This window comes from Colletes latitarsis, chromosome 10 (genome assembly GCF_051014445.1).
Source record: "Colletes latitarsis isolate SP2378_abdomen chromosome 10, iyColLati1, whole genome shotgun sequence".
Taxonomy (NCBI): Eukaryota; Metazoa; Arthropoda; class Insecta; order Hymenoptera; family Colletidae; genus Colletes; species Colletes latitarsis.
Genome location: NC_135143.1, coordinates 28,359,901 through 29,513,333, shown reverse-complemented (window position 1 = coordinate 29,513,333; position 1,153,433 = coordinate 28,359,901). Strand labels below are relative to the sequence as shown.

General features: G+C 38.9%; 64 protein-coding genes, 1 long non-coding RNA gene and 1 other non-coding gene across 180 annotated transcripts in view; 28 read left to right on the top strand and 38 right to left on the bottom strand.

Annotated features, from left to right (window-relative positions):
- The window catches only part of LOC143346689 (Y+L amino acid transporter 2), a 38,986-nt gene extending 10,018 nt beyond the window's left edge, over positions 1-28,968 (bottom strand). For 3 of the 5 annotated variants that reach the window (XM_076775034.1, XM_076775033.1, XM_076775032.1), the window contains exons 1-3: positions 19,659-19,802; positions 11,820-12,067; positions 8,232-8,478 (exon numbers count right to left, since the gene is read on the bottom strand). In XM_076775034.1, the coding sequence (XP_076631149.1) occupies positions 8,232-8,478; positions 11,820-12,067; positions 19,659-19,713 (550 nt within the window). In that variant the 5' untranslated portion in view covers positions 19,714-19,802. Of the gene's footprint in view, positions 1-8,231; positions 8,479-11,819; positions 12,068-19,658; positions 19,803-28,663 lie in introns of those variants that run through there. The other 2 variants (XM_076775036.1, XM_076775035.1) reach the window with 2 other exon arrangements.
- Positions 28,969-40,502: 11,534 nt separating this feature from the next.
- Positions 40,503-51,079, bottom strand: LOC143346738 (uncharacterized). Its single transcript, XM_076775153.1, has 6 exons — positions 50,590-51,079; positions 48,020-48,179; positions 45,465-45,771; positions 41,771-45,329; positions 41,335-41,696; positions 40,503-41,242 (listed from the first exon to the last, which is right to left on the bottom strand). Exons 2-6 carry the CDS (start codon positions 48,145-48,147, stop codon positions 40,943-40,945), a joined length of 4,656 nt encoding a protein of 1,551 aa, XP_076631268.1. The 5' UTR covers positions 48,148-48,179; positions 50,590-51,079; the 3' UTR covers positions 40,503-40,942.
- Positions 51,080-56,676: 5,597 nt separating this feature from the next.
- Positions 56,677-61,710, top strand: LOC143347027 (MORN repeat-containing protein 5). The gene is made up of 4 exons (XM_076775842.1): positions 56,677-57,066; positions 59,788-59,974; positions 61,012-61,171; positions 61,382-61,710. Exons 1-4 carry the CDS (start codon positions 56,946-56,948, stop codon positions 61,616-61,618), a joined length of 705 nt encoding a protein of 234 aa, XP_076631957.1. The 5' UTR covers positions 56,677-56,945; the 3' UTR covers positions 61,619-61,710.
- A 92-nt stretch (positions 61,711-61,802) lies between these two features.
- Positions 61,803-67,168, bottom strand: LOC143347019 (NHL repeat-containing protein 2). 4 transcript variants are annotated; one of them, XM_076775833.1, is made up of 11 exons: positions 66,882-66,991; positions 66,688-66,792; positions 66,367-66,495; positions 65,721-65,887; positions 65,494-65,653; positions 64,795-65,213; positions 64,486-64,715; positions 64,177-64,402; positions 63,907-64,104; positions 63,739-63,852; positions 61,803-63,662 (listed from the first exon to the last, which is right to left on the bottom strand). In XM_076775833.1, the coding sequence occupies exons 3-11, from the start codon at positions 66,464-66,466 to the stop codon at positions 63,258-63,260; spliced, it is 2,019 nt and encodes a 672-aa protein (XP_076631948.1). In that variant the 5' UTR covers positions 66,467-66,495; positions 66,688-66,792; positions 66,882-66,991; the 3' UTR covers positions 61,803-63,257. The 4 variants fall into 4 exon arrangements, with proteins under 4 accessions (XP_076631948.1, XP_076631947.1, XP_076631946.1 ...); XM_076775832.1 differs by lacking the exon at positions 66,688-66,792 and having other exon boundaries at positions 66,882-67,021; XM_076775831.1 differs by lacking the exons at positions 66,367-66,495; positions 66,688-66,792 and having other exon boundaries at positions 66,882-67,168.
- Positions 67,169-67,478: 310 nt separating this feature from the next.
- Positions 67,479-69,914, top strand: Nipp1 (nuclear inhibitor of protein phosphatase 1). Its single transcript, XM_076775839.1, has 6 exons — positions 67,479-67,794; positions 67,901-67,961; positions 68,050-68,203; positions 68,303-68,523; positions 68,600-68,803; positions 68,884-69,914. The coding sequence occupies exons 1-6, from the start codon at positions 67,766-67,768 to the stop codon at positions 69,244-69,246; spliced, it is 1,032 nt and encodes a 343-aa protein (XP_076631954.1). The 5' UTR covers positions 67,479-67,765; the 3' UTR covers positions 69,247-69,914.
- LOC143347020 (tubulin alpha-4A chain) lies at positions 69,896-84,139 on the bottom strand. 2 transcript variants are annotated; one of them, XM_076775835.1, is made up of 5 exons: positions 84,041-84,139; positions 74,402-74,621; positions 73,978-74,279; positions 70,588-71,169; positions 69,896-70,354 (listed from the first exon to the last, which is right to left on the bottom strand). In XM_076775835.1, exons 2-5 carry the CDS (start codon positions 74,604-74,606, stop codon positions 70,115-70,117), a joined length of 1,329 nt encoding a protein of 442 aa, XP_076631950.1. In that variant the 5' UTR covers positions 74,607-74,621; positions 84,041-84,139; the 3' UTR covers positions 69,896-70,114. The 2 variants fall into 2 exon arrangements, with proteins under 2 accessions (XP_076631950.1, XP_076631951.1); XM_076775836.1 differs by lacking the exon at positions 84,041-84,139 and having other exon boundaries at positions 74,402-74,641.
- On the top strand, positions 76,403-83,281 carry LOC143347018 (ATP-binding cassette sub-family C member 4). Its single transcript, XM_076775829.1, has 18 exons — positions 76,403-77,453; positions 77,521-77,631; positions 77,739-77,873; positions 77,953-78,157; positions 78,219-78,444; positions 78,517-78,673; positions 78,747-78,996; positions 79,072-79,263; positions 79,341-79,627; positions 79,713-79,896; positions 79,964-80,304; positions 80,388-80,595; positions 80,679-80,898; positions 80,963-81,193; positions 81,263-81,493; positions 81,568-81,869; positions 81,943-82,590; positions 82,682-83,281. Exons 1-18 carry the CDS (start codon positions 77,380-77,382, stop codon positions 82,763-82,765), a joined length of 4,086 nt encoding a protein of 1,361 aa, XP_076631944.1. The 5' UTR covers positions 76,403-77,379; the 3' UTR covers positions 82,766-83,281.
- On the bottom strand, positions 83,503-85,170 carry Sld5 (DNA replication complex GINS protein SLD5). Its single transcript, XM_076775840.1, has one exon. The coding sequence runs from the start codon at positions 84,235-84,237 to the stop codon at positions 83,584-83,586; it is 654 nt and encodes a 217-aa protein (XP_076631955.1). The 5' UTR covers positions 84,238-85,170; the 3' UTR covers positions 83,503-83,583.
- Positions 85,171-85,360: 190 nt separating this feature from the next.
- Lop1 (long wavelength sensitive opsin 1) lies at positions 85,361-87,799 on the top strand. The gene is made up of 6 exons (XM_076775838.1): positions 85,361-85,527; positions 85,717-86,054; positions 86,198-86,445; positions 86,527-86,785; positions 86,859-87,025; positions 87,092-87,799. The coding sequence occupies exons 2-6, from the start codon at positions 85,725-85,727 to the stop codon at positions 87,225-87,227; spliced, it is 1,140 nt and encodes a 379-aa protein (XP_076631953.1). The 5' UTR covers positions 85,361-85,527; positions 85,717-85,724; the 3' UTR covers positions 87,228-87,799.
- On the bottom strand, positions 87,789-89,992 carry Lop2 (long wavelength sensitive opsin 2). Its single transcript, XM_076775837.1, has 8 exons — positions 89,731-89,992; positions 89,418-89,656; positions 89,243-89,349; positions 89,073-89,179; positions 88,845-88,992; positions 88,655-88,765; positions 88,046-88,212; positions 87,789-87,976 (listed from the first exon to the last, which is right to left on the bottom strand). Exons 1-8 carry the CDS (start codon positions 89,919-89,921, stop codon positions 87,862-87,864), a joined length of 1,185 nt encoding a protein of 394 aa, XP_076631952.1. The 5' UTR covers positions 89,922-89,992; the 3' UTR covers positions 87,789-87,861.
- Positions 89,993-90,298: 306 nt separating this feature from the next.
- LOC143347026 (COMM domain-containing protein 2-like) lies at positions 90,299-91,542 on the bottom strand. Its single transcript, XM_076775841.1, has 5 exons — positions 91,215-91,542; positions 91,063-91,140; positions 90,903-90,985; positions 90,658-90,831; positions 90,299-90,576 (listed from the first exon to the last, which is right to left on the bottom strand). Exons 1-5 carry the CDS (start codon positions 91,279-91,281, stop codon positions 90,370-90,372), a joined length of 609 nt encoding a protein of 202 aa, XP_076631956.1. The 5' UTR covers positions 91,282-91,542; the 3' UTR covers positions 90,299-90,369.
- Positions 91,543-91,687: 145 nt separating this feature from the next.
- On the bottom strand, positions 91,688-93,152 carry Pfdn6 (prefoldin 6). 5 transcript variants are annotated; one of them, XM_076774133.1, is made up of 4 exons: positions 92,994-93,152; positions 92,423-92,492; positions 92,123-92,318; positions 91,688-92,054 (listed from the first exon to the last, which is right to left on the bottom strand). In XM_076774133.1, the coding sequence occupies exons 1-4, from the start codon at positions 93,000-93,002 to the stop codon at positions 91,925-91,927; spliced, it is 405 nt and encodes a 134-aa protein (XP_076630248.1). In that variant the 5' UTR covers positions 93,003-93,152; the 3' UTR covers positions 91,688-91,924. The 5 variants fall into 5 exon arrangements, with proteins under 5 accessions (XP_076630248.1, XP_076630250.1, XP_076630249.1 ...); XM_076774135.1 differs by lacking the exon at positions 92,994-93,152 and adding an exon at positions 92,757-92,969; XM_076774134.1 differs by lacking the exon at positions 92,994-93,152 and adding an exon at positions 92,787-92,968.
- A 731-nt stretch (positions 93,153-93,883) lies between these two features.
- Positions 93,884-95,673, top strand: Noi (splicing factor 3a subunit 3 noi). Its single transcript, XM_076774102.1, has 2 exons — positions 93,884-94,204; positions 94,275-95,673. The coding sequence occupies exons 1-2, from the start codon at positions 93,992-93,994 to the stop codon at positions 95,565-95,567; spliced, it is 1,506 nt and encodes a 501-aa protein (XP_076630217.1). The 5' UTR covers positions 93,884-93,991; the 3' UTR covers positions 95,568-95,673.
- A 751-nt stretch (positions 95,674-96,424) lies between these two features.
- Grp (serine/threonine-protein kinase grp) lies at positions 96,425-100,449 on the top strand. The gene is made up of 8 exons (XM_076774511.1): positions 96,425-96,695; positions 96,774-96,901; positions 97,186-97,409; positions 97,489-97,809; positions 98,738-98,941; positions 99,446-99,678; positions 99,971-100,105; positions 100,182-100,449. Exons 2-8 carry the CDS (start codon positions 96,840-96,842, stop codon positions 100,398-100,400), a joined length of 1,398 nt encoding a protein of 465 aa, XP_076630626.1. The 5' UTR covers positions 96,425-96,695; positions 96,774-96,839; the 3' UTR covers positions 100,401-100,449.
- Positions 100,450-100,630: 181 nt separating this feature from the next.
- On the top strand, positions 100,631-103,609 carry LOC143346104 (glucose dehydrogenase [FAD, quinone]). The gene is given in 11 exon segments (XM_076773863.1): positions 100,631-100,784; positions 101,387-101,586; positions 101,656-101,767; positions 101,832-101,966; positions 102,022-102,302; positions 102,384-102,537; positions 102,611-102,771; positions 102,867-103,044; positions 103,128-103,332; positions 103,404-103,527; positions 103,529-103,609. Coding segments are annotated over 11 exon segments (1,785 nt in total).
- Positions 103,366-104,949, bottom strand: LOC143346432 (uncharacterized). Its single transcript, XM_076774512.1, has 2 exons — positions 104,739-104,949; positions 103,366-104,422 (listed from the first exon to the last, which is right to left on the bottom strand). Exons 1-2 carry the CDS (start codon positions 104,820-104,822, stop codon positions 103,913-103,915), a joined length of 594 nt encoding a protein of 197 aa, XP_076630627.1. The 5' UTR covers positions 104,823-104,949; the 3' UTR covers positions 103,366-103,912.
- A 444-nt stretch (positions 104,950-105,393) lies between these two features.
- On the top strand, positions 105,394-106,651 carry Strat (RAB interacting factor STRAT). Its single transcript, XM_076774049.1, has 2 exons — positions 105,394-105,657; positions 105,935-106,651. Exons 1-2 carry the CDS (start codon positions 105,532-105,534, stop codon positions 106,166-106,168), a joined length of 360 nt encoding a protein of 119 aa, XP_076630164.1. The 5' UTR covers positions 105,394-105,531; the 3' UTR covers positions 106,169-106,651.
- Positions 106,652-107,050: 399 nt separating this feature from the next.
- On the bottom strand, positions 107,051-260,812 carry Phcl-1 (pH-sensitive chloride channel 1). Of its 25 annotated transcripts, none has more exons than XM_076774016.1 (16): positions 260,538-260,812; positions 196,803-196,991; positions 166,213-166,383; positions 162,493-162,743; positions 161,879-161,908; positions 150,575-150,730; positions 146,106-146,170; positions 145,038-145,258; positions 142,644-142,726; positions 142,367-142,507; positions 136,361-136,453; positions 132,879-133,031; positions 128,879-129,093; positions 125,818-125,868; positions 119,094-119,210; positions 107,051-116,532 (listed from the first exon to the last, which is right to left on the bottom strand). In XM_076774016.1, the coding sequence occupies exons 3-16, from the start codon at positions 166,371-166,373 to the stop codon at positions 116,386-116,388; spliced, it is 1,884 nt and encodes a 627-aa protein (XP_076630131.1). In that variant the 5' UTR covers positions 166,374-166,383; positions 196,803-196,991; positions 260,538-260,812; the 3' UTR covers positions 107,051-116,385. The 25 variants fall into 25 exon arrangements, with proteins under 25 accessions (XP_076630131.1, XP_076630132.1, XP_076630142.1 ...); XM_076774017.1 differs by having other exon boundaries at positions 107,051-116,517; XM_076774027.1 differs by having other exon boundaries at positions 162,655-162,743.
- LOC143346184 (trypsin-1) lies at positions 237,384-240,593 on the top strand. The gene is made up of 2 exons (XM_076774048.1): positions 237,384-237,486; positions 239,810-240,593. Exons 1-2 carry the CDS (start codon positions 237,441-237,443, stop codon positions 240,553-240,555), a joined length of 792 nt encoding a protein of 263 aa, XP_076630163.1. The 5' UTR covers positions 237,384-237,440; the 3' UTR covers positions 240,556-240,593.
- On the top strand, positions 243,832-245,203 carry LOC143346182 (trypsin-1). The gene is made up of 2 exons (XM_076774046.1): positions 243,832-243,888; positions 244,386-245,203. The coding sequence occupies exons 1-2, from the start codon at positions 243,843-243,845 to the stop codon at positions 245,132-245,134; spliced, it is 795 nt and encodes a 264-aa protein (XP_076630161.1). The 5' UTR covers positions 243,832-243,842; the 3' UTR covers positions 245,135-245,203.
- A 1,387-nt stretch (positions 260,813-262,199) lies between the features above and the next one.
- On the top strand, positions 262,200-263,641 carry LOC143346183 (vitellin-degrading protease). Its single transcript, XM_076774047.1, has 6 exons — positions 262,200-262,327; positions 262,402-262,490; positions 262,638-262,726; positions 262,807-263,065; positions 263,135-263,287; positions 263,373-263,641. Exons 1-6 carry the CDS (start codon positions 262,279-262,281, stop codon positions 263,523-263,525), a joined length of 792 nt encoding a protein of 263 aa, XP_076630162.1. The 5' UTR covers positions 262,200-262,278; the 3' UTR covers positions 263,526-263,641.
- A 111-nt stretch (positions 263,642-263,752) lies between these two features.
- Positions 263,753-266,860, bottom strand: LOC143346181 (uncharacterized). Its single transcript, XM_076774045.1, has 7 exons — positions 266,711-266,860; positions 265,951-266,181; positions 265,738-265,879; positions 265,539-265,672; positions 265,260-265,463; positions 264,909-265,194; positions 263,753-264,830 (listed from the first exon to the last, which is right to left on the bottom strand). Exons 2-7 carry the CDS (start codon positions 266,160-266,162, stop codon positions 264,531-264,533), a joined length of 1,278 nt encoding a protein of 425 aa, XP_076630160.1. The 5' UTR covers positions 266,163-266,181; positions 266,711-266,860; the 3' UTR covers positions 263,753-264,530.
- A 134-nt stretch (positions 266,861-266,994) lies between these two features.
- Slik (Sterile20-like kinase) lies at positions 266,995-285,486 on the bottom strand. 6 transcript variants are annotated; one of them, XM_076774010.1, is made up of 14 exons: positions 284,908-285,486; positions 282,820-283,429; positions 282,582-282,746; positions 282,312-282,510; positions 282,105-282,235; positions 281,675-281,998; positions 281,336-281,378; positions 280,801-280,859; positions 279,773-279,857; positions 279,538-279,698; positions 278,969-279,468; positions 278,358-278,890; positions 275,812-278,027; positions 273,573-275,360 (listed from the first exon to the last, which is right to left on the bottom strand). In XM_076774010.1, the coding sequence occupies exons 2-14, from the start codon at positions 283,006-283,008 to the stop codon at positions 275,058-275,060; spliced, it is 4,908 nt and encodes a 1,635-aa protein (XP_076630125.1). In that variant the 5' UTR covers positions 283,009-283,429; positions 284,908-285,486; the 3' UTR covers positions 273,573-275,057. The 6 variants fall into 6 exon arrangements, with proteins under 6 accessions (XP_076630127.1, XP_076630130.1, XP_076630125.1 ...); XM_076774012.1 differs by lacking the exons at positions 273,573-275,360; positions 284,908-285,486 and adding an exon at positions 266,995-273,429 and having other exon boundaries at positions 282,820-283,431; XM_076774015.1 differs by lacking the exons at positions 273,573-275,360; positions 280,801-280,859; positions 281,336-281,378; positions 284,908-285,486 and adding an exon at positions 266,995-273,429 and having other exon boundaries at positions 282,820-283,431.
- A 761-nt stretch (positions 285,487-286,247) lies between these two features.
- Positions 286,248-288,030, top strand: LOC143346114 (uncharacterized). 3 transcript variants are annotated; one of them, XM_076773886.1, is made up of 2 exons: positions 286,248-286,441; positions 287,462-288,030. In XM_076773886.1, the coding sequence occupies exon 2, from the start codon at positions 287,489-287,491 to the stop codon at positions 287,939-287,941; it is 453 nt and encodes a 150-aa protein (XP_076630001.1). In that variant the 5' UTR covers positions 286,248-286,441; positions 287,462-287,488; the 3' UTR covers positions 287,942-288,030. The 3 variants fall into 3 exon arrangements, with proteins under 3 accessions (XP_076630001.1, XP_076630002.1, XP_076630000.1); XM_076773887.1 differs by having other exon boundaries at positions 286,248-286,447; XM_076773885.1 differs by lacking the exon at positions 286,248-286,441 and adding an exon at positions 286,489-286,694.
- A 24-nt stretch (positions 288,031-288,054) lies between these two features.
- Hfp (Poly(U)-binding-splicing factor hfp) lies at positions 288,055-298,323 on the bottom strand. 9 transcript variants are annotated; one of them, XM_076773876.1, is made up of 13 exons: positions 298,253-298,323; positions 298,143-298,169; positions 297,475-297,529; positions 296,981-297,159; positions 296,350-296,413; positions 295,357-296,238; positions 294,966-295,126; positions 292,821-292,879; positions 290,940-291,153; positions 289,971-290,457; positions 289,290-289,501; positions 288,808-289,201; positions 288,055-288,735 (listed from the first exon to the last, which is right to left on the bottom strand). In XM_076773876.1, exons 6-13 carry the CDS (start codon positions 295,457-295,459, stop codon positions 288,626-288,628), a joined length of 1,740 nt encoding a protein of 579 aa, XP_076629991.1. In that variant the 5' UTR covers positions 295,460-296,238; positions 296,350-296,413; positions 296,981-297,159; positions 297,475-297,529; positions 298,143-298,169; positions 298,253-298,323; the 3' UTR covers positions 288,055-288,625. The 9 variants fall into 9 exon arrangements, with proteins under 9 accessions (XP_076629991.1, XP_076629994.1, XP_076629995.1 ...); XM_076773879.1 differs by having other exon boundaries at positions 297,010-297,159; XM_076773880.1 differs by lacking the exon at positions 296,350-296,413 and having other exon boundaries at positions 295,357-295,422.
- A 175-nt stretch (positions 298,324-298,498) lies between these two features.
- On the top strand, positions 298,499-300,438 carry Smyd5 (SET and MYND domain containing, class 5). Its single transcript, XM_076773882.1, has 5 exons — positions 298,499-298,627; positions 298,800-299,092; positions 299,168-299,483; positions 299,554-299,731; positions 299,802-300,438. Exons 1-5 carry the CDS (start codon positions 298,583-298,585, stop codon positions 300,122-300,124), a joined length of 1,155 nt encoding a protein of 384 aa, XP_076629997.1. The 5' UTR covers positions 298,499-298,582; the 3' UTR covers positions 300,125-300,438.
- A 375-nt stretch (positions 300,439-300,813) lies between these two features.
- Positions 300,814-302,799, bottom strand: LOC143346113 (uncharacterized). Of its 2 annotated transcripts, none has more exons than XM_076773884.1 (6): positions 302,685-302,743; positions 302,240-302,427; positions 302,119-302,170; positions 301,590-302,037; positions 301,326-301,493; positions 300,814-301,268 (listed from the first exon to the last, which is right to left on the bottom strand). In XM_076773884.1, exons 2-6 carry the CDS (start codon positions 302,348-302,350, stop codon positions 301,130-301,132), a joined length of 918 nt encoding a protein of 305 aa, XP_076629999.1. In that variant the 5' UTR covers positions 302,351-302,427; positions 302,685-302,743; the 3' UTR covers positions 300,814-301,129. The 2 variants fall into 2 exon arrangements, with proteins under 2 accessions (XP_076629999.1, XP_076629998.1); XM_076773883.1 differs by having other exon boundaries at positions 300,815-301,268; positions 302,530-302,799.
- Positions 302,800-303,890: 1,091 nt separating this feature from the next.
- Positions 303,891-306,657, top strand: LOC143346466 (uncharacterized). The gene is made up of 4 exons (XM_076774585.1): positions 303,891-304,205; positions 304,425-304,618; positions 305,974-306,064; positions 306,224-306,657. The coding sequence occupies exons 1-4, from the start codon at positions 304,181-304,183 to the stop codon at positions 306,271-306,273; spliced, it is 360 nt and encodes a 119-aa protein (XP_076630700.1). The 5' UTR covers positions 303,891-304,180; the 3' UTR covers positions 306,274-306,657.
- Positions 306,461-314,292, bottom strand: LOC143346465 (uncharacterized). Of its 3 annotated transcripts, XM_076774583.1 has the most exons (14): positions 314,015-314,292; positions 313,589-313,797; positions 312,501-312,630; positions 312,115-312,245; positions 311,907-312,041; positions 310,436-310,600; positions 309,892-309,980; positions 309,641-309,818; positions 308,497-308,719; positions 308,244-308,405; positions 307,908-308,062; positions 307,586-307,821; positions 307,282-307,510; positions 306,461-307,149 (listed from the first exon to the last, which is right to left on the bottom strand). In XM_076774583.1, the coding sequence occupies exons 2-14, from the start codon at positions 313,647-313,649 to the stop codon at positions 306,890-306,892; spliced, it is 2,154 nt and encodes a 717-aa protein (XP_076630698.1). In that variant the 5' UTR covers positions 313,650-313,797; positions 314,015-314,292; the 3' UTR covers positions 306,461-306,889. The 3 variants fall into 3 exon arrangements, with proteins under 3 accessions (XP_076630698.1, XP_076630697.1, XP_076630699.1); XM_076774582.1 differs by having other exon boundaries at positions 313,589-314,292; XM_076774584.1 differs by having other exon boundaries at positions 306,461-307,044; positions 313,589-314,292.
- A 3,455-nt stretch (positions 314,293-317,747) lies between these two features.
- LOC143346759 (uncharacterized) lies at positions 317,748-321,728 on the bottom strand. Of its 2 annotated transcripts, XM_076775199.1 has the most exons (3): positions 321,240-321,728; positions 318,569-320,775; positions 317,748-318,378 (listed from the first exon to the last, which is right to left on the bottom strand). In XM_076775199.1, exons 2-3 carry the CDS (start codon positions 318,663-318,665, stop codon positions 317,852-317,854), a joined length of 624 nt encoding a protein of 207 aa, XP_076631314.1. In that variant the 5' UTR covers positions 318,666-320,775; positions 321,240-321,728; the 3' UTR covers positions 317,748-317,851. The 2 variants fall into 2 exon arrangements, with proteins under 2 accessions (XP_076631314.1, XP_076631315.1); XM_076775200.1 differs by lacking the exon at positions 317,748-318,378 and having other exon boundaries at positions 319,839-320,775; positions 321,240-321,624.
- A 382-nt stretch (positions 321,729-322,110) lies between these two features.
- Positions 322,111-323,618, bottom strand: LOC143346598 (uncharacterized). The gene is made up of 2 exons (XM_076774830.1): positions 323,368-323,618; positions 322,111-322,508 (listed from the first exon to the last, which is right to left on the bottom strand). Exons 1-2 carry the CDS (start codon positions 323,462-323,464, stop codon positions 322,195-322,197), a joined length of 411 nt encoding a protein of 136 aa, XP_076630945.1. The 5' UTR covers positions 323,465-323,618; the 3' UTR covers positions 322,111-322,194.
- Positions 323,619-325,044: 1,426 nt separating this feature from the next.
- Positions 325,045-326,086, bottom strand: LOC143346596 (uncharacterized). The gene is made up of 2 exons (XM_076774827.1): positions 325,908-326,086; positions 325,045-325,737 (listed from the first exon to the last, which is right to left on the bottom strand). The coding sequence occupies exons 1-2, from the start codon at positions 326,005-326,007 to the stop codon at positions 325,160-325,162; spliced, it is 678 nt and encodes a 225-aa protein (XP_076630942.1). The 5' UTR covers positions 326,008-326,086; the 3' UTR covers positions 325,045-325,159.
- A 305-nt stretch (positions 326,087-326,391) lies between these two features.
- LOC143346597 (uncharacterized) lies at positions 326,392-328,217 on the bottom strand. Its single transcript, XM_076774829.1, has 3 exons — positions 327,965-328,217; positions 327,527-327,901; positions 326,392-327,135 (listed from the first exon to the last, which is right to left on the bottom strand). Exons 2-3 carry the CDS (start codon positions 327,621-327,623, stop codon positions 326,732-326,734), a joined length of 501 nt encoding a protein of 166 aa, XP_076630944.1. The 5' UTR covers positions 327,624-327,901; positions 327,965-328,217; the 3' UTR covers positions 326,392-326,731.
- Positions 328,218-329,882: 1,665 nt separating this feature from the next.
- On the top strand, positions 329,883-334,973 carry LOC143346336 (glutamate receptor ionotropic, delta-1). Its single transcript, XM_076774337.1, has 9 exons — positions 329,883-330,372; positions 330,481-330,581; positions 330,639-330,722; positions 330,839-331,144; positions 331,267-331,373; positions 332,387-332,557; positions 332,647-332,888; positions 333,492-333,706; positions 334,479-334,973. Exons 1-9 carry the CDS (start codon positions 330,162-330,164, stop codon positions 334,737-334,739), a joined length of 1,698 nt encoding a protein of 565 aa, XP_076630452.1. The 5' UTR covers positions 329,883-330,161; the 3' UTR covers positions 334,740-334,973.
- A 966-nt stretch (positions 334,974-335,939) lies between these two features.
- LOC143346479 (RRP12-like protein) lies at positions 335,940-343,135 on the top strand. Its single transcript, XM_076774601.1, has 23 exons — positions 335,940-336,310; positions 336,412-336,592; positions 336,827-336,953; positions 337,029-337,211; positions 337,285-337,444; positions 337,565-337,743; positions 337,818-338,053; positions 338,162-338,329; positions 339,049-339,157; positions 339,222-339,386; positions 339,461-339,582; positions 339,645-339,759; positions 339,820-340,056; positions 340,132-340,358; positions 340,440-340,563; positions 340,907-341,192; positions 341,418-341,575; positions 341,643-341,902; positions 341,965-342,125; positions 342,222-342,398; positions 342,459-342,566; positions 342,649-342,808; positions 342,880-343,135. Exons 1-23 carry the CDS (start codon positions 336,175-336,177, stop codon positions 342,971-342,973), a joined length of 3,873 nt encoding a protein of 1,290 aa, XP_076630716.1. The 5' UTR covers positions 335,940-336,174; the 3' UTR covers positions 342,974-343,135.
- A 111-nt stretch (positions 343,136-343,246) lies between these two features.
- On the bottom strand, positions 343,247-345,404 carry Grx3 (Glutaredoxin 3). Of its 2 annotated transcripts, XM_076774603.1 has the most exons (4): positions 345,289-345,404; positions 344,872-345,055; positions 343,885-344,518; positions 343,247-343,394 (listed from the first exon to the last, which is right to left on the bottom strand). In XM_076774603.1, exons 2-3 carry the CDS (start codon positions 344,919-344,921, stop codon positions 343,897-343,899), a joined length of 672 nt encoding a protein of 223 aa, XP_076630718.1. In that variant the 5' UTR covers positions 344,922-345,055; positions 345,289-345,404; the 3' UTR covers positions 343,247-343,394; positions 343,885-343,896. The 2 variants fall into 2 exon arrangements, with proteins under 2 accessions (XP_076630718.1, XP_076630717.1); XM_076774602.1 differs by lacking the exon at positions 343,247-343,394 and having other exon boundaries at positions 343,440-344,518.
- A 2,947-nt stretch (positions 345,405-348,351) lies between these two features.
- Positions 348,352-364,747, top strand: LOC143346836 (uncharacterized). The gene is made up of 9 exons (XM_076775351.1): positions 348,352-348,767; positions 352,112-352,174; positions 352,887-352,945; positions 355,909-356,489; positions 357,461-357,807; positions 357,894-358,035; positions 363,289-363,462; positions 363,552-363,690; positions 363,759-364,747. Exons 1-9 carry the CDS (start codon positions 348,684-348,686, stop codon positions 363,904-363,906), a joined length of 1,737 nt encoding a protein of 578 aa, XP_076631466.1. The 5' UTR covers positions 348,352-348,683; the 3' UTR covers positions 363,907-364,747.
- Positions 364,748-367,123: 2,376 nt separating this feature from the next.
- On the top strand, positions 367,124-372,537 carry Hr96 (Nuclear hormone receptor HR96). Its single transcript, XM_076775348.1, has 5 exons — positions 367,124-367,582; positions 369,107-370,482; positions 370,562-370,778; positions 370,852-371,271; positions 371,362-372,537. The coding sequence occupies exons 1-5, from the start codon at positions 367,445-367,447 to the stop codon at positions 371,557-371,559; spliced, it is 2,349 nt and encodes a 782-aa protein (XP_076631463.1). The 5' UTR covers positions 367,124-367,444; the 3' UTR covers positions 371,560-372,537.
- A 140-nt stretch (positions 372,538-372,677) lies between these two features.
- Positions 372,678-380,970, bottom strand: Nagk (N-acetylglucosamine kinase). 4 transcript variants are annotated; one of them, XM_076775366.1, is made up of 8 exons: positions 380,621-380,749; positions 380,416-380,542; positions 376,603-376,786; positions 374,787-374,871; positions 374,614-374,712; positions 374,065-374,317; positions 373,543-373,841; positions 372,678-373,435 (listed from the first exon to the last, which is right to left on the bottom strand). In XM_076775366.1, the coding sequence occupies exons 3-8, from the start codon at positions 376,677-376,679 to the stop codon at positions 373,127-373,129; spliced, it is 1,122 nt and encodes a 373-aa protein (XP_076631481.1). In that variant the 5' UTR covers positions 376,680-376,786; positions 380,416-380,542; positions 380,621-380,749; the 3' UTR covers positions 372,678-373,126. The 4 variants fall into 4 exon arrangements, with proteins under 4 accessions (XP_076631481.1, XP_076631480.1, XP_076631482.1 ...); XM_076775365.1 differs by having other exon boundaries at positions 380,416-380,970; XM_076775367.1 differs by lacking the exons at positions 380,416-380,542; positions 380,621-380,749 and adding an exon at positions 377,359-379,469.
- Positions 380,415-381,104, bottom strand: LOC143346848 (uncharacterized). The gene is made up of 2 exons (XM_076775386.1): positions 380,965-381,104; positions 380,415-380,757 (listed from the first exon to the last, which is right to left on the bottom strand). The coding sequence occupies exons 1-2, from the start codon at positions 381,000-381,002 to the stop codon at positions 380,418-380,420; spliced, it is 378 nt and encodes a 125-aa protein (XP_076631501.1). The 5' UTR covers positions 381,003-381,104; the 3' UTR covers positions 380,415-380,417.
- An 8,272-nt stretch (positions 381,105-389,376) lies between these two features.
- Positions 389,377-420,134, top strand: LOC143346837 (ABC transporter G family member 20). Its single transcript, XM_076775352.1, has 15 exons — positions 389,377-390,057; positions 412,046-412,175; positions 412,648-412,892; positions 415,630-415,807; positions 415,894-415,987; positions 416,101-416,313; positions 416,528-416,613; positions 416,777-417,008; positions 417,080-417,257; positions 417,378-417,493; positions 417,579-417,649; positions 417,733-417,821; positions 417,910-418,086; positions 418,203-418,289; positions 419,526-420,134. Exons 2-15 carry the CDS (start codon positions 412,072-412,074, stop codon positions 419,738-419,740), a joined length of 2,085 nt encoding a protein of 694 aa, XP_076631467.1. The 5' UTR covers positions 389,377-390,057; positions 412,046-412,071; the 3' UTR covers positions 419,741-420,134.
- LOC143346832 (nicotinamide-nucleotide adenylyltransferase-like) lies at positions 399,249-437,935 on the bottom strand. Of its 7 annotated transcripts, none has more exons than XR_013080512.1 (6): positions 437,614-437,830; positions 436,871-437,277; positions 436,684-436,785; positions 436,442-436,608; positions 400,911-401,116; positions 399,249-400,136 (listed from the first exon to the last, which is right to left on the bottom strand). XR_013080512.1 is itself a non-coding variant. In XM_076775345.1 (6 exons), exons 1-6 carry the CDS (start codon positions 437,687-437,689, stop codon positions 426,141-426,143), a joined length of 1,077 nt encoding a protein of 358 aa, XP_076631460.1. In that variant the 5' UTR covers positions 437,690-437,830; the 3' UTR covers positions 420,741-426,140. The 7 variants fall into 7 exon arrangements, 5 of the variants coding, with proteins under 5 accessions (XP_076631460.1, XP_076631461.1, XP_076631459.1 ...); XR_013080513.1 differs by having other exon boundaries at positions 400,955-401,116; XM_076775345.1 differs by lacking the exons at positions 399,249-400,136; positions 400,911-401,116 and adding exons at positions 420,741-426,424; positions 434,871-434,911.
- A 4,923-nt stretch (positions 437,936-442,858) lies between these two features.
- Mxd (MAX dimerization protein) lies at positions 442,859-747,112 on the bottom strand. 4 transcript variants are annotated; one of them, XM_076775383.1, is made up of 8 exons: positions 746,747-747,112; positions 744,657-745,533; positions 735,622-735,715; positions 730,265-730,294; positions 565,091-565,205; positions 540,910-541,225; positions 454,024-454,160; positions 442,859-452,618 (listed from the first exon to the last, which is right to left on the bottom strand). In XM_076775383.1, the coding sequence occupies exons 2-7, from the start codon at positions 744,709-744,711 to the stop codon at positions 454,024-454,026; spliced, it is 747 nt and encodes a 248-aa protein (XP_076631498.1). In that variant the 5' UTR covers positions 744,712-745,533; positions 746,747-747,112; the 3' UTR covers positions 442,859-452,618. The 4 variants fall into 4 exon arrangements, with proteins under 4 accessions (XP_076631498.1, XP_076631497.1, XP_076631500.1 ...); XM_076775382.1 differs by having other exon boundaries at positions 744,657-745,446; XM_076775385.1 differs by having other exon boundaries at positions 744,657-745,446; positions 746,867-747,112.
- A 1,452-nt stretch (positions 747,113-748,564) lies between these two features.
- On the bottom strand, positions 748,565-750,512 carry LOC143346625 (DALR anticodon-binding domain-containing protein 3). Of its 3 annotated transcripts, XM_076774893.1 has the most exons (6): positions 750,367-750,474; positions 750,158-750,284; positions 749,445-750,078; positions 749,234-749,367; positions 748,993-749,160; positions 748,565-748,919 (listed from the first exon to the last, which is right to left on the bottom strand). In XM_076774893.1, exons 2-6 carry the CDS (start codon positions 750,206-750,208, stop codon positions 748,800-748,802), a joined length of 1,107 nt encoding a protein of 368 aa, XP_076631008.1. In that variant the 5' UTR covers positions 750,209-750,284; positions 750,367-750,474; the 3' UTR covers positions 748,565-748,799. The 3 variants fall into 3 exon arrangements, 2 of the variants coding, with proteins under 2 accessions (XP_076631008.1, XP_076631007.1); XM_076774892.1 differs by having other exon boundaries at positions 750,158-750,512; XR_013080454.1 differs by having other exon boundaries at positions 748,793-748,919; positions 748,993-749,156; positions 750,158-750,512.
- Positions 750,513-750,714: 202 nt separating this feature from the next.
- LOC143346624 (FHF complex subunit HOOK interacting protein 2A) lies at positions 750,715-755,817 on the bottom strand. Of its 3 annotated transcripts, none has more exons than XM_076774888.1 (6): positions 754,438-754,524; positions 753,317-754,363; positions 752,277-752,727; positions 751,830-752,193; positions 751,263-751,763; positions 750,715-750,993 (listed from the first exon to the last, which is right to left on the bottom strand). In XM_076774888.1, exons 1-6 carry the CDS (start codon positions 754,507-754,509, stop codon positions 750,894-750,896), a joined length of 2,535 nt encoding a protein of 844 aa, XP_076631003.1. In that variant the 5' UTR covers positions 754,510-754,524; the 3' UTR covers positions 750,715-750,893. The 3 variants fall into 3 exon arrangements, with proteins under 3 accessions (XP_076631003.1, XP_076631005.1, XP_076631006.1); XM_076774890.1 differs by lacking the exon at positions 754,438-754,524 and adding an exon at positions 755,577-755,817 and having other exon boundaries at positions 750,716-750,993; XM_076774891.1 differs by lacking the exon at positions 754,438-754,524 and adding an exon at positions 754,591-754,743 and having other exon boundaries at positions 750,716-750,993.
- Positions 755,818-757,271: 1,454 nt separating this feature from the next.
- Hex-a (Hexokinase A) lies at positions 757,272-805,175 on the bottom strand. Of its 3 annotated transcripts, none has more exons than XM_076775357.1 (7): positions 804,960-805,175; positions 767,737-767,899; positions 766,010-766,365; positions 764,803-764,902; positions 763,366-763,720; positions 761,345-761,615; positions 757,272-760,978 (listed from the first exon to the last, which is right to left on the bottom strand). In XM_076775357.1, exons 1-7 carry the CDS (start codon positions 805,014-805,016, stop codon positions 760,901-760,903), a joined length of 1,380 nt encoding a protein of 459 aa, XP_076631472.1. In that variant the 5' UTR covers positions 805,017-805,175; the 3' UTR covers positions 757,272-760,900. The 3 variants fall into 3 exon arrangements, with proteins under 3 accessions (XP_076631472.1, XP_076631471.1, XP_076631473.1); XM_076775356.1 differs by lacking the exon at positions 804,960-805,175 and adding an exon at positions 800,065-800,289; XM_076775358.1 differs by lacking the exon at positions 804,960-805,175 and adding an exon at positions 779,364-779,680.
- Positions 773,282-775,472, bottom strand: LOC143346850 (uncharacterized). Its single transcript, XR_013080516.1, has 3 exons — positions 775,362-775,472; positions 774,915-774,951; positions 773,282-773,474 (listed from the first exon to the last, which is right to left on the bottom strand). It is a non-coding gene; the product is annotated as an uncharacterized LOC143346850 (long non-coding RNA).
- Positions 776,857-813,030, top strand: LOC143346841 (BRISC complex subunit FAM175B). 4 transcript variants are annotated; one of them, XM_076775361.1, is made up of 7 exons: positions 776,857-776,899; positions 807,736-807,907; positions 808,073-808,163; positions 808,240-808,552; positions 808,625-808,765; positions 809,134-809,431; positions 809,511-813,030. In XM_076775361.1, the coding sequence occupies exons 2-7, from the start codon at positions 807,821-807,823 to the stop codon at positions 809,913-809,915; spliced, it is 1,335 nt and encodes a 444-aa protein (XP_076631476.1). In that variant the 5' UTR covers positions 776,857-776,899; positions 807,736-807,820; the 3' UTR covers positions 809,916-813,030. The 4 variants fall into 4 exon arrangements, with proteins under 4 accessions (XP_076631476.1, XP_076631475.1, XP_076631474.1 ...); XM_076775360.1 differs by lacking the exon at positions 776,857-776,899 and adding an exon at positions 787,036-787,263; XM_076775362.1 differs by lacking the exon at positions 776,857-776,899 and adding an exon at positions 807,545-807,640.
- Trnal-cag (transfer RNA leucine (anticodon CAG)) lies at positions 806,949-807,031 on the top strand. Its single transcript has one exon. It is a non-coding gene; the product is annotated as a tRNA-Leu (tRNA).
- Positions 810,689-814,901, bottom strand: Hps1 (Hermansky-Pudlak syndrome 1 protein). Of its 2 annotated transcripts, none has more exons than XM_076775355.1 (8): positions 814,009-814,901; positions 813,621-813,886; positions 813,080-813,549; positions 811,575-812,202; positions 811,305-811,425; positions 811,104-811,217; positions 810,947-811,032; positions 810,689-810,866 (listed from the first exon to the last, which is right to left on the bottom strand). In XM_076775355.1, exons 1-8 carry the CDS (start codon positions 814,126-814,128, stop codon positions 810,689-810,691), a joined length of 1,983 nt encoding a protein of 660 aa, XP_076631470.1. In that variant the 5' UTR covers positions 814,129-814,901. The 2 variants fall into 2 exon arrangements, with proteins under 2 accessions (XP_076631470.1, XP_076631468.1); XM_076775353.1 differs by having other exon boundaries at positions 811,305-811,450; positions 811,576-812,202; positions 814,009-814,900.
- A 2,467-nt stretch (positions 814,902-817,368) lies between these two features.
- Positions 817,369-838,041, bottom strand: LOC143346846 (uncharacterized). 7 transcript variants are annotated; one of them, XM_076775380.1, is made up of 6 exons: positions 837,808-838,041; positions 832,263-832,429; positions 830,530-830,747; positions 830,063-830,137; positions 828,258-828,486; positions 817,369-824,010 (listed from the first exon to the last, which is right to left on the bottom strand). In XM_076775380.1, the coding sequence occupies exons 2-6, from the start codon at positions 832,423-832,425 to the stop codon at positions 823,895-823,897; spliced, it is 801 nt and encodes a 266-aa protein (XP_076631495.1). In that variant the 5' UTR covers positions 832,426-832,429; positions 837,808-838,041; the 3' UTR covers positions 817,369-823,894. The 7 variants fall into 7 exon arrangements, with proteins under 7 accessions (XP_076631495.1, XP_076631492.1, XP_076631489.1 ...); XM_076775377.1 differs by lacking the exon at positions 837,808-838,041 and adding an exon at positions 837,297-837,763; XM_076775374.1 differs by lacking the exon at positions 837,808-838,041 and adding an exon at positions 836,027-836,513.
- Positions 838,042-839,512: 1,471 nt separating this feature from the next.
- LOC143346835 (uncharacterized) lies at positions 839,513-893,554 on the bottom strand. 3 transcript variants are annotated; one of them, XR_013080515.1, is made up of 8 exons: positions 893,076-893,554; positions 856,281-856,602; positions 854,966-855,200; positions 852,134-852,818; positions 851,127-851,643; positions 850,912-851,046; positions 850,466-850,696; positions 839,513-840,940 (listed from the first exon to the last, which is right to left on the bottom strand). XR_013080515.1 is itself a non-coding variant. In XM_076775349.1 (7 exons), exons 1-7 carry the CDS (start codon positions 893,228-893,230, stop codon positions 850,550-850,552), a joined length of 2,196 nt encoding a protein of 731 aa, XP_076631464.1. In that variant the 5' UTR covers positions 893,231-893,554; the 3' UTR covers positions 847,457-850,549. The 3 variants fall into 3 exon arrangements, 1 of the variants encoding a protein (XP_076631464.1); XR_013080514.1 differs by lacking the exon at positions 839,513-840,940 and adding an exon at positions 847,457-847,600 and having other exon boundaries at positions 847,660-850,696; XM_076775349.1 differs by lacking the exon at positions 839,513-840,940 and having other exon boundaries at positions 847,457-850,696.
- Positions 893,555-898,656: 5,102 nt separating this feature from the next.
- Positions 898,657-904,514, top strand: Sfxn2 (sideroflexin 2). 5 transcript variants are annotated; one of them, XM_076775369.1, is made up of 9 exons: positions 898,657-898,808; positions 900,209-900,398; positions 901,342-901,512; positions 901,605-901,803; positions 903,273-903,398; positions 903,465-903,531; positions 903,615-903,714; positions 903,924-903,971; positions 904,377-904,514. In XM_076775369.1, the coding sequence occupies exons 2-9, from the start codon at positions 900,244-900,246 to the stop codon at positions 904,489-904,491; spliced, it is 981 nt and encodes a 326-aa protein (XP_076631484.1). In that variant the 5' UTR covers positions 898,657-898,808; positions 900,209-900,243; the 3' UTR covers positions 904,492-904,514. The 5 variants fall into 5 exon arrangements, with proteins under 5 accessions (XP_076631484.1, XP_076631488.1, XP_076631485.1 ...); XM_076775373.1 differs by having other exon boundaries at positions 898,746-898,808; positions 900,212-900,398; XM_076775370.1 differs by having other exon boundaries at positions 898,776-898,808; positions 900,147-900,398.
- Positions 904,515-905,104: 590 nt separating this feature from the next.
- Positions 905,105-906,848, bottom strand: LOC143346849 (anaphase-promoting complex subunit CDC26). Of its 4 annotated transcripts, none has more exons than XM_076775390.1 (2): positions 906,714-906,848; positions 905,105-905,666 (listed from the first exon to the last, which is right to left on the bottom strand). In XM_076775390.1, exon 2 carries the CDS (start codon positions 905,660-905,662, stop codon positions 905,447-905,449), a length of 216 nt encoding a protein of 71 aa, XP_076631505.1. In that variant the 5' UTR covers positions 905,663-905,666; positions 906,714-906,848; the 3' UTR covers positions 905,105-905,446. The 4 variants fall into 4 exon arrangements, with proteins under 4 accessions (XP_076631505.1, XP_076631506.1, XP_076631503.1 ...); XM_076775391.1 differs by lacking the exon at positions 906,714-906,848 and adding an exon at positions 906,689-906,709; XM_076775388.1 differs by lacking the exon at positions 906,714-906,848 and adding an exon at positions 906,383-906,519.
- On the top strand, positions 906,519-909,343 carry Ing3 (inhibitor of growth family, member 3). The gene is made up of 6 exons (XM_076775368.1): positions 906,519-906,658; positions 907,097-907,168; positions 907,269-907,631; positions 907,715-908,132; positions 908,222-908,420; positions 908,486-909,343. Exons 1-6 carry the CDS (start codon positions 906,631-906,633, stop codon positions 908,600-908,602), a joined length of 1,197 nt encoding a protein of 398 aa, XP_076631483.1. The 5' UTR covers positions 906,519-906,630; the 3' UTR covers positions 908,603-909,343.
- A 1,543-nt stretch (positions 909,344-910,886) lies between these two features.
- On the top strand, positions 910,887-914,360 carry LOC143346298 (inactive CLIP domain-containing serine protease A3). Of its 2 annotated transcripts, none has more exons than XM_076774272.1 (6): positions 910,887-911,245; positions 911,342-911,427; positions 912,697-912,935; positions 913,126-913,356; positions 913,751-913,952; positions 914,038-914,360. In XM_076774272.1, the coding sequence occupies exons 1-6, from the start codon at positions 911,134-911,136 to the stop codon at positions 914,194-914,196; spliced, it is 1,029 nt and encodes a 342-aa protein (XP_076630387.1). In that variant the 5' UTR covers positions 910,887-911,133; the 3' UTR covers positions 914,197-914,360. The 2 variants fall into 2 exon arrangements, with proteins under 2 accessions (XP_076630387.1, XP_076630388.1); XM_076774273.1 differs by having other exon boundaries at positions 910,887-911,249; positions 911,349-911,427.
- A 234-nt stretch (positions 914,361-914,594) lies between these two features.
- Ohgt (E3 ubiquitin ligase component cereblon) lies at positions 914,595-918,201 on the top strand. Of its 2 annotated transcripts, XM_076775234.1 has the most exons (7): positions 914,595-914,881; positions 915,188-915,309; positions 915,505-915,837; positions 916,367-916,616; positions 916,827-916,972; positions 917,057-917,253; positions 917,329-918,201. In XM_076775234.1, exons 1-7 carry the CDS (start codon positions 914,830-914,832, stop codon positions 917,462-917,464), a joined length of 1,236 nt encoding a protein of 411 aa, XP_076631349.1. In that variant the 5' UTR covers positions 914,595-914,829; the 3' UTR covers positions 917,465-918,201. The 2 variants fall into 2 exon arrangements, with proteins under 2 accessions (XP_076631349.1, XP_076631350.1); XM_076775235.1 differs by lacking the exon at positions 914,595-914,881 and having other exon boundaries at positions 915,512-915,837.
- Positions 918,202-920,308: 2,107 nt separating this feature from the next.
- On the bottom strand, positions 920,309-931,007 carry Cnot4 (CCR4-NOT transcription complex subunit 4). Of its 7 annotated transcripts, none has more exons than XM_076773994.1 (16): positions 930,906-931,007; positions 929,428-929,507; positions 928,929-929,222; positions 928,700-928,841; positions 928,477-928,596; positions 928,125-928,390; positions 927,920-928,029; positions 927,022-927,690; positions 925,752-925,940; positions 924,759-925,093; positions 924,187-924,480; positions 923,793-924,060; positions 923,440-923,502; positions 923,095-923,354; positions 922,666-922,816; positions 920,309-922,587 (listed from the first exon to the last, which is right to left on the bottom strand). In XM_076773994.1, the coding sequence occupies exons 3-16, from the start codon at positions 929,156-929,158 to the stop codon at positions 922,580-922,582; spliced, it is 3,105 nt and encodes a 1,034-aa protein (XP_076630109.1). In that variant the 5' UTR covers positions 929,159-929,222; positions 929,428-929,507; positions 930,906-931,007; the 3' UTR covers positions 920,309-922,579. The 7 variants fall into 7 exon arrangements, with proteins under 7 accessions (XP_076630109.1, XP_076630115.1, XP_076630114.1 ...); XM_076774000.1 differs by having other exon boundaries at positions 923,877-924,060; XM_076773999.1 differs by having other exon boundaries at positions 925,752-925,928.
- A 410-nt stretch (positions 931,008-931,417) lies between these two features.
- On the bottom strand, positions 931,418-936,088 carry LOC143346174 (uncharacterized). The gene is made up of 5 exons (XM_076774003.1): positions 935,962-936,088; positions 932,469-932,821; positions 932,284-932,397; positions 932,058-932,214; positions 931,418-931,982 (listed from the first exon to the last, which is right to left on the bottom strand). The coding sequence occupies exons 2-5, from the start codon at positions 932,784-932,786 to the stop codon at positions 931,807-931,809; spliced, it is 765 nt and encodes a 254-aa protein (XP_076630118.1). The 5' UTR covers positions 932,787-932,821; positions 935,962-936,088; the 3' UTR covers positions 931,418-931,806.
- Orc2 (origin recognition complex subunit 2) lies at positions 933,747-936,833 on the top strand. The gene is made up of 9 exons (XM_076774002.1): positions 933,747-934,021; positions 934,152-934,268; positions 934,350-934,565; positions 934,776-935,038; positions 935,113-935,327; positions 935,385-935,514; positions 935,590-935,830; positions 935,907-936,140; positions 936,220-936,833. The coding sequence occupies exons 1-9, from the start codon at positions 933,967-933,969 to the stop codon at positions 936,417-936,419; spliced, it is 1,671 nt and encodes a 556-aa protein (XP_076630117.1). The 5' UTR covers positions 933,747-933,966; the 3' UTR covers positions 936,420-936,833.
- A 117-nt stretch (positions 936,834-936,950) lies between these two features.
- Positions 936,951-1,068,794, top strand: Rdx (BTB/POZ and MATH domain-containing protein rdx). 11 transcript variants are annotated; one of them, XM_076775505.1, is made up of 11 exons: positions 936,951-937,098; positions 937,956-938,007; positions 964,629-964,710; positions 1,004,551-1,004,612; positions 1,049,318-1,049,462; positions 1,063,606-1,063,742; positions 1,064,420-1,064,571; positions 1,064,958-1,065,097; positions 1,065,173-1,065,350; positions 1,065,652-1,065,973; positions 1,066,226-1,068,794. In XM_076775505.1, exons 5-11 carry the CDS (start codon positions 1,049,385-1,049,387, stop codon positions 1,066,368-1,066,370), a joined length of 1,152 nt encoding a protein of 383 aa, XP_076631620.1. In that variant the 5' UTR covers positions 936,951-937,098; positions 937,956-938,007; positions 964,629-964,710; positions 1,004,551-1,004,612; positions 1,049,318-1,049,384; the 3' UTR covers positions 1,066,371-1,068,794. The 11 variants fall into 11 exon arrangements, with proteins under 11 accessions (XP_076631620.1, XP_076631622.1, XP_076631624.1 ...); XM_076775506.1 differs by having other exon boundaries at positions 936,986-937,473; XM_076775507.1 differs by lacking the exon at positions 964,629-964,710.
- A 623-nt stretch (positions 1,068,795-1,069,417) lies between these two features.
- LOC143346892 (uncharacterized) lies at positions 1,069,418-1,071,671 on the bottom strand. Its single transcript, XM_076775521.1, has 5 exons — positions 1,071,540-1,071,671; positions 1,071,376-1,071,474; positions 1,071,082-1,071,187; positions 1,070,762-1,070,933; positions 1,069,418-1,069,528 (listed from the first exon to the last, which is right to left on the bottom strand). Exons 1-5 carry the CDS (start codon positions 1,071,568-1,071,570, stop codon positions 1,069,424-1,069,426), a joined length of 513 nt encoding a protein of 170 aa, XP_076631636.1. The 5' UTR covers positions 1,071,571-1,071,671; the 3' UTR covers positions 1,069,418-1,069,423.
- Positions 1,069,560-1,075,161, top strand: Spt3 (Transcription initiation protein Spt3). 3 transcript variants are annotated; one of them, XM_076775516.1, is made up of 5 exons: positions 1,069,560-1,070,008; positions 1,073,890-1,074,120; positions 1,074,204-1,074,518; positions 1,074,597-1,074,784; positions 1,074,854-1,075,161. In XM_076775516.1, exons 2-5 carry the CDS (start codon positions 1,073,901-1,073,903, stop codon positions 1,074,989-1,074,991), a joined length of 861 nt encoding a protein of 286 aa, XP_076631631.1. In that variant the 5' UTR covers positions 1,069,560-1,070,008; positions 1,073,890-1,073,900; the 3' UTR covers positions 1,074,992-1,075,161. The 3 variants fall into 3 exon arrangements, with proteins under 3 accessions (XP_076631631.1, XP_076631632.1, XP_076631630.1); XM_076775517.1 differs by having other exon boundaries at positions 1,069,560-1,070,087; XM_076775515.1 differs by lacking the exon at positions 1,069,560-1,070,008 and adding an exon at positions 1,073,007-1,073,596.
- Positions 1,072,020-1,072,823, bottom strand: LOC143346894 (huntingtin-interacting protein K). Its single transcript, XM_076775524.1, has 3 exons — positions 1,072,668-1,072,823; positions 1,072,308-1,072,415; positions 1,072,020-1,072,189 (listed from the first exon to the last, which is right to left on the bottom strand). Exons 1-3 carry the CDS (start codon positions 1,072,821-1,072,823, stop codon positions 1,072,094-1,072,096), a joined length of 360 nt encoding a protein of 119 aa, XP_076631639.1. The 3' UTR covers positions 1,072,020-1,072,093.
- Positions 1,075,158-1,079,807, bottom strand: LOC143346882 (WD repeat-containing protein 91). The gene is made up of 8 exons (XM_076775484.1): positions 1,079,483-1,079,807; positions 1,079,021-1,079,285; positions 1,078,779-1,078,894; positions 1,078,196-1,078,383; positions 1,077,092-1,077,407; positions 1,076,904-1,077,025; positions 1,075,912-1,076,566; positions 1,075,158-1,075,823 (listed from the first exon to the last, which is right to left on the bottom strand). The coding sequence occupies exons 1-8, from the start codon at positions 1,079,600-1,079,602 to the stop codon at positions 1,075,674-1,075,676; spliced, it is 1,932 nt and encodes a 643-aa protein (XP_076631599.1). The 5' UTR covers positions 1,079,603-1,079,807; the 3' UTR covers positions 1,075,158-1,075,673.
- Positions 1,079,808-1,083,588: 3,781 nt separating this feature from the next.
- Argk1 (Arginine kinase 1) lies at positions 1,083,589-1,115,871 on the bottom strand. 2 transcript variants are annotated; one of them, XM_076775513.1, is made up of 4 exons: positions 1,115,711-1,115,871; positions 1,087,291-1,087,651; positions 1,086,827-1,087,201; positions 1,083,589-1,085,614 (listed from the first exon to the last, which is right to left on the bottom strand). In XM_076775513.1, the coding sequence occupies exons 2-4, from the start codon at positions 1,087,633-1,087,635 to the stop codon at positions 1,085,267-1,085,269; spliced, it is 1,068 nt and encodes a 355-aa protein (XP_076631628.1). In that variant the 5' UTR covers positions 1,087,636-1,087,651; positions 1,115,711-1,115,871; the 3' UTR covers positions 1,083,589-1,085,266. The 2 variants fall into 2 exon arrangements, with proteins under 2 accessions (XP_076631628.1, XP_076631627.1); XM_076775512.1 differs by lacking the exon at positions 1,115,711-1,115,871 and adding an exon at positions 1,098,733-1,098,754.
- Positions 1,115,872-1,153,433: the final 37,562 nt, after the last annotated feature.

The following is a 1,153,433-nucleotide window of genomic DNA, read 5'->3' as shown; positions in this document are numbered from 1 at the left end:
TAACCTCAAATTATGTTCGATTCGAGAGATTTCAAGAGTTTCTTAACCTCAAATTACGTTCGAATCGCTTCGAATCTGTGTTGCGATACAAAATAAAATTCCGAGTCCCCCCACTCGACCCGAAGATCTTGCATTTTGTAAAATATTAATTTTTATAGCGTAATGAATAAAAAAAGACAATCAAAACATCTAGACGATCACATTATCAAGATTTCAAATATGATCGAGACTTTCGAGAGTTCTTTAACGTCAAATTATATTCGAAACGTATAATTTTGAGAGTTTCTTAACCTCAAATTACGTTCGAATCGCTTCGAATCTGTGTTGCGATACAAAATAAAATTCCGAGTCCCCCCACTCGACCCGAAGATCTTGCATTTTGTAAAATATTTATTTTTATAGCGTAATGAATAAAAAAAGGCAATCAAAACATCTAGACGATCACATTATCAAGATTTCAAATATGATCGAGACTTTCGAGAGTTTCTTAACCTCAAATTATGTTCGATTCGAGAGATTTCGAGAGTTTCTTAACCTCAAATTATCTCGAATCGCTTCGAATCTGTGTTGCAGACATAATAGAATTCCGAGTCCCACCACTCGACCCAAAAATCTTGCATTTTGTAAAATATTTATTTTTATAGCGTAATGAATAAAAAAAGGCAATCAAAACATCTAGACGATCACATTATCAAGATTTCAAATATGATCGAGACTTTCGAGAGTTTCTTAACCTCAAATTACGTTCGAATCGCTTCGAATCTGTGTTGCAACACACAATAAAATTCCGAGTCCATTCTGTGCGAAGGTCTTGCACTTTCGTTGTCAGCAAAAACGACTGGTCGCCGGAGTCGATTTCTTTGCCGTTGGAATCCGACGAAAAGTTCATTGATCGTTGCCGACTCACGTGCTCGCACGTATGTACGCAAAAACGATTTCACCTTGCTAATGCGTATCGCGACGCGACGGTTCGGGACAGAGCGTCGTAACCTTGTCGTATTCGTTGGCGATCCCAAAGAAAAGTAAGAAATGCCGACTGACGCAACATCTCGAGAAATGACGCGAGACTCTTTTCGCCCTACCCTTCCGTGTTCCTTCTTTCGTTATCCTCCCGTTTCTCCTTTCCCACAAACTGGAACGTCTCGCGTCGTCCAACGTCTGCCGAGCGCCTTGTCCTCTTCCTTCGTGCCTCCTTCGGCGAATTATGCTGTTGTGCTCGCCAGTTGACACGTTATTAGAAGATTACATTTAATCGCAATTGGACGTGATTGCTACCGCGGTCTTTTCACACGACCACTGCCTGATTCTCGAGACTTCCCGATGTTAAGGCTAATCAGACTTTGGAATCCACTGAGATCCACACATCGATACTGTCGAGGAAAGGGCAAGGCCTTCGGGTCACCGATTTTATTGAAACTTTGCACACTCGTAGGCCTAGTCGTTACGTTCAAGAATATATAGCATCATAGGGGCGAATACTCAAGAACTTTTTAGATATTAACGATTAAAGTTTTAGTATTCTGTAGAAAAACGATTTTAATTGTTCGTCTGTCGAACAGCATTGTAGAGCAATGGTAATGTACCAGAGCCCCACGCGGTAGGTCCGAGTTCGATTCCCCGATAACTATACGTGTTTTTTTCTTTCCTTTCAAAACCGCTAATTAACTAAATATCTTTGTTTGTTAGATATGAATATAGAAATTTCATTCCGCCAGTACATTGTTCGCGAACATTATGGCACACTTACGTAACTTGTTATCACTGTGTAAAATAAGTATCGCCTAACGACTTTTTCGATACACGATACCCACACGTATAATACAGACATGAACACATCTATGAATAACTGTTAGTTTTCTGCAACGATTGGTTTCCCCTTGGAGTTAATCGATGATTTTCATCGTTGAAATCTCATTCTTGGAACTAATTTTCTTTTACGGACACTATACATATACATGTAACGAACGTGCAAACAATAGTAATTATGGACTCGGCAAAAACTCGGACAAACGCACCGGCTATGCGTCGGAATGAAATTTTTGTACAATTAGAAATAATAAGTCTACATTGTAAGAGAGAAAAATTCTCCAAGGATTAACCCATTATGTAAACTCTTTTTTTTTTTGCTGAATTAAAAGTTATATTGAAAGGTCGATAAAAAGAGCTGGATTAAATATTTAAGATCGCTGTTCGCGGAACGTATTCGCATCAGCAATAGAAAGATCAGAGCAGAGAGATAATTTCCATTTCGTTTTCCTCTCAGGAAACTGTCGTCCACTGTTCTTCGAACGATTTATCGGAAATTAAACGGAACGTCCCGGTTCCGCGAAGCGCCCCGTTTCCGTTTTCCTCTTAGCGCGCTCTGTCCGCGGTTTTTGACGTGTTATTACGCCTGCGAACGTGTTTCCCCGCGAAAGTCGTTTCCTGCAAGACGAGAGGAGATTACGCTCTGTTCCTACGACTCTAATTAACATCTGCTTGGTCGAAGATTGGTCCGCGGATTAAACACGCGGTAACAACGAACTAATTTTACATGATCTCCTTAGACGATCGACTGACCGGGTTCCAAGAGGAAAAATGTATTACTTAATAGTGTTAGAATAATAATAATCCTTGCAACATATTGTAAATTAATTTATTTTTTCACTAAGCGATAATGTTTGTAAAAACTATGTAAAATCCACATCTGTAGTTCCTTACATATTACATCACTGTACTGAAGGGTTTGATTTCGTTAATAAATGAATAATAATAGTAATAATAATAATAATATAGGGTGTTCGGCAAGCCCTGGGAAAAATTTTGATGGGAGATTCTAGAGGCCAAAATAAAACGAAAATCAAGAATATCAATTTCTCGACTGAGGCTTCGTTAGAAAGTTATTAACAATTAAATTCGAAAATTTCAAATCGTTCTGGAAAAATTATTTTCGATTGCGGGGGTCAATTACAATCATTTTTGGTGAATAGACACACCCTCGAAATCCTACGCATTTTCGAGAAAAAAATTCGAGAAGGTACTGAAATTTTTCGACAAAATTAAAATATTTCAAATCATTCTGGAAAAATTATTTTCGATTGCGGGGGTCAATTACAATCATTTTTTGTGAATAGACACACCCTTAAAATCCTACGCATTTTCGAGAAAAATATTCGAGAAGGTACTGAAATTTTTCGACAAAATTAAAATATTTCAAATCATTCTGGAAAAATTATTTTCGATTGCGGGGGTCAATTACACTCATTTTTTGTGAATAGACACACCCTTAAAATCCTACGCATTTTCGAGAAAAAAATTCGAGAAGGTACTGAAATTTTTCGACAAAATTAAAATATTTCAAATCATTCTGGAAAAAATATATTCGGATGTGGGGCTTAATTACAATCATTTTTGGTGAATAGACATACCTCGAAAATCCTACGCACTTTCGAGAAAAAAATTCTAGAAGGTACTGAAATTTTTCGACAAAATTAAAATATTTCAAATCATTCTGGAAAAATTATTTTCGATTGCGGGGGTCAATTACACTCATTTTTTGTGAATAGACACACCCTTAAAATCCTACGCATTTTCGAGAAAAAAATTCGAGAAGGTACTGAAATTTTTCGACAAAATTAAAATATTTCAAATCATTCTGGAAAAAATATATTCGGATGAGGGGCTTAATTACAATCATTTTTGGTGAATAGACACACCCTCGAAATCCTACGCATTTTCGAGAAAAAAATTCGAGAAGGTACTGAAATTTTTCGACAAAATTAAAATATTTCAAATCATTCTGGAAAAAATATATTCGGATGTGGGGCTTAATTACAATCATTTTTGGTGAATAGACACACCCTCGAAATCCTACGCATTTTCGAGAAAAAAATTCAAGTATGAAGACAAATTGCAATTCTACAGCCGGAACTTTGAACGTTAATAACTTTTTAACAAAACCTCCATCAACAAATTGGTATTCTTGATTTTCGTCTTATTTTGGCCTCTAGAATCTCCCATTAAAATTTTTCCCTGGGTTGGCCGAACACCCTGTATAATACCTTGAACGAAACAAGTTTCTGTCCACCCTGTATGCTTCTAGGCGTTCGCTGTTCGAAAGCACGTTTCGTAGATAAAAAGTATCGTTGTTTCCGATGTAATAGAGCGCGGATAATTGGACCGCAAAGGTAATTAGACGCACGGCTTTTGGCGAATGAAACGTGGTTGCGTTGTCGCTGAAAAAGAGATATTCGAGGACTTTTCTACGGGGCACGTGTTGGTGGGTAGCATTCACGATCCTGTCATACGATACGCGCGACGTGGTCACGATACCGTGACGGATGGACGGTCGACAACTCGACGCGACAACCGCAGAGGGAACACAATATCTTTTTCTGCGGTGTCTCTTCGCGTAGGAAGGATTTCCCAAAAATAACGCGTTCCCTCTGGTCGACTCTGACGAGAAGTTCATTAGCATCGCTACTTTTTCTTCGTTCCATGCGGAGGAACGTGTTTTAAAATTCTCCTCGCGGATCGGGAATTCCGTGATATTTGGAAATCGTTTCCTCGAGAAACTAGAACGGGAATTCTGGAGACAGGATTCTCGAGCGCAGTCGCTGCTAATGGAGTATCAAGAATCGTGATTCACGACACTTTCTTGGGTTGAATCGGCCGGGGTGACTTGGGGAATTCCAAGTTTCATTCGATTCCCTCGAATCGTACTTTGCTTCGTAACAAACCGAGAAAAACGCGACGTTTATAGAATTCCCGACGCGGTTTCAAAACCATCATTTATTAACTACTCGACGCTCGCTTTTATAAATAATTGAGAATATAATAAAATTATTTAGTTCGTAAGTTTTTGCATGGTTTTCGATAGTTTTTTATATTGAGAATATTTACTAATGCCTAGAATAACTCTGATTATCAGACAAATACAAAACCAGTGTACTCGAGTATACTTCGATTAGACCGTTAAGTGATTACGTGATGCGTAACTACAATACATCAGAATTTCATGCTGGATGATCGATGATTTTCTGGAATCGTTTTGAAAGGGAATTAAATTCCTCTGCGGTAGCACGTTGGTCGTTTAGATGCGAAGAATACTTCGCGCGTCAACGTTTAATGTGATGACCATTAATGAATCACCTCTCGTTGAAAAACGCGCCATTAACTGAGGTAGAACTGCCAACAAAATTATTTTCTATTCTTTTCAAGCAGTTAAATAAACTATAAAAATGTATGATAATATTAGATATCATCCCTGTTACGTTCATTCATAAGAGAAACTATAAAAATGCTGAATTTTTCGAAAATTGCAAAGGAATGAGCCTTTTTAATGTAGAATTGGTATACAGGGTGTTCGGCCACCTTCTCGAATTTTTTTCTTGAAAAATCGTACGATTTCGGGGGTAGGTGTAATGACCAAAAATGATTGCAATCGACTCCTGCAACTGAAAATAATTTTTTTAGAATGATTTAAAAATTTTTTTTTTTTGTCGAAAAATTTCAGACCTTTTCGAATTTTTTTCTGGAAAGTGAGTAGGATTTCGAGAGTATGTGTAGTGACCAAAAATGGCTGTAATTGATCCCCGCAACCGAAAATAATTTTTTTAGAATGATTTAATAATTTTTTTTTTCGTCGAAAAATTTAGGCACTTTATCGAATTTTTTTCTAGAAAGTGAGTAGGATTTCGGGGGTATGTGTAATGACCAAAAATGATTGCAATCGACTCCTGCAATTGAAAATAATTTTTTTAGAATGATTTAATAATTTTTTTTTTCGTCGAAAAATTTAGGCACTTTATCGAATTTTTTTCTAGAAAGTGAGTAGGATTTCGGGGGTATGTGTAATGACCAAAAATGATTGCAATTTACTCCTGCAACTAAATATAATTTTTTCTAGACTATTGGAAAGTTTTTTTTTTCGTTGAAAAATTTAGGCACTTTATCGAATTTTTTTCTAGAAAGTGAGTAGGATTTCGGGGGTATGTGAAATGACCAAAAATGATTGCAATTTACTCCTGCAAATAAATATAATTTTTTCTAGACTATTGGAAAGTTTTTTTTTTCGTTGAAAAATTTAGGCACTTTATCGAATTTTTTTCTAGAAAGTGAGTAGGATTTCGGGGGTAGGTGTAATGACCAAAAATGATTGCAATCGACTCCTGCAACTGAAAATAATTTTTTTAGAATGATTTAATAATTTTTTTTTTCGTCGAAAAATTTCAGACCTTTTCGAATTTTTTTCTGGAAAGTGAGTAGGATTTCGAGGGTATGTGTAATGACCAAAAATGATTGCAATCGACTCCTGCAACTGAAAATAATTTTTTTAGAATGATTTAATAATTTTTTTTTTCGTCGAAAAATTTCAGACCTTTTCGAATTTTTTTCTAGAAAGTGAGTAGGATTTCGAAGGTATGTGTAATGACCAAAAATGATTGAAATCGACTCCTGCAACTGAAAATAATTTTTTTAGAATGATTTAATAATTTTTTTTTTCGTCGAAAAATTTCAGACCTTTTCGAATTTTTTTCTAGAAAGTGAGTAGGATTTCGAAGGTATGTGTAATGACCAAAAATGATTGAAATCGACTCCTGCAACTGAAAATAATTTTTTTAGAATGATTTAATAATTTTTTTTTTCGTCGAAAAAATTAGGCACTTTATCGAACTTTTTTCTAGAAAGTGAGTAGGATTTCGGGGGTATGTGTAATGACCAAAAATGATTGTAATCGACTCCTGCAACTGAAAATAATTTTTCCAGAACGATTTGAAACTTTTTAATTTAATTGTTAATAACTTTTTAACGAAGCCTCCATCAACAAATTAGTATTCTTCATTTTCGTCTTATTTTGGCCTCTAGAATCCTCCATCAAAATTTTTCCCAAGGGTGGCCGAACACCCTGTATAACTCCGTCCGGTGGATTTTAATTGGGGCTTGGAACGGAACTGGGGACTCCCCCGAGAAATCGTCGGACTCTGAAACACGGTGGGACAACATCTCGATTGCCGGGAAAACAGGAAGAACAGGAGAGTTCTCCAAGGCTGGGATTATTATCGAGAGAATTACAAATTGTTCTCGTAACGAGAGACGCAGCATTAGCTCTGAAAGCTTCGCGAAGGACGCTCCGCCTACGTCTCCATCTGCGGGACGAAGAGTGAAGCTTTTGTCTGGGGGAAAGCACGAGAGAAACGGCCAAGGACGAAACCGCCTCGCGATTCCATGGACCCATTACAAACATTGCCAATCTATTTCCCCTGACAAAAGAACCCTTTCACCGCCCTACAAAAGATTTTCACGATTATGCGTCCGATCAAACGAATAAAATACTTCGTTCTAACGTGCATTTATATAATGAAAAATTAATCGAAACCCTAAGGAAATCGCAACTTCGTGGGAAGTACAATAATCGTCTTTACTTTTGACGTTGTTTCTGGCTTTCTGTCGGAATAAAAATTCTTTTATTACCTGATGAATTCAATCAAAGATTAGGACGTAAAGGTCATTGTCCTAAATTAGGGCGCATTAATATGTTGAATAAAGTCGAATGAAGCTGTCAAAGCGGCCCAGGTCTGAATGCACACCAAGATAATAGAAGAAGCTGAATAACGTTAAAGCAGAGAGAAAGTGATTCGATTAGCTGACAATCCGGCCATGAATGATTACGGAACGACCTTTCAATTATAAAGGACGCGGCGACGGAGTTCTCGTAACGGAACGAAAATTCTGAAGGGGGGGCCAATCAGAAGAATTCGAGGGGTTGTACCCCTCATGAAGCGACAGAGACGTTTGATTAAACGCTACGAATAATATTTCATTGCCTCGGGAGCTCAATTTCCGTGAGAATAAACAAACTGGTCGTGATCCTCGGACTCTACATACCACGTGTCAATTGCAAACCGAAATCGAAATCGAAGTCATCAACGGGTTATTCCAGATTTGTAAATATTTTTGTAGTCCGTGTAAGTGAAATCAGATTGCGAAAAAATGAAGAAATCAAGGGCACAATATGTTGTGTAAAAACTTGCTCAATATTTCTGGCAAGCCTGTTCTTTGTTTTGATTTTCACGATCTGATTTCACGACGTAAGAATCAAGGAACGTATATTTTTAGTAATAAAATAAATAACGCAATGTTATTGATTATTCGGGTGACGGTAATGGAGGTTTGTCTTATTTTACAAGGTAAGTCGACGTTTCCAAGTAACATTGCAGGAGAAAGAAGTGAGCGAAAAGTCCTCTACTCACATATGCAGCATGCAGCAAGTATCCTCGTCGCCTCGTCCGGTGGCGTGCAGTCTGGAAACACTGGTTTCAAAACGTAAACGCTGAAAGTCAAGGCCACGATGGCCTGGCTGCAAGGCCGCACTATCATACACTCGACCCAGAGCCTGATGAACGCCATGAAAGGTCCGAAGGTCTCCATGATATACGCGTAATCGGCGCCCGACTTTCTGATCATGCATCCGAGTTCCGCGTAGCAGTATGCGCCTACCTGTTGTGCAACCAGAAATCAATTTATATGTTATGGCTGTCTCATATACGCAAATACGACGGCTTACAGCGTTTAACACTTGTGTTTCACGTTCATTAACATTCCAACGGTTCGAGATCGTACTAAAATAGTACTGCAATCATCATGGTCCGCAAATATAAAAAACGTCCCTTCGAATTCTATTAGAACTGGTCTAGGTTAGGTTTGACTTAAACTGTAGATTGGATTTGGAATGGAAAGGAACTTTATACGGATTGCAGAGGAGTGGAAGAGGTTTAGGGTAAGTCGTCTTTATCTGTAGTCGAAGAAAAAAAAACAGCGAGCGAGAACGAGTGAGAAAAAGGAAGCATTATTTGGTATAGTCCGGGCCAAAATATAGCGAGATCGTAAACTGAACTCTTGAGGGTTGGGACCGACTACTGCTGCGACACTTAGGGCCGTACGACATCTTGCTTGAGGGTGCATTTCGGAATGTTTTTCTGTGTCCGTAACTGCACTACCTTTTTTCATTTTCTAGATGCATATACAGGGTGTTTGGCCAGCCCTGGGGGAAATTTTAATGGGGGATTCTGGAGGCCAAAATAAGACGAAAATCAAGAATATCAATTTCTCGACTGAGGCTTCGTTAGAAAGTTATTAACGTTTAAAATTTCGACTGTAGAATGATAATCTGCGAAAAGCTGCTTGTAAGTGATAGTAATTCTCACCACAAACGAGGCATAGTAGATCTTACATATAATCTACTTTTTCGGCCCATTTTTATGGGGCTCTAGAGCTCATTATCATTAGAATCATTAAAATCTTTCACTCCGTTCAGAAGTTATGATTTTTTAAACGTACGCATTCAGGGTAACATTCCTAACCTCACATTATATTTTTGGAACAGAATTTTTTTCTCGAAAATGCATAGGATTTCGAGGGTATGTCTAATGACCAAAAATGATTATAATTGACCCCTGCAACCGAAAATATTTTTTTTAGAATTATTTGAAATTTTTTTTTTTCGCCGAAAAATTTAGGCATCTAATTCGTTTTTCATTTTTAATAAATTTGTCTGACGCTGTACAGAAAAGTTGTTTAATACTTTGTTGTAGGTATCCATAAGCTCTACTTCAGAAAAAAGTTTCATTGAAATATATTCACTATTATAGGAGTTATGGTTATTTGAAAATTGGACCATTTTTATAGGGTTTCCCTCATTTTAACAGGTCAAAGAATAACTTTTTCAATATTGTTAGAATTTCTACATATTCTCCATTAAAATACGCGTCGTTTGCTTTTTTAAACATTAAAATCGTCCAATCCGATCAGAAGTTATGACGTTTTAAAGATCCGCATGAAAATTCGGGCAGACATTTCTGACCAGAAATTATATTTTCGGAAAACAATTTTTTTCTCGAAAGTGAGTAGGATTTCGGCGGTATGTCTGTTGACCAAAAATGCTTGCAATTTACTCCTGCAACTAAATATAATTTTTTCAAGACTATTGGAAAGTTTTTTTTTTCACCCAAAACTTTCAGCACTTAGTCCAATTTTTTTCTCGAAAATGGTTAGGATTTCGAGGGTATGTCTATTCACCAAAAATGATTATAATTGACCCCCGCAACCGAAAATAATTTTTCCAGAAGGATTTGAAACTTCTCAACTTCGCCGAAAAATTTAGGCATCTACCACCTATCGATTTTTCTTAAATATTCGTTTTTGATTTTTAGTAATTTCGTTTGACGCCCTAGAGAAAAGTTGTCTAATACTTTTTTGTAGGTACCCATGAGCTCTACTTCAGAAAAGTTTCATTGAAATATATTCACTATTGTAGGAGTTATGGCTGTTTGAAAATTGGACCATTTTTATGGGCTTTTTCTCATTTTGCGGGATCAAGGACCAAGTTTTCGATTATTTTTGCGATTTCTACTTATTCTACACTAAAATACGCGTTGTTTGCTTTTTTAAACATTAAAATCGTCCAATTCGTTCAGAAGTTATGACGTTTTAAAGATCCGCATGAAAATTCGGGCAGACATTTCTGACCACAAATTATATTTTCGGAAAACAATTTTTTTCTCGAAAGTGAGTAGGATTTCGGCGGTATGTCTGTTGACCAAAAATGCTTGCAATTTACTCCTGCAACTAAATATAATTTTTTCAAGACTATTGGAAAGTTTTTTTTTTCACCCAAAACTTTCAGCACTTAGTCCAATTTTTTTCTCGAAAATGGTTAGGATTTCGAGGGAATATCTATTCACCAAAAACGATTATAATTGACCCCCGCAACCGAAAATAATTTTTCCAGAACGATTTGAAACTTTTCAATTTAATTGTTAATAACTTTTTAACGAAGCCTCCATCAACAAATTGGTATTCTTGATTTTCGTCTTATTTTGGCCTCTAGAATCCCGCATTAAAATTTTTCCCAGGGGTGGCCGAACACGCTGTATTATAAGCAGGTAAATTAAGATATTAACCCTCTATGGGCCGAATTTGTTTCTTGAATATAAACTTACGAGCCACTTACTTTGATATTTGGTGCTGCCAACCGTCATCAATATTGTTATTAGTAGACTGCGGATCTTTATGCAAATTCGTATTTTTATTAATAGAATTAATGAAATGGGAACTTTATAGAGGGTTGTCTCAACCCCTAAATACAATAATTTGTATCTAACTTGAAACATTTCTTATATTTTGGCATATTAAGTGTATTCTGTAGTTTTTTGAAAATTTAAATTTCCCATAAATGCATAAACATCCGCAGTCTAATTATTAGTTATCTCAGAAACATTAAATAATCTTGTGAGAAAACTAAAATTATTTAGTAAAATGTCGATATATTAACATGTGACCTGAAAGTTACACGGGCCCATAGAGGGTTAAAGACTTGACTAAGACCTTTACCTGTTACGATACCTCTAAAAATGGCGACACTAGATGAAATATTCGTACGGCCCTGACTATGATCTAAGGCCCTTAGCTGCTCGTATTTCTGTCAATTCATTTGTTTCGGGAGCTGAAACGTCTAAACTTTGACACCCACTCGAGTTTACGACCTCGCTATATTGTGGCCCGGATTATACACAAATCGTCGCTGGCACCCCAACTCCAACCGTTTTTTTAGGTGTCATCTTTCACGCTTCACCGGCTCCGAGGGGGACCCCCCCAGTCGGGAGGGATAGAAACGCTGAACCGACGGGTCACGTCTGGGGTTCGTTCTAAAAATATCTGCCGTATACATATATCTGTCTCGGGACAGTTTTTATTTTAAATTTAACCAGAAAACGAATCGAATTCAATTTCTCGTCTGCTCGTTTGACCAAACGCAAATGGAAGACATCGATGGTACATACCGTGGAGAAAATGCCGGATGCTATCCACACCAAAAGACTCGCGTTCACGCTACCCGTGTACTTGAGGACACCGGTAGGACTAACAAATATGCCAGAACCAATAATGGAGCCGACGATCACTGTGACGCCGTTCATCAGGGACATCTTCGCCTCCAGTTTGATCTCGTCGCTAGGTTTGTCGGTGATGGGAACCGCGTCGTACGGCCCCTTCTCGCCATCCTTGATGCTGCCCGACTTCGACATCCTCCCTGAAACAGATCAAACGCAATCGTGTCAATTTGTCATTCGCCTCGGAAATTACCGCGATTTTCGTTCAATTTTCCGCGCGATAAATTGCTATCGCGTTCACTAGCAATTCGCTGACATCTATGCGTTACCAGACATTTACCATTATCTTTGGCTGTTCCCTATTACGCGCGCAATAAATAGCTGAATAAATAACAGTGTCGAGTGAATAAGTAACAGTATCTTATTATTAGGGATCGTAAATAACTCGGTTACAGAATATTCCGTGAAACTGAAAGTCACAGAATACGGTGTGAAAGTGGAACGTTCTAAGAATTTAGAAGCTTATGCAATGGTACACTTAGCTTTCTTTCTAGATACTTTCAAAGATACGATTAATCGAAGTTGCATACAGTGTCACCAGTAAATATCAGGACACTTGGTCGAATCGTTGTCGATCTTTGGACTATCGTAACTCTCGTGAAAAAAAGTCGTACAATTATTTTCTTGGTATTATTTTAAAGGCTGAACCCTTTACTTTCGCATACCTAAGTTGAATTTCCACGAAGATCCATTTACACTAAGAGGCAAGTAATACAGCGAAAAGGGTGTCAGTGACGGATGTATAAGACTTCAAAGGGGGGGAGAGAAATTGTAAACAGAAAGATTGAAGTTTCACAGATTTTTTAACACACAGTTTATAAAGGGTGTTCGACCACCCCTGGGAAAAATTTTAATAGCGGATTCTAGAGGCCAAAATAAGACGAAAATCAAGAATACCAATTTGTCGATGGAGGCTTTGTTAAAAAGTTATTAACGTTCAAAGTTCCGGCTGTAGAACTGCAATTTGTCCTCCTACTTGAATTTTTTTCTCGAAAGTGCGTAGGATTTCGAGGGTACGTGTATTGACCAAAAGTGATTGTAATTGATTCCCGCAACCGAAAATAATTTTTCCAAAACGATTTGAAATTTTTCAATTTTATCAAAAAATTTGTCCACCTATTCGAATTTTTTTCTCGAAAGTGGGTAGGATTTCGAGGATATGACTCATGACCAAAAATGATTGTAATTGAACCCCGCAACCGAAAATAATTTTTCCAGAACAATTTGAAATTTTTTTTTTTCGTCGAAAAATTTAGGCACCTACCCCCTGTCGATTTTTCTTAAAAAATCGATTTTCATTTTTAGTCATTTTGTTTGGCGCTATACGTAGGTACCCATGAGCCCTACTTCAAAAAAAAGTTTCATTGAAATATATTCACAATTGTAGGAGTTACGGTACTTTCAAATTTGGAACATTTTTATGAGGGATTCCCCATTTTATGGAGTCAAGGAACAACTTTTTCAATGTTGTTAGAATTTTTACATATTCTTCACCAAAATACGCGTTGTTTGCCGTTTGAAACATTAAAATCCTCTAATCCGTTCAGAAGTTATGACGTTTTAAAGATACGCGTGAAATTTCGCAGAACCATTTCTGGCCTCATATTAGATTTTCACTAAGGAATTTTTTTCTCGAAAGTGCGTAGGATTTCGAGGGTATGTGTAATGACTAAAAATAATTGTAATTAACCCCCGCAACCGAAAATAATTTTTCCAGAAAGATTTGAAATTTTTGAGTTTAATTGTTAATAACTTTTTAACGAAGCCTCCATCAACAACTTGGTATTCTTGACTTTCGTCTTATTTTGGCCTCTAGAATCTCCCAGAACCTGCTGGAAATGTTATGTTTCTTTATACAGTGTCTTTTGCACTTTTCCTGTCCTTCGAGAGTTGCAAATTATTCAATCGGTAAAAGCAATATTTCGTGTCTTTTTTCATTTTTCTCTAGTCGCCTGGTAAAACCAGTTATTTCGAAAACACCACCTGTTGATCAACCTCGAACGGCATAAAACAACCATTGTACAGAAATAGTAAATTCAGGAGTTCGCTAGCTGTGACTTTTTACACTTCGTTTCTTCGGTTCTTTGGATAAAAGCATTGCACTACCGCGCAACAGGGAAAAGTCTTTTCTTATCGTTGTCCTACTTCTGGACGATCTGAGAAATTCCCCCGTAAGAATTTCCATCGTTCTGAATAATGCATCCCACCTCGCGCGAAACGATCTGTAGTATGTAGTATTCGCTTCCAAGTGCCAATTTTTACGTCGGATTGAAATTACGGACTCGACCAAGAACAATAAGGTGCGTAAGATTTGATTTCATCCTAACGAAAATTAATATTGTTGTAAATGTTATAAATATTACAATTTACATAGTTCTCATTATATCTTCACGAGATTACTATTAACGAAATGGCAACATTCTCCCGATGAAAATGAGTCCAAACACGACCATATTCGAACTATTTTTTATTATACGTTATATTAATCATTTTTGAAAATTCACCAAATTCGAATAACTAAAAGTAGTTCAAAAGAGGTCGTGTTTGGACTCATTTTAATCGGGAGATCGTTGCTAATTTATTAATAATAGACTCGTGAAAAAATAATAACAAATAAAATTTCTTTTTGAATAAGAACAAAGCTCTGCAAGAAACCTAACACATTAAACTTCCGCAAAACAATATAACCAAGGGACGATATCCGAGTCTAAACGACCATGTTCGAACTATTTTTTATTATACGTTATATTAATCATTTTTGAAAATTCACCAAATTCGAATAACTAAAAGTAGTTCAAAAGAGGTCGTGTTTGGACTCATTTTAATCGGGAGATCGTTGCTAATTTATTAATAATAGACTCGTGAAAAAATAATGACAAATAAAATTTCTTTCTGAACAAGAACAAAGCTCCACAAGAAACCTAACACATTAAACTTTCGCAAACCAATATAACCGAGACGATATCCATGCTGCACACTAACCTAACCTAATTTCGTCGACACACTCTTCGATGCAGTATCCAATTTGCACCACCGGAGCTCGTTTAGTATCGTCGATGCATCGACTATCGTTAAACGATCTCGTTTTCCCTAACCAGTGTGTAAACGCTTCCGTTCTGATAAACGAAGATTGTAAATATTTGTATGCACTGACAACATATGGCCTATGTATTTCCAAAGTTTCAGAATTGTTTCAATTTTTAGGATCGAAGATCATCCCTTGTCAGTGTTATAAATCGTTGCATTTGAGATGTAGTTACATTTTTGGTTTAAAAAAAAGCGTTTCAAATTGGAAAAAATTAATTTGATCCACATGACGGTCAGCGGACAGACACGTGATAAGGATAATATATTGCAGTTGTTTGTTATTTATAGCGATGTTATCTGTACATATTATTTTAGCTTCTCGGATTAATTTTTCTCGCGCGTACGTAACACAAATGGAAACATGTGACTTTCGTGGATTTATCGCGCCAGTTGACGCCGTCGCTCTCCCTCTTTCTTGAACGATCGAATCGGACCAATGACGTTCGCGAACGTCGACACACACCTTTCTATCACCTGAGCGAATTTGCATCGCAGGTGACAAACCAGTTTCTTAATCCACCGGCCGCCCCTGCGATCGTTTAAACCAGCATTTAATCGCCGGATTCCGCAAATTCCCTAATTGCTTAATAGCCACGTTGACACACGTTGAACACAAGTTCCTGCCGGTGGGAAAGGCGAGTCACGGTCACGCGTGGAACTAAACAGCGCAACACCCGTTGATTCGATTATCGACCTTTCCTTTCCTTCGTTGCAACACCCGCGACGAAATCGCCCAAAAATGGACACGTATTCTCTTATGAACGACGATCCAATAATTTTTAGGCATTTCCTGTATCACTTCTGACGAATTCATATGGTAATTAAATTGTCAATGAATTAAAATAAGAGGCATTTGTTTCACTGTGCCGAGGTTATTAAAATTCTATTTAAGGCAATATTGAACGATGTTCAAAAGAGAAACGAAAGTATGAAGATGATTGATATAATTATTGAGGCTGAGGATTCGACTGGTGTTTGACTCACGAGAATCGAGGAAAATTTACTTTACATAGAACTATACAAATTTATGCGTGGACTGGTCATTCTTTTCGAGAATTCTTCCTCTGAAAAAAAGTATACAGGGTGTTCGTCCTGGGAAAAATTTTAATGGGAGAGTGGGTAGAATTTCGAGGGTATGTCTATTCACCAAAAATGCTTGTAATTGACCCCTGTAATTAAATATAATTTCTTTAGAATGATTTGAAAATTTATTTCGTCGAAAAAATTTAGGCATCGAATTGGTTTTTGGTGAAGGAATTTTTTTCTCGAAACTGCGTAGGATTTCGGGGGTATGTGTAATGACCAAAAATGCTTGTAATTGACCCCTGTAATTAAATATAATTTTTATAGAATGATTTGAAAATTTTTTTTTCCGTCGAAGGCAACGAATTAGATTTTCAGTAAGGAATTTTTTTCTCGAAAATGCGTAGGATTTTGGGGGTATGTGTAATGACCAAACATGCTTGTAATTGACCCCAGTAATTAAATATAATTTTTTTAGAATGATTTGAAACTTTTTAATTTTGTCGAAGAATTCCATATCTTCTCGAATTCTTTTCTGGAAAGTGCGTAGGATTTCGGGGGTATGTGTAATGACCAAAAATGCTTGTAATTAACCCCTGTAACTAAATATAATTTTTTTAGAACGATTTGAAATTTTACTTTTTCGTCGAAAAATTTAGGCACCGAATTTTCGTTAAGGAATTTTTTTCTCGAAACTGCGTAGGATTTTGAGGGTATGTGTAATGACCAAACATGCTTGTAATTGACCCCAGTAATTAAATATAATTTTTTTAGAATGATTTGAAACTTTTTAATTTTGTCGAAGAATTCCATATCTTCTCGAATTTTTTTCTGGAAAGTGCGTAGGATTTCGGGGGTATGTGTAATGACCAAAAATGCTTGTAATTAACCCCTGTAACTAAATATAATTTTTTTAGAACGATTTGAAATTTTACTTTTTCGTCGAAAAATTTAGGCACCGAAGTTTCGTTAAGGAATTTTTTTCTCGAAACTGCGTAGGATTTTGAGGGTATGTGTAATGACCAAACATGCTTGTAATTGACCCCAGTAATTAAATATAATTTTTTTAGAATGATTTGAAACTTTTTAATTTTGTCGAAGAATTCCATATCTTCTCGAATTTTTTTCTGGAAAGTGCGTATGATTTCGGGGGTATGTGTAATGACCAAAAATGCTTGTAATTAACCCCTGTAACTAAATATAATTTTTTTAGAACGATTTGAAATTTTACTTTTTCGTCGAAAAATTTAGGCACCGAAGTTTCGTTAAGGAATTTTTTTCTCGAAAATGCGTAGGATTTTGGGGGTATGTGTAATGACCAAAAATGCTTGTAATTGATCCCTGTAATTAAATATAATTTTTTTAGAATGATTTGAAAATATTTTTTTCCGTCGAAGGCAACGAATTAGATTTTCAGTAAGGAATTTTTTTCTCGAAAATGCGTAGGATTTCGGGGGTATGTGTAATGACCAAAAATGCTTGTATTTGGCCCCAGTAATTAAATATAATTTTTTTAGAATGATTTGAAACTTTTTAATTTTGTCGAAGAATTCCATATCTTCTCGAATTTTTTTCTGGAAAGTGCGTAGGATTTCGGGGGTACATGTAATGACCAAAAATGCTTGTAGTTAACCCCTGTAACTAAATATAATTTTTTTAGAACGATTTGAAATTTTACTTTTTCGTCGAAAAATTTAGGCACCGAAGTTTTATTAAGGAATTTTTTTCTCGAAACTGCGTAGGATTTCGGGGGTATGTGTAATGACCAAAAATGCTTGTAATTAACCCCTGTAACTAAATATAATTTTTTTAGAACGATTTGAAATTTTACATTTTCGTTGAAAAATTTAGGCACCGAATTTTCGTTAAGGAATTTTTTTCTCGAAACTGCGTAGGATTTCAGGGGTATGTGTAATGACCAAAAATGCTTGTAATTGATCCCTGTAACTAAATATAATTTTTATGGAATGATTTGAAAATTTTTTTTTCCGTTGAAAAATTTCACACCTTCTTGAATTTTTTTCTCGAAAATGCGCAGGATTTCGAGGTTATGTCTATTCACCAAAAATGATTGTAATTGTCCCCCGCAGCCGAAAATAATTTTTCCAGAACGATTTGAAATTTTTGAATTCAATTGTTAATAACTTTTTAACGAAGCCTCCATCAACAAATTGGTATTCTTGATTTTCGTCTTATTGTGGCCTCTAGAATCACCCATTAAAATTTTTCCCCGGGTTAACCGAACACCCTGTATATCCTTAACGAAGGTCGGCTACTTTCCGAGCGAAAGGAGCCAAAAAATTCGACGTTTAAAGGTAAATTAAAAATTGAAGCTAAAAAAGAATAAATACTTTCCACAATACCGGACTAAAAATAGCGATTCGTGCTTTCGAATCCAGTTTGTTTCGCCGTTGCTTCTTTTCACCAGAGTATCGAAAAATTCCAATAGCAATCGAAGGATTCTTTTATAATACGTAATGAAGAGTGGGATTTTAAAAATTCTCGAGATCCTCAAAACACTGAGTTTCGTAGATCCGATGGAAGTCTACGATTTGCTAAAGATACTTTTAGAACAGATAATGTTTCGCAGAAAAAACTATTTTTGGATGGCAAGAATGATTCGACAGACCGTAAAAAAAAATCTAGACGCGTCTCAGGATTCTCTCGAATCAATTTTCTTAACACTAGATTTACAGGCATTGATAACACGTATATTTATTGATACCTCTCACGTTGACGATTACCTTAAAATACGATTTTTCTTTTAATTAGAATATGCATTCATGCCATTGCATCAATCAAATCCAACATAAGTTGTTAAAAAATAATATTTACGTGTTCTGCAATCTTAAATATGGAATCTGACATCCGTCAAATTGACGGCTTCCGCAAATCTAGTGTTAAAAACGAAATGTCTCACGCAGAGATTTTGCGACTGTAAAACTAATTTTATAATTACAGATTATATATTCTCCTCCACTGTACCGGACTTGGAATCGTTTAATAGGAGAAAATCACAAGTTACGACCACTCTAACTTCCGTCTGTTCTGTTAAATCGACGTAACATGCTCGACTAAGTAGAATGTGCAATCGCAATATCCACAAAACCTATAATTTTCTTCGAGAGTAGCGTGTTTAATACAAAGTTTGCTCAATAGAAAGGGAATTATCCTGCTTACCTTTAGGACGTTCTATACCGCGGAAACGAGCCCGATAAAAACCATCGTAAACCGTTCGAATTTTTCCCACGAAGATAAATACGCGTTCTGTGCACGTTCTAATGAAAGTTTTCACCCGTGCGCCGTAAATACTTCACTTTAATTCCCTGACTGACAGCACACGCCCATTCGAGTCGTCAATCGTAACGCACGGAGAAAACAAGCGATAATAATGGTACCTGACAAGGAACATCCGCGAAATGAGCCCCCCCTGATTCTTCATTAATTAGCTAAGTCTTTTGGTAGAGCGAGTAACGAGTGTCGGAGAACAAAGGAGAGATAAAACGAGCTGTGTTTACTATACGGAGTTGTCGAAGGTAACATGACACCCGAGGATTCCCAGAAACTGCTACAGAGGTCTCGTCGTCCCTTAATTTGAGAAACACTGTCACCGTCACATACCGAAAGTCCCGTACGTGTACAGCATCAACCTGGATCTCCGTGTCGTCCACGCCATGTAATCGAGGAGGAAATCTTTGCTTATTGGATACGCGGAAACGATGGAACCGTTGGACGGTTCGTACACGGACGCGCGCGTTATCGTTCCTACGCAGACACTGCAGAGGCCAGCAGCGCATAACCGAACGAAACGATCGACGAAACGACGGAAAAGTATGGCCAACCGGGCAATCGTCGCGAAACGAACGAAAGAACGAAGCTTGGCAAAAGATTGAATTTTATGTACGGCGGATCGAACGAAAGAACGACACGATTAATACTAGTTCTTGTTTTACTGCGGGATTCGCACGGAAGATCGAGCGCAAAAGGGGAGGCAAAGCGATCGATGTAACTGCATCCACGCGACCACGATCGTAACACGAGAACAGGAACCGAGCAACCTCGGACAGGCAACGACGTTTTTCCAACGAATTTTCTGCCAACGAACGCGGGGAAGAGACGTTTTACGAACTTGCTACCGGAACGTTATTGCTCTGTTCGACTGGACTTTGTTTTTCTGCGCGATAAACGAAAATCGCGTGGTCTGCGCGACGAATGATGTAATTAATCGCGAGTGAAAACGTAAGCGACGCGATCGAACAAATTATTCGTCGACGATCGTGAAATATTGCTTTTAGAGTTAATCACGAATTGCGAAACGCGATGAAAGTTTCGAAAGGCACGAAATATTATTTGGAATTACGAGTTTCTCGAGCGTCGGGGGAAGCCTTAGATCGTTTAATAGACTTTATCGGGTTTGTTTAACGTGAAAGTTACCTGGCATCGGTCAACGTCAAGGTACATATATCTCTGTTAGACGAAATTGATAGTTTTATTAGAAACACTTATCGCGGTGCCAGTAAAATCATAGAGTAGAATATATTCTTATCTGTTAAGCTTATTTACAAACACTTAACATCGTCCTGAAATACGCGCTATCGTCTGTACGTATAAATAAATTTGTAAGGGTAGGTATGTTTGTATTGCTCTTCCTTCTTCGAATTCTCGATATCTTTGGGTTTATTTTGTGATATCAATTCGATAAAGTATTAAATACCTGCTTCGACAAAAATAAAAATTATAAGGAAATAATACGAAAATAATTTGAATATTCATATGCATTAATTGTAGAATCGCCATATTAATGCTTGTGTCACCGATTACAGGTTACTTTCTTCCCCCCCGAAAAAATTAAGCATCTATTCGAATTTTTTTCTTGAAAATGCGTAAGATTTCGAGGGTATGTCTACTCACCAAAAGTTATTGTAATTGACCCGCGGAATCGAATATAATTTTTCCAAAACGATTTGGAATTTTTTAGTTTTAACGAAAAATTTGTCCACCTACTCGAATTTTTTTCTTGAAAACGCGTAGGATTTCGAGGGTATGCCTATTGACCGAAAATTATTGTAATCGACTTCTGGAATCGAAAATAATTTTTCTAGAATGATTTGGAATTTTTTAATTTTGTCGAAAAATTTAGCCACCTATTCGAATTTTTTTCTCGAAAGTGGGTAGGAATTCGAGAGTATGTCTAATGACCAAAAATGATTATAATTAACCTCCGCTACCAAATATAATTTTTTCAAAACGATTTGGAATTTTTTAATTTTGTCGAAAAATTTGTCCACATATTCGAATTTTTTTCTTGAAAACGCGTAAGATTTCGAGGGTATGTCTATTGACCGAAAATTATTGTAATCGACTTCTGGAATCGAAAATAATTTTTCTAAAATGATTTGGAATTTTTTAAATTGTCGAAAAATTTAGCCACCTATTCGAATTTTTTTCTCGAAAGTGGGTAGGAATTCGAGGGTATGTCTAATGATCAAAAATGATTATAATTAACCTCCGCTACCAAATATAATTTTTCTAACAAGATTTGGAATTTTTTAGTTTTGTCGAAAAATTTGTCCACCTATTCGAATTTTTTTCTTGAAAACGCGTAGGATTTCGAGGGTATGTCTATTGACCGAAAATTATTGTAATCGACTTCTGGAATCGAATATAATTTTTCCAAAACGATTTGGAATTTTTTAGTTTTGTCGAAAAACTTGTCCACCTACTCGAATATTTTTCTTGAAAACGCGTAGGATTTCGAGGGTATGTCTATTGACCGAAAATTATTGTAATCGATTTCTGGAATCGAAAATAATTTTTCTAGAATGATTTGGAATTTTTTAATTTTGTCGACAAATTTAGCCACCTATTCGAATTTTTTTCTCGAAAGTGGGTAGGAATTCGAGGGTATGTCTAATGACCAAACATGATTATAGTTAACCTCCGCTACCAAATATAATTTTTTCAAAACGATTTGGAATTTTTTAGTTTTGTCGAAAAATTTGTCCACCTATTCGAATTTTTTTCTTGAAAACGCGTAGGATTTCGAGGGTATGCCTATTGACCGAAAATTATTGTAATCGACTTCTGGAATCGAAAATAATTTTTCTAGAATGATTTGGAATTTTTTAATTTTGTCGAAAAATTTAGCCACCTATTCGAATTTTGTTCTCGAATGTGGGTAGGAATTCGTGGGTATGTCTAATGACCAAAAATGATTATAATTAACCTCCGCTACCAAATATAATTTTTCTAACAAGATTTGGAATTTTTTAGTTTTGTCGAAAAACTTGTCCACCTACTCGAATTTTTTTCTTGAAAACGCGTAGGATTTCGAGGGTATGTCTATTGACCGAAAATTGTTGTAATCGACTTCTGGAATCGAAAATAATTTTTCTAAAATGATTTGGAATTTTTTAATTTTGTCGAAAAATTTAGCCACCTATTCGAATTTTTTTCTCGAAAGTGGGTAGGAATTCGAGGGTATGTCTAATGACCAAAAATGATTGTAATCGACTCCTGCAATCGAAAATAATTTTTCCAGAACGATTTCAAATGTTTCTTTTTTGTCGAAAAATTTAGGCTTCTACCTGAATTTTTTTCTTGAAAATGCGTAGGATTTCGAGGTTATATCTATTCACCAAAAATGATTGTAATTGACCCCCACTACCAAAAATAATTTTTCCAGAACAGCTTATTTTGTCCTCTGGAGTCTATCATTAAAATTTTTCCCAGGGGTGGCAGAACAACCTGTATGTATTTGTGTGCACAGTACATCACAGATTGCGATGCTACTTGTTGAGTCGTAACGTAACAGACACCTTTTAAAATCTATAATTGATCATCCAGGTTGAAAGAGTAAATTGCGTCGAACGCAGACACGTGAGTTTCAGTGTCAACGGCCACACGGTGCTATGGTTCGTCTCCACCGTGTCACGATAGAATATCAAATTTCCTCGTGTCTCGTGTTAAAAGATACCATTCTGTCTTTACAATCGAATAATTCTCCGTGTACAGTTTACCTTCAAATAGTAATCACAAACGCCGTGATAACAAGGAAGTGTTTAGATAGCTTAAATATGTTCTATCCGAAATCACGTTTAATAGAAAAAAAAAAGAATATCTATTTGGTAAACGTGACACTACGATCTAAAAGTACATATTACGTAATAATATCAAAACACTTGCATAACGTGTAGTGTAAAATAACAAACAGAAATACTCTAAAGTTTACATATCTTGTTTACAAATTATAATATATTCATTATTCTGGGATGCACAATAAATAGGACGTTCACTTTTCACAAAATTGGAATTAAAATATTTGAAAATAGAGAGTATTTATATTTATGATATATTATTAACAAGAATATCTTCTAAATATGGCATTGATACTTAATAGGTTAAAAGCAGACCATAATAGTAAATTGCAAAGCATATAATTTTGAACGGCTGAAAAATCGTTCGCCACAGACCACACTATCTATGTAATAATTGCATTCGACGTAGTAAATTGACCAATGGAATATTTCCAATATGGTATCCCACATAACATGACAATGGTCGATACTGCAGCCTTCATTTTAATAGAAACGACTAGCCACTTCAACGGAATTTTATAAATCGTCGCTATCGTAGATATGTAAATGGCGTAGGCCTGTCACGATAATCGGTGATAGCGAACGTGTTTAATAAAAAATCTACGAGACTTCTGAATCACAATTTGTAAAATATTATTCGATTTGTGGCGTCGCCTCCTATGCCCGCCGCCAGAGGGATCGCGCTCTCACAAGCGCTCGACCGACCATTCGGTTGCTATACAGGGTGTTCGGGAAAAATTTTAATAGAGGATTCTAGAGGCCAAAATAAGACGAAAATCAAGAATACCAATTTGTTGATGGAGGCTTCCTTAAAAAGTTATTAACAATCAAATTCAAAAATTTCAAATCGTTCTGGAAAAATTATTTTCCGGTGCGGGGGTCAATTACAATCATTTTTGGTGAATAGACATACCCCCGAAATCCTACCCACTTTCGAGAAAAAAATTCGAAAAGGTTGTGAAATTTTTCGACGGAAAAAAAAATTTTCAGATCATTCTAAAAAAATTATATTTAATTATAGAGGTCAATTACAAGCATTTTTGGTTATTACACATACTCCCGAAATCCTACGCACTTTCGAGAAAAAAATTCCTTACCGAAAATCTTATTAGATGCCTAGATTTTATGACGAAAAAAAAAAATTGTCAAATCATTCTAAAAAAATTATATTTAATTACAGAGGTCAATTACAAGCATTTTTGGTGAATAGCCATACCGCCGAAATCCTACCCACTTTCGAGAAAAAAATTCGAAAAGGTTGTGAAATTTTTCGACGGAAAAAAAAATTTTCAGATCATTCTAAAAAAATTATATTTAATTACAGAGGTCAATTACAAGCATTTTTGGTTATTACACATACTCCCGAAATTCTACGCACTTTCGAGAAAAAAATTCCTTACCGAAAATCTTATTAGATGCCTAGATTTTATGACGACAAAAAAAAAAATTTTCAAATCATTCTAAAAAAATTATATTTAATTACAGAGGTCAATTACAAGCATTTTTGGTGAATAGCCATACCCCCGAAATCCTACCCACTTTCGAGAAAAAAATTCGAAAAGGTTGTGAAATTTTTCGACGGAAAAAAAAATTTTCAGATCATTCTAAAAAAATTATATTTAATTACAGAGGTCAATTACAAGCATTTTTGGTTATTACACATACTCCCGAAATTCTACGCACTTTCGAGAAAAAAATTCCTTACCGAAAATCTTATTAGATGCCTAGATTTTATGACGAAAAAAAAAAAATTTTCAAATCATTCTAAAAAAATTATATTTAATTACAGAGGTCAATTACAAGCATTTTTGGTGAATAGCCATACCCCCGAAATCCTACCCACTTTCGAAAAAAAAATTCGAAAAGGTTGTGAAATTTTTCGACGGAAAAAAAAATTTTCAGATCATTCTAAAAAAATTATATTTAATTACAGAGGTCAATTACAAGCATTTTTGGTTATTACACATACTCCCGAAATTCTACGCACTTTCGAGAAAAAAATTCCTTACCGAAAATCTTATTAGATGCCTAGATTTTATGACGAAAAAAAAAAAATTTTCAAATCATTCTAAAAAAATTATATTTAATTACAGAGGTCAATTACAAGCATTTTTGGTTATTACACATACCCCCGAAATCCTACGCACTTTCGAGAAAAAAATTCAAAATGGGCGGAATTTTAAACGTTAATAACTTTTTAACGAAGCCTCCATCAACAAATTGGTATTCTTGATTTTCGTCTTATTTTGGTCTCTAGAATCCTCCATTAAAATTTTTCCCAATGGTATATACATCCCTCGATCGACTTCCTAATATCCATATACAGGGTGTCCCGTAAATAGTGTAAGAACCGGAAATGTGGGGTAGCTGAGACGATTCTGAACAACAATTTCCTTTGCAAAAATGTCGGATGGAGCTTCGTTTTTGAATTATTAACGAAAATGTATGATGAGTCCCACTAGTAGGCCCAGATGAAACGCGCCCCTTCTTTCCTTCTCTGCCCTCCTACGATTCTCACGAGTTTCCACATCGCAGCGACGCAGCGCCACAGATTCGAATCTGGGCCTCGATAATTTTATCCCCGAACTCTCAACGGCTGCTATTCGTGCAAGCAACCCTCTTTAATTCGAACTCCTAATACGACAGTCTAGCACTCGTACAGCTTCGAAGTTCAAGCCTGCTCTTCCAACGTGTTACACACACAATCCTGAATCGTCTACGTGCACGGAATTCGTCGTTCTGTGTGGACGATACAGGAACCCCTTTTTCCACGCGCTAGGTTCTCAACTGAACTTCCCCTCAAGGCCATCGGACGATTTTTTACAAAGTATTTAAAATCTAAACTTGACCTGAATTTGAATATTTCATCAAACTATTGGCGAACGAAACCTCGACGAAAGCTGACGGTTGTTAGAAAAAAAATTCTCCCGAAAGTATCATGGAACATTGCGTCAGTTTACATTGATCTTTCACAAACGACACTCCTGGCAGACTAACGGTAACATGACCTGTACTTAAGCACCCGTCAAAGATAACCACGCGGTAGTATTGGCCCCTTGGTGCAGCAACGTAGATTGACAGACATTATTATTAAAAAATTCTGTCCCCCCTTTTGCATTTCAGTGGCTGCATCCGACATTATTCGCCCTTCGAGCGGGACGCGACTTTCGATTAGGAATTTCTTACGCGAATAAAAATATCGACCAACGAGCGAAAGATAAACTGTGGCGACCATAGAACGCACAATAATTAGCCAGACCAGTGAAACGATACTCAAATATTAACATATCTGTTACCATTATTCTAATATATAATTATTGAGACAAGATACATAATATTAATGAATATTTATCTGTTATTATTCTGCTATGTATAGAAATGTATTCGCTTTCGAGTGCAGTGCGCAGCACCTAAAAACTTTGATTGAAATGATTTCACGAGCGACCAGGGTTCGGATCTGTTTAGAGCCGCTCCTGCGATTTAATGTTGATTCTTTCAAAAATAAATCAATCCCCCAATATTTAATTTTAATTCCAAACGTTTACGAGCGCAATGAAATGTTGCCTCTCATGATTTACATGTTATCTATCTAAAAATGGCACCGATGCATCCGTTAGATTCTTCCGATTAAAATGAGTACAAACACGACATAAATCGGACTAATTTTAATTTCATTAATATATATATGTAATATTATAATGTTAGTTAAAAGTAATTTGATGTATGTGGTGTTTGGACTTGTTTTAATTGGAAGAATTCCAGAAATTCATTGGTATCGTTTTCAAGATGAAAATTGTCAAAAAACTTAGCAACTATATATATTTTCTAAACTTAACCTTATTAATTAGATAAACACAAATGGTACCGATACATCCGTTAGATTCTTCAGGTTTAAATGAGTACAAACACGACATAAATCGGACTAATTTCAATTTAATTAATATATATATGTAATATTACAATGTTAGTTAAAAGTAATCTGATATATGTGGTGTTTGGGCTTGTTTTAATTGGAAGAATTCCAGAAATTCATTGGTATCGTTTTTATAATAAATCAATTTCCCAATATTTAATTTTAATTCCAAACGTTTACGAGCGCTAAATTCGTGTTCCAGTCTGAGCCAATAACGATAGAACGAGTCTCCAGAGTTTAAAAATTCTAAGACAAGAAGTCGTATACATTGAATAATCTATACCGCATCTATGGTTTGATTTATAAACACAACACGGGAATAGATGCACGCTGCAAGCCGTCGACCGCTAACGATGTTTTAAAAATCGAAACATTGCACGAGAGTTTGCTCGGAACTTGCTTAAATATTTATCCACGAAAACGTTACAAATTACAAATCGTACAAGTATACTAAGGCTGCGAACATTTCTGAATTCTTCGCGCGAAACACTGACTCGACTAATTTGCACGCGCCTTTTCATTATCCACCTTTCTCGCAATATTTCAAGCGTATAAAAATAGTTATCGATCGAAGAACTTTCCGTAGGAACGTTGCAAAGTGCAAAACTTTGCCTTCTTTATTTATGGAATCAGAAGGAAATGTACGTTTTATAAATTGTTTGGAAATAACCCACTTGCCTTTGCTTCTAAATCGGTTGATCTCAGTCACGATCGTTCTATTTACCATGTAAACGATGACAATGACCCTACCCACCTGTCAGAAACTGTAACTAAACGTTTAAGGATCATGATAGTATGGCATCGATTAGCTTACTGGAAAACGGTCGATTATCGTGCTAAGGGAGGCAGTATATTTTGTAACACTAGAAAGACGAATAGTCCCGCCAAACCTAACCCAAACATGATAATTCTTTATTTGGGAATATACAGAGTGTGCTTGAATTTGTGGTTCTAATTTTGAGTGTGCATAGCACCGATTAAAATGAGGAAAAGTGTTCTGAGTAAACGCGAGTCCAAAAATCTTACTTCGTAACAGCAGATGCTCGAAGTGTTTTAAAGTTAACCGTGATATTCGGACGGTGCGTTAACCGATGGAGAAAAGGCCAGTTTCCACCGCCGTCAGCCTAGCGGCGTGGAGGGCAAGAAAATCAATAGGCCACGTGGGTCGCCGACCGGGTTTTCCGAACCCAATTCCCGTCCTACGTTCGCGCTAACTCCGCAGGAACACGAATTGACGTCAGACAAAAGATTTCCACGATACAACGCAAAAAACAGTGTCATCGAGAAGACAGCGACATCTCGACCGCGGGAGGGTTGTTTCTAATCGAACTACGAGATCCAATCAACATTGTTACATTACGGCCGACAGCAGCCATTTATCGAAATGTGTAATAAATACGAAGGTTCGTATTGCTATTGTTTACATTCGTCTCGAACTTGTTCCATCGTTCGTCGTATCATCTTTGCACTATTTCCCAACATTCTCTATTGCGATCAATGGTAATCAGGACCTTATAGTCTCGCTGTTAACGATCGTATCTAACGACTTTTCATTCAACGTCTCGTCGAGAAATCTGGCGACAGACGTAAACGAAAAGTCGCGTTGCGTCACTCACCCTGTCTCGATGTGTTTCTCGGTGATGGTTTTCTCTAAAAGTCCGAAAATGTCACTGGTCACGTACACGTGGTCGATCACGGATGAGAGAAGTCCGGCATTGACACAGAAGTCACCCTCGGAGCATGGTTTCTCGTATTGCCGATCTAGCTTCACCGGCGTATGCACGGGCGGAACGTGGACGCCACGCACGAAGACGGGGCGGATTTTGATCGAACGCGACGGAACACGAGGACGCGAGGAGCCACGAAACGTACCGCGTGCGCACTGGTCGAGCTCTGAATGACTGTGTTCGACGCTCGTTCCGTTCGAGGGCTTTGCGCATTGTAACGTGCGACCGACGAGAGTCGGCGCATGTCGTCTGCTCTTTCTCTCTCCCTCTCCCTGCCGCTCTCTATGGGTGTATATGGCACAAGAACGTTATGCATTTTATATACACGAGCATATACAAACCAAGCCATACCACCCTAAGCTCTATCGACCCGTCTATCGGTCGTTTCTTTCCGACAATTATTATATACCTGCAACACTGTCTAAATCTCTTTTTAAAACGATCATTCGAAGTACAGTGATGGTAGTTTCAACTTTTACGGGATTTACACTTCCCTTGGAATGGCAGAGATTCGGCTGTTCGAAAAGATTTCGTTATGATAGAAGGAATGATACAATATACGAAATGTTGCTTCTTATGATTTACATGTTATCTATCTAAAAATGGCGCCGATGCATCCGTTAGATTCTTCTGATTAAAATGAGTACAAACACGACATAAATCGGACTAATTTTAATTTCATTAATATATATATGCAATATTATAATGTTAGTTAAAAGTAATTTGATGTATGTGGTGTTTGGGCTTGTTTTAATTGGAAGAATTCCAGAAATTCATTGGTATCGTTTTCAAGACGAAAATTGTCAAAAAACTTAGCAACTATATATATTTTCTAAACTTAACCTTATTAATTAGATCAACACAAATGGTACCGATACATCCGTTAGATTCTTCAGGTTTAAATGAGTACAAACACGACATAAATCGGACTAATTTCAATTTAATTAATATATATATATGTAATATTACAATGTTAGTTAAAAGTAATTTGATGTATGTGGTGTTTGGGCTTGTTTTAATTGGAAGAATTCCAGAAATTCATTGGTATCGTTTTCAAGACGAAAATTGTCAAAAAACTTAGCAACTATATATATTTTCTAAACTTAACCTTATTAATTAAATAAACACATTTGGGGCAAGCCGTTGGTGTACCGTAACGCTTCTAAATGCTTGCAAACGCGAAGCACAATGAAAATGAAACTTGCTGTAAAACGAACAGCATTAAAGTTTTGTAATACAACTAATTTGTAAGTCAATTTCGGCATTGAATGTAAAAGTTAACTGCAAGAAGTAATTAAGTAAATGCAAATGAACGAACGATGACAGATAACTAGATAACCTACAACTTATTAAGTCATTATTCATAGCTTTGTAATGAACCGTGTAGTATTGCGAGTCGAATCATTTAAACGATATTGATAGGAATGCTCGATACTGTAGTCATTAACATTATGCTGTTTCATTTCGTTACAAATTTTTCGAACAATATTATTATTTATGTGATATAATAACCGTGCAAACGACTGCACTGGTAGACGCATTAAAATCTGGGCAACGTATTTTTGCACATCTTTTTTTAATGTGGTTTAGATATATTAAGTGTAATTAAAAATCATTTTGTATACAGGGTGTTCGACCACCCGTGGGAAAAATTTTAATGCGGGATTCTAGAGGCCAAAATAAGACGAAAATCAAGAATATCAATTTGTTGATGGAAGCTTCGTTAAAAAGTTATTGATGTGTTAAAGTTCTGACAGTACTGAATTTTTTTCTCGAAAGTGCGTAGGATTTCGAGGATATATGTAATGACCAAAAATGATTGCAATTGACCCTCGCACCGGAAAATAATTTTTCCAGAACGATTTGAAATTTCTTTTTTTCGTCGAAAAATTTCAGCATCTAATTAGATTTTCGATAAGGGAATTTTTTTCTCGAAAGTGCGTAGGATTTCGAGGGTATATGTAATGACCAAAAATGATTGTAATTGACCCTCGCACCGGAAAATAATTTTTCCAGAACGATTGGAAGTTTTTTTTTTCCGTCGAAAAATTTGTCCAGCTATTCGAATTTTTTTCTCGAAAGTGGATAGGATTTCGAAGGTACGTGTAATGACCAAAAATGATTGTAATTAACTCCCGCAAGCGAAAATAATTTTTCCAGAACGATTTGAAATTGTTGAACTTAACTGTTAATAACTTTTTAACGAAGCCTCCATCAACAAATTGGTATTCTTGATTTTCGTCTTATTTTGGCCTCCAGAATCTCTCATTAAAATTTTTCCCATGGTTGACCGAACACCCTGTATAGATAGATACACGCGTGGTGCGACGTATGATGCCAGACGAGTCTGTATCGATTGGTCTATCGGCTGTCTACCGCGATGTGGTGCTCGTGTGGTTTCCTGTTCCCGACATCTCGTAAAAGCATCTCATTTTAATGCGACGAGCCGTAATTTATAAGCTAATAATATCGCGACAATAATGAACGCCTATCGATCGATGAAACAAGTCTTATTTAAAATTTGCCTCGGTACTTACTTTTCTAACCTCGAAATAACTACTGACTCTTCGGTGGCTCGATTGCATCGAATAAATTCCGTGTACGTTTCGTGGAAATATTATTTTTCGTGCTCGAGGCGAAAAAATTGAGAATCGAAGAGGTTAAGTCGACGCAACAGCGTATCTACGAACGCAAAATAATCATATTACGCTTGTGCCGCGAATGTGCAGCCTCGTTTCCACTTGTGCGGTCGAATGTCATCGCCAGACACGCGACCAGCTACCACGATCGATAAAATTTGATTAATCGAATCCCTTGAGTTTATTAACCCATTTCTATCGTTTCTCCATTGTCCGCGTTTCGCGTTTCGATAATTCGCTGACATTCGATAAACTCGATATCGTATCAGGAATTTCATGGATAGTTTTACGCGTATCGCGAAGTGGACTAGCGACGATTCATGAATGAATTATATGCATTCCGATGCGTAGAAACAATATCTACGATAACGACTCGGTGAACTTGTAAGGACTGTTCGACGTCGTTAATGATCGATACGTGCCTTTCCCTGGATTCCACCTCGGAATTCTCGTTTGCACGCCATTTTTCTTGGATAGTTGTCGCTGAAAAGTTTTATTCGATCAGAAGATACACGGCGACTCGTTAACCAGAGATGGGCAAAATTTTAATAAAACCAACGCGTAACAATGGAATTTTTATTTCATACGAAATTGTTACGTGGCTAAAAATTTTGTCCATTAGTGGCTTTGACCCTAGAAAGACAGAAGCGTTCGATGTTCGAATATTCTCGAGAGACTCTTTTATTTAGCTTCGACTTCACTTTCGCGAGGAAAACATTACAAAGTTTGATACCGCGAAACTTTCAATATCGGAACTAATAAAGAGACCGAATGACCGCACAAGTGAATTTACGACATATTTTAGATATGCACGGTCGAAGAAAATACGTTTAAAGATTACGATTTATCTCTAATATACATTACACATGATGTTCGGCCACCCCTGGGAAAAATTTTAATGGGAGATTCTACAGGCCAGAATAAGACGAACATCAAGAATACTAATTTGTTGGTAGAGGCTTCGTTAAAAAGTTATTAACGTTTAAAGTTCCGCCAGTTTTGAATTTTTTTCTCGAAAATGCGCAAGATTTCGGGGGTAGGTCTATTCACCAAAACTGATTCTAATTGACCTCCGCACCCGAAAATAATTTTTCCAAAACGATTTGAAATTTTTTCTTTTCGTCGAAAAATTCCACACATTCCCGAATTTTTTTCTAGAAAGTGGGTAGGATTTCGGGGTTATGTCTATTCACCAAAAATGATTATAATCGTATAGTACGGATACACGGGGCATATACAGGGTGTTCGACCACTCCTGGGAAAAATTTTAATGGCGGATTCTAGAAGCCAAAATAAGACGAAAATCAAGAATAGTTCCGCCCGTTCCGAATTTTTTTCTCGAAAATGCGCAGGATTTCGGGGGTATGTCTATTCACCAAAAATGATTGTAGTTGACCCCCGCAACCGAAAATAATTTTTTTAGAATGATTTGAAATTTTTTAATTTTGTCGAAAAATTTGTCCACCTTCTCGAATTTTTTTCACGAAACTGGGTAGAATTTCGAGGGTATATCTGTTCACCAAAAATGATTGTAATTGACCCTCGCAACCGAAAATAATTTTTCCGAAACGATTTGAAATCCTTTTTCTTCGTCGAAAAGATTTAGGCAGATTTTCAGTAATGAATTTTTTTCTCGAAAGTGCGTAGAATTTCGGGGGTATGTCTAATGACCAAAAATGCTTGTAATTGACCCCTGTAATTAAATATAATTTTTTTAGAACGATATGAAAATTTTTTTTCCCGTCGAAAAATTTCACACCTCGAATTTTTTTCTAGAAAGTAGGTAGAATTTCGGGGGTATATCTATTCACCAAAAATGATTATAATCGACTCCCGCAACCGAAAATAATTTTTCCAGAAAGATTTGAAATTTTTGAGTTTAATTGTTAATAACTTTTTAACGAAGCCTCAATTAAGAAATTGATATTCTTGATTTTCTTCTTATTTTGGCCTCTAGAACCCCCCATTGAAATTTTTCCCCGGGTTAACCGAACACCCTGTAATGTTTGCGATATGCTATTTGCAGATTATGTTATCTTGTCTCCCGATCTTATTCTATTGCTCTTATAATTAATGGGACATCGTGTTCCATGAAAATCGTGTCTAACATTTACAATAATCGTATTATATTTCATACGCGACAGCTTAATAGTAATTATAAAAATAAAACATAACCTTCAAAGTCGTGCGTTGTCTCTGCCCGGTCTAAACACAAAGGGACCCGCAGCTGGACCCTGTCTAAGGACTTTACGTAGGTAGACAAAGGAGAGGTGCGTAGTACAAAGGGGCACAAGATCGCAGGACAAAAGAGAAAACCGTCCAATTGGTTTTCATCCTTCGAAAGTTCCTACAGGGTCCCTCGGTCCAGGTGCGAGAGTCCTTTGTGCTCGTGTCGTGGCGTCCCATTGCGGGACGTGAATCAACCTCGTCGAATGATGCAACTTTCGTCCAAAACATTCGACACGAACTCGTGTACACAATTATAGTTTCATTAAAAATATTCGAGATAACAACTGATCAGAGAATAATGATCCTGTAAATAATCGAACACGTTCGAGGCACGTTTAACGAAATATTGGCGATTAAAGACTTTAAAGTTTATCTACGGTCGATATATCGAAACCTGTTACAATGGCGAAATTGTGAAATATTGATTTTTATAAGAGCACAAAGAATCGAAGGGAGCAACGTAATGCTCATTCTTGCGTTACCGTGGTTTTTCTTTGTTCCTTTTTTTGCAACTGTGAAGCAAGTCGAAAGCATTTTTACATTTCCCGTTCGAGAAATTGTTCGTTAGACATGTAAATTCGTCAGTTGAGTCGACCTTCGCATGGTCGAGACTGAAAGCGATACGAGTAATCGTTTCTTGTCTTTCCATTTGTGGGCGATATTACTTGGTATCTTGAAAATTTCCACAATTATGCATATTGAAATTACAGGTAACAGTAGTTAATACACCCGAGGTCACGATGAATAGGATACCGTTTCTTTTGCTATTTCTAAAAATAGTGTTGGATAACGTATTTTCGATTGATTTTTTATTTTAATTACTGCACTCGAATGAAATAATAAATAATTTGGGGGCACTCGTTTCTGGCACGAGACGAATGGGGAGGAATCTCGCGAATTCGGGGTTACGCTTGTTGCGTGGGAAGACTCTCAATGACGTCATAGAATCAATACCAAAGTCTCAGTCGAACTACGTCACCGATGACACGTCCATCCTTGCTGGTTGACTCCAAGTACTGGAAACCAGGGTACCGTGTCAACGTGCACCGTTCGTGGATTAACTAAACGTGCCTCTAATGTAATTTACCGACTCTACGTAGCCGGGAATAAGCTTAGAACAAGCTGAAAGCGTCAAATTACCAAGAAACCGTAATTGCACCTTTCCGCGCCACAAGGGGATTCCTAGCCAAGGTTAATAAATTTTACAAATCGTAATGCAGAGCATAACCAAGAAAACTGAGAAGTGGGGTTATGTTATTGACAACAGAACAGACGTGAATTATTTCTTGAATATTAACACGTTGACTGCCTTATTTTCCATGTCTAAATATTAGTGTGGAAAGCAGAAAATGATTTATTGTAATTAGACTAATAATTACATGGTTAACACCTTATTTTATAAGCTACAGATTTCTATCGAATGTTATACAGTGTGTTCGGCCACCCGTGGGAAAAATTTTAATGGGGGATTCTAGGGACTAGAATAAGACGAAAATAAAGAATACCAATTTGTTGATGGAGGCTCCGTTAAAAAGTTATTAATGTTTAGAGTTCCGACCATACTGAATTTTTTTCTCGAAAGTGAGTAGGATTTCGAGGGTATGTCTATTCACCAAAAATGATTGTAATTGACCCTCGCATCCAAATATAATTTTTCCAGAACGATTTGAAATTTTTTAATTTTGTCGAAAAATTTCACCACCTTCTCGAATTTTTGTCTCAAAAATGGGTAGGATTTCGAGGGTATGTCTAATGACCAAAAATGATTGTAATTGGCCCCTACAACCGAAAATATTTTTTTCAAAACGATTTGAAATTTTTTAATTTTGTCGAAAAATTTCACCACCTTCTCGAATTTTTTTCTCACAAATGGGTAGGAATTCAAGGGTATGTCTATTCACCAAAAATGATTGTAATTGACCCTCGCATCCAAATATAATTTTTCCAGAACGATTTGAAATTTTTTAATTTTCTCGAAAAATTTCACCACCTTCTCGAATTTTTTTCTCGATAGTGGGTAGGATTTCAAGGGTATGTCTAATAACAAAAAATGATTGTAATTGACCCTCGCATCCAAATATAATTTTTCCAGAACGATTTGAAATTTTTTAATTTTGTCGAAAAATTTCACCACCTTCTCGAATTTTTTTCTCAAAAATGGGTTGGAATTCGAGGGTATGTCTAATGACCAAAAATGATTGTAATTGGCCCCTATAACCGAAAATATTTTTTTCAAAACGATTTGAAATTTTTTAATTTTGTCGAAAAATTTCACCACCTTGTCGAATTTTTTTCTCAAAAATGGGTAGGAATTCGAGGGTATGTCTAATGACCAAAAATGATTGTAATTGACCCTCGCATCCAAATATAATTTTTCCAAAACGATTTGAAATTTTTTAATTTTGTCGAAAAATTTCACTACCTTCTCGAATTTTTTTCTCGATAGTGGGTAGGATTTCGAGGGTATGTCTAATGACCAAAAATGATTGTAAATGACCCCCGCATCCAAATATAATTTTTCCAGAACGATTTGAAATTTTTTAATTTAGTTGTTAATAACTTTTTAACAAAGCCTCAGTCAAGAAATTTATATTCTTGATTTTCGTCTTATTTTGGCCTCTAGAATGTTCCATTAAAATTTTTCTCAGGTGTGGCCGAACATCCTGTATAAAGAGTTGGAGATGTGATATAAAAGTTATTTTAAACCACCTCGGACACTATCAAGATACAGATTCGTGATAACATCAATATTAATTATGCATATTCACAGACGACGTATAAGATTGTGTCTCTCATGAAAGTTGGTGTCACAGTATCTGAAATACCGACCTGGTAAAGAACTTGTGAGTTTCGAGCGACCTCTTAAAAAACGGTAATGTTGGGAACTATGGTCAATTGAAGTACTGAAATCGCTAAGGTTAGGAAACGTGGAAAAGTCTTTCTTCTCTTACATGGTGTACAGGCTCAGACGAGGTATACAAATAGACCTTTCGCCTAATGGACTTTCGTGGCTCAATCTCACTGCCATACCGACCTGAAAACTCGGGGGTGATTTTAGCGTCCTCTTCTCACGGATGGTGGTCAGTTGACAAACTATTCCCTGAATTAGTATTGATAGGCAAACAGCTGTAGTTGCGTAAATGCATGTGAGTTGACTATGTATGTATTGAAATTCATTTCTAAACTGTTGGTAACGTTGCAAATGGCACGAAAATGGTAATGGAGTTTCGAGACCCCATAAAAATGGGCTGAAGAAATACATTGGGTGAAAGATCTACTCGTATACCTCGTCTCTGACAATACTCTAGAATCTATGATGAATCAATGAGAATCAAAACTAGCCTAGCTAAGAAGCTCTATATTCATGATGACCTATGCAAGGCGGATCGCAGCCAATTTGCTAATATTATTTAGTTTTTAATTAACAATTGCATTACCCAGCTAAGAGTGATACGATTATTAATTAAACAGTAGATAATATTACCCAGGTCTCACCACGAGGAGGTTGCTGCGAATGGAGACCCACCCTAACCGATTCCCAACCACCCTCCATTAATTAAGATCCTCTGTGACCAACGATCGTTGGTCGAGGAAGCAACAAACGAAGAGAGTTGAAAGAATGTTTAAAAGAATTTTTCTTCAAATAAAAATAACTTGCCTAACATAATTAACCAAACAATCCGTTATATCAAGATACAATTCTAAATTCGCAGCCATTAGCTCGGTGTCACCCACGAAGAATAACTTTCCTATCGTGGGTGACACCGATTACCAGGTCTCACCACGAGGAGGTTGCTGCGAGCGGAGACCCGAAGGGAGATAGATGGAATCAAAGTTCCATCGATCTCCCTTTTACATCCTTAGAAGCTAAATTACTAAACCAGAGAGATAGAAGGAAGCAGTGTTCCTTCGATCTTCCAGTTTAGTTATACCAAGTAATTATTTCGTTTGAAAAGGGATGAAGGTAAATCGAGGGAGACGCGACGCGACGCGAAACGACGCGATGCACCACGCAATAGTGCAAGGAGCGAGATACGCGACACGCGAACCGAGTAACTGGTCAAAAGGGTCAGCTCCGTTGCCTCTCGGCAAGTCCGACCGAAGGGGAAGGGAATCGACGCACCCGACACAGAGGTTCCCCATTTCTCCCACGCATCCTGTTGGGAGCCAACTGGACCCAACTCGGGATGTCTGACAGAGAGAGGGATCTTGAGTCGGGGCTACCGCAGACAGGAACAGTCCCTGATCCCCTCTGCGGCCGAAATACCCTTTCCCTTGGATCGTCTCGCCAGAGGACGGCAACTGACCCTTCGGACGAGCTAAACGGCCGATCACTTGCTTTCTACATCAAAGCAGTGGTGATCGGAACGAGAAACGAGGGAACGGGTGAACGAGAGAAGCTAGTTGGTAAAGAATTACTTGGCATATACGCAGACGCATACATGGGAGTAAATGTACCAAGCAATTATTTTGTTTGAAAAGGGGCGAAGCTAAATTATGGGAGACGCGACGCGATGCTGTACCGTACAGCAGATATTCGGATTGAATCATTGAGAACGAGAAGCTAAGTTAATAATTGCTTGGTATCGCGGCCTTAAAACTAAATTTAGCCTAAGGGCCTTAGAGATAAAAATCCCTCGATGTCCTTGCGTTGTCGTCCCACGATGTCCAACGATGGCCTGTAAGTAAGCTGAAACAAACTAAGAAAGACAGCATTTACGATTAGTTAGACAATTACATATAATAAATTGGCAAATACGAAGCCCTGAAATAAAATAAGTGGATCGATCCATGTCCTTGCGTTGTCCCACGATGTCCCACGATGGCCTGTAAGTAAGCTGAAACTAAAAAGGTTTGCATTTGCGATTAGTTAACACAACATTTAAGCAAGAATGAAATAGAGGAACAAACCCCTTTCACAAACAAGGAGTCAGAAGTAAAATATGTAAGAAGACCAGACAAACGAAAGCGAGGCAAAGCGATAGATTCAAGCCCAGCAGACATTTGAATGTCGAAAAGGAAGTAAGAAATTGGAGATTGAGATACCGCTCGCCACTGTGTCGATAGTGGTCAGCGAAACAGATTTTACATCGGACAAACCAAACGAGTGACCAGTAGTAAAATATGGAACGGGACCAGAGAAGTGAAAGCAAGATGTAACCCCACATTCAAGCCCAACAGACGCTTGAAGGTCGAAAAAGAAATTAGACAGGGGAGATTCGGAACTTGCTCACTGCTGGTCACTACTGGTCACTAATGGTCGGTATTGGTCGCTAGAGTTGAGCAGTGCTCGCCCAGTGGTCAGTGGTGGTCACCTAAGTTGTCCAGTGCTCGGCCAGTGGTCAGTAGTGGCGAGTATAGGTGGAGCGTAGACCCGCGAGGTTCCGTCACGTCCGCTAGCCTAGAGAACAAAGAGAGAGAGAGAGACGTAGCCTCAGGCAGAAGAGTTCAAGGGGTGGGGAAGACCGTCCTTGGCGAGTTCACCAATCAATTAACGGTTAACCGTGCCTTTGACCGAGAAATGAATATTCTATGCAAAATGGTATTAAAAACAATTATTTATACAACCCACGCTATCGAGCATTATTTCAACTATTGCCCGATGTTAATTAATAATTATTGCAAACAATAGGTATGAAAATATGGAGAAATTCGAGGAGACTGAAAGTTTCTTTGAATTTCCGTCGAGAACCAAGGTCGTACATCGCGTATTCGTTTCTTCGACCTTCTGTCCTGTGTACGATACTTTCTTTTGTATAAGTTTTCATCTCTCGTTTCTTATCAGTAAATTATACAGGATTCTAACAACGATACGTAAACTACGTCACTAACAAAACACACATTAATGCACACGAAGAGAAGTTGCGTATTTTGGATCGTAAATTTGGAAAATATTCGAGAATAACTCTCGTGTCGGTCAATTGGAACGTTTTAAAAATATAAAAATGATTATAAATATTGTATTAAAAAATTTCAAATCGTTCTGGAAAAATTATTTTCCTTTACGGGGGTCAATTAGAATCATTTTTGGTAATAGACATGTCCTTGAAATCCTACGTATTTTCGAGAAGAATAATTCTCGTCGAGGTTATCCTAGGTAGGAATCGCGATTGTAAGATAAATACAATAAACATTCCAAGCTACCGTTTTTCTTTTGATGCTGTGTAAAACATACACGAGGTATACGAATAGACCTTCCACCTTATGGACTTTGATGACCCTATCTGACTGCCATACCGAGTTATTTTTTAAATAAATAAGGATTTTCGATGTAGTAGTCAATGAGGTACATCCTAACATATTTTAATAATCTTGAAATCTTCAAATAATCTTAATCGATTGGTTACTCTAATGAAATTAATCGATTGATGTTCAATGATGGACTGTACAGCTTTCATTCCGTTAAAAAATAATAAAATTTCTGTAATTTCATTTTCTAAATCTGTTGGTAATGTTGCAAGTGACACGGAAATGGTAATGGGGTTTCGAGACCCCATAAAAATGGGCCGAAAAAATACATTGGATGTAAGAGCTACTCGTATACCTCATCTGAGCTATTATTAACAATATTGTCCAATATTTAAAGAAACTATTCTAAATTTGTAGCCATTAGCTCGATGTTACCCACGATGTAAAGTTCTTCTTCGAGCCCCCCTCCCCTATTTAGGGGCTTCGGGGTGTGAGGATTTCCCCATGTTAAAAAAAAGAAAAGGTGTTTGGGATTCGGTTAGGGTGGATCTCCATTCGCACTTCCACGTGGCGAGACCTGGGTAATATTATTTAGCGTTCAATCAGACCTAACCCATTCCGTATAATCTTTTATTTTGATTCTTTCGAAAATACAGAAAGATTGCAAGCAAAGTTGTATTCTAACGCGTTTCTCTCGATTCTTGACTTCTGTGTAAATCATTTATTCGAAAATATTCCGAAGTATACATATATCTCTTTTGTCTTTTTTTAAAATAAAAACACATTAATTAAGCTAATCTCGCGTTGCCCCTTAAAACGATCGTCGAGTCGCCGTTCAGAGAGCAGCCTCGACGATCGTTCGTACCGATTCTGCCGATACTAAAGCACAATTAATATGGCAGAAGCGTGTCTCTAATGTAAACGTATTCGCGTACAAATATTATCGATAATAACTTAACGGATAATCGCGTCACGCTGCTCCGTTTCAGAACGCAGACGGAGCGCAACGCGAATGGAAACAATGGCAAAAATATTAATCGATTCGATTGTACGCGAATAAGATATGAAATTAAATAGATAAAAATGAAACGAATGATTCTTCATCGTGAATTTACAACAATCTAGGATTGAAGCGGCCCATGTGAAGTATAAGGCCAGTCGGATTGTGTCGTACGAAATAGAGGAACGGTTGGTCCAATTTCAGTCTGGGTTTGTCTTCTGATCTCTCCGTGTTCCTTATCGCCCCCCTCGTTGGAACAGTGCGATAATTCTTCGACGGAACGTCGAGCATCGAATCGCCGTCTTTCTCCTCGTTTCGAGAATTTCGCAATGAGGGGCTCGCTGGATAAATTTCCACGTGGTGTCGTCCGTTGCCCACGTTTTCATCGCCGCACGTACTGAACAGATTCATCTGAGGAAGGTTCGAGAAATTTTCGCCAAGTTAAGGACAACGATACAAAGGAAAGCGAATGAACATTTTGATAATTCAGGAAGACAAAATACCTGTAAAACATCGGACAAAAACAGTCGATTCCCGATTCCTCCGTTGATACCTTTGAAATCAGCGTCGCTGGAGAACAACCGATCGAGACCCATTCTTTTCAAGGCGGCGGTGGCGTTGACGACCGACCGGTGACTGAACTTCGGTATCTGCAATTCGAGGCCGGGCCTGGGTATAAGAACCTTGAGAAGTTTGTTCCAGGTTCCATCACGGAATGCATCCTTAACGAGCCGTTGCTCGAGGCGATCCAACGTGTCGCCGGGCGCGACGTGGCCTTGTTGACCGGGCAGCAAGAATATCGTCGACACGAGTTTATCAGCGCCGCCGAGAGCCACGGCGGTGGCGTCCAGACTCGGTTCGTAGCCTATAAATGTTCATATTTTAAGAATACGATTGTACAATTTACAACAGCGACCAACGCGTTTAAAAGAAAATGACCTGCAAGCACGTTCGATCGCCAAACGGTAGCCGGGACTGGGATCAGTTTTCTCAATCGATGGGCCGACGAGACCGCGAAGTACAGCTCCCCGTCCCGACCAGTGGTGCTGGCCACGCTGGTGTTGCAATCCGTTTGAAACACGTTCGCCGAAATCGCGGCCAGCGGCGACCTCAACGGAACCGCGTTGCTCTTCACGAAATCCTTTATCCTGCCTCCGGTCTGCTTCCTGATCAGAAGGTTGGTTCGACGTCGCGCCAGGTCGCTGATGGTGGCGAAATTCATCTCTGCCACCAGCCCTTCGTAGAACTGCTGCGCCTGTTCTTTGTAGAACGGCAACAGTTTCCGAACCTTGACCTTGTCGGCGAACAGCTCGCGTACGAACGCCGCGTTCGCGATGCCCTGATGCCTCGCCAAGCTCACAGCGTCCGTCACGTTCTGGAAGATCAGATGGGGATTGAAGGTGGCCACGTTGTCGAGCCCCAGGACTTCGTTCATCTGCTCCGACGTGGATCCCCGCGCGCCCAAGAAGATCATCGCCAACATGCTGATCATACCGAACGGCGAGAGAGCCAGCGACCTCCCGGTGCTCAATCCTTTGTTCGCCGATATCCAAAATTTAAACGCCAGCTCGTTGCAGAGCCTGGAGAAATTCACTATGTCCATGCTCGCGTTTCTCGTGCTGGTGTCCAGTCCATTGGTGCTCTTGGAGGCGTTCAACGACACCGTTGCATCGGCCTCGCTCGACGGGGTAGTCGACGTCGTTTGTAAACGCGTTCCTGTCGTCGATTCCGATGCTTCTGTCGGCTTCTTGGTCGTCGTTGACCACGAAGCCGTCTGGTGTAGAGGTATCCGTTGCCATTTGTCATCCGCGTCGACGTCGGTGGCGTTCAGCTTGCTCGAGCTCGATGGTTTCGAATTTCCAAGCGTCTGATGAGGTGGCGGAAGCTCGGGTTTGCTCGTCGAACCGCTCAATTTTACGGTGCTCTCGTGGGACTCCGCGGGTCTTTTGGCCTCGTCCTTGAGCACATCGAAGCTCCCGTTTCCGTTCGACTCTTTCGTATCGACGGTCGGTAAATTGGTCGTCGTCGCGATCGATTCCTTCGCGCTGGTCGCCGATTCTTCCTCGACGATACCGACGGTTGTCGCGTCGAGTTCCGACTTCTCTTTCGCCGGAACTTCCGTTGTACCTACGCCCATTGGGTTCGAGGTTCCGACATGAACGAGATCCAACGGTTTCTCGACCGTTTGCTTCTCGATGTCTGTCGAGTTTCGAACGTTCGTCGACGGTTTCTCGTGGCCTACAGTCGTGTCGCGTACGATGGTTTCGTTCGCGTTCCCCTCGGATTGCGTCACCGAAGTTGTATCGTCTTTCTTCAACGCTTCCAAGGGAATTCTGTCCGGCCGCGAGACCACTTCCGCCATCTCTGTGCTGGACGCACTCTGTTGGTTCTCCACCGTAACGCCGGACACTTGGGCAGCGTTCGTTGAGTTCTCGATGCTCAATATTTTTATCGTCGTCGTTTCGTAAACGGAGCTCGACGGAGCGTCGTCTTGATCCGTAACGATCCTCGAGGTGGCGTCCATGACGTACGAGTCGGTCGTTGGCATCGAGATCGTGCTTTTCGACACGGTCGACGGTTCGTCTGCTTTCGTTTGAGAATATTCCACGCTCGTAACGGACACGGTTCGGTCAGTTGTTCCCAACGTTACCGTTTCACTTTGTACATTCGGTTCAGACGCTCCCAACAAAGTCTCGTTCGTTGCATTCTTCTCCACCGCGTCGACGGTTGGCAAAACAGACGTCGCGGTTTGCGTCTCGAGTACCAGCGAAGTTGTCGATTTCGAACACGGAGTTACGTCTATGGATCCAACCTTCTCTGGCAACGGAGTCGTGTTCTCCGTTGCATTCGAGACGGTTGTTCCGAAACCAGCGATGAGCGCGCTCGCCAGAGTTTTGGTCGGAAGATTCTCCATCGAAATGTTTGGTAAAACGATGGCTTCCGTGACGGGAACGTTCGCCTCGATGGAAACAGTTCGAAGTATATCTTCGACGATCGCCACCGAGTCGGCGCCAGACTGTTGCCCAGCATCAGACATCATCATGGATGAATTAGAACTCGCGATTGCGAGGTTTGTTTCTGGCGACTCAGGGGGGCTGGACATTGTTATTTTATCCGTAGTTTCCGAGAAAGAGGTAGAAGGACTTGAATCGATCGTTTCCGTCGCGTTTACCGTATCTTGAACATTCGTCGAGACATCGACGTAGCTCGTCGTTTCCTCGAGGGGCGTTGAACTCGTCGAAGCTACAGAGAAAACTGGAGAAACCGTGGGAAGAATTTCATCCTCGACCTCGAGTTTCATCGTTGTACCAAGGGTTGACTCTTGAAGGGGTTCTTTGAACGTCGTATTCTCCACGTTGAGTGGAGGTCTTTCTTCCACTATCGTGGACAATCTCGTCGTCGTATCGACCATCGCGGCCACAGTGGTCGTACTTGCCTCGGAACTGTTCTTGCTTTTCTCTTCCACGATCTGGTGAGGCGATTCCAGGTCGCCAGACATGGTCAAAACGGAAGAGGCGGGCCCCTCCGAGATCTGATTGATCATGCTCGACAGAGAGTTCTCCAACTCCGCGGATAACGGTTTCAAAGGTTGCGTGAACTCCAATTCGCTGGACTTTGTTACCGCGTCATAAGCAATCGACGATTCTGTTTGTAAGCGTGTGGAGGGCTTATCCGTGCTTGAGACAAACGTTGTGAATGATTCGTTGACCGACGTTTCGATTTTCTCGGACTCGGTAACCGATACCGGTTTCGTCGTAAGATCAGTTTCCAACTCCTCGTTGGTCCAAGTGCTAGTTGGCTTTATCTTCGATTCCGTGGTCGATGGATGAACGATTTCTTCAGTGACGGAGACCTTCGAATCGGACGTTGTGCTTGCAACCTGCGTGCTATCGTAATTGTTACTGGTGGATGAGAAAGAAGATGGAGGAGCGTTAGGCGTCGTTGATTCGTAGGTGGTCATAGACATGGGAATCTTATCGCGATCCTGACTCTCCACGAACGCATTTTCCAGAGGTACCATTTCGGTTATCTTCTGGAAAACGAGACTGCTCTGAGTGGTGTGGTACATGGTTTGGGGTTTCTGCTCCGCCGTGATAACGGGCACCGGTATCATCAACTTTTCCGTGTACGAAGCTGCTGGGGATTCCGAAGTGGTCGTTAAAAGAGGTTCTTGCGTTTGGTTTCGCTGGCTAATCGGTTCTTCCTTTTGTTCCACGGATATGGAGTCGCCAGGTGGCTCCAGCGACGAAACCACCGTGGTGTTGAGTTTCGATAAATCTGAGGGGGGATTCCGGACGGTCGTCGCGACTTCTTCGACGCGATGGGGTTCGTCGATCTTGTCCCCGTACTTATCACCGGCCAAAATGGCGGGCAAAATGTTGCTCCACTCGACGTTCACCTTGTCAGGGACAGAATTCGGGATGGAGCCCGTCAACGTCGATGGTTTGTCCATTGCACTCTTCAGGACGCTTTGCACCTTTTCGACAACGTCCATTACCTATAAATATTCACAAACGACATTAGAAACGTGGCAAAAGTTTCCAACATTTACAAACAGCAGTGTGTATTTAGGAACGAAACAAGTTGTATGCAATATTCTCAGAATTTATGCAGCACTTGAAAGTAATTTAACCTTCTTTCCACCAGTAAGGATATCTTCAGCCTTCTGGGGCTCTTGAATCCCTATGTTAGAATGATCCGGTCCTCCGGCCGCGATCAGAGCTTGAATCTCCTGCATAGTCATCTGTTTCGTAATCATCTCGCCTCTCTCGTTGTACGTGTAGAATTGGAATCCATCGGGTTTCAATAAATTAGCCGGCGAAGGAGGCAATCGATAGAAGTTTACGCCTATAGAGGCTGGCGAACTGTTGATACCAGTTGAACGAATCCCGTTCTTCGCATCGTGCTGCTTTGGGACGACCGCCATCGACTGGACCACGCTGAAAATTGCAAAATACTCCCTAGAAAGCTGTCACGATTTTCCCTCTCGATTAAAAATTGTAAATTATGCCTTTGTTAGTCGTTGGCAAAACTACAGGGTGTTCGGGCACCCCTGGGGAAAATTGTAACGGAAGATCCTAGAGACCAAAATAAGACGAAAATCAAGAATATCAATTTCTTGACTGAGGCTTCGTTAGTAAGTTAATAAGTTATTAAAAAATTAAATTAAAAAATTTCAAATCGTACTGGAAAAATTATGCTCGGTTGCAGGAGTCAATTACAATCATTTTTGGTCATTACACATACCCTCGAAATCCTACGCATTTTCAAGAAAAAAATTCGAGTAGGTGGACAAATTTTTCGACAAAACTAAAATATTCCAAATCTTTTTAGAAAAATTATATTTGGTAGCGGAGGTTAATTATAATCATTTTTGGTCATTAGACATACCCCCGAAATCCTACCCACTTCCCAGAAAAAAATTCAGGTAGAAGCCTAAATTTTTCGACAAAAAAGAAACATTTGAAATCGCTCTGGAAAAATTATTTTCGATTGCAGGAGTCGATTACAATCATTTTTGGTCATTAGACATACCCTCGAAATCGTACGCATTTTCAAGAAAAAAATTCAGGTAGAAGCCTAAATTTTTCGACAAAAAAGAAACATTTGAAATCGTTCTGGAAAAATTATTTTCGACTGCAGGAGTCGATTACAATCATTTTTGGTCATTAGACATACCCTCGAAATCCTACCCACTTTCCAGAAAAAAATTCAGGTAGAAGCCTAAATTTTTCGACAAAAAAGAAACATTTGAAATCGTTCTGGAAAAATTATTTTCGATTACAGGAGTCGATTACAATCATTTTTGGTCATTAGACATACCCTCGAAATCCTACGCATTTTCAAGAAAAAAATTCAGGTAGAAGCCTAAATTTTTCGACAAAAAAGAAACATTTGAAATCGTTCTGGAAAAATTATTTTCGATTACAGGAGTCGATTACAATCATTTTTGGTCATTAGACATACCCTCGAATTCCTACCCACTTTTGAGAAAAAAATTCGAATAGGTGGCTAAATTTTTCGACAAAATTAAAAAATTCCAAATCATTCTAGAAAAATTATTTTCGATTCCAGAAGTCGATTACAACAATTTTCGGTCAATAGACATACCCTCGAAATCCTACGCGTTTTCAAGAAAAAAATTCGAGTAGGTGGACAAGTTTTTCGACAAAACTAAAATATTCCAAATCTTTTTAGAAAAATTATATTTGATAGCGGAGGTTAATTATAATCATTTTTGGTCATTAGACATACCCCCGAAATCCTACCCACTTTCCAGAAAAAAATTCAGGTAGAAGCCTAAATTTTTCGACAAAAAAGAAACATTTGAAATCGTTCTGGAAAAATTATTTTCGATTGCAGGAGTCGATTACAATCATTTTTGGTCATTAGACATACCCTCGAAATCCTACGCATTTTCAAGAAAAAAATTCAGGTAGAAGCCTAAATTTTTCGACAAAAAAGAAACATTTGAAATCGTTCTGGAAAAATTATTTTCGATTGCAGGAGTCGATTACAATTATTTTTGGTCATTAGACATACCCTCGAAATCCTACGCATTTTCAAGAAAAAAATTCCTTAAGGAAAATCTAATTTGATGCCTCAATTTTTCAACGAAAAAAAAAAATTTGAAATCGTTCTGGAAAAATTATTTTTGATTTTGGGGGTTACTTACGATCATTTTTGGTGAACAGACTCCGAAATCTTGTGCATTTTCGAGAAAAAAATTTAAAACGGGTGGAACTTTAAACGTTAATAACTTTTTAACAAAGCCTCGATCGACAAATTAGTATCCTTAATTTTCGTCCTATTTTGGCCTCTACAATCTCCCATTAAAATTTCTCCCAGAGTTGGCCGAACACCCTGTATATTTCAGAAAATTTTAATCATGTGAGTCGATACAAATTTGCTTTTTTGAATAAAGTTTAAAATTTCGCATTTCACACGCATCTGTAATAGTCTATTTGTTAATTACTAGCCCGATCTACCCTGCACCGCGGACGAAGTTGAGAAACAGGGAGACAGAGCCGAGTAGTGGGGGGATAAGACCGTGGCTGTTCGAGAGATCAAAATTACGAGAGCCCGATAGACAGTACGGTACATCTCTTCCAGACAGCCTGTTTCCCTCTCTTTTTTTCCGGTTCGAACGGACGCCGCGCGTCCAGGCGCAGGTAACAAAATACTGACCTAGATTTTAAAAATTTCCTAGGCGTTAAAACGGTAGTGCGCTCCAGAAACGGCCATCCCACGCTGGGACCTAAACACGTCCATAGCACGAGTGTCGTCAGTGTCACGTGAAACCGTTTCAAGGACATTCTTCTGGTGCTCCTCCTTACGTCGAGGTGATCTGGAAGCAAGAATCGTTGGAAAGCTTATCGAGAAACGCGTATTTCCATATAAAACCGATAAAAGCTGCGACGCGAGGCGATGCACAAAAAGGGCTACACGACGGCCAATGGCCATGTACGAGCGGAAAAATAGATCGAAAGAAAGACAGAAGCGACAGACGAGTCCGTCTTCTTTTCGGTTAACGACCCTTCGATTCCTTGCTACCCCCTTACGGGCCATCGCCTTAACATGACGACCGGTTTTCCGTCGCGTTGTAAATCGCTTAGTAAATGCGATACGCGCGTTCGACTGCAAATATTGAACAAATACGCGCGTGGCTCGTTTCCAATCGAATACCGGCGAATTTAATCGGTCCAATTGTTAACACACCACGCGTCAATTTTCACGATAGGCCACCACGCATATTAAATCGTCCCATAAGTTCGTACAGTTCGACATTCTTCGACAAGAATAAAAATTTGCACATTAATAGGAAAAAAATAAAAAAAAAAAACCGTTTTCCTGAACTATTTAATAACTAGAGATGAAAAATTAATTTTGTACGGATCCTCGAACTTTTTAATGAGTTAATAATTTGGAAATGTTAGCGTGAAGTTAGTCAAACAGCGTCGAATAATTTTTTAACGATGGACGAAAGATGTTTTTACAGCGCCGAAAAAAAAAGATGAGAGTCGTAAAACGATGAGTAGTTTGGTGACATTCCCGTGTCCTATTACGCGTTAGAATGTTTGTAAACACGAGTGTCTGCGTCCAATATCGATCGGTGTAAAATTAACTTTCCCGCGATACTGAAGGAAACGGACGGGGCAGAATTACAGAAATATCTTATCAGGATCTAAGGAAGGTCCAACGAAGCATGGCTAACACGGAGCGAAATACGATACATCGGGCATGTGCATCTCGTTCCGCGATGAACCCATCAAAGAAACGGATTTACGATTAAAACGAGTCCATCGAGAAACTACACTTTCGTATTTTATATTACCGGGAGAATTGGTTGGTAAACCATTTCCAACTCTGGTGAAGTTTTTGAAAAATATATCGCGAAAGATTACGATAATATCCTGTTAGGATGCCTCGAAGGCCCGACGAGATACGGCTAGCACGGATACACGGGGCATATACAGGGTGTTCGACCACTCCTGGGAAAAATTTTAATGGCGGATTCTAGAAGCCAAAATAAGACGAAAATCAAGAATAGTTCCGCCCGTTCCGAATTTTTTTCTCGAAAATGCGCAGGATTTCAGGGGTATGTCTATTCACCAAAAATGATTGTAGTTGACCCCCGCAACCGAAAATAATTTTTTTAGAATGATTTGAAATTTTTTAATTTTGTCGAAAAATTTGTCCACCTTCTCGAATTTTTTTCACGAAACTGGGTAGAATTTCGAGGGTATATCTGTTCACCAAAAATGATTGTAATTGACCCCCGCAACCAAAAATAATTTTTCCAAAACGATTTGAAATTCTTCTTCTTCGTCGAAAAGATTTAGGCAGATTTTCAGTAATGAATTTTTTTTTCGAAAGTGCGTAGAATTTCGGGGGTATGTCTAATGACCAAAAATGCTTGTAATTGACCCCTGTAATTAAATATAATTTTTTTAGAATGATTTGAAAATTTTTTTCCCCGTCGAAAAATTTCACACCTCAAATTTTTTTCTAGTAAATGGGTAGAATTTCGGGGGTATGTCTATTCACCAAAAATGATTGTAATTGACTCCCGCAACCGAAAATAATTTTTCCAGAACGATTTGAAACTTTTGAATTTAATTGTTAATAACTTTTTCACAAAGCCTCCATCAACAAATTGGTATTCTTGATTTTCGTCTTACTTTGGCCTCTAGAATCTCCCATTAAAATTTTTCCCAGGGGTGGCCGAACACCCTATATAATTGATACAGATAAAATAGTCTCGTAGATTCTTTTCTATTCCGTTACGGTAAATTCCGGATCGAAAATGGGCGTAAAGTGTAGAAATATCTTGTTAGCATATGCGCAGAGTCCGCCTTGGAATTAAATACGATAAGACTGAGTATATGTACCAATATCGAGCGAAAGGTAATTGCAATCGACGATTGTTCGATCAACTGCTGCAACTTTTCGAAAATGTAGTTAATCGATGTCCGATCGAGCATTGGAACTTTGCACTTGGACAAAATTTTAAACGAATATAACGGAAAATGGTAAAAAAAACTATCGTATTACAAGTGGCGCGGAACGTAACGCGATACGTAGGGCATACGTGCCCCTCGTACCGCTTGCGAACGAGCGAAAAGAAACGGACTCCCGGAGTGAAACGGGTTCATCTTAAATCGGTGACCGTGAAAAGTCAAAGACTGAGTTCCGACCGGCGACGGACCGCGGGATCTGTACGTGTACAATTGGGCCAATATTCCGATACTAGATACCTCAATAGTCTCTGACGCGTCGACGGAAAAGGGGCATGTGTTCCTCAACGAGAACCGGCGTGTTTGCGCTCGCACTGTCTTCCGTGTTTTTTCCTTCACTTTTACTATCCGTTTCTTAGGTTATCTCAACGATTATCGCGTTTGGACATCGGTGGTCTGGTGACACGGTGACGAGGATACGAACGATGGTTGTCGTCTGATCCTCGCGATGAGATATGCCGCAGCGATCGACCCGGCTACCCCGATTCGGAAGCAGTGGATCCGATCGATATTTCTTCCGGTGTTGGATGGTGTCCTCGCGAACGTTCGTTGTTCTTTTTCCCACCTTTATTCGTACGACCGTCGGGTCTTTTATACCGTTCTCTTCTTATCCTTTTCGTGTGTTGCGAGAGAGCGTGCGCCGCCCTTCTTCCCGTACCACCTGTCGTCGTTTCCACTGTCTCCTACCTTGGATGAGCGCGTACTGCGTGGCGCTCGAATCCTTCGTTGAGACGAGTGCATCGGACTGAGAAAGAGAAGCGATATCGGGGAGAGGGGGCAACCACGGTCTTCGTTCTTTTCGAACGAAAAGATGGGGAAAGGGTGAACCGGGAGAAGCCGAGAGATGTTGGCCGGAACGGTTCAACCGTGGGGGGACAGACGGACGTCGGAATACATGGGAATATACAGGGTGTTTCAGAAAGTTGGCGCGAAACTTTAGGGGCATGCGACACACGGCTTTTCCGACGACGACGAAACTTTTAATCGAAATAAAATGGAAACCAGAAAATATAATACGGTGCTCGTTTTATTCTTATGTACACGAGTTGTACATTACGCGTGAAATGCAATATCGTTTCAACGACCACCACGATTGTGTTTACTTCGAGATCATTGACAATTTGTGGTTAGGTGGTGTATCTTGGTGGTCGGTTGACGACTGCGTTTCAAGCTCAATGAGATGATAGGTTGGTGCAAGCGTGACACGTGGCACCATCTTGTTGACACACCACATCTCGGACGCGTCAAATTCGCGCCAAAGGAAAGATGAAATCATCGAACGGTAACGCTGACTGGTAACAATTTCTAGTTTTTCTCGTATGCGTTTCCAAGTATTAATGTTAATTTTTTGTTTTTAAATGTATGTATATTGAATAAAAGTATATCTTGATAATTGCAATTGTGTTTATATATTGTTTACCACCATTAATAGTTTCTTCGAAACTTCTAGGTGTCTACCTGCAACTTATCGAGTAAGTCGTCAGGTCAAACAATTTGAACACAATACGCATTAGTACTAAGTAGATGTACCGATGTCATTCAGCTGCAATAACGGAAGAATATACGTTGTCACTTTAGTATTACAGCGTCCGTGACCGTGTACACAGTGGCGGATCTAGAAGAGCTCAATGGATGGAAGGGGAGGGGCTAACAAAGAAACGCGAAAAATATTCGATGTTTCTAGAATCCTACGATTAGAAATTATAAACAAAAGTTGGGTTGTTCGAGTTTTAATTACTGGTCAACATTTGTCAACGGGTAAAGAAATTGCTCGAAGCGATTAAAATTCAGATAATAGATGTTTTTTAATCGTTAGGGGGAGGGAGGTTCAAGTCCCTATAGCCTCCCTTGTATTCGCCACTACTTACACAGTTATTAATTCCTCGATTTACCTTTACATTATTTAATTACGGTTCGTGCTTACATGAATTCTGAAATGACGGACACGTTAAAATTATTGTCGAAACGAATGGAGGTCATATCGGACGTATACTATAGTCCAGTGATTCTCAACCTGTCCAAAACGCGACCCAAATTACACAATGGAACACCGGAATATAACTATTTTAAACTTAATTTAATTTATATTATCGATCGATTTTTTACACGAAAAACGTACAACTTTTTAGATAGATGATAGCTATAGGTTGCGAACCACTGCTGTAAACTAGTGTAAACACATTTAATAATTATACCAAGCAACACTTATCTTGGGGCACCCTCGATAGCTGTTATTTTAAGTTGGTTTTAAGTTTCATCGTGATCCCCTAACCTATTTTTCCATGACACAGACACGACCAAGTATCATTTGTAATTGTTTATTACTTACCCACGTTTACAGTCTATTCTAGACAATGGACAAAATAAAAGTTTCATTGTTTTATTATCGGGTTAAAAAATTAATAATAACGAAAATTAGATTGAAAACGATATTTACAATACTATGTTACACGCTTGTGCACAAACGGAAATGCGAGTTGAGCACAGTCGGAAGCGAGGTGAGCCACCTGTTGGTGATTCAGAATATACACAGTGTTCGGCCACCTCTGGGAAAAATTTTAATGGGGGATTCTAGAGGCCAAAATAAGACGAAAATCAAGAATACCAATTTCTTGATGGAGGCTTCGTTAAAAAGTTATTAACGTTTAAAGTTTTTCTTCTCGATAATGCGCAAGATTTCGGGGGTATGTCTATTCACCAAAAATGATTGCAATTGACCCCCGCAACCGAAAATAATTTTTCCAAAACGATTTGAAATTCTTTTTCTTCATCGAAAAGATTTAGGCAATCTGATTTTCAGTAATGATTTTTTTTCTCGAAACTGCGTAGGATTTCGAGGATATGTCTAATGGCCAAAAATGTTTGCAATTGACCCCTGTAACTAAATATAATTTTTTTTATATGATTTGAAATTTTTTAATTTTGTCGAAAAATTTCACCACCTTCTCGAATTTTTTTCTCGAAACTGGGTAGGATTTCAGGGTTATGTGTAATGACCAAAAATGATTGTAATTGACCCCCGCAACCGAAAATAATTTTTCCAAAACGATTTGAAATTCTTTTTCTTCATCGAAAAGATTTAGGCAATTAGATTTTCAGTAATGATTTTTTTTCTCGAAACTGCGTAGGATTTCGAGGATATGTCTAATGACCAAAAATGTTTGCAATTGACCCCTGTAACTAAATATAATTTTTTTCGTATGATTTGAAATTTTTTAATTTTGTCGAAAAATTTCACCACCTTCTCGAATTTTTTTCTCGAAACTGGGTAGGATTTCGAGGATATGTCTAATGACCAAAAATGTTTGCAATTGACCCCTGTAACTAAATATAATTTTTTTCGTATGATTTGAAATTTTTTAATTTTGTCGAAAAATTTCACCACCTTCTCGAATTTTTTTCTCGAAACTGGGTAGGATTTCAGGTTTATGTGTAATGACCAAAAATGATTGTAATTGACCCCTGCAACCGAAAATAATTTTTTTAGAATGATTTGAAAAATTTTTTCCCCGTCGAAAAATTTCACACCTCGAATTTTTTTCTAGAGAGTGGGTAGGATTTCGAGGGTATATCTATTCACCAAAAATGATTGTAATTGACCCCCATAACCGAAAATAATTTATCCAGAACGATTTGAAATTGTTGAATTTAATTGTTAATAACTTTTTAACGAAGCCTCAGATGAAAAATTGATATTCTTAATTTTCGTCTTATTTTGGCCTCCAGAATCCCCCATTAAAATTTTTCCTAGTATATGTTTCACTCTTCTCTTTCACTCAATGTATAAATATTCTTAAGAAAACGTGTAATTCTTTTCAAATTCCATTCAACGTTACTAATTCGAATTTTAGTACGCGATAAAATGCTCGAGTCGACCAAAACCAACCAACAACGAAAACTTAACCCTTCAAGTCCGATGCCCGTACAATGTACCGATCTAGAAATCTCTGTTCTCGGTCGATAGTTGTTTATTAGACGGAAAGCTGTGCTTTATCATTTGAGATCAAATGTGTCGTACCTATAGGGTTAAAGAAACAGTGGCAGCGACGGTTGGGAAAATACAATCGTGTTTCTGGCCTTATCTGATGAATACGTTTGCACATCCAGTTTATTTGGATTCAAATTCCGTACATATCATTTATATATCTATATTTCTTTTATAGATCTCGTACATACGTATATAGACTTTTCTTACGGCGTTGCCAGCATTAAAACTTGTATCAATCGTAAGTGCAGGTCCGCCGCTGTATATCGACAACGGGGTGGGGGGTAGAGAAAAGGAAGAAGGGATATAGTATGAGGTCGAAGGACCAGCGTGGAGCCCAGCCGAACGAATAAAAGGAGATGAAAACAGAGAACGGAAGGAGAGATTACTCGGTCGGTGCAATAATATTTCGGAACCGTGGAATGCAACGGCGAGAGAGTTTCTCGCGATCGTGCGCTAAAGTTTCGAGCTTCGACAAAGTGATTAACCGGTATCTATTCATTTTTATTTGCTCGATACTTCGACGTTATGTACGGGTCTTCGATTCACGCTTTCCTCGGCCGGACGAGTTTCGAGCTCGATCGGCGACCAGATCTCGGAGAAAAACGTCGAACGGTTCCGATTAATAAATCGCACAGTGGCACAGTGGACCAGATATTCCAGCAGTTCGAATAAATTCTTTCAAACGATCGAACGAAATCGTATAAAATGTATATTCCCTACATTACCAACTATAGTTCAACTGGTATCAAATTCGATAGGTTATGAGGCAACATAACCAAACAAACTCCATTGAAAATTTCACTGACCTTATCCATGCACTTTTGGACATTTTATTAAATTATCTTTAATTTAGTTCCATGAGGATAAATTATTCTAGGTTAGATAATAGTTCTTCTATTAGATCTGAAACGAACGATGCAAATAACCAAAATTTATTGGGTTCATTTGCCTATGATGTAAACAGTTCGTTAGATGAGTTTCTTAGCACATCGCTGAATCGGAATGATGAAGTAGGAAATGATTCTCGCCTAATTATAAAGGGGAAAGTGTGTTGGAAGTATTCTGATTTGTAATAACGCGGAACTATTTCGGTCTCGAGAGATATTGGCGTTAATGCAGGGAGCAAGAAATAAGTTTCTTTTATCTAGTGCTTTTATTACTGTGCGTGTTGTAACTAGTAACTTTCGACGAGCTAGTAACTTTCGAATACGGTCAGAAGCAACACCAAACTTTTTGGTGTACGATTTTACTTGGTCAACAGACACACGACGATTAACGGTACATCGACCGAATAAATTGCTTTCTTGATGGGTATATTCGTAACGTTGCCTGGAATTTCGGGCAAAACGTCGCTTCCGAGAACGTGGTTTTCGTCCGTATTTGAATCAGGGCCTCAGAACGTCTCGTGTAATTCTTTTTCTATGGAATATAATTTATGTACTATTCGTATACTCGACCATTAGAATACTATTGGAATATTTAAATATCAGCTGCATCGAACAAGTAACTGGACGTTCATAGTATTTGAATAATGCGATGTAAAATTTGTAATTGCTTTGCAGAACTGCAAATTAACATTGCAGATATGATAAAAACGGTTACAAAATACTAGATAGAAACGTTTTATATTTTGCACGTTAAGGACTTAATCGATTCGGTTTAACATGTTTCTTGCCAACGAATAAATGATTATTTATCTCGTACAGTTCGAACCCTGAGTATACTTATTTGGTATTCATATATCTAAGACAAGTGGAATATATATGTATACGGTAAAAAAGAAGAAAAGATGACACGATTCGGTAACGCGCGTGTACATTATTCCTATCCACGATTGGGAACATTGCTGAACGATTAACGGTATACGTTTATTCTGTTTCCCTTTCCACTCCATCTTTCGACTGTTTTAAGAAATATTTGGCCGGCGGGTCCCGTTCAAGGATCGCGAAGAGCATCACGGGAGGAAAATACACGGAGGCTCCGTTAGGCAGTTCCTCGAGACCAATCGCTTACGCGAAGTTGTTTTAAGTAACGTTATCTCTCCGACGTCTCGATCGTCTATCGATCGTTAAACAGATACTCGTTCGACCAATGACACGAGACACGAACCGATACCATAAGACTATATTAGCAAATGGGAATTATTTGTTATCAGACCGTGGATGTTTTTACAAACACATATTTTTAAAAACTATGAAAAATGAGACTTTGTCCTAAATAATATTAATATTCCCGTTTCTTTGTGGGAATATCTGCTAGGAAAACGACGTAAAAACGACAATAGCGGTTAGTAGCGGTACGCTGAAAGTGTAACGGTTATAAATACGCTCGAAGAAACCGAGAAAATATGCCTCGTTAATTTTCTCTGTCTAGGTTTATCCTCGACCATTTTTTCCAATTATACAAATAGAAGTATTCGATATTTTCCGAGCTGATAGTTGATTGTCCGAGCGTTGTTCAGATCGTGGAAATTAAATATTGTATTGAGGCTAACGAACCGTGACAGTCGTGTTCGAGAAATTTCGCGTTCGTTGGGCATCGAATCGGGACCAATCGATGAAAACATCCTGAAACCGAAAGGAAACGTTCGTAGAATTAACTGGACAACATGAACGTGCAAATGATAAATCTCGAGGAAGAAGATACGCATTTCATCGATGGCAGCGAGTATAATGGCACCTGGAGCACACTGGGCATGGACGGAGTCGGCAAATTCTGTCTACCCCACAGTTAATACAATTTACAAAAAACTAACCTAAAAGGATGCACATCTTCTACGAAACAGATAGCTTCGTGTCGTCAATTCTTTCGATAACTAGACATTTTGACAATACTTAGTTGGCTACTTGGTAGCTTATAAACCTAACCTCACAGTTAATACGATTTACAAAAAACTAACCTAAAAGGATGCACATCTTCTACGAAACAGATATCTTCGTGTCGTCAATTCTTTCGATAGTTAAGACATTTTAACAATACTTAGTTGGCAAAAATATTAATCATAACTCGACAACTAGACAAATGTTTTTTTAAATGAAATATCTATTTTCCAAATAACACTTATATTATGAACCCTATTAGTCTTGAGAACTTGGCAGCTTGTTAACTTAACCTCACAATTAATACAATTTACAAAAAACTAACCTAAAAAGATGCATATTTTCTACGAAACAGATAGCTTCGTGTCGTCAATACTTTCGATAATTAGATATCTTAACAATACTTAGTTGGCAAAAATATTAATCATAACTCAACAACTAGACAAATTTGTTGTTTAAATGAAACATCTATTTTCCAAATAACACTTATATTATGAACCCTATCAGTCTTCTAATTAAAAATGGCAGAGAACTTGCCAGCTTATAAACCTAACCTCACAATTTATACGATTTACAAAAAACTAACCTAAAAAGATGCACATCTTCTACGAAACAGATAGCTTCATGTCGTCAATTCTTTCGATAATTAGACATTTTGACAATACTTAGTTGGCAAAAATATCAATCATAACTCGACAACTAGACAAATGTTTTTTAAAATGAAATATTTATTTTCCAAATAACACTTATATTATGAACCCTATTAGTCTTGAGAACTTGGCAGCTTGTTAACCTAACCTCACAATTAATACAATTTACAAAAAACTAACCTAAAAAGATGCATATTTTCTACGAAACAGATAGCTTCGTGTCGTCAATACTTTCGATAATTAGATATCTTAACAATACTTAGTTGGCAAAAATATTAATCATAACTCGACAACTAGACAAATTTGTTGTTTAAATGAAACATCTATTTTCCAAATAACACTTATATTATGAACCCTATTAGTCTTGAGAACTTGGCAACTTGTTAACCTAACCTCACAGTTTATACGATTTACAAAAAACTAACCTAAAAATATGCATATTTTCTACAAAACAAACAGATTTGTGTCGTCAAACTTTTCGATAATTAGACATCTTAATAATACTTAGTTGGCAAAAACATCAATCATAACTCGAAAACTAGACAAATTTGTTGTTTAAATGAAACATCTACTTTCCAAATAACACTTATATTATGAACCCTATTAGTCTTGAAAACTTGGCAGCTTGTTAACCTAACCTCACAGTTAATACGATTTACAAAAAACTAACCTAAAAATATGCACATCTTCTACGAAACAGATATCTTCGTGTCGTCAATTCTTTCGATAGTTAAGACATTTTAACAATACTTAGTTGGCAAAAATATTAATCATAACTCGACAACTAGACAAATGTTTTTTTAAATGAAATATCTATTTTACAAATAACACTTATATTATGAACCCTATTAGTCTTGAGAACTTGGCAGCTTATAAACCTAACCTCACAGTTAATAATACAATTTACAAAAAACTAACCTACAAATACGCATATTTTCTACGAAACAGACAGATTAGTGTTGTCAATCCTTTCGATAATTAGACATCTTAACAATACTTAGTTGGCAAAAATATTAATCATAACTCGAAAACTAGACAAATTTGTTGTTTAAATGAAACATCTACTTTCCAAATAACACTTATATTCTAAACCCTATCAGTCTTCTAATTAAAAGTGGCAGAAAACAAGTTGTCAGCATATACCCATTAAACAGAATAGATTTCGATTGGTTTATCCATTCCCAACTTTCGATGAGAAAGTTTTGTAGCTGACTGTATTAGGGGTGACCGAGGTAAAGAAAGGCGGGAACGGGCACGCGTACGAATCGGTAAGACGTCGTCTATGATTTTTCAGACACTTAAGTTTTGTAATGTACCGGTGGACGAAAACGGGGACGACAAGGTGTGCATACACGCTAACGCCAATAATTCTGTCTACGAGCTACGTTATGCACAGGCACACGTACTGGTTTTGAGCACGAGAGACATCGAGCATTTCTCGCGCGTAAGTCGACAGCGTACCGTTACGTGCGACCATTTCGGTTCCTTCGTACTCTACAGTTTGTACGCGTTTTTCATTTACCGATAGTTCGAGAATCTCGCTCTCAAAATACGTACGTAGATACTGTTCGGTACGTGCGAATCTCATTAAGGTTATAAAAGCTCGTGCCACGAATAAATGGAACGAGAGCACATTCTCTCTTCCCCCTCCACTACCTTTCACGATGATTTTTCGCACCTGCGACTCTCGTGCTACCGCTTTGGCGGAGCCTATGTTCCAGCTTAACTACAGTGGCCCTCAAAAGTGTTCCCGTACACGGGAACGAACAATTTTCGAAATGTATTTACAGCAAAGTATCAGTTATACGAATTAACAGGGAGGCAAATTCGATGAGACAATCAGTTAGGAGAAACCAACGTTGCAACTGTGTAATATGGGAGTCTACGATTAGAACTTTCGATCGTCGTAGCCGCCATATTTACTTGCACCGAGTTCGGTATCGAGGTATCGATTTTTACTTTATTCGTTTGCCCGCGATAGGCGCCGTATTTGAAGGGGAGTTCCGCGATGGCACCTTTCACGGCCACGGTAGCATGTATTGGCCTCGAGGGCAAAGAATGGACGGTATTTGGCACCAAGGTGAATGCAAAGAGAAACGATATACCTTTAACGACGGTTTGGTCTTCCGGAAACAAGGTTGGGAGTACTGCAAATTTCCTGATAGACGGTTAGTAAAATCTACACTTTCAGAAATCGGTCTTAATAATTAATTCAGTTTGATAAGAACTATTTGAAAATAATACAACTTTCAATTTTTGAAAATCTAGGGAATTCTCCTTCCACCTGAAAATTCTAAAAAATCTGAATTTTTGTTTAACGAAGAAATATTTCTTTTAAGTATCACTAGTTTTCGAGAAAATCGCGTCGATCGATTAAAATTGAACTTTCAATTTTTGAAAATCTAGGGAATTCTCCTTTTACCTGAAAATTCTAAAAAATCTTAATTTTTGTTTAACGAAGAAATATTTCTTTTAAGTATCACTAATTTTCATGAAAATCGCGTCGATCGATTAAAATTGAATTTTCAATTTTTGAAAATCTAGGGAATTCTCCTTCCACCTGAAAATTCTAAAAACTCTGAATTTTTGTTTAACGAAGAAATATTTCTTTTAAGTATCATTAGTTTTCGAGAAAATCGCGTCGATCGATTAAAATTGAACTTTCAATTTTTGAAAATCTAGGGAATTCTTCCACCTGAAAATTCTAAAAAATCTTAATTTTTGTTTAACGAAGAAATATTTCTTTTAAGTATCACTAGTTTTCGAGAAAATCGCGTCGATCGATTAAAATTGAACACCCTGTATGGATGTTCAAAGATTTGTTAAGGTAACTTGCCTTCTATTGGCTCGTTGAAGTTGAAGAAGTACGAGAAGACTGACATTGAATCTTAAACACAAGCTGGGTTATGTCTGGGTTAAGTTAGGACTTTTCTTCTGAAGATAAGATAAATAAGGAAGAGCGTTAAGCAGTCTCAACGACCACTTTTATTCTACTTTTCGATTCTTCGGTATCGAGTCACCTTCGGAAATCTACAAATATGATAATAAAATTTACAAAATTAATTGTACAAAGCAGTATAATAACATTGTCAACCAAAAGGTTGTAATGCAATTAAAAAATGAAAATCTTTTGGAATACCAAAGTATTATTAAACAACCTGATATAAACCACAGAGTCTTTCGTTGAATAAATAATATCTAATAGGTACCACGTATGCCTGGAACGCGGATTAAGGCCCGCTGGAGCAACATTGCGTACCAACCACGAAGAAGATATTATAATTCCGCCTACGTGTTACGATTCGGGTATTGGAATCTTTAATCCACGTACGCATTGTATCGTGTCTTATCGAGATTCGAAAAAGGTATACCGTACAACAAAATTGGGCAAACATTTCATTTCACATTGTTACGAAACAGTACTTAAATTTAACTAAAAAAATTCTTTTTCTCCAAAAATGGCTAATTTCAAAAAGTCGAAAGCGAAGTTTTTTTTTTATTGGGACTTAAAATACTCAAAAGTTGGCCCAATTTCTGGAAACTTCAAAATAACCAAAAAACCTTGAATCGCGAAGGTTCTGGAAATACCAACCGCGTCGATGGTTCGATGGATAAAAAACAATTGTCGAAAAGGGTGGGACCAACCGACGGGACATCGAGAAGATCTTTACGAAAATTGGTTTTCCAAAAAAATCGACTCAGAAGCACTCTTTCCTGGATTGCTACCGTTTTCGAACGACTCCCCCGAACCCTGGTGGAAAAGGTACGAACCAACGAGCCGTTCTTTACGAAAACTGTGTAAAATCGATTAAAAAAAAGAAAACCAGACTTTTTACAAGCAATGGTTAACCATTTGGGAAAATATAATCTGAATCAACTCGATTTTTCTATAATATGGATATTTCTTTTACCACGAATCAACATGTTCACTGTCCATGGGCCACACAGGGGTCATACGCCTAATGCGTGAAAAATGTTTAGTTCAAAAGCTTTGAATACTTTTACCATTCACTTTTTTTATTTATTATCAATAAATATATGTTTTATATTCAAACTTATTAAATTTATTAACATAATTAATTTAACATCCTGTCCTCTATACACTGCTCAGTTAATTTAACGTTGATACAATAAATCGCTTAAACATACCGAGAAAAGTCATTTGTTCGATGTATACTATGCATTCGACATTCTTTTACTATTTTCACACACGGTACAAAGATCACTTCGTTTCGATAGAAAATATATAATTTCGTGTTTGTAAAAACGTTTATTCTTTCGTAAAACCCTTGGTTGCTCGAAGGAATCCTACTGCTACTCAGAAGGCACAAGTTCCACTCTCGTTTCAATGCTTAGAGTGAACATTTGTGCAAGTCCACACACTTTTGAAATTCGATAATTATACAGGGTGTTCGGCCACCCCTGGGAAAAATTATAATGGGGGATTCTAGGGGCCAAAATAAGACGAAAATCAAGAATATCAATTTGTTGATGGAAGCTTCGTTAAAAAGTTATTAACGTTTAAAGTTCCGACCGTGCTGAATTTTTTTCTCGAAAATGCGCAAGATTTCGGGGGTATGTGTAATGACCAAAAATGATTGTAATTGACCCCCGCAATCGAAAATAATTTTTCCAGAACGATTTGAAATTCTTGATTTTCGTCTCATTTTAGCCTCTAGAATCCCCCATTAAAATTTTTCCCAGGGGTGGCCGAACACCCTGTATAAATGGTGCAAGTCCATTTGTAATCTCGTGAACCATATGTTTCTTCGAACGACGTTTATATTGTTTAAATATCTGATAATATCGTCGATCACCAAAAGCATACAATCAGCCAATTAGCGTTCATCGATATTGTTCTGTTCGCTCTGCACCCCTTTCATAACGAACGGCTCAAATATCGAATAATTTTGTAACTTTATTTGTATCGTTTTCTTCTTACTCTCCATTAAAGATTAACTACTTTTCAACGAGACGATCGTATCAAGAAAGAAGACAAACCGAGAAGTTATTGTCAGTGTGGGAAAACACTCTAATCGTCAACGAAAATCTACGATACTTAAACAAAAAGTTACGTCGCCGCAACTATACTTCTCCGTTTAAAACGAACATTTGTTCTCATTTCTCTGACAATTTTGATCACGATACATAAGTTACGATTCTGTTAGTTCGTAAAATAGAAAGTTAACACATTAACGACGAGGAATTTTTATTAAAACATTACTATAGTATGATTCTAATAACATAGAATTCCTTCAACATATATACACTAAAAATGTGATAAGTGTTTTTGTTAAAATTTTCAGAAGTTATACGTGGATAATAGAATTCTTTTATTGTCGGAGGAACTACTAGAAAAACACACATTTGTCGACAAACGAGAACACTCGTTTCCCGTCGGTAATGTGTTAAAAATGTTAAGAACGTAATAATGGAATTAGATAACATTTATTATTTAATAACGAGACTTTTTCGTTCCGTTACAACGCCCGAGCCATTCGCCTTTTGGTGGACGCGATATATCACGGACAATTTCTTTGGTATACATTCGGTAGTTTTACAAGCTATGATATCCAAAATCACGTGTACCTCGTGTGTTCCGCTTCCTTCGGAAACATTCATCGACACTGGGCTCGAAAGATCGCCGGACCTCGACTTCGCTGTCCATTTGCCCGTCGATGGTAAACTCATGGTCCACGCTTGAGGCGCGTCCGGGTTCAATTTCAAGTCGCTATCGTGAAAAGTTACGACGAACGTAACGTTCAATTCGCCACCCTTTTCGCTGATGGTCGTATCAAAGACATAAACGTTGTTCGTGCTGTCGTCTAATTCGATTACGGGAACCTTTATGGACAACTGAAACACAAATACGAATGACGAGACCATTTGGCGATTTTTCATCTTTGTACGATAGATCAGTATAACAATTTACCGTGGCAATGCTTTCATTCTTCGTATCGACAACCTTGATGGCATGATTATTAGTGTCAGCCACGAACAAGAGATCTCCGTTTGAACTGACGGCGATGCCACTGGGTTCATCGAACTATAAAATATATGAAAGTCAACAGCGGTCAATGACTTTTCTAAAAAAACTTACTGAGAATTTTTTATTAGGTTTTCCATCCCCGTACACGGTTTTACAGTGATCAGTGGTCGCGTCAATTCGTTTGATCTTGTGATTGTACGTGTCGGTTAGATAGAGAACCTTTTCTTTCGGATGCCACGTTAATCCCAACGGATGTTGAAGTTTAGCAGCGAATCGGGCTCCGTCGGAATCCCCGTAATCGTGTAGATCCTGCAATATCAAGATTATCGTTATTATCATGTATGATGGACGAATCCTTTAGCTTGCAACACATGTTATTACCGATGGATTTTTATTTGCGCCACAAACAGCAGAAACTTGTCCGTTCTTTAAGTTTATGCATCTAACAGCGCTGCTTTCGCTGTCTGCAAAAAAGGCAAGCTTGTCGTTCTGAGCGACAACCAAACCAGACGGTTGTGCCAAACCAGCCGTATGAGGATACGAGTTATTGCGATTCTCCTCCTTGCCGCTTCCGACAATTGCGGCACACGTACCAGCTTTGTACGTTCTGCAATGTTTCGAGGACGGAACAATTTACCCCACCATCGATCAACGAAGTCCTACGAATATCGAACAAACTGTCCGCGTTACCTGCTTTTCCACCAAACGGTGTCCTCCAAGAAAAGCGCCCAAATCTGATGCGTACCGGCGATCGCGATTAACAATACGGGTACAGTACTTTTACCATTCTCGTAGTTGTAAATGGCTACATCCCATGGAGAAGACAGGCCCTGATCCTTCCCAAGTTTACCACCGACATAGTCGTTGTCTTGAGAACCCGTACCAGCGACCGTGATTACGCTTTTCTTTATTAAATCTATCTGAAAACGATTTGACGCTAATCCAGAGCGACGTGTCGAAAATACGCATCGGCAAACTATCAACGCGTCGATGCTTTACCTTTCTGATCGCGTGGTTCTCGTTATCGGCAACGTAAATGAAATCACCTAACACGCATACACCCTGGGGTGCATTGAACATGGCATTTTCGAAATCTCCATCTCTGAAACCCGAATTAGAACTGCCTATGATATATTTCACGTTCCCCGTAATATCTGTTACCAAGATTCTATTGTTCCCAGTGTCGGATATCACCAAACTTTCACCTTGTTCGCTCTGAAAAACCTCTACCTTACCAGGAAACAAAAGGTTTTCTTTCCCACCTGTGGGCAATAAATGCCTTGCCAACTGTAAAGGGAGATCTTTCTTTGATATTTGATTTAATGATTTAAAATAAGATAATGCTACATTAGCGTACAGGAGCATTTCTTTTCTATGTCCTTCTCCTACGAAAACAGCCAACGGTTCGCCCATAGGACCTGGAGCATACAAGAGGAGTTTTTCAGCTGATAGTCTTTGGGGGTCCCGTGGATTAGATGGTAAGAAAAGGATAGGAAGAGCATGTTCCATCCCCTTATTTTGGCCTCTAGAATCTCCCATTAAAATTTTTCCCAAAAATGGCCGAATACCCTGCATATGTAAATGGAAAGTCTGTCGAGTGGTTGCGAGAGGAACGGTCCCTCTGGTGGCGAATACGGGAAGCAATGTGGACCCCCATAAGTTTCATAATATACGACATAAATATATCATTCAATTTACCTATCATTATTACTGTTGGCCAACAAGAGATTCCTAAATTGCGCCATGTTGATAATGTTGTATCATTTACAACTGGATGCTCTATATTATACCTTTGTACAGCTGATAATAATCTCTTTGAATCGCGTTCGTTTGTAAACTTTGCACTATGTACACCGATCTAGCAATAAACATTATTACTACATCTAATTATTAGGAGATATCAGGGTATTTAGAAAAGAACTTACAACAACCAGACCATCTGTGACCGGGAACTGCTTTTCAAGAGCATTTAAATCTGGTAAAATGTGCATACAATTGATGCAACAGTAGGTAAAGAAATCCAAAAAGATTATCTTTCCGGCAAGATGTTGATACACAGATAATCCCTCTGTGACGTTGAACCATTCTAATCCTGACATATTCAAAAGAAGGAATTCCTTTGAAAATATTGTTACCATTCAATGTAAGATAACTTCTACATCGAAGAATGAAAGAATAATAACTAACTGAGTGACATTGACGGTATTAAATGAATCGTTCGCTAAGGATAAAAATAAATGAACAAACGGTATGCACGAGGAACAATAGTGAAAATAAAAGAGATGTAAGGAATAAGGACAATATAAATTTAATCTTCTGGGGATAAACCATAACGTAGGTACAAGCTCTTAACTGTAGTTCTATTCGCTACAGCTATTTCCCCCATGACTGCCTGAGTTGCGTCTTTGATATTGTTGTATTTGTGCAATAATTCCATAATTTCTTCGGTGGAACGAAATTCTCTGTCTTGAGTTCTCAAATCGGACAGTTCTCGATCGAGAACTTTCTCGAGTTCTTTGAGCTCGAGATATTCGCGTTTCTCCTCTTCCGTAAGAAAAACAGTTTCTTTACCGATCAAACCCAATGGTCGATTCGATTTCTCTACATTCGCCCCCCCAATATCTTTCATGCTTTGTTCCTTGGATTTCTTAGAGTCTCCGTTGCGCGACATTGGATACTATCACACAAGATATTTTTCACCTAACGAAAACCAGAGAGAACCGTTAAAAACTTTTTTAGGTTAACCTCGATACACAGATTTCACTATGGCTACACGCACTAACCACGGATTTACACGAGACACAAAATGCGATTTAAATTTACGGAAAAATCCGAATCGAAGGCAATATTTACCGGACTATCCTCAAAGGTTAGAAACAACAGATTACTCACTTGCTTGCCAAGAGCATTCGGAACGATTTCGATGGTAATAAACGATCGATATCGATCAATTTATGAGCGTCGAATAAGCACACACGCGTTTCAATGCAACCCTACCTACCGTTCGATATGATTTCTTTTACATACACAACAAAACACTTGCATGACGTGTAATTTATACAGAAGGAAATATTAAAAACAATAACCTGTTTTGAAATCGGCGATACGCAACCCTCTTCCCGCGAATGTTTTGATATGCTTTGATATTAACTTTTCTTGTTCCTTTTTATCAAGCGACGATCTCAGGCTACGGCGGAGCTCTAAACAAATCTGCGTTAATTCGCCCACAGTGTCTCGCACGCTCATATTTCACTTTCTACGTTAGACTGTACGCGATAATGATCGACAATAAACACCAAATTACGACTTAAGACGCGTTCGAACGATACGTCGGAACGAAGGGAAGAAGTGGAATGAAATGTAGAAAGCGAAAAGGTTCGTAGGACGGACCGAGGTGTTTTGCGCATGCGCGTTGATAATCTTGTACAGTCTATTCAGGCACAGTATCCCATTCGTAAAGGGATGACAGGGCTGTCGTAAAATAAGGGGTTTACTTTCTTACGGTGTAATTCGATGTAATGAAAGAATGCTACATTATACGTTAGCTATAAAACATGTACGATTAATTGTTCCAGGGAAAATACTATGCAAAACCATTGATATGCATTCATTCCTTCAAGATTTTCATTTTTAGATATCACAATTTCGTACAGGGTGGAGAACCACTCGACTACAGCTTTGAAGAGTGTATAAATATGTATACGGCATCAAAATAACATTTTACGTTAGATTTTTTACGAAACAATTTTCTATCTGTTGGTGTATATGTATTTATTATTTCTACCGTTGATTCGGTAAACATTAATCGACACATGGAGCGTGGATAGCTACTTCGATGAAAGGTTGCAACTAAATTTTATCAGAATTTGGTTAACATGACGTTCTGGTATCGCTGACATCGAATGTGTTTTCCTTCTGAACTGAATATTTTCATCGTTGGATAGCGCATCAAAATTATTGCAAAGTGCTGATGGCTAATCATTACGAAGTGCCCAATTGGTACGTTTGCAAACTTTCCGTTGGTATTTCAGCGTTTAAACATTTCGGTGTCATCGAATTTTGATGTGCATCAGATATCATAGTTTACATAGGTTATGTTTTTCAGGGCTGGGAAGCCACCAGTGGGATTGCATTTAGACGTACTAAAAAACGATAAATTAATTCAGGTACGGTAATCACGTATTACATGCAATAATTAAAGGATCCTGTATCTCTAGAAAAGGGATATCAAGAACAGCAACTGCTTTGTTACAGAAATTAATGGTGGACGAAAAGAAATGCTATTTGTTTGGCCGTAATCAACAATTAAATGACTTTTGCATAGATCACGCATCTTGTTCTCGTGTTCATGCTGCCCTTGTTTATCATAAACACCTAAATCGTGCATTTCTTGTCGATTTGGGTAGCAGTAAGTATTCAAATAACAATAATAAGTAAACACTGATAACTTGGAAAAATAAACTGTTTCAAAAAAGATATTTACGTTATAACTTTTGGTTTTCTTCAGCACACGGAACTTTTATTGGTAATATGCGATTGGAAGCTCATAAACCTACACAATTACCAATCGACAGTACATTTCATTTTGGAGCTTCTACCCGTTATTATATCATTAGAGAAAGGCCTCAAACAGGCACAAGACCTATTATCGAGGAATTAGAAAAACTGTCCGAAGATATCGATGCTGGCGGTTTATTAGGTTTACCAGAAACAGAGACAGAACTTGATGTACGTTGATATCAAACAATAAACTGCTTTTAAACTATATCGGAACGTGCAGCAATAATTGTACGATTTATTGCAGAATTTAACAGAATTTAATACTGCACATAATAGACGTATATCTATGCTGGGTATAACGGACGATGAAATACACAAACAAACGAGAAAACGAAAGAAAAAAGGGATTACTTTCAACGATGACGAAGAAGTAATAAACCCGGAAGATGTCGACCCGTCGGTCGGAAGATTTCGTAATCTTGTACAAACAACCGTCGTTCCCAGTAAAGTATGAGGTTTATGTTTCCATGAAGCGTAATTCGATTTCTAACGCATATCTAACGCACTTAATATCGACGTATATTTTAGAGAATGCGTATGGAGGGCGGATTGATATCTTTATCAGAGGATCACAACCCTTTGAAGCACCTTCAACCTACATCAACTACACCTCAGTTGTATCAAGATCTACCGCCAGAACAGTTTACTCCATCGTCGTTGTCTCTTAATCCTTTCTCTAGTGCATTGTCTTCGTTAACGTCGCGGCTTGGTATCGCGTTACCAAATCCAGCACCTGAGGTAGAGATGGCACCTAATCAAATACCGACGGAAACGCCGCACGTACCGGAAATACCAGGACCTACCGAAACACGAACTATGGAACCAAAAAAGAAAAAATATGCCAAAGAAGCTTGGCCTGGGAAAAAACCTATACCAACGCTTTTGGTGTAATAGTATTAAGGAACTTATTTTTACTACATAGTTCTATCATACAGGTTTTAGACATTAAGTTATGTAAGGATTTGTGTATAAATTCGTTGTACGAAGTTTCAGAAAAGAATGTTTAGTTAACATCGCATTAACTGAATCTGCTTTGAACAATAATTGTATCGCCGGGTCTGACAAAGCAGGCCTGTCTGATAGGACTAAGCGTTTTGTTACATCTTCGATCGATCATTTAAATTTGATTATCGTTTATACATAGCCTTTTTGTGAAGATTAAAATTGTATAAAATTTGCTGTTACGATACACGAATATAAATAAACAGAGTTTTTATCTTACTTTATACGAATAAATATTAGGATTATAATTAAACGAACTCTGTTTTGTGATAAAATGGTTGCATGGCTGCTTCGTATATTTCGTTTTACCGAACGCAAAAGTTTTGTAACTGAAAAAGAAAAGCTGTGTTATATTCATGTATCAACAGTGTATTCCTTGAAACATTACAGTATACCGTTATTACGCGATTATTTTATATTTACGAACAACCGTTACTCGTGTATGTAGTGCAATTTTAAGTTTAGAAAATTCATCAAGTTCTTAATAAATGCCGCTTTAATACACATGGAAACGATGTATTTTTAGTTACGCATTAATAATAGACAATTCCAAGAAACTGAGTCAAGTGTACATTTGTTTTATCGTCCACAAAATATCGACTATTTTATTAGAAAAATAAACAAATCACAAAATATAAGAATCGAGGTATAAAAATGGATCTTTATACGGTACAATTTATCGTGTCGGTTCATCCATTCGTTCTTTGAGTAGCTGGGCAAGCGAGGGTATATTTTAAGGAACTGTACCGATTTATTTTTAATATTCCATCGAAGCATTCGGTGTGGTCGACGACTCAAGAGCGACCTCCTCGTAATCCCTTTCTAACGCGGCAAGATCATCGCGGGCTTCCGCAAATTCGCCTTCTTCCATACCTTCGCCAACGTACCAATGAACGAACGCCCGTTTATGGTACATAAGATCGAACTTGTAATTCAGTTTCGCCCACGCTTCTTCGATGGCTGTAGTATTCGACAACATCGAGACCGCTCTTTGAACCTAAACGATTTCCCAATTCTTTAAGCTATCGCGGGTTCGTAGTCACTCTAAATAAATTTAAAGAACAAAATTGCAACGTAAGATCGGGGATTTGAAATTACGACGTAACTCGTTCGGTTCCAAGTTGCCAACAATCGGGACCGGACGGTGGAAGAAAATGGCAGATTTGGAAAAGGACGCGACAACTTCGTTCTTTTGATTATTACACGAGACGTTTGCGCAATAATTGATACCTTCGCGAGATCCCCGCCGGGGACAACGGTTGGCGGCTGATAATTGATACCAACTTTAAAGCCGGTCGGGCACCAGTCGACGAATCGTATGCAACTTTTGCCCTTCATCGCGGCGATGGCCGCGTTCACGTCCTTCGGTACGACGTCGCCGCGATACAACAAACAGCAGGCCATGTATTTCCCTTCGCGCGGATCGCACTTGACCATCTGATTGGATGCTTCGAAGCATTCGGACGTGATCTCCGCGACGGACATCCCCTCGTGGAAAGCCTTATCGGCGGACACCACCGGGGCGTAGGTCGCCAGTGGAAAATGGATCCTAGGGTACGGTACTAAGTTCGTTTGGAATTCGGTCAAGTCCACGTTTAAAGCGCCGTCAAATCTCAACGAGGCGGTTATCGACGAAACCACTTGACTGATAAGGCGATTCAAATTCGCGTAAGAAGGGCGCTCGATGCCAAGCTTTCGCCGGCAGATATCATAAATCGCTTCGTTGTCTACCATGAACGCACAGTCCGAGTGGCTGATAGTTGTGTGGGTTGTCAATATGGCGTTGTATGGCTCCACAACCGCGGTGGACACCTAAACGTTTTTTTAGTTTTTAGTGGGAATTGAAAGTTTAGTCCTACAACAGCCCTATGAAATGATTACTAAATGGTAGAAGATTACGGTAATTTGGCGGGAGAAAGGTTGCCAGGGCCATATCTAGGGATTTTTGTCCATTCGACTCGCGACAGACATTTTTATTTAGTATTAGTTCGATCACATGTCGTATGTACGAATGTTGGAAGTATTTACTTGGAAATAAGGGGAAAGAAATGTTACACGAAGTTTATTTGCAAATGCTTTGTTACGAAGTTACAGGCAAATATTGAACATAGCCTGAACATGTAAGTAATGGCGTATTCGAAGTTTCATAATACGAAAAGACTATCGTGCTTACTTTCCTTGACTTTCATAGATATTTTTTCTCCTTTTCTAATGATTTATTGTGACCACATGAATCGTACAGATTGCGTGTAGATTATGCGATGACAGTGCTTAATCTACTGTAGGAAAATACCAGCGCATGCTTCCGACAAGAAGAGTCATCGTTCAGTATTTATCAACGCACAGAATAATATTTGTCTGTAACTTTGCAACAAAGTGTTTACAGACCTCGTGTAACAATTGTTTTTTTTAGATAAGATTATTTCCGTGAACGTATGCAGAGTTTTTACGTGAATTATACGGATAGTAAAGTGTTAGAGTAGCTAATTTTATTCTGTTTCGGCACATGATCTTTCTGTCCCCGTCTTGTCACGATACTGGGCGTAAATATTCGATAATCGCCAATTTTGGATTTGAGAGTTGGCTTAGCTTTGAAGTATTTTCGTTAGCATTATACCGAAACAGACCGCTTGATAAAATGATAAAAAGAGATTAACGAAAGCACTTCAAAAGTAAACTAATTTCAATTAACTCAAAACCGACGATTATCTAGTGATACGCCTCCGATACTAAACCACTAGCAATAAAATAAGATTTACGAAGTAAATGACCTTAGAACTATACGCTAGCTCTACAAAAAACCTAAAAATTTTATCGCGTTCCCGTATATCTCCTATCATCCAGCACGTATTACATATAGGGTGTTCGGCCAACAAAGGGAAAAATTTTAATGGGAGATTCTTGAGGCCAAAATAAGATGAAAATCAAGAATACCAATTTGTTGATGGAGGCTTCGTTAAAAAGTTATTAACAATTATATTCAAAAATTTCAAATCGTTCTGGAAAAATTAATTTTAGTTGAATGGGTCAATTACAATCATTTTTGGTGAATAGACATACCCTCGAAATCCTACGCATTTTCGAGAAAAAAATTCGAGTAGGTAGACAAATTTTTCGACAAAATTAAAAAATTTCAAATCGTTCTGGAAAAATTATTTTCGGGTGCGGGGGTCAATTACAATCATTTTTGGTGAATAGACATACCCTCGAAATCCTACGCATTTTCGAGAAAAAAATTCGAGTAGGTAGACAAATTTTTTGACAAAATTGAAAAGTTTCAAATCGCCCTAAAAAAATTAGTTTTAGTTGAAGGGGTCAATTACAATCATTTTTGGTGAATAGACATACCCTCGAAATCCTACGCATTTTCGAGAAAAAAATTCGAGTAGGTAGACAAATTTTTCGACAAAATTGAAAAGTTTCAAATCGCCCTAAAAAAATTAGTTTTAGTTGAAGGGGTCAATTACAATCATTTTTGGTGAATAGACATACCCTCGAAATCCTACGCATTTTCGAGAAAAAAATTCGAGTAGGTAGACAAATTTTTCGACAAAATTGAAAAGTTTCAAATCGCCCTAAAAAAATTAGTTTTAGTTGAAGGGGTCAATTACAATCATTTTTGGTGAATAGACATACCCTCGAAATCCTACGCATTTTCGAGAAAAAAATTCGAGTAGGTAGACAAATTTTTTGACAAAATTGAAAAGTTTCAAATCGCCCTAAAAAAATTAGTTTTAGTTGAAGGGGTCAATTACAATCATTTTTGGTGAATAGACATACCCTCGAAATCCTACGCATTTTCGAGAAAAAAATTCGAGTAGGTAGACAAATTTTTCGACAAAATTAAAAAATTTCAAATCGTTCTGGAAAAATTATTTTCGGTTGTGGGAGTCAATTACGATCATTTTTGGTGAATAGATATACCCTCGAAATCCTACGCATTTTCGAGAAAAAAATTCGAGTAGGTAGACAAATTTTTCGACAAAATTGAAAAGTTTCAAATCGCCCTAAAAAAATTAGTTTTAGTTGAAGGGGTCAATTACAATCATTTTTGGTGAATAGACATACCCTCGAAATCCTACGCATTTTCGAGAAAAAAATTCGAGTAGGTAGACAAATTTTTCGACAAAATTGAAAAGTTTCAAATCGCCCTAAAAAAATTAGTTTTAGTTGAAGGGGTCAATTACAATCATTTTTGGTGAATAGACATACCCTCGAAATCCTACGCATTTTCGAGAAAAAAATTCGAGTAGGTAGACAAATTTTTCGACAAAATTGAAAAGTTTCAAATCGCCCTAAAAAAATTAGTTTTAGTTGAAGGGGTCAATTACAATCATTTTTGGTGAATAGACATACCCTCGAAATCCTACGCATTTTCGAGAAAAAAATTCAGAACGAGTGGAACTTTAAACGTTAATAACTTTTTAACGAAGCCTCCATCAAGAAATTGGTATTCTATATTTTCGTCCTATTTTGGCCTCTAGAATCCCCCATTAATATTTTTCCCAGTGATAGCCGAACACCCTGTATAAATACGTAATAATTCCATTATAGTAATAACCAACAAAATAATATTAAAAATAAAAAGAAACTTCTATTTGATTCACAAAACTGTCGTACTTGTGGTGCCGGATAAACGGCAAATTCTAGTTTGCTTTTTTTCCCATAATCGTCTGACAGCTTTTGCATAAGCAAGGAGGTAAATCCCGACCCGGTGCCTCCTCCAAACGAGTGGAAGACAAAGAAACCCTGAAGGCCAGTACATTGATCGGTCAACCTTCGGATTCTGTCCATCACAGAGTCGATTACTTCTCTGCCGATGGAATAGTGACCACGTGCATAATTGTTGGCAGCGTCCTCTTTTCCGGTAATCAATTGCTCAGGATGATATAAATGCTTGTAAGGTCCTATTCTCACTTCGTCTACGAAGATTTTTCACTTTAATATACGTGCATTCTATCGAATCGTCTTTCTCGTATTGCGTATTTGTCAGCAAATACAACGCAACGATTCTTTCGTTCATTCGCTAAAATTGATCACTAACCAACGACAGTGGGTTCGAGGTCGACCATCACAGCGCGAGGTACCATCTTGCCAGAGCTCGTTTCGTTGAAAAATGTATTGAAGCAATCATTTGTCCCGGACACTTTGTCGGATGGCATCGTTCCATCTGGCTGGATTCCGTGCTCGAGGCAATACAATTCCCAGCACGCGTTGCCCATTTGAACGCCGGCTTGACCCACGTGCATTGAGATACATTCACGCTGCGTAACGAAATACAATTCTTAACAAGTACATAAGGCTACGCCATTTAAAACTAAATGCTCCTCAAGGACGGGAACGCTTAATCGGTTTCGTTATTATACAATACCATTTGAAAGCAAACAAGGCGAATAAATATTAACCTTAGGACGCCGGACAACGGGCTTTTAGTATTATCGTTAATTATACGAGCTTACTTGATATCATTACTGTTATTTACTAAAAATTAGAATTTCACAACTCTGAAATAAAGTTTTCATGGGTCCAAACGAGCCCGGAGTTCACTGGTCGAGGGTTAAATAATTATTAATCTTAGACATGGAAACATTTTTGCGATAACAATGACTGAATTTCAAATCTTATATATATATATGTCTTACCATTTTGACAATTTTTTAACGGTAGGTCTCTTGAAAGGAATATTATCAAAAATTTTCATGGGTCCCCGAACCAAAAAGAAATTAAAGATATTTATCAATTACAAAGAATTTTGCATGTCGTCCTTCCGCTACCCCAGATCAAAATACTGTTAACAATTTATTACAGTTGCCTGGACAACGTGTGTGAATCACGTAATGAAGTTGAACGAAAGAAAAGTTGAAAACACTCGTTTATTTTTTCATATAGGGTATAAGTGAAAGAATCAGTTTGATTGGTGGAGGTTTCATTGCAACTTTTCATTAAATTTTATCGCCACTCTGTCGTATTACTCGACAAAGTAATTAATGTTACGTGAATACTCAGGCTAAGAAGTGGAAGAATTCCAAAGGAGGCAGATGGCGACAAAGAATTAATTGCAAAATTTAATCACGTATACAGGGTGTTCTGCCACACCTGGGAAAAATTTTAATGGGAGATTCTAGAGGCCAAAATAAGACGAAAATCAAGAATATCAATTTCTTGACTGAGGCTTCGTTAAAAAGTTATTAACAATTAAATTAACAAATTTCGAATCACTCTGAAAAAATTATTTTCGATTGCGGGGGTCAATTACAATCATTTTTGGTCATTACACATACCCCCAAAATCCTGTGCATTTTCTAGAAAAAAATTGGAGAAGATGTGAAATTTTTCGACGGAAAAAAAAAATTTCAAATCGTTTTGGAAAAATTATTTTCGGTTGCAGGGGTCAATTACAATCATTTTTGGTGAATAGACATACCCCCGAAATCTTGCGCATTTTCGAGAAAAAAATTCAATACGTACGGAACTTTAAACGTTAATAACTTTTTAATAAAGCCTCCATCAACAAATTGGTATTCTTGATTTTCGTCTTATTTTGGTCTCTAGAATCCCCCATTAAAATTTTTCCCAGGGTTGACGCCCTGTATAGAATAACGGTTTAAATTATTTTTTTGGAATTATGCCTTATTATTTATTTATGGAGAATAAATCTGAATTTGAAGTCTGTGTCTATTTTATTATCCTTTAATCGATACAATACTCGTTATATTTGTGGAACATTGTTACAGCGTGTAGCATGTATGTGTTGTATGATTTGTATAAATGTATAATAGTAATTGCGAGCGTTATGTACATGACTCATTGTTAAATGCAGTGTTCATTGTGTAGTATGTTGTTCGCGTTAAGTAAATGGTGCGCGATATTTTTTTAAAATGTGTCGTAAAGAAAAAATCATAACCAAAAAATTAGTACAAACTTGGAAATTCGTATATCTCAATCAATAAATGTTTTAAATTTTAATGGATCCCTCTTATTCATAAATAACATCCACTTTATTGTTAGAAAAATCACTGGAATTTCATTCCACTAAATCTTTACGATTGACGGGAAGTCTTACAAATCGATACTTCCACTTGTCGGGAAACATACTTCTTTTATGCCACAAAATGTACATTTAAGTGTATCAGAGAGTCAAACGTGTATGATTCAAATTCTAGTTTCTATTCAACGAGTAATGAATAATAAATGGTTAATGGTTTTATTTGTCATACAAAATGTTTTAATTGAACTTTATCCATTTCTGATGTGTATTTACATACGTATATGCCCGTAATAATCGGTGTAATCTGTTACGTTTAATCAACTTGGTAAATTATCGTTTCGTATCGTGGATATTATCTATAGACTGCAATTTTCGATCGGGCGTAACGAGTCAACACAAATTATTATCCGCGTTCTTTCGCAAAAAGTATAACATTTTAAATTAAAGCACAGAATAAATTATCAATTAATTTTGCAAAGAAGAACAAAAATAAATACGTATATCTACATTTCTTATTGACTTTGTATCCCTTCGCGAGCAGGAGGAAAATATTATGTGACTTTTTAATATTTATTGTTCCCATTGTGCTTGACTCCGATGAACGTAGACTACGTATCTGCTACTTCCAAAAATAGATGGTTAGTAACCCGTTAGTGATTCGGCGGAAGTCAGGGACCTTGACATTTTCAGTACATTGTATCTCGTTGAAAATACTGTATGATGTATCACAATCTCAAGGGACTTATATAATTATATTGAATCGATCATGCGCGTGCTTGCATACGTGTCCCTATCCGTAAAATCATTGCTTAATAGATTTCTTGCTATCTGTTCCCGTGACGAGAAAAATCCTACCAACTGGTCGACAGAGTCCGAGTAATAACTCGTAACTCTTCGACGATGACTCGAAGAATTCCGATGTGTTAACACGATCTTTTTACGCTTCGGGCATACTTGCAACTAATTCGAACTCTTCACGAACGGCATGGTTCGCTCTAGCACGAATAGCTTTAACATAACTAACAAAATCGACAATGGATGCTAGTAAAAAGTACGAAAATCCCAATCCCAAATTAACGGCGAATCCACTTAGTAAATTGATATTTTGGTAAGTGTTTAAGTGCCAATTAGCAATAATTCGTTCCACGTGTGACTGTTTTGTTTCTCAATTTAAGGTGGTTGAAACCTCTGTTTTGGTATGGGAGAACGCACGATCTTGAAATTAAAGATATATACAATGTTATGCCAAAGGATGTAAGTCAACGTCTTGGAGATAAACTTGAAAGGTAAATATCAAAGAAACGTGTATAGGTGGTATTTGACAACAGCGACGTTATTCAAACAAAACTTATGTCATTGATTGTGCAATTGATACTATTATCTTTGTGTTTAGAAACTGGATTAAAGAAGTTAAAACAGCCGAGGAAGCATGTAGAAAACCGAAATTTTTTACTGCCTTAAGAAAAACGTTTGCATGGTCGTTTTCTTATTACGGAGGATGGCAATGTTTCTTGGCAGTTGTTTTAAAGTGAATATTACTTATTACCGCGTATTACATAATTATTACATCATTTTGAATTACGAATAAAATCTTTATGGCGTTCTAGGGTTTTGCAACCGTACATCCTAGGACTTCTCATTTGGCATTTCGATCCTAGGTCAACGTCCACTGTGACTGAAGCTTATTTGTATGCTACGGGTGTTGTACTTTTAACTTTAGTTAGTGCATTCATCATTCACCATTCGAACTTAGGTTTGATGGAAGTTGGAATGAGAATGAGAATAGCATGCTCCTCGGTGATGTACAGAAAGGTAAGAAATTATTTGTGAATTTATATCTATTGATTTTATACCAACTACTTTACTTTGCTAGATTTTACGCTTATCAAAATGTTCCTCGAATGCCACTACACCAGGGCAGATCATAAACTTAATGTCGAACGACGTCGCAAGATTTGAACAGTTATTTATAGCATTACATTATATTTGGATTTTACCGATTCAAGGTGCTCTGATCGCTTATATGATTTGGGAAAGTGTAGGAATTTCTTGTCTAGCCGGTGTTTTTCTTATAAGTATTCAAACAATACCTCTGCAAGGTATGCATCGTTGCTTATTATCGTTGCAATTTTTAATGAAACGGAAATAGCAATAAAGTTGTTTTTTTTAAGGATATATGGGAAAGTTACAATCAAAGTTACGATTGAAAATTGCAATCAGAACGGACGAAAGGGTACGTTTAATGTCGGAAATTATTAACGGGATCCAAGTCATCAAAATGTACACTTGGGAGAAGCCGTTTGAAAAACTTGTTAGCATTGCAAGAAGGTTCTTATCAATGTTTTATTTGCGAATAACAAAAATGGCATCGATTGTGTTTACGTGTATAATGATTTTTCAGCCACGAGGTGGACGTTCTTCTACTCTCGTCGTACATAAGGGGTTTCACTTTAGCTACTTTTGTGTTTACCGAGCGATCTACATTATTTTTTACAATTATGACATATGTACTTCTTGGAAATAATATATCCGCCGATAAAGTATTTTCAATGGCACAGTACTTCAATATTCTTCAGCTCACCATGGCAATATTATATCCTATGGCTGTGGCAGCCCTTGCCGAGGCTTGTGTATCTATTAAGAGACTCCAGGTAACAAATGATTATTCAGATAATTAATGGATTAATTTTCGATTTTACATTGTTCATTGAATTGATTGGTTTCAGAATTTCCTATTGTTGAAAGAAAATAGTTGTATCAATGATACGAAACAAATCAATGGAGATGGCAGTATTAGTATGAAAAGTGTCACAGCGACCTGGAACGAAAATTCAATTGTAAATACGTTACACGATATTAGTATTCATATAGAACCTGGCAAACTTTACGCTGTCGTTGGTGCAGTCGGTGCAGGCAAGGTAAGATTAAAAAAAATAATGTCACGAAAAATAATTTGCAAGATCGTATTCCCACACCTTCTGCGTATTATTTTCAGAGTTCTTTCCTTCAGTTAATTTTAAGAGAATTGCAACAATCGAACGGAGATGTACGAATAAATGGGAGTGTATCGTATGCCAGCCAAGAATCGTGGTTATTTTCGGGTACGGTGCGCAATAATATACTTTTTGGGCAACCCTACGATCAAACGAAGTATAATGAAATTGTCAAAGTGTGCGCTCTCACGAAAGATTTCCAACAATTTAATTACGGCGATAAAACATTAGTTGGGGATAGAGGCGCGGCACTTAGCGGTGGACAACGCGCAAGAATAAATTTGGCTAGGTAAAATGAAACTAACGGAAAATGTGTAGCTTTTTTATCGATATTTAAATTGATACTTAAACGGTATACGTGATTGTTATGACAGGGCTATCTACAGAAGTGCAGATATTTATTTACTAGACGATCCATTATCTGCCGTGGATACTCACGTTGGAAAACATTTGTTTAACGAGTGTTTTAAGAACTATCTTCGTAACAAAACAAGAATTCTTGTAACTCATCAAGTACAACATTTAAAGTATTGCGACTACATCATTGTATTAAATAATGTAAGTCTGACGGTTGAAAACGTTTTGATCGGTTGTTGCATCGGTATTGTTATGGTTTTTATTTCAGGGTAAAATAGAGTATGAAGGTACTTTTATGCAACTTCAAAATAAACACGTAGATTTCTTAAGAATGCTTTCTGTAGACGAGCACGAAAAAGATACAGAAAGCGTAGAAATCGATGAAAATAATTCGCCTGATATATCCATTTATTCCGGTAATAGTAAGAATGACGATGATTCGGAGCCACAAGAAACAGAGGAATTAATGGCTAAAGGAGGAATTTCGAAATCACTTTACTGGAAATATTTCCGAGCCGGAGGTTCGATTCTGATGATCATGACTTTCATGGGCAGTTTAATTTTAGGACAGTTTGGAAGCAGTGGTAGTGATTATTGGGTTGCTTACTGGTTAGCATTTACATGCATATTACTTAGTACTTTACATAAATTACTTTGTATATCATAATTTTATCTACATTCTGTTTCCTCAGGACAAGACAAGAAGAATTACGTGTAAAAGATAGTGATAATCGCACGTTACGAGTATTCAAATCAAATGATACAATAGCTCCTGTGTTTACAGGAGATATAAGCGAAACGATTAATAAAACGGTTATGTCAGCCATAGATAACTTCAATGAGACAGCCTCGGAATTTTTAACAACCACGGACAACAGCAGTTTGGATAATAATAATATTGTTGGTAACTTTGTTTCGCCCGTTTTTATAAAAAAAAAAAAAAAAAAAAAACAGTAATTATTCTTATTTTTTACCATATATAGACATGGAATATTAACAATGGATCGCATGAATCGTATTACCTTGATACCGATACTGCCTTATGGATTTATGGAGGTTTTATCATTGGAAGTATAGTAATGACTACTATCAGAAATCTTGTATTTTATAAAATATGTATGAATGCTAGTAAAAATCTCCACAACCAGATGTTCTCGAATTTACTGAAAGCGCCGATGCAATTTTTCGATACACATCCCTCCGGTAGGTATCAAATAAACATGTTTCAACAGTTCACAGATTTGAACATTATAACGTTAAATTTCAGGTCGTATTCTAAATCGTTTTTCGAAAGACGTTGGAGCAGTAGACGAAAATTTACCAAGAACGATGATAGAGTCTATTCAAATATTCACAGTGATGATTGGAATTTTAGCTCAAGTTTTTATTATTAACTGGTGGACAGTTTTTCCAATGTTTGTCATGGGTTTCTTATATTGGCAGATACGAACCATTTATCTTAAAACTGCACAAGACATGAAACGTTTCGAAGGAGCCAGTAAGCATTTTGTAATTTCTTATCACTTTGTGATTTTGTTATATTATTAACAACCGTTTAAATTTCCAGCAAAAAGTCCCGTTTTCTCCCACGTTAGTTCCTCGTTATCAGGTTTGACTACGATACGTTCGGCATCCGCGCAAGAGATGCTTCGTAAAGAATTCGACGTCCATCAAGATCTCCATACGAGTGCCTATTACTTAACACTAGCGACAAGTACCGCTTTTGGATTTGCATTGGACATCGTGTCCATCTGTTTTATTACTTTTATTACGTATAGCTTTATTTTATTCGACGATGGTAATTTGTTATTTGATAATTTTATCAAAATCTAATTATCGACATGTTAAAAACGCGTACGTTTCTGTTTTCAGGAAATACATTCGCGGGAAACGTAGGTTTAGCCATATCGCAGGTGCTAATTTTATGCGGAATGCTTCAACATGGAATGCGACAAACTGCGGAGACAATAGCACAAATGACCAGCGTAGAACGAATTTTACAATTTACACAGCTAGATAAAGAGGGACCATTCGAAAGTGAACCTAACAAAAAACCGTCCGCGGAGTGGCCTTCCAAAGGAGAACTTAATTTCGATCATCTGTATTTACGCTACGATGAATCAGCGCCCCCTGTTCTCAAGAATTTATCTTTCCTCATAAAATCCGGTGAAAAGGTAATTTTTTTGTATCAATTAAGTACCGACAGTCTGTGTATTAAAAATTGATTATAAAATTGTACGTTTCTAGATAGGAATTGTTGGCCGTACCGGTGCTGGTAAAACTTCTCTTATATCAGCCTTGTTTCGTTTGACTAAACTCGAAGGTAGTATTTACATAGATAATTTGGATACGAAGCAAGTTGGTCTTCACGACTTGAGGAAAAAGATTTCTATCATTCCACAAGAGCCCATATTATTCTCGGCGACACTTCGCGATAATCTCGATCCGTTTCATAATTTCGATGACATCACTCTTTGGGCCGCTCTCGAGGATGTGGAACTGAAAACTAGCGTTTCCTCTTTGGATTATTACGTCGAACAAGGCGGAACTAATTTCAGCGTAGGCCAAAGGCAATTACTTTGCCTGGCACGAGCTATCATAAGGAACAATAAAATCCTTCTCCTCGACGAGGCTACGGCCAACGTAGACCCTACGACGGATGCTTTGATACAAAAAACTATTAGACAAAACTTCAAGGACTGCACTGTGTTGACTATAGCGCATAGATTAAACACAATAATGGATAGTGACAAAGTGTTAGTCATGGATCACGGGCAAGCAGTTGAGTTTGATCATCCGTTCACTTTGCTTCAAAACGAAAAGGGTTACTTTAACAGCATGTTGAAGGAAACCGGGCAAAAAATGTTTGATCAACTCAAGAAAGTTGCAGAAGAGGTACGCTATACATTCTTTTGCCAATAGTTATCGTTTTGTTAAAGCAATGCCTTGTAGTTTCAATAACTTATTACTGTTTCTCTTTTTTTAGGCTTACAACGATAGTTTTAAAGATGAAGAGCCAACATCACAACCGGAAGCTCTTAATGGTAGTACAATTTTAAAGGATAGTTGAAATAACGTCAATGTGTTCATACTTCAAAGGTACTTAGCACTTAGTATATGATCAAATTTTTATACTTTTTTTTTTCATGCATATACCAATATTAATTCATTTCTGCTGTTACAACATTTAGCAGTTTTTGCAAACTAAAGTATGTAATTTTATCATACTTTATGCAAACTCACACGGCATTAAGAACTTAAAATAACGAACGAACTTGTACTTTATATTTTGATACTTACAAATATTGTTCCTACTTAGCAATCATGAAGTACTTCTTTAAGCGACTTAACTACATTTAACTGTAATACGAACCAATATGAATCAATTTTTAGAGGTTTTCCGAATCGGATTATTCGAAAACCGATAAAAATAATTCGTAATTTTTGAAGCTCAACAAAAGCATTCGCAAATAGAGTAACAATATATACATCGTTACTGTATTTTGTACATTCATATTTTCATATTTTTTGAACATTTTTCATCACAAAATATATTCTATATATTCTGCTTAAATGAATATTTATATACAATCTTGTTGTAAAAAGATTTTTATGTATTATGTACACAACAATCGAATCTATGACTGTTTCAAACTCTGTTAATAAACTATGTACACAGATATTTAAAGCTTTCTTTCTGTAACCTTCTACAAGGCACGTAAATGTTTATACGATTAAGCATAAAACAGTGCAATTAATGAAATCATACATATTCATTTTATCTTGTCTTACGCACTGCTATTCGTACAAGTTCATAACTGTCTATAAGAAATTTTGAATTTCTTTATTTCTTATTAAATCTTATAAAAAATTATTCCGTGTAAAGCATTAGATTAACTGAACAGCACCGCTTTTAACTAAATCTGCAACAGCACTATATTGTATAATGTGTTGGGAGCCTGGTTCAAAATCAATTTCCTCGTCCAACGAATCGGGCAGTATGATTCCATTAATTTTCTCGTTAGCCCGTAAAAATACGTACGCCTGCATGTTGGGCTTTACTATCATTTTGTTAACTTCGAATGCCTGGAAACTACCAGGCATGTGCTGCAAGGCGATTGTTCTAAAGAGTGTTTCTATACTAGCAAGAAAGTCTTTAGCGAATTGGAGCTCCGCAGCTGTTAAATAACACTCGTCCCCAGATCTGTTAGCTTCCTGCGAGAGTATATGTATGGTGTATTTCTCGATTTTTTCCAATCGAGCCCTGAGATAGCTAGATATCACGAATTTAATCCTGTCCAATTCCATTCTATGAATCATAAACCTCAGATCCCCTTTTTCTAACCTCTTTATGTTTTCCTCCATGTGCGTGATCTGTTGCAGCATGCAGTCAACCAGGTCGGATTGATGGGGCAGAATCTCGGGGGCAAATTTTTCGTTTAACCAGGCTTCCTCTATTGCCAATAAAGCACTCTGAGCGGTCAGTTCTTCTTCGTGCTCCTCAACCTCGGGCGACACCCGTGCTTCCGAGTCATCTTCCATATTTTACACCTTTGTTCAGAGAACAATTCCTTCGTTTCGAAAACACTAAACACACTTTGGCTCTTTTATATCGTTACGTCGATCTGTTTGTTCAACGTAATCGAACGTTTCTCGACAGGCCATTCAACCGTGCGTTTATCACTTTGAATTGTAGAATCGTAGAGCTGGTCACGTGATAAAGGTCGAACTTATCGATACTTATCGATACTTAAATACGAACCGATGGCGATTTATTTAAATCTTTCCAAGGTATTAAATCGCAATATTTTTCTTGAAAATTCAATTCGTTGCCCCGTTACCGGATGAAATCAAAGAAATGGGAATAATTCTGCCAGGCAATTAATTAGTTTCTTGCAACTCGCTAACGAGATAATTTCGAACGTGGGTTCGTACGAAGTTGTCTCGCCAACTCGATTTCTCACTCTATACGCATTAAATGACCACGTTTGAAACGTATTTTTCACGAATTAAAATAATATTGTATTAATGGTAATTTAAAATCGATTGTTCCTAGTACTGCAACATAGAAGTTTAATGATATTAAGCGAACTTACGGAAGAATTAATTATTTTAAGAAAATCGCAACGAAGATTCCAGCAAAGCTAAATGACAAAAACATACACAAGCTGTTATAATAAGCTCCTTATAGCATGAAACCATATTACAGTTTAAACTTGAACCAAACCTATAGAGACGCCGAAACCACGACATACTACACTCACGTTTCGATATTTCTTTGAGTTGGCGAATATAGGTGAAAAGAAAAGCGAATAAAATACGCTTACGTTACTCGTAATGCATTCGAACGGCTAAACTAAAGAACGAAAATGCAGTTGAAGGTGGTTCCGGCCGATCGAGCGTAAAAGAGCATGGATAGATGTAGGGGGAATCAAAGGATAGGGTAATCCGTTGTGTTCTATTCCTATTTTAGCCTCATAAGGTTTCTGTGTGCGGCACTGAAGATGCACCAAGGTATTCTTAAATCCTCGTTAACTTAATAAAGACCTTCTTAAGACTGTTTGTCGACTTAGATCGCGTCGACATATAGAAATCTAGGCGCAAGGGTACATATAGCAGGGTCAAGCCAAGATATCGGTGCATATTTAAACGGAAGCCGAACGACGTTGACACGAGCCGCATCCAACAGTGGACCCAACAAGAGCAGACCTTCCTACACATCCTTCTGTTAAATTTCAACGACCCATCTGCGTGGCCACTCCGAAATTAACAATCTGAGACGTGTACTTGGACTAGTTCGTTTTAGCACGTTTTTCTCCAAGTAGCCTGAAGGTGAGCCAGAGGAAGAGTGATCGGTGACTACCTTCGAGTGCCTGGAAGTTAATGCAAAACAGTGTTAATTCGTTTGTGCAAACGTTTAACTAGTCACGTTTTCGGGGGGAAAGACATAGCGTTAAATACAAACTGCTTTAAGTAAGTTTAACAGAGGAAGGCGGTCAAAGTGGCATTTAATGTTCACAGATTTAAGAATGACCGTCATTTCGGGACCCAGCTACGAGGCCTACTCATGGGGAGCCCAAGGTTCCAAGTTCGGCAATCAGACTGTAGTGGACAAGGTTCCACCCGAAATGCTACATCTGATCGACGCCCACTGGTACCAGTACCCACCGCTAAATCCGTTATGGCACGCGATTCTCGGCTTCGTGATCGGCGTGCTCGGTTTCGTCTCCGTTAGCGGTAACGGCATGGTCGTCTACATATTCCTCTCGACGAAGAGCCTCCGTACGCCGAGCAACCTGTTCGTTATAAATCTCGCCATCAGCGACTTCTGCATGATGCTCTGCATGTCTCCGCCAATGGTGCGTGCCGCGACAAACCCGGTCTTGTAGTTTTCCCCCTACGGTACAAATTGCAAAGTTAGCTCGAGGCATATCACGTTCGATGTTTGTCGTTCTTTCGTTAATTGGGAAGCTCGAAAATGCGATAATTCCATTCCCGACAGGTGATCAATTGCTATTTCGAGACATGGGTACTTGGACCGCTCTTCTGTGAGATCTATGCGATGACGGGCTCCTTGTTCGGATGTGGCTCCATTTGGACGATGACGATGATTGCGTTCGACAGATACAACGTAATCGTGAAAGGTTTGTCTGGTAAACCGCTGACCATTAACGGAGCTATTCTCCGTATACTGGGTATATGGGTCTTCTCATTGGTTTGGACTGTCGCGCCTGTGTTAGGCTGGAATCGGTAATGTTCCATCGTTTGGTCGACCGTTAACATTTGTCACGTTCGATACCACTAACTGTAAACGTTATTTTCTTTCGTTAGATACGTACCAGAGGGCAACATGACGGCGTGCGGTACCGATTACTTTAGCAGAGACATACTGTCTGTCTCTTACCTGATCTTGTACAGCATTTGGGTATACTTCTTCCCGTTGTTCCTCATCTGTTACAGCTACTGGTTTATCATCAAAGCGGTCGCCGCTCACGAGAAGAATATGCGCGAACAAGCCAAAAAGATGAACGTGGCCTCTCTGCGATCAAGCGAAAATCAAAACACCAGCGCCGAGTGCAAATTGGCAAAGGTACATACACATGTGTATACTCGAACGACGTGAATTTCGTTCACCTACAATGAGGCGTGTCTAACGATTCCAGGTTGCTCTTATGACGATCTCCTTGTGGTTCATGGCGTGGACACCGTACTTGGTCATCAACTTCTCCGGCATATTCAATCTCATGAGCATCAGTCCGCTGTTTAGTATCTGGGGCGCTCTATTCGCCAAAGCTAACGCTGTCTACAATCCAATAGTTTACGGGATCAGGTATACGAAATCTGGTTAAATGAATACTCGATCGTCGACGCTGATTTTTACTGTTTATTTTTTCAGCCATCCGAAGTACCGAGCCGCGCTTTTCCAGAAGTTCCCATCGCTGGCGTGCGCCGCCGAACCAGCACACACGGATGCGACCTCCACTGTTTCCGGCACCACCACCGTCGCCGACAGCGAAAAGGCAAACGCGTAAAATCAACGAAACACACTTTCGATCGAACGATCAAAGAATGATGAACAATAAAAATCAAAATACGACCGACTAGGATAAGGAAGGACGATGCTAGGTTTAATTACAGACACGATTTGTAAATATTAATATCGGTTGTCGTGTTGAGGGATCCTCTTTTTTACAAGCCACGGGAGAGTCACGTTCAACTTTGAAATTCGCATCGAACGTGCTCGGGGTAGGAGAAACATCGTCTGATAAGCGTATCCATTCGATCACAATATGTTCCCAGTGTACGGAATTGTTCTAACATCCGGTATTAAATGAGAAATCTTTTGGTCGCCTATGATTGATGAACGTGTGATTCCCATTTCCACCACAATGCGAATCATTTTAACATCAAGCCATAGGTAAAGATTTTGATTTTGTACATTCTATTGCCCGGCAATATACATGGTCACTTTGGTATAGCAGGTACCAGCTCTGTGTTTACTAGATAGGTAAACATGTATCATATTATCGCAAGGTATGATGAGAGTGTTGTATCTGTACCTTAATTTTATAAATGCAAATAAACTCTGCAAGCAACAAGACAATTGTGTTCGTTTAATTACTGACAGGTGGCGTACAATTGAAAGCACTTTGGGTTACCGGTATTCTAAGAGTTTCCTCCGGCCTCCGCGGACTTTTCTCCGCCGGCGGCCTGTTCCTCGGTATCGCCACATATCAAAAATGGTAACTTCTCCTTCAACGCGGCTCTATACTTTGGATGGCTGCACAGGATACGTTTATAACAACATCAATAACTTACCATAGCATTACTGTATCTCTATAATATTTACCTGATCCCATAAACGATTGGATTGTATATGGCGTTCGCTTTAGCAAAGAGTGATCCCCATATAGTGAAGAGGGGAGTGAGCAGGTTACGATTGAATATTCCGATGTAATTGATCACGAGATACGGAGTCCACGCCATAAACCACAGCGAGATTGTCGTCAATGCAACCTAAAATAAATTTAATTCAAATTAAATTCTACGTTAATCAGATTGATTAGGAAATACAGGGTGATCGGCCACCCCTGGGAAAAATTTTAATAGCGGATTCTAGAGGCCAAAATAAGACAAAAATCAAGAATACCAATTTGTTGATGGAGGCTTTGTTAAAAAGTTATTAACGTTTAAAGTTCCGCCCGTACTGAATTTTTTTCTCGAAAATGCGCAAGATTTCGGGGGTATGTCTTTTCACCAAAAATGATTGTAATTGACCCCCGCAACCGAAAATAATTTTTCCAGAACGATTTGAAATTTTTAAATTTAATTGTTAATAACTTTTTAACGAAGCCTCCATCAACAAATTGGTATTCTTGATTTTTGTCTTATTTTGACCTCTAGAATCCCTCATTAAAATTTTTCCCAGGGGTGGCTGAACACCCTGTATAATCGATACCTTTGCTAGCTTCACTTCGGCACTGGGACCTTGGTTCTCTCCAGATCGTAGAGATGCAACGTTCATTTTCTTCGCTTGCTCTTTCATTGCTTTCTCGTGAGCCGCGACGGTCTGTTTAAATGTTAATAAGTAATATGTAAATGTAAACACGATTAGACGTGTTCGAGTAATGTTAATTTTATGTATCTACCGAGACGATAAAGTAATAACTATAAATAATAGTAAACAACGGCATGTAATAGACGAAAACAGAGTAGACTAATATGTATGCTTTGGAGCCCCAATCTAAAGACAGATAATCCGTTCCACACGCTGTCATATTACCCTCTGGAACATATCTAATCGCCATATTACGCGTTAACAATTACACGTGTTCATTAATGACACGGAAAAGTAATTTTCTTAATTGTAGCATTACCTGTTCCATCCTACTATGGGTAAAATTGTCCATAATAAACCAAACAGCCATATGATTAAGATCTCGAGTATGGCTTTCTTGATAGTGAAGGGTGTTCCAGACATCCCCTAAAAATTGAATAATTTCGTTAGAACGTTAGTTTTATCTATAATTAATTACAGTATATATACCTTCACTATGACATTGTATCTATCCAAGGCAATGGCTGTCATTGTCCATATAGATGCACATCCACACAGTGAACCAACCATTGCATAAATGTCACACATTAGGGGTCCTGAATAAAAGTTATTATTTTTAATATTAAAATTTTGAATATTCTATTTCTAAGGCGATTCTTCTTACCAAGAACCCACGTTTCGTAGAAACAGCAAATTACCATGGGGGGGCACATGAAACCCATCATTATAAAGTCTGAAAAAGCAAGATTTACTACAAGCAGATTACTTGGCGTTCTCAGTGACGGCGTCATTATAAATACATAAACCACTACACCGTTTCCAGACCATCCTATAATTCCTAGTACAATCATAACAAGGCCTAAAATTTTGTACCATAATGGATGCAAGGGAGGGAATTGGTACCTGTGTTTAAAAAAAAAATATTAAAATATCGTAGATGCACGTCAATCGAAATAAATAACGACGAAATAAATTACCAATACGTATCGATCAAATGAAACATATCTTCTGGTGCTGTACTAACAACTGTTTGATTGTTAAAACGCATAAACTGTCTTGCAAACTGTGGACCCATAGTAGTTGTCAAGGTTGAATTTGGTAAAGGTATAACTCCGACAAACGATGGAGTAGACACATTGCAGGAACTGGCAGAGGTGATTATCTCCATATCGTGAAAATATACATTTAATCTTAACACTTTTAAACGAAAAGAAACAACTTTCTTTCTTCACATTACAATAGTCATATTCAACTGCAGCTACAAATGCTCCGCCCTTCTTTTATATGCATTCTGTGAAGTGAGATCCAATAAAGTCATCCAATAAAATATTCAAATGAATCTAACTACAGTTCTATCGAATGCGTTTGCATCACTCTTACAAGTGTTAGTACAGCATGATCTATAAAAAGTACTGTCAATTGGGATGTAGTATAATCTAATTACAGTGAAACATTACATATGCATTTATGAATCAGATTGACAATCGGTCTAAATTTAAATAACGCGTAGTATATTTTATTATTATTACTGTAAAAAATTAAAAATTATTTATATTTGTCAGACATTTCATAATTTATTGTGTTAATGTGATTGTACATTGCAATTGCGATAAATATTATTTTATTGCTCTTGAGAGTCTACAAGTGTGTTGACTATGACCCTCCTTAAGAGCCTCTTCTAATTCGTGTACCATGTGCAACAAATTAACAAGGTCAGTTTGAAGTAATACATGCTCGACATTTTCATTCTCATCTGAATTCTTTATGGACAAATCCAAAGTAAGAAGAGGATCAATTTGTTTCAGTAACGATCTTGATGCAAGCTACAAAGATATATACATCGCATAAAACATTTAAATTTAATACAGTAGCGACACAAGGATAAAAGTATGATAATCAAATACCTGAACTTCAAACCTCCATTCCATATCGTGATATTCTGGGAATTTAAATCCAATAGTTGCAAGTATGTTTGATATTTCATCTTTCTTGGTATTGTATAATTTGCTCAATATTGTTTCCTGGTCTTCCGAGAAACCTAAAGCTATTACAGAATCTCTAAAGTCCTCTGAGCTTAACTGCAAAAATATTATTGTAAAATACATGAAACATGAAATATTGAATATTGAAATTAAAAAGCTTGTATTGCCTTGTATCTACAGCTCTCTAGCAACAAATTAACAAGTCCCTCGACTGAATGTTTAATTACGTCCACTTCCACCTCCAACTTCTCTGAAAAAAAAAAGATAAAGCAAATTAATACAGCGTCGAACTATTGTCAGAATTGACGAATTTTTCGCTTTGCTTACGAGCTGCTGCATTATACAATTTAACGTTTGGTCCTTTCTGCAAATAATCTAATGCCAATTTGCAGAAATCCTGTAAAACTGAAGACGAAATATCGACGAATTAGTTATTATTCTAAATCGATCAAAATTAGAGGGAAAAATAATTTGCGTACCCTGCGGTGTGTAATCCATAAGAAGTAGCACATGTTTTTTATGATCTGGTTTTAACGATAATAACATTATTGTTTTGTTAGAAGTATATATTTGTACAACAGTTAATTACTTTCTATTTCTCAATTCAAAACAAAACGTTCTTCGATTCTATGACTGGGAGGGAACAGATAAACCGCCATATTTATTGTCACGTAAACACGAATAATCTGTCGATTAACAAAATGCTTAATTGTTTAATTAAACTTCCTGGCATAAAAATTGCTAAGATCTCCTTATTTTACTATACACGAAATATTTAATTGAAGTATCGATCTCGGTACTTTTATATTTGTGATCATAATGTTAGGTTAGATGATTATTAATGGTTGCATAGATAAAATTAACGTTCGTTTTGAACATCAAAGTTAATTTTATAACGCAATACGTTAAATGGGGTTTAATTATTACTTATATACGATAATAAAAAGGCAACTTTTATTAGGTCTGTAAATTTATTCTTGACACGTTAAAAGCAATAAAATTTTTAAACTATAAGATACATAGAAATGCAAGAGTTTCCAGGAATAATAAACTTTCGATTTATTTCGTAATTCGTTAATACTTTTTTTTTTCTTCCTTTTTTCTTATTTTCTATCTTAATTGAGGATAGTATGACATTGATGTAACAAAGTGAAACGCTGTTAAGTTCATTGAGATTTCATGTACGAAATTATGCCTTAGGTTGAGAAAGAGATGCTTTCACTTGAGCCTGGTGAAACATCTGTTGATATTTCTCCAGTGTTTCCCGGTGTGTTTCTTGCTTTTTATCTAACGTAACTATCAAATCTTCCACTCTTTTCCTAAATCGACAGAGAAATTGATTTATAATTTCTGAGCTTACACATTGTCCATATGTAAATTAACTCACAATTCAGAAGAGATATATTCCATACGCTTGGCAACATTTTCCTTTGCTTCCTCCAAGTTCTGTTTAATAAGAACCGGCCCTATCAGTTTGAAAACATTGTCATCTGATTTCAAGAGATCCAACTCTTTCTTAACTGCAACATTCTCATTCAATTGCCCGTCCAGTTGTTGCCTTTGACTCAACGCTTTGTGGTAATCTGATACAAACAGAATCTACATGTAACAGGATGCTCAATTAATTACAATGTTATAGTATATTAAAAAGGATATTGTTTGTTAATATAAATAACAGGTAAAATACCTTTCTGAACCTGTTTATATTTATCTATCTCTGTTTTTAAATTCTTTTTAATTTCTTCCGTCATGTTTGTCTAAAAAATGGAAAATATTCACGCGTTAAATAATAAAGAACCAGATATTAATAAAAGAACGATGAGATGCAGTCAGACAATGAGTTTCAAGTAAATATTACGTGACTGAGAGGTTATAATATCACTTCAAACGCAAATATTCGATTACACTTAAACCATTGCTCTACATATACTGTAACTATACTACAAATACATATAATTTTCTTAAAATATGTATATTATAACCGTTATAGATCCTATCGCTTCCTTTTAATATTATCATACCACGTTAGAGGAAAAATGTCTCGTATTAACCTTTTTTACAAACTGTGTGGCAAATAATTTTTACCGGTCGACAACGAATTGGGAAATCTTACATACAGGGTTTTACTTTCTAATCAGATTAGTACTCTCTTTCTTTAGCTGCTTTATTTCGAAGTCTTTCAAACTTTAACTACTGCAACATGTTCTGCTATACATATTACACATTTATACGTATGCATACATATATAAATGTGATACCTGAGCCATAGGGATGCACAAATTAGGAACGAAAAGCAACTGCGTATGTTGATATTAAAGGACTAAGAATTAATATCACGATTACATTACAAATCGATTTAAGCTGAAGAGATATAGTCTGTCGTGTTCAAAACAAGATTATTTTTACAAAATTTAAAGAGATGAAGAAAATTGATGAAAATCAATTGGGTTCCAAAAACCTACAACCTTTCTAGTATTGACTTATCGATCTTACAAAGAATTACTTAAAGAAATTCTAAATTCAATGCTTTTGTTATTTATTTATCATTTTTAATTTTACACATACGCTATTTTTAAAGTTTCGAACATCAAATAGTTTTCTTTTATCATTGGATACGCTAATTTTTGTTAGTGACACAACGTCGTTTTATCATATATTTCATTTTCATTCTTAACATTATTGAATTTGCCGCAAAGTTCATGTTTTTGTAGGCTGTAACCTACGCAATGCGTGCAAAATCACTAACAGTGATTTATCACAGTGATCAGAAAATCACGATCACGCTCGTGATTAAACTCCATTCACGACCGTGATCCGAAAGATGGCGTTTTAGTAGCGATTCACGTTAACTGTGATCCCCTACCAATCAAAAGCGATCACGAAGAATCATGAATCACTGTGAGAAATCACCATGATTAGGAATGAACGTGATCGAATCACGAGTGATTCCAAAGTACCAATTGACGCCATTTCTAACTATCTTGCGAGGACCACGGAGTGCCTAGAGACAAATCCTCTAGAGCACCCTGGCCGCCATCTTAACGGTTGGCATCGGCGCCAACTGCACCATCTGCGGTAGTAACTAGGGAGTTACTTATGCTCCCTACATTTTCTTATGGTCGTTGTAAGATGACGACACTTTTAAAACGTGCAAAATACTCGCACGAATTCGTTTCTATGTTGAAACGTATTATAACCTTCCTATAAATGTCAATTATTTCGTAAATGCAGTTGTGTTTTCATACAAATCGCGAAAATGGAAACGATATTGGAGCAACAACGGCGTTATCACGAGGAGAGGGAAAGGTTGATGGATGCGATGGTCAAGGAAATGCTGTATAAAAAACCGGGGCACAGGGAAAGTATAAATTCAGAGCATCGATTGAAGATGCTACTCGATCAGTATATGGACAGTACGTTACATTTGCAGGATTTGTACGAGGATAAGGATGGGCAAAGGAAAGAGGAAGTGCGTCGATCGTTTCTCTGTTTCGTTGTTAATTCCGTTACAAAAACAATATAAATCGTTTTTTGTACAGGTGCAAGCACTTTCTGGTCCAAATGAATTCTCGGAGTTCTATTCACGATTGAAATCCATAAAAGAGTTTTACCGGCGACACCCTAACGAAATAAGTATCCCAATGTCCGTAGAATTCGAGGAATTGGCCAAAATGAGAGAGAATCCTACAGAGGACCTTTCGAATCTTGTAGAATTTACGGATGAAGAGGGTTATGGAAAGTACTTGGACCTCCACGAGTGTTACGAGAAATACATTAACCTTAAGGGAATAGAAAAAATAGATTATATCACGTATTTATCAACTTTCGACCATTTGTTTGATATTCCAAGGGAGAGGAAAAATGCTGAGTACCAACGATACGTAGAGTCTTTGTTAGAATATTTAAATGACTACTTGAGTAGAGTCAGACCACTGCTCGACATGAATACGGAACTTCAAGAAGCTAACAAAGAGTTTGAAGCACAATGGGAGAACAACTCTTTCCCGGGCTGGCCAAAAGAAACTGGCAGTGCTTTGACTCATGTCGGTGCTCATTTAGAACTGTCCGCCTTTTCTTCCTGGGAGGAACTCGCGTCTCTCGGATTGGACAGGTTAAAATCAGCTCTGATGGCTTTAGGGTTAAAGTGTGGCGGTACTCTGGAGGAGAGAGCTCAGAGACTTTTTAGTACAAAAGGAGAGGCTTCTTTGGATCCAAATTTGTTAGCTAAGAATAATAGAAACAGGAAATCTGGTAAAGGAAGAAATTCGGAAAAGCAGAGGGAAGTAGCATGTTTGGAAGCTCAAGCGTATAGGCTTGCAGAGCTAGTGTCCACGCAACGTGTCGCTACGAAAGAAAATGTTCAAAGGAAACAAGCTAGGACGGAAGGCGAACGCGGGGATTCCGATGCAGAGGCTAGCGCTAGCGAATCTGAGGAAGAAGACGACAATGGAGTACCTTACAATCCGAAAAATCTACCCCTCGGATGGGATGGCAAACCTATACCATATTGGTTGTACAAATTGCATGGCTTGAATATCAGCTACAATTGCGAAATATGCGGGAACTTTACGTACAAAGGACCAAAAGCTTTTCAAAGGCACTTCGCGGAATGGAGGCACGCGCACGGTATGCGTTGCCTCGGCATTCCAAATACTGCACATTTTGCTAACGTAACGCAAATAGAGGATGCTCTAGCCTTGTGGGAGAAACTGAAGGCGCAGAAACAAGCAGAACGCTGGCAACCGGAGCAGGAAGAAGAGTTCGAAGATTCTCTCGGAAACGTAGTTAATCGTAAAACGTACGAGGACTTGAAAAGACAAGGTCTTTTGTAAAATATTGTATTACCGTTTAAGATAACTTTTTTACGCTACAGTATATTACCGACGATATTGTATGTTCTAAAATAATTGTAATAACAAATAAAAACGATAGCTAAAATTACTTGTCCACGATATTTCGAAAGTGAAAGTTCTAGTTACTTTAGAGATCGATAAGATTATGAGTTTACTATATATCTGTTCATTATTATTTATACCCAAAGTATTACCAATTTCATAGAATGTACTTCCTGCACGTAAAATTACTAACCTCGTAAAAACTTCGAGGAAACGTTTAAAGATGTAGAACAACAAACGTAAAAATTCTTGAAATGGCGTTTGTGCTGATTACAATATTATACGTAGTATATACACAGTTAATATCACGCAATGTCTCGAAATTACTAAACAAGTCGATAAGCAGGGATTTCAGAACTCTAAATATCCGTATTCGGCCAATGAGAACGCAACAATTTTACACTTAATTGTCCAGATCATGCGTGGTTCGTCGTTCAGTTCACAGTGACGAATACCTATCTGTGCACTGTTACCAAATGGCAGACCGGTGCCCAGAGGAAACAGCCCCCACCATTCACGCACGCTAGTGCGCAGCCACGTGTACGTGAGGCGCTTGCGCCTCGGTCAGCTTCGGGGATTCGAGAAGGAAGGCGAATGAGAGTCTGTCCTTCTTTGGTCGATGCAAATCGGATCTCAGATACGTCGAGATCGAGAAGGAAAGACTCACATTCGCTTTCTTTCTCGAATCCCCGAAGCTATTAGAGTTCACGTACGCATGACTATGGATTAGTGTGTGTAAGTGGAGGGGCAATTTCCTCTGGGTACCGGTCTGCTGTCTGGTAGCACTGCTCTCGTGTCATCTTGTACTTTCTCTCGTAACAGTAATTTTCGCGATCCTCGGGAAAAGTATTTTAATTTAGAAACATATTTTCGTAGCGATACGTTGTCAATGAGATTAATAGGAACGGAACCGAAGAAATACTACAGAAGTCGAGTAAATTCACGCTTTTAAATGTAATTCATTATCGTTTCACGTTCGGTTCGATCGAAAGCACGATGTTTCGTCGGCATGATTAAAACCACGTGCTTCGGGAGGCCGATCGTTATTATGAAAAATGATCTAACGTGAGCATTGCGCTGAAACGAAATAATTGTCGTTCGTGTTATACGTTGCGAAAAAAAATTTAATTTCTTTTCTTATAGTTGAAAGAGCATCGATCAGAGAACAAAGATCCTCGCCACCATCGCGAAGAGGTATGCTGAAGCAGGATGACGGAATTCGTGGATGGCTGGATATTCGGGCACACTTTAGGAGAAGGTGCTTACGGCGAGTACGTTTACGTATTTTTTATAGCTTTACGTTCTACGATTCGACGTACGTTATCGATTATCTTCAAAATTTCGAATTTAATATTTTCAAAAATTTTTATACTGTATGCTTTCGGGAAAATCAAATTTATCCAAGCTGATTCAACTTCTTTTAGTATTATTTGGTATCACTACAATATTCCATTTTACGTACAATTTAAATATTACTAAAGATAAAATATCTTTTAAATATTCATGCGTTTGATAAGAAGTTTCTGTTAAAAAAATAAGCACTCGTTTCTTTCAGAGTGAAATTACTTCTAAATAAGTCTACAGGCGAGGCTGTTGCTATGAAAATGATAGATTTAGAAAAGCATCCAGATGCTCGGCAAACGGTTCGCAAAGAAACCGCTATCCATCGTATGTTATCTAATCCTAATATTGTACAGTATTTTGGGAAGCGTAGCGAACCAAACATGGAATATATATTCTTGGAGTATGCTTCGGGTGGAGAGCTATTCGATAGAATTGGTAAGCTATAACGTCGTTGCTGGTTTATAAAAGGTACAGAAAAGTTTGATATTTAAAGAAATCTTCTTAATTGAAATAGAACCTGATGTCGGTATGTCTGCATGGGAAGCACAAAAATATTTTAGACAGTTAATTTCCGCTGTCGAGTATCTTCATAGTAAAGGAGTTGCACACAGAGATTTGAAGCCAGAGAACTTACTATTAGATGAAAACGACAATTTGAAAATTTCCGATTTTGGTCTGGCAACAATATATCGTATGCAAGGCAAAGAGCGTTGCCTGGAAAGGAGATGTGGAACATTGCCATATGTTGCTCCAGAAGTATTATTGCGCCCTTATCACGCTGAACCCGCCGATATTTGGTCTTGCGGTATAATTCTCGTGGCTTTGCTGGCTGGAGGTAATCTTGATAAAACCGTACAGATATCGCTTCTTGAAGATTACATTAACACCTTCCCGTGCTATTTAGCTCGACGAAATCCGGGTAGGCGTCAACGCGGGGTAAATAGACCAGACTGATGCTAAACTGCTTTGTAACAGAAATTATAAGAGTCGTGACCAACTCTTGTGGCGTACCGATAGGAACTAAAACTCAATCACGATCGTAGTTTGCTGTTCGCGAGTCTGGCTCGTGATATTTATGTTTGGGTCAAAATCTTCCATCACGAGTCAGATTTGTTAAAGTACAGGAAGGGGTTAATACTACTTTTTATGCAGGGTGTTCGGTTATCCCTGGGAAAAATTTTAATGAGAGATTCTAGAGGCCAAAATAAGACGAAAATCAAGAATGACGATTAGTTGATGGAGGCTTCGTTAAAAAGTTATTAACAATTAAATTCAAAAAATTTCAAATCGTTCTGGAAAAATTATATTTAATTTCAGGGGACAATTACAAGCATTTTTGGTCATTACACGTACCCCCGAAATCCTACCCACTTTCGAGAAAAAAATTCGAGAAGGTGCGGAACTTTAAACGTTAACAACTTTTTAACGAAGCCTCCATCAACAAATTAATATTCTTGATTTTCGTCTTATTTTGGCCTCTAGAATCCCTCATTAAAATTTTTCCCAGGGATGGCCTAACACTCTGTATAATTTCTTGTCGCTCGGAAACGCTTGAATAAATAAAGAAACGAAATCGTAATACAAACTAGCAAATTTATATTATTATTAAACTGTTTAAATATAAAGGCTAATAGATTAAAAATAAATCGATAACAAGTTCGTATACAAAGTGCAGACCTTCGTAATCGTTAGGTCGATGATTTATGTCTCTAATGTGTAACTTACATTTCTTAGTTTTTAACCGGTCCGTATCTGAACTATAGAACTGCCTTGGGACCAGTCCTTGGCAGAGTGTCCAGAATATATGACATGGAGAAACGGAAAATACATGTCTTTCACGCCGTGGAGAAAGTTGGATAATTCTTCGTTATCTCTGATTAAAAATATTCTTACGCACTCTCCATCATCCAGATGTACCATACAGGACATCAAACGGCACAGGTGGTTTGTCAAGAAATTCCAAAAAGGTACGTAACATATCTTATACGCGAAACATTGTTACCTTGTTTATTTGTAACTGTGTTCTCGCAAAATCTTCATGGAAATGGTTAAGCGTTTACTTGGTCAGGTACTGAGTGACTCTGAGTATGCATTAAATTACTCAAAGCAACTTGGTACCTAACTGAGTGGATACTGAAAGCACCCAAGCTTTTCCATATATTTGTAAGTATCTGATACATTATCTTTTATTTTTTTTTTATTATTAAGCATAAAAATCAAAGTTATTCTTCAAGATTATCTAGGCTTTTGCCTTTACTTTGGTAATACAGCTCTATGATTTTAATTAAGGATCATAAAGCTAGATTACCAAAGCAAAGAGCACTGGCATATACATCCAAACTGAATCATTAAAAGTTTCGATTTACGAGTAAATAAAACTTCGGTAGTTACTGTTTCGTTCTTGCTATTCTGCAATATAATTTAATACGTTAAGAGAATATAAAAATATCGTTAACAATTTTGTATCTTAGCTGGAAGCATAGAAGGTTATATTCGACCCGACGAGACAGACTCGAGGCAGGTGTTAGAAGACGAAAACTTGACAAGGTTCTGCTTGTCGCAACCCGAATTACCCGGAATAGAAACTAATACAGTACAAATTAATTTGGAAGAACGAGCAGGATTCTCGTTTTCGCAGCCTGCTCATATAGAAGATTTATTATTATGTACACAAGTACAAAACAAATTTACACAAGCAAGCCAGGTAGTGCAACTCATCTGCAGTGGCTAATATTTAAAAATTAAAACAATTAATCCGTTTATATATACAGGGTGTTCGACCACCCTTGGGAAAAATTTTAATGGGGGATTCTAGAGGCCAAAATAAGACGAAAATCAAGAATACCAATTTCTTGACTGAGACTTCGTTAAAAAGTTATTAACAATTAAATTCAAAAATTTGGCCTCTAGAATCCTCCATTAGAATTTTTCCCAGGGGTGGCCGAACACCCTGTATATGTATATATAATTGTTTGTATTTATTTTCATATTCACAGCAAAATACCTTCCAACGTTTGGTGCGACGAATGACAAGATTTTTCGTTAAAACCGAATTGGAAGAAACCGTGAAAAGACTAATAAATAGCTTAAATAACGAAAATTACACTTGTCGTATCAATGACTGTGGCACGGTAAGTTGTAAAATAATGATTAAAACTAACGTGTTTATAAAAAATTATTAGTAAATCACAGAATTATTTTGTGCAGATCACTATATCAAGCATGGATAGAAGAAAAATGCCCTTGGTTTTTAAAGCAAATATCGTCGAGATGGATGGCAAGATACTGGTCGACTTCCGATTATCTAAAGGCTGTGGTTTAGAATTTAAACGAAGATTTGTTAAAATTAAGTCCTTGTTGGAAGATATAATTTTAAAGGGTCCTGTTACGTGGCCGATTGCCGTTGCTACGGAATGTATGCCTTAAGAATAATGTAGAGAATTGAGATTTAAATAAACGTTTTATATACTTTTGAACATAAATTAATTTTTCACCTTTGCACGTTAATGTATTCTTTGTAAATGTCACGTTAACACGATAGTTTAAATCATTAATCTAAAGACAATACAATACGTATGCTTTTTCGATTCTTGCAACTCTAGATTTCTAGATTTTATCAACCATACCTTAACCTCAATTTCCGATACAACTGCAAAATGCACGTGGTGACACGATTTCTCATATTTACAGTAACTAGTATAATAGTATTTATATTTAACAATTACCTTGCGTTCATGTACCTTTTTGACATTTATAAACATCAATTGTTTGACGACGTTAACAATTTAGAAGCGTACGATTACATCGTTGGTAAGTTACATTTCTCAATTTAACGTACATACAGGGTGTTCGGCCACCCCTGGGAAAAATTTTAATGGCGGCTTCTAGAGGCCAAAATAAGACGAAAATCAAGAATACCAATTTGTTGATGGAGGCTTCGTTAAAAAGTTATTAACAATTAAATTTAAAAATTTCAAATCGTTCTAAAAAAATTATTTTCGATTGCGGGGGTCAATTACAATCATTTTTGGTCATTACACATACCCCCGAAATCCTACGCACTTTCGAGAAAAAAATTCGAGAAGGTGTGAAATTTTTCGACGGAAAACAAAAATTTCAAATCGTTTTGGAAAAATTATATTCGGTTGCGGGGGTCAATTACAATCATTTTTGGTCATTACACATACCCCCAAAATCTTGCGCATTTTCGAGAAAAAAATTCAGTACGAGCGGAACTTTAAACGTTAATAACTTTTTAACGAAGCCTCCATCAACAAATTGGTATCCTTAATTTTTGTCTTATTTTAGCGTCTAGAATCCCCTATTAAAATTTTTCCCGAACACCCTGTATACAATATGAATTGACAAAAATATACTTTCTATAATAATTAAATGACACAATTGTTTCGTAGTTGGAGCTGGTACCGCGGGTGCAACTTTAGCCACCCGGCTAACTGAACACGGACATAAAATTTTGTTGCTCGAGGCCGGCGGAGTTGCGCCGCCATTCCTCGATATTCCACTTTTAGCTCCTCTGATTCAAAACAGTCCGTTTGACTGGCAATATACGACTGTACCGCAACAAAATGCTTGCAAGGGTTTAACTAATAATGTATTACACTTAATGAATTGTAAAGTAACTGTATTCTAGCCAGGTGTATAATCGAAAAATTGTTCTTAGCAAAGTAGATGGCCCATGGGCAAACTTCTTGGCGGAACCAGTCGATTAAATTACATGCTCTACGTTCGAGGACACCCTTACGATTATAATGAATGGTTTCCAGATTTCATTGGTAATTGCATCAATCTGAAGAATTTATTTTATATCTTTTTTTTAATATCGGAATATATTTCTAGAACCTACTACAGAATATAATGGACCAATGCACGTAAACGACTTACAATGGAATACCGATCTTGCTAATATAGTTTTGAAAGGATTAGAAGAGCTGCATCAACATATTGGCGATATTAACAAAGATTCTAAAACTGGTAATTTTGTAAAACATCGAGAAAGTGTTATAGTTTGCTAATTCTGTCGTTTTAGGGTTCATGAAAGCACAAGTATCAATGAAGGATGGAAAACGATGGAGTACGGATAAATTATTATATAAAAATTTTAAAAATATCTCTATCATTACTCATGCTCGTGTTGAAAAAGTACTGATGGAATCAAACAGAGCAACAGGCGTAAAATTCGTTAAGTTTAATAAGATGTTTAAAGCATTTGCCAAAGAGGGTGTAATTTTGAGTGCTGGCGCGATCGGTACTCCGAAAATATTAATGTTATCCGGTATTGGGCCGAAAAAACATTTGGAAGACTTGAAAGTAAATTTTTTTTGCTTCATAATGATTTTCAATGGTTGATTATATTTTTCGTAATAACGTTATGATCTCTTTACTGTTTAGATAAACGTAATTAGCGATTTACCCGTTGGTCAACATTTAGTAGACCACGTGCTTACTGGAATCGATTTAATTACGCTGAACACGAGCATAGGCTTAAGTATGACCGATACTCTGAATCCCACATCAGCAATAAATTACTTTCTCTTTGGAACAGGTAGAAATTTTTAACTTCGATAATTACTAATTAGAATTCGAATTTTATTACGGATGCGTTTCGTGTAATTTAGGTCCTTGGACATCCGCGGGAGTTGAAGTTTTAGGAACGTTTCATAGTTCGTTCGAAAAAAACAAATCAAACGTACCAGACTTACAGATAATGATGATGCCGCTTGGATCATCGAAAGATAATGGTGTTGTTTTAAAAAAGGCCATGGGGATTTCCGACAAGGTGCATTGCAAAAAAAAAACAATTGATCGTATAGATTTTGTAAAGTATCTATTAATATATCGAAATATTAATTTTTCGTATATCATTTTATATAGGTCTATAACGAATATTTTGCTCCCGTTGTATACAAGGATACAATAACAATTGCTCCTGTTCTATTACATCCAAAAAGTAAGGGAGAAGTCAAATTACGCAGTGGCGATCCATCCGATCCGCCGTTAATCGATCCGAAATACTTATCAAATAAAGACGACATTGCGATTCTCGTAGATGGTACCATAATTGACTAAACTTTCAGTTATCAAACGTATAAGGTATCAGTTACGATTAAATTGCACAAATATTAAATTTCACAGGGCTCAGATTCGTGAAGAAACTTGTTGAAACGGATGCAATGAAAACCGTCGGTGCATCGATTTACGAGAAACATTTTCCTGGCTGTGAAAACGAAACATTTGACAGTACAAAGTATTGGGAATGTTACGTGCAACATTTAACTTTAACTTCCTATCATCCTGCCAGTACGTGCCGTATGGGTGATGTCGTCGATCAAACGTTCAGGTAATTCTATAGTTTTAAACACAAGGCTGATGGTCTGTTTTTACAAATGTTATGAGAACTGTTTCTTACAGAGTTCGTGGCGTGACAAATTTATACGCGATCGATGCGTCCGTGTTACCGTCTTTGCCAAGCGGTAATATCAACGCTGCAGTTTTGATGCTTGTCGAAAAAGCCGCGCGTATATTTAAACAAAATAGAAAAGTTCACGAATAATAACGAGGAATGTTACAAGCCACGTGAGTACTACCATAGATCCAGTAGTAGAGACGATACATGAAATGAACAATTCTTTTATTCGATGCAAATTTAAATTCAGCTTAAAACATAAAGAAAGCTATACTCTCGGTGCATTCGATATTTAAAATGAAAAAGTGACGTTGCACTTGGATATTTGTTTTCAAATCAATGATTTTAGAAAGATATACCATAGAATTCTATGAATTAAAATAATATATCTAGACTTTGTAAGCGTGCATTGAACCGAAGAAACAGACAGTATATTGTTAGAAGTATACTAAATTAAAACCTTATAATAATAGAAATTTAGTTTTATACCATCTACTCTGTATATTAAACGATATCAACGATAATCGCGTCTACTGCTCTTGTAATTTTGCCTAGAGAAGTTATTCGATCGATGATTATTATTGTGATTGCTTCTAGATCTGTGATCTTTGTGATGGTTATCCGCCTTACTCTGCTTTCTATCATAAGGATGCGCTCGCCTAGATCTTCTACTGTCTTTGTAAGAATGAACGTCTTCGTGCTTAGAATGAGAACCTGAGCTTGGCAACATATGCGTTCCAAACATATCTACTTTCATATGAGCCGTATTATTCACTATTAACATCTGTTGACCTAATTGGAGCAGACTGTTCACGCTAAGAGAAGGGTCCTGAGAATTTGCTATTTGCTGTGATTCTACGTTGTTCCTTGTGCTTATACTAAGAGGACGATTAAATAGCTTTGTACCATCGAACAGTTCCATAGCATACAATACAGAATTAATATGTTTGTATGTTACAAATCCGTATGCTCTTTGCTTCCCGTCGCGATCTTTAGGAATAGTAACTCTTTGCACGGGCCCGCCCTACAACATTGCAGAAATGTATCTAATATAAAAATAAATTCATTTTAACGGTCAATAAAGAAAAAAAAAAAAAAAATATGATAAAATGTGATATTAAATGTGATGCGTATTAACGAAAGTTATTAGTACATAACCTTAAATTAGATGCTCGGAAATACAAATAAAATATGATTTCAAAGGTCGTTAGTTATGACGTTAGACGTAACTATATTTTGATATCTTTGGAAATATCCAGTTTTTGAAAGAATGACTTTATCGTGTGCAATCATAAAATATTTGTTGCTTCATGTTTACGCATTTACGCGAATGTACGAACCTGTAAGAATAATTCGTATAGAATCTCTTCCGTTACTCTCTCGTTCAAATTTCCACACCAAAGAGTACGCATATCTTCATCCATGATGCTATAGAATGTAACAAACAGTAAATATCCAAATTTGACCAAAATTAGGAAAGTAATTTAATAAACAATCGACTAGAACACACTACAAGAAACGACAATCACATTCCATGCGTAATATTTGTAATCGACACTAGAGGGCACTGTAGTTTGAACAGTGGATTGAAGCAAATTTAAACGAACTTTGTTCTTTTTGAATCTAGATATTTCGAGAAAGATAATTGTGGGTACGTTCGTTAATTCTTGCGATTTAAGGGTGTACATAATCAAAGTATATGGCGTACATTTCGATAATTATTATATATCAGGTTATTTGGTAATGAATTTTTCTTTTCAAAATCTCTAACGTCCACTAACGCGACTTTCACTCGGACTACGAAAGAAATAATTGTTTGCATTTTACTTTTGACAAATTACTTAATAATAGAATTATCATGAAAAAAGATCGAAATCTATTTGGCAGAATTAATTCCCTCATTACGAAGAAAAAAATATGTTCGTTCGCTACGACTTGAAGTTGCCTTCGATAATCGACGTTTGGCTGTTTGATTATCGAATTCTCATTGGGTATATATAGTACTACAGTATGGCTTACAATGCAACCAAATAGTTTAGGTTTAAATGTCAATGTCATTGGTATTGATAGCGGCGTGATTAAAATATATATATGTATATGTAGATAAAGCGTTAAACTTTTATATTGAAAAATATGTCAACGGACAAAGGTAACAGTTCCTTGAAGGATCAGGATGAAAAAAACAAGCTCAGGGTTTACTGTACATTTTGCCCGTCGAAAATGCTGAATGCAGGTGCAGCCCGTCTGGTAAACATCGAGGTGATTAATTATCGATATAACTACGAGAAATTTAAACAAAAACGAAACTGCCAATAACTTGTACAATTGTAAGAATGTTTTCAAGCGTTACACAGTGATTTGGATGTACTCTTTTTTTCATTATTGCGATACTGCAAAACCTAACCTCAATATTTGTTTACTTTTTAATGGTCTGTCGACCGATTTGTTTAACACGAAAATTGAATAAAAGAAAGAGCACAGTATTTAGTTAAGAGACTAGGATTTAAGTAGGCTAAGGTATTTGATAACATTTTAGTTTAATCTACCCTATGTACAACGTAAGGGAGAGGGTGAAGCTAATCAGCAGGAATCGATAACAGACTATTGGTTGGTGGAGGACATGTACACATTTGAAAATATCGGTGTCTCGCATATGGTAGACAACGTAAAGTATTTAGCATGCGCAGATTGTGAAAGGGGCCCCGTGGGTTGGCACGATCTGTCTACAAAGAAGTCGTACATTGCGTTGAGCAGAGTCAAGCACGAATGATTTATAAATAAAGGTATTTTTTTAATTTTTACGAGCTATGGTTTGATTTCTTATTCAAGAAGCTACAAGAGAAACAGAAGAAACGTCTCGGAAAGTCTGGACGAAGAATGCACATTGCTATTTAAGTTGATAGTTTAATATTCAATCACGTACGTTACAAACACAGCCGAATAAATCAGATAATCAATCGTCGTTACGATGTAATAATCAATAAATTACGCTTACGATCAGAAATCATTTATCAATGTACTTAATACGTATGCATTCGTGTGAATCAAGTTTATCTCAATGCATTGAATTTTTATGCGCTGTGCATATCGGTATAATTAATTATTTTATGTAAAGTGTTAGACGCGTGGGTGCCTAAGTGTACGTACTTATATATGTATTTGTATATGCATATAAATCAATGTTTTCTTAAAAAATGATATCGATATTCGAATTTAGCATCTTCGATGTATTTAAAAAAAAAAAAAAAAAACAGAACAAATAAGAAAAGATATTTAATACTTCACTGTTCATTGTACTTGGCTCTCTAGATAGAGGAGATGATCTTTTTTTTTTTTTTTTTTAAAGGCTTTGCTCAAAGATACAGAACTATTTGTATGGCACTGTGCTTTATTAATCAATATTTCGTTCTTTCGACTATCGGATTATTTTATCACGGAGAAAAGAAATTCTTGCATACATACAAAACATATATACGCGCACATGTATACACGTATATGTTTGCAAAGCCTTTTCCAGAAAAGTTAATCGTAATTATTTATCGTGTATTTCCTCTAGACGTTTTTCGGTTTGCCTTAAATATTGCAAAAATAGTCGCGCGTTCGTTCCTAGCCATGTCGCGTCGGCCTTTAATAACATCACAGTGTTTTCATATTTTTTTTTCTTTGTCTCTCTATTCTTTACTCCCTCGCGCGTTGTCTCGAACAATTTCAATACGTAATAGGTAACTGCGAACGAGTAATTTTTAATAATTACAAGTAACAACTGCGACGGTGTACATTAATCGTCAGAATTGCGCGATACGATACGAAATATACGACGATGACAAATGATGATCGATGTGAATAGGAAAATTTCAGCTACGATGAATGAAATTAAATTAATGACGTTAACGATACTATCCATAGTAATTATCCAGCTCGCAATAAATAATAACGTGTCGATAAATTGTAACGGTGAACATCGGATCAACAATGCGAATTCTAATCTAAGAGAACTCTTTCTCTCGTTCTCTCTCACTCATACACATACACGCGGCGCACACAGACGCACACTCGCTCTCTCGAAATTGCGTAATACTCGAAAATGTCGATTTCTAATGAATTAGCGTTTATAAGGCTCATATCTAATACGGTTTACTCGTTTCCATCGGTCATGATCGCTCGTTTAGGAGCTGTGGGACGCAAAGATTTATTCTACAATGAGTCGTAATGCGTTCGAGCCGTGAACGATAGTCGTATAACAGCCTTGTACGACAGTTTGTGCAAACATTGTTCAAACTGGCGTATCGACGATGGTTGTAGAAATAATTGTACGAAAAATCGTTACGCCCGTGGCTCCTATTTGCCTCCCACTATCGTCAGACGCATTTAGAAACGAAGCTTTGCGATAGGCGGCGCTGATATCATACATGTACGTATATTATAATCGCGTAACACAGAATCTGTGCCTTCTACCCTTTGGCAGACGCAGTGAAAAGGTATAAAAATAACCAGAATAAAATCGGATAGACTGGAAAGTATACAGGGTGTGCCAAAAGAGAAGCGACTCCCTTAGGAATATACCGCGTGTTTTGGAGCACCCTGTACGCACGTGGACGTTTACGCTACTCGTAAATGTCCGACAATCATTGTCGCCGATGACGATCGATTGTTGAACATTTTTTCTTTTTTTCCTTTTTCTTTTTTTTGAAATACTCTGAAACTATTGGTACCCTGAACGCTGTTTGGATCAAAGCATCATTCCGAGCAGTAACAAGTAGCAGTAGCAGATTTCGGACATTTAACTCTAACATGTACATAATCATGCACGTACTATCCAGTGATGACTTGTTGGCTAGGCACCTGCAAACTAAACTGGCCAAGAGCAAGGAGAGAAGGTCTTAGCGCCGCCTTATTCCTACTGGAGAGGCTCTACTGGAGGCAGTAGGGTCTCCATAACCACGAGAGATACATTTTTGTTCTATTCATGGCTAGTATTTTGAGCGTTACGCCAATGCCTCTCAGTCTTGTCCTATTCTACTCTGTCCCTATACAGGGTGTTTGGCCACCTCTGGGAAAAATTTTAATGGCGGATTGTAGAGGCCAAAATAAGGCGAAAATCAAGAATACCAATTTGTTGATGAAGGCTTCGTTAAACAATTATTAACGTTTAAAGTTCCGACAGTACTGAATTTTTTTCTCGAAACTGAGTAGGATTTTGGGAGTATGTCTGTTGACCAAAAATGCTTGCAATTGACCCCTGCAACTAAAAATAATTTTGCAAGATGATTCGAGAGTCTTTTTTTTTAGCCAAAATATTCAGCACATACTCGAATTTTTTTCTCGAAAGTGGGTAGGATTTCGGAGGTATGTATAATGACCAAAAATGCTTGCAATTAACCCCTGCAACTAAAAATAATTTTTCCAAGATGATTCGAAAGTCTTTTTTTTTAGCCAAAATATTCAGCATTTACTCGAATTTTTTTCTCGAAAGTGGGTAGGATTTCGGAGGTATGTATAATAACCAAAAATGCTTGCAATTAACCCCTGCAACTAAAAATAATTTTTCCAAGACGATTCGAAAGTCTTTTTTTTTAGCCAAAATATTCAGCATTTACTCGAATTTTTTTCTCGAAAGTGGGTAGGATTTCGGAGGTATGTATAATGACCAAAAATGATTGTAATTGCCCCCCGCAACTAAAAATAATTTTTCCAAGACGATTCGAAAGTCTTTTTTTTTACCCAAAACTTTCAGTACATACTCGAATTTTTTTCTCGTAAGTGGGTAGGATTTCGGAGGTATGTATAATGACCAAAAATGCTTGCAATTAACCCCTGCAACTAAAAATAATTTTTCCAAGACGATTTGAAAGTCTTTTTTTTTACCCAAAACTTTCAGCACATACTCGAATTTTTTTCTCGTAAGTGGGTAGGATTTCGGAGGTATGTATAATGACCAAAAATGCTTGCAATTAACCCCTGCAACTAAAAATAATTTTTCCAAGGCGATTCGAAAGTCTTTTTTTTTACCCAAAACTTTCAGCACATACTCGAATTTTTTTCTCGTAAGTGGGTAGGATTTCGGAGGTATGTATAATGACCAAAAATGCTTGCAATTAACCCCTGCAACTAAAAATAATTTTTCCAAGATGATTCGAAAGTCTTTTTTTTTAGCCAAAATATTCAGCATTTACTCGAATTTTTTTCTCGAAAGTGGGTAGGATTTCGGAGGTATGTATAATGACCAAAAATGCTTGCAATTAACCCCTGCAACTAAAAATAATTTTTCCAAGATGATTCGAAAGTCTTTTTTTTTAGTCAAAATATTCAGCATTTACTCGAATTTTTTTCTCGAAAGTGGGTAGGATTTCGGAGGTATGTATAATGACCAAAAATGATTGTAATTGCCCCCCGCAACCGAAACTAATTTTTCCGTGAATGATTTGAAATTTTTGAATTTAATTGTTAATAACTTTTTAACGAAGCCTCCATCAACAAATTGGTATTCTTGATTTTCGTCTTATTTTGGCCTCTAGAATCCTCTATTAAAATTTTTCCCTGGGGTGGCCGAACACCCTGTATACGTTTTTGTCACGCGATGGAATAGTAGTTGTGAGCAGCCCAAACAATAATGACAATGCGTGTGAGAGTAGGCGTCGCTGTTACGCTACGGCCAATCAGCGTGCCTAGGCATCAAGTCATCACTGGATAGTACTTGTCTCTTCGTTTCTCTCTAACCATCAGCACTCTTCGACCGTACAATGATAAGTTTCTTCGAGAACCTCCCTGTCTCCTTACACTCTGACTAGATTTAAATTATCGCTCGTTTCACCTTGAAATCACCCCTCCACCTCGTCCTAGCTACGTTTGAACGTTCCACGTAATTGCAATGGCACACTAAGTCGTTTTCTTTTTGTTCCTCGTCCAGGGAAAGAATAGGCGTAATCAAACTCGGTCGGATTCGACGGTAAGAATCGCAAAATCGACACAGTTTCATTTAGATTTACCAAAGAGAAACGGATAAAAATGAAATAGACGAATATCGGTTCCTTTTCTCGATTTTGCTTGCACGTAAATAATATCGACCGATCGATTAATCCTAACGCGATTGCTCGGGAGTCGAACCGACGCGACGCCTCGATGGATCGAGCAATTTCGAAACAACGGACGAGACGATCGAAAAAAGGGATGCGTGGGTGTTCTGGTATTCGAGGTTGGTTCGCGTGAAACCGTGCAAAAAATCGCGTGGTAGAAAGTTCGCCGGTGCGAGAAGCCACGTATTGTTGATCACAATCCGATCAACGATTAACCTAAAAACAGTTTCGATGCGGAATGCAGAACGTATTTCTGCTATTTAAAGACCCACTCGACGGGTCGAATTTCCTTTCGCGGTTCATTCGTTCGCTGTAGATTAATCTTCTCTCGCGAGAAACTAGAATCTTTTTCACAATATCTCCTAGGAATGACTTTCGATTTTTCGAGGATCAGCTTCGTCGTACAGAATCTGAAGCACTGAACCCCTCGAACACGACGCACGTTCCATCTATCGATCTACGAACGACTCACACTTTACAACCACGCGGCAGATGTCTACCTATTTCTTCGATGTCTTCTTTCTACTTGGAAAATTTAAACGTCGATCGAGATCGAAAATTGCGTCGTAGTTCGAGGGGTTAACGGAGGGACGCGGATAAAAACCGAACGTAGACTTTTGACGGTAACATTAATTTTAACGGTGGATATCGGCTAGAAACGCATCGATACAAGCCGCTTAAGCTCTCAGAAAAGATCGAACGTTTACGAGCGACGAACTCTCGACATTCGCCGCCTACGCATCGGTGTAAGAAATCAATCGTGAAAAATTCGTTGGCGAGGCTCTCCGGCGACGATTTGCCTTTCGTTTCGCGGTTTCTAACGCTATCGACGCTTTATATAACGCTTAACATCGAAGTACTATTCAGAGATGACTTGCTGGCTACAAACTAAACGGAGCAAGGGGGTCTTATTCCCACTATAGAGGTCTGCTCTGGTGTCACGCTACATAATAGTAGGGTTTCCATGACCACGAGAGATACATTTTTGTTCTATTCACGGCTAGAATTTTGAGCGTTACGCCAATGCCTCTCAGTCTTGTCCTATCCTACTCTGTCTCTATACATTTCGTTTACGTCCTTTGTCACGCGATGGAATTGTAGCTGTGAGCGGCTCAGCCAATAATGACAATGCGCGTGAGGTTGGGCATCGCTACTACGCTACAGCCAATCAGCGTGCGTAGCCATCAAGTCATCATTGGATAGTACTGGATAGCACTATCCAATGATGACTTGTTGACTAGGCACCAACAAACTAAACGGTGCAAGGGCAAGGAGGGAAGGTCTTAGCGCCGCCTTATTCCCACTGGAGAGTCACGCTGCATAGTAGTAGGGTCACCATCTTGTCCTATCCTACTCTGTCCCTATACGTTTCGTTCGTGTTCTTTGTCACGCGATGGAATTGTAGCTGTGAGCGGCTCAGCCAATAACGATAATGCGTGTGGGGTTGCCCAGTTGTGGCGTGCCTAGCCAACAAGTCATCACTGGACAGTACTGTAATTAAAATATTCAATATTCAATTTGTCGAAACGAAAACCGGTCGATAACCATTGGACACGGTCGGTAAAATGGTAAGTTGACCGTCGGTAAGGTCGACGAGTGTCGTTCGATAGATTGCTAGTTGATTCTCGTCTTTCTCTCGGCAATACAATTGGAAAATCATGATGTAATTAAGTGGATGCGAAACGAAGGACGAATCGGTTATTAATTTTCGAGGGGAGCCCCGCCTCGGCTCGCATACGTGCACAGCTAATTAATTATATGACGCTAAAGAGTTAGGATTACGTGTCTTGGTCCGTGGAGTATTAAATGTTAACGACATTAATTAATTTATTTACCAACGCTCCCTATCACCTAAACGACAGCTTGTTCACTCACGGCAGGTGACGCATATAAAACGTAGTAATAAGTTTAGTAGTAATAAGTTTATTCCTTTTTACCATCGACTCTCGTGGCCAGGCTCGGTGCCCTCGAATGTATTTCCCCCCGGGAAGTATTCGAGAAAGTCCACCGAGTTTGGACGAAGAGCGACGCCCTCGTACGATTATGAACGTCCCCGATGAAATATAATTTTCCTCGTCGAGAATCGATCGTTTTTCCTGATCGTCGAACTCGATTCTACGCAATATTCGTTGTGTCGATTACGCGTTATCCTCGGATATACTCGTTTTAAATCGGCGCCATATTTAAGAGAAGCTTATTTTTACGACGCCCGTCGGCATTCGTACGATTATCATCTACGATCCTAATTATAATCGTAATAAATATAGCGGATACAGTATAATTATATTGTCCACAATGACACCATAAAAACGTATCTTCTCGAGGGCTTGTCAAACGAATCTTCGTCTCTTTGCCGAACGAAACGTTCTCAACAATATTTCAAGCGTGTTTACGAACGTTGGATATTTTTCTCTTTTTTTTTTTCATTGCGATCAAGCGACCTCTAATCTCGCCCCACTTTGGCTCGGAACGCTCGCTCGTTTGTATAAAAAGAACCAGAATGAGACGCCCCTGGTCGAGATGGAGTCATTGCCCGCGACCGATATAACTATAAAGTATTTGAATCTGATTACTCTAGACACGTAAGACAATATTTTTTTTGTGTGTGTTGTCGTGTAACGTTATATTGAGCTTGCTGAAATCGTTAAATCCCATTCCTATCGATCCTTCGATCGGACAGCAGAGCCGCTCCGTAAACTTGAAATACTTGGAATAAATTCTTGGAGTTTCTAGTCTCTTTGGTCTGCGATCGATATGGCTGTACAATCCATCCGAAAGTCCGTAATAAGAACTATGGTTTTAGAAGTTAGCGATAATAACGATACAGTAGTACGATAGCAGCGGTATCAAGTAATATAAGTGGTAATAACAGTTATTTTCTCTTACGGGTAACGGTAGTAATAGTAATAATAGTAATAGTGGTAGTAATAGTAATAATAACGACAGCGTCGATAGTATCATAGCGATATAAGATATCTCTAAAGGTACACGGGTCGCTCGGAGAAACGTCGAATGTTGGCTCGCGAGTATACGATCCTAAAAAGTGTTTTTTTTTTTTTTTAACTTTTCTTTTTTAAACTCACCGTTCCAGACAGCGCCATGTTTCGTAATTACTTTCAACGTTACGATCGAACTTCGCTGACATTTTCACGACACATAACCTCTACGGATTCCTCTAAGGTTTTGTAAATCCTGCGCGGGCAAAGCGTACAGCATCTCTCGGCACTTCGTTACACCTAATCGCAAGCTTTACCCGTAATACGTTAAACTTTTTTCCCCCTTGCGTTATCCCGTGGTTTTTGTCTCGCTTCGAACATTCATCGAATAAGAAAAACCAAGGAAAGTACAAACGAAAACCGTTTCGCGAGCTTGCTTTCGAGCTGTCTTTGGTTCGTGCATCGTTTTCTCGTCGTTTATTGCGTCGATCGTATAACTTGGATACGAATCTTTAAAGCTATCAGCCGCGAAAGCTACTCTGAACGATCGAAAGAAGATTCCCACTCGTATTCGTACGTCTATAATGGCGATTCGCTATTAAGCTTGTTACTTATGAATTCTTTCAAATGTTGTTTATTACACCTCTGTTACTTTTAGTTATAAATTAATTCCTGCAACACTGATAGAGATAATATAAACAGTACACAAATAATGCCAATAATACACGTTTTTCCCCCCTAGCGGTCACCCATCCTAACTCGATCGCACCGAATGCAGCTTTACTTCAATGATCAGGCACGAGCCACTGTTACCAACGTGCCACAACCGTCGACAATTTTTATTCCTAATTTATTCAAACATAACCCATAAATATTTCAACATACAAAAACATGGATTCGTACCAAACACAACGGTTCGATTCATAAAAAACAAACTTCCTTTATTTATTGCTAATCATCATTGCAGTGTACGAATACAAGTGGGAGTAACTGTACAGGGTGTTCGGCCACACCTGGGAAAAATTTTAATGGGGGATTCTAGAGGACAAAATAAGACGAAAATCAAGAATACCAATTTGTTGATGGTGGATTTGTTACAAAGTTATTAACGTTTAAAGTTCCGCCCGTACTGAATTTTTTTTCTCGAAAATGCGTGGGATTTCGAGAGTGTGTCTATTCACCAAAAATGATTGTAATTGACCCCCACAGCTAGCAATATTTTTTTCAGAACGATTTGAAATATTTTAATTTCGTCGAAAAATTTCACATCTTCTCGAATTTTTTTCTAGAAAGAGGGTAGGATTTCGGGGGTATGTGTAATGACAAAAAATGATTGCAATTGACCCCCGCATCCAAATATAATTTTTCCAGGACGATTTGAAATTTTTTAATTTTGTCGAAAAATTTGTAAACCTATTCGAATTTTTTTCTCGAAAGTCCGAGGGTTTTCGAGGTTATGTATATTGACCAAAAATGATTGTAATTGACCCCCGCAACCGAAAATAATTTTTCCAGAACGATTTGAAACTTTTGAATTTAATTGTTAATAACTTTTTAACAAAGTCTCAGTCAAGAAATTTATATTCTTGATTTTCGTCTTAATTTGGCCTCTAGTATCTCCCGTTAAAATTCTCCCTGGGGTGGTCGAACACCCTGTATATGTATACACGGCAGTGTACAAAAGTTTTAGTTTTATAATCGAAACAGAGTGGAACAACATTTCCATACAACGTGTGGATTTAATACGAATTTCTCTGCGATCGTGAAAGTTTAGAAACGAAAAAAATTTTCGTTCTTTTTGTGTCAAATATATTTCAATACTGTGAACGTATTTTTACCAAATGCGAGACAAAGCAACGTTTGGGGAACCAAATAAAAATATGTAGCGCGATAGTCTTAGAAGTAATCGCGTAAAACTTCTGTCCACCGTAGTATATACGTGTATATGTACATATATTATTATGTACGTTACGTATACGCAATAATATCTACCGAAAAGCTTCGACGGAACGACGATTGATTAACCAAATTTATATGTATACATGTATATGTATATATACATATAAATCGTATATATATTTGTTTCTTTTTGTACAGCGGAATTGTTGCAGCCCTGCTCCCTTAGTTTAAAAGCGAACGTCTCATTTTTTTTTTCTTTTTTTTTTTCTTTTTTTTTCTCTCAAAAGGTCTACGGAGTACAGAGCTAACCTGCGATCACGTTGAATTTGCCGCGATTGCCGTTTTAAGTCGACGAGATATCGAAAAAAAGAGGTCGATCTTTAAGTAAAAGGCGAATCACGAGTTAGCGATTTCATGGACGACACTTGCATCGACCTTCTCCTATTTTTAGTGACATCGTACGAACAAGTATAACACGTTCCTTAAGCGAGTAGGTTTGATTCGTTCAGCTAATTAGTCAGAAGCATATATCAATGTCGAGAATCAGCGGCGTGACTATCCGACGATAGAAGAGAAATTAAAAGAAACGAAGCGTGTATCTCGCGTTTGGTTGGTTCCTCGCCTGTCTCTCTTTTTTTTCTTCCTCCGTTTTCGCACGTGTGCGCCATCGAGTGTCGCATGTGTGTGTACGCGTGTGTCGTAATCGATCACCCGTTGGATCGACCTTCTATCGGGAAAAAGGGGGTGCTTTTAAGAGTTATCACATGTGAGAAAAGATGAAACCGAGGCAAATCCATCGACTCGACAGTTTTTCTACGCGACCGCCTCGCTTAACCTCTCGAAGCCGAGGAAAAGACGCCCCCTCGCTATTCCGGCGTTCTTCGCGAAACAAATCGTCGAACACTCGTTTTCTTCGATTTCGCGGCTCGAACACTCTCGTGTCTGGGCTTCCCCGACCGTTCGATCCTCCGCCCAGGGCTCTTCTTTCCACGGACCAGCCTCGAAGTATCTTTAACGGACGTGTCTACTCGCGATAGAGTTCGTCTATTCGATGATCGACGGTCGCCTCAGGTGCCAGTCTACGAGGAGCCCTTGTAGTGGATGAAGAAAAAGGTGAGGAACATGAAATAGGCGACCGGGAAGGTGATTCGTGCTATCACGTCGATCGTTTTTGCTACTCGTATCGGATGCGGTGGCTCCTTTTTTCGCAGCTGGAACAGAGACACCTGTGCGTCACTAAAATTTTATATTCTTCCCTCGGCGAGCGGTCCAAACATGGTCGAGTCTTGATAAACTTGGATTGGAAAAGTCGATTAATTGACTAGCGATCGATAAATGCTTGCAACGAGATGTCTGTTAGTCACAGACGAGGCACACGAGTAGACCTTACACATCCAACGTATTTTTCTGGAACTCTAACCTCAAATTATGTTTTCGAAAAAGAATTTTTTTTCTCGAAAACGCGTAGGATTTCGGGGGTATGTCTATTGACCAAAAATGGTTGTAATTGATCCCCGCAACCGATGATATTTTTTCCAAAACGATTTGAAATTTTTTAATTTGTCCACCTATTCGAATTTTTTTCTCGAAAATGGTTAGGATTTCGGGGGTATGTCTATTCACCAAAAATGATTGTAATTGCCTCCCACAACCGATAATATTTTTTTTCAGAACGATTTGAAATTTTTCAATTTGTCCACCTAATCGAATTTTTTTCTCGAAAATGGTTAGGATTTCGGGGGTATGTCTATTGACCAAAAATGATTGCAATTGCCTCCCACAATCGATAACATTTTTTCCAGAATGATTTGAAGCCTTTTAATTTCGACGAAAAATTTGTCCACCTATTCAAATTTTTTTCTCGAAAACGCGTAGGATTTCGGGGGTATGTCTATTGACCCAAAATGATTGCAATTGACCCCCGCAACCGAAAATAATTTTTCCAGAATGATTTGAAACTTTTCAATTTCGACGAAAAATTTGTCCACCTATTCGAATTTTTTTCTCGAAAACGCGTAGGATTTCGGGGGTATGTCTATTGACCCAAAATGATTGCAATTGACCCCCGCAACCGAAAATAATTTTTCCAGAATGTTTTGAAACTTTTCAATTTCGACGAAAAATTTGTCCACCTATTCGAATTTTTTTCTCGAAAGTCCGTGGGTTTTCGAGGGTATGTCTATTGACCAAAAATGATTGTAATTGATCCCCGCAACTGATAATATTTTTTTCAGAACGATTTGAAATTTTTCAATTTGTCCACCTATTCGAATTTTTTTCTCGAAAATGATTAGGATTTCGGGGGTATGTCTATTCACCAAAAATGATTGTAATTGACCCCCACAACCGATAATATTTTTTTCACAACGATTTGAAAATTTCAATTTGTCCACCTATTCGAATTTTTTTTCTCGAAAGTCCGTGGGTTTTCGAGGGTATGTCTATTGACCAAAAATGATTGTAATTGACCCCCGCAACCGATGATATTTTTTTTGGAACGATTTGGAATTTTTTAATTTAGCCAAAAAATTTGTCCACTTACCCCCTGTCGATTTTTCTATAAAATTTGTGTGAGGCTCTACGGAAATGTTTAATACTTTTTAGTGGGTATTCATGAGCTTTGCTTCACAAATAAATTTTGATGGAAGACACTATTGTAGGAGCAGAACTCATATACAAGGTGGCAATGCATTAGTGTGTGTAAGAGGAGGGGTAGTTTCCTGATAATATTGAATTGCCTTTTTCAATCCCTCTCACAGTCAACTTAAATGCATTTACGCAAGTACTACAGCTGTTTGCTCATCAATACTGATTCAGTGAGTAGTTTCTCAGCTGATCGTCATCCATGAGAAGAGGGCGCTGAAATCACCTCCGAATTTTCAGGTCGGTATGGCAGTCAGATTGGACCACGAAAGTCCATAAGGTGTATGGTCTACTCGTAAACCTCGTCTATGGATTATTCGACTTATTGAGTAGTCGATTTATCGAAGAAGATGCATCAAAATTAATAGGTCCCTCGTCACACAGGGGTACACAGTGATTGACGTACTGTTCCCCCTCAAACAGAATAAATTACTTGGAAATACAGTACTTCCCGCCAATTAATCGATAACCACGAGGATTCTAAACGTTTGAAAATATCAATTATCGACAGGGAATGGGAAGGACATCGATCCACAATCTTTGTTACCACAATTCTGTTTTCTCTACGTTTCGTAAGAACTCTTATACGATTGCAAACATTCAAGTAGGATGATTCTCGACAGCAATCGAATTTCTATTAATCAAGTGACTCTTGTGCCACGTTCCAGCAGAATCTACACCAGGCGTTGCACATTTCTTATTATTTTATTTCGACTTAGCTTCACATCAGATTATTCCTCGCATCTAAAAGAAGCAGATTCAACCCTTCGATCTCGAACTATGAATTCTGGAACAATAGCTCAAATACTCCTGCTATAAAAACATATTTTTTTCTTGAACAAAAATCGCCCGGTACTCTTTCATCCGTATTGTTTTCCTTCGACGTTTTATATTTGTGCACGGGTAAGAAATACAAAGAAAGAAAAACTAGTCCACTATGGGGCGGTTCTCCCCTATTTTCTACGGAAGTGTGCATTTGCATAAAGATCGGCGGTCCAGTGATTACGAATAGAGAGGAACGGGAATGGGAACGTAGAGGAAGTGGAGCCTCGGTGACATAACGCGTATCGATCGAGGGGATCACCTGGGGGAGGGGGAGGGGTCGGATGTTTCGGGGTTGATAGGGATAGGTTAATTAACATACCTCGGCGGTGCATCCATTGGTGGCCGTGTGCGTGCAAGGATTAGGTCCACAGTTGGTGCAGGTCACGATCTCGTTCGGTCCTGTCGTACCTCCGGTTGGTGGACCGCCCTCTCGCTTCTTTTTACCCTGCGACAGGGTCTCCGTAGAAGAAACTTATAGTCTCACGATCACTCGTGCAAACAACGATCCATCCTTCGACCAACTTCTCCGTTTCTCTTTCTCGTTACGTCTACTTCCCTTTTTTTGTTTTTTTTTTTTATTTCTTATCGCGTTCGTCGATCGACGGATCTTCGTTGAACGACGAACACGAAACACGAGACACGAGACACGAGACAGGGTCTCGCGTTACGAAAGTTATCGGGAGTACTCGTGTTTCCGTCGAATCGTTTACAGGGATTATTTCGTCGGATGGAAACGGCCAGCTTTGATCTCTATGGTAATCGATCGGGTTCGAGATGACAAGCGTATATAAGTCAAGCGTGAATATGGAGGCTTTGATTGAGGCGGACAAGCTTGCACGTTGTACAGGCGTGAATTTGGAAAATTTGCACGTAGACCGGAATATCGCGACCGGTGGTACGCGCCAGCGCGTTACGAGATACTTTTTCTGACCCAAACGGGTCGAACGGGAAAGTGGCGTGTTATCGTAAGCTCTCTCTTCAACGCTCAACGGGCAAGCGAACGTTATTAACACTTTACCGACCGATAATACACTTTTTCTTGGACTTATAAAAATATTGAATCAAACTCTCTGAAAGAGCTTGCTGTATTATTCAATTTCTATTAATCTAGGATAACTCTATCTAGTAACATTTTTCACTTTCGTGAAAACCGATTAATACCGATGTAAAGCCGATAGGCTACCGGTCGGTAAAGTGTCAAGCGTTAGCCGGTAAAAAGGCGATCGATACCGGTCGGTAAAGTGGCAAGCGTTAGTCGGTAAAAAGGCGATCAGTACCGGTCGGTAAAGTGTTAAGCGCAAGAAATCGTATTAACACGGTCTATGAACTAAGGAAAACAAACCACGTTGTACACTTTCCAACTGTTCGACCCTAAGGGCGAGTACCACCGGGACACGCGTGAAATCGTCTTCTTCGCGAGGTCTCCGTTTCAAGAACTGAAGTTCCACGCAGACTCTGGAAATCGGGTTCGTCGAAAAGTGAATCGTTGTTTTTTCTTTTTTCTTTTTTTTTCCCCTCCCCCTTAACAGTACACACGTTGTATGTATAATATATCGATCAACACTTTCGTGCCTCTGCGTATAACTTACGAATTACATGCCGTATAACATCTACGTTTTTACGCTGTCGCGCGTCGGGCTCGAGCGTCGTAAGCGAGACTCGTCGTTCGAGCGTTCGTTTCACGAAGGAACGAGCCCGTTATCCGTCTTCGTTCGACCCCGACGCGAACATCCACTCTCTCCTATGACAACTGTACATTTCTAAGTCGTCGGTTCGACGATGTTTCTCCTCGAACACAGGTTCACCGCACGATGAATCTTTAGACTTCTCGACCAAGGATCTCTTCCGTGGCTGTCGCGCAGTTTAATGTTTTCTTTGACCTTTAATTCGGATTACCAATGGTTCCAAAACTCGTAACAGTGCACGATTACAGCGCAGCTTAAATTATCCTACGTTTTCGACTCTCGAGTAGGGAACAAATAATATTACTATGCAGTGCAACGATAAAGCATCGTTTCTTCGACGATATTTTCTCGTAATCGCACGTAATTTTAACAAAAATTTTTTTAAACTTCTTTTTCGGTACTGTACCGTACAAATTTCTTCTTGTTCACACTCAAAAATCGAGAATGTAGAAAAATTTGGGCCGTACAATCGACGTACTGAGCAATATTTGATACCAAAGTCCGGAGGTGAGGCGGCCATTAAACTGGGCGAACGTTAAAGCGGATCCCCGTACCGATTTGCGTTTTTAGAAAGGTATTTTATATGTCAAGCTTATGCTACATGTCAAGCTTCAATCGGGGTAAGTTCCATGGCAAAAAAGCGATTGTTGGTATCACAGTCAAGGCATGATATATATATAATACGTTACATACATATATACATACAATATATATACATACATTCGATAGAAATTATATATATTTATATATATGTATATATGTATTACGACTAATTACTGATCAACGTTAATCATGGTTAAGAAGAAAGAAACGTAATTAAACGCAGAATAAATTGCGCAAACGACCAGCCGGCACGGCGCGCGATAATTTTTAATTGTTTTCGTTCAGGCGCGATTAATCGCTTTCTTTACAGCGCGCTGCTCACTTCGATAATGGTTTCGTTTCGATTCACCGGGGAAATATTAAGCGTTCGCGAACGGCCATTCGTAGATCGTGATTTAGTTCGTTTCTTGTCTTGCCCTCTTCTTCAACCCCCGAAAATGCTGCTTCTTCCCGACGTAATTTCGGTACAGAGAAAGGAACAAAAAAAAAAAAACAAACATACACGTTTTACATTCGAAAGGTTACTTTTTCGTTGTCTCCGGAACAGGCGATCAGACTCGACGAAAAACGATTGAAATTCAGACGAAAAGCGCCGCCCGCGAACCAAAGGGTGCAAGCTGACGGTGCTCGAGCTTCCCTGGGAGTCTATTCTGTGCTCCATCGAAGCGTAAACCGTGGAAAATGGTTGTAAATCGACCACGTGGTTCGTTTCGGTACCGTACCCCTCTTCTTGCAACGATATCTGGCGGGACTCGGCGCAACAAGCGAGGCACCGTTCTCGGTACTAGTTCCCCGTCGATCCGCGAGCGGCGCGGGCGAATTGCGACTCGAGTAATCGCTTCTACCGATCTCCATCCGTGTTACGTGTTGCAAACGTGAGCGATCAAGCGACATCGAAACGTAGACAGAAGAAAGACGATTTATATTCGGAAGCCTCGCCTCGAATAAGCGCAACGTTAACAAGCGTTAATGACTTTGCGGAGGAACGGGGACCAACGCTACGTATCGCGACTGTAAAACTATTTGTTGAAAATAATTAGCAATGGGAATTGAAAGAAATTGAAAAGGACGAGTTTAGTAGTTGCAATTGAGCAGGCATTTTATATTTGTCGATTTCAAAGTGTGAAAATAATTTTTAATCATAAAAATAGGAAACATTATTATGTATTTACGTTAATTTGAATAAAAATATTTCTTTTTTTTTATTAAAGCAAAATCATAGATATTTTACTTTTATTTAATTGGCTTTTTTCCAACTTGGGAAACGTAGAAGTCGTGGTACGCGTAAAATTGTGAATTTTTTAATAGTTTTAGAGTTACGACGCTTAGCGTAGCTTTCCAGCGGCTCACAGTGGGGGAACGCCAAGTTTGCGTAAAAGTAGTGCAATTTTTAATAGAGACTAGATAAAAACTCGAATAATCTTAAATTAAAGTTCAAACATACAGGGTGTTCGGCCACCCCTGGGAAAAAATTTTAATGGGGCATTCTAGAGGACAAAATGAGACGAAAATCAAGAATACCAATTTGTTGATGGAGGCTTCGTTAAAAAGTTATTAACAATTACATTCAGAAATTTCAAATCGTTCTGGAAAAATCATTTTTGATTGGAGGGATCAATTATAACCATTTTTTGTCAATAGACATAACCTCGAATTTCTACGGACTTTCGAGAAAAAAATTCGATTAGGTGGACAAATGTTTCGTCGAAATTGAAAAGTTTCAAATCGTTCTAAAAAAATTATTTTTGATTGGAGGGATCAATTATAATCATTTTTGGTCAATAGACATAACCTCGAAATTCTACGGACTTTCGAGAAAAAAATTCAAATAGGTGGACAAATTTTTCGTCGAAATTGAAAAGTTTCAAATCGTTCTAAAAAAATTATTTTTGATTGGAGGGATCAATTATAATCATTTTTGGTCAATAGACATAACCTCGAATTCCTACGGACTTTCGAGAAAAAAATTCAAATAGGTGGACAAATTTTTCGTCGAAATTGAAAAGTTTCAAATCGTTCTAAAAAAATTATTTTTGATTGTAGGGATCAATTATAATCATTTTTGGTCAATAGACATAACCTCGAATTCCTACGGACTTTCGAGAAAAAAATTCAAATAGGTGGACAAATTTTTCATCGAAATTGAAAAGTTTCAAATCGTTCTAAAAAAATTATTTTTGATTGGAGGGATCAATTATAACCATTTTTTGTCAATAGACATAACCTCGAATTCCTACGGACTTTCGAGAAAAAAATTCGATTAGGTGGACAAATTTTTCGTCGAAATTGAAAAGTTTCAAATCATTTTGGAAAAATTATTTTCGGTTGCAGGGGTCAATTACAATCATTTTTGGTGAATAGACATACCCCCGAAATCTTGCGCATTTTCGAGAAAAAAATTCAATACCGTCGGAACTTTAAACGTTAATAACTTTTTAACGAAGCCTTCATCAACAAATTGGTATTCTTGATTTTCGTTTTATTTTAGCCTCTAGAATCCCCCATTAAAATTTTTCCCAGGGGTGGCCGAACACCCTGTAGAGTGAGGGAGAGTTATTCAAAGTGACGCACTTAAATATCTCTAATTAAGGAGGCACAAAAAATATTTTGTATGGTTAGAAAAACTAAAAAATTTTTTTTCAAACTAGTCAAATAGCACACAAAATACTTTTGCAATATTTTGAGATATTCTGGACCACCCTGTAGCATACTTTTTTACTCAGAAAATACGTGTTTGAACACTTCGAGTAAAATCAAAAATTTTTCTATCTCACACGGATTTTGATACGTCCAGCTTGAAGTCGTAAAATTCGCTACAATTTCCACTCGGCCTTAATTTTAAGAAACCAAGTTTTTATCCGTCCTCTATTAAAAGTTGAACGATTTTAACCAGGAAGTTGGTCGTTTTTCTCCCCCCTCCAGAAAACCGCCCTTATTCCACGGCGAGTCTCGCGCAACAAAAACAGTCTGTGGCTCCGGTCGAGGCAACAAGGTACAAGTGTCGGTCGAACAAAAGTGTCGCTCGACGATAAAAAAGAAAAAAAAACCATGCATCGTGTGCTCAACTTACGCTTCGTTCATGCATCCCATGCGTCTCGTGCTTAAATACGGTCTAACGAGCCGTCGTCGTCGGCGCGAAAATGCGTATTCCGTGCACGACGCCATCGCTTGGATTCGCAATAGACCCCGTTCCCTCGTTCCACAGCCCGAAACAACGATTTCGTGAAACATTTCCAACCGATCGAGCATCGTTTCGGAGATTTATCCCTCTAAAAATGGCGACATTAAATAAAATATTTCTACGGCCCTGACTATGATTTAAGGCCCTTAGTTGTCTCGTATTTCTGTCAATTCGTTTGTTTCGGGAGCTGAAACGTCGCCATATTGTGGCCCGGACTATACCGTTGCGAATCCAAGCGAATGGCGCCCCGATCGAAGTAGCAAAACGAGCAGAAGTATCTAGCAGGCGCAGGCATTTTCTTCGCTAATATCGTACCGTCTACCTTTTTTTATTTCTGTGCAGGTTGCTCGCAAAATTCGTCGTCGGGTCTGGAAATTATCGCGAAAATGTACTCGGTGTTCCGGGTGGGACGACAAACGAAATCGGCGGACGGGGGGGTAACTGGCGCGGTGAATTTTGCGGCACCCTGCGAAGCTTTTATGCAGTTGCGTCGCTCGCGAATGCATGCACTTTTGTCCATGCACACCGTCTGGAGGAGTTACGGAAATAGAAACTAACTCTACTCAGAGGGGGGGGGGGCGGAGAGAAAGAGAGAGAGAGAGAAAGTGTGAGAGAGTGACTGAGAGTCGGAGAGAGGAAGAGAAAGAAAAAAAGAAATAAAGAAAAAGACAGAGAGAGAGAAGAAAGAGAGGATAGAAACATAGAGATAGCATGAGCACAGGCGAGGAGTGATACAATTAGGGGGGCGGGGGGGAGGATTTGACAGGGGTCGAGAGGGATGTTCGTTCGTCGTAGCGCGTGAATTTGTTCCGAATCGTAGTCCCGAAAATTCGAAAATTCGTCGGTTGTTATTTTCGTCCCGGCTCGAAAAAAGAGGTGGGAAAAGTAGGGATTGAAACGCGGATCGAGCTGATGCTATAGATATATATTGTGTATATATATATGCATAGATATGTATTCGCTCGCGAACGAAATTTGAAGTTGGAATTCCGTCGGAACATCCCGCTCGACGCGTCCTCGATAAGATGCACAGCAAAGGAGGGCCAGAGAAAGATAAAGGTATACCCGTCCTCTCGAACGACGGCGAGAGAACGACTGTGTCCGTGTGTTACGATATGTATGTGTGTGTATTATGTGTGTGTTTGTGCCTGTGCGTGTGCGTGTGTGTGCGTGTTCTGTGTATGGTCCGTCAGGACGCGGTTATGACCTTGCACGTGCACACCCTTTCTTCGTAAACGTTTTTTTTTTCTCGCGAACATTAAGACGACGGGAGCAACGTACGCGCCTCTCGATATCGTCGAACGTACACAGTGGCGTGGAAACGTCTCTATCCACGAAAAAGAGATTTCATAAAATCGAGTCGTACACGACAGTGGATTCTTTTTTCTCAGATTTATTGGTATAATTTTTTTTTCTGTTATTCCCACCCACCCCCCTCTCCCCTCTCGGTTCGAGAGCGTTTGCAAGCGACTGTACGTGTCGGTAGATAGCGAAAGGAGGATCGAAAGCAATGGGTTACATCTCGTATAACGCGCCAAGTCGTGACCGCGCCCTAATGCTATGGGGGGTCTTACCAAGGGGCTGGCCAATATTATCCCTATCCTGCTGAGCACCGCTGGGAGCCGCTGCAACATCACAGACACCAAACAAAGAGACTTACTCACCAACATTTCCACCAACCAGATTCTTACTAATCGTGTGTGTGTAACAACGTGTTTGTCTTTCCCTCATCATCAGCTCATTTTATTTCCCCTCACTTTTCCGCGTGTTTTTGCATCGTTTCATATATTTTTTCTTTTTTTTTTTCTTTTATTTTCCGTTCCCTCATCGTACCTCTTTTTTCGCACGGCGATACTCTTTCCACCGGCCGGAAACGTCGCGCCAACATCCCGGGACAGAGACGAACGAAACTTCCGGTTCGACTATCCGCCCCGCCATCTTTGATCGAAACTGGCGGGTTTTATTTGAACGAAAATTTCGCCCGCCTTTGCCTCGCGGAGAAAACCTACCCCTCTATGTCTGTCTCGGTCCCTTTGTTTTCCCTTTTTTTTCAACCCCCCCCGAGGATCGTTTTCTCCTCGACGGGACAAAAGATTCGCGAGGAAAGCGACCCCGGAAACGTGGAATGGAATTTGCTCGCGCGTCTCGCGGGTTTCTTTACCGACCGTGAGAAATCCGATTCCGTTGCGGTAAAGCCTCCTGCCCCTCGATGCTTAGGGCTTTCCCTTTTCCTCGTTTCACGACAACTCTCGACAAATTGTACATGCAAGGAACACAAACACAATACAATCTGCCAGCGGAGCAGCAACGGTGGTAATACGCTCGGCAGTATTTCCTTCGTGATCGCGATAGAACCGCAAATAAAGGGATAAAGTAGTTCTACGATCGTTGGCGTCACCGCTAGCTTGCGCGCGTGCGCGTTACGAGCGCGTCGATCGAGATTCGCACGTACCGGCGAAGTCAAATCAGCTGTTTCGCTTGGGAACGAAATCGACTGTGATTCTGCACGTGAAAATAAGTCGAAAATAATTAATAATCCGTTTTTTTCCCGTCTTTTTTTGCGTTCGAGCCCTCGTTGTAGAGATCATTCAATTTGAAGATTGAAAATACGCGTGGAACAGAGCACGATATGTCTGACGCGTCTGGCCATTAATCGCTCTTTCTACTTGTAGTAGAAAACAGTTTTCTTAACACTTTATCGATCATAATTGTTGAAATATCACTCAAAAGTCGATAAATCGACTACCGGTCGGTAACTGCTTCCAACGAAACGTCGATAATCAGCTAGCGGTCGATAACTGCTTGCAACGAAGCGTCGATAATCGACTAGCGGTCGATAAAGTGTTCTTCTCGAATTAGAAATAGTAACAAGGGAAAGCACGTAATTCGAAGGGGTAAAATTTGAAATATTTGAAACACGATTCGATTTGACTTCGCCAAACGGAGGACGTCGATAGGAGTATCGATCGTGTCGCGATCGTAACGCGAGTACACGCGCGAGAAAAGAGAGAATTGATCAGTGAAACGGTAAAGTTTCGGAAACGACGGTGCAACGGTATCCGTGAAAAAGGAACAAGTATATCGCTTTGTTCGGGTTACAAAATTGTAAGGATAAAAAAGAGCAAATAGAGAAGATTGTACAGAGAAAAAGAAGGGGGGCGGGGCAAAGAGAGTGAAACTGTTGGAGACATGCAAATACTGCAGCCTCGGTCGAGTCTGACCAGAGTACGGAAAATTCTCGGGACACTCTGGATTAATTGCTTCGCGTAAAACTCGAGTCGTCGTAGAGAGAAGTATTTCCACTCTTGTTTGATACTCGGTACTATTGGTTCGCCGAGAACATTCGTACTTTTTTAACGTGTTATTGGCACGGAGATATCTCGGCGATCGTATTGTCGAGATCGGATAGAAAAAAAAAATCGTGAGAGTCCTTACGGGAGAAATAGACAATCGAAAGAAACTATATAGACAATAGGCGTAAATCTCGAGAGATGCAGCGATTGTTAAGTAACAAACCATACCGTGTCTGTGCAATGTTCACGCCAACGAGTTCAGATGTGCACGATGCGAACGCGATATAAGAAAATTAATGTCAGCGATTACTCGAAGCGACGCGGAACTTTTAGGTAAACCCATCCGGCGCGTAAGAAAGAAAGAGGCACGGAAGAATCCATGATTGTTCTCGGATCGGAGCGGGACTTTCAAACACGGTTGCTTCGTGCCTCGGTCAAATTCGTTTTCCCTTTGTCTTTTTTCATTTTTCTTTTTACCTGGTTTCCGTGTCTCGTATTTTTCTCGTGCACGACCCTCTTCCCTGGCCGGTCAACGGTTTCTCGATCGATTCTTCCGCGAACGATATCGTGCCTTGTCGAAAACGAGATCGCGCGTTCGGGGGATTACAGGAGCGAAGTAGAAATGCATTAGCGGAGAGATCTCGACAGAAGTGGGCAAACCTTTCTGGCGCGGAACAGTCGTGGGTGAACAAAAAAATAAAAAGCAAAGAAACACGCGTCTCGGAACTGTTTGCTCACCTCTACGTCACGCATGGAGAGTATTAAAAAAAAAATGAAGAAAAGAATTAAACGGAAACTTGAATTTCGCACAAACAGGTGCTCGATCATTCTTAAAGAACGCACACTTGGTGTCAACTGTGTCGTAGAACGGAAGATACTGTGATCAACTATTGTGAGTGTAATGTCGTCTGGCGGGGATATAAAAGTAAAAGCGTCGCGCGTCCCCACGCCGCGCCTCCGAGAATTTCAATTCTTCCGCGTCGCGTCGGAACAATCGACCCGTCTCGAGGCTTCCTTCCGGAGCGGAACAGCGCGCGACGCGCGTCCCTTTTCCTTTTAAACATCTGTCAAAGATGGCTCCTCCCCCATCTCGTCCAAGCAACGCAGAGAAAGATCGTACTCCCCCGTTCCCGTTTTCGAAATCGTTCGCGGTGTTAAACACCGACACAAACGACAGAGCTTTCTTCTCTTTTTGCGTGTTTCTTTTCGCCTGGTACGCGAGCGCGAGAGTACACATCCCGTGCGGTTACTTGGAATGTCGGCAAGCCAGAGTCCTTCTTTATCGGTCGTGAGAATAGGTCAGTCGTCGGGTGTTGTCGTCGGCGTTGTGTCGCAAAAGTACCTGGGTGACGGGATTCTCCCCGGGACGATAGACGACGTTGTGCATCGGCCGCTTGCGACCTACGTAGTTGACGCAAACGAACTCGAGCAGGCTGGCGTAGATGAAGCACATGCACACGCCGTCCCACACGTTCATGGCAGTCAGGTTCGACACGACGGGCAACGTCGACCGGAAGCCGTTCGACGTCGTGAAGAAATTGAGCATCGTCGTCACGCCTGCGAACAATTATTTTCGTTATAGTCGAGCCCACTAACCCCCACCCAACGTTACTAGAATAATATCCCGTACTCGTGTGCATGCTAGAAAACCACACAAGACGCATCGAGAAGCAGCGGCCGGGAGAGATTGCTGTTTCGTTTGCAGCCGTCGTTTTATGCAACTTTAACCCGCCCGACGTTATTTCTCGAGGGGATTTCGTCGAGATTATTTTCTCCCTTCCGACGGCGTTTTATTAAAAGTTAATGAAGGGAGGGCGAGAAAGATTTTCAAGATGGCGCCCCGCCTACTGGCTTCGTTGGCTCGCCACTTCCCTTTCTATTAGCCAGCTGCATGCGACGAAATATAGATATGGCTCCGGGTTTCTGCAGTTTCAATTTCGCGTGGAGATATAAACCAACTCTGAGGCATCGGATTATTATTATTATTTCCACCGATTATAGGGGGGGTCTTAGAGTTCTGAGAGGAGCCTACTACATCGATTCGTCGATACAACAACGTATTAAGGCCTTGTCTTACACGTCAGGACACATTCAATGCTCATTGTCAGTCGAGGATCGTATACATACACAGGGTGTTCGGCCACTCCTGGGAACAATTTTAATATCACGAAAATCAAGAATATCAATTTTTTGATGGAGGCTTCGTTAAAAAGTTATTAACAATTAAATTCAAAAATTTCAAATCACTCTGGAAAAATTATTTTCGGTTGCGGGGGTCAATTACAATCACTTTTGGTCACTACGCCTACCCTCGAAATCCTATCCACTTTCGAGAAAAAAATTCGAGAAGGTGCGAAATTTTTCGAAGGAAAACAAAAATTTCAAATCGTTCTGGAAAAATTATTTTCGGTTGCGGGGGTCAATTACAATCACTTTTAGTCATTACACATACCCCCGAAATCCTATCCACTTTCGAGAAAAAAATTCGAGAAGGTGTGAAATTTTTCGAAGGAAAAAAAAAGTTTCAAATCGTTTTGGAAAAATTATTTTCGGTTGCGGGGGTCAATTACAATCACTTTTGGTCATTACGTATACCCTCGAAATCCTATCCACTTTCGAGAAAAAAATTCGAGAAGGTGTGAAATTTTTCGAAGGAAAAAAAAAGTTTCAAATCGTTTTGGAAAAATTATTTTCGGTTGCGGGGGTTAATTACAATAACTTTTGGTCATTACGCATACCCTCGAAATCCTATCCACTTTCGAGAAAAAAATTCGAGAAGGTGTGAAATTTTTCGAAGGAAAAGAAAAGTTTCAAATCGTTTTGGAAAAATTATTTTCGGTTGCGGGGGTCAATTACAATAATTTTTGGTCATTACACATACCTACGAAATCCTACCCACTTTCTAGAAAAAAATCGAGAAAGTGTGAAATTTTTCGAAGGAAAAAAAAAAGTTTCAAATCGTTTTGGAAAAATTATTTTCGGTTGCGGGGGTCAATTACAATCACTTTTGGTCATTACACATACCCCCGAAATCCTATGCACTTTCTAGAAAAAAATTCGGGAAGGTGCGAAAATTTTCGACGGAAAACAAAAATTTCAAATCGTTTTGGAAAAATTATTTTCGGTTGCGGGGGTCAATTACAATAATTTTTGGTCATTACACATACCTACGAAATCCTACCCACTATCTAGAAAAAAATTCGAGAAGGTGTGAAATTTTTTGAAGAAAAACAAAAATTTCAAATCGTTTTGGAAAAATTATTTTCGGTTGCGGGGGTCAATTACAATCACTTTTGGTCATTACGCATACTCTCGAAATCCTATCCACTTTCGAGAAAAAAATTCGAGAAGGTGTGAAATTTCACGAAGGAAAAAAAAAGTTTCAAATCGTTTTGGAAAAATTATTTTCGGTTGCGGGGGTCAATTACAATAATTTTTGGTCAATAGACATACCCTCGAAAACCTAACCATTTTCGAGAAAAAAATTCGAGAAGGTGTGAAATTTTTCGAAGGAAAAAAAAAGTTTCAAATCGTTTTGGAAAAATTATTTTCGGTTGCGGGGGTCAATTACAATAATTTTTGGTCAATAGACATACCCTCGAAAACCTAACTATTTTCGAGAAAAAAATTTGAGAAGGTGTGAAATTTTTTGTCGAAATTGAAAAGTTTCAAATCGTTCTGAAAAAATTATTTTCGATTGTGGGGGTTAATTGTAACCATTTTTGGTCAATAGACATACCCTCGAAAACCTAACCATTTTCGAGAAAAAAATTCAAGAAGATATGAAATTTTTCATCGAAATTCAAAAATATCAAATCGTTCTGAAAAAATTATTTTTGGTTGCGGGGGTCAATTACAATCACTTTTGGTCATTACACATACCCCCGAAATCCTATGCACTTTCTAGAAAAAAATTCGGGAAGGTGCGAAAATTTTCGACGGAAAACAAAAATTTCAAATCGTTTTGGAAAAATTATTTTCGGTTGCGGGGGTCAATTACAATAATTTTTGGTCATTACACATACCTACGAAATCCTACCCACTATCTAGAAAAAAATTCGAGAAGGTGTGAAATTTTTTGAAGAAAAACAAAAATTTCAAATCGTTTTGGAAAAATTATTTTCGGTTGCGGGGGTCAATTACAATCACTTTTGGTCATTACGCATACTCTCGAAATCCTATCCACTTTCGAGAAAAAAATTCGAGAAGGTGTGAAATTTCACGAAGGAAAAAAAAAGTTTCAAATCGTTTTGGAAAAATTATTTTCGGTTGCGGGGGTCAATTACAATAATTTTTGGTCAATAGACATACCCTCGAAAACCTAACCATTTTCGAGAAAAAAATTCGAGAAGGTGTGAAATTTTTCGAAGGAAAAAAAAAGTTTCAAATCGTTTTGGAAAAATTATTTTCGGTTGCGGGGGTCAATTACAATAATTTTTGGTCAATAGACATACCCTCGAAAACCTAACTATTTTCGAGAAAAAAATTTGAGAAGGTGTGAAATTTTTTGTCGAAATTGAAAAGTTTCAAATCGTTCTGAAAAAATTATTTTCGATTGTGGGGGTTAATTGTAACCATTTTTGGTCAATAGACATACCCTCGAAAACCTAACCATTTTCGAGAAAAAAATTCAAGAAGATATGAAATTTTTCATCGAAATTCAAAAATATCAAATCGTTCTGAAAAAATTATTTTCGATTGTGGGGGTCAATTACAATAATTTTTGGTCAATAGACATACCCTCGAAAACCTAACCATATTCGAGAAAAAAATTTGAGAAGGTGTGAAATTTTTCGTCGAAATTGAAAAGTTTCAAATCGTTCTGAAAAAATTATTTTCGATTGTGGGGGTCAATTACAATAATTTTTGGTCAATAGACATACCCTCGAAAACCTAACCATATTCGAGAAAAAAATTTGAGAAGGTGTGAAATTTTTCGTCGAAATTGAAAAGTTTCAAATCGTTCTGAAAAAATTATTTTCGATTGTGGGGGTTAATTGCAACCATTTTTGGTGATTAGACATATCCCCGAAATCCTGCGTATTTTCGAGAAAAAAATTCAGTACAGGCGGAAGTTTAAACGTTAATAACTTTTTAACGAAGCCTTCATCAACAAATTGGTATCCTTGATTTTCGTCTTATTTTGGCCTATAGCACCTGTGAGAGACACAAGAGCGTAGCCCTCTGGTGGCGAGTGTTGGAGGTACGCCACAAAGCTTCGAAACTTCGTGATTTTTACGATTCGAAACCTAAGTAAATAGCAATTTCAAGCGTGATGCCCTTTCCAAACGTAAATCAGAAAATTCTTGGGGAAACGTTTCACGCAGGAACGAAAGGCTTACCGATCATTACTCGTGCTGGCACGGCGTTCCATTCGAGCCAGAAGGTGATGAAGGAGCTGGTCACCAGAATGATTCCCGGGATGAAGACCGTCGTGAAGTAGAAGGCACGATCTCGCGTGAAAATCAGATCCACCTTCAGGCAGCTGTAGTTACCTACCACGCATTAGATCGATATTACGATTGCGCCAGGCCGTGGATCGCGGCAGGCGAGCGGTAATGTCACCGGGAATTTGAGAAATAAGCGGTTCAGTGGTTAATTCGCGTGACAATAAATCAATCGAGTTAAAGCAGACGCGCGTTCAGCCGGTCGGAGTTTCTGTTATTGATATGCCACAAAAAAAAAGAAAAGTACCGTCGAGCGTCGTTATGAGCGGGACTCGCTTTACCCTCCGTCGGAAAGTATTCCTGGCGCTCCTCGCTCAGCTTATCGGTCGATAAACGGAGATAGTCACCGTCTCGTGGAAATTGCGAGCCGAAAGAGTGCCGTCGTTATCGACGACATTGATCAGTTTTTTTTTTTTTCTATTTTTGCGTGGCTCTCCTCCCGGAGGAAGGATCAGCTTGCGAGAGTAAAATAAAAACGAACGAAATGAAAAAAAAAAGAGAAAAAAAATAGAGTCAAGATCAGAAAAGGAACAAGAGGGCACCAGTCGTGTCGCCAACTTTCCGCAATGAAGCTCCACATTCGCGAAAGCGTTTCAAGCCGAGCTAGATACTATACGACGCGTGAACGTCTAGGGGGGTGGGGTAGAAAGTTTTTGGGGGGTGGGGGGTGGGAGCGTCGTAATTGGAGAATACGGAGGCTGGGGGGTGGGGGGGTCCTACGTTCGGTGAAACGGGATTTCTCGAGATCGATACAAAGTGCAACTTTTCAAACGACCCGCGCTATCGAACTTTGTCTCGATCCTAGAAAAGAAACACGCTCGTCGCTAACGATGGGAGACCGGGCTCGTTCGATGAGGTGGCGCGCTAACACTTAACCGTCCGTTCTCACGTTCGCGTGAGTTCACGGAATCGTTCGAGACTATTCGTCGTGCAAGTTAGTTTTTTTATCGTTTGAATACAGTTTATATTCTATACACAATTCGTTTGGTCCGATATCTCTGAAACTATTAGTCACAGGAAAATTGTTTAAATACAAGCCTTGTGTATTTTTAAACCTTGATAATTGTTCGTCGTGCGTCACTGAAAAATACACAATTCTTTTACCGAAACTTTGTTCCCCAGTCCAAGAGTTTTCGAAAATGGGCGGACGGTTAAATGTTAATAAGAATCGTGAGATTCGATCGTCGATTGAGAGAAAACGGTGAAAGTAGTGGTGACGTGTGCAGCAGAAAAATAAATTCTCGTCGATCGGGATGAACGCCGTACAATTATTTATCATCGTGGTATACAGTATATATTTGTATATTTAAAAAAAAAAAGAAAACGAACAACAACTGGGAATATAATGAAGCAGAAGCGAAGCGTAGGCGAAATGAATGAAACAAACGTTTGCCAAGGTCCAGAACCACGTCCGGTAAATAATAAATTCGTAGACGGGAAGAAACGTGTGTGGTTGGGTTCAACGCTAATACGATTTACATACTGTCGGAATGCTAATCTCTCGTAACGTTCTATGAGGCGATATTCCGTCGAGCGTTTAAACAACCGATTCTTTTCCACCGTCGAAACGTAAATAACGTTTCCGCCGCGAATCACCAACGACCCTGAACGCTTTAATCGCTCGACGGAGTCGCAAACGGCAACGTCGGTACTTCGACCCTCTGCACCGACGATCCACTATTTTTCCGGAACCAGAAATCCTCTGGACGGTTCGCGTAACCCCAAAGGAGACGAAATATTTCGTCTCGATGCCTTCAGGCGAAAAACCACCCTATTGCAGTGTCGCGTAGCGTTTCGATCGTCTAATTTAGTCATTTTTTCATGTACAGGGTGTTCGGCCACCCCTGGAAAAATTTTAATGGGAGATTCTAGAGGCCAAAATAAGACGAAAATCAAGAATACTAATTTGTTGATGGAGGCTTCGTTAAAAAGTTATTAACAATTAAATTCAAAAATTATAAATCGTTCTGGAAAAATTATTTTCGGTTGCGGGGGTCAATTACAGTCATTTTTGGTGAATAGACATACTCTCGAAATCCTACCCACTTTCGAGAAAAAAATTCAATACGGTTGGAACTTTAAACGTTAATAACTTTTTAACGAAGCCTCCATTAATAAATTGGTATTCTTGATTTTCGTCTTATTTTGGCCTCTAAAATCCCCCGTTAAAATTTTTCCCAGGGGTGGCTGTACACCCTGTAGTTGGTGAATTTGCGAACCGGGAAATGGTTATAAACAATAAAATATTGTAACAAATGTTATTGGAAAAATGGTTCTGAACAATATCGATCTCGGTTACGATTTTGGTATCGGTTCTATTTCGGGCGTAGGTGAAGATTTTATACAGATACTTTTATATTCGTATTTGTATATTATAATGGTGATTCACTATGAACACAAAAGAAATACCTATAAAAAAAGAGTCCATTTTTTGGTATATTGAAATATTTAAGGGTTTATGTTTGAGTAAAGTAGGAATAAAATTGTCGACAGTAGTGGCGCGTTGGATACGCTGGCTACCATCCGGTCACCGAAGTGCAGCGTCATTGGGCCGCCGTGCAGTACAGGATGGGTGACCGCTCGGGGAAAAAAAACACTAATTAATTATATATTGTTCATATTATAAGTTTCTATCGGTTAAGTGGTGAAATTGGGTTTAACATTAAATCCTAATATTAAATAAAAAAACAAAAATCATTTCATAAATAGAAATAAAACACGGTTGTGTAACGATACACTTGGTAAAAATAAATGGAAAGAATTCATACAAGGAAATTTGGAAATACCCAAGACCGACCACCACATTGAAAAATAATACCGAATTAAAATTAATAATAACAGTGAAATACACACATAAAGAAACTACGAAAGGCCAAACAAAGCCTGAAGGAAAGAGAAGGGGAATGGGAGGAAGGGGTAGAAACGTTGAAATCTGGCGAAACAAAAATTTCGCTAACAATTATGCTATTTTGATTCTTCGTAATCGAGATCGGTATCGTTCGATAATTCCTTCCGGGTCTGCAATGATCTATCGAGGACGAGTACAAAGGGCGAAAGTACCGCGATTCGTACGGGAATGCGACAATCGGATCAACTCGGTACAATGCTCTCCAAATTCGTTCGTCGCGCGACTAAAAAAAGGATCAATTTTACCACAGATATTCCGGGGAAAAACGGTCTCGCGGTTGCAACAGATCGCGACGACGATTTGGGAAGCACCGACCCAGAACATCTTAGGCCTGTCTCACGAGTTGGTAAGCTTGGTCCTGTCTCTCCCTCCATAATCTACTTTCTAAAACCCTTTTTCTACGCATATTTTTTTTTTTGTTCATCGGGGAGTATGTTCGATCGATTCGCGTCGAAGGGGAGGATTTTACCTTGCTCCTCAAATCTGCGCTGGCACAGCGAGCACTTTGAGTCCCCAAATTCATCGAACTCGTCCTCGTAGTCGACCATGATCTGTCCGTCAGCTGCAACAGAACAGCCCACGATCTTCCATCCTCTCTTCTTTCCATTTATTTATTTTTTTTTTAATATTTTTTTTTTTATTTCGCCTTTTCCTCTGTTTCTCTGTTCGATTTCTCTAACTTAGTTCTCGAGGGGGGTGGTTTGGTGGGGGGGAGTGGGGGGTTGGTGAGGGTGGGGTGGGGGGGACGGATAAATCTTGATCGTGAGAGAGGCCTGAACCCGAACTGTCTCCGGAAACGAGGGGATAAATATCTCTACGGTCGAGAATGCTACGGATAAGGTAGTTTTCGTTTGAAACGCTTTGCGATCAAACTGTGTTAGCGTGTGTAATCAACGCATACAGCGACAAGTGCAACATTCAAAACCGGAACAGTCCGTACACGAAACGAAACAGAGAATCCCTCGGTTCGTTTGCAGCCAACGAGGCTTGTTTTGCGACGCTTTCTATGCGCGTATGTCTCTCTGCTCCGAGCCTACGAGGCACTCGAAACCGTGAACTGCACACATTGCTTCCGTGAACAACGACGGGACGAAACAATTGGAGCAAGCTGTACGTAACAAGTTGTTGATCCACAGAACGTTTACGTGAAGCGATATTCAACACTGGGGCGGCGGCTAGAGAGGGGGTTGAGGGGGTGGAAGGGCACAATCAACGAATAAGACTTAGTGTGTGCTTCCGTTTCCGTTTCCTTTCCTCGTGGCAAGATCTATCCGTCCTCCAAGGCTTACCGTACGAACCGAGCCTCTCTCTCTTCTATTCAGCGTTACACATCCGGTGTTTTTTTTTTTTTCAATCGTTTTCGTACGTTTCCCGTATCGGGCACAGAGGAGATTCAATCGTTGGGCTAACTAGACCAAGCATTACCCGCATACCGCCATGGTTGATCCCTTCAGGGTAAAGAAGAAACGATATTTTTTTTTTTATTTCTTTTTTGTTCCGCGCTATCTATCCAGCGCCGTACTCTCGTCATTAATGCCTTCAATTATTCAAAACTCGAAAAATGTGATTAGTTCTCGTCGTTAATTCTGGTGGGGGGGAAAAGGGGGCGGTTCGAGGGGGGGGTTGCACAACCGTTTCACTCAAAGAAAATTCAGGCGAATGCGTTCCGTGGGGGCGGGGGTGGATGTCACTCGACAAGCTGCAGGTATATTACGCTTTCGACAAAATCGTACAAGCTTCTCACTGGCTGCGTAAGCTGTTAAGAGAGCTTATAAGCGATCAAGGTAACAGTCAGGGCCGGCATTAGCGCGGAGGCGAACGATGCAGGAATCTACGTATTTACAGACTGAACATTCTTATCTTAAATTGCAACGAATTTTGCACTGACACTGTTCGTTCCGATCCTGAACGAAATTTTTTCTGACGATATTTCTTCGACGAAAATGACAAAAATTTAATGGGAGATTCTAGAGGCCAAAATAAGACGAAAATCAAGAATAGTAATTTGTTGATCGAGGCTTCGTTAAAAAGTTATCAACGTTTAAAGTTACGCCTGTGAGACGGTAACCTGCGAACAGTTGCGCGCGCACTATCGCCGTTCCACAGGCGGAACTTTAAACGTTGATAACTTTTTAACGAAGCCTCGAACCGCAAATTAGTATTCTTGATTTTCGTCTTATTTTGGCCTCTAGAATCTCCCTTTAAAATTTAAACGTTAGTAGGAATAATTTTATCAACAGGAAACGTTATTAAGGATCGTTCAAAATGAGATTTGCTCGCGTTTGACAATTACCAAGAACGTACTTATAAATTTGCAACTCGATTTGGAAGCGTTTCGCCGTTGAATCGCCAGCCCCGTTGACAGTTACGAAACAATTAGCTCAAACAACGCGTATCGTAGTTTCGTCCGCGACGGGGGTGCATTTTGTCGCGATTACTTTAGCGAGATGCAAGAAAGTTCCGTTAAATACAGTAAAGAATTTACTAGCAAAGCGAGAAGAGAGGACCGCGACGCGATGGAACCGTTCGGTTAACGAGTTATGGCTGTCGTATGGGGGCGTTTAGGGTCTCGAAATTGGTATAAAACTCAAGGCCTCACCCCAAAAAGCAAACCACGGCGGGCTCGGTTGAAAAGCGAGACAGGAACCAAGGTTGCCAATATGCATTTTCTAGAGGAGCTATGTATTATCTAGTTATTTATATATATATATATATATATACACACATATACATATACATATAAATATATATCAGTGTACATACAGAGTTTATTTAGCCATACATATACATATGTATGTATATATATATGTATATACACACGTAAAGAGCGAGAGATAGAGAGAGATAAAGACATAGGTGTAAGTACAAAACGCATCTACGCCAACTAGTAACAAAGGTGGAAACAAAAACGAAGATTTCGTCGTCAATAGTACCGGCTACGTCGCATGCAGAGTCCCGTTTCGTTAAACGATCCCTCGATTCTTCGATCATTTACCACTGTGTCCCGTGTGTATTTGTGTGTGTGTGTGTGTATATATATATACATACATATATATACGTTCAAAGAAACGACACACGCTCAAACACGCTCAAACACGCGTCTACGCGGGTGCACAGGTTAACATTTCGTGTTCCGATTCGTCTTTTTTTTTTTTTTTTTTTTTTATTTTCGTCACGTTGGCAGGTGGTCGTTGTGCTCTCGGATCTACCCGAACACGTTCGTCGGACTTTTCGCGCGCGATTCTCGAGGAAAACGAAACTTCCAAGTTTTCTCCGTCGAATTGGTAAAAAAAAAAACAAAAAAAAAACTAAATCCAAAAGCGCGATACGCCACTATTTGCAAGGAGAGCATTCCGTAACGGTGGTGCACGGCGAGTTTACCGGCGGTGCAGATAAATTACCAAGCGTCAACACGCCCGAAAAACTGACAAAACAAAAACAGAACTCGCACTAACAACGGCCAGTGGACGTGCATTGCGACTTACCTGACGCTAGACGACGGGCTTCTGGAGTGTTTTCGTTCCGCGTGGTAGCGTCTCGACGCTCCGTGTACGCGTTGGTGACGCGCGCACCACGAGACCCGAGCGTCTAACGGGCTTGGAAAGAAAGTTGGCAACAAAGCGACGAAAGAACAAAATTAAGCAAAGAAACGCACTTTCACTTCGACGTACGTGGGTGGGGGGAGGGGAGAATCGTTCGTGAAAGGCGCAGGGAGTGAGATAAAGTAACCAACGTAAGGCTGAATCGATTCGAAAAAGAAAATGGCGACTCGAGCGCGCGAGGACCAAGGATTCCTCTCTTTCGATATTGCAATTTTTCTTCTTCGTGGATATTGCATCCAACATTGTACATTTTTCGTTCAACTGCTCACAGAGAATGGGAAAATGATTTTTATCTCGATCGTTTCAGTCATATTTTCAGTTTGCATAAATTGAAAATTTTTTAATATTCTCACGATGTTTTAATAAATAAAATGATGTAAAATAACCTGTGAGCCGTGGATACTATTTTTTAGTTTTACCAAAAATTATTTACCATTCTTTTTGAGCGGTTAAATAAATAAGAAAGTGTACCATACCGTTGGATGTAACGTCTGACGAAGAAGAAAGGGTAATAAAAATTGCAGAGGCGAAACAGAGATTTTCCATTGTCGAGTTTGAGAGAGCTCGTTTGGGGACGTTGAGACGCGTTTGGTCCTTGCTCGCCTCGCCCGGGCGCGTCGCCTTTATCATCGAGGCCGCGAAAAACTCTCGACGCGGATGATGTACGGTCGATCGGACAAAGGCGACGTTATCGGGAACGATCGACAAGTTAACAGGGGGGGGGTTCGATAAAGAGGAACACGGAACGTGGCCAAGGCGCGAACGAAATTAGAAATCCTTTTTCGGCAGTGCTAGCCGGATTTATTGATCCGGTGGCGTCGTCCATAGAAACGATGGTGGGGTTTTCCAGGAATGGAGCAAAGGTTCAAGGGATGCAGCGCCTCAGGTGCATCGATCTGCTAACAGGTATTATACGGGGCTGCTTTCTCTTCTTCTTTCATCCGACACCGACCCAAGGAGTCCCAATCGTGGCCTCGAATCGCCATTTTTTAACCTCCATTTTGCTACGCTAATCTCCTTAATCCTTCCAGTACGACACACGTTCCGTACTTACGTGCAATTGTTACGTTTCAACTCAGTATTCCTACACTATAATGGCGATTATAAACGAAGAGAAACTTCCTTATTCTTTGTTTCTCCATTTATTTTTACCCAGACCATTGTGTTATTTGTATTTATTAGTTTTTTTTTTGGGTTTTAATATTAATATGCGGGAGCAGTACCTAATTAGAAACCTGATAGAGATCTATGAATAATTTAAATAAGGTAGAAACAAACGATACGTGGGCTTTTCTCCGGAGCGGTCACCCATCCCAAACTGCTGTACTTGACCGCGCCCAATGCAGCTGCACTTCTGTGATCGGACGGAGACTGGCGCGTCCAACGTGCCACGGCAATCGACAAGTTACACTTCTAATTTACTCGTACATAAACCCTTAAATATTTCAATGTTCAAAAAAATGGACCCACACCAAAAACAAGGGTACAATGCATAAGAAATAAGTTTCTTTTCATTTATATTAAATCACCATTATAGTGCACGAATCCTCGTTAGTTTTCTACGCCCTACAAGTGTACTTCCACGCTCACGAATGAAATTTTAGCACTTAAAGATCACGTAGTAAATATGCACCTACGTTTCCAAAGTGAGAATTTAAAAAATTGATTGACTGGATTAATTCTCCAGATAAAATGGGACTCGTTTCGAACACGAAAAAAATAAACACCACGACGAGCGTTGGATTAAACAGTTTCCAGTCGTTTAAATGGAAAATAACCTCGCGGAGAGTTTAATGGGCTTTCGTCTGGTCAACGTGTTTGCAAACCCCGGTTTCGATGGGACAAATAGTTCGAAGAATAATCCCCGACAAATTAAAAAAATCGCGTAACCTCCATCCGGAGTATTTTTGATTACTTTTTAGTACGAACGGTAATCGAATTAATTCGAGTCACGATACATCGATAAAAATAACATTTTTAATTCTTCGCCAACGTTAATAAATAAATGTTTCGTGTTAATTTTTTTTTTATTCCACGTTTATCGAGGGTTTGGTCACTCGTGGTTGAGAATGCAAATAATACTTGCCAACGATTGCCCGCTTAGGTGGGCGTCGGAGCCGAGTTCAAGAAAACCAGTGGTCGACTCAACGACAATTCGGACAGTTCGACCGGTCGCTTCGAGTGCGTGTACAAGCGACACTAAAACCGTTATCACGTGGGCCAACGTAATTGCCGTGTTCGGTGCATTGCGATAGTACAGAAGCGTGTCACTTAAGGATGCAATAAAAAATTTTTAAATAGAACTGACAACGAACAGAGAGTGGCAAAGTTTCGACGATGATTCTTCGTCTGTGTTTGCTTGCGGTCGCTATTTTCGGTCAGGCTTAACGATACGCCTATCAAACGCTGCACTATCGTCACGGTACAGTTCCGAAACGTTTTCTCGGTAAAACACGTTCATCGTCCACGATTAAACCATGTAAATCGAACCCAAAACGAGTAACTCCATTTTCTGAATTTTACAAACTTCCCACGTCGAAGCTCTCGATATAATTTTACATTTAAAGTATAATTAAGGGCTTTTTTTTTAAATTGTTAACAAAATAATATTAATAATTTCTGTGATTTTAAATTAAAAATCTAGAATAGGCGTTCAAAGCGAATCTAGCGTTAGAAAAATATTATTTTGTGGAGTTGATCGATTTGGTAAACGAGAGTCTCGATCGACCATTAATTATCGAACGCAACGATTTTAAAATTTCAGAACTGTACGGTTGGATAGATCGTTCTGATTCACGACTGGCATACTTTTCTTCGATATTTCTTTTTTCGAAACGTCTCCTCTTACAAAATAGTTGAACTAGGTGACTCACCTCGCCAGCTTACTTTGATCGGACACGTGATTGTCTGGTTTTTAATGAGGTACGCGTTCAGCGACGTCAGGCTCGGACTTTTCCGCAAGGTACCCTCGTCGTTCTTCCACACGTACGTGATCGCCGTTTGCTCGTACGATACTGGAAAAAGAAAAGTGCGCGTCAGGGAAGCTCGTACGATGAGACGAATCAGAGCAACGGGGTTACACGTTTCGTTCATTTCGAAACAAAGGATCAGGCTAACCAGGAATTGCATTAAATTTTTAGATTCACTTACTGCTCTCGATCGCGAATGAACACAGTGGGTCGTCGAAGGGGAAGATATTAAGTCTACCCTGGCAGGATAGGATTAGGTGACGCCTAGAAAATTAAACACAAATTCAATTCCTTCTTGCGGTGAACAATTATTTAATTAACAATCAATTTTTAATATAGACAGTGGGGGCATTTACTCCCATTCAAAAATGGGAGAAAGTCATTTTACAAATGTGTTAGTTCCATTTAGAAACAGTATCGAAACGATGGATTGAAAAGTAGCCCAAAACGAGTATTCTCGTTGTTGGTCCAGAACGTCACTAACGTTTGCAAGCTGCGATAAGGACATATCTAGACAATTAAACAGGAATTCAATTCCTTCTTGAGGATAACTATTATTGAATTAACGATAAATTTTTAATATAGACAGTGGGGGCATTTAGCCCCTTTCCTCCCTCCAGAAATGGGAAAAAATTGGTTTGTAAAATTTTGTATCGTGTGTTTATACAGGGTGTTCGACCACCCCTGGGAAAAATTTTGATAGGGGATTCTAGAGGTCAAAATAAGACGAAAATCAAGAATACCAATTTGTTGATGGAGGCTTCGTTAAAAAGTTATTAACGTTTAAAGTTCCACCAGTTCTGAATTTTTTTCTCGAAAATGCGCAGGATTTCGAGGGTATGTCTAATCACCAAAAATGATTGTAATTGACCCCCGCAACCGAAAATAATTTTTCCAGAACGATGTGAAGTTTTTTAATTTTGTCGAAAAATTTCACACCTTCTCGAATTTTTTTCTAGAAAGTGGGTAGGATTTCGGGGGTATATCTATTGACCAAAAATGATTGTAATTGACCCCCACAGCTAACAGTATTTTTTTCAGAACGATTTGAAATTTTCTTTTTCCGTCGAAAAGTTTCACACCTTCTCGAATTTTTTTCTCGAAAATGCGCAGGATTTCGAGGGTATGTCTAATCACCAAAAATGATTGTAATTGACCCCCGCAACCGAAAATAATTTTTCCAAAACAATGTGAAGTTTTTAAATTTTGTCGAAAAATTTCACACCTTCTCGAATTTTTTTCTAGAAAGTGGGTAGGATTTCAGGGGTATGTCTATTGACCAAAAATGATTGTAATTGATCCCCACAGCTAACAGTATTTTTTTCAGAACAATTTGAAAATTTCTTTTTCCGTCGAAAAGTTTCACACCTTCTCGAATTTTTTTCTCGAAAATGCGCAGGATTTCGAGGGTATGTCTATTCACCAAAAATAATTATAATTGACCCCCGCAACCGAAAATAATTTTTCCAAAACAATTTGAAGTTTTTAAATTTTGTCGAAAAATTTCTCACCTTCTCGAATTTTTTTCTAGAAAGTGGGTAGGATTTCGGGGGTATGTCTATTGACCAAAAATGATTGTAATTGACCCCTCTAACTAAATATAATTTTTTTAGTATGATTTGAAATTTTTTAATTTCGTCTAAAATTTTCAATATCTACTCGAATTTTTTTCTCGAAAGTGGGTAGGAATTCGGGGGTATGTGTAACGACCAAAAATGATTGTAATTGACCCCCGCAATCGAAAATAATTTTTCCAAAACAATTTGAAGTTTTTAAATTTTGTCGAAAAATTTCTCACCTTCTCGAATTTTTTTCTAGAAAGTGGGTGGGATTTCGGGGGTATGTCTATCCACCAAAAATGCTTATAATTGACCTCTGCAACCGAAAATAATTTTTCCAGAACGATTTGAAATTTTTGAATTCAATTGTTAATAACTTTTTAACGAAGGCTCCATCAACAAATTAGTATTCTTGATTTTCGTTTTATTTTGGCCTCTAGAATCCCCCATTAAAATTTTTCCCTGGGGTGGCCGAACACCCTGTATAGGATCAGTTTCGATACGATCAATTAGAAAATAGTCCAAAACGAGTATTGTCGTTATTGGTCGCTAATGTGACGTTTGCAAGCTAGAATAAGATGGAACCTAGAAAATCAGACACAAATTCAACTCCATCTTGCGATGAACAGATATTAAATTAACAATAAATTTCTAGTATAGACAGTTGGGGTATTTGCTCCTCTCCCCTCCCAAAAATGGGAATAAATCATTTTACGAAAGCGTTGGTTCCATTTGGGGACAATTTCGAAAGGATCGATTGAAAAATCAGCCCAAACCGAGAATCCTCGTTGTCGGTCGCGAACGTGTCCAAGCTGGAAATTATTGTCCTCTGTGTGTGTGTTATATCTTGAGCACGCGTCCGCGGTTCGTCGACCACCGGATGGTACGTTTAATTGATCGCGTAAACGCGGCTTACACGGATGGGAAATATCGAGGAACGATAATAGGGACCGTTTGCGGCGCGAGTATCGACGCGATTAGGACATCGTGGATCGATTAACCGAGACGATAAATACCTCATAAGGTAGTTGACCGTGCCGTTGCGGTATATCCGGAGGGCGAAGTGAACGGGTATAAGTGGATCCTTAAAGTCTCCGTGCATTATGAAGTACGTGTCCGGTAACCAGATATCGTCGTAGTGATGGATCGCGTTCAAGAACTCGTACTGCGATCGGTTGCTGTAACGAAGCCGTGGGTCGTACCACTGTTGTTGCAGCAAGAACTCCACCTCGTATTTCTGCCGATAACACCGACAAAACCACACAACCGTTACGAATATTAGTCGCGACGGACCGGGACGGGGGTCGCCCGACGTTACGATATCTTAAAATGGTCAGATTTCACGCTTTTCAATGTGCACACACGCCTCTGGAGGAGTAAGCTTTCTTACAACAATGTAACAAAGTTTTCATTTACATCGGCTGCTTTCGTCGTATACACAGTTACTCCTACTCGTATTCGTATAATGTAATAATGGTAATTCGCTATAAATGGAAATTCACTTTTCAGTTCTTTTTATTCTACAAGGAAATTATTCTATTCTTTTATTTCTTAATCTTTAAATTCTTTCTTAGAATATGAGCCCTAACTACTGATTAATACTTGCCTCAGATTAAATTTTTAATTTTCAATATTTTTACTAAATGCTGTGTATTACAACTGTATTATTACTTCTTCTATTTATACTAAGTAGTTTATTTATGTAGTACACAGGGATATACCCACTGCAGTACAAATAAACACAAATAATACTCAATAATTCACGGTTTTTTTCTCCAGCGGTCACCCATCCCGTATTGCACGCGGCCCAATGATGCTGCACTTCGGTGACCGGGCGAGAACTGGCGATGTCCAACGTGCCACGGTCGTCGACAAGTTTTACTCATAATTTATTCAAATATAAGCCTTCGACGACATTACAAAATTCAGTATATTTTTATTTCAAGAAACAAGTTTCTTTCCATTCACAGTGGATCACCGTTGCAGTATACGGATACGAATACGAGCGACTGGTAAATATATTTCGGTGGAAATTCACGCGCGACGATGAACGAAAGAGAAGCGGAAACAGATATGTGAATTACCAAACTGGACTCGTCGGGGGAAGCCAAACTTAGCAACAGCACGCTCACGTTCACGGTCAAGGTACCTGAAACACAATCGTGCGATTGGAATTGTAGACTCGATTGGAAATCTTCGGTGCAGTCTCGCGAGCGGAGCACGCTAATTTCGTAATAGCGTTCCTTAAAGATGCATCCGTGTATCGACGTTCAAGCCCGTTTAAAAGCTTTCCCGTCCGATGGAATCCGGTTCGAGTTCTCGGAACGTTAACCGGGATCGATTATTTACGCCGATTAGCGTGGCTCCCTCTCGACTGTTGCGAACCGATCGAAGCCGACCTTCGACGAACGAGATCGATCGTAAGGATCAGCCTCCTTCGATACGGTAACCGCGAAACGGCGAACAAACGTTTTTCTTCTTCTTCTACGTTTGCGTAAGCCGATGCCGTTATTGCGTAAGCCTCGTTAGCGCCATGCTGTGCACATGCTGCGACTAATGTCGTGTTCGTATTAAAGTGTCAAGCTCGTGGTCGGGGCTGGGACTCGGGGACCGCTCGTTTCGGCCCATAGATGGCGTCTCAAGCGTCCACTATGGACGAACGCAATTATTCCTCCAAGATACGAGGATGGATCGATTCTCGCTCAAATATCTTCGAAATTAGAAAATTAGAAGTTAAATGGAGTTATATATTTTTTAATGCAATCACGTTATTATTGATTCATTTTTCTGAAAATTATTTCAGTTCGAAATAAATGAAAGGGAACAAAGTTTTACTGTTTCTTGTAACCAATAGAATAGTGTATGTCAATTTTGTGTATTTATAGTTTTTTGGGAAACGAGGATGACCAATTTTTTTAAATACAGGGAGTTCGGCTACTCCTGGGAAAAATTTTAATAGGAGATTCTAGAGACCAAAATAAGACGAAAATCAAGAATATCAATTTGTTGATGGAGGCTTTGTTAAAAAGTTATTAACGTTTAAAGTTCCGCCCGTACTGAATTTTTTTCTCGAAAATGCGCAAGATTTCGGGGTTATGTCCATTCACCAAAAATGATTATAATTGACCCCCACAACCGAAAATAATTTTTCCAGAACGATTTGAAACTTTTTTTTTTCGTCAAAGGCATCTAATAAGATTTTCGGTAAGGAATTTTTTTCTCGAAAATGTGTAAGATTTCGGGGGTATCTGTAATGACCAAAAATGATTATAATTGACCCCCGCAACCGAAAATAATTTTTCCAGAACGATTTGAAATTTTTTTTTTTCATCAAAGGCATCTAATAAGATTTTCGGTAAGGAATTTTTTTCTCGAAAATGTGTAAGATTTCGGGGGTATATGTAATGACCAAAAATGATTATAATTGACCCCCGCAACCGAAAATAATTTTTCCAGAACGATTTGAAACTTTTTTTTTTCGTCAAAGGCATCTAATAAGATTTTCGGTAAGGAATTTTTTTCTCGAAAATGTGTAAGATTTCGGGGGTATGTGTAACGACCAAAAATGATTATAATTGACCCCCATAACCGAAAATAATTTTTCCAGAACGATTTGAAACTTTTTTTTTTTTCGTCAAAGGCATCTAATAAGATTTTCGGTAAGGAATTTTTTTCTCGAAAATGTGTAAGATTTCGGGGGTATGTGTAATGACCAAAAATGATTATAATTGACCCCCGCAACCGAAAATAATTTTTCCAAAACGATTTGAAATATTTTTTTTCCGTTGAAAAGTTTTACATCTTCTAGAATTTTTTTCTAGAAAGTGGGTAGGATTTCGGGGGTATGTCTATTCACCAAAAATTATTGTAATCGAGTCCCGCAACTGAAAATAATTTTTCCAGAACGATTTGAAATTTTTTAATTTTGTCGAAAAATTTCACACCTTCTCGAATTTTTTTCTCGAAAATGGTTAGGATTTCGTGGGTATGTCTATTGACCAAAAATGATTATAATTGATCCCTGCAATCAAAAATACTTTTTCCAGAACGATTTCAGATTTTTTAATTTTGTCGAAAAATTTCACATCATCTCCAATTTTTTTTTAGGAAGTGAGTAGGATTTCGGGGGTATGTCTATCCACCAAAAATGCTTATAATTGACCCCTGCAACCGAAAATAATTTTTCCAGAACGATTTGAAATTTTTGAATTTAATTGTTAATAACTTTTTAACGAAGCCTCCATCAACAAATTGGTATTCTTAATTTTTGTCTTATTTTGACCTCTAGAATCCCTCATTAAAATTTTTCCCAGGGGTGGCCGAGCACCCTGTATATGAAAGTGATGGTCGCCTTCGTTTCTCGAAAATTGATAAAAATATGCAAAATGTTGTACTCTTTCATTTTTTTTTTCTAATTAGGATAGTTTTTGAAAATATCGATGACAATAACGTGAACATTTTGTACATAATTCCACTTCAGAAAACGATTCACATGAAATATATTTTAGTATCAACAATTTTGAAGATATTCGAGGTGATTTCAATCGACCACCCCTTGTATCATTTGAGACGAGTATGGCAGTTGTACGTGTAAAAATGAACGAACAAATATTGTTCTTCGATTTGTTTAAGGCTTCGTTTACGAGGGAATTGAATTTGAAGATTTGTCGTGTCTGACTATTAATCTGTTTTTCCACTTACTCCGACGTCCAAGTCGACGTTCTATCTGTACTTATTTCTACTAATGAAATAAGCAATTATTCGGTGAGAAACGAGTCCCAACCACCGCCACGGTTGCCAACGCATTCGGCTAACACAGAGAGTCACAAGTAAACGAGTGTCTAGTACGCTGGAGTGTACAGAAATGGGTGGAAAAGATGGGACCAGGATGAAAAAGTGATTATACATATGCGTTCCCAGAGAAATCGATGTCGACGAGCGAGGAACGGTCTTCTTCCGGCTCCGAGAAACAGGAGGTCGCGAAAACGACCGGATCGCGCGAAGGTGTCGCGTCTCGGGTGCCTTCGAGGCGAACAAAAATACGAAAACACACGAAATCGAGTCCGCGAATGCGCTTGCTCGCTGCCAGGGCTCTATTAATTATTATCACGTTATTAATTCGTTGTTAACGAGGCACGTACCTCGGAGTCGGCTTCGAAAGAGTGTATCGGACTAAATCCTGCCAATTAAATGGGTGATCCGGAGAGAAAGAACGCTCAACTTCGGTTTAGAGTCGAATCCGGTGTAATTTATAAATAATCAATAAAAAATTCATAAAATACAGACAGCATCGAGTCGTCACGAACCTTCAAAGGCTGACAATCGTCGCGATTCTTCTCGGAATCGATCTCTCTTTCTCCCTACGCTATACACCGATCGAATGTATAGCGCGATTCTCTCAAAAGTAGACTCGAGAGGAATCTGTGTACGTTTACACTCGTAGCTCTGCCCGCTCTTTTCTGGGCATCTATCGAGTCACGACTGTAAATATACGAGGTATTTTCGGTGTTCAGGCGAGTCTTCTAGCTGGAGAATCGCCCTATAGGAGGGCACTCCCATTATTGCAACTTTGTGAAAAAAAGTACAGCAATCCTTGGTTGGACCACAGGATTGCTGACTTCTTTTCACGAAGAATAGTCCAAATATCGACAACGTCTCGGATAAGTGGCCTGGTACTCACAGCTCGTTTACGCGATATAGCTTTGTCATTGATTAAACCATTAAAAGCAGCGTTTATAGAGTTCCGTGTCTCCAAATTCTTATTTCAACGCAATGAGGTTGGAAGAAAAATTGATCCAAAAGTTTGTTTTGCCGCCATATTGCAGTATCGCGTGAATGGGCTGTCGCAGGTCGTGAATGTTGTCACCAGACTGTAATGAACGCGTGGCCAATTGTCCTTGCGTTAATTTGTCGTCGTGTTCGTCCCAATCGATGAAAGCTTAGGTCGAACAACGTTTCCATTCCGTTGACCGACTCGAAAGGGTAATTTTTTTAAAAAACAACGAGCAAAGAGGAGCTCTGCTTCCTCTCTTTCTCCCTCCCCATCTCTCTTCGGCCAGTATATGGAACTATCGGGGGAAGAGTGTGCTTCCGCTCGAAAATCGATCGACCTACAAACCCCCGTAATGGAATGCAAAAATTTCGACGGGCAACCCATTCAGGATTCAATACGTCTGGTTCGACTGCAGTCTCTCGATCGACGTGAGCGAGACTGTTTCGAAATTCAAGCTCGACTGTTTCGAGGGCGGAAAAACATCCGCGAAACGCGGAGCTGCCCTCGCTCCAATCGAGCATGGGGAATCTAGCGCAGCACCGTGAATCGAGTGCCACATTTTAATAAGGTAAATTCATTTTACGGTACTTTGTAATAATCGTGGGTGACGAGCAACGGACGAGCGAGCGAGCGAGCGAACGAAAACGTTAACGAGAGAGTCCGCGACACAGACGAGAACCGCAAACAACTGAATGGGTCGGGTCGGATGAATAATATCGTGATAGCCTTAATTATTTCTCTAGACGAGGTTACAAGAGATGTAAAAACAGAAGAACGGACCGCGAAGGTGGGTGCGGTGAAGGTGTTGGTGCGACGTGTAGTGGTTATTGTTCTGGTTCTTGTACTGGTTCTTGGGGTCGTTAGAGGAGGTCGACGACCGGTTCGACAGGCTGGTGGCGTCACCAGGCCATCGCATTCCGCAGCAGAAATCCGCATCTGTAACACCCAACAACCCTTGCCCACGTCTCATCCTTTTTTTTTTTTTTTCGTCTCGCTACTGGGGATCAACAAACTCTGTTCCATCCTACGTTCGCGATCTACGTGTATACCTCGTCTTTCAAAATAGCTTCTCAATACCCCCGCGCGGCCTGCGCCGGAAACCACACGCCCGCCATTAAAAGGAGAACGATCGCTCCTGGAAAAATCGATCGAAGGATTTTAGATGAATCTACAACGGTCTATTTTTTGAAATTCCTCGCGATGGGACAAAATTTAATTGTGGTTTAACGCAGACTGTAACCCACGCCAAGTTTGCTTAACACTCTGACTCGTACGAATATGGTCATCTCCATATATGTATATGAAATATGGAAATGAGTAGAATTCATAAATTTTAGCGAGAATAAAGTATTGTACGGAGAAGTTTCTGGTTATGTATTGTGGGGTCCTTATTGATGGAGAATGTTTCGTTCAGGGCTTGCTATAGTGGACTCATCCCGTCACTGAGGCAATTCTAGCAGACTATGCCTCGGACACCTGGACATTGGATAGTTGTTCGAGGACCGTATACAGGGTGTTCGACCAGCCCTGTGAAAAATTTTAATGGGGGATACTAATTCAAAAAACAAGAATACTAATTTGTTGATGGAGGCTTCGTTAAGAAGTTATTAACAATTAAATTTCACACCTTCTGGAATTTTTTTCTCGAAAGTGCGTAGGATTTCGGGGGTACGACTATTGACCAAAAATGCTTGTAATTGACTCCTGCAACTAAATATAATTTTTTTAGTATGATTTGAAATTTTTTAATTTCGTCTAAAAATTTCAGTATCTACTCGATTTCGCGGGTATGTCTATTCACCAAAAATGATTCAAATTCGCCGAAAAATTTAGGCACCTACCCCCTGTCGATTTTCCTTAAAAATTCGTTTTTCATTTTTGATAATTTTATTTCACGCCCTACAGAAAAGTTGTTTAATACTTTTTTGTAGGTACCTATGGGCTCTACATCAAGAAAAAGTTTCATTGAAATATATTCACTATTGTAGGAGTTATGGCTGTTTGAAAATTGGAGCATTTTTATGGGGTTTTTCTAACATTACAGGGTCAAGGAATAACTTTTCGAATATTTTTATAACTGCTACATATTCGGCACTAAAATACGCGTCGTTTGCCTTTTTGAACATTAAAATCGTCCAATCCGTTCGGGAGTTATGATGTTTTAAAGATTCGCATGAAATTTAAGTGAAACATGTCAATGCATGGTCAGACATTACCTTTTCGGTGAGGAATTTTTTTCTCGAAAATGGTTAGGATTTCGGGGGTATGTCTATTCACCAAAAATGATTATAATTGATCCCTGCAAACAAAAATAATTTTTTTAGAACAATTTGAAATTTTTTAATTTCGCCGAAAAATTTCACACCTTCTCGAATTTTTTTCTCAAAATTGGGTAGGATTTCGGGGGTATATCGATTCATAAAAAATGATTATAATCGACCCTTGCAATCGAAAATAATTTTTCCAGAACGATTTGAAATTTTTTAATTTAATTTTTCAATAACTTTTTAATGAAGCCTCAGTCAAGAAATTGATATTCCTGATTTTCGTCTTATTTTGGCCTCTAGAATCTCCCATTAAAATTTTTTCCAGGTATGGCCGAACACCCTGTATATACCAATGAAAGGTCGCTGAAACGCTTGCGAGAGAGACAAGAGCGTGGCCCTCTGGCGGCGAATACAGGAGACGATGGACCCCACAGTATCATAGTTTACCATTGTCTAAAATCAGAATTTTGCTCCACCAGTCAACGTGTTAAGATCCTCGATGTAAAGAAATCGAAATAAAAAAAATTTTTAAATTCACTTTTGCACGAACAACCGTCCCCCTTTCCAACATGGCGTCGTATCCGGCGCGTGCTGCGCGGGAACAAAAGTCTACGGTAAAACAGCAACGACAACTACGGTGTATGTGTGTGTTTCTCATCGAACGACATTCCGACACTTTCTTATTCGTTAAATTCTTTCGGTGTACTTATCGTTGTGCGTCAGGACATTGGTCTTCCCTTGCGATCTCGTCGGACGACAATTACCCGGGCGCATTCGTAACTCCACGATTAAAACATCGAAGAGTACATTGGCGAGAGGGAAGTGGGGGTTTTTGTAAATTTTAGAGTCTCGGTTTGTCAGTGTGTAGATTTCTGTGACAGCCAGCAACTCTTGCCCACGTCTCATCCTTATTCTCGTTTCCGTTCTGGCGAGCCCAAATCGACTCGAATTTTACTTCTTCGAGTCGTGTTTTATCTTGGGACGCGACTACGATCGAGAGGACGGGGTCAAGACAATTCTCGTGGTCTTCGAACGTCAAACTGTCGACGACCATTATTGTTCTTCGCATTCTCAGTTCCCATATCGATACAGAAAATTCTAAACGTCGTTCGATCTTGAAAAATATCTTCGACAATAAATTACTTTAATAGTTGCAATAATCGTTCGATGCTTCGACTTCTGACGTGTGAATAAATTTTTTAACCGACGATTAACCCGTCTCTGTGGTCGCTCGAATTGCGAGATCCCGCGAACCGACGCGCGGGAAAAGCAGAGAAGCGATACGCGGCGGTTGTTTTCGCCGCTCCCGAGGCTCGTCGCCATCCTCCTTTTGTCCCGCGGCTCCGCGAAAAGCTCGCTTTCTTTGCCGTACAAACGACGCCGGTGCTCGAGGGCGTCGTGGCAACCTTCCCGTTCCCACCGATAAAAAAGCCAGAACCACCATTTTACTTTTTTCCCCCCGGAATAAAACGCTGTCCGTTACAGCCAGTGGTGGAACTTTAAGGGGTTCCACCACGGAACGTTTCTACGGAAAATGTGTTCCAATTCAGTCGAAACGATCTGTTTGCCATGTATGAATTCTCATTCAAGAGTCAGGTTTGCAATTCATAACTAAATTATAAGTCTATTCCATCTTGTTCCTCGCATATTTCTATATTAGATTTATTTATTTACTTTAATGAAAGTATCGAACAAAATGAAAATAAAATTATACAGAGTGTTCGGCCACTCCTGGGGAAAATTTTAATGGGCCAAATAGAGGTCAAAATAAGACGAAAATCAAGAATACCAATTTCGTTATTAACGTGTAAAGTTCCACTCGTACTGAATTTTTTTTCTCGAAAATGGTTAGGATTTCGGGGGTATGTCTGTTCACCAAAAATAATTGTAATTGACCCCTGCAACCGAAAATAATTTTTCTAAAACGATTTGAAATTCTTTTTTTCTCGTCGGAAGGCACCTAATTAGATTTTCGGTAAGGAATTTTTTTCTCGAAAGTGCGTAGGAATTCAGGGGTACGTGTAATGACAAAAAATATTTATAATTGACCCCCGTAACTGAAAATAATTTTTCCAAAACGATTTGAAATATTTTTCTTCCGTCGAAAAGTTTTACATCTTCTAGAATTTTTTTCTCGAAAGTAGATACGATTTCGAGGGTATGTGTAATTACAAAAAATATTTATAATTGATCCCCGCAACTGAAAATAATTTTTCCAAAACGATTTGAAATATTTTTTTTCCGTCGAAAAGTTTTACATCTTCTAGAATTTTTTTCTCGAAAGTGGATACGATTTCGAAGGTATGTGTAATGACAAAAAATATTTCTAATTGACCCCCGCAACTGAAAATAATTTTTACAAAACGATTTGAAATATTTTTTTTCCGTCGAAAAGTTTTACATCTTCTAGAATTTTTTTCTCAAAAGTGGATACGATTTCGAGAGTATGTGTAATGACAAAAAATATTTACAATTGACCCCCGCAATTGAAAATAATTTTTCCAAAACGATTTGAAATATTTTTTTTCCGTCGAAAAGTTTTACATCTTCTAGAATTTTTTTCTCGAAAGTGGATACGATTTCGAGAGTATGTGTAATGACAAAAAATATTTACAATTGACCCCCGCAACTGAAAATAATTTTTCCAAAACGATTTGAAATATTTTTTTTCCGTCGAAAAATTTCACACCTTCTAGAATTTTTTTCTCGAAAGTGGATACGATTTCGAGGGTATGTGTAATGACAAAAAATATTTATAATTGACCCCCGCAACTGAAAATAATTTTTCCAAAACGATTTGAAATATTTCTTTCCCGTCGAAAAATTTCACACCTTCTAGAATTTTTTTCTCGAAAGTGGGTAGGAATTCAGGGGTTCGTGTAATGACAAAAAATATTTATAATTGACCCCCGCAACTGAAAATAATTTTTCCAAAACGATTTGAAATTTTTCAATTTAATTGTTAATAACTTTTCAACGAAGCCTCCATCAACAAATTGGTATTCTTGATTTTCGTCTTATTTTGGCCTCCAGAATGCCCCATTAAAAATTTTCCCAGGTGTGGCCGTACACCCTGTATATACTATCGTAAAAATGTAATTGTTTTTGTCCTCGTACACTGATGAGTTTACACGCATACAAAAAGTAAATTTTCTGAGCTCTAATTTCTGGTCGTTGGGCGAATGGCGTCGCGCGAGCAGCACACGTGCCAATTTCGAGCACGTGTCGACACTCCAAAACCGCTGACATTACTTTAGACTCGAATCGCGATCGTACTTATATTTTAAAGCTCGAGATCTGGCACCGTCTGTGAGCAAATTCGGCGGCCATCTTGGTCGTTCGATTAAAAAGTCGTACTTGGATATTTACGATTCTCTAGAACGAAACTCGAAAAGTTTGTCCTCTCAATAAATATTTAATATAAAAATAAATATATTTGCAGAGTGACAGAATGATTGAAATTTAAATGTTATTATTTCGTTGTACGGTTAGGTTGCACGATGACTGAATGTAGTAGAGTCGATTTAAATTTTGATACGTTGAAACGCCTGCACCTATCCTGAGGTCGTTTCTGACCGTGGCTGAATATAGATCTGTCAATTTAAATTTTGATACGTTCAAACGTTCGCACCTGTCCGAAGAGGCCCGTCAATTTAAGTTTTGATATATTCAAACGTTTGCATCTAACCGCGTCTAAATATAAGTCCGTCGATTCGAATTCTGATGCGTTCCAAAGCACGCTCTAATCGAAACTTGGTTTCTCGAATTTTACAATTTTATCGTACGCGTGGGAAATGTTCCTTTTTAAATTGGAATATAAATTAATTGGAAGTGACTGTAGCATATTTTACCGGAGAATCAATCGAACGAAATTGTTACGTTTTCGATATTATTACGATCCAGTGGCCGTGTAAAATTGGCGGTAATGATGTATTTCACGATCTATTTGATAATTAATTACGATATTCCGCGAGTGGTGGGCGTTACTATATTTGAGATCCTTCGACTCGTTAATAACGATTTTTCATGCACCATTTGTTCGCATTTAAACGCAGTTTGGGAAACGCTGACGTAGACTTTGCATTCAATTATCTTCCAGTTCCCAATAACTTCGTCAAATTTTTCGAAATTACGTATTCCGTAGGGGAAACTCTTTGTATTCTCCCAATTTAGAGATCTTTGCTATTATTATTGTCATATCTGTTTAGCGATTTTACCGACCTGCGTTATTATTATTATATGTGTTTTGCGATTTTACCGACCTTTGCTATTATCATCATATCTGTTTAGCGATTTTACCGACCGGACTCTGGGTAAAACAGGAAGCCGCCTCGACGGTCCTCGATGTTTTCCAAACGAACGGATCCTCGAGTTCGCGAGCATGCTTTGAGGTTCCTCGTCGGAGGAGGGCGAGCGGGTCCTCCGGGGGTTCCCGTCGAAAAATTCGGCCGAAGGACGCCGAGAAGAGGGCGAAGAGCGCTCGAAACGGAAACGAGGCGTATCGCGAAGCCGCTACTAATTACTTACTTCGATACGAGTATATTTCTACGCGCGATAGCTGCAAAGCTACTAGCTGGCTGTTTATCGCGACATCGCAAACACGTCTCGATGCCTCCAAGAGCTCGATAGAAGCCTCCCTCTGCAAAGCTCGTTCAAGCTTAACAAGTATTCCCGGCGAGCGTGAGTGGCCGACGTTACGGAGATCCGTCCAAAACTTTCGTTCGCCGTCCATTATGTTACTTTCCCTTCGAACTAATCTCCCAAAGTACAATACACCGACGAGCAACTTATTTCGCGTGGTCCCGGACTCTCCAGGACCTATTCCTAAAGCTTACATATTCAGAAAAGACTCGTCGACGATATTATAAATTATACTATTTTTAATTCTCATTGATTTATTATTCTGTACTGTATTATACGTGTGTACTCTAATGGGGTCACAGTAAATTATTGACTTTCCACGTTTCTACGTACAAATCAAAATAGAGTATATATGTCCCAATAAATCCCATTTCTGTATCATAGAATACACATGTGGCTGAAATGGATCTTCTCGATGTATCGCTAGCCACCCTCAAAAGGAATATCCATCGAGTTTTATGAATAGAGGAGCTATAATGTATGTTGGTATTTTAGTATTTTATTATAATAATATTATTATTACTAGATTGCGGATGTTTATGGATTTATGGGAAATTTTAATTGTCAAACCAACTACAGAATGCACCTAATATGTAAAAATATAAGGAATACTTCAAATAAGACACGAATTATTATATTTAGGGGTTGAGACAACCCCTCTACAAAACGGAATTTTTTTCTCGAAAGTCCGTAGGATTTCGAGGTTATGTCTATCGACCAAAAATGATTGTAATTAACCCCCACAATCGAAAATAATTTTTTCCGAACGATTTGAAACTTTTCAATTTCGACGAAAAATTTCACACCTTCTCAAATTTTTTTCTCGAAAATGGTTAGGTTTTCGAGGGTATGTCTATTGACCAAAAATGGTTGCAATTAACCCCCACAATCGAAAATAATTTTTTCAGAACGATTTGAAACTTTTCAATTTCGACGAAAAATTTCACACCTTCTCAAATTTTTTTCTCGAAAATGGTTAGGTTTTCGAGGGTATGTCTATCGACCAAAAATGATTGTAATTAACCCCTGCAGCCGAAAATAATTTTTCCTGAACGATTTGAAATTTTTTAATTTCGACGAAAAATTTCACACCTTCTTGAATTTTTTTCTCGAAAATGGTTAAGTTTTCGAGGGTATATCTATTGACCAAAAATTATTGTAATTGACCCCTGCAACCGAAAATAATTTTTTCAGAACGATTTGAAACTTTTCAATTTCGACGAAAAATTTGTCCACCTATTCGAATTTTTTTCTGGAAAGTTCGTAGGAATTCGAGGTTATGTCTATCGACCAAAAATGATTGTAATTGACCCCCACAATCGAAAATAATTTTTTCAGAACGATTTGATATTTTTGAATTTCGACGAAAAATTTTTTTCTCAAATTTTTTTCTCGAAAATGGTTAGGTTTTCGAGGGTATGTCTATTGACCAAAAATGGTTGCAATTAACCCCCACAATCGAAAATAATTTTTTTAGAACGATTTGAAACTTTCCAATTTCGACGAAAAATTTCACACCTTCTCAAATTTTTTTCTCGAAAATGGTTAGGTTTTCGAGGGTATGTCTATTGACCAAAAATTATTGTAATTGACCCCTGCAACCGAAAATAATTTTTTCAGAACGATTTGAAACTTTTCAATTTCGACGAAAAATTTGTCCACCTATTCGAATTTTTTTCTGGAAAGTTCGTAGGAATTCGAGGTTATGTCTATCGACTAAAAATGATTGTAATTGACGCCTGCAAGCAAAAATAATTTTTCCAGAACGATTAGAAATTTTTTAGTTTAATTTTTCGTCTTAATTTGCCCTCTAGAATCTCCCATTAAATTTTTGCGCTATGGCTGCTAAACACCCTGTATATATTACTACCACTATTAATAATATTACTACTACTTATTGTATAATAATATACGTATAATACAGTACAGAATCTGCAATGTACTTAGTAATAATAATGTGTGAAGAAAGGGCGCGATCGATGGGGAAATTCGACGATCCTCCGGAGGAGCGGATGCGATCCGTTTCCGTTAGAAAGCGTCGCGCTCGATCGCGAGAAGGGACGTCCGTGGGTCGGCGTAGAAAGCCAACGGCTCGAAACACGCCGCTGCACGGCCTTTTGTCGTGCTTTTCGCGTCACAATCCCTGTCCGAGCGTCTCACGATCCACGTAGAAAAAGAAAATTCTGTCCTCGACCCGCTTCCGACCGCCTATAAATATTACCGTTACGCGAACGAATCGAGCGGAGCTAAGTGCACGGAGCGCCGACGGCGGCGACGCGTCGATCGCGGGCTCTCACCCGTTACGATTCTCGAATTTGTTCCGACGACCACAACGTGCGAGAAAAATTTCCGGCCCGTTGTTCGCCCGGAATAATCGACTGTATTTCGTACGAACAGACCCCGCTAATTGCGCGGGGCGCAAACACTGCCAAACCGCCATTATTCCGACTCGAACGTACGTTCCGGTTAATGAAATTTGTCCGGACAATAGGGGAACGCTTATTTTTATTTTTACGTTCGTCGTTCCGTGGACCCGGCGGAGTAAGAAAAATATTTCTGAAGCAAGTGGAAATATTAAATATACCTTTCTCCCGATCGAAATTAATTACGAGATTTTTTTACGAATAGCAATATATAGGGTGGTCCGTTTAAATACTTCTAACTGTGGGGGTACAAAATATATTTAGCATGCTATTCGAGTGGTCTGAGAAAAACTATTCAGAGTAAAAAATATTTTCTTCTAAGGTAATTTCTTTTTTGAATTCACAAGAATATGGATGTGTTTTTTGCAAATTATATTGTACGTGTTATTATAGATTAAAAACTCAGAAAATATTTTTTTCAAATTCTTTTTGTAGCTCGCCAGGTCATCAATGTATTTCCTCCGAATAATTATACAGGGTGTTCGGTCACCCATGGGAAAAATTTTAATGAGAGATTCTAGAGGCCAAAATAAAACGAAAATCAAGAATGCCAATTTGTTGATTGAGGTTTCGTTAAAAAGTTATTAACCAAATTATTGTTAAAAATTATTAATCAAATTTGCCCACCTACAGGAATTTTTTTCTCGCAAGCGCGTAGAATTTCGAGAGTAGCTCTATCCACCAAAAATGATTGTAATTGACCCCCACAACCGATAATATTTTTTTTGGAATGATTTGAAATTTTTTAATTTTGTTGAAAAATTTCATACCTTCTCGAATTTTTTTCTCGAAAGTGCGTAGGATTTCAGGGGTATGTCTATCCACAAAAAATGATTGTAATTGACCCCCGCAATCGAATATAATTTTTTTAGAACGATTTGAAATTTTTTAATTTTGTCGAAAAATTTCATACCTTCTCGAATTTTTTTCTCGAAAGTGCGTAGGATTTCAGGGGTATGTCTATTGACAAAAAATAATTGTAATTGACCCCCGCAATCGAATATAATTTTTTTAGAACGATTTGAAATTTTTCAATTTCGCCGAAAAATTTGTCCACCTACTCGAATTTTTTTCTCGAAAGTGCGTAGGATTTCAGGGGTATGTCTATCCACCAAAAATGATTGTAATTGACCCCCGCAATCGAATATAATTTTTTTAGAACGATTTAAAATTTTTCAATTTCGCCGAAAAATTTGTCCACCTACTCGAATTTTTTTCTCGAAAGTGCGTAGGATTTCAGGGGTATGTCTATCCACCAAAAATGATTGTAATTGACCCCCACAACCGATAATATTTTTTTTTGAATGATTTGAAATTTTTTAATTTTGTCGAAAAATTTCATACCTTCTCGAATTTTTTTCTCGAAAGTGCGTAGGAATTCGAGGGTATGTGTATCCACAAAAAATGATTGTAATTGACCTCTGCAACTAAAAATAATTTTTATAGAACCATTTGAAATTTTTCAATTTTACCAAAAAATTTTTCGATTTGTATGAAACTTTAAACGTTAATAACTTTTTAACGAAGGCTCCATCAACAAATTGGTATTCTTGATTTTCGTCCTATTTTGGTCTCTAGAATCCCCCATTTAAATTCTTCCTAGGGGTGGCCGAACACCCTGTATAATTGTTTCAATTGCATCGTATAACTGATACGTTAGATGACTTTGAAATGACCTTTGAAGAGAAAAATCGGTTTCGGAGAAACGCAGCTCGTTAGATCGAGGACTGATTGGAGAAAAACAAATCCAGAGTAACGTCGTCGAAATTCTCGAAACCGTGACGCAAACATTACCCGAGTGACGTCACCAGCCGCTACGCCGCCCGGAGGATCGATGGCGCATTCGACTTTTTATTTTTGCCCCCGCGTGCCCAGGCGCGAGAGGGTCGACAATTTTCCGCGACGTAATTAGAAAGCTCGTTAGCCCGGCCGGGAAATTGTCGCGGAGCGATCGTTCGCGCAATCGATCGATGGGACGCGGCCGCGATCGATGGGCGGACGCGCTGGCGAAGGAACCGGAAGGAATTCCTTCCGACCGAGCGGCGGCGTTCGAAACTTTCGAGCGTTAATGAATTTTTAAGAGCTGGTTCGTTCGCGTCGCGATGCAAATGCCGGGGAGAAGTTCGTCCCGGGGCGAACTTTCCTCGCGCGAGGAATTTATTACCAGCCATGAAATTGAATTTTCCGACCGGGGTAAACAGCTGTCGGCCAGTCAATGGCCTGGAGCCAGCGATGGAGGACCGGTTACGGTCGGACGGATCTCTCGATTCGGCCAAAGAAGCTCGCGAATTTTATTTCACCTCCCCACCCACTACCTCTTTTCACTCGCGCTCGCATTTTTCTTCGCCCCTCTTATCTTTTTCGCTACCATTCACAGTTATTCGTTGGCATTCACACTCCCCTTTCGCCCCTGTCACACCCATTTTTATTCACACGCTGCAAAATTTTATTAGTCTTTCGTATTTCGTTGATTCTTGAGACTCGAATTGTGGGCTTCGAGAATCGTGTGAGGATAGGTTCTGGACGGAGGGAGGTCCGCGCCAAGTATATTGGCCGTTCAAGGCCACTCAACCACCTCTCCCCCTCTCTCTCTTTCTCCCTTCCCTTTCTTCCCGTTGCTCGCTTACAAGCCAATACGCGAGTAGCGTAGCGTCTAGCTAACGAAACGTAAAACCTGCGATACCAGAAATCAGGGGTAAACTAAATACAGAACGTGAAAGAGAAAGGCAACGATCGGCAGTTTGGAAACTCACCTGTAAATCCAAACTCGGACGCCCGTGTATCTGAAAAAAGCCAAAGGTTCTACCCATGTTCGAACGTTGGTTCGGTGGCCTCGAGCGGCCGAAACATTTGGCGCGAACCCGGCACTCGAAGCGATTCGAAACGCGTCCCGCGCCCCGCCGCCAAATCGATCGGTTTTCGGAATTTTTATCGAATCGAAACATATTTAAACGCGTGAAAACGGTGGCTGTTCGAGTGAGAACAGTCTTTGAAAACTTTCAAGAAAACTACCCTTATTTTCGTGCGACCATATTTCAATTCGAAGGAAATCCCCGGACGTCGCGTCGGAAGAATAATGGATTTGGCGGTGGAACGACCCCGGTTCATCGTCAGGCATCTGCACTTCTTCGTCCTCCATTTTCTCCCCTTAACTTTTTTCACGCCTCCCATTTATTCGGGCAAACAGACGAACACAACCACGAACACGCACGCACGCACGCGCGCAGACACGCACACAGACACGCACACGGGCTCGACGGTCGGAGCAATGGGAGAGAATCGAGCGTTTCTCTCTCATTCGCCGCTCGCTCTCGTTTTCGTTCTCGTGCTGGTTTAGCGTGATCGGGTCGATTTCTATATAGAGTACCCTTTTGACGAGGGGTGAGCAGTGAGCTGTGGTTGTGTGGTGCTGTGTGGTGGTAGCGGTGCCGGTGATGTTCGAGGTGCTCTGGATGGTCAGGGTGATTGGGTACGAGGTAGTCAGGGGTGTAGTCGTCTTGGCGGGTGTGGGGCGGGGGCCTCAGTGTACCTTGGACCGGGGGCAGAAGCCGCTTGTCGTAACGCGTCGACAGCAGCAGGTTGTCCAGGATCTCCTTGTCCGACTTGCCCTCCTCGAAGCTGCAACACAACGCATTGTAGCTAGCCCCGGAACCCATCGGATCGTCAGCGATATTCTTGCCGCTCCGCGTCCAATTTTCCCCCACTCTTTCCTTCCTTTCAACGCGCCGGATATCCGGTCCTCTCGGTACCCCGAAGGTCGCTCGGTGAACAGTATCGTTACAATTACATACCGTTTCTTCGTTAGAAATCGCTGCTTTTTTTAAAAGTTCAACCTTTAACTACAGTTTCAAGGTCACCGTGACACCCTCGTATTTTAAGAAAGAAACTACGAAACGAATAGGACCAAATACCCGCGACGTTTGTTATACCAAATGCAGTAATACGGTAGTTGTGGCGTCGCCTCCCATGCTCGCCACCAGAGGGGTCGCGCTCTCACAAGCGCTCGACTCCTCCGTTGCTAAACAGGGTGTTCGGCCATCCCTGGGAAAAATTTTAATGGAAGATTCTAGAGGCCAAAATAGGACGAAAATCAAGAATACCAATTTCTTGATGGAGGCTTCGTTAAAAAGTTATTCACGTTTAAAGTTCCACCCATTCTGAATTTTTTTTCTCGAAAATGCGCAGGATTTCGGGGGTATGTGTAATAACCAAAAAGAATTGTAATTGACCCCTTCAACTAAAAATAATTTTTTTAGGACGATTTGAAACTTTTCAATTTTGTTGAAAAATTCGTCTACCTACTCGAATTTTTTTCTCGAAAATGCGTAGGATTTCGGGGGTATGTCTATTCACCAAAAATTATTGTAATCGAGTCCCGCAACCGAAAATAATTTTTCCAGAACGATTTGAAATTTTTTTTTTTTCGTCGAAAAATTTGGGCACCTGATTAGATTTTCGTTTAGGAATTTTTTTCTCGAAAATGGTTAGGATTTCGTGGGTATGTCTATTGACCAAAAATGATTATAATTGATCCCTGCAATCAAAAATATTTTTTCCAGAACGATTTCAGATTCTTTAATTTTGTCGAAAAATTTCACACCTCGAATTTTTTTCTAGGAAGTGAGTAGGATTTCAGGGGTGTGTCTATTCACCAAAAATGACTCTAATTGACCCCCGTAGCTAAAAATAATTTTTCCAGAACTATTTGAAATTTTTTAATTTAATTGTTAATAACTTTTTAACGAAGCCTCCATCAACAAATTGGTATTCTTGATTTTCGTCTTATTTTGGTCTCTAGAATCTCTCATTAAGATTTTTCCCATATACACTCCTCGAACGACTTGCAAATATAGCAACGGAGGGGTCGTCGAGCGCTTGTGAGAGCGCGAGCCCTCTGGTGGCGAGCATGGGAGGCGACGCCACATTAATATTAGGAAGGAGTGTATACAAGGTGTTCGGCCACCCCTGGGAAAAATTTTAATGGGGGATCCTAGAAGCCAAAATAAAACGAAAATCAAGAATACCAATTTGTTGATGGAGGCTTTGTTAAAAAGTTATTAACGTTCAAAGTTCCGCCCGTTCCGAATTTTTTTCTCGAAAATGGTGAGGATTCCGGGGGTATGTCTATTCACCAAAAATGATTGCAATTGACCCCCGCAACCGAAAATAATTTTTCCAGAACGATTTGAAAATTTTTTTTCCCATCGAAAAATTTCACACCTTCTCGAATTTTTTTCTAGAAAGTGGGTAGAATTTCGAGGGTATGTCTATTCACCAAAAGTGATTGTAATTGACCCCCGTAACCGAAAATAATTTTTCGAAAACGATTTGAAATTCTTTTTTTTCGTAGTCATTTAATTAGATTTTCGGTAAGGAATTTTTTTCTCGAAAGTGCGTAGGAATTCGGGGGTATGTGTAATGACCAAAAATGCTTGTAATTGACCCCTGTAATTAAATATAATTTTTTTAGAACGATATGAAAATTTTTTCCCCCGTCGAAAAATTTCACACTTTCTCGAATTTTATTCTAGAAAGTGGGTAGAATTTCGAGGGTATGCCTATTCACCAAAAATGATACTAATTGACCCTCGCAACCGAAAATAATTTTTCCAGGACGATTTGAAATTTTTGAATGTAATTGTTAATAACTTTTTAACGAAGCCTCCATCAACAAATTGGTATTCTTGATTTTCGTTTTATTTTGGCCTTTAGAGTCCCCCATTAAAATTTTTCCCAAGTGTGGCCGAACACCCTGTATATAGCAACGGAGGGGTCAGTCGAGCGCTTATGAGAGCGCGAGCCCTCTGGTGGCGAGCATGGGAGGCGACGCCACATAGTTAAAAGTTTATTTGACAAATAAGATAAATTAAAAATAAGAAAATCACTCCCGAGGTGGACCTTCGAGGTATCCAAGATCGGTCTGTGCGACGTTGGTTCCTTGAAACCGAGAGCTCGACGGTGCGAATCCGCACGGAAGGAACCGCGCGTTCGTTTCGAGGTTATGTAATTGTAAATGGCCACAGTATATCAAACGAGAAAAAAATCAAACGATCTACGGATTATCTGGAGAAATGTACACAGCTCTCTAAACGCACTATGTATATGGAAACAGCTTCTACCTTCGAGCGTCGCTGAATTATTCTGTAAATCGCTAGTTAACGTCTGTTGCTTCGATCGTGGCTAGATCACGATCACTAGGATATCCAAACTTGTCTACTCGGGCTAAACGTGTACAAACGTGATGCAATTGAACGTGCGGGACGACGGTCGAGCGAGAGCTTTCGCTTTGTAATCGCACCTTAAATCAATCCTTTTGCAAATCAAGTTTTCCCACAAAAATTAGCCTCTCGAATCACCGTAATAAAAATAATATCGTTATTGTTTGGAAATAGAAATTTTATCGTTCGTAGTTAACAATGGTTAAACAAAAAATAACATAAAATATTAATTCAACGCTAAGCGCTAATTACGAATGACATTGCAGGTTAATTTGAGAAAAGTCTGAAGAGACACTTTTGAGACACCCTGTATATTGATATCGCGACTGAACTAGGAATGGTTAACTGTTAGGCGACGAGTTTATGGTCGACACCCGGAACGAGCAAAGTCCCTTCCGTCGACCGGCGTCCCAGTTAATAACGAGACAAGTTTGCGCAGTATTAAACGTAGAACAAGTATAAGAGCTTTTGAACGTGAAACGAGACGACATTAAGGGCGATTCTCTATTCCATGCAAAAGGAATTTAATCGTGACCGGTGAACCGAGTATCGAGTAGGCTTCAATCTACTTGTATCGTACTATAACCTCGCTATAATGTCGCTCCCTCGATCCTATCACAAGCAAAAAATTCGTCTACGCTAGAAAAGTGTGTCTCGCGAGTCTTAGCTTCTCGATACGATTCCGGTTCGATGGCTGTCGGTTAACGCGACGTCGCGGACCGAGGTGTACGTTGGAACGTTTCGATTAATCGACGATACGTTCGTCGATCGATTCTCCCCGGGGGACTGTACGGAGAACTGGCTCGAATCGAGAAGGTAAGAGAAGTCGGTCGATGAAACTGGTGATTATCGTATTCGATAATACGTACATGTCCTCGGCACGCACGAGGGTGACAAGAGTGAGGGCAAGTGTGAGGATACAGAGGATGGTGAAGATGAGGGAGCTTGCGAGGGAGGTGAGAGACAGCGAGAGGACGGACGAGAGGCGGCCGCCACCACCCGCACACCGCCCTAGCGCCACCCAACCCATTCTATGTCATCTGAAACAGAAAGCACGTTTTCCGTTATTAGTATTCGCCATCGGGAACGAACGTCATCGGGACACAAAGAAAAAAAAAGCCAAATCATACTCGCGCCGGGAAATGAAAAGTACCGTAATTTGAAAAATTTACGTAGAAACTAAAATTCAGGAATAAAGACATCGACTAGCCGCTGTATCTCGGACTGGCTATTGTTCGTGGAAATTCTCGAAGGGAGAAGCTCGGTGTCGCGGTCGTTCCGTGTTTGGCCGGATTCAAGGTACAAAGTAAATCTGCTTAATCAAGTATTGACCGAGCAAATTTCATCTGCAGTTGTTCGTGCAACACCAGAGAATGTTTCGTCGCTGGTTTCGAGTACGAGACGATGTGGTCGCACCCAACTTCCGATCTATACCGACCAAATAGTTTTACATCTTACGAAGAGGTTAGAAATCGCTGTTCCAGACCGATGGCTCGTAACAGACTTAACGTCTTTAGGAATTCTTAAATATTAGTTAAATCAATTGTATTCACTTGTTTCGATGTAATTGTTATATTCTTTTTTATGCGAAGATTTAAACGACTTTCGTTTGGTGTACATATTACTCTTCGTTCACATTTCTATGACTAACCGTTCCTATTCGTTCCGTCCATTCCATGATTCTAGAGGCCAAAATAAGACTAACATCAAGAATACCAATTTGTTGATGGAGGCTTCGTTGAAAAGTTATTAATATTTAAAGTTCCGCCCGTACGGAATTTTTTTCTCGAAAATGCGCAAGATTTCGGGGATATGTCTATTCACTAAAAATGATTGTAATTAACCCCCACAGCTAACAATATTTTTTTCAGAACAATTTGAAATTTTTTTTCCTCATCGAAAAGTTTCACACCTTCTCCAATTTTTTTCTAGAAAGTGTGTAGGATTTCGGGTGTATGTCTATTCACCAAAAATGATTGTAATCGACCCCTACAGCTAACAGTATTTTTTCCAGAACGATTTGAAATTTTTTTTTGTCGTCGAAAAAAGGCACCTAATTAGATTTTCGGTAAGGAATTTTTTTCTCGAAAGTGCGTAGGATTTCAAGGGTATGTGTACTGATCAAAAATGATTGTAATTGCCCCCTGCAACCGAAAATAATTTTTTTAGAACGATTTGAAATTTTTCATTTTTGTTGAAAAATTTGTTTATCTATTCGAATTTTTTTCTCGAAAGTGCGTAGGATTTCGAGGGTATGTGTAATGACCAAAAATGATTGTAATTGACCCCTTCAACTAAAAATAATTTTTTTAGGACGATTCGAAACTTTTCAATTTTGTTGAAAAATTTGTTTACCTATTCGAATTTTTTTCTCGAAAGTGCGTAGGATTTCGAGGGTATGTGTAATGACCAAAAATGATTGTAATTGACCCCTTCAACTAAAAATAATTTTTTTAGAACGATTTGAAATTTTTCATTTTTGTTGAAAAATTTGTTTATCTATTCGAATTTTTTTCTCGAAAGTGCGTAGGATTTTGAGGGTATGTGTAATGACCAAAAATGATTGTAATTGACCCCTTCAACTAAAAATAATTTTTTTAGGACGATTCGAAGCTTTTCAATTTTGTCAAAAAATTTGTCCACCTATTCGAATTTTTTTCTCGAAAGTGCGTAGGATTTCGAGGGTATGTGTAATGACCAAAAATGATTGTAATTGACCCCTTCAACTAAAAATAATTTTTTTAGGACGATTCGAAACTTTTCAATTTTGTTGAAAAATTTGTTTACCTATTCGAATTTTTTTCTCGAAAGTGCGTAGGATTTCGAGGGTATGTGTAATGACCAAAAATGATTGTAATTGCCCCCTGCAACCGAAAATAATTTTTTTAGAACGATTTGAAAAATATTTTTTTCCGTCGTAAAATTTCATACCTTCTGAAATTTTTTTCTCAAAAATGGATAGGATTTCGGGAGTATGTCTATTCACCAAAAGTGATTGTAATCGACCCCCACAGCTAACAGTATTTTTTTCAGAACGATTTGAAATTTTTTTTTGTCGTCGAAAAAAGGCACCTAATTAGATTTTCGATAAGGAATTTTTTTCTCGAAAGTGCGTAGGATTTCGAGGGTATGTGTAATGACCAAAAATGATTGTAATTGACCCCTTCAACTAAAAATAATTTTTTTAGGACGATTCGAAACTTTTCAATTTTGTTGAAAAATTTGTTTACCTACTCGAATTTTTTTCTCGAAAGTGTGTAAGATTTCGAGAGTATGTGTAATGACCAAAAATGATTGTAATTGACCCCATCAACTAAAAATAATTTTTTTAGGACGATTCGAAACTTTTCAATTTTGTTGAAAAATTTGTTTACCTATTCGAATTTTTTTCTTGAAAATGCGTAGGATTTCGAGGGTATGTCTATCCACCAAAAATGATTGTAATTGCACCCTGCGGCTAAAAATAATTTTTTTAGAACCATTTGAAATTTTTCAATTTCACCGAAAAATTGTTCGATCGGTATGAAACTTTAAACGTTAATAACTTTTTAACGAAGGCTCCACCAAGAATTTGGTATTCTTAATTTTCGTCTTATTTTGGCCTCCAGAATTCCCCATTAAAATATTTCCCACGAATGGCCGAACACCCTGTATAATATCCCTCTTCTTAACATAAAATATTTGTCTTCTTCGATTAACACGTTGACTGCCAGACCAAGCTTCTCAAGTTAAAAGAGAAATTAAATGTTTGTTTTTAGACAATTGGAAACTAGCATACCAAGAATTTCTCATGAAATTTATTTTCACAGACTCATTGAAATTCAAGGGCCCAATCTAGCTTTATTTTCTTTTACATCTAGAGAATAAATTTTGTGTAACTCCTTGGTGAAAACTCGTGTCACTCATATGTGGGTGGCAGTTAAAGTGTTAAAGCAGTTCGTCTTGTTTAGTACATATGTTAATCAAGTATAATCTAATCTTTAATACCCTTCCAAACTTCGTCCCACAGTTTCTTTTCGTAGTCCTTTCTATACTGCCTTCCATTCGTCTGTCGTTCGGCGTTAACCGAATGTTTTCAGATATTACATCCCGGAGATCATAGATGCGATATTTCTTCTCAATAAAAACAGTTCGATGCACTACCACCATTCTTTCTCGTCCTAAGTCACTGTTCTGGACGAGTCTAATGTGTAACTTTGGCACATTGTTAAAGTTATTGAAATTTTGCGACACGCGGTCTGGCTTAACCTCACTTTCACCGTCGTACAGAGACATTTCGATAACTACTTTGAACTTCCACCAAAAAGGTTTCAACTTGTTTCAACTATCGCGATCGCACTTCTGGCACCGTGTTACGTTCTTTTTTACACGAAAACGATTCAATCGACTCAGATACGACCGAAGCTTCGCGTACAAATAACTCTTCGTTCACGCGTCCACGACTGACTGTCCCGTTCCGTCCGTTCCGCGGACACAAAAAGACGCACAATTACATAACCTTATTCATGCAAATATTTGTATAGAAAACGGATAGAAAAGGAGCTCATAAAAGAGATATCGTCAGAGAATCTTGATTCCGTACGGTAGTTACTTAGATTTAGTATCAAGTTTATCGAAGATTGCTAACTAGCAACCCGATATGCTCGGCTAATCTCTTTAGACTGTGCCTAGAAGCTAGACAGAGTTCGTTTTAATCCCTCGCGCCAGGATGTCTGCGACGCGGAGCGTTTCAAAAGCCTCGAAGTCGACTCCCGGGCGTCGGTCGTTTATCCTCGTCTACTCTTGATAAGCAATTAGGCGGCAAGTTTCACGAATTGCTCTCGAGTCGAACTCGAGAGTTTCGAGCAGGAACGTGTTCTAACCTCAAAGTCCAACAGCGGCAACGCCTAATCAATCGACAGAACTTCCCCAAAACAATTGTGATACATTAATCGTCAAAACGTCTCGTAAAACCATCAAGCGTTCGAACATAGAATTTCGATGCTAGATATTTCCTCACAGATTCGAAGGGTATCCTGCGTACTCTTATCAAACGAGACTCTAAACTGATTGATACGATATTGTTGGATCGAGAGGAGTCTAGAATAACAAGATAGGGGGGTTGGATCGTCGGTAAACGAGCCGGTCATCGATCCTGTGGCCTTTCGAGTTCGAGTTCCATACTGTCGGTGTCCATTTTCCTCCATTTTTACGTCAAACGCGTTCCCATAAGGTTATTTCCCTCCTTACACGATCGATGCTTTCTTTTCTCGACCGCTTTCGTCACCCGTGTCGTTTAGATCCTATTTATTTATTTATTTGCCAAGAAACCTCATCGACTCGCAAAAATTATTTTATCGCGCGTAATGGGTATAGCCGAATAAGGGGGTCAAATGTGCCCCCAAACCGAATTGAACGAACGATGGGTCATTCGATAGCTTATCCAAAAAAAACCATGTGTGCAAATTTTTAACTTGAAATCTCGACCGTGGGGGTAGTAATGGGGTGAAAACGAAAATCATGTTTTTGAACAGTTTCTCTTAACCTATTGATTAAAAAAATGTAAAAAAATTCAGAGACACTCCAGGGTACTGGGACACATATTTTGGGAGATTTTCAGATTTTTTGATCGAAGAACCAGGTAGTAAAAAATGAAAAACCGCAAAAAATGCCGAAAAATGCCAATTACGTATCGAAGGAGGCCCGGAACTACTTTTATACTTTTACAGTAAACACGTATTGCTATTACTATTATTCTCAATTTTTTTCAGATTTTTCATTTTGGTGCGCCGCAGTGAAAAAAAATAAAAACCGATTTTTTCCTCATTTTCTGCGTATTAGAGTAACTTACACGTTGAATTTTTATGCATTCTTCAATATACGAGTGTTTTGTACACTGTTTAATGTTTCTACACTAAGCAGAATTACATAACAATTGAAAGAAATAAAATAAACCAACCGTTGAGCGCAACATATCCTAAAAAATCAACGATATTTTCAATGGCGTCGTTGGCGCAATGTTAGAGTGTCCGACTGTGGAACCGCTGGAAGTTTTTTGACCGTAGGTTCGAGTCTCTCTTTGGGACTTAGAATTTTTTTTTATTCGTTATTTTTTTTTCCAAATTCTAACTATATAACAATGGTTTATATTTATTTATAAATATTCTAAAGGCATTTTACAAATATTTTAACCTGAAATATGTATAAATATAATTTTGGAGCGTCTTTGCGTCCTAATTTTTTTGTCAACCACGATTATTGTTTAACATCTCTTAAACTGAAATTAATGTGAAATGTTAGTTTTCAAATCTCTACCTGGTTCTTCGATCAAAAAATCTGAAAATCTCCCAAAATATGTGTCCCAGTACCCGAAGTGTCTCTGAATTTTTTTACATTTTTTTACTCAATAGGTTAAGAGAAATTGTTCAAAAACATGATTTTCGTTTTCACCCCATTACTACCCCCACGGTCGGGATTTCAAGTTAAAAATTTGCACGCATGGTTTTTTATGGATAAGCTATCGAATGACCCATCGTTCGTTCAATTCGGTTTGGGGGCACATTTGACCCCCTTATTCGGCTATACCCTTTTTATTCCAAAGGTAATTCAGATCGTATTTTTACTCTTTTCGAGGAACTTCGTAACTGTTTCGAACGTGAATTAAAACGAACAGAACGTGATTAGCTGCGGCGTGAGAAAAGTTTCGCCAGCGATCAATTTTCATCGCTCGGAAGTTATTTGACGCGTATAACATTCGTCCCCTTGCGACACAAACGGCTGAAAACGTTCACCCTGCGCGTTAAAAGGCCGCTCGTCAAAGACCTGTGGATACACTTTTGATCTACGACCCCTTAGTCGATTCACGCGTACCCGGAGGGTCCCTTCCGGCGGAAACCGAGGGTCCAAACTAGCGACACGGAGTTTCAAAGCTCAAACATTACGAAGCTCGTATTCCGAAGGATCTTTCGCCGGTTTTCTCGCGTCACCGTTGTCCCGCCACTGTTATTTTATCTGGTTGCGTGCACCCTCGACGCCATCTTGGAAAACCACCGTTTTGGTCGAAATACCCAAACCGGTGCAACTCCGTGGAAAAAAATCGTACAGGGGCGTACCTATGCTCGTTTTAAAGGGCAAAACCTCTATTTTCTGAATACTGCATTGAATTTTTTCGTAGATTTACGTAATACTTTGAATGAATTTTCTTCGAATTTTCTTTGAATGAAAAATTGATCGTTCGCGTTCGCTCTTCTTCGTGCAAATTGATGTGCGAACAGCTGTGGTGTAATAGGCGATTTTGCAATGAGTTTTAATACAAAACAATATCTGCACAAATGTGGTTCGATGATGTGGTGAGTGAGATTTTAATTGTTCTCTTTGATTTCTGTTTAAATTCTGTCTGATTCGAGTTGTGTTTGCCCGGTTGTCGAGGAGGTTAAGGTTGCAATTGGCTGCTTTTATTTTAATTTAAGTTATTTTAAGGGAAAGGTGAACTGTATGAATTTGGATTGGTCGGTTGGTGGAGCTTAGATGTTTAAACATTTTTGAGAAATATTGTTCAGTTAAGGCTAGCAGGTAATGGTTTATTGCGATGGTTCTGGTTTAAAAATGCTCTACCTACTTCTGCATCTACCTGTGGCTCAACGAAATGAAGAGGGTTCTTTTCGAAATTCGAACGTCTTGTTTCACGATTTATTACGATTTGAAGGGTGAAACCTCCACTTTGCAACGATGTCGTAAAGGATAGAGACAAATTACTCGTTACAGTTTTATGACGATAATAACAGCGACTGAGAGCGCAGTAATGGAAGAAACAGAAAGAAATGCAAGGATCCGAATGGACGGTTAATAAATTCCACGGCTCCAGTTATTTTCCGTCTAGACGGAAGTCGAGTCTGATTGTTTCGATACATAAATCTCGTTCGGAAGCAGAAGTTAAAACTACAAACCAATTTCGCTAATGACCGTGATGGCTGAAATAGTTGAAAGCGTAGTGCACTCCAAACTATTGGTAAGTCTCGAGAACATAATATATGCAGAGTAGCATGGATTTGTTCATGGTAGCTCCGCGATCATTAATCCTGCGTACGGTAAGTTCATTGTGGATGCATTAGAGATTAGCCACCGGGAGGATATAGTTTCTAACCGAGTTCAAAGAAACCTTTGAGAACGTCGGTCGCCGCTAATCACGGAGTTGTCGAAAATTCGTATTAAAATGGCTTCTGCGTTTATCACGATAAACACAATCGGATTATCGAGTTCGACGACCGTTGTTCGCTTTATTCGATGGTTCGAAGGCATTCGACAATAACGAACTATGGAAAAGACCGATGCAAGCATTCGATACAGGAAAACGCGATGTAACGAGACTCGCGGGGCTGGAACACATACTTTTCTACATTGAATTATCGACAAAGAGATTTTTTACTCTCGATTATAATGAGCACAACCCAATGAATTGTCAGGAGTAACAAGGCAAACCTTAATCGTAAATCTCACTCGCGTCGATAAAGTAGAGCAGGTAATCGATCGCCACCTGTTGGATCATGCATTGATTTTTCGATCAGTCTGTAATGTACTGTAACACGTGTCGTACCGCCTATTGTCTTCTCGTTAGTTGTTATAAATAAAACATATACAATTACAATAATATACTGTGCAGTAAACTCTCAACAGGAATTATTTACTCGATGGAACCACAAGCAGACTCTACGTGGCAATTAGTTGTTATCCTAGTATTGTACGAGCACCTTTAATGTACGAATCAATCCTATTTGCATGGATGCATCGTACCATGACGCAGAATTATGGTTCTGGATTAGGTCTGGATTAGGTCTGGGTTTAATGGGCACAACAGATCGTGCAAAAGGTCTTTTTTCATTCGGAATTATTTACTCGAAGGAACCACAAGCAGACTCTACGTGGCAATTAGTTGTTATCCTAGTATTGTACGAGCACCTTTAATGTACGAATCAATCCTATTTGCATGGATGTATCGTACCGTGACGCAGAATTATGGTTCTGGATTAGGTCTGGGTTAGGTCTGGGTTTAATGGGCACAGCAAATCGTGCAAAAGGTCTTTTTTCATTCGGAATTATTTACTCGAAGGAACCACAAGTAGACTCTACGTGGCAATTAGTTGTTATCCTAGTATTGTACGAGCACCTTTAATGTACAAATCAATCCTATTTGCATGGATGTATCGTACCGCGACGCAGAATTATGGTTCTGTCGCGGCGAAATCGAGAATCGATACAAGCTCGAGCACGGCGGAGCAATCTCGGGAATAATAGAAATAATATTCGCGGTGAAAATCTTTGTACATAGAAAATTTCAGTCCACGTAAATGTATTAATTTTAACAGGTTGTTCGTTTGTACCAATTTTGTTGTGCCACGGTTCATCCCGTTTATAATTCAATATCAGGGGGAAACTAGACTCTCCCCGCGTCAAATTGACAGTTAGTGTCTTCCAGCTCTGCGGCTTCTGATCCAATATAACTAAGTCTGTGTAAGCATCAACGTTTAAACGCAACGACGTACGGTGTCTCGTTCGTCTAAACGTTCGTTCTGTAAATAAGCGAAATCCCGTTGGAAGGTCCTTTTCCCGCCAAATCGATCGCACTTCCGTCTCGAAATTCCAAATTTTAACAACATTCAAAATCGTCATTTTCCTGCAGTTTTCGAACATTGACGACTTCTCTAAAAATGTTTAAAAGCTCCTCGAACATGTATTCCCCCGAGAAAAATTACAAAAGTAGACAAATAATTCCCCCTCTCTGATTCAGATTCGCGCAGATTTGGCAGTTTGCCTGATTCTAATTAACTCGACATAAATTTATCGCTGGATAATATGTCGAGTGTTATGGGTCCCTAGGAAATTTGCATCGATCGATTAGCAAGTTGGATGTCAGAGAAATATTGTAAAATTTGTTCATGCAAGCAAAATTTGGATTTTGAGGCACTTAATTAGATTCTCGGTAAGGAATTTTTTTCTCGAAAATGCGTAGGATTTCCGGGGTATGTGTAATGGCTAAAAATGATTGCAATTGACCCCTGTAAACGAAAATAATTTTTCCAAAACGATTTGAAATTTTTTAATTTCGTCGAAAATATCACACCTTCTCGAATTTTTTTTTAGAAAATGGGTAGGATATCGGGGGTATGTCTATTGACCAAAAATGATTGTAATTGACCCCCACAGCTAACAGTATTTTTTTCAGAACGATTTGAAATTTTTTTTCCGTCGAAAAGTTTCACACATTCTCGAATTTTTTTCTAGAAAATGGGTAGGATTTCGAGGGTATGTCTATTCACCAAAAATGATTATAATTAACCCCCGCAACCGAAAATAATTTTTCCAAAACGATTTGAAATTTTTTAATTTCGTCGAAAATATCACACCTTCTCGAATTTTTTTTTAGAAAATGGGTAGGATTTCGAGGCTATGTCTAATGACCAAAAATATTACAATTGACCCTTACAATTGACAATAATTTTTCCAAAGTGATTAAAAGCTTTTCAATGTCGCCGAAAAATTTGGACATCCTACCCCTGTCGATTTTTCTTAAAACTTCCATTTTCATTTCTTATAATTTTGTTTGACACCCCACAGAAAAGTTGTCTAATACTTTTTTGTAGGTACCTATGAGCTCTACTTCAGAAAAAAGTTTCATTGAAATATATTCACTGTCGTAGGAGTTATGGCTGTTTAAAAATTGGACCATTTTTATGGGGTTTTTCCCATTTTGCGGGGTCAAGGACCAACTTTTCGAATATATTTAGAATTTCTACATATTCTACACTAAAATACGCGTTGTTTGCTCTTTTAAACATTAAAAACCTCCAATCCGTTTAGAAGTTATGACGTTTTAAAGATTCGCATGAAAATTCAGGCAGACATTTCTGGCCAGATATTATATTTTCGGTAAGAAATTTTTTTCTCGAAACTGAGTAGGATTTTGGGGGTATGTCTGTTGACCAAAAATGCTTGCAATTGACCCCTGCAACTAAAAATAATTTTTTCAAGACTATTTGAAATTTTTTTTTTTCACCCAAAACTTTCGGCACTTACTCGAATTTTTTTCTCAAAAGTGAGTAGGATTTCGGAGGTATGTATAATGACCAAAAATGATTGCAATTGCCCACTGTAATTAAATATCATTTTTTTAGTATGATTTGAAATTTTTTAATTTCGTCTAAAAATTTCAGTACCTACCCGATTTTTTTTCTCGAAAGTGGGTAGGAATTCGGGGGTGTGTGTAATGGCCAAAAATACTTGTAATTGACCCCGGTAACTAAATATAATTTTTTTAGTATGATTTAAAATTGTTTAATTTCGTCGAAAAATTTCAGTACCTGCTCGAATTTTTTTCTGGAAAGTGCGTAGGATTTCGGGGGTATGTCTATTCACCAAAAATAATTGCAATTGTCCTCCGCAACCGAAAATAATTTTTCCAGAACGATTTGAAATTTTTTAATTTAATTGTTAATAACTTTTTAATGAAGCCTCAGTCAAAAAATCGATACTCTTGATTTTCGTCTTATTTTGGCTTCTAGAATCCCCCATTAAAATTTTTCCCAGGGTTGGCTGAACACCCTGTATACGGTCCTCGAGCGACCATTCGCTGTCCCAGCGTCTAACGTCTGCTTCGATTGCCTCACTGATGAGCCCATTTAGCAGAGATTCAGGACGAATTCCTCCTGTTATATCACATCCTTCATGCAATCACAAGAGTATCGGTTGGTTTTGAATGTATGGTGCATCCAGAATATATCTCTTGCACAGCTTCCCGGGGTTTATTCTCGTTAAAAGCCACCATTTTATGGCTGGGGGTAGAATTTACGGCGATTTCGCGGTGGAGTGACTTTCTCGCAGAGCACGTTACAACGGGACACGATTTATCGAGTATTTCCCGCGAGAAATAAGCCCGATGGAACGAGAAGCCAAACACCAACAACCGGAAGCAACCCGAAGGAGTATCTATAGCGAAGAAAAGTGATTAATAATAAGCAAGAACCCCCTCTCCCCCTCCCCCCTTAGAGGTAACCAAAGAATTTATCCATTGTTTTCAGGAACGCGGGGTTTAGCAGCTTGCTTTACGGTTCTTAAACGAATTGCTACGCCCGGTAACCAGATTATTACCAGACCTTTCCGATGGAGATTACACCCCCTCAAAGCTCTGTGCGACTATCGGAGATTAATTCGATTTCCCCGAGATTATGAAGAAAATTGAAAACCAGCGCGTGCCCCTCCATCCGGATATATGCAATCTCTGCGATCCACACAGCCGGGGGATCGGTTTTGGGTCATCGATATCCGGCTTTTACCTCCGGGCCCCGACAGGGATTGACGATCAGTGTATTTTCCCAGACGTTTATCGCGCGGTAAAATTGAAAATCATGCTTTCCGGCGGCGAGAATCCATCCGTACGAAACGGGGCTTCCGTTTGGAAGCGCGATTCAATGAAATTATCTGGCACGAATTCAATGGGCCGGATCGCAAGCCGGAGAACGATATTTGCGTTCGACTAGAATCCGTCAAACCGTTGCCCCGACATATATCGAACGTCCAGTAAATTTCGATTGCGTGAAAATATTGGTTTTCACAGGTTGGCGACCTTGAGCCCCGTCACAATTGTCTCTCGTTATTCGTAAGCACCCATATTCGTCCCTCTATCATCTAATTCACCTAAAAATTTGTCGATTCGATCACATTCTTGACAAAAGGTTCAAATACCACAATGGCGGCGGGTGAAAACATTCTAGCTCGAAGCAAGCGTGTATAATCACTTCCATCTCATTTTTCCCTCCCCCGAACGATACTTTATTCAATTGCACGTTATTTGTAAGCGCCATATTCGTCCTTTTATCATCTAATTCACTCAAAAATTTGTCGATTCGATCACATCCTCAATAAAAGATTAAATACCAAAATGACGGCGGACAAAAACATTCTAGCCCGAAGCAAGCATATATAATCACTTCCATCTCATTTTTCCCTCCCCCGAACGATACTTTATTCAATTGCACGTTATTTGTAAGCGCCATATTCGTCCATTTATCATCTAATTCGCTCAAAAATTTATCGATTCGATCACATCCTCGATAAAAGATTAAATACCAAAATGGCGGCGGACAAAAACATTCTAGCTTGAAGCAAGCGTATACAGGGTGTTTGGCCACCCCTGGGAAAAATTTTAATGGGAGATTCTAGAGACCAAAATAAGACGAAAATCAAGAATATCAATTTCTTAATTGAGGATTCGTTAAAAAGTTATTAACAATTAAATTCAAAAATTTCAAATCGTTTTGGAAAAATTATTTTCGGTTGCGGGGGTCAATTACAATCATTTTTGGTGAATAGACATACCCCCGAAATCCTACCCACTTTCTAGAAAAAAATTCGAGAAACTACTGAAATTTTTCGACGAAATTAAAATATTTCAAATCGTCCTGAAAAAAATATTGTTAGCTGTGAGGGTCAATTACAATCATTTTTGGTCATTACACATACCCCCAAATTCCTACGCATTTCCGAGAAAAAAAATTCCTTACCGAAAATCTAATCAGGTGCCTAATATTTTCGGCGAAAATAGAATTTTTGAAATCGTTCTAAAAAAATTATATTTAGCTAGGGGGTTCAAATACAATCATTTTTGGTGAATAGACATACCCCCGAAATCTTGCGTATTTTCGAGAAAAAAATTCAGTACTGGCGGAACTTTAAACGTTAATAACTTTTTAACGAAGCCCCCATCAACAAATTGGTATTCCTTAATTTTGTCTTATTTTGGTCTCTAGAATCCCCCATTAAAATTTTTCCCAGGGCTGGCCGAACACCCTGTATAATCACCTCCATTTTATTTTTCCCTCCCTCGAATGATACTTTATCCAATTATCTTTCATTATTTGTAAGCGCTATATTCGTCCTTTTATTATCTAATTCACCCAAAAATTTGTCGATTCGATCACATCCTTGATAAAAGATTCAAATACCACAATGGCGGCGGGCAAAAACATTCCAGCTCGAAGCAAGCGTGTATAATCATCTCCATTTTATTTTTCCCTCCCCCGAACGATACTTTATCCAATCGTACGTTATTTATAAGCGCCATATTCGTCCTTTTTTCATCTAACTCACTAAAAAATTTATCGATTCGATCACATTCTTAATAAAAAAATTAAAATACCAAAATGGCGGCGGACAAAAACATTCTAGCTCAAAGCAAGCGTGTATAATCACCTCCATCTCATTTTTCCCTCCCCCGAACGATACTTTATTCAATTGCACGTTATTTGTAAGCGCCATATTCGTCCTTTCATCATCTAATTCACTCAAAAATTTGTCGATTCGATCACATTCTTGATAAAAGATTAAATACCAAAATGGCGGCGGACAAAAACATTCTAGCTCGAAGCAAGCGTGTATAATCACCTCCATCTCATGTTTCCCTCCCCCAAACGATACTTTATCCACGAAATTACGATCTAAACAAATTACAATAATGTTTCTCGTCTCGCTCTACAACTTGCAACGTCGCGATCTCCGGTTTCTCCCCGTTCCCGGGCGTAGCGTTTTCTCCACGCTCTGCATCCTCTCCTCGATGAAAAGACTTTTTTCGTTCGGTCTCTCGAGGGGAACGCGGTCCGATGAATAAACGAATTTCTCCTCTTCGACGTTGTTTGCGCCGCTAGTCTCTCCGTCTACCCTAATTAAACGCGAAACTTTCGAACGAATTCCGTTATCCCCGGCACGCGTCGACGAGGACAGAAAATATTCCGTATCGATTCGCGTCCGGGGGCCGTGCAACTGGTTGATTTACGACGGTTACGGCGCTAGAGGGGGGTCGGTGGGGCTTTTCGTCCGTCTTGATTCAAGCTTTTCGCCCGGCGGTGCGCCTCGGGCGGCTTCAAGAGGCCGATCGCGTCTACGGGGGAACTTGGATCTCGCCGAACGTGCGTCGCTCGGCCTTTCCTTGATGCAACAGCCCGCGGGCGCGGTCGCTTTCAAGTTAACTCGACCGTATTACTTGCAGTTGGAACGTTTAGTATTTGCTTTGACGTCCCTGCCGTTCCACGCCAAGATTACCGGCTTACGAAACTGTTTTTTCGAGCCACAACGCCTCCTCGTTGCAATTTACAGACATTGCAAATAATTTATCCGAGAATTTTTAGGTTACCTTTTCATCCCATCGCAATCAGACCCGTACGTTAATTAGGAACGTTTTGTCGCCCCGTTACGGCGAATAGTTCACAATTTAATTCTTACTCTTTAGATTTTATCGTTTCGTCGCGTCTCGACTGATGAATATTAACGGACGATCGATCGTCGGGCGGTTAATTTATGCACGCTCGTCCTGCCCGTCGCGTCGTTTGAAATATTAATGTTTTTGTGTCTTTGGTAAGATCTCGAGCGTCCTCGTTCCATTGCACGAACTTCTCCGCCCTTCGGTCCCTCCCTCGCGGCTCGTTCTATCCGCGTCTTGGTTAGCCAATTAAGACTGTTCTTAAATTCACCGGCTACGAAACCCAGTTAGCTGCAGCTGCACCGGGTGATCGTTTAATTTCGGTCTCTCTGTATAATACGGTTACTCTCGGGACGAGTTTCCGGTCGCAGCAGTTCGGTAGCATCCGTGTCGTCCAGAAATTAGTTTTCCACGGTAATCGTCTCCGCGGTGGAATTGGGAGGCTCGTCGAGCGTACGAGAACCCGCGGAACCGGACCGATAAGCGGCGAGTAAAATTTCAAACTTCGCGAACGCTACCGCGACACGTGACCCGAACATCGTTTTATTATTCAACGGACCGTGAGATAAGAGAAAAATAACGAGCTCGATCGTCGAGAGCGATTAATCGTTACGATCGATAATGTAAATGGTCGTTCAACGTGCTTCGAAGTTGGAAATTTTTACAATGTTTAAATATGTTATCGCGAAATTTTTACGAAGCAATGGACACTGGGTAATTTTAACCCTTATGTGGACTCTCGTGGACAGAATTGTTTTACTTGGCCCTTTGCAATCCGAATTGTATTTCAATTTTGTTACCAGCAGCACCCAACGCTTTTACGTTTTTTATTTGAAACTTATCTGTTAAAATATCTGTTTTATTTACACTGTTGTTGTATTTTGTAAGTTTCAAGTGTACGATATCTCTTTGGTTTGGATTTGAAAACATGTCGAGTGGAACTTGACGAAGGAGCTCTTGAGATAAAAATTAATGTCGAGTCATACTCGACATAGGGGTGCAAAGGGTTAATGTTGACTTTGACGAATTGGAAAATGGAAATTAACATGCTAACTAATGGAGGATTACGTAAATTTTCAAATAATTACATTGATATATATTATATAATTGTTAGTTTAAACTTGCAGAGGGTCACAGCGACTTCAACAATCCACTTGAGGGTTAATTTCAACAACCATATTTATTCCACTGACGAGCTACAAATATTAATTCCTACCACTTTATCGACCGATTGTCATGAGATTTAATTACCTTATATTAACAGAAAACGAGCAATATAGTAAACACTTTTACAAAATTTGATTTAACATTCCTATAGGTACAAGGAAGAGTACATATACAGTGTGTTCGGCTACATCTGGGAAAAATTTTAGTGGGGAATTCTAGAGACCAAAATAAGACGAAAATCAAGAATATCAATTTGTTGATGGAGGCTTCGTTAAAAAGTTATTAACGTTTAAAGTTCCACACGTAAAGAATTTTTTTCTCGAAAATGCGCAAGATTTTGGGGGTATGTCTATTCACCAAAAATGATTGTAATTGACCCCCACAGCTAACAATATTTTTTTCAGAACGATTTGAAATATTTCAATTTCGTCGAAAAATTCCACACTTTCTCGAATTTTTTTCTACAAAGTGGGTAGGATTTCGGGGGTATGTCTATTCACCAAAAATGATTGTAATTGACCCCCACAGCTAACAATATTTTTTTCAGAACGATTCGAAATATTTCAATTTCGTCGAAAAATTTCACACTTTCTCGAATTTTTTTCTAGAAAGTGGGTAGGATTTCGGGGGAATGTGTAATGATCAAAAATGATTGTAATTGACCCCCATAGCTAACAATATTTTTTTCAGAACGATTTGAAATATTTCAATTTCGTCGAAAAATTTCACACTTTCTCGAATTTTTTTCTAGAAAGTGGGTAGGATTTCAGGGGTATGTCTATTCACCAAAAATGATTGTAATCCCCTCCCGCAACTAAAAATAATTTTTCCAGAACGATTTGAAATATTTCAATTTCGTCGAAAAATTTCACACTTTCTCGAATTTTTTTCTAGAAAGTGGGTAGGATTTCGGGGGAATGTGTAATGATCAAAAATGATTGTAATTGACCCCCATAGCTAACAATATTTTTTTCAGAACGATTTGAAATATTTCAATTTCGTCGAAAAATTTCACACTTTCTCGAATTTTTTTCTCGAAAGTGGGTAGGATTTCAGGGGTATGTCTATTCACCAAAAATGATTGTAATCCCCTCCCGCAACTAAAAATAATTTTTCCAGAACGATTTGAAATTTTTTAATTTCGTCGAAAAATGTCACACATTCTCGAATTTTTTTCTAGAAAGTGGGTAGGATTTCGGGGGTATGTCTATTCACCAAAAATGATTGTAATTGACCCCCACAGCTAACAATATTTTTTTCAGAACGATTTGAAATATTTCAATTTCGTCGAAAAATTTCACACTTTCTCGAATTTTTTTCTCGAAAGTGGGTAGGATTTCGAGGGTATGTCTATTCACCAAAAATGATTGTAATCCCCTCCCGCAACTAAAAATAATTTTTCCAGAACGATTTGAAATTTTTTAATTTCGTCGAAAAATTTCAGCACCTACCCGATTTTTTTTCTCGAAAGTGGGTAGGAATTCGGGGGTATGTCTATTCACCAAAAATAATTGTAATCCCCTCCCGCAACCGAAAATAATTTTTCCAGAACGATTTGAAATTTTTGAATTTAATTGTTAATAACTTTTTAACGAAGCCTCCATCAACAAATTGGTATTCTTAATTTTCGTCTTATTTTGTCCTCTAGAATCCCCCATTAAAATTTTTCTCAGGGGTGGCTGAACACTCTGTATAGCCTAGGGTCAATCGGTACCGGTCGGTAAGATGTTAAGATTGGATGGTAAAGAAACTAAATGTAGGTCTCACGAATTTTAACGAGCCTGTCGACATAAATTTAGTTTCCAATTGTCTGAAAAGAAAGTATCGTTTTGGTGGACAATGCGAGAGGTTTGGTCCGACAGTCAAAGTGTCGAGAAGGGCGCGAGAGGAAAGAGGATCCCAGTGAGTTGGTCGTGACAGTGGTCGTGGCCAGTGTTAGTCAGACCAGCAGGCGGGTAGGTACAAGTAAACGGTACCACCAACCGTACAGCTGATGTTCGTTCGATCAATACGGGGCGTTGCGGCACGAAACGCTATAGAGTATGTCACGTGGCTTAGCCTGTCCCATTCTGAGTCCGCGGTTCCTTTCCACGGTGCACTCTCTCCCCTCTCCCGTTCCCTCCAACCCACTCCTACTCCTCCCTCTTCCTTCCACTTCCTCGTCCTTTGCAGGATACACCTTTGGCGGCTCGACACTTTCCTTTCTCTTCCGGACGAGCCACCCGGAGCCGCCGGGCAGAGGAATTTCCCCCCTCCCCGCGGCTCCTTTTCTCTCCTTTCGAGATTCTACACACGATGATCACCCCGGACATTTTTCCTCGGGGCGACCGTTACCGATTAAAACGGATAAGCTTGTTTCGCGAGCGACGGTCGAAGGCTCTTATCGTTATCGTGCGCCGTCCCCTCGACGCCAGCTCTTTTGTTTCGCGCGCGTTACCCTTTCGTGATTCCCTACGCTCGCGCGCCACGTCGAATTAAAACAATGCGGTGTCGCGGGAGAGTTCCTCTTTTTGTTTGCCCGCTGTCGGGGTTTACAAGTTTTCACAACCCCTCGACGGGATTATTTCGCCGCGAGTCTCTTCCATCGCGACGCCACTTAATTAAGCACGCCGGGAGAACTCGCGCGGTTAATTCTCGTTCTGCGGAGTCGAAGCGTGGGCGGACGGATGTGTCGCGGGGAGAATCTTCCGGATAGTGTGCTGCTCCTTCCATGGGATCGGTGATTCCTAACACTAAAAACTCTACCACAACGATCGGTCACATGACCCCATTTAAGATGTCATTTGAGAACTTTTTATATATTCAACGTTATTTCTCTCATATTCAGTTCTTTTTTAATTACTTGTTTTCTCAGGGAAATATTGCAGCTTGGCTGTTGCAGAAGTCAACGAGATAGCACGAAGGAAGATAGGACAAGAAGAGGGGAGCATTTCGCTCTGGGTCAGCTGGGATACCGCCATTGGATACTCGATCGACGAGTGTATACAGGGTGTTCTGCCACCCCTGGGAAAAATTGTAATGGGAGATTCTAGAGGCCAAAATAAGACGAAAATCAAGAATATTAATTTGTTGATGGAGGCTTCGTTAAATAGTTATTAACAATTAAATTCAGAAATTTCAAATCGTTTTGGAAAAATTATTTTCAGTTGCGGAGATCAATTACAAGCACTTTTAGTGAATAGACATATATTCGAAATCCTACTCAGTTTCGAGAAAAAAATTCGAGAAGGTGTGAAATTTTACGATAAAATCAAAAAATTTCAAATCGTTTTGGAAAAATTATTTTCGATTGCGGAGGTCAATTACAAGCACTTTTAGTGAATAGACATATATTCGAAATCCTACGCACTTTCGAGAAAAAAATTCGAGAAGGTGTGAAATTTTTCGATAAAATTAAAAAATTTCAAATCGTTTTGGAAAAATTATTTTCGATTGCGAGGGTCAATTACAAGCATTTTTAGTGAATAGACCTACCTTCGAAATCCTACGCACTTTCGAGAAAAAAAATCCTTACCGAAAATCTAATTAGGTGTCTTTTTTCGACGAAAAAAAAAAATTTCAAATCTTTCCGAAAAAATTATTTTCGATTACGGGGGTCAATTATAGTCATTTTTGGTGAACAGACATACCCCCGAAATCCTACCCACTTTCTAGAAAAAAATTCGAGAAGTTTTGAAATTTTTCGACGGAAAAAAAAAATTTGAAATCGTTTTGGAAAAATTATTTTCAGTTGCGGGTGTCAATTGCAAGCATTTTTGGTGAATAGACATACCCCTGAAATCCTAGGCATTTTCGAGAAAAAAATTCCTTACCGAAAATCTAATTAGGTGTCTTTTTTCGACGGAAAAAAAAAATTTCAAATCTTTCTGAAAAAATTATATTCGATAGCGGGGGTTACTTATAGTCATTTTTGGTGAACAGACATACCCCCGAAATCCTACACACTTTCTATAAAAAAATTCGAGAAGTTGTGAAATTTTTCGACGGAAAAAAAAAAATTTGAAATCGTTTTGGAAAAATTATATTCAGTTGCGGAGGTCAATTACAAGCATTTTTGGTGAATAGACCTACCTTCGAAATCCTACGCATTTTTGAGAAAAAAATTCCTTACCGAAAATCTAATTAGGTGTCTTTTTCGACGGAAAAAAAAAATTTCAAATCTTTCTGAAAAAATTACATCCGATAGCGGGGGTCAATTATAGTCATTTTTGATGAACAGACATACCCTCGAAATCCTACCCACTTTCTAGAAAAAAATTCGAGAAGTTTTGAAATTTTTCGACGGAAAAAAAAAAATTTGAAATCGTTTTGGAAAAATTATTTTCAGTTGCGGGTGTTAATTGCAAGCATTTTTGGTGAATAGACATACCCCCGAAATCTTGCGCATATTCGAGAAAAAAATTCATTACGTGTGGAACTTTAAACGTTAATAACTTTTTAACGAAGCCTCAGTCAAGAAATTGATATTCTTGATTTTCGTCTTATTTTGGCCTCTAGAATCCTTCATTAAAATTTTTCCCATGGTTGGCCGAACACTCTGTATAGTTTGCAAAATGACAGAAAATATTATAATCGAACAAGTAAAATGAAAATGCAACTTCGCGAACGAACGTTTTGCGCAGAAACGATCGCTTTCTGGAAGCAACGTTCACGCAGCTAAATTGCTACGAGCACGCAAAACTTTCCGCTAAAATGTCTCGGAGAACGGTCATTACACATACCCTCGAAATCCTACGCACTTTCGAGAAAAAAATTCCTCACCGAAAATCTAATTAGGTGTTTATATTTTTCGACGGAAAAAGAAAATTTCAAATCGTTCTGAAAAAAATATTGTTAGCTGTGGGGGTCAATTACAATCATTTTTGGTGAATAGACATACCCCCGAATTCCTACCCACTTTCTAGAAAAAAATTCGAGAAGTTTTGAAATTTTTCGACGGAAATAAAAAAATTTGAAATCGTTTTGGAAAAATTATTTTCAGTTGCGGGTGTCAATTGCAAGCATTTTTGGTGAATAGACATACCCCCGAAATCTTGCGCATTTTCGAGAAAAAAATTCATTACGTGTGGAACTTTAAACGTTAATAACTTTTTAACGAAGTCTCCATCAACAAATCGGTATTCTTGATTTTCGTCTTATTTTGGCCTCTGGAATCCCCCATTAGAATTTTTCCCAGGGTTGTCGAGCACCCTGTAGAACTCGTGGACCGCGCGTATGATCCTACTAAATGATTTAGCGTGGTTCCGCGGCCTGATTTGAATAAAACAGGGGAACTCTGATAACTCTCTGGCGTCACCGCGGCTGGGTCACCCGGACACGCACAAACTTTGCAACGATATCGCGCGTAACGACGGAACTACGGTCGCCTGGGGCGCGAAACTCTGACGGAATAAGTCTTTCGGAACGCTTCGGAGAGGAGCTTACATAAAACATTTAATTTGTCGGCTCGCGTATCGTAACTTTCGAAACAATTTTCCGCGTCGCGTATTGTTCATCCTGAAACGCGGCACGAGAATAAAGATCGATTCGAAGCGTGGTACGTAGTTTCTTTTTCGAGTGTCTTTTTCCCAAGGAAAATTGGTCCTGCGTAGGAACAGGATGCGCGTCGTATCGTTCGAATAATGCAACGCGAGAAATGAAACGCGGGAATCGTGTAAATTGGTCGCTGGCTCGCGAGAAAGCAAAGGAGGGTAAAGTATTTTGAAATCTCCTCGGGGAATTTGCGCAGAGCTCGAGTGGACGTGTTATTTGCGCGCAGTCTCGTTAGAAAAGCAAAGAAACGGTTCTTGAAGGGACGAGGGAACGTTTCTCGTTCGACTCGTCTTCGTCCCGCTGCGCCATCGTTCCTTAATTACAGGAATTGAATGAAAGCTTCCGTGGAAATTGCGTTACTCAAAATATTACGTGTCCGTCCCAGATCGGGCGACACGTTGACGATGGGTGTGGGTGCGAGTAGCGAATGGCGTCTCCGTGTCTGGTGTGCTAGATACCGTCTAACCGTTAATTTACCAACGAACATCTTCCTTCGACGATCCTTTCGGGGATCAAAATGCCAATGGCCCAGACACAGACGATCGTCGATCTGGCACCCAAAAGTTCAACGATTCTCGATTTTTTTCGTTAACGATTTAACTCCAGATTTGCAAATCCCCTTTGTAAAATCGAGAACGCAATTTGTTAATTTGAACATTTTTAAGCGGATACTGTTTAAAAGGATTTAAAAAATCTTTGGTACCTTGCTTGGGACACCAAACGTTCTGGTAAATTTATTAATCGGTTATCATCGATCGTTTATTATTACACGATTAAATTATTGGACCATGCATGTCGATTTAAATTAGTAAGCTTAATTTAAAGCTGTTCTGCATGGTTCGATAAATACTCGTGTAATAACACACAGCATGGAGTAACTCGATTAACCCACTAGTAGTTAAATACGTTACATTAAATAAAATTACTACAACGTGAAAATTGTACGCGACGAGAAAAACGATGGGAATTAGAGCATGGGAGAGAGCTTTTAGGATTCGAGAATAAATTAAAAAGGGCGAGGAAGAGCACAATGGCAAAAAGAGCGTTTAAAAGGAGAAATTGTAGACAATATGAGAGCTCTTTATGCACAAGAAAGATTAAAATGGTTTAACGGGAACGAGCACGGTTAAGGAAGAATGGAGCAATTGGAGAATAAAACTGGAGATGTTTGTTGAAATGCAGCTTCAGTGTAGTGGGGATAAAACAAGTTGAAACACACAATACAATTTATTTTATTCAACGTAATATCCTAGGTAGAACGTCGGTTTTATAATTTAACGCTAAACCTATCAACATGTCCTGAATACTCCTATCGTGCCTTTAAAAATACGTTTCGATCGACGCTGGTCGTGATAGACAAGACGGTACTTCCCACATTCGACGCCAGAGGGCTACGCTCTTAACTTTCTCGCAAGTGCTCGACCGGTCGTCTATTCCTATACATATATCGAAGCCTGAATGGAGTCGAGAAACTGAAGAATCCTGGCATTATTTGGGTCGTGGATACGCTCTGGCGTCATTCGACAAGGGAACTGAGAAAACGAAGGGTAAGACGAAATGGCAGGCTATCCAGCGTGCATCCCTTTCAGATTGTCTTTCTTACTCACGAAACTCCAATGTCGTTTGCCCTTGAACGACGTTCCCCGTCAGCTTCGTTCGTCGCGTCTCAACGTCTTTGAGATACCACTCCGACGACTCTTTTGCACTCACGAGACTCTCTTTTGTCTGGGTGGAGTGCCATCCCCTCGTAGGGTGTACTCCAGGAACTCGTCAACGATCGTCAGTCGTCGCCACTCGGTGCGGTCGCTGGTTCCATCGTCTTCGGACGAGTTCCCAAACGAAGGAGTCGAGAGAAAAGGGCATGAAAAACGCATGGAACTCGAACTCCAAAGACCTCCCGGAGAGGTTCACGACCGGGGCTACTAATTTTAACGAACCCACCACCCGCTCGTGTCCTGTTGTTTCAGACAAAAGGTCGGCAAACTTGGTCCAAGAAGGGTGCAACGACAAGAATTTTTAGCGAGACGAGAATATGGACGACATTATACGAAAGAAAATGCATCGATAAAGCAATCCTAACAGGTCCTGCCTCAGGCGCTGGGACACTGAATGGTCAATCGAGAAGCGTATAGGTCTGGGTTAGTTGCGGCGACGTAACTTTTTGTTTAAGTATCGTAGATTTTCGTTGACGATTAGAGTGTTTTCCCACACTGACAATAACTTCTCGGTTTGTCTTCTTTCTTGATACGATCGTCTCGTTGAAAAGTAGTTAATCTTTAATGCAGAGTAAGAAGAAAACGATACAAATAAAGTTACAAAATTATTCGATATTTGAGCCGTTCGTTATGAAAGGGGTGCAGAGCGAACAGAACAATACGGATGAACGCTAATTGGCTGATTGTATGCTTTTGGTGATCGACGATATTATCAGATATTTAAACAATATAAACGTCGTTCGAAGAAACATATGGTTCACGAGATTACAAATGGACTTGCAGCATTTATACAGGGTGTTCGGCTAACTCTGGGAAAAAGTTTAATGGGAGATTCTAGAAGCCAAAATAAGACGAAAATCAAGTATACCAATTTCTTGACTGAGGCCTCGTTAAAAAGTTATTAACAATTAAATTCAAAAATTTCAAATCGTTCTGGAAAAATTATATTCGGTTGCGGGGGTCAATTATAATCATTTTTGGTGAATACACATACCTTCGAAATCCTATCCACTTTCGAGAACAAAAATCGGATAGGTGCAGAAGTTTTTCGACGAAAAAAAAATTTTTCAAATCGTTCTGGAAAAATTATTTTCGGTTGCAGGGGTAAATTACAATCATTTTTGGTCATTACAAATAACCCCGAAATCTCACGCATTTTCGAGACAAAAATTCCTTACCGAAATACTAATTAGGTACCTTTTCGACAAAATTAAAAAATCTCAAATCATTCTGGAAAAAATATTATTAGCTGTGGGGGTCAATTACAATAATTTTTGGTGAATAGACATACCCCCGAAATCCTGCGCATTTTCGAGAAAAAAATTCAGTACGGGTGAAACTTTAAACGTTAATAACTTTTTAACGAAGCCTCCATCAACAAATTGGTATTCTTGATTTTCGTCTTATTTTGGCCTCTAAAATTTTAATGGGGGATTCTAGAAGCCAAAATAAAACGAAAATCAAGAATACCAATTTGTTGATGGAGGCTTTGTTAAAAAGTTATTAACGTTTAAAGTTTCGCCAGTTCCGAATTTTTTTCTCGAAAATGCGCAGGATTTCGGGGGTATGTCTATTTACCAAAAATTATTGTAATTGACCCCCGTAACCGAAAATAATTTTTCGAAAATGATTAGAAATTCTTTTTTTTCGTAGTCATCTAATTAGATTTTCGGTAAGGAATTTTTTTCTCGAAAGTGCGTAGAAATTCGGGGGTATGTGTAATGACCAAAAATGCTTGTAATTGACCCCTATAATTAAATATAATTTTTTTAGAACGATATGAAAATTTTTTCCCCCGTCGAAAAATTTCACACTTTCTCGAATTTTTTTCTAGAAAGGGGGTAGAATTTCGAGGGTATGCCTATTCACCAAAAATGATTCTAATTGAACCTCGCAACCGAAAATAATTTTTTCAGGACGATTTGAAATTTTTGAATGTAATTGTTAATAACTTTTTAACGAAGCCTCCATCAACAAATTGGTATTCTTGATTTTCATTTTATTTTGGCCTTTAGAGTCCACCATTAAAATTTTTCCCAAGGGTGGCCGAACACCCTGTATAAGAACGGAATAATCGAACGCTTGCGAGAGAGAAACCCCTCTGGTGGCGAGTACAAGAAGTGTCACCGCATGCAGTTACTCCCCCACTCGTATTCGTACATTACAATGAAGATTGTAAGCGAAAGAAATCTCGTTTCTTATGAATTATTTCCATCTATTGATAGTTGTAATTGTTATCTACGCCTTCGATTTAAAAAGTCTGCATCCTCGATCGAACCGAGAATATTTAATACGTTTGTTCTGAAGGATTAATGTTTGATCAGCGGGGATTGCCCATCGTGTACAAACCAGTGCTTCTCAAACTTTTCTGGTCACAGAGCACAGAACTCGGTGAACACACAAACCCCTCCCATAACTCCTCCGCCCCTAATATTTAACCATCGGAGGCGAGGCTATGAATGTCATCTCGACGCGTAAAACAGCAAACTAATGAGTGTCCCCAGGAATAAAAGAGCAGATTGACACTTTACCGATCAGTGGCGGTTGATATCCTTTAATAGGCTAGCAGTCGGTAAGTATTGGTGTCAGAAAGCCGGTTAATAGGTTACCGGTCGGTAAAGGGTTGAATTATTCGAGACGAGTAAGTTGAATGGAAAGGTGGCAATTGCATCGACAGAATCTGACGCGCAGAAGGCGAAAGAATAACATAACCTATAAAAACTAGGTACAGACAAGTATAGTATTCTCAGCGATAATGTGTTTTTAACCGCGTACGGCGTGCAAATGGCCCATCGTGCGGCGCAGTGACCAACCGACAAATTCACGTGGCGCACCAGTGCACGAGTGTACACAGAGGATATTTTTAGATTTTTACGACCCATCGAACCTCTCCCTCCATTGTGATCAATTTTGATTCGGAAGAGCAGCCCGCGGTAGCTCTGCAATGGACTTTATATCGAGACGTACTTTCCCCGCTCGAGCACGGAATCCCCTATTTTGCGAGCTCCAAGGAAGTCGATAACATCACGCAAAGGTGAAGGTGCTGAATTAACTAGCTAGGTTAAGGACGAGATTTTAGCCCCGCGAATGCAGGTCGCCGCGGCATTTGCCATGAACCACTTAACCGTTCGTTCGTTTCTTCGATTCCTAACGCGACGTCCACCGTTTCGCGTCGTGGTTTCCGGCCGTTTCGTTCGCCGCCAAACGCGGGCTAACGAACGTCGAAGTTTCGCCTCGGTCCAAGGAGCATTTCAAAGGCTTCCAAGAAAGCTTTGAAATTTCCATCGAAAGGCCTCGATTCGAGTCTACGATCGATCTCCTTAGGCGTCGCGTTGTTTCATGAACTTTACCCGCGAATTAAAAAAAGATTGAGGTTAGAGAAAATCTTTCCAGCACGAATTCGTCGCTACACACGCAACAACAATAAAATAATTTTTTTTGTAGAGACAGTATCGAGTAGTGATAAATTCTCGAACCGTGTGCTTTACGCGCGATTCGAATCGTCGACGCGAAGGATACGAAAATATTACATCGAAGATCGATTTATTTGTCTCGGAAACGCCGCGAGCGGTCGACCACAGGTGCCGCAAAGACTTCCGGCCAACTCGAGAACTTATTGGCAAGTTCGCGGCAGAAACTCGAGCGACAAGTTGGCGGAACAAGAGACGAACCGATAGGAAAGAAGTGTGGCTGTAGAACGGAGATCAAGAGTTTCCAACTTTTTTCTTCGTCCTGTCTTAACCAGCTAATAGGATTAGCGAAACGATTTTTACGAGAGCAGTCGAGCAAACGAGCCCACCGAATTCGGGGCCAAACAACAATTAGGTTCCTCCAAGTCTTTCACTGTGCTCTCAAAAATGATTGGATTAATTGGATCAGTTTTGAGAAATAATTTGTTTAGTTACTTAGTGAAAAATCATGTCGACCATATGTGGGTCAATGTGTTAATATTGTAAGAATTAAAACTGGATAGTGTGGCGACACTTCTCGCACTCGCCACCAGAGGACTACGCGTTTAACTTTCTCGCAAGTGCTTGGCCAACTATCTATTCGTATATACAGGATGTTCGACCAGCCCTGGGAAAAATTTTAATGGGGGATACTAGAGGCCAAAATAAGACGAAAATAAAGAATATCAATTTCTTGATGGAGGCTTTGTTAAAAAGTTATTAATATTTAAAGTTCCGCACGTAATGAATTTTTTTCTCGAAAGTGAGTAGGATTTTGGGGGTATGTCTATTCACCAAAAATGATTGTAATTGACCTCCGCAACAGAAAATAATTTTTCTAAAACGATTTGAAATTTTTCTTTTTCGTCGAAAAATTTAGGCACCTTCTTGAATTTTTTTCTAGGAAATGAGTAAGATTTCGGAGGTATGTCTATTCACCAAAAATGATTGCAAATGACTCCTGCAGCCAAAAATATTTTTTTTAGAACGATTTGAAATTTTTTAATTTTGTCGAAAAATTTGTCCACCTACTCGAATTTTTTTCTAGAAAGTGGGTAGGATTTCGGGGGTATGTCTATTCACCAAAAATGATTGTAATTGCCCCCCACAGCTAACAATATTTTTTTCAGAACGATTTGAAATATTTTAATTTCGTCGAAAAATTTCACACTTTCTCGAATTTTTTTCTAGAAAGTGGGTAGGATTTCGGGGGTATGTGTATTCACCAAAAATGCTTGTAATTGACCTCCGCAACAGAAAATAATTTTTCAAAAACGATTCGAAATTTTTTTTTTCGTCGAAAAATTTAGGCACCTTCTTGAATTTTTTTCTAGGAAATGAGTAAGATTTCGGGGGTATGTTTATTCACCAAAAATGATTGCAAATGACTCCTGCAGCCAAAAATATTTTTTTTAGAACGATTTGAAATTTTTTAATTTTGTTGAAAAATTTGTCCACCTAATCGAATTTTTTTCTCGAAAGTGCGTAGGATTTCGGGGGTATGTCTATTCACCAAAAATGATTGTAATTGCCCCCCACAGCTAACAATATTTTTTTCAGAACGATTTGAAATATTTTAATTTCGTCGAAAAATTTCACACTTTCTCGAATTTTTTTCTAGAAAGTGGGTAGGATTTTGGGTGTATGTGTATTCACCAAAAATGATTGTAATTGACCCCCGCAATTGAAAATAATTTTTCCAGAACGATTTGAAATTTTTGAATTTAATTGTTAATAACTTTATAACGAAGCCTCCATTAACAAATTGGTATTCTTGATTTTCGTCTTATTTTGGCCTCTAGAATCCACCATTAAAATTTTTCCCAGAGTTGGCCTAACACCCTGTATACACTCCTCGACCGACTATTCAGTGTCCTGGCGTCTAACGCAGACACACGACTAATTAGCTTTGAGAAGAGAAAACGACTAAAGATAATTAAAGCAGTAACTAAGTAAGATCGTAACCTCCTAACCAAAGCTTCGATCGTAAAAATCCATAGTCTAAGGTTATTATTCCGATATATCTCGGATACAAACTTTAGTACTTATCGAATTGACATTATCTTTGCGCAAATAACGATCCAGCTAGAATAGAGCAAGTCTTCCCCAGGGAACCATGATATATAGTTTACAGTAATGGAAGGCCAGTCCGGGGCAACGTGTACCAGTGCTTAAATAAAAAGCCAAAAGGGAGAAAAAAGTAGCGGTAGGCGTCAAAGTTAAATGAGCAACGAGCTCAAGGGAAACTTGTTATTTTACGACGGACTAATAATGCGTCCGGCGTGGTATTCACAGTTCGTCAAACATCAAAGCGGACGGAGTAGCCTCTTTGCATGAAATAACTTAATTTTCATGGATCCCCTCCGACGGGGAGCACCTTCAAGGTTCAATTTACTTCGCCAGAATACATTTCCAAAGCGGATATTTCATCACGGACCAATTCTTCGCAGAGATCGCGTCCGTAGGCCGGCGAGGGTAAACGGCCGCTTCTAACTTTATGACCTTCGAGGTTGATTCCAGAATTTGGGTACTTGCAGCTTATTTAGGAATCCGGAGGCTCTCTTCGCGCTCGCGGTGAACCTCGTACCGGGAAAGGGAAGATTAATGAGCCCGTAGGGAAACTTCAAAGAGGCCCTCGAATACAAGTTCACGATCCACGAGAAATCTCGAGCAGAACCGATCGAACTGAATATTGCAGCTCACGTTCCGGTTTCCACGTTCGTTTCTCTCTCCGTGCTTCTTCCTTCGATCCTTCGACCTACCAGGAGTCCGTTTCCTCCGCGATCACGTCCCCGCCCGGACGAATTTAAATTTAAAACGAAACAAAAGCGTGGCCGGAATATCTCAATATGGCGCCGAGTTACCGGCTTCCCGTAATCAGGCGCTTCCGCGAGGAAAACAAGTCGTTGGAAAATACCGAAGACCTACAATTCAGTGTACGAAAACCACCCCCTTATATTGACAATTATAAATAGCAATATAAATATCTCAAATATCTTGTTATTTATACAGGGTGTTCGACCACCCCTGGGAAAAATTTTAACGAAGGATTCTAGGGGCCAAAATAAGACGAAAATCAAGAATACCAATTTGTTGATAGAGGTTTCGTTAAAAAGTTATTGACGTTTAAAATTTCGCCATTACTGAATTTTTTTCTCGAAAATGCGCAAGATTTCGGGGGTATGTCTATTCACCAAAAATGATTGTATTTGAACCCCCTAGCTAAATATAATTTTTTTAGAACGATTTCAAAAATTCTATTTTCGCCGAAAATATTAGGCACCTGATTAGATTTTCGGTAAGGAATTTTTTTTCTCGGAAATGCGTAGGAATTTGGGGGTATGTGTAATGACCAAAAATGATTGTAATTGACCCCCACAGCTAACAATATTTTTTTCAGAACGATTTGAAATATTTTAATTTCGTCGTAACATTTCACACCTTCTCGAATTTTTTTCTAGAAAGTGGGTAGGATTTCGGGGGTATAACTATTCACCAAAAATGATTGCAATTGACCCCCACATCTAACAATATTTTTTTCAGAACGATTTGAAATATTTTAATTTCGTCGAAAAATTTCACTTTCTCGAATTTTTTTCTAAAAAGTGGATAGGATTTCGGGGGTATAACTATTCACCAAAAATGATTGTAATTGATTCCCACAGCTAACAATATTTTTTCAGAACGATTTGAAATATTTTAATTTCTTCGTAAAATTTCACATTTTCTCGAATTTTTTTCTAAAAAGTGGATAGGATTTCGGGGGTATGTCTATTGACCAAAAATGATTGTAATTGACCCCCGAAACCGAAAATAATTTTTCCAGAACGATTTTAAATTTTTTAATTGAATTGTTAATAACTATTTAACGAAGCCTCAGTCAAGAAATTGTTATTCTTGATTTTCGTCTTATTCTGGCCTCTAGAATCCCGCATTAAAATTTTTCCCTGGGGTGACCGAACACCCCTACTATATTTTTCAAATGGTGCAATTTTATTATTTCCAGAGTCTTACGATATTTAATAAATTCTTATCTACTGAAAAATTAAAAAAGACATTTTATAAACTCGTGTAATAAGTCTATTCTCGTAGATGGCGATGTTTAAATGCTTGCAAGCTTTTATTTTTCCAAAGACCAGCGAACTTATTACGCAAGTTAATGTTCCAACGATGCCTCCTTCTATTGTAACAAAACTTTATTCGAATAATTACGACTAGTTTTCCGGGTAGAAAAAAAATTCACGAGAGTCGTCGTTGAAAGAAGTCGCGGACTGTTGTAAACGCCTGATTGTGTGCGGCCGCGTAACGAGACGGATAATCCGAAAGCGAGGGAAACAAACGATTCTCGGCGGACAAAGAAAGAAAAAGCTTACCTTAACGTGAGATATTTGGCTGGTCGCAATGGACGAGGCAGGCTGTTGCTGTTCGTTGTGCAGGTTTTTACTTCAACTTTCGCGGACTCTCATCTTCCTTCTCGCCGCTTCTCATCCACTTTCGCGAGGCGGAAAGGCCCCTTCAGTGGCTCATGGCTGCTTTCAGCATCGACCGGTCGTAACTGCCATCTGAAAAAAATACAACGAGACTAAGACTTTCGAGCGTGCTTGTTTCCCTTCCGCAAACTCCAACGGGGGAATCGCAAACGAGGATTTCACGGGTGTGCCTCTAATTAATCGAACGAAAACTCCACGATTCTCCACGAGTCCAAAAAGCAAACATAACCTAAAATCTTTCTTAGTATCTATTTTTGTAACTTCTAATTAATCGAACGAAAACTCTACGATTCTCCACGAGTCCAAAAAGCAAACATAACCTAAAATCTTTCTTAGTATCTATTCTTGTAACCTCCAATTAATCGAACGAAAACTCTACGATTCTCCACGAAAGCAAAATGCAAACATAACCTAAAATTTCTCTTAGTACTTATTTCTTTAACCTCTAATTAATCGAAAGAAAACTCTACGATTCTCCACGAGACTAAAATGCAAACTACATAACCTAAAATTTCTCTTAGTACTTATTTCTTTAACCTCTAATTAATTGAAAGAAAACTCCACGATTCTCCACGAGTCCAAAAAGCAAACATAACCTAAAATCTTTCTTAGTATCTATTTTTGTAACCTCCAATTAATCGAACGAAAACTCTACGATTCTCCACGAAAGCAAAATGCAAACATAACCTAAAATTTCTCTTAGTACTTATTTCTTTAACCTCTAATTAATTGAAAGAAAACTCCACGATTCTCCACGAGACCAAAATGCAAACTACATAACCTAAAATTTTTCTTAGTATCTATTTTTGTAACCTCCAATTAATCGAACGAAAACTCTACGATTCTCCACGAGACCGAAATGCAAACTACATAAACTAAAATTTCTCTTGTAATCTCTAATTAATCGAACGAAAACTTTACGATTCTCCACAAGTTCAAAAAGCAAACATAACCTAAAATTTTTCTTAGTATCTATTTTTGTAACCTCTAATTAATCGAACGAAAACTCTACGATTCTCCACGAGTCCAAAATGCAAACATAACCTAAAATTTCTCTTAGTATTTATTTTTGTAACCTTTAATTAATCGAAGGAAAACTCTACGATTCTTTACGAGACCAAAATGCAAACTACAGAACCTAAAATTTCTCTTAGTACTTATTTTTAACCTAAATAACCTCTAATAATAACCTTAATAACCTTAATAACCTCTAATTAATCGAACGAAATCTCTACGATTCTCCACGAGACCAAAATGCAAACATAACCTAAAATTTCTCTTACGATTTATTTTTCTAACCCCACTCAGATTTTTGAGATATAAAACAAGAAATATGAAACGACAGTCGTCTAAATAACGTTCATATTAAAAAGAAAATTACAGTTTCGATTATCCGTGGACGTAGAGGATTGAAACAATGAATTCACGTACGCGTGACAGCGGCCGTCGAAGGATCGATGCTCGAGAGTCGTGCAATCTCTGCACCGGCAACGATTCCAGAATAAGGTCAAACGCTTATAAATTTTACGTTCTGAGAACGAAAAGTACGTCCATAAAATCTGTACGTTACAAAACACACACACAGTAAATCTTGAAAATCCCGGCTGTACGACAACGTTAGCAGTAAATTGAGATGCTGGAATCTCCGTGACCCTCGAGCGTTTAATTTTAATGCGTCTTAATTGGAGATTAGCCTAGAAGGGTTAACAGTGGCAAATGGAATCCTTAAATCAGCCATCACTTTGCGTCGTGGTTGCGGAGTTTCTAGCGAAACAGGGGTCGAGGGGGTCAACGAACGAGCGACGGCGAGATCGGAGTTCCGTTCGTTGTTGGACGGCGAGGAACGATCGAAAATGGAACAACGTCTAGGGGAATTTGGTTGTACGTGGTTAGAATTCGACGAAGACGGGATCGCAGATTTTTCGCGCGGTCGCAACGCCAAGTCGCGCCAGATCCTCGGAATTGACCGACCGTCGGGGGTGTTGCCAGGAACCTAACAGCGTTCAACCTTGGCCCCGTGGCCCGATTCGTGCACGCTGCGTGCTGAGCCACGCTAGGCTAACCGTTCGTTACGTCTTCGAAAGACTGCGGACAATTAGTCGACGCTAGTCGTCGGACAAATCCAATTGGACGTGAATTATCTACCCAACGCGTCTACCAATCGGATATCGAAACTAGTGGTGTCGGTAAGGCCCACCAAAGTTCACCAATTTTACAATTAACAGTACCGATATTTACATTCGTCGAGAGTTCATCGACTAGGAACAAATTGAGCGAAATGCCACACGGTTCTCTTTCCGGTCAGTCCAGTAATTAGCTCTTCCGAGCCACTCAGGATTGTTAACACGGACCGTAAAAAAAATTTCGTTGAACAAAAACCTTTCCGGGATCCACCTGCTCTGTTTCTACGTCGGATCCGAAAAACTCGACGCAAAAATTTCGAAAGTTCTTTCATTACTCGAAATCGCTCCGGAGCCTTCTTCCCGAGGACGAGGAGGGGGTGTAAACTTTGATGAAACTTTATTGGAAAGCCCGAATTTTTACGGAACTCGACGCAGATGACGGAATGTTGGTCAATCGATGTCGGAAACGACGACGCCATAGACACTGCGTTTCCCTCGTTCGAGAATAAATCCCCGGGCTTTATATCCGAGGATTTAACCGGTTTAGATCGTGTTGTACATCGAATATCCTTTATTCGACGAGGGTATTCGGAAATACTGGCACCGCTCTGACGTCCGACCCTTTCGAATAAACGGAATATGCTCCGGGCGGCCTGCATTTTCCGCCATCAGCCGCGCCGTCGATGCTCGTTGCATTTTTAAACAAAATTTCACGGATGCGTCGGTAAATGGAACGAGTCGAGATACGTCGGTCGAACCGCCCCGATGAAAATTCTTCTCCTAACGGGATTAAATATAATTTTAACGAGTGTTTCGTCAAGGGAATTAAAACAAGCTATTTTTCATGGTAATTCGATCTTTGTTCACGCGATACAGCAGCAGCTATCGATTATACAGAGTGTTCGACCACCCGTCGGAAATATTTTAATAGGAGATTTTAGAGACCAAAATAAGACGAAAATCAAGAATATCAATTTGTTGATGGAGGCTTCGTTAAAAAGTTATTAATAATTAAATTCAACAATTTCAAATCGTTCTGGAAAAATTATTTTCGGTTGCGGGGGTCAATTACAATCACTTTTGATGAATAGACATACCCCCGAAATCCTATCCAATTTCGAGAAAAAAAATCGGGTAGGTGGTGCAATTTTCCACGAAAAAAGAACATTTCAAATTGTTCTGAAAAAAATACTATTAGCTGTGGGGGTCAATTAGAATCATTTTTGGTGAATAGACATACCCCCGAAATCCTATCCAATTTCGAGAAAAAAAATCGGGTAGGTGGTGAAATTTTCGACGAAAAAAGAACATTTCAAATTGTTCTGAAAAAAATACTATTAGCTGTGGGGGTCAATTAGAATCATTTTTGGTGAATAGACATACCCCCGAAATCCTATCCAATTTCGAGAAAAAAAATCGGGTAGGTGGTGAAATTTTCCACGAAAAAAGAACATTTCAAATCGTTCTGGAAAAAATACTGTTAGCTGTGGGGGTCAATTACAATCATTTTTGGTCATTACACATAACTCCGAAATCCTATCCATTTTCGAGAAAAAAAATCGGGAAGGGGCTGAAATTTTCGACGAAAAAAGAACATTTCAAATTGATCTGAAAAAAATACTATTAGCTGTGGGGGTCAATTAGAATCATTTTTGGTGAATAGACATATTCCTGAAATCCTACCCACTTTCGAGAAAAAAATTCGAGTAGGTGAACAAATTTTTCGACAAAATTAAAAAATTTCAAATCGTTCTGGAAAAATTATTTTCGGTTACGGGGATTAATTACAATCATTTTTGGTCATTACACATACCCCCGAAATCCTATCCACTTTCTAGAAAAAAATTCGAGGTGTGAAATTTTTCCACGGAAAAAGAAAATTTCAAATCGTTCTGAAAAAAATACTGCTAGCTGTGGGGGTCAATTACAATCATTTTTGGTCATTACACATACCCCCGAAATCCTATCCATTTTCGAGAAAAAAAATCGGGAAGGGGCTGAAATTTTTCGACGAAAAAATAAAATTTCAAATCGTTCTGAAAAAAATACTGTTAGCTGTGGGGGTCAATTGCAATCATTTTTGGTGAATAGACATACCCCCGAAATCCTACACATTTTCGAGAAAAAAATTCCTTACCGAAAATCTAATTAGGTGCCCAAATTTTTCGACGAAAAAAAAAAAAAATTTCAAATCGTTCTGAAAAAAATACTGTTAGCTGTGGGTGGCAATTAGAATCATTTTTGGTCATTACACATACCCCCGAAATCCTATCCACTTTCTAGAAAAAAATTCGAGAATGTGTGAAACTTTTCGACGGAAAAAGAAAATTTCAAATCGTTCTGAAAAAAATACTATTAGCTGTGGGGGTCAATTGCAATCATTTTTGGTGAATAGACATACCCCCGAAATCCTGCACATTTTCGAGAAAAAAATTCCTTACCGAAAATCTAATTAGGTGCCCAAATTTTTCGACGAAAAAAAAAAAAAATTTCAAATCGTTCTGAAAAAAATACTGTTAGCTGTGGGTGGCAATTAGAATCATTTTTGGTCATTACACATACCCCCGAAATCCTATCCACTTTCTAGAAAAAAATTCGAGAATGTGTGAAACTTTTCGACGGAAAAAGAAAATTTCAAATCGTTCTGAAAAAAATACTATTAGCTGTGGGGGGCAATTAGAATCATTTTTAGTGAATAGACATACCCCCAAAATCCTGCACATTTTCGAGAAAAAAAATCAGTACGGTCGGAACTTTAAACGTTAATAACTTTTTAACGAAGCCTCCATCAACAAATTGGTGTTCTTGATTTTCGTCTTATTTTGGACTCTAGAATCTCGCATTAAAATTTTTCCCAGGGGTGGCTGAACACCCTGTATATCGATATCAAGTTTGTCGAATGCTGTTCCTAACCTATTTGCGTCGAGTTTCAATTCTGTGTCTCGACATGCAACGGTTCTAATAAATTCTACAATTGAACAGTTCGATATAATCAAAAAGGAGTCGAAAAATGTTAGTCGCAACGTTCGACTGTACGTCGCTCGAGGGAATAATGCTAGTTCTGAATACATACGTACGACGATTGAAAAGAAGTTGCGACGAAAGAAGTTTAATTGCTTCCAGCGAAACGGTAACTCGTATGTAAGTCAAGGGACTGACGATACCTTTATCGTCGATAGGTGACAATTGTTCTCGTTTCGTCGCTGGAAAACTCGCAGGACGAGCGCGTCGACGTTTATTACGCTATACCTCGCGCGAAAGTTCTCCAAGAAATACGTATACAATTTAATATTCGCCTGACACGTTAACCTTGTTTCGTAGGCGTCGATGTACGCCCAGCGAATTATACTCACCGATTCTGAAACTTTGGAAGCGTTTCCCAAGCAATTTTACCTGCCACCGTGCCCTTGCGTCGACTAGGCAGAAATTGGAAAAGAATAGTCACTTCTCGACAATAATTTTTCTTGTCTGGCTTCTGCGAGTCAACGTCTCGTTCCCACGATACAGTGGCAGCGAAATTCGACACCGACCGTTGTTTGGACACAGCGATGGCATTGAGCCTCGAAGTCGAAGAGAAGGACAGCGTGCAGAACGAACGAGAGCGAACGAGAGAAAAAAATCCAACGGTCGTCGAGGAAGAGGACAGCGTCCGAGAACGAGCGAGAGCGAACGAGAAAAATACCAACGGTTTTCCAAGAAAAGGACAACATGTGAGAACGAGCGAGAACGAGTGAGAAAAATACCAACGGCTATCGAAGAAAAGGACAGTGTATGAGAACGAGCGAGAGCGAACGAGAGAAAAAATCCAACGGCTGTCGAAGAAGAGGACAGCGAGAACAAACGGCTGTCGAAGAAAAGGACAGCGAGAATAAACGGTAGTCGACGAACTCTATCGTTTCGTCTGTTCCGTTGATTCAAAATCGACGATTTAATGAAACCGTTAACGTCTGGGGCTTGTTTAAAGAATCATTAAGAATCATTCGTTCATAGATCATCCACGGAACCGACTCCCTTTCGCCGTATCAACGCATACGGTCTCGACGCACGCGACGTTTCCTACGCGAACACGTTAGCCCGGCATTAATGCGCCACGGTGTTCCGTGACTCTGCTGGTTATCGTTTTAATATTCACATGCTCGTGACACGACGCCGACGTCGAGTACGCGTCCCACGCGTCCAGCATTATAACGCGGACAACAAATTATTTCGCGATGCATCACCCGGCTCTTTGCATTATAATATTAGACAAACATTTTTCCTCCTGGAATGGACGCTTTCGATCGTTAACCAGATCATCAGATACATAACGAATTAACAAAAAGCGTACGTTTATGGCTCGCGACACGAACGGGGTGCGTGCAAAAGTTTCGATGGATTCTCATGGAAATTCTCTTTCAAACTACGAGCTAGAAAGCAAGATTCCAATCGTTCAAGTTTCCGCCTTCGCGGATACTTTTTTATTGGAATCGGGGTGGTCAAGTAATACTCTTTTCGTATTATAAGAGTTTATTCATTTACATTGAACTTGTGTCGAACTCAACTATGAAGAATGACAGGATTTGCAATGAACATTGACTCTTCGACAAGGCGTTAACACCCGTCGACTTTTTGGGCAATTTTGAGTTCCCCGGGCCCTGCAGTCCAAGGATATACAGGGTGTTCGGCCACCCCCTGGGAAAAATTTTAATGGGAGATTCTAGAGGCCAAAATAAGACGAAAATCAAGAATACCGATTTGTTGATGGAGGCTTCGTTAAAAAGTTATTAACGTTTAAAGTTCCACACGTAATGAATTTTTTTCTTGAAAATGGGTAGGATTTTGGGGGTATGTCTATTCACCAAAAATGATTGTAATTGACCCCCACAGCTAACAATATTTTTTTTAGAACGATTTGGAATTTTTTTTTCGCCGAAAAATTTAGGCACCTATTACCTTGTCGATTTTTCTTAAGAATTCGTTTTTCATTTTTAATAAATTTATTTGACGCTTTACGGAAATTTTGTCTAATACTTTTTTGTAGGTACTCATGAGCTTTACTTCAGAAAAAAGTTTCATTGAAATATATTCTCTATCGTAGGAGTTATGGCTGTTTAAAAATTGGACCATTTTTATTGGGGTTTCATCAGTTTACGGGGAAAAAGATCAACTTTTCGAATATTTTTGCAATTTCTACATATTCTTCATCTAAATACGCGTCGTTTGCGTTTTTGAAAATTAAAATCGTCCAATCCGTTCAGCAGTTATGACATTTTAAAGATTTGATTTCTGGCCTCACATTAGATTTTCGGTAAAGAATTTTATTCTCGAAAATGCGTAGGATTTCGGGGTTATATGTAATGGCCAAAAATGATAGCAATCGACTCTTGCAACCGAAAATATTTTTTTTAGAACGATTTGGAATTTTTTTTTTTCGCCGTAAAATTTAGGCACCTACCCCCTGTCGATTTTTCTTAGAAATTTATTTTTCATTTTTAATAATTTTATTTGACGCCCTACAGAAAAGTTGTCTAATACTTTTTTATAGGTATTCATGAGCTCTACTTCAGAAAATAGTTTCATTGAAATATATTCACTATTGTAGGAGTTATGGCTGTTTAAAAATTGGACCATTTTTATTGGGGTTTCTTCAGTTTACGGGGAAAAGGATCAACTTTTCGAATATTTTTGCAATTTCTACATATTCTTCATCTAAATACGCGTCGTTTGCGTTTTTGAAAATTAAAATCGTCCAATCCGTTCAGCAGTTATGACATTTTAAAGATTTGATTTCTGGCCTCACATTAGATTTTCGGTAAAGAATTTTTTTCTCGAAAATGCGTAAGATTTCGGGGTTATATGTAATGGCCAAAAATGATAGCAATCGACTCTTGCAACCGAAAATATTTTTTTTAGAACGATTTGGAATTTTTTTTTTCGCCAAAAAATTTAGGCACCTACCCCCTGTCGATTGTTCTTAGAAATTTGTTTTTCATTTTTAATAATTTTATTTGACGCCCTACAGAAAAGTTGTCTAATACTTTTTTGTAGGTACTCACGAGCTCTACTTCAGAAAAAAGTTTCATTGAAATATATTCTCTAGGAGTTATGGCTGTTTAAAAATTGGATCATTTTTATTGGGGTTTCTTCAGTTTACGGGGAAAAGGATCAACTTTTCGAATATTTTTACAATTTCTACATATTCTTCATCTAAATACGCGTCGTTTGCGTTTTTGAAAATTAAAATCGTCCAATCCGTTCAGCAGTTATGACATTTTAAAGATTTGATTTCTGGCCTCACATTAGATTTTCGGTAAAGAATTTTTTTCTCGAAAATGCGTAAGATTTCGGGGTTATATGTAATGGCCAAAAATGATAGCAATCGACTCTTGCAACCGAAAATATTTTTTTTAGAACGATTTGGAATTTTTTTTTTTCGCCGTAAAATTTAGGCACCTACCCCCTGTCGATTTTTCTTAAGAATTCGTTTTTCATTTTTAATAAATTTATTTGACGCTTTACGGAAATTTTGTCTAATACTTTTTTTATAGGTACTCATGAGCTCTACTTCAGAAAAAAGTTTCATTGAAATATATTCACTATCGTAGGAGTTATGGCTGTTTTAAAATTGGACCATTTTTATTGGGGTTTCTTCAGTTTACGGGGAAAAGGGATCAACTTTTCGAATATTTTTACAATTTCTACATATTCTTCATCTAAATACGCGTCGTTTGCGTTTTTGAAAATTAAAATCGTCCAATCCGTTCAGCAGTTATGACATTTTAAAGATTTGATTTCTGGCCTCACATTAGATTTTCGGTAAAGAATTTTTTTCTCGAAAATGCGTAAGATTTCGGGGTTATATGTAATGGCCAAAAATGATAGCAATCGACTCTTGCAACCGAAAATAATTTTTCCAGAACGATTTGAAATGTTTGAATTTAATTGTTAATAACTTTTTAACGAAGCCTCCATCGACAAATTGGTATTCTGGACTTTCGTCTTATTTTGGCCTCTAGAATCTCCCATTAAAATTTTTCCCACAGTTGGTCGGACACCCTACATATGTCTTAGCAATAGTAGAGGCGGAGGACCCTTAGACCTTAATTAATTAACGTGCCTTGTGTCTAACACACGATGACTTATCGATGTTTGGCCTATTGGTCATCCAACATTTTTTTTGAAGACTTTATCCGTTAAATAAGTAAACATCGAACAACAGTAAGATGGCTCTGCTAGGATATTGCGAACGGATTTAAGACGGATAGAAACGATACATTCGACGACGGATCGATAAAATTATGCGGTCGGAAAGGAAACCGTCAACCAGCAACGTCCGACAGTCGGTCGTCTATCGATCGAGAACGCTATTTTTGCGTGGGCGTCCCGTTTTCCGTAATAACGAGAATAATTCTATGAAAACCATCTATCGAGTTGTTGATCGGACTATATCCTCTCTCTCTCGCTTTCGCGGTGCCCGTTAATTTACTTCCATGGAACGTACAATGGCCATTCGGGTCTCGGGATAGTTGCGATTCGAGGATGTCGAGAAATCGTACGCCATCGACTTTTCAATTACCGAGATTCGACGCCAGAAACAGAAACATTATTTTATTCGGGCGGGAAGGTCCCAGCAGGTTAGAAAAAAGACGAAATATACGAAAGACTTCCATCGATCGATAAAAATTTGCATCCGCACGGATGAAAAATATATTTGCGTCGCTGGATCCGGCGGCTGAAACGAAGCATTCAGCTGCAGAAGCGTCAAGCTTAAACCGATTTTATTAAAGCTAACAGCGAAATCGATGGAACCGATTAATCGTTCGCTTCGAAATAAATTCTCTCAGTGCCACGGGTCGCGGGTTTTTATTCTACCAGATCCTGAAAAATTACTCGCTACGAGGACGAAACGATCTTTCCATTCGCGTCTTTCAAAGACGCTATTCGACGACGAGAAATGAGATTCGACCGCGATGCAAAATGGCTCCCGTCGCGTTCGGTTCGAAAAGTGCGTTGGAAAAATTCTCGAAATTATAATCAATTTTCTACCGTTATATTCCTCGAGTAGAAAGTGTCATTATCGACCGTGTGATCCCAAAAATCGCCATGTTGGTTTAGCGCGGGGGATCCGTGCGGGGGTCGTCGAAAAGGTCGAAAATGAATTTGCAGACCCGGTAATTCCGTCGGAGCTTGTTCGATTGCGAAAGAGAGCACGAACTATAGCGCCAAAGGTAGTTCATGCACGCGTATCGGTGGGAATATCAGCGGGCACGCACCGATGCGACAGTTTTGTACCTTGGCACCGTTTCGCCGCGACGACCGTCGGGGTTTGCGGATTCGACGCGAACAGCCGTCTGCATAGCGGTGCAAACTCGAGCGCGGCTCGAGTGCACTAAAGCCAAAGAGTATAACACGGCATCTTCTCGCGCGACGACGCGTTCCCCGCAGACGAGGGCAATGCAATACGAACAAACGGAAACCGTCCCGACAAAGACCAAGCCAGACGTCTCTTCCACGGATTCCTTATTACTCTCGCGCCTCCAACGTTTCCGGTGCAAAGAAAATCTCGTCCGTCTTTAGCGCGTAATAATTCCCACAAAGTGTCATTTTTTTTTGTAAAACTGAAGATTTCTTTTTTATTTGTAACCCCATTTTGTGAATATCGTGTTCTATTATTAATTGTGACTATTCACGAAACGTGTATCGATGACGGAACTGCTGAATTAGATTATTTGTTGAATTATTTGTTGATGGAGGCTTCGTTAAAAAGTTATTATCGTTTAAAGTTCCACACGTAATGAATTTTTTTCTCAAAAATGCGCAAGATTTCGGGGGTATGTCTATTCACCAAAAATGATTGTAATGGACCCCCACAGCTAACAATATTTTTTTCAGAACGATTTGAAATATTTCAATTTCGTCGAAAAATTCCACACTTTCTCGAATTTTTTTCTAGAAAGTGGGTAGGATTTCGGGGGTATGTCTATTCACCAAAAATAATTGTAATTGACCCCCACAGCTAACAATATTTTTTTCAGAACGATTTGAAATATTTCAATTTCGTCGAAAAATTCCACACTTTCTCGAATTTTTTTCTAGAAAGTGGGTAGGATTTCGGGGGTATGTCTATTCACCAAAAATGATTGTAATTGATCCTCACAGCTAACAATATTTTTTTCAGAACGATTTGAAATATTTCAATTTCGTCGAAAAATTCCACACTTTCTCGAATTTTTTTCTAGAAAGTGGGTAGGATTTCGGGGGTATGTCTATTCACCAAAAATGATTGTAATTGACCCCCACAGCTAACAATATTTTTTTCAGAACGATTTGAAATATTTCAATTTCGTCGAAAAATTCCACACTTTCTCGAATTTTTTTCTAGAAAGTGGGTAGGATTTCGGGGGTATGTCTATTCACCAAAAATAATTGTAATTGATTCTCACAGCTAACAATATTTTTTTCAGAACGATTTGAAATATTTCAATTTCGTCGAAAAATTCCACACGTTCTCGAATTTTTTTCTAGAAAGTGGGTAGGATTTCGGGGGTATGTCTATTCACCAAAAATGATTGTAATTGACCCCCACAGCTAACAATATTTTTTTCAGAACGATTTGAAATATTTCAATTTCGTCGAAAAATTCCACACTTTCTCGAATTTTTTTCTAGAAAGTGGGTAGGATTTCGGGGGTATGTCTATTCACCAAATATGATTGTAATTGATCCTCACAGCTAACAATATTTTTTTCAGAACGATTTGAAATATTTCAATTTCGTCGAAAAATTCCACACTTTCTCGAATTTTTTTCTAGAAAGTGGGTAGGATTTCGGGGGTATGTCTATTCACCAAAAATGATTGTAATTGACCCCCACAGCTAACAATATTTTTTTCAGAACGATTTGAAATATTTCAATTTCGTCGAAAAATTCCACACTTTCTCGAATTTTTTTCTAGAAAGTGGGTAGGATTTCGGGGGTATGTCTATTCACCAAAAATGATTGTAATTGATCCTCACAGCTAACAATATTTTTTTCAGAACGATTTGAAATATTTCAATTTCGTCGAAAAATTCCACACTTTCTCGAATTTTTTTCTAGAAAGTGGGTAGGATTTCGGGGGTATGTCTATTCACCAAAAATGATTGTAATTGACCCCCACAGCTAACAATATTTTTTTCAGAACGATTTGAAATATTTCAATTTCGTCGAAAAATTCCACACTTTCTCGAATTTTTTTCTAGAAAGTGGGTAGGATTTCGGGGGTATGTCTATTCACCAAAAATGATTGTAATTGATCCTCACAGCTAACAATATTTTTTTCAGAACGATTTGAAATATTTCAATTTCGTCGAAAAATTCCACACATTCTCGAATTTTTTTCTAGAAAGTGGGTAGGATTTCGGGGGTATGTCTATTCACCAAAAATAATTGTAATTGATTCTCACAGCTAACAATATTTTTTTCAGAACGATTTGAAATATTTCAATTTCGTCGAAAAATTCCACACTTTCTCGAATTTTTTTCTAGAAAGTGGGTAGGATTTCGGGGGTATGTCTATTCACCAAAAATGATTGTAATTGACCCCCACAGCTAACAATATTTTTTTCAGAACGATTTGAAATATTTCAATTTCGTCGAAAAATTCCACACCTTCTCGAATTTTTTTCTAGAAAGTGGGTAGGATTTCGGGGGTATGTCTATTCACCAAAAATGATTGCAATTGACCCCCACAGCTAACAATATTTTTTTCAGAACGATTTGAAATATTTCAATTTCGTCGAAAAATTCCACACGTTCTCGAATTTTTTTCTAGAAAGTGGGTAGGATTTCGGGGGTATGTCTATTCACCAAAAATGATTGTAATAGACCCCTACAGCTAACAATATTTTTTTCAGAACGATTTGAAATATTTTAATTTCGTCGAAAAATGTCACACATTCTCGAATTTTTTTCTAGAAAGTGGGTAGGATTTCGGGGGTATGTCTACTCACCAAAAATGATTGTAATTGACCCCCACAGCTAACAATATTTTTTTCAGAACGATTTGAAATTTTCTTTTTCCGTCGAAAAATTTATACACCTAATTAGATTTTCGGTGAGGAATTTTTTTCTCGAAAGTGCGTAGGATTTCGAAGGTATGTGTAATGACCGTTCTCCGAGACATTTTAGCGGAAAGTTTGCTGAATTAAAAACGTCCATTTCTTAGGAAACAAAGTGCTTTTCCGTATCCCGAAAATCGGACTTAGAACTAATTAGAGCGATTGGAAACGCTCGGCGCGTAAATTAGACCGATTTCGAGGCCAGGTGTCGCGAGTTGAAGCTCGATTGATCAAACCCGGGCGCCAACAAGAAACTTGCCGTGAGAACGATCGCACCTGTTTCACCCTAGTATCCGCGAAACCTACTAACGTTTTCTTTATTCCCTTCGGATGTTCTTTTCTCGCGGTAATCCGTCGTCGAACGCGAGGGGGGGGGAAAAAACTCCGCCTATCGATAGTCTTGGAAATCATGGCTGTCGTCTACGTTGCTCGTCCGTTTGTCCGACTTACTTTTATTAACTTCTGTGCCCGATTTACCTGGATTCGAGGAGCCTAACTTGCCTGTCCATCATCGGTGACCGCTCTATACAGGGTGTTCTGACAACCAAGGGAAAAATTTTAATGGGGGATTCTAGAGGCCAAAATAAGACGAAAATCAAGAATACCAATTTGTTGACTGAGGCCTCGTTAAAAAGTTATTAACAATTAAATTAAAAAATTTCAAATCGTTCTGGAAAAATTATATTTGGTTGCGGGGGGTCAATTACAATCACTTTTGGTTATTACACATACCTTCGAAATCCTACCCACTTTCGAGAAAAAAATTCGATTAGGTGCTGACATTTTTCGGCGAAAAAAAAAAAATTTCGAATCGTCCTAAAAAAATTATTTCTAGATTTTGGGGTCAAATACAATCATTTTTGGTGAATAGACATACCCCCGAAATCCTGCGCATTTTCGAGAAAAAAATTCAGAACGGGCGGAATTTTAAACGTTAATAACTTTTTAACGAAGCTTCCATCAACAAATTGGTATTCTTGATTTTCGTCTTATTTTGGCCTCGGTACACCATCGTTTAAGAGTTTCTTGTGATTATTCTGGCGTTAAAAAATATGTCGCGACAAACAACCAACGACAAAGGTAATTTCTGGATCGCGATAGCGGATGATCGACGACTGGTCTGGGAGTTCAAGTGAAAGTGTATCGTACACACGTCAGATTTATCTTTCGATTGTTACAAGTTCTGCAAAAAAACGACGGAAAGCAAAGTAGTTTCGTCGAGTCACGATCGGCATAAGGGAAACCGTTGATTAAGTTTCAGGTTAGGTTTAAGTTAAATGTTAAGTTTTGTCCATTTTTACTCTACTTCTGTTCATGGTGGTCAATTTATGTTCCTGTAAAGATATTATATTTTCATTTACACAGTAATAAATTTCTATAATAATAAATAAATGAAATAAAATCTAGTCGAAAGGCTAGGATTAAATTTAAATGAACTCCTTAGCGATCGTGTCGCTCTGTTGCCATAAATCTGTCGGCGGGATCGTTTCAATTACCTACTAATCGAGTCGTACGAAGGAGAAACGTTTATTTTTCGCGTTGCCCGACGAAATCGATCTGCTCGCCGATACCGCTCACGTGCTTCGATAATTGCGTTTTTCGCTGCAACCTTTCCCGCCATCGGAGATTCGAGATCTGATAATATTCGTGCCAATACAGGCTGTTCGGCCACACCTGGGAAAAATTATAATGGGGGATTCTAGAGGCCAAAATAAGACGAAAATCAAAAATATCAATTTGTTGATGAAGGCCTCCTTAAAAAGTTATTAACGTTTAAAGTTTCGCTCGTTCTGAATTTTTTTCTCGAAAATGCGCAAGATTTCAGGGGTATATCTATTCACCAAAAATGATTGCAATTGACCCCCACAGCTAACAATATTTTTTTCAGAACGATTTGAAATATTTTAATTTCGTCGAAAAATTTCACACCTTCTCGAATTTTTTTCTCGAAAATGTGCAGGATTTCGGGGGTATGTGTAATGACCAAAAATGATTGTAATTGACCCCCACAACCGATTATATTTTTTTTGGAACGATTTGAAATTTTCTTTTTCCGTCGAAAAATTTCACACCTTCTCGAATTTTGTTCTCGAAAATGTGCAGGATTTCGGGGGTATGTGTAATGACCAAAAATGATTGCAATTGACCCCCACAGCTAACAGTATTTTTTTCAGAACGATTTGAAATTTTTTGTTTCCGTCGAAAAATTTCACACCTTCTCGAATTTTTTTCTCCAAAGTGGGTAGGATTTCGGAGATTTGTCTATTCACCAAAAATGATTGCAATTGACCCCCACAGCTAACAGTATTTTTTTCAGAACGATTTGAAATATTTTAATTTCGTCGAAAAATTTCGCACCTTCTCGAATTTTTTTCTCCAAAGTGGGTAGGATTTCGGGGGTATGTGTAATGACCAAAAATGATTGTAATTGACCCCCATAGCTAACAATATTTTTTTCAGAACGATTTGAAATTTTCTTTTTCCGTCGAAAAATTTCAGCACCTTTTCGAATTTTTTTCTCGAAAGTGCGTGGGATTTCAGGGATATGTCTATTCACGCAAAATGATTCTAATTACCCCCCCAAAGCTAACAGTATTTTTTTCAGAACGATTTGAAATATTTTAATTTCGACGAAAAATTTCGCACCTTCTCGAATTTTTTTCTCCAAAGTAGGTAGGATTTCGGAGATTTGTCTATTCACCAAAAATGATTGCAATTGACCCCCACAGCTAACAGTATTTTTTTCAGAACGATTTGAAATATTTTAATTTCGTCGAAAAATTTCGCACCTTCTCGAATTTTTTTCTCCAAAATGCGTAGGATTTCAGGGATATGTCTATTGACCAAAAATGATTGCAATTGACCCCCACAGCTAACAGTATTTTTTTCAGAACGATTTGAAATATTTTAATTTCGTCGAAAAATTTCGCACCTTCTCGAATTTTTTTCTCCAAAGTAGGTAGGATTTCGGAGATTTGTCTATTCACCAAAAATGATTGCAATTGACCCCCACAGCTAACAATATTTTTTCCAGAACGATTTGAAATATTTTAATTTCGTCGAAAAATTTCAGCACCTTTTCGAATTTTTTTCTCGAAAGTGCGTAGGATTTCAGGGATATGTCTATTGACCAAAAATGATTGTAATTGACCCTCGCAACCGAAAATAATTTTTCCAGAGCGATTTGAAATTTTTGAAACACCCTGTATAGCACGGGCGCGAGTATCGCGAGCAAAGGATCGATGATTCCCGCCTCGAGTCTCGAGATCGATCGACGACGCGTCTCGCAATCGATCAGTCGTAGTTTACCATTGACTGAGAGAAAAGCACGCGTCTACTGGACATAGACGAATCAACCCATGTGTTACTTTGTAGATTGTAAAACGGAAAATATGTCACGATCCTCATTGAAAATACATGCTCGGCCTTCGGGGGCGTGCAACACGTGCGCGATACGATTGTGACAGTTCTCCTATCCAACAATTGCAAACATATTTTTTTTTTTTTTTTTCTAGCTGAAACCGTCGATTAAAGTCCACTTTAGATAAATTTACCTGCCATTTTCTCGTTGACACTAGATAATAATTTTAACAGTTCGAAAATGTACAAATATTTGCACGTTTTGTAATTTTTATACGATACTTTAGCCAAATGAAAATTTATTGGGTAAAATTACCATTTCTTTTCGGATTTAAATTTCGAGCGATTTTATACTAGAACAGTACGGATATTATTGGTAATAATTATGTGGATGTTTATGCACGCTAACCTTGTAGAATATAAATCGAACTATTGTAACTTTTGTTTTAACTAAACAACTTGTTTTTTACTTGAATATTTTATCGATAATTACGTTTGGAAAAATATAATTATACGACTACTCAGTGTGGTATTTTTTCTAGTCGAACGACTAAAACAAAATGGACGCCTCACGGCCAAGTTACCTGCAAGTTTCTCCAAGATGCTCAACGTTGTACATTTTTAAACAACCGCGAATCCGAGCATCGGCGTGTAAACGCACGTAATATTTATTGATACTCGATATCGGCGCACGTTTTTCACTTTTTATCGCGAAAACATCGAAAGTTACGTTCCAATTATCTGCAAGTTCGATCAATTGCGTCGTACTGAAATCGTTCGAGCGATCGATAAATTCCTCGACGGCGACACGAATGACGCGTCAATTTTTGAACGACCAGACTGCTAATCGTCGATCGATAACGATCCAGAGTTTTTTTTTCAAGCACTTCCAATCTACGCGTACAACATATTTGTATAATAGAATTTTCGTGTTGATACAATCGCGACATATTGGGCAACGAAAAAATGATTTTGACTTTTTCGGGTCATTTCGAGGAACAACAGAGAAGCAACCGATAAAATCAACGAGATATTTATTCGATCGAACGGTTCGTTTCGACGTTTTTGAAATTTAAAATTGTGTACTTATTTTTTAACGAAATTTCACTACGATCTACAACGACTTTTATTATTTCCAGCAAGCGAGCATTAATTATATGAAATAATAAGGGTATATATAAAAATAGAAATAAAATTCGGTGTCGACGGACGCTTCAACGTTACTTGTTTCTTTTACGTTGGCTAACGAACGCGGGCTTTCAAAGATTTTGAATATACTTTTTAATTAAACGTGAATTTAGTAGGAAAGATGTAGAGTATTCCTTGTTAAAGGCACAAGCTCGAACGCTTTGTTATTTATGGAGCTCCCGTTGGACCTTCGTGTCGTAGTTATGGCTCGTTCTTCCGCATATATTTTATCGAGAGCAACTTCCATCCCCGACAAGTGCCTACTCGATTCTATGAGCCGATATTGCAACGGATAGACATCGAGACCCCAAGACATTCTCGTGGCTCGAGCACTCCTGCCGTTAAACACAACCATCCTCCTATTTCACACTTTCCAAACGTTCCCCTAGGGCCGAACGATGCTTGAAATTCTCGAAGAAAATCCAAAAATTACCGCAATCGTAAAGCGTCACGATCAACGGAATTAAAAACAGAATTAAAATATTCCGCGAGATTAGAAAAAGGGCTTAGATGGTTTAAGATACGACGAAGAACTTAATTTCGCGCGATTAAATGTTCCAAAAAACTGATCCTTAATTCTAACATTATCTTTTAATTCCCATTATCGATCTTGCTCTTCGTTTAGCCGAAATAACAAGCGACAAAGGAACCTTCCATAGTAAAAAACTTCAAACTAATACTATAGTTGAGAATTCTTGAGACTCGAGCCTTTCGAGCTTTGGGGGCGTAGAAAAACACTTTGTAATTAATTTTTTTCGTCCCGAGAGTCGATTTAATTGAAACGTTGCAGGCTCAGCTCGACTAGAATCGTATTTTCAAGTACTCGGGACACCTCTAGTTCAAGTATACGATGTGACCTGGTCCGGCCTTCGTCGAGGCCGTGACACAGTCGTATCTTCTCGTGCCAGTCAGACCGGCCTGCGGAGGAATTCGGAACACGCCGCGATAATTTCCACCAACGTTTCAGCGATCCACGTATTCCACCGTTAGAATCGCGACTCGATAGTTCATCCGGACGAAAGGTACAGGTTTTTTCCGCCCCTATCGTTTGCTCAAAACTTTATATTAAATTCGTAGCAACACGCGGGGCAAAACTAATCGAAACAGTCGATGCATTTACGTTTTCGGGATTGATATTCTCGTATAGAACCGCTTCGAGGAATGTCTCTGAACGATGCGGGACTTATCGTGGATTCCCACTATCGCATCGATCGTATCAAGATTGATACCGATTTAATTACGTTCGCAACTCGTTGGAAATGAAACGAAAGACGGTAACCAGCGATGGAATCGATAAAGATTAGATAGATATCGATGGACACTCGAGCAATTCATATCGAATCAGAATAGAAAGTATCTTGACAGATTTTTAAAAATTTAATTTTGGCCCCTCTGCTTCGTAACTTGTTTAATTTTTGATCCAGATCTCGACACGTGCAGATATTATACAGGGTGTCCGGCCACGCTTGGGAAAAATTTTAATGGGGGATTCTAGAGGCCAAAATAAGACGAAAATCAAGAATATCAATTTCCTGACTGAGGCTTTGTTAAAAAGTTATTAACAATTAAATTCAAAAATTTCAAATTGTTCAGGAAAAATTATGTTCGGTTGCAGGGGTCAATTATAAGCATTTTTGGTGAATAGACATAACCCCGAAATCCTACCCACATTCTAGAAAAAAATTCGAGAAGGTGTGAAATTTTTCGACGAAATTAAAATATTTCAAATCGTTCTGAAAAAAATACTGTTAGCTGTGGGGGTCAATTACAATCATTTTTGGTCATTAGACATACCCCCAAAATCTTACCCACTTTCTAGAAAAAAATTCGAGAAGGAGTGAAATTTTTCGACGAAATTAAAATATTTCAAATCGTTCTGAAAAAAATACTGTTAGCTGTGGGGGTCAATTGCAATCATTTTTGGTCATTACACATACACCCGAAATCCTATCCACTTTCGAGAAAAAAATTCGAGAATGTGTGACATTTTTCGACGAAATTAAAATATTTCAAATCGTTCCGAAAAAAATATTGTTAGCTGTGAGAATCAATTACAATTATATTTGGTGAATAGACATACCCTCGAAATCCTACCCACTTTCTAGAAAAAAATTCGAGAAGGTGTGAAATTTTTCGACGAAATTAAAATATTTCAAATCGTTTTGGAAATATTATTTTCGGTTACGGGGGTCAATTACAACCATTTTTAGTCATTACACATACCCCCGAAATCCTACACATTTTCGAGAAAAAAAATTCCTTACCGAAAATATAATTTCTGGCCAGAAATGTCACTCGAAAATTTCTTACATATCTTTAAAACGTCATAACTTCTGAAAGGATTGGACGATTTTAAAGTTTAAAAAAGCAAACGACGCGTATTTTAGTGGAGAATATATAGAAATCCTAACAATATTGAAAGATTTGTTCCTTGACACCGTAAAAGTGTGAAAAGCCCCCTAAAACTGGTCCAATATTCAAACAGTCATAACTCCTATAATAGTGAATATATTTCAATGAAATTTTTTTTTTGAAGCGGTGCCCATGGGTATCTACAAAAGAGTATTAGACAACTTTTCTGTAGAGCGTCAAACAAATTTATTAAAAATGAAAAACCAGTTTTTAAGAAAATTCGACAGGGGGATAACTGCTGAAATTTTTCGTTGAAAAAAAGAAATTTCAAATCGTTCTGGAAAAATTATTTTCGGTTGCGGAGGTCAATTACAATCATTTTTGGTGAATAAACATACCCCCCAAATCTTACCCACTTTCTAGAAAAAAATTCGAGGAGTGAAATTTTTCGACGAAATTAAAATATTTCAAATCGTTCTGAAAAAAATACTGTTAGCTGTGGGGGACAATTACAATCATTTTTCGTCATTAGACATACCCTCGAAATCTTACCCACTTTCTAGAAAAAAATTCGAGAAGGTGTGAAATTTTTCGACGAAATTAAAATATTTCAAATCGTTCTGAAAAAAATATTGTTAGCTGTGGGGGTCAATTACAATCATTTTTGGTGAATGGACATACCCCCGAAATCCTACGCGTTTTCGAGAAAAAAATTCCAAATCAGTGGAACTTTAAACGTTAATAACTTTTTAACGAAGCCTTCATCAACAAATTGTTATTCTTGATTTTCGTCTTATTTTGGCCTCTAGAATCTCCCATTAAAATTTTTCCCACGGGTGGCTGAACACCCTGTATTTAGAGAACAGTTTGTATTTCTGTTATATCAAGTTGATAAATTCTTTTCCTTCGTAACAAAGAATTTAATTTTTTTTTTAATGGTACAATAGTGTGGATTGTGTTATAAATGTAAATTGTATGTTTACAACGGTATTGGCGAATGCACAGATTGGTTGGAGGAAACTCATCGCCGAGCGAAACTTCTCTAAACAAGAATGTTTTCAACGAACAAGACACTCGCCGACAAAGCAAAGACGCAGGACGAGATTCTCAGAACGGCTTTTATGGACACAAGCACACGTAGAATGCGAACTTGTAGCGATACTAGTCTGCGTCAGACGGAGGGAAACGGGGTTAATAACCCACTCGAAAAAGCTTTGGTCTCCTGTTTTATCTGCGCTTCTTTAAAAACGACTGGCCCGCTAAAAGCAGACAACGCGAAACGAACCTAGAAGAACGAGAACGTTCCATTATCCCCATAATTGTCGTGCCCCCTTTTAATTTACATCGCCGTAAACCGTGTTCCCCCAAAAGTAGGACAATTATACGTACGACCATATTGCATCAGAGTTACATTAAATTTTATTCACGATCAACGAAAATGTTAAACTAATTTCTGTTTCGGTATCGTTTGGTCTCCATATTGTGCAACACATACAATTGCTTCCACTCATATTCGTATATTATAATAGCAATTCACTATAAATGGAACAAAAAAAACTTGTTTCTTAAGTAAACGGTCGTAGCACGTTGGACACACTGGCTCTCGTACGGTCACCGAAGTGCAGCTTCATTGGGTCGCGTGCAGTACAGGATGGGTTACCGCTTGGGAGGAAAAACGTTAAGATTTTGGGATACACTAAATAAAAATATTACCGTTAATATTGAAATAAAAACTATTATTGAAATAATACAGTGTAATTAAACATAAAATAAATGGAGAAAGAATTCATGTAAGAACCCCCCATGTATCAATAAAATTGAATAACAATAATAATCAACTTTCCCAGATAACTGTCCCCCGCAGCGAATAAGCTCGAGATTCGTATAAAACACATCGCGCTCGAGATAAAGAACCGGGGGGAACGGCCATTGGAAGTATTAAAGCTCCCTCCCCGGCATTCGGGAAAAGCTTTGAAGGGAATCGACGTTTGGAAATGCAGGATTGGTCGGCGTATGAAGTTTTATTGAAAGCCGCCGTTCCCGGGGTTTTCAATATAGCTTTAATTTAACCCCGCCTATTTCGAGGAACTCTTCGATCGGCTTTTCCTCTAGTCGCCTCTTCTCGCGGGGGTTTTTTTTTTTTTTTTTTTATCAACACTGTTTACGTTCAAGGGAAATGAGATTCGTGCCCGCGAAATCGATCGCTATCGTTTAATACGTTTCCACAATCACTGCCCGCTCGAGTCGCGTTTTTTCCACGATAAAATAACACCGGAAGCCGCCAAGGAACGTGACGGCTGATACTGTACCGCTTTTTGTTCGAAGATAATACGAGCCGTCACGTGGAACGTACGAAAGTTCGTTGCAAGCCTCGTGGAACGCGATTTATTTTAGTAATCGCGTCGAACAACGACACCTTATCGCCAGACGATTCTTGATTAATTTCCTGATTACTTTGCCACCGAAGACTCATCCTCGGTCTTTTTATCGGTCTAATTCCCCTGCCGGATTACACGGTGCTTCGACAAAGAGCATCCCGACGGCGAGCGAATATAAAAATTCCCGCGCATAATCGCGGCCACGACAGACGTGGGAATTCAGACCGAGGGAAGAGTTAACGCTCGGTATTTTTTCCTTTTTTTTCGAGGCTGCTTCGCGTTTCATCGCAGTCGCAGTCTCGCGGAAACGGAATGTAATTTAGCAGAGACTCGAGATGCCTGCGATTCCACTATGGATTGCAAATTTACCGTCCCTTTCAATTACCAGGGGAGAGGGTGGGGGGCAATTCGATCAAATCATCAACGAACGACTCACGAATAACACGTTCACAAGATCATCGAAACGCTTCGTTATTTCTCTCGTAAATAAAAGTCATCCTAAGCCTTCTAGGCGAGAATTAAATAAATAATAATCAAGTAAAAGTTAAAGGGTTGAGGGATCCTGGAATGATTTGTTTTTATTTTTATTTAACTTAATCGCTATTTATTTAATATCCTTTCGCGAACTTTACTAATTCTACGACGAGTATTACATAGCATTGAAAATCCGTAATGGTTTCTGTTCACAATGGGTCTCCCGTTCCCCGAGACATTTTAGTGGAAAGTTTTGCGTGCTCGTAGCAATTTAGCTGCGTTAACGTTGCTTCCAGAGAGCGATAGTTTCTGCGCAAAACGTTCGTTCGCGAAGTTGCAATTTCATTTTAATTGTTCGATTATAATATTTTCTGTCATTTTGCAAACTATACAGAGTGTTCGGCCAATCATGGGAAAAATTTTAATGGGGGATTCTAGAGGCTAAAATAAGATGAAAATCAAGAATATCAATTTGTTGATGAAGGCTTCGTTAAAAAGTTATTAACGTTTAAAGTTCCGCCCATTTTGAATTTTTTTCTCGAAAATGCGCAGGTTTTTGGGGGTGTGTCTATTCACCAAAAATTATTGTAATCGACTCCCGCACCGGAAAATAATTTTTCAAGAACGATTTGAAATTTTTTTTCATCGAAATTTGGGCAACTAATTAGATTTTCAGTAAGGAATTTTTTTCTCGAAACTGTGTAGGATTTCGGGGATATATGTAATGACCAAAAATGATTGTAATTGATCCGCGCAACTGAAAATAATTTTTTTAGAATGATTTGACAAATTTTTTTTTCGTCGAAAAATTTCAGCACCTTCTCGAATTTTTTTCTCGAAAACGCGTAGGATTTCGGGGGTATGTTTATTCACCAAAAATGATTGTAATTGACCTCCACAGCTAACAGTATTTTTTTCAGATCGATTTGAAATTTTCTTTTTCCGACGAAAAATTTCACACCTCGAATTTTTTTCTCGAAAACGCGTAGGATTTCGGGGGTATGTTTATTCACCAAAAATGATTGTAATTGACCCCCACAGCTAACAGTATTTTTTTCAGAACGATTAGAAATTTTCTTTTTCCGTCGAAAAATTTCACACCTTCTCGAATTTTTTTCTAGAAAGTGGGTAGGATTTTGGGGGTATGTTTATTCACCAAAAATGATTGTAATCGACCCCCGCAACCGAAAATAATTTTTCCAGAACGATTTGAAATTTCTTTTTTTCGACGAAAAATTTCAGCAGTTATCCCCCTGTCGAATTTTCTTAAAAACTGGTTTTTCATTTTTAATAAATTTGTTTGACGCTCTACAGAAAAGTTGTCTAATACTCTTTTGTAGATACCCATGGGCACCGCTTCAAAAAAAATTTCATTGAAATATATTCACTATTATAGGAGTTATGACTGTTTGAAAATTGGACCAGTTTTAGGGGGCTTTTCTCACTTTTACGGTGTCAAGGAACAACTCTTTCAATATTGTTAGGATTTCTATATATTCTCCACTAAAATACGCGTCGTTTGCTTTTTTAAACATTAAAATCGTCCAATCCTTTCAGAAGTTATGACGTTTTAAAGATATGTAAGAAATTTTCGAGTGACATTTCTGGCCAGAAATTATATTTTCGGTAAGGAATTTTTTTTCTCGGAAATGTGTAGGATTTCGGGTGTATGTGTAATGACTAAAAATGGTTGTAATTGACCCCCGTAACCGAAAATAATTTTTCCAAAACGATTTGAAATTTTTTAATTTTGTCGACAAATTTCACACCTGCTCGAATTTTTTTCTCGAAAGTGGGTAGGATTTCGAGGGTATGTCTAACGACCAAAAATTGTTGTAATTGACCCCCGCAACCGAAAAGAATTTTTCCAGAACGATTTGAAATTTTCGAATTTAATTGTTAATAACTTCTTAAGGAAGCTTCCATCAACAAATTGGTGTTCTTGATTTTCGTCTTATTTTGGCCTCTAGAACCCCCCATTAAAATTTTTCCCACGTGTGGCCGAACAGCCTGTATACCGCATTGGTGTATCAGAACCTTCGTTAAAAATGCATTCTCGTATTTGTACTAAAATGAAATTACACGATAAATATTTGATTACAACGAAAGGGTGTAACCAGCGACCATCAGCGTTGCATATTCGGGTCGCTTTACGACCACTATCTGGCAACAATGCTTATGCAACAATGAGCTCGCACGATTTTAAACTATCTCGAAAACGGAGGCTTATTGTGACAAAACCCATTAGAGGTTTTTAATACTGGCCTCCCGTGTCCTATAACTTGCACCTAGCGTCATTCCAAAAGCTATTTCTACACCCCCGCTCCAACCCTTGTTAGTAGGCTAATAGGTCTACAACTTTCAGGAAATGTTTTGTCCTTTACAGGCGTTTAAGTGTAGAGATTGCTTTGGCCGTTCTCCATATCCGTGGAAAATAGGTGAGCCGAATCGCTTGTTCGATTATATAGTAAACTAGTATTATTATTTTTATCGGGGGACCATTTTTCCAGGCGATCCATTCTTTCGACTTAATCTTGAATCCCAAACCGTTCTATTCCAGTGTTGAGAGTTTTTAATAAATACCAAGCGTTTACAATCAGCGATAATAACAAATAAAAATAATAAAATTTATTTTTTTTTTTAAATAATAAATTAAATTATTTAAATTCCTTCTCCATTCGAGTGTTGCACAGAGATTACATTCGACAAATTATTTACAAATTATTGCTTTTATCACTGTTTTGGAAATTTTTATCTCTTCTTCACTGTTCCTATATCTTTCGTGTCACTGTTCGAGGAGAACTAAAAATCACTGTACTTAGGTTCCACACTGACGAACTTTCGTTCGATTTGGCGCGTAAATTAATCACTGGCGAAGATCGACCACGTCCGTTGCTCGGTTCCCGTTCGACTCGACTCACTCGACTGTTGAGGGCTGAAACTGGGCCCAGATTTATACCTGTTCGGTACAAGTGGGGTCGACCAATCAGGAGCAGGGGTTAGAATGGCGCGTAGATCAACGCGACAGACTATGACGTAGTTCGCGATTAAGGGTTCCCCGAATTTTCGACCTCGTTACTTGTTCTAGTTTTGTTGAAAAAACAAAAAAAAAAAAAAAGACTACATACGGATGCAAAATACCCTGTGCATCATAACAAAACTCCAAACTTTTATACCACTAGAATTCTAAAGCTTGTGAAACATTGAGGGTAGGTTGTAAAATTCAGTAATAGTTGTTTTCGTTCGAAGTTCGTGGTATAAATCCGCACAAACTTTTTCCAGTTCCTAATAATAGACGCGTCGCGATGTCTATGGCTATTATTATTTAATAAGATGGCTGAACAGAATTGTACGGTTACTTTTGCAAAGACACTTCAATGTTTCCAAAGGCGTTACGTTCCTCTTAATATTTACGAACGTAAGTGTACATATATCGTTGTCATACATCCTACAAAGTTTATGTTTAACTTTTTACTCGCGTCTAAATTTAACAATCAAATATTATTACGATTAGATGAGTATTTATTGGACCGTGCAGAGCAGCTTAATAAGCTCTGCATGGTCCAATAAATACATATCTACTACCACGTTACCAGCGATAACCAAAATAAATTTATTGAATTTCTATTTTAGTTATGATTTTAATTACGATTCCACAGCTATAAAAACAAACAGTTTAACATTTCTCCAACTCTCTGTTTCCCTGGGAAAAATTTTAATGGGGGATTCTAGAGGCCAAAATAAGACAAAAATCAAGAATACCAATTGGTTAATGGAGGCTTCGTTAAAAAGTTATTAACGTTTAAAATTCCGCCCTTCCTGAATTTTTTTCTCGAAACTGTGTAAGATTTTGGGGCTATGTCTATTCACCAAAAATTATTGTAATTGACCCCCGCACCGAAAAATAATTTTTTTAGAACTATTTGAAATTTTTTAATTTTGTCGAAAACTTTCAAACCTTCACGAATTTTTTTCTCAAAAGTGGATAAGATTTCGGAATTATGTCTATTCACCAAAAATTATTGTAATTAGACTCTGCAACTGAAAATAATTTTTTTAAAACGATTTGAAAAATTTTTTTTTCGCCGAAAAATTTGTTCAACTTCCTGAATTTTTTTCTCGAAAGCGCGTAGGATTTCGAGGGTGTGTCTATTCACCAAAAATTATTGTAATTAGACCCTGCAATTGAAAATAATTTTTTTAAAACGATTTGACAAATTTTTTTTTCGCCGAAAAATTTGTTCAACTTCCTGAATTTTTTTCTCGAAAGTGCGTAGGATTTCGAGGGTGTGTCTATTCACCAAAAATTATTGTAATTAGCCCCTGCAACTGAAAATAATTTTTTTAAAACGATTTGAAAAATTTTTTTTTCGCCGAAAAATTTGTTCAACATCCTGAATTTTTTTCTCGAAAGTGCGTAGGATTTCGAGGATATGTTTATTCACCAAAAATGATTGTAATTGACCCCCACAGCTAACAGTATTTTTTTCAGAACGATTAGAAATTTTCTTTTTCCGTCGAAAAATTTCACACCTTCTCGAATTATTTTCTAGAAAATGCGTAGGATTTCGAGGGTGTGTCTATTCACCAAAAATTATTGTAATTAGCCTCTGCAACTGAAAATAATTTTTTTAAAACGATTTGACAAATTTTTTTTTCGCCGAAAAATTTGTTCAACATCCTGAATTTTTTTCTCGAAAGTGCGTAGGATTTCGAGGATATGTTTATTCACCAAAAATGGTTGTAATTGACCCCCACAGCTAACAGTATTTTTTTCAGAACGATTAGAAATTTTCTTTTTCCGTCGAAAAATTTCACACCTTCTCGAATTATTTTCTAGAAAATGCGTAGGATTTCGAGGGTGTGTCTATTCACCAAAAATTATTGTAATTAGCCCCTGCAACTGAAAATAATTTTTTTAAAACGATTTGACAAATTTTTTTTTCGCCGAAAAATTTGTTCAACTTCCTGAATTTTTTTCTCGAAAGTGCGTAGGATTTCGGGGGTGTGTCTATTCACTAAAAATTATTGTAATTAGCCTCTGCAACTGAAAATAATTTTTTTAAAACGATTTGACAAATTTTTTTTCCGTCAAAAAATTTCACATCATCTGAAATTTTTGTCTAGAAAGTGGGTGGAATTTCGGGGGTAGGTCTATTCACCAAAAATGATTGTAATTGATCCCCACACCCGAAAATAATTTTTCCATAACGATTTGAAATTTTTGAATTTAATTGTTAATAACTTTTTAACGAAGCCTCCATCAACAAATTGGTGTTCTTGATTTTCGTCTTATTTTGGCCTCTAGAATCTCCCATTAAAATTTTTCCCATGGTTGGCTGAACACCCTGTATAATCAGGAAACGAATTCGATAACAGCGATTTTAAATATTATTTTACTCCAACGAGTAAAAAGTTCTTCCTCAATCGCAATTAACATTAATTACCAATTAGTGCCAGGGTATTGTTACAGGCGAATGAATCGGAAACTCGATTATAATCGCTGATGTAATCCGCTTTTGTCCGTCGGTGCATCGATGAGCGCGACAGATAAACTTCCAAATAAAACTGCATAAATTATAGAGGCGTATCGCGTGAAATTCTCGATGTTGACGAGTTATCGTCGACAAGGAGTGCGGGTTATATTTAAAACGTCACGACCTTTAATAATCGTCGAACTGGAAATTTTTCCATTTGTCGCGACGGTGGTCGCTCGAACGTGCAAGAATCGCGGAAGTTTACGATCGCGCTAAAATTGCGATACACCGCGAACGAAATCGTCGATAAATCTTCGCGTGCGCGCTCCTCGATGAAATCGTTCGATCGCTTCGCGGAAAACAACATCAATTTTTTCCGCCCCGCGACATTTAGAATCGCACGCAACGATTCCTCGAATAATTTATTATTATTATTGTTATTAAACAATATATTTCAATGATCAATGTCCTTTTTCACAAACTTGTACAACTAAACAAAATACACAATATTAAAATTAACTTTCTTGAGATCGTTTTGCAACATATTATTTAAGAAATGCAATTTTCACCACTTCGAGGGCAATTTTTATGGCGGGAATGGTCGCTTTGAAGTTACGAACGTTAACTCGCGGTACCTGATATCGCGGATAGTGCAATGGTGATTAAAAATTATTATAAACGATCGAAATGCATACTGAATCGACGGCCTTGACCCCCGACGACAGTATTTTTGCGATCTAGCCCCGTGTCCTTCGCTTGTACCCGAAATAACCCAGACCGACACACAGACACGCGTCGATCCCAATAAGTCTTGGCACAGATACACCTACCGACATCGGTAATTAAACGGAATAATGGGTCTTCGCATCTGAATTTTAAATTCCACCGACGCTTGCAAATTATTTGCGCGAGTCGACACCTTCGACAGCTTCCAAGTGGTTTGCGAAATAAATAACGAGGCCGTTCGGGGATGAATATCCGCAACGTCCGACATTCGAGCCCCGATTCTGCCACGAAAAATTATTCTTTCGCTGACAATTAAGGCGAGAGGACCAATTACCCCGATACAGAGTGGTGGACTGTTTGATTTTTATATTTTTCAGGGCACATTTTATTTTGCAATACTTGGTATTGCAAAATTATTTTTATACATGTATAAACGTTCGTAATGAATTTTTTTCTCGAAAATGCATACGATTTCAGGGGTATGTATATTCACCAAAAATTATTGTAATTGGCCCCTGCAACTGAAAATAATTTTTCCAGAACGATTCGAAATTTTTGAATTTTGTGGAAAAATTTGTTCACCTACTCGAATTTTTTTCTCGAGAACACGTAGGAATTCGAGGGTATATGTATTCACCAAAAATGATTGTAATTGATCCTTGTAAGTGAAAATAATTTTTCCAGAACGATTCGAAATTTTTGAATTTTGTGGAAAAATTTGTCCACCTACTCGAATTTTTTTCTCGAGAACACGTAGGAATTCGAGAGTATATGTATTCACCAAAAATGATTGTAATTGATCCCTGTAAGTGAAAATAATTTTTCCAGAACGATTCGAAATTTTTGAATTTTGTGGAAAAATTTGTCCACTTACTCGAATTTTTTTCTCGAGAACACGTAGGAATTCGAGGGTATATGTATTCACCAAAAATGATTGTAATTGACCCCTGCAACTGAAAATAATTTTTCCAGAATGATTCAGAATTTTTGAATTTTGTGGAAAAATTTGTCCACCTACTCGAATTTTTTTCTCGAGAACACGTAGGAATTCGAGGGTATATGTATTCACCAAAAATGATTGTAATTGACCCCTACAACTGAAAATAATTTTTCCAGAACGATTCGAAATTTTTGAATTTTGTGGAAAAATTTGTCCACCTACTCGAATTTTTTTCTCGAGAACACGTAAGAATTCGAGGGTATATGTATTCACCAAAAATGATTGTAATTGACCCCTGCAACTGAAAATAATTTTTCCAGCACGATTTGAAACTATTGAATTTCGGCAAAAAATTTCAATGTGTAATCGAATTTTTTTCTCAAAAACCCACAGGATTTCGAGGATATGTCTATTCACCAAAAATGATTGTAATCGACCCCTACAGCTAACAATATTTTTTTCAGAACGATTTGAAATTTTTTTTTCCCGTCGAAAAATTTCACCATCTTCTCGAATTTTTTTCTCGAAAATGCGTAGGATTTCGGGGGTACGTGTTATGACCAAAAATGATTGTAATTGACCCCTACAACCAAAAATATTTTTTCCAGAATGATTTGAAACTTTTCAATTTCGCCGAAAAATTTAGGCACCTACCCCCTGTCAATTTTTCCAAACCGATTTGAAATTTTTTAATTTTGTCGAAAAATTTCACCACTTAATCGAATTTTTTTCTCGAAAGTGCGTAGGATTTCGGGGGTATGTATAATGACCAAAAATAATTGTAATTAACCTCTGTAACTAAATATAATTTTTTTAGTATGATTTGAAATTTTGTAATTTCAGTCTAAAAATTTCTGTATCTACTCGAATTTTTTTCTCGAAACTGCGTAGGATTTCGAGGATATGTCTATTCACCAAAAATGATTGTAATTGACCCTCGCAACCGAAAATAATTTTTCCAGAACGATTTGAAATTTCTGAATTTAATTGTTAATAACTATTTAACGAAGCTTCCATCAACAAATTGGTATCCTTGATTTTCGTCTTATTTTGACCTCTAGAATCCTCCATTAAAATTTTTCCCACGGGTGGCCGAACACCCTGTATAATTTAATATATTAAAAAAAAAAAAAAATTTGATGCAGTTGCACAATGTTGACAAATCATTCGAGACTGAGAATTCGAAAAAGAATGTCGGTGGAAAGGAGCGCGATTTATTTGCTCCAGAAGCTTTCGTACCTAATAGCTTTCGAGTATTTCTCTGTATCCTTTAGCGAGATACATGGAAGCTAATACTCTTGGGCCAAAGTAGGAACTAAAAGCGGTGGTAAATGGGGTCGGTCAGTCCTCGATTCTGTTCTACGCAGCAAGCTCCTCCCTTTGCCACTCTTTTACTTCCTCGTTCTATGACGTCACAGGATAGACAGAGAATCAGCCCCTACCCCTTAAGCTCCGTTTTGACCCATGTAAAAACAACATTAAGAAACGATAATTTAATCCCACTCTGGCAAGCCTTCGTAAAAAGTCTCATTTCTGCATTATGGAATACACACATAAATTATAACAAATCACCCTCAAAAGGAATCCGTAACAAATCCTACGAACGACAGAGGAACAATGTACGTCGATTAATTTTGCATTTACGTGTCTGTTATAAGTTTGTAAAAAGCAATCATAAATTGAGGACTTCAACGGGAATTTGATGTTCTAAAAAAATCACAGATTACGCAAGACAAGATCTCGACGAGAATCTTGTCAGTACTTTTTAATTTTTTGATTTCGATCGGAACGATGATATCGAATCTATAACGATATCTGTATTTGATAATCTCAACTCTGACTTTACGATTTTACGTTGGCTAACATCCTCTAACGACACACGAAATAGTCATTTATTAACCACTTTTTCGTGTTGAACCTCGCAGTTCAAATTACATTGCAACTTTAAAAATGTTTCGAAAATAATAACGCGAATGGTAAGATATTAAAATAGTTAATAGAATTTTTCTTCATTTCAAACGTGCCCTGTCAGTGTCCTCGAAAGACAACTCCCGGAGGGCACGTGGTCCGTCCGCCATTGTTCTGCAGTCTCTCACCGCTGGCATCGTCTTCCGTCCAATCCACGGCCAATCAAACTGGGAGTCCTGTTACTCGCGTTCAACTTATCTCCATAACCGATTCTTTCGTTCGGTCGCGTACTTTGTAACGGGACACGGTACGTCGAATCGCGTTTCATTCGAACGAAAATTTTAGACTGCCAGTTCCCGATACCAGCACGTTCGACAAGCGGAAGCGACATGCAATTCTGTCTTTGATAGACCGGAAACTCCGCCGAGCGGGGAGGACTCGTCGCTGGGCGGCCACTGACAGCTCCTCTGATAAAACTTTCCTCACAATCGACTCGCAAACGCGGAGAAAATCCGTACTTTACCCTCCCGCGATTGTTGCCACAATTGTATACGCCTCCTCGTTGCGACTGGAAACCCGACTAAACGAGTTTTAAAACCGATACAAACTTTCCCGTTCGTTTCGTCGAGCAGTTTTACTCGTCGCGCCCTGGATCCGCATTAATAAACGAGCATTAATTTTTCAAAACCGTTCCTTAACTTCCGGTATCTTGAATGGCACGAAATTAAATCTCGACTGGTCTATTATATTCGGTCGCTTTTCAACGAAATGTTTCGTACTTAACCCAATTCCCCAACTCCAAAGAAATTCCCGCGAATTTTTAACCGAAAGATTATATCAAACGTCTGTTCCCGTTTAGAAAAAAAGTGAAAAACTTATCTGCTGAAATTTAATTGAAAAACAGTTTTCGAACGCCTACACGATGCTTCTTTTACTCCACGTTTCGGTTCGTTCCATGCTCTCTCGACGGAATAGGGCCGGCCATTTTTAAGTGCGCGCGAAAACGGCGCGAAAGGTACAAATGCAATTTCCATGCACCGTGGGAGTTGGATATATTAGTCCTGTTCGTAACGAACACGGTTTTCGTTTGACAGGCTTGTCACGCGCCGTCTGGGGAATCGCGGGACTAATTTGCAAGATCGTTCGATCTCCAAGACGAGTCACGAACGAGAAAACGTCATTCGACCCGAATCTAAGTTCGATTAAAATCGGGTTTGGTCGTTTTGGCGCGACACCGATGATTCTGAAAGAGTCACCGCCCCTATTCGATCGATTCGAGGGTAATTAAGAACGTTCTTCGATGTCTCGCGCGCCAACGAAACTTACAAAAGCTGTCGAATCGACTTTATACTATGATAAATATAAATATTCGATAATTCAATAGGATATTTGTTATTTTGTAGTATTCCCAATGGCAATGAAATTATTTAAAAATATACAGGGTGTTCGGTAGAACTTGATGGTTAATTTGGTGGAATAAAAAAATCCATAATAGTTGTATAATTGGCAAAATTTTGAAATATCGACTAGTAAATATGTGTATTTTCACGTTCGTATTTACAAAAGAAATTCCAATGGGAGATTCCAGAGGCCAAAATAAGACGAAAATCAAGAATACTAATTTGTTGATGGAGCCTTCGTTAAAAAGTTATTAACATTGGAAGTTCCGCGCGTGCTGAATTTTTTTCTCGAAAATGCGCAAGATTTCGGGGGTATGTCTATTCACCAAAAATGATTGTAATCGACCCCCGCAATCGAAAATATTTTTTTCAGGACGATTTGAAATTTTTTAATTTAATTGTTAATAACTTTTTAACAAAGCCTCAGGCAAGAAATTGATGTACTTGATTTTCGTCTTATTTTGGCCTCTAGAATCTCCCATTAAAATTTTTCCCACGGTTGTTAGAACACCCTGTATAAGCATTAACCTATTCGTTGCCAAGCCTATATTATACAGGGTGTACGGTCAACCATGGGAAAAATTTTAACGAGAGACTCTAGAAGCCAAAATAAGACGAAAATCAAGAATACCAATTTGTTGATGGAGGCTTCGTTAAAAAGTTATTAACAATTAAATTCAAAAATTTCAAATCATTCTGGAAAAATTATTTTCGGGTGCGGGGGTCAATTACAATTATTTTTGGTCATTAGATATACCCTCGAAATCCTACCCACTGTCGAGAAAAAAAATTCGAAAAGGTGTGAAATTTTTCGACGAAATTAAAATATTTCAAATTGTTCTGAAAAAAATATTGTTAGCTGCGGGTGTCAATTACAATCATTTTTGGTGTATAGACATACCCCCGAAATCCTACGCACTTTCGAGAAAAAAATTCGAGAAGGTGTGAAATTTTTCGACGAAATTAAAATATTTCACATCGTTCTGAAAAAAATATTGTTAGCTGTGGGGGTCAATTACAATCATTTTTGGTGAATAGACATACCCCCGAAATCTTAGCCACTTTCTAGAAAAAAATTCGAGATGTGAAATTTTTCGACGAAATTAAAATATTTCAAATCATTCTGAAAAAAATATTGTTAGCTGCGGGTGTCAATTACAATCATTTTTGGTGAATAGACATACCCCCGAAATCTTAGCCACTTTCTAGAAAAAAATTCGAGAAGGTGTGAAATTTTTCGACGAAATTAAAATATTTCAAATCGTTCTGAAAAAAATATTGTTAGCTGTGGGTGTCAATTACAATCATTTTTGGTGAATAGACATACCCCCGAAATCTTAGCCACTTTCTAGAAAAAAATTCGAGAAGGTGTGAAATTTTTCGACGAAATTAAAATATTTCACATCGTTCTGAAAAAAATATTGTTATCTGTGGGGGTCAATTACAATCATTTTTGGTGAATAGACATACCCCCGAAATCTTAGCCACTTTCTAGAAAAAAATTCGAGAAGGTGTGAAATTGTGCGACGAAATTAAAATATTTCAAATCGTTCTGAAAAAAATATTGTTAGCTGTGGGTGTCAATTACAATCATTTTTGGTGTATAGACATACCCCCGAAATCTTGTGCATTTTCGCGAAAAAAAATTCAGTACGGGTGGAACTTTGTCCACCTACTAGAATTTTTTTAGACGTTAATAACTTTTTAACGAAGCCTCCATCAACAAATTGGTATTCTTGATTTTCGTCTTATTTCGGCCTCTAGAATCCCCCTGTATAATATAGGCTTTGCAGCGAATGGGTTAAGGTTCATTTATCGTAAGTATTTTAAAAACACGTTGTAGATTGAAGCGTCCGTTCACCAGTAACCCCCATGGCAGTCAACGCATTAAATGGCGTCGAACTGGGTGAAAGGAACCCCGTGGGTCGAGATTGCGGAACGAGAGAATCATGGACGACGTTCTTCCAGAATTTCATCTTCGCAGTTCGTCGAGCAACGTCGTATCTCGTGAAAAATTTCGGGGACAACGAGCATCCTGCAGACGTGGCTACGAGCACCGACGTCCCCGGTAGGAAACTCCAGTTCCGTTTCCGTCTACGGGGCCAAGATTGCGTTGTCGAGCGGCTCGCGTAAACAAAGCGAAGGAACATCGTCGTTCCTGTCCCGATCTTGCTGTCTCCGACGACAATACGGTCGACTAAATATTAAAAATTCCACGATCTATTTTTTAGTTTACGCGACGTAATCTCGTCGAATAAGTTAAACTTTTGTAAAAAAAAAAATTGCTAGAAGATCGCGGTCTAATAGCGGGGGAGGCTCGACGACTCGAACGTTCGTCTAATTCTCAGCTTAGGAAACCCTCGTGATTCCGCATCGTCCACTCGATGGCACGCGATGCTCTCACGATGCGCTAAACCCCGATAATTTCCACTTCGTAGAACGCTCGAATCCCACACTGGCGTGTCGACGCATTCATCCGACCGATCCGGACGACAATTTCGCTCCTCCGTTTACCTCCGACCAACCCCGGGCTCTTAATCGTTCGTTCGAAATTCTCGGGAAGCGGTCGCGGATCGTTTGCATAATATTTTAAAAGAGATCCGTTCGAGCAGCTTCCAGCGATTCCGAGTCACGCCGCACAATGACGCTTTTGTAACGAGTAGCTGGTGAAAATACGGATTTTCGAAGGGTAAAGTAGATTAGTAGATAAAGTAGACTTGCATGGTACTTTTGTTGCGTATGGATGTATCTCGAATCAGATAACGGATAGAAAAGAAACTGTAGAACATCGCCTTAAGTAAAGCTCGCTAATCGTTATTGTCTTCGAAAGAAATAATCGTACAGGAAATTAACCGAACGATATTAATCGGTTCCTTCCGTTTCCGCCGTGTGGTCACGTCCCGCGTTTGGCCCGCGCCATTTTTCCGCGCCAAAATATAAAACAAGCTTATGTACACTTTATCTCGAAGTTATTACTTCTGCTCGCGATTTGGCCACGATCCATCGCCGGAAAAGTTACACTCGTGAGTTATTATGAAGCACGTACCGTGCACAGGATGTTGAAGCAGAGGTCGGAGAATCTACAGAGTCGTAATAATTTCTAAAATACAACGGTTTCTCGAAGTTCGCGATTCGATTCCGTGAGAACACTATTGCTCTTGATTATTAGAACGAAAGTTCTTCGTGGAGAGTATTTACATTCCTTGATAAATAAGGGATGTATTTTATCGAATACTTCGCTCAAGCTAACATTCAGGTCAGATATATCAATAGTTCTATTGTAAGAAGTATAAATAATAATAAGACCCCGTTAAAGCAAAGGCTGGGGTTGGAGGTTACTTACGCGTTTCTATGAAATATTTCTCGTTCCTCGGGCATGGATGGAAATATACGTAAATTTTATTAAAATCCTTGGATATTTCCGCGAAACGGCAAATCTGGAAGTGCTCGAAAGGCGGTCGACGCATTTATATTTTCACTTCGCGGATGGAGACGGAGGGAAAAGGACGACTCGGATAAACTGGGTTACTCGAGGACGATTCCCGGGGAACATCACCCTCGGCTTGGCCAGAGATATTTCCGGCGGTGTCGACTAACTCACCGCCCGCCACGAACCATTTTCCCTTATTGTCCCACTAATCGTTACATGTACACCCGCATGGAGAAACTTTCGACGATACGCTCGCCCCGTTCTGGAATGGTCGTCACGCACAAATCAATCAAGACACCCAAAGCGTATCGTTCCCCCATGATTCCTGCTCAACGCCTCTTAATGTAATTACACAACGTAAACAAGATCTCACTCACTGTTATCACAAGTATACATTTAATTGGAAAAAACATACGATTCTAGGTTAGTAAACCCGTTCGACTTTCGTCAACCGCGTGCACACGCTTAACTGTCGTTCCGTGTTCCGTGTTCCGTGTTTCGTATTCCTCTCACCCCATTCCTACCAACATTCCGAATTACTTTCACGTAATTGTCACCAACTTGTTCCACGCACTTTTGTCAACCTGCATAGTTTCTACCCACTCGTGCCAACTACGCAACTAATACATAACCTATACTTGTCACACATTCGACCTCAAACTGGCATAACCCCACTTATTCCATAAAAAGAATATCGCACAGTTTACGATGCGTCGATCCTATCTTCTAGACACGAAATTGAGAACATGAAAAATCATTTAGATAACGTATCGGTATCCTTAGTTTCGTTTATGGATGTTTAGCCAATCCTGGGAAAAATTTTAATGGGGGATTCTAAAGGCCAAGATAAGACGAAAATCAGGAATACCAATCTGTTGATGGAGGCTTCGTTAAAAAGTTATTAACGTTTAAAGTTCGGAAAATAATTTTTCCAAAACGATTTCAAATTTTTTTTTTTCGTCGAAAAATTTCACACCTTCTCGAATTTTTTTCTAGAAAATGAGTAGGATTTCGGGGGTACGTCTATTCACCAAAAATGATTGTAATTTACCCCCGCAACTGAAAATCATTTTTCCAGAACGATTTGAAATTTTTCAATTTTGTGGAAAAATTTGTCCACCTACTCGAATTTTTTTCTCGAAAATGCGTAAGATTTCAAGGGTATGACTCATGACCAAAAATGATTGTAATGAACCCCTGCAATCGAAAATAATTTTTCCAGAACAATTTGAAACTATTGAATTTCGCCAAAAAATTTCAGTGCCGATTCGAATTTTTTTCTCGAAAACACGTAGGATTTCGGGGGTATGTCTGTTCACCAAAAATGATTGAAATTGACCCCCGCAACTGAAAATAATTTTTCCAGAACGATTTGAAATTTTTGAATTTTGTGGAAAAATTTGTCCATCTACGCGAATTTTTTTCTCGAAAACACGTAGGAATTCGAGGATATATGTATTCACCAAAAATGATTGTAATTGACCCCTGCAACTGAAAATAATTTTTCCAGAATGATTCAGTATTTTTTAATTTTGTGGAAAAATTTGTCCACCTACTCGAATTTTTTTCTCGAAAATGCGTAAGATTTCGGGGGTACGTCCTTTGACAAAAATTGATGGTAATTAAACCCTGCAATCGAAAATAATTTTTCCAGAACAATTTGAAACTATTGAATTTCGCCAAAAAATTTCAGTGCCGATTCGAATTTTTTTTTCAAAAACACGTAGGATTTCGGGGATATGTCTATTCACCAAAAATTATTGTAACTGACTCCCTCAACTGAAAATCATTTTTCCAGAACGATTTGAAATTTTTCAATTTTGTGGAAAAATTTGTCCACCTACTCGAATTTTTTTCTCGAAAATGCGTAAGATTTCGGGGGTACGTCCATTGACCAAAAATGATGGTAATTAACCCCTGCAATCGAAAATAATTTTTCCAGAACAATTTGAAACTATTGAATTTCGCCAAAAAATTTCAGTGCCGATTCGAATTTTTTTTTCAAAAACACGTAGGATTTCGGGGATATGTCTATTCACCAAAAATTATTGTAACTGACTCCCTCAACTGAAAATCATTTTTCCAGAACGATTTGAAATTTTTCAATTTTGTGGAAAAACTTGTCCACCTACTCGAATTTTTTTCTCGAAAATGCGTAAGATTTCGGGGGTACGTCCATTGACCAAAAATGATGGTAATTAACCCCTGCAATCGAAAATAATTTTTCCAGAACAATTTGAAACTATTGAATTTCGCCAAAAAATTTCAGTGCCGATTCGAATTTTTTTCTCGAAAACACGTAGGATTTCGGGGGTATGTCAATTCACCAAAAATTATTGTAATTGACTCCCTCAACTGAAAATCATTTTTCCAGAACGATTTGAAATTTTTCAATTTTGTGGAAAAATTTGTCCACCTACTCGAATTTTTTTCTCGAAAATGCGTAAGATTTCGGGGGTACGTCCATTGACCAAAAATGATGGTAATTAACCCCTGCAATCGAAAATAATTTTTCCAGAACAATTTGAAACTATTGAATTTCGCCAAAAAATTTCAGTGCCGATTCGAATTTTTTTCTCGAAAACACGTAGGATTTCGGGGGTATGTCTATTCACCAAAATTTTTTTTCTCGAAAGTGGATAGGATTTCAGAGGTATGACACAACAGAAAATAATTTTTCCTTAGACGACTAGAATATTGAGAAGTCGTTCGAGTAGTGTATAGCAACTGAGTGGTCGGTCGAGCGCTTGTGAGAGCGCGACCCCTCTGGTGGTGAGCATGGGAGGCAACGCCACATGAATTCAATTGTTAATAACATTTTAACGAAGCCTCCATCAACAAATTGGTATTCTTGATTTTCGTCTTATTTTAACCCCTAGAATCCCCTATTAAAATTTTTCCCAGGGTTAGTCGAACATCTTATATAAGGTAAGTGTCGCGTGTACGAACCTCGACTGTTGACTTTCGTTTCGGCCTGGCGCGCGTGGACATTATTGTACTTGCACCGATATGGGTCAGTAACGACGATTAAAAAGAAAATTGGCATGTAGGGTCGACCTTTAAAATTTAGGTACCAATCGCGACTATCTTTAACCTTCGACGGATTTTCTAAAATAAAATATGTGATCTTATCGCTCGTAGGCAGGAATTTGAAGACGTATCTTTGCGTCTTCGATGTTTCGATCCACTTTACGTAGATTGCGTGAAATATGAAGCGATTGATTGTTGACCCTTCGACAGGGCGAAATATTCCGCGGATTTTCGAAACGAATCGACGTTCTGAATCGATGAAAAAGTGGTGGGAAAGGCTAAGGGAGAGACTCGAATGGTCGTGCCGCGAGATAACACGCTCTCGACGCGGTTCGTGACACGTGCGTATTAATTGAGCGCCGATTGATCGATAGCTCTCTCGAAAACTAGATTAAAAGCCCCCGATAATAGTTTTATTACGCGTCTCTTGACCTCCTCTGTGCCCGCGCTTAATATATATCGGTGTTAAATATCGGTCGAAAAAACGGGTCGTGATAAGCCACTCGAACGAACCGAGGAAAAGATTTCAGATTAGTCTCGAGAGATCACGCGATTGTCAATTGACGTCTCTGATTTTTACTATAAATACCGTACCGTGTGTTGGCTTTTCTATCACAACACGCGGCACTATCGACCAAACTGGGATAAAATTTCCGGCATGGAGAAGTTGCTCACGATTCTCGCCCTCGTGGCGTTAGCGGCCGGTAAGTTCTTAAATATTCGAACGAACTTTCGTTTCCGCGACCACTCGCGGCCTTTAGGGATTCCGCGGCCAACGGGGAAATCTCTCGAACCGAACGCAACATGTCGTTCCTTTCGCCCAGATCGCGAAATTCCCGCTGAAACTTTCGAAATTTTAACCGTCCATTTGACAAAATCGATTTGCTCCGCGAAAATAAAAGAAAAGAAATTGGTAAATTTGGCGAGCACTTTCACAAGATTTAATGTAACATTTCTACAGGTATAAGAAAAAATATATTCCTGAGTTTCAGTCTAGGATCGACCCGATTGGTAAAATGTTAATACAGGGTGTTCGAACACCCCTGGGAAAAATTTTAATGAGGCTTCGTTAAAAAGTTATTAACAATTAAATTCAAAAATTTCAAATCGTTCTGGAAAAATTATTTTCGATTACGAGGGTCAATTACAATTATTTTTGGTGATTAGACATACCCTCGAAATCCTACCCACTTTCAAGAAAAAAATTCGAGAAGGTGTGAAATTTTGCGACGAAATTAAAATATTTCAAATCGTTCTGAAAAAATATTGTTAGCTGTGGGGGTCAATTGCAATCATTTTTGGTGAATAGACATACCCTGGAAATTCTACCCACTTTCGAGAAAAAAATTCGAGAAGGTGTGAAATTTTGCGACGAAATTAAAATATTTCAAATCGTTCTGAAAAAAATACTGTTAGCTGTGGGGGTCAATTGTAATCATTTTTGGTGAATAGACATACCCTCAAAATCCTAACCAGTTTTGAGAAAAAAATTCGAGAAGGTGTGAAATTTTGCGACGAAATTAAAATATTTCAAATCGTTCTGAAAAAAATACTATTAGCTGTGGGGGTCAATTCCAATCATTTTTGGTGAATAGACATACCCTCGAAATCCTATCCACTTTCGAGAAAAAAATTCGAGAAGGTGTGAAATTTTTCGACAAAATTAAAATATTTCAAATCGTTCTGAAAAAAATATTGTTAGCTGTGGGGGTCAATTGCAATCATTTTTGGTGAATAGACATACCCTCGAAATTCTATCCACTTTCTAGAAAAAAATTCGAGAAGGTGTGAAATTTTGCGACGAAATTAAAATATTTCAAATCGTTCTGAAAAAAATACTATTAGCTGTGGGGGTCAATTGCAATCATTTTTGGTGAATAGTCATACCCCCGAAATCCTACCCACTTTCGAGAAAAAAATTCGAGAAGGTGTGAAATTTTGCGACGAAATTAAAATATTTCAAATCGTTCTGAAAAAAATACTATTAGCTGTGGGGGTCGATTACAATCATTTTTGGTGAATAGACATACCCCCGAAATCCTACCCACTTTCTAGAAAAAAATTCGAAAAGGTGTGAAATTTTGCGATGAAATTAAAATATTTCAAATCGTTCTGAAAAAAATACTGTTAGCTGTGGGGGTCAATTGCAATCATTTTTGGTGAATAGACATACCCCCGAAATCTTGCGCATTTTCGAGAAAAAAATTCAGTACGAGTGGAACTTTAGACGTTAATAACTTTTTAACGAAGCCTCCATCAACAAATTGATATTCTTGATTTGCGTCTTATTTTGGCCTCTAGAATTCCCCATTAAAATTTTTCCCAGGGGTGGCTGAACACCCAGTATAGTATAAATATGCTTCTGTAAATAAAGTACCACGCTGGCGATGTTTTCTAGTCGAATTAGATTTGAGACTCCTCTGTGTGAAGACATAGTCTCTAATTTTAGCACTTTCGCGACGACTCCATTGTCTACTCGGGTGCCCTGTGGAATATTCTGGATGAGTTAACTTACGAAAATGTACGAAATACTATTCAAACTATAATGGTACAACTTGTTCCACCAGCCTTATCGAGGCCCTGACATAACTAGACTCTGGTATGTTTCGACTAGTTAGAAAAGTCCCCAGCGGTCGGAGAACGTTCATTTTCCCTTTACTTTCGTATCAAGATATTCTGTAAACATTCTAGTGGAAAATAAGATGAAAATTATCCTCGACGTCGTCACGGTCGAGTGCTTATTACTAGCTTCACTGTTACTCTTACTCTTACGCTGTAGCATTTAATAAAAGGAGAGAATATTTTCAACTAAAAAGTGGTAGCTACTCTGCCCTGCGCTGACCTCGACAGCGATACTTCCCGCGCTCGCCACCAGAGGGCTACGCTCTTCTCTCGCAAATGCTCGACCAACCACCAATTCCTATACATGTATACGCTCCTCGATCGAGTATCCAATGGCGTCTCAGCAGGCCCAGGATGAAATGCTCCACAAAAATATATTCTAAAAAGGGAACGTATGCTTTTCAGGTAACCCCATGAACCTAACACAGACCGACGAGATAAGTGTGAGGATGGACGGGCGTATCGTGGGCGGCGAAGAAACCACCATCGAGCATGCTCCGTATCAAGTGAGCTTGGAGAAATCAAAATACAACTCCTACTCCCACAACTGCGGGGGTAGCATAATCTCGAGGAACTGGGTGCTAACCGCGGGCCATTGCGTCTCCTCCAACGATCCCTCGAGTTACCGAATCCGGTCGGGCACGACGTACGTCCAGCAGGGCACGGTTCACCGAGTGCAGAGAGTGGTCAAGCACAATAGGTACAGATCCGTGGTGGGCGTCCCCGTCAACGACATCGCGCTGTTTCGCGTGGTGGACGCCGACGCGTTCAAGTTCAGCAACAACCGGAAGGCGGTGCCATTGTTTTCCGGGAATGTCGGGAATCTGGTCGGAAAGTACGGGATAGTCAGCGGCTGGGGGTCCACCGACAGTGTGCTCCACAAAGTCTCGGTACCGTTGGTCTCGACAGAATCGTGCAAGGAAGCGTACAGAAAGTTGTTCGGAGGCATTTCAGAGGGTCAAATTTGCGCCGGTTACACGAAGGGAGGCAAAGATGCCTGCCAGGGTGACTCCGGTGGTCCCTTGGTCGTCTCTGGACAACTCGTCGGTATCGTTTCGTGGGGAAAGGGATGCGGATCTCCCAAATACCCGGGAGTTTACACGGACGTGTCTCACTATCGCCAATGGATCAGAAGCAACAGCGGAGTCTAATCAAATTGACTAACGTGGTTGAAACGCAGAAGACGATCGCAACTGTTCTATTTATTACCTCTGAAACATGTTCACGGTGGCTCAAAAATGATTGTAATTGACCCCCACAGATAACAATATTTTTTTCAGAACGATTTGAAATATTTTAATTTCGTTGAAAAATTTCACACCTTTTCGAATTTTTTTCTGGAAAGTGGGTAGGATTTCGGGGATATGTCTGTTGACCAAAAATGCTTGCAATTGACCCCCGGAACCGAAAATAATTTTTTCAGAATTAATTAAAAATTTTTTTTTTCTTCGAAAAATTTCAGCACCTACCCCCTGTCAATTTTTCTTAAAAATTTATTTTTCATTTTTAGTAATTTTGTTTGACGCCCTACAGAAAAGTTGTCTAATACTTTTTTGTAGGTACCCATGAGCTCTACTTCAGAAAAAGTTTCATTGAAATATATTCACAATTGTAGGAGTTATGGCTATTTGAAAATTGGACCATTTTTATGGGGTTTTTCTCATTTTGCGGGGTCAAGGACCAACTTTTCGAATATTTTTGCGATTTCTACTTATTCTACACTAAAATACGCGTCGTTTGCTTTTCTAAACATTAAAATCGTCCAATCCTTTCAGAAGTTATGACGTTTTAAAGATATGTAAGAAATTTTCGAGTGACATTTCTGGCCAGAAATTAGATTTTCGGTAAGGAATTTTTTTCTCGAAACTGAGTAGCATTTCGGGGGTATGTCTGTTGACCAAAAATGCTTGCAATTGACCCCCGGAACCGAAAATAATTTTTTCAGAATTAATTAAAAATTTTTTTTTTCTTCGAAAAATTTCAGCACCTACCCCCTGTCAATTTTTCTTAAAAATTCGTTTTTCATTTTTAGTAAAATTTGTTTACGCAAGCAGAATTTGAATTTTGAGGCACTTAATTAGATTCTCCGTCAGGAATTTTTTTCTCGGAAATGCGTAGGATTTCCGGGGTATGTATAATGGCTAAAAATGATTGCAATTGACCCCTGTAAACGAAAATAATTTTTCCAAAACGATTTGAAATTTTTTAATTTCGTCGAAAATATCACACCTTCTCGAATTTTTTTTTAGAAAATGGGTAGGATTTCGAGGCTATGTCTAATGACCAAAAATAATACAATTGACCCTTACAATTGAAAATAATTTTTCCAAAGTGATTAAAAGCTTTTCAATGTCGCCAAAAAATTTCAGCACCTACCCCTGTCGATTTTTCTTAAAAATTTATTTTTCATTTTTAGTAATTTTGTTTAACGCCCTACAGAAAAGTTGTCTAATACTTTTTTATAGGTACCCATGAGCTCTACTTCAGAAAAAGTTTCATTGAAATATATTCACAATTGTAGGAGTTATGGCTATTTGAAAATTGGACCATTTTTATGGGGGTTTTCTCATTTTGCGGGTTCAAGGACCAACTTTTCGAATATTTTTGCGATTTCTACTTATTCTACACTAAAATACGCGTCGTTTGCTTTTTTAAACATTAAAATCGTGCAATCCGTTCAGAAGTTATGGTGTTTTAAAGATTTGCATGACAATTCGGGCAGACATTTCTGGCCAGAAATTAGATTTTCGGTAAGGAATTTTTTTCTCGAAACTGAGTAGCATTTCGGGGGTATGTCTGTTGACCAAAAATGCTTGCAATTGACCCCCGGAACCGAAAATAATTTTTTCAGAATTAATTAAAAATTTTTTTTTTCGTCGAAAAATTTCAACACCTACCCCCTGTCAATTTTTCTTAAAAATTCGTTTTTCATTTTTAGTAATTTTTTTTACGCCCTACAGAAAAGTTGTCTAATACTTTTTTGTAGGTACCCATGAGCTCTACTTCAGAAAAAGTTTCATTGAAATATATTCACAATTGTAGGAGTTATTTGAAAACTGGACCATTTTTATGGGGTTTTTCTCATTTTGCGGAGTCAAGGAACAACTTTTCGAATATTTTTATAATTGCTACATATTCTACACTAAAATACGCGGCGTTTGGCTTTTTGAACATTAAAATCGTGCAATCCGTTCAGAAGTTATGGTGTTTTAAAGATTTGCATGACAATTCGGGCAGACATTTCTGGCCGGAAATTAGATTTTCGGTAAGGAATTTTTTTCTCGAAACTGAGTAGCATTTCGGGGGTATGTCTGTTGACCATAAATGCTTGCAATTGACCCCTGGAACTAAAAATAATTTTTCCAAGACGATTTGAAATTTTTGAATTTAATTGTTAATAACTTTTTAACGAAGCCTCCATCGACAAATTGGTATTCTTGATTTTCGTCTTATTTTGGCCTCTAGAATCCGCCATTAAAATTTTTCCCAGGGTTGTCCGAACACTCTGTATAAGCAAGAAGAACTGAGAAAAGAGGATTTACTTATTTATTTAACGGAGTGATCCCCTTAGCATATGTGATTACAAAGAATGCAACAAGAAATGCAAGCGTATCTTTAGTTTTGTAAAAAATTGTAGATGTACAATAAGACCAATATATTTTGAAAATAATAAAGAGTTGTTGATTTCCACCTGTATTCGATAAGAATGTACCCTACCGTGTATTTACATAGGTCTAATCTTAAATCAACTAAACTGCCTGCCTATAACGGTTCGAACTACAGAATCGGATTAGAATGGTCAGTTAATCGAATGACAATCTATGATAAACTTGATCTCAGCCAGCGTACAACAATGCTTCTCATAAAGCTGTACTAACGCGTTTATCTGCTGCGTGACAAGCCCCATGATGCACTCGACGATTTTACAGATTACGTATGAGCAAAACAAGCCGGAATCATACACGAATTTTTATTTCTAATTTTGCGTAGTGGTACATTCAAGTAATAAATTTAAACAAATATGCCTAGACCTATATTTCATGTTATTTTATTTTATCTCTCTCAGCTTATTATTTATTTTCCTTGCTCGTCAAACAATAAACAAATCGTATTTTTAATAAACGTTATCGCATAGACACCGTCCGTTGACTCATTCGCAAATTTCTCGGTACGCCCAGACAGACGAAACAAAGGAACACGGAAGAAACCGTCTCGAGACGCACTTTGATTGATTTTTGTTTTAGTATGCCTTGAAAAGTGCAGATTAACGGGCTTATATTCTTAATCTTGCATTTCCGCGAAACGTTCGAATCTTATCGTACAAACGTAACGATGCACTCTGTGCGTCGACGGTGTTTGTTTTGCCGTGTCCTATTTTCGTATAAATACATCCGGAATATCGGCGAAACGACACAACAAACCGAGAAGTCCGAGCAAGATGATCCTTCAACTGAGCCTACTCACGCTGGCGGCGTTCGCCACAGGTAACCAGTCTTCGTTCTCGAAATTACTTTTTTCTCTTCTTTTCTCGCCCAATTTTGATTTCACTGCTCGATCGATACTTGTGAGCCTTTTCGTACAAACTTCATCGCATCGTAACTCTAACTATCCGAGAAAAATTCACGGTTATTACCTTTTTCGACTACGATCGATACCATCGAGCCCCGTGGGCTTTTCGTACGAGCTTATAGGGCCGAAATTAAAGTCGGCTAGTCCCGGGTTCCTCGCTGTAATTACCACATTCGGATATTACCTCGACCCTCCCAAGAGTAGCACCGGTTGGAATTCAAACTTGATTTTATAGAAGCGCAAATACGAACGTGAAAATAGTTATATTTACTAGTCGATATTTTAAAATATTATGGATGTTTTTATTCCACCAAATTAACACCCACTTATTAAATTGTGCTTAGGAGTTTACGTGCTCCTCCCCATAAGTTCCAAAGAAGGGTTAGAAAATCATTTTTGATCGTTTTTGCAGGAAACCCGGTGAACCCCACCTCTCTGCTGAACCCGTTGACGCCAACCGGTCAGATAGTGGGTGGAAACGCAGTGAGCATCGAGAAAGTTCCGCACCAGGTGTCGCTCCAAAGTTCTGGCTTCGGTTTCTGCGGGGGCAGCATCATATCGGACCAGTGGGTGGTCACCGCCGCCCACTGCATGGTCTACCCGGCCGATTGGATAACCGTCCGCGCCGGGTCCGCGACCAAATCGTCCGGCGGAACGTTGCACAAAGTCTCGGAGGTGATCGTGCACGAGAACTACGTGACCAATTGGTACGGAGTCCCGGAGAACGACGTGGCCGTGATGAGAGTGAGCACGCCGTTCAAGATGGACAGAACCCGGCAGCCGATCAAGTTGTTCAGACAGAACGAGGAGGCCAGGGAGGGGATCAGCGCGTCAGTGACCGGATGGGGCGCGACCAGAGAGGGCGGTAGCACCACCGACGTTCTCCAGGAGGTCAGCGTTCCCATCGTGTCGAAGAGATCTTGCAACGAGGCGTACAAATCGTACGGAGGGGTCCCAGAGGGGCAGATCTGCGCCGCGGTGCCCGAAGGTGGAAAGGACGCCTGCCAGGGCGACTCTGGCGGCCCTCTGACCATCGGCGGCCGTCTCGCCGGTCTCGTGTCCTGGGGCTACGGCTGCGCAAGGAAAGGCTACCCAGGCGTCCACACAGAGGTCGCCGCCTTCAGCAACTGGATATCCTCCAAGACCGGAGTTAAGGCCTAAACCGCGAAAACACTTTGGCCTACTTGGGATCCTCTTACGACGCTGTTTCTATTTTTTTTTTTTTATTCACTTTTTGTATATTTTTAATGTGTGTCCTGCACTCGCTGGACGGGAACTAATAAATACTGCATTTCTATAATACACGATTGTAACCTATCATTTAAGGAGTCTGACCACCTCCGACTATCTCTACATCCTTCATATAGATCACGCATAGGTAACGCATCTAACGAGGGTTAGGACATGAAATGACCGACCTCGACTTTTCGTATATACAGGGTTTTGGGCTACTAATGGGGAAAATTTCAATGGGACATTTCAGAAGCCAAAATAAAACGAAAATCGAGAGTGCTAATTTGTTTATTGAGGATTCGTTATAATTTTCGGAAACGAATTTTTTTCTCGGAAGTACGTACGATTTCGGGAGTATGTCTATTCACCAAAAATGATTGTAATTAACCCCAGTAACCGAAAATAATTTTCTTAGAACTATTTGAAACTTTTTAATTTTGTCCAAAAATTTCAAACATTCTCGAATTTTTTTCTCGAAAATGGATAGGATTTCGGGGGTATGTCTATTCACCGAATATGATTGGAAATGGCTCTTGCAACTGAAAATAATTTTTTTAGAACTATTTGAAACTTTTTAATTTTGTCAAAAAATTTCAAACCTTCTTGAATTTTTTTCTCGAAAATGGATAGGATTTCGGGGGTATATCTATTCACCAAAAATGATTGTAATTAACCCCAGTAACCGAAAATAATTTTCTTAGAACTATTTGAAACTTTTTAATTTTGTCCAAAAATTTCAAACATTCTCGAATTTTTTTCTCGAAAATGGATAGGATTTCGGGGGTATGTCTATTCACCGAATATGATTGGAAATGGCTCTTGCAACTGAAAATAATTTTTTTAGAACTATTTGAAACTTTTTAATTTTGTCAAAAAATTTCAAACCTTCTTGAATTTTTTTCTCGAAAATGGATAGGATTTCGGGGGTATATCTATTCACCAAAAATGATTGTAATTAACCCCTGCAACCGAAAATAATTTTTTTAGAACTATTTGAAACTTTTTAATTTTGTCGAAAAATTTCAAACCTTCTCGAATTTTTTTCTCGAAAATGGATAGGATTTCGGGGGTATGTCTATTGACTGAATATGATTGTAAATGACTCCTGCAACTGAAAATAATTTTTTTTAAATTATTTGAAACTTTTTAATTTTGTCGAAAAATTTCAAACCTTCTCGAATTTTTTTCTCGAAAATGGATAGGATTTCGGGGGTATGTCTATTCACCGAATATGATTGTAAATGGCTCTTGCAACTGAAAATAATTTTTTTAAAATTATTTGAAACTTTCTAATTTTGTCGAAAAATTTAAATCCTTTTCGAATTTTTTTCTCGAAAGAGCGTAGGAATTTGGAGGTAGGTCTATTCACCTAAAATTGTTGTAATTGACCCCTGCAACCGAAAATAATTTTTCCAGAACGATTTGAAATTTTTTAATTTTGTCGAAAAATTTCAAACCTTCTCGAATTTTTTTCTCGAAAATGGATAGGATTTCGGGGGTATATCTATTCACCAAAAATGATTGTAATTAACCCCTGCAACCGAAAATAATTTTTTTAGAACCATTTGAAACTTTTTAATTTTGTCGAAAAATTTCAAACCTTCTCGAATTTTTTTCTCGAAAATGGATAGGATTTCGGGGGTATGTCTATTCACCGAATATGATTGTAAATGGCTCTTGCAACTGAAATTAATTTTTTTTAAACTATTTGAAACTTTTTAATTTTGTCGAAAAATTTTACACCTCGAATTTTTTTCTTGAAAGAGCGTAGGAATTCGAGTGTATGTCTATTCACCAAAAATTATTGTAATTGATCCCTGCAACCGAAAATAATTTTTCCAGGACGATTTGAAATTTTCTAATTTAAAATTTTAATAACTTTTTAACGAAGCCGCAATGAACAAATTAGTATCCTTGATTTTCGTCTTATTTTGGCCTCGAGAATATTCCATTAAAATTTTTCCCAGGGTTGGCCGTGCACTCTGTATAAAATATTAAATGTAGGTACTGGACACTTTTTAAAATGTAAATTAAAGTATGACAATTATGAAGTTAGCTCTCTATGACCTATTCACAGGATATTTCGTAAAATTTAATATTTCCTGTCACATTCTTTGTAATCACGCTAAAAAAGTCCCACCCGTAAAATAAATAAATAAATAAATATAGAAGTTTGTTTTTTTGCCAGAGTTTTTTCTTTTCGTACCACGAACCGATCGACCCTTTTGTCACGTTGCAGATTCCGCAGACGCGACGTGAAAAGTCTCTTTCACTTTCCGTTTCGGTAACCCGTAACCGCCGCGAATCCGTTTAAGGTCGAAATTAATTCCACGTTAGCAAGGAGCAGCCCCCACAGCCAAGGTGCTCGATTCAATCTCGGCTAATGCGTTAACCCGATTCTACGGGGTCCGAGACGACGGAAGCTATGGTAAAGTGCACCTTTCATTAACAAATTGCACCGTATCATCGGAGGCGACAGGGAAACGCACAGCTCCCGCGGAATTCCGGGCTCGCGCCAAAGAAAACTACCCCTAATAGAATTTAGAAACCGTTGACCGAGTTCTGGGGCGACAATGTCTCCCTGCAGAAGCTCCGAGACAACGTCGTTCGTCGATCGGAAGTCGCGAGGACTCGAAAGGCTCACACACACAACACACAACCCACCAACGGAGGCCACGCAATTACCAGTTGATTTACATTACTGCATCAAAGAGCCCTGCCAAAATTCCCCGGCCTGCCTCTGCCAAATAACAAACACAGACGGACACGAACCCCGGTGGATTCGTTACTTTTTTGCGTCGAGTATTTTGACGAGTATCGGTTACGTCATAGGTTACGAACAGGATCGAAGAGCGACTGAGAGACACGACTCGTCGAGAGAAACGAGCTCCAGTTTTATGTGGGTTAAAGACATGGTCGATCTTGCCAAAGATTTTCCCGCCTCCCATTACTCGTTCGTCTATGCACAGCGATAATAAATGTACCCATTAAGGGAATCACTTTGATCTCTATTCTACAGGATTCGCGAGATACCATCGATCAAACTTGAAAATGGTGCTATTGAAGAAACTCGTTTCGCATATCTGTGACGGTTTGCTATTTGTAGGAGGAAGTAGCGAGCGAGATAGCAGGAGGAAAGAAAAGTGCTATGCGAACTCATCGAGTAAGATAACTCTAGCAGTGTCCTGCCTTGGATGCTGAAATACTCGATGATCGATCGGTAACGGGTCGAGCACTTGCGAGAGAGTCGAGAGCGTGGCCCTCTGGCGGCGAGCGCGGGAGGTGTCGCCACGCGTCGTTAAACTCGAGTTCCAATCGCCGTTCGACTGGCTATTGTCGCGAAAGGTGGACGATCGCGCCCGGGAAGCTCGCGGCGAGCGTTTAAATGTAAGCACCGGATCTTTTTCTTTCGATTGTCACAGGAGACCGAAATCGACTGCCAAGAGCGTCAAGGGCCATCGAATTCGCAACTGGCCCATCGCGCCATGTGTCTCAATGCGGCCAAGTGCATCGCTCGCTGTCGCACCCGTGCCATCCTTTGCATACACGCCGGTGCATATTGGACCACGGCCAGCAAGGACGGAACTACTCGAATAGCTATTCCGAAGGTAGCTACTACCCGATCGGAAATCGAGAAAATTTCCATCCAGAAGTCTCGCGAAACTCGATATCGTTCGCGAATCGTCCTTAAACTGAACGTTTCGAACGAACAAATTAAAACGAGTGTGGCGTCGCCTCCCATGCTCGCCACCAGAGGGCTCTACAGGGTGTTTGGCCACCCATGGGAAAAATTTTTATGGGGGATTCTGTGGAGGTCAAAATAAGACAAAAATCAAGAATACCAATTTGATAATGGAGGCTGCGTTAAAAAGTTATTAACGTTTTAAGTTTCACACGTACTGAATTTTTTTCTCGAAATTGAGTAGGATTTCGGGGGTATGTCTATTCACCAAAAATGATTGCAATTGACCACCGCAACCGAAAATAATTTTTCCAGAACGATTTGAGATTTTTTAATTTTGTCGAAAAATTTCACACCTTCTCGATTTTTTTTCTCGAAAGTGGATAGGATTTCGAAGGTATGTCTATTCACCAAAAATGATTGCGATTAACCCCCGCAACGGAAAATAATTTTTCCAGAACGATTTGAGATTTTTTAATTTTGTCGAAAAATTTCACACCTTCTCGATTTTTTTCTCCAAAGTGGATAGGATTTCGAAGGTATGTCTATTCACCAAAAATGATTGCAATTGACCCCCGCAACCGAAAATAATTTTTCCAGAACGATTTGAGATTTTTTAATTTTGTCGAAAAATTTCACACCTTCTCGATTTTTTTTCTCGAAAGTGGATAGGATTTCGAAGGTATGTCTATTCACCAAAAATGATTGCAATTGACCCCCGCAACCGAAAATAATTTTTCCAAAACGATTTGCAATTTTTAAATTTTGCCGAAAAATTTCACACCTTCTCGATTTTTTTTCTCGAAAGTGGATAGGATTTCGAAGGTATGTCTATTCACCAAAAATGATTGCGATTGACCCCCGCAACCGAAAATAATTTTTCCAGAACGATTTGAGATTTTTTAATTTTGTCGAAAAATTTCACACCTTCTCGATTTTTTTTCTCGAAAGTGGATAGGATTTCGAAGGTATGTCTATTCACCAAAAATGATTGCAATTTACCCCCACAGCTAATAGTATTTTTTTCAGAACGATTTGAAATATTTTAATTTCGTCGATAAATTTCACACCTTCTCGAATTTTTTTCTCGAAAGTGGATAGGATTTCGATGGTATGTCTATTCACCAAAAATGATTGCAATTGACCCCCGCAGCCGAAAATAATTTTTCCAGAACGATTTGAGATTTTTTAATTTTGTCGAAAAATTTCACACCTTCTCGATTTTTTTTCTCGAAAGTGGATAGGATTTCGAAGGTATGTCTATTCACCAAAAATGATTGCGATTGACCCCCGCAACCGAAAATAATTTTTCCAGAACGATTTGAGATTTTTTAATTTTGTCGAAAAATTTCACACCTTCTCGATTTTTTTTCTCGAAAGTGGATAGGATTTCGAAGGTATGTCTATTCACCAAAAATGATTGCAATTGACCCCCGCAACCGAAAATAATTTTTCCAGAACGATTTGAGATTTTTTAATTTTGTCGAAAAATTTCACACCTCGATTTTTTTTCTCGAAAGTGGATAGGATTTCGAAGGTATGTCTATTCACCAAAAATGATTGCAATTGACCCCCGCAACCGAAAATAATTTTTCCAAAACGATTTGCAATTTTTAAATTTTGCCGAAAAATTTCACACCTTCTCGATTTTTTTTCTCGAAAGTGGATAGGATTTCGAAGGTATGTCTATTCACCAAAAATGATTGCGATTGACCCCCGCAACCGAAAATAATTTTTCCAGAACGATTTGAGATTTTTTAATTTTGTCGAAAAATTTCACACCTTCTCGATTTTTTTTCTCGAAAGTGGATAGGATTTCGAAGGTATGTCTATTCACCAAAAATGATTGCAATTTACCCCCACAGCTAATAGTATTTTTTTCAGAACGATTTGAAATATTTTAATTTCGTCGATAAATTTCACACCTTCTCGAATTTTTTTCTCGAAAGTGGATAGGATTTCGATGGTATGTCTATTCACCAAAAATGATTGCAATTGACCCCCGCAGCCGAAAATAATTTTTCCAGAACGATTTGAGATTTTTTAATTTTGTCGAAAAATTTCACACCTTCTCGATTTTTTTTCTCGAAAGTGGATAGGATTTCGAAGGTATGTCTATTCACCAAAAATGATTGCGATTGACCCCCGCAACCGAAAATAATTTTTCCAGAACGATTTGAGATTTTTTAATTTTGTCGAAAAATTTCACACCTTCTCGATTTTTTTTCTCGAAAGTGGATAGGATTTCGAAGGTATGTCTATTCACCAAAAATGATTGCAATTGACCCCCGCAACCGAAAATAATTTTTCCAGAACGATTTGAGATTTTTTAATTTTGTCGAAAAATTTCACACCTCGATTTTTTTTCTCGAAAGTGGATAGGATTTCGAAGGTATGTCGATTCACCAAAAATGATTGCGATTGACCCCCGCAACCGAAAATAATTTTTCCAGAACGATTTGAGATTTTTTAATTTTGTCGAAAAATTTCACACCTTCTCGATTTTTTTTCTCGAAAGTGGATAGGATTTCGAAGGTATGTCTATTCACCAAAAATAATTGCAATTGACCCCCGCAACCGAAAATAATTTTTCCAAAACGATTTGCAATTTTTAAATTTTGTCGAAAAATTTCACACCTTCTCGATTTTTTTTCTCGAAAGTGGATAGGATTTCGAAGGTATGTCTATTCACCAAAAATGATTGCAATTGACCCCCGCAACCGAAAATAATTTTTCCAAAACGATTTGCAATTTTTAAATTTAATTGTTAATAACTTTTTAACGAAGCCTCAGTCAAGAAATTGGTATTCTTGATTTTCGTCTTATTTTGGCCTCTAGAATCCCCTATTAAAATGTTTCCCATTGTTTGTTGTACACTCTGTATACATTCCTCGACCGACTTCCCAATGTCCCAGTCGTCTAAGGCTGGATCTGCTAGAAAACTTTACTGACGAGTCCACTAGCAGGCCCGGACGAAACGCGCCCCTTTCCTTTTCACGCCTCCTACAATTCTCACGAGCAGACCCACCCCGCAGCGCCACGCAAGTTTACCAAATTTCGAAACTAAAATTGAAATCTCTTTGCGGAAAGAAAACTTGATTTATTAAACGAGGAAAAAGAATGGGTGAAAACAAGAGTAGAACTTGTTTGTCAAACTTGGTAAAACTTCGATAAAACTTTGTTGAACTTCGTCAAAGTACGGGTCCAAGCTTTCGAGTTCGAGAAATTTAAACAATACCGGGGACTTCCGTTGATTCCGAACTCGATACGTTACTTGTTGAAAGCTGTAACTTTCGTCGCCCGGGTTCTCAGACGTACGATCATATTATATTTCGTTATCCGTTATCGCGTATTCCGACGATCGATGGCGGAAAGTTCGACGAACGAGAGAAAGGAGACGAACGCACACAGCCACGCGTACCGAGCAAGGACCAGTCGATAAATTATTTTTAGAGCGTCCGGTTGGCCGGCGTGGAACTAACGATCGAACCTGGCGAACGAGGACGATTCGATCGAGGTCAATCGCGATTGCCCTACGAGAAAACGATCCGTTTACCTTGAACGTCGGATCCTCCAGCCCCTCGGACGCGAACTGCCAGGGAAAGGACTCTCGACAACCCCCTGGATATCGACGAGCGCCAAGCCATCTACATTCGTGGTCGAAAATACGAACGTTTTCGGTTCGTCGAAGATTTCGACGTCCCCGCAAGAGGAAGCCACTTGCACTTACGAAAATTCGTTGAGTCCCTTCGTTTGCGTTCCGTTCTAAAAATTTCAGCAATTCTATTCATCGTTGGATATAATAAATTACAGTCACGCTCTATTCCAATCGATATTTATAGAAGACTCGATATTTATAGGCACGACTGACCTGATATTTATAAAGCCGATACAAGAGCGTGACATTTAAAAGGAAAAAAAAAAGGAGCATTTTCTCGACGCGAAAGCTCGCGCGTCCCCGAGATTCTGCGGTGTCCTGGAAAGCGTACAGTCTGGCAAATTAATGTCTCTCGGACCAGTTGGAAATTCTCAATTTAATCGTACGTGTCTCTTGCTTGCTCGCCCTGGCGGAAAAGGGACCGGGCATAAAGGCAACGACCCAGGTAGCTATTTTCAACCAAGCAAGGATAATTCGATGTTAGATAGAAGATCGATAGCATCGTTTTCGTCATACCGGTATTTTCGAGTCGCTGTTTTCCATCTTCCTACGACAGTTTCTTAGACCCGGAAAATATTACCACAATATTTATAACCCCGATGGCGCCTCGTCCAACATCGACTTTTAATCAATGCAATTTTCTTGCAATATAACGACACAAGAACAGCTACCCCATCTATACAGGGTGTTCAGCCACGCGTGGGAAAAATTTTAATAGGGCATTCTAGAGGTCAAAATAAGACGAAAATCAAGAATACCAATTTCTCGACTGAGGCTTCGTTAAAAAGTTATTAACAATTAAATTAAAAAATTTCAAATCGTCTTGGAAAAATTATTTTTAGTTGCAGGTGTCAATTGCAAGCATTTTTGGTCAACAGACATACCCCCGAAATCCTATTCAGTTTCGAGAAAAAAAATCGAGAAACTACTGAAATTTTTAGTCGAAATTAAAAAATTTCAAATCATATTAAAAAAATTATTTTCGATTTCGGGGGTCAATTACAATCATTTTTAGTCATTACACATACCCCCGAAATCCTACGCACTTTCGAGAAAAAAATTCCTTACCAAAAATCTAATTAGGTGGCTAAATTTTTCGATGAAAAAAAAAAAATTTCAAATCGTTCTGGAAAAATTATTTTCCGGCGCGGGAGACAATTGCAATCATTTTTGGTGAATAGACATACCCCCGAAATCCTATTCAGTTTCGAGAAAAAAAATCGAGAAACTACTGAAATTTTTAGTCGAAATTAAAAAATTTCAAATCATATTAAAAAAATTATTTTCGATTGCGGGGGTCAATTACAATCATTTTTAGTCGTTACACATACCCCCGAAATCCTACGCACTTTCGAGAAAAAAATTCCTTACCGAAAATCTAATTAGGTGGCTAAATTTTTCGATGAAAAAAAAAAAATTTCAAATCGTTCTGGAAAAATTATTTTCCGGCGCGGGAGTCAAATGCAAGCAATTTGGTCAACAGACATACCCCCGAAATCCTATTCAGTTTCGAGAAAAAAAATCGAGAAACTACTGAAATTTTTAGTCGAAATTAAAAAATTTCAAATCATATTAAAAAAATTATTTTCGATTGCGGGGGTCAATTACAATCATTTTTAGTCATTACACATACCCCCGAAATCCTACGCACTTTCGAGAAAAAAATTCCTTACCGAAAATCTAATTAGGTGGCTAAATTTTTCGATGAAAAAAAAAAAAATTTCAAATCGTTCTGGAAAAATTATTTTCCGGCGCGGGAGTCAAATGCAAGCATTTTTGGTCAACAGACATACCCCCGAAATCCTATCCACTTTCGAGAAAAAAAATCGAGAAACTACTGAAATTTTTAGTCGAAATTAAAAAATTTCAAATCATATTAAAAAAATTATTTTCGATTGCGGGGGTCAATTACAATCATTTTTAGTCATTACACATACCCCCGAAATCCTACGCACTTTCGAGAAAAAAATTCCTTACCGAAAATCTAATTAGGTGGCTAAATTTTTCGATGAAAAAAAAAAAATTTCAAATCGTTCTGGAAAAATTATTTTCCGGCGCGGGAGTCAATTGCAATCATTTTTGGTGAATAGACATACCCCCGAAATCCTAGCCATTTTCTAGAAAAAAATTCGAGAAGGTGTGAAATTTTTCGACGAAATTAAAATATTTCAAATCGTTCTGAAAAAAATATTGTTAGCTGTAGGGGTCAATTACAATCATTTTTGGTAAATAGACATACCCCCGAAATCTTGCGCATTTTCGAGAAAAAAATTCAGTAAGGGTGGAACTTTAAACGTTAATAACTTTTTAACGAAACCTAAATCGAGAAATTGGTATTCTTGATTTTCGACTTATTTTGGCCTCTAGAATCCCTCATTAAAATTTTTCCCAGGGTTGTCCGAACACCCTGTATATGTCAGATATCAGCAGACACCTGTGTTATCGATCCACCAGCAATCACGACATCTTCCTTATAATTAGCTAAACAAATATTATACGTGTGACTCATCGTGCGGTCAGTCTGTATTCAACCACGTGCGAAGAAAGTTGCACGTAAAGTATAAAGAAATTCCAACCCATCTGTTCCTACGTTATAATTCCCAGCAAAAAAGAACGAAACAAGAGATAGTGTCCCTCGGCGATCTACCGCGATACGTTTCGTGGAAAGAAAATCTCGTAAACCAGCGTGATGCTCGCGAAAACATCGAAAGAGCTTCTCTCTATCCCTCTCTCTTTCCAGGCTTTTTTTGCGGTCGCTGGAAACCCGCTCTTCTTTGGTCGCCCTTTTTTTCCAGGCGGAATTAGAGAAACACCAAGCGGCAGGAGCAAACGGTGGTCACCGGGAAAGCGCGTGAACTTTTGACCTCGTCGCTAACGGCACGCATACACAACCCCCGATCGGACTACTTTTGCTCGAAATATTCCTATTAACCTCTCGTCGGTCCTTCGTCGAGCTGGCCTCTATTTCTATCATACTTTATTGCGTTTAACGTTGAGTTTTATTACGAGAGAGCCACGTAGCACGCAACTCGCGCTACGCGATAAGAGCAACGCCACGAACGTACACTTCGACGCTTCGAAAATGAATTTATTGCAAGCTAACAACAACGTTTCCGACGATTCGCAATCCCTTACAAGTTGCAGTCGCCGGGAAAGTAAGTGGTTTGCTGATGAAGATTAATCGAAATAGTACTATGGTTAGATGGCGTGGTAAAGAATTATCATATTATCATTCTTGTAAACGCGATGGTAGCGCCTACGTGCATTTCTTCGAACTAATCTATCAGCGTCTATTATGCACTTACGAGAGCAACAGTGTTTGTCGCATATCATAATGGTAATAACGAAAGAAACACTACAAGTTCGACATTTGATTTGAAACTATGCTGGATAAAACACTTTCGTTTCTAAACAGATTACGAAACGTACGCGCGCGAGTGCTCGCGAATGTGAAACACGTGGTTATTTGAGGTTAAGTGCGGCGGTATTGAGGTTTTATTTGTCACTGGTGAAATGACAGTTTAATAACGAATGCATGTATGCACATGGTGCCACCTATTGGGACACGTTCAAAAGATTTATAAGATTACAACGAGACACACAATTTCTCAGCAATAACTTATCGTGCAGTAGCTAATTTACTGTATCGAAAAGCGACGTACTAGAATCGACGACTGGAGACCGCGTTAGATGCGGGCTAGACGCAACGTGTCGCTTATGACTGGAACGAATTCGAGAACACACGCACGGTGGGATTAAAGGATGCGTATTAAAGCTATCGACCATTTCCCGACTAGCGTCGAACGACGGATTAATCAACTTTCCGGCACCGGAGAGCGGATCGTTTTCGCGTATTATCGGCAATGCAGGTGCAATCTGTCTATGACGTCACAACACGCGTAACACACGGATGAAATCGGCTGGTGGTGCATATGCATAAATGAATATGTATGCAGGCGGGAACATCGACGATTCGCTCGACAGCTTCATCTTTGAAAATTTAATTAACCGCGTATACGTGCTTAACACCGAAGAAACCGATGCTCGCGTGGCTCGAGTGCCACCGAGCGACGCCTCTATCGAACGTGTTTTATAAAACTGGAAATAAAGCATGACCATCGACCTTCGTTACACTCCTATTTACAGTCTTCTTTTTTTTGCGGTTTATTAACTCCTTCTCCGCACCGTCGCCCCGCCGCTTTTGTTCGCGGCCGTTTTTATCCGAGAATCCTCTCGAAAGGTCGCGGAAAAAATTAAAACCAAGTCGGCGCAAGTTAAACTATTTGCAACGTCGACAGTTTTGTAATATTTATTGCATTTCCAATATTACACAGGGTGTTCGGTCAACCATGGGAAAAATTTTAATGGGAGATTCTGGAGACCAAAATAAGACGAAAATCAAGAATACCAATTTGTCGATGGAGGCTTCGTTAAAAAGTTATTAACAATTAAATTCAAAAATTTCAAATCGTTCTGGAAAAATTATTTTCCGTTGCGGGAGTCGATTACAATCATTTTTGGTGAATACACATACCCCCGAAATTCTATCCATTTTCGAGAAAAAAAATCGGGTAGGTGGTGAAATTTTTCGGCGAAAAAAAAATTTTTCAAATCGCTCCAAAAAAATTATTTTCAGTTGCAGGTGTCAATTACAAACATTTTTGGTCATTACACATAACCTCGAAATCCTACGCACTTTCGAGAAAAAAATTCCTTACCGAAAATCTAATTAGGTACTTAAATTTTTCGACGAAAAAAAGAAATTTCAAATCGTTTTGGAAAAATTATTTTCGGTTGCGGGGGTCACTTACAATCATTTTTGGTGAATACACATACCCCCGAAATTCTATCCATTTTCGAGAAAAAAAATCGGGTAGGTGGTGAAATTTTTCGGCGAAAAAAAAATTTTTCAAATCGTTCCAAAAAAATTATTTTCAGTTGCAGGGGTCAATTACAAACATTTTTGGTCATTACACATAACCTCGAAATCCTACGCACTTTCGAGAAAAAAATTCCTTACCGAAAATCTAATTAGGTACTTAAATTTTTCGACGAAAAAAAGAAATTTCAAATCGATTTGGAAAAATTATTTTCGGTTGCGGGGGTCAATTACAATCATTTTTGGTGAATACACATACCCCCGAAATTCTATCCATTTTCGAGAAAAAAAATCGGGTAGGTGGTGAAATTTTTCGGCGAAAAAAAAATTTTTCAAATCGTTCCAAAAAAATTATTTTCAGTTGCAGGGGTCAATTACAAACATTTTTGGTCATTACACATAACCTCGAAATCCTACGCACTTTCGAGAAAAAAATTCCTTACCGAAAATCTAATTAGGTGGCTAAATTTTTCGATGAAAAAAAAAAAATTTCAAATCGTTCTGGAAAAATTATTTTCCGGCGCGGGAATCAATTGCAATCATTTTTGGTGAACAGACATACCCCCGAAATCTTGCGCATTTTCGAGAAAAAAATTCAGTACGGGTGGAACTTTTTAACGAAGCCTCCATCGACAAATTGGTATTCTTGATTTTCGTCCTATTTTGACCTCTAGAATCTCCCATTAAAATTTTTCCCATGGATGGCCGAACACCCTCTATTCTATAATGGTATACCTTTTTTCTTGTAACCAATTTTCGTCCAGATCAAATAAAATAAATAAACATTGTTGAGAAAAGGGGTAACGATTGAATCATCTTCCGCAGATATCGTATTGTAGGTGTAACAGTTTGAACGTCGAATCGATATCGCGTTTCCCAATCGCATTGTTTACGATTCGAAGAGCGCAACGATCGAACGTGCCTCGTAGGGAGAGGATATGGCCGATCGCTTTGAATTCATTTCCTCTGGCGTCGGAGGATGGTCTCGATTCGAGCCACGATACCGGGTAATTGCAATCTTTGCCATGTCGAATCACCTGTGGCCGTTCAGCTTCGCAACCGTGTTTGCGTTACCACGACCGATGCGAGTCCACTTTAGTTCGATTGTCAATGGTTCGTTAAAGACACTGGGTTGCAGCGAAAATGTCGCTACAAAATGGTCTCTGCCGCCCCCGTACAGTATCTGTTCAGTATACAGGGTGCTCGACCACCCCTGGGAAAAATTTTAACGGGGGATTCTAGAGGCCAAAATAAGACGAAAATCAAGAATACCAATTTGTTAATTGAGGCTTCGTTAAAAAGTTATTAACGTTTAAAGTTCCGCGCAAACTGAATTTTTTTCTCGAAAATGCGCAGGATTTCGGGGATATGTCTATTCACCAAAAATGATTGTAATTGACCCCCACAGCTAACAATATTTTTTTCAGAACGATTTGAAATATTTTAATTTCATCGCAAAATTTCACACCTTCTCGAATTTTTTTCTAGGAAGTGGGTAGGATTTCGGGGGTAGGTCTATTCACCAAAAATGATTGCAATTGACCCCCGCACCGGAAAATAATTTTTCGAGAACGATTTGAAATTTTTTTTTTTTCATCGAAAAATTTAGGCACCTAATTAGAGTTTCGGTAAGGAATTTTTTTCTCGAAAGTGCGTAGGATTTCGAGGATATGTCTAATGACCAAAAATGATTGTAATTGACCCCTGCAACTAAAAATAATTTTTCTAAGACGATTCGAAAGTCTTTTTTTTCACCCAAAACTTTCAGCATTCACTCGAATTTTTTTCTCGAAAGCGGGTAGGATTTCGAGGGTATGACGCATGACCAAAAATGATTGTAATTGACCCGTGCAACCGATAATAATTTTTCCAGAACGATTTGAAGTTGTTGAATTTAATTGTTAATAACTTTTTAACGAAGCCTCCATTGACAAATTGATATTCTTGGTTTTCGTCTTATTTTGGCCTCTAAAATCTTCTATTAAAATTTTTCCCAGGGTTGCCCGAACACCCTGTATATTCTAAACCACTATCCAGCGACTATCGTGTCCCTAACTCCCATTGACATGAGTGAAAAAGGTTAATCGATAAAAATAGACAAAGTGAAAAAGAAACGAGAACTACGTTTTCCAATGTTTTCTCGCCGATTCGAGTGAAAAATTCTCCCTTCGTTAAGAGGAAATTTCGCATGCGCGTAAAGAACCTAGTATCTTCGTGGGAATCGCACGATTATCAGGTTGGAGTAATTATCGATAACGCGCGATCGTCGATGTTTATTCGAATTCCCTGTGAGAACGTTGGCAGCACTCAAGCGTACGCTACAAAACGAAATTTATAGAAAAGCCTGTCCAACGCTCGACTCGAATGTTATTTTTGGCACAGATGCACTCTAGTCTACTTAGCTGGCAATTAAATTACCAATTTCGAAGAAGAAACGAGCCAGCAATCGTAAAGTTACGTTACACCTGCGTGTATAGCGGACGAAAGGTCCCGATGCGTCGAGACATTCCAAATGCCTGCGCTGCGTTCGATCTGCGCTTCGATAAATATCGATTCAATATGGCCGACCAACGGCAAGAAAGCAGCAACGTTTCGATCGAAAGATTTCTTCTCGGAGAAATCAATTCGTCGGGCTACGCTCTAACGACGATAACCAAGAAGAAGAGGAGAGGGGTGGCAGGACAATAACTATTTTACTTTTCGACCGCTTTGCGTACTTGTTTTCGCATTCGATCGATTCGCTTCGACGGTCACTAGCGCAAGAAAAAATAGTACGGTCACAAATTCACCGAATACCCTGTTTCCAAACATCTCGTGTTTACTTCTATCCACGAACCAACGACCAAACGACCCGTTTAACCGCGAGCAAAGACGTTAACCGAATGCCCTATATTCCGATACTGGTGAAGAAAAACGCGCCATTCGCGGAATCGAGACGAGTATGGTGACCGTTGCGTCGTCGACGAATCTATCGCGATATCGTAGTTTCCCAAGCGTCGTCCACCGTCGTCGCGTATACGATTCCGTTCGTTTCTCGCCCGAGAACGGGCCCGTCGAAAATTCGAGTTATGTCACTCGCGAACGCGTCTGGCAATGGATCAAAAAGACTCACCGAAACGATGACTCTCTGGTACCGCGTCCGTGATGCCGTTTGGTCACTGGTTCGTCCGAGCTGCTCCTTGAATTCGCCCCGAGTCACGTACCCACCGGCGGAGAGAATAATCTCACTGTAACGAAGACACGACAGTTTACCGCGAGGATGGAACACACGACGAAAACGGACGTACGACACGGACCGTGTATGCGGCAACGTAATCGTGTGTACAGGCACGGTGAAAGAGGCGCGTACCCGTGCCCGTGCGCGCCGAGTTTCAGACTGAGGGTTGTTTCGGCGCGGCGCTACCGCAACGCCACCCCTCGGTCAACCGGCGCACTAGAGACCGCCAAACTACCGACCCACCGGTTTCGCTATTCGCCTAGCTATTGTCTCGTAAACCAATTGGCTCGCTTCGTCCTTTTTGAATCTTCGCTTCGCACTTCTTCTGTGCCTATTCGTGCTCGATCTCGCCGACTCTGGAGGTCGTTACACAGGACTTGGACAACTCTTACTCGCGAGCAATTAATAGATATTGTTCATTACTTTAAATAAGAGATTCATACCCGGTACTAATTAACCAGTTAACTGTGGCGATACTCTTTGCGAAGCGCCCACCAGTGTGTGTCGCGATAATCAAGCGATTACGGGTATAGTCGTCAAACACAGAGTAGGTGGCGCTGTTGAATTATTGGGTCAAAAGGACGACTTTATTTCGAAATGAAACAAACAAATGAAAATAATTTTAGTTGGATTCACAATTTCCTGAGAGCTAACTCGTGAGCAGTGCAGTAACACTGGATCTTTGATTATCCCGATTTTCATCTTGATGTATCAAAATCAAAAAAAAAGTCGTCCTTTTGACCCAATATTTCAACAGCGCCACCTACTCTGTGTTTGACGAGTATACTCGTCATGGAGAAGTGCCAGGACTTTTTGTCATGACGAGTTTTATCAAATAAACATTAACAGTGACACTTACTCTGTGCTCGACGACTATACTCGTCATCGATCGATTTTCGTGACACACAGAAATTCGCACTTTCAACGCGGAGCAACACAGTTAACTGGTTAAATATCAAATTCTAACAAAATTTTACGCAAAATTCTGCCACATCTCCATGACGGATATAGTCGTCAAACACACTAAACTGGTTAAAATAGCTCGACTAAGGGGGATATCTTGACTAACCACGTACAGCACGATGTGCCCCTTGATATCAGGCAAAATTTACGTGCTCGTGTACGATGGCGGTCCGCCATGTTTCCTTCGTGCGGTCGAAACATTTCGAAAAAATTACTTTCGCGAACCGTGGTTATCAATTGCGTTATTCGATAAGAAAGTAAAAGTTTAATATGGAGTTTCGTTGGAATCCATTCCGTTTAGCCACGCGTACAAATATTGTTTTAGGTTAGGAAGTAAAGACAGCCTCGAACGCCATTTTCTGATTCCTGATCTTCGTCTTACCTTAACCCTGTATACCCTGTATTTTCTGCAAATGTACACGCGTGAAAGTTACGGAACAAAGATAATTATCATGTCGATTGCACGAAACCGGCAGCCGCGCATTTACATCGAACATAACATATATATAATTGCGATAACTGCGCCGTACGTTCGCGATAATTGTACAGTTCCTACAAAATTCTTCTATAATTACGCTTGGAATCGCCTCGTTTTTCGATAAGTTGAAAGCATAAATTGCGCCATCGCTGCTCGAACTTCATTTCCCGCCAGAAAAGCAAAAGCTAGCCAACCATGAGCACGTTCGCCCTCCTACAGATTTTCTGTCTTTTGCTTTTCGGACGTGAGTACGCGTTAATTTTGATTCGTCACGCGAGGGTAAAAAAAACCGTTTCTCACCTGTCTGCTTTCGAATAGATTTAGCGAGTACGAGCGAATTGGAGCTTCCTTCGGTGGACCGAATCGTCGACGGTGCACCGATCGACATCGAGGACGCCCCATACATGGCAAGTACCATATTCTAATTGCAATATTATAGATCCCCCGTCTTTTCTATTTTCCTCGAGGCCTTTAACGTCCAACGTGCTCCATAATTCATAAGGCGATAACGAAACAATGTCGGCGACAAGTAACGGAACGATTAACCATAATAGTTATCGTACATGGTAAATGGCGAACACGCGTGCGGCGCTGCTATCGTCGATAAAGAATGGGGATTAACGGCTGCTCACTGTGTCGTTCCGTGAGTAGCAATTTTCACCGATACGACTAAATTTATATCTAAATATGCTCGTTTGAGAATATAATTAAATGGTTGCACAGCTTCATCGACAGTTCGAACGATATTATAAGCGTCCGTAGCGGATCCGACGCGTACGACGAGGGCGGAGTAATCCACAACGTGACGTATCTTTCTTACCACGAGAAATACAACGAGACGGACAACGATTACGACATAGCGGTGTTCAGAGTGGCGCCACCGTTTCAGTTTAACAACGTTACGCAACCGGTCAAGTTACCGGAGAACCGTAACCTCGTAGACACGAGGTGGGGTATGATTGCCGGTTGGGGCTACTTCCTCGTAAGATAATTCGCCTGGACACCGTCCTATCGCGTTTAAAACAAGTCGAATACGAGTATGATCTTTTAGGACTTTGATCCGGTACTGTCGAAATATCTGCAGTACGTTATCGTGCCGAAAATGAGCAGAGAAAAGTGCATCAAAGATTACGAGGACAGATACGTAGTCACGGACCACCAGGTTTGCTACGGTTTCCAAGATGGCGGAAAAGACTCGTGCAAGGTAAACGTGATTTTGGCTCCAAGTTAATTAAGCATAACTCTGTATTCCTATCTGTAACGTATTTTTATCCGGGAAAATTTGTCAGGGCGACTCCGGCGGGCCGTTGGTAAACAATTTCACCGTGATCGGTATAACCTCGTGGGGCGCCGATTGCGGCGAACGTTACTCGCCTGGCGTCTACACCGACGTTATCGATCTCGTAGAATGGATTACAAATAAAACCATTACCGAAACATAAGCTCTCGTTTATTATTCTATCGAAGTAGCAAATTGCTCTCGACCCAAATCATGTGCATAGGCAGACTTGTACTATTAATACAATGGAAATGATCGATACGATTAAAAAACTGTCGTTATTGCAACAACCCTTTTTTATAGTCTGTATTATTAATTATAACATTCTCACCTGTGTGGGGGTCCTGTAGTGGAGATGGAGAAGGAAGAGAGGAGAGTCTGCCTCAGACGCTGGGATATTAGATGGTCGAGGAGCGTATACAGGGTGCTCTAGAGGATTCTAGAAGTTCAGGGAATTCTACAGGCCAAAATAAGACGAAAATCAAGAATGACAATTTGTTGATGGAGGCTTCATTAAAAAGTTATTAACAATTAAATTCAAAACTTTCAAATCGTTCTGGAAAAATTATTTTCGGTTGCGGGGGTCAATTGCAATCATTTTTGGTCAATAGACATACCCTCGAAATCCTAACCATTTTCGAGCAAAAAATTCGAGAAGGTGTGAAATTTTTCGATGGAAAAAAAAAGATTTCAAATCGTCCTAAAAAAATTATTTTCGGTTGTGGGGGTTAATTACAATCATTTTTGGTCAATAGACATACCCTCGAAATCCTAACCATTTTCGAGCAAAAAATTCGAGAAGGTGTGAAATTTTTCGATGGAAAAAAAAGATTTCAAATCGTCCTAAAAAAATTATTTTTAGTTGTGGGGGTTAATTACAATCATTTTTGGTCAATAGACATACCCCTGAAATCTTGCACATTTTCGAGAAAAAAATTCAGTACTGGTGAAACTTCAAACTTTGATAACTTTTTAACGAAGCCTCAATCAACAAATTGGTATTCTTAACTTTCATCTTATTTTAACCTCTAGAATCTCCTATTAAAATCTTTTCCAAGGGTGGCCGAACACCCTGTATATATTAATGGAAGATAGGTCGAACGTTTGCGAGAGAAACGGTCCCTCTGGCGGCAAGCACGGGAAACGATGGACCCCAGACCTACACACTTCATTCCGGTATGACCAATTGGACGGTTTCCGCGACTTCGTCGATCACAAATTTGGCCTTCTTGTATCTCAACAGATTTATTTTCCTCTGTGACGTCCACGCGCTGTAGCCCAGTCTGTACAACTTCGGCAAACGATCGAAACCGCCGGCATCCGCCAACGAATTATTGTACTCCCACTGTTTGTCCATTAACTTGTGCGCGTGCCTCTTCTTCGTTGCTTTCAACTTCGAGTCTTCCAGCATAGTCGATCTCGACGGCAAGCTTGCCCTCTTCTCCAGCAGGGCAAGGAAGTATTGCACCTGAGAAATTTACGTTTGCTCTAAGAACATTTTACCCGATTCGGTCTAACTGATTCGTAGAAGTAAATCGATCGTTACTTGCACGTGAAACATCGGGAACGGTACAACGACCATTGGTATTCCAACGATGCACATCGTGGGATGATCGATGTTTATTAAATGTTTGTACAGGGGAGTCACGTAATTGGCGTCCACGCGTATGCCGCAGTTTTCGTCTAAAAACGGGAAACTGTATCGATAGCCTGTGCAAAATACGAATATATTCGCGGTAACGGAACTTCCATCCTTTAAAAAGATTTTCTCTCCGTCTATCCTCTCCACGCCCATCGTTTCCATCATGTTCGATGGTAAAATGCTGCTGAGCCTACGCACGCATAAAATGTAATGTTCCCTGTTCTTTAAAATATTTTAATCGCCCCTGACGAGTACCTTTCGTTGTTGTGACTCAAATACACTCGAGACGCGTGATTAGCCAGATCGATTCCAATATCCACGCCGGAAGAGGCTGCTCCTAGAATTAAAACAGTCTTCCCGGAGAAACTTTCTGGTTTTCTGTACGAATGACTGTGCAATACCGTCCCCGTATACGTTTCTATGCCAGGTATCGTTGGCGTGTAAGGATCGAAGTAATGCCTAAATCGTTAAAAAAATAACAATTGAAATTTAAATTCATAAATCGTTAATGTATCGTGATTATTTTTAACACACCCGTTGCAAACCATTAAAGCGTTGTACGCAAGCACTTCCTCTTCCTTCGTTTTCAAATTTTTTATCCGAACGATCCATTTCTCCTCGTTTCCGGGCGAGGTTTCTAATCGAACGGTTTCTACTCTCGTATTAAACTGCAATATCACACATAAGTTAATAAAAAGCGTCACAGCTCGTCGATGAAACATATCGCGTTTACCTGAATATATTTCAGCAAACCAAAATGCTCCGCGTAATTTTTTAAATAAGTCAGAACCTCCTGGTGGGTCACGCAACAAGGTTCTACAGCATTCATTCTCGGATAGTCAGGAAAATTCATGATTATCGCAGGTAAATTCGTTCTACGTCGAAAGTACGAGTTCCAGTATCATTATTTTAAGATTCTTTGTATAGTAACAGAAATTAACCAAACCTCAGATCCCGATACATGCTCGAGTGGATCGGTAAACCGTTCTCGTCGTGTCCAGTCGTTTCCTTGTACACCCACGTACCGCCGATATCGCTCGTTTGCTCGTAAACGTCCACCTCGAAATTTGAATTTCGCGCGAAATGGTTCGCTGCGCACAAGCCTGCCGCGCCGGCGCCCACCACGCACACCTTTCTTTTCTTTATCGGTTCAGCCATCTGTATGCTCGCGTATGACCTATGAACATCAGTTAGAATCACCCAATTAGGGCATTTCTATGCATCTCGATGACTTTACAGATCGTCCAATCTTTAATTAGCTTATCATGTTTGATCGTATAACGAAGAATTCGCGGGATAGGCTGTTCTATGAAAATTAGAAGTTCCGTAAAAAGTGTTTACGAATTTATTCATAAAACGCCATGCACAGAATTGTTGAACGTAATATTAATGTTTCGAGATATTTACTTTAGCAAGCCTGTTAAAATGCGTTCTGCAATAATAATTTTTATGCAATAAACGTATTCCATTACGACTCGTAACAACCATCGATAAATTACAAAAACTATCCAAACTTATTTTCGTTAGGCTCTGACCGTAACCTACATATTATACAAAGATTTTCACAAAATATATTTACGCCAAGAAACGAAAAATCGATAAACCACTCCTGTGCATCGTTAACTAAGATTCAAACGTAATCTTTGCAAAGAACCAAATACACAAGTTAGCCGTCGTAAAATCTTCGGTAGATACTGTCCACTTACTCGGTATTTTAAATTTAAACGATGTCCTGTCCTTGCGAAATCCGTCACAGATGCTTTTCGATCGTTTTACCAGCTTTATATCCTTGTACGAGGACGAGCAAGGTAAATAAAAAACAAATGGTCGAAGGACGGAAAAAATAAGCAACCACAAGCTCGTTATCGTTATGAAAGATCGTTAGAATTTTAGTACGTATGCGTGAATTGATAAGCAATGTCCTTGATAAGTTTGTTTAGACTCGTGACCGTAGATCAGAAACCTTTGTAAATAAACTATTCCCAGCCAGTAGAAGTAAAATATTTATTGTGTTATTTCTTAATAACATTATTATGTAAATAATCGTAACATTAGTCTTACGGTCTATATTAATGATCGTGTTGAATCCAGTTATACCTAGTACTGAGCAATTAATTATAAAGAGTCTATGTTACAGCGGCATGTATCTCTATGTATAGTTCTCAGTCGACGTGTCGTACCAGTCAAATGAGTTACCGTGTATAAAAAATTATCTCTCTTTCTCGTTTTTGTCTACGCAAACATTCGTTCGGCGGAACCACGGAAACGTAAATGCTAACCGCGAGCTTCGCGCACAAAAAAACATGGAATCTGTTTTCGAGCAACCTCGCAACCTACTTCTACCGCAAAGTATTTCCATTCGTTATCGTTGATTCTACTCGGGTTCTCTTAACACTAGGTTTACGGACACTCGTTGCGTATATTTTTATTATAATTCGCTACGTTGACGTTAAAATGCAGTTTTTTCTTTTAAGGGACTATCGCTGTCTAGGCTGCCATATCTTCCTTTTTTTGTGATTTTTTTTTTAACGACAGGTAGATTGTTTTGCAGTGACATTTTGCGGATATATTTATTCGTCTTATAGGCATGTACAGTATTTTTTTCATAAAAAAATATTACCAATTGCGAGAGTTATAGCTTCTCGTTTAAAAAAACGAAAGATATTTCAAGATCTAGCAGACCGATCGACTTCAAATTTGGGGAGAATATTCAGCAGACACGCCTTCATAGCTGGAACTAGAGATTTAAAAAAATATTGAGTTTTACTATTTTTTTTAATACATTAAAGACAAGCGAAAGATTAACAAATAGAAATTCGAAACTTGAAGCGTCGCCATTTCTTTATTTAGCAGGATTTCGACTTCTCCCTGGTTCCTGCTGTAACTACAACCTTCCTTATGAAGATACTTTAACCCCCTCTGTTTCAAATTATCTGGAATCCTGGAAGCCATTGGAGCAACATTTCCAAAAGAGCCATTAAATAAGAAGTTACAATTCCCACGATTTTTAATATTTTTCCCATGAAAAAAATATTGCACATGCTTAGAGGATGAATAAATGTATCTATAAAGTTTCAGTGCAAAACAGCCTAGTGAAATTGACAGTCTAGACATCCATATCAACATAAATTGCTAACAAATAATATTTATGAGTTCTATAACGTTAAGTTTAGAATCTGAATGCGTGAAATTGTAAACCGTAAACCTAGTGTTAAAATACGTAGTCGAACTCGACAGGAGGTGATTCCTCTGCCAAAGAAAGAGAATCGAAAGCGTGGAACATTTTTGTACGAGTACATAGCTTGGATTTATTTTTTTCCTTTTATAGACGAGGTCCGTTCGGACAGATATTTTCGTTTTACTTTATTTTTAAGAGCAATCACCGCCTCTCAGATTGTATCACGTTTTTCGGGGCGCCCCGCGTGGACAATATTTCCAGATAATCGATTCTTTTGGTTTCTCGTGCGGCACGATTGAAGAAAGATACGCTTTGCCCTTGGAAAAGACAGAATTTCGAGTTTTAAAAAAAATATAGCGATATACCTATAGTCTACGGTAGAACCATTTCGCGACACCTGAATTCGCACATTATCCGTGTATCATTTTCTCAGGTGAGCTTTCTTGCCGGACTAGAAAACGTCACTCTCGCACGCGGACCAAGGAAAAAGTAACACGATTTCGGACAATAATTTGCGGTTCGGATAAACGTCTCACCTCTAGCAATGTAAAAATTATGTACAAAACAATCTGCTCGCTTCCTCGATGCCAGTCACGCGTGGATACCCAATACACTAATTACACCTTAAGTTTCAATTTTCGGTTATCTTAACAATTTCTGAATTATCCTGAGGTAACCACGCGTTCCCATTCGATTGGCAAGTTCCTTATTTTTTTTTTCCTTTTTTTCTTTTTTCTTTTTTTTTTCTTTTTTTTTGCAAAAACAGGAATTCATCGATTTCGAATCATAAAAATGATTATCCTGTATTCTCGAAGAATCGACCGTCGATGAACACCATATCGTTTTAACCCATAATATAAATATACCTATGTAAAATAAACTCGATCTGAAGACGAACAAGTACACTGTTGCGCAAAATCGATCGAACATGCGGTAAGGTACAAAGAAAGAAAATGATTCGAGAAACCATAAACGTGTTCGTTCGATTTCCTTTCTCTACGCAATCGATATTTCACTTTATATGGTAGACGTTCGATTCGTTTATACTGTCATTCTTTTAAACGAAAAATATATGGAATGGAAACATTTTCGATTGAAATCAGAATAAATATTACAAATACCGATAAGTATTCCTAGATCAAACATTCCGTTTGGACCAATCCGTAAAAAAAAAAAAGGCCGGTCTATCGTGCCCCGTCAGAAAGGCTGTTTCGCCGAAAATATGATTTCTTAATTCCACTTTATCGACGCTCGTATCAAATTATAAAACTCGACGAAAACAATATCACCAGTAAACATTTAATCGCAACGAACAGATCAACAATAATCTCATCTCCCGATTCTCTCCTTTTTTTTTACTCGTTCTCAGTCTATTGATCCTCCATATACATATTTTTATATATAAATCTATATAAGTATGCGCCGACACGTCGAGATACGATTCACTGTTAAACATATATATCGGCAAAGAAATGAAATTCGTGCAACGGGTACAAATAGCAAAAAAAAAAAAAAAAAAAAAAGAAAAAGAAATAAAGACTATAACAGAACTGTTTCTTACGCTTAAATACTGTACGTACAATAATTTTAAAACGGCCAAATGAAAATACTCAGCAAAAACAAAGAGACAAAGAAAAAAGAAAAGAAATATCTCCTAACATTGACTACTCGAACGAACCGACATAATTAATTCGATGCACCGATTCGTCGACAAGTTTCTTTCTTTCAGGTTTATATATTACATTGCTCCACGCTCTAATCGCCATAGTATAAATACTTTCGATCATATACAACGCACTCGATCGACTTACTAAAGACTGCGAGTAAGGCTATTGCGAAAATTTGACGAAAGCGGATCTTCCATTTTTTTTTTTCCCCTTCATTCCCTTTCCTCGTTTCTTTTCGTCTTTCGCAGTATTTCGCGCGTATAATGCACACGTGATTAGCGCCTATAAATTACGTTTTGTTAAGTCTACGTGAAATTCCTTAGAAGTTTGAACGTTCGAATTCTCACTGTCGCTGCCCGCAACTCGACCTAACTCGTACGATTTACATATACCTAATCTACGAACTCCCGTTTAGCCTCCAATTGTTCGTGCACGATCCCATTCAAGTAAAATTTGGCGCATCGTTCCGGTAACGAGTATAAAAATCTGAAAATTTCTAATAGGATGATCCGGGCACGATTAACGAGTCCTCTTGGACAGCATCGCAGCGTCTGACGAGCGAATTCGACAAAGGGCTAAGCATCCGGATGTTCGATTGTACCGTGCCCCGTGTATACCTCTGTCACGATTTCAAAATCTTAACGTTTCAAGAATATATGTATGTATACATATATGTATGTATATATGCTTTGGCAAATGTCCTCTTTTCTCGTTTGTTCAACTACTACGATACTCGTAATCTTACGTTAATTGTACATATGCGTTCCGATACCCCGAACAACTCAAAACGAAAGTTGAACAAAATCATGTACCATTAAATTGCCCTCGACCTTTTCGCCAATCTGCGAAACCAACGTTTCGACAGCAACGGAAGATAAATTTCAGACCTGGTTTTCGCGCGAAACAAATTATTTTCAAGGGGTGATCGTCGTAACATCGCTCTCATACCACGCACTAGAATATTCAAAATATATCGAACAGTTCGTCCTGGTTTTATATATATGTACAAAATTCCTTATCCGACGGTAATATAGTACGCCACCCAGATAGATCAACGTGAGTGAAAACGAACGTATAAAAAAAGAAAAAAAAAAAAAAAAAAAAATAAAAAAAGTCAATATACAAACGGTAAGAGAAAAAGGAAGAGAACAGAAGATGGAGAAACGAAGAGAATTATTTTATACAAATATACTTCTTTACATCTACAGACTCGCATTAGCCACACATGCTCGTTTCGAATGCGTATTAAAAAGAGATTCTCTCTAACACTGTCGTCGGACTACGTAGCCGCATAATAAGCAACCATACATTTGTATACATATTTGGCGTAAACCTTTGATTCGTAATGTTGAACGTGTTTATTTACTAAAAAATATATATATCCGTGTATCCCGATAGACGAAACGATCTATCGGTGAAAATTTAGCATTTCCCTTACAAAACTGTACGACTTCGTCCGTGAAACCTAATGGAAACGGGCCGACCACACGGACTGCCTCAGACTGACTGTTCTGTTCGATTCGTTTGTCCGTGCACGACTACGACCATCGACATTTGTTCACAAAGTCTCCAAAAACCGAACGTCGGAACGGCACTCGACGGACAGAGCAACAAGTATGGTAGAATTACATTCCAAACGACCGAAAATATACTTTTTCCACGTGTGCATTACGTACGTATAAAATCGCTAGGCATCCTACAAACACACTAGACATCACCGCACGCGTGTCCTCGACGGAACAGTAAATTTTCCTCGAATTGACGATAATTCCTAATAGTTCGATATATATACAGGGCGTTCGGCCAACCCTGGGAAAAATTTTAATAGGGGATTCTAGAGGCCAAAATAAGACGAAAATCAAGAATTCCAATTTGTCGATTGAGGCTTCGTTAAAAAGTTATTAACGTTTGAAGTTTCACCAGTATTGAATTTTTTTCTCGAAAATGTGCAGGATTTCGGGGTTATGTCTATTCACCAAAAATGCTTGTAATCGACCCCCGCAACCGAAAATAATTTTTCCCGAACGATTTGAAATTTTTTAAATTCACCGAAAAATTTGTTCATCTTACTGAATTTTTTTCTCGAAACTGCGTAAGATTTCGGGGATATGTCCGTTGACCAAAAATGCTTGTAATTGACCCCTGTAAATAAATATAATTTTTTTAGAATGATTTGAAATTTTTTTTTCCCGTCGAAAAATTTAGGCACCTAATTATAGATTTCCGGTAAAGAATTTTTTTCTCGAAAGTGCATAGGATTTCGGGGGTATGTATAATGACCAAAAATACTTGTAATTGACCCCTGTAAATAAATATAATTTTTTTAGAATGATTTGAAATTTTTCTTTTTTCGTCAAAAAATTTAAGCACCTAATTAGATTTTCGGTAAGAAATTTTTTTCTCGAAAGTGCATAGGATTTCGGGGGTATGTATAATGACCAAAAATACTTGTAATTGACCCCTATAAATAAATATAATTTTTTTAGAATGATTTGAAAATTTTTTTTTGTCGAAGAATTTAGGCACCTAATTATAGATTTCCGGTAAGGAATTTTTTTCTCGAAACTGCGTAGGATTTCGGGGGTATACGTAATGACCAAAAATGATTATAATCGACCCTTGCAACCGATAATAATTTTTCCAGGACGATTTGAAATTTTTTAATTTAATTCTTAATAACTTTTTAACGAAGCCTCCATCAACAAATTGATATTCTTGATTTTCGTTTTATTTTGGCCTCTAGAATCTCCCATTAAAATTTTTCCCAAGGGTTGGCCGAACACCCTGTATATGCGTGTATAAGACGTACAAAAATTTCTCTTCGCCGTAGAGTCGCGTACGCAAAACGCATACAACAGGATCTCTACGAGAAATACAGAAACACCCCCAAGTCCTGGGGGAACGATCGATCGGGCGGACTCCGTGGATTGTATCGGGGTTGTATATACTTTCACGACAAGGATCGTAAGAAATTAAATTACATTCGTATGCGACGATTCGCCCTCGAGATAGAAAAAAAAAAAAAAAAAACAAATACCTTGCAAGAGCGCCCGTGACAATTAACCGGCCCTATTCTATTTTATCGACAAGCGAGACCCACTTTCTATCTTTCGCCATAAACAAAGTTTGAGCGTCGCTCGTTGCTATTAAGCTCTTGTATGCCGTTGGAATCACGTTAAACGTATAAATTACACGACGCGTGTAATTAGTCGTTGAGTAGGCGACGATCTGTGCGCCCGACAATAAACGTGTTGTCGTCTTTTTCTTTTTTCTCGAACATAAGCTCGTTATCCCACTAACGTTCTTAAATCTTAGCGGTCCGCTGCGTATTGCTGGAAGTACGACCTCGAGAGACAGAGGTACATGTATCTCTGATGAGAAACAAAATTCGGAAGATCCAGGTTCTACTCGATGGGGTTACACGTTAACCCTCGCTCACCGAAGAAAGCGAACTGCGCGTCGAACCGACCGTGTGGTGCGTCAAATCGGGAAGATCAGCCGGTAGACACAATGGTATCGCGCTGGGTCCATAAATGGCCTCCTGTTCCTCTAGCTGCAGAGCGAACTGCTCTTCCAGTCTCTGTAACGTAGAAACCATCGACGTTTAGAAACAATTACACGGGACCAATTGCAAGGATATCATAACTCTCTGATCGCTCAATATCTTTACGTTTTTATTTACTGTATTGGCGACAACGGATCATTTTTTCAACTGACCTTGTTCATTACCTAGTGGACGATTCCGATATCCGCTCGTGAATCTCATTTTTCGACATTTCGTCGGTTAGGTTCGTACGGAGGTATAGAACGTAAAAGGAAAGCAATATAATCGAACGTACACACTGGAAACACTTATACACGAGAAACCCGGGTGTGGTAAGCGTATACCCCGTACATTTTGACTACTTTCGATAAAGTATACAAACACATAGCCCACAATTATCACCGGTTCACCCCGCTGTTACAGTATCACCCGACCGCTTCAAGCTGCCATTTCAGAACGCGCTGCTTGCAGTGTTACATCCAATACGATAATACGATCAACGAGGCGGACAGATTCGGTCGAATTTTATTCGCGAACGAGTTTGGAATTTTTTAATTCCCTCGTAAAGCAATTTCTGCTTGATAGACGTCGACGAGCAACGGGCAGAAACTGGCTTACGAATCAACCTGACATTTACGTTCGTTCGCGAATCGAATTTGCCCAACTCCATCCGAGGGGACACGGGGTCTGTGTAAAGTACCATTCTGTTTGACGACAAGCAATTTAGGGTAACGTTATTCGTTAATACCTGGCGTACCAAAGACACGTATTGCCTCTATCGCTTTGCCTATTAAAATCTCTAATTCCGCCAACTAGGCAACTGCTTTAGGACACAATCTCTGTACAGAAGTAATAAACCAGCCATCGTGACTCGACACAGTCCATAATTTCAATAAGTTCGTTAATACCAACACAAATGCAACGTTTCGATGCTTGGAAAACTAAAAATATCGTCTAACAATGGCAAGCTCCTATTGTTTTAGAGACACATACACATCGTTGTAAAATTTTCGTTTCCCCCGCTAATACCGCGAGATTTATGTTACAAATAAACCGTACATAACGCCGTTATTATCTGTACATGTTATTTGAATTTCGTGCGAGCCCAAATACGTATGTAGTATGTATGTACATGTCTCTCAGACTTGGTTACGAAAATAATACGCGTACAATATACGTATGTATATATTATTAAATACGTGTATAATATATATGCATATATTATTAATGCGTGTGCGTATACATAGACACATGTATATATGTATACAGCATTTAGAGACATCATAAATATTACTGAATAATCGAAGCAACGGTGAGTAAAGCGAGCGTGTTACGCTTCAATGCTTAAGACACAATACAAAATGAGAAGCTTTCAAATGAACAAACCGTTCCAAAGTAACGATAAATTCAGCTGGTCAACTTCGAAACGATGGAAACGCTAGTTCTTTGGTAATGCAACATCAATCTTCCAAACAGTGTCCAGTAATTAGCCAATAGCTATGATCGTTTCCAAGTTACCGAGCTGCACTCGAGCTATTTTAATTTTATAAATTGAGAAGAGATGTTTCGATGGTTTGAAAAACAAAAGAAACCAAAGGAACGATCTATTTATTTAAAAGCTCCTCCGGATGAACAAAGGACACACGACACGGATCAGAGGATCACTATCTACGAGGCGAGGAAGATGGGACCAAGTCCAGCTTGGAATGACTTCGTGAAAGCATGCCGTTCACGGAACTGGTGTCAGCACCGGCGCCGACTCTCAGCGACACTCTTGGAATGGTGAACGGGGAAGGGGACGCGGGAGTGGAGCGAGGCAAACGCGGCGACTTCCTCCAGCTTTCGAAATTAGAGATGTGAGAATAGTCTAGAGGATGAGAACAGAGACCGCTAAGACCCGAAGGCAAATAGTCTCGGTAATGAGCTTCCAACGCTTCCATTTCAGCCGTCAGTTCAGCTTCTAACTTCTACAACAAGTACATTAAGACTTATTTCAGTAAAGCTGGTATCTGATTTCCTTATAATTTAAAGAACGATCGTGGTACGATAGACTCGTGTCTATTGCTGCTCTGATGAGTCGGACATTTGCACACGACCGGTGGTTGTACCCAGCGAATTTTGCTGCAGTAATGCAAAAACAGACATTCAAAGGCGAATATTTAACCACAAGGTAGACGATATATCGGGTCATTCGGGTAAGTAGCGTCGTTTCTTCATCAGACACTATCATGCAAAATAATAAGCGTGACTGTAAAAAATAAAATACCAAAGTTGCGTGTAAAAACTTGCTACTTATGAAATGACCAGGTAATTCCACTTGGGGAGAAGTAATCGACGATAAAAGACGTACTTGATAACAGAAATAATGATTGTGCAAAATATATGCAAAGCAGCCACGAGTAAATAAGGGTTAGTTACCTGCTTTCGTGGCTTCAAATGCGCTTTCCATTCACGGAGCTCTTTACTGTACGCCTCCTCGAGTTCCTTCAGCTTCAAGGTTTCGTGCTCCATCAGCATTTTCCTCTTCTCGTTCTGCAGCTGTTCTAACTCTTTGATGGTGGCGTCGCTCTGCGCTCTTACTTCCTCCAACTGTCGCGAGTGCTTCAACTCGAACCGTTGCTGTTCGGCCCTGTACCGCTTCTTCTCGTTCTCCTGAAACTTTTTCAGTTTCTCCCTCTCGGCGTCGGGGTCCGGCGCGATCACCGACGACATCGAGATCCTCATAGACTCCCGAAACATCATCTCGCGTGCCTTCATCTCGTTACGGATCCGTTTTGGTAAATTCCTACGTTCCACCGTCTGCCGCTTGACCAGTTCCTCCTCCTTCCTTTGATTCATTCGCTTCATCTGTTCGAGCTCTTTCTCGTGACGGATCAGCATCTGATGCCTCTGCAGAAAGAATATATCCTTGAGCTGTTTCTTCAGCAGTTGCTGTTTCTCGTGAATGTGCCGTTCCTCTTGCTCCCAAATGGACGCCTCTCTGGTCCTCATCAGCTGTTGCTTCTGCTGCAGGAACTGCCTCTCCATCAGGGCGATCTTCTCCCGATGGCTGTCGGACAATCTCCTCAACGACAAATCGTGGCTCTCGTTCAGTTTATCTAAAAAATGCTTCTCCCTCTCCTCGTGTTCGTTGTCCAACTTCTCTTTGCGTATCTTGAACGCGCTCTTCCTTTTGTCCTTCGGCATCAGATCCACTTCTTGCTTGAGCAACCTCGTCTCTTGCTTTATACCGTCCCGGAATTGCTTCAGGTCCCTCTCCTGCTCGCTGCGAATCTTCTTCGACGCCAGCCGAATGTCAGCCTCCTGTTGCGCCTCCGCCCGCTCGATCTGCTGCCTCTGCTGTCGAGCCAGAGTCTCCAGATCGGTCTCGGCGTTCCGTTCCAGGAGCTGTCGTTCCTGCTCGAAACGCTTCTCTTGCTGATCCTTGTTGAACTGCGCCTTCTGCGACAAATCTTGGAACTGCTTCTGCTCCATTTTCTGCAACATCTTCAGCTCCCTTAGCTCTTGCTTCCTGAAGATCTGATCGTCGTACACCTTTCCGTTCTCGTCGTCGCCGTAGATAACCTTCGACGTGGTCGTGGTCACCACGACTCCGTCGATCTCGAACTTTCTAGTTCGTTTCCGCGTCTTCTTCTTCAGATTCATCATCTGTATGTCCTCTTTCGTCCTCGTCGGTCGCGGTATGTCCCGATTGTAGTCGGGCTTCCGTCGTAACACCACTTCCTCTTCCACTTCCGTCGACTGGCCTTGACCTATGTGATTCTCCTTATTCGATTCCCTGCTATCCTGGCTTATCGTGGTGGAAATGGATTCGGCGTCGGATCGATCTATACTCTTGCTCGGCGTGTGAGACCTCGTCGATCCAGACTCGCTCTGTGACCTGGATCCCTCGAAACTGTCCGGGGACACTCTCTTCTCCTTGTATCCCTTGCCACCTTCCTTCTGTTTGATCGTCTTTATCGCCTTTTCGTCGATACGACCCATGGAAGACTTGTCGTTCTTTATCAAACCGTTCATTTTCTTCGAGTTCCTCTCCGCGTCGTCATCTATCGGCTCGACAGTCGTTCCAGCGACTATCATTTTAGTTATTTCGTCCCCGCTGTCGCTCTTTGTGCTCGATCTCTCGACCAAGCTCACATCACTGTGCGAGGAGGAGGTCCGTACGGCGTCGTGTTTGTTAAGTACCGAAGAGTCTTTCACTTGTTCCTTGTCGTCGCCGACAGTAACAACAGACACGTGACTAGTATCCTGTAAATCGTCTATAATTGGGCTCACAATGAGAACCTCGGATTCGTCCAACTTCTTGCCGACTCTCTTCGAGACGTCGGTCAGAATAATGGGCTGCTCCTGTGGCGTGTACTCCAAACTGTCCAAACTGGGGAACCCGTCGTCGTCGGTGGAAGTTTCGTTCACCTGCGTCTTGTTCAATTCGTTCGCGACGATGACGACTTCCGACGTTGGCGACGGTCGGCAAGAAAGTGGCGACGGCGTCACGGCGTCGACCAATACCGGAGGATGCGTAGTCACGACTGTTACTTGACTTATATTGCTCGCAAGACTGTTGGATAAATCCGGGCTGTCGGCTGTGATTCGGACGGTTGATGTATTTGGACGTACTTCTTGATCAGATTTACCTGTAAATCGAAAGATAGTTGGATACTTAAAACGACGTGCAAACGAAAGGAATCTCTGTGAATGGAATGTTCCGTTTAACCCCTTGACGCCCACATGCGGATCTCGCGCGATCTCCAACTTTTACATACGACGCCCACACATCCGTATGAGATACGGGCTTGTACAACTGACTGCTTTCGCTATCACTGTGCTTGAATGAAAGGCAACATAGTAACCATAGATATCAGATTGCGTTTCGAGATCAAATACAATCAAGGGATTAAAAATTCTAGCAAAAACCACGATCATTGATACATTTCTATTTTCAAACGATTAAACAGCTCTCTTACCCGTAATGACAACTACGTTATCGCCGCTACCTCTTCTAGATGTACTTCTACTTCTAATAGGCGTCGATGTGATCACCGATACGTTCACCGAGGAACCTTTCTTCTCACTGTTCGGCGTATCGTCCGCGGCGTTCTCATGATTGTACTCCTTGTGCAGCCACTTCTTTTTGTCCCGTTTACCATCAAACTCGTCCGAAAAGTTTTCCAGCGAATCGTATCTGGAAGATCCTTCGCTGTGACTTTTAACAACCGACTCCGCTTTACACGGCCCGTAATCCGTTTTGATATTCTCGGTGGAACAGGCTTTCATAATATTTTTTTCGGACGAGATCACGTTTGGTATTTCCCGGTGCGCCAGTTTCTCCAACGAAGAAATGTTCATTCGCATTTCGGAGTCCATTGAAAATCGTTTCTCCAACACCGCATTTATCTTCTCCTCTACCGACTTTCGTTTCTCCTGCAAACTCTTATAATTCTCTTCCGTCGAAGATTGTCGTTTAACTTGTACATCGACCGGTGTTTTCTTTTCGAATCTGCAACCAAATGTATACTTTTACGTTAGTGACTTTCATAAAAAATATTATTCGGTAACAATATAAATAAATAAGAACCTGCTTTTCTCTTCTAAGGATGACTGTTTGTTGAACATCGGCTTTGACCAGTCTTCCGATGATTCTTGTTTAACTGGCGCAGATTTCCTCTTCTCTTCCAAAGTTAATTGCGTCCTCGTAGGTGGACCTATTTTATTATCTACCGGTTTTTGTTTAATATCGAATTTCTTCGTCATATCTAAATTACTTTTCTCCTTTTCGTCTGTTATTTTCTCTAAGCTACCCAGCACGTTTTGCTTCTCGCGGAGCGTATCTACATATGTTTGTTCCCTATCTAACGTTTCTTGACATTTTGATAATACATCGTCTTGCTGTTTCTCGTCGGCGACCTTGCACTGATCCATCATTTCGACGGAACTTTGCTTATCAGCGATCTTCAAATTATTTTCCTTATCTTCGTTTTTGCTATCTTGGCGCATAGGCGGCGGAGGAGGCGCAGGACCTTTTTCACGAGATATTCGACGTTCGTTTGTTTCGCTTGTACTAGGAGGTTTAGGTGCCTGAAAAATAAATAAATATTATTGTTAATACACGTATGAAAATATCGACGAGTAATTTGAAATAATTACTTGTTTCTTCTCAACGGAAGCAGGTATGTTCTCTTTAGATTCTGCTTTACGTAATTTCTTGTTCCTGTCCTCCTTTTCACCATCCCTATTGATCTCTCGTTTGTGGCTCTCTTCTTTTTTCGCAGACACGGGTGATGCAATAAGATTTTCTTTTTCAGAAACTAAAGGAATATTAATCAATTTATCAATCTTTTTTTCTCGAACGTGTAACTGTTAGATCAAGAATAGAACTTACTCTTAACATCAGCGTCACTGCGCATAGATGCAGAGTCATCTCCGAGTTGGTCCAGCTCCAGAGGAAGCTGAGACGTGCGTTGCTCCTGAAATATTTACTCGTATTATATTTATATAGTCGTACAATTAATATACGTTACTTAATTCGTTATTTATAGGACTTGAACTGATACATTTTCTATATTAAGACACGTAAAATTCCAAAGAGATTAGAGTAACGCAAATTAGGAAAAAGATTATTTAATATAAACATAAAGCTATGAGTTAAAAAAAAAAATTATTCATTGAAATATACAGGGTGTTCGACCACCCCAGGGAAAAATTTTAATGGGGGATTCTAAAGGCCAAAATAAGACGAAAATCAAGAATACCAATCTGTTGATGGAGGCTTCGTCAAAAAGTTATTAACAATTAAATTCAAATATTTCAAATCGTTCTGGAAAAATTATTTTTCGGTGCGGGGGCCAATTACAATCATTTTTGATGGATACACATACCCCCGAAATCCTACGCACTTTTGAGAAAAAAATTCCTTACCGAAAATCTAATTAGGTGCCCAAATTTTTCGACGAAAAAAAAAAAATTTCAAATCATTCTAAAAAAATTATATTTATTTACAGGGGTCAATTACAAGCATTTTTGGTCATTAGACATACCCCCGAAATCCTACGCACTTTCGAGAAAAAAATTCAAGTAGGTGGACAAATTGCAGTTCTACGGCCGGAACTTTAAACGTTAATAACTTTTTAAGGAAGCCTCAATCAACAAATTAGTATTCTTGATTTTCGTTTTATTTTGGCCTCTAGAATCCCCCATTAAAATTTTTCCCATGGGTGGCCGAATACCCTGTATTAACTGTTACAAATTAACGTAGTCGTTGGAAGTATTGGGTCCGAACGTGAATGAAATACACTGAAAATAGCTTATGCATTGCAGTCGAAAAAAGAAATGAAATAGCGAGGGATTATAATGATATGTACAAAAATATTAAAATTAAATTAGACAGCACTTATTGCATAAGCTACTGACCTGACAAACGCAGGGATGATGGGGCTGGCGAGGCCCAGGAGAGCCGCATGCACAGCCAAATTATCCAAATTACAACAACATATTTATTAGGATATCATTAGATTAAGTGTGAAAAAGAAAGAAGGCATTTATACTATAAAATTTTTAAGATCGCGATCCTGAATAATTGTATGCAACAAATACCAAATGCAAACGTCACCTCAATCCTACTCATTCCTCTTAAACGAAAATAATTTCGACGTGTCGATTTTGCAAATTAAGAATAAAGCACGAATTAACACCGAATGTCGCATGCACGCATTTACCTCGAAATTTTATCCACATTTATCATGCATAAATGTACAAAGTGTAATCTCGTGTTTCTTGAGATTCGAACGAAACACATTAATGACTTGTGAGAATGCACAGAAAACTATTTCGTTTTACGTTGTCAATTTTCTAAATGCAAACGAATGTTTCTCGATATGTAATCGTTTAAAAACTCTACGAAACTTGTATATAAAAATTAATATTTCACTCAAAAGCAGCTTACCAATCCGCTGATATTGTTCTCTGTGTTTTTTCGCCTTTTTAGCCTTCTATCAAAATGAAAGCGTGTAACAACGTATATACATGTTAATTCTGTCCATAAAGCTTCCGTATATAGCTATTAATTACAAAATTTCTATGTGCTGTTACGATATACTAATTTCGATACGAAAACATTAATGATCGCATTTGTATCATCGTTTGCCCAATTCATACACTTCTCTTAATTAACCATTTGTACTCTTATATCAGTATATTATTTTATAAATGCATTGTTTTCATTATTGAATAAAATGATAAGATAACAGACAGCGATTTTTAAATGTAGTCTAAAAATAAAAATTACCTCTGCTTCTTCGTCGACCAATTCCTCTTCAACGACATCGGCTTTGTACTCCAATAACAAATCTCTAATCGGTTTCGAATCTAAATTTCGACTTATGAACGGATGCTTTATCAATTCGTCTGCCGTAGGTCGCGATGTTGGATCCTTTATAAGGGCCTTCGCAATGAAATCGTTAAAATCTTTGCTCCATTTTCCAGGCTGATCGAGTTTTGGTGGATCGCTTTTTTGTATTTTAAGGAGCACCCGCATCGGTGACATTTCGTGATTAGGTGGTTCCATTTGTGCAAACTCTATTAAAGTAATTCCAAGCGACCAGATATCTACCTATTATAGAATGAAATGTACCGATCATGATATATGCAACAACAACGAAACTCAGATTTATTGTTTATTTAGCAGATAAGGTTTACGATTTTAGAATGTTACTGACTTTAAAATCATAAGGATTATCTCTAAACGTTTCGCATAATACTACTTCTGGCGCCATCCAATATGGTGTACCAATAAATGTATCGTGCTTCTGTAAAGTATGCTTATTTTTTGCAGACACTCCGAAATCAGCTGTGAATTCAGAAACGCGTTAACATTTTCCAGATTTACGAAATGCAAAATAGATTTATCAGAATATTAGGGTTACCTAATTTCACTCCTCCAGCCATTGTAAGTAATACGTTTCCCGCCTTTAGATCCCTGTGAATAACTTTAGATTTGTGTAAAAATGCAAGACCCTTGGTCATGTGTTGGCATATGTAAGCTATTTGTGGCTCTGTTAAAGCTTTCTCTAATTCAACCATTATGGAATCAACAGCACCGCCGTCGCAATATTCTATTAACATCTGTGAATTCGTTAAAATCAGTACGTAAATATCGACGATCTCTGAAAATATTAAATAATTCAAGAACATACCCATAGCTTGCCCTCGATAAAATATGCTTCGTGCAATTCAACGACATTTGGATGTTTACACTCTGATAAAATATCTATTTCGATCATGAAATCACTGAGATCGTCTTCTCCCTCCAATGCACACATTTTCGCAGCAGCTAGCTGATGCGTTTGCCTATGCTGTGCCTGGAACATACAAAAATTGTTTAATACATGACTTTTTTTTTTAAATTTATTACAAATTCATTCGCAATTTTACCTTGTAAACTTTGCCAAATGCTCCATCTCCAAGTTCGCCTACCATTTCCCAGAATTCCTCTGGGTTACAGTCCATTTTAATATTATTATATAATTTCTTTTTCTTTGCATCATTACCACCAAAGTGGAACGCTTTCTTCAAATTCGACAAGAATGACATTTTTGCGATACTCATACAACACATTCGCATATATAAAAGTTGTGTCTCTATTACATTATGTTACAAAATTCAATATTATTAATCATTAACAACAAATATCTATATCAATACTGCGCTTAAACGTAAATCTCACAGAATACTCAAATAATTCATTGTTACGCGAAACAGTTACAAGATGCATAAAATCATCTTTCTGTTTTAAATATGGTCTTGCATGCTTTCAAGTATGTCAATGTATTTTCTATTACGATAGAAAATGTTTCATGAAAAAGATGTTGTTTAGATCCCCGTTTGATACATGGGGATAGTACCAAATCTCTCCCGCATCTTGATAACTTATAGTCAATGCTCATTAATCGATAGATATATTGTTTGAATCGGTACAGATACATACAATAAGAACGAAACCCATTATTAATAATCTTCCGTTTTTACGTGTAACAGCTTCCAACTGAAACCCAAAAGAAGATTAATAAGAGATTATAGCAAATATATTAACGATAATTCGATATTTTAAAACAACATTAATTAAACAGCAATTAAATCTTTGTAGATTAAATATTATAAAAACAGAAATATTCTTTGATACATGTACAAGATTTTAAACAAATCAAGATTAAACAAACAGTTTTGTTGCAAAATGTTACGTTAGTTTCAGAAAAAAGTAATGTACTAACTGCTTTCTTTCAGTACAGTGTCTGTAATACTATACAAATTCCATTGATAGAGAAAACTGGGACATAGCTAACAGAACAACATTCCAACAAGAGAGACCTCTAGAATAGGATCTTTTATATATTGTAGCTAAATTTCATTACAAACACATTTTAAAATAAATCCTATCGCAAATTCTACTTTAACAAATACATTATTGTTTGCTAACAAGAACACAATGTTATAATGTACATTACATATGTTACATTTAATGTGAGATTTATAATAATACACCAATTGTTTAAAAAAATATGTTAAAACTATGGACAATGTCTATGTGATCAAAATTTCAGATATTAGCAAGACAAATGTAATAAAAATGACATTAGATATGAAACATTGATACATGAGCAACCATGCATCAAGAATTAAATATACGAGTAACTAGATAATACATTTATTTGAAAATAACACAGATTTTTTACTCGAATTGCCCATAAATTCTATTCAGTACGTACGAACCAATTTCTAAATATTAATATTCATACCATTTTAAAATAAATGCATTAACTATAAATGCTTGTACTATACAATCCCTCGATACATCCTGTTTCACTATGAAAGTACATCGGCAATTGACATATAATTAACACTGTTTTAACAATTATCCACTTGCTGCTTCCAAAAAAATTTCTAATCCACTGAAATTGCGTTTCATTCGTTGTTTCGATAAAGAATACCAGTGATCTACCATCGAATAACTCAAGCACGTCGAAAAGTTCGGTTAACGAGGAAACACAAGATCGAAACTTTAATTTAAAATACCGAAAGTTGACGGTCACGAGACTGACACAATTTTGACAAGCAATCTTCGGTCGTATCTGTCCGCCATCGTTTTGTAAATACACTTTCCCCGTCTTCAGTGACTCGGAATTATATCGTGAATAAGATCCGTCCCAACGAAACCGACCGAAGAAATATCCCGAGTGTTCGTAAACGAGAACCGCGACAGAACGATGCGTGGACGCGTTTCGGACGCATCGGTGAAATTTTCACGAAGTCATCTATGCAGCTCGTGGCCTGCCAAAACCGATACGCGTTTCGTTCGAGTCGAGATGTAGCGAATCCTGAAGGGACATTCCCGTTTCAGCGACGCGGGACGACCGTGCACACGCGTCGCCTCGTCGTCGTCGAAACGAGAAACTCGTGCATTTTTTTCTCCGACAGATACAATCGTTGGAAAAAAAAAAATCTGTAGACACATCCTCTGCTCACCTTCTCTTTTAACGATCTACCATTGACGAAACGGGCACACTTCGCCTCGGTGTCTAACCATCGACGGTCCACTGAGAACTTTGTATCGCACGGTCCCACAAACTGTACGTGTCCACGAAAAATCCGCCGACACCGTACGAGACTACTCGGTGAAACGCGAAAAAAAGTATCGCGAAATCAGTAAACTAGACGGACCCGTACGTACACGGCCATTTTCAGTAGCACACGCACATCACACATCGTACCGTACCACGCCTGGAAGTGACGTAACCAATCGGCAAGTGTGCCTGTATTCTACGGGAGGCTCTCCAACTTACGAATGCATCTTAAACGCATTTGAAAAAAAAAAAAGAAAAAATCGCCCCTCGATATGTCCTACAAAGTATGTAGGCTCACGGTAACGTGATTATGTAAATTATCGATTGTCGCTTGGAAATTAGCCACGATTGCACGGCGCGCAGTAGAATTCAATTGTAAACATACGGCGTTTATGCTTGTGACATTAGTCGAATATTTCACGCGAATAATTCGATTTTTCTTCTCGCGTTGGCTGAACGCGGTTCGATGCTCTTACGCGCCGAAACAAAGTTTAAAATACGTGTTATTTGCTTCCGCGTGCGCCTATTATTAAGTTACGGAATTGATTTCGTGATATGCCGTTACCGCTGCAGAAGCCTTTTAAATACCTGTACAACGCAATCTTATTAAATGCTACCGTAAAACGAAGCTATGTTCCGCAACAACGTAAAAATCTCTTGAATTTATTTCACTCTCCATCCTTCATATTACAGCAACGAAATATCCATTTACGATAAATGATGTTTTAATTATTCAAATTAAATAAAATTGTCAATGAATTTATGTTCGAAAGGTGGTATAATTGTCTGTTAGATGATAATGACTACTAAATATGCAATTATGCGAAACAAACAGGATTTTACGTTCCATTGATGCAGAATACCAAAAAGTCTCCGACATATTAGAAATTCTTTCCTTCGTTACGTTAAGAAGGGCACAACAGTCTTGAAAATATTTATTTTCAGATTTTAGGGACTATAACACGAATAATTGAAAACTTACTCGTGAAATAAAATAAAATTAGAATCGAGAACATAATACGTATTAGTTACTAGTTTTTTAACACAGTACTATATGGTATTGTATCTGTATTTATTGTTCAATATGCAATAATTGTACGTGCGTACTTGGTTTATTCAGACCCTGGAAATTCGCCAAAAAGTGGGGTCACACATTATTTATGGATCAGCTCGCGAATGGCGCTGATGACTTTATTCTTTTACACTTATCTCACAGCACTTTGTGTAGTCTATGGCTTACTGCAGGAGCCATTTACTTTTTGGCGGACTTCTGCAATCGCCGAGAATGTCAAGATCATAACCGGTATCGATATTATAACTATTCTCGATCCTTAAGTATGGCAGAAGGAATCTGATAACTGAATTGAACAATTGAATTTCTGCCTCATTTTGTTTCTAGATTAGCCCGCACATAGTGCTGCGAGAGCGCCAAAAAGGTCCGTGTAAGTTGCCTATCTGTGACTTTATTTTAGAAGTATATGTAATTGATGTTTTGTATACTACTGTGCATGTTAAATTTATAAAGTTTTTAGTTATACTCAATATTACGATATGTTGCGTAGTTTTACTTGTAACAATCGTTAATTCCTGCTTACGTTTCTTTAAATAAATTGAATTTATTGAAAGCCTCTTTGCTCGTAATTCTCTTTTGTTTATAAAAATATTCTTGGTGTATTTGAAATACAAAGTGTACGTATTATAAATTACTATTAATTAGAATCTTGCTCAATCGACGTTAACCCATTTGCATCATTAGCGTATATATACGCTCAAATTTCTTGGTCACTACCATCGGAGCTATATGCATACGCTCAATTTTGTTGGTAATTGTTATTCGTCTTACAGGTCCACGTATTTAAAATTATAAGAAATAGTCTGGTTTGACCTGTCATAAACTGGAGACTAAAACATCAAGCACCTTTGAGATCTTACCAGCTAAGTGCAGTTGAACAATAAAATAATTAAACCGTACCACTGGTATGATAGGATCAAGGTGCCGTGATGATCAGTGGCCGAACGGAATGTTTATGTTAGATTAGAAAATATAGATATATTCATTTTCCAATGGTCATACCATCAACATCATCAAGAAAAGCTCAAAAACGTTGCGTCGTTTGTTTAGTTCAAAAGAAAAGAAGAGAAGTTGCTTTATGCATTCAACATTTCAAATACTATCATACTGCCCACAATAACTAATCAACATTTCATGTATATGGACGTAAAGCCCGTATTTGCAATTTATTTGTATTGAAATATGAAGTTTTCTTATCATTTTTGTACTTAAATATAATAAAAAAAAAAAAATTGGCGATAAAGGCAATTTTCTCATATTTCATTATGATGCAAATGGGTTAAACTAAAGCCCTCAAAATCTGTATTATCAATTCGTTTAACCGTATAAAGAAGTTTAGAGTACGGAACTTCTACGATGATACATATTTGTTTGATCCTTTTAGTTAAAGTTGTCCTAATATATTAGTGAAATGACTAAACCGGAACGTGGCGTAATACAAATATTGTGGAAATGTTTTGTTGGTTCTTTACGATTAAAAGAACCAACTGCAAAATTAATCGGTGAAGATTTTTATGGAACCAAATATTACGAGAAACCACTTCCAAGTAATTCTGTAAAAAAGAGACCATCTCGTTATTTCGAGCCGGTCGACAAAGATACTGGATTTGATCAGGAAATACCTGCAGAATGGGAGGCGTGGCTAAGATTTCGTAGGATAAATCCTCCGACAAAAGAGGAAGTAGAAGAAAATTATCGCATAGCAATGAGCAAAAAGGAAAATGCTGCGCTAATAGAAGCGAAATATGCACATACCAAGACCGACTTACCGGAATTGCCGGTTAACACGAAAACGCAAACTTCATATCCGTCGTACAAAGAGTACGAGGAAGAATATAAAGTTACTATCAAACAAGATAAGTAGCGGAAATAGAAACCATAATTAAATTATGTTTAACAAATCAATGAACGATTGATTTGACCTAATTTAGTTAAAAATGAATGTAATTAACTCGTGTGTTCAGAGCCAATAAAATATCTAATAAATATGTACAAATTTTATTGTAACATATATTTGTATTACGATATATGTATAATTTACGTATTTATTGTTTGTATGAAGTATAGTCTATGCATAAAACAATTTATTAATATCCTATGTTTCTATACATACATTAGGTATGGTATCTTTTTACGTCATCGATCGTACCATCCTTGACATAAACAAAAGTAACAGCCTCGATACTAAATTTAAATGGAATATCCTCTTACAAAACTTCGATAATTACACTGATTCAGGCTTGAATCTTTTGTCGAAAAAGGTCATTCTTTTGTATTTTTATTAGCTTTAATAAAATTTGTGTCTTCGAAAAATATTGTTTAAATATTTATAACAACGAACAGTTACGGATTTTAAACGTAGGTTAATGTAAAAATTGAAATTCGAGTCTGGGCTTTTTAACGAGGAGGCAGACTTATAATCGTTGAAGTTTGTAAGAAGTAGTACTTCTAGTGATGAAGTACAAAATATCAGTCAACATGAGACATAAATTCTTTCGTTCGAAAGAAATTGACGGAATTCAATGCACGACAAATGTATGTTTTTTGATCAACCAGAAAAATCGCTATTGTCGAATAGAGCTTGATCGTATAGTTCTCCTTTTACCAATCGTCCACCGAAATAGCGGCCATTTAAAGAATCTCTTGCACGTTCCGCCTCTGAAACGGTAATCGGTTATTTAATACAGAGATAACTGGAAATTAAAATTTGAAAAAGTACAAGTCACGTACCGCTCATTTGAGAGAACTCAACAAAAATCTTTACGATAACTTCTGCGTCTTCGTCGTCTTCAGATTGTCGTTCATTATAAATAATAACTCTTTCTACAACCCCAAACTTCGAACACTCGTCCTGGATTTCTTCTTGTAAACTTTCATCCACGTCTTCCGGGGCTACCATATTTCTCAAAATAACAACACGGGACTCGACTTTGCGCATAAGTTTTTGCATAACAAGGTGACGCGCGCTTTGCCCCTTAATCGACATGTTCTCCTGTTGTTGCAACGTTTGCGGTTCTGTCTCCTCTAGTAATTTCTTTTGTAGTTCCTCCTGTTGCTTTTGGTGTGCCGCCTGTTCTTGCGCCCGTCTCATTATATCGGAGTTTGTCGTAGTTGTAACTGGTATCTAACGGTCATATTTAAAACGATTCAAAAAAAAATTCATTGTATAGTACAAAATTGACGTAAACGAGAGTAAATCGTGAAAAACTTACAACCGGTGTTCCTACTATTGTTGGTGTGACGACAGCTGGAGGTGGTATAACAACTGGTTGTCCAGGTATCGGTTGAATAATTGCCGGTAGTCGAGTTAGAGTTTGTGGTATAGCTATACCAGGTGGAGGTATAACTGGTGCTACTGTTGCTATAGTTGGCGGTGCCATAATTGTCGCAGGGGCAAGTGTGGGTCTTACTATACCAGGCAATGCTGTAAACAAATGTTAAATAGATACAAATAATTTGATAAAATCATCGACCAAACAAGTGGATTATACAGGGTGTTCGGCCACCCCTGGGAAAAATTCTAATGGGGGATTTTAGAAGCCAAAATAAGACGAAAATCAAGAATACCAATTTGTTGATGGAGGCTTCGTTAAAAAGTTATTAACAATTAAATTCAAAAATTTCAAATCGTTCTGGAAAAATTATTGTCGCTTGCGGGGGTCAATTACAATAATTTTTGGTGAATAGACATACCCTCGAAATCCTGCGCATTTTCGAAAAAAAAATTCAGTACGTTTGGAACTTTAAACGTTAATAACTTTTTAACGAAGCTTCAATCAACAAATTAGTATTCTTGATTTCTGTCTTATTTTGGCCTCTAGAATCTCCCATTAAAATTTTTCCCAGGGGTGGCCGAATACGCTGTATATAAAATTTTGTAAACTTCTATATACCTTGATTCAATATCGGTGGTGCAGCAGCTCCGAGTTTGGTTAGACCAAGAGCAACAGCGTTACTAGCCACCGCGTCCATTGCTTGAATCTTTGCTGTTGCAGCGGCGGCTGCAACTGCCGCTGCAGTAGGCATCATACTGGTTCCACTGGGTGGACCCATAAGAGCATTTGGTGGTGTGATAGCTCTGCCTACTCGTAAGTACTGACCACCCAAATCGAACAAATTCATTGACGCTATTGCCTCCAAAGCAGCTTGCATTGTTTCGTATTCGATAAAGCCATAACCTTTGTGCCGGTGTGGCGAACTTCCTTGTGCTAATTTGCAATACGTAATAGGACCGAATGCTTCGAATACAGACTTAATGTCATCCTCGGTTAAATCTTGATGAATGGATGCAATGTAAATACGATTATAATGTTTACTTTCCTCGGTAATTTCATCTATTACGGACTGTGCTTGGGGCATGTTCGATGGACGCCCCACAACCTGAAAGAAATCATACAAATTCAACGATGCTTTCCACCAAGATAGAAAATATCTATGTGCAAAATTTGACGAAGACTAAAGCTCTAAATATAAAACAAATGCTTAAATAGCTAAATATGCGCGAAATAAAATTAAGGAAAGGAACTATATTCTGCAATGGAGATAATTTGCATTTGTAGCATTGGTTAAAAACTTTTACGAATCAAAAAGTATGAGATTTTGTACGACTATCTTTGTTTTTACTCTTTGAAGTATCATAAAAATTTTATGTCATAATTAATTAAAAACTCTACAGGCATGGAATTTATTATGATCGTTAAGAAGAAATTTAATTAAGTTTTTGATCGAAGTGCATTCTGTAAATATGATGCAGTTCAATCAAAAGGAATTTGATAAGACTAAAATAAAAATTTGCCGACCTCCGGCGGGATGATAGGATTGCTGGGGGACAGGAAATTCGTTATATAGGTACGTCCCGCTACCTTGATGTTACGTCCACCAATCATGACACCATTCATCTGTTCCAAAGCAAGTTGCGCTGCTTCAGGTATCTCGTATTCGACGAATGCAAATCCTTTGTGCTTCTGGGTAACAGGATCCCACGACATGTTGATCGATTTTATAGGACCAAAAGGCAGGAAAGCCTGCCTGATCGTGTCCTCTTTCAATTCGAAACTGATGCTGCCCACATATACCCTGCCATACAGGAATTTTATTTCAAGTGACAATTGACCATATACATGTTAGATCGATCTTTTTCATTTTATTTGTATCTATTATTAACGTATTCACAATTCTATGCTATCATCAATCGAATACAGAACGAAAACAAAATATTCAAAGATATTTCTTGCAAAAAGAGCTCGTCAGAAATATTTGCTTTTATTTTACTATTTTTTACGTACATAAAAAATAGTATACAAGGTGTTCGGCCAGCCCTGCGAAAAATTTTAATGAGAGATTTTAGAGGCCAAAATAAGACGAAAATCAAGAATACTAATTTGTTGATTGAGGCTTTGTTAAAAAGTTATTAACGTTTAAAATTCCGCTCGTACTGAATTTTTTTCTAGAAAGTGGTTAGGATTTCGGGGGTATATCTATTCACCAAAAATGATTGAAATTGACCCCCGCAAATGAAAATAATTTTTCCAAAACGATTTGAAATTTTTTTTTTCCGTCAAAAAGTTTCACACCTTCTCGAATTTTTTTCTAGAAAATGGGTAGGATTTCGGGGGTATGTCTGACCATAAAAAATGATTGTAATTGACCCCTGCAAACGAAAATAATTTTTCCAGAACGATTTGAAATTTTTTAATTTTGTCGAAAAATTTCACCACCTTCTCGAATTTTTTTCTCGAAAGTGGGTAGGATTTCGGGGGTATGTCTGACCATAAAAAATGATTGTAATTGACCCCTGCAAACGAAAATAATTTTTTCAGAACGATTTGAAATTTTTTAATTTTGTCGAAAAATTTCACCACCTTCTCGAATTTTTTTCTCGAAAGTGGGTAGGATTTCGGGGGTATGTCTGACCATAAAAAATGATTGTAATTGACCCCTGCAAACGAAAATAATTTTTCCAGAACGATTTGAAATTTTTTAATTTTGTCGAAAAATTTCACCACCTTCTCGAATTTTTTTCTCGAAAGTGGGTAGGATTTCGGGGATATGTCTATTCACCAAAAATGATTCTAATTGGTCCCCACAGGTAACAGTATTTTTTTCAGAACGATTTGAAATTTTTTTTTCCGTCAAAAAGTTTCACACCTTCTCGAATTTTTTTCTCGAAAGTGGGTAGGATTTCGGGGGTATGTGTAATGACTAAAAATGATTGTAATTGACTCCCGCAACCGAAAATAATTTTTCCAAAACGATTTGAAATTTTTGAATTTAATTGTTAATAACTTTTTAAGCAAGCCTCCATCAACAAATTGGTATTCTTGATTTTCGTCTTATTTTGGCTTCTAGAATCTCCCATTAGAATTTTTCTCAGGGGTGGCCGAACACCCTGTATTTGCATATCCCCTTTATACGGTTAATTTCTTATTTATACATTGCTTCGTATCTCTTTTGCAAGAATAATCTTTCGACTCGACGATAATCGGAAGAATTCAATGTGAAATTAATTCACGATGCTGCATTCGCGTTTGCAATGTTCAGAATGTATTTAATATTTTAAAAGAATAAGCATTAAGTATCGACTAATGCACGCAGCGAAATATACATGATTTTTAAAGAATTAGAATAGAACCCAAGTGAAATTATGAATAAAACATTTTAATAAATACATGATACGAGAGTTAAGAATTATCTTCAAGACTCGAAGACGAAATTTGGAGGGCTAAGACAAAGAACAAACAAACCTGCACATGAGGGCGAGAGCCTGCTGTCTCTGCACCTGATTCCGTTGACTAGCCATTTGCTGTAACACAAAGGACCATAGGCCTTCTATTGATATCCCTCCCCCTTACATACACCATGTCTCGTTCATCTCAAAAATCCCCCAAGCTCTTTTACCATTCCACCTTCGTTACTCAACTAGTCTTTTTCTCAATTTCCCAAAGTCTTCAAAGAAACAAATTGATTTGAAAACAGATAAGCAAACTTTTCAATGATTACCTCCAATTCCATTCAAACGAAGCATATGAGAATTTAAAGATAATATTAACATATCATCCATATGTATAGTAAACATCAATCGCCATAAGGTTGAAAAACAAGTTCTATTTTCATTTTGTGCTTGTATCCAGAACACGTTAAAAATGTACTCGTTAATAGACTGCTTACATAATACTGAAAAATATAGCCACGGGACCGCTTACATTTTCAACATTTTAATTCTAAATACAAATCGGAATTGAATACTATAAATGCTTTTGAAAAATCACTTCGCTATAAAAGGAGGAACAAAAAAGAATAGTCGAGTTCAGAAGTATATATCGATTATTTTTCTCAAATCGTCCATAGATTCATGCACAAAAACTTGTCCTCCTTTGCGCTGGTACAGCTCTGCTCCCGCCGACTACTATCTCAAGATATCTAACCTTTTCTTACAGTAGTAACTCAGGGAAACGTTTAGGAGTGATCGTAAGGCGGTTTCATATTGTTTCTGTCTTGACTTGGTTGACACTAACCTGCACATTAGCAATAAAACTTGCTGCCGCAGGACCAACTTATTCTTCTGCAGGGAGAAAAAATCAACCGATCAGAGTTAGGTTCCAGTGTTCGTCTCTAATTTCTGTTATTTTTTTTTTTTTTTTTTTTCTTTCTTTTTTCACTTTACTCGCTCGTCATAACGAACACAGGTTAATATATTTAAATAATAATTTAACATTACTCGGCGGGGCGAGCTAAATTGCAAGGACAAACGTTAATTCGAAGCACCATATGCGTACGTAAAAAATTGCTGGTTTTTCTTTTTTCGGTATTATTGGCAAAGAGCTAAATAGAGGAAGCAACATGTAAATACAGGGTGTTCGGCCACCCCCTGGGAAAAATTTTAATGGGGGATTCTAGAGGCCAAAATAAGACGAAAATCGAGAATACCAATTTGTTGATGGAGGCTTCGTTAAAAAGTTATTAACAATTAAATTCAAAAATTTCAAATCGTTCTGGAAAAATTATTTTCGATTCCGGGGGTCGATTACAATCACTTTTGGTCATTACACGTACCCTCGAAATCCTACCCACTTTCAAGAAAAAAATTCGAGAAGGTGTGAAATTTTTCGACAAAATTAAAAAATTTCAAATCGTTTTGGAAAAATTATATTTAGTTACAGGGATCAATTGCAATCATTTTTGGTCATTAGACATACCCTCGAAATCCTACCCACTTTCGTAAAAAAAATTCGAAAAGGTGCCTAATTTTTTCGGCGAAAATAGAATTTTTCAAATCGTTCTAAAAAAATTATATTTAGCTAGGAGGGTCAAATACAATCATTTTTGGTGAATAGACATACCCCCGAAATCTTGTGCATTTTCGAGAAAAAAATTCAGTACGGGCGGAACTTTAAACGTCAATAACTTTTTAACGAAGCCTCCATGAACAAATTGGTATACTTAATTTTCGTCTTATTTTGGCCTCTAGAATCCCCCATTAAAATTTTTCCCAGGGGTGGCCGAACACCCTGTATATCTTCTAATAAACGATACTTTTTGAGATAAAAAAGAACCCCACAATCGTAATATGTAATTTCATAAAACTATGTATTGAATCCATTGTGCATCCTTCTGAACAATTAACGTTTGATTCGATAACTGAAACAACGCGAAAGTTAATTTTTCAATAGCATTAATTTTGTATTTCTTGTTTACTGGCACGATATAAATGAAACTCGTTCATTTTATTTAGCGAAAGCATTCAGTATTTAACGGCATTGTTTATTGTGTCAGAGCACGATAAAGATAGAGAAAAGGAAATACTAATTTTAGAAGTTTACGAATGTACAATGGAATACAAAATGTATGTTAGGCGAGTAAAGTTTGTTAGTTTAATGTTTGAAAATTACCTGCTGCTGATGCGCGAGGGTTTGTTTCATTAGAACCATTTTGATGCTTTGTTCCATCGCGTATTTCTTTGCTCTATTTACTGTATCCTGCTGTTCGGATGTAATTTTTGGGAGACCTGCACCTAGAATGCCAGGTAATGTAAGATATTTAGCTCCAGGTCCTGTAACACAAAAAATATTGCGTCTAAACATGTACTTGAAGCTGATCAAAGGATGTGACTAAATCACGTTTCATCAGATCTTATCAGCTACTTGTCCACTAGACCGTTATCAACCCTCAATATACAACTTCAATTGGAGCGATTAAAATTTTACTGTCACAATTTTATTTATACATCATTTGTGAATCGTTTTATGCGACGAAATAATTTAGTATTATAATTTTACGTACCAGCAACAACTTGTCCGATTTGGTTAAGATCATATATAGGGCCTGGCAAGAACTCTGATGCATTTCCTACGAAGAAAATTAGTATTAGATAAACACGTAACATGATAATTAATTATATTTAGTACCTCCACTATCACGCACACACGCACACACATGTTTTTAAAAATTACTAATTTCCAGATTACTTTTTTCTTTTTTCTTTCTTTATTTTTTTTTTTTTTTTATTCTCTGTGACGATAGAGGTACTAGAATAATATTAATTTTATAGGGAATGCAGTTTTGATTTCTTAACTTTTATTCGGAATTTTGGAATAATCGAAAACTCGAAAATCTGGAATATTCGCATTACTTTAATTGGAAAATGATTAATATTTGCTATGCGAATATATCGTTTTTTTGTAAGTAAATTTGTTCGTAAGTAGCTGTAGAATTTTAGACAAGGAATGCAACAAAATGACTTAAAAAGAGATGAAAAAAGTAACGATGTCGTGCAGTAGTTCCCACGGTAGAACCATCCTCCAAACTGTAAGTTCAAAGAAATTAAAACAGTCAGGAACAATAAATATTTCACTTTTACAATTCAAGATATTATGTATAAAATATACAAATATAACGTATATTTTATACACATAAAGGACAAAGTGGAATTCCCTTCTTTTCTTGCACACCATTAATATAAAATCTGTTTTGTACTTCAAACATGTAACGATCAGACTTTTGTTGAAAACAATATTAAAATTTAAAAGAGATCACTGCAACTGAATGCATAATATCTTTCATTTAAACTTCATTACTGTTTGCACTATTAGCTTCAAACAAATCAGACAACCGATAACTAGATTAGGTTTTCGTACGATCATAACCAATTTGGTCTGCTAGTCTCTGAAACAGAAATCAGAACACGTTGAAACGCTTCTTTTTCTCTTTTACGACTTTTGCAGTTTCACGAATTAATAATGTTAACTTTGTTCGATCATTTGATTAACGGCTAACCGTGTTCTGGGCTGAGCAATGATGGTTGTGCGCAAACTATCCGAGATTGAGGCGACGCACAAATCTGTAAGCACAAAGCAAAGGAGAATACTCTCAGTGCATTTTCTGCGCCATTTTCTTACAGTTTGCCTTTTCCAACCTACCACGCAATTAGCCTTAACACTTTCTGTGTAGCAATGGCGATCCTAATTGACAAGAAATCTAACGCGATCGACCGTCGGAAAAGCGTATTTTCTCGTGTTGTACGCTCTTCTGCAATATTTTCTTATCGACTTACAATGGGCTCGCCTTCTTTAATAAAGAAAAAAAAAGTCTCACCTCGTGTTTACAGAACATAAATACAAATGCGATGAACTTCGTTTGAGAATATCTTGAAAAACATACATCGCCATTGCCTCTCCTATTTATAAGCCTCTCTTTTTATTCCTTATATATTTTGATCCGAGTGAAGAATCGAAAATACGATTCACAATCTATGAAATAGTTACCAGGAATTTTCGAACAAACTACAGCTACGTAATTTTGCATTAGTAAAATAACATACGCTTGGACACCTTGTTCTGATGAACTAATTCGTGTACAAAACGAGGCTTATAATTAGGATGAAAGAAGACTACCCTAAAATGCTGACCTATCTAAAATACGCATCGTATTTGGTACTCGACAATAGATGCTGTGTCAGTGGAGTTTGCAAAACTCTGATTTGTTCTGTTCAACGAATGTAGCGTTCTCTTTCTTTGTTTGGCGCACGCTCATGATCACAGCTCAGTCGTAGGCCACAGATTCTGTACTGTCTCTCCGCTGTAACATCTCAGAACAGAAGGACAACCATACATTAGTTTTATTGAGGGCCAACGATCACCTATTACCCTAGCCTACCAAAATATATTCTGAAACTGCAATAGACCTCTCAACTCTTATAGTTTGCCAGCATTTTAATAGAAAGCTAGCACCTGATTGTCCTAAGTAAATAGTATATGTTTCTCTTCATCATTTCCTTTGTTTAAAAATATATTATGCTTGCTGTTGCTTCTGTGTTCACCTGTCTTTTCCACTCGTATGCTTAACCGTATGATTTGTTAGCGATTAGGGGCATACAACTATTTGGCTGTTTTAGCAATGTACCTTCGACTCTAGGCTTCTTGTTCGGCGGTTCCACACTGTTCTGGGACGTTGGTGCCTATGAACATACATGCGTATTTAGTTATCAATTTTGTCCAACAAAAGCAAGATATTATTAATTATACAGGATTGAATAATATCGAAGGTTAATGCTGAATTTAAACATTAAAACTATTAATTCTTGTAATACGTTATTATTTCAATAGAAATAACGCTATCTTCAAATGCTTACAATAATTAAACCTTTGTACTTCTAAACTTCCGAATAACATTACTATTATTGCAAATACTATAATATATTAAGCATTTCTGTATGAATGAAAAGGCATGAAAGATTTCCTCGTTATTCAACTTGTTAAAAAACAAATCTGTAAATAGTAACTTTTATCTATGATATACGTTAAAATGTATGGGAAAGTCTGTAAACTTTATTGATTGGATCATGTGCGATATTATGTCAATACGTGTTAATAATTTGATTAGTAACTTATACGTTTTAAATACAATAAAAGAAACTTCCGTTGTTTTGTACTTATAATTTATCCGGTCGCTTAAGGATATTAATTACTTAAGTACGTTGCAAGCATTTTACAACCGCCATCATGATCCGTCATTTGTTACTTCTACCAACGCAATATTTCTTGTAAAAACAATGATAAAAGCAAACTTACCATAGCCATTGCTCCGTTCATTATCCCCTGTGGTCCAATAAAATGAGATCAATTTCTTTTAGACGTGATCTTTCAATAAAATCTCAACCGACTCGCGAGAAGTAACTTACGTCCGAAGCGATCCGAAGCTTGCCCTTACGGAAGCATACGGAAGTGCTATAAGTATACACTTTGTAGTAACGTTACTTTATCGCGTATACCAAATGTTCGAACAAACAACGAATACGCATGCTATCTTTAGCCATAAATAAAAACACAACTATTTTTATATACTTCAAAATTTTCGTCCAATATTAACATTAACGTCTTACTCGTTCATTAAACTCGTATGGCTGTTCGTAATTTGACTACGGCAGTATAATTATGACAACCAAAGAACACATGTTCGAGAACCAGAATATCTTGTTAACGTGTTTGCTCTGTTAAGAAATCGAATCACGATGGACACCAGTAATTTTGAAATCAGATTAATTAACGACGAAAAGGCAAAATATATTTATATAATTCACCGTTGCGTTATTTCATGTTGATCGTTATCTTATCGGTTTTAAGTCGCGTTTAATTTCAAACAACACGGGAGTCGCTCTTTTTTTGTTAAATTTAATACACTCCGGACTCGTCGAAAGCACTTACGAATACTAATATAATGTATTATAGGGAAAGGGTCTCTTTGCTACTCGTCCATTTAAAGATGGAGATGTAATTTTGGAGGAGAAACCCATAGTTTGTTGCCAGTTTTCCTGGAATTTAGAATACGGATATTCAGCTTGCGACAACTGTTTAACACCTTTAGAGACTGCGGAAGAAAATGTACACAGATTAACAGAAAATCCAGCGATTATTCTACCTCATGTAGAGTGTTGCGAAACGAAAAAGGATTTAATTACGGAATGCCCAAAGTGTGGCACAAAATACTGTAGCATCGAATGCCAGAATGAGGCTTATTCAAGGTAATAGAAATCGACTTGTAACAATGTATTAAAATGGATGAAATAATTTAATTCTATAGTTTATTATGATTTTAGATATCATAGTACATTATGCTTGCACACAAGAGAAAAATGCGAATCTCATCCACTTGTTAAACTAAATGATACATGGAAGCAAATGCATTATCCTCCAGAATCAGGGACAATAATGTTACCAGCCAGGATGGTAGCTCTTGTTAATCAAGCCAATAATAAAGAGGATATTCTTTCTATCTTTTCACAATTTTGTCATTGTGCCACCAATGATATACAGCAAATTACACACAAGTTGTTAGAAGAGAAGTTCATTGGCCAGATCGATGTACTCAGAGAAATGATGCGGAGAGCTCTAAATACTGAATTTGTATTACATGTACGTGATTTCGATATAAATCAAAGAATATTGTATCATAATATAAATAATTTAAGTTTTTGATTTACAGTGGTTTACACCACATGGTTTCAGAAGTCTACTAGCTTTGATAGGCACAAATGGCCAAGGAATTGGGACTAGTTCGTTTGCACGTTGGGTCAAAAATGTATCTGCGTTAGAATTGCCAAGAGAGGAGAGAATTCAGGTCGACAAATTAATAGACCATATTTACGATGAAATGGAAGAAGGTACTATATTCTATAAAGTATAGATTGTAATGTAACCTTTTGTGCTTTAACGGTGCTTCCACCTTTGCAGCGGTAGGTTCCTTCTTAAACAATGAAGGCTCCGGTCTTTATATTTTACAGTCAACGGTAAATCATAGTTGTATACCGAACGCAATTGTAGAATTTCCTTACTCGAATAATGTATTGGTTTTAAAAGCAATACGCGATATCCAACCGGAAGAAGAAATATGTATAAGTTATCTGGATGAATGTGATCTGGAAAGAAGTAGACATTCTAGACAGAAAGCTTTATGTTCTTTGTACTTGTTTCTTTGTCACTGCAATAAATGTTTGTTGCAAGCCGATGATCCAGATTTAACATCCGAAGACGAAATAGACGAAATGTCTAGCTGAAAAGGTGTATACATATAATTTGAATGCATACAATGATAAATTTGCATTCATCTGTCTCTTATCTTGTCATTGGAACAATGTATGTATTGTCCTTCCACGAGAAGAAGGGACAACGTGTTTCCATCCCCACTCTTGCTGCAATCCGCTGATTGGGTATCACCGATCTTCGTCACCGTTTTCGACCAATACCTGTGAGTCAGCGAACTGCAACAGGAGTAGGGATGTAAACACGCTGTGCCTTCTTCTCGTGGAAGCACGGTACTTACTTATTATATCGAGCGAATTTCAAACTGTCCTCCGCTATTCACACCACCATTGAACTCTGGTTCGCCATTCGTCGCGGCAGTTACGCCCACATGTGGACTGCCTGAGAGCAAGGGAGGTCCGATTCCTCTTTCCCCTGTGCCGTTCCGCTGGACTTCAAGTCAGCGGACCACAGTATACAGATTACGGAAATTTATACAGGTTATCTTTTTATCACGGAATGTAAATGTCGAATTTGTAAACGAAATACATAATAAAAATTTTACACGTCAAATTATTTTATTTATAAACGATTATTTTACAATAAAATATTACATAAATTATATGCAAGAATTTTTATTCGCTAGAATAAAAACACGAGCATTATGACTTCGTCTCAGTGTACGTATATGACACATTATTTTTCATTTAATTTATCTAGTCAGATCGTACAATTTTTTTTACTTAAATAGAAACTTAATGATAAAAGTATAAAAATTTTATTTTGTTAAAAAAGCATTTTACTTATTTATTTATTCTAAGTCAATTTTAAATATATTAAATCTTACACCTTTTAAAAATCAATCTAAAAATTGCACATATTATATAACTAGACTTGGCTAATTTTAATAAAAAAACATAGTAAATATAACAATTTTCTAAAATTCAGCAACAATGGGACTAATAAGCATGCCAGGCTAGGCATTTGTTATTAATTGTAATCTAATAATATAAATGTACATCATTTAAACATCAAAATTGTCAATTCCTATGAAGCTTAAATTGGTTTTTACCCGATACCATGAAATTTGATATGTAATTTGGTACAGGCGAAACAAGTACTTTTTTTTCTATTAATTTTTTTAAAAACGTAGCAATGTTGTGGCTACGAAACTCCCACCTGGAATACAAAAGTTTTACCAAATATATACTTATTTTGAAGAAAAAAACTACTCACGTCACGCTGATCTTTTCATTTGGCAGTTTTGTTGATACATCCTTGTGTACCCAAGGTACATCTGGTGCAGTTATGACAAGTGATTCTAAAGTAGGAGGGTCATCACCGAAACACTGTTTCGCGTATTTTTTCCGTTGTTTCTGTTGAGTGAAATCTATACCTGTACTCCTAGAAAATGAACAAAATACATGACATAAACGTAATTTTTTAATTTTTTATAAAGAAATTATTAATCTCATTTTGTTAAACCTATTTAAATATTACTTGATATCAGGATTAGCATCCTTATACTGCACAGTTTCAGAAATATTTTCTGAATTCAGTGCTCCTCCTTTCCTCCTCCACAGCATTGCAGCTAACGATTTAAGGTTTTTCCCCATTAAATTGAAGGGTTTACTTTTCTGGTATCCCATACTGTATACTATTGCTTGTGTTATATTCGGTGGAACATTTTTTCTAGTGCAAAAAAAATACTCATCTCCCATGAATAAAGCAACATAAATAGGGGTACTTTTTATAGGCTTTGTTGTCAGAGAGACGTACATAATATCATCGTGCATGGTTATTTTCACATCTATTTTCATGTTTAACGATTTAAAATAGTCTTCCATAGAATTTTGAATGTTTCTAATTGTAGGATAATTTGCAGGTTTATTAAAATTTAATAACTTATAACTATACCATATCCTTCGTGTATTATGCCAACTTATGTCTGAAATATTATATTATATTATATAAATATTACTCTCGATCTGCAAATGAATGTAAAGAACTAATAAGGAATAAATATTACCAATTAACTGCAATGTCCTTAAGCGTTCTCTCAAATCTTTGTAACGGAGTTCCTACAAAGATAAAAAAAATTATAAAATAAGATTTATATATAATTCCGTATATTTCAGTGTAAAACTTACAAGCATCTCGATCTTGATAAGCTGGGCTACATTAGGTGACGTAAATTTCTTGCGATGTTTAATTAATTTGGTCTTTATATCAGTCCATGATATTTCAGGAAAAATTGGCATTACTGCTAATTGTAGGTCTTCAAACTTAAACCTTTTGATTACACATATTATTTGCCGTTGCACTTCGATAACTGTTGCTGAAACAACAGGAAACAAGTTTTTTTTTACTGTACACAATTTCGACACATCACACGTCTTAATGTAACCTTTCCAAATTGAATAATTTTTGAAAAACTAACCCACTGACATTATGCAGAGCAAAGATAAAATACGATTCAATTGGAGTATGACTATAAAATAGCGCCAAACGTTCACAAAAGTTTCTTTATGCACCTATTGGATACTAATGCAGTACGTTGCACACGCGCATTGTATGCGCCACATACATGCTTACCATTTCCCGCCTAAAATGACAGTTACACTGTAGTACACGAATTTAGAAATAGAGGGACGACAGTCGACACGTAAGTAAGAGGGGTAGATCATGCCCGTGGCAAAGGAGGCCGCTATATTTGCATAAAAATTTGCTTCTAAATTTTGGACTTAGTGTAGTTGACTTATGTGTAATTTATCATCTTCTGGTCATCTTCTCATCTCTTCTTGTGCTATATGAGAGATAAAGAACATGAACTGTATATTTCCCTCTTTAATGTGTGCTCCAAAACGTACAGTTTATATGCATGAGCCGCTGATCTCTATACAGGGTGTTCAACCACCCCTGGAAAACATTTTAATGGGGGATTCTAGAGGCCAAAATAAGACGAAAATCAAGAACACCAATTTGGTGATGGAGGCTTCGTTAAAAAGTTATTAACAATTAAATTCAAAAATTTCAAATCGGTCTGGAAAAATTATTTTCTGTTGCGGGGGTCAATTACAATCATTTTTGGTCATTACACATACCCCCAAATTCCCACCCACTTTCGAGAAAAAAATTCGAGAAAGTACTGAAATTTTTAGGCGAAATTATAAAAATTCAAAACATACTAAAAAAATTATTTTCGGTTGCGGGGGTCAATTACAATCATTTTTGGTCATTACACATACCCCCAAAATCTTACGCACTTTCGAGAAAAAAATTCATTACTGAAAATCTAATTAGGTGCCTTTTTTCGACGAAATTAAAATATTTTAAATCATTCTGAAAAAAATATTGTTAGCTGTGGGGGCCAATTACAATCATTTTTGGTGAATAGACATACCCCCGAAATCTTGCGCATTTTCGAGAAAAAAATTCAGTACATCAATAAATTGGTATCCTTCATTTTCGTCTTATTTTGGCCCCTAGAATCTCCCATTAAAATTTTTCCCAGGGGTAGCCAAACACCCTGTATGTATACTGGATGCGATACGGGGTATCTAATGCTAACCTTTATGTGTACAGATGATCTATACGTATATGTTACAATTAGTTTGGTTGTGGAACGTAAGGGGCACTATAATTTGCCTCAAATTTTCAACAAGCTTGCAGTGTTTTAATGAATTGATCTTCGGCGATATCTACGAAATTCAATCGCGTTCTATTATGAGATGCGGTTTATTTGCCATGGCCGTGACCTTGCGATCCGGATCAAAAGAGTATTCCAAGAATGCACACTATACAAATACGCACAGTTGCCTCTCGAGTGACACGTTGTGTAGTTTCCTCCTTACGAAGAACGTACATACGTGCACGTTTACTACTCGAATTTGCATGAGACCAAAGTAAAGAGAAGACGAAAGTAGACACGGGACAAGAAAAATCAGTGTGCTTCGTGTGTCCTTTGTGCGAGGATTATCGAAAGACTGTCGATTAGTGGGTTTCGTCGCAACTGGCCGGCATATCTTGTGCTATAAAAGCAAACGCGGATAACCCTCGTTGTCCAGAGTAGGAGCGAGAATTTAATCAGGATGTGGATACTATACGTAGCATTGGGTGAGTGTCGCGCATTGTGTTCGGTGTATTTTATGAATAAACGTTTTTTTTAAATTGAGCTTTGTGCAACGTGAGCTCAAAGAGTCGTGAATTTCGTTATAAATAATGAAAATTGTACGAGCTGCAATTTAAGAGAAAGTACCCAGTTTTGGTAATCTAAGGAGGAAAAAATATCTTCGTAAATATCGTAATCTAATTATTTTTTTTTTTTTATCGCAGTTGCGTCGTGCGGAAGCGTGATCGCGTTTCCACAACACGATTCCTTCTACGGAGTGGATGATTTCGTTTTCAACGAACCTATTACGAGACCATCGCATGTTACTTACGCCCCTGTGACACCCACCACCGTTGCAACAACGACAACTTCGGAGAATTCTGACGCTGCGTTCCAGGCGTGCGTCAACAGTTGCCCGGTGAGTGAAAATTTGAACTACCCTGTGACAGCAATTTTTTAAATTCCACTGATCACTAGCATATTGATTATTAAGTTTATCGTGCAAGTTCAAAGTTCTCGCTGCACGAGATAGTCTGGTGACAGAAAGTGGAACACGATGCTCGAAGTATACAACAAAGTCGAAACTGTATAAATCGTATACTATTCAGAATGCGGTGGCAGATACAATATGGCGTCGATATAGCGTCATTTCCATCCCAATTAACTTAAAAAATGCATTATCTGAATTTCTTTAATGTTATTTACATTATCACGTTAAGGAAACTGTTCGATTTATTCTCGTTATCTATTCGAAGTCAAGTATTTTTATATATAATTGCCCCTGATTAACTCGAATGGTCTTCAAATGCAGTTTATAATAGTTTATATGCATCTTACTAGAAAATTATTTTTCGAGCATACACAGGGTGTTCGGCCACCCCTGGCAAAAATTTTAATGAGGGATTCTAGAGACCAAAATAAGACGAAAATCAAGAATACCAATTTGTTGACGAAGGCTTTGTTAAAAAGTTATTAACAATTAAATTCAAACATTTCAAATCGGTCTGAAAAAATTATTTTCGGTTGCGGGGGTCAATTACAATCATTTTTGGTCATTACACGTACTCTCGAAATCCTACCCACTTTCAAGAAAAAAATTCGAGAAGGTGTGAAATTTTTCGACAAAATTAAAAAATTTCAAATCGTTTTGGAAAAATTATATTTAGTTACAGGGATCAATTGCAATCATTTTTGGTCATTAGACATACCTTCGAAATCCTACCCACTTTCGTAAAAAAAATTCGAAAAGGTGCCTCATTTTTTCGGCGAAAATAGAATTTTTCAAATCGTTCTAAAAAAATTATATTTAGCTAGGGCGGTCAAATACAATCATTTTTGGTGAATAGACATACCTCCGAAATCCTACCTACTTTCCAGAAAAAAATTCAGTACGGACGGAACTTTAAACGTTAATAACTTTTTAACGAAGCCTCCATCAACAAATTGGTATTCTTGATCTTCGTCTTATTTTGACCTCTAGAATCCCCCATTAAAATTTTTCCCAGGGTTGGCAGAACACCCTGTATTCTACGCGCGAGTCATCGTATGCCAGGCATTAAATGGTATACTAAATATTCCATTCGGTAAAATGATGTTGACCTTCGATCTTTGCGTCTCCACCTACAAAAAAAAAAATACATCAGATTGTATCGTCCTTGAGACCGAGCAAGCTTTGCCCGAAGCATTTTCGTTTACCATCAAAGGCAAACGAATTATTCAGGCAACTTGTTCGTGAACCTGATCCTGTACGGAATTAAGTAATCGAATCTTCAGACTACGTCGGAATATAACCCGATTTGCGGAACGGACAACGTGGTGTACTCTAATCCAGGGAGTTTGGGCTGCACAGTACAATGCGGCAAAGGTAAAAGTTTTACAGTAGTAGTCGTAAAATGTAAATTTTAATCTTCAATTTTCTAAACTTTTGGGGACCGTTTGAATTTAAAACGTTCTTTAGTATAGGACAATTTCTTTTCTTGGAGATACAATAGTTCAAAAAGTAACAACTTCTTCGTGTTTGCAGACATCAAGTTGAAGTACTACGGAACCTGCGGTGGGGCTGATAGAGGTTAATTAATTCCTGACTGGTCTGACTGGGATCTGATCGTATATCGTCGTTCATTTATCGTAACCAGTTTTCAACGTCATGGCGGTCGTTTTTATGTAAATTTTAAGAAACTGTCCTCGATCGTGGTTTTATTTTATCACCGACTTCACTGTTGCTTTTCATTCTGATATATGGGTACAAGTGTTACTAGGAATTAATGAAATTAGTTTATTAGTTGTCCGTCTTATACATTATATTAAATATATAGGAAACCGAGAAAAATTTTGCAACAAAGGCACGTGTTTCTATAAAATGTTGCAAAGTATCGGTTGTTCGCTACACGATGTACTGCTTTCAAACAATAAAGTCACTCAACGTGTCATGCACGTCATTCTAGCGTAAGGGGTTAATAGTTGCAGTCAGGGTATGGTATAGTTCCTTTCGCGAGTAACGAATACTTTTAGATTTATTTGTAAACTAACTTCCACGTGCGATTTATAGCAAGTAAGAGCTAGTTTACGAACGAATCAAACATTTCTATTCGTTATTCGGGAGTGAAAACCGACTCTGGTCGAAGGCAAGTCGATCGTCGTCGAATAAGGCGGCGACGTTGAAGCGGGACGCTGGTCCGGCAGCAAATGATTAACCAAGAGACGAGGAGGAAGCGTTGTTGTCGGCCCATCTGACTCTTCGAGCGACTTCGAAGTTGCCTCCGTGAATACCGTAGAGATGCCTGGCCAACACGCTGGCTCTGTCCTCTTCTGCTCGTATCGCTGTTCGTCTGTATTGGGCGACCGCTAACAGGCAGCCGACGATTAGAATAATTTGTACGATCAGCCAGAAAATCAGTAGACTTAGGGCGAGACTGGCATCGACGCAAAAAAGCCCGTCTATAGAGGAGTCTGGGAACACGAGAGTGCACGAGGATCGATATACAATCACCCGGACGTACGAAAGAATTTTCGACTACAGAAACCGAGGGAGTACAGAATAAAATGGAGGAGAGAAACTTCCCCTGCTTGGGAGTCACTTACTTCCATTAGTGATTAGGACGGTGTCGGGTGACCCGTTTTCCCTGGACGATAAACGATCTGCCGACGACGGGACGGAATTCTGAACGATTATGGAGAGTTGCAGCGGCAATTCTTCAGGAGTCTCGTCTTGAGATACCTGCGTCACTGTGGCGTTGTAAGGGGCAGCATTCGGTAATCCAGTCTCACGTTTTCTCCTCCCATAGGAGAGATGACCGCCTGTACATTTGGTCTGTAACACGCAGCGTTACCATCGAATCCACTAATTGTTAAGTGATCAGAGGCGACAGTGAATCCCGGGGCTTACCGGAGTACATTCCTCCAAACAAAATCGAACGATCACGTTGAATCGGACCAGCTGGCTGTTGGGGAACTTGAAGGCAGTGAACGTCGAGGTCAGGGATCGACCATCGCGCGGGTCTTTCGCTAAGGCGGGGAAGGTCGACGAGTCCGTGGGACAACCGATTTCGTCCAGAAGTAGGAAGGAGGCGTCACCGGAAGCGCTGCTGGCGACGAGGTGTCCGGCGATGATGTCGTAGGGACCTTCGAGCAGAGGAAGAGAAGCAGAGAGAAGACGAAATTGATCACCACCCGTTGCATTTGTGGAAATCACACGTTGTCGGGCTTACCATTCGCTGGGCTTAGTTGAATCTTTAAAGTGAGCTTCTGTCCCAAGTGCGTGACGACTGCGTCTTTTAGATTCTCATCCAGGATCCTCATAGTAACCAACGGCGCTTGCGACGAGGCGTTCACGATGGTCGACGATATCGGCGGCACTCCTGCGCTGAACACACGTAATTCGAGCGGTTTGTCGCGTGAAAATAGAACAGAAAAGATAGAACTAGGATCTACAGAAAATGTCTCTGGACGATACAGCGAAATAATCTTTTTTAAACGTTTCAACGGCTAAATATGATTCTTATACAGAAGCATTTTTTTCAGGTCTTCGGTATATGCGTTCCTACTTTGGATCCAAAAAGCTGAAGCTCGAATGGACGGTGATGTTCCTCGGCTCCGGGGGCTCGTGATCGTTCAACGAGCATCCAACTCTGACCGCTTGATCGCCCAGTCGCTGAACTATGGGGTTGAATTGCACCACGACCGTCGTCCAAACCAGCGGTCGTGTTCTGTAACATCGAGATCATTGTTTCTTTCGTTTTTTAATATTCGGGATTGTCTAGTCTGAGATTTCGCGCAGTTCTAGATTAGATTTCTTACCGATTTCGATCGTCGATGGAAAAAGCGGGATTCAGGCCACACTTGGGCATTAGCTTGCGCAGATCTTCGGCGCGAGGCAGTGGTAACGTTAACGTGGTTCGATTTGACCCGTAACCCTGAACGCCGCAAGTTTCTGCGTGGCCGTTCGCGTAAACTCGACCGAAGAACGCGTCGTTCGTCCTCAGCTCGATCGTCATCGCTGTATCGTTGCATCGTACCTTCACTGAAACATCAAAATTCGTACTAGTTTTGATAGCAATCAATCCTCGATCAAAACAAAAGCCATAGACGTAGCCAATTATTCTACAATCAGTCGTGTGATCGAGTTGCGACTGGCTTAGTTCAGTCATACTTAATTACTGTTTCGCTAATTTCAATTCTCTTTCAAAAGAGTTACAAAACAAATTCTATTATTAATATAATTTTAATAGGGGATTCTAGAGGCCAAAATAGGACAAAAATCAAGAATACCAATTTGTTGATAGAGGCTTCGTTAAAAAGTTATTAACGTTTAAGGTTCCGCCCATACTGAATTTTTTTCCTCGAAAGTGGATAGGATTTCGAGAGTATGTGTAATAACCAAAAATGATTGTAATTGACCCCCACAACCGAAAATAATTTTTCCAGAACGATTTGAAATTTTTTTTTTTCGTCGTTTTTAGGCACCTAGATTTTCGGTAAGGAATTTTTTTCTCGAAAGTGCGTAAGATTTCGCGGGTATGTGTAATGACCAAAAATGCTTGTAATTGACCCCTGTAACTAAATATAATTTTTTTAGTATAATTTGAAATTTTTTAATTTCGTCTAAAAATTTCAGTAGTTTCTCGATTTTTTTTCTCGAAACTGGATAGGATTTCGAGGGTATGTGTAATAACCAAAAATGATTGTAATTGGTCCCCGCAACCGAAAATAAGTTTTCTAGAAGGATTTGAAATTTTTGAATTTAATTGTTAATAACTTCTTAACAAAGCCACCATCAACAGATTGGTATTCTTGATTTTCGTCTTATTTTGATCTCTGAAATCCCCCATTAAAATTTTTCCCAGGGGTGGTGTGCACCCTGAATGTACAGCAAGGGTATCCTCGGGTACAGATGATTGTACGAAAAATCGTTACGTTCGTGGCGCCTTTAATGGATACTCACGATCCAGACATGGTTCTCGTTCTCTGTAAACAGCGTTCGCGGTGGTAATCAGCGAACTAACGCCTAGGCCGACCGTGTCCTCCGAGTGCAACAGGCACAACGACTCGCCGGATGAATTGTCCAGAGTGTAGCCACGGCATACGAAACCGTCCGCGCTCAGATCGCACCTTCTCTCGCACTGAATTCAACCGACACGGATCGATCTTGCGTCGCGGCGAATTCTTGCGAAAAGAGACGAGATTCGTTCTTACCTGCTTCTCGTCCAGGTTGGTCAGAGCGACGTCCGAATACGGTAACGTCGTGTTTCGAAATTCCGCGTAAGAGCAGTACTCGCGTTTAGCTTAAAAGAAGAAAGAAACAAGATGAGATGCGATACCATTGCCTATTTTCCTATTGTTTACACGACGAATAAACGTTTACAAATGCAAAATAAATTGTAATCCCAAATCATAGGGATTACAATTTATTTTGCATTTGATTTACTATGATTATATTGTGATCCCTATGTCCCTAACAGAATGCAACCCCGTGCACGCGAGAGCCGAACATCGTGGTCAGTTAGGCGTGAAAGTATAAAAGCGAGCGTCGATTATTCTTTGCAGCAGTACGCTCGGAAATGTATCCTTTTCATCGTACACCAAAGCTAGAGATCACGGTTCTCAACGTGTATTTAAATCTAAAATTTTAAGCAATGTAGTCTGTAATCAAAACCAGTAAAATCGGTAAGGAAGCTCTCTTGGTAAACATTTACTATTGCGTGGCTTCGAGTTCATTTTGAACTTTTGTTACACTCACACACGTTCCGACATTGGTCACGAAGATATTCATCCCTGTACATCGAAACTCTGTAGGCTTGGGGTCTCGTTCCCCTCTCGAGTAACGACAGGGTACATCGGCCCATCGCGTTGTTGGCAGAAAGTGGCCTCGTTGTCCGAAATTGCGCCGACTCGCAGCTTTTTCCTGCGATCAGATCGATTAGGATTAACGATCAAACATTTCTTAATACCTGTAATAAGACAATGTACTCTTACATTTCTTTATGTACGAAATAAAAATTTCGAGTCATCTAAAATCATTTAAACAAAAGTAATATCAACCTTGTGATTCTTTGCTTGATGAGCATAATCTAATATCAAAGACTGCTGTCAGCCATCTGTCTCCCTACGAATATAAAATTACGTCAACGATAATCAGCAATAAATTTAAAAGTGACGTAAAATTACGTAATCGACGTTCAACGATAGATTTTAAAATGATGTAATCAGCTGGGAACGTGTTGATTTACCGAATCGAATCGACATTCCAATTGAAAGTGTTTCAATGAAATTCATGCTTATCTAAGACTGCAATGAATATGCATACTTTTTCATGCAATTCACCATACATTGAAAGCATTAAAGTCGTCGAGCAAGCTTCTTTTCTGAGGTTCTACCATAATTCTTTCGTTACTTTAGCTTTTCGTAATTTTTTAATATCTTTATACTACTTTTTGTACCTTGAGCATGCATAATATTTCTGTTATTTCTCGTGATTCCGATGAATTTGTTTCTAGCCGACCTTTTTTATATCATCAGAAATAACAAAGGTTTTACGTGTGCTCAAGATAAACATCATGTCAAATTTCGAGCATTTGTTTTCTTGGAACAAAATAATTCGTTCCTGAATAAGTTAAGGCGAGAAAATATTATCGTGTGACACGGAAACAATGGATTCCCGCCATTATCTTACTTTTCTCGCCAATATCTTGTTTTTTCCGCCATTATCTTACTTTTCCCGCCAATATTTCGCCTTTTCCGCCATAATCTTGCTTTCCCCGCCAATATTTCGCCTTTCCCGCCATTATTTCGACTTTCCCGCCATTATCTCGACTTTCCCGCCAATATTTCGCCTTTTCCGCCATAATCTTGCTTTTCCCGCCAATATCTTGCTTTCCCCGCCAATATTTCGCCTTTCCCGCCATTATTTCGACTTTCCCGCCATTATCTCGACTTTCCCGCCAATATCTTGCTTTTCCAGCCATTATCTCGACTATCCCGCCATTATCTCGACTTTCCCGCCATTATCTTGCTTTCCCCGCCAATATCTCGCCTTTCCCGCCATAATCTTGCTTTTCCCGCCATTATCTCACTTTTCCCGCCAATATCTTGCTTTTCCCGCCATTATCTCGCCTTTCCCGCCATCATCTTGCTTTTCCCGCCATTATCTTACTTTTCCCGCGAATATCTTGCTTTTCCCGCCTTCCGCCTGCCATCGAGATCGTACTTACCTATCTGTATGCATTTTTCGTAACATTGGTTTCTGGTGATCGACTGTGGCAAATGAAACGCGCCTGAATCGATGAACACTGCTCCTGCGTTTCTTTCTACCTGCCAAAGGCTCTTTCGTCTGCAGGTTGCAGGAACTGATCGTAATAAGGATTACATTATTAGTGTTAACAGTATGCCAGCTACACGTTAGGTTTCACGGCCTCGTACCTCTTACGCAGATTCGATGATAAAACGTTGAGTTGGCTTCCGGCACCAGTTCATCATCTTCCATTTCGACGCTGTAACAAATGCTTCTGCCGAAATCTACGACGAACGCGGTACAGTTTTCCCTTTTGCATCTGAAACTCAGAAGAGGACGATGGCAGACAAGAACAGCGTATGTACATATTCTGCTTTCCTTCTGCCCTTTTTTCTAACCTCTCATTTTACGAAACTTCTGGTGTAAAGAGTTATAAAGAATGCCTTTATGTGATGTATACACGATGTCAGATAAATTAGCCTTGTCGACAGTAGCGACAAAAAATAAGGTACATTTACACCAGTGTTCCATCTCTTTTAAACGTTCTAGATGTTTTTGAATTCTATTACTATACCTCTCGAAACAAGGCTTCGTGATCCCATTCGAATTTATAGAACTAAATAGAACCGTTTGTGATTTCACGGATTCTGGCCTAATCCCGCCAATTTTTTCCCAAACGGGGTCCGAGCACGTTTCTTGGGATTCTGGAACGAATCGTAAAGAAATTCGCGATTATTCATTCGTCTGAGGTCCGTTTAAGATCCATTTATACCCACGTAACGTAAATAACGCATAACAAGTTTTAATTCATTTCTAAATTAACGTCCCTTTGCCCTTCATTCATAAATCGCATAAAAACAAAGGAAGTTATACAAAGAAGTCGTTTTTTATTTTTCAATAGTACATTTTGGGGTGCCAAAACATCTTGAGGTGTCTCATTATACATATCTACGTATCATTCATCGAATCAAGTTACCAGCTATAAACAAAAGAAGTGCATTGATCTACAGATATCGTTGTCTCTGTTCGATCTATATTGTCGTTTTTTGTTGCTTGTTTACATTTGGCGATCGCTCGGTGAATGGACTTTAGTTACGTTTTGAGAATACACGATACCATTTGAAGGTTAACTATTTTTATTGGGGACTGAATGGTAATTACATGGAATACAGACAGAATGTTACTATCGGATTTTCAATTTTTCAGATACGAAATCTATGCCAACGTTTTGAGAATACACGATACCATTTGAAGGTTAACTTTTTTTACAGGAGACTGGATGGTAATTACATAGAGTACAGACAGAATGTTTCAATTTTTCAGATACGAAATCTGTGTCAACGTTTTGAGAATACACGATACCATTTGCAGGTTAACTTTTTTTTACAGGGGATTGGATGATAATTACATGGAATACTAACAGAATGTTACTATCGGATTTTCAATTTTTCAGATACGAAATCTATGCAAACTAGACGAATTTTCATCGAGACGTTTCTAGTATTAGAAAGTGAAGTTACACAGAGTATTATAGATGACGAAAAATGAATAGAATTAGTGATAGAACAATACGTAGACCCCTAATATAAGATGAGTGTATGGAAACGTTCGTCATGGTTCAATACGTGGGTGTAAATGGATCTTTATTCGATTGATCCTCACCGGTCGACGCGATAAACCCGCAAATCGAGATCACAACCGCGAGACGCGCGACTATCGACATGGTCGATTATCGCTTCCCGTCCGCGTGGCCGTTCAGCGACGAGACTGTGCCAAGGATTAGCACGAACTGTTATTGTTGATCGTCCTGATGTGTGACGCGGAACGCTTATGTAACGACGCTGCACCTAACGTCGACGAAACCGAGAGAGCTGAAATGCCATCCGAAAACTCGGCCTACAAATTCGCGAGAACAAGCGTGAAAGAATCGCCCAGGAGGTTAAGTCACAGTTGCTTCGAATTTTGGTTAAATTTTCAATAAGTCGACGTCACGTCGCGTTTCCAACGGATCGAAGGAAATCAACGAGACAGAACGAAGTCTACAATGATAATCACGTTCTCGTCTTGCGTTATTCTTTCCTATTTTACAAAGTGCTTCTCTGAGGTTAGGTTTTGTAATCACGTTCGCCGCACTTTCTTTGTTTTGATGTATCTCGTTCGCGACGTATTATTACAACCGCGCGCGATACGAACGTTGATTAAAATAAATAAACAAGCGAAGGACACGAACGGTCGTTCTTACTATCACTGGTCTCGTAGCTCGTCGTTTCCATCGACCGATTTCGCGTGGCTTCGATTTATTTACAGTGCCGTGGACGCACGATGGCACGACAAAAGGTACGAGCGAGTTGCGAATTCGCGGGCAACTGACGAGCCGCGGAATGTGAGTAGAACTCTACCTCGTTCACCTGCATCCTCGTAAAAAAAAACAGAAAAAAGAAACGAATGGGAGCGAACGAGCCCGCTCCCGTGCGCGTAACGATGGTCCACGAATAATCGCGGTATGGTGTAATGCGTCCGCGAGCGGACGGATGTCGCGTAAATCGAGAATCGCGTGAATCGCCCCTATTCCAGCGAAACGTCGTGATTCTTGCGCAGACGACTCGTTCGTACCGTATAAACAGTATTCCCACATATAGCATTAAGATATTTTTTTTAACCCCCTTGACGTACGGTTTAATTCCAAATAATTGTTCAAATGTATACTATTTAATTTGGTTTACATTTGTTCGTGCAAGGAATGGTCACGAAAGAGAATAGATTTGTTTTACGAATACCTCATGAATGTAAAAATGTCTTGACTTTAATTTATAAAACTTGATAACGAGTAGCCTCATAATTGTGAAACGTGACATCAAGAACTTGTCACGAGCCAGACTCGTCACTGTATAGCAAGGGGTTAAATGAAAAGTATTACAATTGTACTAAAAAAAGATAGTTAAATTCCAGTGCAATTCAATATAAAATGGCTGTTACAATGTTGGATCAATTCATTATAATTAAGAATAACTATTATGTTACAAACATGCAGTTTTAACGAAACTAGATTTAGATCAGTACGTTTTATACTAATTCCTACGTTTCGGTTTAGGGACAACCTTCTGGAACGAGGTAAGTTCGTGAACCGAGGTTTGGCACGTGCATCGCTGCAATTGGACGATCATCGAAAGGGAAAGAGCGCAGATCGACGAAAACCAAGAGCGGAACAGCGATTGGCGCATGTCGTCGGGGCGCTCGTTGATCGACGAAGGCTTGGCCGGTGCTCGTAAAACTGTGACGCGCGATACGAGACGCGCCGGTGGCTTTTCACGATGCACCGATGTTTATCTCGCCTCGTCGACTATTTCCGTTCGGTTACGCGTTACGCGTTACGGGGATCGAGCTCCGTCGTCCCCCTCGGTGTCTTCGATCCTTTCGCCTCGTCGGATTTACCCGAACGATGCGTCGAATGCGAACGCGACGACGCGCTCGGCTATATGCACGCGACCGGGACACGCGATGACGCCGATGCTCGGTACCCGACGCGTCCTTCGACTTACATAATCGCGATTTTGCATGCAGAATTTTTTTTTTCGAGTGCATAATTCGACACGCTTAACGGCATTATCTTGTCCTGCGGTCGGCTACGACTCGAGCGAACCATTTCGAGGAACGGTTTTCGAGCCGATCGACGCGTACCTTATCGCTCGACGTATAGCTACAACTTCATTTATCGGAACTAATTGCTATTATTATTATTAAACAATGCATTTTAACGGGCATTATGCACGCGAACCAACAAACAGTAATTACTAGTTTACATTTCACTTAAATTCTAAGTTCCTTATCGGCCTTATTGGGACAAAATGGCGGCTGATTATCATATAAGGTGATGAAAACGGGCATAACGCGAGTCAACCCTAATTAGTTCGACGCTAGGTGATCATGCCAATGCCCACATACGTAATGGTTCTATTCTGATTTGTGAATTAGAATTTGTTAGAAATTTCGTTTTCAGAAAATGCTCGATTCTGCGCAGAGTGGGTCAAAATGGCGGAGTGCAGGTCACGCGCACGGTTTTGCGCGCCAAGGACTCGTCGGTCGATCGCTTATCGTACGACCTTCGCCAGCGGCTCGGACTCTGACTCGTCATCGAGCAATTACCATTCTATTGAACGACCCGTAACGACATTCGTTGATTTTTTAGCAAAAAAAGAACAATGTCTACGGGGCCAAGAAGTTTCTCCGTTGGTCAATCCGTTATTGGAAATTGTAGGATAAACAGTGGAGTGAGATCTATTCTAAGATCATCAAAGTCTGTCTAATATTAATTCCAACGCAATCCTAGTCATCAGTTCGATGATGGAACTTTAACAATACGACAATTAATATGTACAACTCGTTTACTTTGACGTTACAAACGAATTATGTAACTTATGGGAGACATGATTGTCTCCCAGAATTCTAATTCTGAACAGTCGCGTCACCGGTAAATGGCTTTACGAGCCATTTATTTTAATCGTTGATTACTTCACGAGTATTGTCTATTCAAGAAATTAAGACGAGACTGACTCTTGGAAGTAGAAAGCGGTAGAAAATAGCTTTCAAAAAGTTCAGTACATCGACAAAAAAAAGCCTACCGGTCTTTGTAACGAGAAGTATTCTGGGTAGAAAGATTGATATTACCGCGTTTCTTCCCGGATCTGCCGGTTGAACTCATCGATTAGGCTTACCTAACAGATCCTGCCTTTGACGCGATGCTATTAATACTTTGAACAGCCACAAATTACTCCATAAGTTATTAATATATAACTAGCTTGAACAGATTAGTCGGACGACTAATCGCATCGTATCTGGGGCAGAATTCTCCAATTAGAGGCCAAAATAAGAAGAAAATCAAGATTACCAATTTGTTGATGGAGGTTTCATTAAAAAGTTATTAACAATTAAATTCAGAAATTTCAAATCGTTCTAAAAAAATTATTTTCGGTTGCGGGGGTCAAGTACAATCATTTTTGGTGAATAGACATACCCTCGAAATCCTGTGCATTTTCGAGAAAAAAATTTAAAAATGTGCGAAATTTTTCGACGGAAAAAAAAATTTCAAATTGTTTTGGAAAAATTATTTTCGGTTGCGGGGGTCAATTGCAATCACTTTTGGTCAATACACATACCCCCGAATTCCTACGCACTTTCGAGAAAAAAATTCAAGTAGGTGAACAAATTGCAGTTCTACAGCCGGAACTTTGAACGTTAATAACTTTTTAACGAAGTCTTCATCGGCAAATTGGTATTCTTGATTTTCGTCTTATTTTGGCCTCTAGAATCCCCCATTAAAATTTTTCCCAAGGTTGGCCGAATACCTTGTATATACACTTCTTGATCGACTACTCAATATTCCATCGTCCAAGACAGGGCCTGCTAAAAGGCCTTATTGATGAATCTACTAGTAGCCAGGCCCTGAACGAAACGCCTCTCCCTTTTTTCTGCTTTCCTATTATCATTCTCGTTACATCCACCAGCGATATAGCCACACAAAAGGTGGTGTTTCCTTCTCGAAGCTTTCCGCAACAACCTAATAATTAATAATCTCGTTGCCCAATGTTGCGCCCGCATAGTTGCGAACGATGCAACGAGGGAAAACTTTGGACGATTTCTCCCGTGTTTATCTTCGTTGACTGTCGTCGTAAACGTGTTTTCGCAAGAGGCGAAAACGCTGAACCGATCTCGAATACACGGAATGATAGTACCACAATGTGGTACCACCTCGATTGTTGCACTAGAGCCAAGTAGTGTTTCACCAGGAGATTAAATGTCAGAAGAGTGTAGTTCTTTTGCAATAATTTTATTTATATTTCGACAAAAATTGAATTTTCCAATTCGATAGTGTCTCGTCCATAAATCTTACTGTGTGCTGTTTAATTCTTCAGTTTCCAATTTAGAGTTTTACGCTTTGACGTAACCGAACAGCTCGAGCACCCCGTATAAGGCGTTAAAGGATTCGATTATGCTTTGAACGACGAAGGGCACGTTGTTCGACGATTCGATCTTGTCCAACGCGTTGTGCAACCAGGGGAGTCCCGTCGTGATTAGAAAGTTTTTGAACGAGCTTACAAGTACCGACGCGTGCTTCTCGAAAATCTGCACCACGTTGTCCTCGTTCGACGACAGAAACTCCCGCAAGGTATTGATCGGATTCAACGGCAATCCCTTGAAGGCAGAGCTCAGGTAGGAAAGAACGTTGGTAAACCCGTCGAATCCCAAGAGCGAACTGATCTTCGAAAGAATCAAAGAGACCCATTGAAGGACTGTCTGCACTATGTGTTCGACCGATTCCAAGAGTGTCTTCACGATATCATTGACATAGTTAACCACATTCGGCAGTTTCGAGGTCAAACTGGACGTGCCGTTTAGTAACGTCGAAACGACGCCCTTTACATCGTTGGTGATGCCTCCCACTAATGTGCTTACCTCTGAAAATCATCGGTTCGTGTATCGAATGTGTCCATGACGGCGGCCATTTTGTTTATTCGAAATCAGAAAGTAGAGTGGACTTTTAAGGTGTAGTAGAATTAGAAAGGAGGTTGAAAATCGCTAGTTTGTATATTGTATAATAAATTGTTATCTAATAGTAAGATAGTTTCAGATTCTGAAGAACCTTACCGTTAGTCAAGTTATCGAGGGGGACAGCCTCGTTGCAAGGCAGGCAACATAGTCCACAGAGAACCACCGCTAACACGACGACCAACGAACGCTTCATCGCAACAGAGGACCAGGGAAGAAATTACACGTTTTCGTAGGCAGCAAACCGTCGATGTTCGCTGGATGACCGTCGAAAAGGTTTCTACGAGACCCACGGCCAAGAATTGGGGATCTTATTACGTTCTCCGCCTTCCATATCCTTTCGACAGGGAGTTATCGATGCTAATTCGCGAGTGTGTTCTACGCACGAGGACAACATTGCAAATTTTTCTGTCTTCGCTGCCATTCAACCCTTATCGACGTGTCCGCGATACTGTCGCGCTATGTACAAAAATATGGACGAAATTCCGCCAAATGATACGCGCTCCAAGTAATTAATATTTATTTATTTCCGTTCGCTGGTATAAACCGGCTGAAGGGTTGCAGGCGCATGACTGTTCGCGTTGCTACAAAACCGATTCACCATGGTTCCAAATATATATATATAAATTTTTTTTTGTTATAAACAAATTGTATTTTGTTAAATTTTTCAACACCATGTTATTGTACATAAGAAACCATCAACCTCGCCCATTAACAATTTTTTCGTATGTCTTTCCGTTTTCGAGATGGCCGTTTCGAGCCAAAACTTCAAGGGGTGGTTTCACCCCTTAAACTCGAGTTACCGCAGCTAAAAAAAAATACGTGTCGGTTATTTTTGGCTGCTTTATAAGTGTACGAAGTTTCATCAAAATCGAAGCCGGACCGTTCGCGAACGTTCCTTGCAAGTCTGTTTATAATATATTTGGAACCACGGTGAATCGGTTTTGTAGCAACGCGAACAGTCATCCTCAGCGAAAAGTATAAACAACCGATAAGATTACGTATCCGCAACCTCTAAAAACATGTTTCCAGCTAATTAGCGCTTATGAATATTTTTGAAACGCAAAAGCTTATATATCTCGAAACAAAGATAAATGAACTTAATAATATAGAAACATTTTCGTTGCTCAGATATGCAGTATGACTAATGCATGTCGCTGCTTCCGGGTATTCAATGTATACTTTAAAACATATAAAAAAATAATGTCCTATGAATATGTACGGTTTTGCATACCTATAAAAATCGAGATTTTTATGCTTATTAAATGTAGGAAGAAAAAGTATAACAGGTAGGATTATACATTTTTCAGCGAATTATCTCTTTACTCTGTGCCCGGAAATCGAAGATCGGAGAACAAAAATTTCAAACGATGTTTCACGAATTCTTTATTTTTATTTCGACAGAAATCAACGTTTTCAACATTTACATTTCTTAGTTTCTAAGTTTCATGGCCGCAGCAATCGTCCTTAAATCTACGCTTTAACCCTTTCAGCCCTACCAGGATATTTTGTCCCTAAATTAGTGTAGAATGAACATTCTACAATTTTTAAACCTAAAAATCGTTATTCAATTTGAACGATAGGGAAGATGGTAATAAAAAGTATAGAATAGGAATAAAATTAAGTACCAAAAGAATTATTTGTAATAAATAAGCTTGGACTTCTATCGTGTGCAATTTCGTTATTCTTGATTTTGCTCGTATTTCGAGCCACGGAATCTGACTTCGTTTAAACGTGACATATAACTGTAATCAATTAAAGTTGAGCCAGTTACTTGGCCTATGCCAAGATACCGAGCACCCGTAGCAACGAATAAGTGGCGTTTATGGTTTTGATTATGTCGTGAATTGCAGGGGGCAAGGTCACCGATTGATCGATTATGTTCAGCGTTCTGTGCAGCGCCGGGATCGCATAAGCGGACAAGAAGTACCAGAACCGTTTTATCAATTCCATCAAGACTGGCTCGATCCAGTCGATAATGTTATTTTCGATCGACGATATCCTGTTTTGCACGAACTGGATCAGAAGTGTCATCGTGGATAACAGCCATCTTCGAAGTCTTCCGCCGTCAGAGTTGCCCAAGACCGAAAATGGCGCCAGGAACGTATCGATCACCGAGGTGATCGTCGAAGGGGTGCTCTGTAGCCAGACACTGATATCGGAGAACACGTTCCTCACGATACGCAGGACGAATTCGATGATTGTCTGGGGGAAACTACTGACCGTGGACACTAGATTTTCAACTAAGCTTGGCAAGTTCGTTTGGATGCTGCTCGGATTCATCAAAGTACTCAATGACGGGATCCCTGAAAATCGTCGATGTTCGATCACTTAACACTAGAACCACCAGACAACTATGGTGCATTTATTCGTACCAAAGAAATTTAAACGATAGATGCGCGAGGAAATGTATAACGCAATGGAAATAAATGTTTATTCATTGTTTTACAGATTCCTTTTATTAGAAATTAGAAATCATTTTGACCACTTCTCGGTAGTTCTAGTGTTGAAAATTACTCAAACTGGCAGTTAGAACTCTAACCACGACAGACCTCCAATTGTAAATTTCAAAAACGTACCAAAACAAGAAGTTTTAGTATTATTAAAATAACTGGAAGGAGGATTAACGCTAGATTTACATTCGTCGCGTAACTCGAATAAGCTGTTTCTCTTGGGTCTTCCATTTTGACTCGATTTTCAATTGCCAGAGGTCTTAATAAACGAATTAACTGTTTTTGCAGCACTGTAACATTTTTACTGGAGGACTTACCCAAACCCACGGCCGTTTGAGGCGCTGCGTGGGCGCAAGGTGTATACCATAGTCCACAAAGGACCACCACCAGTCCTAGGATCCATGAAACCCTCATCACGAAAGACGTTCAGGGAAAGGAAATGGCTGATCGTCGAAACTACGCGGGACACGTAGAAAACCGCGGACGTTCGCGATGATAGTTGCAAACTTGCCGACACAAGTTGTCGGTCGGAATTAGGGGTCTTATTGCACTTTCCACCTCCCAATGTCCGACACGATTCGTCCTTTCTACTGCTCCGTCGATATCGATGCTAATTTACAAACGCGATGTAGTCACAAATTGGTCTTCCAACCGCCATTTAATTCTTATCGCTGTTGCTTCACGGTACTCGAACGAATATAGAATAACACGACCCAATTGTCTTCCGTTTTGATGGAATTTTCAGGTATTCTTTTCATTATCCTTCTTTGTTTTAACTTCTAACTTTTCGAGTAGCGTTTTCTTCCTCGAAATCGAGGAAGTTTGTAACTCAATACCAGTGTGTTAGCAAGATTGAAATATCGTGTAGTTGGCGTAAAATTAGGGAGCACTTGTATCGTCAGTTTATTGATATCGAATCATTGGTTGCGTTGACGAGTAGAGAGGATGGTCGTTGACACATTCACGTTATCGTATATTGAAATTATTATGTACTTTAATGTAATGGCTACCTGGTTCATTGAGTATTTTCATTCTATTTTGCCTTTGTGTATTTAAAAATTGCCACAGCATTATTTTAAATAATATTGTAACACGTTGTAAGTCTGCTCGAGAGTTGGGAATTTGTTTCAAAGGAACAAAATGGCGTCTCTGTACGAGTGTCCAGGAAATTAAAAATCGAAGAAGGGATTATACTGAGATATTTTTATTTATATTTTTACATAAATCAACAGTTTTACGTTTGATTATTATAATAGTCCCGAAACTTTGGATTTAGGTTAATCGATCCAGCAAGTTGTTAGTCGGGTATACAATCCCGGTTACTATGCTTCTTCGACGTTTTCCGCTGGTAGAAGTGTTGCTTACGTCGAATCCCAAAAGCGTATTGCCCGACAGGCCAAAGAAAGAAACGACCTGTTCGAATAGAGCTCTCAAGTATTGTATAATATTTGTCATGATTTCCCTGGGTACAGTGGTGAGCCTAGACTCGAGGTCTTCGACGTAGGACATCACGGTTCTTCTGAAGCTGGACGCATCGTTCCACAGCAACGAAATGATGCTCCTCGCGTCATCGATTAATTCGAGCCCTGAAAAACGTTGGTTCAAGGATGAAAGATCATTCATCAATTTTAAAAACTTAAACTCACACGTAAATAAAGAAAATGTTACAGTTTGCGTGATCGCAATATGTCGTAAACTGAGAACATTACGGGTTGTTTAACAATAATTTATATACAGGGTGTTCGGCTGCCTCTGGGAAAAATTTGAATGGGGGGATTCTAGAGGCCAAAATAAGACGAAAATCAAGAATATCAATTTGTTGATGGAGGCTTCGTTAAAAAGTATAATTAACGTTTAAAGTTCCGCCCGTACTGATTTTTTTTCTCGAAAATGGATAGGATTTTGGAAGTATGTTTGTATTCATTAAAAATGATTGTAAATGACCCCCGGAACCAAAAATAATTTTTCCAGAACGATTTGAAATTTGTCAAGAAATTGATATTCTTCATTTTCGTCTTATTTTAGCCTCTAGAATCCCCCATTATAATTTTTCCTAGGAGTGGCCGAACACCCTGTATGTAATGCTACGTCTTATCGGTGGTTTCGTTGCCACTTGTCCGTCGTTTGTCAAACACGCGTGACTCATATTGACATACCCTGTTGCATACAATCTATATATTACAACAATTCGTTTTTGTGAAATACATTTCGACAACTATTATCCGTAATATTCGTTTACAAACTGTAAGGCTGAACTGTCCTTACACACTAATCTACGTTAGTTTCTTAATCGTGTTAATTGCCTCTTATTATGACTTTCAGTCTTCTATGTTACATTTAAAAGTCGGGACTCGTATATTATTTTTATCATCGATGGAGAATGTATTTGCAAAATAATTTCTAGTGGAAATTTTCAGGTGTCTTTCGAGACCTTGGGAAACGTACCTGTGATAGAACTGGGTGTGGGACTCGCGTCGATGGATGTTGACCACGAGAGTCCATAAAGGACCACCACTAACGCAAGGATCGGCGAAGTTTTCATCGTTATAGTAGCTCGAGAAGGAAATTGCACGTTTGTCGCACCTGGTGAACGTTCGAGATAGTCTGGATGACCGTCGAGAACTTTTTGACACGAATTGTCGCTCGGGCTCGGGGATCTTTAAGGTGTTCTCCACCTTCCACGTACGACACGGCTCGTCCTTTCGATAGGTGGTGGTTATCGATACGAATTTGCAAATGAGTTCCGCGCTCGATGATTCAATCCTTATCGCCGTGTTCGCGATACGTCATTGTACTTGAACGAAAACAGGACACCAAACCAATCGATTTCCAAATATGTACTGCGTACTTGATTGTTATAGCAACCACAAGGCTAGATACTCACACAAACTCTAATAAATTGTTATGTAACGGAAGTGGAGCGCTGTTAACGCGTTGGTTGCCGCGGTGGCCACCGGTAACCGGCACATTAAACTTACAACGTGTTGCAATATCGTTTACAACGGAGGAACAGGAACTAATGCTTGAAAATAAGGCTACTTTAACTTGATATATTGTAAAATAACAAATTCACCATTGAATTATCGAATATTTCTATGTATGAACAAATGTTGTGGACATCTTTGGACATGGAAAACTGGCATGGCGGTTAACGTGTTAACCATATGGAGTCCATTGCTTCCTGTATTCGTCACTAGAAGGACCGTTCCTTTCGCAAGCGCTCGACCAATCTTCCATTAGTATACAGGGTGTTCGGCCATCCCTGGGAAAAAATTGAATGGGGGATTCCAGAGGCCAAAATAAGACGAAAATCAAGAATACCAATTTGTTGATGGAGGCTTCGTTAAAAAGCTATTAACAATTAAATTCAAAAATTTCAAATCGTTCTGGAAAAATTATTTTCGGTTGCGGGGATCAATTACAATCATTTTTGGTGAATAGACATACCCCCGAATTCCTATCCACTTTCGAGAAAAAAATTCAGGAAGGTGGACAAATTTTTCGGCGGAAAAAAAATTTTTCAAATCGTTTTAAAAAAATTCTTTTCAGTTGTAGGGCCCAATTACAATAATTTTTGGTCATTAGACATACCTTCGAAAACCTACCTACTTTCAAGAAAAAAATTCGGGAATGTGTAAAATTTTTCGACGAAAAAAAAAAATTTCAAATCGTTCTGAAAAAAATATTGTTAACTGTGGGGGTCAATTACAATAATTTTTGGTCATTAGACATACCCTCGAAAACCTACCTACTTTCAAGAAAAAAAATCGAAAAGATGTGAAATTTTTCGACGGAAAAAAAAAAATTCCAAATCGTTCTGAAAAAAATATTGTTAGCTGTAAGGGTCAATCACAATCATTTTTGGTGAATAGACGTACCCCCGAAATCCTGCGCATTTTCGAGAAAAAAATTCAGTACGGGCAGAACTTTAAACGTTAATAACTTTTTAACGAAGCCTCCATCAACAAATTGGTATCCTTGATTTTCGTCTTATTGTGGCCTCTAGAATCCCACATTAAAATTTTTCCCAGGTGTGGTCGAACACTTTGTATATCTTCCAATAAGCACACATAATAGAGGCAGTTAAAAAACCGAGGGTCAGAGGTCAAAGAAGGAATCAAATGATGCTTTACGACAGTTTTATTAAGTCCTGATAGAAAACTGTAGTTTCCAAACTTGTTTTTACCTTATTCTAAGTTTCTTAAAATCTCGACCAATGATCCCGAACGCTTCTAGTTTATTGATTACCAATGAGATCGAATTTCTCGAGCAACGAGTAGGCGATGTTGTAGACACCGATGAGCTGTTGCCCTTTAAGGGTAATATCCCCTGAGTTCTTCACTTCCTCGAGCGTGTCGTGCAATTGTGGTAGCCCTTGCGTGGACAGACATTTCCATATCCACTTTATCAGGTCCATCACGATCGCCATCAGATTCTGGGAACTGAAACCTTCTGGATGGGTCAATAGTTGCACCAGGCTATTGACCGCCATCGTGGTGTCGTTATCCGCCATTCTTCGACGTCTTCCGCTAACAGTGCTATCGACGTTCTCGTTGTAAATATCCATTAAAAGATCGATCGACGAGTTCAAGAACGAGAGGATCGATCTAAGCAACGAATGTTTCAAAGGAAGTAGACTTCGTCCAAAGCACGTGATCGGTTCGTCGCTCGATTCAGGAATTGTACAAAATTTGGTCATCACGATTTTCATTATGGTTGATAGGCTCGACTGTAAAGTCAACGTATCGTTCCATACTTTCGATAAGGATTCGTCCTCCAATCCGCCATTGGAGTCCTCCAACGATAAATGCGTCTCTGAAAATCGTAGCATAGAAATTGATGCTCGACGGGAGCAATAAATTTGTACAAACCAAATTACTTAAATGTTGCAAGAAGTTTGCTTGCAGAAGTAAGCTCCCACAAAATGAATAATTATCTCGATCATTTTGTGGTTGCAGGACACTCTGAGACTCCGAGGAACGTACCTGGATTCGGGAACGGGACTGGAACCGCGTCAATGGGAGGCACACAACACAACAATCCACTAAAAACCACAGTCAAAACGAGGATAAACGAGACGTTCATCTTGAGAAGATACTTTGAAAGGAAATTGTAAAAGTTGGTCGTCGAGAATACGTCGAGAAACCGAATAGTTATTCACGCGACTGGCGGTTCGAAATTGGGCACCTTGTTGCGTACTCCACCTTCCATGCCCGACTTATTTCGTCCTTTCGACCGCCAACTGTCATCGATGCTAATTTGCGAATACGCGGATGCAACGTGTGCGCCTTGAAATTGTAAATTTTTGCAACTTCGCTGCCATTCGACCCTTATCGTCTCGTCAGCGTCGCGGAAAAGTTGACGGAAATTAAAACGGCTAGAAGAACATTAAAAACATTCCTAGAAGAGGCCTCCGCTGTGTACAACTAAAGATCGTCGAAGTTGGAAATAGGAAAGCAAAGGCCAGAATTACAGGTTTTGCACCCCAAATTCAACTTTTTGCAAATTACAGGTTTCACTGTATGTAACAGGTGCATTAATAACTTATTTAATTATACAAATTAACTACGTACAAAATTCATAATTACGTGTATAATATGAAAACTGTATTTATTTAGAGGGATAATTTGTAGGGGTAAACATTGCAACAGTGACGTTAATCGCATCTATCAGAAGGATGAGGCCCAAGACTGGCTCATGACTTAATGAGATTGCTGTAACCAGGCTGTTGGGTCATCCTGTAAATGGCGTCCAGACCCATGGGAGACAAAGTGTTCGATTCGTCCATTTCGTCCAAAGTAGTATGCAACTATGGAAGTCGACTGACCAGATAGTCCAATAATCGGCGCACCACTTCCTCCCTGATCACCTCGACTTCCTGGAGAATGTAATCTTTCAAAGGGTTTATCAACGTCTGCAAGTAATCCATCGACAGTGACGTGTTCGTCATCCAACTTCGACTCCTTCTAGAGTTGGCAGAACCTAAGAACCAGTCGAGGATCGACGCGATGGACGAAACGATCCATCGAAGTGCGGAATCGACGATGGAAAATAGACACTTCACGAAACGCGTGACCGTCTCGACGAGCCTTTGCAAAAATCTGTCGGTTCTGGACGTCAGGAACTCGACGATGTTCGTCAGATTCGTATTTAACGTGGCGACGAATTCGTCCGCCATTTTGTCCCTAGAAACATTCAGCAGAGACTGGACCTCTGAAAAATCAAATAAAGTAGGACAACGTACATACGTATTAACTCGTATATTCCAGTTTACTAAAGTACTAAATTTAATAAAATATTTTTAGAAGTTTCGAACAATATTCTACGTGATATATCTATATCGTATATATATTTTGCATATTTTGCGCATCTTGCATAGATATATGCATAGCTGACATCCACAAATGACATACGTACTATGCATATCTCAAGCGCATAAATACTTAGAGTCTAATTATTATTTAATATCCTAAATAATTAGTTCGCCATTTACTATCGATTTATGAAGCTTTAAAACTCCCTCAGATTGCTTTCAAACGTTTTTTAGAATCTCTACAAAGAATAAATAAATATCTCCCAGAAAACGAGACTCTGAGGAACGTACCTGCACCAGAGGCATCGACAGGACTTGCACAAATGCAAGGCGCACAGCATAATCCATGAAGGATCACCAGCAATCCTAAGGTTGTCGAATTATTCATCGAGATAGATTGTTTCGAAAAGAAATTGCACGTTTATCGTCGGAAACAGATTACTCGTGGACGTCGACGATGGTCTGGATGGTTGTGGCAAACTCCTCGACGCGACTCACCGATCAAAATTATAAATCTCATTGCATTTTCCACGTTTTCACCGTTGATATCAATGCTAATTCTCGAACGCAATCTATGCGCGATGACATCATTAGAAATTGTTCTCCACGACGCCATTCAACCGTTATCGTCGCTTTCCGCGATACGTTGCGACACTCGGTCAGAAACTAGAACACCCGATTGTCTTTCAATTCCGTCGATTGAGGTTCTTGAGACCTCTACAAACGTACCTGATATCATTCAACGTTAAACTGATCTCTTTTTGCGTTCCACGTCGAGGATTTTGTTAAAATTGAGAATGAAAATAACAAACAAATCAACGGAATATCGTATTATATGTGGATCTTCTTCAGTCGATGTATTGTCTAGCTAAACGGTACTTAGAAATAAACGAGTAAATTAAACAGTCTTTAAACAGTCACCACTGGTCAGCAAGTGGTCACCAGTGGTCATCACATGCTCACCATTGGGCAACTGGTCAGTAGTGGCCAGTAGTAGCCAGTAGAGGTCAGCAGAGGTCAGTAGTGGTCAGTAGAGGTCAGTAGTGGTCAGTAGAGGTCAGTAGAGGTTTGTTCCCTGATATAAACGAATCAAGATAGTGGCGATTGAATAAATATTAAAACGATTAATAATGACACAGACTACATTACTAGCGAAGTTCTTAAATACATGTGAAAATGTATGTAAAACGAAGGGGAAGAAAATTTTACTGATTTTAAAACAAAATGACAATAATGTTTAATCGAATAATTCTAGCACGCAGCAATGTGGTTACAGCAAGATTAATAATGTGAAAAATATATGTCATCGAATTATGTAACAATTGACAGTAATGCGAAAGTAGGTTGAACAAATGAATTTTTATCTCTGAAACTGTCAATTGTACTGAGTTGTTATTCGGTTTTGTTTCTATCGAGGTTCAGTATTTCGCGTTAAATTTTACGTACGGACTAAAAAATAGGTATAACATTACGATAATTTAAACATATTCTTATCTTGCAAACGTCGAATCGTTATCTGGTCGTAGAAATTGGAAGAAATACGAGCTTGCTTCTCCAAGCAGCGGGGAGAATGTAGACAATAAACAATCAAAATGGCCACGCTCGTTCTAGTTAAAACATATTCTTTTTTAATTCGTGATTCTTAAAGCATCTCCCTCGATATTCGATATTAATCTAAACTGACACTTTACAAATTCGAAGACTATTAAGTCGCGCGTATCTCCATTTTTCTATGAAATAACCACAATGCAACGTTGTCGCAAAAAAACATATTTTTCTTCGGTTAATGTCTATATTGTTTAAACTTCTGATAAACTTATTTATCGTCGATAGCCAAAAGCATAATCCAAACCATTTAGCTTATCTTTCAGTCGCTTAAAATGCGAAACCTTTTTATATCTCAATCAGATAAATGGACTTGCATCGTGTCGTTATAACTATTATTCTCGTCGCGCGATACAAACGTATCTTTCGACGTCTTTCCTCTAATAATTTCGTTCGGGCGAAATCGCTATATCCATTTCGATTCATCACTGTCCATCGACGTTCCTCTTTTTCTATCCACCATTCCTTAAACTGATGTTTCCAAATTTCTTTTTAAAGTTACGACCATCTTCTGAATTCACAGGTCACAACCACGGAGTTTTAACGTTATATTAATAATTTTGACGTTCTGTATGACCCATCGAGGAGATACACATCCTAAATTAACATTGACATCGATCGATACTTTGCAAGGTTTGACCAACGTTCGATCAAAAGACCAACCGTTCTTTTCCGACTGAAATCGTAAATTATTCAGGGCAATATGGCTAATGGACGACGATTTATGGTTTTTCCTGGACGCAAATGCAACCAAACCAGCGATACGATATTTGCAGAGTATCGCAAACATTTCCAGAGAAGTAAACTAATTGGATCGAATGCACGCGATGGAATTTGTAACGAAGTAAGGTAAACCTATTCCAACAGTCTCGTGATGCCCCGCTTGTTGCACCAATCTGCGTTAGGGATACTTGCAACAGTATCGTCCTTGCCACAGACAGCGAATGTGCATAGAAATCTGGTACTTTTTCTACTTTTCTTGTTTTTCCAAACGTCTCTGAACGAAATCTAGACATTTGAGAGGAACAAGAGGTCAGTGATACAACGAAAATCTGAGAAAATCGTTAATTACGATCGGGGACGCATCGCGATCGTTTCCATCGTAGCGTTTGTTGTGGTTTCATCGTTTCGAGCCAGACTAGGCAACTATCGTTACGGAGAAACTAAAGATTATCCGCGTGTTTCATCTGACATCGACCTGGCATCCAATCCCCGACGTATAGCGGACGATTTTACGATTTCGCGTAGTTATTAACTCGCCACCGTCAGTCGGTTGGCGTGCTGATCACGAGCATTCGTTAACGATAAACGACCGTGGGTGATGTCGCGATTGGAATTTTGGTCATTATGGATGCTACTGGTCTGCGTTTCGTTGCACACGAACAGCCAACTGACGATCACGATCGGCCATAAACCGCTCATGATAAGGCCTCAACGCGTTTACGAGAACTTGATCAAAGGAGTCCACGATTTCTTCAACAACACCTGCATCATACTATTCCATGGATCGCCGAACGTGATCGAAACGGAAGGTGGGTGGAATTAAATCGTCTGAAACGAGAAATGTATTTAATCGAAAAATCAGGAGTGAATCGTATTATTTATTTTCATTGTCATCAGTAGCTGTAAAATGTTTTCAGGATTGGAGGACATCGACGGACTGCTGGCTCTTCAGATGTACCTCAGCGGGACTCAGAACATACGTACTGCGATCATGGATTTCCACACGTTCAAGAACAAAGTGAGTTCAATGAACATCAGTTGAATCGTACAGATTATTCGAGACTCTCGTTTTCAGGTGGGAAGTACTTACTATAACATCAAGCGGCCGTTGTTCGTGCTGTTGAACGATCTGGACGAGATTAAGGAACAATTTGTTCTGGTTAGAATATTTATATTCTTTTTCTATTTCCATCGAATATGAGTTTCAAACTAAAAAGAATACTCTATCAGTGTGCTAAGTTTCTGAGTCACAAGACCTGTTAAGGTCTTTAACAGGTTTCAGAGTGGATCACGATGGCTTATCCCACTTGGCTGATCTTCCTGAGGGACGACACTAGAATGGAGGACTTCCTGGCGGACGTTCACGTGCCTTTCGACTGTATATTGATGACGGTGCAAACGGATGCTGAAGGGAACGGCGAGATCATCAGAGACGTGTATCGAATAAGCAAGGAGGGCGACTTGAGATGGATGGAATTCGGAGCTTGGGATCAGGCAGGTGGTTTTCGAGGTCCCAAGCTAGGGCTCTATCAGCGCAGACACGATCTAGAAGGACGCAACCTCAAAGTCATTTCCATTCACGTGAGGGATACATCCAGATCAGATTTTCTTGCCTATGAAAATAAAGAAAACGTCATTACAAGATTTTAAAATTTGCTGAAAGGGTTCCATTTATTCTCTACCGTGCCTGTGTGTGTTCGCAGGATCCTCCAGCCTCGAAAATTCTCCGAAACGAGTTCAACGAAACGGTCGGGATCGGTGGTTTCTTCGGCGAAGTGATCCAGCTGCTACAAGAAGGAATGAATTGCACGTCAGTCTTTTTATTAGTTAATTATCCGATTTATAAAGCAGTCAAATTAAAATGATAAGTGTTTTCCTCGCGGGGAGAATGCCTCACCTGGTCACTTCCGGTTTCATCGCGAAACACAATCGTCCTCTTCGTCCGCCATCTTGGTTTTCTTTCGAGTAGAGTCTCCGACGTTCTCTTCTGCCTTCCTCTTTACGCCACGCTTGCGAATCTCCTCCAGTTGTCTAGTCGTTTCTTTACGAAAGTATTCTTCTTCGTTGGCGGCCGCCCTTTCTTCGAACGCGGTCTTTTTTCGACCATCGCCGCTCCTTCGAAGTCTTTCGTAGAAGAATCGACGCGTCGTTGCATCGTATCGTCGCGAATATAACAAACGCCCTTTAGGGCTGGCCGGTTCCAAGCATCGCGACGCAAACCCGCGTATCATACTATTTTTTCTTCTTGATGGTTTCTCCTTTGGTGACGGATGCCTGTTAGCCTAATCCAGAGTTTCGTGTGTCCTCCATCCTTCAGCCCTTCGTCCGTTCGCGTCGAGAAAATGGACGATCGATAGGCAACGATTCTCGATTTGATCGCGGATAAATTCACGATTGAACCGAGGCAACGATAGATCCAATGTTACGACGCCATTTTGTATTTAAATCTTTGATTAATTCAGCGATACAATCCTCAATTACAAATTCTAAATTTGTCCCTTTCGTTGCTTTTTCGGTCTAGTTGTAGGCAGAACGAGAAAGATCGTAGGAGCTCTTTTCATCCAGGGCCTGCTAGTGGGACTTATTAATCAAATAATGCAATCCTAGCAGGCCCTGGTTTAGACGTCAGTCGCGGAGTGTATATAGTAACGGAGGGGTCGGTCGAGCGCTTGCGAGAGAGACAAGAACGTGACCCTCTGGTGGCGAGAACGGGAAGTGTCGCCACACATTGTGTGTTCCATCATTTTTTTAAAAATTCGTGTATTTACCCTGCTCCATTTCTTTATAAGCGAAACAAGGATGTAACAAAGATTATTAATGCAGGTTTAGCTACCATGAGTCCGACAAGTGGGGCATACAGCTGCCAAACGGCACGTGGACAGGATTGATAGGGACTCTGATGGACGATGAGGCAGGCCTCGCGGCCACAGAGCTGATAATGACGTCGGACAGACTGGACGTCGTAAAATTTACCACGCCCGTCTACTCGACCAAGTACATAACGAACTAAGAACGCAAATTTTAGGCCCAATTACACTTCTCTAATCTTAGAATCTAGAGTCATCTTCTTTCTGTGTGTTCAGATCTCGCGTGTACATCAAGAGGCCAGACACAACGACGGTGAAATGGAACGCGTACTTGGCTCCGTTCGCTTACAATGTTTGGAACGCGATCGCGCTGATGATCGTCATCACGGGGCTATTGATATTCGCGATCGACACGATATTCTCGAAGAAAGCAGTTTTCCATTTACCATCGACCGAACCGTCCTCGACAACGATCTCTGAGATCATGTTCTTCGTTTTCGGCGCGTTATGTGGTCAGGGTACGTGTACTATACAGAGATGACTTGTTGGCTATGCACCTACGAACTAAACGGTGCAAGGGCAAGGAGAGAAGGTCTTCGCGCCGCCTTATTCCAACTGGAGAGGCTCTACTGGAGGTAGTAGGGTCTCCATAACCACGAGAGATACATTTTTCTCCTATCTTACTCTGTCCCTATACGTTTCGTTCACGTCCTTTGTCACGCGATGGAATTGTAGTTGTGAGCGGCTCAGCCAATAATGACAATGCTTGTGAGAGCAGGCGTTGCTATTACGCTACGGCCAATCAGCGTGCCTAGCCATCAAATCATCTCTGTATAGTACACTGTGTAAATCGATGTTTAGAGGCTAGAATTCCGGCAGCCATGACACTTTTCTATCCCCGATCGATGAGTAGAATAAGTACCCCGACGCCTGTAGACTTCTCAGCATTTTACAGTCGTTTACTGCGATCATATAACAGTCGACATCCTGCAGCTGATTTGTTGCTTCATATAAAACATACTAAGTTACGCAATAATTTTTTTACGTATGTTATAACTTAGGTTGACGAGTAAGCTCAATGTTGTATAGTAAATACTGCTTTTATACGACAATTTCATTAGGCATGGCAATGTCCTCGTTGGATCCAATACGGATGGTGCATCTGAGCATTCACTCGATGGCGGTCGTGGTGTTAGCAGCTTACTCTGCCGCGTTGATCAGCTTCCTCGCCATTAAGACGTTCGCTATGCCATTCACAACAATGGAGGGCATGCTGGAAGACGGTAGCTATCGGTTCGCCGTGGTTGGCGAGTCGGCCGATTACTATTTCTTTCAGGTAACATGGATAGCACATGAATTGTACGTCCAATTATTATCAAAGATATATCCAAATTGTTTTAACACTAGGTTTACGGACACTCGTTGCGCATATTTTATTATAATTATAATTAGAGTGTATATTCATATCATTACATCAATTAAATCCAACATAAATTGCTAACAAATAATATTTATGAGTTCTGTAATGTTAGGTTTAGAATCTTAATGCGTCAAATTGACGTATTCCGTAAACCTAGTGTTAAACTTTTATGTATAGTCCGGGCCAAAATATAGCGAGGTCGTAGACTAAACTCTTGAGGGTTACAACTTAATTGAGGGTGCCTTTCTGTATGTTTTTCTGTGTCTGTAACTGCACTACCTCTTTTCATTTTCTAGATGCATATATTATAAGCAGGTAAATTAAGATATTAAAGACTCGAGTGAGACCTTTACCTGTCACCATACCTCTGAAAATGGCTTTTTAAAAATGGCGACACTAGATAAAATATTTCTTCATAAGGCCCTGACTATGGTCTAAGGCCCTTAGCTACTTGTATTTCTGTCAATTCACTTGTTTCGGGAACTGAAACATGTAAACTTTGACATCCACTCTATATTGTGGCCTGGACTATACCATATTGTCGTTCGTTAGAAACTTCTATGCGCTTTCTGAACAACCCAACATATTCTTCTCGCGTCGGTTCTCTTTTAAAGTAGACTTTTCATACCTGAAAATAACGAAGACAATGAACGTTAATATATTTTTACACGCTTCTCGAACGCAACAGAATACCAGCGATCGCGTGTTGACCTTCATGTTCAACGAGCTGCTGGCCGACGAGAGCGATCTTCCGACCAACTATCTCGACGGCTTGAAACGCGTTTGCCAGGAGCCCAAGTATGCGTTCATGACACTGGACAATATGGCGGCCGTGCTCCAAGGAAAAGTCGACTGTATTTTGGAACCATTGGACACGATGATGCAGGCCACCATAGCTATGGCGGTGTCGACGAACAGTCCATACCGCGGTATTATCGACAGCAAGTGAGTCAGCATGTGAAAATCCAAATAGCTATTATTTTCAAGGTACTAACAACTATACGTTCGAACTATAAGTTCGGTTCGTAAGTTAGGCCTCCTAGCCTGTACTCTCGCCAACGAGACGAGTCAGCATACGTAAACAAACGTCCTTCGGCAGCCAATGACTGCAGCCGCAGCATCCACCACGTGGATACCACACGAACACTGTTTTTCTTCATCGACTCGTCTCATTGACCCGAGTATGGATCTGTTCGTTGAATTCTTCGTTCCCCCTGTTCCGCGGTCACATTTCCATTTCTCTGTTCGCAGTATCTTGCTGCTGCGCGACAGCGGTATTCTTCAAAGGCTGCTCAAGATTGAATGGACCACAGTCGCGAAACGAGTAATCCGCTGACAATTTCCATCTTGCCACACGACGAGCACCCGAGACCCCGGAGTTTCTAAATTGTCGTCTGTTTCAGCCGAAATCTGGCTGGTCGTCGGTGGAGCTGGAGGACGCGATACCCCTGCTCATCTTCTTGTTTCTTGCGTTCGTCATCACTTGGGCGTTGCTGTTCCTCGAGCGTTTAATTTATCAAAAACGCAGCAGAAAACGCAGTACACGAACGGTACCTAAAAAATGATTAGTGGCGCCTCTGTCGGGACGAGCACGAGTTTCGTGATTCGATTAGTTTTCAAGTCGCTTGGCCGCCAAGAACTTTATTATAACTTTATTCCTCTAACGATACATATCCCTAATCCCTAATCCCTCTATATTAGTTGTAAGAAAGTAACTTTACCACAAAATGCTCGCTTTCTGGAATTGATATCTCATCTTCTAAGAAATTATAGGAACAAATTCGTATCCAGTGTGCCACGATATGAGTGGCTGCACTTTGTTTTGGGGGACCAAACATTATATTTTTTTGTATAACGTAGAAAACTTAGTTGATAAGAAAGTTTGCGGTCTTTTCAGTGGACACAGACATCAACGATTTATTGTTCTTCCAAAACGAAGTTTAATCGACGCAATCTAAACTCTAATTTTACTACGAACAGACGAGGGTGGAAATGATCGTCACATTTGAACGTTCATCTACGTAGCGTAACGTTTCACAGTTGTTAATCTTAAACTTGAAACAAAATCAATCAAGTATCCGAATAACAATCGAAATTAATATAGAAGAGATCGGACGTGCCTCGTACCGAGAAATAATTTCGAGTCGTTACCGGCGTTAATAGGAATTCTGTATTATCGATGATGTTGGCCCCTTGCTGCCATCTTCTGAGAATAATCGGAATGTTGTACTGACATTGCGAGCCGAGTCTTTCGTGCATGCACGTGTAAAATGACCTAACCTCGTTGTATCGTTGGCGTTAGAAAACTGAAAAGAAATATAGTAATATCGCTAGCGGTGAATTGGAGGATTGGAACAAATTGATCGTGAACAGCGCGGAGGAAAATGGGTAAATTAGGGCCGCGATTAAACAGCAGGAAGAAAGCAAAACGATGGCCAAAGGGCCAAAGCGCCAGTTCCAATCCGGAGACAAAAATACATCGTGAAAATGCAGCGTGGATGTTTTTTAAGGAGAGCTTAGGTTCGTTCCTGCGGTTATCATGATTAGCCATATGTGACAATTTCTGCTCGCCTATTTTCCGATATTTTATCTCACGTCTGAAACTCGTTTCTTTGTTACAGGAAAGCCTGGTCTGACGAAGACAGATTTACAAAAACACGATGCCATCCAGGGCATCGAGCCTCAGTTTGAAAAACTTGATCTTGACGAAAGCGACTCCGACAATGTTACGGAGAATACAGCTAACACATACGACACATTTGCCACTAATTATAGCAATTGTTCAAACGTATCGTTCAATAGGTGAGTTATTGGCTGTACCGAAAGCGAATGTATTATCACCAGCTGGAAAGAATATTTCCTAGGGATACAGTTGATTTGAACAATTCTGTCTGAACTTCCAGGGAACTACACGAGACACTAGTTTGTTATAAAGTCATTAGAAACAATCGTACTATATTAGGCAATCTTCTCAGCTACTAAGAGTCATTTTAAATTTGATAACTTGTAGATATTAATTAAACAATGATTTTGCAGATTTTTAAATCACTTCCAGTCGAATTCACTATTGCATAAAGAAATGTTAGCTGTATTGTCTGCGGTTACGGAAGTCATAAAACAGAATAATGGAAAGGAGACATCCACAGAATATTTTGCAGCATTGGTACTGTACAGAACATCCGTGTGTTTATTAAACAGATTTTTAACAATTTTATAATTAATGCATATTTGTCGATAGATGAGTACATTGGAAGCAATCGAATCTTCCACGTCGGTCGCAGCTACGCTTGCACTGTTGCGTATGGGGTTAAAAACTGTACCTAGAAACGTTCTAAATGCACAATTTGGACCCGCGAGTAAGATTTTTCTCGATATCCTTACGAACAACGTATCCTCAGAAGACTTCTTAGTACTACGCCACGTAAGCTTCTAGCCGATCAATTTCGAGTATCGCGGCGAGATATGCGTTATTGATAATATACAATCTATTTCAGGGCATTCATTGTTTGTCTTTACTTCTCCAAGCGCTGGAAATGGCTGCATGGTCAGATTCTTCTACCATGCAAGTATTAGACGTCTTTTTATCGTTCAGTATCCACAGTAAGCCGAAAATACGAAAGGCGGCACAAGCAGGAATATGCGCCATATTGAAAGGTAGATATTAGAAAAAATAAAGCGAAATTATACTATAAAGAATATGGTGGGCATAACTATTCTATCATGAACTGTAATTCGATTTTAAATATTATGTGGCGTGTCTTCGATGAATTATAGGAAGTGAAATGATGAGCGACGAGAAACCACCGCGGTATCATCCAGCTGCATCGCAAATCGCGAAACATTGCATAAATCAATTGCAAATTAATTCAGAGCCTGGCGGTATTACTAGCGTGCTTCATATGCTCACACTTTTGAAGGATATCGTCTCTCATTTGCCGAAATGGCACGTGAAGGTATTTATCATTCGAAGAAACGATCGCCATCTTTCGTGCACGCCGGTGTAATTGTAATGTTGCTCTCTTGTCAGGTTATTTGCGAAGCAATGCTAAAAATCATGACGTTGAAAAATGTTTTGATCACGTCGTGTTGCCTCCAAACCTTTCATGGCTTGTTTGTTTCCCGACCCACGGATGCTACCTTGCCGACACAAAGAAACGCACAAATTATTTCTGCTCTTTACGATTACCAGCCGCCCCCGACCGATTCGCAACCGACGCTTGCATGGTTGACGGTCATGCAAGAGGCTCATTTAAATTTAGCACAGTGAGTGTATATTTTTTATTTAAATACTGTATACGGTGAAGTTTGAAAAACTTATTAGCCTTCAGAGTCCCTTGAAGCTCTACTCGGCAATGCATTTTTCGTTCACAGAAATTCATTGAATTTGTGCGCAGCTATTTTACCAAAAATGTTAGAGAAATGCGTAGGATTGTGGATGTCTGATAGGTCGGAAGTTATATCCGGCACATCGAACACGATTAAAATATTATTGCAGGACTGTGTTAGCAAAATGTGCGAAAATCAGGACCAAGTGAAAAAGTAAGAATAAATGTAAAAAATTTACTTCGATATACAGGGTGTCCGGCCAACCCTGGGAAAAATTTTAATGGGGGATTTTAGAGGCCAAAATAAGGCGAAAATCAAGAATATCAATTTCTTGACTAGGGCTTCGTTAAAAAGTTATTAACAATTAAATTCAAAAATTTCAAATCGTTCTGAAAAAATTATTTTTAGTTAGAGGGATCAATTACAATCATTTTTGGTCATGAGTCATATTCTCGAAATCCTACCCATTTTCGAGAAAAAAATTCGATTAGGTGCTGACATTTTTCGGCGAAATTAAAAAATTTCAAATCATACTAAAAAAATTATATTTAGTTACAGGGGTTAATTACAATCACTTTTGGTCATTACACATACCTTCAAAATCCTACTCACTTTCGAGAAAAAAATTCGAGAAGGTGTGAAATTTTTCGACGGAAAAAAAAATTTTCAAATCATTCTAAAAAAATTATATTTAATTACGGGGGTCAATTACAAGCATTTTTGGTCATGAGTCATACCCTCGAAATCCTACCCACTTTTGAGAAAAAAATTCACTTTCAATTCGAACTTTAAACGTTAATAACTTTTTGACAAAGCCTCCATCAACAAATTAGTATTCTTGATTTTCGTCTTATTTTGGCCCCTGGAATCTCCCATTAAAATTTTTCCCATGGGTGGTATTGTGTATATTTATGCACTATTGTTTATTTCAGGTACAAAGTTATAATCGATCAAGTAATTGTTATGGTGCATAAAGCATTGAGTTATCAATACTTGGAAGCGTGGTATCATATTCTTCACCTAATAGCTTTACTTTTCCAGGTAATATTTAATTTTTGTTTTTTTGATCTTAACCGATTTCGTGTAATCATGTTATTTACGACAGATAACTGGAAAATGGAAATGCATGAAATTGGTAGATTTGTTGAAATCCGTAGCAGATTTACGCGATTCTTACCATTTTGCGTCGAAAAATGACGCCGAGTACGCTATCGGGGCAGCGATAAAGAGCATGGGTCCTGAAACAGTACTAAATTTAATCCCCCTGAAAGTACGTGTTCTTTTCATCTTTGGATTAAATTTTCATAGTTTTACGGAAAGCTCACGGTTTTTTTCATTTTGTAGGTAGCAGATAATACGATTAACTTAAAAAGGAGTTGGTTATTGCCACTGTTGAAGGATTGTATAACCAGAGGGTCGATTGCATTCTTCACAGAGTCGTTACTGCCATTAGCCACGACGTGCGAGTGAGTATTCAAAAATATTTCGATCGAAGAAATGCACTACTTCTTTTTATCGTTAATTTTAGAATGAAAGCGCGCGAACAAGTAGGAGGAAAAACTTACGAATTCTTACTTGCCCAGATATGGGCGATTTTTCCAAGTATATGTCAGAACGCCGTCGACGTGAAAGATAATTTCAAGGTATGTGTTACAGACTGCACGGTACGCGTAGCATTATTCACGATACGAATACTGTTTCAGAATATAGCTAGGCTGTTAGGTGTAACTTTCAACGATAAAAAGGATTTGAGGTTGTACGTAATGTCCGCTATACGAAAATTGATTACAAGAGCGGTCGAAGATAATAACGAAGAAGATAAAGCGGAGTTAGCACAGTACGCGAAGAACTATTTACCGATATTTTTAAACCTCTATACGGTTAAACCAGTTGGGACGGACGAGGAAGGGCATCGTCTGGCTGCGTTTGAAACCATAAAGGTTACTTGCATTTAATAATCATTCAAATGAAGTACAAAGAAATTAATTTTAATTTTAAACTGTTTGCTCTTGCAGACGTATCTTGGAATTACCAATAAAGAATTGATACACGAATTGTTCGATCGTGCATTGCACAAGTTGAATGAACCTAATATCGATGACTTTTTCAAAGAAAGTGTTCACGATATAATAAGACTATTAATCGAATATACAGACATTGACAGATTAAAGACTTTCTACGACATTTGCGTTCCGGCCCTTAAAACGAGCTCCAACATGAAGGAACAGAAGAAAGCGTACAGGTACATTCTTAGTAAATCTCTAGTCGTATTGTTGGACAAGAATTTGTTCATGGTAGAATTATCTCTTACGTGTACTTAAAGATTTTTGGAAGAGATATGCGGTAGCGAAAAACCCACGTGTAAAACGTTCGTACATCAGCACAGACGTGAGATACAGAAGTTGTTAATATCCACGGCAACAGAGGTTGCAAAACCAAGCAGAGGAGTAAGTATAAACATCTTGTACCATAATCAATGACTTAAGGAGGTATTGCTGCCTAGACTGTCAATTTTACGGCCCTTTTTGTGATTTTTTTTTTTAATGATACGTAGGCTGTTTTGTACCGAGACTTTGTAGATGTATTTATTCATCTTCTAAGCATGTACAATATTTTTTTCATGGAAAAATATTAATTTTGGCCATAAAACAAAGGCCAAAGAAATGACAGCCTAGACAGCGATACTCCCTTAATGGTACAATTATTAAATTAAAAATCGAAGTATTTTGTTGTTTCCATTCGAGTCACTTCGATAATTAATTTGACGATGTGAAATTTATTTTTAATTAGGCTCGATTAAGGTGCTTAATTCACATAGTAAAAATGCACCCACAACTTGAGAAAACGAAATTCTTGGAAGCTATTATCCCCGAGGCGGTGATATATCTAAAAGATTTAAATACAAAGTGTCGCACATGTGGTTATCAACTTTTAAACACTATCGCCGAGAAGTTTTTAGGAAATCCCGAAAACCTTAAAAATTATGTGAATATGTTAATGGTCGGCTTGGGTGGTTCGCCAAAGTTCTGTACCGCGACTTTGTTTGCACTCGCGTCTCTTACTTATTATTACAACGGTAAGAGTTAACCAAACACGTTGACTGCCATGCCTGTTTCTCGCGTTTAGAAATGCCCTTGAAGAATAGAAATATTTGATAATCTTTAAACGAAGGTCCATCCGTTTTAAGTGTTTCGAAGGGTCACTGATAATCATCGTGGCAGTCAGTGTGTTGAATGTAAAAGTAAACGAACTGTACAAATTAAACAATGGAATTATGTGTACTAACAAATATAAAAAACAGGGTCCCTAGGTATGGAATTACTCAAAGAAATATTCGAACACGCGTGTAGGCTTGCTGCGAGTCCCACGAGAGAGATTACGGACTCAGCGTTATCTTACATAAAAGTGTACACTAGCGTGATTCCAACTACAATCGCAGCTTCCAATTTATCGAAATTAGTAAGTTAGAGAAACGTTCGAGTACCGTAATTAATTCCCTTACTGAAACAAATCAATTAAATTGCAGATAGAAGCTTTGTGTGGGATAAACGACGATTGCCATAGGCATTTCAGACAAAAGATACGAGATATTTTAGTGAAATTGTTGAGAAAGTACGGACTAAAAACTATCTCTGATATGATACCTTCTGCTTATACAATGTTGCACAAGAGACTGAAGAATATAAATAAACTGGAGGAGGCGAAGAAAAAGAACAGAGACGCGAAGAAAATAAAGCAACAGGACGACGAAGAAAATGAGTTCAATATAAAGAGAAGGCCCAAGAGGTAATTTCCGATACAATTGTGAAGGAGATTTTTATTCGATTTTCCATTTTAATGTTTTCTAGCATCGAAGAAGTATTGGCGGACAGCGAGGAAGAATTTGACAGCACAGAAAATGAGGCACCAAGGAAGAACAAGAAACGAACGTCGCGAAAAGAAGCCTGGATTCAAGAGAATGAGGAGATCGTTGATCTCATTGATCCTGCAGCTGCTCGAAATATATCGAGTAAGAAAAGCTGTTTCATAGAATACGAGTGCACGTTTGACGTTGTAACTTTTTGCGTGATGCTTATAAAATTTTACTTTTTTCTAATTTCCTTAGCAACGCTGCCTGGAGCCTTAAATCCAAAAATAGCAGCCTCAAAATCGAACGACCGTGGATTCAAGACTGCGCCAGATGGTCGTCTTATTATCACTGTGAGTAACGAGAGAGATAACAGAGAAGAACCGAAGAGCAGGAGTGTTCTACGTTTGCATAGTGATTCAGACGATGACTATGGTAAGAACATAAAGTATAGTTATTGATTGAAAACAGTATAGCTAATGAATTCGTTTTCAGAGGACGTTGACGATATTCGGTCTATAGTAGAGACTGGTAGGAAACGTAAATACAGTGATAATCGTGATAACGTTAGTGTGAGAAGTGCGAGCACGTCGCAATATCAAAGTAAGATGTTTCTAAAGATTTCTAATCGCATATATTCTATGCTTCGATCAATGTTCGCGTAATCGAGATTTGTTATTCGCAGCTGGAGGGTCGGGAATACATCGATCGCTAAAGAAAGCGAAGATGTCACCGACGCCTGGAGCTGAATACAAAGCACAAAAAGCTAAAGGAGATATTAAGAAGAAAGATAAACCAGATCCATACGCATACGTACCTCTGACGAGATCAGTGTTAAACAAAAGGTGAATATCATTCTGAACTTATTTTAAATTTATTATATTCACTGTACTGGACTCGTTAATAACATTTTTAGGAAAAAGAAAAGATACGCGTCCAAGTTTCAGGGTATTATTGCAGGCGCAAAGAAGGGTGCACAGATAGGAATGAAGAATAGGAAAAAGAATTGAAGATTACTGATTAGTACGTAACAAATCGAAAATAAAAAAATTCTCCTAATAGGTTTACTACTTATACTTGTGATTTTTTTTTTTTTTATCTTTCGATCAAGTTGTGTAAAAATATATAGGAGGTATATATATCTAAGGAATGTATATCTATGAAGAACTGAATATAGATTTCTTTTTAATTACCATAATGTATATTAGTATATTATATTGTTGATAAATATACAGTTGATCAAGTAGAATAGTTTTCTATAATAAAATGATTTCATACTGAAAGAAATTGCAGGGCGCATAAAGAATGACTTTTATACAGATGATTTAATTTATTACATATTTTAGCAGAACAAATGATAGAGTTTTTACAACCAATACAAAAGAATTTAAAAGTAACGATATTAAAATAATGACCAGCTTTTCTTTACATCTGAAAGAAACATAATAATCCCATATTTATTAACTAATGTAAGGTTCCCTACAATTAAATAAATACAGGCGTACTCCCGCAGCTACGACAACGATTGTAACGGGGATCATTATTGTATGTTAATACTGTAATTAAATAAACAATCTATCTGTTTCTCGTTTCAATGGAATATTTAAAAAAACAATTTCTAAAACTAATTTCTTTTCGGTTATTCTGTAGTTTTTTTTTTATAAAGAATCTGGTGTTTGCTTGTATATTATTTTCAGATACACCCTGCTTCTGATTTTGTGTGCCTTTATAATCACATTCTTCTTTTTCATTTTCATTTATTTGTAAATGTGTGCATTGATTTTACATTGACATGTTCTAAGAAGGGATCATAGGACATAATTCAAAAGTATCGTACATGTAGATTACAATAAATAGATTGTAAAGCACTGTACACCTGTATTCGCTATAATACAAACAATGACAATATTATGAAACTTACTTTCCTTATACATTAACTCTTCTTAGGCAGCATGCTTTCTAATTCTCCCGATTCGCTCATTTCTCTTACAATGTCCAATCCCCCGATCAATTCTCCATTCACGTAGAGCTGTGGATACGTTGGCCAATTGCTGAACTTCTTAAGTCCTTCTCTGACATCGTTGTCTTGCAAAATATCGAACGATTGGTAATCCGCTTTGTAGGTATCTAAGATCGAGACTATCGTTCTAGAAAATCCACAGCATGGATTGGCGGGGTTTCCTTTCATAAAGAGCATACAAGGCGACTGGTTTATTAACTTCTTTAGCCTCTCATCAAGATTTACTTTCGGTTTGCAGGCATCGATCGAAGTTGAGTTTTTCTGGGCACAGTGTCTCTCAACTTTTTCGGAAATAGCGGACGGATTAGCTCCGTCTACTCTGTCGACTATAGTGTCGTTTCTCGTCAAAATAACCGTCGGCACAGCGGTAATGCCAGCCTTTAACGATAAATTGGGCACTTTCTCGGCTTCGATCTTGGCAAACTTAACTCCTTTGTATTCGGCCAGCTTGCTCATTTCGTCGAGCACAATGTTTATTTGCGAGCACTGATCGGCCCATGGTGCATAGAAATGAATAACGGAAAGATCCTGCGACCTAACGTGAGAAAAAAAAACGTCCTTGAAGATCACGAACTTTCCGCGTGCTCTTATACAGAATCATCAGTGTCGAAGCACCATTATATTATCGTAAGGCAAGATCGGTAAAAATTTCGTGACTTTCGATCCCGGGGTAATTTCCATGCGAAACAAACAAGAAACGCCAAACGTTGATAATCAATTATAAGAATTACAAAGACTGTCCGGTTGTCGTAAGAAAATGAAACGCATTCTTTCGAGGCACTTGCAACTAATAATAAACATACACATGTAGCGGTATGTCAAGCAAAGTAAGATAAGGTTATTGTTCTGTCTTTTAGAAACCAAATATTTAAAATAACGATTACTCACTTAACGTAATCCTCATATTCCGGCTCAGAATAGAGATCGGTGACAGTCATCCTGCCACGGATTTTCGTGTCCGTTTCCTTTTTAAACACGCGTTATTAATGGAAAAAAATTCTTAATAACTTTCTCACTCGTCACGACGTCTGTCTACGCGACTTTTATCGTTGCATTCATGGAGGCTTTATACCTGCGAACAGAGATGCCAGATTCAGCACCCGGTGCCCTACTCACACATACCAGATCACGCGTACGTGAGCTCGTAGAGTTTCGGAAAGTCGACAAAGATAAACTGATACATGCCCTCTTTCTCGATTATTCCGAAGCTGCACGTTTGCCTTCTCGCTCTTGAACAACTAATATCCGACCTCACGTCAATGGCATACGATTCGGAATTTCGACTGCCCAGGTATTTTTACTTGCCTTTCCTAGAGTTCATTACTGAACTCTGCAAATTACTCCTGGATTCTATTTGCCTCTGATGACCTCTGATGACCAGTGCTGACAAAACTACAGAACTCCCGACAACTTTTGACACCATACAGCAACTGTTACCGACTGCTCCTGATTACTGCTTGCCTCTGCTGAACTCTGCTGACCATCGTTTATATTTATGACAACCTATAACGATTACTACTGACTTCTGCTAACCTCTATTGATCTTTGCTGATCTCCGTCAGTGTGTGCTTGTCTTTGCTGAACTTTCCTGGCCTCTGCCGAACGCTACTGACCACTGCAAGTATTTCTGATAATGTATAACGATTAATACTTACTACTGCATGCCCCTACAAGTCTCTGCTTGCCTTTGCAGGTTTCTGCTTGCCTGTGCATGCCTTTGCTGGCCTCTGCTGAACACTGCTGACCATCCCTGATGCTTCTGACATCGTATAACAATTACTACATGCTACTGTTCGCTCCTGCTGATCTCTGCTTGCCACTGCATGCCTCTGCTTGTCTCTGCTGACCACTGCTGACCACCTCTGATGCTTCTGACAATAAATAACGCTTACTACTTGCTACTATTCGCCCCTGGTGATCTCTGCTTGCCACTGCTGGCCTCTGCTGACCACCGCTTATATTTCTGGCAACGTACAACGATTACTACGACTCCTGCCTTCCTCTGTTAACCTCTGCCAGCATCCCCTGACCTAAGCTGGCCTCTGCTGACCGCTGCTGACCACCATTTATATTTCTGGCAACGTACAACGATTACTACAGGCTACTGCCACCCTCTGCTGACCAACACTGACCAACGCTGACCACTACTGACCATCGCTGACAAATTGTGACGCGATGTAATGAAATATAATATGTTTATATGTATTAAAGTGTTGTATAATGTAAATCTATTGCAATAAATAATATAATTTCAAAGAATTCTATCTGTTTTCATTATTTTTACCCTTCTTTTCCTATCGAAATCATTCCCTTAGCTATAAGACACACCGAATCTTTTAAAATTTTCCAAGTTCCCCGGAAAGATTTCAAATTTCCCGCCGCCAGGAATTTTTGCGAATTCCTGGAACTTACCGGCGTCCCTGAAACTTCTCGGAATCCCTGAAATTTCCAAGAAACTTCAGGCAACAGCAAAAATTCCGGCCTGAATTTTTCGGCAAAAATTTTAAAGAGCTGTTACGTAATATTACGTAATATTACGTAACATTACGTAACATTACGTAATTTTCGCCGAAAAATTCCGGCCGCGAGAAATTTTCAAGAGCTATTACGTAATGTTACGTAATATTACATAATGTTACGTAATATTACGTAATTTTTGCCGAAAAATTCCGGCCGCGAGAAATTTTAAAGGGCTATTACGTAATGTTACGTAATATTACGTAATATTACGTAACGGCTTTTTAAAAATTTTGCCGAAAAATTCAGGCCGGAATTTTAGCCGCTGCCTGAAACTTCTTGGAAATTTCAGGGATTCCAAGAAGTTTCAGGGACGCTGGTAAGTTTCAGGGATCCGAGAATTTTCAGGAATTCTTAAAAATGACGTCATTTCAATTTGGAGAGGGAAGGAGGGGTAAAAAATGATAAGAATACATAGAACTCTTTGAAATTATATCATTTATTGCCATAGATTTACATTATACAAAACTTTAATACATATAAACATATTATATTATATTACATCATGTCACAAGTTGTCAGCAACGGTCAGCAGTGGTCAACGATGGTCAGCTGACGTCGGGAGATGTTGGCAGAGGCCAGCTTAGGTCGGGAGATGCTGGCAGAGGTCAGCAGAGGCTGACAGTAGCCAATAGTAATCGTTGTACGTTGTCAGAAATATAAGCGGTGGTCAGCAGAGGCCAGCAGAGGCTGGGAGAGGCTAACAGTAGCCAGTCGTAATCGTTATACGTTGTCAGAAGTAACAGGAATGGTCAGCAGCGGTCAGCAGAGGCCAGTGGAGACCTGTTGACGGGAGGTCGGATGTTAGTTGTTCAAGAGCGAGAAGGGAAGTGTGAGCCTTTCTCTCTCGACTCCCACGAGACGGTCCGAAATTACTTCGGGCAACTTCGGAGAATCGAGAAAGAGGGCATGCGTCATTTTGCCTTTGTCGGGTTTCCGAAACTCCACGAGCTCACGTACGCGTGATCTGGCATAGTGTGAGAGAGCACCCTCGGTGCATTTCTGGTATCTCTGCCTGCGAATGAAAAACTTCTGCTTCTGCGCAGACGCTCACCAATGACCAATCCTCTTTAACTACAGTAGAATAGTCCCGTGATGCGAACGGCAAGCTTCGCTAACCGTTTGGTAATTAAAAACAATGCTAATCCACACGTCAATTATTATCAGGTACTGTTACGCGTTAATCAGACAAAATGGAAAACAAATATTATCTTGAATGTATTAAAATATGTTAGTAAAACCGGATTTCTCGCCTCACTTGCCGTATCGATGGACTGTCGACATTTTGTTTTAAACGGAAAACTGCGAAACAGCTTGCAGCACAGTGTGAACGCGACTTTCAAGCAACGGTGCTCAATTCAGAATTCACACAATCAAAGCCAAGGAGTTCATGTACGAATCCATATAGAAACGACGTACGCACACATGGAAAACTGTAACTGTATCGTTAATAATACAGGATCGACTCTAGAACAGATTAGATGCCAGTTTAAGGGTACCAATTTTTTGTTAGGAGACGAGACGAATTTCCTTTAATCAATTTCTAAAGATAAATCGCAAAACTTTTACAAAAATGTTGACGAGTTAATCATGTTATATCACACTCTGTAAATATGTTTCAGTACGCATTTGTATAAATAATTGAAATATAAAATTTTAAGTCCCTGCGAAAGAAGGTTAGGTAAGGTACTTTTGTATGTTTCGCCCCCTCCGCCACCACTAGTAACTTTTCTAGGGTTCGCCCCTGCATGACGATTCCTCAGGCGGTCGTTGCATGGCACCGCGTATATCCGCTAAAACGCTAGCAAACGTGCTAATACGCTAAAAAGTGAAATGAACGTACTGATAAAGGAGCAACGAACGAATTGTTGGAATTTCCATCGGGCGATCGTGGCGACGGGGAGCCACCGACTGAGTGTCGCTGGTATGGATTGCGGTGTGGCGAAACAGGTGCACCGTTGGAAAGTGACCAATCGCAGTCGCGATGGACAGTTGGTCGTGTCAGTTTGCGGAACGGTCGTCATCGCGTGTACGTCATCGGGCCGGAGGGGGGAAGAGAGGAAAACACGAAGCGGCGAGGGTTGTCAAGACACCTCGCCCAACAAAAACTAGATGCAGATGCGACCGGGCGGCGAACACGTGCGACGATTTTTTTGTGGCGGGCGCGCGAACACGCGGGTGCAATGTTTAAAAAGACATCGCAGATCAACGCCCTCGAGGACATTTCCAATTGGACTACCAGCGACGTGTTGTGCCTGCTACAAAAGGTGAGTAAACTCCGACGACCCTTGACATCGCTGGACAAGCCACTTTTACAGCGAACTCTGCGTCGAGATCCTGGACGGCGCTCGTCAGACATTTTTCGACGTGCCACAGGATCTTGGAACCAGAAACTGCGAATCTACCGTAGACGGGGACTTTTTGTCATTAAATCGTGATCAATGTAGGGGCAACTGTTATCCACGAACGTCTTGACAGGAGGCGAATTAAGTTCTCAATTTTATCGCCGATTCGTCGCTTGTTCGTTCGAAATCAATGTTTAAGAATGGGTTAACGGTAAAGAGAAACGACAATCGCCGCGAGCTAAGTCATTTACACCGATCGATACACACGCGTTGCGCGAGTTTGTTCCGTTAATAAGATCGCTTCTGTACACGGATAGTAAAAACTGATTTTATACATATTCCCATATGTATTTTAACGAGATCGATTGATTTGTAAAAAATTACTCTTTCACGTATTTAGAGGAAAAAGTGGCATATCGTGTTCTGCTATCTTCTATCATATAACGTATTATGTTTACTGAGAGAACGTGATAGCATTGAGGTTTCAAAAAACAGAAATCAGTCAATATCGATCGCTTCGGTTGGTCCAGAAGGTGAAGTGGCTTCGATGTACATGCGTCAGTGGTTGATGTTATTTCGAAAATTGTTACGAACTTGATATTTCGATGATTTCTTCTTGTCAATTCTGTCTCTAAAGGATGGCGATTGCCGTGAGTTTTACGAGCGGTTACCAACCAACTGACGTTGCTGGAGAATTTTACGAGTTCGTCAGTGATATATCGGGTTTAATCAGATGAACCGCAAACTTAATATTTGATCGGTTAGTGTAGTTTGCGGAGTGGTTGTCGAACAGTGACAAATCCGGAATGCCGAGCATCGCGGAGCGGCGTACGTGTACGAAACTACGAACTATGGTTCACCGTGTTTATTTTTAGCGTTCGACTATGGAACGAAATACACGAGGTTCGCGTACCATACCGCGCTTTCTTTTCACTCCCGCCTCAAAAGAAATTTTGAATGCTCAAGCTTGGCACGCTGTCGGAATCCGGAGTTTGCAATAATCGTTTGCGTGTTTTTATCGTTTCTATGACAGAATTGATAAAACTCGTTCCGGATAAAAGGGTTCTTGTATCTCTACAGATAACTTTGTTCCATTTCCTTTCACTGTAAGGAATTGGAAGCTAAACGGAAACGGAACGCTTAATGCATTTATTATATTATATTCTACAGCAGCGGGTTCTTAACTTCTTTATTTCTTTTTGGCGGTTTCATAGAGATTATGGATCCTTTCTATGCAATGTTTTACGGAATAACGTTCTTAAATACTAATTGAATCAACATTTTTTATCCAAACTGGATGTCTTATTCGATTGTTAAATTTCGACGCGATGTTAACGCAGGTCGCAAACGAATAACGATCAGTTAACCTAAAATTAAATTGGACCGGCGTTTTAACGAATAAATCAACAATTTAAAATGGTTATTAGTTTAATTAATTTAATCGTCGATACTCGTGAGCGATTAATTTCAATAATCGATGAACTTTAAACGTGATTTATTCTAGTTTCTTTATTTTTATACGTAATTAAATATCAGTACTGATGACTAAAATATTAATATATGAGGATATGGCCACCCTTGGCGAAAATTTTAATGGGGGATTCTAGAGGCCAAAATAAGACGAAAATCAAGGATACCAATTTGTTGATGGAGGCTTCGTTAAGAAGTTATTAACGTTTAAAGTTCCGTCCGTACTGAATTTTTTTCTCGAAAATGCGCAGGATTTCGGGGGTATGTGTAATGACCAAAAATGCTTGTAATTGACCCCTGTAATTAAATATAATTTTTTTAGAATGATTTGAAAATTTTTTTTTCCGTCGAAAAATTTCACACCTTCTCGAATTTTTTTCTCAAAAGTGGGTAGGATTTCGAGGGTATGTGTAATGACCAAAAAAGATTGTAATTGCCCCCTGCAACCGAAAATATTTTTTTTAGAACGATTTGAAAAATTTTTTTTTCGCCGAAAAATTTCAGCACCTACTCGATTTTTTTTCTCAAAAGTGGGTAGGAATTCGAGGGTATGTGTAATGACCAAAAATGATTGTAATTGACCCCTGCAACCGAAAATATTTTTTTTAGAACGATTTGAAAATTTTTTTTTCGCCGAGAAATTTCAGCACCTACTCGATTTTTTTTCTCAAAAGTGGGTAGGAATTCAAGGGTATGTCTAATCACCAAAAATGATTGTAATTGACCCCCGCAACTGAAAATAATTTTTCCAGAACGATTTGAAATTTTTTAGTTTTGTCGAAAAATTTCGTACCTCGAATTTTTTTCTAGGAAATGAGTAGAATTTCGGCGATATGACTCTTGACCAAAAATGATTATAATTGACCTCTACAGAAAAGTTGTGTAATACTTTTTTGTAGGTACTCATGAGCTCTACTTCAGAAAAAAGTTTCACTGAAATATATTCACTATTGTAGGAGTTATGGCTGTTTGAAAATTGGACCATTTTTATTGGGTTTTTCTCAGTTTACGGGGTCAAGGTTCAACTTTTCGAATATTTTTGCGATTTGTACATATTCTCCACCAAAATACGCGTAGTTTGTTTTTTTAAACATTAAAATCGTCCAATCCGTTCAGAAGTTATGACGTTTTAAAGATTCGCACGAAATTTCGAGGTACCATTTCTGGCCTCACATTATATTTTCGGTAAGGAATTTTTTTCTCGAAAATGCGTAGGATTTCGGGGATATGTGTAATGACCAAAAATGCTTGTAATTGACCCCTGTAATGAAATATAATTTTTTTAGAATGATTTGAAAATTTTTTTTTCCGTCGAAAAATTTCACCACCTTCTCGAATTTTTTTCTCGAAAGTGGGTAGGATTTCGAGGGTATGTGTAATGACCAAAAATGCTTGTAATTGACCCCTGCAACGGAAAATAGTTTTTCCAGAACGATTTTAAATTTTTTAATTTTGTCGAAAAATTTCACACCTTCTCGAATTTTTTTCTCGAAAGTGCATAGGATTTCGTGGGTACGTGTAATGACCAAAAATGATTATAATTGACCCCCGGAATCGAAAATAATTTTTACAGAACAATTTGAAATTTTTGAATTTAATTGTTAATAACTTTTTAACAAAGCCTCTATCAACAAATTGGTATTCTTGATTTTCGTCTTATTTTGGCCTCTAGAATCCCCCATTAAAATTTCTCCCAGGTTTGGCCGAACCTCCTGTATACTTCGAAACAAGTTGTGGAGGATGTATTATCGTTGCCGGATATCCCGTTTGATTACACAGTTTTCCTCGTTTTACAGAATGGTTTGGAAGGATGTTGCAAAGCTATCACGAAGCGACAGATCGACGGCAGTGAATTGTTGGTGAGTAAATCGTTCGAAACTCGATCCCTCCGGCGACTTTATATTTTTCCTTCGCGCTTCGCCGAGTACCATTTGCACCGTTCACGGCTCTGTTGACGTATCGCGTTGCCGCACGTGTGTTGCAAACAGCGCTGATAATTCTTTGTCGCGTGGATAGGCAACTGGATTTCAAAATACCGGGGACAATGACTCGTCGACACGACGTCCACGAATGGAGGACGATTTCTTCTTCACAACTTGAATCTAAAACGCGGAATAATAGCTTCTGGGAAAATAAACTTGAAACACGCTCGTGGCGCATGCGTTAGCGCCATTTTAAAATTTTATTGCGAAACTATTTTCTAAATTCAATCATTTCTGTGATCATAATTTGAAAAAATGTCGATCAACTTGTTAAAAACGAAGCAAGCAGAACAAATAAGTTGTCCTTGGCGTTTTATTTATATTTTTAAAAATAAATAACGTTCTTTAAACGTTTTTCTTTAGGCGTATCGTTGCGTGTAAGTTCGCGTAGACCGTTTCGGCGCATTGTGCATTAAACTATACGTTCATTGGCATGAAAAAGTATTCTGGTGAAATGATATTTATAACCAACGATGCCGGGGAAACGTTCTAATATAATGTACCGTGTTTCATTCACAACTGACTCGTATTTCGGCCCAACCGGCGCGTGTTCTATTATGCTCGTCTTAATTCACTGTAATTATTCCAGCAATTGACGGAAGGGCAGCTGGCGCTGTGGAAGAGTGACCTCACGCGTCCGTTGATATGGTAAGAGAAACAAAATACGCGTAAGGTAAGAAGTCGCACCTAATTCCGACGCTGGTTCAATTGTCGTCGCGTTTCCAAATTTTCTAATAAAATTCTAATCCCATATGAAATTACGTTGATCCAGGATTCCCGGAGGCGTCTATATTTTGGTAAGATTGTCTTAATAACGACGTCCCGGTTAAAGTAGAGACAAAGTCGTTAACCTTTAAAATTGACGCTGCAAACCGTTCTTCGCAGGAATCAAAGCAACGTCGAAGAAATATTAAATGGCGGATTTTTCGAACATCGCATCGCATATACATAATTTAGTTTCGCGCATATGTTACAAAGTGTATTGAATTTAATTTATTCTAAACATTTTTTAAAACAATTTTGTATTAATTTTGTGACCATATACAGGGTGTTCGGCCAAAATAAGACGAAAATCAAGGATACTAATTTGTTGAATGAGGATTCGTTGTGTACCCCCTGTCGATTTTTCTTAAAAATTCGTTTCTGATGTTTAGTAATTTTGTTTGACGCCCTGTAGAAAAGTTGTTTAATACTTTTTTGTAGGTACCCATGAGCTCTATTTCAGAAAAAAGTTTCATTGAAATATATTCACTATTGTAGGAGCTATGGCTCTTTGATAATTGGACCATTTTTATGGGGATTTTCTCACTTTACGGGATCAAGGAACAACTTTTCGGAAATTTTTAGAATTTCTACATATTCTCCACTAAAATACGCGTTATCTGCATTTTGAAACATTAAAATCCTTCAATCCGTTCAGAAGTTATGACGTTTTAAAGATACGCATGAAATTTTGGAGGGACATTTCTGATCCAAAATCATAGAAATATTTTTCTCGAAAGTGGGTAGGATTTCGGGGGTATGACTCATGACCAAAAATGATTGTAATTGACCCCTGCAACCGAAAATATTTTTTCCAGAACGATTTGAAATTTTTTAATTTTGCCAAAAAATGTCAGCACCTAATCGATTTTTTTTCTCGAAAGTCAGTAGAAATTCAGGGGTATGTCTATTCACCAAAAATGATTGTAATTGTCCCTCGCATCCAAAAATATTTTTTCCAGAATGATTTGAAACTTTTCAATTTCGCCGAAAAGTGTCAGCACCTAGTCGAATTTTTTTCTCGAAAGTGGGTAGGATTTCGGGGGTATGACTCATGACGAAAAATGATTGTAATTGACCCCCGCATCTGAAAATAATTTTTTTAGAATGATTTGAAATTTTTGAATTTAATTGTTAATAACTTTTTAACGAAGCCTCAGTCAAGAAATTGATATTCTTGATTTTCGTCTTATTTTGGCCTCTAGAATCTCCCATTAAAATTTTTCCCAAGGTGGGCCGAACACCCTGTATTTCGGTTTTGCACGAGCCGTTGAACTGGCCTTTCGGTATGCGTGCAGCGTCTCATGGTGCTTTCTATGGGCGTCGTCGCTCGCCAAATTTTTCAACGGCCACGGAGCCAGAATTCCCTAACACGTTTAATCAGTCAGCTACGTTTGACGACTATATCCGTAAATTAGTTATGATTTGTTATTTAAATTATGATTTTAGCAAAAACTAAAATATATTCATAAATGTTTAGAATCTTTGGAGGTCAAAACAAAGTAAAACAAACAAGCGCTCTGAGCAGAGATCGCCACAGCCGACTGGTTAAAATAATCTATACAATACTATTTTCATTTTCGAGATTTATTTAATGCATTTTTTGCTCAGGCTAAAAGCAGTCGAGTTATCAAGGTACCCTGTTTTTGAGACGCTTCGACTACTACGAAAAATTGAAAAATATCGTAATTCAATGTATGGGAATTGTAACAAAAAATGTATAAATAAGCAATCAAGAATGAAATATAGACATTTGTTCCCGGGCGTCTAATTTACCGAGCGACGACGCGACTGATCGGTCCAGATGGTCCGATGATTATCTGGGGCTGGGTGAAACGTTTAATGTTTCGATACATATGAGTAATTGCTGGAATCGAGGTGAACACGCTATTCGAAGGCGTGTCTCGTGAAGATTCTTTACGAGCGTAGAGAGGAACCGTTAGACCGTGACACGGACTTCGTAATCCTATTTCTCGGCAACAGTCACGCATTATTCGGACGCGTTTCGATGAAACGCGGTGTTCTATATGATAAATGTCTCGATCGAGGACACATTTTTCGCAAATTGACAATTTACACAGCGTGATCGGCCACTCATTGGAAAAACTTTAAAAAGTTATTAAAAAATTTCAAATCATTTCCGGAAAAATTATTTTCGGTCGCGGGGTCAATTACAATCATTTTTGGTGAATAGACATACCCCCGAAATCTTACCCATTTTCTAGAAAAAAATTCGAGAAGGTGTGAAATTTTTCGACGAAATTAAAATATTTCAAATCGTTCTGAAAAAAATATTGTTAGCTGTGGGGGTTAATTACAATCATTTTTGGTGAATAGACATACCCCCAAAATCCTACCCATTTTCGAGAAAAAAATTCAGAATGGGGCAGAACTTTAAATGTTAATAACTTTTTAACGAAGCCTCCATCGACAAATTGGTATTCTTAATTTTCGTCTTATTTTAGCCTCTAGAATCCCTCATTAAAATTTTTCCCAGAAAACACCTTGTATGTCGCGGCTAGGGATTCCGAAGGCCGTTGTCTGGGTCACCATGGGTTCGATGGTTGCTGGTTGCACGTAATTCTATCGCGTGGGACGCGCTGACGCTAGGAAATTTACCGTCTTCGTTTATTAAGGAAATTCCACTTGATAATAAAGCGACGACGTTTGCATACCAATCGAAACTACAATGGGATCCGACTCTGCGTAACAGACCACGTTCCTAATGCATCGCAGAAATGCATTAAATTATTTTCATTAATATTTTCCAAGAGCCAATGTAAAATAATATTCCTTGGCGTTACTCTTAACAACAACAGTTTGTAAATATCCTATTCCCGTCTGCGTAGGAGCCTCTGGGCGTTCATAGAAGAATTGAAGAAATCGCCAGAGAAATTCATCGAGGAGAAGATGCCAGAATCGCAAAGCCACGAGGACCACTTCAGCGACACCGGTTCCTGGGGCACCGATTTCGAGGACGAGACCAACGAGGATACGGCCCTGCCAGAGGTTCAGAAAGAGCAATTTAATCCTGGATTCAGAGGCAGCCAGAAGTCACCGCTGGACGGTGCAGGCTCCAAACGAAAAGACCCCCGAAACGATGCTATCCCCAGGCGAGAAGAAGAGGGAACTTACGCCAATTGTGGTTCCATACAGGACGACGAGAACACCTACGCGAACTGCCAGGAATTGAAGACCAAACCCACGAAGAACGTTTCCAGGTTGCACAGCCAGATCGAGAAGTCGCTGGCCGAGCAGCTTAAAGAGCAATTACAACTGAGGAACACCAAGAAACCCATGATTGTACCGAAACCAGAATCGTTACAAGCGAAAAGGAAAGAGTTCCCGTCCTCGGATAGCAATCATCCCCAGAAATCGTTTCTGTATCCGGCTTCGAAGCCGAAACCGAATGTTCCTAGTCAAATGAAAAGTCAGTGAACCTACTAATACCTACTGTACAAAGATTGAACTCGATTCACCGTCTTGAGGCTGCTTATCTAGATAAAAATGTTGCATTTATTAGTAAAATAGAACAAAATTCTGTTACGTTGCTTTCAAGATTGCAACGTTAGTCAGTGAAGCTACTAATACCTACTGTACAACGATTGAACTCGATTCACCGTCTTAAAGCTACTGATCTAGATAAGAATGTTGCATTTATTAGTAAATTGGTATAACATTCTGTTACGTTGCCTCCACGATTGCAACGTCAGTCAGTGAACTTACTAATACCTGCTGTACAAAGATCTAACTCGATTCACCGTCTTGAGGCTGCTTATCTAGATAAAAATGTTGCATTTATTAGTAAAATAGAACAAAATTCTGTTACGTTGCTTTCAAGATTGCAACGTTAGTCAGTGAACCTACTAATACCTACTGTACAACGATTGAACTCGATTCACCGTCTTAAAGCTACTGATCTAGATAAGAATGTTGCATTTATTAGTAGAATAGTAAAAAATTCTGTTACGTTGCTTTCACAATTGCAACGTTTAAAGTAGAATTCCGGGTACGTGGATCCAGTGTGTAGTGAATTGTAAAAAGAAATGTTGCTGTATTTCCTGATATGTTTTCTCCTCGTGGTTACTGGACGGTAACCGTTGAAAGTGTATAATTATGATGAACGTACAAAGTAGGCGGCTCAACGCTGTTCTAAACACGTGGTACCAAAACTCTGCGCATTTTCTTAAATCAATAAATAAAATAAAACACTGGTATCAAATATTACAATTTGCTTTAAGAAGATGTGACCCTAGTAGCCTCGAGCGATGAGTCTATTTCGATCCAATTGTACGCCTAGAAGAGACAAAGACGAATGGAATCAAGTACCGATCTTTGTTCTTGTATGTGTATGTACTCGTTTAACAAACGAGAAACTGAATATCGAGCTTATGGTTTTAGAAAGAATGGCTGTACCTCCGCCACCGGAGCCAAAGAGACCCAGAGACCAGTCGATGATCATTGAGAGACCCAACAAGGATCAAGCGAAGCCTTCGAGCACCCTGAGGAACCTTGACCTCGTCGCTAATTTGCCCGCGCGGACGGAAGAAAGCGAGGACGAATACGAGTCGTTCGACGAGCAGATCATCGAGCTGAATCAGAAGAGGAGCATGCTGAGGGCGACTAGCAAGCTGTCGCTGGCCAGTGGCCATCAGGGTTCCGCGGAGAGTGTTTATCAACCGCCGAGTGTCACGAGTTTGGAGGAGGACGAGCTACAGTACGAGATTTACGAGTCGATCACGGAGACAGTAAATACGCAAACGCATTGTTATTATTACCTCAACGATCTACCATTTGATAAAGTAAGAGTAAACGACTCCTGCAATTCTTTCAGCCGGATGATAACGGATACTACTTGAGCCCCATTCAAAGAACGCCAAATACAGTTCCACCGCCATTGCTGCCAGCGAAACCTGCTCAATTGTCGGCTAGTTCCTCCTCGACTTCAAGTTGGTCGAGCTTGGAGAAAGCAAAGGGTTGGTACATTTGAAAATTTGTTGCAAAACGTTCGCTGGAACTTGTCCCTGAGATCCAACGTGCAGCTGCACCTGTAACTGCGACACGACCTTCGGTATCATCCTGCACGTGCAACGAGAGTGAGCAGCGAACGCTCGACGAAGCGGTTCCCATGTTACGTCGATGGGAGAAAAGCCTTTAAAAAAAGGAGGGAGGAAAGAAACGGAAATTGGGCGGAGGACGTTCTATGGGAGAGCTCAACGCGTTACGGTGGCCAGCAAAAAGCATGGTCTGCGTGAAAATCGAAATAATAAGGGGCCCCGGTGGCCCAACTTCCCATAAACATCTGTGTGGCAAATGGCTGGCGTTCGTGCAACCTGATGCACGGATGCAATTGTAGCCAGTCATGAACGAACTATCGTCCCCTTTATTTCGATTCATTTCGCGACAGTATCGTGGCCGATTCCCGAAAACTCGAACGGTAATCGAGGGATAAAATCGAGATCGTTAACGGCGAGTAACGCTGAGTCCAAAGATAAACAGAATCGTATTCGAACGACGAATGTCGTAAAACACAGTACAGTGATTTATTTCTGGCGTGTTCGATCGATCGGGTAGTTACTAAGATAAATATTTATTTTTTAATGCGAGTAAATTTCACGAGTCGAAATTCTAATTTTTGTGTTGAACGAGGAACGGTGTTAAAGGTTGATCTCTTATCGTGTAACTGAAATTTGTATTTGGAAAACAATTTTGCCCGTTTCTGGCTGAGTCACTTACCATGAGCAACGGGAAGAGCAAACGGAACGGTTTAAAGTCGTCGATCGGGCATCGAGAAATCGTATTCTCGACCGAAAAGCTGATCGAACAAGCGCCAGGGGAAACTCCGGCCTTCTCGTCGGGAAACTGAAACGGAAACAGTGTGATGGAATGTGTTCCTGTTTTTATCTGAGACTGAGCAAACAGCTCGTGGGTGGTCTGGGCGCCCGTTTGGCCGATGAGGTGTCCGATATGATAGTGAGGATCAAGAGAGGACTCTCTAGGTGTTGTTATTCCCAACCGCCCGAGCCACCAGGTATACAACATGCTTATTTACACATTGGCCGTGCCAGTGGTTTTCAAACTGTTTGGAAAGCGTCTTCTCTTCTAACAAGGGACTATCTCGAGGTGTAAATCTCCAATTTTTATGAAACTTCGCAATTTTTTTCGTATTTCGTGTTGTACGAAAAAAATTACAAATATAAAATCTTTCTCTATTGTGAAAAAATCAAAATTCCAATTTATCCGTATTTTGTACATGGATGTGTAGTTTCTTTGTACAAATGGAGAAAAACAAATCATTAATATCCAACGAGAAAAATAAAAAAATGTGCTATTTTTTAACAGATTGTTTAAACAAATAAAAGTTTTGCAAATCTCTTTACACCATCAAATTCGCCGTTTAAAAACATAAATTTCATCCATTCGAAGCACACTCCTATCTCTAATAGTTTCCGAGATATTCAACAAAGTATATTTTGAACCCCCAACTTTGAGGGCTGATTTCAACCCCTTAAAGTGAACTACATAACTACATAAGAACTACGTAATTGCGAAGTTTCATCAAAATTTGAGATTTACACCTCGGGATGGCCCCTTGTAAGAGAACAAATTTTTCATAATTTCTTAATATCAATATCCAAACAAAAATAAAATTACAGACATATTCCTCGCTATTTAATAGATTTAATAATTTGTACACGTTATTTACTTTTATTTTATTCTCTAAAAATGTATATTCTCTGTCTGATAAGAATTTCAAAAGCGAGAGTCGATTGATATCACGTGAACTATTGATAAAATAGAGAGCTTAAACCGAAGGTCGAAACGTTTATCGTTAAAAGTGGCATGCTTGTACCGAGTGACTCGTTCTAATCTCCTAATTTGTAAATTTTCCAATTTTTAAAAATGGTAAAGTTTGGTGGAAACGAACGTTTCTCTGTTCAGAAATTTATCAGTTGAAAACCACTGGTGTACGTGTTTAAACGCACGGACCTCGAGACTGGAGGCGTAGAATTGTTAACCAAATATTTACCACGCTTTTTCCTTAAATTGGGAGCTCGAACGTGACCGATACAACCCCCAAAATACACACGAGTTTCTGTCCAGTGTATTTTTACGCTTCGAGAGAACTGCCGTGCCCCATGCTGAGAGACCAACGGATGGCCGATCATTATAGCAAGCTCTTGTCTCAAATTAAATGCCAGTCTGTGCAGTGATTTCGTCGCGCTCGGGTCGATTGTAACCGTACGAGCATCGAGAACGAGCCAAAGAACATTCAAGTTCTGCTTTGTAGCTTAAAGGAGTTGCATTAGATGTAAGACTCGGTTAAAAACTCGTACATTGTCGGGCAGATTGAAGCTTGGTAGCTTTATCCAACGTTTGCTCGAGTTATTAGACGTTGCTTGTCAAAATCTTGAACAGTGTTCTGTGTTTTGCTTCGTCTTCGCGTGGACCAAAAGCGTACCACAAAACCTCTCATAATAGTCAGTTGTAAAACCCAAGTTTCAGTTACAAATTCTACATATGATAGACCTGTAGGCTTCACTAACTGTTCACTGAAGCATTTAATAGCATTTAATAGCAATTAAAGAAGCAGCTGGGTATAATAATTCAGCATTGGAACCTTCTGCTTCTTACCTTGCACTTGGTCAATATTTAACAAACGTTTCTTACTGCTACTCGTTACTTTTAGTTTTAAAAGGCGGTGAATTGGCATTGTTCATACTGGAATTTTCCAGAAAACAGCAGGAAAGTGATTCCGGAAATGGAACGGCCATGACGTGGTAAGAGCTTTGATAAAAGTATTTAATACGTCCTTCTTTCGTTCCCTCGTCAGTGTTCATTCTTTTTTTCTGTGCAGATCCTGACTCCTAGTGCCGTTGTCGAGAATTAAAAACGTTTCCAAGGCGTCTTCTGCGTCGTACTAGTTCTCGTTACACGGAAAGACTAGTTTCGATCTTTGTGGCATTCTTCTCCTAGACAATACAATTGTGAACCTTGTTCCGTTATTCTTCAGCCTCTGCTGCACAGTTTGTACCCAGTTGCAAGACTCTGAGAAGACAATTTGAAGCACAGAACCTGTAGACCATCATCCAACGTCTATACAAATTTGTGGCGTTCTTCTCCTAGACAATACAATTGTGAACCTTGTTCCGTTATTCTTCAGCCTCTGCTGCATAGTTTGTACCCAGTTGCAAGACTCTGAGAAGACAATTTGAAGCATAGAACCTGTAGACCATCATCCAACGTCTATACAAATTTGTGGCGTTCTTCTCCTAGACAATACAATTGTGAACCTTGTTCCGTTATTCTTCAGCCTCTGCTGCATAGTTTGTATCTAGTTGGAAGACTCTGAGAAGACAATTTGAAGCATAGAACCTGTAGACCATCATCCAATGTCTATACAAATTATTAGACCTTGTAAAACGTCTGTCGTTTACTCATCGACCCCCTCTGTTTCATAATGTGGACTTAATTATAAGACGCATACCCCGGTTCTATAGACTTAAAAGCTTTCAATGTATAGCCTTTATCCAACGATTACTCAAGTTGTTCGACGTTGCCTAACGAAACCTTGAATCTTACTCGTTTATAACATTGTAACATTTACAAACGTTGGCCAGCTCGAAGCTTCGGATCTGTAGACACGTTTACTCAAATTGTTAGACGTCGACTGACGAAATCGTAAATATTGTTTTCTATTTTTTGTTCAGTCACAAGATGGACCATGAGTGACGTCGGTCCTCGCGTTGACCTTGTCGATTAAAAAAAGACAAACCCGATATTGCTACGATCGAGTGTTTATTAATGCGCGTACGTCTGCATCCTGATCAGTCGCGACGCGCTGGCCTCCCAGACGTTCGATCATGGACGGAACAGGATCCGACGACGACATACTGGTGCACATGCTACTGTTAAACGCGTGAACGCGCCGTGGACGATATTCAGCGTTGCGAATCGTTGACGGGACGATACGGTCCCCGGAAAATGGCTACTATGATCGGTGATCCGAAAAGAAACGTGTCCCTGAACACGGCGATACGCCGTCAAGCTAGTCTCTCGGAGTGCCTGACCCAGGCAACCCTCACGCAGGCTCGGCTCAATCTAGCAAGTTAGTGAAACAAACACGAGTTAATTAAACAAATAATCCTGGCTTGACGATTCGCAAATCATTAACGCGTACCGTATCAGTTGAGCCATTTGCAAGCCAAAACGATTAAATTCCATGTCTTGGAACTTTTAAAAATGTTACATTTAAAATAAATTTGTTTAATAGTAATGCTCGAGTTGACAAAAATATTCATGAGGAACTTGAGAATTGTATATTATTTTAAGATATACAGGGTGATCGGCTAATCCTGGGAAAAATTTTAATGGGAGATTCTAGAGGCCAAAATAACACGAAAATCAAGAATACCAAGTTGTTGATGGAGGCTTCGTTAAAAAGTTATTAACAATTAAATTCAAAAATTTCAAATCGTTCTAAAAAAATTATTTTCTGTTGCGGGGGTCAAGTACAATCATTTTTGGTCATTAGACATACCCCCGAAATCCTACCCCATTTCTAGAAAAAAATTCCAGGCGTGAAATTTTTCGACTGAAAAAAAAATTTTCAAATCATTCTAAAAAAATTATATTTAATTACAGGGGTCAATTACAAGCATTTTTGGTCATTAGACATACCCCCAAAATCCTACGCACTTTCGAGAAAAAAATTCAGGAAGATAGACAAATTTTTCAGCGAAATAAAAAATTTTCAAATCATTCTGGAAAAATTATTTCCCGTTGCAGGGCTCAATTATAAGCATTTTTGGTGAATAGACATACCCTCGAAATCGTACAAATTTTCGAGAAAAAAATTCAAGTAGGGGGACAGAATTCTCGACGAATCTAAATAATTTCAAATCATTCTGGAAAAATTATATTTGATTATGGGGGTCAATTACAAGCATTTTTGGTCATTACGCATACCCCCGAAATCCTACGCACTTTCGAGAAAAAAATTCAGGTCAGGCAGAACTGTAAACGTTAATAACTTTTTAACAGAGCCTCCATCAACAACTTGGTATTCTTGATTTTCGTTTTATTTTGGCCTCTAAAATCTCCCATTAAAATTTTTCCCATGGATGGTTAAACACCCTGTATAAATAAGAGATGTACAGTAAACTTGAGATATATTGTTGCATTAAATTTTGTAAAAACGCGTTTAACATTTACCACATTGATTGCAGAACGATCTCCTGAGAAGAAATCAGCTACACTGCCTCATTCTAACAGTAACACCTCGCTGTCGTCGGAAAGAGCCACGAGACCACTGCCACCGCCACCTGAGAGACACTCCTACGTCGACAAACCTTGGTTCCACAACGTCACCAGGGAGCAGGCAACAGCTCTTATCACAGAACGTACGTATTTACCTAAATTCCTGACGTTTGTGGAACATTCCTCAGTAGGTAGAGTGAAATCAGAATATCTATTCTTATCTCTTACATAGAAAGTACTTATGGCAATCCACAAGATGGATACTTCCTCCTGAGACCATCCACATCAAACGCGAACAATCCACTGGCATTGGTCCTCTGGTACAACGACAGAGTTTACAATGTTCCAGTCCGGAAGAGACGCGATAACAGGTGAGGGAGATAAAGTTTCCTTGTTCGACAACGTAAGCAGAATTAAGAAACGTTTTTCTGGTTGATAGATACGCATTGGGCTCAGCGAAGACAAAGGAGCAATCGTTCTCGAGCGTGGAAGAAATCGTCATGTTTTACACGAGGGAGGAACTGGTACTCCACAGCAATGGCGTACAAATGGGAAGCACAATGTTAACCGACACACCACCCAAGTGAACTTTTTCGGAGGCTTTATGCAAAAGAAGGAAGAGAAGCGCTTTTCTACGCTAAAAGTATCGCACTGTAATACTTAAAACGAATTTGTGCAATGCAAACGCTGCCTGCCCAAATATTTTAGAAAGAGATTCAATCTCGAAGAATATGCATGTATTTATTTCAAGAAGTGCCTTTCTATCTGTAAGAAGTTCGAATCCCGTGGATGAACGTAAAGTTAACACTTTAACGCCCAATAATTTCAGCCATCAATCTTCAGAGTTGTGGAATTGTATCATTAAATAAAGGATAATTGATTTTTATGTACTTCGTTTAAGATAGATAATTGTAAATCGTAATTGCAAACAAATAAACGTAGTAATATGTTACCCGGGGTTAAAGTGTTAATTTAACAATGTTCAAATGCATTTATATATATATATATATATTATAGCACGCGCGATTGGAAATGTTTATTGTATCGCAAAAAACTGATCTCCAGCGAAATGATCGAGTATATTTTGAATACAGAATTTTACGAATCGTATTTTTACTAACGGCAAATTTAAACGTTCAAATCTCAAAAGTATTAAATAATGAATGTTATGCTCGTCATCTATATACTAATCATTTCATACGCATATCAACGTATGATTTATTGTTTTGTACGTGTATTCGTTGTGCGTAAGTTTTTCGATAAGATGGTTTTAAGATGCAAAATTAAAAAATTTAGCAGATATTGTAAGATCCGTTATTTGTAAATATATTTTAAAAATTATAAGCTAGATAATTTTGAAGTAGAATCGAATGGTTTTTGTACTACGTATTTGTCTGGTTTACTATGTTTTTACGTTTAAGGAAATAAATCGAGAGAGATAAGCAATTTTACTTTCATTGAAATTGTTTGATTGTCCTAAGATAAGTATGGCGGTATAAGAGACTGAAATAAAAGTGTCGAGAACAATATGATTTGTTTTAGGGACTTCTGTCTCTAAATTCAAAGTTCTAATTTGAGTGTTCGATATAATGGTCTTGAACAGCGATACACACTTGAACTTCGTTGTTTCTGTACGATGTAAGCTCAAAATTCGTAGATGTAAATCGCTCTATTTGCAATTCGCTAATCGATAATATCGAAATGTACGACGATCGATAACGATAACACCGATTAATTAAAACTTTTAACTTTCGATATCTTCGAGTAGTTGCGTATCAAATGGTTGTACCATGATCTTAGTGTTACGTAATACTCGCGCATATACAGGGTGTTTTCTTACAGGCGAGAAAATCTTTTATGCGTTTGAAAAACAACGGAGATTCCGTTTGAGAAAAATAAGAAATAAAGAAACAAATATCTCGGTTTCTCTTTGCATATTTTCAGCGATTAACAACGCTTTATTTCGACGCGTGAAATTATTGTTTATGAAAATGACCGTTTACAGGTAAACGCCCCTTATATCTATGGGATATCGTTCGGAGTTTATGGTGATATTATCGTTAAATCGGCATCGTTCAACGGTGAATTCGCGAAGTGAACTTTGAACCGGTCAATCAACAATTTGCAAGGCAATTACATGCAGCGTGACGAGAAACGTGCAGCGTGTTTGATATTCCCCGATCAGAACACGCTCGATATTAAATCATTATTCGTACGAACAGATTTGTCAGCCTGCGTCGTTCGCATTCAGATATAGCGTTTGATTTCTACCACGATTATACAGGGTGTTCAGACACTCCAGGGAAAAATTTTAATGGGGGATTCTAGAGGCCAAAATAAGACGAAAATTGAGAATACCAATTTGTTGATGAAGGCTTCGTTAAAAAGTTATTAACAATTAAATTCAAAAGTTGCAAATCGTTCTGAAAAAAATATTGTTAGCTGTGGGGGTCAATTACAATCATTTTTGGTGAATAAACATACCCCAAAAATTCGAGAAAAAAATTAGAATAGATGGACAAATTTTTCGACAAAATTGAAACATTTCAAATCGTTCCAAAAAAAATACTATCGGTTGTGGGGGTCAATTACGATCATTTTTGGTCAATAGACATACCCCCGAAATCCTACCCATTTTCTAGAAAAAAATTCGAGAAGGTGTGAAATTTTTCGACGAAATTAAAATATTTCAAATCGTTCTGAAAAAAATATTGTTAGCTGTGGGGGTCAATTACAATCATTTTTGGTGAACAGGCATACCCCCGAAATCCTACCCATTTTCTAGAAAAAAATTCGAGAAGGTGTGAAAATTTTCGACGAAATTAAAATATTTCAAATCGTTCTGAAAAAAATATTGTTAGCTGTGGGGATTAATTACAATCATTTTTGGTGGATAGATATACCCCCGAAATCCTACTCGTTTTCGAGAAAAAAAATCGAGAAGGTGTGAAAATTTTCGACGAAATTAAAATATTTCAAATCGTTCTGAAAAAAATATTGTTAGCTGTGGGGGTCAATTACAATCATTTTTGGTCATTACACATACCCCCGAAATCCTACCCATTTTCTAGAAAAAAATTCGAAAAGGTGTGAAATTTTTCGACGAAAAAAAAAATTTCAAATCGTTCTGAAAAAAATATTGTTAGCTGTGGGGGTCAATTACAATCATTTTTGGTGGATAGACATACCCCCGAAATCCTACTCGTTTTCGAGAAAAAAAATCGAAAAGAAACTAGTACGTTATGAATGCGTACATCATAACAATATTCGCTTGACACAATGGGAAAAGATCTGATACGCACCTTTGTTCCTCTCTTATTTTTATTTTTCCAACTGTTCTGCATAAACAATCGAGATACTGTATCGAGGTATTACGTTTATCAACCGTACACATTATTTTAGGTTAAAACACATGTTCCTTGTACGTATGTTTTCACTTTTAATCTGCTTACAATTAAATTAAAAGGAATACAATTTCTAAGCACTTTCCGCACCGTTGGTTTCCAAACTTTCCGAGCCCCCCTCGAAGATAAAACAGAATATTTCCGAGCTCGATGAGATAAATGGTAAATTTTAAATAAACTGCACTTCGTTTTCGGGGGGACTAGGAATTATAATGTACTTTAAATCCACATTAAATCAAGAAAACATCGTAACGTTCGAGAATCGCATTTTGCGCGGGAGTCCTTATCACCGAATCTCATCTCGTCGGGAGAAACGCCGTTCGAAAGTTCCCTAGACACGTACGGGCTGGTTACTTTCGTGACGTCGCGTTGCTATTCCAGAGTCAGCAATGTGGTGGGGGATCGTAACAACGAAACACACGGCAAGTTTGTGCGCACCACCCCGTTAACTGATTGCAACTGAACGCCAATTGAGCGGTTCATTTAGCTTGTCACTCGAAGCTTTTGAGACAGCATCTCGTGGATCCGGGGCGTTGTACTGAAAATGACACTCAAATTGTAAACAGCCGCGATAGAATCGTCGTATTCCGTTCCCCCGTTCCGGGCAGCGCGATAAACAACGCTGACATGAGTCAGTCGTTGCAGGAGCGTGATTCTAGGCGGAAATAATGGTGCGTTAGATAAGAAGTGTTAATCGCTTGAGAAATCGCCGTGGGGAGCAATGGAAGATGAACAACCGGCGAGAGAGGCGAACAAGATCTGCGGTGTTTGCGGCGACCGTGCGCTCGGTTACAATTTCAACGCGGTGTCGTGCGAAAGCTGCAAGGCTTTCTTTCGAAGGAACGCTTTGAAAAATAAGGTGACTAGTTGTCGAAGTGTTTCGCGTGCTTTTCACATCCCAGCGATCGTTCGTCTTCGAATGTATCGCAACGCACGTTGGCAATTTATCCTCCCGTGATTGTATTCGCGAGTATCGTGATCTGATACTCCGCTACTCTATACTGTTTTTCTCTCTTTCTTTTTTTTTTAACTATGAGATAGATGTTATTGCACGGAAAGGTGGCGTCACTATAGGAGCCAAATTTGAATTGAATTAAGTAATGACTGTCAAGCGACGGGACAACAGAGGCGATATTAACCCTTAGAGTACGGAGTCTATAACATAAAGAACAGAGTGGGGTCACTAAAGCCCCCCACACAGAAATTGTTTTGTTTATAAGTTGTCATATTAATATTACAAAGGCTGTTAGTAGATTAAAAATCGATTATTTAATTAAATTTACAGCATTTATTTTTAATAAACAAATAAAATATTATCCACTTTAAAACATTTCATGTTTTGACATGAAATAAACTTATTATTATAATTAATAATTGAAATAAGGAACTCAATTTTACTTCTTTCAACAATTAAAAATACAAAAAAATAAATATAATAATTCGTTGCATCAGCTCCATCTCTGTCATTATTGCTAAATTCTTTATTCAGTGTCGCTAGAATTCATAATATATTGTAGACAAACGATTTCCTTTTCTTCGGTTCTATGTTCATTACAAGCAAAGTTAGAGCATGTGGCACATTTCCATTTAGACATTTTATCTTTATTTCTAGGACATAGAAACGACCATGTTTTATTCCATCCTTTGTTATGAACTTTATTATGAAAAAAAGGGAAACTGTAACGTAGAGTACGAAGTGGGATATCTTGGGTCCCCCAAACGAAAGACTTATCTTATAATTATAAATAAATTAATAATAGAATGCCACTGATAAGTTTTTATACAGGATTTAAAATAAAACTCGACTACCTAAAGGGAAAAAGAGGGAAAGAAATTATTTACAAAGTTATTAAAGAAAAACTAATCTTGGGGGACCTAAAGACCCCCACTCCATACTCTATTCGATGTTAATTGACAGATTTTCATTCGAACTAATGCTTTCCAAACTTTTTGGAAGGCTCTCTACCCACTTGAAAATAAATATCATCGAAACTATACATAGGAAATATTAGGTTGATTGCAAATGAAATGGCCAAATGCTTAATGTTAATTCTATTGCATTCTACTCTAATTTAAATTTACTAAAACAATTGATAAATATCTTCTGGGAACACTTTTCAATTATCAAATTGTGAAAAACTGAATTAGTCAAACAGTCGTTTAAAATGCAACAGCCCGGTATTCATAGAAAGACGTTTAACCCCTTGCACTGGAAGGATTTAGTTTTTTGAATCAGTGCCAGTGCAAGCGGCTAACTTGTCCACATTCTTCTACATTGGAAATGTTCCTTTGCATCCCCTTGGATTATAAGATATACCTAGAAGTCGCAACTTGTACTTTGGGAAACGTTGATTTGGGTTTTCTAATACAATTCTTTTTGCAGGACTTCCGTTGTCCGTTCACAGAGAACTGTAATATTACACCGGTCACGAGACGTTTCTGCCAGAAATGTCGTTTAGACAAGTGCTTTAGTATTGGTATGAGGAAAGAGTATATTATGTCGGAGGAAGACAAAGTATTAAAAAGGCAGAAGATCGAACAAAACCGTGCGAAGAAACGACCACCAGTGGACAGCGCGAAGCCGTCGAAATCTAAAAAGGGTTGCTTGGACGAGTGCAGTTTCGACGATACCTCCATGTCGATTAACTCTGTTGCGTCGACGGTGTCGGATACGTATTTCTGGGAATCCGATAGAAAGTATACAGATTTAGACGCGAGCAGGCAGAACGTAACGGAAAGCATGAGTCCGGTGACGGCTGCGAGCGTCCCAAGCCCATCTAGTCCGCCGGAAAATGGAACCATAACTGGATCGAAAACACTCGACATGATGAAAGATTCGTCTCACAGCTCTAATTCTACTTTCGACAATTACGATCAATCTTCTCTGCATCAGGAAGAAAACGACACCGACACGGAACGATTGAGGATGAACACCAGCTCTCATATGCAAAGTCCGCAGAGGCTCGACAAGATCAAGTCTCTGTCTCGTAGTTTAGAGAAAAATAAAAAGTCTGTAGCGAGCTCGAGGAAGTTCGAGCAGAACGTGTTAGTTTTGAAGTCCGAGTTCTGTCCTACGAGCAACGAAACGTTGAAATATTCGACCGAGCTCGACAACAGCGCTTGTAATTATCATAAATTTGAGCACAGTCCTGTGCAGAATCCCGCGTACGTCGATACTGCGTCGCACAGTAAAAAACCGAGCTTCGAGGGGAACCCCGAGTTGCATATAAGTTTGCAAGCCTGCCCGGAAGAGACGGTCGCGTGTCAAAAACCGAGCAAGGAATCCTGTCCGCGCGAGGATAATTTAATTGCCAAATTCGTCCAGGATCCGACGCTAGTCACGAAGCTTGTTAATAATTCAAATTTCATCGCGAAGATATGCCAAAATCCGGAGATACTGTTAAAGGTTATGACGGACACGGAGTTTATAAGTAAATTGGAAGAGGATCCACAAATCTCGCAGTTCCTGAACGAGAACAGTGCCATTGCCGAAAGAGAGACCAAGTCTGAGAACGACGCTAATATGCAATTTAAAGACGACTCGAAGCCCGCCAACGTTTCGAACCAAATGTCGAAGCAAACGTTTAAAGTTAAACAGAGGCACATAGAAAATCCAATTTTAACAGACTTGATTACGAACTCCAATCAAGAAGAATGTATGAAACAACACGCAGAGCCTGGTAGCAGTACCAGCGGTAGTAGCGACTGGAATAAAAATGTAACAGACGTCACGAGGGATGTGCTTCAAGATGTACAAAGGTAGAACATGGAAGGCTTTAGTTAAAATCGGGAGAACTCGATATCATGAAATATATATGAAACGTTCGTTCGTTTTCAGGGTGCCCATAGTTGCTAATTCCATAGAGTCGATTCTGTGCGAGGCGATCAAGTTAGAGTTCTCTGCGTACTCCGCTCTTGGCGGTATGGAGTCCAGAAAGGAATTGAACGACGCCGAAAGAGCAAAGTTGAACGAATTAATAGTAGCTAACAAAGCATTGCTAGCTCCCTTAGACGAAGATATAACAAATTTAATTGGCGAAGACTGTAAATTTAAGGTACTATTCGACGCGAGTTAATATTAATTGTAGCCGTTCTCTCTGCGTTCGATAAAAATTCATTTGTTTTTAGAATAATTTTGGTCAATCCTATCCGGCCCTGTTGGATGTTATAAATCTGACTGCCATTGCCATTAGACGCTTGATAAAGATGGCAAAGAAGATAAACGCTTTTAAAAACATGTGCCAGGAAGATCAGATAGCTCTTCTGAAAGGGGGCTGCACGGAAATGATGATTTTAAGATCAGCTATTAATTACGATGCGGAAAAGAACATGTGGTGGATACCGCATAGCCAAGAAAGTATGTCGAATATCAAAGTGGACGTATTAAAGGAAGTAAAAGGAAATCTGTATGCCGAGCATGCAAGATTCATTAGAAGCTTCGACCCAAGGTGGAGGGATGAGAATATTATTTTAATATTAAGTGCAATTGCTTTGTTTACGCCGGATAGGCCAAAAGTGGTGCATAACGACGTGATTAAACTAGAGCAAGTAAGTGACGAAAACGTATTTTCTTGCCTAATAATTATATTATGACGTTCTAAACATATTTCGAATAATACATTTTTTTTTTTTTCGTAGAATTCTTATTATTATTTGCTCAGACGTTATCTGGAAAGTGTATATCCTGGCTGCGAGGCTAAGTCTATGTTTCTAAAATTAATTCAGAAAATTTCCGATCTTCACAGACTAAACAACGAAGTTGTCGGTGTTTATCTAAATCTGAATCCATCGAGAGTAGAACCACTTCTTATAGAGATATTCGATTTGAAACATTGATCGAACCTTTTCATCCTCGCGTCAGTAGCTTTAACATACTGAAAAGGGGAATAAACGAGAATTTGTTTTATTGATATCCGATTGTTTCGTCAAACGACAAATTTTAGAAACGTTATTATGGGGTTGTTTAATAATTATATGTTTATACAATCGAAGTATAGCAATAATTCAAACGCGTAAAAAATATTAACACAAAAATTTAACAAATCATAGAAAATCAAAATATGTGGTTGAGAATATATATGTATGTACATACAATATATATATATATATATATATATATATATATATACTACATGTGTACATAAATGTACTGTTACGTGACATTAATGTTGGTGCATAATAATGTAAACGAAATTTTCCTTCGTAATAATATTTACGCTAATATAGTTCTCTAATTCGTGTTTTAAGATAAAAAAATTTATTGTTATTTATAGGAGCTATGCTTGAGAAAATATCAATTTATCGTTGAATCAATATATAAAATTTTATAACAGGCAGAGATTGTAGTTGTAAATGGGCGTAAAAGTATTGCATCACCTCGCGTAATTCTCTCCGTGTACCTAGAATAAACGCGTACATGTAGCATTAGCATAATAATTCTTATACATATATACGATTGTTGAGAACATTATGTATATTTTGTCGAGAGTACCTTAAAACTGTTACGTCTGGAGAAAATATTTGTTATACTTTACACCAAGTTCTACATTCATGTCTGACGCGTTGATGTATGCAACAAAAAATATATATATATTTGTTTGTTTTAAAACAAATTAAAAGTTTCTCAGTGATAGAGGTCGAGCATGAATTTAGTCCTCGGTATAAAAAAAAAAAGGATACGAGACAGCTTTGCTCCAAGCATGCGAAAGAAAATGCAGGGGACATGAGCAGTTGAGTAACGTGCATCCACGTTGCAAAGATTAAAATGTACACAATTGTGATATCGTTCGAAATATATTTTTCAAAGACTTGTTACATTTGACTATAAATTTTTTCGTCCCCTCGTTATTATCGTTCAAAGCAGCCGTATTTTATGAAAGATAGAAAAATGGAAAAAGTGTGGTACCTTCTCACTATTCGTTTTCGTTTCGTGGAATATCATAACCAAGTAAATGCAGGATCATCACCACCACGAGACACGAAGACGCGACGAAGAACATCATGGTGATCAGAGTAATCAAAATATATCCCAAGGTTCTAAGAACGAACGAAAAGATCCCGACTATCGAGTCCCATATCGACTTCAGTATCATTCTTCTCTATATCACTCTAGAATTTATCCAAAGAAGATCCATGTTTGGTATCTTGTCTTCGACAATTGACCAAATTCGTGTCAATAGATTAAAGTCGAATAGTTCGATCGAGATTGTCAACTGTTACATCAGGAGACTATTGCTACTAGTTACTGTAATATAGTACATATCGTGTACTAATATTTAAAATTGTACAAAAAACTATGTAGAAAATATTTTTTCATTATAATTTTAGTATCGATGTTGCCATTTGTATTTTATTTTCATACAGTTTTTAGTGCAGTCTTTTGCCATTTGAATATTCCCTCGCGCTATTTACATTTGACCAACTGTACTTTCGATTCCACCTTAATCGTTGGTTTTACATAATTCTCGCGTTTGTAATGGTAGAACATTTCGACGTTATTTTCGTAAGGTTTCGTGAACGTCCAGTCGATTCTCTCTGCGGCGAGATAACAAGCGCCTATGGCCGACGATGCCGTCAGTCGAAGCAAACTCAGTTCATCCACGGCGTGTGAATCATGAATTTCTTCCAGGAAAGCATCTTTCATAAATTCCCAGGATTTCCACACCGACCCCACACAGACAACATTTAGCCCGCCCTTGGTCAACTTAATATTCTATAAAATGTTATATGTTATAAATCGACTCGTTCTAAACCACTAAATAATTCCACCAATTATTTCCAAATATGAAACAACGTTATGAGCCGAAGAATCTAACTTACATTATCAGCCTTCCTTGCAAGAGCAACGATATGCTTCGCGAGAAGTACCCCATTTTCTCGCAAAATGTGCAAACAGAGGGGATCCTTATTTTCACAACCGTCTGCAACTGCCTTGGCAAACCCGGCGAATTTACTTTTCTCGAAATTCGTATAAATGTACGGTAGCATCTCCTGCCTATCCGATACGTTGAAAAATGTCCTAAGAGCCGGCCACACGTAGCCTATTGGCTCAGGGGCTTGAAACAAGCCGTCGATGTCGTCAAAGATATATTTGCAGGCTCGATGAGCGATCCAGTAAGCTGAAAGTGTTGTTCTATCACTTAGGAAGTCGATTGGTTTTCTTGATCTCAAATTGCACATAGATTGTACTATGGATACAGAAGACGTGAGCTTTTACAAGCACACTCATGCTACTAAATTGATTACTACTTTGGTTACAGAGACCCTAAGACTCTAATCGAATCACGATTTCATCTATTGAGAAAATATATTAGTTTGATTGCACGTTTCCGCAGTACCCACCGCTTCCTTCGTCCCCCATCAAGTGTCCCCAGCCCCCACAAGTTGTAACCTTTCCATCAGAGCCGATCATTAGCCCGTTACTACCGGTGCCGGCGATTAGAACTATTCCACCATTGTCCAAGGCAGTTCTGAGACTACCCAGCGTATCCGAACTGACAACATAATACTTGGCGACGTTTGGATAATTTGTTTGCATCGTCTCCACAAGAAGTTGATTTGTTTTCTCCTCCTCGCAACCGCTCAGAGACAGACCCTGATTGTTCAAAGAGTAAAACACTTATGTTAGATGGATTGATCGATCCCTTAAATTTCTCATAAAACTAGCTTCCTGATAGATTTAATGCTACTCACTAAGCAATGTAAAGGGACTGTTTCAGACATGTTTAAAGCTTCACAAACCCTGATTGTTCAAAGAATAAAGCACTTATGATATAGACTTTAACGCTTATGTTAGATTGATCGATCTCCTAAATTTCTCAAGAAATCTCAATTGAATTCTAATTCTCGTAGAGATACAACTAGCTTCCTGATAGATTTAATGCTACTCACTAAGCAATGTAAAGGGACTGTTTCAGGCATGTTTAAAGCTTCCTTCCCTCTTTGCACCATGGCGTTGATCCTAGCGGCAGTTTCATCCATTCCTATCGACTGAATAGAAAGGTGAATACAAATTTTCTTTATCCCTAAGAAGATAACAAATGTTCGTTATGTTAGAGAATTACCCAATGATTGGTATTGGGCCCCTTCACTTCCGTCAGCGGTGTCCCTTTGCTATCGATGATCACGAGTGTTGAATGGGTAGCGCCACTAATCATGAAAATGATTCGGTAATAATACTAAGATTATTCTTTTTATTCAAGAATTTATCGAATCTTTGACTATTAATCGATGTGTAGAGGTTTTGGGCGAGATTATGTTATTTAAGAAAAACAAATAAATGGCAAAAATATTTAAAATATAGGGTCGACATTAGGTCACATATCTGTAATTATGATATCATTGATACTATACAACATTTGTTTGAAATAATTTTCGATATCATAGGTTTCGAGATATTTGCAGGTTTTTAGATAAATTGGACACACGGTATATCTACTGATAACAAGACAAAAATGATTGAACATCAATAATTTGTGAAAAATAGCCAACTAATGGTGTTTATTTCGATAAAAGTCGATAAGCATGATCGACTGTGATTTTTCTCCCTAACGTTTGCAAAAATATTCCAACAACACTATCGATTGGACTGATTATTTCTTAATCTAACATTTCAAAATGGTTACCTTTTGCAACATATTAATATTTTTATACAGTTTTTCGGAAATAGTAATTATTAGGGGTCACCTTACCGATTTTGATAACCTCGAAATATATTATTGGGGTCATTATTTGGAACAACTTTTACCTATACAGGGTGTTCGGCCACCCTAGGGAAAAATTTTAATGGGAGATTCTGGAGGTCAAAATAAGACGAAAATCAAGGACACCAATTTGTTGATGGAGGCTTCGTTAAAAAGTTATTAACAATTAAATTCAAATATTCCATATCATTTTGAAAAAATTATTTTCGATTGCAGGGGTCAATTGCAATCATTTTTGGTCATTAGACATACCCTCGAATTCCTAACCATTTTCGAGAAAAAAATTCAAGTAGGTGGATAAATTTTTCGACAAAATTAAAGAATTTCAAATCGTTCCAAAAAAAATACTATCGGTTGTGGGGGTCAATTACGATCATTTTTGGTCAATAGACATACCCTCGAAATCCTAACCATTTTCGAGAAAAAAATTCGAGAAGGCGGTGAAATTTTTCGACAAAATTAAAAAATTTCAAATCGTTCTGGAAAAATTATTTTCTATTGCAGGGGTCAATTACAATCATTTTTGGTCATTAGACATACCCTCGAATTCCTACCCACTTTCGAGAAAAAAATTCGAGAAGGTGGTAAAATTTTTCGACAAAATTAAAAAATTTCAAATCGTCCTGAAAAAAATATTGTTAGCTGTGGGGGTCAATTACAATCATGTTTGGTGAATAGACATACCCCAAAAATTCTATGCGTTTTCGAGAAAAAAATTAGAATAGGTGGACAAATTTTTCGACAAAGTTGAAACATTTCAAATCATTCTAAAAAAATTATTTTCAGATGCGGGGGTCAATTACAATCATTTTTGGTCATTAAACATACCCCCGAAATCCTACCCACTTTCGAGAAAAAAAATTCAGTACTGGCGGAACTTTAAACGTTAATAACTTTTTAACCAAGCCTCAATCAACAAATTGATATTCTTGATTTTCGTCTTATTTTGGTCTCTAGAATCTCCCATTAAAATTTTTCCCAAGGGTGGCTGAACACCCTTTATACATTATCACCACTCGGTCTTAGTTTAATTACCAAATTCGCAAGTATCGTATTGACATTGACCTTGATAATATATTTCAAGGTTACTGAAATCAGCGAGTCGATAAAATAACTACCTAAGAGACACACGAATAATCGTCAAAGATAAAGTACAAATAAAATTTGAGTTATGTACCCTTCGACACCACCCAATCTGATCTCGTCAGGATACTGCAACAATTCCTGCTTAAGCACTGCCATCTCTGATTCCATCTCCTCCAAATCTCTTCTGAGTGCCTGTTCCCTTAAATTTCTACGAAGCTCGAGTTCGTCGATCCTTTTCCTCCTTCCCTTTTTCTTTCCTCCCTTTTTCCTTTTCCCTGCCATTTTTCAACGTTACGTTTTCAAATTCGTTTCTATTATCCAAGCTTTGTTCGTTGTCTAAAGGATGTAGGAAATCAGGTACAGGATGCAAACGGATATGATCGATAACGCACGACACGAAGACATCGAACGCGATTCAAACATCGTGCAATATTTTTGGGATAAAACGAAGAATCAAGAATCAACCGCACCGATCTAAAACTCTATGAAACTATTTCCACTCAAACTCCATTACAACTTGTTAAAAATAATAATAATAATTATAAGCTTAATAAACAACATTGCTCGGATTACTCCTCGAAAAGAAATTATGTACCTATTCGAATTGTGTGTAACAAGTTAGATCGGATACGAGAACTGAAATTGAATTTGCAAAAGATTAGGGGAAAACCAGGAGGGCGTTTGTCGTGTGATATCGTAGAATATTATTGTTTGAAAGGATGAAACAGCAATGTTAACAATAATTTTTGATAAGTCGGATTTAAAACTTAAATACAATCGCTCGATAGATACGGTCGAACGGAATAATGGTTACATTTTCACGGTCGATGATTTTCGATCTACTTACTATGACATTTCAACGATTCCTCGATGCCGATTTAATGGACGTATGTTGCGAAATTATTAATTAATTATCGAGCGAAATTCGACGCGATTTATGCAAAAATTCCAGAAAAGTTACGAAAAGTAACGGATCTGATAAGTACGAGTGCCGTGGCTGTCACAAGACACAATTGACGTGACGTTTGATCAGTGAAACGACGCGCACAACACGACCGAAGTTGTCTCCGTTACTGTCGTTTCGTGATTACTCGCGATAAGTGCATTGCCACGGCCGTGGATCGTACGATCTACTTCGACGAATGCTCGTTGAAGTAGTAGGGGTCCGCCGATCTAACATCGACTGAGAAAGACGAAGAGATTGACAGCAAGTCAAGAAAAAGAATTGTGATCGTACTTGGTAAATTAATGGACTGTGACAACATTTCAGTAACACATTCATTTATTTTGTTTACGAAGTGATGAAACTGAGGAATCGAACAAAACAAAGCGTATATAGGTTAGGACAAAATTGTCGAATTCGTGGCCCATGGACAGTGCTGCCATCACTAGATGAAATTCCGTAAACGTTCTCCCACAAAATCAGTAATTTGTAGTAGATTTGGCACCAGCTAATCGTTCTAGTGTAACCGTACAACACAATCGATTTCAGTACTAGCCATGAACAAGACAAAGCAAAACCGCGAAAATCTAATTTTGTAACTGACAGAAAGGGTACGCGACATTTGTGTGGCATTTAGCGTGGCTTGCACTGAAGTCGACTATGATCAGATGCAGTGTGGCAGTCACGGCGATTGGAGCGCCGTCAGGTGTCCATATTTGAAAAGGACGCCACAAATTTACACAATCTAGTACAAACTCTCCAAAGAGATGTAGTAAGCCATTGTCGAATGGAGTTATTTTTGTTACTTAAAACGTATGTACATAGTTCTTTTGTATCACTCAATTAAAAGAGCTCCCACAAATTGGTGTCGAAATCCGAGACACGGGGAAAGAAAACAGGAAACTGGAGGGTTAGAATCACGGCTAATTCTACTCCTCTGATAAACGTAAACAGAGTACAAAGTACGGAGTATCGTGGAAACGTACCAATGAACTCCACAGGAGCCGGGTACCATGAGCATAAGGAAGTCTTACGGCAGGTGCATTGCCGGAAGCTACAACTTTCCTACACACACATGCCTCAACATCTTTGAATGAAACGGGAGGAGTAAATTGTACACTTCCATTCATGGAAATAACCCATACATCCAAGTTTTTCGCAATTGCTGCGTAACGCTATGACCATTATAAAGACCATAACAAAAGAAAAAAAACTTTATATACACCGCGTAACAAGTACATTTTTAAGTCACGTCGAAGATTACGATAAAAAAACTGATGTCAATCGCTGCGATTTAATTTGATAATATGAACGAACCTTTCGTATACTTCGGCCCTCTTCGTGTCAATGTATGACTTTTAGATTAAGGATGAAGTAAAATCACGTTCCAAAAATATAAGAAACCTATTGATAGGCTATGGACTGTTACAGACCGTCAATGAACTATACGAATGAAAATCAATATTTCTCAACGAAGAACAAAACCACAAAAATCGCGCGCTCTCGCTGTCGGATAACCAAATGGTTAAGTTGCGGTGGGAGGAGTGGCTACAACCGTAGACAGAAAGAGTCCGGAAGGTGAACGTGATTCGTATGTACGCGGTTTACGAGTGCGTGAAGAATAGTGGGGCGCAGTGATGCGCGGCGCGGCCACTCCGCAGCGCTCCCCTTTCATTAGGAACACAGAATGTACACGAAAGTTTGTCTCCCTCGGTTCTTGGATATACCATTTTCGACGTCCTAACTCTTCAACGTTTCTGTAATTCTGTTATAGGGGGTCCCCGAGAACTGGCCTGAACTGGTCTAAACTCGGTTGCAGAGCGCGACATCTATGTATTCTGCGCGTCGAATATCAAACACTCTTTTTCATTAGAAATGTAGGAAACACTAACAAGGAACGTTCGCGAACGGTCTGGCTTCGATTTTGATGAAACTTCGTACATTTATAGAGCAGCCAAAAATAATCGACACGTATTTTTTTTTAGCTGCGGTAACTCGAGTTTAAGGGGTGAAACCACCCCTTAAAGTTTTGGCTCGAGATGGCTATCTCGAAAACGGAGAGACATACGAAAAAATTGTTAATGGGCGAGGTTAATGGTTTCTTATGTACAATAACATGGTGTTAAAAAATTTAACAAAATACAATTTTTTTATACAATTACAATTTTCATAATGACAAAAAATGACGAGCATTTTATTCCAAATCCATTGGTATGTAACATTTTAAAATTGCCTCTTACAGTTTTGCAGATTTTTATGATTTACATCCACTATGGTAGTAGCTGGTCTAACTTTGATTTTAATGAAGCACTGTAGGCTTGTACTAAATTATACAGTAACAAGTAACAAAATCGAAGCTGGACCGTTCGAGAACGTTCCTTGTAAGAAACGACGTCCGAACTCATGGAGGAAGGGAACATGATACTTCTAAATTCTATGAAAGACCCCAAAAGAGTTAAATAGATGTGAAATAGATGTCACGGTTCCTAAGACTTAAGGGGAATAACAGACTAGCGTTAAGACTCATCTAGGATAAGAACCAATGCTATAATTTGAATAAATTGTTAGCTAGAGAAACACTATACAATGCAGTTTATGCAAGTGTAGATTCCAAGGGAAAACTAAAACCATAGAACATTTGAATGTGCCCTATATAATAGGGAAAGGATAGAATTTAGGAAACAATTAAACAAATGCAATCTTGATTACATTCTACAAAGAAAAAAAAATACAGAAACATCTTGTAATAAGATAAATGAAGATCCAGAAGAAGTAAATTGGATAAGAATGTACAATTAATATAAAACTCACAACAAATATTAAAGAGTTAAAAAAATACTTTGTAAAATTATATGGGAACAGATAATATATTTTAAATACATATTAAAATATTTTGTTTGATTTGAATTTGACTTGATGATGATCAGTTTATTTAATTCTAAATGGTACTAGGGCACTCACCTCTACGTTACAACTTCTGTTTGCTGTGGTCCAATCTTTTTAGCTTTTTCTTTTCCCAACTTTTTCCTCCTCTTCAGATTCCTTTTGAGGAATGGGATAGGCCTGCCTTTTCTATCTTTTCTGCTTTCTGATCTCATAAAATCCACATTATCATTCAGATTGTAATCCTCTTCTTCGATATTGAACAAGTTTCTATCTGAAATACCTAGCTCTTGTTCTTTAATGCTCCCTCTGTTCATTGTCACCCACCTCTCCAACATTCCTTGGATCTTTTTGGAATATCTAGTCTTAAGTTTTTTGGATCCACTGTTCTGTATTCGGTAAATAATACCTCCCCTTTGCCTGCATGTTGTAACTTCATTTCAGCCATCTTTTTCGTGACTACGCATATATATATTGCTTGAAAAATTTGTAAATCTTGATATTGTTTGTATGTTCTTTCTAAGTAAATTTCCTACTGGAAATCTCAACTTCGAATAGGAGAATTTCGATTCTTTTCTCGGTCACGTGTTTTTTAGATTCCATGAATTTTCTAACCTTCTTACATACCTGTGGTTCTTCTTTTTCCGTATCTTCAATATTCTCATTTATCTCACTTTTCGATTAATCAACCTTTATTCTTAGTTACTATTTCTTGTTTTCTTTTCTACCTAACTCGTTCAACATTTTGTTTGCTAATGGAAGAGACGCCATCTTAGTTTACCAGACACGAAGCAACTGCCACGCCACCTACGTATGTACACCAATTTGCTTCGGGCAGTTTCGGGGATTCGAGAAAGAAAGCGAATGTGAACCTCTCCTTCTCGCTTTCGGGTCTCGATTACCCAACATTTTCATTTTCCGACTTATGTATATTTATTACGCCATAAAAGGTATATAACACCTATTATTTAATTGGACTTCGTAACACACGAACTGATATACCAACCTCATAAAATATATTTCGCTTCCTCATGGCACTGGTCTTCTGTCTGGTAACATTGTGGCATCCCCTCCTGCGTCACCTGTTGTTTAGTTGCCCGCCTTTTTTTGGCGCGTTTTCTTATGGCTTAATGGCGCCTTTTCATGGCTTGGCTTTACTTCCGGTCCTAACTGGCTTTTTATTGGTCATTTCCTTTTCACTGCTGTACCTTCCCATTCCACTACTCTTGCACACTAGTGCCATCTTTCTTTTATACCTGTCTTCTTCCATTTTTTCCCCCTCCTCGCGAAGATCTCTTAACCTCTAGAGTTCCTCATTGTGTTTTTTCTCTCTTCACAGCTTTAAACCTCTCGATTTCTTCACCAAAACTTATTCTTGGTACTTCTCTTATTTATTAGCTTCGATCTGACCATTCTTTATTAGTTGCTGTCGTTTATTTCGTCGAAATCTTTATTTCTGGATCACCGATCGCCTTCACACACTCATCACCCACGCGAGATTCTCATGTGCGTGAAGAATAGTGGGGCGCAGTGATGCGCGGAGCGGCCACTCCGCAGCGCTCCCCTTTCATTAGGAACGCAGAATATACATGAAAGTTTGTCTTCCTCGATTCTTGGATATACCATCTTCGACGTCCTAACTCTTCAACGTTTCTGTAATGCTGTTATAGGGGGTCCCCGAGAACTGGCCTGAACTGGTCTAAACTCGGTTGCAGAGCGTGACATTTACGTATTCCGCGCGTCGGATATCAAACCATACTCTCTTTCATTAAAAATGTAGGAAACACTAACAAGGAAACTTCGTACACTTATAAAGCAGCCAAAAATAATCGACACGTATATAATCATCGATTTTTTACGAAGTCAATACTTCAGTTTGTGCAATATCAAATCCCATAAGACCTTCCATAAGATTGTATAGAGTTTTCTGCTTGCTACTTGATTAGAATGGAACGAAATAAATTTTAGGGAAGAATAAACAAATGAATTTCGAAATCGATACATGTCCGGTTCCGTTTAGAGTCGCATGTGAGATCTAACCACAGACGATGTATACGAGTAGACCTTTCACCTAATGTATTTTTTCGGCCCGTTTCTCTGGGGCTCTAGAACCCCATTACCATCTCCGTGTCACTCGCAACGTTACCAACAGATTTAGAAATGAACACAAGAGGAAGTGAAACAGAAAATTTTATTAATCGATTAAGATTATTTAAAAATTTCAAGATTATTAAAATACCTAAGGATGTATTTACATATATTTACGCACACACTACAGCTGCTGCCCATCGATACTAATTCAGTGAATAGTTTCTCAACTGACGAGGATGCTAAAATCGCCTCCGAGTTGTTCGAACTGACGTACAAAAAGACACGTATTGACAAAAATTAACGAATAGAAAATGAGTAATGCTACAGATACGGAAGTTATACATGTGTGTCTTGATAAATCTAAAAATATACCCCTCCATTTACGCACACCAATCCACAGCCATGTGTACATGAGCTTGGGTGCTTTGGACAGCTTCGGGAATTCAAGAAAGAAGGCGAATACGAGTCTTTCTTTCTTGCTTTCGAAACAGCTGAAATCCGATTTGTGTCAACCTGCATACGATTCTGAGTCTCAACTGCCCAGGCATTTTTATTTTCCAACCCATGTATACCTATTGTACATAAACGAGGTAAAGAATAGACGTATCGTTAGTGGGATGAACGCTATTGCTGTACCATGAGTGTTTTATAACATGAGATACACTTCCAAAGTGGAACAAAATGTTAAAAAGATCATGCATCAAATTGTAAGGGGATCCTCGTAAGAAGGCTTTAATCTTCGTAATGGTTTTAATGGGTCGCTAACTTATGGTCACTGGTGGTCAACAGTGAGGTTGACATCAAGGTCAGTGGTCCAGTGAAGATCCAGCAATGGTCAAGAGGTGGGACCAATCGAAATAGCGTTGTTCTTTAGACCAAGCGGTTCTTGACTCTCCACGTTGACACTGTCTCCCCACTCTTCGACTTCCCCACTCGAAGACTACCGCTGGACAAATTCTTCAGTACCCCTGGAGCATCCAGGGGGACCGGGTCTCGCGGGCCAAAGTCAGGCCATTCGTGGAGCGGTGACCACTGGGGGGACCAGGAGTGACCAGGAGTGACCAGGAGTGACCAGGACTGACCAGAACTGACCACTACTGACCAGTGCTGACCAGTGGAGATCCGACGACTGACCACTACTGACCACTGCTGACCACTACTGACCAGTGCCGGACCGTGATGACCACCGGTAAAAACTATTTAAAATTGCTCCCCCCTCTTCTATTCTGTCGTTTGATACCAATTTCGCTTCAATGAACTGATTTTGCTTTACTTGCCTAACTGACGTTGCTATAATTTGAATATTTTCTTATTTTACAGCTGGCCCAGTGGTAACCATCCTATGCAGTAACTCTCCTATGTGGTAACTATCCTATCCTACTGCAAGTAGTAAGTCCACTCCACTTATTTATATATTCTCTTATTTTTATTTGTTTATTTATCTGATTTTATTTGGTTATTATGAATGTTCCTTTTCTCTGTTTCCTCTTTTACATTGTTTGTCAAATTTATGTTACTGCTTTGACATGTATAATATTGCAGGATATAATAATGTAATATTGTTTTCCATCATATACTATACTTGTTCCTATACAATCTCAGGAATTTTTATTTTTACGTTCTTGCTCGAATTCTCGTAATATTCTGCGGAGGTACTTTGTTCGATTCTTCCATTTCGTTTGATTGTTTGGTGTTGATTCAATTTGGGGTCTCGATCCAAGTTTCTTCCATTATTACGAGTGTTCGTTTTGATATCTATAACATCGTGTCGATGCATATATCATATTTGTTTCGACGATACTGATTAATATAATATTTTTATTTTTATGTTTCAGCTTAAATTCTTGTAATATGTTGCTTAATTTCCTTCCATATCTCACTAATACAAATATCACTTTTGATTTCAGTTTAAATTTAGATTAATCGCAAGGACATCGAGGGAGTACGCCACAACCGCCGAGGGACTTCTAATTCTAAGTTAATTAGTCTTAAGCTTCGTCGCGAATCTTAAAATTAACGTCGAAGATATCTTTATTGTACATATTTTCGCGTTTTACCAAGCAATTATTCAATAAGTAGCTTCTCTCGCTCGTTCCCTCGTTCCTAGCTTCGGTCACCGCTGTTTCATAGATTGAAACATGTGATCGGCCGTGTATCTGGTCCGAAAGATCTAATCGCCTTCCCTTGGTAAGCTTGGTTGAGGGAAAACGGCACTTCGCTGGAAGGTGTGGAGTTTCCGTATTCTGCGGAAACGCATACCTTCCAGCGGAAGTCGACTCCGTCTCAGGTACTCTCTCTTTGTCAGACAGCCTAAGTCGGGTCCTTCGGGCTCCCGGCGGGTTGCGTTGGAGAAATGGAGACCTCGATTCGGAGTTGCAGTTCTCTGTTTTCTTGTTGAGATCGAGTTAGCAAGGGCAGTAGGTTCGATCCTCGGATCCGCTGCACGGTACAGCATCGCGTCGCGTCGCGTCGCGTATCCCACGATTTAGCTTCATCCCTCTTTTTAACCACATAATTGCTTGGTACAACTAACATCCAAGGAACTTTGTTTCCTTCTATCGTCCGAATTTTAGCTTCAACTTGACTAGACTCGAGCTTCGACGTTAATTTTAAGTCCCTATTGTATGCGCCTCCCAATATTGCCAAGTAATTATTTAACAAGTAGCTTCTCTCGACTCGTTCTCTCGTTTCTTGCTTCGGTCACCACTGTTTCGTCGAACGAGACATGTGATCGGCCGTCCAGTTTGTCCGAAAGATCTAGTCGCCTGCCAATGATAGATCGATCTCTAGAAATAGAAATCAATCTACCAAGGGCAGTGTCGATTCGATCCGAAGATCTGCTGCACGGTTCAGCATCGCGTCGCGTCGCGTCTCCAACAATTTAGCTTCATCCCTTTTTAAACAAAATAATTACTTGGTATTTAGACTTAAGTCTTTAGTGTAGCCGCGTGTCCTGCCAAGTAATTATGTAACAAGTAGCTTCTCCTTCACTCGTCTCCCGTCCCCTCCGATCACCACTGCTTCCATGTAGAAAGCAAGTGATCGGCCGATTAGCTGGTCCGAAGGGTCAGTTGCCGTCCTCTAGCGAGACGATCCAAGGGAAAGGGTATTTCGGCCTTAGAGGGGATCAGGGACTGTTCCTGTCTACGGTAGCCCCGACTCAGGATCCCTCTCTCTGTCAGACATCCCGAGTTGGGTCCATTTGGCTCCCAACAGGCTGCTTGGGGGAAATGGGGAACCTGTGTCGGGTGCGTCGATTCCCTTACCCTTCGATCGGACTTGCCAAGAGGCAACGAGCTGACCTTTTTGACCTCGCTATTCGGTTCGCGTCTCTCGTTCCTTGCACTATTGCATGGTGCATCGCGTCGTATCGCGTCGTGTCGCCCACGATTTAGCTTCGTCCCTCTTTCAAACAAAATAATTACTTGGCATGGCTAATCTAGTTTCTAAGGATGTAAAAGGGAGATCGATGGAACTTGGATTCCATCCATCTCCCTTCGGGTCTCCACTCGCAGCAACCTCCACGTGGTGAGACCTGGTAATTGGTGTCACCCACGATAGAAAAGTTATTCTTCGTGGGTGACACCGAGCTAATGGCTGCGAATTTAGAATTGTTTCTCGATATATAAACGAATTTAGAATTATAGTTAGGCAGGTGTTTGGTTAGCCATCATGTTAGGCAAGTTATTTTTATTTGAAGAGAAATTCTTTTGAAAATTCTTTCAACTCTCTGCGTTGGTTGTGCATCTTACATTAGTTGCACTTTCGTTTGTTTCTTCTTCGACCAAGGTTCGTTGGTCACGAGAGATCTTTATTAATGGAGGGTGGTTGGGTCTCCATTCGCAGCAACCTCCTCGTGGTGAGACCTGGGTAATATTATTTAGCGTTTAATTAATAATCGTATCACTCTTAGCTGGGTAATGCAATTATTAATTAAAAACTAAATGATATTAGCAAATTGGCTGCGATCCGCCTTGCATAGGTCATCATAAATATAGAGCTTCTTCGCTAGGTTAGTTTTGATTCTCATTGATTCATCAAAGATTCTAGAATATTGTCAGAGATGAGGTATACGAGTAGATCTTCCACACAATGTATTTTTTCAGCTCATTTTTATTATTACCCATTACCCATTACCATTTTCGTGCCATTTGCAACATTACCAACAGTTTAGAAATGAATTTCAATACCTACATAGTCAACTCATATGTATTTACGCAACTACAGCTGTTTGCCCATCAATACTAATTCAGTGAATAGTTTCTCATCTGACTGCCACCTATGAGAAGAGGTCGCTAAAATCACCTCCGAATTTTCAGGTCGGTATGGCAGTCAGATTGGGGCACGAAAGGCCATAAGGTGAAAAGTCCACTCGTATACCTCGTCTGTGATCTAACTTTGATTGCTTCCGAAATAATTAAATTCGTTTAATATTTAGTTTTAATTCCAAACACTGAACCGATAACGTAGGAATTGACACGGAAATGTGTGTCTTTTTTACTGACTGTCGGTAAAATAAATTGTTTGCAAAATTAGATTGGTAACTGATAATTATTCGCGGAATACAAATAAATTGCCACACGGTTTGCAATTTATTTAACACTAGATTTACGGAAGTCGTCAATCTGACGGATGTCAGTTCCATATTTAAAATTGCAGAGCGTGTAAATCTTATTTTTTAACAACTTACGTTGAATTTATTCGATACAATGACATGAATACATATTCTAATTAAAAGAAAAATCGTATTTTAAGGTAATCGTCAGCGATTAATGCCCGTAAATCTAGTATGCTTCCTTTAGAACATTTTTAAAAGTATACGAGTTGAAAAGAAAAATGAAGATCACACTAAATTCAATCTCAGAGTAAACTTAAGTCTTGTGTACTACGTACTGTATAAGATGGACTTCTGTTACAATTCTCATTATAATTCTGTTTTATAACGAAGAAAATCTGTTTAATACTAGTTCGAAAAAGTATTGTACATATTACTTCCGAGATAATATTGAGAAAAATAAAAATATTAAACGGTTAAATTCGTCCGCGGAACTATTACGTAGATTATGTTAATCGATGAATTGTCACGTAATGTTAGCTATTAACCTCATGTATATTCACACATTATATGTCATCACGACCTCTCGTAACCTCTCATCGTTGGCTTTTTCTGAGGTAATAAATTAACCTTACATTCTTGTGCAGTATCACTTCGGTTCAAGGCCAAATTTTTTCCCCAAAGCGCATCATCATCTCAGTTATTGCATTTTTTACTCAATATCCTTTGACACGTGTCTCATCGAACTTCGTCGTTCAATGAAACTTAACGTCTCATTTTACTCTCGATTAACAAAATGAAACAAAGCCAGTAAAAGGAGCAGTAACAAAATTTAACAATAGGTTTACGGACACTCGTTGTGCATATTTCTATTGTAATTCGCTCTGTTAACAGTTACATTAAAATGCAATTTTTCTTTTAATTAGAGTGCATATTCATATCATTACATCAATTAAATCCAACATAAATTGTTAATAAATAACTTTTATGAGTTCTGTAACGTTAGGTTTAGAATTTTAATGCGTCAAATTTACGTATTCCGTAAACCTAGTGTTAAGAACAGAAAATTTGGAAAAAATATACAATAAGCAACTTTTATACGTTCTCATTTTCAACATTTATTCGAGGCAATTCCAGCCTCTTAATTGGAGGTTATGTCGTACGATGACCGACCCGTACGGATCATGCGTCAAATTTGAGAGGTCTTCATAGAAAACACTATGAAGTCTGAAAAATTTCACCACCTTCTCGAATTTTTTTCTCGAAAGTGAGTAGGAATTCCTGGGTATGTCTAATGACCAAAAATGATTGTAATTAACCCCTGTAACTAAATATAATTTTTTTAGTATGATTTCAAATTTTTTAATTTCGTCTAAAAATTTCACCATCTTCTCGAATTTTTTTCTCGAAAGTGGATAGTATTTCGAGGGTATGACTCATGACCAAAAATGATTGTAATTGATGCCTGCAGCCGAAAATAATTTTTCCAGAACGATTTGGAATTTTTTAATTTTATCAAAAATTTTCACCACCTAATCGAATTTTTTTCTCGAAAGTGGATAGGATTTCGAGGATATGACTCATGACCAAAAATGATTGTAATTGGCCCCTGCAACCGAAAATAATTTTTCCAGAACGATTTGGAATTTTTTAATTTTATCGAAAATTTTCACCACCTTCTCGAATTGTTTTCTCGAAAGTGAGTAGGAATTCGAGGGTATGTGTAATGACTAAAAATGTTTGTAATTGCCCCTGCAATCGAAAATAATTTTTCCAGAACGATTCGAAATTTTTTAATTTTGTCGAATAATTTCAGCATCTTCTCGAATTTTTTTCTCAAAAGTGGGTAGGAATTCGGGGGTACGTATAATGACCAAAAATGATTGTAATTAACCCCTGCAATCGAAAATAATTTTTCCAGAACGATTTGAAATTTTTGAATTTATTTGTTAATAACTTTTTAACGAAGCCTCAGTCAAGAAATTGATATTCTTGATTTTCGTCTTACTTTGGCCTCTAGAATCTCCCATTAAAATTTTTCCCGGGGCTGGCCTAACACCCTGTATATGTTAAGAACAGAAAATTTGGAAAAAATATACAATAAGCAACTTTTATACGTTCTCATTTTCAACATTTATTCGAGGCAATTCCAGCTTCTTAATTGGAGGTTATGTCGTACGATGACCGACCCGTACGGATCGTGCGGCGAATTTGAGAGGTCTTCGCAAAGAACTCTATGAAGTATGCAAGAGAAAGATCCACGCTACCCCTTCCTACAGAGCGTGGCTGCACCTGTGCCCGCGGAACGCTCGGCACCTTTCGTAAAGGACACATGGACATCGCTTACCGATTCATAGATCCCCCACTTTCCCGCTGACTGTGTTAGTCTTGATCTTGATTTCCCAAAGGGAACAGCGGCCACGGCAGTCGTGTGTTCGACGGTGCGACGATCGGACTTCGGTTAGATTTGGCTCGCGCGGAAATGCGTCTCGGTTCGCTGTCATGACATACATCCGCGTGGCCATTTACGGATTCGACGTTCGATCGTTAGGAATCTTCGAACGGGCAGTCCGTTTCGAGCGACCGCCGCGGTGTCAACCGATAGTCTTCGAGTGCAGCCGGGATATAGGACATCGTGGACGATAACACCTCGCGATCGGTATAAACACGCCGCGTTCCGACTCGCGCGCCGATAGAACGCCGGCGGACTCGTAATACGCGAGGAAAGGTGTTAGGCTACCGAGACTGGGAATCACGCACAAAGTGCTCGGTGAAGAAGTCGAGAAAGTTGCACTCGCGACGAGAAACATTTCAGAGATAAAGAGAAAAAAATAGAAGATACTAGGACGCGGACCTCGTGCCGGCACTGTCGCGTATTTTACGGTTGCGTTTCGACGCAGGACCGGCGTCGAACTAACGACTCGTCGCGAAGTGTTGTGTTGTGAATGAACGTTGGGACCAACGGTCGATATCGATTTCCGCGATATTTGAAAACGTTCGAGTTGTCCGCTGAGGAAAAGGGATCGATCTTTGTGCAGCTTACACTCGATAATTGAAGGATAATCTGCGGCGAGGTAATGTTTTACGAGCTTTGTTTTGATTTGTTGTATGGGGTCGGTAATAGCATTCGCACGCAAAGCAATCTTACTGGAATGCAATTAATCATGTGAACAATCCAAGTAATTATGTACTAATAGCCTATCAGAGTAATCGGAGATTCTTGAGATGATTAATAACGTTTATATTGCTACTGTAGAAATGTTATTTTTATACAGAGTGTTCGGGCAAACCTGGGAAAAATTTTAATGTGGGATTCTATAGGCCAAAATAACATGAAAATAAGATGAAGCTTCGTTAAAAAGTTATTAACGTTTAAAGTTCCGACAGTACTGAATTTTTTTCTCGAAAATGCGCAAGATTTCGGGGGTATGTCTATTCATCAAAAATGATTATATTTGACCACCCTAGCTAAATATAATTTTTTTAGAATGATTTGGAATTTTTTAATTTTATCGAAAAATTTCACTACCTTCTCGAATTTTTTTCTCGAAAGTGGATAGGATTTTGATGGTATGTATAATGACCAAAAATGATTGTAATTAACCCCTGTAACTAAATATAATTTTTTTAGTACGATTCGAAATTTTTTAATTTTGTCGAAAAATTTCACTACCTTCTCGAATTTTTTTCTCGAAAGTCGGTAGGAATTCCAGGATATGTCTAATGACCAAAAATGATTGTAATTAACCCCTGTAACTAAATATAATTTTTTTAGTATGATTTGAAATTTTTTAATTTTGTCGAAAAATTTCACTACCTTCTCGAATTTTTTTCTCGAAAGTGGATAGGATTTTGATGGTATGTATAATGACCAAAAATGATTGTAATTAACCCCTGAAACTAAACATAATTTTTTTAGTATGATTTGAAATTTTTTAATTTTGTCGAAAAATTTCACTACCTTCTCGAATTTTTTTCTCGAAAGTCGGTAGGAATTCCAGGATATGTCTAATGACCAAAAATGATTGTAATTAACCCCTGTAACTAAATATAATTTTTTTAGTATGATTTCAAATTTTTTAATTTCGTCTAAAAATTTCACCATCTTCTCGAATTTTTTTCTCGAAAGTGGGTAGGAATTCCAGGATATGTCCAATGACCAAAAATGATTGTAATTAACCCCTGTAACTAAATATAATTTTTTTAGTATGATTTGAAATTTTTTAATTTCGTCTAAAAATTTCACCATCTTCTCGAATTTTTTTCTCGAAAGTGGATAGGATTTTGATGGTATGTGTAATGACCAAAAATGATTGTAATTAACTCCTGTAACTAAATATAATTTTTTTAGTATGATTTGAAATTTTTTAATTTTGTCTAAAAATTTCACCAACTTCTCGAATTTTTTTCTCGAAAGTGGATAGGATTTTGATGGTATGTGTAATGACCAAAAATGATTGTAATTAACCCCTGTAACTAAATATAATTTTTTTAGTATGATTTGAAATTTTTTAATTTCGTCTAAAAATTTCATCATCTTCTCGAATTTTTTTCTCGAAAGTGGATAGGATTTCGGAAGTATGTGTATTCACCAAAAATGATTGTAATTGACCCTCGCAACCGAAAATAATTTTTCCAGAACGATTTGAAATTTTCGAATTTAATTGTTAATAACTTCTTAACAAAGCCTCAGTCAAGAAATTTATGTTCTTGATTTTCGTCTTATTTTGGCCTCTAGAATCCCCCATTAAAATTTTTCCCAGGGGTGGCCGAACACCCTGTATATTGGGGGAGACTTTCATTACCATTGTGATAAAATCATAAAGGAACTTGATCCCCAAAGAACTAAATTATTGTTCTTTGAAAGAATTTTTGTTTGACAAGTTACTAACTTTTGTAAACGTTCATATAAAATTAAATTATCAAAGAAGAATGTTTTGAACCTTCGGTCGAATTCTTATTGAAAATTTCTTTTCTTTGGGTTTGATATTTATTCAGATTTGCTCTATTAATTTTTATTTGAAATTCCTTCGTTCAGCCCATGCGTTCCTTCTTCTTTCATTGCAAATTTATATTCGGTTTTTACTGCTCGAAATCTAATCAATTATAGAGTTAATTAAACTTTCAGACTTTACAATATGAAAATTCCCGTGACCATGTAACTTCCGAATTTACAATATTAAATAATTTTCGTGGAAACAAAAACAATTTTTGCGTTCTCTCGGAGGTGTGAAGATTCCTTTCAAGTTTCACCTCTAATCCATTTTCTTTCGTATTTTGGAATCTAACTTCAGCTGCGAAATCGTTTTGCAATTCAATCGACTATTTTTGTAATGTAAAACAAGTCCTGAGTTACGATGGTCGTAAAATATAATACGTCTTTAATTAAAACGTCGTCGACTTTGCATTTTAGATCATCATCATCAACTAAGAAATAAAATAAATGCCTTATTTAACATCGTGATAAAGGAACTAGATAATTAAATAATCATCACTGTAAATCTATTTTAATTCGTAATTTATTTCGTAATTTTATCTATCGATATAAATATTTTTTAATATTCACACGGATTATGTTTATGAATTTCTGCGTGATTTTTCCTTCGTTACATCGTTACATGCATTTAACGAGTAAATGCTAAGTCCGTTTATTAAGTAAGGCGGCAGCTGATGTGAGATCATTGCTATGAATTTTTAAATCTATTAAGCCCCTAAACCATTTGACATTGAACCGATTTATCAATGATAACATCGAGTATGTTTTTTTCTAATTTAAATATTATTTTCATTTCAAATATAAATCGCTGCATAGCCAATACTAATTTATATTTAGCATTATTCATTCTATATATTTTTACGAACGTTGCATAAATATTTATATAAACTTTTACATCAATATGATGTTGCACAAGGTGAATTAATCAATTTCTTACACTTGTAAAATTAAATATTCGACCTTAGACTTTGAAACTTGGGATTTTTTACTTTCAATAGTGTTAAATTCACTTTTCTGTAACTTAAATACAAAATTATTTTGTCTCCCAATATTGTAACTTTTCATCTATGAAAAATACGTGATATTAAAATAAAATTTTAACCAATCAATTATTGCGTTTAAACAAGATAAAATTAATCTTGAAAATTTAAAAAAGATTGGGAAAAATAATTTTAATCGAACCATTGGTATAAAAAATAATCAAAGTAAATTAAAATGCGTTGTTCAACCGGTATTTCTGTCCAACGGAATCCTAAAATATCGAACGGTCCGAGTCAAGGTTAACCCTGACAAAAAATAGATCAACTCTGCTAAGTAGCTTCCAGTTGTTTAAAATTAACGAAACAAGTTTTCGATTATCAACAAAATTTCTTAAAACGACATTTATCATTTTCGTGGCTTTTCGTTAATGGTATTATGGCAAGTTTAGTCGATGGATGGGACCATAATCTCTGCAGGAACATTAGGAAGCGTTGCGTAATAGAAGAAACGAGGAAGAGAGCACTTAACATGCCACCTAATTCATGGTACATAAAGGAGGAGACTGCGAATATAGAGAATCGTGAAGATTCAGAAGGAAACTGATGGCTCAATCCATTCTCTCCCTATAGCGATCGATACGGTTTCCTACATGACGACATAATTTATAGAACATCAGCGAAAGTTGTATCATAAAAGAAACAAGGAATTAAATTTATTTATTTAACGTTCGATGGTTTAAAATGCGTAACTGTGTTCAATCTGGGGAAAGTTACGCAATCGTCGTGTAACGATACTTATTTACGTTTAGACATTATTCAGTTATATTTTGCTGATGGACGCCGGACGCTTGCGAAATGTACAACAGAAAATTGATGACTTGGAAATACTTTTCAGTCGCGAGGTATCATACTGCAACGTGAAATGTGCAAAGTTTAATTTTATTCTGGACGCGACATCCAGAGATCAAATAAAAATTTTTAATATATAATTATCAAGTTTAATTTAATTAGTTTCAATTTAATTAGTTTTCAGTTCACTAAGGGTTCTTTTAATAACATATTAGTAACATATAATTTAAAAGAGTCTCTGCACATTGTTTCTAAATTATTTAATACAACTTTAATGTCGTACTGCGAAGAACAGTAAAGAATGCTCCTAAGCGATGTTCTCTGATGTGAGAGAAATCCATCTTTTCGCTCATGAATTGCATTTTCTTGATAGCAATGCTCCCCGGATGAAGCACAATAATTACGGATGAGGAGAAAGCTTCAAAATAATTTCGATTAGATTAATATTGTGAAATTCTGAACTGGGTAGAATAAACCGAACTACAACCAATGGTCGACATGTTTCTATATTAAACTATAACTGTGTTACTTTTATCAATCTTGTTTTAAATATGGAAAGTAATATTCTCTACGAAAATGTGTACTGTTTGACGAAGAATGAAAGGTAGATGGCGATGATGGTGGTTTTGAAGGTTATGTCGTGCTGAAATTAGGTTATAACGTCATCGTTAAAACATTCTAAAGGGTTATTATATGAAATTGACGTGTATATTACACACAGTGTTGATAAATAATAATTATGGTGGAGGAGAATGCTTTTAAATAATTTTGGTTAGTTTAATACTGTAAAATTCTAAACTGGATGGAATAAACCAAACTACAACCAATGGTCGAAATGTTTTTATGTTGAACTATACCTGTGTTACTTTTATCAATCTTGTTTGAAATATGGAAAGTAATATTTTCTACGAAAATGTGTACTGTTTGACGAAGAATGAAAGGTAGATGGCGATGATGGTGGTTTTGAAGGTTATGTCGTGCTGAAATTAGGTTATAACGTCATCGTTAAAACTTTCCAAAGGGTCATTATGTGAAATTGCTGTGTATATTACACACAGTGTTGATAAATAATAATTATGGTGGAGGAGAATGCTTTTAAATAATTTTGGTTAGTTTAATACTGTAAAATTCTAAACTGGATGGAATAAACCAAACTACAACCAATGGTCGAAATGTTTTTATGTTGAACTATACCTGTGTTACTTTTATCAATCTTGTTTGAAATATGGAAAGTAATATTCTCTACGAAAATGTGTATTGTTTGACGAAGAATGAAAGGTAGATGGTGGTTTTGGAGGTTATGTCGTGCTAAAATTAGGTAATAACGTCATCGTTAAAACTTTCCAAAGATTCATTAGGTGAAATTGCCGCATATATTATACACAGTGTTGATAAATAATAATTCTGAAGAAGGAGAATGCTTTTAAATAATATTGGTTAGATTAGTATGTACATGGAAGGTATATTTTTTTCGAAAATGTGAACTGTCTGACGAAGAATGAAAGGTAGATGGCGATGATGGTGGTTTTGAAGGTTATGTCGTGCTAAAATTAGGTAATAACATCGTTAAAACTTTCCAAAGGGTTATTACGTAAAATTGCGTGTATATTATTTGCATTGTAGATAAATAATAATTCTGAAGAAGGAGAATGCTTTTAAATAATATTGGTTAGATTAGTATGTACATGGAAGGTATATTTTCTTCGAAAATATGAATTCTCTGACAAAAAATGGAAGGTAGATGGCGATGATGGTGGTTTTGAAGGTTATGTCGTACCAAAATTAGGTAATATCATCGTTAAAACTTTCCAAAGAGTCATTATGTGAAATTGCCGCATATATTATACGCATTGTTGATAAATAATAATTCTGAAGAAGGAGAATGCTTTTAAATAATATTGGTTAGATTAGTATGTACATGGAAGGTATATTTTCTTCGAAAATATGAGTTGTCTGAAGAATGAAAGGTTGATGTTGGCGATAGTGTTTTGAAGGTTATGTCGTGCTGGAATGAAGCAATAACATCACCGTTAAACATAAGTCATCGTTAAGACTTTCCTAAGGGACATTACGTGAAACTGCAGTGTCGATAAATAATAGAAAAATCTCTTTAACTTCGACTTTATGCATCGAAACGTTCGAGAGAAGGTCTTTTATAATAAACGCAACAGAGTTATACGATGCCTTATTTCTTCGGTTAATGTTTTCGCAGATAAACAAGTAGCAATTACTAGTTTATTGCTTGGGTTTACAACTTGCAGCAGAATTCTTGGAAAAATTTATTTACATATGCAAACGTTTAATAAGGAGATCAAATAACGTATGAGTGAATTAGTTATCAAGGAATTAATTTATTAGCGTTGTGTGGCAGAATTTTTATGTAATTTCAACCATTCGAATAACTTCGTTACTCAACCAATAATCTTCCTCGTGAATTTAGGGATCCTCTCGTTTTAGCACGGCGAGAAGATGGATCTGAGAATTTTTTTTTCAGTGAAAGTATACGCCGCACCTTTCTCAAATTTTACACATGATCTTGTTGATTACTTAACAAGGCTCAAGAATTCTTATAACCAGGAAATCGACATACAATCGTACTTCTGGTCTGAAGCCATCAATTAAATCATAAACTGTATAAGATTCTTGGAATACCTTATTTTTATGGAAAGTTTATCTCAGTCAATAAATGCCTCTTTTAATGTAAGAAAATTGTGCAATTATATTCCTTGAATTTTCGCGGTTTTCTACTTTCTATCCCCATAAATTTATTTATTAATTACTTTCCAACCATTCAATTTGCCCCAGAGGTTACCTTCGAATTTTAATATTCGATAAATAAACAAGGAAAAACAAATACGACGTCTCTAAATTTCATAAAAATTCCTCTGCAAAAGTTGAGAAACCACTCCCCGGAGATCCCACCTTAATATTTCGTAAAATCTACAAACTCGTTCGTTTTGTTACCAATGTTTCGACAATTTTTTTTTTTTTACCAGTTTCGCGGGCGTTTTAATTAATTTCCGGTGTCGTCGAGCGTCAGACTCGACGAGCACGTGCCTTCCTAAACCCGTTCCGCGGCGTTTTACTTTCTTCCTGTGACGCGATCCACGAAAGTGACGCAAAAATGAGTCGCGAGACGCGGTCAAAAACTGATCAAGAGAGATGCTGCGATCCGACCGTTCGACGCGAATTTCTCCGGGCGAATTTACTTTCTACACTCGCCTATTTTCGTTGCCTATTGCTCGCGCGGATCTACCAAGTCGTGAAACGTCTTTCTTACTCCATATACAGGGTGTTCGGCCAACCCTGGGAAAAATTTTAATGAGGGATCCTAAAGACCAAAATAAGACGAAAATCAAGAATGCCAATTTGTCAATGGAGGCTTCGTTAAAAAGTTATTAACAATTAAATTCAACAATTTCAAATCATCCTGGAAAAATTATTTTCGGTTGCAGGGATCAATTATAAGCATTTTTGGTGAATACACATACCCCCGAAATCCTACGCAGTTTCGAGAAAAAAATTCGAGTAGATACAGAAATTTTTAGACGAAATTAAAAAATTTCAAATCATACTAAAAAAATTATATTTAGTTACAGAGGTTAATTACAATCATTTTTTGTCATTATACATACCCCCGAAATTCTACGTACTTTCGAGAAAAAAATTCGATTAGGTGGTGAAATTTTTCGACAAAATTAACAAATTTCAAATCGGTTTGGAAAAATTATTTTTAAGAAAAATTGACAGGGGGTAGGTGCCTAAATTTTTCGGCGAAATTGAAAAGTTTCAAATCATTCTGGAAAAAATATTTTTGGTTGTAGGGGTCAATTACAATTATTTTTGGTCATTATACATACCCCTGAAATCCTACCCCATTTCTAGAAAAAAATTCCAGAAGGTGTGAAATTTTTCGACGGAAAAAAAAAATTTCAAATCGTTCTGAAAAAAATATTGTTAGCTGTAGGGTTCGATTACAATCATTTTTGGTGAATAGACATATCCTCGAAATCCTGCGGGTTTTTGAGAAAAAAATTCGATTACACATTGAAATTTTTTGGCGAAATTCAATAGTTTCAAATCGTTCTGGAAAAATTATTTTCGGTTGCAGGGATCAATTACAATCATTTTTGGTGAATACACATATCCCCAAAATCCTACGCAGTTTCGAGAAAAACATTCGAGTAGATACAGAAATTTTTAGATGAAATTAAAAAATTTCAAATCATACTAAAAAAATTATATTTAGTTACAGAGGTTAATTACAATCATTTTTGGTCATTATACATACCCCTGAAATCCTACCCCATTTCTAGAAAAAAATTCCAGAAGGTGTGAAATTTTTCGACGGAAAAAAAAAATTTCAAATCGTTCTGAAAAAAATATTGTTAGCTGTAGGGGTCGATTACAATCATTTTTGGTGAATAGACATATCCTCGAAATCCTGCGGGTTTTTGAGAAAAAAATTCCATTACACATTGAAATTTTTTGGCGAAATTCAATAGTTTCAAATCGTTCTGGAAAAATTATTTTCGGTTGCAGGGATCAATTACAATCATTTTTGGTGAATACACATACCCCCGAAATCCTACGCAGTTTCGAGAAAAAAATTCGAGTAGATATAGAAATTTTTAGACGAAATTAAAAAATTTCAAATCATACTAAAAAAATTATGTTTAGTTACAGAGGTTAATTACAATCATTTTTAGTCATTAGACATATCCTGGAATTCCTACCGACTTTCGAGAAAAAATTCGAAAAGATGGTGAAATTTTTAGACGAAATTAAAAAATTTCAAATCATACTAAAAAAATTATGTTTAGTTACAGTGGTTAATTACAATCATTTTTGGTCATAACACATACCCCCGAAATCCTACGCATTTTCGAGACAAAAATTCGAGAAGATGGTGAAATTTTTCGACGGAAAAAAAAAATTTCAAATCGTTCTGAAAAAAATATTGTTAGCTGTAGGAGTTGATTACAATCATTTTTGGTGAATAGACGTACCCCCGAAATCCTGCACATTTTCGAGAAAAAAATTCAGTACGGGCGGAACTTTAAACGTTAATAACTTTGTAACAAAGCCTCCATCAACAAATTGGTATTCTTGATTTTCGTCTTATTTTGGCCTCTAGAATCCCCCATTAAAATTTTTCCCAGGGATGGTCGAATACCCTGTATTCTCCTTTCCAAATTAATATCATGGATATGCACAATTTAAAAAAAAAAAAATTTATTTCACTAAGGAGATCATGCTCCGTTAAATAAATGAATAAGTAAATAAATACACAGTGGACGATCGGAAGAAATCGACCAGTACGCCATATTGGGTCCCGATGCATCGCTTTGAGGTTACTTCGATCGAAGATCACGATTATCGAAAGGATACATTATTTCCATAAACATTATTTTGTCCAATAAGTTCATGGGACATCATAACAGCGTAAAATATTTATTTTTCCAAAAGTATTGCAAATTAAAAATAAAAAATGTTCATATGTCTATTATTGCGCTTGAAATTTGTTATCAATCGCGGAACTGAGACGCAACAAACGACATAAAAATCAATTTCCATAAAATAATTGAGTCGAACGACATACATAATAATACATATTCAGAGATTCACTGAATCATTCATACAGCACTCTGTGGTTGAACGTACCATTACATTGGTCATAGAATATTTAATTAATACTGTGCAATTAGGTGATTCATTTAGTTCTGATTACTGTTGTTTGCAATTCATTGTGCAAACATGAAAATGCTCGCGCATAGAGTTGTAGAGCATTTTGACTCTAAATGCCGGTTGGAATACGTATCAAACAACTTGTTTTACTGCAAGTGAAATTGTTTCCTCTTTTTAGAATGCATCGGAAGAAAAAACAACGGAATGCAGAGATACATTGAATTTGCATATAAAACACGAGACTGTCAAGGAAACTATACTTGAGTACTTTATTAAAAAAGATACGACTGCGTTCTAACCTAGTTGAGTGTTGGACTCTGTATGCAACGAGGTTATGAAGTTTACTGACTGGGATGACCACGAGAAACAGGATCTTTCGAACCTTTGCTGGCGGTCTAAATGCTCGATATCGCTTTCCTCTGGAAAGAAATCAAGGTTCCCGTAGATAAACGCTACACTTGTCGCCAATCATCCTGCCAATCATACTGAAGAGTTGAACGCAGAAACGACCATAATACCGCGTTTATGGGACCTAGAGGAAGCGCCAACTATCGAGAACAGTCTGGTTAACAGCTCTCAGATGACACTTTCATTTTTCCAAAGGCGATCGTGTGCCCAATGTCGTTGAACAAGGGAAGACCTGCAGCCAAATAAATCACAAAAATTGGGGTTAACCAATTAGACAGTCATCGTCTCAGCATAAGGGCAAAAATTTGATGGGAGATTCTAGAGGCCAAAATAAGACGAAAATCAAGAATACCAATTTGTTAATGGAGACTTCGTTAAAAAGTTATTAACGTTTGAAGTTCCGCCTGTAGAACGGCAATCTGCGAACAGCTGCGTGCAAGCGATAGTGCTCCGCCCGTTCTACAGGCGGAACTTTAAACGTTAATAACTTTTTAACGAAGCCTCCATCAACAAATTAGTATTCTTGATTTTCGTCTTATTTTGGCCTCTAGAATCTCCCATTAAAATTTTTCCCAGAAACTAACGACAGCCATTCGACACTCAAGCATCAGGTTTCAAACACTATCAAACGTTAGCAAACACGAGTTTGGAGTTTGGTATTTTCCTCTAACGAAATAAAACATATTATCAGCTAGTATGATCTCCGTTTGAGACTGTGGATATCCACCTACAACGATATTGAAGCTAGATTGCCAAATACACAGGACAGAGCCAAATTCCTTGGGTGAAAGTACATACAGCAATCTAACTTTATAGCTGAACTGTTAGCTGAATTTAATCACTCCAATGCTCGTCTAGTTTCGTTGGAACTGAGTTAAAGAATACTTTGGATCGCTTCCTACCAGATTGACACAGTTTGCAATAGCCAAACAAACAGATCACGATTTTTGGTTTTGCAAAATTAACTTTTTGGAAGTAAAAAAATGTATTATGATTTGATCAGTACCCTTCAGACAGTCGAAGAATTGTAGATGCAATGATGTTTTGTACCTTTGGCCAGGGAATACCTGCTCCTCTGCCCGTTCAAACACGTTCAAACTTACTAGCGTAACACTTTCTTCGCGGTGTCGTAACGTCCAGCCTTGAAACGTCTAGTTTGCGGGAAATGCGCCTTCCATTGGCAAAAGACGCGTGTCATACGCTGTTTAATATCTGGAAAAAGCATAGTCGTTGGTAATTACGTTCACCGAGAATGGGAACAACGTCACACGGTGCCGCAAATTGCACGCCATTATTGGGATTTGCATAGATCTATGGAGTTTGTTATTAGCCGAGTGCAAATTTCACGTCGTTGCGTTATGTCGCATATTTCTTTTCAGCCCGGTCGAACGAGTTGTCCCGCTGTTAGTCACTGGACAACCTTTTCAAGTAATAGGTTCATTCACGAGCACGCGGGTGTTACAGAATAATGTTATGCCAATCGTCACGGTTGATTGTATGGCGAAACGTGCCGCCACGCGATCGAGGCACAACCGTCGGAGGCATTTTTAACACGTCAAGCTCTTTTCTCATTACAAGTTTTATAAATAGCGTCGGGGAAGAAGAATTACGATAAGTATACTTAGCGAGCGACATGGAATAGGTCAATTAGCGAAGGAATATTGTATACCAACTTTAGTCGAAATAAGGTACAGGAAAATTCCGATTATCCGGCATACTCGGGACTGGGGCAATGCTGGAAAATCAAATATGCCGGATAATTGGTCTACACCTACGTATGAACTGATAAAAATGAGGAATATAATCACAGACGAGGTATACGAGTTTCTAACCTCACATTATATTTTCGGAAAAGAATTTTTTTCTCGATAGTGCGTAGGATTTCGGGGGTACGTATAATGACCAAAAATGATTGTAATTAACCCCTGTAACTAAATATAATTTTTTTAGTATGATTTCAAATTTTTTAATTTCGTCTAAAAATTTCACCACCTAATCGAATTTTTTTCTCGAAAATGGGTAGGAATTCCAGGGTATGTCTAATGACCAAAAATGATTGTAATTGACCCCCGCAACCGAAAAGAATTTTTTCAGAACGATTTGAAATTTTTCAATTATGTCGAAAAATTTGTCCACCTATTCGAATTTTTTCCTCGAAAACGCATAGGATTTCGGGGGTATGTGTATTCACCAAAAATGATTGTAATTGACCCCCGCAACCGAAAAGAATTTTTTCAGAACGATTTGAAATTTTTCAATTTTGTCGAAAAATTTGTCCACCTATTTGAATTTTTTTCTCGAAAACGCATAGGATTTCGAGGGTATGTCTATTCACCAAAAATGATCGTAATTGACTCCTGAACGAAAGCTAATTTTTTTAGAACGATTTGAAATTTTTCAATTTTGTCAAAAAATTTCACCACCTCCTCGAATTTTTTTCTCGGAAGTGGGTAGGATTTCGGGGGTATGTGTATTCACCAAAAATAATTGTAATTGACCTCTGCAAATAAAACTAATTTTTTTAGAACGATCTGAAATTTTTCAATTTTGTCAAAAAATTTCACCACCTCCTCGAATTTTTTTCTCGGAAGTGGGTAGGATTTTTGGGGGTATGTTTATTCACCAAAAATGATTGTAATTGACCCCCGCAACCGAAAAGAATTTTTTCAGAACGATTTGAAATTTTTTAATTTTGTCAAAAAATTTCACCACCTTCTCGAATTTTTTCCTCGAAAGTGGGTAGGATTTCGAGGGTATGTCTATTCACCAAAAATGATCGTAATTGACTCTTGAACGAAAGCTAATTTTTTTAGAACGATTTGAAATTTTTCAATTTTGTCGAAAAATTTGTCCACCTATTCGAATTTTTTTCTCGAAAACGCATAGAATTTTTGGGGTATGTGTATTCACCAAAAATGATTGTAATTGACCCCTGCAAATAAAACTAATTTTTTCAGAACGATTTGAAATTTTTCAATTCTGTCAAAAAATTTCACCACCTCCTCGAATTTTTTTCTCGGAAGTGGGTAGGATTTCGGGGGTATGTGTATTCACCAAAAATGATTGTAATTGACCCCTGCAAATAAAACTAATTTTTTTAGAACGATTTGAAATTTTTCAATTTTGTCGAAAAATTTGTCCACCAATTCGAATTTTTTTCTCGAAAATGCATAGGATTTTTGGGGTATGTGTATTCACCAAAAATGATTGCACTTGACCCCTGCAAATAAAAATAATTTTTTTAGAACGATTTGAAATTTTTCAATTTTGTCGACAAATTTCACCACCTTCTCGAATTTTTTCCTCGAAAGTGGGTACGATTTCGAGGGTATGTCTAATGACCAAAAATGATTGTAATTGACCCCTGCAACCAAAGCTAATTTTTTCGGAACGATTTGAAATTTTTTTTTTTGTACGAAAAATTTAGTCACCTACCCCCTGTCGATTTTTCTTAAAAATTCGTTTTTCATTTTTAATAAACACATCTATGGCTAATGTAATAATACAATTTATTAATAAAAAATAGAATATATAAAAGTCCTACGGTTTATTCGTCAACTGTTTACTATCGATGACACTTGGAGTTGGTTAATTAGCGAGGGAATATTGTACATCAACTTTAGTCGAAGCAAGGTAATAATAAGTCTATATTTTCCTATATATCTAATGCGTAGTTTCATGAAATTTGGTATGACTTCTCTATATACACTTCTAATTTTATTAAATTAAAAAAAAATTGAAATTTTTTAATTTTTCCATTTTCTAAAAACATGAAGCGATGGAATATGTATATAAAGCCGTTGGTATTCACGATAAAGACTTTAAATAAAATAGTGATGTAAATAAAAGGTTATAACGGAAGTGACTCTGGTTTCGGGATCGGGGGAAATTTTGTTGGTTGACGGATGTGGCGGGAAAGTTCAATTTTCGTCACGTACAGTCGGGAACGTTGACCCAGAGTTATACTTTTTCCTGCACTCGGTGCACGTGATTCGGACACGGCTAGTGCATCGTAGGTCGAGTGCACACGACTTAGGTAATCCCTTCATAACGGTAAATCATCCGTGTTACCTCAGTTCGTTGTACAGTTGTGTGAGTGAAACTGGTTCCCTTCGATCTTTCTTGCCTAGACTGCACGCGATCCAGAAGTTCGAGATTGGGTGAAGGTGGTCACCGGACGTAGCGCAGTCGAACTTTGCGGTGAACAATTCTAATTTATTTATTCGTCAACGTTTCGCATAAATAACAAAATATTATTTAAAATTGTTTCAAACCACTGTCGAGTTTCGTATACATCGAAGAGCAGAATATTTTATTTTATATTTCCCGCCTAAAGTTTGAAATATTACAGAGGGCCAGGGTTGTGTGTGAAATAACTATTGTAGCATCGCAAGTATCAGCAAATCGAAAGTATGCGGTTTATTAAAAATTTAGAATGTAATGCTTTTACCGCACCGTTGATAATCGTACCAATGACGTAAGTCGAAAGTGTCGATGACTGGGTCAGTGTCGAAATTATGTGCACTTACACGGTCTGACGTAACTTTCACACGATCCATTTCATTCTGACAACTATTGCGTCACAAGAATCCAATATGGGGTTGAAACATTGTCACAAAGTTTCCTCGCTGTAATACAATTTTATTTAATCGTGTATCTCGACCATTAACGAATCAATTCGAAATCTTATCCAATTAAATTCGTTGAAAATAAGAGTGAAATAATTATAATTTTTTATTTCTGGTTAAATTTCAAGTCGAAAACTTGTAATACTTTGTAAAATATAATGTTTTCGTAAAATGTGTATGCAATACGCATCCATGAGATTATTAATGGCGGTCGGTATTGTCCGGAAGCGGCGCGAATTTCGCGCATAAAAACACGGCTTCCTGCTTTCTCTGTGCGTGTTCGATAAAGGAAGAAAAACTCCGCGTGGATATTTCGCATAATGCGGTCGTCAATTTCGTCGGCTGGCATGATGCAAAACGATCGATAAAAAGCGACACTTTCGTGTGGAAAAACCATTTATTCGAGCGGAACCGTGATAACGTCAGACCGGTCGTGGCCACAATCACTTTCTCGTAACTGAATTTCGATTCCTTCTTTCGACGTTATTCTACGCGGGAATCGCTACCGTTTTCAGCGTTCGAGTCCAATGGTGCTTTGACCCTAGAAAGCGGGAGCTCAGTTTACATTCGTAAACTCGTAAATCACGATCTATTTTTAAATAAGAAAAAAGGCAGACGTTAGTTTTGGTACGAAGATAACATTGTTTATGTAAGCGATCGTCCGGGCGATCGCTGCAGCTGGGCGACGAATGTTTAGGTTAGGTTTCAGAGATAAGAGGTGTCGAGTTCGGAAATGAGAGAGCGGAATCTTCGCGAGAAGCGAGCGTTCTGCTGAAAACAGTCGAATAAAACCGTTTACGAAAAAAACAGCTCACCGTCTTTAGTTTTTCACCCTTCTGTCTGCTATACAGGCTGTTCGGCCAACCGTGGGAAAAATTTTAATGGGGGATTCTAGAGGCCAAAATAAGACGAAAATCAAGAATACCAATTTGTTGATGGAGACTTCGTTAAAAAGCTATTAACAATTAAATTAAAAAATTTCAAATCGTTCTGGAAAAAATATTGTTAGTTGTGGGGGTAATTGTGATCATTTTTGGTGAATAGACATACCCTCGAAATCCTACCCATTTTCGAGAAAAAAATTCGAGTACGTGGACAAATTTTTTGAGAAAATTAAAAAGTTTCAAATCGTTCAAAAAAAAATACTATCGGTTGTGGGGGTCAATTACGATCATTTTTGGCCAATAGACATACCCTCGAATTCCTAACCATTTTCGAGAAAAAAATTCAAATAGGTGGACAAATTTTTTGAGAAAATTAAAAAGTTTCAAATCGTTCCAAAAAAAATACCATCGGTTGTGGGGGTCAATTACGATCATTTTTGGTCAATAGACATACCCCCGAATTATTAACCATTTTCGAGAAAAAAATTCAAGTAGGTGGACAAATTTTTTGAGAAAATTAAAGAATTTCAAATCGTTCCAAAAAAAATACTATCGGTTGTGGGGGTCAATTACGATCATTTTTGGTCAATAGACATACCCTCGAATTCCTAACCATTTTCGAGAAAAAAAATCAAATAGGTGGACAAATTTTTTGAGAAAATTAAAAAGTTTCAAATCGTTCCAAAAAAAATACTATCGGTTGTGGGGGTCAATTACGATCATTTTTGGTCAATAGACATACCCTCGAATTGCTACCCATTTTCGAGAAAAAAATTCAAGTAGGTGGATAAATTTTTCGACAAAATTAAAAAGTTTCAAATCGTTCCAAAAAAAATACTATCGGTTGTGGGGGTCAATTACGATCATTTTTGGTCAATAGACATACCCTCGAATTCCTAACCATTTTCGAGAAAAAAAATCAAATAGGTGGACAAATTTTTTGAGAAAATTAAAAAGTTTCAAATCGTTCCAAAAAAAATACTATCGGTTGTGGGGGTCAATTACGATCATTTTTGGTCAATAGACATACCCCCGAATTATTAACCATTTTCGAGAAAAAAATTCAAGTAGGTGGACAAATTTTTTGAGAAAATTAAAGAATTTCAAATCGTTCCAAAAAAAATACTATCGGTTGTGGGGGTCAATTACGATCATTTTTGGTCAATAGACATACCCTCGAATTCCTAACCATTTTCGAGAAAAAAAATCAAATAGGTGGACAAATTTTTTGAGAAAATTAAAAAGTTTCAAATCGTTCCAAAAAAAATACTATCGGTTGTGGGGGTCAATTACGATCATTTTTGGTCAATAGACATACCCTCGAATTGCTACCCATTTTCGAGAAAAAAATTCAAGTAGGTGGATAAATTTTTCGACAAAATTAAAAAGTTTCAAATCGTTCCAAAAAAAATACTATCGGTTGTGGGGGTCAATTACGATCATTTTTGGTCAATAGACATACCCTCGAATTCCTAACCATTTTCGAGAAAAAAAATCAAATAGGTGGACAAATTTTTTGAGAAAATTAAAAAGTTTCAAATCGTTCCAAAAAAAATACTATCGGTTGTGGGGGTCAATTACGATCATTTTTGGTCAATAGATATACCCCCAAATTACCAACCATTTTCGAGAAAAAAATTCAAATAGATGGACAAATTTTTCGACAAAATTAAAAAGTTTCAAATCGTTCCAAAAAAAATATTATCGGTTGCGGGGGTCAATTACAATTATTTTTGGTGAATAGACATACCCCCGAAATCTTGCGCATTTTCGAGAAAAAAATTCAGAACGAGCGGAAGTTTAAACGTTAATAACTTTTTAACGAAGCCTCCATCAACAAATTGGTATTCTTGATTTTCGTCCTATTTTTGCCTCTAGAACTTTTCATTATAATTTTTCCCAGGGGTGGTCGAGCATCCAGTATTTATAAAATCGTAAAATGGCGCGTGGACTCCATAACCGTTTCCCATACTTTAATTTCGAATTTCATTTTAAGAACGTTCACAATTACGTACATACGTCAAGAAGCAAATAGCAAAAATAATGAAAATCTAATTTTGATTAATTACCCGAGAAACGTATATAACTTATAAGAACAAGATTTGATTGATGATTACGAACACAGGAAAAAATATGTTCTTGTGAACCATTGGTTACATAGTTGCGTATTTAGCATATTTTTTGCGTATGCAGGATGTAAGAACAGTGCTATGACGTGCAAGATATTGAAAAGTATAGTAAAAAAATGTTTTTGCAGAAATTAGTTGATAAAAAGAACAGATTATACAGTATTTATAGTTCTTGCGTAGGTAAAATCATGGGGAACGTTTCAAAGTCAAGTTATTTCAACGAAATAAATAAATGTTCGATGAAAAAAGTAATTGTTTTAAATATTCAAGATCGTCCAAAGGTCGCATTGCTATACGTCGTTTGTATGTGCATATATTTCGTGAAAATACAATTTCATAGATAATTACATCTTGCATAAACATTCGCAACTGATAAATAAATAATCTTTAGAGCATCTACTTAATGTTTCTCGGTTCTGAAATCGTTGGGATTTGTTTTTTGCATAAAATTCTTTACCACATTTAAATTCTGACTACGTTCGGAATAACGATTAATTTTAGACACCTATGGTTCAATTATTGTCACTGTCAGACTTTTAATCGATTTCCTGAACGCTAGGAAGGGTGTGTACACGTTTCTAGAATAAATGGATTAATATACGAAGTAATTCGAATTATTATGCATGTATGAAAAACTAGGCGGATTGTTTTAAAAAGACATGCGCGACACGTATTTTCAATTAACAGAAAGAAAAGCAATTATAAAATGGGCACGTTTAATACTTTCCGCAGTTATTAATTATCAGAAAAAAAAAATATGCTGGTTTTTCCTGTTACTGACTTATCGCGAACAATTGATCTCGACAGTTACAAATGTCGAATAGAAATAGCCTAATTATTCCACGCGCGATTTATTTCCAGTAGACTCGGGTGATACAGCAAAATTAGATATTTTAATTATCATCTATAATTAATTGGAACTTTGAATATCTACGCGTTACATTTTACTATATACTATTGAAATATATTTGTAAATTATATCATTTTATGCGGATGATTTATTTAATTTCATTTTAATTCTCCCTATTTTATATTAAATTAATTTTTACATTGAATTAAAATTGAACAACTGCACGAATCCTTTTAGTATTTCAATAATAATAATTACTTTTTTACAAATTTATACAGCTGGAATAGAATACAAAATACTGAAATAACGTAAAAATATTGTAACAGAAATAATAATTGCTAGTGGTAATTTGTTAATCGAATTTGTTGCTTGAAAATTCAACGATCCGTGTGTTCGTTAAATCGTATATTAAATTATCGTTAAACGAACGGATATTTGGTGCTCGGTTGAACGAACTGTTAATTGCTCATCGATTTCCTTGCGCGAGGAACGCAGTCGCTGTTAAAGTAAACAGCAAAGTTCGCCGTTTAAATGACGGCGCTGTTATGAATTCGTGTCACACGGCCAGGATAATGTGTATATCCGAAACAGTCGATGTACCGAATGATAAACAGACAGGACCACCGAAGCGATTGATATTTAACATAAACGGAATCTGATCGGAATCCCTAATGGCGAGCACTAAACCCGCACGAAACCTGTTTTCATCGGTTTTTAACTGTTTTAGCGTCATCGGAATCCGCGACGCGCGTCGATTGACACAGTGAACGTATTTGGAGTGGAACAGTGCCACGAATTTATGGAACCAACTTTTGCTGATCATTTTTTAAAATTAATACAATATACAGGGTGTTCAGACACCCCAGGGAAAAATTTTAATGGGAGATTCTACAGGCCAAAATAAGACGAAAATCAAGAATATCAATTTCTTGACTGAGGCTTCGTTAAAAAGTTATTAACGTTTAAAGTTTCACCAGTATTGAATTTTTTTCTCGAAAATACGCAAGATTTCGGGGGTATGTCTAATGACCAAAAATTATTGCAACTGATCCCCGCAACAGAAAATAATTTTTTTAGAACGATTTAAAATTTTTTAATTTTGTCGAAAAATTTCACCACCTTCTCGAATTTTTTGCTCGAAGATGGGTAGGATTTCGAGGGTATGTGTAATGACCAAAAATGATTGTAATTGACTCCCACAAACGATAATATTTTTTTTGGAACGATTTGAAATTTTTTAATTTTGTCGAAAAATTTGTCCACCTATTTGAATTTTTCTCTCTAAAATGGTTAGCAATTCGAGGGTATGTCTATTGACCAAAAATGATTGTAATTGACTCCCACAACCGATAGTATTTTTTTTGGAACGATTTGAAATTCTTTAATTTTGTCGAAAAATTTATCCACCTACTTGAATTTTTTTCTCGAAAATGGTTAGGAATTCGAGGGTATGTCTATTGACCAAAAATGATTGTAATTGACTCCCACAAACGATAATATTTTTTTTGGAACGATTTGAAACTTTTTAATTTTGGCGAAAAATTTGTCCACCTATTTGAATTTTTTTCTCAAAAATGATTAGGATTTCGAGGGCATGTCTGTTGACCTAAAATGCTTGCAATTGACTCCTGCAACTAAAAATAATTTTTTCAAGACGATTCGAAAGTCTTTTTTTTCACCGAAACTTTCAGCACTTACTCGAATTTTTTTCTCGAAAGTGGCTAGGATTTCAGAGGTATGTGTAATGACTAAAAATGATTGTAATTAACCCCCGTAAACGAAAATAATTTTTCCAAAACGATTTGAAATTTTTTTTTTCCCGTCGAAAAATTTCACACCTTCTGGAATTTTTTTCTAGAAATGGGGTAGGATTTCGGGGGTATGTCTATTCACCAAAAATAATTGTAATTGACCCCCATAACTAAATATAATTTTTCCAGAACGATTTGAAATTATTTAGTTTCGTCGAGAATTCTGTCCCCCTACTCGAATTTTTTTCTAGAAAATGGGTAGGATTTCGAGGGTATGTCTATTCATCAAAAATAATTGTAATTGACCCCCATAACTAAATATAATTTTTCCAGAACGATTTGAAATTATTTAGTTTCGTCGAGAATTCTGTCCCCCTACTCGAATTTTTTTCTAGAAAATGGGTAGGATTTCGAGGGTATGTCTATTCACCAAAAATGATTGTAATTGAGCCCTGCAACGGGAAATAATTTTTCCAGAACGATTTGAAATTTTTGAATTGAATTGTTAATAACTTTTTAACGAAGCCTCCATCAACAAATTAGTATTCTTGATTTTCGTCTTATAATGGCCTCTAGAATCCTCCATTACAATTTTTCCCAGAGTTGGCCAAACACCCTATTTGTAAAATTTTATTACGAAAAGTCCACGTAATTTAATATCGTCATTAATAACGAATATGTTTAGCAACAATTACCATGCGTTACGTCGGTTATTGCCATTATGAAATATTTCTCCCTGATTGAGAAATTGAAAACACGGGTTCGCAAACGTGAATCAGGAAACGAGGAGAATGTATTTATGAGAATAGAAAGTGCGAGATTTTAGAGATACGAGATTAAAATTGAGAGAAACGTATGGCGTACTCGAGATTTAGAAAATACGTGATAAGGAATGTGAGATAACGATGTGGGGCACCGTGGAGGACAGAAAATTTGGAGAGCACCGAGATTTAAGTCTTGAACACTGCTATAATCTATTTACATAGAGAAAGTGCAGGGATTGTTCGTTTACGTAATGCAAAAGTAAAAAAGTGAACACAAAAAATTGTGAACCTCGGTGCTTTTAAATCACGAACCTTTGCAATTTTTTGTTTTCTTCAATAATTTAGTATTTTATTTAGGTAACAAATAACGACTTATCTAGATATTTTGCCCAAAAGTTTAGATAAAATTTCGTTCAACCTTTTACGTAACAATGTAACCGTTTACAAAGTATGTAAAATACTTGCGACATTTTTATTGCTACTAGTCAGATACCAGCATCTATAGTAATGTTAAATTCGTATAAATATTCATGGACCTCACATAAATTCGTGGCAAAGGCAGCGTTTTTATTGCGAATCCAATTGAAATGCCATCATCCATGTAAGAAAGTGAAAGGGCCCGCGTAAATTACGTAAAAAATAGGCCGCTTACTTGGAATAGAAATTACTAGGTTTGAGACAAGCGGGAAAACAAGCTGATGGCCTTGGCGAAATTATATCTTAACCTCCTCGGTCCAGATATTTTTTTTCCTCGATTAAATATTGCATTCTTCGTGTAGCTCTACTATTAATCTAATACTATTACATCTGATATTTAAATTTCAAGACTACGGTAGTTCAAAATTATCGTTTACAAATTGAATTTTTTACATTTGTTATTCCATTTTCACCAGGGTACTAATCAATGGATTAGTGAGGTTCCCCTGATGAAAACGAGCCCAAACACGGCACCGTTCAGACTAGTTTAGGTTCCACGTACTCGAATCATTTTTGAAAATGTTCCAGATTTTTAGTAAATCAATATAGTCGGAACTAGGTCGTGTTTGGACTCGTTTCAATCGTGAAAACCTCGCTAATCCCTGTCGAATGCTTTTATTTCTATTTGTACATTACGAATGTAACGTGTCTGTTGCAGACTGTTCTCGACCAACGTTACATAAAATGGTGGCGGATTACGCAATAGTCGTCAGCGAGGCCCGGAAAAAGTACGGGGAAGGAGCATCGATTCTGAACGGTTTGAACCTAGCTGTTCCCAAGGGGTGCATGTGAGTAAAACGTGCGAACGTTTTTCTAATGCATTACACACCGACAAAGAAACTAATTTAATCCAACAGAATTCTATTTCCTTTTTCAAAATTGACACCTGTCGGGACAAAATTAATTGGTGATTCGAGGCTAACTTTGTCCATGCATGCTTTCGCGTCTGAGACACGGTGGCCACGACCAAACGATATTTCATTAATAAATATGCAAAGAGTAATTAAGAACTATGAAATACTTGCATCAATATTTATATCTGCATACCTGTTCTAATATTTGCAACATTGGGTGCGGTCATACGGTGCGATCGACGTTGTACGTGGACGTGGCTAATTAAAATAGACGCGGATAACATCGCGATAACTTTGAAGGTCGATAACGACCTACGAAGCTTCCTTATAGAAGATTCTGCGTAACGAATTAGCTGCTTCCGACAGTTTTTCAGCCAGATTTAATTCCCTACGTACCGATGCACAGATATGGCTTGCTGGGAGCCAGTGGCTGTGGGAAAACCACCCTGCTCTCCAGCGTGGTCGGCGTCCGGGAATTGGACAGCGGTGAAATTTGGGTTCTCGGTGGGAAACCACGATCCAAAGAGTCAGGCATCCCCGGGCCTCGAGTGGGCTACATGCCGCAAGAGGTCTCACTGGTCGACGAGTTTTCCGTAATTGGCGCGTTTTACTTCTTCGGCAGAATCAACGGGATGGACGATTACGTAATCGGTAGGGGATAAAACTTGATTGTCTTGCTTTTTACGCGAATTATATAACGTTTTCTTCAATCGGTTTTCTGATACAAACCGTATAAGTAATCTTCTGCCGTGCATCGTAACGAACTAGAGAAACATGACCGATTCTGAACGAGACACAATTATTAATGAAAACTATACACTTGAAATGCATTCGAAATTAAATAGTTCCTCGAACGAGTAAGATAATCTTGAAAATAATTTTGAAGAAAACATACAGACTGTTTGGCCACTACTGGGAAAAATTTTAATAGGGGATTCTAGGGGTTAAAATAAGACGAAAATCAAGAATACCAATTTGTCGATGGAAGCTTTGTTAAAAAGTTATTAACGTTTAAAGTTCCGTCCGTACTGAATTTCTTTCTCGAAAACGATTAGCAATTCGGGGGTATGTCTATTGACCAAAAACGATTGTAATTAACCCCTGTAACTAAATATAATTTTTTTAGTATGATTTAAAATTTTTTTTTCCGTTGAAAAATTTCATACCTTCTCGAATTTTTATCTAGAAAGTGGGTAGGATTTCGGGGGTATATGTAATGACCAAAAATGATTATAATTAACTTCTGTAACTAAATATAATTTTTTTAGTATGATTTGAAACTTTTTAATTTCGTCGAAAAATTTCAGTACCTACTCGATTTTTTTTCTCGAAAGTGGCTAGGATTTCGGAGGTATGTGTAATGACTAAAAATGATTGTAATTGACCCCTGCAACCGACAATAATTTTTCCAGAACGATTTGAAATTTTTTTTTTCCGTCGAAAAATTTCTCACCTTCTCGAATTTTTCTCTAGAAAGTGGGTAGGATTTCGGGGGTATGTGTAATGACCAAAAATGATTATAATTAACTTCTGTAACTAAATATAATTTTTTTGGTATGATTTGAAACTTTTTAATTTCGTCGAGAATTCTGTCCCCCTACTTGAATTTTTATCTAGAAAGTGGGTAGGATTTCGGGGGTATGTGTAATGACCAAAAATGATTATAATTAACTTCTGTAACTAAATATAATTTTTTTAGTATGATTTGAAACTTTTTAATTTCGTCGAAAAATTTCAGTACCTACTCGATTTTTTTTCTCGAAAGTGGGTAGGATTTCGGAGGTATGTGTAATGACTAAAAATGATTGTAATTGACCCCTGCAACCGAAAATAATTTTTCCAGAACGATTTGAAATTTTTTTTTTCCGTCGAAAAATTTCACATCTTCTCGAATTTTTCTCTAGAAAGTGGGTAGGATTTCGGGGGTATGTGTAATGACCAAAAATGATTATAATTAACCCCTGTAACTAAATATAATTTTTTTAGTATGATTTGAAACTTTTTAATTTCGTCGAGAATTCTGTCCCCCTACTTGAATTTTTATCTAGAAAGTGGCTAGGATTTCGGGGGTATGTGTAATGACTAAAAATGATTATAATTAACTTCTGTAACTAAATATAATATTTTTAGTATGATTTGAAACTTTTTAATTTCGTCGAAAAATTTCAGTACCTACTCGATTTTTTTTCTCGAAAGTGGCTAGGATTTCGGAGGTATGTGTAATGACTAAAAATGATTATAATTGACCCCCGCAACCGGAATAATTTTTTTAGAACTATTGGACAAATTTTTTTTTCGTCGAAAAATTTGTCCACCTACTCGAATTTTTTTCTCGAAAATGCGTCAGATTTCTGGGGTACGTCTCTTCACGAAAAATGATCGTAATTGACCCCGCAGCCGAGAATAATTTTTTTAGAACGATTTGAAATTTTTGAATTTAATTGTTAATAATTTTTTAACGAAGCCTCCATCAACAAATTGGTATTCTTGATTTTCGTTTTATTTTGGCCTCTAGAATCTCCCATTAAAATTTTTCCCAGGGGTGGTCGAACACCCTGTATAACGCGAGAAGAAGATACGAAAAGCATATTACATTTGCAGAATTGGCACGATTGCGATTTCCGTGGCCCCTACTTTGAAGATTAAATTTGTGTTCTTGGGGTCATTTTAAGAAAAAAATTGTATATGTTATAGGTAGCAAATCGGTCTGGTTTAGCCGCTAAATTGGTTTCTTTGTTTTTTATAAACCTGCAAATATCTCGGTAACTATGCGAAATATGACAAAACATCAAGAGACCTATTTTGTAGGAAATTAAATTTCTTATAAAAAAACATTAAAATGTTTTGTGAAATAATAACAAATTATTTAAACAACCTTACTATTTCACGAAAGTTACTAACTCAGACCTAACCTAATACCTCAATAATATTCATTACTAATTGAGTTTTAATACAGAGACATTTCTTGAGTCTCGTATAAGCAGTTGTGAACGGAGCCTCTACGTTCCCTCGACCATCATTTCGGTGAGGGATGGTGAGGGAGGGGAGGTTGTTCTGCAACTTCACCGAAATATAAATATACTCGGAAACTGCGCAGTTAATAAAAAAATGTCATACAACATAAATTGTTAGAAATTTTATTCTCTACAAAAAAGGTCCCGTGACATTTTGCTATATTTCGCATACCTACCGAGATATTTGCAGATTTATAAAAAACAACGAAATTACTTTTCCGGCTAAACCACGCCCATTCGACACCTGTGACATATATATTTTCTTCTTAGAACGACCCCAAGAACACGAATATAACCTTCGAAGTTGGGGCCACGGAGATCGTAAACCCCGCAGAATTTTTCTAACCTCGTCCCTGTGCATCGTTCTATTTCAGAGGAGAGGTTCACGTTTTTGAAAGATTTGCTACAGCTGCCGCCGAAAAACCGTCTGGTGAAGAACATGAGCGGCGGCCAGCAAAGACGACTGTCTTTTGCAGCCGCGTTGCTTCACAAACCCGAGTTGCTGATCCTCGACGAGCCAACTGTCGGTTTAGATCCGGTTTTAAGGGACAAGCAAGTACACTTTCATTTCCTTGTCTTTCGATCGCGCGACGAGGCCCGAAGGACCCACGATAAGTAAGCGACGACTGTTTCCACAGCATTTGGGACCACTTGGTGAAGATCACGCGCGAGGATAACGTCACGGTTATCATCACCACGCACTACATCGAGGAAGCGAAACAGTCCGACAAGGTGCATGAATTCTCCGACTTTCAGACAGTCCGTGAAATACGGAATTAAGAATATATTTGAATGAATTTTACGTACGAAAATACACGGGGGGAATTAATGGTTGCGGTTCCCAGATCGGATTAATGAGAAATGGACTGTTACTGGCCGAATCGTCGCCGAACGAGCTGCTGGAACGATGTCACACGGAATCGTTGGAAGAAGCGTTCTTGAACCTGAGCATTCAAGCTGAGAGCCAACCTCAAAGTTTCGCCCAAACGTCGCTACCGATCGCGGAATTCTGCAACGTCGTCACACTGGACTCGATTTACGGGAATCACGCGTCAAAAGTTGGTACACACGCGTATTTAAGAACTGTCGACGACACAACGACTCTGCCGGTCAACGACGCTCTGCTTTCGCGTCGTCGACGCGCACTGAACCCAACCTTAACCGTAACGGTTCCCGCGTAATGCGTAGCGCGCCAACATTTGAATTAGCGGTAGAACGTCCCTGCGTATTTCTACTCATTTTAATAAAATCTTTTTTATTCCCGTATCGTAGAAGAATCTACAATGGCGGAACAGTTCGAAGAAAAGATGCAAGGCCTTGTTCACGAAGAACGCTTTGCAATTCATACGCCATCCTGGGTAATTGTTGCAATAATTCATTTCCGGAACGATAAATTGGAAAAAATTTCTATCTAACGAACGAAAAATAAATTAACGTTTCGAGCTATTATTATATTATTCGAATAGAATTTTGCCCGATTCTGGCGTAAGAAACGTGTCGATGATCGATTTATCTGTGCAGAGGAGTTCTGTTCTCGGTGATATTGCCGATGCTGCAGCTGTTGCTGTTCTTCAATTCCATCGGGCTGGACCCAAAAGGAGTGGCTATATCAATTGTGAACGAAGAGGCCGGGAATTGCGACAATGGTATGAATCTGGGCAACGTTACGTACGACGAAAATGAGTTCTCGTGCAAATTCGCGGACCTCAGTTGCAGACTGATACACGGCATCAACTCGTCCATTTTGAACAAAGTACGTGGGACGTTTGTTAACACTTGGTTGGACGAATACCGTCACTAACATTGGTTGAGTTTGATTTCTAGATATATTACGACGACTACGATCTAGCAGTAAGAGAAATCGCTTCAAAGAAAAGCGTCGGAGTAATGTACTTTAGCAGAAATTTTTCGGACGCCACGCAAGCAAGGATGGACGACTTTTTATCAACGACAACCGAGGACGCCATTGCCAGCGAGATCGAAGTTATGATGTACACGCCAGGTACGCGTCTGTACCATAATTAATAAGTTTCTATCGTGATATTAAATAATTTTTATTTTAGAACAATTTTTACAATTATTTTTTTGAAAAATAAAGACCATTTTTCTTTTATTTTTTTAGACAGACAAATCAGCTTGTTCGTACAAAGACAATTGTACGACGATTTCTTCGACGAATACAAGGCCATCATAAAGGAGTGTCGTATGTCTCCGAAATTCGCGGATTTGCCAGTACGGGTACGTATGCTTTTCTAAACTTATTAATATTTTACAGGAACGCGTGAAACAATAATATTATTAATAGAATTGTTCGATTTTCCAGTTGGAAGATCCCCTATTTGGCAAAAAGGATCAGAACTATATGACTTTCATTTTGCCGCCATTTTTACTGACGTAGGTGTAACAAGATCATTTTTTTTTTTAATGTTGCATTTCGTTATGAAAAGTGTTTCTTTATAAATTTGTTGCTGCATTAGGGTGATGTTCGTTTTGTCCACATCGATTTCCTCGAGCATAATCATAACTGATCGGCACTCGGGCGTATGGGACAGGATCCTGGTTCAAGGTAAACATTCGTGAAAAACTTCCGAGTCTTGTTAATAAATTGAATCTTTTCGAACATTCGTATATGGAAAAATTTGTGTTTTAAATAGGTGTTACCACCTCGGAAATTTTAATCACGCACTTCATATCCCAAATGATAGTGATTCTCTTACAAGCTGCGGTAGCACTGTGCGTCTGTTTCTTACAATCTGATGTGGAGGTGAAAGGTTCCGGGTTCCCGGTAGTTGGGTTGACGATACTCGCAGGGATTTGTGGGATGTCATATGGTAATTATTAAAAAATGCAGATCAATCGACATGAAATAAATTAGCAACGTCCTCTTTATGCAGTCGTTTCAGAGATAAAAATAAAATAATATTGCAATTGCCCGTGTTTTTAACAGGCTTCCTAATATCGGTTCTGTGCACATCCCACACTCTTGTCAATTATGTGTCTGTAGGAAGCTTTTATCCACTGATTCTTCTTTGTGGTAAGTCATGCTCTTACGCCATTGGCTTGGATTTATTTAAAATTTCAATCATGGTACATTGTGAAGGGCGTCTGTACAGGGTGTTCGGCCACCCTTGGGAAAAATTTTAATGGAAGATTCTAGGGGCCAAAATAAGACGAAAATCAAGAATACCAATTTGTCGATGGAGGCTTCGTTAAAAAGTTATTAACATTTAAAGTTCCGCTCGTACTGAATTTTTTTCTCGAAAGTGCGTAAGATTTCGGGGGTATGTGTAATGACCAAAAATGATTGTAATTGACCCCCGCAACCGAAAATAATTTTTCCAAGACGATTCGAAAGTCTTTTTTTTCACCCAAAACTTTCAGCACTTATTCGAATTTTTTTCTCGAAAATGCGTAGGATCTCGGGGGTATGTCTATTCACCAAAAATGATTGTAATTGACCCCCGCAACCGAAAATAATTTTTTCAGAATTAATTAAAAATTTTTTTTTTCCTCGAAAAATTTAGGCACTTACCCCCTGTCGATTCTTCTTAAAAATTCCTTTTTCATTTTTAATAATTTTGTTTGACGCCCTACAGAAAAGTTGTCTAATACTTTTTTGTAGGTACCCATGAGCTCTACTTCAGAAAAAAGTTTCATTGAAATATATTCACAATTGTAGGAGTTACGGCTGTTTGAAAATTGCGGGGTCAAGGAACAAATTTTGCGGGGACAAGGAACAAATTTTCGAATATTTTTATAATTGCTACATATTCTACACTAAAATACGCGGCGTTTGGCTTTTTGAACATTAAAATCGTCCAATCCGTTCAGAAGTTATGGTGTTTTAAAGATTCGCATGACAATTCGAGATAACATTTCTGGCCAGAAATCATATTTTCGGTAAGGAATTTTTTTCTCGTAACTGAGTAAGATTTCGGGGGTATGTCTGTTGACCAAAAATGCTTGCAATTGACCCCTGCAACTAAAAATAATTTTTCCAAGACGATTTGAAATTTTTGAATTTAATTGTCAATAACTTTTTAACGAAGCCTCCATCAACAAATTGGTATTCTTGATTTTCGTCTTATTTTGGCCTCTAGAATCCCTCATTATAATTTTTCCCAGGTGTGGCCGAACACCCTGTATATGTTCTCCATAAACCACTGTCATCTAAGAACGTACGCCTATCCTCCGTTATAAAAGGGTTAAGACGTGTTAATCTTCACGTACGTGAACGAATGGAACACAGAAATTTGTTGAAATGTTAAAGGACTCTTGTGGCCAGTGGAGGGGATGCCGAAGGTCCTCAAATGGTTGAGTTTAAGTTTACCAGTAACGATACCAGGCACTTCGTTGAGGGGTGTCATGGAGAAAGGGAAATCCATAAACGAGCCGGAAGTCTACACCGGGTTTCTAGTGCTTTCAGGATGGATCCTGGGACTCACGTCGATCTGCCTATTTCACCTGAGGTCGAAGTCCGTGTGAGAAGCAGTTGTGATCAGGGTGGTGAATGAAAAAAATTTAAACGAAGTAGCTGATACTTATTCGTTCGTGCAATAGTGAAAATGGAATATTTTTTTTCACGCGTTCCACAGGGTCGATTCGTTTTAGGTTTATTCTAGTTTCGTGTTTTCATGAGACGTGTAATATTGTATTTTGTTTTTTTTTTTTTTTGTATAGTCGATAAGGAAACAGTAATTTAAACAGAGGATACGGTATACGTCCGAGCTACTTTTGTAATAAACATTGTTGAATATACGAGTCCAGACACGTCGCGAAATAATTGTTGTTTAGATGTACGGTTGCGTTGTAGGATAAAATGTGTGAATAGAAGCTAAACCCGTTGACAATTGTTAATAAATACTTGTATATTTTTCAATATCTTTCGATTATTTGTATATTGCGATATTAAGGCGATTGTCATCTCCGAGGGCATTCAATTGATTCCAATTTATTTATTCGTTCAATTTGACGAGTGCACGTGAACGAACACTTTCTTATGTTTACTTTAACGAAGCTGTTTATTCGAAATTCGTCTTTGCGTACTCTACTCAAAGCAGAGCTAAATACGCGAATGGAGACATATTTGCACGCAAATACGTGAACTATGTGCGAACAGTTAAAACAAATTTACCTGATACTTATACCCTTCGTTAAAATCTCTTGTTTTTACTGTTCTGGGACCACAACGAAACGTTCCACGTCGTAGTTCGATCTATAAAACGTAAAAGTAAGACGAGTATCACCGGATAATGTCAATATTGGTTATCGATTGTTAAAAAAAAGAAAGAAATATTTAACAGGGTCTAGATGATTAATACGATAAAATGAAATTAATCTTTCTTGGCGTCAATGAAATATAGTTCTTTGTTTCTGATTTATTTATCTCCTCTTATACGTTTTCACAGATATACATGTTTACGACATTCACTAGATCGGATTAACATAGTATACAAACATATACAACGTGCGAACTATGTGAACATTTCTTTTTTTTTTCTTTTTTTTTTTCTTTATAATATTTTGTAACTCGTTCTTAGATTGGAGAATATTTATCAATAACCGTACTGGGATACGTCACATCGACCATCGATCCTGGAATATTTCTTTAAAGAAAAAAAAAAACGAATAAAAAATAACGCATTTAGGTTAAATCACGTGATACACGCTGCCGTCCATTTTCTTTTTTGTTTGATCACGACACCTACATCGAACATACAATCAGCTCGATAGTCAACTGAGACGAATGCGTTTTATGCGAGATATCTTACAAGTATCTGGCACTTAGGTGAAAGATTGTTAAATAAATCATACTACGTTACGATAAAAATCGAAGAAGACTTGTATGTTTTTTTTCTACGCTGAACTTCTGTCCATCCTTTACAATCGTTACTCGACCGATAAACATAATGTAACAACGTTTGAGAATATGGAAAAATTAATCCTTGCAGTCCAATTATTCCACCCTGTTTCTACAGGAATCAGTCATCGATACGAGAATGAAAAGTTCCACAATATTAACATTCGATTAGAAAACAAAAAAAGCAAAATAAAAAATATTAATTACACTAGTATACGTATATTGCATATACAGGGTGTTCGGCCACCCCTGGGAAAAATTTTAATGGGGGATTCTAGAGGCCAAAATAAGACGAAAATCAAGAATATCAATTTCTTGACTGAGACTTCGTTAAAAAGTTATTAACGTTTAAAGTTTCACCAGTATTGAATTTTTTTCTCGAAAATGCGTAGGATTTCGGGGGTATGTCTATTCACCAAAAATGATTGTAATTGACTCCCACAACCGATAATATTTTTTTTGGAACGATTTGAAACTCTTTAATTTTGTCGAAAAATTTGTCCACCTATTTGAATTTTTCTCTCTAAAATGGTTAGCAATTCGAGGGTATGTCTATTGATCAAAAATGATTGTAATTGACTCCCACAACCGATAATATTTTTTTTGGAACGATTTGAAACTTTTTAATTTTGTCGAAAAATTTGTCCACCTATTTGAATTTTTTTCTCAAAAATGGTTAGGAATTCGAGGGTATGTCTATTGACCAAAAATGATTGTAATTGACCCCCACAACCGATAATATTTTTTTTGGAACGATTTGAAACTTTTTAATTTTGTCGAAAAATTTATCCACCTACTTGAATTTTTTTCTCGAAAATGGTTAGGAATTCGAGGGTATGTCTATTCACCAAAAATGATTGTAATTGACTCCCACAATCGATAATATTTTTTTTGGAACGATTTGAAACTTTTTAATTTTGTCGAAAAATTTGTCCACCTATTTGAATTTTTTTCTCGAAAATGGGCAAGATTTCGAGGGCATGTCTATTGACCAAAAATGCTTGCAATTGACCCCTGCAACTAAAAATAATTTTTCCAAGACGATTCGAAAGTCTTTTTTTTCACCCAAAACTTTCAGCACTTACTCGAATTTTTTTCTCGAAAGTGGCTAGGATTTCGGAAGTATGTTTAATGACTAAAAATGATTGTAATTGACCCCCGCAAAGGAAAATAATTTTTCCAAAACGATTTGAAATTTTTAAATTTAATTGTTAATAACTTTTTAACGAAGCCTCCATCAACGAATTGGTATTCTTGATTTTCGTCTTATTTTGGCCTCTAGAATCCTCTATTAAAATTTTTCCCAGATGTGGCAGAACACCATGTATTGAATAGATTGTTTGAATTTTCCTTTCTGTTTTGTGAAAAACATAAGATTTCTGGAAAATTGGAATGCAAGAAATGGTTATTATAGGTTAGAGTTGATGGAAGTGTTCGACAATTACCAATCTAAACACTCGTATACTGCTGTTTATAATCCCTGATTCTAGACGATAAAAAGTTTGGTTAGAAAATGTTCAAGTGCGTCAACAATGCTACGAAGTACGTCGAAATTCTTTACGCTTTCCGAGTTTCAAACAAAACATTCTCTCTGTCATTCTATCAACATCCTCTCTGTCTTTTCCCAACGTATACAAAATATGCGTAGATTATTTTGATTTCTTTTCATATATCTTCTCTCCCGTTTCGCCCTCTACAAAACTCTAAATTACAATTACCGCTGACGAAATTGTCATTGAAAGTCTCCTATTTTACAAAACCATACATTCTACAATATAAACTTCTACTTAAAACTAAACAAAATTAAACAACAGATAATAGAAAACAGTTTGTTATTTCAAATTTAACAATCAACAGTATTAACATAAAAATAAAAAACTGCGGGAGTTCGTTTCTTTCGAATGCTTCTACCTATTTTTGTTCATTAATTGTCTACTGTATCTTCGAATGTTGGGTTCGATTTCTCGAGTCTAAAACTGATTCGCGTAGTCTTTGACTACAATTCTTAAAATAAAAACTACGCGTATTGCAATACCCCTAAAACGAGTAAGAAAGCATACGTCGTTTCTGTTACCGTATTATTAAATTGTTACCAAAATTATACACCGCGAGAGATTCTGCGCAACACTTGCTGCAACTAGGATGGTCACAGAAATTGCAAAATTACACTGCACGCAATGGTACGCAAGTAAAATAATTATTCCCGCGCGGGAATAGACAACATATTCTTGAATATCGTAGATTAACTCCTTGACTACGTATATATACGCCATTTAAAAGTAGACAGTCGATTACGAATGACGTATATATACGTTTTCATAATGGACGATCGTATATATACGTTCTCACAGTGGACGATTTTATAGAGTATTCAACCACACCTGGGAAAAATTTTAATGGAAGATTCTAGAGGCCAAAATAAGACGAAAATCAAGAATATCAATTTGTTAATTGAGGCTTGGTTAAAAAGTTATTAATGTTTAAAGTTCCACCCGTTCTGAATTTTTTTCTCGAAAATGTGCAGGATTTCGGGGGTATGTCTATTCACCAAAAATAACTGTAATTGACCCCTGCAACTGATAATATTTTTTTTAGAACGATTTGAAACTTTTCAATTTTGTCGAAAAATTTGTCCACCTATTTGAATTTTTTTCGAGAAAATGGGTAGCAATTCGAGGGTATGTCTATTGACCAAAAATGATCGTAATTGATCCCCACAACCGATAGTATTTTTTTTGGAACGATTTGGAATTCTTTAATTTTGTCGAAAAATTTATCCAGCTACTTGAATTTTTTTCTCGAAAATGGTTAGGAATTCGAGGGTATGTCTATTGACCAAAAATGATCGTAATTGACCCCCACAACCGATAGTATTTTTTTTGGAACGATTTGGAATTCTTTAATTTTGTCGAAAAATTTATCCACCTACTTGAATTTTTTTCTCGAAAATGGTTAGGAATTCGAGGGTATGTCTATTGACCAAAAATGATCGTAATTGACCCCCACAACCGATAGTATTTTTTTTGGAACGATTTGAAACTTTTTAATTTTCTCAAAAAATTTGTCCACCTATTTGAATTTTTTTCTAGAAAATGGGTAGGATTTCGGGGGTATGTCTATTCACCAAAAATGCTTAGAATTGACCCCCACAACTAACAATATTTTTTCCAGAACGATTTGAAATTTTTGAATTTAATTGTTAATAACTTTTTAACGAAGCCTCCATCAACAAATTAGTATTCTAAATTTCCGTCTAATTTTGGCCTCTAGAATTCCCCCATTAAAATTTTTTCCCAGGAGTGACCTAACACCCTGTATATTTTTGTGTACTTAGGTACATCGTTTTGTTTTTCGAATTTCTGAGAAAATAAAAATAGATATCTAAAAAATTATATCAATCACGTGCCAGATATCAAAGAGCGTTTCGTCGAGTATTAAACTACGTGCTGTAGTCGACAAGCTTTGTAACACTTGTGGATGTACAAACTGAGTTGCCTAACGTTAAAGCTTAAAGCTGTTTGTGAACTAACAACATTGAAGAGCATGGCTTAAGGAAAAGGTTAATACATAGTGTATTATCAAATAAAATAATGACATTCTATTAAATTCTAATCCTTATTTGAACGTTAATTTTAATCAATTTAGTTACTACTATGATGTAGTGCTACAGGAATGACATGCTTCATCGTTTCTTGTTATGTCAATGATTTTAAGAACATCTGAAATCCCAACGTTAAGGGGCTCAGTCTGTATGTAAAAGAAATATAAAATCTCTCTTCAAAAGGAAGCAGTGCTGGGGAGAATAGATATGTGAAACAGGTGATAGTAGATAATAATATCTCCCGACTGATCCAATGATTGTTATTGAGATAGTATTCTAAATAATCTATGGTATAAAGCAGTTAAATTAATACACATTATACACAAACATATTATCTGTAAGAAAAATGCACGTGAATTATTCGTATCATTCGGTGAAAGATATGTCAATTCCTATCGTATAACTAATGTATTTGCGTTTCCCATAATATCAAGCTGGTGAAGTTGAAAATGATCAGATTAATTAATAACTATCACGCATCGATCCAGTATACATTTCCCCTTATTTTGTTACAAATATCTTCCACCATTCCAACAGTCTTCAATATCAATTTTATAAAAATGTGACCTACTTTTTAGTAGCTCACTGTTGCATGTCAGAAAAAGAATCTTCCAAAAAACATATATATTTATTAAAATAAAGCTTTTGATTCTCTATCGACCAGGTACATCTCTCACTTTCAAATAACAATGCAAAGGAAACATTAACAACACTGTCAGTTCCTGCAATAGTGTCCATATTTCCTATCTGTATCCAAAAGCACATGAACTAAAACAGCTTAGATATGTAAATTAAAAACCAACGACTAGCTGCAAGAAACGAACCAATGGACTAGAAGACTAATCAAACTACCACTTTCGTCTAAGCAGCGAAACGAACGTTTCGCCTCAAATAAATTTAACTATAAACATCGAATACTATTCGCACTCTGTGCCAACACGGAAAAGGGAATATTTTTACAGTCGTCGGGTCATAACTGACCACCCAAGGCCACTCGAGGAGCTATCCTCGCCTATAGTCAAGCTACATTGTCAAGTGTACATTTCTTTGCAATCCAAGTTGCCACTTATTTATAATTCTAACTTTTCTCATTATTCTCTATATAATAATCTTCGTTTTTCCTCATTTGTCTAAAATCTATCGCATCGAGCATTAAAGTTAATCCGTTAACTTTGGAAGTTTCAAGCAGAATTAATTCAAATATCATGGATAGTTACAATATTTCCCCCGGTTTCCGCGCCCTCTGTCTCTCGAGCGGAGAAGTAGACAGGAGTGGGGGGATCGCGAAGTGGCCTTGAGCAGCCAACCGAGCCCGATCCCGACTGTAACGGTGCTCTTTCTATTTACGTATCGCTCGAAGCGTCGAAAACCATTTTTGAGAATCCCGTTTCACGTACTCCCCGGCACTGCGAGAGAAGGAAATCCTAGTCACGGCTGGTTGCACAATTAAACGGGAATTTCTCGCGGGTACTAAAGCTTTGAATGTTCTCGTAGGCGTGTACGTTCTTGTTGTTGTTGATGTAGCTGTTGATGTTGTTGCTGTTAGCCGTGCTGCTAACGCGACTGGCGCCGTTACTATCGCGATTGTTAGTAGCAGTATTAGTACGTTTAGCAGTAAGGCAGGGGCCGCATCGGATTGGCATGGGTCGAGCAGCAACGAGACAGTCAACTATCTGTCTTACAGTAGGCATGCAGGTTTTGCTGTACCCTGGAAAACACATATCACATGCTCCATCAGAACCGAACCACACATCGACTTCTATCACGCCATCGAGTTTCTTTATCGCTCTGGTTTGACAGAAAAAAAAAGAAACAAAAAAATCTACAATGAATTTGAGAATATTATCGAGTTACTATTATTTATTTTTTCTTTTTATCGAATAATCGCAAATTCTCGATTTCTATGGAACGATTGCATGATAGAAGCCGCGATGGCCAAACACATTTCTCATGTCCCACGGAATAATTGTAAAGTACAGACAACAAAGTAACGAAGATACAGGAATAGAAAAAGAAGCGGAGTTGGTCGAAAAAAGATACAAGGGCGGCCTAAGGCCGTTTTATTCGCACTCAGGAAGCACTTGATGAGTTAACCCTTTGCGGTCGAACGCCATGTTTGTTTTTATCAACAGCAACTTTCTCATACCTCTAGACTTCGACTCTTTGGCATTGTAACAAAAATAAATAACACACGTAGCAATGGCAATTTGGAAATCTGATCGATACGATATCATTCTTAACCCATTAGGCGCCAAGAAGTTAGGCCGCGATCAGACATAACCTACAACTCGATCGGTAAACGAGGCTCTATTAAAAATCTAGTAAAAATGATATCTATCAAAAATAAATATTTCAAAACGTTCTATGAATCGGGCAATGGCGCCTAACAGGTCGAATAGAACCGCGTCCCCAAAGGGTTAAGTATTCAATATCGTCAGCTCGAGCATTTACTCGCCATCTTTGTCTATCTACGACGCGATACAGTAACAAGAAGAGCGAACAGAGTTTCTTTAGGGGTGAGCAAATAAGACTTGCGGTATCAAGACTAACAAAACATAAGGGGTGGGGGGTAGGGGTGGTGTCGGATAGGAAAGAAGACGTCCTTTTCAAACAAAAACATAGTCGGTTCTCGCAAAAATCATTCCCAAAAAACACGATGCTCCACAACAGTGGCAACGTCAATGGTCTCACTGCTGGCGGAACAATACAGGGTGTTCGGCCACCCCTGGGAAAAATTTTAATAGGGGATTCTAGAGGCTAAAATAAGACGAAAATCAAGAATACCAATTTGTCGATGAACGCTTCGTTAAAAAGCTACTAACATTTAAATTTCCGCCCGTAATGAATTTTTTTCTCGAAAATGCGCAAGATTTCGAGGGTATGTCTATTCACCAAAAATGATTGCAATTAACCCCCACAGCTACCAGTATTTTTTTCAGAACGATTTGAAATTTTTTAATTTTGTCGAAAAATTTCACCACCTTCTCGAATTTTTTTCTCGAAAGTGGGTAGGATTTCGGGGGTATGTGTATTCACCAAAAATGATTGTAATTGACCCCCGCAACCGAAAATAATTTTTTCAGAACGATTTGAAATTTTTTAATTTCGTCGAAAAATTTCACCACCTTCTCGAATTTTTTTCTCGAAAGTGGGTAGGATTTCGGGGGTATGTGTATTCACCAAAAATGATTGTAATTGACCCCCGCAACCGAAAATAATTTTTTCAAAACGATTTGAAATTTTTTAATTTCGTCGAAAAATTTCACCACCTTCTCGAATTTTTTTCTCGAAAATGCGCAAGATTTCGGGGGTATGTCTATTCACCAAAAATGATTGCAATTAACCCCCACAGCTACCAGTATTTTTTTCAGAACAATTTGAAATTTTTTAATTTTGTCGAAAAATTTCACCACCTTCTCGAATTTTTTTCTCGAAAGTGGGTAGGATTTCGGGGGTATGTGTATTCACCAAAAATGATTGTAATTGACCCCCGCAACCGAAAATAATTTTTTCAAAACGATTTGAAATTTTTTAATTTCGTCGAAAAATTTCACCACCTTCTCGAATTTTTTTCTCGAAAATGCGCAAGATTTCGGGGGTATGTCTATTCACCAAAAATGATTGCAATTAACCCCCACAGCTACCAGTATTTTTTTCAGAACGATTTGAAATTTTTTAATTTTGTCGAAAAATTTCACCACCTTCTCGAATTTTTTTCTCGAAAGTGGGTAGGATTTCGGGGGTATGTGTATTCACCAAAAATGATTGTAATTGACCCCCGCAACCGAAAATAATTTTTTTAGAACGATTTGAAATTGTTGAATTTAATTGTTAATAACTTTTTAACGAAGCCTCCATCAACAAATTAGTATTCTTGATTTTCGTCTTATTTTGGCCTCTAGAATCCCCCATTGAAGTTTTTCCTAGGGGTGGCCGAACACCCTATATAAAATTAGCCACTATAACAGAGGTACGCCTAAGAAGCTCAGCCATAATTCCAAACAATGACTCCGTTTCCATTGCACCCAAGCATAACGCGATATCATCGTATTTGAGCGTTCGATCGGGAGAGAAAAAAAAAAAAGAACAAATACCAAAACGATAAAACGCTTCCAAAGATTTCGAAACGCTATCCGGTCCCGCGGAACAACGAACGATTTCATCACAGTTAGATGCAGTGGAGGTTCACTGTAAGAACAGTAATCGCCGGAGGGATTTCTCAAGCGAAATTCATGACAGAGGCGCATGACACCGTGCAACAGGATACAAGATACAAAGGAAGAGAGACTGTTCAAACTGCCATACTTACAAGGAGAGGTCGCCAGCACTGGAGTGTCGGGCAACTTTCATTTTGGTGAATCTAAAACGAATACGAAGGGACACGTGGCCTAGGCGCATCACCGCGCGACCTCTACAAAAATATTCGTTAGAAATGTACGGTCGGATCGAAGAAAGAATCGAGACGAGCTTGGACACCGGTTGCTCTTCCCCCACTCCGCCGTCTGGCGTCTAGTGATGGGTTTAAACGCATCGCGAGTAGTATAAAAATCCGATCAAACGACACTCATTTATTTGTAATCGTCGATTCGTGGATGCAAAATGGAGGTTTAAGTCCTTGAACACCATAGGTGATAGTTTGACACTTTTAAGACAATTAAGGAAGCTTGTACGATGTTTCTAGTACCTATATTCGGGGCAGTACGAATAACAGATTTGGGACCAATTCGATTCTTTTTTCGATCCGACTATAGTTCACTGGAAAGTTGACCTTGAATCTACGAAGTTGGTAGTATCATATACCATGAATTAGCGAAGTGATCTGAAATTTCTTTCATCTTAAACGTAAAATAAGAAATTCCATTAAGATTTCGAAAGTTCTGTCGAAAATTTCTAACAGTTTTCTGCACTTAGTAAAATATGATTGTCATAATAGCATAGGTCTCTTAGTATATTCTGTTTTCTGTCGACACTTGGAAAGAAATATATCTACTAAGAATCTGAACGAAATATAATGGCCGTTCAAGGTCACTACCCCCCCCCCCCCCACACCTATTCGTATACATGCATCCTGTAAATTGGCGTTTGACTTAGAACAACGGAAATGGCCTTCAGCAGTTGATTAATTTTATCTAGATTATAGTAATACACAACACTACATTTTACTGCAAATAAATAGAGGGCGTTTTCAACTCGCTAGATCTTAACGATATCTTCGAAAACATTTGGACAAAACGTGCCCCCTTAAATTGTACCTGTTCAACGTGAAGTTCTCCCCCACTCTGTTTCCAGTTTGCATAGTTAACATTCCTTTAAATTCATCCTAGATTCACCAAGAAAAAAGTTGATCGAAGTCCCCTCCTTGTTAGCCCTCTAACGAAGTCTACAAGCCCGAAACACTTCGATGCGTGAAACGTCAAGAAATTAAAATACGTTCCTCCCTCTCCCTCCCTCTCTCGATCCCTTCAACGTTAAAAACTATACTGATATGGCGGTTCGAAAGAGTAAAAAACACGATCTAAAAGGGTATCAAAAAACAATTGGCACGTTACGAATAAAGGTTATGTTGGCAGACCGTAGCGCGAACACGCTTATTCGCTACGGGAAGGGCGCTCCATCGTAACGTTAAAGTAATCGATACACAGGGTATTCAAGAATACGTGCCGTCTGAAATAATTACCAAAAGGTAGAATTTACGAGAAAAAAATCCAACAAGATTTCATTTATTTCCCTCGTGAAACCTGATAACGCGATAAAACTTCCTCTTTAATTTTTCAAGGTCATATCAAGGTCACTTTATATGGTTCAAAAATTGAAAAGAAAATTCCTTTCCCCGCGTTCTTAGATCTGTGGGGTCCGTCGCCTCCCGTGCTCGCCGCCAGAGGGCTACGCTCTTGTCTCTCTCGCAAGCGTTCGAACAACCTTCCATTTTCATATACAAGATGTTCGGCCTGGGAAAAAATTTAATGAGAGATTCTAGAGGCCAAAATAAGACGAAAATCAAGAATACCAATTTGTTCATGGAGGCTTTGTTAAAAAGTTATTAACGTTTAAAGTTTCACCAGTATTGAATTTTTTTCTCGAAAATGCGCAGGATTTCGGGGGTATGTCTAATGACCAAAAATGATTGTAATTGACCCCCGCAACCGAAAATAATTTTTCCATAACGATTTGAAATTTTTTTTTTTCGCCTAGGTATCTAATTAGATTTTCGGTAAGGAATTTTTTTCTCGAAACTGCATAGGATTTCGAGGGTATGTGTAATGACCAAAAATGATTGTAATTGACCCCTGCAATCGAAAATATTTTTTTCAGAACGATTTGAAAAATTTTTTTTTCACCGAAAAATTTCAGAACCTTCCAGATTTGTTTTCTCGAAAGTGGATGGGATTTCGAAGGTATGTGTATTCACCAAAAATGATTGTAATTGACCCCTGCAACCGAAAATAATTTTTCCAGAACGATTTGAAATTTTTGAATTTCATTGTTAATAACTTTTTAACAAAGTCTCCATCAAGAAATTGGTATTCTTGATTTTCGTCTTATTTTGGCCTCTAGAATCCCCCATTAAAATTTTTTCTAGGGGTGGCCGAATACCTTGTATACGCTCCTCGATCGGCCTGCTAGGATGCCTTACCGACGAGTCCACTAGCGGACCCAAGACGAAACGATCTTCTCTCCTTTCCTTTCCATCTCTCATCAACTGGACCCCACAGATCCTACATAAAAAATGACAATCTCGTTACTGTTCTTTCTCGTACCTTCCAATTATTTCAAAATACTTATGCACATATTTACAGACACCCTGTATACACGAGTTTCACGGTATCTGGAAGGAAAACTCAGATGAGCGGAGGGTCACTGTGAAGCGTTTTCCCCGATCGATGTACCGCAGCCCATCGTATCACTTACATAATTTATAGAATACTTTATAATTAATTGAAACGATCTTCCGTAGTATTGACACGTTATTTAGGATTGTCTCGATAATTCACCGCCCGCTGTTCCCGCGTGCGTTCCCAAGAACATAATTTCCTACAACGTTATTTTCTTAAAACTATCGGTTGTTGTATCCCAAACAGCGGGCGGCTCTTAGATTAGTTCGTTAATTCGTTAACGCGATTATAACGTCGTTCCTGCGTTCTCTAAAAGGAGGATTTACGAAGGCCTGTGTTCATGTTTATGCATATTATACTCGTTAGAACTCTTCCTATTTACGACAATCAACGTGCGGCTTAGTAATACGCTTCGAGATTTCGTCTTTCGTTCGCAGGCGTCGTCGTCGTTCGACGACCAAAAATCTCGTCGCGGGAAATGACTTTAATTAAATAGAATCTATGGAGCGGTATATAATCGTAACATCTTTGGCGTTCCTCTCGCGTGAAATATACAGAGATACGTATTTCGTCGTCTAGGCTATCGTACAGTGAAAAATCTCGGTATCCCTCGAAGGCGACTGTGTCAAGTCTGCTAAAAGTTTTCAGGTGACCTAACGAGAGTTCGAGCTAATTCGTGGACTCTGTTCCGAACTAATGTGAGCGTGTTTCCCAAACGAGTCGTTTCTCTCTCAAATATTCGTTGATTGTTCGTCTGCTTCGATACTCGTCTGGATTACAGGGCAGTCTCCTTCTCGCTGATGATCTTAATGCCGTGCTTCGTCAGGATCATCTTTACCGTCTCGTTGTCCCTGATGTTGGGTCTTTCCATCCACTCGACAGAGTCCTGGCCCTCGTCCTCCCTATCCAGGCCTTCTATCAGCGAGTCCAGGTTGTCCGTCGACGAGTCCACGTAACGCACGTTGTCGGCGGACCTCTGCAGCGACTTGCACCGCCTGGAGCTCCTCGAGGCGCGTATGTTGTCGGCGGAGCCGATCAGCTTGCTGTTCCTAGGCCTGAGCACCTTGTCGTTCATCCTGCTGGACGTTTTCGTCAGCTGAAGATTGTCCACCGACGAGTAACGTCGTTTATCTTGAGAAACGATCGCGGAGTCATCTGGCTTCTTCTTCATCAACGACGCCTTGCGACTGATTCGTCTGGCCCCGCTGGACAGGATCGCGATTTCGTCCTTGGGGATGAAGTACTGCTCCCGCGACTTCTTGCCGACAGCAGACGGATCGAACAAGTTCAGAGCCTTCGACGAGTGTTTCTCGGCGTCGCGGTCGCTCTGCAGACCGCAGTTCTCGATCTCGAAGCTGTCGTCGTCCAACGAAGGATAAGAGACGGCGCTGTCGACGATTCTGGACGCCTCTTTCGGAAGACTCTTCGAGGAAGACTCGAGCGTTCTGCCGTGCAGGGGTGCGTCCCGCGTCGAGAATATCGCCTCCTCGGGATTCAACGCGGTGCAAATCTCGCCGCAGACCTCGCAGACCTCGCACAGCTGGTCGCAGTCGATCGTCGAGGCGATGATCCTCCTGTCGAGCGCGTCGGTGGACTCCTGTAGGTTCCACGAACTACAGATGTCGCACTCGGTCGAGTCCTCGTCGCCCAGGGAGCTGCAATTCGAACGCAACGTGTAAAAATTCTCTTGGCTGGGGCTGCCCAGCGCCTCCTCCGTCCTCAGAGACATCTCGTTCACGTAACAGCAGACGGAACAATACTCGTCCGTCTGCATGTCCAGCTCGTTCGCCGTGATCAATTGCGACGTACTGTCGGCCTTGGATGGGTCCTCGTAGCACGCCTCCTGGATTATCTTTACCGACTCGTAGCTCTTGGACTTCTTCGAGTACGAGTCGTCGGTTCTCGACCTTCGTCTGGACGTTGTTCTGGGTTCGCTGGTCGCTATTACCGAGTCGAGGCTCCCTTTGAGGGGCGCGTAGTTTCGACGCGAGGAAGACTCGTGGTTTTTCTTCCCCTCCCTGGGACTCTTCGTCCTCGACGAGGACTTGGACAACGTTTTGTAGAACGTCTCTTCCGACTGGGTGTACGAATCAGTGCACTCCTTCTCGGTTCTGCCCTCCTCGTTCTCGCTGTACACCCGCATCTGGCCGTTTTTGGTCTTCCTGGGACTCTTGCGGGAGTTGACGACAGACTTCAGATACTTACCGTCTATCTCGAGACTAACGTCCCGCTTGGACGATTTATCCAAGCTGGAAGGGTCATCCGAACCCTCTTTCTTCGCGGTTTCCTCGACTATTTCTTGGATCTCGACCGAACTCTCGTTATTCACAGATGGTACAGACGGCTGCACCAGCAGGCTGAGCTTGTCGGACTCGCCCTTGTATATCGTAATCTCGCCCTTACCCTGCACCCCGTTCTCCTCTAAGATCAACGTACCATCTTTCTCGAAAGGGTTGTGTATCATGGCGCTAACTAGAACCAACACCTGGGTGTTGGAGCATCGCACGGCGTCGTTTTGGAAACAGTCCTGCCCGACCACGTCGTTCCTTTGGCTCGACTCGCTCGAACCGGACTGCTCCTTGCCTAACCTCGAATCCTCGTTTCGTTCTTGGACCTCGTCCTCCGTACCGTCATCTAAACCGTACCTCGTCAATCTGTAATCCTCTTTGTCTACGCTGAAGTCCGACAGAGCGCACTCGTGCCGTCCGCTGTTGTCTATGGCGGACGTCACCGAGGGACTCGACGGCGACAACGACTTGCTATCGGGATCTTTGCCTGTACTTAATCCTACGTCGTCCTCGAGCGTCGTTCGACCTTTGCCCTCGTCACCTTTGGCCTCGACGTCGATTTTCACGGTGTCGTCTCGCTCGACCGGGACCACGACGCTCGAGGACACCTGCTCTACCTGGCTAGGACAGGGCTGGACCCTCACGACCTTCCTAACCTTCCCGTCATCGTCAACGAAACCTACCTCGTCGAGGATCTGCGACTCGCCGGTTTCGGTGGCGATGATCTGTTTCGCGAGACCCGGGTACGTGGCCTTCGCGGTGGTCATGTGTTTGGCGTTGCCGTTCTCGGCGACTAGGGCGTTTATAAATTTTTCGCGCGCCTCCTCGAGGCCGCCGTGACGGGCGGCCATGTTCGTCGCGTTCTGGATATTCTTACGGAGCACCGTGTCGGGCACGTCGATGGATATAATTTCGATCGGACTCGGGGAGTCCATGGTTACGTCGCTAGGCGACGGCGTGAGAAAGGTGCTTTGATACTTGGAGTCAATGGTCAAGTAATTATTCGCGTTCGGCGAGGTCAGTTCCAACTTACTTCGGTGTCCAAGGAGATTGGCAGCGTGAAAAACGAAGATACTATTTTTTTATATGGCACTGATCGTGAACCCGATTCGAGGATCAAGGCCACTGACATGGAAAGTACCAAAGAGACCGAGAGCCAAACCTTAACGACGTGATGAGTTGCAGAAATGCGTTGGCATTTATAATTTATTGGCCATATCTATTCGTCATTGTCTTATCTCGTATTATAAATCACACGCTCGAAAAACGCTTTGTCTCTTCAAATAACTTTTTATCCGTTACTCGTTAAATAAAAACTAGAACGAATGTGTGGCGTTTGCTTTACTGCGGGATGTGGGGTCTCTGCTCGTGAGAATCTCTTAGGAAGACGGAAAAGGAAAGGGCGCGTTTCGTTCGAGCCTGCTAGTGGACTCATCATCAGTAAGGGTTTTCTAGCAGGCCCTGCCTTAGACGATTGGGATATTGGAAAGTCGTTCGAGGAGTGTATATATAGCAACGGAGGGGTCAGTCGAGCGCTTGTGAGAGCGCGACCCCTCTGGTGGCGAGCATGGGAGGCGACGCCACAAATGCGTTCGTTTTTCGTAATTAAACAAATTTGTCATTAGGCTTGTTGAGTCCCTTTGGTATTTCCACTCCACGATTTATACCTTCATCCGTGAATCGGTACTCTTATTATAGTAAACGTAACTATATTAAGAACTTAACGTAATGTAAGGAACGTAAAAAATAATTGCAAACAAATTTATTCGTCACAGAATTAGAAAATTGGTTTTCGTGATTCAGTTTTACATAAAATGGAAGACTCTTAGACTAGACTATTATCTATTATTGTTTGGTACTTCTACAGCATACATTAACCCTTTCAACATTCAATAAATTCTTTTATGCAGTAACGAGTATTTACTTATTCATTTAAAATATAGCAACACACGATATAACTTGATTACTTCTATAAATATTTCGAAAGATCGATATAATTGCACTATCGTTTTAAATAGTAAAATTCATCGATCAATAAAACGATTCATGTCATTTTAAATGACTCCGATAATCATATACTATTTTAGTTAAAATTAAGTAGACCTCTTTATACAAAATTAGAGGTTACGAGTAATCCGGAACTCGAGATCGAGCAGTCAAAAAATCGACAAATTGGGGCAGAACCCGATATATCAATCATTTACACGAACATGCAGAATGTATATTCATAAAATACTTTCCTCTGCTATAATTCTACTACAAACTGCTAAACCTTTTCCCAATCTCTAAAATTCGATATAACGAAAAATATTTACAACGCGATGGCATCGATATGTCGTTATTATTGAGTCCTAAAAGGGTTAAACCGTGACTATAAAATATACAATTATATCACTTTGCGTAACAGCTTCGCAACGTCTTAAATTAACTAGCCGTATATGCTCTAAACTCACCAACTACGTGGAATATGAGTGCTATAAAAATATACACTTCTCATACAAAATATGTAAAAATAAATTTTTGTTTAAATCTACTGGAAGATGTACTATTAAATTGTCACTATTAATGTCAACTACAATTTCAGTTAAATTATGTTACACTCACATTGTCGGCGCCGTTGTCTTTGCATCGTATATCTCGTGTTTATAGACGTAATCGATCACAGCATCCTGCAGGAGATATCTGACGCTTTCGCCTCGCTTTAGCGCCCTTCGTATCCTAGTTGAGCTTACTTCATTTGGAATCCATTCGGTTACTATGTATATATTGTGCTGTAAATAGAATAACAATATAATTTAGAAGCACGTACAAGTTGCGATTCGAACGTTTCTCAAGTGATTACTTACCATATGCCTGGAGAGAATATCCGAGTCATATATAAATTTATTGGGATTAGAACCCTCTCTGGTAATAACCACAAGACCGTGTTCACCAACAATTGCATCGATCTGTAAAAAAGAAAATCATAAGTATCTTGTTTTTAAGAAATACAAAGACCAGAAACATTAATTTAATAAACGAAACTGAACTTACATCTTCTTCTGCCCAAAGATCATAGGTCCCAAAACTTTCTAACAAGTCAGCACCGCACAATAATTTAATTTGTATAGGAGTACGGTCAGAGCTGTTTTTCACGTTTTCTGGTATCCATTCCAAATCTTCGATTGGCAAGTGATTGGTATTATTGGAATCGAATAACACAGAGTTTAACAAGTTTTGGTGATGCTGCAAACTAATTCTTGTCTTCGTCCAACCATTTTGCCTAGTTTCCCAACTGCTCAGTCGAATCCAATCGCTGTTATGTAAAGCTAATTTTAACATAGCGCATCTGTGAGATGCACTCGCAAGTTCTTTCTTTGCATATGCGTCGTGTACAGGAGATATAACACCGCCAACTACAATATGCGTTCCCATTCGATGGAGATGATCTCTGGCAATTTCTGTAAATTTTTCATACCAAACGAAGAATTAACGTCACGTCCCATCTATATTTAACGAAATAACTGATTCAATATTTTAATCCAAAAGCAGAATTTATATTTCTAAAATGCAAAGTATGCAACTACGACTCGAGCAGATGCATTTTACGTTTCTATGCTAGACAATGATATTTGCCCGAATTGTTTACACAGCGTTATCTTACAGCGACGTCGATTTGTTTAAGCAATCGCGACGATGATTATTAGAAAATTTATAATCTATATTACGCACATATTAAAGAGTTCTCTATTTACGTAAAGATCGGATATTGATTAAAAGGAATGATATATATGTACCAAACATTCTTAGGTGCATATTGGTTGGAGGGTTATAACTGCCACACGACATAAGAATAACACGCATCGGTGCCATTTCTTCTCCTTCTACTTCGCTGCATGTGCCGACAGCAGTATTACCGTACTGCTTAAGCTTCTGCCTCGAAGTTTTGTACAGGTAAAACACGAGACATTTAGGAAGATACGTTCTAACACGAGATAAATCGTTACACTGACTACCGTGACAACCAACCACACGATACAAGCTGCACACTGGCTGACGTTTCAGCCATACTTGAGACTGTGCAACTGCACTAGTCAGTTGAGAAATTGTTCTCAGCATTGTAATATCAAAAGGCATGTAAAATTCATCGACTCTTGAACATTACTTATTTTTATATCCTACAAAATTCAATGACTACTTCGATCAGTTGCAGAATTTCTACGCGATAGTCAATTGTTAACTTGACGCACGTTGGTATTTCATAGTGTCGTTCGACTTCGATGTTCTTTGTAACGGTTATTCAGATTTCAGAATAAAAGTTTTTGATATTAGCTTCGAATAGAACTTTTATATAACGGTTTGAAACAAGTATCTTCGAAATCTTTACAAGCTCTGCTTCAAAGAGACGTTTCTATGAATACGATCCACACGTATCGATATTTTCGATGAACGTAAAATTTTGTCGAACTTTGGATCTGTGAAAATGGACCAAAAGTCTCGATAGAATTTTAGCAACAATCGAGAATGCACAGAATTGAAAAGTTTGTTAAATAGAGGCAGAACTAAGTACGGTAAGTAGAATAATACATTATATGGTCATGAATCTTTTGATTCTGAGGCTTTCGTAAAATTTCTTAGCTGACCCCACTCTTCTGTCCTTCGAATACTTGAAGCCTGAATAAATTGCCCTTGCAGGTCAGTTTTGTTTTGACTGTCGAATAGATAACATTGAACAAGTTCAGGTTATTCGAAGGCACGTACAGCATTCCTATTTGCAATCCAAACGTTACTAACTACATTCCATCTACATTTTTACATGTTTCTTCCTAATATTATCATTTATTTTATTCAACGTTTAATCAATATTATGAGAAAAATCATGTAATTAATTGTTACTTTACTCTTTATAAACGTTATATTTTTGCATTTAAAGGAAGGTTTCATATTGGCGTGGTAAATTTAATAAATACATTTGAATTCATAGGCTCAGATATTTGTTTTATATATTTCAGGAATGTATATAGTGAAAAACCGGAAGTGCAACGTCTTGTGGCGCTATAATGCAATCGATACTCTCGAAGCTTCGACATCCAGACGAGACAACTTCAGAGTGATTGGTCAAGTGTGTTTACAGGAGGATGCATGCACGTATGTTTACTTTTCCCATTTTTATGATGCATAATTATCGCTATTGGTGCAACGTAACGTTGCCATTAATATTTATGTATTCAACGCTATTGGGCCATTTTATTAAAACTTTTTGGGAAATCATTTAAGTTTTTTTATAATCGACTATAATAAAGGGGGATATATTTTGAGATGCTCTGTGTCCAACAATGTTATATGAATAGTTGACGTGTGTGCAAATGTTAGTTTGTATTTTGTTTTACATCTTAGCATGGAAACTGAGGTAATTATAGTTTTTATACACTTCGATGTATCAGTAAGGAGATATTGATGTTATGTATTTATATGAGAAAGTCATGAGATTTGGTATGGCGATTTTAATATATTTATAGTGCTCGACGCTATTAAATTTTACTATCTTTGTACATTAAAAGTAGAGAGCTCCGTACTTTTATCGCTTTCATAACCTAAAGTACGAAAAAGAAAGAAACAGGGGAACATTCTTAGAATTTATTTTCCATTTCCTCGAATGCTTTTTCCTCCCTCAAAATATGTTAATTTTGCGTGCAAACGAAACGCGATCGTTGAGTTTTAGCGTTCTTCGCGTAGTAATGGTCTTTTTCCCATTCTAGAGCACCGCGGGCTCTAATTATAATTGTTCAAGTACACGCGAAGTTAGAGTTAGCATTGTGATGCATTTAAAATTCATCCAGAGCACCGACGCACTCATTGCTTTTTAAACGCGGAAGTAGAGTCGAATTTGTCCGCGTCTAACAACTCCCAGTCGAGGCGTGCAAAACTTCTAACCTTTTCTCCATTACAACTGTATTTAAGTTAGCTACGTTGACAACAGTTGAAAAAAACTGCTGTTGAATCTCGCGATAGAATGTTGACGTAAGTGATTACCAACTAATTTTATAAAATTGCACGTCCAAGTGCATAAAACTACAGAATTCAAACTTTAACCTTAATCGTATCGTCCTTCCACGAGAAGAAGGCACAGCGTGTTTACATCCCCACTCTTGCTACAGCCCGCTGATTGGCTGTCGCCGATCTTCGTCACCGTTTTCGACCAATACCAGTGAGTCAGCGGACAGCAACAGGAGTGGGGATGGAAACACGTTGTGCCTTCTTCTCGTGGAAGAATGGTACGTTTACGTTGTTTGCTTCGTTTCCATCGTTCTCCCAGCGAACTGATCCGCCATTCTTCGGTTCCGCTTTATTTTCCTTCGCGTTTCCGTCGTCGACTTTGTTTCTTTTTTGCCACGTGAAAGTGGATTCGTCCTTGGCCGAAGGGTACTCATGCTACGAAGCACGGTGTATCGACGATGCGGAAACGAGCCTGCGTGTCGTTGAGCACCGGCGCTCGTGATGCATGGTTCTATGAAACTCGGTCGCCCGGAGGCCGAGGAGCGAAGGACGTAGGTTGGCCGGATTTCGGTCGCGGAAGGGCCGATTGTGAGAGCTGCTCGTAATTAGTTGGATGCGTAGCAACGCGTACTTCACCTCTGTCGCGTCAGAGGACCCTGAATCTGGTCGCTTTGTAAACTGTTCTTCGAGTGCCAGCGGGATGACGTCATGCGTTCATTTTCTTCCACCTCTCGCGTTGTCGACTCCACCGCTACTCTGACACGTACTATTCCAACAGTTTACTATTCGGACATCCGACAAATATTCAAATTAAATTTGTATTTTTTATTATTATTCGAATATCATCCTACAATTACGGTGCATATCTTTTATTTGAATAATAATAGTCGAATAGTTTTTAGGTTAGAATACACAAACGTGTGTCTAAATATTTGAATTTTGTTCGCGACGTGATATTTGTAAAATATTCGAATAGTCTCAGTCTTGCACGATGCGCCGTTTGCATGCTATTTCCTCTAGAAATGCTCGACGATTTCGACATTTTTACCGCACGCCGTACCGTCGACGTCTTTCTGTCTTTGCATAGAGAGGTCTCGTTGGATACGCTCGGGACACAATAGCCGAACGTAGATGCTTTACTTGCGATCGAAGTTACGGACGAAGTCTCGTTTCTGTTTCGAATCGTTTCGTTTCTACTTTGATATTGCTGTTTTTCCGTCTCTACGTTGCGTCCTCCGTGCATTTCTCGAGTTTTTCTTCCAATTGAGGGCCCCGGATAAAACTGTAATCGCGCTCGAAGGTTGACTTTAGCGAAGCAACAAAATTGTGGGCGACACGACGAAATGAAAATAAAATATCGTAGAAAATTCGGGAGAAATGAAAAATTCGTATTTATTTAAAATGGAAAATTCATTTTTAATCCTACGAACCTACATTTTGTACGATGTTTCTTCTCAGTTTCGACGAGTAAAATGCATCTGTAAATGTTAACTGATATTGCTTTTTTTATTTAACAAATTTGTTACAAATTCGAAATTTTCGGTGATCTCGATGCTTCGTAATGTATTATCGAAGGGTACTTTACATCAAGATCTCGTTTTTATAGAATTGCACCGAACACAAACAATCAAAAGAAGAATATCAATTTTTTGACTGAGTCCTCGTTAAAAAGTTATTAACAATTAAATTCAAAAATTTCAAATCATTCTGGAAAAATTATTTTCGGTTGCGGGGATCAATTGCAATCATTTTTGGTCATTACACATACACTCGAAATCCTACCCATTTCCGAGAAAAAAATTCGAGAAAGTGGTGAAATTTTTCGACAAAATTAAAAAATTTCAAATTGTTTTAGAAAAATTATTTTCAGTTGCAGGGGTCAATTACAATCATTTTTGGTCATGAGTCATACCCTCGAAATCCTACCCACTTTCTAGAAAAAAATTCGAAAAGGTGTGAAATTTTTCGACGGAAAAAAAAAAATTTCAAATCGTTCTGGAAAAATTATTTTCGGTTGCAAGGGTCAATTACAATCATTTTTGGTGAACAGACATACCCCCGAAATCTTGAGCATTTTCGAGAAAAAAAATTCAGTACGGACGGAATTTTAAACGTTAATAACTTTTTAACGAAGCCTCCATCAACAAATTGGTATTCTTGATTTTCGTCTTATTTCCGCCTCTAGAATCATCTATTAAAATTTCTCCCAGGGGTGGTTGAACAACCTGTATAATAGAATTTTAGCACTTAGTCAATAAATTTTTAATTTTAGTTAAAGAAAAATATACGTTTCAACAGAGAACGATGGACGGGAAATAAAAATTCTATATTAAGAATCATAAAAATTTATACGCAATCGTGTAACATTCATCGCGCGATCCATAACGTTTCTCCATTCCCATTAACCCGTTTCTTGAACGCGAGACGAATCGACGACCATTTATCCATCGAGATCCAATGATTATCCTCGTTACTGGGAAGATGGATCCTCGGACGCAGGCGGCTTTGTTCCTGCATCTTGACTGGGATTCATAATAAATTAAAAGGTTCGCCTCGCGGTAAAGAACGTCCACTCACGGTACCGTAATTTTTGCCACAAGTAAGAAATCAATACTGTGATACGGTTATAAATCCACAAGATGGCGTCAGAACGCGTGTATCGTGTTTGATCTTTCGCGTAAAACGAAATCGACGCTCGCGCGTCGGATAAAACCTTATCTCTTTCGCGTAACGATGCAGAAATTCGCTTTAGCCCGGGAACAATCTCGATTCCCGACTCGTTCGCGAACCGGGACGCAAAGAAAAATGGAAAAAAGCGCGTCAAATTGAATTTTAGACGAGCGATGGAAAGTATGTATAGATAAGACCGTGAGTGTTCGTCCCAGAGAGGCGTGGCGCGAGAACCGCTCTCGACTCCGCCCACTTTGGCGATGGTCCAACCCAGTGTTACATCCGAATGTAATTCCACCCACCGGGGGCAAATCTTTCGTGCTCCCGCTTATACATTCGCGACGCTAGAGGACGCGGGGAATAAACAACGACACGTTTTAATAATACACAAATTTTATTTTATTCATTTTTTTTCTTCCCGCAGAATCGAGGAAATCATTTGTTGAGAGAACAAAACCTCTGCAATACGAATAGCAGTTACAAGTAAATATTTACAATAATATATAAGTGGTTGCCTTTCATTTTTTTTTTTTTCCATTATCAATTGTTTTCTGTTGTTTGTCTGGTATATTCCTACTTCTCGCACTGTTAATGATAATCGATAATGATAATCAATTAATTAATTAATAATAATAATGATAATAATTATAAGAATCGTACTGAATCATATTAAGAATATTTCCATACGTCCACCTGGTAATGGAGGTTCAATCATAGGCATACCAATCGACCATCGAATCATGACAATTATTGACAAATTGATAGAACGTGCCTTTTAACCTGCTACGCATCCCATTATCGCCCCATCAACCCTTATTTTTTACCGATTCGTTTTCTCGCATCTTTCACCCTCTCGCATCCCCCAAATACACGCATTTCTTATTTCTCGTCGCTGTTTACCATTCCCCCTTCCCTGTTTAATTCAACCCCACCACCCCTTTCGTGCGTCTACGTCCACGCACGCGATTTTCAGGCGTGGACTCCGTGACACGCACCTAACCTGACATCCCCCTCGCATTTGTCCACCATTTTCTCTTAACCTCTTCAAATATTTAGAACGCGTCGTATTTTCTCTCGTACGTTCGCTTCCAACCCCACCAAAAAAACCTTCGATTTCTCCCTCCTCCTCCTCCTTCCCCTTCCACTCTCGACAAAATTTTTCTTTTCGCGCGACACCGTCGAAAATCGTCCAAATTGGCTTATTTGTTACGATTGCCCGCAGTCGGTTTATGAAACGAACCTTCCCCCCCTCTTTGTTCGCCACAGTATTTTTTATTTCATCGGCTCGCTTCCTAAGATTAAGTCCACTAAGCGTTTCCCTACCGTTGATTAAATGCTCATTGCGACAAGAGAGCTCAACGTGGCTCCACTCTCTCTTTCTCTCTCTCTCTCTCTCTCGTAATCATCGTCTTGCCATAGACGCAGGTGCGAGTGTTCTGTCCCCGGTGGGCGTGGCGGGAAGCTCGACTCCGCCCACCTCGACGATGGCCCCGCCCAGTGACGTGCCTGGTTTCGATATCGGACGAACGGTCTACCCGCTATTCGCGTTTCCACGCATATATTGCCCAGCAGCCTGACGTTTCTTCTAGAAAAGCGTGAATAAATTGTTCGACGTGTTAGTTTTAACCTTCTTGGAACTGAATTTTAGTCGCGGTTTTTCGGTCTAGTTTCGCAATGTCGATGATTTCCATTTCGATCAGTTTCGGACAAATTGTAAATGTACAGTATCAAATATATATAACATAGACGGTCCAAGAAGGTTAAAAACGAACGAGTAGACTGTTCGTGCACTCTATAGTCGTCTGCGCGTCACGTTGACACTGTTTATACATTCTGCTTAGCGGCGGACGTCGCGTGGGCGGAGCCAAACGGCGAGTAGGGTCCGCCCACCCAGGACAGATCTTCCGAACTCGCGTCTATATCGCTCCGAGTGTTCGTATCGCGCACACACACGCGCGCGCCACACACCGTTCCCTCCCCGGTTTAATCCTCCGCGCACCGTTCCGCGAAAACTCTCGTTGATATCGTGGGTCATCCCCCCCTATCGTCCGACCGACTTTCGCGTTTTCATCCTTTCGCCTTGCTGCCTGCCCTTCTCGAGCCGTTTCCAACTCGCTCTCCTCGAGGATCGTCCTGCAGGCCGCGCGTCTCGCCTCCTTTTCCGCCTCCTCTTTTCGTTACCCTCGCCAGACCCGGCCCAGAGGGACTCTCCGCTCCTGACAGCTTTACGTGGCTCAACAACGACCGAGAAAAGGACCGCACTTTTCGTCTGAAGGAGTATCGCCACGCGGCAATTGCGCCGTTGCAACGTCGCCGCCCGTCAAACCTTTCCCCGCTGCTTTAATCCGCCCCCTCGCTTTTCAGGCTCCGCCCTCTACAGTTCGTCTCTTGTACCCGTGATTCTCGTCCCTCGTACCCAAACTTTTCTCGTTCCCATCGCTAGCTTTCGTTCCCAGCGTTATCTCGTCCCGAGAAAAGGCTCTCCGGCGCGACCAGGTTGACGTTCCTCCGGATGGTCGGGGCGTCGAGGGGTCTCGGGTCGAGGAGGACCCGGCGACCGCTTTACCCGTTGAAAAACCGACGAGTCGCGGCGCGCTCGCGACGATCCTCGAGTCTCCACCTATCGTTGGCTCGTCTATCTTTCTCTCTCTCTCGTCTCATTACCTCGTCTTTGTATTGTAACTTTTGGTTCCTGAAAAGAAAAGCCCACCCTCGGTGACGGGCCCCGTCGACGCCACGTCACGATCGTCCCGGTACGTTCTTTTTTTTTTTTTATATTTTTGTCGTTAAATAGTAATCATCTAAACAATGAAAGCGGCAAAACGTCTCGAGGAAAAAGGTGTCCCTGAGCGCGAGACGGAAGGGGACGACGACGACACGACGCTTCTTCGGGAGGGAGACAGAGAAAAAAAAAAAACCAACGAAGTCGTCCGTACATTCGTCGTCCTCGTCCCTTTCACGCCCACAATTATTAGCCGCACCTGCACAGGACTGCGCGCGACACGTCCCGAGAGCTCCGTTGGTAAAAAGGAGTTATCCGTTATCGACGATCGCGTGTCCTCCCGTTCGTTTTGTACGCTATTCTTTGTTTCCACCGTTCGAGAATGAAAATGGTCGCGCGATAGAAAGGAGGAGCCTTCTCGCGTTCTCGTGTCGCTAGAAAAAAAAAAAAAAAATAAAGGAAAATCGGTGTGACAGAGCCTTGGCACGGCGATGCGTGGGCTCGTCCTGCGCAGGTATTCCGTAAAAAGAGGGACGCTCTTCTCAAAAAGTTGCATCATGTGAAATCGCATCAACTAAGTTCCTATGTTCCTTTAAATCCTTATTACAAGTACGGTAGTAATAGTAGTAGAAGTAGTAGCAGCAGTAGTAGTAATAGTAGTAGTAGTAGTAGTAGTATTAATAGTAGGTTTTTTCTCATTTTTTTATTCGTTTTTATGATTTAAGCATTTTTTTATCTTTTAGTTTTCTGGTTCTGATAATCTAATAGACATCTAAAAATAACACCCATTTTTTTCATTATTATTTCATATTTGTATCTCCTTAGCTTTCTTTTTTTATTTTTATTTTAATTTATCGATCAAGTATTACTTAAAAGATTCCTTAAACGTTAGACTGAGGGCCGCGTGATACGCGCTGCCGTCTCGACGGGGGGCCGCGAGACGCCGCGGGGGGAACCGACGGGGTCACACAGAGGTCGATTCGAATGGTGCAGAAAACGCGTGCCCCGCCGCGTCGTTGATTCGAGGTTTTTAGAACGAAAAATGAAAAAGAAAAAAAACAAACGACGACTCGACAACCTTGACACGCTGCCTCGCGGCCCCCCCCGGAGCCCAGAAATCAACGCAGCTTTGCATACCACTGTTGAATTACATCTTACATTTATTTCTAGCGGCTGGAGTAACAAGTTTTTTGTTATTTTTGTCATTCGTTTTGTCAGCTCAATACTGCATCATTTCATATTGCTGCTGTTGTGATCTGTACCCGAACCGTCATTCGCAATAAACCCCTCCACGCATGCACACGTTTCATCCCCTGTATACCTGGTTCCCTCAATCTCTCTCTTTCACACGTGTCTTCCGGCTTTCTTGCATGCATCGGTGCATCGATCTTCCCCGTTACGCCCACCCTCCTCCCCCTCCACTCTCGCCGCCCCTCGCCTCCCCTCGTCCTGCCACGAAATCCGTCGTTTAAATTTCCTCCTCGATTCACCAACTTTTACATCGTCCCCCTCCCCACCCTCCGTTTCAGCTTCCCGTATTTTCCCTTTCGTGTTAATTTTAATATCACATTTTCGTGGGAACAGACTGGCCCGATATATCTTGAAACGGAACCTCGAGTGTGCGGACGCGGATTAGTTTTTTGTTTTTTTTTTCCTTTTTTTTTTTTTTCTTTTCAGAGGCGCTCGACCACTTCGTCGATGGAGAATTTTGAATTCCGCGACGAAAAGTATTTTCCAACCAGGACGTTTTGTTTCTTTAAGTAGTAATTTCGTTCGCTCGAATCGCTGGGCTGTCGTTAAAAGTCGAAGGGAAGAAGACAAACAAAGAAACGAGGGGGGTGGTTTGAAGATCCTCGAGCGCCCCGTCGTGTCGCTTTGAAGAACACCGATCGTTTTTTTTTCTTTTTTTTTTTTTTTATTCTCGTAATTGCGCTTCGGTATCGTCTGATTTCCATATATATACTTGCATATATGTGTTTGTGTTTTCCGTTCGTTTCGAGCCGGAAAGCCGCGCTGCAATACATCGGGCGAGTGTGTCCCTGTTAATATATAGAATACATACATCTTTATCTCGCTACAAGGTACTACGAACCCAGATCAAAAACGATAAATCCATCGTTTTATGAGATATACGGCACGTACAACGACTGGATGGCAACGACGAAACGAAACGAAAGTTTTATGAGACAAAATAAAAAATAAAAAAAAAAAAGAAGAAAGAAATATAAAGAAAAAAAAAAAAAAAAGAAAAAAGGAATATAACTTACGAAGGTGCGTTCATCAACAATCTACACGTTCAAGAGACATTCATCGTTAATCACTTAATGAAACTTCTTATTTTGTAAAATGTTAATTATGTTTGCTCGTTATCCCTCCCGTTAACGACCTCTTTCTAAACAGGTCTCGTTTTTTTTTTGGTTTTTTTTTTGTTTTTTTTTTTTTTACTTTGTAAACGTTTGCGTGTAATTTATGTTATCATTATTTTATTTATTTTTTTGTTCATTTTTTTTTCCTCTGTATGCGTGTGAGTGTAAATGTGTTTGTATGTTTTTTTTTTTAAATTTTTTTTCCTTTTTTTGTAATTTTTGGTTTGCTTTGTGGTGGTTCCCTCGTTTAGCCCGTACGGTTTCTCTCTGGTTTTTTTTTCTTTTTTCTTTAGCTTCTTAATTTGTTTATCGTTCTACCCGTCAGACCCCACCCCCGAAACAAAATTAAAAAAAAAAAAAAAAAAAGAAGAAAAGACACCTCGTCGCTGGACGAATGATTCGCGCGACATGAATCGAAGGATTCCGATTGCTGTCTGTCGAAAAGTCAACGGCGTAGTCTCTCGTGCGAAATGTCGCTCTCCTTCAAACTCCTTCTCACCCCCCACCTCCCCCTCCCCCAGACTCTGGACAACGAACGACAACCAACGCGTGTTCGCGATACTCGTCGAAACGCGGAGAATTACTACGAACGGACACAAACCGCGACGATTCATCAATCTGGCGTGTCTTTCGCCGAGTGAACCGCCCCTCTTTAGCTGTATCCAACGACGGGGATCGTCGATGGAGCCAGCTGATCGATAGAAACTCCAGATTGCCGCGCGACACACAATTTTACACGATACAAAAAGAAAAAAGACGAAAACAAAAGACTTAAAAAACCGAAAAGATATACCGTCGTTTGTATAAAAATAAATCGCGACGATCGCCAAAATTCCCGCGAAAAATTCAGTGCGCGCACCCCGAAACGCATGGAATAAATAAAGCTGAAATACCGAGATGACGGTCGAAACTTGGAACGCGATCGAAGTCCTGGGGCCTCGAGAGACAGGCGTGGATCTTTTCGGGGCGTCGGTACGACCCGAATCCCACCACTTATATTTGATGTGTCGGCCGCGGTAAATCTTCTGCAACAACCAATATGATTGCGTTTCACTATAGATAAGGTCGATTGTTGATACAACAACGACATGCGGGAGTATCATTACGTTTAATATTAAAAAGTCGCGGCTTGCCTTGCTGAAAATATTTCATTCGGCTTGGTCGCTCTCTCGGTGGGATTTAGGGTCTATCCGTCTCCGTTTCGTTCTTGCCGCGTCGAAAGACCGACCCCTGTCCACGGGCACCGCCCCCACCCGTCGCCCGTTGGCTGTCGTTCGTGCCTCACGTGACCGTCACGCCCCCCTCCCACGTCGAATTTAAACCGAACATCGTTTCTCCGTCGTCGATCGTTCAAATTTCTGCTCTCTTCTCGGAGATCATGCGTCATCGAAACACGTTTACCATCGGAAGCGTAAGAGATACGACCCTCGCGATGTAAAACCGATGCGTGGCCTTGCCGCCTCGTGTCCTGGTGCAGCGCGAAGCGCGAACGTTCGGTTCCGAGTGGCACCGTGAGGTAAAAGGGGCGTGTCTCGATACCGCTTGTCTACGCCTTCGTCGCGTTCGCCCGCCAATAGATGACACCGTTCGTAAATCTGAGCCGCGGGCGTGACGAAATGGACCCGCCTACGTTTCAGAACCGAACATCCGCGCTTCGCTGTTACGCGTTGGGAATTGAACTCGACACCACCTGAACAGATCTCTTCGTAGCCGTAGTGTGCGTTACGAGGGCGGAGCAAAAAGATTTCCGACCAATTGGGACCCGCATTCCAACCGAGGCCGCATCTTTTACGCTTCCGCCAGTACTTGTTCGCGCGCGCGTTCATCGAGGGTACCCTCTGCGAGAAAACACTTCAAACGTTCCCCAAACACGGACTCAGGCTCGTCCAACCGTCGAAATCGTCCTATCCCGAAAAGGTTAACGCTTGTTTTTGTTTTCGTGTTTATTTTTCTTACAAACTAACGCCGTTTAAACCGTTTGTTTTTTTTTTTTTCAAGAGATCACTCGTTACGTTTGGTAATCAGTCTATCTGGTCTGCGTAAACCTAGCCCGCGAACCTCTTCTCTCCCCGCCCACTTTCCGTTCCCCGCTAATTCGATCCGAGAGCGTCACGGTCGTTCCCTGCGATCGTCCTATCACACGGAGAGTCTCGAATCGTTCACGGACGATTGTCTTTTGACGTCATTTTGGTAACTGGAACCGGCCGACGATCGTCTGGGTAAGGCTGGTGAAAATATCGCGAATTCGAAACGTTCCTCGATACGAGACCCTCGATCGTTTCAGCAACGGACAGCTGGTGACCCTAACCACGTTAGGTTAGGAGAGCAGAGCCCCACTCGAACCGTAAAGTGGAGACTCGGAGCTCCAACTAGACAGTTGATCACCGAGTCGCCGGCCATTGTGTAACAGGCGTTATTCCGGTCGCATCGGTAGCGGAAAAGATCGATCGATTTCCCTCTCGGAGCTCTTTGGACCCTTGGTACACGACCTTATTTCCTTCCGAAACGTTATCTCGTACGACGTTCCCCCATAATTGGCTCTTCTTTCCTCCGTCTGACTCCCTGTTACGCGCCAGAAACATTGTTCCCCGTTTTAACGCGCGACGCGCTTCCTTGGCGTTCCTGCACCTCCCCTCCACCTCGCTCGCCGCCCCGCCCCCCGCCCACCCTGGACTGCGTACGCCGTTTTACGTCGTCGTTCCCTCGACGCGAAGAAAGTGGCGTTGTTGCAAAAAAGAAACGCGATCTCACGTAACAACAACAGGTGGTACAGCCTCGAAACGCCCAACGAGGGACTTACAGAATTTGTACTCTTTGAATGTGTATTACAATGAAACGATGTTTTTTTTTTGTTTTTTTCTTTTTCTTTACGTTACTTATACCATAAGATAATAAGAATTATTTTCTTCGCCGCCGTTTCGCGGCGCACAGAGGGTTCTCTCTCTCTCTCTCTTAATTAACTTAACCGTTCAACGTATACGTGTGTTACTTTTTCTCTCTTTTCAACCCATTTTCTGTTCTGTCGTTTTCCGACGATCGTGTGTAACTGCGTGTCTCCGAGAACGTATACGCAAGTGTCTCTCTCTCAGTGTGTGTATGTGTCTGTGTGTTTGTGTGGTCTTACATTAGCCGTGTACCTTTTTTTTTTGTCGATTTTGCTTCCGTCCCCTTGGCTCTCGGCGCGTAATGAAGTGGTTGCGTGTGTAATGTACGCGCGTGTACTACTCGCGTTTGAATGTTGTTCGTCGTATATTTTTTTTTTTTTTCTCAGCTCGGTTAATTAAAACCGCAGGGCTCCCGAAGAAATCCGTCGCGCGAGCTCGTTCGCAATTAACCGCCTTTGTTCCTTCCTCGCAGGGCGAACGATCCCTTCGGGGTTTTACCCTCGTCCCTGATTTCGCCAATTCGATACGCGCGGCAGACGTTCGTCCGGATCGACTGGTTTTCCGATCTCTCTGCTGGATACAGACGGGACCGCAAGCGTTTCGACCCCGGGAGGCGTGGCGCGAGAGAAACGCCCATCGCTCCGCCCGCCGCGGCGGCGGCACCGCCCCCAACGATTCCATTCGATGAAAGATCGTGCTGTTCGCAGATTTGGTTTTTCGCGGTCCCGTCTGTATATCAGTTTCCAATTTTCCTCGCAATCGAAGATTTTTCTTCTTTTTACCATTTTTTTTCTTTTTTCTTCTTATTTCGCGCCCGCGTTCGCGAGCAGCTTTACGAAACGGCCCGCGAACGTCGAACGACGATAACACGCGAAACCAAAAGAGTAAAAACTTTCCTCTTCGCGAACGACGACGATCGTGCTTCCATCTTTGCCGTCAGATCGAACTTCTCCGAGGATCGGAACGACGTTCTCGTTTCGGGGGGACAAAGTCGACGTCGCGCGGCGTTGCAACGAAAAACAAAAACAAACATACCAATGAAAAGACGATCGCAAAAGTAAAAAGAAAAAAAAAGGAAAAAAAAAATAACACGTCCGCTCCGCCGGACGAGCGGGGGAAAAAACGAGGCGGAGCGGGACGACAAAGCTTCCGTTCTCCCTCGATCGAGCACGTCAGTTCCCGTTTTCGAGCAAACCAAAACTTGGTGGGGGATTCCGGCAATTCGCTCGAAAGCGGGCCAACAGCGATTCGTATCCCGGAGACCGAGGCCAATGAGTCCGACACGGGTTACGCGCTGAACGCGAACGCGAACGCGAACACGGTCGCGGGGTGGGGGGGCGATCCCGTAACTTGAAACCGGGGTAAAAATTCGATCTCGAAACCGGGAACTACGGCTAACGGGAGGGGGAATCCCGCGACGATCGTCGAGGAAGCAACGAAGCCCGCGATTTCACGCCACCGGAACCGTCCTTGGGGCCAAACTCGCCACGTGTCTCGTCATCGATCGGTCGTAGACGGTTACACACGCGTTTCGTTCCGGCCGTCTCCGATCGATCCCTGACGTTTCCTCGGTCGTATCTGAGAGAAAGAAACGCAATCGGAATCTGACTCCTTCGATTCCCACGTCTTATTTACTCGCTTTCACCGTGCCCCAAGGCTTCCAATAAATTTGGTCTCCCTTTAAAAATATGTACAATACTCGTCGGCACTCGACAATTTACACGCCGTATTCTCCCATCGCTCTGGCTTCGCCGCTGCACTCTCGCGCCTCTTTCCCCGACACGCGTTCCCTTCCCGCCGCGTCGCTAGTGTCGCTCTCTTCTTCTCTTCGCTGTCCTCCTGGCACTGGTCGGTTTCTATATCTCTCCGTCGTTCGCGGTGCGTTGTTCAGTTCTCCCCGTGCTTTCTCCACAGAATGTTCCCCAAAATGGTGACCCTCTGGACAGAGAGGGGTGTCGATCTTGGCACGCTCCGACGGGTTTTTCTTCCTCCGCTTCCCCTTCTTGTTCCTCGATCCCCGTCTCCCGTTTCTTCCGCAGTCCCAGCCCTCGCGTCGGTACCTTTCTTCCTCGTGTTCCGTTCCCTCCGCTTCTTCGTCGTCTCCCGCCCCCTCAAGTGCTCTCCCTCCGCTTTCTTCCGCCGCCGCCGCGCCATCTCTTTGTCTGCAAACAGCCCGGAGGCACGGACGTGAGAATTTATTTGTCGAGGATCTGTTGTTTTTTTTACTCCCTTTTCCCGCGCGCCCGTTCATCCCCGCGGTTCGCGAGAAAAGGAAGATTTACATCCTACGCCCCCGTAAACGTGTCCGTAAATATGCGCCCGCTTACGAGCCACTGTATACCGATTTTAACGAACTTTTCCAGATTTTTTACCCGTTGGAATCCATGTTTTATGGAATACCGAGACCGGCCTAACCGTCACTTTTGGTCCAGCCTGTATAATGCTATGAATATATGAATACATAGTACCATAAATATTTCGCGGAAGTATGCAGATTATTTTCAACTTAATAATCAATTAATCGTTTGCCCCGCGTCTGAATTGCGTTTTCTTTCGAAAATGTACCGTGCATTTTATCGACTTTGCAACGCCGTTATAGTCTCCAATACCACTTTTTATATGTTCCAAAATTCTTATTGCTCCGCAAAATAAATTAACTACTTCTCGAACTACGAAGTTAAAAATTCATTAATCGACTGTAGCCATTGCTCAAACGTTTTCAAACATGCCACGAGAAAATTGAAAAATAGTCTTTGTACGGAGAAGACGCGTATTTATAAGGTTCCGTCACACGTGCTTGCAAAATGGCTGCCATTCAGTAGGTGCCGTTAAAGATGCCCTTTCAACTCGAGCTTTTTAACGCTATTAAATTTAGAACGTGACTTTAATACATCGTCGGTGCAAAGAAAAAAAAGAAGAAACGTTTCGACGACCAGCGCCCATTGTTGGAGTCGCATTCAGAATGTAATTGGTGCTAAAAACACCGGTTGAAAGGGCGTCTCGAGTCCTCGACAGCGTATTCTGAATACAGGCTAATGTCCTCGACGGGGGGGAAGGGGGGGAAAAAATGTGAAACTCGCAATTTTTATCAAACGTGGCCCGTCCACAAGAAGCGGCAAACCGGCGCACGCAGACGCGGGATTGCGTCGTCGAAAACGTCACGCATTCAGGCGCGAAATACTGAAAAGTAATTTCAGACGCGGACAAAGGATTAAAAATGGCCGTTACGCATCCGTGTCTTTTGTGTCGCGATTCTTTAATTAAAATTGCACGCTTTTGATCCTCGTATCGATAACTGAAATGTACAGATCGATCAATAATCCGGGTATTTGAATAAATTATTTTTTAGAACCTCGTATTAAAATTTTAATGCTTTTATAATTGTTTCAGATAAGACACCTGCATATATTGAATTAATGTTTTGAAGTAAAATTTTAACATTTGTATAATTGTTTCAGATGAGATACGTGTATGTATTGTTTTGATACTTGAGACGAGCAGAAAGTAAAATGGTCGAATCGAAAAACGAGAAGAAAGAAATCTTGTTTGCGATGCATACTCGCTCACCTAAAGGTTGTCCATCATTTCGGAAAGGGTCAGCCTGGAGGTGGACATAGCGACGCCACTGTCGCTGCTGCTCTGCACGCTGCTGTGATCATCGGTGTCCGACTGGTTGCTCGTATAACCGATCACGTCTACTTCATCTGCAACGAAACAAAGGTAAATCAAGTTAATTATACAGTTCTCACAATAAAAAATATTTTAATACGACAGTTTGCAAATTTAATCCCACACTGCGGAAAATAGACAGAGGTACGAAATAAAAGTATCCCAAACTCGGCCATTATTAAAATAAAGCGTTTGAAAAATCTGAAAAAATGGTCAGAGAATTATTTTAATTCCTAAGTGATGGCTCAATTTTTTATGCAGTCTCTTCTCTCCACTTCTGAGTTTCGAAAATGTAATAGAATATTTTTCAAATATACAGGGTGTTCGGCCAACCCTGGGAAAAATTTTAATGGGGGATTCTAGAGGCCAAAATAAGACGAAAATTAAGAATATCAATTTGTTGATGGAGGCTTCATTAAAGAGTTATTAACGTTTAAAGTTTCATTCGAACTGAATTTTTTTCTCGAAAATGCGCGGGATTTCGGGGGTATGTCTAAGGACCAAAGATTATTGTAATTCACCCCCGCAACCGAAAGTAATTTTTTCAAAACGATTTGAAATTTTTTAATTTTGTCGAAAAATATCACCCACTTCTCGAATTTTTTTCTCGAAAGTGGGTAGGATTTCGAGGGTATGTCTAATGACCAAAAATGATTGTAATTGACTCTTGCAATCGAAAATAATTTTTTTAGAACGATTTGAAATTTTTTAATTTCACCGAAAAATGTCATCACCTAATCGAATTTTTTTCTCGAAAGTGGGTAGGATTTCGAGGGTATGTCTATTCACCAAAAATGATTGTAATTGACTCCTGCAATCGAAAATAATTTTTTTAGAACGATTTGAAATTTTTTAATTTCACCGAAAAATGTCATCACCTAATCGAATTTTTTTCTCGAAAGTGGATAGGATTTCGAGGGTATGTCTAATGACCAAAAATGATTGTAATTTACCCCCGCAACCGAAAGTAATTTTTTCAAAACGATTTGAAATTTTTTAATTTTGTCAAAAAATATCACCCACTTCTCGAATTTTTTTCTCGAAAGTGGGTAGGATTTCGAGGGTATGTCTAATGACCAAAAATGATTGTAATTGACTCCTGCAATCGAAAATAATTTTTTTAGAACGATTTGAAATTTTTTAATTTCACCGAAAAATGTCATCACCTAATCGAATTTTTTTCTCGAAAGTGGGTAGGATTTCGAGGGTATGTCTATTCACCAAAAATGATTGTAATTGACTCCTGCAATCGAAAATAATTTTTTTAGAACGATTTGAAATTTTTTAATTTCACCGAAAAATGTCATCACCTAATCGAATTTTTTTCTCGAAAGTGGGTAGGATTTCGAGGGTATGTCTAATGACCAAAAATGATTGTAATTGACCCCTGCAACCGAAAATAATTTTTCCAAAACGATTTGAAAATTTTTAATTTCACCGAAAAATGTCATCACCTAATCGAATTTTTTTCTCGAAAGTGGGTAGGATTTCGAGGGTATGACTCATGACCAAAAATTATTGTAATTGACCTCCGGAATCAAAAATAATTTTTTTAGAACGATTTAAAATTTTTTAATTTCACCGAAAAATGTCATCACCTAATCGAATTTTTTTCTCGAAAGTGGGTAGGATTTCGAGGGTATGTCTAATGACCAAAAATGATTGTAATTGACCCCTGCAACCGAAATTAATTTTTTCAGAACGATTTGAAATTTTTTAATTTTGTCGAAAAATATCACCCACTTCTCGAATTTTTTTCTCGAAAGTGGGTCGGATTTCGAGGGTATGTCTAATGACCAAAAATGATTGTAATTGACCCCTGCAACCGAAATTAATTTTTCCAGAACGATTTGAAATTTTTTAATTTTGTCGAAAAATGTCACCCACTTCTCGAATTTTTTTCTCGATTTTGGCCTCTGGAATCTTCCATTAAAATTTGTCCCATGGATTGCCGAACACATCCTGTATGTATATCAAATTTCAAAAAAAATTTGCAAAAAAAAAATGTTCCCGTTGACCGAAAATAAAATTCCTGTCGCGAAACTACAGGACGTATTTAACGGGGTAACGGGGTGAAACGCGAAAACGGGGCCGACGAAATGATAAATAATCGTGCCCGGGTACAATACGATCGAATAATTCCTGTCATACGGTAATACTGTCCGTGGGGCATTTCGTTAGATAATTTAAAAAACGCAGGTGCACAGGATGCGCGTAGTAAATTGTAGACGCGATCGGACAGCTGCGGCTCGTAAATATCAGCCGCTGGCGGGGAGTGGGGGTAACAATCCCCGGATTCGAAAACGTTCGCGGACTCCGTACGAATCGATATCGGCCGCGTAGGCGCCTTTCAAACGGTTACACACGTGTGCCGTAGGCAGGTTTTCCTGCGCCGTGTCGCGTGTCCAATAATCCCGCTCAAAATGCCAGCCAATTTTCGTATTTTACCATTTCGGGCGAAAGAGCTCGACGGAAATGCGACGCGTGTCCAGCCCGGGGCGCTTCCTATTCGTCGATCCTGGGCAATCCCCCCTCCCAGCGCGTCTCATCCCCCCTCACCCATCGATATAATTGACGAAAAATACGGTGTCCCCGGAGCCGTTTGATAATTTTCTTGGGAGCGTGTGCTGGTTCGCTGCGTCGGACACACTTAGCGCGGGAGTTTAATTAAACTGACACGGAAACGGGAGGGACGCCGTTCGAAACGTGTACAGCTTGTTTTCGCGCGACGATGGCTGAAAGTTTGCAACGGGAAACGAGAAGGTCCGTGGCTGCACGGGCGTTCGAAACTTGGAACGTAGTTTGAAGGTGTTTTCGAGGGTTGACGATATCGTGGAACGAACGAAAAGAATTTTAAAACTTCTATAACGAGGAGCAGAGAAGAACGCGCGACAAATATCTAGACAGAACAACATCGTGAAACACTGTTATATATTTCCTCGTATCTTTACGAAAATGTTATTAATAGATCAGCGAGAATTTCCCGAGCAAAATGAGTCCAAACACGACCACGTTCGGACTACTTTGAATTATACGTTATTCGAATCAATTTTGAAAAAATTTCAATTTCGAAAAATCGAAAATTGTTCGAATATAGCCGTGTTTGGACTCATTCTCATCGGGAGAACATCAGTAATCTATCGATAATATTTTCACTGAGATATAACAAAATTGAAACTGTTGCATTTGATGGTACATCTTTGTGAGTATCACCGATGAATTGGCCAAGCTCTTCCGGTGAAAATGAGTCCAAACACGACCACGTTCAGACTACTTTCAATCATACGTTATTCGAATCAATTTTGAAAAAATTTCAATTTCGAAAAATCGAAAATAGTCCGAATATGGTCGTGTTTGGACTCATTCTCATCGGGAGAATCTCAACAAACCATCAGTAATGCTTAGCGTCGAGTAGCTCCAAGTTCTAAACTTTTTTAATTTCCGGATTGAATAACCTTGTCTTAATCGACCTAATCTCGCCTAATACGCTCCTAGTAACAGCGATGTAGCCTCGCCAAGCGTCTCGCGGACAAATAAGAAAATCATTGCCTCGGAGGAGAGAAAAAATTGTCCAATAATTTCGTTATGGTGCATCTCCTTGACCTGTAGCAATTTTCCTTCCGTCGTTTCGTAAACGGGAGCACGTCCAGGAGTTTTATGAATCGTAAGTCGCTACGACGCGAGCAGCATCGCGTCAAAGTCACGTTAAACTAGTTTCGCGTAGATCGGGCGACCTTCGACCTTTCCCGTCGAATATCCCCGCCGGCCCCGAGGCATATATATCAAATTGTTTGCTGTTCTCGAATTCTACGGAGTGGTGTGCACCCGGCGGAGTTTTTTATCGGGCGCGTTCTTTCCCGGGGCACCCTCTTGGCACACACGAAAATCGTCCCCCGGGGATATTGAGGATCGGGTGCACCGAGAGAGAATATCTCTGCCATTCGACAAACCCCGCCATAGTAAACCACCGACGACTTTCACCTTCGGAAAATACGGGTCGTAGAAATTTTACCGGAACGCCGTTCGCAACCCACCATTTATGTACCTTGCATCGATTAAAAATTGAGATTTTAATAAACTGTACACTCTGTAAATAAGGTGGGCACGGTAAAGAGCAAAACCGGATGAAAGAGTCAATTGTTAAGCAATCTAAAGTTATTCCACCCTCGAAAATAAACCGTTGCGGTCACGCTAAAGATCCATTAAAATCCAGCGATTTAAAAATAATCGATGAAAAAGAATTGGCACGTTTAATTTTCATCCCGGCGCTCGAAGGCCATTTTAAAATCACGCCACTGAAATAACCGTGGACAGATTTCAATTTAATATTTTATAACTCTGAATTTAAGCTTTGGTTCGTTTGGGCGAGGCACTCGTGTGCACGGCGCTCGTGGAGGGCGAAAAATGATTCGAGTATTAATAGTGGTACAGAAATTGCTCGGCGAGATACGCGAAGTTTAAGGCGGAATCGTCGGGCGGAAAAACGCGGCGCTCCGGTGATCGCGCCCGCGGCGATTCTCGATCACCGACGCGGGCGCAAAAATAGTCGATATTGAACTTGGCGATCAGTGTCACGATGAAAACGGTCCTTAAGGCGATCTGCGTCACCGTCGAACACCGGGCGCCTGTAAAATATAACCAGCGTCGACACCCACGCCTCTGCGCGCGCATACGAGCCACGCAAAACGGCGGCGAGGGGGCGGGGTGGCGGGAGGCAGAGTACACTCGTACCGAGCCGAAGAAAAAGACGTCGGGCGAGGAGGGCTGAGGGGGGCGTGCCGTGTAAATGTACCAGAAACAGCGACGGGGCGAAGAGAGGACGGGTGGCGGAACGGGGGGGAACTAAAAGGGAGGAAAATCTAAAGAGCGAGACGGTGAAAAATTAAAAGAGAAGAACACGCGGCCCGGTAGCAGCGAGCTGGGCGAACGGCACGAAATGTAAAAATTAGAGAAGAGGTATCGGGACAACGGCGCGGCCAGAAAGAGAAATGAACTGTGCGAGAGCGCCGTGCGACGGGGCAACAAAATGCGATAGGACGTAACGGAAAAAGGGCTCGCGGAGAAAGAAGAGACGCAGAAAAACACAAGGGGAAGGAAACAGCGGCCCGGGACGCGAGAGGGGCGACGAGGGAGAGAGAAGAAAAAAAACGTTCACAGCGGGGATGTACCTATGCAGAGCCTCGCGCACGTTTAGTCGGTAAATATAGCCACGGAGGCACACCCGAGAGGTTTGTTAGGCGATATCCTTGTACGAGCCGCCCGAATGCGTTTCCCCCCCGTTGAAAACCAGACGAAGAATTTCTGATCCGAAAAACAACGCGATTCTTTCGCGAGATATATTCTTTAACCTCTCGGGCACGATGCGCCACCTATAGCGACTCTCGCGGATCTAATTTTTCCGAACGACGCGCCACTGTAGCGGCTCAGTCTAGTGGCTCACTCGCCCACGTATGTTCAAGGAACGTTGCGACGTGGGTCTATGTATCATGATTGTATTATTAATTATTGAAGTAAATTGTTCAAGTATGTGTGTCGTATCTTTAAGATAAGTTATAATTTATTCATCGAAAACACCATTTTCCGTCACGCATTGCAGTGGTGTATTGTTTACGTGTCATTCGCGTCGAACTCTGCCGTACACAGATACAGGGTGTTCGGCCACCGCTGGGAAAAATTTTAATGGGGGATTCTAGAGGCCAAAATAAGACGAAAATCAAGAATACCAATTTGTTACTGGAGGCTTCGTTAAAAAGTTATTAACGTTTAAAGTTCCGCCCGTACTGAATTTTTTTCTAGAAAATGCACAAGATTTCGGGGGTATGTGTAATGACCAAAAATGATTGTAATTGACTCCTGCAACCAAAAATAATTTTTCCAAAATGATTTGAAACTTTTCAATTTCGCCGAAAAATTTCACCTATTCGAATTTTTTTCTCGAAAACGCGTAGGAATTCGGGGATATATGTATCCACCAAAAATGATTGTAATTGACTCCCTTAGCTAAAAATAATTTTTCCAAAACGATTTGAAATTTTCATTTTCCGTCGAAAAATTTCACACCTTTTGGAATTTTTTTTTTAGAAATTGGGTAAGATTTCAGGGGTATATCTATTCACCAAAAATGCTTATAATTGACCCCTGCAACGGAAAATATTTCTTCCATAACGATTTGAAATTTTTGAATTTAATTGTTAATAAATTTTTAACGAAGCCTCCATCAACAAATTGGTATTCTTGATTTTCGTCTTACTTTGGCCTCTAGAATGCCCCATTAAAATTTATCCCAGCGGTGGCCGAACACCCTGTACAGTCTCGCGCAAAAGTCCGCCGTGCCTAAGAGGTTAACCCCTCCTTGGATCAGTCTCGATTCGTCCTCGAACCGTCGCCACTTTCTTCGGTGTTTATGACCTCGCACCAAGTACACGTCCTCCGTCGCGTCGTCCCAGCAGGGCACGCGTATAAATTATCGAAAAGATTTTATCATCGTCTCGTGGCTCGCGGCTGCCGGTGAAATAAGTGTGTATCTCGCTAGCCTGTTTCGCCTCCTTAGCGTAACGTATAGCCGGGAGGAGGCGCAGCGCCACCAATAAGAAGCGTTTCAACGTGAAAACAACCGTGCTACGTCTCCCCCTTGCACGCGCTGTGGAGGAGCCCGGTGTCTAACATCTCCGCGCCGTTAGGTCCCGCGGGAGCGACACGCGCACCACCACCAATCATCTTTTGCACGGTGTAGTTTGTCAGTTACCTACGGGCAACGGGAAAATTTGTCGCCGCCGCGGGATATACGCGGCTACACGAGTTCGCGCGACTGGCTATACGACCACTTAAGTTTACGGGCACCTAAGTCGGACCTCCAGACGTTCTAGAATACCCTAGCCGGAGTTCCAGGGGGTCTACGATCCTCGTTTCGACCACTAGGAGGTCGTGGATCTATACACGGACCGCTAACGTTTCTAGAGATCGTAATTGAATCACTAGGATATCATAGATTACAACCTTAGTGGGCGAGGATCTTATGTCGATATGGCTCTAGATACTAGGGAGATAGTTGCCTCTTTACAGCGTTACTTAGCCATAGTTGGAGCTTTAATGTATCCTCGTGACTCAGAAGTAACCCCCACCGATTTTAATGAAATTTGGCACACTGATAGATACTATAACTAAAATTTTAACCGCAGAAAATTGGCCGATTTTGAGAAAAATTGATATACATCCTCGAGTCTTGGAAGTGACCCCCACCGATTTGAATGAAATTTGGCACACTGATAGATCTGTATCTGAAATAAGCATATCTAAAATTTTGACCGCAGAAAATTGGCCGATTTTGAGAAAAATTGATATACATCCCTGAGTCTTGGAAGTGAACCCCACCGATTTTAATGAAATTTGGCACACTGATAGATACTATAACTAAAATTTTAACCGCAGAAAATTGGTCGATTTTGAGAAAAATAGATATACATCCCCGAGTCTTGGAAGTGACCCCCACCGATTTGAATGAAATTTGGCTCACTGATAGATCTGTATCTGGAATAAGCATAACTAAAATTTTAACCGCAGAAAATTGGCCGATTTTGAGAAAAATTGATATACATCCCCGAGTCTTGGAAGTGACCCCCACCGATTTTAATGAAATTTGGCACACTGATAGATACTATAACTAAAATTTTAACCGCAGAAAATTGGCCGATTTTGAGAAAAATAGATATACATCCCCGAGTCTTGGAAGTGACCCCCACCGATTTGAATGAAATTTGGTACACTGATAGATCTGTATCTGAAATACGCATATCTAAAATTTTGACCGCAGAAAATTGGCCGATTTTGAGAAAAATAGATATACAAATATGAGAAAATCTCTTGAAGTATAAATCCCAAACTTAAACGAAATTGTCCAATTAATTGTTGAATTAATTCCGTTGGTGTTCTCCTGTCGTGGATAAAACGGATTCCCAGAAATATCAACACGATTTATTGTACATTGAACTTGGTCGTTCGCGCGACTGTACGAAAGCGCGGAGCGCCGGTTTTTAGAGGGAACGTTACGTTCCTACTTATAAATTGCTGATTTACACGACCGCGATAATACCATTACGGTTGCGGTTTTCCTCGGCGTGCACGGTGACGGTGCTTTTTGCCAGCGACCGCCTGCAATCCACAACTCGGTAAAAGGCGTTTTACTCCCAAGAGCCGAGGTCCTTTTTGCTTGTACGCCGCGACGTTACGCGGTTACTTCCACCTTAAACGATACGTACGGAACATAAAAAACGTTTTCCGAGGCGAATGTAAACGGATTAAAGAGGTGCGCCGAGGTTAGCCAAGAACAATGACTAACGGGAAAAGAACAAGATTATTTTTGGCCGAACGACCACCTGGAAAAAGAAGATTAAAAGTCCAAGTAAGCGGTGATTAACGAAGACGTTTAATACGGACGGTGCACGCGTAAACAAAAACTAGGAGATCAAGAAGTCTCGTTAAGATAATTTTTACTTTGTTTTTTCCACAGTTATTTGCTTCTAAATACGAAAGTTTCCATAAAAATAATTCCTGGGGCCCCTCTTGTAGATCAAAGATGGCCGCCGTCAATATTCCACGCTACACGCGTCCCCTATACAGGGGTAAAATTTTAATGATAGATTCTAGAGGCCAAAATACGACGAAAATCAAGAATATCAATTTTTTAACTGAGCCCTCGTTAAAAAGTTATTAACAATTAAATTAAAAAATTTCAAATCGTTCTGGAAAAATTATTTTTGATTGCAGGGGTCAATTACAATAATTTTTGGTCATGAGTCATAACCTCGAAATCCTACCCACTTTCGAGAAGGTGGTGAAATTTTTTGACAAAATTAAAAAATTTCAAATCGTTTTAAAAAAATTATTTTTGGCTAGGAGGTTCAATTGCAATAATTGTTGGTCATTAGACATACCCTCGAAATCCTACCCACTTTCGAGAAAAAAATTCGAGAAGGTGGTGAAATTTTTCGACAAAATTAAAAAATTTCAAATCGTTTAAAAAAAATTATTTTTAGCTAGGAGGTTCAATTGTAATAGTTTTTGGTCATTAGACATACCCTCGAAATCCTACCCACTTTCGAGAAAAAAATTCGAGAAGGTGGTGAAATTTTTCGACAAAATTAAAAAATTTCAAATCGTTTTGAAAAAATTATTTTCGGTTGCGGGGGTCAATTACAGTAATTTTTGGTGAATAAACATACCCTCGAAATCCTACCCACTTTCGAGAAAAAAATTCGAGAAGGTGGTGAAACTTTAAACGTTAATAACTTTTTAACGAAGCCTCAATCAACAAATTGATATTCTTGATTTTCGTCTTATTTTGGCCTCCACAATCTCCCATTAAAATTTTTCACAGGGTTGGCCGAACACCCTATATAGTTTTTATTTCTTGAAACTATTATGCACTTTAATGTAATGGCTAACTGGTTCATTGAATATTTACTTTTCATTTTGTCTTTGCAATCACCTGCCCACTTTTGTAGCACAAAATTTTTACTGTCTGCAAACGCGTTAACAAAGAAAGAAAAAGAGGTTGTAACGAAAGGGTTAACGAGAGTACAGAGTCATTCAAAAGTGGTGTCATCGATCAACGTGGTATACTTGAAATACTCCGTGGAAAATAATTAGAGAATCCAGAGAGTAAACGATGTATTAGAAGCAGGATAAAACTTCTCGAGCGTTCATCTCGCGCGTTATGGATCGTCGTATTTGTTTTTATGTTTTGGATTCCTATCTATCACACCGAACGCATTAGCCAAAAGTAGGCCAGTAAACGCCACGTTGAACGAGCTCGTATATACCTGGTAACCACATTAACATACCAGACGATAACAACACCGAGGGAAAAAAAATCCCAGCGCCATTAGACGAAATCGATTTTTCGAGCGCGTCCCATCTATCACTGAAAGCGGACGCTTTATCCCCGAGTCCGAGGTTAAAAGCGCGGTTCGTTTATCATGAGGCAACGCAGTCGAGACGAGTCCAGTCGCATCATCCGTTCCTACCGCAAGTAGGAGTTCCACTGTCCTCGAATAATTTAATATTCAAACATTTCATGGTTACGCCGAACAAAATTCGAAGGGGACCCCGTTGTTCGAACGTTTCTACTCAAATTATTTATCAACGCGAATAATATTAAATTATTACCATTAGAGTGTCGCTAATCGAGCATCGTCATCTAAATTTTAATATCCAACGTCAATATTAAATTATCAGATACCTATATAATTACCTATAAAAATCTGGCTGTTTTAAATAATAAAATTGGTCGACAAGAAACGTGGCAATTAAATAGAGAATACCGTTTGAGTTCTACAGTGTTAAAAAATCAGAATTGTAATTGTCAGGAGTAGCAAGACACAATCGTAAATCTCGTCGTCGATAAAGTAGAGCAATCGATTGCCACCTGCTGGATTACTTATTAATTATATATCAGTACCGTCATGTACCGTCAATTATTTTCGTCATTACTCGTTACAAATAAAACGTATATAATTAAAATAACACACTGTGCAGTAAAAACCTCAACGGTAATTACAAAATAAATAATTAAAAACTGAGGATAAGCGAAGCAGCGTCGACGATTCGAACGAAATTTCGTCCGTTCCGCGTCCGCAAGGCGTATCTCGGTGAGGAAGGTCATTGACGTCCGGTAAAGGAGAAAAATGTTTTCTTATTGCGCCGACGCTCGGCATTGACATAACGGTTGTTTGTCTTCGGGAAGGCGTGTGCATCGCGACGACGACGCCTCGCGTTCGTACGGCGAGAACACGCGCGCCGCTTGGAAATATTTTTAACGAACCGCGCCGGGGATTATTTTCGGTCGCTGACACACTTTGCCCGTTCGGGAAAGAGACGACGGCCAATAGAGAGACGAACGGCGAGAAGGAGACCAGCGGGAAAGACGCGGAGGAAATCAAAGGGAGAGGAGAGAGAGAAGAACCCAAAGCACTCTCGCTTTTTCCCATTACCTCTCTCCGCGCTCTGTCCCTGCCCCCCTTTTCGTCCCCCTCCGGCCTCAGACTTGGCCAAACAAACGCACGGCTATTGCGTCACGGCGTCAAGGAGTGCCTCCAGTTGTTTACAATTATTTTTGTCGCCGCCAGAGCGCGCGTCTTCGCCGTTACGAAGCGCCGCGCTAAATATAGGAGGGTCCGCCATTGATCTGGCACGATGCATTTTCGCAAAATTCTTCGCTTTTAACGCTTCGAGCAGCGTACCCCGAGCAAAAGTTGGACTATTCTCAATAGGAAAATAAGTCAAATAGGAAGAACAACATTGTTTAGAAAATTAATATATTTGGAAATGTACGAGATCGTGTGTAACGAAGGCTGGAGACGACGTCAATAATAACCAATAATCCCTAGCTTTGCGTCCAGCGGTTAAATAGTACTTTTCCGGATATTCACGGTACCATTTCTGTTGTTCGTGTGTTTCCGCATGTCTGACATTTCTCGACGGGCGCTTAAATCAACGCAAACGATCGGAAAAGCACTTCCCACGGTTTACAGAAGAGGCAACGCGAATAGTCCAAACACGTATTAACTCCTTCCATTTTGACTAATTTATGGGTTGGTAGATCGCCAGGGTTGGAAGGTGCGTTCGCATCTGACATTTATCCCCGCGATTTTTCTGCTTCCCTCTGTGCAACCGGAGAGAAATGTCATCCGCGAACGAATGAAAGTTACTCTAAGATGGATATCGCAATAATGTGTAACAAATCTCCGCGCTCACTCGCCGCGCGGAAGATGCACGGGCTCGCGAACGTTCCACTTTTGTCGTAATATTTCGCGGAGTTACAGAGACTCGAGATGGGGGGAAAAAAAAGGAAAAAAGATTTTATTCTTTCATTATACAACTCTTGTTACGTAACCGCGTGACGCAACGAATTCTTTTTCTTCGATAAAGGCCACGACATTTTGAAATCCTACCATTCGAAATAACGTACACAAAATTTTTCCAACCAATTTGCAATTTTTGTATCAAAGAGCCTTTTAAAATATTTTATTTACTATATGTATAAATGCTGAATGCTTTTTTTTTTGAACGTTCAGTGGAATAAGGAAAAAGTCGAAACGCAAAAAATGGGGGAAGAACTCGTCGGAATGGCAGCCATGACTGATCTCGTCCCGGGGAAATTTTTATTTCTTTTGGTCGCGGACAATGCGCAGCAAGAGAGAAAGGGTTCCCCCGGAGACAAGATGAGCCGGAGGCCGAGACGAAAGACGACGAAAAAGAGTATCGCGGACTTAACGGAACGGGCCAGACCCTAGAACGAGATGCGACGGCATTGAAAGGCGTCGTTAAAGCGAAATTGACCGTGATCCGTAGCGGAGGTTGGCTCCGTCTCGCTGTAATTAATCGGTCGGTTCGTGAAGTTTAATTGTTGGCGAGCAAGGTACACGGGCGATTCCCGATTTTGACTAAGCTCCCTTCGAGGACCGCTCCTCGGTGAACCGAGACTACTGTTCGTCGCTTCTGTTCGCTGCAGCGGATGCAAATAACGCGGGGAGGACCACTTTCGTGGGAATCGCCGTATTAGATTGCCTGCGCGCAAGTTTCGAAACTACGACGCCCGGGAGTGTTGGTCAGTTTTGTGTAAAACGAGAATATTCTTACTCGGTTTTAAACGAATTTGCGAACGAAACATCTGCCATATACATTTTGTAATTCACGAGTGATTTACATTTATAAATTATGAAACTCAAAGGTGGAAAAGACTGTGGGAAATGATGTTATATATGCAAATTCATCAGCGAAAAGAAATCGAAAAGTCCTCTGCCATTTTGCAATCTGACGCTTCGTTTTCGAGATAGAAGCATTCAAAGTCTTCATGTGAGAGATCGTGGGCCAATATGGCGGCGCACGATCAGCTGGTAAAAGGCTTTCGGATCTTTTTTCGTATCAGATCCCATCGTTTCGAAACATACAATGCGAAAATATTCAAATGTTTCTCGACTATCGTTTTTATATTTATGACGGACGCTATAAAGGGCGCGAGATAAACGTGTCATCGTGCCGCTCAAGCCCTCCACGCCGCCTGCCACAGATATTTTTATGGGCAATAACGTCCGAGTATCGCGGAAACTTGATCGAACTATCGACGTAACGCACAAAGTGCTCGTTTCACGACGTCGCTTCGGGGCACTGAATTTCTTTCGCATAAAAACTTGCAGGTAAAGTAATTAAACGGCGAAGCTAATTAATTGCTTTCGTCGATCAGTCGTTCCCCGCGTCTAACACGCATTAAAACTTTAATACAGGATATTCAACCAGAAGCGAAGCACTTTAGACCCGTAACACCTATTATCAGAATTGGTTCCTCCCATCGAATTACGTCACGAAAGAAATACAAAATTCGAACAGCACGATACTTATACAGGGTATTCGACCACCCTTGGGAGAAATTTTAATGGGGGATTCTAGAGGCCAAAATAAGCCGAAAATCAAGAATACTAATTTCTTGATTGAGCCTTCGTTAAAAAGTTATTAACGTTTAAAGTTTCACCCGTATTGAATTTTTTTCTCGAAAATGCGCAGGAATTCGGGGTTATGTCTAATGACCAAAAATGACTGTAATTGACCCCTGCCACCGAAAATAATTTTTTTAGAATGATTTGAAAAATTTTTTTTCCGTCGAAAAATTTCACACCTTCTGGAATTTTTTTCTAGAAATGGGGTAGGATTTCGGGAGTATGTCTATTCACCAAAAATGCTTATAATTGACCCCCGCAACCGAAAATAATTTTTCCAGAACCATTTGAAATTTTTTAATTTCGTCGAAAAATCTTCCGGTCGATATGGAACTTTAAACGTTAATAACTTTTTAACGAAGCCTCCATCAACAAATTGGTATTCTTGATTTTCGTCTTATTTTGGCCTCTAGAATCCCCCATTAAAATTCTTCCCAGGGGTAGCCAAACACTATGTATACATGATTCATTATATTTGCACAAGCTTAAAGACAGAATATTTTAAATAATCAACATTTGTTTCGCGAATATCATTATTAAAATTTTCGCCATTTTTATCAGAGGCAATTTTAGTGTCGAATAATGTGGTTCCAAGGATCCTCGATTTCCGCGGTTAAATAATTTGAACGCGGCATAGAGGCAACTAGAATTTTAACTGTGGCCAAATCCTCGAACGAAGATATCTCAGTCGGGCGTGGGTGTTTCGCGGGCACGGTTAATAACACGCGAAATCGGGGAATTTAATACGAGCCAAGAGCATCAGCCGGCTTAACGCCATTGACTGCGCGGACCCGCTGGGACTTTTAGTACCTCCACGAGCGATTCGAAGCGTGAATCAGAACGCAATCTCCGCCATTGGAAACGGCAACAGTGTTTCCCCCGGCGTCCCAGCGGGGCCATCGAGAGCCGCAATGAAATGTTTATAATGGCGCAAATACACGCGTGCGATCCGAATGAAATCCCAAACTCGTTTGTATGCAAATTCAAGACCGGCTTCCCAGCGATCTCTAATGCCTCCTTTCCGCGTCCCCTTCGTCGTCTTTCGCCCGTTTCTTTCTCCACCCTTTTATATCATCCCCACCGTGCACACCCTAGCTCTCTCCAACCCCTCCTCGCGTGCACTACCCGGTAATTAAGCGTCGCTAAGAGGCATCGCGTTTTAGCGTTCTTACCTGAAGCTTTCGGCCTTAATTGTTGTTTATCGATCCGACGATTCCCAGCCGCGATTTTTTGCTCGACGTGTGCACGCGTTCAATCGTCGATCTCGAGCGGTTCTCGCGGAAATTTTACGCCGTGACGCGAGAAAAGAAAATTGGAAATTGAAACGCGAGCAATCCAGTTCGTCGTTTAGAAATAATTATTTCATTCCTGAAGTTAGAAGATAACTTTAACCTTAAATTCATCGTGGTTTCGCGTAGAGACGATACTGTTCGAGAAATAGTTAACACTTGGTCCACCAGGACGCTCAATGGCAGCACCTGCCGGACACGCTGGCCGCAGTGCTCGTTCGCTCAAACGAAGATGCGCTCAATACCAGAATTGGGCATCTGCTCATAAGTGACGAGCGCGCGCATCGATCGTGGGCCTGGCAATCGATGCCTCGTGGCGGCCAAAATCGCGGCCATCTTGTCAGTCGCGTTCTAACCTCGTACAGAGAAAGTGCCGTTAACAGTGATCTTTATTATCGCGTGTTGTTCTCGCGACTCTCGAGCAGTTTCAATTTTGCTTATATTTCGAGATTCTCTGGACCGTGTTTGTACCCCGTTGCTATCGAGAAATTTCCACGCGACTGCCGGCAAAGTGGCATTTTAAGACTGGGCGAATAAGATCGAGGCGACGAGGGATAACTTTCGTCGAACTTTCGTACGTTTTTCTCGTTTTTTCGCGAAATTCCGAAAACCCTGTTTCCGGGTCACCGACGGCGTCAACGACTTTTTCGATGAACCTTCCCGATTTCGCGTCGTATATTTCCCGTTTTCGGGGAAGAGCGGCGAAGCTTAGTCCTGGGGCGTATCTAGTTTTACTACTGTCGGCAAATTGCGTTTCGTATCAGCTCCGAATTGCGGATTTGGGAAGCAGACGCGAATAAGAAAGGGCCGTAAATCGACGAAGGAAAAGCAACGGGGCGAACCGTCGAAATTTAGTGCAAACAAACTCTTCCGTGAATTTGTTGCAGTCTACGTTAAACGGAGTTTAAAGGAGGGTGTTAAGAAATGCCCATTTTTGGCATCGCCTGGAAATGAAAAATTCATGCAGGGTCTTTTACAGTGTCTTCCAAAGAACAAAAAATGTCCTTATCGCTTTTCCGAGAAACGATGGGAAAGTTGTCAAAAATACGTTCAAAGTATGAATGTGATGATAATGGAACTTACGTATATAGGGTGTTCGGCCACCTCTGAAAAATTTTAATAGGAGATTCCAAAAGGGAGGCTAAAACAAGACGAAAATCAAGAATATCAATTTATTAATGGAGGCTTCGTTAGAAAGTTATTAACGTTCAAAGTTCCGCTCGTTCTGAATTTTTTTCTCGAAAATGTGCAGGATTTCGGGGATATGTCTATTCACCAAAAATTATTGTAATTGATCCCCACAACCGAAAATAATTTTTCCAGAACGATTTGAAATTTTTCTTTTTCGTCGAAAAATTTAGGCACCTTCTGGAATTTTTTTCTTGAAAATGAGTAGGAATTCGGGGATATGTGTAATGACAAAAAATGATTGTAATTGAGCCCCGCAACCGAATATAATTTTTTCAGAACGATATGAAATTTTTCTTTTTCGTCGAAAAATTTAGGCACCTTCTGGAATTTTTTTCTTGAAAATGAGTAGGAATTCGGGGGTATGTGTAATGACAAAAAATGATTGTAATTGAGCCCCGCAACCGAATATAATTTTTTCAGAACGATATGAAATTTTTCTTTTTCGTCGAAAAATTTAGGCACCTTCTGGAATTTTTTTCTTGAAAATGAGTAGGAATTCGGGGGTATGTGTAATGATAAAAAATGATTGTAATTGAGCCCCGCAACCGAAAATAATTTTTCCAGAACGATTTGAAATTTTTCTTTTTCGTCGAAAAATTTGGGCGCTTAATTAGATTTCCCGTCGTTTCTCGGAAAAGTGATAAGGACATTTTTTGTTCCTTGGAAGACACTCTAAAAGATCCTGCTTGAATTTTTCATTTCCAGGCGATGCCAAAAATTAGCATTTTTTAACACTCTCCTTTGATAACGAGACTCGCGGGTGCAAATGTTTAAAAATATTTAACACTTTCACTGCCAATATGATTTACCACTATGATACTAGAAAAGTTAATTCTAAAGTTAAGACATCTAATTTGTGTATTTTAACAAGATTACAAAAATAAGTACTGAAACAAATTTTAGGTTATGTAACTTACAATGTTCTAAAATGGAAATTGTATTTTTGTAAAATATTATACTTACGTTTTGATCTGAACAGTGAACGTGTTAAAATTGTTCGTATTAATTACAAGTTACATTTGTTGAGAATAACAAGTTTGGAACAGGATAATACATTTGTCTCTGGGTTCTGTTCGTTTCTTTTTCGCGAGTCTCATTGTTGCGTAAGAACACTTTGCATATTTGTATCCGATCGATCCCGAAACAGATTCTTGCCTCGTTCGAGAGACAAATTGCCCGAGAACTCCGAAAACTTTAACACCCGCGTCTCTGCAAGGGAGAATTATGTGATACATCGATTCAAAACACGTTTCTCCGTTAGACCGTAAAAAACTAGAACAAACATGTTTGCCACGTGTTACAGACACTGCGCGAACCATCCCCGGCTTCAAAGAGATTTAATATTATTTTCCTGTGCGTGTTGTGTGTGTTTTCGTTACAAAAACAACCACGGCCCCAACAATCTTTCCCTCTGCGTGGCAACGTGTGCGCGTTAGATTTTCTGCCGCGATTGTTTCGGTGAAAATATTATGTCGAACCAAGCGACGCATTCGTAAATATCTCTGGAAAATAATTTGTTTGTACAAAACACGAAATTTCGTGTAAAAACGACGGAAAGTTTCAAAAATTGTTTCCTAATCTAATTTTAATTTTTTTTATGGATTAATCAGTGTATAATAAATACGTTGAATAATTTTTGGGACACGTCTGCCATTTTGTACGACTTGGCTGGCGCGTCTGACCATTGATCACTGTTTCTACTTCGGTTGGCGTTCGCGTCGAATCGATCACTTTCCACGCTCGTGGTCAGGGATTATCGATGGAATCGAAATATGTTTTCCACGACTTCGACACATAAATAAATTTGTATCTTCGAAACTGTCGATCGTATTGAATTTTTTAAACCAGCAAAACGACGACATAAACCCATAAACCCACTAATTACAAGTAAAACTTAAGATACGTAAATTTCACTCGAGTCCTTGACCTCGAACCTGGAAAATAATCAATATGGCGTCTCCTACTGAAGCATCGACGACGTTTTTCGTCGATCTTCCACAACTAATTATTCAGAATAGTTAAAACGCAAATACCATACCATCGCGGAGGTTTCGAAAGATCGGGTAATGATCAGGCATTAGCGAGTCGAGTAAATATACATTTGCACTTAGGACTTTGCGAGGGTAAAATTAAAATTACGTGCACGATTCGATGACCCCTTCCGTAAGAGGAAGCGTTCGTAAGTGGCGTTGCAACAGAGAACCCGATAAATATTAGAAATCCCGAGATGTCTGTGCACGGTCTATTATCATCCCCGTAACCGGTTATTCAGTGAAACAGCCGTCTAAAACGTCGTCCAACTCCAGCGATACTTTCGCGTGACTAAAGCCTAACGCAGAGCCGCGTTTCCCAGGGCTGGCGGTATAGCGTTGACGGACGTCGATGCCAGGAAATTTGCCTATAAAACGCAGGTATATACGTGGTCTAAATCACACGGTCTACGCCAACGGCGACAGCCGCGTGTGTAATTCACCGTGCCGTGTCCGTCGAGCGCACACCACCGTCTATGAGCCATATTGGTGACGCGTGCGGCGCTAAGTTATTCTGGAGATTGGCACGGATCCAAAGATCCCTGCCTCCATACTTCCATCGACACACGTACGCATATGCTCTTCCTGTTTTTATCCGCGTCTCCCGAGTGTTCCCTTCTTTCGCCATTTTCCATCCCCCGTTACACTTTTTCCTCCCGATTTCTGTCAACCTTTTTCCCACGGACGCCGATGTCTCCGATTCCACGGTCATTTCCGACGGTTTCTTCGACGCCCATTCGGGCCGCCTCTTCTTGCGAGACCCTCTCACCGTTTCTGATTTTTGTCTCGTCGTTTAATACTCTTTCTTACATTTTTAGTCGTCGATATCAAGTAGTTTATTAAAATTAAAATTGCTGCATTTGATGATGCATCTTTGTCAGAGTATTACCAATGAATTGGCCAAGTTCTTACGGTGAAAATGAGTCCAAACACGACTACATTCGGACTACTTTGAATCATACGTTATTCGAATCGATTTTGAAAATTTTTCAATTTCGTAAAATTGAAAGTAGTCCAAATATGGTCGTGTTTGTACTCATTTTAATCGGGAGAACATCAGTAATCTATCGATAATATTTTCACTGAGATATAACAAAATTGAAGCTGTTGCATTTGACGGAGCATCTTTGTCAGGGTATCACCGATGAATTGGCCAAGCTCTTCCGGTGAAAATGAGTCCAAACACGACCACATTCGAACCACTTTTAATATACACATTATTCGAATCGATTTTGAAAAATTTTAAATTTCGTAAAATCGAAAGTAGTCCGAATATGGTCGTGTTTGTACTCATTTTCATCGGGAGAATGCCAGAAATCTATTGAAAATACTTCCACTGAGATATAACTAAATTGAAATTGTTGCATTTGATGGAACATCTTTGTCAGAGTATCACCGATGAATTGGCCAAGCTCTTCCGGTGAAAATGAGTCCAATCACGACCACATTCGAACCACTTTTAATATACACGTTATTCGAATCGATTTTGAAAAATTTTAAATTTCGTAAAATCGAAAGTAGTCCGAATATGGTCGTGTTTGTACTCATTTTCATCGCGAGAACGCCAGGAATCTATTGATAATACTTTCATCGCGATACAACGATCTGGTTTTTAGTTATCAAGAATAAAGAATAAATATCTACTTTCCATTACTTGTTCCAAGTGTTTGCTGGTCTCTTCACATCTCTCGCTATCAAAGGTTCGACTTGTTCGCTTTCTCGATTATGGAAATGAGGTAATACGAACGTTCTTTGTATCGAGTAAGTTCTAGCAAAAAAAGAGCACACGTGAACGACGCAAGGCACAGAGGACGCAAACTGATGGCTGACCTTGCTGGCCAATTCCGTCGATTGACCGCTAATAATGGCCCGTCGTCGTGCACAAGCGGTTTCGAGTAAGGATTTATATTGAACACGGTCGCGATCGGAGGAAGTGATTAACCGGAAACCTGACCGCGAAACAGTTCGCTACGGACTTACCCGTAACGACTGAAGTTTCGCGATAAAATCATGCGGGGAATAAATTGAATATTACCGGGCAATTTATAGTGAAATTTCTATCGGTGCTGTAAAATGGCGCTGTTAGGCGGTAGATAGTCGGATACCGCTTAATTGCGCCCGGAAACAGTAACAGGAAATAAATTTTCGCGTCCTCAGAACCAACAGAATTATCAGATAAATATCTTGTATAAACGCGAGAGGTTCGAACGAATTATTATATCATCGTTAAATTGATAAATAAAAAAAATAAATGATAAATAATTTTTACTCGTCGCGTGTATACGAATTTATTTTAAACAATATTTTAACCGCACCGTTCGGTACAAAACAATTTTCCCCATCCGGCGAAATAAAATCTGAGAAACGATTCAGATTTCCGACAGTCGTGCTCGCGACGGGATCTCATTCACATAAATACGCTCGTGGAACGAACGAACCGCCCCGTAAATTCGACGGGAACGGGCTCCGTGCGATTTCCTGGCGATACAAGTTGCCCGAACTCTGTGCTAAAAGCCAATCTCCAGCCGGGTGCGATTAGCGTGACCGTCCTCGTCCTCGTCGTCGTCGTCGTCTTCGTCATCGTCAATTGAGCAGCCGCAACCTGGGGAATGGCGGAGAGAGGGGGTGGGGGGGGAGGACGAACTTCCGAGATAGATAATACCCGGGGATGTCCAAGTTGGAAGACCGAGTCTCTCACCGAGGGGCCCCCATCCCTCGTTTTCTCTGTCTCCACCTTCGCGAAACTACCACCACGAGGAACAGAAACGGTCCAAGGGTACACGGCCGCGTGGATGTGTTTGTAATTCTACTTTCCGCATGATTCAATTTATTTCCGTGGCGCCTTGGCCGTGCCCGACTGCTGGGAGTCCATCGAGAACGTACGTAGCCCCGGAAAAAGGGCTGCGGAGAGATGGGTCCCGGGCGTAAAACAAATAAAAGAGTAAAAAAAAAAGAGAAAAGAAAAGCGAAACGAAAGAAAAAGAACAGCAGAGTATTAACGGGGTCACGGAAACTCCTACTTTTACCCGATTCGCCTCGATTTGCGATAATGAGCTTCGAAACTCTTTTAACCTGGCCAGTATATTTACTTGGCGGGGCTCACGAACGAGGAACACTCCTGGGGGACAACCCGTGAAATTCTATTTTCCTTCCGGCGATCGGTCTTGGTTTTCGTCCTAACGAAAATTCGTCGGCCCCGCGAGGCTGGCCACGGGAACTAACACGGCCATAATCTATCGTCGATGGGTGAAAACAACGTTTAGGTTTAGTCAACGTAACTGAACGAGTTCGCGATTTATTTCTCGAGCGAGATCGGCCCGAGCGCTGCAACGAACCGAGGCTCTCTGGCTTGCAATAATCGAGACACTATTATACTATTATGTGATCGCCCACCTTTGGGAAAAATTTTAATGCGAGATTCTAGGAGCCAAAATAAGACGAAAATCAAGAATAGCAATTTGTTGATTGACGCTTCGTTAAAAAGTTATTAACGTTTGAAGTTCCATATCGACCGGAAAATTTTTCGACGAAATTAAAAAATTTCAAATTGTTCTAAAAAAATTATTTTTGACTCCGGGGGTCAATTGCAATCATTTTTGGTGAATAGACATACCCCCGAAATCCTACCCACTTTCGAGAAAAAAATTCGATTAGGTGATGACATTTTTCGGTGAAATTAAAAAATTTCAAATCGTTCTAAAAAAATTATTTTCGATTGCAGGAGTCAATTACAATCATTTTTGGTGAATAGACATACCCTCGAAATCCTACCCACTTTCGAGAAAAAAATTCGATTAGGTGATGGCATTTTTCGGTGAAATTAAAAAATTTCAAATCGTTCTAAAAAAATTATTTTCGATTGCAGGAGTCAATTACAATCATTTTTGGTGAATAGACATACCCTCGAAATCCTACCCACTTTCGAGAAAAAAATTCGATTAGGTGATGACATTTTTCGACAAAATTGAAAAGTTTCAAATCGTTTTGGAAAAATTATTTTCGGTTGAGGGGGTCAATTACAATCATTTTTGGTGAATAGACATACCCTCGAAATCCTACCCACTTTCGAGAAAAAAATTCGATTAGGTGATGACATTTTTCGATAAAATTGAAAAATTTCAAATCATTTTGGAAAAATTATTTTCGGTTGCAGGGGTCAATTACAATCATTTTTGGTCATTAGACATACCCTCGAAATCCTACCCACTCTCGAGAAAAAAATTCGATTAGGTGATGACATTTTTCGGTGAAATTAAAAAATTTCAAATCGTTCTAAAAAAATTATTTTCGATTGCAGGAGTCAATTACAATCATTTTTGGTGAATAGACATACCCTCGAAATCCTACCCACTTTCGAGAAAAAAATTCGATTAGGTGATGACATTTTTCGACAAAATTGAAAAGTTTCAAATCGTTTTGGAAAAATTATTTTCGGTTGAGGGGGTCAATTACAATCATTTTTGGTGAATAGACATACCCTCGAAATCCTACCCACTTTCGAGAAAAAAATTCGATTAGGTGATGACATTTTTCGATAAAATTGAAAAATTTCAAATCATTTTGGAAAAATTATTTTCGGTTGCAGGGGTCAATTACAATCATTTTTGGTCATTAGACATACCCTCGAAATCCTACCCACTCTCGAGAAAAAAATTCGATTAGGTGATGACATTTTTCGGTGAAATTAAAAAATTTCAAATCGTTCTAAAAAAATTATTTTCGATTGCAGGAGTCAATTACAATCATTTTTGGTGAATAGACATACCCCCGAAATCCTACCCACTTTCGAGAAAAAAATTCGATTAGGTGATGACATTTTTCGACAAAATTGAAAAATTTCAAATCGTTTTGGAAAAATTATTTTCGGTTGCAGGGGTCAATTACAATCATTTTTGGTCATTAGACATACCCTCGAAATTCTACCCACTTTCGAGAAAAAAATTCGATTAGGTGATGACATTTTTCGGTGAAATTAAAAAATTTCAAATCGTTCCAAAAAAATTATTTTTGACTCCGGGGGTCAATTGCAATCATTTTTGGTGAATAGACATACCCTCGAAATTCTACCCACTTTCGAGAAAAAAATTCGATTAGGTGATGACATTTTTCGACAAAATTCAAAAATTTCAAATCGTTTTGGAAAAATTATTTTCGGTTGCAGGGGTCAATTACAATCGTTTTTGGTCATTAGACATACCCTCGAAATCCTACCCACTTTCGAGAAAAAAATTCGATTAGGTGACGACATTTTTCGGTGAAATTAAAAAATTTCAAATCGTTCTAAAAAAATTATTTTCGATTGCAGGAGTCAATTACAATCATTTTTGGTGAATAGACATACCCTCGAAATCCTACGCACTTTCGAGAAAAAAATTCGTGTAGGTGGAAAAGTTTTACTAATAATTTTGTTAATAACTTTTTAACGAAGCCTCAATCGACAAACTAGTATTCTTGATTTTCGTCTTATTTTGTCCTCTAGAATCACCCATTAAAATTTTTCCCAAGCTTCTCGTAATAATTAATATTATTTTTTGAGTAAAACTCATCTGATATTTGACAAAACTCGTTTCGTATTCAGCAGACTTCGTAGTCAAAATCGAGCTGAACTGTATGTGGGTCAGCGGATAGTAAACTTGTTAACGTTTGCCATTGCATTCGACTAAAACGCGCACCGAAGTCGGGAAAGGCAGCTTCATCGATTTTAACACGGTCGTGCAACGACGATCGATCTTTCCCGAGAAACAAACGACTCGGTCGCTGCCACGAAGGATTAACAGAAATTTATGCAGCAACATCTGCCACCGGTGTCTCAGCGTTCGCCTGTTCCTGATTCAATCGCGGCACGCAGCTGGGCCACGCCGAGCGTTAACATCTTCGAAGTTGGCAGACGACTTAGCATTTATCACGCGAGATTAATTAATGACAGAGCGAGACCAGCGTAAGTGTACCTGGCAAACCGTGGATTCTAACTCCTTTTCCCAGTCCTATCTCGCTTCGTTCGTTCGTTCCCCGCCATAACCGTGCGTCTCGTTTCACTTTCCTGCGCGGCTCCAAAGCCGACAAACATATTTCGTCTCCCGAACATCTGGTGAGCTCGATTCGTTCTACGCAATCTCCTTTCTTTTCGGTTTTTATATTCCTCCTTGCTTTTTAATGCCTCGCGAAAATTACTCGGGAACACAGGTGCGGATAATTATTTTTTGTTTATGTCGTGCAACCGTTCGTGAGACCTTTTTTCCATTCGCTTCGATGGAGTTTGGATATTGCTTTCGTTTAGACGGTGACATATGTATAATTTAATATTTCTCGATACCTTGTGTGTTTATATTATTTTCAAATTTGATGATTTTTGCTTTTGCTGTTATTATAGAATTATTGTAGAATATATTTCAAAGTAGAAAAACAGGGGAATCACTTAGAGATTCGAACCCGTGATCTTGGGATTACTGGTCAGTCGTCCTACTCACTGGGCCAAAGTCATACTGCTACTTCTATGGTGTTAATGATTTCTTTTATCGTTTGGGGAATTAAAGTAACAGCTATTATACTAATGCATTGTTATTTAAAAAAGAAAATTAATTTTACCGTCATGGGGAGAAAATATGTACAATTTTCGGAACCCGGTAAGTTGGAAAATTGTATTTTTTTTTCCGCGTATTTTGGAACGGCAGGACCGTTTGCTATGCGGCGACGAAACGGATGGCGATGGGGGAGAAGAGGGTGGGTGGGAGGGTGCAATCGAGATTTTGATTGCAGAAGTTATCGTCGACGAGATCATCGCGGCGCGGCGAAAACGTTAGCGCGTGAAAAATGGCGGTATCGTCGTTTAATATACCGGGTGACCGGGCGATAAAAGACGGATAAATTCCGCGCGATCGTTCGCACATTTACGCGTCCCTGTCCAACAGCTGTAATTGCTAGCGAATCAGCTTTGTTTAAACAAAAGATTAACTTTTGTTTCCCTGTACCCCCACTTTTTGTTTGTAAATATACAGGGTGTTCAGAGGTTAAAATAAGGCGAAAATCAAGAATACCAATTTTTCGGCGAAATTGAAAAGTTTCAAATCATTTTGGAAAAATTATTTTTGATTGCAGGAGCCAATTGCAATTATTTTTGGTGGTTAGACATACCCTCGAATTCCTACGCGTTTTCGAGAAAAAAATTCGAATAGGTGAAATTTTTCGGCGAAATTGAAACATTTCAAATCATTTTGGAAAAATTATTTTCGGTTGCAGGAGTCAATTGCAATTATTTTTGGTCAACATACACACCCCCGTAATCCTACGCATTTTCGAGAAAAAAATTCATTAAGGGCAGAACTTTAAACGTCAATAACTTTTTAACGAAGCCTCCATCAACAAATCGGTATTCTTGTTTTTCGTCTTATTTTGGCCCCAAGAATCTCCCATTAAAATTTTTCCCACGAATGCTGATATTATTAAAAACAGAAAATTCCATTTTAACGCGTTGACTGGCGTGGTGGTCACCGGTGACCGGCACTTTAATTACCGTGAAATCGACTTGATTCGAAAATAAATAGATCGCGAAGCATCTTGACGGAGGAAATGGAACAAGGGTGGGGAAACGCAACCCCCGAAAAGGCCGGGCGCAACCCTCGACGGGACCATGTGACGATTTCAATCGAATTTATCGCCCCCTAACACCGTGGACAGAGCGAGTCCACTGAAATTTATATCTGCCGCGTTATTTATCCCCTTTTCGGCCGCGGGTCGACGATAATTGCGCGCCTCCCGGCCCTTAATCATCGGAATTACTATGCTGCAATTTTAATTATTGTCAGCCGCGATTGTGCCCCGGAAATCGATTCCAAATAATGGCCTCTCTATGCCACGCTTCGTCGACTAATTAATGTAAACACTACGGATCCACTTTTTTTTATACGCAACATCCTGTGCAAACCCTCTTCGGATAAATTAGCGACAAAGTATTTCCCCAGCGAGATTCACGGCCAATTTGGACCTCCATAGCGGTTTACAGCGACGTTAATCTCGAAAACATACTGTTACGCGTATATTTATTACACGAATATCGCAATCGCTGCTCCAGAGATATTCCCACGGACCTGGAACGTAGGATTATCGACGTTTCAACGACCGCGCGCTTCACGCGAACGACGCGTCGATCGAAACGGCGAACTCACGTATACGTGACATCGGCCGTCAAGTGGTGGGGGAAAATTTTTACGCTTTAAAAAATTAGCCAACGTTCTATAGTATATTTCGAAACGTATCCCGTGACTCGAAAACAACAATTTCACCCTCGACCGGGAAACGACAACCGCGGGCGATAATTGTCGAAAGAATCCCGTTTCCTGGAGCGAGGGCAACGCGGTCGTTTCGCCCTTTATTCGCCTCCTCTGGGCCGAAATCTCCGAAGAATAGAATATAAATGCGCGCAACTTGGACGAAAGTTGGCCAACTGTTAAGCGACTTCGGGGTATTTCGTCTCGTAAAGCGCAGAATGCTCGAGGGGGGTGGTGGGGCGGGGGTTGGAAACGGTTCGCTACACCCCTGAGGAGAATTTATCTTGAAGAACGAGCCCGGAGGACAACGGACGACGTCCTCGATCAATAAGGTTTATTGTTTTCGCGTGTTCGCGATTTCGTTGGCAACCGTCGGTCGTATTTGTCCCCCCCCCCCGTGGGTAGCCGTGTCCGTTGTCGGTAGCGATGGTATTGGACGGCGCGCGCGAACACGTCCAGCACACGGTTCTCTGTGCAACGCCACGGTCAATTGACCTCGTTCTCGTTCGTACGTCTGGGCACGACTGGAACGCGACGCACGAATGTCACTGATTGTAACCCCGTGTAAAGAGGTACACGTGTACGCGTCAAATATCTAGTGCACTTTCAATGCGAACGCGCGTCGAGCTTATTTTTACCTCTCGTCTCCGGAACTTTTACGCCTCGGCGAATATTCGAGACGCCTGGTACGGCGAAACGACGTTACGGCTTCGGATCTTCCGCAGATTATATCGCTGATGGATGTGAAAATAACGTTTACGAGGACAGTTTTTTACTGTTTCTCGTATGTTCAAACATGCTCAAACGCAACATATTTAGAGCAGATTGGTGGTTTTAAAGAATTTGTGTGTTAAAAACTGGTTTCCCCAATGTTCCAGATAGTGGATGCACCGAGTAAGTAAATACAGGTTTGCTTTGACTGTGTTTGAAGATTGCATCGTTCATTGTGGAAAGCAACCTTCATGTTTGTGGTCTAAATATGTCAACATCTATATAACATTGACATCAAATGCAGGATACACTTGGAGGTTCAAGAATCCACCTTATAGGAAAGATCTTCAACAAACAAGGTCTTCCTCAAACATGCTCAAACGCAACAAATCTACAGTATACGAATAGTTTCAAAGAATTCTCATCTTACAAACAAATTTCTCCAACGCTCCAGATAGTGGATGCACCAAATAACTAAACGCACGTCTGGTTTGACTGTGTTTGAAGACTACATCGAAAGTAACGTGCATGTTTGAGGTACAAACATCTCAACATCCACAAAACATTGACATCAAATGCAGGATGCACTTGGAGGTTCAAGAATCCACCTTGTAGGAAAAGTCTTCAACAAACAAGGTTTTCCTCAAACATGCTCAAACGCAATAAATCTACAGTAAACCAACAGTCCTAAAGAATTCACGTCTCTACAAACAGTTGTTTCCCCAATGCACCAAGTAATGAATTCCTCAAGTAACTAAACGTACGTCTGGTTTGACTGTGTTTGAAGATTGCATCGTTCATTGTGGAAAGCAACCTTCATGTTTGTGGTCTAAATATGTCGACATCTATATAACATTGACATCAAATGCAGGATACACTTGGAGGTTCAAGAATCCTCCTTGTAGGAAAGGTCTTCAACAAACAAGGTGTTTCTCAAACATGCTCAAACGCAACAAATCTACAGTATACCAATAGTTTCAGAGAATCCTCATCTTACAAACAAATTTCTCCAACGCTTCAGATAGTGGATACACCTAATAACTAAACGCCTATCTTGTTTAAGTGTATTTGAAGATTACATCGAAGGTAGACGAAAGTAACCTGCATTTTTGAGGTCCAACCATCTCAATATCCATAAAACATTGACATCAAATGCAGGATACATTTGGAGGTTCAAGAATCCTCCTTGTAGGAAAGGTCTTCAACAAACAAGGTCAACCTCAAACCTGCTCAAACATGCTTAAGTGCAACAAATCTGCAGTAAATCAACAGTCCTAAAGAATCCACGTCTCTACAAACAGGTATCCCCAATGCACGAAATAATGAATTGCTCAAGTACGTCTGGTTTGACTGTGTTTGAAGATTGCACCACTCATCGTGGAAAGCAATTTTCATAGTTGTAGTCCAAACATCTCAACATCCACAAAACATTGACATCAAATTCAGAATTCACATGGAGGTGCAAGCATCCTCCTTGTAGGAAAGGTCTTCAACAAACAAGGTCAACCTCAAACCTGCTCAAACATGCTTAAGTGCAACAAATCTGCAGTAAATCAACAGTCCTAAAGAATCCACGTCTCTACAAACAGGTATCCCCAATGCACGAAATAATGAATTGCTCAAGCACGTCTGGTTTAACTGTGTTTGAAGATTGCACCACTCATCGTGGAAAGCAATCTTCATGTTTGTGGTCTAAATATCCCAACATCCACGAAACATTAACATCAAATTGATGATACACTCGGAGATCCAAGAATCCTCCTGGAAAGGTCTTGGAGTCTGCACAAACATGCTCAAACGCAACAAATCTAGAATGCTCCAGACAATACCAGCTGTCAAAACAGTCCAACTACTCGCGAAGATCGTTCCACTGACCAATGGCCGTATCTTGTATACACAAACATCGTCGAGCAAAAAGCAACGGCATCCCCAGGAGGAGGAACATCCCCATTTTTCTGCGCCACGGTTGCACGTTTCCAGCGATTTTAGTAAAAGAGTCACCGAAGCAAATAACCGGGGGCTGTAGCGGTCCCCGATTTCCAGCAACGGCTACCCATAGCCGCGGTTACGACCGATCGTTCGTTGTTTGCTTCAATTCCATTACTTAACACGGTTCCCCGGTAAACGACTGTCGTCGGGAGTGTCCCCGGACTGGAGATTTGGCATTAACGTCGGTTCGTTTCCATCGACGGTGGGACGCGGGGGATCGTCGAAGAAACCTCGAACGGCGACACGGCGTCGCGGCGACGCCGCTGACGAGAGATCGACGACGACGAATTAATTCGTCGACCGTATTATCGGAACCGCTCCGTCCATTAGACCGCTTTTTCGAGCGACGTAACGATGCACTGGCGTAGCACCAGAGGGCGTAAAGGGGGCCACGGGTTGGGCGGCTGGTGGGGTGGTGCGTTCTTTTATTCGCCGAGCACGATAGTTAACGAGGACGTCTCCCTTTTCGTGCTCCGCGATGTATGTGTACTAATGCTGTCCCTAATGATTCTTTACGGGGGCGGGAGAGAAAGTTGAAACAGAAAGGGCGCTGAGGAGGGAAACACACCGACGACTTGTGGGCGGCGAGGGGGGACACGGATGGATAAAAAAAAAAAAAGAAGAAGCGTAGAAGGGAAAGTCTCTCGTCCGGGACTAGACAAATAGGCAAATGTCGAGGAAAGGGAGTCCGAAAAGGAGGGTGCCCGTAGTACGCTCGCAGAGGGGGGATGGGGTCGGCTTTTTACTCATGGTGGAAACTGCTGTCGCGACGCCCGGCGTCTCCGTGCTTCCTTTTCGGTGTCTCTTGCCGCTTCCCCGGTTCGTTCTCGGTCTCCGTTCCTCTCTCCCTTCTTTTTCACCGGCTCTCGTTGCCCTCATTTTTCTCGTTGTTCCTTTACCATCTCGCTCGCGCACCTCCGTCGTCGTCCGCACCCTTCCACCTCCGCCACTCCTTTTTTGCAGCCGCGAAAAGCACATTGTTCGACGAAACGTGCATCTCCTCTTCCACCACCCCCACACGCCCTCCTCCTCCCCCCTCCGCCTCTTCCTGCGTCTTCTTCTCCGGCCGTGCTTCCCACGCAGCATCACTCCACCGAAAGTGTCTTCCAGCAATGAGCACTCAGCCCCCTGCTGCATTCTGGGGAGCTTCCCGTTTCACCATTGTTAACCGGCGAGAGAAAGAGGGAGACAGGGTGAAAAACGACCAACGGGGGGGACGGAGAGAGACGGAGGAACGACGATAAGAAGAAAGGGGTCTCTGTTGGGTCTCCGAGATGTCGGTAAACGCTTCTCAAAGTCACGAGCCGAAAGGACCGACCTGCCTCTCCCACCCCCCGTCTTTTGTCCTCCGCAAGGATTTCCTTGGGCTCTTTTGCTCGAACGCTTCGGCCGTGTCTCGCTATTGGGGCTTCCGTGGTTTTCACCTTCGTCGAATCAAGGCTAGGGAACGCTATAGTCGAGGAGACTGGGAACCAATGATACTGAAACTACTGGCACAGACGAGATATACCAGTAGATCTTACCAGTCAATGTGTATTCTCGTCCCATTTTTATGGGGTCTACGCCCCATTACCAAGAGGTTGCTGAAATGAATACAAAAGGAAGTGGAACATTCTTGGCCACACATCATATGTTTAGTAAGGAATTTTTTTCTCGAAAGAGGGTAGGATTTCGAGGGTACGTCTAATGACTAAAAATGATTGTAATTGACTCCCTGAATCGAAAATAATTTTTCCAGAACGATTCGAAATTTTCTAATTTCACCGAAAAATGTCAGCACCTATTCGAATTTTTTTCTCGAAAATGGGTAGGATTTCGAGGGTACGTCTAATGACTAAAAATGATTGTAATTGACTCCCTGAATCGAAAATAATTTTTCCAGAACGATTCGAAATTTTCTAATTTCACCGAAAAATGTCAGCACCTAATCGAATTTTTTCCTCGAAAATGGGTAGGATTTCGAGGGTACGTCTAATGACCAAAAATGATTGTAATTGACTCCCTGAATCGAAAATAATTTTTCCAGAACGATTTGAAATTTTCTAATTTCACCGAAAAATGTCAGCACCTAATCGAATTTTTTCCTCGAAAATGGGTAGGATTTCGAGGGTATGTCTAATGACTAAAAATGATTGTAATTGACTCCCTGAATCGAAAATAATTTTTCCAGAACGATTTGAAATTTTCTAATTTCACCGAAAAATGTCAGCACCTAATCGAATTTTTTTCTCGAAAATGGGTAGGATTTCGAGGGTACGTCTAATGACTAAAAATGATTGTAATTGACTCCCTGAATCGAAAATAATTTTTTTAGAACGATGTGAAACTTTTTAATTTCACCGAAAAAATTCAGCACCTTTCAATTTATCTTCTTAACCATGTTTTCGTGCAATAATCGAGGCACTACTGTTCCACAATTCCTCGAACCGCGACCGATCGCGAGTACCAGTAAAACATTAGACCAAAAACGAAGAGAAGAATCCATTTCCTCCCCCGGGGGGTTCGATTGTCCACCCCATTCAGCAACGGGATGACCCTACTGAGGAATCTCCATTTTTTCCAGTCGTCGAGGGTGCCATTTGTCGCGGGAGAAGCGTCGAAGAATTATCGTTCTGGTAGCCGCGAACAGTTACGTGACGCTTAATGAAGATTAAGGGGTGACTCGTCTTCCACCCACCCCCGTCTTCTCTTTCTAGTTTCCTACCCACCTCCCGTTCGCTCCGCCCTTCAGTTCCTTGGGAACAAGTCGCGCGTATTACCAGACAAGAGAATTCCGGGTGAGGAGCGACATCGGGATACGGAGCGTCGTTTCGGGGCTTTCAGAAACAGATTTAACCCTGTCCATGGCGTACCACCTCCTTCCCCACCCCCATCCACGTAGCTCGGATGGGGTGTCGAACAGGAGGTCGACACCACGGCGCATAATAACGAGCTCGAAAATTGGAGCAGTCTCTCGACCGGTCGGATCTTATCGAGGGTGGTCCGTGGCTGAATTGGACTTGGATTTTCGTGCGGGGGGAGCGTCGCGGCGCCGTACGCGAGAGCACAGGAATAATAATTACAATGGTGGCCGGACCGCGGAGTCTCGACTATCCGGCCGTTTCTAAAGGGTAAATTGCGCTTTCCGTGACTTCCTTAGCCTGGCCCGCGACGCGCCGAGCAATTTGTCCGGCCATTGTAGCCGGCTAATAAATTCTGGCCCCGTTGATTGGAAGGAGAGAAGCTCGACGCGCGTCGTCGAAACGCCGCTACGCTCGCGGAGCCACCGCCACCCCCTCTGCCCCGTGACCCTTTTGCAACTTATTCGTTCGCGTGTCACCGGGCGTTTGGGTTCCCAGAAATGGTCACTGATCGTGCTCGCCTTCCACTCGTGCGGCCAATTCCTCGAGAAAGAAGGAATCATCGCGGGAAGAAAGAGATATGGAACGTGAAAAGTGGAGGGTTTCGAGTGATTTTGTTCGTAGTTTCGTTAATTGTCCGAAGTAATCGATTTGTAGGCGATCTTAAACGGCGTCAAACAGCCTCAAAGATAATTATAGGCATATAAGATCTGTAGGCGATTTTAATCGGCATCAAACAGTCGCAAACAAGGCCAAACAAGATAATTATAGGCGCATAAGATCTGTAGACGATTTTAACCGGCGTCAAACAAGTCCAAACAAGAAAATTGTAGGCGCATAAGATCTGTAGGCGATTTTAACCGGCGTCAAACAAGTCCAAACAAGAAAATTATAGGCGTATAAGATCTGTAGGCGATTTTAACCATCATCAAACAGCCTCAAACAGCCTCAAACAAGAAAATTATAGCCGCATAAGATCTGTAGGTGATTTTAACCATCATCAAACAGCCTCAAACAAGAAAATTATAGCCGCATAAGATCTGTAGGCGATTTCAATCGGCATCAAATAGCCTCAAACCAGATCAAACAAGATAATTATAGGCATATAAGATCTGTAGGTGATTTTAACCATCATCAAACAGCCTCAAACAAGTCCAAACAAGATAATTATAGTCGTTCCGGATCGAACAAGGCATATGTGAGTAAGATTAAGCAAGGTGAATGAAATAAAACATGATCAAACAAGATCAAACACGATCAAACATGATCAAATTTCATACAGGAATTGATAAAAACCATTTGGCATTGGTTCTCGTTCGACTTCAGTGGCTTCGAAGATCTTCCAATCTGTGGCTCGTTATAAAAGCGATCGCATCGGAATACAAGCAAATTAAAATCATTATGGGCCATTACAGCTACGACCTCGCCACATCCGTGCTCGTTATAACCGTCTTGGACTGTATTCGAATCGTCATTAAGTTGAATTTATTCGTTCTTGAAATCGTTCGATCGCGATCACGAGGGAGTAACGTACGAATCGCTTCTCCGTTCGCGACGTTAATAATTTTTTCAAAGCGCCGTTTTAATTGTTAAAGAGCGCCTTTGTTCGCGAAGTTTACGTTATGTTTCACCGAACACGTCCACCGAAACAGCGTGAAGATTTTCCGGTTGGCCGGACGTATTCTAAAATAATACAAAAACGACCCTTCGCTTGTTCTTTGAGGCAAACTATACCGCGGAGGGTTTTCAAAGTGGAATTTATCTTTCCCTGTTTATTATATCTTTTTCCTTCCTCTCTCGCTACGGAAATACTAGTGCACCCCGGAGGAAACTTCTCAACTTTTACCCGTGTATTTCATCACGCCCGGCTGGAGACAGAGATTCCACGTTTCTGGATCCCAAGCAAGACATATTAAAAAACGCTTCCGCTTTATATTTTCGTCAACTAACTTCTCATTAAGCGAGTATACCGCCGGATGCCTTTGATACGTTGCAGACTAGCAAACATGAACCACCAAAATAACCAGAAGAAAATTTCTCATAAATAATAGCGGCAACTTACGTTCAAATTTTAATCGACATCCAAGTTAAATATGTTTCATACTTTCCAGTGATGTAACATTTTCAATATTCTAGGAACTTTCTTTATGTTGAAAAAAATTTGTCATAAATAACGGTAGTAACGTGCATTTAAATGATAATCGTCGTCAAAGTTAAATATGTTTTATAGTTTTCAATGATGTAAAATTTCAAAATTCTTGGTGCTTTTTTTATGCTCAATGTTGGTACCTCGAAGAATCTAGGGTTTTCTCGATCGGTAAAAACGCAGACTGTTTTACCGGCTCGCGGGACCCAAAGAGGGCGTCGTGCGGGGTTGGTTGTGACGTCGAAAGTGTCAGGCGACCCCGAAAGGGTCGACGAACACCGACGGAGGGTGCAGTCGATTAAACAACGCCGCACGCAACCTTTTAATTCTATTTTAAGGATCTTCCGCGAACGATCATTTCTCCGGCAGGAAACACTTGTTCCACGCCGAGGGTGGATTTAATAAGGTAGCGTCGTTTCGCTTAGGAAATTTGACTGAGATTTAACGACGAACGCGCGAGGGAGGGGCGAGGAGGGGGATGAAAAGTGGCGGCAGAAACGCCACGCCAGGCCACGGGCTGTTTTCGAGGGAGATTTTTCCTTTTCGAGAATCTATCGGGGATTTAAAAAGCCATCGAGGGTGGTTTAATGGTTCTAACCAAGGGGGTTTTATTTACGAGACAGGGGCAACCTGCAAAGGGTAACGCTCGAACGGAGCCTAGCCAGGCGGCTTAAGAAAATAACTCGGGGTCTAAGAATATTACCTCGGCTACTCCTTGTCTCTTTAATGAAGAGGCCTTTAATGCGATAATGGCGGGGCGGTGACCAAGAAGTCCAACCCGAGGAGACTTTTTAATTCCGCGAGGCAGGGATCTCTTAACGATCGACGCTTCGGGAGAATTTATCCGCGGTAATCTGCTTGATTTCGTGTACCGGATCTAATTTAAATTTATACTTCGGGGCTCACGGGCAGATCAGGCGCACCAGAAAGGGTGAAGGGGGAGGTGGAAGATTGATTGAAACGATGGACTAGCGAAATTATGGGGTCGCGTTTCCCCCGAACAAAACGCCCAATTCCTAGTGCAGGCGAGGTTTCACGTTTTACCTGGCGCTGTATCGCGATTTTAATTGGGCGACGTGAGGGTGTTTTCGGTCAATGAGAGTCCAATGGTGTCTGAAAGGGTACAGCCGAATAAGGGGGTCAAATGTGAACTTTGACACACGATGGATCCATCGATAGAGCATCAGAAAATAACATTCTGTGCCAAATTTCAACCCTCTATCTTGTTCGGAAAGGGTACCCCAGTAGCACAAAAATATTGGATAAATATTTTTTAAGCCACATTTTTTTATATGAGAAAAATATTGTATACATGTGCAAAAAATATAAATTGAATGTTTACAAAATACGAGCTAAATATTCAGAGAAATGTGAATCCAATTATTTATTTATTATTACTTATTTTGGCCTCTAGAATCCCCCATTAAAATTTTTCCCAGTATATTTTTTCAATTTTCAACGACATAGGAATGAAAGTCTATTTAAAAGATTTAAAAAATATTTTCACTTAAAATATACATAAAAACAATTACGGAGCAGTTTCTATTCCATCGTTTCCCTAGCTGCGTACCCCCTCATTCGGCTATACCCTTTATTCGTAGGCTTGAATTTTCTGGCATTAAAATTTACTCGTTAAAAAATCAGCTTCACGATTTATAATTAAATTATAAATCTCAATATCAATTGAAACCGATAACAAATTTTTACGAAGAAGAACTCTTCGTGAAACTAGCTCGAAGCACTCGAATTTCCCGCGAGCGTTCGTCCCGAATCGAACCACCCCCCTGGAGCGGTGATCCGCGCGAATCTCGAACTCTCTCGTCACGCAGCTGCTCGTAAAATCGACTTTTCCGTTCGACGGGATAACGACGTGTATCCTTGCGATAAGTGAGAACGGAGATCTGGCTTATCGACTGCCTCCGAAGAGGGTAACAGCCGACAAGGACATATCGTTATTATGACGTCATACTGTCAGACGACCCTACAGAAGGGGGTGATTAGGCCGGGAGCTGTTGTGGCGAGCGAAGAACACGACAAAGGGGGCGGGGGGTGGATGGCAGACAGAGAATGCACGGTGTACAGTAGCCATGACACCGGCTGGGAACCATGGTTCGAAGATGAGGGGGTGCACACCACCCCTGCGACCCTCTCTTTCCGCCCCTGAGCCAAGGGTATTTTTCCATAATCAATAACATGCCTCTATTCTCGTCACACCGAGCGAGCCGGCTCCTACCCTCGCCGCGCTCCTTCATCCTCTCGCCCTCTCGACATCGCCAACCTGTCCAGGTGACAGTGGCACTCAACCCACTCGAAATCTCGAACGATCTTGAAAAAAAAGTCGACGAGAAACCATATCGTCGTTTCGAACGATCTAATTCACGCTTCGAATAGTTCACGCTCGGGGCGACCATTTTGTTTCTCGTTTCTTCGTACGAAATCGAGAAAGCTTGCGAGAGAATTTTTATTTTCGAACGAATCCGCGTGCTTTTGCGTTTGTTTGTATTTTGTTTCGGGTCTGGTTTCATTGAGCATAGAAAGGGACGTTCTTTAACGACTTCCGGTGTTTTGTTCCGGTCGCGCGAAAACACGACGTGCACGTTTATCGATCGACGTGAAAAATGCAACGACAGGCCTGAGAACCGCTGGCGAAAGCGGCGGTTTAAGGGTGGCACGAGTGGCGGGTGAAAGAGTTCATTAAAACCAGCACCGTGTGCACCCCCGCTTGGTCCCCGACCCCACCAATTCGCCGGTGCCACCGACGATCCACCCTTTCGTCCTCTTACGGGGGTGGGTCGGGAGGGAGGCGGACGTCGTGCAAAAAATACCCGAAACATTCGACGCTTCCGTCGGCGCTGGTCTGCACCCGCGGCGGAGACCAGATCGAAATTCGCGTTCCCGGCGGCCGTCAGTATCGCGGAATTAGAATTGGGATTTCTTCGCGAATTACTCCCCGTCGGATCATTCCAAATACTCTGACGGCGAAAATCCTCTTATTCAAACAAATTTATACCAAAAGAATCGTCGACAAAATGTTGCCTCTAAATTAAACCAAAAATATTAATCATAAAATCGTACGAAAACTTTTGGGTACGCATTATTCATTTTTTATTTAATCTTACTTGCATTTAAGGTACTCGTGATAGTATTTACTCCTTCTTTAACGATACTTGAATTTTTCAAACGATAAAATTAAATTTTCTTCCATAAATCAATTTACATTTAATCCCTTGAAATAGTAATAAAAGAAAACGCTCGAAATTTCGGTTTGCATATTGGAGCAGGGAACGATCCATCCAAAATCGTCTAAACTGCAATATAAAATGGACGTCGACGGTTCCGGGCAGGAACAGTTCGATCGGTTTCTTTCAGCTTTTTTTTTTCAGGGACTTTTTTTTTCTCCTCTCTTTACCTTTCTTTTCTTCCACTCTCATGATTAATCAAGCCGCTATCAGATGATAATAAACACTGTGACGTGGCCCTGTTGCGTGTTCGTCGGGTTATACTATTTATCGTAAAGATACGGCCGTGGGGACCTGTGGGTGGGTGACCGTAGATAACGATAATGTTCCCCGGGATTGTGGTAATTAATCCTGAGTTTATTCGAGCTGACTCAAAAGTCCCGGGCGCGATACGTACCTGTACAGTCGTACGGCACGATACGCGTCACAAAAAGGTGACTAACTTTCAGCCCCGCCGTTTCGTTTAAAACGTCAGGCGTAACCATAATTTCCGGCATCCTTCTTTTTCCCCCCCCTCCAAACGCCTCTCCCTCCCCCCTTATTCCCTTGGCCGTCGTCAGTTGTTTCAACGGGCGGAGCGGAATGTCTCGAACCCGGTCCGCGTTACTCGCGCGAGGATTATTAATTTCCGCCGCCGTCCTCGATACTTTCCTTCTTTCCTTCGTATCAGTTCTCGAGAAATCAATCGTTAGCCCCGGGAAACGGAGGAACGAGCGTCCTGTAATCGTACAGACACTCGCTCCTAATGGCGAAAGTTATTTCTTATGAATTCTTCCGTGGCGACGGTTCCCGTGCTCGCCGCCAGAGGGCTACACTCTCTCGCAAGCATTTCGTTGCTCCCTGACCATCCGATCTCGTCTACCGGACGTGTACGGACACCTCGAGACACTGTTTTTAATATTAACTCCGTAGAGAAGTGTAATAATACAGTTTGAGAAATCCTGTGAACGAAATCAGCCAACACTTGCAAACACCATGTACACATATACAGGCTGTTCGGCCACTTTCTAGATTCTAGAGGCTAAAATAAGACGAAAATCAAGAATACTAATTTGTTAAACACTGTATACAGACAGGCCCAAGACACCTAATGGATCTGGATATGCAATTGTCAGGAACCAATTGTTAGAAACATTGAAATAGATAAATGCCCGAAGCGGGCCATGTGCTTCTTTTTGGGCGCGTTTCCCCCTCTTAAAGGAGGATCGGCCAGGACACTTAGACAAAAGAGGGCCGTACTGTCAAGGGTGCCCTCACGACCCTGGTTCTCTGTCAGGGTACAGATTTGTATTGGCTCTTGCCGCGAGCAGACACCAAATATAGTTTTCCAAAAGTCCATCGTGTCTTAAGTTTTATTAAAACGCCCAACCGCTCTCCTGACCGTAGTATCTACATTCTTACACAATCGACTGAAAAAGTCAAACTCCACCACAAAACATCCATCTGTCTATGTGAACTCCATGCAATAAAACAAGCCATCCACTTTCACCAACCAAAATAAAAACTTTGCAATTTTCTGCGACTCCACAAGTGTCATTTTAGCAACACAGAAGCTTTGAACAAACGACCCCGTCATACAAGAATGCCAAGAAGCTCACTTCAGGTCTAACCAAATGAACAACTTTGTAACAATAATATAGATCCCCTCTCACATCGGTATAATGGGAAACGAAAAAGCGGACCAAGCAGCCAAAGAAGTAGCTAACTCAATAACCCCTGACCACTACGACTCCAGTCTATCCTTGGGAACCACGCTCTCCATCCTAAAGGATAACATAAAAGACAGCTGGAATGAAGAATGAATAACTTCTTCCAAAAATCCATCCCCTGGTCCCTATCCAGATTGGATCAAGTGAAAATTCACAACACCTCCTCGACAAAGAAGACCCCCCAACATGCGAGCTGTGCAACGATCACCTTACCTTATCGCTGCAGGAAATACACAGCAAACAGACTTCGATTCAACATTAACCCCTTGCACTCCGAGAATATATCCTAATATGAACGATTAGCAATACCAAATTAAATTTTGTGGTGTGATTTCTAAAATTAAAAAAATATTCTTCTTTCCACGAACATGTATATGAATACGTATAATTTAAATTTTACTTATATATTTTCTAAATTCAATTTGTGTCGTCTTAAATGAAACTTTAATTAAGCTATGGTACGTATTATGTTTGTCGCCATAGCGGCGCCAGTGGAATGCAAAGGGTTAAACCATCCCTTAAAGGACAACTTGAAGGATGACAAATCTACCCAAAACTTGCTAAAGTACCTCAAAGAGTCCAAACTGTACAAGCTGTAAACTTCTCTTGAGTCGCTAATAACGCAATAACATGGGCGGTTGATGCGACTATAAATAAATAAAAAAAAAGAAAAAATCAGCCAACCTGCTTTTAATCTCCGAAGCAGCCGGTGCCTTCCAGGAACCGACGGCCTATCGAGAAGAGACGTGACGTCAGAGCTCCCAGCGTAGGAGGAGGGGAGGACAGAGACAAGAGCCCCCATCTGTGAACGGGGGATGGACAAACAGAGGGGAGCAGAGACGAGACACGTAGAGAGGAGGATGAGAGGTGCGGGAGACCCGAAACGAGCCGACCATTACGGCTAGTTATGGCAACTCCGTGACCGGGCAATAGTTGTTCGTTCACCTGGCGTGCACCAGGTACACAAGCTCGCATGTGCATCCACCGCGAGGGTTGCTCCCGTACGATTTCGCGTTCCCTCTCGGTCCCCGGGCCAATAGTTACCCGGGCTCGCTGGCATGATTTACCGTCGATGTCCACGGGCACGGGGTATAAATGCACGGAGTGTTGACAAATAGTATTCTCCCTGGCCGTCGCGTCCGTCGTTGTTCGAACCGTACGTAGCAGACGCGAGCTTTCGCGGAGGGGCCCCGCCAGCCAGCGAAAGGAACGCCGCCGCCGAGGGATAAGCGCGAAAGAATGGGGCCGCCCTCGTGTCTCGAATTTCAATTCGCGCCCGATACGTGGACGCCTCCGGTTTCTCCGCGATCCACAAGATAAACAACGGGGGATTCCCGGCGCTCGTGGTCGGACGGAACAAGAAGCACAGACGCATCCTTTCGCTGGGTGGGTTCTGATAGATTCAACCCGGGGAAACGAACGGTTCTACAACGAGAAGGTGCAAGGTTTAACTCTTTCAAGATGTTTCCTGTAATTTTGTATTCTTGATACACTTTCATTCGGGAATGCACGTCGTACGAGTAGTGTGGAGTCTCGTATGCAGTGATAGCGATGAGAAAGAACACAAACGGTATATATTTATGTGTCTTATAACTGAACACTGGTGTTTGGGACGTGTGTACTGTCCAGTGATGACTTGATGGCTAGGCACGCTGATTGGCTGTAGCGTAACAGCGACGCCCAACCTCACACGCATTGTCGTTATTGGCTGAGCCGCTCGCAACTACAATTCCATCATATAGGGACAGAGTAGGATAGAACATTGGCGTAACCGTACGCTCAAAATACTAGCCGTGAATAGGAGAAAAATGTATCTCTCGTAGTTATGGAGACCCTACTACTATGCAGCGTGACTCTCCAGTGGGAATAAGGCGGCTCCTTGCCCTTGCCCCGTTTAGTTTGCAGGTGCCTAGTCAACAAGTCATCACTGGATAGTAGCGTTGTAGGAATAGACATTGGTGAGTGATTTACAGGCGGCAATAGCACCGTGGACCCGTCACCCATAAATGTTTGACAGTGTTTGAAACTATTTCTAGACGGGTCCTCAACGAATCCTTCAACATCTTACATTACGTTTTATCTACATCCTCTAAACATAATTTTTACAGTACCTACTGCGTTACATCCTCATGACCCACCTATCGGATTATAATGACCCCAGACTACCACACCCACGCATTATCTTCGAACCCTTCCCTTATCAGCCCCAAGAAGTTGGCAGTAATCGTCTTCCGCGGTATATTTCTGCACCGCCAGCCTAAATCGACCAGATCCAACTATTCCTCCATTTTATACACGGCGGCCGCGAGTGCTCCCAGACCAGCCACTACCGTTGCCCGGTTATCCGCGCCATTTTTCATTCCGCTCACGCCCACAGATACCGATCTAACTTTTACGCTGTCGCGGCACATTCGCCAACGTTAGCTCCGGTATTTATAATCTCCGTGGGAAATTACACGCTGCGCGTATACAAGACGCGAGACTCGATACCGTTAAATACGTACAACTCCCCAGTTTGTCTGGTCTCGCGTCAAAAACGTCGGAATATTCGACTGCTTGCGAGAGAGCGTAGCCCTCTGCTGGCGAGCGCGAGAACCGTCTCAAAAAACGCTCGTTTCTTTTCGTTTGCGATTTACTGGTTTCTAGAATCCATCTTTATCTATCTCGTTGTACCTTCTGTTCGACTAATTCTAAGAAGATGGCGTCCGATCCTTCATTTCGCGTTCGGTACACGTTGCCCGAAGATTCATCCGACGGTGGGACGGCGCAATTTGTCAAGGGAGCACGCCGAATGTAATAGCAGCACGCCACGAAGACGTACGACCGCGATTAGGGGCAAACAATTACGATTACACGATCGCCACTCCGTCCGTTTGATAAATCGCGGCGCCTCGACGATTCTTTCGCGCGCGAGCCGCCATTGCTTTTCGACGGATCCGTGGCGGAAGTTTTATTATTGGCCGCGAGATAAGCGCCCATTGAAATACTGGTTGTGACTGTATATCCAACACGTATATACGCGATCTTCGCAGAACCTAGTCCTCTACGAAACACGAATATATCACTATGAAATACGATTCCGTATCGCAATCGTATATATTCGCTCTTTCCAGTACATGTTTCTGTATATCGTACATATACGATTTTGATATAACGTATACAGGGTGTTCGACCACCCCTGGGAAAAATTTTAATAGGGGACTCTAGAGGCCAAAATAAGACGAAAATCAAGAACACCAATTTGTTCATGGAGGCTTCGTTAAAAAATTATTAACGTTTAAAGTTTCACCAGTATTGAATTTTTTTCTCGAAAATGCGTAGGATTTCGGGGGTATGTCTATTCACCAAAAATGATTGTAATTGACTCCCACAACCGATAATATTTTTTTTGGAACGATTTGAAACTTTTTAATTTTGTCGAAAAATTTGTCCACCTATTTGAATTTTTCTTTCTAAAATGGTTAGCAATTCGAGGGTATGTCTATTGACCAAAAATGATTGTAATTGACTCCCACAACCGATAATATTTTTTTTGGAACGATTTGAAACTTTTTAATTTTGTCGAAAAATTTGTCCACCTATTTGAATTTTTTTCTCAAAAATGGTTAGGATTTCGAGGGCATGTCTGTTGACCAAAAATGCTTGCAATTGACCCCTGCAAATAAAAATAATTTTTCCAAGACGATTCGAAAGTCTTTTTTTTCACCATATATACTGAATTTTTTTCTCGAAAATGCGCAAGATTTTGGGGGTATGTCTATTCACCAAAAATGATTGTAATTGACCTCTGCAACCGAACATAATTTTTCCAGAACGATTTGAAATTTTTTAATTTCATCGAATGTCAGCACCTAATCGAATTTTTTTTTCGAAAGGGGGTAGGATTTCGAGGGTATCACTCATGATAAAAAATGATTGTAATTGACCCCCGCAACCGAAAATAATTTTTCCAGAACGATTTGAAATTCTTGAATGTAATTGTTAATAACTTTTTAACGAAGCCTCCATCGACAAATTGGTATTCTTGATTTTCGTTTTATTTCGGCCTCTAGAATCCTCTATTAAAATTTTTCCCAGGGGTGGCCGAACACCCCGTATATACGATGTTTACAGTGAACGACCGTATACGGAGAACGTATATGTACGTTCATAAATAACGAACTAATTCTGGAGCGAACTTGTCTATTATCCGATACACTCGACCAAAATGGGCCAGAATTAATTCCCGATCGGAGAATTTGGAGGTTGGTGCGTGACCAGAGTCGGGGCAGAAGTCGGAACAGGAGGCGAGGCGTCCGGTCAAAAAGCCACTCAGCCGTTCGATGTTTGCGCGAGCGTGAGCGTGCAACGAGCGAACGAGCGAGCGAGCGAACGAGCGAACGCTTTAAGCCCAAGTAATCCGGCTTAAAGCTCGAGTTAACGTGCAGGCCCGTCGCGAAAGCCACGAGGGCCCCGCGCTTAAAGAGATTTCGAGTCGTTAGTCGAGTTACGAAAAGGGGGTACGCCGCGGAAACGAAGGAAGAGGAGCCCACGGAAAAAGGAAGTTGAACGGGGGGGGGGGGGGGGTGTAGCGGGGACGAAGGGGTGCCAGAGGACGGGGACGAAGGGGGTGTGGGAGCGCGGCAGGAAGAAGAATATCGACCTCGCGAGGTACGTCCACCGTCGAAAACTCCTGTAATTAACGAACTTTTCGCCGGTTTTCCACTTCACGTCGTGCTGCACGGGCTCCCCGAGTCTCCCCACACCCCCCCGAAACACCCCTCAGAACCGGGTTTTGTTTGGCAAACTGCAATTTTTCTAAACGATCAAAGTGCTCCAACCCTCTCTTTCTCTGCACACCCCATCATCCACCACCCCCCCTCCCACCTCCTCTTTTCTTCCTCGACCGTCGACGAACGGGGCAGGGTCGTCTCTTTTCTCGTTTCGCCCGCGGGCGAAGCCGGACCGTCTCCTCGTAAAAATTGCATCGCCATTGTTTGAAGAGGTCGGGCGAAGAAGCGGATGAGAGGTAAGATCGTTTCCTTGGGATGGAGCCGGGAAGCCAGCCGGTTGCCAGGGGAACGTCATTAGCGGCGGCCGCGCAACCGTTTCGCGGCGAAACTTGCGAAGCAATGAACCGTCGCCGCCGCGGCTTAATGAATCGAGCGTAATTGCTCGAGAGCTTGACATTTCGTCGCGACACCCGCCTCCCGCGACGCCTAATAATCGCCGTTCGCGCGTCACGATTCGACGAGTCATTCGCGACACTCGTATATTTACGTACTCAAAGTCCAGTGCTCGGTTATACAGGGTGTTTGGCTAACCCTGGAAAAAATTTTAATGGGGCATTCTAGAGGCCAAAATAAGACGAAAATCAAGTATATCAATGTTTTGACTGAGCCCTCGTTAAAAAGTTATTAACAATTAAATTCAAAAATTTCAAATCGTTCTGGAAAAATTATTTTCGGTTGTAGGGGTCAATTACAATCATTTTTGGTCATTAGACATACCCTCGAAATCCTACCCACTTTCGAGAAAAAAAATTCGAAAAGATGTGCAATTTTTCAACGGAAAAAAAAAAGTTTCAAATCGTTTTGGAAAAATTATTTTCGGTTGCGGGGTTTAATCGCAATACTTTTTGGTCATTACACATACCCTCGAAATCTTATGCACTTTCGTGGAAAAAATTCCTTACCGAAAATCTAATTAGGTGCTTCCAAGGAAAAAAAAAATTTCAAATCGTTCTGGAAAAATTATCTTCGGTTACGGGGGTCAATTACAATCATTTTTGGTCATTACACATACCCCCAAAATCCTAGCCACTTTCGAGAAAAAAATTCGAGAAGGTGGACAAATTTTTTGAGAAAATTAAAAAGTTTCAAATCGTTTCAAAAAAAATATTATCGGTTGCGGGGGTTAATAACAATAATTTTTGGTGAATAGACATACCCTCAAAATCTTGCGCATTTTCGAGAAAAAAATTCAGAACGGGCGGTACTTTAAACGTTAATAACTTTTTAACGAAGCCTCCATCACCAAATTGATATTCTTGATTTTCGTTCTATTTTGGCCTCTAGAATAATCCGTTAAAATTTTTTCCAGGGGTGGTCGAACACCCTGTATACCGTTGGGAAGGTCGGTCGAGCGCTTGCGAGAGAGTTAAGAGCGTGGCCCTCTGGCGGCGAGCACGGGAGGTAACGTAATTTTACATACATCGTATCTTTGACAAACGATGCGAGGAAAAGAAATATTTCCCAATGTTCTGAGACCTCCACCCCTCGTGTAACTTCAAAATGGAGGCTCGCCGGAGAGAATATTCGGTCCCTAATCGATGCACCGATATCATAATGCCGTGTCTCCTCCGATAAAAGGACTCGAGCGTCGACAGCGCCGTTACACGACAGCTCGACACATTCGCGTGTCTTGACGACAAGTGATGGACGAACGATGCAGAAAGGGTTGACTGACGATGTGGGTGAGGGGATGGGGGGGGTGAATAGCAAAGCACGAATCGACATTTCGGCGCTTCGTGACGCCTGGTGTCGCGCGGAAAAGAGAGAACAACGCGCGTAGGGTGAAACACACGGGCTATGTCTGCGAAGGGTTGGGGTGAAGTGGAAGGCACACGCGGAGGAAGCAGCCAGAGGGGGACGAGCGAAGGGAATTACTATGGTCGATGTCGGACAGTACGAGACAGAGGCGGGAAGAAGAACCCCTAAAGAGATGCAAAGGCAGCAGAGGAGGGGGCGAGAGGAAGGGGGGAAGGGGGTAGAAGCTCTTTGACAAGTCAAACATGCGCTAACGCCCTCGTAAGATAGTCACTTTCAACATGGCCGACGAGCACAGACCCTTTCTGACCCCTTCGCCAAAGGAGAACACCCTCAGGAGTGGGGGAGGGGGGATGGTCATCGAGGCAAACGAAATATTTGATTCATTTTCGCGTCGTTCGGAAGCGGGCCTCGATTTTCGTTTAATTGGGTTCTACGGAATCCATTTTGGAATCCACTTTCTCGCTGATAGTCCCCCTCTGACCGGGGCCGCGACTGCGAAGACTCGCGCTAGAATTTCAGAGACGAGTTCCGGCCAGGCGAAGATGGGGTTAACTCCAGAATGTCACGGTCCGCTGGACTCTATTTACCCCCGTGTACAGGGTGGGTCGTTCGAATCGATACAATGTCGAAATCAACGAGTAAAATCGTCTTACCCAGAATGCAACAGCAACTGTGCATTTAAAATTTCAAATTCGAAATACACATTGAATAATATAGAATATTCGCGGGAAAATTAATTAAGCCCGGTCGTGGATAGGTTCCCTTTAAGGCAGGATTCTTCAACACGGACACTTGGGAGTATTAAGCATAGGGTGGAAAGAATTTGTCGACGGCGTGGACGGCTCAATTGATTAGACCAGTCGTCCGGTAAATGAAAGATCTGGGTTCGAAACCTGGTCCAGCAATTCCGATCGGCCGATTCTTCTCCCTTGATTAAAATGAACCGAAGGTGGCGCGTGTGTTCCGAATTGGTCGACTGTGATATCTTCGGCCTTTTTTGCAATCTCAACCTTTCTAGATCCGCGACTCTTTTTGCGGCGAATTCCGGTACAATATTAGCCACGTTTCTACGGAGCATCGTAGTTCCTGGTCACAGCACGTAATACTTCGCGAACGAATTCAATACGATTTTAATTCATCTCTACCTTCGAAAGCTTCGTAAACGCTAGAGATACGAAGACACCCGGCGGATCTCGTAATTCGCAGTACATTTCAACGCGTAATCATTCACAAACACGCTGCGAGCGTTCTTTGTGACGTAAGCCAGCGGGTGATAGCGTCGAGGGCTGTCCTCCATTGCGACTCGACGACGCGTGGCGTCGTTTAATTGGATTTGTAAAGGATTATTAAATGGCTTATCCTTAGTAGACGGTCTGTTGTTGACTCGTCCACAGCGTGTGCTACGTCACGGCTACTTCCCACGTAGAATCGTTTAACAAGCCTAAACGACGCAACTATTTCTAATTCAATCATAAAAAAAGTCTCTTGGAATATTAAAAATATATTTTACTTCATCTTTGTTGGTTTTGGTATTCTTGATTTTCGTCTTATTTTGGTCTCTAGAATCCCCCATTAAAATTTTTCCCAGGGGTGACCTAACACCCTGTATACGCTCCTCGACCGACTACCCAATATCCAAGCGAGAGCAGGGCCACAGTTAGTTGCTAAAAACTGAACGACAAGGAAATACAGCTGTTTTATCGTAATGGTGGAATCCGTTGATCAGATCACGTTTCGCTCGGACTGTGGACGACGGTGATCGGGTGGGCGGCGATAAATGGGGGGTCCCGTCGCGCTATAGCCGTGGCAATCAGCGTCCCCGTGCCGCCACCTACCAATCCAAAACCTCGCGAGGGGCAAAATGGAGAAAATTTTATTTAACGAACGCCGAACGACAAGAGTATCGAAGATTAAAGGGAGTGGTGGCTCGCGGTCGGTCGGCGCTCGTGGAAAATAAAAACGCCGCATCGGAGGCCATGCATCACCTTTTATTAAACGATAAATCGACGCAACGAAACCGCCCCCTACCCCCCTGTTGCCCCTTCGATAGAACGAGCGCCAACCGCCACCCCTACGGGCGGTCGCGGAGGTGGAGAAACGGAGACAAGCGGCCGTTTTCCAGAACCGAGATATATCGTCGCGTTGCGCTGCTCTCGCGCTCTCGTTGTACCCCCTCTCCCCCTCGCGGCCGACGGGAGAAAAGAAAGAAACAGGAGAGGCCGCCCCGTTCCGTTTCTCGACGCGTGTCGAGCCGAAGGGCGAACCGTCGGAAATCGGAAAGGAGCTCGCCGCCCCCGGTCGAATATAAATGGGAAACGGAAGTACGTCGTTATCGTCGTAATTTGTCGCGGGCGTTCGTCGCGAGCGTCGTGGATCGCGATCGGTCATCTTCCCTTTTTCGACCCTTCGGACTAAAATTGAAACGATCCATCCGTGCAACCGTACAGAAATGCATTCTTTCTTATTTTTTTTTTCTTTTCTTTGATTTCGCGTTCATCTTGTTAGGCGTCTTACGAGCAATTTGTAATTTGCAACGTGGAAGCAATCGAATCGAAAGTATGGAGACGTAAGATCGTAGATATAGGTTAGACTGCTGTAAAGATTATTCGTTAGCAGTTTGTATATGTAGAAAAATCGTATTATAACGTGACGAGTTCGATTGGGAATCCACGCAATTAATGTCGGTGAATCTAACGTTAAAGATGGCCGCCTCTGGACAGATGGCGAACAAGTTCGCAGCGTGCGTCGACAGCCACGCGACCGCCATTTTTTCGTGGAGCAACGCGTCCTACGGTGGGTTTAAGAATTAAAGACGCACGGCGGCCCGGTTGAAATTAATCTGCATCCAATTCCTGGTCGGGCAGGGTATTTGTCGAGCCGGCCAGATCGATGTAATTAATCCGGGATAATTAACGATAAAGCACGCTACGGGCCTGCGGGGAATATTGCCGTGTATTCCCGAGCACGCAACCGGCTGCGTGATCCCGCGTGCTGGAGGTTTTAATCACCGAGGACGGAGCGTCGCTGCCGGTGAGAGGAGGAGGGAGGGACCAGACCCCGATGGGGTTGGAAAAGACGGCGAGGAGGACACACCGCCATTTTCGTAATTACGCGCGAACGACGGGCGCTGGATATTAATCGAAAACGCCGCGATAGAAAGCCGGCTGCACCGGGGATAGCCTTGGTCAGCCGGCGCACGCGTTCAGACGCCGCAAACGTTCGCGATTGGTGATTTTTTCGAAACACGTATCACCTAGAATTTGTGGTACATGTATATGTGTGACCCAACAGTGCACCTGGAAGACACCTATGTACGTACTGCCTAGGTACAGAGCGTATATATGCGCTTTGAGTGTAGGTTGTGTCCCTAAATGACGCATATATACGCACTGCCTAGATACGGAGCGCATATATGCGTTTTGAGTACGGATTATGCCCCTGAATGACGCATATATACGCACTGCCTAGATACGGAGCGTATATATGCGTCTTGAGTATGGATTATGCCCCTAAATGACGCATATATACGTTCCCCATGCGTTATGAGCGTAGGTTGTGTCCCTGAACAACGTATACAGGGTGTTCGGCCACTCCTGGGAAAAATTTTAATGGGGGATTCTAGAGGTCAAAATAAGACGAAAATCAAGAATACCAATTTGTTGATGGAGGCTTCGTTAAAAAGTTATTAAAGTTTAAAGTGCCAACCGTACTGAATTTTTTTCTCGAAAATGCGCAAGATTTCGGGGTTATGTCTATTCACCAAAAGTGAATGTAATTGACCCCCACAACCGATAATATTTTTTTTGGAACGATTTGAAACTTTTTAATTTTGTCGACAAATTTGACCACCTATTTGAATTTTTTTCTCGAAAATGGTTAGGAATTCGAGGGTATGTCTATTCACCAAAAATAATTGTAATTGACCCCCATAACCAAATATAATTTTTCCAGAACGATTTGAAATTTTTTTTTTTCGTCGAAAAATTTAGGCACCTAATTAGATCTTTAGTAAGGAATTTTTTTCTTGAAAGTTCGTAGGATTTCGGGGGTATGTGTAATGACCAAAAATGATTGTAATTAACCCCTGTAACTAAATATAATTTTTTTAGTATGATTTGGAATTTTTTAATTTCGTCTAAAAATTTCAGTATCTACTCGAATTTTTTTCTCGAAAATGCGCAAGATTTCGGGGGTATGTCTATTCACCAAAAATGATTGTAATTGACCCCCACAACCGAAAATAATTTTTCCAGAACGATTTGAAATTTTTGAATTTAATTGTTAATAATTTTTTAACAAAGCCTCCATCAACAAATTGGTATTCTTGATTTTCGTCTTATTTTGGTCTCTAGAATCCCCCCTTAAAATATTTCCCAGGGGTGGTCGACCACCCTGTATATACGTTCCATGTACTTAATATCGCACCCAAAATACTGTGACGATTTCGAACCGTGTATTTATAACCACATCAGGTGATAAAGTTAGGTTATAATTCATAAACGCGAATACTGAAGTTAAGAACGTATCGATAACCGTGCATATGACTATGCGCGTATATATACGTTCTTCGTAAATGACCGCCCACTTTTAAGGGAGTGCATATATAGGCCTTTTGCAATTAACTCTCCACTTTTACAAGGCATATATGCACTCTGAAGTCAAAGGGTTAATAATAGCTATATAATAATGCAGTCACAAAGAGAAAGACAAGAGAAGGCTGTGGATATTGAAGATTGAAGAACAGATATGAACGGGGAAAATTTTATTAAAATAGAGAGCAGAGGTTAGGAACATTTTAGAAAGTACCGGACGGTCGGGGGCAGCGAGAAATAGGAATTTATTTATTTACCTTATAAATTGTATCGTAACACGAAAGCAAGAAATATTACAATGTTTTGATACGATCTAAACAACGAGAAAAAAAATGTAGCAATTTTTCTAGTGAAAGAGACCCCCAAGTTGTACATCGTCGGTTGTCTTATCTTATATGTAAGACTTTCGTAAATAATTATCCACTTTTAGAAAGCGTATGTATACGCCCTTCGTAGTCAAAGGGTTAATAATACCTGCGTAATAAATAACGTATAGGGAAAAAGAAAAGAGAAAATTACGAGTATCGTAGATAGTCGCGAGCATATAGGTTAGGTGGCATTTTGTAGAACGAGGTCTTTAACTTCGAAAATGAAACGCTCGATAATAATAGGGGCAACCGAGTTGTCTTGATTCGAAGAAACGCGATACGTAGCTGGCGGTGTCAGGAATTGATTGTCGCCGGCAGGCCGCGTCTTCGAATTGCATTTTCCTCGACGCAACACCGCCAGAAATTCCAAGGACTCCGCCGCCACGCGACGGCGCATTCTATTCGCGTCGAGCGTGTGTCTCGTAACACTCGCGGAGGCAAAGTTTCGCCGGGGGCGACAAAGAGTCACCCCGGCAGTCATTTATTCGGATTGCAATAACCACACAGGGCGGCGAGATGCACTCTCGCGGAAGCAGATGAAAAGGTTACGAAAAAACGAGTAACAAGGGGAACACGAGGCGTGGCAAGAGGCAGGGGCTTGAAACCGTGTGGAAGGGGTGGGTTGGAAGGGTTTGGGGAGACGACGGGGTCGAGGGATGTATTGAAGAAACCGAGCACGGAGAAGACGAAGAAACTTCGCTCCCCACAAAGGGATATTCGCATCCCGCGGCTCGCGAAGAGAGTCTACTTTCTCTTACTCCCACGCACCGTCGATTCTCCTTGAAATCTCGACGCGCCCGGCCCCGTAACAGATTTCTGAACGGCTGTCCAGGGGAAGAGGAGAGCGGGCTTTGAACGCCGAATGTCGGGGGCCATTACTCAGGAACGCGGGGCTCCGTTGTTTTCGTTGGAGCTTACTTTGAGCTGAGTGCAATTAATGGAATACGTCGTGAACTCGCGTTTCAACGGGAGGGGGCCAGAAGGGGCGGGCAGCAATTTAGAAATTGCTGTTTTTCCCCGTTAACCCGTGGATTCCGGAAACACACGCCCCCCCGTTCACTTTGCCCGGATCCTCGATTTCATTTTATTTCACGAGCTGTTTATACCCGCTGTAATTCCTCCACGGTTAATTCGTTTCGCAGCTTATTGTGCAAATACGATGTACAACCCCCCGTTCAGTTCCCAATGTTAATACGAGTTAAACGAGTCCACATGGCACGATGTTTGCGGACGGTACACCTGCCAGCCGCATATATACGTTCCCCGCGTACCTGAAAGTCGTATATATCCGCTCTTCGTATACAATCGTGCACTTGAAGAGAGTTGTATTATTATACGTATGGTGGAGGTCCCCCAAGAGGCTCTCGGAGGACTCGACTCATTTTCCAGCGGAATATCTACTCGATACTTTTTTTTAACAATTTATCTGTCAAAATCCGCACGAATTTTTCCCCAGACTAATTATCTTTTGTATTACTGTTGTAGAAATCGAAGAAAAACCGGCCAGAACAAAGTGGTTTCGAACTCGTGATCTTCAGATTACTGATCAGACGTGCTACGCACTGAGCCAATGCCACACCGCTACTCTCTTAGTGTCAATGATTCCTTTTACCACACAGGTATGGAGGATCTCTGATTCCACATTATATTAATTATTTACAAAGTTTTTGAAGCACTTTAAAGCGTTAAAATAGGGGTTGATGAGGTTGAATCGAAGACCACGAGCCATCGGGGAGGGCTCGGATTTCCACGTTAGATTTAAAGGGCGTTTAAACGGCAACGAGGTTACCGTGAAATATTATTTAAAGAGGGCGTTAAGTAGCGCGCGGAATCAGAGGAGCGTTCCACCCCTCGGACGCGTCGTTACATAGTAACAGCAATTCCATTTACCACGCTTTATACCGGGTCTCTACTTTGCGGCACGACTTCTCTCTCCCCCGTTCACGGCTTCCTCGCTCCTCGTCTCTTTTATTGGACAGTTGTTTTCGTTGCAAAGCTCGACACGATCCATTAAACGTCGTTGCCTACGTCAACACCGGAGCCATTAGCTTTTGTTCATCGAACGGTGACCAAGCTGAAAGGATCGATCGATCGCGGCTTCTTTCGACGCGGTTACCAGAAAAACGATATTTGGTGCAAACTCCACGCGGTCCGCTAAGAAATTCTCCTTAATCCAAATAACGAGTTTGACCGGTATTTTTAATCTTGTTAAATAAGGGAAAATTTTACTGTAAAAGCCGGCCAAATAGTTGATACAAAATCGATATACCTACAATTCTTCTAAAAGCAAGTGAAAAAATGTATTACTAAAAGCAAACAGAAATCGGGTAGAGAAGGTTTGATTTTTTTTCTCCTTTTTTTTCTGCGCTGGCGAACAAGGGAAAAAGTATTATCTCGGTGCGCCGAAAATCCGTCACGTGTCTTCCTAGCGAACCGTGACCCGAGCACACGCCGGAACGTGTAGCCCAATGGATCGCATCGCTGGAACTTGAATATTTTAAGCACGCGCAGAGATAACCCTATCGCGAGCTCGCCTCGCCGGGTGAAGTAGCGGAGAAAAGCGCGAGGGCAATTTATTTCACGAAATAATGTGTGGTTTCCTTCGAGTCGCTTTAAAACCTCGTCGACGTGACTTTTCCTCGATAAAAATTACGCAGCATACTCTCTGAACGGGTTGTTCGGGAAATAATTGATATTTGGCCCACCAGGGCGCTCAATGGCAGCACCTATCGGTCGAGACCGTTGTGCTCATAGAAAGATGCGCTCAAGACCGAAATTGGGCATCTGCTCATAAGTGAGAAGCGCGCGCATCGATCACGGGGCCTGGCGATCGATGCCTCGTGGCGGTCAAGTTCACGGCCATCTTGCCAGTCGTGTTCTAACCGCGTACGGACAAAGTGATCGTAGTGAACTATCTTACTGTGCTTTCTCTCATTAATCTTCCTCAATTTATATAATCTCATTACAGAATTTCAAGGTAATCACTTTCATAAATCCTTTGCAATCGATATAATTGCAAAGGTATATGTTGTTAATAAACTGTGAATATCTTGGTTGAAACATTTGCATCATTTCAGTATTCGCGAACCCTCCTTCCACCCTCGACCACCGTTGACCTCGATTGTTCGTTAACTATCCATTTTCTCATTTAACCAGTTAACTGTGTTTGTAAAATAATCCTATCTTTTCGATGCAATATTTTAACAGCAACAGTTACTCTGTGCTCGACGACTATACTCGTCATCGATCGATTTTTGTGACACACAGAAATTCGTACTTTTGACACGAAGCAACACAGTTAACTGGTTAAAACACTTGTCCCCAGACGTTTTTGCAAAGCTTCGACTCTGACTGTAGAGCATAGAATTGAAAAAAGTAGTTCGAGTAAATGTTATTAACCGAGATAGATTCTAATATCTTCGTGGTATATGTTGTTAATAAACTGTGAGTATTTTGGTTGAAACATTTGCATCATTTCAATATTCGCGAACCCTCCTTCCACCCTCGACCACCGTTGACCTCGATTGTTCGTTAACTATCCATTTTCTCATTTAACCAGTTAACTGTGTTTGACGAGTATACTCGTCATGGAGAAGTGCCAGGATTTTTCGTCATGACGAGGTTTATAAAATAAACCTATCTTTTCGATGCAATATTTTAACAGCAACAGTTACTCTGTGCTTGACGAGTATACTCGTCATCGATCGATTTTCGTGACACACAGAAATTCGCACTTTTAACACGGAGCGACACAGTTAACTAGTTAAAACACTTGTCCCCAGACGTTTTCGCAGAGCTTCGATTCTCTGACTGTAGAGCATAGAATTGAAAAAAGTAGTTCGAGTAAATGTTATTAACCGAGATAGATTCTAATATCTTCGTTATCGGGGACAGCTAGGGCACGTCCGTGAAGTAACGAGTAATAAGTCTGGTCCAGATTAATAACGATAAATGTCTTTGGGCTCGCAGGCGCGATAAAGGCCGGGTCGTAAAAGTCGTTCGCAGGGAAGAAAGCCGAGAAACGAGACGCGATAGTGTCGTTTCTACGTTCCGTGGGAGACAAGTCGCGGAAACGCGGCCGTAATTGCACCCAGCCGTTCTCTAATTCTACGATTATGCTCGTAAAAGTTCCGAGCCGTTTCGCGGCCGGCGATTATGCCCCCTCCACCCCCAACGCGTTTAATGCGCTTTAATTTACTATTAAAAACCGTGCGCGAGAGTCTTTCGAATTTTATTCGCGAACGACGAATCGAAAGTTCCGGGCTCGCGAACCAGATATTTCGCGTAATTAATTTCACACGGAAGCTTGGCGATTCTATTCAGTCCCCGGCCGGGCAAATTTTTAATTTAAATTTCATTCGAAACGAACATTTACTTTGAACTTGTCCCTAGAAATAGTTCGCTGTTTTTTACTCTTTTAATTTCGTGGATTTTTAAATGGAGGCTCTTCGTCTCGATTAGAATTTTTCCTAACAAAATTCGGTACTAACAATTTAAGGTTAATTCGAAACGAAATTTACTTTGAACTCGTCGTTCCTAGAAACAGTTCTCTGATTTTCATCTTTTTAATTTCGTGGATTTTTAAACGGGGGCTCTTCGTCTCGATTAGAATTTTTCCTAACAAAATTCGGTACTAACAATTTAAAGTTAATTCGAAACGAAATTTACTTTGAACTCGTCGTTCCTAGAAACAGTTCTCTGATTTTCATCTTTTTAATTTCGTGGATTTTTAAACGGGGGCTCTTCGTCTGGATTAGAATTTTTCCTAACAAAATTCGATACTAACAATTTAAATTTAATTCGAAATTCACTTTGAAATCGTTGTTCTTAGAACAAGTTCATTGTTTTTTTTACTCTTTTAATTTCGAGGATTTTCAAACGAGGGTTCTTCGTCTCGATTAGAATTTTTCCTAACAAAATCCAGTGCTAACAATTTAAACTTAATTCGAAACGAAATATACTTCGAACTTGTCCCTAGAAATAGTTCGCTGTTTTTTACTCTTTTAATTTCGAGGATTTTCAAACGAGGGCTCTTCGTCTGGATTAGAATTTTTCCTAACAAAATTTGGTACTAACAATTTAAAATTAATTCGAAACGAAATTTACTTTGAACTCGTCGTTCCTAGAAATAGTTCGCTGTTTTTCATCCTTTCAATTTCGAGGATTTTTAAACGAGGGCTCTTCGTCTCGATTAGAATTTTTCCTAACAAAATTCAGTACTAACAATTTAAAGTTAATTCGAAATTCACTTTGAACTCGTTGTTCTTAGAACAAGTTCATTGTTTTTTATACTTTTTTAATTTCGAGGATTTTCAAACGAGGACTCTTCGTCTCGATTAGAATTTTTCTTATCAAAATCCAGTGCTAACAATTTAAACTTAATTCGAAACGAAATTTACTTTGAACTCGTCGTTCCTAGAAACAGTTCTCCGATTTTCATCTTTTTAATTTCGTGGATTTTTAAACGAGGGCTCATCGTCTCGATTAGAATTTTTCCTAACAAAATTCGGTACTAACAATTTAAAATTAATTCGAAACGAAATTTACTTTGAACTCGTCGTTCCTAGAAACAGTTCTCTGATTTTCATCTTTTTAATTTCGTGGATTTTTAAACGGGGGCTCTTCGTCTGGATTAGAATTTTTCCTAACAAAATTCGGTACTAACAATTTAAATTTAATTCGAAATTCACTTTGAACTCGTTGTTCTTAGAACAAGTTCATTGTTTTTTATACTTTTTTAATTTCGAGGATTTTCAAACGAGGACTCTTCGTCTTGATTAGAATTTTTCTTATCAAAATCCAGTGCTAACAATTTAAACTTAATTCGAAACGAAATTTACTTTGAACTCGTCGTTCCTAGAAACAGTTCGCTGTTTTTTACTCTTTTAATTTCGTGGATTTTTAAATGGAGGCTCTTCGTCTCGATTAGAATTTTTCCTAACAAAATTTGGTACTAACAATTTAAACTTAATTCGAAACGAAATTTACTTTGAACTTGTTTTTAGAAATAGTTCGCTGTTTTTCATCCTTTCAATTTCGAGGATTTTTAAACGAGGGCTCTTCGTCTCGATTAGAATTTTTCCTAACAAAATTCGGTACTAACAATTTAAAGTTAATTCGAAACGAAATTTACTTTGAACTCGTCGTTCCTAGAAACAGTTCTCTGATTTTCATCTTTTTAATTTCGTGGATTTTTAAACGGGGGCTCTTCGTCTGGATTAGAATTTTTCCTAACAAAATTCGATACTAACAATTTAAATTTAATTCGAAATTCACTTTGAACTCGTTGTTCTTAGAACAAGTTCATTGTTTTTTATACTTTTTTAATTTCGAGGATTTTCAAACGAGGACTCTTCGTCTCGATTAGAATTTTTCTTAATAAAATCCAGTGCTAACAATTTAAACTTAATTCGAAACGAAATATACTTCGAACTTGTCCCTAGAAATAGGTCGCTGTTATTCATCCTTTCAATTTCGAGGATTTTTAAACGAGGGCTCTTCGTCTCGATTAGAATTTTTCCTAACAAAATTCGGTACTAACAATTTAAAGTTAATTCGAAACGAAATTTACTTTGAACTCGTCGTTCCTAGAAACAGTTCTCTGATTTTCATCTTTTTAATTTCGTGGATTTTTAAACGGGGGCTCTTCGTCTGGATTAGAATTTTTCCTAACAAAATTCGATACTAACAATTTAAATTTAATTCGAAATTCACTTTGAACTCGTTGTTCTTAGAACAAGTTCATTGTTTTTTATACTTTTTTAATTTCGAGGATTTTCAAACGAGGACTCTTCGTCTCGATTAGAATTTTTCTTAATAAAATCCAGTGCTAACAATTTAAACTTAATTCGAAACGAAATATACTTCGAACTTGTCCCTAGAAATAGGTCGCTGTTATTCATCCTTTCAATTTCGAGGATTTTTAAACGAGGGCTCTTCGTCTCGATTACAATTTTTCCTAACAAAATTCGGTACTAACAATTTAAAGTTAATTCAAAACGAAATTTACTTTGAACTCGTCGTTCTTAGAAACAGTTCGCTGTTTTTCACCCTTTTAATTTCAAGGACTCGATTAGAATTTTTCCAAACAAAATCCAGTACTAACAATTATATCACATTATCGAAAAGACCGAGTGTAAGTTTTGAGAGACTAGCAAGTCCGTAGCTGACGATTAAACCAACATGGCCGCCACTGTATGTTCTCGTCGAGTCCCAACGGATCGTAAGACGAACGGAACTGTACGTTTCCCGGAAAAGTGCAAATGGTGATATAAACGGGCACTCTACGCACCGAGGAGCAACTATAGCCACTATTATGATTATCATATCGTCGAGTCAGGCACGTCGCCGCGAAAGTCCTGTGTACGTACTACGTAAGCGAAGGAGAGAATACACACAGGTGGGTCGACCGACGTATTCCAGACGATGTGACGCGCGAGAGAGTGTGTGTGTGTGTGTGTTGTGAGAGAAAGAGAGAGACCGGAAAGTTGAAGTTGGGAAACTGGTAAGGAAAAACTATTCCAGCATTTTAAAATCCCACGAGGGGCTCTACCCCCGTCTTCCTTTTTCCAGGGTGGTTGTGTAAGGCGATACTAAAAAGGTCGGACAACCGACAGCCGCTGTTTCCAGAAGGGACCCGCCTCAAAATGCACGGAAAAGTATAACATCCGATATCGTAAATTTTTATTTCCTCCTTGGCTGCCGAGGGATATTAGTGCGGTTCTACTACGCTTTTCTGGCTCGCAAATACCCCGTTCCCAACCTTTCGTCGAACGAGGTGCTCGGGTTGACTTTATTTACCCTCCATCGTGGCTTCGAGCCTCGATCATCCGGTATTAATGCTCTTTTATTTATTTCCTTCGTCGGGAAATAAAGAATTTTAATTTAGCAAGAAATTTCGCGAAACGAAAGAACGATCGAGATAAAGTACGGGAAGAAGTATTTGAAAAGCGAAGGGAAACGTTATCGCGAAAAGAGGAAACAGGTCTGGTTTAGAGACGTCGATGGGGATCGGGAACGTGACGAGCAAGCCTCCCGTGCCGCGCTTAAAAAGACACGTTATACGTCATGCGTGGCGCGGCGGTACGGTTACACGATATCCCGATGCAGAGAGGAAACTTTTCCTCTGTATTCTCATCTGCGGAATCGCGATGGAATTCCCGTGGGCAATCAGTAGCACGGTTCAGCGGACCGACCGACAGATGGAATAGATTCCCTCCGTGAGACGTCTACCTGGGAACTCAAGTGCACCCGCGCGCCCTCAACTTTCCACGTAGATGCTATCCTATTCGCCTGTCACCGTCGCGAGCGCATTAGTGCTCGAAACTTTTCGCCGAAGAAGATAACGCGTATGTACCCTAGACAAAAGTGATATATGTGATGATAGTTTCGCGTACACAGGATGGTCCGCGATTCCCGCCACATTTAGCGTCGAGCGCGCGAAACAGAGCGTTTCCAATAAGAAAATGAGCGACCGGAATTTTCGATCGCCATGGGCGGCCATATTTGTTGCTCGCTGTTTTCGACGGTCGCGCGCGACACGGTGGAATTTTCAAGAATCAACGGAATACTTAGTTTTTGTTGAGAATAGATATATTTTGTATTTCCGAATCTTCGCGATTTTTCTCTGTTCGACATCGGCCCAGGTCATGTCATAAAACCAATAGGTCTGCATATACAGGGTGTTCGGCCACCCCTGGGAAAAATTTTAATGGGAGATTCTAGAGGCCAAAATAAGACGAAAATCAAGAATACTAATTTGTTGATTGAGGCTTCGTTAAAAAGTTATTAACATTTAAAGTTTCACCCGTACTGAATTTTTTCTCGAAAATGCGCAGGATTTCGGGGGTATGTCTACTTACCAAAAATGATTGTAATTAACCCCCGCAACCGAAAATAATTTTTCCAAAACAATTTGAAACTTTATTTTTCCGTCGAAAAATTTCACACCTTTTCGAATTTTTTTCTCGAAAGTGGGTAGGATTTCGAGGGTATGTCTAATGACCAAAAATGATTGTAATTGACCCCTGCAACCGAAAATAATTTTTCCAGAACGATTTGAAATTTTTTTTTTCCTTGGAAGCACCCAATTAGATTTTCGGTAAGGAATTTTTTCATCGAAAGTGCATAAGATTTCGAGGGTATGTGTAATGACCAAAAAGTATTGTGATTAACCCCCGCAACCGAAAATAATTTTTCCAAAACGATTTGAAACTTTTTTTTTTTCCGTTGAAAAATTGCACATCTTTTCGAATTTTTTTCTTGAAAGTGGGTAGGATTTCGAGGGTATGTCTAATGACCAAAAATGATTGTAATTAACCCCCGCAACCGAAAATAATTTTTCCAAAACGATTTGAAACTTTTTTTTTCCGTCGAAAAATATCACACCTTTTCGAATTTTTTTCTCAAAAGTGGGTAGGATTTCGAGGGTATGTCTAATGACCAAAAATGATTGTAATTGACTCCCGCAACCGAAAATAATTTTTCCAGAACGATTTGAAATTTTTTTTTTCCTTGGAAGCACCTAATTAGATTTTTGGTAAGGAATTTTTTCCTCGAAAGTGCATAAGATTTCGAGGGTATGTGTAATGACCAAAAATGTTTGTAATTGACCCCTGCAACCGAAAATAATTTTTCCAAAACGATTTGAAACTTTTTTTTTCCGTCGAAAAATTACACACCTTTTCGAATTTTTTTCTCGAAAGTGGGTAGGATTTTGAGGGTATGTCTAATGACCAAAAATGATTGTAATTGACCCCCACAACCGAAAATAATTTTTCTAATACGATTTAAAACTTTTTTTTTCCCGTTGAAAAATTGCACATTTTTTCGAATTTTTTTCTTGAAAGTGGATAGGATTTCGAAGGTATGTCTAATGACCAAAAATGATTGTAATTGACCCCCACAACCGAAAATAATTTTTCCAGAACGATTTGAAATTTTTTTTTTCTTTGGAAGCATCTAATTAGATTTTCGGTAAGGAATTTTTTCCTCGAAAGTGCATAAGATTTCGAGGGTATGTGTAATGACCAAAAAGTATTGCGATTAAATCCCGCAACCGAAAATAATTTTTCCAAAACGATTTGAAACTTTTTTTTTTCCGTTGAAAAATTGCACATCTTTTCGAATTTTTTTTCTTGGAAGTGGGTAGGATTTCGAGGGTATGTATAATGACCAAAAATGATTGTAATTGACCCCCACAACCGAAAATAATTTTTCCAGAACGATTTGAAATTTTTGAATTTAATTGTTAATAACTTTTTAACGAAGTTTCCATCAACAAATTGGTATTCTTGATTTTCGTCTTATATTGGCCTCTAGAATCCCCCATTAAAATTTTTCCCAGGGGTGGCCGAACACCCTGAATAGCCGGGTTTTTCTCGGTTTGCAGTTAGTTGTGCGACAACCCTGACCGCGGAGAAAAGTCTTCCATATATTTTGTCGCCTCCGTGTCTTACACCTTATACCGTTTCGATAAATTATTTTTTCTTCTTTCTGCGGTAAGCGAATGGGAAAATCTATCACAAAGATAGATCCTCGATAGTTTTAGAGCGGTTTTCATCCCTCGAAATCGAATATCGAGTTCCACCCCAAAGTGGGGAATAATTCGAGGGATTAGAAGACGACTTCGTAAATAGGAGTAACTCAAACCCGATGGTGGGGGGTTAGCGGGGCGTATTAAAACATTAAATCGAGGAGAATATAGTCGAATCACCGGAAGGAGGATCGTTTCCGGAAAATTCGCTGCTGGACGAGAGAAAAATCCCACACCCTCGTCCATGGAAAACTCGAATATCCCAGCCACGGGTATATCTGTCTCCCGCCGCCCACCCGCCCCCGCCTCGTTTCTGTCTCCGAAGGGATAAAATACTCCGAGAGCAGCAAATCCCTCGGGCATTTGCGGTGGCCATCCCGGCCGGACCGAAAACAAGGGTTGGAGCACAGGAAGGCCGATAGAGCAGAGCCATGGAAGAGGAAACCGAGGATGGCGCGGGTGTGAGAGTTGCCCGTTCCCGTGTTTTTAATCACTTTGCACGCAGCCAATGGCATGGAACGGGCACGGTGGAGGGGGGATGGGTTAGGGGAACGACGCGGAGGGTGGTTTCGCGAAATGTTTCCTACTGTTTTTGACTCTCGTCTTCCTTTCCCGCTCGTCCTCTCTATCTCTGCCCACGGAACTATATCCGCTGACTAGTATTTTTCTTTTTTTTTTCGGACGAGGAGTGGAGGGGGTTCGTAGGTGGGAGACTTTTTAATAAAGCCGTTTCGCTCTTTCTGTCTACCGCGTCTCTCCGTTTCTCTCTGCTTAATAGTGGTTTCGCGAAATGTTCCCCCGATGTTTTCGACCCTCTTGCTCTTTTTACCGCCGATCTTTCTCCTCCACGCATCATCCATTCTGAAATGTCCTCTCCTATGTACACCACCCCCCCTCTTTTGGCTCGCATTGTTTTGCCGTTTCTCGCTGCCCTGTTGGATCTTTATTCTTCCTCGCTTAGTCCCGCTGTTTACGGTCATTCTGTCGGTCATTTCTTCGCCTTAATTCTGTTTCTCAGTCGGTATAACACCCTCGTATTTGTTGCATACTCTCACTCAGTTTCAATGATCTCAGCGTCTTGCGTCTCTCACAGTCAGTGTTTCACTTCCCGTGTCCTCGAGTCTCAATAAGTCTCAGACTCAATCTCTCAGTCTCAGCGTCTCCACAGCTTATCTCCTCTTGGCAGTTTCAGCGTTTCGCTCTCGATCTCCAAAAGTCTCAGCGATTCATCCCTACCGTAAAGTCTCTCACCTACCAATCTCTCAGCTTCTCAGTGTCCCAGTCTGTCGTTCTCGTCAGCCAGTAACTTCCCTTCCAACCCAATCAATCACTTTGCCTTTCTCATCTGTCTCTCTCTCTCTCCCATCGACTCTCAGCCGGTCTCCCCACCTCGTTACCTTTCCGCTCCATCATTTTCCCCTCCTCCAGTCGTCGGCCCCACCCCTCTAACCCTTTTCGCGTATCTCTAACGCACTATCCGCTCGCCACTTCTTCCTTTTCAATTTTCTCCCCGCCTCTTTCGCTCTTTCCCCGATAAAGCCGTTTCTCCGGGCCGTTTTGTAACCTTCGTACTGAAACCCGCTGAATGGTGGCGCGGGAGGAACGGCGACGATGCGTCGTTTTCATGGGGAAACGACGCCGCGGCGTACTCATCCCTGGCGACATCGCTGTGCTTGTTGTTGTTGTTGTTGTAGATGGCGGGACGCGTTACATCCCGCGGAATGTGGTCTCCGTGAAATGCTAAACCGATGGGGAACTGCTATACACGACGAACGGGGTAAACCATTCGACGGGAAGCTGTTGGGGGGGGGGGGTGAGCGGTGTCACGAGAGTTGGCGTCAACTGTTAAACGAATACTTCTGGCTCCCGAGAAATCTCGCGATAGAAACGCCTCCGCAATCGATACTCCCATTGTACGCGAGTTTCTTGGCCGAGAGAGCTTTTTCTCTGATTCACCAGCGTCGATTCATTTTACGATTTGTATAAAGAGTCGCAAGGTCGCGAAGAATTGGCAGACGCCAGTACGAGCAAATTTACTTATATAACGAATAGATAAATACCGAGGGAGTCTGCATGCTCACGAGACAAAAGAACTCATTAACATTAAGAAGGCAGCGGTGCTTTGGCTTAGCGCGTAAGACGACTGGCCAGTAATCCTAAGATCGCGGGTTCGAGACTCGGTATCTGGTGCCCCGTTTTTTCCTCGATTCTAACATCTAGTTTAGTTGTCGTTGCTTTGACTAGAGTTTGGTCCAAGAACCCTAGCAATTTTAGCGAAAATAAAATGTATAATTACGGGGGGGTATCCTTAGCAGCTTGGGGTAGTAGTGTGCAAGAGATATACCCTTGGAAAAAACCCCCCCAGGACCTCGAAAACGCGAAACGATATTCGAATTCGAAGGAAATGATGCGAAAAAAGAGAAAAAACGAAGAGACGCGGGGGTTTTACTTCCTTCCACGTTCCGGGACAGCGTAACGACAAAGCTTGAAAGATCATCCGGGGGCCAAGCGAGAGGGGTGTGGAGAGATGCGAGGGGGAGGTTGGGAGGAGGTCGACGCCAGCCGAGAGAGGCTCCGTGACATTTATACCTGAGCTAATTATCCTGCGCCACGAGCGGGGGGGATCCTTTCTTCTTCGAAACCCCCGACAATAGATTCGAGATCGTGAAAGCAGCGGGCTCAGCCGCGTAACGACGCTCGCCCGGTCTGATACGGTGAAACTCAACGCTGCCTCGCATTTGCGTCGACGTTAGTGTTTTACCTCGCGGAACAAAGCCGTACAGACGACGTCGACAACGGCGACGACGACAGGACGCGCAAAAAGAACGAGGGGAATCGGATATGCCCGTAATCGATACACAGGGAGGGCCACCGAACGAACGCTATGCTCGCTGGCTTGCCGCGTACACGACGGCCGCAAGAACAGAGATAGATTCAACGTTGTCGACGAGGATGAATTAACCGCGGTTTGGGGAAATCGATGGCGCCTCGAAGGGAAAAGACGGACCATCGCTCGAATATTAGAAGGATTTGTTCCGCCAGGAATTATTATGTAGGCCCTCCCATGCATCGCGAGGGGCATCCCCTCTCGTTTCTGGCATCAGTTTCCATCAGGGACGATGCTGTCCAGCCACAGAGATTCCCCCAAGCGTTAAAGACGAATTAAAATTGATCAAAAATCAAAACTGCAGTGTTTACCCCCGAGAAATTCGACCTAAAGAACTCACGAGTCGGATCGCTCGCGCCTACAAGCGAGACCGTGTCGTCGTCGCAATTTGGTTATTAGTCGGGTTGTGGAAAATGTAGATCATCGAGACGTCAAATTATTCCTGCGACGAAGGTAGAATCTTCTTATTAGTTGGCACACCGCATGCATATTCAAGCACTGTTCAGATATATGAGACCGTGTTATCCCCGCCAATGTTTCTGTTTATTCAGAGGCTTCTGCCTGTTCCTGTCATACAACCACACAGTATTTTGGCAACGAGTATCAAGTTCATAGCAATAATAATTATTCTACCTATCCCCGACAGCAACTTGTATTTCCAAGCTTCGATATCTGGGTCATGTTAATCCTTCGCGCTCTGACCTTTGCAACTTCACCGCGTGTCTGTTAGCGAGGCTTTTGAAATGCGAAAATAATACTTTTCACTTTCTAGAAAGTGTAAAGGGCTCCCCCCCCCCCCCTCGTGCGTGGAACTAGTTTTCTCGAGTTCGATTCTCTAGATTCGAGGTTAGTTTTCGCCCCTCGAATGGTTTAACGATAGCATGGCGATCGTGCCCTTATCTGTACGTGGAACTTCGCGCCTCGACGAGTCCACTGCGGAGTTTCCCCCGTCGCGTTGAGGAGAAGAGTGGCAAACGCGACAGAGAGAATTAATTCCGGCCTATGGCTGTCTCGGTCTACCGCAGACGTTCTGGCCCGTCCGTAGCCGTGGCTCGGGCCACGGACCGTGAATTTTTCATGCATCCTCTCCGAGTCACGTAATGAAGGATAAAAGTTGCAGCGTTTCCAAGTATGTCGGAAGATAAGGGAATGCAATTTTAAAACCGACGCCCGGCCGAATCGTGGAATTTAATGGCCGTCTCCGGCGAATTTGTTCCCCCGATTAAACGCAACAACTGGAACGCGGCTCCGTTCCGTTTCAATTTCGCTGCCGCGATGACACTGCACAACGAACGGGACTAAATTTATAACGGAGAACGATTTTTCATCGTCGTAGGTGTATCTCTGACAAGATTCCATTTGAATTGAGAGAAGAAAATTGTCAACGGTCGAATCGCGCTAACCTCTCGTCAGAGAGCGCCCAGCTCGCGTACGAGTCGCGTGTGTTTTATATCCGATTTAATAACAACACAGTGGTAAATAGTGATCGTTCTACGTGTAGAAGCAAAACACGGGAGCCAGATTCTTGGCAGAATACTGGATGAACAAAATTTGTGGCTACAGGAAGAAAGAGAATAGCAAAGGCAAACCGCCAAGCGAGTTTGAGGTTAGTCGGGCGCGTGGGCCCACCCAGCAGCGCCATGCAGTGAATCAAGTGCCCAGAAAAGGATCCAGATTCTAGAGAAGCTCATGAAAACAAACCTGCAACGAGTAGAAGTTTCAGAAGAAGGGTACAACATGTGGCAAACCAAAATGCTGCTGGAATAAGTTAGCCAGAGGCATCGACTTCCACTCATCGACACTCTTTAGATATTCAGAAGCAGTGTGGTAAGTTTACAGAGTAATGAAAGTACATCAAAATACTTCATAGCATTACTGAACTCATAATAGTAGAGAAAATATGGAAAACAAACCTGCAACGAGTAGAAGTTTCAGAAGAAGGGTACAACATGTGGCAAACCAAAATGCTGCTGGAATAAGTTAGCCAGAGGCATCGACACTCTTTAGATACTCAGAAGCAGTGTGGAAAGCTTGCAAAGTAATGAAAGTACACCAAAATACTTCATAGCATCACTGAACACATTGCAAGAAACTCTTACAAAGGATCCAGATTCTAATGAAGCTCATAAGAGTGAAGAAAATATGGAAAACAAACCTGCAACGAGTAAAAGTTTCAGAAGAAGGGTACAACAGATGGCAAACCAAAATGCAGTTGGAATAAGTTAGCCAGAGGCATCGACTTCCATTCATTGACACTCTTTAGATACTCGGAAGCAGTGTAGAAAGCTTGCAGAGTAATGAAAGTACATAGTATTACTGAACACATTGCAAGGAGAGAAACTCTTACAAACAATCAAAAAGTTATCAGAAAAATCTATACGAAAAGCTGTAAGTAGCAGAAGGAAGTTCCAGGTTCACGCAAGGGTTAAATACACAGAATATACTTTTCAGAGTCAAGACATCTAACAGGTTAGATGTACCGAACACAGTAAAAGAAGCCATTACTAGAAGTGGCATTGCAGAGTAGAAAACCCCATGTACAGCAACAGAAGGTAACAAAATCAAGTATCAACTCCTTGGACACCAGCTCAAAATCATAATGCTAGGCATATCAACAACGAAGATATGGTAAGAATTCAACCGTTTCTAAAAATCGACTATTTTCTGAATAACAATAACAAGAGCTAAAACAAATTAATTTATAATGTTAAGGAGTATGAATCTGTATAGAGCCTATGAAAAATAAGTACCACGACCAATTTTAAATTAATATTCAATTGTCTAAAAAGAAAATATCGATCGCGTGGAAAGTTTCGTTTTTGTGAACAAAATAGTGAACGTGTTAAACTTTTGTCCGCTACTGTGTAACGAGGGATGTACACGGTCACAATGAACGATCGTTTACGAAGATTCATCACGAACATCGCGAGTAACCTTCTCGTGCCTACGATCATAAAATAAAAATCAAGTATGCAGCCATGCATCGTCCCGGACGAGAATGGGCAGCCGTTCAAGTACGTCAACCAGTCGACGGGAACTATTACTGACGCCTCGGGACAGAAATCTTATCCAGACGGTCCTTATCGTGTTCGGTAATTCGCCTAATCGCTTCGGCTGGCAGCTTCGAGGCATTAAGGTCTTTCGAGGATGTCGCGACGAAACAAGGTAGCTCGCACGAAGGACCGAGCAGACCGGTGCGAGGTCCGATTTCCCACCAGGCTGTCATTATGGACACGCAATTACCACCCGATGAAAATTGAACTCTAATCACGTGTCTGTTACTCGGGACGCGAGGCTGATAGCGTAGTCGGCTCGATACTGAAGTTTTTATCAAACGAAAATACGAAATTTGGACGGAGAAAAGTTATCGATAGTCAGATGAAATTAATATTTTGACAGACTGCGATTGAAAATGAATTTTACGTCAAAAAACGAGACGAAAACGTCGAGTGCATTTTTTTCGTAACGCGCTCCGTTCACGAGATAATCGATTTCGAAAATGCGCGGGGCACCACCGAACTTTAAAAGTCGAATATCTCGGAAAGGGAAGCTCCTATAAGAAAATTGTTTCTACATTTTTTCTGTGGTTTTGATCGAGGAATCTGGGAGTCGTGAAAACCATTATTTCGATATTTTTTAATTAATTTTAATTTCGTTTGGTTTCTCGGTTTACGTAAATCCAGCAACGTTGGATAACCTCCAATAACCAGATTTAAAAAAAGGTTACCGTCCGACATTTTCTAATGAGATCGATTAATCGATGCACACGTCGACGCTCGTTCGAGTTCTCGGTTGTGTTCAACGGCCATTTTAAAGAGGAAAGGTTAAACCGTAGCGTAGCCAGCGTCTCGGATTCTTCCAACGATCCGATACGTGAGACCAAAGTGATTATGCATCAAAGCGAGCCTCTTGAGGTCCGGAATATCGAATCGATATACGAGCCTGCTCCCCGTCCCTCCTCCAAGTGCTCCCCCTGTTTCTGTGAAACGTTACGTGCCTGCCTTTGCCCTCCCCTTCCACATTAATCTCATGATTGCACTAATTAGCCCCACCTCCCATGCCAGTCTCTGGCCCATCTGATCCCTCAATCACCAGACTCGATCATGATCCACCGACTGAGAATCGACCTGGCACGAGAACGATCCGACGAGGAATCTCGCGTGGGCTCTGTGTACACCTAGGCGCAAGAATGTTCCGAGACTTGCGCGAATTTCAAAGACCTCTGGCCAACTTTCGGATCGATTTCACCCATAAGTCGAGGAATTAGTTTTCTACGCTGCTTTCCAGCGAGTCTCTTCCGAACAAAATGGCGGATTTAACCTTTGGACGGTGGACAGTTTCAGGTGAACAAGTTTCAAGGTCACGTTGACCCACGATAGAATTTTTATTTTAGTGGAAAAGATAAGATTTGTTTTCTACGCTGTTTACCAGCCAGTCTTCCGAACAAAATGGCGGATTTAACCTTTGGACGGTGGACAGTTTCAAGGTCACGTTGACCCACGATAGAATTTTTATTTTAGTGGAAAATATAGGATTTGTTTTCTACGCTGTTTACCAGTCTCTTCCGAACAAAATGGCGGATTTAACCTTTGGACGGTGGACAGTTTCAGGTAAACAAGTTTCAAGGTCATGTTGACCCACGATAGAATTTTTATTTTAGTGGGAAATATAAGATTTGTTTTCTACGTTGCTTACCAGCGAGTCTCTTCCGAACAAAATGGCGGACACTTTCAAGTGGACGAGTTTCAAGGTTACGTTGACCCACGATAGAATTTTTATTTTAGTGGAAAATATAAGATTTGTTTTCTACGTTGCTTACCAGCGAGTCTCTTCCAAACAAAATGGCGGACACTTTCAAGTGGACGAGTTTCAAGGTTACGTTGACCCACGATAGAATTTTTATTTTAGTAGAAAATATAAGTCGAATGTTTCTAGGCCACGCGTAGTTGAAGATCAGGTCTGACCCTTCACCGCTCGGTTAGCGAAATATCCGGACAATTTGGAAATATTTCAACGATTCTGATCGAGGATCCGTCGGGTCCCCTAAACGTCTCGAACTTCCACGCGGGCAATAGACTCGACGTAGATATCAAAAGTAGCGAAACTTCCGACCTTCTGGTCGGGGCACGTTGCTCAAACTGAAGTTTCGTTGCCAAAACAGAGGAACTCCGGTATCTTAACTTCACCGAGCCTGGGAGATATTTCAACTCCCCGAAACTGGAGGATCGAACCCGCCGCGGTCGTAAATTTTTCAACGTCGACGAGCTCGCTCCGTTAAAAGCCCGCGGGACGCGGCGGGTAAATTAGGAAAAAGTTTCGTGCCTCGTTTAACGGTCCTCTTGGCGTCTTTGTGCCAGCGACGATTCCGTCGAAACGACGTCGCACGGGGCACGATAAGAAAACAAAATTAAACGGGACTAAAAACTGGTGGGGGGCGTAAAACAACGATACGTGACAAATGGGTGATCAATAACAGGCAAAGTATGTGTACGGAGCATTGTTGACCGAATGAAGCACCGCGTGACAACGAGAGCAACGTGTACGATAATCGATGAGTGCATTGTATTCAACGTGCAAAATGGAAAACCTTTGGAAACGGGGACGAGATAAATCACCGTCCAGCCTTAAAAGTTAATTCCGAGCGTGCAGTATCGCCCACCCCCCTCCACTGTCCTCCCCACTTTTATCCTGACTGCACGTTTCTCCGTCGCCTCTCCGCCGTTCTTCGAGGAAACGTGCTTCTTCCTTTCTTTTCCAGCGACTCGGAAGACCCGTTTGTCGGCCCGATATGATTTCGTCGCGACTGCTGTTCGGCTGTTTGCCTTTGTACGTGCCGTGAAAAGGCGAAAGTGCAGTCGGTTGAATAGTATCGCGGAATAGGCGGAGCAAAGGGTCAGCTGAATAGTACGCGAATCGAGGAAATGAATAAAACCGGCAGTAGAAATGCTCGCGGAATGGCACAGGAATAGGAGAAGCGACGAGGAAAAACAGGTCGACGAAAAATAAGCTTTTTTTTTTCATTTCCTTTTGTTCTTTTTCGTTGGAAATTTTACGAGGAAGGAACGGAAGACAAATTTTATTAGTGGAGCTGATAGCGACTAGTCTCGATTGCGACGTATGTACAGGGTGTTCGGTCATACCTGGGAAAAATTTTAATGGGAGATTCTAGAGGCCAAAATAAGACGAAAATCAAGAATAGCAATTTGTTGATGGAGGCTTCGTTAAAAAGTTATTAAATTTATTAATCGTAATAAAAGTTATTAAATCGTTCTAAAAAAAATATATTCGGCTGCAGAGGTCAATTACAAGCATTTTTTGTCATTACACATACCCTCGTAATCCTACGCACTTTCGAGAAAAAAATTCAAGAAGGTGTGAAATTTTTCGACGAAATTAAAATATTTCAAATCGTTCTGAAAAAAATATTGTTAGCTGCGAGGGTCAATTACAATTATTTTTGGTGAATAAACATACCCCTGATTTCCTACCCACTTTCTAGAAAAAAATTCGAGAAGGTGTGAAATTTTACGACGAAAAAAAAAAATTTCAAATCGTACTGAAAAAAATATTTTTGGCTGCAGGAGTCAATTGCAATCATTTTTGGTGAAGAGTCATATCCTCGAAATCCTATTCATTTCCCAGAAAAAAATTCGGGAAGGTGTGAAATTTTACGACAAAATTAAAAAATTTCAAATCGTTCTGGAAAAATTATTTTCGATTGTAGGGGTGAATTACAATCATTTTTGGTGAATAGATATACCCCCGAAATCCTACGCACTTTCGAGAAAAAAATTCAAGAATGTGTGAAATTTTTCGACGAAATTAAAATATTTCAAATCGTTCTGAAAAAAATATTGTTAGCTGCGGGGGTCAATTACAATTATTTTTGGTGAATAGACATACCCCTGATTTCCTACCCACTTTCTAGAAAAAAATTCGAGAAGGTGTGAAATTTTACGACGAAAAAAAAAAATTTCAAATCGTTCTGAAAAAAATATTTTTGGCCGCAGGAGTCAATTACAATCATTTTTGGTGAAGAGTCATATCCTCGAAATCCTACTCATTTCCTAGAAAAAAATTCGGGAAGGTGTGAAATTTTTCGACAAAATTAAAAAATTTCAAATCGTTCTGGAAAAATTATTTTCGATTGTAGGGGTGAATTACAATCATTTTTGGTGAATAGACATTCCCCCGAAATCTTACGCACTTTCGAGAAAAAAATTCGTGTAGGTGGACAAATTTTACTAATAATTTTTAACAATAATTTTGTTAATAACTTTTTAACGAAGCCTCCATCAACAAATTGGTATTCTTGATTTTCGTCCTATTTTTGCCTCTAGAATCCCCTATTAAAATTTTTCCCAGGGGTGGCCGGAACACCCTGTATACGCTGTCCAACGGTGGATAGTTATTTATAAAAACGCACACAGGTTGTCGACTCGAGGAGGGCTACATTTTTAAAACGGGGCGAGGCGGGAAAAAAGACACAAACCGAATGTAATTTTATTCATTTTTATGCAACGATTTTTTTAAAACGAAACTTCGTAATTTTTACACAGTCTTTTAATCTCTAGAAAAATATACGAGGTCTCGTGCCCCGGAGCCAATAGATCAAGGGTTTCGCTTTAACGGATAAAACAGCGTAAAAATGGATAAAATTCTTTCGCGTCTCTCTGTGCAACGACAGTTCCATTCGAGTCTGCAACGGGGATCGTTAGTTAAAATAACTTGGCGCCATTCTCGATATTCAAAATCACCGCTCGGGAATAGAAACGATTACAAAACCCCAGGGCCATTGTTCCCCGGGGACGCCAGAGGGGCGAGGGGGGTGGAATAATTCAAGAAAGAAATCCCCTTGCTACTTTCGACGTCCATTTTACCACGGATCCGTGAACGCGAGAGCACAAAACCGGGGCGCGGGCGAGCCGCACCGGTCCACGACAGAATTGCGTCGTGATCGAATCGACATTCAATCCGGATCGAGAGCGCCGCCCGGAGTTTACACTGGATCCGATCCAGCCGCGGGATTCGGTTGAAGAGTCCACCGTACAAATGCGATCGGCTCGCCCCGAGAAACGCGTTACGGGTACATCGATAACGAGTGTATTCTCTCTCCGTCGCCTCTATACTTACATATCCCCCCACCTTCGCACCCTAAACCACCCCCCACACCCTGCACTCCGCGTCTACCTTTTCTTATCCGGCGTTGTTTCTTCGAGAGACTTTCCCCATTGTTCGACCACTCGGATGCAATGACGCGTGCGAAAGACGCGAACAACGACGCCTCCGATCCCCGGAATCCGCCTCCTTGCACCACCAAAGGGAGGGGGGAGTCGTTCGCCGGGGAAACAATCGACAGTTTCGCGAGCAATAACACTGTTCTACAAATAAAATTTTTTTTTCTGTTTTTCAATATCCACTAGGTAATTCTTATAGAGCTTAGTTCCCTAAACACGAATCTGGAAACGGAATTGCTGTATCACCCTCAGTTTTCGAAAAACACGAGTTTTTGTAAAAACGTCCAAATTTGGGTAAAAACGAGGTATTACGCGAAAATTAAAAACATTAGAAATTTCCACTTTGTCTTAAAAGATAGAGGAGAGATTCCTGAATATGCTAACATCAATAGTTATAATATTTTGTGCTTTTGAATCGTTGTAAATGATCGCCAAAATTTAAAAATGTGTCAAAGTACATACTTTATACACAATACTTTTGCATATTTACGAAAAGTTCTTTATCTGACACGAAAACTATACACAGGATCTGATTCTGCAAACATTTCTGAGGAAGAAACTGTCCAACAGAGGTGTAGAAGCCGTCCTGAATTGTCACAAGTCGAGAAAATGTTCGTCGGCAACGCGTGCACGGCGTTTTGCCGCCACATGGCCATCGCTAGCCTACCAGCGCCGTAGCTACGCATAATCGATGCAACACTGATAATATATTAGGTTCCCAATCCCTGTATATGTTTATCATGTTTAATTTTTTAATCTGTTTGTGGATTTGTAAAAAACATTTTCCGATCATTTCCATTTCTAAACAATTTCGATGTTCATTGTATGTATATGATCTTTCTTAGAAAAGCGTACATGTTCGAGTGATTCCATTGATGGATTTACATGAATTTTGAAAATATAATTCAGTAATTAGTATCATACAGTGTACAACAATATTAAACAATAAAAGTTACAAAAATAAAATCAAATATATTATGTACAGAGTGCATACCCTATTGTACCATTACACCAGTTTCGCTTGTAGGTAGCTACGGCACTGCCGCGCCGAGATAGGCAAGCGATGGTCGCGTGGCGGTAAAACATCGTGCACGCGTTGCCGATGAACATTTTTTCGACCTGTGACAATTGAAAACGGCTTCTATACTTCTGTTGGACAGTTTCTTCTTCAGAAATGTCTGCTGAATCAAATCCTGTGTATAGTTTTCATGTCAGGTAAAGAACTTTTCGTAAATATGCAAAAGTATTGTGCATAAAGTGCATACTTGGACACTTTTTCAAACTTTGGCGATCATTTACAACCGTTCAAAAGCACAAAATATTATAACTATTGATGTTAGCACATTCAGGAATCTCTCCTCTATCTTTTAAGACTAAGTGGAACTTTCTGATGTTTTTAATTTTCACGTAATACCTCGTTTTTGCTAAAAATTGAGCGTTTTTACATAAACTCGTGTTTTTCGAAAACTGAGGGTGATACAGCAATTCCATTTTCAGATTCGTGTTTAGGAAACAGGGCTCTACAAGAATCACCTAGTGGTTATAAGAAAACAAAATTCGTGTTAAACAGTGTAATTAGACCACGGGTTGCTTTCTGTCCAGTCGGGACGCAAACCGGTGACGAGTAAATTTTTATTTTTCAGTCGATGACCATGGCTGAGGAATGGTAAGGGAAATAGTAGTAAGGTAAAGGTAATCGTAGCAGGCTCTGCCTTCGACGGTTGAGCAACGAATATGTAAGAACTGAAAGGTCGCTCGAGCGCTTGCGAGAGAGTTAAGAGCGTGGCCCTCTGGTGGCGAGCACGGGAGGTGTCGCCACAATACATGTTCCAACGCGTACGCGCGTCTTTCGAGAGCACGGTCACCTATCTTGGAAAGTTTATTCGAACAAAATGGTACTGGGAATAAATTCTAGCAATTTGTTGAGATAATGGGGAACTCTTTAGCGACTCGCGCGGACATCGTTCCCATCGCTGAAGACGGGCAAGTGGCGGGGGGTAGGATTGGCAGGGGTACCTGCTCACAATCTGGTTTGAATGAGATCGAATGGAAGTGCTCGTGGGTCATAATTAAGAGCGAGCCATTGACGTAATGCCGCGCGTCACGTTGCCCCGTTGTTGCTAGCTACTTGCAATTAGCTGCGCGAACAGCCAATTTGCTGGCGGCGTAATAATCTTCGTTTCAGGAGAGAGGGCCGTTGAATTTTCGCGGCGGTGCAACGGGAACCAAATTCATGGCGTTTCTATTTCTACGTCATTCTATCAAAAGTGTGGTTTTAAAAAATTTTCACTTTTCACAAAATATCTAATTTTAATTGCAATTCTTTTGAGAATTTTATTAAATTCGATTCAATAAAATGTAAAAACGTTTAAATATTAATTACGTAATTCGATCGCAAGAAACAGCTGGGCGGAGCTAAGGTTTACGACGCTTTGGTCGGTGTAATCGTCGCGAACGTGAAAAACGTTTCCTCGTTGCTCGTACGCTAATTTTTGCCGGGCTTCGATCCTTTCAGAGGCTTCCTCGTCGCCGAAAACAAGCGACGATATATCACCCTAACGCGATTAACCCTCAAATTTTGCCCTAAAGGGATTACGCAAGCACGGCGGAGGAGGCTTCGGCTGCACGTGCCGCGTTTCGGCCCGACGACGAATACGGAACGAAACGACGCGGTCATTAAAGACCCGTTTGCAAGGGACTTTCGGCCACGGGGAAACTACGCCACGTAAACTTCGAACGACGAACGACGCCCTACGATTTTCGTCGCTTTCTGGTGTTTTTTCCGTTCCGTGTTCGAACACGCGAAGAAACTTTCCAGCATGGTTACGACACTGCCGTCTAGACGAGATCCATGCATCTCGATAACTGAACAGATTTCAGAATTATCTTCACCATTATTTCTGTGTCTGGTTCGCACGAAAGTTTATAAAAATATATCTGGATAAATAGTCATTCGAAGTTATTCCCAACTCTGAATCGCTTCTGGTTAGCAATTTTGTTCGATAGAGCAGAAATACAGTACTACCCGGATAACTGAGCACTAGTGGATTGGGAACGCTTTCAGTTATCCGGGTAGTACTGTATTTTGAATAACAGGTTAGATATCATGCAAAATACAGCGTTACCCGGATAACTGAAAGTGAATCCGATCCACTAGTGTTCAGTTATCCGGGTAGCGCGGAAAATGGAAGACCCGCGGAAGCAATCATTCGCTGCAGATACTTCAGAATTACACTGTACGGGGCACGGAACGTCATTTTCAATATCCCATCATCATTTGTTGTCCCGGAGCCGTCGGGTCGCGTTAATTTGCGGCACCAGGTAGCGTGACTCTAGATCGTATCTCCATCTAAGAGCTTCGTCACGTACCGACGCTTCGATGCTGCGAGTCCCGCGTACGATTTCTCAGCCACGAGGGGGGTTAAACCCGACAGAGGCCGAAGCGCTTCCGCGAAAGGCGTTTCCATTATTCCCGGTGATAATTTACTTCCCGCTATTCCACACCTTATTAGCGTTATCTTCTCGACTAGGCCGCTGGCACGCAACGTGGCCACGGTGCATTAACCCTTTGACCGTGCAATTGTTTTCAACGTGAAGCGAGGATGCACTCTCTGTTCCTCGCGGTGGGAAGTCTTCCGACGATTCCAAGGAGCAATGACCATGACTATGCTATTTTTCCCATTTATTAAGGATCGATTAAAAAAATTTTTTCAATTTTGATAGATTTTTAATTTTAGAAGTTAAAAGTGTTATTGCAATTTTAGTTTATTTAAAATCAATAAATTTATTTAGTTCGATAATGACAGTAAAAGACACCAAGGGTGACCAATGTAGATGTAATGACGTCAGGGGAAAAATTTAGTCAATTAACGGGGTAATAGTTTCTGATTTTAATAGGAGATTTTTAATTTTAGAAGCTAGAAGTGTTATTGCAATTCTATTTGATTTAGAATCAATACATTTATTTAGACTTGCTGTCTTTTATTGTCGATAATGACAATAAAAGACAGAAAGAGCGACCAATGTAGATGTAACGACATTGGAGGAAAAATTCAATCAATTAACGGGGCAATAGTTTCTAATTTTAATAGGAGATTTTTAATTTCAGAAGTTAAAAGTGTTATTACAATTTTATTTTATTTAGAATCAATAAATTTATTTAGTTCGATAATGACAATAAAATACAGCAAGAGCGACCAATGTAGATGTAACGCTCGTTGGGGGAAAAATTCAGTCAATTAACGGGGCAATAGTTTCTGATTTTAATAGGAGATTTTTAATTTTAGAAGCTAGAAGTGTTATTGCAATTCTATTTTATTTAGAATCAATACATTCATTTAGTTCGATAATGACAATAAAAGACAGCAAGAGCGACCAATGTAGATGTAACGACGTTGGGGGAAAAATTCAATCAATTAACGGGGCAATAGTTTCTAATTTTAATAGGAGATTTTTAATTTCAGAAGTTAAAAGTGTTATTACAATTTTAGTTTATTTAGAATCAATACATTTATTTAGTTCGATAATGACAATAAAAGACAGCAAGAGCGACCAATGTAGATGTAACGACGTTGGGGGAAAAATTCAGTCAATTAACGGGGTAATAGTTTCTGATTTTAATAGGAGATTTTTAATTTTAGAAGCTAGAGGTGTTATTGCAATTCTATTTTACTTAGAATTAATAAATTTATTTAGTTCGATAATGACAATAAAAGACAGCAAGAGCGACCAATGTAGATGTAACGACGTTGGGGGAAAAATTCAGTCAATTAACGGGGCAATAGTTTCTGATTTTAATAGGAGATTTTTAATTTTAGAAGCTAGAAGTGTTATTGCAATTTTAGTTTATTTAGAATCAATAAATTTATTTAGTTCGATAATGACAATAAAAGACACTAAGGGCGACCAATGTAGATGTAACGACATCGGGGGAAAAATTCAGTCAATTAAGGGGGTAATAGTTTCTGATTTTAATAGGAGATTTTTAATTTTAGAAGCTAGAAGTGTTATTGCAATTTTAGTTTATTTAGAATCAATACATTTATTTAGTTCGATAATGACAATAAAAGACAGCAAGAGCGACCCATGTAGATGTAACGACATCGGGGGAAAAATTCAGTCAATTAACGGGGTAATAGTTTCTAATTTTAATAGATTTTTAATTTCAGAAGTTAAAAGTGTTATTGCAATTTTATTTTATTTAAAATCAATAAATTTATTTAGTTCGATAATGACAACAAAAGACAGCAAGAGCGACCAATGTAGATGTAACGACGTCGGGGGGAAACTTCAGTCAATTAACGGGGTAATAGTTTCTGATTTTAATAGGAAATTTTTAATTGTAGAAGCTAGAAGTGTTATTGCAATTTTATTTTATTTAGAATCAATACATTTATTTAGTTCGATAATGACAATAAAAGACAGCAAGAGCGACCCATGTAGATGTAACGACATCGGGGGAAAAATTCAGTCAATTAACGGGGTAATAGTTTCTGATTTTAATAGGAGATTTTTAATTTTAGAAGCTAGAAGTGTTATTGCAATTTTAGTTTATTTAGAATCAATACATTTATTTAGTTTGATAATGACAGTAAAAGACACCAAGAGCGACCAATGTAGATGTAACGACGTTGGAGGAAAAATTCAGTCAATTAAGGGGGTAATAGTTTCTGGAGAAAGGTATGTCGAACAGCTGACGATTCGAGGCAGTCGCGTCGAGTGCGTCGATTAACTTCTGAATTCACGTTCGAGTTAGTGACCGCGACAAAACTTGATGCACATGCAACGGAAACCCGGTCGGAAGACACTTGTTTCGCGATTACATGCTCCAAATCCGATTCTACTCCGTCTGCCAGATTCGAAGCACAAGACAACAGGTCAAACAGGACAGGATAATACGGGGAGGCGTTGTTAGGTTCCTCGTTGAATTCCCCGCGATGCCACTCGACTTTTGGATAATTCACCGGCGACCCTGTAGATTATTAAACCCGACGAAACGAGCGGCCCGAGGTCAGCTCTGAAAACTGATGGCTCCAGGGATGCTTCGGAAACGTAATCGACGCCGCGATGTGTATTTTTATATACAGTGTTCGGCCACCCTTGGGAAAAATTTTAATGGGGGCTTCTAGAGGCCAAAATAAGACGAAAATCAAGAATACCAATTTGTTGATGGAGACTTCGTTAAAAAGTTATTAACAATTAAATTCAAAAATTTCATATCGTTCTGGAAAAATTATTTTTGGTTGCGGGGGTCTATTACAATCATTTTTGGTGAATAGACATACCTCCGAAATCCTACCCACTTTTTAGAAAAAAATTCGAGGTACGAAATTTTTCGACGAGAAAAAAAAATTTCAAATCGTTTTAGAAAAATTATTTTCGGCTGTGGGGGTCAATTATAAGCATTTTTGGTGAATAGACATACCCTCGAAATGTTGCGCATTTTCGAGAAAAAAATTCAGCACGGGTGGAACTTCAAACGTTAATAACTTTTTAACGAAGCCTCTATCAAGAAATTAGTATTCTTAATTTTCGTCTTACTGATGACTGAACAGCCTGTATATTAAAAACGTGACGGAACAAATACAAAGTATATCGACGGATACGATTATTAAAAACTTTAAAAGATTTTTTAAATTAACGATAATAATTAAAGAATTTTCGAACACCGGTAACACGGAAATACAATTAGAAAACTCGCGGTGGAGTTGTAAGTTCGAGGGGTTAATTAGAAGGTGGATATTTCATGAGTTCTGTTCGTACGATACGAGGGTTGAAAACTCGGATTACGGAGGTCCGTATAATGGCGGTTCCGCCGTGTAAGAAATTCCCGAGGTCCGGGGGATCACGGATTAGCGATACGACCCGATGTCCGATCGCGGCAAGGAAGCGGAAAGAGGAGGAATCCGGGCGAAATTTCCGAAGGAATTCGAAAAATCGCCGGCGCGGCACGCGTGACTTATGATAAGTGCTTCGTCGGGGATATTCCCGTGGGATCATCAATTTTAACGTTCACCCTGCTCCTTCCCTCGCCTCGTACCCCTTAACCCCGACAGAGTCGATCTCCTTTTTCTTTAACCCCGTACCTTCCTCCCGTAATATATCATGCGACGGCGAATGCATTTTGACGACGCGTCGTTAACCCTTTCACCGGGCACACAGTCCCACAAGTCTGAAATCTCTCGTAAAAATCACAATTACATCGTGTTAGTCGTGAAATCTGCAGCGATCGGGATGCAGAGCCTCTCGCGGCGCGGACGGTAGGACTGTGGCGACGCTGCCGTACTCGCCGCCAGAGGGCCACGCTCTTGTCTCTCTCGCAAGCGATCGTGCGACACTTTCGTTCCTATATACAGGGTGGGGCAGTAACTATTAGCACCTCAGATATCTTCGAAACTATAAGTTTCACAGAAATGTTTGCTAAAGTAAATTGCACAGTACGAAGGGCGCTATTGGGTGGCGATAATAGTTTTTTTGCAGGTGGAGGTACTTCGGACATTTGAAGGTCACATCCATTTTTTTAAATGGATCGGTATGTTTTTGCTTCCATATCACAATAGAGGATCTTAAAACGAGTTCAACGACCTATTACACAAGGTCATTGAAGGTCATGGAAAGTAGAGAAAGGCGATAATACTTACGGTTTTGGTAGTAAATGAAACATGTTTATAGTAGGTGTTCGAAATGATGACCATCACTGTCAATGCACCGTTGGATTCTTTTTACGATTGATTGACTTGCAAGTCTTACAGCGTCAGAACTTATTGATGCACAGGCTGCAATAATTCGCTGTTGCATATCGTGAGATGTAGTTGGTACTTCTTTGTACACTTTCTCTTTCAGTGTTCCCCACAGAAAGAAATTTAAAGCTGTTATGTCTGGTGAACGAGCTGGCCACGATATTGGACCGCCGCGTCCAATCCAACGATTTCGAAATTTTTCATCGAGTTCCCTTCGCGCAATCGATGAATAATGTGCTGGGCATCCATCATGTTGATACCACATGGTTTGTCGTGTAAATAAAGGTAACTCTTCTAGCAAAAGACCCAATGTATCCTTAATAAAATTAGCATAGACGTTGCCATTCAAATTTCCATTGATAAAATAAGGTCCAATAATTTGATCACCTATGATACCGCACCATACATTCACAGACCATTGTTTTTGATGTTCAACCTGTCGCAGCCAATGTGGATTTTCCGCTGCCCATAAATGCATGTTATGCAAATTAACATTCCCGCGATTTGTGAATGTTGCTTCATCAGTAAATAAGACGGTATTAAAAAAAAGCTCATTGTTTTGAATCTGACGTATAGCCCATCGACAAAACTCAACGCGATTCATGAAGTCGTTCCCATGCAATTCTTGGTGAAGACTAAGGTGATACGGATGAAATTTGTGACGGTGCAAAATGCGAAGTACGCTCCTCCTACTAATGCCAGATTCGCGTTCAATTTGTCGCGAACTAATATGAGAATTTCTAGACACACTAGCGAGCACACCGATTTCCATTTCTTCGTTAATTACTTGTTTCTGGCGTTCACTTTTATGAACACTTAAACTACCGGTTTGCCTAAGTTTATCATACACATTTTTAAATGTTTAACGCGAAGGCTGAGACCGATGTGGATATCGTTCAGCATACAAGTTTTTCGCCCTTACAGAATTTTGTTGGCATTCGCCATAAATAAGAAGCATATCAACCTGCTCTTCAAACGGATACATCGTGCCGGATTGACCGATTTATCGATACTAATCTTATGATGTTTATCTTACTCTGCAAACTATTAAAGTGTCCTTCAAGCAGTGTTTATTCTCAGTGAAGTAAACGGTAAGCATTACGCATTCCTCTACTGTTGACAATACGTATGTTTCATTTACTACCAAAACCGTAAGTATTATCGCCTTTCTCTACTTTCTATGACCTTCAATGACCTTGTGTAATAGGACGTTGAACTCGTTTTAAGATCCTCTATCGTGATACGGAAGCAAAAACATACCGATCCATTTAAAAAAATGGATGTGGCCTTCAAATGTCCGAAGTATCTCCACCTGCAAAAAAACTATTATCGCCACTCAATAGCGCCCTTCGTACTGTGCAATTTACTTTAGCAAATATTTCTGTGAAACTTATAGTTTCGAAGATATCTGAGGTGCTAATAGTTACTGCCCCACCCTGTATAACGCTTCTCGAGCGATGAGTCCACTAGCAGGCGACGAAAGGTTACTTTCTTCCATCTAGCGAGCGCGCCACAAGACGAAAGAGGCAGGCAAAAATGATATATATCCCCTTGTACGCGTTCGCGTCGCGGGTCGAGTTTCGGATAACGCCCGTCCCTTAGGGGAGGAATAAAATGCATCCTATCGGGGTCGCGGAGTTTTTACGAGGCGCCTTTCGAGAGAGAAATATACCCTATAACCTCCTATCGAATTCTGCGCTGATTTCAATCTGAGCGCCGCGAATGTAACGGAGCACGGCAAAAACCAATGAAGATCGAACTGGGACGATAAGTCGCCCGAGCGCTTCGAGGACCGTTTAAACTTTCCGCGCTCCTTTTCTTACGCGGTGGCTCTGGGGCTTGGTCATCGTTCCCCCTCCCCCCTCGGACTTCCCCGACCTCCTAGCGACCGTGTCGCGTCGAATCGACGTTTGAAATATGCTATCGTAACTTAGGCACGACCTACGGACTGCGCTTACCTCGCCAGCAACCTCGATTGCACGCATTTATGCGAATAAGGGGAATCGGGTGTCCGCGACGTCTCGTGAAATTTATAGAACTTTCGATCGTTTCTTTGTTCGACGGGGAAAAATATTATCTGATAAAAAGAAATGTAAATTTCTGTGTACGAGTTTTGTATACGAGCGTCTACTCCGAAAAACGAAAATATACGACTTTCAAAAATGCAAATGCCTCGTTAGCTGTGATGCGTTTGCTCCCGGATAACTTTTCGAGATTCGTGTTAGCGAATCACCGTCCGGATCAACGCGATAGGGCGTCCAGGGTTCCGGGTAGTTCGTCGATAGTCGCTGGAACACGTCGTCGCGGAGACAAGTTTTTATCGGTTGGCCTCGCGCCGCTCGAACTTCGTTGGGACCCCCCCGTCGTCTTACGTAGCAGAACTTCATAAGCGACAGAGAACGAGCCCGGAAGTTTGCTAACGGGCTGACTCAGACGGTCCTCCCCACCCCCCGTCGACAAGAGGAAATTCGCGGTAATACGCAACGATTCTGCTGAGGAGTCGTAAAAATGTCCGCTCGAGATTTCGTCAAACAGGTCCTCCAGGAAACGAGCTTCCGCCAGCAACGGTTCGCGAGCCCGAAACTCCGGTGGCGAAATCGAAGCAGTATTTTATACTTTTCCTGCAACGTTTATTATTGCTTTATAAACTTATCGTAACCTAAAACATCACTTCGTTCGACTTTGCTCGTACATATACGAAATTTCTGTATGGAAGACAGTATCCCTAAGCCGTGTACAGGGTGGTCGGCCAACCCTGGGAAAAATTTTAATGGGAGATTCTAGGGGCCAAAATAAGACGAAAATCAAGAATAGCAATTTGTTGATTGAGGCTTCGTTAAAAAGTTATTAACGTTTAATGTTCCGCCTGCAGATAGGCAACCTGCGTACAGCTGCGTGCACGCGATAGTGGTTCTCACTCAGCATGAGAAGCTCTACTTAGTGGCGTGCGCAGTATCGCACTATCGCGCGTGCGCAGCTGCTCTCAAGTTGCCGTTCCACAGTCGGAACTTTAAACTTTAATAACTTTTTAACGAAGCCTTAATCAACAAATTGCTATTCTTGATTTTCGTCTTATTTTAGTCCCTAGAATCTCCCATTACAATTTTTCCCAGGGTTGATCGGACACCCTGTATACGTTCTCTAAAACAGTTCCGTAAAGCGTATATTGACTCTCTAATGCATTCTCTCGACAAGATTTCGCCCTGTATATGCGTCACGGTGAAGGGGTTAATATAGCAACAATAGTGTCTGGGTAAAATTGAATTAAAAAATGTTTTTCAATAGGAGAGACGGTTCTCAAATACTGTCGACTCGACCAGTAAGTTTAGTCCTTTGTTTCGGTGCGACGATAAACCACGGTTCGACGGGAATCTCGGGGACTGTGGTTGCCGGAGAGCCATCGATTCAGGTGTTCTTAAACGAACACTGAGTCTGGCTAATTATAAAGTTAAATTAAATATTGATATGCAAGGATTCAACTTCCTCCGCGAAATAGGTTGTGTCCCGCGGAATTTTGCACGAGCTTCTCAGATATGCGATCACTGATTACCGCCGCATTTGTAAACAGAGAATATTTAAATGAAGCAGAGGAGAAGTTCCCGGAGTAATTAGAAAGAAAGTTACAGTATAATAACTACTGGAATCCTGTCGCTTCTGTAAACATTATTCAACGCGGAACTGGGACGTAACTTCGACGGTTAATTTAAATTTTAATACGGTTCGATCACGTGGACATTGATCCACGGATATTCGTGCGAAATCTCGTTACGTAGTCGGTACGTGTGTATTTCGTACGAGGTTTCGCGAACGAAATATCAATTATTCGAAATTATTTAATCTCGAGCTTTACCGATCGATTAAACAAACCAGACAAAAAAAAATTGCGAAATACTATCTTTCTGTTTTTGACGAGATATAACTGTATCTTAACCTCAAATACAATTGCTCGTAAATATAAATGCAGTTAACTTCGAACGTATGCTTGAATCCAAGTGCAACGACACTTAACCTCAAACGTAACAATATTCACCGCGTGACTGTACTTAACCTCAAACGTAATTACGCTGGACGTCGAATACAAATATAATTAGCCCTAGATATAAGCACGCTTAACCCGAAATATGGTTATATTTACTCGACGTAACCTCAAATGTGACGCGTGGTTGTTCCGTTGGAACTCGAAAGACCATTTCGGTCAACGGATCGGGACAGTCGGTAAGGCAGCAACAGTTGACTCATAATTCGCGGATCCGCTCCAATTTTACTCCACCGAGCGGTCGTATTTCTGTAGGAGGTCCTGCTCTAACGAGTTGACTCAGCCAACCTTGCCCGCCTCATCGCCTGAGAAATCTCGTATTAGAACGCCGCGCCTAAAATCGTTTCCGTCGGTGCAACGACCAAAGTGCATGCCGTGTCACGGGGAAGTTTACGCCACGTTCACATGACCGCGCCGCGGTCGCCGCCATCGCCATCGCCGGCGCGGCGATCGATAAATATGATCGTACGAGAACGCCGTGGCGCAATGGCTGCTTTCCCGTGATCGCAACGGGTCCCCAGATGCAAGATTAACGCTTCTAAATCGCTCCTTTCCACGCGATCCACGGAGCTGGGCAACTCTCAACGCTACTTGTTTACCAAGCCCGTAACGTCGATTAATGGAACCACTTCTCGTCTCCTCGCGTTACGTTTCTTTCCCTGCCCTCTTCGATTCAATATTCCTTCCGAAACTCGCGAACTTTGTCGTGTGCGCAATGAAATATTAACCTCGAATCGCGGGAGAGGAAAGTCTACGTAATTGGTAATTTGGACGGTATTAACTCGAGAAAACGTGAAGTATTACTAGCTACGAACCGACGGTAACATAATATTGGCATAATTTAAGAATTTTAAAAGCGTATAGCGCTTAAAGTAACGAGAGCTTGTTACTGTTTTGTAACCTCAAATTTCATTGATTTTGGACTGTATCGTAGAAAACGTATCGCGTTGAATGTATTTTATAATAACTGGACGACCTATCCTGGAATCCTAGAATCAAACTGCACCAATCTGGGGATTCGGAAATTGTTGGTTAGACCAGGACAGACAGGGCTGTCCAGAACAGTCTCGGTCCATAACGTGGGTCAGTAATTGAACGACCGAGGCCTTTGAGACCTCTGCGTCCATTATACTATCCGCTGAAACAATTGCTGCTTAAAACTGCTACAGGGCAGGAGGTATTGGTCGCTCTAGGCTACCGAGCAGCTATTCGCCACCACATTAATTGGCAAGTTATAGCAACGTTTAAGTTAAGACATCCCGTATATATTTATAGCTTCTTCCAAATTCTAACCTCAAAGCACGTAACCTTTACGACGATGCAAAGGCTGCCATATTTTAGAATAAATTACACGGGCCACCTGCATAACTCAAGTACTGTTCGGAAGGGAAAGTTCAGCTCTGATTTATTCTCAAAACAGACTACAAAAATGGGCAAATTGTCACTCGAACGATAAATAATCGATAGATAGATCACTATACAGGGTGTTCGGCCATACCTGGGAAAAATTTTAATGGGGGATTCTAGAGCCCAAAATAAGACGAAAATCAAGAATACCAATTTGTTGATGGAAGCTTCGTTAAAAAGTTATTAACGTTTAAAGTTCCATCCTTACTGAATTTTTTTCTCGAAAATGCCCAAGATTTGGAGTGTATGTCTATTCACCAAAAATGGTTGTAATTGACCTCTGCAACCGAAAATAATTTTTCCAAAACGATTTGAAATATTTTAATTTCGTCGAAAAATTTCAGCACATTCTCGAATTTTTTTCTAAAAAGTGGGTGGGATTTCGGGGATATGTCTATTCACCAAAAATGATTGTAATTGACCCCCACAGCTAACAATATTTTTTTCACAACGATTTGAAATATTTTAATTTCGTCGAAAAATTTCAGCACCTTCTCGAATTTTTTTCTAGAAAGTGGGTAGGATTTCGGGGGTATGTGTATTCACCAAAAATGATTGCAATTGACCCCCACAGCTAACAATATTTTTTTCAGAACGATTTGAAATTTTTTGTTTCCGTCGAAAAATTTCACACCTTCACGAATTTTTTTCTCGAAAGTGCGTAAGATTTCGGGTATATATGTAATGACCAAAAATGATTGTAATTGACCCCCACAACCGAAAATAATTTTTTTAGAATGATTTAAAAAATTTCTTTTTCGCCGAAAAATTTCTGTACCTACGCGATTTTTTTTCTCGAAAATGGCTAGGATTTCGGAGGTATGTCTACTCACCAAAAATGATTGTAATTAACCCCTCTAACTAAAAATAATTTTCCCAGAATGATTTGAAATTTTTGAATTTAATTGTTAATAACTTTTTAACGAAGCTTCCATCAACAAATTGGTATTCTTGATTTTCATCCTATTTTTACCTCTAAAATCCTGCATTAAAATTTTTCCCAGGAATAGCTGAACACTCTGTGTACAAAATCGAAATACAGGAACTTTTTACCGACTGTTCCAAACCATAACCCAATAATACAAATGATATCAACACGTTCACTGCCAGACGAAAACCGTACAATTCTCAATAGTAAACTGCATAACCTAATATTCGTTTCGGTACTTTCTATCCAAATTTATTTCCCTCGACGTCTGAACTTGACAATTAATTTCTCTAGCTTTCGAATGGAAAATCCCGTCGCCCGTATGTAGATGACGTGGCGGTCAAAGTGTTGAGAACGGTATCGTATCGAGGGGGAGCCACTATCGCTCTTCCCGCGTACTCGGATACAACATGGCGGAGCCTGGCCGTGGCATCGTCGCGCAGTTCCGATTATAGGGTCTCTAATTCTCAAAGATGAGAATTTCTGCATGGTCGCGGAGCGTCTCTTCGGGCTTAGAAGCCCAGCAGCGTATCCAGCGCATAGAAATCAGTGCCTCGAGCGAACAAAAGCTTCCATAGTCCGACCACGATCGGGAACAAGCGGAGAGGAGAATCGATGGTGTACTCACCGGACTCCGAGACGGATGGACTGCCTGCAGACCTGTCGGAGTTCCTGGAGCTGGCCGTGGAGCTGGTGGAAGAGGCCGTGCCGAGCGAACACTCGGAGACGCTTCGACGTTTGGAGAGAAGCGCCGCGGCGGCGGCTGCTGCCCCAGGGCCGCAAGAGGAACCGGTCGGCGCGCTCGAGCTTAAGCCGTGCAACCCGTGGAGCCCGTTCAGGCCCGACTGACTCGTCAGCTGCTCCAGCCGTCGCCTGAGGAACCTCTGCTCGCGGGACAGTTGTTCCTTGTGCACGGCGTGCTTCCGTTCCCGTTCCTCCAGGTTCTGAAACCGACGGACGCCACGGTAATCCACCAAATTTTCAATTATTTTTCTCAACTACCAGCAATTATGTGTTTATTAGTAATAAGGAGACTAAATAAGGGATACTTTAAGAAATGTACAGTGCAGTAAGTGTTCGTTCAATCTATTATACCGGGTGATTCAAACAAAACAATTATTTCGAATATTATCAATTATTTTCCTCAACTATCAACAATTATAATGTGTTTATTAGTAATGAAGGGATTAAAACAGGGATATTTTAAGAAATGTACAGTGTAATGGGAATAAGTGTTTGTTCATTCTATTATACCGGATGATTCAAACAAAACACTTAATTATCTCAAATATTTTCAATTATTTTCCTCAACTACCAACAATTATAATGAGTTTATTAGTAATGAAGGGATTAAAACAGGGATACTTTAAGAAATGTACAGTGTAATGGGAATAAGTGTTCGTTCATTCTATTATACCGGGTGATTCAAACAGAACAATTATCTCGAATATTATCAATTATTTTCCTCAACTACCAACAATTATAATGTGTTTATTAGTAATGAAGGGATTAAAACAGGGATACTTTGAGAAATGTACAGTGTAATGGAAGTAAGTGTTTGTTCATTCTATTATACCGGATGATTCAAACAAAACACTTAATTATCTCGAATATTATCAATTATTTTCCTCAACTATCAACAATTATAATGTGTTTATTAGTAATGAAGGGATTAAAACAGGGATACTTTAAGAAATGTACAGTGTAATGGGAACAAGGTGTTTGTTCATTCTATTATACCGGATGATTCAAACAAAACACTTAATTATATCAAATATTTTCAATTATTTTCCTCAACTACCAGCAATTATAATGTGTTTATTAGTAATGAAGGGATTAAAACAGGGATACTTTAAGAAATGTACAGTGCAATGGGAATAGGTATTTGTTCATTCTATTATACCGGGTGATTCAAACAGAACAATTATCTCGAATATTATCAATTATTTTCCTCAACTACCAGCAATTATAATGTGTTCATTTGTATTAAAGAGATTAAACCAATGGATACTTTAAGAAATGTACAGTGCAATGGGAATAAGTGTTTGTTCATTCTATTATACCGGATGATTCAAACAGAACACTTAATTATATCAAATATTTTCAATTATTTTCCTCAACTACCAACAATTATAATGTGTTTATTAGTAATGAAGGGATTAAAACAGGGATACTTTAAGAAATGTACAGTGCAATGGGAATAAGTGTTCGTTCATTCTATTATACCGGGTGATTCAAACAGAACAATTATCTCGAATATTATCAATTATTTTCCTCAACTACCAACAATTATAATGTGTTTATTAGTAATGAAGGGATTAAAACAGGGATACTTTAAGAAATGTACAGTGTAATGGAAATAAGTGTTTGTTCATTCTATTATACCGGGTGATTCAAACAAAACACTTAATTATATCAAATATTTTCAATTATTTTCCTCAACTACCAGCAATTATAATGTGTTTATTAGTAATAAACGGATTAAAACAGGGATACTTTAAGAAATGTACATTGTAATGGGAATAAGTGTTTGTTCATTCTATTATACTGGGCGATTCAAATAGAACACTTAATTATATCAAATATTTTCAATTATTTTCCTCAACTACCAGCAATTATAATGTGTTCATTTGTATTAAAGAGATTAAACCGATGGATACTTTAAGAAATATACAGTGCAATGGGAATAGGTATTTGTTCATTCTATTATACCGGGTGATTCAATTATTTTCCTCAACTACCAACAATTACAATGTGTTCATTTGTACTAAAGAGATTAAACCGATGAATACTTTAAGAAATATACAGTGCAATGGGAATAGGTATTTGTTCATTCTATTATACCGGGTGATTCACGTGAAACAGAACACTTAATTATCTTCGTTCGACTTAAAGATAGAAGAAAATGTTTGAGAAAAAAGTTGTACTATTTAACCAGTTAGCTGTGGCGTCCTCTTTTGAGAGCGTGCATCTATATGTGTCGCAAAAATTGAGCGATGACGAGTATACTCGTCAATCGCAGAGTAAGTGTCGCTGTTAAAATATTCCAAACATCTTGAGATTGGAGAATAAGTTTTATTTTTCACAAAAATTACAATTTAAATAGCCAGTGGTCACTATTATTTACGCATGACGAGTATACTCGTCACGACACAAAATCCTGCCACTTCTCCATGACGAGTATACTCGTGAAACACAGCTAACTGGTTGAGGAAGCAAATATAGGGATGTAAAAAAACCTTGAGATTGTAGTCGTTTTGAAGGTCTTTGGAAGGTCATAGGAAACTACGGTCAATTTTAAGGAATCCAGTCGAGTGAATTTTTTACAGTTTTTATTAGAAATTAGAAATGGGTCATTTCGACCGCTTCGGTAGTTCCAGTGTTGAAAGCAGTCGTTTAAGACGGACGTATACGTACGTCTCTAAAAGCAGTCGTTCACGGAAGACCCGTACGTGCCTTTTGAAAGTAGTCGCTCGCGAAAGGCGTTCTCGTAAAGACGACGGAGCCTGATGAGATCTTTTAGTGGTTGGGTTTCTGTCTGCCGGATTGCGGCGCGAGTGCTAGGCTAGCAAACGTGATCTTTCACTTTCAGCGAACGCTTGTCGTCGGGACAAAATTTCAAACTGCCATAAAAGTTGTTATCAAATAACGGTCGCGATAGCTGGGCGGTTATGACTGACAGGATTAACGACGCGGAGGACCTCCAATCTCACCCCCACACCCGCGAACACTTAATCCCTCAATTTTCGACCCCCTCGTCCCATTACGCGAGCTCTAAAACACAGATACAGGTAATCCATTCGGCGCAAAGCCTCCGCCCAAGTATTTCTTAATGCGTTTATGGGAAATTATACCGAGAGGAAATCCGTATTACCGGCCAAGTACGACGTTTAACCGCCGTCGCGGTCGTTCGCCAAGTCGCGCAATTGGCTTGCCTTTTTCTTCCCGCGTGGAATTAATTCCGACGGACAGATTTCCGCGGGTGCCACCGCGCCTCGGTTTACAGGCGCGGGACCGCGCTGAAAAATTGCGGAATTACTGGCAAAACCGCGGTTTGCTAAGCTCGCGGATTACGATGAAGCTTCGGGGTAATTCGCAAAGTCCGACATGAAATTTGAATAATTTGAAACCACCCCCCCGGTGAAACACTCGTCGGCGTATAACGAGCACGAAAATATGAATTTTACAACTTTCTCTTCCCGATCGCGTAACGAGCTTTCTCGAAAACTTTCGTCCCCCTACCCCCTACCCCTCCCACTCTCCTCCCGCCTCTCGAGGTTCGTGAACAAAAATAGGTAGTAAATCACACGGACTAGGTTGGTCGGAAGGAGGTTAAACAAGTACGTTGGTCAATCTCAGCGAAATCTTGTCGAGAGAATGCATTGGAGAGTCAATATACGCTTTACGGAACTGTTTTAGAGAACGTATACAGGGTGTTCGGTCACCCGTGGGAAAAATTTTAATGGGAGATTCTAGAGGACAAAATAAGATGAAAATCAAGAATATCAATTTCTTGACTGAGGCTTCGTTAAAAAGTTATTAACAATTAAATTTAAAAATTTCAAATCGTTCTGGAAAAATTATGATCAATTGCGGAGGTCACTTACGATCATTTTTAGTCATTACACATACCTCCGAAATCCTAGCCACTTTCGAGAAAAAAATTCGACTAGATACAGAAATTTTTAGACGAAATTGAAAAATTTCAAATCATAGTAAAAAAATTATATTTAGTTACAGGGGTTAATTACCATCATTTTTGGTCATTACACATACCCCCGAAATCCTAGCCACTTTCGAGAAAAAAATTCGAGTAGATACAGAAATTTTTAGACGAAATTGAAAAATTTCAAATCATAGTAAAAAAATTATATTTAATTACAGGGGTTAATTACCATCATGTTTGGTCATTACACATACCCCCGAAATCCTAGCCACTTTCGAGAAAAAAATTCGAGTGAATACAGAAATTTTTAGACGAAATTGAAAAATTTCAAATCATAGTAAAAAAATTATATTTAGTTACAGGGGTTAATTATCATCATTTTTGGTCATTACACATACCCCCGAAATCCTACGTACTTTCGAGAAAAAAATTCGACTAGATACAGAAATTTTTAGACGAAATTGAAAAATTTCAAATCATAGTAAAAAAATTATATTTAGTTACAGGGGTTAATTACGATCATTTTTTGTTATTACACATACCCCCGAAATCCTACGTACTTTCGAGAAAAAAATTCGAGTGGATACAGAAATTTTTAGACGAAATTGAAAAATTTCAAATCATAGTAAAAAAATTATATTTAGTTACAGGGGTTAATTACCATCATTTTTGGTCATTACACATACCCCCGAAATCCTACGTACTTTTGAGAAAAAAATTCGAGTAGATACAGAAATTTTTAGACGAAATTGAAAAATTTCAAATCATAGTAAAAAAATTATATTTAGTTACAGGGGTTAATTACCATCATTTTTTGTTATTACACATACCCCCGAAATCCTACATACTTTCGAGGAAAAAATTCCTTACCGAAAATCCTTGTGCCTAATTTTTCGACGAAAAAAAAAAAATTCAAATCATTCTGGAAAAATTATTTTCAGTTGCTGGGGTCAATTACAATCATTTTTGGTGAACAGATACCCCCGAAATCCTACCCATTTTCTAGAAAAAAATTCAGTACGGTTGGCACTTTAAACTTTAATAACTTTTTAACGAAGCCTCAATCAACAACTTAGTATTCTTGATTTTCGTCTTATTTTGGCCTCTAGAATCTCCCATTAAAATTTTTCCCAGGTGTGGCCGAACACTCTGTATATACGTCACGGAAATAAATTATGCCCTTCAGGCTACGTTTATTTATTTTAAAAACTAGGAACAGCGTATATTCTCGGAGTTTTTGTACTACGATTTAATCAAATGTCGAGGTCGGCTCTGGAACGAATTTTTGTAGCAAATGCGTTAACAATGGCGACCAATCTCGACTCCATCGGGAATCTCACGTTTCTGTTGGCTATTAAGTAATTGCACGAGATATTTTTAGACGAACGGGGAGTCCCCCTAATTGTGTAGATAAATTAGATATTGATATAATGCTTCCTCGGCTTTCTACGTGGAATAAGCTGCCTCGTAGGATTCAACGCTTTGCTAGCGAGCAATTTTACATTAGCGTCAACGATATCGGGAGATATCTCTCCCTCGTAAGCAGTAAATATTTCGAAAGCTATTACTATACAGGGTGGGCAACTTATTTTTAATAACATTGACGAAAAATAGGATCAGATAATTGTAGCTTATTTTGCAACTCGGATTTATTAATATACAGACAGGGTGTTCGGTCACCCGTGGGAAAAATTTTAATGAGAGATTCTAGAGGCCAAAATAAAACGAAAATCAAGAATACCAATTTGTTGATGGAGGCTTCCTTAAAAAGTTATTAACAATTAAATTAAAAAATTTCAAATCGTTCTGGAAAAATTATTTTCGGTTGCGGGGGTCAATTACAATCATGTTTGGTCATTAGACATACCCCCGAAATCCTAGCCACTTTCGAGAAAAAAATTCGACTAGATACAGAAATTTTTAGACGAAATTGAAAAATTTCAAATCATAGTAAAAAAATTATATTTAATTACAGGGGTTAATTACCATCATTTTTGGTCATTACACATACCCCCGAAATCCCACGCACTTTCGAGAAAAAAATTCGAGAAGGTGTGAAATTTTACGACGAAAAAAAAAAATTTCAAATCGTTTTAAAAAAATTATTTTCAGCTGCGGGAGTCAATTACAATCATTTTTGGTGGATAGACATACCCCCGAAATCCTGCGCATTTTCGAGAAAAAAATTCAGTTCGGGTGGAACTTCAAACTTTAATAACTTTTTAACGAAGCCTCAATCAACAATTTAGTATACTTGATTTTTGTCTCATTTTGGCCTCTAGAATGCCTCATAAAAATTTTTCCCCGGTAGTGGCCAAACACCCTGTATAAAGAAACATTTTTCCTCGTATTTTTGTTGATATTAAAATAAGAGGCGAAGCTATCCACGAGAGAAACGACGACCCAAATGAAACGTCTGCGTAATATTTTCCAACCGTCAGAAATTTTATTTCGTTTCGAAAAATTGGATAAAAATATTTTCGGTAGAACAGAGTGGAAGCTATTAAGGCATCGAGCTGCTCGGATGTTAAAAATTCGGTTTAACCGGCGGTAATTGCTTCCCTGAAATTCGTTGGAACGAGATGTGTACGGCGTCGAAAAATGTCTATGAAATTGCGTTGCTCTCGTCGAAAGAGAAACGGCGACGGCAGATTTCTGGGATCCGTGGATCGATGCTATCGATCCCCCAGCTCCTGTCAACAATTACGTAAGAGCGAACAGAGAATGTTGTCCAGCGACAAGGCTGGAGATCCGGTCGAAGTGTGGCCAGCGTCATCGGAGACCTAGGTCCAACTAGATTCAATTAAAGAAGACACGACGTACCGTGCATCCGGGGCGATCGAGAGGCTGCACAGTAATTAAGGTGGCGGATCACGCGATCGACAATTAAGAGAATCGATCACGATCGTCGTTATTGATTCGTGTAGCGTTCTTTTTGCCAGCGTCCGTGACCCGACAAACCGAATATGCATCGCGACAGAAGTCGATTTATTAGATTCTTTGCACGAGGCGGATGGTTTTCCATCCCTGTCTACTTTACCCATCGAATGGATTTTCCATGTACTCGTATAACGCGGTACAATTCGATCAGACTTCATGCTTGGTTCAAAAATTTTCAAATATCCCTCTGGAGGTTCGCTCGTCGCGCGTTGCTTAATTTATATGTTAAATCAATATTTTTACGCGAAAGACGTATATATACGTCACACGAAACAACGTACAAATCACGTGTACATACGTATCTCGAAACAAATATTCACGGACGGCGTATATATACGTCTGAAAGCAATTATTTACGAAAGACGTATATATACGTCGTGTGAAAGCAACGTACAAACGACGTGTGCATACGTGTCTCGAAACAAATATTCACGGACGGCGTATATATCCGTCTAAAAGCAATTATTTATGGAAGACGTATATATACGTCGTGTGAAAATCACGTACGAAAGACGTGTATATACGTCGTATGAATGCAACCTGCGAAAGACGTATACATACGTGTTTAAAAGCAAGTATTTACGTATGACGTATATATACGTCCTGTAATGCGCCGCAGAATGATAACTTTGTGTTTGGTTAAACAAACAGGCGAATATTATTGCTTTAAGACATTTGTCCAATTAAATTAAAACGAAAGTTCGACCAAGAAGTAGTTTTCACGTTTTATGGACGCGGCAGAAATCCATTCTTCGTTTCGCAATTCAGCGACGACGAACGTCGAAAGAAACGGTCGTCCAATTCCGGCGTTGAAGGCCAAAGCGCGAAATAACGAAGCGTCACCGATTACACGGTTGCAATTAGAGGGCTTCCGATTGCGTCATCGGCGCGCTAAGAAGCGGGGAACGCTGTTTCTTTCTTCGCCGCGTAATCGACGCTCGCTATGCCCACCGGGGGTGGCTGAATTCACTTCAAACAGAATTAACGCCGGCTACCTGCATCTGCCGCCATGCACGGAATCGTACGTATGCTCGCGGCGAGAATCCGATTAAACGTTTCAAGATGGAATCTTTCGTTTGGTAGGATGAAATCGATTTAACGGGAATTCCGAGAATCCCAGACAGTCCCTGTTAAATTTCTTATTTTATTTGTTTGGTATTCTCTGATACTCGGACGTTATTTTCGTCCTCCCAACCAGGCTCTACAATTACCCGAGAAACATCTTTTTACTTCTGTTTTTAGTCCATCCTGTTCCCTATTAAAATATTGAAACGGATGTTTCGTATGAATATTTCCTTTATCGGTGTTGCAAGAATTATTTATAACGCTTTAAATTAGCTATACTGGTCGTATATATACGCTCATCACTGACGTATATATACGCTCACCATTGACGTATATATACGTCTACCACACTATACGATCATATAAGAAAGTGTGAAATTTGGATTTTATTTATCATCGAGGATTAGTTTATAAATTTTTCTTTGCACACTTATCATTGACGTATATATACGTCTACCACACTATACGATCATATACGAAAATGTGAAATTTATATTTTATTTATCATCGAGAATTAGTTTGTAAGTTTTTCTTTGCACCGCGAATTTTTTGTCGAATGTCCATTTTTGTAACGGATTTACCTCGATTGTTTTTTTGAAGAATATTTTTCCCGTCGCTTATAACGAAATAATGCGAATCGAAACAATTTTCTCGCGTTTCGCAAAATTTACGGCGACGCGTGAAATTACGTCATCGGACTAATTTATAAATTTCCAAGCAGAGCAGCGTGACGGCTCGCGGCGCCCCGGCGATGCATTTTGCGTTTCCATTTTGTTGCGTTTATTTCTATCTTGCGCCGCCGCCTCGTAAACTAGTTTCATTGTTGAGTCGAGCTTCCAGAACGAAAGTTGTACAAATTTTATGAAAAAAGTTCCCTGACAGAGGAAAGTTAGTCCAAGGAATACGTAAACACGAAGACTTCAGTACGAAACGTATTACGTCCGCTGGAACATCGTATCTCATCAGCAACGCGTTTCTACGGTCCTGAACCTCCATCGTGGAAAATTAATTTGAACAAACAATATACAGGACACCAAATCTGTTCAAGACTTCGTCTAAAAATTGTATGGGTGTTCGGCCAATCCTGGGAAAAATTTTAATGGGGGATTCTAGAGGCCAAAATAAGACGAACATCTAGAATACAAATTTGTTGATGGAGGCTTCGTTAAAAAGTTATTAACAATTAAATTCAAACATTTCAAATCGTCCTGGAAAAATTATTTTCGGTTGCGGGGGTCAATTACAATAATTTTTAGTCATTAGACATACCCTCGAAATCCTACCCACATTCGAGAAAAAAATTCGAGGTGTGAAATTTTCCGACAAAATTAAAAAATTTCAAATCGTTCTGGAAAAATTATTTTCGGTTGCGGGGGTCAATTACAATCATTTTTTGTCATTACACATACCCCAGAAATCCGACGCACTTTCGAGAAAAGAAATCCTTACTGAAAATCTAATCTAAATTTTTCGACGAAATAAAAAAGTTTCAAATCTTTCTGGAAAAATTATTTTCAGTTGCGGGGGTTAATTACAATCATTTTTTGTCATTACACATACCCCCGAAATCCTACCCAATTTCTAGAAAAAAATTCGAGAAGGTGTGAAATTTTTCGACGAAAAAAAAATATTTCAAATCGTTTTGGAAAAATTATTTTCGGTTGCGGGGCTCAATTACAATCATTTTTTGTCATTACACATACCCCAGAAATCCTACGCACTTTCGAGAAAAAAATTCCTTACTGAAAACCTAATCTAAATTTTTCGACGAAATAAAAAAGTTTCAAATCTTTCTGGAAAAATTATTTTCGGTTGCAGGGGTTAATTACAATCATTTTTTGTCATTAGACATACCCCCGATATCCTACGCACTTTCGAGAAAAAAATTCCTTACAGAAAATCTAATCTAAATTTTTCGACGAAATAAAAAAGTTTCAAATCTTTCTGGAAAAATTATTTTCGGTTGCGGGGGTCAATTACAATAATTTTTAGTCATTAGACATACCCCCGAAATCCTACGCACTTTCGAGAAAAAAATTCCTTACTGAAAACCTAATCTAAATTTTTCGACGAAATAAAAAAGTTTCAAATCTTTCTGGAAAAATTATTTTCGGTTGCAGGGGTCAATTACAATCATTTTTTGTCATTACACATACCCCAGAAATCCTACGCAGTTTCGAGAAAAAAATTCCTTACTGAAAACCTAATTTAAATTTTTCGACGAAATAAAAAAGTTTCAAATCTTTCTGGAAAAATTATTTTCGGTTGCGGGAGTCAATTACAATCATTTTTTGTCATTACACATACCCCAGAAATCCTACGCACTTTCGAGAAAAAAATTCCTTACTGAAAATCTAATCTAAATTTTTCGACGAAATAAAAAAGTTTCAAATCTTCCTGGAAAAATTATTTTCGGTTGCGGGGGTCAATTACAATAATTTTTAGTCATTAGACATACCCTCGAAATCCTACCCATTTTCGAGAAAAAAATTCGAGAAGGTGTGAAATTTTTCGACGGAAAAAAAATATTTCAAATCGTTTTGGAAAAATTATTTTCGGTTGCGGGGGTCAATTACAATCATTTTTGGTGAATAGACATATCTTCGAAATCTTGCGCATTTTCGAGAAAAAAATTCAGTACTGGCGGAATTGTAAACATTAATAACTTTGTAACAAAGCCTCCATCAACAAATTGGTATCCTTAATTTTCGTCTTATTTTGGCATCTAGAATCTTCCATTAAAATTTTTCCCATGGTTGTCTGAACACCCTTTATAGTAAAAACGAATGAATATGGCAATCCCCGAAAATTGATATTTTCCTTGCGAAAGACGTATATATACGTCCTCCAAAAGTAGACAGTTAAATACGACATTGTCCGTATATTAAATTTTTCTCGAATATGTTACAATAGTCAAAGTCAAATTTACGGGCAAGAAAATATATTTTTCAATATTTTGTTTTAACAAGATGACATTTTGTCGAATCCAATATGTCGTCGAGCACAAATACTACTAATAGATTTTCTCGGGTCGTGTATATTTTTCGCGACAAAAACCACGTCTCTTTGAATCGAATATCTATAGAAATGGAGGGGAAAAAAAACTGAAAGGGAGAAAGGAAAGAAGCTTGGCATGTAAATAACCGCGGCAAGAGGACGGGGACGCGACAGAGGAAGTGGTTAAAAGTGGGGTAGGTGGAAGCTGTCTGCGATTTATGACACCCTTCCAGAACACTACACAGAAGTCCCCTGTAATCACTTCTTCTATACGGAAGAGGAGAACGTCTTGGAATAAGAGGGACAGATAAAAAGCGAGACGCGAGGACAGGGAGATGCAAAGATAAGCAATTGCCAGGGTTGCTGGCGAATAGAGGGGAATAATGCGCCATAGGGGAAACGATTAGAAAGGACGGAATTGCCCACGGCGTAAAGGGGCCACGGGATAGAAGAAACATCCAACCAATGAAGTTGTTAATGAAAAAAAAGAAGCGATTTGATTTAAAAGAAATTTATTCGATTCGTTGTAATTCCCCCAAAAATCTGTCAACGGTAAATAATAGAAAGTAAACATCAATTTCCGAGAAATAAGCCGTCGATTCCACGAAAGAAACCTCACGCTTCACGGGTCTTTTATCTTTTAAGAGGATCGTGCGTTCTTAAAAACAAGCCAATTTAGAAGAGTAGATTAGAACGAAATGGGAAGAACCGAACGAATATCAGCGACGATACTTATTAACGCTAATTACTCTTAATCGTCTTTTCGCGCGCTCTGGCTCAAGCGACGCGGAAGATCTTCGCTGAAACCACTGAAACGTGAAACTTAGAGTCAACCATAATCCACGCAACTACGATTATGACAATCAAAACTCCAGATAAGCGGAACGGTCGCGTGCGTCGAGTCCGCTCTAACGTCAGCGTCGAAACTTCAAACGAAAATAGTTGGTGCAGAAATTATTGGCCGAGCAAAGTCGTTTCCGTGTCCAGCATCGTAACTATATTCCTTAACCATTCCGCTGCTTTATCTCTTGTTTAATAGCGTGCTCCGCAGCTACGCTGTTTAACCATTTATGTACGAAAGACGCATATATTCGTCATCGAAAAGTACACAGTTGCAGACGACGTATATATACGTCCATTCAAAGTGCTATCGCTTACGAGAGACGTATATATACGTCAATTCAAAGTGCAATCGCTTACAGAAGACGTATATATACGTCAATGCAAAGTGCAATCTCTTACAGAAGACGTATATATACGTCAATTCAAAGTGCAATCGCTTACGAAAGACGTATATATACGTCAATTAAAAGTGCAATCTCTTACAGAAGACGTATATATACGTCAATGCAAAGTGTAATCGCTTACCAAAGACGTATATATACGTCAATGCAAAGTGCAATCGTTTACGAAAGACGTATATATACGTCCTCTAGATACGTTCTCAAGCATGTCCGTCAGAAAATTGTAACTCGTTGTCTATGATTGTCTCTAATTATATCGAACAAGTGTACAATCCTCCCAGTGGCGTACAATAACGAACCAAAATTTGCCCGCTTAACATTCACCTGTAAACCATATATTATTTTTATCCTATAGCGTTTGATACTTATATGAAACGAGTATTCTCTTAGTATTGCATAATAACGAACCGAAATTTGCACGGTTAACTTTCACTTGCGAGTCACCCGAAACAAAATATATTATCTTGGTCCCATGGCGTTTGATACGGACTTACAGCGTAGATAGAGGAAGATTAACGAAGTTGCAAATCATTTTGACTCGGTCGGGTCCTTTCAGCGTTAAAGTTATCTCGGCCATTGAACGTAGCACGAACCATCCCCCCGTGGACTCTGGCCAGCATCGTTGATATCCGAGCGCGGCGAAGCGCGATGCGACGCTGTAACGCGCGTGTATCCCGTATTCCGTTGGACGTCGGCACAATAAACACTGAAATTTAATGTCGCAGCTGCACGAACGATTCGTATTCCGCGAGCCGCGCCGCGGTCCGTACGTCGTATCGGGCTTTATTGGCCAGTGGGACATATACGTACGTTCCACCTTGCGCCGAGCAGGATGCGACTGTACGTGGAATATAAACTCGCATTATTCGATCCGGGAATACACGCGGCCGTATAATACATTTTATTTACATTATTCAGCCGACGGACGCCTACGCGTTGCACCGTAAACGCGAGTAACATAATTACAGGAAGCACTATCGCATCATACGCATTATCATTACATTTCCACGTAAAGTCATCGGCCACCGGTTGGTGACTACTTTCCGCGACCCTACCATTCGTGGCCACCAAGCTTTCTAATCGCAGGGCATTGTCCTAACAAATAGTCTTATATTGCTCGAGCGTTGATTCTAGGTCTAAGAAGGACCTCGGAGTATCTTGGTAATTCTTAAGAAGACCCATAATATAAATTATATTTATAGATTAGAAAGTATCTCTACACTCATTGAGATGAAAATTGTTCTTGTTGGGTGCCGGCGGTATCGCCAGGAGGCGCTGCAAATGCACATGTCGTCTGACGACAGTCGGTGCACTCATTCCACTTTCTCACACTGTGCCAGATCACGCGTACGTGAGCTCGTGGAGTTTCGGAGAATCGACAAAGACAAACTGACGCGTGCCCTCCTCGATTCTCCGAAGCTGCCCGAAGTAACTTCGGACCGTCTCGTGGGAGTCGAGAGAGAAGGCTTGCATTTGCCTCCTTGCTCTTGAACAACTGAAATCCGAGCTCACATCAACGACATACGATTTAGAATCTCGATTGCCCGGGCATTTTTACTTTCCGACCTGTGTAAAAAAATTTTACAACAATTTTTTTACGGAAATACACATTTTAAGATCCTCTGATCATACTTTAACTATTGGAAAAAAAAATAAATTTTTTTTTATTATTCCTGTGTATAAGCGTACATATGTATATTATTACTACAATTTTTCAAAATCAATACTTTAAGTACTGTTAATTTTTTCTCCCGTCGAAAAATTCCACACCTCGAATTTTTTTCTAGAAAGTGGGTAGGATTTCGGGGGTATGTGTAATGACAAAAAATGATTGTAATTGACCCCTGCAACCGAAAATAATTTTTCCAGGACGATTTGAAACTTTTTTATTTCGTCGAAAAATTTAGATTAGATTTTCAGTAAGGAATTTTTTTCTCAAAAGTGCGTAAGATTTCGGGGGTATGTGTAATGACAAAAAATGATTGTAATTAACACCTGTAACTAAATATAATTTTTTTAGTATGATTTGAAATTTTTTAATTTCGTCTAAAAATTTCAGTATCTACTCGAATTTTTTTCTCGAAAGTGGATAGGAATTCGGGGGTATGTCTATTCACCAAAAATGATTGTAATTGACCCCCGCAACCGAAAATAATTTTTCCAAAATGATTTGAAACTTTTTAATTTCGTCGAAAAATTTGTCCATTTGAATTTTTTTCTCGAAACTGGGTAGGAATTCGAGGGTATGTTTATTCACCAAAAATGATTGTAATTGACTCCTGCAACCGAAAATAATTTTTCCAGAACGATTTGAGATTTTTGAATTTAATTGTTAATAACTTTTTAACGAAGCCTCCATCGACAAATTGGTATTCTTGATATTCGTCTTATTTTGGCCTCTAGAAACCCCCATTAAAATTTTTCCCAGGTTTGGCCGAACACCCTGTATATTCTAATTGAAAGAAAAATCGTATTTTAAGGAAATCGTCAACATGAAAAGTATCAATAAAAATATGTGCGATCAAGGTCCGTACATCTAGTGTTAATCATCGTGTTAGTCTCTAGTCCTGCACCTTCCCACAGCGCGACGAACCCAACAGTTCCCTATCGTACAGTATTGGTAGTAATTGCGTTCGAGGGCCAAGGGTTCTGGATAGGGAGTGATCTTGCTTATATCGAAGCACGACGAAGCTCGACAACGCTGAGTAATCGCTACTCAAACAAAATTCCTCCATTTAAGTCGGGGAAATAAGTACTCATCCACCGTATCCTCCTTACTTCTCTGTTATTTGTTCGCGTTACGACATCATAAACAAGGAACGAGGAAACTTTCCAATAGACCTAGTAAAAGATAACCGGAAAGGGTGCTTAATCCAGAGGACAAATAGAAGACGCTACAGGGACTCGGATATTCGCTATAAAATACTCCGTAGTTGCAATTTTCCTCGAACCATTAACCTACTATTATAAGCCAAGAATAAGAAACTGTGTAAAGTTTCATTCAACAAATTTTACTCGTTCTCTTTATGGGGAACGTCTACTAACGTTACAGACTCGGTCATTCATTATTTACTTTTGATATTCAAAATGGCGTCAGAATGGGAAGCCCTAGCCTAAAACAAATCCTATTGCAAGTCAAGAAAAGGAAGCTATAAAATTTCACCGAATAAATTTTACTCGTTCAATGGAAACAATTTGTTATTCAATTTTGATAATTATTTTCCCAGTCTTTGGAGGATTAAATATGCGTTTGCGTGTTTCCAAACCGAAGGAAGCTAGTCGAGAATCTTTTAACCGCGTCTCTGAAATTTTAATATTCAAAATGGCGCCAGAATGGGAAGCCCTAGCCTAAAACAAATCCTATTGCAAGTCAAGAAAAGGAAGCTATAAAATTTCACCGAATAAATTTTACTCGTTCAATGGAAACAATTTGTTATTCAATTTTGATAATTATTTTCCCAGTCTTTGGAGGATTAAATATGCGTTTGCGTGTTTCCAAACCGAAGGAAGCTAGTCGAGAATCTTTTAACCGCGTCTCTGAAATTTTAATATTCAAAATGGCGCCAGAGTGAGAAACCCTAGCCTAAAACAAATCCTATTGCAAGTCAAGAAAAGGAAGCTATAAAATTTCACCGAATAAATTTTACTCGTTCAATGGAAACAATTTGTTATTCAATTTTGATAATTATTTTCCCAGTCTTTGGAGGATTAAATATGCGTTTGCGTATTTCCAGACCGAAGGAAGCTAGTCGAGAATCTTTTAACCGCGTCTCTGAAATTTTCATGTTCAAAATGGCGCCAGAATGGGAAGCCCTAGCCTAAAACAAATCCTATTGCAAGTCAAGAAAAGGAAGCTATAAAATTTCACCGAATAAATTTTACTCCTTCAATGGAAACAATTTGTTATTCAATTTTGATAATTATTTTCCCAGTCTTTGGAGGATTAAATATGCGTTTGCGTGTTTCCAAACCGAAGGAAGCTAGTCGAGAATCTTTTAACCGCGTCTCTGAAATTTTAATGTTCAAAATGGCGCCAGAATGGGAAGCCCTAGCCTAAAACAAATCCTATTGCAAGTCAAGAAAAGGAAGCTATAAAGTTTCACCGAATAAATTTTACTCGTTCAATGGAAACAATTTGTTATTCAATTTTGATAATTATTTTCCCAGTCTTTGGAGGATTAAATATGCGTTTGCGTGTTTCCAAACCGAAGGAAGCTAGTCGAGAATCTTTTAACCGCGTCTCTGAAATTTTAATGTTCAAAATGGCGCCAGAATGGGAAGCCCTAGCCTAAAACAAATCCTATTGTAAGTCAAGAAAAGGAAGCTATAAAATTTCACCGAATAAATTTTACTCGTTCAATGGAAACAATTTGTTATTCAATTTTGATAATTATTTTCCCAGTCTTTGGAGCATTAAATATGCGTTTGCGTGTTTCCAAACCGAAGGAAGCTAGTCGAGAATCTTTTAACCGCGTCTCTGAAATTTTAATGTTCAAAATGGCGCCAGAATGGGAAGCCCTAGCCTAAAACAAATCCTATTGCAAGTCAAGAAAAGGAAGCTATAAAATTTCACCGAATAAATTTTACTCGTTCAATGGAAACAATTTGTTATTCAATTTTGATAATTATTTTCCCAGACTTTGGAGGATTAAATATGCGTTTGCGTGTTTCCAGACCGAAGGAAGCTAGTCGAGAATCTTTTAACCGCGTCTCTGAAATTTTAATATTCAAAATGGCGCCAGAGTGAGAAACCCTAGCCTAAAACAAATCCTATTGCAAGTCAAGAAAAGGAAGCTATAAAATTTCACCGAATAAATTTTACTCGTTCAATGGAAACAATTTGTTATTCAATTTTGATAATTATTTCCCCAGTCTTTGGAGGATTAAATATGCGTTTGCGTGTTTCCAGACCGAAGGAAGCTAGTCGAGAATCTTTTAACCGCGTCTCTGAAATTTTGATATTCAAAATAGCGCCAGAATGGGAAGGTTCAGAGCGAATTCTAAAACTTTTATTCGCGAATAAAAGTTGTCGAACGATATATTCGGAAGATCGAGCATCGAGGCGAAAGCTCTTTGGCGCTGGACTGCGGATAAACGGAATGCTGTCGGACGTAACCCCACGCAGAAACGGAATATTCATTACTCGATGAATCGCTCGAGGCTGATCGCGAGCGTGCACGACACAGACGCTGTCGTGGGCGTTCGTTTCTAGGTTATGTCGCCTGGTGCAATATGCATGCTTTCGAACAATGTCACGACCTACGATAAAAAAAAAAAGAAAACTAGCTGACCAAAATACAAATTTCCCAAAAAGAAACTGTTACTGGGGAAAACTTAAGGAATCGTCTCCATCTTGAATTACGGAATTATCTAACCTTTCGATAGGGACCTGGCCTCGATAAACGCGCGGGGAGACGTAGGGAAAGGGAGCTAACATTTTCCCGGCAATTAAACACAATTGTCGCTAAGTGCCCGTTTCCGAACATTAAATATCCCCGAGGCTCGGTCGGGGGCCACCAAAACGAATCCTCCGGGACGCAGAGGCCGGAAGAATTTATGCCCGCTCGTTGAAAAAGTCTTCCCCCCTCCCTTCAGATACGACCAGTCTGATTTCAGTAAATTACTTCTTTAAATCGAGCAGACGGGCACACGCTTCCTCCGCGATCCATTTAAGGGTTTGTATTTGAATAAATTAAATAGAAAACGGTCGTGGAACGTTGGACGCGCCGGCTCTCGCCCGATCACCGAGGTGCAGCATCATGGGGCCGCGTGCAGCAGGAGATGGGTGACCGCTCGTGGAAAAAAAAAATACACCACACGGTTTTATTGTCGAGGTATTATCTCTATGGGTTTGTACGTAATTGGGAATTATTTATCTGTACTTCTATTAATAATAAATAAATAGAAATGAAAAATAAATGTAATTCCCGGTAAGTAACAAGTTTCTTTACAGTGTACAAATACGAGTGAGAGAGTAAAATAAGAAACAATAACTACCCCATTGCAGAGAAGGAAAATAAAATATACCACTAGATCCGAAAACATAAAGGGAATTGGGTAAAAAAGTGGTTTCAAAATTGTGTATCCCGTAATGGTCTCCCCCGGAACTCGATTCTTAAAATACTCGAAACCATCGTTTCTAAAGCGGAAGTCGCGCCATTGTCGTGTTCCTTAACGCGATCACAGACTTCCGGACGATGCCACTGGCGCGGCCCACGGTCTGATACAACCATAACGGTTGTCGATGCATTACCGCGCGCGACCGTATCGCTTTCGAGCGTCGAAAATATCAGCGTGAAAATATAAAAATGACAGTAAGAGAACGCGCCACGCAAGGGGGGCAGAGAAAATAATAAAAAAGGCGGAGACGACGAGCGGAGCGCCCCCCTTCCCCCTCGAGTCCAACGGAAGAGAAATAAACGGCGTAACTCAAAGGGACGAAAACGGAACTTGGAAACGCGAAAACAGAGGGCGGAAAGAGAATTCTCTAGCACGACAGAATATTGCGCTAAATAAAAGAACGGAAGTCGTACCGGGAAGGAAGATAAGGGGAAACGAATCGCGGGAAAGATAAATAGTGGGAGATGAAAGAGGGTCGGACGGTGGAAACGATATACAGGGCGTGTGTTCGACCACCCCTGGGAAAAATTTTAATGGCAGATTCTAGAGGCCAAAATAAGACGAAAATCAAGAATACCAATTTGTTGATGGAGGCTTCGTTAAAAAGTTATTAACAATTAAAATAAAAAGTTTCAAATCGTTCTGGAAAAATTATTTTCGGTTGAGGGGGTTAATTACAATCATTTTTGGTGAATAGGCATACCCCCGAAATCCTATCCATTTTCTAGAAAAAAATTCGAGGTGTGAAATTTTGCGACGAAATTAAAATATTTCAAATCGTTCTAAAAAAAATATTGTTAGCTGTGGGGGTCAATTACAATCATTTTTGGTGAATAGACATACACTCGAAATCCTGCGCATCTTCGAGAAAAAAATTCAGCAATGTCGGAACTTTAAACGTATTCTTGATTTTCGTCTTATTTTGGCCTCTAAAGTCCCCCATTAAGTCGTATAAAAGTGACAATTAAATTGAACGGATAAAAAACATTCAAAAAAAGAAGCTACCTAACCCCCCAAACTATTACAATTTGATTGTCAAAGACGTTCTTCCAATTATTCGACGCGGTGCGTGTCGGTGCCCGTAAGTGTTTCAGGGTTAAAATGCAACGGTGAAGGAGCAACGAGAGAGTCAAAGGAACGGCGATTTGAAAAGCAGCGGGAGACCAAGCGGGAGACAAAAGCAAAGAAACGGTCGGGGCTGTTGCAAGAGGCTCTCGTAGGTCGACGAAGAGGTAAGGCTAAGGTGTCGCAGCACACAGAGAGTGGCGACGGACAATGGATGCGTAGTTAGTAAATTACAGGCTGGCTGGCACAATGGCGTGCAGAGACTACGCCTATGGTACGTGTGTGCGTGTTTGTCTATGGTCTCTCTCCTGGCGCACGGTTTACAGAGCGACGCGCACCGGCGCGTATCCACGGCTCGTCCATGCATGGCAGAGCCTGCGTGGGAGATTCACGGTATATATCAATCCGATCTGCAAGTACCTGTACATTACGCTGCCTGCGTTAGATACCTGCCGCAAGATTTCCCTGTGTCCTCCATTTCCCATTGCGGGACCGCTCCGGGGTCTCGATGTTTGCGAAAGCGCGATCGTTTCGGGACACGCTGGGCGACCGCGAGAATCCACGCTGCGGTATAATAATTCGGCTGTTCCGCGGTTGTAACCAGAATTAGCGGTTTCGATCCAGAAAATGGCGGGGAAATTAAATTATTCCGAATCCCAGAGTCTTCGAAGCCCCCGCGATCGTTGAGAATTAGGTTAAAATATTTTTTCAAATACACTGCGGGGAATATAATTTTGCGAACCTGTAGTTATGTTTAAAAAAAATTAAATTCCAAGTATTCTCGGTATAAAAAAAAATAGTGAGAAATCAAGAAGCTGCGAATTATTTTGTTTGAGTCGTTGTTGTCGCGCGATGACCACTCTCAGCGCCAGTATTAATTTGCACAAGGGCGTGTATACGCGTCCGGGCAAAATTACTCCCAAGTCGGTCGCATTACTTCCCTGTAACGAAATTCAACTACCGCATAATTACCAGAGTTTCGCCCGGCGTTGGGAAACTGCAGGACATTAGAAAACTTTCGGCACAGTACGCTTGTTTATTAATAAATTATGGATATTTGATTACGGCTCGTCGACGGGACGGTGTTCTCGTCGAGTATCCTCACGGACTATAATAAATACGTCCATTATGGTAAAACCGATTACACGATGCAACGAGGGAAAAAACATCGATGAACTTGAAAACTTTGAAGAAATAAAAATATTCTGATCCCTGATAACGTTTTAATTGTGTATAAAGTTTGTAACGTCACGATCGGAGGAGAAATTTAGGTGGAAAAGTGTGTTCTTTGTGTAATATGTGGCGACACTTCTCGCGCAAGCCACCAGGTGGCTGCGCTCTTAACTCTCTCGCAAGCGTTCGACCGACCGTCTATTGGTATACAGGGTGGTCGACCACCCCTGGGAAATATTTTAAGGGGGGATTTTAGAGGCCAAAATAAGACGAAAATCAAGAATACCAATTTGTTGATGGAGGCTTTGTTAAAAAGTTATTAACAATTAAATTCAAAAATTTCAAATCGTTCTGGAAAAATTATTTTCGGTTGTGGGGGTCAATTACAATCATTTTTGGTGAATAGACATACCCCCGAAATCTTGCGCATTTTCGAGAAAAAAATTCGAGTAGATACTGAAATTTTTAGACGAAATTAAAAAATTCCAAATCATACTAAAAAAATTATATTTAGTAACAGGGGTTAATTACAATCATTTTTGGTCATTACACATACCCCCGAAATCCTACGAACTTTCAAGAAAAAAATTCCTTACTAAAAATCTAATTAGGTGCCTAAATTTTTCGACGAAAAAAAAAAATTTCAAATCGTTCTGGAAAAATTATATTTGGATATGGGGGTCAATTACAATTATTTTTGGTGAATAGACATACCCTCGAATTCCTAACCATTTTCGAAAAAAAAATTCAAATAGGTAGACAAATTTGTTGACAAAATTAAAAAGTTTCAAATCGTTCGAAAAAAAATATTATCGGTTGTGGGGGTCAATTACATTCACTTTTGGTGAATAGACATACCCCCGAAATCTTGCGCATTTTCGAGAAAAAAATTCGAGTAGATACTGAAATTTTTAGACGAAATTAAAAAATTCCAAATCATACTAAAAAAATTATATTTAGTTACAGGGGTTAATTACAATCATTTTTGGTCATTACACATACTCCCGAAATCCTACTAACTTTCAAGAAAAAAATTCCTTACTAAAAATCTAATTAGGTGCCTAAATTTTTCAACGAAAAAAAAAAATTTCAAATCGTTTTGAAAAAATTATATTTGGTTATGGGGATCAATTACAATTATTTTTGGTAAATAGACATACCCTCGAATTCCTAACCATTTTCGAGAAAAAAATTCAAATAGGTGGACAAATTTGTCGACAAAATTAAAAAGTTTCAAATCGTTCCAAAAAAAATATTATCGGTTGTGGGGGTCAATTACATTCACTTTTGGTGAATAGACATAACCCCGAAATCTTGCGCATTTTCGAGAAAAAAATTCGAGTAGATACTGAAATTTTTAGACGAAATTAAAAAATTCCAAATCATACTAAAAAAATTATATTTAGTTACAGGGGTTAATTACAATCATTTTTGGTCATTACACATACCCCCAAAATCCTACGAACTTTCAAGAAAAAAATTCCTTACTAAAGATCTAATTAGGTGCCTAAATTTTTCGACGAAAAAAAAAAATTTCAAATCGTACTGGAAAAATTATATTTGGTTATGGGGGTCAATTACAATTATTTTTGGTGAATAGACATACCCTCGAATTCCTAACCATTTTCGAGAAAAAAATTCAAATAGGTGGACAAATTTGTCGACAAAATTAAAAAGTTTCAAATCGTTCCAAAAAAAATATTATCGGTTGTGGGGGTCAATTACATTCACTTTTGGTGAATAGACATAACCCCGAAATCTTGCGCATTTTCGAGAAAAAAATTCAGTACGGTTGGCACTTTAAACTTTAATAACTTTTTAACGAAGCCTCCATCAACAAATTGGTATTCTTGATTTTCGTCTTATTTTGACCTCTAGAATCCCCCATTAAAATTTTTCCCAGGAGTGGCCGAACACCCTGTATATACCTTCCAGTGTCTCTGTTTCTGAGACAGGGCCTGTTAGGCTTGCATAGTATGTATATCCTAAAGACGACTTCACACTTTTGTGTTAGTTTTAGATGGTGTGGGGTTTACCTACCACTATAATAATAACATACGTATAATAACGAGGAATTTTCAGCCCCAATTTCACCCAGCACAGATGAGAGATACTATTTTACGAGTCGAGCCAATAATTTCCTGGACAACCTAACAATTGTCGCGACACGCGTTATATATATCGTCCCAATGAAAATACTCGGTGCTGGTTGGTGCATTCGAAACATCAGCAGCAATTTGGCAGTGATTTATGGGCATCCTTGGGGACAATGGCGCGCCAGCATAATGGCGACTGTTTCGTTCCTGTGTACCGTGAGCGATTTCGGTCTCCGGGCGAACTAGAGTGAAAGCGTTAATGATGCGTCCTAAGTCCCCGGGAATCGTCGGTCACCGTTGACCTCCGGCGTTCGACGTCGCGAATCGACGAACAACGTAGGCTCTCCAGGTGACCACCGAATACGAGTACACTCAGGGCCGACGTATCACCAGGGGAGGGGAGGGGTGAGTCCACGCTGACATTAAAATCCGCCCTATTGAGACTCCTCGAAAGTTCGAGCCGACCGACGACGACGAGTTCGACTAATTAGAGTCGTCTGAAAGCGGGCCGCTCATTAACGGGGCGCATGGCGATTTATCGTCAGCCAGCCGTTGGTCGACCGAGGGCAGGGGGCGAAGGGTGGACCGGGAAAGGGGACGGGGGCGGAGACGAAGCGAAGATTTCGGTCCGAGAAACAAAGAAGGGTGGCCCCCGGAGGAGGAAATGAAGCGTGTCGAGGCTGGAAAGAAGCCGAAGGAAAAATTAAAGGCGGAGAATCGAAGGGGGAGAGAGAGAGAGTCTGGAAGGAACCGGCGAGAGAGGAGCTTCCACTTTCGCGCGGAGGGTGGACTTGACCAGAGATGGAGGGGGGAGATCATTCGTATTTCGCGCTGGCGGAGACGTCGGCGTGTAGCAGGCGGTCGCGCCGGGGTAATACTTTATTTGTCCGCCCCTGGACCTTCTTTCTTTCTGTCTTCCAAGCCGCGCGCCGACGTTTCTCCGACGGCTGTGCTCGACCGCGATTCTTTTCACACTCGGCCATCTTCTCCGCCATCTTTCTTGCTAATTATCCGACGCCAAGAATCTCCCCTCCATTAACACGTATATTTTGAAAAAGTAAAATTTTTATTCTAGATCATCGTAAGCTACATAACCTACAATTTCTTTCGGTACTTATTTTTGTAACCTTGTTGAAATCCACACATTCTATTCAAATTTATTTCCCTCGACGTCTTAGCTTGAGAATTAATTTTTTATAGTATCATAGTGGTAAATCTTGTCATGTATGGGTGACGAGACAGTAAAACTGTTACTGCCGCGAACGACGAGATTAAAAAATTTCTTGGACCAAGAGACAAACTCCTATCTTTATTTTTGTTTATCCGTTGTGTCTGTCTATATACGTAGTTGCTATTTATATTTTTAGTTTGGATGGCAGGATTCGTTTGAACAGTTTTTGCGATTCACAATTTCCTATTTGCGTTTTATGAATATGTGCCTACCTTGATAAAACGCTTCGCCTTGGTCAAGAGCCCCAAGGTGGTGTGTCTCGAGGTTTCTGGGCCCAACGGAACCAATACCTTCAGCTTTTCAAGGCAATTTCTGAGGTGCGCTCTCCTGCAACAAGCACAAATTTACACGATTAATTAAATTTCACAACGCAATTCTCTTTTAATTTAGATCGTTGTATCACGATGAAAGTATTATCAATAGATTCCTGGCGTTCTCCCGAGGAAAATGAGTACAAACACGGCCATATTCGGACTACTTTCGATTTTACGAAATTTAAAATTTTTCAAAATCGATTCGAATAACGCGTATATTAAAAGTGATTCGAATGTGGTCGTGTTTGGACTCATTTTCACCAGAAGAGCTTCGCCAATTCATTGACGATACTCTGACAAAGATGCACCATCAAATGCACTCTCCCAATTTATAATTTATTAAATATTCAGAAACAAGACGATCGACTAGGTCTAATTTTTTGACGCAAATTTTATATATTATTTACTTCCCGAAGATTTACTAAGAGTTATATATTTATTCAAGAATTACTTTGTTCAGAATGGAGTTTAAAGTATTCGCCGGATAACCAGAGATCACGCTCGAGAAACGCTGTGTACTGATCGACTCGAAACTTTACCGCGCTCGTAATTCGTCGCGCGTGGGTGGGGGGTGGGGGAAGGGTTTCGAATTACCCGAAAGCCTCTCTGGCATCCGTTTTTCGTGTCACGTAGGCCACGACGATGAATGGAGCCCGGAATCTCGCCCAGTGGATGCTGGGAAGTCCCGCGAATCGAAGGACAAAATCAGAAACGGGCAAGATTTCGAATAAACAACGTTTATCCCGCTCTTCGTTCTATAAAAATTATATTTCTGAACGAATAAAAATTTATCCTCTGGTAATAACAGTCTGGAAAATTGTTACATTAAAGACGTATACACGTAAAATTTCTGAATTATAAAAATACTATACAGCGTGTTTGGACACCCATGGGAAAAATTTTAATGGGGCATTCTAGAGGCGAAAATAAGACGAAAATCAAGACTACCAATTTGTTGATGGAGGCTTCGTTAAAAAGTTATTAACGTTAAAAGTTTCGCCCCTACTGAATTTTTTTCTAGAAAGTTTTCTTTTTCTTTTTTTTTTTTATCCCATTTGGATAAGAATTTTACTCGTCTACGGTCGTCCCTTCGTCCTTGGAAACGTTGATCTCGTCGCGAAACCGGCCGGAAACAGCGATAAGATCCCGATTATCGCGGCGATCACGGACCATTAGCCGAACGAATCGCGCGATAAACATACATTCGGAATACGAAAGCAGGAAACGCGCGGGAATTATTTCCCTCCCGGAATGCCCTGCGGCGACCGTTGGAAACGGAGAAATGGGACGCGGGTCTCCGCGAAGAATTCTCCCTTTCGGGTCGTTTCTGCCGGGCAATTCGACGTTGTTAACGATTATCGAACGAGTATCGATAACTTGTCGATAAGCGTTAAGGGGGAGAGAACATTCTTTGAGAATTTTTTCTACGAGAACCATAAGTGCGAATGATCTGAGATTTTAATGCTACATCGTTGGGTATATTTACCACGCTCTGACATTTTTTTTATTATTATTAGGAATATCAATTTGTTGATGGAGCCTTTGTTAAAAAGTTATTAACGTTTAAAGTTCCACCTACTCGAATTTTTTTCTCGAAAGTGCGTAGGATTTCGAGGGTATGTGTAATGACCAAAAATGATTGCAATTGACCCCTACAACCGATAATATTTTTTTTGGGACGATTTGAAATTTTTTAATTTTGTTGAAGAATTTGTACGCCTATTTGAATTTTTTTCTCGAAAATGGTTAGGATTTCGAGGATATGTGCAATGACCAAAAATAATTGTAATTGACCCCCGCATCCAAATATAATTTTTCCAGAACGATTTGAAATTTTTGAATTTTGTCGGAGAATTTGTCCACCTACTCGAATTTTTTTCTCGAAAATGGTTAGGATTTCGGAGGTATGTGTAATGACCAAAAATGATTGTAATTGACCCCTACAACCGATAATATTTTTTTTGGAACGATTTGAAACTTTTTAATTTTGTTGAAGAATTTGTACGCCTATTTGAATTTTTTTCTCGAAAATGGTTAGGATTTCGAGGATATGTGCAATGACCAAAAATAATTGTAATTGACCCCCGCATCCAAATATAATTTTTTCAGAACGATTTGAAATTTTTAAATTTTGTCGGAGAATTTGTCCACCTACTCGAATTTTTTTCTCGAAAATGGTTAGGAATTCGGAGGTATGTGTAATGACTAAAAATGATTGTAATTGACCCCCACAACCGATAATATTTTTTTTGGAACGATTTGAAACTTTTTAATTTTGTTGAAAAACTTGTCCACCTACTCGAATTTTTTTCTCGAAAATGCGTAGGAATTCGAGGGTGTGTCTATTCACCAAAAATAATTGTAAGTGACCCCGCAATCAAAAATAATTTTTCCAGAACGATTTGAAATTTTCGAATTTAATTGTTAATAACTTTTTAACAAAGTCTCAGTCAAGAAATTTATATTCTTGATTTTCGTCTTATTTTGGCCTCTAGTATCTCCCATTAAAATTATTCCCAGGGGTGATCGAACACCCTGTACATGTATTATCGAGTTGGTTTTGTTAAAATGTCTGCGCCTGATTTTTACTCCAAAAAAGGAAACGAATTCTCTGCACGGGCGTAATAATTGACATCGTAATGAGCTGTTATAATAGCCGCGGTGCGGCCCGTTTCTGGTAACCGACCCACCCCCGCTGACCACACTGCTCTCACGCTATATTATTTGAATGAAGTCCGCAAACGAAATCAGCAGGTCTCATAACAGTTTCAACGGTGCCATTTGTACCTTTGGAACAATTTCACCGACTGCTTCCATATTAATTTAAGGGATTATTTGCTCGAAAGTTCCCAAAACTGGGCAGTTTTCGACAATTCTTTTCCCCCCCCCCCTTTCGTACTAAAAAATTCACAGAATTACACAGATTGAGATTATCTATGCTCGCTGATTATTTTCAAAAATTCTGTTCGTTATAATCATTAGAAATTAAAGCAACTATTTTATCTCGATGAAATATTTTAATCCCAAACAAAAGGATTTCATTTCACCCAAAAAGTATTTATAGAATAGCTCGGTTCGCTCGCGCCACGCGAGAATAAATTTCTAACCGTTATCGAACTGCGTGACGAGGTGAAATAAATTCGCCATTTTTATACCTTACGAGCCATGCGGATTCCCATTGTCGGGAGCGTACTGCGCAAACAAGGGAAAAACCCCCATCTGGACGCGTGTCGAGCAATCCAAGCGAACATCAGAAACACAATGCTTTCATGCGTGGGCGATAAACGCGAGCAATAATTAACACCTTCGTGACCAGTCGTTTAACGGGGAAAGGAAAAAGTGTTTTTAATCAGGCTTGCATTCAAGCCAATTTACATCGCTATCAAGACGCAATACTCTACCTCGACGAAAATCTATTTTCATTATTCCTGGTAAAAATAAACTTCGTACTTGAACGACTTTCGAATAGAACGCAAATATATTTACGAGCATTCATCATGTATTATTCTGCAGTTTAGTGACTTTGCTTTTAGAAGACTGAAAAAAAAAACTTTCAAATCGTTCTAAAAAAATTATTTTCGGCTGCGGGGGTCAATTACAATTATTTTTGGTGAATAGACATACCCCCGAAATCCTAACCATTTTCGAGAAAAAAATTGAGTAAGTGGACAAATTTTTCGACGAAATTAAAAAATTTCAAATCATTGTAAAAAAATTATTTTTGGGTACAGAGGTCAATTAGAATCATTTTTGGTCATTAGACCTATCCCGGAAATTCTACCCACTTTCTAGAAAAAAATTCTGTACGGGCGAACACACTGTATTTATGAGCATTCATCGTGTATTAAAACTCTCACGATATTTAAAAGAATCTACAAAAAATAACGGTTATCCTTCAGTTTAGTGACTTTGGTTTCAGAAGACGGGACAAGATCGACGTTTTCTATGTACTTCAACATCTTTCGAACAAAATGTAAATATATTGACGAGCATTCATCGTGTATTACAACTCTCACGATATTCAAAAGAATCTTCCTACAAAATGTAATGGTTATCCTTCAGTTTAGTGACTTTGGTTTCAGAAGACGAGACAAGATCGACGTTTTCTATGTACTTGAACAACTTTCGAACGAAACGTAAGTATATTTACGAGCATTCATCGTGTATTACAACTCTCACGATATTTAAAAGAATCTTCCTACAAAAAGTAATGGTTATTCTGCAGTTTAGTGACTTTTCTTTCAGATGACGGGACAAGATCGACGTTTTCTATGTCTGTCTCGGTTGTTTTCATTTGCAAGGCGAGGATGGACATAGAAACGCTGGTGACCTCGCAACGGAAAAAGTCGCTGGCTCGTCTGCATCCAGCCTAAATTTTTTTCCAGTACCACACCACATGCACTCCGCCTGTACGTGTGCGATAGGACTCGTGCGGCTGCAACGGTCCGCCGATCGTCTTCTGTTTACATCGAGATAACCCTGGACAGGCAAGCGTACATAACGGGTGGACAGAAAAATTGAATTAAATTTCAATGATACTCTAGCCCAGACCCAACTTAATCAGTTAACTGTGTTTGACGAGTATACTCGTCATGGAGAAGTGCCAGGATCTTTTGTCATGACGATCTTTTTGATGCAATATTTTAACAGCGACACTTACTCCGTGCTTGACGACTATACTCGTCATCGATCGATTTTCGTGACACAGAAATTCGCACTTTCAACACGGAGCGTCACAGTTAACTGGTTAATCGCTAAAACTAACCGTCTGGATGTTGATTAAATTAATTAGTTTTAGAGGTTAGATTAAGTTTGGCCATATTCAATATCCCCGCCGAGTGAAGAGCAGCTTGCAGTTCGAAACGAGTGGCGACAGTAAGCATACGTATGGAATCAGGTCTGAGTCAGTATATTATTGAACCACCCGTTGCATACGCTCGCTTTACGGTCACCTCGATGTAAACAGATAGACGAAACCCTCTCCAGGCCTACGGCGCAAGAATGTGACAGCGCTGGTAAAAAATAAGCACGTTTATGCTCGCGTATTTACTATCGATTTTATTTTATAATAACGTTCCTTCCAAAAAACGAAACTGGAGGACCTCGAGCGCGAGAGGAACTTTTTGACGTGGCGAAGTTAATTAAAAAAAAAAAAACAGGAAAATAAATCCTCCCGTCGTCCAGCGTCCGCGAAGACGACGGAATTTATTTTCAGCGCCCGTAATAAGTTCCCTGGCGGACGTGCGTCACATGTGCCAAACACGCGCCGTTACAGGCATTTAATTATAAGTTTATGCCCAGGTTTATTGTTCCGTCGCGGAAAATGGAGACGACGGCGGCGAGGCTTGTCGCAGACGACGTCGACGACCACGGGAGAGGGGGGGGAGGGGGTTGCAAGAGAGACCGCGGGAGGAGGAGGAGGGGGACGGAGGGGGGTGTCGGGTTATGTCGAAAGAGCCCACCAAGACGACGACGTTTGCGGGAACACACAGGCCCGTGTACCGCGCGTTTGCACGTACCGTTTTACGAGAAACAATAAGCCGGCTCTGGCTTAATGACGTCATCAAACGGTATTATGTCTCGCGGGCCGCAGAGTGGACGGTTTCTGCCCCTAGATAGATGCATTCTGGCCGCGGGAAGCGTTATGCACGGGCATTTAGGAACGGGGGGGGTTTCGGTCTGGCTTTAAGGGGCTTCGAGAGAGAAAAAAAAACTCATTTCGCGTACGTTTGCTTCGCGGCTGTCTTGGAAAATCGACGCCATTTTGCCCCTATTTTCCTTCCCCCTTTACCAGATGGATGTTACTTTGGATGGAGCTGAGAATATCGTCTTTTTGTGACAGTAGAATGTATACAAAAAGATAGTTACGGGTGTTGTGATTATTTGCGAATATATTTTCTTGTTAACACGTTCACCCGGCAGATCAAAATAGTAGGATATTTCGTAAAAGTAAAATTTTGATTTTAGACCTTTATAAGCTACATAACCTAAAAATTTTTTCAGTATTTATTTTTGCAACCTTGTTATAATTCATGAATTCTATCCCTTATTTCCCTCGACGTCTTAACTTGAGGATTAATTTTTCTAGTATCATAGTATCCTGTCATCCATATATGCGTTAGGTCTGGGTTAATGAATTTGCTTTTCTAGAAATACAGGGTGTTCGGCCACCCCAGGGAAATATTTAAATGGGAGATTCTAGAGGCCAAAATAAGACGAAAATCAAGAATACCAATTTCTTGATGGAAGCTTCGTTAAAAAGTTATTAACAATTAAATTCAAGAATTTCTAATCGTTCTGGAAAAATTATTTTCAGTTGCGGGGGTCAATTGCAATCATTTGTAGTCATTACACATACCTCCGAAATCCTAACCATTTTCGAGAAAAAAATTCAAATAACCCTACAAATTTTTCAACGAAATTAAAAAGTTTCAAATCGTTCTAAAAAAAATATTATCGGTTGTGGGGGTCAATTACAATAATTTTTGGTGAATAGACATACCCCCGAATTCCTATCCACTTTCGAGAAAAAAATTCGAGTAGATACTGAAATTTTTAGACGAAATTAAAAAATTTCAAATCATACTAAAAAAATTATATTTATTTACAGGGGTTAATTACAATCATTTTTGGTCATTACACATACCTCCGAAATCCTATCCACTTTCGAGAAAAAAATTCGAGTAGATACTGAAATTTGTGGACGAAATTAAAAAATTTCAAATCATACTAAAAAAATTATATTTAGTTACAGGGGTTAATTACAATCATTTTTGGTCATTACACATACCCTCGAAATCCTATCCACTTTCGAGAAAAAAATTCGAGTAGATACTGAAATTTTTGGACGAAATTAAAAAATTTCAAATCATACTAAAAAAATTATATTTAGTTACAGGGGTTAATTACAATCATTTTTGGTCATTACACATACCTTCGAAATCCTATCCACTTTCGAGAAAAAAATTCGAGTAGATACTGAAATTTTTGGACGAAATTAAAAAATTTCAAATCATACTAAAAAAATTATATTTAGTAACAGGGGTTAATTACAATCATTTCAGGTTATTACACATACCCTCGAAATCCTACGCATTTTCAAGAAAAAAATTCAAGAAGATGCCTATATATTTCGATAAAAAAGAAAAATTTCAAATCGTTTTGGAAAAATTATTTTCGGTTGTGGGGGTCAATTACAATCATTTTTGGTGAATAGACATACCCCCGAAATCTTGCGCATTTTCGAGAAAAAAATTCAGTAGGGGCGAAACTTTAAACGTCAATAACTTTTTAACGAAGCCTCCATCAACAAATTGGTATTGTTGATTTTCGCCGTATTTTGGCCTCTAGAATTCCCCATTAAAATCTTCGTCATGTTTTTGCACTTTTCTCCAAGGTGCAAAATAAAAGCAAAAAATTTGCAAATACCGTAAACAATTTTTCTGTGATGATTTATAAAAACCACGTCGAGGAGGGATTAATTAAAACTGAAAATACATTAAAAACGTAAAGTTAATTCAAAAATAGAAGGCAACTCGATAAAAAACATTTTACAACAAAACTGTAGCACTTAACGTGCTCTTCGTGTGAAAATTATTATCACAGAATGCCTCCTCGATTCATTCAATTAATTACCCGACGCTTAACCGCCGCTTCGGAATTTTAATTTTCTCAAGCACACTAGTTGCACGCAACTGTTTCACGAACCTGTTACCCAACGTTGTAGCGAAAGAACATAACCTATAGGTAACGAAACAAACACCGAATAGAATATATAAAAATTCTTGAATTATTAATAACGTCACTGATGAACTTGTACGAAAGGAGCGGGAAAAATGTTCGATTAACAAAAGCTCATCAGTGGAAAAACTGAAAACACGAAAACTGCATCGAATCGGATTATTGATCCAAGGGAAAAAGGTTCGTCCGAAGTTTTGATCAACGGTTCATCTCTGGAAATTGGATGCTCGCGTCGCTGGTTCGAAAATTGAATATTTTATGCCTGGATCAATAACCCGGTGACGCGTTCGAAATTTGCAATATCGTTGCCAACAATGTTACCGCGAAATAAAGAATTTAATCAATCGTTTCGATCTTTGCTCGATATACGGATAGAGAATCGAACGATATCCGTCTCGCGTACTGGCTGGGAAAAATTTAATTAAAAAAAAAGAAAAAAAAAAAAAAAAAGAAAACGATTTTAAATGTTCGCGCGCACTTAACGAAAGGTCCCGCTTTCCCAGAAATTTATCGACGAAAATTTAATCAAAACTTTTCCTTTCGCGAACTTACCCCTGGAAAATTCGCCTAAACTTTAGTTTACTCTCTTTGGTATAAATTCACTGTCCAGTATAAACAGGTCGAGACGGTATGAATTTTCACTGCAAAATCGCTTCTTTGGTCCCGTGGCTGGCGCGAGAGATCGTTTTATGCAAAAGCGAGAATACTGAAAAGTTGAAGTTAATTTTGCGGAGTCTTGCAAGTGTCGAATAAAAAAATACAGTGTTTAAAATCATACAAGATCCACAGATTTAGTCTAAGGGTTGAGCATGTTTCCCTATTCTATTAAAATAATGCAAGCTTGCGGTTAATTAATATACTAAAAGCGTTGGTTTCAATTTATGGTACGTCTGTTTTATTCAATACCCTGGGGACGGGATTCAGGGTGCATCCATGAACTAACGGTTAAGTAAATGTTTGATCAGACATCGAAACTGCTTGTGTATACTTGACCCACCACTAATCATCCTCCAATAGAACTGGAGCAACGTGTTTCGGAAATGAAAACCCCTGCGAATATATCCTACGTGTAAAATGATTTTGAACATTCTATCCGATTGGGTAAAAATATTTTTCAAGTTGTTCGAACAATCTATAAAACTAAACGCGATCAGACAATTCGAGAGGTGTCTGGTTGGACTCTCTAATTTGATTAGTTCTACTATAGGCCGAGCGATATCGTTGTGAGGTCCATAGCTTCCTGTATTCGCCACCAGAGGGACCGTTTCTCTCGCAAGCACTCGACCGACGTTCCGCCTACATATACAGAGAGTTCCGCCACCCCTGGGAGAAATTTTAATGGGGGATTCTAGAGGCTAAAGTGAGACATTTGTTAATGGACACTTCGTTAAAAAGTTATTAACAATTAAATTCAAAAATTTCAAATCATTCTGGAAAAATTATTTTCGGTTGCAAGGGTCAATTACAATCATTTTTAGTCATTACACATACCTCCGAAATCCTATCCACTTTCGAGAAAAAAATTCGAGTAGATACTGAAATTTTTAGACGAAATTAAAAAATTTCAAATCATACTAAAAAAATTATATTTAGTTACAGGGGTCAATTACGACCATTTTTGGTCAATAGACATACCTCTGAAATCCTATCCACTTTCGAGAAAAAAATTGGGGAAGATATTGAAATTTTTAGACGAAATTAAAAAATTTCAAATCATACTAAAAAAATTATATTTAGTTACAGGGGTCAATTACGATCATTTTTGGTCAATAGACATACCCTCGAATTCCTAACCACTTTCGAGAAAAAATTCAAATAGATGGACAAATTTTTCGACAAAATTGAAAAGTTTCAAATCGATCCAAAATAAATACTATCGGTTGTGGGGGTCAATTACAATCATTTTTGGTGAATAGACATACCTTCGAATTCCTAACCATATTCGAGAAAAAAATTCAAATAGGTGGATAAATTTTTCGACAAAATTAAAAAGTTTCAAATCGTTTAAAAAAAAATATTATCGGTTGTGGGGGTCAATTACAATCATTTTTGGTGAATAGACATACCTCCGAAATCCTATCCACTTTCGAGAAAAAAATTGGGGAAGATATTGAAATTTTTAGACGAAATTAAAAAATTTCAAATCATACTAACAAAATTATATTTAGTTACAGGGGTCAATTACGACCATTTTTGGTCAATAGACATACCCTCGAATTCCTAACCACTTTCGAGAAAAAAATTCAAATAGGTGGACAAATTTGTCGACAAAATTAAAAAGTTTCAAATCGTTCCAAAAAAAATATTATCGGTCGTGGGGGTCAATTACAATCATTTTTGGTCATTATACATACCCCCGAAATCTTGCGCATTTTCGAGAAAAAAATTCAGTACTGGTGAAACTTTAAACGTTAATAACTTTTTAACGAAGCCTCCATCAACAAATTGGTATTCTTGATTTTCGTCTTATTTTGGCCTCTAGAATCCCCCATTGAAATTTTTCCCAGGGGTAGCCGAACACCCTTTACAGTAGTGCCCACTTAAGTGTCCGCACTCGAGATCGGCCGCGGTCACTTAAGTGGGCACATGGTTGCTTCTCAGAATTCAACGGAGTCAAGGATAGAGGATAAGTGCGAGTAAGATACCAAATAGCTGGCACCCGAAACCACATATACAATGTGGCGATAAAGACTGGCGTCAAGTTACACTCGATGTTCGATGAGCCACTGTAAATATGGACCATGCTGTGAGGAATATTGTAGAAGAAAAGTGTAAGCCCGTTGTCGTCGTTGTGACAATTTAGTAATTTGTAATAATCTGTTAGTCATACGAAGTAAAACCCTAATATAGAATTACCAGAAAGAAAACGGTCGGATCGCGTCGACGGATGCCAGGGTCGGTCGGAAGCAAGATGGTCGCGAACAAGACGTCGGACGGCCGGGTCAGAAATTCCCGTCGTTCCCTCCCTATCAATCTCATCGTTCTTTGACATCCTTTTCCCGCTGCAACATTTTTGCCCGGAGGCCGATGAGTCCCGGGAACGAGTCGACCGTGGCGGGGGGGGGTGGGGGCGGTCCCTCGAATCGATACCCGCGTGTGACACCAGCATTATGAAATTCCTGTCCCGGCTGTTCGGCGTACCAGAGCCTGATGAATAAATACTTGGCGCGGAATTCCCGCGTCGAAGTCGTCGGCGTGGTTCGCGAAGACGCTGCCTCAAAGGGGAGAACACGGAGACGCGCGTCGGTAACGTTTGAACGTTGATTATTAATTCGCCATGGGTTTTCGGGAGTTGGTTGGTTGGCTCGAGAGGGGGTGGACAGAGGCAAGACAGAAGGGAAGCCCCGTGTCTGATAGTGTCTGCTGGAATATTCGACAATGCTCGAGCGATGGGCTCCGACGCCACGCGTCAACTATTCCGGGTCCCTGGGGTGAGCGTTTTGTTACCGTTCGCCTGGAGAAACACGCTTCCCGCCGCTTCTATAGAATTTCATGCGTAGGCATTCGCGGGAGTCCCTTGGACAAACAGACGCGACGAGTCAGGGATTCCAAAATTATTGACGACGGTCCCGCCTGGGAACACTGGAAACGACGGGACGGAGTCCCGTGACCCTGGGGGATCCCCGGTTGGGTTTTTAGTTACGTGGATTTCACTTTAACCGGGGCTCCTGGAGCCGTCAGTTTACGGGGAGAACGTCAGATATCCGAGACCCGTCGATTTTTTATGAAATTCATTTTAAAGGCGATATTCGCGCAATTTTTCGTAATTCGAGCTGTTGAATTTGCCAGCGATCGGACCGTGGGAGCAATTAAAAGGCAATCGAGCGTGAAAGCGCGCTCGAGTTCTCGGAGCGTGAGCCCGCGCGGCAGAAAGGACCATGTAAAAATAAAATCTGAAAGCAGGAAAAACAGGGCTCCGCGGTGGGAGGGGGGAGGTGAATTCTGGCGCGCAAGAGCGGATCCATACCTCCTTTAATAATTCAAACGAACCGATTACGCGTGCCCGCAGCAACAACGCGAACCCAGTTAGAAGAGGATTACCGGAGCCTTTAGTTTTCAGGGTGTGCTTCTAAGCGGCTTACCTTCTCACGCGCGTCGACATCCGCGCGCATCTCGCGATTTCGCGCGCGAAGTTCAAACCATTTTACGACGCACCTCAACGTTTTAACAAACTTCATTCGTACTAAAAGTCTGTGTGTTTGTGACTTCCCTGTAACTCCCAGTACTGTCATCCAAATCGAATAAAATTTTGTACGATTATTCCGTACGTTCCGACAGAAAGTATAGGCTACTTAATTTCCAGAAACGTTAACTATAAAATAAGTTACGCGATTTGTAACGGGTGACGGTCTATTCGTATTAAAAGACTGTGTTTGTGATTTCTCTATAACTCCCAGTACTGTCATCCAAATCGAATAAAATTTTGTACGATTATTCCGTACGTTCCGACAGAAAGTATAGGCTACTTAATTTCCAGAAACGTTAACTATAAAATAAGTTACGCGATTTTTAACGGGCGACGGTCTATTCGTATTGAAAGTCTGTGTTTGTGACTTCCCTGTAACTCCCAGTACTGTCATCCAAATCGAATAAAATTTTGTACGATTATTCCGTACATTCCTACGCAAAGTATAGGCTACTTAATTTCCAAAAGCGTTAACTATAAAATACGTTACGCGATTTTTCACGGGCGATGGACTATTCGTACTAAAAGTCTGTGTGTTTGTGACTTCCCTGCAACTCCCACTACTGTCATCCAAATCGAATAAAATTTTGTACAATTGTTCCGTACGTTCCGACAGAAAGTATAGGCTACTTAATTCCCAAAAGCGTTAACTATAAAATAAATCACGTGATTTTGAACGGGCGACGGTCTATTCGTATTGAAAGTCTGTGTTTGTGATTTCTCTATAACTCCCATTACTTCCGTCCAAATCGAATAAAATTTTGTACAATTGTTCCGTATATTCCTACGCAAAGTATAGGCTACTTAATTTCCAGAAACGTTAACTATAAAATAAGTTACGCGATTTTTCACGGGCGATGGACTATTCGTATTGAAAGTCTGTGTTTGTGATTTCTCTATAACTCCCACTACTGTCATCCAAATCGAATAAAATTTTGTACGATTATTCCGTACGTTCCGACAGAAAGTATAGGCTACTTAATTTCCAGAAACGTTAACTATAAAATAAGTTACGCGATTTTTCATGGGCGATAGACTATTCGTATTGAAAGTCTGTGTTTGTGATTTCTTTATAACTCCCAGTACTGTCATCCAAATCGAATAAAATTTTGTACGATTATTCCGTACATTCCTACGCAAAGTATAGGCTACTTAATTCCCAAAAGCGTTAACTATAAAATAAGTTACGCGATTTTTAACGGGCGACGGTCTATTCGTATTGAAAGTCTGTGTTTGTGACTTCCCTGTAACTCCCAGTACTGTCATCCAAATCGAATAAAATTTTGTACGATTATTCCGTACGTTCCTACGCAAAGTATAGGCTACTTAATTTCCAAAAGCGTTAACTATAAAATAAGTTACGCGATTTTTAACGGGCGACGGTCTATTCGTATTGAAAGTCTATGTTTGTGATTTCTCTATAACTCCCAGTACTGTCATCCAAATCGAATAAAATTTTGTACGATTATTCCGTACGTTCCGACAGAAAGTATAGGCTACTTAATTACCAAAATCGTTAATTATAAAATAAATCACGTGATTTTGAACGAGCGACAGCGTCTAAGAAAATGCCTAAATCGAGACTGTAGCCATTCGCTGTGGAGAACGCGGTACAAGATAAAGAATAGCATATCTGGGCGTAAATAATTTGTTTACCGGAAAGCCTGCTCGCTGTCAAACCTGTCGCGGCGTCAAAGTTAGACAGCCATGGTTACTCCGACTCTATCTACGTCATATTTGCGTAACATTTCACGCTTCGGCGACTTTTCATTCCGTCGACACTCGCGTAACAGGAGGGCAGGGTGACGCGATGGGGTGGCTGGGAGGGGAGGGGGCGTCGGAGGGGTCGGAACTTTATTTCGAGGCTCACTTTGCCCGGATGAAACGGAATCCCGGATAATCGAGCCTCTCCGTTGCGCTCCGTTCAACTGTGTTTCCAGGTTTATGGCGAATACGCGAAGGTTGTAATTAATTTCGGTTGTTGCAGGGTGATTTAGTGGCCGCCGGTGGCCAATGTTGCACCGGGTCGAACGATGAAATTAATTGCAATTACTATAATTACGATGCGTCGCCGGCGCGAACTCTTTGACGACCCGTTTTGCCGGTTTTTGCATTTCAAAAATGGAAGTAACCGGGAAATTTCACGATTTCGGGGTCCACTAGATCAGATAGTAAGAAAAGGATAGGGAAAGTGTTTCGTCCCTGGGAAAAATTTTAATGGGGGATTCTAGAGGCCAAAGTAAGACGAAAATCAAGAATACCAATTTGTTCATGGAGGCTTCGTTAAAAAGTTATTAACGTTTAAAGTTCCGCCCGTTTTGAATTTTTTTCTCGAAAATGCGCACGATTTCGGGGGTATGTCTAATCACCAAAAATGATTGTAATTGACACCCGCAACTGAAAATAATTTTTTCAGAATGATTTGAAAATTTTTTTTTCGTCGAAAAATGTAGGCACATAATCAGATTTTCGGTAAGGAATTTTTTCCTCGAAATTGGGTAGGATTTCAGGGGTATGTGTAATGACCAAAAACGATTGTAATTAACCCTTGTAACTAAATATAATTTTTTTAGTACGATTTGGAATTTTTTAATTTCGTCTAAAAATTTCAGTATCTACTCGAATTTTTTTCTAGAAATTGGGTAGGATTTCGGGGGTATGTGTAATGACCAAAAATGATTGTAATTGACCCCTGTAACTAAATATAATTTTTTTAGTACGATTTGGAATTTTTTAATTTCGTCTAAAAATTTCAGTATCTACTCGAATTTTTTTCTCGAAATTGGGTAGGATTTCGGGGGTATGTGTAATGACCAAAAATGATTGTAATTAATCTCTGTAACTAAATATAATTTTTTTAGTTTGATTTGAAATTTTTCAATTTTGTCTAAAAATTTCAGTATCTACTCGAATTTTTTTCTCGAAATTGGGTAGGATTTCGGGGGTATGTGTAAAAACAAAAAATGATCGTAATTAACCCCTGTAACTAAATATAATTTTTTTACTATGATTTGAAATTTTTCAATTTCATCTAAAAATTTCAGTATCTACTCGAATTTTTTTCTCGAAATTGGGTAGGATTTCGGGGGTATGTGTAATGACCAAAAATGATGGTAATTAACCCCTGTAACTAAATATAATTTTTTTAGTATGATTTGAAACTTTTTAATTTCGTCTAAAAATTTCAGTATCTACTCGAATTTTTTTCTCGAAATTGGGTAGGATTTCGGGGGTATGTGTAATGACCAAAAATGATTGTAATTGACCCCTGTAACTAAATATAATTTTTTTAGTATGATTTGAAATTTTTCAATTTCGTCTAAAAATTTCAGTATCTTCCCCAATTTTTTTCTCGAAAGTGAATAGGATTTCGGGGGTATGTGTAATGACGAAAAATGATTGTAATTGATCCCCGCAACCGAAAATAATTTTTCCAGAACGATTTGAAATTTTTTAATTTGATTGTTAATAACTTTTTAACAAAGCCTCAGTCAAGAAATTGATATTCTTGATTTTCTTCTTATTTTGGCCTCTAGAATCCCCCATTAAAATGTTTCCCAAGGGTGGTCGAACACCCTGTATATGCAAATGGAAGGTCGGTCGAGCGCTTGCGAGAAACTCAAAAGCGTAGCCCTCTGGTGACGAATACGTGAGATGATGATCCCACATGATTATAAACCTTTTACAGTTTTCTTTTTAAACGTTCCACCAAAACAAAGAATTAGTATTATTATTATATTACAGAAGAGTGTGGAAAATAGTGATAGCAACCGTAGCATTTTAGCAAAATTTAAAAAGCTATTCTCTCGACTCCGGCTGCACTCACGAACGATCGTAATTCGTCCTTATCGAGGAAATTTCGCAATGATCCTCGTGAAACGTGGCTGTCTGCTGACGAAGGACGATCGTGTACGACTGCTTTTGAAGGATTCTCCGGTGGTCAGCGAGAAAATTCACGATTTCGACTTGTAACACCGTTACGATCGATCGGGGTTTCTCGAGAGTGGCTATCGTGATGCAAGTGCGTGCCCGGGCGTTATCGGCAAGAGTGGCGTGCGTTACGGGCAATAAATTTCCCGGCTGATATTTTCATGCCATTTTTAACGATTTATAATTCCGCTCTAACACGTCCCGCCGCGAGATAAAGCATCACGCGACCGCTCGCGGTGTTCCTTTGCGGAGGTCTCCGCTATCGGCCGCGAAAGGGAAAATTATTCTGTGCGATTACGCTCGGCCGGATGGCCGGGAAATACTTTAATAATTCATGGATAAGGGTGAAGGAGTGGAGGACTGGGGGCGATTTTTCATGGAATGTTAACCCCCTTGACGGGGTTCGAAGCTTCTGTTTAACTCGTGCTGTTACAATCGTCGACTCGCGGTATTCGTATCGATTCACTGGGCAGAAAGCTGTCGTTAGTATCGTTCGAAACGATAAAGTCACGTACGCGTGACAGCGGCCGCCAAAGCGCTGGCGTCGCCGACTCTCGCAAAAATCATCGGCCAGGCGACCAGTGCCACCCATCCACCGGATCACGGGAACGTTATCGTCCGTTTACACCTCGAAAACGAAGCATCTAACGTTGTTTGGATCCGGGACACCCTGTATACACCGTTGCTACATGACACGTTCGTACGGTGGACTCTGCGCGTATATACGCTTTCCGTAAATAACTGTCCACATCGAGAGTATATACACAAGAGCCGGACGTGCACGACCAAAACTCTGGGATCTCGTTCGTTCTCGAGGCAGAGCCAGCGACGGTGCACGTGCACTCGCGATTGCATCGATGCATCGGGAAGGAACGAGAAGGGAGGGGGGGCAGAGGAGATAGAGAAACGAACAAGCAACAGGGACGACCGGATGAATGTGCAGCAGAAGGCACCGTGGTTCCATGGTGGGAGTGGGTTGCCAGCAGAAAAGAGGAGGGGAAACAAGGGGAGGAGGGGGGGAGAGGCAGCGGAGTTACGAGGCTGTTTACAGGTGGCTGTTAAAGCGATCTAACTCATGGCCGGCCAATGCACCCGCCGGGATTGGCTGCAGCCACGCACTTGCGACCAGCGTTCGTGCCTCGCACGGTACAGCTCGTATCAAAGTCGATCCGATCGCCTTTCCTCGGAGGCGGTTGGAAACGACGAGCCAGAGCGCGTTCTCAGCGGGACGATATCGTAATTTGTTCGACTATCGCGAACGTTTGACCCAATTGCACGGTGTCCACCGGGGGACTCGGGGTATCCGAGTCTGTAACTATTAAAAAAGTTTCGTTCGAAAGCGTTTAAGAATAACTGAAAATCGTACCGATAAGGTAGTACGCGATCCACGTTAATATGCACGCAGGTAAATAGACGCGTGACATCTATTATAAACTAAACTCTTGAGGGTTGGGACCGACTCCTGCTGCGGCATTTAGGGCCGTACGTGACATCTTGCTCGAGGGTGCCTTTCTGAATGTTTTTCTGTGCTAGTAACTGCACTACTTTTTTCAGGACTCGAGTAAGACCTTTACCTGTTGCGATACCACCAAAAATACGGCCCTGACTATGGCCTAAGGCCCTTAGCTGCTCGTATTTCTGTCAATTCACTTGTTTCGGGAGCTGAAACGTCTAAACTTTGACACCCACTCGAGTTTACGACCTCGCTATATTGCGGCCCGGACTATAACTACTATGTATGTTTGTACGTACAGTGACTCGCATTAATATTCGGACACCATGCTGTGTGCGAGATTATTGCTCTATATATTTGTTTACACTAGTGTTATCGAATTGTTTTTTTTGTAATATATTAAAACACTTATTGTAGTTAGTAGAAACATAAACTTTATTTATTTCACACACATAGTTTTTTGCAAAATAAGTGATAAAGTCAAGAATGTCGAAATTTAACATCGCAAAAATATTCGGACACAACAGTTTATTGGCTGCAGTAAGTCGTTGGATCCAGTCGGTTATTTTGCTAGTGTACATTGTTTGTAAACATAACGTCTAGCGTGCATCCAAGAGTCGGTACTGTTATTGACTTCGTTAATAGTAGACGTATTATTAGTGAATATGGGACGAAAAGGCAAAAATACATCCTTTGAAATTCGACAACTGGTTATTTACCACAAAGAAAAGGGAAAATCATATCGAGAAATAGCCAAATTGGTAAATGTAAGCAAGAGTACTGTAGCAGATATTGTACACAGGTATATTCATGAAGATCGAATCGATTCAATTCGGTAAAAGGGACGTCCAAAATTATTAGATTCTCGCGAAGAACGCAAGATTGTTAGAAAAATAAAGAATGATCGTAAAAAAAGTGCTATAAAACTAGCTGCCGAATTATTCCAAGAATCTGGAAAGAAAGTGCATCCCGACACAGTGCGTCGGGTATTAAAAAACCATGGATACAACGGCAGGGTTCCACGAAGAAAACCATACATAAACGAAGTGAATCGTAAGAAACGATTAAATTTTGCTAAAGACTACGTTTCTAAAGACCAAACATGGTGGAACAATGTAATATTTGCGGATGAAAGCAAATTTAATCTTTTTGGGTCAGATGGACGAAGAACGATATGGCGTAAAGTCAACGAAGAATTGAAATTAAAAAATTTGAGAGCAACAGTGAAACACGGCGATGGCAGTGTAATGGTGTGGGGTTGCATCTCAACTGCAGGTGTTGGTGAACTAGTTTTTATCGACGGCATTTTAGATAAGATGAAATATTTAGACTTATTGAAACAAAATTTAATCAAAAGTGCTGTTAATATGAACATACGCAATAGTTTTAAGTTTTATCAGGACAACGATCCTAAACACAAATCGAGAATCGTTCAGGAATACTTACTATACAGGGTGTTCGACCACTCCTGGGAAAAATTTTAATTGGGGATTTTAGAGGCCAAAATAAGACGAAAATCAAGAATACCAATTTGATGATCGAGGCTTCGTTAAAAAATTATTAACGTTTAAAGTTCCGCCCATAATGAATTTTTTTCTAGAAAATGCGCAAGATTTCGAGGGTATGTGTAATGACCAAAAATTATTGTAATTGACCCCTGCAACTAAAAATATTTTTTACAAAACGATTTGGAATTTTTTTTTTCCGTCGAAAAATTTCACACATTCTCGAATTTTTTTCTCGAAAGTGGGTAGAATTCCGGGGGTATGTCTAATGACCAAAAATTATTGTAATTGACCCCTGCAACTAAAAATATTTTTTCCAGAACGTTTTGAAATTTTTTTTTTTCGTCGAAAAATTTAGGCGCCAAATCAGATTTTCGGTAAGGAATTTTTTTCTCGATAGTGCGTAGGATTTCGAGGGTACGTATAATGACCAAAAATGATTGTAATTGACCCCCGCAACCGAAAATAATTTTTTTAGAACGATTTGAAAAATTTTTTTTTCGTCGAAAAACTTCAACACCTTCTCGAATTTTTTTCTCGAAAGTGGATAGGATTTCGGGGGTATATGTAATGACCAAAAATGATTGTAATTGACCCCCGCAGCTGAAAATAATTTTTTCAGAACGATTTGAAATTGTTGAATTTAATTGTTAATAACTTTTTAACGAAGCCTCCATCAACAAATTTGTATTCTTGATTTTCGTCTTATTTTGGCCTCTAGAATCCCTCATTAAAATTTTTCCCAAGGGTGGCCGAACACCCTGTATAACTGTCCTAAAGTGTTACACCCTCCGCCTCAATCGCCAGATTTAAATCCTATTGAGAATTTATGGAATCAATTGGATCGTAAAATTCGAACAACACCCATAAAAACAATAAAAGAATCAAAAGAACGTTTATTACAAGAATGGAAATGTATAACACAGGAATATTTAAATAAAATTATAACAAATATGCCCAAACGATTACAGGAAGTAATAAGACAAAAGGGTCAACCTACAAAATATTAATACTGTTCAAAAAATATGTATATTTTATATAAAATTTATGTAAGTTATTCACTGTCCGAATATTTTTGCGATGTTAAATTTCGACATTCTTGACTTTATCACTTATTTCGCAAAAAATTATGTGTGTGAAATAAATAAAGTTTATGTTTCTACTAACTACAATAAGTGTTTTAATATATTACGAAAAAAACAATTCAATAACACTAGTGTAAACAAATATATAGAGCAATAATCTCGCACACAGCATGGTGTCCGAATATTAATGCGAGTCACTGTATGTATAATACGCTCTAGCCAGTATTTCGTTGTCCACTAGCAGACACGGGGCGAAACGCCCCCCTCTTCAACAAGACCCCACGATTAATTTAGTACAAATACAGTTCGAACAAGTTTTGTTGGGATGTAGTTGAGAATAAATTTCAATTCCTCTCCCCTGTAAGTGTCGTGGTACCAAAAGCCACGTGTGGAGTTTCTCAAGAAACGTTTTTTCCGAAAATTCCAAGATTATCCGTGGCCCGAACTTGGAACAGCCCCTTGATAACCACCGAACGGGGAATAATCGCGATAATTATTCGCGATCAAAGGGCGACAATTAATCGGGCTCGCTTAAAATCCCGGCCCCCGAGGTCCCCGCCCGGGGGCGAAATTAACATCCCTGATTAATTGGACGTTCGGAGAGTGGCTCCGGGAACGGCTTAGCAATTTATTAGGACGGATACTCGAGTCGGGGCTAGCAACTTGTACGAACTTACGCTTCGCTTAAACTTGCCCATTCGTAAAGTGAGTCCGAGCCGTGGATGGGGGCGACGTGGGCGGGGGGGGGGGGGGGGAGGAGATCCGGGGGATGCTCGCCCGTTTCGCGCCGGAGCCGCGGTTCCGGTCACGAATAGAGCCTCTCTCTGAACGGGGCAGAGCTCTGTACACGGCCACGGGACTCGCGAATTTCGTTTTATCTTAATTAAACGGCGTTCACTCGGTCAAGACGACTCCCCTGCGCCCCCCGCGCCGCCGTCGAAACTTCCATCGCCCGATCCCACCCTTGGAAACTAGCGTCCCTTACGCGCCCGACCCGCGTCCCCCGTTAATGGGATTGAATCGCTCGGGGCGATAAAAATGACACGGTGCTCTTAAATTATTTTGGAACATCGTCGACGCGATAACTGTTTCGCGGGAAGAAGCGAGGGGAAACGTCTACCGCCGCCCCCTTCATCCTCGGGGCGCGGGGATGCTGCGCGGTAGAGGTTAACTTTCCCGACTCGCAGCGGAATTTCGTCGAAAATTTATGGGATCGTTTTTCTAATTGTGTAACAATTTCCTCAGGATTTTCTTTAATCGTTCCGTACGAACTTACAAGGGGAGGTCACGACCTGTCAACCTGGGATTTGAACGAAATTTGGCAGAGTTGTAGGGGCTGGTGTCCAAACGCAATCTGTAAAATACTAGACGTTTATGGCCAGCCGTTTGTTTAAAAAATGGCTGTTAAGTGTAAAGTTTCGAAGTCGTCGGATCGACGTTTTTTTTTTTTTAAATTGTAGGTCTCAACGAGTGGAACACAAAAGTCCAATACATTTTTGCCGTAACATCAATAGTTTAAACAAAAATTGCATATGTACCGTGTAGTTTGACCGTGCTTTCAACAGCCATGGCAGCCGCAGAGTTAGCATCGAGGAATTCGGCCCGGAAAACTGGAGTTCGGTCCCCGGAATTTTAGAGCATTTTGTTTTGTTCGTTTTTTCGCTTATTTTTGAATTTTTATGTATTTTTAATTTCAATTTTTAATATTATGAAAAAAGTTGGCTGTTACAAATAAATAAAATACTGTTATGGTTGTAAATGTTTATTTTCACACATATTTACATCTCACGTATAAATAAATACAAAAATTAGATAAGTATTTCATACGAGTTTCACAAGGCATTGTATGATTTTTATCACGAAAACAAGAAAAACAAAATGGTTTCATATAGTAAGGGCATGTTATAAATGCTTGTTCTGTACAGCATTTTTTATTTTTTAGGTCGTGTGGAAAACATACAAAAAACTCGTATGAAATACTTATCTAATTTTTGTATTTATATGTGTGAAAATAAACATTTATAACCATAACAGTATTTTATTTATTTGTAACAGCCAACTTTTTTCATAATATTAAAAATTGAAATTAAAAATAAATAAAAATTCAAAAATAAGCGAAAAAACTTAAATTTTTGTTTAAACTATTGATGTTACGGCAAAAATGTATTGGACTTTTGTGTTCCACTCGTTGAGACCTACAATTTAAAAAAAAAAAAAACGTCGATCCGACGACTTCGAAACTTTACACTTAACAGCCATTTTTTAAACAAACGGCTGGCCATAAACGTCTAGTATTTTACAGATTGCGTTTGGACACCAGCCCCTACAACTCTGCCAAATTTCGTTCAAATCCCAGGTTGACAGGTCGTGACCTTCCCCTTGTTAGATTAGCATCTTGGTAGACGCGCCGCTGCCACGGACGAGTCAGACACGAAGGTTCCTCTTATAGGAGACAATCTCCATTCGAGCAGCGAGTCTCAGGCAGGATCTGCTAATATAGTCCTACCGTCCAGTCCACCGGATCAGGGTCTTAATTACTTCTCCACGACCAAATAAAGAATACCCCTTGACACAATAGTTCACCAAACACGGTGCTTGGGAATTAAAATCTATCTTTCCTTTCGAATCATTTACGCAATCTTATTTCTAATTTCTTACTAAATCCAGATATAAATTTTGCTCAACCTCTGTGTGTGTGTGTGTGTGGGAGGGATGAACACCCCATCATGCCACTAACTCTGACCCTAGAGTAAATACAAAAATTCTAAAACCTCTCACTGAATTCAGATACAAATTGTTTTCAATATCTGTAAGGAGGATGATCCTCCCCACCACCGGACTCCCTATGCATTATTTAGCAAAGCAGCGCGACGAGGTCTCGCGAGCCGTTGCGCGGCAAGAACTCGGCCGACCGCCGCCATCTTTGAACCGGCGCGTTGTCGAAAGAAGACTTATACGCGCCGCGGAAAATGTCAAAGTTACCGAACAAAAGCCGTTCCCACGGAAGTGGCGCGGGCACCGGAATGCCGCCGAACGAGTAACGGGGGTTGCCGGCTACGAGAAAACCGTAGAAACCCGATAATTAGTACATAAAAGCTCGAAGCGTTACGGCGGGAGTGGATGTAATGTCACTTACGCGGGTTGAACGAACCTGGAGCCACCGTGGACGGAACGGGAGAGGGGTGGGGGGAAGACAGAGGCGCTAGGAGGGGGGCAGAGGGACTCAAGGAGACGACGGGAACACTCGTTATTTGTCCTGCGCCAGCGATTCGTTTTATCCGACGGAATTATGAACGTTCGAGTGTACAAATAGAGCAACAGAAAGAGTCGGGGCGTCTGTTCGAGCAAAAGAACCGCGGGGTAGGGGAATCGAAGCTGCGCGAGGAAATGTTTTCAAGGGACGCCGCGCCGACGTCCGAGAAAACACGCAAAAACAATAATTTGTTCGGTGCACGTTGCTTTATTTTCGTAACAAGACGAGTGGATGCTATTAAAACGTCGGCGAAGCTTTATTAATGCACGGTACAGGCAGCGCCAACGAACGCGGACAACCTTTGGGGCGCAGGAAGGTCGAGTGACCCGGTGAGGGAGAGGCGACATCCCAAAGAATCGTGAAATCTTTATATTTTTCATTTGCGGTGTGTATTCCGCGCTCGTAGAAATCATTGAGATATCAGTAAATGGATTATTAAGCAATTTCACGTTTAACAAGTTCTCTGCCAGGTTCGTATAGTCCGGGACAAAATATAACGAGGTCGTAAACTAAACTCTTGAGGGTTGGGACCGACTACTGCTGCGGCACTTAGGGCCGTAGATGACATCTTGCTTGAGGGTGCCTTTCTGAATGTTTTTCTGTGTCCGTAACTACACTATCTTTCTTTATTTTCTAGATGCATATACAGGGTGTTCGACCACACCTGGGAAAAATTTTAATGGGAGATTCTGGAGGCCAAAATAAGACGAAAATCGAGAATATCAATTTCTTGATGGTGGATTCGTTAAGAAGTTATTAACGTTTAAAGTTCCGTCAGTACTGAATTTTTTTCTCGAAAGTGCGCAAGATTTCGGGGGTATGTCTATTCATAAAAAATGATTGTAATTGACTGCCGCAATCGAAAATAATTTTTCCAAAACGATTTGAAATTTTTTTTTTTCCGTCGAAAAATTTCACACATTCTCGAATTTTTTTCTCGAAAATGCGAAAGATTTCGGGGGTATGTCTATTCACCAAAAATGATTGCAATTGACCCCCGCAATCGAAAATAATTTTTCCAAAACGATTTGAAATTTTTTTTTTCCGTCGAAAAATTTCACACCTTCTCGAATTTTTTTCTCGAAAATGCGAAGGATTTCGGGGGTATGTCTATTCACCAAAAATGATTGTAATTGACCCCCGCAATCGAAAATAATTTTTCCAGAACGATTTGAAACTTTTCAATTTCGCCGAAAAATTTAGGCATCGATTTTTCTTAAAAACTCGTTTTTCATTTTTAATAAATTTGTTTGACGCTGTACGGAAATGTTGTCTAATACTTTTTTGTAGGTATCCATGAGCTCTACTTCTATACTAAATTTCATTGAGATCCATGGACTATTGTAGGAGTTATGGGTGTTTGAAAATTGGACCATTCTTATGAAGTTTTCTTCATTTTAGGGGGTCAAGGAACAACTTATGGAATATTTTTAGAATTTCTACTTATTCTACACTAAAATACGCGTCATTTGCTTTTTTAAACATTAAAATCGTCCAATCCGTTCAGAAGTTATGATGTTTTAAAGATTCGCATGAAAATTCGGGCAGACATTTCGGTAAACAATTTTTTTCTCGAAAGTGAGTAGGATTTCGGCGGTATGCCTATTGACCAAAAATGCTTGCAATTGACCCCCGCAATCGAAAATAATTTTTCCAGAACGATTTGGAACTTTTCAATTTCGCCGAAAAATTTAGGCATCCACTACCTATCGATTTTTCTTAAAAACTCGTTTTTCATTTTTAATAAATTTGTTTGACGCTGTACGGAAATGTTGTCTAATACTTTTTTGTAGGTATCCATGAGCTCTACTTCTATACTAAATTTCATTGAGATCCATTGACTATTGTAGGAGTTATGGGTGTTTGAAAATTGGACCATTTTTATGAGGTTTTCCTCATTTTAGGGGTCCAAGGAACAACTTATGGAATATTTTTAGAATTTCAATCTTATTCTACACTAAAATACGCGTCGTTTGCTTTTTTAAACATTAAAATCGTCCAATCCGTTCAGAAGTTATAATGTTTTAAAGATTCGCATGAAAATTCGGGCAGACATTTCAGTGAACAATTTTTTTCTCGAAAGTGAGTAGGATTTCGGCGGTATGCCTATTGACCAAAAATGCTTGCAATTGACCCCCGCAATCGAAAATAATTTTTCCAGAACGTTTTGAAACTTTTCAATTTCGCCGAAAAATTTAGGCATCTACCACCTATCGATTTTTCTTAAAAACTCGTTTTTCATTTTTAATAAATTTGTTTGACGCTGTACGGAAATGTTGTCTAATACTTTTTTGTAGGTATCCATGAGCTCTACTTCTATACTAAATTTCATTGAGATCCATTGACTATTGTAGGAGTTATGGGTGTTTTAAAATTGGATCATTTTTATGAAGTTTTCCTCATTTTAGGGGGTCAAGGAACAACTTATCGAATATTTTTAGAATTTCAAACTTATTCTACACTAAAATACGCGTCGTTTGCTTTTTCAAACATTAAAATCGTCCAATCCGTTCAGAAGTTATGATGTTTTAAACATTCGCATGAAAATTCGGGCAGACATTTCGGTAAACAATTTTTTTCTCGAAAGTGAGTAGGATTTCGGCGGTATGTCTATTGACCAAAAATGATTGTAATTGACCCCCGCAATCGAAAATAATTTTTCCAGAACGATTTGAAACTTTTCAATTTCGCCGAAAAATTTAGGCATCTACCAACTATCGATTTTTCTTAAAAACTCGTTTTTCATTTTTAATAAATTTGTTTGACGCTGTACGGAAATGTGGTCTAATACTTTTTTGTAGGTATCCATGAGCTCTACTTCTATACTAAATTTCATTGAGATCCATTGACTATTGTAGGAGTCATGGGTGTTTGAAAATTGGATCATTTTTATGAAGTTTTCCTCATTTTAGGGGGTCAAGGAACAACTTATCGAATATTTTTAGAATTTCAAACTTATTCTACATTAAAATACGCGTCGTTTGCTTTTTTAAACATTAAAATCGTCCAATCCGTTCAGAAGTTATAATGTTTTAAAGATTCGCATGAAAATTCGGGCAGACATTTCGGTAAACAATTTTTTTCTCGAAAGTGAGTAGGATTTCGGCGGTATGTCTATTGACCAAAAATGCTTGCAATTGACCCCTGCAACTAAAAATAATTTTTCCAAAACGATTTGAAATTTTTTTTTCCGTCAAAAAATTTCACACCTTCTCGAATTTTTTTCTACAAAGTGGGTAGGATTTCAGAGGTATGTGTAATGACCAAAAATGATTGCAATTGAACCCCGCAATTGAAAATAATTTTTCCAGAACGATTTGAAACTTTTTAATTTAATTGTTAATAACTTTTCAACGAAGCCTCCATCAACAAATTGGTATTCTTGATATTCGTTTTATTTTGACCTCTAGAATTTCCCATTCAAATTTTTCTCAGGGGTGGTCGAACACCCTGTATTATAAGCAGGTAAATTAAGATATTAAGGACTTAAGTAAGACCTTTACCTATTAGGATACCTCTAAAAATGGACCTTAGCTGCTCGTATTTCTGTCAATTCATCTGTTTCGGGAGCTGAAACCTGTAAACTTTGACACCCACTCGAGTTTACGACCTCGCCATATTGTGGCCCGGACTATAAATGATTAGTTCGGAGGATGCTACGCGATAGGACTCTGTGGGCGCACTTTCGACACTCGCCCGCCAGAGGGCTACGCTCTTAACTCTCAAGAATGTCCCTATCTCCTCTTATTATCAACAGTAACCCGCCACAGGTCTACCTCGAATTCAAAGACAATAAGCTCAAGAGAACCCTGCAATTCTACAGAGTCTAAGCCTCGATTCCTGGATAGAATCATTGTCTCGTCCACTCTCATCCAGGAACTCATCAAATTAGAGGACACGTCTCTCCGTCAAAACACACTAGGTTTAGTAGAGCTGGATTCTACGATCCAAAGAGAGTCCGAACTGAGCCTCGACGGTCCAGACGAAGCCAATTCTCTGTACCGTCCCAAAGGATCCTGCGAAGCATCGACGTTTATCGGATAGGACCGACCCCCCGTTCCTATCTAAAAATCATCCCAACGACCTGGAATCGCGTCCGCGATGCCTCCTGGGCCGGGCATTCCCGCACGTTTGGCATTCGTGGGGCGGGGTGGGAGGCTGTATTTAAACTCCTGATCCTGCAACGGCTGAGCGCGCCTGCACACGGTCAAGCCGTGCAGCTGGCACTTGGTAGTCCGTGTACGCGAGGGTCGCGTGGGTGTTCACCGACACGTGTACATACACAGGCGGCGTAACGCTCTGGTTTCGCTTAATTAAACTGTGTCTAGCTCGGTCCAAAGCCCCGGCGTGTCGCGAGCGACAAAGGAGCCCCGGCCAGGCCAGCGGCGGCGGCGCAGAAGGCAGCACGTGCCTTCATTAGGGAAGCGACCCCAAAGCTACGCCCGTATTTCGCGTAATCCAAAATAACGGGCCAACGCTAACTTCGTTTATGGGCAGGCGGTAGCTCCTGGAAAACTCCAACGTCGGGGATGAACCGGCCCCCGATCATCGCGCGCGCTATGTTCCTTCGTCCCTCAAACGTCATTTTCTCCGACGCTGTTTCGGAGAGATTGCAAACGTTCCGTGCAGAGTATTTCATTGCATAGTTTACGATCTAGGGACTTTCGACAAATGTTTTAGGGCGGATCTGGCCTTGTAAGAGACCTTAAAGGACACGTGTAGTTGCAGATGTGACCGTTATTCTTTGGATTTCTTCTCGTATACGCGTTTCGTTGTTTCTCCGTGGGCGGCGCCAGTGGTGGAGGCGACTATTTCTTTGGGTCAAGTGTATGATATCTTTGGAGGCAATATTTATTACATATTTGTCAATGTCTCGTCTACGTTTATCGTTTCTCCTGTTCGCACAATTTTAATTTAACCATTAGCCACGATATAGGGATTTCTTGGCGAGTTTCTTTGTTTTGTTTCTGTCGTTTCGCCGCTAGTGGCGCTAGTAGTGGCGAGGACAACTATCTGTTGGCCCAACGTGCATCTATACGCTATTATTAACCTAACCTTGATTATTTTACGAATACCACACGTTACCATCGGGTTCGAAAAGGTTAAAACTGGCCGTGAATTGTGTATCCCCGCTATAAATGGCCGGTTTTCAATGTTACTCGGATATAAAATTCGCGTCCCGGTTCCCGAGAGCGAAACAATTAACGGAAATCGGGGAACGGGGTCTTTTGTTTCGGTCAGAGGGTTCACGGGGACGATCATTTCGCGCAACGGATCGAAACGAGCGTTTGGGGTAATTAGTTGGTGAAAATTGCAATGGTGCGTGGCTGCTGGTCGTTTTTGGACGCGATATGGGCCGAGGGAGCCCCGGGTGGGCGAAGATTTGATTGATGATAGAGTGTTCGGGAGTTGAGCGACGATTGAAAATGTCGGCGGTGATTGAAACGCGGCACTCGGGTGAAAAGTGGAGTTCGTAATAACGAGCGAAACTGTGTTTACTGGTAATTTAGTACGAAATACAAGTTCGAATTTCGATCGTTAACACGGAACATAGCTGCGAGGTTAGATCTTGTACGAATCTAGTATCACAGACGAGGCATACGAGTAGACCTTTGATCTAATGTAACATTTTTAGAATTTGTAAATATTTTTCATCGAAATACGAATTGTTTGCATTTCGAAACATTGAAGTCCTCCATTCTGTTCAGAAGTTACGATGTTTTAAACATATGCATGAAATTTCGAGGAGATATTTTTGGTTAGAAATTATATTTTCTGTAATGAATTTTTTTCTCGAAAATGGTTAGGAATTCGAGGGTATGTCTATTGACCAAAAATGTTTGTAATTGACCCCCACAAACGATAATATTTTTTTTGGAACGATTTGAAACTTTTTAATTTTGTCGAAAAATTTGTCCACCTATTTGAATTTTTTTCTCGAAACTGGGTAGAAATTCGAGGGTATGTCTATTGTCCAAAAATGATTGTAATTGACACCCACAACTGAAAATAATTTTTCCAGGACGATTTGAAACTTTTAATTTTGTCGAAAAATTTGTCCATCTATTCGAATTTTTTTCTCGAAACTGGGTAGGAATTCGAGGGTATGTCTATTGACCAAAAATTATCGTAATTGACCCCCACAATCGATAATATTTTTTTTGGAACGATATGAAACTTTTTAATTTTGTCGAAAAATTTATCCACCTATTTGAATTTTTTTCTCGAAACTGGATAGCAATTCGAGGGCATGTCAATTCATCCAAAATGCTTGTAATTGCTCCCCACAACCGATAATATTTTTTTTGGAACGATTTGAAATTTTTTAATTTTGTCGAAAAATTTGTCCACCTATTTGAATTTTTTTCTCGAAAATGGTTAGGAATTCGAGGGTATGTCTATTCACAAAAAATGATTGTAATTAACTCCTGCAACTGAAAATAATTTTTTTATAACAATTTGAAACTTTTTAATCTTGTCGAAAAATTTGTCCACCTATTTGAATTTTTTTCTCGAAAACGCGTAGGATTTTGAGGGTATGTCTATTCACCAAAAATGATAATAATTGACGCCCACAACCGATAATATTTTTTTTGGAACGATTTCAAATTTTTTAATTTTGTCCAAAAATTTGTCCACCTATTTGAATTTTTTTCTCGAAAATGGTTAGGAATTCGAGGGTATGTCTATTGACCCAAAATGATCGTAATTGATCCCCACAACTGAAAATAATTTTTCCAAAATGATTTGAAATTTCTTAATTTCGTCGAAAAATTTCACCACCTTCTCGAATTTTTTTCTCGGTAGTGCGTAAGATTTTAAGGATATGTCTATTGACCAAAAATGATTATAATTAACTCCCACAACCGATAATATTTTTTTTGGAACGATTTGAAATTTTTTAATTTCGTCGTAAAATTTGTCCATCTTCTCGAACTTTTTCTCGAAAACGCTTAGGATTTCGTGGGCATGTCTATTCACCCAAAATGCTTGTAATCGACCCCCACAACCGATAATATTTTTGTTGGAACGATTTGAAATTTTTTAATTTCGTCGAAAAATTTCTCCATCCACCCATAAAGTGCAAGGTCAACTCGTATATCTCGTCCATGGTATTATTGCAATTTTCTTACAAATATTTCAAACTTGTAAAGAAAACGAGCTCTCTTCGACGATTCGTACGGTTCCAGATTCACAGTTTTCCCGCAATCAACTCGTCTAACAGCACCCATTTACGTCTTCGAGGGAACAAGTATTCCCGGAATCAGCGGCTAACGACGAATTCATCGACCTGGAGTTTCCGAAAATCGTTCGAGCGTGGATTATCGATGGATCGACGCGTCGTAGATCGAGAAAATCCTCGTGGTTGCGTAATATCGGGCACGTTCTGGCGAGTACTCTTCGTGTTTACTTTGTACGTGGCCGTGGTAAACACGAGTCCCGCGGTAGCTTAGGGGCGAAGAGGTGGGGGGGGCTGATGGAGATTTTCTGGTAAGTTACGCGCGAGCGACTCCGATTGCTCGAACGATTAACCCTCGGAGGGCAGAGGTTGCTTAAATCGAATCCGTCCGAAGGTCTGGGGACTGTAAAGGGACCTGGTGTTTACGCGACGAGACTGCTTAGGGAATTTGCGGCGCGTGATACGTTGAATCGTAGCCCCCCTAATAAAAACTGAACAACAACAATTATTCGTAACCTTTTTTTAGACCGTGTCCTTACAACAGATATAAAAATTTTTAACGTTCGTCGAGCCTGTAGTCACCTGAGCCTCCCAGTAGTCGTACGGCTCGTTTGGATTCCTCGGGAGTCTCGCGATCGGCGACTCGCGTCTATTTTTACGGGTTATCGGAGCTGATAAGATGCGCGCAGCTGCTTTCTGGCGGATAATAAGCCGCCGGGGGAGACAAACACGCTTCGTTATCGCTCGTTTCTGCACGCGAGACGCGTCGTGCGCCTGAGTCCGTTTCTGCTAACGGGTTCGCTGTTCGGACTCTCGACGGCGTATCTAATAACGTTACCGTGCGACCCGTATGTGGGTCACGGACAGTGAACGCGTTAACGAGGGGGTAACCGAAACTTTCGCGACCCATATACGAACCACGGGACAGCGAACGCGCCACGGCGACTTTCTAAACACAGACCGTCAACTTTTACGAATAAAAGTTACTCACGTTTACTCGACAATTTGAGATCGTTTTTCCGGGGGAACTAGCGTCGATCTCGTTCCAATTGCATTTTCCCAGATCGACGAAGCCGCGTTCGAGCTCGAAACACCTAAACGCAATTAAATACAACCGATCGAGTACCTAAATCACTGCGAATCCGCCAATTAGGGCGAATGTATTTATCAAAGGGAGCGGGTCGCGAGCGCGCATTAATCTTCTAATCCGAACAATGGCGCGATACAAATATCGGTACAAAGAGGACGGGGAGTACTTCTCACTTAATCGTAATTAAGCTTGCCGTCGTCTCGATCGATCTGAAACGCGGCTGCAGAGGCGAGTGGCGCGCGGTTGGAACGCCATTAATTCGATAGAGTCCTTTCGACGACGTGTACTTTGCATAACCTCTTCAAATACATTCTAATCTATAAGGAACAGAATTATCGTTACGTTTCGTTCCGAATCGATAAATCAATCCATCCTAGCGACCAATATTAACGCGAACCGCTGGGAAAATGGCGACCCTGAGAATATTATTTTTGGTAAAATTTTTTGAACTATATTTTTAAAAATTGATACCTAACATGAGTATTTTAGATTATTTTCGTGGAGAAATTAACGACCAAGCAACCAAGTGTTAGAAAAATAAATTTGACTCTGAGAATATTATTTTTGGTAAAATTTTTTGAAATATATTTTTGAAGATTGATATCTAAAATGAGTATTATCGATTATTTTCCTGGAAAAATTGACGACCAAGTGATCAAGTGTTAGAAAAATAAATTTGACTCTGAGAATATTATTTTTGGTAAAATTTTTTGAAATATATTTTTGAAGATTGATATCTAAAATGAGTATATTCGATTATTTTCCTGGAAAAATTGACGACCAAGCGATCAAATGTTAGAAAAATAAATTTGACTCTGAGAATATTATTTTTGGTACAATTTTTTGAACTATATTTTTAAAAATTGATACCTAAAATGAGTATTTTAGATTATTTTCGTGGAGAAATTAATGACCAAGGGACCAAGTGTTAAAAAAATAAATTTGACTCTGAGAATATTATTTTTGGTAAAATTTTTTGAATTATATTTTTGAAGATTGATATCTAAAATGAGTATTTTCGATTATTTTCCTGGAAAAATTAACGACCAAGCGACCAAGTGTTAGAAAAATAAATTTGACTCTGGGAATATTATTTTTGGTAAAATTTTTTGAATTATATTTTTGAAGATTGATATCTAAAATGAGTATATTCGATTATTTTCCTGGAAAAATTGACGACCAAGCGATCAAGTGTTGGAAAAATAAATTTGACTCTGAGAATATTATTTTTGGTAAAATTTGTTGAACTATATTTTTAAAAATTGATACCTAAAATGAGTATATTCGATTATTTTCCTGGAAAAATTGATGACCAAGCGACCAAGTGTTAGAAAAATAAATTTGACTCTGAGAATATTATTTTTGGTAAAATTTTTTGAAATATATTTTAAAAAATTGATACTTAAAATGAGTATATTCGATTATTTTCCTGGAAAAATTAACGACCAAGCGATCAAATGTTAGAAAAATAAATTTGACTCTGAGAATATTATTTTTGGTACAATTTTTTGAAATATATTTTTAAAAATTGGTACTTAAAATGAGTATTTTCTATTATTTTCCTGGAATAATTAACAACCAAGCTATGTCTGAGCATGAACAAGTGTTGAAAAAATAAATTTATTTCCGTGTATCTACATCGTTTTATTTGGTGTATCTTTACCGAAAGTTCGAGGCAGTATCGGTATTTGGTCGGCCAGCGATAGGATCCGGCTTCGATCGCGGAGAAACTATTGCGATAACCCATCCCCGTCGTCGTGGCGACGCGCGTTTCGATTTTAACCTTTGGACCGACGGTTTAACAAAGAAGCGAGCACCCAGCGAACGAACGAACGTACGAGAACCGCTTTGGTTCACTTTCACCTACACGGGTTCGATGCACTCGACAGCGCAATTGCAACGGAACGGTGTACACATCGATGCAGGTCGACAGTGGCGTAGGAAAATTGACGCTGCTCAAACGCTTCCATTTATATAAAACAATTTATTCCTTCGCGAGATTCTGCTACCTTTTTCACAGACACGAATAGCTACCATTTTTGGATCAGGAAAATAATTTTTTCAACGGTATCAAACTTGGGTGGACAGTGGCGTAGGAAAACGAATTCTTCCATTTATATAAAACAATTCATTCCTTCGCGAGATTCTGCTATCTTTCTCGTGTATACGAAAAGCTACCATTTTTGCATCGGGAAGATAATTTTTTTAACGGTATCAAACTTGGGTAGACAGTGGCGTAGGAAAACGAACACTTCCATTTATATAAAACAATTCATTCCTTCGCGAGATTCTGCTACCTTTTTCACATACATGAAAAGCTACTATTTTTGTATCAGGAAAATAATTTTTTTAACGGTATCAAACTTGGGTTTACAGTGGCGTAGGAAAACGAACGCTTCCAATTATATGAAACAAATTATTCCTTCCCAAAATTCTGCCACCTTTCTCACAGACACGAAACAGTACCTTTTGTATAACAAAAATAATTTTTTCAACAATATCAAACATGGGTTGACAGTGGCGTAGGAAAACGAATGCTTCCATTTATATGAAACAAATTATTCCTTCGTGAGATTCTGCTATCTTTCTCATGTATACGAAAAGCAACCATTTTTGTATCGGGAAAATAATTTTTTTAACGGTATCAAACATGGGTTGACAGTGGCGTAGGAATACGAACGCTTCCATTTATATGAAACAAATTATTCCTTCGTGAGATTCTGCTATCTTTCTCGTGTATACGAAAAGCTACCATTTTTGCATAGGGAAAATAATTTTTTTAACGGTATCAAACTTGGGTGGACAGTGGCGTAGAAAAACGAATTCTTCCACTTACATAAAACAAATTATTCCTTCCCAAAATTCTACCACCTTTCTCACAGACACCAAAAAATACCATTTTTGTATAACGAAAATAATTTTTTCAACGATATCAAACTTGGGTGGACAGTGGCGTAGAAAAACGAATTCTTCCACTTACATAAAACAAATTATTTCTTCCCAAAATTCTGCCACCTTTCTCACATACACCAAAAAGTACCATTTTTGTATAACGAAAATAATTTTTTCAACAGTATCAAACTTGGGTGTACAGTGGCGTAGGAAACCACTAAATTCACTCGTTCCAAACGAGTCAGCTATAAATTCGCGATCCTAAAATATTCGAAAACCGTGACGAGGTTGAGAACCCCTGTGCACTAACGAGGTACCCTAGAAATTCTTCGAACGTGCGTGTTTCGCAAGCAGAAGCGTGGCTTTAGGTAACTCGACTCAAGTCTGGACCCACCCTTACAGGCTTATGCAATTGATTCTCGGTCGAGCTTTTAAGTCTCGTCCACGTAAGCCGATCGGCAATCACGAGGAGCTGTTTCGCCGCGCCACGCTATTACGCGCCACTGTAGATGGCCGGCAAGTAATATCATTTATTCCACGGATCATATTTTTTTGCAGACCACTCTAGCGTCAGGGCTGACCGAGGCGTTCTACGCCATCCCTGTGGTCGGCACTAAGTCCGAACCCGCACGTTTCGCGGTCTGAATCCATCGAGCGCTGCGAATTTACAAACGTTCCATCGATCGGTTCGCTGCGTGCGGTAAACGCCCATAGGCGTTCCTTGTATGTATAATACAGGGTGGGAAATATTTTAATGGGGGATTCTACAGGCTAAAATAAGACGAAAATCAAGAGTACTAATTTGTTGATGGAGGCTTCGTTAAAAAGTTATTAACAATTAAATTCAAAAACTCCAAATCGTCCTGGAAAAATTATTTTTGATTGCGGGGGTCATTTACAATCATTTTTGGTGAATAGACATACCCTCGAAATCCTACCCACTTTTGAGAAAAAAATTCGAGAAGGTGTGAAATTTTTCGAATTGTTTTGGAAAAATTCTTTTCGGTTGCGGGGGTAAATTACAATCATTTTTGGTCATTAGACATACCCTCGAAATCCTACGCACTTTCGAGAAAAAAATTCCTTACCGAAAATCTAATTAGATACCTAAATTTTTCGACGGAAAAAAAAAAATTTCAAATAGTTCTGGAAAAATTATTTTCGATTGCGGGGGTCAATTACAATCATTTTAGGTCAACAGACATACCCTCGAAATCCTACCCACTTTCGAGAAAAAAATTCGAGAAGGTGTGAAATTTTTTGACGGGAAAAAAAATTTCGAATCGTTTTGGAAAAATTATTTTCGGTTGCGGAGGTCAGTTACAAGCATTTTTGGTGAATAGATACACCCCCGAAATCCTGCGCATTTTCGAGAAAAAAATTAAGTACGGTTGAAACTTTAAACGTTAATAACTTTTTAACGAAGCTTCAATCAACAAATTATTATTCTTGATTTTCGTCTTGTTTTGGCCTCTAGAATCTCCCATTAAAATTTTTCCCACGGGTTGCCGAACACACTGTATAAACGGCAGCGAAGAATTCCGCACAGAGGGGGTGGATCTTGATATTTACGCGATTAAAAATTTATTGCAACGACAGAGGGGAAGTTTAAGATGATCTGGAATAAAACGTATCATTGGACATACGAATGAAAATTTGACGATAGAGAAATTGATTTATAAATGAAATATTTATTCGACTGTTGCAATTTTAGCGATCGACCAACGATATTGTTATTTATAAATAGTTGTTTTGTTACAGATAAATTCTCAAGCAACAACATATTGTTCGGATTCCTCCTCACGGCGATATACGATCCCATACAAAAGAGTGACGAGTTTTATCTGAACACTTTAATTTATAAAGGTTATCTACTACGAACTTGACAGTTTGTGGAAAACCGTACAAAAGATAACAGAGAAGACAATACAGCTCGACAAGACACTATCACGTATTACCAATATCGACACTATTATAATTTAGATAATTTATTCTCAATTTTTAATTTGTCAAGTCTTCGGTCGGAATACATCCGACATATTCGTTTTTCCCCAACGTTCCAATGAACGTTTTCCTCTTCTACTCGTATTGTACGGAGACCATCGAGTCGCAAGAGAATTGCAGGTTAACTTTTACGCCCGCGGAATGAAAATATTATTCGATAGAAAACGAGAGAGGGGGGAGTAACAAAACGAACGTCCAAGAAAGGAGTCTCTTGAAACAACTTCGTTCCGCGAAGCACCCGGTTGAAAAACAACGGGCATTGAATAAAGAGACAATCGATATCGATCGTTTCCAGGCGGCTCGGTTCTGGGTTGTTCGATCGAAGCCAGTGCTAAGCTCGCTACGCGTCGGTTCTCCGGTTTTACCCCGGCACCGATAGGATCGCTTTTGCCATTATAATGTTGACGCATTGAACGTCACTTCGCGGTTTCGAACCTCGCCGCAGTGATGCCAGAAAGGCACCGAAGGTGCACTCACACACATGCCAGAAACCCGACAAAGGCAAAATGACCCATGCCCTCTTTCTCGATTCACCGAAGCTGCCTAAAGTAAGTTCGGACCGTCTCGTGGGAGTAGAGAGAGAAAGGCTCACACTTCCCTTCTCGCTCTTCAACAACTAATATCCGACCTCCCGTCAACAGGTCTCCACTGGCCTCTGCTGACCGCTGTTGACCACTTCTGGAATTTCTGACAACGTATAACGATTACTACTGACGTCTGCCAGCCTCCGCTGGCCTCTGCTGACCGCTGCTGACCACTCCTGTTACTTCTGACAACGTATAACGATTACGACTGCCTACTGTTAGCCCCTCCCAGCCTCTGCTGACCCCTGCTGACCACCGCTTATATTTCTGACAACGTATAACGATTACTACTGACTTCTGCCTGCCTCCGCTGGACTCTGCTGACCGCTACTGACCACTCCTGATACTTCTGACAACGTATAACGATTACTACTTGTTACTGCTTGCCCCTGCTGGACTCTACTTGTCTCTGCATGCCTCTGCTGGCCTCCATTGGCCTCTGCTGACCACCATTGGCCTCTGCTGACCGCTGCTAACCACTGCTGACCACCGCTTATATTTCTGACAACGTACAACGACTACTACTGGCTACTGCCACCCTCTGCTGACCTCTGCCTGCATCTCCCGACCTAAGCTGGCCTCTGCCAACATCTCCCGACGTCAGCTGACCATCGCTGACCACTGCTGACCGTTGCTGTCAACTTGTGACATGATGTAATATAATTTAATATGTTTTTATGTATTAAAGTGTTGTATAATGTAAATCTATGACAATAAATGATATAATTTCAAAGAATTCTATGTATTCTCATCATTTTTTACCCCTCCTTCCCTCTCCAAATTGAAATGACGTCATTTTTAAGAATTCCTGAAAATTCTCGGATCCCTGAAACTTACCAGCGTCCCTGAAACTTCTTGGAATCCCTGAAATTTCCAAGAAGTTTCAGGCGACGGCTAAAATTCCGGCCTGAATTTTTCGGCAAAAATTTTAAAAAGCCGTTACGTAATGTTACGTAATATTACGTAACATTACGTAATAGTTCTTGAAAATTTCTCGCGGCCGGAATTTTTCGGCAAAAATTACGTAATATTACGTAACATTATGTAATATTACGTAACATTACGTAATAGCTCTTGAAAATTTCTCGCGGCCGGAATTTTTCGGCAAAAATTACGTAATATTACGTAACATTATGTAATATTACGTAATATTACGTAATTGCTCTTTAAAATTTTTGCCGAAAAATTCAGGCCGGTATTTTAGCCGCCGCCTGAAACTTCTTGGAAATTTCAGGGATCCCGAGAAGTTTCAGGGACGCCGGTAAGTTTCAGGGATTCGCAAAAATTCCTGGCGGCGGGAAATTTGAAATCTTTTCGGGGAACTTAGAAAATTTTAAAAGATTCGGAGTGTCTTATAACTAAGGAAATGATTTCGATAAGAAAAGAAGAGTAAAAATGATGAAAACACATAGAATTCTTTGAAATTATATCATTTATTGCCATAGATTTACATTATACAACACTTTAATACATATAAACATGTTATATTATATTATCAGCGGTCAGCAGTGGTCAGCGATGGTCAGCTGACGTCGGGAGATGTTGGCAGAGGTCAGCAGAGGGTGGCAGTGGCCAGTAGTAATCGTTGTACGTTGCCAGAAATATAAACGGTGGTCAGCAGTGGTCAGCAGCGGTCAGCAGAGGCATGCGGAGGCAAGTAGAGTCCAGCAGGGGCAAGCAGTAACAAGTAGTAATCGTTATACGTTGTCGGAAGCATCAGGAGTGGTCAGCTGTGGTCAGCAGAGGCTAGCAGTGGCAAGCAGTGGCAAGCAGAGACCAGCAGGGGCAGGCAGTAGCAAGTTGTAATCGTTATAAGTTGTCAGAAGTATCAGGGGTGGTCAGTAGCGGTCAGCAGAGGCCAGCTTAGACCAGGGGACGCTGGCAGAGGTCAGCAGAGGAAGGCAGGAGTCGTAGTAATCGTTGTACGTTGCCAGAAATATAAACGGTGGTCAGCAGAGGCCAGCAATGGCAAGCAGAGATCACCAGGAGTGAATAGTAGCAAGTAGTAAGCGTTATATGTTGTCGGAAGCATCAGAGGTGGTCAGCAGCGGTCAGCAGAGACGAGCAGAGGCATGCAGTGGCAAGCAGAGATCAGCAGGGGCGAACAGTAGCATGTAGTAATTGTTATACGATGTCAGAAGCATCAGGGGTGGTCAGCGGTGTTCAGCAGAGGCCAGCAAAGGCATGCACAGGCAAGCAGAAACCTGCAATGGCAAGCAGAGACTTGTAGGGGCATGCAGTGGTAAGTATTAATCGTTATACATTATCAGAAATACCTGCAGTGGTCAGTAGCGTTCGGCAGAGGCCAGGAAAGTTCAGCAGAGACAAGCACACGCTGACAGAGATCAGCAAAGACCAACAGAGGTTAGCAGAAGTCAGTAGGAATCGTTATAGGTTGTCAGAAATATAATCGATGGTCAGTAGAGTCCAGCAGAAGCAAGCAGCAATCAGGAACAGTCAGTAATAGTCGCTGTATGGTGTGAAAAGTTGTCGGGAGTTCTGTAGTTTTGTCAGCACTGGTCATCAGAGGTCATCAGAGGCAAATAGAAACCTGGAGTAATTTACAGAGTTCAGTAATGAACTCTAGGAAAGACAAGTAAAAATGTGAGCCTTTCTCTCTCGACTCCCACGAGGCGGTCCGAAATTACTTCGGGCAGCTTCGGAATAATCGAGAAAGAGGGCATGTGTCTGTTTGCCTTTGTCGACTTTCCGAAACTCTACGAGCTCACGTACGCGTGATCTGGTATGTGTGAGAAGTGCACCGGGTGCTGAATCTGGCATCTCTGCCTCGCCATCGCCGGCCAATTATACGGAAACACGTTGCAGGTAAAAGTACGGCCGCAAGTGGCGCGCTTGTCCCCTCGTTCGCCATTTTACTCGCCACGTTTCACGGCTGACCGACCGTCCACGCGTTTCTGTCCGCGGTTTTTCCCACCCAAGGATCGCTGGCGTCTCGAAAATTAATACAATGATATTTCTTTGGCCGTTCGAGAGGCGTGTAGAAATTAATTTCACACGGAATTCCGGGGGCGAACCTAAACAATTTCGCGATTTCGGTATTTTAGGCAGGTTACGAAAGTAAGCGCCAAAACGAATTCTAGGTTATAACAAGCTTGAAAGAACATTGGCGTCGTTAATAAAATTCCTTCGAATATTGACGCGTCGGAAGTAACGGGCGGATAATTGCTACGACATCCACAAGAAATTAACGGGTACAGCTTTTAATTCCCCCCTTTCTTTTTTTAAATTAGTTACAGCTCGACCCAGTTTCAGAAATCACCTACCTCCTATGTTAGATTACATTTAAAAACTTTTTATAACCGCGTTGCAAAGTTTGACGCCGGAATTAATAAATTTTATCGACTTCCGGGGCGTCCAACAACCGCTTACAAATATGGCGGCGATAAGAACTTTACGAATTTGTAGGTTTTAGTTTGCAATTTACGATTATGTTTGCGGAATTATTTTTGCAAATTTACGTTATCGAATCTATTGAATTTAAGTTATATCTTCGTTCGAAACGGTCGTTTATTCGCGAGGAGACGAACGTCTCTCGCCATCTTCACCGAATAAGGAACAACGAAATTACTTGACGAGGTATTTTTGCGGTAACGACGGAACTTAATAACGAAGAAATTCTCCCTTCGTTCTCCCTCGGTTAACGTTATTATCTAACCGCGTATGAACGAGGCTTTAAAACTTCTTATCGTTCGTTTTGTTTGCCGAACTTGCGCCTGTGAAGAAAAAAAGAACTTTACTTTCTTCCCTTGTGGTTTGCTTTTGCACCCGTTGCGGGGCCGCGCAAAACATCGCGGAGGAAACTGCTCATAAACGTGAACCCCCCGCGGTTAAATACATTTTCGCCGACGTAACTTGTTCACTGTTCGCTGGGATACCGGGAAAAGACAGATCCAATCGATTATTAAATTAACAGAATCGATTACGTCACGCTACACTTTCAGATACGTTAAAAAATGATTAAATCAAGCTCAAAATCGAACGGTACGATCTTTTCAAAGATGGCGGATCTTGAAAATTTCAATCTTCGATTTTTGGAAAAAGAAGTGAAGATCGACTACGTCAAGCTACAGTTTTTGATACGTTGAAAAAAAATTGGATCAAGCTCAGAATTGAACGGTAGGATTTTTTCAAAGATGGCGGATCTTGGAAATTTCAATCTTCGATTTTTGGAAAAAGAAGTGAAGATCGACTACGTCAAGCTACAGTTTTTGATACGTTGAAAAAAAATTGGATCAAGCTCAGAATTGAACGGTAGGATTTTTTCAAAGATGGCGGATCTTGGAAATCTCAATTTTCGATTTTTGGAAAAAGAAGTGAAGATCGACTACGTCAAGCTACAGTTTTTGATACGTTAAAAAAAAATTGGATCAAGCTCAGAATTGAACGGTAGGATTTTTTCAAAGATGGCGGATCTTGGAAATCTCAATTTTCGATTTTTGGAAAAAGAAATGAGGATCGATTACGTTAAGCTACAGTTTTTGATACGTTAAAAATTAATTAAATCAAGCTCAGAATCGAGCGGTACGATTTTCTCAAAGATGGCGGATCTTGGAAATTACAATTCTCGATTTTTGAAAAAATAAATCAGAATCGACTACATCACGCTAGTTTTCGATACGTTAAAAAGAAATTAAATCAAGCTCAGAATCGAACGATACGATTTCTTCAAAGATGGCGGATCTTGGAAATTACAATTTTCGATTTTTGAAAAAAAATCAGAATCGACGCTAAACTACAGTTTTCGATACATTAAAAATAATTGAATCAAGCTCAGAATCGAGCGGTACGATTTTCTCAAAGATGGCGGATCTTGGAAATTTCAATCTTCGATTTTTGAAAAAAAATCAGAATCGACGTCAAACTACAGTTTTCGATACATTAAAAAAAAATTGAATCAAGCTCAGAATCGAGCGGTACGATTTCTTCAAAGATGGCGGATCTTGGAAATTACAATTTTCGATTTTTGAAAAAAAATCAGAATCGACGTCAAACTACAGTTTTCGATACATAAAAAAAAAATTGAATCAAGCTCAGAATCGAACGGTACGATTTTCTCAAAGATGGCGGATCTTGGAAATTACAATTCTCGATTTTTGAAAAAATAAATCAGACTCGACTACATCACGCTAGTTTTCGATACGTTAAAAAGAAATTAAATCAAGCTCAGAATCGAGCGGTACGATATTTTCAAAGATGGCGGACCTTGAAAATTGCAATTTTCGATTTTTGAAAAAAAATCAGAATCGACGTCAAACTACAGTTTTCGATACATTAAAAAAAAATTGAATCAAGCTCAGAATCGAACGGTACGATTTTCTCAAAGATGGCGGACCTCGGAAATTACAATTTTCAATTTTTGGAAAAAAAAATAAAAAATAATGTAACAAAAATAGTAGAGACGATAGTGGTACATTTTTGATCGATCCAATTTTCGTTTTATCAAATTTATAATTTGTTGAAAATTGTATTTATTAAATATATACGATTTAAACATTTGTCCCAATGTCTCAAACTATTGCTAAGTCCCTGACCTCTCAGAATATCCCGGAAGCTTCCTAAAACGGTGCCCCCTAAAATATAGATTAAAAAATGGCGGTGGAAGGTTACGTTCGAGCAACGATCTCTTCGCGGTTGTAACAGAAGTAGCAAGAAACGATCGACAGGATCCTCGGCGTCGAAAGAACGCGTCTTCTTCGTTCAACGGGCATCGAAACGCGCTTTCGCCACAGTAATTTGTCTGAAGAGAGCAAAACGAATGCGCGCGAGATCGCGAATTACTTCACAATTGCGCGTAACGGACTCCAAACGGTGCCTTCCTCCTCTTCTCCTTCTTCGTCCGCGACTCTTTGTTTTCTTCGATTTTTTTTTTCTTTTCTGCTCGCGAACGCGTCAAATATTATTTAAAAACGAAAAAAAAAAAGAAGAAAAAAGAGCAGTCCCGGTCATCCATCACCGGTTCTCATCAGCCACTGTTAACTGATCCACTTCAAAAGGTACACCAATACAGACGCCCGATTGTGCAACTATGTGCGCCACTGAAGAGAAGCAAACGAGCGGTCATGACAAGATTGATGTGCATTTTCGGTGCACCGACGAATAATTGATTTTCGAGTCGACCAGCGATCTCGATCATCCTGCCAGTCGAGATGGACGTGCCTCCCGATCTGCATCGTATATTATCACGCGAAAGGGAGGGGGTGGGGAGGAAAAAACCGACTTCATATTCGCGTTGCTGCTTCCTTTACAATTTTTTCCGCCCGAGTTTTTCGAAATTTTGAATTTTTTTATTTTGTTCTACATACGTTATTTATAAACACTCAGAGAATGTTCTTAACGGATTGAATTTGATGCAAAAAATTTAGTCTCCGTTCTAACGAATTTGCAACGTCCATAACCTAAAAATTAAGCACGAACGTCTGTCGAGTCCGGTCCACTTCGATTCATTCCTGTCTATTCCTGTCAATTACGACCGTAAGTTGGTGTTCGTCTAAAAAATCAAACCGAGACGTTTCCGTCAACCTTCCACGTCGCGTTCCTTTCGGCCCAGAGTACGGCTGGCGCGCGCACGCGCGAGAAAACAAAACGGAAAACACGGATATTGGACGAAACGATGTTCCGTAGCTCGTCGAATATTAAACGAGCGAACCGTCAATTTGCAGAAACCCGTAATTCCCCATGAAAATTCCGTGGAAAACGCGAGTTTCATCCGTGCCAGGGGCTGACGGGCACCGGGAATACCTGATAAACCGTACTCGATATCCAACCAATCCACGGTGAAACGCGCGTTACGTGGATCCGCGCACACGCTGCGCTCGCGTGGTCGCATTCATATTTAAATTCAATTTCGTCTAGACGCGCTGGCTCCGAATAAAGGGCCAGCGAAGTGTCACTGGCCCGTGGAGGGGAGGGACGACGTGGAGGAGGAGGAGGAGCGAGGGGGAGGGTGGGGGGGAACTTTGACGAATGAATAACGGTGCGCCAAAGAATTTCCCCTTTATGAATTAAGCAACTCGACGACTTATCTCCTCGGAAGCGAGCCGTCCCCCGCTCTGGAACTCGTTGAAACAGACCACTGAATAATGTTCGTCAGTGTTGCAAAATGAAACAGCTCGACTCAATTTCCAGGATTCGAGGAAGTCCCTCCGCCTTCGTGTTCCTTGGTCGGTAGAATGGAAATATCGGGTTGTAACGTTCTTCAACTGGAAATGGAAACTCAAACAGACATCGTGGAAGTGAAATCTGTTTTTTTATTTTCGAGGTTATGTTCGAAGAACGACCATTCTATGCACGAGTATTTCACTTGGACCTATTCAGACGTGTTTTCTGTATGTTCGTGAACCATTTCGGCGTTTTGCAATCTGTGGTTTTCGAGTTGTTTATTGTTCAAGACGACTCTATAAAATTAAAGGTAGTTTTCAACGACACTGTACGAGACACGGTGAAAATAAATATAAATAAATTTGTATATTTAGTTTTTATTAATTATCGCAGTCCAAGAAAAAATGAAAGAAATTATAAAACTTATCTCAACGGATTTACGTATTATTATTATTATTATAGCAGACAGAAGTGAATAACTAAAGACGGTGCTTCTTTCGTAAAGGTTTTTATTTGACTGACTTCAGCAGAACGCTTCTCCTCTCATTTCCGAACATGACACCTCTTATCTCTTAAACCTAACCTAACATTCGTCGCCCAACTGCAGCAACCGCCCCAACGATCGCTTACACTATATATAAATGTATTTAGATGTCACGGGTTTGGCGTTGAGTTCGAGTCTGGCTCGTGCCCCCTGAAATAAAACACCAAACACCTGCACGAAGGTTCGAGACTTTCTTTGCTTTCTGTTGGATTATTTAGTGCACAGGGATTTGTGCCAAAAATAATTGTCTATATTTCGAATATAATATCGACACACTTGGTCAACAACACTCGACTAATGGCGGTCTTTACATACGTATAGTTAGAGACAGAATGGTTCATCGCAATACAAAAAAAAAAAAACATATACATGGTGTTCGGCCGCCCATGGGAAAAATTTTAATGGGAGATTCTAGAGCCCAAAATAAGACGAAAATCAAGAGTACTAATTTGTTGATCGAGGCATCGTTAAAAAGTTATTAACGTTTAAAGTTTCAACCGTACTGAATTTTTTTCTCGAAAATGCGCAGGATTTCGGGGGTATGTCTATTCACCAAAAATGATTGTAACTGACCCCCGCAACGGAAAACAATTTTTCCAAAACGATTTGACAAATTTTTTTTCCGTCGAAAAATTTCACACCTTTTCGAATTTTTTTCTCGAAAGTGGGTAGGATTTCGAGGGTACGTCCAATAACCAAAAATGATTGTAATTGACCCCTGCAACCGAAAATAATTTTTCCAAAACGATTTGGAATTTTTTTTTCCCGTCGAAAAATTTCACACCTTTTCGAATTTTTTTCTCGAAAGTGGGTAGGATTTCGAGGGTATGTCCAATAACCAAAAATGATTGTAACTGATCCTCGCAACCGAAAATAATTTTTCCAAAACGATTTGACAAATTTTTTTTCCGTCGAAAAATTTCACACCTTTTCGAATTTTTTTCTCGAAAATGCGCAGGATTTCGGGGGTATGTCTATTCACCAAAAATGATTGTAACTGACACCCGTAACGGAAAAGAATTTTTCCAAAACGATTTGGAATTTTTTTTTTCCCGTCGAAAAATTTCACACCTTTTCGAATTTTTCTCGAAAGTGGGTAGGATTTCGAGAGTATGTCCAATAACCAAAAATGCTTGTAACTGACCCCCGCAACCGAAAATAATTTTTCCAAAACGATTTGACAAATTTTTTTTCCGTCGAAAAATTTCACACCTCTTCGAATTTTTTTCTCGAAAGTGGGTAGGATTTCGAGGGTACGTCCAATAACCAAAAATGCTTGTAATTGACCCCTGCAACCGAAAATAATTTTTCCAAAACGATTTGGAATTTTTTTTCCCCGTCGAAAAATTTCACACCTTTTCGAATTTTTTTCTCGAAAATGGGTAGGATTTCGAGGGTATGTCCAATAACCAAAAATGATTGTAACTGACCCTCGCAACCGAAAATAATTTTTCCAAAACGATTTGATAAATTTTTTTTCCGTCGAAAAATTTCACACCTTTTCGAATTTTTTTCTCGAAAATGCGCAGGATTTCGGGGGTATGTCTATTCACCAAAAATGATTGTAACTGACCCCCGCAACGGAAAAGAATTTTTCCAAAACGATTTGGAATTTTTTTTTTCCCGTCGAAAAATTTCACACCTTTTCGAATTTTTTTCTCGAAAGTGGGTAGGATTTCGAGAGTATGTCCAATAACCAAAAATGCTTCTAACTGACCCCCGCAACCGAAAATAATTTTTTCAGAACGATTTGAAATTTTTGAATTTAATTGTTAATAACTTTTTAACGAAGCCTCCATCAACAAATTGGTATTCTTGATTTTCGACTTATTTTAGCCTCTAGAATCCCCCATTAAAATTTTTCCCAGGGGTAGCCGAACACCCTGTATACATTCCGATGCGAGATGTCGCGATTTGGGTAATAATTCGTTGATAAAATCAGTCGATAAACTAGATTTCCATATAATATCCAACACTTTCTTTCATAGCTTCGCCGAAGTCAGCGCGTCGAGACACAACCCTACAGCTCGGAGGCATTAAAAGTATTCGCAGAACCCCACACTAGGATAGAATAAAGAAATTCGGGAGGCTCGTATTGGCCGTCGGGCGTGCGCTGAATCGACCAATCAAAACGCGATTCAGCCGGCTGAAAAACAGCCGCGAGAGAATCCTTCGCGGTGGCCGGTTAATAAAGTTCAACGGAGGGCAACGGTGCCGGAGAAATATCGCTGGCGGAAAGAAGTATTGCCATAAGTTACTGCCTTAATGCAGGGCTTGATTTCTATGTTCGAATGAACCGTGCACCGCGCGGGCCTGGAAACCCCAAAGTAGATATAGCCCCCATATAGACGCCCATAAGAATTCCGTAACGTCGTAATACCGTAAATTGTGAATCTTCTATAATTCATGGTGGGGAGGGGGGAAAGTCGCGACCCTGCCAATTGGATTGGGTCTTATCTCTCGAATGAAAAATGGAACGGAGAACCTGTCCGAAAAATATCGACCAAACAACGGTCCGAATTTCTCTGCACTATTCCATTTTGAGGTTAGATGCAACTGTCAGCGTTCGATCTTTCTCCATCGTCTGATTCATTATAATGGGCACGTTTTCTTGCAACTGTACAGTTAATGGGGGATTCTAGAGGCCAAAATAAAACGAAAATCAAGAATACTAATTTGTCCATGGAGGCTTCGTTAAAAAGTTATTAACATTTAAATTTCCGATAATACTGAATTTTTTTCTCGAAAATGCGCAGGATTTCGAGGGTATGTGTAATAACCAAAAATGATTGCAATTGACCCCCGCAACTGAAAATAATTTTTTTAGAACGATTTGAAATTTTTTTTCCCCGTCGAAAAATTTCACACCTTCTCGAATTTTTTTCTAGAAAATGGGTAGGATTTCGGGGGTATGTCTAATGACCAAAAATTATTGTAATTGACCCCCACAACCGATAGTATTTATTTTGGATCGATTTGAAACTTTTCAATTTTGTCGAAAAATTTGTCCACCTATTTGAATTTTTTTCTCGAAAATGGTTAGGATTTCGGGGGTATGTGTAATGACCAAAAATAATTGTAATTAACCCTCTCAACCGAAAATAATTTTTTTAGAATGATTGCAAAAATTTTTTTTTCGCCGAAAAATTTCAGCACCTACTCGATTTTTTTTCTCGAAAATGAGTAGGATTTCGAAGGTATGTGTAATGACTAAAAATGATTATAATTGACCCCCACAACCAATAGTATTTTTTTTGAAACGATTTGAAACTTTTTAATTTTGTCGAAAAATTTGTCCACCTATTTGAATTTTTTTCTCGTAAATGGTTAGGAATTCGAGGGTATGTCTATTCACCAAAAATGATCGTAACCGACCCCCACAACCAATAGTATTTTTTTTGGAACGATTTGAAACTTTTTAATTTTGTCGAAAAATTTGTCCACCTATTTGAATTTTTTTCTCGAAAATGGTTAGGAATTCGGAGGTATGTCTATTGACCAAAAATGATTGTAATGGACCCCCACAACTAAAAATAATTTTTTCAAAATGATTTGGAATTTTTTAATTTTGTCGAAAAATTTGCCCACCTATTTGAATTTTTTTCTCGTAAATGGTAAGAATTTCGAGGGTATGTCTATTGACCAAAAATGATTGTAATTGATCCCCACAACCGATAATATTTTTTTTGGATCGATTTGAAATTGTTAAATTTAATTGTTAATAACTTTTTAACGAAGCCTCCATCAACAAATTGGTGTTCTTGATTTTCGCCTTATTTTGGCCTCTAAAATCTCCCATTAAAAGAACAACCTGCATAATAAAAACTGTATAATTTTCTTGTTGGTTATGAAAAGGATAACAAATACTTCTTAAAAGTTTAATTTGAAATTATTCCTATTAAAATTAAAAATCCGTCCCTGATTATATCTGCTACAGAAAATTATCAAACTATGCGTCGGTTGAAGTAATTTTCCCAATTAATATGCGCTGGATTCCAATGTTTCAAGTATCAAAGTGTCGCGCGCGTTCCCGCGGCGCTTTTTTCGTCCGAATCCACGGGCAAAATTCTAATTTTACACGCCGCGGCGAACACGAAAATTAACGACGTTCGCCCTATATAGCCCCTGGACGAACGTTTCCTTAATTACCGGCCGCCGAGCCTGATTGCAATTAGCGATCGGACACGAGTTTGTTTGCAGTCGCGGTGGCGCCTTGGATTGAGCGCCACTGTGCTCGGAAAGGGAAAAGACGCGGACGCCGGGCACGAAGGAAAGAGGAACCGATACAAAGCGCGGAAGAAAAAACGGTCCAACTGTTGGGAGCTTTTTCTCGTTAGGCGGTGTGCCTTCGCGTAATTAACGCTTTTTTTTTTTCGCGACGCGTGCACACGCGAGACGTATCCGAACCGATGCACTCTCACGCTTTATCGGACTTTGGAATGAGCACCACGGCGGAATGAAAAACCGACTTGCTGCGGGAATTAATCCGACGGAGTGTTCCCGTTGCATCCACGCCGCTACGAAATCTCCGTTTGGAACGGCGCACGCTCTTTTTAGAGGTTATGGTTCATCGGAAAGCAGCACAAGGAAAATCAACCGATTTCATTTACACAGCGCGAGCAATATTTCAAATTTATGATCCGTCGTTCGACACAGAATGTAAAAGAACGTTCGTTGGGTCGGGACGGAGTGTTCTCGTTGCTTCTACGACGCTACAAAATCTCCGACTGGAACGGCGGACGCTCTTTTTAGAGGTTATGGTTCATCGGAAAGCAGCACAAGGAAAATCAACCGATTTCATCTACGCGGCGTAAGCAATATTTCAAATTTATGATCCATCGTTTCACAGAGAATGTAAAAGAACGTTCGTTGGGTTTCTTTATTTATGTTCGCTCCTGTAAATTCCTGTCACTGTCCATTCCGGTCCGTTCCGGTCCATTCCTGACAATTTCGACTTTGAATTGGAGGTTATCCAATAATTTTTCGCTGATCCCACCATTCGATCGTACATTCAATAGGAAAACATGAAAATTACTGATTATACAGGGTATTCGACCAACCGTGGGAAAAATTTTAATGTGTTTTTGTTGATGTAATTAATTTGTTTAATGTAATGTGTTGATGAAGGCTTTGTTAAAAAGTTATTAACGTTTAAAATTCCGCATGTACTGAATTTAGCCGTAGGATTTCACCAAAAATGATTGTAATTGACCCCCACAACCGATAATATTTTTTTTAGAACGATTTTAAACTTTTTAATTTTGTCGAAAAATTTGTCCACCTACTGGAATTTTTTTGTCGAAAGTGCGTAGGATTTCGGGGGTATGTCTATTGACCAAAAATTATCGTAATTGACCCCCACAACCGATAATATTTTTTTTGGAACGATTTGAAACTTTTTAATTTTGTCGAAAAATTTGTCCATCTTCTCGAATTTTTTTCTCGAAAACGCTTAGGATTTCGTGGGTATGTCTATTCACCAAAAATGATTGTAATTGAACCCCTCAACCGAAAATAATTTTTTTAGAACGATTTGACAAATTTTTTTTTCGCCGAAAAATTTCAGCACTTCTCGATTTTTTTTCTCGAAAATGGATAGGATTTCGGGGGTATGTCTATCGACCAAAAATGATTGTAATTGCCCCTCACAACCAATAGTATTTTTTTTTGATCGATTTGAAACTTTTTAATTTTGTCGAAAAATTTGCCCACCTATTTGAATTTTTTTCTCGAAAATGGTTAGGATTTCGGGGGTATGTGTAATGACCAAAAATAATTGTAATTAACCCTCTCAACCGAAAATAATTTTTTTAGAATGATTGCAAAAATTTTTTTTTCGCCGAAAAATTTTAGCACCTACTCGATTTTTTTTCTCGAAAATGGCTAGGATTTCGGAGGTATGTGTAATGACTAAAAATGATTGTAATTGACCCCCACAACCGATAGTATTTTTTTTGGATCGATTTTAAACTTTTTAATTTTGTCGAAAAATTTGTCCATCTATTTGAATTTTTTTCTCGAAAATGGTTAGGATTTCGGGGGTATGTGTAATGACAAAAAATGATTGTAATTGACCCCCACAACCGATAGTATTTATTTTGGATTGATTTGAAACTTTTTAATTTTGTCGAAAAATTTGTCCACCTATTTGAATTTTTTTCTCGATAATGGTAAGAATTTCGAGGGTATGTCTATTGACCAAAAATGATTGTAATTGACCCCCACAACCGATAGTATTTTTTTCAGAACGATTTGATACTTTTTAATTTTGTCGAAAAATTTGTCCACCTATTTGAATTTTTTTCTCGATAATGGTAAGAATTTCGAGGGTATGTCTATTCACCAAAAATTATTGTAACTGACCCCCACAACCAATAGTATTTTTTTTGGAACGTTTTGAAACTTTTTAATTTTGTCGAAAAATTTGTCCACATATTTGAATTTTTTTCTCGTAAATGGTTAGAAATTCAAGGGTATGTCTATTCACCAAAAATGATTGTAATGGACCCCCACAACTGAAAATAATTTTTCCAAAATGATTTGGAATTTTTTAATTTCGTCTAAAAATTTCATTATCTACTCGAATTTTTTTCTCGAAATTGGGTAGGATTTCGGGGGTATGTCTATTGACCAAAAATGATTGTAATTGACCCCCGCATCCGAAAATAATTTTTCCAGAACGATTTGAAATTTTTGAATTTAATTGTTAATAACTTTTTAACGAAGCCTCCATCAACAAATTGGTATTCTTGATTTTCGTCTTATTTTGGCCTTCAGAATTCCCCATTAAAATTTTTCCCAGGGGTGGTCGAACATCCTGTATAGCAGACAGAAGGGTGAAAAACTAAAGGCGGAGAGCTGTTTCTTTAGTAAAGGTTTTTATTCGACTGACTCCAGGAAAACGCTCGCTTCGAAATCGACACCTCTTATCTCCCAAACATCTCCGACGCCCAACAATGGCGATCGCCCCAACGATCGCTTACATTTATAAATTTGAATAACCTTGTTCTATAGCAGCAGAAGGTAATTCCATACGTTGCTATTCATGGGATAGTGAAAAAAGCGCACGTAGATAAAATAATTTACCGAGCAATTTAAAACGCGTAACGCTTCAGCCTGCACGGGAAAAGTGGAACATTTTAGCAAGGTAATTCCATTATCGTAGGCAAAATTTTGAGATGCCTTGATATTGAACAGCAGATTATGCGGCGCTTTCAAAACTCGCGCGATCGCGAATAAAATTTAAATTCAAGCTCGCGGCCCCGGAGCGTAGTTAAAATTCGCAACGCTTGTAATTCCGGTTGCAGCCAGAACTGGCAGAGCTTGTAACCAACAATATCTCTCATAATTCCGACAATTTGAATTCCAAGTCGAAACTCCTACTGTTCCCATTAGAACTGCCGGCCGTACGCAGACCCAACATTCGCGGCGTACGCAAACTGCGACTATAAAATGGAAACGTACACGCAATATGCTTTGCTATCGCTGCACGGATATAACAAACCACCCTTGTAACACGGTACTTCGGAGATCACGGTTTCCATATGATAGCTTCGCTTATAAAACAAATCGTATGTATGTACACCTCCTGCAAATGATTTTGGATTTTGAGAAACATTATACAGGGTGTTAGGTCAACCCTGGGAAAAATTTTAATGGGAGATTCTAGAGACCAAAATAAGACGAAAATCAAGAATACCAATTTGTTGTTTGAAGCTTCGTTAAAAAGTTATTAATGTTTAAAGTTCCGAATAACTGCGTGCATGTGACAGTGGTTCTCACTCAGCATGAGAAATTGTATTTTCGGTAAAGAATTTTTTTCTCGAAAACGCGTAGAATTTCGAGGGTATGTGTATTGACCAAAAATGTTTGTAATTGACCCCCGCAACTGAAAATAATTTTTCCAGGTCGATTTGAAAGTTTTTCATTTTATCGAAAAATTTGTCCACCTACTCGAATTTTTTTCTCGAAACTGCGTAAGAATTCAAGGGTATGTCTCTTCACGAAAAATGATCGTAATTGATCCCCGCAACTGAAAATAATTTTTTTAGAACGATTTGAAATTTTTTTTTCCCGTCGAAAAATTTCACACCTTCTCGAATTTTTTTCTAGAAAATGGGTAGGATTTCGGGGGTATGTCTATTCACCAAAAATGATTGTAATTGACCCCCACAACCGATTATATTTTTTTTGGAACGATTTGAAACTTTTTAATTTTGTCGAAAAATTTGTCCACCTACTCGAATTTTTTTCTCGAAACTGAGTAAGAATTCAAGGGTATGTCTCTTCACGAAAAATGATCGTAATTGATCCCCGCAACTGAAAATAATTTTTTTAGAACGATTTGAAATTTTTTTTTCCCGTCGAAAAATTTCACACCTTCTCGAATTTTTGTCTAGAAAATGGGTAGGATTTCGGGGGTATGTCTATTCACCAAAAATGATTGTAATTGACCCCCACAACCGATTATATTTTTTTTGGAACGATTTGAAACTTTTTAATTTTGTCGAAAAATTTGTCCACCTACTCGAATTTTTTTCTCGAAACTGAGTAAGAATTCAAGGGTATGTCTCTTCACGAAAAATGATCGTAATTGATCCCCGCAACTGAAAATAAGTTTTTTAGAACGATTTGAAATTTTTTAATTTAACCTCAATCAAGAAATTAATATTCTTGATTTTCGTCGTATTTTGGCCTAATGTCTATATTTTCATGTCAGAAATTTTTGTTAAATATCTAAAAAAATCTTGATGTTTTAAAAGCAATGTCTTCGTTTTTCGTACAGGTAGGAATTAACCGTGCAATAGGAGGGTCACTCGCGTCGTTGTAACGGCATCCTAATCGCCCGTGCACACCGGCTGTTCCATCAAATTCCGCAATCTTCTAATCGACGGGAACCCGGCTTTACGACCGGTAAAAAAATCACATAAACCGCCGGATTAATGTCACCGACTATCGAACGTACGCGAGATGGTCTCGGAGAAATAATGCTTAGACTTTGGATCGACCTGTACACACGCGATTATCGGACTCCTGGCTAACGGTCGGACGTGCTCTAGCGAGTAACTGTATCGGCCCGTAGGAGAGGCCTGGCTACGTGCTCGGTAGGAGGTTACGTGCGCTTACCCAGAAACACGTACACGTACAGTGGCGATCATAGAAATAGGAAAAATGCTTTGGCACAATCCAACCAAATATACGTTCCCGATGTAATAACGACGTAATAATCTTGGACAACGATATAGTCTGTACATTGTCGCAGAGAATGTTGATAAAAATGTTTGATCTTTCTCCAGATCGATTCCTCGCGAAAAAAGAAATCGAAAAGTCCTCTGCCATTTTGCGATACGAAGTCTCGTTACCGAGATAGAAGCAAAAAGACGAGGCGACTTTTTGGGGCGTGTGATCGGTCAGCTGACGACGCGTAAAACTTTAAGTGCTTGTATCTCGATAACGAAGCATCGGATCGTGAAACGGAAAAGAATCTTTTCGATTCATTTTTGAGGAAAGAATCGATTCTGAATTTGTTAAAGAAATCTGTAACAGTGGTAACAGTGAACGTTGACATTTATGCATGTTGGAATTGCGCGAAGAAAATTATTTTCTGTAATGGGATTGAGGCAGACGCGTTACATAGACTATGCAACGAAATATAAATAAGTAACGCTCGAATATATACAGTTATATGTTCCGAATAAAATATTAAAGTTCGCGGACGGTTCTAATTATTTCGCGTGCACGAGAAAAGAAACGAGTTTAGTTGGAAAGCTATTTTCGTAAAATACAAACGAACTTGTTCCGGAGATTCCAACGAATATTAGTATAATTAAGGTGGCCAACGAACGGTTTCTATTTTAAAAATTCTCCGATTTGTATTCTCGCCAGTGTGTGCGCTGGAAACCCGCAAGACACACGGGGCGTAGGAATTACACGGTTCGGCCGGATGCAGCGTCTTTTCCAACTACCCCCCTTCTTCCCCGGCCTTAGGAAGCTAGAAATTACACGAAGTGCTCGCGGTTACGACGAATTAACCCCGGCCAACACACGCTGTCAGTGGCTCTGTGTGTTTTACGACGGTTTTCGGATGTTTAGCCAGCGTTCCGTCTGGCGCTCGCTGGTCAGCATTAATTTCTGCCGTTCCGGGAGAAATGGACGAAAACGGGGATGCAAACTACTTTCTCTCGAACTCTAATTTCGAAAACGATTAAACGTAATATAGGCCCCCGATACCAAAATACAGTACGATTCATTCTAAATCAGATCAAATTTGAATCAACTGTTGGAAACCAAAATCTGTGTGTTTGTGATCTTCTTCTAACTTCCACTATTTTTGTTGCACTCAGATACAAACTTCTGACATTTCTTTGTTAACGATGAACAATTATGATAAATATCCGCGACATGAAATTTTTTTGGAAATTAAGTTTAAAATCAAATTGACAACAAATCTTTTATTTCGATTCTTTAAAGAGATTAAGGATATTTTAATAGGGAATAGATTTCAACGAACCGCGAAGAAAATGTACAATTTGCAATGTAACGATTCAGTATCTTCGCGCAGGTTACTTTTGCAATTACCGTTCTCGATAGTCAGCGTCGTATTATGAAAGCATTGTGAAAGAGACGGTTGGCTGGTACGACGCGTCGGGAAGGTTAAAAATCCCCTCGCTGGTCGGACAGCCCGGCACAAAACCCTCAAAAAGACAGTCCTGTCTAAAAAGTACAAACGCGACAGCGATTTCCGTCGCACGGGGGTTGCTCGGGGAGCGTGTCTGGCTGTCTGCCAGCCAGGCGGTATCGTGCCTGTTTATTTTAATTTGTGAAGTGAACGCCGGTCATAGCACGTTGCGTCCATGCTGGGTCTCGCAATTGGCGTAAGCGGTTCTTCCGTGGTTTCTCCGACCGTGGAGTGGGGGGGGGGGGGCGGGGGGAAAAAGAAGAAAAAGCAACAAAACGGGCAGGAATGATAAGTCGCGTCCAAGAATGCTAACCGAGTCAACCGGAAGCAAGAAGTCCCCGCTGATACACCTAAATGCTCGACTATGTTAATTGAGGGGGGGGATGATGGTGGACGGATTTACGCTCGATCCAGTTTATTCTTAATCGACCGAGACCGTGGAATGCGCAACTTCGCGCACGAGAATTATCCGTCTTATCCGTCTGTCTTCTTATCCGGAGGGAAGTTCGGTAAGTGACATAAGCCGATTCCGATGAAACGTTGCGCTATTGTTTATTGGACAGATCTGAGAAGCCACATCGTCCGTGTCAAATTACGGAAATTTTACGGGAAACTTCGGAAATTCTAATTAAGTGTCGGAAATGAAGGTTTGGAGAAGAAGGTGCAACGAGAATTAGTCGTTAAATGAGGAGATAAATCATTTTTACTTATCGTGTATTTGGTGTCTGGACATGGTTTAGGGTCTTTGATTGTTTTTGACTATGTTTGACAATGTTTGACGACCCACAAAAATAATAAGTAATAGTTATATTATTTCTTCAATTTTGACTGTTTTTAACTGTATTTGACGATCCACAAAAATAATGACAAGTAATAGCTACGTTATTTCTTCAATTTTAACTATTTTTGACAATGTTTGACGATCAACGAAAATAACTATAAGTAACAGTTACGTTATTTATTCAATTTTGACTATTTTTGACTGTGTTTGATGATCCACAAAAATAACAAGTAATAGTTAAATTATTTCTTCAATTTTGACTATTTTTGACTGTGTTTGACGATGTTTGACGATCCACAAAAATAACGACAAGTAATAGCTACATTATTTATTCAATTTTGACTATTTTTTACTGTGTTTGACAATGGTTGATGATGTTTGACGATCCACAAAAATAACGACAAGTAATAGCAACATAATTTATTCAATTTCGACTATTTCTGACTATTTTTGAGTGTGTTTGGCAATGTTCGACGATGTTTGATGATCCACAAAAATAACGATAAGTAATAGCTACATAATGCATTCAATTTCGACTATTTCTGACTATTTTTGACTGTGTTTGGCAATGTTCGACGATGTTTGACGATCCAGAAAAATAACGACAAGTAATAGCTACATAATTCATTCAATTTCGACTATTTCTGACTATTTTTGACTGTGTTTGACAATGTTCGACGATATTTGACGATCCACAAAAATAACGATAAGTAATAGCTACCCTATTTATTCAATTTTGACTGTGTTTGACAGACTGATTATATTTGACGACCCACAAAAATAACGATAAGTAATAGCTACTTTATTTATTCAATTGTGACTATTTTTGACTGTGTTTGACAATGTTCGACGATGTTTCACGATCCAAAAAAATAACGACAAGTAATAGCTACATAATGCATTCAATTTCGACTATTTCTGACTATTTTTGACTGTGTTTGGCAATGTTCGACGATGTTTGACGATCCAGAAAAATAACGACAAGTAATAGCAACATAATTTATTCAATTTCGACTATTTCTGACTATTTTTGAGTGTGTTTGACAATGTTCGACGATGTTTGATGATTCACAAAAATAACGATCAGTAATAGCTACCCTATTTATTCAATTTTGACTGTGTTTGACAAAGACTGATTATATTTGACGACCCACAAAAATAACGATAAGTAATAGCTACTTTATTTATTCAATTGTGACTATTTCTGACTGTGTTTCACAATGTTTGACGTTGTTTGACAATCCACAAAAATAACGATAAGTTCTAGCTACTTTATTTATTCAATTTTGACTATTTTTGACTGAGTTTGACGATGTTTGATGATCCACAAAAATAACGATAAGTAATAGCTACCTTATTTATTCAATTTTGACTATTTTTGACTGAGTTTGACGATGTTTAATGATCTACAAAAATAACGATAAGTAGTAGCTACCTTATTTATTCAATTTTGACTACTTTCGACTTTGTTTGACAATGTTTGACGATCAATAAAAATAACGATAACTAATAACTACCTTATTTCTTCAATTTCAACTATTTTTTACCGTGTTTGACAATGTTTGACGATATTTGACGCTCCACAAAAATAACGACAAGTAATAACTAAATTATTTATTCAATTTTGACTACTTTCGACTATGTTTAACAATGTTTGACGATATTTGACAATTCATAAAATTAAGGATAACTAATAACTACCTTGTTTATTCAATTTTGACTATTTTCGACTATGTTTGACAATGTTCAACGATCCAGAAAAATATTTAATCGAACCGTAGACATAATATAATAAATTTACTACATAATTTAATACAAATAGCTACAAATAGCTACAAATAGCTACATGATTTAATAAATTCACCGAACTCTCTCAAAAAAAGGAGAGTTAACCCATAAAACCTTTCGTGGAACGTAGCAGCGTATGGTCGAAACGTCTCGTACCGCAAACGAATGCCAAGTAAAAGTTATTATTCGACCAAGTACCGCGTTATCAAGTTTGAACACGGCTCGTCAAAATAGGCACACTCGAAACACGGTAAAACCTGCAGTTTACCGTGCGTTACAAGCGACTGAACGTTCAAACGGACGGACGGTTGAAAGGTGTGTCGAAATGTTCCTAATTGTATGTCGAGAGTTCGTGATTGGAGTTGCGTTCGCGAACACGCGTCGTACAATTCGAACGTGTTTCCACGCCAGAATGAACGACACCCGTGCATTCCACTTGGCAAACGATGCAATAACCCTAATTACACTTTCCTTTCGCACGCTACGCGCCCGACTGAGATGAATTCGTCAAGGGGTGTGTACGTACCTTGGGCGGACAATTAAGAGGCGGCCCAACCGTGGACTCGTCAGCGTATTTGTCCGACCGTTTCTCGCCATTGCTATTTCACAGTACGATTCCGTTTCACTTATTCGGGCCAGCCAGAGCCCGTGAACTTTTCGATCTCGCTGTATTAGCCGTTTAACCCATTTGCATCATAATGAAATATGAGAAAATGGCCTTTATCGCCGATTTTTCTTAAAAATTAGTTTTCCATTTTTGATCATTTTATTTGACACCCTATAGAAAAGTTGTCTAATACTCTTTTGTAGGTACCCATGAGCTCTACTTCAGAAAAAAGTTTCAGTGAAATATATTCACTATCATAGGAGTTATGGCTGTTTGAAAATTTGACCATTTTTATGGGGTTTTTCTCATTTTAGGGGGTCAAGGAACAATTTTTCGAATATTTTTGCAATTTCTATATATTCTTCATCTAAATATGCGTCGTTTGCGATTTTGAACATTAAAATCGTCCAATCCGTTCAGGAGTTATGACGTCTTAAAGATTCGCATGAAATTTCGGGCAGACATTTTTCTGGCCAGAAATGATATTTTCGGTAAACAATTTTTTTCTCGAAAATGCGTAGGATTTCGGGGGTATGTATAATGACTAAAAATGATTGTAATTGCCCACTATAATTAAATATAATTTTTTTAGTATGATTTGAAATTTTTTAACTTCGTCTAAAAATTTCAGTACCTACTCGAATTTTTTTCTCGAAAATGGTAAGGAATTCGGAGGTATGTCTATCGACCAAAAATGATCGTAATTGACCCCCACAACCAATAGTATTTTTTTTTTATCGATTTGAAACTTTTTAATTTTGTCGAAAAATTTGCCCACCTATTTGAATTTTTTTCTCGAAAATGGTAAGGAATTCGAGGGTATGTCTATCGACCAAAAATGATCGTAATTGACCCTCACAACCGAAAATAATTTTTCCAGAACGATTTGAAATTTTTGAATTTAATTGTTAATAACTTTTTAACGAAGCCTCCATCGACAAATTGGTATTCTTGATTTTCAACTTATTTTGGTCTCCAGAATCCCCCATTAAAATTTTTCCCAGGGGTAGCCGAACACCCTGTATACGTCTTGAAAAATCTGTGTGTTTGTGATTTCTCTGTAACTCGTACGATTTTCTTTCGACAGTAACGAAATTTTATTTAGTTGTTGTTCATGTTTTAGCTCGAAGTATAGGTTATTTGATTTACGAAAATATTAACTACTACTAGGTACAGTGTTAGATATAATATTTGAATTATTGTAAAACGTGACAACGGAGAATTTTTGTAGAAAGTACATGTTCGATATCGATCGATTAAGTATTTCGTCGAATCGCATTTATTTAGAGTTTTCAGAGCGCGTAATGTAATAATGCAGATTTACGAAGAAAATTCTATGTTTCTTTTACGACTGGATAACCACCGGAAATAAAACGCGCTTCGACGGTCTCCTTCTCTTTCCGTGTTGTTACTTTTATAGAAAGTAAGAGAACGGGTGTTCCCATCCCGCGTTATTGTTTTATGTTCAGCGATAAAATGGTAGACAAATTGTCGGTGAATAATAACCGTCCGACTCGTTTCCGTTGCATCCGCGATAAGGAACTGACGAGTTCGTGGCTGCTGGACTGCAGTTTCTTTGTGTCATCGCTTTCGTAAGACAATGTCTCGGAAAACGTTACGAAACTTTATTTATTTCAGACACGAATGGGATTAATACCGCGGTACCGGGTGGTTGGAAATAACAGAAACATTTGTTGCAATCGTATCATACGATAAAACAAGAAATATAGCATAAAAATGATATATCTTTCAATTTTTAAAAAAAATTTAACTACTCTTATATTTACACATAACATAATAACATAATAAATAAATGAATTCTATTTTCGTTCGAAGGTTAGAAAACCAGGGTAGCGAGAAAATAGACCTCTCGCAAATATCACATTTTCTGCAAGCAGATGTTTCGATGGAAGCAGTAGTGTTAGTTTCCCGCGTCGCGTGTGCGCGAAAGGGTTAAATAGTGGTCGAGAGGCCGGTGAAACAGATGTAAAGGAGGCCCCGGGGCTGGCGGGAGGAGTTCGGGTGCGCGCGCGGTCATAAATTACGGTATCTCCGGGGCAGCAGGCGCCAAGCATCAAATTCGCGGCTTCGTCGGGGAAAGAAGGTCCACGGGACGGGCGTAAAGAAATAGACGGGGCGCGGAAAAGAAACGACAACGTCGGTGGCGAGTCGGTTGGCAGAGGGTGCAAGAAGAATCGGTTCGGTGCGACTCGAGGCGTGGCTTTCGCCCCCCCCCTCTCTCTCTCTATCCTCCGGATCGCGTCGTTCCCTCTTTCTCCGTCTGTTTCTGCTCCTTTTTCCGCCGTTCCATCTCCGTTTTGCACGCAAGATTAATTTTATAGCCACGAAACGTTCGGCGAACTGGCATCGCGTGTCGCCCGATGAAAGGACACCCTGTATATACGGTATCCAACCGGGAGAAAAAGGGCGGAAGGAAGAAAAGTGGGGTAGGGGAGGGAGAATATTTCTTTTTGCAATCTGAACGCGCGGGAGTCCCCTGGGATGAGGACTGTTTGTGTACGTGTGTCTCTGTGTATGTGTGTGTTGATCGATTTTCCCATCTTTCCGGATGACGTACAGCCGTGATCTCCTGTCCATTTGTCACGTTTAGAAATCGTGCCTGGCCGGTTTCTCGGAGGTTCCACCCCCCCCCCCCCCCCCCCCCCACGACGATCGACACCGTGGAACTGGTCGTCTCAGGACCCACCGAAACTTTTACAGTCTCTTTAACCCATTTGCATCATTAGCGTATATATACGCTCAATTTTCCTGGTCCATTTCACCGGAGCGTGTACAGGGTGTTCGGCCATCCTGGGAAAAATTTTAATGGGGCATTCTAGAGACCAAAATAAGAAGAAACTCAAGAATACCAATTTCTTGATCGAGGCTTCGTTAAAAAGTTATTAACGTTTAAAGTTCCGCCCGTTCTGAATTTTTTTCTCAAGAGTGCACAGGATTTCGGGGGTATGTCTATTCATAAAAAATGATTGTAATTGACTGCCGCAATCGAAAATAATTTTTTCAAAACGATTTGAAATTTTTTTTTTTCCGTCGAAAAATTTCACACCTTCTCGAATTTTTTTCTAGAAAATGGATAGGATTTCGGTGGTATGTCTAATCACCAAAAATGATTATAATTTATCTCCGCAGCCGAAAATAATTTTTCCAGAACGATTTGGATTTTTTTTTTTTTCGTCGAGAAAGGCACCTAATTAGATTTTCGGGGAGGAATTTTTTTCTCGAAGGTGCATAGGATTTCGAGGGTTTACGTCATGACCAAAAATGATTGCAATTAACCCCTGTAACTAAATATAATTTTTTTAGTATGATTTGAAATTTTTTAATTTCGTCTAAAAATTTCAGTATCTACTCGAATTTTTTTCTAGAAAGTGGGTAGGATTTCGAAGGTATGTCTAATCACTAAAAATGATTATAATTGACCTCCGCAGCCGAAAATAATTTTTCCAGAACGATTTGGATTTTTTCTTTTTCGTCCAGAAAGGCACCTAATTAGATTTTCGGGGAGGAATTTTTTTCTCGAAGGTGCGTAGGATTTCGAGGGTTTACGTCATGACCAAAAATGATTGCAATTAACCCCTGTAACTAAATATAATTTTTTTAGTATGATTTGAAATTTTTTAATTTCGTCTAAAAATTTCAGTATCTACTCGAATTTTTTTCTCGAAAATGGATAGGATTTCGGAGGTATGTGTAATGACTAAAAATGATTGTAATTGATCCCCGTATCCAAAAATAATTTTTCCAGAATGATTTGGATTTTTTTTTTTTCGTCGAGAAAGGCACCTAATTAAATTTTCGGGGAGGAATTTTTTTCTCGAAAGTGCGTAGGATTTCGAGGGTTTACGCCATGACCAAAAATGATTGCAATTAACCCCTGTAACTAAATATAATTTTTTTAGTATGATTAGAAATTTTTTAATTTCGTCTAAAAATTTCAGTATCTACTCGAATTTTTTTCTCGAAAATGGATAGGATTTCGGAGGTATGTGTAATGACTAAAAATGATTGTAATTGATCCCCGTATCCAAAATTATTTTTCCAGAATGATTTGGATTTTTTTTTTGTTCGTCGAGAAAGGCACCTAATTAAATTTTCGGGGAGGAATTTTTTTCTCGAAGGTGCGTAGGATTTCGAGGGTTTACGTCATGACCAAAAATGATTGCAATTAACCCCTGTAACTAAATATAATTTTTTTAGTATGATTAGAAATTTTTTAATTTCGTCTAAAAATTTCAGTATCTACTCGAATTTTTTTCTCGAAAATGGATAGGATTTCGGAGGTATGTGTAATGACTAAAAATGATTGTAATTGATCCCCGTATCCAAGAATAATTTTTCCAGAATGATTTGGATTTTTCTTTTTTCGTCGAGAAAGGCACCTAATTAGATTTTCGGGGAGGAATTTTTTTCTCGAAAATGTGCACGATTTCGGGGGTATGGTAATGACCAAAAATGATTGCAATTAACCCCTGTAACTAAATATAATTTTTTTAGTATGATTTGAAATTTTTTAATTTCGTCTAAAAATTTCAGTATCTACTCGAATTTTTTTCTCGAAAATGAATAGGATTTCGGTGGTATGTCTAATCACCAAAAACGATTATAATTGACCTACGCAGCCGAAAATAATTTTTCCAGAATGATTTGGATTTTTTTTTTTTCGTCGAGAAAGGCACCTAATTAAATTTTCGGGGAGGAATTTTTTTCTCGAAAGTGCGTAGGATTTCGAGTGTTTATGTCATGACCAAAAATGATTGCAATTAACCCCTGTAACTAAATATAATTTTTTTAGTATGATTTGAAATTTTTTAATTTCGTCTAAAAATTTCAGTATCTACTCGAATTTTTTTCTCGAAAATGAATAGGATTTCGGTGGTATGTGTAATGACTAAAAATGATTGTAATTGATCCCCGTATCCAAAAATAATTTTTCCAGAACGATTTGGATTTTTTTTTTGTTCGTCGAGAAAGGCACCCAATTAGATTTTCGGGGAGGAATTTTTTTCTCGAAAATATGCACGATTTCGGGGGTATGTGTAATGACCAAAAATGATTGCAATTAACCCCTGTAACTAAATATAATTTTTTTAGTATGATTAGAAATTTTTTAATTTCGTCTAAAAATTTCAGTATCTAGTCGAATTTTTTTCTCGAAAATGGATAGGATTTCGGAGGTATGTGTAATGACTAAAAATAATTGTAATTGATCCCCGTATCCAAAAATAATTTTTCCAGAATGATTTGGATTTTTTTTTTTTCGTCGAGAAAGGCACCTAATTAGATTTTCAGGGAGGAATTTTTTTCTCGAAAATGTGCACGATTTCGGGGGTATGTGTAATGACCAAAAATGATTGCAATTAACCCCTGTAACTAAATATAATTTTTTTAGTATGATTTGAAATTTTTTAATTTCGTCTAAAAATTTCAGTATCTACTCGAATTTTTTTCTCGAAAATGGATAGGATTTCGGAGGTATGTGTAATGACTAAAAATGATTGTAATTGATCCCCGTATCCAAAAATAATTTTTCCAGAACGATTTGAAATTTTTGAATTCAATTGTTAATAACTTTTTAACGAACCCTCTATCGACAAATTGATATTCTTGATTTTCGCCTTATTTTGGCCTCTAGAATCCCCTATTAAAATTTTTCCAAGGGTTGTTCGAACAGCTTTTATAGTTATCGCCAATGAGACATTAATTCTTCCTGCCGTATATACGTCGACAAATGGGATGCCGCCTTTTCACGTCGTACACATACCATTTTATCGTCAAACGCGAAACAATAACGCTGGATGGCACCGTTCTTTTGCTTTCTATAAAAGCAACAAGACGGTGGGTGGAGGGGGAGGTACCGTGGTAGCAAGAAGTCCGAGCAAAATAGAGGAGGAGACTCGTTGAAGCGCATTTTATTTCCGGTGGTTATCCAGTCGTGAACGAGCAGCTTCACAACGATACTCTCCCGTTGATTCCGACTCGTTCTTGCAGGACGGATGATTTTCTCGGCCGGTTCGCGGCCCAGAACCGGAAAGAGGGGCAAAAGTGCACGACGGTCACGAGTCACGATTACGAGCTGCACGCCGAGGTGGTTAGATCGTCACGAATTTTACCGGAGGTTAGAGACACAATGGCGGCTCGTCGGACGCCGCTCGAGTCCGTTCTTTTTTATCTCGTTTCGCTCGCCGAGACTCTCTTCCCCCCAATCCTAACGGGGGACTTTGCATTTCAAATTTTAACGACTACGATTCCTGAGAGTTCGATCATGTTACGCGAGTCGTCTATATAACAGACTCGAAGTATTCGTGAACTTGGATCCAGTCGTTAATCGCCATTCCGTTTCACGAATTCTACATCCACGGATCGTGAAAACAAGTTTGTCGAGTCCACAACAAATTACTGCATATATTATTATTTATTTGAAGGGGAGTAATAGTTCAAGGTCATCATACTACGCGTACTATTTTATTTAATAATAAAAAAAAAAACATCGGATACATAGATGTCTGTTTAGTCGTTATACGGTAAAAAAGTTAAAAAGTTCTTAAAAAGTTCGTCGTGTCACTTTTCGGTGGCGAATCAACGACACAATGAAAGGATTTACATCGACATCGCCGACGTCGTTAATATAAAGCGGGAGTAACGGTTCTCCGTCGGGTGTGCTCGATCGGTCGACGTGCTGTAAATCCTTTCATCCTGTCACTGGTTCGGTGCCGGACGCTGACACGATGAAAGGATTCACGGTGTATCGACCGATATCGCCAACGTCGTTAATCTCGAGGGTCACGGTTATTCGGTGGGGGGCCCTCGAGGGCCTGCTATTCGAGATATAAAAATCCGATGAAATTTCGATAACAAAGATGGCGGGGGCACAGAAGACGCGTAAGAGCCTGCGATCGCGACGGAGTCGATCGAAACGGGAGCTTCGTCGAAGGACGACGGTCTCGAGAACGTCACCGGGGAATAAAAGCCGTTGGAGGGTGCGGGTGAATCGGGTGGGGGGTGGGGGTTAGACGGAGACTAACGGCAGAGAGGCAGGGTCGACTTTAATTGGACTCAAAAAATCGACAGACGACTGACGACTAACGTGAAGAGCCTCGCGGCGGTCGCAGAAGCAATTTGGGTAAAAAGATAAGAACAGAGAGGCGGGGAAGGGGGGGGGGGGGAAGAAGGAAAATGAAATAATAAGAGGCGGAGGCGAACGTTCTCGAATTGAAAGACCAATTTGTAGCGGTGCCTCGCCGCTCGAAGACACTATTAGCGTCAGTTATGACGAGCGGAAAAGGTACACGGCGAAAGCTGAAAAGCAGGAAATACGCCCGGGAACTACCACTCGCCACACAATGGCGCCTCATTTATACCTGCGTCTTATGCAGGCGTCGCGGCGTGCGTTCAACGCTCAGAGAGGTCCCCATGAATTGATTTCCATCGTCGTGAGGCAGCTCGCGTGTTCGACTGTCGTTTTAATAATAGATACCGCCAGGGGGGAGAGAGAGAGAGGATCGAGGGGGGAGGGGGAGGGGGGTGAACGATGATTGGAAATGTCGTTTGTTAAATCGTGACGGGACAGCGGGGAGTTTCTCCGAACGATTACCGTAACCATTTTCTCTGATGGGACTAATTTTGTTTTACTTTTTTTTTTTCTTTTGTGTCTTCCCTTCTTTGCGCTCCACCGAATCGTCGACCGTCGTTTTAATGATGGAAATTGACGGGACGAAATAAAGGGGATCGGGAATGTTTGTCGCGGCATTGCGGCTAGAGTTGGGATCGAAGTTTCCGGCGGAGAGAATTTTTATATGGAACACCGTTAACGTGTCTGTAGTTGTAATCAAATAGGGACTGTCTGGTTGCAATTAGACGATAATGATTCTCCGTGTTCTTATATTAGTGGATATTTCTTATACAGGGTGTCCGGCCACCCATGGGAAAAATTTTAATGGGGGATTCTAGGGGCAAAAATAAGACGAAAATCAAGAATATCAATTTGTTGACGGAGGCTTCGTTAAAAAGTTATTAACAATTGAATTCAAAAATTTCAAATCGTTCTGGAAAAATTATTTTTGGATACGGGGATCAATTACAATCATTTTTAGTCATTACACATACCTCCGAAATCCTATCCATTTTCGAGAAAAAAATTCGAGTAGATACTGAAATTTTCAGACGAAATTAAAAAATTTCTGATCATACTAAAAAAATTATATTTAGTTACAGGAGTTAATTGCAATCATTTTTGGTCATGACGTAAACCCTCGAAATCCTACGCACCTTCGAGAAAAAAATTCTTCCCCGAAAATCTAATTAAATGCTTTTCTCGACGAAAAAAAAAAAATCCAAATCGTTCTGGAAAAATTATTTTCGGCTGCGGAGGTCAATTACAATCATTTTTAGTGATTAGACATACCTCCGAAATCCTATCCATTTTCGAGAAAAAAATTCGAGTAGATACTGAAATTTTTAGACGAAATTAAAAAATTTCTAATCATACTAAAAAAATTATATTTAGTTACAGGGGTTAATTACAATCATTTTTGGTCATTACACATACCTCCGAAATCCTATCCATTTTCGAGAAAAAAATTCGAGTAGATACTGAAATTTTTAGACGAAATTAAAAAATTTCTAATCACACTAAAAAAATTATATTTAGTTACAGGAGTTAATTGCAATCATTTTTGGTCATGACGTAAACCCTCGAAATCCTACGCACCTTCGAGAAAAAAATTCCTCCCCGAAAATCTAATTAGATGCTTTTCTCGACGAAAAAAAAAAAAATCCAAATCGTTCTGGAAAAATTATTTTCGGCTGCGGAGGTCAATTACAATCATTTTTAGTGATTATACATACCTTCGAAATCCTACCCACTTTGTAGAAAAAAATTCGAGGTGTGAAATTTTTCGACAGAAAAAAAATATTTCAAATCGTTTTGGAAAAATTATTTTCGATTGCGGCAGTCAATTACAATCATTTTTTATGAATAGACATACCCCCGAAATCCTGTGCATTCTTGAGAAAAAAATTCAGAACGGGCGGAACTTTAAACGTTAATAACTTTTTAACGAAGCCTCGATCAAGAAATTGGTATTCTTGAGTTTCTTCTTATTTTGGTCTCTAGAATCCCCCATTAAAATTTTTCCCACGATGGCCGAACACCTTGTATAAAATTAGTATTATAAAAGGTTCATTTGATTTCTCGTCATCTGGGAAAAATTTTAATGGGGGATTCTGGAGGCTAAAATAAAACGAAAATCAAGAATACCAATTTGTTGATCGAGGCTTCGTTAAGAAGTTATTAACGTTCTAAGTTCCGCATGTGGAACAGCAATCTACGAACAGCTGCGCGCGCACCACATTGTACCCGTTCTACAGGCGGAGCTTTAAACGTTAATAACTTTTTAACGAAGCCTCCATCAACAAATTGATATTCTTGAGTTTCGTCTTATTTTGGTCTCTACAATCTCCCATTAAAATTTGTAAGGTCAATATTCCCGTATAAGATCGCACCAAAGCAAACAAAAGTGGAAAATCGTCAACAGTCGCTACCAATTGTCGAAGGAAACGAGTTAAAAGAGAATGAGTTAGCGTCGCGAAGAGGTTTCATTTTTTCTACGAGCAATATCCCCGACGATACAAATCTCGTTGACGTCTGAAGACAGCTCACAACCCGGTAGCGGAAGAGGCGCTCGCGCGCTCCTTCAACTTGGCTGATGCGCCCTGAAATAGAAAGGGGTATTTTTCTCGGTCCCGGGCCGACGTATTGCTCGCGTATCTTGGCGGAGGATCAACGAATACATGCATCCTTAATGCCGCGGCTGCAGGATCTCCGAGGAGGAATTCAACGAAGGCCATCCACGGTGATGAATCGTATCTGGGCGTTGAGCGACGGAACAGCGACCGGGAAAAATGGCGAATCTTCGCCGAGCAAAAGGAAACTAAACCGCCCGAGACAGATACACGCAGGTGACCCCACTCTGACACGGTCAATATTACCAGAAAGCTCTCTTTACCATACGATTATTTCGAATTTAACAGAATAGTGCTTTTTTTCATATTTTTTCACCGTCAAGATAGGAACAAATTGTCAGTTTGGAAATACTGGTATCGATAAACACGATGAAAATTTCGAATTTAACAGAAAAGTTCCTCTTTTTATATATTTCTTCGCCGTCAAAATAAAATGAAATTGTTAATTTGGAAATACAAGTATCGATAAACACGATGAAAATTTTGAATTTAACAGAAAAGTGCTTCTTTTTATATATTTTTTCCTTGTCAAAATGGACTGAAATTGTCAATTTAGAAATACTAGTATCGATAAACACGATGAAAATTTCGTTAAAATTTCGAATTTAACAGAAAAGTGCTTCTTTTTACATTTTTTCGCCATAAAAATAGAATGAAATTGTTAATTGGCAAATATAAATTAAGTCACTTAGAATAAACTGACACGGAACAACGAACAATTTCTCGATGTTATTTGTAACGTAAAACGTCGAGAAAAAAAAAAATCGTTCGACGACGGACGCGGATTCGTTTCCTTCTGGCGTCCTCGTTGAAGCGCGAACGCGTCCGCTGTGTCAATTTGGAAATACTGGTATCGATAAACACGATGAAAATTTCGTTAAAATTTCGAATTTAACAGAAAAGTGCTTCTTTTTACATTTTTTCGCCATAAAAATAGAATGAAATTGTTAATTGGCAAATATAAATTAAGTCACTTAGAATAAACTGACACGGAACAACGAACAATTTCTCGATGTTATTTGTAACGTAAAACGTCGAGAAAAAAAAAAATCGTTCGACGACGGACGCGGATTCGTTTCCTTCTGGCGTCCTCGTTGAAGCGCGAACGCGTCCGCTGTGTCCCTGTTTAAGCATGCAAATGCCGGGCCAGCTATAAATTACCCGGGATACCGGTGCTCTTTGTCCGATTAACAGTCCGGATTCCCGTTGACAAAAAACACCAGCCACGCGGCCGTGTCGTCTCCGTTCTCGACCATAAAACTCGTGTATCAGGTGATGTACACAACTATTATGCGATCTGGCCCCGGAGCTTTATCCTCCGAGCGTGTGTAAGCCGCGGCAAAACAACGCCCGGGACGAGAGGATGGATTTCGCGACTCGCAAAATCCGACGACAGAGTTCATTCCCGAACCGGGGCCGAATTTAACGCCTTGGACCGTCGAACGGGGCTTCCCCGCACCGGAAATGATCGATACCAGTCTACCAAATAATTTTTTTAACGCGCTAGGCGATCGTTTTTTTCGACAATTTATATCTCATTTTTCGGATCGATCGTTCTTCGACTCGAACAATTATACAGTTTGTCTTCGATTATTGCAAATAACACACTGTAATTTACGATAATTGTAAGGTTCGAACAAATGCATAATACGATAACGATAGATTCTGTTCGAGAAATAATTAACGCTTGGCCCACCAGGTCGCATGGGAAACCATTGCACTCAAAGATGCGCTCAAGACCGAAATTGGGCATCTGCTCATAAGTGACAAGCGCGCGCATCGATGTGGCGGCGAAATCACGGCCATCTTTCCAGTCGCGTCCTAACCTCTAACCTTCTTCTCGGTCACAAAGGTGTCATATAGGTGTCTCCAACAGATTTCCAACATGTTTCGTAATGAAACTAATACCATGAAAGTCCACTAATGATTAAAGAGTTAAGTTTTGAAAATTACCGTAAGGTTAAGTTTTCAACTAGAAAGAGGAACACGTCCAGAGAATTTAAGCCACGCGGTACGTTGTTATTCAAGTTGGTATCAGTTGAAGGGTCAAAATCGCCGCCGTTGGGACGGACACGTCCTCGAATTAGGAGATCTGGGTCTTCTGAAATCTGCCGCAGATTTCTAGGCCGCGATACGACGCGCGCGGAATAATTTGAGGGAACGCACGGCGAAATTTTATCCTCGGCGGACGTCGAGATAAACGGAATGCGGCGGCGGGGACTTCGCGACTTTTGTCTTCGTCGAGGATCGTGGGATCCTTCCGTCGAAGTGTTTCCGCGAACCGATGGTTTGTTGGGCCCCGAGGCTTCCGAGAACCGGCCAGAACGATATCCGAACGATTCTCGAACGCGACTGGGGTGGGAGGTGACCTTATAAAACAGGCTGGAATCCATCAGAATCAGAAACCAAGCACACGAATTTATTGGGTTCGATGAAAGACTTGGTTTCATTCGTAGTATATTACGCGAATATTATGAACTGTGATTTTTTCGACAATTATCGACGAAATAATTTCTTTGATAAAAATTTCTTTTTTTTATTAACGACATCTAAGCCTCTCAAGCTTATGTGTTCCTTTGGTTGGGTACATTGAGTATATATATTTTTGTTTTTTAATAATTGCACTTATGAATGTATGTATATACCTTAGGTGTTAGACTATTTAACCTAGTCAGATTTAGGTTATTTGTACTTATTTTACTACTTATGCCTAGATTATAATGAAAGTCTATGGTGAAGTATGTTTAAATGCGGTGAGGTGCTCGGGGGAATATAGAAATTCAAGCATGTTCGCTAATCGTGACATCTGTTATCGTACAACAGACATTGTACTGGTGCCATCTAGGTTTTATAAAAATTCTGTGCACTATTTAAAGCGAATACGTCTCTATCTGTATACTGAGTGTCCGGTCACCCCTAGGAAAAATTTTAATGGGAGATTCTAGACGCCAAAATAAAACGAAAATCAAGAATATCAATTTGTTGATGGAGGCTTCGTTAAAAAGTTATTAATGTTTACAGTTTCGTTTGTACTGAATTTTTTTCTCGAAAATGCGCAGGATTTCGGGGGTATGTCTATTCACCAAAAATTACTGTAATTGACCCCTGCAACTGAAAATAATTTTTCCAGAACGATTTGAAATTCTTTTTTTTTCGTCGAAAAATTTAGGCACTTAATTAGATGTTTGGTAAGGAATTTTTTTCTCGAAAATGCGCAGGATTTCGGGGGTATGTCTATTCACCAAAAATGCTTGTAATTAGCCCCCGCAACCGAAAATAATTTTTCCAGAACGATTTGAAATTTTTTTTTTTTCGTCGAAAAATTTAGGCATTTAATTAGATTTTTGGTAAGGAATTTTTTTCTCGAAAATGCGCAGGATTTCGGGGGTATGTCTATTCACCAAAAATTACTGTAATTGACCCCTGCAACCGAAAATAATTTTTCCAGAACGATTTGAAATTCTTTTTTTTTCGTCGAAAAATTTAGGCACTTAATTAGATTTTTGGTAAGGAATTTTTTTCTCGAAAGTACGTAGGATTTCGGAGGTATGTCTATTGACCAAAAATTACTGTAATTGACCCCTGCAACCGCAAATAATTTTCCCAGAACGATTTGAAATTCTTTTTTTTTCATCGAAAAATTTAGGCATTTAATTAGATTTTTGGTAAGGAATTTTTTTCTGGAAAATGTGCAGGATTTCGGGGGTATGTCTATTGACCAAAAATGCTTGTAATTAGCCCCCGCAACCGAAAATAATTTTTTCAGTATTAATTAAAAATTTTTTTTTTCGTCGAAAAATATTAGCGCCTATCCGATTTTTTTTCTCGAAATTGGTTAGAAATTCGTGGATATGTCTATTCACCAAAAGTGATTGTAATTGACCCCTTCAACTAAAAATAATTTTTTTAGGACGATTTGAAACTTTTCAATTTTGATGAAAAATTTTACATCTCGAATTTTTTTCTAGAAAGTGTGTAGGAATTCGGGGGTATGTCTATTCACCAAAAATAATTGTAATTAGCCCCCGCAACCGAAAATAATTTTTTCAGTATTAATTAAAAATTTTCTTTTTCGTCGAAAAATTTTAGCGCCTACCCGATTTTTTTTCTCGAAATTGGTTAGAAATTCGTGGATATATCTATTCACCAAAAGTGATTGTAATTGACCCCTTCAACTAAAAATAATTTTTTTAGGACGATTTGAAACTTTTCAATTTTGTTGAAAAATTTTACATCTCGAATTTTTTTCTAGAAAGTGTGTAGGAATTCGGGGGTATGTCTATTCACCAAAAATAATTGTAATTGACCCCCGTAACCGAAAATAATTTTTCCAAAACGATTAGAAATTTTTGAATTTAATTATTAATAACTTTTTAACGAAGCCTCCATCAACAATTTGGTATTCTTGGTTTTCGGCTTATTTTGGCCTCTAGAATCTCCCATTAAAATTTTTCCCAATTGCGATTTCGCCAATTATTATTTCACCAACCAACAAAAATTTCCAAATGAAAGAATAGAAGAAAACTAGATACCGAAGAGGACTAATGTGTAATGATTTATTTGTATCTAGATGAGAATGTTATCCGTCTCGAACAACTCGAATATTCCTACGAAAATAATTTATCGAGGATCGCTGATCTGTTCGACTCGAGGTCGTGACTTCGACTTCTCGAAGCGGCTTCTAGGTCGCGACAAAGCGATTTCTCGAAATTCTGTCCGTCGATTACCTCCTGTCACGGTCCGCGTACCACCTTAAATAGATCCTGCGATCCGAAGGCCGTTCGCGTGTAAAACGCGCGCGGTTACGACGCAACACCTTTCGTGGTTTTACTGCGAATCGATAAATCAACCACCATCGCGTGATATCCTACGCGGAAACGAAGGGGAGGGGGGGAGAAAAAAAAAAATGGGAGAGGAGCTGACGACGAGGGTGATACGAGGGGGTGGCCGGCGAGGAAAGCCGAGGGAACGAAAAGCAGTTTCCTCGACGCGGCTGCAATCACTTAACCCGGTTTTACGGTTAGTTTATTGCCCGAAGAAAACAAGAAAGGATCAGCTTTTTATTTTTCTCCTGTCTGCCCGCGGCAACTGGAAGGAAGATCGCCCTAAGGATCAACCAATTGCTTCGGGGAGGGATAAATTAGCGCGATGAAAGAAACGGAATTGGATTCCAGCGTTTCGTCAAAATCGTTGGACAGGATCGTTTTTATTATTATTAATGTAGAATTTTTAATCTATTCGTTTGTCAATTCTTTCTAACTACTATTTTACAATTAAATTTTAGTTTAGAGAATTGCGTTCCAGTGTTATTGAAACCTAACCTCAAATACGTAAACTAGACAAGGGAAATCCCGTTTAAGAGATGGGTAGCAAAAAATAAACGACGCGAGGAGAATTAATGAGATAGATCACAAGTTTGATCTAATATTATAATATTTCAACTTACGTCAGCTAGGAGCATTTTCACAGCGTGACGCGAAGGGTGGGGAGCCAACCGCAGAACTGAGGCTCGTGCAGTGCTCAAGCGCAGAATGGGAAGTGGTAGGTTAGGCGATATCCCGTCTGATTTGCGCATGCGCGCTCGGAACCTTACTCTTGCTTCGCTGAACAATAGTAGATACGCGCTATCCGGTCGCGAGAAGAAGACTAACGAGTGTACCATCCCCACTCTAATTTACAGTCTATTAGCTCCCCTACTATCGCGCTCATTGTCGCTATCAGCCGAGGACGGCGACGAATTTCATTTAAACGGACACAACGTATGCATTTTCGACGATGCTCGCAAGTTTTATCGAATTCAACGTGCAGGTTACCCAACCTAGAACACCGTGGCGGGGGTAGCCACACGGTGACCTTGAACAGACAATATAATTCGCTCTACGACAACGGAACAGACTTCTTTATGCTTCACTCGCTCCCTGGCCGTATTTTATTTCATTGGACCCAACGTAGAGCTGCTGCTATCGGTACTATTGGCATCCAGCGATCGCGCCTACATTCTCACGTTCACCCTACCCCCATAAACTTATACCCCGAAGCGTACAGAGCAGATCAATCTCGGGACCGGTGGCAGAGACAAAGGATTCTTCGATGGAACGCATCGATCGCCCGGGGAAAATATACAATACAAATCCCGTTCGTCGACGTCGCCAAGGCGACCGGGAGAAAAATCTCAGAGCGGAAGGAGCGACGCGAAAGGGGGGCACCGCAGTGCCGTAGTATCTTGGGGGTCGCTGAAAACCCCTCCTCCTACCCCTTCTAGTTCCCGCGCATTGAATAAGTCATGAAGGACCGCGCGATAAACAGGCGATTTTATCGCGGGCAAAACTGCGCGACTGTGCGTCGAACGAGCCGCGCGAGGGTTCAAGAAACTTCGTGGCGCGTTTCAGCGTGCCATTCGCGGCGATGACACAAGAGTTTCGAGGCCCCGCCACGCGATCGGACGAGTGTTGCACTTTCGCGGGGACTCGTAAATGGGCCACCGTCGCACGCCTCTGAAATCCCGAAAACATAGCTTCGAATAGAACGACTTTTCAGATTTCCATGGAAATCGGTATACAGGGTGTGGGAAAAATTTTAATGGGGGATTCTAGGGGCCAAAATAAGACGAAAATCAAGAATACCAATTTCTCAGTTTAGGCTTCGTTAAAGAGTTATTAACGTTCGAAGTTCCGCCCGTTCTGAATTTTTTTCTCGAAAGTGGGTAGGATTTCGGAGGTATGTCTATTCATCAAAAATTATTGTAATTGACTCCCACAACCGGAAATAATTTTTTCAGAACGATTTGAAATTTTTCAATTTCGCCGAAAAATTTCAGCTCCTTCTCGAATTTTTTTCTCAAAAGTGGGTAGGATTTCGAGGGTATGTCTAATGATAGAATATGCTTGTAATTAACCCCTGTAACTAAATATAATTTTTTTAGTTAGATTTGAAATTTTTTAATTTCGTTTAAAAATTTCAGTATCTACTCGAATTTTTTTCTCGAAAGTGGGTAGGATTTCGAGGGTAGGTCTATTCACCAAAAATGATTGCAATTAACCCCCGCAACCGAAAATAATTTTTCCAGAACGATTTGAAATTTTTAAATTTTGTCGAAAAATTTGTCCACCTCGAATTTTTTTCTCGAAAGTGCGTGGGATTTCGAGGGTATGTGTAATGACCAAAAATGATTGTAATTAACCTCTGTAACTAAATATAATTTTTTTAGTACGATTTGAAATTTTTTAATTTCGTCTAAAAATTTCAGTATCTACTCGAATTTTTTTCTCGAAAGTGGGTAGAATTTCGAGGGTATGTCTAATGATAGAATATGCTTGTAATTAACCCCTGTAACTAAATAGAATTTTTTTAGTTAGATTTGAAAATTTTTAATTTCGTCTAAAAATTTCAGTATCTACTCGAATTCTTTTCTCGAAAGTGGGTAGGATTTCGAGGGTAGGTCTATTCACCAAAAACGATTGCAATTAACCCCCGCAACCGAAAATAATTTTTCCAGAACGATTTGAAATTTTTAAATTTTGTCGAAAAATTTGTCCAACACGAATTTTTTTCTCGAAAGTGCGTGGGATTTCGGGGGTATGTGTAATGACCAAAAATGATTGTAATTAACCCCTGTAACTAAATATAATTTTTTTAGTACGATTTGAAATTTTTCAATTTCGCTGAAAAATTTCAGCACCTTCTCGAATTTTTTTCTCGAAAGTGCGTGGGATTTCGAGGGTATGTGTAATGACCAAAAATGCTTGTAATTAACCCCTGTAACTAAATATAATTTTTTTAGTATGATTTGAAATTTTTTAATTTTGTCTGAAAATTTCAATGTCTACTCGAATTTTTTTCTCGAAAGTGGGTAGGATTTCGAGGGTAGGTCTATTCACCAAAAATGATTGCAATTAACCCCTACAACCGAAAATAATTTTTGCAGAACGATTTTAAATTTTTGTATATAATTGTTAATAACTTTTTAACGAAGCCTCCATCAACAAATTGGTATTCTTGATTTTCGTCTTATTTTGTCCTCTAGAATCCCCCATTATAATTTTTCCCAGGGGTGGCTGAACACCCTGTATAGCAACCGAGGGTCGGTCGAGCGCTTGTGAGAGCGCGACCCCTCTGGTGGCGAGCATGGGAGGCGACGCCACACTGCATATAAATTTCCCGGTTAAACGATCAGTCTCGTGTGAATTCGATACATCGATTTATGGTGCGTACGATTTTTCTTTAATACCCGACGATCTACTGTAATTGGGGCCAAGGTTTCCGCTGAAAATGGAGGCTGCGTGTGCGGTTCGAGCGAAAGGTAACAAATAACTGCAAACAATACCAGTTGGTTATCTGTTGTTTATTTTATTGAATAAATGGCTGAAATGCTGCGTTGCAGCGAATAATACACATATTTCTGATAATCAAATTACGGGGAATTCCAGTGATGCGTTCTCTGTCAATTTTGTGATAATCAGATAAGTAATATTGTTTAATATAGAACGATCTGAATATTTTATGCAATTTGTATTAACGCGTAAGAGTCGTACGAGTGTCGGTAATAAATTATTTTTATATAGAAGAAGTTTAAAATAAAATTTTGTTAGCTTTCGAACAGGTGTAAATTGAAAGAAATTTAAAGCCTAACTGTATTTAGAAATTAAATACGAGTCGAATTAAAATTATTTCGTGTTTCGGAATATGAATTGTAAAATGATATTCATCGTTCTATTTCAGTTATCTGCGTTATCTTTGAGCTTTAGAAAAGTAGTAATCATTCTTCCATTATAAAGTAACGTTACTTTCCTCTGTCGGAAGGTATCGTTAATCATCGACAACAGTCACAGAGTAAACGAAATGTTTGATTAGGATATCTTTTGTAGGAGATACCTCTTGAAAGACGGAATGAATCACGGGGGATTAAAGTCTATGCGTTTAAACGCGTCTTCGTGGTTAAGACACTCTTTCAACCATTGTCTTCAATTCTCCGCTTTGATAAAGCAGTGCCAACTCTCCAGTTTCTAAACACATTGCCAGTCTATCGCTATAAGCAGATTAAAATAAAAACAATAGCGACGAAATTTTTATTTACTATAATTATCTTATGGTTATCCAAGATTAATTGATTGCTACCATTGGTAAAACAGTCTCACAGGCTCAGGGAACAAAACAGAGTTCGTTCCTCCGCGTTGCATTAGCCAGCCATGTTGGATCCGCCCCCAATTTTAGAATTTAGAATTAAAATTTTGTGTATATCGGATTCGTAATCAGTGGCCTCGGGAACCCCTATACAAGGGTGTTAGGCCAAAAAAAATGTAATAAACGTATATGTTTCGTAATAATTTATGAGAAATAATTTATTTCGGAAATAATCACGCGTAAGATTTAATTCTATAAAATTTTGTAATCCTATCGTGGAACAATTTCCATCGAAAATTTAATCGATACTCGAAGCAAAATTTATTTAATTAATCCATGGATTAACCCAAAAAGTTCGATTGGCCGTAAGGATTGGGATAAAAAGACAATTTTATTTTACGCGTCACCGGAATAAATATAACGCGATCCGACGGTCGGTTCATCGACTGGCGTGTATTAGATTAATTTTTCACCGATGGAACCGCTAATTGCCCGCCAGCGGAACGTATGTGGAACACGTCCCGGGATTTTCATTATTCCATTAAGAAAATCTGCATGGGCGAGCCGCGCAGAGACGTATTAAATTAACGCCGAGTTTTATTAAGGCTGTACCGGACGTCTTTCGGGTCAAGTCCGGCGGGAGGATTAATTTACAATTGAGCAGTTTAATTTCAAAGGGGCGTAATGTCCATTTATGTTCGAATCGAGATATCGAAGGGGTTGCGTTGGATTAAATTTAAAAATATGGGTAACGGATAGTAGAATAATATTTTTGGGTTTCTAAGAGTACCTTTATCATCCCAATAAGCATAATTAATATTATTTAAGAAAAAAAATGTTTTTGATGGCTATGATTTGGATTTATGACACTTTCAATTCTTAAAAAAACACAAGTCCATAGGAAAAGTAAATTTCCCTTGAAATGAAAATAAATGTATACACCTTGTATTATAAAATCAAAAAAATATTCAATTTTTATTCTTTGCTAAATAATTTTTACATTAAAATTAAATGGGGGATTCTAGAGGCCAAAATAAGACGAAAATCAAGAATACCAATTTCTTAGTTTAGGCTTCGTTAAAAAGTTATTAACGTTTAAAGTTCCGCCAGTACTGAATTTTTTTCTAGAAAGTGGGTAAAATTTCGATGTTATGTGTAATGACCAAAAATGATTGTAATTGATGCCCACAGCCAACAATATTTTTTTTAGAACGATTTGAAATATTTTAATTTCGTCGAAAAATTTCAGCACTTTTTCGAATTTTTTTCTCGGAAATGGTTAGGATTTCGAGGGTATGTCTATTGACCAAAAATGATTATAATTGGTTCCTGCAATCAAAAAGAATTTTTTTAGAACGAGTTGGAATTTTTTCATTTTGTCGAAAAATTTCACACTTTCTCGAATTTTTTTCTCGAAACTGAGTAGGATTTCAGGGGTATATGTAATGACCAAAAATGATTGTAATTAACCCCCGCAACCGAAAAGAATTTTTCCAGGACGATTTGAAATTTTCGAATTTAATTGTTAATAACTTTTTAACAAAGCCTCCATAAACAAATTGGTATTCTTGATTTTCGTCTTATTTAGACCTCTAGAATCCCCCTAGAATCCCCCATTAAAATTTTTCCCACGGGTGACTGAACACCCTTTATAATGTAATAAGTCCATTAAGTCCTTGTATTTTAGGTTTGTGAGTAATCATGTTTTTTTGTATAGTGGTGACAACTTTATATTATTAAAGTTTCTCGATCTTCCCCGTTGCGATAGTAAATCCAATATTTTGAATGGTGCATCCTCGTTTGTTGTCGTTTTGTAGAATAATATATGGATCGCTTCTCAAAAATCTCATCCAACATATTTTAAACCAATCAACACTTTCACCGTCAGTATTTCATTGCACACTGATAATTCAACTGCTACTTTAATAACACTATGCAACAAAATAAAAAACCTGGAATCTCGTAAGATTTTATTGCATAACACTTTCCATATCCATTTGAAACTCTTACGCCACTTTCAAAATAAACTTTTTCATCACTTCGTTAACCAGAAAATTTTCGTGTTAAAAAATCTTAATGATTTAAAACACATTGGTAACAAGTAGCTTCAGAATGAAAAGATCATATAAAAATGTAACTATTAAAGTACCCAACTCGATTTTTTTGGAAAATGGACTTACGCCACTTTCAAAATGAACCGCTCAATTAATGCTCTGCGTCCCTAATCTCACTTAAAACCGCATTACACGAGGCTTCCTCGCCGCGGAAAATTCCGACGTGTCCTCGAACGCTATCCGTCGAATTTATTTCCATTGACAGATCTGCTTATCGCGGCGGAGAACATCGCCGACACGAAAGGAATTGATTTTCCGGGGGAACCGAGATTGCACGCGTCGAATGCAATTGCGGAGAAATGGAAGATTTTCTGTGTCGACACATTTAATATCGGGGTAAGTTGTAAAAATTGTTCTCGGTGAACCAGACGTACAAGAGCCAGCGAAAGCCTCGATTTGCTTGTCAAAACGGGTGCTTCGTGAATTGATTCGAGTGGATGGGATACATCAAACAAATTCTACCGCGGTTTTGGGAAACAATTTACACCCGGATATATCAAACTACATTTACTCAGGAATATATAACAAAGCGATCAAGAATTTCTTTTTCCTATCCGACGCAATATTCAATAAAAATTTCAATTTTCATACTTTCCGTTATATCTTCATGAGAGTGGTATGAATGAATTAGTGGCGTTCTCCCGATGAAAATGAGTACAAACACGCCCTTGTTCGGACAACTTTTAATAATGTATAGTTGCAACTTTTAAAAGAATGATTCGAGTATCGTATAACAGAAAATAGTCTGATAGATAGTCAGATAAAATCTATTTATTATACTTACATAACGATACAAAAAAAACCATAAATATATGTTTTTCATTAACACGTTCACTGTCTGTAACCCGTATGTGGGTCACATCGCCGTGCTATTGAATACACCGCTGAGAAACCGGACAGTGAACGAGTTAATATCTGATCCGCCAACCTCAAAATAATCAAACTATATTTACTCAGGGGTATGTACCAAAGCCATCAAGAATTTCTTTTTCCTATCCGACGCAATATTCAATAAAAAGTTCAATTTTCATACTTTCCGTTACATTTTCATGAGAGTAGTATGAATGAATTAGTGGCGTTCTCCTGATGAAAATGAGTACAAACACGCCCTTGTTCGGACAACTTCGAATAATGTATAGTTGCAAGTTTTAAAAGAATGATTCAAGTATCCTATAACAGAAAATAGTCTGATAGATAGTCAGATAAAATCTATTTATTATACTTACATAACGATATAAAAAAAAACCATAAATATGTTTTTCATTAACACGTTCACTGTCTGTAACCCGTATGTGGGCCACATCACCGTGCTATTGAATACGCCGCTGAGAAACCGGACAGTGAACGAGTTAATATCTGGTCCGCCAACCTCAAAATAATTTTTCAAGTTAATTCTCGAAAAGGCCCCAATTTATAGAGTCGAAACTGCCATTTGAAAAATTGCACTGCATCCAAAATTCGGACTTGGAATAAGCAAAATAAATGTCCGCAGTGTAAAAACATTGATACCACTAGGAAAACGCAACAGCGATATTTCAAACAATTCCGAGCCAGCATATCGTGCAGATTATTCGATCTAGACCATCTTGGTTCCTGTCCTCGACGATTCAATTTCGGGAAAAGTGCCAAAGAGGCGCCACTGCCAACGAAAACCACAGCGAAAGAGACAGAAATTTAATCGAATATCGGTTGCACCGGCGAGAATTAAGAACAGACTGGCGGAAGAGGAAAGATTCACGTCGCGCGGTGGCGAAACTGTAGCCCCGTTGGAAACAAGTTGGAGGTGGGGGGAAAAAAATAAACCGTGTCCCTTATGCGTGTGTTTCTTCGTCTCTCCTTGGGAGCCCGTGCCGCCTGACGAGCTTAAAGGCTCTTTGATTTTCAATGGAAGTCCCGGCCCTTTGTGGAACGTTCCGCCAAGACAAAATATTGTTACGCGAGCTTCACTAAACCTTGCTTCAATATCCTCCTCAAAGGACACTTTTATTCGCGATCCAGCGAGCACCGCTTTCTAAAACACTGGCATTGAAATGGAGCTGCAATATAAACCTCGACGAGGAACACTCGCGATAAGGAAACGGAAAATGCATAGATGCCAGATGACATCGTCGATTGTATGCGAACGAATGTGGTGGAGGACCGGGGAGGAGAGGAAAAAACGTACAAATTGAAAAATCACTATGCTGGACAAAATTCTTATTTAAGTGAAAGTGGATAGGATGTCGAAGGTATGTGTAATGACCAAAAATAATTGCAATTGACCCCCGCAACCGAAAATAATTTTTCCAGAACGATTTGAAATTTTTAAATTTTGTCGAAAAATTTGTCCACCTTCTCGAATTTTTTTCTCGAAAGTGCGTGAGATTTCGGGGGTATGTGTAATGACCAAAAATGATTGTAATTAACCCCTGTAACTAAATATAATTTTTTTAGTATGATTTGAAATTTTTCAATTTCGTCTAAAAATTTCAGTATCTACCCAATTTTTTTTCTCGAAAATGGATAGGATTTCGGAGGTATGTGCACTCACCAAAAATGATTGCAATTGATCCCCGCAACCGAAAATAATTTTTCCAGAACGATTTGAAATTTTTAAATTTTGTCGAAAAATTTGTCCACATTCTCGAATTTTTTTCTCGAAAGTGCGTGAGATTTCGGGGGTATGTGTAATGACCAAAAATGATTGTAATTAACCCCTGTAACTAAATATAATTTTTTTAGTATGATTTGAAATTTTTCAATTTCGTCTAAAAATTTCAGTATCTACCCAATTTTTTTTCTCGAAAATGGATAGGATATCGAAGGTATGTGTAATGACCAAAAATAATTGCAATTGACCCCCGCAACCGAAAATAATTTTTCCAGAACGATTTGAAATTTTTAAATTTTGTCGAAAAATTTGTCCACCTTCTCGAATTTTTTTCTCGAAAGTGCGTGGGATTTCGGGGGTATGTGTAATGACCAAAAATGATTGTAATTAACCCCTGTAACTAAATATAATTTTTTTAGTATGATTTGAAATTTTTCAATTTCGTCAAAAAATTTCAGTATCTACCCAATTTTTTTTCTCGAAAATGGATAAGATGTCGAAGGTATGTGTAATGACCAAAAATGATTGCAATTGACCCCCGCAACCGAAAATAATTTTTCCCGAACGATTTGAAATTTTTAAATTTTGTCGAAAAATTTGTCCACATTCTCGAATTTTTTTCTCGAAAGTGCATGGGATTTCGGGGGTATGTGTAATGATCAAAAATGATTGTAATTAACCCCTGTAACTAAATATAATTTTTTTAGTATGGTTTGAAATTTTTTAATTTCGTCTCAAAATTTCAGTATCTACTCGAATTTTTTTCTCGAAAGTGCGTGGGATTTCGGGGGTATGTGTAATGACCAAAAATGCTTGTAATTAACCCCTGTAACTAAATATAATTTTTTTAGTATGATTTGAAATTTTTCAATTTCGTCTAAAAATTTCAGTATCTACCCAATTTTTTTTCTCGAAAATGGATAGAATTTCGAAGGTATGTGTAATGACCAAAAATGATTGCAATTGACCCCTCTAACTAAAAATAATTTTTCCAGAACAATTTGAAATTTTTGAATTTAATTGTTAATAACTTGTTAACGAAGCCTCCATCAACAAATTGGTATTCTTGATTTTCGTCTTATTTACAAATTGAAAAATCACTACGGTGGACAAAATTCTTATACGACTTTTCGTTTTCGATAAAATCGATTTTAAAAATTCAACGTGTCCGACCCACTCGTCGATATTTTTACTTTGTTTTTAGGGTTTGTAAATACTGTAATCTTAACTTTGGTGGATTCTAATTAATCAGAGAATAATAATACGACTAAATTGGTATGGTAAAGGTGGTAATACGTGTTAGTTGCGATCCTGAATGTGGTTATCCGTGCTCTAAATTTCCGAATCGCTGTTTCACGCAACAAACAATAATTTACATTTCCGTTTCAGCGGGGAGCGCTTGTTTCAGGCGTGAATCCCTCCCGCGCTCTCTTGTGTTCCTAGCAATATGTAAAATTCACAAACGCCCCAACTGTACCCCCGCGGTTCACTGGAATCTCGGGCTATATTTCTTCCGTATATTTTCGATTCACCGCCTGCGCTTCGCGCGGCAATCTCCTTGCATCCGTGAATTTCATTATGTATATTCCGGTACCGGGGGCTCTTTGGTTTCTTCATCTTGTTTCAGATCGAAAACAGGATAGGAGGACGGGATCGAAGCCGTGGCGCGAGTAAAACAAAACGTTACGAATTTTGCTTTCTCTCTTGCAGACAACTGTTTCCACTTCTCGCGATTAATTATCGAAAAGGCCTCCACACACGGAATATGATTCTTTTCTCTTACGTTCCACGCTACGTTAAAAAAATTTTAGGTTATAAACGCCAAGACACAACATTGTGACCAACTAAACTTCCGTCTTGCACTTTTATTATTATTTATTCATTTGCTCAACTTAGCGACTAATTGCAATTCGTTTTAACTTAATACTTTTAGGATACAATTACTGGCCCTTTATCTTAACACATTACCGACGAGAAACGAGTATTCTCGTTTTACGACAAATGTGTATCTTTTTATACAAGAAAAAAATTCTATTATCCACGTATGACTTCTGAAAATTTTAATAAACTATATTAATTACAAAAACACATCACATTTTTAGTATACACATGTTGAAGGAATATTATGTTATTAAAATCATCCTGTAGTAAAGTTTTAATAAAAATGCCCCGTCGTTAATGTGTTAAGAAACACGTGCTCGCTCGCTCGAGTCACACTCCGGTCTGCAGGCGCGCCCCCACTCCACGCTCATCCTAACGCTCGCTACATTCATGCCAACTTTCATACTTCCACTCACCGAGGCGGGTGATTCAAAGATTACTTTTCAACAAAAAGCATATTGCTACGTATGCCTACGAACAGTAGACAAAACCGACGACCGAAAGAACGACTCGAAACGAATTTGCGTCACGATGGAAAACGTACGCACAATGCGGTTGCGTGGAGAAGTAAAGTGCATCCGTTACCAGCGAACAGGTCTCTGCAAACATCGTGGAGACCCGAGTACCGCGATCTCTAGACCCGAACAATACAGGGTATTCGGCCACACCTGGGGAAAATTTTAATGGGAGATTCTAGAGGTCAAAATAAGACGAAAATCAAGAATATCAATTTGTTGATGGAGGCTTCGTTAAAAAGTTATTAACGTTTAAAGTTCCGCCAGTACTGAATTTTTTTCTCGAAAGTGAGTAGGATTTCAGAGGTATGTGTATTCACCAAAAATTATTGTAACTGACCCCCGCAACCGAAAATAATTTTTCCAGAACAATTTGAAATTTTGTAATTTTGTCGACAGATTTTACACATTCTCGAATTTTTTTCGCGAAAATGCGTAGAAATTTGAGGTTATGACTATTCACCAAAAATGAATGTAATTTACCCCACTAGCTAAAAATAATTTTTTTAGAATGATCTGAGAATTTTGAAATTTCAGGGAAATCACAAAATCATAGTCAGACTTTGTAGTTTCGGTAAGGAATTTTTTTCTCGAAAGTGGGTAGGATTTCAGGGGTATGTGTATTCACCAAAAATTATTGTAATTGACCTCCGCAACTGAAAATAATTTTTCCAGAACGATTTGAAATTTTGTAATTTTGTCGAAAAATTTTACACATTCTCGAATTTTTTTCGCGAAAGTGCGTAGGAATTTGAGGTTATGTCTATTCACCAAAAATGATTCTAATTTACCCCACTAGCTAAAAATAATTTTTTTAGAATGATCTGAGAATTTTGAAATTTCAGGGGAATCACAAAATCATAGTCAGACTTTGTAGTTTCGGTAAGGAATTTTTTTCTCGAAAGTGGGTAGGATTTCGGGGGTAGGTCTATTCACCAAAAATTATTGTAATTGACCCCCGCAACCGAAAATAATTTTTCCAGAACGATTTGAAATTTTGTAATTTTGTCGAAAAATTTTACACATTCTCGAATTTTTTTCGCGAAAGTGCGTAGGAATTTGAGGTTATGTCTATTCACCAAAAATGATTGTAATTTACCCCACTAGCTAAAAATAATTTTTTTAGAATGATCTGAGAATTTTGAAATTTCAGGAGAATCACAAAATCATAGTCAGACTTTGTAGTTCCGCCAGTACTGAATTTTTTTCTCGAAAGTGAGTAGGATTTCAGAGGTATGTGTATTCACCAAAAATTATTGTAACTGACCCCCGCAACCGAAAATAATTTTTCCAGAACAATTTGAAATTTTGTAATTTTGTCGACAGATTTTACACATTCTCGAATTTTTTTCGCGAAAATGCGTAGAAATTTGAGGTTATGACTATTCACCAAAAATGAATGTAATTTACCCCACTAGCTAAAAATAATTTTTTTAGAATGATCTGAGAATTTTGAAATTTCAGGGAAATCACAAAATCATAGTCAGACTTTGTAGTTTCGGTAAGGAATTTTTTTCTCGAAAGTGGGTAGGATTTCAGGGGTATGTGTATTCACCAAAAATTATTGTAATTGACCTCCGCAACTGAAAATAATTTTTCCAGAACGATTTGAAATTTTGTAATTTTGTCGAAAAATTTTACACATTCTCGAATTTTTTTCGCGAAAGTGCGTAGGAATTTGAGGTTATGTCTATTCACCAAAAATGATTCTAATTTACCCCACTAGCTAAAAATAATTTTTTTAGAATGATCTGAGAATTTTGAAATTTCAGGGGAATCACAAAATCATAGTCAGACTTTGTAGTTTCGGTAAGGAATTTTTTTCTCGAAAGTGGGTAGGATTTCGGGGGTAGGTCTATTCACCAAAAATTATTGTAATTGACCCCCGCAACCGAAAATAATTTTTCCAGAACGATTTGAAATTTTGTAATTTTGTCGAAAAATTTTACACATTCTCGAATTTTTTTCGCGAAAGTGCGTAGGAATTTGAGGTTATGTCTATTCACCAAAAATGATTCTAATTTACCCCACTAGCTAAAAATAATTTTTTTAGAATGATCTGAGAATTTTGAAATTTCAGGAGAATCACAAAATCATAGTCAGACTTTGTAGTTTCGGTAAGGAATTTTTTTCTTGAAAGTGGGTAGAATTTCGGGTGTAGGTCTATTCAACAAAAATTATTGTAATTGACCCCCGCAACCGAAAATAATTTTTCCAGAACGATTTGAAATTTTGTAATTTTGTCGAAAAATTTTACACATTCTCGAATTTTTTTCGCGAAAGTGCGTAGGAATTTGAGGTTATGTCTATTCACCAAAAATGATTGTAATTTACCCCACTAGCTAAAAATAATTTTTTTAGAATGATCTGAGAATTTTGAAATTTCAGGGAAATCACAAAATCATAGTCAGACTTTGTAGTTTCGGTAAGGAATTTTTTTCTCGAAAGTGGGTAGGATTTCAGGGGTATGTGTATTCACAAAAAATGATTGTAATTGACCCCCGCAACTGAAAATAATTTTTCCAGAACGATTTGAAATTTTGTAATTTTGTCGAAAAATTTTACACATTCTCGAATTTTTTTCGCGAAAGTGGGTAGGAATTTGAGGTTATGTCTATTCACCAAAAATGATTGTAATTTACCCCATTAGCTAAAAATAATTTTTTTAGAATGATTTGAGAATTTTGAAATTTCAGGGGAATCAGAATCATGGTCAGACTTTGTAGTTTCGGTAAGGAATTTTTTTCTCGAAAGTGCGTGGGATTTCGGGGGTATGTCTAATAACCAAAAATAATTGTAATTAACCCCTGTAACTAAATATAATTTTTTTAGTATGATTTGAAATTTTTTAATTTCGTCTAAAAAGTTCAGTATTTACCCAATTTTTTTTCTCGAAAATGGATAGGATTTCGGAGGTATGTGTAATGACAAAAAATGTTTGTAATTGACCCCCGCTACCGAAAATAATTTTTCCAGAACGATTTCAAATTTTCGAATTTAATCGTCAATAACTTTCCAACGGAGCCTCCATCAACAAATTCATACACTTGATTTTCGTCTTATTTCGAGCTCTAGAATCTCCTATTAAAATTTTTCCCAGGGGTCGCCGAACACCTTGTATATGTACCCCATCGAGAGCGAGTGCATTCGTCGCAACGCGACCATTTGGCAGTCGTGACGCAGGCCGGATTTCGAGAAGCGTGCACGCGCCCCAACTGTAGCGAACGAACAAAGCGACGATCTCGCTAGCGCGTACGGTATTCGCTTCTGGGGAAGCGGAACGGTGGGAGGGGAGAGGTGAGCGCGCAGTCACGGTTCGTGGGAAAACCTTGAAAGTGTTACGAGAGAGAAGAAAAAGAGCGACACGTTCGAACGGATCGATGAAACTTAATGAACTGTCAAGACTTTTTCCGGCAGCTTTTTTTTCCTCTGGCTTAATGTTTTCTGTCGCGAATACGGAATCACGACGTAAGGGCGCTTCCATCGGGAGGAGTCGTCAAATCTTAACGATACTTTGCAAGCTCGTGCAACAATTGCAACCGGAGTCATAATTACGAAAAAATTAGCGTGAAATATTCTAAGAATATTTGTGATAATTTATTTATTTATTTTTAAAAATTCAAATTTATATCTTCGAGGTTCGTATCGGGCGAACCGCGCATCGAAGTCACGCGAACGCCAACGCACGCGACGCGTACTTGTTTTTATAACTCCACGAGCCAGATACATAAAATTTCCTGAAAACTCCCCCGTCCCTCTGTACGCTTTTCTATGTCTAAGTTTTCAGCTGCCTTTCATCTTCGGATCTGATCCGAGTAAGAGAACGCCGGTTTGCTCCTAGCTCCATTACGCAATCAGTTGTATTTCTTTCAAGAAACCACTCTTCCCATTTGTGCCCGGAAACCTGGGCGGAACAAAAATTCGATCCAAACGCTCCAGCGTTTCAAAGAACGAGCAATTTTTTACCCTCGCTTTTTCTAGCCCCTCGGGCCATTTCTCAGTCTCTTTTATTATGGATTATTATAGAAGCGAGGTACTCTATAATTTATTTCCTATCGCGGCATCGGATCGGACCATCTGTACTTGCATTTGCAAAAACACGCATCCAAGCGTCGATGATAATAATATAACGGATGGTCGAGGTTGTCTTGACCACCATCTTAATGTATTTGTAAAGCACAAACAATTGCACGATAAAAAATTATTCGAACAACAAAATAATTCGTTAAATTAATTAAATGAAAATTTCTGCGACGTTTTTTCTGAAGCTTGTATAGAAGGGATCGAAGAACGACAGAAACGGAGGACTCGACCGTTTCGAATGGTCGTCGAACGTTTTAATAAAAAACCGCTCTCCGACGACGGAAGCAAAAAAGAGGCAGTTTCCTTCGGGCCACGATAACGCCCGCGTTACTAACCGTAACATCGTGCTCGTAACAAGTGCACCGGTACGAAAGACTGTCCGAGAATGGCAGTGGGTTACGGAGAGTTAACAAAAGGAAAGGAGCTGAATTTCCGGAGGCAAACGCGCGAAGGACTCGGACGTTTTCCCCGGGACAAGAGGCTTCTAACGCTGGGCGTCTCTTAAATCCAGCCGGTTTAAATGCGATTCTCCGTAACTTCCCCGCCATCCCCCTCCCCTCCCCTACCCCTCCGCGGTCTCTACTTGTGCTCGCCCTACGGTTTCGTTACGATCCCCGGGTTCCATTTCGCAACGACGTCGTTGTTGCCACTGACCCTCTTTTCCAGGCTTTGTTCCCAAGCGTCCGACGCCCGATATCGCGAAACGGACCGAGAGGAGGCGAGTGGCCTTTTACAGCTGGAAACGCATGCGTTTTTCAAGCCCTACCACCGGGGAGAAAACATCGATAGAGCGGAAACGGCATCGCTCCGGCGGATGCAAACGCGGGTATCGAACGCTGAACAAACAACGGATCGACTCTTTCGCAAATAACGTTGTCCGGTACACTTTCGATAAGTGAAATAATTCTGATTGTTTAAATTGTTTATCGTGAGAACTACTCGATTCGAACGGTGCAACGACCAAGGCGAGAGATATACGATGCAAAGCGAAGATCAAATTTCACCGAATTACGAAAGTTGAAATCTCTATACATTTCGTTGTATCTTGATGAGAGCAGTATGGATGGATTGGTGAGGCTCTCCCGAGGAAAATGAGTACAAACACGGCCTACTTCGGATCAAGTTTGATAATGCGTAATTCAAAAATTTTTTTGAATTTTGAATTGAGTGTAATATAATGTAGTTCGAATATGGTCGTGTTTGGATTCGTTTTAATCAGAAAAACACCGTCGTTCCATTTTTATTTTCAAATTTTTCGAAATTGAGGGGAGCAATGTGTCAGTGAAAGTATAAATGGTCCGAATGTAGTCGTGATTGGACTCGTTTTCATCGGGAGAACCACGGGAGTCCATTGATAATAGTATCGTGAAGATCTAATGGGATAAAAAATTTCACCTCGTAAAATTTCTAACTTGTCTTGAATTTCAATGTAAATAGTAAGAAAACGAAAGAATCTCCTTTCCACGCAAAAATGTTAACGGTTTCGATTTCAGAAGCTCCCAAGGTACACTTACGATGAAATTGAAGGAACGCTCGGTCCGCGGAGAATAAAAACACGCGTTCCCTCGCTCGTTCGTCGCGGTTCTTTCTGGGACACTGATCCCGAGGCTTCTGTATAAACAGTCGACGATGGCCGTGCAATGGTTCCGGCCAACGAAAATATCCAGTCCGTAATTTCCAGCGGACAGCTTGTCCGTTCGGTAGAATTTGAATTAATCTCGACCGGTCGAACGCGACACGGCACCGGAAAACGTGAACTCCGCTTCCGTGTTCCGCCGTGTCGACGCCATTACGGTCCCCGAGAAATAACCGGTTGCTCGAGCCATTCTTCTCTTCCCGTGGCCGAGAAAAATGGCGCGCCTCGTTGCTACGGATGCAATCTCAAAATTTATGAACCACTCCTCAGATATAGGGTAGAACAACGTATATTAAAAATATATCTATACCATTAGTCAGGTACTATTTTTACCCAGAGATATGTCACAAAGTGATCTCGACATTGTTTCTTTTCCTATTCCACGCAATATTTAATAAAAATTTCAATTTTCATACTTCCCGTTATATCTTCATAAGAGTGGTATGAATGAATTAGTGGCGTTCTCCCGATGAAAATGAGTACAAACACGCCCTTGTTCGGACAACTTTGAATAATGTATAGTTGCAACTTTTAAAAGAATGATTCAAGTATCTTATAACAGAAAATAGTCTGAAAGATAGTCAGATAAAGTCTATTTATTATACTTGCAAAACGATACAAAAAAACCATAAATAAATATGTTCTTCATTAACACGTTCACTGTCTGTGACCCGTATATGGGTCACATCACCGTGCTATTGAATACGCCGCTGAGAAACCGGACAGTGAACGAGTTAATATCTAATCCGCCAACGTCAAAATAATTGTTCAGGTGAATTCGCGAAAAGGCCCCAACACGTAGGGTCGAAACTGTCATTTAAAAGATTGCGCTACGTCGAACATCGATTCGCGTATTTGGATTTACGAGCCAGTCGTCTTAAAATCGTTATGTACAGAGAACGGAAGTGGGACTGATAAGTAGATCGCGAGGAGAGTATTCGATTTCGCGCGGCGCATCCGTCGCAACGCGTCACGGTGCAACTCCGGGAATCGTGGGCCGATTCGATTAGACGGGGTTCCCCGATGCTTTTAAAACTTAATTCCCCGTTCGAAATGAAATCTGGAGCCGGGAAGCGCGGATGGAGAAACTTGGCTTGGCCGGGGACACCGCCTGCCTGGCGAAATTTAGGTCGCGGATGTTCGGAATTTATTCTCAGCTCGTACGGCGAATGTTTTCGTTAAAGTTGCGTAATTTCGGCGGACGTCGGGATAATACGCTTTCCAGGGGGGGGGGGGGGGGGGGGTAAAACTGCATATTCTCCGCGACCACTGCCCCGAAAATTAACCGGCTCCCAAAATTCAAAAAAATAGAGCACCGTTTTTTTTTTTTTAAACCAGTAGCTACGACCATCGAGAGTTTTTATTGGAAGCCCTATTGTATTTTGTAGAACGTAACAAAACAAAAGGTAAGGGACAAGTTTACGACAACCACCGAGGCAAAAGCGTCGACAAGTCTTCAGGAAATACTGTACCCATTACTCCGTAACAACCTCATCCACCAACACGGCCACTTTGATCAACATCCCCCTCGTGCAAGGGGCCAAACAAAGCCGCCATCGATATCCCCGGAACAGTTCACGACCTCCCCCCAACTCCTGTTCTATTGCTTCTTCCTCGTCTTCTTTGATTTCCCTCAACGACGTACACGCTGTGTCTTTTTGTGCTCCCGCGCCCAAGGAGTCCGCGTCGTCCCCCGTCTCTGGCAAGGGTTCGCCGTCTTTAGAAAGATCCTACGGTCCCTGCAGGGCGTCAGGAGAGCCTTCCAGCCAGCGTCTGCCAGTTTTCTCGACTTCGCATTTCCTTTTCCTCTCTCTCTCCTCCGTCGGACCAGCGCAGCCGACAATCAGCGACAACGCCTCGGGCCACTGAGTCCGACATTGTATTCCGTCGCTTCTCTTCTTTTTCGGCCTTTTCACCTTACCCGGGGACAGGAGAAATACCTCTCCCGCATCCCGTCCCCCAGCCGCTCGCTCGAGTGGCCGTCGTCGCGAGCCTCGTCCACCCGTCACCCGTCACCCCTCTCGCTCCCGTCCCCTTGACGGCCCCCCACTCTCGTCCTTTTTCACGAACGCAGCGCCGCTAGATTGGCTGCGAATTTCGTGCATTGCCGCGTAATTACCGGCTACGCGCCACAATGACAGGGACCGCGCCCCCTCCGAGCTAAGAAGGAAACAACCCTTCGGGCTAAATAACGCAATTCCGTCAGCCAGTCACCCTCCCCCTGCCCCACCCGAGCTCGTCGAGGAACGAAAATAAAGCTGCACGCGGGTATTTAAGGGAAATGCTTTCCGCGAGATGGATCTTGTTTCCGCGTTCAGCGGGGGACACTTACGGGGAGTCGTTAGGCGCGCGCGATGGCGCTGAGAGCAAAGATCGAAAATGGTCTGAAAATAACGGCGTTAAATGTTTCACTGAAATTTTGATGGAACAGTCTGGGACCGTGTACGCTTCGTTGGGATTAATTCCAGAGAGGAAGACTTTGTTTCGGTGGAATACCCTGGCAGGCGTGCTCGTCAGATCCGAATTCAGTAAACATAATTCGCCGAAACCGTACAGAGTCGACCGATACGTGATAGAAGCCATAGAGCGGGGCATTAACACGCTTCGTTCCTTGTACGAGCCGACACCTTCGAAACGAGCTTTACAGGGAGCACCGACGACCGGTCTCGCCAGGGGATTCGCGCGAATTTTCTGTCGCGGGAAGATTCCCATTCGAAGCACGCCGCTTAACGACGGAAATTACCGTAAAACCGTCCAGCCACGGTTTTATGCTAATACTTGGAGTTTCTCGATTGAATCCCGCGAACGATCATCATTTCCTATCAGCGTCCCCCCGCCCCTAACCTCACCATCGTCTCCATCCCTACCCATCTACCGTTAATTCTCCGCGTAACGAAGGCAAATGTTGCGAGCCCCGGCTATTTGCACGGTAGATCCCGGTTTGCGTTCAATTAAGCGCAACGATCGTTCGCTCGAAAGTAGCGTTTCAACGGTTCCAACTTAATTCGGTAAATATTTCCGCGTACGATATTAATCCGGCCAGGTATCTGCAAACATTCGCCGCTGGAGCAGCGAATCGATTACACCGTACGAGCCGTTAACGAATTAACCGATCCCCGTTTAAATAAGAAATGTTTGACGTCGAAAACTGCAACGTCTTGCCCACGTTCACCGCCACATTAAAACCGTGTAATATCCTGCAGAAGTAAAGTTTTGATTTTTGGACCACTGTAGGCTACATAACCTAAAATTTGTTTCAATACTTACTTTCGTAACCTCGTTAAAATTCAGAAATTCTATTCAAATTTATTTCCCTCGACGACTTAACTTAAGAATTAATTTTACTGGTATCATAATGGTAAATTTTGTCATCCATGTATGGGTATAATTTTTATCGTATTGTTCGATGCAGTTTCGTAATGTTGTATGCCAGTACGTATCATCATGTTTACGCGTAAATCCTCTTCACACAAAGCTACAAAACATCTCAAATTCCTTTCCTTAGGTTAGCCTGAGTCACACCCGAACCACTGACTCATTTTTGGAAGCTCTCTCTGTCTCGCCCTTTTCTCCCCCCACTTTTTCCTCTTTTTCAATCCTGTATACACAGGGTGTTCGGCCACCCCTGGGAAAAATTTTAATGGGGGATTCTAGAGGCCAAAATAAGACGAAAATCAAGAATATCAATTTGTTGATGGAGGCTTCGTTCAAAAGTTATTAACGTTTAAAATTTTACACCTTCTCGAATTTTTTTCTCGAAAGTGAGTAGGATTTCGGGGGTATGTCTATTCACCAAAAATGATTGTAATTGATCCCTGGAACCGAAAATAATTTTTCCAGAACGATTTGAAATTTTGTAATTTTGTCGAAAAATTTTACACCTTCTCGAATTTTTTTCTCGAAACTGAGTAGGATTTCGGGGGTATGTCTATTCATCAAAAATGATCGTAATTGATCCCTGGAACTAAAAATAATTTTTTCAGAATGATTTAAAACTTTTCAATTTCGATGAAAAATTGAGCCACCTACCTGTCGATTTTTCTTTAAAATTCGTTTTTCAGTTTTAATAAATTTATTTGACGCGTTAAGAAAAAGTTGTCTGATACTTTTTTGTAGGTACCCATGAGCTCTATTTCAGAAACAAGTTTCACTGAAATACATTTACTATTGTAGGAATTATAGACATTTGAAAATTGGACAATTTTTTATGGATTTCATTCATTTTGCGGGGCCAAGGATCAACTTTTCGAATATTTTTACAATTTCTACATATTCTTCACTAAAATACGCATCGTTTGCTTTCTTAAACATTAAAATCCGTCAATCCGTTCAGAAGTTATGACATTTTAAACATTTGCATGAAATTTTCGGGCAACATTTCTGGCCTTAAATTACCTTTTCGGTTAGGAATTTTTTTCTCGACAGTGCGTAGGAATTCGGGGGTATGTATAATGACCAAAAATGATTGCAATTGACCCCCACAACCGAAAATAATTTTTCCAGAACGATTTGAAATTTTTTAATTTTGTCAAAAAATGTCACCCACTTCTCGAATTTTTTTCTCGAAAGTGCGTGGGATTTCGGGGGTATGTCTAATAACCAAAAATGATTGTAATTAACCCCTGTAACTAAACATAATTTTTTTAGTATGATTTGAAATTTTTTAATTTCGTCTAAAAATTTCAGTATCTACCCAATTTTTTTCTCGAAAATGGATAGGATTTCAAAGGTATGTGTAATGACCAAAAATGATTGCAATTAACCCCCACAACCGTAAATAATTTTTCCAGAACGATTTGAAATTTTTTAATTTTGTCAAAAAATGTCACTCACTTCCCGAATTTTTTTCTCGAAAGTGCGTGGGATTTCGAGGGTATGTCTAATAACCAAAAATGATTGTAATTAACCCCTGTAACTAAATATAATTTTTTTGGTATGATTTGAAATTTTTTAATTTCGTCTAAAAAGTTCAGTATCTACCCAATTTTTTTTCTCGAAAATGGATAGGATTTCGGAGGTATGTGTAATGACCAAAAATGATTGCAATTGAACCCCGCAATTGAAAATAATTTTTCCAGAACGATTTGAAATTTTGTAATTTAATTGTTAATAACTGTTTAACGAAGCCTCCATCAACAAATAGGTATTCTTGATTTTCGTCTTATTTTGGCCTCTAGGATCCCCCATTAAAAGTTTTCCCAGGTGTGGCCGAACCCCCTGTATATCCTGCGCTTTTCCAAAAAGCCTCTCTGACTCTCTGATTCTGATTCCCGACAGTTGAACGAACGTGCAAAGTTTTTAGTCTAAGACTACGAATAGTCGAATTGTTTGCGTACGCCGTTAACCTAGTATTCCGACGGTTAATAAAGTATTATTCAGAGGAATGCAACAGTAACATCTACGAAATAGTACCAAGATACGTATGGGTATAAGCCAAATAGCTCCGCGTGAAACTGGAACGAAATACACAGATAATGATGCTTAAAATAATCCCCAGACACGATTCTCGGAATTAAGGGGAGCCCCCGGTTGGTGTCAGTGAAGCGTGAAAGGCGACATTGAAGAAAACCGTTACGAACTGGGGTACCCAGCGACGATTCGTATGAGAAAAAACGATGCTTTTTCTCGTTCACTCTCACTATCCTTTTTTACGATTGTCGACTATGCTCAACGACAAAAAAAACAGGCGACTCCGGAGGCTCGACGCTATCTGACCGGTGTCGAATTTCACCTTCGCGACGAACTGGCCAACCTCGAACCGATGTTTACGTTGCGAATCCGTCACTATAGCGTCTTTCCATTTCTTTTTAACGGTCTTTCGAGTCCACGCGGAGTTTTCTCGAGTTCCCAACAGACGGACCCATAAGGAACGCCAAATATCGAAGACGCAGGCAGGGATTTCGTACGATTTTATTTAACGTCCTTTTTATGGCCGGGACCCCTTTCAAGGAAGTCAGCCGAAACCCGATCTAGACTGAATTATACACGAGTCGCGGGAAATAAAGTAACTTCGAGCCCCGGGAATCCGAACTTTCTAGCGACAATTTCTAACGGTCACTTTTCTACGAACGACTTTCGATCCCCCTTTTCTGACGACTGTCACCGGAACGACCAACATGGCGAATCCGGGGATTCACGGTGCCGGATATACGGGGCTGTTTGCAAACGAAACATCTGCGACGACGTCGACTCCGGCGAGGGAATCGACGGACTCTGGTCCACAGTTTCGATGGGTTTTTTTTCCTCCCACCGCGGGCGTCGCCCGGTAAATGCGAACGCGAACGGAAACCGGGGGGATTTTCAAAATTCCAATATCTTTCGTGGACGAACGTCGAGAAATCCATCGGGATTTGGCGGATGCGGACACACGAGCTTCCGTTTCGTTAAGGCAATCGGTGTGCAGGGGCGTCGTTGGCGAACCGAGAGGAACGGTTTCCAGAGGAAAGAGACGTATGAGGAATATAGTGGACCGACGAATACGTGCAACGATCCTAACCGGAGACCCAGCCCAATTCCATTTTAGTTCGGGGAAGTCCCTTCGAACCATTCGCTCGAATACTGGGAGTCTAGTAACCGAGCTGTACTATAACTCTGCTCCTATCGAAGGTGGGAAATAAAATGTACATTTTGTACCTTTTAACGTGACTTTTTAACCGGTTAACTGTGTCGCTCCGTGTTGAATGTGCGAATTTCTGTGTGTCACGAAAATCGATCGATGACGAGTATAGTCGTCGAGCACAGAGTAAGCGTCGCTGTTAAAATATTGCATCAAAAAGATAGGTTTATTTTATAAAACTCACATGACAAAAAATCCTGGCACTTCTCCATGACGAGTATACTCGTCAAACACAGTTAACTGGTTAAATAGAATTTACCAATTTTCCACGCGAATCGATTATATAAAAGGAGGTTACCGTTCATGACGATGAAAAATTCGATTTTTTTTTTTTACATAATTTGCATCTTTAAAGTGTTTAAAACACTTAGGTAAAAGGATATTTTCATATCTAAGGTATCTTAAATAGAATTTACCAATTTTACACGCGAATCGATTATTTAAGTAATTTTATTCGTTAACCAGTTAACTGTGTTTGACGAGTATACTCGTCATGGAGAAGTGCCAGGATTGTTTGTCATGACGAGTTCTATAAAATAAACCCTATCTTTTTGATGCAATATTTTAACAGCGACACTCTGTGCTCGACGACTATACTCGTCATCGATCGATTTTCGTGACACACAGAAATTCGCACTTTTCAACACAGAGCGACACGGTTAACTGGTTAAATAGAATTTACCAATTTTCCACGCGAATCGATTATTTAAAAGGAGGTTACCGTTCATGACGATGAAAAATTCGATTTTTTTTTTTTTACATAATTTGCATCTTTAAAGTGTTTAAAACACTTAGGTAAAAGGATATTTTCATATCTAAGGTATCTTAAATAGAATTTACTAATTTTACATGCGAATCGATTATTTAAGTAATTTTATTCGTTAACCAGTTAACTGTGTTTGACGAGTATACTCGTCATGGACAAGTGCCAGGATTGTTTGTCATGACGAGTTCTATAAAATAAACCTATCTTTTGATGCAATATTTTAACAGCGACACTCTGTGCTTGACGACTATACTCGTCATCGATCGATTTTCGTGACACATAGAAATTCGCACTTTTCAACACAGAGCGACACGGTTAACTGGTTAAATAGAATTTACCAATTTTCCACGCGAATCGATTATTTAAAAGGAGGTTACCGTTCATGACGATGAAAAATTCGATTTTTTATTTTTTTTACATAATTTGCATCTTTAAAGTGTTTAAAACACTTAGGTAAAAGGATATTTTCATATCTAAGGTATCTTAAATAGAATTTACCAATTTTCCATGCGTATCGATTATTTAAGTAATTTTATTCGTTAACCAGTTAACTGTGTTTGACGAGTATACTCGTCATGGACAAGTGCCAGGATTGTTTGTCATGACGAGTTTTATAAAATAAACCCTATCTTTTTGATGCAATATTTTAACAGCGACACTCTGTGCTTGACGACTATACTCGTCATCGATTGATTTTCGGGACACACAGAAATTCGCACTTTTCAACACAGAGCGACACGGTTAACTGGTTAAATAGAATTTACCAATTTTCCACGCGAATCGATTATTTAAAAGGAGGTTACCGTTCATGACGATGAAAAATTCGATTTTTTTTTTTTTTTACATAATTTGCATCTTTAAAGTGTTTAAAACACTTAGGTAAAAGGATATTTTCATATCTAAGGTATCTTAAATAGAATTTACCAATTTTCCATGCGAATCGATTATTTAAGTAATTTTATTCGTTAACCAGTTAACTGTGTTTGACGAGTATACTCGTCATGGACAAGTGCCAGGATTGTTTGTCATGACGAGTTATATAAAATAAACCTATCTTTTTGATGCAATATTTTAACAGCGACACTTACTCTGTGCTCGACGACTATACTCGTCATCGATCGATTTTCGTGACACACAGAAATTCGCACTTTTCAACACAGAGCACAGTTAACTGGCTAAGGTATGGTAACCAATAACTGAAAACTTTGAGAGATATTTTTAATATTACGATTTAATATTACGAATTTGGACATCTACAATTTTCTAAATTTTCAACGTGGTTGAATCAAGTGAGACAACCTACGCGATAAATATAAATTAGTTCTATCGTGTATCGGTACACTTCGTCAAAATGAATCACGGAAGACGAGAGGCTTCCAATTGGTGGAGCGAGATTAGCGACGTCCAATCAACCAATCGGAAGTCGGGAGGCGATTCGCGCCATCCATGCGTCCAGTATAGACAGAATCGTTTTAAATCGCGTATACGTCATCGGTGATATTCGAGAGCTAGGTTATGTCGTTTCAATACGTCGAGCGAAACAAATGAGTTAATTTAACCGAGCAAACCAAAACCACCGAATTTCTGGAGAGCATAGAAATTCAGTCGATCCTTAACCAGTTAACTGTGTCGAATTTCTGTGTGTCACCAAAATCGATCGATAACGAGTATACTCGTCAAACACAGAGTAAGTGTCGCTGTTAAAATATTGCATCAAAAAGATAGGTTTATTTTATAAAACTCGTCATGGCAAAAAATCCTGGCACTTCTCCATGACGAGTATACTCGTCAAACTCAGTTAACTGGTTAAAGCAGACCTTGTAAAAAATATAGTCTGTCTGGAAATTAGTTATCGTTCGATCGTTCGGATTACGGCGTTGGGCTTCAATTAATAAAGTACTAGTCTAGCGGAGAGAATTCAGATCGTACTGAACTTTTTCATTCCATTTACCTCGTCTATAGAAATTAATATTCATGATTCCAATGGAATGCTTTCATTGAGTGCAAACGAAGAACACTGTACCTCAGTCTCAGGAGTTCCTTATCAATTCGCGTTGACGATAACTCGAAAAGGACACTTACCTGAAACATAAAAAGGAATAGATCGTTAAATATATTGTAAATTGCAATTTTGTTATTAAAAGCTTCCAATGGAATACCGCTTTTTCTTTGACATTGATCCTCTAATATTTTTCATATTATCGAAAATAAATGACATATGTGAAACGTTCAGGTTAGGATAGTCTGTGTGTCGTGAGTGGCCAAAGCAAATATTCGACTATATCTATTCTAAATTTCGTAGCTCGATCGGTACGACCAGAAATACCGTAGAACCACTCTCTCCTCCCAAGATATCCCACGCGGTCTACGTATTAACGATTTCTGCCTAATTGATTGATTCCCGTGTGCAAATAGCCGGCGACCTTGACCGCGAGCTAAAACCAGCCGCGGTACATATAGAACGCCCGGCCATTTCGGTTAATCCGAAGCCTTTGCTGATAGAGTCCACTTCTATGCTATGACGTTACTGCTAGATTCAATTTTACGATAAAGAAGAACCTGCGAAATTTCTCCAATAATAAATTAATAAACATCTTCGGTTATGATAACTTTAAAGAGAAAAATTTGTCCACCTATTCGAATTTTTTTCTCGAAATTGCGTAAGTTTTCGGAGGTATGTCTGTTCACCAAAAATGATTGTAATTTACCCCTGCAACCAACAATAATTTTTTCAGAACGATTTGAAATTTTTTCTTTTCGACGAAAAACTTCTATACCTATTCGAATTTTTTTCTCGAAACTGCGTAGGATTTCGGGGGTATGTCTGTTCACCGAAAATGATTGTAATTGACCCCCGAAACCGAAAACATTTTTTTTGGAGCGATGTGAAATTTTTTAATTTTGACGAAAAATTTGTCAATCTATTCGAATTTTTTTCTCGAAACGGCGTAGGATTTCGAGGGTATGTCTATTCACCAAAACTGATTGTAATTGACCCTTGAAACCGAAAACAATATTTTTGGAGCGATTTGAAATTTTTTATTTTTGGCGAAAAATTTGTCAACCTATTCGAATTTTTTTCTCGAAACTGCGTAGGATTTCGAGGGTATGTCTGTTCACCAAAACTGATTGTAATTGACCCCCGAAATCGAAAACATTTTTTTTGGAGCGATTTGAAATTTTTTGATTTTGGCGAAAAATTTGTCAACCTATTCGAATTTTTTTCTCGAAACTGCGTAGGATTTCGAGGGTATGTCTGTTCACCAAAAATGATTGTAATTGACCCCTGAAACCGAAAACATTTTTTTTGGAGCGATTTGAAATTTTTTAATTTTGACGAAAAATTTGTCAATCTATTCGAATTTTTTTCTCGAAACGGCGTAGGATTTCGAGGGTATGTCTATTCACCAAAACTGATTGTAATTGACCCCTGAAACCGAAAACAATTTTTTTGGAGCGATTTGAAATTTTTTATTTTTGGCGAAAAATTTGTCAACCTATTCGAATTTTTTTCTCGAAACTGCGTAGGATTTCGAGGGTATGTCTGTTCACCAAAAATGATTGTAATTGACCCCCTCAACTGAAAATAATTTTTTCTGGACGATTTAAGATTTTTTAATTTTCTCGAAAAATTTGTTCACCTAATCGAATTTTTTTCTCGAAACTGCGTAGGATTTCGAGGGTATGTCTGTTCACCAAAAATGATTGTAATTGACCCCCTCAACTGAAAATAATTTTTTCAGGCCGATTTAAGATTTTTTATTTTTCTCGAAAAATTTGTTCACCTAATCGAATTTTTTTCTCGAAACTGCGTAGGATTTCGGGGGTATGTGTAATGACCAAAAATGATTGTAATTGACCCCTGCAATTAAAAATAATTTTTTTAGATTGATTCCAAACTTTTCAATTTCGACTAAAAATGTCAATACCTATTCGAATTTTTTTCTCGAAACTGCGTAGGATTTCGGGGGTGTGTCTGTTCACCAAAAATACTTATAATTGACCCCCGAAACCGAAAATAATTTTTCCAGAACGATTTGGAATTTTTTAATTTTGTCAAAGAATTTCACACCTTCTCGAATTTTTTTCTCGAAAGTGCGTAGGATTTCGAGGGTATGTCTATTCACCAAAAATGGTTGTAATTGACCCCCTTAACCGAAAATAATTTTTCTATATCGATTTGAAATTTTTTCTTTTCGACGATAATCTGCACTTGTAATATAAGCGTTCTCTCATGTTGTCACGGAACGGCACGTTGGAGAGCGACAACTTGGGAGGGAAAACTATATTTATCGACGCGTGACAACGTGTTTCTGCACAGGCTATCGTGACCGAGGTCGTTGAGAGCGCAACATAGAAATTGATTCGACATTTCCTATCACGTGCTCGACCGCCATCCACGATGCTCGAAGCTCGCGATCGACGACGGACGGAAGCGTTAACCAAACGAGCCCCAGGCAGTAAGAAACTCCCAATTTTTCGCGTGATCCGTGACCGTTTCGTTCACGGAACGCCGTAATGACCCACACGATCATGCTTCTCCCCAAGCAACGCCTCTTTATCGCTCGAACATGCTGAGAACTGTATTATCACTGGTTTCTGATAGGGTGGAACGTAATAACATTAATAATTTACAAATATCGAACAGTATATTTAATGTGTTTAAGTCGCATAACAATTTACAAGCACAGAAAGGCCCTTGCAAAATTATCATCACTGTCCAATATAATCTAATACAAATTTATTTATATTACCTAGATTCTATGCAAATAGGTGTTATAGATTTTTATAAATATGGACATTATAAATATAAACCTCATAGATGTTGCCCAGGTTAAATTCTTTACGCTAGGGCACTTACGTTGTTCGTATTTAAATATATGGTCCTCGACAAAGTGAAACCTATAAAAGGAATAAGGAGAAGCCGTCGCTATTAAAGCCTTTATAGCTCATTTTAAAAAATCCCTTTTGCTATCACAAAGGATTGCACGACAATTTATCGAAGAAAATTTCTACGATACTTAGGGATATTATTATAGATATTAGCCTGTTACAAGTCTCTACATTTGCAGTTAACCTGCCTATATTTAAATCTCTACTGCTTATCGACGTACAAATTGCAAGGGTATAAGGGAAAGCTATTACTGTTCAAGTCCTTTCGGGTAATTTAAAAAATCTCTTATGCATTTTAAAGTAGCCTGATAGAGAGTTAGATCATTTTCTTATCGTCGGAGTTAGATAGCCTCCTTATTAACCGTAACGTTGACCTGAAGCATAATATCAAACGTATATCATACAGTAGGGGTAGAAAAAAAAGCAGCAAATAATACGTTTATGGAACATCCTCGTTCCTGGAATGACGTTTTGAATAAATACATAAATTATACTTGGGGAAATGTTACTCTACTGCCCTCCTTGGTTTTCTTTTATTTTTCTTCGGTGAACAAAGTCGTTGGCGAAAAAAAGAAACTATTCCTAAAATGAACGTACCGGGGATAATCTAAAAATCTAGTGTCTCCATCTACGGGAAAGAGAAACAATTTTCTACGTTACCGTCGCGAAGAATTCCCGACAGGGGCGTGGTGGAATCTCAGGTATCAACATCCGCAGAAATTACTTCGTACAGAAACGACCGGGAGAGCAAGTAACTGGCCCATTATGAGAGCATGCATTTCCAACATCGCGAAAGCCCCGTCCGCGACAGCGAAATACTTTCATCGTATTCAAATGAATGGCGAAGAGGTCCCCGTGTCCCTTTTAGCTTCAAACAAAGGCAGACGCGATAAATTATGATGGCCGCGTCGACAGGAGACCGCAAAAGGCTCACCCTTTGACCAACCTCTCAAAGGGCTATTGAATCGATTTCCGTGGGATCAAGACCTTCAAAGCGGCCAATTGTTCAGCCACCGTCCGAAGGATTTGGTTCGACGGGAGATTTAATGAGACGGACTCGAACTTTATTTCGCGTGACGATGGCGGCTACGCCAGCAATACGCGCGAGCTCGTTTCTATTTATCGTCGAGCAACGGCCAGCGTGTAGCTTTCCCAACCGTTTTTCGCCTTATCGTGCAGATAACGCGGCGAATAATAACGCGTTGTTCGTTAAGAACGTTTTAATAAGCGGTGCAGCAATTCGTCGGTCGTAACATTCTCAAACGACACTAAACGCAACTCGTTACGAAATGCCTGTCGCTTTTAACAAACTATCGATTCGAAAGAAATTTAACACAATTTTTATACAATAATATCCGCATTCGTGCGACCAGATTGTCGATTCACTCGAAGCACGAACAGTGGGGGTGGGATTACTTTGTTACATAAATCGAAGAAAAATAAATTATATAAACATACTATCGATAGATTGGCAAGGTCACCCTGATAAAAATGAGTACAAACACGACCTACTTCGGATCAAGTTTGATAATACGTAATTCAAAAATTTTTTTCAATTTTTTAATTTATGTAACGAAGTAATCCATCCCCTACTGTTCGTGCGACGAGATTGTCGATTCAATCGAAGCACGAACAGTGGGGGTGGGATTACTTTGTTACATAAATCGAAGAAAAATAAATTATATAAACATACTATCGATAGATTGGCAAGGTCACCCTGATAAAAATGAGTACAAACACGATCTACTTCGGATCAACTTTGATAATACGTAATTCAAAAATTGTTTTTAATTTTTTAATTTATGTGACGAAGAAAAATAAATTACATAAACATACTATCGATAGATTGGCAAGGTCATCCTGATAAAAATGAGTACAAACACGACCTACTTCGGATCAAGTATGATAATACGTAATTCAAAAATTTTTTTCAATTTTTTAATTTATGTAACGAAGTAATCCATCCCCTACTGTTCGTGCGACGAGATTGTCGATTCAATCGAAGCACGAACAGTGGGGGTGGGATTACTTTGTTACATAAATCGAAGAAAAATAAATTATATAAACATACTATCGATAGATTGGCAAGGTCACCCTGATAAAAATGAGTACAAACACGACCTACTTCGGATCAACTTTGATAATACGTAATTCAAAAATTGTTTTTAATTTTTTAATTTATGTGACGAAGAAAAATAAATTACATAAACATACTATCGATAGATTGGCAAGGTCATCCTGATAAAAATGAGTACAAACACGACCTACTTCGGATCAAGTATGATAATACGTAATTCAAAAATTTTTTTCAATTTTTTAATTTATGTAACGAAGTAATCCATCCCCTACTGTTCGTGCGACGAGATTGTCGATTCACTCGAAGCACAAACAGTGGGGGTGGGATTACTTTGTTACATAAATCGAAGAAAAATAAATTACATAAACAATATAATTATATAAACATATCATCGATAGATTGACAAGGTCAGCCTGATAAAAATGAGTACAAACACGACCTACTTCGGATCAACTTTAATAATACGTAATTCAAAAATTTTGAATCAGGTGTAATACAATGTAGTCCGAACATGGTCGTGTTTGGATTCGTTTTAATCAGAAAAACACCGTCGTTCCGTTAATAATATTTTCTTAGATATCTAATGAAAAATATAACAACATTGAAACAATGGTTACAAAATTGTTTGCCTCGTGATACTTGCGATCTTTTTTAGATTTGATGTCTATTTAAGATATATTTAACAACGTCTTCGCCGTGGTATTTGGTCACGACGATTTTTTTTCACTGCGATAAAACGTGGCCTACATAAATCTTCGCGCGTGGGCGTTGAATAAACAATCACATAGTAATAGAAGTAAGCTTCGCGGAGTTTGGAATGCTGCTCGAATCGTATCGTTTTCGAGAACGTTCGAGACAAAATGACGAAAGAAACGTTACGGTATGTTATAGTTAAGTGTTCTAACAGGACGTGTGGAACTTTTCTCTGCGTGGACGTAAAAATTGTAGAAGCGACATTCGCTTAAGAAATACCGCCGGTTGCTATGCCGATAGACGCGGATAAAATTAGAATCATTCGTGCGGTCATAAAGCGTTGCCACGAGACTTTGATCGAGCCTAGCATTGGCAAAGATCAATAAACACGTTCTGCGGTTCAAAGACGCGTTATTCCCGAATCGAAGTAGGATAATCGAGAACACTGCTCGCAACAACCATCTTCCTCGCTGTGAATGGCAGTAATTGTTACGAGCAACTATATTATCGTAGAATTTGGTAAATTTGCCTGGTGCACAGGTACGAGAAACAGAATTCTGGGTAAATTGTTCGTTAATTCCGATGGTATTGGTAAAACCGATAAAAAATGAATCGAAATTGTGGGATACTTCTTTTTCGTACGATGCTTCGTTTTCGAGAAAAACGACTTCGAAAACCGAGTTCGCGCGTGACGTTGGCAAAGGCGCGCCCGTTACCCAACGGACGTTCGCGATTAATTATCTCGAAAACGAAGCACCCTACGGAAAAAGTGTACCGAACAATTTCGATTCGTTTTTGGTCGTGTAATCGTACGCCGCTCGCTTCCACCACGAGTTGCGTCACACGGTTTCTATATTTAAAGATTGATCTCTGTTTTATCGATCTTCTCGCGCGTCGCACAATTCCAGCGTTCTACATCGATGCCGGTTGGCGTCCTCATCAATAACCAAGCGTAAGCAAAGCTGGAAGAAGAGCTCCCCCGTATCGCGAATCCGCTTATTTTATTAACGATCGCTCGGTTCGTTCGCTGTCTCAACTTGCGCCATTTCGTCCGACGGAGCGGAAACGCCGTCGCTTTTTCCGCTGATCGCGAGCACCGGGGGGTTCGACGATGCCACCGCGCAACGGGAGTAACAGAAAACGGTGGAAGCAACAAGAACACGTCAACAAGAGTTGCCAAAACTCGAACGTTAAATCATGCCCGGGCGGGGGCTGTTTTTAATCTCGTGGATACGGATTTTTTGCCGAAACGATCGGCAACGGACCGCGCTGGGAAGGATAACCCGTGGATTTTTCCAGCTCGTCGCCGCTTCAATGGACCATGGCGCGTCCGTAAACGAGACTTTAAAGCACGATGAAAGTTTTATCGCGGAAATACAGTACCGTACGTGCAGCTGCAGCCTGCTCTCGCGCCGGATTCTTCCGGGGACTTGGAATTTTTACGACGCGCACGGTCCGCCATACGCGTCCCGGAAAAACGGAACGGTTCCCACGCCAATGGACTGTCTTCTCGATTTAAAAGGGTTTCCTCGTATCTTCGATCCGAATAATATTTACAATATTTTTTTCTCAAGATAAACCTTCTCGTATTTTGACATTATAGTTATACAGGGTGTTCGACCACCCCCGGGAAAAATTTTAATTTTTTATTTAAATCTTTTCAGGGGATTTTTACTCTGATCTGTAAGGGAGAACCGTACAGTGATTGAGAAAAATGTATCAACTATTTAAAAGAAAATACATATTCAGAGTGTTTAGCCACCCCTGGGAAAAATTTTAATGGGAGATTCTTGAGGCCAAAGTAAAACGAAAATCAAGAATATAAATTTGTTGATGGAAGCTTCGTTAAAAAGTTATTAACAATTAAATTAAAACATTTCAAATCGTTCTGGAAAAATTACTTTCGTTTGCGGGGGTCAATTACAATCATTTTTTGTCAATAGACATACCTTCGAAATCCTACCCACTTTCGAGAAAAAAATTCGAGTAGATACTGAAATTTTTAGACGAAATTAAAAAATTTCAAATCATACTAAAAAAATTATATTTAGTTACAGGGGTTAATTATAATCATTTTTGGTCATTACGCATACCTCCGAAATCCTACCCACTTTCGAGAAAAAAATTCGAGTAAGTGGACAAATTTTTCGACGAAAAGAAAATTTTTCAAATCGTTCTAAAAAAAACATTTTCGGTTGCGGAGGTCAATTACAATCATTTTAGGTCAATAGACATACCTTCGAAATCCTACCCACTTTCGAGAAAAAAATTCGAGTAGATACTGAAATTTTTAGACGAAATTAAAAAATTTCAAATCATACTAAAAAAATTATATTTAGTTACAGGAGTTAATTACAATCATTTTTGGTCATTACGCATACCTCCGAAATCCTACCCACTTTCGAGACAAAAATTCGAGTAATCGGACAAATTTTTCGACGAAAAGAAAATTTTTCAAATCGTTCTAAAAAAATTATTTTCGGTTGCGAGGGTCAGTTACAATCATTTTTGGTCAATAGACATACCCCTGAAATCCTACCCATTTTCTAGAAAAAAAAATTCGAGAAATTCTGAAATTTTTCGCCAGAAAAAAAAAATTTCAAATCGTTTTGGAAAAATTATTTTCGGTTGCGGGGGTCAATTACAATCATTTTAGGTCATTACACATACCCCCGAAATCCTGCACATTTTCGAGAAAAAAATTCAATATGGGCGGAACTTTAAATGTTAATAACTTTTTAACGAAGCCTCCATCGACAAATTGGTATTCTTGATTTTCGTCTTATTTTGGCCTCTAGAATCGCTCATATAAATTTTCCCCAGGGTTGACCGAACACCCTGTATTTCTATATTTTAGTAATATTATTGTTGAATTTCTTAACCGTCTTACAATGTTAAAAAAATAATCTTCAGTGAAGACTGTAGATGTCTAAAGTTACTTTCCTTTTTTGGCCATGGGTTCTACGAACTCATGGTCAAAGATAAGACTTCGTCGTTAAGGCACTACTCTCGCCATTCTTCTACGGATGAACAGCACAGTTTGGGATCGGATTTCACACTGAACGAATCTCTGATATCTATCTTCACGCTTACAATAAAGACGAAATTCAACAGTTAAATGTTGTTGTTTAATTAAATCATACTATCCATAACCCTACAATTCCAGTAATTTTTTTGTCGGTTCAGGGAAACACGTCCTACCAAAAAATATAAAACGAACAGAAGGTAACTCTAGTTGTATTTAGAATTATTTTCAATGTAAATTTCTAAAGGCACCGTTGCTGTAATTCTATAATTACGATCGTGGTTTCTATTAGAAACGAAACCGCGGACGTTGGACGGGCGTAATTTACAAAATGGAGTTCTCGAATCTTAAACAATCCCAATTCCTAATCATGAAATAACGAACCACGCCACCGCGGATGCCGCAAACGCGCTCCAGAATCCTTCCGAGCGACTGCGGGACGTGATTGCCTCGTTTTCCGTGCAATCGCCGCACGATAGCGCCATAAACAAACGATAAAATCAACATGAAAAATGCATGCACCTATTCACCGGTGGTCTATGAGAAGAAGAAACGCTTGTTTACGTAACGGATCCGGTAATTTTACGACTGGAAGATACACGTCCGTGTCATTAGACCGAACGAAAACAAAAACACCGAGGCTGTTAAGATCTAGAACCGCGGTCTCGTAAATTTCGAAGAATTTACAGATGGGAAGAATGAAATATTCAACGAGTATAAATAATTCAGTAGCAACTGGACTCCATCTAGTCGATTTATATATATAATTTCTAAACAATTATCATAAACGTTGAGATTCGTTAATTAAGAGTTGAGCGAACATTCGATGAAAATAAATGTAAAATCGTTGCGTCGATGAACCGGAAGTCGAGCGTGGATGAAGCACGGACTATGAGAAATGCTAATCAGTGACGAATCGAACGACAGACAGCACGTACAGTAATGAATAATATATTATAATGAATGCATCGATAAGTCAACTTTCCAAGAGCAAGGTACGAGAAATGTATTCCTATGCTATTAGTTGCTATTACTATAACTCTGCATTAGCTCCGTGGAATAATTCAAATATTACACAGGAGGAAAATATAATTTTATTTCTTCTCTATATCGTATTCTCATAATTATTAACAGATCAAAATAATAAGTATTTCTTCGTGAGAATACTGTCGATCGATCGCCGAGGCTCTACCGATAAAAATGAGTCCAAACACGACCACATTCGGATTACTTTCAATTACACGTGTAATCGAATATTTATTTAAACGACTCGAACAACGTGTAATTAAAAATAATCTAAATGGGGTCGTGTTTGGACTCGTTTTAATCGGGAGAACCTCGCCGATGTATTAACGATACTCTGACAATAAAAATTTTATTTTGCATTTTTCGTGGAAAATCAAATTCACCGAGAGAGGAGTGTCAAAGTTTTCGGTGATCCCGGGAGGAAAAGTTTGCTTATCGAACTATTATCACGCTGATCGGTTATGTGGAGCAAGGACTTCTCCGAGGGAAAGAAACTCGACAGGAACGAGCGAAGAAAGAAGAAAAGCAGAGCCCCGGTGCAATCACACGCGACGTCGAAAGGTCAAGTTCAAGCTGGCAAGAGATGCCATCTACAGCCGCGAATAGAGACGGCGGGGGGAAACGGGGATCGCAATAGGGGATAGATATAGTGGGGAGACATTCCTGAGACTGCTCTTCCCTCTAGCAGCGCGTACAAAAATAAAATGGCACCGCGCGGATGCACGTGTGCACCGATGGGGATTCACGATTTTCGCGAGGAACGCCTGCGGGCCGAGATCCCTATCGTCCTGGCGCTATCTCTCCACTGTTCGTGACCTTAACTGATACAACGAATCCGATAAAAACAAAGATAACGAACGGACCTTAAATTCCTAACTCGAACCGTCGCGAATGGGCTACTTCAACGATACAAACATTCTCGAAAATTAAAAATTCTATTCCGACGGTATTAACCGATTACCTTTAACCCCTTGCATTCCGAATTATATTTCAATTTTCTTACCAGCAGCGCCCAACGCTACCAAGTGCTTTATTTGAAATTCACGTTAACTGAAAAATAGGGCAATTTAAACAAACAGATTCGATTAAATATGTGGTTTATTTAGGCTATTGTTGTATTTTGTAATTTTCAAGTGTACGATATCTCTTTGGTCAGAACCAGAAGAAAGAGCTCCTGAGATAAAAACTGAGTGACACTTGAAAGAGGAGTGCAAAGGGTTAAAATATAAAATTCTCAGATATAATAATGGAAATTACACAGGATGTTCAGCCAACCCTGAGAAAAATTTTAATAGGGGATTTTAGAGGCCAAAATAAGACGAAAATCAAGAATACCAATTTGTTCATGGAGGCTTTATTAAAAAGTTATTGACGTTTAAAGTTCCGCACGTATTGAATTTTTTTCTCGAAAATGCGTAGGTTTTCGGGGGTATGTCTGTTCACCAAAAATGATTGTAATTGACCCCCGCAACCGAAAATAATTTTTCTATATCGATTTAGAATTTTTTAATTTTGTCGAAAAATTTCGACAACTATTCGAATTTTTTTCTCGAAACTGCGTAGGTTTTCGGGTGTATGTCTATTCACCAAAAATGATTGTAATTGACCCCCGAAACCGAAAACATTTTTTTTGGAACAATTTCAAAATTTTTAATTTTGGCGAAAAATTTGTCCATCTTCTCGAATTCTTTTCTTGAAACTGCGTAGGATTTCGGGGGTATGTATATTCACCAAAAATGATTGTAAATGACCCCCGAAACCGAAAACATTTTTTTTGGAGCGATTTGAAATTTTTTAATTTTGGCGAAAAATTTGTCCATCTACTCGAATTTTTTTCTCGAAACTGCGTAGGATTTCGGGGGTATGTCTATTCACCAAAAATGATTGTAAATGACCCCCGAAACCGAAAACATTTTTTTTAGAGCGATTTGAAATTTTTTAATTTTGGCGAAAAATTTGTCCATCTTCTTGAATTTTTTTCTCGAAAGTGGATAGGATTTCGAAGGTATATGTAATGACCAAAAATGATTGTAATTGACCCCCGCAAACGAAAATAATTTTTCTATATCGATTTGGAATTTTTTAATTTTGTCGAAAAATTTCAACAACTATTCGAATTTTTTTCTCGAAACTGCGTAGGATTTCGGGGGTATGTATATTCACCAAAAATGATTGTAATTGCCCCCCGAAACCGAGAACATTTTTTTTGGAGCGATTTGAAATTTTTTAATTTTGGCGAAAAATTTGTCCATCTACTCGAATTTTTTTCTCGAAACTGCGTAGGATTTCGGGGGTATGTATATTCACCAAAAATGATTGTAAATGACCCCCGAAACCGAAAACATTTTTTTTGGAACAATTTCAAAATTTTTAATTTTGGCGAAAAATTTGTCCATCTTCTCGAATTCTTTTCTTGAAACTGCGTAGGATTTCGGGGGTATGTATATTCACCAAAAATGATTGTAAATGACCCCCGAAACCGAAAACATTTTTTTTGGAGCGATTTGAAATTTTTTAATTTTGGCGAAAAATTTGTCCATCTACTCGAATTTTTTTCTCGAAACTGCGTAGGATTTCGGGGGTATGTCTATTCACCAAAAATGATTGTAAATGACCCCCGAAACCGAAAACATTTTTTTTAGAGCGATTTGAAATTTTTTAATTTTGGCGAAAAATTTGTCCATCTTCTTGAATTTTTTTCTCGAAAGTGGATAGGATTTCGAAGGTATATGTAATGACCAAAAATGATTGTAATTGACCCCCGCAAACGAAAATAATTTTTCTATATCGATTTGGAATTTTTTAATTTTGTCGAAAAATTTCAACAACTATTCGAATTTTTTTCTCGAAACTGCGTAGGATTTCGGGGGTATGTATATTCACCAAAAATGATTGTAAATGACCCCCGAAACTGAAAACATTTTTTTTGGAGTGATTTGAAATTTGTTAATTTTGGCGAAAAATTTGTCCATCTTCTCGAATTTTTTTCTCGAAAGTGGATAGGATTTCGAAGGTATGTGTAATGACCAAAAATGATTGTAATTGCCCCCCGCAACCGAAACTAATTTTTTTTGAACGATGTAAAAACTTTTTTCGCCGAAAGATTTCAGCATCTATCTGATTTTTTTTCTCGAAAGTGGATAGGATTGTAATTGACCCCCGCAACTGAGAATAATTTTTCCAGAACGATTAGAAATTTTTGAATTTAATTGTTAACGCTAGGTTTACGGAATACGTCAATTTGACGCATTAAGATTCTAAACTTAACGTTACAGAACTTATAAATATTATTTGTTAGCAATTTATGTTGGATTTAATTGATGTAATGATATGAATATACACTCTAATTACAAGTTCTTGATGTCAAGTTTCACAATTATGAGGCCACTCACTCGTCGTCAAGTCTTATAAATTAAAATCAACATATATTTACATTCACGAGGTATTCGTAAAACAACTCTGTATTTTTCGTGACCATTCTTTGTATGAACAAATGTAAATAAAATTGAATAGTATACGTTTGAAAAATTATTTGTAATTAAATCGTAAGTCAAGGAGTTAAAAGAAAAATTGCATTTTAATGTAACTGTTAACAGAGCGAATTACAATAAAAATATGCGCAACGAGTGTCCGTAAACCCAGTGTTAATAACTTTTTAACGAAGTCTCAGTCAAGAAATTGATATTCTTGATTTTCGTCTCATTTTGGCCTCTAGAATCCCCCATTAAGATTTTTCCCAGGGTTGTCCGAACACCCTGTATAATCGATCGAATGTGCTTTTGCAGATAAATAAATATTACGTTATGTTGCAATGTAATATAAGGTCTGCGAGGCTTGGAATAGGCGAAGGGTCGACGTGACTGGAAACCGATGCGTCTGGAGGAATGCAAGAGGCACAAACGATACTTGGCGAGCGTTTATTTTCAAAGCCGAACTACCTACTTGTTGAGAAGCCTACGCGGTTCCTTGCCGTGTTCGATGGTCCGGATACTATTATCGTCCTGGACGGTTTGAAAATCAATATTTGTCCGCGCTACGTCTCTATAAGTAACGGTCAATTAGCCACGGTAAACAATTATGTGATCGAGGTCGCAGATGGCTACCGCAAATTTACAGTCGCGGACCAAGAAGTTACCGGAGGATCGATCGGGACCTCGAGGTCGTTGGAAAATTCGTTATTCGAAACTGCGACGCGGCCGTGCGGCTCGGTTTTGGCGGGAAAATTTAATTGCTGATCGCAAAGCGAAACAGAACATTGTCGAACGTCGACGGAAATCGACGATAATTTTATTTACGCGTTGCATATAAATTAATCGTAAATCGTGGCGATGACGAACGATCGCTGTAATCGTCGATCGCCTCGAGTGATTAGTTTCATCGATCGATCAATACTAATCGCGATAATTATGATACGAATAAATCTTTGATCCCGCGGGATCGAAAGGTTTTTAATTATATCGTAACTGTATTTGTCCAAAAAGAAAATGATGCAATACTGTGAAAAAATTTGCGACCTAATCATTTTTAACGTAATGATAATTTTTATTCCGAAGAAACGTTAACTCGTACGAGCATCATCGATTGTCCATGTAATATGTCGTATCCGTGAAATTCGTGACCGATCGTTGAATATTAATTATATTTTAAATATAAGGTTATTGGTGTAATTGACATTATCGAGCACTGTAATCATAATCGCATCGGTTAACACGTTGACTGCTATGCCATGCATACACGCATGACACTAATGTGTCAGTTACTGCGGCGTCATTTTTTTTAAATCCATGACATTCAAACGCGAATTAAGTTACGTAGGTATCTAACGGGTGTCTGGAATTGCACGCATTGCAGAAATAATTGTGCCAACTGCGCGTGTCCATTGCTCATTTAAATTGCTGGAGTCTAAATTAATGTTGAAACTCGTATACAGGGTGTTCAGCCACCTCTGGGAAAAATTTTAATGGGGAATTCCAGAGGCCAAAATAAGACGAAAATTAAGAATAGCAATTTGTTGATGGAGGCTTCGTTAAAAAGTTATTAACGTTTAAAGTTTCGCCAGTACTGAATTTTTTTCACGAAAATGGGTAAGATTTCGGGGGTATGTGTAATGACCAAAAATGATTGTATTTGACCCCCGCAACCGAAAATAATTTTTCCAAAACGATTTGAAATTTTTTTTTTCCGGCGAAAAATTTTAGAATCTCGAATTTTTTTCTAGAAACTGGGTAGGATTTCAGGGGTATGTCTATTGACCTAAAATGATTGTAACTGACCCTCGCAACCGAAAATGTTTTTTTTAGAACGATTTGAAAAATTTTCTTTTCGTTGAAAAATTTGTCCACTTACTCGAATTTTTTTCTCGAAAGTGGGTAGGATTTCGGAGGTATGCGTAATGACCAAAAATGATTGTAATTAACCCCTGTAACTAAATATAATTTTTTTAGTATGATTCGAAATTTTTTAATTTCGTCTAAAAATTTCAGTATCTGCTCGAATTTTTTTCTCGAAAGTGGGTAAGATTTCGAGGGTATGTCTATTGACCAAAAATGATTGTAATTGACCCCCACAACCGAAAATAATTTTTTCAGAATTAATTAAAAATTTTTTTTTTCGTCGAAAAATTTTGGCACCTACTCCCCGTCGATTTTTCTTAAAAATTCGTTTTTCATTTTTAATAATTTTGTTTGACACCCTACAGAAAAGTTGTCTAATACTTTTTTGTAGGTATCCATGAGCTCTACTTCAGAAAAGTTTCATTGAAATATATTCGCTATTATAAGAGTTATGGCTGTTTGAAAATTGAACCAAGTTTTTCAATATTATCAAAATTTCTACATATTCTCCACTAAAATACGCGTTGTTGCTTTTTTGAAAATGGAAATCCTTCAATCCGTTCTGAAGTTATGACATTGTAAAGATTCGCATGAAATTTTCGGGCAACATTTCTGTGCCATAAATTACATTTTCGAATAGGAATTTTTTTCACGAAAGTGCATAGGATTTCGAGGGTATGTCTAATGACCAAAAATGATTGTAATTGACCTCCGCAACCGATAATAATTTTTCCAAAACGATTTGAAATTTTTTTTTTCCGTCGAAAAATTTCACACATTAGAGAATTTTTTTCTAAAAAGTGGGTAGGATTTCGAGGGTATGTCTATTGACCAAAAATGATTATAATTGACCCCCACAACCGAAAATAATTTTTTCAGAATTAATTAAAAATTTTTTTTTTCGTCGAAAAATTTTGGCACCTACTCCCCGTCGATTTTTCTTAAAAATTCGTTTTTCATTTTTAATAATTTTGTTTGACACCCTACAGAAAAGTAGTCTAATACTTTTTTGTAGGTATCCATGAGCTCTACTTCAGAAAAGTTTCATTGAAATATATTCGCTATTATAGGAGTTATGGCTGTTTGAAAATTGAACCAAGTTTTTCAATATTATCAAAATTTCTACATATTCTCCACTAAAATACGCGTTGTTTGCTTTTTTGAAAATGGAAATCCTTCAATCCGTTCTGAAGTTATGACATTGTAAAGATTCGCATGTCGGGCAACATTTCTGGGCCATAAATTACATTTTCGAATAGTAATTTTTTTCACGAAAGTGCATAGGATTTCGAGGGTATGTCTAATGACCAAAAATGATTGTAATTGACCTCCGCAACCGAAAATAATTTTTCCAGAACGATCTGAAATTTTTCAATTTTATCGAAAAATGTCGCCCCTTCTCGAATTTTTTTGCTCGAAAGTGGGTAGGATTTCGAGGGTATTTCTAATGATAGAATATGCTTGTAATTGACCCCTGTAACCAGATATAATTTTTTTAGTATGATTTGAAATTTTTTAATTCAATTGTTAATAACATTTTAACGAAGCCTCCATCAACAAGTTGGTATTTTTGATTTTCGTCTTATTTTGGCCTCTAGAATCCTTCATTAAAATTTTTCCCAGGGTTGGCCGAACACCCTGAATAAATTTCAAGTTAACCTTTTTCTCGAACCTTGAAAAACTCGACGATCGTACAAGTTTCCAACAGAGCAAATAAAATACTCTTTTTAATATTAAAAAAAATAATTTGTATAATTCGAATGGCGACTGACCTAATTGAAATCGCTAATTCTGCCCGACGAAATGTTTGTGCAGGGTTGAAATCTAACCGGTCAGCTCTCCAACACGCTTGCAAGGTGCTTGATCCCATCACTAGTCTCCCATCCTTGTCCACGGGATTTCTTTTTCTCTCTCTGTCGCACTTTCATGCTCGTCTGCCCCGTTTTTCACGATCTCGCCTCACCTCGGAGATTCCCCAGCATCGACGGGCGGAGGGGACGAACGATTCCCAAATCCTTCGAACCGGTACCGTGTCACATCCATTTTAAAGTCAACTTCGCGTCCCCAGCTGCGAAGAGCTGACAGCGCCGCGGCGCGTTCTATCTCCTTTCCGATAAATAAATTTTTTCGTTATCTTCCGAGGGGGGTAGAAGGGCATTCGACCCGGGGAACACTCCCGCGAGCAATTTTCCACCCCTTGATCGATACACTCCTCTCCAACAATTTTTGGGATCCTTCCATGGGACAATATTCAAGAAACATCCAGCGCCAGGTAGCAAAAATCTTGCAAAATGTGTTTCTTCGCTATTTTAATCAACGAATATACAACGGGTCTATTTTCATGAAATTTGACATTCCACAGGATAGTCTAAAAATACACGCATATTTTTTTAAGAGAAATTAAACCAACTCTGTGTATCGAGGTTACGAATAAAAAATACTTCTAAAAATACATTTGTATTATTAGTTGAAAAGAGGTATCGCTGTCTGAACGACCCTCGTGTTTACGTATCGTATTTCTCGAACGTTAGGCGAAATCGTACCAGTCCCGTTTCCACGAAACGACACGGCGAGTTGCATCGCGCCGCCATCGCGAGCAGTTCTCCGCCAGCGAAGACGAAGAGGAAGACGTCGACGGGGACGGTTCCTCGTCGGGTACCAGTTGGCACGACCTATTGAACGCAACCTTTCCCCGAGATACGAGCGCCATACAGCCGTCGAAGAAAAGGGAAGAAACGAGCGCGGCCCACCTTCTTGAATGCCGAGGATCTACTTCGAACCGATTTAGGAAAGCATCTAAAGGACCCACGACCTTTTCCATTCCGCGTTTTACTGCGTTGTTTCGCCAGAGACTCTCCCTCCTTCTCTATCTCCCCTCCCCAGACTCCGACAGAGAAAAAGGATACCCCGAAACTTCTGGCTGGATAAATTAAACCAAGGAAAACGAGAATCTAGCGAACGTATATCGACGTTGGCGACGATAACCACAATTTTCTGTGTAATAAAAATTGATCCTGGAACACCGAGAATTTACCGTGCCTTTTACCATTTCTTTCGCGACGCCACCGTGTATCGTTCCTACTAATTTTTACTTCGTTTGAAACGTTATTCAATTTTTGTCAGGTTTCAATTTCACGGTAATTAAAGTGCCGGTCACCGGTGACCACCACGCCAGTCAACGCGTAAAAATGGAATTTTCTGTTTTTAATAGTATCGGCATTCGTTTGTTTCTAATGGATTTTTAAAAATACGTATAGAGTTAGCGGTTATTAAAATTAATTTAAATATTGTTATAGTTTACTCAAGTAGATATTCAAGAAATTGTAATTTTGTTTCGATTGTTGACTTGTTTAATCGAAGTTTCGGTTGGTACGACGACAGCGCCATTTTAGCTTCGTTTCTCGCGCCCGGTCGACAACAAGATGGCGGGCCGTCCGAGTCGAAGATGGCCAGACTCCGACCACAATGTTTCTCGTTAAATAAAACGTAACAAAAAATAATTTATTCCCTTATTGAAATATACAATCACTATTACATCTTTTCTAAGTAAAAACGATGGTGAAAGGTATTCTACACCCTAAAATTGTTGTTTTGTTGGAACGAAAAGGAGGCCTGTGTGAAAAGTATTTCGATCGTGCCTTGCATCCACCGACTTGATTTAATACGAAACGCAATCAACAGAGGCTGTCCTCGAAGTAGATAACGTATTCGCGACGGTATTTAAATGGCAAACAAAAACTGTGCCAACGATCAAACGACGACCATTTATCGTTTAAAAGTCTGTTATCTTTCGCGACGGAGATTAGGCATGCTGCACGATCGATTCATTATCGTTGTCCGTTTTTCTTATCTCTCTGACTCGAGAGTCACGGATCGACTACGATGACGCGAGTCGAACTTCTGTCCAACGTTCATCGAACCAGTTCTGAAATGCCTATCTAATACAAAAGATGATTCATACAACTACGACGCAACCAATCGCCGTTTCGAATCATTTCGAAAACAGACGAATAACATTTTAAAACTCCTTTCTTTCTCCAATAATTTTCAGGGAAGCATCGCCCCCTTAAACTCGAGTTACTATCGCGATAAAAGATAGGTATTCCTCATATTTGACTGCTCCACAAACCCGCAAACTTTAATCAAAACGACATAGGTTACATTTTGTGGTTGTTCCTAGCGAGTTTGTCGAACGTTTTTCCAAAACGATTTCAAATTTTTTTTTTTTCGTCGAGAAATTTCACACATTCTCGAATGTTTTTCTAAAAAATGGGTAGGATTTCGGGGGTATGTCTATTCACCAAAAATGCTTGTAATAGACTCCCACAACCGAAAATAATTTTTTCAAAACGATTTGAAATTTTTCAATTTCGCCGAAAAATTTCAGCACCTTCTTGAATTTTTTTCTCGAAAGTGGGTAGGATTTCGAGGGTATGTCTAATGATAGAATATGCTTGTAATTGATCCCTGTAACCAAATATAATTTTTTTAGTATGATTTGAAATTTTTTAATTTCGTCTAAAAATTTCAGTACTTTCTCGATTTTTTTTCTCGAAAATGCGTAAGACTTCGGGGGTATGTGTAATGACCAAAAATGATTGTAATTGACCCTCGCAACCGAAAATCATTTTTCCAAAACGATTACAAATTTCTCTTTTTCCGTCGAAAAATTTCACACCTTCTCGAATTTTTTTCTAGAAATTGGGTAGGATTTCGGTGGTACATGTAATGACCAAAAATGATTGTAATTGACACCCGCAACCGAATATAATTTTTTTAGTATGATTTGAAATTTTTTAATTTTGTCTGAAAATTTCAGTGTCGACTCGAATTTTTTTCTCGAAAGTGGGTAGGATTTCGAGGGTAGGTCTATTCACCAAAAATGATTGCAATTGACCCCTGCAACCGAAACTAATTTTTTCAGAACGATTTGAAGCACATGAAATTTCAGGAGAATCGTTCATTCATGATCAGACATTATACTTTCGGCAACGAATTTTTTTCTCGAAACTGGGTAGGATTTCGGGGGTATGCGTATTCACCAATAATGCTTGTAACTGACCCTCGCAACCGAAAATAATTTTTCCAAAACGATTTGACAAATTTTTTTTCCGTCGAAAAATTTCACACCTCTTCGAATTTTTTTCTCGAAAGTGAGTAGGATTTCGAGGGTACGTGTAATGACCAAAAATGCTTGTAATAGACTCCCACAACCGAAAATAATATTTTCAGAACGATTTGAAATTTTTCAATTTAATTGTTAATAACTTTTTAACGAAGCCTCCATCGAGAAATTGGTATTCTTGATTTTCGTCTTATTTTGGGCTCTAGAATCCCCCATTAAAATTTCTCACAGGGGTGGCCGAACACCCTGTATACAAATCGTCGCCAGCACTCCAGCTCGCATCGTTTTCTATGTATCGTCTTTCACGCTTCACTGACTCCGAGGGGGATCCGTCGAGTTCGTGGAATTACGTCTGGAGTTTATTTTTAGGATCACAATATAATTCGTATGTCCACTAAGCCTTCCAAGTCCACGAAACGCCTATACTCGGGCCAGCGGGACGAGTCAGCGAACGAAAACAAACGTCCCTAAATGCGGCTGGTAAGTGTCCTTCGGTAGCCACTGGCATCGAGCACGTTGCTTTTCTTCACTGACTCGTCGTCGTTAACCTGAGTATAATGTTTCCAACTATTGGAATTGGTAAGGTTATGAGACGTATGATTTAATTGAAACAACAATAATTAATGGTAGAATGATTATACTTTTCACTTAATACGTTAAGGTATATCGCAACCGTTTGTGGCGTCGCCTCCCATGCTCGCCACCAGAGGGGTCGCGCTCTCACAAGCGCTCGACTTCACCCGCAGAAGAAAGGCAAGAGTGACGCGCAGTTCGCCCTAGCGACGAACTCTGATCTTCGTACAATAAACACCACGAGTTCGTAGAACCCATGGGCCAAAACTAAAAGGAAACTCCAGACATATACAATCGTCACTGGAGATGATTTTTGTGACATAGTAAGACGGTTAGGAAATCCAACACCAACAGAAGCAGTTGACATACTGGGGGATTATTTCGACTCTAGGATTTACTAAACTTGTAATTTCCACAAAAGTGTCTGGCCAACAGTTCTTTAGTTTCGTCGACCAAGGCCAAGAGAACCGACGCGGAGGCGATAAAAAGACGCGGAGGAATCCTCTCGCGTAAGTTATCAGGAACGGGATTATGAGCGATGATTCGGGCCAGCAGGCCAGCCAGTTAACGCCGGAGCATCGTCGGTCCGCTAATAAAACTCCTGGCGATAGGGAAGGATGAGGGTCGGGCCAGGTATTAACGTTTCTGGCCGCAAGATCGAATCTCTTTCACAGGTCAGCAGCCAATTCGCAGCTAAGTGGATATGCCCACCCCGAGAATATCCGGGGCGACACTCGTTCGTACGATCGAATCACACGGCGGGTGGCTCGTTTTTTACCGGGCAATTCGAATACTCGCTGGGGGATCGGGCCGAGTCAGCGAAAGCTTGCGCAATACCTGACCTATTGTGCTCGTTAGGGACATTCGGGTCCTAGCTATTGGATAAGGCTTCTTTCCTCCATCCTTTAACCACCTTTGCACCCACACCTACGTAACCTTTCCTCCCCACTACGTCACGTTCCCAAGACTTATCCACCATCTTGTCCTTATCATCCAGCCTTCCTTCCTTCCTTCCTTCCGCTCTTCCTTCCTGCCGCTAGCTGCCAAGCCTTTCCCAACGACAACGAGACGACCCCTCCGTCGTCCTCAGGGGTATTCTACCGATCGGTAAAAGGAATTGGACCTTCAGGAAGGAGACCCTTCTCTCTTTCTGGTCTCCTTCGTTCCCTGGCATCCGTCCGAACGAGAAACGACCAGCTTCTCCTAATTCTATGGGCCAGCACGGACCAGAGGACGAACTCAAGTCTCGAGGATTTAGAGCCCGAGGTGCACTTCGGGGATTCCCTGCTCTATCCGTCTCCTTTTCTCTGTCGTCCTTTCGGCCAGGTTCTAACTTCCTTAACGATCAACGGGGCCGCGGCACTCGATGAACCACCGTGGCATCACAATCGCCCCACACATACACATACTACATCCCCTCTAGCATATCATGCGGCAACCCAGTCGAGGGGTTATTGATTTTTCGAGAAAAAAAAAAATGCTTTCCGGTTAACATCGCCGGTATCGAACGCGCCATCGAGATATTGCCTTAAACTCCGCGGCTGATGGAAAGAAAGCGACCGCGAGTGAAACCTTGGGAGTAGTACCGATTTAGTACGTAAGTTTTTGGAAAAATTTCATTTACGAACGGAGAAATTTTAACATATTTTATACGTATATCGGTCTCTGATTTCATGTAAGAAAATATAAGAATGCATATTCGTCGATAAAGTTAAAACGAATATAGTTACCGATCGAAACTAAAATAAAATGGAGATCCTGCACGCGACAGTCGCAAATAAATGTATAAAACGAGCCTCCTTTTACGACGTTGTATACAGGGTGTTCGACCACCCCTGGGAAAAATTCTAATAGGGGATTCTAGAGGCCAAAATAAGACGAAAATCAAGAATACCAATTTGTTGATGGAGGCTTCGTTAAAAAGTTATTTACGTTTAAAGTTACGACCGTACTGAATTTTTTTCTCGAAAATGCGCAAGATTTCGGGGGTATGTCCATTCACCAAAAATGATTGTAATTGACCCTCGCATCGAAAAATGATTTTTCTATATCGATTTGGAATTATTTAATTTTGTCAAAAAATTTCAACAACTATTCGAATTTTTTTCTCGAAAGTGCGTAGGATTTCGTGGGTATGTATAATGACCAAAAATGATTATAATTGACCGTCGCATTGGAGCATAATTTTTTTAGAACGATTTGAAAAATTTTTTTTTCGTCAAAAAATATAGGCACCTAGCCCCTGTCAATTTTTTTAAAAATTCGTTATTCATTTTTAATAATTTTGTTAGTCGCCGTACAGAAAAGTTGTCTAATACGTTTTTGTAAGTACCCATGAGCCCTACTTTAGAAAAAAGTTTCATTGAAATATATTCACTATTGCAGGAATTATGGTCGTTTGAAGTTTGGACCATTTTTATGGGGGTTTTCTCACTTTACGGGGTTAAGGAACAACTTTTCATATATTTTTAGAATTTCTACATATTTTCCACTAAAATATGCGTTGTTTGCTATTTAAAACAATGAAATCGCCCAATCCGTTTAGAAGTTATGATTTTTTAAAGATTCGCACGAAATTGTAGAGTGACATATCTGGCTAGAAATTAGATTTTCGATAAGGAATTTTTTCCTCAAAAGTCCATAGGATTTCGTGGGTATGTATAATGACCAAAAATGATTGTAATTGATCCTCGCATCGGAAAATAATTTTTCTATATCGATTTGAAATTTTTTAATTTTGTCAACAAATTTCAACAACTATTTGAATTTTTTTCTCGAAACTGCGTAGGATTTCGTGGGTATATATAATGACCAAAAATGATTGTAATTGACCCTCGCATCGGAAAATAATTTTTCTATATCGATTTGGAGCTTTTAATTTTGTCAAAAAATTTCAACAACTATCCGATTTTTTTTTTCGAAAATGGGTAGGATTTCGTGGGTATGTATAATGACCAAAAATGATTGTAATTGACCCTCGCATCGGAAAATGATTTTTCTATATCGATTTGGAATTTTTTAATTTTGTCAACAAATTTCAACAACTATTCGAGTTTTTTTCTCGAAAGTACGTAGGATTTCGTGGGTATGTATAATGGCCAAAAATGATTGTAATTGACCCTCGCATCGGAAAATAATTTTTCTATATCGATTTGGAATTTTTTAATTTTGTCAACAAATTTCAACAACTATTCGAATTTTTTTCTCGAAAGTGCGTAGGATTTCGTGGGTATGTATAATGACCAAAAATGATTGTAATTGACGCTCGCATCGCAAAATAATTTTTCTATATCGATTTGGAATTTTTTAATTTTGTCAAAAAATTTCAACATCTATTCGAATTTTTTTCCCGAAAGTGCGTAGGATTTCGTGGGTATGTATAATGACCAAAAATGATTGTAATTGACCCTCGCATCGGAAAATGATTTTTCTATATCGATTTGGAATTTTTTAATTTTGTCAAAAAATTTCAACAACTATCCGATTTTTTTCTCGAAAATGGGTAGGATTTCGTGGGTATGTATAATGACCAAAAATGATTGTAATTGACCGTCGCATCGGAAGATAACTTTTTTAGAACGATTTGAAAAATTTTTTTTTCACCGAAAAATTTCACCACATATCCGATTTTTTTTCTCGAAAGTGGATAGGATTTCGAAGGTATGTGTAATAACTAAAAATGATTATAATAGACCCCCGCAACCGAAAATAATTTTTCCAGAACGATTTGAAATTTAAATTTAATTGTTAATAACTTTTTAACGAAGCCTCAATGAAGAAATTGATATTCTCGATTTTCGTCTCATTTTGGCCTCCAGAATCCCCCATTAAAATTTTCCCCAAGCGTGGTCGAACACCCTGTGTAATACCTCGATTTCGTCGGATCGTTTCAGGAACCCAGCGTCGATACGGGCGAGAAGAAATACGATAAAAGTTGTTCCATTAAATTCTTGGAAAATTTCGTTTGCCGCTGGTAACGAACATCCCGGAACCAGCCAACGAAAAAGCAATCCGGCATGTTGCAGCGTCTCGTCTCGCCGAGGGTGTATTTCGCTTCTTGGAAGAAAATAATATCTCTTCGGCGCGATATAAAAATCCCGAGTTCGAGCAACGAAAAAAACGAGAGGAAAAAAACACACGGAGACCGGAGACAGGCGAAACGGGGGAAAAAACAAAAGCAACGGTCGCGTAGCCTGCGCGATTACAGCACGGAAAAACCGTATCAGTTATTTTTACAGACTTTCCGGAGAGCGGTGCGTGGCACGCGATGAATCGCTCCGAGGGAAATATTTCCCCCCCCCCCCGCCCACCCACCACCGTTCCTTCTGTATTTAAAATATTCTTTTTACTCTACTTTTATTTTGTTGAATTTTCACCGTTGCATACCGTACGCGCGGCGTTCCCGCCCGGACCCAAAGGCGCTTCGTGTCCCCGCGAGTATCGAGCGCGCGAAATACTCGCCGAGTATGGATTACCCGGGTGTCGGGTTTCCCTCTCCGCATGGTCGACGAGTGATAAGAACAGCTGAGGAATTAGCGACAGCTCGACAACGATAACTCCCGCCTCTGTACGGCGTAATATAAACGTCAGTGAGAACCAATTACCTCGCGGCACCTGCATTTAATATTCAGTTACACACTCGACGACGCTGCGCGAAAACGTAGACGGGAAATGTTCAATTTTCAATTAATCTCGGGGGTTAATTACGACCGATCCATCACTGTTGCGCTTTTTTTATCCTCGCCTACGGTTTTCCCGTCTCTGCGAGGCTGGAAAGATCGTTGGTTACGATTCTTTATTCGTTCGCGAGTAACTTTGAAAATATCAAACAAATCACGAATTCTTTCGACTAAAGCGTGCACGATTTCGATAAATTGTTATTGGGAAAGATCGATCGAGTTTATCGTTTTATTTTGCAAGAATTTTTGAGACGTGTTTCTAACCGATTTTAATGTTATTTGGTGGGGTGAAATGACACTGACACCTTTTTGCTCGAGCAGATGAGATTAATGATAATTACGCTCACGTGTCGGACTAGTGCACGTGTACGGGTCAACAGAATGAAAATAAAGAGTTTCTTTGTGTAACTAGAATTAAGTATGCGGAAATTACAATGAATTTGCATAATTATTCACAAACAAGTGATTATTCTAATGGTTATTATCTCAGATATTCTAGGTTAACTATCCAATATCGGAAGGGGACCCAAAATACTTCTCTTTCGTCGACACATGTATTTTAATAAATTGGAAAATAATTTGAACAGTGTACAGAGAACTGTTCACCATTTTGGTCGCGTTTCGAACAAGTTTAAAGGCACTGCTGCTTTAGATGCTCCCGGATCGAATAAACACTCGATAAGTTTTAAGATACGAAATATACAAATGACTGCAATATTTTATTTCATAATTCTATATAGCACAACCATATGACTACAGCGGAAATAAAGGAGGTTATTTAAATTCCCGTGACAGAGACACATAAGCGTTTCAGAGATTCCTATTGCCTCGATGTCTGCTATTCCTCTCTCGAAATTACCTATACTTTTTCTCTACTTGCCTCGCCCGTTTCAAGAGGATCCTGGCATACAGTAAGAATCAAAAGTTTGGAAACTTCTACCGAAAACGGGGACTCTGACAAAACGTGGACTGTTAATATACTGTACGTTAATATAAAAAATAAAAACATACAGGGTGTTCAGGCACACCTGGGAAAAATTTTAACGAGGGATTCTAGAGGCCAAAATAAGCCGAAAATCAAGAATATCAATTTCTTGATGGAGGCTTCGTTAAAAAGTTATTAACAATTAAATTAAAAAATTGCAAATCGTTCTGGAAAAATTATTTTCGGTTGCGGGGGTCAATTACAATCATTTTTGGTTATTACACGTACCCCAGAAATCCTACCCACTTTCGAGAAAAAAAATCGAATAGTTGTTGAAATTTGTTGACAAAATTAAAAAATTCCAAATCGTTTTGGAAAAATTGTTTTCGGTTGCGGGGGTCAATTACAATCATTTTTGGTTATTACACGTACCCCAGAAATCCTAACCACTTTCGAGAAAAAAAATCGAGAAAGTACTGAAATTTTTAGACGAAATTAAAAAATTTCAAATCATACTAAAAAAATTATATTCGGTTGCGGGGGTCAATTACAATCATTTTTGGTTATTACACGTACCCCAGAAATCCTAACCACTTTCGAGAAAAAAAATCGAGAAAGTACTGAAATTTTTAGACGAAATTAAAAAATTTCAAATCATACTAAAAAAATTATATTCGGTTGCGGGGGTCAATTACAATCATTTTTGGTCATTACATATACCCCCGAAATCTTACGCATTTTCGAGAAAAAAAATCGAGAAAGTACTGAAATTTTTAGACGAAAATAAAAAATTTCAAATCATAATAAAAAAATTATATCTGGTTACAGGGGTCAATTACAAGCATATTCTATCATTAGACATACCCTCGAAATCCTACCCACTTTCGAGAAAAAAATTCGAGAAGGTGTGACATTTTTCGATAAAATTAAAAAATTTCAAATCGTTTTGAAAAAATTATTTTCGAATACGGGGGTCAGCAATAATCATTTTTGGTGAATACACATACCTGCGAAATCCTATCCACTTTCGAGAAAAAAAATCGAGAAAGTACTGAAATTTTTAGACGAAATTAAAAAATTTCAAATCATACTAAAAAAATTATTTTCGGTTGCGGAGTTGAATTGTAATCATTTTTGGTCAACAGACATACCCCCGAAATCCTACTCAGTTTCGAGAAAAAAATTCCTTACCGAAAGTCTAATTTAGTGGCTCAATTTTTCGACGAAAGAAAGAAAATTTCAAATCGTTTTGGAAAAATTATTTTCGATTGAGGGGGTAAATTACAATCATTTTTGGTGAATAGACATACCCCCGAAATCCTGCGCATTTTCGAGAAAAAAATTCAGTACCATCGGAACTTTAAACGTTAATAACTTTTTAAGAAGGCCTGAGTCGAGAAATTTATATTCTTGATTTTCGTCTTATTTTGGCCCCTAGAATCCCCCATTAAAATTTTTCCCAGGGGTGTCCAAACACCCTGTATATCACGAAGATTTTCATTACTATTTTCTTATCAATTTCTCAATTTCTATCGTATATTGTAAGAGCTGTTATCTTTGTTCTAATGGAATATTTATGGAAAAATTTACCTAAACGTTGAGATAAGTTAATAGCCATCGAGGCATCGATTTGGGCAGCGACACCAAACTTTTGCTCGACAGTGTATTCCGAACCGAAATACCCCTCCTTTATCGTCGAAAACAACCGCACCGTCGAGCCAGCGTTTATCCGTCGATTTTATCATACAAGATGCAGCAATAATCTGCCATTTATCGGGCTCGATCAAGATATAGATACGGTCGCGTGGGCGTGCACGTGTGCGGTGGCCGCGTATATACGTGAGCGTAGCCACGTTTTCAAGGTGGAGGTCGACCGAGCGTCCCCATCTCGGTTCCGGACTGGTTCCAGACCCTCCTCGAGTGCCAGTTCGATCGACCTCGCTTCCATTTCCATCCGGAAGTGAGGGTGCGATGAAGGGAAATCGAACATTCTAGACATACAGTTCGTTATCCCGTGGTGCCTCGCGCGTCGCGTAAATTTCGTTGTGCTCGTTCGAGAGAATTTCAATTTCTCGATTTGCGAAAAAAAAAAAAAAAAATTCGCAGCCGAAAGAAAGCAAAAAAAAAAAAACCTGATAGAGGGAATCACGACGGAGATTGCACGCGACGATTCAATTTCTTTCGGCGAACGCGAATCAGCGAGCTCGACGCAACTTGACGTATCGCTTGAGGGAGGCGGTGGTGGGGGGCTGTCGAACGTTGTTCCCAGAGCTGGCGGACATTTAAAAATACGAACGCGCTGCAGTCGCGGTTAAAAGTATACGAAAACTTTAATAAATAAATTTCTTGACGGTAAATTAACTACTGGTAATTATTAGATATTTTAAGAACAACAAAATTAATTTAACGTCAAATATTTGAACATATTTCATTTGCAAGGGATTTAACTAAAACATTTACTTTACAGAAATTAGACTAGTTTAGTAAATATGTAATTTGGATTTATAATGAAAGAAACAGAAAAATTGTGAAAGAATACCTCCTTGTTAAGGAGTATTTTTTGATAAATACCTGTCATGAGAAATGGCTTTAGAGGTTAGCCGCAGATTCGACTATGGTAAGATTCGTGACTTACCTGAAACAGAAAAGAAACACGAAGTTTTAGTTTTACGACTAAGGAAAACATTTTTAATATAAATTATTATTATATATGGTTTTTAGCAAACGATATTTTCGTCTAGATTTTATTTCGCGTAAACTTTAATGTAATTCGTAACCGAATAAAAACGATGTGGTTCCCCTGTGGACTGTAAATGTCACAATGGAAAATATACCGTGTAACGACGAAGTAAAACACGATCGCGTCGGAGAGATTCTTAGATCTTTCCGCTTAAATTCCAGAGAAACACGCATGAAAACGTTTCGTACGGAAATCGCGCAGTTGCCGCATCGTGTAATCTACGATCTTACAAGTCGTAATGATTTCAGACGAGGAGCTCGTTAATCCGTGCCTCGGATGAAGCAACGCTGGCAACACCTTTTCCACGTCGCTTCCGAAATCGTCGATTGAATCACGCCGCGCGGCAGAGAACGCCGTGAGTCGTTATCAACGGATTTCGTCGACGGTTGCGCAACCGAGACGCGCGAGAAAAAAAAAATATTCTGGGACAACGAGGGAAATACACGAGGAAAACTAAAAACATTCTCACGATTACGTGACCCGCGGAAGGATTAAATTTATTAATATCTTGTTCGAGCGTCATTCATTAATTAAAAAGGAAATTTTTGTATTTTAAGCATCATCGATGGATTGGTGAGATTCCCCCGATGAAAACGAGCCCAAACACGACCTAGTTACGGCAATTTTTTATTTACGAAAATTTTTTTTGTTGGAAATTAAGTATAATTCAAAGTGGTCTGAATTTGGTCGTGTTTGTACTCGTTTTCCTCGGGACATCTTCGCCAATCGATTGATAGTATTTTCACGATGATGCGATGGAATGGAACGATGGAAAATTGAAGTGACCCTGTAATCTTGGAATCGACGATCCGGTGCATCATTGGAAGCCTTTTAATTTTCTTCAATCATCGACCGTGTTAACACTGGCTCGACCCAGTGGCGTGGAACTCTCCTGCATAATAATCCAAGGTTGAATCAATTTCCATCGTTTCCACAAATCAGTTATTTCGAGTCCCCCACGGGTGAATTAATAAAATTATTCACCGTGGATTCCTGAAAATCCCGCGTACTCCCGACTGCACTCGTTGCTCCCCAGAAATTACAATCGTGTTTCACGGGTCAATTGTAACGAGCCGAACGCAATAATCTCCCATTTTAATTTCCGTACGGATACTCCTCTGGCCGACGGAGAAATTTCACACTATTAATCATCGGGACAATGGGCGAGCGTTTCAAGAACGATCGCAGGAAGAGCGTTTTCAGTAACATCAAGACTCCGGTGCAACGTCTTCTATAAGCAGATTTATATCTGCGTCTACTCGCCTATGATTAATGCATTCGCGTTCTCTCGGGGTTCTTTACTCCAGACCTAGGAAGCTGGCTTCTTCTTCTTTTTTGTTTTTTACTTCTCTTTTTTCTTCATTGAATATTAGCCAGACCCGGGAGCGATTCGTCCGAGCCCCGATTAATTTTAATTGTCGACAAATCCTCGGCTAGACTTGGCCTTGGCCCGGGGCAAAATGGAGGTTGATAAATGGACGGTGGATGAAAGGGGACAGGGGATGAGCCTGGGAAAGCGAGACGGAAGCTCGACGAAGGATAAGAATTGATGGATCGGTCGAAGAGACTCTTTCTTGAAAGACGGATTAATATCCCATTCGCGATTTCGGTGGTGGACTCCCCCATTCTTCCAATATACAGTGGACCCTCCGAGTTCGAACTCGTTTCAGAACACGCGGAGAAAAGTCATTTTACACAAATATTCTCGACGTCAAAAAAATATTACACCCACATTCGATCGAACACCGTAAATATAAATATTTATACAGGGTGTTCGGCCATTCCTGGGAAATATTTTAATGCGAGATTCTAGAGACCAAAATAAGACGAAAGTGAAGAATAGTAATTTGTTGATTGGGGCTTCGTTAAAAAATTATTAACGTTTAAAGTTGCGCCTGCAGAGCGGGCACACTGCTGTTCCACAAGCGGAACTTAAAACGTTAATAACTTTTTAACAAAGCCTCAATCAACAAATTGTTATTCTTGATTTTCGCCTTATTTTGGCCTCCAGAATCTTCCATTAAAATTTTTCCCAGGGGTGGTCGAACACTGTATAAAATTATTATTAGTAATTGAATAAAAATTTGAATAGAGAACTGAAAATATATTTTTCGATGAACGAATGAATATTCTCGACACCAGAAAAATATTACACCGATATTCGGTCGAACACGTAAATATAAATATTTATATAAAATTGTTAGTATTTGAATAAAAATTTGAATAGAGAACTGGAAATATATTTTTCGATGAACGAATGGAAACAGTAACTAACGTTTCAATGAAATAAGCTTGGCGAATATATCACCGAACGACGCTTTTATAAATACAATCTGATCCGTCTCTGTCCGTCTAGGAAACGGTAACAAATGCTACGTGTCGCTTTATACTCTCATAAAACTTTTCGAACAACTCCTCCAATTAAATTCACGATGTGCAATAATTTTCCGGCGAGTTCCAAAACCTGCCAAACAGCTTCCCCCGAAACGCTCCGGTTCGAACGGAACACACAGAAGCCACACGCACGCGCACACAGAAACGCGAACGCACACAGGCGTGGAGAGAGCCAAACAAGCATCGAGAAACTATCGCGCGTTGCGACATGCCGGGAGTTTGCAAACCCGTAAGTCGTAATCGTAAGCCGTGGCTGACTCGCGCGTCTCGTAAAACACCGATATCTACGATCTCGGTCTGGCTCCTTGCGATTTCGAGCCGCGTGCAAACGAAACGCGGGTCTCATCGCGTAACACGCTCCACTGTGTACGTGTCTGCACAGGAACGGCTACGGCCGGGTGGCACGGTCGCGAACACGACGATTCGTCCTGTAAAAATACATCGAAAACGTGGAATAACATTTCTTTCTATCGGTATTCGTTCTCGAGATAATCGGTTTTGAAAACTCGTGGGGCACCGTCGACCGAATGGCTGGCCTTAGAGCACGTGTCTAGATATTACTAGCTAGTTCTATTTGTGTTTAACCAATGCGAATGTGCTATAAATAATTCACGTTATCGAAATAGCGTTAAAACATCGAATTGAGAGAGTCGGTGCAAGTTAGGATGCAAGGAGAAATGGCGATGAGTCAGACGCGTTAGCCGAGCTCGAACGAATCGCGTGCATCATAAATTTTCGTAACGAATTTTCTCGAAAACGAAACCTCGTACGAGGAAACTTCGTTCTACATTTTTCATGTTAATTTTCACGCAGAATCGAATGCACGTAAATACACGTACATTATGAATAATTCACAATGTTGATCAAAATATCGAATCAAGATAGCCGGTACAACACCGTCGTCGATAGAAAGAGAAATGGCGGTGAGTCTGATGCGTTAGTCGAGCTCGAACGAATCGCATGCACCATAAATTTTCCTAATGAATTTTCTCGAAAACGAAACCTCGTACGAGGAAACTTCGCTCTACATTTTCAATGCTAATTTTCACGCAGAATCGAAAGCGCGTTAAAGCTTGCCGCGAGCCCAGCGTGGAATCGCGTTTCAACAAGTAGAAACAACGAACGCTAGACGCACGCGCGCCGCACGATATTCGAACGCCGTTTCCGCGAAAACGAAGCGCCGTATCGAAAAATTTTATTCCCCGTTTCCTTTGTGTTTTTCATTTTTCTTTATTTATTTCCGCACAATGGATCGTCCCGTTCAACCGGGAACCCGGTACGCTCGGCGAAGTGCTTTTCAAAAACCCGGTGCCGGGCGTATCGATCGGCCACTCGACGACCGCCTAACACAGGAACGCATGCGATTCGAGCATTGCATGAACCTGCTACAAAGGTTAGTGCCAGTGAGCATGAAATAGAATGAAACGAGCACAGAACGAGAAGGGGTAGAGCAGAGAACGAGGAAGGTGGAGGGGAAAGGGAGGAGAGGAGGGGGGGGGGGGGCATGCTCGATGCGGTCTCTAATTGGAGGCTGTTAACGCATAATTAACGTGGCGTTGTTATCCTCCTATTTCGCCCCATGCTCACCCTCCCCGCAGTGCCGTACCCTTCTCTCATCTCTGTCGCCCCTGGTAGCCCACAAACCGATCTCCAATCACCGTCGAAACCGTCCATATAACTCCCGGGGCTCTCCGAAAATTACGGGAAACCAGTCAGCGTTGAAAATGCGCGCTCCTCCCGTGTTCCCTGCTGTTTCTCTTGTTTGGTACACTCTCTCTTGCTCCGCGTATCGCTATCTCTCTTTATCGCTAGCTCTATCGCTGCCCTACTCTTCACCCGCTTTTTGCCATGTCCAACAGGTACGAGATAAACGGATGTCCTCGTGAATCGCGCCGCCATGACGGAAACATTAAAACCCATTTCAGTCTTAGGTCAAGAACTTCTTCAGGGCGGGGCATATTTTCATAAATATTGCTGGCATCGAGAAATGTTACTCGACAAGGGACGGAACAGTTTAATAGGATCCATTTTTTCAATTAATTTGCTTCTTTTGAATGGAACTGTGTCAAGGTGATTTCAAGGTCAGCAATATTTTTTTTCGAACGAAACTCACTTGTTGATTTAAACTTTAATCCATTTGACAAACGCATGGAAACAGTATGGGCTATATAGTGTGATCTGTATACGTAGACTCACCACTGACTTTCGAAAGTGCAATCGTTAGTACAGAGTACTTTCAGTTATTGTTCGCGATATCTAATTGGAATTTTATTACGCGCAAGTAATACGATGAAGTAAGTACCTCGCATTGTTACACAATTTTTATTAGAGGAGCCGTGATAAGATATCAACGATATCGAAAAATCATCCTCGGTATACAATTTCAATCTGACCTTGAATGTTAATACATGGTTATCGGTGATATTTTTTCTTTCGATGATGCCACCCAATGACGTGACCATACTGCAAAACTGCGTTATCGTTGATCGCGTCGATCACAGAGTACAGTTGAATCGTTTAAAAAATTCCACAAACAAGGATCATCAAATTTCATTCCGGAATGCAGTTAACTATACTGCAACCATACTATTGTTGGTGATACATTTTCAGTAGTATTATAAATTAAATATACAGGGTGTTCGGCCATCCCTGGGAAAAATTTTAATGGAGGATAAGACGAAAATCAAGAATACCAATTTCGTCCGTACTGAATTTTTTTCTCGAATATGCGCAAGATTTCGGGGGTATGTCTATTAACCAAAAATTATTGTAATTGACCCCTGCAACCAAAAATAATTTTTCCAAAACGATTTGATATTTTTTTTTTCCGTCGAAAAATTTCACATCTTCTCGAATTTTTTTCTCGAAAGTGCGTAGGATTTCGAAGGTATGTGTAATGACCAAAAATGATTGTAATTAACCCCTGTAACTAAATATAATTTTTTTAGTATGATTTGAAATTTTTTAATTTCGTCTAAAAATTTCAGTACTTTCTCGAATTTTTTTCTCGAAACTGGATAGGATTTCGGAGGTATGTCTATTCACCAAAAATGATTGTAATTGACCCCTGCAACCAAAAATAATTTTTCCAAAACGATTTGATATTTTTTTTTCCGTCGAAAAATTTCACATCTTCTCGAATTTTTTTCTCGAAAGTGGATAGGATTTCGGGGATATGTGTAATGACCAAAAATGATTATAATTAACCCCTGTAACTAAATATAATTTTTTTAGTATGATTTGAAATTTTTGAATTTCGTCTAAAAATTTCAGTACTTTCTCGAATTTTTTTCTCGAAACTGGATAGGATTTCGGAGGTATGTCTATTCACCAAAAATGATTGTAATTGACCCCTGCAACTGAAAATAATTTTTCCAGAACGATTTGAAATTTTTGAATTTAATTATTAATAACTTTATAACGAAGCTTCCATCAACAAATTGGTATTCTTGATTTTCGTCTTATTTTGGCCTCTAGAATCCCTCATTAAAATTTTTCCCAGAGTTGGCCGAACACTCTGTATATGTATTTTCTTTTAAATAGTCGGAACATAGACGGTTTCGAAACCAGTTTCACCGTGAAAAGAAATTTTTTCGAAATTTTTCTCGATCACTGTACGGTTCTCCCTTACAGATCAGGGTAAAAATCCCCTGAAAAGAGTTCCCAGACCGGTCGGTGTCGCCCCGAACGATCGAGGGCCGTTTCGCGCACGATTGGACGCGGAATTCTCGTCGATTTCGCGCGATCTGTGGCACGAGGCGGCGAGGTATTTAAAATTAAATTCACTCGTAATGTAGCACAAATGGCAACGTGCCACGACGAAGCAGCCAGCCAACCACCAGCGTCTCCCCAGCCAGTCTGCCCGCTTCTCGAATCGGAAAGACGACTCAACGAAAGAAAAAAAAAAAATAAATAAATAAAGTAATAAAAAAAGGAAAAAATTTTTACAGGAATTCCAGTTCAGAGGAAAATCGAGGAGAGGCAATGGTGTGTCATTAACGTCGTCGTTATTGGCAGCGTCCCGCGTTCGACGTCTTCGTTCCTCCCGTCGTGGCGTCGACGAAAGCGCAATCACCATAATCGGCTCACCTGCGCGTTTTACTACGCGTCTTCGACGAAGAAACGAGCGACGCGGGGCACTTTACCCAATTGCTACGTGGTTGAAGGACAACAGAGACTCGTGATCCTGGAGGCTTCTAATAAAATTGCTCAGCTGTGATTCTCTCACTAGGCCAAAAGCCAGTTGGGCCACGGAATGGAAAAAAAGTTGAGAAACACTGGTATAGGAGGACCCTCATCCTCCCTCCCTCCCACCCACCCGGCCGTGCAACTTTTCCAGAGTTCCTCGTCCTCTCGCATTCTCCCCCCCTCCCCTCCTCTCAGTCTCCTGTTTCTGCATCGGGCTACCTCAACCGATCCCCCATTCGGATTACATAATCGAATTATTGCGGAAGCACGCGAAGAACGATGTTTCTCCACGGAACCAGTCTAGTTCGCAATCACGTGAACCGTCCCACACCGACCCCCTCGTATGAAACTCGCGGCCGAAACTTCGATCGTTGAGGCTAATTCGAAACGGAACGTTCTCCTCTGTCGTGTCGTTCTTCATTTGGGAGTTAAAAGTCGTGACAGCAAAGTTTCATGCCAGCCGACGTTACCACCACGTGTCACACACCAGTGCGTTGAATTTCGCGACTTCTGATTGCCCGCTGATTGATCAATCAACGATTGAACGAAAGTCGATCAACGGTCTTTCGAGTGAAACGTAATCAGAAGCATGGAGGTTATGTTCACAGACGCCTCGTTCGGAATATATTACATTCCCGAAATATTAATATTACTATATCGCATTCTGTTAATAATAAAAATGATTTCATTAGTTTTTACGCCATGAACACACACCTCGTATTTTTCAAACCAGAGTCATGTGGCGTCGCCTCCCACGCTCGCCACCAGAGGGGTCGCGCTCTCACAAGCGCTCGACTAACCCCTCCGTTGCTATACAGGGTGTTCGGTCACACCTGGGAAAAATTTTAATGGGAGATTCTAGAGACCAAAATAAGACGAAAATCAAGAATACTAATTTGTTGATGGAGGCTTCGTTAAAAAGTTATTGACGTTTAAAGTTCCGCTTGTACTGAATTTTTTCCCAGAAAGTGGGTAGGATTTCGGGGGTAGGTCTATTCACCAAAAATTATTGTAATTGACCCCTGTAACCGAAAATAATTTTTCCAAAACAATTTGAAATTTTTTAATTTTATCGAAAAATTTTGCACCTCGAATTTTTTTCTCGAAAGGTGGTAGGATTTCGAGGATATGTGTAATGATCAAAAATGATTGTAATTGACCCCCGCAATCGAAAATAATTTATCCAGAACAATTTGAAATTTTTTCTTTTCATCGAATTTAGGCACCTAATTAGATTTTCAGTAAGGAATTTTTTTCTCGAAAATGCGTGGGATTTCGGGGGTATGTGTAATGACCAAAAATGATTATAATTGACCCCTGCAACCGAAAATAATTTTTTTAGAACGATTTTAAATTTTTTAATTTTGTCGAAAAATTTCACACCTTCTCGAATTTTTTTCTCGAAACTGGGTAGGATTTCAGGGGTATGTGTAATGACCAAAAATGATTGTAATTGACCCTCGCAATCGAAAATAATTTTTCCAGATCGATTTGAAATTGTTGAATTTAATTGTTAATAACTTTTTAAGGGGTCGATTACTATTATCTACTATTATCTAATATTACTATTATCCGAAATCCTATCCATTTTCGAGAAAAAAATTCGAGAAGGTGCGAAATTTTTTGACGGAAAAAAATTTCAAATGTTTTGGAAAAATTATTTTCGATTGCGGGGATCAATTACAATAATTTTTGGTGAATAGACATACCCCTGAAATCTTGCGCATTTTCGAGAAAAAAATTCAATACTGGCGGAACTTTAAACGATAATAACTGTTTAACGAAGCCTTCATCAACAAATTGGTATTTTTGATTTTCGTCTTATTTTGATTTCTAGAATCGCCCATTAATATTTTTCCCAGAGGTGGCCGTACACCCTGTATACTCTCTTCGAACGACTTCCCAATATCCCAAGTCATCTAAGACAGGGCCTGCCAAAAAGCCTTACTGATGAGTCCACTATCAGGCCCGAACGAAACGCGCCCCCTCCTACAGAATTCTCACGAGACCCGCCCCGTAGCGAATCAGCGCCACAGTCAAATAATCGTTTCCCTCTTATTTCCCATCCGAGTGTACATAAATAAATAGGCAGATTAATCAGTGAGGAATACAAACTGTTTAGAATTTAGAATCGTGCAACAAAACTCGTATTACCCGCGGGACGATCCCCCGGTAAGTTATTTCTCCGGGCGCACCTGCTGGCTTCGCATCAGAATCGAGAGAAGCATCTGGAAAACGCGCCAGAAAACGAACTCCGATAGGATATCCCGTGGTCGTTTCCTCCGCGGATAACTGCAAAAACCGCGATAGAAACCCGGCGTCTGCCCGTAGCCTGGCAGCGAATTTAAAAGTCCGGCACGTGTTCGCCGTGCACGAAAAGGACGGTCGCGGGGACCGCGGGGCAACGTGCGCGTAGCACGACAAAGAGAACGGCAACGACCGACAGAGAGGGGCGAAGAAGGGAATGTTGGTGTCGTTTTCAAACCGGCCGAAAGCCGATACTCGAACCGAGGCCTGCCGTGCGCTCTCGTTTTAATTACCATTTTTCTTCCTCTCCGATTTCTTCGCCACCTTCGACATTTTTTCCCTTCCTCTTTCGCTGTGAGAATTAAGGATATCGGTTTCCGTCGTGCGCGCGGGGAAACCAACGATCGTCCCGTCGGAGGAACGAGAGATCGAGCGAGGTTCGCCGTCGTCGAACGTCCACGCGACGTATAACGCTCGAGGAAATTTTTCTCCCTGCGTCGCGATAGGCCAGCTAACGTTCCGGCGCGGCGAGAGAGAGATGGAGTAGGGGGAGGGGGCACGGCGGCGGAGACAACGAGACGACGAGTCTCTCGACTCTCGGGTGTTTGCATACGCCGCTTGGCAACGTGCGTGATCTAGGCTACCGTGTATTGCGTAACGGCCCACGCTTAAGCGCTCCTCGATATTATCTGGCCGCCTCTGAAAAACCTAATCTCGGTTCAGAGATGGGCAAAATATCGTTCGAGTAGGGGGATAGCCGATTGCAGTGACCTCTAGCTTGATTCGTGGCATCGCCTGGAAATGGGGAATTCATACAAGAGCTTAAATTGTAGTCTCCCGAAGAATAAAAAGTACCATTAGAGTTTTTTCAAATACCTTTGGAATGCGCATTGAACATGTACTATATGAGGAATATAAAGTCTAATGCTCGTGACTTCTTTATTAGTATTTCAAGATATAGTAAGCTATGAATTTTAAATTTCTACTTTCCTCTATTCCTCTATCGTCACACTGTACGCCGCGTGGGGCGTCGACGACCCACGGTGTGATATCTGCATTGTACATAATGTTCAGATGTCACTAGTGGTTAGTTGAATCGGAATAAGAGTTTTGTCCAATTGTTACTTATCCATGGCAATATATTTCTAGAAATTTTTGTTCGTTTCTGTGCCGGTTGTCGGCGAAACGCAGTCGAATGGGGGAGTGGGATCGCGAATGAGAGCCGCTGTCCACCGGAGCTCAAGGTGAACGAGATTCAAAGTGGCAATGGTGAGCTGCGAGCAAGGGAGACTCGAAGGGTCCAACGTCCCTAATGCCTGCGCTTTCGTTGCACGCTAGATATGCGAATCCCTTGCTCCTTCTCTTTCGTTCCCTTCCACCCGTTCCTTCTGTTCAGAGTCTTGCGTGCACAGGGTGTCCCACAAGTCCACGCGACGTGTTATCGCGCGAATTAACCACTTAAAGGTCCATTTATACAGGTTCGATTATACAGATTATATCGTTCGATGATTTCATCATTTCTTCGACGCGAATTGTATGGATTTGATTTATCCCATATGTGATTTCAACGAGATGTTGAAACTATCGCTATATTCAGATCGAGATATACAGCTATTAACGCATTACCGACGGGAAACGAGTATTCTCGTTTTTCGACAAATGTGTGTTTTTCTAGTAATTCCTCCGACAATACAATAAAACAATTCTATTATCTATAAACTATATTACAAAAACACTTATCACATTTTTAGTATACACATGTTGAAGGAATTCTATGTTATTAAAATCATCCTATAGTAAAGTTTCAATAAAAATGCCCCGTCGTTGATGTGTTAACTCGCCACCAAGAACATTTTCAGAGATATACAACTTACACGGCACACTAGAAAAAAAATTGAAACCTAAACGGTTGAAGTTATTTCAAACACAGAGTATTTTCTTTCGAAGAAACGTTGCAATGAAACGATTGCCTGTTTTATGGTGCAATGACTGCAATTTCCGAGGTTCTTCGAACGCCAGTCACTGCTGACGTTGGGAAGCCATTTTTAGCAATTGATACGTCGGTGAAAATATTGTTGTAAGTCAGCACTCTTCGTTTTACGAGGTTCTTGAACACGAAACGGAGTATTACGAAAGTGAATTCAATATTACAGTTTAATCACACCTGTACGTTCAATTATTGATTTGATTTTATTGACAACGAAATGTTTTTTTTTTCTCACGTAGAATGACGATATTATCGATCGTATCCTCGGCCATTCCGTGTACGTACGCTTAGAAATACGAAAACCGTCTTCGATTCTGCTCTGCCAGCATTGAATTCCTTTTTCTCGTCATTGTTTTCCACTCTATAGTGCTGCGCTGTGCTGTTCCGCCGTGCGTCGCTATATCTCACACACACAGAAAAGACCTGCTCGACTGGCATTATTTTTCCCACTCGCACCTTACGTAAAGCCGAGTTTACGCAGGTCAGGATTCATGTACGCGAACACACCGACCGGTCGAGTGTTTTTCTCATCGTATCGAAGATCAATATCTATAAAGTACTCGTATGTCACCGACGCACATGAGTAAGAATATTATTATCGTAGGTATCACACGCTCGAGAAACGAAAGCAACAGCGATTCCGGTTTAGAGAATCGGTGATGGCATTATAAATCGTGTTATACAGGGTGTACAGAATCGATCGGATAACATCGTGAGAAGTTTTCCCAGATTTTTAGAATAGTAATGTGAAATAAAATTTTGTTATACGACGTATATTTATTGATACCTTTCATGTTGACGATTACCTTAAAATACGATTTTTCTTTTAATTAGAATATGTATTCATGCTATTGCATCAAACAAATCCAACATAAGTTGTTAAAAAATAATATTTACGCGTTCTGCAATTTTAAATATGGAATCTGACAGCTGTCAAATTGACGGTTTCCGTAAATCTAGTGTTAAATTATATCGAAAATGAAGCATTATACGAACAAACATTTCACACTTTTTACTTATACCGGGTGTTCAGCCAGCCCTGGGAAAAATTTTAATGGGGGATTCTAGAGGCCAAAATAAGACGAAAATCAAGAATATCAATTTCTTGACTGAGGCTTCGTTAAAAAGTTATTAACGTTTGAAGTTCCACCCGTTTTGAATTTTTTTCTCGAAAATGCGCAAGATTTCGGGGGTATGTCTATTCACCAAAAATGATTGTAATTGACCCTCCCAACTGAAAATAATTTTTTCAGAACGATTTGAAATTTTTTTTTTTCGTCGAAAAATTGAGGCATCAAATTAGATTTTCGTTAAGGAATTTTTTTCTGGAAAGTGGATAGGATATCGGGGGTATGTGTAATGACCAAAAATGATTGTAATTCACCCCCTCAACCGAAAATAATTTTTTTAGTATGATTTGAAATTTTTAATTTCGTCTAAAAATTTCAGTATCTACTCGAATTTTTTTCTCGAAACTGGATAGGATTTCGAAGGTATGTCTATTCACCAAAAATGATTGAAATTGACCCTCCCAACTGAAAATAATTTTTTCAGAACGATTTGGGATTTTTTAATTTTCTCGAAAAAATTGCCCATCTACTCGAATTTTTTTCTCGAAAGTACGTAGGATTTCGAAGGTACGTGTAATGACCAAAAATGATTGAAATTCACCCCTGTAACTAAATATAATTTTTTTAGTATAATTTGAAATTTTTTAATTTCGTCTAAAAATTTCAGTATCTACTCGAATTTTTTTCTCGAAACTGGATAGGATTTCGAAGGTATGTGTAATGACGAAAAATGATTATAATTAACCCCTGTAACTAAATATAATTTTTTTAATATGATTTGAAATTTTTAATTTCGTCTAAAAATTTCAGTATCTACTCGAATTTTTTTCTCGAAACTGGATAGGATTTCGAAGGTATGTCTATTCACCAAAAATGATTGAAATTGACCCTCCCAACTGAAAGTAATTTTTTCAGAACGATTTGGGATTTTTTAATTTTCTCGAAAAAATTGCCCACCTACTCCAATTTTTTTCTCGAAAGTACGTAGGATTTCGAAGGTACGTGTAATGACCAAAAATGATTGTAATTGACCCCTGTAACTAAATATAATTTTTCAGTATGATTTGAAATTTTTAATTTCGTCTAAAAATTTCAGTATCTACTCGAATTTTTTTCTCGAAACTGGATAGGATTTCGAAGGTATGTCTATTCACCAAAAATGATTGAAATTGACCCTCCCAACTGAAAGTAATTTTTTCAGAACGATTTGGGATTTTTTAATTTTCTCGAAAAAATTGCCCACCTACTCCAATTTTTTTCTCAAAAGTGGATAGGATTTCGAGGGTATGTCTAATGATAGAATATGCTTGTAATTGACCACCGCAACCGAAAATAATTTTTCGAGGACGATTTGAAATTTTTGAATTTAATTGTTAACTTTATAACGAAGCCTCCATCAGCAAATTGGTATTCTTGATTATCGTCTTATTCTGGCCTCTAGAATCCCTCATTAAAATTTTTCCCACGCAGAACACTCTGTGTTTTCGCGTAGAAAGCGATTCTCAGCTTTATGATCGATGCGATCGATTGCACAACCGGTAATCGTAATGGCAAGAGATTTAAAAAGAATCGCACAGTGTAAAAATCGGGTCAAAGGGTCGAGGGACGAAACGCGAACTTGGACGACTGAAAATTTGTTATGTCGACGAACGAGTACGAGTTTCGTCTGAATGAACATCGACCATCGCGCAACACAGCAGGAGCAACTGGTTCAAGTGCATTCGTAAAGTCGTCGCCCTGTAAGCAAAAGGCAATGCACTCGACGGTGAATCGCGACGCTGGATCCGGCGAAGCCAGCGATTGCAAATAATTCACGGATACATAAAAGAAGCCTGAGAGAGCACCGGTTGCTGCACGGTTATTCGTATCTACAGGTTGCAGATTCCGGGCCGGAGAGTTGGTATGGTTTCTGGAACGGTTCCAGTCCGTGAAAAAAAAAAGCAGTTCTGCGGCGGGCCCGCGTCACCCGATAGAAACAAATTAGAATTCGACGGCGTAGGAGGCATCGTTTACGACCCTTCGAAGTGCAGTTACAGTCGCCAATTCGTCCCAGGGCCGCGGCGCAGGAAATTGTAATTTATAGCCTAATCGTTCGACCGTATAAATTTCGAACAACCACCCCCCTCCCTAACCAAACCCTGGATGAAATAGTCACTCGATAACGTCTTAAAAATAAGATTAAATAGAAGAAAATACCAATAAACAATAATTATTGTGCTCTATTTTACAACACTCTCTGTTGCGTCAGTGGGAGAGAAAATAACTCGAAGGTGTACGTGTTTCTATTTCGAGAGAATTTCAAAAGAAATTATTTGAATTTTCCGCTTTACAAAACCACCTCGAACGAAAACGCTTCGGAGTGTTCGCGTTTCTTGGCACAAATAAGTTTTTACTGTCACCGTGCAACAGAGCAAGGCTGAAATATCCCCGGAAATATAGTTCCGACGTCGCTGATAGTATTCTTTAGAAATGCACAAAGCTTGCAAATTAAAATACGTCACGCGCGTAAGCATACCCACGACCACCACTGCATATTTTATTTGTTACGAAACAACTTTCTGGTTAACGCAACAGAATCCGTTTTAATGCTGGTAGACATAGTTTATTCATCAGTTCATCGACGCTGCTACGGTTTGCATATACAGTGCGTTCCTTGTAACTCCACCGCCTTGTACGTCTTGTTGCATACCAAGCCAAATAGCTCTTGTTCGTTAAATAAATTCACTCAACGATATTTTGCATCAACAATTTTTCGTTGCTTGGCTGTGCACGTTTTGATTCGCGAATTTTTCGACAATTCATGCGCGCAACATCGACAAATCCACCCGAATGAATTAGTAAATAAACCGCGTAATTTATGCGTTATTAACATGTATAATTCTCGTATAATTTTCTGCCACCGGAATCGTCACGCTCGGGACAATAAATTTTTTCCAATGCAATTCTACTTTCATTCCATCGTAAAAAATATAAACCAAATTTCTAAATTTTTTAAAGGACCCCCTCCCTCACCATCTCATGCCGACAAAATGAAAATTAAAATGAAAAAAATAATTTCTCCGACCCGTTAATAATTTTGTACCGGAGTGCTTACACTTTTCATCGCGTTACGTAATCGCACGAAAAAAAAAGAAAAACATTCTGATTCCAAGCATGCTCGCCCGCGTCGAGATTCAAAAATAAATTCGACGCTCGCGGAACCCAAAATGAAAATACAATGAATCATCGATGGAAACTGCGCTTTTTTCGAATCGATGAATCGTACAAAAATATATACAGGGTGCTCAGCCAACCCTGGGAAAAAATTTAATGAGGGATTCTAGAGGCCAAAATAAGACGAAAATCAAGAATACCAATTTCTTGATTGAGGTTTCGTTAAAAAGTTATTAACAATTAAATTCAAAAATTTCAAATCGTTCTGGAAAAATTATTTTCCGTTGTGGGGGTCAATTACAATCATTTTTGGTGAATAGACATACCCTCGAAATCTTAACCACTTTCGAGAAAAAAAATTGGGTAGATACTGAAATTTTTAGACGAAATTAAAAAATTTCAAATCATACTAAAAAAATTATATTTAGTTATAAGGGTTAATTACAATCATTTTTGGTCATTACACATACCCCCGAAATCCTACGCACTTTCGAGAAAAAAATTCCTTACCGAAAATCTAATTTGATGCCTCAATTTTTCGACGAGAAAAAAAAATTTCAAATCGTTCTGGAAAAATTATTTTCGGTTGCGGGGGTCAATTACAATCATTTTTGGTGAATAGACATACCCCCGAAATCTTGCGCATTTTCGAGAAAAAAATTCGAGAAAGTATGAAATTTTTCGAGGAAATTAAAATATTTCAAATCGTTCTGAAAAAAATATTGTTAGTTGCGGGGGTCAATTACAATCATTTTTGGTGAATAGACATACCCCCGAAATCCTGCGCATTTTCGAAAAAAAAATTCAGAACGGGTGGAACTTTAAACGTTAATAACTTTTTAACGAAGCCTCCATCGACAAATTGGTATTCTTGATTTTCGTCTTATTTTGGCCTCTAGAATCTCCCATAAAAATTTTTCCCAGTGGTGGCTGAACATCCTGTATAATAAATAACGAAAATAAAATATATATAAACGTTACTGTTGAACTTTCCCAGCAACAATGGTGTCGTTCGTTTCCTTCCCTAATCTTTCTTTGCTATCGCACCGACGAGAGATTATTTGCAAAACAATAACGGTTGCTGCGTACCGCGATAAAAGAACGCAACTGGTTGACTCCCGTGAACGCAACTGCAGCTGTCGCAATGTTAGTCTCATTGTGCCGAGATAATGCACAGTGATTCATGCAAAGACGATCGACTTGTTTCCAAAACTTCAGACACGATAAAAATTGTCGAGATATTATTTCGTTCGTACAAAAGACACATTAAATAAATATCTATGCCAATAAAAAATAACAATGAAAATTTATTTATGCTTGTAAGTATACCTATGTTCGCCACTGTAGACGTACGCGTACTCTAAATGGATGCCTTATTTCGTTCGAGGGATTCGCGAGAGCATCGTTTGCAGCAATGCACGCCGCGTGTGCGATTCCCTCGGTTGTTTAGGGGTCAAAGTGCGTGGATCATCGTTTCTGCGCGTTCCGGCTTCAAGGATCTTCTAGTCGCGAACGCTGCTGGCCCGAAGGCGGCGGGGGTTGCACGTTCCATCGAATCGTCCTTGACCCTGAAGCCGAGCTGCATCCTGCCCCGTGCATTTTGCGAAGGATGTACTGCACGCATGCGCGCCGCCCGTCTTCCTTCCGTCCCTTTCTTTCGTCCTGACTGCGGTTTCCTTCTACTCCGTCCGATCTCGCCCCCTCCCCTCGCCCCGTTCCCCTCCACGATCACTCTCGCCCTCAGCTGGCTCAGTTATTCCGATACTTAATATATATGTATATATACATATTTATTTCATGCTCGGTACAGTACCCTCCATAATTATTTCAACGGTACACGGTAGGCTGGAATCGAATTTTAGCTGCCCCAGGCTTTCGAGACTCAACGCGTTACTATTTTGCAATTTTCCACATATTTCTCTGCTCTAGTTTGTTGGACTCAAATAAGAAACATGGTGGTGATGGTTAAAGAAGGTTTATTCACGCGATCACACGAGATTACTCATGTCACACGACAGCATACTTCGTAAGCGAAAAAGAACTAACCTCGAAAGCACCAGATGGCGTGCAAGTTACAAAATACTATTTCACATTGTTGGTTAAGATACTTTAATAGTTGTGGGTGAAACCTTGTATTCTCTGTTTAAAAACTCGTTTAAATACAATTTGACTATCCTTTACAGAGACAGTTGTAGTAAACAGAATCGTCGCCAAAGCGGACGATGGAACACAACATACCGTTGACCACCCGAACGTCCACGACGGACGTCAGAGATTTGTTTACGTTCGGCCAACAGTATCCAGGGATCTATTTCGCGATCAAGAAACACTCGGTGGACTGGATGAATGCTGTACTGCTTGCACAACGAACAGAGCTAAGACGGATTCGCGCGAATTGTAATTTGAAGATCGTAAGGAAAACACCGTTACGTGAAAGGGGAACTTTCGTTCCGTGTCTCGTCTCCGCGCGCACTTCGCCCGTGGCGACCTCAGGCGGCTCTTTCCCTTTCTCCTCGTGCTTCTTCGTGCTTCAACGTACTTCGCCCCCCCCCCCCCAGGTCTGTCCTTTTCTTCGCTGCTTTGGATTCTCGCGGCGCACGAAGGTTCTCGGCCCGCATTGCGATGCAACGCCGTTTGTAAATGATATATACCAACCGCGAAGTGTCTGGCCGCGTTTACGTACGTTCGTCCTTCGAATCAGACATTCTCGGACGACCAGCGACGCATTCTCGAACAGGGATCAGACCTATTCGGACGCTTGGCAAATATTTGAACGCTACAAACAAAGTTCGTGAATCCGTCTTACGTTCGACTAGAAGAACAAAGGTCGTCGGCTGCTTAACCCTTCGCGATTCTATGTCGAGTCAAACTCGATATTCCAACGTTTGGACTGAGAATAAAATATAATTGTTCCACGCTGTACTTTTTCGCGTTTCACCCCCCCTACTGTGGGTCGATTTGGTAAATCGTTCTGCACCGACGACGGCCAAACCGGTACAGGATTTATGCAAAATCGTCACGCGTTGTTGTATTACTTAACGCGACGCAATTTTGGCGCGGTTACGTGGCAAGACGATTACGGTACGAAAGTGGACGTAGCAAGAGGGCACTTTGGCGAACTTGCGCAACTGCCACGGCGTGCAGCTTTTACGACGACAGTAAAAGTAACTAACAACGAATTTACAATATTCGTCAGCCTTGCATTTATTAGATAAATTCCATTAGATACAGGGTGTTCGGCCACTCCTGGGAAATATTTTAATGGGTGATTCTAGAGGCCAAAATAAGACGAAAATCAAGAATACCAATTTGTTGATGGAGGCTTCCTTAAAAAGTTATTAACGTTTAAAGTTTCACACCTTCTCGAATTTTTTTCTCGAAAGTGGGTAGGATTTCGGGGATATGTGTATTCACCAAAAATGATTGTAATTGACTCCCGCAACTGAAAATAATTTTTTCAAGACAATTTGAAATTTTTTTTTCGCCGAAAAATTTTTACTTTCGTCTGAAAATTTCAGTACCTACTCGAATTTTTTTCTCGAAACTGGGTAGGATTTCAGGGTTATGTGTATTGACCAAAAATGCTTGTAATTGACCCCCGCAACCGAAAATAATTTTTTTAGTATGATTTGAAATTTTTGAATTTATTTGTTAATAACTTTTTAACGAAGCCTCCATCAACGAATTAGTGTTCTTGATTTTCGTCTTATTTTTGCCTCTAGAATCCCCCATTAAAATTTTTCCCAGAGGTGGTCGAACATCCTGTATATTAGAAAATTTTAAGATAAATTAAAGATTGAATAGTGGGGAAGGGGCGTGGTCAAACGAAGCGATTATTTGTTTTCGAAAGAATTATTGAACCCGGAGAATTTACAACGTGATCGTCACGTGGGTAACAATAGAAAGATAAGATACGTGGTAAAATATGAGAACGTTAGATAAAGAAACGCATGTGCAACGAAACTGAATAACCAGACTCGATGGAGATTCGATCGAAACTTTCACTAATTTACCCAACTAACGTGTATACGTTTTTGGCCTTTTAACAAAATGACGAATACTTGCATATGTGTATCCGCGATAAAATACGACAAAAATAAAAAATCTTTTTTTTTTATTCTCTTTCAACCGCATTTCAGATTCGTAACAGTGACATCAGACGTATGGCACTTCGTCCCGAGGAATCTACGCGATAATTATTATCTTATTTACTGAAAACATTATTTTTCGTGTTTCGATCGAGATTAAAATTAAACGACCACGGTCTTCGGACCGGGGAGATGTTATTTTTACGGAACTTCCTCGACAAATGTGAAAATAATTATATACGCTGCCAGATAATACTTATCTTCTCACGTGACAACGCTTGCTTATCTTTACTCGTGAACGATGAATTCTTTTTTTGTTTTCGTCTTATCTGCAATTTAATGCGACTGCGTGGGTCAACGATGAGCCACGATGCCGAATTCGCTTTCACTCTTTGTTCTCTGTTGGTACTTTAAACCCATTAACTTCCAATTACGAAAACGTCCAGATAAAACGTTCTTTTACTGGTGCTAAAACTTATTCGAGTGTCCCCAGTTTTTTAACACTGACTGCCACGTCACCCATACAGGGAATTCGGTCAACCCTGGGAAAAATTTTAGTGGGAGATTCTAGAGGCCAAAATAAGACGAAAATCAAGAATACCAATTTGTTGATCGAGACTTCGTTAAAAAGTTATTAAAAAATTAAATTAAAAAATTTCAAATCAAACTAAAAAAATTATATATAGTTACAGGGGTCAATTATAAGCATTTTTGGTCATTAGAGGTACCCTCGAAATCCTACACACTCTAGAGAAAAAAAATTGAGGTGTGAAATTTTTCGACGAAATTAAAAGATTTCAAATCAAACTAAAAAAATTATATTTAGTTACAGGGGTCAATTGCAAGCATTTTTGGTCATTAGAGGTACCCTCGAAATCCTACACACTGTAGAGAAAAAAAAACGAGAAGGTGTAAAATTTTTCGACGAAATTAAAAACTTTCAAATCATACTAAAAAAATTATATTTAGTTACAGGGGTTAATTACAATCATTTTTGGTCATTACACATACCCTCGAAATCCTACCCATTTTCTAGAAAAAAATTCGAGAAGTTGTGAAATTTTACGACGAAAAAAAAAATTCCAAATCGATATAGAAAAATTATTTTTCGATGCGAGGGTCAATTACAATCATTTTTGGTGAACAGACATACCCCCGAAATCCTGCGCATTTTCTAGAAAAAAATTCATTACTGGTGGAACTTTAAACGTTAATAACTTTTTAACGAAGCCTCCATCAACAAATTGGTATTCTTGATTTTCATCTTATTTTGGCCTCTAGAATCCCCCATTAAAATTTTTCCTAGGGATAGTCGAACACCCTGTATAGGTGACAGGATTTACCACTATGATACTAGAAAAATAAATTTGGGTAGAATTTGTGAATGTTAACAAGGTTACAAAAATCACTAGCGAAACAAATTTTATAGGCTATGTAGCTTACAATGGTGTAAAATCAAAATATTACACGGTTTTGATCTGGTGTGAACGTGTTGAGGTACTTCGCTAATAAAATTAATTCTATTTGTGCAACCAAATTTTTTTTCTTTTTTTTATGTACGTAATTAATGACACTGTTGCAACCGTTGCTCCCGACAAATTGTGCCGATTAATATACGATTAAACGCACGAAATTACCATCGTCTGTCGCGCGTTACAGAGCACCCTTCGCGCAAACAAAGAGAACGTTACGTAAAAAAAGAACGTAAGCAGCCAATAAATTTAGATTCGCGGGCGCAGATACAGTTGTTCACCGCGCGTGCATTAGCGAGGAAATGCACCGGTTTGCAACGGGCATACGTAAGTGCATACATCTTTTAAATCTGATAAATGCATGTACTTACGTGAAACGCGTTGATGAAGCAGTGTAAATGCACCGATGTTCCAACTATGTAGTATATACGTCCAAGAATAAACGATCGATGTTATTTGCGCGGTCGGCCCGATGTTAAATTAATTATTGGCCACACGCGATAGCCGCCGTGCACTGCAGCGCCCCGTTTATATTACGACCAGTGAAAATTGCTAAATGAATATTCAGCGTGGAAATACGATGGCCATGATGCGACGAATTAGACGACGTTTGCGTTATAAACTTTCCGTTCGTGTCGCGGTAAGAACGACCGTGCGTTTAGGCATCGTTGATGGGTCAGAGACTCATGGTCACAATTTGGGATTTTAACGAAATTTTGCAAACTGATAGATCCGTATCTCCGATAGGCGTAACCAACATTATAGATGGTCTACCGATTCTTAGGAAATTTTACAAAATACTGTAACACCCTCGATAATAACACTAAAAATCACTTGTTACATTAGGCAATATCAAATTCGATTTACAAATTCGTTGGTTAATTTGTGGAAACGAGCATACGTACCGTGTGACTCAAGGTACTAAACCACAGTGCATTACCAATTTTCCGAGTTCCATGATTATGATAACGGTATAATAATACGCTGGGATTGAATAAATATGATACCGAGTGTAAGTGCAATTAGCGTCAGCCAGCATTACAAATTATCCCTAGTAGCACAAAAATATTAGATAAATATTCTTTTGAAATATTGGGTAAATATTTTTTAAGCCACGTTTTTTCATATGAGAAAAATATTGGATCTATTGTATACATGTGCAAAAAATATGAATTGAATGTTTACAAAATACAAGGTAAATATTCAGAGAAAAGTGAATCCAATATTTGAAAAATATAAATTCAATATTTAACTAACATTCAATAAAATCTTCAAATTTAAGAAAAAGTTATACAAAAAATTGATCTCTTTTAATGAGGGATTCTAGGGGCCAAAATAAGACGAAAATCAAGAATACCAATTTGTTGATGGAGGCTTTGTTAAAAAGTTATTAACAATTAAATTCAAGAATTTCAAATCGTTCTGGAAAAATTATTTTCGTTTGCGGGGGTCAATTGCAATAATTTTTGGTGAATAGACATACCCCCGAAATCCTACCCACTTTCGAGAAAAAAATTCGAGTGGACAAATTATTCGACAAAATTAAAAAATTTCAAATCGTTTTGGAAAAATTATTTTCGGTTGCGGGGGGCCATAACCATCATTTTTGGTCATTACACATACCCCCGAAATCCTACGCATTTTCGAGAAAAAAATTCCTTACCGAAAATCTAATTAGGAGCCTATTTGAAAAAATAGAACTAAACGCTTGGGATATTATTTCTCTTAAAAAGAAATCAATTTTCATCATTTTAAAAATTTATTTAATAAAATTTTCCTAGCCTCGAACCATCGAAGACTTTGTTTATATTTTCTTCTGTTTTTGGCTAATGAGATCAGTCGGATTTCTTTCTGTTTTGACGCGTTTTCGACCGAATAATTCGAAATATTTCCGTGCGTGCATCGTCAAAAAATTATGTCGCGACAGCGCCGGGCACTGGCGCGCAGCCTAACCGGAAGTTGGCCTCTAACGCGCGGGAACGGCACAAAGGGGGACACTTTAAAATTCAATGCATTTCAAATTGGTCAGGAATCGTCTGGTGCCACCCGACGAGCCCGCCGGTGGCTTAATTTTCGCTTGCATGACCATTTTTTCTGTCTTCGAGCTTTTTCGCTCGCCCCAGCGTCTCCTTCGACGACGTTCGAGCGTCGAGACCAGAGGGCAGATATTTAAATACTTATTTTTCGCGAACGGTCGCGGAGCGTTCGAAATTCGAAATACGATTACAGCTGTTATTCTACCGATGTGTTTATCTAACCTTATCTAACGTGAGCGGTATCTCGAAAAGTCTTACGACAATAAAATCACGTTTCAGAACCGGAGTTTTATTTTACGCCGCGTGTTTACAAAACTGCGATAACGAATGTTTGGTATCGTTTCGTCGTATTTTCGAAAATTGTTTTTTGCACGCTGCAACCGGCAGCTTTCTCTGTACACATTATTATTTCGCTGCATAATTAATTATTATTCTTAGCGTAAATTAACTAATGGATAAATTAGAAATTATCATTTTGTATATTTGTTTTAATTCTGAGAAATTTAACCTAACCCAGACCCCTTCATTTTGCATTATCGAATGTGGTATACCTATTTTTACGATCGAGGGGAGGAATTCATATTTATGTATAATTCATTACGGAATTAAAAACCAACATATGTTAATATTCAATAATATTCAAGTTTTTTATATACAGGGTGTTCAACCACCCCTGGGAAAAATTTTAATGGAAGATTCTAGACGCCAAAATAAGACGAAAATCAAGAGTACCAATTTGTTGATGGAGGCTTCGTTAAAAAGTTATTAACGTTTAAAGTTTCGCCCGTACTGAATTTTTTTCTCGAAAATGCGCAAGATTTCGAAGGTATGTCTATACACCAAAAATGATTGTAATTGACCCCTGCATCTAGGAATAATTTTTTTAGAACGATTCGAAACTTTTCAAATTCGCCGAAAAATTTGTCCACCTACTCGAATTTTTTTCTCGAAAACGCGTCGGATTTTGGGGGTATGTCTATTCACCAAAAATGATTGTAAATGACCCCCCCTACCGAAAGTAATTTTTCCAAAACGATTTGAAATTTTTTAATTTTGTCGAAAAATTTGTCCACCTACTCGAATTTTTTTCTCGAAAACACGTAGGATTTTGGGGGTATGTTTATTCATAAAAAGTGATTGTAATTGACCCCCGCAAGCGAAAGTAATTTTTTCGGAACGATTTGGAATTTTTCAATTTCGCCGAAAAATTTGTCCACCTTCTCGAATTTTTTTCTCGAAAACCCGTAGGATTTTGGGGGTATGTCTATTCATAAAAAGTGATTGTAATTGACCCCCGCAAGCGAATGTAATTTTTCCAAAACGATTTGGAATTTTTCAATTTCGCCGAAAAATTTGTCCACCTTCTCGAATTTTTTTCTCGAAAACCCGTAGGATTTTGGTGGTATATCTATTCACCAAAAATGATTGTAAATGACCCCCCCTACCGAAAATAATTTTTCCAAAACGATTTGGAATTTTTCAATTTCGCCGAAAAATTTGTCCACCTTCTCGAATTTTTTTCTCGAAAACCCGTAGGATTTTGGGGGTATATCTATTCACCAAAAATGATTGTAAATGATCCCCCCTACCGAAAATAATTTTTTCGGAACGATTTGGAATTTTTCAATTTCGCCGAAAAATTTGTCCACCTTCTCGAATTTTTTTCTCGAAAACCCGTAGGATTTTGGGGGTATGTTTTTTCACCAAAAATGATTGTAATTGACCTCCGCAAGCGAAAGTAATTTTTTTGGAACGATTCGAAATTTTTCAATTTCGTCGAAAAATTTAAGCACCTAATCGAATTTTTTTCTCGAAAGTGAGTAGGATTTCGAAGGTATGTGTAATGACCAAAAGTGATTGTAATTAACCCCTGTAACTAAATATAATTTTCCCAAAATGATTTGAAATTTTTGAATTTAATTGCTAATAACCTTTTAACGAAGCCTCCATCAACAAATTGGTATTCTTGATTTTCGTCTTATTTTGGCCTCTAGAATCCCCCATTAAAATATTTCCCCGAAGTGGCACACCCTGTATATAGCAACAAAATTCTAAATGTGTCAAATTGGCTAAGTCCGTGAATCTAGTGTTAAAAAGTTCCAACGCGATTCGAACCTGGGATTTGGATTCCTGGAACCCCTGACGTTGTCTATAGCGTATCTCTGACGATTCCAAGGGATCCGATTTCGTTCATTGTCGACGATTCTGCGAACGCTGTCGCTGGACAACGTTTACCTACCGCGCGCGCGCGATTGATTTCGCCCGTATTCCGAGGACGCCGCGAAAGTGGGCCGGCGCAGGTGCGTAAGCATGCGATACGCGCCGGGCGAACATGCGAACGCCGAGGCCAATGACACCTTGTCCTAAATTTGGCGCGTTGCACGCCCCGCGTCTGAAATAAATCCACGACAGAACTTTCCACGGGAACGCGGTGATTTATTAATCGACGCTTCCTCGTGGACGTGGATCGCGCCGGCCCTCGAAGCCGGGAAACCGATCGGATTCGAGCGGAGAAAGTTTCTTGGCCGCGCAAGATTTCGGACCGCGCGGGAATTTCGTTCGACGCCGTCGAAATTATTCGAAACGTGACTTAGAGAACAATTCGCTAACGTGAAAATGCATCGGAACCGTGCCAAACAATTTCCATCAAGACATATTCATTGACAAAATTTGTAACGTTTAGGGTGCGCGTAGCATTGACAATTTTCGAAAATTAAGCGACCTATACTTTCTGCCGGAACGTAAAGAGCCACCAAACAAAATTGCATTCGAATCGAACGAAAACAGTTAGAGTTACAGGGAAATCACAAACACACGGATTTTGAGTTTTTGGATTCTCGAATATTTCTTTAATTCTTTGGCGAACCGCGTATAAACGTAGGAATCTTTCAGCCGTGAATGTCGTCTTTTTCGAGTCGTAATTCATCGGCCGGGTGACCTACAACTCGTTTCGAATAAACCGCTGACGATCGAGCGCGACCCTCGAATCACAGCACTGACCACGCTTCGAGAGGAATAATAGGCGCACGGCTGTTAATAAACTTTAATGTCCACCTGCCGCGACGACACGGCCGTTGCATAACGATAAACAGTCACCAACGTTCGTAATTGTAGCTAACCGACACCTAATGCGGGCTTATTAGTTTGCGGACACAGAAGGATCCTCGTTACGACGAGTGACGAACAATGCTTGTTTGCCGGGGCATAGCGATCGTTGATTTACACGTTGCTCTATTACCAGGTTCGATTTGCAGTTCCGCGTAAACACGCGTCTCGTGTCTGACGCCTGGGGATCGCGTTCTTCCGTTCGGATAGCACCGTTCGGAATTTACGCGAATTCACATGAAATTCGACATGGAATCTCGCGAACCGGGAGCTAGACGACCGTTCGACAAACGTTTACGCGGGATAAGCGATAATAATAGTACAGCAAAACCTCGATTTAACCGGACTGATCGGGGTTGAAGTTCGTAAACACGTTGACTGTCCGTTGACCCATATGTGGGTCGGAATGGTTTTTACAGGGGATCGATTTTATTCATCTAAAGATTGCAACAGTTTTTTAATCTTGTGGCGCAGCGTTGCTGAGGTGTGGGAACCCGTGAGAATTTCGTAAGAGGACAGATAGACAGATACTCGTCAGTAAAGGCTTCCTAGCAGGCCCTATCTTAGACGCCTGGGATATTAGGTAGAAGGTCGAGGAATGTATATATAGCAATCGAGGGGTCGGTCGAGCGCTTGTGAGAGCGCGACCCCTCTGGTGGCGAGCATGTGAGGCGAGCATGTGGCCAAATATTTCGACGAAATTGAAAAGTTTGGAATCGACCTAAAAAAATTATTTTTGGCTGTGGGGGTCAATTACAATCATTTTTGGTGAACAGACATACCCTCGAAATCCTACCCAGTTTTGAGAAAAAAATTCGAGAAGTGGGTGACATTTTTCGACAAAATTAAAAAATTTCAAATCGTACTAAAAAAATTAAATTTAGTTAGAAAGGTCAATTACAAGCATTTTTGGTGAATAGACATACCCTCGAAATCCTACCCAGTTTCGAGAAAAAAATTCGAATAGGTATTGAAATGTTTAGTCGAAATTAAAAAATTTCAAATCGTACTAAAAAAATTATATTCAGTTAGAGGGGTCAATTACAAGCATTTTTGGTGAATAGACATACCCTCGAAATCCTACCCAGTTTCGAGAAAAAAATTCGAATATGTATTGAAGTTTTTAGTCGAAATTAAAAAATTTCAAATCGTACTAAAAAAATTATATTTAGTTAGAGGGGTCAATTACAAGCATTTTTGGTGAATAGACATACCCTCGAAATCCTACCCAGTTTCGAGAAAAAAATTCGAGTAGGTATTGAAATGTTTAGTCGAAATTAAAAAATTTCAAATCATACTAAAAAAAATTATATTCAATTAGAGGGGTCAATTACAAGCATTTTTGGTGAATAGACATACCCTCGAAATCCTACCCAGTTTCGAGAAAAAAATTCGAATATGTATTGAAGTTTTTAGTCGAAATTAAAAAATTTCAAATCGTACTAAAAAAATTATATTTAGTTAGAAAGGTCAATTACAAGCATTTTTGGTGAATAGACATACCCTCGAAATCCTACCCAGTTTCGAGAAAAAAATTCGAATATGTATTGAAGTTTTTAGTCGAAATTAAAAAATTTCAAATCGTACTAAAAAAATTATATTTAGTTAGAGGGGTCAATTATAAGCATTTTTGGTGAATAGACATACCCCCAAATTCCTACGCACTTTCGAGTAAAAAATTCTTTACCGAAAATATAATGTATGGCCAGAAATGTTTTTATAATTTCATTTTCTGTCTCACTTTCTCTTGAGTTAATCTGGGGATAACTGGAATTTTACTGTACTTAAAACTTGTTGTCAAAACTCGTAAAAATAACGTTTCGCGATGTATTAAAAACGCCTTAGGCCACATTCGGGTTAGAACAGGTGTTCTTATTCGAGGATCGTCCTTTCTAGACAACGTGGAAATCGAACCGTGTTTTACGCAGGTCCAGACTATTCCGTTGGATTAATTTGCGGAGCAGACGAGCATCGGCGCGCCCGTTAAAATTTCATTGTCTCGGAATCCGCCGGTAGCGCGTGTTTCGTTCACCCGCCCAAATGGTTTTACCGTCGTCGTAAATAGCAACAGTTGGGAAATTAACATCTGCAGGCCGATGTAAATCCGCCCGATTGCCGATCTTACCGGCTAGCAACTCCAGCAAATTGCGCGCGATCGTAAATCACCGGGGGAATCCTCTTCGACCGAAATGTCGCCAACGACAACAGAAACACCGCAATGAGAATCATTCACGAATAGTGAAAATGAAAAAAACGAACGATTCTTATCGGAAAACAAGGAATTAAACGAAATATAACCGCACGTTTACAATTGCGTAATTTTAATTACGTCTTTCGATAATTTTAAGGATTTGAAATATAACCTCAAAAGAGAACAAGACACCGTGACACCGGAGTCGAGAAAATAAACATTCTCAAATTTCACTCGACTCGTGGCCGGCAAAGAGTTTCATCCGCGTTATTTCGTTAATATGCAGATATCGTGCGATTATTTCTTATCAACAGAGCACGAAACATTTCCACAGGAAGGGACTTTTGACGTAACAAGATATCCACGCGAGGGCTAGCTCTCGGCTTACATATATCATTGTATTCTTTAATTTTAGGCTCGTGTTTTTACCCAAAAGGAATTAGATAGAAGTTACTTACTATTCGTTATTGCAACTGGTATTCTACGTGAATTATGGTCGAACGAGTGGAATGACGTAGCGGCTGGCGGTTCGGGTAAAAGGACGATGGCGGCCGGGTGAATCGGGTAAAATGAAGTGTGGTGGCGCTTCGATCGATTACCCGAAGACCCGCCCGTTGAACTCTAAAAGGAACCCCCTTGAACCGTTGGATAATACCCACCACACATGCTTTTTATAGTTAGTGTAGTGCTTATACAGGGTGTTCGGCCAGCCCTGGGAAAAATTTTAATGGGCGATTCTAGAGGCCAAAATAAGACGAAAATCAAGAATACCAATTTGTTCATGGAGGCTTTGTTTAACAGTTATCAACGTTTAAAGTTCCGACCGTACTGAATTTTTTTCTCGAAAGTGCGTAGGATTTCGGGGGTATGTGTAATGACCAAAAATGATTGCAATTGACCCCTGCAACTGAAAATAATTTTTCCAGAATGATTTGAAATTTTTTTGTTCCGTCGAAAAATTCCACACCTTCTCGAATTTTTTTCTAGAAAGTGGGTAGGATTTCGGGGGTATGTGTAATGACCAAAAATGATTGTAATTGACCCCCGCAACCGAAAATAATTTTTCTATATCGATTTGGAATTTTTTAATTTCGTCGTAAAATTACACATCTTCTCGAATTTTTTTCTCGAAAACGCATAGGATTTCGGGGGTATGTGTAATGACCAAAAATGATTGCAATTGACCCCTGCAACCGAAAATAATTTTTCTATATCGATTTGGAATTTTTTAATTTCGTCGTAAAATTACACATCTCCTCGAATTTTTTTCTCGAAAACGCATAGGATTTCGGGGGTATGTGTAATGACCAAAAATGATTGCAATTGACCCCTGCAACCGAAAATAATTCTTTCAGAACGATTTGAAATTTTTTAATTTCGTCGTAAAATTACACATCTTCTCGAATTTTTTTCTCGAAAACGCATAGGATTTCGGGGGTATGTGTAATGACCAAAAATGATTGTAATTGACCCCCGCAACCGAAAATAATTTTTCTATATCGATTTGGAATTTTTTAATTTCGTCGTAAAATTACACATCTTCTCGAATTTTTTTCTCGAAAACGCATAGGATTTCGGAGGTATGTGTAATGACCAAAAATGATTGCAATTGACCCCTGCAACCGAAAATAATTCTTTCAGAACGATTTGAAATTTTTTAATTTCGTCGTAAAATTACACATCTTCTCGAATTTTTTTCTCGAAAACGCATAGGATTTCGGGGGTATGTGTAATGACCAAAAATGATTGTAATTGACCCCCGCAACCGAAAAGAATTTTTCCAGTACGATTTAAAATTTTTGAATTTAATTGTTAATAACTTTTCAACGAAGCCTCCATCAACAAATTGGTATTCTTGATCTTCGTCATATTTTGGCCTCTAGAGTCTCCCATTAAAATTTTTCCCATGGGTGGTCGAACACCCAGTATGTATCGCTGTTATTGCACAAGTTAATTTCCCATCTTTCATCAAGTTTTCAGCTTTCTACCTCTCGCATATTTTATTACCGTTTTAATCCACTTACTTCGGGCAGGGTAATTTTATTTTTATATCGTCGCTTTCGAAACAGTTCGAAACAACTGAAATCAGAGGGCCAACGGTTCGTTTTAGCGCGAACATTTCGTTGTCCGGCGAAAACAAAAAGTATCGTGAGACCTATTGTTTATCGTTGAGAATCGCAACGTCGAAAAATTTCCATTCCGTTCCAGTTCCCGGTACTGGCTTCCGCTAGCGCGAGCGCACGCCAGCGCATGCGCACCGGCTCGATGCAACCCGAGAACCGTCGCCGCGATCTGTTGGCGAAAACAAATGCAAATTCACTGTCCGCCGTGCGGTGTGTGCCGTTGCTTCGTTATTACGGCAATTAATTAAAATTCCCGTCATTATCCGTCCGTGCTCCTCTAGCCCCGAGACCGTGCGTGAACCGCGAACGGACCGGTCATTTTACATGCACCCTCAAAAAAGCCTTCTGTCGTATTTCTGATGACATACTATTCCGATTGGAAATTACCGTGCACGCACATTAGCCGATACCGAACGCCTTAAACACAGTGGTGCACAACCTTTTTCGCTAATGGGACAGCCACTTCGATTAAATAATATATTCTGCTGCTTTAATAAAAACAATTACCAAGGAGTAACTCTTTTTAGAAATACAACACGGGTTCGAACGATTTCTGTCGATTCACAGCCGATACGACGCGGATGAGTGGCATCCAACGATGGTTTATTTTGCATGGAAAATGGAGATGATAACGACACCAGAACGAAACGATGAAGAGGTATCGAGCTATTGAAGAGGTATCCAGCTATTGAAAGCTGCAGAGCGAAGGCGGATCGGTTTTCTTGAATATTCCGACTATTTTATTGATAAATTCCATAGAGTGCTAGAATTACTTGGATTTGAGGCGTGAGAACACTTAAAAGAACCACAGCTTAACGCGTGAACATGCAAAATATCGAACTACTTCTTGATACTTAAAAAATACAGATTTTGTAGGAGGTATCGAGATTAGCGAGATATTTTTAAAAATTTGATGCGGTGTTATGAATAATATGTAGAAAAATGTCAATTTTTACAATTCCCAGAGTTTTATTTTTTCTCGTATGTTTACGAAGCCGTTTCACCTTTCGAAAATACACATTTTTATAAGCGAAAGGTCAAAGAATAATACGATATTTTTTATTACAAGCTATTATATCGCTTTATCTTTACGTGACCAGCAGCTCGCTGGCAATCTACGGAACCCGTATCCGAACGTGACCTGCACGACGAGTATCATTAAACGTCCCGAAAGCAAAGATAACAGTGACCGATGCAACCCCGGAGCAATTTTTAGACCTTACACCGTGCGAACCACTCACTTCTTTTATACCAACAATTCCAACGACTCGTTCTCCGACTCTATAACAAAAAACAGCCAGAAATCGACCGTCCAAACTTCAGTCCAGACCTGGATTACAAAACGATCAAGCTGCAAAAATTAATTTATACGACGATTTGTCTTCGTCGTCTTGAATTCTGTCTCCTTTAGGCTATCCTAAATCTATCATCTTCTTGTAACTGTAAAAATGACTTTCTCGCGACCGCCCCTAAATTTAGAGGCCAAAATAAGACGAAAATCCAGAATACCAATTTCTTGATTGAGGCTTCGTTAAAAAGTTATTAACATTCAAAGTTCCGACCGTACTGAATTTTTTTCTCGAAAATGCGCTAGATTTCGGGGATATGTCTATTCACCAAAAATGATTGCAATTGACCCCCGCAACCGAAAATAATTTTTCCAGAACGATTTGAAATTTTTTTTTTTCGGCGAAAAATTTCAGACCTTCCCGAATTTTTTTCCAGAAAGTGGATTGGATTTCGTAGGTGTGTGTAATGACCAAAAATGATTGTAATTGACCCCCGCAACCGATCATAATTTTTCTATATCGATTTGGAGTTTTTTAATTTTGTCAAAAAATTTCATACCTTCCCGAATTTTTTTCTAGAAAATGGGTAGGATTTCGGGGGTATGTGTAATGACCAAAAATGCTTGTAATTGACCCCCGCAACCGAAAATAATTTTTTTACAATGATTTAAAAGTTTTCAATTTCGCCGAAAAATGTCAGCACCTAATCGAATTTTTTTCTCGAATGTGAGTAGGATTTCGAAGGTATGTGTAATGACCAAAAATGCTTGTAATTGACCCCCGCAACCGAAAATAATTTTTTTAGAATGATTTAAAACTTTTCAATTCCGCCGAAAAATGTCAGCATCTAATCGAATTTTTTTCTCGAATGTGAGTAGGATTTCGAAGGTATGTGTAATGACCAAAAATGATTGTAATTGACCCCCGCAACCGATCATAATTTTTCTATATCGATTTGGAGTTTTTTAATTTTGTCAAAAAATTTCACACCTTCCCGAATTTTTTTCTAGAAAATGGGTAGGATTTCGGGGGTATGTCTATTCACCAAAAATGCTTGTAATTGACCCCCGCAACCGAAAATAATTTTTTTAGAATGATTTAAAACTTTTCAATTTCGCCGAAAAATGTCAGCACCTAATCGAATTTTTTTCTCGAAAGTGAGTAGGATTTCGAAGGTATGTGTAATGACCAAAAGTGATTGTAATTGACCCCCGCAACCGATCATAATTTTTCTATATCGATTTGGAGTTTTTTAATTTTGTCAAAAAATTTCACACCTTCCCGAATTTTTTTCTAGAAAATGGGTAGGATTTCGGGGGTATGTCTATTCACCAAAAATGCTTGTAATTGACCCCCGCAACCGAAAATAATTTTTTTAGAATGATTTAAAACTTTTCAATTTCGCCGAAAAATGTCAGCACCTAATCGAATTTTTTTCTCGAATGTGAGTAGGATTTCGAAGGTATGTGTAATGACCAAAAGTGATTGTAATTAACCCCTGTAACTAAATATAATTTTTTTAATATGATTTGAAATTTTTTAATTTAATTCTTAATAACTATATAACGAAGCCTCAGTCAAGAAATTGTTATTCTTGATTTTCATCTTATTTTGCTCTCTAGAATCCCGCATTAAAATTTTTCCCAGCTGTGACCGAACACCCTGTATAGTCGCGCAGTTCGCGACGGCCAAACGCTGACGAAACCGTGCCCGATCGACTCCGCGCCGAGGGAAAACCGTATTTCGCGCCGCGGTTCAAAAATAGCGAAACCGTCGCGCGCGCGAATCGCGCCTCGTGTGCCACGGACGTCACGAAACGTCTCGTGGCTGCGTTGCGTTATGTAACCTAACTACGTGGTGTAACGGGGCGGTTGGTCGGCGGTGGGCTTTTACATTGCCCCGTTTCTGTGCCACGCACCCACCTTCCCCATCCCCCCCGGATCCCCCCGCCCATCCTCTAACCCGTCGTAGTTTCGTCGCTTGGGGACAAAAAAAATCGATAGGCTCCCTTCCCCACAGCTCGTCACACACACACACACACACGTTCTCGCTTGCTCGCTCTCCGGGCGCCCCATCCCACTCGCGACTATCCTGCTCTGTCTCTGTGTGCTCTACCGTGCCCGAAGTTCTCGTTCTCTGGCTGTTCCTGGCGTGCGGCGAAAAAAAAAAAGAAAAAAGAAAAAAGAAAGGAAAAAAGAATGTACAAGCGAGTAACAAAGCCCGACGGGGTTTTTTTTACGTTTATGCACATTTCCGCTCCCTCGCCAGTTTTTATGCCCCCCCGCCCCCGTCCGCCCTTCGCCCTCGCCCACGCCCGCGAGAGCCCCACGAATCCGTTAGCGACGAAACACGCATCGCTAACCTTTGGATCGTTCGCAACGACAGAGAGAGAAAGAGTGCCTAGCGTGCACACAGCTTTTACAGCCGTAGACCGCGCGTGTAAAAATAAATTCGCAAATGAAACGTGAATTCGCGTCTGTGCCGATAACGAACGCCCCGTCGCCGCGCGAGCGGAAAGCAGGGAACGTATCCGCGGGACTGCAGGATCAGATGTTCCCTTTGATCCCAATCGATGCTGCGGCGCACGCTACACGCCGGACCGGAGGCACACACAACGCGCTACGCGCCACCCGAGATTCGAGCGCTACCGAGAATTCTCGAGCTCGATGGCCGCCCGTCTCTTAACACTGACGGCCGTTGTTACGTATACAGGGTATTCGTTCACCCCTGGGAAAAATTTTAATGGGAGATTCTAGGGGCCAAAATAAGACGAAAATCAAGAATAGCAATTTGTTAATTGAGGCTTCGTTAGAAAGTTATTAGCAATTAAATTAAAACATTTCAAATCGTTCTGGAAAAATTATTATCGGCTGCGGGGGTCAATTACGATCATTTTTCGTGAAGAGACGTACCCCAGAAATCTGACGCATTTTCGAGAAAAAAATTCGAGTAGGTGGACAAATTTTTCGACGAAAAAAAAATTTGTCAAATCGTTCTAAAAAAATTATTCTCGGTTGCGGGGGTCAATTACGATCATTTTTCGCGAAGAGACGTACCCCAGAAATCTGACGCATTTTCGAGAAAAAAATTCGAGTAGGTGGACAAATTTTTTGATGAAAAAAAAATTTGTCAAATCGTTTTAAAAAAATTATTCTCGGTTGCGGGGGTCAATTATAATCATTTTTGGTCATTAGACATACCCTCGAAATCCTACTCACTTTCGAGAAAAAAATTCGTGTAGATGGAGAAATTCTATTATTATTTTTATTAATAACTTTTTAACGAAGCCTTAATCAAGAAACTGATATTCTTGATTTTCGTCTTATTTTGGCCTCCAGAATCTCTCATTAGAATTTTTCCCAAGGGTGGTCGAATACCCTGTATACGTGATTTCGCCAGAACAAACAGGGTTCTTCCGAACCGACGCTGATGACCATGGCGACATCCAGAAACTTTAGAAGGCAAATACGACCGAAGTGACGCTAGTACGTGATACCGTTCCATTTATGCTCTTGTATTTTTACGTCAAATAAAAAAGCACATACAAAAGTATATGCAAATTAGGAGAAATTAATATACAAATTTTTAGAGAATTTCCAATGTACTGTTTCCTTCGGTTTATTTTGTACGAAATAATTCAGAACGAAACTGTTGTATTATTTTAATTATTATGTCCTGTTTCTTTGTCGAACGGCTAACACTGAATAGCCAATGTTTGTTTTCCTTTGCTCCCGTGCTGCTCGTGTAAACGCGCCTGCCTAGCTGCTTCTAATTCGAGGAAAAGTAAGATCCGAGCCACTTGGGACTCTCGGGTTTCCTCGAACGTTCGAACGTGTTACGATAATTGTTAATGCCTCCCTCGTTAAACCCAGCGGTTCTAAAATTTTTTTACTCGTACTCTCTTCTTTCGAAACAGAATGTTCATTTTCAACGAAAATAAACGGAACTGGTGGAAGGAAATGTCGCCGAGTTTCGTAAAGTCTATTTTTCCTAGGACTATATTTTTTCAGAGAATGCATCGATGCACCTGCCGGATGCAACTGCACAGTTTTCTTCGACGGAACCATATGCTTCCTGTGTTTCATATACACCGATTTCTACCGTCGTTCGTAATATAAATGTAACAAAGTTTGTGTCAAATATATACATATTCAAATCGATATTTTGTATTTTGTCTCACCGTTTTCTAATGCATTTTTTATTGAGCTGCTCGCATTTAAATAATTACTTTCTTTAATTAGATTCATTTTGTAGTTGCAATTGAATAACGACGTAATTCGATCATTTTGTAATTATAATTTCTCGGGCAATTCAATTGTAATTCCGCAGAACTCCGCAGCGGGTAGGATCTAGTGAACCGTTTCTCTTTCATACACTTTAGGAGTGCGAACGGCGTGGGTCGCGACTTATAAATCACGTCGACAATCGGGGTTAGTACAGGCACCCTTGGAAACCTGTTCCACCGAGCGTCTCGTCGGGCATTGTTCCGCTCCATTTCGAACTTTCCTGACCCGGTGTATAGAAGGGTCGCGTCTAATCACACGTATCACGCATGTTAATTAACGGCCCGAGTCCTTTATACACTGCGAACAACGACGCGAGATAACCGTAAATTGCTTCCAATTTAACACGCGGTGCCCAACGAGGGACGGTCATTTGTCAAACAAAAAAATACTGTGAACCCCGTGTACCGGTCTCGTCGCCTCCATTAAACGGGGTTTCAAGTAGTTCGTTAATGCGAACAACGACGCGAGAAACGCGAATTATTAATGGCGTTACTTTCCTAAGATTATTCAGCGAAACGAATATCTGTATCTGTGCATTAAATTAACGAATCACTTCCTCTAATTAGAATTCCTAGACTTTGATTATTTTTTAATTGTCAAATTTTTCACGTTATTTGAACATTCGCGTATTGAAGTTTCATTGTTTGAATATTGAACTTTTTTAGAATAAATGAACTAACGAACAGTGAAATTTGTCGGGGAAAGATGGCGTGGCGGTGAATGCGTTAACGCGTAACGTAAAAGCGTGCAGAATTATTCAACTTTCAGTCGGCGTACGCGACACTCTGTACAAACGAAACAAAATGGCAGAACTGAATAGGATTAAGTTAATAAGATAAATAAAGTACTCACCTATTTTTCTCTAGCTCGTTATGAGTAGTCCTGCAATGGAAAGAACGTTCTTGTTAGACTTCGAAACGGTGAAATCGTTTACTCGCTACAGCGAGGAAGAAACAGAGGCGTTTAAAGTCGCGAGTTTTAACTTTTAAACGCGAAAGAGTAAAGCGTTTCATCGAACAAAATTTTACGCAAAAACAGTGTTGGATTATCCAACGTAATAATTGATCGTTTCGTCAACATGTTCCTCGATTTCCTCCGATATCCGTGGGAAAAATTTTAATGGGGGATTCTAGAGGCTAAAATAAGACGAAAATCAAGAATACCAACTTGTTAATAGGGGCTTCGTTAAAAAATTATTAACGTTTAAAGTTTCAACAGTATTGAATTTTTTTCTCGAAACTGCGTAGGATTTCGGGGGTATGTGTAATGACCAAAAATTATTGTAATTGACCCCTGCAACTGAAAATAATTTTTCCAAAACGATTTGAAATTTTTTTTTTCCGGCGAAAAATTTCACACCTTCTCGAATTTTTTTCTACAAAGTGGGTAGAATTTCGGGGGTATGTGTAATGACCAAAAATGATTGTAATTGACCCCCGCAACCGAAAATAATTTTTTTAGATTGATTCCAAACTTTTCAATTTCGTCGAAAAATTTGTCCACCTAATCGAATTTTTTTCTCGAAACTGCGTAGGTTTTCGGGGGTATGTCTATTCACCAAAAATGATTGTAATTGACCCCCTCAACTGAAAATAATTTTTCCAAAACGATTTGAAATTTTTTAATTTCGACTAAAAATTTCAATACCGAGTCGAATTTTTTTCTACAAAGTGGGTAGGATTTCGGGGGTATGTGTAATGACCAAAAATGATTGTAATTGACCCCCGCAACCGAAAATAATTTTTTCAGGAAAATTTGAAACTTTTTAATTTTCTCGAAAAATTTGCCCACCTATCCGATTTTTTTTCTCGAAACTGCGTAGGATTTCGGGGGTATGTCTATTCACCAAAAATGATTGTTATTGACCCCTTCAACTGAAAATAATTTTTTCAGGAAAATTTGAAACTTTTTAATTTTCTCGAAAAATTTGCCCACCTATCCGATTTTTTTTCTCGAAACTGCGTAGGATTTCGGGGGTATGTCTATTCACCAAAAATGATTGCAATTGACCCCCGCAACCGAAAATAATTTTTCCAGAAGAATTTAAAATTTTTGAATTTAATTGTTATTAACTTTTTAATGAAGCCTCCATCAACAAATTGATATTCTTGATTTTCGTCTTATTTTGACCTCTAGAATCCCCCATTAAAATTTTTCCCCATTAAAATTTTAAATTTGCACACCTAAAGATAATCTACTTATTCAATCGAAGCCATTTATGCAGAAAATATAATTTTTTTAAGATGACAGTAACCAAAATTACTGTATTTTAATTAGTCTGATATTTGTTATTTTTATTCGTTATTTAGATAAAAATGTGCCCAACTCAGTTCTGCAGTAAATGGCCTCCATCGCTATAGAAGCACACACGCGTCGATACGCGGTATCATTTATTATTTCGCGCATTAAACACTCCCGAGTGAGTTTCCCGCAACATTGTAGGCGTTTTGTTGACGGTGTTGCAGTCTTTAAATATTTTTCATCGATTTCAAACCTTTGATTATGGTCGTTCTCGAAGCTACGTGCACCGCGTGCGTAAAGCTTTTTCACGCCTTGAGCGTAAATGGACGTCGAACGCCTATAGGCGTTTCTCGCACTAGTCGACCGATCGACCGTACGCCTATAGCCACTGCTCGTTGTCAGAGTGAACTGCACGAATAGAAATCGAAGACTCACGTATAATTTAGGTTGAAACTTAAAGTGGCTAGTATCTTGAAAACAAATGATTTCAGGACACGTGTTTATTAAAAAATTTTTATCAATATTCAGAATGCACCTGTAGGTTTCCTACCGCGTTTATCAATCATAATCTAATCAGTTGTGTTTTAATACGCACGAATAATACGACACTTGACATTTAACATGTTCTTGCAAAAGAAAAACGCGAACGTATTGCTTGTTGTTTACTATTTTTAATTGATTTGAATTTCTAATGCGTTCGTAAGGTCAATGTTCGATAAAAAAGAATATTACTATTCCGAATGTTTAAGTTAATTGTTCCGTGCAACGTAATTTAAACATTTCGACGAGCCATTCCGTACGGTCCGATGTCTCGATTCGAAAAAGTTCAACGCGCGGAGATAATTGAAAGTTCGCGCCAAGTATCGGTCGGTACGAGCGCCAATGACGTTCCAAGGTCAACGTCAATTTTTTAAACGACACGGTACACCTTCTATTCTAGAGAATGACAACAGGTTTCGAGGCAAGCCCGAGCAGCAAGGTCGCGAACATGTAACGGAATGACTTCGAAGATATCTCTCGTCAACCAGTTGAACGTCGAAATTATGAACGTCCATTGTGGAGAATGATAGAACCATATGCATGTTAACAAGTTAAGCGTCAGGGAACGACGACGAAATCTGTGCATCGATTTGTTCTTTTTGACCTTGAATGACCTTCATGGGTCGTTGAACTGATCTTACAGACGTTCACTTCGCAGAATAAAAGATACGATTTATCGAAACGAGTGGTTTCTTTGGTTTCTAACCTACGCGATAATACCAGCATACTAGTTGCTTCGTTTGAATAGACAGTCATTTAATTATCTCGGGAGGTGCACTTTCAGTGAAAGTCTAAATTGCGTGAATTGCTTTCAAGAACATTTATTTTCAAGTTATGTATTTAGGATGTTCAGCCAACCCTGGGAAAAATTTTAGTGGGAGATTCTGGAGGCCAAAATAAGACGAAAATCAAGAATAGTAATTTGTTGATTAAGGTTTCGTTCTAAAGTTATTAACGTTTGAAGTTTCGTTTGTAGAACGGCAATCTGTGAACAGCTGCTAGCGATTTTCTAACTTTAAACGTTAATAACTTTTTAACGAAGCCTCGATCAACAAATTGGTACCCTTGATTTTCGTCTTATTTTGGCCTCTAGAATTTCCCATTAAAATTTTTCCCAGGGTTGATCGAACACCCTGTATAAATAATATATCTATACGCGTGAACTTTTATTTAATTCGACGCGGCACGGATCATGAGGTAACACTGTTTTGTATCACAGATTAAAAATAAATATTCCCGAAGAGGGTCCGTAGCCAGAACCGAAACGGTGTATTCTCTTGCTGACCAAATAAAATTTACATAAGTCTATATATAGAAGGCGCGGCAAAACTCGTGGTACGAGCGAAAACAAGGCGATACCTTGTACAGAAATAAGCCGAAATTTTTCAACGAGTCTTTCTCTATGCTATACATACCATGTACACCGGCGAGTAAAAAAGTTCTGGTGACGTCACAAAGGCCTTGAAGTTTTAGCAAAATGCAGCATCACCAATGTCACTCTACCAATCGGAAGCCTTATGCCTTCTGTGATGTCACTGACAACTTTTTTGTTCCGCGACCTACACGTTTTCAAATCTCGTGGAGAGATAATATACAGGGTGTTCGACACACCTCTGGGAAAAATTTTAATGGGAGATTCTAGAGGTCAAAATAAGACGAAAATCAAGGATACTAATTCGTTGATTGAGGCTTCCTTAAAAACTTATTAACGTTTAAAGTTCCATATCGACCAGAAATTTTTTTGATGAAAAAGAAAATTTCAAATCGTTATGGAAAAATTATTTTCGGTTGTGGGGGTCAATTACGATCACTTTTGGTGATTAGACATACCCCCAAATTCCTACTGAATTTCGAGAAAAAAATTCGAATAGGTGCAGAAGTTTTTCGGCAAAAAAAAAAAAATTTCAAATCGTTCTGGAAAAATTATTTTCGGTTGCGGGGGTCAATTACAATCACTTTTGGTGATTAGACATACCCTCGAATTCCTACTGAGTTTCGAGAAAAAAATTCGAGTAGGTATTGAAATTTTTAGTCAAAATTTAAAAATTCCAAATCTTACTAAAAAAATTATATTTAGTTACAGGGGTCAAATGCAATCATTTTTGGTGATTAGACATAACCCCGAATTCCTACTGAGTTTTGAGAAAAAAATTCGAGTAGGTATTGAAATTTTTAGACAAAATTAAAAAATTCCAAATTTTACTAAAAAAATTATATTTAGTTACAGGGGTCAATTGCAATCATTTTTGGTGATCAGACATACCCCCGAATTCCTACTGAGTTTCGAGAAAAAAATTCGAGTAGGTATTGAAATTTTTAGTCAAAATTTAAAAATTCCAAATCTTACTAAAAAAATTATATTTAGTTACAGGGGTCAATTGCAATCATTTTTGGTGATCAGACATACCCCCGAATTCCTACTGAGTTTCGAGAAAAAAATTCGAGTAGGTATTGAAATTTTTAGTCAAAATTTAAAAATTCCAAATCTTACTAAAAAAATTATATTTAGTTACAGGGGTCAATTGCAATCATTTTTGGTGATCAGACATACCCCCGAATTCCTACTGAGTTTCGAGAAAAAAATTCGAGTAGGTATTGAAATTTTTAGTCAAAATTTAAAAATTCCAAATCTTACTAAAAAAATTATATTTAGTTACAGGGGTCAATTGCAATCATTTTTGGTGAGTAGACATACCCCCGAATTCCTACTGAGTTTCGAGAAAAAAATTCGAGTAGGTATTGAAATTTTTAGTCAAAATTAAAAAATTCCAAATCTTACTAAAAAAATTATATTTAGTTACAGGGGTCAATTGCAATCATTTTTGGTGATTAGACATACCCCTGAAATCCTACCCACTTTCGAGGAAAAAATTCGAGTAGGTATTGAAATTTTTAGTCGAAATTAAAAACTTTCAAATCGTACTAAAAAAATTATATTCAGTTGCAGGGGTCAATTATAATCATTTTTGTTGATTAGACATACCCCCGAATTCCTACTGAGTTTCGAGAAAAAAATTCGTGTAGGTGGACAAATTTTATTAATAATTTTGTTAATAACTCTTTAACGAAGCCTCAATCATCAAATTGGTATTCTTAATTTTCGTCTTATTTTGGCCTCTAGAATCAATCATTAAAATATTTCCCAGGGTTGACTGGACACCCTATATACAGTATAAAACCTGGTCATAGAAAAAACCCGAACATAGAAAAATTTAGTTATTATCGATCGTAATTAAACATTCTTATGCATCAACTGCGCGTTGAAATAACCTGAATTTCTTGAAAATTATTAATATTACTAATTTTCATTTTGTTTCTTAAAAACATTCTTAGAAAAAAGAACACACGAACAAGAAAAAAGCGTAAAAAATACAAGGAATGAAAAAGAAAAATAGAAATATCGATGAGCTCGTAATATAGATACGCACCTGCTGCCCTGGGATTTTTTCGTCTTTGGCCTTTTTGTGACCGTCCGCATATCATCGGGTATCGGCATCGTCGAAGCGTAGCCATGTTCAGCTTCTGCAATGACAAACCAATCGTCGGTCAGCAGAGTCATTTGCAAAACAGTCGGGGGGGAAAAACCGTTGTCGAGTCAAACACAACTCGTGGACTCGTCAACTCGTTTGTCCCGAATGAATTATTTTAATAAAGGTTGACTCAAAATGCTGGCAGCGAATTTGGGTAAAATTTTATTCGATTCGACATGTTGAAATTCCATTCGTTCGTCGTGAAATATTTAAATCAAGAAACAAAATGCATTGAAAATTTATTTATTTAAACGGTCACATTTTAGTTGTCGAATACGTGGGATTGTATTTTCGAAAGTTAATGATGTTAAATGGGATCGAAATAACGAGGCTGAATGTATCATTCGGATCGAAAGGGTTAAGAGCGCGGACGGGGCCACGAACGTGGCGGAATAAAGTCACGTTCTGTCTTGCTAACGTAACTTACTATGGGCATTAAAGCCTGTGCGCAAACACCGCTTCGCGCTGGCATCGACGATCCGCGCGCGCGCGCGCGAAAAAATCGAGATTTATGTTACGATTTCAGTTAACGCCGCCCCGGTGAACGAGACTCGCGAGCAACCGCCTCTTCAGCGAATAAATTCGAAAGCGTAACAATACTGGGAGAGAGTGCAACTTCCGCGAGATCACTGCGATCAAATTTCTGTCGATGCTAGACACCGTTGATGAAACGCGAGCGAAGATCAACGTAAATCGAATTTACGAACTGTCGAGTTTCAACTCTTCGTCAATGTCTGTTGTAAACTACGTCCAAGTAAAAATCATCTAGAAATGATATAGTTGGAAATTTTGTTTATATAGAAAATAAGGTAGCAACCGTGAGCGTAAACGAGCCAGCGTCGCGCGCCCTCGGTCGAAGATAAAAATCACTACGTAGCCCGTTTTCGAGCGAACCGACCGTCCGGATTTTATCTCTTGAAAACAGCAACTGATGTATCTATCTACTGCCAGGAATTCTTCCGTTACATAAATTTGCCTATCAACGAACAAAAATAGCACTGACCGTAGATCGCCGCTAAAATCGCTCCAACCGCGAACGCACGGATAATTGTGCACGAACGTCAATCGAGAAATTGATATTACGTAAGAGGACGGACAGCAGGAGGATCCGAGGACACGCGGCAAAAACTCGACGCTGAAGCACCGCGGCGATACTGGTCACCATAACGAGCGGTGTAAATTATAAATGCCTCCTTTGGCGAGTCTTTTGGCCCGATCCTCATCATCGTACAACAGGCTTAATGGCAGCCGGTGAAAAAGAACACGCGCGCCCGCGACATCGACCATCTGTCCTCGTGAAAGAAGAAAAGCGTCTCGTTCGCATGCCATGACCATAAGGCCGCACTCGCGCGTCATGCAAAAGAGAAATTCGCGTCGTGAATAGCGCGTCAAAGTTACGCAGAGGGAAAGAGACGGAGGTACGGAGAAGGGGGGGTGAAAAGCAGACCTTATGGAACTCGTTTTTAAAACCAAATGGGAGATAGAAAGGGTTGCAACGGCTATTTCCAAAAATTCGAACAAAACACGGAAACCCGTCTGTGCGTGGGAATCCTGGAACAAAGGATCGCAAATAATGGCCGAGATTTTATTTTCTGTACGTTGGCCCCCCCGCCCTTTTTTTTTTATCCGCTTACTCGTTGACGCTAAACTATTCGCCGAAAGCCGTTGCGAAGGCATTAAATTTTTTCGAACGTTGGCCGATATACAGGCTGTACGGTCACCCCTGGGAAAAATTTTAATGGGGGATTCAAGACAAAAATCAAGAATACCTTATTTATTGATGGAGGCTTCGTTAGAAAGTTAACAATTAAATTCAAAAATTTCAAATGGTTCTGGAAAAATTATTTTCGGTTGCGGGGGTCAATTACAATCATTTTTGGTCATTACTCATACCCCCGAAATCCTACGCACTTTCCAGAAAAAAATTCCTTACTGAAAATCTAATTAGGTGCCTAAATTTTTCGACAGAAAGAAAAAAAATTTCAAATCGTTTTAGAAAAATTCTTTTCGGTTACGAGGAGCAATTACGATTACTTTTGGTGAATAGACATATTCCCGAAATCCTACCCACTTTCTAGAAAAAAATTCGAGGTGTGAAATTTTTCGACGAAAAAAAAAAATTTCAACTCCTTCTGGAAAAATTATTTTCAGTTGCGGGGGTCAATTACAATCATTTTTGGTGATTAGACATACCCCCGAATTCCGACTGAGTTCCGAGAAAAAAATTCGAATAGGTGGACAAATTTTTCGACGAAATTGAAAAGTTTGGAATCAATCTAAAAAAATTATTTTTGGTTGTAGGAGTCAATTACAAGCATTTTTGGTGAATAGACATACCCCCGAAATCCTACCCACTTTCTAGAAAAAAATTCGAGAAGGTGTGAAATTTTTCGACGAAAAAAAAAAATTTCAAATCCTTCTGGAAAAATTATTTTCAGTTGCGGGGGTCAATTACAATCATTTTTGGTGATTAGACATACCCCCGAATTCCGACTGAGTTTCGAGAAAAAAATTCGAATAAGTGGACAAATTTTTCGACGAAATTGGAAAGTTTGGAATCAGTCTAAAAAAATTATTTTTGGTTGTAGGAGTCAATTACAAGCATTTTTGGTGAATAGACATACCCCCGAAATCCTACCCACTTTCTAGAAAAAAATTCGAGAAGGTGTGAAATTTTTCGACGAAAAAAAAAAATTTCAAATCGTTCTGGAAAAATTTTTTTTAGTTGCGGGGGTCAATTACAATCATTTTTGGTGATTAGACATACCCCCGAATTCCGACTGAGTTTCGAGAAAAAAATTCGAATAAGTGGACAAATTTTTCGACGAAATTGGAAAGTTTGGAATCAGTCTAAAAAAATTATTTTTGGTTGTAGGAGTCAATTACAAGCATTTTTGGTGAATAAACATACCCCCGAAATCCTATCCACTTTCGAGAAAAAAATTCGACTCGGTATTGAAATTTTTAGTCGAAATTAAAGAATTTCAAATCGTACTAAAAAAATTATATTTAGTTACGGGGGTCAATTACAATCATTTTTGGTGATTAGACATACCCCCGAATTCCGACTGAGTTCCGAGAAAAAAATTCGAATAGGTGGACAAATTTTTCGACGAAATTGAAAAGTTTGGAATCAATCTAAAAAAATTATTTTTGGTTGTAGGGGTCAATTATAAGCATTTTTGGTGAATAGACATACCCCCGAAATCCTATCCACTTTCTAGAAAAAAATTCGACTCGGTATTGAAATTTTTAGTCGAAATTAAAAAATTTCAAATCGTACTAAAAAAATTATATTTAGTTACGGGGGTCAATTACAATCATTTTTGGTGATTAGACATACCCCCCAATTCCGACTGAGTTTCGAGAAAAAAATTCGAATAGGTGGACAAATTTTTCGACGAAATTGAAAAGTTTGGAATCAATCTAAAGAAATTATTTTTGGTTATAGGGGTCAACTACAAGCATTTTTGGTGAATAGACATACCCCCGAAATCCTATCCACTTTCGAGAAAAAAATTCGACTCGGTATTGAAATTTTTAGTCGAAATTAAAAAATTTCAAATCGTACTAAAAAAATTATATTTAGTTACGGGTGTCAATTACAAGCATTTTTGGTGAATAGACAAACCCTAAAAATGCCACGTACTTGTGAGAAAAAAATTCGTGTAGGTGGACAAATTTTATTAATAATTTTGTTAATAACTTTTTAACGAAGCCTCAATCAACAAATTGGTATTCTTGATTTTCGTCTTATTTTGGCCTCTAGAATCCCCCATTAAAATTTTTCCCAGGGGTGGCCGAACACTGTATTCTCGATATTTGATGAAGTCCTTTACTTGGGACTTTATTAAAGTTCATTCCTACTATAAATTATCCATTAAAACGATAAGCGTATTACCTCGGGGGGTTAAACGTAATACCAAATGCGAATTCTTCTGGCAGCATCGGGAACGGAAGAGAAAGAAAAAGTTACGAAGGACAACTCGACGAAAGAAGTTGAGTCATTCAAGGTATTTCACCCGAGCGACGACTGAACGGGCAAAAGACAGTCGACCGTAGAGAGCGATGAATTAACAAAACATTCCGTCCCTTTCGAGTTCACCGATCGAATACAGCGCGAAGGCAAAAGTGCACAACGCGAAAGCGTGTAACGCTCCCGAACGTCCTCTATACGTTGGTCGCGCGCGCGTGTGTGTATATATCGTGCTCGTTAGCGGTCACGTGGATTTTTTTCCGTCACACAGAGGCGAGGCGTGTCCTATTACGCCACGGGATACGCGTAATGTTTTTTCGTCGTTCGACCGTTGGAAGCACCGAATCGGCGAGGAACGAACCTCGCAGAGGTCAAAGGAAGTCATCAGAGAACGCGAGACAGAAAACATTCACGCGCTACTCCCCCTTTTCTATTTTTCTCTTTCCGTTGGAGACGAACAGGGAGAATTGAAAACGCATTCCCCCCCCCCCCCTCTTTACCCACCGAATCGTCGACTATTCAGCGGAGATTGTAGGAAAGTGTATTCCTCGTTGAGCAACTGCACTCTTCGAAGTTTCTCGCGCACGGACAATTTGATTCGCCGGGGACGCATTCATCGCGTAACTCCGTCGTTGCTCGATGAAATTCGCTAATGCCAGTCCGGGACATTAGTTTAACGCTCGGTGAACGCGTTCGCTGCGATCGGAGAGCCAAAGCCGATTAACACGTCGAGCGCCAGACCAATATTCCTAAAGCCTCCTATGAAATCAGAATTTTGTTTTCAGGCAATCAGGGACTACCATTTGTTTCGTCAACCTCGTCGAAATCGCGATTCGTTGTATTTAACGTAACGTTAAAATTAATTTTTACAGATTCGTAACGACAAATCGTGTCGCGTATACGTGGATGACGTGGCAGTCGATGTGTTAACAGGATCACCCCAAACGACCTCTGAAAGGACTAAAACTTGTGACTCACGTTTTTCGGTGATCCGTCTTTTGTTCAACGTCACTAAATCGAACGCTAACCCTTCTCTAACAGTTATGCTCGAAATCTGTTATTCGTCATCGCGCTTTCTGTTTCGCACAAAGACCGAATTACTCGTGTAGTAGCTAACGAGGGAAGGCACGGAGTCGAAAGGCATTATAAACCCATCAAGTACCAGCGTTCGATTTAGAGAATATATGGAAAGATATTTCTTACTATTATTAAACTTTATACGAATATCGTAAAACTTCTCTTTACGTAATTATTGAATTTTTAATAAAAATAACTTAATTACGAATCGATTAAAATGAACAAAGTCAGTCGACGTGCCACGCGCGTCATTCCAGCTCAAGGGGTTAATATTATGTCGCTTCAATATTGCATATATTAATATCAAACAAAGTTTTTCTGTGCCGGAAAGTATCGTGGCGTTATTCGTTCCTGTTAATTTTTGATTGGAGCCCCGGCTGCTAAATTTCTAGGTACGCCACAGGACAAGACCGGTACAGCCTCCACGCTAATAAGCGTTCTTTTACACGGTCGTATCGTTTGGAAGCGTTTTTGAGGGAATCCGTGCCAAATAGGCCAATTAATATAACGTAACAGCCTTATCTCGCGTATCTATATAATAGTTAACGCTCGATCGACGATTCGCCGTGATTGCCCCCCGTTCTTCTCGACGAGCGGCCAATAAACCGACGCGGAAAGCTCTTTCTGGGGCTCGGCCCGTCGAGCTTCTGCTCGTTCAACGGGCACACGAAACGTCCCTCGCTCGCGTGATGCGAGCTTAAACCACGAGAGATCGATCCACATAATGGAGGGAGAGGAGAGAAACAAAGAAGCCGTTCTCTCGGGGTGTTCGGTTGAACGTGTTACGTGACGCGCGACTCCGTACCACGCGGATCTTAAAAAGAAACAGGAAAGAAGAATTACGACACTGTAAATCTCGGACCAGCTATTCGAAGGCGAAACGCAAAATCGCAGAGAAATGCAAAGCGACCCAACGTTCATTGTGATTCGTATATTTCGGTTATTTACGTCACCGAGCGATATACGACACATACAGAGTGTTCGGCCAACCCCGGGAAATATTTTAATGGTGGATTCTAGAGGCCAAAATAAGACGAAAATCGAGAATATCAATTTCTTGACTGAGGCTTCGTTGAAAAGTTATTAACGTTCAAAGTTTCAACAGTATTGAATTTTTTTCTAGAAAGTGGGTAGGATTTCGTGGGTATGTCTATTCACCAAAAATGATTGTAATTGACCCCCGCAACCGGAAATAATTTTTCCAAAACGATTTGAAATTTTTTAATTTTGTCGAAAAATTTGTCCACCTACTCGAATTTTTTTCTAGAAAGTGAGTAGGATTTTGGGGGTATGTCTGTTCACCAAAAATGATTGCAATTGACCCCTGCAACCGAAAATAATTTTTCCAGATCAATTTGAAATTTTTTTTTTCCGTCGAAAAATTTCACACCTTCTCGAATTTTTTTCTCGAGAGTGCGTAGGATTTCGAGGGTATATCCCTTCACCAAAAATGATTGTAATTGTCTCCTGCAACCGAAAATAATTTTTCTACATCGATTTGGAATTTTTTAATTTTGTCAAAAAATTTCAACAACTATTCGAATTTTTTTCTCGAAAGTGCGTAGGATTTCGAGGGTATATCCCTTCACCAAAAATGATTGTAATTGACCCCTTCAACTAAAAATAATTTTTTTAGGACGATTTGAAACTTTTCAATTTTGTTGAAAAATTTCACATCTTCTCGAATTTTTTTCTAGAAAGTGGGTAGGATTTTGGGGGTATGTGTAATGACAAAAAATGATTGTAATTGACCCCTGTAACTAAATATAATTTTTTTAGTATGATTTGAAATTTTTTGATTTCGTCTAAAAATTTCAGTATCTACTCGAATTTTTTTCTCGAAAATGCGTGGAATATCGAGGGTATGTGTAATGACCCAAAATGATTGTAATTGACCCCTGTAACTAAATATAATTTTTTTAGGACGATTTGAAACTTTTCAATTTTGTTGAAAAATTTCACATCTTCTCGAATTTTTTTCTAGAAAGTGGGTAGGATTTCGGGGGTATGTGTAATGACAAAAAATGATTGTAATTGACCCCGGTAACTAAATATAATTTTTTTAGTATGATTTGAAATTTTTTGATTTCGTCTAAAAGTTTCAGTATCTACTCGAATTTTTTTCTCGAAAATGCGTGGGATATCGGGGGTATGTGTAATGACCCAAAATGATTGTAATTAACCCCTGTAACTAAATATAATTTTGTTAGTATGATTTAAAATTTTTGAATTTAATTCTCAATAACTTTTTAACGAAGCCTCCATCGACAAATTGGAATTCTTGATTTTCGTCTTATTTTGGCCTCTAGAATCCCTCATTAAAATTGTTCCCAGGGGTGGCCGAACACCCTGTATATGTCGGTGATGTATGAAAGACAATCTAAGATTTGCATCGGGTGCGTATCAACAAAGTTGAGCTAATTCAGTAATCCAGAAAAACAACAATATTATCGACAAATTAAAATAATCTGTAGCAGCATTTGAATGTAGGTGTAAGGGCGCGAAATAGCAAGAATTAATTATATGGGAACTGTGTAACGGTTCCCGCGTGTTATGGTCACGGACGATGTAACGGTCGAATTTTTCTAGGGGAGAAGAGAGCGCGCGCGATACGAACAGCAGGGTAGAAGGCAAACAGAAACGATCGGGTTCGCGAAATGCAAAAGAGAAGAAGAGGAGAAAGATAACGCGCGATTTGGTACGCGCACGCGAGGGAACGCAGCAGCATCGAATACGACGCAGCAGTATTATAAGTGGAGTGATAAAATGAGATCATCGTTGACGCTTCTCACGCACTGCTGCACACGTACGCTCGGCGAGGCGACCTACGCACCGCAGCGACACACAACGACCGTGCTGCTGCTGCGCCCGGTGGAAAAAACAAGGCGCATATATTTGCCGGTATTTATCGGCATGGCCCGAAGAACGGGCGTGCGCTATGTTGCGTCAGAGTGGCAACACCATCCACGAAGGTCACGCACTCCGCTCCAAACTGACCTGGACATTTTTGGGATAACATTATTTAACTCTGGAATACCATAGCGGGTTACTGCATTCCCCACTTTCTTTACTTTCACCAATTCATTTGCGATATCAGTGTCGTAAATTGTTAAATATTTCGAACTTCATTCAGCGTCGAGTGGCTTTCCTAATGTAAAAAGGAGTACGAAATAATTTATATTGTTCTTTTGTCGGGTAGGTTTAATACACTAATTAACACATTGTGTTATATTCTTTTTGAAATTTTAGATACACGAAACGAAACGTAAATTTAATAAACGCTTGTTGTTAACACTGCATATTTTATTCCACGGTTTGGAAATAACCAACACGTTCCAATAAAGTGACATTACGTCACTGTTTAACAATTAGAATACAACTTTGTACTATTTACGGGATGAAATAATGATAACTGTGCACAAACTTTACTACATTTATTATTTCGTTATTTCGAATAAAATTTTAGCCAAGACTCCACGTCGAATTTGTCTACATTCGAATATTAATAAAATTAAAAAGTATAAAATACTCGAATAATCTCAACTTTACTCTGAAACCCGTATAAATCGAACGCGCAGAAGGATCATATTTGCATTCAGAGGGCGCCTCGTAACTCATTATCCGCGAGCCACGTGGAAGGACAGATCGAGAAAATTCCGATTGGGAGCTGAATTCGTCACGACGATTGACAAATCAGGAGAAACCCACGAACGAAGAAGCAGCGAAGCGAAGAAAGGCGTAATAACAAAGGTCGCGTTCCGAGATCCAGTGACGGCATATGCACGTTAGTTGCCATGTGCCAATGACACTGCACACGCACACGCAAGTGCGATTTGACAGCGTTCGAGAAAAAAGTATACAGCAGCAGAGCGGTACTCACCTCTTTCCCTTCGTTCAATATACTCGGCGGCCTGTAGTAGGGCAGCAATGCTCATATTTCCCCGGTTTGGCGTAATTCTGGCGGCTTCGGTTCACTATCTCTTTCCCTGCGATCCCCGGCACTTGCACCGCGCGACACACAACGCGACAAACGTTCAGAAACGCACACGAGCAGCCCCGTACGCCGCGGCGATGCGTTGCTGTTGTTGTTGTTGTTGTTGTTGACGTTGCTGGTTGGCGCTGCTGCCGCCTCTCGGACTTTTCTCTCCACCCGCCTATTCAACCGCCTCTCCTTCTCTTCCTCCTCTTCCACCGCCACCTTCCTCCTTTTCTCGTCCGTCCGCGCGCCTTGCTGGCTGCGTTCGCTTACGTGCACGTAACGACGACACACGCGAGGCTAGCACGACTTCCAACGGGCGCTAGATTCGCGGACGGCAGATCGACGGCCAGGCCTCTCCAACCGCGATAGACATCAAGAACCGTCTTTTTTTTCTTTCTCTCCCGATCCTCGCTCCTGTTTCTCGAATATATCGTTCTCCCTCCGTCGCCTGTACCCGAGTTCAACAATTTTCTCGTCTCTATTTCTTTCACGTACGTCCCTTATTCGAGGTTCTCCTTTGCCAGTTCGCTCGTCACCCGTGGTATTTCTCCTCCTTTCTCGCTTGACGACGTTTCACTGTACTCGTGTTGCTTCCTCTTCGTCTGTTTTTTCTTTATCCCCCACTCTTTCTCGCTTTCTGTCTGACTTCGTCGGTTCTTCTTCTTCCTTCACCTTCGTTTCACAACATTCACTACGAATCACACCAAAACACCGTGAAAAGGGAATCAACGCTCCGGTGATATACGAGGGCAAAGAGTATTACGACGCGCCGCTGCTTCTACACTTCCATACAGGGAGTCGCGTGCGAGCGAACAACCGATAGCGTGGTGTTTTCGCGACGCGGAGAGAACAAACGCGAACGGTACAATTGGAAGGAGGCACTATGGCGAAGTCACTAGGCGAGTCGAGAGGGTCGAGATTACGCGTGTCGCCGGTAATTTATTGCGGACGAACGAACGCGAAGGGACCTGACCTCGATCGTTGGCCGATCTTGCTCGCGCGCGATCGCGAGAACTATTATTTTTGGTCGGAAACGCGAGTACCGGTGACGGTGTGCAGCGTGCGTGTGAGTGTGTGTGTGTGTATGCGACCACTTTACGTGCCGGCTACTTGTTTTGTGCAGCGACCTTGAACGCGTAGATCTTACGGAGCCGTGCACCGCGAACACGAGAGAATGGTTCTAGATGTTGCGATACTCGAAACGTCCACGCGAACTATCGCGACTACTTGCTATCGAGTTCGAGCGCTTTTAATAGGAAAAGAAGGAGAACCGCTCGTAGACGGTGACTCCGTTCGACTTTCATAAAAACGTAGCAGCGGGGTAAATTAAATTCTATTTTAATACGAAGAAAACAATTCGCGCGAATCAATTGCCCGTTTCCCTCGATCCACGCGGTGTAACTCGGTCAACTTCACGCGGGGTCAACGATTCCCATCAAACTCACGCACTGCAATATGCAATGTTCGCGGCAGTCGGCGAAGACGAGCCACTCGTAAAGTCCTACGTCGATAAATCTGTAATTTACTCGTCAGAGAAAACGTACGCTGTCACGCGCGAAACGACGCACGGCAGATCTTCTAGAAACTCGCATCGTACGCGACCGATCGCGGTGCCGCTTCGTACTGGTTTTCCGTTCAGGATGAGAACGCAAGAGAAGGTGCTCCCTTGATTCCGTTCGCGGCCGGACTGCGAGCAATTTTAAGTACACATGCACGTCACACCGCACAACACGCCCACGCACACGCGCGCGACCGTAAATGAAAATGCGTGTACGGGATCGGTAACGAATGTGGTTCCCGTGCGAGAAATAGCAGCAACACGGTGGCGTACACGCGTCGACTGTGCGTGGAACGTTGCGCGAACACAGCGCGAGAACGGAGCGATACGCAATACGCGAAAGCAACCTTAAGAATCGGACGGACGTGTACGCCGCGTATCTGGCAATACGTTAACGTGCATTTCTGACAACGTTCTAACGTGGATGTGGTACCTATCGTCTTGTATACATGGCACTGGTTAACGCGTGCGTGTGCATGACGCAGAGGATCGAGTGTATTTCGACCCTATCGTCCACCTAGTGACATTTGGCACGCCGGATACGTTCGCTCACACACGAAAGTAGGCGCAGCTGAGCGACGACGTAAAGAAAGACGGTCACTGTGGATCGGCACTGCCTAACACTACTGCTGCACAGGTTTTCGCGGGTACAGAGAGGGGGGGCTAGTCAGGACAAAGAAAACGAGGCTCGAACTGACCGACGACGACGAGCCCACGAGCCCCCGACGACGACGACTACGACAAGCCGACGAGCGAGCGACAGCCTGATACCTCCGCACTTCGCGAGCACTCTCACGCATTTATCGATGTCAAACGTCTCTGCACCGTAGAAGCACCAGGCGTCGTTTCTTACGGACCCGTTGATTGGCCGAGCGGTGCGCGAGTGCACTGCCTCGGCCAATCGACGTTAACAACACGAGGCTGCCGTATGAGCCGCCACCAGCACCGGTGGTGTCACGTGAATCTCATGCCCGAAAACAAAACAAACAGCTGGCCGTGTTCCTCGTCTCGCACTCTTGCACGCTATCGTGCGTGTGCTTTTGATGCACGATATTCCTGGAGTATGTATCCCCTTTATTCTACACGATACACAAAAATCAAAGAATCGCGTATCTAGAAGCAACGTATCGATAAACCTCGCCATTACCGATCAAATCGAACAATAAGATAGTAAAAATCCGATCGATTTTTAAATCATTCGTAATATCGTTTTGCGCTCCTTGTTACAGTTTATACGTCTCTTTTACGTCGCAAATGTATTGTACTTTGACATAGACGTTGAGTAAGATGGAAAAGCTTGAGAATATCAAGTCATTACCTTCTTATCTCGAGCATTTTAAGAAAAGTGTGTTTGAAAATTCGTACAATCGCGCCATCTTCTGTACCCACTTATCGTCACGCATAGCTTTTTCAAATTGGTACTTCTGAATCCTCCGCGATCTACGTAGCGTCTACGTAATAACGCGTTTGAATAAGACGGATCCATGTCGTTATTTCGCGAAAATCGATAACTTTGTAGGTTGTGATAGTAAAAAACATATACGGAGAGAGCTTAGAACGCCGAGGCCTATAGACTTCTAGGATTCCCGTCAAAGGTTAGAAGATTTCTACAAGGAACGCTACTCGTCTACGAAGTTGTCAACGGACTTGTGAGTTGCATAAAATTTATAAATTTTACCTATTTATTGTGATTTTTTTAATGAAAAGAGATGACAATCTATAAAATATGTGGTCAAGTATTTGTAAATATACATATATTCAAATGTCTTATATTGGTTTACGAACTGTTCGCGAGCGCGATTACTACTTACGATTCTTAAAAATAAAATTCGTACCTTTTGCGTACCTACCATTTTACGATATATTTTCTACCGATGCGTTCAAAATTATATGTTCATGGAAAACATAAAATACACGTGTTAGCAACTGAATCAACATTTACGAGAAAATTTTACCCAAATAGTTGCAAACTTAAATAGTTGCAGGTTCGTAATAACGTTCTGCGAATATCAGAATTTCTACTGCATTTAAATAACAAACTATTCAAAGTATTTACAGATATTTATTTTTATTGCGTTACATTCATTTAATAGCGTATAAATGTTCGTCTAAATAAATTATCGACTGAGCAAGTCGATGTATTATTAGAAATATTACGTGTTTTAAATAAAAATAACCTTTAGAAACGCCCTGAAACGTTAATAAATTTAGATCAAACTATTAAGCATAAATTATATATCAAACAAAATTATTATTCAATATTGGCTGTTTATTTATTCACGATTCAAGCTAAATGACATTAAATATTAGAGAAAATAATATTAAAATTGATCGCCAAAATACCGTTTCTTTCATTTTTTATGTAACTATTTTATTTGATTCGTAAACAAAATATACATATTAGCACTTTCTATAATTTTTTTTATATTAATTTCTCGGTAATATCATTTTGATTTTTATATTAAAATTTTTTCAATTGCTTTTTATTACATTCGAGATACAGGAACTATATTAAGTAATGCAAGTGCATTTTGAAGCACAATTTGCAATGCATGCAGCATGTACAATCTCGCAATCATTGTTGGAATCAAATGATCGTATGCTTCCTACAACAGGAGAATAATTTATTACACGACAATGTTTATAGTATCATAAATAATAACTAACAACTGAACTTACAGTTAATATTCTGATTTTACGGTAATAGATACTAAATTTTTGACACAGTCTTGACAAAAACATGCATATAGCCTGTGGATTTGTTTGAAAAACAGGTTCATACTTCAAGCAGTCCTTTATCATTTCTTGGTACCCGATAATAAAGTTATAGATAAGTTCCCATTCTTCCTATGAATAATAGGTTTCGTAAATCATCAGGACTTTCTGATAATAACAATTGAATAGTTATTAAACAAACTACCTCTTGATGTAGCAAAGTAAAGTCTACATCATGGATATTTGGTAAATCAGGATATTCTCCTGTTAATCTTTTACCATTATATTTTTCAATGATGGCGTTTATTCTTACAGAATTATATAATATAAAAGACGCACCTAAAAACTGATAATGATAGAAATCGTTTGTGTAGAAAGTTTAACGAACTTGTACTAAATTAAGAATTTATAAGAACCTTTCATATTTGTGGTGCCCTTATCAGGTGCAGAATTATGCCCAATAATAACCGAACGACTCGGTTTTATAGACAGTAATTCAAACGTGGCTGTTGCTTTCGCGACATTTTCAAAGAAATGGTTATCTATCTGTACATTGCAATCGTGTGTCTCAAAATTCTTTTGGTCGTTCATTGCTTTCAGTTCGTTACTTTTGTTCCGAATATAATCTTCCCACTTTAACTTTGTTTCCTTAGCATTTGACTTTAAATTTTTTACAACACCGCACACATATTTTTTATAATTTTCGTCCGCATTCCCCTTAGATTTAGTGGTAAATACGAATTTGTAATTGGAATCTTCTTCCCCGACTCTACAGCCATGTAGATTCAAAACATTTTCAGTGACACTTTGTATCAAGCATAATCTAGTGGTTGTGAGTTCTGATTCCTTGTCCCGTTGTACTTTCAACTTAAAAGCTTTGTCAATCGATGAAATTCTGCCAAAACTGTGTCCAAGATCAATAACTCTCTTAATTGAGTTCGCTACAAGAGGAGCACGATGTAAGAATAAACAAACACGTTCCTTTTCTAGGAAGTATCTTTCTATTTTTATTTGCCAGCTGTGGCTAGACGATATCAGTAACTGCAACACCTGTAAAAATTAACATTTGTCAATTCTGAAATTAGGTTATGTTTGATTTTTATAATATCTATATTCTATTGTAGTTTACCTGGTTTGCAACATCTGTATCTATCTTAACGTCTATATTGCTGCTATGCATGTGCAAGAAATGTTCAAAGATTGTTGTGCACTTGCATGTGTTTTTATCCTGTAACGTGCTTTTCCATACTTTAAGGCTAGGTAAAAAATATAATTCACCATTTGTTGATAAATTGTCATTGCTTACTTTAATAATCGAAATGTTTTTGCAAGCATTACCACTTAAATACAATGTAATATTGTCTATTAATGTTTGTATACAAATGGATGATGAATTATCCATTTGGAGCTCTATGTGTAAAATACTTCAGTCTGACTAGTTCCATCTGCTTCCATTTATGAAACTATAATATCCTCTGCTCCTTTTATTTTTTCCAAAAGTATAATATACTACAGTATACTACCCACAGTATTTAAAAACTGCTAACAATCAGCATACTGAATTAGAAAATTCTACTAGCTTGTTCTTTTCCAATGATTTAACATTACAATAAAGTAAGTAATTATTTTCAATGTTTTATTTATTAGAGACACAGGGTAAATTGTGCAAACAAGTGATTGCAAATAGTAACATTAATATATTATCCGCTATACTTATAAATACGTTTTATGTATCTTACAAAGTCATCACAAAAAACAATTTTCTATTTAAGCGTATCTAGAACGACGATCGATCATTAAGTAAATTACTCGGCCATAATACGTTAATAATACCTATAATTCACATTGTTCTTTGATATCAGTTATCACATAGAATGGTGGTATTTGACATACGCTATCGCAGCGAGTTCTTTGCAAAATTCTTCCGTGACGATCACACTTTCGAATAGGGTATTCTCCTTCCCCCTGAAAAAACGAGAAAAATTGATAATTTCACGTATAAATTGCTCGAGCGTAGAATTACCACGAGTTTTCGCTGGTTAGTCGAGCAACGGAATTCGTTTTCGATGCTAATTTTATTTCCATCAAAAATAGAGAATTCAATCTTTAAAATAACCCCAGGAAGGTCATTGGACTTGTTCTCTTGGAGTCGTAATGATCCAAACACTAACAACGTTTCGACCAAGTGTACCTATAGCGGAAGGGTAAATTAATGTTCAAATTTCGTTGCGTACCCTTCGTGGGAACAGTCCTGCAGCAGACGTTCTCGCGTCTCTTTCAGCATTTGCTTGTGATCGGGCGTCTTTGGTACCTCGTTCACGAGCTGCTTGACGACTTTTTGCAAGCAAGTGAACAAGTTTTTTGTGCCGGGTGCTAACGGTAGCAGCGGATTCAATAAAAATTCATGCAGGTACGGATGAGGTAGGAGCGCCAGCCTCGAGATCACGACTGTTAGCTGCAGGTTGATCTCGTACTTTTGCCGCGGAATATTGGCCACCTTCTCGAACAGCATCGCCATGAAGGGGCCCACGTAGAACCGTACGGAACAGTGGTCCGCCTCGGGCCTCGAGTCCGAGCTCGCTGAATCGTCGATGGTCACCGCCTCTAACGGCCAAGCCATCAGCGAACAGTCTGTTAGCACAGTAGAATATTGCCTTTCCACGTCAGCCATGTATCGCTCGTAGTTGTTCACGTCGGTGTCTGTTTGCAAATAACGCGGAATCAGGGACAGGAAGCTGAAACGGAATTCGACATTGTATTCTTTGTAACGATCTTCTAGCGATTTCAATTGCAATATTCACCAGTTTACAATTCTATGAATGTTACTAGGTGCTAACGTTCTGCTGTGCCTCTGCTCGTACGAGAGCTCCATCATGCCCTTCTTTTCCCTTTCTCGTTCGTCCTCCTCGTCGCTCCACGAGGCAATCGCACTATCGGCGGCAGTGTTATCGTAATAGCCCCGCATCGACAAATAGACCAGCACCAGACAGTGCAATATATGCTCGTTTCTCTTCTCTATCATTTCCTCGAACAATTTCAACGTTTCCAATGTCAAATCGTCGCTGTCCGTGAAACAGTTGTCTATCAGCCTGTACAATACGGGCGACGTCCACACGTTTGGTATTTCCGGGCCCCTGTCTTGCCCCACGAGCCAATAACTAATTTCTGGAACAAAGGTTAACCTTGCACAGACTAGACAATCGTGAGACGTTTCGAGCGCCATCTTTTCAGCCGTGTGCGGTACATACCTGTACACAGCGAGGCGGAGGTCAGTTCCTTCAAACATTTCGTGACCAACGCGGTGATCAGAACAACGTGATGCTCGGCCAAGGCTGGCGTCACGATGCTCTCGAAAAAGTTCACCCTGATGTTCTTGGCCAATATCTCGGCAACGTCCGGATGCGCCTCTTTTATCAGTTGATTACAATAGTCGAACCACATAAAGAACGCGGCCACCTGCCTGCAACCCGAGAACTTCTTCTCTTTCGTCCACGCTGGCGAGTCCAGGCCCCACGTGACGTCCACGCTGTCGATCTCCGTCGGATCGACGTGCGCTGGAATGGCGTTGAACAGATTCTCTAGTCTACTCGATATCAAAAACGTCAGGTCGCTGTTTGCTATTGTCTGGGCGAACGACGAGTCCTCCAGGGACGCCAGAACCATTATTCCCTCGCACGCCCTTATCCTCACAGTATTGTCCTGAAAAAAACATTACTTCAGAACGTATTGGACACTCGACTAAGTTGGTCTGGGTCAGGATCATCGAGGATCGTTTTCACAACCCCCCACTTCTTTGCAAATTTAATCCTTTGCTGTTTTGGCACATCTACTAAGCAGTCGCAAGATACAGATGCAAATTCTGTTAGCAATTATGGCAGAAAGAGAACAGCAGCGTCTTCACAATAAAGATCTTTTGAAACGAGTCTGTTCCGTGGAGCATGTATAGCTCAACAAGACAAATAAGATCTCTGGGCTCCATGCTTTTGTTCCTTCTAAACGGTATCGGATGGCAATCCATTAGCTAGGCTATTAGAGGATAGTCTAGCGTCACTTCCCATACTCGCCACCAGAGGGATCGCTCTCACAAGCGCTCGACCGACCCCTCCGTTGCTACATATACATTTTTCCAGTCGTCTAAGGCATGGCCTGAAAGTCTTACTGACGAGTCCACTAGCAGGCCCGGAAAATAGTTTCCTCCATCAAGAATCTTTTTCAACTTGTTGAGCTATAGACTTATTGCCATCTTCCTAACGAACAGTTCATCTCCACCTCAAAACTCGTTGCTTACCGCAGTGTTTATGTAACTCAACAAGGCATCTAGTAGAAGGCATTTGGATTTCTGCGGCGTCTTCGAGGGCAATAGGCTCTGATCGTTCGCCGCGCAGCTGGCGTCCTCGAAGTCGTCGTTGAACTCGAGGTCCAGCCGCAGGACTCTGAGGTTCTGTAGGTGGGTGCCAATCTCGTTGATCAGAGCCACGTCCTCGCACTTCTGCGAGGCTTCGTAGTCCTGGGGCTCGCCGACCGACGCCGCGGCGCCAGAATCGGAATCACAGACGGGTTTCTGCGTGGCAGGGCTCGAGTCCTGCGACGTGTTCTCAGCCTCTCTGGAGGATACCGACTCGTTCGATCGGCTGGTCGTGACCATGTTGTCGGCCTTGCTGGACGATCTGTTCGACCCCAAGGACCGTCGCCTGTCGATCTTGGAACTGAACAGATTGGGATTGATCAGCGTGACCGTCTGGCTGTCCAGAGGTTCGAACAAAGGATTGTTCCTCCTGGCCGGCACGTAGGTGACTTTCTCGATTTCCGTCTGTTCGGAGTTCCTTCTTGGAGCGACGTTGTGCCTCTGGGCCGTCGGTGCATCGTTTATCATGTTGGTTACGTGGGGATACTTGCACACCAGGAAGCACAGCGTAAGAAGGAACTGTACCTCCTCGGGCTCCATGGGGGACGGTACGTTCCCATTGCATAAGGAGATCAGCCGCTGCACCGGCCCGTAGATCGACGTGTGGTGCAACAGAGGGTACTTCGATCTTCCTAGTAGCTTCCTCAAGAAGGACATGCAAACCATCCTCATCCCTGGGGGAGTCTCAGCGCCGGCCAACGTAGCCAGCAGGTCCAGCAGCTTGTGCTGCAACAAGTACTCCAGACACGGGCCTGGCTCATTTTCATCCTTCTCCTCTTCCAACAAGATTTCTAACAACTTGTCCAGATGACGAGGTATACCAGTCGTCTGTATCGGTGCCTTGTAATTCGTCAGGTGGTTCACGTAAAAGTTCATCAGCTGCTTCCAGTGGTACGTGAAGTCTTGCAACGGCGTGGCTGGCGGCGCTATCTGCAATTAACGAGGAAACGTTAGTAACCAGGAAAAAGAGGCAGAACGATAAGCGAAACAGGAGATTGAATTACGTCATCCCGCGCGTTATCGAAAACAACGAAATAAGGCGCAAAACACGGCAGCAAATTATTCAGCGTGCACATATTAACGAATCGCGTCAAACCAGGGCAGGTGCAATGTTAAGCTTTAAACAATTACATAAGAGGCTAAATTTAACGGCGCACATTGTTCGACAGATGAGCCCGCGTCGATATGAGGATGGACACTGTCGAGACACTCGTCGATATTATAGGGCAATTTAGGCACGTTTCGTTCGCGTTGTATTCCACCTTTCACTTTCATAGTCTTCTTTAATTATTCTCTGTTCATGTTATGTTTAGTTTTTACTTTTTGGCCTATAAGGAAGGAATCTTAATCACATTTTTTACTGAAAATCCTGCTTTAAGACCTGACTACGTTGTCACTATTGATAAGATATTTTTAATTCCGTATTCATCACGAATGTATGGAAACAACACCTTTTAAGATCTTCCTATCAAGCTTCGACTATTAAACAAGAATTCTTTCAATCTTAATTTGAACCCTTGTTTAAGATTGCCCAATTCTTTATATTAATAATTTTATTATTGTTCCCTTTTCTTACTGTTTACTCTGTGTCTGAATTAAATTAATTACATTGCCTTCACTCGATAAAACTAAATACAAGATACCCTTATCTCGTTTACTCGTAAAGAGCAAACGGAACAGACGGAAACAGAATGCTATTGTTACGCGTTCGTAACATCTTTTTATTTTCGCCCTGTTGTAAAAAAGAAACATTCAAACGGACCGGGGAAAACGAACACAAATAGGTGGGGGGGAAGATATGTGGGTGCGGAACTGGTTTATTGATGGTCAAAGGCACGGCGTGCGAATCGATAGGCAAAACGTAAATAAATACAGAGACACGTGAGACGGTGTGAAGCGGCGTGAAATCGAGGGAAATCGTGGAAATACAGACGCGACGTACGAGTACTGCTTTGAATGGGTCTCGCGTTGTTTACTACGATCGAGCAAAAAAAAAAAAAAAAATATGGAAATGATAATTGAGAAAGCACGTTACGTCGTAGTACGTGTAACGCCGAGAGAAGATAAGCATAGTTGCGCGTGCGAGAACAGAGCCGACGACGCGACATTGCGAAGCTTCGTCGACGAGGGGGTTATCACTCACCACGTCAATGGCATTCTTCAGCGCGATTTGAATGCCACTAATCATTTTCATGCACCTTCTGTTATTCGTACGCGTTTATTTCCCGCTATGCACGAGCCTCGCCCGGTACTTCCGCAGCTCTGCATTATTTTTCATCGTTCGCTCGCGAATCAACCCGTGCGATCGCTCACTGTCCGCGACAGCGAGGCTTTGCGGCTTTGACGTGTCGCGTTTACGGCTGACGACCACGGTGGGGCGACACTGTTGACTACCAATGCGACGAACCAACACACGTTCGAACTTCGAACGTAAAATTAGTAGGGGGGGTAAGAGGAATTGCACGTTTCGGACGCGGTTCGTTAATGCTAATTGACCTTATCGATAAGACTCGCTTAAGAGACCTTGCATTTGACATTTAACCTTAGACGTTGCGGTAGTCGGGTTCTTTCCCGCCTAGTGGAATATAGAAATTCGGCGAGAATTTTCCATTTCGCGGAAGGAAACAGAGGAATATTTTTCTGCTCCGTTGGATACCGATCGATAAAGTGATAACTCCAAATTGTATTTATTTAGACTTTCCAAAGCACGCGATAAGATAATGCAGATAGAAAAGTGACGAGACTGACTCGACCGTCGTACCGTATACAATAGAGTGAGTTAGTAAATTAATTGGCAGAATGTGATAGAAATATAAATAGTAAAAGAAATGATATAAGATTTATGCCTTTTATTTGGGAAACAACGTTTCAGACCATGCACTTACAGCACTATGGGAAAAATAGTAATAAAAATTTATATATTTAACAATGTTAACATTTTTTAGAATAACCTTGATGTATCGCTTCGGACAGTCATTTTTGGAATTATTTTCTCTTCTAATCTACTTTGAAATTTTATTTTACTAGCCATTGAATATTTTCGTAATTTTTTGTCTAGTTTGTCCCATATCATTTTAATACGACGATTGAGGGGGATATTCTACTGTGAAGCGTCTTTTGTAGATCCTTTTCCATCATTTTTTGTCAAAGGATTATATAACATTTTTTGTCGAAATATCTCATACATGTTTATCGATGTTTATGAAATATGTAAAACTTTTTTCAAAGAGAGGTAATAATTAAATTGAAAAGAAAACACCGTCTTATGGTTTTCGTGGGCTCAGTCATTCTATACTGGGTGTTCCGTTACCCTTGGGAAAAATTTTAATGGGAGATTCTAGAGGCCAAAATAAGACGGAAATAAAGAATATCAATTTGTTGATGGAGGCTTCCTTAAAAAGCTATTAACAATTAAATTCAAAAATTTCAAATCGTTCTGGAAAAATTATTTTTGGTTGCAGAGGTCAATTATAAGCATTTTTGGTGAATAGACATACCCCCGAAATCCTATCCACTTTTGAGAAAAAAATTCCAGCAGGTGTGAAATAATTCGAAAAATTAAAAAATTTCAAATCGTTTTAAAAAAATTATTTTTAGTTGCAGGGGTCAATTACAATCATTTTTGGTCAATATACATACCCCCGAATTCCTACACATTTTCGAGAAAAAAATTCAGCACTGGTGAAACTTTAAACATTAATAACTTTTTAACGAAGTCTCCATCAACAAATTGGTATTCTTGATTTTCGATTTATTTTGACCTCTAGAATCTCCCATTAAAATTTTTCCCAGGGGTGGCCGAACTCCCTGTATTTAAAATACAAAAGAAAGTCAATAATTAAAAAAATGGTAACACTTTGAAGTTTAATTGTCATAAATAAAATATTGATTTTGCACAGGGCTACAATGATACTGAATCTTGTGCCAATCGGTTAAGCAGATTTTGAGATATCAAGGACGTGACCTTGAACGCTCAACTAATTTTTGCCTTAGCAACTACAAGACGAAACATTTCCCCCAATTCTTTTTGTCCTACGATTTTCAGTCGACGATAGTCAACAAATCGATTCGAAATCTAGGATGGATCTTTGAAAATGTTAAATAAAAAAAAAATGAAATAATAAAATTAAAAATATTGTTACCCCGCGCGATACACGGTTGGTAAAGCGTAAACAGGGTGTACGATGATTTTTATTTTGCACCTTGAACGTGTACACATCTTAACATTAACCAGTTCATAAGTGTAAAAAATGTCGCGATGCTCCGTCGAAATGATCTGGTATCGACGATCCTCTTCATAACAATATTGCCAACTATTACGGTTCGTTCGATCGGCAGAACATCGCGAGCAAGGGCGTAGACAGGAGGGGGCAAATGGGGCCTTTCTAGCTATTTATAAATAAATTTCAAATTCATTTTTTTTTTTCGATCGCAGCGTCGACAAGAAAAATGAGAATCACAAGCATTTGTTATCTTTTATTTTTTATTTTAGTCTAGCATTTTTGCCTATTACTAAACGAAGTTCTGACTACGCTCTTGGTCGCGAATACGTTTCGTTCCAACGAATGCAATACAATACGCGTACACGATTTTTCTAACGTCGAGCAGAAACAGATCGGGTCTCTCTCTCGAAGCTGTTGATTTTTCTTACGCAATGCATCGAGTGTAATTCGACGCTCGACTGAAAGAATCATCTCGCAGGAATCCGCGACTTTGGAACTTTCTCGATTACTCCCTTCATTTTAGTTCTTTTAATTTCGTTAGTCCTTCGTTTAACAGAATACGCTACGATACGCCCGTGTCGACATCGACTCGTATCGCCAACATTCTCTAACGTCTAATAGAAGCTACAGACGTAACGATTTCTCGTGCAATAACGTAAGCTACAATGCGATTGAACTATAATTGTTAAGCGTATGGGGTCAATACCTAACCTTAGAAAGACCAAGAAAAGTTCGAACCCGTTAGAAAATGTTTTAGATAAGTTACACTTCTTATCCTACTTTAAAATCATTCTTTTTTATAGTTACAAATTTCTAATGAGGAATCTACTGAAATTAATGTAAACATTGCACTCATATTTCTATTTAAAATTACACCTCTTTGGATCTCTTGGTATCTCCAAGATTAACAAAGACTTGACTTGAGATGAGAAATTAGGGATGAGATTAGATGCTTAGGCGATCTTCTAGGTCAATTGCCCAGTTAACGAGTGTCATCTGATACTGCTCAAAGCAAGATTGCTGAAACCAGAAGATAAGACTATCGTCTAAGGTCAACAAACTATCCAGGGTATGTAATTTGGCACTGTCCAAACACTGTCACGGAACAGATTCGTTCCAGTGCAACGGACTTAAAACAACATGAAAATTGACCACGCGTTTCACAGAAAAGACTAAAAAACATTCACAAATTCTTCCACAAGTTGGGCATGGCTGACTCTCAAGTCACTCGCAAGTATAGTTCAATAAGTTTGATAAAAAGTTAACTCAGCTAGACGATTGTCGTTTGATAGTTGTTTGAAGCAAGACTACAGAAGGATGACGAGAACCGAATCAAAGTGATCTCATTTATTTCGTTCAGCTATACTGTCTCCATCTACCGTTGCACGATAAATGGTTGCGTCTATGGCTCCTATAGGTGAAAAACTTTCACGGTGGTCGGCGACTATCGCTCATCGCGTACTCACCGGCTTCAGTCTCCACAGTCGTCGCAGCATGGTGATGGTAGAAAGGGGGAACGAGGAATCGGAAGCGCTCGACACGAGCACGGAACCAGAGGTCTCTCGAGGTAGAATTCGCGAGGAAAATACGCTCACCTGTCCGGATAGGCTTGTATGTATTCGATTCTATAATATATTTCTTTCTTTTTTTTTTTGTCTCTTTTATCACTGGTGTCACGCGCGACCTTATCGTAACGACGACAATAACTAGTACAAACAATAAAGAAGGCCTGAGCCCCCTCTTACGACCGCGTCTACGACGTCGAAACGTTTTGTCTTGTTTTCGCGCGACTTCGTGGGAGGTGGAGGAGGGGGTGGGCGGGGAAGGCGACCATCTTTCCCCCGTTTCGTAATCTACCGTAGGAACGTACGTTGAATGGCAATCAACGTTTTAAAATAAAGTACACGTTGCGACATGCCTCCGTTTCGCGTTCGTGCCGAGATATTGTACGTCTCTTTTTCTCTATCGACTTAAACATAGTCGGTCACTCTCTTGTTTTTTTTTTTTGTTTTACTTCCGGGTCGTTTCGCGCGAACGCCGCGACCATTTTGAGCACGACCGTGGCCCTATAAATCTAAAAATATTTTTTCAAACCGCCTAAAATCCCTTAAAACGGTACTACTTGTCGCTAATAAACTGTTTGTAAAACACACTATTTCGCATTCTTTCGTCCATTCTCGCATCGTTCGTCCATCCGTCGCTCGCTCGCGCGCTCTACACGTTACAATAATATTACTGTAGGATGAAACAACGATACAAATCATTTATAAATCGCTCTATGTGAACCAAGGATCCGTCCATTGAGCGTCCCGCTCTACTTTTTCGACACCCTCCGGTACAGATCGCCCGAAATTAGAAAACAGAAGTGACCTAGCCCCGCAGAATCTGGGGAATCGCCGCGTTTCGCGATCCTTGCACCGAATACGATGATTCCATTTCTTTCAAGCGACCTCGCCGATCTTCGTTTCGTTGCAGAGTAACGATATTTACGTGCCTCGGGTTACATGCAAAATGAAAATTTTATATTCACCGTATCGTTGTAATAACATCGACGATAGACTGGCGAGGTTCTCCCGATGAAAATGAGTCCAAACACGACCACTTTCGTTAAAAGTCGTCCGAAATTTTTTTTTTTGAAAAAATTCCAACTCACGAGAAAGTAAAAATCGTCCGAAACGAGCCGTGTTTGGACTCGTTTCCATCGGGAAGACGTCGACAATCGATTCCCAATGTTCCCACGAGGATGTAATGAAACATATAAAAAAAATTTTATTTTCATTAGCGAATGGAATTTGATTGCATGGAGGAGGTGGTGTCCTTGTTCGAATACTGTGTAAAAATTGTCGCTTGAAAGTGGGAATTATTGTACCGATTCGACCAATTATCTTCGTTCGATCGCGAATTCACGCGGTCCTTGTGCAATTTTAAACGTCGACTCGTTCGGACCGCGTGACGTGATCGCGCAACGAGATGTACCATTGTTTTTTTTTCTCTTTTTATCTTTTTTGTTAAACTTTTTCTATCGTTGTTACGTTTCGTAAAAGTAATATATGGGAACGAACTCCCATTAAAATAAATATATATTCCAATCACTGTGATGTACGCTCGACTTTTTTCTCGACACATACGTGTGACTCTGCATTATACGTGTATGTAAATGATTTTCGTATAGGTGTGAAAATTTGTGTCGTTACTGCGTAAAATAACTTAATTTAAGCTAAATCGAACAGACGCGGTTCAGCCCTTATTTTCTCTGCGCGGCTACCGCGGCGACTAGCGCCGCGCCGCGGCCGCTACCATCCTCAGACAGCATTAAATCGAACTGTAACACAATAACAATTACTTGTTAGCTTCATAAAACTGCTACGATTCGAGAATCCGTTGATGGGGCCAGAATAAAATAATTGAAACGTTATAGAATAATTGAAACGACTTTTTAACCCCTTAACTAAATATTTGTTTAATCCAACGGTTTAAGGGATGATAATATTTGTTTTCCTTCAAATTATACGTTAGATACAACATTGTAATTAACAAAAACTGCATTTTTAGAAACAAATCCAATAAAGAAAACTGATCATTTTTGGTTAACCCGAAAAATATGAGCGTTAAGGGGTTAAAATAGATCTCAGAATACATCAGGTTTAGATCTAACTTTACTGGAATATAGACGTACTAATCCTCTCACCTTATGACTCTGTAATTGGCTAATTTTTTCGGTCATAAGATCGTGAAAGTGTGGGTGATATCTGTAGACCGAACCGTCGATCCCAACCGTGACGTTGTCCTCATCGATTTTGTTCAGAAGCACAGCGATTCCAGCGCTGGCGAGGTGTGCTGCCCTCCTCGAAACAATGGAGCAAATGTACCTAACATTCTCGCAATCTTGGTCGTTCACGTTTTGCATACCAAGTTCCCCTAAAATCTGACGACAGTTCATGTATTTTCCTTTGGGATCGCTGAAACGGAGAAACGGTGAAAAATTAAATTAACGATCAACGACGAATCGGGTATGCGATACAGCAGTGATTCCCAAAGTGGGCGCTACCGCCCTCTGGTGGACGGTGATGGCCGCAGGTGCATTTGGGGGCGATGAGTATTTAGTGGAACGTGGATTCAGTGCGGTGACCAATTTATTAACAAAAAAAAAATAAACCGATTGTAAATAGTCAATCGCGGTGATTTAAGATTACTGCTGACGAAAATAGAGCCGAGGATTACTAAATTGGCAGCACCTTTCTCTATTCTGAGTTCAATAAATAGTTTCGTAATTTCAAATTTTAATGTTTCTAATTTACACCTTTCTTTATTATACAGGGTGTTCGGCCAACAATCCAAATTCGTGGGAAAAATTTTAATGGGGGATTCTAGAGACCAAAATAAGACGAAAATCAAGAACACCAATTTGTCGATGGAGGCTTCGTTAAAAAGTTATTAACATTTGCGTTTGCGATTTACAATATCCTTAAACGTTAATAACTTTTTAACGAACACCCTGTATTTTACGAAAAAGGTAGAAACATTTCTGTTTAATCGCTATTAAAATTGCAAAAAAATTAATTTCCAGAGGGCGCTGAGTGATATTTTTTTCTGGAAAGGGGGCGGTAGGCCAAATAAGTTTGGGAATCACTGCGATACAGAAACGAGTCTTAAAGTGAATCCCAGACGTAGATTCAAGTTACGTATTTCTCGGAACTGGGGGAGATCTCCCTCGGAGCCAACGAAGCGTGAAAGACTACACGAGCTGGAGCAATAGCGACAATTTGTAAACAAAATACGTAATGCTTTCTTTTCATTCGCTCTCGCTCGTCCTCTTCTTCGTTTCTCGACTACTGTCGCCGGTAAAAAGAAAGACAAAAGCGACCCGGGCTCAAGGATATGAGCCGTTTATTTTGAAAGTGGCGTACGTCCATTTCCCCAAAAAATCGAGCTAACTACCTTAACATCAGCTACATTTTTACATGATCCTTTCATTCTGAAGCAACTTGTTACTAATACATTTAAAATCATTAAGATTTTGTAACACGAAAATGTTCAATTTAAAAAAGAAGTTCAGTGCACATTGCAGTCGTCATAATTTCTCCAAAAGATGGCGCTGCTTGGGGGATTCCCCAGGAGACCACTCACAAACCCAAAATACAAGGACTTAATGGATTTATTACATTATATGTATACCACCTGCGCACTATAGTTATTTTAAATCCCCTCCCCCCTATACACAAACTGGAGAAGACTGAATAATTAATAAAACAATATTAATTTTAATGTAAAGATTAACAAAGAATAAAAGTTGAATATTTTTTTGATTTTATAACATAAAGGTATATGCATTTATTTTTATTTCAAGGGAAATTTACTGTTCCTATGGACTTGTACTTTCTTAAGAATTAAAATCGTAAAAAAGTCCAAACATAGCCATAAAAAACATATTATTTCTTAAATAATGTCAATTATGCTAATTGGGATGATAAATTTGGCACCCAAAAACATTATTCTACTATCCGTTACCCATATTTTTAAATTTAATCCAACGCAAACCCTTCAATATCTCGATTCGAACATAAATGAACTTACGCCATTTTCAAAATAAACAGCTCATATCGTTGTGTAGATATTTCATCTCACGAATCATTACTGTAGCGTGCATTATTCTGAGCGAAAGGGTCAAGTGTCCCCATGAACCTGATAAATATTCAGATGTACACTTACTTTTCAATTTCTGATACGTATTTGGTGAAGAATTTCCCGCGTTTCTTGAGATCGATGGGGCACTTCCCGCCAAAGAGGAGGCCAGCGTCGACGGCCTTTTCGAGGACCAACCTGGCCAGCTCGCCCATGTACAGTCCAGAGATCATTTTCTCGAACAGCTGCCTCTTTGGATTGATCGAGTTATCGTCGATGTCATGATCGAACTCCGTGAGCACGAAGTCGAGAACGCCACCTTCGCCAAAAGCCCCCCACTCGGTGTTGATGAGCATGTGTGGTTTCTCGGCCGCGTAGTTTCCAGGTATCGCGCACTCCGCGTTCTTCGTCTTTTCCACGTAACAGGCATTGCTACCCGTCCCTAAACGCGAAGTCTAATTTAATAAAATGCATCGACGATTTATTAACACTAGGTTTACGGACACTCGTTGCGCATATTTTTATTATAATTCGCTACGTTGACAGTTGCATTAAAATGCAGTTTTTCTTTTAATCAGAGTATACATCCATATCATTAAATCAATTAAATTCAACATAAATTGCTAACAAATAATATTTATGAGTCCTATAACGTTAAGTTTAGAATCTGAATGCGTAAAATTGACGCGTACCGTAAACCTAGTGTTAAAAAAAATTTATGTACGTGATAATTAAACGGAATCAAAGAGAAATCTTGCAGAATCGTCTACAATGACAAAGGATTCATCCTACAAATTCGTAGCGTTCGACGTTCTCGGATCGACGAGGATAAACCTCCGTACCTCGACAGAGAAATAAATTTAAAGTGAATTATTTATTATCCACGCGTTACGTAATGAATTGTTAATATCGAAACGATAAAAATAGGCTTCGAAAATAATCCGATATTCAACAATCTTATCACACACAGAAAGAATATATATATCGTTTGTATAGTCTTTATTCCGGTTTCGACCAAACATTTTCACTGACGTTTCTCGACAGAATGATTATTTTTAAACGTCTCGATAAAAATGAATAATGTAACAATTTGGAAAATTCAACTCTCTAAACTTGGATTACTAAAATACTGTCAGAGATATTTAAGTAAACAAAATCTAGCACAGTTGTGACGAGATAATATACTGCTCTGGAATAATTTGGGGGATCGAAACACTCGAACAGATTTTATCTCTCGATATAGTGCTCGATGGTTAATAAGACTCAACATGTGTGTAAATAAATTGGTCGATGTTGATAGTTAATTTTTTTTACTTAGTTATTCAAAACCTAAATATATTTAATTTGATATTTACTTTAGTTTATATAGATTCATATTGCAATAAAGAAGATTTATTTATAATCATCGAGAGTAATAGTAATTTAGTTCATAAATTAATATTTCCTCTTTATATTTAAACCGTGATTCTCCAATTGTTTCAAGAAGTATATTACTCTATTCTATGTACATTATTGTGTACCCACCCACGATCAGTCCAATACGGCAATTCCTGTTTTTCCAAGCGCACGACATTAACGTTCCGGTGGTGTCGTTCAAAATAGCGCACACGTCAATTTTCACATCCTATACAATGAACCAAAGTTAGCACTGTCATTTCAGTCGCATTCGTTACGAAAACAGATGGGTTTAATTGAGCCCTTTATTTGGAAAGTAGCGTAAGTCCATTTTCCAAAAAAATCGAGTTAGCTATCTTAAAAGCTACATTTTTACATGATCGTTTCATTCTGAAGCAACTTGTTACTAATAGGGAAAAATTTTAATGAGGGATTCTGGAGGCCAAAATAAGACGAAAATCAAGAATACCAATTTGTTGATGGAGGCTTCGTTAAAAAGTTATTAACAATTAAATTCAAGAATTTCAAATCATTCTAGAAAAATTATTTTTAGTTGGAGGGGTCAATTACAATCATTTTTGGTGAATAGACATACCCCCGAAATTCTATGCACTTTCGAGAAAAAAATTCGAGTAGGTGGACTTTTTTGACAAAATTTAAAAATTTCAAATCGTTCTGGAAAAATTTTATTTGAATGCGGAGGTCAATTATAAACATTTTTGGTCATTACACATACCCCCGAAATCTTGCGCATTTTCGAGAAAAAAATTCAGTAAGGTTGAAACTTTAAACGTTAATAACTTTTTAACGAAGCCTCCATCAACAAATTGGTATTCTTGATTTTTGTCTTATTTTGGCCTCTGGAATCCCCCATTAAAATTTTTCCCTCATTTAATTGTAATGTAAAAATTATTTAGCATAGAATAAAAGAGAATATTTTTTTGATCTTATAATACAAAGTGTATATATTTATTTTTATTTCAAGGGAAATTTACTTTTCCTATGGACTTGTGCTTTTTTAAGAATTGAAAGTGTCATTTCATTGATTTTGAAAGTGACGTAAGTCCAAACATAGCCATCAAAAACATATTTCTTAAATAATGTTAATTATGCTAATTGGGATGGCAAATTTGACACCCTTAGAAACCCAAAAACATTATTCTACTCTAAATAAACGGCTCAATTAGTATTTGCGTTCATCGCATTAATATTTATAAAATTAAACAAAAAAAAAAAGATTTTATACTTTATGAAAATTTAATAATACGATTCGCAACATAATAAAATAATTGATCTCTCGTTAAGGAAGAAGTAAATATTGTGTACAAATACTTACTTTTCTTCTTTCTATCGCCTGTTCGAGAAGGGCGACGACGTCCTCGCCAACTACTCCCTCGCAATTAAAGCCCTTCGTCCACCTGACCAGAATACCTTTCGTCAATCCGTACTGAGTCAACGGAAAACTGAACGTAAATCCGAGCGGTAGAATCTGATCCTGCAGGTTCAGATCTTTCACGAACAGGGACAAACATTGGGCTATGTGATCGAAGAGTTGAGTGCCAGAGCCCAGCATCAGACTCTGGGATATCGCATAAATTTTGCTCTTCATGTCGAATTTCTGGCCGTCCAGGGTGATCAGTAGTACCCGGAAGTTCGTGCCGCCCAGATCCAACGCTAGAAAGTTGCCACTCTCTGCGAACGATACGATTAACTTTCCGAGACTCGTCATTATACATTGGGAATGAAAAGTGTGACGCTTTAGTAAAGAGTTTTACAGTAGAGTTCCGATTATCCGTCACCAGGAATGTCCGAATAACCGGCCTATTTACCCTGAATTTTATATATTTTATTTTTTATTCATAAATTTATTTATTACATTACTCATGTGGTTGTGTTTACTCAACATTAAAAACCGAATTTTTAAGAAAAATTGAAAAATTCCAAATCGTTCTGGAAAAATTATTTTCGGTAGGGGGGGTCAATTACAATCATTTTTGGTGAATAGACATATCCCCAAAATTCTACCCGTTTTCGAGAAAAAAATTCGAGTAGGTGGACAAATTTTTCGGCGAATTTGAAAAGTTTCGAATCATTTTAAAAAAATTATTTCTAGATGCAGGGGTCAATCACAATCATTTTTGGTGAATAGACATATCCCCAAAATTCTACCCGTTTTCGAGAAAAAAATTCGAGTAGATGGACAAAATTTTCGGCGAATTTGAAAAGTTTCGAATCATTTAAAAAAAATTATTTCTAGATGCAGGGGTCAATCACAATCATTTTTGGTGAATAGACATATCCCCAAAATTCTACCCGTTTTCGAGAAAAAAATTCGAGTAGGTGGACAAATTTTTCGGCGAATTTGAAAAGTTTCGAATCATTCTAAAAAAATTATTTCTAGATGCAGGGGTCAATTACAATCATTTTTGGTGAACAGACATACCCTCGAAATCCTACGCGTTTTCGAGAAAAAAATTCGAGTAGATGGACAAAATTTTCGGCGAATTTGAAAAGTTTCGAATCATTTAAAAAAAATTATTTCTAGATGCAGGGGTCAATTACAATCATTTTTGGTGAACAGACATATCCCCAAAATTCTACCCGTTTTCGAGAAAAAAATTCGAGTAGGTGGACAAATTTTTCGGCGAATTTGAAAAGTTTCGAATCATTTTAAAAAAATTATTTCTAGATGCAGGGGTCAATTACAATCATTTTTGGTGAACAGACATACCCTCGAAATCCTATGCGTTTTCGAGAAAAAAATTCGAGTAGATGGACAAAATTTTCGGCGAATTTGAAAAGTTTCGAATCATTTTAAAAAAATTATTTCTAGATGCAGGGGTCAATTACAATCATTTTTGGTGAACAGACATATCCCCAAAATTCTACCCGTTTTCGAGAAAAAAATTCTTTGCCAAAAATATAATGTGTGGCCAGAAATGGCTCCCCAAAATTTCATGTGGATTTTTAAAACATCGTAACTTTTGAATGGATTATACGTGGAAATTCTGTATGATCGAAATTTTACTGTATATGGATTGAAAATTGCACGATTTTCCTTACCAGTGCCATTGGGAAGATCCTGTACGTATGTTGTGAAACATTTCACGATCGCACTTTCGTGCGTTTGCTTTGATAGTCCTTTGTTTATCTCGCCATTGAGCTTCTCCATGACCAGTCGAAGCTGATCATCCGAAAGGACGAGGTCCTTGCAGATGTCCTTGATCTGCGAACAAACCGAAAATTTTCATTGTCGATCGATAATCATGTAACGATGATACGAGAGGCTCTTAAACGGTTCTCCAATGCATTATTTATACGAGTGTCGTCCGATGCAGCTGCATTATATTGCATAACTGCATCCGATACGTGCAAAGAGAGAGAGACGCCGCTGGCATCGTTTTACGCATTTTTCCGATGCACGGCCATTTCGAGTGCAGTGATTACTATACATAATGCTTGGAATTGATCCCGTTTGCAACTGGAATAAATTGTATATTTCCCCAATAGTGCAAAATTAAATCATCGTCCTTGCAACGAATGGTGGAGTCTGATAAATACGATATCGATTACTGATACACGCGTGGATTTAAATAGTAATTGCGGCTAGACGGAAGGTCACGATGGAAAGAGTACGTTCTTTCGATTGCTTCCATAATTTTACAAAAAAAGTCATTCTTTTCTTATCGAAAATCCTTGTAAACCTAACTCATAATTAATATATTTGCGAATCAAGTAGTTTGTACTCCCTGTCGGAACAACTGTGCAAAATTTCATTCGAATTGGACGGAAGTAGTAGGAGTTATAAGGAAATCACAAACACACAGATTTTTCATCGTAAACTCTCAACGCCAACAAGAAAGTAACTAACCTTTTTGAACTTTTTGATCTATGATGTATTTAACGAAACTTAATAAAATATATATCTGAAATGCGTTATTTCACTAATCACGTTTCGAAGAAGCGTGATATTACAGTCATATTTCTGCGTTAGAGCATGAAGTTAATGACTCAACCTCGAAGGTGTTACTGACGCGTGCTTGAAAACGTGGCGGAATAGTGTCAATCGATTCTATGTACGATGCAGGTTCCAGGAACGTGTTTAAGATTGCTCTAGCGCGATAGAATGCACTTTGAGTTTTGTGTGCGCCTGTTTGCATGAATAAGAATGTCCGGAAGAATCGTGCGCGACCATAAAGAGAAACGAGAGAGTCGAGAGCTGGCGCGGAAAGTGTCAGGAGAATTAGGCGTAGAATAATGGTTACCAAGTATCGATTTAATAGACGTTCGTTATCACTTATGGATGTGGATATATGTAACCTAGAATGCAAACAGGTCAATTCATTTGGAGATTGAAAATGGCTACAACTGAAATCTTTTAAATAGTATAACCTCTTTAAAATAAGAATTCTTTAATAACCTTCGCTGTGTAATAGTCCTCTCCTTATTCGGTGTAATTTGTTCCATCATCCTCTTTAGAAGACTTGATTTAATAAATCGATAATTGGATAATTTTAAATATTGCTCGTACCAGGATTAAAAAATAATTGAAAATGTTCGGCCACCAGTGGGAAAAATTTTAATGAGAGATTCTAGAGGCCAAAAGAAGACGAAAATCAAGAATATCAATTTCTTGACTGAGGCTTCGTTAAAAAGTTATTAACAATTAAATTCAAAAATTTCAAATCGTTCTGGAAAAATTATTTTCGGTTGCGGGAGTCAATTACAATCGTTTTTGGTGAATAGACATACCCCCGAAATCCTACCCACTTTTTAGAATAAAATTCGAGAATGTGTGAAATTTTTCGACGGAAAAAAAAAATTTCAAATCGTTTTGGAAAAAATATTGTTAGCTATGGGGGTCAATTACAATCATTTTTGGTGAATAGACATACCTCCGAAATCCTGCGCATTTTCGAGAAAAAAATTCAGTAAGGTCGAAACTTTAAACGTTAATAACTTTTTAACGAAGCCTCCATCAACAAATTGGTATTCTTGATTTTCGTCTTATTTTGGCCTCTAGAATCTCCCATTAAAATTTTTCCCACGGGTAGCTGGACACCCTGCATAAACTATATTTTCAACATTAATTGCTATCGTTTTGATTGTATAACTTTGAGAGAAATTAATACAATAAAGTCGAGTAACTGCTTCTATTACAATGAAACATGATAATCACAGATTTTACACATACTTATCACAATCACAGACAAGGAGTACGGTAATGAGAGTTATATAAGATAGGAACCTATCAACACAAAGGAATTTAATGCCACTTGAAATTATTGGTGCATGGCAATAATGCGTGTAGAGCAAAGCTCTATCGATACGGTCTGATAAATTTTGGAATCCACTCGTACTCATGGCAAATTTACGTTTATAGAGTCACGCACATTCTACTTGAAACTTATTCGAAAATTGAAAATTCTGAATTAACAAATTACGTAAAGTTATTATTTTTATTTTGCAAGGACCGACGCAACCTGTTCTGAATTATACAAAATTAATAGCGAATAGTAACGCCTCTATGGAATATGGAACTTCTGTATTGTCATTGTGTATTCAAAGTACATATTGAATTATCTTATTGAGCAAATAAAACCATTTCCCTGACATGATATTTCAATTATTTTATCGGTGTTGACTTTAGCATTTCGATATCGCAAAGAATAGAAATGGATGTGGAAACACAGAGGAAATAGGAACCAATTTTCAAAAAATTAGTGGATCTTAAAAATAAGTTAACGATAGTTTGTCCGTCTCTGAGCGCGTAGCTCGTGACCAGTATTTTTTCGGTATGACGCGGGTTCGCGTCAACTTGAGAATCGTTAGCAACGCACTTTATTTTCATCGTACGTCGCGACACGTAACACGTGTCGTCGTTCGATCTGGCAGCTAGCGCTCGTGATGCGTCTTTCTTCGCTCGATTGAATGTGGAGCGAGTATTAATAACGGGATGTCACAGAAAGAAAGAAATGTAGAACGACAGTCTAGCGAGGAACCATTAGAATCGTCGCTGGAAAATTGAATCGACAAACGAAACCATAGTTCCTTGCAACGATAAGCATCGCACTCATGCTGGATCGTACGCGAAGATTTCAACCCGGATACGTGTCATCGTTTGTTTACGTTCTTTAGATTTCGAGCGGCTGATAACTTTTGAAATATAACCCAACAATCCGAACTTCTCAGTCGATAAGACAACCACTAACGCAAACTAAAATGTTTTATATTTTCTATAATATATTCGTGAAAGTATCGTGAATGGATTGGTGAGAGTTTCTCGATTAAAATGAATCCAAACAAGACCACATTTCGACCATTTATACGTTCGAATCATTTTTTAGAAATGTATAGTCCGGGCCACGATATAGCGAGGTCGTAACCTAAACTCTTGAGGGTTGGTACCCACTACTGCTGCGGCACTTAGGGCCGTACTTAACATCTTGCTTGGGGGTGCCTTTCTCAATGGCTTTCTAAAAATGGCGACATTAGATAAAACATTTCTTCGTACGGCCCCGACTATGGTCTAAGGTCCTCAGCTGCTCCTATTTCTGTCAATTCACTTGTTTCGGGAGCTGAAACGTAAACTTTGACACCTACTCGAGTTTACGACCTCGCTATATCGTGGCCCGAACTATACAACTACGCGCATATAATGAAAAGTTGTTCGAATAAGGCCGTGTTTGGTCTCGTTTTAACCAGAAGAAACTCGCCAATCCGTTGATAATACTCTTTTGACGATCTAATAAGTTAGATGGCAGCTGTGATCATAAATAGGAATTATAAAATCATCTGCCTCTCTATAAATATAATTGACGTAAACTAACATCAACAACGACTAGCTATACATTTAAAAATTACGTAAAATTACGTCAACGATTGCGGGTATGCTCAATTTAATTTTTATTTTATTTTAACTGCTGCAGTAGGTTCTATATGCGCTACATTTGGTATACTGTTTTTATTTATTTGTTCAAATACCAGCGCCACTGAATCGCATAGATTCATAAAATAATATTCTAGTATTGAAATAACAGTTATTAATGCAATGTAAATTTTTGCGCTTTTAGTTTTCCGAAAATAATTGAAAAATTATGTAAATAAATTAAAGTAGTGATTTATTTTTTTAAATTAAGTTTATTACGACGTGAATGCATTCGTTCCCGCGTTTTTACATTCGCTGCTTATTAATTTTAAAACCGTGGAGTCAAGTTCAAGTATAATGTAACAGTTCAGTGTAAATTGTACCTTGCGTCATGGCTCATGGAGCAGTTAAAAATACAATGACGATACCAACTGAAAATTCGATTTTTAAATAAGTTTGATCTACGAAAGGGTTATTACATTTTCTTCAGAATTAAATAGTGGAAAGAAAAAAAATTTGAAGATTTTATAACAGTTAAACTGTTAAATTTTTTAAATCTTTTATTTTACTTTCGACTTTATGAATTTTCGTATCACACGTGTAATTGAAATACTCGTTTTTATACAGTGTGAATGTGGCCTGATATTTGGAAAAGATCAGCTTCAAAATTTGATATTTATTGTAAATTGATTTTTAAATTAATTTCAAAAAATGTACTGCATACTTATAATGAGAACACTCTGTATACGTGCTTAAAGATTCTAAATTATTACTAATGACGCGCGAATTTATATATTCAACGATATCGGTTTCCCTTGCTTATTAACATTGATTTTGCAACGATAGTAAGAAATGCGCATAAATTAGGACAACAGCGCACAGAAATTTATTTTAAGAGAGAGTTGCTCAATACATATCGATCGCCCGAGTCGCGCCTAATATGTGATTTTGCGTACATGAATACCTGATTTTTATTTCATTTCTGAATGCATTTTGTATTAATTCGCGACACACACACAGAGCTATACGATTTAATGTATTCATCGATTAATCGTTACCTAGTCCCAGAAGAAATCCAACGATTCCAACATATTTCATGCAAAACGAAAAAATGACCTGTCTAAAAAAACGTAACCTTCTCGTTATACAATGTTACAATGATTCTAGAAACAAATGTACTATCTTTTGTAATCGATACAACACCGTATAAAATTTCTTTTTTACCTACAATACTTTCCTAGAAACGAAAGCGACCTTTAATCATTTATAAATACATAAAAAGAAAACAGTAAAAACTTTCTCCTATTCAATTTTATTAGAAAAATGTTCGCTAATAAACACGCGGACGCCGTGTATAAGATAATCGAATGAATAATAATTAATCGACATTTTACTATCTAATCGTACGTAAAACATCACGAATATTGCATCACCTATCGAAAAGAATTCTCAAGGGCAACGACTAAGCCAGCTTACGCACGGGGAACAGCGCCTGACGCTTATTCGGACGTTCGAAATTCCCGCCAATTCTTCGCGCCGTTACCACCTTCGTTTCGTCAAGGGTATGGCATTGATCTGGCCGTGACATCATCGACACGCCCACTAGCCAGCCAATAGGACTGTTTTATGAATGAATGGTACAGTAGATGCGCAGCGCGCACCGCATGCACGCTACAGGAAGAACGTGCAAAGGCCAATGCACAGCGATTCGTCTAAATGCACGTGGCGGTACGTATTACGGTGGGATAAGCCCAACCGGTGATCATTCGCGCGTTTACATTTACAAGGTATAGTCTGGGCCAAAATATAGCGAGGTTGTAAACTAAAACTCTTGAGGGTTGGGACCGACTACTGCTGCGGCACTTAGGGCCGTACATGACATATTGCTTGAGGGTGCCTTTCTGAATGTTTTTCTGTGTCCGTAACTGCACTACTTTTTTCATTTTCTAAGTGCATACAGGGTGTTCGGCTACCCTTGGGAAAAATTTTAATGGGAGATTCTGGAGGCCAAAATAAGACGAAAATCAAGAATACCAATTTCTTGATGGTGGATTCGTTAAGAAGTTATTAACGTTTAAAGATTCACCAGTATTGAATTTTTTTCTCGAAAGTGGGTAGGATTTCGGAAGTATGTCTATTCACCAAAAATGATTATAATTAATCTCCACAATCGAAAATAATTTTTCCAGAACGATTTGAAACTTTTAAATTTCGCCGAAAAATTTAGGCATCTACCACCTATCGATTTTTCTTAAATATTCGTTTTTGATTTTTAGTAATTTCGTTTGACGTCCTACGGAAAAGTTGTTTAATACTTTTTAAAGGTACAAATGGGCTCTACTTCAGAAAAAAGTTTCATTGAAATATATTCACTATTATAGGAGTTATGGTTGTTTAAAAATTGGACAATTTTTATGGGGGTTTTCTTATTTTAGGGAGTCAAGGAACAACTTTTTGTATATTTTTGCGATTCCTACATATTCTTCATCTAAATACGCATCGTTTGCGTTTTTGAAAATTAAAATCGTCCAATCCGTTCAGAAGTTATGGTGTTTTAAAGATTCGCATGAAATTTATGGGATGCATTTCTGGCCTAAAATTATATTTTCGGTAAGGAATTTTTTTCTCGAAAATGGTTAGGATTTCGGGGGTATGTATAATGACCAAAAATGATTGCAATTGCCCACTGTAATTAAATATAATTTTTTTAGTATAATTTGAAACTTTTAAATTTCGCCGAAAAATTTAGGCATCTACCACCTATCGATTTTTCTTAAAAATTCCTTTTTCATTTCTAGTAATTTTGTTTGACGTCCTACAGAAAAGTTGTCTAATACTTTTTTGTAGGTACCCTTGAGCTCTATTTGAAAAAAAAGTTTCATTGAAATATATTCACTATTATAGGAGTTATGGCTGTTTAAAAATTGGACCCTTTTTATGGGGGTTTTCTTATTTTAGGGATATCAAGGAACAACTTTTTGTATATTTTTGCAATTCCTACATATTCTTCATCTAAATACGCATCGTTTGCGTTTTTGAAAATTAAAATCGTCCAATCCGTTCAGAAGTTATGGTGTTTTAAAGATTCGCATGAAATTTATGGGATGCATTTCTGGCCTAATATTATATTTTCGGTAAGGAATTTTTTTCTCGAAAATGGTTAGGATTTCGAGGGTATGTCTATTGACCAAAAATGATTATAATTGATCCCCGCAACCGAAAATAATTTTACCAGAACGATTTGGAACTTTTTAATTTAATTGTTAATAACTTTTTAACGAAGCCACTATCAACAAATTGGTATTCTTGATTTTCGTCTTATTTTGGCCTCCAGAATCCCGCATTAAAATTTTTCCCAGGGGTGGCCGAACACGCTGTATTATAAGCAGGTAAATTAAGATATTAACCCTCTATGGGCCGAATTTGTTTCTTGAATATAAACTTACGAGCCACTTACTTTGATATTTGGTGCTGCCAACCGTCATCAATATTGTTATTAGTAGACTGCGGATCTTTATGCAAATTCGTATTTTTATTAATAGAATTAATGAAATGGGAACTTTATAGAGGGTTGTCTCAACCCCTAAATACAATAATTTGTATCTAACTTGAAACATTTCTTATATTTTGGCATATTAAGTGTATTCTGTAGTTTTTTGAAAATTTAAATTTCCCATAAATGCATAAACATCCGCAGTCTAGTTATTAGTTATCTCAGAAACATTAAATAATCTTGTGAGAAAACTAAAATTATTTAGTAAAATGTCGATATATTAACATGTGACCTGAAAGTTACACGGGCCCATAGAGGGTTAAAGACTTGACTAAGACCTTTACCTGTTACGATACCTCTAAAAATGGCGACACTAAATAAAATATTTCTTCGTACGGCCCTGACTATGGTCTAAGGCCCTTAGCTGCTCGTATTTCTATCAATTCATTTGTTTCGGGTGCTGAAACGTGTAAACTTTGACACCCACTCGAGTTTACGACCTCGCTATATTGTGGCCCGGACTATACATAGTTTCGTATGGAAATGTATGCGCGGCGACAGGCATACAGAAACGCTTCCTCGTCAGAACGGACTTTAATAACCTCTTTACCGGGACATTAATTCACAACTGGGCGTTATTCGAATAAATTTTTATAGGAGTCCACTAAAAAATTAAATCGTACGATTAAATCATTATTCTTGTGTACGCATTAAACTGAATTATTATATTTTGGGACATCCGGTGTATTGTCGCGGTGTACACAATGCCCCTCTCCCCGCGCGGAGAGGACGGTTTTTGTTTAGGCGGACACGGGTAACGGCTCTCGGAATTGGGATAAGCGACAGTAGTCGTAGGCAACGCCTTGAACCGTCGATAAGGTCCTCGACAATTATTATATTCCCTTGCACGCCTTTTGTTCCTTCTTTTGGTTAATAAAATATGTGTCCGTGAAAGCGGCCCAACTCATTACGTACCCTGCACTTGATTGGAAATGAAATTTGCCCAACTGTGCATCGATTCCTTTTGGGTCACGTTTTCAATTAGTTCCATTATCGTTGTCCACGTCTATTGATTCGACCGAGGGACAAGAACTCCACGACTGGCGTGGTGTGTCAAGGACAAGCAAACGTTTCTACAAAGCGCGACAACCTCTTTCGCGGGATATTCACAGTCCTGTTTATCACGGAACGACTTAGCCTCCGATAAAATAAAATCGATCGTCGTATCTGGCGGAAACCATGCCCTTCGTGCACACGTGCGTCGATGCAACACGTTATGCTAGCATAACCTCAAATATCGAACGTTCCTCCCGGTTAGTATCCGTAACCTTCTTTTAGTCGATCGATGCTTTCCACGCAAAAAAGTTTGTCCTCAATTCATGTTGTTACGGGACGAAATTAACTCGTTATCAACTGCGTTACGCGTTAATATTTATCACTGTTCGGTATATTCTATGGGGCAGTATATTCTTGACGTATCAGTTTAACTAGGTTGTTAACATAGGCTACGAGTCTTGACTTCTTAGCAAAATCTAGAGACTCCAAGGATTGAAAACTGTTATGACATAATTTCGGTTCTTCAGAACTGTTTCAGTCGAAACCTTTGCATAACAGTTAATAACAGTTATTTTTGGACTCTTTCAAATCCCTGCTCTAACCTCAAGCTTTTTACGCAAGCTTTGTGGACTCATACTTAGCTAGGTTTAAAGATTTTTAAACATTGAAAGATTTATTTTATGTATCTGCATAAATGCATTTTTTAATGAAAGCTAAATTTTGTTTCAGTCACACTTGGTTCTAAAGAGCTACATCACAGGTCAAAGGGCATGCCAGTTCGGAACTGCAGATTCATTATCAACAACTAAGTAAGTAAAGAAAAAAAAACCAACTTTTGTAATCCGCTATATGAGGCTTTAAGTTTTATGCAGAAGTTTTGAATACTCAATCGAATTACACATTTATTGATTCTCGATACGCACATTGACACTCGCGATGGAATATCAAGCGCGTTACTTTTCCGCCTTCTTTTCACAATCGATAACAAAATACACTTCACACGACATTCTAAGATAGCCACTCGGCTGACGATTCACTCTCGTGACAACCGGTGTCGTCGATCGAGTAGACGTCACGAGGCTCGGCAAATATTTCGCAACAGAATTGCGACGCTACTTACAGTACTTGACAAAAATATACAACACTCCGCATATTTATATACAGAGTGTTCAGTGAACCCTGGGAAAAATTTTAATGGGAGATTCTGGAGGCCAAAATAAGACGAAAATCAAGAATACAAAATTGTCGATGGAAGTTTCGTTGAAAAGTTATTAACAATTAAATTCAAAAATTTCAAATCGTTCTGGAAAAATTATTTTCGGTTCCGAGGGACAATTACAATCATTTCTGGTCATTACACATATCCATGAAATCCTACCCACTTTCTAGAAAAAAATTCGAGAAGGTGTGAAATTTTTCGACGAAATTAAAAAATTTCAAATCATACTAAAAAAATTATATTTAGTTACAGGGGTTTATTACAATCATTTTTGGTCATTACACATACCCCTGAAATCCTACGCATTTTCGAGAAAAAAATTCCTTACCGAAAATCTAATTAAGTGCCCAAATTTTTCGACGAAAAAAAAAAATTTCAAATTGATCTAGAAAAATTATTTTCGGTTCCGAGGGACAATTACAATCATTTTTGGTCATTACACATAACATCGAAATTCTACCCACTTTCTAGAAAAAAATTCGAGAAGGTGTGAAATTTTTCGACGAAATTAAAAAATTTCAAATCATACTAAAAAAATTATATTTAGTTACAGGGGTTTATTACAATCATTTTTGGTCATTACACATACCCCTGAAATCCTACGCATTTTCGAGAAAAAAATTCAAAACAGGCTGAACTTTAAACGTTAATAACTTTTCAATGAAGCCTCCATCAACAAATTGGTATTCTTGATTTTCGTCTTATTTTGGCCTCTAGAATCTCTCATTAAAATTTTTCCCTGAGGTGGCCGAAAAAATTAATAATAAGATAAAATTACTTGATTTTCATCTGATTAATGAAAATTGAATGTACATTAGATTATTATAAAATACAGTAAAATTATCATAATAATAGTTAATACGTATAAAAAAATTACTTAATAATAAGATAAAATTATTTGATTTTCATCTGATCAATGAAAATTGAATGTATATATTATAACCCTGTATATTCTATATTTCAAAGGAAAATATTGTACGTTTTATATGTTTGCATATGTGATTCTTGAGTTTGAAGGACGTGCAGCGAAAAAGTTGAAGAAAAAAGTATTAGCATAAGCTACTTTGATTGGACAAAATTATAAGACATCGAACAAAAAATTGGCATTTCTTTTTATATTAAACATTCCGTAAGTAAAAAACTTTTCAGACAAAAGTTACTTCGTGTAAATAATTTTTTTTATACAAATTAAATGTTCGTTACATTGATTCGCCGAATGTGCCAGTTAATGCATCTATGACGTATATCTCACTGCACAAACTTGTTTTTGCTCACTGCAACGATATGTAAATAGGCGTAAGATGAACTATGTTCCTATTCTCATTGTATCAACAACAATGAAATTTACGGGTTCCGGGGTTTTCGAATTATCACGTACACCAGCGTAGCAAACATAAAAAAATATGTTTTCAAACGTTTAAGAAATTTTAATTTAAAAAATTTGTGAAAATACCGCTTGTTTTGAGCCTGTGAAGGTGGTGTAACCCCTTAAATGAAGTAGATCGAATCAGATAGAACAGATAAGTTACCGAAAACATTTTTGACGATACTGAACGGTTGAGATATATAAAATGTACGGTTTCTTCTTTTAATTACAAAAGATATTGAAACTTTCGAAATGTCTTATATTTTTGTCCAATACTGTATCAGTCGATAATGAACCACACGTTTAATCACCCGTCGGAATCCCATTGCTCGGCTACCAAAGAAAATACGGTCGTCGTGGCATTTCGCACTGTTGAACACGTTTCTAATTAAATACCACCTGGTCTGTGACGAAAAACGTACATCGCGGTATTTCTTATCCGCCGAGCACGCTTCGGAACCGACAGCTCGTGTGCGACGACGCCGCGAGTCGAAAGGAGAAACACACCCCTATCGTGCCCTCGCGAATGATCGAACGAATTCTATAAACAGAAGGAATTCCCCGCGTCGTCCCGAGCGTGCATTCTACACGAGAAATAAAAGAAAAAGCCGTCAACGTTAATGGGATTCCTGTCGCGAACTCGGAGGCCACGTCTTCCGTTACACGGAGTATACGATCTTCGTCTCACCTCCTGCTTAATCATGTTACTCGAGGATATCGTCGACATTTTCATTGCACTCCCCTCGTCGTTGCACCCCGAGCTGTTGCTCTCTGGAAGCTTCGTGTTTAACGCGTTCACGTACACCGGGTAGACGAAAAAAAAAACGTGCGACGCAGCACGTTTCGTGGAATGACACACGAGTTCCGGTTTCCTTCGACGGGCTTGTAGACGCAGGGTAACCACGCGCCGCGCGATAATTACTATGTTCGCGTTCGAGCAGCGACGTACGACTCACTATCCTTAACCGTATCTCACGAGTTTTATATCGCGACTGCGACCAGTGACGGCATTTGAGGTTATTTACGTCGAATGTTGCCAGATGTGACGTATTTTTCACGCATGCGCCTCGAGAAACGCATCAGTAAAGTGCATCAGTCCGTGCGGAAACGGGTATCGTGTGAACCCCTGTTTGGTAATTGCGTGAAATCATTAAAAATTTGGTGGAAAATGAATGGAACATGGTTGAACAATTCTCCTAAATAATTAGAAAGTAGATCTCGGTCCTGAAATTCATGGCATGATACTGACACTTGTGATTTTACACTCACTTGTGCTTTTAGTTGACTTACCCGCTTATCGGGGTCTGATAGACTTAGTATAGCTCATAGTACTGGCTATTAGAGGTCACGTGTACCATTGTTGGACTTTATTTGAATAAATCTTTCATTCCAATAAGGAATATCAACGTTTGCTTACTTAAATCAGTATAGATTCACAAATAACGAATAATTCAAGGAACAAATGGATTGTTACGAACATTAATTAATTCTATTCGTCATTGAAAATAACTTTTGTCCAACACTAGTTTTCATTTATTAAACAGTACAGAATAATTTATAAGTAAAACGTGATTCTTTTTAAAATGCTTACACGTGAAATGGGGCTCTCTGTTGACTATGTACGTAACTGTTTTTTGCCGCACATGCGCGAAGAATACCTGTTCCACGCGCGTATTTAAAGGTGCATTTTTACCTGATACTAGCAATAAGTCGTGACATTCCGCATGTCATTCCTTTGGTTGCCGCGTAAACTCAAACTTGACATTGTCATAATCCGACTGTCACCCAGAGTCGTAACATTAAAATCGTGAATACGCCTAGGATAAAACTGTCACGATATGATGGTAACGAACATCACGATTTTTAATTTCATGTGAAAACGCACCTTTAAGTACACACCTCCATGGACGAACGTGCTGAATAAGCGGTTGGACGAATAGAGGCACAAAATAGACGGACGACCCACTGACGAAACGACAAGTGATGTCTCCCTTAATAATGTTTCATATACAGGGTGTGGCCACCCCTGGGAAAAATTTTAATGGGAAATTATGGAGGCCAAAATAAGACGAAAATGAAGAATACCAATTTGTCGATGGAGGCTTCGTTAAAAAGTTATTAACAATTAAATTCAAACATTTCAAATCGTTCTGGAAAAATTATTTTCGAGTGCGGGGGTCAATTACAATTATTTTTGGTCATTACACATACCTTCGAAATCCTATCCATTTTCAAGAAAAAAATTCGAGAAGATGTGAAATTTTTCGACGAAAAGAAAAAATTTCAAATTGATCTGGAAAAATTATTTTCGGTTGCGGGGGTCCATTACAATCATTTTTAGTGAATACAAATACCCATGAAATCCTACGCATTTTCGAGAAAAAAATTCAGGAAGAGGAACAAATTTGTCGATAAAATTGAAAAATTTCAAATCGTTCTGGAAAAATTATTTTTGGTTGCGGGGGTCAATTACAATCATTTTTGGTCATTGCACATATCCCCGAAATCTTGCGCATTTTCGAGAAAAAAATTCAGTAAAGTCGAAACTTTAAATGTTAATAACTTTTTAGTGAAGCCTCCATCAACAAATTGGTATTCTTGATTTTCGTCTTATTTTTGCCTCTAGAATCCCCCATTAAAATTTTTCCCATTTTTCTTTTACCTATCTTACTTCAGAAGGAAGGTTCGAATTCAGATTCAGAAAATTCGTAGAACTGACTCGACGATTTGAAAATAGTTTAATTGGTTTGGAGTATCATCGAATTTTGATTGATGAAGTGTGAGGAATTTGATAATAAATACGATGAAACTGTCGTTAAGCATTTGTTATGATGAATGACTGGCTAAAATTATGTGTGCAAGATCGCCGCGATAAAGTTATCTAATTAGATAGTTGCTGACAGTTGTTTTTGCATTCGAACTGTTTAAAGTTTCGCTCCAATAAGAAGTTCTGATTTAAAATAGCCGTGAATCGACGATATAAATAATAAATGAAACAATAAAGATTTTGTTACAAAAATCACTCGTTAGTCCGAAAAGATACCAGCCAATGATAAAGAACCAAACGCTATCTTAAATCAATTAATATTGCTAAATTATACAGCCTGATAAGACCGAAAACATTCGACAGGAAAGCTTTTATGGTTCGATGTACATTCCAGTTCATAAATTACAACAATTGTTTTGTTTCGAGCAAATCATCGACAGTTTGGATTCGAGTGAAAGATCCAACTTGCGTGAACGCCATTTTGTTCTATCACTGTGCTTAGCCTAGTCACGAACGAATTTCCTGCATGCACGAGTACGAATAAATAAAACTGAAATACGATGAAACGTTTTGCGAAAATTCAACAGTTGTTGCGCGATAGGTGTTTCGTGTTCGTCGACGCGTGTTACGGCACTGGATTCTGGCTGGCCTAGTGGGGGGTTCAGAGATAAGTGGGGGTAACAGACTCTCTCACACTCGTACACTCCGTTACGAGCGGAGGAACATTATCGGTGAATGTGCCGTGAGCTGGACGGAGGCTCGTCCTCTCAAGGGCGTAAAGGTCACTCGATTCCTCCAGCGGGACGAATTCGGCGGAACCGTTGCATCACGCGACGCGTTTCCATTGCGCTACTGTTCGCGAGATTTGCGTGGTTTCATCATCGTCGGACACATTCGGAAAACTGTTCCGCGGAAAAGGAAAATTCTACGAAACTGACCCACGATTAGATTCGTGCGTAATTAACCTTCACGATTAGATAGATTTATAAAACATCGACGACATTAGTTTCCCCTTATCAATTGTTTTAATCGTGTTCCCCGACACGTTCGTTCGCGGTCTGAAAATTTTCCAATTGCGAGACACGTGCACGAGATCGCACCGCTCGTTCTTCTCGTTTCTGCTCGGCCTAGATAATATACACAACTTACGAATTTAATAATGCCATAAAGCTAGTATTAAACCATCGTTCCGCGTTCAGATAAATGCTATTTATTTATAGGTTAACGCAGTTAAATAGTTTGTTTGCTGTGTCGCCGCGACGAGTGCAAAAGGCCTCGTTTGCTCATTGTCGTTCATCATTCGACATCTCCGCGACTCTCGGGAACGACGAATTGGAAACATTCGAGAATTACGTGCAAAAGAAATTGAATATTTTGCGTTCAATTTTACTAAAGAAATTCGATCTTGCTACGTGCGTAAATGTTATCGCCGCGATGAATGGCGAAAACTTGGAAAAGCATTATTATCAATCTCGAGCCCCCTTCTTTTATCATTATTGTTATTGACGTTCAAAGTACCAAGAATATGGAAGTCATTTTCGCAAAAAATTCGATAAGATGTACGATATCATTTGCTGAAAGATACTCTTTAACACATACTCGAGCGATTAACATTTCGTTCGACTGTACCGAGTAATGACTGTCGACGATTACTAAAATCTTTTATCGTGCTCGGTCTTCCTGTTTCTCCTTTTCAAGCTGATCAATGAAGTAGTATTTTTATCAAAAATTATTCTTTACAATTAAAAATTAATTATTTTTATTTAATTCATTGAAATTTATTCTCATTTTAGATCGAACATGTCCAGCGTGTAATTATAGATTCGTAAGTATCGTATAATAAATGAAAACCATAATTCGATAATCGATACTCGCGTCGATGGAATGAAATGTTAATGTAGTATAATATTATACGATCGAGTATGCGTCAATCGTTTACAGTACAACGATCGACGACAATAATGAAACGAAATGTAAATTAATTAGGTGGTTGATATTACATAATAATTTTATTATATAATAATGTGACATTTATAATAATAATAAATATTCCATCTGTGAATCTGATGATTCATTATTTACTAAGAATAATGCAACATCGGCATTACAATGACCTAACCTGACCTGTTTGTCGTTCGAACAAAAACGACGAGTTCATCGATTTCAGTTTGAAACAGATCTCGATGACCTCGATGATCTCGATGATCCACTAATTATGGACTAATCGAACGAACGTTTGTCAAAATCTAAAAAAATGTGAATTTCAAATGAAAACGAGTATCAGGCGATTATATCGTAGTAGGTTCGAACGTTTCCTTCGCAGATAAGCCAATTGATGATAAATATTTTGCAAGACATAGTTGTGAAATTTGATAAATTGCTCCAAGTACTGGATTTGATTTAAAACATTTAAACTAATCTGTATGCAATTTAAAATTCAATTATCTGGAAAATAAACAAACTGTATTTTCCTTGTTTCATTTCGACCGTTTATTTTGAAAGTGGCGTAAGTCCATTTTCCAAAAAAATCGAGTTAGCTACTTTAATAGTTACATTTTTACATGATCGTTTCATTCAGAAGCAACTTGTTACTAATACAGAGTATTAGGTCAGCCCTGGGAAAAATTTTAATGAGGGATTCTAGAGGCCAAAATAAGACGAAAATCAAGAACACCAATTTGTTGATTGAGGCTTTGTTAAAAAGTTATTAACAATTAAATTCAAACATTTCAAATCATTCTGAAAAAATTATTTTTAGTTGCAGGGATTAATTGCAATCATTTTTGGTGAATAGACATACCCCCGAATTCTTACGCATTTTAGAGAAAAAAATTCAGTAGGGGCGGAACTTCAAACGTTAATAACTTTTCAATGAAGCTTCCATCAACAAATTGGTATTCTTGATTTTCGTTTTATTTTGGCCTCTAGAATCTCCCATTAAAATTTTTCCTTGGGGTATTTTAAAACACAGCCACATGAGGAACATAAATAAATAATACCTATATCTTATGTTAAGTTTAACAATATATCAATATAATTAACATTCAAAATGAAAAATACTACTCCTATTTTATTTCTTATTATTGATAAACAAAATTTAAGTGATATTTAATTTTTCATAACAGAAATTAAATGATTTTTACAATTGATCAATTACGAATGTGGTGTAAGTCCACTTGCAGCTCGTAAATATACATTATTTTAAATAAATTCGCCTAAAACAAATTTATATAATCAAATTACATATCGATAAATTAGTAGAAACATTGCCAGACTTGACATAATTACCTCATATTTTTTAATCGACAGATATGCTAAGTTTTAAATTTCTCGAAACAAAAGACAATGGATTTGCATCACTTTCAAAATAAACGGTCCATTCATTTGTTTACATAGAATCATCCCACTTCCCGGTTGTAAAAAGTTAATTTAAGAAATTAATAATAAATTAATTATATTTTCCTTGTTACCATCGATCGGTTCGAATTGATTATTATAATAGTCTTTCCTGTAGAGCTGCGTGTATCCTCCGGAGATTATATTATAGTTTCCGCGAGGCACGCGATATACATATGTATTTCCGTCCATTGTGTTTTCGAATGGCGCACGATTCTCTCGTTGTTTGTATTATAATGGATGGTGAACACGAGCATGAACGAACAGTGAAAGCGAACGATTCGCGATCGCTAGCATGTATCCGATACACCGTCGATTGCAACAGCTGTTCATAGTTATAACATCAAGTTTAGAATCGTTGTCGATAAAACACGCGTAATAATGAAATTCCTGCGAGTCACGATTATTACCGAGTTTCTTCATAGAAATACGCGCGATACGAAGCTAAGTGCTAATTGCTCTTCTCCGCGACGTTTCACCTTGAAGAAATTGTTAAAAAACCGAGACGAAGTAAGTTTTGTTAGTTTGTAAAATATTTTAAATCGTCATTGAAAAACGATAGAGAACATTCTTTAAAAATTGTCTGCATATTTTCCATTTCCCTGCCCATAACAAACTGTTCAGAATTGGATGTTCAGCCACCTCTGGGAAAAATTTTAATGGGTGATAATAGAGGTCAAAATAAGACGAAAATTAAGAATACCAATTTGTTGATGGAGGCTTTCTTAAAAAGTTACTAACAATTAAATTCAAAAATTTCAAATCGTTCTGGAAAAATTATTTTCAGTTGCGGGAGTCAATTACAATCATTTTTGGTGAATACACATACCCACAAAATTCTATCCACTTTTTAGAAAAAAATTCGAGAAGGTGCTACAATTTTTCGGTGAAAAAAAAATTTTCAAATCATTCTAAAAAAATTATTTTCGATTGCGGGGGTCAATTACAATCATTTTTGGTCATTACATATACCCTCGAAATTCTACCCACTTTCTAGAAAAAAATTCGAGAAGGTGCTACAATTTTTCGGTGAAAAAAAAATTTTCAAATCATTCTAAAAAAATTATTTTCGATTGCTGGGGTCAATTACAATCATTTTTGGTCATTACATATACCTTCGAAATCCTACGCACTTTCGAGAAAAAAATTCAATACTGGTGAATCTTTAAACGTTAATAACTTTGTAACGAAGCCTCCATCAACAAATTGTTATTCTTGATTTTCGTCTTATTTTGGCCTCTAGAATCCTCCATTAAAATTTTTCCCAAGGGTAGCTAAACACTGTATAATTCTTAAATTATCCAAGTGGAAAAAAATCTTATTAAAGGGGACTCCCCTAGATTCTTCGTCTCGAGAATTCATTCAAGCTGACCCTCCTTCTTAAACCGCTCTACCTACGCAAAACAACTCCTGCACGTGTCCACCGTAACGTCTGACGACAAAGAAACGAAACGTATCGGGGAACGTGTTATGTAGTGCGTGACTATTCTGTGTAACGTATAATTAGTCACGGTTACACAATGTTGATAAACAGCTTGAACCAGTAAAAAGAAGCGCAGTTAACGCGCAGAATCCGATCGCCGGTTTATTGAAATCACGGCTCGCGAAACGAAATTATCGGTCAAACACATTAACTGCGATAAACGTTGCTAATACATCGCGAAATCTCGTAATTGTGTAAACTGATCCACACGCAATGTGAGCACGTTAAATCTTAGCTATAGTATTTTGAGGATATTTAAAAAAATTATTCCTTTTTTCACCGGTATTCAAATGCATTTAAATATTGTGTAATTTTTGAGGTTAACTGCATAGTTCTGTTTAACATTGTAGGCTACATAACCTAAAATTTGTTTCAGTACTTATTTTCGTAACACTGTTAAAATTCACAAATTCTATTCGAATTTATTTCCCTTGGCGTTTTAATTTAAGAATTAATTTTTTTAGTTTCATAGTGGTAAATCATGTCATCCATATGTGGTTGACGTGGCAGTTAATAAAGAATTTGTGAATAGTACAAGTTCGAAAAAAAGAAAGAATTTTTTATATCCGATGGGTGAAGGAACGATTAATGCATGCAAACGCGAACATGGCGGCGGTTAGAAAATGCGGGTATTGCCAATTTCCTCAGTCGTTGACGTCTCGTTGCGTCAGCCATGAAACTCGCAGGCTTAATGCACGCAACAACCGAGGAGAGTTTATAAGGGATGACGCAACAATCAGCTGCTTTCAGCGAGGGAACGCAAGGCGCAGTACGATTGGTCGACGCCAGGCGAGGGCTTGAACAGTCGATCCCTTTTTCTTGATGTCATCAACATCTCTCTAGGAAACGGCGTTTCCGCGCGAGCATGTGACTTTTCAACGCCTATCGTCGACGCACAGTGGGTGTCATTCCCCCTACTGCTATAAAATCTATCGACACCAGGTATTCGAAACAATTATAACAATCGAAAAGACAATGCAACGTTCAGTACTGAACGGAAAGTCGAATTAATTCCACATAACCTAAAATTTCCCAATAATTTCAAACAACACAAGATCGATCGAAACAGTTATAAGAATCGAAAAGACAATGCAACGTTCAGTACTGAATGGAAAGTCGAATTATTTCTACATAACCTAAAAATTCCTAATGATTTCAAACAACACAAGATCGATCTAAACAGTTATAAGTATCGAAAAGACAATGCAACGTTCAGTACTGAACAGAAAGTCGAATTCTACATAACCTAAAATTTTCCAACGATTTCAAACAACACAAGATCGATCGAACAGTTATAAGAATCGAAAAGACAATGCAACGTTCAGTACTGAATGGAAAGTCGAATTATTTCTACATAACCTAAAAATTCCTAATGATTTCAAACAACACAAGATCGATCTAAACAGTTATAAGTATCGAAAAGACAGTGCAACGTTCAGTACTGAACGGAAAGTCGAATTATTTCTACATAACCTAAAATTTCCTAATAATTTCAAACAACACAAGATCGATCGAAACAGTTATAAGAATCGAAAAGACAGTGCAACGTTCAGTACTGAACGGAAAGTCGAATTATTTCTACATAACCTAAAATTTCCTAATAATTTCAAACAACACAAGATCGATCGAAACAGTTATAAGAATCGAAAAGACAGTGCAACGTTCAGTACTGAACAGAAAGTCAAATTCTACATAACCTAAAATTTTCCAACGATTTCAAACAACACAAGATCGATCGAACAGTTATAAGAATCGAAAAGACAGTGCAACGTTCAGTACTGAACGGAAAGTCGAATTATTTCTACATAACCTAAAATTTCCCAATGATTTCAAACACAAGATTGATAGACCTCATCGATCATACTTCTTGCTTATGTCAAACTAAATAATTATCATTTCTGAAGAGATTAAAACGATTGGAGCAGGAAACACGTTATTATAGCGTCACACGGGCGCATTCAACCTCCAAATACGCGATGGAGGTTGCACGGTACATACTAGTGTCACGTGATGTTACATAACCTCACATTTTTAAATCGTTTTCGTGTCTTTGCTCGCCTGCCAATCGAATCTAATTTCCGAAACTACGAAAATTCGGGATTTTATAGGAAAAGTTTCCCAAAAAACATTTAACAATTATCGAACACCGTAGCATAATTTCATAATTTACTTTATTTCATTTTCCCACTCTTTATAATTTATTTTATTCGTTTTTAATTTTACCGTACAATGAAATCGTCGAACAAATGAATCTTGCCCCATTGTTCAAACATTCATGTTATTAGGGATTACTACAAGTACTTGATCATGGAAAAATTTATTTCTCTGAAATTTATCTCTGGGAGGATTAAAAAACAAAAATGATTTCATTCAATTTTTTAATCTTGCGAATTAACGTTGATACAGATAATATCGTTTATGCGAATGATAAACAATATCGTTCATTCTCAGATAGGATTAATTAAAACAGTATCCATTTTGTAATCGTAGCGAATTCTATAATCTGAATTTTTCGAGTGTTCTAACAGCATTGAGAATTAAAATTACACCCCAACAAAATTCGACTTCTAGAAAACATCAACTAAGAACAGAATATTCTAAATTTAATAAATACAAACTCCTAGTTATAATATTTTAGAAATCGTAAAATAGTGTAAATAGATTCTAAATCACTTTATTGCTTTAATGCCATAATCGATATTATCATCTATGGGTAATAGGATTAAATTTGAGTTGAAAAATGTTAATAACGCTTATGTAACTATTGAGTCACGAGAATTTATACAGGATTAAAGTTACCCAACTTCAATTGCTCGAGTATTTGTTGGATAGTAACGGAGCAGATTAATTTAAGCTATTCTAATCGTCTGTCGTCATTTCGATCTCTATCTTGGATTTTCTTGAGCAAACATTAAATGTACAAGCGATTAGAAATGTTGACAGTTTCAAAAAAATATAATCAACTTTAATACACTTTTCTTGTCATAATATCGTAAATGAAATTATAAAATGAAAAGTGTACATTTCGTTTTCTCGGTCTCAGTATTATCGCATGCAGTCTCTCGAGACGGAACGATTTAATCATCAAATTGTTTTTTCTCCTTGCAACATAGTCTTCGCGTAATTACCCAGCGGCTATCGTATAAAATAACTTTCCGCTTACTGTTAGCGTACGATACAGAAATAATACAATTCGAAGAATTAAATGCAGTAAATTCACGCGTTTCGTATCCCGAGCACGGGTTTCGTCATCCAACAGCGAAAGAATGCGATCGGTAAATAGGAACACGATACGTGTGTAGCCTCACGCGCGCCTTTTCCTTCCTGCACATCACGAGGAGCATCACTATACAGGGTGTTCGGCCATCCCTGGGAAAAATTTTAATGGGAGATTCTAGAAACCAAAATAAGACGAAAATCAAGAATACCAATTTGTCGATGGAGGCTTCGATAAAAAGTTATTAACAATAAAAATTCAAAAATTTCACATCGTTTTGGAAAAATTCTTTTCGGTTGCGGGGGTCAATTGCAATTATTTTTTGTCATTACACATATCCCCGAAATCCTACTCCCCTTCGAGAAAAAAATTAGGGTAAGTGGTGAAATTTCACAGCGAAAAAAAAAATTTTTCAAATCGTTCTAAAAAAATTATTTCCGATTGCAAGGGTCGATTATAATCATTTTTTATGAATAGATATACCCCCGAAATCCTACCCAGTTTCGAGAAAAAAATTCGAGAAGGTGTGAAATTTTTCGACAAAATTAAAAAATTTCAAATCGTTCTAAAAAAATTATTTTTGATTGCAGGGATCAATTATAATCATTATTGGTCAATAGACATACCCTCGAAATCCTAACCATTTTCTAGAAAAAAATTCGAGAAGGTGTGACATTTTTCGACAAAATTAAAAAATTTCAAATCGTTCTAAAAAAATTATTTTTGATTGCAAGGGTCGATTATAATCATTTTTTATGAATAGATATACCCCCGAAATCCTACCCAGTTTCGAGAAAAAAATTCGAGAAGGTGTGAAATTTTTCGACAAAATTAAAAAATTTCAAATCGTTCTAAAAAAATTATTTTTGATTGCAAGGGTCGATTATAATCATTTTTTATGAATAGATATACCCCCGAAATCCTACCCAGTTTCGAGAAAAAAATTCGAGAAAGTGTGAAATTTTTCGACAAAATTAAAAAATTTCAAATCGTTCTAAAAAAATTATTTCCGATTGCAAGGGTCGATTATAATCATTTTTGATGAATAGATATACCCCCGAAATCCTACCCAGTTTCAAGAAAAAAATTCGAGAAAGTGTGAAATTTTTCGACAAAATTAAAAAATTTCAAATCGTTCTAAAAAAATTATTTTTGATTGCAAGGGTCGACTATAATCATTATTGGTCAATAGACATACCCTCGAAATCCTAACCATTTTCTAGAAAAACATTCGAGAAAGTGTGAAATTTTTCGACGGGGAAAAAAAATTTCAAATCGTTCTAAAAAAATTATTTTTGATTGCAAGGGTCGATTATAATCATTTTTTATGAATAGATATACCCCCGAAATCCTACCCAGTTTCGAGAAAAAAATTCGAGAAGGTGTGAAATTTTTCGACAAAATTAAAAAATTTCAAATCGTTCTAAAAAAATTATTTTTGATTGCAGGGTCAATTATAATCATTATTGGTCAATAGACATACCCTCGAAATCCTAACCATTTTCTAGAAAAAAATTCGAGAAGGTGTGACATTTTTCGACAAAATTAAAAAATGTCAAATCGTTCTAAAAAAATTATTTTTGATTGCAAGGATCGATTATAATCATTTTTTATGAATAGATATACCCCCGAAATCCTACCCAGTTTCGAGAAAAAAATTCGAGAAGGTGTGAAATTTTTCGACAAAATTAAAAAATTTCAAATCGTTCTAAAAAAATTATTTTTGATTGCAAGGGTCGATTATAATCATTTTTTATGAATAGATATACCCCCAAAATCCTACCCAGTTTCGAGAAAAAAATTCGAGAAGGTGTGAAATTTTTCGACAAAATTAAAAAATTTCAAATCGTTCTAAAAAAATTATTTTTGATTGCAGGGATCAATTATAATCATTATTGGTCAATAGACATACCCTCGAAATCCTAACCATTTTCTAGAAAAAAATTCGAGAAGGTGTGAAATTTTTCGACGGGGGAAAAAAATTTCAAATCGTTTTGGAAAAATTATTTTCGGTTGCAGGGGTCAATTATAATCATTTTTGGTGAATAGACATACCCCCGAAATCCTACCCACTTTCTAGAAAAAAATTTAATACTGGTGAATCTTTAAACGTTAATAACTTTTTAATGAAGCCTCAGTCAAGAAATTGATATTCTTGATTTTCGTCTTATTTTGGCCTCTAGAATCCCCCATTAAAATGTTTCCCTAGGGTGAAAGGATCTTTCGACGTCGAGCAGTTCATTTGCATTTTTCATAATAAGAAAGTTATAGAAACTAGAAAAAGTAGCCATCATTATTCGTGGACCTTTACATAATTCAAATATAAACTCCCAGTTTTACGAATCGCGTTGACAAGCACCCTAACCTATAAAACCTACTAACCTATAAACGCCTACCTAACCTATTATTGTTTTATTACAGTTAATTGAATAACGGTAACCACATATTTTTGAAATAACCAACAAATAATATGGCGACATAGATATGCGATGCAGTTTAAGTTTATTGATGCTGAATGTTTCGATCCTAGGATTGGACCACCTTCAGCAACAATGGCCTGAATATTTGTTCCACATATTATTTAGGTCATTGTCACTGAAGACGAACCAAATCTAGAACCGAAAAATCTAACATCAATAAAGTTAAACTATGTTGTACATCTGTGATGTTAAATCATTTGCGTTTCATTTCATTTATTTACAAAGAAAATTGGATTTAAAATCGATGGAAACTAATTTATGAAAGACGAAACGTAAACGGTGGCCAATAAAAGTGTTCCTTCGGACCGTGTCAATCTCGTTTGTCCTCGGTGTCTTTCACATTTGCACAATAATAAATCGTGACGCGTCGTCGGCAAACTTTCAATGGGGACCGGCCTTCGTCCCCGACACTTTTACACATCCGCACTTTATCGCCATCGAACAGAGGAAGTTGCGATAACCAATATAGTAAATATAAAAATATTTAATACCGTAGTACCTTTATTTACCAAATATTAACGCGAGAAGTATAATTGGGAAGATAAAGGATTTATGTAAATCAATGTCTGGTCTTTTCTGTTTGACTCTTTATTCTGCACCCTATTGTGCCTTTTGTTAGGACAATACACTGTTCTGCGCTAATTGGAGCTATATTACAATAGCGGCACAAATATACATAACTTGCGACGAGATTTTTTTTCTTTGTTGATGTTGGCTAAAGAATTGCAAGAACACCAAATTTCTTTAGTAAACACTATTGGACTTTGCTACTAGTCAAAGCATACCTCTGTTAAGAACATTTATGCATCAAGTATGGCACTCGTAATCGATTAAAAATTAGTAAATATTAAATATGGCATTCAACGAGTAGGTTTTTGCTAATAAGAGATTGTGTAAATGTTGTTGAAAATCTGAAATAATCCCTGTGGCAACCCTACACATTAGAGAATAGTGATTTCTCATAGAACCAGAAGAACCTTCGTCCACGGTGTCAAGTACGTGTCCGAGTAAGCGTTCTCGATCTCAAGGCGATAGTTACGTGAGCTAGGACACGTAGATACACGCAGACTGTGCATTTCAGGGTCTCTGGTGAAATTCATGAAGATCATCGTCACGATTTCGCTACTTTCACGCCTTCATTACCATTTTCTATCGATACACACTGTCAAACGATGTTAATGAACACACGAAATAGATAACTAAAAAATTGTACCATAACAATATTTTACAAGTCAAAATACAGGGTGTTCGGCCACCCCTGGGAAAATGGGGGATTCTAGAGGCCAAAATAAGACGAAAATCAAGAATACCAATTTGTTGATGGAGGCTTTCTTAAAAAGTTACTAACAAATAAATTCAAAAATTTCAAATCGTTCTGGAAAAATTATTTTCAGTTGCAGGGGTCAATTACAATCATTTTTGGTCATTACACATACCCCCGAAATCCTACGCACTTTCGAGAAAAAATTCGAATAGTTGTTGAAATTTTTTGACAAAATTAAAAAATTCCAAATCGATATAGAAAAATTATTTTCGGTTGCGGGGGTCAATTACAACCATTTTTGATGAACAGACATACCCCTGAAAACCTACGCAGTTTCGAGAAAAAAATTCGAGTAGGTAGACAAATTTTTCGACGAAATTGAAAAGTTTGGAAACAATCTAAAAAAATTATTATCGGTTGCGGGGGTCAATTGCAATGATTTTTAGTGAATAGACATACCCCCGAAATCTTGCTCATTTTCGAGAAAAAAATTCAATACTGGTGAATCTTTAAACATTAATAACTTTTTAACGAAGCCTTCATCAACAAATTGATATTCTTGATTTTCGTCTTATTTTGGCCTCTAGAATCCACCATTAAAATTTTTTCCAAGGGTGGCCAAACACCCTGTATGAATATAATTATCAACTTATTTTTTTCAATCATGATCAGAAATATAATCGTGATTTATGATTAAATAGTCAATCGTGTCTAATGAGATTCGCTCTAATTACTCGTATTATTCGTTAATCGTTCTCGCTGATAAGGCGGGAATCATTAATTAGATTATGGTAGTATGGACCGGACTCTGGTAAGTCAATGTACGAAGATTGGCCTCCGTTTCGTAATTATAGGGGTCACAGCGTAGATATAAAAATGGCAACAGTACTGATATTGTGTGTATCTGCAGACATTGATTATTTTTTAAAGAAAATATTTTTAATATAAATGAGGGTCACGGAAGCATTATCACGTTATCATGTTGTGTCGACTGGAATTGAATAAGAATTTCTTTTTTATGACCCCTTCTCGAAGCATTGACAGACGCCTGTCAATTACCCTGTAAACGCAATGCAAACACGCTTAACAATACGCGAAGAAAGATTCGTCGTTGTCGAAGTCGGTGTTTCTCACCAATTTGTGAAGCGAATGGAAAATTGCCCGCCATCTTTGGATTGCAATATGGCGGGCGCAACGAACCGCACGGCGGCCATCCAATTCGACCCGCGAGACAAATAACAGGAGGTTACCACATTTTCAACGACCGTGAAGCGAGAAACGTGTAACTTTTTACCACGGAACACGGGATGGAACGTACTCGCAAAAACTGAGTCGATAACACTGCTCGACGAAAAAAAAAAATATAGAATTTATTCGGTCGCGTTAGTTTTATGTTAATTAGACAATTTCAAAGTCCAATTCACGTTATCGTTGTTCGTTTTAATTTTTAGGCGATCGAATTAACAGCATAGAAAATTTCAAACCGTAAAATGTGACCCACTGGGGGGGAATACGTTGAGAACCACTGGCTCAAGCGATAGAATGTCACTATTACCGAATACGGAAGAATTACGAACAAGTTTCCTCCGCTGAATAGTTTCATTAACCCGATAATGTCACAATAGATTCAATTGAATGGTCTGATTAATTACGTTCGTATTTTACAAGCAGCAGATTATTCGAGATCTTCGCCATGCAATACTTATTACCATTGCATTAAGGATTTATGAACGAAGCTTTCTTTCTCGATGAAATTACAAGACACGAAGATTCAAAGCTTTAAATTGTGTTACTTTGTGTTACTGAGAAATGTTACGACGATGAACCGTGATTTTATGTCGCTTGAAAACGGACCTTTATGCCCGGCGCGACTCTAAATGCGTGACGCAACTGGCTCGTGACGTTGCATCATATCGACGAATGATCTGACGCGAACGAATGTCAAACGTGTACAAATTGTAAACAATCTCGAGTCCATCTTTTAAGCTGCAGTTATTCTATTTGTGTTTAGTAATTTTGCTGATTTCTTAAATACAAGGTCCCAAGTGCAGAGTCCACATTAAAGCGTTTCAAATATGACCAAAGCAATCATCCGTCTTATAACTATTTCTTCTATTCTTCTAATTGCAATATATCGACACCCAACTCTCGTTCTACCTCGTCTTCTCGACTCGTTATATGACAGATCGTTACGTCTGGATCTTTAATAATTATCGTGTCGACTATTACAATATGTACAGCCTGCAAAAAAATTGTTCGTAGTAATAAAATAATTCGTGATTATAATTTCCAATGAGCAACAGTGACGTATCGGCGTCCGCGATAATGAGAAGCAAACGCACATCTGCCTATCGATATTTAAATAACTTTGAATTGATTATGAAGCGTTTTAGAATTTTTCGTGGCTCGACGATGCTAGGAACGCTTCTACGAAGTGAAATTCAAACCGAGCGTCGTGCAATTAATTTACCAACCATTTGCCAACGTTTTACGTTAATACTTTCTTTATTATACAGGGAAAAATTTTAATGGGGGATTCTAGAGGCCAAAATAAGACGAAAATCAAGAATACCAATTTGTTGATGGAGGCTTCGTTAAAAAGTTATTAACAATTAAATTCAAAAATTTCAAATCGTTCTGGAAAAATTATTTTCGGGTGAGGGGGTCAATTACAATCATTTTTGGTAATTACACATACCTCCGAAATCCTATTCATTTTCGAAAAAAAAAATGGAATAGGTGCTGAAATTTTTCGGCGAAAAAAAAATTTTTCAAATCATTCTAAAAAAATTATTTTCGGGTGAGGGGGTCAATTACAATCATTTTTGGTCATTACACATACCCCCGAAATCCTAGTCATTTTCGAGAAAAAAATTCAATACGGTCGGAACTTTAAACGTTAATAAGTTTTTAACGAAGCCTCCATCAACAAATTGATATTCTTGATTTTCGTGTTATTTTGGCCTCTAGAATCTCCTATTAAAATTTTTCCCAAGTCTCAAATCTTAAATGAGAAAAAAATTTTTTGTCGAATGAACGAACGCGCATATAATTTATTTTTTATCTCCACGTTGCGGTTAATTAACCTGGAGCTTCGTTTCGCGATAATAGTAGCTATTGTTAACTGTAATTGCTTTTTTTTTCAATGATAATTTATCACTTCGAAAATCTAGAAGTTTTTCAGCGTCATAATTAGTATGATGTTTTCAAATTTTATTTAATTTTTTCATATTTTCGAAGGGAGAAAAATGTTTGTGTGTGACAACGTTTGACATGTTCCATACATTTTCTATCATTTGCACTGTGGAACGATACACCGCAATAAAATTAATGAATGAAATACGAGACTAGAATATTCGCTTCGTGTAAATGACACGCACGTGCTACTCTCGTTTAATGCATGCACGTGCTGGCATCGAGAATTCCATTAACCCTTTGGCGGATAATTTAAATAACCAGGCGCATTGATTGACATCATTTCGTAATAATTGCGTGCAGAACGCATAAATTTTATTACAGCTCTCTCGTATTTGGAATTTAGAATGTGTAATTTTTCTAATTTACTTTTTACTTTAGTTAAGAATTCTGTTACTGATCGTTGCTTGGAACTTGGAAGTCGAACTTATGATAGATGGCGCTGTTATGCAACGATGCTATACAGGAAACTGAACGTTTGCACGTTTAGACTAAACACTCGAGGTTGTAAAATGCAAGTTGGAATTTGTTTACATCTCCATTGATCACACAATGGCGTTATTAAAGACCTTACTTATCGATCAGTCCTAGTAAATATTAATAAAATTCATTCACAATGTCTGAATCATCGCAAAGTAGATCATTTATAATTTATAATATAATTATTTCCAAGAATTTCTTTAATTATTTCCCTTCCTCGATTCGCGTGGCGATTTCCAGAGACTTAAATATTCTTATCGAGATTTAAATTAAAAAATTGAAAATTGAAATTATTTAATTGCCTTTTTTGAGACGACGGGCACGCACATTTCGTCTTCGTTGTGTTTCATGCAACATGGCCTGCGAACGATCACCTTAACGGGCTAGAAAATTGAAATAAAAATACATTTTTCTATAACGCTTTCAGAAAATTAAATCCAAAGAGTATTTCACGAATTGAAAATTTACCAAATTTTCACCGGGAACGTATCCGTGTTCCATTTTTTCCAAAAAAATCGGGCCAAATAATTACGAAACACAATCACTGACGGACATTTTGAATACCGATGACATTTCTGAAAAAACTGAAGTTCGTTAGTAACAATGGTCGACGTATAAAATTGACAGAATAGAATTGAAGAAATTTTTTAAAATCGTTTCGAAAAGTCAGTATTAAAAATGAAAAAATTGTTCGATCTTTATCAGAATCGAAATATAGCTATTTGACGTATAAAAGCGTAAGGAAATTTTCATAAGAACAGCCTATTAAATTATTGCAAAAAGCATAACAATTATAATACCAGCGATTAGTACTTCCATACTTGGTTATCTTATCTGTAACGTATCGCAATTTGATTCTTAATTAAATATTCAACGTGGAAACGCTTGGACCCCCATTTGCGATGAAAATATGGTACGTTAACGGTATAATATCAGTGCCAATGCGATTTTGTTTAAGCAGAGGAACAAAGACAGTCGCGTACAAGTCAAGGTCCTTTACTTTGCTTCCTTCTCCCGTTACGATTCAAGGTATTGGCACGACGACACGAATTCGCGACAGTCAACTGATGCATCATTGTAAATAAATTGTAGTAACGATGCATGATCCGCGCGTGTGGCGCAGACATAGAGAAATCTATAAATAATGTCTTTTAGAATCTCACTTCATCGAGCCAAATTTTCAATCATCGTGTTCAATGATATAAATATTAATTTCGATAGGAAATAGTAATACTGTATACAGGGTGTTGGGCCACCCCTGGGAAAAATTTTAATGGGGAAGACGAAAATCAAGAATATAGATTTCTTGACTGAAGCTTCGCTAAAAAGTTATTAAAAAATTAAATTAAAAAATTTCAAATCATTCTGAAAAATTATTTTTGGTTGAGGGGGTCAATTACAATCATTTTTGGTTAATAGACATACCCTCGAAATCCTACGCACTTTCGACAAAAAAATTCGAGAAGGTGGTGAAATTTTTCGACAAAATTAAAAAATTTCAAATCATTCTAGAAAAATTATTTTCGGTTGCAGGGGTCAATTACAATCATTTTTGGTGAAGGGACATACCCTCGAAATCCTACGTGCTTTCGAGAAAAAAATTCCAGTAGGAGGACAAATTTTTCGAGAAAATTAAAAAATTTCAAATCATTCTGAAAAAATTATTTTCGGTTTCGGGGATCAATTACAATCATTTTTGGTGAACAGACATACCCCCGAAATCCTACGCAGTTTCGAGAAAAAAATTCGAATAGTTGTTGAAATTTTTTGACAAAATTCAAAAATTCCAAATCGATATAGAAAAATTATTTTCGGTTGCAGGAGTCAATTACAATCATTTTTGGTGAAGGGATATACCCTCGAAATCCTACGTGCTTTCGAGAAAAAAATTCCAGTAGGAGGACAAATTTTTCGAGAAAATTAAAAAATTTCAAATCATTCTGAAAAAATTATTTTCGGTTTCGGGGGTCAATTACAATCATTTTTGGTGAACAGACATACCCCCGAAATCCTACGCAGTTTCGAGAAAAAAATTCGAATAGTTGTTGAAATTTTTTGACAAAATTCAAAAATTCCAAATCGATATAGAAAAATTATTTTCGGTTGCAGGAGTCAATTACAATCATTTTTGGTGAAGGGATATACCCTCGAAATCCTACGCACTTTCGAGAAAAAAATTCGAGAAGGTGTGAAATTTTTCGTCGAAAAGAAAAAATTTCAAATCGTTCTGAAAAAATTATTGTTGGTTGCAGGGGTAAATTACAATAATTTTTGGTGAACAGACATACCCCCGAAATCCTACTCACTTTCGAGAAAAAAATTCCAGTAGGTGGACAAATTTTTCGACAAAATTAAAAAATTTCAAATCGTTCTGAAAAAATTATTTTTGGTTGAGGGGGTCAATTACAATCATTTTTGGTGAATACACATACCCCCGAAATCTTACCCAGTTTCTAGAAAAAAAATTCAGTACGTGCGGAGCTTTAAACGTTAATAACTTTTTAACAACTTAGTATTCTTGATTTTCGTCTTATTTTGGCCTGTAGAATCTCCCACTAAAATTTTCTCCAGGGGTGGTCGAACACCCTATATTTAACCATTTCGACTCTGATGAAAGTGCTGGCAAAGAAAGTTTGGTAAAAGTTCGTTCAGGAATCCTAAACTCTCGTACGATTCTACAAAGCCATAGATGGACATCGAGTTAAGCAAAAACGAGTTTAGCAACGCGCGAGAAACTCGATGGTTATGTTTAATCGACGTCCCATTGCTCTCGGATGAATCATATATGCAAATTATATGCCTGATTCAGCAACGAGAGGAAAGATAGATCGCGTAGGAAGTGACTAATCGCCACATAGGTTCTGTACGTCTGTGCATACAATCTCCGCCAATATACTGTTCGCTTAACATCGATCAAATAAAAATTCATCGAATCAGAATTGTTTTTTCAATCTATGTACGATGTATGTCTCCAAAGATTCAGAACCGTTTCAGAATCTATATAGAACTTACACTATAACAAATGCAAGAATTTTCACTTAAATCGACATACATAGATAGTTGGATTTTTAAGTTCTTCCTGATAGTTTCGACCAAAAGATGATTACCTCGTCAGTGATTGTCAATCCCAATGGTTCGTCCGCGGCTCGAAGCCCCGGTGAACCCGTCGTCTCCGTTTTGCCATAGCACTTGCACATCCTGCTGAAGAAGGACCTGTTCTTGGTCTTCATATCGAACCTTGACCCACTGAACCCTTTCGACAACCGGCACGCTTCCTGTCAGCGCCGAACTGACGAACGCAAACCGATCGTTTCGCGTTCTTCTCGACCTTTGGCTTATCGATACGCCGCATAAATCTCAGTTATTGGACGCGGCGAAAGAAACATCTTCAGTTTAGCGTATCACAACAGACGTGTGCACGCGCGGAGTTTCTTCGCGGAACTCCTCCCTCCCCCCACCCAGACGACAGTTGGCCCCCATTGCGCCTGAGCGAAAATTCCACGGTCAAGGCTCCCCATCGCTTAACCGTCACGACGATTCCAGTTCAAATACAACGCAATTCCCAGAATCGAGGCCGTCGAACTGCCATTCGAACTGAAACACGATACCCCCTGACGCTCGCCACAGTGGTATCGACTGTCTGTGTGAACGTAGCTGGCCCTACACCGTCTCGATCTCGACAATAGGAATCGAGGCGTAACTCCATCGCCAAATTCAAACGTTCCAGTGGAACGCGATCGATAAGAAGTCACTCGGACACCGAGTCTCCCATGAGAGTTTGGGCGAGCCTGTTTCTCCTGTCTTTCAAGGACAGTGTACGTAAACAAATAAATCTCTTCGATGCTTTTTACTATCATCGTCAGACCTCCGCCATGTTTCGTGCTACAGATAGTGGATAGTCCAAGTTAATCCTAACCTACGAGACACGTTCTGGAAAGATACTCTTTGGAAACGAGACGATTGTTACGGTAGAGGATAGTATTGTTCTTCTAATTGTAGCAATTCATGTGCAGCTGCCGCCCAGTTATCCTCGGCACTTAACCGAGCATTTAATTGCATCTCACTTGTCAACACTGTTTCTCAATGCCTGGAGAACCAGGAATCGAGAATTCCTGGAATACCTATACCACGAAGGCTAGAAACGATACCCTATACCGTTCTAACCACAATGCTCATTTTCATGCGACTTAAAGCCTAACGTGCAATATCAGAGCGATACGCTTTAATTACAGTCGTTTATCGATCCTTTTACAACGTTGCTCATTTTTGCTTTAACCCTAAGTCGGAGGTATTAACATTGAGCAACGATAAGGATGGTAAATAGCTTTCGGCGAATTAGATACAAAGCTTTATGGGTACCATAAAAAAAGAGACTCGCCATTTTATTCGAGAGGGTCTTGGGTAATATTCTCTTCAGCGACAAGATAACAGACAGACAGGTTGTGTAAAATAAAGTTGGCTGGTCGAGATATCGAACACTTCATTGTTTCACGTTTACGCGAGTTGAAAAATCAACCATGAGAGATATAGTTTAGAATGTTAACGATTTTTCTGCTCTTGCGGTTGATTTTCAACCAGAATTGAAAGAAAAAAGATTTTTTAAAATTTCAATTACTGAATATCCTTCGATTTTGCTGTCGACTCGCCAACCCGCGATCCGTTTTTAGCACGGTGCACGTGTTTATAAACGACTCGATAAATAGAACACAAAAGGTGCAATCTATTCAGGACGGCGCAACCTTTTTTCCTTCGCTGTATCCCGTTTTTATCTCGGGATCGCGTTCGCGTCCAATGAAGATTAAAGAGACATCTCGTCAAATGTTTCGTCGACACTGCTATTGTCATTTTGAGATTCGCGTTAGTTCAGGGTTTCCCAAACGTTTTTTCTTGTGGAACCCTTAAGAAATTTTTTACGGATCATGGAACCCTTGCTATACCTAAACTTCTCAGCAGAGATATTAACGTTGAAATCTGAGTGATTTTCGTGTTCATAGCGTTTCCAATACAAAGTCCGTGACCCAAAATTATTTCATGGAACCCACTTTGAGAAACACTGGCGTTAGTTGATCCCTCGGAGCCCAAAACGTAATAATTAGAAGTAAAGATTTTATCGTATTAATGTTTTCTTTTTTTATAAAAAAAAAAGTGAAATCATTTTTATACAGGGTGATCGGCCAACTCTGGGAAAAATTTTAATGGGGGATTCTAGAGGCCAAAATAAGAAGAAAATCAAGAATACCAATTTGTTGATGGAGGCTTCGTTAAAAAGTTATTAACGTTTGCAGTTTCACCCGTACTGAATTTTTTTCTCGAAAATGCGCAGGATTTCGGCGGTATGTGTAATGACCAAAAATGATTGTAATTGACCCCCGCAACTGAAAATAATTTTTCCAGAACGATTTGAAATTATTTTTTTTTCGTCGAAAAGGCACTTAATTAGATTTTCAGTAAGGAATTTTTTTCTCGAAAGTGCGTAGGATTTCGGGGGTATGTCTATTCACCAAAAATAATTGTAACTGACCTCCGCAACTGAAAATAATTTTTCCAGAACGATTTGAAATTTTTTTTTCCGTCAAAAAATTTCACACCTTCACGAATTTTTTTCTCGAAAGTGGGTAGGAATTCGGGGGTATGTCTATTCACCAAAAATGATTGTAATTGACCTCCGCAACTGAAAATAATTTTTCCAGAACTATTTGAAATTTTTTTTTTCCGTCAAAAAATTTCACACCTCGAATTTTTTTCTCGAAAGTAGGTAAGAATTCGGGGGTATGTCTATTCACCAAAAATAATTGTAATTGACCCCCGCAACTGAAAATAATTTTTCTATATCGATTTGGAATTTTTTAATTTTGTCAAAAAATTTTAAGAATTCGAATTTTTTTCTCGAAAGTGGGTAGGAATTCGGGGGTATGTCTATTCACCAAAAATAATTGTAATTGACTCCTGCAACCGAACATAATTTTTCCAGAACGATTTGAAATTTTTGAATTTAATTGTTAATAACTTTTAAACGAAGACTCCATCAACAAATTGTTATTCTTGATTTTCGTCTTATTTTGGGCTCTAGAATCTCCTATTGAAATTTTTCCCAGTGGTGAGCGAACACCCTGTATAATAATTAAATCTGATTCATCGCAACTCGTATTTAAAAGTTTAACCAAAAAAGTGCAACTTTGGAATTAACCAGCGTGTTTTCACGGTTATCTAGAATTTATTCTCTTGTTTGTTAATTCTTGTTTGCTAACGCGATCGAAAGAAAATTTATCTTTGGAAGTTGTTCCTTGTTTTCAACAATGTTGATCGACCTTAGATCGTTGAGTCGTAGAAGCAGAGTCGATCGATTTCGAGGCCTCGAGAGCGCAACATTGCATGTGACACGCTATTGCAATCATTAAGAATGTGATTTTCAATCGTACGTGCAGAGAGCACGCGTGCCTCCTCGCCAACATAATCTCAGCTTACTGACCCGCATCCCTTCTTTCCGACATCCTTCAATGAACGCGCATTTACGATCTCGAAATCATTATAACGCGCTATATTATACCGAGTGTCACACGGAACTAGAACGGACGATATTTTCAAAATAGATTCGCGATATGAAGAAATAGTATTTTCGCTTCTGCGAATTTTCATTTCACGGTTACATATTTAGATGGAATTGCTAGTTACAATTTTCTGTTGTTATTTTAGTCGTTAAATAATATACTCGATGCACTCGTTGTTCATACTATTACCACATTTAACGATCAAAATTACTTCTTTTATAATATTCGGAACATAAAAAAAATTAGTGTCGTATATTATATTATAATTTTCTGTTGTTATTTTAGTCGTTAAATAATATACTCGATACACTCGTTGTTCATACTATTACCACATTTAACGATCAAAATTACTTCTTTTATAATATTCAAAACATAAAAAAAATTAGTGTCGTATACCCGGGCATAAAGAAAAACCAAAACGCAAAAAATGTTTTTCCGATGTGACAAATATACAAGCGATTAAATAAAAATTAATTTACTGGTAGATAATACAATTGATATCACAAGCTGAGTCATGTTTACAAATACGATAAGGTTAAAACGAACGAAGGGGACGGCCCGTTTATAGATAATATTAATAATAAATATACGTATAACAATAATGTAGAAAACAGCCAAAATCCCAAAAAATCAGAGCTTAAAAATTCTGTGGAATACGTTGCAACGTCTAAACGCGACGATGTTTACAACACCCTCAATATTGTTTACAGCTGTAGTATGCGCGAATTCGCGTCACACGAAAACTCATGAATGAAAGCTCAGCATAACCGCCTCCCGTTCTTCCTTTCTCTTTCATCTCGACTGGCCACCACGTGAACTTCGTCGCGCGGAGGCACGAATTTACGACCGTGTCCTCGTTCGAAGATCGCCGACGGTCGCCAAAAGCGACGCGAAATCATATATTGTTTCGTAACGTTTCTAGCGCGTCGACCCATTTTCCGACAAACTCGCCGTTCTCCCAAATAAAAAGCCAGAAATGGAAATGAGAAACTTCAAAAACCCCTCCCCCCTCTCACAAAGTGACTAAAAACCATCTCACCAGAAATTACGCAAAATTATTTGCTAGATTAATTTTTCATTATCCCCACGTTCAGTTGGTGGAACGTGAGCACTCTTGAACAAGTTTTGCGTAATCTCGGACCTCACGAAGCCTGACTAATTTCTTTTCTCCCCGGACAATGCGTCGGAATATTTCCCGAGCTTCGCCGCGCGACGTAACGTCGCGAAAATTGTACAAAAACTCCGACTTAATTTGTCTTCGAGTCAGTTAACGAGTATCCTCTGCGGGTTAACGTAATCGTGTCACCCGATATCTCGTAGAAGGATTCGAGTTACCAGCGTCGTCATGCCCAATTAACGTGCTTTTTCGCGCAGTGTCCGCGCGCGTCTTACGCAACCGGGGGAAAAGGTCAAGGGCATGGACCAGGACGGACAGTAAACGCGGTTGAACTTACCGTCTGATCTATGTCTTCCCATTTCTCGTGCAAGTAATCCCATTTCTCTTCCGTCATGGTACAGTCCAGAAACAGGGGGGTGGGGTTTGGGGGTGACAACAAGCACAACTCCGTGGAACGGAGGAGGAGCTATGGTAGCTCGAAAAAAAAAAAAAACGAGAGCTTCGATCGACGAGAGGCAATCACGGAGCCCCTCTAGAGATTACTAAAAGCTTACATCACACGATTCTCGAGCCCTACATCGAATCTACTTCGCGCGGCTAGAAATACTGGCGCGTCGCCGTACGCTCGAACCGGGTATTTTGGGCGACTGTTCGCGCGCGTTCCACGCGATTCGACGCCGAGAACTATTCACGGTTTCTTCTTTAACCCCTTAGCGCTCATATTTTTCGGGTGAACCAAGAATGATCAGCTTTCTTTATTGGATTTGTTTCTAAAAATACAGTTTTTGTTAGTTACAATGTTGTATCCAACGTATAATTTGAAAGAAAACAAATATTATCGTCCCTTAAACTATTAGATTAAACAAATATCGGTTTTCAAAGCAGTCAGACTCGGGCACGAACGTTAAGGGGTTAACCAGTTAAGTGTGTTTGACGATTATATCCGTCGTGCGTAAAATTTTGTTGCAATTTGATATTTAAATTGTAATTCTGGCGAAAACTGAATTATATTCGTAAATTTTAATATGTTCAAAACGTTTAGAGGTCAAGACGAAATGAAACAAACAAATGAAAATTATAAATAATTTTAGTTGGATTCATAACTTCCTGAGAGCTAACTCGTGAGCAGTGCAGTAACACTGGATCTTTGATTATCTTGATGTATCAAAACTAAAAAAGAAAACAAAGTATATTAGATTCTCCATCTGCGGTGGTTTTTAACTTCTATAAATATTTGATTTTTTTTCTAAGTTTTTCGTTCGTTATGTATAAATACAGGGTGTTCAGCCACCCCTGGGAAAAATTTTAATGGAGGATTCTAGAGGCTAAAATAAGACGAAAATCAAGTATACCAAATTGTTGATGGAGGCTTCGTTAAAAAGTTATTGACGTTTGAAGTTCCGCTCGTACTGAATTTTTTTCTCGAAAATGCGCAAGATTTCGGGGGTATGTCTATTCACCAAAAATGATTGTAATTGACCCCCACAGCTAACAATATTTTTTTCAGAACGATTTGAAATTTTTTTTTCCGTCGAAAAGTTTCACACCTTCTCGAATTTTTTTCTAGAAAGTGGGTAGGATTTCGGGGGTATGTCTATTCACCAAAAATGATTGTAATTAACCCCCGCAACCGAAAATAATTTTTTCAGAATTAATTAAAAATTTTTTAAACGATTTGAAATTTTTAAATTGAATTGTTAATAACTTTTTAACGAAGCCTCCATCAACAAATTGGTATTCTTGATTTTCGTCTTATTTTGGTCTCTAGAATCCCCTATTAAAATTTTTCCCAGGAGTGGCCGAACACCCTGTATGTTCAAGTTGAGCGACTGTGTAAATATTACTAATAAAATTGTTCATTTTCTAAAATAAAGTCTTTTTGATCCAATATTTCAACAGCGCCACTTGCTCTGTGTTTGATATCTACATATACTCGTCATCGTTTGATTATCGCGACACACACTGGTGGGTGCTTTGCAGAGATCGCCACAGTTAACTGGTTAAATTACCAACAAATTCGATCATCGAATCAGTGGCAGGCGAATTTTTATTTAGTCGATCTAAAAGATCTGGCTCATGCATCTCCTACAAAATGATTTATAACTCCTTCGAAGATTAATCTTTCGTGATTCTGCTGCGTAACCCCCTGTGGGGCGTTCAGCTGAAATCAAACAATAGGAAACATTAATTACAAGCTTAGTAATTACCGTGTGTCAATCCTGATTAATTGTTCAACGAATAACTTTTATAGTAGAAAAGTTGCTCACTCACACGTTCAAATATTGTTCTGTAGTCCGTATTAATACAATACCAATCAGCGTGTAGTGTCAGGATGGCCGAGCGGTCTAAGGCGCTGCGTTCAGGTCGCAGTCCACATTGTGGGCGTGGGTTCGAATCCCACTTCTGACAAAAATTATCTTTTGGACGTTTTGTGTCACGTTCGATTCCTAAAACATTAAACAATAGATCATATGTTATTTATGTACTTGTCATGTAGTGGTTTATAGAAAAAAACTATTCGACCAAATCCTTCCCAGGTTATTACTATACCACGCGTACATATGCACCATAATACTTGAATCGATTGCAAATTCCCGGCGCTATAGGTCTTTTTTTAACTTCTCTTCGAGTGTAAAAAGGCACTTGAGAAAACTGAATTCAAGATCGTGAAAGTGTACAAGTTAACCTTTAAAATGAGCCCACAATTGTTGTACTATTTTTCATAAAGTTACAGTAATTCAAAAATCGTGACCATCTTATATGTACAAATTATTAACTTGTATTTATTTTATTAACAACCACGAGTCTGGTCCTAAATCATATCAATCATACCAATCATATCAAAAACCATAAGTTCAATCATACTGACTAGTTTTTACTTACACTTATATACTCATTATATATTAATTAAAAACATAATATCGGTCGAAGAAAACGTAAAAAACAAACACCGCAAAAAAAGAAAGACGAAGATCGCGAAACTGTTTTAATCCCAGCGTACAAAGTAACAGTTATAAGGTTTGGAAACGTTTCGAACACATTTATGACAATAGAATCAATTAACATAAAACGAATAGGTAGACAGAATCGAACAACGTAATACGTTATTGCAGATGCGTGAATGATGCAATGAAAATCAACAGTGTAACTATTGAAAATCAAACAAAATAGTAAAGTGTGTAACAATTAATTGTCAATATGGCGGATAGCGATTTGCTCATCACAATTTCGGGTGCTGCGCTTTCTTTGCTGTTCTACGAAAATGTTCGTAACAATGGAGACCAGGTAAACGATGTTTCTCTTCCTTTGATCGTTACTAATAATGCTTCTTGTTTTTTACAATTTACTTGCTCGATGAAACGCACGATCTTACGATTCTAACCTCCGAAAATTTAACCTCAAACGAGGAAATCGAAAATATTGAAACGATCGAATTTTAATCCGTTTTAGATGGGTTTTTTACTAGGAGAAAATCTTGAGTTCGTAATTAAAACGTATACAGATTCGGACAATCAGATAGAAACTGTGAAGACACACAACAGTAAATATACCCGATTGTAATTTGTTCGTGACGTAAAGACGCCCGCAGTTCTATAATAATCCATTGACGTTTGTAGATATTGAAACTGTTATTACTTGCCCGTTGCCAGATCTTTTGCACGATTCTATTGGTAGAATTAATAAAGAGAAATTAAAGGATTTTATGCGCGACAAGAGCAAACAGGTTATAGGTTGGTTTCGCTTTAGGCGGAATACAGACTTGGTGCCCACTATGAGGGATAAAATATTGCACAAAGAATTTGCATCGCATTTCTCTGGATGCAACGATTCTAAGAAACGTTTCTTTGTTACTTGTCTGTTGAGCTCCTCGACAAGCACCACAAGGGGCACGCATAAGTTTAAGCATGTCTTTTTAAGACGCAGAAGGGGGTGAGTACCAATCGTGCAATCGTTCGATTATAATTTTCGTTACAAAGGTAATAACAAAATTTGTTTTTACAGAATGTTTGAGCCAGTTCCGTTAAGGATAATCAATTTGGGAAATGATTCTTTTATACACGATGGTTCAGATTATAAACCCACACCCACCAAAACATCGTCTGATACGCCAGATGTATTTTCCGAACTTATAGAATCTCTGGAGTAAGTTTGTTAAAATTTTCTATGGATAATGAACAAAAATCTGGAACTTGTAAACAACTGAAAACTAACTATAGACGTCTAGACAAAGCAAAAGTACAGAAAGACAATTTTAAAGTAAATACAGAGCTATATGCTACTAAAGTAGTGAAAACAAATAGTTATTCGTGTTATTATTCGAATAGTCTATTATGGATAAGAAATAATTATCCCACGGACGAAATATTCAACTAAAACGAATATTTTGCTCCAGCAAATTCTCCAAGCATTCGTTATTTCAAATTATATTGTTAAGAAGTAGTGACCTCCATTGTCACACCTTAATTCTCTCCTGTTATTTTTGGTACTTAGCTGGAGCTATCTCTTTTTAGTTTGGACCTTGCGAGGACATCTGGATTTGAATCTGTTATCACTATACAAAAAACAGCCGAGCAGTACTTGGACAAGTTGATACCGGAATTGTGCAAGTCTGACATCGAGGTGGCAGAACTGGAAAGGCAAGTCAAAGAATTTAAACGTAACAGAATCGCAAAGAGCTACGAGGACGCTGAAAAAAACAGCGTCAGCAACGAAATAGAAGAGTTCGAGAAAATGTCCCCGCCAAGAATTGAATCCTCGGATAATGTTCGGGACGATAGGCAAACGTTTAAGGACCATTCTACTGCAACTGTACGTGTCACATAACCTCCAAATATCCCTTCGTACGATCGGTCTGTAGAATTCGACGATATCTTTCTCTTTATTTCAGAGTCGAACTGTCACTCCTAAATTAAGAAATACAGCAATGTATATCGAAGAGAATGTCAACCAAAGTAAATCGAGAAAAACGAACCCGGACACGGTGAAAATTCTAAACGTAGAACCACCGGCAAATACGGTACCAGAATTAAAAGTCGACGGTATGGAGACCCTGTCAATAAGGAACAGACAATTTTCTATGGGGTCAGAGATTGTGAAGGAATCGATCTGCAAAGGTGAAACAAACAAATGCGGTGTTGGCAGAGGTGGGGGGAAAATCAAAACTCAAGTGTCGCCGCAGGAGTCGTCCGAAACAAATTGCATACAAAACACATCCTCCCAAATATCTTACAGTCAAGTTACGAAAAAAAAGATCGATAACACGCGCAAATCGGATTCGATGGACAACCGTTAAAGAAAAAACAGAAATAAGTTCTCGATCATCACCGAAAGCTTTATAAGGATATACTTAAAAACGATAGAGCATGTTCTGCAAAAGAGAGAGAATCGACATGAGTTTTAGGACGCTTACGCTACACGTGTATGCATTGTAAATATTTCTAACATGTAAGGCAAGTTTGTTTTTAGAACGTTTGAATCTTATCGGGACTACAAAATAAAACGCTGTTGCGGAGAGGCATCATAGACTGAACTACCGAGTAGGTTTTAACGCGTTCTTATGGAAGTTCTATGTATAAAAATACTTTTAAAATACTTACATTGGAACCCCTTTTTTTTTTTAATAATTTCAATCATTTTTTTTTAATACGTTCCCAAATATTTACAATGCTCTGTATCCTAGGTTCGCTAAGTTTTCACGAAACTCTTAAGATCATCTCAAGCCAACCGATTTCCCCCATTATCACACAGTCCATCAGATTTCACACTAGTTGAGTGACCCAAAGCCACAACTAGATCGCGAGCCGCCATTTCGTCACCCCCCGCAGCATATGTTCTTTCCGTAAAATTTTTAACTGTGCCATTACATTTTTAAGTATCTAGCGTACGAAATAAGTACAGATTGTTTTGCATTACCATGTTTTATAAATATTGAGTTAATACACGTGACAAATACTTTATAAATAATTAATAATCTTTTAAATAATTTACGTTAAAACATTAATCGTATTCGCGTTAACGGAGAACTATAGTTTTTATCTGTACAGGAAATACTTCGACGGAATGTTATTAAAGTATGTCGGCAGGATTATTTGGAACGCCTGTAACTTCCCATATGGTAGCCGCAAGTCTCCTCGAATGTTCTAAAACACACGACGACGTAGCCAAACCGAGATGAACGCAATACAGCTCGTAGATTCTGATTTTATTCACAGACAATTCCGGGAAACACGTTTCGGCCAATTTTCTAAACAAAAAAAAGTTACATGAAATGAGCAAAAACTTAACAGCGGAACGAGGAGGTAATTAAATACCAACTATACGAACCTATAATAATCGCCACAAAAAATGCCTGGTATAGGGAAGTTTTTCATTAGATGATGCAAATAAGCTTTACATTTTAATGGCGATCCCTACAAAATGGCACGATAGAATCAGCGTACGGTTATAAAGCTTGTTACATTAAGTATTGACGTTCACTTACGGAACTGTCCTCGAACCACAAAAAGTAAGCATAATTGAACGTCGTATCTTTCCACATTACCGATAAGTGTCCTTCTTCTAAATGCATCCTGCTTTGTTTGACCATATTCCAAATCTAGAAGAATTGACGTTTAATTAAAACACTGGTTAAATTTTCACGGGTTCCTCTAATCGATTGGCTATTTCATTTTCGAGAAGTTACTTTTTTTGTCGTAAGCGTGAGGGTTTCGGGATTCGTGAAGTCTAACGTTGGAGCCGTTAGTCGATGCGTAGTTCGGTCTATGTATATGAAATGTACAAGACCTGGAAATTCTTCTAGATATTTATTGATGGTTAGGGAAGTTCTCGTAGATTGTATGGCATTAAGGAGGTATATTTTCATATGGAATTTATCGTAAAAAATAAAAAAATAAAATAGCAGACTTATAAAACCGTGGAACTAAGAACCGTTTAAGTAATTGCGAAAGGATATGATCCGAGAGTGAAGTTCTTCAGTGCTTTCACTTTAAGGAAATCGCTGAAATCGTTCAACTTTTGACGAACGAGTCTTCCTACTGTTGTGAGCACATCGACGCCTTGTTTCAAAAAGTTCTTATCGAAGCACGTTAATCTGTACAATTCTTTCATATTGTCGGTGAACCCAGATGTATTCGAATCGATTTGAAGTATCGATTCCGGATCTCTGGATTTGAACAGATCCATGTATTTCTTTCTAATGAATTCCCATTTCAGTTGCAACCTCCTCTGGCACATGTCAACGTCGTTACTGACGTTGGCTCTATTTTTCTTAATTCCATCCAGAGCCTTCTTTATTGCCAGATCGAAGCTCTCGAACACCGGTTTTAATTCGTCGATGTCCCTCTGGAGTTGCAGACCATTTATAATGTTTAGATAATGAAAGCTATCGTACAATCCTGACGATGTAGCTAGATTAGTCACTTCGACTATCATGACAAGATTAATACCATCCGCTAACTCGAAAATGTGAACCGCATTAGCGGTATAATCGTGCTCAGACCCGAGTAATACTAAATGGCTGTATAAATCATCGTCGGTTAATGAATGTAATCCTTCATTAATAGAAGAGTCTCTTGATCCCCCTAGAATGAAACACGTCCCGATGTACAATATCAGTCGAGTTAACAGAAAGCTCCTAACAATGAAAATTTTACTAATAATTCGGGAAAGATGATATCTAATGTTTTATTCGTATAAACGTTTCAACTGTTTTCAAAGTAAATTCGTATCTTATTGGAAACATTAATGTGTAGGTTATAACGATATTTCTGTGCAGATCAGTCATTGAACGTTTAACGGATCTTGTAGATTAGAATTTTTTAAATATTTTAAACCGTTTAACAAAATATATATTTATATCTCAATTGAAACATTCGATGGGTTATTTATTAAAGGAATGCATCGAAATAAATGTGCAGAAACACTAATTTATATTTTCTTGTAACAGTAGATCGAAATACGATGTACCAAACAATGTCGATGGAAATATGCAATTTAATTTTGCTTTTTAAGTTTTCGTAGGAATGAAGTATTACGGGAAATATTTTTTTTGTGAGTCTACGTAAACTGTGGACTCACAATTTAAGAAACGCTAATCTAGTTTATATAACGTGAAACAATTAAATTGTTAATTTTGACGACTGAGAATGAGAAATTTAAGCAAGCTAACCTACGAAAATAGTCAATATAAGTTACATCGTTAATATAATTAGGAATGTATATCGAAAATATTGTTGTAACCTACAATAATAGATAAGCGTTTTCCATTCGTCTATATTACTGTAAAAAAATATATTTTTGTTGTATTTTAGTCAATTTTTCAAATAAAATACGAATTTATCTCCAAAGTCTAGGTTTCATTGAATATAATAAAAATACGAAACAGACCCTATGGTATTCCGAAATTATTAATAACTAAAAATTTTCGAACAAGAAGATACAACGAATATTTGGTCGTACTAAATAAGTTTGTAATGTCTTCCGAAGTAGGATTTGCAAGCTTCGCTCCAAAAGCTACTTGCTCCTCTTTGAAGGAACTGCTATCAGGCAAAAGGATATCGCTGTGATCGTCGTTATTGCCATTCGTTCCCGACTGATTATCACCTTTCCTCTTTTGATTGACCACCCAGCACATGAGCACCATCAGTAATATATCAGAAGCATACAAGTCGTGAGCATTTTTGCTCGAGTACAATGAAAGAAACTTTTGTTCTACTAATATCAAAATGTGTACATTAGAAAATTCAGACTGTGACTTTAATTTATCACAGGCATCGTTTAATACTTTTAATATCGCTACACCTAAGTCTGTATTTATCGACAACTGCTCTATGGCTTCTGTGAGCATGCTTTGTTCGTTTGTTCTTAGATGCACCCATGCATCCAATAAAGAAGAAACTAAACACACTTTCTGCCTGCTTATCTTTAGTCTGAAATCACAGTTTTCAATGTGACACCGTGTAATTACACATAAATTATCCCTAAAAACTAATGGACTTACATTCCAATATCTGGCCCACAAACGTGCCTTATAATGGACACGCAGACTCCTAATGTTCTTTTCATTAACTCTACTTCCTCAGTGGAAATATAGATAAACGTGTATCCCATAAATCTATCGAACACCATGTTTGTACCATCGTGACATCTCATCGAAGTGTAAGAATTTCTAAACTCAGAGACCATCACATGCTGAGACATAACAATGGGTGAAAATAATTGCATTATCACGTTTGGATTAAGTTTTGAATCCGTGTCATTTGCATCCTGCACAGAACGTTCGTTTTATTCGTTAATTCTGATATCGTTATTTTATAATTTACGAATTCAACACGATATTGTTCGATACTTTGTAGTTTGCATGAAATAACAATTTAGTAAAAACGTACCTTGTTTTCAGATATCAAGCCTTGAATTTTAGCTAACTTTTGAATGTGATTTGCAAATTTGTTGTTGCATTTTGTGAAAAGAACATCGTTCAGATGGTCGAAGATTAAAATACCCTTCATTTTATAATCGAGTTTACTAGTGTTCGTTGTTTGTTGTTACGCGATTCTGTCAATCGATATTTATTAATATATTAATGTTTGTTTTCACGTTACACTGGTTTATCGAATCAATGGAACGATTCATTCTTAAACGTCCGGTTGCTCTGTACGCACACGATACGCCCACACCGCCATTTCATTCACCGCTCGCGAACAACTATTTATAGTTGAACACGTTTAACTAGATTTGCGCTGATAAAAAACGTAATCGGCGAAGTTAATTACCTACTTCTGCGTGCCGACGGATTCTACGCTAGATGTCCTTATTCAAAGTCCATTCCCAGCGCATAATTCGAATACTTGTGCAACGAGTATATGAATGAAACAGATTTTTAATAATGTATTTCGAGTATAAAATATATTACGAAAGTAATAATTCGCAAGTGAGATGTGCAAACGAGTGACCTACGGACAATCTTCGATTTACGCGATTAATTTCTTTCGTTAGATTTCTACACAAATCGAATTGCAAAAATAAAATACAAGGTGTTCGGCCACCCCCAGAGGTGCCAGAAATGCACCGAAGGTGCACTCTCGCATGCCAGATCACGCGTACGTGAGCTCGTGGAGTTTCGGAAAGTCGACAAAGGCAAACTGACCCATGTCCTCTTTCTCGATTTTCCGAAGTTGCCCGAAGTAATTTCGGACCGTCTCGTGGGAGTCGAGAGAGAAAGGCTCACACTTCCCTTCTCGCTCTTGAACAACTAATATCCGACCTCCCGTCAACAGGTCTCCACTGGCCTCTGCTGACCGCTGCTGACCACTTCTGGAATTTCTGACAACGTATAACGATTACGACTGGCTACTGTTAGTCTCTCCCAGCCTCTGCGGGCCCCTGCTGACCACCGCTTATATTTCTGACAACGTATAACGATTACTACTGACGTCTGCCAGCCTCCGCTGGCCTCTGCTGACCGCTGCTGATCACTCCTGTTACTTCTGACAACGTATAACGATTACGACTGGCTACTGTTAGCCTCTCCCAGCCTCTGCGGGCCCCTGCTGACCACCGCTTATATTTCTGACAACGTATAACGATTACTACTGACGTCTGCCAGCCTCCGCTGGCCTCTGCTGACCGCTGCTGACCACTCCTGTTACTTCTGACAACGTATAACGATTACGACTGGCTACTGTTAGCCTCTCCCAGCCTCTGCTGGCCTCTGCTGACCACCGCTTGTATTTCTGTCAACGTATAACGATTACTACTGGCTACTGTCAGCCTCTACCAGCCTCTGCTGACCTCTGCTGACCACCCCTGATGCTTCTGGCAACGTATAACGATTACAACTTGCTACTGCTTGCCCCTGCTAGTCTCTGCATGCCTCTGCATCCCTCTGCTGACCTCTGCTGGCCCCTGCTGACCACGCTGACCTTTGTTAACAACTTCTAACATGATGTACATGTATTAAAACTTTGTATAATGTAAATCTATGACAATAAATGATATAATTTCAAAGAATTCTATGTGTTCTCATCACTTTTACCTTACTTTTCCTCTCCCCATTATTCCCTTAGTTATAAGAAACCGTTTCTCTACTTAAAACTGGAATTCCAAAGTGCCCGGAGCGTTTTTTGAAATGCCGGTGACCTTGACCCACTTTCGAAACTGGGTCAAGGCCAAATCCAGATTTCCAAAGCGCCCGGAAGATTTCTGAAATTTCGAATGGCCTTGACCCACTTTCGAAATTGGGTCAAGGCCATTTGGATTTTCGAAGCGGCCAGAAGATTTCTAAAATTTCGAATGGCCTTGACCCACTTTCGAAATTGGGTCAAGGCCATTTGGATTTTCGAAGCGGCCAGATTTCTAAAATTTCGAATGGCCTTGACCCAATTTCGAAAGTGGGTCAAGGCCATTTGGATTTTCGAAGCGGCCGAAATTTTTCTAAGATTCGAATGGCCTTGACCCACTTTCGAAACTGGGCCAAGGTCAAGGTCAAATTCGGATTTCCAAAGTTCCCGGAACATTTCTAAAATGCTGGTGAACTTGCGAAGAAGGTGGTACGCATCTTATAGGTAAGAGAATGATTTGGAGAGGAAAAGGACGGTAAAAAATGATGAGAACACATTGAATACTTTGAAATTATATCATTTATTGTCATAGATTTACATTATACAAAACTTTAATACATATAAACATATTATATTATATTACATCATGTCACAAGTTGTCAGCAACGGTTAGCAGTAGTCAGCGATGGTCAGCTGACGTCGGGAGATGTTAGCAGAGGCCAGCTTAGGTCGGGAGATGCTGACAGAGGTCAGCAGAGGGTGGCAGTAGCCAGTAGTAATCGTTGTACGTTGCCAGAAATATAAACGGTGGTCAGTAGTGGTCAGCAGAGGCCAGCTTAGGCCAGGGGACGCTGGCAGAGGTTAACAGAGGAAGGCAGGAGTCGTAGTAATCGTTGTACGTTGCCAGAAATATAAGCGGTGGTCAGCAGAGGCCAGCAGTGGCAAGCAGAGATCACCAGGGGCGAATAGTAGCAAGTAGGAAGCGTTATATGTTGTCAGAAGCATCAGAGGTGGTCAGTAGCGGTCAGCAGAGACGAGCAGAGGCATGCAGTGGCAAGCAGAGATCAGCAGGGGCGAACAGTAGCATGTAGTAATTGTTATACGATGTTAGAAGCATCAGGGGTTGTCAGCAGTGTTCAGCAGAGGGCAGCAAAGGCATGCACAGGCAAGCAGAAAGCTGCAAAGGCAAGCAGAGACTTGTAGGGGCATGCAGTAGTAAGTATTAATCGTTATACATTATCAGAAATACCTGCAGTGGTCAGTAGCGTTCGGCAGAGGCCAGGAAAGTTCAGCAGAGACGAGCACACGCTGACAGAGATCAGCAAAGACCAACAGAGGTTAGCAGAAGTCAGTAGTAATCGTTATAGGTTGTCATAAATATAAGCGATGGTCAGCAGAGTCCAGCAGAGGCAAGCAGTAATCAGGAGCAGTCAGTAACAATCGCTGTATGGTGTAAAAAGTTGTCGGGAGTTCTGTAGTTTTGTCAGCACTGGTCATCAGAGGTCATCAGAGGCAAATAGAAACCAGGAGTAATTTGCAGAGTTCAGTAATGAACTCTAGTAAAGGCTAGTAAAAATTCCTGGGCAGTCGAGATTCGGAATTTGTATGCCGTAGACGGGAGGTCGGATTTCAGTTGTTAAAATAACAGGAGGAAGAAAAAGGATTGTTTCGATAAATTTGTAGCCAGTGTATAAAGAATCAAACTTTTATTTCGACAATATTTCGCCGGCGCGATTAAAAATCCAAACGAATAAGGACTTATTCGAAGAATTATTCGTTAACTTGCGCAGCATAAAATTTGACAAGTTGGTTAACATATGGCTACAACAGCGACGAAAAATTGAAATACATAATTTACAATTATACTAAAATAAAACTACCCTGTATCAACGAGTAACGTATTTCTCTTTTCTCGAATTCGAAATTTGGTATCGTATAATTTAATTATATATATATGTATTTGAATTAATTTGATTTATTGTGTCTTCCTTCCAAGCTACGATAAACAAAATATAACCTTTAAAATTGGAAATTTTAATAACGTGGAAATCCAAGTCATACGTATAAAACTTCAAAGACAAAAAGCCTTTGATTTTTAACAACCAATAAGAGTAATCGTCAATAAATAGTGGAAACTAATAATTTCATTTTTAACTGTGAAAATAAAATTTATAATCTTTGGTTCGTTAAATTCAAAGTCCGTCTCAGTCGTGATCGGTAAAATTGAGAGTTTATTGTAAGATTCAACATCGCGTTTTCGATAAAAGTAACTTCAGACTCGCTTAATAATATTCCAATTATAACCTCTTGTCGATTATTCAACACTCGAACGATTACCCGAACAAGTATTAATTTAATATTTTCTTACGAGCGACAACACAGTCCTCGGCATATACGTTATATTCGACTAGATTATATAAGTCTCTCTACTGATTTTTTTGCGTTTTTCATACATATATTTTGCGTCCGTTTGGCTCCCGATTGGAATCTTAAGGCCGCCACGAACCTCTAATGCGCGTGTACGGTACGTAACGTGGCATCCCCATAGGATACAAATAATCTCAATTCTCAATGGCCAAGTCAATTGGACTCTATAGTAATAATAATTGTCTAGATCTTCTTCACTTACATGCTACTATTTGGAAAGTTTCGTATAAACCCTGCTAAAATTACATCACCGCGTCGTTGATACGCAGCTGGCCTGCGAATTCTACTTTCGAACTTTCTTTTCGCTTGGTTTCGGAACGTAACGCGTTCTTCGTTTTCAAATTTTCGTTCGTCGATTACACGGCCACAGATATTACAAGATGCAGGGGGGAAAATTGCCCGTGAAGAGTCGAGGCTATCGTAAACTTTGTAACGAAGCACGAACAGAAAAAAAAACGTATAGGTTATGTGCGTTAGAAAAACGAAAATTTGCTGCTCGACGTAACGTATCTGTGCTCGCGTAAAATTGTGCTGCAACGTTAAAAAAATACTCTCGATCCAGATGGTGAATTATCTTCGAATCGATGCAGAGTAATCCTTTTCGAAGTATCCGCGTACACGTCTTCTCTCTCGCTGTCTATATATATATAAAAAAAAGTTCTTAACCTACGATTATTTTCACTTCTTATTATATTCAGGCCTATACAATTGGCGCATCGTCAGCGCCGCGCACAATACTCATCTCGAAACGATTTACACTTTCTCCTGCATTTTCTGAAAATAGCAAACGTTCGCTAATTACGTTACAAAACAATGTTGAAAGACCCGTGTTCGCGCGACAGTAGAAGTCACGAGTTTTGCAGCTGTTCTCACGTTTAACACTAGGTTTACGGAATACGTAAAACGCATTAAAATTCTAAACGTTACAGAACTTATAAATATTATTCGTTAGCAATTTATGCTGGGTTTAATTGACGTAATGATATGAATATACACTCTGACTAAAAGAAAAATTGCATTTAAATGTAACTGTTAACACAGCGAATTACAATAAAAATAAGCGCAACTAGTGTCCGTAAACCTAGTGTTAAGTCAGATTACTTTGGTTACCTTCGGTGTCGGTGAGGTTATGTCCACGCGAGTGTCAAAAACTAGTTAATGAGTGTAAAATTTGTATAAATTACTCGTGAATAAAATTTGGCAATTTGACAATTTTGATTTTCCAGCAACAGACTGTATCGTTTTGCAAATAATACATTAGTTTATTCTATATGGTTTTAAAAATGAATAAATGTTATACAGGGTGTTCAGCCACGCGAGGGAAAAATTTTGATGGGTGATTCTAGAGGCCAAAATAAGACGAAAATCAAGAATATCAATTTCTTGACTGAGGCTTCATTAAAAAGTTATTGACGTTTGAAGTTCCGCTCGTTCTGAATTTTTTTCTCGAAAATGCGCAAGATTTCGAGGGTATGTCTATTCACCAAAACTGATTGTAATTGACCCCCACAGCTAATAATATTTTTTTCAGAATGATTTGAAAAATTTTTTTTTCGCCGAAAAATTTTAGCACACCCGATTTTTTTTCTCGAAAGTGGGTAGGAATTCAGGGATATGTCTATTCACCAAAAATGCTTATAATTGACCCCTGCAATCAAAAATAATTTTTCCAGAACGATTTGAAATTTTTGAATTTAATTGTTAATAACTTTTTAATGGATCCTCCATTAACAAATTGGTATTCTTGATTTTCGTCTTATTTTGGCCTCCAAAATCCCCTATTAAAATTTTTCCCTAGGTTGACCGAACACTATAACTGCATATAATTGAAAAACCGCTGCATCGTGACAGTTTACTGCCACGCGAAAACATACCTTTACAGTGGGAACGAATGGTTACGAAATAAACATTCCGATACGCGAAAATGATTTGTGCAGAATAAATACCTAACAACAACAATAACAACAACAATGTAAGCTCGGTAAACTTGCTCGATACAGTTAACGCAGTCGTGTCACTATTTCGTGAAATAATACTTGAAATAAGGACGCGTAATACTTAATTACTTTCACGATACATTCGGGGTTATCGCTGACGATATAATTACAAATCTTTCCATGTTAATTGCAAGATAATTTTCTAGAAGGACATTCGAAGTATCGTACGTATCGTTTGATCGAAGCAAAAGACGATTCTCTGTTTTTCCGATCGTTTTCTTGCGCAAACATCGCGTGAAAAATCTTCGTCGTGGAACGGCATCGTATCGTTATGGAAAAAAAGGAGAAAAGAACACGTTGTGCTTCTTAACGCTTCAATGGCCGCACGTATCACGCGAAGATCGTTGTACGTCACCACTGATATCGTAGACCAAAGTGAGATACGCGAAGAAGCTATGAATATTATAAGGAATTATAAATGCAACCTCAACGAACGTAATAAGTTGAATGTATGACGAAATGGTGACTGATACAGTAGATCACGCACACGTGACAGTGGCCAGCGTCTGCTAGTTCGCATAGTCACGTATACGTGACAGCGGCCGTCGAAGCGTTAAGGGGTTAGGTAACTCTAGCGGTATGGAAAACAAGGCAATTTTTTAAGCTGCAATGAAGAAAAAATAAGCAGTCAATTATCCTGAGACTTTGCACTGTATTTAGGTATAATAAATATTGAAAAGAAACCTTGGCAATGTTTAAAAAATATTTATAATTAAGCCTACACAGCGCCATGTTCCCGAGCCACTTCATTTTTCGATGCCTAAGTGGCGTGCAGGATTATGGTAAAATGGTTGTCGAAATATTCCATTAACTATGATAAAAGTCCTTAGCATCGACGATGAGACATTTCAATTTGTATAAAAATTAACAATATGGCAGATATTTGAAACCTAAAATCGAATTTTATCAAAAATCGAGTTTTTATTACCAATATTTTGCAGAATTATTAGACAATTTTTAAAAAACGGATCGTCAATGCTTAATAAATGTAATAGTAAAGATAACTGTAAATTTTCAAAGCAATTGATTAATTAGGACTGGAGTAATTCTGCACACCGTTTTGTAGAACATAGTTCCGAGGAAAATGCATTTAAAGTTTGATATACGCAGATACAGGGTGTTCAGCCACCCCTGGGGGATTCTAGAGTCCAAAATAAGACGAAAATCAAGAATACCAATTTGTTGATGGAGGCTTCATTAAAAAGTTATTAAACGTTTAATGTTTCGACCGTACTGAATTTTTTTCTCGAAAATGCGCAAGATTTCGGGGGTATGTCTATTCACCAAAAATGATTGTAATTGACCCCCGCAACCGAAAATAATTTTTCCAAAACGATTTGGAATTTTTTAATTTTGTCGAAAAATTTGTCCACCTACTCGAATTTTTTTCTAGAAAGTGGGTAGGATTTTGGGGGTATGTCTGTTCACCAAAAATGATTGTAATTGACCCCTGCAACCGAAAATAATTTTTCCAGATCAATTTGAAATTTTTTTTTTCCGTCGAAAAATTTCACACCTTCTCGAATTTTTTTCTCGAAAGTGCGTAGGATTTCGAGGGTATATCCTTTCACCAAAAATGATTGTAATTGACTCCTGCAACCGAAAATAATTTTTCTATATCGATTTGGAATTTTTTAATTTTGTCAAAAAATTTCAACAACTATTCGAATTTTTTTCTCGAAAGTGCGTAGGATTTCGAGGGTATGCCCCTTCACCAAAAATGATTGTAATTGACTCCTGCAACCGAAAATAATTTTTCTATATCGATTTGGAATTTTTTAATTTAATTGTTAATAACTTTTTAACGAAGCCTCCATCGACAAATTGGTATTCTTGATTTTCGTCTTATTTTGGCCTCTATTGTTCCGACACTGGGACCTTTCGCATAATGATTGTAAGGCTTCAAACTATTATTCAATCCAAAAAACAAAATATCGAATTGTTCAAAATTTTAGAGTTACCTAACCCCTTAAGTACAACTGATTCGGTGGTACCAACTAATCGAGTCACATATGAGATGTACGTCGATCATTACGCGTCGTGTATCGACGTTTATCGAATTGCAGGTACAAAGTGGCACCTGTTACGTTAAAACTTCGAAATGCAAACAGAGCCATAAATTAAATCAATACTTGCGGCGTGGAAACTAATTATAATGAGGTTGTATAACCTAATATCTAGAACAAATTACGTAACTTCTTAATTGGAACCGAACGTAACAAACTGAATATAATAATCCCCTAAAACGAAGTTTAACCTTTTCCTTTCCCATTAAGTACCATCGAGATAGAAGTTTCCCATATTTTTACAAATAAAATTCTGTAAAACCTCGTTTTACGCGATGTATCGTTGCAAAGGGTACAAGATCGAAGAATTAAAAAGAAAAGCTTTTGTTTAAGTGTATAGGTAATATTTGACGTTCGATAACAAATCAAACGTCCGTGACTAGTAGTGTAATTATTGCAAGAGGTACAGCACCACTTTATTCCCATCCATCGTACTTTCGTGAGTCAACCTCGTTAGAAACGAGCACGCGTATTTGTATGCACAAATTGACTGTAAACACGCGCACACGATTTCCCCCTTTATTACTTCGACGGAGAATTCAGGAATATTGTTGTAATTTCTCCGATTAACAATAAAGATAATAGTATTCGATCGAACGCAGGCTTGTCTGCACGGTTGAGTATCGATCGATAATTATTGTTGTTAGGCCCGGTCGGTAACTGTGTCAGGCCGTTGTTTCTTGCAAATAAAGCAAACTTCACGTCACGCTCGCTCATCGACTTGCAAACTGGTTTTAAGAAATCTAGAAATAATTACAAGTTGCTCGATACTTTGATGGCTGCGTGTTTCACGAAACTTTTCAATTTAACATATAAATATTCGAATACGAGCCCTACGTAGTTTATTCTACCGGGACAAACTCAATAAATTCTGAAAAATCTGTTACTTAAAAGTATTATACATTTTGGTAACATATAAATTTCTTGACTCATAAGTTACCGTATTTCTCGAATTCCATTGCAGTCGAAAGTCGAACACGTTGAAATCGATGAGCGAGTGTAGTTCCGCTTCTCACCGTTTCGATCGTCTCCGTTAATTACACGCGCAGAAAAAGGGGCACCCAGTGTACAAAACGGTTATTCTCAATTAGTAAACAATAGTTATTACTAATCCTTGTGCTTGGAACAATAGCCCCTCTATGGCGTCGAGACTCCCGAAACGTCAGCCCAACAACACAGATGTCGCTTTCTTCGCTTGTCGTTGCGTGCGTGACTCGGGACAAAGGGTTCAGGATTATCTAAAAATACTCTTCTCTCACGGTTTCGACTCTCGTTTTGCTGTTTTGATTTCACGGTAACGATAAGCCCCGGTTGCAGGGGCCCACGTCCGTTCTATCCTCGTACAGTGATACGAAAAAACAATCGAAAAATTTTCTCCGATTACGCGTGACTCGCGACTCTCGAAACGTAAAAATCTTCAAAATTCTTTCGAACGACTCCCGACAGTATCGAATTTGCTCTGCGCACAAACCAACCTGCGCGACAATGTCAACGCCACTCGCGGGTACAATTGCTCTCGAAGCAGCGGAGAGATCCTCCCGAGATCCGGGGGCTCGAGAAATCGACACGACGGACCTCGATCGCGTCAACTCGCCGAGGAACGGTTCGAGTATCCCCTTTGCGCGGACGTACTCCTCGGGAACATTGCACCGACAAAGCACGCTTCCCCGTTCTGAATGCGTAAAACCATCTCGGCCCGGTCGCGGACCGGAACGATCGAGCGTGTTACTCGCTCGACATCAGCTGCACACTGTCGTCCGCCGATCTGTGAAGCCGTCGCACGTCCGACAGCGAACGAATCGGCGTCGGATGCAATAACGAGAACGTGTGCGAGTGGCGATCTGAAAAATTCCAACACAATCGCGACGTATTCGTGAACACGAGGCTGCTTGGACGCGTTTCAGACGAAGGTCAGGCACGGCTGTCTACGGGACAGTCTGCAGAAATAAAAATAACTACAGGGTGTTCAGCCAACCGTGGGAATTCTAGAGGCCAAAATGGAGGCTTCGTTAAAAAGTTTTTAACGTTTAAAGTTACGCATGTAGAACGGTAATCTGCGAACAGCTGCGTGCATGCGATTGAGAATCTATATTTAAACGTTAATAACTTTTTAAGGAAGCCTCGATCAACAAATTGGTATTCTTGATTTTCGTCTTATTTTGTCCTCTAAAATCTCCCATTAAAATTTTTCCCAGGAGTAGCCAAACACCCTATATAACATACACAGGGTGTTCGGTCAACTGTGGGAAAAATTTTAATAGGGGATTCTAGAGGACAAAATAAGACGAAAATCAAGAATACCAATTTCTTCATTAAGGCTTCATTGAAAAGTTATTAACGTTTAAAGTTTCACCCATACGGAATTTTTTTCTCAAAAATGCGCAAGATTTCGGGGGTATGTGTAATGACCAAAAATAATTGTAATTGACCCACGCAACCGAAAATAATTTTTCCAAAACGATTCGAAATTTTTTTTTTCCGTCGAAAAATTTGACAACTTCCCGAATTTTTTTCTAGAAAATGCGCAACATTTCGAGGTTATGTCTATTCACCAAAAATGATTGTAATTGACCCCCGTAACCGAAAATAATTTTTCTAGAACGATTTGAAATTTTTTAATTTTGTCGAAAAATTTGACCACCTTCCTGAATTTTTTTCTCGAAAGTGTGAAGGATTTCGAAGGAATATGTATTCACCAAAAATGATTGTAATGGACCCCCGCAACTGAAAATAATTTTTCCAGAACGATTTGAAATTGTTGAATTTAATTGTAAATAACTTTTTAACGAAGCCTCCATCAACAAATTGGTATTCTTGATTTTCGTCTTATTTTGGCCTCTAGAATTCCCCATTAAAATTTTTCCCTGTATACGTTCAGTAGAAAGGCGAAGTACAGCTGTGCGATATAGTTAATTTAACCTCTACGATAATTGAAATTAAATATCGTTTCTAGAGCAAAGCAACGAATCCGTTTTTAGATACGTTTATTCGTAACGTTTTCAACTTACAGTTTTAAGTTATCATCAGCATTAAGTTAAGTTATCATTTATATAAATAATTCTTTAAAATTATTTAAATTAAAATAAAAGTGTGTACACGTGGCCCGTGCCCGTAATGGCGAGCATAACTGAGGGGTTGAAGACGTTATGAATGAGTATATTTAGAAACGGATTGATTGCTTGAATGGGACTGCAGAAACTCTACAATGTACTTTGTAGGTTGCATATGTGCAGGCGCACGCGTAATGATTGCCAGTTGCCTATCTACAATTGCGTATATCGAATTAAATATTTTACTAAAACTCTACAATTTATTCGCTGGATGAATTTGATTTTCTACCGGAAATCTAATTAGAAGGACGTTCACTTAGGATATCAAAACACGACAAACGAGTTGGAGTTATTGCCCTACATGAAAATAAGATATGCGTGCCGGTGTGTCATGAAAGACCGACATAAAAAATCGGTCAACGCGACAATCCGGCAGCGATTAGATCTCTTATGCGAATAATCGACTCTGTAGTAAAGTAAATGATAACCACGTGTCACACGGTAGCGACATAAACTAAATCGATTCTGTCAAGCAACAATTTGTTACGTGTTTCTACCGGATAAAGTAAAAAGCAAAAATCATGCAGTATGAAATTATCAGTATCGTTAGCGTCGATGGAGGTTTATTGGAAAATAGGAAAATTCATTTTTGGAAAATAGTTTTAGGAAGGGCCCGCAATTGTGAAGACGGAGAAGAGGCGATCGAAAGTTCTAACGCAAGATTGAGTCAAGGCACACCCACCAGGGAGCCAACCATTAATTTATGCAGAGTTAAAAATAAGGGGGAATCGATCGCACATGTCTATAAGCACGGCATCAAGGTCGCGAATAAGTGTCCGGGACGAATACATGAATTTCCTAATGCGCCAAAGTGTGTCTGTGTAACGAGTCGATTTCCATACTCCTTAAGGAGTATTCAGCGTGTTCGTGGAATTTTGCGAACGAGTCACTCGTTCGTAAATGGAACTTACGACTGACAAGGAACATCCACAAAATGGCCCCTACCCTCGATACTTAACTAAACTATTTATTGACAATTAACAACGCGGAATGAATAATTGTTGAAAACGATTAAACTAAAATTCGTATTCCTTTCTTTTGGGGGGGTCTACAGATTCGCAAATTTTTATCGACACCAGAAACGGAAGTGGGGGCACTTGGCGGAAGTTTCTTGTAAATACGGTAGAACCTCCATTATTTGAACGCTCGATACAGGGTGTTCGGACAACCCTGGGAAAAATTTTAATGAGGGATTTTGGAGGCCAAAATAAGACGAAAATCAAGAATACCAATTTGTTGATGGAGGCTTCGTTAAAAAGTTATTAACGTTTAAATTACCGATAGTACTGAATTTTTTTCTCGAAAATGCGCAGGATTTCGGGGGTATGTGTAATGACCATAAATGATTGTAATTAACCCCCTCAAATGATAATAATTTTTTAGAACGATTTGAAATTTTTTTTTCCCGTCGAAAAATTTCACACCTTCTCGAATTTTTTTCTAAAAAGTGGGTAAGATTTCGAGGGTACGTGTAATGACCAAAAATGATTGTAATTAACCCCCACACCCGAAAATAATTTTTTCAGAACGATTTGAAATTGTTGAATTTAATTGTTAATAACTTTTTAACCAAGCCTCCATCAACAAATTAGTATTCTTGATTTTCGTCTTATTTTGGCCTCTAGAATCCCCCATTAAAATTTTTCCCAGGAGTGGCTGAACACCCTGTATGGATAAAAAATAAATATTTGAACACACCACATTTCGTATTTTTCATTTTCTATTTTTATTTCAGCTTGAAGGCTAGATAATTCAAGGATAAAATATTCGAAACAATGATTTATTTAAATTAAGATATCTATTATCTGACCCGTTATTTATTATTTTATTAATACGGTTTTGGAGGCTCTACTGCATTTGCGATCGTTGTGCACGCGAATCGAAAGACACGTATGCAAACGTGAGCGAAACATGCAATTATCGTATGCAATTGAAACTTGCGATAAAGTATAATACAGTAATAAAGTATACGTATACAGTCACTTTGGCATGTGTACAGATCGATATATTTACATACAACCCGTTAAATGTGCCCCTTGTATCTGTCACAAGACACGTCCAACCTTCTGCATTAACCGAAGCTATAGATTTAATTAAGAAAATTGCAAGTGACCTTCAAGTGTCCTTGATGCCTCTAAGGATGGAAAGCTACGTATTGGTCGATAGAGAGCTAAGTACTGGTCTTTGCAAAATTCCAATGAATCCTTTCGCCTACTTCGACTCTCTAAATATTCAATGTTTACAAAACACCCTGTATACTTGCAATTATCGGTGAACTACTTTTCTATAACCTGCAATCACGCTGCTTGCATATAATGAAAGCTCCTAATTAAGTATCTGCACTTACATACTCGGTTGCATTGGAGGTTTAATGTACGTTTTAAGTAGACGATATTGCATTTCAACGTTTAAATAAATAGATCAATGATCACGTATTTAGTGGTAGGAATACATTTGGTATATTAAGGAAACCAATGGTCCAAACCAAAACGATACAAAAGAAAGAATACTGTGTTAGTGTTGCTAGCAGGTTAATGAAAACAACTAGAGGAAAAAGACCATACGAAAGTTGAAACTTGTAATTTTACAGAATAAAATCAGGTTCTGGAGATTACGATCTAGGAACAGTGTGATTTCAATCATGGCCAAAACATCGGTAAATATATGTATCCCAATATCCCAATGCAAAGCAGTTTACGGTCTTTTTTAAAAAAAAAAAATAACAAACCCGAATAGAAATATGTTATCCGAGCACCATCGATGAGAACGCAGTCGAAACGATTGATTAATAAGAAACTAATTTTTATTAAAGCGTCAGACCATAAGGAACAGGCACTAAGCTTACTTGCTACTATAATTTACGTAACGAAAAGCGCGCGAATGATGCCTACGGAGGTTCTACGAGCTACGATGCTCGACTGTGAGAAAGCGGCTCGATCGAGAGAGTGAAGGCAACTTTTAGTCGTTTAGAATCGCACCTCTAATATCCGTGGATGGTTCGCTTCTAGAAAGCTCGTGATCGTTGCCCCTGTACGACGGCGTCTTCGTCGGGCTTTTGCAACGCGTCGAGTCGTTCTTCCCGTTCGTATTCTGATTCTGATGAGGAAAATGGAAGGTTGTGGTGTGCGGCCACGACGCTGGCGGCGGGCTACGTACCAAATGCTCGTGCACTTGCGCCAGTGTCAACGGATCGGCGTCGCCCAACTCCTGAAAAATGTTATGTATTTAGGTTATGTTAATACGTACAGTAATGCCCACTTAAGTGTCTGCGCTCGAGACAGGCTGTTTTTATGTCTTTTTCTTGTCTCACAATTTAAAAAACTTAGGAACGCTGGTCGTGGTGACCCTAGCCTGAGCAGGCAGATCATTTCCACGAATTCAACTGAGACAAGGGAAGAGGACGAGTGTGAGTGAGACACAATGTGTCGATAACGACCGGTGTCAAGTTACGCTCGAAGATTGGCTTCCAAGATTGGGTCAGAATAACAACTGCAAACGTTTAAGTGGGCATTATTGTATTGCCAACAACGCCATAGGAACATCAGAATTTTTCCACGTATGTATCGTCCTTCCACGAGAAGAAGGCACAGCGTGTTTATATCCCCACTCTTGCTGCAGTCCGCTGATTGGCTCTCACCGATCTTCGTCGCTGTTTTCGAACAATACCTGTGAGTCAGCGGACTCCAACAGGAGTGGGGATGTGACTTCTTCTCGTGGAAGAATAGTATACAGGGTGTTCAGCCACCCCAGGGAAAAATTTTAATGGGAGATTCTAGAGGCCAAAATAAGACGAAAATCAAGAATACCAATTTGTTGATGAAGGCTTTGTTAAAAAGTTATTAACATTTAAAGTTTCGCCAGTACTGAATTTTTTTCTCGAAAATGCGTAGGATTTCGGGGGTATGTGTAATGACCAAAAATTATTGTAATCGATCCCCGCAACTGAAAATAATTTTTCCAAAACGATTTGAAATATTTTTTTTCCGTCGAAAAATTTCACACATTCTCGAATTTTTTTCTCGAAAGTGGGTAGGATTTCGGGGGTATGTCTATTCACCAAAAATGATTGTAATTGACCCCCACAGCTATCAATATTTTTTTCAGAACAATTTGAAATATTTTAATTTCGTCGAAAAATTTCACACCTCGAATTTTTTTCTCGAAAGTGGATAGGATTTCGGAGGTATGTGTAATGACCATAAATGATTGTAATTAACCCCCACATCTGAAAATAATTTTTCCAGAACGATTTGAAATTGTTGAATTTAATTGTTAATAACTTTTTAACGAAGCCTTCATCGACCAATTTATATTCTTGATTTTCGTCTTATTTTGGCCTCTAGAATCCCTCATTAAAATTTTTCCCAGGGGTGGCCGAACACCTTGTATAACAAAGAAAAAACGCAACGAGCGATGGCCACGAAAGGACATTTTACGCGCGACCCAAAGTTAAACGAACACAGGAAACGTTGAAGCGACTCTCTCATTAATTAATCAGACGGATATAAAAAGACGGTTAAAATCGAACCGTGACATTGGTCAAGCGACGACGTTTGATTAAAAATATTCAACCGGTATACGGCTAACTGACTATATCCAGGAATAACGGGATCTAGAAAATTATCGCGGCGGCGCCCTTAGCCATCTGGGTAAGGTCGCCTTTTGTACAGTATCATCGCCTGCGATATTAAGTTCAGGCTACCATTAATAATGCAACGTAGGTCCCGGATCGATGTTCCTTTTACGATATTACGGACAGTAATGAAAATGAAATATCGCTCACGTGAGACATCAGTATGGCGTCGTCCGACTCGGACTCCTCTATGGATTCCACGAGGCTCTCGCGACTGGCTAGCACCTGAAAAACAAAAACACCTTCTTTGTCGAATAATTTCAAGGTTTAAAAACGGTGTCTCTCAAACTTTATTGTCAAAAAAAAACAAATGAATTTACGTTTTCCAAGTTAAATTTGTTTCATTTTCTTCTTTTAAAACTCTGTAATTTTAAGTTCAATTTAAAAACGGTGTCTCTCAAACTTTATTGTCAAAAAGAAATGAATTTACGTTTTACAAATTAAAGTTTCATTTTCTTTTTTTGAATCTCTGACTTTCGAATCTCAAGAAATACGATCATTCTACGAAGAAATCGTCAAGCTGTTTATACAAGGATATGCCCTACTTTCACAGCTTTATCGAATTCTCTTTCTTCGTCCGGTCGTTTAGAAACCAAGAGGAGGATATCGATTCGAACCTGCAGGAAAGGATTATCCTGTCGACTAAGTCTAAGTGCCTCCATATCCTGATCAATGTTCCGTGTTCTGCCAGGTGTCAAGGTTAACACGGAATGCGACGGCGATGGCTGACAGGCGACGACGACATCGACGGCTGCCACGCTCAAGGTCGACGGAATTCTCGATACCTGATTGTCATTCTCGCTGCCGCTGCGCCTGCAAGTGTTCGTGATGATCGCTGAAACAGATATCGTACGAAATAGTCAGCGAAATTGGTCTTTAACACGTTCACTGCCAGATCAAAACCGTATAATATTCTGCAAAAGTAAAATTTCGATTTTAGACGATTCTAAGCTACATAACCTAAAATTTGTTTCGCTACATAATTTCGTAGCCTTGTTAAAATTTACAAACTCTATTCAAACTTATTTCTCTCAACGTCTTAACTTGGGAATTAATTTTTTTAGTATTATAATGGTAAATCCATATATGGGTGACATGGCAGTCAAAGTGTTAAGAACTACAAGGAAAAATTTTAATGGGGGATTTTAGAGGCCAAAATAAGACGAAAATCAAGAATACCAATTTGTTAATGGAGGCTTCGTTAAAAAGTTATTAACAATTAAATTCAAAAATTTCAAATCATTCAGGAAAAATTATTTTCGGTTGCGGGGGTCAATTACAATCATTTTTGGTCATTACACATACCCCCGAAATCCTTCGCATTTTCGAGAAAAAAATTCCTTACCAAAAATCTAATTAGGTGCCTAAATTCGACGAAAAAAAAAATTTCAAATCGTTCTGGAAAAATTATTTTCGTTTACAGGGGTCAATTACAATCATTTTTGGTGAATAGACATACCCCCGAAATCTTGCGCATTTTCGAGAAAAAAATTCAATATGGACAGAACTTTAAACGTTAATAACTTTTTAAGGAAGCCTCCATCAACAAATTGGTATTCTTGATTTTCGTCTTATTTTGGACTCCAGAATCCCCTGTCAAAATTTTTCCCTGGGGTGACCGAACATCCTGTGTATATTATATAGGGTGTTCGGCCACTCGTGGGAAAAATTTTAATAGGAGATTCTAGAGGACAAAATAAGACGAAAATCAAGAATACCAATTTGTTGATGGAGGCTTCCTTAAAAAGTTATTAACGTTTACATATAGATTCTCAATCGCATGCACGCAGCTGTTCGCAGATTACCGTTCTACATGCGTAACTTTAAACGTTAATAACTTTTTAAGGAAGCCTCCATCAACAAATTGGTATTCTTGATTTTCGTCTTATTTTGGCCTCTAGAATCCTCCATTAAAATTTTTCCCATGGTTGTCCGAACACTCTGTATAAGGTGGCTCTAAAATCTCGGTCAAACTATACTCCTCTACTAACTATAAGCGAACGTAGTAAACTTTCACAGATTTCAATATTTAATCTAATTTCTCACGACTATAGTTTCTTCTGTAACAATTTTATTTTTACGTACAGTGAAACTTCCATTATCGAATAAATTAATACGATCCTACATCTTACCAATTATTTTTAGAACCATGTACTAGAAGAAAAACATTTATTCTTATAAACAAATTGTATGATAATTAATTTCATTGATTTAACTCGACGCAAGATTTTCCACATTTTACAACTTTCATTTTGTATGAAATAATGATTGATGTGCACTTTTGTATGGTTAAAAAGATCTAAATAAAGATTCGAAACGTTTGTATTAAATGAGTCTTTGTTGTGTTTACCGGGTTGCTCGACTTTGGGGGCCCGTTCCATTTCCTCCTCCTCGTTGATCTTCATTCCTAACGTCAACTTTTTCGACTTGAAAAAGTTCGAGAGAAACGCTACGCTCTTACGTTTGACACGATCGTATCGTTGAGCGTTCTCCGACGACACGTGTATCATCATTCGTCTGAAACCAAAGAGCATACAGCCGGTTAGTTTCGTCGAAGATTACAAACTCTCGCGTTTCTACGTATCCTCTAATTTGTTTCGCCCGCTACCGACAACTTTCCCTCGCGTTTCAATCGCGGAATTAAATATTTGATCAAATCTGACGTTATAAGCCATTTTATCGGTTAATCGCGTAATCAAAAATAAGACAAAAGAAATTAGGCGCAATTGTAACGAACCATATATTATTCGTTAATATTTTCGACGATCCACGTAAAAAGAAAAACATGTGAATGTAATCCACATATATCATAATCAAATTACAAAATTGTAAAATGGAAATATCTACGTAAAATGTAAGTTTCATAGACGAAGCGATTTGCACCAAATTCGATCAAATTACAAGTACGAGTCGACAAACCTAAATCAAGATTATAACACGAGAAGTAAAAGGTTATTCTAAGATACGATAAGAGGCTTAGACATAAAAGATACAATATTCCGTATCGCTGGCCGAACATCGACGAATCTCTGTCTACTTCAATTAAAAACAGGAAAAAAAAGCTCGTAACTCGAGGTCGAGCGAAGTTCATTCGACGAAAGTTGCTAGCCACTCCTTGCACGGTTTCGAGAGGGAACCGTTCATTGTCAGAGAAATAACGAGCAACGTCTATACATTCTCTCGCCGGTACACGTAAATACGTGGTCGCGAACGAAACGAATGGTTCCACGTCGTTAGGCGGCTTTATCGAGCACCGACGTGGTATTCCGATTTAACGAATTTAACACGTTCGTCGAAGAATTCGTGGAATAACGAGCGGACAACCGTCTGTGTCGGTACTTGTTTCGCGCGTAACCACAGCTCCATCGAAACAGTGACGATCCACAGAGGTCGCATTGCCAACTGCAGCTGCAGAAGGGTGTGCACTCCTGCTCCTTGGAAGGATCTTTGCGCAGCTGCAGGCGAACCGCGAATGGGAGCGAGCAAGACGGGGCGAGAGAGCGTGCGTGAAGCGGCAAAATAAAAACGGACGAGAGAAAAAAAACAGAGAGGACAGTGGTGTGCGGTAAGGCCACCGCGAAGTGTTTCAGAAGTAGGTAATCGAGGTTAGGTTAGCGTTCCAACAATCACCACGCCTCTTACGCGGTTGTTAGGGTACTTTCCGCCAGAGACGAGTAACATTCTTATCCCCATTAGGCTGTTCCTCATAAAATGGCGACAGAAAATCGGCTCGAACGCGTGTCGATAATTTTGTGATTTTTGTGATTCGTTTCTATGCTGGGTACCCCATATTTTAACGGTCAAATTTTGCCAGTATTCTTTGGGTTTAAATACGAAAAAGACGTTACGTAATCATGTATCGTTTTGAGCTTTAATCTAAAGTTATGATACAAATATGGAATAGTAGTATTGCGATACAATGGGAGAATATGTTAACAATATTTACATTTCGGATCACCGATTTAACCGAAACTTTCTGCTGCACTTACAGGTTTCGATACCTTTATGAAAATATACTGTTATAGGAACGGGAACACAAAAGCGCGTAATTTGTGGTTTTTTGAGGTTATGGTGTCCATCGAATTGTCAATGGTGAACGTGAGATTCGTGAAACGTTCGAACGTGTGGAAACAAATTTTAGATAAGCGAGTGTCTGGACTCGCGACGAGGGAAGATTTATAAGCCCACTTTCTGTAGATGTTTGTCACCAGACTTTTATGTATTTATAGCATAAACATGACAAATATACTCATGTAATACTGTAATTTAATGTATTGTAATATGATCATTTCCCAAATTTACGTATAGAGAATTGTTAAATAATATGTTAATATGGAAAACACATGAAAAATAAAAGAAAAAAATATTAAGCAACTATAAAATATTAAAACACTATAGAGGGATATCACATTAACCTACTTGTTTTTACGTGAATATAATATTGCAGAGTTAATGTTCCATTTTTCACAGGTGTATACTGGGTGTTCGGCCAACCCTGGGAAAAATTTTAATGGGAGATTCTAGAGGCCAAAATAAGACTGAAATCAAGAATACTAATTTGTTGATTGAGGCTTCCTTAAAAAGTTATTAACGTTTAAAGTTTCACCCGTACTGAATTTTTTTCTCGGAAGTGGGTAGGATTTCGAGGGTATGTCTAATGACCAAAAATGATTGTAATCAACCCCCTCAACTGAAAATAATTTTTCCAGAACAATTTGAAATTTTTATTTTCGTCGAAAAGGCACCTAATCAGATTTTCGGTAAGGAATTTTTTTCTCGAAAGTGCGTAGGATTTCGAGGGTATGTCTAATGACCAAAAAGGATTGTGATTGGCCCCCGCAACCAAAAATAATTTTTCCAAAACGATTTGAAATTTTTGTTTTCCGTCGAAAAATTTCACATATTTTCGAATTTTTTTCCTCGAAAGTGGGTAGGATTTCGAGGTTATATCTAATAACTAAAAATGATTGTAATTAACCCCCATACCCGAAAATAATTTTTCCAGAACGATTCGAAATTGTTGAATTTAATTGTTAATAACTTTTTAACCAAGCCTCCATCAACAAATTGGTATTCTTGATTTTCGTCTTATTTTGGCTTCTAGAATCTCTCGTTAAAATTTTTCCCAGGGGTGACCGAATACCCTGTATATTCCGGAAACTCGGTACACGTTTCTCATTTCGGATATGCCATAAATTCACAAAATCCGCAGTCAGCTCATCACCTGTCTGACCTAAATCCTCGCGTTCGAGCTCTGACTGAAGCGAAGCGTTCTTATCAGCTACAAAAACACTGCCTCCAGCTGGTCAATGAATGCAATTGCAGCCAATGGCACCGATTATTATTCTTCATTCAAGACCACCGTTCGACAACATTCGTGTCTTCGAAACCGATCGCGTGTAACTGTACAAGTAAATCGCGCCAAGGACAGTGTTTACTCGAATTCGATCAATCCCCGATTTCGCTTGTACATTCTCTCAATTCTATATCCCGTGCGGAATTTACACTGTCACGTTCGATGTGACAATTGCTGTTGAACGCCTCGGGGGCGTGCACAGCACCGACTGTGAAAACTGCGAACATCAGTAGAACACGAAGGGGTCAACGGAACCGTAGATTCGCGGACGAGAGCATCTCTCGTACATATCTGCCACCGATTACTATTAATTGCAATCCCTACACGGGGCAACTGGTGCTCGTGAAAACCGGTCAGACTATAAAAATCAGTCGCCACGGAAACACTACGAACTTTTCAGTCGAGTTCGATCAAACGTTCCCTCGACTCTGCTTTTTCCGTACTCCACACCCCGCGCAGGATTCTCACGGTTAAGCTCGTTGGCCACGGCCTCTGAACGCTCATTCTCTAAAAAAATTGCAACAGTAGGACTCGGGAGGGTCGACGGGACCGTAGATTCGCGATCCTCGTCCGTCGGGTTGACTACGGTTCGCGGCAAGTCGGGTGTTTTTCCACGAGAGCATCTCTCGTGCACCTCTGCCGGCGATCGATCGGGTCGTCCTCCACCCGCCGGAGACTGTCGAGCCTCGTGAATCGGGGACGGGGCGTCACGCGGACGTCCGTGGCCCAGGATCCCTACTTCCACAGTGCGTACTTACGTCGAGGTGGACGCACCTGGCGATCGTTCATTTTCTTCGGCGTGGTCGCCGCCACGGCGCGTAACCTCCGCGACACGGCTGACGGGGTGAACGAGCACTGGATCGCGTTCGCGACGCGACTAACGCGCCGCCAGCCACGCATCAACCCTGCGCGGGAGGGGGTTGGCCGAACGGGCCACCTTACACGCGGTTGGCTGCCAGGTACAAGCACGACGCAGAGAGCCACGAGTCGTTCACGGACACGCGCACTACGACGACTTACTCCCCTCTACCTTTTTCTCTTTTTATTATTTTCGCTGGCTGCCGCTGCACCCGAAGACATCCACCCTCTCTCTTGGCACTACTATTGTGTCTCTTTCCTTTCTTGGGTTTTGTTCGAGTCGAGGCTCCGTTCTTTTCTTTGTTACGCGCGCCGGCGTCATCCACGGGTCACGCGCTGCTCGAGACCCGGGCGCAAACGTACATAAGGGTGGTCCGTGAGTAAGACCGTTTGAATGGATGGAAAGATAGGTCAGCAGTATGTTCGATACTGACATGCAGATTCCGGAAATAACAATTTCAAACGTACGTTCTGTTAGAGAAATGGAGTAACTTATTTCTCAGGCACTGGATGGATGTCTGGTCATCGCCTGCTGAGAAGCAATAAATGTTTGAACAGTGCAGCCATTTTTACTTTTACATAAATTTCCACTTTGTTCGTTTATTGTATTGTTCATTATTTCGTATCCCGACCTCATCGACACGTTTCTTTTATATATCGTTTCACGTGTCTAATATTGAATGAAATCTTAAAACTGAGTTCTCTGTTCTGATTAACCTTGAGTCCGAGTCAGAGGCGCATGCATATTTCAGTAGCTCAAAATAAACTTCTTCCAATAATTAAATTAAAGGTTACCGTGGAAGTGACGATATAAATGGAATCTAATATTATATTTAGCATCACTGATATAGACAAAACCGTTATTAATACTCCACTTTTTTTTATTTTTAATCGTACAGCGACTAAAAAATCAATTTCAGTTCAAAAATAAATTCCCGTTGGAGCAATTAATCTGCGCGAGAACTTTCGCAGAAGCTTTTTCTCAAAGAAAACGTTCCGAGCGCGATGGCCTTTAGCTTCGATACGAAAGTCCGAACGTCTCTTTATTGACCTTTTGATATGTTACACTATTACAATACGGACAAACTTTCGAGTCATTTCTTTCCTCTTGGATCATTTATTTTATTTCTCAAGATGCTCTAAAATATCAAACACAAAAAGTATCTTTACCTTCAATTATCATTTCTTGAATTTTTTTGATGACATTTCAATTATCCTGCGAGGATCGTTTAATCCTGCTAACCGGTTGTCAATTTTTTTCTCAATGCACCGAACTATAAAATGCCCAAGGCCATTTGGTCATTCCGGTAAGCACATCGTGAACGGGTTTTCGTCCCAAGCAACGGACCTCGTTATTTTCCTTCGTATAATATTCGCGCTTTTCTCACAGAACGTTCACCATTTTGCTCGACAGTGATTTTTAATCGCCGCCACGGAACTCGCGCTGCACTTCGCGCGTCGGGTTTCTTTTCTTTTCCTTTTCGCTTTTTCACGATCGTTTCGCGCGAACACGATCCAACGACGATTGTCGCGCGCGTCTGCCTCTCGCCGTGCCCACTGTGTGATTGATTGTGAAACTTATTGCGTAGACTCGCGTAACTCGGAACATGCAGCGATAAGAAATAATCGCAGTAGCTACGAACCGAACGCACGTTATGTACGTTAAACGTTTGTTAGATACATCGTGCACGTGTACCCAATTCGGTTTTTTAGGCTGTTCCAGATGGCCTTTGACGATACTTCCACGACGAATCTACGATATTATTGTTTACACGAATCTTCGGTATTATTGTCTCCCCTTATCTCGATGCATTTTCGAAATTAACGCGACTCGGATGTTTTACGTATTTTTATCGCGACACCGAGTATACGTAATATTCTGAATAAAATTGTAACGCGACGACGACAGACCGACAATAACGATTACGTTCGTCGTTATGCAGATGGAAGATACATCGATTTCTATTCTGGAACGTGAAATACCGCTTTAGAAAAGGTGTTTCCTATTTGAACAGCCATTATCGGTATCGACGTTGCTCGCAATTTACTACCATTTTTTGTTTACCACGAAGGATATTAAACCGCGAACTGCGTCTTTTTATCGACTATTTTAGAACCTTCGTTAATTCAACTGTTGGGGCGTTCTGTAAATTGACGATGTATTTCAACCCCCTCTTTTATACAGGGTGTTCTGCCACACCTGGGGAAAATTTTAATGGGAGATTCCAGAGGCCAAAGTATGACGAAAATAAAGAATACCAATTTGTTGATGGAGGCTTCATTAAAAAGTTATTAACGATTAAATTCAAAAATTTCAAATCGTTCTGGAAAAATTATTTTCGGTTGCGGGGGTCAATTACAATCATTTTTGGTCATTACAGATACCCCCGAAATCCTACCCCTTTTCTAGAAAAAAATTCGAGATGTGGAGTTTTTTGAGGGAAAATAAAAATTTTGAATCGTTTTGGAAAAATTATTTTCAGTTGTGGGGGTCAATTACAATCATTTTTGTTGGATACACATATCCCCGAAATCCATCCCAGTTTCGAGAAAAAAATTCGAGAAGGTGTGAAATTTTCCGACAAAATTAAAAAAATTTCAAATCGTCCTAAAAAAATTATTTTTGATTGCAGGGATCAATTATAATCATTTTTGGTGAATAGGCCTACCCCCAAAATCTTACCCACTTTCGAGAAAAAAATTCAGTATTGGCGGAACTTTAAACGTTAATAACTTTTAACGAAGCCTCCATCAACAAATTAGTATTCTTGATTTTCGTCTTATTTTGGCCTCTAGAATCCCCCATTAAAATTTTTCCCAAGGGTGACCGAACACCCTGTATAATTACCAATTCGGTCTTTATTATTATATAACTTTTCATTAAACAATGGCTTAATGAAAACTTTAAAATTGTTAAAATCAATCCTACGATTATTTTCTCGCAAGTTTTCTCGAGAAAATTGCAATTGCTCGCGCAACACCGCAAGCCTGGGAACCCCCTGCGTTCCTCGACAGGTCGAACAGAATGAAAAAGCAAGAAAAAATGAGCAACGACGGACCAAAAGGGGGAAAAAAATAAGAAACAAAACGAAAGCGTCGGAACAATGCCGGCTTTGTTCCATTCAACGCTTTTTTCTAGTGTTCAACCCGTTGACGCATGCGCGGAAGACGTAGCTTACCTAGTCTTGGGGGGTGAGGGTGGGGGGATGAACCGTGGAAAGTTGACCGTTCATAATCGTATTGAGAAACTGTACACCCCAACCAAGAAAATAAATAAATAAGAGCACAATTCTATAAAACAACCCCCATTTGGGAAAATATTTAATACCTACCGAGTACGAATCGAGTGATAGAAAGAAGCAGAATCGCAAGAGTCGTTTCTCTTTATAAATTTTTATGGTTTTTATTTTGCTTTTCTTTTTTTTTTTTATTTAAAAAAATACAGGTCGAGTACGCGATACCACGATTCGTTTGATTCAAGTCGCACTCGCGACGCGATCCACTGCGCAGAGGCGAATGCGCATGTTCGGATAAGGGTGAGTTTTCGGGGACTCCCCATCGAAGATTCTTTTCTTTTCGTTTAACCCTTTGCAAACGGACAACAATTTTATCGTTACACGTTTAATAAGGAAATTAATTTTTGTTTATTCATAGCGTCGTACAAAACGTAAAAATATGTTGTCCGGTATATGCAGACCACCGTTTGCGAAAATTCAAAATTATCGCAATTCCGTGTAACTCGATATAATGTAAATAATCTAGTTCAACGCGTCTTTAAACGTATCAAACCACGCGATAATAGATGCACTTTTTACAATTGCAACATCGTCGTTCGAACCGAAAAGCATTCGTGCCGTGCACCCCGAAAAATCATCACTCGCCTCTGCGTGAACGGTAATGATACACGTATGCATGTATGTACTTGTTCCACATAGTGGATTCTCATGAAAAATGAACACTTCTTTTCAGGACAGAGCTGCACCTTCGTCGAGCAGTATAAATCGCGAAGATATTAAAAAGGAAAAGAGGGGGCGTGGCGGACATGAATCCCCATTACGATCAACTAGGCTCTGCGAATCAATATGTCATTTAACCCCTTCGTGCCCGCAAATCCAATGAGAATTATTTAATTATTATCTTTAATACACACTAGTGTGATCTGTCGTCAATATAATGAGATTACAAACAAAAATATGAAGAATTATTCAAAGACTTTTGTATCAATATATTAAAAAATTGCACAGGTTAAGAGTACAAAGTAGTTTATCGACCTTAAAAAATAATTCATATGCACAAACATACAGATAATATTGCGATAACAATGTAAATTGTCTGAAACTGATGTCTGACGAATACAGTGGGCACGAAGGGGCCGAAATGGCGGACCAGTAAATTCCACGTTCAAGTCACAGAGCATCCAAAATGCAAAACAATTTTAATTTCAATAGATTTCTGTTAATTTCAAAATAGAGCTTGAACGACAGAGTCTACTACAATTTGACTTTCGCAAACACGATTCAAATAACGTACTGGATCCGTGGACGTGATTATCTATGGCAATGGTACTAAAAAAAAAATATTTTTTTCGAGCGTAATTCTGGGACGATTCTTCGTCCAAAAACAGATCGAAAACATGATACATTTCTCCGTCCAGGCTTCCGTTTTCCAGAAAACAACCTCGAAGATCGTCAAGTGGATGCCCGGGCCGCGCAGCTGACGAAGGGGCGCCATGTTTGAACACGCGATCGATTGGCGAAGGGAAATAATATACGGAAACTGACGGGCTCTCGTTCGCCAATGAAACGCACAATAATCTGCAATAATAAAAATTTTAAAAACATTTATTTATCTCGACAAAATTGAGGTCACCTTGACTTTTGTTGAATGGAACATGCGCGTCGAAACGAATACAATTCCCTCGAAACGGGAAACGTCGTACGAGAAAACGTGCATTCCACGATTTCGACATAGTTTTGGACGAGGAATCGCCTCGTTTGCCGGTTTCCCCGTATCCACACACCTCGATGACCGACTCAAGATGGCGGTTCAACGTCACCAACGGAAACGCGGATACACCCGGACTCGATGGTAGTATTTTACGCTCCGAGGATTTGAACGGACGATAACATTATCTATTGTCGATTGGTTAAGTACCTAATCCAGCCGAGAATCGGCTGCAAACAAAGAGGGACATCCGAAGTCGAAAGAAGGATCTTTCTGCCCGATGAAAGGTCCAGCTTATACAGCGGCGTTTTAGGAACAGTCCATGAGAGGTCGATTGCAAAATAGACGAACAAAATAAAAGAATTTCTATCTCGGGCGAACGGCGATCCTTCGAAAAGTTCGAATATATGTGTTTCTGTCTGTGTATTCGTGGTTGTGTGTGTGTGTGTGTGTGTATGGCGCTGAATACAATGATTACGTGACAGCGATGACAAGAGACTCTTACAATAAGCAATCAACAATCGAACTCCGTTGTGAAGATTAGGCAACGCACTCGCACATAACTATCGTAATAATAATCGATTAATAATTACGAATTAATACGTGAAACGGTGATAATAATAGCAATAATTATTTGTCGCTAAACGCTCTCTTTCTCTACCGATATGTTAGTCCAAAAAATGTTCTACAACTTCCGTATAAACACAGCGACATTGAAACATTATCGTTTACATTATGCGTAGAAATTAATTCGTCATATATAAGGAGTTTATTTAAACGCGAACAATCTTTTATACGTCGATTCCACGTGCCAAAATAGGACGAAAATTACGTAATTTTTAGTTAGAAAAATGTTTCAAATAAATCTCAAAGGGAATTAAATTGATCGTTATGTCGCCCAAAGTTTGGCACTATTCGAAAAAATTTAGTCGAATCACTCTAAAAGATTGTCCAAATGTAAGCAAACACCCTGTATATATTACATACATGTATATGTACGCCTGTTTAATATAAAACATTTGAAAAAATCACAGTTACTTAAAAACATCTTAGTTTACCGCTTCCCTTTTTCTCTCTCTCTCTCTTTCACTCTCTTATTTCTCACCGCGGTCGTTCCCCTCGCACATGCAAATAGTTTACTTCGTCAACGAGCATCGCGAACAATTTTACGCGCGTCTCACAAGCGACCACGGCACACCTGATTTGCCTTTACGCGAAAATCGACGTTTGTAATTGAAGAAAGACGACATCAAAGCGGTCGAGAGCCCTCTGCGCGCTTCGAACATTTTCTTTTCGTAAGATATCGCCGTACCACAGCCCTGCCACGCTTGATGCATCAATTCGTGTCAGAGATTGTTGCCACGGAGCCATCCCCTCCCCAATTCAGCGCTCCACGACTGCGCAGACTCAGCCAACCGACGCAGCCGTGACCTAACCCTCTCTACATGAAATCTGACGAACCCGACTTGGTGCAAGAAGAGAGGCAGTACTGAACTCGAGTTGTTCGTAGCTCTAAATTGCATTAGTATTCTTTACTATTTTGTTGTAACGCACGAAGTGTCCGTTCAAATGATCTCATCGTTCACTGGTTTACACAGAATGTAAATAAATTATAGAATCGTTGGGGATTCGCAGAATTCATCGACAGGGGGAAAAACTTCTTAATGTACGTTATTGTATACGTATAGCTAACGATAATTGCACGAGACGCATATGATAAAAATATCATTGCGCGAAGACTTTGATTTCTCATAAAGAAAAACGTACATCTCGTACGTTACAACGTGATCGCTGTGAACAAAGATGGACGAAATTTTGATGAAAATTTCGAACGAATGAAAGATAATTTTGTATTCGTTATTCGTCGAGTAAGAATTTAAGTTTGAATAATACAATGTAATATTTTACAATGAATTTCACTGTCAGATCGAACAAAATTTTAACCCATCTTTGATCGCGATGCCGATTTGATCAACGTGATTCGAAAGAAAAACTTAAAATAACAGCGTTTCGAGACTCGTCGCATGAACCTTCTATTTACTTTGCCGATGCACATAGTGTGTAGAAACACATAGGCATATAGAGAAATGTATTAAAAAAACCTTAGGGAACGAAAACAGCAGTGTCCTTGAGCGCAGAATGTCAACAGATCAGGGCTTGCCTAGAGCAATTATTTTCGGGTGCAAGGCTCTGAGTGCCCCAACGCGAGCATCTGAATATATTACGAATTTTTTTACGAAAGTATAAAAAATCTATGTCCGTGACAAGCAAATAAAACTGAGTCTAACCCAGATCCAACAACCCATTTATGCCTAGAGTGAAGTTTTCGTTTTTGATAAATAATTATAAGCTTGTAAAATTGACGTCAAAAAATCAATCAGAAATCTTGTACTGGATATTTGAATGTCAGAAATAAAATAAGGAAAAATTACAGTGCTCTCGAGGCTCCATAGACGTAATCTTCCATACTTCGAAATCGTTACACACATCGAATATTTCACTCGAAAGTTCAAGCACGGAATCTCAGAAAATTGATACACCGATTACCACGAACTTTGAAATCTGAATTTGAAAATTATACACGATACATTTCGCTCACGGAAAGTATCGACAACGGATAATGGACTAACTATTACAAAGTAATAGGTTATGATACAATCGTATCGATTAGTAAACGTCTACGCGTACGTCGAACATCGTTTACGAAAACGAACGATCGAATATACTCTCGTTTCGTCTTCATTGTTTTTAAATGATATTTCTCTAATTGTAACCATACAATCAGGCACGGATTAAGGAAGAGGCTAAAGAGGCTATAACCTCGAATTCTCATTTTTTCAAATAATACAATAAATGTTTACAAATACTCAACGCGTTGTCTGCCACATCAGTTTTTCCTGTCTAGAGATATCCTAGTAAATAAAAATATTCGATAATTCAATAAAGTACTTGTTATTTTGTAGTATTTCTAATGACAATAACATTATTAACCCCTTAACGCTCATGCCCGAGTCTTACTGCTTTGAAAAACGATATTTGTGTAATTTAACGGTTTAAGGGATAACACTACTTGTTTTCCTTCAAATTATACGTTGGATACAACACTGTAAGTAACAAAAACCGCATTTTTATATAGCTTAGAAACAAGTTCAATACAGAAAACTGATCATTCTTGGAAAAATATGAGTGTCAAGGGGTTAACAAAATTACAAATATTAATTTACTGTAAACGTCGGTCAGCATTGACCACCATAGCAGTCAAGGTGTCAATAAAAAGATTATTTTTGATTCACTAATATTTTGTCAATAAATTAAATCATTTTTTAAATCTCGATTTTAACGTGAGTATACAGGGTGTTCGACCACCCCTGAGAAAAATTTTAATGGGAGATTCTAGAGGCCAAAATAAGACGAAAATCAAGAATACCAATTTGTTGATGGAGGCTTCGTTAAAAAGTTATTAACTATTAAATTTAAAAATTTCAAATCGTTCTGGAAAAATTATTTTCGGCTGCAGGGGTCAATTACAATCATTTTTGCTGAATAGACATACCTCCGAAATCCTACCCACTTTCGAGAAAAAAATTCGAGTAAGTGTTGAAAGTTTTGGGTGAAAAAAGAATTTTTCAAATCGTTCTAAAAAAATTATTTTCGGTTGTGAGGGTTAATTACAATAATTTTTGGTCATTACACATACCCCCGAAATCCTACGCATTTTCAAGAAAAAAATTCGAATAGGTGGACAAATTTGTCGAGAAAATTAAAAAATTTCAAATCGTATTAAAAAAATTATTTTCAGTTGAGGGGATCAATTACAATAATTTTTGGTCATTACACATACCCCCGAAATCTTACGCATTTTCGAGAAAAAAATTCGAATAGGTGGACAAATTTGTCGAGAAAATTAAAAAATTTCAAATCGTATTAAAAAAATTATTTTCAGTTGAGGGGATCAATTACAATAATTTTTGGTCATTACACATACCCCCGAAATCTTACGCATTTTCGAGAAAAAAATTCGAATAGGTGGACAAATTTGTCGAGAAAATTAAAAAATTTCAAATCGTACTAAAAAAATTATTTTCAGTTGAGGGGATCAATTACAATAATTTTTGGTCATTACACATACCCTCGAAATCTTACGCATTTTCGAGAAAAAAATTCGAATAGGTGGACAAATTTGTCGAGAAAATTAAAAAATTTCAAATCGTATTAAAAAAATTATTTTCAGTTGAGGGGATCAATTACAATAATTTTTGGTCATTACATATACCCCTGAAATCCTACGCATTTTCAAGAAAAAAATTCGAATAGGTGGACAAATTTGTCGAGAAAATTAAAAAATTTCAAATCGTATTAAAAAAATTATTTTCGTTTGCAGGGGTTAATTACAATAATTTTTGGTGAATAGACATATCCCCGAAATCTTGCGCATTTTTGAGAAAAAAATTCCGTATGGGTGAAACTTTAAACGTTAATAACTTTTCAATGAAGCCTTCATGAAGAAATTGGTACTCTTGATTTTCGTCTTATTTTGGCCTCTTGAACCCCCTATTAAAATTGTTCCCGGGGTTGGTGTTGAGAGTTTCAATGTCTCCCGCACCACCTTAGGTGTATACGGCACTGAAGACCGCGGGACTCATGGCGTCTTTCGACTAACGAATGATGTGAACACGTGTATGCCCTAACGGGTCCTTTATATATAATATTCATCCTATATCTTAATAAAAGTATTTTGTTATTCACTGTGCGGTTAGTTATTGCATCCATAACTCTAACAGTTGGCCGAAACACCCTGTATAAATGACTTGGTAGAAAAAGCAAGATAAGGCAATTTTTTAAGACAACGGTTTCCTTTTCGAAAAATATCTACAAGTCCCGCTATCCCCCACTTTTCATACGAAGAGGGCCTCGAAAGCCTTAATCCGGTCGTGTACACAATGTCTTCGTCTGAACAGAAGTTACCGATGGTCAACAAAATTCGTTGATACTGGAATTGTTTTATACGTATACGTTTAATATATGGCAGTTATGCAAAGATTTCTACCATTCGTAGTGATAGAAGTCAACGGTAATTAAATTTACGAAGCGTTAAAAAATATGAAGAAAATGGGGTGACGATGGTGATACAAGATGCGGCGTAATTCGATAAACGAACGGGAGGCGTACAATCTGTAGTATGAAATGAAATTATGACCCATGCTGCGACGAATAAACGTTTCTCTCGGTAATTATTCGATGGAATAAACGTCGAATAAAATTCTGTCAGTTTCTGTGTTGGAAAAGTGTCGATGGCGCACACGTCAGTGTTCAGTGGTTCTCAGTATACGTTATGCAATCACTGTATTTCGATGAAACACACGATTACGTAACTCGTATCGAGGTAACTAACGCACACTGCCCATGTGCCAGTAACTTATTTACTTCGTCGACTGATAAATTCTTAAATGTGTCCTCGGTAGCGCGTATAGAGTCGAGCACGAAGACACTTTGAACAATTTACTGCTAAACAATGTATCTAAGCTCTGTGCAGATAAAAAGTATGCCAACATACAGGATTGAACACTTTCAAAAACGTGTTATACTCGATAAGCATAACGTAGTCTAAACCAATTCGTAAAGGAATTCTGGCAGTTATCTTCTTTAGTCTAATTCCTTCTAGAGTGAGCTTAGTTGCTAGGTTATGAATCATTGAAACTGTTCAATGCTTTCAAATGCATTCGTTGCACTGAAATGTAGTGATTCGTACAAAAAAAACCAGTTTTCGTTCGGCAAATCATTACTCGAAGACTGTGGGCGTCGGTAAAAATATGTTCCATCTATTTCGCTTATTTTACCACGAATATTCGTTCCACAATTACGCCGCATCTCGAGGAATTAAATAATTAAATAGTTTCTTCTTATTGAAAGAAATGTATCTTGCTTGTATGCAAAAATTATCATTTGGAATATTGTGTCATCGTTGTCGAAATAAAAAGGTTAACTAAGGGCGAAGAGCTTCTCTATTGTCCCGCTGAAACGCGACACAGCGAGGTTTGACGAAACGTTAAAGACGTATGTAGAACAAACGGGCGTGAAACTCGTGCCGAAATACATTTTCAACGTCGTTAAACGAGCCACGATATTAACACGTTGACTGTCACGTCAGCTTTCCCATGTCTAGAGACGTCTGTCGACATTTGTTCAAATTCTAGTGTGAAATATAGAAATATTTGATTCGATTCAATGGCGTATCTCTTATTTTACATCATTCCTAGTAACAGTAACATTATTTACAATTTTATAAGAGTTAAAGTCCTCCCATTGCGACAATATTTTACCACGTGTGGCGGTCACCGGTGACTACCGTGACAGTCATCGTGTGAACATTCCGTACGACTCGTGTCTTTTTCTGTCGTATCACACTTTGTCAAATTTTCAACGCCCTGAATAAGCTGCAGCGCCGATTGCTGCACGACGATCGCAGCTGGAAATTTCGTTACAAAAACACCGACACGCGGTCACAATTAGGACTGGGACTATTCGAATATCTCATAGTCTAATGAAATATACCTTGACACTCGAATCGGTACACGAAATATTCGAATACTCGAGTATTCTAGCAAGTCCCCTAGTCGCAATTTTATGCAAAAGAAACTCCGTAAGGCAGTGAACCTTCGACGCAGAGAGAAAGTCGGAAACGCTTAAGTACTAATCGTCGTGGTAAGAGACCGATCTTCCTTTACGAAACTTCCAATTGAAGTTATAGAAACATCTAATCAGAAATTGAACTACGAATAACCGACAACTGCACAATCCCCGTGTAGTAAACAAAAAGAACAATGTACAGGGTGTTCGACCAATCCTGGGAAAAATTTTAATGGGGGATTCTAGTGGCTAAAACAAGAAGAAAATCAAGAATACCAATTTGACGATGGAGGCTTCATTAAAAAGTTATTAACAATTAAATTCGAGAATTTCAAATCGTTTTGGAAAAATTAATTTCGGGTGTGGGGGTTAATTACAATCATTTTTGGTGAATACAAATACCCCCGAAATCCTACGTATTATCGAGAAAAAAATTCAGGAAGGGGAACAAATTTGTCGATAAAATTGAAAAATTTCAAATCTTTCTGGAAAAATTATTTTTGGTTGCAGGGGTCAGTTACAATCATTTTTGGTGAATAGACATAACCCCGAATTCTTATGCACTTTCGAGAAAAAAATTCCTTACTGGAAATCTAATGTGAGGTTAGAAATGGTTCCCCAAAATTTCATGCGAATCTTTAAAACGTCATAACTCCTGAACAGATTGCACGATTTTAATGTTTCAAAATGCAAACCACGCGTATTTTGGTGAAGAATATGTAGAAATTCTAACGATATTGAAAAAGTTGTTCCTTCACACCGTAACGTGAGAAAACCCCCATAAAAATGGTCAAATTTTCAAACAGCCATAACTCCTACAATAGTGAATATATTTAATTGAAATTTTGGTGGAATGTAGAGCTCATGAGTATCTACAAGAAAGTAGTAGTCAACTTTTCTGTAGGACGTCAATCAAAATTACTAAAAATGAAAAACGAATTTTTAAGAAAAATCGACGGTAGGTAGGTGCCTGAATTTTTCGACGAAAAAAGAAAATTTCGAATCGCTCTAAAAAAAATATTTTTGGCTGTAGGGGTCAATTGCAATCATTTTAGGTGAATAGACATACCCCCAAAATCTTGCGTATTTTCGAGAAAAAAATTCAGTACGGACGGAACTTTAAACGTTAATAACTTTTTAACGAAGCCTCCATTAGCAAATTGGTATTCTTGATTTTCGTCTTATTTTGGTCTCTAGAATCCCCCATTAAAATTTTTCCCAGGGGTAGCTGAACTCCCTGTATAATAATCAGAGGAAGCGTTGCAATTTTTTAAGCAGGAGCAAAAGGAAATATTGTACGATTTAGTAAAGTTTGATTAAAAAAATTCTATTCTGTTTTTTTATAAATGTATTTACGCAATTACAAGATATAACTGCATGTTCCATTTCAAATATAACTGTGTTTTTCTCTGGAAGCAGAAACCTACCCCTTCCATTCCTTTCCATTGTTCTGCATAAAAAAGTATGAAAAAAAATATATGTATCTATACATAAATAAATTGCGATAGTGCCAGGCTACAAATATCGAAGGAATTTTTCCTGTAAGTTTCTAATATACAAAATGAAAGCTTTCATTACTTTGTCCCTCGCGTATAAAAAAATACACAGTTGTACTTGAAAAATAAATAAATAAATAAATAGACTCGTAGGGAGTTAGACTTTCCTAAACTGTACAATACCTTCCTTCCTCCTTCGCTTTCTCTACGTTTACTTTTAACTCTTTAGAAGGTATTTGCTCCACGATCTGATAGAAAACTTCGCTAGTAAAGAGATATTGTCCATTTTAAAATCGTGGTATCATGATCTATGACGTAATCGAGTCATTAACGATCGTATTCAGCAATGTTTGCGGACTGTCGTGTCGAAGATTCACTGCCCGCACTGGATGAGCTCACTGCGTATTTCGATAACAATCACAATGGAATCGTAATACAAATATATAATATATATATATACAGGGTGTTCGGCCACCCCCGGGAAAAATTTTAATGAGAGATTCTAGAGGCCAAAATAAGACGAAAATCAAGAATACCAATTTGTTGATGGTGGCTTCATTAAGAAGTTATTAACGTTTAAAGTTCCGCCAAAACTGAATTTTTTTTCTCGAAAGTGGGTAAGATTTCGAGGGTATGTCTATTGACCAATAATGATTATAATTGATCCCTGCAATCATTAATAATTTTTTTAGGACGATTTGAAAATTTTTTAATTTTGTTGGAAAATTTCACACCTTCTCGAATTTTTTTCTCGAAACTGGGAAGGATTTCGGGGATATGTGTATCCAACAAAAATGATTGTAATTAACCTCCGCAACTGAAAATAATTTTTCAAAAATAAGCCTCCATCGACAAATTGGTATTCTTGATTGTCGTCTTATTTTGGCCTCTAGAATCCCCCATTAAAATTTTTCCCAGGTGTGGCCGAACACCCTGTATATATAAAGAATTTAAGTAACGGGCGTCTCTGAGTCGATGACCGACAACCCGTCTAGCTATCGAAGAAGTCATATTTAATACGAAAATTATTCTCGAGAGCCGACATATCATTATCTCTAGGTATACCCTATCTAAATACTTCTTACGCGCTAAATGTTTGCTCAAAAAGCTGAGGATAAAAAACGCGCCAGTGATGGCAGTAAACTTCATTTCGAGTCGTGTTCGCCGTATGAGCCATCGCGAACAACGCCAGGCGACGCGACTGATAAGAACATCGATCCAAGAACTATTTCATTAACGCTAGGTCATTATGTACAAATCTTTATATATTACATGACGATTTCGATCCGTCGATCGTAATCTCGGCCGACGGATACCCGGCAGTAAGGAATGGTGTCAGGTGGCGTGCACCTTCCCTTAAGAGAGGACGTTGACCTTGCGTGGCGAGCCACAGACATTCAGCACGCTGCTCGTCGAGTTAGGCGTGATCTGACTTCGGGCTTCGCTCTGCGCCTGTCGTATCGCCTCCTTATACGGACCCCTTTTTTTCTTGTTGTACCGTGTCTTGAACAGAAACCGACAGCCATTGAAAATCATCAACACAACCACTTCGCGCCCGTTATCGCTTAGATGGGTACAGTGACGCCGGAGGCCATGGTTTTTACGCGTGTACGCCAAAAAAGACATTCAGCAAAATGCCCCGTCACAGTGGTTCAGACCGAACGCAATTTCGCGACATTTAACATCGTACATCATGCGTATTGATTAAACTCTTTTACCTTGAATGTTTCTAAAAATGGGCTCAACTGGTCGCATGACATGAGGGAACTTGTCGAAGAACCGTACCAAGCAACGTGAGCCTGAGGCCCGGACGATGAGCCATCCTCTTTACAGGAAACCGTGATACTAAGAACCTAGTAGAACAACAGATCATGGTCATCATAATGTATTACAAGAGCTCTACGCAAGACTAGCAAACGCAACTGTTGCGCACCTTTCCAGGCCACCATGGGAAACCATGAATTTTCCCCCATACTACGTCGCCAACGTCCATTCTTCTGCCACTGGCGGTGAGACAGTGCTCCACAGGTGTCGCGGCTAGACGCATCATCAGGGGATGTGACTGTGGCGGGAAATCTGGAGCCGTTTCACCAGCGTCTACCTCGGGCTCCTGTTCGCTGAGCTCGTCGCTGCTGGCCCCGGGACTCTTGCAACCGGAGGACGCGTTGCTCACGGGATAATCGCATCTGGCGTACGCGTTTGTATTCAATCTCTTCAGAGATATAGACAATTTTTGCTTGAGGCACTGCTCCTTTATGGCCGTGTATGATTCGCTGCCAGGCAGGACATTCCAGTTCTGTTGGTTATCCGTGCCGCTGGATTCCAAACAAGGCTGCTGATGCTGCGTCTGCGGCTGGCTCTTGTGTTTCCGGTCCTCCTTGTGCTTCTTTTTATGCTTCACTTTATGCTTGCGACGATGATACGACAACGTGTCGTACGTGGGATTGTACCTGAAAATGCAGGAAACGGGCCGTGTCAAACGCGTAGTCAGCTTAACCTTTGCATTTTTGTAACTGGTATACTATTTATACCATTAAAACGCTAACATATTCCTTTCTGTGATGACACGAGATTTGCACGGACAATTAATGCATCGAATAACTATTCTACGTCCCTTTGTGAAATGTCTGCGAATACTGGTCACGTTTAAAACACTGTCGTAACGACTTCCTTTCACAGTTCTCGCGCTTTGGAAACATCGCGTCTCAAGACCAGCAATAATCGATTCATGGTAATATTGTTCCTTAGGAACAGTTTCAACGACACCTTTGCAATTATTATTAACTCGATACAATTTCTGACCAGCCCTCAAAGTCTGAATAACAAGTACGCGCTCCCAATCGTTGAACCAGTAATACTCGAGTTTATCCGTAGAATTCCAATACCCGTGAAATTATTCGGTCCCAGCCGTAGATCGAACCATGAAATCGAGTGTCTTACCGTGGCGAACCGTTGCAAGGGGATCTCGCTGGCGAAACGCCGCCCAGCATTTTCCTCCTGGCTTCTTTCTTCGCTTTTTTCAACGCTCGTTTCGCCGCCTTCGCGCTGGCGTCTTTCACGCTCTGCTTCTGCGGGTCCACTTGCTCCTGCCCGTTCTCCTCGCAGTCCGCGCTGAAATCGTAATCGTTTTCGAAGGTTCTTGGCAATTCCAGCGGATCCCTCTCCGTTTCGGTTTGCGGGTCCTCCGCGTCGTCGGTCTCCTGCTCGTACTCGGGGTCCTGGATCTTCGACGGGATCTTCAGAACGGTACCCTCGCCCTGCGCGCCAAACGAGATTTTAATCACCGGCGTGGTTCTGGCCGTTCTCGTCGGGTCTTCGAACACGGTCTCGTCCCACAAATCCTCCATCGATCCGACGGATCGTTTCTTTCGCGGCACTCGGGCCGTTCTTGGCCTCATTGTCGAGTCCGCCGCGGCGAAGGTTTTCTTCTCGTCCTCCTCGGGTATCTTAGCACTTTCTACCGAGGAGCTGCTAAGTCTTCTGGGCGTGGCACAATACGCCATCGAAGGATTACTGTCACAATCCGTCGATTCCATGCGTTCCTCGGCCGGCTCCATCGCGTTCACCGACGAACCGCCTTCCTCTGCTCTGTTGTTCCAATACGACGGGGCGATCTTCACCTTCTCTGCAACATTCAAAGGCCATTGAAATTTAAGAACTGACCTAATCGTATGAGCTGAATTAAATATCAAAGTGTTGGTATGCTTATACGTACAGGGTGTCCGACCACTCATGGGAAAAATATTAATGTGCGGTTCTAGGGGCCAAAATTAGACGAAAATCAAGAATATCTCTTTGTTGATTGAGGCTTCGTCAAAAGGTTATTAAAAAATTTCAAATCGTTCTGGAAAAATTATTTTCGGTTGAAGGAGTCAATTACAATCATTTTTTATGAATAGACATACCCTCGAAATCCTACGAACTTTCGAGAAAAAAATTCGAATAGGTGGTGAAATTTTTCGACAAAATTAAAAAATTTCAAATCATTCTAAAAAAATTATTTTCAGTTGAGGGGCTCAATTACAATCATTTTTGGTGAATAGACATACCCCCGAAATCCTACTCACTTTCGAGAAAAAAATTCGAATAGGTGGACAAATTTTTGGAAAATATTAAAAAATTTCAAATCATACTAAAAAAATTATTTTCGGTTGAGGGGATCAATTATCATCATTTTTGGTGAATAGACATACCCCCGAAATCCTACTCACTTTCGAGAAAAAAATTCGAATAGGTGGACAAATTAATCGAGAAAATTAAAAAATTTCAAATCGTATTAAAAAAATTATTTTTAGTTGAGGGGCTCAATTACAATCATTTTTTATGAATAGACATACCCTCGAAATCCTACGAACTTTCGAGTAAAAAATTCGAATAGGTGGTGAAATTTTTCGACAAAATTAAAAAATTTCAAATCATTCTAAAAAAATTATTTTCAGTTGAGGGGCTCAATTACAATCATTTTTGGTGAATAGACATACCCCCGAAATCCTACTCACTTTCGAGAAAAAAATTCGAATAGGTGGACAAATTAATCGAGAAAATTAAAACATTTCAAATCGTATTAAAAAAATTATTTTTAGTTGAAGGGGTCAATTACAATCATTTTTTATGAATAGACATAACCTCGAAATCCTACGAACTTTCGAGAAAAAATTCGAATAGGTGGTGAAATTTTTCGACAAAATTAAAAAATTTCAAATCATTCTAAAAAAATTATTTTCGGTTGAGGGGGTCAATTATCATCATTTTTGGTGAATAGACATACCCCCGAAATCCTACTCACTTTCGAGAAAAAAATTCGAATAGGTGGACAAATTAATCGAGAAAATTAAAACATTTCAAATCGTATTAAAAAAATTATTTTTAGTTGAAGGGGTCAATTACAATCATTTTTGGTGAATAGACATACCCCCGAAATCCTACTCACTTTCGAGAAAAAAATTCGAATAGGTGGACAAATTAATCGAGAAAATTAAAAAATTTCAAATCGTATTAAAAAAATTATTTTTAGTTGAGGGGGTCAATAACAATCATTTTTTATGAATAGACATACCCTCGAAATCCTACCCACTTTCTAGAAAAAAATTCGAGATGTGAAATTTTTTGGCGAAAAAAAGAAATTTCAAATCGTTCTGAAAAAATTATTTTCAGTCGTGGGAGTCAATTACAATCATTTTTGGTGAATAGACATACCCCCGAAATCCTACTCACTTTCGAGAAAAAAATTCGAATATGTGGACAAATTAATCGAGAAAATTAAAAAATTTCAAATCGTATTAAAAGAATTATTTTTAGTTGAGGGGGTCAATTACAATCATTTTTTATGAATAGACATACCCTCGAAATCCTACCCACTTTCTAGAAAAAAATTCGAGATGTGAAATTTTTTGGCGAAAAAAAGAAATTTCAAATCGTTCTGAAAAAATTATTTTCAGTCGTGGGAGTCAATTACAATCATTTTTGGTCAATACACATACCCTCGAAATCCTACGCGTTTTCGAGAAAAAAATTCTTTACCGAAAATATAAATTCTCATGCTGAGTGAGAACCACTGTCACATGCACGCAGTTATTCGCAGTTGCCGTTCCACAGACGGAACTTTAAACGTAAATAACTTGTTAAGGAAGCCTCGATCGACAAATTTGTACCCTTGATTTTCGTCTTATTTTTGCCTCTAGAATCTCCCATTAAAATTTTTCCCAGGGTTGGTCGAGCATCCTGTAGAATTTATTATAAAAAAAATTAATTTCCATGAAAACACTGACTAACCGGTTCCCTGCATAGCGTTATTGATCTCGTTCGGTTGGAGTCTCGAGATTTTGGGTATGAGAGACGGTGCCAGCTTCGACGAGTCGGGACTCAAAGCCGACGACGACGAGGATTTCGTTGCTTGATGAGCCGCCATGTTCTCGGACTGACAATCGGTGAACAGTATTCTGGAGGATTTCTGCGGCTGCTGGCCGCAACGTCGATCGCTTCTTCTGGTGGATCCATGACCCGTGACCTAATCGAATACGAAACATCAAGTGTTTTTTTACTGGCGTACAATAAAACAGCGGCAGTAACATCGCTGCTGCGCGAAACGTATTAACCGTTTGAAATATTTTAATGGAACTTCTTTCCTTCGGGACAGAGAAATAAAATACGTTCTATTTTCAAAATAAATGTCTGATCTAGTGGTCAATCTATACCTCCACTTTCAGTATACATAATAATTTCAAGTCCCTATCGGTAGTACTGTGAACTACAAAAACTTGTACTGACGACGATTGGCAAGCTAATAGCACGTGGCGAAATTTCAACATGAATTTAGTAACGGAAGCAAGGATCAAAAATAGTGTCCATCGCCAATAAACATAAGCTTTAAATATTAATAATTTACACGCGCAATTAGTAATATTCAAACGAAGAGTTTTTGAGGTTAGGATATTAAACGTTTTTTCGATAAGATCGACTGTCTAGCACATTTACCATACTAAAGAACATTGAAAGGCAATGAGAAAGTATGCTGAGATGAAAATTTCAGTAACTGGCCATTAACGTATTATTAGAACATATCGTGCCCAAGTAAGATGGAATGCATCACGAGGCAACTTGCCATGCCGGACAGAACGAAACTACAATGTAACTATATTTCGCAAAAAACAACGCGTCGCGTTACTTTTCCGTTGCCTGAAAATCGGCACGACCGCATTACAGTTATTTACGTGTCTATTCTAATCTCTCGCGCAGTTATTTACTCGTGCCACTTCCTGCACGCGTTTAATTCACCAACGCTGAGACCACTCTTCGTTCGTTCCAAGAAGAAACATCCCTTCCCCTTTATTTAACCGGTAATTGTTGCTTGGAATATCGTTTTGTCTCAAGATAATAGTTCCGTTTGTTCAGTTCCATTTTATATCCTTATCGTTTTCAATAAGATGACGCAGATCCCGGTGCCACGTCATGCGCCTCAAAGATCAATAACAAGTCATCAAAAGCAATTGAAGAACATTCTTGCTACCCGTTGCGCGGCAAATACAAGACCAAATGAACGACCGAGCGAAGTACGTTTCACTTCGGATCCAGAAAGGGGAGTGGTTACCTGTTGTTGCTGCGAATGATGCTGGTTCTCTTGCTGCGGCTCGTCGTGCTTCCGTTTTCTGCTGACGTCGACGTTCTCGCTGTTCTCGTTGCAAATCGATCTACACTTGCTGCAGAGCACCTGACGGGGCCTGAGCCTGACCGTCGGCCGTGCATTTTTATACCTAGCCGGCGGGTTGATGTTCCTACGAAGATCGACTTTGGCTACGGTCAGCGAGCTCTTCCTCTCTTGAAAGTAACTGAAACGAGCCGCGATCGTCGCCAGTTTGTCGCCATCGGGGTCTGGTACTGGTTCCGGGGGTTGTACGCCACAAGGGAGACCTCTGAAAAATATCGTCCAGAAACAAATAATTAACACTTCACCGGCTAGTAACCTATTAATCGATTGTCACAAAGTTTAACACGTTCACAAAATCGTACAATATTCTGCAGAAGTAAAATCGTTGATTTTAGAAGCTACATAACCTAAAATTTGTCTCGGTACTTATTTTCGTAACCCTGTTAAAATTCGTAAACTCTATCCAAATTTATGTTCCTCAACGTTTTGAGAATTAATTCATGTGTGGATGACGTAGCGGTCAAAGTGTTAATTTAACATTTCTATAGGTATAAAGAAAAATGCATATATTCCCTAGGGATCTAGGGTTAACCGCTACCGGTCGGTAAAGTGTTAATCTCTCGCGAGAAGAATTGCTGGCCTTCGTGTCTCAGATTTCATTGAGATTTTGTTACCCCATTTATATACATTGTATACAGTATTTGTTATTAGCCATCCGTTCTGGCAACAAGAGCAACTTATAACAAAACATTTCTCGTATGATGTTGAACAAGACGACGACAGTCCATAAATTCACTCGAGACTTGGACGACTTCGATCGTGACGTATCATATTTCGGAAAGGAAGACAGAGCCAACGTTTTTTATAAATATAACACGAGACACACTACCGAAAGTTTAAGTCGAGTTGGTTCAACGGTGACACGAACAAAATATTTTTACGTTCCAACGTCATCGAGCAACAGCCCATCCTACGATATACAATTTAGTAACTTTCCTTCGATTTATCCTTTCCGTGCAAACTTGCAACATTAATTTTATTCTTTTATATCACCTAACGTTTTTGTTACACAAAGCTCGCAGAGCGAGAGCAAAAGATAAACATTCATTTATCGCGAGAAAGGAAACGTACGAAGATAAAGTGCGCAAGGTGGCGAGGTGCAGCTGCATCGTTGTTTCTAAACCTAACCTCAACATGCCTGGTGTGTGATGTATGTGACAAGAAACGAGGTATACTCGACGAAGGCAATCTTTTACCTTCTCTCTGCTCGGATACATCAATTTATACAAAAGAATGTTCCATGCGTTATTTAATGAAAACCTAAGTGAAAATTTATCTATTTATCGATTCAAGAAGGGTGTTGGGTCACCTCTGGGAAAAATTTTAATGGAAGATTCTAGAGGCCAAAATAAGACGAAAGTCAAGAACACCAATTTGTTTATTGAGGCTTCGTTAAAAAGTTATTAATAAAATTGATAAAATTTGTCCATTTTCACGAATTTTTTTCTCATAACTACGTAGGAATTTGGGAGTATGTCTATTCATAAAAATTGCTTGTAATTGACCCCTGCAACTAAAAATAATTTTTCGAAGACGATTCGAAATTCTTTTTTTTCACTCAAAACTTTCAGCACCTTCTCGAATTTTTTTCTAGAAAATGGGTAGGATTTCGGGGGTATGTCTATTCACCAAAAATGCTTGTAATTGACCCCCGCAATCGAGAATAATTTTTCCAAATCAATTTGAAATTTTTTTTTTCCGTCGAAAAATTTCACATCTTCTCGAATTTTTTTCTAGAAAATGGGTAGGATTTCGGGGGTATGTCTATTCACCAAAAATGCTTGTAATTGACCCCCGCAATCGAGAATAATTTTTCCAAATTAATTTGAAATTTTTTTTTTCCGTCGAAAAATTTCACATCTTTTCGAATTTTTTTCTAGAAAATGGGTAGGATTTCGGGGGTATGTCTATTCACCAAAAATGCTTGTAATTGACCACCGCAATCGAGAATAATTTTTCCAAATCAATTTGAAATTTTTTTTTTCCGTCGAAAAATTTCACATCTTCTCGAATTTTTTTCTAGAAAATGGGTAGGATTTCGGGGGTATGTCTATTCACCAAAAATGCTTGTAATTGACCCCCGCAATCGAGAATAATTTTTCCAAAACGATTTGAACATTTTTTGTTCCGTCGAAAAAATTTCTGGTCGCTATGGAACTTTAAACGTTAATAACTTGTTAAGGAAGCCACGATCAAAAAATTGGTATTCTCGATTTTCGTCTTATTTTAGCCTCTAGAATCTCCCATTCAAATTTTTTCCAGGGGTGGCCAACACCCTGTATGTAAAGAATGAAGCTTGTCTACGGTCGAGACAAAATATTCTGACCATTCAAGGACATTGAATAACGTCATGTCATCCTACATTTTTTGTTGCCGCGAACCAATGGAAAAGAAGATATGCGTCGAGAGTCGAAGCACGCGATGAAGAGAGTAGTTTAAGCACTCAAAGTATTCGAGTGGCTCGAAGTTCCAGTCGAGTAGACGATTCTGCCAAGTCCTTCGAGTAATGGCGCAAGTAGCTCCAATGAATTAATTCCCTTCTTCAAATCCCAGCCACCGATTCTCTTAATACAATTTATTAAGACTAGATTCAATTTTTCGAAATAATGCAACGTAGGAACGACCACAATTTAAAGGTTATGTTCAGTTTTAAGTCTTTGATATAAAAATTTGACCGATGTCCAAACGCATTCAACAAACTTCAATTTTTCGAAATAATGCCACGTAGGAACGATTACAATTTAAAGGTTATGTTCAGTTTTAGGTCTTTGATATAAAAATTTATATAACCTATGTCCAAATGCATTCAACAATCTTCAATTTTTCTAAATAATGCCACGTAGGAACGATTACAATTTAAAGGTTATGTTCAGGTTTAGGTCTTTGATATAAAAATTTATATAACCTATGTCCAAATGCATTCAATCTTCAATTTTCCGAAATAATGCAACGTAGGGACGATTACAATTTAAAGGTTATGTTCAGTTTGAGGTCTTTGGTTTGATGTAAAAATTTGACCAACATCCAAATGCATTCAATCTTCAATTTTTCGAAATAATGCAACGTAAGAATGAATACAATTTTAAGGTTATGTTCAGTTTGAGGTCTTTGGTTTGTTGTAAAAATTTAACCTACGTCCAAACGCATTCAACAATCTTCAATTTTTCGAAGTAGGAACGACTACAATTTCAAGGTTATGTTCAGGTTTAGGTCTTTGATATAAAAATTTATATAACCTATGTCCAAATGCATTCAACAATCTTCAATTTTTCTAAATAATGCCACGTAGGAACGATTACAATTTATAGGTTATGTTCAGTTTGAGGTCTTTGATATAAAAATTTATATAACCTATGTCCAAATGCATTCAACAATCTTCAATTTTTCGAAATAATGCAACGTAAGAATGAATACAATTTTAAGGTTATGTTCAGTTTGAGGTCTTTGGTTTGTTGTAAAAATTTAACCTACGTCCAAACGCATTCAACAATCTTCAATTTTTCGAAGTAGGAACGACTACAATTTCAAGGTTATGTTCAGTTTTAGGTCTTTGATATAAAAATTTATATAACCTATGTCCAAATGCATTCAACAATCTTCAATTTTTCGAAATAAAGCAACGTAGGAACGATTACAATTTAAAGGTTATGTTCAGTTTTAAGTCTTTGATATAAAAATTTGACCGATGGCCAAATGCATTCAACAATCTTCAATTTTTCGAAGTAGGAACGATTACAATTTCAAGGTTATGTTCAGTTTTAGGTCTTTGATATAACAATTTATATAACCTATGTCCAAATGCATTCAACAATCTTCAATTTTTCGAAATAATGCAACGTAGAAACGATTACAATTTAACGGTTATGTTCAGTTTTAGGTCTTTAATATAAAAATTTAACCGACGTCCAAACGCATTCAACAAACTTCAATTTTTCGAAATAATGCAACGTAGGAACGATTACAATTTATAGGTTATGTTCAGTTTTAGGTCTTCGATATAAAAATTTAACCGATGTCCAAAATGCATTCAACAATCGTGAAAACTTTGTTTAAACGCGTGCTTAATGAAATATAAGAGGGGAAATGATATCGATCCGTGTAGATCGAACCGCGTTAAGATAATAAAGACCTTTCGTAATGAAAGTACTATTATCATAATAGCCTCCCGTGCTACATCATCCGGCGATGAAACACGTAAGCTGCTAACCGACGTCGGTACATAGTGAAGTCATTGTGTACGGATTGCAATTTCGTGACTGCGGACGGGGAAGGTTGGCGAGAAACCGGCTGAAAAATAAATAGAAAGCAAGAACACCCGGTCAACGCGATACGAAGAACGTCAACCTTTCAATTCAATCTGCACAAAGAGAATTATGGAAACGAGCCTCCCGTACAGATTCCAATTGCATTTCACGATGGGCCGAGTTCGCGATTTGGACGGGAGCTTTTTGACACGAGCAGAGTGCACAGATATTTATAAAAAATACAAAAATTATTTTTTCCTCTTTTTATTTCCGTTTGAAGAATTTCGTTCAAATTAAGCGTGGTCCGCATTAGAGAGTAGTAAATAAATTTACACGCAGAGCAGGTGCACGGAAAATGTTTTATAACCAAAGGCAATCTTTATAATTTATCTTTATACGTATTATTCTTTCGAATTAATTACTCGGTTGTAAAAGCTTCGAATGACTTACGATAATATTATTAATAAACGAGCGTAGGTGAACTTGTGTCGCCGACTGTATCTGCCCCCAGGTCGTACAGTCTCCTTTACGGAAAATCGAAACTGAGACCCCTCGGTAAGCAATTCCATGGGGAGCCTAACAGACGTCGCGCGATTTTTCCAATTTTCACGACGCCCGCGCGAGCACGCCGGGAAAAAATCAATCTCCCCTGGCAAACGATACCAGCGGCAATTTCGTAAGTTTGGCAGAGCAACTAAGGCTGGAATTAGTCTGCAGTTAATCCCATAAGTATTCGTACCTTCATTGCTTATGGAAGAAATTTATTGAAATCGAACGATGCATATAAGATTTTGCAATAAACTTTTTGCTATAAATGAATACATGTATAAAGATTATTTATATCAAATTATAACAAAATTGATTAACTCTACATAGTACGTAATAACAGTCCACAGAAGTATTCGTACTATTCTTAACGAAATCGATTTTCTTTTGTTGTCAACAAAGTAGTATAGTTCGAGATTGTGTCAAAATAACATCAATAATCAGAAATGAGAAAGAAGTCCGAGACTACTCTGGAAGAGCGTCAAATAATTTTTAAATTACACCAAGAGAGCCAAAGTTATGTTGAGACACTATAAAAAATAAAGAAAAAATTGTGAAAGTTTGGAATAGTATTGAACCAATTATCACTTCAAAACTGGTAGAAAGTATACCAAATCCAGTAGTAATACCAAAGTATACCATAAAAATGGACCCACGAAATACTTGAAGATTAATACAAAGTAAAAAAGCAACGATAATATGCGATTTTTTGAGAAAATCTACACTGGTACGAGTACTTTTGTAGAGTGCTATTATGTACTATTCTTCCACGAGAAGAAGGCACAGTGTGTTTCCATCCCCACTCCTGTTGCAGTCCGCTGACTCGCAGGCATTGGTCGAAAACGGTGGCTAAGATCGGTGAGAGCCAATCAGCGGACTGCAGCAAGAGTGGGGATGTAAACACGCTGTGCCTTCTTCTCGTGGAAGGACGATATGATGCAGAGCTTTATATACAGGGTGTTACCCCCGGGAAAAATTTTAATGGGGGATTCTAGAGGCCAAAATAAGACGAAAATCAAGAATACCAATTTGTTGATGGAGGCTTCGTTAAAAAGTTATTAACAATTAAATTCAAAAATTTCAAATCGTTCTGGAAAAATTATTTTCGGTTGCGGGGGTCAATTACAATCATTTTTGATGAATACACATACTTTCGAAATCCTACCCACTTTTGAGAAAAAAATTCGAGTATGTGTTGAAATTTTGGGTGAAAAAAAGACTTTCGAATCGTCTTGGAAAAATTATCTTCGGTTGCGGGGGTCAATTGCAATCATTTTTGGTGAATAGACTTACCCTCGAAATCCTGCGCATTTTCGAGAAAAAAATTCAGTACGGTTGGAACTTTAAACGTTAATAACTGTTTAACGAAGCCTTCATCATCAAATTGGTATTCTTGATTTCCATCTTATTTTGGCCTCTAGAATCCCTCATTAAAATTTTTCCCAGGTCTGGCCGAACACCCTGTATATGCATAACTTTATACATGTGTTCATTTATAATAAAAAATTTATTGCAAAACTTTAAATGTATCCGTTGATTTCAACAAGTGTCTCTTACAAGCAACGAAAGTACGAATATTTGTGGGACTGACTGTATGTTTATACAAAATATCCAAGCGTTAAATTATTCGAGGAATATTCGTTCGTGGAAGGAACACGCTACCCTTTGATCGGCTGGAGGAAGATTACAAGCGAGTCTAAGACGAGTTTTCCAGTATCGCAATGGCTAAAAAGAACCGCGTGACCGACCGCGGGAACAAAAACGAGGCTACGTCGGGCCCCGCTGACCGCGGTCGGTGGTTTCATAACGTCGAAAACCATCTGCGCGATGCACAGAAGCCGTGTCTGGTCAAAAGATTATTGGGCAACGGTCTTCTGGCGCGCGTGCAGGCCAACAACGTTGCCTCCTTGTCCTCCGCCGAACAACACACCGAAACGGCGTTGGGTATTGATTCCGAGAGTGCTGGACAACAAGGGACAGACAGAGCTCCGATATGGCGGTGTCCATTAATATTTTCTTATTATCTGGACCCTCGAAACTTCGCCAACGTCGACGGACTGAATCACCATTCGCAGCAACGTCTTTCAACTTGCGACTCGACTGACTGAGATCGAGTTGCAGTAGCCTGAAGGTCGACAGACTAAACAGAGTCCTATATACATGTAATACCCTTCAGACTGTTCGACCAGGATCGGATTGCAACCCATTATTCCAACATCCCGAGTAAGAATAATCGTAACAATTCGAGGAACAAACTTTACGAATTTCTAACAATTTGAGGAACCAAAATATAGCCACTAAAACGACGACTCGATAAACATCCGTTCCGTGAAAGAGGAGGAAGCTTAACACGCGGGGATCGTTGGAAAAAGCCTTGGACCACGCTGAAACTACCAAAAGTATCTTTTTTTCTCCGTCTTCTTCCCTAACCCCGTTCTGTTTGTACGTTGCCGCGCGTGGCGCCATCTCCGGGATTATTTTAGCGCGCATTGGTTTATTATTCTGCTTTCCGCGATTCGTGCTGGCCGACCGGGCAGAAAAAAGTCACCAGGCGTGGAATCGTGACTCGACGAGCAAGGGAACTTTAATTTCGACCAAGGATCGCGCGCAGTGGGGCTTAGAAGAGCTCGAGAAATGAAAAATTTCTCGCACACGATCCGATCGCATCCTAGATTAACACGTCGACAAATTCGTAAAATTTCCACGTGGTAAAGACTTATTTTTCGTGTTCGTTGTAATAGTAAAAACAGCAATAGTTGTTACCTATATTTGAATATCAGCGACCGCGAAACCGATCCATTTTGAATTTTCTTTTCCTCGCCGTTATTCAATTACGATTCCTAACACGTTCGTTCTTCGCGGTTCACTTTTGTTACTTCGAGGCGAAAAACTTTTGCTTCTTTTCACCGTCACGGAGTGGGTTACGTTTCGTAAGTTTTTTCAATGAGCCGAGAGCTTCGCCAGCCGGCGGCTGTGGCATTCGTTTATTGTTTATACACGCGAGGCTTCTTATTACGTCCCCGTTTCTCAGGGTTCCCTGTGTTCCGGGGGCCCGTGAGTAATTAAGGAAGGTGCAATTAGAGACATTCTACCCGAAAAGAGTAATGAGTTTCAACCGGCGGATGACACAGGTAATCCAAACGCGAAGAATTCACGAGCATGGCGCGTCGAGATTGTGGCAGGGAAACTTTTTCCCTTCGACACTGAACGGGTTAGGTTAGGTCTGGTGTTTCCTAAGCTATGCCACGGCGACACCGTACAGTGAAATTTCTACGCTGATACAGCGACTGCCACTTAAAATGCGACAAACTACAGTAGCAAAGCGCGATTTAGTTATTAGTCACTATAAAAACAAAAGAAGTTATCATGCAATTAGTAAAATTATTAATCGAAATAGAAGGACAGTTCAATGTATAATAAAATAATACGAAAAAGAGGACCGTGTAGTGAATAAATTAAAAAATTTTCAAATCGTTCTAAAAAAATTATTTTTAGTTGAGGGGGTCAATTATAATCATTTTTGGTAAATAGACATACCCCCGAAATCCTACACACTTTCGAGAAAAAAATTCGAGTAGGTACTGAAATTTTTCGATAAAATTAAAATATTTCAAATCGCCCTGAAAAAATTATTTTTAGTTGAGGGGGTCAATTATAATCATTTTTGGTGAATAGACCTACCCTCGAAATCCTACCCACTTTCTAGAAAAAAATTCGAGTAGGTACTGAAATTTTTCGATAAAATTAAAATATTTCAAATCGTCCTGAAAAAATTATTTTTAGTTGAGGGGGTCAATTATAATCATTTTTGGTGAATAGACCTACCCTCGAAATCCTACCCACTTTCTAGAAAAAAATTCGAGTAGGTACTGAAATTTTTCGATAAAATTAAAATATTTCAAATCGTCCTGAAAAAACTATTTTCAGTTGAGGGGGTCAATTATAATCATTTTTGGTGAATAGACATACCCCCGAAATCCTACACACTTTCGAGAAAAAAATTCGAGTAGGTATTGAAATTTTTAGACGAATTTAAAAAATTTCAAATCGTTCTAGAAAAATTATTTTCAGTTGTAGGGGTCAATTACAATCATTTTTGGTGAATAGACATGCCCCCGAAATCCTACCCAGTTTCTAGAAAAAAATTCGAGTAGGTACTGAAATTTTTCGATAAAATTAAAATATTTCAAATCGTCCTGAAAAAATTATTTTCAGTTGAGGGGGTCAATTACAATCATTTTTGGTGAATAGACATACCCCCGAAATCCTACCCAGTTTCTAGAAAAAAATTCGAGTAGGTACTGAAATTTTTCGATAAAATTAAAATATTTCAAATCGTCCTGAAAAAATTATTTTCAGTGGAGGGGGTCAATTACAATCATTTTCGGTGAATAGACATACCCCCGAAATCCTACCCACTTTCTAGAAAAAAATTCGAGTAGGTATTGAAATTTTTAGACGAAATTAAAAAATTTCAAATCGTCCTGAAAAAATTATTGTCAGTTGAGGGGGTCAATTATAATCATTTTTGGTGAATAGACATACCCTCGAAATCCTACCCACTTTCTAGAAAAAAATTCGAGTAGGTATTGAAATTTTTAGACGAAATTAAAAAATTTCAAATCCTCCTGAAAAAATTATTTTCAGTTGAGGGGGTCAATTACAATCATTTTTGGTGAATAGACATACCCTCGAAATCCTACCCACTTTCTAGAAAAAAATTCGAGTAGGTACTGAAATTTGTCGATAAAATTAAAATATTTCAAATCGTCCTGAAAAAATTATTTTCAGTTGAGGGTGTCAATTATAATCATTTTTGGTAAATAGACATACCCCCGAAATCCTACCCACTTTCTAGAAAAAAATTCGAGTAGGTATTGAAATTTTTAGACGAAATTAAAAAATTTCAAATCGTCCTGAAAAAATTATTTTCAGTTGAGGGGGTCAATTACAATCATTTTTGGTGAATAGACATACCCCCGAAATCGTACCCACTTTCTAGAAAAAAATTCATTTCGGTCGGAACTTTAAACATTAATAACTTTTTAACGAAGCCTCCATCAACAAATTGGTATTCTTGATTTTCGTCTTATTTTGGCCTCTAGAATCTCTCACTAAAATTTTTCCCATGGGTGGCCGAACGCCTCATATAAAATTAGAGGTTATGTATCCATACATCATCCGCGACAAAAAATAAATACATAAATGTTCGCAGACGTCTGACGACCGGAAGGAATCTATATTCATCGTCCGATCTCGTTGTGAAATCCACGTGATGGACGAGCTTTTCGCGGAGGTCAAACCCGCGGAAAAACTTATAAAACTTCTGCGTTCATCGTGGAACGCATTCCATGGATGAATAATGCGAATGGATCCAGCAGTAATGTGATTTATAGCGTGCAATAAAATATAGGCGATTTATCCGGGAGAAAATTGGGGCATGCAGCGCTGCGTCGACTAGCGGAATAATTTTTCACGGTTTTAACAGATTTTCGACGCGCGAGCCGTTCGTAATGTTTTACAGCTGATAGCTTTACGTGAAACATTATTGGAACGAAAAATATATGTATATGTTTCGACGAGTATTAATTATCGCGTATCAATATTTATGAAATCCTCGTATCTGCGCTCGTCTGATGTAACATTATTTTCCATTTCAGTCATGCACCCTTGATAAGTAAATTGCCATATTTTTTCTTTTTTAAATTGTATTATCAGAAATGCGATGAATATTGATTACATCGTAAAACAGTACTATTTTGGGGAGGAATCGTGAAGGACAAAAGGAACAAAGGACTATGTGTAAGAATAAAAATGGCGTCATCTAGAGCCGGTAAATTAGGGATTTAGAGTAAGATCGGTAATGAGATAAGAGAGTGGGGTGGGCCTCACCAGTCTGAAATACGAAGCATGTGTGTAAAGATTATCATATCGTTTATCAAAATAAAATACATATATTGAATCCTAAATATGCAATAGAAATGTTTGTTTTTAGAGAAGAACGCAAATCAAGAAATTATACGAATTTATACGTACTCTGCCGAAATTGTTTCATTTTATAACCTCGTATGCGTTTCATAAGAGCGCATACATTTCGATACGTGACAAAATTCCAGAACGGAACTCTGGAACTTGTTTTTCGCGAAAACGAAACCTCTTATGAAAACAATTTGTTCTCATTTGCGAAATCATTCGATTCACGATTTTTATCTGTGCAGCTTATTTAAACTACTGGATGCTGAGCGGTAAGGTCGTTGAGCGATCGTGATATTCCGTATGTATGTACCTTGTTCTCGTTTTTCTAAATGAAGCAAATACGACTGTTATGTGCCTGGAAACGAGAAACAATAACGTCAACGAAATTACTTCGCGTATTTATTATCGCGTAATTCATTCATAAATGACATTAATGTTTCCGTTCCAGCGACATTATTGCCAGATACTTTTTTCTATTAAACAGGAATAATAATATATCGGATACGAAAAACAGCGATGGAAGCAAAAAACTATCGTAACGAGGTTTATCTTTCAGAGACCTCGTTTCCTGTACCAGCTGCATGCAATTCCACTGTTCCTTGCAATAACCATTTCTTACGCGTTAAGGAGACATTTTTAAAAAGAATCTTCGAAATTATAGCGAAACCTAAAAACCGTCAAAATGATTAGTAAATATACCGGGGGTAACGATTCTTAACACATTAACGACGGGGCATTTTTATTAAAACTTTACTATAGGATGATTTTAATAACATAGATGTGTTTTTGTAATTAATAAAGTTTATTAAAATTTTCAGAAGTTATACGTGGATAATAGAATTTTTTTCTTGTGTTATCGGAGGAATTACTAGAAAAACACACGTTTGTCGTAAAATGAAAATACTCGTTTCCCGTCGGTAATGCGTTAAAATAAACCCCATACGTGATTCCTTGTAACTGAGGGGAACCCCCTTGGAGCCAGTGAAGCGTGAACATTTAAAAAACGAGCCTGGAATGTCGGCGACGATTCGTATAAAAGACAATACTTTTTTTCTCGTTCTCATTCGCTATCCTTCTCTTCTCAGCTGTCGACCACAGCCGTCGACCAAAGATAAGGGCGACTCCGAGGCTCAACGATATCGCTGCGTATAAATATCTGCTGGTGTCGAATTTCGTCCCCGCTCTACGAAAGATAAACATGCCAACCCCGGGTGTTTTTAACGAACTTTCGGATAAACTCGGTTTTCGTAGTCGCGAAAAGAGGATGTTACGCAAAGTTTTCTCTCCCAAGATCCGAGCAGCTGTTCTCAACAGGGTGTTCAGCCACCCCTGGGAAAAATTTTAACGGGGGATTCTAAAGGGCAAAATAAGACGAAAATCAAGAATACCAATTTGTCGATGGAGGCTTCGTTAAAAAGTTATTAACGTTTAAAGTTTCAACCGTACTGAATTTTTTTCTTGAAACTGAGTAGGATTTCGAGGTTATGTCTATTGACCAAAAATGATTGTAATTGACTCCCGCAACTGAAAACAATTTTTCCAAAACGATTTGAAATTTTTTCTTTCCGTCGAAAAATTTCACACATTCTCGAATTTTTTTCTAGAAAGTGGGTAGGATTTCGGGGGTATGTCCATTCACCAAAAATGATTGTAATTGACCCCTGCAACCGAAAGTAATTTTCCCAGAACGATTTGAAAGTTTTTAATTTCGTCTAAAAATTTCCGTACCTACTCGAATTTTTTTCTTGAAAATGCGTAGGATTTCTGGGGTATGTGTAATGATAAAAAAATGATTATAATTGACCCCTGCAATCGAAAATAATTTTTCCAGAACGATTTGAAATTTTTTTAATTTCGTCTAAAAATTTCAGTACCTACTCGAATTTTTTTCTTGAAAATGCGTAGGATTTCGGGGGTATGCGTAATGACCAAAAATGATTGTAATTGACCCCTGCAACCGAAAATAATTTTTTCAGGACGATTTGAAATATTTTAATTTTATCGAAAAATTTCAGTACCTACTCGAATTTTTTTCTAGAAAGTGGGTAGGATTTCGAGGTTATGTCTATTGACCAAAAATGATTGTAATTGACTCCCGCAACTGAAAACAATTTTTCCAAAACGATTTGAAATTTTTTTTTTCCGTCGAAAAATTTCCGTACCTACTCGAATTTTTTTCTTGAAAATGCGTAGGATTTCTGGGATATGTGTAATGATAAAAAATGATTATAATTGACCCCTGCAATCGAAAATAATTTTTCCAGAACGATTTGAAATTTTTTAATTTCGTCTAAAAATTTCAGTACCTACTCGAATTTTTTTCTTGAAAATGCGTAGGATTTCGGGGGTATGCGTAATGATAAAAAATGATTATAATTGACCCCTGCAACCAAAAATAATTTTTTTAGATTGATTCCAATCTTTTCAATTTCGTCGAAAAATTTGTCCACCTATTCGAATTTTTTTCTCGAAACTGCGTAGGATTTCGGGGGTAGGTCTATTCACCAAAAATGATTGTAATTGAGCCCTACAACCGAAAGTAATTTTTCCAGAACGATTTGAAATTTTATAATTTCGTCTAAAAATTTCAGTACCTACTCGAATTTTTTTCTTGAAAATGCGTAGGATTTCTGGGGTATGTGTAATGATAAAAAATGGTTATAATTGACCCCTGCAGTCGAAAATAATTTTTCCAGAACGATTTGAAATTTTTTTAATTTCGTCTAAAAATTTCAGTACCTACTCGAATTTTTTTCTTGAAAATGCGTAGGATTTCGGGGGTATGCGTAATGACCAAAAATGATTGTAATTGACCCCTGCAACCGAAAGTAATTTTTCCAGAACGATTTGAAATTTTTTAATTTCGTCTAAAAATGTCCGTACCTACTCGAATTTTTTTCTTGAAAATGCGTAGGATTTCTGGGGTATGTGTAATGATAAAAAATGATTATAATTGACCCCTGCAATCGAAAATAATTTTTCCAAAACGATTTGAAATTTTTTTTTTCCGTCGAAAAATTTCACACTTTCTCGAATTTTTTTCTAGAAAGTGGGTAGGATTTCGGGGGTTTGTCTATTCACCAAAAATGATTGTAATTGACCCCTACAACCAAAAATAATTTTTTTAGATTGATTCCAAACTTTTCAATTTCGTCGAAAAATTTGTCCACCTATTCGAATTTTTTTCTCGAAACTGCGTAGGATTTCGGGGGTATGTGTATTCACCAAAAATGATTGTAATTGACTCCCGCAACTGAAAACAATTTTTCCAAAACGATTTGAAATTTTTTTTTTCCGTCGAAAAATTTCACACATTCTCGAATTTTTTTCTAGAAAGTGGGTAGGTTTTCGGGGGTATGTCTATTCACCAAAAATGATTGTAATTGACCCCTACAACCAAAAATAATTTTTTTAGATTGATTCCAAACTTTTCAATTTCGTCGAAAAATTTGTCCACCTATTCGAATTTTTTTCTCGAAACTGCGTAGGATTTCGGAGGTATGTGTATTCACCAAAAATGATTGTAATTAAGCCCTACAACCGAAAATAATTTTTCCAGACCGATTTGAAATTTTTGAATTTAACTGTTGATAACTTTTTAACGAAGCCTCCATCAACGAATTGGTATTCTTGATTTTCGTCTTATTTTGGCCTCTAGAATCCCCCATTAAAATTTTTCCCACGGGTGGCGGAACACCCTGTATATCCCCCGTTTTGCACTCGAGCCCCGGTGGTGCCTGTTCCGTGTAGCAATCGCAATAGCAAGTTCCGTCGCAGGCACATCGTACAGCCTACCCGTTGCACGGGCTTATGTCCGAGGGCAAAACGCGACTCGTGTCCAGAAAGAGAGACAGAGAGAACAAAGAGAGTATCGTCAACGTCTGTGAGAACGACACCAATTGCGAACCAGCACGAGTATACAGAGAGGTATTCCAGACGAGGTACAAAGTAGATGGCCACGTAAGCGTCGCCATGGATCGTTAAACTGAAATCTGTTAGAACAATCCCGCGCTGTGGCTACCAGGGTTCAACGAACGGATTTTATTTTACTTTGAATTTTTCGCGCCAAAACTCATCTGCCCCTTCACTGATACGCATTGAGATTAGGGGCCCCCGCGTAACAGGTATAAGACATCGATTTTTCCCCTTTTTCGTAAATCAATAATACACTTTGCTTGAATAAAAACATCGACGAACAGTGGAAAAATAGAATCTCAACAAATAATCGATCGATTGTCCAGAACGTGGAGGTCGAAATTATTCAGAGTTAAAATATTGTTGGAATTAATTAAATTAAACGGAAGAAACATTCTTCGTTTGCCAAGCCTCTTTAAACAGCACCCTTGGCATTCTACGTCAGAATTTGCACCCTCCGCCCTAAATTCTCATCGGTTTCGACCCACGGTTTCGCATCGACCGAATTATTTTTAAAACGTTTCTGTTAACACGATCTCCAGGCTTTCGTAAACGCGTCAACGGTTTTGGACCGTGTTTTGCATTACACTGATTAACTTTTCCCTTTAATTACGACACCAGCATTTCGCAGTTGGACTTTCTCTTAGCCGGGTCCATCGAATCCTCGCTTCTCGCGTCAGTGTCATTTGCAAGTTCGAATCCAATATAATTTAAAGAATTCGCGTAAAATAGATAACAGTTGTCAGCTGGTTTTGGAAAAGCTACTTATTTAATAATTTTTTCTATAAAATTAATTATTTCATAATAAAAAATATTAATCATATAATTATTCGAATTCTATATCTAATTGTTAATATTATTGAAATAATAAAAATTAAATAATTCATATAATCTAATTTTTTATTTATAAGTATTTCAATAATTAAATCTTTCGAGTAAAATTTTCTGCATCATGGAACTATGGTTACATGCAAAAAGTATTATAAAATTTGCGATCCAATATTAAGATAAAATGAAATATTAACATTTAATGAGTACTATTAAAAACTTTTTGAAAAAGTGTTCTCGTTAAACAGATATTCCAGGACTCAAATGAAATTTAAACAATTTATCATTTATGATTCAGACATTATAGACAATGAACTGCCAGTGCGGTGTATTGTTATCATAAATAGCATGGTACCGGCAATTTGATTGTTTTCATTAATATTGTTATTATCCGCTTAATAAAGAGGACATTTTAAAATGTCTCAGCTGAATAATTTCTACCCTTCCATTTCTGCCACTATCATCGCAAATGCACGAGCTTTGTTGAAAATCAATATCCCACCCGGTAACAAGAAATATTCCACGCAACATAAATTTTGACTCGATCCGTGATCTCTCTGTACAACAAATATTGAACCTGCACATTTACACGTAAAAAAAAAATGATAAATGAAAGAAGACACGTCAAACACCCGTTATTAAATATACAAATATTAAATAATTTCATTTAATTAAATAAAATTGTCATATCTGTAATTGTATCTTGTATTAAATTTTATAGGATTTAAAGTAATTTTATTAATTCAATACCTCTTATTAAATATAGAAATATTTGATAATTTTATTCAATTAAAATTGGTAGTCGTATACTAGGAGTTAAAAGGCAAACAGTAAACGTTCGATAGTATAATTTCATTTTTATCCTATTATCGGTACGAGAGTACAGTCTTTAATAAACAATTCTGTTATGGGCATTTGCACATGAGTGCCTCCATTTCCTACTACATATTATTATACCAGGAATTTAAGTGATAGGAAGATAAAACTTACACGAAGAATTAATGGTTACTTTAAGAATATTTTAAGATAAGAAAATGCGTCGGTTGTTCAACGTGTTTAACTTCCAAGCATTTTTAAGTACACTTATTGTAAAAAGAGTTGACATTTACATTCACGACTTTACGGTAAATATTGTTCGAGAAATATTTTATCTAAAAGCTTCGAATTTCTGCTGTACGTTACAATAAACATTTAACAGATTTTCAGAGTCGTTAATTTTACCAGAAATAATTCTTCGATTAAAATATTTTCAAAGTCAGAAACATCGTAGAAATTATCAGCTCTCTAAGTAATCTATTAGATACGAATTGTTTAAATGGAACTGATTTCGAAAATTAGATATTCGATTCTGACGTATACAAATTCCCCATTTTGATGCGAATATTGCAACACATCGGTTTTCTATGTTAAATACACAACTCATCTATTATTAATAGCGTGTTTAACATTGATATATTAAAACTGGATACAATCGCTATTCAGACGTAGACGCGAAATTTAAATAAATTAAAGGTCTATTTTTGAAAAAGCTTCGTAGTAAGAAACGATCTTAAACGCAGCGACGTTATTTTTTAATGAACGTACAAAGATGGCGGAAGTCCAACGCGGCGTTTGTACGGAAGTCCGTCAGATTCGCACGGTTCGAACTTGTTTTTCACCGCGTCGGGATTTTAAACTTGTTTCACGCAACACGTTATTATGCATTATTAAGTATTCGTACTTCCTTGACTGCAGACTTCATACGCGAGGCAAGATCGAGCCAAGTATTATGTATAGCTTCGCGAAGTTTAAGACGAAATGGATGAAAATATAAATGACCTTGAAATGTCCCTGGTAGTTAGATTTGAAAATAGAATAGAATAGATTCCTTGATCAGAAAGAAACCTTTAAGTGCTGACTCGAAGAACGACCGTAACTTAGAGATACGACGCGTTTTACGAGACACTCTGTATATACAAAGACTGGGGCGTTAAAATGCCCCAGCATACGCGCGTTTCTAGACCCGTACGGTCGCCACGAACCACGAAATTTATTTCGTCCGTGTGTTATGTTGCACCTCGACAACGTCTAACGAAACCGCAAACGCGTACCAAACGCTTGGCAAACCATAAAAATTCATAGATCCATTAATTCGTGACACGACAGGGTTCGACGCAAGTGACGGAATCGAGACGCGTTACGATATTCTCGATATTCTCGATATAACAAATAATAGAGGAGTTTTCGTTCTTTCATTTTACATAATATATGTTTTTTTACACCTACACCTGATAATCAATATTTTAACGAAGAAGGTAAGAAAGGGATGGAGTATTTTGGCCTGGAAAATTGACATTTGTTTATTGTATTTTCTTGGCGTATACAGGGTGTTCTGCCACCCATGGGAAAAATTTTAATAGATTCTAGAGGGAAAAATGAAACGAAAATCAAGAATATCAATTTCTCGATTGAGGCTTCGTTAAAAAGTTATTAAATAATTAAATTAAACAATTTCAATTTTTCAAATTTCATTCTGAAAAAATTATTTTTAGTTGCAGGGGTCAATTATGATCATTTTTGGTGAATAGACATACCCCCAAAATCCTACGCACTTTCGAGAAAAAAATTCGAATAGGTGGTGAAATTTTTCGATGAAAAAAAAAAATTTTGAATCGTTCTGAAAAAATTATTTTTAGTTGCAGGGGTCAATTATGATCATTTTTGGTGAATAGACATACCTCGAAAATCCTACGCACTTTCGAGAAAAAAATTCGATAAGTGAAATTTTTCGACGGAAAAAAAAAATTTTGAATCGTTCTGAAAAAATTATTTTTAGTTGCAGGGGTCAATTGCAATCATTTTTGGTGAATAGACATACCCCCGAAATCTTACGCACTTTCGAGAAAAAAATTCGAACAGGTGGTGAAATTTTTCGACGAAAAAAAAATTTTTGACTTGCTCTGAAAAAATTATGTTTAGTTGCAGGGGTCAATTGCAATCATTTTTGGTGAATAGACATACCCCCAAAATCCGACACACTTTCGAGAAAAAAATTCGAATAGGTGGTGAAATTTTTCGATGAAAAAAAAAATTTTGAATCGTTCTGAAAAAATTATTTTTAGTTGCAGGGGCCAATTGCAATCATTTTTGGTGAATAGACATACCCCCGAAATCTTACGCACTTTCTAGAAAAAAATTCGAACAGGTGGTGAAATTTTTCGACGAAAAAAAAAATTTTGACTTGCTCTGAAAAAATTATGTTTAGTTGCAGGGGTCAATTGCAATCATTTTTGGTGAATAGACATACCCCCGAAATCCTACGCACTTTCGAGAAAAAAAATTCTTTACCGAAAATATAACTTCTCATGCTGAGTGAGAACCACTATTCATGCACGCAGTTATTCGCAGATTTTTGTTCTACAGGCGGAACTTCAAACGGTAATAACTTTTTAGCAAAGCCTCGATCAACAAATTGGTATTCTTGATTTTCGTCTTATTTTTGCCTCTAGAATCTCTCATTAAATTTTTGCCCTATGGATATGCTGAACATTCTGTATAAGGTCTTAAATATGTGTTTCAAAAATTCATAAAATTGATAGACGTAATGGTGCAAGGATTTAATGGTTAGAAATATTTTATTTAACGTCAATTAATACACTTTATCAGTACCTATGTAATGCTTGGAAATTGATACGTGCTGGTCTGAATGAGTACGTCATTGGATCGGTTCCATCGCTAGATACACGGGACGCGCGACGCTCTACCGAAGTGCTTTCTAAAAGCACAGAATGACAGCACGACAGACTGTCACTGTCACGTTACAAACTTTGAAAATATCAACTTTGATTTAATTTTTTTTTTTGTTTTTCAATTGCAACGAGAACAGTGGCGGTGACGTGACTCGCGATGGGGTTCAAAGAAACAGTATTTATAGGATCCAAATTGAATCAGGCCACCGTTGAATCGGAGCTGTTTAAATATAATACCTCGAGGAAACGTGCTCGATCTTTTTTAACAGGGCTGTCAGCCGCATTGCATCGATCTACGGTCAATTTTGTCCTTTATTTAAATTTACATATCGGAACTTTCAGCTGGATACAACAATTATCTTTTTCTTTTATTCGTACAAGTATTTTCCAAAATAGGAGGCGATCCGTGTGGGGGAGGGGGTATAATATCGAGTTAGAACTTTTCAGATAGCTTTTAAAGGTTACAGTATTCCTGTCATTTTAAGGTTATTTATTATTCGGAACGTAGACCGCTTGTCAGAGTAAATTTCCAACGTGAAATATTTTTCTAAGACTAACGACGGTTCGCTGTACCGGGTGACAGATTGGTATTGGTCGTCGTTCTGACGTTACGTCACATTGTGAAGGACAAATAGTGGAGCAGTTTGTGGCTAAAAAAAAGAAAAAATAAAAATCCTTTTAATACGTCGAACGACAGACAAATTTTTGTTTTTAGTTGCGATACTTATTTTTGCGATATCAAAATTTGTGAATCCAATTCGCAGATTTACTTCATTGAAAGACATACAGGGTGTTCGACCACACTTGGGAAAAATTTTAATGGGAAATTCTAGGGGCCTAAATAAGACGAAAAGAAAGAATACCAATTTGTTGATGGAGGCTTCGTTAAAAAGTTATTAACGTTTAAAGTTCCGTCAGTACTGAATTTTTTTCTCGAAAATGCGCAAGATTTCGGGGATATGTGTAATGACCAAAAATGATTGTAATTGACCCCCGCAACCAAAAATAATTTTTCCAGAACGATTTGAAATTTTTCAATTTTATCGACAAATTTGTTCCTCTTCCTGAATTTTTTTCTCGAAAATGCGTAGGATTTCATGGGTATTTGTATTCACCAAAAATGATTGTAATTGACCCCCGCAACCGAAAATAATTTTTCCAGAACGATTTGAAATTGTTTAATTTAATTTTTTAATAACTTTTTAACAAAGCCTCAATCGAGAAATTGATATTTTTGATTTTCGTCTTATTTTGCCCTCTAGAATTTCCTATTAAAATTTTTCCCATGGATGGCCGAATACCCTGTATACTTCAAGAAAATGGAGGGGAAAGAATCGATTTTTTGAAATTTCTGGACCACGATACCTTGCCTCATAATATTGATTATTCGTTTTGAACACCCGATATAGCAGACAGTGTCGTGCAACGTCTGGTTGCCGGTGACAATATACTGTATATTGCTTTTCCCCCCAGAGTCACTAGGATGGACGATTTCTACGACGATTTGCAAGAGGAGTCATTAGGACCACCATCAATCAGGCACCGAAATGGTGGTTCTACGATCCACGAGAACCACACGACGTAGCTTGCGACCGTACGGAGCCATCACCGTCCTTTTTCCTTTCTCCGAACACACAATAGGACCTCTACGATCTAGACAAATGCTTTTTTACTTTTAGAAAAAAAAATCCCTCGAAATACTTTCGTATTTTTATTCGAGCTGCTTTTCAATTTTCCATCTTTTTCCAGCGCGTGAAGATACCTTTTTTTTTAAAAAAAATAGGGCGTCGTCAATATGTTTTTAATCGACCGTAGCTTCATTTAAATATTTCGATTCTTCGTCGAGGAAGCGTTCTTTAGTCGAAACGTTGGATGAAAAATATTTTGATAGACCTTCGATATCGAAACCATAATATTTAGATAAAGCAACACCCGCGAAACCTACTTTTTCTTAAAAACGAAATATTGTTGTCCGCGAGTATGACGCCTTCCGGGCGTTTTTTCCCAACTCTAAAAATAAGATTGACGAGTAACTGGGACTTTGGAATTGACGGAGCGTTGTTAAGTGGGGAAAAGAGGCATTGCACGAAAACAGTGGAAACGAAATTCTACGTGAAATTATTTGACGCGTTGATCGCCACGGTGGTCACCGGTGACCGTCGTTTTATACCTAGAACGTGTTGCAATATTGTTTATAATAGAGCTCTGATGCTCGTAGAATTATAAATAACGCAGCTTTAATTAGGAATATTGTAAAACGTTGTTTTATATATTTTGCATTCGCTCGCGCGGAATACAAATACCAAAGTTCACTTGGCATCTAACGATTATCGTTGCAAACGTTTTTCAAATCGAACAAACACGATAAGAAGTCAGACGGACTGAGTAAATTGAATCCGTCCATTTACTCTTTTAATTCTATGTTTTCTGAGATTACGAGCGACTCCATTAACAGTTTTTCGCGAACAGAAACGCCATTTTGAAGAGTCGTTTAATTTTGCTATTAAACGCAACCCGCTGAATTTAATTGTCCCGAAGCCCGTGTGGCCGCTCCATTAACCGATAAGCTTGATTTACTATTAGCTCTAGGTATCCCATTAGCGAACAGGAGTTTCTATACAAAAAAATAACAATCTATCTTCTCCACATTGGTACACAAAAGCATCTCCTTTCCTAATAGTCAGTCGAACTTTTAGCAATGAAAGTTTATAACTCTATGACCAATCAACGATAAGCAGATTATTTTCTAAATTAACATGAAGTATTACTAACTTTTGCATTTCATAGTTGGATATTTAGAAGACCCAAGGAAATGTGGTCGCTAAAGGCATGAAATACTCGAAGTAGGTAGGTTATATTAAAATTTATGCTAAAATTATTCTAATCACGTTAGAGTGTTACAATGGAATATTAATATAGCTCAGATTCAGTATGACTCGACGTACTTTTTTTAGGTCATCCTTTCTCTACTATACTCGATATTTTTCCACGATTGATACCGGACAACTATTACATAATTTCAATAATCAAAGAGTTTAAGATTGTAATGTAAATGGGATAGAATTATCGGTAAAATAGACATATTAGTAACGCGTAAATACAGGGTAAATCGATAAGAACGGCTATTCCAAGTATTACAATTTACGAATTTGACTTGGAAAAAAATTTATTTAATGTGTCGGGGGCACTTTATCCAGGATGTTCGGCCACCCCTGGGAAAAATTTTAATGGAGGATTCTAGAGGCCAAAATAAGACGAAAATCAAGAATACCAATTTGTTGATGGAGGCTTCGTTAAAAAGTTATTAACAATTAAATTTAAAAATTTCAAATCGTTCTGGAAAAATTATTTTCGGTTGCGGGGGTCAATTACAATCATTTTTGGTCATGAGTCATACTATCGAAATCCTACCCACTTTCGAGAAAAAAATTCGAGTAGGTGCTGAAATTTTTCGGCAAAATTAAAAAATTTCAAATCATTTTGGAAAAATTATTTTCGGTTGCAGGGATCAATTACAATCATTTTTGGTGAGTACAAATACCCCCGAAATCCTACCCACTTTCGAGAAAAAAATTCGAGTAGGTGCTGAAATTTTTCGGCAAAATTTAAAAATTTCAAATCGTTCTGGAAAAATTATTTTCGGTTACGGGGGTTAATTACAATCATTTTTGGTCATGAGTCATACTATCGAAATCCTACCCACTTTCGAGAAAAAAATTCGAGTAGGTGCCTAAATTTTTCGGCGAAATTAAAAAATTTCAAATCATTTTGGAAAAATTATTTTCGGTTGCGGGGGTCAATTACAATCATTTTTGGTGAATACAAATACCCCCGAAATCCTACGCATTTTCGAGAAAAAAATTTAGGAAGGGGAACAAATTTGTCGATAAAATTGAAAAATTTCAAATCGTTCTGGAAAATTATTTTTGGTTGCAGGGGTCAGTTACAATCATTTTTGGTCAATAGACATACCCCCGAATTCTTATACACTTTCGAGAAAAAAATTCTTTATCGAAAATCTTAATGTGAGGTTAGAAATGATTCCCCGAAATTTCATGCGAATCTTTGAAATATCATAACTCCTGAACGGATTGCACGATTTTAATGTTTCAAAATGCAAACCACGCGTATTTTGGTGAAGAATATGTAGAAATTCTAACAATATTAAAAAAGTTGTTCCTTCACCCCGTAACGTGAAAAAACCCTCATAAAAATGGTCAAATATTCAAACAGCCATAATTCCTACAATAGTGAATATATTTAACTGAAATTTTGGCGGAAAGTAGAGCTCATGAGTACCTACAAGAAAGTATTAGTCAACTTTTCTGTAAGACGTCAAACAAAATTACTAAAAATGAAAAACGAATTTTTAAGAAAAATCGACGGGGGGTAGGTGCCTGAATTTTTCGACGAAAAAAGAAAATTTCGAATCGCTCTAAAAAAAATATTTTTGGCTGTAGGGGTCAATTACAATCATTTTTGGTCATGAGTCATACTATCGAAATCCTACCCACTTTCGAGAAAAAAATTTGAGTAGGTGCCTAAATTTTTCGGCGAAATTAAAAAATTTCAAATCATTTTGGAAAAATTATTTTCAGTTGCAAGGGTCAATTACAATCATTTTTGGTCAATAGACTTACCCCCGAAATCTTGCGTATTTTCGAGAAAAAAATTCAGTAAGGACGAAACTTTAAACGTTAATAACTTTTTAACGAAGCCTCCATCAACAAATTGGTATTCTTGATTTTCGTCTTATTTTGGCCTCTAAAATCCCTCATTAAAATTTTTCCCAGGGTTGGCCGAACACCCTGTATGTATGTCGAGTTTCATAAAAAGCATCGTATAACATTTGAGCGATATTCCTTGTCAGAGAACGCCATATCTTTCACGAGGAAAACACTGCCAGAATATTCCATAAAAGCTGTAGGTGAAATTAATAATAAACAATAAAGATTTTTCATCGTATCGAATCTTGGGAGATGTACTAAACATAACAGAGTTTATTCCATAACAGAAATCGAACGATGCTCGATTATTCACATTCGATCGCAAAAGATGTACCCGATGTAATAATATGTGTCTAACTATTTAAAAAAAATGTTTTTCTTCTGTCTCTAAGCAACCACCAGAAAAATGGTTGACTCGGTGTACAGGGACTATGATTAACCGGCACGAAACGGTCCTATTAAGCTCGTAACTCAAAGACAAAGTGGAAGAATTCGTGCTGTGTACTTGGCTCGTTACGATGTAATTAAGCGTCGTTTCACTTTCACTCGCAAGTTCGATCCTCGTCGAAACTTTCCGAACTGGCTTCAAAACTGCGTAAGCACGGTTAATTGCCAGTGAATTAGCGATAGTCGTGCTTTTCATTCGTCGATATTACCCGACAATCGTGCAAACCGACCCACGAATCGGTTCTTCTAAAACAATAGATTTTAGAATTCGAAACGATACTTGGACACGAGAGATTTAAATCTACTGGAAACCCTACGTTGACCATCGTCTTATTCCGCCGTGCAATATTATACTAGCTGCCTGGAATTAGTTAACGTAATAATTCCTTGGTCTCCGTAATGAAGTGTCACGGGAATGCATCGATTGAGAAATCGTAAAAGCGCATTAACGCAGTTATTCCACACGCGAAACGTGCTCCTCGCGCGAGATACACTACCGACTAAAAGTTCGCAGCCGCCAACTTAAAATAAACGTCCCCGCGAAATTTCCGACGACCCTTCGCGACGTCTCGGGCGCTTCAGGGTAATCCGAGAAGAAAACATTTCGAAAGTCGTTCAATGTTTACATCGACGACGAGTAAAAATCTTTATTCGCTAATCACGAATAAGATTTGCCCAGCCCTGCAGCTACTCCGATTGTACCAACCCCTTGCACTACGAGAGTCTTTATTAATATGGACGACTAAAAATAAAAAATATTCTCCTCACAGAAATGTATAAATATCTATATGTGATTTAAATTTTATTTTATTGTATCTCCCAAACTCAATTTGCGTTATCATAAATGAAACTTGAATTGAGCCATGGTACGTATTAGGTATGTTCGTCGCCATGGCGGCGCCAGTGGAGTGCAGAGTGTTAACTATTTATGGAGGCGAAAATTCAACCTTGTTGCGAATCAAATTCTCTGCAAGTTCGTTTCTTCAAAATAAAAATAAAATCAGACACTCGTCCGCATCGCGCGAAGAGTGTCTCATTGCAAAAATAAACGAAGGGGATCCCGAGAAATACGACGCGGCCCCCGTCGCTGAACTTGAACCCATTTGAGCCTTTCTGGGAAGAGTTCGATCGGAATATCTGATTACAATACCTAACACAGAGAGGACAGTTTGGTCAACCGTGTGCACTGGAGTTTTTCTGCAACCACATGGATTTTTGTTTTGACCGAACACATCGGTTGGAACACGAGCTTTGTAACAACGATCGTTTCCAGATGGTAGATAAAAACAGTCTAATTTAACGCTAGAACTACCGACACTCACGGTGTATATCGTACGAACGAAATTAATTATTCTAGCGTTAAGAAAACGCTGTAAGGAGGAGCCACTGCCCCATTTGATCACGTAGCCAAATTCTAGTGATTTTTTTTCGTGTAGAAAGTGCACGAGATGGCCACTCTCAGCCGAAACGAAAGCCTGCGCGATCGTCGAGTCGCTAGGGATTCTAACCGCCATCTAACTTTAACTTGGTTAACCAAGACGGGTTACAGTAACCCACAGCAACCCATGAGAGAACGGGTTAACCCGCTCGAAGCAGCTTAAACTCTACTTTTGTTTACTTTCACGGTTGCGGTACGCTATCCCCCAGAACAGTGTACCAACGAGATTATAAGTATGTTCCAAAAAATTCGTAAATGAAAATTATTGGTTATTAAAACGCAGTTAAAGGAATATTAATTAAGTTCTCGATATAATAAACGCCATAAAAATAGAACAGTTCGTCAGAGACACAATATTTAACACGTACGGTTGGATAAACAGTTATTAGAAACAGTAACAAGAACAGATGAGGCTAATGCCTGTACGAGTACGAGTAGGCGCCGGAAAGACGCGTTCATAAAATGTCGATACATCGTCCTGTGATTACACCCTAATTTCTCACAAAAATTTTCTTCTTGGGAGGATTCAGTTTCTTATTATTCGCGTGGCGATTCGAAAACTTTTGACCGATAGTGTATATCGAGAGAAACGTCGAAGTGAAAACGATGCCGAACGACATCGACGGGTAATCTTAAATATCTGTATTTATTTACGGCTAGCAACGTTGAATATTCTCGTTGGCTCGAGTGCCATTTGCATAAATATTTATTCGCTCGGCGTCGTACGCGTACGAGTTTATTTATCACTAGTTTTACCGCTCAAGATGGCTTTTCACCGACTGAAAGTTTCGTCTTCTAAACATTGCTGCTTGAAATAATCGGGCACCGCGCGTAATATTCCGAGCAGCTTCTCTTTTCCGCGTGGGAACGGAACAATTTTTTTTCTTTCCGCGTTTCTACCAGGGGCGGAGCACGAAAATGTTTATAACATCAGAATTTCCCACCCCTGGAAAAAATTTCAATGAGGGATTCTAGAGGCCAAAACAAGACGAAAATCAAGAATACCAATTTGTCGATGGAGGCTTTGTTAAAAAGTTATCAACGTTTAAAGTTCCGACCGTACTGAATTTTTTTCTCGAAAATGCACAAGATTCCGGGGGTATGTCTATTCACCAAAAATGATTGTAATTGGTCCCCGCAACCGAAACTAATTTTTTCAGAACAATTTGAAATTTTTTTTTTCCGTCGAAAAATTTCACACCTTCTCGAATTTTTTTCTAGAAAGTGGGTAGGATTTCGGGGGTATGTCTATTCACCAAAAATGATTGTAATTGACCCCCGCAATTGAAAATAATTTTTCCAAAACGATTTGAAATTTTTTTTTTCCGTCGAAAAATTTCACACCTTCTCGAATTTTTTTCTAGAAAGTGGGTAGGATTCCGGGGGTATGTCTATTCACCAAAAATGATTGTAATTGACCCCCGCAATTGAAAATAATTTTTCCAAAACGATTTGAAATTTTTTTTTTCCGTCGAAAAATTTCACACCTTCTCGAATTTTTTTCTAGAAAGTGGGTAGGATTCCGGGGGTATGTCTATTCACCAAAAATGATTGTAATTGACCCCCGCAATTGAAAATAATTTTTCCAAAACGATTTGAAATTTTTTTTTTCCGTTGAAAAATTTCACACCTTCTCGAATTTTTTTCTAGAAAGTGGGTAGGATTTCGGGGGTATGTCTATTCACCAAAAATGATTGTAATTGACCCCCGCAACTGAAAATAATTTTTCCAAAACGATTTGAAATTTTTTTTTTCCGTCGAAAAATTTCACACCTTCTCGAATTTTTTTCTAGAAAGTGGGTAGGATTTCGGGGGTATGTCTATTCACCAAAAATGATTGTAATTGGTCCCCGCAACCGAAACTAATTTTTTCAGAACAATTTGAAATTTTTTTTTTATTCGTCGAAAAATTCAGGCACCTAATTAGATTTTCGGTAAGGAATTTTTTTCTCGTAAGTGCGTGGGATTTGGGCGGTATGTGTAATGACCAAAAATCATTGCAATTAACCCCTATAACTAAATATAATTTTTTTAGTATGATTTGAAATTTTTTAATTTTGTTTAAAAATTTCAGTATCTACTCGAATTTTTTTCTCGGAAGTGGGTAGGAATTCGTAGGTATGTGTATTCACCAAAAATGATTGTAATTTAGTCCTACAACCGAAAATAATTTTTCCAGAACGATTTGAAATTTTTGAATTTAATTGTTAATAACTTTTTAACGAAGCCTCCATCAACAAATTGGTATTCTTGATTTTCGTCTTATTTTATCCTCTAGAATCCGTCATTAAAATTTTTCCCAGGGGTGGTCGAACACCCTGTATTTCTTATTTGAATAATATTTGACATAAATTTTGTGTCTACCGGGTATGCAAGAAGTTACGACCGTGCAATGCCTCCGGAAATGGTAATCACGTATCATGAGAACTTATAAGACTTTTTGAAACCATTTCTAGCGAAACAATAAAGACTCCCGACGTTATTATTCCCATGAATGCTCTTTAGAAAGAAACTAACGTTATAATTTCTATATCTCGTCTAATGGAAAATTTACAAACCAGAACACCTGATCAATTTTCAACCCCAGTCAATGGTTACTTTTTCGAGTGATCTTTATGATTGCAAACAATTAATCAAGAAAAAAGTGCTTGTTACTAGTTTCACTTTGACGAATACTACTGTAATTGATTCTGAAGTTTCTTACAATTCGTATCAACTTCATCGTGCACCATAATTCGACCCCTTTCCCGTATCGTGGGGCAAACAAAGTTTAACAGCGCTGGCAAAACTGCATCCCGATGTTCGACAGACTATAGCCATTAACATTTAATACCCGCATCCAATCATTGCTGGATACGACCACCGTAAATTCGCGGGATCGATACACAGCAACTGATGTACTAGAGGGGAAGCCTCGAAATCATTTCTGCTGCTCCTCTCCTCGGTGGACATTGATTCCATTTGTTCTATCAAGAACATTCGCTGATAAAAAGTTGGAAAAACTTTTGTACAATTTGTTGTGCATCGGCTTTAAAACGTATCATATTTTGTACAAGTTTCTAAAGAACAGCATTACTTGTTAAAATGTATTAATCAATAATAATAATATTTTTCATAAAAAGATTTAATTTTCCCTTTAACACGTTGTCTGCCACGTCATCCATATTTGGATGACAAGACCTTTCGCTTTGGAACCAAAACAATTAATTCTCAACCTAAAATGTTAAAGGAAATAACTTTGAATGTGATTCATGAATTTTAGTCGTTACGAAAATAATTATTAAGAATTTACAATTGTTTAAAATCAAAGTTTTGGACTCACAAAAATCGTATGGTTTTTGTCTGGCAGTCAATGTGTTAAATTAAACTTCCCTTTCGTCATATCGAATAACAAACCAAAGTGATATACATATTGGGTTGTACCATAATTATTATCTTTTCTAATTAATAGAATAAAATTTGTTCGATATTTTTCTGAATTATTTTCGTCGATAAATTGTTTCTTTGGGATTTAATGAAACAGACGACAAATAATTCTTGTAGAAATCGGGTAAAGTTAGTTTCTGGTTTCTGGAAGGACGAACGACTCGACGAGCGAATATTAATATAATTTTCAATCGATCCAGAGCAGTGTCTTTCCCCTCCATCCCCTCCCGCTCTTTCTCTGTTCCTCCTAAGTCATCTTACGAATTCGTCCTTTCGGTCCGCGTCTGCTAAGATTTCCGTCACTCGCCGAGCGAATTCACATTTTTCACGAACGCGCGTGATCGATGGTAGCACCGTGCATGTATTAGTGACTCCCCGGAGCCCGCCATAGCAAAGAAGGAATCACGCTCGTCGCGTCCCGACGCTTTTTCCATTACGTAAGTGTATCATCGCGATGCTAATAATACGTTGGCGTCCCTTGATGGATTTTGTCACGGAATTCGAGATACCTGCCGAAATCTGGGGTCGCGGACAATACCTTAAACCGGTCGTTTGCAAACTTTTCGAAAGACGCTCCCCCAAAATTGAAGAAATCGAAATTACTGTCAGGTTTTAATTTTCGACAATTAAACTCTGACAATCGATACACAAAAGCATCGAGTAACCAATAAATTGATACTCAACGGGTTAAATTCAACGAGGTTTTCAATCAGATTTTTGTCACGGAATTCGAGATACCTGCCGAAATGTGGGGTCGCGAACGATATCTTCAACCGATCGTTTGCAAACTTTTCGAAAGACGCTCCCCCAAAATGGAAGAAATCGAAATTACTGTCAGGTTTTAATTTTCGACAATTAAACTCTGACAATCGATACACAAAAGCATCCAGTAACCAATAAATTGGTACTCAACGGGTTAAATTCAACGAGGTTTTCAATCAGATTTTTGTCACGGAATTCGAGATACCTGCCGAAATCTGGGGTCGCGGACATTACCTTAAACCGGTCGTTTGCAAACTTTTCGAAAGACGCTCCCCCAAAATGGAAGAAATCGAAATTACTGTCAGGTTTTAATTTTCGACAATTAAACTCTGATAATCGATACACAAAAGCATCGAGTAACCAATAAATTGGTACTCAACGGGTTAAATTCAACGAGGTTTTTGATCAGATTTTTGTATCGAGAGATAATAAAGCGTAAAATTGAACGTAACCCGAGCCCTCGTGAATGGCAAAAAAGAGATGAATGCGGAGATAGTATCGAGACATTAAATGTGAGATAAGCTAAGAAAAGACGGGAAAAAGAGGAGGAGGAAATAAAGAGAGTCTTTACAATGCATGTTCGTGTTCGTGTTCGTGTTCGTGTTCGAAGAATCTATACAGAGTATTCGGCCACCCCTGGGAAAAATTGTAATGAGAGATTCTAGAGGCCAAAATAAGGTGAAAATCAAGAATATCAATTTGTTGATGGAAGCTTCGTTAAAAAGTTATTAACGTTTGAAGTTCCACCAGTACTGAATTTTTTTCTAGAAAGTGGGTAGGATTTCGGGGATATGTCTATTCACCAAAAATTATTGTAACTGACCCCTGCAACCGAAAACAATTTTTTTAGAACGATTCGAAATTTTTTTTTTTCGTCGAAAAATTTAGGCACCTACCTACCGTCGATTTTTCTTAAAAATTCGTTTTTCATTTTTAGTAATTTTGTTTGACGTCCTACAGAAAAATTGACTAATACTTTCTTGTAGGTTTTCATGAGCTCTACTTTTCACCAAAATTTCAGTTAAATATATTCACTATTGTAGGAGTTATGGCTGTTTGAAAATTTGACCATTTTTATAGGGGTTTTCTCACGTTACAGGATGAGGGAACAACCTTTTCAATATTGTTAGAATTTCTACATATTCTTCGCCAAAATACGCGTGGTTTGCATTTTGAAACATTAAAATCGTGCAATCCGTTCAGGAGTTATGATATTTCAAAGATTCGCATGAAATTTCGGGGAACCATTTCTAACCTCACATTACATTTTCGATAAGGAATTTTTTTCTCGAAAGTGCATAAGAATTCGGGGGTATGTCTATTCACCAAAAATGATTGTAATTGACCCCTGCAACCAAAAATAATTTTCCAGAACGATTTGAAATTTTTCAATTTTATCGACAAATTTGTTCCCCTTCCTAAATTTTTTTCTCGAAAATGCGTAGGATTTCGGGGGTATTTGTATTCACCGAAAATGATTGTAATTGACCCCCGCAACCAAAAATAATTTTCCAGAACGATTTGAAATTTTTCAATTTTATCGACAAATTTGTTCCCCTTCCTAAATTTTTTTCTCGAAAATGCGTAGGATTTCGTGGGTATTTTTATTCACCGAAAATGATTGTAATTGATCCACGCAACCAAAAATAATTTTTCCAGAACGATTTGAAATTTTTCAATTTTATCGACAAATTTGTTCCCCTTCCTAAATTTTTTTCTCGAGAATGCGTAGGATTTCGGGGGTATTTTTATTCACCGAAAATGATTGTAATTGACCCCCGCAACCAAAAATAATTTTTCCAGAAAGATTTGAAATTTTTCAATTTGGTCGAGCAACCTAAATATACTAAGTATACGACTAAATGTCTTTAGAGGGGCTTTTTCGATAAATAAAGTTAATTCATGCAAAATAATTCGGGGAATCGTCGAGTTTAATTTTAACAATTTTATATTTGATTGGTACAAGTATTCTGGGGAAACTTATATTTGTTTAATGTATATAAAAATATATAAAATATATATAAAAATCTAAAATAAAATAAAGGTAGTGCTTTATCGGTTGTACCGTCTATTTGCGCAATAATCCTCGCCCTTTCATTGTCCGTTGATTAATTCATAGGTCGTGGTATCTACAAACCATGAACATAATAAATATAGTAAACGAAAGTACGATCCCTTTCGCGTCGGATTACGTAATATAGTTATCTGATCTTTATCTTAGAAAAATATTGAGCATGGCGGAGAAAGGATGACCTAAAAAAAGTCTGTTGAATCACGGTCGAATCTGCGCTGTATTAATATTCCTCTGTAACGTTCTGGCGCCTTTAAAATAATCCCAGAATATTATACTTAACCCGGAATACTTTTTTCACAGTATTTTATTCGTTCGGTATAAAATTCATGAATGACACGAAAGGAATTTTTTTCTTTTTAGATGCGGATGGCGAATTTCAAAAAATTGCAAATAATTTTTTTTACATTTTTGTTTTTCTTTTTTACTCTGCCCGACCAGAAATGAAAAAAATATATTGAATAGCAGCAGGAAAGTAAAAGCTGGTGGTCATTGCTGAAAGTAACGGCCATCATTATATCGCATGATGGAGTATGGTTTGCAAGTCCACCGGGAATTGATGTTTTTCTATCGCGTGTTGACGACGCTTTTAATGAAACGGTGTGAGTATACAATTGTTACACTTCGCAGCTTGTGTATACAGGGTGAGACTAGAAACTGGGTCGACCTATAGTTCTTTTCTAGAACCAAGAGGAAAATAAGCGAGTTCTATCTCTCTACAACATTTTCTTTAAAATGTGCACTGATTTCAACTGCAAAATGCAACTGCACTCTTAATGAAACTAGATGCATAAATTGCGGTACGCAAAACTACTAGGATAACCGTATTTGAATGTTTATTACAAAATAGAAACAAAGTTTAGTCACTTTATATGAAAAAATAAATATACAATTGCATCTTTCAGGTGTGCATTGGTACATCTTTTGTACCATAATTGAATTCCTAGAATCAAGGTACCCTGATTTTGTCTACTATTCAACTAATCAAGTTACTTGAATTTTCAGAATTACTCGAGTAATTTGATGGAAATTTTTCGAGTCTACGTGAACTGTTACTTGAATATTCAAACACTTTGCTTCGATCCGACGAATCGAGTTGTTGGAGTTTCGCGTTACTGGAATAATTCAGGCACCTGTGTAGTCTCTATTACACGATATTCTTCACTTCGCGAGACACTGTACAACGCGATGAAGAGAACGAGATTATTGCACGACTCTTATCACCCGTTGTACGGTGCGATGTAAGCATTATGGTAATATAATTAAACGAGGAAAAAGACTTTGATAAAATCTACTTTGTTAGGGCTGAATGTTACAGAGCGATACAACGCGTAATTGCGTTCGCATTAATTAAAAATTTCGCGAAACTTCAAGACCGTGAGATATTAAAGAAAAAATTAAAAAAAAAAAGAAAAAAAAACACTCGACGCTGTTGCAGTATCGTTCATCATTTTTTATTAATTAATTTTCACCGTTCAACGTTGTGAAATTCGTAACCCTGCATCGCGAATAATAATATGCTTGTAGATAATGGCATGAGTGAGAAAAACATGAAAAATATAAATTGTTTTTTCTTTTATTAAAAACTATGTATTTCAAAAAAAATTTGAGTGACCACAGTCGCATTTGGTATTTTTACGACGCACTGATACTAAAAATTATGTTCGTTTTTTTCGAATGAAAATATCACAGTCGACAGATGTCTATTTATGCTCTTTAAGTCTCCAAGTAACTATCAATAGTTCCGTGTCAAAGTGAATATTTTCACCGTGGTGGAGTGAAATCAGCAATGACTGTACGAACAAGGTAGCGTTCGCTATGCGAGAAGCATGAGTCACGATGTCTGAAGCTTTTTCAAATCCACAGGTAATATTCCGCATCCGCGTCAGAAACGAAAAGAAATTTTAATAAAACGTGAAAAGTCGTACGAGAAAGTTGGAACGCCTATCAAGTGACCGAGTAATGCTTATCAGAAATTCACGAGTTTACTTAATCTTGCGATGAGAGTGCTACAAATTCATTTGTATCATATTCTTGTTGTCGATATAACCCACGCTTACTAAATATCTTAACCCCCTCGTGTAAAGTAAACATTCTGTATCTCAATGGAGAAAAACAAATTCAATTTACTGAGAAATATGCAACAGTTTGTCTACGTTTATTCAGTTTCAAAAGCTAACAAAAATGCGTAAGATCAAAATAAACATAGACAATAACCTTCAATAAGGTAATCAATATTTTGAAAGCTATTAATCAAATATGTTCGGCCAACCCTGGGAAAAATTTTAATGGGGGATTCTAGAGGCCAAAATAAGACGAAAATCAAGAATACCAATTTGTTAATGGAGGCTTTGTTAAAAAGTTATTTACATTTAAAGTTTCACTGGTACTGAATTTTTTTCTCGAAAATACGCAAGATTTCGGGGGTATGTCTATTCACCAAAAATGATTGTAATTCACCCCCACAGCTACCAATATTTTTTTCAGAACGATTAGAAATATTTTAATTTCGTCGAAAAATTTCACACCTTCTCGAATTTTTTTCTCGAAATTGCGTAGGATTTCGGGGTTATGTCTATTCACCAAAAATTATTGTAATTGACCCCCCTAACCGAAAATAATTTTTCTAGAACAATTTGAAATTGTTTTTTTTTTCGTCAAAAAATTCAGGCACCTAATTAGATTTTCGGTAAGGAATTTTTTTCTCGAAACTACGTAGAATTTCGGGGGTATGTCTAATGACCAAAAATGATTGTAATCAACTCCCTCAACCGAAAATAATTTTTTTAGTACGATTTGAAATTTTTTAATTTTGTCGAAAAATTTGTCCACCTACTCGAATTTTTTTCTCGAAAGTGGGTAGGATTTCGGGGGTATGTGTATTCACCAAAAATGATTGTAATTGAGCCCTACAATCGAAAATAATTTTTCCAGAACGATTTGAAATTGTTGAATTTAATTGTTAATAACTTTTTAACGAAGCCTCTATCAACAAATTGGTATTCTTGATTTTCGTCTTATTTTAGCCTCTAGAATCCCCCATTAAAATTTTTCCCAGGGGTGGCCGATCACCCTGTATAAATGTTTTTCCCTTTGTTTACTTAAAAAGTTGTTTAGTTCGAGTGAATGTTGCTCGTACATAGCACACATACACACACACACGTCCCTCTAGTAAAATTCAACAGCTGTAAGACAGTTTCGTCGTTTGCTATGGAATTCATAAGTTCAAGGGATGCACTTAAAACAGTATGTCAGGCTACAAATACAATTTAAACCCAATTACTCTGCTACCGCCCTCAGCGACTATAATCTTATAAATAAAGGAGGCATAAGGACAAAGATTGTACATTCACAGGGAGATTAAAATTAAAACTGTAAATATAAAGAAATATACGTTGTATAGAATTGCTAGAACCATACCCGAAAATAACAAAGTCGCGATTCGTTCGATTCCACTTTATTACCACCGTACAAGGGTCTGTGATTTCGTTGACGGAAGAAACGAGGCGTGGGTAAAGAAATTCGTAAACGAACGTGCAGAAAACCGTAAAAACAAAAGGCAAGATGACATCCTACGCGGGACACTAAGCTTGCCGGTTGAATAAATAGAATTTTAACGAACGACTGTGACGTTTCTTTCACGATCGTAAAAGTTCCAAGCGAGAGCTTCGTGCAAGTCACAAGTCACGGGTCGTCGTAAAACTACTTCCGTTTGCAGAACAAAAGCCGCTTTACGAGAAGACTTACGACATGCAGAGCACGTAACCGCGCGGCCAACGACTACCCCCGATTTTTCACGGGGGAATCTTGAAACGTGAAAATTTATATAAAAATCCCGGGTGCTGGGCGACGAAGTCGCCAGGAAAGAACGTTTTACGAGTTGGATCACGGTACCGATGAAACGTGCACCGTGCTAACCGAGGGCAAGATGACCAAGTTCAACCGCCGCGAATAAAGCATGCAGAGCATGGAAAGTCAGCTACACGATCGTCCTCCGACCTAACCAATACACACGGGAAACCTATTAACACCAGTTGCTACACATTACCCCTAAAAGGAAATCGTATCATGTGCAATAACACTGTCCACGAGGCATGTGAGGACCGTGATCTAAAAGCGAGGTTTCCAACCGTCGTCCGTCGCTAGCCGTCGGCCAGAAATGCGGGTAGCCTTTAATTACGGTCTAACTCGAAATTCGTCGGACGAACACCGTCCCGTCCGTTGCGTTCTTATCAAACCACGTTTACACACATGCACACACGCGACACACGATGCCCGGCCGTGGAACACGACGTATATATATATACACACACGACAAAACACAAATCGTGCCCCGAACAACTTCTGCCTGCGAGCAACGGCCGCGACACGCTCGAGGCTTTTCGGTCGGTCGTGAAACGGTCGCGGATTTGTTACGAATTTCGCGAACGGTACGTGAAATAGGACCACGGGGGATAACAGGCACGGGGTAGGAGCTGGTCGAACGATACGGGGAAATAAAGGCACGGGGTAGAGAGAAAGGAAGAAGAGTCGGAGGAACGAACAAGTTCACGTTAGCAGGCACGCTTACCTCTTGGTGGCGTCGAGCAACGCGCCCTGGAAGCACTTGGCACCGTGAACGAAGGACACGACGACGATGTCCGGTAGCGCGGACTCGACGGTCACGAGGATCTTGTCGCCCCTGGCGAGCGTGAGCGCGGACAGGGCCACCGTGTCCGCCGCCATCTTGGCTCGTTAGAATTATTGCTCCTCGCCGTGTCGAGGCCCGTCGTCTCTCTCTCAGCGGATGACGTGAGGAGCGGCTGGGGCTGCCTCACTCTCCTCCGTGTGTACGGAGGCCATGGGCTCACCAAGGCATGCTAGGGGTGGGGGAGACAGGAGGGCAGTCTCTGGCTGTTTGCTTGCTCGCTTGCTCGCTCGTTCGCTCGCTTGCTTTCCTAGCAGCCACCACCGTCGGTCGCGCCGCGTTTCACGTCCACGCACAGCTGGGCACTAGCGCCTTAATGCGCATGCACGCCACGGTACTCCCACTACTCCGTCCCAGGAACGTGCCACAGCCCCGTCGAACCCAAGATACTACGCAAAATCAGAACTATTTCTTTCAATTACATTATCTTGCAACAATGCTTTCTAAAGCAATTAATTTTCTTTTATCTTTGATGCAATGGATACGGTTTAACGATAATAGATATAAATGTCAACGTTTCGAGAGCCTCGTTCGATGGCTCCTTTGGAGAAATATACACGGAATTGTTGTTAATTTCGTGTGCTACTTTGTACTAGCTTTATAGGTTGTTAAAAAAGCTGTTGTATCCCATAATGGGCGTCCAACATTGACCCGATGATAGCCAAAATTTTATTCGAATAAAAGCTCTGTGTAACGATTTATTCGCAACAATTATTCGTTCAACACGAAACATATTTTGAACGAAACAAAAATTGTTTATTTGGATAAGAAATTTGCCCATATCTACTCGAAGACCAAAGAAAACTAACCTTTTAGAAACTCTTCGTCTAATACGGCAACTATAGGACAAAATGAACAAAGCAGTTTTACTGACCGATTAAAATATATCAATAACCAAAAACACGAGGCTTCGTGGTCGTGCAAGCAATAATATTTAATATCATTACTGATTAACAAATTATTGAACATTTTCGATTCGATGCTGTTGTATAGTTTGTTTTCAGATAGAATGCAAAATTTGCATTATAGAGTTGAATAATTAAAAGAAGGAATAAAGCAACTTTATGGAACAAAGAAGACAAAAAAACCGTCCAATAATTTGTTAACCGATAACGATATTAAATATTAATGCTTGACTACGCATCTTGTGTAAAAAAAAAAAATTTCATATCAATAACCGCCATGTCTACTTGAACACATCACTGGCAATATCTTACAAAAATACTCGTTAGACCTTTGCTATCGATGATACGATTTGTTACTACGTAGCAACTAATTAACACAAACAGTCGAAAAGTTGTGCAATTGTAAAGACTGGAGTTAAAAAATTCGTTAATATTGTAGTCCAATTAACAAATTAGTATCGTTTGATGAAGGATACTGTATATTTCCTTTTATTTCGTCAATTTTTAATACAGACATTTTAAATATTACAATTAAATATTAAATATTAATGGCTACGTTGCTTACCATGTAAATATTCCAAAACGAATTACAAAAAGATCTTACTTGATGCATAGTTCATACGGCACTGTACTTTGTCCCAGGACCGTAGATAACGTCTGCAATGCCCCTCGTCTACACAAACAATCTCCACAAAGAGGGTAGCATACGTTAGAAAGTAAAAACCTTTCTTGGAGGATATATATCTCTCTTCTTTTAATTGAACGTGTATTCCCCCTTATGATTTATCCTGTTCAAGACAGGGTGCAACAGCTACCCGGTTTCAAGTATAATTTTCTTTCACACGATGCGTCGTGACCAGTCTAGATACACTACTCTGCACGCATACTTTTCGGAAGCATTCTTTCTCCATAGGACGGTGGGGACAGCCTGAAAGAATGAACCATTATTCCCTATAGAAACATATTCCATCTAAATTTGCGTTATTAGCATCGTTCTACGATTTTTATCTCTTTATCGGTCAGGTATTTTGGTATTTCTGACTTTTTTTATATATCTCTCGAAGAGAAAAACACAAAGATTATCAGTAATCGCGTGGCACTCCCTTTTTTGCTCGCTTTGTGTACGACTAGACGTGGATCTAACAAAGAGGCAACGCTATCTTCAATTTGTAAACGATACCACAGGCACGAAGATCTCGAGATCTGTCCCTCTAATCGACTTTAATTGAAACGTAATTGAATATGTGTTCTTTTTTCTATAGTTGCTCGATATATACATCCGCGAGGCAATATTTATTGCATCTGACTATCTTTTATTACGAGTCGGATTTAAACGAGCGGAAAATTACACAAACGTAACCAAACAACTTTATAATCTGGTCTAATAGTGGAATTTTTATTACGACTTAAAAAGATTTCCCCAGAAAAGTTTTCTGATAACAAAAATAATATGTATATGGAGGAACGTGATGGAAAATTATGATCATCTATACAAACATAGCTCGACCCCTAAACCGTATATGTAATTAAGCAAAATAAATATGAATAGTATTATATTAATTTATGGAATATATACGGTATTATCAAGTATTAACATACGCCATAAATACATAAAATATCTATCGTTTATATTACAATACTCCATACGTTACTCGTTCGTTTATGTACAGTATAATGTTCTATTTGGAAATTAATGCGTATTGTATAATAAGGTTAGACGGTTCATCGATATCTATTAATCGCAGAACGCACACCGGAAGTCGCCGGGGTACGCTGAGCAACAGCCGCGGACATAATGCGGACCGAAATTACGGCATAAATATTACGAAATAATAATTCGTGACAGTTTCAGCTACAATATGGCGACGCGTGACGAACGAGGTCGAGTTCTACTTTTCGCGAGCACGGAAGTATACAGCTTTTAGTCGGCCTCGTGATCCGACTTTTCGTGCACGCTGGCCGCGTTGCAACGGCTACGAAAACAACAAGGGGGAAAGAAAAAGAAGGACGGGTGGAGGGCCCGCGGGATAGACGAACGGACGAGGACGTCGCGAAAGAAAATCACGCCACGAACGTTTCAGGAATTCGACAGGAGCGTCCGTGAACTTGATACTGCCCGCTGACCTTCGCCACCAGGCCTTATTTAAACTTTCTCCGCACGCATCGTTTCATAATATTAACAAAGAGGCCTCCGTGCAACCGCGAGAACAAAACTACTTAAGATAACGAAAAGAAAAGTAACACCAACACGGGCTCGTATGCCCGTGAACGGAGATGAAATGTCAACGACGAGCCTAACGAGCTTTATTTGCATAGGGCAATACTTTATGTTGTTTAGTAAACGGTATCGTAACGTAATAGGTATACGAAGTCCATTTGAACGGTCGTGCATATGTATACATGCGTATATGTCTCCGATATTAGCTCTACATTGTCAATATTATTGCGCAACTCGGAATATTGCGCACTCTATATCGAGCGTTTAGGTTTAGGGCGTTCTTCAAATTGACAGGACATTTAACCGATGGTTAAATTTTAAAACATCAATTCGCGAATTTGTACAATTTAAGTGGATTTTACTTTTGATATATGTGAATATAAATGTTTGTTTAATTTATATGGAATATATACGGTTATTAATAGTAATCCTTGTAAATAAAAATATCGAAATACAAGTTGAACTTTCCTCGTTATTGAGAAAACTGACCTTGGCAAAACGTGACCCTCATACATATGTATATTCAATTATAGTATTATATCTGTCAGCGTTCCAGAATTATTAATAATTAATTAAGAGGATGAATAGACAGAAATCTTTTAAATGTCACAGCAAACAAAAATCCAAATGATCGACTTGTAGTAGGTTCACATCTACCAAGTAATCTTTGTTGATATTCGTGATAATCTCGTACAACCTTAAACTAACGTTCCAAGTCAATTCTTCTGTTTAGATGCAGCAAGGCGCGAAGAAACACGTTTTCGATATCGCTCATAAATATAACAGTGGATTTTACATCGTATGTCCAACTTTCTATAATACTTATTAATTAGTTCCCAGCATCTCAGAATTTTTCGACGAATGGTGTCTGCCTGTTATTTGTGTAGAAATAAGATAATATTATACAGGGTGTTCGACCATCCCAGGGAAATATTTTAATGGGGGATTCTAGAGGCCAAAATAAGACGAAAATCAAGAATACCAATTTGTTGATGGAGGCTTCGTTAAAAAGTTATTAACGTTTGAAGTTCCGACCGTACTGAATTTTTTTCTAGAAACTGGGTAGGATTTCGGGGGTAGGTCTATTCACCAAAAATTATTGTAATTGACCCCCGCAACCGAAAATAATTTTTCCAGAACGATTTGAAATTTTGTTTTTTTCGTCGAAAAATTTAGGCACCTAATTAGATTTTCGGTAAAGAATTTTTTTCTCGAAATTGCGTAGGATTTCGGGGGTATGTGTAATGACCAAAAATGATTGTAATTGACCCCTGCAACCGAAAATAATTTTTCCAAAACGATTTGAAATTTTTTAATTTCGTCTAAAAATGTCCGTACCTACTCGAATTTTTTTCTCGAAATTGCGTAGGATTTCGAGGGTATGTGTAATGACCAAAAATGATTGTAATTGACCCCTGCAACCGAAAGTAATTTTTCCAGAACGATTTGAAATTTTTTAATTTCGTCTAAAAATTTCCATACCTACTCGAATTTTTTTCTTGAAAATGCGTAGGATTTCTGGGGTATGCGTAATGACCAAAAATGATTGTAATTGACCCCTGCAACCGAAAATAATTTTTCCAGAACGATTTGAAATTTTTTAATTTCGTCTAAAAATGTCCGTACCTACTCGAATTTTTTTCTCGAAATTGCGTAGGATTTCGAGGGTATGTGTAATGACCAAAAATGATTGTAATTGACCCCTGCAACCGAAAGTAATTTTTCCGGAACGATTTGAAATTTTTTAATTTCGTCTAAAAATTTCCGTACCTACTCGAATTTTTTTCTTGAAAATGCGTAGGATTTCTGGGGTATGTGTAATGACCAAAAATGATTGTAATTGACCCCTGCAACCGAAAGTAATTTTTCCAGAACAATTTGAAATTTTTTAATAACTTATTAACTTACTAACGGAGCCTCAGCCAAGAAATTGATATTCTTTATTTTTGTCTTATTTTGGCCTCTAGAATCCCCCATTAAAATATTTCCCAGGGTTGGCCGAACACCCTGTATAACCATAAAGTCATAATAGGCGAACGACGTTTGTGCAATTTGTATTACCCAGAGCCCTACGAGGGTCCAATCATCGATATTATTCAAAATTTTACTTTCACATATTTCACCCACCGTATCTACGCCCAATCGGATTTTATGGACGATACAAGAAGGACGGGGATGGCGGATCTTCAGCGCCAGTCATTGTAGATAGGAAACTCGTAGGAAAAAAGTTATTCAAAATTATGGATCTTTTTCCCATCCGTAGCAAGTTGGACGCGAAACTCTCCTCGCAGGAGAGAGAAGGACGGTTGATACAAAGCGCATGGAACAGTCACGATAACAATAATAAAGAGATGGCGCGCTGGAAGGGAGGAGCGCAGGGGCGTATCGAAATGGCGCTCGCGTTCGGGCGCCGTCCGATCAGCTGGCGTGTGCGCTGTTACGGTGAACACCAGAACGGGCCAGGCTCTCCAGAAGTGACACGTTCGTTTCACGGTAAGCATACGAAAAAAATTTCTCGATCGTTGGAAAAAATCAGTTACGTAATGTACGGTCGTTGCACGAGTGGTTCGAACGGTGTATTGCCGAAAGGTGGGGTAAATCAGCACGATGCTCGCCGGTCGGTTCGCGATATCGTTCTTGAATGAAAATATACCGGCACTATGACGGAAACTGGGTCGTTCGTCGACCGCCACCTTCCTCTGTCGACGGGTGAATATGTAGTCGATAATCACCGCGAGGGGCCACGAAACGTTCCACGAAATTCTTGTTCGAAAGGATGGCTGTCGCAAAGTGTCTTGTCGCCACGCAGCAACGTGGAACGAGAAACTGCGGACGACGGGGGTTGAGGTGCGACAAACGGGAACGAACGAAACGCGCACGCAGATTCGATCGGGCGTTTCGTAGGTTATGCCGCGTTTCGAGCAGAATGGCATATATCGCTGGACTGGGGCCCCGCATGGCGATACAGCGCGGGTACGCACGATCGGATGTCGAACTCCGCCGACACGAAACCGAGTGGCTCACGTGCTTCGCGACGGTATCGATCGATGGATCAAATTCGGCATTGTCAACGTTGCGTTATAATTCGCGGGGCTCGAATATTCGCTCCAAGTTTCGCTTAACGTTCGACGTACGAAGAATAGTGTCGAATCGATACATCCAGCTATCGGGTCGGAACGATCAATTAAAAATGTACGATGGGGAAATATCGTTAATTTAAATGGCGCAATCAGTATTTGGAATTTCATATCAATCGTCGTTTCTCTCGTATCTTTAAGACTTAGAGTTATTAGTGTGATAACAGATTTTATGATGTTTGCATAGAGTAGCAACACAGCGATATCTAAATTGTGCTAGGAAATTTCGCGATTTTTATGCGCATTTGTTACAAACGTCACACTACCTGTAAAATCATTATTTTCTTTGGCATTTCTCTCGTACACGAGTGCAAAATATGGGTATAGGTACACAATTAAGCGTTGCTGGGTTATCGTTTGACTTGCAAATAAAATATATCTTAAACTTTAAGATAAATACGCGAGTTCTAAATAAAGCTTATCGAAGACTAAAAATAAAAGAAAAATAGATATGGCGGACACGAATTAATTCCACTTTCCTTCGGTCTACATATATTCTTTTTCTTTTTTATATCCTAAGGATCTTTTTGCGGTTTGTTGATTACAATTTTTAAATTCAAAATGATATAGAATTTTTATGGCAATGTTATGACTGTCTCGGGTCGTAGACGCTCGCGCTTGCAGCTATAAATATGACGTTAAGAGGCCTGCTTGAGTTTATCGCGTTCCTTTCATTTTTTCAATTCCTTTAAAGCACTTCGGTGAACGATACTTTTAACGTGAGACTAATTGACGGTGGCTCGCGTCTGTTTGAAGAAGGTTGAGGTGACAGTAGCCCTCGATCAGCAAAAATGGGGGAAGAAAGATTGGACTTGGAGAAACCACTGTGGGACCTGAGTACCTTCGTGGGCAGATGGAAACACTTTGCTTGGATGACTGACTTCAGGACCTGCGTCGTGCCCGAATCTGACTTGCTCAACGCGAAGAAATTATGCGATGACTACAAGTGAGTACACGGCGAGGCTGATCGGTTTCGTTTGCTAGAATAAAAGCCAATTTCTAGGAGGCTGACGATTTCGAAAACAGGGCTTATAAAGGGAAACATTAGGAATGGGTGTATTTTAGAAATTACGACGAGTCGTAAAATCTGAATACTCGAGGGAGTTGAAAAAAGATCGAGTAAAAGATTTGAATGCATAGAGTGTGGGGGGGGGGGGTCAAGGACACTTCAAGGCCACTTATAACCTACAGAAAATGGCCGAGCGTTAATTTTTATAACTTAAGCGTCGTATATTTCAAAATTAAATGTTTTTCACTTTATATGTAAATCATCTTCAGATTATACAATCTACATTGCAAATAGCCTTTCCATTAGTATTGTAAGAATGACTAACATTGCTTTCTTTAGTAAACTTATGTGTTAATTATTTCTTTACGAAAGTTTCTTCTTGTTTTATTTTTTATGTACTCTATCTTATTTAATAAATACCAACATACTTAAATATCTTAATATAAATATATTAATAAAACATAATTGCAAATTGAAATCAATATTTTAATTTCGTTTAAGACGTGTAGCTCGAGAATAAATTCTTTGTATTGCGTATTTATCGAGGAAATGATCAGAGAATACTCTTGCATAACAAATGTTATCGGTACATATACTTCGCTGTATTAACCATTTCAAGGTTGGTAAAAAAGATTTTGTTTTTCGAACGACTGACACAGTCGTTAATTTCCATCGATTTAATTATGTCGAGAGGAATTTTTTTTAAATTTTTACATTACTTAAGAAATTTATGATACACAGAATGTTTCGATTCAATTTTTTTTTTTTAGGAGTATCAAAATTAGTATTTGAAACGTTTGAAATACAGAAGATATTTGCTATAGTCATTTGATGTCTTTTTTTTGCGTCTACAAAAATCAATAGTCCGTTTATCCCTTAGACTTGGGAAAGAGCCAGCTGGTACAACCAGAGAGCAAATCATCTATGCTAAGAAGCTTTACGAGTCGGCCTTTCATCCCGACACCGGTGACCTGCAGAATGTCTTTGGCAGAATGTCCTTTCAAGTGCCAGGAGGAATGGCTATAACTGGCGCCATGCTTCAATTCTACAAGTAAATTTCTTTTATGCCACTTGCAACAACGTAGACCACTGACATTCGTCGCGAATTATTTATTTTTTTAATTATTGTACGATTCGTTTTAGAACAACCACAGCTGTGGTGTTTTGGCAATGGGTGAACCAGTCGTTCAACGCGTTGGTCAACTACACGAATAGAAACGCCAACAGTCCTACGACAGAGCTTCAGTTGGGGGTAGCTTACGCGAGCGCGACAACAGCAGCAATGATAACGGCGATAGGATGCAAATCATTCTGGGCTAAACGAGCCAATCCACTTATGGCGGTGGGGTAGAATTATGCAGGGTGTTCGGCCACCCCTGTGAAAAATTTTAATGGAAGATTCTGGGGGCTAAAATAAAACGAAAATCAAGAATATCAATTTTTAGATTGAGGCTCCGTTAAAAAGTTATTAAAAAATTTTAAATCATTATGAAAAAATTATTTTTGATTACGGGGGTCAATTACAATCATTTTTGGTGAATAGACATACCCCCGAAATCCTACGCAGTTTCGAGAAAAAAATTCGAATAGGTGGGCAAATTTTTCGAGAAAATTAAAAAATTTCACATCGTATTAAAAAAATTGTTTTCAGTTGAGGGGGTTGATTACAATCATTTTTGGTGAATTGACATACCCCCGAAATACTACGCAGTTTCGAGAAAAAAATTCGAGTAGGTGGGCAAATTTTTCGAGAAAATTAAAAAATTCCAAATCGTACTAAAAAAATTGTTTTCAGTTGAGGGGGTTGATTACAACCATTTTTGGTGAATAGACATACCCCCGAAATCCTACGCAGTTTCGAGAAAAAAATTCGAATAGGTGGGCAAATTTTTCAAGAAAATTAAAAAATTCCAAATCGTACTAAAAAAATTGTTTTCAGTTGGAGGGGTTGATTACAATCATTTTTGATGAATAGACATACCCCCGAAATCCTACGCAGTTTCGAGAAAAAAATTCGAGTAGGTGGACAATTTTTTCGAGAAAACTAAAAAATCTCAAATCGTTCTGAAAAAATTGTTTTGAGTTGGAGGGGTTGATTACAATCATTTTTGGTGAATAGACATACCCCCGAAATCCTACGCAGTTTCGAGAAAAAAATTCGAGTAGGTGGGCAATTTTTTCGAGAAAACTAAAAAATCTCAAATCGTTCTGAAAAAATTATTTTCAGTTGGGGGGGTTGATTACAATCATTTTTGGTCATTACACATACCCCCGAAATCCTACTCATTTTCTAGAAAAAAATTCGAGAAGGTGTGAAATTTTTCGACAAAATTAAAAGTTTTGAAATCGTTCTGGAAAAATTATTTTCGGTTGCGGGAGTCAATTACAATAACTTTTTATGAATAGACCTACCCCCGAAATCCTACCCACTTTCTAGAAAAAAATTCAGTATGGACGAAACTTCAAACGTTAATAACTTTTTAACGAAGCCTCCATCAACAAATTTGTATTCTTGGTTTTCGTCTTATTTTTGCCCCTGGAATCTCCCATTAAAATTTTTCCCAGGGTTGGCGGAACATGTATATTTTCTCAATAAGCGATAAGTAATGTATGAAAAGAAAACCATATAAAATACAAAAAAGCATTGTTATGAAAAATAATTGTAGAGTCAACGGTATATGTTCCATCTTGCGACGATAATGCTTTTTCGTATTTCGTATATATTTTTTTCGAGTATTATTACACTTTAGAAAGTAAATGAAGGAAAAAATAAAACAAAGAAATTTAACGGATCGGTTATTTTGTTTATAGCGTTACGTGCCGTTCGCAGCAGTCGCCGCGGCCAACTGCGTGAACATTCCGTTGATGAGACAGAATGAAATAAGCCAGGGGATCGAGATCAGCGACGAGAATGGCAACAAACTTACAAAATCAAAGGTAGATTGCATTCAGTGCACGCTATGTGAAACGTATCGAATGATCCAGTGAATGCGTTCCTTTCAGATCGCGGCGGTCAAAGGTATCAGTCAAGTGGTAGTCTCGAGGATTATTATGTGCGCGCCGGGCATGCGTAAGTGGATACTACGGTCGGAACAAAAGAAAGTCGAGCGTAATTTACGTTGCTGTAATGAAATTCAAATTTTGTTCCCTTAGTGATTCTACCACCTATAATGGAAAGACTGGAATGCTACCCGTGGATGCAGAAAATCAAACCGTTACACGGACCGATACAGATTATGATGGTCGGCTGTTTGTGAGTACTACTTCTTAACACACTTTATTTTCATTAACCACCTGCATTTGGCACCGATTCGTGGACACGCGTGACTAAACCGTACACAGTGCAACGTAGATCAATTTACAACTTGACAATTTTTTAAATTCTTTCTGTACATATTTTACACAAAAGTTTACAATACGATGACAATAACTCGACATTTAATCCTCATTTAAACATTTCAGTCTGACGTTCATGGTGCCCACAGCGTGTGCGTTGTTCCCACAAAATTGGTAAGCACATACGTCTGAATTTATACATCGTTCGAAACAAACTAACTTTCGATATCTTTTAATATTTAAAAGATTGTTGATCTATGCTTCGCTACATTTATTATTGCTAAAGTTGAGTCAGGCGTAAAATCCAAAAACCTTTACACGTAACGAACGGTATCTCGCGATATAAAATATTTATTATAATATTAAAAAGTACATACAGACTTAATTCAGATTATCTCTGAAACACACACATCGAATCTCGAAGAATTGACAAAAAAAAAAACATTTTTACTTTCCTCTTGCGCTTACAAAGCTGCGATTAAAAATTGAATATTCAATCCGCCGGGAGGATCAATGCATTAATATTTAATTTCAATTTACGTACGCAGATCGCGTGTATATTTTGCATATGTTTCACAGCTCGATTGCTTCAAGCACTCTGAAACGCTGGGAGCCCGACAGTTACGAACTTTTAAAGGAGAATTGCGCATCGAGGTCCATACCTACGCACCTGTACTTCAACAAAGGTTTATAATGTACCAAAAAATTTAGTCGTCGTAACGGAACATTCGATGGTGCGCCCTCTATGAGGATCATAGCGATCGATCATGGAATCGAACAAACGTTCGCGTACGATACGAATTTCGAGTACTTGTAGTTTTCTGCTGGTTCAGAGGATGAAATACGTTCTGTGGTGAACACACGATAACGAACGATACGACAATACGTGCATTTCGAATAATTTCTATTCTACATAGGGTGACGTACTTTATTTTTTAAGTCCCGTTACACGTGCTACGACACGCGCAACTACGATACCTAATTTGCATTTTCGTCATCGGCGACGATCGTCTCCTACGATAGTGATTAACCGACAATATGTATTACCAGTCGCGAAACGTAACCTCCTTGCTGAACGCGAGTGGTTTCTAAAAGCAATAATTTATTTCGAACGCTCAATCGTCTTGCTTCAAATTAAACAAACATATCGTTTAAGTAGTTAAGCCGTGATACGGCAAATTTTTCACACTATACTGTTAACCGCTAGGAATGCGTTACGAGTCATTAAACGACTGTCGATGTTCTACTATTGCTACCTCCCTGAACTGTTAAACGAAACTAAAAATGCTGCCATGTATATTTTAGTAACATTACAATAAACCTTGGGAAATAAGTATGCACGAGTAATTTCGTTCGAATTCCAGTCGATGACACTTTTAACACTACAACTACCGAGGTCTGACACCTGTCTACTTCTACCAGAGAAGTCAAAATTACTTGTTTTAGAAAAGAAGAAGTATTATAACGCAAAATTGTGTTTCAAACGTATTTCTTTAGATGCAAAAGTCGCAACAAATTTCGGGAAACAAGTGTAAATGGATAATCATTGTGGCAAGTGGCAAAACAAGACGTTTTGTTCCCTTTGGTAGATCTAGTGTTAACGTTCTAACGCGCACGAGAATATAGTTATAACCTAGTAACATGAGAAACTATATGTTGGGCCGTGAATGCGACGGTTGATTCTGTTGCGGTGTGTAACCAATGCGTTCTTGAATTTCACTTTGCGGCACTTTACCACCCCACGAAGGAGGATTGAACGTTGGTTGCCTTTCAGATTTCTTGGCTTCAAGAGCTTTCCTCATTGTCTCGTATTCTTGTAGATCGTCTAGCCGTAAGTCGATTCTCGTCGGACTGCGTCGTATCATTTTACTGAGGAAAGTTGAAGACACCTTTCTTTTAGTACGAAAACCTCACGCTGGACGCAATCTTTACATAACCTTGCGCCACGTGGCTATACGGAGAGGAACCTTACCACAACAAATTTCATGCAATTTAGAACACTACCGTCTATGTTTTTTTTCTTTGTCGAAATAATTTCGTTAATTTTCATCGTTTTATGAAACGTTTGAATATCGATAGTTTTAGGAACACATTATCACTACCTTATTACAAATTTGACTTCGTACTACAACGTGGTAATCTTTATTAAAAAAGTACGGACAATCTTTTCTACTTAACGAATTGTATAAATATCAGAGTAATTACACGTGCTATAGAGTACATTTATTTTGGTACTTTGAAAATATTTGAAAATCTTAAGCAACATACGCGCGTTGATTAATTGCAACAAAGTAGCACGTGCCATACAAAGTTGATGATTAAAATTATAAAATTTTTGACAAGAAAATATATGAAATTCTAAAATTAATAAAAGAGAGAGAACGTGTGACGTTTTAAATTAATGGAGCAAGTTCGAATTGAAGATCGTAAGTATGTGAAATCGTTCTCGTAATATTTTTGCACGGGGCACCAAGTTTCTATAAAGACACTCCTGAACCTTAGGTTAAGATGGCGGATTACGTCGAATAGATAACTGGCCCGTAATAATTCCGAAATAAATAGCATTAAAAAAATGTATTGATTGCCGAGCCACTTATTTTCGTGCAAATGACATTCTTTATACGATATTACGCACGAATTATTCCTAGATTCGCACCATTTACAGAACTAGCGTGAAAATGTGGGTACAACAAGGGATTTGGCCGCCGTAAACACGCTTCCGATCGAGTGCTACAATTTTCGTTAATTTTGCCACGGCGGCAAGCACTCCCCTTTAGTAAATTGTAAATAATTGTAAATTAAGCACCAGGCAACGAAGTGCCAGCACGAAAGGATGCTTTACTTGGAAGATTATGTCGAAAGTACGTAAAAACGAGACATGCTTTGCTTACCCAGCTTCTCAAGAAAGTTACTAACCTTTCCGAATATACTCCCTCGTGAAAGTATCAAAAACTTTTCCCAATGCGAATATCTTTGTAGTTATTGCGTTATCGTACACAATTACTTGAACGCTGCTTGTTATTTTACTCTAAGATTAAATACAATGTCACACGAGTGCTTTCTTGTTGCGCCATTCTGTGTAAATTTTAGGTTAGTTATATGTTTTCGAAATGGTCTATAGCCATCTCTGATCTTGCTCATATATTTTGATGTTAAACTGTTCTTATAAAACGCCTAATGAATAGTACACGAACATTTTGACAACTGTATTAATTAGACCAGTGTCAATTATTCTTAAATAATTCATCCCTTTCACTACAATCTTATTTGGTTATGTTGACCTTCTTTTATGGTTTCAGTGATCGAGCATCTACCACAAGAATTAAGAGACCGATTCACAGAAATGAGAGAAATGGACTTAGGTGTACAAAGTATGTTCTGTCACCTGCTATAGAATACTTCAGTTTCAAGCATACGTCATTTTTTTTTTATCCGACTTGTCGATTACTCCAATAAACGAATCAATTTCAGATTCAATGGACAGTTTAGAAAAAAAAGTAAAGACTTTTTTTTCGAACGCGAAAAAAATGAAACCTAGCGAAAAGGAAGCGGAATACGAAGCCATTAGAAGAGAGTATTACAAGACTTTAGAGGATGCGGATGAGAAGGTGCACTTAGCTAATCAGATGTACGACTTAGTAGATAGATATTTGAGGAGATTAGATCAGGAACTGCACAAATTTAAAATGGAACTAGAGGCAGATAATAAAGGTATCACGGAAATATTGGAAAAAAGGTCACTGGAATTAGATCAACCACCGACGAATAGTAGTCAAAAAGAGAATCGGTATAGTTTCACATCATCTAGTAGGTCACGAGACAATCACAGTCATTGTAAGTGAATTATTTTATCGTTACTCTAAATTACGTATTATTGACACTATGGATACGTTATAACTGTATTAAATATTTTCCAGCTCGGGCAGAAAAAAGAAGAGATTCAAATGCATCCTCTACTTCGATAGAAAAACGGTTAGCTATAGAAAAAATTTCACCGAGTCTTCCTGAATCGCGACCAGCTTCTGCAAATTCAGGACCAATTATTGCCGCTACAAGCGTGCCATCGACCCCTACTGCCATTGCAAACTCCGTTGGCTCCGTAAGTTATAACCTTGGTCACATAGGAGCTGGCGGAAATGCCATAGCAGCTGCAGCATCCCAGGCGATTGCCGCAACGCAACAAATGCAACAAGGCAGACGTACCGCCAGTTTGAAAGCTAGTTACGAGGCTATCAACACTGGCGGTGTACACGCGGCTGAATTTAGTAGAGAATTAGCTGGTGCTGCTCAAACGGCTATCGCAGCTATACAAGAGACAACTAAAAAGCATAAAAAGTACGGGTCTCTTGTCAACAGGCGGTGTTACTTTCCGTCAAACTATCGTTGTTCGCTCTCTTTTACATCGGTGTCATTACGCATTTTAGAAAAGTAACGACTGCTGTCCCAAGTTCGAGCGTAGTTGCTGCTTCTGTTCAGCAACCAGTATCACCCCCAGTCATAACTACGAATACACAAGTTGTGGATACGGATAATCCAGATTGGACGTACGATCCAAACGAGCCAAGATATTGTATATGTAATCAAGTATCGTACGGAGATATGGTCGCGTGTGACAATTCAGATGTAAGTTAAACTTGTACTTATCGATTCATTTACAATCGATTAATTTTATCGTTACTTTTTTACAGTGTCCATTTGAATGGTTTCATTATCCATGTGTGGGTATCACTGCACCGCCAAAAGGCAAGTGGTACTGTCCTCAATGTACATCTTCTATGAAGAGACGCGGAGGACGGAAAAACTGATTCTACTATAATCAGTGCAAATACAATGAAAAAAAATTGCTACTACCTCTTAGGCACTGTCCGTCAAGTACCAACTTAGTTAGGAAGCTGTTAATTCTGATTTTATATGACTTTTTAAATGTGTTTAAAGTTTAAGTCGTAATTTTATCTGGTCCTGGTCTTGTCTCATGAAATTTAAATTTCTGTTTTTTAAAGCAGAAGAATGCAGTTTTTTTTACTGCGTTTTGTAGATAAAAAATACAACAAAAGGTGAGATGGTGCAAAAAGTGAGCTTTGAACAAATTTCGTTTTAAGAAGTTCCGCGTACAAGTAACTGCAAATATTTTTATATTTTTTGCACCATTCTGTACTACGACCACATTAGATAGTTTCTACGAATTTACATTGAAAGGTAATCATCTTTCCCTCTGGATACGATACAATCGATTGACTGATACCCAGAGGCAATTTCTCACGGTGAATTTTCGAAATTTACGTTTCTAGTTTACATGACGTCAGACAACTTTCGAACAATCTTCGTGTATTTACGTACTCCTGTTAGTTCAGACGTGCTTAGTGTCTCGCTGACGACTGTGCGAGCAGTAATGTTTCAAGTGTTCCACGCTTTCAGGAAAGAAAAAGTAAAGAAAAAAAAAAAAAGCTGATACAAACGAATCGAGAAAATACTACTTTCGAAACGGAGTAATGTAGCTACTTGGTGTATAAATAAAATGATCGATGCAGATTTATTATTTGTGTTATTATAATTCGTAAACAGTTTCCTAAATTCGTTAGAGTCCTATATCCCATTCCTATGTATTTTAATCAATATTATATTTACGAGACAACGCTTTTTTGAATAAGCGAATTTTAACAATTTAGCGAAGTATTAGAGTATACAGGGCGTTCGGTCACTTATGGGAAAAATTTTAATGAGCCATTCTAGAGGCCAAAATAAAACGAAAATCAAGAATATCAATTTCTTGACTGAGGCTTCGTTAAAAAGTTATTAACGTTTGAAGTTTCACCAGTATTGAATTTTTTTCTCGAAAATGCGCAGGATTTTGGGGGTATGTCTATTCACCAAAAATGATTGTAATTAACCCCCGCAACCGAAAATAATTTTTCCAAAACGAATTGAAATTTTTTTTTTTCGTCGAAAAATTTAGGCGCCTACACGATTTTTTTTCTCGAAAGTGAGTAGGATTTCGGGGGTATGTCTATTCACCAAAAATGATTATAATTGACCCCCTCAGCTAACAATATTTTTTTCAGAACAATTTGAAATATTTTAATTTCGTCGAAAAATTCCACACCTTCTCGAATTTATTTCTAGAAAGTGGGTAGAATTTTGAGGGTATGTTTATTCACCAAAAATGATTGTAATTGACTTCCGCAACCGAAAATAATTTTTCCAGAACGATTTGAAATTTTTTTGAAAATTACATATTTCTAAAGCAACCAAAATAGAATCACATGGGACGGATCTAAACATACAGGTTATTTTTCTGTATATGAAAGCTATTCAAATAATTGCCATTGCAATGGGACATCAATTATCCGAACTAATAATTGGTCAGAAAGGGTAACTAGTACTCACTAGTGATCGTCAAAGAGTCAGGAGTACAGGGAGGATCCAGGAATGACCAGGGGTTAGGATCAAAGTCAGGACATCCGACATCTTCGGAGTCTCCAGGGAGAATGACAGTTTCCAGCTGCAACGGTTCTACTTATACCTTAACGTATAATGACGGGAAGGTGGGAATGAGCCTCGTCAACGAGTCGACAGTCAATTTCGCTATCTGTTCGATCTACAAACAAAATTATTTCACGAAAAATGAATATTTCCACAAAATAATATTCAACGCCATTATTATACGATACGTATTATTAAAAATTTTTTCAAGTATCGTCTGACGTAAATTAACGATAGATACGACGATACGAATAAATTTGAATAAATTTTCATTGAATTTGACATTTAATTTTCTAACAGTCTGGTGTGAAAAGCTAACAAAAAGGGAAAAACCGACACGATTATGGTATATGTCATCATATGATTCATAACGTAACTACCGCGAACCAATGATTATTGACCTTCTTCGTTTGAAAACCGTGGAACGTTTCTAACCTTGCCATCGTGTTCCACTTCGGTTATTTTACTATAAAAATCCCGCGATGTTGCGCCACGCGTTATGTCCATAAATAAAGATATAATTAGGATCGGAAGTAATTTCCGTCAAATTACCCAGGCGATACATTTTACACCCTTTTTGATGTCACCAAGCGTTATTGCTCTTTTATCTGTTGAAGGAAGTACATTATTTTCGTTCCGAAAGAATGTACGAGTTAATTCTTCTAAACGATGCCACGAACGCGACATAGGGAATCCGCCTATCCTCATTCTATATAAATCAACGTAGAACCGGCATCTAAGAATTGTCATCTTTCGACTTCTACACCGACTAGTTGACAAGCTTAAATTCTACTTCTACGCCAACAAGTTTACAAGTTAAAATTTTTCAAATCCTAAGTAACGACTCTACTCAATCATGTCCTGTATGCTACTCCCGTTGTTCGTTGTGGGTATCTTGCAGAATCAGGTTTCTGCACAGAATGAGATTCTTACAACTTTCGATGGCACCTCGGGCCTTATATCGTCAAGTACGTGAATTAAATTCGTCAATTTCGATAGCAATCTAGTGTTTACATACGCTAATTTTTTCCTATTAAAAATTATATTTGTATTTCATGATTCAGGTAGCAGCAACGGCATGTGCACCTGCCAATCAGCGGGTACTTGCCCGTCCGCTACTACTAACATCGATATTCGAATCGTTAATACGGTACGTATGTAAATTTTTATTTATACAGGGTGTTCTGCCATTTTTTTTTTCCGTCGAAAAATTTCACACCTTCTCGAATTTTTTTCTCGAAAATGCGTAAGATTTCGGGGTTATGTCTATTGACCAAAAATGATTGTAATCAACCCCCTCAACTGAAAATAATTTTTTTAGTACGATTTGAAATTTTTTAATTTTCTCGAAAAATTTATCCACCTATTCGAATTTTTTTCTTGAAACTGCGTAGGATTTCGGGGGTATGTCTATTAACCAAAAATGATTGTAATCAACCCCCTCAACTGAAAATAATTTTTTTAGTACGATTTAAAATTTTTTAATTTTCTCGAAAAATTTATCCACCTATTCGAATTTTTTTCTCGAAACTGCGTAGGATTTCGAGGGTATGTCTATTAACAAAAAATGATTGTAATTGACCCCCTCAACTGAAAATAATTTTTTCAGAATGATTTGAAATTTTTGAATTTAATTGTTAATAACTTTTTAACGAAGCCTCCATTAACAAATTGGTATTCTTGATTTTCGTCTTATTTTGGTCTCTAGAATCCCCCATTAAAATTTTTCCCAGGTATGGCCGAACACCCTGTAGATTAACAAACGATGTGAATTTAAACTTTTGTCGGGCTCACCGATTTCAACGACAGCGTCGTACATTGGAGGGGGGCGTCTGTGAGTGTTCTGAAACAAAAAATAATTGCCTTTTGCTTTCAATTTTCAAAATATAATTATTAGAATTAGAAATAAATTACTGAATTTCACGTCTAGGGATACATTAGACATTTATTCAAATCTGCAATGCGATAAGTAAAAATATACAATATTTCTAGTTCAATGGTGTACTTGTCATCTTATGGCGGTCTCTAAAAAATAATATTTCTCATTCCTGTAACTTTAACAAATAATATTGAGAGGTGAAACTTTGGAGGTTAGTTTCGCCCCTTAAACTTTAAAAATATACCTGCCCCTTTTTGCTACCCTACATACCGCCATTTTCATCAAAATGGAGGGGGAAGGTCCTCGATAAGACGTCCTTCGTGGACGTTTGCTGTCCGTGACATACCCCCTCCAACAAATTACAAGGCTATTGAAATAGGTGAGGTCAGCGCTATTACGAATAATGATCCATAAAACTAGTTAGCAATAACAATATGATACATTAACGAGCCATTTATCCGACAAGCTTGGGGCCGGAAGTGACGCAGATTTCTGGCCCGAGGTCGAATTTTATAAAAGATCTATCTTGAATTTTTTAAGGGCTCGAATTGCTCCGCTGGGCAAGTATACTGTTGCTCGCCTACTTCGGGGCATTTAGTCGATTCTACCTGCGGTATTCGAAAAATAACAACGTCTTCGCACACCGAGGGCCAGGCCAACTATGGAGCATACCCTTGGCAAGCTGTGCTTTTGACAACGAACAATGCTTACGCAGGTTCCGGCGTGCTAATTACTCCGAATCATATACTTACTGCTGCCCACAAAGTAGCATCTTACACGTAAGTATATTACACTGGTCAACAAACGGAAATTACGTGGATTTTTATGACTTTGTTAATCTATTACCATTTGCTGTTGACCAGTGTTATATTTACATTTGACAATTATAAGACAATTCGATATTTCGATCGAAAAAGAAAAACAATAGGTCAATTGTTCAAGGTTTTAAGCTTTACTGAAACGTTACAGAAATGGCGGGATTAAAGTAAGATTAGGAGAATGGAATGGGCAGTCTACCAGTGAACTTTATCCAGTCAGAGAATACTCGGTTCAGAAAGTATCTGTACATCCGAACTTCAACTCTGTTAATCTTCAAAATGATGTAGCCGTATTAACGTTGAGCGGTACTGTTCCTATTTCAAGCAGTCCCAATATTAACACCGCATGTTTTCCTTCGTCAGTGCCTCCAGCTAATACAAGGTAAACGCGAAAAACTTTTCGTGCACTTTATATAATTGATACATTAAAAATTGATGCATCGATAACTATAAAGAATTTTTACGTTGAATCTTTCTTCTTTGGTTATGGTATCATTCTTCCACGAGAAGAAGGCACAGCGTGTTCACATCCCCACTCCTGTTGCAGTCTGCTGACTCGCAGGCATTGGTCGAAAACGCTGGCTAAGATCGGTGAGAGCCAATCAGCGGACTGCAGCAAGAGTGGGGATGTAAGCACGCTGTGCTTTCTTCTCGTGGAAGGACGATAGAAAGTTGGTTTCGCACTGATCAACTCGTTTCGATAATCGATTCGTCGAACAGTCGATCTAGAAAAATCAAAGTTACTAACATTGAGTGTTTAACATATTTTTCCAAAGATGTTGGGTGTCAGGCTGGGGAAAGGATGCGTTTGGTGCGAATGGAAAATATCAAAGTACAATGAGAGAAGTCGATGTACCCATTGTAGACGCTGCAACTTGTGAAGCCTCCCTTCGAAGAACCAGACTTGGACAATCTTTTAGTCTCAGTAAAGGCAGTTTCTTGTGTGCAGGTGGCGAAACTGGCAAAGATGCATGCACGGTAAGTAATTCGAATTTTCTGCTCTGTTGGTATCAATTATGATTATTTTATAACGTAATCTCGACGTACGACCGTATCTTTTCAGGGTGATGGCGGTTCGCCATTGGTGTGCCAAACTGGAAACGGTCAATGGCAGGTCGTCGGATTGGTAGCATGGGGTATTGGTTGTGCTACTCAAAATGTTCCTGGTGTATATGTGAATGTATATAATTACATTTCATGGATTATGCAACAACTTAATTAAAACATACGACCACATTGCATAAATTAAATACCGAACATGATAATATAGAACAGTCAATTTATACAAAATACTATCGAAATGTATTCTTTGTACTTGTTCGGATTAACCGAAAAATGTAAATTGACTACTATTTATTAAAATGTATAAGTTGTTATTAAATATATTTAAAGATAATAAGTTTATATCATTGACGTTGTTCCTAATTTTATTCCAAACTTAGGTTAGGTCGTAAACTATAACATTTGAACTATATCTGTAAAATTGTATTATTCATTGAATAACACCAAATATATTCTTGACACGTTCAATATTACGTAAAATGTTTTACATATGTACGCCGTTTACGCGAATGCTAAAAAAGTTAAAAAAAAACTTTCGAACAAAAACTGTTTCACTGATTCGTTAGTTAACAGTAGAAATGAACACGAATTGAATGTTTTTATTTAAACTGTAAAAATTTAAATAAAATGGTCTTGTTCGTGAAAACCAGATTAAATATCTATACCTAAACGCATGAAATACAAATAGAGGGCGTATCACGTTTGACGTTTGTGAAACTGAGAAAGCACTGGAGAGCACTGATTGTTTACAATTTTGAGAGATTCGTAAATCTCGACAGGCACGTAATTTGCAATGATGGAAAGTGACGGCGAGTTTAGCGAGTCTAGCGATAATCAAGTTATAGGTACATGATTTTGTATGATTTCTGTATCAACGTATATGGATTATAGTAGAGAATTAAAGGTTATACACGGAATTCTCACATATTGTTATTAAATACGCAAATCCGAAGTTGTCAATCGATCGTAAAGTACGAATTCCACTTTAAATGTTTCTGTACCTTGTTACACGCGTTCACATTTCGTAAGAAATTGATATCGTTATATATTCGTATTATGTTAATAAACTATCCATGTTGTCTTATTGTGTAATACATATATACATTCCGTAAGGGGGAAGAAATATGAAATTTGTAACACCCATTTTGCAGAATACAGAGATAGAGAAGAGGACAATGATGCTGAAGATGAGAACATGGAAGAGGATGAACCTGAAGAAATGGTGGTATCCAATGAATGTATTTTTGACTTAACATTACCAGCAACACATTCTGTAAGTACCTGTTGCAAACTCTGCGCACAAATTTTACATCCCAGGATAGATCTTGCAAATTTATTAACTTTAAGCTATTTCGCTTTCTAAATGTTATATTTGTAGTTCATTATCACAGTAAAATATACCCGTAAATAATGTACATTTACTACTTTCGCAATGAATATAGTTTTTAATATATTAATGTATTATCAGTATTTAGGACAAAATTTGGAAGAGCTCAGAGGGAGGACGCTATTAGACGATGGAATTTATATGAATCTACCATTGTTAAAGAAACAGTCAGTTATATTATTTCCTGGTCAAACATTACCTATGATAGGATACGATCCACTGATCAAGGAAATGTTAATGACATGCATCCATAATAATCGTACACTAGGCGTCGTTTGTTTAGGAAATGATAAAATAGTGTCGGTAGGCACAACCGCCGAAATTTACGCGTGCACGTTCGAAGATCGTGTACACGGTTTTCGTTTGAAAGCGATAGGTAGACAACGGTTCAAGATCTTGCAAGTTATAATACAGGTCTGTTTTAAACGTTGTACGCACATTGCTGTTTAACTTCGTGAAAAGAAATCGTACAATAATCTTCCTGGGATTGTTTTAAAAGCTGCACCCTGTACTTTCGCATCTCTAAGTTGAATTTTCTTAAAAATCCGTTCACACGAACGAGTAAGTAAGAAAACGAAAAGTGTGTCGCTGTAAAAATATTTTCAAATTCTAACGACCTCCGAAAGCGTATAAAATTTTGGACTCTGAGATTAAAGTCTGTACTTTAAGGCATCTTCCCAGGAACATTAATGGATGACATATTTTCTTGGAGTTACAATAACCCAAAGATTAACGATGTTTCGGCCGAGTGCCTTAATATTTATGAGCTGCAGTATACGTATTTTATACGCCTATATTCTATCAGCTAGTAATTATCTCCCTCGCGTAAATGTTATATGTATTTTATTATTAGATCGTATCTTGTATATATTAAGTTTTCATCTTTTCCTTCTGTTGCTATCGTCAGATATATACTTATGTTTATGAACGTGTACATATGCAGGGTTACAAAGTATCAGCCAATGTTAAAGTTTTACCAGAGATAACGCTTGGACCTCCGTTTGGGGATGAACGTTTGTCCTCGTTAGATAATTTACGAATACATCCAACCACCGAGGAGGATTTTAAAAAGCAGGAAAGGGTAGAAAATCTAGACGCTATCGTAACTCCGTGGCCTGCTTGGGTGTACAGGCAATATGATCCTTTGAGACTTTCTTTAAAAATACGACAACACCTGCAATTTATTGAAAATAGTAAGCATACCGAAGTATTAGACAATTTAGCGACATAGAAAAATTATATACATCATATTAATATCATGTACAATAACGCATACGCATAGAGACCAAGAATTCGTGTTTAAAAAAAAGTTTACCTAGATAGAATATTATCATCCATAAAAATTTAATCAATTCTGTTTTTCGCGAGTCACGTCGTAAATTTAAAACGTCGAACAATTTCAGGGGGAAGTAGCATACCAAAAGATCCTACAGATCTGTCATTCTGGGTTGCCCAAAATTTGTTCCTGGACGAATACGAGAGAATTGTATTATTAAATTACGATTGCGCGATTTCGAGGCTGCAGAGGGAAATTAAGTATCTGGAAGATGTATGTAGAAGGGAATATGGGGAGTACCGTATAAATACTGTTACTTTTACTGTTGTAATTGAAACCACCGTTCTGCATTTATAGGACAAGATATTTGTTTGCTGCGAATGCAATTCTTATATTGGAAAGCAGTCACACATGTTCCCAATGAGTAAAGAAGGTCCACAGGGTACTTATTGCAATCGAGCTGGTATTATACACGACACTGTGACTTTGTATCACGCGCAGGGCCTGCAGTTAAGTCGTGGTGCACCTTCGACAGAATACACGTGGTTCCCAGGGTAAAAGTTGCTTCTTTATTCGTACGTCGTATTTTTATTTTCAAGTCGTACGTTTTACTAATTTATTTATCACAGATACGCTTGGACAATAGCCACGTGTAAGTGTTGCGGTACCCATATGGGATGGAAATTTACAGCAGTGGAAAGTCACTTGAAACCGAAGTCATTTTGGGGATTGACACGTGAAAGTTTAAAAAGCAAAAAGAAGTGAACGAACCAAATGTTTAAATGTACATTATACGGAACCACGAGTTAAATTTTACGCCATCGTTGTTGCTAATTAGTTTAATAAACCCACGTGTATATTCCCGAAATAGTTTCTTAGCGTTCTGTCGCTAAATGCAATTATTTGGTTGCCCAATTTCTTTGAGCTTTCAGTAAAAATAAAATTTGTTTCTTCGACAATGAAGATGTGTATGAAACATAACAATAAGTATTTATTGGGGACTTCCAAATGACTGAAGTATGGTGAACAAATTTCATAAGATTTAATGTTGGAGGTCTGTATAAAAGAGCAATGACTATTAAACGTCCTGATTTCTCATCTGTGGGAACTACATACATAGAAGTATAAATTGGACAAATTAGAATACATTAAAAAAAAAAAAAAAGAATGTAAATTGTTATTTTTTCAAAGCGGTTTATTCTGCTTCCAATATTTCTATGAATGTCTAGATAATATGTAATTCCTAAATTTGTATGGAACTAGTCATCACGGACATTCACATTCATTTTAAATATTGATATAGTAACACATGAATTTATCATCATGTCGTGTGTGAGAAATTGATAATAACTCTGTAAAAGTTTTGTACAATGTGATATTCTTTTTTTACCTAGTACAGTGAAATGTAGAAAATCATAACGGGTCGTCAATGTATGATATTTACTTGTTTTATCTAGATTAGTACTCAGAAAATACAGGTATATTGTTGAGTAAGTTTAAAATCATGTTATCTACCATCATTGTACCCAACTTCAACAATTACATCCAAGTTACGAATGAAGATATATAACATACATTACTGAAATAATATTTTGTTATTTGTACATTAGAATTTAATAAATGTGAATTTAACCTGGAACAAACGTCCTTACTTTATTAACAAAAATATTATTTATGAAAGTAATATAAGTTGAGTAATTTAGAATTCATTAAAAAATTTGTTAAACCAATATCTTGGCGAATAAAGTTGCAAATAAAAAGTTAATTCACGACTGAATCAAAAAATTTGTTATTCGCGAATAAAATCATCCCATTCTAGGTGATAGTATACAGGGTGTTTGGCCACCGTTGTTTTTTAATTTTGTCGAAAAATTTTACACCTTCTCGAATTTTTTTCTCGTAAGTGGGTAGGATTTCGAGGGTATGTCTAATGACCAAAAATGATTGTAACTGACCCCCGCAACCGAAGATAATTTTTTTAGAATCATTTGAAAAATTTTTTTCTCGCCGAAAAATTTCAGCACCTTCTCGATTTTTTTTCTCGAAAGTAGGTAGGATTTCGGGAGTACGTGCAATGACCAAAAATGATTGTAATTGACTCCCGCAAACGAAAATAATTTTTCCAGGACGATTTGAAATTTTTGAATTTAATTGTTAATAACTTTTTAACGAAGTCTCCATCAACAAATTGATACACTTGATTTTCGTCTTATTTTGGCCTCTAGAATCTCCTATTAAAATTTTTCCCAAGGGTGGCTGTACACCCTGTAGGTTCCTAATATGTGTGAAATATTAGGCCTAATTGATAATTTTAAAGACAAACAATTGATGTTACGTACCTTTTGATGTGCTACAAGTATACACATTACGAGAATTCCGACGACGACTTATAAGTTCTGGAATCGATCCTCGTTAAATAAAGTTTTGGTTTTTTACAATTTTATTATAGTAATATTGTCTGGATATTGTTCTTAAAAGAAGACCCAAGACAAATGTCTTTACTTACAATAGTCTCGTAGCCAAGGTCACTCGAATACCCTTCCTCTGTGCATGGAAAGCGTTGGTAGGGCTGGTAATTTTAGGTTATGGCCCTTGGCATGGAACAGCCCGATCATCAGCCTCGCTCCTGATCTTCGAATGATGATGTAATAGACTATGCTTCGGAATGCCGAAGCATCGTGACGCGATGCTACGCTAACCGTAGGAATATCGTCTAGGTCTAGTTCCTGGCTGAATTGCTGAAATGATACAAACTCAGACCAAGAGGAATAGACTCACGAAAGAACGTTCTTACATGCAATAATACTTGGAGTCAAAATGGTGTCATTCGAGTGTCCATCCTCGATGATACGGAGAATGTTCAGAGGGCTAGTAATTCTGAGTTTAAACCTCTTGGTGTAGAGTGTCCAAAGGATAAATTACACGCTTATGATCCCTGAATCATGTTGATACAGGCCAAGAGCCCAAAGGTACACCAAGCAGCACTAATTGTAGGAATATCCTACAAGATGCAGAATGATAATTGTTATACATATACAGAAAGCTGATAGTTGTGTCTCTTTCTGACCATTATCAAAAAAAAATAAGTATTATCAATTTATTATTTGTATTCTTATTGTATGTAGAATAATTATCCTCCTGCATCTTTCACAATGCCCCCACAATATAATAGTAAAAAAAAAATTAGGTAACTTTATTCAACGATTCTAACTGCTATTTATAAGCTATAAAATCATTTCACTTCGCCACCGCAGCTACAGTAACGTATACTTATAGTAAATTCATGCCCAATTAGGCGCCTCTATACTATTATCTTACAAAAACTCGATTCAAGTCCGGTCGGGTTTCTGGCTTTATAAGGGCATACAACCTAGCACTTATCAATATTTTTCAATCGAGTGAAATACAAAACCTTTTATATCCTGAAACAAAGGTCTTACATCACTTCCACGATGAATGGGGGGCAAATATTTTTAGGAATAATAGTAGAATAATAGTTTCGTGATTATATTCGTTATAAATTATTATTGCAAAAGCGGTGTGTGTAAGGGTGCATTTGAAAAGGAACGGACGAGTTTAAAACGAGGGAAGTGAAAGGATTTTATTAATTAAAATACGTGTTTTCATTCATTTCTTGCGCATGTCGTATATTTCTCGATTACCTTAACTCAATTAAATTTATTATAATTATATCTTTATTATCTCAATCATTCTTCTCGCATATGTATCGTGTGTTCTTAGTCGCGTTGAAACAGCAGACATGTTTAACAATCTGCCACAAGAGTTTAATAATTCGACGTTAACGATTCGTATTATAGTACTATCATTCAGACGTGTTTCGTTACATATATATATATTTATATATCGTACTCGTTTTGTATGCACTCGAGATTCGGTTACGCTGACTGTTTCTGTTAATCGTCTCGACAGTTGCTCGTCGTTTTCCGAGTCGCGTGCGTCCGAATACTATGTCAATGCTTCTGATTTTTCATTCCTACCCCAATCGAATTTAGATTTCTTTCCTATGCTGTTAATTGCCCCCTAACAGTATAAATGCGACGAAGTATCTGCTATAAATTATATATTTGTCTGGCATAAGCTTTAACGTGTAATACATGATCATTGTCGAAACCAGTGTACTATACTTGAAAATTCTCCTATATACAGGGTGTTCGACCAACCCAGGGAAAAATTTTTATGGGAGATTGTAGAGGCCAAAATAAGACGAAAATCAAGAATACTAATTTCTTGATGGAGGCTTCGTTAAAAAGTTATTAAAGTTTGAAGTTCCGACCGTACTGAATTTTTTTCTAGAAACTGGGTAGGATTTCGGGGGTAGGTCTATTAACCAAAAGTGATTGTAATCATCCCCCTCAACCGAAAATAATTTTTTTAGTACGATTTGAAATTTTTTAATTTTCTCGAAAAATTTATCCACCTATTCGAATTTTTTTCTCGAAACTGCGTAGGATTTCGGGGGTATGTCTATTAACCAAAAGTGATTGTAATCAACCCCCTCAACCGAAAATAATTTTTTTAGTACAATTTGAAATTTTTTAATTTAATTTTTTAATAACTTATTAACTTACTAATGGAGCCTCAGTCAAGAAATTGATATTCTTTATTTTCGTCTTATTTTGGCCTCTAGAATCCCCCATTAAAATTTTTCCCATGGGTGGCCGAACACCCTGTATATTTCGTTTCTTCGAAGCACCGCTTTGGATACTTTTCTTCACTATAGATTTTCCGCTTTGGAATTAAAGCGAACACGAGAAGCTGCTAAATACTCGTCAGACACACTGCAATGTTGACATTGTACAACAAAATTTGCTCCAAATTCAGCTCGACCTAGGTCCGCATGAAATTAAAAAAAAAAACATTTACCAAATGTGAATTTGAAAAAAAAAAAAGAAAGAAATATTCTTTCGTTCACAATTTCAAATCCGGAATCCTAGAAAAAAATAAAAGCCCATTTGGTTCTTATTTTTTTACATTTTAGTTTCTTTTATTAGCATGTGTCTATCTGCGCATTTTCACAATAATAATACATATTTATAATACATATATAACAGAAATCCTTTGTCTAGAAACAGACAAACAGATAATATTCTGTTAAAAAATTTGTTCTAATGTTGCCAGTATATAAGCACTTTATAGTATAAATGTAATACGCCATTATATTTTAAATAAAAAGGTGTGTTAAGTGTTAAATCATTTTTTGTATAACAGAATCATCTATTTCAGATTTTAGAAACGGAACTTTATCGTTGATACGAAGAAAATTATTCCTGAATTTCTATTCTGTCCATTATTTCACTCGTGACACATGTTCTTCTGAAAATGTTATTTACACAGAAAAGCATGTTTCGTTTTCGCTTGAATACGTTTACTTGAGTTTGAATAATATATATACACACAAATTTTTTTTTCTTTTATCGTAATTACCATTGTAAGTAAGTATCTTGTTTACGTGTTAATTATTAAATCATGATCATTGCCTTTAATTTGGTACCTGCGTCTCTCGGCCTAAGTAAACTGAATTATAATAAGACTGCCAGACTTGTAGATAAGTTTGAATTTTCTATAGATTAAATATGAGAATATTATCGAGAACGTATATAGGAGTATATTCGTCGCATATATTCAAAAGTATCCATCATAAAATTATATTCCAGCGTCTTTAAATACTTGTTTAACGATAAATACTCATCCAGTGAGAACAGATAAAGTATCAGAATTAAAATCAATTGAAATATATAGACACGGGTCAGGAAAACGTACGTAACAGACTGTCAGGTTTATTGTATCATTGCTGACTCTCATCTCGTCTCGTATGGATGTTTTATCATACACTTGTACAGTTCGCGTACTCATATTTATTTATAGATCTGCAATTTAGACGTTTGACAAGTTTCATTATGCATCCAAGGAAACGGAAGCATTTAATTACAGTATAAGGGACTTACTTTCAATTTCCGATCCTGCAGAGATAAGTTTGGTGTGCGGCTGTGCAGTTGTGCTTGGCTGTTGATTACTCAATTGTCCCGTAGTCGCTGGTGCAGCAAAACCAGGGGGTGGTTGCATTGCCCAATGTTGAGTTGGTGCGTTCTGTTGTTCCTAAACAGGAGAAAACAAACGAAAATATAGCGTTTGCGAAATAAAAATCATTTATACTCTTATTTTGGCCTCTAGAATTCCCCATTAAAATTTTTCCCAGGGGTGGCCGAACACTCTATATATGTATCTACTGTGTTTAACCCTTTGATAATTATCAGTATCTTTTCGATCATTACCAATCCAAAACAAGTTTTTGTACTATTGATAATAATAAATAAAGTGTTTAGGAAGATGTACCTCATACTAAAAAATGTATACAAATATATAGACGGACATACCTGTTGCGCATTATGTGATACAGTATGTGTTGGATGAACATGTGGAAACTGCCATGTACTAGTAGTTTGGAATGGAAGAGGCCTAGAAGAACTAACGATGGCTGGATCAATCGAAGTCCAGTCTGCGATAGGTCCAAAATTGTTCCATCCTCCTTTTTGATGTAATGCTTGATGATGAAATTGTTGTTGTTGTTGCTGATTATTGATATCACACCAATCCTTAAGCGTATAAACTGTATCGCCCGCACATTTACTAATACCTGTTTAAAATATCAACATGCGGAAAATATTAATGGCGATACGAATACAAAACGTGAAATTAATAATAATACTAATAAAAGTTACCTTGCGAATTCAGAAGGGGATTTCCATTCGGAAGATAGGCGTTTTGCTGCGGTGGTTGTGCTCCTGTAAACAGCATACTAGACGAATGACTCATGTATATTACTATATTGGTTCTTGCAAAGTCACAAGAATTCAATTTGCTTTTATACTTGGATAACACTATTGCTCGCCACAAAGTACATTTTTGTCACACTAAACATTTTTGTACTTACTTAATTACATTCTTACAATTTGATTCTTTAATGAAGACTCTTTGCAAGGTGAACGCACAATTGTATACATTTCTTTTAAAATATTTACAAAAAGGTTTACGAACGTTCGTAAATTATTAAAGAAACCGCGTATATACTAACCCGAAAGAGCACCATTCGTGGGAGCTGGTCGCGGTATACCAAGACCAAAAGAATTCATGTGATTTGGTGTAGAACCAGGGAAACCTGGTGGTGGAAGGCGGCTACGTTGTCCCAAACTGGCTGCAGCCACAGTACTCTGAGCAGGACTTTGTGTACCACTTTGTAGTAAATTTTGTGGAAGACGCGACAGCAGGGAATGCGATTGTTGGAGAACTTGTAGATTCTGCAAGTGTTGGGCTTGTTGTTGTAATTGTGCTATATGGGCAACCTGTAACAGACAACAATTCCACAATATGAAAACAAAAACGATGGCAACATATTTCAAGTCAATGTTAATTAACAGAAACATACAAAACTGATGATTAATCATTTATCGGGTGTTTCCTAAACATACCTGTGGAAAGTGTTGCTGACCAAGGTTTGCAATATTCTGTTGATGCTGTATCCTATTTTGTTCTTCTCGTTCTCTTTGCTGTTGTTGCTGCTGCTGAAACAACCGTTGTTGTTGAAGTTGCATTTCATTTTCCATAAGTTCGGCAAGAGCTTTTTGCGTTTCGTGAAAGGGATCGAAACCTAAGTCGTCATCAGCTTTTATATCTGAGCCAGATTCTTTATGATTTCTAACTTCCTCCAGAGTAGCATGACCATTTTGTTTTATGTATTCACAATTCTCTTGGTTTTGTTGCGCCTTTGGAAACGACAGTTAATATGGTTATTAATTGTACCAAACAATAATCAGCCCATCAGAAACTTTTCATAAAAAATTCTATTTACGATTCTATTCAAAAATCATTCTTGTCAATTAATCCATACTATAGTGTCAATGTAATTTAACATGGTATTAAAAAATCATCTGGTGGTTTAACACAATTTTTAACAAATCGTTGAAAGGAGTTACAGTGGTTTAATATTATAATGTATTGACAATATCGTAACAACCAGTATAAATTTTTCGAAATTGCTCACCTGCAGTGCAAGCCTTTGTTGCAATGAGTTTTGTTGAAAGTCTGCCATAAATTTTGATGCAGGCGAATTAACGAGCAAACTGGATGTAAAAGTACCAGACTGTTCTGAGAGCGTGGTATACTGCAAATTGGAGTAAACTTCTTCATCTACGAAACCTTCAGAACTAAAGGTTACACCTGGTGAGCTAGAAGGACTGGATTTTTGTACATGATTCGTTCGTGATGGTTCCGGTTGGAAACCGAAAGCTGCTTGCCAATCTTCGCTCGATTGAACCATCGGCAACGAATCGGGAATAGAAGCTACGCCTGTGCTCGTCCAATTCAGATTTGGGTTTGCTGTATGCCCAAAAGAAATTAATTTTAACTTAAAAAATTTCTTTTTTTTGTATATCAAAATGTACCAGAAAATATTACACTTTTCAGTCACTTTGTTTCCCGATTTTTTTAAAACCATTCATACAAATAAAGTATATCAAGGTAACTACATACCGATCATTGAAAACCATCATTGAAAAACTCTTCTTACTCTGATTACAAAAGCAACATACACAACTTGCTTTTGTTTACATTTTCGCCGTTTGTTTTACTCACCCAATTCATAATCGAGATTATGGATCACTTTTTGCAAGGAAATCAATTGAATAGCGTCGATGACATTAAACATAAATGTATGGTGTCTTTTTTTGCATTCACAGAACCATTATAGTATTATAGAGAAATGTAATTGCTATTGGAGTAATGACAGAAGATCACAGATCATCTATTTTTTACTAATTATCGCTTAATAAATTAAGGTTTTGAAATATATGATATTTTCTGGAACACTCTAAAAGAACGTAACAAAATGGATAAATAATAAAACTGACTTGGTCTTTACGATACTTGGTAAAATGCAGAAAATATTATACATATTCCCAAACGCTAAATTTATAATAATATGTGAAAAAAAATCAAAGTATAAAGATCACAACACCGAAAGAAACTATGTACATGCCTGTCAAAGAAGTGGGTGGCACTGAGGTGGTGGTAGAGATTTTCTGGAAAGTGTTTGAACTGAAGAAGCTGTTATTGTCCGCCTGAAAGATTGACCGATGACTGAGTTGCATTTGGGACCCATTATGTAGTCCTGGCGGCGGCTGTTGATTGGCACCTTGTGATGAATTTGTGCTAGCTGGAGAGGAACCTACAGATGATACGCACAAATCTCTACACTACGAGACGCGATCAAAACATTTTGATACGTTTACAATGCCAGAATAAACAGCTTCTAACACTATTCCTCTCTGCCACCATTAATGAACCTCAAGAATGTATAAAAGCGTGCCTGGAAAATTTACATATGACACGTATATCTAATGACCGTAGATCTACAAATGGAATAAATCTTTGTAAATATTCATAGCGTATAAAAACAAAGAAAAAAAATAGATATTTTCCAGACACTTAATGTACATGTGTGCCTGAATGATGTAATTTGCAAGGAGGATAAAGTCAAGTATGTACGCAGACACAAAAAACAGTTACTATTTTTTTTTTCAAAGAGTCCTCTTTATTTTGGCATATATCTATAACGATTTAAATTCTATTCTACAGTTATGAGACATAGTTGGAAACATTCGTATGTCATCAACATATTATACATTGCTTAGAAGTTATTGTTTCTTGTATTTGTAGTATATACAACATATAACACACGTTATAAAAGATAAGCACACAATTTTAGACCGACTTGTGAATTGTTACAAATATTTTTTATGACATTAATTAAAATGATTGAAATAATATAGTTACTATGCATAATCCATTTGTAAGCCTTCAGTTAAAGTCTACAATCTAAGTTCTTTTATACTCTCAGAATGCGCATGCTAAGTTTCGTTAAATTTTTCAAGAATTTCAAGAAATAATTATATATAAAGAACTGTAACGTACTGATACAAGGAAACGTACAAATATTGTGCAAGAAATTAGATCATTTTTTGAACTCACTATAAAACAAAAAAGGCAAGTTTGGTCCTTATTTTCCAGATCTCCAAACTCAAATAATCGAAAAATTTACGTCAATCGCTATTTTATAAACGTTCCATATTACAAACTCTTAATATGAAAAAAAAAAAATGTTTTTATTTCCTCGTTCCCGTTTCTCCATTTTGTTCGCGTTATTTTTTTAAAAATTTATATCGAAGTGAATTCGAACGTTTCGTATGTTTATTTTAGAAGCAGAAAATCAATACATATGGAAATGATCACGAATATAAGGAACTCACCCAAAATAGCAGCACCATTGTTCTCCTCGCTTGATTCTGCTAAATGTTCTACTTGTTGATTCACATTCGAATCTTCTGTACTCGAAATTGTACTAGCTGGCGTGCTACCTTCGCGTTGCTGATCCGTCTCACTATCCGAATGTCGACGTTCTCCATTTTCCACTACTCCGTTTACTTTAAGTTCTTGAGACTGTTGCTGCTGCTGTACTAATTTCGATCCTTTGTTATTTTGTTGCTGCTGCTGTGGCGATGGCTGTTGCTGTTGCTGTTGTTCCGATTTGCATTTGTTACCCAATTTTTGCAAAACATCGCTATTTGTTTCAGACGAAAAATTTCTAATATCCTTTTGCCCATTAATTTGTGGCTGTACATTATTTTGCGCGCCGATAGAGCTCGACTCGGACCGTGACGTTGTTCGCGTACTATGTTTCTCCTTATTTTGACAATTTTTATGTTTATTTCGCGCTGCCTGTGCTTTACTTTCGCTATTACTTTTGCCTCTCCGTAAATTCATACTTTCGCCTTTGTTGTTGTTATTTTGTTGATGCGTAGACCCACCGGACAATACATGACTTTGTTGATTTGTCGTACCGTTTCCGTTCGTTATGTTGTTCTGTTGCGAGGTTGCTTGCGACGGCGGTGATAGTTCTTTACAATTTGTTTGTGTGCCTGTAAATATACAAGGAAACCAATTGACAAAATCATCTACATTTCGTTTTTATCTTATGACTTCCGATCTTATGAATCGATTTTTATCGAACTTAAACGTAAAATCAACACTTTCAGCATTGACTAATAATTAAAACGATACATCGTGACTAATGGTTTTGGTTACATTGGTTTTCTTGAATTTTCTAAATCGAACAGTTGAACAGTTACGATTATCTGGGGAACTTACTATTTGTTTGTCCAGTCTGTAACGATGGCCAAGCTTCTTTGGCTTGAGAATTTGAAGTTCCGTTTTCCCGAACAATGCTACCTGTCACAGATGGCGAAGGTGTTGGTTTTCTGTGTAACACAAAGGCAATAGTTTGTCCAAATTAATTACCCATTTTTTGTCTACTTTAATTATAATTAATTAATTTGAAACATAGAGCGAATACCGTTGGGCAGATACATGCGATGCATGTAGCGATTGCACGAGCTTCCGTTCGTATTCCTGATGTTTGCCTTGATGCATCTCCTCCTTAGTAAACGAAGCCTCCTGGTCCCCAAGATCATGTAAATACATACAGTCCGGTTTCGGACAAGGCTGATTACGCATAAAATGTGAACAATACTTTGTTGTTCCTAGTGACGTTTTTATTGTTCGACCATCCATAACAACATTATTTACAGCCTCTATAGCACGCAGTGCATCCTCTTGACGCTAATATTAAACGAATGTTAAAATATAAAATATACGCAAATACGACAGAACACGAATGTTTTGGAAGAAAGCAATTAATAACTTACTTGGTAGGTAACATAAGCCGAAGCGCTAGGGCCTTGAGACCCTGCGTAGGAAGTGCTTTGATTTATTACAACTTTGTGAATTTTACCAAATTTTCCAAAATATTCATGCCGCTTTAATACCTGCAAGAAAATTGTAAATTTATCGTAGTTCCTTCCATAGATATTTTATTTACGACATTATAACATAAGAGGAAACTTCGATTTATTCTGAACTTTTACTTACATCAGCATCCGCAAGTCGCAATGGTAATCCTACTACAAATACTAGATTTTTTTGTACTACTCTCACATTTGCTAGATGTTTACGATTTTCTGTAACTCTCTGCTTACGTTGTTGATCTTTTAATCTCTTTTCCGCTTTTAATCTAACAAAAGAAACATTATTTTATACCACTATTCGTTCGTTCGTAGATGACGCAAAATCAAATAACAACAATAGAATAAGCTATAACCTTGCAATTTCTTCCATACTGAGAGGCTTAAAATCAGCAGGATTTTCAGAGTAGGCCTTCCGACAAGCAGGGCACAAACCATTTTCATCGGTACGAATTCTGTGCCAGCAAAAACGACATATTTGATATCCGCAAGTGCATGGGAAAAAATTCAAATCGTCCACCTCCAATGGTTCCATACATAAAGGACACTCCACTGCATCTTCTCCGCTTTGATTCAATACTGACATTTTCGTTACTGTCTTTTCTATCACACAATATAGTAGATCACCAAGATTTTTCTATTTGTAAATCCTGCACACAGATAAATATGTTTCACAGATTTGTTGCTCTGGATACGGTACGAGCAAAGAATATATAAGAATATTTGAGTACATTAACTATTTCATTGAAAAACACAAGCACAATAACAATGGGAATGCTCGCAATGTATGTTTTAATACAAAAATAACATTTCAAAGAATCTTTGTTTATATATACGTTTGATATGTATACTTACGTGCAAAGTTTTGGCAATGCCTCGATACTATGTAATTGACTGTACTTGTAACTTCTTACACACTAGTATCCTTGCACAATCTGAAACAAGTTATAGGATATTCAATGTGTTATACTGGAAGAATGTTTATGAGTCAGACGTATAATCGAATGCTAGCGGCCGTTTACGAACAATTCCACGTCGAGCAGCGAGAGACTTTGCTATGTAATCGAACGAATTTACGAACGTTTCGCCGTCAGAACACGAAACTATTGGCGTTATCTGAACCCGCGAGATTGTAGAGTTATTTTCGAATTAGCGCGTACCAAAAAAAAAATTGGAGCAGAATCTTTCTTGCGGAAAATAGACTACGGAACGGTGACTGTTTGGCTGACAGATTTGACGAACAGTTGGAAAGGAAGGTCCGTTTGACAGGAGCTGTCAGACGAACGGTGAACAAACAAAGGACGCTACGAATTTCAAGCAGTTAGAATGATTGTGTACGCCCTACGATGGACGTAGAAATGACAAGTTTCTACGAGAGCTTGAGATCGACGACGAAAAACTTGCGGTAGGGCCACCGTCTGCACTCTCCCACTCACTTTCTCTCTTTCTCTCTCGCTCTTGCGACGAGATACGAACTATACGAGAGGGCGACGATCGGACGAAACAGCTGTTGGTGGCGTCGAGAGAAGTGAAGAAACGTCAGAGAGCGAGTGAGAGGTACTACGCCATAGCAGAAACCTACGTGAAAATCCGTGAAAAATCGACGTGGTGGGGCATGACACGGAAATTCTTTGTAACTTTGAATACGGCTATCCGCATACGCAAGGACGATGGACTCGACGTTTCGCGATACGATTTTGAAGGAGAGAAAAGGCTAGTGGCGAGCGAGAGAATGAGAAATGGAAGTAATGAAAGGAGTGGCGGAGGGAAAGAGGGGGAAGGAAAGAGCAAGCACGGGGAGGGGGGCAGAGGTATTAGTGAGAGTGAAAGAGACGGATATAGAAAAAGGAAAACAGATAGAACAACGATGCCATCATTAGTTTCGTCCTTTTTTAGCCAACGATCGTTGTCTTGATCTTGCGCGTGAAAGAAAAAGACTCTCACCGATCTCACGTCTCTTGTGCATACGTCCTTTTTCAAAATCGTAAGGCTTGTTCGAACGCAAACAACTGTGACTCCCCCCCCCCCCCCAACAAGTACACAAGTTCTCTTAATGTACAGTTTATGTAAAAGAGAACTGCAGTAGCCCGATTAACATGGTATGGTTCGCCGCGAACGTCACAAAGGATTGAATGATTTGTCGCCAGAGGGGTTGCTAAATACCCTGGACTGGTTACAGGGTATACTTGGCTCGTTTAACCTTAACTACGTTCAATAGGGTAACTATTTCGACAGTCGTCGTGCCTCGAAAACCGCGTGCCACTGTTTTCGTTGACTCTGCAGCCAACTACGCGCATTCGTCAATTCAGATTTTTCGGTCCCTGTTTACTTACGTTACAACTTTTCCACTAACAAATCTCTTTTCTGTACTGGGAAATTTTTGTACAGTCTTCAAGATCTGATCGCATGCGCACCGCGACTGCGCAGAAGCGGACGTTACATACACTGGTATTTAAAGAAAGGCGAATAGGTAAAGGATTCTGAAAGCGCATGTCGAACAGAACTTCGATTCTGTTATTGTGTACGTCAAATTTTTGCCCTTAATTCTTTTTTATCAATTTAATATGTCTGTACTTATACGCGACACAATATGAACATTAATTAAAGTGTTCACCAAAATAGGAAAGGTTATACCACGGTTTTCTGTGTTTACGATTTTTACATTTTATATTTACCGCGCTCCCGGAAATAATCGGTAACCGATCTGACAGTACCGCCAATAATTGAGGACAAATATTTCTAGCGTTGGATAAAATTAGGGCTGAGACCATTCGAATTTATAGGGATTTGAATATTACGAATAAACTTCGAATACTTGAGTATCCGTTTATTACTATTTCGATGAACGAACATAACACAAATTCCCTAAAATGGTAGAAATTAAATGGCAAATCTTTTTCTCTGGTAAAATTAAAGAAATGATTTTTATACAGGGTATCTCAGGTATTAATGGCTAAACTTTGTCAGTTGTTTGTTTTATTTTATAAAACTTGTAAATCTAATCTTACATTTTACTTTTCCTTCATAAAATCGAAGATAAATTGACGCCCTATTCGTAATTAATTTATTGAACATGCTTAATGCTTATTGGCATTTAACTGTATTTTAAAAAAATGAACATATAAGACTTTATGTATAGTATAATATACAATTTGTCAACAGTATATAATTTTTAAGCAAAGTACGATGTACAATATTTTTCTTTACTTGTGTCATTTTTGTTTTACGAATAAGTTACTTTATTGCACACTTTCTGACTTTACCTTCTTGACTTACACCAAATAATGGATGACGAATTTTTAAGTTTTTAGGAAACGGTACACCAGAATTTTCTATTTGCATTGGTTTAGTCTTTGAAATACCTGAAAGTTTCCGTCTAATGGTTATCGTACCTGCTGGTTTTGCATTAACTGCACAAAGATGTAAAAAATGTAATGCTATCAATAAAAATCACTGACTTCGAGCTAAAGAAAAGAAAAAAATACCTGTTTTATATCGCGTTTTTGCTTTGCCGGTATTAAATACACAAGTTATATTGCATTTAACATCATGATGCACTGCGCAGTAACGTTCTTCCTTAATTTTAAATTTTGACTTCTCTCCAAACACTAATATTTGACCTTTGAGTTCTTGTGGATCAATCTGTAATAATGCTTGCATTTATCATACAACTTTGCCTATATTTAAAGTGGTCACAGACAGTCAACTCACTGTTCTAGGAATGTCCATTATCCACATCTCTTCATTGTCTGATATACTGTCTAAGTCGAACGTGGGATCCGTAGATTCCACAATTAAATTTTCTTCTTGTACTAAATCATTGATCTAAAATAAAACTTATACAGTGACTATACCTAAAACAATAATAAATAATTTACAAACTATGTTCTACTTACATTATGTGGCCTAGGAACAGTTGTTATACTCATTGACGTTTTATCATGATTTATCGTTCTGTTATTTTCTGCATTTTGTGCTTCTATACTATATTGTTTATCACTGTTTCTATCTTCAGACTTTTTCAAAATACTTTTCCTGGAGATTGGTGAAATGTTAGAAGCACTGGCAGGTTGAATTTTTGTATTAATTTTTATAGATCTGTTACTTTTCGATTGATGTATTTTATTTTCTGTTGACGTATCCATCAAAACCATAGATTTATTCAGTTGTGTATTCAGTTTGGTCAAAGAATCATCTACATCCAAGTCAGTCATAATATTTAACAAGACAGTGAAAGCTATGCAGCCCTCTACTTATGATCTCTCAAAATTTTATTTTATCTTTAAACAGAATCCGATGACGTTAACAATCACGTACGGAATACGGTTTTTTTCATTTCTTATATATTTCGCGAATTGAAAAGGCTGTTACGTAGTTGTATATTGTTTACACACATTGATCGAAAGAACGTTAAAATTAAATAGTCGTATCAACATAAATAATATTTACACGTGTATTGTCCTGAAAGTTCTTCAGTGATATAGTTACAACGCAGTACATAATAACAACACCACGCGCTTAAAGTGAATACTAGTGTATAGATCGGAAATCCGATTTAGAATCAGTTCAGTTAATTCAACAGTAGAACTATCGTCCTTACAGGAGAAGAAGGCACAACGTGCTTACATCCCCACTCTTGCTGCAGTCCGCTGATTGGCTGTCACCGATCTTCGTCACCGTTTTCGACCAATACCAGTGAATCAGCGGACTGCAACAGGAGTGGGGATGTAAACACGTTGTGCCTTCTTCTCGTGGAAGAATGGTACATCACATGTATTACACATCTACATATATTATGGTGTTTACACTGTAATCTATGTAATTTTAAATTTACACGATACTTTAATTCTTTCTACTTACGATCTAGTAAGAAAAGTCAGTCACGAAAATTTTCACACGCTCCTTAAAAAGATCATTCGTAAATAAACAATAATTTTGCATAACATTATGTTTATTTATTAACATGTGAAACAATACTAAGTATTCTATATAAAAATGTATAGGCTTATTTTATTCAATAAGCAAAAAAAACGAAATATGTGTGTCACAAAAGTCTTTGTATCCTAAGGCACGATGTCTAGTAAATCTAGTGATTCCAATAAATTTTGTTCCTCAATTTATTAATTGATAATCATCCAGGTTGTTTAATGGAATGTCGATATTTTGTAGTTAATAGTATACAAATAATTAGCTTTTAATTATTATTGATGCTTAAGTATCGTTTACAAATTTCAATGAAATACGTTTTACCGTGTGATGGCGTATCATACGAAACATTTACGAATAAACACGTAAGATGGTTGCTCTAGGTTTATTAATTTCATAGATTAAGTTAAACCGAAAGCGCCTATTTTAGTTCAAAGATTGTTTTTCAGTATTGTTTATTCTTATAAAATGTCTGGTTCTGGAAACTTGCGACGATCTACACGAATTCAGAGTCGTGCTAAAGGTAACGAAGAAACCAAAAACATGAGCATATCAAATAATGATATTACTATATTTATCGATAATGTTGAAATTTTAAACTTATGTATTGTTTTCATATGTCTTGATACCGAATGATTTGTTTTACGTTACAGAAAGTGGTAACTCAAAACATAAAGTGACAAATAGAGATGAGGATTTTATTTTAGAGACAAGACTTACGAAAAAAAAAGAATTGGATAATATTGAAAAATCCATACAAAGATCAGTTGGTAATTTTTCAATAACACTTTGCTGAAGGATCACAAATTATTGTAACTTCTTGATTTTTAAAATATACATTACTTATTTAGAATTGTTCTCTGATGATGATGTCAGTGGTGAAAAGTTGTATGGATTTCAAACACCTAAAGCTAAAAAGAATGCTATGACGCGCAAGGCAAGTTTATGCCATACACCTATTAATACAAAAAAACCAGAGAAACTTGTACTTTCAGTTGTCCTTGACAAAATACAGATGAAACCGGATGGATCAGTAAAAACAGATAATAAAAATTCTTGCATGAAATGTATGATTCTTTCTCTGATTACGTGTATAAAACATGTTTTTTTTTTTTAATCCTTTGAGTGCACAAAGTGTCTATAGATGCTTGGTTGATCAGTTATATATGTGTGTGTGTATCGCATGAATACATGCTGAATACATAAAAAAGTTTCTTTGCAGTCAAAGGGTTAATACCAAGAGTAAAACGTTATTAATTTTAACTCTTAAATAATAGCTTCACCTATCCGAAGAAGATATTTGTCAGAAAAATCTTCTAGTGAAAACGAAAGCGTATCGGAGGATAGTGAATATGTATTATCTAATAGTGGTACAGATAATGAAACAAGCGAAAACGAGACTTCTGTAGATAGTAATGATGAAGAGAATGAGACTGAAAAAAAAACCACAAGACAGAAACTCGAATTTCAGGCAAATTTAGTCGGCACACCAAAGAGGGCAAGCAGTAGAAATAAGCCTGCAATTATTCATAAAGATTTTGTAAGTAGATCTTAAATATAGAATATAATTGGATAATTGTGTATAATGGTATTTTGTGTTTTATATTTTTAAAGCACATAAAAACTGATGAATATTTCAAAACACAATCGGAAAAAGTAACTACGTCGGATCGAACATTAGAACGGCTACGTAATTCTCGTTTAACAAAGAAAAATTTAGAGCAATTATTAACGGACGACAATTATGTATCTAAACAACATAAAAATATCGTTTTGTCATTATCTGAAAACCATGCAAGTTTGTTTGATATGTGGCATTTTATCATGGAGTAAGTATTAAAAATTATTTTTCTTAACAAACGAGATAATATTCTATTTTATTTCAGGCAAGGTTACACTGTATTGCTTTATGGCGTAGGATCAAAAAGATGTTTAATTAATACTTTTCATAGAAGTGTATCTTATCATCCATCACTAATAGTGAATGGATTTTTTCCCAGTCTGACTGTGAAGGACGTAAGTGACAGAGATACAATTGGAATATAAATATTCAAATAATGCAACAATTTAAAACATTGAAGTCCGTTTCAGATATTAGATGGTATAATTACTAATTTATTGAGGTTAAATTGTCCCACTAATATGAGCGAGTGTATGGATCTCATTGAAAAAGTATTGGAGGAAAACCCAAACGATAGACTTTATTTGCTAATACATAACATAGATGGTGTGATGTTGCGATCAAATAAAGCTCAAGATATACTCTCTTGTCTCGCGAGCATACCAAATCTTTGTGTCCTGGCATCAGTTGATCATGTCAATGCACCATTATGTATGTATTATTATTTTTTCTATTAATTCTGATTTCTATTGTTTTCGATCATTTCCAAATGATTGTATATTTACAGTATGGGATCACATAAAACATTCAAAGTTTAATTTTTTTTGGTGGGACACAACTACATTTTTGCCTTATCGAGAAGAGACATCTTATGAAGGTTCACTTTTAGTGCAAGAAAGTGGTGCACTTGCTTTGTCATCTCTTCATAATGTTTTCCTATCTCTAACATCGAATGCTAAATCAATCTACTTACTACTTGCTAAACATCAACTGAGCAATCCTAGTAATGTTAATTTTGATGGTAATTATCTATATTAAACATTGTCTGATAATAAAATCGTAGACGTTTTAAAATCAATAATATTTATTTTTATTATTAGGGATGGCATTTAAAGATCTTTATCAGGCTGCACGTGAAGGATTTATTGTAAGCTCAGATTTAGTATTGAGAGCACAGTTGACTGAATTCATAGATCACAAATTGGTCAAGGTCAAACGTAACATCGATGGTGTTGAACATCTCGTGATTCCACTAAGCAAAGGACTTTTAAAACAATTCTTGGAAGAACATGAATTGTGACACTTCTAAATAAGATTAAGATAAAGTTATGTGATAAAGTATGTTTAAAATTTATATTACATTTATTTTTTAACAATATCTATTTTATATAATATTTTGTAGAAAAATAAAACGTTTTGCAAACAACCAATTTTATTCCTCCATTGTAATGAAAATACTTCAATGTAAAAATATATAACCATCTTTATAATCACTGATATGTACAAGGTACATTAATGCCATTAAAAAAAAGATTGTTTGGTTAAAAGTTTTGATTATTAAAAACGTTAAAATTTGATACGGTCTAAACAAAGCCAACATAGTTCGGTAAGACTGTTGTCAGCATTTCTCGTAATATGTCGAATATACTGTTTTTGCGATAAAGTAACAATTAACATAGAAGATCGTGCGAATTAACACAAACGTAGCTCCGCGCAGCATGTTGCACTTTCTACAATTTCTACATCATGTTGGTAGCATACGTGTAACGCGTACTGTTGGTATCATTTAAAAGCGGAGCGCCAGTGGTAACGTCGTGAATTATTTTTTGCGTGTGATTATGACACGATAGCCGGGTAGTGAATAGAATACGGTAATGGCAATAAGATGTCAGTCACGTTAGGTCGTAAACGAAATTACGCGCTGGCAAACGGTTAAATGACCGAAAGCTTGTTAACGCGTTTGCTCCACGATTTGATAGGTAATTACATTGTTAAAAATTGCTATTTAACGCAGTCTCGTTACGGCTAAAACTTAAGAAGCTGTCGATATCGCGTGAATTGCGGCGAGCACGTCGGAAATGCAATCGTACAGCGCGGTGTACAGTTACCGGCTTGTTATTCAATTACGTTCAAATCTAACCTAACTTTCTCGTCGTCGTATTTTTAACGGGGTTACTTAGTCACGCTGGGATGCTTTGCCTTTTTTTAGCTACGAACAATGTTGTAAGTTCGTTGGAAATGTTAGTGCGCGAACGTGTGCGTGTGTGCGACATTCCGTTAATTACAGTTCCGATTTGACATTGTAAACATGACAACTTGACCTTACAATGGCAAGTTGGACGACCTTGACTTTGGCAAGTATACAATGACCGAGTAGACGCTCTTGTCGGTTAGAATTAAATATTTTACTTACATCTTTAACAACGCGATTGAAAAAATTCTATGTCATGGATCAATGCCATGAATAAAATGATCTTGTGGCATGTAGTAAGTTGCAGCTGTAAATTCCGATTAATTTTTCTTTTTTTTCGCTAATGCCACGAGTTTTTTTTATTTTTATCAACCTTTTTATCGAACGTTTTACAAATATTTTAATACACGTAGATTTATAAAAGGATATTCTTTCGTTTAAAATTCTATTTTATAATATATTATTGTTATATTTATTTTTTGTTCTTTTTTCTATGGTTTAATGTGTCTATACATGTAGTGTTTTAGATATTTATTTCATTCGAATTCTTAAAACAGAGGCATAGATATATTGCAAAGCATATATGACATAAATGTTCACATTTGAGCTGGCTTTCAATGTAGATAACATTTTTCTTTGTCATAGGTAATCTATGAGTACATTTGTGGCAGAGTGGTTACTTCCATACGCTGTTTTGGTGAGTCAGTTACTACATGTTTAATTTTGTGATAAGTTATCTAAATATTTACATTGATATATCATACGATATGATGCATTATATTTCCCTTGATATTTAATTTTTTTAATCATGATGTTGATATTACAATTGTATGAATTACACTGTTCTGCAGGCCATCATATGCTATAATTAAACTCTGATGTCTTGACATCGTCACTTAGCATTGTAGTTATTAAAGGAAATATCATAAAGTCATAGTTGGATGCTAGGAAATCTAGGAAATTAATTAATTAAAAAAGAATGAACCTGATCGATGGTCCAATGTATTATCTTATCTCCTTTATGTAATGGAGCAATTTAAAAAATATTTCTGATGCATGATATCTATGATTATGAATATCATAAAACGTAAATTATTATATCAACAAAGCAACCGATTAATTTATTGTGTAATGTACAGTAAACTGAACAATTTTTCAAAGGAGAACACGAGTAGTGAAATATGGTCGTGTTCTCAATAAAGTTTTACCGAATGATTTTTAATACAAGATTTTTTTAGAAATTATTAATTTCTGTGTAAACATATTTAAACGTATTTGTACATTATGTGTATTTACATTACATAATGTAACAGGCACATATTTAATAACCTTTATGTTCTATAATCATCTTTGTTGCAACAAAATGAAAGGTTGTGTTAGCTTTTTAACACATTTTTATGGTTCAGTGTACCATTTTATTATCACAACATATTTAACAACAAACGTGATTTGAATTAAATATGAAATAGAATTTTTTATTATCTCCCGTAAGGAAGAGTACAGTAACCGTTTTTATCGACGGAATCATTTTCATTTGATGATGGTTTGGATTTTCTCTATTTCTGCCGCTAGGTTACGTTCTCAGTCTCTTGTCTTTTACAACGATTTTTTGGTGGTTTCGTTCGTAATTCTTCCAGTATTAAGTTCTTAAACATTTTATGATATTTTATTAGTTACAATAAATATTGTGTTTAGCAGTTCGCGTTATTTTGTGTTCTAAATAAAAGTGCGTTGTAATGAAAGTTCCATCAATATTCTCGATAATGCCAAGAAGCTGCTATGTAAGTACGACGTGACATTCAAAGAATTATTTACGAATAAGTTTGAAATAATACACATACAATCGTATTATATCGTATTCGAAATTAAATAACTCGACTACTACATCTGATAATTCGTAAACTTCTGTCGGTGTTGAAAATTACTTTTCATTTGCGTCATTGAGATACGAGAACTGTTTGAATTGTTAGGTTAACAATGAAGGAAATGAAATTATTAATCATCTTAACGCATAATTATTGAAATTCTGGATTTTTGTTTATAAAAAATAATGTACGGTTATTTTTGCTGTCGAAAATTCATAATAATTCGTAAATTACGGTCTGATTTAAATTGCAACCGTAATTACTACGTAATTCAATTCAACGACGTTTATGCATCGCGAGTTTCATTCGAGTATTTAACAAAATTACTTTCTCTAGTAAACAATGCTTGATTTTAAAAGATATTAATTTATAAAATTTTATTAGAACGATGTAAACGGAATAGTAATATATAATGTAAGAAAGTAATTATAAGAGAACTGATCTCACAAATATGTTAGGCATAAATCAAAATGTCCTCTCTGCGCGGAGAGAGAGGCTTTGAGGCAAAAAGATGGTTTAACGCTTACAATAAAATATTATTAACGACATCGGTGGCCCTTGCGAATTTTTCCATCGTTTCTCGGCTAATATCACGTAACGACACTTAATGCAGATTTCACTTTCTTCGAGCAAACCAATCTCGCCGAGTGGTCTGTTCATTTCTTCGACGGTCATTACCTTTTACTCTCGTACCAACTTAGTCCGCGTACGATAGACGTTAAGCGACATTTGTCACGAATAATGACATTACGAGTAATAGATTTAAATCGTACGCATTTCGATCAATTTCCTATTAATTTCATCGTTCATTGTGGGAGTTATGGTCGTTTGGAAATTGGAACATTTCAAGCCTCAGATATTATTTTCGGTAAGGAATTTTTTTCTCGAAAATGGATAGGATTTCGGGAGTATGTTTATTCACCAAAAATGATTGTAATCGACCCCTGCAACCGAAAATAATTTTTCCAAAACGATTTGAGATTTTTTTTTTCCGTCGAAAAATTTCACATCCTCACGAATTTTTTTCTCGAAAGTGGGTAGGATTTCGATGATATGACTCATGACCAAAAATGATTGTAATTGACCCCTGCAACCGAAAATAATTTTTCCAGAACGATTTGAAATGTTAGAATTTAATTGTTAATAACTTTTTAACGAAGCCTCCATCAACAAATTGGTATTCTTAATTTTCGTCTTATTTTGGCCTCCAAAATCTCCCATTAAAATTTTTCCCAGGGGTGATCGAACACCCTATATTATCGAAACTTCTCGCGTATATCAAACCGAGATACTCTAGCAAGCGATAATTTCAGCTCTAAGACCCATTGTCGGAGATTTGCTGATGCGTACAATACTACAAACTCGTGTCCGTGGACGCTTAACCAATTTCCGCTTATTTTACCAAAATCGAGGTCGTGGAGCCGTTAAGCGTCAAGGATCACTTACGATCATCAAGTCAAGATTCTACGTGTGTGACTCATAGAACTCTTTTTATCTTGACTATGATTCTTTCCATTTGCGTGGTATCATGCGCGTGATTACATCAGCTTAAATAACGCATCATTGTTGTAATATTAACTTTGGTTTAGGGTCGGGACTTATTGTCGAATATCCAAACATTTTAACGGTTCGAACGATCGTTGAACAAAATTCGAATATATGCTTTTATAATCGGACAACAACTTTTGATTAATTATAATATTCGGGTGACTTGATAAATTTCTGGCTTAAGAATATTCCCAAGCATACGATCCTTCCGTGTTGCCAATCACTGCCACCCAAGTAGATCTTTCTGCGTGGCACGTGTGTTGAGACAATGAGTCGCAACATTAGCAATATCGGCATTGTTCCCCACGCACGTGCAATCGATCAAATCCTTCACTGTTTCACCTTAAAACAATTTCTACAATCTTTCCCCGGATTGGGACGACGATAGTTCGTAAAAATATTGCGCGAAGAACAGCCTGCGAACAATAGTATCATTCTTCTCACCGGCTTTCTTGAATCGAAAGCTAAAAAGTTTCTCGCGATCTGTCCTTTATCTGTGTCAATCGGATAATCGATTCGGTCGACACGTTTCTCGACTAACCATATTAAGGTTGCATCAGAGACAGGTCAAATTCTTATTCAAATAAAAATTTCCAGTAACGTATAAAAGGTAAGACTGTTCAAAAGTGTGCTGTTCTTTTCGATTAAAATTTGTCGACCGGTCAAAATATTAGGTTATGGATAAAAAGGGACGAGTTTGAGTTTGTCAGGATTTACGTTTGGACGTGGTTGGATTTGGATTAGAAAGGTAGACAAACGTTACACTTTATTTTGTCACTGATAATTAACGATTTGTCATATACTGAAAACAAAGGCGAACAGCACGTGCAACGTGCATAGTCACACAAAAGAACGACGCCACACTTCACGGCGCTGCGTTGCACCGCTGTAGTCCCACTCACGCTCACGCATGCGCAGTGCACGTTAGCCATGGAAAAGGGCCAGAGGTGCAACGACGGTCGTGCATGAATATGTCTTGTTTCTCACAGAGTTTTAGTACTAAATTATCCAAAGATTAATCATGTGGTTAATCGAACATTGTGGCGTTCGTGATAAGGTTGGTCGGTTCGATAGCAGACCCTCCTTGCCATGAAACTTCCCATGGCTTCGTGCATTTATTCAGTGCGTCGAGTTCTCTCGTGGTGGAAACTCTAACTCCGCCGCGGCATATTAAATATCCCCGAGACGAGAGGATGACTGGGTGCTCGAGGGTGAATGCGCAACTTTGCCAGACCCGTCGTCTTTACCTAGCAATTCCTGCAGATTTCTCCCTTTTAGCATGGGGAAACGATGCAGCGAACCACCCCTCGAAAATGCGTCCTCGTATATTCGGCTGATTTTACGTCTCTCTTTTTGCGCGTAACCGCGCTCTTTTTGCCAACGCGCCGCTAAATTGTCGTTTTACGGTTCAACGTCGGGTGCCTCGAGCTCCGACGTCCCGTGCATCGTCGTTCGTATTTTCTGAAGAGTCGCGAGCTCTTTCCCGTGCCCTGAGCCCCGCTGACGAGCGTTAATTCGAACGGGGGCACGAGCTTCCCCTCGGCGCGGAGCTTGATTCGCGAAACGAGTTAACGAGAATATTGTTTCGACGCTCGCGAGACCGATGATACTTTTCCAGCGAGCCACGGAGAGTCTGGAATTAAATGGCATCTGTACGATTAACCCTCTATAATCCCGTGCGACTCTCGAGTCGCAGACCCATGCAAGCGGTTTATTATGAAATTGGCGTAAGTCCATCTATCGTTTAACGAGACGCGTACAGTTACTAACAAAATCGACCGTGCACTTGCACAAATAACATTACTATATTCGTAGAACTAATCTTTAACGGTCGGATGCCGGCGCTGGGTCACTTATGACCCACACTTAATTTCTAAAACTTCCGATTTCAAAGTAGAAACAGTGTCAGCGGTCTGTTAGGTTGGTTTAGTTACGTATGCTTTTCACAGCACATGATTTCGTTTTTCTAATGGGCACGAGTGTTTTCAAAGAATCTTCGCGAAGACGTTTTTAATGGCAGTAAACTGCAGCTTTCCCCGTACCATGCATTCCAACTAATCTTACGGTACATTCTAATTTATGAATTATTTATTGTCTTCTTCCTGTATAGTTAGCCCTATATGGTTTTGCTTTGACGCGGTAGATAAATGGCATTTATAAATACTCGAGTGAGAGGGATATTCTACAAGGATTGTGTTCGAATATAAGAGATTATGTTTGAATAGTAGACTGTAGCGTTGAAAAGTGTATACATATAATAGATGGTCGTCGGTCTAGTACTTGCGAGAAAGCGTCTCCCTCTGGCGGCGAGTGTGGTAGGTGTCGCCACGAGTCATCGAAAGTCGTGATTTCGCGACACGCGATAACTAACCTTCGCCGTCGTCTGCGAAATTCTCTTTCAAAGGAACCGACGGAAGTCTTTTCGTTCCTTTTTTTCGTCCAAGTTTGTTGGCTCGCGCAAGGTTACCACGATCTGTGAATGTGTTTGGTGAAACTGTTTAACGACCAAATATCCTTTCTTCTCGGGCTCTTCTTCGTCGAAGACTCCGGTCGCCGTCGCTTTGGCGACATCGACGGATTATGAAACGTCCTGTACACGCCACTTTCACTGTCGCGGCCAAGTTTCATAACTGTTATTATCGAGGTCATACGTAGGTTGGTGAGAAGTCAGGAGAGAGGCAGAGAAAAGGGTCTGGCACGTCTGCTACCAATAATTGTTGCCGCTCGCCGCGCCGTTGCGATTTCAATCGAGGCTCTTACAAAACTCGACTCCCATGTTTCTCGATAGACAGTTCGCTGGTCCAGATTCTCTGGTCGCTGGTGCTCCTTCGTACAATATACAGAGCTGGACATACGTATTGGTATACGCTCGAAAATCTTTATTTACATGTACTAGTTTAGAAATATTTATTTTTGTGCTCAGAATGTATGAATATGCACAGAGTCGGTTTGGCCTTTCATAGAAACCAACTTCGATAATATGTATCGGGTTTTAGCTTCGTTAATTCCATACTAAAGTTGAAAAAATTTATTCCGATGACCTAACCTAACCCAGAACATCGTAATGTATTACTAATTGTATGTACATGTACCGCAGTTCGAAAAACCTTGCTCCAGATCGTCGAATAAATCCTATAAGTTATAGTCTTAAGCAGCCCATACACGCGGAGGATTATCGGTTTACCTTACTGGTTTCGTGAGAAAGACGGTCGATCAAATTTTCGGGCAAATTTCCAACGAACCTCTCTATAAAGTTGCTGCTTTTACCAAAATATCTAAATAGCAAAAATAAAAGCGAGCGGAGAAGTAACGATGAAATCGAGGAAGTTCCGTTGTACGGTGGGATAAAATGTTGGCCAACTCCGGGCCAGAAGTTCGACGCAAGACGCGATCGTTGGTAAGAAACGGGAGAAAGGGCGAGGAGGCGTAGTTCCGAGAGTCGAAGGCGAGCCCAAGGGAAAAAGAGGCGAGAGACTACGTTACAGAAAATAATTGCGGATAATGCAACGCGGCGGTTTGTCAGTTACATTGACACACATGTTACGTGCATCCCAGCGTGGCTGATGCGGTTTTCTGTGTGACCCGTGCCACGCACTGCACGGAGAGCCTCTCCTCGCTGCACGGACACATGCGCGCGCATCGACACGTGCACACACACGCGGCGGGGAGCGTTGCGCACACAACTCGAGGCTGTAACATAATTTTCTGGTGTTTGCACGTGTCAGGGCTGCTGGCGTCGCGCGGCGAGTGCTACTTTGGTTCTACTTCGCCGTCGTGATATCGCGGCTTGGCAAAATGTTGCAGCTTTTCTGCGGACCCGACCAGACCGTGCGCACGGAACCGCGATAAAAAAATATATCGCGATTGTACGGGACACCGCCATTCGTGGAACACGACGCCTTTTCGTTCCGCTCGAGGTCCCGCGTTATCAGTGGCGTAGCTAAGGGTGTCCAGTACGAACTAGGGCTGCGACTTGTCCAATTATTTATTCGAATACGTAACAAAATTTAAACGTTTCACTATTTAAAGATCAACGATGCCAGACGTCGGAAAATATTTGTCAAATATTCGAATACTTCCAGCCTTGGTAGGAAGCCAACTGGCCTCCGAATTCGAGGTTTCACGACTTTGTAATGAGCATAATAATTACGTTTAAACCTTTGCCCTTCACTGTCGCCGCTACGCTGGCATACATACATAATACGCACCATAATTCGATTGAAGTTTTATTTATGGTAATACAAACTGAATTAACGAAATGAATAAAATTTAAATCGTAAGAATTTATTGCTTTTTGCCAGGAAAGAATATATTTTCAAAGGTGCTGGCCCAACGTTGCCTTGAAAAAAATTCTTGGAAAGAAAAGATATTTTTGTTTGGCACTTTTCTGAATTATAGGCAGCGTTAAACGATACACAAAACACCACTAATAATAGTACGCCAGTTATCGGTGATCGTATCATTGCCAAACAGGAAACGTCGATAGGTTATCCGTAACGAAATACAGGGTGCTCAGCCATTTTTGGGAAAAATTTTAATGGGAGATTCTAGAGGCCAAAATAAGGCGAAAATCAAGAATACCAATTTGTTTATTGAGGCTTCGTTAAAAAGTTATTAACGTTTAAAGTTTCACCAGTACTGAATTTTTTTCTCGAAAATGCGTAGGATTTCGGGGGTATGTGTAATGACCAAAAATGATTGTAATTGACCCCCGCAACCGAAAATAATTTTTCCAGAACGATTTGAAATTTTTTTTTTCGTCGAAAAATTTCACACCTCGAATTTTTTTCTCGAAAGTGAATAGGATTTCGAGGGTATGTCTATTCACCAAAAATGGCTGTAATTGACTCCCCTAGTTAAGAATAATTTTTTCAGAATGATTTGAAATTATGTAATTTAATTATTTAATAACTTTTTAACGGAGCCTCAATCAAGAAATTGATATTCTTGATTTTCGTCTTATTTTGTCCTCTAGAATCTCCCATTAAAATTTTTCCAGTGATCGAACACTCTGTATAGTCTGTCGATAGATAGAAATCATGGCTTCTCCGTAAACGTAGCTTTTTATTCGATGCATATCCGAGAGTCCGTCGCTTCTGGGTAGCGTCGCTTTTCCTGGATTCTCACTGTCGCTCGAGGAACGTCGACACTGTTCTTCGTAATCTCTATCGAGTCGCTTTTTTCTCTTCCTTTCATCCTACTATTTCCAGTGCACGAATAGGAAGGTCGTTCGCACGATCTGCGCTCTTGATTATTAAAAGTTTATCGGTTAAGGTGCCTCCATCAAATATTAAAGTTTCTGTTTGTTAACGATATTCGTAAAAGGGAAAACACGATACGGTCGAAAGTTGTGCAATCTTCCCGGGGTGGAAATCGCCAGGGATTTGTCTTGGCCCGCTCGATGGTAATTCGAGATAGCAAGATACGAAGGGTTCCTCCCCTTTCGAAGAGGAGGTACGCGACGGCTTATCGTGCTTTGCTTTTCAAATGGCTCGTCATTTGTCGCCTTTTCCCTCATTTCCCTCTTCCGTACTCGACGACCCTTCGTCATTATTTTTACAATCGATCCGAGGAGAGATATATACATTCCCACTTTCACCACTATTTCCCCCATCCCTCCAAGAGGTCTCGCTTTAATTACAAAAGACCCTGCGAACGCGTCGCGGGGTGATCCTCGACGCTAGGACGATCGAAATCGACGAGGCAGTTTAACCACTGGCATTCAATTACCCGGATCGAAACAACGCTCGTTGTTGGACGCGTGATATTTCGCGAGATCTCGCCGCGAGAGGCATCCGTTGCGCAAGATTATGATTGCCCGGTAATAAGCTGAAACGGTTGCGCGTACTTGGGATCCTTGGAATTCCTCGAATCGTTCTTCTCCGTGTGACCTTTTTCACCGGGCGAACAATTTTCCTGCGATTAATTCTTCGTCGAGTGTCGTTTCGCGTGGCGATTCGTACTACCTCGTTAAAACGTCGCGATTCTCCCTCGATAAAACTCACCTCGCGTCCAATATTTACATTTATGCGTCTATCGAAATAATTTCTGCAGTAATTAGTAATAAAACTGTATTACACTCGTCTAGAAATAGTCAGTGCAGTTGCATAAAATTTATTAATTGACGTAACATATTTTCATTCAAAATACAGGGTGTTCTGCCACCCCTGGGAAAAATTTTAATGGGGGATTTTAGAGGCCAAAATAAGGCGAAAATCAAGAATACCAATTTGTTGATGGACGCTTCGTTAAAAAGTTATTAACGTTTAAAGTTCCGCCTGTAGACATGCATCCAAAGTATTTTTTTATTGATTGAATTTTGAAACATTAAAATCGTCCAATCCGTTCAGGAGTTATGATATTTTAAAGATTCATATGAAATTTCGGGGAAACATTTCAGGCTTCAGATAATATTTTCGATAAGGAATTTTTTTCTCGAAAGTGGATAGGATTCCAGGGGTATGTGTAATGACAAAAAATGATTGTAATTAACCCCCACAACTAAAAATATTTTTTTTAGAACGATTTGAAACTTTTCGATTTTGCCGAAAAATTTGTCCACCTACTCGAATTTTTTTCTCGAAAATGTGCAAGATTTCGGGGATATGTCTATTCACAAAAAATGATTGTAATTGACCCCTGTAACTAAAAATAATTTTTTTAGAATGATTTGAAAATTTTTTTTTCATCGAAAAATTTCAGTACTCGAATGTTTTACTCGAAAGTGTGTAGGATTTCGGAGGTATGTCTATTCACAAAAAATGGCTGTAATTAACTCCCCTAGTTAAGAATAATTTTTTGAGAAGTTCAGAAGAAATTTTTTCTGAGTTAGAATCACTGTCACGCGCGTACACAGCTGCTCGCAGATAAATGTTAATAACTTTTTAACGAAGCCTCCATCAACAAATTGGTATTCTTGATTTTCGTCTTATTTTGGCCTCTAGAATCCTCCATTAAAATTTTTCCCAGGTGTGGCCGAACAATTTTTATTACACTTTGGCCATCGTCAGAATGTTCTTGAATTAACATTTATTCTTTTATCTTTCTATCCAGGGCCTGCATTCCTTTTCTATTGATTGCCAAAAGACGAACTTTTTATGTGTCACTGGGCATTCTTTTTGCGAGGTTCCCGAGCGTACGTGTGCCACGTGTGTGTGTGTTTTTAACGAGCCATTAAATGGTCGTTGAGCGTCAGCTGGAACGGAAATCGGTCTCATCGATGCAAAACAAGCCTGTTCGTTTCGAAACTACCACGAAATCGTTCTGCAGTGGTGGTGCACGTTCGCGTGTAATCGTTCCAGACGCTGGGAACTCTGAACCCTTCTCGATTACCAATATTTGCCGACGGTACTTGTAACTTTTAATTGCCAGGTTTAGCTCCGTAACTGGTGTGTACGTAGACGACAGAGTCCTCAACGAAAACATTAACAAAAGCTCGGCTCTTACGTTTTCACGAAACTTCTTACGATCGAGGATTAATCTTTCTAAGCAAATTCAACCGGTAATTGTTCTTGCAATTGGTCTCTGTTACTTTCGAGGCATTTTTAATATCTCGTGTACGCAAATGCACGCCCAATTGCGCTGTCGTGGACTTTCACGGAATCTATCCTCGAGTTATGTTACACGAAAATCCATTAAAACGGTCGTAAAACTTGGTCACGGATTAATTGCTTCTCTGCCGCGGTTGAAGTGTCTTCCGGTCCCCGAAAGGGCGGATAAAAGAACGAGAGCCTCGCGTTTCCCTTCGATATCGCGTTTCATCCGATATTTCACCTGGAAATAGAATCGGCCACGATATTTCATCCGGCGTTTCCCCGACGTTCTCTGGAGATCCAATAAGTTTCTTATCAACCTGTGACTTTTTGCGGATACAAGAATTTTGCCCCGCTGTGAGCCTTTTGTTCGTCGTTCCACCGCTCGGGCAATCGTATTAAAATTGCATAACGATTCGAACGAAATCTAATTTGAAAATAAATCGATCGTAAACAGGGACGTAACTAATCGATTCTATCGGTTCGGCGAATTTATACAATTATTTTCACATCGTTGCAGTCGTTATTAAATTACGCCGGTCACGCTCTCGTTAGACAAGGCCCGTACTTTGTTCTGTTCAACTTCGTTCGAGTTCGCGGAACGACTGATAAAACTTTCATCGAAACGAAAGTCCAGGGTCTCGACCGAATCCTGCGGTTTCCATCTATTAACGCTTACAGTTTTATCCAACGTGATTTGTCCGCGAACTTTTGTCGTGTGTTGGGCGGATAAGGGTTACACACGCCAATCCCTGGAGGGAGTCGATCCATGGACTCAGTCAGTAGGAGTAACCCTGCCAAATATGGGCTTCAAGTCGAGAAGGGTCTGTTCCCCAATCCTTTGATGACTCGCATGAAAACGAAGACAGAAGGCTGTTAATTCCGGGTTTCTACACCCTTGGTTCGGTGAAGTTAGGGGGTAGACAACTCTGTTCACAAGTCGAATTGCGTCCATTCATCCGAAAGAGGTGTAGTTCATTGAGTATAGGTGGGTACTACAAGACCCGGAGAGGTTGAACAAATCTACTAGGTATCATTATTGACGCGTAAAAGTTCGTGTGTCGCATATATCTCTTTCTCCTTAGAGTTTCTGCATAATCATGCAATACATTATTTTACTGCATCATGTTCTCGTAAAGTCAGTGGTTCGTTTGTTATGAATCATGAACGATGGAGTTGTCGGGGAAATAAAAGGGAATTGAACAAACGAGAGAATTGACCACTATAGGGATTATGGAGTCCAGTGGAAGAGATGGAAAAGGAAAGGAGAGGGGATCGTTTCGAGCCTCAGACGCTGGGATATTGGGTAGTTTGGTCGAGGAGAATATACATATGTATTAATGGAAGGTCGAACGCTTGCGAGACAGACGAGAGCGTGGCCCTCTGGTGGCCAGTACGGGAGGCAATGGACCTTCCCTGTTTAGGTCCCTACTCGGTGGTGACCTGTTACTGGAGGTCGCTTTTCTTCTATATACCTCCTATCGTAACAAGTTTTGGCCACCACTGGGCATAAACCAACCATTACGGTAGTAATTTTATTAAATTGGTGTCTGCCTCGACGGACCCTTCCTCAGTCCCAGGTGTGGCAGCCTCCATTTCTCGAGGTCGCTTTCTTCTTGCGAGTCTACTATCCTGACAAGGTTTGGTCACCACTGGGCATAGACCAACCGTTCCGGATAATTCTATTAAAATCGTAGTCCGCCGCCTCTTTTTGGCCAGTCCCAGGCCTGTTCGGTCCTACCGTTCCTCGAGGTCGCTTTCGTTTTTGCAGATGCCTCGAGGTCGGATTCTGTTTCCTGATCTCATCCGCGAATAGCGATCCCAAACAGGACGGAAACATCATCGGTATTCGGTTAATCAATCGCAAAGGACCCAGCGTAGACCCGGCCGAAGGAGCCTCGAGGTCGACGAGGTTGGGGTTGCTGTACGTGCATTGCGCAAGAGCATTCACCCCGCTCAATACTCAACGACGCCACACAACGATCCGACCCGGCTTGTGTGGGTGGATACGCCGCCGTAGGATAAAGCGAGATCAGAGACCCGGGAGGTGTGGTTCGAACGGAGAAGGAGAACGAACCAGCTAGCCAGTCACCTCCCCCAAAATGGGTTACCTACCTTTACCCACTTTGTGTACGATGAACCCCGCCTTTGACAGCGTTGCCCCGTGGATCTTTTGTGTTCCCCTTTTGCGGACGAATCCGCGTGCGCGCGTGGCCTTTCCAGAATTTCGCCACGGGGAAACGGGCCGAAATTATAACCTTCTGTACGTGTCGGACGGGGTTGTTCGTACGGCGTGTTGCGTCAGGTTCCCCGATGGAAATGCCATCGACGAGCAACAGATGTTGGCCTGCGGAGCGTAGGAGTGCCGCACGGAATGAAAATTATTGCACCCGGTAGCCAAATTGTTAGTTACACGCGCCACGACGTACCTTCTGATCGATTCGAAGCAGGGGACTCCACACAACCGGAATCCATCGAGCAAAACTGAACACGATTTTAACGTTAAATAACGTTTTACTCGATATTTCCATACAAGGGGATCATTTGTTCTTTAATATTCATTACCGCGAGACTCGAGGATGACGAATGCCTAAATGTGAAATGTAAAATTTTATAAAAATACGCGAATTTTTCCCGATGTTAGAAAAAGGTGATTTAACTGTTCGCTCGTAGCCATTGTACGCCATTTTCTTCTCGTCGTTCCATCGTATTTCAATTATCCGATCTCTGTGTATCTGTTTGCAGCTGCCCGCCTCGCAAGTCAGCGTCAGCTTTCGTAAACTCGGCGCGCTCGGTTCGATGCGCTTCTTGCGGGCGGAAAAAAGCCGCAAACGTCGAGCAAAAGGGAAGCCATTATTAAATCGGTGGTTCCTAGCGAATGACGATTGGCATTTTGCTCGGCGTGCCAGGGAAAGTGAGTGAACTCTCCCGGGCAACGCGTTGCAAAAAACGGTTCTAACCGGCTTTCTACGAGGTGGTAAACGCCGACTGGAACGCGAGAGTATCAAACCGTCGTGTCGATCCTCGTAAAAATGAGTCACGAAATTGCCTTTGTCGCACATGATAGTTTACGAACGATTTTAAAGTGTACATGCTGACGAATACAAAATGTATTAGGTCGTTCCATAAGTGGCGCCTTACCTAAAGGGTGAATTTCACTAAAAAATAACGGTCAAATATTCTTAGTCGTTCCACCAGCGACCAATTTTGTACCATGTTTCATCGAAATTAACGATCGAGACACTTTGGTGTGTTTCATTTTAGGTTATGAATTTTATATCTAATAAAAGTCGACGAAAATAACCATTTTACTTTATCTCGAGGAGCATCGAATAGTTCCTTGGAGAAGGAGCGTTAATAAATAATAAAATCCGCCAAAGAGAAAGTGATTTATTAACTGCAAATCACATTATACCGTCCTCCGCAGCTCCGCGATAAAACGAAGTTGGAACGTTCGCAACACACGTACGCCCTTTTTCCAGGGAACTATTCGATTGTATTCGATTCTCCGTATTTTTCTTGCACGACGCGCCGACAACGCCTATTCTCGCTGGAGTATTGTTCGTGTCAGGTTTCATTGTTGCATCTCGAAATACGAGTCGTCGCCGCCGCAAAATGCGAGTCGCTCTTTCGTTCTAAGAGGATTAAAATTTACTATGCACGAATTCCACGGCGGTCCAATAGGTGGCGCGTTTAGTCCTCGATCCATCACGGTCATGTTATTTCCTGCCGTATCACGTTCGCGTTAATGCATTCGACTTCGTCTAAATTACAATAAACAACGATCCATCGTGAGGTTTTGGGGGAGAATTGAATCAGGGTAAGAGTAGAATGTTCTTTGGACTTTGGATTAGGTTAGGATGGGGGATGATCAGAATTGATTAGATGAGAAGGAATCATGACCACCGAGCATAGGTTAGACTTAACAGCAATTAATAAATATAATTAAATACCGCGGCTTATTCGCTTAATCTGTTGGAACTTTGCACTGTTGCAAATTAGAATTTAGATCCAAGCTTGTTAATAAATATAGACTTATGCACGGAGTTATTTCAAGCACATACAGCGTGATTATAGCAACTAGGTCAGGCTATAGTTCTTTTTTAAGCGAAGATAGAACAAAGTCATAGAAGAAAATTTTGTACGATTCAACGACGCTAACTATTCACTTTACTAAATGCAAAATAATAAATTCCCCAAGATTCGAACGCGTTATCTCTGATGCAACCTAGATGCATTCGAAGACTTCGATTCGACTTGGAATTAATTTCCCTTCTCGATGTAAAGTAGACAGTTTTCAAACGAAATCTACCATTCCAGTTAAGGCGTTCGACTACGTATCTGCCAGTAAAAGTAAAGCGTTTCTTTCCCAGCGATTTTATCCGACGGCCAGAGATATTCGAAACGATCGCGATAAGCCGTTCGCGCCATGCACCGGGGGATCCTTTCGAACACCTTCTACGTGTCGCGAAATTTCAGGAAGGGAAAAAGGAGGTCAGGCCTCGCCGCGTCCGTCCGATTTATTTCTACCGCCCCTCCACCGTCCCGTTCTGTTACATTTACGTCGATCTTCGGGCGCCAGGGAAACGTTCGCTTTTTCCATTAAGCGCGTATCCGCGTTACGCGCGAAACGGAAGTGTGCACTTTCTCCGAAAACGGAGGGGCTCTTCGAGGCTTCGTCGCGTGCCGGAAGTCGACGAAACCGTTCCCCTCCCGTAGATATACTTTTATTGTCTTTTATTTTAACGAAACTTGGTTCGAAATCACAATTCACTGAGAAATATTTAGCTTCTCAAGCTAACGTTCACGACCACGTGGTTAACCTATACGACCATGTGGTTAACCTAGACGATCACGTGTCGAATACTGATTCCCGGCAGAAAATATCACACGCTAGATCACTATTTTTAACTTTTTAACGTTCCGGACCCATAACCTGCTAGAATTTATCCTCTACTTCGTATATTAAACACGATTATCGTTCAGGAAAAGGGCAAGGTATACGCGGTAAGGTTTTTATTTTTGTTAGCGTGCACAGATGGCGCTCGTATATATAGGGTGTTCGGCCACCACTGGGAAAGATTTTAATGGGAGATTCTAGAGGCCAAAATAAGACGAAAATCAAGAATATCAATTTCTTGACTGAGACCTCGTTAAAAAGTTATCAACAATTAAATTAAAAAATTACAAATCGTTCTGGAAAAATTATTTTCGGTTGCGGGGCTCAATTACAATCATTTTTGGTGAATACACATACCTCCGAAATCCTACCCACTTTCGAGAAAAAAATTCCTTACCGAAAATATTATCTGAGGCCTGAAATGTTTCAATTTCCAAACGACCATAACTCTTACAATAGTGAATATATTTCAATGAAACTTTTTTCTGAAGTAGAGCTCATGATTACCTACAAGAAACTATTGGTCAACTTCTCTGTAGGACATCAATCAAAATTACTTAGAATGAAACCGAATTTTTAAGAAAAATCGACGAGGGGTAGGTGCATAAATTTTTCGACGAAAAAAAAAATTTTCAATTAATTCTAAAAAAATTATTTTCGGTTGCGGGGGTTAATTAGAATAATTTTTGGTCATTACACATACCCCCGAAATCCCACCCATTTTCTAGATAAAAATTCGAGAAAGCGTGAAATTTTTCGACGAAATTAAAAAATTTCAAATCGTTCTAAGAAAAATATTTCCGGTTGCGGGGCTCAATTACAATCATTTTTGGTGAATACACATACCTCCGAAATCCTACCCACTTTCGAGAAAAAAATTGCTTACCGAAAATATCTGAGGCCTGAAATGTTTCAATTTCCAAACGACCATAATTCTTACAATAGTGAATATATTTCAATGAAACTTTTTTCTGAAGTAGAGCTCATGATTACCTACAAGAAACTATTGGTCAACTTCTCTGTAGGACATCAATCAAAATTACTAAGAATGAAACCGAATTTTTAAGAAAAATCGACGAGGGGTAGGTGCATAAATTTTTCGACGAAAAAAAAAATTTTCAATTAATTCTAAAAAAATTATTTTCGGTTGCGGGGGTTAATTAGAATAATTTTTGGTCATTACACATACCCCCGAAATCCCACCCATTTTCTAGATAAAAATTCGAGAAAGCGTGAAATTTTTCGACGAAATTAAAAAATTTCAAATCGTTCTAAGAAAAATATTTTCGGTTGCGGGGCTCAATTACAATTATTTTTGGTGAATACACATACCTCCGAAATCCTACCCACTTTCGAGAAAAAAATTCCTTACCGAAAATATTATCTGAGGCCTGAAATGTTTCAATTTCCAAACGACCATAACTCTTACAATAGTGAATATATTTCAATGAAACTTTTTTCTGAAGTAGAGCTCATGATTACCTACAAAAAACTATTGGTCAACTTCTCTGTAGGACATCAATCAAAATTACTAAGAATGAAACTGAATTTTGAAGAAAAATCGACGAGGGGTAGGTGCATAAATTTTTCGACGAAAAAAAAAATTTTCAATTAATTCTAAAAAAATTATTTTCGGTTGCGGGGGTTAATTAGAATAATTTTTGGTCATTACACATACCCCCGAAAACCCACCCATTTTCTAGATAAAAATTCGAGAAAGCGTGAAATTTTTCGACGAAATTAAAAAATTTCAAATCGTTCTAAGAAAAATATTTTCGGTTGCGGGGCTCAATTACAATTATTTTTGGTGAATACACATACTTCCGAAATCCTACCCACTTTTGAGAAAAAAATTCGAGAAGGTGGTGAAATTTTTCGACAAAATTAAAATATATGAAATCATTCTGAAAAAAATATTGTTAGCTGTGGGGGTCAATTACAATCATTTTTGGTGAATAGACATACCCCCGAAATGTTGCGCATTTTCGAGAAAAAAATTCAGTATGGGTGGAACTTTAAACGTTAATAACTTTTTAACGAAGCCTCCACCAAGAAATTGGTATTCTTGATTTTCGTCTTATTTTGGTCTGTAGAATAACACCCTGTATGTACAAGCGATTGAATCACGTCGACCTCGACTGAAAGAAAAGATCACCGATGCAATTTCAGATCGGAACATTTACTGTACAAATCGGAATGTGCGTTACACGTAATCATTTGCGCGTCACCGCATACCGCGGCGCAATTACCGTGGAAACGAGCAAATCTTTGGAGAAAAATGCTTTGTTGCGCGCTACGATTCAACGGTTTCCATGAAAATGAAACTTTCAGTCTTCGACGAACCGCGTTGGAAAATTCTCACTCGCTCTAAACGCGAATAACCGCTTGGCATTTAACGTACAATTACGGGAACAAGATTGATATTCGCACTGGAGCTGAAACTGTGAAAACGCCTTTATCGGGACATTTATTAATACATTCTAAAATATCAGTTTATATTCGATGCGTCACCGGGATTGCCAAAGGTGTTTATTAATATAACTTTCGAAACAGATAAAAAGCGCTCGTCGTGTTTCTTTTTATCAACCTTGAACTTTGTCTTGAAAGAATAAAAAAAAAACATGGAATCACCAAACGCGTTCGAATGTATTCGAATTCTAATAAAATTTTCATTCCATCGTAATTATTCGCCTTCCAATTATTAATAATAAAAGCTAAAACACATCTTTCGAAGATTCCGTCGGCAAGTTCTCGACTTCTGGTTTATTTTAGGAATTATTGAATTTAGCCGGCTGAAATAATTGGAGTTTTAATCACGATAATGTACCAATTATTTGTAAATATTTTAAAGCGGGACGCGATCTGTTTATTATTATGTTTTAAATGTTTGTCGAGCGTGGAATATCAATTTTACAATGCGCGTAATTATAAAACGCGGAAGGGAAGCTAATATCCCGCGCGCGTCCATAAACATTATAGTCGTTAATTGTAATTTTAAATAGCAGAAACGTTCCCGAGGCTAATCGATACACGGTTATCGTATCTTCAATTCTCGACGAATTCGCCTCATTTTTCAGTTACTCGATTTAATTAAGGCTATCTGCGCCAGCGCTCGTAAACTACCGAGAGATAACGGATCGTTTTGCATAAAGATAACTTAATACAGAGCGCAGCGCGATTAAAAGGGAGAGGGGGGGAAAAAATTGTCAATCTGTGTCGCCGGCTAATTAAGAGCAATCGTTATCTTTGGTATCGCGGAGTATTTGTCGACTCTCGCAAAGCATTTCGATGCCCGGAGCAGCATCGCCGAAATGTTGATACGCCCCTGGCAGATAAACGTGCCGACGATTACAAAAGTGACCCGAATTAATACACTTTAATATTTCTTTTATTCCGTACTGGTGTAACGTAGATCCGCGATAACGGAGAATCACCGATAAATTAAATGTTTTCAGATTTCTTTGAATCGAATCGCTTTCGTAATCACTGGCACAAATAGTATTTGCGAACGCATCGATCTTCGCCAAGTACCGCGCGGTCCAAATAATGCGTTACAGACTGTACAAAAGACGCCGTTTCTCTTTTTAATTTTCGGGGATAATCATCAAACGCGTTTTCGACAAATTCGATTCGAACGACTGTTGAGTGGAAAATAATGGCCGCGGTTAAACGAAACATCCAAGAAATTGAATTTCAATATTCGTGAATGAACGACGAGCGCCCGATAGAACGGAGAATCGTTTGATTATTCGACGAACGTGCGTCACAATTTCTATTATATTCCCTTTCTACTGCGTAGAAATGCAGATCACAAACCTATTAGAACCGTTATTCTATAGGAGGAACAGTCAACCGAAAATTGTCACAGGCAGGCGAGCCTCCGTGTGAGCGATCGTCGAGAACGTCGTGAAAAAACTATGTATACAGTGTATGGAAGAACACACAAGAGGCGAGGGGTCTCGCGACTGACACATAATGGGCGGCCTAATGCGAGGTTAAACGTGCGTGGGGGATCCTTCGTAATGTGGACATCCTTGGCATAAGCATAGAAAGCTAGAAAGCCTCGGTCGACGATGATAACCCAAATACGAGGTGTTCTGCTCGGTTATCCGACTTTATTCGAGAGAAACTGTAGAGGTTATACAGGGTGTTAGGCCACCCATGGGAAAAATTTTAATGGGAGGTTCTAGAGGTAAAAATAAGACGAAAATCAAGAATACCAATTTGTTGATTGAGGCTTCGTTGAAAAGTTATTAACGTTTAAAGTTTCACAAGCACTGAATTTTTTTCTCGAAAATGCGCAAGATTTCGGGGGTATATCTATTCACCAAAAATGATTGTAATTGACCCCTGCAACCGAAAATAATTTTTCCAGGATTTGAAATTCTTTAATTTCGTCTAAAAATTTCAATACCTAGTCGAATTTTTTTCTCGAAATTGGGTAGGATTTCGGAGGTATATGTATTCACCAAAAATGATTGCAATTGACCCTCGCAACCGAAAATAATTTTTCCAGACCGATTTGAAATTGTTGAATTTAATTGTTAATAACTTTTTAACGAAGCCTCCATCAACAAATTGGTATTCTTGATTTTCGTCTTATTTTGGCCTCTAGAATCCCCCATTAAAATTTTTCCCAGGTGTGACCGAACATCCTGTATACGAATAGGTGGCTGGTCGAGTACTTGCGAGAGAGTTAAGAGCCTAGCCCTCTGGCGGTGAGCACGGGAAACGTCGCCTCAATGCCTTTTCTTCGATTTGTTCTAGTACCGTTTATCGTTTTCGTCGTCGAAACGAGCAGTTTGTTCTTGGACGTTTTCGATATTGCTTATTCTTTTGTTACGGTCTTTCCTCCAGCAGCGCAAGGGACCAAATATTGGGATCAGAAGGAGGTCAAGTGCTAGAATTTTCGATGTCGGCAGGTGTCGACTACCGAAACGTTTTAGGGTCCTCGCAGAAAGTTCGAGATAATTACATATCGCACATCTGGTGACTTTCGAGACGATAAGAGAACGGTTGGCACCTGGTTCTAGAAGTTTAATGCGACAATTTCGGGCGAACTAAAAAAGATACGCAGTAACAGAAGTATCGTCGTAGCCAAGAGTTCCTCATGGAATTCTATTTAGGAAACAGAGTTTACAAAACCCTAATATTGTTATTAGAACAAGGTTCGCAGGTGGTTCGGTTCGACTACCTGGTCGATCGAAAAAGAAAGCGTGCAACGGGGTTCTTTAAAGCTTCCTGGCGTTCCTTCGATCCCTTCTCGGTATAATGGAAACTTTCTTCTCCGCTTTCTTTCATTCGGCCAACCCACTAGAGTGCTTTTGAACCTTTCCATATACCCGTACGAAACAAGCAGTACAGAAAAGGTTCTACGAATACATATTTTTAAAATGGTTGGTAAACTCACTTCTACAAGCAACGAATGTATAATAACGAAGAAATGAATATAATAAATATAAAAAATTTTCGACCGTTAAATTGATTATTTATATTTTACATTTAAAAGTGACCAATTTACTGGTCGAAATCGTTTACATTTACAAATAACAATATCTATTTATGAATGTTATTTGATCGAATTTCGATGCTGCTCGCGATACGCTCGAACCCATCGCTACTCGTCACCGAGCAGAGCAACACAAGCATTCCTCTTATCAGAACGAACGGTGGGAGGTCTCCAAAGTTGATTCTTCCTTTGTCCAGGCTATAGACCTCTTACCAAATCGTTAAATGTTGGTTGAATCAGCAGTAACGGGGAAACACGCGTACACATGCATGTATGTATACACTCCTCGTCCAACCATCGAATGTTCGCACGTCATGAAGCTGGCCGCTGCAGCTCAAACCTCCAACCCCCAACATCCAAATTCCCCTGGTGGCCACTCTAGGGAACTACGACTCCGCTACCATCCCACTAAACACTCGAATCAAAACACCCAGACTCATCTTAAATTAATTACCCCCACCATCATACCACCATCATACTCACCCAGACCTAACCCAGACCTAAACGGGATTTTTGAAAAATATATAAACATCACTAGTCACCAACACTCATCTTAAATGCAGGTTATAGGGCCCCAGCCCCAGGTACTGCAATCAGTCAGGAGAAATGACGAAAAAAAAAAGCCATCGAATGTTCTGGCGTCTCCTATACACAATATAATTTGAAAAATATCGATGAAAATAAGTTACACGTAAAGACACCAATAAATTTTCTTTTAAAGTGGTATAGCACTAATGGTTGACATATCTCGACAAATTGTATTTGATATTTCGCTGTTCTTAAAATATAATTCAGGACAAATTTGGTTAAAGATTTTGTCGCGTGGACGAACGGGTGAAAATTTTAATTTGAGGTTAGAATAGAGTATGAAGAAAAGGGAGTATTTGGTTTGCAAAAAGGTTGAGTTTTTAAAGCCGTAGTCGAGCGATTTCACGAACGCCTGTTAACCAGGCGTTCACCACGGTTCGTGCTGTGGCCAACATGACTGGTGAAGGTTTATCTCCTGTATCTGTTTCGGAGTAACCGTGGCTATTCCACTTATCCTTGGCTCTTTCGCTGTTCTGGCTTTCCTTCTGTTCCACATTAGCCGCCTATGAATACTTCATTGTACGAGACGTCTCAGCGACCGGGGCGTACCTAACGAAAGATAACATTCACGGAGCGATGAAATCGTCGTGCGTCAATCGTGGCGATTCCGCTTTCTTGATCGCGCTCGCGGCGAATAATTGGCAAGTATCAGCGACAGGTTTGCTTCTGTTGTCGGTCTATCGACCGATGAGGACCGTGGAGGGCGAGATTAGATTTCTAATACCAGAGATGTCCTTGGTTGGAAACATTGAAAGTGTCTCGTCACGTGGGGGGGTGTCCAGCGATAGGAATAACGGCGGTATTTTCGATCGTCCAGCCACTGGTTATTCACAGTGTGGCGACGCCTCCCGTACTCGCCACCAGAGGGATTGCTTTCTCGCAAGCGTTCGACCGATCCTTCGTATACATAAGCTCCGCGACCATCCAATATCCTGGCGTCGTAAAAAATGTATTATTTAATCGTGGGCAATACAAATTTTAATGAACTGTAAAAATGCATTACATTGAAGTGCATAGTAATTTCAAAAAATATGTAAAATTGAATGTTATAGCATATTCACGTCCGCTGAATATATTAAAGTAACGTTTAAACTATTTCTTACGTGAATTTTGATTAGTTCGAGTACAGATGGAAGCGCGGTCGTGTCAGTCCCATCGCTGTCGTGGCGTGAAAACGGTGTTTGACGCGCGTGGGAGTCGATCCAAGTTAAACGCGAAACGAGGCGCGTTATCGCGAAGAAGCCCACCGGTGTTACGCTGCGAAACAGAATTTGATGGAACTCGATATCAGCTCGCACCGTAACCTCGAAAACGGAGGCGTGCGTGTACAGCCAAGCCTGTCACGGCGTAGAGGGGAGGCACGTTACACATATTTGAGGTCAGGAGATATAAATAAATGCTAATATCAACAGGCGCTGGCCAGTTTGATATCCAAAGCCCCGTTTCGTTCGGCACCGCGCGCTGCTCCGGCCTTTCTGTACACCTCTATTGAGCATAGGTCACCGTCCAATTCAGATAACGCCTCGATAGCCGGACCGTTTCATCTAGGATTCGTTAAACGTCGGCCGTGCTCTTAATACGATCATCGACTCCGTTCGCTGGCCACGTCGAATCGCCGATCCATCGAGCGCAGCCGTGGGATTTTAAACATTTCGAATCGGTTACGATCTATTTGAATAATTTGCCTCCTCAAAACCTCTCGTAACCGTTTCGATTCTGAAATACGAACGAATTGAAATTCAATGGATTCTAATTTTGATTCGGATCCCGATGGTAATTTAGTTTGTACGTTATTTCTCAACGGATCGGTCCAGTTTCGAACGACGAAACTTCGATTTTGAACAATCGTAAGCTATTGCGTAACTTAAAATTCGTTTTAGTATTTATTTCCGTACGCGAAACAACTTGGAATCGAAGTGTCGGAATTTTCCAAGCAACGTCGGTTCACAGATGCGACGCGGTCTGGGAAATGTAACCGACTGTCGCATATTACACCTGTAATGTCGGTCGTGCGACGTATTGAGAGCCCACATGCCCACTCGGCAGAGAATTACATACAGGCGTATGTGTGACGACTTATCTGCGTAACCTACTCCACTTGTAACTGTTTGCGAGAACACTTCCTCATTACACGTGAACGCGCCCACCGTTTTCTATCGATTGGGCCGCCAGCACCATAGCGTGTATCATCTTTTTGGTCAGTGGTCCGATCTCGTTCGAATTCTGTTCGCCTGCGCCTCGTTCACATTTCAATTTATCTACACGTGTTTCGGTAACTTTTACAATTTTTATCGAAAAGATTTATTAAGACAGTCCTATGGTTTATTTTAGGAACAGAAGGCTAGGAAAATTCTTCTTTTCGTTCTCAAAACCAGAATTCCAAGTGACAAAAATATTTTACGCGTTAAGCAGTTTGAATGCTACGCCGCCATATAAGGGATTTGGCCACCCCCTGGGAAAAATTTTAATGGGTGATTTTAGAGGCTATTCTAAAGTTATTAAAAAATTAAATTTAAAAATTTCAAAACGTTCTAGAAAAATTATTTTCGGTTGCGGGGGACAATTGCAATAATTTTTGGTGAATAGACATACCCTCGAAATCCTACGCACTTTCGAGAAAAAAATTCGAGTAGGTGGACAAATTTTTCGACAAAATTAAAAAATTTCAAATCGTTCTGAAAAAAATATTTTTAGTTGTGGGAGTCAATTACAATCATTTTTCGTGAATAGACATAACCTCGTATTCCTACGCAGTTTTGAGAAAAAAATTCGAGTAGGTGGACAAATTTTTCGACAAATTTAAAAAATTTCAAATCGTTCTAAAAAAAATATTTTTAGTTGTGGGTGTCAATTACAATCATTTTTCGTGAATAGACATAACCTCGTATTCCTACGCAGTTTTGAGAAAAAAATTGGAGTAGGTGGACAAATTTTTCGATAAATTTAAAAAATTTCAAATCGCTCTAAAAAAAATATTTTCAGTTGCAGGGGTTAATTACAATCATTTTTGGTGAATAGACATACCCCCGAAATCCTACTCACTTTCGAGAAAAAAATTCGAATAGATGGACAAATTAATCGAGAAAATTAAAAAATTTCAAATCGTATTAAAAAAATTATTTTTAGTTGAGGGGGTTAATTACAATCATTTATTATGAATAGACATACCCTCGAAATCCTACGCACTTTCGAGAAAAAAATTCGAGTAGGTACGGACATTTTTCGACAAAATTAAAAAATTTCAAATCGTTCTAAAAAAAATATTTTTAGTTGTGGGAGTCAATTACAATCATTTTTCGTGAATAGACATAACCTCGTATTCCTACGCAGTTTTGAGAAAAAAATTCGAGTAGGTGGACAAATTTTTCGATAAATTTAAAAAATTTCAAATCGCTCTAAAAAAAATATTTTCAGTTGCAGGGGTTAATTACAATCATTTTTGGTGAATAGACATATCCCCGAAATCTTACGCATTTTCGAGAAAAAAATTCGAGAAGGTGTCTCAATTTTTTGACGAAAAAGAAAAATTTCAAATCGTTTTAAAAAAATTATTTTCAGTTACGGGGGTCAATTACAATCATTTTTTGTCATTACACATACCCCTGAAATCCTGCGCACTTTCGAGAAAAAAATTCTTTACCGAAAATATACTGTGTGGTCAGAAATGTTTCCCCGAAATTTCATGCGTATGTTTAAAAACTCGCAACTTCTGGACAGATCGGCGGATTTTAATGATTCAGAATTCAAACAATGAAAAATCAGTCAACAAATTCGTATTCTTGATGTTTGTCTTATTTTAGCCTCCAAAATCTCCCATTAAAATTTTTCCCAGGTATGCGCGAGCACCCTGTATATAAATTGCCAGATTAGAAATGTTGGTCTTTATCGATGGAATTTTAAAACGTTTCAAATATTTATTGGCAATACGGTAAATAAATTTAGTATGTTCGAACGACAATAAATATGTCGAGGAAAGTTGTTGAAGTTTTTCGTTAAAATAGAATTGGAATGGTTGCTTAAATAATCGAGTTCCTAATGCAAATTCCCCCTTATGGTTGTACCTTAACGGTCGGAACTCGATACGCTCGTGTATAGTTGTCGGGAAAATCGAGTCACGGGTCGATAAAGAACACCGATAGCCCGAACGATTCATAAACGAGATCCAGCGATACGCGATTAATGCGCGTGTCGAAATACGTTTCGTCTGCGAGCCGTGGCGATAACATAGTAATTGCTTCTCGCTACCGCCGTTTGCTTCGCGACTGCGACGGACGGGTCGAGTGAAAAATCGCCTTTTCGTCCGCTGCTGGGGCTCGTTTATAAATTTCAGCGACTCACCAAGCCGCAGGAAACAATTTCGAACGATGCAACAAGCGAACGTCCGTGCGTCGTAAGTAGCGACGGGTTCAACGCATTGATTGCCACGGTGGTCACCGGTGACCGACACTTTGAACTTACAACTTGCACGTGCCTGAGTCAATTTCTAAACGTAACCAATTAAAACGCTAAAGTTTCGAGGAAAACAAAGTTGAAAGTTTTTTTTTTATTATTTTCGTGGACCAAAAGATTACCAAAGTAACAGAGTTTAGATCATAGCTTTTCGTACATATATTCTTGAAGAAAATGTAACAAAATATCGGTTGTTTCGAAAGGTTTACAGTTGCTAGTCGAGTATAATAAAAGTTTGAAGCTGTTTGCGAGCGACTCGATCTCATCGCTAGACGTAAGACCTTGCTCGGTTGGGTACAGTGTTCGATTTGATCGATCTGTTGTTCTGTCCCTGACCTAAGCACGTATCTAAGTCTAGTTCTACGCGAATTGAAGTTTAAATTTATTGGAGCATTTTTAGTTCTCGCGACTCGCAACATGGTGTTGGTCGGGGCTCGTTTGTTCGAACACTGGAGGAGGTTGTCTCCATCTTGTTTCCCATCTAGATTTCCGTTTGACGTCAGTACCGCCAGTGTCTTCATGGTGATTCATTTTGGACAAATTTTGGTCGATAACGTTCGTTATAGTATAGTAAATAGAAAATGTATCTGGTATTCTGAATTTGTTAAACGTGTTTACTAATTTTATTAACCATATTGTTTCTGTTCATCGTCGCGCAGCACGCGTCATCGACCGTCTCTGAAAGAACCCAGTCTTAATATTTATGACAGCCACATCTGGCGTTACAGTGTCCGCTTTCAGACTAACATGTTCGGTGTTCGAAAATCCTTGGTAATAGGAATCTCCACGTGTGTCCCAATTAGCAGTGCTTCGAGTAAACTTCAGAATAGATTTTGCTTCGTATTGTAATTTCACGATGGTACGAAATGTTTACGCAATTCTTTTTAAACTTATTAAAATTTCACGCAAGAAATTTTTTCTTTGTAGGGGGGCGCCTTCTAAAACGTTCGACAGCCATAGCTCTACATGGTACGAAAGTCGCGTAAGAGTACTTCACGATTACATAATGGTAACTATTAAAAAAATAATTATCTAAAAATCAGATTTAAATAATAAATCTTGTCCACAAACTTGTCGAGTTTATAATAAAGTTAAAATTTGTCTCGTTAAAAAGAAGAAGAGAGTGCAAAAATATTATCTCGGTCAGTCGCGTTTAAACCACGCAAGCCTTTGTCTCTGAAATTGGTTCTTATCATAAATGGCGACGGAGCTTGTTCGATGATCGTGTACGCTCGTTATCGGTTAGGTTCAGCCAGATGCTCGCGTTGAGCCTCGGAACGATTTATTAGAAGACGCATCGAACGGCTGTTTATCGCCTGGACAGCTCTTTGTATTAGTCACCTGTTTATTATCTAGGAGCGATGGATCCGTCTCGAGTCGATCTTCGTTTTTCCCTTTTTGTTCGATCGGCAGCGTAGCGGTATCGACGAACTTTATGCCAGCGATGCTGGCCTGGTTTCGTTGTTAAGCCGCCTTCTAGATACACAAACTATTAATCTGTTAACCTACCTGCCAGCAATACTGGTTACAATCGCCGTGGTCGTATCGAGCGACCTAGACGTTCGCTCCGCATGACGATCCAGCTGGCTTGACAGTTAACAAAATCGTTCCGTCGGTTTTACGGCGGTTTTACGACGGTCAGCGACGTGGTCGATGGTGCAAAATGGCGCACGGGGAGGCAAATACTTCCGTAAAAAGGAATCCCTCGCCGCGCGGCGACTGAATCCCGTTCGTGGTGTTTCTAATTAAGCCTGGTCTACGACCAAAGAATTCGAAAATAACCGATCGTTTCTTCGCAAGATCGCTCGAACACTATTAATCTTACGAGCCGTGCCACGCGATTTATTTTCAAACGTACTTGTTCGGACCGTTTAATTGGTCGCAGTACCTAAATACGGTATTCAAAGATTTTAACGCACTAGTGGTCGTAACGGTTCGTAATTTCTGATGAAAATTTGTAAAAAATTCACTCGACCGGATTTTTGGAAATTTATCTATCGTTTTGATCTCTGGTGCAAATGAATACACCATAATTGTCGGTAGTTCTAGTGTGAAATATTCGAAACTCGGTTTCACGGAAGTTGAAAGTTGTGTTTTCACGAATTTGGCTCGGCCAACCGAGTAAAACGTTATCAAACGAACGAGTTTACGTACTCCCCGCTCGAGAGGAGTGAACTGGGATACGAAAAGGACGAGAAGGCTGCTCCGGTTTAGGTCAACGGGTGAAGTAGGTGCGAGGTAGGTTGAAGTAGGTAAATAGCCTGGCGGTGACCCGTCACCTGCGTTCTCGTTCTATCGAGAGCAACGTCTCTCAGTGGGAGGGACACAGCGGAACGAAGATAGTGTTTCCCCCCCCCTCTCCGCGTTCCATGAACCATCGTAAACGCGTACCGTCGGTGGTGGGCTGTTCTTGTTCCGGCAGGAACAGTCCCCGCCACGGCTAGGGACCGATCTGATAAACTTTTCGCCTATTATTGTGACCCGGCATGCAAATCCTTTTCGCGTTAACCCAGTAACCGGCCCGATGAATCAGCCGCGCTTTTGTTCGGAGGAACGACTCCCAACCAGGACCGTGCCAAGGCACCGATTCTCCATCTACGCGACGAACTTGTATTCTAGTCTAGAAGTGTGAAAATAAATTATCCATTTCAAGCACTACCATATGGTGTTCCATATTTTCGTCGATCGGGTTCTTCGAACACAGAAGACCACATTTTCCTCGGGTCAGATTTTAGGTTAAGACGAGGTTGGATTTGGATTGGATAGGTAGACAAACGTTACACTTGATTCTGTTACTAGTAATTAACGATTTATTATACAGGGTGTTCGACTACCCCTGGGAAAAATTTTAATGGGGGATACTAGAGGCCAAAATAAGACGAAAATCAAGAATACCAATTTCTTGATGGAGGCTTCCTTAAAAAGTGATTAACGTTTAAAGTTCCGTCCGTACTGAATTTTTTTCTCGAAAACGCGTAAGATTTCGGGGGTATGTCTATTCACCAAAAATGATTGTAACTGACGCCCACAGCTAACAATATTTTTTTCAGAACGATTTGAAATATTTTAATTTCGTCGAAAAATTTCTCCACCTACTCGAATTTTTTTCTCGAAAATGCGCAGGATTTCAAGGGTATGTGTAATGACAAAAAATGATTGTAATTAACCCCCACAAATATAAATATTTTTTTCAGAACGATTTGAAGTATTTTAATTTTGTCGAAAAATTTCACAACTTCTCGAATTTTTTTCTCGAAAGTGCGTAGAAATTCGAAGGTATGTGTATTCACCAAAAATGATTGTAATTAACCCCTGTAACTAAATATAATTTTTTTAGTATGATTTGAAATTTTTTAATTTGGTCTAAAAATTTCAGTATCTACTCGAATTTTTTTCTCGAAAGTGCGTAGAAATTCGAAGGTATGTGTATTCACGAAAAATGATTGTAATTAACCCCTGTAACTAAATATAATTTTTTTAGTATGATTTGAAATTTTTTAATTTGGTCTAAAAATTTCAGTATCTACTCGAATTTTTTTCTCGAAAGTGGGTAGGATTTCGGAGGTATGTGTATTCACCAAAAATGATTGTAATTGCGCCCTGCAACCGAAAATAATTTTTCTAGAACGATTTGAAATTTTTGAATTTAATTGTTCATAACTTTTTAACGGAGCCTCCATCAACAAATTGATATTCTTGATTTTCGTCTTATTTTGGCCTCTGGAATCCCCCATTAAAATTTTTCCCAGGGGTGGCCGAACACCCTGTATACTCGAAACAAAGGCGAGCAACACGTGTCGCAACGTGCACGGCCATAGTCACACGAAAAAACGAACGCCACGCTTCGCGACGTTAGGCAGCACCACTGTAGTCCCAGTCGCACTCACGCATGTGCAGTGAACGTCAGCCATGGAAAAGGGCCAGGGGTGTACAGTGACGTCGATCTAGGTAAAAATTCTCTTATGACTATAATTTAAATATAGGATTTTTACACTATAAATCGATGTCTAGATTTTAAAAAGTTATTAAATTCGAAATCTTGCGGGTGTAGATGTTAGAAAATAGGTTTTAAAGTTTTATCGCGGATGGCCAACAACCGTTTACCTCTGTTTCCCCCGGTGGCTGGCGATTACGCTAGGTGCATCGTACGCGATACGATCTGTAAACGGTTCCGCGTGCTCGTGAACCAGCGATTTGCGTTTCTTTGGCGTTGCGTGGAAGGTGCAACGGGAAAACCCGTCCGCTTCGGGCGGGCACCTCGACCTGGCGCAATAATCAGCTTTAATCGGCTTCGGCGTGAAACGGATGAAATATCGACTAAATATAACCGGGGCCAGGAACCAGGTGGAAAAGAGGGGCAACCAGACACGGCGGGAGCCTCGTGCCGCGAATGTAGGACATCGCCTCGTCTTCGAAAAGATATACGAACGCGGGAGAGGGCACCCGATTACGTTACTGTTAAATGCCGCCGATTCTCTATGGGCCGCGATCAAACGCGTCCGTTCATTCTCGTTACGTGTCGGCCGAGTGTCGACACTCGTAAGGTCTCCATCTTCGTTCAGGGAAATAGTCGAAGAACTCACCGTAACGATGAGTCTGATGCAGCGTTTTCCAACATTTCTGGAAAAAAATTCGTTTCCCCCGGGGTCCCATTGTATTCCGATTTCTCTTTTTGTCGCAACAAAGCGTGTCCACGAAGTTTCGGGGCCACGTGCGCGTGCTTTCACCTCTGGAAAACACTTTCTTCGCCTAGGAAGGCGCCCCCTCCGTTCGAAGACACGCCCGTCGGGGCTTTTCCGACGCTCGACGACGTATTTCCCGCGCTGTGTCGGCCGAATATTCGAAAGTGGCCTCGGTACGGGGAACGAAACCGAGGAAAATCGCGTTTCGAGTCGGCGGGACCCGCGATACGCCCGGCATCAATGGCGTAGGAGGCGTTTCGATTCAAGAGAAAACTCTCGGTGGTCGTTCGCTGCTGGACGGTAGCCATTGTGCTCTGGCGCGGCGCTAAGGTCCTTGAAACGTCGGCGACGATTCAGAGAACTAGTTCAATTAGAGAAAACCGCGGAAAAGGAGATATCTCTACTGGCGCATCGAGGTATGAGGGTTTCGGGGGCAACCCAGCGTCGTCGGCCCGTAAAAGAGCGGGAGCTCGTGAAATCGGCGACCTTCTCTCGTCCAGTGGAACCTTCTCCGCGATAGGCATCTTTTCGGCCGCGACCCACTGCTGGTTACGCCCCTGGGCCACTTCGACGATATGCCGTTTCGCGCCAGCTGCGCTGCTGGACTCGATGATGCTCTTTTTTTTCTCGCACGCGTCTTTTATTTGGCGGGAAATTCGGATCGATTCAATTGGACGTTCCGGATGGGTCAGGTACAGAGAGAAAAAAAACGTTTCCGTTGGTTGGGGGGCGGGGGACATGATGTATCGATTGAAATAAAAGTGGTTGGAATCGCAAGTACATTTTTTCGAATGTACAAGAGCATCGTAAAACAGGCTGCACCGCGCGTTAACGCGCCAGCTGTTAAGCGTTTCAGCAGGATCGTTCGAATCACGCGCGTAAATCTGACTGCATCCCCATCCCCGCCCCTCTCAGCCTGGAACTAAAAAATATTTACGCGGCACGCCAAACGATTTACGAAGTTGTTCGCGAGAAATCTTTCTCTCTTTTCTCATTTTTTTCCCCCCTTCTCTCTTTTCTCATTTTTTTCCCCCCTTCTCTCGAGGGCAGAAAGTAATGGAGCCACAAAGTTGCAAGCTGTTTCTTCTCGCGGCAGCTGACGTAGCCCGTAATCCCGTTCCCGAGCTGGAACCAGCAGCGTCGACGCGCATCGTGCCACTAAATTCTGGTCGGGCTTGTCTTAGATGTCATCTACGTGTCGTGGAAAAAACGAGGCTGTATCGTTGACACACCTGGTTGCTATCTTCATTTCGATCGACCGGAGAGCGTGGAAACTGTAAACCAAAAAAGACATTGGTACCGTTTTTTAATCGATGGCGTAATTTTCATCAGTCTCTATTACTTTCTCTACCCTTTGGTCGATCCTGATTCCCAACGTTAAAGGGTCAGACACTGTACTATTTACTCCTAGGTGATATTTCAATCATGTTTTTTCTCTTTTTACCGCGTTTGGGGTGCGAATGCCCCACTGTAACATCGTTGCGTAGGCGCGAGAAAGAGGATTCGCGAACCCGAAAGGTCTCCGAAGCGACGTTGGTCGCCTCTCGCGGAGTCGAGCGGCTCGACGACGAGTCAGATGTGCCGAGGCTATGACCGCGTTTTCTTGGTGGGCTAAGTGGCACGCGCCTACCTGCCCCCTCTCGCGCTTCTTCCTTGCCCCCACCGATCGGTTACCCCCCTCCGTCGGATCCCTTCCATAGTGTCATCCGCCACGTCCCCGATCAAATAGACCGCGCTCGATGCCCCTGTCGTTGTCGTCGGTCGCGTCCACGGAACTAACTACGGGGTTCCCCGTTTACGAACGATCGCGGCGCGACTGTCGCCGCCTTTTTTCCCTCCACCGCCGCGCCAGCCACACGCGTGTGGATCTTCACTTTCCCCATTCAGCGTTCTCCGGAAGTGCACGCACGCACACTCACGCGCTCGCTCGCGCGCGCATACACGCGTCACGTGTCCATTTAACGACGTTTCCTGCGCGGTTTCAATGCTCGGCCACGTGCCTACGTCTCTTTCTGCCGTAGATTAATTAAGGGGTTACATGCACACCTGGGAATACGTAAAAGTAGGGTTAGGGTAGTTCGTTTCAGACTCTTATTAACCATTGACGATCGTTTCTGCAACGTTCAGAAGCTTCGAAGTGGTCGAGTATCGTAAAATCACGTTACGGACATTTTATCGGGTCAGCCTGAAAGTTTCCGCGGTTTTTGTGGTAGACGGTCCGTAATACGTGGGTACAAATTGTGTCAGGCAAGTTCTGTGGTTCGAAACGGAGGGCTTCGTTTTCGAGAAAATTGAATTTAAATAACGGCCAGATACTCGATTAATAAACGATAATCGCAGACCGTGCAACGAATCTGGGGCTTTTAAATCTAGCATTGAATTCGAAAGGCACGGGACGCTGGTTCTCGACGTTCCTCCCGTTGTCTTTAATTTTCGCGCGCGCCGATAATGAAAACGAAGCGTCGACGCGCGGCGTCGTTGATTTACGAGCGATCTTGGAACGGTTCGCGATGGTATTTGTGAGCCATGCAAATACGGAGTGCGCCGTTTCGAAACAGGGTCGCATCACTTGAGAAACTCTCCCTCTCTCTCTTCCTCTCTTATATCCTATCTCTCTAATGCCTTGCTTGCATTCCTCTCCTCTCTCGTCCTCCTTCGCCGTACTCATTATCACGATTTTCCATTACCCTCGTTCGAATTTCCACGCCGGACGACTTTGCACGCTGCGTTACACATTCTCTACCCTTATTACTGGGTCATTCCGCGACAAATCGATCAGTTTCTTTTTTTTTTTTTTCTTTACCCTCGATAGTTCGGGGATTTCGTTGACATTGAGGAAGCGTAACGCGAGTGCTCGGGGACGCGTTGCTTTTTAAAAGAACGATAGGACCAAAGATGGGATCGAGGACAATGAAATGCGAAGAAAAAGTAGTGGAAACGGAAAGGAAAGTTTCAGAAGAAACGGAACAAGCGTGGTTTTATTGAAAGGGAAGAATATTTCCAAAGAAACGGGCACAGTGAAATGGTAATAAACAGAAAAAGAATGGAATAAGAGGATGTCAAGGAGTTGCTAAGGAGGAGAAACGAGGATCTGCAATCGTGGCTAAGATACGTCGAGTCGTCATTTCCAGTACCTTTTCGCCGCTGCATAAACAGTTAATAACTCGATAACAAATATGGCGGCTACTCGTATCGATACGCTAATCAAATTAAACATAAATTGCTCATAAATAATATTTAAAAACTGGTATTTTCGACGAGTTCCGTGAGTCTTGTAAGAACCACCGCGTCTAGGTGCTTTTCCGCCATGTTGGTCGATGCTTCGAGCGTCCTTACAGGAATACTTCCGACCGAAAGTTTCGTAGCGAAGTTAGCATCGATTTTCGTGCCGCTTCCAGCGAGCCACGGGTCTGCTTTTGTAGGTGTAGCCTTTCATTCGAATTCTGGGGGACTCCGCAATATTTTTACCAAGAAGGCTGACGTTTCTGCGCGGATTTCGGTATTCCACGAATCCGGGCCGTTCGTTACCGAAGTCTTTCGTCGTCGACGGAAGTATCGAGTTTCCTGGAAACTTTTCCCGTTCTTCTTATCCTCGAATCACGCGTTTCAAGCTTGAATATATTTATTTCTAATATAATAACGTGCTTGCGTACCCAGAGACACACGTTTCGAGTCTGTATGAACGTTGATCGGAAGTTCTGCGGTTTAGACCCCGGATGGGACACGATCGTCGTCAGAAATTCGCAAGTCTGTGAAAAGAAGTGAAATTCTATCCAGAAGTGGAACACGATTACGAAACGTACGGTTTTGGGCAGGAATTTATTCATTTTATTCAGGGAAAAATTTCGCAATGTTTATGTAATGTATATATCCTGTTTATAATTAAGTCTACCTTCCTCGGACATTTCTCATTTATATATTCATCGAATGGACGGACAGAATGCGATACGTGTTAACTGGAAGGTGACGTAGCGTCTGAATATGTATAATCACGCGTACGTGACTATGGCTGGTAACTAGTTGGCTAGTGAAGTCACATATAGGTGACTATGGCCGATAACTGGTTGGCTCACGAAGTCACATCACAGATGAGGTATATGAGTAGACCTACGTATTTTTTCGAGCCATTACAGAAAAGTAAAACAGGAAACGAAATTACAGAAATTGTTTTTTAATGGAATGAAAGCTGTAGGAATTTTTTTCTCGAAAGTGCGTAGGATTTCAAGGGAATGTGTATTCACCAAAAATGATTGTAATTGACCCCTGCAACCGAAAATATTTTTTTTAGAGCGATTTGAAATTTTTTAATTTTGTCGAAAAATTTCACACCTTCCCGAATTTTTTTCTCGAAAGTGGATAGGATTTCGGGGGTATGTCTATTCACCAAAAATGATTGTAATAAACCCCCGCAACCGAAAATATTTTTTCTAGAATGATTTGAAACATTTCAATTTTGTCGAAAGATTTGTCCACCTGGCCACAGATTTTATTTTCAGTAAAGAATTTTTCCACCGTGATATATGAACGGAATAAAAAAATGTTTTTTTTTTCAAGGTTCTAGACTAAAATACCCCTCCTAAAGAACGTGCAAAATAAATGGAATCAGATTCGATCGAGGTTCGTTCGTGTCTGCCCTCGATCGCGATTTCGGTCAAACAGCATCGATTCCAGCGTCGAAATTCTCCTATCTCTCGTCTCGATCGAACCCCCATTGTCCGTGACCCCCCTCTGGATCATTTCGAACCCGGCCAGTACCCCGACGACTTCGCCAGCGATCCATTTCTCTCGCGAGACGCTCGAGCACGAGCGACGACGAGAAAGCCAACGTCGCGACCGGCGCGGTAATCCTATATCGTCGACATGGTTCGGTCTAGTCGGTACGCGGCCGCTCTAAACGCAAGTAGGCGAGCTAACCGGCCGAGAGAACTAGGCGAAATTAGAATGTTTGCTCGATCGCGCATTACGAGCGTACCTTCGGCACACGAAACTCCGACGTCGAATCAATTTCAGGACGAGGGAAACGAAGGAAAGGGTTCTCCTCTCTCCGTCGCGTTAGGTCTCTCCGGTGCACCGAAAGGAAAGATCTGGCCCGTTGTGTCGCGACCCCGGAGATTGCGACAATCTCGTAAGAGCGTTAAACACGTGTTTCATTGACGAGGAAAAAGGGTAACAGATACCGCGACAACGATAAATCTTGTCGCGCATTGGGCGTTGACTTTTTTTGCTGCCGGTGGTTTTTCGTTTCGTCGCGCGACACCTAGGTGGGGCTGCGACGCTTTTCAACCGAGCGAACAAAAGGTGAACGACTGACCCGAGTGCTGGGTTTCATCCTCTTCGGAACGAACGGGTTCTTATCAAATTGGAAGAAAGACCCAAGAGAAAACGTTCGAGCAGTTAAGTATAGACACTTATACGGAACAGTGAAAACCCATTGGGTTCCCGTGTCAGCCCTAACCTAGCAAACAAATCGGTTTCTTCGTCCAATGGATATCTTATTTTCCGCCAAGCGTGGACAGCAATGTTTACGATGTAATAAAACATGCCAGTACACGTGTCATTTAATCGTAGAGACTTGTGCAATATTCGATATATTGGCAGCGATCAATCACGTGTTTTGAACAGCGAACCTACGGGTTATCGCTGCATCCCACGCTCGCCAACGTTGTGGGTTCGGTACACGGCTACTTTCCATGCTAATCGTACGAGATAGAGAATTTTATTGAAAAATTATACTCGCAAATCGTCGACATTAGTACGGTCGGTTGTTAATTGAATACGTCTTCGTTTCCGTTTCGCTTGTCGACGTTCGTGTATCGTCGACCGACAATGGGGAATTTTTTTCCTATGGTTGGAGTGGCGACGGTGCATTCGAGTCGACGTGGGCTAATTTTAGTCGACGAAAAATTCAGAAGCGTGACCAAGTTCGTGGCAAAGCCACACCTTTGAGGTCAGACTGAATTTAACTCCGGCGAACCTAGTCGCGAATAAATTTTTCAACGCGACCCTGGACCGATGTATTTACAAATATATCGCCGTGGACTTAAATGCCAGTTGCTTTCCCGGAGACATCTAGCCTCGGCGCGTTATTACGAAACACCCCGTTAACGTAACAGTAACTAAGTATCGCTCGGGTGCCGTCACGAGTCGTAAAAATGCCCCGAAAGAGCATCTTTTCCGCGAGATTCCCGGCCACAAGGATCGACGTCATCTCGCTGAGGTAATCGCTCTAGAGACATTCGTATCTTTTCCCCTAGCATCGAATCTGAACGAGAAACTCATTTCTACGTTGTTTTTTCGCGAGCAGATTAAGGCACAGTTGCCAACAGTAATGATTCTTAACACTTTTCAAATTTTAGGTTATACAGGGTGTTTGGCCACCCATGGGAAAAATTTTAATGAGAGATTCTAGAGGCCTAAATAAGACGAAAATCAAAAATACCAATTTATTGATAGAGGCTTTAAGGAATTTTTTTCTCGAAAGTGCGTAGGATTTCGGGGGTATGTTTAATGACCAAAAATGATTGTAATTGCCCACTGTAACTAAATATAATTTTTTTAGTACGATTTGAAATTTTTCAATTTCGTCTAGAAATTTCAGTATCTACTTGAATTTTTTTCTCGTAAGTGGATAGGATTTCGAAGGTATGTGTATTCACCAAAAATGATTGTAATTGACCCCTACAACCGAAAATAATTTTTCCAAAACGATTTGAATTTTTTTTTTCCCGTCGAAAAATTTAGGCACTTTACTGAATTTTTTTCTCCAAAGTGGGTAGGATTTCGAGAATATGTGTAATGACCAAAAATGATAGTAATTAACCCCTGTAACTAAATATAATTTTTTTAGTATGATTTGAAATTTTTTAATTTCGCCAAAAAATTTCAGTATCTACTCGAATTTTTTTCTCGAAAGTTGGTAGGATTTCGATGGTGTGACTCATGACCAAAAATGCTTGCAATTGACCCCTGCAACTAAAAATAATTTTTCCAAGACGATTCGAAAGTCTTTCTTTTTACTCAAAACTTTCAGCAGTTACTCGAATTTTTCGACAATTTGAAATTTTTGAATTTAATTGTTAATAACTTTTTAAGGAAGCCTCCATCAACAAATTGGTATTCTTGATTTTCGTCTTGTTTTGGCCTCTAGAATCTCCTATTAAAATTTTTCACAGGGGTAGCCAAACACCCTGTATAGCTTACAATGTAACTGTCGCCAACACTTACCAACCGGTAACCTATTAATCGGTTGTCTTGAATGTAAAAAATGTTATTTAATGAAACAATACTGTAAGCAGATTCACAAAATTTCATTTAACATTTCTGTGGGTATACAAAAACAAGCTTGCATATTCTCACGCGATAACCTAGGGTTAACCTCTACCGGTCGCTAAAGTGTTGAGATGGACATCTGTCGTACAACGAAGGTGAAATTCGACACCAGCAGATATTTATACACAGCGATATCGTTGAGTCTCCGAGTCGTCTTTATCTTATACCAACGGACGCAGTCGACACCGAAGAAAAACTAGCGAGAATGAGAAAAAAAACATTGCCTTTTATAGAAGTCGTCGACGGTACCCCAGCTAATATCGTTTTTTAACTGTCGTTTTTCACGCCTCACCGGCGTCAAGGGGAATCCCTCCAATTCGGAGAAACGTTTAACTTATCTTCACGACGGGGATTCACTTTACATTTCTAGAAAAATGTATTTTTAGAATCGTCGAAGAATAGAACGCATTTCGAATTTATTTGTTTCATTTCGGTTGTGTCCGTCAGTTATTTTTAGCCAGTCAACGAATTCTTACACCGTCGTTCGCATAATTACTACCGATCGGAGACAGCAGAATCCCCAAAATTTATGCCGTCGTGCCGGATTAACGCGCCACCGTTACGATCGTTCCCGATTAACGCCAGAAAAGAAAAAAAAGAAACAGCTACATAGTCGTTATCCGAACAGATCGCCGAGGCACGTACAAAAGGCTCGTTGTGACGAGACAGGACTTCGTCTCGGTCCACTTATCGCGAGGCGAAGTCACAAACACATTCTACTTGCGATTTGGAGCACACGTAGGTACATCCCGAACGGCTGAAAACTGTTATGTTTAATCGGCTGCAATTACCGGATCGTCGGGTTTCGAGGTGCTCGAGCGCAATTGTAGAACCATTTTTTTTTCATTATTATCATTTGCTTTTATGTTGTTTTCCTTTTTTTTTTATCGCCGGAGCCGACATTCGTTATGCAACATTCGATTCGAAATGCGAATAAAACTTAATTTGCTCGTCAGCGATTTATTTAATGCCGTAACGTTCGATTCGAAACGCGAGCGAAGTTTTCTTATACATTGTACGAAAGGTTCTCTACCAGTACATGAAATTTGAACAAATCTCGGGAAATGTATTTCGTATACGTGGCTCGGTTCTACGACGACGACTAGAAACTAACAACTTTCTCTGCAATTACGTTAATAGTAACTTAATTATCGAAGCCTGCACTTCGAAAGATGAAATCCTACGGAATCGCGAGAGTTCGTTCGTGTTTAACACTTTTACCGGCGCCAGGCTCATCTCTTGTGACAAACAGCCAAATTAAACGCTCGAATTATTTGCTCTTTTAAAGCAACTGTCTACTCTTCTGGAATTACTGCAGTGCGTATTGAAAATTTTACAAGCGTCTATTTCCGTTCCAGGTAAATATTATACGTAATGTTTCTGGCAATCGTCGACTACCATTGTCGATTTTGTTCATCTTTGCTAGCAGGGGAGAATCTAACCTCGAATATCGTCGTATCGGTTCGGTTTCAAAATGTGTTCCGAAGACGGTTTAACAAACTGAGCACAATTTTATTCATCTTTGCTAGCGGGGGAGAATCTAACCTCAAATATCCTCGTATCGGTTCGGTTTCAAAAATGTGTTCTGAGGACGGTTTAATAAACTGAGCACAATTTTATTCATCTTTGCTTGCGGAGAACCTAACCTCAAATATCGTCATATCGGTTCGGTTTCAAAATGTGTTCTGAGGACGATTTAATAAACTGAACACAATTTTATTCATCTTTGCTAGCGGAGGACCTAACCTCAAATATCGTCATATCGGTTCGGTTTCAAAATGTGTTCTGAGGACGGTTTAATAAACTGAGCACAATTTTATTCATCTTTGCTAGCGGAGAACCTAACCTCAAATATCGTCATATCGGTTCGGTTTTAAAATGTGTTCTGAGGACGGTTTAATAAACTGAGCACAATTTTATTCATCTTTGCTAACGGAGAACCTAACCTCAAATTATTGTCGTATCGGTTCGGTTTCAAAATGTGTTCTGAAGACTGAGCACAATTTTATTCATCTTTGCTAGCGGAGAACCTAACCTCGAATATCGTCATATCGGTTCGGTTTCAAAATGTGTTCCGAGGACGGTTTAATAAACTGAGCACAATTTTATTCATCTTTGCTAGCGGGGAAGAATCTAACCTCAAATATCGTCATATCGGTTCGGTTTCAAAATGTGTTCTGAGGACGGTTTAACAAACTGAGCACAATTTTATTCATCTTTGCTAGCGGAGGACCTAACCTCAAATTATTGTCGTATCGGTTCGGTTTCAAAATGTGTTCTGAAGACTGAGCACAATTTTATTCATCTTTGCTAGCGGAGAACCTAACCTCGAATATCGTCGTATCGGTTCGGTTTCAAAATGTGGACAGTTTAATAAACTGAGCACAATGCAACACGTATCGGCGATAGGTTGCACAATATTCGTGATTCTAGAACGCGAACGTAACCTCGCAAGGGAACGCTCGAAGACGATTCTCGCGGCGAGGCGGTTTTCGATCGAACGTAAGCGGCCTAACCTAAAATTCACGCGCCTCCGAAAAAATGTAGAACAGCCACTCGCGCAACAATGCGATTCCGCGATCGCGCGCCGGTTTGCCAAGAGACGCCTCGGTTTGCGCAACAATCGATGTCGAAACGTGTAATCAGCAGTTTTTTCTCTTTTTTTTCCTTCTTTCGCAGCCCTCATTACCGACCGATCGGCAGCATTTCTAACCGAGGCGCCATGTTTAGCGTACCGTCCTCAACAATGGGCCAGAATTCGTTCGTGGCGTGTCAAGAATAATTAACTAACCGGACGTATCACACACCAAAAGATTTAACTTTCTTTATAATTACAAGAAAAATTTGTACAATCCTTTCTTTCGGACCTTTGGCTCGTGACACGTTCGTGCATGGGCATAGACTTTAGGTTAGGTTGCAAGACTTGGTAAAATCGTTAGATACAAATTCGAACAGGATTATTTAAATCTTGTTTCACGTGTTATTATTGTTTGCACTTCCTTTGTTCTACCCTCGAACGGTGCTGTGACATTTTAGGTGCACGCATGGCGTCGTGGGGTAAAAATGGCCACAGTGTAAAAAGCGTATAAAACCGTCTATTTTAATCTGACAGGGAAAACGCGATTAGTATTTTTAATTCTTTAAACACCCCTTGCGATGAACGCTCGCGTATACATTTTAGCAAAGACTGCCAATTCCGGGGGAATTCAAATATAATTATAAATTTAAAATACAAAGTGAATTTTCTATCGAATGATTTTTCGCCTCCGTGCGGCGTTCGTCGATCCCAGACGGCGAAACGAGATTTTCGTGGACCGAGGAAAGACGAATCGACGCCGTCAGCGTGCTTTGCAATTTTTTTTCTTTTTCTCCCCGTCGGTGGGAGTAATTATGTTCATGCACGAATGGCCTATTTAATTCAATGAAACGAGCCATTGACGAGCCTATTCAGCCGTACGACAACGACGAGGTCACGTAACACAACAGACCACACCCACACGCGCACGCTCACGAGCGTGAATCGCACCCACGCGTTGCTCGTGTACGCCGTATGAAGCATTGGAGACGCGTGATTGTACAATTAATTTGATTTCATGGCTCGTCGATCTTGTAACAATATCGGGACGTTGGCAGGATAATCTGTCGATCGAACGGGGAGGATTCTTATGCCTCTGGAGACCCTTCGAGATCGTATCGCGGTTTTTGAACGTGGCGATTCTCGGAGGAATTTATAACAAACGTTAACGCTTCGACGACCGGCGATATTTTGCAAGCTTGCTCAACAAAAAAAAAAAGAAATTCACTCTTTCATTTTTCTACCCAGTTTTGTAACGAATTCTATTCAAATTTATTTCCCTCGACGTTCTCGACTCGAGAAACTCGACGCGAATTTATGGTATACGATATTCGGACGTATTGCAGGGAGTTTGTTAAAGGTGTCCTTTCGATGACAGAACAACCGGATATTCCTATCGAGCTCTTCCCACAAGAGCTCAATTGGGTTCAAGTCCGGTGACCGCCATATTCCTCGGGACCCCCTTCATTTCTTTTCGCAATAAGAACCCTTTGCACAATTTAGTCTAGTGCTTAGGGTCGTTATCTTGCTGCACAATAAAATTCCTGCCTATTAGTCGTTGGCCTGGTGGCGTGGCTTTGCTCGAGCATCTGCTTACAGTCTTCTTTTTCCATTGTATTTTCTATTGTTATCGGTGGCTCCTTCGACCGTTGGGAAACGTACCCACGCCGTAACCCAGCCACCAACCTTTCTTCTTCCATAAATCGACAGAAAGTATGGATTTATCGGTTCGCAGCAACGTTTTACTATTGTTTTTTTACGAAAGCCATGGCTTGGAAACATACTGTATACGTACAAAGCAGTAAATTCAACTGAGTCGTATCCTGTACATTTTTAGGACCCACATTCCTTACTGGATTATTCTTTCGCGCTCCGAAGACTATATTCTCAGACCTTGGTACTCTAGTTGCATCCTATCTCAGAAACTATTGGTTCTAGTTTGAATTTTGAATCATTAAAATCCTTCAATTCGTTCAGAAGTCATGATTTTTCAAACATACGAATGAAATTTCGGGGAAACATTTCCGGTCACACGGTATATTTTCGGTAAAGAATTTTTTTCTCGAAAGTGCGCAGGATTTCGGGGGTATGTGTAATGACAAGAAATGATTATAATTGACCCCCACAACCGAAAATATTTTTTTTAGAACGATTTGAAACTTTTCGATTTTGTCGAAAAATTTGTCCACCTACTCGAATTTTTTTCTCGAAAGTGCGCAGGATTTCGGGGGTATGTGTAATGACAAAAAATGATTATAATTAACCCCCACAACCGAAAATATTTTTTTTAGAACGATATGAAACTTTTCGATTTTGTCGAAAAATTTGTCCACCTACTCGAATTTTTTTCTCGAAAGTGCGCAGGATTTCGGGGGTATGTGTAATGACAAGAAATGATTATAATTGACCCCCACAACCGAAAATATTTTTTTTAGAACGATTTGAAACTTTTCGATTTTGTCGAAAAATTTGTCCACCTACTCGAATTTTTTTCTCGAAAGTGCGCAGGATTTCGGGGGTATGTGTAATGACAAAAAATGATTATAATTGACCCCCACAACCGAAAATATTTTTTTTAGAACGATTTGAAACTTTTCGATTTTGTCGAAAAATTTGTCCACCTACTCGAATTTTTTTCTCGAAAGTGCGCAGGATTTCGGGGGTATGTGTAATGACAAAAAATGATTATAATTGACCCCCACAACCGAAAATATTTTTTTTAGAACGATTTGAAACTTTTCGATTTTGTCGAAAAATTTGCCCACCTACTCGAATTTTTTTCTCGAAAATGTGCAAGATTTCGGGGATATGTCTATTCACCAAAAATGGTCGTAATTGACCCCCGCAACCGAAAATAATTTTTTTAGAACGATATGAAACTTTTCGATTTTGTCGAAAAATTTGTCCACCTACTCGAATTTTTTTCTCGAAAGTGCGCAGGATTTCGGGGGTATGCGTAATGACAAGAAATGATTATAATTGACCCCCACAACCGAAAATATTTTTTTTAGAACGATTTGAAACTTTTCGATTTTGTCGAAAAATTTGCCCACCTACTCGAATTTTTTTCTCGAAAATGTGCAAGATTTCGGGGATATGTCTATTCACCAAAAATGGTCGTAATTGACCCCCGCAACCGAAAATAATTTTTTCAGAATGATTTGAAATTTTTTTTTTCATCGGAAAATTTAGGAATCTACTCGAATTTTTTTCTCGAAAGTGCGTAGAAATTCGGGGGTATGTTTATTCACCAAAAATGATTGTAATTGATCCCCGCAATCGAAAATAATTTTTTCAGAATGATTTGAAACTTTTCAATTTAATTTTTTAATAACTTTTTAACGAAGCCTCGATCAAGAAATTGATATTCTTGATTTTCGTCTTATTTTGGCCTCTAGAATCTCTTATTAAAATTTTTCTCAGGGATGGCCGAACACCCTCTATACACCCCGGATACATTTCTTCGTGTTCGCGGTATTTAGATGCATCGAGTGCATGCTGCATCTAACCATCGAATGTATTAGTAACCGTTGGTGATACGCGATACGACGATGGTACCGTGGCACGTTACAGTGACGGGGTTACGCTCCTACTTACGAGAACGAAGATCGCGGTTAGCCTAGATCACAGATAGAGCCTGGCCAGTGCACGTACTACGCCAGGGTAACGCCACGAAGATGCCACGATCAGATCCAGCGAAAACGACGGCTCAAACACCGTTCCCTTTGATCATAACAACCTTGTTGCACCATAAAAGAAAAATAAAATCCATGTACAGAAGACCCACGAGCAGAACGCGAGGCTCGACTATACGTTGCTATCGAGTCTAATCTAGACTCGACGTACGAACGCAGGAAAAGAAATTTTTCCTCTGGAAACTGCTCGTTTAGGAGATATTGTCTTCCAGTGTTACGAGTCTTACGTGATTTTCTTTAAATCACTCTCGCATATATGGAAGAATATTTTCTCGGCCCAGGAATGACTACAAACGCAAAGTGTTATGTTTAAAGTGTATTTTTCCCCAACTTGGACGTTCAATATCGAAGATGGTTCTTTCGTAGGGAAATATCGAGCGCAGCTTGCCACATTCCCATCGACTTTTACCGAGAGACAGCCAAAGGAAAAAAAGGAACGGAGGCAAAGCTTTCTAAAGCGTTCGGTAACGACTCGAAACAGTGTTTCAACGGTTTTGGTTGTGAAACGAGCGAGAAAAGGCTGAGAATCGAGGCCGTTCGTCGGTTAATGTAGCAAGAATACCTTAGCAACGTTACACGTCTCTTATCTTGCGTGGAAATTCGACCGTCGAGCGCGCTTTCGCTTTGCTTTCTTGGTTAAAGCACCAGCGGAGAAACGAACTTGTCGGTGGTGAAATATCAACGACGAAATTTCGACCACGTTCACGGGGGGGAAAACATAATGGCGGAGGAGACGTTTCCGCAGACTTTCGCTCGGGAACCGAGTGAAAAATGTGAAAACCCTTCGGAGCGTTTAGTAATTGCTTGAACAAGTAGAACACACGGAGAATAAGTGCATCGAATTCGAAGCCATTTGCTACGCGCGCCAGAGTAATTCGAAACATTTCTCACGAACCTTCCGGGGGGGGAGCAAAATCAATGAATAAATTGAGGTCTTCCGGTTTTGAGGGCGAAAGAAACCACCTTTAAGCCACGTTTTTTTTCAAGATACGTGTTTTGGTAAGGAATAAAATAAACGAGAACCGCAGTGTCCTCCTACTGGCGACACCTTCTCGAAGACTCGAGATCATGCCCGGAACGCGGCCCAATTACAAAGGGGCGTCTTTGAAGTCAGCGCGCCGACATCCATCGGCGACATTAAGAGTATTCGCTTACACCACGGTTTAAAAAAGACAAAAAATTACTTGGAAAGTGCTTCTTATCGTCCTCGAAATCAAGACTTCCTTAAATGGCAATGGGAATTACGGACGCCATTAAGCGAGATTCTTTGAAGACTAGCAACAAGAACATGGGGGAAAATTGTCCATACTCGTTACGTATAGACTGAGACCATGGGATGCAAACCTTTCATGATTTTTTCAATTTAAAAAAAAAACAAACAAGATCGACGTCTATTGTTGGATGACCAATAAGCCAAACATCGATAAGTCATCGTCTGTTAGTCACAAGGCCCGTTTAGTCATTAGGTCTAAGGGTCCTCCGCCCCTACTATTGCTAAGACATATACAGAGTGTTCGGCCACCCATGGGAAAAATTTTAATGGGGGATTCTAGAGGCCAAAATAAGACGAAAATCAAGAATACCAATTTGTTGATGGAGGCTTTGTTACAAAGTTATTAACGTTTAAAGTTCCGCTCGTACTGAATTTTTTTTATTCTTGATTTTCGTCTTATTTTGGCCTCTAGAATCCCCCATTATAATTTTTCCCAGGGGTGGCCGAACACCCTGTGTATCCCCGGTGTGTATAAGTTGCTCAGAGTTGCCCAAGAAGTCTGCGGGTGTTAACGCCTCGTCGAAGAGTCAAAGTCCATTGCAAATTCCCTTATTCTTCCTAGTTGAGTTCAATGTAAATGAATAAACTCTTATAATACGAAAAGAGCCTTACTTGACCATCCGAATTCCAACATTATCGATCTCAAGAATTTTGAGTTTCAGAACTGGTTCGAGATTGGTAAATGTTTATCGGTGTCCTGTGGGATAATTAGACAGACACGCGTACGAAATCGGTGATGTCACGGAAGTGGGGCGCCGCGTGAGCGTCTGGCTCTCGATATCGTCGATCTCTCGTGGTCCCGCGGTCCGTGATCGCGTAGACCAACTCTATTCAGGGTGTACGTACCGGATAGCACTCGTCACAGGCGTTTGTTGCGAAGGAGGGCGTGCTTGACGAGAGATTGCGTTACTTTCGACCGTTATTCCAGCTTCGAGTGGATGCTTTTAAGAGCGAAGCGTGGGAATCGAGAAGACGCAACTAAGATCGATGCACCGTCGCCAATTAACAAATAAACAAAGAGGATCCGCGCGAGAGCAGGGCGAACAGGATATCTTCCACTTGTTTTCTTAATCTCTGGACACTCGAAGCCCCTCGAACGACCGTATTAGTCGACGAGAGTGGCGTCTCGTGGAACGTTGAGGCTAGCTCGCGTGCAGATCCGTGCGTTCGTCAAGAGATCGTTCTCGGAGACCTCGTCGTGCAACCTACCTACCTACATAAACACGATGCTCCGCTTTGCTTTCCGTTCTCCTTACGAGCCCCTGCATTGCACCTCCGCGAGAAAACGAGAGAAAGAGGAGAAGCCCAGATCAGCGTCACGAAAGAAGGAGGGATGGAGTCGAGGAGCAAGGAGTAGGAGGGCAACGAAAAAAGGTCGAGAGTTGAGAGTAGGCAACCCAATTTTGCGACGCTCCTACGTATTTCGATGTATCGCATAGGTCAAGGTCGCTCGAGACGTTTAACTAGGGGATACGTCACTTGTCCTAAATGATCCGCCCTCTGGGGCCAGTACCCCAGGAGGCTCTCGCGTACGTACAATAATTAGAAGGCGTTTTATCGCGCGAACGTGTGTAGCATTTACACCTCGCGACGCTCGATCGAGGCACTTCTGGTTTTTGGCGATGAAAACATACTGTCTACATAGTACGTTTCCTTTTTTTTTTCAATATCTCAGTGTTTGTACTTTATCAGGGCCTACGAATGTAAAGCATTTGGTGAAGGTTGAACTAGTTTCTAAACGAATTGTTGGACTGATTCGCTGAACGTGTACACATATTCCATGATATAAAAGCTAAAAATGTCAAAAGATTTTTGTAATGTATTCTGAGAGTAATATAGACATGGGAGTTACCAACCATAGTATAGGATAAGGTAGCAAGACAGTTGACAGTCGACGAAATGTATGAAACGCAATTATAAGTGGGCAGTTAAGCGTGACACATCACGATTGCATCTATTGCGAAATATACAGGGTGTTCGGCCACCCCTGGGGAAAATTTGAATAGAGGATTCTAGAGGTCAAAATAAGACGAAAATCAAGAATACCAATTTTTTGATGGAGGCTTCGTTAAATAGTTATTAACAATTAAATTCAAAAGTTTCAAATAGTTCTGGAAAAATTATTTTCGGTTGCGGGAGTCAATTACAATCATTTTTAGTCATTACACATACCTTCGAAATCCTATCCACTTTCGAGAAAAAAATTCGGGTAGGTGCTGAAATTTTTCGACGAAAAAGAAATTTTTCAAATCGTTCTGGAAAAATTGTTTTCGGTTGCGGGGGTCAATTGCGATCATTTTTTATGAATACACATATCCCCGAAATCTTACCCAGCTACGAGAAAAAAATGCGAGAAGTTGTGAAATTTTTCGACAAAATTAAAAAATTTCAAATCGTTCTAAAAAAATTATTTTTGATTGCAGGGATCAATTATAATCATTTTTGGTCAATAGACATACCTTCGAAATCCTAACCATTTTCGAGAAAAAAATTCCTTACCGAAAATCTAATTTTAGGCCAGAAATGCTTCCCGTAAATTACATGCGAATCTTTAAACCGCCATAACTTCTGAACGGATTGGTCGATTTTAATGTTGAAAAAGCCAAACGCCGCGTATTTTAGTGCAGAATATGTAGCAATTATAAAAATATTCGAAAAGTTGGTCCTTGACCTCCTGAAATGAGAACAAACCCCATAAAAGTGGTTCAATTTTCAAACAGCCATAACTCCTACGATAGTGAATATATTTAAATGAAACTTTTTTCTGAAGTAGAGCTCATGGGTACCTACAGAAAAGTATTAGACAACTTTTCTGTAAGGCGTCAAATAAAATTATCAAAAATCAAAAACGAATATTTAAGAAAAATCGATAGGTGGTAGTTGCCTAAATTTTTCGACGAAAATTAAAAAGTTTCAAATCGTTCAAAAAAAAATATTATCGGTTGCGGGGGTTAATTACAATTATTTTTGGTGAATAGACGTACCCCCGAAATCCTACCCACTTTCTAGAAAAGAATTCAGTACGGTCGGAACTTTAAACGTTAATAACTTTTTAACAAAGCCACCATCAACAAATTGGTATTCTCGATTTTCGTCTTATTTTGGCCTCTAGAATTTCCCATTAAAATTTTTCCCAAGGTTGGCTGAACACCCTGTATGTATATAAAAAGTGATAGTGAGTTTAGTTGTTGCATGCCACCTTTCCTGAAGACATCACAATTTTCAACATCTCGATTTTTGTACTTTCGTAACACAAAAAACTTTTGAACGCAGAATTTTTTTCAATACAAAATAGTGACGATTGTAAAAGTTGAAAGCGCCTTTTCTGGTCGCCAAAACCAGGAAACCCCCTTAAAGGGTAACCATGCTTTATTGGGCCTTGGTTTCTTCCTTTAGAATTTCCTCGATCGAGCAATTACAGTTATTTCTGAACCGAGCAACGATTTCTGCGCCATTGCTGCGCGCACCTGTCGTTCCTATCCCCGTCTCTCTCTGTCTCCCACGCTCCGCGCCATACCTTTCTCTCTCTTCGTCAATCAACCTATCAGTCACTAAAATTTTCTTCACGGTTACACAACCGCTCGCTATCATTCTCCAGAGATACTTTCTTTCGGTCTTTCTGTCGCTTTCACTCTTCCCCCAACGCGCACAAACACACAGAGACGCGTACGTCGCGGCGAACGCGACTCTTTTCCTAAAATCGATAGAAAGATTTACTCCGTTGAACTAAAATCGCAGATAAATCCAGCACGTTTATCGTCCCCGACTATTTATTCGTTGTTTGTCGTGGAACGAAAGGTCGCCGCGACGGCATCTTGATACAAAAGAGCCTTTTATCTTATCTACGACACACACACCGGCGCAACAAAGGCGGACGAACGTTCCCATAGTAAAATGGCCCGTTCAAAGTACACCACGCACAATAGAGTAGACGTACCTGCCTCCGCTGGCGTCGAGAAACGCAGGCAGAAAAATGTCCCCTTAAAAGAGACGTGGCCATTTCGTCGATCCCAACGACCGCTGGAATCTTGGGTCTGCAAGCCTGGTAAAAATCTACCCAAACGAAATTTAACTTGGTGTACGTCCAATCGTGGTATACAAACCCTGCGAGAAAACCCTTTCTGGCAAGTTTCGAGCTCGGTACCCCCGCTGGGAGGGTAGTTGCACAGGGTGAAACGTAATTTACGGTTCAAGTTTCGTATCTTCGGACTTACCCGGTAGAAACTTATGAAAAAAATCTGAGACATTCTACCCCACAGAGTACGCGTCTGTGAATTTTTTTAGAATTTTTGACCGTGAGATTCGCTTGTAAAATATTCGACAAGTTCGAAAATGTAAATTTCTTACATTAATGTTATTCGTGTAAAAATATGAAAGTGGTTAAGTAAACAGTGGGATCAACAATTGGGTTTTTATCATCGACGCATACGCATTTTTTCTGGGCCCGTTTAATTGAAAAATCAAATGAAATAGCTTGTAACGCTTCATTAGGACCACCCTGTATATTTTCGTTTGTATCCTGTTTGATTGGGACACGAACGTTTGCACTGCGTGTGTGTGAGTGAAAGCACTAGACGCTGCACTTTGGGTGGGTATTAGACACCTGGACAACCTTAAGCTACCTTCCTCTCTACCTGACAGGTGAGGAGGGAATAATTCTAATTGTAGTCATTCTGCTTATCTTCGCAGGTAGCATTAATACGATTTGTAGTCGTAGGAAGTTCTCCTTTGTAGTTCGAACTTGGGAATAACAAGTATTCAGGTATATTTCTGGATTGCTATTATTGTTTCATTTCTTGAGGAGTATCGGACTTGTAAACAGTAGATTGGTATTGCATATGTAAAATAATAGACGTTTACTGGCTTAATAAATTTATAAATAAATAGGCTGATTGTCATCGAAGATGGGGGAAAAATTTTTATTAAAATAATAGATGAATAGGACCAACGTAATTTTTGTTAATATTAATATCTGTTTTGGAAAGTTAAATAATTGATTTTACAGCGTTCACTGATCGTCACTGAAGAAAATCGAGTTTAAAAAGTTTGTGGGTCACGCGCGTACTTTCGTCATCGTGGGTGTTTCGTTTTTCTCGTATTATATCGCGACGCGAACACTTTATAACGCGGATCCTGTCGTTTTTTTTTTAAATAAACCGTTTTAAACGTCTCTGAATAACCCGCGAATTATTCCCTGACCTCGGTTAGATAATTCCACAATTTAAGCTCAGCCACCGTAAATGATCTATCGTGCACGGAAATGGCGTCGTGGGGGGAGGGAGGCGGGATGGGGGTGGAGAGAGAGAGAGATTACCTGAGCGAAACGCGGGATGGTCAGAGATAATTTGGAAAACAAAAACCAAGCGAAACGTTGGCCCAGTCGACGAAATCGAAATAAAAAGTATAAACGGGAAAGTTTCAAAATTTAAACGTTTATCGAAGCGTTCGGATATTCGATTATAAAATTACTCGACGAGTTGTCCCAAACCTAATATTAAGTATGACTCATTAGAAAAGCGTGTCACCATTACTGGGCCACTCTTAGCGTCCTCAAACTCGTTAACCGACCTTTTAAATAACATTAAAATCCGAACCTAACCTTTGTCAACTCCTTTTAGTTTATAGTCGTTGATAGTTCAAAAAAAATATACAGGGAAAAATTTTATTGGGGGATTTTAGAGGCCAAAATAAGACGAAAATCAAGAATGCCAATTTGTTGATGGAGGCTTCGTTAAAAAGTTATTAACAATTAAATTCAACAATTTCAAATTGTTCTGGAAAAATTATTTTCGGTTGCGGGGATCAATTACAATCATTTTTTGTGAATAAACATACACCCGAAATCTTACCCACTTTCTAGAAAAAAATTCGAGAAGGTGTGAAATTTTTCGACGAAATTAAAATATTTCAAGTCGTTCTGAAAAAAATATTGTTAGCTGTGGAGGTCAATTGCGATCATTTTTGGTGAATAGACATATCCCCGAAATCTTGCACATTTTCGAGAAAAAAATTCGAGTAGGTGGACAAATTTTTCGACAAAATCGAAAAGTTTCAAATCGTTCTAAAAAAAATATTTTCGGTTGTGGGGGTCAATTATAATCATTTTTTGTCATTACACATACCCCCGAAATCCTGCGCACTTTCTAGAAAAAAATTCGAAAAGGTGTGAAATTTTTCGACGAAATTAAAATATTTCAAATCGTTCTGAAAAAAAAATTGTTAGCTGTGGAGGTCAATTGCAATCATTTTTGGTGAATAGACGTACCCCCGAAATCCTGCGTATTTTCGAGAAAAAAATTCAGTACACGCGGAACTTTAAACGTTAATAACTTTGTAACAAAGCCTCCATCAACAAATTGGTATTCTTGATTTTCGTCTTATTTTGGCCTCTAGAATCCCCCGTTAAAATTTTTCCTAGATGTGGCCGAACACCCTGTATAAAATTTGTTATCTACTGGTAAAACACTTGGTGAGTAGCGAAGTCACGTATACGTGACAGCAGCTGTTGAACTTGATCGATCGTTTTTTATTTCGATGAAAAATCCATATTCCGAAAGTACGAATCTAAGCTACCTTCGACGTTTTACAGTTTCCAACGTACACCTTCCGACGAATCAGCGGGAAATTTGCAAACAGAAACACGTTTCGTAAGTTCCACGACCCGCGACTGCGTTTCCGACTTTCTCGTCCGGATACTTTTATTCCTGCGCCAGTCGGCTACATTTTATACCGAACGATTAGCATGGATCTCTTTCGATTGTTCGCTGGGGGATTTCTCTCGGTGGTTAATGGACTGTCTCGACTATTTGTTTCCCTCCTTTTTTCTTTTATCCGTCTCCGTTGTTCGGTTTCTCTCGCTCGAACGTCTGAATTTCCCACCTTTCTGTGCCAACTCTCCCACCCTCTCTACGCTTCTCTCTCCGTAGAGAAGGCGACCACGCGGAAGCTTGCACGTTGCGCTCGTTCAGCTATGGCCACGCGGTGCTTTAATGCAGCGCACAAAAAGGGACACGCAATGGGGCTCGTGACGTCGTGCAGTGGCGAATTCATCAAAAATATAAAGACATCTTATGTCTCTAAAGAATGTCAAAAAAATGGCGGGTTCGAAAGGATAACGAAATACATCGAAAAAATATTAAATTGTGCCTAACAATCGTCCAAGTGTCATACACCGATTTTTATGAAACTTCGTATGCCGATAGAGTACCGAAAAATATTAGACACGTATTTTTTTCAGCTACAAATATTCATGTTTAGAGAGCGTCTTCTCAAAGTTGGAGATTCGGGTTCCTAGGGATTTTTTTGTGGCCTCTCCAGTGGCCCACAAAATTTTAATCCGTATATTAATTTCACAAATTACAGAATTGTTAAAATCTTGTTTTAAAACTCGGTGAATTTCGACGTCGTGTTTCGAAAGTACGACAAATTTTCGATTAAGTAGTTTCCTGTCGAACGGAAGGGAAAAAGAACGTCGACGTCCGTTAAAAATTGTACGGATTCGGCGTGACAGCGGGACGCGTTAATCGAGGTTCTGCCGTAATTGCTTTTCGTCGGAACGTTTCTTCCATTCCGAACGCGACAGTTCTGACGGTGCTCGCGCGTCGGGTAAAAATTTTTTTACATCTGTCTGCGAATCGATGACCTTTTATTCGCATTATCCGCCGTTCGTGTCCGTGTTTTATTGAATCGTACAGATCGTATTTGTCCCGCGAAACGAACGGTGACACGCGCTCGACACCGTAGTCGATAGCGTCGAGAGTCTGTACGGATCCTCGTACAGCAAATATCTCGCTGGCTTTTCACCCAGCAATTTGCATGTCGATTTTCTGCGTTGAATCGTCGCCGGTGATCGATCGGTAGTAACGGTCGCGGTACTATTCAGGCATTTTATTTAAATGCTCGTGTTAAATTTTTTTGCTGCTTTGGTCGATTCGACCGTTTAACTGCGAATTTTGTAGTGTTTTAAAATTTTTAAGAATTCTAGAATTTGACGAAAGTAATCATGGAAAACAGATAGATATAGGGTGTTTGGCTACTCCTGGGAAAAATTTTAATGGGAGATTCCGGAGGCCAAAATAAGACGAAAGTTAAGAATACCAACTTGTCGATGGAGGCTTCGTTAAAAAGTTATTAACAATTAAATTCAAAAATTTCAAATCGTTCTGGAAAAATTATTTTCGGTTGCGGGGGCCAATTACAATCATTTTTGGTGAATACACATACCTTCGAAATCCTATCCACTTTCGAGAAAAAAATTCGAGTACGTGGACAAATTTTTCGACAAATTTAAAAAATTTCAAATCGTTCTAAAAAAAATATTTTCGGTTGCGGGGGCCAATTACAATCATTTTTGGTGAATACACATACCTTCGAAATCCTATCCACTTTCAAGAAAAAAATTCGAGTAGGTGGACAAATTTTTCGACAAATTTAAAAAATTTCAAATTGTTCTAAAAAAAATATTTTCGGTTGCGGGAGCTAATTACAATCATTTTTGGTGAATATACATACCTTCGAAATCCTATCCACTTTCGAGAAAAAAATTCGAGTAGGTGGACAAATTTTTCGACAAATTTAAAAAATTTCAAATCGTTCTAAAAAAAATATTTTCGGTTGCGGGGGTTAATTACAAGCATTTTTGGTGAATAGACATACCCCCGAAATCCTATCCACTTTCGAGAAAAAAATTCGAGTACGTGGACAAATTTTTCGACAAATTTAAAAAATTTCAAATCGTTCTAAAAAAAATATTTTCGGTTGCGGGGGCCAATTACAATCATTTTTGGTGAATACACATACCTTCGAAATGCTATCCACTTTCGAGAAAAAAATTCGAGTAGGTGGACAAATTTTTCGACAAATTTAAAAAATTTCAAATCGTTCTAAAAAAAATATTTTCGGTTGCGGGGGTTAATTACAAGCATTTTTGGTGAATAGACATGCCCCCGAAATCCTATCCACTTTCGAGAAAAAAATTCGAGTAGGTGGACAAATTTTTCGACAAATTTAAAAAATTTCAAATTGTTCTGGAAAAATTATTTTCGGTTGCGGGAGCCAATTACAATCATTTTTGGTGAATACACATACCTTCGAAATCCTATCCACTTTCGAGAAAAAAATTCGAGTAGGTGGACAAATTTTTCGACAAATTTAAAAAATTTCAAATTGTTCTGGAAAAATTATTTTCGGTTGCGGGGGTTAATTACAAGCATTTTTGGTGAATAGACATACCCCCGAAATCCTGCGCACTTTCGAGAAAAAAATTCTTTACTGAAAATATACTGTGTGGTCAGAAATGTTTCCCCGAAATTTCACGCGTATGTTTACAAAATCACAACTTCTGGACGGATTTTAATGATTCAGAATTCAAACAATGAAAAATCAGTCAACAAATTGCTATTCTTGATGTTTGTCTTATTTTAGCCTCTAAAATCTCCCATTAAATTTTTCCCAGGAGTGGCCAAACACCCTGTATATTAAAATAGATACATTAGATTTTGAGCACGAACGTTAGAGGAACACAGAAAGTATCTGTGTGAAACATTTAATGTAATAATTGAAATTTTTATTCAAAGAGGGCAGTTTATAAATTATTTGTTATTCGAAATTACATTTAGATGAGAATTTTACCTATCTCTGGTATCTAGGATTGTCTGTTCGGTCCTCGAGCGACGGATAATATTGCGGCATGGGGAGTGAAAGCGACATGGTGAACCCGCTTACGAGGTTACCCATGTACTTTTACTCGATCCAAGCCGTATTATAGTGACTACTTACCCGGCAGTCCCTGGCATAGTTACCACCAGAAATATCGTTGGAAAGCCTGGCCGCTCCATTCGCTACCCACTCGACGCGGCCGAGCGAAAGAACTCGCGTCTGCAAAAGTTTAGCACAGATTCCTCGATATTGTTCTGCCAGGCTTCGAGTATCTACCTTCGACGCGTTTAACTTTCTTCGATACCAGCGATCGAAAGGAAAATGGATATTTTAAACATGTTCTACCCATCGCGCGTGCACTTCAATCTTAAAATTCGAATTCCAATTATCGTTTCACGAATCGTGGACTAAATTAATAAACATATGTCACACTTTGCCACGTCGTTCGTGTATGAAACAAATTTGAATAGTATTTGTGAAACAAATGTTAGGTTATGTAGTTTACGTTGGTCTAAAATCAAAATTTTCTAGTCTCACAGAATATTTAAATTAACACAAAATGTCAGATGTCAAATTTTTGCAAATATCGATCAGAAACAGTGGATGTAAATTGTCGAACCATCGAGACTAGAAAGAAAGATGGCTGACAGCTCTCTGGATACCAGAGCGTAGTTTCGACGATCTTTTTTTAGTTCATCAATATCGTGAGCTATTAGTTGGGAACACTGATTGATTTTCCTTCACTCTCACGATAACGAACGCATGAATCAGTCTCTGGCCCTCGAGCTGCTGTGGAACGAGGCGAGGGCGAGGCCTGGAGGGTTCGGTATTGCTCGCAAGGGCAACCTAAAAGAATCGAGACGTGTCTTGGAGGGGCCACGACCGACTGCGAGGGTTGCTGGGTCTGGTCAATGGGGCCCTAGGTGCACACCCTTCGACGATTCTTATTTCATCGTCATTGTCCCCCGACAGCATATGGCAAGCCCTTTATTCCAGCTCCACGGCTTCTCTCGTCGAACAAACAGGTCTGCGGACCATCGACCTCGCAAAACTGTCGATTCGTTGAATAAAGATGCGATCTAGTCGACTCTGCGCGACGAGATTTTGCTGCATCGTGTTTCGTCGGGAACCCAAATACTGCGATAAGTACAGTATTAACTCGTTCGGGCAACAAGGTCACCTTACAACGGAACAGTCCTTTATTTTATGGGGCTCTGTTGTTTTGACGCGGCGAGATAAGTTTCGCTCCAGACTGCGACGGTTGCAACGTGTCGTGTTTCAGAAAGGAAGACACATTCGTTTAAAGCGAGAAAAAACATTGACTCTCTTCTGTTCCGAAGTATTGTATTACAGTCGAAGTTTCGAGCGAATTCGTGGCCCTGTCGCGCAGTCTGCTAAAACGTTCGAGACAAACGTACTAGGATTTTTATGGTCTTCGATCGCGAAAATATCAGATTAATGTTTCGAAAAATATTATTGTGTATAATGTCGAATAATATTATTCGAAAAATTGCATTTTCAAGTATTTTGGCCTCGTTTCGGTTCCACTATACTCTATATCGTTTCTCCGTGTCTCTCTAACTGCGAAAGCAATGGAGGGGATGAGCGGAGTGCTTATACCGAGATAGCAATAACGACTTACAACGAGACAATATCGTATTTCGAGCAAATTAAAGAGGACGCTGAGTTTAGTGTTATTCTCACACCAGATTGAAAGTGTACATGAAAATTATTGAAGAAAAGAATCTGACGGAGGCGGTTGAAGAAAGTTGAGGCGCTTTCTCGGATGGATGTTTTTTTAACCGTAAACGTGTGTAACAGGAGAATGAACCGGTACACAGTTTCGGGTACGTAGAGAAGCCTGGGATCCCCCAGGACAATATTCATCCCCGGTTAGTCCCGCATTCGGGATCTCGTGACGGTCTGTGCCTCTGTGGGTGGTAGACGGAATAAGAACGAGGGGTTCTTCCCTCGGTTTCTCCATCGTCCTCTGTCGTCCTCCTCTACCCGAGACCTCCTCTCTCCGACCGAACCGGGTACGTATGGATCCGGTTCAGGCCCGGACCAAGGGGATGGCGATCGAAGAGGGTGGCAGATGCGTTCGAACCAACTCGGATTTCGCCGCTGCCAACAGCCATAACTCATTTTACCCGGGTTTTCCACGAAAGTGGACCGTGCCTCGGTGAAATCTACAGCCGCGAAGTTTCCACCGTTTTCGCTAATGTCCGACTCTCCGAACTTTCGACACGAAACCAAATTTTCACTGTCCCGCGAATTCTCAAAAAATTGTGGTGAAAATTCAAAGATATTTTAGATTTGCAAAAAAAATCGCGGATTCGAAAGGATAACGAAATAACGATATTGCAAGAATTATGATACTCCGAATTAGATCGAATTTGATAGGATGTTTATAAATATTAGTATTTTCTTTTTTTAGCTGTAGACATTCATGTTTAGGGCTGTTTCTGTACTTCCTTTCCTATGCATCGCGTAATTCAAGGATTCTGTCGAAAACAGCGATCACCCACTCGAAAATCACCCTATGTATTGATACATGCTTGTTAAATGTATCTCGTCTGGAACACGATCGCTATCGAGGGTGAAACTCGAGGATGCATAAAATTCGTCAGAACTTCATTCGGATACTAGCCACGCGTACTGATTATCCAGACAACGGATAATAAATTGCTTAGTCTGAGCACTCGTGAATCCGCCACGAGCAAAATCGATAGAACGTGCATCGTTGTTAAAAGAAAAATTACTAAATTAATATTTAGTATCTTCACCCCTGAGAAAAATTTCAATGGGAGATTCTGGAGGCCAAAATAAGACGAAAATGAAGAATATCAATTTCTCAACTGAGGCTTTGTTAAAAAGTTATTAACAATTAAATTCAAAAATTTCAAATCGTTCTAGAAAAATTATTTTCGATTGCAGGGATCAATTACAATCATTTTTTGTCATGAGCCATACCCTCGAATTCCTACCCACTTTCGAGAAAAAAATTCGAGAAGGTAGTGAAATTTTTCGAGAAAATTAAAAAATTTCAAATCGTTTTGAAAAAATTATTCTCGATTGCGGGGGTCAATTACAATCATTTTTGGTCATTACAGGTACCCCCGAAATCCTACGTACTTTCGAGAAAAAAATTCGAGAAGATGGTGAAATTTTTGGACAAAATTCAAAAATTTCAAATCGTTCTAAAAAAATTATTTTCGATTGCGGGGGTCAATTACAATCATTTTTGGTCATTACAGGTACCCCCGAAATCCTACGTACTTTCGAGAAAAAAATTCGAGAAGGTGAAATTTTTGGACAAAATTCAAAAATTTCAAATCGTTCTAAAAAAATTATTTTCGTTTGCAGGGATCAATTACACTCATTTTTTGTCATGAGTCATACCCTCGAAATCCTACCCACTTTCGAGAAAAAAATTCAGTACCGGCGGAACTTTAAATGTTAATAACTTTTGAACGAAGCCTCCAACAACAAATTGGTATTCTTGATTTTCTTCTTATTTTGGCCTCTAGAATTCCCCATTAAAATTTTTCCCAGGGTTAGCCGAATACCCTGTATATATTTTGTTAAGTTGATTTAATTTCGTCAGAATTAGATTCCTTACGAACAACAACGTCGTAAATTATTTTAATTCGATCGTATCAGAATTATCTTGACCCACATGTGGGACAGTTGAATAGCGAACGTGTAGAAACTTTGGTCGGTACGTCATAGTTGTTGATTTCTTTTTTCATTCTGCTCACTTGACCGCAAATCGCACCAATTTGTCCCGCCATTACTCAATAAACTTGTATAAACGATACGCAACTATCCTAATTATTTGCGTAGCCTAACTCCGCTAATGCCCTCAATTTGGTTAAATTGTACTTGAGGAATGACCCAAGCACGAATCTCCATCTTTAAGTCGTTGGAAATGGACGAATAAACGAGGGAATTATTTGTTTTATCGGTATTCGATATCCATTCGTTCGCTCGTCTTACGTTCATAAAATCGAGCATAGTTTATTGAATATAGTGTTTACATTGTCTCGTAAAGTATTCCAATATCTAAAAGAAGATTATATTTTAAATTAAAGCATAATTCGACTTCCCTGCCTGAACCCTCATCAGAAATGGAAAATTAATAAAAGACATACAATGCAACACTTTTGCATAATCAGAAACTAAGAAACATTTTTTATAGTCCATGTAGTAAATAGACTTTAGCTTCTACCATTTCTCTTTTTATTGTATGACTCGTATGCATGACACACCCTGTATGCAGGATGATTATTAACCCGTTGGCATCACCAGCCGTCTGGTAGACGGTCGGAGCAGTTAGGTTCATTCATCATCAGTCGTCTCTCAGAGGGTCGTGACATCATTACTACTTCTTAAATATATTTACCATGCTATTAAAATAACGACAGGATTATACATCATTTGGTGGACAATGGGGGTCACCCCGAGTGCATGATCGATCGGTTTCCTTGAAAATAAATTATCTCGATGCACGATCTATCCTATACGCTAAACAAGTTTGATAATAGAAATTTTCATTCTTTCTACGCAAACGGAAAAAAAAGAAAATTTTTCCCACGCTGTTTTATAGGTATTAGTTACTTTCACGATCTAAAATTTGTGCTAGTTGTTAAAATTTCATCGACGCGTCCCGTTAGTGCTTCTCACTCCGCGACGAATGAGTACCATAACTCTGATCAGCCAATACTCCTCGTACGATGATTCACCGTATCGAGTGACGGTCTGAATTCCCCGTCGACCATCCCGGGGTTAACTCATTGTTCGTCCGTGGCGTATCGAGCGAGCTCGTGCTCATCACGCGGTTGAAGATCGACCTCGATCTAATGAGTAAAGATTGGCCTCAATCTAACGAAGAAAGTGTATCCCGCGAAGACCCGCTAAACCGACCCGACGTCCGTGCCACGACGATCCTCTCGAATCGTTCGTTTTGGCTCCCATCTGGCGAAACCAAATCTGCACGTCTCGATTTCACCACGGATCGATCCGTTTGCCAGTTAAAATGTTAATAACGTGCCTTGGCTCGTCGCTGAAGTACTTGGATGCACTCAAAAGACACATACAGTAATGATTCTTAAAATGAACATCGCTCCAGGTATTGGTATGTTCATCTTTCGTACAATGGAGACGAGATTCGATAGCAGCAGATATTTACACACAACGATATCGGTGGATAGGAATGTTCAATTTACGAATCACATCTGGGGTTCATTTTAAGAATCATTACTGTGTCCATGAATAGGGTGGGACACATACAGTATCATTTTAAGAATCATTACTGTATATGTACTACTCTATTCATGGATACGAAAATGATTCTTAAAATGAACATCGCTCTAGGGATTGGTATGTTCATCTTTCGTACAATGGAGACGAGATTCGATAGCAGCAGATATTTACACACAACGATATCGGTGGATAGGAATGTTCAATTTACGAATCACATTTGGGGTTCATTTTAAGAATCATTACTGTGTCCATGAATAGGGTGGGACACATACAGTATCATTTTAAGAATCATTACTGTATATGTACTACTCTATTCATGGATACGAAAATGATTCTTAAAATGAACATCGCTCTAGGGATTGGTATGTTCATCTTTCGTACAGTGGAGGTGAAATTCAACACCAACTGACATTTGTACACAACGATATCGTTAGATAGGAATGTTCAATTTACGAATCACGTCTGGGATTCATTTTAAGAATCATTACTGTGTCCATTAATAGAGTGAGACCCATACAGTATCATTTTAAGAGTCATTACTGTATATGTACTATTCTATTCATGGATACGAAAATGATTCTTAAAATGAACATCGCTCCAGGGATTGGTACGTTCATCTTTCGTACAGTGAAGGTGAAATTCAACACCAACTGACATTTGTACACAACGATATCGGTGGATAGGAATGTTCAATTTACGAATCACGTTTTGGGTTCATTTTAAGAATCATTACTGTATCTATGAATAGGATCTTCCTCTAAGAATTCATTGTCCAGGATGCTCGTTGCAATGGTGGTTGGAAGATTGGAAAGAGCAGTTTATTCGACAAAAGGAAAGAAAGGTTTTGGTGCTGTCGAGATTATCGGTCACCGATGACTATGGGGCGGACAGGTTGAATGTTAATTTAATCGAAGCCAACACGAGCCTGTAATCGAGACGATTTATGAGAAACCAGTTTGGCTGCCGTTGGGCCAGCCTCGGTCGCGACTCTTAATTCGATAATGTTAACGAGGGCCAATTTCGTTGTAACAACGATAAGATCGATGTAACGTCAGCCGAATTTGAGCAACGGCCGTAACCGTAAATAGCCAGCGCCGAGAATCACGACGGTAGAAAAGAATAAAGTCATATACACGTAAACCCTGGAAATCGACAAAACTTTATTCGACTAATTTGATGAAATTTTATCGGATAAAATGTTCAAATATTTTGCCCAATTTTTACAATAAATTGAATATACTTGCTATAAATTGTTTGGTACGTAATTTGTAAAGAGGAAACAATAAATTCGAATAGTGTTTATCTTTTATTCCTTGTTCGATAGTTGCGTTTAGATAAGAATTTTGCTAATTTTTGGTGGAATCGGGGTCCCGAGAGAATCGTTCTCGAATTGATATCTTTCTAATCGATCGCCGATGGCACCTGGTCGACCTAGTAGTACAGTTAGACAAGTGGGAGCTGGTATTAACATCGTGGCCGGGAGGATCGAGGTTACCGATAAGTCCACGTCATGGATCTAATAATAATAATAATAATAATAATGTCTTCATTATTGCATTGTAAAAGATATTGTAAATATAAAGAGTAGCGTGAAAGGCCCAACCTTAAACACCACTTTACCGCCATGTTTATTTCAGATGTCCCCTTAAAAACCTAACCTCTTACTACTGCACCTTTTTAGTCATTTAAGATTAAACGATGAATCGTCTATTTAAATCGTCAAGGCGGTGAAACCGTTTAAGCTCAAATCGGATCCACGGAAAAGAATTTCAGCAGAGCAGTACCGGTTCTGCGAACTGGAAACGATCGCGGGTCGATGGAGTTTCGTGCACGCAGGAATGGCGATGTTTAATACACGGATAGAGCAGGAATCTCGTCGCGGTTCTGCTCCAATAGCCGTCCTCCGCGTGGTTCGTTGCTCGTGTTCGGCAATAGTTACGACTTCGATCCAAATATGGATAAAAATTTCTAGACGAATAGACCTCTTATCGCGAACAGCAATTTTTATTTTTCTTTACGGTTAAACGGGATTGCTACGATCCCTGGGGGTCGCGCGGGGGCGCTGCGTTCGCTTTGGAAAGTGTCCCGCGGTCGCGGAACGTGCCGTTTAATTATTACAAATTATGGGAGCGTTCCAGCAGGAAGTAACGTTTTCCATATTCATAGCAAACGGATGTTCTCGGTCTGGAGGCAGGCCGTCCCACGTGCGACCCAGCCGATCCCGGGGCTTTGTTCGTATTCACTGTCCCGTGCACGTGTGGACAGTTCCTACGAACTGGCTCGATTAAGACGCCCGTAGCCGGGCATGTACACATTACTCGGAACACGTGGAACGATAGTCACGCGTTCCCGCATATAGAAAGCGACACGACGCACGTTGATCTTTCGAATTTACTAATCGAAGCATCTCAAACTGTTCAACCCTCAACACGTTCACTGCCAGATGAAATCTGTATAATACTATGCAAGATTAAAATTTCGATTTTACGCCACATTGCAACCTACGTAACCTAAAATTTGTTTCGGTACTTATTTTCGTAACCTTGTTAAAATTTACAAATTCCATTCAAATTTATTGCCCCCGACGTCTTAACTTGAGAATTTATTTTTCTGGTATCATAGTGGTAAATTCTGTCAGCCATACATATATGGGTACATATATACACTCTTGGGAAAAATTTTAATGGGTGATTCTAGAGGCAAAAATAAGACGAAAATCAAGAATACTAATTTGTTGATTGAGGCTCTTTGATTTTTTTTTCCGTCGAAAAATTTCACATCTTTTCGATTTTTTTTCTCGAAAGTGGGTAGGATTTCGAGGGTATGTCTAATGACCAAAAATGACTGTAATTGACCCCCGCAATCGAAAATAATTTTTTCAAAACGATTTGAAATTTTTTTTTTCCGTCGAAAAATTTTTCACATGTTTTCGATTTTTTTTCTCGAAAGTGGGTAGGATTTCGAGGGTATGTCTAATGACCAAAAATGACTGTAATTGACCCCCGCAACCGAAAATAATTTTTCCAAAACGATTTGAAATTTTTTTTTTCCGTCGAAAAATTTCACATCTTTTCGAATTTTTTTCTCGAAAGTGGGTAGGATTTCGAGGGTATGTCTAATGACCAAAAATGACTGTAATTGACCCCCGCAACCGAAAATAATTTTTCCAAAACGATTTGAAATTTTTTTTTTCCGTCGAAAAATTTCACATCTTTTCGATTTTTTTTCTCGAAAGTGGGTAGGATTTCGAGGGTATGTCTAATAACCAAAAAGGATTGTAATTGACTCCCGCAACCGAAAATAATTTTTCCAAAACTATTTGAAATTTTTTTTTTCCGTCGAAAAATTTCACATCTTTTCGAATTTTTTTCTCGAAAGTGGGTAAGATTTCGAGGGTATGTCTAATGACCAAAAATGACTGTAATTAACCCCCGCAACCGAAAATAATTTTTCCAAAACGATTTGAAATTTTTTTTTTCCGTCGAAAAATTTCATATCTTTTCGAATTTTTTTCTCGAAAGTGGGTAGGATTTCGAGGGTATGTCTAATGACCAAAAATGACTGTAATTGACCCCCGCAACCGAAAATAATTTTTCCAAAACGATTTGAAATTTTTGAATTTAATTGTTAATAACTTTTTAACGAAGCCTCCATCAACAAATTGGTATTCTTGATTTTCGACTTATTTTGGCCTCCAGAATTCCCCATTAAAATTTTTCCCAAGAGTGGCCGAACACCCTGTATAATGTAAGCGATCGTTGGGCGACGAATGTTTAGGTTAGGTTGAAGAGATAAGAGGTGTCGAGTTCGGAAATGAGAGAGCGTTCTGCTGAAGGCAGTCGAATAAAAACCTTTGCGAAGGAAGCAGCTCAACGCCTTCAGTTTTTCACCCTTCCGCTATAATAATCATTTGAACATCTTCAAAATGGAAAATATGTGTGCGTGGTTCGAAGTTTAATTAGTCTTCTCGATTTAGTTCAAACGAGTAGTTTTGTTCATTATTAAAGTCGACCCAAAGTACACTCTGAGAATTCTGTCCATTTCTGTTGCGCGTTGCAAACACACCGAACACAGAAACTTTCCCGTTATTAGTAAAACTCGTTACGACATGCATCGAACTGATACGATCTAACGCAGTTAATAACCAACGTTTGAAAAGCAAAAGCGCTCGAGACGCAAATCCGTCACGAACTAAACGAAAAGTGTTTATAAATCGCACTATTTGCCTAATTCTCGTAAACGACGATCGTCGTCGTTGCGTGATACGGCATCGTGAATAGAATTTCAACACGCAGATTGTGCTAACGAATATAAACAGAATATATGAATCGTCTCGGTAAAAAGCATAACGTTTTCACTCGATCGTTCCCTAACACTTTTATATACGGAATCGCTAAATTTACTCTACTGTGAATTAAACTCATTTTTTTTCAATTTTTTACTTTTACTATGTGCTTTGAAACTTCATGTTTAGTAGTTACAAATGCAGTACAATAATTCGATGTATTGCATCTGTTTCATAAGATGTCAGATCCCCGTGTGATATAACCACTATCGTGTTTCATCGTTTCTTTGACGCAATGCCTTTTAAGGCTTTCACCTTTCCTCTTCCAGTAACGTACTTTGCTATCTGACGATGCACCACCATTTTTGTTTCATCTTACCATATCATGCTCCTACAATTTAGTATACAACCAAGTTCTAATTTTCTACCATTTAAAAAATACACCGTTTTATGCATCACTGTGATTCACTATCTGAATTAGCGTCAACATTTTTTTAAATTCTATTAAAGCATATATACAAATGAAGAACACAAGGGGTTAACTGTCCAATTACCCTACGAGTTGAAAAGATTGAATGTAGAGACGCGGAAGGGTGGGGGGCGTGCCAATTGCGCGAACGGGAGCAATTATATATTTGTACGCAGGTGCGTACGCGACGAAAATGCCGAGAAGTGGGGGTTCGGGGGGGGAGTCAGCGGGCGAGAAAAAAATCGCGTCGTTTGTCGAAGAGCAATGGAGAGGATCCTCGGCGTGGTGTATAATGGAGGCTCGAAAAAAACGAGGCGAAGTGAGGTGAAGAGAGCTGACCTACTGTGGCAAGTGGCTCAGGGCCGTCGCTGTCCAAATCGTCCCCCCCCTTGGTTGTCCCCTCCCCTACCCCTCCACGAGCGTTCTCTTCATCCGGTACCACACGCAGTATTCAGGTCTCTCTTCTTTGAAGCCCTCGTGGCTACTGTGCTGCTCCTTTGCCTCCACCCACCCCCTCCACCCTCCTGCTTCCTTCGTCTCCTTCACCCTTTGCCCTCGTCGACGCTCTACGAGACCGATAACACCTACTGAAAATCAAACGTACGCGGAACATACGTACGTTTCTTCGATGTTTTTTTTTTTTTTATTCATTCACACGTCTCGATATTAGGTAGAAGAACCAATTACTGTCATTCAACCCACTATGGATATATTAATTTTTTAATTGTTATTTTCGTTGTTATTCGATGTCGTCAGTCTCTGTTTTTATTTGCAAATATTCTATTCTTGTCAAGAGCAATATTCTGCATTATAATAATCTATTAATGCTTTTTCTATTCATGATATATTGTATTAAAATTTGTTGCTTGTCGGAGAATTGGAAAAGGTGTGAATTGCAATTAATTAGAAATAGTAATCGTAAAGTAACGAATTACTGGCCAGCTTCGGTCCCAGACGCAGACCCGGCGACTCTCGTGATCGGTTCGAGCGGCTGCACGAGCCTCTTTCTACGCTGCTTATGGCGTTTTTTGACACAGTCGCCGTAAACGCCCACCGGAGGAAAGTGAATCAGCGGCCGAGTGAAAAGCAACCAGTGAAAATACGGTGCCCGGGTAGAATGGCGATTTGAAAGTTCTGCCTTCAGCTTCTAGCGCCGATTTTCACTTCGCCAATCGTGGGCACCAGTGGTTGACAATCGAAAGCAGTTCAACGGAGAGCCAGGTCTTCTTTCTATCTCTAGAACCATCGAGTTTTAGTACCTCGCCACTAAGAACGATCGATTAAACATAATGTAGACACGAATGGGAATTTTTTATTTTATAATTATTTATTGTAATTATTCGGTATTAAATAATTTTCGTTTAGACGCATATCGATGTAGTGTAACAACTTCGATGAAGGGATTGTCGATTCATGAAATCTGGTAATATAAATAAACCGCCACGTGACCTTTTAAAATGGAGTGTTTAATAAGCACGTTGTGAAACGACTTAAATCGATTACGAGTGAAATGTCTGGCAGGACCGTGAAAGTCAGGAGCCTGAGCGATGTGTAACGAGTCGCCTTTGTTCTTTTGGGTTCGCCTTGTACCAATCTTCCCTTTCGTTTTTTGGTTTCAGATGTCCTTTATTTGAGCTGCGCTCAGGCCCCGTTGCCTGAACAAAACGAGCTATGTCGTCGAGTAAGTAGCACGTCTTATTGTTAACGCGCTGGTCGTTTCATCCTTTCTGCATTTCGCGTCAATTTTTAGGTAATTTTTGTCGTTAAACAAAGTTAAACTTTCAGACAGACTTATACTTTGAAACATTTTTGGTAATTATTATTAACGATACAGATAATCGAATCTTGCTCTGTTGAAAAATACCGTTGAGCAGTGGACGTGTTGCATTAGGTTAAAATAACAGAAAATTCTGCACGCGTGCAGAGTTGCCGGTGCAACCAGTATGGCATCGATACCTCGTTGAAAAATGAGTCGAAAGCGTGGAGTAAATTTTTCTCGCCCGTCCATTCGTTTCCAAGATAAACGACTTTGAAGTGCGTCGCGCGCAGTTGGTGAGTTTTTCGCTAACTCATTTTTATTGGCTGCAGCAAAGAGGACGCGTTCAGCGATTTATAACTTGGCGTAATAAATAAGCTGGTCTTCGATACGCGCTAAAAAATGCTTGGATACACCATAGAGTGCGTTTATCGTGGAAACGTAATAGGTAGTAGACGCGAGCAACCATTATGGCGGTCTAACTCAGCGCGCTACGCCAAACCATATTCAAAGTTAATTTTCTCAAGAAGGAAGCGTCGTACGAAAAAACTTTGTTCCACACTTTCGACTTAGTTTTAGACCGATAATTGCATAACTTGATTTTTTTTTACATAAGAATATTCCAAATATTTTTGAAGAATTTTCTACGAGTTTGCTTTCATATTTATATTAACTGATTAGTAATTGAGACTGCGACGAAGCGATGCGAGGAACCTGTTTTCCTGTTTACACGTATTTCAGCCTAACCTTTAACAAGCTTTCTTGACCTTCACGCGGAATCCTATGAATTCCAATTGTATGCATGTCGATTTCAATATCCTGGTTGCAAATGGGGTTTCGTAAATTTTTATTGAAAAGTTTTTGGACAGATTTTAAAAAGTATATTCATTATATAATTTTTCATTAGAAATATGTACTACAAGGTAAAAATGCATTCGTATGAAATATTGCTTTTGTAATTGTTTTTCTTTTGAATCCTTCGATGCCTGTGATTATCAGGATTATTCGTAACGCATTATTTCTCTTATTAATTAACTGTGAACGTGTTTAAATTGGGATAAATTCATTGTTTGAATTTCGACCACGTTCCAGGAAGTCTATCCCACCGTGTGGCGTCGTGAACGAGAATAAAGCCTCGTGGCCATTGTGCATATACGAAAATGACATCACTCGTCCTCGGTTACATAAAGATATCGCCGCTATTCACTAATATCGATGATCCTTACGGTTTATTGCTCCAACGCGCAACAGCTAATTCCGTTATATTTTTTTATATTCTCTTTCTTCCCTTTACATAAACAATTTTTGTGCTCTATCAAAATACTTTCTTTCCTCATACAGGGTGTTCGGTCACCCCTGGGAAAAATTTTAATGAGGAATTCTGGAGGCCAAAATAAGACGAAAATCAAGAATACCAATGTATTGATAGAGGCTTCGTTACAAAGTTATTAACAATTAAATTCAAACATTTCAAATCGTCCTGAAAAAAATATTGTTAGCTGTGGGGGTCAATTACAATCACTTTTGGTAAACAGACATACCCTCGAAATCCTAACCATTTTCGAGAAAAAAATTCGAATAGGTGGACAAATTTTTTGACAAAATTAAAAAATTTCAAATCGTTCTGGAAAAATTATTTTTGGTTGCGGGGGTCAATTATAATCATTTTTGGTGAATAGACATACCCTCGAAATCCTAACCATTTTCGAGAAAAAAATTCGAGAAAGTGTTGAAATTTTTCGACGAAATTAAAATATTTCAAATCGTTCTGAAAAAAATATTGTTAGCTGTGGGGGTCAATTATAATAATTTTTGGTGAATAGACATACCCCCGAAATCTTGTGCATTTTCGAGAAAAAAATTCAGTACTAGCGGAACTTCAGACGTTAATAACTTTTTAACGAAGCCTCCATCAACAAATTGGTATTCTTGATTTTTTTTTTAATTTTTCCCAGGGGTGGCCGAACACCCTGTATAGATCGGAAAATACGAAATTTTCATAGACAGTTTATAAATTTGTTCGTCTATATCAAAAAAGAAATGGCGATCGCTGGGTGCCCTGTTCGCCATTCCTGCAACGCGATCGACCTTTCGCGCGATCTGCAATTTCGCGGAACGTCGATGCAACGCTTTTCGTTCCCGTTACACAATATATTTGACACCGCGGAGCGGTTTCCGTTGCACGCGAATGGAAAGTTCTTAGAAAGTTCCACATCGTGCCTCGTTTAACGTGGAACCGAGCCACTGACTGGAGCGATGTCGAAACAGTCTTAATATGGGATACCATGGTGTATCGATGATTTCGCCCGTGAAAACGTTAGGAAAGATGCCGACCTGTGGCGCCACTGGTGACCGTTATTCTATTACAATTTCTTAATCGTCCGTTGGCTACGTGTTGCTCTTAACTGTCGACGTTTTCGTTGTTTGCTTGAATTCGAGACTACCAGTCCTCGTGGGCGTTAAATATTCCGCGTCGTTTGAAAGCTGAGATTCGAAGAGCACTCGTATGTGGATCACAGGACGGTTTCCATAGCTGCAGCGTGCAACAGCCATTCCGCGCGAGGCGCAGGATGCATTGACCCGAGAGCGGCGATAGGTTCCGCCAAGCGTTTCGTTGCACGTTCCACACCCCGAGTAGAAACGAAAGCCCCCGGTCGGAACCTCGCGGCTGCTTCCGGGATTGCGCAAGTACGCGATCGAACGAGTAAAGCACAATGGGCAGCGAAGGCGTGGGTACACTCCGAGCGACCGTCGAAATGGTTATTTTCGACGGTGAGGTCGTCTAGGACGCGTAAAACGAGAACTCGAGGACGTCCTGTGCGCCGTGGCACCTCTCACCGCTCCGTTCTATACACACGGAGCACGAAGAGAGCGAGGATAGAGGGGGAGGAACGAAAGAGAGAGAGAGAGAGAGAGAGGCACAGCCAAGCCCACCGGAGAGACCTAACCCCAACGAGCGACCTCCGACGTTTCCTGTTCGATCAGCCGTCATTTCATGACATACCGATCCTCATCGCGGATAAGCTGCGACAGGAATTAAAGCCGCATCGAAGAAGCCTCGGAAGGAGGAGTCCGGCGCACGCTCGATCGAAACTTTCAATGCTAGAGAGCCGAACGGACGCGTTGCCAGCAGTGGACTCTGTTCAATACGTGCGCGCGCTCGACTCGAGCCAGTCTCGCTCGACGCCCGGCCAACGCACGACGATCCGTCGATGGCGGATCCAACGAAATGGGAAACGATCTCGAGAATTCCACCCCTGCAACTTCTCCATAGAAATCGAAACGTTTGGAAGACCAACGAGAAGAGGGCGTGTAATTCAATACATAACGTAATTCGAAACATAAATTACATCGAATAAAATTAGTAGATGCGTGGCGTGGCCTCTGGCGGAACCGGGTTAAACGATCGCACGAATTCGTCGCGCCTCGCGAATGGTCAGTACACTCTGGCCGTGCTGTAGGTTGCGTTACGAACGAATAAAAGCTCGCCCACGTTTTGGAATTTCGAATTCTCCGGGTTTTCGCCACGGAAATTAATTTCCTGTCAGGTGGTTCGAAAGTTTAAATTGGTCCCCCGGCGTCGCGATGTCGCGCGATCAGGTTCTGCTTCGAGCAGAAAATCGATGGGAGCGCTCGCGCGCGCGCTCGTCCATGTATGCGAGCGCAAGCTCTTTCCGCGGCCACGGTGCAATCCCGTTCAAACGACAGGCTAACCTTAACCTCGGTGTCGATAATCAATGGAATTGATCGTAGGCTCGGCATGAAAGTGTCCCAAGGTTCGGTGCCGACGAAGGTTGCGCTCGGCTAAACGGAACCCAAGAGAAAAAAAAAAAAAGAAGAATATTGCTCGAGAAACCTTCGCGCGGCTACTGGCGATCACGATCTCCCCCCTTCTTCTAATTTTGAACTTTTAGTCGAACGAAAGTAACGTTTGGACTTTCGTTCGGGGGACCCTAACTGTCGGAGAAAAAGTTGTAGAACGATTATTTTATAAATAACTTTTTTTTACTTAGGAAATATTCTACATTATTTTACGCTTTGTTGAAATGTTTCATAGAATATCGCGACTCGAGTTACATAAAAATGTCGACTGTTTTTATCTGCGTATCTTTTTACAGTTACTACTATCTGTGTGTACGTTCACCGTAGTTATCTGATACAACTACTTATCTATTCCCTTTTCTCGTAACGGGTAATGCCATTTTTTTTTTTTGAAAACCGTCCTTGGAACGAATCTTCTAATCTGTTAAACGAATTGTCGATATCTCTTGAATTGCTTGAAACGAGTGGCGGGAGTAGCTGAGAGTGACGCAAATCAACGGACTTGGAAAATCGAGTGATCGTAAAGCCTCCGTTGCGAATGAAGTACTGTAAATTGAAACAGTAATAAAATACAGATTTTCTTCGACCCGTTGAGATTGCGTTTTAAATTACGTGACCGTGCCCCTTAAATTCTGCGAGTGAAATTACATTTCGCGTTTCGATTTCTCCAAGATGGCCGACGTCGAGCGAAAAAATAAATAAATAAAAAGACAGAAAGAGTCTAATTTGTGCATCGTCCTTCGAGTACCCTTTTCTCACGCCAGGTGGCCCACGGTCCGTGAGATGTTAATTACTTTCACTGTTGCGAGGCGTCCGTTCGATTTTGACGGCCGCAGAGACGGACGAGCGCCGGGTCGACGGGCGGTTGTGCAAACTGGAGAAATCTTCGAATTAGAGGCGACCACCGCGGTCCTCGCGATACGTCGAGACACCTCGAACGGAATCGATCCGGGGCGCAGCCTTGAACGCGAATTCGGAAATCGGCCATTACGATTGGAGAGTCATTGTCGGCGACTTTGATTTATCCTTAACCCCGTTTCCACGAACACCGGGGCATCTGAACTAATTTTCTGGATGAAATCTCGATTAACCCGGCGTAATGTCATAATCAGGGCCGTAGCTAGCCACTTTGAGAATCGAAGACACAGTGGCGGTCAAAAGTTCGAGTCGATTGAAAACCGAATCGGGAATAAATATTCCTTATTAACGTTAACTTTAACCGTGGCGCTAATATCAAATTTATTTACAAATTTTTTTTTTTATTCGAACGACACTATTAAATTATTTTAACAACCGCGTTCGATCGTCTTTGAACGTTAAAGTCTATGTACGACTGAGCAAATTTGAACTCGTGGATAATTAAGTCTAGCCGACCCCGAGCGCTGTTAATTAATTAGTCGGTGCTGGTCGTTCCGTAAATTTCTAGAGACGCTGTTAAATATCCCCCTTTTCCCAGATAATACGGATCTTCTTGACGAAAGATAACGTTCGATCCGTTCCAGCGGCGCGCTTCGATCGAAATTATGCTGCCCGCCACGAGGCACCGAACATAACCTCAACGCGCGTATATTCCAAGATTTATTGGTTCTGGGTTTACCATTCGAACGAGCGTGTTATCTGCTTCTATCGAGCTGTTTCATACGATGGTTTTATTGCGCCTGGATGCAAGCGACGATATTATCAAAGCTACGAAGGGAAATAATAGCGAAAGTAATAGGATAATATACAGGATGTCCCGCGCAATTGGGTCTTGTACAAACCATATGGGTATCGTCAAATTAATAAAATTGTATATCATTTAAAAAATTGACACGTCTATAAATATAAATTTTTATTTTACAATTAAAATCCTAATCTCTACTTTCACGAGCATATGTTCGACTCTGAGAATCGTTATCTTCCCTTCGTGTTTCTTGCCCGGTATTTAATTATCGATACGCGACAATGTGGCGCGTTTTTTATTTCTTTTTTTGCGAGTGAATGGTAAAATTTTCAATCCGTAATCGTAGCGTCGCTGAGGACGTCCGTGAACAGAAAATACCTTTCGCGGAAATTAGGCCGAGTGGGAGACCTTGTTAAGGTGTTTTATTGGCGCGAATAAGGGCGAATCTCTTTTCGTCGAGGTTAGGGGAAACGAGAGCAACTGTCGTGCCCTCGAAAATTTGTACACAATGCGACCGACCTGTACCCCGGCGCAACACAGGGTGTCCTAGATCGTATTATACTTGAGTATTTATTATATCTACATGTATGTTATATAGGGTGTTTGGCTACTCATGGGAAAAATTTTAATGGGAGATTCTAGAGGCCAAAATAAGACGAAAATCAAGAATACCAATTTGTTGATCGAGGCTTCGTTAAAAAGTTATTAACGTTTAAATATAGATTCTCAATTGTATGCACGCAGCTGTTCGCAGATTGCCGTTCTACATGCGTAACTTTAAACGTTAATAACTTTTTAACGATGCCTCCATCAACAAATTGGTATTCTTGATTTTCGTCTTATTTTGTCCTCTAGAATCTCCCATTAAAATTTTCCCTAGGGATGGCCGACCACTCTGTATAATAAAATCACTACCGATCCAAAGCCATTATTTTTAAACGCAACAAATACGAAGAGCATTTATAAAAATTTTCACATCGATTAAAATAAAGAATAAACATTTAACTATGATATTTATTTATTACGAGACGAATCGGTGATTACCTACGGCTCTCGGTCTAGTTGTTTTATTTTTATCGTTATGGTCGAGTTTGTTAACGCCGGAACGGATCGTCCGATTCCACGATTAATGGAGAACCCGCGTATATCAGGATCCCCTACGCATTTCATTCGCGGGATTGCTCCTGACAACATTGCGATGGAATATCTGTTGAGGGGCGAACCCCTCAGACACCCTGTGATGTATATCATTCAGCAAAGGGATTTTAGCATATACGAGAAGAGAATCATTCGATACTACTCAGAGACGCGTTATCATTCGTACAAGAGGCGCGCTCGATCGAACAACAGTCGGCCATTGTTCGAACGAATACGAGAACAGAATGGAAAAAGTGCTATGGCGTTGCGAGTGACACCACTATTTATCCGTAATTTTGATTCCTGTCTCTTTTTCATATTTTTAACAATTCGTTCAACGAATAGAAGTTAAATAATTTTTTTCATTTTACGTTCGTTATTGGATGTACGTATCCGGACATAAATTTTGCCTACCACTGTTCTGGCAGCTACGCGATTAAAAACCCATTTGGGCACCTCGATCGAGGTCGATCCAATTCCGAGCACAGAATCTCGACCAAACCTCTCCAAACGAAACCCGTCAGGCCTTGATTCGTTTACAGGAAGAGAGGCAGCGCCAACATATATTTAATATCGATCCACGATTCCCACTTTTCGTTCTTAATTCCCGCGTGCCGATTTTTTTCGTTTTTTCTTTGTCCATTGTTACGAGAGAAAATCATTCGGTACTCCGCACGGACGCGTTATCGTACCAGCGACGGAGACGCGTTCGATCGAGTCCCGTGGCCAGCCATTGTTCGCTGAAACGCGAGAACGGTGTAACGTGAGCCGGTGGATATAAAGTAGGGCTGGGGACTGTTCGAAAGTTTGACAAATGACACGAATAAAATTCGAATATTATTTAAGGAATTTTCAACGAAATTGTCAACCAGCAAGAGTCACATTTGCTAGTAAACGAAAACCAATCGGCGGTTCGTTGCTTTATATGCTGTGGCGACGCTTCCCGTACTGGCCACCAGAGGGCTAGGTTCTCGTCTCTCTCGCAAGCGCCCGATCGACCGACGAGGAGTGAGATAGGGGGCTCTGGGATCGTCTTACTTTTGCATACACCATAAACGTCACGATACAAAGAATTTATTATAAAGAGAAAGATGTCCAGTGCTTTAAACGAAAAGGTGCAAGTGATACACACAGATGATTAGTGAGAATTCCATCGAACATGCCCACGAGTAACGAAGTAATATAAAACGCCTCGTCGTAAACGCGTTAAAAAGACACGATTATGCGAATAATCGCCGGTTTTACGGGGCCTTGAGTGAAATTGCGAATGAATCGTTAACGCAGAAGGCTAGGTTAGCTGCGGGAAAGAGATACGCAGAGACACGTGCGGCGAGAGATCGGTATCTCAGGGAGACTTAAGCAGCAAATAGTGTACGATTAATAATTCTCGCGGACGTATGGTGCGATTGTTGCTGAAAGCGGAGATCGCCTAACACGTACGACACCTTGGCCCACAAGAGGGGTTTGACCCCATTTTTATTGCGGACGAAACGCGTTCTCTCCCCCCTTAACCGTGGAACAGTGTCATTGGTCGCTAATGGATTAAACGTGCGCGCGAACGCGCGAGCCGAAGCGAGAGGGAGAGAAATTTTCTTGAGCGTTTTAAAGTTATTGCTCGAAAGCACATCCGTGATTCACGGGGCCCTGCGACGGTCGGCTGGTAACCGTCAAAGGCACACCGATTTATTGCCCTCGAAGACGCTACCCGAGCCCCGATCGACGTGGTTTTTTTTTCTTTTTTTTTCAAAGTCCAGACAATGTCCGCACGCCCCCGTAACCGGTAAACGAGAATTGATTTTTTTCGAACGCAGCAGCGACTTTATTACGTTTCGGTGATTATCAATGTCAATATTAAACCCAATATTTAACAATATTTAACAAATTGTTTACTCGCTTCATAAACGATACGCGTAACAATTACACGTTTTGCATTTGATGCAGCGCGAAACATTTAAACTATTTACCGTGTAAAAATTTTGCGATCGGCATGCTAAGCGTACACGCTGTGAAAAAAGTATTTGTCATGGATTTCAGGTACGAATCTGTGCAACTAGGTCGGTAGACATTTATTTAACACGTTGGTTGATACGATGGTCGCCGTTGATCGGCACTTTACAACTTACCAGTTGTAAAATCGTGTGCAATTTTTATTATTGTTGTTGGGAATGATGCGAAACGCCACGATATATTTTGATAAAAAGCGAACTTCTAACCTTCAACCGTATTTAATATACAGGGTGTTCGGCCACCACTGGGAAAAATTTTAATAGGGGATTCTGGAGGCCAAAATAAGACGAAAATCAAGAATACCAATTTGTTAATGGAGGCTTCGTTAAAAAGTTATTAATGTTTGAAGTTTCGCCCGTACTGAATTTTTTTCTCGAAAATGCGCAAGATTTCGAGGGCATGTCTATTCACCAAAAATGATTGTAATTAACCCCCGCATCCGAAAATAATTTTTCCAGAACGATTTGAAATTTTTGAATTTAATTGTTAATAACTTTTTAACGAAGCCTCCATCAACAAATTGGTATTCTTGATTTTCGTCTTATTTTGTCCTCTAGAATCTCCCATTAAAATTTTTCCCAGGTGTGGCCGAACACCCTGTATACCACTGTAAGCGGTAAAAATTGGTGACAAGATTATTTCGAGAAACGTGGCTGCGAGTTGCCCATTAAGATCGTTCAATTCAAAGATCCGTCGCTCTTATTGGTAAAGCCTGTAATTTCGAAGGAGTTGTTATCGTTAGATTCTTCGTCGATTTGACAGCAACAATAGCTGGTTATCCAACGCACCGTCGCGGAAAGCGTGTGTCGAGGATGTTTTCCGACACTTCCTCGTCCGGTCTGGCGCACGAGAGACCTCGATAAGGTCGCCATTAAGGATTCAGGAACGCCACGACGGCGTAGCGTCGCGGGAACACGCGAGGTGGTCGAGCGTAGCGAGTTGGAGGCGATCCAAGAAGAACCAGTGCCAGGTAGAAGGGAAATAAAAACGAGGAAAGGTAGGGAAAAAACGGAAGGAAACCTCAAGCGCGCGCGACAAAGAAACAGATGGATGGCGTTGTTGTACTGTAAATAAACGATCGATAGCGCCGCATCATTTTTATCGATGTCGTCCACGTGTCGGTGATGTCGCGCGGCGACGGATCCTCCGGCCGATCGAGCTCGCGTCGCGGTCGCGAATTTCCCAACCGAGAACGAGAGTGTGTCTGTGGGTAAAATCGGTGAACGTGATTGATCGTGGAAATGACTTTTACGATAGGAACGGAGTCAAAGTCAAGACAGAGATCTGACACGGACCTCGCTCAACTCGGTCAAGGCAGAAGACCGTTAGAGCTCATAGGACACACGCTTCGCACGCAACGACGAGCACTTTCAAGCGAGGAGCTTCGACGACCGACGATCGACCCAGGCTATGATCCACTTCCGACGCGAACCCTTGGACGAAATGTTGTCGATCGCGGCCAACCGATCGCGCGTCCAGAAATGGACAAAAGTAAACAATTAATTCCTTGCCTTAAAACACTGACAAAGTAGTACACTGTCCGTCATTTTGACTGAATTTTATAGAATTTCTTGTAAAAAATGATGGCACAAATTTATTGTAATTTCAATCAGTCTCGATTCCAACGCTCCAAGAGTAAAAATTAAGAGACAAATTTTGTCAAATCCAGGCACCGATCAATCCTCAAATTGAAGATTAGAAAAATAATAACAGGCACTCGTGGACTCGTCGATGAGGTTGCCCCAGGAACCTTCGAACGTTGCTAGAACTTGTTTGGCACAGGAGTTCTTAGGCGAAACTTTGAACAACGAGATGACGGTAGAACCGTCGAGCGGACGTCAGGCATTAGTCTAGATACAGAGTTCCCGAGAGAAAAAATTGTCAAGTGGATACCCGGGGGCAGAAGGCCTACCAAATTGGCGGCTGATACGCGTGTACGTGTTTATTCGCCATAGCTGAATGGCATGGTGTGTGGTACCGCGTGGCATAGGTGGTAGCTTCGTTCTATCGACCGAACAGCAGCTCGTCCCGTGACCTGACCTCGTCTGAACCCTTCATTCCGCTCTGCCTCGCTCGCTCTAACACAATCACCTCCGCGTAAACCCCCCTCCGCCTTTCTCTATCCTCTCCTCTAACCCCGTCGCCCATCTCTACGACCTCTGTCCCTCTCTGTTACTCTCTTTCGTTCCTCCTCCGTCGTCCGCGGTACAAGTACCCTCCCCTTTCTACACAATATTAGCGCCCAAACTGGAACAACGCCCGAAACTCAAGCTCAGCAGGCCTCGTGCAGCGGACCGACACCCGGTGTATTGTCGATGGGTCTCGGCTCGTACACGCGCGCACACAGTCTGTCTCCCCCCTCCATCTTTCTCAGCGTACAGCCATAACGGACACCCTACGACTTCGAGCAGCGTCCCCGAGGATCAAGGGGAAAAGGATCTGTGGAAGTTTCCGTCGCCGGGGAACAGACGATTTTGTTGCCCAAGCCGTGAAGGGGGAGGAACTTGATCGTCTGTCCATCATGCAACCGGTCCGTCCAAACGTGCAAACCCCACTGGACCGAGCGACGGTTGTTTGATGGTAACGATGAATACGCCTTGAAACTTTCTGTTTTAGGCAATCTATATTTCTCGACATTTTAAATTGACAGAGCTACGAGCATTAATTTGTCATTAAAATCAGACGTTGTTTCGTTTAAACGCACATAAAGAAATTACCTACATCGAATTCTATAGTTTTCAAATACTAATTTGTTTCGCCGTACACAGAGGGCGTTTCGAGATACGCTTAACAGGTTAAACAGATGCACGGAGGACGCTGGGCGCGTTCGTGGTTCCAATTGGTAGAACGAAATTGCCGCTGCATATACTGCCAATCGGAAGCAGGAACGCTCCTTCCATGCATCCGAGGCAGACAGTGAATCGCTCGGACCGAGTGTGCACTGTTTACAAACCTTTTTTTACGCTCTGACCGCAGACGGAACGGCTAAGGAGACTGGCGGGCTCGAACGAACCACGCCACACGCAACCGTCGAAGCTTATTCTAAGTCGCGCGGCGTTCGAGAAATCCACGTAATTACACGACGCTCGTAAAACTTTTTTAATATCGGCCGCCTATGAAAACGGTGGACCGTGGCGTGCCACTCGCGGGATTCGTTCCTATTCCCATTTCTCTCCAAGACGCGTTCAGTTTCTCGTCGAATACGCGTGTCAGAGTATCAGTCGACTCCGCGGAGACTCGAAAGTGTGCAAATAGAGCGAGTGAAGGGGGTTGCGGGCTACGGTGGACGAGCTCAACTTCCAACTCTTGTTCTAAATTATAGCGCGTGCCATTGGCGAGGAACGGTTAAATGCAATTGGCAGACCGGCGACACGGTTTGCGAAATGATTTCGGCTCGCTGGCATGCTCGGTTTATCCCAAAAGTTACCAAACTTTTTTTTCTCATACAAACCGGTACTGGTGGCACTATTTGTCGAAAATTGGTATTATTTCCACTGGATCGTTTGTGACTATGTTCGTTCTTAATATGAATTCAAAATGCGTGTTATTAACTGTGATGCCACGAGACGTATATACGGGGTGTTCTGCCACCCGAGGGAAAAATTTTAATGGGGGATACTAGCGGTAAAAATAAGGCGAAAATCAAGAATACCAATTTGTTGATGGAGGCTTCATTAAAAAGTTATTAACAATTAAATTCAAAAATTTCAAATCGTCCTGGAAAAATTATTTTCGGTTGTAGGGCTCAATTACAATCATTTTTGGTGAATAGACACACCCTCGAATTCCTACGCACTTTCGAGAAAAAAATTCGAGTAGAACAAATTTTTCGACGAAATTAAAATATTTCAAATCATTCTGAAAAAAATATTGTTAGCTGTGGGGGTCAATTACAATCATTTTTGGTGAATAGACATACCCCCGAAATCCTACGCACTTTCGAGAAAAAAATTCGAGTAGGTGAACAAATTTTTCGACAAAATTAAAAAATTTCAAATCGTTCTGAAAAAATTATATTTGGACGCGGGGGTCGAAAACAATCATTTTTGGTCATTGTACATATTCCCGAAATCCTACGCACTTTCTAGAAAAAAATTCGAGAAGGTGTGAAATTTTTCGACGAAATTAAAATATTTCAAATCGTTCTGAAAAAAATATTATTAGCTGTGGGGGTCAATTGCAATCATTTTTGGTGAATAGACATACCCCCGAAATCCTACCCACTTTCGAGAAAAAAATTCAAGAAGGTGTGAAATTTTTCGACAAAATTAAAAAATTTCAAATCGTTCTGAAAAAATTATATTTGGACGCGGGGGTCGAAAACAATCATTTTTGGTCATTATACATATTCCCGAAATCCTACGCACTTTCTAGAAAAAAATTCGAGAAGGTGTGAAATTTTTCGACGAAATTAAAATATTTCAAATCGTTCTGAAAAAAATATTGTTAGCTGTGGGGGTCAATTACAATCATTTTTGGTGAATAGACATACCCCCGAAATCCTACCCACTTTCTAGAAAAAAATTCGAGAAGGTGTGAAATTTTTCGACAAAATTAAAAAATTTCAAATCGTTCTGAAAAAATTATATTTGGACGCGGGGGTCGAAAACAATCATTTTTGGTCATTATACATATTCCCGAAATCCTACGCACTTTCTAGAAAAAAATTCGAGAAGGTGTGAAATTTTTCAACGAAATTAAAATATTTCAAATCGTTCTGAAAAAAATATTGTTAGCTGTGGGGGTCAATTACAATCATTTTTGGTGAATAGACATACCCCCGAAATCCTACCCACTTTCTAGAAAAAAATTCAAGAAGGTGTGAAATTTTTCGACGAAATTAAAATATTTCAAATCGTTCTGAAAAAAATATTGTTAGCTGTGGGGGTCAATTACAATCATTTTTGGTGAATAGACATACCCCCGAAATCCTACCCACTTTCGAGAAAAAAATTCGAGTAGAACAAATTTTTCGACAAAATTAAAAAATTTCAAATCGTTCTGAAAAAATTATATTTGGACGCGGGGGTCGAAAACAATCATTTTTGGTCATTATACATATTCCCGAAATCCTACGCACTTTCTAGAAAAAAATTCGAGAAGGTGTGAAATTTTTCGACGAAATTAAAATATTTCAAATCGTTCTGAAAAAAATATTGTTAGCTGTGGGGGTCAGTTACAATAATTTTTGGTGAATAGACATACCCCCGAAATCCTACCCACTTTCGAAAAAAAAATTCAGTACGGGCGGAACTTTAAACGTTAATAACTTTTTAAGGAAGCCTCTTATTTTGGCGTCTAGAATCTCCCATTAAAATTTTTCCCAGGGATGGCAGAACACCCTGTATATTAGGTTGGCCAAAAAATAATTCCAGAATTTTTAACGAGGAAAAGTATATTACAAAATAATTGATGCAAGCGCTTTAACTTAAGTAGATTCGACTTTTAGGTTAGCAGTCGTTCAGAATGGAAGTTGTTTGTAACAGTTTCGACTGGATTTTTTCTATATCGGTTTAAGTTCCGATACAAAATTAAATCAGTGTTGCATTCTTCTTGTTAGACGTACATAATTCTAACCGAACTAACCACGCGCTCGGACGTCCTTCCTGCGCCCGATGCGCCATCTTTGTTCTCTTCCCCCCACCCAATCTTGTCTTCGCGTTTGCTCGAACGATCGTGGAATCCCTTTTGGGCAAAAATTTACGGCCACTCTCGACCGCGCCGGAACTTTCTCCGTTTTCCATTTCACGTATTCTTCGGAACGGCCGAGGCCTCTGATTTTTTTTCCTTTTCTCCGTGGCTTATTTGCAAGCGATGCCAGAACCAGAATTCATACGGCCCATTCGAGCATTATTATGCATTGTTACTGCCGGGAGCGACACGAAGGAGTCCGCTTTCAATGCATCCAGACCGTGGTCGTAACGTAGACCGCCATGAGTGTCACGACAGGGATGAACAATGAGCCTACTCTGTGCCCCTTTATTCCCGCCGTGGGCTACCAGTTGTCTGTCTAAAAACTTTCTATACTGTTTTCGTGATAAATTTCAAATCTGTAGGGGGTTGAATTCCTTGAAGGCTTCGGCCTGACTGATCTTCTGCAAACTAATGAACTTGTTGATGCTCGCGTTGTAAGCTGGATATCCCAGAGATTCGATCAGATACGAATCAAGGGGGAGATTAAACTCGGGAGCGGGATAACCATCGTTTCGTGGGGTCCATCGTTTGCCGTACTCGCCGCCAGAGGGACCGTTCCTCTCGCAAGCACCCGACCGACCTTCCGTCTGCATATATACGATCCTCGACTTCCAATATTCTGGTGTCTAAGACGAGATCTGCTAGAATTATCTCAGTGACGGATGAGTCCACTAGCATATCTACAGGACCCCCCAAACTTTTCAAATTTATACCACTCTTACAATCTTTTAATGCAACGTATTTATTCTAGTAAATTATTCGTTATTCGCAAATAAAATTTCTCCCAGCAGGATTCTATCTCGCAGCGAAGTTGTTATTTTAATTACGTACACGGCCGTGGCGCGTCGGAATCGAAACGATAGCCGGAGATAGCCTAAACAAACAGGAGCATCAAAAGCGGGAAAGATCGAAATTTATGCGATGCAAATTTTCCGATCGTACGTATCGGATTTCTGTAACGACCCGAAGTCGCGTCCCATAAATCTGGTATCGCGTAAAAAACCGTGTAATTGCTCGGATGATAGAGGATGCAAATTAGCGTACTCGGGTCACGATGGTCGAGGGAAGGGGGGAGGCTGTGTGCCGTAAAATGAAAGAAAAAAAGACAAAAGAGCTTGGCCTCTGGAGTGCCACGCACCAGTTTTTATGGCGGACACAGAAACAGCTGGACCGTACAAGCGAAAGCCCATTCCATCTCGAAACCGAAATCCCTCCTTAGTGTACCACAGCTCGGAGGTTTCTCAAACACCTCGTCCATTCAGCGATGCGCCACCGCTGGCGTTTGTTACTGGCTCGTTTGATACGAAGCGTTCCATTCTTATTTGACTTCTGTTCACGTATCTGTCTCTGCCAACAGAGACGCGGACAAACTTTTATTCGAACAATGGATAACTAATAAAAGCAACGCGTAACAATTTATTTAATAATTTTCATTTGTTCGTCGTGAAATATTAAGTTACGTAACATGTACGTTCGCGTTTCTTTAGAAGGATATTAAATACCGCGAAAAAGGGGGCTCAAAGCTTGTACCTGCGCATTCCTAAAACACGTTTACGTTTATAGAATCGATGTGATAGAAACCCAGCCGAATAAACTGTATTTGGAAGCAGCGGAGCCACGGATCGGTCAAGCTGCTACGTACTGACGTAACTGCGAATTAATTCAGTTCAAGCAACAGGCTCGTGCCACCGTTGCCATGAGAAAGTTAAGTAACCTGTATCAAGTACCTTTTCTCTCTGCTCGGAACGCTTGAAAAAAATCGGTCGTCTCGGGGAACGCTTTCGAGCGTCGTCGGACTTCCGACACGACTTTGTGCCTCTTTATCAGGCTTAACCACTTCCGTTCTGAATTTTTTTTTCGACAGCAAGGAAAATATTATTCCCGAGTTATTTCAGATTTAATAAATGCGATCGAATCGATAGATATACAAGGTGTTCGGTCATGGGAAAAATTTTAATGGGGGATTCTAGAGGCCAAAATAAGACGAAAATCAAGAATATCAATTTGTTAATGGAGGCTTCGTTAAAAAGTTATTAATATTTAAAGTTCCGACCGTACTGAATTTTTTTCTCGAAAATGCGCAAGATTTCGGGGGTATGTCTATTCACCAAAAATGATTGCAATTGACCCCCCCAACCGAAAATAATTTTTCCAAAACGATTCAAAATTTTTTTTCTCCGTCGTAAAATTTCACACCTTCTCGAATTTTTTTCTAGAAAGTGGGTAGGATTTCGAAGGTATGTGTAATGACCAAAAATGATTGTAATTGATCCCCGCAACTGAAAATAATTTTTCCAAAACGATTTGAAATATTTTAATTTCGTCGAAAAATTTCACACCTTCTCGAATTTTTTTCTCGAAAGTGGGTAGGATTTCGAAGGTATGTGTAATGACCAAAAATGATTGTAATTGACCCCCGCAACAGAAAATAATTTTTCCAGTACGATTTGAAATTTTTGTATTTAATTGTTAATAACTTTTTAACGAAGCCTCCATCAACAAATTGGTATTCTTGATTTTCGTCTTATTTTGGCCTCTAGAATCGTACATTAAAATTTTTCCCATGGTTGACAGACCACCCTGTATATGTAAATTTTAATAATCACAACGGTGACAATGTTTAATATTTTTCGTACAAAGTAGATTATAATCACAGATTGATAATTATTTTTGTTGTTAAACTCGGTCAAGATCAGTCTCTTGATCTAGACTTATTTGGCTAATTTTATCTCGCTGTTTAAAAAGTAAAGCACTGTTCGAGTGTATTCGAAGGAACGGTTCGAAGAGCTAGTGGAAACGAAAACTTGCGTGCGAGGTTTGCTCGAGGAAATCGTAAGTGCTGGCAGCTGTGATCCCAATGTCACTGTGGAAGAGACACTTCGCCTCCCATAAGCGGCGTTCGTTCCTTTCAAACCAGTTGCGTCCTTTGTTCGACCAAAAAGCAACGACGATGCTCGCATTAACGCGGCAAAACACGTTCCTCTCTTCCCTTCATTAACCTCCTCGGTCTTGAATTTTTTTTCCTTGGCTAAAGAAAATATTCTACGCGTGCCTCGAATTATTAGGTGGTTCGACAAACGCAGTCGTTGAATGTTTAATTGCTGCAATTACATTTATTGTTCGTTAACGGTAATATCCGGTGACTTACTTTTCAGTGTAAAAGTTTATTAAAAATTTTCAATTGTTTACAGTTGAAAACTCCTCCACGTAGTAGTGCGACGTTGTTCTTCTCTATTAATTTTACCATGATTCCCTGTAGACAACGTCAGAGCGCGACATGCAATGCCAGACACCGAGGAAGCGTCGTCGACGCGGAAAGGAAAAAGGAGAAAGAATGAAAAGCATAATAGAGTTTACATGGCACTCCTCGCGTGCTCTGGGGCGAACGAGACTCAGGGACGTTTTTTTAAGGGGGTCAAGGGGACCCTGCGCCCCGGGGCCGTTCTTATTAACGCTGACCTCTCTGGCTCGAAATTTCAAAATTTCTTACGAAAAGCCCTGACACGTTCTGTTTCCACAGACTTCATTCTCCTCTCCCCTTTTCCGCCACAGATGTTTCCTTTTCTAATTCTCGTCATTTTAACACCCGCTTACTTCGATTCGAAACGGTCTGCTACGCCAATTTATGGACACGTACCATTGTATTGTACTTGAAACTTATTTATTAAATTTCACCTATCCCTAATTCACATTCGTCCAAAATCAAACGAGCGTATCGCCGTAGGATTCGCGCAACCTTAAACTTGCATCCGTGCATATGATTGCATAAACTGCTGAAGTCACGAATGCGGTTAATGGAATATTCTGTCCTGACGTCGGAGGGCCGTAATAAACGCGTTCCTTCCTGTTATTAACGCGAATTTAAAGAATCAATTTTGGAGGAGAATTTCAGGGGTCGAGCGTGCCTTCACCTGTCGATCATTACGTACGCTAAAAATGGATCCCCGGCAAAGAGATCCGTAGCGGGAAAGGAAACCAACGTACGAAAAGTGTGACGAGATTGCGCCTTGGCGCGTGTTGGTTGTGCACGGTGCACGTTCGACGGTGATTATTTTTCTCGACTATTGTAACGATCCCTGTATTGTATCAGTTTCACGTCCAGTATTCTCACAATGTCACGATCGTCGTGCGTGATTCCGGCACGACGTCACGGTCCCATTGACGCCGACCCCAGGCCACCTTAAACACCCATAAAGCATTTTCGTGACCTCTTTTTCATGTAATTCGACGAACAGAGGCTTGTTCTCCGTTTCCGGTGACATGAAAGCACCGATATCCACCGTCGAGGAACCTTTCACACGTTCCACCCGTTTGTATACCTATGAATTCGTAAATGTCAGCACGTCTCATTACCGATTTGAATGCCCCCGGTACGCGTCGTTACGAACGCCATGAATAATTCTATTCTATTTCGTCGTCTTGAGAATCTCGTGAAAGCTCTAAAACCTAGCCACAGATCGGTCGTGTGTTCGTATCGCGGGTGCTTTGGGCGTTCGCATCGCCAGGGAACGCGAATATCGGAAGATTCATCGCGAATATATTTTTACACCGCTAAATCGAGAACGCGCCCGTGTACGCGGACGTTGAGTTGCCCGTCGATGATGCCTTTCGGCGGTGTTACCGTATGGTAGCATAGTTCATATAATTTTGAAGTAGCATGCCAGAAAACATGCATTCTCGAGCAGGAGTTTCCTGTAGGAGGGAGCCTTGGGTACCCGGCGGTGAACCATCGGTTCTAGCACGACACGAGGTCGCGGATAGGCACGAGTCTCCCCGAAGTACGCACGGAAACGGCCGAGGCGTGACGAAAGCGCACGAGGCCGCGGCCACAGGGGTGGGGACTCGCAGACGCTCAGTAGCTCCGCTCAGTCGAGCCAGCGCCGTGATCGGAGTTGGAATAGTGACTGGGCGGACCGTGTTCCGAGCAGGCGTACAAGCTCCCTGCCGTTCTAGTCGTTCCTCAATCACGCGCGCACGAATCAATTTGGTCGACTGGCGGAGCGAGGTCGAGCATTCGAATCGGTTGCCTCTTCTCCCGTTATCGTCGGGCTCGTCCGTACCCTCGTATACGCCTCTACCATTCCGTCGAGCCACACGTTCTGTCGATTCTCGGTTGTCCGTTGCGTTCGACTGTCGCGGAGGCCTCTTCTTTCGCGGACCCGTCACAGAGTCACGACAGTGAAAATGCGGTAGTGACAGTGATACATCGAAGACAGGGGTAAGAAGGGAACCTCTGGGTACGTTTGTAGGCGCGAGGACGCCACGAGTTTACTCGAGAAAATCGAAGTGAACGAAACAAATTAGGGAGAGGCTCCTCGAAGCCAGGCCGGAAGTTATGACGAGCTCGTGTGTTCGAGGACGAGGAATATACGCGCATGTGTCCAGTGGGATATAGTGCCGGCGATAAAGCATTCTTTCCAGATCTGGATACCTCGCTCTCGACACCTACGGGACCTGGATTATCTCATGTCAGGATGGCGCTGGCGCGGTACGTACTTTCCGCTCGACATCGTTATGCCCCAAGGGTGGGTCTTTGGACGAAAAGTATTTGTTTTTCTTCTCGTTCCTTTGTTATTAAGTGGCTCTATCGATCCATCGCGACGACCAGCAACGCGAACCGTGTAAAAATCTGCACGAGTCGCGATATCGATAATATCAATCGCAATATTAATGAAAATCGCGTCAAATGGAGCTTTCTGATCGTACGTTACACGCGTAGTTACTTTTTTCACGACGATACCGGTGTCTCTTTGTTTTGAAGTATTCTGCCGCAGATGCCGGTATCTACCATAGAGTGCGCGCTGGTCAACGACCCATCCCTGCCATAACTATAGTCGCTGATTTAACAGATTTGTACGCGGGTCTCTCTGTATTTGCATGGCTGTCGAGAAACGTTCGTTTCTTCGACGCGATGCGTACCATTGAAGTCGTTATTAATTTGAAAGTTCTTGGTCAAGTCGCTTGCGTGGCGAAGGAAAGACGTCAAGGTTAATACACCTTTTTACGTTGAGCCGACCTTCCTAGTCTGATGCGGGCTCAGTCACGGTTCGACAATTCGCCTTTATACTGAAACGTTTGACCGTGAATATGAGTCGATGGAATTCAAACATAGAAACGTTAACGGCGCCTTGTTTTCCGGCCGAGGACTCGGGACAAATTCTTCCACACGCACGACTGTCGCTCCACGCGCCCGTACGGCCTGGAATAGAATATCCCTTTCGAGCAATGAATAATAAACGGTTCGTTATTGGGTTTCATATACTGTGGTTGAAATAAAATATTGTTTTATTCACGTTAAATCGAAAGTGTCAAGTGCTATTCTTCGATTGTAATTAAACGTATTCGGATACGAGTGACGGCTGAAACACTGCACGTCAAAATGTAGAATTCATTTAATGAAATAAATTTTTGCGATTGTGTACATCGTTCGAACGAATGATTGACGTTGAGCGAGTGTGTACGTTACGTGTTGCGTAAATATTTCTTTTCGAAATTAGGCACATTCTTACGTTTTGGTCAATAATTTTTTCAAGCATAATATTTAAGAATATAATTTACAAACGATACGAAATTCTGAAACGAGTGTACTCTGTGTTTAAGATCGCTCATTCAAGACCGTCCCGATAACATTTCAAATCCACATTCCCCCTTTCAGCGCCGCTTTCGTATCAAATAATCCTTTAATAAATTTATTTATTTGTATCGTCGAATTAACGTTGTTTTGTCGGAGGCATACGTTCTCAAAATACGGCACAGTTTTGCTAATTATGCTTTGTACGCGTTACCGTCACGCGTAATTGTTTATTTCGAAAGGAGCAACAGCACTCGCGCTCGTTACGAATGTTATTCGTTCACATGGCGCGGTTATACAGGGTGTTCAGCCAACCTAGGGAAAAATTTTAATGGGAGATTCTGGAGGCCAAAATAAGACGAAAATCAAGAATACCAAATTGTTGATGGAGGCTTTGTTAAAAAGTTATTAACGTTTAAAGTTCCGACCGTACTGAATTTTTTTCTAGAAAGTGGATAGGATTTCGAAGGTATGTGTAATGACTAAAAATGATTGTAATTGACCCCCGCAACCGAAAATAATTTTTCCAAAACGATTTGAAATTTTTTTTTTCCGTCTAAAAATTTCACACCTTCTCGAATTTTTTTCTCGAAAGTGGATAGGATTTCGGAGGTATGTGTATTTATCAAAAATGATTGTAATTGACCCCCACAACCGAAAGTAATTTTTTTAGAACGATTTGAAATTTTTTTTTTTCGTCGAAAAATTTAGTTACCTAATTAGATTTTCAATAAGGAATTTTTTTCTCGAAAGTGCGTAGGATTTCGAGGGTATGTGTAATGACCAAAAATGATTGTAATTGATCCCCGCAATCGAAAATAATTTTTTTAGTATGATTTGAAATTTTTTAATTTTGTCTAAAAATTTCGGTACCTTCTTGAATTTTTTTCTAGAAATTGGGTAGGATTTCGGGGGTATGTCTATTCACCAAAAATGATTGTAATGGACCTCCGCAGCCGAAAATAATTTTTCCAGAACGATTTGAAACTTTTGAATTTAATTGTTAATAACTATTTAACGAAGCCTCCATCAACAAATTGGTATTCTTGATTTTCGTCTTATTTTGGCCTCTAGAATCCCCTATTAAAATTTTTCCCAGGGTTGGCCGGACACCCTGTACAATTTGGTTTATTAACCGAATAACAGATAAATTTATTATTATATTTAATTACTTAAAACTAACGTACGAGCAACGTCGTCAGTAATAATTGAATAAATCACACGCATTATTAATAAAAAACTAATCAAACTTTGGTCAAAATCAATGTTTATGAAGATTAGGTAGCGAATCGAACGTCTCTATTTCCTTGTATGGAACAGTCGCGGAGTAAAAGCTGTTTCAAATAATTAACATAACTCAAAGCGAATCGACCGTCGTTCCTTCATCAATCAGTGTCGGGGGAAATTACATTAAATGCTTTGCGATGCGAATTGATTGACTCCCGGGCTTGCTGCTCCTCGTGTAGGACAGATCTCGGTCGAAGCAATTTTCTTTCTGATATTGTGGCGCTTTAAATGCCAGGCGATCGGAGGAATTCTCAACGAGGTATTATCCGGCCATGTAAACACGTCCAAAGGCAGAGAGAGAAATCACTGTCGCGAAAAATCACGTCAAATCGACGTTTCGATTCGGACGTTCTCATCGAACATTTTCTAGGAAAGTAAAATGCATTAGAATCGCTATAATTCGGAAACGTACGATACCGTAACGTTATCTTCCGGTTACTCGATCGTTCGTTGCGAGTCGAATTGTCGTCGCGTTTGTGGCGAATCGCGCGAACTTTGCGCAAAAGTTCGCTGTAGCAATGTCAAGGTTATCGAGCAGGTGAGGTTCCACACGATGCGACCGTAGCCGCATTCATTAAAGAACAATTATAAAGTCGAAGATCCGTTTATAGCCTCGTGATTCATCGCTCTGCCCGATAGCGTTCTTCCCAGCAGGAAGTAATGACTAATAGTTCCATCGAGGAGGTCTATCGGCGAAACTGGTATACGCCCATTTGACGTGCGACCGTACGTTACGCTCCGACACGATTGTTTAATTCTCTGCATTCAATTACCAAACGGTCCGTCTGCCCCCAGCGCTCCTCACGCGACCGTCACGACCAATACGGGACTCGAGCGAACCAAAGATCACAATAGAGCCGTTCAGGGCGAAGCTTGCCACCGAGATAAACGCGTCCCACTGCAAGAGAAATAAGTTTCCGACTGTCGACGGTTCGCGTGTACAAGGCGACGCTGTTTCGAAGGGACCACAAAGCTGGTAGAAAGCTTCATTGCCAGTTCCGTCACGATTTCGATCGTACGCGAACATAAATATGACCGAAGGCTGTTTACGGCCGCGTGGTATCGCTCTGATAAAAAGCTTTGACAGAGAAAGTCATACGAAACGGTATACAGGGCGTTCGGCCACCCCTGGGAAAAATTTTAATAGAGGATTCTAGAGGCCAAAACAAGACGAAAATCAAGAATACCAATTTTTTGATGGAGGCTTCGTTAAATAGTTATTAACAATTAAATTCAAAAGTTTCAAATAGTTCTGGAAAAATTATTTTCGGTTGCGGGAGTCAATTACAATCATTTTTAGTCGTTACACATACCTTCGAATTCCTATCCACTTTCGAGAAAAAAATTCGGGTAGGTGCTGAAATTTTTCGACGAAAAAGAAATTTTTCAAATCGTTCTGGAAAAATTGTTTTCGGTTGCGGGGGTCAATTGCAATCATTTTTTATGAATACACATATCCCCGAAATCCTACCCAGCTACGAGAAAAAAATGCGAGAAGGTGTGAAATTTTTCGACAAAATTAAAAAATTTCAAATCGTTCTAAAAAAATTATTTTTGATTGCAGGGATCAATTATAATCATTTTTGGTCAATAGACATATCTTCGAAATCCTAATCATTTTCGAGAAAAAAATTCCTTACCAAAAATCTAATTTTAGGCCAGAAATGCTTCTTTAAAACGCCATAACTTCTGAACGGATTGGACGATTTTAATGTTCAAAAAGCCAAACGCCGCGTATTTTAGTGCAGAATATGTAGCAATTATAAAAATATTCGAAAAGTTGGTCCTTGACCTCCTGAAATGAGAACAAACCCCATAAAAATGGTTCAATTTTCAAACAGCCATAACTCCTACGATAGTGAATATATTTAAATGAAACTTTTTTCTGAAGTAGAGCTCATGGGTACCTACAGAAAAGTATTAGACAACTTTTCTGTAAGGCGTCAAATAAAATTATCAAAAATCAAAAACGAATATTTAAGAAAAATCGATAGGTGGTAGTTGCCTAAATTTTTCGACGAAAATTAAAAAGTTTCAAATCATTCCAAAAAAAATATTATCGGTTGCGGGGGTTAATTACAATTGTTTTTGGTGAATAGACGTACCCCCGAAATCCTACCCACTTTCTAGAAAAAAATTCAGTACGGTCGGAACTTTAAACGTTAATAACTTTTTAACAAAGCCTCCATCAACAAATTGGTATTCTTGATTTTCGTCTTATTTTGGCCTCTAGAATTTCCCATTAAAATTTTTCCCAAGGTTGGCTGAACACCCTGTATATTGAAACAGTCAATATTTTGAGGATGCGGTTATAACTATAAAATCGTCTGTTTTCGTACTCGATATTTCAGTTATCGTTGCAGAATATTGCAATATGTAGAACAACGTTTTCGTGCATCTCTGTTTTTTTCCTATCATTTTTTGTTTCTTTTTTTTTCTTACGCGTTAAAAGCTGCTGGCGTAATTATGAGCACATACGCGCACAGCTGGCAATAAAGTTAAGCGGTTCGTTAAAGAGCCTGGGAGCATAAAAGTTTTAACATAACGTGCTGATTGTCGAGTTAGATGTATCGGAAAAGCTCCGACCTTGCCTGCGCCGTTATCGTGTTTGCGTCACAATATTTTCTCGCTACCAACACACGGAGCCAGAAATCGCTTTGAATGTCGATGGTGTCCTTTGTCCCCTCGTACAGCTGGTCGTCTATCGTTTGCCAGCACGGATACATTTGTATGCGTACTCGCCGAGCCTTCTCCGTAAGTGCGTATCAGTCGGCCGTATAAACGCCTATCTTGAAATAAAACACCTGTTCCTTTGGAATCATAGTGATCAACACCTCCCCATTTCTCACGAGCCCACCACCCACTCGCAAATTCAAGGAAAATTGTCCGGCCTCCGTGACACTTGATCGATCATAGCTATTACTCTTGAATAAACTATCGATTCCCGGAAATCTCGGATGTTAACTGGCCTAATATCAAAGCCAAAAACCACCCACACCAGTTTTTCGTGTCTCGACATTTTTTTCAATTTACGTGTATATTTTTTTTCGAAAATTAAAAACACATACATACTACATTTTGGTGAATAGTTTATACTGGCTTGCACTTTATTTGCTTAGCGAGACTGATGACTAACTTTTTCCTCGTTCCTGAAATTACTAAAGAATTATCTCTGCGCATGTTTTTTCTCACGTTGAGATACGGTTCCCTAATGGCACAAAAATATTGGATAAATATTTTTTAAGCCACATTTTTTCATATGAGAAAAATATTGGATCTGAATATTGTATACATGTGCAACAAATATAAATCGAATGTTTAAAAAATATAAGCCAAATATTCAGGGAATATAAACGAGATATTTAAAAAATGTGAATCCAATATTTGAAAAATATAAATTCATTATTTAAGTAACATTCAATAGAATCTTGAAATTTAAGAAAAACTTATACAAACAATTAATCTCTCTATATATGTATGTTATATGTATAGGGTGTTTGGCTACTCCTGGGAAAAATTTTAATGGGAGATTCTAGAGGCCAAAATAAGACGAAAATCAAGAATACCAATTTGTTGATGGAGGCTTCGTTAAATAGTTATTAACAATTAAATTAAAAACTTTCAAATCGTTTTGGAAAAATTATTTTCGGTTGCGGAGGTCAATTACAATCATTTTTTATGAATACACATATCCCCGAAATCCTATCCACTTTCGAGAAAAAAATTCGGGTAGGTGTGAAATTTTTCAACAAAATTAAAAAATTTTAAATCGTTCTAAAAAAATTATATTTAACTAGGGGAGTCAATTACAATCATTTTTGGTCATTACACATACCCCCAAAATCCAACGCATTTTCGAGAAAAAAATTCAGTATTGGCGGAATTTTAAACGTTAATAACTTCTTAACGAAGCCTCCATTAACAAATTAGTATTCTTGATTTTCGTCTTATTTTGGACTCTAGAAGCTCCCATTAAAATTTTTCCCTGGGGTGGCTGAACACCCTGTATAAATGATAATAAATAAATCGGTTTCAGTTTTATGAAACAATATAAATTACAGATATTTAATTTCTATTTTAATCCTCCTCTACATGATTCGAATTAAGTGTGTTGAATAGACCTAATAAAAGATTAAATTAAAACGCTGATAGGTTATAATCCTTTGCGCGTTTCCTTCGTTTCACGGAAAAATTGAAATCAATTCAGAAACATCGAATTTGAAATACTTTACGGTTTTAAGTACTAAAAACGACGAATAAAACTGTACACACAATGAAAAATGCCGAGCTAGCCTGTTCGTCGAAGGGTGAGAAGGTTAAATTGGTACGCAAGTATTGAACTTTGTATAGAAAAGAGGCGAAAAGAACCAAGACACGAGCGAAGAAAATTTTCAAAGCACAGCCATGGAGATGATCTTTCGACGAGACGGAGGTGTTTGAAAAATTATATTTTAAACTTCACGAAGGAACGTTTTGCGTCGTTAAATGCTACGTAACTGGAAGTATTATTTACAAGTAGCAAATTACAGAACGGTTAGAATTATATTGCGAATTGTCTCTGAAAGTGGGAGAAACGATAATTTGCCTTAAGAATTGTAAATTCAATCGAAGATGTTATTTTTAACGAATATTTTTGTTCTGCATAGTCGTTCTAGACGAGCTCGTATTTCGAGTGAAATAAAATTACTTTCTTTCGCATGTAGATACGGGAAATTCACAGAACATTAACAAAGGTTTCTATTATTATCGTATCTGTGCCCGTTAGGCCACCGAGGCCTCGAGCGTAACGTACACAAATTGTTCCGTCGCAGAGGACGAAATGTTCAGCGAATAACTATGTGTGTTTACGATGATCGATCGAAGGTTCTTTCGCTTTGTTTCCACATACTTAAGGAGAAAGGAAAATTATCGACAAGGCGTAATATGCAGCCGCCAAGGACGGTCGAGTTTTACGTATCAAATCAGAACGATTTTTGTGCGTAAATTCACCGACGTAAACGAAACTAATCCGCCAACGGATAAACACGCGCGTTTAAAGACACATATTTGAAACGTTACATCCAACAATTATCAACCGTGTCTAAATTACTCGGGTCTCTAATCGCTTAGAAATAATCGTTGTACCATTAGCTGTATACTAGTTGTTAACTGAATTTGCTCGTTATAATTAACCGTCGTTTCGATCACATTTACTTATCGACGTTGTTTGCTGTCGCGATCAACACGGAAACAATTAACGCGAACTGTTTGCACATTCTACAACCGCGTTATTATCTTGAAATTTTATTAAGAAACGGTTTAAATGCGTTTAAATATGCTTATAATTTTAAGGTTGTAAAACTTTCGTTGTTATTTTATCAGTATTCGGTTCTATAGAACACGGCGAAACTTAATTATCGACATGAATGGCTGATTTGAAATCAGATGCAATTTGTTCGATTGCTGTCGGTTATACAGGGTGTTCGATCAACCCAGGGAAAAATTTTAATGGGCGATTCTAAAGGCCAAAATAAGACGAAAATCAAGAATACTAATTTGTTAATGGAGGCTTCCTTAAAAAGTTATTAACATTTAAAGTTCTGCCCGTACTGAATTTTTTTCTCGAAAATGCGCAGGATTTCGGGGGTATGTCTATTCACCGAAAATGATCGTAATTGACCCCCGCAACTGAAAATAATTTTTCCAAAACGATTTGAAATTTTTTTTTTTCCGTCTAAAAATTTCACACTTTCTCGAATTTTTTTCTCGAAAATGGATAGGATTTCGGTGGTAAGTGTAATGAGCAAAAATGATTGTAATTGACCCCCACAACCGAAAGTAATTTTTTTAGAACGATTTGACATTTTTTTTTTTTCGTCGAAAAATTTAGTTACCTAATTAGATTTTCGGTAAGGAATTTTTTTCTCGAAAGTGCGTAAGATTTCGAAGGTATGTGTAATGACCAAAAATGATTGTAATTGACCCTCGCAACCGAAAATAATTTTTTTAGTATGATTTGAAATTTTTTAATTTTGTCTAAAAATTTCGGTACCTTCTTGAATTTTTTTCTAGAAATTGGGTAGGATTTCGGGGGTATGTCTATTCACCAAAAATGATTGTAATGGACCCCCGCAGTCGAAAATAATTTTTCCAGAACGATTTGAAATTTTTTAATTTAATTGTTAATAACTATTTAACGAAGCCACCATCAACAAATTGGTATTCTTGATTTTCGTTTTATTTTGGCCTCTAGAATCCACCATTAAAATTTTTCCCTGGCAGAACACCCTGTATCATATTTTATAAAGCTGAAACAGATTTATTTATTGTTATCATTTATATCATATTTTATAATTTCTATTATATTTCATAAAGCTGAAACAGATTTATTTATTCTCATCATTGCATGTAATGCAATGCTTGCAGATACTTTGATGGACGATAATTACAATCGTGCTGATCCTGCAATTATTTTGATTTACATATATGCACGAATTTAAAGGACATCAATGAAACGTTGCTGGTTCCCCTCGTGCTCAGCTTCATTCAGACCCTCGTCAGCCAATTATCGCGCCGGCAATATGGACATATGCACACTTTTGCAACTTCATACGTAATTCAGCGTAGTCGCGAATTAACCTTTACCTATTTGCGTGTTTGTTCGTTTATGTAACGCATCGTCGCTTCCGTTCTCCTCGCACGGACCCGTGAAAAGCTTCTAGAGCCTCGGTCGAACGTCCTCGTTCGGAATCATTTAGAGCAGCCGTGTCAAACTATTGCTAACATGGATTGGTAACTCTTCGAATGTACAATTTGGTTGTAAAACGTATCTTATCTAACAAAGCCTCTAACTCGTTGGATTTTCCCTGTAAATAGTTTTCCAGCTATCTTGAAAATTAGCGAATTATGGAAATGTAAAATAAAAAAATTTTTTTTTAAATGATAAGAAATTTAACAAATTTTTTAGACACCCTGTATTTCGAATCTAATTACTATACGGGGAATCCTCCGCTCATGCTTTTTCGAGGTCGTCACCTTGGATTTCAAAGGTCGCCTCTCTTTCTGGCAGTAAAACGAAATGACGACACTTGTCCATTTCCATGCGGAGTTCAGCACAAAAGCTGTGCCAAAAATCGTGCATCGATACGATCCAAAGATTCCAATATAAAGTCGTAAGAACAAGTGACTACCTCTCCTTGATATGTCAATAACGAGACGGTTACGCAAGTACCTCCAGATAAAATACTTCTACGTAATAGTTCGGAAACGATTCGTATCGTATAGAAATAATTATTCGTCATTCGCACGAGTAAACATTTCCTTCGACTGTCTTAACATTTGAGTCTAAATCAGGCGACTTCAAAAGTTATGTTTGATCCATTAATTATTATCAAGCCCAAATATTAGTATGTATACATATGTTCTCTTTTTACACTATTTAGTTTTCATATACGAAATAGGTTATATCTGTTTCGTATGATTCGTATCGTATAGAAATAATTATTCGTCATTCGCACGAGTAAACATTTCCTTCGACTGTCTTAAGATTTGAGTCCAAATCAGGCGTCTTGAAAGGTTATGTTTGATCCATTAATTATTATTAAGCCTGAATATTAGTATGTATATGTATGTTCTTTTTTCGCACTATTTAGTTTTCATATACGGAATAGGTTATATCTGTTTCGTATGATTCGTATCGTATAGAAATAATTATTCGTCATTTGCAGGAGTAAACATTTTCTTTGACTGTCTTAAGATTTGAGTCTAAATCAGGCGTCTTGAAAGGTTATGTTTGATCCATTAATTATTATCAAGCCTGAATATTAGTATGTATACATATGTTCTCTTTTTGTACTATTTAGTTTTCATATACGAAATAGGTTATATATGTTTCGTATGATTCGTATCGTATAGAAATAATTATTCGTCATTCGCACGAGTAAACATTTCCTTCGACTGTCTTAAGATTTGAGTCTAAATCAGGCGACTTCAAAAGTTATGTTTGATCCATTAATTATTATTAAGCCCGAATATTAGTACTCTCTCTCGTACTATTTAGTTTTCATATACGAAATAGGTTATATCTGTAAAAGTAAAATTCGTTGTGTCATCCGCGGATGGTAAATTAGGGATTTCGCTTAAGATCGGTAACGAGATAGGAGAGTGCAGTCCAGAATCAGTCCAGTCGGAAATGCGGAGCGTGAGAGCAAAGATTGTCTTGTTTTTCATCTCGTTAAAATATGTTAAATATCCGCGTAACGAATAAATAAACGCATGGAAAGTGCCCCCGAGACATCGTAAAAGAAGTCGTCGCTTGGAAGCTCTACGGTTGCTCTCGTCGCGCCGCCTCTCAGTCGTCGCTCTCGATTCGGGAAATCGCTTTCAGCGCTATTATTATATCGCGACGAGAGTCGAGGCCAATCGATGTCCGGTGCGCGATGAAATAAAGCCGAGCACAAAGGCGGTCGCCTCGATAGGGCGCGGGGGAGCGAAGGAAAGAAGGAAGATTGTCCCTCGCTAGACCTTCGGCTTCAAGGGTACAGGGCCGTACCACGTCCCATTCGGTTTTAGCCCTCCTCTGCACCCTCCCTCCCTGTCGAACCGTTCAGCCAGTTTCTCGGAATGCAAAAGCTCACGGGCGCCGAAAAACAGGCTGACGTTTCCACGAACTCCGTGCCGCGTACAGGTTAGGTTAGGTCCCCTTCGTTCGTGTGGTCTGTAGAAGCTCTCTTCCCCGCTTCTCGCTTGCCTGAACGGTTCAACGTCGGAAGGGACGACGATCCACCCTCGCCACGTTTTCTCGTCTCCTTTTCCTTCTGTGTACACAACAGTCCCTCTAACGTTGGCCCGAGATTATCTTCGGAAACGGCCGCTCGGATTTTTCGGACACCTTTTTCCATCCCGGCGTCGTTTTCTTCCAGGATTTCTTTGTTCTCTCGATACTTTTGTGCGCTCGTGCGCACTTGGACGGTATGCAGCGTCAATAGAAGCTCTGCCCCGATCCTTTGCTCGCGCGTACGCGTGTGGGGAAGTCGATCGCGACGTAACAGCGTTAACGTGTGCGTGAAACGTTCGTGAACGATGGCTGGTTCTACGAGGAGTGAAATTGAACGCGAGCGTTTGGAAAGCATCGCTGTGCCGCAAGGTTGGTTTTATTGTGTTTTATCTTTGGATAGAATGTAGCGACCTTCGTAGCGATGAAAGTTTCGTTTTTGAAGGCGTCTGTGCGTTTTAGAAACTTTACGATTAGAAGGTCGAATTAATTTATATGGAAACGGAGTTTCTCGGGAACGAGGAATAGTTTCGAACTGTTTGTTTGCAGTTTCAGCGCTTGTTTTGTGTTAGAACTATTCATATCATAATTATGTATTGACTCGGGGCACTTTTGCAATCGTGATTTCAGTGATCTTTATAGTAATAAAAGAAACTGTGTTAATTTTTATTCTATACAGAGTGTTCAGTTACCTCTGGGAAAAATTTTAATGGGAGATTGTAGACGCCAAAATAAGACGAAAATCAAGAATATTAATTTGTTGATGGAGGCTTCGATAAAAAGTTATTAACGCTTAAAGTTCTGGCGGTACTGAATTTTTTTCTCGAAAATGCGCAAGATTTCGGGGGTATGTCTGTTCACAAAAAATGATTGTAATTGATCCCTGCAACCGAAAATAATTTTTCCAAAACGACTTGAAATTTTTTTTTTCGTCGAAAAATTTCAGTACCTTCTCGAATTTTTTTCTCGAAAATGGATAGGATTTCGGGGGTATATATAATGACCAAAAATGATTGTAATTGACCCCCGCAACCGAAAATAATTTTTCCAAAACGACTTGAAATTTTTTTTTTCGTCGAAAAATTTCAGTACCTTCTCGAATTTTTTTCTCAAAAATGGATAGGATTTCGGGGGTATATATAATGACCAAAAATGATTGTAATTGACCCCCGCAACCGAAAATAATTTTTCCAAAACGGTTTGAAATTTTTTTTTTCGTCGAAAAATTTTAGTACTTTTTCGAATTTTTTTCTTGAAAATGGATAGGATTTCGGTGGTATGTGTAATGAGCAAAAATGATTGTAATGGACACCTACAACCAAAAATAATTTTTCCAGAACGATTTGAAATTTTTCTTTTTTGTCGAAAAATTTAGGCACTTTCTTGAATTTTTTTCTTGAAAATGCGTAGGATTTCAGGGGTATGTCTGTTCACCAAAAATGCTTATAATTGACCCGTGTAATTAAATATAATTTTTCAGAACGATTTGAAATTTTTTAATTTAATTTTTTAATAACTTACTAACTTACTAACGAAGCCTCACTCAAGAAATTGATATTCTTGATTTTCGTCTTATTTTGGTCTCTAGAATCCCCCATTAAAATTTTTCCCAAGTGTAGCCGAACACCCTGTATATTAATATGTTAGTAATGACTGCGTGTAAATTTGAGGTTAGGTTTTTAGCAACGAAAAAGTTGAATACATATTTACAACAATAATTGCATAGTCAGATGAGGTTGAAATGCTATTATTAGGACCTAACCTCGCTTACGATATAACCTCAAATGCCATATTTCTCTCGAGAAAGAATTTTTTTCGGAACTTCGTAAGGTCGATCGATTTTCTCACTTTCATCAGTCGGTCGATTGGAAGTTAGAGTCGAGGACTAAAGTATCTAAGTCGAGGCTAGGCTCCTCCACACCCCGTGTAAAGTTTCTCTCTTGTTCTCCAATTAACCCGAATTGCACTCCGGGCTGTGGACCGGACAAAAGCTTCTTCCCCAGTGGTTCTCTGTTTTACGCAGCTGTCGGTGTTATCGAACGCAGGACCGACTAATTGCGCAATTAACTCGGTGAATTAATTCCACCGTCGACCTGGCACTTTGTTACATTATTCGATTAACGAGGCATCGAATCGATTAGAAATTACGTTGTAATACAAAATCACAAAGTGGTCGTGCACTGAATGGGAAATTCGAAGGAAAATGATTGGATATCGCGTCCGAAAGAACCTTCGAGGAAAGTTATGATAAACATAGATTTAATTTTAGACTAAAAATACATTCGGTTATAAAAATTCGATAAACTAAGGAATTTTTAATAAAATAAATTGTAGACCTTCAAAGAAATTTTCGTGAACTCTGCAATAAACGCGCGGTAACTTTTTCGTCTGAAAAAATATACACACGCCACACAAATTAGCTTACAGTAAACTTGTTGAATACGTTTGATCATAGCCCCAGATTACACGAAACACGATCCATTCGACCTTCCTAAAAGATTTACTAACAGAAACTGAGACTCTCGATGCACACCAACGTCCCACATGCTACGTCATTCTAAAAAAAAAAAAAGGCGAGTCATTGCATAATACCCTTTTCTAACATTTAATTCTGAATTGAATACACGGTATAACAGAAAGTGTATGAAATTTGGGTATTATTTTGGGGATGAAAAAAAATATAAATTGTAAATAAATTTAATTTAATCTTTTCAACGGGAATGTATAATAAAAAAAATTTCTAAAGAAAGGATCGTCCTTAAAATGTTCTCTCAGAAAACTTGGGCATAACGACCAGTGGAACGTTTCGAGACTGTTGTCGGACGGGATAGAGCTTCTTTGTGCCGCTGCTTGGCCCTTGAAGCTCGAAGGCATTCCTCGAAAGCCACACCTGGAGACTTCTTTTATACCCGAGGGAGCAAAGACTCGCAGGACACGGTCGTCCTTCGAGGGCCATAGGGCTTCTTTTCTCCGGCTGCGTTCTGTCCTGCCAAGGGCAGGGAAGCTCTCTGGACTCCCGACTTGTTTCCAACAGGGGCCACTGGCCCCGCTATGTGGTATATACCGGACGACCTTGGGCCTCACGGTCAATTTGCGAAGTCCATTCCCTCCAGATGGGCCCTTACGGCCGTCTTATTAGCCACCAAGTGACTTCGCGTTCTCCTCCGTCCACGGAATCCTTTTCAACGATCACTTTTCAGCGGGCAAGCGACCTTCTTCTTTCGTGTTCGTTTAGGAATCTTTCTATGATCGTGGCACAACCCACAGTTGGTAAACCAAAATTTCAATCGTACGTAACGCGACGAAAATATTCGACTGATTTTAGCTAGAACTACATTTAGGAAAATATTCAGGTGTTAGATTATAATTTCGAGTTATTTCTCGTTGCAAAATATTATTAATCTTGGTCTCCTTCGGGAACATATTTATTAATATACTGGGTGTTAGATCAACCATGGGAAAAATTTTAATGGGAGATTTTAGAGGCCAAAATAAGACAGAAATCAAGAATATCAATTTCCTGACTGAGGCCTCGTTAAAAAGTTATTAACAATTAAATTCAAAAATTTCAAATCCTTCTAAAAAAATTATTTTCGTTTGCGGGGGTCAATTACAATAATTTTTGGTCATTACACATATCTCCGAAATCCTATCCACTTTCGAGAAAAAAATTCGAAAGTGTGAAATTTTTAGGCGAAAAAAAAATTTTTCAAATCCTTCTAAAAAAATTATTTTCGTTTGCGGGGGTCAATTACAATAATTTTTGGTCATTACACATACCCCCGAAATCCTATCCACTTTCGAGAAAAAAATTCGGATAGGTGTTGAAATTTTAAACGTTAATAACTTTTTGACGAAGCCTCAATCAACAAATTGGTATTCTTGATTTTCGTTTTATTTTGGCCTCTAGAATCCCCCATTAAAATTTTTCCCAAGGGTAATATAGAGAAATGTATGTAAAAAAGTTTTTGCAGTTTCCTATGCGAGACATCGATGAAACATATTTTTTCAAAAAATTTATTTTTGCTACATTTTCCGATACACATCGAAAATAGGTGCTGCGAATCTGTAAACAGTATTGCACGCCACGAGTGTTTATCGTGTGCTTTCGACAAATTTATTTCCGTCTGCTGGCAGTATTTTGCGTACTCTGCCTTTTTTCGATTTCGCAAATATTTGGAGTTCTTCCTTGTTGGAAAGATCGAAATGCTAGAATTTTGCCAATTTACTCGAACGAGTATTCCGTGTAATACTACATGGATCAAACGCATTCAACGCGATTATCTTTATTGCGGATAACAACGTGTTATCAATCACTGTTGAACATACTATTGTTTGATGCATGTAATAATTCTAAGGTACAGATTCTTCGTATACTTATCATAATCACGTACTCGAGATTGCCTCTGTGATCCTATTGCCATTTGCAATTTTCTGTTTTAATGTGAACATACAAAACTCCTTATCCATAGTTTTTCAAAAAAGGTGCTACATAATTTGCAACATCTTCGAAAATAGATACGGTATTATTGTACAAATAATTTTTAGAATGAGATAACGATAACGTAACCTAAAGACAGCAGGTTCTCCGATTACATAAAGTAATACGTGGCTATAGATCCGTTACATTGATCTTTAATTCCGTTTCCATTACCCGGATGGTAAATAATACCGATATTTATTTCGGTTACGGAATAGCTTCGCTGGAATAATAACGATATAAAGTCCCTGGGACTCTCGAGAGAATATCGCTACTGGCGACGGCGCATCGACGCCTGCGCACGATCGCGTACACGCGAGCGAGCGACTCGGTCGGGGCATTTGTTTCCACGGGCGTCGTTTCGCCACGTGTGTTCATTAAAGTCAATGTCAAAGCGTGCAAAGGCGCTAGCGAGCGAGAGTGCGCGCATAGGTTCGACTCTTTATCGAATTTTATCGACCGACATGAGCCCCGCGCGTGAAGAGGCCGGCCACGATTGTTCACGGTCGGACTGGTTCTCTCTCCTGCTGGCTGACGGCGAAGCTGTCGCGTCCTGTCCGGTTCTGTGAGTCTTCTTTCGTCGTAACGACAAGTTGGCGCGTGCGAAACGCCCGAGCGTAGTCGCGCCCTTGAAGAGAGTTAGCCTTTGTCTTATCACCACGCTCAGCTTGCGCCAAGCGTCAGCCTTGACTTCGCCCCTCCTTCCGCGTCTCTACTGACTTTCCTGCGAAAATCGTCCAACTCTGCCGTCTTTTGCTTCGCTGCAACGTCCACGGAATTATCGAAGCTCGCACACAGTCTCTTCGAACGAGTCGATCTTCCGATTGAAGCGCAGCGGTCCACTCGTGACTGATTGTAAAGAAACAATCCCAATTTATTTCTTAACCATAGAATATTTGAAATATCGAAGAAAGTAAGGAATTTTGTATTTCGTATTCCGTATTCGTCGTACACAGTTTTTTTTTGCTGAATATTAAGTGGTGCGCCACTGGTGGATCGCGATCGATTCTAGATCGAGGAAATACGATCTCGAACGAAACGACCCACTCGAGATTTAATCGTCGCGAGCGTGTCGATTTTTGTACGCGATATGTCGATGGATTTTTATCGCTGTACGGTCTCAAAGGTTGCGTAATTTCTGGCACGATTAATTCGTTGCAGTAATTCCAGTGACGGATTTACCTATCGGGGACTGGAGCCCCCTTTTTGAAACGTCTTTTATAATCGTTCTAATAATTACAACGTTTAAATCGGTGTCCTCCTTGCTACTAGCGTCGCCAACGGAGAAGTTGTGTTTCATCGTTTCTCCGCTGGCGGCGCTGGTTATAGGGAGACCAACTTTTCGTTGGCCCATGGAATCTCAATTTAATTTTTTTGAATCGATACAGAAATACAGGGTCGAAGGACGAAAGAAAAAGGAACAAGTTTGCAACGTCTAACCTACATTTTTATCATTTCTTCTTGCAAGAGTTTATTTTAACTCCCATTCTTTATTAATGGCACGGAATTTGTATTGGATTAATTTCATGGAGCGACCCAAATCTTTCCAGACAGTCGCACAGAGACGTTTTTGCGCGTGAAACTCGTTTAACGAGAAAACTCCTGATTAATTCTCCGATCCTCGGCTCTGGCAGGTCTGCACGCGCGAAGATAGAGTCCAGGAACTTCGAGATTAAATTGCCCGTGTCACGGTGGAGCCCTGAAACTTCTCTCGGCTCGGATTCGCTCGCGAAATCCGTTTATCTGTCTCGGTGCTATCAATGGTAGAACTTTTGATCGTTACTCGGCCGAATCAGTATTTCGATGCGAGTATTTACAGAGCAGATTAAACTCGAGCTTTGATTGCTCCGTTTTTTAACTTCGAAAGTTGAAATAACAAAATTTATTCTTTTACTTTTGGCAATTTTTTGAGATAAAAACCAACGTAGATAAATACGTCACAATATTTTTCCGATAGGTCGCTTTAATTCTATTTTAATCGAAGATATAAATATATTAATTTTTATTAAATTTAAGTAAATATATTATTTTTATTGCAAATATATATGATTATTTGCGTTACGACGTTCTTCTTTCTCTCGCGATTTAAAATCTAATTGTTGGCTGTTTGCAGTTATACTTCCTGGAAAATACTGATACCGAAGTTTATCAGAACGAATGAAAATTCGCGATAATTCATACGCACGTATCGTGGTTATCTTTCGTGGAAAATTAACGAAAATACATACGCGTAAGTCTGAAATATTTACTAAATTGATTAATAAGTAATTTTTTAATTCATATAAAATAAGATATACAAGGTGTTCGGTCAACCCTGGGAAAAATTTTAATGGGAGATTCTAGAGGCCAAAATAAGACAAAAATCAAGAATATCAATTTCTTGACTGAGACCTCGTTAAAAAGTTATTAACAATTAAATTCAAAAATTTCAAATCGTTTTGGAAAAATTATTTTCGGTTGCGGGAGTCAATTACAATAATTTTTAGTCATTACACATACCCTCGAAATCCTACCCACTTTCGAGAAAAAAATTCGAAAAGGTGTGAAATTTTTCGACGGAAAAAAAAAATTTCAAATCGTTTTGGAAAAATTATTTTCGGTTGCGGGAGTCAATTACAATAATTTTTAGTCATTACACATACCCTCGAAATCCTACCCACTTTCGAGAAAAAAATTCGAAAAGGTGTGAAATTTTTCGACGGAAAAAAAAATTTCAAATCGTTTTGGAAAAATTATTTTCGGTTGCGGGGGTCAATTACAATCATTTTTGGTCATTACACAAAACCCTGAATTCCTACCCACTTTCTAGAAAAAAATTCGAGATGTGAAATTTTTCGATAAAATTAAAAAATTTGAAATCGTTTTGGAAAAATTATTTTCGGTTGCGGGAGTCAATTACAATAATTTTTAGTCATTACACATACCCTCGAAATCCTATCCACTTTCTAAAAAAAAATTCGAGAAGATGTGAAATTTTTCGATAAAATTAAAAAATTTGAAATCGTTTTGGAAAAATTATTTTCGGTTGCGGGGGTCAATTACACTCATTTTTGGTGAGTAGACATACCCCCGAAATCTTGCGCATTTTCGAGAAAAAAATTCATTACCGGTGAAATTTTAAATTTTAATAACTTTTTAACGAAGCCTCCATCAACAAATTGGTATTCTTAATTTTCGTCTTATTTTGGCCTCTAGAATCCCCTATTCAAATTTTTCCCAGGTGTGGTCGAACACCCTGTATTTCTTAATCGAAGAAAAGAATTGTTTTTTGTTTGATTTGTCGCGTTTTCGTTGATATTTTCGATTGGATGTTCTCGTTCGGTGTCATCGTGAATTTCTGCAACTTTTCCAGCGATAGCGACCTCGTCCGGTTTCCGATTTCTGTCGACGATCTCGGGTTTCTTCGCATCTTCCATGTCCTCGTTTCTCCTCGGTTCAAAACCAGATAAAACCGCGAGCTTCCGATGACAAGATGCAGATGATCGAAACAATAAACTCGCATTGGACAACCAGTTAACATTTGTCGACCTAGTATGGCGATTCTCTTCAACGTATAATTTATAGAAAATTGTTGTTCTAATAATATGCTAAACTGAATTGTTGTTTTGTATTATTAATAAATCCCAGATAATTTTTTCTTTGTCTATACCTGTATTGCCAAGGCGAACATCGCGATAAACAATACAATTTAGATGGAGCTGTGGCACGTATTACGTAAAGGAGTAATTCTGTGCAAATAACGATCACTACTGTCTGCGTTTTCGAATGCACGGGTCGACTCGAAACGTGTTGGGAATCTCGATGATAAACACCGGAAAACCTGTTCTCCTGGCTCGTAAAATCTCACACGTGAGTGTACTTATTTTCGGTGTTAAAGGAGCACGTTTTTTTTATTCTATCAAAAAATAACATTTCGAATGTAATTCGTTACGATAATCGATACGTTCTAAAATGTTGTACTAGGAATAATAATCCGAATGTATCCGTGACACAATTTCAGTTGAAAAGTGAATTTTGTTTCTCGAATTCCGAACGAAAGGATCCTGGCACCTGTCGCCGCTAACGAGCATACGAATTTAAAATATGAATTTAAAACGAAGGTCGGTAAAAAACTGACGCAAGAAATGATCGTTGAATATTCAAACGATGTTTCCGCGCGGTTGAAAAAATTTATTTATTCGTTTAACGTGAAAGAAGCGAGTTCACATAGATCGTGTCCTTTCAACAATTCAAAGATCTAAAAACTGTAGATTTTCTTTTGAAAAATTAATTTCACTGAATTTCACGGGGTTCGCGAAGAATGTGACGCGTTTATTTGTATAGTATCGAATCGATTTTAGGGGGCAACTGATAGCGTGTTCTACATAACCTAAAAATTACTGTGGTTAGGGAAGATTAGTACGCGTCCAGCGTTTCAGGGAAATTCATTCGAATATGTTTCCAGGAACACGGTATATTCGCTGTAATTGCGTTGTTTCGACTTAGTACAGGCGGTTTTCACCTAACTTCCTCGTTTTCACCGGTGAGCTCGTCGGAGCTCTCTGTTCTACTTTCCCCTTGGGCTCACCGGTCTGGCCCACGCCTCCGCCATTCAACAGATTCGAAATCCAGATGCCCCGATTGACAAAATCACTGTTTCGAGGTTGAACTCGCTGCTAACTGGCCCCGTTAAAACGACCAAACATGTATTACAAACCTACTTCCAAGGAAACGCTGCCATGTAAATTTCATTTAATTGCTGCACTGTTTCACGACTGAATAATATTTTAATGGAATAACATTGAACTAAAAACTGCTCGAATATTCAATTTCATTTAATATTTATTGATGAAAATTTAACATGCTCTCCGTATCGTTCGTTTATCATTGTTATTTTTTATCTCGAGTCGCGTCAACGGCTAGGTTATAAACATTTTTATTCGGAATACAAATTTTATCGGTAAATCTTATTAGCGCAGCATTTAAAGATGAAAAAATGATCATCGCGATTTTATTACGTAAATTAGAAGAAAGTATACCTGTCGGAGCAAAGTAATTACATAAATGTACATAGACGTGTAATAGCCAAAGGCTGCTTTTAAATCTAACCTCAAAAATGTGTCTGTATGATATTTATATAAGTTGTGTCGTAACTAAGTAATTACGTTCTGCTCTTCGGTATTGCTGGAGGGTAACAAGTAAGATCAAAAGATGAAATAAAAAAACTTTAACTACTCTCCGGTAATACCATATAATTTATCGTTACAATGACATTATTCAGCTGTCAAGATTTCCAAATGGAAACGCTGCTTTCGTGAACCTAACCTCAAAAGTATACAGGGTGTTCGGCCACCCCTGGGAAAAATTTTAATGGGGGATTCTAGAGGCCAAAATAAGACGAAAATCAAGGATACCAATTTGTTGATGGAGACTTCGTTAAAAAGTTATTAAAGTTTAAAGTTCCGAACGTACTGAATTTTTTTCTTGAAAATGCGTAGGATTTCGGGGGTATGTCTATTCACCAAAAATGATTATAATTGACCCCCGCAACCGAAAATAATTTTTTCAAAACGATTTGAAATTTTTTGTTTTCGTCGAAAGATTTCAGTACCTTCTCGAATTTTTTTCTCGAAAATGGATAGAATTTCGGGGGTATGTGTAATGACCAAAAATGATTGTAATTAACCCCCGCAACAGAAAATAATTTTTCCAAAACGATTTGAAATTTTTTTTTTTCGTCGAAAAATTTCAGTACCTCCTCGAATTTTTTTCTCGAAAGTGGATAGGATTTCGGGGTTATGTCTATTCACCAAAAGTGTTTGTAATTAACCCCCGCAACCGAAAATAATTTTTCTAAAACGATTTGAAATTTTTCTTTTTCGTCGAAAAATTTCAGTACCTTCTCGAATTTTTTTCTCGAAAATGGATAGGATTTCGGTGGTATGTGTAATGACCAAAAGTGATTGTAATTAACCCCCGCAACCGAAAATAATTTTTCCAAAACGATTTGAAATTTTTCTTTCCGTCGAAAAATTTCACACATTCTCGAATTTTTTTCTCGAAAATGGATAGGATTTCGGTGGTATGTGTAATGAGCAAAAATGACTGTAATCGACCCCTGCAACCGGAGATAATTTTTCCAAAACGATTTGAAATTTTTGAATTTAATTGTTAATAACTTTTTAACGAAGCCTCCATCAACAAATTCGTATTCTTGATTTTCGTCTTATTTTGATCTCTAGAATCCCCCATTAAAATTTTTCCCAAGATTGCCGAACACCCTGTATCTGTTATTAATATCTTCGAGGTGATTAACCATATCCTAATAATTTTTTTGTCAATGTTAGAGTGACCATGTATAGTAAGACCGGAATGACGTACATTCAACCTTGAAAGAAGAATAAGCGTAAGTGTGAAAAGTAAGATCGTAAAATTTCACTCGTCTTGTTTGACTTGGAGCCATATTGCGTGTACCATTTTTCTCTTAATCTAGAATCTATGCAATCTGGAATTATTTTAATTCTCCATATTTTAAAAAGAACAATCTCTGAAGGATTAATCATTTTTAAGTCGACTCGACAGTGCGCTTTTAGGTTAGTGGTTGGGTAAATAGTGTGCTCGTGCCGCGCATGTGCAGTAAAAGCAGTTCGCGTGCACCGCGAGATCCCTGGGTCTTTCGTTTCCCACAAAACTGCTCGCGTTACATTCACCTCGACTCGAACGTGGAATCACGATAGAACCGTTTATCTTTCTCTTGGCAAAATGTCGCTGGAGACCTGCTGCGTCCCGTATAGCGACTCTTCTCCGTATGCTCGACGGTGTACCGACTGTATCTAGCGCAGAGACGACGTGGGAGTAACGTGTAAGTGAAAGTTAGAGCACTCAACGTGAACCGGGAGAGAGGAGGAGGAGGGAGCTTGCGTAAATGGCGCCCGTTAATACGCTGACGTACAAGAGATTTAATGAATGTGTATCGCATTCGGGTAGGGTTTATCGTGCAATTTTACGGGTGGTCTAGATTTAGGAGAAAGTGACGCGTACACGTTGCCCTTTAAAGTCACCGGTTTCAGGCGTCCGTGGGATCAGGTTGGTTTTTAGGTTAGATGATAAACAGGCGATTCGCTGAAATAAATTCGTGTGTCAAGCGAGATTGTTAGAAAGTTTCTTCGAAAACTGGCTCTATAACGCGTTAAATTTGCGAGGTAACGAAAAGGCGAAACGGGTAAAAGCAATTCGCTTGCCGCGAAAGTTTCCTCATTTGTCTATCAGTGCACCACTCCGGGGGGAAAAAGTATTTACTTTCTCAGATTGTCTTTCACCAGGCTGGATAAAATTTTTTTTCCCATTTTTTCTTTCATTTCGCCGCGTTTGCCCGGCAAGAGCAACATAATCTCGTGATTTCTCTTATCTGACCGTCTGCTCTTGCTGCTTGCTGTGCGTTGGGAAGTGAAAGGGGAGGCTCGATTTATCTCGCGGAAATGGAGATCTCTATCTTATCGTAAATCGAAGTAGTAAATATACCTACGATCAAAGATTTAAATAATTACAAATTTCCTACACCATGCAAACTATCTATATAGCTCTACGTTGAAAGGAACTTAATATAACGTACAATAATTTTTATAATTTCTCTATTAATGTGAATTCTATATTATACCAAGATCCCATATTATCACAATATGTCGAAGAGAATTATTTGTAATTAAACCTAGAATTAAGCTTCCTCGAATTCCTTATCGAAACGGACTTATATTCAAGTATCGTGGTTGACCGTGTACGCGCGTGAAATATATTTTTTCCGTTTGATCGCTCGAACCGCAACTTAACCGTATGTAGTGCACCTCTATACCTCATTGTCTTAGAAGGTATGTGTAACGCAAACGGCATATGTAAACGGAAGTGTTATCCTTTGGAAGGGGATAAACACTGGTATTAACCCATCCGGTGTCATAAGCACTCACAAACACTTTTGTCAACGGCGTACGATCGTCACGACGTTTCGAAGGGTACGGGAATCGAGCTCATTGTGTGAAAAAAGACCGACGTCCTATTTTTTATTTATTATATTTCGTTCGTTCGGGTCCCAAAGTATTCGACAACTGCTTGCTCTTACCATTAAATTGTAGTATGTAAATACTCGTGTATAATAAATGCCCCATTCTAATGCAAAAAACATAACCTCAAATAATTGTGCATTTAATTATACGATGAAAGAAAATGTTCATATAGTTATCAAGTAGAATGGCACTCACGTAGTACTACGTTCGACAACGCATATCTCACGTAGTACTACGTTGAGCGACACATGTCTCACGTAGTACTACGTTGAACAACTTATGTCTCACGTAGTACTACGTTTGGCATTAAACGTGAGAAGACAAATAACACAATCGTAAATAATTCTGCATTTAATTATAGAGATGACGAAACGAAACGTTGATATAGTTATCGAGTAGAAAGGCTTAACAAGAGAATGAGAGATAGGTATGAAAAGTGCGTGCACCCTTTGCCATAGGAGACCAGCACCGGCCAGCTCGTTCAGCAGGCTAATCAACGGTCGATTAAGTGCTCGAGGGTCTCTCTGGTCGTCCAAGAATCGAAGGACTAACCGACTTGGTCAAACCATCCCCTCCATGGTTTATCGCGTTAACGTATATCGATTGACTCCGCCGATAAGGGTTAAAGGATTAGGACAAGAAGCGACAGCAGTCACGGTTTTCCTTAACAGCCAGAAGCGAAGCATGCAGGTCCGATGAACCTGCGGGGCTAATGTACTCGACTCGATGATGCTCGAGTAGTTCCGTACTTGGCGCACGTGAGCACCATCGCGTGCCCTGCATACCCTTCTTCTTTCATGCTTCTTTTCTTTCCTCCTCTTCCCCTCTCCGCTTGCCCCCCTCCTCCCTCTTCGTTCACTCGCATGTCCGTCTTTCTCTGTTCTCATCCCTCCTTCGCCCACCCTTTTCTTCGCATCGAGCGAGTCGTGGCCCCCTGTTCCCCCTCTCTTCCGTTCCCTGTGAGCGTTAGACGCTTGTTCACGTGTGGGTCGATCAACCGTGGATGACCTTCGTTTATAAAGAATCGAAGGAATTTTTATCTAGACGTCGAGTGAAATATAATTTTGCAACGGATCGAATTTAAACGTTGCGCTGGAAACGCTTTCGAGGAGCGTGATAGCACGTTGTTTCAGTGGATGGCACAACCTCTAACTAACTTTTTCATGATTCGAATGTTCCAGACTTGCGGTGAGCGACTGTGCGCCTCAAACGTCGCGGGTCAGCTCGAACTTGCACAGCAGCAGTAGTATGGCAGTAAGCCGCGTACCAAGCCCTCCACCACCGGAAGTGAACACCCCCGTTGCCGAGAACTGGTGTTACACGCAGGTACGTAACACCTATTGTCCCCTGAACCAGCTCCGAATCGGTTTCCGCAAAACCTAATCGGCGGTTTAACGACTGAGAAGCAAGAAAAAATTCGCTTTGCGTTATCGTTGCAGATCGAAACATCGCGAGCAGCGTCGTTCATAGACGAGACTTTGTCAAAGTTGATTCAATTGAACAATTCGCATCGGTTTTAATACATAAAATTAGAGATATGGTAGTTCGAGAATTCGTAGATCAGGCAGATAGTTGGTACCCTGTTTCTAAGATCGCGGACATCAACGACGCAAATTTTGGCGGGAAACAGCGCGAGTTTCAAAAATAATTTCGCGGAAGCGCGAGAGGCAAGTGTTACGAGCCCGACGCGTGTCACTGGCCCCTACGAGTTACACAAACGAAAACGTCGGTCCTCGTGCCCGTCGTCGATTTCGTCGTCGTCGTCTTCGTCGATATCATCCTCGTCGCGGCGCGTGAGAGCACGCGCTCCTGGCGCTCTCGTTCTATTTTTACTGCTCGTCCCCTCGCGATGCGAATGACCTGCAACTAGATATCTCGCTCCTCTCGTCCCTCACGGATTCTCCGACTTGGCCGTAGAAATGTTTGGGCGACTTTCCCAGGAAAATTCGCCACCTCCCTTCAACCTTTCGTCGACTCTCCCGGCCGCCCTTACCCCCCATCCGCCTCTCGACGTCGTTGGGAATTAAACGTTGGCAGTTTTAACGCCTATTAAACAGACAAAATGGACCCGTCGAGCAGATCACGAGATAATTATTTATTACGCGATTGCGACGAGTCGCGACTTTATGTATCAAGAGTTTCATCATCCACTATGTATATTCCCTAGAGTATATCTTGCAAAAAAATTGTTTGTGGACCAGTAATTGTCTTACTGGTAGAGTCTCGGCAAGCTCAGCCGACGTCTGATCGGCTCAGGATGGCCAGCCGCCTGAAAAAGATCCTTGGCCGCGTTGTTTACGCAACGCAGGAGGTGCAATTCGCGGGAAAGATTACGATCTGCTTGTTAGGTCGGGATATTAAGAGAAACCCGGGCCGCGGTGTTCTCTCAAAGAGAGTACTCTCGGTTTTCAGGGCAGCGCGCGCACGCTCCCGGGGCCTCTTACCACCGAATCGAAAGTCGATTCGTGCTCCAGTTAACTTTCGTAATGCACGCCGATTTCGCTTCGTCAGCAGCGCGGAGCTCGGTGCCAGCGATCGCGCGCACCATCGCCGCCGGAATCCTGTCGTAACTCGCGACAATCCAGAGACACGATGACAGACCATGGACGTAGCTCGTTTTCCCTCGAAAACTTCACCACCACATCGGATAGATCCCTTTCAGGTTGTCGCACGCTTTATCCCGTAGCCTGTGACGACTCGTGGGACAGGTAGGAGAAAGTTGATATACAGAGTGTTCGGCCACCTCTGGGAAAAATTCTAATGGGGGATTCTAGAGGCCAAATTAAGACGAAAATCAAGAATACTAATTTGTTGATGGAGGCTTCGTTAAAAAGTTATTAACGTTTAAAGTTCCGCCTGCACTGAATTTTTTTTTCGAAAATGCGCAAGATTTCGGGGGTATGTCTAATCACCAAAAGTGTTTGTAATTGACCCCCGCAACCGAAAATAATTTTTCCAAAACGATTTCAAATTTTTTTTTCCGACAAAAAATTTCACACCTTCTCGAATTTTTTTCTCGAAAATGGGTAGGATTTCGGGGGTATGTGTAATGAGCAAAAATGATTGTAATTGACCTCCGCAACCGAAAATAATTTTTCCAGAACGATTTTAAATTTTGTTTTTTCGTCGAAAAATTTAGGCACCTAATTAGATTTTCGGTAAGGAATTTTTTTCTCGAAAGTGCATAGAAATTCGAGGGTATGTGTAATGACCAAAAATGATTGTAATTGACCCCCGCAACCGAAAATAATTTTTCCAGAACGATTTGAAATTTTTTAATTTAATTGTTAATAACTTTTTAACGAAGCCTCAATCAAGAAATTGATATTCTTGATTTTCGTCTTATTTTGGCCTCTAGAATCCCCTATTAAAATTTTTCCCAGGTGTGGCCGAATAGTTGCGTGTAAAAGTTTTGGATCGATAGATTCGTCATCTTCCATACCAAAAGCAACATCTGAAAGAATATTATTTAAAAAATTGTTTAACTAGTAGCTTGTGAACTTCTGATCGGTGAGAGTCGATGGGTATAATTATATACGAATAATTTATATTTTAGATCGTTTCTTTTGTCCTTTTTTCTTTTTCGAACTTCAGACGTCAGCAGACAGGTTGAATTAATCATGAATCGTTTTACTCGTCAGAATATTACGGTGTCACATGCCATGATCCGACAGGTTTTGTTTGTTATTGAATCTTGGAAAGGTAATAATTATGCTAGGTCAGTTGTAAGTGCATTTGCACTACACACACCCTTACGATGCAACCCTCTGTTATTAAGAAAGGATGAGCTTTATTATTATATAGCATTTAGTAGGTTCAGTATGTCGAGTTCTAATAACTATGATTAGAACTCTATGATCGGACAAACAGAAAGACAGCGGTTCCAGGTAGTCTCCATCGGTGCCGACGATACATGAATAATAACTGTTAGGTCGATCCACGAGTCTTTGAGCTTCCCGTTTGCACCCAGAAACCATGCGTTCTAAAGATCTTATTATCCTTCTTTAAAGTAGCGAACAGTGAGAATAAGGTTACAAAAATGAGTACCAATCGACAAAAACAACTTGATTTTGTAAAAAATTCGACGGGTGTTCGGCAGCCAAAAGGTTAAAATTAGTAAATTCTTCGAGCACAAGTACTATCCCGTGGATCAGTTTGCCCCATTCAGTGTTTCGATCGTCGACGTTATCGTTACCTGGGCCGCTCCACGCGAGCCCCGCTAATGGCCATTATCACTCGTTGCCATTCATTTCCACGTCGTTATCTCGGGGCACGTGTTCCATTCGAACGGGCCGCGGACAAAGTCGAGGCGCCATCGCGTTGAAATTAAGATCTTCCGAATGGACGTGGCTCCCTCCGATCGTGTCGTCGTCTCTGAGAACATTTACGCGAGGAGGTATCGCGCGATAGATTCCCTGGGCGAGATCGTTTACCTCTAGGTAACTGGTGCTCGAGCACCGTGTCCAGGATCCTACCGGAAGCCTCGACTTGGTCTGATGCTTGAACCCGTGCGCACCGCTCCCGTAAACGGGCACGGGTGATTCAAGGCCGATCGTCGACGACCGCCGGCAACGGGTTGAACGACTCCCGGGGGCGTCGACCGGGCCTTCTTCTTCCTTCTCGCTCGGCCCGTGTTTTCTTCTATACGGAAACACCCGGAGACGATCAGCTTCTCCGTGCCTGCTTCCCTGCGTTCCTACCGACGTGCACTTTGTGCTTCGTCGACGTGGACGGACTGTCGGGGTCACGGAACCGGGCAACGACGACAGCATATCCTTATCTTAACCCTTTCGATGCGCTGCTACTGTGCAGACCGGTCAAGACGCGACGGTACGCTTCTAAATGTCAATCTAATATTTTCTTACGTTATTAATCATTGGTTTCCTATGCAAGCTGGGTTCCCGTTACCGGTACAGTAATGATTCCCGGGATGACCTGTTCATCTTTCAGCCGAGACGAAATTCGACACCGACGGCTATTTATAGACAGCGATATCCTTGAGCCTCGGAGTTGCCTCGTTTTTTCGCCGCCGTTCGTGGAAGACAACCGAAGAAAAGGACAACGAGCGAGAATGAGAAAAAAACGCATTGTCCCTTATACAAATCGTCGTCGTCGTCGCCCCAACGCGTATCGTCTTTCACACTTCACTGGCTCGAAGGCCCCCTCGTCCCCTCCAGTTACGAGGAATTACGTCTGGGGTTCATTTTAAGAATCGCTACTGTATTGCTTTAAGGTTAGGTTTATTCATCCGACAGAATATTAACTTTGATTTGCAGTTATAGTCCGGGCCAAAATATAGCGAAGTAAACTAAACTCTTGAGGGTTGGGACCGACTACTGCTGCGGCACTTAGGGCAGTATATGACATCTTGCTTGGGGGTGCCTTTCTGAATGTTTTTCTGTGTCCGTAACTGCACTACCTTTTTTCATTTTCTAGATGCATATACAGGGTGTTCGACCACTCCTGGGAAAAATTTTAATGGGGCATTCTGGAGGCCAAAATAAGACAAAAATCAAGAATACCAATTTGTTGATGGTGGATTCGTTAAGAAGTTATTAACGTTTAAAGTTCCGAACGTACTGAATTTTTTTCTTGAAAATGCGTAGGATTTCGGGGGTATGTGTAATGACCAAAAATGATTGTAATTGACCCCCGCAACCGAAAATAATTTTTTCAAAACGATTTGAAATTTTTTTTTTTCGTCGAAAAATTTCAGTACCTTCTCGAATTTTTTTCTCGAAAATGGATAGGATATCGGGGGTATGTCTATTGACCAAAATTGATTATAATTGACCCCCGCGACCGAAAATAATTTTTCCAGAATGATTTGAAACTTTTTAATTTAATTGTTAATAACTTTTTAACGAAGCCTCTATCAACAAATTGGTATTCTTGATTTTCGTCTTATTTTGGCCTCTAGAACACCGCATTAAAATTTTTCCCAGGGGTGGCCGAACACCCTGTATTATAAGCAGGTAAATTAAGAAATTAAAGACTCGAGTAAGACCTTTACCTGTTACTATACCTTCAAAAATGGCTTTCTAAAAATGGCAACACCAAATAAAATATTTCTTCGTACAGCCCGGACTATGGTCTAAGACCCTTAGCTGCTCGTATTTCTGTCAATTCATCTGTTTCGGGAGCTGAAACGTGTCAACTTTGGACACCCACTCGAGTTTATAACCTCGCTATATTTTGGCCCGTACTATACATCATACCTTACCCCTCGTTCCCTCCATGCAAAATAGTTAAATCAAATAAACATCTTGGGCGTTTAAGATACGAAATACGAGTCTCTGAGCGTTTCGTTGGGCAATGAGAATGCTTTTACGAAATGCCAAGCCACCAGCAGGATTCGAAAGACGAACGATGGCCTCGAGTGGACGGCGGATCGAAGAGTTTCTTCTGTGGTTGGGATTAAAGAGGGCGTATCGAGTTTGTTCTACACGCAGAGACAGTTCATCGGGGAGACTTTCGGTCTATTTCGAGATGAAATAACATTCTGCAGAAGCTCTTAGGCCGGTGGACGGGGGATTCGACCGGTCCGCTATATCGGTACTCGTGGATTCGTTGAAACGCTTAAATGGCACTTAAACGGAAACGGAAGAGGCTGCGGGGCATTCATCATCGCCGCGTTTTCGAGATCCACTTCAGGGTCTTCAGAAACGACTACTCAATCGGCAATATTGTTCTCTCATTTCATGCTGCCGTTTCGAGAAATTTATTTTCGCCCCCTGGATCAAATTCTTCCCCTATTTTCTTCTACTGTTCGTTTGTTCGTGTTTCATCGCATTAACGATATTCCATTCCCCGGTTTTAATGTCAAATCTCCGTGCTCGAACACCTTGTATGATCACGGTATGTAATTTTGACTCGCTAGTCACGCAAGATTAACTTGCCATGTGACACGTTAGGTTACATCAACCTATGCAACAGCAAGGTCATCGTCGCGCAATCGAAGCTCCCGTGGAGCTTCTTGTCCTTTCCCGGCCACCAAACTGCTTCTTACGCAACAAATGACGACTTTTGCTTTATACAGCTCCGTTTTATTAGTACAACGAGAAATAACACGACCTTGTAGCTCAATTTTCTGAGTGTGGGATGGAAAAAGATCGGTGATTCGAGTCCCAACTGAAAATGTAGGACTAAAAAAATAACATAGGCGATCGGGCGCGACGGAGATGGAATAAAATAGAATACTTCGTTGTCAGAGGCTACGCAAACGCGAGTTGTTATTCGACGAAAGCCTAATAGCCGGACTTTTGAATATACTGCAAATAGAAATTTGTTTATTTCCGAGCAAGCGTCTGGCAGGTGAAATAACACACTCGGTGGCGTGTTCGACGACATACCGATCTTTGACCTATCTCGTTCATGAAACGCACGATTCAAGGACGATTATGGTCGATCATCGCGGGTTGAACGACTCCGGGGCCATCGACCGTACACCTCTGGTTCCTCGTTGCTTCGTTCCAAGGAAACGAACGAATCATATCGATATTCTCCTTCCACCTACTTTGCTTAACAGTACATTGGTATCGATTAACAGTATCTAGAGATCGGTAGCTGGCAACTCTTTCCTCTTTTTTGTCATTGCCAGACGGTTGGAATCCTGTTAGCATCTATTTATTACAGTCCCGAACCATCGAATTAGGGCCACTAGAAAGCTTTTAACACTTATCGTTCTTATTATAAAAATGATAGGGAAATTGAAACGCTATTTCTACCACGGGATAATTATTTAGCATCCGTAACAAATCGTTATCTGTCTGTTTGAATAAATAATGATTTTATTGGGGATATTTGACCATTTTTAATTCGTCGAACGAATTTTTCTAGCTCCATCTAGCGTCCTCTTGCGCAAATCTGACGTAACGGATAGAGGGTCACTGCGCGGATCACGTGATCCCGGTTAACGAAAGGAATACACATGAACTCGCGTTCGAGGGGATCAATCAAACGTGTAGGCTGACTTGGACCAACTCCAACACGTACTATTACGTGGTGGATACGGAATTAGATTCGGAAAATAATGCTGCTCTATCCAAGCAGCTCCTTCGGGACACGCGAACGCCATTGTTTTGATGATTGTTGCTTTCCACCATTTTGCATACTCTCGTCCAAACCAGAGGAATTAGCGTATCTCTATTTCGTACTATCACTATTTTGATAATTATCGATGAGAAGTATTTGTTTATACCAGAACATAAAAATATGGAAATATTTGAAAATAAAATAGTGAAGTTAAAGTTAAAATAAACGTAATACAAATTTGTTGGTGCAGAAAGTTTCTTTTCTTTCATGGGGGAGGAAGGAAGCTTTCAAATTTTTTCTTTTTCCGATTTCACATCTAATTTAAGTTCATAATTTGTTCGAGGCGTACGATAAATTTTATTTATCTTGTCTGTTAAAATTCTTAGTTCAGTGGGTTCGTTTCTCCTCCACAGAGTCTGTTCTCTACGATTCGACACCTTTGCTGTTCTATCACGAAGAAGTAGCCCATGGAGGCTTATTTTAGATATCGAGAGACCGAAAGATGACGTAAAACTGACGAGGGAATCCCGCGACATTCGGGTCACCGATTCGGCCCAAATTTTGCACGTAGTCACGCTGTATACGAGGCGTTAGAAAAAGGTGGTTCGATAGGTTGCAATAGTACTCGATAGTATAAACCCAGACCCTCGAATAACGCGGTCAGTTGGTCCTGTGTTATTGGAAACCGTGCAATTAGAGGACCCCGGGTCGATATAAAAATGGAAAACATGGTAAACTGTTTGACCTTGTTATTCGAGACTCCGTGCGATTCTATTATCGTGTTATTAAAAGAACGTTGCAATTTTTATCAATATTTTTATATTATTTAATTTTTACACGCGTTTGTAAGCGCTGCAAATATAAAAAAATAAATTTCACAATTTATTCACGATTTAGTCATTCGCCAAAGTATCCAATTATGTTTTTCGTCGTTGTATTCGCATTGTCCATCTTCTTTACGCTCTGGAGTAACCCTAATTCGTAACGTTTCGAAGTATGGCCGACGGGGGATGCGAGCGCGACTCGTGGCGGCGCGCAGCAGCGAAACCAAATCCAGGAAACAATTTTCCGACTGCGTAGCGCGGTCGTGTAAGACGTAACTGGTTACGAGATTACACGTACCAGGCGTGCGTTGAACCTCTGAGATAGCCGCCTCCTACCTGTTTCGATGCGAGTGTTGACCTTAAGCTTCCGATGCGCGAAGGTCACGCCGAAGTGAGGATCATCGAACCCGCTTCGCGCACGTGAACACCGTCGAGGTTGTTTTCAGCTGTTTCTACGGCTTGTCTAGATGAAGGAATTCCACGGCAAACGAAACGGTTTCCTGCTTGACAGCTTCGGTTTCGATTGGTCGAAAATGGCGGGTAGTAAATTCTCCATACGCTTCGATGAAGGGCAACCAACGGCGCTTGGCGAACGTAACGTTTACTCGAAGATTACAAAATACTATGTTCTGGGTAGAATAACTTAACTCTCGCGATATGTGCACTACCATTTATCAGAGAAGAAGAAAAATAAGCAAAATAAAATACATGTGAAAAGCATTACGGTCGATGGGTATATAGGGTCTTCTGCAACCCCTGGGAAAAATTTTAATGGGGGATTCTAGAGGCCAAAATAAGACGAAAATCAAGGATACCAATTTGTTGATGGAGGCTTCGTTAAATAGTTATTAACGTTTAAAGTTCCGCTCGTACTGAATTTTTTTCTCGAAAATGCGCAAGATTTCGGGGGTATGTCTGTTCACCAAAAATTATTGTAATTGACCCCCGCAACCGAAAATAATTTTTCCAAAACGATTTGAAATTTTTTAATTTTATCGAAAAATTTCACATCTCGAATTTTTTTCTAGAAAGTGAGTAGGAATTCAGGGTTTTGTGTAATGACCAAAAATGATTATAACTGACCCCTGCAACCGAAAATAATTTTTCCAAAACGATTTGAAATTTTTTTTTTCCGTCGAAAAATTTCACACCTTCTCGAATTTTTTTCTAGAAACTGAGTAGGATTTCGAGGGTATGTCTATTAACCAAAAATGCTTGCAATTGACCCCTGTAACTAAATATAATTTTTTTAGTATGATTTGAAATTTTTTAATTTCGTCTAAAAATTCCAGTACCTATTCGAATTTTTTTCTCGAAACTGCGTAGGATTTCGAGAATATGTCTAATGACTAAAAATGCTTGTAATTGACCCCTGTAACTAAATATAATTTTTTAAGTTTGATTTGAAATTTTTTAATTTCGTCTAAAAATTTCAGTACCTCTTCGAATTTTTTTTTCGGAAGTGGGTAGGATTTCGGGGGTATGTCTATTCACCAAAAATGATTGTAATTGCCCCCCACAGCTAACAATATTTTTTTCAGAACGTTTTGAAATATTTTAATTTCCTCAAAAAATTTCACAATTTTCAAAATTTCAAGAAAAAAATTCTTTGCGGAAAATATGTGTGGTTAGAAATCATTTTCTATCTCACTTCCTTTTGGGTTCATTTCTACGCCTGTTGGTAACGTTGCTAGTGATACGAAAATGGTAATGGGGCTCTAGAGCCCCAGAAAATTGGGCCGAAAAAATACATTGGATGTAAGGTCTATGGTAGTAGCTAGGCTATAGACAGGAACGATATAGTTTATCTTCTGGTCTTATCCTCTGCACTCGTCCCTCCGCGTTCGAGCCACTACCTCAAGAATCTTGTTAAATTTAGCGAGCTCTACTTTGAATTATTACTGTTTTAAAGTACTTTGTAGATCATAGAGGAAATGGGTAGTTCGAATAAATTTATTACTCCTTCGGTTATCATCGGAAATTTGTTAGAAAATCAGTATTTATTGAACCCTACAAAGCAGTTTTTGATTGTCTATGCACGTTTCTAGTATTATAATTGAAATGTTAATCGACAGAATTTGTAACCATTACAGATACAAATTAGTAATAAATAGTTTCAAACGGTGCTTGAAAATCGAGGCCAGAAATTACTGAAAAGTGTTTTTAGATAAGCGTCCACAATTTGTTGCGGTAATAAGCACCGTGTCCGTGGCCTCTGTAACGTAGGAACAATTATAAGAAACGATGGTTCGCGCCGTGACGTCGTTACAGATGCCCGAAGGTGGCAATCGATACAACGTACAGAGATTAAGGACGCATTAGCTCTAACGAGCGCCAGAGGCGTCCCCGGCGAGTGTCGTTTAATTTATACCCCGCCATAAGCTATATTGTTTCCAGCGAAAAAGCGATCAAAGAGAGAGAAGAGACTTTCACTTCTTCCAGGGTCGTTGTGCCTTGCTGACGTTTCTCACGCTTCCCTTTGTATCGATTCCTTGCATCTTAAGCTCGAGCATTGCGAAGGGAGGATAAGTTTTCTCTTTCAGGAATCGCTGTTTTGCATTTTCCGCGAGAACTCGTAGCGCCAACTATCGGGGCCAAACTTTCCAAATTAATGAATTTAAACATTAATCTTTGTAACCAAATTTTCTTTTTTACGTTTTTACTTGTTTACGTACGTCTTTAAACGTAAAGTAACATCGATCAACAGATTCATCGACGGTAATTTGCATTCTTAAAGGTAGGAAATAAGGAAAAATAAAATTTATACTTTGGATACGATAATTATGATTCCGAACGGAATAAATAGAATCGAAATCGATTAATTGTCATTCGCGTTCGTGTTCGGAATATCGACGAATTAATTCCGTGGATTTTAAACACGTTTCAGGAAGTATGTCCCCATTGTGTCGGTTTATCGTTCGATGTTTTTAATCTGGAGTGGGGCGGGAGACCTTAGCAGTTTCGAAACGAATGAGCTTCACGGTGCATTGGTTCGCAATGAAACTCTTAATTAATTACGGTGCGTGTCGAAATCGATTATCTGTTCCCTTGACGCTTGTTTTTCCTTCTCAGGCTGCCGCGAGCGATTAATTAGCGCGAACAATGGAAAATTTGCCGGATTAAGGGAAAATCAGCGCGCGATCCGATTCGAGCGACCCCCCGTGTCAGACTATTTCGTCGCCATGATGGCAATTAAAATCTCGTCCCGGCTTGAAATTTTTTATACTCGACTTGCCGACGAGTCATCGATTCCTTGGTAACGTTGGAAAAGTTATAGACCCATCTTTGGTCTGTTAAAATTTTAAAATCAATTTTTAAAATCTGTAACCTCGATAGCCACGAACAGGAAAATTTTGTTAACCTCGTAGAAGCCATTTAAATCGACGTACGCGTGTACGTAGATCGCGATAAGGGCGGTTCACCAGGAGGCGAACTAGACAAATAGATTTGGCTCCGGGCTCTGCTTCGTTCGCCAAGGTCGTGCACAGCGTGGCGTCAGGGATCGTTGACTTCTGGGGGCTCGACCTCGGTTTCGTCTTCCTCTTCCTCCTCCTCCTCGTTGCTTATCTTCGTCTTCCCCCGTCCCCACCTCGCCTGTCCACCGTCGAACGCAGAATTTCTCTGAAACGATTTGGAAAACGCAGCTGTGTTTTGCTTGCGATCCTCGGTAGATTAGATAATTCTTTTCGAGAACCATTATCTTTTAGAGTTTGTGAAAAGTTCTGTTAGTTCGAAGATATTAAACTGGCTAGCTAAACGTTTCGACATTTGGAATTTTAGACCTGCTACTTTTGTGTCACTCGTGATTCGATCACGTTCATTCCCAATCATGGTGACTTTTTACAGTGATTTGTGAGTCTTCGTGATCGCTTTTGATTGGTGGGGGCGTTCTTTTCACTTTTCACGAATTATGTCCTTAGACTGTATATGTATTAAACAGGGTGTTCAACCACCCCTGGGAAAAGGTTTAATGGGGGATTCTACAGGCCAAAATAAGACGAAAATCAAGGATACCAATTTGTTGATGGAGGCTTCATTAAATAGTTATTAACGTTTAAAGTTCCGCCGGTACTGAATTTTTTTCTCGAAAGTGGGTAGGATTTCGAGGGTATGACTCATGACAAAAAATGAGTGTAATTGATCCCTGCAAACGAAAATAATTTTTTCAAAACGATTTGAAATTTTTGAATTTTGTCGAAAAATTTCACCATCTTCTCGAATTTTTTTCTCGAAAGTACGTAGGATTTCGGGGGTACCTGTATTGACCAAAAATGATTGTAATTGACCCCCGCAATCGAGAACAATTTTTTCAAAACGATTTGAAATTTTTGAATTTTGTCGAAAAATTTCACCATCTTCTCGAATTTTTTTCTCGAAAGTACGTAGGATTTCGGGGGTACCTGTAATGACCAAAAATGATTGTAATTGACCCCCGCAATCGAAAATAATTTTTTTAGAACGATTTGAAATTTTTGAATTTTGTCGAAAAATTTCACCATCTTCTCGAATTTTTTTCTCGAAAGTACGTAGGATTTCGGGGGTACCTGTAATGACCAAAAATAATTGTAATTGACCCCCGCAATCGAGAATAATTTTTTCAAAACGATTTGAAATTTTTGAATTTTGTCGAAAAATTTCACCATCTTCTCGAATTTTTTTCTAGAAACTGAGTAGGATTTCGAGGGTATGTCTATTGACCAAAAATGCTTGCAATTGACCCCTGCAACTAAAAATAATTTTTCTAAGACGATTCGAAAGTCTTTTTTTTCACCCAAAACTTTCAGCACTTACTCGAATTTTTTTCTAGAAACTGAGTAGGATTTCGGGGGTATGTCTAATGATAAAAAATGCTTGTAATTGACCCCTGTAACTAAATATATTTTTTCCATAACGATTTGAAATTTTCGAATTTAATTGTTAATAACTTTTTAACGAAGCTTCCATCAACAAATTGATATTCTTGATTTTCGTCTTGTTTTGGCCTCTAGAATCCACTATTAAAATTTTTCCCAGGTGTGGCCGAACACCCTGTATAATAGTATAATGTGTATGTTTTCATATAAATGAACATAAGAATTTTCATTACTGATGATTTTATACTTTCTCTTATTTTTAAAGCGAGTGTTTTACACCTAAGCAATACTTCTTTTTCGTGACAACAAACTTATCATTTATTTAAGTAATCGACTGAAACAGTTTGACGTTTGAAATGTACAAAATATGCAATTAAGCAGCCTTTTTCATTGCTTGGACTACGTTACTATACAATTTAAATTTGGCGCATTTGTAATTCTTTGAACACTAATGATCACAGTCAACGTGAACCGCTACTAAAACGCCATCTTTCGGATCACGGTCCTGAATGGAGTTTAATCACGAGCGTGATCGTGATTTTCTGATCACTGATAAATCACTGTGATTTTGCACGCCGTCTCTAGTTGCAAGCAAAATTAGCATCGAACAACATGACAATCGCAACACCCTGTATAGATATCGATAGGCTGGAAATTGACGCGTACATCGTCGCGTTTCAGGACGGACGAGCGTCCCTCCATAGACTGATACTGATCGATTTGTACGACTAAATTTTTCGAATGGCACTAAATTGATAAATCCCACTGTCGAAAATACCGTTTCTCTTTCGTCGTTTATTTAAATTAATGTCAAATGGATATATTGCAAAACCCGATGGGGCATCGTCTGCATCAAGACGGCCTGGCAGCTCCGCGAAGGTTAAATGTATCAAGGCGTAGGATACGACGTCAAGTTCGCTTTCAAAAAAATAGTGTCACCTCTAGCAAGATAGAGTATGCGTTCAGTAGCAAAATGGTTAGCATTAACTTTCGATTTGTATATCGTGAAAAATGTCTAGGTATGGGTTTCTCTACGAATTTACGATTTGGCGGTATTAGTATGGTGAAGCTATTTCGAGCGAGCAGCACTGTATGTATATAGATCGCGCGCTGCTCGTCGTCACACGTGTTTCGTAAACAGCGCGAGGACGATTCCGTTATTGAAAGCAAACGACATAACGTTTCTCGTGGAAGGTCTTCTCAATCGCGAACGATAAGAATAACGTGGTATATCTCGCGTCGTGCTGTTTGGAATATTTGCAACCATGCTCCGGAAAATAATAACCGATATTGCGATCGAAAGACTCGTTTCGAAACGAAACTTCCATTTTTTTTTTTTTAAGGAACACACGATCATATCGTAAGCGTAACTCGCGTTAAATTATTGATCTAGTTCGTCTGCCTTCGCTGAGCAAGCGTACCCAAAATGATTAAATTTTCAGGTTACGTTTGATCAGTACAATCGAATAAATTCACAAATATTTATATAAACTATAATTACGCGTACACGACGTGGCTTCTATATTGGCCATTGATTTCTAATTTTGTAAATTGAAAATGAACATTTTCCTAGGTGAACACTATCAATTTATAGGTTTTTGGATATTCAAATATTTCGTGAAATATTTGGGACGGTGATACCACGGAGACATTTCTGTGAGAACGTTTCACCGAAAAATGCTCGCGTAGCCCTTAGCGTGTAGATAAGTTTAAGCTAATTTCCACGGGACATACTCTGACGTGGTGTTGCATTTGAAGGTCTTATGTGCACAGGTGAAGGTGGTTAAGTTCAGCTACATGTGGACGATAAATAACTTCAGCTTTTGCCGGGAGGAAATGGGGGAAGTACTAAAGTCGTCCACCTTCTCAGCAGGGGCCAACGATAAATTAAAATGGTAAGATACCAAATATTAAATCCGTTTACCAGCCCCGCAGAATTTTTTCTATTGAATAAGATCGTTGAAACTATCCAGAAGTATTGTTTAAGATCCTTTGCACTGAACACCAACTATTTCTATCAGTCTCTCACTTCAAGTTTTACGAATCTTCTTCTTGCGAATTCAGTATATTTAACATTTATGACGATTTCAACATTTTCGCCAATTTCATTTATTTTTGCATTAGAAATATTATCTAAATATAATTGCTTATGATTTCCGGACAATATTGTTCGCCACGTAGTACTACGTTGAACAACTTATACCTCACGTAGTACTACGTGCACGACATATGACTGACGTAGTACTACGTTGAACAACGCACGACTGACGTAGTACCACGTTGAACGCCATACGCATCACGTAGTACTACGTTGGACGACATTTACCTGACGTAGTACTACGTTTGGCATTAAACATTAACCAATATTGACTAAGTCTAATTACGTAACACTATAACTTTTCTTCAAGCAAATAGTAGTATGTTTTTTTATCAAGCGAAAAACTGTTCCCAAAATATTTCTGTTCGATTCCTGGTATATGCTCTTTCTACTTGCTCTTGAAGAAAAAGGAAGAAAATAAAATGCGAAAGTAAAGGAAGTACGTAGATCTGTAAACCCCGTAATTGATTTTAGGTGCCTAAGAGTGAATCCTAAGGGTCTGGACGAGGAGAGCAAAGACTACCTGTCTCTGTATCTCCTTCTCGTTTCGTGCAACAAATCCGAAGTCAGAGCAAAGTTCAAATTTTCTATTCTTAATGCTAAACGCGAGGAAACCAAAGCAATGGGTAAGTCCGATCGTTTTAAAAAATTTCATCGACCGCGTATCCGTTCTGGATAACTTAAATATATCTTAAATATTATTATATTTGCATACATCATTTTACTAACTAAACTAAACTATCTAATGTTGACCTATGATATTTATCAACATGTGAGACTATATGTACACATTGATTTACACACTCGTGGATCGTTAGAATATCGAAAAGAATTCATTTTTTTTTCTTTTATCGTTGGAATCTTATTATGAAATTCAAAGGGGTTGGCAACAGTGCTGGGAAACCAAGATCGTTCGATCGAGTGCTTAAACTAGTTTCTTTTTTTTTTAATACGAAATAAATGTTTCCGCGTCTGTCGTGAGTAATAAAACGTTGTAATTGTATGCTTCCAGAGAGCCAACGTGCTTATAGGTTCGTCCAAGGTAAAGATTGGGGTTTCAAGAAGTTCATTAGGAGAGATTTCCTTTTAGACGAGGCGAACGGACTCCTGCCCGACGATAAACTCACGATATTCTGTGAGGTATATACCTTTGTATGTTAATTGTTTAATACTCGTCTTTGCTCACCGTTTCGTGAGCGAGATTTATAACGCGGGGAATCATTGCAGGTTAGCGTGGTGGCGGACAGCGTGAACATTTCCGGACAAAGCAACACTATACAATTCAAAGTCCCGGAATGCCGGCTGTCCGACGATCTCGGTCTGCTTTTCGAAAACCAAAAATTCAGCGACGTCACGCTGACGGTCTGCGGGAGGGAATTTCAGGCGCACAAAGCCATACTAGCGGGTAAGTTTACAAGCCACGGCGATACATGGGCGCATTCGATGGATACACCGAAAGAAAAGTGATATTTTAAAATAAGTTGAAAATGTAAAATAAATTCTTGCACGATAAGTTATAATTCTCCAGAAAATCGGGTTTAAAGACTCGCTAGTTACATGTGTGTTCGATGGCACGCCATCTCTCGGTCCTTCGCGCAAGCTCTCTGTGGAATTCTAGGGTTTTTTTCATATTCGATCGCTTTTCTTTTAATTTGTATCGGAATTTACTTGCCCACGCCCTTAATGATCTATTTATTATTATCCAGCACGAAGTCCAGTTTTCTCTGCGATGTTCGAACATGAAATGGAGGAAAGGAAACAGAATCGCGTGGACATCACCGACGTGGAGCACGAGGTGTTGCGAGAAATGTTGCGATTCATCTACACGGGAAAAGCGACGAATCTAGAGAAAATGGCCGACGATCTGCTAGCGGCAGCGGACAAGTATGCGCTAGAAAGGCTGAAGGTAATGTGTGAGGAAGCACTCTGCACGAGTTTAGCCATCGAGAACGCAGCCGAGATCCTCATTCTTGCTGATCTTCATAGCGCTGATCAACTCAAGGCGCAAGCCATAGACTTCATTAATACGTAAGTTTGTTTTGAAGACCGGGATGCCGCGGGTAACCTAGAGGAGTTCGAACTCGAGCGGGGATAATTTTGTTCGTTGGAAAAAGTCGTGATTGTCTCGTTGTTATGGCGTCGCCGTAATCGAGTCGATGGAAATAGAATTTACTGGTTTTGTTTGTTGTATCAGCAACCTCATCCGTTAAAATGTTTCATAAGTTTCGAACGAAAAGTCGACGGGAGTTTTTATCGGACGGGTGCGCGTTTCTGTTTCAGACACGCGACGGACGTGATGGACACAGCGGGTTTTAAGTCGATGGTGAACTCTCATCCGCATCTTATAGCAGAAGCGTTTCGAGCGTTAGCCACGCAACAGATACCTCCTATCGGACCGCCCAGGAAGCGAGTAAAACAAAGCTGAAAACAGTGTTTTGCATCCCTCATGACTTTTTGTGTACAGTGATACGAGTAGTGTTCTAAATAAATGTTCCCTAGTGCGCCATCCTCTGGCCCACTTAAAATAAACTACGTCGAAGAGACTAATAACGGAGTTTCGAGCCGATGCTAGTGGCTGCTCTTGGAAGGGCAACCAGTTCGGCCAGTTCGAAACTAAATACAAGCATAAATTCATACCCAGAGAAAGACGGTCTCTTGTAATTCAGTGAGTCGTCGATGTTGGAAATGAACTGTCTATCACAGAACGGAGGGGGGATACTACACGTGTGACGGAAAAACGTAAGACAGAAACGAAACCACCAACGGTAACTGTCGGTTAATTTGCACCGGTGTTGGACAACAGGACACACGAACACGGTACTCTTTTTGCATTGTGCGTCGTCAACGTTCTCGTTCGAGGGAAGCGTGTGTTCTCGTTCTACAAATGCCACTAAATGTCAGCGATTTGTCAATGCGCATCGTTAGGGTCTCGCATGGATTTGCTTTGGGATCGCAAACCATCCGTATTGAAGGAAGATTATAAAAGCAGCCAGTGGACCAAGGCGAGATTGAAACTTGCTGAAATTGCTACGACATACACGTACACACATTTGTATACGCATACACGTACACGTACATAACACACACACACAGAACACAATGCACGAAGGAAGTTGTGATAGACGTCGGCCAGACGATTAAAACATTTTGTTCCTTTGTCGAAAACATGGATCAAACGATGTCCCACGCTTGTTCGTTGTGCAACGAGCAAGAAAAAAAAGTTAGATACTATGTTTACTACCGATAGTGATTTTTAGTTATATATATATATTGAAAAAAAAAAAGGAAATGAACGTCAAACTCTTCCAGAATGGAGAAAATGATTCTAGTTAGTGTTTTTTATGATCTCTTTCTCTCAACATGTACGACTACTACTATGATTACTATTAATGCTACGCAATCTGTGCCCCGTATTTTTGTATATTTTTGTCTGCAGATACCGCCCTGCGCTCCCCCCCCCCCCTCCCCCTTCCCCCCCGTAATGCGGCCTTTTACTCGTCCCTTTTATCACTAGGCACAGTTTGTTTTGTTTTCTTGAGTATTGCATAGTAGAAGAAGTGATAGATTCGAATTATTATTATTATATTATTATATTATTATTATTATTATTATTGTATTAAATTTAGGGTTGTCCATAATTTATCGAATTTTATGTTGATTATTATTGAAATGTCTATCGTACTTGTGCGCAGGATATATGTATTAATTAGAGATGTTACGAGAGTCGCGTTAAAAAGTCGATGACACGTTATTAGAAATAAAATAAAAAAAAAAAAATGAATCGCTGAAACGTGAACAAAAGGAAAAAGGAATGAATTTAAGAAGTTGTATAAAATAAAAGTTAGTCAATTATATAGTACGAAATATTAATCGTTTTTTTTTTTTATGTAATTAATGAATTGCGAATTCGTGTGGTCAATGATCTGAATTATGGGCAACCAAGAAGGCAAACAATAATCATCATTTAGTACTGTACTGGCTTCCTGATCCTCCGACCTAGCTTTACCCAATGTTTTAAATATGAGAAATACCATACAGGAGTAATGATATTGAAGATTAATGCCATACATGTTCTGTGATAAGACCACTGTAATTACCGCAATTGTATCACACCTTTCTAGAACTTCTGACGATCCTGGCAGCCAGTGAATTTATCTTTTAAGAAACGGTCGCTATCCGGACAGTCCCAAATCTAGCGTCCCTTTCGATTTTAAGATTTTTACTGTACATATCTACTGTATTTTATAAGAACTGAACCGAATGGAACCATACATTTATGAAGGGTACAATAACCAACTATAATTTATTCTATTTTACAGACTGTGCTAAACTCATGTTCCTTGAAACACTAGCAATGCTTTAAGTAAATGTAATATGTAATAACAACAAATTAATACGATTAGAACGTATTGTGTCTCTTTAGTCTCGACGTGTATGTACACGAATGTCGCAGCCACGGCGCGCGTGTATTTCTGTCGAGATTAAACGTAAAGAAAAGAAAAAAAAAAAAAACAGAATCCTATGAGAAACATAGTTAGGGAACGATTTTCCACCGTTTTTTACACGATGTTTATTTCAGTCATAGATCATTAGAGCTTAAACGAAACGATAAAACACGGGAGAAAATAATTAAAAAATAAATGTAAGCGGTTTAAGGAACAGATTTTGGCCGTGCTCGCTCAGATTTTAAAAATTTGATGAAAAAAAAAAAAGAAACACAAGTGAAATCTACGTCCATTCTACCCATTCTATCTTTGGGACTGTGCGGCGAATATCTCATGAAACTCGTAATGTTGAATGTCTTTTTCCTAAAAAAAAAAAACAAGAAAATAAGAAAAAAAAAACGAAACTAATATTAATCCGTACGACAGTTCGAAAATATTAGATACAATTCTTTGAACCAATCTACATGAGCGTATGACTGGATAATTTGATAAACTAAGTACAAGTAAGACAAGTGTTACCTCATCATGAAAACCAGCATGCTTGTGTCGCGATAGCTACTACTGCACTGCTGTCTGATACACACTTCCGTTGTATATTGCATTTAAACTCGAAAGCTTTTTGTAACGAATAGTTCAGCAGTGGTAGCTCTTCGAAGTACACGGCTGCTGTTCATCGAACCCAGCTCATACAAACGTTCATTTTTCCATTTACTTTAAGTCATTGCACCACATCAAATAAATGACATTTTCATTATATAATCATGAGAACTTTTACGTGATTTTCATTACCCCTGACTACGTCTCGCGCATATTTATTTCAATTTTTGTTCCTTTCTACGTTCTCTACTCGATATCTGATGAATTTCCTTGAATCGAACTCTAGCATAACGTCAGGCTCAGATTAAAATTACTTCCAGTTACGTTAAAAAGTAAAGAGATGATCTTTAACTTGTTTGCTAATCTTAAACTTAAATTTATTTCTCGGTTACAAATAATCTACAAATTCACGCAGTTATCGATACCAGATGTTTCGTTAAAGATGATGCACTATTGGAAAGGCCGGATTAGTCGGGTGCGATACTCTATCTGTTGGTTTCGGGGTATCTGGATATGCTGGCGGAGCTTCGAGCATTAATGCCTAGAAAATACGTACAGTTGATACCACGGATTCTCAGCCGTTTAAAAGAAACATAATTCGCGATCCCTTCTCCCGCGTAATTGTCGCGAACTTGCAACCAGCATAGCCAGAAAGTAAAACTAATTGTAAATCCCATTTTTACGGAGCGGGGGAAGGTAGCATAACGTGGTGGGGGCCTTCAGTACCTCGCCCCCACTCCTCAAAAGCAGGATTTAGTTTGTTTTTCTGGGTACGCCGCTTATAACAGTACCGTGCATCCGCGAGAAGAAGGCACACGTGTTTACATCCCCACTTCTATTCCAGTCCACTGACTCACAGGCATTGGTCGAAATCGGTGGCGAAGATCGGTGACAGCCAATCAGCGGACGGCAGCAAGAGTGGGGATGTAAGCACGCTGTGTCTTCTTCTCGTGGAAGGACGATAGATGGTGACGGTGCAGTTGCGCGACAGAGCTACGCGAAATTAGTACGCCATTGCACAGTAAGATACAATCTATTCGTAACAGAAATAATTGATTTTAATGAGAACGCTTTTACTATTACGATGATAATTTAACAATGTAAGTGCGAAACAATGTAAATTGAGAAAACGTATGTCGTAGTATGACTGTATTAACTACTATCCAGTGATGACTTGTTGGCTAGGCACCCATAAATTAAACGGGGCAAGGGCAAGGAGAGAAGTAGGGTCTCCATAACCTCGAAAGGTACATATTTGGCCTATTCACGGCTAGTATTTTGAGCATACGGTTACGCCAATGCCTCTTAGCTTGTCAAGCAATGGAATTGCAGTTGTGAGTGGCTCAGCCAATAATGATGCGTGTGAGGTTGGACGTCGCTATTACACTACGGCCAATCAGCGTGCGTAGCCATCAAGTCATCAGTGGATAGTACACGTGAAATGGGGATTTCTAAATACTTTAAAGAATTATACCAAATCGGTAATATAGTGAGTTTGTGCAGTTGCAGTAACACCATCTAACGTGTACGAGTTGCGAGACAATTAGAGCGTAACGTAGAAAGGGTAACGATTAATTACAAATATATGAAGTGACGACACGTGACGACACGTTGTACGATAAAGTCAGATTTATCTGTCATCAACTGATATACGAGAGATAATAGATATAAAATTGCTTGTACTTCGGTTATTCGTAATTTGGATATACCTTCTGTAATGTTAGTTTCTAAACAAATTATCAAATATATTTATGTAAAAAATAGATCAACGTACTCTGTTGGTTGGTGATTCGTAAAAAGGTGGCGCGTTACAAGCTTCGTTGTACGGTGGCGGTCTGTCCCTCGATTCCTCGTAAATCGTGTAGCATTGCAACGAATCGGAGTCTATAGTTTCATTTTGGCACGCACTATGGTCTGAACAACTGTCGCGAGACCCCCTGCAAATACTTTTTAACAATGTCGATATTACTTTGTGTAAATGGTAATCGTACATTTTGCTTTCTATTCTGATTAACGATAGCCAAAGAAATAACAATATTAAAAATATTTGTTACACTATTGCAACTTTAATGTTTAATTGACGAGAATTCCTACCTGACGCATACTTTGCAGTACATTACAATCGCAAAAAAGATACCACATACGAACAATAGAAATATAACGATTTGTATAGCCGATATCGTGTTCCTATCTTTTGTTCCTACAAAAGAAACAATTTCGAAAATTAGTTGACGATAGAAAAGAGAAAAAGAGGTAAAATTTTTTATAAATATCTAGAATTTGTAATATCTGTGTAATTTGTACGAAAAATGAATCTTACTAATAGAAATTAGAGTAAGATCGTATTTGCTATGACAGTGATTTAATAATTTTTTGACAAAAACTTACCTTTGTACGGGTTATCGTCTACAAATGTATTGCAGGAGTAAATTCCATTCTCATTGTAATGATAATTATTTGAAAACTGAAGTAATGAGGTATTATGTTCTATGAATGATAAAGACCACTGTGTTTAGATTCATCTGTGTTGCAACAAAAACTGAGATACGTACCTGTAGAAATTATTGTATTCACGGTGACCATGTTATGTAATTACACAATAAGAATCGTTTACTCAAAACAATTTACAAGACTACATAAATGTATATTGATATTACCGCAGTATTATCATTTGAGTATAATTGAAGGAAAGTTTGTGTTTCATATGCGAAAAACAATCCCCGCAAACAGATAAATACATTGGTTTAACGTAAAACATTGAGTACTCTTGGACGTACGAAGATTACAATCTTATCATAAGGAAACTCCCTGATAACAAGTATAATCAGTGTCACAATTACTTTTCCATTACATTTAAAGTATCCCTTAATACCTTGTCGCGAAAAGGATCATTCTCACTGATCCATTGTTAACTACTGTTAACCAATACACGCATACCAATCGCATACTAACGCGCGAAATAATAGAAAATATACACGATTGCTTAGCATATATTTTGTAATATATACGAATAAATATTAATAACCCAGTCGTAACAATTCCTAAGACCATATAATTTACAATATAATTGAGATTTTGGTAAATATTTGACGTTCATGCTGTACAGTTAATTTGTTAAAGTAATTAATGCCTCGACAACATTCCCTCTGTGTTCCCTAAGCGTTTGCTCTGCTATGCTTCGACTTATTTCCATTTCTTTCATCTGAAATTAAAATAAACAATTTAATACTTTTTGGTAGATTACGAAATTTGTAAGAATTGACACATTGTCCTTTCATAAAAGAAACATTATTAATAGTAATTGTATAGAAATATCTTACAATGAGATCGACATCTTCCTTATTAATAGGAATCTTTAATAATTCCTTTTCCCGCGCTTTCTTCTCTGCTGCCTCCTTATTTCGTTGATCACCGATTATGCTCAAAGCCTAAAGTAAACAAATTCGATGGATGAAATAAACTATATCGCCCATTTATGCAACTGTATACATCGTCTGCAGGTTAGGTTTCACAGTTTGTTACTGTTTTTTAAATATCGTACGAATATTAAACGGTGTAAGGTAATAAAACATGCAGCATAAGCTTCGAAAACTCGAATTCCATTTGTCGTCGAGTGAAATAAAATTCTCTTGTTGACAAATCGTAAACACGTGGAGCAGCAGGTAGCATAAGATACTTACGCAAGAGAATCCGTCGGACGAGGATATTTCCTTTTCCTCTGCGTAATCTGTGACCTTTTCTAAATCGGCAGCACCGCTGTCATATTTCGCTGCCTTTTTCTGTGATTTCTCTTGCTGTACTTCGTCGGAATCACCATTTACGACGTTATCCGCCATTTTTCCTCTTTTTGTATCGCACTTTACAGTGTTAGATTTATTAGAGCTCGCACTAGATAACTACAGAATTGATCCGTATTCGATTCGTTTACTTCGCGGAATTTGAACGACAATCTGGCCTTTAATTATATCCAATGTTCCACGCGTTGTTGCTCGTCTTTTTAACCGATGTTAACATAAACGTATTGCAAGTCTAGTAGCAATTTTCAACCTTTTTTATTCAATTCCTACGGTATACCAAAAAATATGCTGATAATTTTATAGTTCGATGACTGCCTTCAATGTGTTTATTCAAAGAAAATTGAGCTATATTTCAAGATTACAAAGATGCATAAATGGGGGGAGCTTGAACAAATAGTGCACATTTGTCTATTTTTCGAAGAAGCATGAAAATCGAAAATTCTTCACAATTCTGTAGAAATAGTCTACGTGTCTCGATAATTTTGAAATATGTTATAGACGACGAGACTTTGAATCTATATACATAATCATCAAAAACTGTCATTGTAGTCTTTTTTTCCTTTTAAGGGTACGATGACAGTTATTAACGGTTATCGTGCGACACATGTGATACATAACCTCTTTTGCTACCAATAATACACACGATTGCCGCTCGTTACTTGCATCGTTTCTAGAAAATTAGTCGATGGTTTTACTTCACTATTTTAAAAGGAGATTCAATAATTAATCGCCAATAATGGCTGAAACGTCGTTTCCTAAATCAACGAATGATTCTCAGTTCGTTCGAAACGAACCTATAAATTACACAGCCGGTATTTATAACGTTAAATTTTTACAATAAATGTGGCGGTACAGTAAGTCCAAGTACGTGATTAATTCGTTCCAAAGCTTTCCCCCTATGTGAAATGCAGAGGAAGATCAATCCTGAGTTGAAACATATGCAATCCTTTAAAGACCTTTGATTCGAAACAATTTTCAATTCCTTGCTCCCTATAATACGTGTGGGTCTATCGCAACCACACAATTTAAGATCACGTAATTCGAGGACTTGCTGTACCTGAAATTTATGTTTCGTAAGGTTTCAAATGCATGTAATATTTTTAAGAGATCCGACAAATGATGCATGGATTTGGAGACAGTAGCGAACCATTGGTGGAATCAGCAAAAATCGTGGAGGAAGTTGTTTTAAGGCAAATGAGAACGATTGTGAAGAAGGCATGCGAAGTCTCTTACAGATCTGAAAATCCAAAGAAAGGTTCTTGCATATCTGCGGAAGATTTCATTTTCTTGTTGCGCAAGGATAAGATGAAGTTGCAGAGGGTGATAAAATATATGGGTAAGTTCGATGCCAAATTCTGATTGAAAATCAAAGACTTTGGTGCTCAAATTACATTCACGTTTCGCTGTGTTCTTTTACAGAATTGAAAGAATACAAGTCCTCCTTGCACAAAGCGTTGGAAAGCGATATGCCCGAGGATATTATGAACAACGAGCATTTAGGAAGTTCTAAACACAGAGGACCGTTTCATTCGTTTCTCAGCCAAATCGACAATACCGGCGAACTTCTCGAAGACGCGTCAACCGTAGACGAAATTAAGCAACAGAGATGTATTCGCGCCGAAATTATGACGCGATCCATGGACGAAGCTAGATACCTAAAATTTAGTAAAGCGCGCAATGCATCCTTTTCGAATAAGAATCGTCATAAATTTAGCGATTGGCTGTTACCAGACAGTGAGCGTCCGAATGAGCAAAAATATTAATTTTATTTTAATTACGTCGAAACTTGAAATGCATTTTAAAATATTTCAGGCGATATAACAATAACGAAAGAAGGGTACACGATTTTAGGATATTTAGCGTATGAAACTGTAGCACAAATTGTAGATTTAGCATTGTTAGTAAGGCAAGACCAAAATAAGATCTATGGAGACGCTATAGATCGGCTTAGGCTTAGTTACGTGAATCCGTGTACCTACAAACCATACTATCACGGCAAGGTTTGTATTGTTTCACCCCTTTAAATCTTCCGGTTTATACGAAAACTTATGTAAACTTTTCTTAACTAGGTTGCCGCAACAAAACCGATAACACCTGCAGAAGTAATTGAAGCTCTCAGGCGATATTGGTCACCGCAATTGGATATGACAGGTCCATTCAATCGTTGGTCAATGAAAAAGCCACATTTAAAGCTTCTCTGCTGTTAGATTACAAATGGGTAAGAATCAATTTCATAATACGCGCAACATGCATAATTTATTATCCAATGTCAATAAAATAAAATCTAAATTACTTTCGAATATTTTACGGTAAAATTAATTTGTTGGAGCTTTAATTTAGTGCAATAAATTAATAAGTAGGTATAGTTTAAAATTGACCAATGTTTATTGACTTGTTCCTGTACCACTTACACGTATAACTTAGATTTCTAATTTTAGGTTTACACATAACCACTACTACACAAATTAATATAATTTTATTTTTTTTACAAAATTTTCCAGTCATGCGATTTATTAATATCGTGTGTGTCCATTATTTTTTTTTTTTTTTTTTTTTTACAGTACAATTACAGTATTTCCTGCATATTTTACAATTCGTAGTCCCTGATTCAAATTTAAAGATAAGATTATAATACAATTGGCTTCGTGTTAATGATACGTTTGTATTCATTGTACTTCTTCGTAAAATACTTGGATCTTCCCTTCAATTTCATGATACTTCGCGTAATTATCATTTTGATGGAATATCGTTAGTATCGTTTAATATAATGACTGTAAAACTTCTCCTTAACGTAAAATATGCTAAGTATTTAATATCTACAAATTTGAGCTAATCTTAAACTTTACGTGGGTTTTACGAATTCACGCAGATACTAATTTTACTCCTGTATCATGGTGAGAGCAACGTTGATACTCGTACTTTCCCTTCGGCGCCACCAGTTATACAAGTCCCAGATTGGTTGGCAGTAGACCAATCACAGCATAGCGTGCCTTTATGCCCACCTAATTCTAAAACTTTAGCTTGCGCACCAGGCGGCATCTATGACAAAAATTTACGTTCGACATTATTTTCAAGACTCAACTTAATTTTCTCCATCAGCAATACATTGATAAAAGTTGGTACGTACTTTGTATATGTTTCCTCCGGTTTGCGTACAGAGCAACATGTAATTGCCGCTCTGATCGAAAGTAAACAATTTCCCGTGAACCGTATTTTTCTCCACCTTAATTTTCGTCTCCCACAAAATCTTCCCTGAATGATTCAAACTCCTCTGACACAATTTCCCGTCTTCGCTTTGCGTGCAAATGTTCGTATAATCGTTAATTAATTCTATATCGATAACTGGACTCGAATGGCAACTGATGTTATCGATAATCTCGTTCCGTCTCAAGTCGTGTATTAAAATATTTCCATTGGACAGTCCCGTGATAAGGAGTTGCCCATTGTGGTTAAAAGCAGAACACAGTGCAGTCACGCTTTGCTCCATTGGCAATGTCCTCTCCAATTTTCTCGTCTTTATATCGTACAGTAAAAGCTTCCCTTCGTTCGAGTCTGATACGGAACATATGAACGTGGATTCCGTCGGATTGCAGAGCAGGCTAATTACTCGGGAATTCTCGTGCTGAATGTCCCATAATGTTTTGCAATCGCGGGTATCGTGCAATTGGATCAAGCCATTATTGTCACCGTGTAAAAAATAACGTTCGTTTTTCGATATCCAGTCTAATGCTGTTATGGCTTTATTCGAGTTTGCTGTGGCAGATATATATGTAGTAACAGTCCTATTTGGTACAAAAAAAATTTAATTAACAAGCATTGTAAATAGCGATGGGATTAATATCGTATGTATACAGTAATGCACTGTTAACTTTTGTAAGATTCGAGACTCGACAGTGAAAAGTTACGTGTTGCACTCCTACTCCTGTTGCAGTACGCTGATTGGCTCTCACCGATCTTCGCCACCGTTTTCGACCAATAGCTATGAGTCAGCAGATTGCAACAGGAGTGGGGATGCAAACACGCTGTGCCTTCTTCTCGTGGAAGAATGGTACATTACTGTACTATCGATAAAGTATCGATATCGAAAGTCGATACTACGCTCTCGAATATAATAATTACTTTGGCGATGGTATCGGGGTCCATATTTTGATAATGCCATCCGCATCACCCGTAGCGACGTACGAACCGCTTGCATTGCTTTTACATTGTATTATCGATGTTTTGTGCTCCGTGTACTCTTCCTACAAATGATTCCCTGTTACGTGAAATTTGTAAAACGCCCGCTATGCAAACAAATATTCTTTCACCTGGCTGAGAAGAATATAAGTGGAATCAATCTTATCTTTAGCTTTTCGTTCGGCCACCGCGTCGATAGACGAGTCCCTTTTCCTAGAGCTAGTTAACCTTGAATCACAGCTAATGCTTCTTTTGCTAACAGTCTCAGACTTACTGATCGAACTCAATTTTCCCTTCGTGTTCGTTCGCTTTGACGACGCCGATTCAGGCTCCGCGACCCTTCTCACGCTCGCGGCAGATTTTCTATTTAAAATTGGACTGGAACCCCCGCCTATATTTCTTATTAGGTTCCTTAGAGTTTTGGGATTTTCTAATAAAGGAGATTCTCTATTTAAATAGAGAAACAAAATTAGCACCGCGTTTAACGCGTTTAACCATCTATGCGCGAATGTGTTTCATGTATTTATACAGGGTGTTCGGCCACCCCTGGGAAAAATTTTAATGGGGGATTCTAGAGGCCAAAATAAGACGAAAATGAAGAATACCAATTTGTTGATGGAGGCTTCGTTAAAAAGTTATTTTTTCTCGAAAATGCGCAAGATTTCGGGGGTATGTCTATCCACCAAAAATGATTGCAATTGCCCCCCACAGCTAACAATATTTTTTTCAGAACGTTTTGAAATGTTTTAATTTCGTCGAAAAATTTCACACCTTCTCGAATTTTTTTCTCGAAAATGCGCAAGATTTCGGGGGTATGTCTATCCACCAAAAATGATTGCAATTGCCCCCCACAGCTAACAATATTTTTTTCAGAACGTTTTGAAATATTTTAATTTCGTCGAAAAATTCCACACCTTCTCGAATTTTTTTCTCGAAAGTGGGTAGAATTTCGAGGGTATGTGTAATGACCAAAATACTTGTAATTGATCCCTGTAACTAAGTATAATTTTTTCAGAACGATTTGAAATTTTTGAATTTAATTGTTAATAACTTTTGAACGAAGCCTCAGTCAAGAAATTGATATTCTTGATTTTCGTCTTATTCTGGCCTCTAGAATCCCCTATTAAAATTTTTCACAGTGGTTGCCGAACACTGTATATTTATCTCGTTAAGATTCGTTTTTGTGAAGATACCGTCTGAATTATGAGCTGTGATTTTAATTGCAAAATACTTACTGAGCTATTATATAAAAATCATCCATAATCGGCGGATGTTGAGGAGCTGGTCCTGGATTTACGTCCATTACATTATCTATTTTAACGGAGTCGCTTAAACGCTGCTTCAGCGATTCGTTCTCTTCTTGCAATCGTTTTAACTTACTCGTATCCTCGTCTATCGTAAGCAGCGTCGGTAATGGCATACACTGCAACGTTGGGACATTATTAATTCGACTACGAGATTATTTTTTTCCTCTAATATTATATCGTTACGATCGTAATTTTCGATTAAAATTTTGATATAATATTAACACATTAACTGCCAGTCTACAATCCTAAAATTGTTTACGAGACCAACACTTTGGTTTCAGGCAATTGTAAACTACACAACTTACAAGTTGTCATAGTAGTTACCTTTGTAACCTCATTAAAATTTACGAAACCTAAATTTATTTTCTTTAACATTTTAATTTCAGAATTAATTGTTTTAGTTCCACTGTTAAGAATTCTGTCACCCATATATGGGCGACGTGGCAGTCAAAGTGTTAAAATAGGAAACCTTCTAACGTGAGAGACAGGATGCAAAATACCTTTCACCTACTTGAAAAATAGTAGCAAGGAAATTGTGCAGGGACAGTAACATAGTGTCCTGCCACTGTCTGCTAAAGTGTGCAGAGTATGCCGGATTGTCCTCAGGATTTTTAACAAATGGCAATGCTGTAATATAGAAAATTATAATTTATTTCTAGTGCTATATATTATCAGCTGGTTGGCATGTATCTGTAGCATCCGCATATAGTATGTTCCCTGCTAGTTTTAAAGATGAAAGAAAATAACAATTACCAAACCATTCCTTCCATTCTGAATGCCCCTGCAGCTCCGGTGTCATTTTTACAAAAAACTCTTGAATTCTGTCTTGCTTATTGTTCACAGCTGCGTTAACTAAATACATCTTCAGCACAGCGTTCTCTAATTTACGTACAGCCGGTGTAAAATGACTCTCCAACCGAGAAAACATTCTTGTATCCAAATGTCCCCATAGTTCTCTCAGAGATGCCAAGTCATAATTATACACGTACTGCATCAACTGATCGACGATTTTGTCAACCTGATAACAGACAATACAAAAGAAGGTAACAACATATCCGTAGGAAACGAACAATACAAGTACTATTGCTCTCGAAATTGATAATAGCATGACATTCGCGAATTTGTCACGGCGGTTTGTTTTTAATTAGAACGTTCGTAAAGCATTGTTTTTCTATGTATTTTCCTCTTTCAATTAGCATTTTGTTTCATCCTCACCCTGAAGCCTCTTTCCTTCTCGGCTTTTAAGTCGTTATCGAAAGCTTTCAATGTTTGACTAAAACCTCTGAAGAGCAAGTATTCTTTGACCAATTCGTCCACATACTGAATGTGAGACATTTTCCCGCGATCCTTTTCGAAATATCTACTTTCTTTTTTAACTGACAGCCGTATGTTGTCATCCTTTGGCCATTTTGATACCCACTAAATATGCATCAAACTTTCCTGTTATCGTTTGACAAACATAGCTGCCAACGTTCACCTGTCCAGCGATCGTTCCAAAAAGGAAACACTGAATGTTGTGGCGACAGTTACGTGCAATTCTACCGGCTGCTACATATAGGTACACCTTTACGTATGGAAGAACGCACCATACACTTCGATGTGAAAGAATCAAAAAATAAGTGCAGCGATGGCACAATTAACTTTCATAAGATTTGGAACCCAATAGTAAAAGCGACACGTGCAGGGTAGCGTAGTTTTTGTAGAATTGTAAACTAACATTGCTTGCCAATGAAAGAGAATGATTATAACAGAAGGAATGTTATCTCTTCTTTACATGGAATGTTTGATCTACGAGTCTTTTACACGTGTGGGAATTATTGGCGTATAATGATGGTTTTTTTCATCGATAAAGAATAATGTTTAGTTCTTTATTTTTGGTACGAGTAGTAAGTATATTTCAATGTATATATTAGTAATTTTATTGAACCAAATTCCCTAGCTTATCATCGTAGCGACTCAGTACCCAGAGATGCCAGAATGGCTCTCTCACATGCTCTCTTTCTCGATTCTCCGAAGCTACACGAAGTAATTTCAGACCGCCTCATGGGAGTCGAGAGAGCAGTTTGTCGTGGAATAGTTCGTTATTTTCAACGCTAGATGGCACTTATTTTTCGACCTCAAACCCTCTGGTGCTAAAACGCCCAAGTTTGTCGTGGAATAGTTCGTTATTTTCAACGCTAGATGGCGCTTATTCCCCGACCTCAAACCCTCTGGTGCTAAAACGCCCAAGTTTGTCGTGGAATAGTTCGTTCCATCCACGCTAGATGGATTTCTCGACAAACTTGGGCGTTTTAGCACCAGAGGGTTTGAGGTCGGGAAATAAGCGTCATCTATCGTTGAAAATAACGAACTATTCCACGACAAACTTGGGCGTTTTAGCACCAGAGGGTTTGAGGTCGAAAAATAAGCGCCATCTAGCGTTGAAAATAACGAACTATTCCACGACAAACTTGGCTCTCTCGACTCCTCTCGACGAGGCGGTCCGAAATTACTTCGGGCAACTTCGGAGAATCGAGAAAGAGGGCATGCGTCAGTTTGCCTTTGCCGACTTTCCGAAACACTACAAGCTCACGTATATACGCGTGATCTGTCATTTCTGGTATAAACCAGAGATGCCAGACGAAGCGCCGAGTGCACCATGGACACGTCTCATGGGAGTTAAGAGAGGCAGGCTCACATTTGCCTTCTCGCTCTTAACAACTGAAATCCGACCTCCCGTCTACGGCATACGATTCGGAATCTCGACTACCCAGGTATTTTTACTTGCCTTTCCTAGAGTTCATTACTGAACTCTGCAAATTACTCCTGGTTTCTATTTGCCTCTGATGACCTCTGATGACCAGTGCTGACAAAAGTACAGCACTCCCGCCAACTTCTGACACCATACAGCGACTGTTACTGACTGCTCCTGATTATTGCTTGCCTCTGCTGGACTCTGCTGACCATCGCTTATATTTCTGACAACCTATAACGATTACTACCGACTTCTGCTAACCTCCGTTGGTCTTTGCTGATCTCTGTCAGCGTGTGCTTGTCTCTGCTGAACTTTCCTGGCCTCTGCCGAACGCTACTGACCACTGCAGGTATTTCTGATAATGTATAACGATTAATACTTACTACTGCATGCCCCTACAAGTCTCTGCTTGCCTTTGCAGGTTTCTGCTTGCCTGTGGATGCCTTTGCTGGCCTCTGCTCAACACTGCTGACCACCCCTGATGCTTCTGACATCGTATAACGTTTACTACTTGCTACTATTCGCCCCTGGTGATCTCTGCTTCCCACTGCTGGCCTCTGCTGACCACCGCTTATATTTCTGGCAACGTACAACGATTACGACTGGCTACTGTTAGTCTCTCCCAGGCTCTGCTGACCTCTGCTGACCACCCCTGATGCTTCTGGCAACGTATAACAATTACAACTTACTACTGCTTGCCCCTGCTAGTCCCTGCATGCCTCTGCATCCCTCTGCTGACCTCTGCTGGCCCCTGCTGACCACGCTGACCTTTGTTAACAACTTCTAACATGATGTCCATGTATTAAAACTTTGTATAATGTAAATCTATGACAATAAATGATATAATTTTAAAGAATTCTATGTGTTCTCATCACTTTTACCTTTCTTTTCCCCTCCCCATTATTCCCTTAGTTATAAGAAGCCGTTTCTCTACTTAAAACTGGAATTCCAAAGTGCCCGGAGCGTTTTCTGAAATGCCGGTGACCTTGACCCACTTTCGAAACTGGGTCAAGGCCAAATCCTGATTCCCAAAGCGCTTGGAATTTTTCTAAGATTCGAATGGCCTTGACCCACTTTCGAAATTGGGTCAAGGCCAAATCCGGATTCTCAAGCTGCCCGAAATTTTTCTGAGATTCGATGGCCTTGACCTACTTTCGAAACTGGGTCAAGGCCATCCGGATTTCCAAGTCGGCCGGAAGATTTCTGAAATTTCGAATGGCCTTGACCTACTTTCGAAATTGGGTCAAGGCCATCCGGATTTTCGAAGCGGCCGGAATTTTTCTAAGATTCGAATGGCCTTGACCCACTTTCGAAATTGGGTCAAGGCCATTTGGATTTTCGAAGCGGCCGGAATTTTTCTAAGATTTGATGGCCTTGACCCAATTTTGAAAGTGGGTCAAGGTCAAGGTCAAATTCGGATTTCCAAAGTTCCCGGAACATTTCTAAAATGCTGGTGAACTTGCGAAGAAGGTGGTACGCATCTTATAGGTAAGAGAATGATTTGGAGAGGAAAAGGACGGTAAAAAATGATGAGAACACATTGAATACTTTGAAATTATATCATTTATTGTCATAGATTTACATTATACAAAACTTTAATACATATAAACATATTATATTATATTATATCATGTCAGAAGTTGTCAGCAACGGTCAGCAGTGGTCAGCGATGGTCAGCTGACGTCGGGAGATGCTGGCAGAGGTCAGTAGAGGGTGGCAGTAGCTAGTAGTAATCGTTGTACGTTGCCAGAAATATAAGCGGTGGTCAGCAGTGGTCAGCAGCGGTCAGCAGAGGCCAACGGAGGCCAGCAGAGGCATGCAGAGGCAAGTAGAGTCCAGCAAGGGCAAGCAGTAACAAGTAGTAATCGTTATACGTTCTCGAAAGCATCAGAGGTGGTCAGCTGTGGTCAGCAGAGGCTAGCAGGGGCAGGCAGTAGCAAGTTGTAATCGTTATACGTTGTCAGAAGTATCAGGAGTGGTCAGTAGCGGTCAGCAGAGTCCAGCGGAGGCAGGCAGAAGTCAGTAGTAATCGTTATACGTTGTCAGAAATATAAGCGGTGGTCAGCAGGGGCCAGCAGAGGCTGGGAGAGGCTAACAGTAGCCAGTCGTAATCGTTATACGTTGTCAGAAATTCCAGGAGTGGTCAGCAGCGGTTAGCAGAGGCTGGGAGAGACTAACAGTAATCAGTCGTAATCGTTATACGTTGTCAGAAGTAACAGGAGTGGTCAGCAGCGGTCAGCAGAGGCCAGTGGAGACCTGTGGACGGAAGGTCGGATATTAGTTCAAGAGCGAGAAGGGAAGTGTGAGCCTTTCTCTCTCGACTCCCACGAGACGGTCGGAACTTACTTTGGGCAACTTCGGTGAATCGAGAAAGAGGGCATGTGTCCTTTTGTCTTTGTCGACCCTCCGAGGTCTTTGGTGTAGCTTTGAAGAATCGAAAAAGAGAGCATGTATCAGTTTGCCTTTGTCAACTTCGAACAACTGAAATCCGAAAAATTAATTGCAATGAGCCGACTTCCAAGAATTGCAAGAAATTTTCCCTCGTTTTCTTATAAATTAAGTGTACAGGAATAAAAAAGTAGCCTAATAATGTGTATGTCTTTTTATTCGTATCATAAACTCACATCATCGTACATCTTACAGCGAAGCTGTTCCGCCTCGGCCACAGCACTCTGCACGTTATACCCATCGCAAACATTTTTAATTTCGGTCAAGAAAACAACATGCGAATAACATCTTTTTTTTTTCTCATACAAACTAGAAAACGACCATCAGACACCGGACGCTCGTGAATGTCTCTGTTAACGTATTATGTATCAGATTCAATTATTTCAATTATACTTCAAACGAGTTGGCATTTTAAACGGTTAAAGGTCTATCTTGCAACAGCTGTTCGATTTATGCGACGCCCACCATAAGGGAAAAATTCTTATCGTAACGCGGCAAGACCAATTTTCGCAAGACGACTTTAACCAAACATTTTCGTCAAATTATTACCGTGAATCTACAAGGTTTTGCAAATTTCAAAGCGGCGGTAGCCCAGACGTTCGTTCGCGCAATTAAAGGTCGAGTAATTTAAATTTCGAAGCGTCTCCCGCTTCTCTTCGTTGATACAAATTTTTCCCTGCCATTTATAGTTAATATTCAATGAGTCCTCCCGAGAGCACGAAGCTCGAAACAGGTAAAAAAATGACCGACTCGACAGACTTCCCGCGAAACAGTACAAAAATCCAAAACTTCTTCGATGCGTCGAGCAGCCTAACGACCACCGACCAACGCAAACCTTACCACAACGTTAGTTTCCTTCTATTTTTTTTTTTTTTTCTTCGAGGAGAACGATCACAATGTCGAGGGGTTGGGTGCAGATAGGGAACCTAACGACCGATAAACACGAACGACATAAAAAGTTCAAGGATGCAGAAGAAACGATAATAGAGAAATGAAAGAATACTGCGTGTATTTTCTACATGTTGGATTACATGTCCTTAGAAAAAAAAAAACAGGGTGAAACGAAATCAAAAATACTGTTAAACATATATATAATACGCGTTGTATTACCGTGCAATACAAGCTATTTCACATTTTCTTTTCATTTTAATCATACGGATCGATAGGAAGGAACTTGTTGAGTCAACATAAGAGACAATAATAATAATAATAATATTAATAATAATAACGATAATAATAATAATCATAATAATAATAATAATCATAATCATAACGCGTGTAAAGGGGAAAAGATCGCGAAGATATAAGAAGACGAGGCGAGAGCAACCGTCCGCGGTCAAGTTCCAAACATTTGGAAACTCGAAACATTTCCGATCTTTCGGGACTCGATCGCGCGAGCGTTTTCTAAATTCCTCGACGCGGACGGGCCTCCCTCCATCGTCCGTTTCAAACTCTAAGGACCCGCTTGCAGCTGCACAAGGTCTCAGCGCATCGAGGACGAATAAACACGGCGTCGTAAAATCGCAGGGCAACGTGGTCTCCTCTGTTTCTTTCCTCCAACCCTCCACGATTACGTGGATCGAAAATGCCCTCGTTCAGACATCGTTCTCTTTCCATCTTTATCATTTAGAACACAATTCCTTCTGACAATTCCACGCCAACGACCGCGGGCATTCTCGAGCATTCTTCGAACACTTCGCGACGAGGATCTTCAACCGGTTCGTTCGTCCAAGTGGGTCCTCGATGCGCCAAGAACGTCTAAGGGGCGAATTGGGGGAGGGGAAATGGTCGTGGTGTCGGGTTATTGCCGGCGCGATTTAGAGCTCCTTCTCGATCTTGATCAGTTCGGCGATCCCGTCGTGCATCTCCTTCACGGCCTGGTACTCGGTGAGACCGAGACGCCGCTTGTTGGAGATGTCGTAGATGCCGCCCTCGGCCTCGGTGTGCTCGCCGCGTGTGCCGCGCACCTGGAGGTTGAACTTGGACGCGATCTCCTCGAGCTTCGACCTGTTCGCGGCCAGCTTCGGCAGCTTGATGTGCACGGAAGCGCGCACAGTGGTGCCCAGGTTCGTCGGGCAGAAGGTCAGGAAACCGAGACGGTCGTTGTGGGAGAACGGAATTCGTTTCTCGATCTCGTTCACAGCGGACACCAGACGGCGGTACACCTGGAAAACGACACGTGATGTTCAATTTCTGCTCTTGCGTACGATTATAATTGGAGCGGCCATTGCATAGCCACTACGCCCTTGCCAGAGCACGAATGGGAATGGAATGAAAGGGTAGTTTTAAGCTTTCTATTTTTCCATCTTTCCAGGGTCTCGTGCGAGCCTGGTCGTCCTGTTAAACACTTGGCGACCAGAGCCGTACGAGGCGCCTGTTTTATGACTCTCTTTCACTAGCTAAACTTTTCCTACGCTAAATATTTTCCGTCTTTCTATCCTATCTCTTTTTCTCTCCCTTTGCTATTAGGGTAAGGCGTGTATATAGGGAGTAGATTGTAAGAAAGAACGCTCAGTCCGTTGCACAGTCTGGTGAAGACGCGTATCGCAGTGCATAGTCAGAGTCATTTAGCTTAAGGGAGTATTGCTGTCTAGGCTGTCATATCTTCGGCCTTTGTGATTTTTTTTTTAACGACAGGTAGGTTGTTTTTTAATGACATTTTGCAGATATATTTGTTCGTTTTATAGGTATGTACAGTATTTTTTTCATAAAAAAATATTAAAAATTGCGAGAGTTATAGCTCCTTGTTTAAAAAAACGCATTTAAACTGGCTTACATGATGATATTTCAAGATCTAGCAGACCGATTGACTTCAAATTTGGAGAGAATATTCAGCAGACACGCCTTTATAGCTGGGAGTAGAGATTTTAAAAAATATTGAGTTTTACTATTTTTACGATTAACAAATAGAAATTCGAAACTTGAAGCGTCGCCATTTCTTTATTTATCAGGATTTTGACTTCTCCCTAGTTCCTACTATAACTACAACCTTCCTTATGAAGATACTTTAACCCCGTCTGTTTCAAGTTATCTGGAATCCTGGAAGCCATTGTAGCACCTTTTCCAAAAGGGCCATTAAATAAGAAGTTACAATTCCCACGATTTTTAATATTTTTCCATGAAAAAAATATTGTACATGCTTATAAGATGAATAAATATATCTACAAAGTCTCAGTACAAAACAGCCTACCTATCGTTAGAAAAAAAATCGCGAAAGGGGCCGTGAAATTGACAGTCTAGACAGCAATACCTCCTTAACCTACGAGTGGCTGCGTGTGCCCCACATTACTCGCTCGCGTTTATAATAAATGATAATAATTGTGGGGTAGCTTTGTTGGGTTATTATATTACGCCCTAGCCCCCTCAAACATATTCACCTGTCCAAGATCACCGCCCATCTGCATGGAGATGATACGGAGATGATCCTCCTCGTTGCACCACACCAAGAAGGTCTTGTCGTCGTTGTGGAAAATACCACGGCCAGTGGGCCAGAAACGGCAGGCGTTGGCGGCCTGCAAGAAGCGATCGCCCTCCTTGAAGAGGAAGTGGTCGTCGATCAGCTTCTGCTGGACCTCTTTGCTCATGCCAGTCAAGGGATAGAAGGTCCCTTTCAGCTCGCCCTCCAAACCAGACAGAGTGGCGGAGACTTTGTCCTCCATCTCCTTGTACTGAGCCTCGGTCAAGCAGGGGTTGAATGGATAGCCTTCCATGGAACGTCCGCATCTCACACGAGTGGAAACCACAAATTCAGCCTGAACGAACGAACCACAAGTTAGTATCTTTAAAAAATGGATCTTTTATACTGTAAGAATGGTATGAAAACGATGCTTTGAACACTTACAGCAGGGTCGAGGTTTCCAAGAGTGTCGACGTCGCCAAAATCTTTCGGTGGGTGCTTGTCGGTCTTCTTGAAGCCACCATGGTAGTCCTCGATGATGGGGTCGAAGAGGTCAGCGAAAACTGTGTAAGACTCGGCGTCGGGGGCGTAGATGCCGACGCCAGAGTCCAGGTTCTCAACGCCGGACTGGATCACATCGAGAAGAGTGGAACCAAAGGAAGTCTTCTTCGTCTTCAGTTGATCGAAGACCTCTTTCGTCAGATACTTCTTCAGCAAAGACTTGCTGTCGGAGGCGGCCAATTTGCTGAAGCCAGCCTCGAGCTTGTCCAGAACAGCCTGGTCAACCATATTGCTTGTTTTCTTGCTGGAAAAAGAAAGGATAGAGACCATTAGTAAGGAATTGTTCGATGAAAGCACATTGAAACATCAAGAACAACGTTTTTCTAATTGCATGGTTACTAATTGATTTGACAAAAACGTATTACTCTCGTTCTGTTTTTTAAAATATATATAAAGGTTATGTCCTCCAGTCTTTCACACTTTGATTCAAAGTTTTATACAGCGTGTTCGGCCCCCCTGGGAAAAATTTTAATGGTTCTAGAGGCTAAAATAAGACGAAAATCAAGAATACCAATTTGTTGATTGAGGCTTCGTTAAAAAGTTATTAACGTTTAAAGTTTCACCAGTATTGAATTTTTTTCTTAAAAATGTGCAGGATTTCGGGGGTATGTCTATTCACCAAAAATGATTGCAATTGACCCCCGCAACCGAAAATAATTTTTTTAGAATGATTTGAAAAATTTCTTTTTCGCCGAAAAATTTCACACCTTCTCGATTTTTTTTCTCGAAAGTACGTAGGATTTCGAGGGTATGTGTACTCACAAAAAATGATTGTAATTAACCCCCGCAATCGAGAATAATTTTTTTAGAATGATTTGAAATCTTTTAATTTCGTCGAAAAATTTCACACAATTTCGAATTTTTTTCTCGAAACTGCGTAGGATTTCGAGGATATGTCTAATGACCAAAAATGCTTGTAATTGACCCCTGTAACTAATTATAATTTTTCCAGAACGATTTGAAATTTTTTAATTTTGTCGAAAAATCTCACACCTTCTCGAATTTTTTTCTCGAAAGTGGGTAGAATTTCGAGGGTATGCCTAATAACCAAAAATGCTTGCAATTGACCCCTGTAACTAAATATAATTTTTTTAGGATGATTTGAAATTTTTTAATTTCGTCGAAAAATTCCAGTACCTACTCGAATTTTTTTCTCGAAAGTGGGTAGGATTTCGAAGGTATGTCTAATGACCAAAAATGCTTGTAATTGACCCCTGTAACTAAATATAATTTTTCCAGAACGATTATAAATTTGTTAATTTTGTCGAAAAATTTCACACCTTCTCGAATTTTTTTCTCGAATATGCGCAAGATTTCGAAGGTATGTCTATTCACCAAAAATACTTCTAATTGATCCCTGTAACTAAATATAATTTTTTCAGAATGATTTGAAATTTTTTAATTTAATTGTTAATAACTTTTTAACGAAGCCTCGATCAACAAATTGGTATTCTTGATTTTCGTCTTATTTTGGCCTCTAGAATCCACCATTAAAATTTTTCCCAACGGTGCTCGAACACCCTGTATAAGTTTTCCAAATTTAAATGTTCTTAAATTAGACTTTTTATGAGGTTTAAAAATAAAATAACTGTGATTTAATATATATTATGGATCCCTATTCCGTTAGAAGATTGACGTTCTTTAATTGGTATATTTTCTTTAGATGATCAGAGTGCAAAGGGTTTATTTCTTTCAAAGTAAATCTCATTCTTCGAAACTGAGACTAAATACTGTATACAGGGTGTTCAGACACCCCTGGGAAAAATTTTAATGGGGGATTCTAGAGGCCAAAATAAAACGAAAATCAAGAATACCAATTTGTCGATGGAGGCTTCGTTAAAAAGTTATTAAATTCAAAAATTCAAGATGTGAAATTTTTCGACGAAAAAAAAAATTTCGAATTGTTTTGAAAAAATTATTTTCGGTTACGGGGGTCAGTTACAATCATTTTTTATGAATATACATACCTCCGAAATCTTGCGCATTTTCGAGAAAAAAATTCAGTACGAGCGGAACTTTAAACGTTAACAACTTTTTAACGAAGCCTTCATCAACAAATTGGTATTCTTGATTTTCGTCTTATTTTGGCCTCTAGAATCCCTCATTAAAATTTTTCCCACGGGTGGCCGAACACCCTGTATATTGTGCTTAAGTTTAAATGATTGGATACGACTATTGTCGTTTTTCTTCTTACAAGAGATAAGCGAATAACAGGGATATTCCTACAGTAAGGATTAAATAAGCCCGTCGACACGTAACGAAGCTAATGGTTGTCATCGTGACAAGGTGCAGGAAATTGATCTGAGCGACTGGTGAACGCCGGTGCTATTTGCGGCGAATTCGCTGGAATCATTATCAAGAAATCTTATCTCGAGTGTTACGCGTTTGTTTGCCCGCATTATGTATAATAGATTATCGACGATAATGATGACGATTGCGAGTTATTTCAATGAAACATCGCTTCGCGAGGATTTTATTAGGATTTAGTAAATCGATATAATATCGCTACTTAACTCATTCAATGTCGTATAAAATAAAAAATTCTCCGGACTTGTAAGTTTTACGATACGCGTAAGCAGGGGAATAAACTGTTTTCGCAATTGCAACGTGACGAGTGCTCGTCGCAATCATAAAGACGAATCAACTTCTTGTTTGAAAATGCCTCTTCGGGATGTTTCTCGACGCTTTTTAATATATTTATTGCACGCTAAAGTCGTGGCGTTCTTGCGTCTGGAATTAACGGAATTATTTTTTGGTGGACAGAGGTTCTCTGCGTCTTCTGGTACATTTTATCGTTCGTGGAAGATTGGTCGACGAATTGGGTAGCCATTTTAATTGCGTTACTCACGTTTTGAGCAGCCTGAGAGGCGGTCGAATGATACAATGGTCAGGATAACGGGCCAAAGGTCGTGTCAGGGCTTCCCTCGACGCGCAGAGGACATTTAAGAGCTTGCACGGTCCGAACATCGAGTATCAGTCCACGAACGATCGAACCTCGACAGGTGGACCAACAGCCCTTTGAGACACGTGCTTTTTGTCCGCGTTTCCTCGTGCGTGCTTCACGAAAGGATTCATTTCTTATTCACGTGTCGGTAGTACGATCGACGACCGTGTCTGACGGGGCGAACACGGTCGATAAGAAACATCGACTTTCGACCAAGACAATATGGCGGCGGGAAATATGGCGGGCAGAAATACATATGGCGGTTTTAGAATAGCGATGTTCAATATAGATTTAACCCTTTGCACCCGATAATTATTTCTTTATCGAAAGAAAAGTTGAAGAAAATATAGATTTATTTAAAATGTGAGTATAAACATGGTCGATGAGAAACATCGACTTTCGACCAAGACAATATGGCGGTTTTGGAATGGCGATATTCAATATAGATTTAACCCTTTGCACTCAATAATTATTTCATTATCGAAAGAAAAGTTGAAGAAAATATAGATTTATTTAAAATGTGAATATAAACATGGTCGATGAGAAACATCGACTTTCGACCAAGACAATATGGCGGTGAGATATATGGCGGTTTTGAATTGGCGATATTCAATATAGATTTAACCCTTTGCACCCGATAATTATTTCTTTATTGAAAGAAAAGTTGAAAAAAATATACATTTATTTAAAATGTGAATATAAACATGGTCGATGAGAAACATCGACTTTCGACCAAGACAATATGGCGGTTTTGAATTGGCGATATTCAATATAGATTTAACCCTTTGCACCCGATAATTATTTCTTTATCGAAAGAAAAATTGAAGAAAACATAGATTTATTTAAAACGTAAATACAAACACATATACAGGGTGTTCGGCCACCCCAGGGAAAAATTTTAATGGGGTATTCTAGAGGCCAAAATAAGACGAAAATCAAGAATACCAATTTGTTGATGGAGGCTTCGTTCAAAAGTTATTAACAATTAAATTCAAAAATTTCAAATCGTTCTGAAAAAATTATACTTAGTTACAGGGATCAATTACAAGTATTTTTGGTCATTACACATACTCTCGAAATTCTACCCACTTTCGAGAAAAAAATTCGAGAAGGTGTGGAATTTTTCGACGAAATTAAAATATTTTAAAACGTTCTGAAAAAAATATTGTTAGCTGTGAGGGGCAATTACAATCATTTTTGGTGAATAGACATACCCCCGAAATCCTAACCATTTTCGAGAAAAAAATTCGAATAGGTGGACAAATTTTTCGATGAAATTAAAAAATTTCAAATCAAACTAAAAAAATTATATTTAGTTACAGGGGTCAATTACAAGCATTTTTGGTGAATAAACATATCCTCGAAATCCTACCCACTTTCGAGAAAAAAAATCGAGAAGATACTGGAATTTTTAGACGAAATTAAAAAATTTCAAATCAAACTAAAAAAATTATATTTAGTTACAGGGGTCAATTACAAACATTTTTGGTCATTAGACATACCCTCAAAATCCTACGCAGTTTCGAGAAAAAAAATTCAGTGTCTGCTTAAATTTTTCGACGAAAAGGAAAAATTTCAAATCGTTTTGGAAAAATTATTTTCGGTTGCGGGGGTCAATTACAATCATTTTTGGTGAATAGACATACCCCCGAAATCCTAACCATATTCGAGAAAAAAATTCGAATAGGTGGACAAATTTTTCGATGAAATTAAAAAATTTCAAATCAAACTAAAAAAATTATATTTAGTTACAGGGGTCAATTACAAGCATTTTTGATGAATAAACATATCCTCGAAATCCTACCCACTTTCGAGAAAAAAATTCGAGTAGGTACTGAAATTGTTAGATGAAATTAAAAAATTTCAAATCAAACTAAAAAAATTATATTTAGTTACAGGGGTCAATTACAAACATTTTTGGTCATTAGACATACCCTCAAAATCCTACGTAGTTTCGAGAAAAAAAATTCAGTGTCTGCTTAAATTTTTCGACGAAAAGGAAAAATTTCAAATCGTTTTGGAAAAATTATTTTCGGTTGCGGGGGCCAATTACAATCATTTTTGGTGAATAGACATACCCTCGAAATCTTACGCATTTTCGAGAAAAAAATTCAGTACGGTCGGAACTTTAAACGTTAATAACTTTTTAACGAAGCCTCTATCAACAAATTTAGTATCTCTAGAATCCCCCATTAAAATTTTTCCCAGGGTTCGCAGAACACCCTATATAGGAATAATATTCAGATACTAGATCAGTGCACACAGAATTCTCGTAGTACAGTAGAACAAGTGGAGAGTATGGTTGCTAAGCAACAAGAGGTTAGGTGTGCAGGCTGTGGAGAGCTGCTAGTCACTGGATCGGTTACCTCGATTATTGCAGACATTTTCAGTCCTTGTTTCTTGCAATAATCGAGGTTCTACCTTATTAAAATTGTATTTCGTCGAATATTTCGACCACAGAAACGGCAGAAATGCAATCCTCGGTAGAGTAACAATTCCAACGAGTAGTTCTTTCAACGTTCAAACGTTTCGAGTAGTCGTGCAGTGATGCAAGGCGTGTGTCTCATCGTTGGTGCGCTTATTGAGAGACAAGTGCACAGGAGTGCTTCGCTCGAACTCAACAAAAAAATAGTAACTTCTTGTTATGAGAGTTGGAATAAGAACACGTATTGAAAGGAACGTCTGTACCCGGGACCAGCGTTTATTCGAAGCCAAATGCCATCCACCATCGAGTTTACGACTATAGAGAAATGGATTCTGTAGCTTCTTGATTAATTCTCTCTTTCGATCCACAGAAAAAATTTCGATTCCATCGTCAATCGAGTCCTGCTAGCCGAGAGCATACGTTCTGTGCGGAAATTCCGTAGTCGTATCCGGTTCGTATCGCTTATAGAGCGCTCATAGAACCCAAAAGGGGATAAATCGCAAAAAATATTTTTCATCAACTGGAACAAGAGGTTAGGCGTCTCTTGTACAGTTTTGGACGCTGAAATTACTATCGTTATCGTCATCGTCGTGACGGGTAGTTGAGCTCGAGCAAAATTGCAATTCGTGGACAACCACCGTTGCTTTTTTTGTTTTTTAACAGACAGCCAATGTGTGCCAATACGTACTCGTCGTCCTCGACGGCCGTCTCGTCATCCGTCGACTCGCATAAGCCCAACGACGTACATACGCCCATTGTCGACGATTGTGCGCCGATTATGTCTCCGATTATCGCCCCGGGTTATGGCGTTTATTTATAAGCGACACCAACTGTTACGCTCGGTCCTCTCTCTCTTTCTCTCTCTCTCTCTCTTACTCTCTTACTCTTTCTCTCTTTTGCTTTCTCCCTATGCACGCGACGAGGAACTCAGGCGGGCGCTAATCGCAAGGATGTCACTAGGCGTCGGGCACCAGGATACGATCTCATCGCGTTCGAGGTCCCTGCTGGATTTATTCGTGGCTCCGCGAGAATCGTCGTCGAACAGGCGACCATTCAGACGATCCCGACGAGGGGAGAACTCTCTATCGAGCCGTAGAGGTTAGGAAAGATACATAATCTGTTCCAAATAAAGTGTTACAAGCTTTTTCAAAATTTTCTTTTTTAAGATGATATTATTCTTTTGTCATTTAAATAGCTTTTATCGAATTAAATAACATTTGATCGAACCGTTCCTTTTTATCGTGCATAGTTACAGAATTTTTTTGTGTAACTCTGTTAGGGGGGAAAAAAGTCCCCAGATTTTTTTTCTTTTTTTGAGTTGCGACGTGACTTGTACAAAGAACACTGATACGAGTGAATAATAATACTCTAAGCTTTTAACGAACAATTTTAATTAAATATTAAATATACAGGGTGATCGGCCACATCTGGGGAAAATTTTAATGGAAGATTCTAGAGGCTAAAATAGAAAGAAAATCAAGAATACCAATTTTTTAATGGAGGCTTCGTTAGAAAGTTATTAAAGTTTAAAGTTCCGTCCTTTCTGAATTGTTTTCTCAAAAATGCGTAAGATTTCAGGGGTAGGTCTATTCACCAAAAATGATTGTAATTGACCCCTGCAACCGAAAATAATTTTTCCAGAACGATTTGAAATTTTTTAATTTTGTCAAAAAATTTGACCTCCTTTCTGAATTTTTTTCTCGAAACTGCGTAGGATTTTGAGGGTATGTCTATTCACAAAAAATGCTTGTAATTGACCCCTGTAACTAAATATAATTTTTTTAGTGTGATTTGAAATTTTTTAATTTCGTCGAAAAATTTCACATCTTTTCGAATTTTTTTCTCGAAACTGCGTAGGATTTCGAGGATATGTCTAATGACCAAAAATGCTTGTAATTGACCCTTGTAACTAAATATAATTTTTTTGGTACGATTTGGAATTTTTTAATTTCATCGAAAAATCTGATCTCCTTTCTGAATTTTTTTCTCGAAACTGCGTAGGATTTCGAGAATATGTCTAATGACCAAACATGCTTGTAATTGACCCCTGTTACTAATTATAATTTTTCCAGAACGATTTAAAATTTTTTAATTTTGTCGAAAAATCTCACACCTTCTCAAATTTTTTTCTCGAAAGTGGGTAGGATTTCGAGGGTATGCCTAATAACCAAAAATGCTTGCAATTGACCCCTGTAACTAAATATAATTTTTTCAGAATGATTTGAAATTTTTTAATTTCGTCTAAAAATTCCAGTACCTACTCGAATTTTTTTCTCGAAAGTGGGTAGGATTTCGAAGGTATGTCTAATGACCAAAAATACTTGTAATTGACCCCTGTAACTAAATATAATTTTTCCAGAACGATTATAAATTTGTTAATTTTGTCGAAAAATTTCACACCTTCTCGAATTTTTTTCTCGAATATGCGCAAGATTTCGAGGGTATGTCTATTCACCAAAAATACTTCTAATTGATCCCTATAACTAAATATAATTTTTTCAGAATGATTTGAAATTTTTGAATTTAATTGTTAATAACTTTTTAACGAAGCTTCAATCAAGAAATTGGTATTCTTGATTTTCGTCTCATTTTGGCCTCTAGAATCTACCATTAAAATTTTTCCCAGAGGTGACTGACCTCCCTGTATAAGAAGCACTGTAAAAATTCGTTGAGAAACGAGTGTCATATTTGGGGGGCTTCTTTTTGCAAAAATCTATAGATAAGTCAGAAACGTAGAGTTTCTTCCAAGTTTAATTAACTTAAATGTGAACATCGATCGATAATTATCGGTACATCGTCTTTTTTTTTAAACGAAAAATGCGTCAGCGGTAACAGCAAGGGTATAGGCGAGTTTGATGCGTCGTGTGAAATGCAAATAAAATTTTTCAGGTGACCTGATTCCCGTCCGCGACCCTACCGTAAGGGCGAAGGGTTAACCCTTTTGTGTTAAGTAACAGGGGTGGTCCCTAGTTACTATAAATGCTGGGTACACACTCGTCGAAGCTCCCGTACGTTTAAGTTAAGAGACCAGAAATTCTACACTCGATATGTACTAGATTAACAGAACGAAGTTGCAGGAAGCAGTTCTGATTCAATTAATGGTTCGATGACCGACGATGAGCATCGAATTCTAAACGATGCATCTATATTTATCGTTAGTGTTTGTTACCAGTAATAATACTGTCTAGTTTTGCATCCCGAACAGGTCAATTACATCTTAAACATTGTTTTATGTTTTAAAAATATTCAACAAATTCTAAGCCCATCGTATTTAATATTCAGTAAATAAGACAATATTATAAAAAAAATGAGGGAAGAATAAACATGCGTATGATATAATGAAAAATTACTGATATCTAACAAGTATTCTACACTTAAATAACAAACATCAATATCTACTGATTATCGATATACACTTTATAGTTTATGGAACTCCTTCAGATTAATTTTAAAAGGATATTAAATGTTCGATTGATAAGATACTGCAGAAAAGAGTTTTAATCTGATTACTAAAGCAGCTCAGAGACAAACAATTAATATCAAATTGTGCCAACAGTTTCAAAGTCGAAATATTGAAAGATAACAAATGTAATTTAAATAATTTAAAAATTAAATGTTTCAACGATGGATGGGAATAAATGAACGATTAATTTACATATTATCACGCGTAGATAACGCTCGTCAAATTCTGAATGACAACGATCCAAGGGAAACTTTGGAGTTCGATAATAGATTCTAAAAGTTTTAACTAGCAGGTTGAAACTTACAATAACGATCTCCATTGTGAACTTAAAACAATAGTAGTTGTAACTGCTAGTTATTGTTCAAGAATAAGCACAATACATAATCGATAATAGAACGAAGTTGCAGGAAACACTTTGAATCCAATTAACAGTTCATGTATAAGCTCCGAATTCTAACCTAATCGCACTTGAACCACAAATTCTAAATATCACGAGCACTCCTTATACTACTCTGTAGTCTTACACATTTCCAATCCAGTACACCATGACAATTATGCATTCCACAGATGTCTGATCTGACGTACTTGTACGTCACTGAACGGTCCAACCACTCCCTAATTCTCAATTAGTACACCATAAAATTTTATGCATCTATAGTACATATTAATACAGGGAACACGTACAAAACGAATAATAATAAAAATACTGCTTTATTCCATTTTGTTCAAGCGTTTTCCCTATTCTCATAAATACATAAAATCCATAAATATCATTTACTTAGTAGTGTCTGTTTAAAAAGCTTGAAATAAATTATTTATATTCAATAAAGTTCAAAAAAAAGAACATTATAAAATCGATTATATGGGGTGTTCGGTCACTCGTGGGAAAAATTTTAATGGAAGATTCTAGAGGCCAAAATAAGACGAAAATCAAGAATACCAATTTGTTGATCGAGGCTTCGTTAAAAAGTTATTAAAAAATTAAATTAAAAAATTTCAAATCATTCTGAAAAAATTACATTTAGTTACAGGGGTCATTTCAAGCATTTTTGGTCATTAGACGTACCCTCGAAATCCTACGCACTCTAGAGAAAAAAAATCGAGAATGTGTGAAATTTTTCGACGAAATTAAAAAATTTCGGAACATACTAAAAAAATTATATTTAGTTACAGGGGGCAATTACAATCATTTTTGGTCATTAGACGTACCCTCGAAATCCTACGCACTCTAGAGAAAAAAAATCGAGAAGGTATGAAATTTTTCGACGAAATTAAAAAATTTCAAATCATACTAAAAAAATTATATTTAGTTACAGGGGGCACTTACAAGCATTTTTGGTCATTAGACGTACCCTTGAAATCCTACACACTCTAGAAAAAAAAAATCGAGAAGGTGTGAAATTTTTCGACGAAATTAAAAAATTTCAAATCATACTAAAAAAATTATATTTAGTTACAGGGGGCAATTACAAGCATTTTTGGTCATTAGACGTACCCTCGAAATCCTACGCACTCTAGAGAAAAAAAATCGAGAAGCTGTGAAATTTTTCGACGAAATTAAAAAATTTCGAAACATACTAAAAAAATTATATTTAGTTACAGGGGTCAATTACAAGCATTTTTGGTCATTAGACATACCCTCGAAATCCTACTCAATATCGAGAAAAAAATTCGAGAAGATACTGGAATTTTTAGACAAAATTAAAAACTTTCAAATCAAACTAAAAAAATTATATTTAGATACAGGCGTCAATTACAAACATTTTTGGTCATTGGACATACCCTCGAAATCCTACCCACTTTCGAGAAAAAAATTCGAGTAGATACTGGAATTTTTAGACAAAATTAAAAACTTTCAAATCATACTAAAAAAATTATATTTAGTTACAGGGGGCAATTACAAGCATTTTTGGTCATTAGACGTACCTTCGAAATCCTACGCACTCTAGAGAAAAAAAATCGAGAAGGTGTGAAATTTTTCGACGAAATTAAAAGATTTCAAATCATTCTGAAAAAATTATTTTCGGTTACAGGGGTCAATTACAAGCATTTTTAGTCATTAGACATACCCTCGAAATCCTACTCAATATCGAGAAAAAAAATCGAGTAGGTACTGAAATTTTAATCGTTAACAACTTTTTGACAAAGCCTGCATCAATAAATTAGTATTCTTGATTTTCGTCTTACTTTGGCCTCTAGAATCTCCCATTAAAATTTTTCTCAGGGGTAACCGAGCACTCTGTATACTTCGATAAAAGTCACAGAAAATTTCAGAAGATAAAATGTAATAAATAGAAGGGGCGTCATTATTACAAATGACAAAGCAAGTCGTTTCATTGGTAGATAGTGCACCCGTCGAATTGTCGGGTTCCATAAATCTAGCGTTAAAAAAAAGAATTAGTCTTGCATGATTTTTGACAAATTAGCTATGTACCCTGACACGCGTCAGAAACGCGTCGACATACACACACATATTTTCCGGCGGATACGTACTCGTCGCTCGAGGTGGTACCCTTCGAAGTACATCCGCCCATGACGACGACGACGACGACGACGACGCCCCGGGTGAGAGAGACAGGAAGAGAGGGATTTCGAGAGCGTGAACCACCCGGTTGGGTTCGCTTCCGACAAACGACTTCACTTATTCTCGGGTCTCTCGCGGCTGCTTTCTCACCTAACCCCCGACACACAACCCGCGACACCGGAAGTTCCACGGGGGATGGTCCTCGACCCAGGACTCGTGTTCGCGAGTCGACGCTTCGCGACGCAAGATGGACGGAAAACGAAAGCGTGCTCTCCTCGCGTAACACGCGCGGGCTCGTGTCTATTCCGTAGCACTTCCGGTCGTCCTTGTGCCGCACGGGGGTGGGTTACCCCTGCTCGAAGATCAGTCTGGCAAAACAATAGCACTTTCGTTCCCCTTCGCGGGATATCCTCGTTCGGAATTTCGTTTACGTCCGTCGATGAGATGGCTGGGGAAGGGGGGGATTCGTCGATCAGTGATATTAACCTGCCTGACCAATTTTCAAAAAGCCCGATCGTCGATTTCCTTCCTTTTATTCCATTCGCGCTGCTGGAAACAATTCGAGGATCGCGTTGATCGCGAACACTGTCAAAATAGGACGAAGAAAAAGAGAACAGATAGTAATCCCTATATATGTTTCTTTCTCGATTAAAATCGAAATAATAAATGGCTCGTTACCACGCTACATCCAATGTTACTGATTTTAATACGAGCTCTGTTCCCGGGCTATTCCAAAATATTGTATGGAGTATGTATATTTAAAATTCGTTATTTTTTAATATCATTATTCGAAGCGTACACGACCTCGTTGATATTTAAGTCCTCAAATTGTTTTCGAGCAGCGTAGTTTCGGTTGCACCGGCTGACTAGCGTAGTACCCAAGTGCCCGGCAAGGCGCTCGTTTCCCTCGACACGGTTGATCGGAAAATTGATTATTCACGTCTGCACGATCGGATCGCCGGCGATCGTCGATCCGTGTCCGCCGAACGCAATGAAACTGAGAACGAATCGAAATAAAAAAGAGAAACGAATCTCGAGAACAGGTGAAACCGCCGTGCGAGCCGACAATCGCGATCAATGCGACGCGCGCTATTATTACTGTCTTTACCGTTCCGCGGGTGAAAATAAAAAAAAACGAACAGCGCGTGTATCCCAGGAAACACGCCAGGCGGCCGTCAATCAATATCGACCACGATGTAACGAAAACTTCCTGGTAGAAAATTCAACGATCTACCGATAAAAATAATAAAAAAATATTCTTTAAAAATCAGCCGATGCGACGCGAAACGATTATTCTTTTCCACGTATACTCACCGTTCTAAAAACGGGAATAAAGTATATCGACGATTGGGGGATAATATCACCGTGGAGAAAACACCGTAGAAAAATCTCAGTCGCCGGGGAACGGTGCGTGCGCGTGCTCGCAAGCTCCTCGAGGACAGTTTCTTTTTTTTCCGTCGCTCGCTAGAGACGTACGATAGCCCCTTCTTTGTTATTTATCTCGCGTGTCCTTCGAGTCGCCAACGCCGGGTGCGTGTGCTCCTGGTCTCTCCTTTGTGCGTGTGTCTGTACTCTGTACGCGTCTACGAGAGTGCGTCAAAATTATCGTCGCCGCGAAATCGAACTTTCCTTCGCCGCGTTACCGTCGCCGTTGAAAACCTTCCAGCGTGCCGTGTGTGAGATGCGAACACTACAGTCTCTACGCTATCACTAAGCAGGAGGCATTTCTGCGTACCGTGATCTCTCTCTTGCCCTGTCTCTTTCCCACTCCGCCCCGTCTCTCTCACCCGCCACCGCCCCCCACCTCCGCCCCTCTCACCGACGATTCTCCGTCTCGTTCGCTTTCATCTCTCCGAATCGCCCCGTTCGCCTCTCTCCATTCGCTCCTGTCGTTCCACGGACTTTCTCCGCCGTCTCCGCGGATCCCTATCCCCGTTCTTTTCACCCGGAAAGATTCCCGGCCACGCTCTTATTTCCCGTCCAAGTCCATCCACCGTTTTTTTCCGACGTTTCTCGCGGTGGTCTGTCCCTTTTGTTCTCGCGCCCGACGCGCGTCCCGGCTACGTGTCGTTCGGTTCGACTCGCTCCCGACACACGTCGTCCTCGTCTGACCCGCGGACCTATCGCCCTCTCCTTCTTTCGCTGACTCCGTTCAGGGTGGGGCACACCGGCGTCCAGCACGGAAGGATACCCGGTCGATAGCACGCACCTACACCCACACCAGCCGCCAGCCTCCGCGCTCGTTGCGTGTGCGTGGAAAATCGCACGCGCTCACGCAATCGTCGGAGTGGTTCAATCGTCGCAGTTTTTGGCTCCCCCCCCACCGCCTCGACACGTATGACGTTTAACACGACCCCCCACCCCTCTGGGGTAATGTTTCGAATATTGTTCGCGTCAATGCCGATCGGGAAGTGCTCGACAGGGTCTAACGCTACTTAATCCTCAGCAGCGTGAAATATTTTTGACCAATTTAGGTTAGGTTGCGCGACAGGGAATCGTAGAAATGTCTCTCGAGCCGTGACACGTCATCGCGCGTATCGAAGACAATGTTGCATATTCGATGTTATTCGATTTCGTTCTTTCTTTTTTTCCCCCCCCCCCGCCCCCGTTACTCGTCCGAACGTTTCCGCGGTTTCTAGCGAGCCCCGATGTGGCCAGACTTTCTAAATTTTTCACGGCGATCGGGAAACGGCAGAACCGGTGTATCGAGAAATTCTAGATCGAGATTAGGGAACTCGAATTCAGCGGGAGGACTCGATCCACAAGAAAACAGGCCACTTTCCTCGACTTATCGAAACCCTCCCGCTTCGTTTCCTACTATCGATTTTTTTTATCTCGTCAATATTCGATGTATCGTCGAAGATCGAAGAATATAATCGGTTTTGCTACGATTGTTTTACGAAACGTGATATATTTACGCCCGAGCAAGTATCGAGTATTTTAATGAAATAAACTAATGGCTTCGAGGCGCAGGACAAAATCAATAATTGTAATAATCAGCGCGAAAGGAACAATTTATATATGTTGCAGTCGCGAACGCACTGCTCGGAATAATTAAAAGGGTCGCGAATTCGAGCGACAGGAACAATTGTTAGAAAGCCCCCGCTCGTGCTGAGCAAACATTTGGTAACAATCCTACGCGTTCAAATATGAAGCGTATATTTTCAATTCACGATACTCTTCAGACCCGGCGACCATTTTCAACGGTATATTGTGTACCATGCGATTTTGATGAATGGAACTTTTGGAAAGCAACGACGACGAAAACCAATACCAGGAGAGCCTTAATAAATGACTCCGTCTAGGAGTACTTTGGAGAGTTGATGGCGCATTACGTATGCCTGAAAACTCATGTACGCGTGCCACACACGTACACTCCTACACGAAAGTTATATCGTTCTTACATTTATGACATTGAATTAATGAAATATAAATGATAAATTAAATATTGATGGCTCCCCAAGACTACGTAAGTGAAATTAAAAAATAATTCAACGATACAATAAATTTACTGTAAACACTATATTTAAATCCTATCCTTTGCATTTATAAGTCTGTTTCCCATTTGGTGCACCAAGTTCGAATACTTTCGTGTACGAGTGTACATAGATCGATGAAATTGTTTAAACTTGAACCATGCGAGTAGACGAAATTAAAAACATTCAAATCAAACTAAAAAAATTATATTTAGATACAGGGGTCAATTACAAACATTTTTGGTCATTACACATACCCTCGAAATCCTACCCATTTTCGAGAAAAAAATTCGAATAGGCACTGGAATTTTTAGACAAAATTAAAAACTTTCAAATCAAACTAAAAAAATTATATTTAGTTACAGGGGTCAATTACAATAATTTTTGGTCATTAGACATACCCTCGAAATCCTATCCACTTTCGAGAAAAAAATTCGAGTAGGTACTGAAATTTTTAGACGAAATTAAAAAATTTCAAATCATACTGAAAAAATTATATTTAGTTACAGAGGTCAATTACAATAATTTTTGGTCATTAGACATACCCTCGAAATCCTACTCACTATCGAGAAAAAAATTCGAGAAGATACTGGAATTTTTAGACAAAATTAAAAACTTTCAAATCAAACTAAAAAAATTATATCTAGTTACAGGGGTCAATTACAATAATTTTTGGTCATTAGACATACCTTCGAAATCCTACCCACTTTCGAGAAAAAAATTCGAGTAGGTACTGGAATTTTTCGACGAAATTAAAAAATTTCAAATCATCCTAAAAAAATTATATTTAGTTACAGGGGTCAATTACAATAATTTTTGGACATTAGACATACCCCCGAAATCCTACTCACTATCGAGAAAAAAATTCGAGAAGATACTGGAATTTTTAGACAAAATTAAAAACTTTCAAATCAAACTAAAAAAATTATATTTAGTTACAGGGGGCAATTACAATAATGTTTGGTCATTAGACATACCCTCGAAATCCTACTCACTTTCGAGAAAAAAATTCGAGAAGATACTGGAATTTTTAGACGAAATTAAAAAATTTCAAATCAAACTAAAAAAATTATATTTAGTTACAGGGGTCAATTACAATCATTTTTGGTGAATAGACCTAACCCCGAAATTCTACCCATTTTCTGGGAAAAAATTCAGTAAGGGCAGAATTTACAACGTTAATAACTTTTTAACGAAGCCTCCATTAACAAATTAGTATTCTTGATTTTCGTCTCATTTTGGCCTCTAGAATCTTCCATTAAAATTTTTCCCAGGGTTGACAGAACACCCTGTATAACCTAACTACTGTTCGCACCCGACAAATTGCATCTGACGCGAAATCAACCATTCATGCCGATAATTAAGTTTCGCTGTATCCTATAGAACCGGATACTGATAAAATAATAACTTCGTCCAAGGCCAGACTTTCCGTGGCGAAAGAAATAAAAAAAAAATGCGGAACAAAGCTTTGAATTCGAAAATCAATAACATCGAACGTAGAACGCACCATTTTATTACTGTTTGAAATTTTCGATCGATCATTTTTACGAATCATCTACAAAAATATCCGTGCACCCGCTCTACCGGAAGTGACGTCAATAACGCATAAGTTGGTCGTGATTTTCTCAGGATCATATCGAGGATTGAATAATACATGAAACGATTTCAACTAAATCTAAATCGTCTATCATTGATAAAATCGGTATCATTGACGACTAATAATACAAGGGGAATAACGAACGAAACGTATGAACGTGTTAACGGGACCATAAATTTGCGAATTAAATATTAGGTCTGCAAACAGTAAACGGTTTAATATTTTTTACCGAAAGTAAAAGCATCGAATAAAATATTAAAGTTAAAATTCCACGGTTTGGCTCATCACTGTATAATTTATTCGTTAAATTACAACCGGAAACATACACCATCGGTGGTGTTAGCATACTCCCCGAAGCACAGAGTAGGCTCATTATGCCGAACGCCGGTGGTTGAAGTGAGATTCAAACGGGGTGAAAAAGCAGGGAGCAACGATTCGTCTCTTCACTGCCCCTTCCCAAGTTTTTTTTCGCGTTCCCCTGAAAAGACTTGGGCGACGAGATGAAAGAGCGACGAGGGCGCGAGAGGAGAAGCAACACACGGCCAGAGTAAACGCAGACACTTTGTTTCCATTGTTTCGTTTTGTTGGCTCGGTTGGTCAACTTGTGGCCACTTGTATCCTTGCTCCGGGCGCGTGCAATTTTTTTTACCTCCGCCAACCGACAATCGTACTCCCACGATCTTCCTTTCATCGACTTACTGCCTACTAATTAAAGGTCAACCCCCCTCCCTCACGCGGTATGTTTCGTGTCGGTGGGCGATAACGAAGCTACCCAAACTAATCACACGATCGCGACCGTGGACGATCCGAAAGAGTATCACAGTAGAAATACACACGATGTTATTTTCCATAATAATTTGCTCCCTTCGACACGCGATCATCGGTGGCCGCCAACCTTTCAATTCGTGAAGTTAACACATTACCGACGGGAAACGAGTATTCTCGTTTTACGACAAATGTGTGTTTTTTTTAGTAATTTCTCCGACAACGCAAGAAAAAAATTCTATTATCAACATATAGCTGCTGAACATTTTAATGAACTATATTAATACAAAAATACTTATCACACTTTTAGTATACGGGGTGTTTGGCCACCCTTGGGAAAAATTTTAATGGGGGATTCTAGAGGCCAAAATAAGACGAAAATCAAGAATACCAATTTGTTGATGGAGGCTTCGTTAAACAGTTATTAACATTTAAAGTTCCGACCGTATTGAATTTTTTTCTCGAAAATGCGCAAGATTTCGGGGGTATGTCTATTGACCAAAAATGATTGTAATTGACCCCCCTAGCTAAATATAATTTTTCCAAAACGATTCGAAATTTTTCTTTTCCCGTCAAAAAATTTCACATCTTTTCAAATTTTTTTCTAAAAAGTGGGTAGAATTTCGGGGGTATGTCTATTGACCAAAAATGATTGTAATTGACCCCCCTAGCTAAATATAATTTTTCCAAAACGATTCGAAATTTTTCTTTTCCCGTCGAAAAATTTCACATCTTTTCAAATTTTTTTCTAGAAAGTGGGTAGGATTTCGGGGGTATGTCTATTGACCAAACATGATTGTAATTGACCCCCCTAGCTAAATATAATTTTTTTAGAACGATTTGAAAAATTCTATTTTCGCCGAAAAAATTTCACATCTTTTCGAATTTTTTTCTAGAAAGTGGATAGGATTTCGGGGGTATGTCTATTGACCAAAAATGATTGTAATTGACCCTCCTAGCTAAATATAATTTTTTTAGAACGATTTGAAAAATTCTATTTTCGCCGAAAAAATTTCACATCTTTTCGAATTTTTTTCTAGAAAGTGGGTAGGATTTCGGGGGTATGTCTATTGACCAAACATGATTGTAATTGACCCCCCTAGCTAAATATAATTTTTTTAGAACGATTTGAAAAATTCTATTTTCGCCGAAAAAATTTCACATCTTTTCGAATTTTTTTCTAGAAAGTGGGTAGGATTTCGGGGGTATGTCTATTGACCAAAAATGCTTGCTATTGACCCCTGCAACTAAAAATAATTCTTCCAGAACGATTGGAAAAATTCTTTTTTCGCCGAAAAAATTAGGCACCTGAACACCCTGTATACATGTCGAAAGAATTCTATTTCATTAAACTCATCGTATAGGAAAATTTTAAGGAAAATGCCCCCCCGTTAACGTGTTAAAAAGTTAGTATTTTACTATATTATAAAATTTTTATATTGTCAGTTTAAAGTACGCTGCAGAAGATATTAAACGCTTTTTTATGCCCGAGTTTACGAACTCGTTAATTGGGATATTCGACGCTCGATCGGTATTGACTCACGTGCGGAGTTCGGACGTGTTTTATCGGCCGTAACACGACGCAATTCGAGGACAATCGCGAGACGAGCACGCGAACGATAGAGGGAGAAACAAAAGTTGGGGCGCACGAGAGCGATTACGATCTGCAGGCTCAAGTTTCCAGAACGTCTCGACGATAAAATTCTGGTAATTCCAAATATATCCTCGTGTATTATCGAGCCTAGATAAGCCTCCTATATTCGGTTGTTCCTCGTCACTTAAAATTATGATCGAACGACGAGACCTTCACTGTATTCCCTTGAAATTCGCCATCCCAATTAATTTCGAGGCAGAAATTCGAGGATTGAAGTAGAAAATATTTTTTTTTTGTTTAAATTCACTACGATATAAGAATAATAATAATTGTACCAAGCTTGTAAATATTAAAAGATAAATAAAATTGAGAAAATCAATAGACGCGCAATTTTCAGTCGCGTAATAATTGTCAACTGTAGTTATTATTTGAATAGTCTACATTAGGGGCGTGCAATGGCTCCAAGCGTTAATTAACAGCCACGGTTGGCATTCTCGAGAGAGCGTAATTGAATAACGAGGGAACCTCAAGTGCGGATAATGCAGACGGTCCGATTTGCCACACTTTAAACGGGTTGCAAAAAAGAAAGAAAGAAAGCTCGCGCATCGTGTAATCTAAAATCGAGCACGGTACGTTCGACCGTGTAACATCCTGTTGCGCCATCGCGGCATTATTTGCTACTCGGATCCATTTGGAATACAAATTCGCGAGGGAGCCCAGACGATGGATTTTCGAGGCGATTGCAAAATTACTTGCGATCGATCCGACATTCCAAGCGATAAATTTAACAATTTAACGTTGAAGACTATTATACAGGGTGTTCGACCACCCCAGGGAAAAATTTTAATGGGGGATTCTAGAGTTAAAAGTTAATAACAATTAAATTCAAAAACTTCAAATCATGTTCTGGAAAAATTATTTTAGGCACGGGGGTCAATTACAAGCATTTTTGGTCATTAGACATACCCTTGAAATCCTACACAGTTTCGAGAAAAAAATTCGAGTAGGTACTGGAATTTTTCGACGGAAAAAAAAAATTTCAAATCAAACTAAAAAAATTGTATTTAGTTACAGAGGTCAATTATAAGCATTTTTGGTCATTACATATACTCCCGAAATCCTACGCAGTTTCGAAAAAAAAATTCGAGTAGGTATTGAAATTTTTTGGTGAAAAAAAAAATTTTCAAATCATTCTAAAAAAATTATATTTAGTTACAGGGGTCAATTAGAAGTATTTTTGGTCATTAGACATACCCTCGAAATCCTACCCACTCTCGAGAAAAAAATTCGAGGTGTCAAATTTTTCGACGGGGAAAAAAAATTTCAAATCAAACTAAAAAAATTGTATTTAGTTACAGAGGTCAATTACAAGCATTTTTGGTCATTACATATACCCCCGAAATCCTACGCAGTTTCGAGAAAAAAATTCGAGTATGTATTGAAATTTTTTGGTGAAAAAAAAAATTTTCAAATCATTCTAAAAAAATTATATTTAGTTACAGGGGTCAATTAGAAGTATTTTTGGTCATTAGACATACCCTCGAAATCCTACCCACTCTCGAGAAAAAAATTCGAGGTGTCAAATTTTTCGACGGAAAAAAAAATTTCAAATCAAACTAAAAAAATTGTATTTAGTTACAGGGGTCAATTACAAGCATTTTTGGTGAATAGACATACCCCCGAAATCTTGCGCATTTTCGAGAAAAAAATTCAATACGGGCGGAACTTAAAACGTTAATAACTTTTTAACGATGCCTCCATTAAGAAATTGGTATTTTTGATTTTCGTCTTATGTTGGCCTCTAGAATCCCCCCACAAAGGGGCACCCTGTATAATAATTTGACTCAAGGGCAAAAATTACTACAAAAATTCCACGGAATAAAAATTTCGATATAGGTTAGGTTCGTTACCCCAACCATGCGTATTCGGATTCGAACGTCCAAGGACGATTCTTCGTCACGGTTGTCAGTCTGGCAATGAGCAAAATTGCATTCTGAGTTAGAAATTACACGGCATTATGGCACAGGCTTCCACGAAAATGTAAACAGTCGAGTCCATTTAAAAAGAAGGCCGTTTCGCAAACAACATTATCATACGGAGACACGACACTACTCGAGATGACCTAATATTTACCGTCGATATTTTGTAGGCAAATATTACGTTACAGCCATCGTATTGCGGTCCGTGGCTTTTTAAAAGAACTTGACATATTGTAAGCTCTGCATCGGAAGCAAACCTATCAATTATGCAATGTCTCATCGATAAAACATTTCGAGCAAATAATCACTCGATTGCGAACGATTATGCAAATGGATGTTAGAAAACGAGGTTACGGAAATAGGATTTAAGCAGAAAACTGATTGATTTGCATTTCAATTTTTATGAGTCCTTTTAAAATATACAGGGTCTACGGCCAACCATGGGAAAAATTTTAATGGAGGATTCTAGAGGCCAAAATAAGACGAAAATCAAGAATATCAATTTCTTGACTGAGGCTTCGTTAAATAGTTATTAACAATTAAATTCAAAAATTTCAAATCGTTCTGGAAAAATTATTTTCGGTTACGAGGGTCATTTACAATCACTTTTGGTGAATACACATACCTTCGAAATCCTATCCATTTTCGAGAAAAAAATTCGAGAAGGTACTGAAATTTTTAGACGAAATAAAAAAATTTCAAATCATACTAAAAAAATTATATTTAGTTACAGGGATCAATTACAAGCATTTTTGGTCATTATACATACCCTCGAAATCCTAGCCACTTTCGAGAAAAAAATTCAAGAAGGTGTGAAATTTTTCGAGGGAAAAAAAATTTTCAAATCATTCTAAAAAAATTATATTTAATAACAGGGGTCAATTGCAAGCATTTTTGGTTATTAGACATACCCTCGAAATCCTACCCACTTTCTAGAAAAAAATTCACAATCTGTGGGTTTGTGACTTCCCTGTAACTCTTAGTATTTTTGTCCAATTCGGATGAAATTTGGTTTGGTTGCTCTTCGTGGTCCAACAATAAGTATAGGGGCTACTTGAGTCGTGATAGATTCGAAAGTGTCACGAAATTTCGAATTTACGATGGTCGGTCGGTGGATTGTCGCGGAAGTGGCGGTACCGTTTGCTTGGAATTCGCATAATTCGACTCGACTCCTACGAATTAGCGGAGCAAGCCTGAAACGGTTGCATCCGGCGTATCGCGAGACTTATCCGCCGCCTGGTTCATTTCCTACACCGTTACGAGACAGCACACTTCCCCCACGTATTTTCGAATGGTTGGCCATTGTCCTAGTTGCATAAAAATAGTCGAAAGCTCGAGTACCCTCGATTTTGACTATTCGCGTGTTCGAAATTACGCTAATTACCATAATTCAAAACGCAAAATAAATTTAAAATTTAAAATATTCGACGATAATTTTTCATCCAGTAAATGAACACAATCGATTCTTTGCTCTATCAACTTTCGGAATTATCTTGATCGAAAGGCGTAAAACGTTTCGAGAAAATGGCGCTCGAGTTCCGCCCTTGCAAATTTTTGTCGGTTAAGTCTCGTAACTAGTCGGTGTCCGGTTTCAATGTTCATGAAGATAAATTACCTACGTCGTTGGAATGTCGCTGTACCATCCGAGAGTGGCAAACGCAATCGTTATTAACGAATAAGAGACCAAAATGAAATCATACCTATTTATTAACGCGTATGCTGTTTCTAATTCTTATCGTGTAAATTTGTACGAATCTATTTTACCGATATACGATTATAGTTGGAAGTAGACGCGACTTGTGGCGCCACCTGCTAGCAGACATATCGCGAGTTACTTTACCGTCAGGTACGCGCGCGAAATTTAAATTTCGTAGATCGATAAGTTTCAACAAAGTTGCACAAATACAATTTATTTATTAATTTCGGCTCCATCTCACGATACCTTGCTTAGTAGAATATTACAGTGATTTTTCTAATAATGTTTCGTACCCACAAATTTTGATTTTTATTTGAAGTATTATATTATTTGAACAGTAAAGAATGTATTATTTAAAATAGTATGCCAAATATTATGTCTGGGTAAATGTTACCCAGCTCTGGACGCTGATTGACGTTAATTTAAGCACTAATTCCAGTGCTGCCGTCTCAACGAGGAAGGGTTGAGTTGCTATACGAAACACGTCGTCAACCATTGTAAGAAACCTTCTGTCGCGCAACCATTTTCTCGCGAAGGGAACTTCATAGAAATGAGCTTTAATGCTAACGTGGATTCCAGAGTATTCGAAACCATTTTCACGCGTGCATATTTAATGTCAAGGAGAGTTTCAAGTGACGTAGGTAAAATCAGCCAACATGAATTATTAGCATGCATTATAGCCAGCGATGCAAGAACCATCTAGATCGTTATAGCACGCGCCTTCGAAGCGTTGTATAAAATTTTGTTTAACACCGTCAGAGTGCTCGAAATAGCTGAAATATTGTAGACACTCAAGGTTAAACAATAAAATCCGAGATTATGCTTTGCAATCGCAATATTTCGAATACAAATAATTTCTTTCAACAATATGTTAATTCACGTTTCGCTAAATAAAGAATGCACAGGAATAATTACATTCTAAATAAATGTTGAGAATGTTACGGTCAGAATAAATCCAGTTAATTTTATCAAACGCCGGTCGATTGAATCGCTCTAAATTTATCGTTAACATTTTCATTGATATTTCATTATCTTAGAATAGAAATTGCAAAAGGTTTCCGCGTTAACGGACAATCGGAAAGAGAAGCACATAATTTTCACAGAATGTAAAAAGTGCTTCGTGGAATAGAGAAGTTAAATATCACAGGTGCAACGTATAAGCGAGATAGATGTCGCAAATCGATATCAGCGATCCTTGAGATGATAGCTTTAATCGCGGCGAACTACTATACACACTGTCAGCGTGATCGAACAAACACACCACATCTGGCCTTAGAGAATCAAATAACACGTTATTCGATGTTGTTCTTGACGTTAAAATTAACTTTACACGTTAGAGAGATCTGCCAGGAAAACGTAAACAGCCTGAATATCTAACAATTATACAGGGCGTTTGGCCAACCCTGGGAAATATTTTAATGGGGGATTCTAGAGGCCAAAATAAGACGAAAATCAAGAATACTAATTTGTTGAATGAAGCCTCGCTAAAAAGTTATTAACGTTTCAGTTCCGCCGGTACCAAATTTTTTTCTCGAAAATGGGTAGGATTTCGGGGGTATGTCTAGTCACCAAAAATGATTGTATTTGACCCCCCTAGCTAAATATAATTTTTTTAGAAGAATTTGAAAAATTCTATTTTCGCCGAAAAAATTTCACATCTTTTCGAATTTTTTTCTTGAAAGTGGGTAGGATTTCGAGGGTATGTATAATGACCAAAAATGCTTGTAATTGACCCCTGTAACTAAATATAATTTTTTTAGTATGATTTGAAATTTTTTAATTTCGTCTAAAAATTTCAGAATCTACTCGATTTTTTTTCTCGAAAATGGATAGGATTTCGGGAGTATGTCTAATAACCAAAAATGCTTGTAATTGACCCCTGTAACTAAATATAATTTTTTTAGTATGATTTGAAATTTTTTAATTTCGTCTAAAAATTCCAGTATCTATTCGAATTTTTTTCTCGAAAATGCGTAGGATTTCAGGGGTATGTCTATTCACTAAAAATGCTTGTAATTGACCCCTGTAATTAAATATAATTTTTCCAAAACGATTAGAAATTGTTTTTTTTTTGTTGAAAAATTTAGGCACATTCATGAATTTTTTTCTCGAAAGTAGGTAAGATTTCGAGGGTATGTCTAACGACCAAAAATGCTTGTAATTGACCCCTGTAACTAAATATAATTTTTTTAGTATGATTTGAAATTTTTTAATTTCGTCTAAAAATCTCAGGATCTACTCAAATTTTTTTCTCGAAAGTGGATAGGATTTCGGGGGTATGTCTAATGACCAAAAATGATTGTAATTGACCCCCGGAAACGAAAATAATTTTTCCAGAACGATTTGAAATTTTTCTTTTTCGTCTAAAAATTCAGGCAGCTATTGAATTTTTTTTCTCGAAACTGCGTAGGATTTTGAGGGTATATCTAATGACCAAAAATGCTTGTAATTGATCCCTGTAACTAAATATAATTTTTTTAGTATGATTTGAAATTTTTTAATTTAATTGTTAATAACTTCTTAACGAAGCCTCCACCAACAAATTGGTATTCTTGATTTTCGTCTTATTTTGGCCTCTAGAATCCCTCATTAAAATTTTTCCCAAGGGTGGCCTAACATCCTGTATAAGAAATAATTTATTCAGATTTTCAAATTTATTCATTGAATAATATATCGAGTAAATTAATTTTTGTAATTATTTTATTATGTTATAATTAAACTTCTGCGTTTTGTTAATGATCATACTTAAAAATGCGAGGCCGCAAATGGTCGAACCACATTTTTTTAATTCGAATCAAGTGCCAAGCCGGGCGCAGCGTGAATACGGTAGCCATCTTAACGAGAAGCTTTCGGTACGAGTCTGACGAGGCTTATTTCAATCAATCGAGACAGAGAAAAAATTAATTCTATCAATTCATAAAAATTATAACGTATATTACTATTGTACTTTCATTGACAGAAGTCCTAAACCCGAATTACAAACGTTCAATATAAATAATATTCTTGCAATGGCTACTTTAGACATAATGTGGTCTCCCAAGTAGCGAGCTCAAATTTCTCTATTTCATTTTACGAGAGAAATTCATTCGAATCAATTAATTTCCAAAGTCGTTATTCGTTTCAGTAGTACATACGTAGTATTAAGAGCTGGACGCGATCGCGTGAAAGATACCGGGCACGCATTGTGCTACGGAGAATCGATCAAAGGAAAACATCGACAGCAGCAGGCAGACGGGCGTGCATTCCGACTGCGATTGTGTGCATGCGCACACAGGGCTGTGCAGACGCGACGACGCGTTCCTTGCACGCAGAGCCCCGATCGGGAGACCGCCAACTATCAATTTCCGTTTTAAATTACCAAACGCCATAACGCATGCACGCGCCGTTCAAACGAATCTCCGGTCTTCTGGCTTAACGAGGTTCCTCCTAAGAAACGCATCGATGCACTCTTCTTTGTTAATAAGACGCCTCTTTTCTCGCATACATTTCGATCGACGATGCATCGGTCCGCGGCATCGAACGACTCCATAAAAATTTTTATTCTCCCTCCCCATCCTAACGACCGTTAAAACCAGTCTCGACCATCGATGGTCGAAATTACATTTGAACCGTGAACGAATAAAATTTAACGATATTTTGTAATTCATAAAAATGTCAAGGATATCCCTAAAACGTGGCAGTCAACGCGTTGAGAGCCACACCAGTTGCTAAGCGTTCCAAAGAAAGTTCAACCGTGACTACGAACTTTAAATAAATTTGAGGTTATGTTCCGTTCTGATAGTATTACAGTCACGAGACTGTTCGTGACTGATTTACGAGGCCATTGAAAATATATCAGCATTGTAAGGAACCGTTGGTGAAAATTAACATTTACTGCCAAGAAATTTTCGTGAGATAATTTTAACGAACCGTCTCGAAGGTGGGTATAGTGAATAATATAGAGAACAAATATCACGGTTACGACTTAACGTGCAAAATTTCTCGGATTACCGCATCTTAATAAATACGAGACATTCGATCTTGGAAGAAGTTCGTTCAAAATTTGTCTGTGAGCTTGGCGGTTTGAGAACCACTGGGCATCCCTGGCCTTACGTAATCAGGCTGCACCCACTCGTTTTGCTGTACGTGGTCTGACCGTAATCTGTCAATTTACTTTTGACAGGATCCTTAGAACGGAAATCCGATACAACGCACCTTTGCCATTTGCATATTCGATACATTTTCAAATCATTGAAATCGTTCCCCCTCGATCAAGGCGGATCGACGGGCACGTAAAATTGCGTAACGATCGGGATTGACCGGAAGCAAGTCTGCACTGCAGCCGTTTCTTTTCTAACGTGTACACGTTTAGCGGAAATTGTGAACCGAATGATTCACATTCATGCACTGATCGGTCTAACGGTCCCCTATTATGCTAACGAAGAATCGATTCAATGGACAACATACGTGTCCGTATCTACGTTACAATTCTACAGATTACAAGTTCTTTTTACAGCTATACTTTCATCTGTAAACGAATTAACAAAATACAAATGTACATTTCTCATTTTCGAAACTGCAAAAAAGCAGTTTGTCGCGCTTAAAAACCGTTAGACTGATCTTGTGCAATGTTAAAATCAATAGTCATGAAAAATAATGATCGTTTCGTGCTGAAAGAAGAACCACAATGATGTAATACGGTATTACTGAAACCCTCCAAGCGTGGTCGATATTAATGCGGATAAACAGTGCTGAAAAAATCTGACAATATTCTAATCCATTTTTTCAACCATTTTAACGACACCCTTTTTATATGTACTTTGCACTAAACATTTGAAAATCAATACAGAAGCAGAAGCTTATTTTGTCCAATAAAAGTAAAAATATAAATCTAATTTAATTATTTGTAAATTCGTAAAACGACTATCTCGCGTTTTTCGAAGAGCCTGAATTCGACGCAGTCAATTAAGGACTACGAGATATTCTACGCAAAACGTACTTAGGTTAACGATTCCATTAAAACGTAGTCACATGAGTCACAATTACAATTTCCGTAGCCGTCCAAGCATACATTCTTCGGTATAAATTACACGCGTATATTTCTGCTAATTTATGTAAATCTTTAAGAGTCTAATTATCATGTAAATACCACGATAGAAAAGAAAACGTTTCTGCAGTTAAGACGAAACGCCACGGATTTATATCGTCGACAATTAGCTCGTCGTATAACCGAAGCTACGAAATCTTTCGGCATCTAGGGTTTTCTATGCACAGAAGGTGTGAGAAATCTTAATTGAAGGAAGTGGACACCGTGTAGATCGTATTCTCGAAATTGTTTCACAATTCAGCTAAAGAAAGGAGTTAAATTTAATCGGTTTCTTTGCCGGTTGAATCCACCTGATCTCTAACCTATAAACCGGCGTAGCGACCAAACGCCGCAACGTACCAACCGCCAACGGTAATAATCGATGATCGACGTTACGATGAATCACTGCTTAAATACGCAGAATTCTATTCGGAAGTTATTCTCGCTTTAAGTAAACGATCAACAAACCGTGTGGGTAAGAACAAATCACTGTAACCATGCCGATTCGTACAGACGACAATAGTAACAATCGACCGTTCAACCGTTCACTGGCGACGCTATCCTTCGCGTATATTCCACGCTTCTTCGATACGTGCTTCTAACATTTGAACAATGAAACTTTTCTGTAAAGAATTGCCTCGAGGAATCGTTGAACGATCGACTGAGTATTTTTCGATTTCCCGTTTCAATGAATAAAACTCTTCTGGATTGATCGAGAGAAAGACGCGATTCGCAAACAAGCGTTTCGCGACGAAAAGAAAATGGTCTTGCTTACCTTAGCAGACAAAAGAAGGATGCGTTCTGGATTAGTCCTCGGGCACGTCGTACGTAGACACGAGTCGGAAACGAAGTGGCGCGGAATCAACTCGCTTCGCGACAGCCGAGAACCTCTCCTCTCTGCCTCAGCCAATCACATCCCTCCTTTGTGCACACCCTCCCCTCGGCCCCCGATCCTCTCCCAGGGACGGTTCGCGGTCCAGCCACGTTCCTCTGTTCCGTTGTTTCTACGAGGACTCCACGGTTGCTACCTCGACTTTTTTGCATTTATTTGTCCTAATTATCCCGTTCCTTGCATTCTTAGGGCAATGTGACCAGATATACGAAAATTATTATGTAAATAGCCCCGAACTGGACCCTGCCTTTTCCGTCTGGGGAAAAAGTACTAAAATCGTATCCATTTTTAAAAACCCTAAACCTCGCGAAAATAATTGCTCTCGATTGGTAAGTTTTAAAGGCCGAATTAAGGTGGTAGCAATGCCTGTCGATAAATGAATTAACGGTTACATTAAAGAGGATCGTACGTTCGGGAATAATGATTGATAAAAAGTGAAGGTTCTTGTTTTTTTCATTATTATTCGTTGCTTGTATGGTCCAAAAATTTCACACCTTCTCGAATTTTTTTCTAGAAATTGGGTCGGATTTCGAGGGTACGTCTAATGACCAAAAATGATTGTAATTGCCCCCTGTAACTAGATATAATTTTTCTAGTATGATTTGAAATTTTTTAATTTCGTCGAAAAATTTCACACATTCTCGAATTTTTTTCTCGAAAATGCGTAGGAATTCGGGGGTATGTGTAATGACAAAAATGATAGTAAATAACCCCTGTAACTAAATATAATTTTTTTAGTACGATTTGAAATTTTTTAATTTCGTCGAAAAATTCCAGTACCTATTCGAATTTTTTTCTCGAAAGTGGGTAGGATTTCGAGGGTACGTCTAATGACCAAAAATGATTGTAATTGCCCCCTGTAACTAGATATCATTTTTTTAGTATGATTTGAAATTTTATAATTTCGTCGAAAAATTTCACACCTTCTCGAATTTTTTTCTCGAAAATGCGTAGGATTTCGGGGGTATGTCTAATGACTAAATATGCTTGTAATTGACTCCTGTAACTAAATATAATTTTTTTAGTATGATTTGAAATTTTTTAATTTTGTCTAAAAATTTCAGTACCTACTCGAATTTTTTTCTCGAAAGTAGGTAAGATTTCGAGAATATGTCTAATGACCAAAAACACTTGTAATTGACTCCTGTAACTAAATATAATTTTTTTAGTATGATTTGAAATTTTTTAATTTCGTCGAAAAATCTCACACCTTCTCGAATTTTTTTCTCGAAAGTAGGTAAGATTTCGAGAATATGTCTAATGACCAAAAACACTTGTAATTAACTCCTGTAACTAAATATAATTTTTTTAGTATGATTTGAAATTTTTTAATTTCGTCGAAAAATTTCACACCTTCTCGAATTTTTTTCTCGAAAATGCGTAGGATATCGAGGGTATGTGTAATGACCAAAAACACTTGTAATTGACTCCTGTAACTAAATATAATTTTTTTAGTATGATTTGAAATTTTTTAATTTCGTCGAAAAATTTCACATCTTCTCGAATTTTTTTCTCGAAAATGCGTAGGATATCGAGGGTATGTGTAATGACCAAAAACACTTGTAATTGACTCCTGTAACTAAATATAATTTTTTTAGTATGATTTGAAATTTTTTAATTTCGTCGAAAAATTTCACATCTTCTCGAATTTTTTTCTCGAAAATGCGTAGGATATCGAGGGTATGTGTAATGACCAAAAACACTTGTAATTGACTCCTGTAACTAAATATAATTTTTTTAGTATGATTTGAAATTTTTTAATTTCGTCGAAAAATTTCACATCTTCTCGAATTTTTTTCTCGAAAATGCGTAGGAATTTGGGGTATGTGTAATGACCAAAAATGATTGTAATTGCTTGAGATAACAATTGCTTGAGATCGTTATGGATAATCAAATTGTTAAAATAAGAAGCAAAGCAGGTCAAATTTGGTTGTCTCGATCTTCCAAGGAATAGATCACGGGGAAAATTGTAATTTTATATATATATAAGAACATACCGCGAAATTAATTTTACGCCTAGCACATGAAAATTCATGGATTTTCTTAGTGTTTCTATGTACGACGGAACAACGAAATATCTTACGACATCTATGAATTGCGACCTTTTTCGTAACAAAGGATAATTGTGCACGTTCTATGTTTACAGCATTACGCGTACTGTTTTTTCTTCGTGCTTCGATTGCAATGGTAAGGTAAGGCTAAATATTTCCTACGATTTCGTATCGATTTTATAATACGATGTACGCAATCGATAATCGATGTTATACGATCGTAACTGCGAAGTCAATGGCCTCGAAACAAAGAACTGGTGAAAGGATAATTATTCGATTGTAATGAGTTTTCTTAGAGAAACGTTGCATGAATTTTGCATTTTCTTTTTAGAGAAAATTAAATAATACACATTATTTGTATTAATGTACGTAATTATACATTCAGAATAAAACACGAGTTTTTCGTAAGGAAGTAATACATTAGTCCAAATTGTTCGTGATTGTTCTCGAAATCTTGATATAGGTAGTAAAAAGCGGTTTATGTCAGACTGCTCATAAACTATGCTACGTTGAACCAAATGATTGCACAGCGTCCTCCAACAGAGGACAAGGTCTGCTCCCGATCTCGTGAATCAGCGTTCGCAAAGTATGCTGGAATCGTTCTTTTACCGTTCGTGCAATAAGAAGCAAATGGCGGAGTTCATCGATCCGAAAAACGCTGTGATTTATGCCCAAAGAATTTGTATATTTTAAGACATAAAAAATGTCATTTTTAAAACTACGCTATCAATTTGTTTTATTAAAATATTTTAACTAGACACCGTACAACAGTACTGGGTAAATTTTATTCACGCATAACGAATAAAAATGATAGATTCGTCTATAAATTAATCGATATGTTAAAATTCATTAATGGACTTGTTAAACTGTCATCTAAGCTAGTAAAGCAGCGAACAGAAGCTAATTTACGAGTGAATCTGAAATTTCTATTCGTTATTTGCGAATAAAACTTTCCTGTCTCTAACGCAGAAGTATAAATAAAACGATCTATAAATAACAGATGCCACGTTCACACCTCAGGCTCTTTAGTGGATTATGACGTCGTGTTGGTCGATCGTGACTCAACAAACGTGTAGAAAAAAGACGTAATCTACTTTGGACGTATTTAGTCATTTAATTCTCTCATCTCGCTGTACTTTCTGAGGCCTCAAAACTGACGCCGCCCAACAACAATTAATTCGATACTTTAGAAAATATATCGCCACATTTTAACACGTTCACTGCCAGATCAAAACCGTATAATATTCTGCAAAAGTATAATTTTGATTTTAAACCATTGTAAGTTACATAACCTAAAATTTGTTTCACTACTTATTTTTGTAAGCTTGCTAAAATTTCTCTCGACTTCTTACTTAAGAATTAAGTTTTCTAGTGTCATAGTGATAAATTCTGTCATCCACGTATGTGGTGACGTGGCAGTAAAAGTGTCGATGTGGAATCTCGATGCTATCAGTAGGCCAAACATTACGATTCCATGGAGTTTCAGATAAATTATATTTACGTTAGGTAACAAGGTCGTTTGGCAAATCTGAAATCGATAAGGTTCTCAACTTATAATCTACGTCGAGTATTGGATCTGACTAGCCGGAAGTAGCAGTTCTCAAACGTCGATGTCTATAGTCACTTTTCCCCAGCAGATGGACAGAGTGTCGAGCTGTTTGGTGGACTTTTCGAATTCGGTGGGCTACCGTGTGGTCCAATTTCGCGTCGTTCCTCGGATTCCTGGAAATTATATAGGTCATGTAGCGTTTCCGGAGAACGGTGGAACTCCAGGAGTGTCGCTGTGGCTGTTACGAAATCAGCTGTGCGCCTGTCTCTGGTTGTTGTAGGTCGCGTCAAGACTCCCCTCGGCCTCCCTTCTTCTCGTGCCCTCTCGTTCTATTCAATGGCGGAGGTAAAGTGGGAGAGGGGATATTAAAGGTCGCCTCAACGTGGTGATCAATACGAAGCCTACATACCTACCTTCCCTATCAGACCAATGGGAATATCCAAAATGATTGTTCTCCCCAAGCACTACAATTGCATCCCTGAATCGATTTTTAAATACAAATTCGATATCGTCGATTGGCTCGATAAACAAATTATGAATTATATTAACACTTTGACTGCCACGTCACCCCTACATGGATGACAGAACTTTCAACAGTGGAACTAAAACAATTCTTAAGTTGAAACGTTAAAGAAAATAAATTTTAATAAGCTTCGTAAATTTTAATGGGATTACAACTGTAACTATTGCGACAAATTTTAAGTTGTGTAGTTTACAATAGCCTTAAATCAGAGTTTTGGTCTCGTAAACAATTTTAGGATTTTAGACTGGCAGTCAACCTGTTAAATATACAGGGTGTTTGGTCAACCCTGGGAAAAATTTTAATGGGAGATTCTAGAGGCCAAAATAACACGAAAATCAAGAATACCAATTCGTTAAAAAGTTATTAACAAATAAATTCAAAAATTTCAAATCGTTCTGGAAAAATTATTATCGGTTGCAGGGGTCAATTACAATCATTTTTGGTCATGAGTCACACCATCGAAATCCTACCAACTTTCGAGAAAAAAATTCGAGTAGATACTGAAATTTTTTGGCGAAATTAAAAAATTTCAAATCATACTAAAAAAATTATATTTAGTTACAGGAGTTAATTACAAGCATTTTTGGTCATTAGACATACCCTCGATATCCTGCCCACTTTTTAGAAAAAAATTCGAGAAGATGTGAAATTTTTCGACGAAATTGAAAAATTTCAAATCATACTAAAAAAATTATATTTAGTTACAGGAGTTAATTACAAGCATTTTTAGTCATTAGACATACCCCCGAAATCCTACGCATTTTCGAGAAAAAAATTCGAGTAGATACTGAAGTTTTTAGGCGAAATTAAAAAATTTCAAATCATACTAAAAAAATTATATTTAGTTACAGGGGGTAATTACAAGCATTTTTAGTCATTAGACCTACCCCCGAAATCCTACGCATTTTCGAGAAAAAAATTCGAGTAGATACTGAAATTTTTTGGCGAAATTAAAAAATTTCAAATCATACTAAAAAAATTATATTTAGTTACAGGAGGTAATTACAAGCATTTTTAGTCATTAGACCTACCCCCGAAATCCTACGCATTTTCGAGAAAAAAATTCGAGTAGATACTGAAATTTTTTGGCGAAATTAAAAAATTTCAAATCATACTAAAAAAATTATATTTAGTTACAGGAGTCAATTACAAGCATTTTTAGTCATTAGACATATCCCCGAAATCCTACGCATTTTCGAGAAAAAAATTCTAGTAGATACTGAAATTTTTTGGCGAAATTAAAAAATTTCAAATCATACTAAAAAAATTATATTTAGTTACAGGGGTTAATTACTATCATTTTTGGTCATTACACATATTCTCGAAATCCTACCCACTTTGGAGAAAAAAATTCAGTAAAGTGCCTAAATTTTTCGACGGGAAAAAAAAAAATTCAAATCGTTTTGGAAAAATTATTTTCGGTTGTAGGGGTCAATTACAATCATTTTTGGTGAATACACATACCTTCGAAATCCTATCCACTTTCGAGAAAAAAATTCGAGTAGATACTGAAATTTTTTGGCGAAATTAAAAAATTTCAAATCATACTAAAAAAATTATATTTAGTTAGAGGGGTTAATTACTATCATTTTTGGTCATGAGTCACACCATCGAAATCCTACCAACTTTCAAGAAAAAAATTCGAGTAGATACTGAAATTTTTAGACGAAATTGAAAAATTTCAAATCATACTAAAAAAATTATATTTAGTTACAGTGGGCAATTACAATCATTTTTGGTCATTAAACATACCCCCAAAATCCTACGCACTTTCGAGATAAAAATTCCTTAAAGCCTCTATCAATAAATTGGTATTCTTGATTTTCGTCTTTTTTCGGCCTCTAGAATCCCCCATTAAAATTTTTGCCTGTATAAATAAAAATTAACAATCACATTAAATACATTTATATCATAAAATATCATTTTCAACGTTTAACGTTGGTAGTAAGAGAATAGTCCATGTGTTAAGGGTTAGAAAATATCTACTGTAAAAGATTCGAATGTCTGTTGGGGTCTTTCTGAATTGTCCAGTCTATTGGCTAACGTGTATTTCGTAGGGTGGATTTTAATTTCGTTTCCAGCTCGGTCTAATACGTTGCAAAGGCCAGTCAATGACAGTAAGCGCATTAATGCTTATTGATAATCGATACGCTTGAAAATCGATTGGTTTCGACGAAGTTGCATTGTGTTCAGGGAAGAGGAGCGCGCGTAATTGTCAACGACGATCGCGAAAGGGGAAGTTTGTAATTGAAATTTAGTCCAGAAGCGTAATCGATCCCCTCCCCTCGGGGTATCGTCAAAAATACTTGAAAAAATTCCATTTCTCGCTAACGTATAATCGTCGCTGTCTCGATTATGTAACGCTTCACGTTGGCTGGCGCGAGCTAACAAGAGACGTTACGCCAATGGACGGAAGAAATTACTTTTCCTCGCTTGTTTGTTATTTTTATCCGCGGATCTGTTTCATACACTCTCCGACTCTCTGGTTTAACGAGATACGTCGAAAATCTATTTCCTAAATCGAGTTTCGCCTACGAACGTTCGCGAAAGGTTTATTTTTCGTGTAAATATTAACTGTGTTCGACTGAAAATATTTATCAGACTTTATAGCCTCCTTAAATGATATCGATCGTTTTGATATATCATTTTGCAATACTAATAATACCACATCGTGTGTATTTGGAACGCCTAAGTATCCAAAAGTCTGCTAACGTTATTTCAATTTATAACGACGCTCTGATCCCTTCGAGTAGATTCTTAGACGAGATCAACAGCTCGTAGTATTTATTCGGTGTTCTGTCAGGGAGGAATTCGCGGCGAGAAAATTATCGCTTTGGACCGCGTAGGGATCTCGGAAACGCCGCTTTAAATACCACAATAAACGTATTAAATGAACGGTTTAACTGCCTCAAGACCAGCGATTTTATCGCGTGACTGGCACCGGGGCCAGCGTGTGCAAACATTTGTCGTCCAGTTTCCCAGACGGACGCAACGCAGTTGCATATAAACGCGGACGTTTCTGTCATTGGGAACCAAAGTCGTGCATCTGTCGCGCGAATCTTCGAGACAAAGAGCCTTTCCTTATTCGGGCACCGCCCCAAGGGCAGACTTACAATGTCAATGTCCTCGACGATGGAGCACCACTGATACGTTTAACCGGCGTCCCGCAATTTCGACACGTCGAGCAAATCGCCGTGTACTGGTTGACGGCCACCTTGCCTCTTTATTGCATAATCTTGGCCGACTATACCGCCTCGCCAGATATTCTTGTTTCCCGTGAAAACGGTCGGCCGCGCCAAGTTCGTCCGCTGGCACCTCGAACGTGAAAAACATCCTGGCGTAGGATGCTTCCTTATCGATTATCTTTTCGTCCACCTTTCCTCTTCTTTCGGCGTGCCCCGTCCGGTCGTTTTCACCGACGCTCTCCTGCGAAGTTTCCAACCATTAATAAACGGGTAATTTAAGTCCAGCGACGCGGAGATTTATTGCACATTGTTACTTTCTTCCCCACTAAGACCATTTATTTGTTAGTTTCGGTTTAAGGATTTATTAGAGAGACGTGTTGGTACATTATTGCTTGTAGATTTAAGATTTAATAATAGCACAGACAGCGTATGATTTGCGTTCCTTCTATTCGTGTGCTTATTTTATATTTCTATTAATAGAGAGGACAGGTAATAAGAATGATAACAAATACGTAGAAAATCTTGACAATAACTAAACGTGATTTGTAGGAATTAACTATCTAATGTCAATAGAGACATGTTTTATCTTGGGAGAGATTAAAATATATAGGATGTTCGGCTATTCCAGGGAAAAATTTTGATGGGAGATTGTAGAGATCAAAATAAAACGAAAATCTAGAATATTAATTTCTTGATTGAGGCTTCGTTACAAAAATTATTAAAAAATTTCAAATCATACTAAAAAAATTATATTTAATTACAGGGGTCAATTACAATCATTTTTAGTGAATAGGCATACCACTGAAATCCTACGCATTTTCGAGAAAAAAATTCGAATAGATACTGGAATTTTTAGACGAAATTAAAAAATTTCAAATCATACTAAAAAAATTATATTTAGTTACAGGGGGTAATTACAATCATTTTTGGTCATTAGACATATTCTCGAAATCCAATCCACTTTCGAGAAAAAAATTCATGAATGTGCCTAAATTTTTCAACAAAAAAAAAACAATTTCTAATCATTTTGGAAAAATTATATTTAATTACAGGGGTCAATTACAAGCATTTTTGGTCGTTAGACATACCCTCGAAATCTTACCTACTTTCGAGAAAAAAATTCATGAAAGTGCCTAAATTTTTCAACAAAAAAAAACAATTTCTAATCGTTTTGGAAAAATTATATTTAATTACAGAGGTAAATTACAATCATTTTTAGTGAATAGACATACCACTGAAATCTTACGCATTTTCGAGAAAAAAATTCGAGTAGGTACTGGAATTTTTAGACGAAATTAAAAAATTTCAAATCAAACTAAAAAAATTATAGTTAGTTACAGGGGGTAATTACAATCATTTTTGGTCATTAGACATACCCTCGAAATCTTACCTACTTTCGAGAAAAAAAATTCAATAGGTGCCTGAATTTTTAGACGAAAAAGAAAAATTTCAAATCGTTTTGGAAAAATTATTTTCTGTTGCAGGGGTCAATTACAATCATTTTTGGTCATTACACATAACCCCGGAATCCTACTCATTTCGTAGAAAAAAATTCGAGAAGGTGTAAAATTTTTCGACAAAATTAAAATATTTCAAATCGTTCTGAAAAAAATATTATTAGCTGTGGGGGTCAATTACAATCATTTTTGGTGAATAGACATAACCCCGAAATCCTACTCATTTCGTAGAAAAAAATTCGAGAAGGTACTGTAATTTTTTGACGAAATTAAAAATTTTCAAATCATACTAAAAAAATTATATTTAATTACAGGTGTCAATTACAAGAATTTTTGGTCATAAGACATACCCCCGAAATCCTACCCACTTTCTAGAAAAAAATTCGAGGTGTGAAATTTTTCGACGAAATTAAAATATTTCAAATCGTTCTGAAAAAAATATTGTTAGCTGTGGGGGTCAATTACAATCATTTTTGGTGGATAGACATACCCTCGAAATCTTGCGCATTTTCGAGAAAAAAATTCAATACGATCGAAACTTTAAACGTTAATTCATTTTTTCAACGAAGCCTCCATCAACAAATTTTATTCTTGATTTTCGTCTTATTTTAGCCTCTAGAATCCCCCATTACAATTTTTCCCATGGGGTGGCCGAACACCTTGTATAACTAGTAAAATAATTTGCAACGCTTGTTTCTTCTGTGTATATTTGTAAAATGTTTCTTCTTAGATGCACATAACCTAACAAACGTTACCGATTACTCTGGATTTGGGTTAACGTTTATGACTAATAAAATAATTGTTTGTAACGCTTGTTTTTTCTATGTATATTTGTAAAACGTTCCTTTTGAATCGCACATAACCTAACGAACGTTACCCATTGTTCTGGATTTGGGTTATCGTTTATAACTGGTAAAATAATTGTTAGTAACGCTTGTTGTTTCTGTGTATATTTGTTTAGAATGCTTTGTTTGTCTGTATACAACACCAGAGCAAAATTAATGATATAGAGAACATATGGATAATAAAAGTGTTGCGACACGCTATGAATAAATTTTGCTACATTTTCGAGATAGGAATCGTTAACTTGTAAAATATTTATATTTTTATTCTTTCGTCTCGTATTTAACGACTTCATTTACCACGATAAAGGAAGAAATATAGAAGTTAGATGGAGGGGTTAGGTTTGGTAAATTGCTACTTTGAAACCTAACCCCTAAATTTACAGGAGCACTTAAAACAGGTCATTTGAATAACTCGTTTCCCGCGAGATAGAAAAGAATGTTTGAGAAGTTGCTCCGTTTCATAGGGGACGTTGAAACGCTACGAATATTTCATGATCGTTACACTCTTTCAAACGTAACGATACATTTCTTTATTTACTTTCTAACGGAGGCTTTTGAGACGAGTATAATGTTCAAGGTTATTCGGTTCAAGGTTGTGCACCAAAAGCCAGCTACGAAGCCAAATATTCCGTTTCCAGGGTGACGCGAGACAGTTTGGGAATTTGCTACGAACTCGAAATTCACCTTACCGTAATTAAAATTCACTCTTTTGCAAACCAAATTCATCCTTTTGTATTGCAGTACGCGATATTGTTGATTAAACAAATGCATACATATTTTAGTCGTTTGGACAGAAGGATGGCACCGAAATAATACCTTGGAAAGTTTTACGTGCCAATTAGGTTGCAAAACAGCAATTTACCGAACCCCGCCCTTTCACCTTGTTTCCTCTAGTTGTCTCTTTGTAACGAATTCGTACGAATAAAGTCGGTAAAATACGAATGTTCTGCTTGGAATTTAAACAGTATAGCTAAATCTGTTCAAAGTGTTTTGCGTTAAATACTGTTGATATTTGTACTCTTTGTAAATCAGAAATGATTGCATTAGTCTGATACGATTGTTATAATTATCTATAATTATAATTTTATGTTATCTATTGTTACATATCGAGGATCTATTTTGATATCTATTGTGTAATATCAAATACACTGATCAACAGAAAATAAACATTCCCCGTATGTACAGTAAATTCTAATACAAACAGTTGGATTAAACAAATGGAGATCAATTCCGAAAGATTGATCGAATTCAACGCTGAACGATGCCAAGTAAAACTTCCTTTCGTCGCTTATGTTCTTCTGTGTGCTAGACAATGTAATCTGCCCGCGAGATTAGAGAGAAGATTGTTCGAGATTTGCTGAATGATCCAATTAATTGTCCTCCTGGCTAATTGCATTGGCCGCGTATCAACTAGAACTTACCAACTGATACAAACAAGTGCACATAAGCGGGCAAATTTAAAAGCTGAATCAATAAAAATATACACATTCGGAATAACAAATAACTTTTAGTCAATTAGATAGAGCGATCGATAGCGTTGGTAGTTTTATTTGCCAATTAAATCAATGTTCATGAACTTCGTTGAAACGTGCTCTATACCGGGTGTTCAGCCAACCCTGGGGAAAATTGTAATGGGAGATTCTAGAGGCCAAAATAGGATGCAGGTCAAGAATACTAATTTGTTGATGGAGGCTTTCTTAAAAAGTTATTAACGTTTAAAGTTCCCACCGTACTGAATTTTTTTTCTCGAAACTGTGTAGGATTTTGAGGGTATGTCTAATGACCAAAAATGTTTGTAATTGACCCCTGTAACTAAATATAATTTTTTTAGTGTGATTTGAAATTTTTTAATTTCTTCTAAAAATTTCGGTACCTATTCGAATTTTTTTCTCGAAAATGCGTAGGATTTCAGAGGTATGTCTATTCACTAAAAATGATTGCAATTGACCCCCGCAACCGAAAATAATTTTTCCAGAATGATTCGAAATATTTGAATTTAATTGTTAATAACTTTCTAACTAAGCCTCCATCAACAAATTAGTATTCTTGATTTTCGTCTTATTTTGGCCTCTAGAATCCCTCATTAAAATTTTTCCCAGGGTTGGTTGAACACTCTGTATAAGTTAACCAAAATCCAGAACAATCGGTAACGTTTGTTAGGTTATGTGCGTTTAAGAAGAAATGTTTTACAAATATACACAGAAAAAACAAGCGTTACAAACAATTATTTTACTAGTTATACAGGGTGTTCGGCCACCCCTGGGAAAAATTTTAATGGGAAATTCTAGAGGCCAAAATAAGACGAAAATCAAGAATATCAATTTCTTGACTGAGGCTTCGTTAAATAGTTATTAACAATTAAATTCAAAAATTTCAAATCGTTCTGGAAAAATTATTTTCGGTTGCGGGGGTCAATTACAATTATTTTTGGTGAACAGACATACCTCCGAAATCCCACTCACTTTCGAGAAAAAAATTCGAGTAGGTGCTGAAATTTTTCGGCGAAAAACAAATTTTTCAAATCGTTCTAAAAAAATTATTTTCAGTTGCGGGGGTCAATCACAATCATTTTTGGTTATTACATATACTCCCGAAATCCTACGCATTTTCGAGAAAAAAATTCCTTAACGAAAATCTAATCAGATGCCTAAATTTTTCGACGAAAAAAAAATATTTCAAATCGTTATGGAAAAATTATCTTCGGCTGCGGGGCTCAATTATAATCATTTTTGGTGAATAGACATACAACCGAAATCCTACCCATTTTTTAAAAAAAAATTCGAGAAGATGTGAAATTTTTCGACGAAATTAAAATATCTCAAATCGTTCTGAAAAAGATATTATTAGCTGTGGGGGTCAATTACAATCATTTTTGGTGAATAGACATACCCTCGAAATCCTGCGCATTTTCGAGAAAAAAATTCAGAACGGGCGAAACTTTAAACGTTAATAACTTTTTAACGAAGCCTCCATCAACAAATTGGTATTCTTGATTTTTGTCTTATTTTGGCCTTTAGAGTCCTTCATTAAAATTTTTCCCAGGGGTGGCCGAACACCCTGTATACGTTAATCCAAATCCAGAACAATCGGTAATGTTTGTTAGGTTATGTGCGTTTAAGAAGGAACGTTTTGCAAATATACACAGAAAAAACAAGCGTTACAAACAATTATTTTACTAGTTATATACGTTAATCCAAATCCAGAACAATCGGTAACATTTGTTAGGTTATATGCATTTAAGAAGAAATGTTTTACAAATATACACAGAAAAAACAGGCGTTACAAACAATTATTTTACTAGTTATAAACGTTAACTCAAATCCAGAACAATCGGTAACATTTGTTAGGTTATGTGCGTTTAAGAAGGGACGCTTTTCAAACAGAAACGGGCCTCGATGCATCGAAGGAAAGTTCGAGAATAACTTGTATGCGTTTGCGGTAGATGCATTGCTTGAAGAGTCTCCCACGTTAACCCAAATCCAGAACAATCGGTAACGTTTGTTAGGTTATGTGCATTTAAGAAGAAATGTTTTACAAATATACACAGAAAAAACAGGCGTTACAAACAATTATTTTACTAGTTATAAACGTTAACTCAAATCCAGAACAATCGGTAACATTTGTTAGGTTATGTGCGTTTAAGAAGGACGCTTTTCAAACAGAAACGGGCCTCGATGCATCGAAGGAAAGTTCGAGAATAACTTGTATGCATTTGCGGTAGATGCATTGCTTGAAGAGTCTCCCACGTTAACCCAAATCCAGAACAATCGGTAACGTTTGTTAGGTTATGTGTGTTTAAGAAGGAACGTTTTGCAAATATACACAGAAAAAACAAGCGTTACAAACAATTATTTTACTAGTTATATACGTTAATCCAAATCCAGAACAATCGGTAACATTTGTTAGGTTATGTGCATTTAAGAAGAAATGTTTTACAAATATACACAGAAAAAACAGGCGTTACAAACAATTATTTTACTAGTTATATACGTTAATCCAAATCCAGAACAATCGGTAACATTTGTTAGGTTATGTGCGTTTAAGAAGGGACGCTTTTCAAACAGAAACGGGCCTCGACGCATCGAAGGAAAGTTCGAGAATAACTTGTATGCGTTTAGGATGCATTGCTTGAAGAGTCTCGCTATCTCTTACGCAAAACGCAATTATCTAGCGTTGCAGCGTGGCTTAAATATAGCGTGGAATTTCGCTAAGACGGGAGACCGTAAAGTTCGGAGGGCCCAGCCGCTGCTGGGACCGAAATACACGTCGGGATACACCGACGCTGCTCGAATTGTTCTTCTTGTTGCTGTATTTTTTTTCCCCTCCCCCCGTTCCCTTGCTGCACGCCTCTGGAAACGTAAATCTTCTTAGCCGCGGTACAGTCTGGCGAACAATTCAAAACGATCGAGAACATTCTTAACGCTAGATTTACGGAAGCCGTCAATTTCACGGATGTCAGATTCCATATTTAAAATTGCAGAACACGTAAATATTATTTTTTAACAACTTATTTGAATTTGATCGATGCAATGGCACGAATACATATTCTAATTGAAAGAAAAATCGTATTTTAAGGTTATCGTCAACATGAGAGGTATCAATGCCCGTAAATCTAGGGTTAAACGCATCAAGCAAAATTACTTGGATCAACGTTCTCTCGAACATCGATCAACGAACGAAATATTTATCAGATAAAAACTTAACCGTCGTGTAAATTGCCATATGTTGGTTTTATCGATTATCTATTGCACGAGTATAATCGATAAATAGATAAAGAACAATTTGCAGGACGTGTATTTTTACAGTAAGGTGACTGCAATACTGAAGAACATTCGTTGCTCGGTCCAGCAAACCGTTGGCCGTGAAATCGGCCACGTCGGCCATTCTAAAATCGTGCCAGAATTTCTTGCCAAATTTAATTGGAGCTCCCTTCTGTGCCCGCTAGACACGGTCTCGAGACATTTCTTTTTTTCTTTTCAAGATGGCCGGAGGCTCCGTGCGACAGTTGGACGAAACGCTGACCCGCTGGAAGTATGGCCAACAAGTGCTGCACCGTCGATTCTTAAGCTATCTCTTACGGTGAACAGAGCTAAGGTTACAGTCAAGGCAGTCATTGCAAAAAAATTCCGAGCTTTTCAACCGGTAAAACATCTTTGACACACTCGTGGCCAAAATGCTCTAATTTAGATAATTGTTGCTAATGCAACGCTAAAAGCACAGTATTATTGTTTCTATGTCTGCGAGCGAATGGAAAAATTTCAATCGATCGATTAAAACAATCGACGACGACAAACCGATGTCGCGTACATATCGAATTCTCCTCAGACAGTGATAGTGCCAGTATTATCAGTTAATTCCCCATCTGCGAAATTTCGTTTCTTATCGCGTCGTAAATTATCGACAGATAACGTTCGAAAGTGCGAGCAAATATTGCGTGTCGACGATAAAACAAAAAAAAATATATCGTACCCTCTGGTTCTATAAAATCCTCGTTTCTCAAGTGTTCCAAAAGCTTCATGACCGCCCTCGCATTCTTCGTTATAATAAGATTTTTCAAGCGACCGTACTATTTTCGTACGCGCTAATAAACCTCGGTACTAGTCGCGTCCGCGTCTTCAGAAAGTCGTTAAATCCCACACGTGCAGCAACGCGTATTGCGTCAGACGTTCACGTAAGGTCTGTTAAACGATAATGATTTGTTCATTTACAGGTTGGTTGCACCTTTTGTCACGAGGCATATTGTCGCTAACAAGGAAGGTTTTTCAGGTGTCCGCCTACGATTGTTTTGAATTTTGGATGTGTTTTAAAGGATCGAAAAATAAGATATACGTATTTTTTTATATCGGCCAGTTTTCATATTTTGGGGGTGAAACGACCCCCTGAAGTTTCAGCTACGATATCTCAAAAACTATCATAGATAGAAGAAAATTTCTTAAGGAAAAGTTTCATAGTTTTTTATGCACATATAAATTCTGGTCATCAATTTTGTAAAAAATTATTTATAACATTATTTTAAAAGAAATCACAATTTACTTAATAATAAAAAAGAACACAATTTCTTTTCTGAATCCATTGATATATCACATAATATGTTTGTTTTACAATTTTGCGTATTTCAATATTATACAGGGTGTTTGGCCACCCTTGGGAAAAATTTTAATGGGGGATTCTAGAGGTCAAAATAAGACGAAAATCAAGAATACCAATTTGTTGATGGAGGCTTCGTTAAAAAGTTATTAACGATTAAATTCCAAAATTTCAAATCATTCTGGAAAAATTATTTTCGGTTGCAGGGGTCAATTACGATCATTTTACGTGAATAGACACAACCTCGAATTCTTACCCATTTTCGAGAAAACAATTCGAGAAAGTACTGAAATTTTTAGACGAAATTAAAAAATTTCAAATCATACTAAAAAAATTATATTTAATTACAGGGGACAATTACAAGCATTTTTGGTCATTAGACATACCCTCAAAATCCTACGCAGTTTCGAGAAAAAAATTCAATAGGTGCCTGAATTTTTAGACGAAAAAGAAAAATTTCAAATCGTTTTGGAAAAATTATTTTCTGTTGCAGGGGTCAATTACAATCATTTTTGGTCATTACACATAACCCCGGAATCCTACTCATTTCGTAGAAAAAAATTCGAGAAGGTGTAAAATTTTTCGACAAAATTGAAATATTTCAAATCGTTCTGAAAAAAATATTGTCAGCTGTGGGGGTCAATTACAATCATTTTTGGTGAATAGACACAACCTCGAATTCCTACCCATTTTCGAGAAAACAATTCGAGAAGGTACTGAAATTTTTAGACGAAATTAAAAAATTTCAAATCATACTAAAAAAATTATATTTAATTACAGGGGACAATTACAAGCATTTTTGATCATTAGACATACCCTCAAAATCCTACGCAGTTTCGAGAAAAAAAATTCAATAGGTGCCTGAATTTTTAGACGAAAAAGAAAAATTTCAAATCGTTTTGGAAAAATTGTTTTCTGTTGCAGGGGTCAATTACGGTCATTTTTGGTCATTACACATAACCTCGAAATCCTACTCATTTCGTAGAAAAAAATTCGAGAAGTTGTGAAATTTTTCGACAAAATTGAAATGTTTCAAATCGTTCTGAAAAAAATATTGTTAGCTGTGGGGGTCAATTACAATCATTTTTGGTGAATAGACATACCTTCGAAATCTTGCGCATTTTCGAGAAAAAAATTCAGCACCGTTGAAACTTTAAATGTTAATAACTATTTAACGGAGCCTCCATCGACAAATTGGTATTCTTGATTTTCGTCATATTTTGGCCTCTAGAATCCCCCGTTAAAATTTTTCCCGGGGGTGGTCGAACACCCTGTATGTATAGACTGTAGTATGAGAATGAAAGAAATAACGTGTAGTTGATCATATATGTTGTTTGCCAAAAAATATCATCCCAAAAAAGACATCAACATAAAATATTGAAATACGTAAAATTGTAAGAGGCAAACATACTATGTGATATATCAATGGATTCAGAAAAGAAATTGTGTTCTTTTTTGTTATTATTTAAATTCTGATTTCTTTTAAAATAATGTTATAAATAAATTATATTTTACAAAATTGATGACCAGAATTTATATGTGCATAAAAAACCATGAAATTTTTCCTTAAGAAGTTTTCGTCTATCTATGATAGTTTTTGAGATATCGTAGCTGAAACTTCAGGGGGTCGTTTCACCCCCTAAATATGAAAACAGGCCGATATAAAAAAATACGTATATCTTATTTTTCGGTTCTTTAAAACACATCCAAAATTCAAAACAATCGGAGGCGGACACCTGAAAAACCTTCTTTCGAACACGTGACCAGATACGATTCTATTCATTAAGATAGATTTATTTGCAAATTACATTTGTTTAACTAATAACGATTCACATAATATGCGTATAAAGTGTATAAATTATCATCGAACAACGATGATAAACCAGGTAGCCAATGATAGCTTTGAGGTTATGTTCGAAACGGTTGGCCTTGTCCTTGTAGCAGAACGTTGTTACATTCATTCGTGTTTATCCCTACATAGTCTGCGAGTACTACACGACGGAAACTATTGGCCACCTGTGGTAACACGTAATGGATCATTAATAGTTTCAGAACTCGAGAATATGCACACCCGAGCAGATCGTATCACGGCCTTGCGCGTTGCACCTTTCTGGCACGAAACACCGGCGGCATCACGTGCCACCGAGTTTTGCGGAATCTCCACCGCCATTCTTCCTCCCGGCCTACGTAAATGTTCGATTATCCGCGGCCAAGTGTCTTTTTTCGCTACTACGATACACACCGGGCCACGTTAACAGCTGAGAAAACTATACTGCGAGATCTATTTTCGTGCCCGGGGACTCGCTGTCGTCGGGCAGCGATGCTAGGTCTCTGAATTTAAAGAAAGTCCCGTCCCTTGCTAGAATGCCAACTGTTTTCCTTCGCAAAAAGTTTTCGTCTATATTTAGCCGTTATCCGTCCTAGCCCGCCCTTTATCTCGCGAACGAAGAAAGAAAAACACCGGACCAACGTTTCCAGACGACGGACTGGCGGCCAGAAGAAACTGTACCCCCACTTCCATACGTGAACTTCGGTTATTCGGACAACTTCGGGGATTAGAGAAGAACAGCATATACGAGGCTTTCCTTTTCGCTCTCGAAACAGCCGAGATCCGATTTGCGTCAATCGACATACGATACTGTTTCATCATTTTATGTTTCAAGGTTTTGGCCACGTTTCCCCGGTTTCGAATGTCGTCCTTTGAAGATCGTTTGACACGAAATCGTACGGCGGTGACGCAAGTCGGACTTCAGATGTTTCGAGAGCGAGAAGGAAAGGCTCACGTTCGTCTTCTCTCTCGAATTCCCGAAGTTGGCCGAAGAAGCTCACGTATACGTATGCATTAGCGTGCATACGTAAGCGGAGGTAACACTGCACCGGACGAAAGTATTTTCAATTCTGTCTGCGACTTCCGAGAGACGATTACTGAGCGTCGATTTTCGCGAAACCCCCAAAGAAATGTTTTAAAACGAAGTTGTACTCCCCCTCTTTGTAAAATATAGCTATTTTCTATTAATTTATAAGCCTCTAAATTTTTAGGTTTTCTTCGGGATCGTGAAGGTTTTAATAAAGTTTGGTTTGGTACCATCTACTTAATTATCAACGCACCCCTTTTAAGTGCAATTAAAAGTAATAGTTAAATAGTATTTATCGATACTGAAATACAAATTTTAGCGCTGTGTGTAGGAGACAAGTCACAAACCAGTATACATGTTGTCATACAGATTCGGTTTGTTCTACGCTATATTCCTTTTATTCTGTTATGCCATATTTACTGGCTGTTTCTTCTATTTCTCTTAGTCAGCTAATTTCATCGATGCTCGGTGTACTGACCTCTCGAATGTTTGCCGGCGGACCGGCTGCGATATTTTCAGACAGATGCCAGTTGCTAGCGATGGGATTAAATTCAATATCAAGCGAAACGTCATTTAACCTCCTCGGCCCTACCATACGTAACAATGCACGCGAATTAACGGTTACTTTTCACTACGATATATTCTACCAAACGAGTCGAAAGACATTTTGGTCGAAATACAGGGTGTTTGGCCACCTCTGGGAAAAATTTTAATGGGGGATTCTGGAGGTCAAAATAAGACGAAAATCAAGAATATCAATTTGTTGATGGAGGCTTCGTTAAAAAGTTATTAACGTTTAAAGTTTCGATCGTATTGAATTTTTTTCTCGAAAATGCGCAAAATTTCGGGGGTATGTCTATCCACCAAAAATGATTGTAATTGACCCCCACAGTTAACAATATTTTTTTTAGAACGATTTGAAATATTTTAATTTCGTCGAAAAATTTCACACCTTCTCGAATTTTTTTCTAGAAAGTGGGTAGGATTTCGGGGGTATGTCTTATGACCAAAAATGCTTGTAATTGCCCCCTGTAACTAAATATAATTTTTTTAGTATGATTTGAAATTTTTTAATTTCGTCTAAAAATTTCAGTACCTACACCTCGTCGATTTTTCCTAAAAATTTGGTTTCATTTTTAGTAATTTTGTTTGACGTCCTACAGAAAAGTTGACTAATACTTTTTTTGTAGGTAATCATGAGCTCTACTTTAGAAAAAAGTTTCATTGAAATATATTCACTATTGTAGGAGTTGTGGTTCTTTGAAAATTGGACCATTTTTATGGGGTTTTTTTCATTTTGCGGGGTCAAGGATCAACTTTTCTAATATTTTTAGAATTTCTATATATACTCCACGAAAATACGCGTTATTTACATTTCGAAACATTAAAATCGTCCATTCCGTTCAGGAGTTATGATATTTTAAAGATTCACATGAAATTTCGGGGAAACACAAGGCCTCAGATAATATTTTCGGTAAGGAATTTTTTTCTCGAAAGTGGGTAGGATTTCGATGGTATGACTCATGACCAAAAATTATTGTAATTGACCCCTGCAATTGAAAATAATTTTTCCAGAACGATTTGAAATTTTTCTTTTTCGTCTAAAAATTCAGGCAGCTATTGAATTTTTTTTCTCGAAACTGCGTAGGATTTTGAGGGTATGTCTAATGACCAAAAATGCTTATAATTGCCCCCTGTAACTAAATATAATTTTTTTAGTATGATTTGAAATTTTTTAATTTCGTCGAAAAATTTCACACCTTTTCGAATTTTTTTCTCGAAAGTGCGTAGGATTTCGGGGGTATGTGTAATGACCAAAAATGATTGTAATTGAGTCCTGCAACAGGAAATAATTTTTCTAGAACGATTTGAAATGTTTGAAATTAATTGTTAATAACTTTTTAACGAAGCCTCCATCAACAAATTGATATTCTTGATTTTCGTCTTATTTTGGCCTCTATAATCTCTCATTAAAATTTTTCCCAGGGGTGGCCGTACCCCCTGCATGTGTAAAAATCACTATAGAAATAGGGTTAAACATTTTTCGTAACAATTAGTGATATCTATCAATAAAGTTACAAATAATTTGGCACTAACGTGACATGTCAGATAATGGGAAAGATGCTGCAGCCAAATTATTGTTTCTTATCTCCTGACATGTTACAGTTAAGTCAAAATAACTCGAATAATAATAAAATTTCGAAGGAAACGAGGGAGCATTTAAAACCTTGACAATAAAGGAAAACGTTTGATAAACTTCGTAGAGTAGAATGAAATTATTCTGTTCGGTAGAGTTTAATTATTTGAACGTTCAACATGGAAATAATAAATGGCCAACGTTAAGTCTTTACACATACTATAATCGATATAAAGTTTCACGAAATTTATTATGGATGCTAGCCTTTCCTTTAAATTCTATTTGCCAAGGCACGTGCCAATCTGGGACAGTGACCTTCTACACGTGACCACGAGCAGAACTTTAAATAAGCTACTTCGTTTCTATCGCTAAATTTATACGGTTCTTCAAATTTGCGTTCCTCGTTAATCAATTTGTATCGATTTTCAAAATTCATGGTTCTAGATACAAATACGAACAACTTTACTTACCACGATGAAGAGAAAGCTACAGGTGCTTGAGTACTGGATATTCTGAACTTAAAATTGTTCGAACATAACCTAATCGGTATGAAAAAAAGATTGGAAACAAACGAACTTCAAGCACTGTATGATATTAAATATATTCATGGTAGAGCTTAAACAATAACGCGAATATTTCGTTGGCAAATACAATGAAAGTTCAAGAAAGAAAGGTAATCGATATTGTAGCTTCTAGAACCTAAAAATAGGAACGAATGTTAACCACATTAATTTCCACGTGCATTTGAATATTTACTCTTACTTCGGTCACAGGCGAGGCATAGACTGTGCATCTTATAGAAGTGATGTCACACGAACTGAAATACCGACCTGGTAAAGAACCAATCTGGTTCTCGAGCGACCTCTTCGTTTAAAGAACGGTGATCTTGGAAACTACTTGGAAACTATTGAGTGATTGAAATCGACAAAGCTAGCAAAAGTAGGAAAGCCTTTCTTCCTTTAAAGGCTGTACAGGGTTGCTATTATCACAGACGAGATATACGAGTAGACTTTACGCCTTATGGACTTTCGTGGCCCAATCTGACTGCCATACCGACCTCACAATTCGAAACTGATTTTAGCGTCCTCTCCTCATGGATGGCGGTCAGTTGAAAAACTATTCACTGAATTAGCATTGATGGGTAGACAGCTGTAGTGTGTGCGTAAATACATGTGAGTTGATTATGGAAGGGATTAAAATTTATTTTTAAATCCGAGGGTAACGTTGCGAATGACACAAAAATGATGATGGGGTTTCGAGACCCCATAAAAATGGGCCGAAAAAATACATTCAATGAAAGATCTACTCGCATACCTCGTCTGTGACAATACTCTAGAATCTTTGATGAATCAATGAGAATCAAAACTAATCTAGTGAAGAAATTCTATATTTATGATAACTTATGCAAGGCGGATCGCAGCCAATTCGCTAATATTATTTAGTTTTTAATTAATAATTGCATTACCCGGCTAAGAGTAATGAGGATTATTAATTAAACGTTAAATAATATTACCCAGGTCTCACCACGAGGAGGTTGCTGCGAATGGAGACCCAAAGGGAGATAGATGGAATCCAAGTTCCATCGATCTCCCTTTCGCAATTTACAATCTGAATGACTAAACTAAGAAGATAGAAGGAACCCAAGTCCCTCCGATCTTCTAGTTTAGTTATGCCAAGTAATTATTTGCTATAATATGGGGACGAAACTAAATAGTGAGAGACGCGACGCGACGCGATGCTGAACCGTACAGCTGATCTTTGGACCGAATCTACTGCCCTTGCTAACTCGATCTCTATAGGAAAATGGATGCTGCAACCTTGAATCGAGGTCTCCATTTCTCCAACGCAACCCGCCGGGAGCCCGAAGGACCCGACTTGGGTTGTCTGACAAAGAGAGAGTACCTGAGACAAGATCGACTTCCGCTGGAAGGTATGCGCTTCCGCGGGATACGGAAGCTCCACACCTTCCAGCGAAGAACCATGTTCCCTCGACCGAGCTACCAAAGGAAGGCGATTAGATCTTTCGGACCAACTGGACGGCCGATCACATGTTTCCTTCAACGAAACAATGATGATCGAAGCAGGGAACGAGGAGACGAAAGGAGAAGAAGCTACTTGTTTATTAATTACTTGGCATGTAACGAAGACGTGTACAATGAAGTCGGCGAAGCTTAAATCTAGATAATCATACCAAGTAATTATTTGGTCTAATATGGGGACGAAACTAAATAGTGAGAGACGCGACGCGACGCGATGCTGAACCGTACAGCTGATCTTTGGACCGAATCTACTGCCCTTGCTAACTCGATCTCTATAGGAAGATGGATGCTGCAACCTTGAATCGAGGTCTCCATTTCTCCAACGCAACCCGCCGGGAGCCCGAAGGACCCGACTTAGGCTGTCTGACAAAGAGAGAGTACCTGAGACAAGATCGACTTCCGCTGGAAGGTATGCGCTTCCGCGGGATACGGAAGCTCCACACCTTCCAGCGAAGAACCATGTTCCCTCGACCGAGCTACCAAAGGAAGGCGATTAGATCTTTCGGACCAACTGGACGGCCGATCACATGTTTCCTTCAATGAAACAATGATGATCGAAGCAGGGAACGAGGGAACGAAAGGAGAAGAAGCTACTTGTTTATTAATTACTTGGCATGTAACGAAGACGCGTACAATGAAGTCGGCGAAGCTTAAATCTAGATAATCATACCAAGTAATTATTTGATCTAATATGGGGACGAAGCTAAATAGTGAGAGACGCGACGCGACGCGATGCTGAACCGTACAGCGGATCTTTGGACCGAATCTACTGCCCTTGCTAACTCGATCTCTATAGGAAGATGGATGCTGCAACCTTGAATCGAGGTCTCCATTTCTCCAACGCAACCCGCCGGGAGCCCGAAGGACCCGACTTAGGCTGTCTGACAAAGAGAGAGTACCTGAGACAAGATCGACTTCCGCTGGAAGGTATGCGCTTCCGCGGGATACGGAAGCTCCACACCTTCCAGCGAAGAACCATGTTCCCTCGACCGAGCTACCAAAGGAAGGCGATTAGATCTTTCGGACCAACTGGACGGCCGATCACATGTTTCCTTCAATGAAACAATGATGATCGAAGCAGGGAACGAGGGAACGAAAGGAGAAGAAACTACTTGTTTATTAATTACTTGGCATGTAACGAAGACGCGTACAATGAAGTCGGCGAAGCTTAAATCTAGATAATCATACCAAGTAATTATTTGATCTAATGTGGGGACGAAGCTAAATAGTGAGAGACGCGACGCGACGCGATGCTGAACCGTACAGCTGATCTTTGGACCGAATCTACTGCCCTTGCTAACTCGATCTCTATAGGAAGATGGATGCTGCAACCTTGAATCGAGGTCTCCATTTCTCCAACGCAACCCGCCGGGAGCCCGAAGGACCCGACTTAGGCTGTCTGACAAAGAGAGAGTACCTGAGACAAGGTCGACTTCCGCTGGAAGGTATGCGCTTCCGCAGGATACGGAAGCTCCACACCTTCCAGCGAAGAACCATGTTCCCTCGACCGAGCTACCAAAGGAAGGCGATTAGATCTTTCGGACCAACTGGACGGCCGATCACATGTTTCCTTCAATGAAACAATGATGATCGAAGCAGGGAACGAGGGAACGAAAGGAGAAGAAGCTACTTGTTTATTAATTACTTGGCATGTAACGAAGACGCGTACAATGGTCGTCGATGCTTAAGTCTAGTTTAATTGTACCAAGCAATTGTTTTGTTTAAAAAGAGGGGTGAAGCTAAATTCTGGGAGACGCGACGCGACGCGATGCTGAACCGTGCAGCAGATCTTCGAATCGAATCGACAATGCCCTTGGTAGATTGATTTCTATTTCTAGAAATCGATCCATCATGGACAGGCGACTAGATTTTTCGGACGAACTGGACGGCCGATCACATGTTTCGTTCTACGAAACAGCGGTGGTCGAAGCGAGAAACGAGGGAACGAATGAACGAGAAGCTAGTTGTTAAACAATTGCGTGGCACATTCGCGGATACACTAGAGACTTAAAATTAACGTCGAAATTTTAGCTAGCAGATTCGGAATTAGAATTGAGAAGATAGGAGAAAACGAGACTCCTATTTTCTAAATTAGTGGTACCAAGCAATTATCTCTTTTAAAAAGGGATGAAGCTAAATCATGGGATACGCGACGCGTCGCGATGTTAAACCATGCAGCAGATCTTAGGATCGAATCTACTGCCCTTGATATCTCGAGCTACCAAGGGAAGGCGATTATATCCTTTGGACCAACTACACGGCCGATCACTTGCTTTCTACATTAAAGCAGTGGTGATCGAAACGGGAAACGAGAGGACGAGAGAAAGTGAAGCTACTTGGTCAATAATTACTTGGTAGGGCGCGGCAACACGGACAAGAGAGAAATCTTCGACGTTAATTTTAATATTCGCGACGAAGCTTAAGACTAATGTACTTGGTATTAAAGGTCCCTCGGCGGATGAATCCCTCTGTGGTTGAATCCCTTGGTAGTTGAATCCCTCGATGATTGAATCCCTTGATGGTTGAATCCCTCGGCGGATGAATCCCTCTGTGGTTGAATCCCTTGGTAGCTGAATCCCTCGATGATTGAATCCCTTGATGGTTGAATCCCTCGGCAGATGAATCCCTCTGTGGTTGAATCCCTTGGTAGTTGAATCCCTTGGTAGTTGAATCCCTCGATGATTGAATCCCTTGATGGTTGAATCCCTCGGCGGATGAATCCCTCTGTGGTTGAATCCCTTGGTAGTTGAATCCCTTGATGATTGAATCCCTTGGCGGTTGTAGCGTCCTCCCTCGATGTCCTTGGAATTGATCTACAATAGATCTGACCTGGAACAAAAACTGCTACTTGTGTTAGTATCATTAAAGAACACTTAATGGAGCAGATGAAAACCTATAAGTTGGATAACCTACGAAATTTAGAAACAATCATACCTAAAAAATTAAATGATGTATGTTAGTATGGGTCTTATTCTATTAGCAGTGTTATATGCATTTAAAGATTGTAGTTAATTAATAAACGATGCTGATATACCTAGCTGGAATCAATGAATTGTACGAATTGGAAATATTTTTATCGAGTCAGAATCGGAAGAGAATGAACGAAACGTCGAAACCACATCACAAATAACATCGAAGTAAAAATTATAATTAATCAACTGACGATACTGATAATCGGAAGAAAATGAACGGAACGTCGAAACCACATCGCAAATAACATCAAAGTAAAAATCATAATTAATCAACTGACGATACTGATAATCGGAAGAAAATGAACGGAACGTCGAAACCACATCGCAAATAACATCGAAGTAAAAATTGTAATTAATCAACTGACAATACTGATAATCGGAAGAAAATGAACGGAACATCGAAACCACATCGCAAATAACATCAAAGTAAAAATTGTAATTAATCAACTGACGATACTGATGTACGCAGGAAAGAGTCAAACGATTGTACGAAATAACAAGAAGTGAAAGCAGAATTTTATCATACATCGTCTTTCAACATCAGTTCTTGTTAGAGACAGACATGAATTCCAGAAACAATCGAAAGATAGAAACAGTAAATGACCACATATACTTAAGATACCACTAGGATTGTCAAAATTAATAATGAAAGAACAAAAATGACCAACAATTCAAGAGAATATCGATAAGGGGAAACATCCATAGAAACGAAACAGAAACCAGTAAATCAAACAAAATCAATATGTCCATCAAACGGTATTCAGAAACATACAAGTAAATTTGGCATCAATAAAATAAGAGAGGGGGAAAATTTGAACAGAGCTCACCACTGACCAGCAAGTAGACGCAATTGGTCATCACAAGCTCACCATTGGTCAAGTGGTCAGTACCGGTCAACTGGTCAGCACTGGTCAGTAGTGGTCAGCTCTGGTCACTAGTGGTCAGCCCTGGTCAGCCCTGGTCCCCCTGGTCCCCCTGGTCCCCCTTGGTCAGCCTAGGATGATCCCGGGATACCCACCGAGCCAGGAGTTCCGTCACCCTTGGACCCCCCCGCGAGAATGAGACACGTAAGTCTCCGCATGAGCCTTTAAAGTAGTGGCGGAGGAGTGGGGAGAGCACAGCGTGTGTCAGCCATATCAACCCGTCCGGTGGACAAATTATTTCGTGAAAAATTATTATTTACGCATACTGACGGGCCCTTTCATTATTCATATACCACATATTGTTAAGAATTGTTTAAACTATTGCGTTGGAATGTTAAACAATGCTAAGTTTTATTTATAATTGTTTTATTCACACCATCGTCGAGTACGTACTCTGTATGGAGTTTACATGCAGCGATTGGTATTCTTCTAAAGAATTATTTTAATAGTGTTAAGATTTCGTATCGCACGAATCAATGATTAATACCATTACCATCCCGACATCGCGTTTTACGGGCAAAAAGACAGATTTCTCTCGCATCGCGAACGTCACTTAGGGGCAATCTTTCTAGTTCCTCGAGGTACGTGGACCTCCGCAAGATCGAGTTCAATCTATCGGAAGGTAGCATCCTCTCGAACGAAAGTGCATATCGCTTTCAGCATGTATTATGACGTGATGCATGACCTTATGGACTTTTGTGGCCGAATCTAACTGCCATACCGACCTCACAATTCGAAACTGATTTTAGCGTCCTCTCTTCATGGATGGTGGTCAGTTGAGACACTATTCGCTGAATTAGTATCGATGGACAAATGTGAAAAAAATTATTTTCGATTGCGAAGGTCAATTACAATCATTCTTGGTCAATACGCATAACCCCGAAATCCTACTCACTTTCGAGAAAAAAATTATTTACCGAAACTATAATGTATGACCAGAAATGGGTCCCCGAAATTATATGCGTATCTTTAATGCATCATAACTTCCGGACGGATTATTTTAGCATTTTTATTTTATTAATTATTTTACGTATCCTAAAGCTCACAGTATTTCTACACTCGATAGATGTCTCCAGTCGTTCTCTTATCGGTCAGAAATGATAAAGTAGGGAACTCTTAAAGTAGGGAATTTAAAAAAGATGAATAGCAAATTAAAAATCTTAAACAATATGAGATAGATGGAATATTTAATGGGCTTTTGTCTCACAAATTGAGGTATTGGTTTTATGAACAATCCTTAGTTAACGCACTTTTCTGATCTTGTGAACCAACTCGATTTAATTATCGAAACCATAACCTTATTTCTGTACACTATACGTATTCTGTGGTTCTATTACTCCTGTAAATCTCACAAAATATTTAAGAACATATACAGGGTGTTCAGCTACCCCTGGGAAAAATTTTAATGGGAGATTCTAGAGGCCAAAATAAGACGAAATTCAAGAATACCAATGTGTTGATGGAGGCTTCGTTAAAAAGTTATTAACAATTAAATTCAAACATTTCAAATCGTTCTGGAAAAATTATTTTCGGTTGCGGGGGTCGATTACAATCATTTTTGGTCATTACAAATACCTTTGAAATCTTGCGCATTTTCGAGAAAAAAATTCGAAAAGGTGCCTAATTTTTTCGGCGAAAATAGAATTTTTCAAATCGTTCTAAAAAAATTATATTTAGCTAGAGGGGTCAATTACAATCATTTTTGGTGAATAGACATACCCCCGAAATCTTGCGCATTTTCGAGAAAAAAATTCGAAAAGGTGCCTAATTTTTTCGGCGAAAATAGAATTTTTCAAATCGTTCTAAAAAAATTATATTTAGTTGGGGGGGTCAAATACAATCATTTTTGGTGAATAGACATACCCCCAAAATCTTACCCACTTTCGAGAAAAAAATTCAGTATTGGCGGAACTTTAAACGTTAATAACTTCTTAACGAAGCCTCCATCAACAAATTGATATTCTTGATTTTCATCTTATTTTGGCCTCTAGAATCCCCCATTAAAATTTTTCCCAGAGGTTGGCCGAACACCCTGTATATACTCTCTGACAATTCTATTAATATCTACGAAAACTTTCCACTAGAATAATTCGCTTGGTTTCAACAATAGAAACACAAGTGTCGACGAAAGTTATTTGATTTCAAGAAGCATGTAATCAGGTAACAATAATTTTATTACAGTGGAGACGTATAGGACGCCTCCTAAATAACCAAATTATGAAGGATAAATAGGGTTTTCATATTTGTGCTTTGTAAGTATCTTTTGCAAGTAGCATTTGCGTAATTTTTTCAAGGGTTAGTAGAGAGGGGTAAAAATCATGCAAAATTACCATGACGTAATTTTTCGAGCGGCCCCCTCTCTCGAATCGAATCGACAATTAACCATTTAGGATAGCTGCGGGTCGCGTGTCGACTAGAGTCATCTTCGCCAGCATGATCGTGTGTGAAAACATATGGTTTCCACGCATGTGGCCCGGGGACTTCTCAATGACACTTGGAGAAATGTTTTCACGGCGAAGTGTGCATTCCCTATTACGTTTCAACGAGTTCCGTGGAAATATTTCGTACCGAAACGCGACGATGGTGTGTTCTTAAAGTTTATTTCTATGTTCACATAAATGTACATTATACATTAAAACTAGCTACAGTTACTTTTTGTAATTATTCAGTGCGTCCTATGGGGCTTTCCGCCGAACCGCGAGAACGTAATTTAGAGGTTAGGAAAAGGAAGAAACATTGAAAACAAAAGGTTCATTCGTCAGAAGCGAGGAACTTCGCAGAGCAACGAATTCGCAAATTTTACGTAACATTTCGTTCTTCTTTCGACTTGCATTTTTTATTTGTTCCGTTTTATTTGTTTATTTTTGATCAATGGGATTCAGGTTAGGAAATATGAATTCCCGGGGCTCCCCGTTGGCCTGTTACGCGTAAGTTCTTTTCAAAACCGATTTTGGGGGAAGATTAGTCGCACATCGATACTTTTATACCACATTTCTGGATATGGGTGCAGTTTTGTAATCAGATCCAAAGACGTCCTCGTAAATTCCCACCCGCGGTCGTGTTATATTATAGTAGGCGATCTTATGCGGGATGATAGTCCCCCTGCCTCCTCTCTATATCACCGAACGTCACGAGAAACCGAATTTCTCGTTCTCACGAAATATGTGGGCATGGGTTCTCGACTAATTGGTCGGTCGATGGGGATTGCGTCCTTGGATCATGGAGTTTGCAAAGAGTATCGTCACTATAGTTCGCGTGAGAACACGCGAGTGTTGGTAGATTTAATTTGCAAATGAATTTATGAATGAAACGAAGACATTGCGACTCGACGCCATTAGACTTTTCCTTGCGCGGCCATGTTGGATCTCTTGTTTATTCCAGCGAATCACAAACATCGTTCGTGGTATTGGCGTGATACAGTTTTCCTCGTACTCCACCAAACGCAATTGTGTTCGACGTTTAACACTAGGTTTACGGATACTCGTTGCGCATATTTTTATTGCAATAACGCTCTGTTAATAAATTCATTAAGATGCAATTTTTCTTTTAATTAGAATGTATATTCATATCATTACATCAATTAAATCCAATATAAATTGATAACAAATAATATTTATGAGTTCTGTAACGTTTAGAATTTTAATGCGTTTTACGTATTTTGTAAACCTAGTGTTAAATGATGTTTCGTATAAATAAAGTAACGAGTGTCGTATCATTCTTTGTGGTTACCATTTTATTTCAATTAAAGTTCTTTCCATTTTGCAGTTCCTGCAGAAATCAACGTATAGTCCGGGCCAAAATATAGCGAGGTCGTAAACTAAACTCTTGAGGGTTGGGACCGACTACTGCTGCGACACTTAGGGCCGTATCTTTTAGTAGGGCACTATCTTTTTTCATTTTCTACATGCATATACAGGATGTTCATCCACCCCAGGGAAAAATTTTAATGGGAGATTCTAGAGGCCAAAATAAAACGAAAATCAAGAATACCAATTTGTTGATGGTGGATTCGTTAAGAAGTTATTAACGTTTAAAGTTCCGCCAGTACTGAATTTTTTTCTCGAAAGTGGTTAGGATTTCGAGGGTATGTCTATTGACCAAAAATGATTATAATTGACCTCCACAATCGAAAATAATTTTTCCAGAACGATTTGAAACTTTTCAATTTCGCCGAAAAATTTAGGCATCTACCACCTATCGATTTTTCTTAAATATTCGTTTTTGATTTTTAGTAATTTCATTTGACGTCCTACGGAAAAGTTGTTTAATACTTTTTTGAAGGTACAAATGAGCTCTACTTCAGAAAAAGTTTCATTGAAATATATTCACTACTATAGGAGTTATGATTGTTTAAAAATTGGACCATTTTTATGGGGTTCTTCTCATTTTAGGGGGTCAAGGAACAACTTTTCAAATATTTTTAGAATTTCTACTTATTCTACACTAAAATATGCGTCGTTTGCTTTTTTAAACATTAAAATCGTCCAATCCGTTCAGAAGTTATGGTGTTTTAAAGATTCGCATTTTATGGGAAGCATTTCTGGCCTAAAATTATATTTTCGGTAAGGAATATTTTTCTCGAAAATGGTTAGGATTTCGAGGGTATGTTTATTGACCAAAAATGATTATAATTGACCCCCACAGCTAACAATATTTTTTTCAGAACGATTTGAAATATTTTAATTTCGTCGAAAAATTTCACACCTTCTCGAATTTTTTTCTAGAAAGTGGGTAGGATTTCGGGGGTATGTCTTATGACCAAAAATGCTTGTAATTGCCCCCTGTAACTAAATATAATTTTTTTAGTATGATTTGAAATTTTTTAATTTCGTCTAAAAATTTCAGTACCTACACCTCGTCGATTTTTCCTAAAAATTTGGTTTCATTTTTAGTAATTTTGTTTGACGTCCTACAGAAAAGTTGACTAATACTTTTTTGTAGGTAATCATGAGCTTTACTTTAGAAAAAAGTTTCATTGAAATATATTCACTATTGTAGGAGTTGTGGTTCTTTGAAAATTGGACCATTTTTATGGGGTTTTTCTCATTTTGCGGGGTCAAAGATCAACTTTTCGAATATTTTTAGAATTTCTATATATTCTCCACGAAGATACGCGTTATTTACATTTTGAAACATTAAAATCGTCCATTCCGTTCAGGAGTTATGATATTTTAAAGATTCACATGAAATTTCGGGGAAACACAAGGCCTCAGATAATATTTTCGGTAAGGAATTTTTTTCTCGAAAGTGGGTAAGATTTCGATGGTATGACTCATGACCAAAAATTATTGTAATTGACCCCTGCAATTGAAAATAATTTTTCCAGAACGATTTGAAATTTTTCTTTTTCGTCTAAAAATTCAGGCAGCTATTGAATTTTTTTTCTCGAAACTGCGTAGGATTTTGAGGGTATGTCTAATGACCAAAAATGCTTATAATTGCCCCCTGTAACTAAATATAATTTTTTTAGTATGATTTGAAATATTTTAATTTCGTCGAAAAATTTCACACCTTCTCGAATTTTTTTCTAGAAAGTGGGTAGGATTTCGGGGGTATGTATATTCACCAAAAATGATTGTAATTGCCCCCCGCAACCGAAAATAATTTTTCCAGAACGATTTGAAACTTTTCAATTTAATTGTTAATAACTTTTTAACGAAGCCTCTATCAACAAATTGGTATTCTTGATTTTCGTCTTATTTTGGCCTCTAGAATTTCCCATTAAAATTTTTCTCAGGGGTGGCCGAACACCCTGTATTATAAACAGCCAAATTAAGATATTAAAGACTTAAGTAAGACCTTTATCTGTTACGATACCTCTAAAAATGGCGGCACTAGATAAAATATTTCTTCGTTCGGCCCTGACTATGGTCTAAGGCCCTTAGCTGCTGGTATTTCTGTCAATTCATTTGTTTCGGGAGCTGAAACGTGGAAACTTTGACACCCACTCGAGTTTACGACCTCGCTATAGTCTGGCCCGGACTATACCATTGCGAGAAACACCCTATATGTGAATTACGAACGGGACGACGACGGATGTGACTGCGCCGGGTTAATAAGGATGCGACGTCATCGGGCTGCGACGTTACGTTTTCTCCTTTGAATCACGATCTCCGAATCCAGGACCGCGATTAGGCAGCCGCTTAATTGCCCACGGCGATTAAACGTCCACGATTCACGCCGCTTGAGCACAGCAAAATCTCGTCAACCATCTCAACGAACAAAATCCCCTAGTAATAATTTAGTCGACGCTGCGCAGAATGTTAACATTTTTAACGAACTAAAAAGTCACTGAACTCGCTAGGACCTCTACGTAATTTAGAAAGTGTTTTGAACAGATCAATTTTTTAAATGATCACTTATGTAACGTCTGTTCTCATAATTGTTTTAACACTAGGTTCACGGAATACGTAAAACGCATTAAAATTCTAAACGTTACAGAACTCATAAATATTATTCGTTAGCAATTTATATTGGATTTAATTGATGTAACGATACGAATATACATTCTAATTAAAAGAAAAATTGCATCTTGACGTAACTATTAACAGAGCGAATTGCAATAAAAATATGCGCAACGAGTGTCCGTAAACCTAGTGTTAAGTGCACAGAGATGGGCAAAATTCTTGTTTAGATAGAATACAATAGATTGAATATTAGAATTGAAAATGTAGAGTGGAGCGTTTAATGGTAAACGAATGAAGTTTCGTCCATCTCTGGCCAACCCTAAACAACCCTCATCTCGATATAAAGAGGGTGAGCGGCAGAGGAACGCAATTATGACGACGAAACCTAGGAATTAACGTGCCCACATGACCGGTCGCGAGATTCCCCGATCGAGATCACAATAAACGTCTATATTTTTTTTTCTTTTTTTCCGTTCACCCCCATAGGAACGTCCCGCAGTCGATGCACGAGGTTGGCGTGAGACCCGGCGTGCATCATCGACATTAGTCACTTTATATCATGGTGGTACATTTCACGCATCAAAGCGTAGGAAGACGGGTGACGTCGAGGACTTATTCCCGTCTCGACGTGGAATATACCGGTGGTCGAAACTGCACCCTCGGGGCACAATGAGTCCCTGAAATGCGTTAGGGTCACGGTTGTCCCGCGTGACTCTTCAACCACCTTTGTACCGAGGTTCGTCTGTGAAAAGGCGGATCTTCCTCGCGAGCATGAACTGTGTGGGTGTTTCGCGCGTGATCTCCGCGTGCAACAGGTGACTCTCAACGCTTCGATGGCCGCACATCTCACGCAGAGACTTAAACAACCTCTAGAGTAATCAATTATCGACTTTGTACGTATCTTTTTTAACTGGTTAACTGTGTTTGACGAGTATACTCGTCAGGATTTTTTGTCATGACGAGTTTTATAAAATAAACCTACCTTTTTGATGCGATATTTTAACAGCGACACTTACTCTGTGCTTGACGACTATACTCGTCATCGATCGATTTTTATAAAGAATATTAGATAAATATTCTTTCGAAATATTGGGTAAATATTTATTAAGCCAGGTTTTTTCATATGGGGAAAATATTGGATCTGACTATTAGTATACATGTGCAAAAAATATGAATTGAATGTTTAAAAAATATAAACTAAATACTTAGGGAATATAAACGAGATATTTACAATATATGAAGTAAATATTCAGGGGATATAAAATAGATATTTAAAAAATGTGAATCCAATATTTGAAAAATATAAATTTGATATTTAAATAACATTCAATGAAATCTTCAAATTTAAGAAAAAGTTATACAAAAAATGAATCTCTCTATACAGGATGTTCAGCTAACCCTGGGAAAAATTTTAATAGGGGATTCTAGGGGCCAAACTAAGACGAAAATCAAGAATACCAATTTGTTGATGGAGGCTTCGTTAAAAAGTTATTAACGTTTAAAGTTCCCACCGTACTGAATTTTTTTTCTCGAAACTGTGTAGAATTTTGAGGGTATGTCTAATGACCAAAAATGTTTGTAATTGACCCCCATATCTAACAATATTTTTTTCAGAACGATTTGAAATTTTTTTTTTCCGACGAAAAATTTCATATCTTCTCGAATTTTTTTCTAGAAAGTGGGCAGGATTTCGAGGGTATGTGTAATGACGAAAAATGATTGTAATTGACCCCCATACCTAACAATATTTTTTTCAGAACGATTTGAAATTTTTCAATTTTGTCAAAAAATTTGTCCACCTACTCGAATTTTTTTCTCGAAAGTGGGTAGGATTTCGGGGGTATGTTTATTCACCAAAAATAATTGTAATTGACCCCCGCAACCGAAAATAATTTTTTTAGAACGATTTGAAATTTTTTTTTTTCGTCGAAAAGGCACCTAATTAGATTTTCGGTAAGGAATTTTTTTCTCGAAAGTGGATAGGATTTCAAAGGTATGTGTAATGATAAAAAATGATGGTTATGGCCCCCCGCAACTGAAAATAATTTTTCCAAAACGATTTGAAATTTTTTAATTTCGCCGAAAAAATTAGGCACCTTTTCGAATTTTTTTCTCGAAAATGTGCAAGATTTGGGGGTTATGTCTATTCACCAAAAATAGTTGTAATTGACCCCCACAACCGAAAATAATTTTTCCAGAACGATTTGAAATTTTTTAATTTAATTGTTAATAACTTTTTAACGAAGCCCCCATCAACAAATTGGTATTCTTGATTTTCGTCTTATTTTGGCCTCTAGAATCCCCCATTAAAATTTTTCCCATAGGAATATTCTATTTCTAATATTAAATAAAGATTAGTTTTATAATAAGAAAAAAATATTTTTTTCGTAATATGAAATAAATATTATCTGCACATTTAAAAAAGATATTCTATTTCTAATATTACATAATGATTCATTTTATTAAATATTTGTTACCTAATATAAAATAAACATTGTATATATATTCGAATATTAAAATAAAGATTGAATCTCTTTTTAATGTCATATGAATGTATATACAATATTTTGTGCTACTAGGGCTGGTTAAAGAGAATACAAATATTTATTTCGTTAGAACGGCTTAAAGAAACTTCGTAGAAGGACTTGATTTGTAAAATGGCTTGAAACCTGTACATTTTTGCTTCGTCCATGCGCAATATAGATAAGTTTGTTATCCGAAAAATGTCTCGTTCCAATAGATATTCATTGAGCAAACAAAATGTGTCCATCGTCCAAGTAAAATTTTTCCCCAGCTCCGTAGTAGCGTCCAAAAGGAACAGGATCATAACAAATGGCGGTGTACGCGTTTGATTAATTATTATCAAAGTAATTTGTAGAAATATGCGAAACCTGTACATTTTTGCTTTGTCTATGCGCAATATAGATAAGTTTGTTATCCGAAAAATGTCTCGTTCCAATAGATATTCATTGGGTAAACAAAAAATTTTTCCCCAGCTCCGTAGTAGCGTCCAAAATGAACAGGATTATAACAAATGGCGGTGTACGCGTTCGATTAATTATTATCAAAGTTATTTGTAGAAATATGTGAAACCTGTACATTTTTGCTTTGTCTATGCGCAATATAGATAAGTTTGTTATCCGAAAAATGTCTCGTTCCAATAGATATTCATTGAGCAAACAAAAAATTTTTCCCCAGCTTTGTAGTAGCGTCCAAAATGAACAGGATCATAACAAATGGCGGTGTACGCGTTCGATTAATTATTATCAAAGTAATTTGTAGAAATATGTGAAACCTGTACATTTTTGCTTTGTCTATGCGCAATATAGATAAGTTTGTTATCCGAAAAATGTCTCGTTCCAATAGATATTCATTGAGCAAACAAAAAATTTTTCCCCAGCTTTGTAGTAGCGTCCAAAAGGAACAGGATCATAACAAATGGCGGTGTACGCGTTCGATTAATTATTATCAAAGTAATTTGTAGAAATATGTGAAACCTGTACATTTTTGCTTCGTCTATGCGCAATATAGATAAGTTTGTTATCCGAAAAATGTCTCGTTCCAATAGATATTCATTGGGTAAACAAAAAATTTTTCCCCAGCTTTGTAGTAGCGTCCAAAATGAACAGGATTATAACAAATGGCGGTGTACGCGTTCGATTAATTATTATCAAAGTAATTTGTAGAAATATGTGAAACCTGTACATTTTTGCTTTGTCTATGCGCAATATAGACAAGTTTGTTATCCGAAAAATGTCTCGTTCCAATAGATATTCATTGAGCAAACAAAAAATTTTTCCCCAGCTCCGTAGTAGCGTCCAAAACGAACAGGATTATAACAAATGGCGGTGTACGCGTTCGATTAATTATTATCAAAGTAATTTGTAGAAATATGCGAAACCTGTACATTTTTGCTTTGTCTATGCGCAATATAGATAAGTTTGTTATCCGAAAAATGTCTCGTTCCAATAGATATTCATTGAGCAAACAAAAAATTTTTCCCCAGCTCTGTAGTAGCGTCCAAAACGAACAGGATCATAACAAATGGCGGTGTACGCGTTCGATTAATTATTATCAAAGTAATTTGTAGGAATATGCGAGATGCTGGGACTGTACCTCGGTGGAAGTCCTGAGAATGCGCTCGCCGGCGATATCTGCGCGAAGAGAGGAACGCGAGTATGGTCGACGTATAACGGAGGTTCCCTGTCGCCTTCGCGCAATTACGTTCAATTGAACTAATTCAGTCCAATTGACGTTAACAGGCTCAATTGGTCGGACCCCGCTAGCGTGCACTGCGGGCACACGGCAATACTATCCGGTCGGCATACCTACGACGTAAAAAAAAGAGCTTGCGTGCAAAAGGAAAGAAACCCTAAAAGCATAATCCCCCCCCTCTTGTATCCCCGTGCTTCTATCTTTCGATCTAAATATGTTTCTCTCACGAACGCTCTTCTCTGTTCTGGACGTAAATTTTTACTCGAGCTTCTGTGCAAAATTTCCACGCAACGTTTTAACAGTCCATCGACCAAGGTGGGTCAATTTTGACCCGTACTCCGTCTTTATCGGACCAAAGTGG

Coding starts and splice junctions, on each gene's coding strand:
- LOC143346738 (XM_076775153.1), bottom strand. CDS start 48,147: ATGTCCTTGAAACGGTTTCACGTGACACTGACGACACTCGTGCTATGG. Junction 45,330..45,464: donor TCCTTACTGGTGGAAAGAAG/GTTAAATTACTT, acceptor GAATATTTATAG/GTAATGGACGTTGTCGAAAA. Junction 41,697..41,770: donor GCGATCGAACGTGCTTGCAG/GTCATTTTCTTT, acceptor GAACATTTATAG/GCTACGAACCGAGTCTGGAC.
- LOC143347027 (XM_076775842.1), top strand. CDS start 56,946: ATGAACGTGCAAATGATAAATCTCGAGGAAGAAGATACGCATTTCATC. Junction 57,067..59,787: donor CAAATTCTGTCTACCCCACA/GTTAATACAATT, acceptor TGCCCGCGATAG/GCGCCGTATTTGAAGGGGAG. Junction 59,975..61,011: donor TGCAAATTTCCTGATAGACG/GTTAGTAAAATC, acceptor AATATCTAATAG/GTACCACGTATGCCTGGAAC.
- LOC143347019 (XM_076775831.1), bottom strand. CDS start 67,041: ATGAGCGTGCGAGACACTGTGGGCGAATTAACGCAGATTTGTTTAGAG. Junction 64,716..64,794: donor AGAACCACGCGATCAGAAAG/GTAAAGCATCGA, acceptor AATCGTTTTCAG/ATAGATTTAATAAAGAAAAG. Junction 63,853..63,906: donor AACCTAATAAAAAATTCTCA/GTAAGTTTTTTT, acceptor TATATTTTATAG/TTCGATGAACCCAGTGGCAT.
- Nipp1 (XM_076775839.1), top strand. CDS start 67,766: ATGGCTAATCATTACGAAGTGCCCAATTG. Junction 68,204..68,302: donor TCTTGTCGATTTGGGTAGCA/GTAAGTATTCAA, acceptor GGTTTTCTTCAG/CACACGGAACTTTTATTGGT. Junction 68,804..68,883: donor CAACCGTCGTTCCCAGTAAA/GTATGAGGTTTA, acceptor CGTATATTTTAG/AGAATGCGTATGGAGGGCGG.
- LOC143347020 (XM_076775835.1), bottom strand. CDS start 74,606: ATGCACGTGGGTCAAGCCGGCGTTCAAATGGGCAACGCGTGCTGGGAA. Junction 71,170..73,977: donor CCGTTTATCCGGCACCACAA/GTACGACAGTTT, acceptor AAAAACGTTTAG/GTGTCCACCGCGGTTGTGGA. Junction 70,355..70,587: donor CCGGCGGGGATCTCGCGAAG/GTATCAATTATT, acceptor GAAATCGTTTAG/GTTCAAAGAGCGGTCTCGAT.
- LOC143347018 (XM_076775829.1), top strand. CDS start 77,380: ATGGATGCTAGTAAAAAGTACGAAAATCCCAATCCCAAATTAACGGCG. Junction 79,264..79,340: donor GTGCAGTCGGTGCAGGCAAG/GTAAGATTAAAA, acceptor TATTATTTTCAG/AGTTCTTTCCTTCAGTTAAT. Junction 81,194..81,262: donor GAAACGTTTCGAAGGAGCCA/GTAAGCATTTTG, acceptor TTAAATTTCCAG/CAAAAAGTCCCGTTTTCTCC.
- Sld5 (XM_076775840.1), bottom strand. CDS start 84,237: ATGGAAGATGACTCGGAAGCACGGGTGTCGCCCGAGGTTGAGGAGCAC.
- Lop1 (XM_076775838.1), top strand. CDS start 85,725: ATGACCGTCATTTCGGGACCCAGCTACGAGGCCTACTCATGGGGAGCC. Junction 86,055..86,197: donor TCTGCATGTCTCCGCCAATG/GTGCGTGCCGCG, acceptor CATTCCCGACAG/GTGATCAATTGCTATTTCGA. Junction 86,446..86,526: donor CCTGTGTTAGGCTGGAATCG/GTAATGTTCCAT, acceptor TTCTTTCGTTAG/ATACGTACCAGAGGGCAACA.
- Lop2 (XM_076775837.1), bottom strand. CDS start 89,921: ATGGAGATAATCACCTCTGCCAGTTCCTGCAATGTGTCTACTCCATCG. Junction 89,180..89,242: donor GATACAATGTCATAGTGAAG/GTATATATACTG, acceptor TTCAATTTTTAG/GGGATGTCTGGAACACCCTT. Junction 88,213..88,654: donor CCGAAGTGAAGCTAGCAAAG/GTATCGATTATA, acceptor AATTTATTTTAG/GTTGCATTGACGACAATCTC.
- LOC143347026 (XM_076775841.1), bottom strand. CDS start 91,281: ATGTTATTATCGTTAAAACCAGATCATAAAAAACATGTGCTACTTCTT. Junction 91,141..91,214: donor TATGGATTACACACCGCAGG/GTACGCAAATTA, acceptor TTTCGTCTTCAG/TTTTACAGGATTTCTGCAAA. Junction 90,832..90,902: donor TAGAGAGCTGTAGATACAAG/GCAATACAAGCT, acceptor ATATTTTTGCAG/TTAAGCTCAGAGGACTTTAG.
- Pfdn6 (XM_076774133.1), bottom strand. Junction 92,319..92,422: donor ATATAAACAGGTTCAGAAAG/GTATTTTACCTG, acceptor TGTTTGTATCAG/ATTACCACAAAGCGTTGAGT. Junction 92,055..92,122: donor GAATATATCTCTTCTGAATT/GTGAGTTAATTT, acceptor CTGTCGATTTAG/GAAAAGAGTGGAAGATTTGA.
- Noi (XM_076774102.1), top strand. CDS start 93,992: ATGGAAACGATATTGGAGCAACAACGGCGTTATCACGAGGAGAGGGAA. Junction 94,205..94,274: donor ATGGGCAAAGGAAAGAGGAA/GTGCGTCGATCG, acceptor TTTTTTGTACAG/GTGCAAGCACTTTCTGGTCC.
- Grp (XM_076774511.1), top strand. CDS start 96,840: ATGACGGAATTCGTGGATGGCTGGATATTCGGGCACACTTTAGGAGAA. Junction 97,810..98,737: donor CGTGGCTTTGCTGGCTGGAG/GTAATCTTGATA, acceptor TCTGAACTATAG/AACTGCCTTGGGACCAGTCC. Junction 99,679..99,970: donor AATTTACACAAGCAAGCCAG/GTAGTGCAACTC, acceptor TCATATTCACAG/CAAAATACCTTCCAACGTTT.
- LOC143346432 (XM_076774512.1), bottom strand. CDS start 104,822: ATGGATGAAGATATGCGTACTCTTTGGTGTGGAAATTTGAACGAGAGA. Junction 104,423..104,738: donor TATACGAATTATTCTTACAG/GTTCGTACATTC, acceptor GCAATGTTGTAG/GGCGGGCCCGTGCAAAGAGT.
- Strat (XM_076774049.1), top strand. CDS start 105,532: ATGTCAACGGACAAAGGTAACAGTTCCTTGAAGGATCAGGATGAAAAA. Junction 105,658..105,934: donor CCCGTCTGGTAAACATCGAG/GTGATTAATTAT, acceptor ATAACATTTTAG/TTTAATCTACCCTATGTACA.
- Phcl-1 (XM_076774016.1), bottom strand. CDS start 166,373: ATGGGTTGGGTGGCGCTAGGGCGGTGTGCGGGTGGTGGCGGCCGCCTC. Junction 162,744..166,212: donor CTCGTGCGTGCCGAGGACAT/GTACGTATTATC, acceptor GTTGTGTTGCAG/CTTCGAGGAGGGCAAGTCGG. Junction 150,731..161,878: donor GTCCGAGTTTGGATTTACAG/GTGAGTTTCCAA, acceptor TGGGTGTTACAG/ATGCGGATTTCTGCTGCGGA.
- LOC143346184 (XM_076774048.1), top strand. CDS start 237,441: ATGGAGAAGTTGCTCACGATTCTCGCCCTCGTGGCGTTAGCGGCCG. Junction 237,487..239,809: donor CCTCGTGGCGTTAGCGGCCG/GTAAGTTCTTAA, acceptor TATGCTTTTCAG/GTAACCCCATGAACCTAACA.
- LOC143346182 (XM_076774046.1), top strand. CDS start 243,843: ATGATCCTTCAACTGAGCCTACTCACGCTGGCGGCGTTCGCCACAG. Junction 243,889..244,385: donor GCTGGCGGCGTTCGCCACAG/GTAACCAGTCTT, acceptor TCGTTTTTGCAG/GAAACCCGGTGAACCCCACC.
- LOC143346183 (XM_076774047.1), top strand. CDS start 262,279: ATGAGCACGTTCGCCCTCCTACAGATTTTCTGTCTTTTGCTTTTCGGA. Junction 262,491..262,637: donor TCGAGGACGCCCCATACATG/GCAAGTACCATA, acceptor TAACCATAATAG/TTATCGTACATGGTAAATGG. Junction 263,066..263,134: donor CCGGTTGGGGCTACTTCCTC/GTAAGATAATTC, acceptor ATGATCTTTTAG/GACTTTGATCCGGTACTGTC.
- LOC143346181 (XM_076774045.1), bottom strand. CDS start 266,162: ATGGCTGAACCGATAAAGAAAAGAAAGGTGTGCGTGGTGGGCGCCGGC. Junction 265,464..265,538: donor GCTTTAATGGTTTGCAACGG/GTGTGTTAAAAA, acceptor TTAACGATTTAG/GCATTACTTCGATCCTTACA. Junction 264,831..264,908: donor TCCCGATGTTTCACGTGCAA/GTAACGATCGAT, acceptor TAAATTTCTCAG/GTGCAATACTTCCTTGCCCT.
- Slik (XM_076774010.1), bottom strand. CDS start 283,008: ATGCGAATGTGTTGTATGAGTATCGCAAAAATGTCATTCTTGTCGAAT. Junction 282,236..282,311: donor GGCTGGAGGAGTGAAATTAG/GTAACCCTAATA, acceptor CTGAATTCACAG/CTGATTTCGGAGTGTCTGCA. Junction 275,361..275,811: donor ATTTGAAGCCACGAAAGCAG/GTAACTAACCCT, acceptor TACTTGTTGTAG/AAGTTAGAAGCTGAACTGAC.
- LOC143346114 (XM_076773886.1), top strand. CDS start 287,489: ATGACTAAACCGGAACGTGGCGTAATACAAATATTGTGGAAATGTTTT.
- Hfp (XM_076773873.1), bottom strand. CDS start 298,163: ATGAACGGAGCAATGGCTATG. Junction 291,154..292,820: donor GCTCTCGCCCTCATGTGCAG/GTTTGTTTGTTC, acceptor CCTGTATGGCAG/GGTATATGTGGGCAGCATCA. Junction 288,736..288,807: donor TGAGTTCTCTCAAATGAGCG/GTACGTGACTTG, acceptor TTACCGTTTCAG/AGGCGGAACGTGCAAGAGAT.
- Smyd5 (XM_076773882.1), top strand. CDS start 298,583: ATGGACACCAGTAATTTTGAAATCAGATTAATTAACGACGAAAAG. Junction 298,628..298,799: donor GATTAATTAACGACGAAAAG/GCAAAATATATT, acceptor AATGTATTATAG/GGAAAGGGTCTCTTTGCTAC. Junction 299,093..299,167: donor CAGAATGAGGCTTATTCAAG/GTAATAGAAATC, acceptor TTATGATTTTAG/ATATCATAGTACATTATGCT.
- LOC143346113 (XM_076773883.1), bottom strand. Junction 301,494..301,589: donor GATGCTAATCCTGATATCAA/GTAATATTTAAA, acceptor TTCATTTTCTAG/GAGTACAGGTATAGATTTCA. Junction 301,269..301,325: donor AATGAAAAGATCAGCGTGAC/GTGAGTAGTTTT, acceptor TTTGTATTCCAG/GTGGGAGTTTCGTAGCCACA.
- LOC143346466 (XM_076774585.1), top strand. CDS start 304,181: ATGTGGATACTATACGTAGCATTGG. Junction 304,206..304,424: donor GATACTATACGTAGCATTGG/GTGAGTGTCGCG, acceptor TTTTTATCGCAG/TTGCGTCGTGCGGAAGCGTG. Junction 306,065..306,223: donor CACAGTACAATGCGGCAAAG/GTAAAAGTTTTA, acceptor TCGTGTTTGCAG/ACATCAAGTTGAAGTACTAC.
- LOC143346465 (XM_076774582.1), bottom strand. CDS start 313,649: ATGTCGATAGTCGCGCGTCTCGCGGTTGTGATCTCGATTTGCGGGTTT. Junction 312,246..312,500: donor ACGAAGCCTTGTTTCGAGAG/GTATAGTAATAG, acceptor TCTGAGTTTCAG/ATGCAAAAGGGAAAACTGTA. Junction 312,042..312,114: donor TCATCGAATCTGCGTAAGAG/GTACGAGGCCGT, acceptor TATTACGATCAG/TTCCTGCAACCTGCAGACGA.
- LOC143346759 (XM_076775199.1), bottom strand. CDS start 318,665: ATGAAGCGTTCGTTGGTCGTCGTGTTAGCGGTGGTTCTCTGTGGACTA. Junction 318,379..318,568: donor CCTCGATAACTTGACTAACG/GTAAGGTTCTTC, acceptor GATGATTTTCAG/AGGTAAGCACATTAGTGGGA.
- LOC143346598 (XM_076774830.1), bottom strand. CDS start 323,464: ATGAAAACTTCGCCGATCCTTGCGTTAGTGGTGGTCCTTTATGGACTC. Junction 322,509..323,367: donor CACACCCAGTTCTATCACAG/GTACGTTTCCCA, acceptor AACGTTTTTCAG/GGCTCGAATTAATCGATGAC.
- LOC143346596 (XM_076774827.1), bottom strand. CDS start 326,007: ATGAACGTCTCGTTTATCCTCGTTTTGACTGTGGTTTTTAGTGGATTG. Junction 325,738..325,907: donor AGTCCCGTTCCCGAATCCAG/GTACGTTCCTCG, acceptor TACGATTTTCAG/AGACGCATTTATCGTTGGAG.
- LOC143346597 (XM_076774829.1), bottom strand. CDS start 327,623: ATGAATAATTCGACAACCTTAGGATTGCTGGTGATCCTTCATGGATTA. Junction 327,136..327,526: donor TGTCGATGCCTCTGGTGCAG/GTACGTTCCTCA, acceptor TTGATTTTTCAG/AGGTCCAGTCTCTGCTGAAT.
- LOC143346336 (XM_076774337.1), top strand. CDS start 330,162: ATGTCGCGATTGGAATTTTGGTCATTATGGATGCTACTGGTCTGCGTT. Junction 331,145..331,266: donor TCAAAGTCATTTCCATTCAC/GTGAGGGATACA, acceptor GTGTGTTCGCAG/GATCCTCCAGCCTCGAAAAT. Junction 332,558..332,646: donor ACGCCCGTCTACTCGACCAA/GTACATAACGAA, acceptor CTGTGTGTTCAG/ATCTCGCGTGTACATCAAGA.
- LOC143346479 (XM_076774601.1), top strand. CDS start 336,175: ATGGGTAAATTAGGGCCGCGATTAAACAGCAGGAAGAAAGCAAAACGA. Junction 339,158..339,221: donor TAATAGCTTTACTTTTCCAG/GTAATATTTAAT, acceptor TATTTACGACAG/ATAACTGGAAAATGGAAATG. Junction 340,359..340,439: donor GAACAGAAGAAAGCGTACAG/GTACATTCTTAG, acceptor GTGTACTTAAAG/ATTTTTGGAAGAGATATGCG.
- Grx3 (XM_076774603.1), bottom strand. CDS start 344,921: ATGACTGTCACCGATCTCTATTCTGAGCCGGAATATGAGGATTACGTT. Junction 344,519..344,871: donor GAATATGAGGATTACGTTAA/GTGAGTAATCGT, acceptor TTCTCACGTTAG/GTCGCAGGATCTTTCCGTTA.
- LOC143346836 (XM_076775351.1), top strand. CDS start 348,684: ATGTTTAAAAAGACATCGCAGATCAACGCCCTCGAGGACATTTCCAAT. Junction 352,946..355,908: donor CTCACGCGTCCGTTGATATG/GTAAGAGAAACA, acceptor CCGTCTGCGTAG/GAGCCTCTGGGCGTTCATAG. Junction 363,463..363,551: donor AACAGCTCTTATCACAGAAC/GTACGTATTTAC, acceptor TCTCTTACATAG/AAAGTACTTATGGCAATCCA.
- Hr96 (XM_076775348.1), top strand. CDS start 367,445: ATGGAAGATGAACAACCGGCGAGAGAGGCGAACAAGATCTGCGGTGTT. Junction 370,483..370,561: donor GTGCTTCAAGATGTACAAAG/GTAGAACATGGA, acceptor GTTCGTTTTCAG/GGTGCCCATAGTTGCTAATT. Junction 371,272..371,361: donor ACGTGATTAAACTAGAGCAA/GTAAGTGACGAA, acceptor TTTTTTTCGTAG/AATTCTTATTATTATTTGCT.
- Nagk (XM_076775364.1), bottom strand. CDS start 376,793: ATGGCAGGGAAAAGGAAAAAGGGAGGAAAGAAAAAGGGAAGGAGGAAA. Junction 374,872..376,602: donor AGATTGGGTGGTGTCGAAGG/GTACATAACTCA, acceptor TTTCATGATTAG/TGGCGCTACCCATTCAACAC. Junction 374,713..374,786: donor GGCCCAATACCAATCATTGG/GTAATTCTCTAA, acceptor CTTTCTATTCAG/TCGATAGGAATGGATGAAAC.
- LOC143346848 (XM_076775386.1), bottom strand. CDS start 381,002: ATGAGAATATTGAAGATACGGAAAAAGAAGAACCACAG. Junction 380,758..380,964: donor CGGAAAAAGAAGAACCACAG/GTATGTAAGAAG, acceptor TACAACATGCAG/GCAAAGGGGAGGTATTATTT.
- LOC143346837 (XM_076775352.1), top strand. CDS start 412,072: ATGGTGGCGGATTACGCAATAGTCGTCAGCGAGGCCCGGAAAAAGTAC. Junction 417,009..417,079: donor ACTCGTCCATTTTGAACAAA/GTACGTGGGACG, acceptor TTTGATTTCTAG/ATATATTACGACGACTACGA. Junction 418,087..418,202: donor GATTTGTGGGATGTCATATG/GTAATTATTAAA, acceptor TGTTTTTAACAG/GCTTCCTAATATCGGTTCTG.
- LOC143346832 (XM_076775343.1), bottom strand. CDS start 437,935: ATGCTGAGAACAATTTCTCAACTGACTAGTGCAGTTGCACAGTCTCAA. Junction 436,609..436,683: donor ATATTCTCTCCAGGCATATG/GTAAGTAATCAC, acceptor TTCTATTTACAG/CACAATATATACATAGTAAC. Junction 434,870..436,441: donor AAGACAACGGCGCCGACAAT/GTGAGTGTAACA, acceptor TGGACACCGAAG/TAAGTTGGAACTGACCTCGC.
- Mxd (XM_076775383.1), bottom strand. CDS start 744,711: ATGAGCATTGCTGCCCTACTACAGGCCGCCGAGTATATTGAACGAAGG. Junction 735,716..744,656: donor TATTGAACGAAGGGAAAGAG/GTGAGTACCGCT, acceptor TTGTCATTGCAG/AAGCTGAACATGGCTACGCT. Junction 565,206..730,264: donor AACGAGCTAGAGAAAAATAG/GTGAGTACTTTA, acceptor TGCTTGTTGCAG/GAGAGCGCACCTCAGAAATT.
- LOC143346625 (XM_076774892.1), bottom strand. CDS start 750,430: ATGGATAATTCATCATCCATTTGTATACAAACATTAATAGACAATATT. Junction 750,079..750,157: donor ATACAGATGTTGCAAACCAG/GTAAACTACAAT, acceptor TAATTTTTACAG/GTGTTGCAGTTACTGATATC. Junction 749,368..749,444: donor GGGCACCACAAATATGAAAG/GTTCTTATAAAT, acceptor ATCAGTTTTTAG/GTGCGTCTTTTATATTATAT.
- LOC143346624 (XM_076774888.1), bottom strand. CDS start 754,509: ATGTGCACGCTGAATAATTTGCTGCCGTGTTTTGCGCCTTATTTCGTT. Junction 752,194..752,276: donor CTCCGCCTCGCTGTGTACAG/GTATGTACCGCA, acceptor CCTTTGTTCCAG/AAATTAGTTATTGGCTCGTG. Junction 750,994..751,262: donor CAGGACTGTTCCCACGAAGG/GTACGCAACGAA, acceptor TCGTTTTTTCAG/GGGGAAGGAGAATACCCTAT.
- Hex-a (XM_076775356.1), bottom strand. CDS start 800,187: ATGAAGACCAAGAACAGGTCCTTCTTCAGCAGGATGTGCAAGTGCTAT. Junction 767,900..800,064: donor GATTGACAATCACTGACGAG/GTAATCATCTTT, acceptor GTTTGTTCGCAG/ATCAAGGACATCTGCAAGGA. Junction 761,616..763,365: donor TACGTATCAGAAATTGAAAA/GTAAGTGTACAT, acceptor TCTCCGTTTCAG/CGATCCCAAAGGAAAATACA.
- LOC143346841 (XM_076775361.1), top strand. CDS start 807,821: ATGGCGGATAGCGATTTGCTCATCACAATTTCGGGTGCTGCGCTTTCT. Junction 807,908..808,072: donor TTCGTAACAATGGAGACCAG/GTAAACGATGTT, acceptor AATCCGTTTTAG/ATGGGTTTTTTACTAGGAGA. Junction 808,164..808,239: donor AACTGTGAAGACACACAACA/GTAAATATACCC, acceptor TGACGTTTGTAG/ATATTGAAACTGTTATTACT.
- Hps1 (XM_076775353.1), bottom strand. CDS start 814,128: ATGAAGGGTATTTTAATCTTCGACCATCTGAACGATGTTCTTTTCACA. Junction 811,451..811,575: donor GAAGAACTTCACTCTCGGAT/CATATCCTTTCG, acceptor CCATACAATCTA/CGAGAACTTCCCTAACCATC. Junction 810,867..810,946: donor TTTTGTGGCGATTATTATAG/GTTCGTATAGTT, acceptor TTTTTTGTTTAG/AAAATTGGCCGAAACGTGTT.
- LOC143346846 (XM_076775380.1), bottom strand. CDS start 832,425: ATGATGATACACGTGTCGTCGGAGAACGCTCAACGATACGATCGTGTC. Junction 830,748..832,262: donor CCCCAAAGTCGAGCAACCCG/GTAAACACAACA, acceptor TATCTGTTTCAG/CGATCATCACGAACACTTGC. Junction 828,487..830,062: donor ACGCCATACTGATGTCTCAC/GTGAGCGATATT, acceptor AACATTTTTCAG/GAGTTGGGCGACGCCGATCC.
- LOC143346835 (XM_076775349.1), bottom strand. CDS start 893,230: ATGGCGGCGGACACGGTGGCCCTGTCCGCGCTCACGCTCGCCAGGGGC. Junction 856,603..893,075: donor TTGCTCGACGCCACCAAGAG/GTAAGCGTGCCT, acceptor GATATTTTTCAG/AGGTCTCCCTTGTGGCGTAC. Junction 850,697..850,911: donor CATTTTTAGAAACATTCAAG/GTAAAAGAGTTT, acceptor TTTCTGTTCAAG/ACACGGTACAACAAGAAAAA.
- Sfxn2 (XM_076775369.1), top strand. CDS start 900,244: ATGGGGGAAGAAAGATTGGACTTGGAGAAACCACTGTGGGACCTGAGT. Junction 901,513..901,604: donor GCCATGCTTCAATTCTACAA/GTAAATTTCTTT, acceptor GATTCGTTTTAG/AACAACCACAGCTGTGGTGT. Junction 903,972..904,376: donor GCGTTGTTCCCACAAAATTG/GTAAGCACATAC, acceptor TATGTTTCACAG/CTCGATTGCTTCAAGCACTC.
- LOC143346849 (XM_076775390.1), bottom strand. CDS start 905,662: ATGATACGACGCAGTCCGACGAGAATCGACTTACGGCTAGACGATCTA.
- Ing3 (XM_076775368.1), top strand. CDS start 906,631: ATGCTTTACTTGGAAGATTATGTCGAAA. Junction 907,169..907,268: donor AATGGACTTAGGTGTACAAA/GTATGTTCTGTC, acceptor AATCAATTTCAG/ATTCAATGGACAGTTTAGAA. Junction 908,133..908,221: donor ACAACTAAAAAGCATAAAAA/GTACGGGTCTCT, acceptor TACGCATTTTAG/AAAAGTAACGACTGCTGTCC.
- LOC143346298 (XM_076774272.1), top strand. CDS start 911,134: ATGTCCTGTATGCTACTCCCGTTGTTCGTTGTGGGTATCTTGCAGAAT. Junction 913,357..913,750: donor GTGCCTCCAGCTAATACAAG/GTAAACGCGAAA, acceptor ATTTTTCCAAAG/ATGTTGGGTGTCAGGCTGGG. Junction 913,953..914,037: donor CTGGCAAAGATGCATGCACG/GTAAGTAATTCG, acceptor GTATCTTTTCAG/GGTGATGGCGGTTCGCCATT.
- Ohgt (XM_076775234.1), top strand. CDS start 914,830: ATGATGGAAAGTGACGGCGAGTTTAGCGAGTCTAGCGATAATCAAGTT. Junction 915,310..915,504: donor CATTACCAGCAACACATTCT/GTAAGTACCTGT, acceptor ATGTATTATCAG/TATTTAGGACAAAATTTGGA. Junction 917,254..917,328: donor GAATACACGTGGTTCCCAGG/GTAAAAGTTGCT, acceptor TATTTATCACAG/ATACGCTTGGACAATAGCCA.
- Cnot4 (XM_076773994.1), bottom strand. CDS start 929,158: ATGTCAGTATTGAATCAAAGCGGAGAAGATGCAGTGGAGTGTCCTTTA. Junction 928,597..928,699: donor TGCGACTTGCGGATGCTGAT/GTAAGTAAAAGT, acceptor ATTTTCTTGCAG/GTATTAAAGCGGCATGAATA. Junction 925,941..927,021: donor CAATGGTGCTGCTATTTTGG/GTGAGTTCCTTA, acceptor TATCATCTGTAG/GTTCCTCTCCAGCTAGCACA.
- LOC143346174 (XM_076774003.1), bottom strand. CDS start 932,786: ATGACTGACTTGGATGTAGATGATTCTTTGACCAAACTGAATACACAA. Junction 932,215..932,283: donor TAATGGACATTCCTAGAACA/GTGAGTTGACTG, acceptor GCATTATTACAG/ATTGATCCACAAGAACTCAA. Junction 931,983..932,057: donor AAAAACGCGATATAAAACAG/GTATTTTTTTCT, acceptor ATCTTTGTGCAG/TTAATGCAAAACCAGCAGGT.
- Orc2 (XM_076774002.1), top strand. CDS start 933,967: ATGTCTGGTTCTGGAAACTTGCGACGATCTACACGAATTCAGAGTCGT. Junction 934,269..934,349: donor ATCCATACAAAGATCAGTTG/GTAATTTTTCAA, acceptor TTACTTATTTAG/AATTGTTCTCTGATGATGAT. Junction 935,328..935,384: donor ATGTGGCATTTTATCATGGA/GTAAGTATTAAA, acceptor ATTTTATTTCAG/GCAAGGTTACACTGTATTGC.
- Rdx (XM_076775501.1), top strand. CDS start 1,024,386: ATGTGTCCAGTGGGATATAGTGCCGGCGATAAAGCATTCTTTCCAGAT. Junction 1,024,499..1,049,317: donor GTCAGGATGGCGCTGGCGCG/GTACGTACTTTC, acceptor CGAATGTTCCAG/ACTTGCGGTGAGCGACTGTG. Junction 1,049,463..1,063,605: donor AGAACTGGTGTTACACGCAG/GTACGTAACACC, acceptor TTGCATTTGAAG/GTCTTATGTGCACAGGTGAA.
- LOC143346892 (XM_076775521.1), bottom strand. CDS start 1,071,570: ATGGTCACCGTGAATACAATAATTTCTACAG. Junction 1,070,934..1,071,081: donor TACTGCAAAGTATGCGTCAG/GTAGGAATTCTC, acceptor ATTGTTAAAAAG/TATTTGCAGGGGGTCTCGCG. Junction 1,069,529..1,070,761: donor ACGAATCACCAACCAACAGA/GTACGTTGATCT, acceptor CGTATTTTCTAG/GCATTAATGCTCGAAGCTCC.
- LOC143346894 (XM_076775524.1), bottom strand. CDS start 1,072,823: ATGGCGGATAACGTCGTAAATGGTGATTCCGACGAAGTACAGCAAGAG. Junction 1,072,416..1,072,667: donor CGTCCGACGGATTCTCTTGC/GTAAGTATCTTA, acceptor TGTTTACTTTAG/GCTTTGAGCATAATCGGTGA. Junction 1,072,190..1,072,307: donor AGGAAGATGTCGATCTCATT/GTAAGATATTTC, acceptor TTTTAATTTCAG/ATGAAAGAAATGGAAATAAG.
- Spt3 (XM_076775515.1), top strand. CDS start 1,073,521: ATGGCTGAAACGTCGTTTCCTAAATCAACGAATGATTCTCAGTTCGTT. Junction 1,074,519..1,074,596: donor CGATTGGCTGTTACCAGACA/GTGAGCGTCCGA, acceptor AAAATATTTCAG/GCGATATAACAATAACGAAA. Junction 1,074,785..1,074,853: donor AACCATACTATCACGGCAAG/GTTTGTATTGTT, acceptor TTTCTTAACTAG/GTTGCCGCAACAAAACCGAT.
- LOC143346882 (XM_076775484.1), bottom strand. CDS start 1,079,602: ATGTCTCACATTCAGTATGTGGACGAATTGGTCAAAGAATACTTGCTC. Junction 1,078,895..1,079,020: donor AGAATGGAAGGAATGGTTTG/GTAATTGTTATT, acceptor TCTATATTACAG/CATTGCCATTTGTTAAAAAT. Junction 1,078,384..1,078,778: donor TCCTTGCTACTATTTTTCAA/GTAGGTGAAAGG, acceptor CCAACGTTGCAG/TGTATGCCATTACCGACGCT.
- Argk1 (XM_076775513.1), bottom strand. CDS start 1,087,635: ATGGTTGACCAGGCTGTTCTGGACAAGCTCGAGGCTGGCTTCAGCAAA. Junction 1,087,202..1,087,290: donor TTGGAAACCTCGACCCTGCT/GTAAGTGTTCAA, acceptor TCGTTCGTTCAG/GCTGAATTTGTGGTTTCCAC. Junction 1,085,615..1,086,826: donor TGGGCGGTGATCTTGGACAG/GTGAATATGTTT, acceptor GTCGTTTTCCAG/GTGTACCGCCGTCTGGTGTC.